This window comes from Vulpes vulpes, chromosome 12 (genome assembly GCF_048418805.1).
Source record: "Vulpes vulpes isolate BD-2025 chromosome 12, VulVul3, whole genome shotgun sequence".
Classification (NCBI taxonomy): Eukaryota; Metazoa; Chordata; class Mammalia; order Carnivora; family Canidae; genus Vulpes; species Vulpes vulpes.
The window spans coordinates 182216149-183340892 of record NC_132791.1 but is presented as its reverse complement, the minus strand read 5'-3'; the positions used below and the strand labels follow the sequence as shown (position 1 = coordinate 183340892).

At 47.3% G+C, this 1124744-nt stretch overlaps 37 protein-coding genes, 3 long non-coding RNA genes and 3 pseudogenes across 120 annotated transcripts; 21 read left to right on the top strand and 22 right to left on the bottom strand.

Moving 5' to 3' along the window:
* Positions 1–9810: 9810 nt before the first annotated feature.
* Positions 9811–15468, top strand: HSD11B2 (hydroxysteroid 11-beta dehydrogenase 2). The gene is made up of 5 exons (XM_026011672.2): positions 9811–10208; positions 13568–13780; positions 13909–14094; positions 14205–14342; positions 14520–15468. The coding sequence occupies exons 1-5, from the start codon at positions 9944–9946 to the stop codon at positions 14933–14935; spliced, it is 1218 nt and encodes a 405-aa protein (XP_025867457.2). The 5' UTR covers positions 9811–9943; the 3' UTR covers positions 14936–15468.
* Positions 15469–15905: 437 nt separating this feature from the next.
* Positions 15906–55494, bottom strand: ATP6V0D1 (ATPase H+ transporting V0 subunit d1). Of its 2 annotated transcripts, XM_026011501.2 has the most exons (8): positions 55193–55494; positions 30191–30362; positions 21922–22100; positions 20469–20548; positions 17117–17194; positions 16796–16972; positions 16609–16686; positions 15906–16512 (listed from the first exon to the last, which is right to left on the bottom strand). In XM_026011501.2, the coding sequence occupies exons 1-8, from the start codon at positions 55320–55322 to the stop codon at positions 16351–16353; spliced, it is 1056 nt and encodes a 351-aa protein (XP_025867286.2). In that variant the 5' UTR covers positions 55323–55494; the 3' UTR covers positions 15906–16350. The 2 variants fall into 2 exon arrangements, with proteins under 2 accessions (XP_025867286.2, XP_072587794.1); XM_072731693.1 differs by lacking the exon at positions 17117–17194 and having other exon boundaries at positions 55193–55443.
* Positions 55495–55591: 97 nt separating this feature from the next.
* Positions 55592–76768, top strand: LOC112929422 (uncharacterized). 3 transcript variants are annotated; one of them, XR_003236931.2, is made up of 5 exons: positions 55637–55977; positions 70463–70640; positions 73613–73729; positions 73938–74103; positions 74208–76768. It is a non-coding gene; the product is annotated as an uncharacterized lncRNA (long non-coding RNA). The 3 variants fall into 3 exon arrangements; XR_003236932.2 differs by having other exon boundaries at positions 55592–55977; positions 73959–76768; XR_011996141.1 differs by having other exon boundaries at positions 73938–76768.
* AGRP (agouti related neuropeptide) lies at positions 56122–57561 on the bottom strand. The gene is made up of 4 exons (XM_026011502.2): positions 57099–57561; positions 56846–56978; positions 56578–56663; positions 56122–56367 (listed from the first exon to the last, which is right to left on the bottom strand). The coding sequence occupies exons 2-4, from the start codon at positions 56973–56975 to the stop codon at positions 56185–56187; spliced, it is 399 nt and encodes a 132-aa protein (XP_025867287.1). The 5' UTR covers positions 56976–56978; positions 57099–57561; the 3' UTR covers positions 56122–56184.
* A 2577-nt stretch (positions 76769–79345) lies between the features above and the next one.
* On the top strand, positions 79346–103368 carry RIPOR1 (RHO family interacting cell polarization regulator 1). Of its 11 annotated transcripts, none has more exons than XM_072731682.1 (22): positions 79346–79659; positions 95061–95187; positions 95305–95457; positions 95627–95705; positions 96373–96396; positions 96478–96531; positions 96672–96824; positions 96933–96996; positions 97094–97137; positions 97216–97341; positions 97774–97922; positions 97997–98126; positions 98210–99751; positions 99836–99957; positions 100831–100963; positions 101235–101370; positions 101479–101640; positions 101908–102066; positions 102200–102396; positions 102486–102569; positions 102741–102831; positions 102978–103368. In XM_072731682.1, exons 2-22 carry the CDS (start codon positions 95084–95086, stop codon positions 103073–103075), a joined length of 3804 nt encoding a protein of 1267 aa, XP_072587783.1. In that variant the 5' UTR covers positions 79346–79659; positions 95061–95083; the 3' UTR covers positions 103076–103368. The 11 variants fall into 11 exon arrangements, with proteins under 11 accessions (XP_072587783.1, XP_072587785.1, XP_072587790.1 ...); XM_072731684.1 differs by having other exon boundaries at positions 79387–79659; positions 99839–99957; XM_072731689.1 differs by having other exon boundaries at positions 79455–79659; positions 96482–96531.
* A 13981-nt stretch (positions 103369–117349) lies between these two features.
* CTCF (CCCTC-binding factor) lies at positions 117350–172376 on the top strand. Of its 6 annotated transcripts, none has more exons than XM_072731691.1 (14): positions 117350–117548; positions 122675–122786; positions 124009–124121; positions 141456–141587; positions 146802–147591; positions 147936–148106; positions 152285–152418; positions 155506–155626; positions 156320–156469; positions 162780–162940; positions 163453–163635; positions 164182–164317; positions 169677–169838; positions 170865–172376. In XM_072731691.1, exons 5-14 carry the CDS (start codon positions 146811–146813, stop codon positions 171041–171043), a joined length of 2178 nt encoding a protein of 725 aa, XP_072587792.1. In that variant the 5' UTR covers positions 117350–117548; positions 122675–122786; positions 124009–124121; positions 141456–141587; positions 146802–146810; the 3' UTR covers positions 171044–172376. The 6 variants fall into 6 exon arrangements, with proteins under 6 accessions (XP_072587792.1, XP_072587791.1, XP_025867294.1 ...); XM_072731690.1 differs by having other exon boundaries at positions 170859–172376; XM_026011509.2 differs by lacking the exon at positions 141456–141587.
* A 3734-nt stretch (positions 172377–176110) lies between these two features.
* On the top strand, positions 176111–188141 carry CARMIL2 (capping protein regulator and myosin 1 linker 2). Of its 3 annotated transcripts, none has more exons than XM_072731675.1 (39): positions 176111–176748; positions 176946–177040; positions 177126–177176; positions 177394–177456; positions 177562–177686; positions 177800–177891; positions 178099–178169; positions 178312–178385; positions 178528–178603; positions 178682–178770; positions 178880–178974; positions 179063–179149; positions 179228–179340; positions 179435–179512; positions 179612–179688; positions 179766–179870; positions 180027–180096; positions 180201–180282; positions 180383–180479; positions 180570–180627; positions 180756–180928; positions 181098–181260; positions 181345–181446; positions 182473–182601; positions 182691–182804; positions 182950–183110; positions 183196–183283; positions 183486–183641; positions 183747–183813; positions 184280–184509; positions 185357–185457; positions 185540–185903; positions 185986–186108; positions 186691–186727; positions 186892–186963; positions 187056–187277; positions 187393–187473; positions 187811–187888; positions 187977–188141. In XM_072731675.1, the coding sequence occupies exons 1-39, from the start codon at positions 176205–176207 to the stop codon at positions 188087–188089; spliced, it is 4716 nt and encodes a 1571-aa protein (XP_072587776.1). In that variant the 5' UTR covers positions 176111–176204; the 3' UTR covers positions 188090–188141. The 3 variants fall into 3 exon arrangements, with proteins under 3 accessions (XP_072587776.1, XP_072587777.1, XP_072587778.1); XM_072731676.1 differs by having other exon boundaries at positions 176112–176748; positions 187426–187473; XM_072731677.1 differs by lacking the exon at positions 187393–187473 and having other exon boundaries at positions 176112–176748.
* ACD (ACD shelterin complex subunit and telomerase recruitment factor) lies at positions 188099–191035 on the bottom strand. Of its 2 annotated transcripts, none has more exons than XM_026011513.2 (12): positions 190706–191035; positions 190472–190620; positions 190246–190339; positions 190081–190157; positions 189904–189948; positions 189767–189801; positions 189466–189617; positions 189291–189387; positions 189131–189211; positions 188591–188964; positions 188379–188470; positions 188099–188299 (listed from the first exon to the last, which is right to left on the bottom strand). In XM_026011513.2, the coding sequence occupies exons 1-12, from the start codon at positions 190802–190804 to the stop codon at positions 188221–188223; spliced, it is 1374 nt and encodes a 457-aa protein (XP_025867298.1). In that variant the 5' UTR covers positions 190805–191035; the 3' UTR covers positions 188099–188220. The 2 variants fall into 2 exon arrangements, with proteins under 2 accessions (XP_025867298.1, XP_025867297.1); XM_026011512.2 differs by having other exon boundaries at positions 189767–189825; positions 190706–190895.
* Positions 191036–191085: 50 nt separating this feature from the next.
* PARD6A (par-6 family cell polarity regulator alpha) lies at positions 191086–193383 on the top strand. Of its 4 annotated transcripts, none has more exons than XM_072731679.1 (3): positions 191086–191643; positions 192039–192261; positions 192503–193383. In XM_072731679.1, the coding sequence occupies exons 1-3, from the start codon at positions 191089–191091 to the stop codon at positions 193252–193254; spliced, it is 1530 nt and encodes a 509-aa protein (XP_072587780.1). In that variant the 5' UTR covers positions 191086–191088; the 3' UTR covers positions 193255–193383. The 4 variants fall into 4 exon arrangements, with proteins under 4 accessions (XP_072587780.1, XP_072587779.1, XP_025867296.2 ...); XM_072731678.1 differs by having other exon boundaries at positions 192500–193383; XM_026011511.2 differs by having other exon boundaries at positions 191086–191655.
* Positions 193384–193562: 179 nt separating this feature from the next.
* On the bottom strand, positions 193563–196976 carry ENKD1 (enkurin domain containing 1). Its single transcript, XM_026011514.2, has 7 exons — positions 196637–196976; positions 196348–196542; positions 195654–195826; positions 194533–194658; positions 194272–194435; positions 194035–194171; positions 193563–193936 (listed from the first exon to the last, which is right to left on the bottom strand). The coding sequence occupies exons 1-7, from the start codon at positions 196719–196721 to the stop codon at positions 193776–193778; spliced, it is 1041 nt and encodes a 346-aa protein (XP_025867299.1). The 5' UTR covers positions 196722–196976; the 3' UTR covers positions 193563–193775.
* Positions 196977–197109: 133 nt separating this feature from the next.
* Positions 197110–198988, top strand: C12H16orf86 (chromosome 12 C16orf86 homolog). The gene is made up of 4 exons (XM_026011515.2): positions 197110–197316; positions 197532–197761; positions 198114–198346; positions 198450–198988. The coding sequence occupies exons 1-4, from the start codon at positions 197212–197214 to the stop codon at positions 198857–198859; spliced, it is 978 nt and encodes a 325-aa protein (XP_025867300.1). The 5' UTR covers positions 197110–197211; the 3' UTR covers positions 198860–198988.
* A 5121-nt stretch (positions 198989–204109) lies between these two features.
* Positions 204110–241748, bottom strand: GFOD2 (Gfo/Idh/MocA-like oxidoreductase domain containing 2). Of its 5 annotated transcripts, XM_026011517.2 has the most exons (4): positions 241534–241720; positions 223031–223207; positions 213789–214134; positions 204110–205655 (listed from the first exon to the last, which is right to left on the bottom strand). In XM_026011517.2, exons 3-4 carry the CDS (start codon positions 214045–214047, stop codon positions 204757–204759), a joined length of 1158 nt encoding a protein of 385 aa, XP_025867302.1. In that variant the 5' UTR covers positions 214048–214134; positions 223031–223207; positions 241534–241720; the 3' UTR covers positions 204110–204756. The 5 variants fall into 5 exon arrangements, with proteins under 5 accessions (XP_025867302.1, XP_025867301.1, XP_072587774.1 ...); XM_026011516.2 differs by lacking the exon at positions 223031–223207 and having other exon boundaries at positions 241534–241748; XM_072731673.1 differs by lacking the exons at positions 223031–223207; positions 241534–241720 and adding an exon at positions 240924–241411.
* A 2323-nt stretch (positions 241749–244071) lies between these two features.
* On the bottom strand, positions 244072–316011 carry RANBP10 (RAN binding protein 10). The gene is made up of 14 exons (XM_026011519.2): positions 315748–316011; positions 314847–314958; positions 289074–289126; positions 262037–262204; positions 257003–257025; positions 254794–254978; positions 252193–252305; positions 250625–250733; positions 250366–250514; positions 249970–250174; positions 249110–249231; positions 248505–248650; positions 248070–248181; positions 244072–247620 (listed from the first exon to the last, which is right to left on the bottom strand). The coding sequence occupies exons 1-14, from the start codon at positions 315980–315982 to the stop codon at positions 247490–247492; spliced, it is 1863 nt and encodes a 620-aa protein (XP_025867304.1). The 5' UTR covers positions 315983–316011; the 3' UTR covers positions 244072–247489.
* On the bottom strand, positions 264456–264586 carry LOC112929547 (U4 spliceosomal RNA; annotated as a pseudogene).
* A 312-nt stretch (positions 316012–316323) lies between the features above and the next one.
* Positions 316324–330716, top strand: TSNAXIP1 (translin associated factor X interacting protein 1). 5 transcript variants are annotated; one of them, XM_026011520.2, is made up of 16 exons: positions 316348–316637; positions 319293–319392; positions 324637–324749; positions 324895–325021; positions 326173–326266; positions 327046–327242; positions 327652–327787; positions 328189–328358; positions 328445–328604; positions 328681–328811; positions 328948–329073; positions 329204–329356; positions 329460–329569; positions 329779–329905; positions 330012–330118; positions 330316–330716. In XM_026011520.2, the coding sequence occupies exons 1-16, from the start codon at positions 316591–316593 to the stop codon at positions 330554–330556; spliced, it is 2139 nt and encodes a 712-aa protein (XP_025867305.1). In that variant the 5' UTR covers positions 316348–316590; the 3' UTR covers positions 330557–330716. The 5 variants fall into 5 exon arrangements, with proteins under 5 accessions (XP_072587769.1, XP_025867305.1, XP_072587768.1 ...); XM_072731668.1 differs by lacking the exon at positions 326173–326266 and having other exon boundaries at positions 316324–316637; XM_072731667.1 differs by lacking the exon at positions 324637–324749 and having other exon boundaries at positions 316357–316637.
* A 2-nt stretch (positions 330717–330718) lies between these two features.
* Positions 330719–336236, bottom strand: CENPT (centromere protein T). Its single transcript, XM_072731671.1, has 13 exons — positions 336036–336236; positions 334848–334926; positions 334621–334708; positions 334417–334513; positions 334157–334293; positions 333999–334035; positions 333644–333786; positions 332916–333116; positions 332310–332618; positions 331964–332054; positions 331217–331384; positions 331026–331130; positions 330719–330949 (listed from the first exon to the last, which is right to left on the bottom strand). The coding sequence occupies exons 1-13, from the start codon at positions 336146–336148 to the stop codon at positions 330826–330828; spliced, it is 1692 nt and encodes a 563-aa protein (XP_072587772.1). The 5' UTR covers positions 336149–336236; the 3' UTR covers positions 330719–330825.
* A 3044-nt stretch (positions 336237–339280) lies between these two features.
* THAP11 (THAP domain containing 11) lies at positions 339281–342479 on the top strand. Its single transcript, XM_026011523.2, has one exon. It carries the CDS (start codon positions 340840–340842, stop codon positions 341758–341760), a length of 921 nt encoding a protein of 306 aa, XP_025867308.1. The 5' UTR covers positions 339281–340839; the 3' UTR covers positions 341761–342479.
* Positions 342480–345043: 2564 nt separating this feature from the next.
* Positions 345044–362259, top strand: NUTF2 (nuclear transport factor 2). 3 transcript variants are annotated; one of them, XM_026011524.2, is made up of 5 exons: positions 345044–345167; positions 356848–356975; positions 359370–359441; positions 359525–359623; positions 361725–362259. In XM_026011524.2, exons 2-5 carry the CDS (start codon positions 356877–356879, stop codon positions 361836–361838), a joined length of 384 nt encoding a protein of 127 aa, XP_025867309.1. In that variant the 5' UTR covers positions 345044–345167; positions 356848–356876; the 3' UTR covers positions 361839–362259. The 3 variants fall into 3 exon arrangements, with proteins under 3 accessions (XP_025867309.1, XP_025867310.1, XP_072587767.1); XM_026011525.2 differs by lacking the exon at positions 345044–345167 and adding an exon at positions 345330–345636; XM_072731666.1 differs by lacking the exon at positions 345044–345167 and adding an exon at positions 347842–347900.
* A 1568-nt stretch (positions 362260–363827) lies between these two features.
* EDC4 (enhancer of mRNA decapping 4) lies at positions 363828–374939 on the top strand. 4 transcript variants are annotated; one of them, XM_026011526.2, is made up of 29 exons: positions 363871–364177; positions 366522–366678; positions 367013–367124; positions 367418–367517; positions 367782–367971; positions 368072–368219; positions 368305–368409; positions 368686–368795; positions 368885–368968; positions 369057–369152; positions 369243–369345; positions 369464–369644; positions 369723–369795; positions 369902–369993; positions 370074–370261; positions 370355–370470; positions 370562–370715; positions 371016–371449; positions 371532–371636; positions 371719–371871; positions 371961–371997; positions 372133–372310; positions 372425–372580; positions 372686–372801; positions 372900–373065; positions 373153–373339; positions 373432–373651; positions 374012–374175; positions 374407–374939. In XM_026011526.2, exons 1-29 carry the CDS (start codon positions 364093–364095, stop codon positions 374597–374599), a joined length of 4203 nt encoding a protein of 1400 aa, XP_025867311.1. In that variant the 5' UTR covers positions 363871–364092; the 3' UTR covers positions 374600–374939. The 4 variants fall into 4 exon arrangements, with proteins under 4 accessions (XP_072587766.1, XP_025867311.1, XP_072587765.1 ...); XM_072731664.1 differs by having other exon boundaries at positions 363898–364409; XM_072731663.1 differs by lacking the exon at positions 363871–364177 and adding an exon at positions 364306–364409 and having other exon boundaries at positions 370062–370261.
* A 94-nt stretch (positions 374940–375033) lies between these two features.
* NRN1L (neuritin 1 like) lies at positions 375034–376824 on the top strand. Its single transcript, XM_026011527.2, has 3 exons — positions 375034–375416; positions 376191–376302; positions 376434–376824. Exons 1-3 carry the CDS (start codon positions 375326–375328, stop codon positions 376717–376719), a joined length of 489 nt encoding a protein of 162 aa, XP_025867312.1. The 5' UTR covers positions 375034–375325; the 3' UTR covers positions 376720–376824.
* Positions 376825–380911: 4087 nt separating this feature from the next.
* PSKH1 (protein serine kinase H1) lies at positions 380912–407066 on the top strand. 5 transcript variants are annotated; one of them, XM_026011528.2, is made up of 4 exons: positions 380966–381233; positions 392047–393067; positions 400622–400690; positions 404771–407066. In XM_026011528.2, exons 2-4 carry the CDS (start codon positions 392117–392119, stop codon positions 405086–405088), a joined length of 1338 nt encoding a protein of 445 aa, XP_025867313.1. In that variant the 5' UTR covers positions 380966–381233; positions 392047–392116; the 3' UTR covers positions 405089–407066. The 5 variants fall into 5 exon arrangements, with proteins under 5 accessions (XP_025867315.1, XP_025867313.1, XP_072587760.1 ...); XM_026011529.2 differs by lacking the exon at positions 380966–381233 and adding an exon at positions 381253–381783; XM_026011530.2 differs by lacking the exon at positions 400622–400690 and having other exon boundaries at positions 380912–381233.
* A 192-nt stretch (positions 407067–407258) lies between these two features.
* On the bottom strand, positions 407259–409450 carry CTRL (chymotrypsin like). 2 transcript variants are annotated; one of them, XM_026011533.2, is made up of 7 exons: positions 409254–409450; positions 408506–408609; positions 408330–408409; positions 408132–408213; positions 407783–407963; positions 407563–407696; positions 407259–407474 (listed from the first exon to the last, which is right to left on the bottom strand). In XM_026011533.2, exons 1-7 carry the CDS (start codon positions 409315–409317, stop codon positions 407313–407315), a joined length of 807 nt encoding a protein of 268 aa, XP_025867318.1. In that variant the 5' UTR covers positions 409318–409450; the 3' UTR covers positions 407259–407312. The 2 variants fall into 2 exon arrangements, with proteins under 2 accessions (XP_025867318.1, XP_072587762.1); XM_072731661.1 differs by having other exon boundaries at positions 407783–408213.
* Positions 409451–411144: 1694 nt separating this feature from the next.
* Positions 411145–413923, bottom strand: PSMB10 (proteasome 20S subunit beta 10). 2 transcript variants are annotated; one of them, XR_011996138.1, is made up of 8 exons: positions 413481–413923; positions 413166–413253; positions 412986–413083; positions 412735–412875; positions 412394–412509; positions 412225–412283; positions 411438–412057; positions 411145–411315 (listed from the first exon to the last, which is right to left on the bottom strand). XR_011996138.1 is itself a non-coding variant. In XM_026011532.2 (8 exons), the coding sequence occupies exons 1-8, from the start codon at positions 413534–413536 to the stop codon at positions 411204–411206; spliced, it is 822 nt and encodes a 273-aa protein (XP_025867317.1). In that variant the 5' UTR covers positions 413537–413923; the 3' UTR covers positions 411145–411203. The 2 variants fall into 2 exon arrangements, 1 of the variants encoding a protein (XP_025867317.1); XM_026011532.2 differs by having other exon boundaries at positions 411438–411589.
* Positions 413924–415378: 1455 nt separating this feature from the next.
* On the bottom strand, positions 415379–418618 carry LCAT (lecithin-cholesterol acyltransferase). Of its 2 annotated transcripts, none has more exons than XM_072731660.1 (6): positions 418401–418618; positions 417589–417754; positions 417396–417511; positions 417221–417316; positions 416901–417125; positions 415379–415974 (listed from the first exon to the last, which is right to left on the bottom strand). In XM_072731660.1, exons 1-6 carry the CDS (start codon positions 418546–418548, stop codon positions 415400–415402), a joined length of 1326 nt encoding a protein of 441 aa, XP_072587761.1. In that variant the 5' UTR covers positions 418549–418618; the 3' UTR covers positions 415379–415399. The 2 variants fall into 2 exon arrangements, with proteins under 2 accessions (XP_072587761.1, XP_025867321.1); XM_026011536.2 differs by having other exon boundaries at positions 417589–417745.
* A 152-nt stretch (positions 418619–418770) lies between these two features.
* On the bottom strand, positions 418771–441063 carry SLC12A4 (solute carrier family 12 member 4). Of its 2 annotated transcripts, none has more exons than XM_026011535.2 (24): positions 440891–441063; positions 435956–436050; positions 434175–434306; positions 429864–430010; positions 429724–429778; positions 428055–428185; positions 426508–426749; positions 426140–426354; positions 425439–425603; positions 425262–425360; positions 424920–424977; positions 424380–424554; positions 423839–423957; positions 422331–422429; positions 422038–422157; positions 421729–421833; positions 421319–421487; positions 420839–421034; positions 420555–420724; positions 420335–420466; positions 420150–420257; positions 419769–419956; positions 419515–419648; positions 418771–419344 (listed from the first exon to the last, which is right to left on the bottom strand). In XM_026011535.2, exons 1-24 carry the CDS (start codon positions 441003–441005, stop codon positions 419253–419255), a joined length of 3261 nt encoding a protein of 1086 aa, XP_025867320.2. In that variant the 5' UTR covers positions 441006–441063; the 3' UTR covers positions 418771–419252. The 2 variants fall into 2 exon arrangements, with proteins under 2 accessions (XP_025867320.2, XP_025867319.2); XM_026011534.2 differs by having other exon boundaries at positions 434175–434330; positions 440891–441054.
* An 11214-nt stretch (positions 441064–452277) lies between these two features.
* LOC112929444 (dipeptidase 3) lies at positions 452278–456277 on the bottom strand. Of its 3 annotated transcripts, none has more exons than XM_072731656.1 (10): positions 456093–456277; positions 455496–455752; positions 455110–455397; positions 454875–455016; positions 454580–454649; positions 454258–454434; positions 453887–453971; positions 453344–453419; positions 452725–452860; positions 452278–452631 (listed from the first exon to the last, which is right to left on the bottom strand). In XM_072731656.1, exons 3-10 carry the CDS (start codon positions 455153–455155, stop codon positions 452392–452394), a joined length of 972 nt encoding a protein of 323 aa, XP_072587757.1. In that variant the 5' UTR covers positions 455156–455397; positions 455496–455752; positions 456093–456277; the 3' UTR covers positions 452278–452391. The 3 variants fall into 3 exon arrangements, with proteins under 3 accessions (XP_072587757.1, XP_025867322.1, XP_025867324.1); XM_026011537.2 differs by having other exon boundaries at positions 455110–455239; positions 455626–455752; XM_026011539.2 differs by having other exon boundaries at positions 455626–456226.
* Positions 456278–456565: 288 nt separating this feature from the next.
* On the bottom strand, positions 456566–469416 carry LOC112929445 (dipeptidase 2-like). Of its 5 annotated transcripts, none has more exons than XM_072731653.1 (12): positions 468721–469416; positions 467974–468107; positions 467584–467814; positions 467137–467263; positions 466742–466871; positions 466517–466658; positions 466159–466228; positions 465864–466040; positions 465430–465514; positions 464723–464798; positions 463640–463775; positions 456566–456663 (listed from the first exon to the last, which is right to left on the bottom strand). In XM_072731653.1, the coding sequence occupies exons 3-12, from the start codon at positions 467790–467792 to the stop codon at positions 456595–456597; spliced, it is 1221 nt and encodes a 406-aa protein (XP_072587754.1). In that variant the 5' UTR covers positions 467793–467814; positions 467974–468107; positions 468721–469416; the 3' UTR covers positions 456566–456594. The 5 variants fall into 5 exon arrangements, with proteins under 5 accessions (XP_072587754.1, XP_072587751.1, XP_072587752.1 ...); XM_072731650.1 differs by lacking the exon at positions 456566–456663 and adding an exon at positions 463193–463545 and having other exon boundaries at positions 468721–469412; XM_072731651.1 differs by lacking the exon at positions 456566–456663 and adding an exon at positions 463193–463545 and having other exon boundaries at positions 467974–468103; positions 468721–469412.
* An 8588-nt stretch (positions 469417–478004) lies between these two features.
* Positions 478005–480131, bottom strand: DPEP2NB (DPEP2 neighbor). Its single transcript, XM_026011690.2, is given in 4 exon segments — positions 478005–478688; positions 478690–478731; positions 478733–478935; positions 480065–480131. Coding segments are annotated over 4 exon segments (375 nt in total). The 3' UTR covers positions 478005–478625.
* Positions 480132–483366: 3235 nt separating this feature from the next.
* Positions 483367–485488, bottom strand: DDX28 (DEAD-box helicase 28). Its single transcript, XM_026011542.2, has one exon. The coding sequence runs from the start codon at positions 485434–485436 to the stop codon at positions 483853–483855; it is 1584 nt and encodes a 527-aa protein (XP_025867327.1). The 5' UTR covers positions 485437–485488; the 3' UTR covers positions 483367–483852.
* DUS2 (dihydrouridine synthase 2) lies at positions 485198–535305 on the top strand. 9 transcript variants are annotated; one of them, XM_026011543.2, is made up of 17 exons: positions 485470–485584; positions 488233–488308; positions 497692–497834; positions 509555–509600; positions 512127–512218; positions 513237–513280; positions 514644–514704; positions 518441–518488; positions 524045–524110; positions 524294–524364; positions 526251–526337; positions 527671–527839; positions 530390–530511; positions 531827–531976; positions 533184–533271; positions 534429–534502; positions 534729–535305. In XM_026011543.2, exons 3-17 carry the CDS (start codon positions 497709–497711, stop codon positions 534964–534966), a joined length of 1482 nt encoding a protein of 493 aa, XP_025867328.1. In that variant the 5' UTR covers positions 485470–485584; positions 488233–488308; positions 497692–497708; the 3' UTR covers positions 534967–535305. The 9 variants fall into 9 exon arrangements, with proteins under 9 accessions (XP_025867333.1, XP_025867328.1, XP_072587747.1 ...); XM_072731646.1 differs by lacking the exon at positions 488233–488308 and adding an exon at positions 501599–501878 and having other exon boundaries at positions 485481–485584; XM_026011546.2 differs by having other exon boundaries at positions 485516–485584; positions 512127–512203.
* A 4267-nt stretch (positions 535306–539572) lies between these two features.
* Positions 539573–677292, top strand: NFATC3 (nuclear factor of activated T cells 3). 2 transcript variants are annotated; one of them, XM_026011550.2, is made up of 11 exons: positions 539573–540690; positions 588391–589525; positions 592984–593146; positions 612499–612698; positions 621200–621372; positions 624758–624898; positions 631239–631294; positions 632471–632597; positions 644095–645099; positions 665983–666086; positions 675052–677292. In XM_026011550.2, the coding sequence occupies exons 1-10, from the start codon at positions 540588–540590 to the stop codon at positions 666081–666083; spliced, it is 3204 nt and encodes a 1067-aa protein (XP_025867335.1). In that variant the 5' UTR covers positions 539573–540587; the 3' UTR covers positions 666084–666086; positions 675052–677292. The 2 variants fall into 2 exon arrangements, with proteins under 2 accessions (XP_025867335.1, XP_025867334.1); XM_026011549.2 differs by lacking the exon at positions 665983–666086.
* On the bottom strand, positions 674413–684678 carry ESRP2 (epithelial splicing regulatory protein 2). 6 transcript variants are annotated; one of them, XM_072731642.1, is made up of 16 exons: positions 684298–684621; positions 684085–684213; positions 682526–682639; positions 682303–682417; positions 681869–681967; positions 681592–681646; positions 681408–681518; positions 681200–681332; positions 681072–681114; positions 680608–680909; positions 680282–680494; positions 679967–680165; positions 679635–679821; positions 679174–679339; positions 678992–679097; positions 674413–675288 (listed from the first exon to the last, which is right to left on the bottom strand). In XM_072731642.1, the coding sequence occupies exons 1-15, from the start codon at positions 684493–684495 to the stop codon at positions 679008–679010; spliced, it is 2154 nt and encodes a 717-aa protein (XP_072587743.1). In that variant the 5' UTR covers positions 684496–684621; the 3' UTR covers positions 674413–675288; positions 678992–679007. The 6 variants fall into 6 exon arrangements, 4 of the variants coding, with proteins under 4 accessions (XP_072587743.1, XP_072587745.1, XP_025867336.2 ...); XM_072731644.1 differs by having other exon boundaries at positions 674568–675288; positions 681408–681515; XR_011996136.1 differs by lacking the exon at positions 674413–675288 and having other exon boundaries at positions 677966–679097; positions 679635–679789.
* A 6303-nt stretch (positions 684679–690981) lies between these two features.
* PLA2G15 (phospholipase A2 group XV) lies at positions 690982–701583 on the top strand. Of its 2 annotated transcripts, none has more exons than XM_026011552.2 (6): positions 690982–691234; positions 694252–694408; positions 696436–696554; positions 696803–696901; positions 697304–697528; positions 699648–701583. In XM_026011552.2, exons 1-6 carry the CDS (start codon positions 691120–691122, stop codon positions 700157–700159), a joined length of 1227 nt encoding a protein of 408 aa, XP_025867337.1. In that variant the 5' UTR covers positions 690982–691119; the 3' UTR covers positions 700160–701583. The 2 variants fall into 2 exon arrangements, with proteins under 2 accessions (XP_025867337.1, XP_072587741.1); XM_072731640.1 differs by having other exon boundaries at positions 691077–693686.
* Positions 701584–704086: 2503 nt separating this feature from the next.
* Positions 704087–742525, top strand: SLC7A6 (solute carrier family 7 member 6). Of its 5 annotated transcripts, none has more exons than XM_026011560.2 (11): positions 704087–704299; positions 706632–706759; positions 719083–719638; positions 728765–728890; positions 731003–731147; positions 732014–732137; positions 732341–732444; positions 736156–736252; positions 738176–738325; positions 738436–738619; positions 739072–742525. In XM_026011560.2, the coding sequence occupies exons 3-11, from the start codon at positions 719119–719121 to the stop codon at positions 739164–739166; spliced, it is 1545 nt and encodes a 514-aa protein (XP_025867345.1). In that variant the 5' UTR covers positions 704087–704299; positions 706632–706759; positions 719083–719118; the 3' UTR covers positions 739167–742525. The 5 variants fall into 5 exon arrangements, with proteins under 5 accessions (XP_025867345.1, XP_072587737.1, XP_025867344.1 ...); XM_072731636.1 differs by lacking the exon at positions 704087–704299 and adding an exon at positions 704757–704857; XM_026011559.2 differs by lacking the exon at positions 704087–704299 and adding an exon at positions 704981–705500.
* SLC7A6OS (solute carrier family 7 member 6 opposite strand) lies at positions 741520–754846 on the bottom strand. The gene is made up of 5 exons (XM_026011561.2): positions 754628–754846; positions 754216–754500; positions 746301–746504; positions 744841–744958; positions 741520–743864 (listed from the first exon to the last, which is right to left on the bottom strand). The coding sequence occupies exons 1-5, from the start codon at positions 754820–754822 to the stop codon at positions 743734–743736; spliced, it is 933 nt and encodes a 310-aa protein (XP_025867346.2). The 5' UTR covers positions 754823–754846; the 3' UTR covers positions 741520–743733.
* Positions 754847–754863: 17 nt separating this feature from the next.
* Positions 754864–800185, top strand: PRMT7 (protein arginine methyltransferase 7). Of its 6 annotated transcripts, none has more exons than XM_026011555.2 (18): positions 754864–754998; positions 757024–757201; positions 760482–760518; positions 768763–768912; positions 773836–773944; positions 779653–779765; positions 782974–783215; positions 783441–783621; positions 788362–788489; positions 788920–789055; positions 789988–790071; positions 790455–790502; positions 791145–791234; positions 795517–795678; positions 796779–796853; positions 797781–797941; positions 798636–798732; positions 798920–800185. In XM_026011555.2, exons 2-18 carry the CDS (start codon positions 757107–757109, stop codon positions 799085–799087), a joined length of 2076 nt encoding a protein of 691 aa, XP_025867340.2. In that variant the 5' UTR covers positions 754864–754998; positions 757024–757106; the 3' UTR covers positions 799088–800185. The 6 variants fall into 6 exon arrangements, with proteins under 6 accessions (XP_025867340.2, XP_072587734.1, XP_072587735.1 ...); XM_072731633.1 differs by having other exon boundaries at positions 798636–798742; XM_026011554.2 differs by having other exon boundaries at positions 754865–754998; positions 756706–757201.
* SMPD3 (sphingomyelin phosphodiesterase 3) lies at positions 800102–882440 on the bottom strand. The gene is made up of 9 exons (XM_072731635.1): positions 882181–882440; positions 829016–829079; positions 812919–814447; positions 807722–807797; positions 807443–807598; positions 805787–805876; positions 805483–805546; positions 803303–803465; positions 800102–803041 (listed from the first exon to the last, which is right to left on the bottom strand). The coding sequence occupies exons 3-9, from the start codon at positions 814239–814241 to the stop codon at positions 802940–802942; spliced, it is 1974 nt and encodes a 657-aa protein (XP_072587736.1). The 5' UTR covers positions 814242–814447; positions 829016–829079; positions 882181–882440; the 3' UTR covers positions 800102–802939.
* Positions 882441–882689: 249 nt separating this feature from the next.
* On the top strand, positions 882690–977507 carry ZFP90 (ZFP90 zinc finger protein). 6 transcript variants are annotated; one of them, XM_026011565.2, is made up of 7 exons: positions 882788–882980; positions 883706–883756; positions 889768–889927; positions 924379–924444; positions 969764–969890; positions 970232–970327; positions 973672–977507. In XM_026011565.2, exons 4-7 carry the CDS (start codon positions 924421–924423, stop codon positions 975309–975311), a joined length of 1887 nt encoding a protein of 628 aa, XP_025867350.1. In that variant the 5' UTR covers positions 882788–882980; positions 883706–883756; positions 889768–889927; positions 924379–924420; the 3' UTR covers positions 975312–977507. The 6 variants fall into 6 exon arrangements, with proteins under 6 accessions (XP_025867349.1, XP_072587731.1, XP_025867351.1 ...); XM_026011564.2 differs by lacking the exon at positions 883706–883756 and having other exon boundaries at positions 882690–882980; XM_026011566.2 differs by lacking the exon at positions 889768–889927 and having other exon boundaries at positions 882720–882980.
* Positions 914749–915482, bottom strand: LOC112929522 (myelin-associated neurite-outgrowth inhibitor-like; annotated as a pseudogene).
* On the bottom strand, positions 951137–954352 carry LOC112929457 (uncharacterized). The gene is made up of 2 exons (XR_011996135.1): positions 953458–954352; positions 951137–953029 (listed from the first exon to the last, which is right to left on the bottom strand). It is a non-coding gene; the product is annotated as an uncharacterized lncRNA (long non-coding RNA).
* Positions 977508–984148: 6641 nt separating the features above from the next.
* LOC112929458 (uncharacterized) lies at positions 984149–1032022 on the top strand. Its single transcript, XR_003236936.2, has 2 exons — positions 984149–984212; positions 1031828–1032022. It is a non-coding gene; the product is annotated as an uncharacterized lncRNA (long non-coding RNA).
* Positions 1032023–1049229: 17207 nt separating this feature from the next.
* CDH3 (cadherin 3) lies at positions 1049230–1095649 on the top strand. Its single transcript, XM_072731628.1, has 16 exons — positions 1049230–1049794; positions 1049962–1050055; positions 1075317–1075402; positions 1076728–1076853; positions 1077060–1077215; positions 1077308–1077452; positions 1078859–1079034; positions 1079722–1079850; positions 1081135–1081320; positions 1083334–1083575; positions 1083969–1084114; positions 1084874–1085098; positions 1089466–1089672; positions 1091997–1092127; positions 1092521–1092667; positions 1094786–1095649. Exons 1-16 carry the CDS (start codon positions 1049312–1049314, stop codon positions 1094993–1094995), a joined length of 2889 nt encoding a protein of 962 aa, XP_072587729.1. The 5' UTR covers positions 1049230–1049311; the 3' UTR covers positions 1094996–1095649.
* A 21937-nt stretch (positions 1095650–1117586) lies between these two features.
* On the bottom strand, positions 1117587–1118381 carry LOC112929523 (peroxiredoxin-1 pseudogene; annotated as a pseudogene).
* Between the last annotated feature and the right edge of the window lie 6363 nt (positions 1118382–1124744).

Below are 1124744 nucleotides of genomic sequence, written 5' to 3'. Positions count from 1 at the left end.
CCCACATAGTAGGTCCGCCTGGGGTGAAAGAGCCCAGGCCAGGGGGAGAAAAGACCCAATTGTGGTTTTCAGGGCTTACACACGTGTGTGTAAAGATTCCAAGCTGGCTTTCATGACTCCTAGAACCAGAAAGAAGAGACCTCTGGGGCAGGCAAAAGCAGCTTGCCACGCCCTGCGCCAAACCAGCTCGTCCTTAAATAGAGCCATTGTATGCCTAGGCTCCTGGAGACTTGTCACTTGTTCCTGGGCAGCTCAGTAGTTACCAATTTCTTTTTTTTTTTTTTTTAAGATTTTATTTATTTATTCATGAGAGAGAAAGAGAGAGAGGCAGAGACACAGGCAGAGGGAGAAGCAGCCTCCATGCAGGGAGCCCGACGTGGGACTCGATCCTAGGACTCTGGGATCACCCCCTGAGCCGAAGGCAGACACTCAACCGCTGAGCCACCCAGGTGTCCCAAGTAAATAGTTTCAATCACAGCTCTGCCATCACCAGTTGGGCAAAGTCCTCAACTTCTGTGAATCTCAGCTGGCTCTTTTGTGACATGAGGTAACAACAGCTCCTGCATGAGGGTGTTGAGGACTGAAACTGTGCTCATACTTCTAACGAACAGAGTGTTCAGCTGGTAGTAGACATTGACACGTATCATCTAGACCTTGCTTGTCTTTCCAGCAGGAAGATAATGCTCTCCATTTTATCAGCTAATGAAATTAAATGTTAATTGTCAAATTAGCCCCCAGGGGTGGGGATGTGTTCAGCCACAGCTCTTGCTCTCTGGGTCCACTTTCTCTGGGTCACAGTACCCTTTCCAATGAACCCTGGATGAATCGGCCCATCCACTTGTCTTGTCCCCATGGCCACCAGCATTTCTTGCCCTGGTAAGCTTAGTAGTCTCCTGATTGGTCTTTCTGCTTCCGCTGTGGGCTCACTGTCCCCATCAATCCATTCTCCTCACATCTTCTGGCTGTCAAAAAAAAAAAAAAAAAAAAAAAAAAGCCAAACAGATTATTTTACTTCCTACTTACAATGATCATGACTCTCCCAGGGAGCAATATTTCAATATACCATGAAATCAGAATCAAAATCTCCTCCTCAAAAAAAAAAAAAAAAAAAAAAAAAATCTCCTCACAGTGGCCTCCAAGACCTCCTGCGCCCCCTGGCTCCAGGTGACCTCTGCAGCCTCATGGCCTCCGTTTCCTGAACGACCAGGCTCACTGTCCTACTAGGGCCTTTTGCACCCATGCTGTTGCTACCTGGAACATCGGTTGCTCTGGGAAAGCTTTCTCTGACCCTCAGAATAGAAGAGGCTGTTACTCCCATAGCACCATGGGACTCTCGTTTCTGCTGACTGTTTCTCCTTGATTGTATAGTGATCTGATTAGGGGCTGTCCCTCCAGCCAGCCAGAGAGACCACAAGGGGAGGGTTGATGTTTATCTAGCTCCTTAGCACAGAGCCTGGAACACAGTGAGTTCTCCACAGATGTTTGCTGAAGAAAGAAAGGGAGAAAGGAAGGGAGGGAGGGAGGGAAGAAGAATGGAAGGAATAAATGAAAAGATAGTGCTTTTTTTTTTTTAAGATCTTATTTATCTGACAGAGAACAGGAGCACAAGCGGGTGGGGGGGACAGGGAGCAGCAGAGGGAGAGAGAGAAGGAGAAGCAGGCTCCCTGCTGAGTAGGGACCTTCTGACTCCTTGGGGCTCCATTCCAGGACATCTGGGATCATGACCTGAGCCCAAGGCAGACGCTTCACCAACTGAGCCACCCAGGCACCCCGAAAAGATAGTACTTCTCATAGGAATTCTTTTGTGAAGGCTTTTGTAAAGTAGATGATAGTTGTTGAATTATTTTTGGTATAAAAATTGACTTTCCTATACTATTGTCCCTTTAACATAGTAAATCTATTTTTTCCATTGCCTTGTAAAGCTTTTTTTTTATTTGCTACACTCAGGACATTTTCCTCCCATTAATTTTTCCTTGTTAAGTGGTTTTTATGACTACTTTGTGCTTTAAGAAAGAAGTACTGCATGGTATTTAGAGTATTCTCTTAGCTTCCTCGGTGAGAAGGTTCTGGCAGCTTTCCCACTGTTGACTATAACCAGTGCAGCTTGGAACACGATGTCACCCCTCCAGAACTCTCTCGGACCTAGATAAAACTTATTCTGTGTCTCTAGTTGGAGACAAGGTGTTTGGAAACAGCGCCTTATGCAACAGAGCTGCTCCAGGGCCGTCCCTTGGAGGCAAATGTAATAAAAATCATGGTGTGTGAAAAATGTGCCCACAGAGTCCGAGGAACTAAAGATTTTAAAGCTTTTCTGCCAGTAATTCAGTTTTTATTTTATGTTTCTTGGAAAACTGAAGGCTTGTATCTACCACATGTGTTACCTAAGACACAAGGGAGGGTGGGGGGGGTATTTGGGGGGGTATTTTGTGCTGGTGAGAATGTCTATGGCAGCCTGGTCAAAGCGGTCCTCTTTGTAAATGACCTCCCCTTTCCGGCCCTGCTCCCCCGGGAGGGGTATTTCCATCCCACATGAGATCTCTCTTTGCTTGCTCATTTCCATGAGGAATGGTGCATGCATACAAAGCTGCTGGCTGTTGTGACTTTATTTCAGAAATGTGCAGGCCTGAGACACCTGAATTTTTCCTCGAATACTTGAAAGCAAATTATGTGCCGGAACCTCTCAGGCCTGTTCCCAGCGGAATTTCCTTTGAGTGTTCATATCTCGAAACCTTATGTAACCTGACACAATTATCTGAAAAGGCTTGCAATCCAAAAGAATAGTGTTCTGAGCTAGGAATGAAGGTTGGAGCTGGGAAAGAAGTGTTCTCCCCTGCCCGGGGACTGGGTCATACCTCACTATGACAATACCCAATTCACATTCCAAAGAAAAATGCTAACCCCCTGACACTGTGACCAGTGGGTGCATTTTCTTCTTCATCTCTCTGAACAAGGAATCGCTTAATGAGGTGCTCCAGGGACATTACAAAAGGCCTAGACCTGGCTGGTTAAAAATATTTCGATAACCACCTTGAGCAACTAGTCCTCTCAAGATGGAAATGGGAATGGCCTGAGCTCCTTTTCAGGGGTTATAACCCACTCCACTGACTCAGAAATCAATCCATCCGAAGAGTTAGGGTCTCATACCAGCAGTTACCACTACAAATGGGATATAGGTGGGGGTCTGGAATCCAAATTTCACTAAGTGATTCATCTGGGTAATTCTGACTCAAGCCCAGCCCAAGACTCCACCCACCAGCCCAACCCCCAACTCCAAGGGAGAAGGGGAGAATGAGGACACAAACTCTAAGTGCAGGCCTAAAATTGGGGCTCCATGAGGAGATGACCCCGCATTCCAGAAAGCCCTTGACCCAAGAAGCTTCTTTTGCCTCTTTATTTCACTTTCAGAAATCCCAATCCTGCTCACCATTTGCATACCAGCGGTGAGGGACCTCCTAGGAGAACAGGCACCACTCATAGGTGGTTGGCTTTTCAAGGAATTTGCTGGAGAAAATTGTAGGCAAAGGCTGTGAACAAAACCCCCTTCCATCTGGTTTCAGTTTATTTAAAAAACAACGCACACAGGCCTCCCCACCAGCAATCAGAAAACAGCCACAGCTTCCCCAGGGGGGTATTAGCCACCAGGGGTGGGGCTGAATTATATATATGCAAATAAATTAAACCAGCTAGCCAACAGCAACTAATTTTTGTATCTTTTGCAGTTGTTCTGCCAAAAAAAAAAAAAAAAGGGCCTAAATCAGGGGTGATGGAAGTGGTGAAGAAGCAAGTTTTGGATTAGTTTTAACAACTTCCCTTAATTCTACCATTGGGAGACATGTTTTTTGTTTTTTAAGATTTTATTTATTTCTTCATGAGAGACACACAGAGGCAGAGACACAGGCAGAGGGAGAAGCAGGCTCCCTGCAGGAAGCCCTATGTGGAACTCAATCTCAGGACCCCCGGATCGGGCCCTGAGCCCAAGGCAGATGCTCAACCACTGAGCTGCCCAGACATCTGCGGAGACATGTTTCTAATCTGGAAGCAGATAAAAAAAAAGGTTGATAGTTTTCACCTGGGTATTGCCAACCCCCTAGACTGAAGGCCAGGGGGCAGTGTGACCAGATGGTTGGGAGCATAGCACCTGGATGGCTGTGTGATCTATAGCATGTCATAACCTCTCTGGATTTGTTTTCTTTTCTTTTTAAATATTTTATTTATTTATTATTGGGGAGAGAGAGAGAGAGAGCAGGGGGAGGAGCAGAGGGAGGGGGACAAGCAGACTCTGAGCTGAGCACAGAGACCCACGTGGGGCTCTATCTCAGGACCCTGAGATCATGACCTGAGCCAAAACCAGGAATATGTGGCTTAACCCACTGAACCCCTAGGAGCCTCTGGGTTTGTTTTCTTGTGTACGGGAAGGGGTAATGATAGTACCTGCTTCACAGGGACAATATGAAGATAATAAATAAAATAAGGGACAAGCAAACTGAACACAAGGACTGGCATACAACAAACACAGTAAATGTGACAGAGGGTTATGAATAACTCAAAGGCACACTGCACGATCCAAGACAACCGGTTTCACCTGGAGTCAGCCAAGTTCTGCTGGCAAGTGTTCTCAACTGGGGCTGGCCTTTCCCCTGGGGCTGGTCCAGAAAACGCTTCGGAGCACATTCTCTTAGTGTTTCTCAGACTCAAGGGCCCTAATCCCCAAATATCAGCCTTCAATCCTGGAGACAAAAGAAAAGTTCTGAGGAGGGTGCAAGGCAGCTTGAAAATGGAAGTGATGCCCCTGGTTTCCCCTGTCTCACCATCCCTCCTCCCTGGTACCTAATGGCCTAATCTCCAGATGCACAGCCTTGACAGGGTACCTCTGAAAAAAGAAGGATTTCACTTCATGCCCAGGGCATGCAAAGGTGAGTCAGCAATCTCCTGGGCTCCTATGCCACATGGGCGATGTGCTGGAGGCCTGGGCATCCAGGTGCTTCTGGGCTCGGCCCTTGCTCGTCTACGAGCATCTTGGGCTCGGTTTGCCCAAAACCTCTGCTTCTATCCCTTGTCTAGATGCAGCAACAGGACTCCCAGCTTCCACTCTTACCCCGTTCCTAAATCCATTTCCTGGCAATTGGGAAGGTATCTCATTTGCTCAAGACCATTCCCAGCTCTCCTTTGCCCCCAGAATGAAGTTTAAGAGGCCACATATGCCCAATGTGGTCCTACATTAACACAGTTGTCAAGATCCCAGACTCTAGGCTCAAGTATGCCTGAGTCTGAATCAAGGGGCTGCTCTAAGATTCAAACTCAAGGACCTGAGTTTAAGAACTTGAACAATTTTCTTAGCTTCTGGAAGTCAACTTCCATGAACGTGAAAGAATAATGATGATGCCTACTAACAGAGCTATTGTGAGGTCTCTGTCCCCAGCCCCAAGAACAGAGCAGAAGTTGGGAGACCAGTACACAGAATGAACACCGAGGACAAGATGGGAAGGGAGTGGCTGCCAGAACTAGGGAAGATCATGAGAGCAGCTTTGGATATGCTGAGTGTGAAGATCCTTACAGGTGCTCAGGAAAGGGATCCAAGGACAGCTGGACAAATGGGCCTGGAGACATGAGGGAAGACTTGGCCAGAAGGGAGCTTGAGAGTCACCAGCATGTGAGTAGGAAGATGAACTCCTGATGGGGGAAGACCTGAGCATGAGGCCTCCACAGCCAGAGGTCTATCCACAAGGAAGAGTAGCTCGAAGAGACCGAGGAGGAGAGCCAGAGAGATGAGAACACTCAACAGCAGTGGCTTCATAGCTACCCAGAGGATGAAGGGCTGTAGCAGTGAGGAGCGGCCAGTAGGGCAGAGGCATCGAGGAAACCAAGTTAGCTGAAAGCAAAGATGTGTCTCTGGTATTTGGAGACTGGTCTGTCATTCTTTGGTCTCCTGTTCACCTTTGGCAAGGTCAAGAGCCCTGCAGAGCTAGAGGGGGGTGGATGGGGAGACTGGAGATGGTGATTATAGACAATTTTAAAGAAATGTGGCTGAGAAGGGGGAAGCACAGCGAGTGGTATCAGATTGAGGTGAAAGAAGTGCTCCTCTGGCTGCCAGTGGGAGAGGCCAGTTGTTGTTATGACACCCAGGCACCTGGCACAGGGCCTGGCACGTGGTAGAAACTCAATAAGAGTTTGCTACCTTTGGGGGATCCCTGGGTGGCTCAGCGGTTTGGTGCCTGCCTTCGGCCCAGAGCGTGATGCTGGAGTCCTGGGATCGAGTCCCGCGTGGGGCTCCCTGCATGAAGCCTGCATCTCCCTCTGCCTCTCTGTGTCTCCCATAAATAAAATCTTAAAAAACAAAAAACAAAAAAACCCAAAAAAGTTTGCTATCTTTGAGAATGGGGAGGAATGGGGTCTGGAACCTAGGTGGAGGGTACTGGCCATCGGCAGGAAGACTGGCTCCTCTGCCACTGTGCTGGGAGGGACGGGTGGTGGGGTGCCAGGAGGAAGCAGAGTTCAAGGCAGGGCTTCCTTGGGACTTGGCTGCCTCTGAGCTGCACCATCCAGGGAGGCAGGGGGGACAAGAGAGTCCTGGCTTTAAGAACCCCAGTGTGGCCAGGGGACAGAGGGTGAACTTTTGGGTGAACACCTGCTTCTGTCCCTACCCCCACCCTCAAATCCAGCAGTTACCTTCACTCTATCCCCTTCAGAGCCGCGCCCTTCCAGAAAGGCCAGCAGATGGTGCCAGTGAGCTGCCAGACTCAGCTGGAGCAGACCGGAGCCAGCCTGCCATCACCCCTTCCACCAACCCGTGACCCTCTAGAGCCTGGGGCAAGCTTCGGGTTTAGCTCACCAGGTTTCTGACCAAGGGGGGAGGAGAGGCCAGGGGTAGCTAGCAGGGGTGGGGGAGGGAGGGAGTGTGTCAGACTAAGGACTAGGGGAGACAGTGGGTTTAGGGCTTAGGGGTGGGATGGCTAGGGGGCTCTGATCCTTCTGGTTGCCCTTCATTCCTTTGCCCCTGCCAGGCCCTGCCTTATCTGCTGGGCCTCCTGCCCTCTGCCCCCCTTCATTTCTCTTCCCTGGAGGCCCCTGCCAGCCCAGACTCCTGGTTCTGGCAGAGGCTGGTTCTCTGCCCCTGGGCAGGCACAAGCTGGCACCAAGCCTCAGACAGGGTTGGGCCAGCCCCTCCCAGCTGTGACTGCCTGAACCACCTTCTTTCTACTTCCAGAACCTCTCCACCTGATGAGGAGTAAGGGTTCAGCTGCTGAGGAGGCCACAGGGGGTTGCAGCATAAATCCTAGGAAGGGGTCCTGGCCTCCTCGCCTTGGGAGTAGGATGAATTGGGATGGTGTGGGTGGGCACATATAAAAATGTGGCAGAGGATCCCTGCGTGGCTCAGCGGTTTAGCGCCTGCCTTTGGCCCAGGGTGTGATCCTGGAGTCCCGGGATCAAGTCCCATGTCGGGCTCCCTGCATGGAGCCTGCTTCTCCTTCTGCCTGTGTCTCTGCCTCTCTCTCTCTCTCTCTCTCTCTCTCTCTCTTTCTCTCTCTCTCTCTCTCTATGTCTATCATGAATAAATAAATAAAATCTTTTAAAAAATAAATAAATAAAAATAAAAATAAAAATGTGGCAGATCATCCAGTCCCACAAGACCCATATCACATAGGACTAGTGGTTCTGTGCAAGGTGGCAGAGCATCCCAGAAGATGAGCTGGATGTGCTCTGTAGCCATCCTGTGCTCTGTAGCCAAAGGCAATTCCCTATACCCCCTCAGCAAGTCTTTCTCCCCATGTGGCCTTCCCAGTAAGTCAGGATCCTTCATGATTCCTTCGCAGGACGGTGTAGGATTCTGCTTCTCAGTCTCTGCTCTCAACTCCTACATCCACTTCCCCTAGTTTCGATGCCAGTTCAGGCAAGTGCTAGTACCACTACCTGTGTGGACTTGACCTTGAAGACTGCCTAGGACCCCCACCTCTTCCTCTACACACACCCCAGCTCCAAAAGGAAGCTGAAGCAGAAGAAACCATAGCCAGACTTCCAGTGGGGTGACAGAGCTGATGGGGAGGGTCCCACAAACCCAGAGTCTACAGCTCAGGTCAGGAAGCCAGGCCAAGGTTGCCGTGTCTTCTTGTGAGCCTGGACCATACATAGATGCAGGGCAACAGGAGTCAGCAGGATTTAGAAAGGGAATGTTCTCTAAGTTTCCAAAGGATGACCCAGACTGAAGGAGAGTCTCCAGGAGCACACATAACACAGGGGTCACATGCACACACGGGGTCATGGTACAGGACACAGACACAAGTGCATGCAAATACCGGCACAAGCGGACACATAAGGTCATGTACCCAAGGCAGGCACACATATCCTCCCCAGGCAAGTCCTGACTCCCACGGCCAGGGCGAGCCTGCCATCTATGCTTTTAAGAGGAGGAATACATAAAGCCACAGAAATGGCTCTGGACAGGAGATGGGCCCTCCACCCAGAGCCTCCCCTCTTAAGTGGCTCCCAGCCCCCTTCCTGAGACTCCTCTGGCCCACCAGGGAGCCATGCCTGGGTGGCAGAGAAGGCTTTGGAGGAGGCATTGCCTCCAAGCCCTGGCACAGAGCCTGAGTACCTAAGATAGAGAATGGGCACGGGCTGGGAGGGGTCCACAACCTTCCAGGACCTAGTTCGGGCACAGATGAAGCAGTGGGCAAGGTCCAGAGGCTCACAGGAAGCAGGGACTCCTTCTGCCATGGGCTGTACCTACTGCCCTCAGAATAGGGCCTGGCAGCCAGGTGCTGGCACGAACTCCTAGTGCCTGGCACAGCCCTAGCATGGATGCCAAACGCAGGGTGCCAGACACGGGGGTGGGCAGGATGGGGGGCTGCTGGGCCACACACAAACACAGATCTTCATATATACAGGCAGGGAAATGCACCCACACTCACATCACTTATTTTATACCCTGTGGAATCATGGGAGTAGGGCAGGGATCCCGGAGTCCCAGAGGCCGCCCCCACTGACTCTCCAGGTGTCCCCACTGGCCTGGCTCTAGGATTATCAGTTGGAGGGTGGGCTGGAGGTAATGGGAGGCCTAGACTTTTTCTGTTAGCCCCCGCCCCCGCCACACACACACATGCACACACCTGCACTCCCACACACATACCCTTGTGTGGCAGGAGGAGGTGGGGCTGGTGCATCCCCAGGACGGGGCCCTGGAGGGAAGGAGGAAGGCGGGCCAAGAGACTCCCAAGAGCCGGGGCAGTACCCCCCCCCCCCGCCCCCCTGGCCCCAACACAAGCCGGTTTTGTGGCCGGAGCAGCTTAGGTGTGAGCGCGCGTCAGGGCGTGTGTGCGCGAGGGCCCTGCGGCCGCGCACGGCGTGGGAGTGCGGCGCGTGTGCCCGCTGCGGCTTCAGGCGGGCGGGAGGCCCAGGGGCGCTGTCCCGGGGGGCGGGGGGGGCGGGGAGCTGATGGAGGCTGTGCGTGTCCTCAGGTGTCCGGAGCGAGTGCGAGCTGGGGGCGTTCACCTGGGGGCGGAGGCCGGGGGGGGCAGGCGTGAACAGATGCAGGGCACGAGGGCCACACCACCCGGCCCTGTCCCCCGCACGGTCCGCGGCAAGGCGGCTCCTCCTCGAGCAGCAACTTTGAGACTTTGTTCCGGCTTCTTAGAAAGCAGATCTGGCCGTGGGGGCGGGGCGGAGGGGGGGCACCTGCCCGAAGGAGGGTGCGGGGTGAGAAGTGGAGGGAAGCCCCGCCCCCGCCCCGCCCCCGCCCCGCCCGCTCCCCCGCCCCCGGGGCTCTTTATAAGCTCGGCCCGAGGGCGAACGGAGAAAGCGAGTGTCCCTCCCGCCCTCGGCCGGTGTGTGCAGCGCCCCGCGCCCCGCGCCCCGCGCCCCGGCCCCTCGCCCCGCTCCCCGCTCCCCGCTCCCCAGCCCGGCCCCCGCCCCGCCCCGGCCCGGCCCGGCCCGGCCCGGCCCCGCCGCCATGGAGCGCTGGCCTTGGCCGTCGGGCGGCGCCTGGCTGCTCGTGGCGGCCCGCGCGCTGCTGCAGCTGCTGCGCGCGGACCTGCGTCTGGGCCGCCCGCTGCTGGCGGCGCTGGCGCTGCTGGCCGCGCTCGACTGGCTGTGCCAGCGCCTGCTGCCCCCGCCCGCCGCGCTCGCCGCGCTGGCCGCCGCCGGCTGGATGGCGCTGTCCCGCCTGGCGCGCCCGCCGCGCCTGCCCGTGGCCACTCGCGCGGTGCTCATCACCGGTGAGTGCGCGGAGCGCGGGGACTCCAGGCTCGAGGGCGGGACCAGACCGGAGGGTTCCCCGTGAGCCGCCGACGCCAGGCGGGACCCCCGGCGCAGGAGTGCGAGTGTCGCCCTCCCTTGGGTGCCGGGAGCGAGCCAAGTAGGAAGCGCACGGCACCTCCCAAGTCCGGGCTCACTACCTGCCGCCGGGGAGTGGCGGAGGGAGAACGAGGCTGGGAGCGGGCAGGTGCGCAGGGACGACGGCTGGCTGAGAAAGACGAGCCTCCGGAGTTCGGGGTTCATGGCGTGCCCCTTCCCAGGAGAGCAGTCTTTGGACGGGGGCGTGCTCTGAGGGACTCAGACGATGGTCACCCCTTGAAGGCGGCCTAACAAGCCCACGTGGGACGCTCCATCCCCTCTTTCCTGGGGCCACCGGAAGGCGCGTAGATGGGGAGTTGGGGCATTGACCCACCCCCCAAGTTGGCTGGGATCCTTGGACGCCAGAAAAGGTTGAGGTCACCATGACCGACAGCTGGGCATTCAGCTGCCTCTCAGAGCACGCCACCCACCCCCAAACTGCTGAGGTAGCCGTCCAGAGTCTGCAACCAGCACCCCACCCCACATTCCTCTCCTCCTGGTCTTCAGTGCCCAGGAAGGAGGTCCTGGAGAGCTGTACTCAGGTGCCTCTGGCCGCCTGGCGGAGTTCCCTTTGTCTGGAGCAGGGAATAAATCTGTCACCAGAAGGAGGGGAGGGGAGGGGGGGCCTGAGGCCCAGGCGGAAGTGGGGAGGGGGAGAAAGGCCAGGGGGCACCGGCTGTGCTGTGGGGGGAGGGGCAGTCTAGTTCTCCCCCACCCCGCCTGGCCTTGGACAGGTTCTCAGAGCTCTGCCTGGTGTTTGGGCCCTGGGCTGGGGGCTGCCTCCAGACTGGCTGCTCAGAGGCTGGGTCCAGTAGGGGGCTCCGTAGGATCGGATGGACCTGAGGGAACTTCCCACAGGCCATCCAGGAGCCGGGCCTCAGAGGATGAGTGAAGATAGGTGAAGTGTGGATGTAGAACAAAGGCTTGAGACAGAAGTGAGTGTGGCCTGGGTAGGGACAATCAGTAACCAGCCTGGCTGCTGGGACATGGTGGGACATGAGGTTGTTTCCTCAGAAGAGGCTTTGAATGCCAGGCAAGAAGCCAGACTGCTGAGATGAGGTGGGAATAAGGGTGGCCTGAGGGCTCTGGGGCTTCAGCAAGAGGGTGGAGCTAGAGCAGGGTTCAGGCCTGATGCATGGGACCTGAATTCAGTACAGTGTGAAGTTTTGGGGGATTGAGGAAGGAAAGATACAGACACCCCCCCTCCCCCGCCCCGGGATGAAGCAGCAACTAGGCTGTGAGCTCTGCTCCCAGGGACTGGACAGCCCCCCTCCTGCCTTCTAATTTGTGAGCTGCCTCCACAGGGCTCAGGGTATCTGCTGGTACTAGTGACCCAGTGGGCAGTCGGTCCTGATAGCTCCCCACAGGCCTTCAAGCTGCTGCTCTTACTGCTCCTTGCCTTGAGCCTGAGAAGGAGGGAAGAGGTGGGATGCCATCTGAGGTCTGGGCTCCTCCATCTCTGGCTGTAAAGCCCTGTGATGGGAGAGGGGAAGAGTGCTGCCCAGCCCACTTCAACTTCTCTGTGGTTTCCTCTTTCACCACCTGATTGCAAGACAAAGAGGTAACCAGGCCCTGACTCACCTGCCAGGAACAGTGTCGAGCCTGCCAGAGCTTCCACTCGCCCTTCCTGAGAATGCCCCTGAAAACCACTACCTGAGCTCCGGCCTGGGGTCAGAATTTGGGCTGAGTGCCTTGTGTGCACCTCTATGTATGATGGTGGCAGGGGGTCTCATGAGAGGCAACCCCTGTGTGAATATGCCAGCAGGCTGGAGGTATGTACAGGTGTCTGTGTGTGTCAGGTGAACAAGAGGGTATGCGAGGCATGGGTGACTGTTCGGACTGCACAGCTGAGGCTCTGGAAGGCCTCTGTTTTCCTTGTGAAGGGCCCGTCTGCTCTGGGAGGGAGCTTAGGCGAGTGGACACACATGTGCTCACTCGCCTCCCCAGTCAGACTTCCCCTGGAAGGACCGGTCAGCCCAGGGTTGTCTGCAGAACCCCAGCCACATAAAGCCCAGCTCACAGCCCCCTGCCCAGCTTTGTTCTCTGCCTCAGCAGAGGGCGGGGCTGAGGTGGGGAAGGCTTCCCAAGCGTCCAAAATTGGGAAAGCAGGGCTACTGTGAAACTTCTGTTTAGCAGGAGCACCAGGGAGGAAGGCTCTGGAAAGCCTCCTCCTTCATGGCCCTCTCCCTCCCCTTGTTGGCTGCCTAGGGAGCCAAGATCAGAATTTGAGGAACAATTGAGGAAGGGGGTTGCTGCTTATCAGACCCCCACTTAGACTTTGCCTGGTGGTTCCTCTCTCTACATACCAAAGACAGGAAATTAGGTCTCCAAAGTGGTAACTGACCTCAGGTCACACTTGCTGGGTGTGGGAAAGGATTCAAATGCAGGTCTGTTCTCTTCTCCATCCATCATCTCGTCTGTCCTAGGAGCAAGTGGTCAGGGCTCAGAGAATGCCCTACTGTTGCCACTGGTTGGAATTCCCAGAGCTGGGGTCAAGGGTGAGATGGGGATGGGCCTCTAGTTTTGCCTAGAGCTTAGAACAATAGTAGGGATGTTGACATGGAAGGGAAGTGGGGCTCAGCTTGTGGTGATGGGAGTAGAGGGCTTGGGCTTCATCCTGAGGACTGGCAGGGGGGGCCTTGGAAAGGTTTTCAGCCGCAGAGTGATACTGTCATTTTTGGAAAGATCCCTCTGGCTGCTTAGGTAGAGAATGCGTTCAAGGGGGCAAGATGGGATAGGACCAAGGAGGGGGCTGCTTCATAGTCCAGGTAAGAGGAAGAAGCCTGGGCAAGGGCAGCGAGAAAGGGAGGGAGGTGGTGCAGTAACACTGCACACGCAAGCTAAGCCCTGATAGCAGAGCAAGGACACCAGGGCTGAGACTGGGCCTCACACTGACCTCCAGGAGAGTCCTGGCCTTACTCTTTGCTGGCTAAGAGTCTTTGGGAAGCAGCTTCTCATTGCTAGGTCTCAGTGTCCTCTGTAAAGTGGGAAATGTAAGCCCCATTTGAGGTAGCTGTGAGGAGTCAGGGAGTTGACAGCCGTGAGAGAGCTGGTGCCCAGGTGCTCAGCCAGAGGGGCAAAGCCTGCAGAGGCAGACCTGGGAGAGGAGGGAGGCCTGCTGGCTGCTGGAAGATTGGATATCTAGGGGCCTGGATCCTGTGCGGACCCTGGGGATCCTTAGAGTTGACTCAGGCTGGACTGGGCCACAGTGGTAGTTCACTGGCTGCCCTGCCCTGGCCAGGCTGTGACTCTGGTTTTGGCAAGGAGACGGCCAAGAAGCTAGATGCCATGGGCTTCACGGTGCTGGCCACCGTGTTGGAGTTGGATGGCCCTGGTGCCCTAGAGCTGCGTGCCTGCTGTTCCCCTCGCCTAAGGCTGCTGCAGATGGACCTGACCAAGCCAGCAGACATCAGCCGAGCACTAGAGTTCACAAAGGCCCACACCAGCAGCACAGGTCAGTGGCCAGAGCTCCTCCAGGAGAGGGCGTGGCTGGTGGGAATGAATGGGCAGGGATTAGAGGTTTGCTGCTGGCCTGATCCAGCACTTCCTCCTCTCTTTCACCCACCTTCTCCATGCCCTCAGGCTTGTGGGGCCTGGTCAACAATGCAGGCCACAACGATGTAGTGGCCGATGTGGAGCTGTCCCCTGTGGCCACATTCCGCAGCTGCATGGAGGTGAATTTCTTCGGCGCGCTTGAGCTGACCAAGGGTCTCTTGCCACTGCTGCGCCGCTCTAGGGGTCGTATAGTGACTGTGGGCAGCCCAGCAGGTGAGTGCCCCTCCCCTCTGGAGTAGAAAAGGTGCTGCTGCAGAGCCTCGGGGAGGGATGCTAGAGCCTCTGGCCCAGGCTGAGCAGCCTCACTTCCAATCCATCCCCAGGAGACATGCCATACCCATGCTTGGCAGCCTATGGGACCTCCAAAGCGGCCATGGCGCTGCTCATGGACACATTCAGCTGTGAACTTCTGCCCTGGGGGGTCAAGGTCAGCGTCATCCAGCCTGGCTGCTTTAAGACAGGTGGGGGTCGGGCCTGGGATGGGGTGTGTGGTTGTGGTCTTGCCTGGGGTGGGATCTGGTCTGATGAATGGCCATGGCTCTGGCTGGAGGCAGGGAGTGGTTTGGGGGTAGATTTACCGGAGTCTGGATTTGGCTTCCCTAACTGACCTCACCCTGACCTTGCCACTCCTTCCCCAGAGTCCGTGCGGAATGTGGGACATTGGGAGCAGCGCAAGCAGCTGCTGCTGGCCAGCCTGCCCCGAGAGTTGCTCCAGGCCTACGGCGAAGACTACATTGAGCACTTACACGGGCAGTTCCTGCATTCACTGCGCCTCGCCCTGCCAGACCTCAGCCCAGTCGTAGATGCCATCACTGACGCGCTGCTGGCAGCTCAGCCGCGCCGTCGCTATTACCCAGGCCGTGGCCTGGGGCTCATGTACTTCATCCACTACTACCTGCCCGAGGGCCTGCGGCGCCGCTTCCTGCAGACCTTCTTCATCAATCACTGTCTGCCAAGAGCGCTGCGGCCTGGCCAGCCTGGCTCTACCCCAGCCCAGGAGGCAGCCCAGGACCCAGATCCAAACGAAGGCCCTTCCCCCATGGCAGCCCAATGAGCAGTGCCCACAGGTGGCCTAGCTGCACAGGAGGTCCCTTGAGCCCTTGGCCCTCCCCTGGGCATTGTGACCCTCCCCCCGCCAAGTCTGCCCTAGAGCCTGGCCTCAAGGACCCCAGCCCTACCCACTCGGTCAGTGCCCCAGGCCAGACCTCCAATAAACCTCCAGGCCTCTCAACTGCTTCATGAGCCCACACAGACCCTCCTGGGCACAAGGTTCCACCCCTGTAGCTTGGAGAACCCAGCTGGATGGGGAGTTCTGTGCAAGACTTAGCTGTAGCCTTTGACAGGATCCCGCAGACAGTGTCTCTGCAAACTAAGGAGTTACTGGGTGGGGTGGAGACCCCCCCTCAGGATTTTTTTGAGGCACCAGTGCCTCAGTGCTGCAATTCAAGGGTGAATCCTGTTTCTTGACTGGCTCAAGAATTCGGGCTCTGACCACCCACCCAAGCCCCCTAGCCACAGGGAGGCTGCATACCCCACTTGCCCGACTGCCACCTTTTAAATAAAGACAAATTTTTATTTCTCCTAGAATGCAGAGATGCTGTTTTGGGAGGGGGTGACTGCCTGGGTGATAGGCTGTGGCTGGGTGACAGATTAGGGACTGCCTGGGGAAGCCCCGGTGGTCAGCACAGGCTGAGACTCTGGGTGCAGGCTCTGTGGTTCACACCTAGTCCCCTTCATTTATTCACAGATTAGGGCTTCCTCCTAGTGAAATGGGGGTGGTGCCCCTGGCCAAGGGCATAGAGGGGCTCAATGAGGCAAACAGGGAGGCCTGGGGCCCTCCAGGGCCAGGACCCAGCTCCACGGCCCTGTCTGGGCCTCCAGTGACTTCCCTCATCCTGCAGAACCTGGCTGCACAGGGAGAGGGCCAGCGAAGGAGCTGGAAAGTTCGGGGTGGGGGGAGGGTTACCCAAGGGAAGTTGGACATCTGGGAGAGGTACTAGGGCACAAAGGAGACAGCAGACAGCTAGGCTTTGAGAGGGCAATTTATTGTCTTAGAGGGCACAGCTGAGGGATGGGGTTGTAGAGCTATTTCCCCTATGCCTCCAGGACACACACTCTCCTTCCCCTGGGCCACAGCTCTGGGGGCCACCCACAGACGGAAGAGGAGGCTCACGCTGCCCCAGGGGTTCTCAGGGAAGGACATAAAATGACCACATGCTTCTTAGACATGTCAGTGGCTGTAAACAGAGGGCTGAGGGGGCCTCCTTTTGGGGGAGAGGGGGTTGGTCCATCCTTGGTAGGGGGAGCAGGTGCCCAGCCCCTTTTCAGGCCCAAGAGCCATCTGAGAGAGGGTCAGGGAAACCAGTAGTCACTGGAACAATGTGCTACCCCCCGGGGCAGGCATGTGAACCATGGGCTTTGTCACAGCACACGCAGACACACACTTGTGGGGAGCCTTGGGCCAGAGCGCTAGAAGATGGGGATGTAGTTGTCGATCTTGGCGCGGTGACGCTGGGCAATGCACTCGGCGATCCATACAATGTTGCGACACTCTTGCTCCTTGAGCTTCACGAAGGCGTAGAAGATACCAAAGTGGAACTGGTTCAGGAAGGCCAGCTTGTTCAGTTTCACCTACAGACAGGCAGCATGGTGTGCAGGTGGCCGCGATGGCAGTCAGGCCTGGGCCACCAACCCTCCCCTACGATCGGCAGGTGAGCAATCCCTCACCTCATGCTCGAAGAATCGGTCCTCCAGGGTCTTGTCTCCAGGATTGCTGCCTGCACCCTCGAAAAGCAGCTTATATTCCTGGCCCGGGGGAGAGATGGAAAGCATGAGCATGAGGGTGCTGTTGGGTGAGGGGTGGGGATGCAGATGCCAGTATGCCTGCCCATTATCCTGTAGCCAGGGCACTCACCGGGTAGTAGTCGGCCACGTTCTTCACCTGCTCATAGTCATCGGCCCGAGCCAGCTGGGCCAGGCCTTCTGGATAGAGCCTTCCGCAGTGCGGAAAGAGCTTGGCACGGTCCTCCTTGGACAGCTCTGTGTCGAACGAGTTGATGGTGATGATGAAGGCTCGTCGGTCAGCTTCAAACTGTGGGGCCGGCACACAGGCAAGGTGGAGGGAGGCAGGAGGGAGGTGGAGGGGGGAAGGAGGCAGGTGCCAGTCAGCTGGCAGGGCTTTCCCCAGGTCGGGGCTACCAGGGACCGGCAGGTGTGAGGGTGGGCAGGCACTCACCTCCAGGATGGGGCACATGGCATCGGCCGTGGTCCCGCCCAGTAGGGTGCAGAACTTGTAGAAAGACTCCAGGTAGGCCTGTGCAGAGCATGGGGCTTGCTCAACCCAGGCAGGGAATTGGGGGATTTGCCAGGCCTCTTCTGCCCTCCCCAGTCCCTTGCATGGTAAGTCCAAGCATCACACCCATGGATTGGCCAGGGCAGCTCCCATGTCAGGGCCTCAGAAACATACACAAATTCCAACTGTTAATCGGTTGGCCTGCTGCCTCTCTGCACCAGGAGTGACAGAGCAATTTCTGGCTGACTGCTTCATGGTGTAGTACCCCCTCCACACCTCTCCACCATCATCCCACAGGACGCCAGGCTTAGACAGGGGCCCTGTCTGCCCCCAGCTGCCCTGCCTGCCCTTCCCCCAAACCTCCCCTCCTCAGCCTCAGAAAACCATGTGTTGATGGGCTTAGTGAAGGAAGGTTACTCCTGAGGGTTCACGGAGGTAGCCTGGACTGGGTGCCCGGGCTCCTCTTGGTAGCCCACCTCACAGAACACCCTCAGGTAGGTCCCAGGCATTGTGAAGCACAAAGCAAAATGTCAGCCCAGCTCCTGCTGAGCGACGGTTATTGTCTACACAGACCGAGCCCTGCAGTGCAACGGCTGGACACATGGACTGTGATGAGAATGAGCACTTCCTGTCCAGGCAAACTGGATCTCCTGGGCATGAGGAAAAGAGAGTTCAGCCCAGGCCCTAGTTCCCTCCCAGCACTCACTCATAAAACCAATCAGGGACATGTCAGGAGAGGGGGCATGGTCTTGCAGCCCCCCAGAGAGCTCCCTTCACTCAGATCCTCCTGGGTCCCTTCTGGTGGCATGGTCACAGGGACTCTGGCTCCACAGGCTAGAGATTATTCTGAAGGGTTGAGAGTGAGAGCTGGGAAGCCTGGAAAGCTTTCAGTACTGAGGTCTGCCCTCCAAGGTTCAGAGACTTTTCCATCCACCGCCAGCTGATCTGGGCCACAGGCTCTGCTGCTCCAAGGCAGTGAAATGAGTCCACAAGCAAAGGCAAAACAGCACTGGGCAGGCTGGGCTCGGGAGGAGGCCTGTGGGGACCACCAGGGCCACAGGAAACAGACATCTAGGACAGGGCAGGGAGCAAGAAGCTTGGAAGGAGAGAGTGGACTCCAGCACAGGAATCAGAGGGCTTGGATCAGAAACCTCTGCCAATCTTGCCATGGCTTAGTGGTAATCAGTCCCTCGATGACTGTCCCCAGCCACTTTCCTCCCCATGGCCAGCCAAGCTGGTTGTGCCCAAATCTCCAGGCCTCCCCCTGAGGGACCTTCCCTGCAGTTCCAATCTGTGGGGAAGTCCCCAGCCTTCACCGAGCTGTACCAGTCCCTAGAGAGGCTGACCCCAGGGTCGGGGGAGATGGTGGGACAGGCCCAGATTCTTCTGGAAGCTGGGCAGCTGAAGAAACTGGCAAGACCCCACAGGGACAGGTACCAAGGTTACCTCCCCCACCCTGTCCCCTGCAGCCTGCCAGTCCGTGGCTGCTGCGCAGCTGCCTACAGTTCCCACCTGCCAGGCCGTTGAGGGTCCGTCTAATCTCCCATCTGTGGCCACTGGGCTGGGACACTGCCTGACGAGCAGGCGGTCCTGGCACGATGCCCTCAGCCTTGGATCAGTGTTTATGAGCCAGTGCCTGAGCAGCCCTCACCAGTGACTCCAGCTAGAACCAGTCAGGCCTGGTGAGGGTGTGGGTGAGGCTGGGGGGACAGCCGCACCCCTCACCCGGTCTCAGGGCAGGGATCCCGGCAGCGGGCCATCTGGGCGGGCAGGAGCACTCAGATGGTGTGTGCACACACAGCCTCGGCTGACGGCCTGGCCTGCCTCCCTGTTAGCGGGGCAGATGAGAGCACGTGCTTTCCAAACACGCTGAGCCAGGTGTGATCCCAGTGCTTCTAGAGTCTAGCAAGTGGCTTCAGGCAACCTACCATGCTTCTCTGAGTCCTGTTTCCTCATGTCACCAGTGTGGATACCGATGCCCAGCTAGCTCCTAGGGCGGTCTTGACAATTAAAGAAGTTGGCCGCCTGCCTACCTTGCTCTCACCTCTCTGCTCTGTCCTCCGCCCTGTAGCCAGAGGGGGCTTTCTCTGCTGCAAACTTTGGCTGGCTGGCCCTGTCCACCGGATACAGTTCGAACTCGGTCCTGGCACGCTAGGCCCTGGGTGACTTGATCCTGTGCCTGCCTCTTTTTCCAGACCTGTGTCCTACTGTCCATCTGAAACCCGCACTTCCACAGCAAACTGCTTGCCACCTGGCCCATGTCCCATGCTTGCTTCTGCCTTTGCTGCTCCCTTGCCTACACGCCTGCAATCTACAAGCGGGCTCCTCATCTACCCACAGAGCTGCCCTTACACCCTAGCCCAGACTCCCAGAGAGAGACTGGAGGGCCTCAGCTCAGGCTGTGGCCAAGTGTTGGCCTCTTAGCTCCAACCCAGGCAGGAGAAGACCTTCACCGTAAAGATCCGACAGACAGGTGTTCTCAGGGTTAGGTCAGCAGAGCCCTCAGCCTGGGCTAGCCTCAGCCCCCACTTTGGAGCCTGCCCACTGCTAATCCATGTTCCTGGCTGCAACCCATCAGGGGTCTTGGCACCACTGCTCAGGGCTTCACTACGGCCAGAACCCAGACTGTCCCAAATGTCCTTCACTGGTCCCTGGCCAGCCCCCTGCCTTGGCTCTCAGCCCTGCTCTTAGCCTCCTTGGGCCAGGACAGTATGGACCCATGAATCCCAAACTCACTCTATCTCCAGGGGTCACCAACCTGTGCCATAGCCTGGAGGGAAGCAGAAGGTGTGTGGGGGATGAGGATGCTGGGACATGACACTGGTTCTAGGCCTGGGAACCCGAGAAGGACTTGGTGACCTGGCTACACCTGGCTGGGTACCCTCCTCCACCATAACCGAGCACACCATTGCCTCTGCTCAAATGCCTGTCCTGGCTGGCAACAGTCCAGGTGGGGTAACCCTGAAAGCTATGGCCTGGGTGGTGGCCCGTGACCCTCCTGGATGCAGGGGAGCAGCCATCTAGGAGCCAGCTCTGACAGGCCGAGCCGTGGGGCACCAGCCACTCCTGCTGATCTTATCAGGACCTGCTGCAGGCGCCACAAGGTGGAGAACCTGTTCCATGCAGCTTGCGCCCAGCTCGGGAGCCAGCAATAAGTGGATAAGCCCCCAGGATAGGAGCCTGGTGCACCACGTCCTGTCCCGGCACCCCACCTAACACACCAACCCACCACCCCGTGCCCCCCCCGCCCCCCCCCCCCCCACAGGCCCGGCCCTGCCCCTGGCGAGGGCACTACCTTGTAGAGTGTGTTGCGAATGATCTCGATGTTCATCTCATCAAGGTCCTGCTCTGAAATGCAGTCCTGGAAAAAGGCCGCTGGGGAAGAAAGACGTGGGGGTGAGGGTGGGAGACTGGATTCAGCCTAGGCAAGAGTCCAGCTGCTGTCTGGCCACCCTGCAGGCCACAGAGGGCTCCTGCCACAAGGCCCAACCGGCAAGGGGGGTGGGGGCCTCCCAACCCAGCCTGGGCGATTGCCTTGGAAGTGGCAGAAGCAATACTAGGGGCCATGTGCACTGACCTGAGCTTCTCCTGCATCCTTGCTCCTAAAACTGATTTATAAAGGAGGCGGCCAGCCATAACATGATCTAATCGCCTCTGGGGCAGACCCAACCTCAGTCCATGCCAAAGACAGACTTGCATAAGAGGCCATGACATCCTTCTTCCTTGAGGGGCAGCTGTGGATCTGGGGCCTGATGCCCACAGATCTGCAACGCCCAGAAGGGCCTGGGGCCCATGTTTGGAAAACTAGCCTCCTCCTCAAGACCAGGAACAAGCTGGGTGGGCATGGACCAATGACCCAGAGGGCCACTGCTGGGCTAAAAGTGGTGGCCAGAGCAGGATAGAGCCCCCTCCCCTGACAGGGGCCCTCAGACTCACTAGTCTGTCTCTTCTTTAAAGATGGAGAAACTGAGAAGCCACAAAGAGCCCAGAACTTGCTCAGAGCTACTGGAGGAGTATACAGCAGATATGCCCAGCAGGTAGGGCTCAGGCCATTCAGTATAGGAACAAGGGCAGCTTAGAACCCAGTGGTCTAACCCTGGAGGCTTCCTGGAGGTGGTGCCCTAGGGACTAGGACTGTGGCTATGAGGGCACTAGCTGGTGACAGCCTTAGTGCCTTCTCTCTAGCCTCCAAGACAGGCAGGAGCCAGCACTGCCTAGGTGGGGCCCTGCAGGAAGCTCCCAGTTCCCCTTCCTTTCTTGGCCTCTGACACGAACCCTGCATCCTGCCGGACACTGCCTGACCTGGCCCCTGGGACCTGCTCTGTGGAGGCGAGTGAAGCTGAAGCTATTTGCTTCCCTCTTCTGCCTCACAGGCAGCCAGCCACTCTGGCCCAGCTTGGGGCCACGATCATTCAAGCTCCCAAGACTCTGAGGGACCCCGGCCTCTCCCCTCTGCATGAGCTCAGCCATCCTCTGCATTCTGAGAAATTGGCCAGTTTCACAAAGCTACATGCTCCGAGTCAGGCCCTGGGGGTGGCCTGCCTGGCCCAGTAAAAGCAACAGAAAAGGAGCAGAAGGCAGGGTGAGAGAATGAGCGGGAGGTCAAGGACAAGATAAAGGTAAGCAGCAGGTGGCAGGCCTCCCTTTCTGGCTCAGCATCACCCCCACCCCCCACCCTCCACCCAGGGTTCCGCAAACCCACCCGGAGGCGCTGCCCACCTCTTCCTCCCTCCGCCCCAGTGGCTCACCCAGGGGCGTGTCCACCAGAATGGCATTGTAGAGCTCGGCAGGTGTCTGCGCGATGTTCACAGCTTCCATCTGCTCAAAGCTGCCTAGTGGGTGGCACTTGGGCACAAGCTCGGCGATAGAGCGCTGGTGCAGCGTGCCCGTGATGAGCAGGATGACATTGTCGATCATGTAGCTGTAACTGTGGGAGGCACACGGCAGCAAGGAAGCCCGTCAGGGAGGGGGGATTGGCAAGTCCTAGTCCAGCACTGTGCCCCCACTGCCCCCACTCTGCACAGGCCACCGGCCCCTCAACAGTGATGCCACCTCGAGGGTGCTGCAGGCCAGCACCGCTGGCTCACCTCCCTGCCCCGGTGCACCCCTACTCCAGAGCCAGGAGTCGGGGACACAAGGCCCCTCCCTTGGGGTGTGGCATAGATTCACGCCCTCGAGTATCCTGGAACAGGTAACTGCCCCACAGTGTGAACAGTTCCAGCAGGGCGCAAGGAGGGAGATGGAAGGCCAGCTTGGGGGATGAAAGAACTGGGAGATGAAAGTGTGTTCCAGGAAGAGGGAACAGTGTGTGCAAAGGCCTGAAGGCATTCACTGAGTGTCTGCCGCATTCGAGGAACTGAGCACAGCTCGGGGCTGGCAGAGGGAGGGAACCAGGGCAGAGCTGCCAGCAGGCTGGGGCCTGGGACTCCACGCCAGGCCGAGGGGCCTGGCTGCACTCGGAGCACTGGGGATACAGGAGCAGGCCGCAAGCAAGGAGAGCCACGGTCCCGTTAGGGTCAGTCTGGCTGCTGGGTGAGGAAGGCTGGGGTTGGGGGATGACAAGGTGAGGAAAGGTTGAGGAACAGGGTGGGGAGAAACCAGAGGTGGGAAGGCCAGAGAGGAGCCAGTGGGAGGCCCCCGGAGCCAGGCCCCAGGTCAGGCAGAGATGGAACAGGTGGATTGCTGGCCTGTGCAGCCCCACTCCAAAGGCAGAGCACTGCCTCCTCCCCAGGGCCGGAGGCCTAGGCCAGGTGTCCACCCAGGAGACCTGGAGGCCACCAGGGGCCCAGAGGCGGGGCTCTGGTCTTCCCTGGCTGGGGCGCCCCTGGCTCCCGGCTGGATAGCGTCTGGGCAGCAGGGGGGGCTGTGGAGCTAGGGAGGGTGGGGCTGCCCATCCAACTGGGCAAGGGGCAAGCTCTGCCCGGACTTTTGCGACGATGCCACAAAGGAGCTGAGGCAGCCATGGAGTCACCTGCGTGGGGATGGGGTAAAGACGGGGAAGGCCCCAGGCACAGTCAGGTGGCAGTAACCACAACATTCCTGCGGCCTGTCACCAGGATGATCGCAGGGTACTAGGGGATGGAGGAGGCCTGGGGGCTTGGGGAGAGGGGCACCACTGAAGGGTCAGGTTCTAAATGGGCACTGAGTACAGGCCTTGCCCTAGCTTGTGGGTGGCCCCAGGCAGGCCCTGGTCCTGAGAAAGTACTTTGCGCCCCAAAGGCTGAAGCTGTCCACAGAAGACCCCTGGTGGGCAGTGGACCTAAATACCAAGAGAAGGAAAGGAAAGGGGTGGCCCAGCCTCAACCCAGAGGACCAGCCATGGGGCGAGCTCCCACAAGGCCCTCCAGGAAGGCGGCAGGAGGAAGAAGCCACAGCTCCTGTCCTGGCCTGACCCCCCATCCCCCTGCTCCCTGCACCCTCCCCCAGCTCCCACCCAGCCCAGCGCCCTGCTGTGACCTCTGCTCTCCTGGGCTTGGGGCCAGGCAGCTGCCCTCTCTCCGCCCCCAAACTGGCTGGGTCAGCGACAGGATGTGCACTGAGAAGAGACAGCCCCCCCCCCCCCCCGCCCGCCGCCGCCCGCCCCCTCTCAAACTGAGCTTCAGGCAGGGCCCATTCGTAGCTGCAAGCCAAGGAGCCCAAATGGCCAGCCTTCTGCCCCTGACCTGACAGAGCTGGCAAAGCAGAGGAACCTCAGAGAACACTCGCTAGAGCTCTGTGCCTTGGCTTCCAGCCCAAGCCTGCATCCCCTCCACCCTGAACAACATCCCTCGTTCCCAGTGCCTCCAGAATCTCATGTACCACAGTAACAGGACTACACGTCACCTCCCGCAGCCCTCTACCTGCACCCCATCCAGCCCCACTCCAGTCGTCCTGTTCCCGGAGACAGCCACAAAGACCCCTGCCCCCTGCCCTGAGGATGCTCTTCTACGTTCTCACAACCCTTTGGACAGGGACAGGGAGGAGAACATACCTCTCAGGCCGATATTATTCTATTGATCCCACAACCACCAGCATTATCAGCCCCATTGTCCCAAGATGTGAGAGACAGCATAGGCACTCAGCCCTGTTACACCATTGGGTAGATGAGCTCTGTGTCCCCATTTCCAGGGTCCCCACGCCCTGGCACCACACTCCCCATCAAGCCTTGTCCTCTCAGAGGATCCCCACAAACCAATTTCCTTTCTGTAAAACTCCCCACTCCTTGTGTCCACAACTCAGGGTATCTGTTTATGCTGGGGATGGGCTGGGGTCAGGGTGCAAGGGAGGCGCTGGGACTCCTCAGAGTCCTGGCCTGGACTCAGAGAAGAGCCCTGTGGGAACTCTACTGTCTGGTTTTGCTGTTACCCCTTCAATGATGTGGAACAGGCCAGCTATGATTCACTTTTCAGCCCGGACAGCAGTTGTGGGGGCCAGTGGTAGCACCCGCTAGCTACCCCCAGCCTCTTCTGCTAGAACTCAGCTTAATGCTGAGCCAATTAAGGGCCACTTATGATGACATATCCCCAGCCCCTTCCAGGGCCCCATTCTAACCCTGGCTAGGCCAGCCTTGGATAATCCTGTGCCAGGCCCGGCTCTTCCCTCTCCCTGAGTCAACTACAAGGTTGCTGCAGAAGCAGCCCCTGTTTTTCTCCCCTGCCCAATGAGAGCCAGAATCGTCTTTCCTGGGAGAAAGGAGGCAGCGCAGGCCTGGCAGAGATGATGCTGGCTAGGCTGTTTGCTTCTCCCCCAAGGCCAAGGCCTTCAGCAGGCAGGGAAATCCTCCTCCTCCTCGCCTGGCTTCAGCAGCTGTCTCCCTGCCCCCAGAAAGCCACTCCACCAGTCCTCCCCTCATTTGGCCTCAATAGGAGAGAATGAGGTTCCAGCTGGTCAGCATCTCCCTTCAGAGGAAGACAGCTGGGGAGTGGACAGGCGGCTGCCCGCCAGGCCAAAGAGGCCCTCGTGGGGTGGGAGTAGGGAGTCTGTATTCCTCTGCCCAGAGGCCCTCCCTCACCCTGAGCCTTCAAGACTCAGCTTGGGCCCACAGAAGTCTCAGGCTGGGGTTTAGGAAGCCCCTTCTTCCAAGAAGTCTTCAGAGCCCCTAGCCAAGCCCTGTCCCTCTGCTGTGCCCTTTGGCGCCACCTGCTGGAAAAGCATGGCTTGCTTCCATGTTCTCATCTTGGCCCTGGGGGCTGGCCTGGCCCTGGTGAGGAGGCCATGAGGACTGTCCATCCGACAGCCCCCAGCAGAGGCTGCTCATAAACAGTATTTGTGCTCAATCCTATCAGAGTCCTGCAGAGCTCTGCTCAGGGCAGAAAGTGAACAGAGATATCAAGCGATGGTCTACCTGGCAAGCCTCAGTTTCCCCTCTGCAATCAGGATAACTGAAGTGCAGCCCACAGCAAAGCTAGTGAGACCCTGACCTTATCATTAAAATCCTGCTGCTACCCAGAGGCCCAGCTAGGTCTTCCCACTTGACCTAAGCCTTCTGGGCCTTGGAAGAGCTCCTGTGTGTGTTCTCCCACGGTCTCCAGAAAAGAGTATCACTGCTGGCTGTCCCTCCAGGCAGGAGCCAGGTCTAATCCAGGACCCAGAAACCATGGCAGGTCTAGAGCTGTAGCCTGTACAGACCCTCCTGGGACCCAAAAGTGGTCATAGAAAGGGGGGGTTAGAGAGCCAGGATAGGGAGGCCTGGGTAACCTGATGCCTCTGTGGCCCGTAGTGCAAAAAGTTCTGGGGAGAATGGCAGCTATGCTAAAAGGCCCGCTGAGCACTTGAGACCACTGTCCTGGGACAGAGCCTCCTTCCAGCTTCCCACTCCAGGCTGCTGGCACTGAGATCTCTGGTACCTAGGAAAGATTGGACTTCATGTCTCCCAGATGGTGCAGCTTACCATGCCCAGGCTCTGCCAACGGGTAACTGGCTGCTGCTCACTGGGGATGGCACCCTCCAGGGAGGCTACTCACCTAAAGACAAAGGCCCCTGGGGCCCACATGAGACTCCCCAGAGACCAGACTCACATCCTATAAGCAAGTCTCCCAGCTTCCCGTTCAGGGCCTACTATCTTGTGGGAAGCCATCATGGAATGGCTTAGATCAAGATCCCCCTCCAATGCCAAGAAACAGAGGCTCCATCTCAAATCACAGAGCAGTTAATGGCGAGGCTTGGAAGGAACCCTTGGTACAGTGACATATTACATTTACTGCCATGAAAATGAGCTAAATCAAGACTACGTGATTGATGACAGCCTACTTCATGGATTCTTGCTCACTCGAGGCCTGTCTGCTTCCACACCAGGCAGCTGCCTCTGATCTCACCACCCACTTTCCTGAGCAGCCTCCCTAACCCCATCTGATCCAGGAGTCCTCTTAATGCTGGGAAGCCTCCTGTGACCCTGGATCCATTTGTAGCAGCTGCCCACAGGCTTTCCAGGAGCCGTCTACACCACCACTGGCACCCATCCCATTACATTCAGATGTTCCCCCTCTGTCCTGGCACTGGTCTGAGCCCAGAGCTGATACTGGTCATGTATGTTGGCTGAAGGCTGGCTAGGATCAGTAAAACCACTGGACACTGTCTTTACCCACAGGAGGGCAGAAAAGGCCTTGGCCACCTTCTGTTCACACACCTTCAGGGACAAGGAACCCATCACCTCCGGGGGAATCCTGTTCCAGCCATCCGAGGGACAGCTCTGAAGGCAACCAAGAGACTCTGAGGGATGGAACTAAGTGGACCTCTGGGGGTAGTCCTAACCTCCACCCTGGCTGTGGGCAGCGATGGCAATGTTCCTTCAAATATTCACACTCAGGATGGGGGCACTTAGTGGACACCTCCCGTACCTGGGCTCACCACACTCTCCTCTCTGCTTACATCCCTAGGATTTGAGGCTCCATGCTCCAGCTGCTCAGGACATGTCTGGTTCCCTCAGTCCAGAAGCTCTCCTCCTCTAATTCTTCCTTTAAACACCATTCCTCTCAGCCACACAGCCACCTCCTCAAAGAAGCCAGGTGTGCCCTGGACAGGCCCTGGCCCATCTTTCTGCAATGCTGTGGGATGACCCAAGAAGGAAGAGTAGTAGTGGAGGAGGTGGAGGAGGCAGGGAGGCAGTAGTTAAATGACAAAGATGCTGTGAGAGGGAGGAGACTCCTGGAAGGTGAGAGGGCCATGGATCCTGATGAGGCCTGGAGACCTTGTCACAAAGGTCAGTGGTAGCTTCAGTCAGGGCCTTGTGGTAGAGTGATGCAAGGACTGGGAGCAGACTGGAGACTCAAAGGATGGGCAGGGGTGGGGGTAAGAGTGAGAGAACAGACAGTGGGCATAAAGAGCTTAGGGCCCAGGAGATGGGTTGTTCACGGTGTGAGAGATTTGCGCTTGTCCAGATGCTGATGGGAAGAAACTGGAAGGGAAGGTGGTTGCACAGACAGGTGAGTATACGAGTGGCCACTCAGGGTCCAGGGAGTGGGGTGGGAAGACTTAGCACCTTGGCAGAAAGACCCAAGAGAAGATGGAGCCTCTGCCATCGGATCAGGGCTGGGGACACAGATGGGGTGATGGGAGGGGACTGGTTTCTACTGTCTTCGTGGAGGAGGAAGGTGGGCCATCTGTCCAGAGAAAAGGCTGGGGGCCGGGAGAGGGGTGGTGCTTAAGATGGTAAGGTGGTCTCCCAAGCTTGGTGGGGGGCTGCAGGGTGCTGGGTAGGGAGGGCAAGTGGTCGAAGGGGCAAATACAAGCAGAGGCCAGCTGTGCAGCGGAGCAGCACGTCCCACGGCAGGGATCACCGCCCAAGGCCGGCTTCCCCAGCTTTGCTCCAGGCTGTGGAAGTGGGGGAGGGCGCCTCCAGGCTGAAGGCTGCTGGGATTCCTCCAGGGCTGGGGGGCTGCCAGCCAGGGCGGGACTACAAGACGGGCGGCCAAGAGAGCTGCGGATGCTGGCAGAGGAGTGCTCAAATGATGGACCAGGGAACCTCAGCTGGGGAGGGAGGAAAAAGAAGACAGAAGGGGCAGCCGGGGAGGAAGCAAGTCCCAGTGTCCTGCTGAGTCCGGAACCCGCGTCCCACAAGGGACTGAGAGTGGGCTGGAGGGTCTGATGACTGTGGGTAGAGAGGGGGTGCCTGACTCAGCGATTCTGGGGTGGACCGGTTCCAGGAGTGACATGGCCTTGGGTAGCCATTGGAGGGGGCGGCTGCACTGGAGAGCAAAGGAGCGGGTCACTGGAGATGACGAGGTCATGGAACGAGCCGCCACAGGCTCAGACAGGCTGACACGTGGCTGCTGAGCTCTTCTCGAGTGAGGGCAGGAGTGAGGAGATAGGAAGACTTAAGCCACAATCACCCATGAATGGAAGGGGCGGGGAAGTGACAGCCTGCCACAGGATAGTGCTTGGCTGCTTTAAGCACGCTTGGTGCTTGCAGCCAACCTCCAGCAAAGAGCTGGCGGCTGTGCGGCCTCAGTCACGCTCAGAGCCTCTCCAGTTTCATGGCCTGGCAGGCTGAGACCAAGCCTCTAAGGGTACCGAGAAAGGCCAGGAGCTAGCTGCACAGGCAGGTGGCCAAGCGGGCAGTGGGATGGATGACAACTGCCCTCTGACCACTGGCATGGGTCAGGCCTCCTCTGGCCAGCCTAGCTGGCAAGGCCAGAACATTCAGGAAGCTGAAAGAGCCTTGTGCAAACAAGGTGAAGGCTGGGCTCTGGCAATAAATTCACTGCTTCCTGGTATGTCCCCAGCTCTGGCCTTGGGGCAAGGGATATGCAGGCCCAGGCCAGGAGTTGACTGACACATGGGACGCCTCGGCATTACCCCCAACTCAGCAGCACAAGACATGCCCCATCTCTGGCCTCCCGCTCCAGTAGGACTATGTTGTCTGTACCTTGACCGGAGCCAGGAAGGTGTAATTATAGGCCCGGCCAGGATACCAAGGAGGCCCCCAGAAAGGAGGCCTGTGGCCAGGAAAGAGACTGCTTCCCTGAGCCCTTCAGAGGTCCCAGCCTATGGCCTCTACCCAAGGATGGAGCCCTTCTGGCTGCAGCCCTTACTTGAGCAAGTGGATCTTGAGTAAGTGGCTGCTCCTTGCTAGGGGTAGGCATCAGGACAGGCAGGAAGCACCTAGCCAGGCAGGTGTGCCGGGTCCCAAGGAGGAGGGTGGGAGCACCAAAATCAGGGAATGGTAAAAGCTCGACAGTACCCAGTATACCTGGAAGTGCTTTCCCACAACACACTCTCACACTCCACTAGCACGGAGCACGCTCATTGAAGCTAGCCACCAATCACACCTCTGGGGCCATCTCTTTGTTTCCCAGGCTCTGGCTCATGGCTCCTGGGCTATGCTGACAGAGGGAGCCTCTCCATCTGTTTCCACAGGCATACCTGGCAAGCACAGGCTGCCTCATCAAAGTGGCCTCCCCTAGCCTGCGGGTCCTAGGGAACTTTCCTCTGCTCAACTTCTCCAGGATCTTAGTGGAGACAGGGCTACACCCAAGGGTTAGACAGTGGGGAAGCCAAGCATCATAAACACAGGGACCTGGGGAGTTGGGAAAGGCATTCAGGTGTGGAGCCTTCCCCCTTCTCCCTAAGGCCCAAGGCTGTGGACAGAGAAGATGGAGAACAGGCCTCAGCTCAGAAGGGCTGGATAGTCTGAATGGTCCATTCCAAGAACCTGGCTCTGCAGAGCTCTGCCCATCCCCTTACCCCTGACCCCAGGATGGAAAATGGAGACCTAGCAAGGAGTCAGTGTAGATGCTGCAGGGTGAGTGAGGAAAAGTGCTCCCATCATCCCTGGTCTCCCCACCCCAATCTCTGTAATGCTAGAGGTGCAAAGAAAGAGGTTTCATCCAACACTACAGTGTGGGACACTCTTGCCTGCCCACTAGATTCCCAGGCAGCAGTGAGGTGGCAGGTGGTGGCCTGGAGATTCAGGGTTGTCGAATGACCAGCCTAGCTCCACAGTCCAGGAAGGAAGGCTCTGCAGGCAGCCGGCCAGCCGGCCAGCCGAGGCAGGTGCAGCTCTCCTGCCCAGTGGGAGGGGAAGGGACCGTAGGCACTTACGTAATGAAGTCCAGGAAGCTGGCGAGTGGCTCATAGGCATGGTTCCTCATGTGGCGGAACTCCACCACCATCTTCTCCTTAAGCCGGTCATCAATAACTGACACCGTCAACGGCGATGCCTCATTGGCCAGGAAGTTGCCGTAGTCTGTACTCTGCAGGTGCAGCTTCAGGTCTGAAACCCAAAGCAGGGGGATGGGGGCAGGGGTGAGGGCTGGCCATGCTGAGCCTCCCCAGGACCCCAAGACCCTGTCCATCCTGGCCCCCGGACTCTGGGCCCTAGTCTCTCCCCTGTGCTTGAGGCCTGTTGCTACCCTGACCTCCTGTCCCCGCCTTCACCTCCCTGTTGGCTCAGGGCCCAATCTGGGGCGGTCAGGCCAAGGCTCCAGAGATGTTCCAGACCCCTGGGTCATGAGCCAGGACACTGGGCCCCAAGGAATAAGCACAAGTAGAACAACTGTTCCTCCAAATGAGAAGAAGGCCTGGGAAACCCCAACCCAAGGTGCTATTTACAACCCATAGCCTTTGAGGCCCTTCTATGTGGTGGGCTCTAGGATGGCCCTAACCCAGAGCGCAGTAAGACCCGGGCCCTGCCCCCCAGAGCCTCGGGGCTAGAAGAGCAGATCCACACTTCGGCAGAAACAATCCATATAAAATAAAGGAGATGTCACAAAATAAAGGAGTGGAGTGGCCAATGAAATGGGACTGAGGATGAGAGAACATGCTGGGCTGGGCCACAGCAAAGGGCACGGACAGGAACATACAAAGGCAACAGCCAACAAGATGGCCTGAGTGACAAGTGGCCTGGAGAGCAAATGAGTGGCATGAGGGGGAGATCATCTCGAGGCTAGGAGGAAAGACCAGCCCTGCTATAGGAGTGGCTAGAGGCTGATAGGCCAATCCTCTGGGCTCTTCTGAGCCATTAGGGACAGGGCAAGGGAAAAGGGACAAGAGGATGAGCAGAAGGGTCTTAGGTGGGAAAGACAGGTGAGACCCAGTGGGATCAGGGCAACAAGCTGGCTTTTACCCTTGTCTCCCATCCCTGGTCTATTCCCCACCCAGCAGCCAGTGATCTTAAGACACAAGGCAGAGCACGTCACACATATGCACGTCCTCACCTCAGGGTCTTCCCTGTCCCTCTGCCTAGAAAGTAATGATATCCTCCGACAGCCCCTCTTCAAAGACCTCTCCTGCAGTCCCCCCACTCTATCCCTCATTTGTGCCACTCTTCTTTGTAACACTTATTCCAACTGTCACAGGACACATGAGCTCCATGATAGCACGGATCTGGGGTCACTGCGGCATGCTGGAGTCTAGAACAGAGTATGTTCTGGCGTGTTTTCATGCTCGGTAAGTACCTGGAGAATGGGCCAAAGTCTGGGGAGAATGTCGGTGAGGACAGCAGGTGAGTTTCCTCCTGGATTTTGAAACAGGAGACATCGTAGCAGTGATGGGGTACCAAGGACAGTGGCTGAGAAGGTACCTGTATGTGTGTGTGTGTGAGTGTGAGTGTGTGTGCGTGTGAAGGCCCAAGAGCCAAAGTTCGCTTCTGCTGTAAGGGACATGTTTTCTGTCCCCTGGGAAGGCTGCCCAGGGGAAGACAGAAAAGGGTTGCACTTGTGAACATTTCCACAAGCCCCCCTGATCAAGCCTCCCTATGTCTCTGGTCTCCTGGGCTGCTTCAAAGTAAGGGACAGCGTGGCTGATTCCCTGTAAAGCCCCCACTCCTGCACACCATCAAGAGAACATTCCCAGCCTGGAGTCAGGTATGCTAAAGGAGAGACAAGAGAGCAGATGAGAGGGGGAGGTGAGAGGGAGGGAGGAGTGTGCATGTCCCTGGGTGAAATGCCTTCTACCTGCAGTGCTAGGTGGCATCCGGGTGCCAAGCAGCACTCATGTCCTCTGTGGCTCCTGGGTCCTCACAGAGTGGACTTTCACCTTGTGAGGCCTGCAGGAGGCCTTCACCATCTGCTGCTCTTGCCATCACTCCCACCTACTTCTCTCCAGAGCCACCCAAACATGGGACAGAACTGAGTGTAATGTAGGGAAGGGAGAAGTCACCAGCCCCCTGCTCTGCCTCACGGATCTTGCTACCTTTTGCCCAGCAGGTGTGCACACTCCTACGTCCTTGCCCCAGGCCATCTTCCCCATCTCTACCTGGTCTGGCCAAGGCCCACCTATGCTTAGAATAAGGCATGGGTGAAAGAAGGTGTTTTTCTCAGTGGTACTTGAGTTGTTGCAATGTTTAAGTACCCATTTGGTTGTCAAAGAAAAATTCTTAATAATAATTGATGGTTATAGCTGATGGTTGCTATAATTGTATGTCACCTTGCATTCCTACCTCTAGAAGTAGGTTTTATGTGCCAGATTTTAACATCCTTGACCCTGGAAGAGTACACAACTCTTGTGAAAAGAAACGTGGTTTCACTTGCAAATAACTGATCCGTTTTGAAAGATCTTAATGTTTTCGAAGTCGTTTTTGTGGGTGTGAAACAGAGTGACTATGAATTGATCCCTCTTAATATAGTATTGAAATTAATTTCACTTAATTTATCAAGTCATATTCATGCCCTGATTTTATATATTTCTATCTATCAAACATTGTGATACCTAAAAAACAAACGGGGCAGGGGGTTCTGGCCCGGGCACAGCAGGTACTCCAATCCCCACTAGGGGAAGCTGCAGAGCGGACAGCAGCTGGAAGCCAGGGCTGGAATGTGGTGTTCTGGGTCAGACCGTCTAGCGCAGCAGCTGCCAGACCAAACCTGTTCATTGATCCACCCGGCCACTGCAGCCAGCAGAGAGCCCATCTCAGGCGATAAGACTCCTTCCTCTCCAGCTCACAGCTGGGCCTCGAGGCCAGGCCAGATGTACAGGGCAAAACCCAGTCCCCTTAGCAGGGCACCTCATCCCAGTGACCCCACTATTCTCTGAGACAGCAAGTCCAGTCGAGCTTCCTGCCTCCCACCCTCCAAAGCATCCTTGCACATGCTGCCGGAGACTTCCCTAAATGCTATCACCCTAGCCTCAGCTCTCCGGCAGCGTGTCCAGCCTCTGCCTTTCTAAACAGGGCTTCTCTTTGCTGGGAAAGTGTACTCAACAACTTCCCCACTGCCAGGTACCCTCTCTTCTCTCCAGCTCCCACTGACTCCCCATCCAACACACTGGTCAAGCAAGAGTCAGCACCCCAACACCAGGGGAAACCCAGACCCACCCTAACTGGAAGCAGAGGGGTTCCTGCTGTGTACTCAGCCCCTTGCCAGGAGCATGACCATTTCACAGATTTAGAAAAGACCAATGAGAGGGAACATGAAACCTATCCAGAGTCCCAGTCAGGCACAGAGGGGTCAGGACATGGATCAAGCCTGGTGGATTCTGATGTCCCCAATTCTGGCCCCCTTTCCTCCTGGACCCTTTATTTTACATCATTGACCACATTCTCCCATGGCCCTTGGCCCAGGATGGACCTTTTGGATATGGACCCAGCTGCCTGGACAGACGTTAGTCCCAGAAGAGCTGGCAGGTGGCAGAGGAGAGCAGCCAGGGCAGGCCCCTCCATGACCTCGGAGGCTGTCTAGACACTCGCTGCCCACTTGACATCATGCCTCAGCAAGCCCCTCTGGTGTCACCTGTGGCAACGTCTATTGCTAGAGAAGCTAGGCACACGTGCATGTGAACGAAAGGGGCAAAGCGGAGGGGTGGGCTCTTCCCTGCCTGCCCCCACGTGGGGCTCAGCACAGGCCCAACAGCAACCCCCCCGTGCCTTGGCCGCTGCGTTCTGCTGACGCTGCATCTGGGGAAGCCGCGGCTCCCAGCACCACTGGAACACAGACGGCCGGGTGGTTTCTGCTGGCTTTTGTCAGATCAGAGCAAACTCTGAGACTCTACCGAGAATACTGCCCAAGGCCTAAGGAGTCTTCCTTACCAGGAAACTCATTTTTAAAAGCCCCCAGGGATGATGTCAAAGGGCCGTTCCAGACCACTTTCCCTGGCCAAACCCTGCATCTCCCTGTGACCCAAGCAGAGGGGACAGCCTGTCAGCCAAGAAGGCGACTTGGAGGCAGGCAGGCTAGCCGATCCCTCTGCTTGGACCACACAGGGCTTCTGAACCAGCTCTGACCCTGTTCAAGCAACCTGGCGCCCAGGACCAGTTATGGGCAGCCCCAAGCCCTTGAGATGGTCCCCAGGGCTGGGATGAGGCCCGTTAGAACCGCCCCCAACCACCCCATCACCACCAGCAGCTTCCTGCTCTCTCTGAGGGATGCGGAGAAGAGGGTGTGACTAGGGGTAGGATCTAAACACAGGAGGAGAGGCCTGGAACTTGTTGAGAGCTTCGTGGGAGACCCGGCCACCCAGTCCTGGCCCAGCCCTTGAGGGCAGCCAAGGACGCCGGGGGCTCTGGGAAGGCAAGGGCTAGTTCTGCTTTGCACCGTGAGCTCAGCAGCCTGACGGCCTCGGTGACAGCCCCTGAGAGCCCTAGACGTGCCTGGGCTGAGGCATGAGCAGTGTTCTGGTTAGCACACACTCAGGGGACTGCTCTGGTCTACCCACAAGCCCAGCTGTCTACCCCAAATCCTCCCATCCATGGCCCAGCACCAGGAATGTCTGGCCAGCTTGGGAGCTCTCACAGCAAAAGACTTCCTCAGAGGCTGATTTCTCATGTCCAAGAAGATGCTGCTGCTATCAGGAAGTTCTCTCTGCAGTCTGACCTAAAGCCCTCCTCAAAGGAAGCTCACCCACTCAGTTTCCCAGTGACTCCAGCCTCCCCTGCGGGCTCTGGGCTTGCTCCTCAGTCCCCCTCAGCATATACCTCCTCTGCTTCCCAAGGGTCGCCTGTCCCAATGTCACAGTGATTCTTCCCACAGCTCCCATCTCCTGGTGCCACACAGGCCTCCTCGCCACCCTGGTGCCCTTTTGCTGGACTCCTGCCCCAGGTTTGGGCTCCCTGCTCCCAAGTCCACTCTCACAGCGTCACTAGAGCAGTCATCCAACTCCAGCATGTAGTTGTCACCTTTACCCAGGGGCCTCCATGGCCCAGAGCTAGAGTCCCGCCTCCTCCCCACAGTCTGTGAGGCCCCTTGTCCTCCCCCCTAGCACCACGACAGACTCAGCCCTCAGCTCTCTGCTCTACTCATCCCATGCTCTCACTAGGGCAACCTGTCCAGGATCTCTGCTCCAGGAAGTGCTTCAGAGAAGTCTACAGGATGCCCTAGGGAAAAAGCTCCTGAAGCGCAGAAAACAGCTAGAGAGGCCTTTGCCCTCCCTCTGCCACAGGGCACCACTGTCCACCTTGAGGTTGCCCAGTCAAAGATCGTTGCCCTGGCTGCAGCAGGGTCCGCTGAGTGCCCTGAAGGCCTGTGGGTGGGCTGCAGCCCCAGCTGCCCTGCCCGGCTGTTTCCCCCATCCCCCACCCCCACCCCTGGCTCACAGGGAACACCAGAATCAAGCTGGCTCCATAGCTTCACCCCGCCTACCTCTCAGACCATGTCTTCAAGGCCAAGACCCTCAACAGCAAGGCCCTGGCCCCAGCTGGCACCTCCGCTTACCACCCAGTCCCCGATTAGCAAGGGGGCACAGGGACGCCTGGCTTGACCAGCACTCCTTTCTCTGTGTGGGGCAAAGTGTGGGCTTGGCAGCCAGTCCCAGCCAGGCCTTGAGAGGTGGCAGCTGGGCAGCCCTAAACCCCATCCACTTCCTGAAACCCTTCCCAGATCCTGCCAGCCCTGAAAGTGATCTTTCAGCCCCTCCAGGACTCCCAGGGGCAGGCAGCACGTGGCTTCTTCAGCCCCCAACCCTCTGGAGCCCCTCCCCAAGGGCCCCAGGGAGACAGGAAGGGAGGGGCTTGGCCCATGCCAGGGAGTTGGTCCCACACTGCCCCCGGGGCCCAGCAGGCATAGAGGCAGCTCCTGGCACAGTACACTAGGCGGGGCGGCCCCCTGCTCTAGACTCACCCATGGCCTCATGGCCCACGGAGGGGCCCTGCTGGCCAGCTGGCCACGGCACAGTGTGAGAGGACAGTGTGTTCCCAGACTTCACTTCTGCTTTTCCAGAGGTCACTCAACGATGCTCTCCTGGGGAGCTCAGGGGTTTTCAGGAATTGCAGCCCACTGAGTAAAACCAGATGTGCAAATATGCTCCCTAGAGCCCATCATGCCCACCCTGCCACTCCCTTCAAGGAGGGCAGGGCCTCAGAGCTTGTTCTACACTCCCCTGAGCCCAGGTGAGGGGTCTACTTTGAAGATACTGAACTGGATTCTACTCCCAGTGTTTGTTCTGCCCCCAGAGGCTCTCTAAAGCTGCAACTTCCAGGGGCTCAAATGTCTGGAAACTCAGACATTTGGACAGATATGGACAGATGGCCAGGCTGGTGGCCCACTGGAGCCACAGCCCCGCCTCAGTAAATGTGCCGTGCCTGAGTCTCCTCCCCAGGCTCTGGGGGTGGCTGAGACCTCTTCTTCATATCAGCTCCAAAGCAGATGTGTGCACTCGCTGGCTGGCTCTGCAGGGTCAGAGCACCACATCTGGAACTCCCAGTATGGGAGCATGAAAACCATTAACCCTGGGTTTACCTGGGACCTGTAGCATAGACTGAGCATCCTTTTCACCCCAAACCTCCACCAGGGCCCATCACAGGCCCCCTGCAAACCTCACATAATACCAACCAACTAACCCTGAGTTCCAGCTCGTCCTATCAAATGCCAGCTCTTCCTCCACTCCCTCGGGTGCCGCCTGCCTTCCCTATCCAGAACCTCCTCACTGCCCACCCCTCCAACTGAGATACCCGTGGTCTCTTGCCCTGACCAGTGCACATCTATCTATCTGATCCCCATCAGCTGGTGTACACTGCAGCCCCTGCCTCCTACCCCCCTCTGCAGCCCAGTTTTGCTAGATCACTGGTTTCAAGCACTGCTCCTCAGGTGGCTGAATGGGACAGGGGAGTGAGAACCTGGGCTTTGGAGTCATAGTGACCTAAGTTCAAATGCTGTCTTATTGTTTGGCTCTGAGCAGCTTGTGGATCCCTCTGGATCCAGGCTCCTGGCTGGTCACCTAGTGAAAGGCTGTGTGGTGCCAGCCTTGCAGGGCACTTGCAACAGACACTGAGCAGAGGCAGTGTTAGAACTGAGAATAGTACACCACAGTCCATCTCTCTGGGGAGAGTGGATCCCACCCAAAGCTTCTTAACCAAGACCCTCAGCCCCAGTCAGGTGGTACATGTTCTCAACTCCAGCCTATTGCTCAACCTGTCCCCCTCCATACCCTGAAGAACACCCCTGCCCTTCTTTCCCATAGTCTGTCTCGACCTTTCCCCTCTGGCATGTCTTCCTCCTCACTGTAAAGGCCATGGGGGGCCTTGTGCAGCATGAGACCCACTCTGCTGTCTCCTAGGGAGGGAGGAACAGAGATGACTCAAAATCTGGGACTCCTGACCCCAAGCCCACATCCCACTTCACCTACCAGCAAGATAATATAGAGCTCGGGGCAGCCCTGTGGACGTGGACAGAGGCTAGGACCCACGTCTGCACCATGTAGCTGCTGTCCTGGGGGCCTTGGGAGCAGGCAGGAGGTGGTGCGGCCAAGGGCAGCTCCTGCTCCATGGGAAGCCCCCAGGCTGGCGGGCCAGCAGTCTTGGGAAGAACCTGGAGTCCACTGCTGGCATGGCCACATGCAAGTTACTGGGTTTCAGTTGGCGTGAGGCAGAGCCCCTGCAGGGAAAGGACAGAGAGTTCTCCTTCCTTGGTCCCTGAACCAGTATTTTGTTTTGTGTTGGGAGGCCTTTTGGTGAGGTGAGGCAGTCACAGAGGGTGATGGGACTGATCCACAGAGGTGGTGCAGCTGACATGCAGGGGTCCACGGCACTCCTTGCCAGCCTGTCAGACATGGGGATTAAATGGGAGTGTCACTCCCCACATCCAGGAGGCAGCAGGATGTCCAACCCAGGTTTACTACCCTTCTCTCTGCTCCGAGACAGGTGGCAGGTGGTGGAAGAACTAACTACATTTAATTACCCTCATGCTCTTCGGAACACCTCGTCCCTGTGGCTGGAGAATGAAAGCATCCCTCATATCCCATGAGGAAGTCAACCTATCTGACAGTCGGAAGGGTGCCAGGCAGGCGACAGTCCCATGTGCCAAAGGGAGGGGCAGAACTGGTTACTGCTGCACCCAGGGCAAGTTCCAAGAAACTCTGCTCTGACTGAGTGGAGATCCACCTGGCTATCCCCTCACCAGAACATCCCCACCCAGGCCCTAAGGCTCCTCGGGACTGGCACGTCCCAGGAGACGTGGGGCTTGGAAGGCAGCTTCCCTGTGTTCCCCTGCCACAGCCCAGCCTGAGAACCAAGCTGCCCTGCCTCGCCATGGGAGGCAGGGGCCACGCCTCAGCGGAGGCCCTGCACTTTGACCTTGAGCCAGCTCTTTCTTTTTCAGGCTTGTCACCATAGGTACAGAACCTGCAGGTGGGAGTGGATCTGGGGCTGCAAGGAAGAGCTTTGCATTTTACCAAAGATGTTCAGTTTGCTTGGATATGAGTGAGAGAAGTAAAGTGGTCTGGTATGGCCAGGTGCCAGGCAGCCCAAGCTGCGGCAGGGAGCTTGCTCAGAAGCTGGCCCATGGTTGTGTCTGATTCCTGGGCCCATGGGCCTGCACCCGCTGAAGGAACCTGTCAGCCCTTGATGCTGGGCTTCTGTTCTACATACAGAGGAGGGCACTGAGGAAGGCTTAGAACCCTGATGGATGGGGGAAGGGCAGTTTTCCTAAAAACTGCCCCCGGCAGCACTGTTTAGTGACATAAAGCCAGGTCAGGCTGGATCTTGGCTGGAGCATCCTGCCAGCTCCACCAGGCCTAGAGCCAAAGCTGTGGAAATATTCATTTTGCTTAGACTTAGGCCCTATGGATGGGCTCACTGGATCAATTCTCATTTGGGGCTTGGAGCCATGCTGCTCTTAGCACAAAGCCTCATTCTCTGTAGCTTATAGAAACTGGATTGAACAACCCAGGCCAGAAGCAAAGTTGACCCATTTCATACCCATGACCAGGAGAGCCAAGAGGCTCGGGCCAGGTAAGAAGTGGCAGGAGCTGTAAGCATCCAGCCTGATCCCTTATAGTACCCTCAGATCCTTTTACCCAACCTGCTCAAGGGCCTGGCAGAACATGTACAGGGTACACAGTAACATGCCAGACAGAACGATCAGCGCTGTGGACTTGGGCCAGCCCCTGGGATAGGCGGTCACCTGCTCAGGGAGCCTCACAGCAGAGGCTAGGTCCAAATGATAGAAGCCAATGGAAGAATGGGGTGACAGTGAGACAGGGAGCCTGCTCCAGGCCTGATGGATAACATCCTAGGATCCTTAGCTTAAAGGGCTAAATGGGTGAGGAGGATGGATGAGCTATAACCCATGCTCTGGCAGCCTTACGGCTTTGTGTGTTAGGTCATGTGTTGCAGCTCATCCATATTCCTGGACTCCCAGGCCTTTAATGTCTAAGCTAGATACCGTGTGGCAAGGCCTGGGGGAATGGTGAGGGGCCTCACCCCTCAAAGCAGGGTCTCTTTCACCTGACCATGACTTCCTGAATTCGGGGCCAGGCACACAGTAGCATAGTTCAGCCATCCTTCAGTAAACATACGCTGGAGAAAAAGGAAACAACCAAAGACTGTGGAGAGATTGGACCAGAGAAGCCAACACTGGTATCAGGAGATTGTAAGCAAGCCCTTGGCCCTCAGCTAGACCCAATTTCCCAGCTAAAATAAGAGGGTTGGATAAGGTTACCTCCAGGGGGCTGGCCAGCTCTGACATTCTCCACCCTGGTCAGGCCTAATCACACTGACTCTCCACAGATCAGCCCCTAAGGGCCACTCAAGGGCTCAGCGTGAGTCTAGAGGCCTGGGTCCCCATTGGATAGCCCTGGAAGAACTGACAGCAGGTGCAGGGAGAGGCCCGGGCTTGTGGAGCCTCTGAGCAGCCACAAGAGCAAGGAAAGGCAGGAAAAGCTGAGTTGTTAACAGTGAGGACACCAAGATAGCTTCTCAGAGGGGAAAGCCCCATCCGCTAGCCAAATGCAAAGCCTCAGCTGAGGTTAAGGCCTGAAAAAATCGCTCCCTGAGTAGCCAAGGAGACACAAGGTCTGGGCAAGTGCCCAGGGCTAGGCCAAAGTTGGCCAGGAAAGCAGTGCCCAGCACTCAGTCGGGGCTGTTCCTCCACACATCCCTTTCCCCTGCCACAAGTCTGCCTGCCACTCTTCAGGACCACTCAAGTTCACATGGGGGCAGTCCCACTCCAGGCCCTCAAGCTAGAGTGCTGGATGCAGACACACAGAGCACGTGTTAGGCTATAGAACAGCAGCCAAACCTACTAAGCGGCCCTTCAGAGCCTTGATTTTCCTGCCTCTGAAAAAAGGAGGAAGGCCAGCGCAGAACAGATTTTAAAAAATCAGCCAAGTATGTGTTAGATGAGGCAGCAGCCAGGGAGGTCAATGGAAATGTCCTCCAAACTGGGGTGCAGAGTAGAAGAGTTGTCAGTCACCTAATAGTAAGCCCTTTCCAGTGTGACTGTATGTACCTACAGTACCTACAGAGTTTAGGGTGCCTGGTTTGGACCTTTCCCAGAGTCACTCTACTCACATGCACCTCTATGTGCCACATGCACACCTATGTGTCCCCTAAAGTGCTGAATGACATTGGGAAAAAGGAGTCTGTCCTGAGGATAAATCTTCCCTTTCCTGGAGGGATCAGGGCTGCAGGGGAAGAGTGGAGGCCACGTAGGGAAGAGTGATGCTTCTGGGAGCCTATGAAATATGGCCCTGATCCTAGGCAGCTTCAAAGTCCTGCTTGGAGCCTGTAAGACCCCTGGTTCATAGCTACTACTTGCTGCAGCTGCTGCTGATTCAGAGCTACCAGCATGACCTAGGTCGGGGGAAATGAGGACAGCTTGATGGTGATGGTTAAGGCTGGAGCAGTGTGCACTGAGCACCAAGGTGGAAAGCCTCAGAGAATTTCCCCTGGCCTCCTCCTTCCCAACCCAGGAAGCTGGGGCACAGGGAGGTGAGGACAGGAAGAGATGGACAGACAGGAGACACTGAGCCATGAGTCCTACTTAATCTGAGAAGGCCAACTAGGACTTGGGTGAGGGAAGCAGGGCCCAGGACAGAGTCCCAAGGGACAGTGGCCACAGGCAGATGATGTGCAGAGGAGAGGAGAGGCAGCCTGGCTGACTCAGGAGTCCAGCCACACACCCCTCCCCTGTTCTCTAGCAGCTGAGTGGTCATGGCACACCCCCTTGTGGCCACAGGGAGGATGGCTTTGTAAACAGCAAAGGGGATCCACTCGTCCTCTCAACACAGCTCTCCAATCTAGTATCTGCCTCAGACTTCTGGTCCCTATCTCCCCCCAGCTAGTGATCCCTGGGAGAGGAGGCTGCAGGCACCTACAAAGCCACACAGGAATGTGTCATAAAGAACATGGAAGAGGCCTGAGGTAGATATAAGCCTGGGAAAGCCAGAATGGAGACAAGGTGGGCTTAAGTCTGGTCATGAGGCACTGGTCTGTCTTGCATCATTGAAGACAGAACCTTTTGAGGAGCAAAACTGGAGAGACTGCAGAGGAAGCTTGGGCATCCTCAGTCCCCTACACTCCTGCTTCCCAGCTCAAGTCTCAAAATCCCTTAATCCAGCTTTCCACTCCACCCCCACGCCGCCTCTACTGCCTAATGCCATATCTAAAAAAAGCAGGCACTGGCGTGCCTGGCTGGCTCAATTGGTAGAGCATACAACTCTTGATCTTGAGGTTGTGAGTTTGAGTCCCATGCTGGGTATAGTGGTTACTTGAAATATTTAGGGGTAGGTGCCTGATGACTGGGTGATTCAGTTGCTTAAGCATCTGCCTTCAGCTCAGGTCATGATTCTGGGGTCCTGGAACTGAGCCCCAAATGGGCTTCCTGCTCAGTGAGAAGCCTGCTTCTCCCTGTCCCTCTGCCCCCTCCTGCTTGTGCTCTCATGCACATGCACACACACCCTCTCTCCCCCTAACAAATAAAATCTTTATTCAAAAAATTTATTTATTTATTTATTTATTTATTTATTTATTTAATTTATTTATTTATGAGAGACACAGAAAGAGAAAGAGAGGCAGAGACACAGGCAGAGGGAGAAGCAGGCCTCCTGCAAGGAGCCTGATGCAGGACTCAATCCCGGACCTGGGGGTTATGCCCTGAGCCAAAGGCAGATGCTCAACCACTGAGCCACCCAGGTGTCCCAAATCTTTATTTTTTTTATTATTATTTTTAAAGATTTTATTTATTTATTTATTCTTGAGAGATAGAAGGAGAGACAGAGCCAGAGACACAGGCAGAGACAGAGACAGAGACACAGGCAGAGGGAGAAGCAGGCTCCATGCACCGGGAGCCCGACCTGGGATTCGATCCCAGGTCTCCAGGATCGCGCCCTGGGCCAAAGGCAGGCGCCAAACCGCTGCGCCACCCAGGGATCCCCCAAATCTTTATTTTTTTTTAAGATTTTATTTATTTAAGAAAAAGAGGGACAGCCCGAGCTCAAGCAAAGGGCGGGGGGATGGGGAGGAGAACAGGGAGAAGCAGGCTCCCTGATGTGCAGGGAGCCCTACTCAGGACTCAATCCCAAGTCCCTGGGGTCATGACCCAAGCTGAAGGCAGGCGCTTAACCAACTCAGCCACCCAGGCGCCCCTAAATAAAATCTTTTAAAAAGTCTTTAGGGGCGCCTGGTGGCTCAGTCAGTTAAACATCTGACTCTTGACCTCAGAGTCATGAATTCAAGCCCCATGTTGGCCTCCACACTAGGTGCGGAGCCTACTTTAAAAAATACAATTTTAAAAAATTTCAAAAAGCAGTGCTTTACCCAGAAACAGAACAGTCCATGAGATGGCACATCCCCTCCAGGATCGGGGCCTTTGCACTCCTCCCCTGTACACCAAAGCCTAACAGTCCGCCAGCACCCATACTGAGGCATCACTCATCTAATCATAGAAATATCTGTCGAGGATGCATTCTGGCTAGGTACCGTGCTCACAGTCTGCACGAGATTTCATTTTACAGGCAGGCAAATAAGCTTCAGAGTGTTAAATCACATGCTCCGCATCACATAGCTGGCCGGAAAGGAAGCCGTGGCGTGCCTGATGCCCCGCTTCCCACAGAACTCAAGAAAGTTCCTGGTGACCCAGGGAGACCCTGAGGAGCCTGATGCTAAGCAGGCACAGATGATTAATAGGAGAGACCACTACTTCATGCCCTCACACCTGTTCATTTTTGATGTAGACCCTCTGGTGAGCTGCCGTGTGTCTGAACGCTGAGTCCAAAGTACAAGAGCAGCTATGAGTTAGAAAAAGGGCCCCGGATGCTGTAGCAGGCACCCTGACTAAAGGAGGGTGGGCAAGTGCGCAGTCTGGGGCGGGGGGCAGGAACCAAAGTATCATAAGCAAACTTGGGCCCTCGGGGACAGTGGTTCCTGCCATCTGAAGTCTAACAGCCCTGGGGTGGGAGAAGCTCTGCTACGCTCCGTGTGCGCCACTAAGAAAGCAGGAAAGTGAGACTAATACATTAGAAGGGTGGTGTGCAAAATATTTAAACTAAGATGTTGAGGCCTTTCCTTCGCTACCATCCAGAAACCCTGGCCACCCAGAAAGCCTATCTTCAAGGGTCCTGGATGGCTCATATTTGCCTATGCTGAGGCCACCCCAAAAGGCCCTACCTAGGCTTGGGTACAAACCTTAGCTCCACCTCAGAAACCAGGCCCAAGAAATCACAGAATAAATCCAAGGAAAAGTGTGTTATCACTCAGCAGAGCAAGTTCTGACATGACCTCTGAGGCAGGGTTTGTGAAATAGCGGCTATCAGGTCCTGTGCTAAAGTATATGCCGGCGCAAGATGTAATCAAGAAAGGAAAAGCAAGAAGGAGGAGGGGGTTGGTGAAGAAGGAAAGAGAAAAATGGCCAGGTGAGAGGTGAGCAGGTGAGCTGTACCTGGACAGGAGCCCTGGTTCTGGCCGGGTCACTAGCCAGAGGTGCCCAGCCCTGGCTGGGCCCTCAAGTACCCCCTGGGCTCTGAATCTTCAGGTGTAAAGAGAAGGGGCTTGATGGGGGTTCCCTGAGACTCAGACCAGCCCCACCAGGCTGTGAACCAAATCTGGAAGTCAAATGCAGACTGGTGTCACCAGCAGAGGTCTCATCCTAGATGGCTGTTGGGTGTGAGTAGCTTCTCTTCATATATCTAAACATGTTCTAATTTCCCTTATTTTAGATATTTTTATCAGATGTCTTAAATTATAAAATATTTGTTCACTGCAAATAAAAAGAGTACATAAAATAAAAATACACATATTCCCCTCCCAGCCTCTTCAATCCCTCTCTCTAGAGGCTGCCACCCTAGACCACATGGTATCTATACTTCCAGACACTTTTCCATGTGCATATAGTATTCTACTAAAATGGGAATACGTTAACAGTATATTTTTAAATCAGTCCTTACAAAATTTCAGGCTTTGAGCACTTGCATAGTATTCCAATGTAAAGACAGACCATGGTTTATTTAACCATACCCCTGTAGATTAATATCCCACTGGTTCTAATGGGCTGAAATTAGGAACAAGGCTGACGTGAGTATTTCTAAACATGCCATCTTGGGCTAATCTAGAGGGACACAATCCTGTAAGTGGGGCTGCGGGGACACAGAGTACATACATGTGCAATGTTTAACAAGGTGGTGAAAACCTGTCCCCCAAAAGGTCCACACTGAGTCACCCTTCTACCAACTTTACTTTTTGGAATCGAAAAAAAATGCGCTTAGTCAAAAACAAAAACAAAACCAATGTCACGTCCAGTCGTGCAGGAGAACGCACAGCAGGGATCAGCAGGGGAATCCCTGGCTGTTGCACTCTCTGTGCCACTTGCCAAATTAGGCTCCATGCCAGGTGTCCTCATCAGACCATGCTTGTGTCCACTTGGCCTGTCCTTAGGGCTGCTCTCCAGCCTCCTGGCAGGACTCACAGGCAGGACTGGACCGCTAAGGGAGACTTGCCCTGGCTGCAAGCCAACAGATGGCCAAGCATGGGCTGAAATACTGCCAGCCAGCCAGCATTCTGATGACCTCCAGACTGGTATCTTCAGTGCTGTTTCCACTGAGTTCTAGACCCACACGGCCACCTCCCTCAGACACTCCGACTCAGCACATCCGAGACAGAACACCTCCTCTCCCGCCACCCCATTCACACCCCAAACTGTCTCTTCTTCTTCTGGTCCCCATCTCAGAAGCACTTCCAGTACGTACCTAGTCTAGTCATTTATGAAGTCAGAGGCCTGACTTCTAACCCCTTTCATCCCTAGGGATGAAATGAAAACTGAATGAAAACCAGCCCAATCTTGTGGATCTCATCCCCCTAAGCTGAGGCCTGGCCCAGTCCTCCAACTCCCCTTATGCCACTCCTTGCCCAGGTTCAGCCCCTGTTTTCTCACCTGAAGAGCTGGAATAGTGGCCTGTCTCCAGCCTAGCTCTGCCTAAATCCATCCTCCAGAGCCTCAGACCAAGTTTCTAACTGCATCATCCTCCCACTCCCACTCCCTTCACAACTCCCCCTGCCTTCATCTACTAAAGGACTAAGTCCAATTGGCTCATGGCAGCAAGACCTCTCTCCTGCCTCTCTCAAGCCTCCACCCCCACTCTGGGGCCTCCTCCTCTTGGACAGCAGCAGCAAGCTGGAGAGGAACAAACAAAGTATCAGGTAGCCAAAGTCATCACCAAAGATCCATGCCAGCTCATCCATCCCTGGGTATTGGGGGTCTCTTCACTCAGCAATGTCACTGCCCAGGGCAGTCGGGACACATAGATCCTCAAACACTGAGGGAAAAACTTCAGGTGTGTGTGGGGCCAGGCTCTCACAGCTCAGAATCAAGGTACTTGTTCCCCTCGATCCATGGTGCAAACTCTCCCAGGTTACCACCTTCTGCACAGTCTTCTCCCAATGCCCCTGAGCTCCTCTCTTGCGCTTGTGGCCAGTGGATTGTCAGGACTGTGTTACCTCTTCCTTGTCAGAATACATCCAACTCTGAGGAATTTTGCACAGAGCCAACTCATCTTCCTGTCCAAGCCATGGCCCTCTAACGTCACCAACTCAATACAGTCTCCTTTGACCAAAAAAATGCAATACAGGAAATATTTCCAGGCACGACTATAGACAGAAACCTTTACACACTTCCCATACATTGGCCTCAACCTAACCTCCTCCTCCTTCTTTCTTTTTTTTATCATAACATTCATCTCTCCTGAGCTGTGTCCTAGGCACTCAAAGTCTTTCATGAACCAGCCTGATGATGCATTTATCAATACTCAACCCCTGCACATCTCTGACACATGTTCTATTCTCTCTTCCCAGGTTCTAAAGCACCTCTGATACTCTCTGAAGTTTCATGTTTCCGAGACTGCTAACGTCATTCCTTCTTCCCACCTCCTTGGCCTGGTTGACTTTTTTTAGTAACAGCTTTACTGAGATATAATTCATATGCCATACAACTTTCCACTTAAAATGTACAAGTCAGCAGGTCTTGATGCATTCACAGAACTGTATAGCATTACCGCCATCAATTTTAGAACCCCAAAAAGAAACCCTGCACCCTTTTATCCACCTGCTCCCATCCCCCTAAAATTTACCTTGTGCCTACTAAACATTCGATGCTCTCTGCCCCTTAGTCAGGCACACTTGCTTCCAGGCAAGACCTGTGTAACATGTTTTTGTGACCCATTCAAGCCCAGCATGGCACCTATCTCTTAGGAGTGGTAGGAGAGATTGACCTTGGTGGGAGCAGCTGGATTCCCTGACCATTCACTCGGTACCGGGCCCTGTGCTTACACTTCACACATATCTTGAAGAGATACTATTAACATTTCTTACTGTACAGTTGAGGACAAAGACTTGCCCAAGGTCACAAAGGCAGTAAGTGGCTGAGTTGGGATTAGTTCCCCCAGTGAGCTCTGTTCTATCTATATGTTATCTTATCTCTGCCCATACACTCCATTTTCTGGCCCCACTGCTCTCATTTTCTGGCTCCACTCTCCTCTCTTCTTATTAAGGTCACCACAACCTCTGAATGGCAAAACGAAGTGAAAAGCTGTCTGACTTTATTTTACTCTCTTGGCCACATTTGGCGTGCATCACCCTTCTTTTTCAGGTTCTCTGCTAGGGCTGCCCACCTCTCAGGGGATGCCTTTCACCTTTTTGGCAGGACCCCTTGCTTAACTGGAGCCTCTCCTGGGGCAAGGTCTCATCTTGGGTTTCTACTTTTCTTACTCTATGCTGTCTCTTGGATGCAGCAGCCACACTTTATGCTGATTCCCAAAGCTGTCCTTCAAGCTCAGACTCACTCCTGAGCACCAAAAAATCACCTCTACATTGTCACTCAGATGGCTCACAGATCCCTCAATCCCATCTTCTCACTCTTTCTCCAACCTTCTCTTCTGTATTCCACTATCATTTCATTCTGTCACCTACACAGTTGCCTACACCAGAGATAAGAATTGTGAGCTTTGACTCTTCCTGCCTCCTTAGCTCTTTATCCAACCCCTCAAGTCCTATTGATTCCTCTTCCTAAGATTCCCCTACGATGATCCTTGCCAATGTCCAAGGCAAGCTGCCATCATCTTTGACCTGGATTACTTATAAAACCCTGCAAGTAGTTCTTCCCACCTGTGGCACGGCCCCCACCTCCAATCCCCCTTCCACACTGCAGGTACACTCTAAAGTATGAGTCCAGTAGTTTTACTCACCCATCCCCTACTTAGGACAAAGCACTTCTTCTATGGCCTTTGCAATCCCTCAAAAGCTGATTCTCTAACTCTCCAGCCACACTTCTTGCCACATCACAGTTAGTGTTGAATGACTTGCCACTCCTGGAAGACACCATCTATATCTGCAGTTTCATGTGATGGTGACTGGTCAATCCCAGCCTGGAGTCTTGCTTTCTTCCTTTCTTCTTCTTGTGAAAAAATGTTGAAATGCAAAAGATGTTGTAATGAAAAGACAACAAGCAACTCAGAACAGAGATGGATAAAGTGTTTTGGAAGACAGCCAGCATACCATACGTGTGAGCCCTCAATCATAGTCCCTGAGCATCTAATTCACCGGCTCTCCCCCTCCTGAATGTTAATTATACCCTTTATAACAGGAAGGAGGTGTCCTGACTGGCCCAATTGTCAGGCAGAGCCTCCATTCCAAATTAAGAAACTGGCATCTGCTACCCATCAGCTGAAATATGGCTGCATTATTCAGCTAGCCATAGGCTTCTCTCTATTTTCTATGTTTCTAAGAAAAAGCTAATCCATAGAAAAACCCTGGAAACAATGACCAATCTAGTAGCAAAGAGAACCCCTTAGATTCATTATGATCTCTAAATACCATTTTCCCATTTAAAAAAAAAAAACAGATCTCCTAAGAGAAAGGGGGACTCTAGGTCTGAGTCAGGAAATGTATAAGGTAAGATTAGAACATATTGACATTTCCAAAGTAAGGAAAGCTCTCAAAGGCTACAGAATTGTGTCAAAAAGACTCAATAGCCCATTGAATGAGCTCCCACTGGCCAAAGGATAATTTTGAGCATCAATAAAAATACTGAAAATATCAAAATCCTATGTACATTATGATACTATACCAAGAAAAAGAACAAACTTTATTAGGTATCTTGGAAGGATGTTGGAGAACCAACTCATTATTTTGAAAACTGATAAATAGGAGGGAGGATAAAACTGATAAACATAGGAAATAATCAAGTATTTACCCTACCTCACTGACACAGACTGTGTTTAAGGGTAACAAAGTAGTTGATGAGTGGAAGTTTCCTAGTATAGAAGTATTCAAGCTAGTAATCAAAGAAGGAAACATAGAATATCACTGTTTTTGCAACACCTAATGAAATAATGGTTCTAGGCAATAAATATCAATGATTCTTTATATCGCAAAAAGAGAAACTACTAGATGCTATGTGCCTCCCAATGGAAGTACAAAATCACTTATTATTCTTTTTTCCAAAAAAAAAAAAAAGTTGAACTAGAATCTAATCAAGCTTCTTTTTCTAACTACCAATTTACAGGAAAAACAAGGAAGGAACATGTCCCACTATATAGCAAGGATGTAATCAGCAAAATTGAGATGGAGGGAAAACCCATAAATCAAATGACCAGTTTCTTCAATAAGTAAAAGGAAAAAATAAGAGAGATAGAGAACCTACATATTAAAAGACCAGCCAAAACGTATGGATCACATTTGGATCCTAATTGAAATAAATCATATTTTAAAAATTTGAGATAACTAGAAATCTGAACACTGAATGGATAATTGATGACATTAATAAATTATTGTTGTTTCTTTTAAAGGTGAAATGACAGTATCACAGTGATTTTTCAAATAATTAGTCATGACCTTTTTCGAAGATATTGAAACATTTACAGCTGAAATGGCGTATTGTCTGGGATTTACCTCAAAATAATTTAGGAGTTGAGGGGTAAGTGGAGCTATTATTGAAACAAGATTAATAATTGTTGTAATGATAAGAATTAATAATTGTTGCAGTTAGATGATTATTACTTATGGGATCGTCATACTACTTCTTTTAATTTGTATATGTTTGACAGTATCAATAATAGTTTTAAAGATAGTTTTATTTTATTTTTTTTTAAGATTTTATTTATTTATTCATGAGAGACACAGAGAGAGAGAGAGGCAGAGACACAGGTAGAAGGAGAAGCAGGCTCCATGCAAGGAGCCCAACGTGCGACTTGATCCCAAGTCCCCAGGATCACACCCTGGGCTGCAGGCAGCGCTAAACCGCTGCGCCACCAGGGCTGCCCTAAAGATAGTTTTAAAGAGGAAAGAGGGGGATCCCTGGGTGGCGCAGCGGTTTGGCGCCTGCCTTTGGCCCAGGGCGCGATCCTGGAGACCCGGGATCGAATCCCACGTCGGGCTCCCGGTGCATGGAGCCTGCTTCTCCCTCTGCCTGTGTCTCTGGCTCTGTCTCTGCCTGTGTCTCTGGCTCTATCTCTCAAGAATAAATAAATAAATAAAAATCTTTAAAAAAAAATAAAGAGGAAAGAGGAAGGGAAAAAAATATGGAAGGCAGAGCTGGAGCCTCACTCACACCTGAATTCCCTTGGCCAGTCAAACAAATTAATAGCAATGCTCTTAGGCTGAACCCAGGGTCAAAGCTAAGAACTACGGTAATGCCTGAAATACCTGCTTGGCTCACTTATAAAGCCCAGGGGCTGGCACACAGTAGGCCTTTAGGAAGTGTTTCCTGAATGAGCAAACATCTGAACATCGAAGTAGCACTACAGGGATGCCTGGGTGGCTCAGCATTTGGGTATCTGCCTTTGGCTCAGGGCATGATCCCAGGATCTGGGATTGAGTTCCGCATCAGGCTCCTTGCACGGAGCCTGCTTCTCCCTCTGCCTGTGTCTCTGCCTCTCTCTCTCTTTCGCTCTGTCTTTAATGAATAAATAAAATCTTAAAAAAAAAAAAAGAAGTAGCACTACATATGTTCCTAATGCCTGAAATACATCCAACAACCCCAAATCTGGCAGGCCTTTGTGGAAAGTGGTGCTCCATAGCATCACTATCTGCCCCCATATTATGTGCTAAGGAGCCAGGGATTTCTTTCCCTGGGCTCTGCCTGTTTTTTTAAAAATAAGGGTATGGGTTCCCAGAAGATTTGTATTCCCGTCCCAGGGTTCCTTTTGGTCCCCCTGACTGGACCAGCTATTTCTGCCTTCATGTGCTGGTCTCTCTGCCTGAAATGCTCTCCCGGCCCCAGCTCTCTGCATGGCTGGCTCCTCCTCACTGTTCACATCTCAGCTCAAATATCCTTTCCTCAGCAGGACCTTAACCCACCACACTCTCTAAATAAAGTTCCCCTGTGATTCTCTGTCACTTCTCTGTCACTTTCACTGGTATCATCCTTAATATGAAATTACATATTTAGTCTACTTTATAAAATAACAGTAATGAAGCACCTGGCTGGCTCAGTCAAAAGAGTATGTGACTCTTGATCTTGGGGTTCAAAACCCACATGGGGTGTAGAGATTACTTAAATAAATAAAACTCAAAGGGGCACCTGGGTGGCTCAGCAGTTGAACATCTGCCTTTGGTTCAGGTCATGATCTCAGGGTCCTGGGATCGAGTTCTGTATCAGGATCCCTGGAGGGAGCCTGCTTCTCTCTCTGCCCATCTCTCTGTCTCTCTCTGTCTCTCATGAATAGATAAATAAAATCTAAAAATAAAATAAAATAAACTTAAAAAAATAAAATAACAGCAGCTAACACCGACTCAATACTTGCCATGTGCCAAATTCATGCAAAGTGCTTTCATGAATTATCCTGTTTAAATTTCATAACCAGCCCATGAAGTAGGTGCCATTATTATTACCATTTTAAAAACAATAAAACTCTGAGATTACATGAGGACAAAGAGGTTACATGGCCACAGAGCCATGAAGTAGCAAGCCTACGTTCGTAACTTCTATGCTACACTTATCTCTTAATGTCTTCCCCCTGCCCACACTGACCTCCACTGCCAGACTATGAGGGTCAAGAGAACATACTCAACAAAACATCTCAGCCCCTATCATGGCACCTGGCATAAAATAGGTGCTTCATAAGTATACGCTGAATGAATGAAAACATTCAGAGTAACACTGCACGATTTCTCTTTATCTCTAGCTTACCTGGTCTTCCCCACAATTTCCAGCACAAGACTCAGCCCCCAGAAGGTACTCCACATATATATCCAGAAACACACAGTGTTAAAAAGTGCTTCTGTGATGTGGCACTTGGGTAGCTCAGTTGGTTAAACAGCTGCCGTCAGCTGAGGTCATGGTCCCAGGATCCTGGGATTGAGCCCTGAATCGGACTCCCCGCTCAGCAGGCAGTCTGCTTCTATCCTCTCCCACTCCCTCTGCTGTGTTCTCTCTCAAAAAATAAAATATTTTTTAAAATAAAAATAAATAAAAAGTGCTTTTGTGACCACCTAGCTCTGTCCCCTCAGTTAATCAAAGGGTAGGACCTCTCCAGGTTTTTTCTCCTACCTCTGAGTATAGACAATCAAACAAGATGGAAAATAGAGACAACTTCTGAGCTTCAGAGGTCTCAAAAGACTGTGTTTAGCAGAAAAGGTCAGTGGCAGATGCCCTGCTGGGGTGGAATTCAGGGAGAAAGGTCCAGGGCGTGGTGGAGGGTATGCATTTGCCCTTCCTTGCAGAACAACACACACTGCCTAATGCCCTGGGCCTTCTGGGAACTATCCAACACCTGAAACATGTTCTTTGGAAATCTTGTCACTTCAGGACATGTCTACAGATCTTACTAGGCACCAAAGGCTTTCTTTTTTTTTAATTTATGATAGTCACAGAGAGAGAGAGAGAGAGAGGCAGAGACACAGGTAGAGGGAGAAGCAGGCTCCATGCACCGGGAGCCCGACGTGGGATTCAATCCCCGGTCTCCAGGATCGTGCCCTGGGCCAAAGGCAGGCGCTAAACTGCTGCGCCACCCAGGGATCCCCACCAAAGGCTTTCTTGATCTCCCCTCCCCTCTCTCCTTTCCTCTGGAGATAGAGAGGCAAAAACACCCAACAACAGAGGCCTCTGGTATCACTTGCAGAAGCAGAAGGACTTTCTATAGAAGATAATGGGGTTTCTGGTCATCCTTCTGCTTCTGGTTATCCCCAGACCCTTCAAGTCTTAAGCATCTCCAGCAAATAGGATCCCAAGAATCCCAAACTCTATGCCAAGAAAATTCTAGGAAGGGATGCCTGGGTGGCTTAGCAGTTGAGCGTCTGCCTTTGGTTCAGGGCGTGATCCCGGGATCTGAGATCAAGTCCCACATCGGGGTCCTTGCAGGGAGCCTGCTTCTCCCTCTGCCTATGTCTCTGCCTCCCTCTGTGTGTCTCTCATGAATAAATAAATAAAATATTTTTTTAAAAGAAACCTCTAGGAAAATAGCACAGACAACCACAGGAGCTGTAATTGGGTAGAGGGAACAACATTCTAGCCTAGAATGATCACAAGGGGGTTCTAAGATGGGGTACTACTAGGGCTGGGCCTTGAAGGGTGGGAATCACTAGGCTTCATGGGGATAAGAAGGATACAGAGGCAATGGCAGATGCAATGTAGTGAAAGCAAGAGCTAACACTTACCTAGAACATACTCTGTGTTTGTTGCTAGACTAAGTGTTTATACATAAAAGCTGGCTGACATCCTACAACCTTGTGAAATAAGTGATAATATACTAGATGAAGAATCCAAGGCCAGAGGTGTTAAATAACTTGTCCAGGGTAATCCAGGAATTGGCAGGGCCAGGATTAAAACTCAGATTTGTCCAACCCCAGGATCCACCACACTATGTGTACCAAGAGTTGAGGAGGATGGCTTGGGTAAGGGAAAGGAGCACATGTCGAAGAGCTAGGGAATCCTTGAATGTGACCCTAAAGGTCTAAAAGGGGTACCACAAGGCAGGCCATGTGCTGAGCAGCATTGCAGGGTAGATATTTATGGAAGATAATAGTGGAGAGGCTGCTGGGAAGATGGGAGCCTAGTGCCCCCAGAAGCTCTACAGGAGGAGGAAGGACAGACAGCACCATGAGTGAGGAAAACCTAGAAGAGAAACAACTTTACCAAATGCCAGTTGGTCATAAATGGTATTCAGCTTCAGATTTAAGCAAAGAAAGATCTCCAGTCCCAGTCAGTCCACAAAACTCATAATAAATGCCAACTGTGTGCCAGGCCCTGCCCCAGGCAGCCTCCCTTTCAGTGAGGAAAATGGGGTTGCTGGCAGGCTCCTATAAAGCAGCACCATAAAGTGCTCTCCTCTCCTTCCCATCTCCACTCTCACAAGGCAGACAAACAGCTTTTATCCTATGTTTATGTTAAAATCAGTGCCCAAAATTATTGCATTTTAACTTCAGTAAGTTTTAAATTTCTTAAGTATTTATTTTCACTTTACTGGTCTAGTTTGCAAGATAAACAATAACTGATTTTTAAAAATTGAATCCTCTTTTAACCTCAGTAAGTTTTTGATGAGAAAATTTCCTTCAGAGAGCAAATCATCTCCCCCCTCCAACTACCAACCATGGAGCCAGCAGTACTTTTGCTCTTGAGGGTCAGAAATGGGAACTTACATCCCAGCCACAATGCCCTTCACTATCAACAGGGGAAGTGGGGACTCGGGGACATCTCTAATTCAGTATATCTGATGCAGCTGTGCCTAAAGGGGTCAATCCCAGTTTGGAGCTGAAGAAAGGGGAACTTAGCTTCTCATCATTCTTGAGCTTTTTTTTTTTTTTTTTTTTTTTTAATCCTGTTGCAACAGGCAACCTTCTCGCTGAGGAGGTGGGATTTATTAGCCAAATACAAGTGTAGGAACTTCCAAACTTGGAGGGCCACCTCTCGCTCTCCGAATCACTGCCTTCGGGAGACTCCTCAGCCAGTGGGTCAGCGATGGGAGGAAACTCTCACTAGGTTGGCTCAGCAATTCTCCAGGAAGGCTCACCCCGCAAGGCAAGGCTAAGACAGTGATCCCAAATGCCTTGGTGCATATTAGGCGGAAAGGGGGGGGGGCGCTTAGATTCCCTAAGAGTTGCCACTGGGCCACTCTTTGGCTACGTCAGGGTAAAGAGGTTTGTATGGGCACCTCTTGCACCAACGATCAACCACTCTCGAGACACCCTCTTTATAAACTACACGGCAGGCATACGGGCGGGAAGAGGCGGCCCAGCAGAGGCTAACCACCGCGGTTCTTAAAGCCTTGGTTGCCTCTGGGCCCGTGCCGAGTCGCAAGCGCAGGGAGATTCCCTTCCGGGGCGCCCGCCATCGGCCCCTGGATTCCCAGCGAGTCCTCTCAGGCCCTTCAGGAACCCCCGCCTCCGACTTCCCCGCCCAGATCGCGGAACCCTCAGGCCCGGGCCAGCGTCCTTGCCGGCCTTTCAAGGCCCAGCCGCCCGGCCCCGCGGCTCACCCTCGAGTGTCTCGCACTGCACCAGGTTGAGGTAGTCCGCCTGGCTGAGCACCCCGGCCTTCAGGCCGCGCACCAGTCCCTCCAAGTAGCCATTGTCCACGTTGAAGTAAAGCTCCGGGAAGAACGACATGGCTGCGGCGGGGGCGGCGAGACCGGAGAACCCCGATCGGCCGGCGGACAGCTCGCTTCCAAGATCAGCTGACTCGGCGCCAGCAGCGGGCTGTCAAGCGGGTCAGGTGACGCGCGAGCGCCTCACGTGACCACGAGAGGGCGGGGCCCTGCGGGGCGCCAGGCTTCCGGGTGGTTTCGCGTGAAAGCACTGCGCAGGCGTGGGCCCTCTGGCGCCTGCGCGACTGGGGTAGGCGAGTCTCTCACTAACGGGCTTGAGCAATGTGGCGTGTCTGAGGCCGGCCGCGTGGTGGCGCACGTGGCCGCGGCGATTCCATTGGGCCCTCTGGCTCCCCCCCAGTCCCCCGGTCTGGTGCACCTGGCACCGAGGGGCAGGCCCAGTAATGATGCGAATAAGCGGTGCTTATGCTTGGAAATATTCCAGACTGTTGCGGCAGTCTTCTCCCGAAGGGAACTACAGTTCGGGGGGCAGGTTTCGCTGAGGTCACAGGTCCCCTTAGCTGCAAGCAGGCCCGGAGCCTAATGTGCCGGCCCGCCAGGAGTCACAGCCCCTACGTGCCCTGCGCGCTGCAGCCGCGTCCCTTGTACAAGATTCTGGAGGGCTGGAGCCTGGCCCTTCTGCCTCCCCAACGGCGCCTGGCACTGTGAGAGCGCATGTAAGTGATTCAGATGACGGGGTAGCCTAGACCCTGGGGTAGGTGTGTGTGTGTGATGTCTTGGCTCGGCGGCAGCCCGCATCCGTGCGGTGACCTCCATGACCTCCCACCTCCGACAGCCGCTTTCGGAATAACGCCACAGCCTTGGGGTTGGTCCCAGCCTTTATTCGCTACCCCGTGTACAGCCCCGACCCCGACGCTGGCCCACTAGGTACGGCTGCAGGGGTTCGTGGCAGTACCCAGCTTGCGGCAGTAGCAGAAGGCGTTGAAGAAACGGCAGTAGCACGTGGCACATGGGTCGCAACACGGTACCTGGTGTCCCAGACAGGATTCATGCAGCCTTACGCAGCGACGCGGGGAGCGTGGCTCGCGACCCTCTGGATCTAGTACCTACAGAAGTGGGGGAGCAGGATTGCAGGCATAGGCCCCTGAAGGCAGGTCCAGGGATGCCACCTGGCTCGATCCAGGCAGAATGGCAGTGGAGTGTGGAGTAGTCTGCAGTATCACCCGGGGTGAGGAGGTCATGAGGTGGAGAGAGGGGGCGATGCCTGATGCCCCTTCCCGAGGCCTGTGGCCTCCCCCCTTTTCCTGAGCAGTTACCTCTGCCAAGGCCTCTGCCTCCTGCAGCAGAGCTTCTTCAGACTGTTCCGCAGTTGCCCTTTTCAGGGAGGACTGCAGGCCCAGGCCTGGAACAGATGATGTGAGAGCAGAACCTCCCCTCCCCCTCCCCGGCCCCTGCCCCTCCACAAAGCACCCACCTCCAAGACCTGGGATTGGGAAGGGGGAAGGAGGGCGCATACCAAAGCAGGATACTTTGTGGCCAGAGAGTATCAAGGCTCAAGTTAGTTCCACCCCTGCCCATACTGACCTGGGAGCTCTGGGAACAGGGCCTGGTCAGGTCTTCTGATGCTTTCCAGGGGGACCAAGCCAATCTGGGCCCCCTGCATGGGCGGCAGTGCCAGAAGCAGGGCACAGCTCAGCAGCACTGCCGGCAGCATGACCTGGCCAGCAGTAAGACCCACCACTCAGTCCCTTCTCATCCTTAATGCACCCTCTAGGTGCCCTACCCCAGACAGAGACCTCCCCGAGGTCAGGAGTCTTTGTCCAATCTGAGGACTTACCTCTGCTTGCTGGATCCTTGCCTGGAGAGTTTCTGGCCACTCCGCACCCTCAGCTTATATGGCAGGGTCTAATGAACGCCCCACACGTGACTGCTGCCTGCAGCCAGGGCATAAGGGGCCCTCCCCAGAGTGTGGGGGCACAGCTCAGGCCTCTTTCCCTACAACCTGGGCTTTTGGATGCTCTATAAGAGGTGTGCCCATCTTCAATTTTGAGTGAGGTCTCCAGGTGCCAATCAAAGTTTGGGAACAAGATAGGGTGCTGAGAACCCCCAAATTTCTGCAGGACAGGAACTTGGATAGGGGTGGGGAGGTTGGATAGGCTGGAGCCATTAGCTATAACAAGGCAGACAGCCCTGAGACCTTAATTTAATTTATGGTCCCGGAGAAGCTTACTCAGACCCTGTGTGGCATGTTGTTTCCTTTGCTTCCAGGAACTTTGGTCAAGGGCATTGAAGAGGGTGATGGGCCAGTGGCCAGAGTTGGGTGCAGACCTAGACCCTTGGGGGTTTTTTTGAGGGAAAAAGGAGGGGAGAAGTCCACTTAGCCAAAACCAAGCCCTCTTGCCTCCATCCCTGGTCCTTCCCCCCTCCCCTTCGTCCCTCCAGGCTTCTCCAAAACCCCCACCCTGCTCCTCCCAAACCCTTTTCCGCCTAGGGTTCCTGGAAGCCAGGGAGGCAGAACGGACTGTTCCCTGGGTGGGCGAGCAGCTTCAAAGTAAAAAGCTTTCAGGCTGCCTGTCTCATTAGTGCTAATGGCTGTTCCCTTCCGCCCTGTGTTGTCAGGCCTGTGCCTACGCCTGGTCTCATCAGCACGAGGCCAGGGTGAAGACTTCCCTTTTGTGAAGATGCGAGGACACACAGGTGTCCGCTTGCCCCTGCCTTCCCTCTGGAGGGACTCTTTAACACACACTTGCCCATCTGGGAAAGGAGTACAAGCTGAATTATCTTCGAGGCCTCAGTGTACAAACTGAGCTGGCCTGTGGCAGTAGGAGGATAAAGAAGTTGTTGGGGTTTGCAGTCTTGGTTCACACAAGCCATTCTGCCCAGGATGAGCCCTGATTAAGTCCCCCCAGCAGCTGATGGAAACCATATGTTGTCATCTTGACAGCCTTTGGCCTTCAACACCAACATTCAGTCTGGGGGTTCAGTTGCACAGGGGGAGGCCACTCTGCAGATGACGGGGCTGTGCCAGCTTCTTTCACAGATGGGCACTGATGTCTCTACTGGTATCAGGCTAGCCCTGGGCTCACTTGTGGTTGGCACAGGGTAAACAGTCCTAGGAGCTCTGAGGGTCACATACTACTGCCCAGGAGGAGGAGGCTGGGGAGTGAGGGAAAGCCTCTCTGAGGAGATGGTCCCTGGATAATCCAGCAAAGGGCCATCCCCATTTCTTCCCTTGACAATGCTACTGGCTACTTTGATGACTCTCACGAAATAGATCTGGTGTCAAGGCCTTCCTGACAATTGATATTGACCTTTCTTTCTCAGAGGCTAGATCTGGGCCCAGTCATCTACCCCAGGGCTTTCTCTTCTCAGAGCAGTGCAGGGTGAAGGCATCAGGTGCTAGATAAGCTCCCATCTTTGTGGGGCCACTCGGGGCTCAGGAAGGGCAATACATCAAATGTACCTGAGGCAGTTTCCCCAAATTCTTGTCCCTTGGCCCCATCCTTAGAGATTCTGGCTGAAAAGCTGGAGGTGGAGAGCAGGGACTGCATGTGGATTTTGGAAAGGTGCCCCAGGTGAGTTGAGGTGGGGGCTGTGAGCGCTTGGCTGGGCCTGATCAGTCTCCAAGCTAAGAACAGTTTATTATGTTCTAGAGGAAGGATGCTCATCCCTCTCAGGCACTCAGTGTCTTTGTTCATCTACAGAGCAGTGACTGTCTTCCTGTGTGCAGGTGAAGACATGGGCAGTGATGGACAAGGGCTGAAGCACCCCCAGGGGCAGCCCAAGTCCCTCGTCAGGTCCAGTGGGGGAGACAGTCAAGAAAAACAACCATCAAAACATAGTAGGATGATGAGAGAAACAAACTTTGGATATTTGATGACATTAAGAAATAATTGTTAATTTTTTAAGTTGTGATGATATTGTGGTTTCAATAGCATTTTTAAAAGTAGCTTTATCTTTTAGAGAAATATAATGAAGTATTTACTGATAAAAATGATATGAAATAATTATTCCTCCAGTAGGAGGAAGAGCAGGACATGGTATAGATGAAGCAAATTTTCATGAGTTGGTAATTTGTTGAAATTGAAAAATGTTGAGTACCTGGGCTTTGTTATCCCATTACTGCTACCCTTGCGTATGTTTTTTTTTTTTTTTAAGATTTTATTTATTTATGAGAGGCAGAGACACAGGCAGAGGAAGAAGCAGGCTCCATGCAGGGAGCCCGACGTGGGACTCGATCCCAGGTCTCCAGGATCAGATGCTGGGCTGCCCATACCCTTGTGTATGTTTGAAAATCTTCATAATAGGGATGCCTGGGGGATCCCTGGGTGGCGCAGCGGTTTGGCGCCTGCCTTTGGCCCAGGGCGCGATCCTGGAGACTCGGGATCGAATCCCACATCAGGCTCCCGGTGCGTGGAGCCTGCTTCTCCCTCTGCCTATGTCTCTGCCTCTCTCTCTCTCTCACTGTGTGCCTATCATAAATAAATAAAATTAAATTAAAAAAAAAATAGGGATGCCTGGGTGGTTCAGCGGTTGGGTGCCTGCCTTCGGCCCAGGGCATGATCCTGGAGTCCCGGGATCAAATCCCACATCTGGCTCCCTGGGTGGAACCTGCTTCTCCCTCTGCCTATGTCTCTGCCTCTCTCTGTGTGTCTGTCTCTCATGAATAAGTAAATAAAATCCTTTAAAAGAAAAGAAAATCTTCATAATAAAAACATAAAGCAAAGAGAAGGGCAGTCCCGGTGGCCCAGCGGTGTAGCGCCACCTTCGGCCCGGGGTGTGATCCTGGAGACCCGGGATTGAGTCCCACATCGGGCTCCCTGCATGGAGTCTGCTTCTCCCTCTGCCTCTCTCTCTCTCTCTCGTGAATAAATAAATAAAATATTTTTAAAATAAATAAATAAAATCTTTAAATATATGTATATACATATATAATTTAAAAAGCCAAAGAGAATTATTTAAAAGAGAATTATTTAAAGAGAATTATTTAAAAATTATTTAAATAATTATTTAAATTATTTAAAAGTGGGATAGGGACATCTGGGTGGCTTAGCGGTTGAGCATCTGCCATTGGCTCAGGGTGTGATCCCGGAGTCCTGGGATCAAGTCCCTTGTCAGGCTCCCTGCATGGAGTCTGCTTCTCCCTCTGCCTATGTCTCTGCCTCTCTGTGTGTCTCTCATGAATAAATAAATAAAATATATTTTTTAAATGCAGTGGGACAAATGCTTTGATAGAAGAATGCCCCAGGAACAAATAGGACCAATACAAGCACCAACCCCAACTGAGGGAGGGGCAGGAAGTTAGCTCAGAAGGCTTTCTGGAAGAGGAAACTTTTACTCATTCATGAAACTTGAGTAAGAGTCAAGGGAGGAGCTAGACAAAGGACAATGTTAAGTTTCCTGGACCCATAACAGGAACATAGTTTACCAACCTGCCTGGTTCTACAGCTTAACACTGATACAGGCTCTGCTCCAAGCCTGGTTCCTGCCTGACGAGCCCCAGCCTGGTAAGCAGTCAATAGAGTCTTTTCTCTCCCCGCTCCCCTGGGGTCAGAGAGTCGGCTACTCCCAGAGTCGATTCAGTCAGTGAGTCAATCGGCAAACATCTATAGCCACCTCCACATTGTATCACTGTCGTGAGTGTGCATAGGCTCAGACCATAATCACAAGAGCCCAGCAGCTCTCCTGCCACCCGGCTGCAGTCCAGAAGAAGAAATCAACATTTGTTTATATCCTTTCTCACCCTCATCATCCTTCTGCCCACCAGCGCTGTGTCACCTATCCCCCTCCCACCACCACTTAATTGGCCCAAAACATTGTTGGGTTTCTTGTCATAGCTCTGTGTATCTATGTGCATATCGGTACCTCTGTCTAAAGTGAAATTTCCATTGACTAACCAAATTTTGTTTTTGCAAATAACCAATCTTTGGCTTGATTTATCAAATTTTGTTACAATTAAATTTCTGCCTTTCTACTATTTTCTATTTCCCTTGGGTTTGTTGATCCTTACATTTATCTTTCCTCCTGACGAACACAGCCGCCTACATCTAGTAGTCTATAAAAGCCCCCTCGGAAGCCCGTTTCATCTGCTAATGAGCATAAATACTGTGGGGATGATTTTATTGGTCAGGAACTGCCCTGATGTTCCCATGATCACGCTTATTGACAAAAAAGACCTTTAGAAATGTTCTGGGTGGAGGATTTGAGAAACCTGGGGCGAGGCAGAGCCTACCTGGCTGGAGAGAGACCCAAACATAGGGACCCTGACTTCAGGGAGAAGAGTTGAATGTGGTGGCTATGTGCTGGAGACCAAGTATGAGGACAAGGAGGGGGGCCTGACCCCTACCTCTCTTATTCCTCCTCAAGGGAGTTCACATCTCTAAGGGCACTGTTCCTACTTTGTCCAGCAGGAGGCAGCAGAGCACCCACTGGCTCTCCTACTCCAACTTTGTTCTGAAAACCAGCCCCCCACCCAGTGCACTGCCCTTGCCCCTGTGGCTCATCTGCAGGACTTCCAAAAGGCAGAGGTTTCCTGGAGAGGTGTGATCCCCTCAATTATCCAGGGAGGGGAATTCGGATGGTAGGGGTTATTTCGGGGTGGTGTCTTGAGACGTCAGCTGAGAGGATCTCACTGTGATCAGGTGCTCCTAGAAGAGAGAGTCATGTTTGCTGCATGAATGCCGAATTCCAGCACTTGCCATTCTCCCAACCATACAAGAACTATTTATTGAGTGCATGCTGCATGAAAGGCATTTTGCCCAAGCTAGACTTGGAGGCCATGGTGACCTGAAACTCCTGATCCTGAGATCAGACAGGCTTCATGGGCTTTCCTGTTGTCAGCGAAAGTGTAGGCTGGAGCCAAGCCAAAAGAGAAGGGAACAAGGTGCAGAGACAGCTGGTGGACAGACTACAAGGAAGCTCAGGCCCAGAGATACCCCATACCTTCAGGCCTCGGTCTAACTCCCTGTCCCCCTCCCCTATAGTCCTTTCAGTGCTGGAAGTAGGCCCTTTATTAGGAGTACCCACAACAGTAGAGCTGTGGCTGGAGTGTTTAGATGAAATGTCACAAAGGCCCAGGGATGCCAAAGACAAAAAGGCCCAGCCAGCCTGGTTCATAGAATGTGGCTTGCAGTCTGGATGCTTGAGCCCTCCTGGTATGGCAAAGGGCATCTTAAATTCCAACCCCAGCCCCTGCTGAAGACATCTACAATCCAGTGTCCCCTCCCAGATGCCTGGAGAGGTAGCCAGTCCTTCTCCCACCTGCCAGCAGTGTGAAATATTCTGTTTCTGAGGGTGTTGCAGTACCTCCCCTTCTGTCTCAGGGTGATTCCTCACTGTCAACATGTCCAAACAGGCAGACATCAGTCTCCACACTCACAGGAAGCCAGCACAAAGTGGTGAGGGGCTTGTTCCATTCCAGGTGAAGAGAGGACCCCTACATTTAACGGGATCTCTGGATAAGTGCAATTTGAGTCCCCAGCAACCCTTCACAGAAGCATGGCACTGTTGGGTGGGTGGGGGGGTGTGCCCAGGATGTCCCCTTCATTGTTTCTGACCTATCCCCATGGAAGGAAGCAACCCAACTCCCTGAGGATGTTCAGTGGCTCAGCTAAAGCCCCAAGAACAAAGGTGTTTTCACAACAGGAACCATTGGGTTACCTAGGAATTATTCTTTTTTAAGATATTTATTTATTTATTTATTTATTTATTTATTTATTTATTTATTTTAAAGATTTTATTTATTTATTCATGAGAGACACGGAGAGAGAGAGGCAGAGACATAGGCAGAGAAAGAAGCAGGCTCCATGCAGGGAGCCCAACGTGGGACTTGATTCTGGGACTCTGGGATCACGCCCTGGGAAGAAGGCAGACATTCAACCAGTGAGCCACCCAGATGTCCCAAGATTTTATTTATTTACTCATGAGAGACAGAGAGACATAGACAGAGGGAGAAGCAGGCTCCTTGCAGGGAGCCTGATGCGGGACTCGATCCCTGGACCCAGGATCACACCCTGAGCCAAAGGCAGACACTCAACTGCTGAGCCACCCAGGTGTCCGCCCAGAAACTATTCTTTCTTAGTTCGTTCCTTATTTCTTTTTCTTTCTTTCTTTTTTTCTTTCTTTTCTTTTCTTTTCTTTTTTCTTTACTCTTTTCTTTTCTTTACTCTTTTCTTTTTTCTTTACTCTTTTCTTTTCTTTTCTTCTTTTTCTTTCTTTTCTTCTCCACGCCAAGCATGGAGCCCAATGTGGGCTTGAACTTACAACCCTGGGCAGCCCCGGTGGCGCAGTGGTTTAGCGCCACTTGCAGCCTGGCGTGTGATCCCAGAGACCCGGGATCAAGTCCCACATTGGGCTCCCTGCATGGAGCCTGCTACTCCCTCTGCCTGTGTCTCTGCCTCTGTGTGTGTGTCTCAAATTAATTAATTAATTAATTAAATATTTTTTTAAAAAATGAACTCACATCCCTGATATCAAGACCTGAGCTGAGATCAAGAGTCAGATCCCTAACCGACTGAGCCACCCAGGCACCCAGGAATTACTGTTTCTGCTAAAACCCCAGGAGTGCTCCATCTTGCTCATCCTTGCCACTTGGGTTCTGTGCAGGTAAGATCAGAGACTGCAGAACTCTGGACATGGCCGTGGAGATGCTCCTAAGGCACTGGGCACAGAACTGCACTGGTTCCTGACTTGACAGGCTCAGGGTGAGCCCAGGGCCAGCTGAAGAAAGCAGGAAAAGCTGCAGCAGCTCCCAGGGGTCTCTGGACCCCTTCCTTTCTGCTGTTACCCCTTCCCATCCCTTTTGCCTCCAGCTGCAAAGAAGGCCTGGGAGATAGAGGTATAGGACCTGGGAGGAGGTTGAGTCCTGAGAGGAGTGTTCATCTGGGGACCTTGGTTGGAAAGAAGAACCTCCTAGCTTAAACCTCTGGAGCACAGCTCTCACACAACACCAAGGCCCAGCCCAGCATAGGAGGAAGAACTCTCAGGGTACCCCTCTGCCAGTAGCCCCGTTGGCCACTTCCCAATTTTCCCCCTGTAGGCCCTGTGTAAACTATCTCCACTAAGCCCTAGGTAGGGGTCCTCCTCTCCAAGTCTGGCCAAAGCCAGACTTTGTGTCAGGATCTGGCATAGAACACGTTTTCCTCCCTACCTCATCCCTTTACCTACTATCAGTTTACAGTGTCCCACGGCAAGACTCCTATCCCATACATTTAATTCTTAGCAGAACATTGAAATGAACCATTCCCATTTTAACAGATCAGGAAACTGGCCTACAGCTTAAGTGACTTAGTTTTGATCACTCACCTAAGAAGGGGTTGGCCTGCTTTCCTTTCTTCTTGCATGGCTCAGGGGATATGTTAGAGCTGGAGAAGGATGGGGTGTGTGTGCATACTCACACACACACATGGTGGGGCAGGAGACTTATTAGACATGCTACCCCACAGTGTCTCCCCACACACCTTGGCGGTGGAAACTGTTCACCCACCTACAGGGCTCCCAGGAGCTGCATAGACAAAAGCAAGCAGCCACTACACCTCCATTCAACTCAGCCCCCATGAGGCTGTGGGCTCAGTACCATGCCAAAACTGTGCTGAGTGTTGTTATGCTCTTGGACACATTTCTAAATAATCATGAATCAAAGAAGTCACAAGAGAAAACTAGAAAATGTTTCAAATGGAACGATAACGAAATACTATCAAATATATCAAAACTAATAGGCTGCAACTAAGGCAATGCATGTTGCATGTCCCTGTGTTAGAAAAGAAGAATGGTTGAAAATGAATTATGCAAACTTACATAAGTGGTGGAATGGTGTTGGAGCAAGTAAGTATCTGTTTTACCTGTACTTTGAAGCCTTCACAAAAATTAATTTGAAATGGAGCATCAGGGCAGCCCGGGTGGCTGAGTGGGTTAGCGCCGCCTGTAGCCCAGGGCGTGATCCTGGAGACCTGGGATCAAGTCCCACATCGGGCTCCCTACGTGGAGCCTGCTTCTCCCTCTGCCTGTGTCTCTGCCTCTCTCTCTCTCTCTCTCTCTCTCTCTCTCTCTCTCTCTCTGTCTTTCATGAATAAATAAATTTTAAAAAATAAAAAAAAGAAATGGAGCATCAGCATAACTGTGAAGGTAAAACAGTGAAACTTTAGAGAAAACATAGACTATTTTTTTAACCTTGGACTAGGCAAAGATTTCTTAAACAAGACACAAAGGAAGCTCCTGGCTGGCTCAGTCGGTGAAGCATACAATTCTTGATTTGGAGGTCATGAGTTTGAACCCCACATTGGATGTGGAGCCTACTCCAGAAAAAAACAAAAACAAAAACAAAACAAAAAACAAAAAACCCAAGACTCAGAAAGCTCTAAGCATCAAAGGTTGATAAATTAGACTCCATTAAAATTAAGAACTTCTGGTCATTAATTAAAGATATTCAAGAAAATGAAGAGGGGATCCCTGGGTGGCGCAGCGGTTTAGCGCCTGCCTTTGGCCCAGGGCGTGATCCTGGAGACCCGGGATCGAATCCCATGTCGGGCTCCCGGTGCATGGAGCCTGCTTCTCCCTCTGCCTGTGTCTCTGCCTCTCTCTCTCTCTCTCTGTGTGTGTGACTATCATAAAATAAAAAAATAAATAAATAAATAAAAATGAAGAGATAGGGACACCTGGGTGGCTCAGTGGTTAAGCATCTGCCTTTGGCTCAGGGCATGATCTGGGGTCCTGGGATCGAGTCCCACATCGGGTTCCGTATGGAACCTGCTTTTCCCTCTGCCTCTCTCCCTCAATCTCTCTCTCTCTCTCTCTCTCTCTCTCTCATTCTCTGTGTCTCAGGAATAAATAAAATCTTTTTTTTTTTTTAAGAAAATGAGAAGATAAGTTACACACTGGAAAAAGAACATTGTGCTACATATATTTAAAAAGAGGGGGACGCCTGGGTAGCCCATTTGGGTAAGCATCTGCCTTCAGCTCAGGTTGTGATCCCAGGGTCCTGGGATCAAGCCCCAAATCGGGTTCCCTGCTCAGTGGGGAGCCTGCTTCTCCCTTCCCGTCTACCTGCTGCTCCCCCTGCTGTACTCTCTCTCTCACTCTGGCAAATAAATAAATATTAAAAAAACAAAAAAGGACTCCTGCAGAATATGTAAAGAATTCCATAGTCATTATGGAAAAAGATCTAAAACAGACTCTTCACAAAAGACGATTTCCAAATGGTCAATAAGCATGTGGAAGGGTGCTCAATATCACTCAATATGGAGTTTAATTCATAGAGAAATGTGAATTAAAACAGCAAGGGGCACCTGGTTGGCTCAGTTGGTAGAACATCTGACTCTTTTTTTTTTAAGATTTTGTTTATTTATTCATAGACACACAGAGAGAGAGAGGCGCAGAGACACAGGCAGAGAGAGAGGGAGAATCAGGCTCCATGCAGGGAGCCCAACGCGGGACTCGATCCCAGGTCTCCAGGATCACACCCCAGGCTGCAGGCAGCACCAAACCACTGCGCCACCAGGGCTGCCTGAACATCTGACTCTTGATGTGAGTTCTAGTCCCACATTGGGTGTAGAAATTACTTTAAAATAAATAAATAAAAATAAATTAAGAGGCAGCTGGGTGACTCAGTGGTTAAGTGTCTGACTCTTGATTTCAGCTAAGGTCAGGATCTCAGGGTCTTGAGATCAAGCCCCACATCAAGCTCCACATTCAGCATGGAGTCTGCTTGACATTCTGTCTCTCCCTCTCCCTCTGCTCATGTGTGCCCTCTCTAAATAAGTATGTAAATAAATAAATAAAATTCAAAAATAAAGAAACTTTAAAAATAAAACCATAGTGAGATACTATTGTACACTAATTACATTGGCTAAAATTAAAAAGATTGACAAAACCAAGTGTTGGTGAGGATACGAAATAACTAGAACTGGAAAGAGGTAAGTTGGAAAACCATATATTCACTGTAACTCCTAACCTGACATATGATCCAGCAAGTTCACTCTTCAGTACAAATCCAGGAGAACTGTGATTTCTACCAAAGTGCATGTCTAGAATGTTCTTGGCAACTTTATTCATAATAGCTAAAACCTGGAATCAATCCAAATATCCAACAGCAGGAAAATGAATAAAAAATAGTATATTCATAGAGTGGGAGACTACACAGCAATAAAAACAGAATGAACTGCTGTCCACAACAGGGATAAATCTCCCAGACACAATGTTGGATAAAAGTCGCCAGCCATAGAGGAGTGAATGTGGTGTGATTCCATTTATATGGTGTCCCAAACTAGGTAAAAACGTAACAAATGGAGGGGTACCTGGGCAGCTCAGTCAGCTGAACCTCTGACTCTTGGTCAAGATCTCAGGATTGTGAGATGGAGCCCCATGTGGGGCTCCTTGCTCAGCGGGGAGTCTGCTTGAGATTGTCTCCCTCTGGCCTTCCACGACTACACGCACACATGCTCTCTCTCTCTTTCAAATAAATCTTAAAAACAACAACAAAACTATAGCAAATAGTGACAGAACTCTGAATAGTGGTTAATTCTGGGAACAATACTGACCAAAGGAGAGGAATAAAAATGATGTCTGCAGTGCTGGAAATGTTTTCTATCTTGATAGAATAAATAAATTAATTAAATTAATAGATCGAATTATTTTTTTTTATTTTTTATTTATGATAGTCACACACAGAGAGAGAGAGAGGCAGAGACACAGGCAGAGGGAGAAGCAGGCTCCATACACCCGGAGCCCGATGTGGGATTCGATCCCGGGTCTCCAGGATCACGCCCTGGGCCAAAGGCAGGCGCCAAACCACTGCGCCACCCAGGGATCCCAATAGATTGAATTAATAAATAAATTTAAATGGTCACTTCCCCAGCTTGCTCTCCTTATGTGTTATTTTTTGTAAGATTTTGTTTATTCATTCATGAGAGACATAGAAAGAGAGAGAGGCAGTGACACAGGCAGAGGGAGAAGCAGGCTCCATGCAGGGAGCCCAACGCAGGACTCAATCTCGGAACCCTGGGACCATGCCCCGAGCCAAAGGCAGATGCTCAACTGCTGAGCCAGCCAGGCGTCCCTCCTTATATGTTCTTGTCTTGTCTCTTGTGACACTTGTTTTCTTCCTGTCTCCTGAAGTTATCTTCAAGACATTGACTTCTGGGATTTGCAGAGCTTCACAGTATTGTACTTCCTCTTTTCTGTCTGTAGATTGTTTTTCTCCACCGGAAAAGGCAGCAATTTCCTAAAATTATGAATGTGAAGAAAAGCATTTGTTGTTGTTTATGATACAGAATAAAAATGTAAAAGGGGAAAAAGACAGTACCAATGAGATATCAGTTGTAATGAACAGAAAGCTTGATTCATATTGTCTTATATTACAAAAATAATATATTGGCTCATATAACTGAAAAACCTGAAGGCTGGTTTCAGATGAGGTACTAGGCCTTTTGGTTGTATAAGAACTTGGTGTGATAGACCCAGCTGGTTGCCTTTCTAATACCTATTCCCCTTTCCTCTCCAAAGAGGCCCAGTTTTGTTTGGGGTAGTGCCTGGTTAAACAGACTAACTTCCTCAGATTCCTTGAGTTCGTGGTGTCCCTGGGACACAGTGTGACCCAGGTGACTTATGTAGACTTCTGGGAAAGCTTTGCTTCCCTGGCACAAGTGCCTCCCTTTTCTTATTTTCCTTTCAATTTCCTGCCCAGAAGGTGAATGTGATGCTTAGAGGTATAGCAGCCGACTCATGACCATGAGGCAACAATTTTGAGAATGGACTGAGCTGCCAAGGATGGTAGGCAAGAAAAGCAGACTGTGCCCTCCTGGCAGGGTAAACCAGTTGCACCAACCCTGGTCTGCCCACCTCCTGGTACTGTATTGCATGAGACAAACATGAAACAAATATTTGTTTAAGCTACTCTGGTTTTCTCTTCCTTGCATCTAAACACGTTCCCGACTGACATCTTCAGTTTCTTTATAACTCTTTTTTTAAATATTTTATTTATTTAGGGGGATCCCTGGGTGGCTCAGCGGTTTAGTGCCTGCCTTCAGCCCAGGGCGTGATCCTGGAGTCCTGGGATCGAGTCCCACGTCGGGCTCCTTGCATGGAGCCTGCTTCTCTCTCTGCCTATGTCTCTGCCTCTTTCTCTCTGTGTCTCTCATGAAATATTTATTTATTCACACAGGCAGAGGAAGAAGCAGGCTCCCTGTGGGAAGCCCGATGCGGAACTCGATCTTGGGACTCCAGGATCATGCCCTGAGCTGAAGGCAGATGCTCAACCACTGAGCCACCCAGATGTCCCTATAACTCTTTTTTTTTTTTTAAGAGAGATTTTATTTGTCATTTGAGAGATGGGGAGAAGCATACTCCCTGCTGAGCAGGGAGCCCAACATGGGGCTTGATCCCAGGACCTTGAGATCATGACCTGAGTTGAAGGCAGATGCTTAACCGACTGAGCGACCCAGATGCCCTAATAACTCTTGTCCATGTTTTTTTGTGGTCAATGCTTTATTCTAAGTCTGTTTCCCTTGTGGACCCAAATGGGCTCTTCGGAGTCTCTGAGGCCTCTTGCTTCCTCACTCACAGCCTACTGGGGAAAGTCACTTTGTCCCACAAATCCCTGGTCCTGGTTCTGGAAATCCCACTGGCATCTGAGGCTGAAGGCTGTGGCTGGAGTACTCAGGGAGTTTCTCAGATCTGGGTGAGGCCTGATGGTCCTCTTTGGACTTTAGCTGAACCCTTTCAGCCTTCAGCTTGTGATTCTCACAGAAGTTGTGACCTCCGGTGGCCTGGCCCCTGGAGTGGCCCTGGGGGTGGAGTGGGTCAAATGAGCCAGCACCTTCTGCCAAAGTCAGCGTCAAAAATCTACCCGTGGGAACCAGGTTTGGCTTTTGGTTTGGGCAGGTGTTGACTTTGGGCAAATTCCCAGCCTAGAAAAAAATGACTTTTGGTGTGGAATCTTGTTCTTCTTCAGCACGGCCTTGAAAGTCATGTACTCTGGTGTTTTGTTGGTAGGATAGCAGCTGGGTGGTATTCAAGAAGTTGAGAGAGGTTTAAACTGCAGAGGCATCTGAGTATCGTCACAGTCTTGTCTGAGGTCACAGGGCTTGTAAGTGATGGAGCCGAGAGGAGTCTGACATTCCAATAACCCCCCAGCCACAATACTAAGACACAATGACACTTGAGGTCAATATTGTTTTTAAACACAGACTCACTTTAATCACATTACAGGCGCACAGGAATGTTCTTCAATTCTGCAATGAAATATGCCTTTTCCCATTACCTGGAAGCACACAACTCTAGACCTCTCTTTTATTGTCATCTTTTTTCAAAGACACAAGTAAAGAAAAAAACAGCATGGGCAAGGTGAAGGAGCAAGACTAAAAGCCACACTTGGACTTGGGATTAGGTAAGTGTGGTGTGCATGCTTAGTCTGAAAGGGGAAGTCGATGACGCCAGGCAGAGGTGTAAGCCCGATGTCAGAGCTTCAGATTTTCCAAGAAAAGCCAGAAAGCTGAATTTTTTAAAAAAGATGTTACTTTTGGGACATCTGGGTGGCTCAGCGGTTGAGGGTCTGCCTTTAGCCTAGGGCGTGATCCCAGAGTCCTGGGATCCCTGTATGGAGCCTGCTTCTCTCTCTGCCTTTGTCTCTGCCTCTCTCTCTCTGTGAATAAAAAAATAAGCGATCTTTAAAAAAAATAAAAGATGTTACTTTTAGGTATTCTCTGCATCCAACCTGGAGCTTGAACTTGCAACCCTGAGATCAAGAGTTGCACACTCCACCAACTCAGCCAGGCACGTGCCCCCAGAAAACTGAAATTTTTTAAAGATTCTTTTTTTTTTTTTTTTTTAATTTGACAGAGCAAGATAGCACAAGCAGGAGGAGCAGCAGAGGGAGAGGGAGAAAGCAGACTCCCCTGCTGAGCAGGGAGCCCATGTGGGGCTCAATTCCAGGACCCCTGGGGTCATAACCTGAGCTGAAAGCAGATGGTTGACCACCTGAGCCATTCAGGCACCCCAAAACTGAATTTTTTTGTAATATGCTGTTTTTACTGTTGGCTCAAAAAACTGTATATGGGTTGCCATGTTTCCACTGCCAGTGTAATGGAATAGAACTTCTGGGGATTCCTGGGTGGCTCAGCGGTTTAGCGCCTGCCTTTGGCCCAGGTTGTGATCCTGGAGACCCGGGATGGAGTCCCACATCAGGCTCCCTGCATGGAGCCTGCTTCTCCCTCTGCCTCTCTCTCTCTTTCTTTCTCTCTTTCTCTGTCTCATGAATAAATAAAATATTTTTTAAAAAGGAATAGAACTTCTGCCCTTGTGGTGGTTCTAGCCTGAAGTGCTTTGAGAACAGGAGTAATTTCCTTCTTCCTGCAGTCCTGGTAGGTTTCTGGAGAAGGTTGTGTTTAGGGAGGGTTCCTAAAGGTGGGAGGAGCTTCCCAAAATGAGGAGGATTGGAGTGACTTCTATACAGCTTTTGCATAGTTGTTCACCATAAGAATGCTAACAGGCCTGCAGTTCCCAGCCTTACAAGCCTTTGACCCCCATCCTGGCCCACACACTTCTACCATCAGGTTTCTTCTTTCCGGGAACTAAGGAACTGCTGAAGGAGTCCCAGGTGTCCTTCCAAGTCCTCCCAGCCACCCTGGGCTGGGCCTACTCCCTGAGGTTAGCAGAGGAAACCCCCAGCTCTTGGGGCCTTCCCCTTGACCCTTGAAGGTGGGACAGCAAAGAGAAGGGAGGAGGGCCTGAGGACTCCCCGGGAGTGAGAGAATCCTCCTCAGGCTATCTCTACTTTTCAGAAAGGGTAAGCCAGCCAGAGTGGCTGCCTGGGTGCCACACTTGAGTGGATGGAAGTGGAAGACAGCACCTTCTGTCTTCTCCAACTGCATTACCATCCTATTTCAACACCACAAATAGCACAGCAACCTCAAATTATAGACCTCCTTATGTGACGCAATAATCATCAATGTCGTGTTCTTGCCAAAAATATTAAATATGAATCTGATAATTCCAGAATATTATGCTATAAAACCAGCCTGAACTCTTATGAAAAATAAACAAGAAGACTGAGTGTGGGGTAGAAAATATTCTTTTGTATTAATAGAGACCAAAAAGACCTAACAGCAAAAGGCAATGTGTGTGAACCTTGGCTCCTGAACTAAAATAGATACGCTAAATATGCATCCTTTAGGGGTGCCTGGGTGGCTTAGTTGGTTAAGTGTCTGACTCTTGCTTTCAGCTTTGGTCATGATCTCGGGGTTATGGGATCGAGCCCCAAGTCCGGCTCTTTGCTCAGACTGACTCTGCTTATCTCTCTCCCTCTATCTCTAAAGTGAATTTTTAAAAAGACATTCTTAAGACCAGTGGGGTCGACAGCACTCAATTACTTTTGCTTTGCTCAGATGTGCTAATAGCGGTGTAATTATGTAGAACGGTAACACTTGGGGCCAGATGATTCTCCTGAGAGTTCAGCAGCACTTCTGGTCCCTGCCCACTAGGTGTCAGGAGCACTGCACCCTGTCAGTTGCAACAAGCAGAAATGTCTGCAAAAATGTTTTAGAATTAGATAGTATTAAGAGTCGCATCATATCATGAATATACGAAAGCACACTGGACTATACTTTTGAAAATGGTTAAAATGGTGAATTTTGTGTGATGTGAGCTTTTTTCTCAGTAAGGAATATAATTTAAAAGTGTCTCCAGGGGATCCCTGAGTGGCTCATCGGTTTGGCGCCTGCCTTTGGCCCGGGGTGTGATCCTGGAGACCTGGGATCGAGTCCCACATTGGGCTCCTCGCATGGAGCCTGCTTCTCCCTCTGCCTGTGTCTCTGCCTCTCTTTCTCTCTGTGTCTCTCATGAATAAATAAATAAATAAAATCTTTTAAAAAAATAAAATAAAAGTGTCTCCAGTTGACATTGTCAAATATCCCCTGAGGGACAAAATCACCCCCTGGCCAGAGAACCATTGGTGTGGAGGGATGGGGAGGAAGATGCAGGCTGAAGGATTTAGGAGGAACATGTCTTGTTTGTACCTTGCTTTCAAAGAGCAGATGTGGCAAAATGTTAACCATTGGTGAAACGAGGTGACAGGTGTGTGGGTTGTTCATTTTGCTATTGTGTCAACTTTCTATAAATTTAAAATTGTTCAAAGCCAAAAGAAAATACGGTTTCACAATTTCTGTTTACAACATCCCAAGGGACCCATAATAGGTGCCAATTATGCAGCCTCGTTTCAGATGGATTGTTAAGTGCCTACATGAGTTGAGTTACTCAGTCCTCATTCCTTCAAGGGAGGATTCTTTCCATATTTCTCATCCCCCCTCCTCCCTCTCTGTCTCTTTCTCTCTCTCTTTGTCTCCGGCCCTATCACACCCCCAGGCTGCCTTGAACATACTGGCCCTGTGGCTCCTGCTGACCTGTGGAGAGAGGTCCATCCTATGGACCATCATCTACCTGGACTGGGTACAGATGATGGGTTCTGTCAACTTCTTTGTAGTGAGTATTCTCCCCTCTGGTGACTTTTAAAAATTATCACAAAATTTTCTAGCACTGGTCCCATTAAGAGAAAGGGTCTCTGTCCTCTCTCCTTAAATATGAACTGCAGCTTGCTTAAGCAATAGAATAGAGTGTGAAATGATATTATATCAGTTTCCAGACCCTGGCCTTAAAAGTCTAGAATCTGCTATTTCTTGTGTCATTTGAGATACTTGTTCTTGGAACCCAGCCACCATGCTATAAGGAAGTCCAAGCCACCCTGTGGAGAGGCATATGTGGAGAGAAGCAGCATACAGCAGCAACTTGAAAGCCATGTGAGTGAGTCATCTTGGAAGTGAATCTTCTAGCCCCAGCTGACGCCACATGGGGCAGAGGTGAGCTGTTCCTGCTGAGCTCTGCCTATTTTGCAGATTTTTTTAGCAAATTACATGATGGCTTCTCTCTTAAGTCACTAATTTTGGGGGTGGTTTGTTTGCAGTGATAGGTAACTGATGCATCCCCTGCCTCCCCACCCCACCCTAAACTGGGAGCCACAGGCCTGGAAGGCAAGAAATAGACCAGCTCCTGGGGCAGTCCCGGTGGCGCAGCGGTTTAGCGCCGCCTGCAGCCTGGGGTTTGATCCTGGGGACCCTGGATCTAGTCCCACGTCAGGCTCCCTGCATGGGACCTGCTTCTCCCTCTGCCTGTGCCTCTGCCTCTCCCTCTCTCTCTCTCTCTCTCTCTCTCTCTCTCTCTCTCTGTCTCTATGAATAAATAAATAAAATCCTTAAAAAAAAAAAAGAAATAGCTGAGACCTAGGTCAGCACTTATTCCTTCACCAAATATTTATTGAGTGCTAGACACTGTTGCAGGGGCTGAGGAGTTCGCAGTGAATGAGATAGACCCTGAGAAAGACAAGTGGAGAGAACTGTCTTCCTGGAGGAGGTTATTTCTAAGCTGAGCCTTTCTAAGGAAAATAAGCCACACACAGAAGCAGAGAAAGGGCACATGAAACGCTATGTGCTAGGGACACCTGGATGGCTCAGTGACTGAACGTCTGCCCTTGGCTCTGGGTGTGATCCCGGTCTGGAATCGAGTCCCGCATCGTGCTCCCTGCAGGGAGCCTGCTTCTCCCTCTGCCTATGTTTCTCCCTCTCTCTGTGTATCTCATGAATAAATAAATAGAATCAGAAAGAAAGAAAGAAAGAAAGAAAGAAAGAAAGAAAGAAAGAAAGAAAGACTATGTGCTAGTTCTGGGTGAGGCTGCCAGATTTGACAAATAAAAAATAAAAATTTAGACCCCGGGATGCCTGGGTGGCTCAGTGGTTGGGCATCTGCCTTTAGCTCAGGGTGTGATCCCGGATCCTGGGATCTAGTCCCACATCGGGCTCCCTGCTCCACCTGTGTCTCTGCCTCCCTCTCTGTGTCTCTCATGAATAAATAAATAAAATCTTAAAAAAAAAAATTTAACCCTCAGTTAAACTTGAACTTTAGATAAATAATGAATATCTTTCTTTGTATATACATATGCCCCATGCAGTTTGGGGACATACTTAAAGAGTTATCCATACATATCTGAAATTCAGGTTAACTGGGAATCCTTCATTTTATCTGGAACCCTAGTTATAGGGCAGAAAAGAGAGAAAAACTCATGATTTCAGGAGACAGTTCAGAAAGCTGGATGGCACAGTGGCAAACAGGGCATGACCTCAGAAGTAAATAAAGGTCCTAAAAGGCCAGCTTGCCAGGTCCATTTTGAATTTCATCCTGAATCAATGGGGAGCCATGAGAGGGTTTAGAGCCGAGAGTGACACGGGCAGAGTTGTGTGTTGGAACGGTATTCAGGACTACCATATGGAGGCGATGGGAGAGCCTGTAGGCAGTGAGATCAGGAGAAGGAATCCTCTGCCCTGCTAGGTTCACACTCTGCACCGCGCTCACGCAAAGCCATGAGAATGTTGAACTGATCCACGCTACACTTTTCTTCTCTATGTTTTAAGCTATAAGCTTCCCCTTAACTACTGCTTCCGTATATCGCACAAGCTTTGATATATTTAGTTTTATCATTCCACTCAAGATGTTTTCTAATTTCCCTTCAAATATCTCTTTGACCTTTGAATTCTTTAGATGTGTGTTGTGTAATTTCCAAATATCAGATTTTTCTGTATATCTCTCATTGTTATTTATTTTAATTTCCTTCCATGGTGGTCAGAGAACATGTTTGTATGTTCTTTACGTTTTATTAATATTGTTTGATGGGTGAACATATGGTCTGCCTTGGTGAAGGTGCCATGTCTACCGGAAAAGAATATGGGGTGCCACGACTGTGGAGTTTAGTTTCTGTAAATGTCAGCTACGGGCAGGATAGTTGACAAGGTTCTTCTTGCATTTTCTTCTATCCATTTTCTCATTATCCAGTCCAGCTATTTAATCCACCAGTCAGAGTGGGGTGTAAAAATCTTCAGCGATTATTATAGATTAGTCAAGTTTTTCCCTTTCTTGCCAGTTTTTTCTTCAGCTATTTGGAGGCTCTGTTGCTAGATATATACACATACGTGATTATTATTATGACTTCTTTTATCCATATAGATTTTCCTCCTTAGCTTGGTTAACAGCCATTCTCTTGAAGTTTACTTTTCTGTTATTAACACAGCCTCTGCAACTTTCCAGCAGTCACTGGTAGCTTGCTATATCTTTATCCAGCCATTTGCTTTCTTATTTATCCCAGATCAAGCCTGGCCGGGCCCAAATAGTACAAGTAATCTACATTAACAGGTGGCTCGAGCACCAATGTCACCTAATGCAGTTGCACTCATGGCTCTCACTCAGCTCCCACCCATACATTGTGTGGGCTACCCAGCAAATGGCTAATGAAGAGGCAGAAAGCCCAGGCTTGGTTTAAGAATGCTTTGTCTTGGTCAGCCCCGGTGGCTCAGTGGTTTAGCACCACCTTCGGCCCAGGGTGTGATCCTGGAGACCCCGGGATCAAGTCCCACATCGGGCTCCCTGCATGGGGCCTGCTTCTCCCTCTGCCTCTTTCTCTCTCTCTCTCTCTCTCTCTGTGTCACATGAATAAATAAATAAAATCTTAAAAAAAAAAAGAATGCTTTGTCTTGGTGTGAAAGAGACAAACTAAAAATGAATTGCTCTTGCACTATAGCCCCAGCTGTGGGGGGAAGTCTTCCCAATGGACAAAAGTTTGAGCAATGCACCTAGTCATTCGGACAGGGCGCTCTGCTTCATGGCCTGAGAGCTGTGTCATCACACAGAGCTTTCTGCTCAAAAGGGTCCCACATTGTGCTGATGCTGTCTTGAAATTCATCATAATTTTGAACAAGCTGTTCTGCATTTTTAATTTACACTGAATCCCACAAAATAGGTCCTGGGTAAAAGGTTCCAAGACCAGTACAAAATAGAGGATCCACAGAAGATAAGCCCATCTTGACTGGGATTGCTGTGCTACCTGTGTGTGTCGTGTGTGTGTGTGTGTGTGTGTGTGCGTGCACACACACGCACGCACACATGCACACACGTGTGCTTGTGTATGTGTGTATGGCACATAGCAAGTATTCAAAAATGATAGCTGTTGCTACTGTGTGTTGATGATGATGATGATGGTGGCAGTGATGATAAGTTATTGGACTCCTCCAGAATTGTTTTTTAAACTTCATTTAAGTCTGATTAATGCACTACTTACAAGCCATCCTTTTGCTTTGTTTCAAGGACTCCTTTGCAAAGCGTTTTTTTATTTAAGCAGTGCCTTTGCCAACCCTCAGGGACTTAACACAGATACACACCTACCCTCTCAAACACACACTGACATTGCACACCTACATCCAGATGTTACCCCATTCATCCAGTTGCATCAACAGTCCCTAAAATCCCACCCCCCGACCCAGCTGCCCCTGATTTTCTCAAAGTTGACATGGACACACGCACACATGCTCACACCCTCAGGTCATCTGACTGCGTGGGTGACATCTGCACAATTCCCCTCCCGTTCAGTGTGAAAACCTCCTGCCAGGGACAGCTGATGTGAAGGCTGCTTTTGTGCAGGCGGTAGACTCTATAATTTGCATTTGAAAATTTTAAAAATTATTGCAAATTAGAAAGTATGTGCATGTGTGACTTCTGGTGGCTAGGAAGGATAAGAAGGCTTGGCATCTTGAAAGCGCATTTGCTGTATTCCTGTAGTTTTCTAGATTTCCAAGGAGAGCCAGAGGTTGTCCTTATGTGGAAGCTTAGCAAGGAAGCAGAGGTGATATTATGTTCTCGGGCAGTCTAGGGGTTGGGGATGTTGGAAGCTCTGCAGGCACCCTGGGGTGAGCCCCTGGGGTGCAGGGCCCTGATTTAATAAAGGCTGCCAGTGTCGGGGGGCGGGGGGTGGGGAACAGCAATTCTACTGCTTCACATGGTACAACAAATCTGGCCTTTTAGATAAGAAGAGCCAGGACTGAGGGGAGGTGAGGTGAAAGACGATATCACCAGCTCCTCTCATGTTTCCTGCAAGAAATCCCTGCAGAGAAGAAACTCCTGGCTCAGTGAGTCACTGGTTTTATAAGCCAAGAGAGGTGGAAAGCAGATTCCAGGAAATATGCAAGAGGAATCTTGGGGAAAGTTTTCAGCTTTAGTGTGAAACTGTCAAGCCTCTCTACTTTTGTAGGAACTAGAGGGGAAAAAGAAGAGCGAGAATGACTAGAAAAACAGCAAAGCGAGAGCCTGTACCTCGGGGCAATTTGGAATAACCGGAGAGATGGCACTAACTCGGCAAATTTTCCAGGCAGCTTCAGAGAAAGAGAAAATACCCTCGTGTTCCCAGGCCTTCCATCTTTCGTAATGTAACAGATATTTACACAGCATCCGTCCAGGTCCTGTGATGGGCACTGGGCACGAGTAGTGAATGAGGCACCAGTCCCTGGCCCACAGAGCTTCTAGCCACGGAGCAAGGAATTGCACGCACTTAGGCCACGTGACAAGGGAAGAAGCTTCAGGGGCATGAGGCCGCTGTGGGGATCGTACAAGGCTTCTTGATGCCTTGGGTAGGATCATCCAGACACAAGAAAGGACAGGCTTAATTGTAGCTGGCAGCCTAGAATAGAGAGAGCAGGGCTGTTTGGAAGAAGTGGAGGGAGAACAGTTTGGGGAACAGAGCCACAAGAAAATATTGGATGGATCTTTTCTCTTTTTCTATTTTGGGTAATTTGCTTACCTACAAAATTGGGGTGTATGTGTGCATCTCCTAAATGCCAGGCCACCTATTTGGCACTTTCTGTTTATTTACAGAGAAATTCAGTTCACCAGTGTTTACTGAGCTCCCTGAGCAAATAGCTGGGCCCAGGGCTGCAGTAGGCACAAGGCACAGCAAAGGCAAAGGCCCAAAGGTCGGACACCCTCCCTACCCCCGCCAAACATCTCAGGGAAAAGTCTGTCCCTTGGGTCTGGAGTAAGGTAAAGGAAGCTGAGGTCCAAAGGCAGATGGAGTTGATCTTCAGACTTCGTCGAATGGGGAGCAGGCTGAGTTCTAGAGAGATCCATGCCCCGAGAAGCTGAGGCTGGGTGGGGGAGGTCCCACCTCAGCACATTCTCTTCTGTGTGACGTTGGAGATAATTAACCCCAGGACCCTAACAGCTGCCACCACCTCCCTTCAGGAATTCGGGCCCTCCCTGCATGACATCTAGGCCACACTCCCGCTGCACAGCTCTGGGGGAGAAAGGAATCTCATTACAGCCTTTTAGCAGATGCACTGGCCTGAAGTCACCTGCACCCCAGTCCCCTTGCTGGGACAATCTCTGCCAGCACCCTGGGCTCCCCAGGGCCGAGCCTGATGAGTACCTTACCCCTGAGCCATAAACCTGCCAGTTCTCTGCCTGTCCAGCTCCTATGGGCTCTCCAGGATCCTGACACAGCTCACAATGGCATCTGGGGGAACAGGGGAGCCCCAGAGGGGAAGGTAAGAGCCTTGGGTCCCATCCCAGCCTGGCAGCTGGTTCACTGTGGTGCACTTGTTAACTTTTGAGATCTAGGACCTCTGAGTCTGAGAATCAGGTGGAGTGACTGGACCAGGGTCCAGCCTTGGTGTGTGGAACCTATACAAGAGCAACTGTCCCTTTCAGAAGGGGAGGCAGATGAAAGGCTGCAGTGGGAGCAGCATGGGCATTGTAAGCATGACCAGGAGGTTCCTGAACTAGCCCGGAGTCCAGGGAAGGCATTCCAAGGGAAGTGATGTCCAAGGTGAGGCTTCATGGGTAGGCAGGTGAAGGAAAGAGGAAAAAGATCCACAGGACAGCCTATGAAGGCATGGGAAGCATTCAGGATGTATTCAGGGTCCCTGGAACTAGGAACTCATGGGTGGGGGGGAACTGGCCAGAGATGAAGGACAAGTGAGGAAGTGACAAGGGACAGGGTCCACTCTGCAAAGGCCATCAGCTGCCCTGTGGAGAATGGACCAGGCTGAGTGAAACCAAGGACACTAAAGGGACCAGAAGGGACCAGAAAGGAGGTGCAGGTGGTGCCCTGGCTAAAGGTGGGGTGGGGAGGTGGGGAGGACAGGACAAGTGCTGGCTTTTGGGGTGTTAGGGAAAAGGCTATGCAGACTAACATGAGAACCCGAGAGGGGGAGCAGTTTGGAGGAGATAACATGGGATTGACAGGAGTTTGGGGAGCCCAAAGATCATCTTAATGGGTAAATGGAAGGAGAGATGGGGGCAGGGGCCGAAACTCAAGATATCACTGTGGGGGTGGGAAGAAGACCCTGGAAGTTGTCAGGATGGCCTGGAGAAAAATACTAAGGATGAGAGAAGGGAGCCCAATACCCCAAAAAGCCCACCGAATGACATGAAGAGAAACAGCCAGAGAAGCAGCTAGAATTTCAAGAAGAGCAATCGCAGAAGCCAGAGAGAGTTTTAGAAGAGAGGGAGGATGTTGTATATTCAACACACCTGGAACAGGTCAAAGGCAGAGAGGACTGGGAAGTGGAGGGTCAGGGAGTGGAGAAGCTTCGGAGTGTGGAGGATGTCTTAATGGTGGTGCTGAGGCTCCAGTGACAGTGATCTGCCACCAGGTCTGAGTGTCTGAGTGTGAGGAGAGCTGCTACACCCTCCAGGGGCTATCCATTCACAAAAACAGGACTTGGGGCGATGGGTGCCCCTGGAGCCGGGCAGTATTTTGTAGAACGTCTGATTGCAGTGTGGATACTTCCCAGACGGTGGCGCCAAAGACCAGAGCTGCACTTCTTAGGAGAGGCTGGGGCTAGGTGGGGGTCAGTTCCTGGATCCTGCGCCCTAAGATCATCTTGGGAGGGGGGGAGGGTGTGTGTGTGACCACATACAGGGTGACTGGGACCCTCCTGACTACAGTGCCCTCCAAATCTGTCCGCACAGCTCTCCTAGTGGTAGGAACTCAGAAATAAGCTAGATGTTGCTCCCCGCAGCCTTTGGCAAGGGGCCTGGCCTGAAAGGGTCCCAGGGGAGCAGCTCATCCCATGATCTGGGAGAGGCGTGGACATCCCTCCCACTTGTCCCTTGGGAGAAAATTGTCAGGAAGGAAGGAAGGACGCCTGGCCCAGCCTGTGGGACAGTCACCCCACCCCAGCACGCCACTATTCACAGGCTCCCCTGGAGGCCAAAACTGGGGACAATAGCAAAAGCCCCACCCTGCCTGGGGCAGAGTCCCCAGGGGAGTCACCTGTGGAGCCTGGCAACCTTGGACCAGAAACATGCCTATTAGGTGCCGGGGCTGGCCTGGTAATGCCTCAAGAAGTGGTGGCCATGTTGTGTTTGAAAATAATAATGTATTCACTGCAAACCATTCTTTATAGAAGTAAAGACAAAAGAAAAAATAAAACCAGGTGAAATTACAATGCCTGGAGGTGATAACCACAGCTGGCACCAGGGCTACATCCTGACAGCTCTTGTGGCCGGTGGATGCAGGTTTGCCCTGAAGAGACTCCCACTGCAGGAAAACAGGCAGCTGTGCTGGTGCATTCCTCACTTCACTGTATTTATTGTGTTGAGCACCTTTCCCTGCTGAGAGATATGAAACTCTCACTCCCTACCCTACCCTGACCTAACCCTGCCACCTCTCAGACCTCCGCTCCCTCTGCTGCAGCCCACATGACTCACATACAACAAAGCAAGCCCATTGCTGCCTCCAAACCATTGCCCTGCTGTTCCCTCTGGAAGGGCCTGGAATACCCCTACTCTGGGTCATTTCCTCCTCCTCCTTTTTTTTTTTTTTTAAAGATTTTATGTATTTATCCATGAGAGACACACAGAGAGAGGCAGAGACATAGGCAGAGGAAGAAGTAGGCTCCCTGCGGGGAACCTGATGCAGAACTTGATCCCAGGACCCTGGGACCATGCCCTGAGCCAAAAGCAGACACTCAACCACTGAGCCACCCAGGCATCCCTGGGTCATTTGCTTCCTGTCATTTCCCTCTTGTCCTTCAGTTCTTGACTCAGAGAGGCATTACCTCTGAGGCTAAAAGGCTACTAAAGTAGCCTCTCAGCCCCATCACTTGACATCACATCACCCTGGTTGTTTTCTCCAGTTCCCCCCGCTCTCTGAAGTCACCGTACTTAGGTGCTAACATAAGGATGATCTGTTTTGGCCAGAGTGTAAACTCCTTGAGAGCAGAGACCTTGCCTGTCTGGTCTGCCACTGTGCCACCAGCATCCAGAATGATGCCAGGCACATAATAGGTGTTCGATCCATGCCTGACTTCCATTTTCAGTAGCCACAGAGTATCTCCAGGCATATGTGCACCTGCTCTGTCGCCTGCTGATGTTCACGTGGACTGTGCCATCCCTTATCCCTAATAGCAAGCCAGTAATCAATATCCCCAGGCACTGCTCTTTTCTTGCCTGTGCAACTCTTTCTTCAGGATGAATTTCTTGAAGTGGAACTGAAAAAGGAGTTTGCCCTTGACATCCTGAAACATACTGCAAAAACTACTCTTAGGGATCCCTGGGTGGCGCAGCGGTTTAGCGCCTGTCTTTGGCCCAGGGCGCGATCCTGGAGACCCAGGATCGAATCCCACATCGGGCTCCTGGTGCATGGAGCCTGCTTCTCCCTCTGCCTGTGTCGCTGCCCCTCTCTCTCTGTGTGACTATCATAAATAAATAAAATTAAAAAACAAAACAAAAAAAAAAAAACTACTCTTAAACCCTCCAAACAATTCCCACTCTTGAGAGTGTCCACTCACATATCATCCCTCACTTCCAATTTCAGAAGCATAAAAAGAAATAGTGTCTCTTGTTTATATTTGCATTGTATTGATTATTAATGAGTGGAGCGCATCTTCAAATTGCAGTTTTAATGGGTGAATAGATGGATTCAGTTACAGCATCAGAAAAGAGAAGTGGGGGACACCTGGGTGCCTCAGCGGTTAAGCGTCTGCCTTCGGCCCAGGGCATGATCCTGGAGTCCTTGGATCGAGTCCCACATCAGGCTCCCTGCTTGGAGCCTGCTTCTCCCTTTGCCTATGTCTCTGCCTCTCTCTGTGTGTGTCTCTCGTGAATAAATAAAATCTTTAAAAAAAAAAAAAGAAAGAAAGAAAGAAAAAGAGAAGCGGCCTCACGAACAACGAACAATGAGGTGACAGTTGTCAAGCTAGGACCCTTGTCCTTTGACACACAGTGGGCAGTAGAGTCCAGCCTGGGGCTGGAGGGGAGTGGAGGTTGGTGGCAGGTACAGATCTAACCAAAAGCCCCGACATCCTCCCTCTTGAGCCTTCATCTGCCCCCACCATTCAGGGACTCTCTCACACACACACTGGTGACACAGAGGTACAGAGACTCAGGGAGGTACCCGCCCTGATTGACAGTGAGTCCCCATGAGTGGGGACTAGGGGACTCACCGTTCCCCTCCCCCAACACGTCTGGTCCCTCAGGGGCTGAGCATGCAGCGGACTCTGCGTGGTGAATTTCTGGCCGATGAATGACTACTGCGCACTGTCCAAGGCATGTGGCCACAGGCACAGTAGGGGGCGGGCTTCTACTCTGTTGGGCAGTGAGGTTGCATGTCAGCTGTAGCTTTGGAGGCTGTGGAGTGGGGTGAGGGAAGCTTCCGTTTTTCTGGATTTGGGGACTTGAACGGCATTACTTGCAAAAGTGGAACTAGCTACACCATATGCGAGGACTTGGGGTTCGCTGTGGGGACTTTTCTCAGGCCAGAGACCGTCCTTTCTAACTCATGGTGCTCATGGTTAGAAATGGCGATGGTTTGGTGTCCTGCTCCGGCTCTCAGCCGGTGCAAAGCCGAGCATGTGCTCGGGGAACCATGGCTGACTCAGGGTCGAACTCATTCGGCTCAGTGAGCTAAGTTGGAGCTCAGACTCTGCCCCTTCCTAACCACAGGAGCATGGAAAGGCCCTGACTTCCCGGAGACTCAGGCGGCTCCTCTGTAAAATGTATTTCAGCGGTGTCCTTCCTCACCTGCCTCACTGTTGTTGAGAAGTCTGAAAGGCCTCCAACACCCCATAGTCCTCAGCTACTCTCCCTCCTTCAAGGGCACCTAGGCAAGGGGAGAGGACAAGCTGAAGGTTCATGTGTCCCATTTTCTCACTGCAGCTCCATCCATGCCTGGTCCTGGTGATCACAAGGATGAGGAGCCAAGCCTGCTCACAGACAAGGACGATAGGAAGTAGTGCATGCTCAGAAGGGTTGAGTGGGAAGCCAGAGGACACAGGTTTCTTGGAGGAGGTGACGGTTGAATCCTTTTCCAACCCAAGTAGAAGGGAAGCTGAAAGAAGAAGCAGAGGCCAGACCCTGGGAGCCACAGGTAGAATGGCATAGTGGAACCAGAGCAACAAAGGCTGGTGGGATGCATGGGAGATGAGATGTGAGGTCACTGTAGGCCAGACCTTCTGAGTCGGTCTTAGAGGCTTGACTATAGAGTCTGAACTTATCCTCAGGGCAATGGGGAGCCAGTATGACCTGATTCATGGTTTATTTTATTTTTTTAATTTATTTTTATTTATTTATGATAGACATAGAGAGAGAGAGAGAGAGAGAGAGAGAGAGAGAGAGAGAGGCAGAGATACAGGCAGAGGAGAGGGAGAAGCAGGCTCCATGCCGGGAGCCCAACGCGGGACTCGATCCCGGGACTCCAGGATCGTGCCCTGGGCCAAAGGCAGGCGCGAAACCACTGAGCCACCCAGGGATCCCCTGATTTATAGTTTAGAAGATCAACCTAGCTGTTGAGAACAACTGTAGGAGATGAAAGTGGAGGCAGGGAAGCCATAAAAAATGGTGGGCCAAAAAAAAAAAAAAAAAAAAATGGTGGGCCAAGCCTAGGTACCAACTGTGACCATGCAGAGACATGACCACACACAGAACAGAGTGGTTATGAAGTGAGGGAATCATCCATTAGAAATGGAAATTTTCGGGGCACTTGGCTGGCTCAGTCAATAGAGCATGTGACTCTTGATCTTGAGGTCGTGAATTTGAGCACCACCTTGGGGGTAGAGTTTACTTAAGAAAAAAAAAAAGTAGAAGTTTTCTGGAAGTGGAATTATAGAATTCCAGAATAAGAAAGAATTCCCCAGATTGTGCTCTGGTGAGGCCCTATAATCAGTGCTGCCTCATCAAAGCTCCAAGTAATGGCACAGGAGCCAGCCAGAGGCATCCTCCACCCCAGGAGCCAGCAAGGTGCCCAGCCCTAAGTACTCAGTGGGTGTTTGTAGAATTAATTAATATACAGTACTTGCAGTGAGAGGTGCAGTACACGGAGGGAATGAATTTGAAACATGTTTGGAGGTGGATCAATAGGACTAGAAGGCTAAATGAAGGTGGGGGTAGGAGAGGGAATGTCATGCTTCATGCATTTACTCATTCATTCACTGGCTCATCTAAGTAAGTAAATAAGTATACATATATATGTAAAATATATGTACATATATAATTTTTTAAAGATTTTATTTATTTATTCATGAGAGAGAGAGAGGCAGAGACCCAGGCAGAAGGAGAAGCAGGCTCCCCTCAGGGAGCCCGATGTGGGACTTGATCCCTGAACTCCAGCATCACTCCCTGAGCCAAAAGCAGAGTTCAACCGCTGAGCCATTCAGGCGTCTATATATATATATATATATATATATATATATATATATATATATATATTTTTTTTTTTTTTTAAGTAGGCTTCACACCCAGTGTGGAGTCCAACACCAGGCTTGAACTCACAATCCTGAGATCAAAACCTAAGCTGAGATCATGAGTTGGACGATTAACTGACTGACCCACTCAGGCACCCCATCATCTGATAAACATTTCTCAGACTCGTATCATGACCCAAAGACAGTGGTGATGAGGACTTCCATGGTCCCTGCCCCCACAGAACTTAGAGACCCACAGTGAGGCAAGTTTAGGCACATGAGCACACATGGGCACAAATGCTGCCTGGTAGTGATGGGTGACATGAAGGTAGTCACCGGACATGGAGGGAGAGAATCACAAGGAGAGGCTGTCAGAGAAGGTGGTCAGAGGATGCCTTGCAGAGGAGATGACTTCAGAGTGGGTAAGGACCAATGTGCCAGTTTTGAGAGCTCCAGGGAGGCCAAACCTCTGGCTCAGGTGGGAATCTGAGTGGAGGTCAGTGCTTTGCGGAGATGAGAGGAAGGAAGAAGAGTCCCTCAGGGCCAGTCATGAGATCTAGTGGGTCATTCAGAGGCTGTAGAATAGAAGAGGGTGCTGAGCACAGAGGACAGCTTGGGATGCTCAGCAGTGGTTGGATGGAAGCCCTGGGACTGGATGATATTATAGGGTGGGGAAAGAAAGAGAACCCTGTCCCTGGAAGCAATCCCCAGGTTCAAGGTCTATAGAGAAAGGTGTGCTTCAAAGGAAGGCAAAGACGAGGGACTGGGAAGTGGGAGACCTGGGAGAGAGAGTGATGTGTGTCTCTTGGAAGAAGCGCTGATGATGGAGAGGATGCCTCTGCCTCCCGCCCCCCCCCCAACTTCTGGGTTGTGTAGACCAACCCTGGGAGGTGCAGGTATTCAGGAACCTCTTAAAGTCCCTCAGCCTACTCCTGGGTATGTCTGTGCTACCTCTAAAGGTGAAGGGCTGGAGAGTGAAACCTGAAGGGTGGGGGCGCGGAGCTCTCGGCTTCACCTTAACCCACTCGAGGCAGTATTCCAGTCCCTTTATTGGGAAGGACTGGGCGCTGGCCCACTTGGCCAACATGTACCCCAAGCCCCCGTGCTCTGCAAACAAGGCCTGAGGCTCCCCAGAAGCCAATAACCCACGAGGGGTGAATGCACGGGCAGGTGTCCAATGGCGACGCTCCAGGCCCCACGGTTCCCCTCCCAGAAACTGACCCTGATCCTTTCCTCCAACCAACTCAGCCCAGCAGTGGCCGCTCCAGGACCTGTTCCAGGCGGTCACAGATTGGAGGGCCTCAAAGATCTCTGGAGACACAGACTGTGAGAAGGGGGTAGGCGAGCGGGGCTCTCCCGGCGGCGCACCCGGCTTGGGGTCAGCGCGGGGAGGAGCGGGACCGGCTTTGCCAGCGGCGGTTCCCGCGGATCCAGCGCTGAGAACTCCCGCCGCCGTCGCGCCCTCCGGGCCCCGCCTCCCCGCAGGCCGCTGGACCCCGCGGGCCACTGGCGGCCCCGTTACCCGAGGGGGCGGAGCGAGCCGCCGACGCCTCCCGGGTGCTGGGCGGCGGGAGCGCAGTGGGTGGGGCGCGGCGCGCCGGGGAGGAGAGGGCTGGCCGGCGGCGGGGCGGGCGGCGGGCGGCGGGGCGGGCGCCGGCAGCGGCGACAGCGGCAGCGGCGGCGGCGGCGCGACCAGGCCGGGGCCGGACGAGCGCACGGAGAGGGCGAGGCCCGCGCAGCCCAGCGCAGCCCAGCGCAGCCATGTGAGTGTCACCGCCGTTTCCGGGGCCCGCGGGCGCGGCCGGGGCGGGGCGGGGTGCGGCGGTGCGGGGGCCTCCGCAGCGGTCCCGGGTCTGCCGCCCCGGCCGCGGCCCTGCCCCGCCGCGCCCCATCCCCGGGAGCCGGGCCGCGCGCCGCGAGTCCCCCCCCCCCCGCCCCGGGCGCCGAGGACGCCCGCAAAAGCCGCCGCCTCTGGGCCTTCTACCCTCGGGAGGCCAGGCCGGAGCGGCCCTTGCCCGGGGCTCTGGGGTGGGCCGGGCCTGGGCGCTGGCGGGGGCGCCCTCCCGGAGCCCCGGTCCTCGGCGCGGGGAGGCTGGGCTGGGAATGGGGAGGGGGCGACGAGGGGTGCAGGCCAGCCTCAGAGATGAGCTAATCTTCCGGGCCCCACCGGCCGGCCTAAGCGGCTTTGGGGCCCGGCCGGAGGTGGCCATTCGTGGCCTGGCTGGGCTCTTCCCCCGGACGGCTGAAGCTGGAGATGATCGCCCCAGCCTGGCGGGGGAGCAGACCCTGTCCCTGGGAATAGGAGGCTGCTGCGGGTCCCTGCAAGCAGCCAGGCTCGAGCACCCTGCAGAACTGTTTCGGGGAAGGAGCTGCTGACCGAGGCCAGGGATCTAAGCCTGCCCTCGGCACCCTCTGTCGTCCTCCCCCTGTGGAGGCCTGAGTCCAGCCTCCAGAACTGACCCTTCCCAGCGGGTCGTACTGGATTGATTCCAGATCGGTCCAGACTGGCTAGCGGAGCGCTACCGTGTGCAGTCTAATATGGCAAATATAACAATAAAGGTGCGCGGCCACCATGTGTGGGACCTGACCCCTGGGCCTGCCGCATGCACGCCCGCACAGCCTTCTGAGGATTATGGCAATCCGGCAGATGCAGAAACAGGCCCAGGGATGTGAAGTAACATTCTCAAGGTCACACATCTGGCCTAGGGAGGTGGGAACTAGAACCAGCCCTGAATTTTTGCCATTGCGCTACCACTTTTGTGGCATGGGGGGTAGAGGTGGGGAAGAATTAGCATGAGGTACAAAACACTCCAGCGGGACAAGGAGGCCTGGCTTGGCCTCCACTCTACCCACCCTCCCCATCCTGGGTTCTGTGGGGCACCAGTCAGAGACCGAGGCCTGGATTTGGTGAGGGTGAGGGTGAGGGTGAGGTGAGCACGCAGGGAGCCAGGCTGAGTGCGCGCCGGGTGAGGCAGGTGAGGAGGGCGCAGCTCAGCCAACCCTGGCCCCTCGCTGCTGCTGGGGACTCCGGGCCCTGCCAGGCCCGGCCCAAGGGAGGCCACCAGCCTTCCAGGGCGCCGCCGGCCCGGGAATGTGACCAGCTGACCAGGGAGGGGGCCGGCAGGAAGTGAAGCCACCCGGCCGCCTCCGCCTGGTTCCGGGGTGGGGGGTCCCAGGCTGTGCGCGCGCGCGTGCGCGCCCCCTCCCCCCCCAGGCAGCTGCGGCATGACGTCAGCAGCCGGGGTTGGGGGGAGTCGCCATGGAGACCGGGACGGGTTGGGCAGGGACCCCATTCTTCCAGCAGGCGCCCCTCGCCGGGGTTATTTTTAGCGTCTGTTTACCTCGGTCTGGGGCAGCCCCGCTCTGGGCGGGGCTGAACCGGGGACTCCTGGCTGGGCTGCTGGCCCGGGCTGGCACACCGCTGAGCTGGGCAGTGCAGGTGCTGGGACCTCCCGGCCCACGCAAGCGCACCACTTTTGGCGTAGAGGGTATTGAGGGCGGAGGAATCTGGGGCCGTGCAGGCGGCCAGGGTTCCATTCCCTTCTGCCTGGAGCTGGCTGTGCTGCAAGCGCCATAACCTTTGGGACCTGGGATCTTTCCCACCTCCAGAACAGACTTCAGGGCTGGCATTAGTCCAGAGTCCCCTGGCTCCTATCATTCAGCCCTCACCAAATAAGGTGGGCCTTCGCTCAAAGCGGTTCGGCTCTTTCTTTCCCCTGCAGCAGGGAAGATCCTGCTTCTCCACACCCTGAAATGGTCACTCGGGTGGATATTCTGATGGTCATTTGGCAAGAGTGCAGATCGGCAGTTACATATCCTGGTCCCTGTGGGACTAGGGTGTTGGTGATAGCAAAGCTCTAGTCAGAGAAAGAAAAGTGTTAGGACAAGTAGCCTACTCTGAATCTAGCCTATCCACTCAATTCCAGAATCCCAGGGGTCCCCACCTTGCCCTATGCCCAGGGAGCAGAACCCTGCTTGCTGATATAATCATAAAGTGGGGAAGAGACAAGGAAAATTGTATGCAAGGTAGGGGAGTTGGGGTGGGCACAGACTTGAAATCTACACTTTCAACAACCCAGGATCTGCTCTTTCTATGTCCGGGAAGCCCAGTTCACTCAGCTCCCAACTCATACTCAGCCCCCTCCCTCACCTCCCTGGTGTGGGGCCCAGAGGGCGCAGCAGTGAACCCCACAAACAGGCCCCTGCTCCCAGAGTTCACAGTTGGGAGACAGATGCTAAAGGAGAACTGACAACTGACCTATGTGGTCTTAGGGACCAGAGGAAGGAAGCTATGAGGCGCCTGAATGGGTAAACCAACCCAGGACAGGCTTTCTGGAGGAAGAAGTCATAGGGTAAGACTTGAAAAAAGAGGGGAAGTTGTTCAGGCTGAGAGTATGGGAGAAGGGTACAGGAGTGGTGGAGGCTGCTGCTCAAAGGCTGAGGAGCCTTGCAGGCATTGAGAGAGGGTCATAGAAGTTGGACTAGAAAGACCATAAGAGGAGCAGGGGACTGAGTAAAGGACTGGTTGAAGGTACATAAGGGAAGGCATAGAGGCCGAAGGGTGTTAAGGGGTCATGTCAGAGAATCTAGACTCTATCCCTCAGGTTGGGGGTTACCCATGGATGTTTCATAAGCGTCAACTAGAGGAATGTTAAAGACTTAGAGTCCTGGGGTCCGAGTATCTGGATTTGAATCCTGGCCCTACCACTTACCAGCTGGGTAATCTTGGGCAGATTAATGATTATTAATAATAGCAATTAATATTTATTGTGTGCTTAAAGTGTGGTAGTGTGTCCACCCCAACTTCCCTACCCAGGGACAATTTTCCCTTCCCCAAACACACCCTAGAGAGAGAAGTAGCTCATTTCAGACTCCCAACAGCCCTGGGAGGCAGTTGTTACTGTTAATTTAACAGAGGGGTATCTAAAGCCCAGAAAGGTTAAGAAATGTCATGCCAGAGGTCACACAGCCAGTTAGCCTCAGGTTTCTCATCTGCGAGTTGAGGCTGATAGGTTTTACCCTATAGGCTTGTTACCAGAATTAAACGAAATGGTGTTTGTTAATTAAGCACAGTGCCTGACCTATAGAAAGAATTTGACAAAGCACTGTTTTTGGCATTGTCAGATGACTGTTATTGAATAAACAATGCGGGGGGTACCTGGTGGCTCAGTTAGTAGAGCACACAGCTCTTGATCTCAGGGTCTTGAGTTCAAGCCCCACGTTGGGCACAGAGCTTACTTAAAAAAAAAAAAAAAAAAAGAATGGATTGTTACGGGTTACGTTTGAGACAGGGAGCCCACTGAGAAGCTGCAGTAGGGGTTTAGGTGAGAGTTGGTAACAGCTTGGACCTGAATTCTGTGGGGGTGGAGGTGAGGGGGTAGATTCCAGAGATGGCAGGAGTGGGTGGCTGAGTAGATGTGGGGGTAGTGGAGACAGAGGCATCCAGGATGATTCCTAGTTTCTGTCTTGAACAACTGGGTAAAGAGGCGGTGGGGCTGGCACAGAGAGGTTGACTGGGGAGATTCAGGTTTGAGAAGGAAATTGGTGAATTCGGCTTGGGGATGTCAAGCTCAGCTCTTTCTAATAGCTCACTCTGCATTGTCACTCAGCTTCCGGGGAGGCAACAAGCAGGCAGTTGGATATAGAGGCCTGGTGCTCAGAAGAGCGGTTTGGGCAAGGAAGAGATAAGGAAGCTGGCAACATTTAGATGGCATTGAGGTGTGGGAGATGTACCCAACCCAAGAGTGAGGAGGATGAGGCTCATTCCGGATGATGAGAAAGACAGATTTGTGGGAAAATAAGACATACATCCAGAGAGAGAGGTAGAAGACCAGCAACATGTTGCTGCCTGTTGAAATTCAAGGGAAGGAAGGGCTCAAAGAAGAGGAAGAGAGCTGCAAAGTGAAAAGCTTTACTGAGATCAAGCACGAGATAAGGACTCAACCTTGGGCACTAGATTCAGCACCAGGGAGGTCACTGACCAGTCAGGGGAGTGGTGGGTGGGAAGAGAACTGGGCGGTCATGGAGAGGAAATTGAAGTAGACATCTTTTCAAGAAATCTGACTCTGAAAAGGCCAAATGGAGGCGATGGTGGGGTCCCTGGAGGAGACATGGGGTCCACAGAGGGGTCATTTCATTTTGGAGTTATTAAAGTCAACTTTATATTAAAATACACCTACAGAGAGGGTGCATGTCTTAAGTGTACAGCTCAACCTATTTTCACAAGGGAACACACTCATATAGGATCAGGAAATAGACCCCAGGTTAGGAAATATAGAATGTTTTCAGCACCCCGGAAACCCCCTTGTGCCCCCTTTCAGGTAACTAGTATTCTGACTTCTATAACCATAGATGAGTTTTGCATGTTTTTGAACTATATATCAAGAGAACAATATACATGTTCTCTCTTGTGGTGTTGCTTCTTCTTTATGTCTGTAGGATTCATCCATATTGTGTGCAGTTTTTACATTGTTTATTCTTTTTGCTGTATATGGTTCTTTTATCTACTGATGGGGTAGTTGGGTGGTTTCCAGGGTTGTTTTCATTTTTTATGTGGGAGTGATTTGAGCTTGTTTGAAGCTTGTGGAGAAAGTCTGAAACACTCATCGTCTGTGAGAAGGAAGAAAGATGAGGAGGGCCACACATGAGGATTTCCCAGGTGGGAAATGAGAGCCTGGATGAGGTTCAGAGAATCGCTCTGTGGTTCCAGCTCAGCTGCCGAGTGAGGACCTCTGGCAGGTCCTGCCAGTATGTGCAGGCACAGAGAGGGCAGGGAGCTGGGTTGCCTAGCACTGGTTTCTGCTAGGAACGAGAGAAGCACAAAGTGCTAGGCATATTAGTAGCAGGTGAGTGATGGAGTGGTGGCTGTGGATCTAGGGTGAGGAGAAGGAGGTGCAGGGAAGAGAACGTGGAAGGCAGCTGGCAGAGAGAAAGGAAGCAGAGGCCAATTGAGAGCTCTGTGCAGGATTGTGTTTGTGAAATTCTGGGCTGTATCTCCAGTGACTGGCACATGCTTGGCACAGAGTTGCTTCTCAGTGAATAGTTGAATAAATGAGTGGAGGGCTCAAGAGGTCTCAGGTAGAAGACAGGGAAGGTGGGGGTACTAGGGAAAGGTTGGAGTCAGTGTGGTTGCAATTTAGGAAGGGGGCATTCCAGAGCCACGGATGTTCCGTGGAGGGTGGCTAATGGGAGCAGAAAGGTCAGTGTTGGGCAAGCAATACACAGGAATACATAGTTGCTAGTATAGGGTGCACAGCACCTGGTCTTCGAAGAGAGAGAGGAGGATAGCACTTCTCAAACTGGGCCTTTGGGCATCTTGCATCTGAATCTCTAGGCTTGTTGGCAGTGCTGACCCCTGGGCCCACCCACCCTCTTGGGGAGGAAGTAAGCAGAACTGAGCATACAGGAGCAGGAGTATTTATGGGATGGGGGAGCACCCAGTCCTTCCAATGCCTGCTAGACCCTGAGGATGGTAGCCTCTATGCAGGCTGGAGTGGATGAGGGAAATTGAAGGAAAAGATACTGGGGGCAGGAAAGGGCTAACACGGGCAGAACTCAGCCATGTGAGCTGGTGGCCAGAAGGATGGGGCTTCATCCCAGGATGCAGCTTCTACTAGAAAGGAGATGCTAGCTAGGAAGTGGGACCTGATCCTCTTCCCTAGGGCCTGGGGTACTGCGGCGTGTGCCTGGACTGAGCACCCCCTCTGTGGATGGGGGCTTTGTGACTCTACCCAGTTCCTTCTCTGCTTCTTTCTTGGGGTAGCAACACATAATATGAGCTTTGTGCCGTCCCCCACTTTTAGCCCATCTCTCTTCTCAGCCTCCCAGACCCCTCCCGCTCAGTGCCTGACACTGCCCTCCATTGGCATAGCCCCTCCACTCCACACCACAGCCCTTTTTCTACTCCCTCGGGCCCACTTTCCAGTCTTCACATACTCAGAACCCCACCTCCCAGCCCTCTGTGCGCTCAGCCCTCTCAGCAGTCCTCTGCAGCCACTCGATGAGCTCTTTATCCTCACTGCATCCCATCCAGCCTCCACTCAGACTCCTCATCTGTTTATCCCTCCTTATTCACCGCCGCGCTCAACTCCCCAACTCCGAACCCCACTCGAGAGGACCCACTCCAGTCTCCTCCCCAAGGGAACCCCCAGGGACCCTCCCGGAGGCCGGCCAGTCCGAGGCCGCGGGGCCCCCCCTGGTCCAGCCGGTCCCGCCCCATCCCGGCTGGCTGAGTCAGGCGGCAGGAACTGGGCGGGGGGCGGCGCCGGGAGGAGCCGGAGCCGGAGCCGCAGTCGCTGGGAGCGAGCGCGGAGCCCAGCTCGGTCAGCGCCTAGTGGCCCTGGGCCTGCAGGGACGCGGGCGGGAGGGCAGGCGGGGGGTGGGGAGCCGTCCCGGACCCACCATGAGTGCCAAGAAGAGAGGTAGGACCCGGCCTGGGGCGCGAAAGCTCCGCGGCTGGCCCCGGGGGGTGTGGGCCGGACTCGGGGGGCCGGGGGGCCGGGGGCACGTGCTTCGCCGGAGCGGGGCGGGGGTCTGCGGAGGATCCCTTCCCGCTAAGGGCGCGGGCGCAGGCGTCCATCTGTGACTCAGTTTCCAGGTCGGAGCCACAGGAAAGTGGAGGAGGCAGGGCTCTTCTTGGCACTGCCCCCCACTGGGAATCCCCCGGCTGCTGGGCGCTGGGGGGGCTCTGGCGCCGGGCGCCTGCGAGCCGGTGGGGGCCGGAGGGGAGCAGTCTCCGCGGGCGGGCGGGGCGCGAGAGCCGACCCCGCGCCTGCCGGGCCTGCCGGGCCTGCCGGGCCGCTCCGCTGCGCTCCCGGCGTGCGCCCCGCCCGGGACCTCCTGCGGCCTCGCGGGGTGGGGGCGCGGGAGCGCCGGGTCACCGCGGCGGGCGGTGGGGGGCGAGTCCGGGGGCCGGGCTGGGGAGCCCGCCCCGCCCCCGGGTAAACAGCCGCTTCCGCACATTCTTCGCGCGCCCCGCCCCTTTCCTGCCCCTTCCCAGCCGGGGGAGGGTCCCCGCGCGACCCCCCTTCCTGCTCCGCGACAGGCGGAGCCTGCACCCCTGCAGGAAGCGGGGGCCGGGCCGAGGCCACGCTGAGTCCGAGGCCGAGTCGCCCGGCCGCCCTGTCATTAGCGCTGGGGCCGGCGGGGCTGTCGGACTCCCGGCGGCAGGCGGTGTCCGGCCGGACTGGCACAGAGGCCCGGCCTCCGGAGGGGGCTTCAAAGCCTGACTGGCGCTGGACACCCGCCCTCGCCACCCCCAGGGAGCCCCGCGCGGACTCATTCCATGATGTCCCTGTCGGTGCGGCCGCAGCGCCGCCTGCTCAGCGCCCGGGTCAGTAGGAGCCAGTCCTTCGCAGGCGTCCTCGGCAGCCAGGAGCGGGGGCCCAGGTACGCAGCAGAGGGGTGCGAATGGGGTCAAGAGAGTGTGACGGGGTTGGTGCTGGGTGTGCAGTGAGGGCTTGGGGACTCCTTCTGGTACCCCTCTGAGTATAGCCTCTTCTTCAGGAGCTTCCCGGCCTTCAGCCCCCCGGGGCCCCCACGGAAGCCCCCAGCGCTCTCCCGAGTATCCAGGATGTTTTCCGTGGCGCACCCAGCCCCTAAGGTCCCGCAGCCTGAGCGGCTGGACCTGGTGTACACTGCGCTCAAGCAGGGCCTGACGTAAGGAACTCCTCCCAGTGCCTTATCCCAGGATCTCTCCCTGAGCCCTCATCCCCTTTCTGCTAGTGGGAACCTTCCCCAGCCTCATAATCTTCTTCCTGCTGCCTCTACCCTGGGTAGCTGGAGGCTGCAAAGGTGAGCTAATTCTTGTAGTCGCCCCTTTCCCCAGGGCCTATTTGGAAGTGCACCAGCAGGAGCAGGAGAAACTCCAGGGACAGATTAGGGAGTCCAAGAGGAATTCTCGCCTGGTGAGTAAAGGATTGGCAAGGATGCCCTGGACTACTGCTCTTTGCCCTGGTGGCATGAGGGACAACCGGGTAGCAGGAGCTGTCTGTGACATCTAGGCTGTTTTCTAGGGTGACTTAGCCCAGTTGTGACTAGAAAACAGGATATCAGGAAAGGCTGGGGCTGGGCAGGTTTCTAGACCCACCTCCCCCAGCTGTGTACACTTTCTGCCTAGGACCTAGTATCTGCCCGTGGGAGCTTTCAGTGGGGTGGGTCAGACTCCCACAGGCATGCACAGCTGAAGACTATAGTGTAGAGTACTGATAGAAAGTCTTGGTTCTTCCCTGGAGCAGGTCAGGGCTTCCCAGAGGATGAAACACCTCTGCTAGGTCTTAAAGAATAGGAGTTCTCTGGTAGAGGGAACCTCTTCCTAGGGGTTGTGGAAAAGGGAGTGGGCCAGGGGAGTGGTACGGGAAGGGTCTTGAGGACCCCTATGTCACTAGGATCCACCAAAGGCCAGGCATGTGGGAAGGTGGGTCAGTCCATGCTTTGAGTGGAATGTTTGTAGACTATGATATGAGGGGGAGGAAGGCCATGTAGGAGAGGAGTTACATGGGTCTGGGGAGACAAATGCCCCTGCTGGAATACTTCCTGTGCCTCCTAAGTGCCTCTTCTCATCCTCCCCTGCAGGGCTTCCTGTATGACTTGGACAAGGTAAGTGTTGGAAAGGGTTAGCTCATGGGGAGGGTGAAGGGCTCTGGTTCTCTGGCCCCTCCTGACATACCTCTCCCTCAGCAAGTCAAGTCCATTGAACGCTTCCTGCGACGTTTGGAGTTCCATGCCAGCAAGGTATATGTGCAGCATGCATGTGTGCACACAACTGAGGCGGTAGATTGGTATCATAGGGAGATGGGGGGAGCTAAGCCCTGGGTGAGCAAACCCAGCAGTGAGTCTCAATTCTTCCACTACCACCCCACTCATCTGCCCAGATTGACGAGCTATATGAGGCATACTGTGTCCAGCGACGTCTCCGGGATGGTGCCTACAATATGGTCCGTGCCTATAGCACTGGGTCTCCAGGGAGCCGTGAGGCCCGGGACAGCCTGGCTGAAGCTACTCGAGGGCATCGCGAGTACACAGAGGTGAGAGATGAGTGTCCATGAGGCAAAGGCACAGGGTATAGCAGAGGTGGTGACAGGGCACTGTTCTTGACCCCCTCTTGTCCCTGTTCCCCCACCCCCACCCCCCAGAGCATGTGTCTGCTGGAGAGTGAGCTAGAGGCACAGCTGGGCGAGTTCCATCTCCGAATGAAAGGTACTCAGTGATGTGGACAGACTGGTGGTGGGGAGAGGGAATTGTGTACCTGAGACCCCTCGACATGGCTCATCTCCTTCTCCTCCTCCACTCCCAGGGCTGGCTGGCTTTGCCAGGCTGTGTGTGGGCGATCAGTATGAGGTATGAGAATGTGCAGGGAAGGGCTGGGATGGGAGGGTCACAGCACCAAGGGCTACCTCATCCTGGCTGTTCACCTAGATCTGCATGAAATATGGGCGTCAGCGCTGGAAACTACGGGGCCGAATTGAGGGTAGCGGAAAGCAGGTGTGGGACAGTGAGGAAACCGTCTTTCTTCCTCTGCTCACAGAATTCCTGTCCATCAAGGTGATGTATCTGCCCAGGCCCACAGGACAACATGATCCTGTGACTCCTTAACCCTGTGAACCCCTCATGACCCTAAGATCATTACCCCTGTAATTCCCACCTGTCTTCATGGCTCTGTGACCCCGTGACCTTCATGACTGTGATTTCCTAATAATCTAATCATGTGAATATTGGGCCCCTTGGATGCCCATGAGGCTGTGACCCCATGACCTCAGTGACCCTACAAATTCAGACCTCTGCGATTCCCATCCTCCCAGGTTGCTTCAATCCTCCATGGGCCCATCACTCAGAAAATTCTAGTCCCTGCAACCTTCTCATGACCCCATGATCCTGTGACTATTATATAATCCCTATGCATATTCAGATGTCTGATTTCCCACAACCTCATGACCTCCACACCCTTGTGACCTCATGATGCATTCTTGGCTATAGGTGACAGAACTGAAGGGTCTGGCCAACCACGTGGTTGTAGGCAGTGTCTCCTGTGAGACCAAGGACCTGTTTGCTGCCCTGCCCCAAGTTGTGGCTGTGGACATCAATGACCTCGGCACCATTAAGCTCAGCTTGGAAGTCACATGGAGGTTGGTGTTGCTGAGCAGCTTGGGGATAGGTCCAGAGGCTCATGGCACCTGCTAACAGCCTCTTCCCTCCTCAGCCCCTTCGACAAGGATGACCAGCCCTCAACCGCTTCCACTGTCAACAAGGCCTCCACAGTTACCAAGCGCTTCTCCACCTATAGCCAGAGCCCACCAGACACGCCCTCACTTCGGGAACAAGCCTTTTATGTGAGTCACAGGCCAGGCTTAGGCCCCACCATCCCCCAGGGGCTTCCTGGGGTGGTCCTGAAATGCTCTTTTCTCTCTCCCAGAATATGCTGAAGCGGCAGGAGGAGCTGGAGAATGGGACAGCGTGGTCCCTGTCATCCGAATCTTCAGATGACTCATCCAGCCCCCAGCTCTCAGGCACTGCCCGCCACTCTTCAGCCCCAAGACCTCTGGTGCAGCAGCCTGAACCTCTGCCCATTCAAGTCGCCTTCCGAAGGCCTGAGACCCCCACCTCTAGGTCCATGGATGAAGAGGGAGCCATGGCCCCAGCCCTGGCCAATGGGCATGCCCCCTACAGCCGGACTCTGAGCCACATCAGTGAGGCCAGTGTGGACGCTGCCTTGACTGAGGCTTCAGTGGAGGCTCTGGGTCTAGAAAATCTAGCTCAGGGACCTAGCCAGCTTGCAGACCCAGATCCCACCCATGGGGAGCAATCTGGTCCTGTCCCTCCTGCTGGGGACCCTTCCCATTCTGCCACAAGCCCCACCCTCAGTACAACAGGCCCTGCCCACACATCTACAGACCCTGTGCCATCAGCACATCTAGACTTGGTTCACAAGATCACAGACTCTAGCACTGCTGACCTGCCAGACCCCACCCATACCACTACAGGCTCTACCTATAATGCCATTAGCCCTAGCCACAGTGCTCCAAGCCCCATTCACACTACCACAGGTTCCACCCACAAGCCACTGGTCTCTCCACTCACCACTACAGGCTCTACCCCCAGTGCCACAACCCCAGTGCAGACCACTACAAGACCCACTGACAAAGTGATACTTTCCACTCTCACTGCTGTAGGTCCTACCCCCAATACTACAGGCCCCGTCCAGACCACCACAAGCCCCGTCCACACTACCATAAGCCCTACCCATACTACTGCAAGCCTCACCCAGACCACGATAAGCCTCACCCATACTACTGCAAGCCCTACCTATGCCACTACAAGCCCCACCCATACTACCATAAGCCCCACCCACACCACTGCAAGCCCCACCCATGCCACTACAAGCCCTACTCACAAAGCCAGGATGTCAACTCACACCACTACAAGTCCTACCCCCAAAGCTAAAGGCCCAGTCCAGAACACCGGGAGCCCCACCCATCCTGTCACAAGCCCCACCCTTATAACTGTAAGCTCTTCCACTTCTTTAGACTATGCCATGCTTCCCAGCCCCTCTACAAACACGGACTCTACTCTCCCAGGCACCCACACCTTGTCCTACGGCTACCCATCTTCCACTCCTTGCACTCAGGCAGACTCCATAGCCCCCAGCACTTCCTACCCAAGTCCCGCCTGTTCCAGTTGGGAACCGCTCACGAGTCCTTCCCCAGACCCACCAGAGCCCATCCTTCGAAGCCCAAGTCCCCCTCCCTCACCTCTAGCCCCTATGCCTCAGCATTTAGACCTTAGCCCGGATGTAGCCCCCCGGGCCCCAGTTCCAGGGGCTGCTGGAAGGGCTGGGGATAGGAGGCTGGAAGAGGCACTGGGGGCCCTAATGGCTGCCCTGGATGACTATCGTGGCCAGTTCCCCGAGCTGCAGGGCCTGGAGCAGGAGGTTACCCGGCTGGAGAGTCTGCTCATGGTGAGGAGGGCCGGGTAGGCTGCAGCAGCACCGGGAGGGCAGCCAGGCAGTGGGAGGTAGCACTGACTCCCTTCACAACCCCAGCAGAGACAAGGCCTGACTCGCAGCCGGGCCTCCAGCCTTAGCATCACTGTGGAACATGCCCTGGAGAGCTTCAGCTTCCTCAACGAGGATGAAGATGAAGACATTGATGGTCCTGGAGACAGGTGAGGGTGGCCAGGTGAGGGGGAAGAGGTAAGATGAGTGCCAGGTGAAGGAGAAAGGCCAGAAAGGCGAACAGGTGAGGTGGGGTCAGGTAGAGCACACAAGGAGAGCAGCAAGACTGGAGGTGGGCAGAAGGGGATGTACTTGTCAGCGTGTGCATCGTATTCACTCCATCCCCCCACGTCCGTGTAGTCCTCATGTATCCTTGATGCCTGTTTCTAACCCCATCTGTGTCCCCAGTGCTTCTCACCTCCCTCCTGGTCCCTGCAATGCCTGCCTCTCCTGCTGGTCCCCGTCAGCTGGTGATCCTGCAGCTCCTCCTCTTTCCCCTGGCCTCACTTTGGATTTTCCCTATGAACAGGCCCCTTCAGTGCCTTCCCATACACCCTGGGTCCCCCAGCATCAATCCCCTCTGTCTCAACCCAGGCTTGCCCGGAGAACCCAGCCCCTTGGCTCTCTGTCCCAGAGCGGCCTTTGCCAAATCCCGGTTGAGGGTTGTACCCAGCCCCTCCTTCCTCTGCTGCTGCCCAGGCTAGGGCCCTGTGCCCTGCACCCTTTGGGCCATAATCCCTTGCAGTCCACGTTGCATAGACCATCCCGCCTGCAACCCTACTCCCACCCACCCCAGCCCCAGTGGTCTTGGCCATTGTAGCTGGAGGTGGTAAAAGGCAGACGGACCCTGGAGATCCTCGCTACCACCTGCTGGTCCTAGTCCCCTCCTCCTTTTGGAAGTCTTCCATGAATTTACCCATTGTCTGCTGTCTGTACATCGTCTGTTCTTCCATTCTGGGATGGGGGGGACCTTAAATAAAAATATACTGGTGACCACATGGTGATGCTTGCTCCTGGGGTGGTTGACCCCATTTTTCTCTCAGGCCCCCAAACAGCCTGGAGCCTGGGGCTGAGGACAGCCTCGACTTAGCCAGTGCCCGCCCCCTCAGCACGGAGTGTCCAGCTCTGGACGCTGCCTTGGTCCAGCATCTGTACCACTGCAGCCGCCTCCTGCTGGTGAGGCTAGTGGTATTTCCCACACCCTCCTTTTGTAGCCCCTTATCCCAGGGAGCCCTGCACTTCAATCCCGGCCCTCCATACCTCCTCTGATTTCCACTCCCCACTGCCCCAGGGCCCTAGCATTTGGTTCTTGCTGAGTGGAACACTTCCCATACTCTGGCTATCCCCGCCTTGCCATGCATGCATGCCAGGACTTGTAGTCCCTGGGTTCCACCCTCCCCAGTCTTTCTCCTGAGGTCTTAGCTCTTTGGCCACCCCTATTCTCCAGAAACTGGGCACATTTGGGCCCCTGCGCTGCCAGGAGGCATGGGCCCTGGAGCGGCTGCTGAGGGAGGCCAGAGTGCTGGAGGCTGTATGCGAGCTTAGCAGGCGATGGGAAATCCCTGCCACCTCTGCCCAGGAAGGTAAAGGCCCTGTCTGCATGGAAGCTCCTCCCTTACCTAGCCCCATCTACAGGCCTGTGTGCCCATCCACCTGCTCTGTTGCTGATGGTTGTCTGCCCTTCCTCATAGTGGTGCAGTTCTCAGCCTCTCGGCCCGGCTTCCTGACCTTTTGGGACCAGTGCACAGAGGGACTCAGCCCCTTCATCTGCCCTGTGGAGAGAGTGCTTCTCACCTTCTGCAATCAATATGGTGCCCGTCTTTCCTTGCGCCAGCCAGGCCTAGCTGAGGCTGGTGAGTGGGCTGCCTACCTGCCCCCTCTGCCCTCCTTCCTCAGATCCCCAGTGATGAGACCTCAGGAGAAGCCAGGTCAGCCCACCCAGACGGGCTGAGCTGAGCACTAGGAGGAACTAGTAAAGGCTATCTCCTTTGCACAGAAGGACCCAGAGGTGTAGGGTTTGCAAAGAGGGACCCTGGACCTGAGCCTGAGGCGGGAGCATTCTTCCCTGTAAGCGTCTGGGTCCATCCAAACCCTGAGGCCCACAGCACTACCTCCCACAGTGTGTGTCAAGTTCCTGGAGGATGCTCTGGGGCAGAAGCTGCCCAGGAGGCCCCAGCCAGGCCATGGAGAGCAGTTCACCGTCTTCCAGTTCTGGAGTTACATTGAAGCCTTGGATAGCCCCTCTATGGAGGCCTTTGTGACCGAAACCGCCGAGGAGGGTGAGGCAGAGGCCCTGGTCACAAAGTGGCCTGACTCTGTGGGTGGTCTGAAGGTGTGGAGGTGTGGATGAGTGTAAAAAGACCGCACCCCACAAGGCTCCACCTTGTTCCCACCCTCCCTTTCTTCTTTCAGTGTTACTGGTGCGGAATTTGAACTCAGATGACCAAGCTGTTGTGCTAAAGGCCCTGAGGTTGGCACCAGAGGGGCGGCTGCGAAGGGATGGGCTTCGGGCCCTCAGCTCCCTGCTGGTCCATGGCAACAATAAGGTCATGGCTGCTGTCAGCACCCAGCTCCGGAGCCTGTCACTGGGCCCTGTCTTTCGGGAAAGGGTGAGAGTCAGGCAGGTCTTCCTTGAGGCAAAGGCTGGGGCCCCAGGCTCCCAGTATCTGGCTAAGTCTGCCCTCCCCGACTTACCCAGGCCCTGTTGTGCTTCCTGGACCAACTGGAGGATGAGGACATACAGACAAGAGTGGCTGGCTGCCTGGCCCTGGGCTGCATCAAGGTAACCCCTACCAACCCATTCCCCCCCATATCCCTGCCAGCCCATCCCCTGCTTCACACACCTGCTGCCTGTCCCCCCCCCTTCACACCCCTAGAGGCTCCCTCAGCCCTGGGCCCTGGGCCTTTCCCACCTGCTCCACTGGGCCCACCTCAATCTTCTCTCCCCTGGTAGGCTCCTGAGGGCATTGAGCCCCTGGTGTATCTGTGCCAAACAGACACAGAAGCCGTGAGGGAAGCTGCTCGGCAGAGCCTGCAACAGTGTGGTGAGGCTAGGGGATGGGAGATATTGGTCAAGTAGAGTTCTGGAACATTTTGGCTGGTGGGAGTTGGAGTGAGTTGGTGTCAGGATGGGATGCAAGGGCCCAGATAGGGCTAGGATCACTCCTGATCCCATCCTTACTTATTACAGGGGAAGAGGGACAGTCTGCCCATCGACGGCTGGAGGAATCACTGGACGCCCTGCCCCGCATCTTTGGGCCTGGCAGCATGGCTAGCACCGCTTTCTAAATTTCCTACCCACTGGCTTCCATGCCTCTTCCCCTCACTTTCAGGGCTTACCAGGCACTGGCAGAGAGGGTGAGGGCTGGCTCCAGACACCTCTCCCCCACAGATTCCCACCAATTAAAATCTAATATATTCTTCTGTTGCCCTTGGGTTGGTAGAGTCAGTGCCTGCAGTCAAGTGCCTCCCAGCCTCGGCTCAGCACACTTGCCACAAATCAGTGTCCCACCATATCCCTTGGTTTTATATTTTATTTACAGAGTTTTACAGAAAATAAAAAAGCAACATGCCTTTCCTAATGGCCTGGCCTGGTGCACTCCTGACCCTCTGCTCCAGCATCCTCTGGCTATGGCCCTTCCTGACACTCGTGCTAGCGTATCTGCACTCCCAAATGTGACAATGGCATCTGCTTTAGCCCTGGAAATTCAGGCAAAAGAGAACCCAGAGGCTGGAGCTGGGGTTGGAAAAGAGAGCAGAGGAAGAGGGTGGTGGTAGGAGGCCCAGTCTGGGTCCAGGCTGGAGCCAAACCAGAGTTGTCCTAGAGAAAGCCCAGAGGTGCCAGTCCCAGGAATCCCTAGCAGCTAGCTCCAGGGTCCTGGAGGCAGAGGAAGCTGGCAGGAGAAAGCGTGGTGGGACCTGGAGCTTCTGGCCAGAAGGGGGCAGCAGAACCCCGTCAGGGAATGCCAGGCTCCTGGATCTTCGCCCAGCCTGGGCAGCTTCCTACCAAGGTGGCTGAGCTAAGCACAGGGAGCTCCTTGAGGGCTGGATAGGAAGGAGGAACAGATCCTTGCAGAGGGGAAGAGCTGAGGCCTGGGAGGCAGGAAACACGGATGGCTGCCCCCGTGACCCTAAACAGCAAGCTTTTTCTCTCTCCAAGCTGCCTCTCCTCTCTGTAATAACAAACCCAACTGAACCCTGAGCTCCCCACCCCCAGCAGCAGGCCAACCACTGCTTCAGGAAGCAGGGCTCCAGGGAGAGGTCTCACCTCTTCCCAGAGGTGCCTGGCACGTGAGTGTGTTAACCCCAGAAGGTTAAGAATTCTGTTTTGGTGGGAGGGGGGTGGAGGCGGGGATGGGATTTCAGGATGGCAGGCCTGTTCCAAAGAGGTCCCGAGGGAGGCCCACACCCAAGGCTGGACAAACAGGCTGTCTACCCTTCCCCTCATGCTCTGGAGCTTTCTTTATCCAGGGGCAAGGAAAACAGGGCCTTTACCACTCCCTGAGCCCACTCTGGTATCTCAGTGTCAGCGCAGTAGTGGGACACCGGGGAAAGTGTGTGTGCCTGGACTCAAGAGGAGCCAATGAGGTGCCAACAACCCCCACACACCCTGGGGAGAGAGAAGGGGGTGACCCAGATCCCCAGGGAGTCCTGCTCCCCAGTGTTTCAGAGCTGGGTATGAGGAGGTTTGGCTGGGTCTTTAACCACCTGCTGGGGAAGCCAAGCTGAGCAGAAAAACGGCCAGCAGGAAGGAGCACAGGAAACACCTGTGTGTGGATGCAGGTGGCTCATTCCAGAAGAGTCGGGGGGCTGGGATGGGGGTGGGGGCAGGCAGACAGCCCTCAGCACATTGGCACAGCTATGTGCTCTTTCTGTAACTCTGAAGGGTGGCATGGAGGGGATGGTGGGTGGTGTGCAGCTCAGCTTTTTGGTGGTGGGCTAGGGTGGCAGGAGGTGGAGAAAGCGAACAAGTGATGGGGAGACCAAGGCAGCACCCAAAGTTGGCTACAGCTTGGGCCTGCCCCCAAGGGCCCCTGCAGGAATGTTGCAGTCCCAGAATTACCCCAAGGAGCCCCTCAGGCCTGAGGCCCCACAAGAGGCCCACTGGCAGGCAGGACTGTCCACTTGGATTCAAAGCATAGCCTGTGTGATGGGGAAAGAGGAAGTGAACACTGACCAGGTCCTGGTGCAGACAGGGGTGACTGGGCTATCACAAGCTCACAGCTCAATCCACAGAAGACAGGGGCTGGGCAAGAAGTAGAGGATGGAAAAATAACCCAGCCAGGGGTCAAGTGGGGCTGTCAAAAATCTGAATGGCCTGCTTTCCAGTGCTGAGAAGGGATAGGGTCCCTAACTCTCTGTCCTGTATAAGGAGCACCGTAAGACCACAGCCTAGTATTCAGCTCTAGCTGAGGGTGGGTGTGAGGGTCAAGAGGCAGAATTAGGATACCGTGAGCAAAGCTGGGTACAGGTGAAGTACTGTCAAGGCCAAGGCAAAAAGAGCCTCAGGCCTTTGCCTCATCAAGCCTACCTAGCTCAGAGCAATGTGGATTAACCCCAGAACAGCCACTCAAACCCTCTCCGTCAATGACTTGAGGTCGGGCTGAATGGTCTCCAACCCCTAGGCCCATGTCTGTGAGATAGTGGAGGGCAGGGAGAGCCTATCCTCCCTCTTGTACCTTCCTCTCTGCCAACAAACACAGCCTCACAAGTGCTTTCCACAGGGCACTCACCCCACCTCCTACCCTGCTGTCACACAGGTTCAGGGAGCCACTCATTCCTGCTGCCCCATGTGATGGGTGTGGGGGGCTGATGACACCATCAGAAGTCGAAGGTACCAGGGTAGGGAAAGCCTATGCCCAGGTGTCCTGCCGAGCCTGTGCCAGCCTCTGAGGGAACAGACGAAGTGTGATACACTGAGGAGTGCCCCGTCCATCAAGCCCATCAAGGCTATAGCCATGCCTCAGCCATCATTGTTGGGGTTCCACCCGGACAAAACATAAATGCACATTGCAAAAAAGGGACCAGGCTGAGGTAGTCCAGGGTATAGTTTACTGGTGGTCACTGGGTCCTCCTGTTTTTCTTCTTTCCTCTTCTAATCTTACCTTTTCTCCTGTCTTCCACTCTTCTTCCTTATGTTTTCAAAGCTGTAGAGAACCAAAAAAAAAAAAAAAAAAAAAAAAAAAAACCAAGAAAGAAGAAGAGGCATGTTTGTGAAGGCAAAGAAGCAGATGGGTTGGCACGTGGGAAGAGGACTGCCTCTTTTGTCTCACCCACAGTGTGGGGGTGCCTTCCTTGTGTGTTTCTGTGCATGGTGTGTGGGTACAATTTGCTGAACCCTAGGCATATGACATGGTCCCTCCTCCCCCAACCCGCAGCCCCAGACAGCCCTGGAGTATCCTATTTAGGCCATCCGCCTTCTTTGGCTGGGCTGCCGGACCCGGATCTTCTGGGCCTGGGTAATATGGAAGAGTGAGTTTGGTAAGGACTTCAGGGCCTATATAAACAGCTATGGAAGAGCAGTCTACCATTTATAAAATAAGCCTGTCATTGGCTTGCAAGAGAGTGGCCTCTTTTTTCAGAAGGTTGCAATGTGGTGATAGCCACATTTGAGTTGGGAGTTTGAGGTCAGTGGTCAAGTCTCACTTGTCTTAGATACACCCATCGCAGATGGTCTCCCAATAAATGCTGACTTAGGAACACCTGGGTAGCTCAGTCAAGCGTCTGCCTTTTTTGGCTCAGGTCATAATCCCAGGGGCCTGGGATTGAGCCTCCATCTCCCTCCTCAGTGGAGAGTCTGCCCCGTATGCCCTTCCCCTGCTTGTGTGCACGCACTCTCTGTCTCAAGTAAATAAAATCTTTTAAAAAATGCTTAGAGCCACTGAATAAGTAGCTGAATTGCTATCGCTAGTAAGTACGTTGCTAGCCATATCTTCTGAATCTCCTTAAAATTTTCTCTGCCACCTTCTCAAGCATCCTCTTACAAGCATCACGCCACAGGATGCCATTGTAGGCCCTGCTCCCTCTTGAAACACATTCCCTGAACTACCTCATCAATTTCTCTGGCTGCCATCTATAGGCTAAGGCTGTATGGCAATGATTCACATAGATATGGGAGTGAGGAGATCCTGGAGGATCCTGGAGACCCGGGATCGAATCCCACGTCGGGCTCCGGGTGCTTGGAGCCTGCTTCTCCCTCTGCCTGTGTCTCTGCCTCTCTCTCTCTCTGTGACTATCATAAATAAATAAAAAATTTTTTAAAAAAGAATTTATTTATTTGGGGGGTGGAGCAGGAGGAGGAGGAGGAGGAAGAGACAGAAGCATACTCCCTGCTGAGCAGGGAACCCCCCCCCAACGTAGAGCTCCATCCTGGGACCCCAGGATCATGACCTGAGCCAAAGCCAGAGGCTTAACCAACTGAGCCACCTAGGCGCCCCAGCATCCAACTCTTGATTTCAGCTCAGGTCATGATCTCAGAGTCATGAGATCAAGGCAGTGTTGGGCTCTGCACTCAGTAGGGAGTTTGGTTCTCTCCCTCTCCCTCTTTCTGCTCAAGCTCTCTCAAATAAATAAATCTTAAAAAAAAAAAAAAAAGTACTGTGTTTAATGGAGAAAGGCTAGACACCCAAAATACTCCCATGTGCCCTACAAAGCACAGTATTTTAGAATTTAGTATTTTAGAATGTACTTTTACACTGGGATCCCAATTAAGGGATAAAATGGAATCCTGAGCATGGGACAATATAGGGAGGGAATGCTGAGGCCAGACTGCTAGAGCAGGCAAGTAAGTTAAATCCACAGGGGCCAGAGGAAGCCGTTAGAAATGAGGCTGAAGGGGGGCGTCTGGCTGGCTCAGTCGGTGGAGCGTGCAACTCGATATCAGGTTTGTGAGTTCAAGCCCCACATTGGATGTAGAGATTACTTAAAAATAAAATTAAAAAAAAATCAGGCTGAAGAGGTAAGCAAGGGCTTGCCATAGGGCCTTATGGAGTGGCTGGGGGGTTTGGAATTTACCCCCAGGGCACTGGGGACCCATCTGTGGGCTTGAAGCAGAGGGATTTTGTGATTACATCTGGTCTTTGGAAAAGTCACTCTAGCAGTTGTGTGGAGAGAGGAGGCAGGAAGGAGTGAGGTGTCTGAAGGTATAGTTAGGAGAAATGATATTGGCCTGGGTCTGATGGAGGCAGAGGGGATAGAAAGGCTAGTGAAGAGATGTTCCAAAGGCAGAGTAGAAAAATGGTTTGGTGACAATATGGTGTGGGAGGTGAGAGAGTGAAGCCCAAATTTCTGGCCTGGTGATGGCTGGATGGTGGTATCATTCACTAAAAAGGGACAGCCGTTACGACAGAAGCACGTTGGGAGGAGAGTAACAAGGCCGGTAAGGTGACCTGGGAGCCTTCCAAAAGGAAGTAACCAGAAAGAAGCTGGAAATATAGATCTGGGGCAAGAAAACATGGGCATGAGCAGGAGGCAGAAACTTGAGAGTCATCCTTGCTGTACTATTAAGTCTTTTTATTTTTTAAAGATTTTTAATTTATTTATTCATGAGAGACAGAGAGAGAGAGAGAGACAGAGACAGAGAGAGAGACAGGCAGAAACACAGGCAGAGGAAGGAGCAGGCTCCATGCAGGGAGCCCGACGTGGGACTCCATCCCGGGTCTCCAGGATCACGCCCAGGGCTAAAGGCAAGTGCCAAACCGCTGAGCCACCCAGGCTGCCCATCCACCCAGACTGCCCTACTGTTAAGTTTTATAAGATTACTGTGATTCCGGTGATTAACCTGTTCCCCCCACACCTTCAGTCATACCTTATACTTGCCTCTCCATCCTTGACTTTTAGCTACCAATGCTCATAAAGTTTAGTCTGGCCTCTACAGGCTGACTAAATATAAAGCACTTGAGGGCTAGGGGCAGCATCTATATCCAGTATTACTCAGCATGGCATTGATCTGTATCTCAAGCAGTCACTAAGAACATACTTCTAGATTAAAAATTCATCACTCCAAACACTTCTGCTTCCAAATACCTGAAATTTCCATCATTAGAGCCCTTCCTTTGAGTTAAGGAGTAGTGTCCAACTTGTTTTAGGGGTAGAAACCATTTCTTCCTCTAAACAAATCTCATAACATTTAGGGATGTGGGAGAGCATAGAAGGAGCAGGGAGGTCCAGAGCCTGCCTGATAGACCTCCCTTCCCCTACTCTTGCCTTTCCAAAGCAAACTCTGAGCTAAAGCATCATCTCCAGAGGATCCCTGTAAATTTGGAAATGTTATCCGACAGTGAGGACCACTGAGCAGCTGGTGAAAGAACTGGAAGAGGGGGTGGGCTGGAAGATCTGAGCACTCATTCTGTTCTTTCCAACAAGTTACTAGACAAGTCACATCATTTCTTGAATTTAGGACAAAACTGTCTGGCTTTTCTTTCTTTCTTTTTTAAAGATTGTAGTTATTTATCGACAAGAGAGAGAGGCAGAGACATAGGGAGAGGGAGAAGCAGGCTCCATGCAGGGAGCCCGATGTAGGACTTGATCCAGGATGCTGGGATCATGCCCTGAGCCAAAGGCAGGTGCTTAACTGCCGAGCCACCCAGGCGTCCCAGTGTCTGGCTTTTCAAACAGAGCTGTGAACATCAATTGAAAGGGCAGACATGGAGATGTTTTGCAAAATGAAAGATGTACAGAGGAGATGGATTATTAAAAGGTGACCAATAGGGGGATCCCTGGGTGGCTCAGTGGTTTAGCGCCTGCCTTCAGCCCAGGGTGTGATCCTGGAGTCCTGGAATCAAGTCCTGCGTCGGGCTCCTTGCATGGAGCCTGCTTCTCCCTCTGCCTGTGTCTCTGCCTCTCTCTGTGTCTCTCTTGAATAAATAAATAAAATCTTAAAAAAAAAAGAGGTGATCAATGCATGCCTGAAAAATGCAGGTTAGAGCACAGAAAAGAAAAGAGCACATCCCCCAAATGTGGGATGTAGGTCTAGGTAAAGTCCTTTAAACTCTAGAAAGCAGTAATTGGAGGTAAGAGGTGAAAAAATAAACGTGGCTTTTTACAGGGGTCTGAAGAAAGACATCAGTAAGGGATAAAATTCTTGTGATCTAGGTAGGAGATGATATGAAAGGCTAGATCTTTAAAATGTTAGGAGAAAGTAGTTGCCCTCGACACTGAAAACTTTCCAAATGTGTTACAAGGTTTAGAGAAAGAAAAGAAAAGAAAAAAAGAAAAGAAAAGAAAAGAAAAGAAAAGGAGAAAAGAAAAGAAAAAAAGAAAGAAGAAAGAAAGAAGGAAAGAAAGAAAGAAAGAAAGAAAGAAAGAAAGAAAGAAAGAAAGAAAGAAAGAAAGAGAGAAAAGGTTGTGTCACTACTCTGTACCCTATTCCAATGGTGTAGAATGATTTGCTGACTCTCAACATTCTTGTGGCCTTTTATGCTCTTTTCACCTTACATGCTTTTTGCCTTGCTTGTTAATGCCTTCTGATCCCTTATCACCTAGCTGAGATGACATACTTCTAGAGTGACTTACTCCTTTATGAATCCATTTATTCCCACTATAACCACTATTGCAATCATTGTTTTTTGTTTTGTTTTGTTTTGTTTTGTTTTTTTTTTAAACCAGTCTGATCAGTTAAACTTTGAGTTCAAGGACAGGAAACATTTTTTTTTAAGATTTTATTAATTCATTCATGAGAATACACAGAGAGGAGAGAAAGAGGCAGAGACACAGGCAGAAGGAGAAGCAGGCTCCATGCAGGGAGCCTGACGTGGGACTTGATCCCGGGTCTCCAGGATCACGCCCTGGGCTGAAGGTGGCACTAAACCGCTGAGCCACCCAGGCTGCCCAGGAAACATTTTTTTTTAAAGATTTTTTTATTTATTCATTTATGAAAAACACATAGAGAGGCAGAGACATAGCAGAGGGAGAAGCAGGCTCCATGCAGGAAGCCCGATGTGGGACTCAATCCCAAGACTCCAGGATCATGCCCTGAACCAAAGACAGATGCTCAACTGCTGAGCCACCCAGGCATCCTGACAGGAAACATTGTGGGTTACTTTTATATCCCCAGTGCCTAGAACAGCAGGTACTCAATATAAATGTTTGCTAAATTGAATTATATCTCACATAACAGATACAGACACAACAGGGGTATTCAGGTGTAACTTAAGGTCTTACCCCCAAAGTGGGCAAGGAGTTTCCTGCCCATTATTACTTAGAAAATCAACACCTCTCCTCCATCATTGATTCTCTTGTTTGACACGCTAACAACAACAACAACAACAACAACACACAAATGATCGCAATAATTGCAGACTTTACATGGGGCAACAGTGGGAACCAAGAAAGAAGGAAATAGAACTGTCTCCTGAGAATTATAGCACAAAGTACACCCTTCCCAGAAAGAATGGTTCCCAGGCCAAGAAAAGCCTACTCAATAACTCATTCTGTTAATGAATCTAGAAAGACTATGTACACCAGAAGGAGGATTTGGGAGTGAAGGTAGGTAACAAGAAGCATAAAAATAAAATAATAATAGTTTACCTTTTTTTGGTACAATTAGTAGTGTCTAGAATTCTGCCAAGAGCTTTACTTGCATTTCCTTGTTTAATCCTTGCCACTGTGTGAAGTACAATTATCATCGTATCTTACAGAGAAGAAATCTGCAGTTGTTATAATTCAAGATCACACAACTAATAAGGAGCCAAGATAAGATTCAAATGCTGGACAATCTGACTCTAGCATCCAGAGAGGGTGATATTAAATGTTTGTTATATAATTTACATCTCTTAATCTAATTACCTGCTCACCAAGCTTCTTTCTAGTAATTTGGCTTCCCAGGAGGCTCTCCTACAGGGAAAGAACATGCCTTTTGCCAGCATAAGGATACTGGTCCACCTGCCAGTTAGTAAAGCAGCACTCTGCTTACCCATCCAGCTCCTGTGAACTGGACAAGTGCCTAAGGAAGGAATACACTCTTCTGATAGGTATATTTTTGATCCTGCTTGTGAGGCTGATGACCAGATTCTGGAACGTGGTGACTTCACTAATGCCATGTGGTAAGCTGACAGTGTCAGCCGATGATGCCCTGAACTCCTATGGACTACAAATCTAAGAGAGTCCACAGGAAGAATTCTTCCTTAGATCACAAAGTAGTTTTAAATAACCACAGTTCTCATTGGTGAGGTAGTCTGGAGTAGTACTACAGGGAACAAATCTGTCCTTTTTTTTTTCCCCTTATTTTTATCATCCTAACAGTTTCACAGACTCGTCATACTGCTTTCCCCTCTCAGCTTGTTTCTGTCCAGCCTAAAACATCCTATCCTTTTTGTTTGGCCCTCCATTTCTTGGTCTTTGGAGTCAATTCCATGAAGTAGGACATATCACTGTTTCCTACAAGGAAAAGAAAACATTTATGTTCCTTTAGTGATCCTAAGCATTTTCTCAGCCCTTGTCAGAATAGCACCTGGGAGCTTTGTCTTCAGAAAGCAGACTCCAAGGCCATTTGGACCCTACTCCAAGTTTCTCATTCATGCCTCAGAAATCATATAATTGACATAGGTTTTTTTAGATTTTATTTTTTAAAAATATTTTTAAAAGATTTTATTTGAGAGAGAGAGAAAGTACATGAGAGAGCAAGGGAGAACACAAGTCAGAGGGAGGAGGAGGAGGCTCCCTGTTGGGCCTCAATCCCAGGACAATGGGATCATGACCTGAGCCAAGGCAGGTGCTTACCTGACTGAGCCACCCAGGCGCCCAAGATTTTATTTTTTTTTTAAGATTTTATTTATTTATTCATGAGAGACACACAGAGAGAGGCAGAGACATAGGCAGAGAGAGAAGCAGGCCCCATGCAGGGATCCTGATGTGGGACTCGATCTCGGGACTCCAGGATCATGCCCTGGGCCAAAGGCAGATGCTCAACCACTGAGCCACCCAGACATCCCAAGATTTTATTTTTTAAAAAGATTTATTTATGAGAGAGAGAGTGTGTGTGCACACACATAGGGGAAGGGGCAGAGTGAGAATCTTTAAGCTACCTCCTGGCTGAGTGCTGAACATACAGCCCCACACTGTGCTTAATCTCAGGACCCATGAGGTCACCACCTAAGTAGAAACCAAGAGTCAGATGCCCAACCAGCTGAGCCATCCAAGTACCCCTAAAGGTTTTGTTTTCAAGTAATCTCTACACCCAATGTGGGGCTCCAATTTACAACTCTGAGATCAAGGGTTGCACACTCTACTGAGCGCGCCAGCCAGATGTTCCTGATACAGTTGTTATAAATATAGTTGTCTCAGTTGGTTCAGGCTGCTATAACAAAATACCAGTGACTCGGTGGCTTATAAACAACAAATTTATTGCTTACAGTTCTGGAGGCTGGGTACTCCAAGATTAAGGTACCAGCATGGTTGCATTCTGATGAAGGCTCTCTTTGTGGTTCATAGCCATTGCCTTCTGGCTGTGTCCTTAACATGGTGGAAGGAATTAGGGATCTCTATGATCTTACATTTTACAAGGCATTTATCCCATTTATGATGGTTCCACCACCTCCTAAAGGCTCCACCTACTAATACCATCACATTGAGCATTAGGATTTCAGTACGATTTTTGAGAGGGACACAAATATTCAAACCATAGCAGCTGCAAATATCACTTAATATAGCTAGACTTTTTTTCCTTTTAAATACACTGACTTACATTTGCCCATATTAAAGCATTAGAAGATATTCCTTTTTTTAAAGATTTTATTTATTTATTCATGAGAGACACAGAGAGGGAGAAGCAGGCTGCAGGCAGGGAGCCTGACGTGAGACTCGATCCCGGGACTCCAGGATCATGCCCTGAGCTGAAGGCAGGCACTTAACCGCTGAGCCACCCAGGTGTCCCAAGAGATATTCTTATTGCTTACTCTTAAAGATAAGCAAGATGGTTTGAGGTTTGAGGTTTTTTTTTTTTAAAAAAGATTTTATTTATTTATTTGAGAGAGAGAGAGAGAGAGAGAGAGTACAAGTAGTGGGGTCTGGCAGACAGAGTGGGAGAAGCAGGCTCCCTGCTGAGCAGGGAATCAGCTGCTTGATTGCAGGACCCTGAGGACCCTGAGATCATGACCTGAAAATGCTTAACTGACAGAGCCACTCAGGTGCCTGGTTTGAGGTAAAGTCTTACAGAAAGTTTATTAATCAGATTATTAAAGGTGCCAGAAGGAAAAAGAAACTAAGAATTTAAGTGCAAGTCAGCCTTATTATTTCTAGTACATAGTTCCCAGGTACACCAAGAGGTGTCTGGGGTGGAAGGGTGAAGAAAATGCAAGATGCAAATATTCCAGAGGTACCTGATGATTTCCCTCAAAGTTTGCCTTTTCTTTATTTTTGAGTCCTCAGGTATACATATGAGACAAATAGGATCATTTGGTTTCTAGAAAAAGTGGTCGCATGTAAATTTTTAACTATTCACACATTTCTAGAATACTGGCTAAGTGACTAATAAGGCAAGTACTTGAAATTAGGAACCAGAAAACTTGGGTCCTGGTGTTGAGAAACCAGATTATCACTTTTCTGCATGTTTGTACTCAAGCACCTGAATGTTCCTGGAAAAAGACACATACTGGGCCAATTGGTTTCACTTTAAATTCATGATCACAATTTTTTTTTTTTTTTTAAGATTTGGTTTATTTATCCATGAGACACAGAGAGAGAGGCAGAGACATAGGCAGAGGGAGAAGCAGGCTCCTCATGGGGAGCCCAACGTGGGACTCGATCCAGGGATTCCAGGATCACACCCTGAGCTGAAGGCAGATGCTCAACTGCTGAGCCACCCAGGCGTCTCCATGATCACATATTTCAAAGGGGTACCCAATGCTACCAACAGTCCTACTAAGAAAGTTGTAAGCTTGCTCCCCCTTTCACCAGCATTTCCATTCATCTTCACCTTTGTTATCCTAATTATCAGGGCCTGCCGGGGTCACTCAGTGGTTTGGCGCCGCCTTCAGCCCAGGGCCTGAACCTGGAGACCCAGGATCCAGTCTGTCAGGCTCTCTGCATGGAGCCTGCTTCTCCCTCTGTCTAAGTCTCTGTCTCTGCCTCTCTCTCTCTCTCTCTGTTTCTCATGAATAAATAAATAAAATCTTTAAAAAAATGTTATCCTAATTATCACAGTAGAAGCATGCTATTCCTATCCAAGATCAACGCTCCCGGTTTTCTTATATCCTTTCATGGATTTTACTCCTGTATAGGTCAGGCAAGACTTCTCTCCCCTGTATCACTCCCAATGGCACATAAACATGCTCCAGAACCCAACGTTTTATTTATTTATTTTTTTAAAAAAGATTTTATTAATTTATTGCGAGAGACACAGAGAGAGAGACACACACACAGAGGCAGAGATATAGGCAGAGGGAGAAGCAGGCTCCCTGCAGGGAGCCTGATGTGGGTGGGACTTTATCCCAGAACCCCAGGACCCTATTTATTTATTTACATTTATTTATTTATTTATTTATTTCCCCCCTTTTTTTTTTTTAAGATTTTATTTATTTATGCATGAGAGACACAGAGAGAGGCAGAGACACAGGCAGAGGGAGAAGCAGGCTCCATGCTGGGAGCCCGATGTGGGACCCGATCCCAGGTCTCCAGGATCACGCCCTAGGCAGAAGGCAGGTGCTAAACCACTGGGCCACCCAGGGATCCCCTATTTCCCTATGTTTTAAAGCATCTCCTCACTTGATCCCATATCTTTCCACAGTTCTCCCTAAATTTCTTTGCTCTCCTCATGGCAAAACTTCTCATGTTGCCTATGTGTGCTGTCTCTATTTCCTTACTTTTCCAATCATTCTCAACCCATTCTAGTGAGGTCCACATCTCTTGATTTACCAACACGAATCAAGCCAAATTCACCAATGATATTCTCCATTGAATACCAATGTGACCAATCCAACAGCGTATCTCTGACCCGAGTTGACCTCTCAGCAGCCTAGACACAATTGACCCCTCCCACCTCCTGGAAACCTTCTCTGCCCTGGGATTCCAAATTCAACATTCTTGTGGATTTTAAAAATCTTTTATCTATTCATGAAAGACACACAAAGAGAGGCACAGACATAGGCAGAGGGAGAAGCAGGCTCCCTATGGGAAGCCCAATTTGGGACTTGATCCCAGGACCTTGGGATCAGACCTGAGCCAAAGGCAGATGCTCAACCATTGAGCCACCCAGGAGCCCATTCCTGTGGATTTCTTTCTGCCTTCCTGACTGCCTCCTTTCAGATTCCTTCTCCATTATCCTATTTCTAAATGCTGGAGTGTCTAGAATCTGGCCTTGAACTTCTCTTTACTCTTTCCTCCAAATGACAGCTCACACATCTGGTCTAATCAGCTCATGCAGTTTAAAAACATGACTTAGTTGCTAACACCTGAACACCCAAAATTTTTAATTACAAAAATCTAGATTTCGGATTCCCCTTTTCAACAAAACCCCCAGAAAATCTGTCAATATTGGGCTGGCATTCTCATAATGGAACAAGGAGCTGAATGGAGAAGGGGTCTCCTTGATGCTAGGTCTGTTTGTTATTCGTGACATCTAAGGTATAGTTCAGAACACAATACTGAGTCAGATTGCCAAGGTACCAAAGGCTCTCCTCCCTGGGTCGTCAGAACATCTTCCAGTCTGCGGTCGGTGAGCTTCATCGCAGGTTGGGTGGAATCCGCAGGTGTATCCTGGGGAGGGGGAGGGATGACCGCACTGTGAGCGGCTGAAGGGCGCCGCCCACTGAGAACTCAGCTCTCCAGTAAAGACAAGAAAGGTACTTTTAAAATACAGTATTGTATCGAGCCGAATAGTAAAGTTCTTTTGGCAAAAGATTGCTATGGTCGTGTAAAAGCATCAAGTCTGGTCTTCCGTCGGCCTCTCTTGCTCAAGCAGCCTGGTGACACCAAGGGGAAGCCCATGCCCTCTTCCCTTGCACCCGGCTTTACGAGGCGGAAAGATCCCTTAAATTTCAGCCTCTGGGCAAGGCCAGCCCTCGCTCGCAGGAGCTGGGAGTGCACGGGGACCAGTCCCGCCTTACGCGGTGGCGGGCTGTGGTGGGGCGCCGGGAAGGAGGGTCCGGCCCAGCTAGGGCGGAGACTTGGGCGGGGCCCGGCCCAAGAACCGCCTCAACCCCACCGGCTCGCCCCGCGCGCGCTTCCTCCAAACACTCTCCCTCCCACCCCAACCCCCCCTTTACGCGTTCAGGGAGGGAGACTGCGGCTAGGGAACCAGGTCAGACGAGCCAGGGATCCTGCACCGCCCAGAGGCAGCGGCCTCCGCCCAGGAAGCCCCACCCAGCCGGAGCCCGGACGTCGCGGCGCCCGCAGAGCCCACGCGCGACCGGGCGAGGGCGCGGGAGGGCGCGTGCGGCGTGACGCGACTCGCGGCGCGCCCCGTGACGCCATCGCGCCCGCTTTTGAAAGTTGGCGCCCGGGGCCGCCTCCCATGCTGCCCTGCGCCAACCCCTCCCCTCACCTTTCCTCCCCCGCCCTCCACTCGTCGCCCGGCCTGCCCCCCCACCCGTCCCTTCCCTTATCAGCACCCGCGGCCCCGGCAGCGCCGACGCAGGCGCACTGCACCGCGCCGCCGCCATTTTGTGTCCGAGCCTGTGGAGCGATTAAACCGTGCGCGGAGCTGCTTCTTTGGCGGCAGCGGCGGTGGCGGTAGCCGGTGCGGGTGCGCGGAGCTGGCCGGGGACGCCGGGTGGCCGGAGCGGTGGAGCGGCGGCGGAGCGGGCGCTGCAGGGGGTGTGGCGCGGAGGTAAGGGGGCCCGGGGTGGAGGAGGTTTCGCGGGCCGCCTCTAGGTGTCACGATGGGGCCGCTCCGGTCGGCGCTGGCTGCAGCCCGGCGCCAGCGCCGCCGCCGGGGGGTGTTTGTCTCCCTCTACCGTCCCTGCTGCGGCGCGGCCGCCGCCATTGCCCGTCGCCGCCGCGGCCCGGCCGCCCCCCCCCCGCGCCAACACCCGCCCGCTAGGCCTCCCTCCTGGCGGCGCGCTAGGCCTCCGGCGGCAGCGGCGGCAACAGAGGCCCGCGCGCCGGCGACTCCATTTTCCTTCCTTTGTCTCTGCCCTCGAGGCCGGCTCTTGGCCCGGCTGATTGCCCGGCCGTGGCCCGCCCTCTGCCCTCCGCCCCTCCCGCGGCGGGTGGCCTCAGCCGAAAGGCGATCCCTGCGTCCCGACTCCCGCGCCTTGCTCCGGGGTCCCGACCCACTGCCGCCGCGCGCGCGGTCCGGTTTCGGTGTAGTATGGGTGTCGGGCCTTGGCCGACGCCTCTCGGGCTGCCCCTCCTCCAGCCTGCCCGGTCCCCGGAACCTACCCGGCCGCTCTGCGAGCGTACCGCTGCCTCCCGGCTGCTCGGCGGTCGCTCCCGGTCCGCGCGCCGCCGCCGCTGGTCTCCGTCTCCGCCGAGTGGCGCAGGCGGCGCTGCTGCGGCTGCGAGCAGAGGGACCCCAGAGCTGCCGAGAGCTCCCTCTGCAAGGCTGGCTGAGCTGCTCGCGCCTCGACGCTGCCTGAGCGGGCGGGGGGACGCGCGCTCGCCGCCCCCGCCGGGCCGGGCTGCGCCCCCAAACTCGCGCACCGGCTCCTCGCTGGACCTGACCGGTGCGGCCCCCCATGGTGGGCGGAAGAGACTCGAGTTCCGCACCAACTAGTTTTTCTACAGTCGCGGTCGGGACACCACTCGTAGCGATAGCCTGACTTTGTGCGTTAAGAGATCTCAAAGGGATCAAAATTTAATTTCATTCTGAGGTCAAGTGACGTGACAAATTCCTGAATTCGGGATTATGGGCTGGCTCAGTTGGTTCAGGCGATCCTGGAGTTTCCCTCCCGCGTTAAAATGTCCTGACGCTAACTTAGTACAGTATTTAGTACCTGATGCTTTAGAGCTAGGCGAAGGCAATTCTGCCCCCGAATTGTGCAACCCGATCTAAAGCGCCAGTAGGGCAGAATGAATTTATTCTTGACTCCACTGGTAATTTGCCCATACGCTGAAATATGAGGGTTGATGTTGTAATTGAATCCTGGGTCACTAGCTGCAGTTGGTTTATAAATATCTACGCCTAATGTAACTACTCTTTAGTAGCTGACTTCCTGTAGCCCAGAGTTGAGCATTAAGTAAACATTCGCATACGTACGTAGTCTTCATGCTTTGAGTTTAAATCAACTAGGAAAGTTAAAAATCTACGTCCCCTATAGGCGGCAAAAGAAGTTAAAACGGGGCATGTATATTAAATTTATTGTCCTTAACTGTTTTCTTGAATCGTTAAAAAGCTTCCTGTTGAATTGCCATAGTTTTCTCTTTTTATTTTCCTCAGATACTCTAGTACTTTAATATAGTATCGTGCAGCCGTTGCTGCATCAACTGGGGGTGCTTTGGAGAGAGGAAGATCTTGATTAACTTCTTTTTTTTATGATAAGCTATGTTAAGCTTATGAGGAAATTAAAACAGGCTGGTGCTAAAGCAAAGTTGTTGCATCTGCTGTGTGTAATCTCAATCTGTAGGATTTTGCAGGAATATGCCTCTATAGGAGAGTCTTTCAGCATCCCTTTTTTGAACCTTACAAAAAATGTTCCTTCTCTCTCTCCTCTACAGTAAAACTAAAATTGCACTAACAAATGCAGTAGTGTTGATTGTCAGGTTTTGGAATAGAACCATGCTTAATTGTCGTAAGTCCATTTGTGTAATTCTTTGCATTCTTGAGATTTTTTTAAATTTTACTTCTAAAATTGTGGATGGCAGGTAGTCTGTTTTACTTATAAAAATAAGCTCCGTATGGGTTAAAAATTAAAATCCAGAAGTTCTGTAATTGATTCAGGAGTAATTATTTTCCCTGGTTATTTTTGTGTTCCACAGGCTATGTTTTGTTTCTTTATTCAGTTCTGCCCTATACAAGTCATCAGCTTCTTGGTCTTCCATATCATTTATGCTTTTTTAATGGTATAGACTTCGTCCACAGAGTTGCTATACTTTGAGGTTTTCTGTATGCTAGGATTCATACTTTATTTTTATTGGAAGATGAAATCTACAGAGAATAAATTGAGGATATGAGGTTACCCAAAGGAACTTATTACTTAAGTCAGTAACAGAGGAAGATTACAACAGGAATGTTTGCCCACTTAGGAAAATACTGATTATTTAATAGGAATTGTAAAAGTCATCCTTAGGGGGTCTATTTAACCAAAGTAAGAAAATTTAGAAGTTGTAAAAGTCATTCTTAAGATACATTCCAATTGCAAGCGCTTTTGGATTTTGCTTTAAACGACACACAAGGTGAGGGACATCTTTGGGTGGCTTAGGGAGTTCTTTGGAAGTTCAGAGGCCACTTGTGGCTGACTAGAGCTTTAAGGAAGAGTCCTGGGCAGAGCCTTGCACAATGGTGCCTTCTGACAAAAAGTCACCTCTAGAGACTTTTTTTTTTTTTTTTGCTTTAGGGATGCTGCTGGAATCCGCTTCACTCCCCTTCATCTACTTTATAGCTTCCATTTCATTTTTTTAAACCAGAAGTTTAATTGATTATCTATCTACCCTATTTACCTATCTTGGTCCCAGATGACTTCAAGCTCTTTTGCTAGAAATTAGGTCCCTCTTCAAACAACTAAAATTTGTCATAATTTAATACTTTGAGAAAGAGCATACAGGTTTGGAAAGAACAGTAATGGCAAGTAATGTATAGCCTTGAAGACCCTGATTCACAATTGCATGTGTAGATTTGGCATGCCATATTATTTTTTTCTAAACATCCCTAAATTTTAGTCACTATCTTCAAATCTTCCTGGCAGTATCTCTGTGTGTTTTCTTAGTGATAAGTATTTGAGTTCAAAGATGGGACGTTGTATATAGACTGCTGTTACGTACACCAAGAATAGCAACTTTCCCATTCTTGATCGTTGTTTTTACTCATAATGTTGAGGTATATAAAATCTCATCCTCTTTTGAGACATGCTAGTAACAATATATGGACTCCAATACAAAAGTGTTTCTTGGACTAGGTATTACTAGTCAGTTCAGGTTGTAAATTGCCTCTCAGCAGAGAAGATTTTTCTTTAGCTTCATCTAATAAAGTATTAGCGTGGTTTTATGAGCTTTAATTAATTATGAGATGGATTCTCTTGTAGTACCTTATTATGTCAAATTCTTTGAAAACTCTTAATTCAAATTTAGCACTTTCATTTCACTTGGGAGTTTTTCTTTCCCCCTTTGGAAGTAAGTTCCACTCTACTGTTGCCTGAAGCTTGAGCTTAACAGTTCATTTATTTGTAATTTAGGGAGAAAATGTTATCTAACAAAGTATTTCATTGCTGTGCTTCTAGGAATTTCAAGTCAATGAAAGCTCTCTCCATGGTTATTAAACTGAAAAATACAGTCTTATGTAAACTAACTTAATCAGTAAAGCTACTACTTGCTGAAGATAAAGAAGTATGTGCTAAAGGACTATTATTATATCTATAAGAATTAATTTTGGGGGACACCTGGGTGGCTCAGCAGTTGAGCTTCTGCCTTCGGCTCAGGGTGTGATCCCAGGATCCGGGATCGAGTCCCGGATCCGGCTCCTTGCAGGGAGCCTGCTTCTCCCTCTGCCTGTGTTGTGATTCTGCCTCTCTGTCTCTCAGGAATAAATAAATAAAGTCTTTTTAAAAAATTAATTTTTGTTAGTTTGAATATATATACATGTGCCATTATTTGCTTGCAAGATCATAATGGTTTTTTCTTTTTAAGATTTTTTTTTTTTTAAGATTGTATTTATTCATGAGAGACAGGGAGAGAGGCAGACACAGGCAGAGGGAGAAGTAGGCTCCCTGTGGCGAACTCGATGCAGGACTCCCATCCTAAGACCTCGGGAATCATACCCTGAGCCTAAGGCAGATGCTCAACCACTAAGTCACCCAGGTGTTCCTAAGACTTTTTTTTTTTTTTTTTTTTTTTTTTAATTTCTCTCTGTGCCCAACTTGGGGCTCCAACCTACAACCCTGAGATCAAGAGTCACATGCTTGGGATGCCTGAGTGGTTCAGCAGTTGAGGTTGAGTGTCTGCCTTTGGCTCAGACGTGATCCTGGAGTCCTAAGATTGAGTCCCACATTAGGCTTCTGGCATGGAGCCTGCTTCTCCCTCTGCCTGTGTCTCTGCGTCTCTTATGAATAAAATATATATATATATATATATATATATATATATATATATATTTATTTATTTAAAGATTTTATTTATTCACTAGAGACAGAGATGGGGGTTGGGGGGCAGAGACATAGGCAGAGGAAGAAGCAGGCTCCATGCAAGGAGCCTGATGTGGGACTTGATCTTGGGACTCCAGGATCACCCCCCTGGGCCAAAGGCAGGTGCTAAACCTCTGAGCCACCCAGGGATCCTCAAATAAATAAAATCTTAAAAAAAAAAAAAAAGTCACATGCTCTACAAAGTGAGCCAGCCAGGACCCCACAGGGGTACGGTTTTGATAATTACAGATCTTTAGTCATTTATATATTAAGCAAATGTCGAAAAAAATAAGTGTTTTTTTATTGGCTTGATAGAATTTATGGAATGCTTCATTTAGTAATGTGATGTATTAAAACATATTGTTTATTTTATTTTATTTTTTTAAAGATTTTATTTATTTATTCATAGAGACACAGCTAGAGAGAGAGAGGCAAAGACACAGGCAGAGGGAGAAGCAGGCTCCATGCGAGGAGCCCGACGTGGGACTCGATCACGCCCTGGGCTGCAGGCGGTGCTAAACCGCTGTGCCACCAGGGCTGCCCTTGTTTGTTTTTTTTTTAATATATTGTTTCTTAACCAATTTTTTCCATTTTCATCTTGCCCTCATTTTGCTTTTCATATTATGTATGCATTTATGTATATTTAGTGTTCATAAAATTATTTGTATTTCTGTTTTAGAATGATTGCAGATCTGGAGCCAAAGAACAAGATGCACTAGTGGACAGATTGCTAACCAGGGGCTTGAGAGTTCTGTTTTCCCTCCTCAAACTGACTTTGCAGTCACGGAGAGGTAAATGCTCTTTCCATTTCTTGAAAATGGGAGTAGTAAATCCTTTCTAGGGTGGAAGGATTTGCTATTTTGTTCTTAGGTATAGGAGATCCAGGACGGTGGGTAATTGAGGGCATATACGTTTTATAGTCTGAGTCCTTCGTTTGGAAGTCCACTGCCATATATTAGCTGGGTGACACTGAGCAAGTTACTTAACCTTTCTATTCCTGTGGTCCCCATTTGTGAGAGAACAGCACAACAATTACAGAGGCTGTTCTCCAAGTCAATGAGAATATTTGTAAGCATTAAGTACCATTCTGAGTGTGTACATAGAATGACCTCCAGGAAATGGGTTTTTTTCTCCAGAAACCTTTGAAATGTGTATTCTGACTATTGGCAAATGAAGTCCACAGTCTGTGGTGATTTGAAATTTTGTTGGAACCATATTCTTGGGGAAATGGATCTGAGATAAAAGTTGTCTTCGTCAATAAGAGTTAGCCTAGCTGCTGACCCGTTTTTGCATCATTATCAATAATTTTTAAAAAACATTTTAAAGAGTCACTTAAAATTTACTGTAGCCTATGATTTGTTATAAAATATATTGGACATCATAGGGAACTTGAAATAGACCTTATAAATGTTGAAATCTACTAGGATTTGGAATCTCATCAACAACCAATGTAGGGTTCTGGGTAGGAAAATTACCTCTTAGGCTGAGAGAAAGCACATGAAAATGTGAAAATTTTTTAAAATATGAAAATGGCTTAATTTTACTTGTGTAATGGCAAAAGGGAAAGGTGGGAATTACAAATGCTGGCATTAGATAAGCTTATGTGAAGGAATCATCTAAATGACAACTACTAAGATTTTTCTTACAAGCTGTGCCTGGAGCAAATAGAGAGGAAGAAGGAAACAGGAGTGAAAGCTCTACTATTCTTCACATCTCTATTTTCCATGGGCAGCTTGGTACATTGATAGATGGGAATGGCAAGGTCTGTGTGCTAGTGTTCTGTCACTCCAGAAATAATCTGTACCCTGCAGGTTTTTTTTAGGAGTGTTGACACAGTATATATTAATGAGCTGCTGAAAAGAAAAACAATACTAATTTGAAAAGCTGTTGGGGAAAACTAGCCGTAAGAGTTTGGGGAATGGGGTTGTAGGAACATGTTGGTCACTTTTAAGTGTTATGGCTATTTAATTGTTTAGATCCCTGTTTCTCAAACTGGGATATGAATACCCTTAGGGTACAAAGTGGTATGATTCCGGGGTACTTGAAGCCACAAGATAAACATGATCCATCTTCTTGGAGCTTCAATTGTGCTCATTGAGGGGGCGGTGAGTTAAGTAATTTGACTGGTAAGTAATTTTTAAATTTTTACATTAAAACAAATACGTATTTTTAGGATCAGAATGGGAACCACGTATGACTGTCTAAGATAACACAGGTTTTCAACAAAGTGAGTCATGAATGCCTGGGAATAAGAATTGCTCTTTGTATAGGTACTATAGTGAAAGCATTCAAGAAGCAATACTTTTGAGATATAGAACAGCTCTATCTTTCAGCTCTTTACTTTGTTCCCTGTAGTATCCTACTGGTATATAGTTGTTAAATTGTATTAAATGGTGCTTGTTAGCTTGGATGCATGTTCCTGCACATGCCCAACATGCACAAGAGCTCTGTACATATTGGTAGGCAGTTCTAGATGGCTGGACCAAGTCAGAAATACTGTCATTAAGACCATTCCAATGACCTAAGAATTAGAATTATTTTTTTCTTTTAAAGATTTTATTTATTTTATTCATGAGAGACCAAGATCACACCCTGAGCCAAAGGCAGACCAACCACTGAGCCACCCAAGCATCCCAAGAATTAGAATTTTTAAAGCAATGAGCAAAATCAGGTCTAAAATTGTAAATTCTGTAAAACAGAATTTTGAAAACAAGTATCACATTAACTTCATCATAATTAACAATTTATACTGATTTTGTTACCCACCCATTCAAGTTGTTAAGTAGTCAAAGTTATAATAAAGTGGCTAAGTCTTAAATTGTAGACCTTGTGACTCCTAAGATGGTTACTCAGAAAAATCTAAACTGTTCTGTGTGTTTTAAATTTACGAAGTGTTATTTTTTTTAAATTTACTAAGTGTTATTAGTGTATTGCTCTTAATATAAGTGGCACATAAGAATTATATTTCCTATTATTGATAGTATCTGTTCTTTGAATATAAGTTTTATATTTGAACCTAGTTTGTTCTAGATATGAGCATGACTTTCTCTGAAATGTATTTGAATTGAATCAACCCGGATGTTTAGATGTGCTCTAAATATTTATAGTATTTATTGAACACTTATAAGGTGTTCATTATATTTTTTGAACACTTGCCTTTCTATTTTGTGTCTATTAATTGGTTGCATTAGATACTAGGGATTCGAAGATGAATAAGAAAAAGATGGTTTTCCTCAAGGTCTTGAGTATGGGGCAAGAGATCAGTAAATAAGTGTTGCTTGTGCTCTCATAAAAGTGTGGGATTCAGGGAGAATAGTTACAGGGGTTGGTGAGAGATGTTGCGAAAGGCTTTCTGGAGGAGAAACCCTGATGTAGGTGTATGAGGAAATTCAAAAGCATACAATTGGATTTTAATCCTACTAGGGCACCAAGGTTTAGTCAGTGTTTTTTAATAGCTACATAGCTTTGGGCAAGTCTATTAGGGGTTACTTCCTTGTGCCTTTTCTCATTGGTAAAATGACATATTTACCTTGTTACAGGCTTATGGCAGTTAAATGAAGTATGGTTAAGGGGGAATATGTATATATATTTATATATTTGTGTATATGTATATAAACATGTATTTATGTCTGTAACTACAATGTGCTGTGTAGAAGTAAAATTATGATCTTTAGAATAGTTGGTCATTGTATATATTTTGCATTAAGCTACAGTGGTGACAATTAGACTGTACAGAAGTTAGGTGAATGAAGTAATATGGATGAGAAAATTCTATTAATCAAAACCTGTTGATCAGAGGATCCCTGGGTGGCTCAGCGGTTTAGCGCCTGCCTTCGGCCCAGGGCATGATCCTAGAGTCCCGGGATCGAGTCCCACATCAGGCTCCCTGCATGAAGCCTGCTTCTCCCTCTACCTGTGTCTCTCCCTCTCTCTCTCTCTCTCTGAATGAATAAATAAAATCTTAAAAAAAAAATAAATGAAGTATTAAAAAAAAAACAAACCTGTTGATCAGTAGAGAAATGGATAAGGAAACAGAGCCACACTGTTTTGGGAGCAATGTTTGACAACCACAAAAAGAAACTGATTGGGAATACTATTAACTAGCAAAATGCTTAAGAAATTTATTTTTTTAAATACAGTAGAAAAAAAATTGTTATGGAATAAAAGCAAAGAAAAAAAACAAAACCTGGCACATATCAGAAACCTAGTGAGTAATTGAATGAATGCCTAGGAAAAAGACTAAACAGACATCAAAAAACTGGTCAAAATATAATAAACTAACAGTGCAAGGGTGGTTGGATCTAGGGTAACTTCTGTTTTTTTTTTTCTTTTTTTAAAAAAGATTATTTATTCATTCATTCATTCATTCATTCATTCATTCATGAGAGATACAGAGGGAGAGAGAGAGAGAGGCAGAGACCCAGGCAGAGGGAGAAGCAGGCCCCATCCCATGCAGGGAGCCTGACTGCAAGACTCCATCCCAGGACTCCAGGATCACGCCCTGGGCCAAAGGCAGGTGCCAAACCGCTGAACCACCCAGGGATTCCTTTTCCTGGTTTTCTATAGTTGTATAATATCTTGTAGTGCAAATAGATTCTCTTTCTTCTTCTTCTTCTTTTTTTTTTTTTTTTTAAAGATTTTATTTGTTTATTCGTGAGAGACCCAGAGAGAAGAGAGAGGCAGAGGGAGAAGCTTGCTCCTCACAGGGAGCTCAATGTGGGACTCCATTCCAGAACATTGGGATTATGCCTTGGGTAGAAGGAAGACACTCAACCGCTGAGCCACCCAGGCGTCCCTTTTCCTTTTTCTTTTTAAAGATTTTATTTATTCTTTTTTTTTTTTAATTTTTATTTATTTATGATAGTTACAGAGAGAGAGAGAGAGAGAGGCAGAGACACAGGCAGAGGGAGAAGCAGGCTCCATGCACCGGGAGCCCGATGTGGGATTCGATCCCGGGCCTCCAGGATCGCGCCCTGGGCCAAAGGCAGGCGCCAAACCGCTGCACCACCCAGGGATCCCTCTTTTTTGTTTTTTTAAGAGATTTTTTTTTAAGATTTTATTTATTTATGGAGACCGGGGGCGTGGGGGGCACAGACATAGGGAGAAACAGGCTCCATGCAGAGAGCCCAGCATGGTACTCGATCCCGGGTCTTCAGTATCACACCCTAGGCTCAAAAGCAGCGCTAAACTGCCGAGCCACCCGGGCTGCCCATAAAGATTTTACTTATTTATTCATGAGAGAGACAGAGAGAGAGGCAGAGACACAGGCAGAGGGAGAAACAGGCTCCATACAGGAAGCCGGATGTAGGACTTGATCCCAGGTCTCCAGGATCACACCCTGGGCTGAAGGTGGCGCTAAACTGCTGAGCCACCTGGGCTGCCCTTTTTTGTTTTGTTTAGTTTTTGTTTTTAAATAAAGTAGCATTAAAAAAAGAAAAAAAGAAAATAAATAAAGTAGCATTGCCAAAATTTGGGAATGACCATATTCAACGGTGGGGAAGTGATTAAATTATGAATATCTTTTTAAAAATTAAGAATATCCGTAAAATAAAATGTCATGCAACCATTGTGTTATGTATAGTAGTATATTGAAAGGGAGAGATTTGAGACATACTACATAAAGTAGATTATCAAGTAGTATGCACAAATATGTGTATGTATATAGGGAGGGGACCATGGATATAAACCAGAAAGTTTGTTTATACAAACCTATAGATTTATGTTTTTGGTTTATCTGGGTTTTCTCCTATACATGTATTATATAATTTTTATTTTTTAAGATTTTGTTTATTCATGAGAGACACAGGCAGAGGGAGAAGCAGGCTCCATGCAAGGAGCCCGATGTGGGACTTGATCCCAGGTCTCCAGGGTCATGCCCTGAGCTGAAGGCAGCGCTAAACCGCTGAGCCACCCGGGGTGCCCTGTATTATATAATTTTTAAAGGGAAAAGGAATCCAGTATAGTAAGAATTAGTACTAAAGTGTTCTGATAAATATAATGAAATAATAAGTTTTTGTCTTGTTTACGCTGGCAATAAAGTCTAGACTTCTTGAGTGGATTTGAAGCCTTGCCAGAACATTGTTGCAGAAGTGCAAGCATGAGGAGGAGGCAGGAGGCAGGAGGGAGAGTGCTAGTAGCCACCTATCTGCCCAAGTATTAGAAGGAATTGAGGTTACAGAGGTAATTCTTAGAACTTTCCTTACTTAGATTTGGTCTTAAACCTTTTTTGTGTCACCTGAGTAATGTTTAGTTTCTTTCTTTGGAAAGTCTAATATTTATAGAACTAAAATCCAAAGAACTCTTTTTTTTTCTTTTTTAAGATTTTATTTATTCATTAGAGACACGGGGTGGGGGAGGAGAGAGAGAGAGACGGAGAGACACAGACACAGGCAGAGGGAGAAGCAGGCTCCATGCAGGGAGCCCGATGTGGGACTCGATTCCAGGTCTCCAGGAACACGCTGTGGGCCAAACCTCTGAGCCATCCAGGCTGCCCTTTTATTTTGTTTCTACAGAGATAAACACTATTAACAGTTTGATGTGTTCCCTTTTGAGTTTTTCCCCTGCACTTTTGTAAATGGGCATGTACACTATAGTACAATTTTATGTTTTGTTTTTTGTTTTTCCTAGAGAAGGTGGGGGGAGAGGGAGAGAGAATCTCAAGCAGGCTCCATACCCAGTGCAGAGCCCAATGCAGGGCTCAATCTCATGACCCTAAGATCATGACCTAAGTCAAAATCAAGAATTGGTTGCTTAACTGACTGAGCCACCCAGGCACCCCCATATAATAGTATTAAAGACAGAATGTAATTGTGCTATACAAGTATTTTGTAACTACCACATTAAATAAAAACACATGGGGGTGAATGTTTCAAATAGTACAAAATGTGCAGTGAAAAGTAGTAACCTTTTTCTACCCCTGATCCCTCAGTTTTCTTCCTCGGAGGTAATAAATATTACAGCTTTTCATATATCCTTCTGGAGAAAATCATATGCATGCATAAGCATGTGTGTGTGTATCCTTTTAAAAAAAAAAAACAGATGGTATCATACAATGCACATAGTCCTGGGCATTTAAGTTGTTTTCAGTTTTGCTGTTAGACAAAGAAGTTGTAGTAGATATCCTTGCATACACCTCTTTGTGCACTTGTACTAGTGTATTTATAGATGACTTCATATAAATTTAATTGCTTGAATATTCCTAGAAGAGGGAATAGCATATACAAAGGCCCAGAGGCAAGAGGAGAGAGCCCAGAATGTTCTGGCTACTGAAAGCAGTTTAGTATGATTAGAGCAGAGTGTGTGAGGCTGGATGCAGATCTGCTGATAGGGCCTTAAAGGACCTTGTAGTCTAGGTTTAAGAGTTTATTAGACTTCAGCTTATAAGTTTTCACATGGGAGGTTTCAGAATTGAAATCTCCTTCCTGATAATAAATTACCATTTTAGAAATCTGTGTCCATTGTGTGAAAAATGGATGGTAAGGAAGCAAAGAGAGAAAGCAAGGAAACTAGTTTGACCAAGGCCGTTGCATCGGTCCAGGCAAGATGTCATACCTGCCTGACTTAAGATAGGGAATCTCGCTAGAAATGCTATTTGTATAGTTTTATTTGTTTCATTTTGTTAAACTAAGTTGGAATTCTAGCCTGCATTCTCTTTTGTAAGCTTCCTTCATGTTATATGTTATGAACATTTTCCCCCATTAGATACTCTATGTTATTTCAAATTACTAAGAATGTACTTCTTTATTGCTGGTTAAGTTTTCTAACCTGTTCCTTTGGGGATAAGTCTCTTGGTTTTGGCCCTAGCATTTTGCCTCTAATACTTCATCTCTCCTCTTCCCCACTGTTTGAATTATTTCTAATATAAAAGTAGATGGACTTTGAGTAAGAGCCAAGTTAATTGTACATTTGAGTGCACAGATTTTGAGGTGTCTAATAACTATTCATAGTTATTTTTTTCTTTTTAAGGATTTTATTTATGTATTCTTAAGAGACAGACATAGATAGGCAGAGGGAGAAGCAGGATCCCCTCAGGAAGCCTGATGTGGACTGGATCCCTGAACCCCAGGATCACGCCCTGAGCTGAAAGCACAGCTTAACCACTGAGCCATCTAGGTGTCCCCAGAGTCCTTTTATTTTGATTTTATTCTTGACTGTTCTCAGTAGTAGATATTTGCTGATTTAATGACTTTCAGATACGTCTGCATCTTAGCTAATGGCTAAGTAGATTATCCTATCAAGTATATAGTTATGGGGATCCCTGGGTGGCGCAGCGGTTTGGCGCCTGCCTTTGGCCCAGGGCGCGATCCTGGAGACCCGGGATCGAATCCCACGTCGGGCTCCCGGTGCATGGAGCCTGTTTCTCCCTCTGCCTATGTCTCTGCCTCTCTCTCTCTCTCTCTGTGTGACTATCATAAATAAATGAAAAATTAAAAAAATATATATATTTTTTAAAAAAAGTATATAGTTATGGCTTTAAGCATTTTTCACACTAAAATTAAATCCTCTGTTTCTTATTTTGAAGGAGGGTAGATGCCTCCCCAACAAGAAGGGTGGCAAATAAGAGTCCTAAAATGTTGTAGATTGATGTGGGGTTTTTTTTTTTTAAGATTTTATGTATGTATTCATGAGAGAGAGAGAAAGAGAGAGGCAGAGACACAGGCAGAGAGAGAAGCAGGCTTCATGCAGGGAGCCCAATGTGGGATTCGATCCTGGGTCCCTGGGATCACTCCCTGGGTTGAAGGCGGCACTAAACCGCTGAGCCACCAAGGCTGCCCTGATGAGGGTTTTTTTTTTCTTTTTAAGATTTTATTTATTTATTCAAGACAGAGAGAGAGGCAGAGACACAGGTAGAGGGAGAAGCAGGCTCCATGCAGGGAGACCAATGTGGGATTCGATCCCAGGTTTCCAGGATCGCGCCCTGGGCCAAAGGCAGGCGCCAAACCGCTGCGCCACCCAGGGATCCCCTTGATGAGGGTTTTTAAGAGCAAATGTCTTGATGTTCTATGTGTAGGGAGAGTGTGCAGGGTTATACAGTGATTATACCTTGACTTTGAGCAGCCTTTCTAGTTTAAAACATAACCTAATGGAGTGAGGAAACAGCCAATCTGGTAGATTGTACCTAATGTTTATGGTGTTTCTGCCTGACACAGAGATTTCTTATTAGATTTCCTGGGCTTCCAAGGTGCCTGGGTAGCTCAGTTGGTTGTGTCTAACTCTTCATTTCAGCTCAGGTCATGATCTCAGGGTCCTGAGATCAAGCCTTGCCTGGAGCTATGTGCTGAGGTGGAACCTGCCTGAGATTCTTTCCCTTTCCCTCTGCCCCTACCCCCCTCTAAAATTTCCTGGACTTCAGATGTAAATGACAGTTGGTAGAGTGATGTGCATTAGCCATCTTCATCTAAATAGATTGTAGAGACCTCTTCCTGATTCTTTGTTACAGACAAGTAGACTGTGAAGCTAGGGAACTATCTTTTGTTCCATCCTTTTGTACAACTTTGCTGTATGCACTTGTTAAAATTTCCGGTCTAACTTTTTTAGCTGGGATATGGAGTACTTGTTCCTTTACCTGCAAGGATGAATCTAACTTCATAACCTAACCTAAAAAAAGAAGTATAGGATGTTAAGCCCAGATTAAAGTTGAAGTAATCTGGAAATCTCTTCCTTTTACAGAAAATAAACCTAAGAGAGTGATTTGCCTGAGGTCATAGATGTAGGGCAAGTGCTTCTGCCTTTTTTGTTCTTCCCTGTTTGGGTCTGCGTAGTCTAGGTTTCACAGAATGTCCTGCTGCATTTGGTTTGGAGCTAATTATGTGCTATATATTCAGCTTTTTTATCTCTTTTGTCAGAAATATAAATCCATGTATTTCTATAGAAGAAAAGTGTGAAGACTATATACACTGTTCCTGCTCCTGCACACTGGCACACATTAGGTTTTTAGTATCAGAATTTTTTTTAACATAGTCACCAACTTTAAAGGTTGTCTGTGTATGCAATGCATTGTTAGACTCTGGCTGTCACTAATATTAAAGCTTGGTATCTAGTACCAGCTGTGTTCAGAATTTGAGCTTAAATTCAACAATTTACCTCAAAGAGGTAAATACCTCTTTCATTATAATTCAGGGCTTTTTCAAAATCTTTCAGTAGTTTCTCTGTGATAAGAACAGACCATCATTGATTGGAAACCAGTGTTGCTTAGCACCTATTTTTAGTATTGTCCAGTTGGACCATTGAAAGTTGTAAATTATTTCAGCGTGCTACTTCTTATTTTTTTTATAAACTCTGGTATAACAGAAAGCTGGCAGAGAATGGTCATTATCATATATCATAAAGCAGGTACAAGGTATTTTACATTCACACAAGTATGTATGTACCCATTCTGTAATAACAGGGGATAATACCCTAATTGCTTGTGATACTTCTTGTGTCTCTGAATTATTTGTATCTTTAACTTTCTGCTCCTACTTAAAATTTTTTGTTATGAATATATGTTGAGATTATAAAATAATAGTGACATGGTTACCTCTTTGTAATAAATTGTATTTTACATTTTTTTTTTCTTTCTGGCATCTTGCTAGACAAGGTCTTTTGCTCCTCCTCTCATCGTGTCTTTTGGGTATTTATAAGTATATAATTTTTCCCCCAGTTTCTTAGTTAAGCTATTGCCTATATCTCCTTTCCTATATTTGTTTCCATATTTTTATTTTTTTTATTTTTATTTTTTTTTAATTTTTTTATTTATTTATGATAGGAACACAGTGAGAGAGAGAGGCAGAGACACAGGCAGAGGGAGAAGCAGGCTCCATGCACCGGGAGCCTGACGTGGGATTCGATCCCGGATCTCCAGGATCGCGCCCTGGGCCAAAGGCAGGCGCCAAACCGCTGCGCCACCCAGGGATCCCTGTTTCCATATTTTTAAAGAGTAACCAAATTGACAAATTATTTGTTTTCATAATCTAATGTAGTTTAAGGTAACATTCTGTTTCTTCCATTAAGCTTCTGTATGTCTGTGTTCCTATACATGTATAGCTTTTATCTGTTTTTAGATTTCTTTTGTTCTATTGAATAGTACTTAAGCAATTATCTGTACTTCATTCTACTATACTATTTATTCACTAAGAATATCGTACTCTTTATTTTTTTATAGATTTATGTATTTATTTACTTATTTGAGAGCAAACGTGTACAAGCAATGTGTGAGGGAGAAGCAGGCTGCCCACTGAGCAGGGAGCCCAGTGTGGGCCTTAATTCCAGGACCCCGGGATCCAGGCGCCTTTCTTACTCTGTTAAAAATATACTATTATTTGATTTTTGTTCAGAGAACTCCTATTGCCATTTATTATTATGCCTTTAGTACGAGTATGCATTGTTGAATTTAAGCTGTTGACTTCTGATTTAACATTGATCTTATAGGAGACCCCATTTACCAAATAAAAATGGTCTTGGTAACGCCAAGTACCCTTCATGAGCAAGTACTGGTTTATAGAGACACTCAAGCATTGGCTACAGGATCACTGAGAGACATTACAAAACCAGGAGTTCACTCGTGTCACATATGTCCACTTCTCTTTACTTTTTTTCCTTGTGTCATGTGTTGAGCTTGTTGATATCATGTAGAGAGATATTTTGTTGATGGCCCATGGTAGAGGTAAAACTTAATAAGACTTCCTTCTTGGGTAGTACATTCCATTATTGCATATGTGGAAATCATACTAGTTTTGAGATAAACTTTGTAGATTTTTCTCTAAACGAAACAATTATTCTTTTTTTTTTTTTTTTTAAAGATTTTATTTATTCATGAGATAGAGAGGCAGAGACACAGGCAGAGGGAGAAGCAGGCTCCATGCAGGGAGCCCGATGTGGGACTCCATTCTAGGACTCCAAGATCAGGCCCTGGACTGAAGGCAGGCGCTAAACTGCCGAGCCATCCAGGCATCCCTACCTGGGAACCTTTTAAAATATCTCTTCTACCCTAGACCTACTGAATCAGAATCTCTGGGATCTATGTATTTTAAAGCTCACCAGGTGATCCTGATACCATCCAGGTTTGGGAACTGCTCACATAGAATCTGCCTCAAAATCCGTAGAATGTGGCTCTTAGATGTTCTATAAATTCTATATTGTGTGTGTTTGTAATTTATTCCTTTTTATGACATATTTATTCAAGGTGACAGACTTGCCATAGATCCCCAGCCTAGCTCATTCCCAGTAATGAAAGACTAAAGGACTACTCTAAAGATAGTGTAACTCTGAGCTGCTTTCAGGGTTATGGGCTTGGAGCAGAGCAAAGGGATCTGCTAGTTCTGATATCATCACCCTGGGGAGCACAAGAAGAAGTGAGGCATTAAGTTGCTGTATTCCAGCAAATGTGTCACTCAGGTTATGGAAAGCAGAGAGGGGCACCGTGTGCTTGGGAAGCAGCTTTTACTCAGTGTTGAGGCACCAGCATGTTGACTCCCAGATATACTTTGTCTTCTGTTTCATGTGTAAATTGTTCAATAAGTGAGATAAACAGGCTGCCCTTAGTGAGAAACCAGATCATGAGCATGACCTCCAAAGTCAGGTCACACTAATAAATCTGAAATGACTTAGTACAGTTTCACTTAAGTTGAATTTTTTTGCACAGAATTTGTCTAATTCCATACATATCCTCCTTTAGCATGTTCCTCTCTACTGTACTTTGCCTGTCAGGGTCCATCTCCTCTTTTAAGATCCAGATGTAGCATTTCCTCTCCTTGAAGCCCTCTTTTACCCACCTATGCCATCATTTGTGCCAAGGTGGTGGGAAGTATGTTAATCCCAGCTATAGCACTCAATCACACTACCATAGACCCTTAAACAATATGGGGTTAGGGGTGCCAATGCCCTCCACCCCCCACCCCAGCCTCTCCTGAGTATTACTTTTAACTCCCAAAAAATGTAACTAACAGCCTGCTGTTGACCAAAAGCCTCACTAATAACCTAAACAATTGATTAATACTTATTTTGGAAAAAAAAATACTTATTTTGTATGTTACATGTATTATATACTGTGTTCTTATAATCATGGGAACTTGAGATTACTATTTTTGCCAAGAGTGTATAGATAGTCTTCTAATGTGCTCCAGAAAATAAGTTAGGGGTTTTTTGTTTTGTTTTGTTTTGTTTTTTAGCAATCACTTATCCCTTGTAAAGAACAGTATATTAAAAAGTTGTGATATTTTTATTTATAAAATAGACTACGAGAAATTATCCTTTTTTACTATCTTATTCTCAGTATCTATCTATCATTTTTAGTACATTTGTATTTTACAATAACTGATCTCCCCAGAGGACTAAACTCTGTATTGCTGAGTGTAAAAGGTTATTTTGGTTGATTTCCTTTGGAAAATATCTGACATATTGGCTGTACAGCAGTATAATCTAGGTGATAAATGACTAAATTTTACTGTCTTCAAAATTAGAATAGTCAGTCTTTTGGGGGGGGGGGCGGGGGAGAATAGTCAGTCTTTATTTAAATTTTTTTTTTTTCGGGCAGCCCAGGTGGCTCTGGTTTAGCACTGCCTTCAGCCCAGGGTGTGATCCTGGAGACCCAGGATTGAGTCCCACATGAGGCTCCCTGCATGGAGTCTGCTTCTCCCTCTGCCTGTGTTTGTTTGTGTGTGTGTGTGTGTGTGTGTGTGTGTGTGTGTGTCTCTCTCTGTTTCTCATGAATAAATAAATAAAATCTTTAAAAAAAAAAAACTTTTTTTTTCATCCAAAACATATTTATTGAGCACCTACAGTGCATGATTCAGGGCATTTTGTTTTATTTATTTATTTACTTACTTACTTACTTACTTACTTACTTACTTACTTTATTTATTTATTTATTTATTTATTTATTTATTTATTTATTTATTTATTTTAAGTAAGCTCCAATTACAACATGGGGCTTGAACTCACGACCCCAAGATCAAGAGTCACATGCTCTACTGGCTGAGCTAGCTAGGTGCCTCTAGCCTTTATTTTTATTGGTAGGATTTTTAAGATCTAACCCATAATTGTATTGTTAGGACTTTTTATTTTTCTTTAAGAAATCACACAAGAAATGACACAAACAGCAATAAAGGAAATCATACAGCTAAGCTTCGATGAAGCATACAGTATTTTGTTTTTCCATATTCCCTGCTCTTGTTATGGACAGGAACCATTTATATGTGTTTCACATGATAGTAATGTCGATATTGAGTGTCTGATATTGTCTACTATTTTTGTAACAGTGTTTTGTATTTATTGCTGTAGAGGATACGGAATTAAAAGGCATAATAATTCCTCTCAACAAGCTAATAGACTATGTGAGGGAAAAACAAACTTAGAACAGTGTACTACAGTGAAAACCAGACAAACATAAAGTCAGTTTATACTTGAGAAGATGTGATTTAGGGGGTCACTTGAGTTTGGAGGGGACAAAACAATAGGCACTTGTTTAGAAGATGCCCATAAGGTGAGGTTAGGTGGGTGGAAAGGATGAGGACAAACTCTTCAGAGTTTTGAGAGTGCAGCTAAAGAATTCGGAGCTGATGGGTGCCTGGATGGCTCAGTCAGTAGAACATGCAACTCTTTTTTCTTTTTTTTTTTTTTTTAATTTTATTTATTTATTCATGAGAGAGACACACAGAGAGAGAGGCAAAGACATGGGGACGGGGCAAAGACGGAGAAGCAGGCTCCATGCAGGGAGCCCGATGTGGGACTCGATCCTGGGACTCCAGGATCACGCCGTGAGTCAAAGGCAGAGACGCTCAACCGCTGAGCCACCCACGTGTCCCGGAATATGCAACTCTTGATGTCAGTTTGAGCCTCACTCACATTGGGCATGAAAATTACTTTAGAAAAAGAAATAGAATTTGGAGTTGATTTGGTAAGCTTCAACCACCATGAGTTTTTGTATCTCATTTCAGAAGGAAAGTTTCATCAGGCATCAATATGCTGGACAGACTAGTAAAGAGAGACCAGCCTGGAATGCTGTTGTGTTCCTTTTTGGCTCTTCTTTTTCTCTTTCTTTCCTAGAATTGGTCGGTCACCAAGTTGTGTCCATTGGTTCATGCCTTCATCCTGCAGAAATAGAGTAGTTTTTCAGAGAAGATTTTAGTGGGGAACATTTATGTAAGGTTTATTCTAGGGCACCTGGGTGTCTCAATTAAGTGTCTGCCTTCAGCTTGGCTCATGGTCCCCAGGTCCTGGGATCAAGCCCCACATCACGCTCCCTCCTTGACGGAGAGTGTGCTGCTCCCTCTCCCTCTCCTCCCTACTCATGCATGTGCGCGCACACACACACACACTCTGTCTCTCTCAAATAAATAAACTCTTTTAAAAACAAAGAAGAATTTAGGAAACTGAAAAGTTAAAAACTTGTTTGGCTAACATGTATTCATTATCCTCAGGGTGAAGGATCCAGAGGAGCACAGTATAATGATAGGAGCACAGTAGCTAGGCTGTGTGTGCGCATTGTTCTGTTGAATCTTTATGATAGCTTATGAAGTGGATACCATTATTGTTCCTATTCTGTACAGAAGGATACTGAGAGGGGATCCCTGGGTGGCTCAGCGGTTTGACACCTGCCTTCGGCCCAGGGCGTGGTCCTGGAGTCCCGGGATCGAGTCCCACATCGGGCATCCTGTGTGGAGCCTGCTTCTCCCTCTGCCTGTGTCTCTCATGAATAAATAAATAAAATCTCAAAAAAAAAAAAAAAAAAAAGGATACTGAGGCACAGAAGGGGGTAGCATATCTCATTCCATGTCACACTGCTAGTTAGGTAGAGGAACCAGAATTGGGATTCAGGTTTCCGGCTGGAGGGCCGAAGCTCTTGATGACTATTCCATTCTGCTTCTCTTGCCCCTCCCTTCCTTTTTTTTTTTTAATATGGAATGAGCATTTTCCTCATATTACGCATTATATTGATATGTGATTTTCAATGTATATTTCACTTTGTGGGTGTATCATTTTCCAAGTTTTGACTATTCACCTATGGTTGTACTTCTTAAGTTGTTTAGAATTATTCACTTTGATTAATGATACCCTTATAATCAGAGGCACCTGACTGGTTCAGTCAGATGAGCATGTAACTTTTCATCTCTTGGGGTCATGAGTTCAAGCCTCACATTGGGTGTAGACATTACTTAAATAAATAAAATAATATCCTTATAATCTTGATGTTCATCTCTGAGTATTTCTAGGCATAAAGTGAATTTGAGTTACTGGATTATAATTTGAATATTTTTAAAATTCTTGATTTATATTATCAGCTAACTTGCTGATTTCATGGCATCATGACCAATATGACGGATTATCCTTTAAAACAGCCATGGCAGGCATAGAGATAACATGTTGTCATGATATTTTAATTTGCTTTATTTTTTGTTGTTTGATTTAGTGTTAAAGAGGTTCTTTTTTTCTTTTTAACTCATCTTCCATTTGTATTTCTTTGAGTCATTTGTTTGTGTCCTTTGCCCAGCTTTTTCTTTTGGTGTTCATCTTTTTTTTTCCCTTTAAGATTTTATTAATTTATTTATGAGAGACAGAGAGAGGCAGAGACATAGGCAGAGGGAGAAGCAGGCTCCCGGGGATCCCTGGGTGGCACAGCGGTTTAGCACTTGCCTTTGGCCCAGGGCGCGATCCTGGAGACCCGGATCGAATCCCACGTTGGGCTCCCTGCATGGAGCCTGCTTCTCACTCTGCCTGTGTCTCTGCCTCTCTCTCTCTGTGTGACTATCATGAATAAATAAAATCTTCAAAAAAAAAAAAAGAAGAAGAAGAAGCAGGCTCCCTGTGGGGATCCTGATGTGAGACTCAGTTGAATCACAACTTAAGCCAAAGGCAGATGCTCAACCACTGAGCCACCCAGGTGCTGAGATGTTTATCTTTTTCTTACAAATTTTACAGGCATATGATAAAGATGTTAATTCTTTGTCACATACGTTATAAATAATACTTCTTTCTTGTTAACTGTTTTCTTTTTAATTTTGTTTGGTGTTTTTGTCATAAGAATTTTTTCTTAAGGTCACAATTTCACTAATTCAAGTTTCTCCTATTATTTCTGTGTCTTAGCACAAAGACTTCCTCATTCTGAGGCTATTCACTTTTTTTTTTCCAAGATGGGGTTTTCTTTTTTTAATTGTTGCTGTGTTTTGTTTTTAATGTCTCCTTATCTTTTTCTTTTTTTTAAACATTTTATTTATATATTCATTAGAGACACAGAGGCAGAAACACAGGCAGAGGGAGAAGCAGGCTCCTTACAGGGAGCCTGATGCAGGAATTGATCCCAAACACTGGGTTCACACCCTGAGCCAAAGGCAGATGCTCAACTGCTGAGCCCCCAGGCATCCCCACATCTCCTTATCTCTTAGACGACAGAACGTATTCCAGTGGATTAAAAATATAATTCAAAAATATACATAACTCCGTATTTTCCAAATAGTTTAATAGCTTTTTGGCACCGTTATGGAATAATCCTCTGCTCCCCACTAATTTTTTTTTCCCACTAATTTTTTAAATGACAAGCTTTTTATATTCTATGGGTTGTTTCTGAATTGTCTCTTCTGTTTAAATTGGCTGTTTGTGATAGTGACAGTGTACACTATATTAATTACTGTGGCTTTATAATATATTAATATTTGGAAATAGAAAGTTGCCTTCAGTTTTTGGAAATTTCATTGCTATCATTATCTTGCTTGTTTTTCGGACATTTTAAAAATACTGTATGTAAAGGAGAAAGAATGAACAGCTTTATGATGTTTGGCCTTTTTGATCATGGATATAGATAGTGTCCCTGTTTAGTGAGGTCTTTTATGTTTCTTGGGAGAGTTTTATAACCTTCAAATATGTCTGCAAAATTTTAATTGTGGTTATTTTTATTTTGATACATTTCTTAATAATGGTAACTCCCTTCATTTCTGTATTTTTTGTATTTTCTATGTATTAAATATGTATGTATATACAGTTTTAAGTTGATAACCCATCTTACTCCACAAAGAATTTGAGGAAATACACAGAATATATAATTAAGAAATGAAAAAGTCAGGACGCCTGGGTGGCTCACTGGTTTGGTGCCTGCCTTCGGTTCAGGATGTGATCCTGGAGTCCTGGGATCGATCCCGCATCAGGCTCCCTGCATGGAGCCTGCTTCTCCCTCTGTCTATGTCTCTGCCTCTCTCTATTTCTCTGTGTCTCTCATGCATAAATAAATAAAATCTTTTTTTTTTTTTTTTAAATAAAGAAATGAAAAGGCTTCTGGGTGGTTTAGTTGGTGCTCAGTTGGTTCTTGATTTTGGCTCGGTCCTGAGATTGAGCCCTGCATCAGGCTCCATGCTGGGCAGGGATCCTGCTTGGGGCTCTATCTCCTCCTGCCCACCCCCCGCCAAAAAAAAGAAGATATAAAATCAAAACCCTAGAAAATACAAATTAGAACAGAAAATTATTATTACATAGTTTGGGAGGAAACAAATTGATCAAGGTATGGCCAACTAAAAAGAAATGGTAACTCACGATCCTGTTACATGGGTCTCAACAATGAAAAAAAAATTTCTTAGTTTGGAAGAAAAGCTTTTTCAAGCATGCAACTCAAAAATTTCTCCCACGTATCCTTTAGTGTAAGCCAAGGGCATAATGCCAAAACAAAACTTGGTGAAAGCAGTTCTGTAGGGGATAAGACCATGTGACCCAAATATACCCAGCTTTTTTTTTTTTCTGATGGTCTGGCATAATTCTGGGATAAAGCCTAGAATAGAATGGTGAATTCCACACAGAGGTCAAGTCAAATCAGGACAGAAAAGTCTCCTTTGGATTTGCCAGTTAAGGGCCATTGCTCACCTTAAGCAATTCAATAGAGAATTGGGGAACAGAAACCATACTGGTGAACCAAGGCATGGAAGAGAAATAAAGGAGTTGAGATAGCTAGTGTGAGGTTGACCATGAAGGGAATAAAGAAATGGTAGATGCTAAATTATTGAGTGGGTTAAAGGAAGATTTAAGATGCAAAAGATTTGAGCAACATAGAGCTGGCAAAGAAGAGACTGAGGCAAGAGGGAGAGTGCCGATTTAGTAGGCTCCCAAGTATGCGGGCCAGGCTGGTGGCTAGGAACATGGCCAGGCAGCAGGGGCCCCTGTTAACAGGCTAGGCTTCTGCATCCTCCCACTCAACCGTAGTCAGCAAGGGCTGATAAGTAAGTGCTCAAGTGCCAGTTTTCCTCTCTGCCGGCCCCAACCTTTCTAGGTGCCAGGATCACTGTGCCAGTCTAAGGAAACCTTCTCTTGCTTATCCTAGAAGTTGATCAAATGATTTTTCAAAAAAATGTCCTTGGGGCATCTGGCTGGCCCAGTCAGTAAAGCATGCAAATCTTGATCTTGGGGTCATGAATTCAAGCCCCATATTGGGGGTAGAGTTTACTAAGTAAATAAGTTAACACTAAAAATTACTTTAAAAAAATATTTATTTATTCATTTGACAGAGAGAACAAGCAGGGGGAGTGGCAGGCAGAAGGAGAGGAAGAAGCAGGCTGCCCACAGAGCAGGGAGCCTGATGCAGGACTTGATCCCAGGATTGAGACGAAGGCAAACACTTAACCGACTGAGCCACCCAGGTGCCTGTGGGTTTTTTTGTTTGTTTGTTTGTTTGTTTTTGTTTTTAAGATTTTATTTATGAGAGCACAAGTTGGGAATGAGGGATAAGGGAGTAACACAGGGACAGGGGAAAGAGAGAAGCAGGCTCCGCACAGAGCCGGGAGCCCAACACAGGGCTTGATCCCAGGACCCCAAGATCATGACTTGAGTTAAAGGAAGACACCTAACCGATTGAGCTACCCAGGCACTGGGGAAAATTAGGAGCACCTGGGTGGCTCATTCAGAAAATTAGGGGCGCCTAGGTGGCTTAGTAGGTTAAGTGTCTTCCTTCAGCTCAAGTCATGATCCTGGGGTCTTGGGATCAAGCCCTGAGTTAGGCTCCCTGCTCTGTGGGGAGCCTGCTTCTCCCTCTCCCTCTGCCAGTCCCCTTGCTTGTGCTTGCTCTCTCTCTTCTTTGTTAAGTGAATGGATAAAATCTTAAATAAAATAAATTAATGAAAACAAATGTTTCTAAGCTTCACTTTGTCACCAGGATGACAGAGAATATAGAAAGGATCTGTTCTTCAGAGGACTACCTACTTTCTAGGTGCCTTCGTTTGGTTAGTGGTGGATTAGAGACTACAGTTCAGTAGTTCCTCCTCCAGTGCCACTGAGTTGAAGGTGGTAGCCAAACGTCCACATGGGGAGATCCCTTGTAGGCAGTGAAACTAGGGAATTGCAGAAATGGATCTGAAAGATCTCTGGAGACAGCTGAATTTAAAAAAGGCTAGCGGTTGGAGTGGCTACAGAGCAAGGAACAGGACCTTGATGTATTCAGAGGAGCAGGTGGAATAGCTCTCAGAGACGAAGGAAGAGACCTGGGAAAGACATAGCCAAGAGAGAAAAGAGGCTAGTGAAGAAGGAATACGAGTTTCATACCGTCAGCTGCCAGAGAAACTGAGATTGAGGGTGAGGAGAAGTTGGCTGCTATGGTTCTTGCTACATGGGCTTGTGGACCAAGCAGAGGGACCACAGAAGGCTCAAGGAGGAGTGAAGTCCTTTTAATAACATTGGGTTCTGAAGATAGGAGAACAAGGCCATATACAAGTGTGTGCAAACTATACGTATGATGTCATCTCATCTATATAAAAACACTTATCCATAGGGGAAAAACAACTGAATAAATAGCAAAGGGCTAGATGATTAGGTATTGTGAATTTTTAAGATTTTATTTTTTAAGTAATCTCTGTACCCAACATGGGGCTTGAACCCACAACCCCAAGATCAAGAATCCCACACTCCACTGACTGAGCCAGCAGGTACCCCATGAATAACTTCAAAAAAAATCTTTAATGTGTTTCATTTTTCAGATTTCTCTAAATGAACTAATATACTTTGATAATCTAAAAATATATATATATGTTCTGAAAGTAAATGTAAGCCTTCTTATTATCATTGGTCCACAGAAAGCTTTGAAAAATCTAGAAAGCATGGATGACTGAAGCAAGGAGAGAGGTAGAGCATGAGAGGGGGGAAATCTTTTTTTTTTTTAATTCAATTTAACATATAGTGTATTATTAGTTTCAGAGGTAATTTAGTGATTCATCTCTTGCTTATAACATGGAGTGCTCACTACATCAACTGCCTTCCTCAGTGCCTATCACCTGGTTACCCCAGTGCCCATCCCCCCATCCACCTCCCCTCCAGCAACCCTCAGTTTGTTTCCTAGAGTTGAGTCTCTTTGTGTGTTCTGTATGTGTTGTGTGGCTAAGAGAAACTGAGTGGAAACAGTGGAGTCTGTAAAGGAAGAGAAGACATGGATCAGAAGTGCTAAAGGGATGTTATAGGTAGTAGAGCAGTACCTGGTGGGAAGAGAGACCTGGGCCGGCCTATTAGGTTAGTTACCAATTCAGGGGAGAGATTCCCTTCTCCTGTAGAATGTTAGGTAAAGGGATCCACTACTTGAGGTGATGCTTTGGGCTTCCTAAGCCCTGTGTGGGAGAGGCCGTGCCTTGCTACTTTGTATCTGATTGTTCTCTGTCAAAACTGAAGCTACTGCTTTTGAGTTCCTGAGTAGAGGCTGATGTTCAGGAACCTTACATGTGTTTTTTTCACAGGGAGGGAATACTCTGTCGGCTCAGTTCCCTGGCAACACAATTGGTTTCGATTTGTACTCCTTGTACTTTTTCTTTTTCTACCTGGATTTTAATTCCAGTGATTTCTTTTAGGTTAGACCTGGTTATTTATAAGCAAGTTACTTATATTTAAAAGTTTTTGGGGATCCCTGGGTGGCGCAGCGGTTTGGCGCCTGCCTTTGGCCCAGGGCGCAATCCTGGAGACCTGGGATCGAATCCCACATCAGGCTCCCGGTGCATGGAGCCTGCTTCTCCCTCTGCCTGTGTCTCTGCCTCTCAATCTCTCTCTCTCTCTCTCTGTGACTATCATAAATAAATGAACATTTAAAAAATAAATAAATAAAAGTTTTTGAATTCAAGGCCAAGAGGAGATGGATTTTTCTGTGTTCTTCAAATTGTTGTATGCCTCACAACTCAGTAGAGCTCAGAGATTGTTTTTCCTCCATCAGTTTTATAGTTGAGGATATCAAAATAGCAATTGTCTGGAATGGTCAGCATTAGCAATTTATGGCTTATAAGTTTTATGTTCTTTGTGCTTTGGTATTTTTCCCAAGAATGTCACCAAGGTAGATGGGCTTTTTTCTCTGTTCCTTAACTGCAACATGTGGAATTACCCATCCTTGTTGGGGTACTAATTTTGGGACTTTCCCGAACTGAAAAAACTTTTTTTTTTTTTAATCTGTGAAGAGCAATGGTATAAAGTAGTACCTCTCAAACTTTAGCATATAAAACCACTTGGAGATCTATTAAATTGCAGATTCTGATCCTGTGGATCAAGAGGAGAACCTGAAGGGGTGCCTGGCTGGCTTGCTTAGAAGAGTATGTAACTCTTGATCTCAGGGTTGTAAGTTCAAGCCCTATATTGGGTGTAGAGATTACTTAAATAAAAAAAAAACTTTAAAAACCCCACAAATATAATTGTTTAAGAAACAAAGAGTAGAGCCTGAAATTCTGTGCTTCTAACAAGTTGCAGGTTATGCCATTGCTGCTGGTCCTTAGACCATGCTTTGAGAAACAAAGATATAACACAGTGCTGTCCAACAGGGTAGCTCCTAGCCCCATGTGACTATTGAGAATTTACAGTGTGACTAGTTCACACCAGTTGAGTATAGTTCTCAGAACCTACCTACTTTTACCTAGAACCATTGTAGCTGTTCTGTCCCTTAAGTTAGATAGTAACTCTTTAGGGATGCCTGGCTGGCTCAGTCAGAAGAGCATGGTGACCCTTGATCTCGGGGTTATGAGTTCAATCCCCACATTGGGTATAGAAATTACTTAAGTAAATAAGCTTTGGTTTATTAAAATAGACAGTAACTCCTTGAATGCAGAACCAGCTCTTTGTAGTCTTTGTACTACCTTGTGGGTGGTCCTGACTACCAGCATGGGTATAGTGTTAAGGTACCCAAACAGAGAATTGGAGAAATGTTTCTCTAATAGAAGTAACAAAAGCTTTGTGTAAGACTAGGGCAAGAATACAAAACACTTTAATTTTGAATTAACCTTGTATATACTAAAAAAAATAAATAAAATAAAATAAAATAAAACCCTTGTATATACTTAAGTCAAATTTTTTTTGTGAATTACATGATTGTTCAGACCCATTTTACTGTTAGGTATCTGGGTACTTTGGTATTCACAAGGCTTAAGAGCCAGAAACTGAATTGGCTCATTTTTCTTTTCCTGTTTTTTAAAATATGTTCAATTAGTTGAGTACCTACCAACCTGAGTGTAGTGCTGAGGAACAAAAACAATTGTTAAGACATGGTCCCTGTTCTCAAGGAATTGGTGGTTTCACAGAGGAGAAATAAATGAATGTCAAGTTGATGGTATGACACAGGAGGTAGTGTTGTGTGGTAGTCACTATCAGGACCATTGGAGTCTGGATCCAAGGTCTGATTCTGATTCCAAAAAAAATAGAGTGAGGAAACACTATGATGGGGTATTTTTCTAAGGTAGAATTTAGTGAAAAATAGCAAGGCTCTCTGTCAGTGTTTTTATTAATAGTTACAGGAAATGTAAAGGATTTAAACTAATTTTGTTAATAGTTCTTTAATATCATCAAATATCCAGAGTTGAAAAAAAAATCCAGAGTTGAATCTAATTGTCTCATGTCCTATATTTTTACATTGTTTGTTGGTTTGAATTAGGATCCAAAGAGATCCATATGTTGTGATTGATTGCTATATTTCTTTAAAGATTGTATTTGTTTAAGAGAGAACGTGCACACACACGTGTGTGTGTGTGTGTGTGTGTGAGAGAGAGAGAGAGAGAAAGAGAGCAGGGGGAGGGGCAGAGGGGGAAGAGAGCCACAAGCAGACTCCCTGCTGAGCGCAGAGGCCTACAGGCCTGGCTTGATCACAGAACCCTGAGATCTTGACCTGAGCTAAAATCAAGAGCTGGAGGTTCAACTGACTGAGACACACCTAGGTGCCCCATTATTGTATTTCTTATATCTCTTTTTGTTTATCAGGGTTTCTCAACCTCAGCATTATTGACATTTGGGGGCCAATAATTCTTTGTTGTGGAGGACTGAACCTATGCATATCAGAATATTTAGTAATATATTTGGCCTCTACCCACTAGAGATGCTACTAGCATATCTACCCCAGTAGTGACAACCAGAAATGTCACAGGCCTTGCCAAATGCCCCCAGAGGCAAAGTTACCCCAGGTTGAGAACCACTGATATGTAAATTCTCCCTCTATCCTTCCCATTTTGTGCCTTGGTGATTTATTTGCAGAAGAAACTGGGTAGTTAATCCTGCATAGTTTCCTTCAGTTGGGATTAACCCTGATTTCATCCCTGTAGTGTAATTTAACATACTCTGTCACCAATTTCCTGATAATTGGTGGTTGGAGCTAGAGACTTGATTAGTTTCAGATTTTTTGTTTTTTATAATAAGACTGCTTCATAGGGGGTAGTTTGTTCTTCCATCAGGAGGCACATAATATCTGTTGTGTCTTTTTGTAATTTAACAACCATTGATTTCCTAATTAATTTGTCAGGGATCGGTTTTTGTTTTAAAATGTATTTTCATTTAGACAAGCTTTATTTTAAATAACAATCTGTGGAATAAATGAATGAATAGATTAATAACAAGCTGTGTTCTCCCTTATAAAGGAAGGGGAAATGGAAGGTGAGGCGGTTGAAGCCATTGTGGAAGAGTCTGAAACTTTCATTAAAGGAAAGGAAAGAAAGACTTATCAGAGACGCCGGGAAGGGGGCCAGGAAGAGGATACTTGCCACCTACCCCAGAACCAGACTGATGGGGGTGAGGTGGTCCAGGATGTCAATAGCAGTGTACAGATGGTAATGATGGAACAACTGGATCCTACCCTTCTTCAAATGAAGACTGAAGTAATGGAGGGTACAGTCGCTCCAGAAGCAGAGGCTGCTGTGGACGATACCCAGATCATAACCTTGCAGGTTGTAAATATGGAAGAACAGCCTATAAACATAGGAGAGCTTCAGCTTGTCCAAGTACCTGTTCCTGTGACTGTACCTGTTGCTACCACTTCAGTTGAAGAACTTCAGGGGGCTTATGAGAATGAAGTATCTAAAGAGGGCCTTGCAGAAAGCGAACCCATGATATGTCACACCTTACCTTTGCCTGAAGGGTTTCAAGTGGTGAAAGTAGGTGCCAATGGAGAGGTGGAGACGCTAGAGCAAGGGGAACTTCCACCTCAAGAAGATCCTAGTTGGCAAAAAGACCCAGATTATCAGCCACCAGCCAAAAAAACAAAGAAAACCAAAAAGAGCAAACTGCGTTACACAGAGGAAGGCAAAGATGTGGATGTGTCTGTCTATGATTTTGAGGAAGAGCAGCAGGAGGGCCTGCTGTCAGAGGTTAATGCAGAGAAAGTAGTTGGTAACATGAAGCCTCCAAAACCAACAAAAATTAAAAAGAAAGGTAAAATGAATTTATCCATTTTACTCTCATAAAATCATTTTGAGATAAAGCAAATAAATAACATAGGGTATATGCAAATTATTTTATAGTAAGTGTTTTTTGTTTTGTTTTTTTAAGATCATGAGCTGGGTACCAGTCGTTTTAACCAGTCTAAAAGAAGTTTTTCCAGATTGAGTATTTTTTAAGTCCTGAAGACAAAAAAGTAAATCTTTTAGTGGCATTAAATAATAATGATTTAACATGACTTAGATTGAATATAGTTAAAAAGGCTAATGAAGTTTATTTGTAGAAATTTAACATTCAGATTAAACTTGCAACAAGTAAGTGTTTTGTTTTGCATATAGGTGTAAAGAAGACATTCCAGTGTGAGCTTTGCAGTTATACGTGTCCACGGCGTTCAAATTTGGATCGTCACATGAAAAGTCACACTGATGAGAGACCACACAAGTGCCATCTCTGTGGCAGGGCATTCAGAACAGTCACCCTCTTGAGGAATCACCTTAACACACACACAGGTGCTGGATATGAATGTTGGGGGCTATAACATGGTAAAGGTTAAAACTTCGGTTTTAAGTATTATCTAAGCTGGTTCCCGTGGGAAGTTAAAGAATGATTTTTGTTCTTCTGCTGTAATCCTGATTTATAATAAGCAGATGAATTTATAGATAAATGTAAAGGAATTTTTGTGGAAAATAATCAAACTGTTTAAGGATGGTGATGCAGAAAAAGATTATCTGTGGTAGCTAACCTGTCATATTTCCTGAAGGACATCACCATTGTGTTGCTAAGGTTTTTGGGGTTTTTTTGGTTTTTTTTTTTTTTTTTTTTTTTTGCTAAGGTTTTTAACATCAGTGACAAAAAAATGACCCCCCAAATTCCCAGGCACTGTAAGGATGAACATTAGAAAAAGCAGTGCAGTTCTCCCTTTGTTAAAAACTATGGTTTCTGGCTGTTTCACCTCAACTGAGGTAATTCATAATCTCAGAATGGACAGTTTAAGGCATTATTCTAGCAATTCAGACACTCATTTGTGTTCCATACACACTTTAATATTTTGTATTAGTGTCATGCTGGCTGTGGTTAGGTCCCAGGAGTCACTAAAGTGGAGGTACTATGCACTGGAGTTCTCTTTAGGCTCCTTTCTGGTCTCTTTGCTCTTTTATATTGGCATTTGCCTGTGAGTGCTAATAGAAAGTTCTCTCACACAGTTCTTCATGATGAGTAGCTTTCCTGTATCCACATGTGCTGGTAGACTGCTGAGCATGATCGAGTTTGGCCTATAAGTGATATACTATGCATTAGTATATTCTTGGCTAATATGATCTGGTCACTTTTCATTATTTCCCTGCTTTCTACTCAGACACTTGGTAATATATTTTATTCAGTAATTTGAAGACAGACACTGTGCAAGGGCATATGACTAGATAAAAACATTTGGCCGCATAATAGGACTTCCTAAAATGGCAGTGCTTGATGTGGGCACTGTGTGTCATGGTCTAGTCCTCAACTTTGAAAATATGAGTGTAATATGTCTGGTTGCTCCGAACTGATTCAGCAGGACAAATTCATACTAATCAAACCCTCAAGGGTCAGATTCAATCAGAAAATCAGTTAATGGTGAGGACTATACCTTTTTATTTTTCTGGATGCAGTTGTATTGCACTGTAGGCAACACCCTTGCCTATATGAAGAAGATGTAGCAAGTGAAGGGTGACTTGGTAAGCATGGACCCTGAGCAGAGGGACATAAGCTCATGTGGTGCAACCCAATGAAAATCTCTATTGCACAACAGTGTCTGTTTCTTTCCTAATTGCCATACTTATATGTCTACCAGTAGCAGGCCTCTTTCTGTCCCCTACATAGTACTAGGTAAACATTAGAAATTCTTAGTTTCCAGTTTAGTTTATCCTAACAGAAGTGGATCCTTGGTTTCCTTCTCATTAATTGTTTTACTTATCTGTCTGTGCTGCCAGACAATATTTTTCATAGACAAAAACTCTTTCCTCCACTCCTGTATGCCCGGTGGTACTAAAGAAGCAAACTGAGCAAATGAACTTACCTTGCAATTTCAATTACTGTCATACTTTAATCACACTTTGCTCTGAGGGTCTTCTCAATCTCAGAATCATTTCTGCAGATGGCTAGTCCCATTCATTACATTGTGACTCTTTGTAATTCCATTCACAAAGGTAGCCTACCTTTGATTTTGGTGTTTGGGGCTACCTTGTTGTCACCCCTTACCCAAAGTGCACAATTATAGATGGTCCCTAGTTTTTGAGTAATGGGCTATGAAAACATCACTGTGCTCTGCTGTCAGCTTATCTCCTTATTGTCATTATTACCTGAGGACATTTTCAGTTGCTGTATTTAGAATATAAAGTGACTAGAGAAGATCCACTAATGTAATCAGTCAGTTATGTTGGGAGGCTACTATGTGAAGACGTACTAAAAACAGTAAGATTTCTTCAGTAAAAGGAAAAAAAATTATATATTATTAGCTTGTAAAAATTTATTTTTTATTTTTTTTTTTAAATATTTATTTATTTATTCATGACAGACAGAGAGAGAGAGAGAGGCAGAGACACAGGCAGAGGGAGAAGCAGGCTCCCGATGTGGGACTCGATCCCAGGACTCCAGGATCAGGCCCCCGGCTGAAGGTGGTGCCAAACGCTGGGCCATCAGGGCTGCCCTGTAAAAATGTTTATTTTATGATTTGACATTCAGATCACAGAATATTAGACATGGATGTTTGAAAGTGATCTGTTGGGGCTCCTGGGTGGCTTGGTTGGTTGAACGTCTGCCTTCAGCTCAGGTCATGATCCTGGGGGCTTGGAATAGAGCCCCTCATCAGGCTCCTTGCTCGGACAGGAGCCTGCTTCTCCCTTTCCCTCTGCTCCTCCCTCCCACTGCTTGTGCTCTCTCAAATAAGTAAATAAAATCTTTAAAAAAAAAAAAAAGGTGATCTGTTTAGGCACGCCTGGCTGACTGAACTGGGTAGAGCATGTGACTCATGATCTTGGGGTTATGAGTTCAAACCCCATGGGTGTAAAGATTACTTTTCTTTAAAAAGAAGTGATCTGTTGGGGCACCCGGTGGCTCAGTTCGTTAGTAAGCATCTGACTCTTTGTTTTTGCTGAGGTCGTGATCTCAGAGTGGGATTAAGCCCCACATCACGCTCTGCACTTAGGGGAGTCTGCTTGTCCCTCTTCCTTTGCTCCTCCCCTACTTGCACTCTCCTGCCTCATCCTCAAATAAATAAATAAATATCTTTTTGGAAAAAAAATTATGTATAAGTCCTATAAAAGGCAGTACTACTTTGTAAAGCCTTTGATAAGTTTCTTAAAATTATCAAAATAAATTTATATAGAAAACAAGCTATTGTATTTGGTTTTGGGGGGTTTTCTGGTTTGAGTTTTCTTTAAAAAATTGTCAGAATAAGGACAGCCCAATGACCCTATATGTACAGTCATAATTTTTTTTATTGGAGTTTGCCAACATAGAGCATAACACCCATTGCTCATCCCACCAAGTGTCCCCTTCAGTGCTCATCTCCAATGTACAGTCATAATATAGTAAGAGTTGATGTGCAAAAGAATCTTGGGTCAAATAACTATTAATTATGTGACTTGTACTTGACAAAACACTAAGGCTTAAGAGATGACTTTTTTTTCTTTTTAGATTTATTTATTTGAGAGAAAGCATGTATAGGTCAGTAGTGGGGGAGGGGCAGAGGGAGAACATCTCAAACAGACTCCTCACTAAGCATGGAACCCAGTGCCAGGGGTCCATTTCACGACCGTGAGATCACGATTGGAGCTGAAATCCAGAGTCAGCCGTTCAGCCTTCTGAGCCACCCAGGTAGCCCAAGGTGTTCTATATTTTTTTATCAAGAGTTGAAACAGACTGGTGTTTCTCTTAACTTTGATTCATAGTGATCAGAATTCATAAACTAGGGATAAAAAGGATTTTATATTCTGGCTAGCACATGAAATCACAAGTATAGGTATTATGGTCCATGAGAGGGAAGTCTTTCACTATCACCACAAGGGTCTCTGGCCAATTGATTATAGAGTTTTTTTGTTATTTATTTATTGATTCGTTCATTCATTCATTCATTCATTCATTCATGAGAGAGAGAGAGAGAGGCAGAGACACAGGCCGAGGGAGAAGCAGGTGCCATGCAGGGAGCCCGAAGTGGGACTTGATCCTGGGACTCCAGGATCACACATGGGCCAAAGGCAGGCGCTAAACCACTAAGCCACCCAGGTGTCCCAGAAAGTGGGGGGATTTTGTATTCAAAATTAGTACTCAGATGGGTAATTAAGAGAAATTAAATCTTTAGCACGTGTTTTCAGTGTTCCAGGGTCAGTATTAGAAAGTTAGCCAGGGGGATCCCTGGGTGGCGCAGCGGTTTAGCGCCTGCCTTTGGCCCAGGGCGCGGTGCATGGAGCCTGCTTCTCCCTCTGCCTGTCTCTCTCTCTCTCTCTCTCTCTGTGTGTGTGACTATCATAAATAAAAAAAAATTTAAAAAAAAAGAAAGTTAGCCAGGCCCCTCCTATAGCTTTTAGAGTTACTCTCAGGCTAGTGGTTGAGATGACCAGGGTTCAATGTCATGCTGCAGTTCTTGTCAAATGTTGAACTGTCATTAACTGTGCCCTTGATCTTCTTTTCTTGTTATAACACCTTTCTCTAGGTACTCGTCCTCACAAGTGCCCAGATTGTGACATGGCCTTTGTGACTAGTGGAGAATTGGTGCGGCATCGTCGTTATAAACACACCCATGAGAAGCCATTTAAGTGTTCCATGTGCGATTACGCCAGCGTAGAAGTGAGTGTTCGGCTCCTAGTTGGTCCCTTTCTTAAGACTGTGATTCCAGGATAAGGATAAAAACTACCCAAACTGACTTCAGATGAGATAGAAAGTCTTACAGGATTATTAACATACCCGCTCCCCTTCCCAGCTACAAAAAATAATAAAACTGTAATGAGTGTGAAAGATTTACCCTTTTTTTTTTAAAAAGATTTATTTATTTATTTATGATAGGCATAGAGAGAAAGAGAGGCAGAGATTCAGGAGGAGGGAGAAGCAGGCTCCATGCCGGGAGCCTGACATGGGACTCCATCCTGGGACTCCAGGATCGCGCCCTGGGCCAAAGGCAGGGGCCAAACCGCTGAGCCACGCAGGGATCCCCCAGATTTACCCATTTTTTAAAAAGCACTAGTTCCACATATTTATTACAGGTAAGTTCTTTGAAACATCAAAGAGATAACTATACCCAGGGCATTTAAAAATGGGAAACATGAGGGAAAATTTTTTTAAATTTAAATAAATAAATAAAAATGGAAAATATGAGGACACCTGGGTGGTTCAATCGGTTAGGTGCCCAACTGTTGATATCACCTCAGGTTTTGGTCTCGTGGTTGTGAATTTAGGCCCTGCGTTGGACTGCACACTGGATGTGGAGCCTACTTTAAAAAAAAAAAGGAAAATGTTATCTCCTTTACTATTTGAGGCTATACTGTGAACAAAACTGGATAAGAATGCTGCCAAAAAGAAAAGTATATATTATTCTCACAGAAAACAAAAACTACTAAATCAAATTATTTGCCAAAATTAGGAATACATTTTTTTTTTTTAATTTTAGTAATACATTTTAAAAATAAATGATTACTGGGACACCTAGGTGGCTCAGTGGTTTGGCATCTGCCTTCGGCTCGGGGCATGATCCCAGGATCCAGGATCAAGTCCCATATCGAGCTCCTTGCAGGAAGCTTGCTTCTCCCTCTGCCCCTCTCTCTCTCTGTATGTGTCTCTCATGAATAAATAAATAAAATCTTTAAAAAAAAAAACGATTACTAAATAAACTATATCTAAAAGCAAGGAGAATTGAACATTAGGAAATTACTGGTGTGAGACGCCTGGGTGGCTCAGTGGTTGAGCGTCAGCCTTTGGCTTAGGGCGTGGTCCCAGAGTTCTGGGATCGGGTCCCTGAGCCCTGGGATCGAGTCCCACATCAGGCTCCCTGCGAGGAGCCTGCTTTTCCCTCTGCCTATGTCTCTGCCTCTTTCTCAATGTCTCATGAATAAGTAAATAAATCTTAAAAAAAAAAAAAAAAAAGGAAATTACTAGTGCGTGCTACATTGAGTGGAACTATAAAATCCAATATTCATTACTATTTAAAGTCCTAGCAAATTAGCAGTAGAAGAAAATGGCTTTACTATAAGGAGTATATACCAGAAACCTGTAGTCAGTCCATCCCAGTTAACTGAAACATTGGGAGTATTCTCATTAAAATTTGGAACAAGACCACCCGCCTATCTGCCTCAGTTGGAAGAGCATCCAACTCTTGATCTCGGAGTTGTGAGCTCCCAAGCTTCATGTTGGGTGTAGAAATTAAAGTAAATAATAAAAATTTGGAACGAGATATCTGTTCTTTTTTTTTTTTTTTTTTTATTTATGATAGTCACAGAGAGAGAGAGAGAGGCAGAGACACAGGCAGAGGGAGAAGCAGGCTCCATGCACCGGGAGCCCGATGTGGGATTCGATCCCGGGTCTCCAGGATCGCGCCCTGGGCCAAAGGCAGGCGCCAAACCGCTGCGCCACCCAGGGATCCCTCTTTTTTTTTTTTTTTAAGATATTTATTTATTTATTCATTCATTCATTTAAGACAGAGAGAGACACTCAGGCAGAGGGAGAATCAGGCTCCATGCAGGAAGACCGATGTGGGACTTGATCCCGGGACCCCAGGATCATGCCCTGAGCCAAAAGCAGATGCTCAACCGCTGAGCTACCCAGGCGTCCTGATACCTGTTCTTATTACTGTTTCAGCATCAACATTGTATTGGAAATCTCAGCTAAATAAATATGAATTATAAGTGATAAAACAAAACTTAGTTATTATAGCCATACTTGCTTACACAAAAAAATCCAAGAATATCATCTGAAAAACTTAGAGCAATAAGAGTCCATTTGAGTGACCACAGACAAGAAAAATACACAGCCCAGTAACTTACCTTAATATGCTTGATAGCAGAAAATAGGTTCACATTCTAATAGAAATAAAATTATTTAGGGGTAAGCTGAACAACACAAAAACATCTGATACTGGGGCACCTGGGTGGCTCAGTGGTTGAGTGTCTGCCTTTGGCTCAGGTTGTGGTCCCTGGGTCCTGGGATCGAGTTCCACTTTGGGCTTCCTTTGGGGAGCCTGCTTCTCCCTCTGTGTCTCTGCCTCTCTCTGTGTGTCTCTCATGAATAAATAAAATCTTTTTAAAAAGTTTAAAAACATCTGATACATATCTGGAAGGAAATTGATCTGTAAATAAGCATAAACTACTATGGAAAATTTCAAACCTATACAAAAGCAGAAAACAGGGCAGCCTCGTTGGCTCAGCAGTTTAGTGCTACCTTCAGCCCCTAGGGCATGATCCTAGGTCTCCGGGATTGAGTCCCACGTCGGGGTCCCCGCATGGAGCCTGCTTCTCCCTCTGCCTGTGTCTCTGCCTCTATCTCTCTGTCTCTCATGAATAAATAAATAAAATCTTTAAAATAAAAATAAAACAGCTGATTTAAAATGTTTAAAAAAGAAAACCTACAGATATAGAATAAGATAATATACTTCTATAAATCTATCACTCAGCTTCAATAGTTACTAATAACCAATCTTGAGTCCTATGCCCTATCCATTTACTTAGCTTCTTTGGATTATAAGGATTAGAAAGCAAAGATAATAAATAATGAGGAAGAAATACTGTTATTTTAGACTTCGTATTCTAAACTTCAGTGCCCCAAAACTAAGCTTTTGTGCCTGACCCACAGCATTCACATTACAGGCAGTGTTAACGGAAGTAAGAAGTCTGATTACTTAAAAAAAAAAAAAAAAAAAAAAGAAGTCTGATTACTTTCATATTTCAGGTCAGCAAATTAAAACGTCACATCCGTTCTCATACTGGAGAACGTCCGTTCCAGTGCAGCTTGTGCAGTTACGCCAGCAGGGACACATACAAGCTGAAAAGGCACATGAGAACCCATTCAGGTAGGATGTCTTCCCTCCGTGTACTAATGAGCTGCTTTTCAGTGGATCCCATGGGACCTTGTGAACCACCTCACACCCGTATTGCTAACTTGAATGGAAGCTGGCATAAAAAGTAGTAGAATTGACAGATGCTTTTCTGGTATACCTTCTGAATTCATTGTTCTGAATATACATTGAAGAATGAAAGGTTTCAGGATTGGAAGTCTGGGTAGATTACCTAACCCAGCTCTTTGAGTTTCCCCCATACTGTCTTTCCCTTTAAAAAAAAAAAAAAAGGCAGGGGTACCTGGCAGGTTCAGTTGGTAGAGTGTGCAACTCTGGATCTTCAGGTCATGAGTTCAAGCCCCATCATGTTGGATGTAAAGATAACTTAAAAAAGAAAAACTTGTTGGTCCTCTTGTCACCCAAAGGCATGCCTTGTAGGACCAGCTCGCTCTCTCATATGAGTGACTCTGGTGGAGCTAGCAGAGCAGAGCTGGGAAGCCACAGTTTAGGACTTGATTGCCATCTTGTGAGAACAGTTGCGAGCCATGCAACAGGCCTGAGATTTGGTCTAGCTGGTAACACTTGAGGATTTTCTGTAGCTTAGCTTTTCTGCCACCTGACTACACCTGAATTACCACTTGAATTACCCTCCAATTAAATGACAGTACTCATTTCATCTAATTTGTTCATTCTATATTTCCTTTTAAGGGGAAAAACCTTATGAATGTTATATTTGTCATGCTCGGTTTACCCAAAGTGGTACCATGAAGATGCACATTTTACAGAAGCACACAGAAAATGTGGCCAAATTTCACTGTCCCCACTGTGACACTGTCATAGCCCGAAAAAGTGATTTGGGTAAGTAAAATAACTAGTGGCAAATGAAAAAATATTTTTGAGGATTTGTGAAAATAGGAAGATCATAAATAACTTCCTTTTCTGAATTGTATATGTGAATGGCCTGCAACTTAACAACAGCCATCATTTAACAACTGTTTTTGTCTTCTTTTTTCTCTAACTGCAATCAGACCACAAGATTCCTTCCTAAATATATCTCATTTATAAATTAATGGGAGCTGTAATGAGAGGAAATGTTAAACCTTTAGTAGCCCTTACCGGTAACGTTCAAATCTCCAAATAGGGAAGTGACATACGTAGTATGATTCAAATTAGGGTCTGTCCATTTCAGTTTTTCTCAGAACACTTGTACTTTCTTTAAGTAATTAGACTGTTTTATTGATTGAATGATAACTATATTTCTGTGCATAATTAAACTACAGCTTATACAGAAGCTGAATTTATCAGTAGAAATTGTAGTTGGGGGACACCTGGGTGGCCCAGCGGTTTAGTGCCTGCCTTCGGCCCAGGGTGTGATCCTGGAGTTCCGGGATTGAGTCCCACATTGGGCTCCCTGCATGGAGCCTGCTTCTCCCTCTGCCTGTGTCTCTGCCTTTCTCTCTCTGAATAAATAAATAAAATCTTTCAGAAAAGAGAAATTGGGGGATCCCTGGGTGGCGCAGCGGTTTAGCGCCTGCCTTTGGCCCAGGGCGCCGATCCTGGAGACCCAGGATCGAATCCCACGTCGGGCTCCCGGTGCATGGAGCCTGCTTCTCCCTCTGCCTATGTCTTTGCCTCTCTCTCTGTGACTATCATAAATTAAAAAAAAAAAAAAAAAAGAAAAAAAGAAATTGTAGTCAGGTCATACATACTTAAAGGTATGGTCACCTGGATGTCTGCCTTTATTTTTCCTGTTTAAAAGAGATAAAAATATTGCCCTAGTCTTCTTTTCTTTCTTTCTTTCTTTCTTTCTTTCTTTCTTTCTTTCTTTCTTTCTTTCTTTCTTTCTTTTTCTTTCTTTCTTTTTTTGCCCCAGTCTTTAACCAAAATGCATTGCTCCTTGAATATTATTATTATAAACATTTTTATGTTTAGCTAAATTGCTGTACTTTACACATGTCTTTTATTATTTTGTTTTACTTTCTTAACTCATTTGATGTTCATGGCAACCATATAAAGTCACCAATGCGTATTATTTTAGCTTTATAGGCGATAAACTTGAGTCACCTGACAGATGGTTTTGTTTTGTTTTTTAAGATTCTGTTCATGAAAGACAGAGGCAGAGACATAGGCAAAGGGAGAAATAGGCTCCCCATGGGGAGCCTGATGCGGGACTTGATCCCAGGATCGCGACCTGAGAAAGGCAGACCACTGTGCTACCCAGGTGCCCCCCGACAGATGTCTTGACCAGAGCTACACAACATAGCTTATAATGTCAAAGCTGGGCTTGAGTCCTCTCAAGAGCCTCGAGCCATTTCTTACACTGAAGAACATAAAAGTATCTGGGTCATAACAGGAGCATACTGAGCTACAGCATAAACATGGCCTATATTTCCTGTAGCATTGGTTTTACTCAAAATATTTTGAGTGAACTTATGCAATTTAGGTGATGTCTTAAAACATTTTTATATTAATATAACCATATTGAGCAAAATGCAGGCTAGCATGCATTTTTTTGTAAGGTATAAGTGTTTTTATTTCTCTTTAACATCTAATACACGTTTAAGGTGAAACCATGAGTTGGAAGCAGAGGACTTTGGGCTCCACATAAAACCCATGGGTCACTTGTTCATCCTACTGTGCTGTTAAGAGGACTTTGTTACAAGGATTTAAGAGGGGGATGCCTGAGTGGCTCAGTAGTTAAGCATCTGCCTTTGGCTCAGGTCGTGATCCCAGGATCCTGGAATCAAGTCCTGCATCAGGCTCTCCACAGCCTGCTTCTCCCTCTCTCTGCCTGTCTCTGCATCTCTCTCTTTGTCTCTCATGAATAAATACATAAAAATCTTAAAAATAAACAAGATTTAAGAGTCAGTGTCCTCTGATAATTGAATGAGTTTTACTATTATTATGGTACAGAAACTAAATTAATATCTCATGGCAGGGTCGCCTGAATGGCTCAGTGGTTGAGTGGCTGTCTTTGGCTTAGGTCATGATCCTAGGGGCCTGGGATTGAGTCCCGCATCAGGCTCCCTGTGGGGACTATGCCTCTGCCTCTCTCTCTTATTCTCTCTTTCTCTGTCTCTCATGAATAAATAAATCTTTTAAAAATAATAATAATAGTAATATCTCATGGCAGTGTGTCTGGATTAGGCCACTGTCTGGATTATCCAAATTTTAAAAATTATTCACTTTTATTATGCAAATATCTTGGATTATGCAAATAACTACTTGCATGATACCCCTTAGGTCCTACATAATAAGGAACATTACCGGGATCCCTGGGTGGCGCAGCGGTTTGGCGCCTGCCTTTGGCCCAGGGCGCGATCCTGGAGACCCGGGATCGAATCCCACATCGGGCTCCCGGTGCATGGAGCCTGCTTCTCCCTCTGCCTATGTCTCTGCCTCCCTCTCTCTCTCTCTCTGTGACTATCATAAATAAATAAAGATTTAAAAAAATGTAAAAAAAAAAAAAAAAAAAAAAGGAACATTACCTCCCAAAACCAATCCCAAAGAAGTTTGTGTTCCTTCTTTAAAGCAGGCCTGATTGCACACTAATTATATAATTAAAATTTATCACTTTGTGACACAGGAAAGCATGGACTTTGGACACTGACCTACTAGAGTCAAGATTCACCTCCAGATACTGCTTTTTTCCCCCACCTGATATATAGGAAAAATAATTACCCAATTGTTACAAGTATTTCATAAGCACTTTTAGACTGATAGGCCTATCGCAGGACTAGAAGGGGAAGTTGAAACCTAAAAATTATTTGAAATAATATATGCATGTATGAAAGGCTTTCATATAATGCTGCACATGTGTAGAGAGTAAGAAAGAAAAGCCTTCCTTCATTTCCATTCCCCAGAATTGGTCCTGTTTAAGTCTGTTTTGATATCACTCTGAGTGAAGCAGATCGGTAGCCGCATAAGTTCATGATCCCACATGCAGCTAAGCTTTCATTGTTCTTGGGCAGTCCAGCTATTTGTCTTTGTCAGGTATGTTCCCATTTTTCTCAGTGAATTCAGTCATTCATTCATTCCACAAATGTTTGGGTGCCTGCTATGTGGGAGACACCATGCAATGATTCAAAGTTGGGTGAATCACCTGAACTTTGTTTAAGCCTCTAATCCTTCCTCCCCTTTTCCTTCCACCTCCCTGGTCTCAGTAAGTGACCTCTTTTCCTACTTCATAAAAAAAGTAAAGGCAACAGATTGGAACTCCTAAATTCCTGTTATCAAACCTACAAACCTGTCTGCATTCATCTTCTCTTTGCCCATTTGCTACAAGAAAGTTGACATTACTCTTATTTGTGCCTTGATCCTACTCTCTTGCCTTTGCAGCATTTATATTGTCATGTACTGCCTCCTTAACTCTTTTTGCTTTCTTTCCTAGATCTTTCTCCTCAACTCTAAACATGCTTTTATTTCTCCTGTCTTAAAGAAAAAAAATCTTCCCTGTCTAGGTTTGACTGTTTTTTTCTTTAAGTCTCTAATTTTTCCTGTTAAAACATAATCTGGAAACCTGGAAATATTTTTTTTAAGATTTTTAAAATTATTCATAACAGACACACAGAGAGGTGGAGACACAGGCAGAGGGAGAAGCAGGCTCCCAATAAGGAGCCTGATGTGTGGGACTCGATCATGGGACTCCGGGATCATTCCCTAAGCTGAAAACAGATGGTCAACCCCTGAGCCACCCAGACATCCCAACTTGAAAATTTTTGTACATAGAAACTTTTATTGCTATTTTTAAATTTTAATTAATTTTTTTTTGTTAATACTTAAAATCTTAAAAAAAAAAAAGAACACTTAAAATCTAGCATCTTAGCGAGTTTTTAATGTGTAACACAGTATTATAAACTATGGGAATTAGCGGCGCCTGGCTGGCTCAGTTGGTAGAGCGTGTGACACTTGATCTCAGGTTTGTGAGTTCGAGCCCCATGTTGGGCATAGAGATTACTTAAAAATGAACTTTTTTTTTTTTTTTAAAGATTTTATTTATTCATGAGAGAGACACAGAGAGAGGCAGAGACATAGGCAGAGTTAGAGAAGCAGGCTCTTCACAGGGAGCCTGAAGTGGGACTCGATCCCCAAACCAGGATCACACTCTGAGCCAAAGGCAGATGCTCAACGGCTGAGCCACCTAGGCATCCCCCCACCCTTTTTTTTTTTTTTTTAATTTTTTTTTTTTTAATTTTTTATTTATTTATGATAGTCACAGAGAGAGAGAGAGAGAGGCAGAGACACAGGCGGAGGGAGAAGCAGGCTCCATGCACTGGGAGCCTGATGTGGGATTCGATCCCGGGTCTCCAGGATCGCGCCCTGGGCCAAAGGCAGGCGCCAAACCGCTGCGCCACCCAGGGATCCCCCTTTTTTTTTTTTTTAAAGATTTTAAAAAATAGGGGATGCTTGGGTGGCTCAGCGGCTGAATGCCTGCCTTTAGCTCAAGGCGTGACCCTGGAGTCCCGGAATCAAGTCCCACATTAGGCTTCCTGCATGGAGCCTGCCTCTCCTTCTGCCTATGTCTCTGCCTCTCTCTCTCTGTGTCTCTCATAAATAAATAAAAGATTTTTAAAAAGGATTTTAAAAAATAAACTAGGAGAATTATGGTGTACAGTAGATCTCTAGGACTTTAGCTCGCTTATTATTTTATTATTTTACTTTATTTTATGTTATGTTATGTTACTTGGGTGTTTAGGTTTGACTTTTTATGAGGATTGGCAGGTAAGGAGATAAGAGTTCTATCCTTCACAGTTCTCCTTCCTCAGTTTCTGATTGTCTTCCCATCTAGCTTACACCCCATTCTGTACAGTGACATTTCCTAAGATCACTAAATACCACATTGCTTAATGCGGGAAACATTCCATTTACCATCTTTCTTGATCTCTGTAGAGTGTTCTTTATAGCAAGCTGTGCCATCCTCCTTGAAACACTTTCTTCTCTTGGTTTCCATGGCACTATATCCTGTTGGCTTTCTTCTCTGACTCTTCTTTCTCCGCCTTTTCTTGTTTCTCGTTTTAAACCTTTTTCCTCCCATTGGCCTTACCTCTTAGTTTTCCTAAAGCATGACCCATACTCTTTCTTGATCTTAGTGATTTCATCATCTCCTATGGTCTAATTTAAATCCTAGTAACTATAGTTTGGTTTTTTTTTCTTTGTAACTACAGTTTCTATTCTAAATCTTTCCTTTGAGCTAGGCTTATCTAGCCCTTGCCATCCTTATCCTCACTTTGATATCATTGGCTTTTCATATTTAACATGTTCAAGAGGGTCTAAAACCCACATGTTCCCTTTCCCCAAAAACAGAGGACATTAGTCCTTTTCCACTGTTTGTTGTCTCAGCAAATGGCCCCAACTGCCTACTTGGTTTTGACTTTCAAACCCCAAAACCTGGAGGTTGTCTCTGACACCCACCTTTTTTCTTGATCTGAATTCAGTGAATAAATCCTATTGATGCTACTTTCTGGGTTTCTTATCAGTTCTCCCTGCTTCTTCCAGGCCACCATCTTCTCTCACCTGTCCTGATTCCATATCTTAACCAGTCTTTCCACTTCTATTGTTTTTTTTTTTTTTCATCTTTTTTTTTTTTTAATTGTATTTATTCATGAGAGACGAGAGAGAGACAGAGGCACAGGCAGAGGGAGAAGCAGGCTCCATGAAGGGAGCCCGACGTGGGACTCGATCCCGGGTCTCCAGGATCATGCCCTGGGCTGAAGGCAGTGCTAAACTGCTGAGCCTTTTATTTTTATTTATTTAAATTTTTGCCAACATATAACACCCAGTGCTCATCACTTCACGTGTGCTACTTTTCTGCCCTCTTTTTCACCTTTTAATTCACTTTCAGGACAGCACCCAGAGTAATTATTTTAAGAAGCAGAGAAGAATGAATTATTAACTTGTTTAAATGCTCGTTTGTGGGCAGCCCAGGTGGCTCAAGCGGTTTAGCACTGCCTTCAGCCCAGGGCCTGATACTGGAAATTTGGGATCAAATCCCACATCAGTCTCCCTGCATGAAGCCTGTTTCTCCCTCTGCCTGTGTCTCTGCCTCTCTCTCTCTCTCTCTCTCTCTCTCTCTCTCTGTGTTCTCATGGATAAATAAAATTTTTAATTAATTAATTAATGCTTGTTTGTGTTTTCACAAGTTAAACTGGGCTTTATGTTTTGCTTTCAGGTGTCCACTTGAGAAAGCAGCATTCCTATATTGAGCAAGGCAAGAAATGTCGATACTGCGATGCTGTGTTTCATGAGCGCTATGCCCTCATCCAGCATCAGAAGTCACACAAGAACGAGAAGCGCTTTAAGTGTGACCAGTGTGATTATGCTTGCAGACAGGTAGAGACCTTCATAGTTTGAAAGCAGTTGACTCCCCATCAGTGTTAGATTTTTATCAGAGGGTTTTTAGATTCCTTATACGCTATTTTTAAAGATGGTATTTTCAAACTGATTTATGAGGAATGTCACCAAAGGTCTTACTTCTTGATTTTATCACTTCAGTCTCCAACTGATGTTTTATTCAGTTATAACCTATCTGCCTCTCAGGCAAACTATTGGCTGCTTTCTCAGAACTGGGAAATTAAGTCCAGGGCCTGAGGGAAGGGAAGAATGTGGTACTGGAGCCTGGCGGGTGATCTAGACAAGCAGCCAATAGGAGGGAGCATATCTGTCCTGGGATTTAAGGAAGCAGTTTTGCACCTCAATAGAAAACTTTAATCTCTAGACAGCAGTTTTAAGCCTAAATCCTTCAGAGAGAAAGGCCTGTCAATGTCAACCACATGTATGCAAATGGTGGCTGTTGTAGCAGCCCTATGACAGGCTCTGAGGCCTCTTCACCCACTGTCTTTAAGGAGAGGCACATGATCATGCATAAGCGTACACACACCGGGGAGAAGCCTTATGCCTGCAGCCACTGCGACAAGACCTTCCGCCAGAAACAGCTCCTCGACATGCACTTCAAACGCTATCATGACCCCAACTTTGTCCCTGCGGCCTTTGTCTGTTCTAAGTGTGGAAAAACATTTACACGCCGGGTAAGAGTCAGAACTTCCCTTATCGTGGTTCTTAGTAGCATGTTTTTGATCTTCCACTGCAAAGCAGGCCAGTTGGTTATAAGCACAGAGATGCCTTATCATTTGGAAACGGCCTCTTATACTCACTTGAAGGTTTTCTATATGTGTGTGAACCCTTCTGCTGAAGGGGGACTCAGTATCTGTGAATAGGTCTGTCTTGGATCTTCCCTTGGGCCAATGTTAGGTCTGCACAGGATAGGGAGCTGGTCTCAGTCTCCTGTGTTCCTCCTGCCTGCAGGCTGCTGAGAGGACCCACCCTTCTCTTTGGAGGGCCTCTTTTTTCTCCCTCTCTCCCTCCCTTCCTTCTTTTTCCCCTTCCAGATGGAGACCATTTCCCTTGAATGAGGAAGGCTTGTTCAGGATATGCTTATTAGCACATACTGGAACATTCAGACCTAATATGAATACCCCAAATTTTTATTTTATTAAACTAAAATAAGAGAACTTTTAACTTCTGATACCAGCTTTTTTTGGTAACATAAGTGAAAATTTTGTTTCTTTCGTTAGAATACCATGGCAAGACATGCTGACAATTGCGCTGGTCCAGATGGCGTAGAAGGGGAAAATGGTGGGGAGACAAAGAAGAGTAAACGTGGCAGAAAAAGAAAGATGCGTTCCAAAAAAGAAGACTCCTCTGACAGTGGTGAGTAACTTATTTCTTGATTTAGTTACCCGTGGTAGATTTTGGTGCCCAGTCGCCAGTACATTGATGTATGCATATACTGGGATAGAGAGGTCATTACTCTTACTTCCTTTATATATATCCTCTAGTCTTTCTAATACCAGTTACATATTTACAGCAGCAGCTAGTTTGTTTCTGGGGCAAGTTTTTTTCCTCCTGGTGTTCTATTGCTTGATAGTATCTTCTATTTTATATGTTCACTTACAGCCAAAGCAAAAGTAGTAGCTCAACTCATTTATCTCAGATTAGTGATATTCTAAGGCCGGCAGAGCTTCTTTTCTATGTTCATAACTTTTACATTTAGGAAGCTGGTCTAGATTTGAGCAATGAATTTATGGACATGAAGAAGGTTTCTTAAGCATCTTGACCAACTTCTGGTTTGACTGCCTGTGTCAGCCTAGCCTTGAGATGTGTTGATCAAATTCATGAAGGTCAGCCTTTCTCTTCCTACCTTAATCTCTCCATTTTATAATGTAACACTTTGCCTGTTTTCCTACCATTGATGCTCTCGGGGGTGTTTTTTTACTTCTAGTCATGAAATCCAGGCAGAAGGTATTCTTTGAGGTGCTAGACTCATGAAGAGGGAGGGAGAACAAGAGTGTCAGTAACGGAGGAGTCACATTTGATTGTACACGCTCATTTCATGGTATTAGGCTCTGTAATGTGAATGCTTGGGCTACTGGCCAAGTAGTTGAGAGAGCACATCTGTGACTAAAGATTTAAGCTTTTTATGGTAAAAGATATATGTAAGGGGTTTTGTTTTGGGGAATACACTTCCCCAGAAGTACCGTCAGACTGGCAAGGTTATAGATGGTGCTTTATGTGCTTCTAAAGCTCCTTGTTTCGTCTTTTGCATTGTTAGTAATAATGGGGAGGGATTAAAAATTTTGAAGATTGAACATATATGAAAACTTCAGTCTCTGTTGATTTTGTCTATAACTTGCTCATGAAAGTGCTAAGGTTTTTTGTTTTTGTTTGTTTTTTTTTGTATTTATATCTGTAACAAGGTCTCTTTTAGTTTTTGTGTGTTTTATTTTAATAAAGCCTTTTCTGGTTAGAACTTTACCTTTTTCTGGGAGAATATTCATCTAGTAAAGCATAAGAGTAATTTATTTTTTTGCTGCTTTTTCCAGAAAATCTATTTTAATCATTATCTTCACTGGGTTTTCAGTAAACATGCCTCCTTGAAAATGTCGGTTTACTTAACTTTTTAAAACCACACTATACTCTACTGGGGTGCCTGGGTAGCTCAGTTGGTTGGGCATCTGCCTTTGGCTCAGGTCGTGATCTCAGGGTCCTGGGATAGAACCCTGTGTTGGGCTCCCTGCTCAGTAGGGAGCCTGCTTCTCCCTCTTCCTCTTCCCCTCCTCCCTGCTCACACTCCATCATCATCACCACCGACCCCACCACCACCAAATAAGTAAATAATCATTTAAACACATACACACACACACACACACACACACACACACACACACACACACCATTGTGGGATCCCTTTGGCCAAGAAATTAACGAATGGACTATTGGGAGTTTGGGGGGAAAATCACAGTCCTTAAGTGCTACCAGAGATCCACAGGTAACTTTGAGCTGAGGATCTTTGTAGGTGCTTCTAGTTGCAGAGCCTCCTACTGCCACAGATTTTGGCCCTTAGCCTTCTTGTTGACTTTTGTGGTTCATCTCCCAGTAAGATCAGCTTCACTGCCTAATTATGCGTCGCCAGAATATCTTTCAGCTCTGATGACGTATCTTTACTGATAGTTCCTAATAGATATCTGCAATTGCTTCTTTTGTCTTTTGCATTGCTGGCTTTAGGGCACACTTGGATTCTAGGCCTTATACCTAGTGTCTTTTTTATCACCCCAGAAAGTCTGGGCTTTCCATTCCTCTGCTGACCAAGGCCATACAGTCATATTAGTCTTCTCCCAGATGTTCTGCTTGTTGGCCATCTGCAGAGATTGACCAGCAGAATATACTGCTATTTTCAAGGCTTTTTGCCAGAATGTCTCCAAGCCAATAAGCCTTTGACCCTATTAACCTTCTTTGTGTACCTCCCCCTGACACACACACTTCTGACTGAATTTGTTTGGTTTCCTAGGCACTGGGCCAACTTAGGCAATAGGGGGCTTAAATAGTACAAGAGGGAAGCATCTCGTTCTTTTTTTTTTTTTTCCTCGTTCTTAACACACTGCCACATACCAGTACGTTCCCCACATTTTCACTTAAGATTTGACAAATAAGGCATTTTTTCCTAGAGATGAGGTGTTTATTCCCAGATTTCTAAATATGTCTAGTTCTGAGAAAGAGGGCATAACCTGTGCTTCTCAGAGGAAGGCAGGGAGGATACTTTGTGTGCCATGGCAAGGGTGAGGGGAATAGCAGGATCTCCTCAGCTGCCTCCAGGGCCAGGCAGCAAAACCGCCCTAGACCGAGGCCAGAGGTTGGATTTGGCTGCTGTGGTGTAGCTGTGCCTTAAATCATTTAGTTTGTCACTTTTTCTATACAATGAGGGTAACATCTCTTACTAAATGAAATAATGAAGCCTAAATGGAATAATGGAGAAACTTAAAACTGATGCGTGGTGCAAACAAGAGCTGTGTCTGTATAGTAGAGTGTAAGTTTCAGAGCATGATTACATGCATTGTAGTTCAATCCTTTTGATCCTCAAATCACTAGTAAGTAGATTGGAGGTGCTTTAGAGATGATATCAGGAAACTGAGGTTCACTGTGGTCATTGTCCCAGGTCACACACCTAGTAAGGGATTCAAAGCTGCTTGTCAGTATTCTTTTTTTTTTTTTTTTTTTAATTTATTTTTTTTTTTTTTGTATTTATTTATGATAGTCACACAGAGAGAGAGAGAGAGAGGCAGAGACACAGGCAGAGGGAGAAGCAGGCTCCATGCACTGGGAGCCCGATGTGGGATTCGATCCCGGGTCTCCAGGATTGCGCCCTGGGCCAAAGGCAGGCGCTAAACCGCTGCGCCACGCAGGGATCCCTCTTTTTTTTTTCTTAAGATTTTATTTATTTATTCATGAGAGACACAGGCAGAGGGAGAAGCAGGCTTCATGCAGGGAGCCCAATGTGGGACTCGATCCCGGGTCTCCAGGATCAGGCCCTGGACTGAAGGCAGCGCTAAACTGCTGAGCCACCCAGGCTGCCCTTTTTTTTTTTTTTTTTTTTAAGATTTTTTTTTTTTTAATTTATTTATGATAGTCACAGAGAGAGAGAGAGAGGCAGAGACACAGGCAGAGGGAGAAGCAGGCTTCATGCACTGGGAGCCCGACGTAGGACTCGATCCCGGGCCTCCAGGATCGCGCCCTGGGTCAAAGGCAGGCGCCAAACCGCTGCGCCACCCAGGGATCCCTAAAGATTTTTTTTTAATGTATGTATTCATTCATTCATTCATTCATGAGAGACACAGACAGAGGCAGAGACATAGGCAGAGAGAGAAGCAGGCTCCTTGCAGGGAGCCTGATGTGGGCCTTGATCCTGGGCCGAAGGCAGGCGCTCGCCCACTGAGCCACCCAGGGATCCCTTTGCCAGGTGGGGTTTTTTTTTTTTTCCTTTTTTTTTTTTTTTTAGATTTTATTTATTCATGAGAGACAGAGAGAGAGGCAGAGACACAGGCAGAGGCAGAAGCAGGCTGTATGCAGGGAGCCTGACGTGGGACTCGATCCCGGGACTCCAGGGTCACGCCCTGAGCCAAAGGCAGGTGCCAGACTGCTGAGCCAACCAGGCGTCCCTGTCGGTATTCTTTATACAATAGTCCTGTCTCCTTTTATGTGATGATGGCATCAGGGAGAAAATTAGGGAGTTAAGAATGACCCATTGAGGGGCTCCTGGGTGGCTTAGTGGGTTAAGCATCTGCCTTAAGCTCAGGTCATGATTTCAGGGTCCTGGGATCAAGCCCTATATTGGGCTCCCTGCTGAGTGGGGAGTGTGCCTCTTCCTCTCCCTCCTGCCTCCCTCCAACCCCCACTCATGCTCACTCTCTTGCTTTCTCTCAAATAGATAAAACCTTAAAAAGGGGGGTGGCGTGGAGGGCAGCCCTGGTGGCTCAGCGGTTTAGTGCCTGCCTTCCACCCAGGGCGTGATCCTGGAGACCTGGGATCAAGTCAAGTCCCACATCAGGCTCCCTGCATGGAGCCTGCTTCTCCCTCTGCCTGTGTGTGTGTGTGTGTGTGTGTGTGTGTGTGTGTGTGTGTGTCTCTCTCTCTCTCTCTCTCTATCTCTCATGAATAAATAAAATCTTAACAAAAAAAGAGACAGAAGTCTTTAAAAAAAAAAAAAGAATGACCCATTGAATCTGGCATAGTTAAGAATTAAGTCCAAAAATTTGGCCTTAAAAAAATCCTCAGGGGGCACCTGGGTGACTCAGTCGTTTGAGTGGCTTACTTTGGATTTCCACTCTGGTCATGATCTCAGAGTCCTAGGATTGAGCCCTACATCAGGCTCCCTCCTCAGTGCACAATCTGCTCTATGATTCTGTCTGCCTCTCCCTCTTTTCCTCCCCCCGACCCTCCCGACCCCCCACCTCCATCCCCCAGTCTGTCTGTCTCAAATAAATCTTTAAAAAAAAAAAAAAAGAAAGGCAGCCCAGGTGGCTCAGCAGTTTAGCACCGCCTTCAGCCTGGGATGCGATCCTGGAGACGTGGGATCGAGTCCCACGTCAGGCTCCCTGCATGGAGCCTGCTTCTCCTCTGCCTGTATCTCTGCCCCTCTCTCTGTGTGTCTCTCATGAATAAATAAATAAAATATTTAAGAAAAAAGAAAATATTAAAAAAGAAAAAGAAAACCATCAGTTATAGTCCTAGAAGAACTCTAGGAACTTATGTCACACACACACACACACCTGCCTACTCAGAATCAATCAGGGGCACATCTTCAAGGGTCCTTAGGCTTAGTAACCTGCTTTATCCTTGCATAATAGAAGGAACATATGTTTTCAACTTAAACATTGGCATTGTTATGTATCTGGAGCATGATGGATTTGCCGCTTAATTTGAAATTCAATATTTTAATGTCTAAAGCTAAGAGAAAAGAGTAATATAGGAATAGTAGTCTTCAGGTCAATTTGCATATTATTGTTAGCACAATACCAGTTTATTCTTGTCAAGGCAAATAGCAAAAATTTTCTAGCAAAAGTATTTTTAGATGGACTTCTTTGAAAATAAATAAATAAATAAATGGACTTCTTTGATAAAAATAAATACATAACTAGACTTAACAGAATATGTGGTTTTGTGTGGATGTGTCATATTTTTCTTCTACCATACTTTTCCCTGGCTCCCCACCTGTTATTTCTGATTTCATGAGAAGAAAATGCTGAGCCAGACCTGGATGACAATGAGGACGAGGAAGAACCTGCTGTGGAAATTGAACCCGAGCCAGAGCCTCAGCCTGTGACCCCAGCCCCACCACCTGCCAAGAAGCGGAGAGGACGCCCTCCTGGCAGAACCAACCAGCCCAAACAGAACCAGCGTAAGTTACTTGTCTCAGCTCAGTAGGCTGGAGGCTGGCACCCTCCCCCCAACATGTTGGAGGAGCTGGCCCAGGCCCTTGTTTTGGGGGATAATGGGAACTAAGCCTTGAGAACAAGTTAAGAACACCAGGAACAAACTGTTAGGAACTTACTATTTAGTTTTTACTGGAAACCACGTGAGGAAGACCCAGGGAGCCTATTCTGCTTCAGGGAGAAGTAGTCCAGAGTAGAGGGGTACTCCTGTTCTACAAGATGGGTACTTTTAATGTGGGAGGGTTTTTGCAAAACAATCAAAGTCCTAGCCCTGCTGGCAGAAGTGATATGGTAATGAACGCAAAATAGCCTAATTTTTTTTTTTTTTTAAATAGCCTAATTTTAAAGGAAGAAGGGTAAAGCAATTTCTGTGCTATGATCCATTCTCCTAAGAATTCCAGGCCTGTGGATTCAAGTGCTGGCCTTTTTATTTAATCTAGTTTTTATTGTACTCCTGGAGTCTCATGTCTAGATAGATGTCTGTTGCAGGGGAGCAGGGGGTTGGTTGACTATAGACCCTCGGAGCCATTTCACCTGCACACACCAGAATGAAAATACTGGTGGAGGGCTCTGGGTGTGGGAAGCTTCAGGATCTGAGATGGCTGTTCTTGCTATAGGCGGTTCACCTCTAACAGCCCTGCGCCACACACGGTGAGGTATTCTTAGTCACATGCTCTCGGCGTCTTTTGCCTATCTCATACTAGTGCAAAGCTCAATTTTATGACATTAAGTAAAACTAAGGCCTTTAATATGGAATTTGGGAGGCATGTGAAGATGAATGTCAGCATTTAGTTCTTTGATAGTTTCTACCGTTTGGGGGCTTTATGAATGGCAGTATTTTCGATCATTACGTCGTTTTTTACTTGCTCTGCTGCTAAGGCTTTCCTACACTGCTGACATTCATTTATTGTCGAGTCTGACAGGACCCTTGCAATCTACAGGGGCTTTAATGGAGCATTTGTTTTGTTCATGCTCTTTCTTGCCAGCAACAGCCATCATCCAAGTGGAAGATCAGAATACAGGTGCAATTGAGAACATTATAGTTGAAGTCAAAAAAGAGCCAGATGCAGAGCCCGTAGAGGGGGAGGAAGAGGAGGCTCAACCAGCTGCCACAGACGCCCCCAACGGAGACCTCACGCCCGAGATGATCCTCAGCATGATGGACCGGTGATGGCGGGGCCTTGCTCATCGCCAAGACTGCTCTGGGCTGTGTTTAAACGGCCCGCATCTTAATTTTTCTCCCTTCTTTCTTCTTTTGGCTTTGGGAAAAGCATCATTTTACACCATTTTACCAAACATACTGCGAACTAAAACTTCAAGGATGATGTTAGAAAAATGTGATTTTACTAGAACTTGCTGTTTGATGTTAGCAAATCATGGAATGTTCTGAGTCCCCAAGGGTTTACTATGAAGTGCTGAGGACAGTCTTGATGCCTAACTGGTTTTCTTAGATGGAAACAGAGACATTGAACCCTCTCTCTTGCTATGGTAAACCACTCCAGAATGGCCACCGAGTTTCCCAGAGTTCTAGGTCTTCTTCCCAGGAGAGTTTTTAATTGTAAATGCAGACTGGGAAGGACTTACACTTTTAAACTGATTTTTGCTTCTGCTTCTCCCTGACTCCCTTTGCTCGGAGCCAGCTGCACACCAGTAGTACGGCATGCTGCAGTCGGTGTCTGTCCTGAAGGCTTTGCCTCTTTCTTGGCAAAGTTTCTGGTATGGTCAAGCTTGTAAATAACTTTTTTTACATTTTAATCTTTTCCATTAATTAAGAGGTTGAAAAGAAGTGCAGTGTAAGAAAACCCAGCATTTTAATTACTTGCAAATTAAGTTACCACAGACTCTGTAGTGTGTAAATGTTGACAAGGAATTGGATCACAATCATGTAGCAGAATGGCACCCAGACTGCTGCCCGCTAGTGATGGACACCCACGTGGAAGATCGTGATTTCCAGCCCATGGAGCCAGCATTTGAACCTTGTACAATTAACTTTCAGTTATGATTTCCCATCTACATTTTCTTTGCTCTGTTTGTAGCTGAATTTTGTGTTTTATGACTCCTCTGTTCAAGCAGAAGGGTGATTATGAGTGGGTCACAGCAGCCCTTAAAAGCTGGGCCAGAAAATTTCACTAGGTCAGTAATTTAAACTTTGGATCTGCAAAAAAATAAAAATAATAAACAATAATAATGTGAAACAAAACCAACTAAAAAATGATTCTTGCACATGAACTGTCACATGTTTGAAATGTGTTTTTTAGAGAGCCTCAGTCTTGCTGATTTCAAACACTTTTTTCTTCTGTGTATTGCTTTTAAAAGAGCCATCAGTTAGCTATCAGACTCTAGGTTGATGCATTTTGTACTTAGCTGTACTGTGTGATATTTTTCATTATTTTAGGACGCCAACATGAGACCTGTAATAAAATATGTAATGGGGTTGAAAGCTGGGGAGGAGGATCTACTGCTGTACAGCTAATAAATCATAACGGATTAACAAGTGCTCCAGACACTCCGTCACGTGTGATCTATGCTTAATGGGGGCCCCAGAGGGTCCGCATGGCCTCGGGTGCAGGCCTGGTCGCCTTTCAGAGGCACACTCTGTTCTCAGAGGCCACTTCCTCTCGAGACAGCACTTGGAAGATGATCTTGGCAAATGGTGGGATTATTGAGTGAATCCTGCTGTGGGTTTCTAACTCCCCAAAGGGGTGAGTAGCAAGTGTGGATGAACGACTGCTCGCCCCGTGATCCACCTTAGGAGTGGTCCCTGCGGCGGAAGGGTGACCAGAGGTTAGAGATGCAGGGGCTCTCTGGGAAGTTCTGTCCTCTGAGGCTCAGTTCATTGAAGCCTGAGATCTGTACCTTGAATTCTGCCAAGTGCAGGATGACAGGCGGGGCCCAGTTTGCCTCAGAAAAGCTCCTGTGGGAGGGAGGCCGGTGAGTCCCCGAGCTGCAGGGACAGAGCCCTAGACCGCAGAGCTTGTTCAGAGCCCTGCAGGGGCAGGGGGCAGGTGCAAGGGAGTGGGAATAGGAAGTTGACGTGTTAGTGAAACACCTGCTGCTGCTGCTGCTGCTGCTGCTGCTGGCCATTTCTGGACAGAGAGCTTCGGCAAACCCATTTTAGGTAAAAGCTTCAGCCACTAATTCTAGGGCTTTTTGACCAGAATTCTGAATTGGTGGTTTCCAGTGAGAAGTAACAAAAGATAAGGTATGTGTGACCCCTTGGTGCTTGTCCTGTCCACGTAGTCCCGTCTCCCAGGAAAACAGGTAACGAGGCCTCAAGACTCAGAACCTGGCAGTCCGCTCTTTGGACCGAGTGTTAGTGGCCTGAGGCTGAGCGTGGGGTTCTTTGTCTCACGCATGGGCCAGCCCCTTTGGAGGCCAGAGTACCCCCCCTACCGTGTTTCGGTGGATGTATATAATTTGCTTAATTTTTTTGGTGTTTATAATCTCCAAGGAACAGTAAGTAAGTTCTTTATCTCTTATCTTCAGCATAGCTTTTTGTTGTTAAGATTTTATTTATTCATGAGAGACAGACGGGGGTAGAGACGTAGGCAGAGGGAGAAGCAGTCTCCCCTTAGGGAGCCTGATGTGGGAGTCTGATCCCAGGATCCCGGACTCAACCTGAGCCAAAGGCAGATGCTCAACCACGAAGCCACCCAGGTGACCCCCAGCATAGCTTTTTATCTCTCCTGTAAATTCAAGTTGTTTGAAATAAAAGTAGGTAAGTTTTGGATGGAGAGGGGGCAAGAAAAGTCATTCTGATGAGGTAGAAACTTAAAGGGGATCCCCTATTGCGTAGTCCATGATATACTCCATGTGACTCCATTATGTATAAAACCTTTTATTTGGGACGCCTGGGTGGCTCGGTGGTGGAGTGTCTGCCTTCGGCTCAGGACGTGACCCCGAGGTCCAGGCGTGAGTCCCACATCCGGCTCCCTGCAGGGAACCTGCTTCTCTCTGTCTCTCATGACTAAATAAAATTTTTTTAAAAACACCTTTTAAGATACAGATTTTATATTTATATATAATCAAAGTACAGAAGCCACTTCACACCAGAGAACTTTTGATGGGGTCGTTACCTGCTGTTAAGCCATTATTTCCTTCCACACCTGGGCTGGCGCCACCCTGTCCCTGCTGCCCAGCCCAGCAAGCAGCTGGGCCCTTCGCTTCCTGTGGCCGCGACCTAGTCTTTTAAAACCCTCTGCAGGGGGGAATCCCTGGGTGGCGCAGCGGTTTGGCGCCTGCCTTTGGCCCACGGCGCGATCCTGGAGACCGGGGATCGAATCCCACGTCGGGCTCCCGGTGCATGGAGCCTGCTTCTCCCTCTGCCTGTGTCTCTGCCTCTCTCTCTCTCTATCATGAATAAATCTTAAAATAAAATAAAACCCTCTGCAGGGAGCCTGGTGGCCGCCCCGGGAGGTGCACCCGGGAGGTGCAGCCTGGCGCTGCTGGGGCGGGCGGGGCCTGTGCCTCCCGACGCGCCGTGGGCATTTCCCGCGCGCCCTCTAGGACGCAGACAAGCTGAAGGGCTGAAGGCCTCCGCCTGCGCTGGCTCACGGCTGTTAGGAGCTGAGTCCTGTGTTCTGGTCTCTGACGGCGGTTGTAGTTCTGTCGCCGCCGCCCTGGCCGCCAGCAGTGGAGAGTGTGGCTAGCCTGTACCCCTGCCCTGACTGCCGTGCGACTCTGGTTGGCCCTCCGCGGCCGCGCCCAGCCCAGCGGCTCTCCGCAGACGGGGGCGCGTACCAGCCGTGTGCCGGCCTGGGGTCCCCGCTGCAGTCCTTCCCTCTTCGCGTCCTAATCCTCCTCAGCAGCAACCCCCAGCGAGGTGGGTCTTCTCTTGTTCTGCCGTGGAGCCCTGGGGTGGCCCTGGCCGGCTTGGCAGAGGAGTCCACAGCGCCAGGCCCTGTGCTGGGTGCTCGGGCAGCATTTGCTCCTTACAGCGGCACTGAGGTGAGCTAATAGCTCCACTTACAAAGCAGGAACTGGAAGCCCAAAAAAGTTGACCAACTTATTTAGTGTGGAACACCTGGTGAGAGGTGGGGTGGGAGGTAAGTTCAGGCAGTCCGCCTTCAGGTCTAGCGCTGTTTTCTTAAAGCTTTTATTTGTTTGTTTGTTGTTTATTATTTATTTATTTATTCATTCATTCACTTATTTATTCATGAGGGAGGGTGGGCAGAGACACAGGCAGAGGAGAAGCAGGCTCCGTGCAGGGAGCCCAATGCGGGATTCGATCCAAGACTCCAGGATCACGCCCTGGGCTGAAAGCAGGCGCAAAACAGCTGAGCCACCCAGGGACCCCCTAGGACTAGCGCTCTCTACCTTGGCCTGCGGTGAGTGCCAGAGACCTACTGAGTTCTCACTCTAAGCCTTGTGGGTTCTATGTGGTCTTGGAGTCCTAGGTCTTAACCCAAACTCATCTTTCAAACTGGGTGACAGCAGAGCCGACTGATGCCTCTTTGCAGGAACAGCTTCTCCGACTGAGTCCTCCCATCAGCCCTAGCTAGTCCTCTGCTTTCATACCATAGGCCTTTTGCCTGAGGGGAGGCTTTGCTCAAGCGGCCACTGTTCAGTTTCGCCCAGCACTTCGTCTCAGTCCCCTGCAGAGAGGAGATTCTGCTGAGAGGTGGAATGACCATATGCCTGGAGGAGGTTCCCACTTCTCTCCACCCTGAGGTGGGGAGGGGTAACTAGGTGCGGAGGAAGCCAAGGGACCCTGCTGACCACCTCTCATCTCCTCTCAGGGCTATTTCACCCCCACCTGGCTGAGCTGTAGGCAGGGGCAAACGTCTGTTCCTAATACGTAGAGTTTAATTGGATTGTAGTGGAAGAAAATAATAATTCTCCTGTGAACCCGCATCTTTAACAGGGCAGCATGCTTCTGGTTAGCAGGACCCCACCCCATGACCTGCTGGCCCCTCCCAGCCCTGGAGACACTAGCTTTCCCCTCCTCTAGGGGTTCCCTTCTCCCTAAACCCTCTCCAGCAGAGGTGAGGGCCCGTGGAAGGGAGAGGCCCCCCATGTACCTGGCCTTTGCTCACCCCTCGTTGCCAGCCTTCAACTGCCCTGAACCTGATGAAAGCTGAGGACCCCGCACTGCAGAGCCTCCATCTGGCATTTTTCTTGCCGTTTCAAAAGCTGGCGGATTGCCGGGACGCCAGCTCATTTGACAGAGCATGCGACTCTTGATCTTGAGACCGCGAGTTCGAGTTCCCCTAGGGATTACTTAAATAAAAATTGGTGGATCTCCGACGGGGTCACAGACTCCGGGTTAGGACCAACAGATTAGATCCCTCAGGTACCACCCGGGTGTTAGGAAAGATCCTGGGAGAGATCTGATGCTCCTTGCTGAACAGACGCTCCTCCTGGCGGCCCCCTGTCCGCCTCCACAGCCGGATTTTGGAGGACAAACGCGGGTGGGCTGCAGGGATTCCCCGAGCGGGCAGCGCCCCCTGGTGCCCGCGGCAAGGACTGCGGCGCGGGGTGGAAGTTCGGGGTTAGGACCCACAAGAGGCGCGCGCCACGAGCGCGACCCCCTTCCGCCCTCCGTCCCCTCACCCCTACCCCTACCCCACGGCTGCCCTGCCCGAGGAGCTCCGGCGAGGCAGGGCGGGCGGACAGCTGGGACTCTGCCCCCCCTACCCCCCCCTCCTACGTCTCCCGGCCGCGGAGGCCGAGGCGGGGAGGAGCCGGGCTGGGGGCGGCCTGGCAGGAAGCCGCGCGTACCTTCCGCCGCAGGAGGAGCAGGTGGCTGCAGTGCGGGCCGGGCCCCCAGGCTTCCTGTGTGCGCGCCCGCCCGCAACTGCTTCTCGGAGCTGGTTGGGCCACCCCGCGGCCCCATGGCCCAGACCCCCGACGGCGGCATCTCGTGCGAGCTGAGAGGTAAGCTCACCCGGCGGGGCGGCCGGGGCCCCCCGCGAGCACTTCTCTCTGCTCCTGGGAAGGGCCTGGCGCCCCCACCTCCACTCCGCCCCTTGCTGCTGGCCCACACATGAGCCCAGGCCACAAGCCTGGTACAGATCACGGCCGAGTGACCTCGAGGGGTGACCAAAGTCACTCAGCAGGCTGCCATTTGACAGGCGAGATCACCAGGTTCCTGTGGCCCAAGGAGGCCGAGCTGCTGCTGCAGACCTGGCTACCCGAGCGGGAGGGTGCTGAGCGAGGTCATGTCCTGGTATGGCAGGGGCAGAGCCCGGGAGGGCCGCGGGGCGGGCGAGAGCCTCCTGGCCTGCCCAGGGCTCAGACGCTCCCTCCCGCAGGCGCTGCTACGATGGCGAGCCTACCTGCTCCACACCTGCCTCCCCCTGAGGGTGAGTGGAGGCTGACTGCCGCCCCCACCTCGTCCTGTCCTCCCAGCTTCCTTGGTGAGAGCTGCGTCCCCGACTTGTCTGGGGGCTCCGGCCTTCCAACGGCACTGGGCTCTGAGGCAGGCAGGGCTGGCTCTGAGCTCCGGGCTGCCTGGGGGACTGGGATCCCAGGAGCGGGGGGGCTAGGGCCTCAGTTCCAGCTGATTGGGGCACTCCATAGGTGGACTGCACATTCAGCTACCTGGAGGTCCAGGCCATGGCGCTGCAGGAGACACCCCCTCAGGTGAGACAGCTGGTCCCCCACCCCCATGGCCTGCAGACTGGTTTTTGCCCCTGCTTCCATCTTCGGCCACAGGTGGAGCCCAGTCCAGCAGCCCTCCCTCCCCAGGTGACTTTTGAGCTAGAGTCCCTGCCTGAGCTGGTCCTGGAGTTTCCTGGTGTGGCTGCCCTGGAACAGCTGGCCCAGCACATTGCTGCAGCCATCAAGAAGGTCTTCCCTTGCTCCACCCTTGGGTGAGGCCCAACAACGACAAGGGACCAGCAGGAAAGGAGGGGTGTGCTCTGGATGACATAAGTGGGTTGCCTCCCATCCCAGGGGCTACAAGTCCCCTTCTCCCCCTCCCCAGGAAGCTATTCCGGAGGCCCACATCCCCCTCCATGCTGGCTCGCCTGGAGAGAAGCAGCCCCTCTGAGGACACTGTGCCCAGCAGCCCCTGTGGTAAGGGCCAAGAAAAGGCCACACAGGGCTTCCAGCGTATCCCCATCCTGCAGCCCCAGACCCCTGAATTGAGGGTCTCCCAAACTGAACAGTCACTCAAAGAAAGCATAGCCACCACGCAGCTTGGGTCTGATCTTCCTCTCTCTCTGACCTTTTTTCTCTCTCCTTCTCCTCTTCACTCCTTTACACCCCTGGCACCTCCCCCAGGTGGCTTCTTGGAGACTTACGAGGCCCTGTGTGACTACAATGGCTTCCCTTTCCGAGAGGAGATTCAGTGGGTGAGAGTACGGCCCTCCTCGGGGGCTCTAGAGATATCCCCCATGTGCACTGGGTCCCCTTACCCCTTGTGACCCCATGTGCACTGGGTCCCCTTACCCCTTGTGACCCCAAGCCAGTTGGAGACATCTTCTTCCCATCCAGGATGTGGACACCATCTACCATCGTCAGGGCTGTCGCCACTTCAGTCTATGCGACTTCAGCCATCTAGGCAGTCGGTCTGTGGCCTGCCAGGCCTGGGAAGGGAGGGAGATCCCATGACCCGCATTCCTGGGCCTCAGCCTCTCCATGGAGGGGTATGTGGGCCTAGGATCTGGCTGGAGGGCCCTGAACTCCACCCCTGCCCCTTCCCCCACCCAGAGACCTGGCCTTGAGTGTGGCTGCCCTGTCCTACAACCTATGGTTCCAATGCCTCTCCTGTGTGGACATGAAGCTGGTAAGAGTGTAGCGGCAGGGAGGAGCAAGGGCGTGGGGACCAGTGTGCGACTCACTGAGCCCCCACTCTGGTTCTCAGAGCCTTGAGGTCTCAGAACAGATTCTGCACATGATGAGTCAGTCGTCCCACCTGGAGGAGCTAGTGCTAGAGAACTGTGGCCTGAGAGGGTAAGGGCGGCAGGGCAGGGCTTGGGACAGGAGTCTGGGCGCTTGGGATCCGACGGAGGCTTGTGGCCTGGAGGAGATGGGAATCTCACGCCAGGGGTCTGGTCCCCAGAGACTTTGTCCGGCGACTGGCCCAGGCACTGGCGGGGCACTCAAGCTCTGCCCTCCGGGAACTTAGCCTAAACGGGAACCTGCTGGACGACCGAGGTACGCGGGTTCTAGGGAAGCCCGGTGGGGGGCGGGGGGGGGCTGGTGCTGGAGGAAGCGCCGCAACACGGCTGCCCCCATTCCGCAGGCGTGACTGCTCTCAGCAGACACCTGGAGCATCGCCCAGGAGCCCTAAGGAGGCTCGGCCTGGCGCACACAGGGTTGACCCCGAGAGGTAGGTCGGCCCGGCGGGGCGGGGCGCGGCGGGGCGGGGCGGGCCTGACTGCCGAGCCACTCCGTCCTCCGCCCCCAGGAATGAGGTCTCTGGGCCGCGCACTGGCTGCCAATGTGGCCTTTGACACCGCCCTGACCCACCTGGACCTTTCCGGGAACCCTGGGGCGCTGGGGGCCTCGCAGGACAATGGGGTGAGTGTCTTCGGAGGCAATGGCGGGGCGCTGCAGGCAGGGCTGTCAGGGGCTCCCCGTGAGGCGGTCCTGACCCCCGGCCACCTCCCGTCAGGGCCTCTACGCTTTCCTGAGCCGTCCTAATGTTCTGACGTTCCTGAACCTCGCGGCCACCGACGCCGCCCTGGACACTGTGAGAGGCGGGCCGCGGGGGGCGAGCGGTGGGGCGCGGCCGGGCCGGGGCTGAGGGGGCGCGGCCGCCGTCCGAGTGGCCCACACCCTCCTCCCGCAGCTCTTCGCCGCGCTGGCCCGCGGCTGCTGCCCCAGCCTCCGCCACCTGGACGCCTCGAGGAATGTCTTCTCCCGCACGTAAGGGGGCGGGCCGGGGGGGCCGGGAGCCGCCTCCCCGCGCCCGGAAGCCCACTCCTCCCGCTCGCCCACCCCAGGAAGTCCCGGGCTGCGCCCGCCGCGCTGCAGCGCTTCCTCAGCCGCGCGGGGACGCTTCGGCACCTGGGCCTGGCGGGCTGCAGGCTGCCGCCCGACGCGCTCAGGTCAGTCGCCGTCCCGCCCCGCGCCGCCGCCCCGCCCCGCCGCCCCGCCCCGGGGCGCCCCCCGCCCCCCGCGTCCCGGCCCTTCCTGCGGGGAATCCGCCGCGCCTGGGGCCCCCTCTCCCAGCTCCCGCCACCCCCGGTGACGTCCCCTCCCAGGGCCCTTTTGGAAGGCCTCGCGCTCAACACGCACACGGGCGACCTGCACCTGGACCTCAGCGCCTGTGAGGTGAGCGCCGCACGCGCCCGGGGCTGCGAGGCGGGCGCGGGCCGGCGGGGCCTGAGCCTCCGCACCTGCGGCCCGCTGGTCTGAGGGCCGCCTGTCACCTTCAGCTGCGCTCAGCCGGCGCTCAGGTGATACAGGACCTGGTGTGTGACGCCGGCGCCGTGAGCTCCCTGGATTTGGCCGATAATGGTGAGGCCGCCCCGAAACCCACCCTCCCACTGCCCACCCCGTTCCCACCCCAGCCCCAGCCCCTCAGCCTCTCCTCATGCGTGACCCGAGGCGCCCCTAGGCTTCGGCTCAGACATGGTGACCCTGGTGCTGGCCATCGGGAGGAGTCGGTCCCTGCGACATGTGGCACTTGGAAGGAACTTCAACGTCCGGTGCAAGTGAGCCCCCGTTCCACTCCCTCCCGGGCCTCCCAGACAGCACCCCACCACCCGACCCGGTCCTTCCAAACCACGGCTCCTGCCCCACAGGGAGACCCTGGACGACGTCCTGCACCGAATTGTCCAGCTCATGCAGGATGACGACTGTGTGAGTCTGGGGGCCACGCGGGATCCTCAGGCAACGGGTCCCTGTGGCTCCTGCTCCCTCAGACCCTGCAACCTGCCCTCCTTGCTGATCGCTGATTCCGGACCCAAATGGCTTTTCCTTAACTCCAGCCCTTGCAGTCTCTGTCCGTGGCTGAGTCGCGGCTAAAGCAGGCCTCCAGCGTCCTGCTCCGGGCCCTGGGCACCAATCCCAACCTGACGGCGCTGGACATCAGCGGCAACGCCATGGGTGACACCGGCGCCAAAATGCTGGCCAAGGCACTTCGGGTCAACACCAGGCTCCGGTGGGCGGGGTCGGGGCAGGAGGGCGGGGCGGGGCGGTCGGGCTAAGGGGCAGGGCGGAAGGTGGAGGAGCAGAGGCTGCCGACTGGAGTGCGAGGTGACTGGACCTGGCCCGCGGGTTGGGTGGAGCCTGTGGAGCTCTGCCCTTGACTGAAGCCAGGCCTGGCCCAGGTCTGTGGTCTGGGACCGGAACCACACGTCTGCCCTGGGCCTGCTGGACGTGGCGCAGGCCCTGGAGCAGAACCGCAGCCTAAAGGCCATGCCTCTGCCACTGAACGACGTGGCCCAGGCACATCGCAGCCGCCCGGAACTGACAGCCCGCGCAGTGCATCAGGTGTGGGTCCCTCTCTCCTCCTCCCTCCCCTGTTCTGTGCCCTGGCCCCGCCTCCTACCCCTTCTCAATATCCCTTGTGCCCAGATCCAAGCCTGTCTTTTGAGGAATAACCGTGCGGACCATGCCTCTTCTGACCGCATGCCCCGTCCGCGGCCACCTGGTCTGGTCTCAGACCCCTCAGAGCAGGTTAGTGTCTCCTCTCTCAGCCTTGAGTAGGCACAGAAGATTGGGGATGGGAAGAGCTGTAGCCGCTGGAACCCTCCAATGAGTTTGAGGGTGTGACTTTCTTGGGGCGAGGCTGCCTAAATTATACTCTCCAGGACAAGTAGCTCTCCCAAATAACACCCCTGGATGCCTTTTAGAAGCATTTAAATAGGTTCTTCTGTTTAAGATGGTAGATATTTAAAAATTCTCCCTTAATTCTCCCCCCACCCCCAGCTGATTGTAGCCCCATCTGTGACTTGCCTTTTGCAGGGCTCTCTTCTCTACCGACCTCTGCTGGGGCCAAACCCAGCAACCCTTTTCCCTGGCTTCGTCCCTCTCCACTACCTTGCCTTTGTGCCATGTTCCCACCTATTCATTCCCAAATTCCCCTTCTTTCCCAGGCTTTTGAGCCCAGGCATCTTGACCCAGACATTCTACAGGGGCTTCACATTCTGTACACCTTAAAATGATTTTATCACTTCCCACAAACCCTGCTCTCTACTCTAGAACCCATTCTCAGCCGTGCTCAAACTGACCAAGTGTTTTGGACAGAGGTTTGGGCCAAGTCTCTCCTGGCCATATTAGAACCCCCACGGAGCTCCTTGCTCCTATCTCTGCTAATTCTCCAACACACTGCTCCTCACCCCCACCTCAACTATATTCTTGCTCCTCCCAGTCCTTCTTCCATGTCTCTTCCCATTTCTGCCCACTGCATCCTGTCCTCTATGTGGCTAGTAAGCAGAGTGATCTAAAAACATAGACGTGCCTAACCGTTCCTTGTCATCCTGCTCTGGACACTTAGGAAGTATATATAAAGTCCCTAAAATGAACCAAAGGAGACACTGCTTGCCCTCCTTGAACAGATAGGGTCCGTGAGAGGCTGGCCGGATAGTATTGGCTCCAGGACCTCACTCACCCTGTTGGAGACCCTGGGAAGGAAGCAGAGTCCAGGGGGCTGGAGGGGATCAGGACTTCACTGATTCTTGATGCACACCTCCTCCCCCCTAGGAAGTGAATGAACTGTGTCAGTCAGTGCAGGAGCACATGGAACTCCTGGGCTGTGGGGCTGGGCCTCAGGGTGAAGCTGCTGTGCACCAGGCGGAGGATGCCATCCAAAATGCCAACTTCTCTCTCAGTGTGAGCACTCCTTCCCCAACCACTGCTGCAGGGACCCTTCCCCCTCTTAATCAGGTGTCAACTTGAAACTCCTCTTACTTGGCCTCCAGATCCTCCCAATTCTGTATGAGGCTGGGCGCTCCCCAAGTCACCAGTGGCAGCTGCGGCAGAAGCTAGAGGGCCTCTTAGGACAGGTGGGTGAGGTCTGCCGCAAGGATATTCAGGTAAGATGGTACCCTTGCCCCAACCCCACCTCCGTAAACAGGCTTGACACCTATCTCATAGGTTTGACTGTGTTATCCCTTGTGTCAATGTTCTGTGGGGGCTGGAGCCTCAGGCCACACTCTCCATGCTCTGATCTTTGCCCAGGACTTCACTCAGGCCACACTGGACACAACAAGGAGCCTCTGCCCACAGATGCTACAGGGATCCAGGTGGAGGGAGCAGCTAGAGGGGGTCCTGGTGGGCTCAAGGGGCCTCCCAGAGCTGCTCCCAGAGCACCTACTACAAGATGCCTTCACTAGGCTCAGGTGGGCTGGATGGGCCTGGGCTGGACTGGAATGAACAGGACTGGGCAGAGATAGCTCATTCATCTTTGCTCTCTCTCGCTCTCAGGGATATGCGGCTGTCAGTTACAGGGACCTTGGCAGAGAGCATTGTGGCTCAGGCTCTGGAGGGGCTGAATGCAGCCCGGGATCGGCTGGTGAGGGACAATCGTGCACATGCACCACATGCACGCACAGGCACACGCACCCACATACCCACAGTGACCTGCCACTGCCTTGCAGGGGTTCTGTAATGTCTTCTGGGGTCCTATAGCTCAGAGGTATTTCAGGGTTCCTTTAGGACTGATGGGACTGTGGCTGAGGCCCAACTGCCTGTCTTTGGGGTGCCTGGTATTGCAGGTAGAGAATCTGGCTCGGCAGGCAACAGTGGCAATGCCTCTTGCTATACCAGCGCTGGATGGAGGTGAGACCAGCCCCCTTGGGCCTGGGGAATTGGAAGGTCTTTTCTTCCCTGAGGAGGTGAAGGAAAAGCAAGAGGATGAAGAAGAGCAGAAGGTATGTGGTCTCAGAAGTCTAGATCTTCCCATCTTGTTATGGAGTGTGGAAGGCAGGGAGGCAGCTTCCGTGTGTCCCAGGCTGAGTTTCTGCCCTCCCCACTAGGATGACAGTCCTCCACAAAAATGGCCCGAGTCCAGCCAGTGCCTTCATTTGGTTCCCTCCACTCACAGTAAGTCAGGGTCTGGGGAAAAGGGAATTAACCAGGTCGGGCTGAAAGTTCTTCATTAGTTCTGGGGACCTGGACACGTGGATACATTCAGTCTTGTCCAAGGAATTCCCTGACCCTTGACTGAGCCAGCCCAGGCCCTCTGCAACTTGCAGGCTGGGGTCTGCTGTGGTCGGCGTGGAGCAGGACCTGAGCAGACCAGGACCCGGCCGCGGCCGCGGTCTCCATTCGCCTCCCCCGCCCCTTTCCCCACCCCTAGGATGCGCATGCTTCGAGGCAGCGCAAAGCCGCGCCGCTCGGGGCCGCGCTCAGCACCGCGGACAGCGGCGCGGGGGAGGGGCCGGGGGGGCGGGCGGCGTAGCCGGGCCCCTCCCCGCGCCCTGGGCGGGTCCCCCGCCGCCCTAGCGCCGCTGTCACCACCACCTCCCCTGGCTCGCTGCTCGGTGCTCTTCTGGTGCTCTCCCCTTAGGTGCTGCTGAGGAACCGGAGCCCGAGCTGGCGGCTCCGGGGGAAGATGCGGAGCCGCAGGCGGGGCCTTCTGCGCGTGGCTCTCCGAGCCCCGCCGCCCCCGGGCCCCAGGCCGGCCCACTGCCTCGCATGGACCTGCCACCCTCTGGACAGCCCCTGCGCCATCCGACCCGGGCCCGGCCGCGGCCACGGCGCCAGCACCACCACCGGCCGCCGCCGGGGGGCCCCCAGGTGAGTGCCCTTCCCCCACTCTAGAGCTCTTGGAATTGGGGGTCACGAGTGGCTTGTTCGCTCCTCAGGAGTGATGGCTGCTAGGGAGGTGGGTTGTAGGGGCCCAAGACCACCTAGTCGTGCAGCCGTGTCTTGGCTTCTTCCTGGCCACCCCTTCCCCAGGTTGTTCCCATGCAGGGTCATGAGTGTGTGGATTTCACTGGGGGTACATCTGTTTGGGACTGCACTTTGTGTTGGCCCTTTGCATGGATGGATGTGCGAGGGAGGGTGTCCATCTTATCCTCCCTCTTCCAGGGTTCCTGAAAGATGCTGGGCCCTCAGGCTGAGGGGAAAATCCTGCATCTACTGCAGGTCCAGTGGGTGTTTATATGAGATGTGTACGTGCGCTGGGTATACTGGTGGGGGCAGTGGACACAGGGCAGAAGGCAGAGTCAGCTTGAGGCCCCCCAGAGGGTCTGACGCAGCAGCAGGCGCCGCTGAGCTGCCAGCAGGCCGGGTGGGGTGGGGGTGGAGGGTACTGCAGGGAACTGTTTAGAGCAGAGGGGGTGGCAAATGGGAATGTGTGACCCAGGGGGCCTCTGGGTTCTAGCCTGCTGGTTCAGGGTGTGTAAGAGACTCCATGGGACAAGAACAGGTGTGGGCCAGATTTGTGTGTCCAGGGCCAACTACTGGCGAGGGGATATGAGAAACTAGCATCTCTGCCCACCAGCTGCACAGGAAGGTTTGTCAGTAGCCCCTTAGGGTCACTCCATCTCCCAGTTCCTGGAGTTGCCTAGGCCAGGTTGCTGGACAAGGGGTGGAAAGAATTCATGGTTGTGCTCAGCCCTGACCCTATGGTGTCCCCCAGGTGCCCCCAGCCCTGCCGCAGGAAGGGAATGGGCTCAGTGCCCGCGTGGACGAGGGCGTGGAGGAATTCTTCTCCAAAAGGCTGATCCAGCAGGATCGCCTGTGAGTGAGGGGCAGTTGTAGTGGGTGGGAGGGGGTGGGCTGTTCCATGGGCCTTCCCACTCACTGCTGGCTGTTCCCACAGCTGGGTCCCTGAAGAGGACCCGGCCAACGAGGGGGGTGCCACCCCTGTCCCTCGTACACTGCGAAAGAAGCTGGGTACCCTCTTTGCCTTCAAGAAGCCTCGTTCAACACGGGGGCCACGGCCTGATCTAGAGACCAGCCCTGGGGCAGCTCCCCGCACTCGAAAGACCACACTTGGAGACCTGTTGCGGCCACCAGCCCGTCCTGGCCGCGGTGAGGAGCCTGGTGGGGCTGAGGGGGGCACCAGCAGCCCTGACCCTGCCCGCAGGAGCCGGCCTCGTTATACTCGGGAAAGCAAAGCCTATTCAATGATACTGCTACCTGCTGAAGAGGAGGAGGAAACACTGGGTGCCAGACCTGACAAGGTAGGCCTGGTGACAAGGGGTGAGGGCTCTGCTAGGACTGAGGCAGTGGGCCCTCTCTCCATCTGAGCTTCTCTGTCCTCAGCGACGTCCCCTGGAGCGGGGAGACACAGAGCTGGCCCCATCTTTTGAACAGCGGGTCCAAGTGATGCTGCAGAGGATCGGTGTGAGCAGAAGCAGCGGGAGTGCCGAAGGCAAGAGGAAGCAAGTAAGTTGGGAGGGATGCAAGTGCAAAGTGAGGGGGCAGGGGACATGTGGCTTGTGGCAGTCTGTGGGTGACATATGTGACCAGAAGGAGACTCATGACACACACACTGCTCTATCGGTTCCACCCCCTCTTCCTCAAAATAGTCATTGGCTTCAGCCTTTCTTCCTTCGTGGCTTCTGCCCTGGCCACTGCTGTCTCTTCCTTGGAGCTGGGATGGTCCTTTCTCTGTAGATTAACAAATCCCTGACCTTGTCATTTGCATTTGAAACAAGTCCTCCAGGGACTTCCCCTAAAGATCCTGTCCTGGTTCCTAACCCTGCCCAAGGCCTCAGCCCCCTCACTTCTTTCATCTCACTGTGCTCCATCTGTAGCATCTCAGTGCCTTGTAACCCGTTCCTCTGTTGGGAGCTCCTCCTTGGCTACTTCCAGCCTCTCATCACCACCCATGGGTTGCATCAGCTTCCTCTTCACCCATCCCTGCATCTCCTGGTGGGCATTTAGTGGTAGTTACAAGAATGAAGAAAGAACAAGGCTAGAGTGAGGGTAGGACCGGACTGAGTTTGACTTCCCTGTTTCCTACAGAGCAAGGATGGAGAGATCAAGAAGGCTGGCTCAGATGGTAAGTGGGACCCTGTCCTAGGATGGTACCATTTTGGTGAGGGAGTTGTCCTTAAAGATAGTCTCCAAGGCATTTCTTGTCCTGGGGTTAAAGGGAAAGAGGCCAGGTTTTTCTTCCCCTACCTCCCAAGGGCTGGTGCCTGAACCCCCAGCCCCTCCTTGCAGGTGACATTATGGACAGTTCCACAGAGGCCCCTCCCATCTCCATCAAGTCCCGCACCCACTCCGTGTCTGCTGGTGAGTAAGGGCTGCTATCTGTTGGGGGACATGCAAGGATAGGCCGGAGGGAGATCAAACCATTGATTAGGCTCATACCCTTCTCCCTTCAGACCCCTCGTGCAGACCTGGTCCAGGGGGTCAAGGGCCTGAGTCTACCAGCTGGAAGACACTGGGGCAGCAGCTGAATGCAGAGCTCAGGGGCCGTGGTTGGGGCCAACAGGATGGTCCGGGCCCCCCCTCTCCTTGTCCCAGCCCCAGCCCACGAAGAGCCAGCCCCTCCCCAGACAGCCTGGGCCTCCCAGAGGACCCTTGCTTGGGCCCCAGGAATGAAGGTAAGCAGGTACCCTAGCTCCCACTCCAATACTGGGCTCCCCAGCCGGACAGAGGGGGAGGCAAGGGATGGGGATAGCTGTCCAGACCATCCCCTGATACCCTGGCCTCCTCTAGATGGCCAACTGAGGCCAAGGCCTCTCTCGGCAGGGCGACGAGCAGTGTCTGTGCATGAGGACCAGCTCCAGGCCCCTGTTGGTGAGGGGGGACACCTCCCTGTGTGCTTGAGTGCAGGAGATGGGGGGAGGGTAGACTCCAGGACTCCCTTCATGGCCCTGGTCCTTGGAGGGGGCCACCAGTGATAGGAGATTGCACAGTCAGGGAGCCAGAAGGCATGGAGCAAGGGTCTCACGAACCCTTCCTACTAGCCCTGACTCCACCTCCGGAACAGCAACCTCCACAAGGGGTGGGAGGAGGCAGGGGAAGGGGGGACGCTCTGCAGACAACAGTGTGTGCTCATGCATACACACAGTGGAAGTCCAGGAGGAGGGGTGGGAACAGGCACCCCCCCTTGCCAAGTATTTGTGTCTCTCAGAACGGCCCCTGCGGCTGCAGCGCTCCCCTGTCCTCAAGCGGAGGCCGAAGCTTGAGGCGCCCTCCTCTCCAAGCCTCGGTAAGAGGCAGCTGGGGCCACTGGGGAGGGGAGCAGGACTGCTTGGTCCAGTCTTGACTCCTTCTCTGCCTTTCTCCTTCCCTTGCAGGATCTGGCCTTGGAACCCAACCTCCACCCCCACAGCCTACAGAGCCCTCCAGCCCCGAGCCAACCCCCCCCTCCCCAGCCACAGACCAAAGAGGCGGCGGCCCCAACCCCTGATCCCTCTCCTTTTCCTGCCGCATGAGATTATTTTATTAAAAAACTCAAAGGAGCAGAGTGTGGAACACTGTTTGTCGATCTCCAGCCGCGGATCTGTGTGCATACATCCGCCCACATGCCCACGTGATCCCTCACACCTGGGTTAGCTCAGACTCCGGCTGTGGCTCCATCAGAAAGTGCAAGGCCCAGGCCACGAGCTGGGGAGGAAGCCTGGGAAGAAAACCATGGCTGTATGGCAATGGAGACTGGGACTGGTGACTGAAAGCGGGGGGCAGCCCTTGGCACTCACCTGACAGCTTGGACCTGGGCACACAGGGAGGTGCAGGGTGGCTCGTACTCATACTGGAAGGCAGAACCATCACGATGCCTCTTTGGAGGGTCCTGAAAGTGATGTGGTAGCAAGAGCAGGGCCTAGAAGGACCCCTAATCCAAGGCTACTCCCCACCCCTACTCCCAGCTGCACCCAAAGCCCACCCCATTCTACTATCCACCTATGCTCACCCAAACGGGAGTGGATTCCAGGGCTCCTGTGGCGTTTTTTGTCCTTGGAGAGTGATGCCAGTTCTTGAGGGGCAACCCTAGCTCCTTGAACTCCAGGCTGGGTTTCTGGGCCTTGGTCACAGTGGCCTGATGTGGGCTGGGTACATGGCCAAGGGGTGACAGACTTGGTGTGCAGCTCAGGAGTGGGGAACTGGGTACAGGGTTAGAGTGTGGGGAGCCAGGGGGCAGGGGGCCATAGGCTGAACAGATGGCTGGTACAGCCTGGGAGCTGCCCTTCTGCACTAGGTCTGAAGCTGCCAAGGACAGGGCAGGCAGAAGGCTGATGCTGGCACCGTCTTCCTCTGAGGACACGTGGCTGGGTAAAGCTGGGGTTCCTGGGAAGAAGGGGACCATGAGTACAGCCCTTGCAGCTCAGTGGCCCGTGAGTTTAGGCAGCCTACAGGGACAGTGCTTATCCCCCATCTGGGTGAGCAACCGTTTGCAGTGGCCTGGGTATCCGGCTGAGAGCAGTGAATGCCTGTGGCCTGAGCATCACCTTACCTGAGGAAGTAGGTGAGGAAGGAGAGACGATAGTCAGCGATAGGTCCTGCAAAGCTGGGTCTGGTGAGGGCAGGTCTGGAGCTGAGGGTCAGGGGGAGCTTATTAGCACTGTGGGCATTGGGCCCCTAGGTACTCCCCTCTTCTCTCCAGTCCTCCTTACCCTGGGCACTGGGGCCTGGACCCAGAGAGCTCAGAACTCGCTGGTCATTCTCCGAGATGTGCAGCCAGGAGCTGGGGACAGTGTACACAGCTTCTCCCTGTGGGGCATAAACTCTCAGACTAGCCCTTGCCCAACTCCTCACCCTGACATTTCCCAAGGGAAGCCCCAGACTGACCGTGGCCCTACAGCGGGTGGAGGCCCAGCGGGTGAGGGGGGGCGCTGTGCAAGGGCCTGTCAGCATCAGACAGCTCTCAGCCAGGTGCACCAGCGCCCCCTGATGCTCCTGATCCTCCTGCACCTCATCCAGAAGTTGAGACAGTGAAAGGCCTAAGGGCAGGGACCAGAGGATGGGCCAAAACTTGAAGAGGTGGGAGGGAAGGGTGGGCGGGGAGAAGAGCTTACTAAGGAAGCAAGAGGTGATGACTGGAGAGGTCACTCTGCGGGTGTTAGGGTCATTGGCCAACCCCTGTAAGTACCTGCGCTGGGGGAGATGGACTCTGAAAGGTGCTCCCTATAGAAACAAAAGAGGACAAGCCTGAGGAACAATCCTGAGGCCTGTCTACACAGATTTGACAGAGCCACACTTGGCCGCAGAGCCCAACCCCATACTCACTCCAGGCAGTCAAATAGCTTTTTCTGCACATCCGGGTCCTGGTTGCTGGGGGCAAGAAAGGAGAGTAGCAGGCAAGGTTGTTACTGGAAGGCCTAAGCTCTGCCATCCGAAAGCCCCATTGCAACGGCAGCCAGGCCCGAGTAGGGAGAACAGCCGGTGAGGGGGGCCATCGCTTACCAACCAATCACCCGTTCCAGGGGCTGCTCTGTGGGCAGCAGGCTGAAGCGGTCCACCTGGAGGTAGAACTCCGGCGCCTGAGGGATTGAGTTTCGGGACAGGTTTTGGGGGCTTGTCACGGAGAGCCAGGCTCCTTAACCGGCCCAGGCCAGCCTCTCCACTCACCGCGCCGCCTTCGCCGACTTGGACGCGGACCCCACAGTCCTTCAGCAGCAGCAGCCGGCCTTCTGCCCCTCGGAAGCCGAACTCCTTCTCCTCCCTGCGGCAAGCACGGCCCTCGCGGCCTCAGCCCGCTCGAACACGGCGCCGCCCGCTAGCGGCCCGCCCACCCCCGGCGCAAGCCTCCCTCCCGCTACACTCAGCTGTCCCCGGGCTCCGCGGCGTCTCTCACCAGTCTGAGGCGTTCAGGGCTTCCCGCGTCACTAGGCACCGGACGCTGTGGGTCCCGTCAGACACGAGCAGCGCGGCCGCGACGTCAGATGTGTCAGGGACGCGGGGCGGGCCCGGGGCCTCGGCCTCGGCCTCGGCCTCCTGCAGCACCTGCGGGCGTCCACTGGCGTCAATCCCACGGCCCTCGGGCCCTGCCCTGGTCTCCGAGGCCTGAGAAGAATGCGGGAGGGCTCACCTCGAGCAGCTGCCCCGGCTGCGGACTTGAGAGAGCGTCTGACCCCAGGACCAGCTCTCGAATCCAGGGCCGCAGGACCAAGCTCCCCAAGCCCGCCATTCCCGCAGCCGCCCCGCACCGAGAACCCCCAGCCCGCGATTCCCGCGGACGCCGGGCCCCGCCTCTCGCCGTAGAGGAAGCGCGCTGTGGCGGGGCGGGACCCGAGGGCGAGGCCCCGCCCCCATGCGTGCCCGCGCGTGCGCACGAGCTCGTGTGGTTCGGGAACGTGTGTGCCGACGCTTTTTCGGTACGGTGGGTGCCAACGTGCTTGGTTTACCCCAGTGCCTCCGAGGAACGGCCCGGCGTGTGGGCCGTTCGTCAAGACTCCCGTGCCGCCGGGCAGGATGGGGCCCAGGGCTGGCTGGGATGGGAAGGGAAGGATCTGGAGCTTGAGGCTGCGGCCACGAGTGGTCAAGCGAGTTGGCTCAAAGCCACTTCAACACCGTGGGAACCGAGTCGCTCAGCAAATACTTATGGTTCAGTTTCCTCATCTAAACGTGCAGTCTCGTAAGGCCAGTGGAAATACTAGGACACACACAACACTCGGTAAACGCCACTTCCCTGTCTCCCCTCGGAACGGCGAAGCCCCACCCCCAGACTCGGAGACTTGCGCGCAGGAGCGTAATGACGCAAGAGCACACGAAGACGCCCCCACCCCATCTCCGTTTCCTAGGAAACGTGGACTCCGCGTACCGCTCACTGTCGCTGCCCCCTTGACGTCATGGTCCGGACGGGAGGGCGGGGCGAGTGCTACCGCCAGGGGCGGGGCGACGGGCCGGTCGCCCGGGCTGTGCACCTGCGCCCAGGCGGGCCGCCTGGGGCACCGTCCCCGGCCCGCCGGCCTCACCATGGCCAGGCCGCAGAGGACTCCGGCGCGCAGTCCCGACAACATCGTCGAGGTGAAGAGCAAAGTAAGGGCCCCTCTGGCCCCGGCTCCGGCCTCGGCCCTAGGCGCTTCCAATTCCCCTATCCTCCCCTTTCCTGGCTTCTTAGTCCCCACCACCTTTTTTCTCGCCTCCATCATTCATGTCCCATTCTCCGGCCTTTCCTCTCGCTTTCCTCCATCCATCCTCCTTCCGCTGCCGGCCCCGAGAGCCCCTCTGTGGCCTTGGTACCTGGAGGGCGGGGAGAAGACCTTGGACAGCGTCCCTCGTCTCGTACTGGAGCTGAGGTCTGGGGGCAAGGCTGCAGCCATAGCGACAGCCTTTTCCGACCTCTAACACCCTCGGACCTGTGGTGGGAAAGGGCACGGGCCCCGTCCTGACCCCTCCTCTCACCCACCCCCTGCCTCCAGTTTGATGCTGAGTTCCGACGCTTCGCGCTGCCCCGCGCTTCGGTGAGTGGCTTCCAAGAGTTTTCGCGGTTGCTGCGTGCAGTCCACCAGATCCCGGGCCTGGACGTGCTGCTTGGCTATACAGATGCTCACGGTGACCTACTGCCCCTCACCAACGACGACAGCCTGCACCGGGCCCTGGCCAGCGGGCCCCCACCGCTGCGCCTGCTAGTACAGAAGCGGGGTGAGGAGGATGGGGTACAGTGGGCAGCCTCTGTGGGGTAGGACGGCAGGGCAGGTCTACAAGGGTTAGTGTATGCCCAGGGCGTCCAGGCTTCACCCTCTGCAGTCCCTGCCCTTGGCCTGACCTCCAAGTGGTAGGAAATAGCTACAGTGTCCCCTTCCCCAGGCCCGAGACTGAGGGAAAAGGGCCCACGTGGGAGAGCAGGGTTTCTGATCTCAGCACCCCCCCTCTCCTGCAGCAGAAGCTGACTCCAGTGGCCTGGCCTTTGCCTCCAACTCTCTGCAGCGGCGGAAGAAAGGGCTCCTACTTCGGCCAGTGGCACCCCTGCGCACCCGGCCACCCCTGCTAATCAGCCTGCCCCAAGATTTCCGCCAGGTTTCTTCAGTCATAGATGTGGACCTACTGCCTGAGACCCACCGACGGGTTCGGCTGCACAAGCATGGCTCGGACCGCCCCCTGGGTTTCTACATTCGAGATGGCATGAGTGTCCGTGTAGCTCCCCAGGGCCTGGAACGGGTTCCAGGCATCTTCATCTCCCGCCTGGTACGAGGGGGCCTGGCTGAGAGTACGGGGCTGCTGGCAGTCAGTGATGAGATCCTCGAGGTCAATGGTATTGAGGTGGCTGGGAAGACCTTGGACCAAGTGACGGACATGATGGTCGCCAACAGCCACAATCTCATTGTCACTGTCAAGCCAGCCAATCAGCGCAATAATGTGGTGCGGGGAGCATCTGGGCGTCTGACAGGGCCTTCCTCTGCTGGGCCTGGGCCTACTGAGGCTGAGAGTGACGATGATAGCAATGATCTGGTCATTGAAAACCGCCAGCCTCCATGTTCCAATGGGCTGTCTCAAGGGCCTCCATGCTGGGACCTGCGCCAAGGCCGTCTACTTCCTGGTGCCCGCAGTTCTCTGCCCTCCCTGGATGATCAGGAGCAGGCCAGCTCTGGCTGGGGGAGTAGCATGCGAGGAGATGGTAGTGGCTTTAGCCTCTGATGGGCAAGGATGCAACCCCTTGCCACTCCAGGCTGCTGAGACATGGCAGGGACTTCCTTGGTGGGAGTTCTTAGCTTGCTCACAGGGCCCTCTCAGTCTGGGGAACATTAAAGGTTTTCTACAAATGCAGTCATGGTCTTTCTGTGTCCCAGGCTTAGCGTCCTCCATGGTCTCACAATTTTGCCTTCTGCCCTGGACACAAGGCAGGAGTGATAAGGACAACAGGGAGACCTTCCTGCAGTCAAGCAGCAGGAAGAACACCAGGCTTGGCATTTCTAGGGTAAGAAAAGCTCTTAAGGAGACAAACCTCACTGTGTACAAAAGGTTTAATTTTGACAATGGGGTTAAGAGGCTGGACTGACCCTTCTACAACCAGTGGTTGGGAAGAGTGCTCCGGGGATACTGCCCACCCCACAGCTCCTGTCTTCAGACTCCATTCTACAATGGGGCCTGATCCTGCCCTTTGCAACCGTGCGGCGATCCCTGGTGAGGACCCCCCATAACTGTCCCCATAAAAGGGCTCAGGCGTCCATCTTCACGAAAACCTTGGGGCGAGAAAAGATCTTGATGGCTTCCTCTACCTGTGCCAGTTTCCGGTCCAGCTCAGCACGATGGCCCTGGGCCTTCAGTGAGTCGGCCCCAGCAGGCAGCAGCACTAGCTCACGTAGCAACTGGCTCTGGCCTACAAGGGGGCCCGGAACAGTGAGTGCTGGGCAGGGGTACCTGGTCCCCATTGGGTTCCCCATCCATTCCACCCTTACCCCCTGCCCATGAACTCACTCTGGAGCAGATTGCTCAGTGTCTCTAGCCGCTGGTTCTCCGGCATGCGAGTGTGGCCAGGGGGCATGGCAGGGTCCGGCTGACTATGCTGGCGGGCCTCAGCCTCCCGTCGCCACAGATCTCTGCGTTCCAACAAGCTGCAGATGCACAGGCTCAGAGTTGATGGTCTGAGGGCAGAGGTTGTCTCCCACCCTCCATAGGCCCCCCTCACCCTGGATGTTGGGCAGTGGGACCTACTAATGGGGCACATGGCCCTTCTGCGTGGCGTTGTAGTGCTCTTGGGCTTGCCGTTGCTGCTCTAGCACTTGTGCCAGGACCTGCAGTGAGCGGGAATGCCTCCGGGGGGCCCTCTTGGCAGCGCGGGCATTGTGGCTAATGAAGTCCACACCCAGGCTTGGCCCCTGCAGGACATGGCATGATGGGGCAGACAGCACTGTGATGTGCTCCTGAACCTTTCAAGATCCCTGCCCTACCTCCTGGCCCCACACATCCTCTCACCTTAGCACTGGGGCCTGCTGGGGTTAGTTGAGGACTGGGGACACGAGGAGGTGGGAGCCCAGGGCCACAGCGGGAGTGTGCCCGCAGGAAGTGGGCAGGCTCTGTTCCAGATGCAGGGCTGGGCTCCTGGAGGGCAAGGCACAGCAGAGGAATCAGTCAGGCTAATGTCAGGGTCTTAAGCCAATTGCACAAGGAAGCTTCTGCTCCTGCCGGTGAGGACATTTCTCTATCTCCAGCCCTATGGGCCTCTTCCCCCTTGAAAGGAACACTTCTATCCATGAGCATTTAAGTATGTGGGCCTCTCACATGTTTAAGAAAACAACAAACCACCCCTCATTATACCTCAGTCCTGGCTCTGGCTACCATTCCCTTTTTCTCTCCTTCCTGGACAAGCTTCCTGGCTCTGTCCCCACCAAGGTCACTCACAGCTGGCCTCCAAGCCCTCAAATCCAGAGTCCCTTCCCTCATCTCCCTGTCCTCAGCCTAATCCTCAATAACTCCTGGGTCTCCGTCCTCAGATCCAGACCTGACTCTCCATCTGCTTCCTGGACACACGCCCACCCCCTGGGAGTCCCACAAATGCTTCAGCTTCAACAAATTTACATATGACCTTATTGTCTTTTCTCTCAATCCTGCTCCTTCTTCTGAAGACTGGATAGAGAAATGGTACTACTATCTGCCTAAGAATCCCACCACCATACCCCTCCCCCTGCCCATCTCACTGCCCTTTGAAATAAAGGTTACAAAGTGGATTATGTGATCCTTTAGGATGTGGATCCAGCTGATGTCTTAGCCTCACCTCATGCTCTTCTCCCCTGTGCACAACATCCCACTGCACATGCTACTTCTGGTCTTAGGACTTCTATCTGTGAGGTTCCATCTCAGTAGAATGTTCTCTTCCAGTCTCCCCTTGCCTAATTCCTACTTGCCTCTCAGGAGCACCCAGCCATCACCACTTCTGAGGAAACTCACAGCCTGACTCTGCAGCAGAATCTTCTATTTCCTAGCCCTGGTTACCTTTGTCCCCTGTGATTTTTATCTCTCTCCGTAACTCGGATCTGAGTATAACTGCCTATCAGTCAACAAGATGAACAATGCTTCTGGCTCTCCAAGGCAGGTACCTGCAGCTGGGCCTTGACCCGGGACTCCACTTTATCATATTTGGTCGAGCGCCACAGAGCCTTCAGGGGCCTGGGCTGGCCCTGCTCCCGGCTGTGCTCCTGCTCCCGGAAACGCCTCTGGATCTCCCTGATCCGCTTCAGGTTCTCCTTCTCATGGTCTTTAGGGTCCTTCCCTGGGAAAAAGATGTTGCCAGACTCTACCCTATATACAGTCCAGGAGATCCAACTCCTACTAGTTCACAAACCAGCCCACACACTCCCTCCTACAGAAAGATCTCCCTGACTTCTCCATGATCTCCCTGACCTCTCCCTGACTTTCTCCAAAGGCATTACTTATTCCCTTCCTGACACAGTAATTATCTTCTTCTGTCCCTGATTATTCTCTATATTTTTATTGTGAAGTACATCATTAATCATTTTGTATATCATATCCGTCTCTTCACCTATAGGGCAGGCACGCAGAAGGCAGTCAACAGACAATGTTTCGCTGATGCATGAATTCATTAAGCTGAGTTAGGGTTCTCGGGAACTACGTCATCAAGTCCTCTCCTGTGAGGAAGTAATGCATTTCCCCGTCCTTCTATAGTTGGGGCAAACGACACTCAGAGGGGCAAAGCCTGAGCCCAGATCTGGGAAGGGGAAGCAACGCTTTTGACTTCCTACTCGCTGCGCTACCCCTTCTGCCCGAACTTACTCTTGGGAGAGGCTCCTGGGCCTAGGGAGATGCCCCTGAGCTGCAGCAGCACGCCCCCGACGCCACTCCGGCCACGCTCCAGGATCTCTCTGGCTCCGGGATTCATGCGCGGGCCGCGCGGAGGGGTGGCGTCCAAGTCAAGGTCCGATGTCAGCAGGTCCAGCTTCAGCGCGTTTCCCTCAAGGCGACCTAGGGCTGACAAGCCAGACGGGGCGGAGCGCGGGGCTCAGTGGTGGAGCAGAGCCCAAGCTCGCTCGGGCCTCGCCCCGCCGCGCCGCCCCCCACTCACCCGAGGCCGGCCGCCGGTAGTAGTCAGGGCAGAGCGTAGGGTCTGGAGGGATGGGCCCCGAGATGCGGGACGGGCCCTCGCACATACCGCCTTCGCTGCCCTGCAACGGTGCACCGAGGCCTGCTGGGCGCCGCGGTTCCGGGCCCTGGCCGCGTCCTCAGCCCCGCGCCTCCTCCCGGGTGCGGGCCGGGATCCTGACCCCGGCGGTGCCCTCCGTTCCCGCTGCCCGCCAGCGCTCGCCGCCTCCGCTGCCAGCCCACTTCCCTGCCCGGGTCACGACCCCTTCCCCGCCACACGCGCGGGGAGTTTTGCCGCCGGCTGCTGCAACCCCACGGGCTTGCTGTTGCCAGGTAACAATAGTTTCCGTCCCTGAGGTCAGGGGCCAAGGCCCCCTGGCGCACAGCCTTCTGGGGCTTGTAGTTCCGGCTGAGGGTGGAGAGGAGCCACCGTCCGGCGCCCTTCCCAGCGGGCTGCTGTGGCCGGCGGGTCTCTGGGGCCAGCGCCAGGGCCAGAGGGCCGGCCCCTCGCCTCCTCCCCGCAAGCAACCGTCGAGGAGGCGCTGACTCCTCGCAGCCATGGCCTCAGCAGGGGCCGAGAGGCGGCCCGGGGCCCCGGCGGGCACCGCCGCGGGGCCGGCACAGCTCTCGGAGTCGTCCGGTGGCCACGCTCAGAGCTCTGAGGTGACCATCAGGCTGTGTGGTCTTCAAACACTTGTCCGCGGCACCCTAGGAGGCCAAACTCTGTGCGACGCTCCCCTGAGTGCCAGGACAAGCTCCCCAGACAGGGAGGGCCATGGGCTGGTGCCCTTCATCTGCGTTTGGTGTTTGTCCGGTGTCTGATGACTGATCCCCTGCATCCTTTGCCCGGTGATCAGTTACCTATGTGCCACCTCTAGTGTCCAGTGATGGCAGACCGGTGCCTGGTACCAGCCTATGAGGCCTGCCGGACCCTGGGTGAAGACAAGGGCCCAGCAGGACCAGTCTCAGAGCCGGAGCTCCAGGAGGAACAACTCAGGCTGGAAGAAGAGAGGCTCAAGCTAGAGGTGGAGTCGTTAGAGGAGAGAGGCCCCAGGCCCACGGCCTCCGTTGTAAGGACCAGTCACGGTCCGAAGAGGAAGCCTGTCAAGTGAGGGGGCTTTCGGAGGGAACGAGCTGCTGGGCCGGGCGCGGTGGGGTGGGTGGGCCGGCGCACCAGCAGGGGGCCTAAATCCTGCACTCCTGCACAGTGCCACAGCATCCCGTCACCGCTGTCACTCACTCCCTCTGTTCCCGAAGGACCCTGGCATGGGGGGGTGGGCAGCGAGAGGAGTCTCAAGGCCTTGTCAGGGAACTGAGCTCCCAGGAGCTCTAGTCCTCTGTCCGGCCCAGAGCCTCACTGACCAGGAAGCACACAAGAATCTGGGCGCCAGGTGGTGGACAGACAGGGCTATTCCCTATGGTCAGGACAAAGGAGCCAAAGCTGGAGGCCGGCTCCTTAGCCCCCTGTCCCCCAGCTTTCCAGGGCCCAGCCACCAAGCCCATCCTAGGGTTGAAGTGGAGATGCCACAGGGCCTGCCATTGCCGAAGGAGGAGCCAGAAAGTAGCCAGAGTGAGCCCTTACCATCTGCCAAACAGCACAAAAAAGCCAAGAAGCGCAAGAGTCTGGGGGCTCCAGTGCTCCCAGCAATGACCAGCACAGTGTCTGCACCTTCAGAGACGTTGGGGCTGGAGCGTGAGTGGCAGCTCCTGGGCCTCCCCTTTTCCTCCTGCCTGATGGAACTCTGACATGGCACAGCTTGGTGTTCCAGCTCTTGCCCTGCCCTGGGTCTTTGCAGGAAAGGCCCAGCGCCTGCGGCCCCTGTACCAGTACATCAACTATTGCAATCCCGAGCTGAATCAGGCAGGGGAGGGGGACAGGGAGGCTGAGGCAGAGCTGGAGCCTGAGTTGGAGCTGGCCCTGATCCCCGAGGAAGCAGGTGTGGAGCAACTGCAGGCCTTGCTGCCCGTGGCAGGTGAGCTGGCCTCAGGCCTCACTTTGCCTTGCCCCAGTACATTTGTGTCTTCCACCCATGCTCTGGTTCCCCTGGGAGAGGAGGTTGGAGAGGAGCCCGGTTGTTTGCCCAGCTTGGGGGTCAGCGGCCGCCTCAAGGCTGAGGTGGATAAATCAACCCAGGTGGACATCAACAAGATGCTGAGTGTTTGCGCCGCCCCACTTGTACCTCCACTCTCCCCTCAGTACAAGTGACTTTCCTGCCTCCTTCCCCATTGGTGGCTCCCCATCTCCAAAGCCTGAATCAGAGCAGCAGCCTTAGGCCCTGGGGGACGGAGGTAAATTAGTCCCTCTCCCTACTTGGAACCTTGGACTTGCTGAAAATAAACATTTTTCCTTTTCCGAGACTTTGTGACTTTCCAAATAAGACGGCTGAAGAGAGGCTGGGAAGGTGGGTGCAGGGTCTGAAGCCTGACTGGTCATCTGGATCACCCAAGAACTTGGCTGAACAAAAGTACAGCTTCTTGGGTACTACCCCAGACCTAACCAAATCAGAATCTGCAGGAGTAGGGCCTACTTTTGTGCATTTAAAGGCTCCTCAGGTGAACCTGAAGGTCAGACAGGGTAATGGTGGGGATGCAGAAGGAGGTAGTAAGGAGAAACGTGGGGCAGAGAAAGAAAAGGGACAGTCAGGTCACAGGAACCAGATGCTTGGCTTTGCTCCATTTCCTAGGGAAGTGGCCTGCATTTGGTCTGACCTTGAGGGTCCAACACTTGGGATCTCCCATTGAGGTGTCAGAGTTCATTTGCCTGTCCCAAGAGTGGTGTCTTTAGACTGCTTTCCACTTACAGGAGGCAAGAGCTGGACCAGTTTTTGCCCCCAAAGTGGACCTAACAGAGGCATTGGTGCCTTTTCCCTGGCAGCCAGGGGTGGGGTGGGGTGGTGGATTCGAGTGTTCTCCCTGGAGCCCTGCAGCCAAGCCACTGGATAACTGCTGCGTAAGAGGCAGCCTTTGGCCTTTTTGGAAACCTCATATCCTGCTGCCTCCTGGTCCTTCTGAATGTCCCTCATTTACCTTAGACATAGGGATTTCCAAATTAAATGAATAACTTCTCCTCCCTCCAATCTGCTTTTTTTTTCTTGTGTCTCATCTACATCACTGTGCAAGCCAAAATCCTGGGGGTCACCCCGGGCTCCATCCTATTCTTTGCCGGTTCTTTACTCCTACCAGCTAATCAGGCACCAAGGCTGGTGAATGTACCCTCTAGGCTGAGAGCCTCTAAGATCCCATGGTCAGCACTCCTGCCCTGGGACACTTTTACCTTCAGGTGAGAGCTCATTACTCTCCCTGTTTGTGGCCCTTTGCCCAAGCAATCCACCCAGTGATCCTGCCACACACACACCTGAACCCGATGGTGTTGCTTCCCTTCTAGCAGCTTGCTCCTCTTGCCTCAGCTGCCTTAAAACTTTTAAGTGGTTTCTTATAAGTTCCTGACCAGCCATATCTTTATTATTATTTTTTAATTTTTTAAATTTTTATTTATTTATGATAGTCACACAGAGAGAGAGAGGCAGAGACATAGGCAGAGGGAGAAGCAGGCTCTATGCACCGGGAGCCCGACGTGGGATTCGATCCCGGGTCTCCAGGATCGCGCCTTGGGCCAAAGGCAGGCGCTAAACTGCTGCGCCACCCAGGGATCCTCTTTATTATTTTTAAAAAAGATTTTATTTACTCATGAGAGACAGAGAGAGAGAGAGGCAGAGACACAGGCAGGCTCCATGCAATGGCCCGACATGGGATTCGATCCCAGGTCTCCAGGATCACACCCTGGGCCGAAGGCAGCGCCAAACCGCTGAGCCACCTGGGGTGCCCCATATCTTTCTTTTACTCTCTGCACGTGGGCTTCCCCTGCCTAAAATCCTTTTATTTCTTTACCCCTCCACCTGGCTATTGCACTCTTAACTTGAAGACTTGGGGGGATCTCTGCTTCTAGCACCCAGTATTACCCTGTAGCATTTACATACTACTGCTGTTGTGGGCTATAACTGTTTTGGGGACTAGGCTGTGAATGTTTGTCATTGCATTGCACCCACCTAGCAGAGGGTCCCCATAAAAGGCACAAAGATAAGGAGACCAAGGTGGGGAGCTGAGGAGGTTGCAGAGGACAGGTCAGGATCTGAAAGGCTGAGGCCATCCAAAGTCCAGAACCATGTGTGGGGCCCCTCAAATAATGGCCTGGCAAGATCACTGGGAGATAGGATGGACAGGCCTAGATGCAAGGAGGAAGAAAATGGGCGTCATCCCAGGCTGCTTCCACCTTTAGGGGTCACCTGGATGCTCCCTGGCCTGGTGGCAAGTCCACAGGGCAAGCCATGGGGTCCGGACATTTATTACTTCTGCCCACACTTTTCCTTGGGTAGTGACTGGACCACCCAGAAGATAGATCCCCCACAGGGACTATGCAGACCAAGTCTTGTCTATAGGGATGAGCATGGATTCTCCAGGACTTTTCAGAGGTAAAGGGCTCTTAACTGAGTTTGGGGGCACCTGAGTGACTCAGTCGGTTGAGCATCTGCATTCGGTTCAGGTCATGATCTCAGAGTCCTGGGATTGAGCCCTGCGTTGGGCTCCCTGCTCAGTGGGGAGTCTGCTTGTCCCTCTCCCTCTGCCCCTCACCCCTCCTGTGCTCTCTCTCAAATAAATAGGGACGCCTGGGTGGCTCAGTGGTTGAACATCTGCCTTTGGCTCAGGGCATGATCCCAGGTCCTGGGACTGTGAGTCCCACATCAGGCTCCCTGCACCTGCTTCTCCCTCTGCCTATGTCTCTGCCTCTTTCATGAATAAATCTTTTAAAAAATCAAAATCTTAAAAAAAAAAAAAAATGGTAACCAGTTGGCTGACTCAGTTAATGGCTGGGGAAGCAGAGGCCTTGAGAGAAGTGGCGTTGCATAAGATCACACCCTGGGCGCCAGGGACACACTGTCCTTTCCTGAACCCTGGAGATGTGTGGACCTGAGAACTCTGGTTAAGGCCTGACCCAAGAAGACCGAACATCTGCTTTCTATGTACAGGTCTCCAGAGCTGGGGGTGTGAGCCAGGCCAGTACTGACAAGGAAGCTGTTTCTCTCTTCCAACAGGTGACATAGGAAATAGTAATCACCAAAGGAAGAACCGATCTACATTCACAGGTCTATTTCCTGACAGGTTTGTCCAAGCAGGGTGAGTGAGTCCTCTAGGAAAGTTGGGTGGCCTTCCAAGAAGAGGATATGTCAGGAAAAAGCCTTGCTTATGTGAAAGATGTCAGCCCCATGCAGGAGGACCATTTAGCATGGTAGACGCAGAGGCATGGCCATCAGGAAACCAGGTTGGGCAGTTCTGGGAGTGATGAGAGGGGGTGTAGGCAAGGACATCTTGGCCTGGCATTTTGGAGAGGTCACTTGGGAAGGAGAAGAGCAAAATTAGGGAGTCTGGGGACAGGGAGGTGAGGACACTGCTGGGTTGGACTGATGATTGCGTAAATATGAGGCCTACATTTGGTTGGGGGTTGAGAAATAAGCAATAGGTATTTTGGAAGTTCTTTTCTAGTTGCTCTCACAGAGAGGAAAAGCGAACTGCATTTTCAGTGACTTGGAAAAACTTACTCTGACCCAAGGAGGATCCTGAGATTTAGGGGATCAGGTCCAGGGAGGTGATGTTGTCTTCCTCCAGGAGGGGGCGCTGCAGGACAAGCCTGAATCCACATGCAGGCACAGTCACCCCTAAGGACCAGAACCCTGCAGGCTTCCTTGGCCACAGGCATCTGGGCTATTTCAAGGTGCATCTCCTCCCTGGGACCAACCCAAGACATATATGATGGTGAAGATGTCTGAAGGATGGCCATGGACGTAGACTCTGGGGAGTACCAACAAGGAACCTCAGGGGCCTCACAATAGTAGCTCTGCACCCAGCCCACCGCAACCTGCCCTGGGACTTCTGGGGAACCTGTCTTTGTGAAAAAGGAGGTTGCTGTAGAGCCCTATAAACCTAAGTGCCTCTGTGGGTCAGTAACCTGGATGGCTCTTAATTAGGAGCAAGTGAGTCATATATGATGGACACATGTACTTTCTTAGTAAGGGATCCCATCATCCTAGAAACACAGAGGGACTGACCTAGAGCTGATCTGATCACCCCAGGAGGAAAAGAGCAGCCATTTCCTTCCTTCCTTTTCTTTTTCTTTCTTTTTTTTTTAAAGTAGGCTCCTGGCCCAGCATGGAGCCCAATGTGGGGCTTGAACTCATGATCCTGAGCTCAAGACCTGAGCTGAGGACAAAGTATCCCACACTCAACTGACTGAGCCACCCAGGTGCCCCAAGCAGCCTCTTTCTAAATTCTACCAGCATCGTGCCTTGCAGGCTCTCTGCAGTCCACCTCCTAGCTGAGGCCCAGCGGAGATTCCTGCTGCAGAGAGAAGGCAGTAACGTGGATAGGACGCTGAGTGCAGACGGCAGCACCTGGACGCTCAGTCTCTGAGATCTGCAAGTGCTGGGGAGAGTAGTTCAGGGTCAGGCTCTTGTAGTCAGATGACCCTGACCAGGCTCCTTCGTGGCTCCATCACTTATAAGTTATAGGAGGGAGTAACTTTGCCCCTCCCTGCCTCAGTTTTCTGATCTGAATAATGAGAATAGTAGTACCCCACGGAGCGGTTTGGAAATTGTCTCGGGGGGCTGGGGGGCAGATAACATGCAATAATAAGCACACTCCCCAACACTAGCTATTATTTTATCTCACAAGGACAAGGTTTAAAAACCAGGACAACACACAGGAAAATCAGCCTGGTGATTTCTAGAAAGATGCCAAGAGGAAGAGGGAGACTTCCTCGAGCCTTTCTTTCTCTGGCAAGGAGCCCAGGGCAAGGAAGAGGGAGGGAAGTTGGGAGAAGGGAGGAGTTCGGGCTAGGCCTAATCCCAGCAGGCTGGCGGAGGAAACAAAGGGGCACGGGTGTCCTCTCCCCCCACCAACCTCACCTCTGAGGTGGTTAAAAAGCAGTCCCAGTGTAAAACACTTCTTAAAAGCACGGCTGGTGGCCAGCTGTCTGGGCCAGGCAAATTGGGGCAACATGTGGAACTTTCCTCTAGTTCGTCTCATTCAGGCTCCCTGGGACCGCTCCTCACGTCTCCTGGCCAGAGCTCCCCAGAGCCAAATCCATGGTTTCAAGAACAGATTTCTTCGTGGCCTCCAGCCTAGGGAGGTCCCCAACTCTCCCTATCTCCCGGAGATGGCAGGCAAGACAGGCACCCACGAGGAGGTCTCAAGTCCTGTTCTCTGAGAAAAGAGTTCCTTTTCCTTGGAGGGCTCCTGGGATTCAGCTGGAAGGGAATAAGCCCACTAGACTGAGATGGATGCAGAGCAGGCCAGAGCTGCTGTGGAGCCCCAAGGAAAGAGAAAAATATGAACAATCTACAACAATAAACAAGCCTTTCATTGATAAAGAAATCCAATTTACCAAACAAACAACCACATAACATAGTGTCAGACTTTCTGATTTATTTATTAACATTTATCAGATATTCCAGAACTCTCCCTATCTCCTCACTGCCAAATAATGGGCCTTTTGCCCTAGGTCAACAGCCCCTGAGAGGTTACCTAATGAAGAATTCCTCCTCTCTGCCAGGGAAGGGGCAGCCTAAGGGCTGGAAGGGCCTGGTCATATGGGGAGGAGGGCAGGTGCAGATCCCTGAGGGATGACTCGATGCCCTCACCATTCCTGAGATGCCCTACCCCAGGAAGGGCAGGAGAGCAAGGCTTCTTGTCATTTCTCCTCAGGCCCGAGGAATCAGCCAAGCTGGGTCCTTGCTTCGCTTCCTCACCTAGTTAGGACCATAAATAGGCTAAAGCAGCCTCCAGGTTAAACCCTTGCTGGCTCTGCTCACCAGCACAACTATGCAGAAACCGGGGGACTGTTCCACCCGGGGTATGCTGTGTGGCCCTCAGCTCCATCACCACCCTGCAAGTCTGAGGAGTAACTGAGCATTGGAGGGGGCTTGACCTGGACCCTGCCCAGGTGACTGGTGAAATGAAAGACATGGTCTGTGCTGTGGCCAAGCCCTCCCGTCTCGGCTTCAGGTCCCTCCCCGGCCCCTCTGCCCCATGACAGGGAGCCCACGTGCAGGCTCACAGATTATTCCGTTGGAGTGCCTCACACAGGTTCTGGTTGGTGTCGGGTTCTTCCGTCAGCACCTCCACAGCCTCCCACTCCCCGGATCTGCTCGACCGTTTGATGGCGTCCACCACACTCTGCATGTACAGCCCATCCTCGAAGGAGGCGGCCATGGAGACAGGGGTGTGGTCCCACGTGCGGCGGTCCCCCTGCCCCTGGAAGGACTGGCGCAGGGCCTGCACCATGTAGACCATGCCCTTCAGGTAGAGCAGTGGGACATCCTGGGGCCCCTGCTCGGGCAGCCCCGCACCCACAGCCAACGAGTCCCTCAGAAGCAGCTCCTCTTGTGTGGCAGAGTTCTTCTGCCCGTAGAGGTCAGCTCCTCGGGCAACAAGACGTCCTGCGGAGCCCACTACCATGACCTCGTGCACAAAGGCTCCTGGCATGTTGAAGTTAAGGGTTACTGTGCTGCATACACCCCCACCCATGAGCATCTGGAAGAAGCAGAAGTCATCACTGGTGACGTGCCGAATGCCACGGATGGCCGCATTCTGCCTCACAAAGGTCTTGAGGAGCCCATGCACCTTCTCTGCTCTCCGGCCGGTCAGGTGGGTCAGCAGGTCCACAATGTAGGTGCCCATGGTATGTAGACCCCCGCCGCCCATCAGTTCGTCACAGATCCAGCCGTAGTTGGGGCTGAGCAGGCTGCCTGAGTAGATGCGGGCGTCACAGATCATCACTGCGCCCACGTAGTGCTCCGCGATCAGCTGCTTCATGCGCACGAAGGCAGGCAGGAAGCGCAGCACGTTCCCCACCAGGCTCATCAGCTGTGGATAGTAGCGGGAGGCTGTCACCATCCGGAAGGCATCTACTGAGGTTGCTGCCTTCTCACAAACCACATTCTTCCCGATACCTGAGAACAAAACACACCGGAAGATCTCAAAGTTCTAAGAGATTCACACGGGGGGAGAATCTTTCCTTGAGGGTAGATGAACTCTCAAAAGCCTATTATCAGATGGTGGCCTCGGATAAGAGCAAAGGCAATGGTTTGGATAAAGATGGTGCCCCGTGACTGGGACTGGAGAACAAATTATAGGTTGGAGAAAGACGAGTAAATTCTTAAGGAAAAATGAAAGGAGTAGAAGCAGAAGGCGCAAACTAGGAATGGGAAGTAAACAGAGGAGGTATGATAGGTAATTTTATGTGCTAAGCTGGCTAGGCTGTGGTGTCCATCAAATATGTCTGGACACTGCTGGAAAGGTATTTTTCAGGTGTGATTAGCATTTAAACAAGTAGATTTTGGGAAGCTTGAGTGGCTCTGTGGTTGAGTGTCTGCCTTTGGCTCAGGGCATCTCCTGGTCCTAGGATTGAGTCCCACATCGGGCTCCCTGCAAGAAGCCTGCTTCTCCCTCTGCCAGTGTCTCTGTGTCTTGAATGAATAAATAAATAACATCTTTAAAAAAAAAAAAAAAAGATTTGGAGTATGTCAGGTCACCTTCCATAATCTGGGTGGGCCCCATCCTAATCGGTTAAAGGCCTTAGGAAAAAAGACTGAGGTTCTGTGGAGAGGAAGGAATTCTGCTTCCAGATGCAAGTCTGCAATATCAACTTTTTTTTTTTTTTTTTAAGATTTATTTATTCATGAGAGACACAGAGAGAGGCAGAAACACAGGCAGAGGGAGAAGCAGGCTCCCTGCGGGAAGCCCCATGTGGGACTCAATCCCAGGACCCCAGGGATTACACCCTGAGAAGGCAGGTGCTCAACCACTGAGCCACCCAGGCATCCCTACAACATCAACTCTTGCTGGAATTTCCATCCTGTTGTCTTGCCCTACAGACTTCAGATTTGTCAGCTTCTATAATCACACGAGCTGATTCCTTAAAATAAGCTTCTCCCTCTCTCTAGATACCTTCATTAGTTCTGTTTCTCCAGAGAAGACTGCTTGATATATGTGGGCTGGAGAGACAAACAGGCCTATGTACTTTCTTACATTTATTAGATCACCAGCAAAAGTATCTATTCTGTATTCTAGGGGATGGGCTTTGTACTCTCAGTTGTAACTGCAGAAAGGGCTATAAGATTTCCTAAAGATTACTCTCTGGTCCAACAAGTTAGTGTAGTCAAAAGGTTAGAAAACGTTTAGCTCTAGTAGGAGGGGATAGGGAATAAAATATCCCTTTTGCCCTCATGACTGTTCTGAGTATACTTAGCTGGGATGTACTGAGAGAGCAAAACAAGGCTAGAAAAAGCCATGAAAATAGAGAACTAGAAGACTGAGCAGCTTCCATATTAGGAAGCAGAAAGGATCGATACTCCATGTTTTAAGATGAAAGTTCATGAGGGTATGAGTAGTCACAAGACACCAACACTTAAGATACTCCTGTGAACTTGGGGTGGTTCAAATTGAAGTCCTATGTTATACCGCTACAGATGTAGGGTGGAGGTGTAAAACAAAGGGAGATGTCTTGTACTCAGGTCTGGCAGGAGGGGGCCCTGCAAGGAGTAGCCCCTGATTGTTATCATGATCTGCTCTTGGACAGTCTCCAATGCTTCCTTACACATGTGGGATTTTAGGATTAGGGACTGGAGAATCACAATACTGGGTGACAATTTTGCCACTTGGCTGCAGAACATTAATTGCTGACCAGACGAATAGAGGAAATTAGATTCTCAAATACAAACACTCCATCTGAGGGCTGCAGCTCTGGCCAACCCAGAAACTACCTGCTGTGAACGATTCATTGCAGGGATTGTGGTGGACACCGCAGCATGGGGCTGAGAGGAGGTGGGGGGGGGGGGGGGGTGAGGAAGAACCTCTGTGGCTGCTGGGAATTTGGTGATGATAAAACCAGGATAAGGAATCTCTGTTTCATGCCAAGAGACGTCAGGGAAGGGGGAAAGACCTCCCTTCTTGAGCCCAAAGAATAGAAATGCTTTTGAACTTAGGCCCCAGTGGCATTATCTGTTTAGGAGCTAAAGGCCATCTTGAGTTAAATAGGCTCCCACAGGCCAACTGCACATGATCTCTAACTTGAGAAAACCTGGGTTGCCCTGAAAGACATATTTATTTAAGTTATCTAGCACTCCTGCCAGGAAGCCAAAGGAGAGATTAGAGAAGCCTGGAACTGCTTTTTGTTTTAGGAGTGGGGAAAAAAGCATGGATGCTAAGTGCTTATCAGCTCAGATTTTTTGGAGTGTCAACAAATTTCAAGCTGCAACCCTTTCTTTCTTCTTTCTCTCTCTCTCTCTCTCTTTCTTAAAGATTTTATTTATTCATGAGAGACACACACACAGAGAGAGAGAGAGAGAGAGAGGCAGGCAGAGACATAGGCAGAGGGAGAAGCAGGCTCCATGCAGGGAGCCTGATGTGGGACTTGATCCAGGGTCTCCAGGATCACGCCCTGGGCGGAAGGCAGGTGCCAAACTGCTGAGCCACCCAGGGATTCCCCAAGCTGCAACCCTTTCTTAAACTCCTATTCCCCAGACTTCCCAGGAGTAAAGTGACTTTGAGCACCAGAGGCCCAGAGAAGGTGCCCCAGGAGACCTCTTTGTTCCCTATTAACAGACCGCAGGTTCAGAGCTCTAAGACTATGGCACCCCCGTTAGCCCATCCAAGGCATGGGATTAGAGAAAAGAGATTTCAAGAAGCAGGTGGAGGAGCTTGGGAAGAGTACCACTTTTATGTTTTACAAAATCCAGGAAGTCTACTTTCTTTGGGGAGGAGGTATAAAAAAGGTTCTGCTATTAGAAAAGTAAGTCTGAAAGCCACAAGACTGAATCATTTTTTTTTTTTAAGATTTATTTATTTATTCATGAGAGACACAGAGAGAGAGAGAGAGGCAGAGACACAGGCAGAGGGAGAAGCAGGCTCCATGCAGGAAGCCTGATGCAGGACTCGATCCCAGGACCTCCGAATCCTGTCCTGAGACAAACACAGATGTTCAACTGCTGAGCCACCCAGGCGTCCCATGACTGAATCATTCTTGCCTACTCTCTCTGTTACTGGTCCTACTGTTAGCACCTAGGTCATACCACCAGACTGGGCTTGCATGAGTAGAATTTGTGTGCCAGGCCCTGTGCTAAGCACTGGGAATACAACATTGGCTTTGGTCTTTACTTTCAGAGAACTTATAGTTTAGTGGGAGAGATAGCCATTAATCAAATTATCATATAAATACATGTAGAACTGCACTTGTGGTAAATGCAATAAAGATGACATAAACAGTAAAATGAGAACATATACCAGGAACCTGACCTTAGGGTCAGAGAAATCCCCAGGGACCAGTGTTCCAGAGATTAAATTATTTGGGTTAGATTTTTTTTTTTTGAGGAATAACCTCTTGTTATCTTATAAGCCCTTAGGAAAGAGTTGGGAAATTCAGTGTTTTTCTAATGAAGCACAGGAACTGCCAAGAACTGGGCACAGAAACCTACCTGTTAGTGACAGATTTAAGAAAACTTTTAACTGTAGCAAAAATGTGGGGATGTTTTGCACACTAAAACACATCTTTTCTGAACCACTTCTAAACTGAGAAATAAAACTTGTTAGGGTCCCTCTCTCTCCTGTAAGGAACCCATAGGCAAGCTTTAAGGATGACATTGGAGCAAAAGAAGATGGAAAAAAAAAAAAAAAAAGTCAAACAAAGGTAGAAAATAAGATGCCACAGAAAGAGCTGTGAAATGAAATGGTCACCCCTGGAGGCGAAGTTCAATCATTTATTTTAGGAAATCACCAATAAGAGTGAAGGCAAGAAACAATCTTTATGGCCTCACAAGTGAAGTAACATCTAAAGATGTAACAAGCCAAGGAAAATATAATTTTTCCTACAGCACTGAGACTTAGTGAGATGCAACCTTAATGTTCCTGGGCCTCGGCTTCTTTAACTGAAAAGGAAGATGTTGGATTAGACCAGTGGTTCCCTATTGTGTGTCAGGACAACCCAGAAGTCTTCTTCAAACACAAATGCACCTGGGTGGCTCAGTCGGTTAAGCATCTGCCTTCAGCTTGGGTCACGATCTCAGGGTCCTGGCATAGAGCCCCATGTCTGGCTCTCTGCTCAGCGCGGAGTCTACTTCTCCCTCTCCCTCTGTGCTCTCTCCGTCTCAACATAAAAATAAAATCTTTTTTAAAAAATAAAAAATTTAAAAAATAATTTGTTTTAAGATTTATTTATTTGAGAGAAAAAGCATGCACATGTGCGGGGTCAAGGGTGGGGGGTGGGAGAGAGCGCAGAAGGCAGAGGGAGACAGAGAATCTGGGGCAGATTCCCTGCTATGTGCAGAGCCTGATGCAGGGCTTGATCTCAAGACCACCAGATCATGACCTGAGCCGAAACCAAGAGTTGGACACACAACCAACTGAGTCACCTAGGTGTACTACTCCCTGACAAAACGAAGCATCTAGCCTATATCCTTTTTTTTTTTTTTTTTTTTTTTATGATAGTCACAGAGAGAGAGAGAGAGAGGCAGAGACACAGGCAGAGGGAGAAGCAGGCTCCATGCACCGGGAGCCCGATGTGGGATTCGATCCCGGGTCTCCAGGATCGCGCCCTGGGCCAAAGGCAGGCGCCAAACCGCTGCGCCACCCAGGGATCCCATAGCCTATATCCTTAATGAAAAACAAGAGACACAGACCCAATAACAGGGAGACAAAAAAAAAAACAAAACCTTATTTTTTTAAAATAAAGATTTTATCTATTTATTCATGAGACACACAGAGAGAGAGAGAGAGAGACAGACAGACAGACAGACAGAACAGGCAGAGGGAGAAGCAGGCTCCATGCAGGGAGCCTGATGTGGGACTCAATCCCGGGTCTCCAGGATCAGGCCCTGGGCTGAAGGTGGCGCTAAACCACTGAACTACCTGGGCACCCCCTTAAAAAAAAATTCTTAAAAAATAAAATGAATTTAACTTAAATCTGCTCTTTTGCTTCAAACAACAGAAAATCCCCTGTGTTATGATGCCAATGTCTTTCTTGGTCAGCACTTAAAGGCAGTCATAAATCATGCTAGAAAGGCCAAAGGGAGCCTTGAGATGCCTATTTAACAGGAACTCAGAGAGTTTAAAAGGGATAGAAAAAAGATGTGGGGTCTGATGTCTAAGCACCTGGCTGGGTCAGTGGGTGGAGCGTGCCATTCTTGATCTCTGGGTTGAGAGCCCCACACTGGGTGTAAAGATGTACATAAATAAATAAATAAATAAACAAACAAAACCTAAAAAAAGAAAGAAAAGAAAAGAAAAGAAGAGAAGAGAAGAGAAGAGAAGAGAAGAGAAGAGAAAAGAAAGAAAAGAAAGGAAAGGAAAGGAAAGGAAAGGAAAGGAAAGGAAAAGAAAAGAAAAGAAAAGAAAAGAAAAGAAAAGAAAAGAAGTAGGGCCTGATGTAAAATTCAGTATGGTGTTCTGCCTACAGCAATTCCTACACTCACACCCAGTACTTTGAGAAAACTGGAGGAGTTCTCATGGCCTTTTTTTTTTTTTTTTTTTACATGTGCTTAAGTCAAGTGAGAATTCTCAAATAAAAAAAAAAAAAAAAAAAAAGAGGGGTGCCTGCGTGGTGCAGTCAGTTAAGCATCTGACTCTTGATTTCAGCTCTGGTCATGCTCTCATGGGTCATGAGACTGAGCCCTGTGTAGGGCTCAGTCTGAGATTCTTTTTCTCCCTTTGCTCCTTTCCCTACCCATGTGCTCTGTCTCAAATAAATGAATACATCTTAAAAAAAAAAGAAAAAAAAATGAAAGCACACAGAGAGTGAATTTCACGGTCACAATATGCTCAGTAACTCTTTTGGGGTTTGAGTGAGCAATACCTGAAGAAAGGTCCAGCTGACATGAGCTCTCCCAAACCCACCAATCTGGCCCTGGGATCATGTGCCTACAATAGACCAAGGACTCTCACTCATACCCTGTACCTCCTGACAACAGAGATGCTGAGAGAAGACAGATGACCCTGTTTCACAAAGGGCTGGGACATAAGATCCCAGAAGTCTCTGGTCATCCCTGTCCTTCCTGTTTACATGAAAATCAAGTCTAGCGCTTTCCTGTACCAGGAACCAGAAAACAGCAGGGTTTTGGCCAAAGAACCCTGGAGTTTCCTCTTTTTTTTCATACACAGTTTGGTGATGGTTTCTATGGGAACCCTAAAATCTAAGACAGAGAGCCTCTAGAACTCTGGATATACCTGGCCTCACCAGCCTGCATTCATGCTACAGGGATGGCAAAAAATCAAATGACCACTGTAGCGTGATCCCCTTGCACTAGTCCTCTCTGTTAAACTTAGGCCAATTCTAAACTAAATCTGAAAGCCATTACCTGCCCTCCTAAGAATCTAGTGACTAGTGAATAACTCCGGCGTCACACACTCTTAAGAGACTGCTCTCTGAAGGAGACAAACCATCTCTAATTTTTGGCTAAAATGTACATGCCCCCAAATCAATAACCAGACAGACTCATGTTCTTGATCACTCCAATGAACATTTATCTTTACCAACGCGCTGGGTCAGTGAGACATCCTTTTCTCCTCAGAAAAAGGGAGACAGGCAGAGCCTAGGACTCACCACCACAGTAGTGGCCAGGAGGAGTGGTCAAGCCTGCCATACCAGTTCCTGGGCATGAATGCATCAGAACGCATCAGAGAAATATTTTGTGACTGTCACCTTACATAAATCAACTTCTGTCAATTAATTATATGCTACCTGAATTGTTACCTAAGTCTTTTCTCATTTACTTTGTAATGTGTGTGATCTTTAGTCTCAATTAAACTGTGAAATCTGAAGGCAGGGAGGGCTCTGGTCCAACATTGCTTTAAATAATGTACAGAGTGACGTCAGGACAGTGCCTGGCACAGAGGAGGCATTAAAAACAAACAAATAGGGCAGCCCCGGTGGCACAGCGGTTTAGCGCCACCTGCAGCCCGGGTGTGATCCTGGAGACCTGGGATTGAGTCCCACGTCGGGTTCCCTGCATGGAGTCTGCTTCTCCCTCTGCCTGTGTCTCTGCCTCTCTCTCTGTGTCTCAATAAATAAATAAAATCTTTTTCTTTTTAAAAGATTTATTTATGATAGACATGGGGGGAGGGCAGAGACACAGGAGGAGGGAGAAGCAGGCTCCATGCCAGGAGCCCGACGCGGAACTCGATCCCAGGACTCCAGGATCGCACCCTGGGCCAAAGGCAGGCACCAAACCGCTGAGCCACCCAGGGATCCCCAATAAATAAAATCTTAAAAAAAAAAAAACACAACAAATAGGGGATCCTGTCATGGAGTCTGCTTCTCCCTCTGCCTGTGTCTCTGACTCTCTCTCTCCATCATGAATAAATAAATAAATCTTAAAAAAAACAAACTGCTAGATGAATATTTACTGGCTTGTTTTCTTATTAGATTCTGATTAATATAAGAAAAAGAGAAAACGTCACCTCCATTTGACAGGGCAGAGAAGCCCAACAAGAACTGCAGAACAGCTCAGTAAGCCCTGTCTACTGCTTCCCAAGGGGGCAGAGATGCAAGCAGGCAGTCCTGTGGACCCTGTCAGAGAAGCCCAGCATTGTCAGAGAGCCTTCCTGCCTTGTGGCACACAAGATTGCAAAATTTGGCAGGAAGGGTGTGTACTCAATGTAGCAAAAGACTGACAAAACATGGGAAATGGTAGCCTTGCTACACACCCTCGTCTTCCCTCTGAGGTGCTACGTGCCACGGAAATGGAAGAACAAACACATCAGTCACAATCAATTTCCTACTGCCCAAGTCTCTGAACTCTGACTTCAAACAGGCCAACTTTACATTGCATGAAATGTCTATGTGCTGCCAAATCGAGCACCACATTGCATGACCTGATGATCTCTAGCCCCTAGGATAGGCCAGCTCTTAAGGGTTTGCTTAATTTTTGCTCAGGGAGTTACTTATGGGGGTGAGGAAGGCCGGATCGTTTCTTCCCATAGCTGTACACCCCGCCCTCCCGCCCCCCACGTGCCCTCTCCAGCACAGAGGAGAGCAGTGACACGCAAGGCCCACCCAGGGGGAGACACCCTGCCCCTGCTCTGACTGTCCATACCTAAAGCCTTCACAGATATTTGCCGGGTGAGTGGAGGGGGGATATTGATGCACACGAGGTCCACGTCTTGATGTAGCAAGACATCGTCGGTCCGGCTGGTGTAGAAGGTGATGTTCATCTCCTCGGCAAGCTGTTTTGCCTCCTCCTCAGTCTTTCCCCACAGGGCCTCCACGGTGAACCCTTCTGCCCTCAGTAGCGGAACCAAGACCCGGGCAGAGCTGCCGGTCCCAAATACACCCACTCCTGGGAGCATCTTCATGCCGGCTTCTCTGTTCACCAGCTCATCTCCTCACAAGAGCCTCCAACATGAATACGATTTTCCCACAGTACTGGTCAAACATGGCTCCTGGAACAGCAAGCATCATATTGGCTGTTAGTGGATGGCACACTCAGCTGAGGCTACCCTTCTAGACTTATCTGGAAGCAGTAAGTTCTCTGCCACAAAGCACAAATGAAATACTGCTCTAAAATGAAAACCCGCAAAAGCTTTTCTCACAGAGACTCAAGGACATTAGCAATATCCACCTACTGGAAGGTGGAAGAATGAAAAACGAGGAAAGCTGAGTTCAAATCCCTGTTTTGTTACTTAATGTTTGTGTGACTCACCGAACTGACAACAACAATAACAGCGAGTTTAAAATGTTATATTCTGTATAAAGATATTCACTCCAGCATAGGCTGTGATAAGTGAAAAACTGGGAAACAATCTAGATGTCTAATAACAGTAATGAGTAAGATAAAGAGCACTGTAAAGCCACTGAAAACCACAGGGGGTAGAATGCCCTTGATGACCTGCAAGACATCACCATCTATTCATCGAAAAGGAGAAAGACGAAACAAGAGGCGAAGTATGATATTTACGTCTTTAAAGCACAAAAGAAGTATATATGAATGAAAAATATGGAAGAGTATCTATAATATTATCTGTAAACATATTCCACACATGACATTAGAAGGACCAGAATACACCTGAATTTCTTAACAATTACTCAGGTTGATGGGATTATGGATGATTTTTGTTTATCAAACTTTTTTTTTTTTTTTTAAAGATTTTATTTGGGATCCCTGGGTGGCGCAGCGGTTTGGCGCCTGCCTTTGGCCCAGGGCGCAATCCTGGAGACCCAGCATCGAATCCCACATCGGGCTCCCGGTGCATGGAGCCTGCTTCTCCCTCTGCCTGTGTCTCTGCCTCTCTCTCTCTCTCTCTGTGACTATCATAAATAAATAAAATAAAATAAAATAAAATAAAATAAAATAAAGATTTTATTTATTTATTCATGAGAGACACACAGAGAGAGAGGCAGAGACACAGGCCCAGGGAGAAGCAGGCTCCATGCCGGAAGCCCAACATGGGACTCGATCCCGCGACTCTAGGATCACACCCTGGGCCGAAGGCAGGCGCCAAACCGCTGAGCCACCCAGGGATCCCCTGTTTTTCAAACTTTCACCAAATTTTCTACAATGAATATATCTAATTGTAGAGTTTTTACTTCTGATCACAAAGGTTATTAAATGAAATAAAAGGGTGCCTGGTTGGCTCAGGTCATGATCTCCGGGTCCTGGGATTGAGGCCCGGGTCAGGTTCCCTGTTCAGCGAAGATTCTGCTTCTCCCTCTTCTTCTGCCCCCGTCCTCCAGCTTGTACTCCCTCTTTCTAATAAACAAATACAATCTTAAAAAATAAAATAAAGAACACTAAACAAAAGTTGTCTTGGAAACCAGGATAAGATTTAAGGTGTGCTCAAGGTATCTGGTTTCCCATCTTCTAATTCAGTAGTCCTCACTCTCAATGTGTTATGTGTTGGCAATTCCAGACCCCCTGCATAAGACTATAGGGATGAGGCTGTGTTCACTATCATTTTATTTTTATTTTTTTTTTATTTTATTTTATTTAATTTTTTTTAAATTTATGATAGTCACAGACAGAGAGAGAGAGGCAGAGACACAGGCAGAGGGAGAAGCAGGCTCCATGCACCGGGAGCCTGATGTGGGATTCGATCCCGGGTCTCCAGGATCGCGCCCTGGGCCAAAGGCAGGCGCCAAACCGTTGCGCCACCCAGGGATCCCTCATTTTCTTTTTAAAGTTAAATTCATTTTTGTGTGTGTGGTAAAATACACATAAAGTTTACCATCTTAACCATTTTTATGTGTACAGGTTCAGTGATATGAAGTACACTCATATTGTGCAACCATTACCACCATCTACCTCCAAAATTCTTTCCATCTTGCAAAACTAAAACTCTCTGCCCATTAAACACTAACTTTTCTTGTCAACCCCTCACCAGCCCCTGGGAACCACCATTCTATTTTCTCATTGTTTTTAAAATATATACACATAGATTTTAAGTAATCTCTACACTCAACCTGGGGTTGAACTCATGACTCCAAGATCACGAGTCACACACGCCCTACTGACAGAGCCAGCCAGGCTTGCTGTTGCTATGAATCTGACTATGCCAGGTACCTTGCAGAAGGGGAATCATACAGTATTCGTCTTTTTGTGATTGGCTTATTTCACTAGCATAATGTCCTCAAGGTTCATCTATGTGGTAACATGTGTCAGAATTTCCTCCCCTTTTAAGGTAAAAAAATATTCCATTCCATGTATATACCATATACCAAAATATGGTGTATACATTCATCTGTACACACTCAGGTTGCTTCCATGTTTTAGCTACTGTAAATAATACTATGAATATGGGTATTCAAATATCTCTTCGAGACCCTGCCACCCCACCCCTCTTTTAAGACTCTGCTTTCAGGATGCCTGGTGGCTCACCGGTTGAGAGTCTGCCTTTGGCTATGGGTGTGATCCCGGAGTTCCAGGATCAAGTCCCACACTGGGCTCCTTGCGTAGAGCCTGCTTCTCCCTCTGTTTGTGTCACTGTCTCTCTCTGTGTCTCTCATGAATAGATAAATACAAGCTTAAAAAAAAAATACTGCTTTCAATTCTTTTAGGTTCATATCTGGAAGTAAAATTGCTAGATCCTATGGTAGATTTTTGGTTTTTTGAAGAACCACCATATTGTTTCCCGCTGGGTCTGTACCATTTTAAGTAATAATTTTATAAATACTTCATAGTCCCTTAGTTTTCTAATTATTCTCCTTTTTTTAAAAAATAAAAAAAAAAAGATTTTATTTATTCATGAGAGAGGCCGGCAGAGGGAAAAGCAGGGTACCTGCGGAGAGCCCAATGCAAGACTTGATCCCAGGACCCTGGGATCACGACCTGAACCAAAGGCAGATGCTCAACCACTGAGCCACCCAGGAGTCCCTGTTAAATTTATTTCTAAGTATTTGTTTGATACTATTGTAAATGGAATTGTTCTTTTTTTTTTTCTTAAAAAGATTTATTCATTTATTTTAGAAAGAGAGAGAGAGTGTTTCATACAGGAGGAGGGGCAGAGGGAAAGGTAGAGAGGCAGAGAGCAGCAGACTCCCCAGTGAGCAGGGAGGCCAACCCAGGGCTTAATCCCACAACTCTGAGATCATGACCTAAGCTGAAATCAAGAATTGGATGCTCAACCGACTGAGCCACCTGGGTGCCCCTGAAATTGTTTTCTTAATTTCATTTTCAGATCAAGCATCTCTTTTGTTTCTAGTATAGATACTCTGTATGTAGTATATAACCTACGTGTCTTTCTTACTGGTTGGTTTGCCGGTATAGACCAGTACATCCTGTGCTGCTTGGCACTATCTGAAGGATACCTGTGCCTTTGTGAACCACTGAAATAAGCATGACTTGAGCTGCCTCTAACTCGAGACCCTTGTCAGCTTTCTGCCCTCCTATCTCTATTTTCTGGAACATTGGATCTTGGCTTGCCCCCTACAATCCACCATTAGGTTTTATCTTAATCATCATTCTTTCTAATAATAATGAATAATGTCTGTGGACTCTCAGCTATCTCTTTTTCCTCTTTGCTGATAATTCTGCCTTTACTGACTTCCTTTCTAGTTAGAAAGAGGTCAGTCGCATAGTATCTTCTATAATTATCAGGTCCTGGACTTCTCCACTTCAGCTATTTTGGTCACCTTCTGCATTTGCAGTTTTGTTTTTGTTTTGGCTACTTACAAATCATTGATATTCCAGGAGCTTGAGAGTCTCAAATTCGTAGCACTAGACAAGTAAGCTTCTGCATAAGTTTTGTGGATTATTAATTACCAAAAGCTATAAGGGCCAGAGTGACACACAGCAACTATAATAAGCAAAGATGTCCATGTTCTAAATTCATGCTCAGGGCACTCTTCTTCCTCTCTCTCACCTCATTTCTTCATGCTCTAGTTATATTTGGGTATATGTTTGCATTGGTGGCTTAAAACAACAGAATGGATTAGAAGACATTTCAATAATCTGTTTTACTAACAGTGACTTAAAGGGCAGCTTCAACAACACTCATAAAGGGGCATCAGCTGGGCTCTGAGGAAGCCAGATGGCATGAAGCTAGGCAGGCTTGATCACTAGGTTTTTCCTGTTCAAGCAGGCAGAGCTGGTTTCCCTTATTTCAGTGACTACCCTTTCTAACCCCCCAAATTTCCTTACTCCCTGAAAGATATATATATATATACATCTTTCACATCCTCCAAAGATCTCCACAAAGTCAGTCCTGCCTAGTTCACATGCACTCCAAACGCCAGAAACTGGTCAGGAATAAAGGGTGGAAATTGCCCTGACAGGATTGGCTATATACACTTTTTTTTTTTTTTTTTTTATGATAGGCACACAGTGAGAGAGAGAGAGAGGCAGAGACACAGGCAGAGGGAGAAGCAGGCTCCATGCACCGGGAGCTCGACGTGGGATTCGATCCCGGGTCTCCAGGATCGCGCCCCGGGCCAAAGGCAGGCGCCAAACCGCTGCGCCACCCAGGGATCCCGCTATATACACTTTTAAAGCTATGGGGAAGATAGCAGAGGTTAGAGGCATAGAGTCTGCAGCCACTTCGCCTAGCTCAAGTCCTGGTTCTACCACTTACCAGCTAGGTAACCTCAGGTAAGTTTTTTAATCATTCTGTGCTTCTGTTTCCTCATCTATAAAATGGGGATAGTTGTATCTACCTCACAGAAGAGTTAAGGATTAAATGAGTTAGTATCTGTAAGGCATTTATAACAGGGCCTAGCCCATAGTAAGTCACTGCATACAGCCTTTTATTTATTTATTTATTTTAAAGATTTCATTGATTTATCCATGAGAGACACAGAGAGAAGCAGAGACACAAGCACAGGCAGAGGGAGAAGCAGGTTCCATGCAGGGAGCCCGATGCGGGACTCGATCCCCGGTCTCCAGGATCACACCCCGGGCTGAAGGTGGCACTAAACTGCTGAGCCACCCGGGCTGCCCGCATACAGCCTTTTAGAAAAGATTTCTCTGACTTAGAGGTCTCCTCTTCAGAAGCAGTGTAGGAGGGGCACCTGGGTGGCTCAGTCAGTTAAGTGTCTGCCTTTGCCTTAGGTCATGATCCCAGGGTCCTGGGACTGAGCCCTGCATCAGGTTCCCTACTCAGCAGAGATTCTTCTCCCTCTTCTGTCCCTGTTCCCAGCTTGTACTCTCCCTAGCTAGTAAGTAAAATCTTGAAAAAAAAAAATGTGTAGGAATATGAAGATAATAATCTGAGCTAAAATGCACTGAAGTGCAATAGGCTAAACAATGTTTAGTGCAACATAAGTATATGTAAGTCCACACAATCCCATTCTGCAGATGAAGATACACCAGCTCAGAGAGACTGGGTAAGTTTTTTAGGGTTCTGTAGCTGGCTGTATATGACAGAGCTGCCATAATCAGTTGTGAAACCCTGGAGAGGTTACTTAGCTTCCCTGAGCCTCTTTAAAAACAGAGGTTTTGTACGTGTGTAACAACTCTTCTTTCACTCTTCTGGCTAAGCATGAGCCAGGAAAAGTTCATTCTGTTGTCTGGCTTGGCAAGTGCCTGCCTCAGATCCACCACTCAAACCAATGCTGATCATACATCACACCTTTATTGAGGGCCTATTAGGAAGACTGTGCAGACAAAAGGATGAAAATAAAAAAAAACCAGCCCAAATTTTGGGGGCAACAAGTCAGAAAGGTGTGAAGGAGTCAGAGCTAGTGGCACCAAGTGCTAGTCTAAAGACTTTGGACTTTTATAGGTGGGTATGATTATATGCTTGGTGTGGCCCACCTTCCCCACCTGATCCCCTCTCTGCCCTGCTCTCTAAGGAGTCAGAAGGCCAATTTCTAAGGCTCTAAGGTTCCCATTGGGTTCAGCCAATGGGAAGCACCAGGAGGGGATCAGAGAGCAAGAGAGAGATAAATGGATGGATGAATTTATTTATTCTCTGCCTTTTCTCTACCAGCACATGGTTCTGGTATCCCCACCCTTTTCCGATTGTGCCTGAGATGGTAACACGGACTACCAGCTATAGCCAGTCCCTGGGTGTTCCATCATCCCTTGGAGATTTGCTTCCCTTTTTAAAAAAATATATTTTTATTTATTTATTCATGAGACACACACAGAGAGGCAGAGACATAGGCAGAGGGAGAAGTAGGCTCCTCGAAGGGAGCCCGATGCGGGACTCGATCCCTGGACTGGGATCATGCTCTGAGCTGAAAGCAGACACTCAACCAACCGAGCCACCCAGGCGTCCCAAGGTTTGTTTCCTTTACTGCTCACACCATAAATAATGAGCGTGCTAGCTGTTTTCTGCTCAGACCCTAATATAATAAGCAATGAGAACCATTAAAATGTTTTTATTTTAGGAGACTCTAGATGAAGAACCAGTTAGGATATCAAGTAAGAGATAAGGATGGAGAGAACGAAATGGAGCAGACAACTATCGACAGAATTTGGGATAATGAGAGAGGGAAGAGCCAAAAACAACACTGAACTATTATTATAGACCAAAATCCTTCATAAACACAGGCACAAAATTCTCAACGAAGTATTAGCAAGCTAAGGGATGCCTGGGTAGCTCAGATGGTTAAGCATTTGCCTTTGACTCAGGTCATGATCTCCAGGGTCCTGGGATGGAGACCCACATTGGGCTCCCAGCTCAGCAGGGAGTCTAATTCTCCCTCTCCCTTTGTCCTCCCCTCTGCTTGTGCTCCCTTCTCTCTAATGAATTAAAAAAAAATCTTAAAAAAATTTTTTTTAGCAAGCTGAATCCAACAATGTGTTAAAAGGACAGCACATCATGGCTAAGAAAATTTAATCCCAGGAATGTAAGGCTCACTCAACATTCTAAAATCAATTACTATAATCCACCATATTAATAGTCATTACTGGGGATCCCTGGGTGGCGCAGCGGTTTGGCGCCTGCCTTTGGCCCAGGGCGCGATCCTGGAGACCCGGGATTGAATCCCACGTCGGGCTCCCAGTTCATGGAGCCTGCTTCTCCCTCTGCCTGTGTCTCTGCCTCTCTCTCTCTCTCTGTGACTATCATAAATAAATTAAAAAAAAAAATTTTAAAAAAAGTCATTACTTATTAGGCCACATTAATTATAAATGCAAATTAAAACTTTCTTACTATAACTACACACCTATTAAAATGTCCAAAATTCAGAAAACCTGGTATCAAATACTGGCCAAGGCTATAATGTAATTGTTCACTGTAGGTGAAAATGAAAAATAGTACAGCCACTTTGGAAAAGAGTTTGTTATTTTATAAAGTTAAATATACACTTACCATATAACCTTACAGCCCCACTTTTTGGTATTTACCAAGAGAAACGAGAACTAACAAAACAAAAACTAAACAACAAAAAAGAGAAATTAAAACTACTGTTCATGGGCAGACCAAGGGAGGCTCTAGGCTTCCTCCAGCGTGCCCCGGGAGCTCAATAAATCCTCCAATCAGTGTTAAAAAAACAAAAAAAAAAACTACTGTTCACACAAAAACCTGTATGTGAATGTCTATTTTATAATGTCTAATATTGGTTTTATTTATAACTGCCAAAACTTGGAACCAACACCAATGTCCTTCAACTGGTGGTGAATGGAGAAACAGATGATCAATGCAATGGAATATCCCTCAGTAATGCAAAAGAGAAAACTACTGATGCATTCAACTGACAAAATGAATCTCAAGTGCCTTATGCTAAAGGTGCCAGACTCAAAAGGCTCCATACTGGGACGCCTGGGTGGCTCAGTGGTTGAGCACCTGCCTTCGGCCTAGGACATGATCCTGGAGTCCCGGGATCTAGTCCCAAATCGGGCTCCCTGCAGGGAGCCTGCTCCTCTCTCTGCCTCTCTTGGTGTCTTTCATGAATAAATAAAATCTAAAAGAAAAAAAAAAAGCTCCATACTGTGCAATTCCATTTATGTGACATAATGGAAGAGGAAAACAACAGGGACAGAAAATATTGATTGCCAAGGGATGGACTGGGTGTATTGATCAACTGCAATGGACTACAGGGAATTTTGGTGGGTGGGTGGTAAAGCAACTGTTCCATATCTTGACTATGGTGTTAGTTACATGACTGTGTGCATTTGTCAAAACCCACAAAACTGTACACCAAGAGTAAATTTATTGATATGTAAGTTATATTTCAATAAATGTGACCCCCTAACAATGATACTGAAGTTCTAAGCATAAAATGACAAGTTGTAGTGTCATTAAGAGAAAAAGGGAACCCAAAAGACCAGGCTTTTGAGACTTGTGCAGAAGCTGGGATTTGGGGGATCCCTGGGTGGCTCAGCGGTTTGGCGCCTGCCTTTGGCCCAGGGCACGATCCTGGAGTCCCGGGATGGAGTCCCACGTCGGGCTCCTGGCATGGAGCCTGCTTCTCCCTCCTCCTGTGTCTCTGCCTCTCCCTCTCTCTCTCTATGTCTATCATAAGTAAATAAATAAATATTAAAAAAAAAAAGAAGCTGGGATTTGTGGATTCTGCTCTTTCCAGAATGGTGGAATATTATCTTATCTTCTCTTCTGTATGCCTAGTTCAGGGAGCCACAGCTTCTTCAAAACCATAAGAGACCTATTCCCCACCATTGGAGGGGAAGGGGGACAAATCCAGTCTGACCCCCATTTTTCTAAGTTGTAGAACACAGTCACATCCATTCCTTTATCTATGGCTACTTTTGTAATAAATACAACAGCAGAGTAGGTGACACAGAGACGATATGGCCCACAAAATAAAAAATACTTACCATCTAGCTCTTTACTGAAAAGATTTGCTGATCCCTGCCCTATCCCATGGGCAATGAAGCTAGGAGCTCCAAGTGACAGAATATAGTCATGAAGGTAGCCAGGATTGATAAAAAGAACACCCTACCTGTGTGTGTAAGGAGTCACAGATTCTGGGAATTCTGATGTTAGTGCATAATGTCAGAGAGATCGTTTATTCCTCAGGCAGCTTGAGTAGAAGTCAGACCCTGGGCAGAAGGCGCCTGTGAATCCTTCCCTATCAGATGCAACACCCAGAACTAAAACCTGTATTTCTCAGCCTCTCCTGCAAAAAAAAGATATATCTTAAAAAGATAAATATATTAAGAAGGTACAGTTTGGTAGAGCTTCTAGGAATGTTCTTTAAAGGAAGTACTCAAAAAACTAAAATAAAAAAAAAATAAAGGAGGTACTCTGGGGTACCTGGGTGGGTCAGTGGTTGAGCGTCTGCCTTCGGCTCAGGGCATGATCCTGGGATCCATGATCGAGTCCCATATCGGGCTCCTTGTGGGGAGCCTGCTTCTCCTGCCTAGGTCTCTCTCTTTTTTTTTTTTTATTTTATGATAGTCACAGAGAGAGAGAGAGGCAGAGACACAGGCAGAGGGAGAAGCAGGCTCTATGCACCGGGAGCCCGATGTGGGATTCGATCCCGGGTCTCCAGGATCGTGCCCTGGGCCAAAGGCAGGCGCCAAACCGCTGCGCCACCCAGGGATCCCTCTGCCTGTCTTTTATGAACAAATACATAAATAAATCTTAGAAAAAAAAAAAAAAAGAACATGAAGTGTTCCAATCCATGGAAAAAAAAACAAAAGGAGGTAATCTTCATTGACAGGCACCTTTTCCCCTCTTTCTCCCTTCTTTCTGCCTGAAATGCAGATTCTATGGGTGGAGCTGACATAGTCAAATGACCACCAGGAGGCAACTTGAGGATGGAACAGAAATTCCTGCACACACTGGCACTGGGATGGTGAATCACTCTCAAGGAACTCCATTTCATGGACTAGACAGGCATGTAAACACATTTGTTATTCAGTATGACAGGTAGAGCAAAGAAATCTGTGTGTGGCATAGAGAACAGTCATCATTAACAGGGGCCACTGCTGGTGTGCAAGCAGGAAAAGCTTCCTGGAAGAGATGATGTAACAGATCCAAGTTGGTCAGAAAGACAAGAGGTCATGGGGCCTCTCCCAACACATCCAATGACAGGACCTTCCCTTTATTGGTGGCTTGCTTCTGTTCCGGGGCCATTTCAGTCAGAAAATTCTTCTGTGGATGGACCTGAAGTCCTCAGTGTTCTACACTGGGGAACTATCTGTGGTGATGATGATGAGGACTTTTTTTTTTTTTTTAAGATCTTATATATTTATTCATGAGAGACACAGAGAGAGACAGAGAGAGGCAGAAACACAGGCAGAGGGAGAAGCAGGCTCCATGCAGGGAGCCCGATGTGGGACTCGATCCTGAGACTTGATCCTGGGACTCCAGGATCACGCCCTGGGCCAAAGGCAAGCGCTAAACAGCTGAGCCACCCAGGGATCCTGTCTGTGATGTTTCTAATGAACCTGTCATGTTTCCTCTAAACTTCCTAGGTGGTGGTAGGTCATTTGCAAGATGGCCACAATAACTCCCTTTTTTGTTTTCATGCCATCAGGTAGTGAAATCACTTCCCACAATGACTTTGGACTTAATCATGTCACTTGCCCTGGCCAATGGCACATTAGCAAAATGACATAAGACGTTTGAAAACTACTTGTGCATGAAGGCTTGCTCTCTCACTGCTCTTGGGTTCTCCTGGGCCATTGCCATGTGAACAAGCCTAGGTCACCCTGTTGGATCACAAGAGACATGTGACCAAAGTCATCCTCATCCTGCCCCATCTGATACAAAGCCATCTGCCAGTTATGAGTGAGACTACCTCTGGCCATCTAGTTCTGAGCCGACCCAGATCAGAACCACCACCCAGATCTCCCAAAGAATTAGGACAAAATCAAAACAATACATTGTAAACTTTTAACTCACACTATGTCATATGTCAATTATATTTTAATAAACCTGGAGGATAAAAGAGTGACTCATGGGAAATATTTGTTTGAAACTACTGAGTTGTGATGTTTGTTAATTGTTGGTTATATAGCAAAAGCTTTCTGATACACTCCTTTACACACAAAAATCCCCTACTTCCCTTGGGCCTTCCTCATATATGCTCTATCAGAAGAGTAGCACTGGGCCAAGACTGCTCTGGTTTGCCCACTCTCTGGTTTATCATCAACACCCTGAAAGAGAGCCCCCAGAACTAACTGTCATATCCTGAGCATACTCTGTCTTGGCCTTCTTTCTCTGATTACTATACTCCTATTATGCAGCTTACATTCATTACAGAATTTAGACAGCCATGCCATCCTGACACACAGTAAGATTGTTCTCATGTCCCAATAAATATTCTGCACTTGTATCATCAAGTTTTCAAAATGTTTAATTGTGGTAAAATGCATATTAACATAAAATTTACCATTTTTAAACTTATAGTTCAGTGGCATTAATAACATTCATATTGTCACACAACTATCATCTACCATCCATCCATCCACAGAAACATTAGATTCATTAGACAACACCACCCTAACCCCAACATCACCCTACCCCCCCCAACACTCAGCAACCACCATTTTACTTTCTGTTTCTGAGTTGACTCTCTAGGTGGACTACCTCAAATAAGTAGAATCCTATAATACTTGTACTTTTGTGATTGGTTTATTTTCTTTAGTATCAGGTCCTTAAGGTTCATGCGTGATGTAGCATGTATCTAAGTTTCCTTCCTTATTAAGGCTGAATAGTATTCCATTGTACATATACACATTTTACTTATCCATTCATCTGTCCATCAATACTTGGGTTGCTTCCACATTTTAGCTATTGTGAATGATGCTATGATCATGGGTGTACAAATCAGTTTTTTTTTTTTAAGATTTTATTTATTCATGAGAGAGAAAGAGAGAGAGATTCAGAGACACAGACAGAGGGAGAAGTAGGCTCCATGCAGGGAGCCCGACATGGGGCTTGATCCCGGGTCTCCAAGATCCCGCCCTTGGCTGAAGGCAGCGTTAAACTGCTGAGCCACCGGGGCTGCCCCCAAATCAGGTTTTTTTTAAAAAAATATTTTATTTATTTATTTGAGAGAGAGAGAACAAGGAAGGAGGAGAGGCAGAGGGAGAAAAGTGACTTCCCGCTGAGCAAGGAGACTGACCCAGGGGTCGATCCTAGGACCCTGGAATCATGACCTGAGCCGAACGCAGATGCTTAACTCACTGAACTACCCCAGGTGCCCCCAAACTAGTTTATCTGAACCAAACTTTAAAAGTTTCCTCTAAAAAATTAAAATAAAATAAAATAAAATATTTCCTCTAATAAATGTCATTTAACTTAGGCATTTGTCAATTGAGATATTTTTGAATATTTATTCACTATTTGCGCCAGCTTTGTATCAGTTGCAAATATGATCAGCAGGCTATGTCCTTCAAGCCAAAACAGCTATCTTTAAATTAAATATTATATTGTTACCAAATGCACACACAGGAAATCTGAATTGACCAAAATCTCAAGGTCAGAAACCAATTGCATGCAGTTTAGGCATCCAGCACAATTGGCCCTTGATAAATGTCTGTTAGATGATGTGTCCTTTATAAATCCATATACCTTTCAGAGTTCAATGGTTGCCTTTCCCTGTGTTCAGAGGTCATTTGTTTAATACAATGTTCTAATATTTTTCTGAGGAATCATCTCTGAAAACTGGGAAAAATGCTGCACCTCGTCCATCTTCTGGTATCTCCCTCTGCTTTATAATGACTCAAAAATTTGTTGACAGTATATGGGGCTATATATAGCATGGTCACCTGCTAATATTCTCAGACTGTAAGGAGGTAATTCAAATGGATCAGGAGAACAAAGCTGTTCTGAGAACTGGGTATCCTCCCTTCCCTGAGCCTGCTTTTTCCAGCTACGTCTCCCCCCTCAACTCCAGCTAAGTCTTTAATAAAAGGAGAAATATAGAAAAATAAAAAATAAAAAAAAAAGAAAAATAAAAAATAAAAAATAAAATTAAAAAATAAAAGGAGAAATGTAAGAGAGGAATTCAGTAGTTAATGTTTTGTCTGTCAGAGTATTCTCTATTTATCCTCACTACCTCTCAGTATATCTTTAAGAAGAATTCTTTTGATTAACTGCAGGTTTTTTTCAATCATTATTACTTGTCCTGAGATTGTGTCTCCCTGATCCTATTAGAAGCATCCAGCTCTTCAGAAGCATGCAGATGGATAGTGTGGGTGGTTCTAGCCAAGCTATTTAAAATGTACCTATAATAGTTTGCCCTGTAACTATTCTTTTTTAAATTACAAATCATGCTTTCTATTTTTCAGTGCCAGGCTTCAAAAAGAACCATTAGGGATTTCTACAGATAAAGTTACTGCCTTGTAATACTATCTTTAATAAATTTTTTAAAAAAGATTTATTTATTCATGAGAGACATAAGAGAGAGAGGCAGAGACACAGGCAGAGGGAGAAGCAGGCTCCACACAGGGAGCCTGATGTGGGACTCGATCCCAGGACCCTGGGATGATGCCCTGAGCCGAAGGCAGACACCCAACCACTGAGCCACTCGGGTGTCCCTCAACCTAATTTTAAAACAGATTGTGACATTAGCTTAGAGAATTATAGTCTATATTTCAGGTGCTTATGTATACAATGACACATATAATTCATGCAAATTGATTCATTAATAAATACTTATTTTATTTTATTTTATTTTATTTATTTATTTTTTATAAATACTTATTTTAATTATCTACTATTGGCCATGCCTGGCAAAGCATGTTGGTGAGCAGAGCAGATAGTTTCTGCCTGCAGAGTTTACAGTTGAGCAGGAGAGATAAGACAAATCATTACATAAATATGTCATTATAATTTGAGATAAGCAGTATAAAAGCAAAGAACAGGGTACTCTGAGAGCATTCAAAAGGGTATGAATTAACTTTATTTAAGGAAACATTGGGCTCCTGGGTGGCTTAAGGGTCTGACTTTTTTTTTTTTTTTTTTTTAAATTTTTTTTTTTATTTATTTATGATAGTCACACAGAGAGAGAGAGAGAGAGAGGCAGAGATACAGGCAGAGGGAGAAGCAGGCTCCATGCACCGGGAGCCTGACATGGGATTCGATCCCGGGTCTCCAGGATCGCGCCCTGGGCCAAAGGCAGGCGCCAAACCGCTGCGCCACCCAGGGATCCCAAGGGTCTGACTTTTGATTTTAGTTCAGGGTCTCCAGGATCACACCCTAGGCTTGAAAGCAGAACTAAACCGCTGAGCCACCAGGGCTGCCCCAAATAAAATCTTTAAAAAAAAAAGAAAGGGGGGGCAGCCTGGGAGGCTCAGCGGTTTAGCGCCGGCTTCAGCCCAGGGAGTGATCCTGGGGTACCGGGATCAGTCCCAAGTCGGGCTCCTGGCATGGAGCCTGCTTCTCTCTCTGCCTGTGTCTCTGCCCCTCTTTCTCTCTCTCTGTATCTTTCATGAATAAATAAATAAAATCATTTATTTATTTATTTGTTTGTTTGTTTGAGACACAGAAACACAGGCAGAGAGAGAACCAGGCTCCATGCCGGGAGCCTGATGTGGGACTGGATCCCGGGACTCGATTGTGCCCTGGGCCAAAGGCAGGCGCCAAACCTCTGAGCCACCCAGGGATCCCCTAAATAAAATCCTAAAAAAAAAAAAAAAAAGGAAAAAATAAAATGAGTTTCATCTCAGATTAAAATGTTCAGAATTTCAAACTGTCAAATGTGCAAATAGCTTAATGCTATGCATTCAAGGCATCGTGGCCAACAATCCTATAGTACTGGCCATTAATACTTCAGCTACCTGATATTTGTCAAATACAATTAAAATGTTGCAAAATCCAAGAGCCAATTTTCATCCTCATCCCACTTTGAGGCTGGTAGCAGCAGGATGATATAGCATGTTCGACTCTTTGAAACATTCTTAACTTCCAGAACACAAATTTCTCCTGCTGCTCTCCTATCTCTTTTGACTACTTCTCAATCCTCTCTGCTAGTTTTTCCTGATAATGACTTTGGTAACCATGATTATCCTATTCAGTCTCATGGCTTAAATATATGTATTATCTATTTTCTGAGGCCTTGCAAAGTTTTAAGCCAGGTCCTCTTTCTTAAGCTTCAGACTAGTATAAACAACTGCCTATCTGATATTTCAACTTGGATTTTTATTTCATTTCATTTTATTTTAGTATGGTCCATACCCATTGTGGAACCCAATGCATGGCTTGGACTCATGATACTGAGATCAAGACCTGAGCTGAGATCAAGAGCCAGATACTTAACCAACTGAGCCACCCAGGCGCCCTAGATGTTTATATTAACAGGCATCCCAGACTTAATATGTCGAGACTTAAGCTCCTGGAATTATCCACTCCCGCCCCAACTTGTTCTTCCACAATGGATTCCACTCCCGCCCCAACTTGCTCTTCCACAATGGCTTCATCTCAGAAACTGGTAACACAAATCTTCTAACAGCTCAAGTCAAAATCTTGGGAATAATCATTGATTCTTATTTTCTCACACTTCAAATCTGATCCATTAATAAATCTTGCTGGATCTCTACCTTCAAAATATATCCTGAATCCAAGCATTTCTCACAACTCCTATAGTTCCCACCTCAGTTCAAGTCATAAGCACCTCTGTTATCTACATTATTAAAATAGCTAAGTTAGAGGATCCCTGGGTGGCTCAGCAGTTTGGCACCTGCCTTCAGCCCGGGGCGTGATCCTGGAGTCTTGAGATCAAGTCCCACATCAGGCTCCCTGCATGGAGGCTGTTTCTCCCTCTGCCTGTGTCTCTGCCTCTCTCTCTGTGTGTGTCTCATGAATAAATTAATTAAATCTTTAAGAAAAAAATAAAATAGCTAAGTTGGCACTCTACCCTAACCCCTCTACCTCATACTGCACCCCAATCTATTCTCAACACAGCACTGAGAATAGTAAATCAATTAAAATGTAAGTCAGAACAAGTAATTTCTCTACCTGAGCCCTCCAGAGGCTTCCCATCTCTTTTGGAATAAAAGCCAAAGTTCTTCCACCGACCTACAAGGTCCTTCCTACAAAGTCTGTCCTCATTCCTTTCCTCCTTTTATCTTTTTCAGCTATGTCCTATTTCTCTTTCCCTTGGTCATTCTGCTCCAGCCACAGTGGTTAGTACTGACTATATTGCAAATATGTGAGGTATGCTCCTGTCTCAGGACCTTTGCACTTGCAGTTCCCTTTTCTGTATACATATCCACTTGGCTTACTTTCTCCCTCAGTTCTTTCAGGCCCATACTCAAATGTTATTTGATATTGTATCAGAAACAAGTTATTCCCTCAATATATGTCTCCCCCAACCACCCCTGCTAGAACATATGCTTAAGACAGGGAATTTTTTTTTTTTTGTCTCTTTTATTCATTATTGTATTCCCAGTACTTAGAACAAAGCCTGATATATAGTGGGTGCTCAATAAATATTGCTGAAAGGATTAAAGATTTCAGATCTTGTTAATAAACCAAGATGTATATACTGAACTCAGAAGAACTTTATAATTCAGTAGAGTCTTGCCATACGTTCACCAATATAATAGAGATTACTTACATCACTAATCTAAGTAGTTTGAGGCAAAATCTGATTTACTGGTTTAGAAAAGAAAACAAGCATCATATGACAACAGAATACCTCTGTCTACCACTTGGGATCAGGAAAATGAGCTGCTGCTCTGAGTCTTTAACTACAACTTGACCACTAAGGAGGTGTCCTCACCTAGAATTTACTCTCCCACTAACATCCCTCCTCCACATGACTCATACTTACTAGTTAGCTCAATCCCCTGTGGTCAAGTTTCCTCCCTCTAACAGAGAAGCACAATGTATGTAAAGGGCCTTGTAGGACCACAATGACCCAGCACTTAGGGATTTTGCTCCAATATCAACAGACAATTGTGAGGGGAAGACAAGTAAGAGTGGACTCAAACAGGTGACAGTGATTCAGTCATAAGGAGCCTGGTTACAGTGAAGCATTCCTGCCCCCACAGCCAGCCATCACTACATTTCACTAACCGGATTAAGTGCCCCTGAAATGGATCAACTGTTCTGGTTCCCTAACAGATACCTAATGTTTCTCCTGGTCTTGACCATTTCCTTCCCTAGACTGTAAAAGCCCCTAGGATAAAGCCCAAATTCCTTGATAATGTTCACAAAACATCTCCCACAGTGAGGTGGACCCTTTCCCAGATCTCTACCCTACTACTTTCCCCTTATACTGCATTTAACATGCTAGCAGCTATCATATCTAGCTCCTTCAGTCTTGCTCTGAGGTTCTGGTCCAAGCTGTTTACTCTGCTTGGAACAATCTTTTCTTACTTCTTCAGGCTAACTCCTTCTGAGATTTGGCAGTTCTCCATTTAAATATCACTAATTCTTTTCCCTTTTTTTTTATTTTTAAGATTTTATTTATTTATTTCAGACGGTGGGGGCGGGGGAGAGAGTACACGCACAAGTAGGGGGAATGGAAGAAGGAGAAGCAGACTCTTGGCTGAGCAGGGAGTCCAATGAGGGACTTGATCCCAGGACCCCAGGATCATGACCTGAGCTGAAGGCAGACACTTAGCTGACTGAGCCATCCAAGTGCCCTAAACATCACTTCTTTAGAAGTCATGCCTAGCCTGGGTTAAGTGAGTCAGCTCAGTTCACAGTAGCTTTGGATTTGGTTTTCAAAGTGCCCATCACTCTTTCATTGGATCATCTATTTAGTGTCCATCATCCTGTCTACCTCACACCGTGGACCTGTCAACTGTCACAGAACACAGTGCCTGACACAGAGTAGCTGCTGAGTACTACCTGAAGAATGAACATATGAATGAGTAGTGTGAGAATGAATAAATCAGGAAGTCAGGTTAAAGCCTGTATTGATGGTGCACTAACTAGAAGGCAACAGCTTTTCCTGCCTAATTCCTTCTTTGCCTTTCTGATTTTAAACATTTTTAAAATTATTTAAAATATCAAATAGTATTATGTTTATATATTATTTAAAATATATTTAAAGTATTAAAAATTTTTAAGAGTATAAGCTACTTTTTTAAAAAAGATTTTTATTTATTTATTAATGAGAGACACAGAGAGTCATAGGCAGAGGGAGAAACAGGCTTCCTCTGGGGAGCCCGATGCGGGACTCGATCCCAGGATCCCGGGATCACGACCTGAGCCAAAGGCAGACGCTTAACCACTGAGCCATCCAGGCGCCCCTAAGCTACTTTTTTTTATAAGTAAGCTCTATGCCCAATGTGGGGCTTGAACTTATAACCCCAAGATCAAGAGTCACATGCTCTACTGACTGAGCCAGCCAAGCACCCCAAGTATAACCTCTGAATGGTGCCCCAGAACTGAGACAGTGGAACATTATTACCAAAGTAGAAGGGCATGGAGGCTTAACAACCAGTCGCAAAGGGATCTATGAGAGTCTAATGTCTAATTCTTGAGCATGATAAAGGAGACAAAACCATGAAGGACAATTTTAATTGTTCTGCAAAACTGAGGACAAGCTGGGGAAATAAGCAGGAATGCCTTCTATGTGGCCTTCAACATCAGTCATGTACCAAGAATTAATTAGGAAGATGTGTCTAACACATCTTCCCCGCCCTCCTTTTTGGCACCCTTTGACAGCTGGAATTGAGCCAGTGTGGCAGATAGGCGGTCAATGTCTGAATAGAAGAGCCAAACCCAAAGAGGGAAGACAACCACACCCCATTATCAGAACCTGGGCATGAGAGGAAAGCGAACTGGGGCTGGGGGGCGGGGGCCGGGGCTGGGATGGTGGTAGTATCAGCCTGAGTTAGAAACGGCATGCCCCTGCCCAGGTGGCTCAGCGGTTTAGCACCGCCTTCAGCCCAGGGCATGATCCTGGAGACCCTGGTCGAGTCCCAAGTCGGGTTCCCTGCACGGAGCCTGCTTCTCCCTCTGCCTGTGTCTCTGCCTCTCTCTGCGCCTCTCATGAATAAATAAATTAGAAAAAAAAAGAAAGAAAGAAAGAAACTTATATTCCCTGCAGCATGTACTTAAGAGTCTGATATGGTAGCATGAATGCTTTCAGCAGGACTGCTTTCAGATAGATGTCCAAGTGTTTCTTTACCTGCATTTATGTTACCATTGAAAAATGAAAGCCAAACTAAAGAGTTTGAGTTTTATAAATTAGTTATGATAAATGTTTCAGTCCCTGGGTTTCAAAGATCCAGAGGCTCTCTGGAGAAGATTTTGTTTTCGTAGGATTTGTTTATTTTAACAGTGCCTACACTGACTCAGTGACATGGTCACAGATTCCTGCCTTTTCATTGAGAACAAAAACAAACAGGACAAAGGAAAGAAATGCAATTCCCTCAGCTCCACAAGCTGACATGGTGGTAAACTGTCAGGCAGCTACCACAGGATGAGAGCATACCCAGCGCTGGCCAAAGATGCCAATTCCCTGTCTCCCTGCCCCAGTCCACACAGTGTCCCAGGAGGGCACTCATGAAAGACCTAATGACCTGTCCACTGAGGCATAACTACCCAAAGTACAAGGTGAGCTAATTGGGTCATAAAGGAAAAATTTAACACCCACAGAGGTATCTAGATTGCTATTAGGTTTAAAAGTTAGCTTCAGCTGATGATTACAGTAGGAAAAAGTACTTATTTACCCACTACATCAATTCTTTATTGCTTTTGAAAATCTAGCAATAACAAGATTATTTTTTCCTAAGAATGCTTTAGCAGTGAGTTCCAGATTGATATCACTCTGAAAACTCCATCCTCAGCCCTACTCTCTAGCAGAGCAACGTTAGTTAACCCTTCAATTTCACTATAACCTTCATGCATATTTTTTAAAGATTTTTATTTATTTATTCGAAAGAGAGAGCACAAGCAGGGGCTGGGGAGAGGCAGAGGGAGCGGGAGAAGCAGACTCCCTGCTGAGCAGGGAGCTCAATGTGGGACTCCATCCCAGGGCCCTGAGATCATGACCTGAGCAGAAGGCAGACACTTAACTGAGCCACTGAGGCGCCACCATGCAAACATTCTTTTTTTCTTTTTTTAAGATTTTATTTTTTATTCATGAGAGACACAGAGAGAGGCAGAGAAATAGGCAGAGGGAGAAACAGGCTCCCTGCGGGGAGCCTGATACGGGACTTGATCCCAGGATTCTGGGATCATGCCCCTGAGCCAAAGGCAGCCACTCAACCGCTGACCCACCCAGGCATCCGCTATGTAAACATTCTTAACTTCCAATTTCCAGCCTCAACAACTTGTTCCAGCTCTAGCTCTACTAAATGTCTGTGTCTACTAGAAATCCCCACCTGAGTGACCTACCAGTTGCTCCCATCCCAAATTCGTCTTTCCTCTCAAACATGGACCGCCTCCTGTGCACTCTACCCCTTTCAATGGCACACAATCCAGTCACCAGAGTCCTCTTCTCATTTATTCCACAATATTTATAAGTGCCACAATGAGCCAGGCATTGTGCCAGGAGCTGGGGCACAGAGCAGTGATCCAGACAGGCTAGGTCCCTGGAGCTTAGTTTCCATTTCCTCCTACACCCACAGCTGAATACCAAGGAGTGATTTGACACAGGAACACAATGAGTGTTCAGGGATCTTTTACTGTGGCAGTCACGTGAACAAAGACTCTGCCTTTACTTTAAAATTACTGAGGTAAATATAAAGCACATCTGGCCACAATGCATGTGAGATGCCAACCCTTAGAAGAGTATTGCATACTTTGGTTTTGGTCTAGGGCCCAAGAAGATGGCAAGTTTTTAATAATAATAAATGTTTTTCAACGTGCACACCTAATTTAACTGAGGTTTTCTGTTTTCCACCTTCTACATGGATAAAAGTACTCTTCTCCTGGAAAAACTGGTATTTCTATGGCAGTAAGAGACACTAGATCCTTTCCTTCTGGATTTCAGGTATAGGACATTCTTTTTTTTTTTTTTAAGATTCTATTTTTTAAGTAATCTCTATACCCAACATGGGGCTCAAACTCACAATCTGGAGATCAAGAGTTGCATGCTTCACCAAAGGAGCCAGCCAGGCACCCGTTGGACACAGAACATTCGTGGGGCACTGAGGAGCACAGCAACTCCGATCAGCATTTTCTACTGTTATATGGCCTGTGGTCACCAAAAAGGTTGTTGTCTTTTTAAGATTTTATTTATTTATTCATGAGAGACACACGGAGAGAGGCAGAGACACAGGCAGAGGGAGAAGCAGACTCCTCACAGGGAGCCCGATGCGGGACTCAATCTCGGGACCAGGATCATGCCCTGAGCCAAAGACAAACACTCAACCACTGAGGCGTCCCAAGCATCTCCTTAGTATGCAGAAAACTGTTTCCCAGCTAGACTATGATCACACTCAGCTGTGGTTTCATTTAACGATCTTCTAGCTGTTAAATGTGAAATCTAAAATAATCTAATCTAAGGACAGTCTGCTACACCATACTTTCTTCTTTTACTTTTTTTGGGGAGGGGTGGCTAATGTGTAATGAAGGAGGCTGGTTATAAAACATGGAATGTGTATAGGATATGCATTTCTGAAAAAAGCCATTCATTTTATATTTTAGGATTTTCTGACTATTGTTTAAATGATACACTACGTCTTGTCTTACTACTGAGACTCTAAGCTTTCAGGACCAAAATAGGGCTTTTACATGGTATTAAGGAGATAACAGACCCCCCCCCCCCCAATCTCACACTTCCAGGTATTTTAGTAACATTCCCATACCACTTTGGAAATTACTTAAAGTCATTTAAATGGTTTTTGAATAACAATCTTAGTATATCAGGGCTATTAAGCGCTAAAAGAAAGAGAAACAACGGATCATTTTTCAAAACCACCATGACCAGAAGCAAGCCCAGGCCTGGAGGAACCAAAACAACCATTTAAGCACAATGATTTCTAAAAAAATTTTTTTTTAATTTTTAATTTATTTATTTATGATAGTCACAGAGAGAGAGAGAGAGAGGCAGAGACACAGGCGGAGGGAGAAGCAGGCTCCATGCACCGGGAGCCTGATGTGGGATTCGATCCCGGGTCTCCAGGATCACGCCCTGGGCCAAAGGCAGGCGCCAAACCGCTGTGCCACCCAGGGATCCCTAAGCACAATGATTTAATTTTGAAAATAACATCAGATAAGAAATACTATGTTCAATCATTTTCTCCAATGCTTCAAAATACAAGTCACTGGCACAGGAATATCAATGCAAAAGGCTGAAAAGTAACAGGAAATATGACTGATGTCTCCACCACTCCCCTTCTCCCTGACAATCAGAGGATGCCTAACAAGACAAACACATTCTACCTCACAGGCTGCCAGAGCCCCTCCCAGAGCCGACCCCACCCCCCCCTGCAGAGACGCTAACCATTTCCCAGCAGGAACCACCATCAGGCTGCAGAAAACATTAGCCACATGGAAACACCCTCTAAAAGCTTTGGAATACTGTGTTACAAAAGTGCCCATCAAAACACACCAAAGAGACCCTGAGGGTCAAGACTATCTGTCATCGAGCACAAACAATCTCCCTAAAACAAATAAAAACAACAGTCTTAGGGACACCTGGCTGGCTCAGATGGGAGAGCATGCAACTTAATCTTAGGGTTTTAAGTTTGAGCCCCATACTGGGTGTAGAGATTACTTAAAAATAAAAATCTTTAAAAAAAAATAACGGTCTTAGAAAGCTGTATATGATGTGTACAGTGTACCCTTCAATTATACACATGTAAATTCATTATCTAGGTAACCACATTACTGTCTGGTTCTGACACCTGGAATAGGAAACAACAGTACCCTCTGTCAGCCTTTTCCCACAGCACTTTTTTTTTTTTTAAGATCTTATTTATTCATAAGAGACACAGAGAGAGGCGACACAGGCAGAGGGAGAAGCAGGCTCCATTCAGGGTACCCGATGTGGGACTTGATCCCAGGACTCCAGGATCATGACCTGAGCAGATGCTTAACCACTGAGCCACCCAGGTGTCCTTCCCACAGCACTTTAATGCAGTCATTGAGTGATAAGGGGTGAAGGCCTACAGAGAGAAAGTTAAGTTCCAAATCATCCTTTACACCAACAAGAAACTCTTAGGAGGGTTTATATTTTAAAATATATACTCATTATAGGGGTGCCTGGGTGGCTCAGTTGGTTGAGTGTCCTACTCTTGGTTTTGGCTGAAGTCATGATCTCAGTGTCCTGAGATCAAGCCCTGTATGCGGCTCCACGCTCAGTGGGGAATCTGCTTGAGATTCTCTCTGCCCCTCTCCCCCCCTTCTAATCAATCAATCAATATCCTTCAAATATATATGCTCATTATAGAAAACTGTTTTTCTCATGTTCTTTTTAGAAAGTTTTTACATTTAATATATGTGATCAAACTGTATATCATACCCATTTTGACATAAGCATTTTTCATGTTAATCAGTTTTTAAGGGTTATGTATTTCATGGACTACATGAACCAGTTTTTCATTTCCCTAGTGTTAGACAAGTGTCCTACTTTCAATTAATTTTGTTATAAATTATACATGTTAAGAAATTAAGTTACATGATTTGCCTAACATTATCACTCATTCTTCTTTAAGATTTTATTTTTAAGTAACCTCTACACCCACCGTGGGGCTTGAATTCACAACCCCAAGTTCAAGAGTCTCATGCTCTACTGAATGAGCCAACTGGGCAAGCCAGCATTCTAAGTAAAATAGAACTGTGAAAGTTATTAATAATGGTTTTGAGGTTGTAAAGTGATATGGTAAATCTCAAAGCCAGTAGAAGTATTTCCGGTTCTATTTTGGGGTTATCTGTTCTCATGAGAAACTGAGAGCTGACAGTTTGAGAGTTATCAGTTATCCCTGGCCAGAAAGGAGGACTGTATCCGATAGCCAGTTCCCATTCCTCAGAGCCTTCGTTCTGGATCGTTCATGTTTGAGGACTGATAGAAATCCTTACAGAATCGCAGTGAAAGGTGACGGGGTGGGGGTGGGGGATAAGGGAGATCTATCCTTCCAGCAAATTCCGTGTATCCTGGCTCTGAAGAGTGTGGCATTGTGTCACTGGCCACTCAAAACCGCCAGTATCTAGACAAAGGCAACTCTTCTACTTAAAGAAGGATCTAAAGAACAAGTGCTTAAGGATAGAGTTTGAGTATATTTAAGTAATGCAGGAATAATCATCTCCTCCTTCTTAACGTTTAATCTCTATTTTCTAGGTGTTTATTTCCATCACTGTGAGATTGAAATATTTAACTCCATTTCTCATTTCTTTAGTGTCGACTTAAAGAGGGAGCTCATTCCTGACCTAATGACTAATTCATAGTGTTAGTGGAGAAGTCTTAACAGCTTTCAGTTTTTCTTAATATTTCTTCTCATTCTAACTTTCATGAGTTCAAGCCTATTTCACGTATCTTTCAATTCCTACTTTTTAAAACATCTGACATTTAAAATTTTCAAGAAATTTGGATATTTGGACTCTCTCAGAATATAACACTGCTACTTTTTAAGAAAAATGATGTTATTATATTGTACATGAATTCTCAAAAATAGCAAAATCTACAATTTTTTCCTAGACACTGTCCAATTCCAACAATGAATTTATCCTGAAATTGGACCTCCTAAAATAAACAGTGTGAGCAACTTGTCAGAAATCAGAAAGGCTCTTCTCCTACTTCTAAGTTAGTGGTCTCTGACTGATTCTTATGATGTTTTCTGAACAACAATGTTTATGTTACAACTTATGTAAGGTGTCACTGCATCTCTAGTTCCTTTCTCCTACCCTGTAACTAGAAAATCAGTTCAGTGAAAGTAGATCCTGTTAGCATTACTGGTTTATCTGGTATGTTGGGCTGTTAAATACTGTTGATTACTTTATTACAGCTTAGATTTGATAACTGCCCTCAGCTGCCCCAGAAAACGGGGTGGATATTAAATAATTATTTGACAAAAGCTTCATTGCTATAGCAACGATGAAACACTTTGAGAGACTTTAAGTCCCTCTTTCTCTTTTGAAAACAAGTGTCTTTTTTATTATAGGAGCTCAAAAACTGCACACTAATCAATGGGGCAAACTCACCACACTTATGCGGTGCAGTATCTTCTTTCAACTGCTCATTCACAAAAGTATTGTCACTTACATTCAAAGCAGCCTCCCACGCCACGTCCAGCTCTGTAATCAGTAATTGCTCCCTCCCAACTTACCTTGATTTTGGCCTACTAGTCTTGTCTCTATCTGGGCCAGTACTAAAGCAATGAGGGCTTCTACAAAGAATACTCTTTTCATAAAGCTTTTCTGACAGGATTTGATTAACAATGCCAATTTCCCCCACAGATTACAAACCCTTCTTTTTTTTTTTAACCCTTCTGATACAAACCTCATTATCTCTCTAGAGGGATTTACACACAAAATTTTTTTTTAAAAGATTTTATCTGTTTATTCATGAGAGACACAGAGAGAGAGACAGGGAGAGAGAGAGGCGGAGAGAGAAGCAGGCTCCATGTAGGGAGCCTGACATGGGACTCGATCCCAGGACCCCAGATCATACCCTGGGCTGAAGGTGGCATTAAACCGCTGAGCCACCCGGGCTGCCCCTACACAAAATACTTTCATAGATGAAAGAAAAATCAATAAAATGCACAGCCACAACATTATACAGATATGGTCTGGCATTGGTTTATGAACGTAAGACAAAATTTTGCTTCTTTTCTTTTTTCTTTTTTAAATTTATGATAGACAGAGAGAGAGAGAGGCAGAGACACAAGAGGAGGGAGAAGCAGGCTCCATGCCAGGAGCCCGACGCGGGACTCGATCCCAGGACTCCAGGATCGTGCCCTGGGCCAAAGGCAGGTGCTAAACCACTGAGCCACCCAGGGATTCCCCAAAATTTTGTTTCTTAAACTAATCTGACCTCTATTAACATCACCATACTCTAAATGTATGTTATCACTCTGAGGGTCAAAGAAAATCTGCTGCAAAATCAAATATACACTGAAAATTAGTTTTAACAAGCTAGTAAGAAATTGATTCTATTGATTACAATAGAGACCATCTTTTAAAAAAATCACACACTTCTTTTTTCCACATTACAAATCTTTATGTCTTTTTTTGTGGGGGTGGGAGGTGGCATGGCTAATCCTACTATAGTGGATTCTAGTACTACTATAAAAATCATGTATCTGAATTTTTCCAGCAAATCAAAATAACCGATCAGACCCGGACCAATCATTCATTCCACAGGAAACGTAGGTCAACCAGGTGGTAAGAGAAAGCCCGACAACAGAATTTTTATCCATAAAATGGGGAGCCCACTAACAGAACTGTCTGCCTAAAAATTTCACCTTAGTCCAGTCTCGAAATTCCTAGTCCAAAACCAGAACTTTTTTCACATTTTCCGCAAAATGGATGGCCTTAATTGAAACTCGTTTGTGCCCTGGTGTATGGAGCTTTTCAGGAGAAAAGAAGTTTCCTTATGAAGACACTTAAAGACAATCTAGCTTCCCCAGCACTTAAAGACAACCATCTTCTCCATATCTCAATAGTTATGTCTTAAGTGTCTTTTCTGATTTAAATAGCTGTTCCCCTCAAGTGAAGAAGGGTCTTACACCAACGGCTCTTCCTTCGGAGACCTTTGTGCTCCACAGCTTACAATGGTCTTCTGGGCGGTGCCCCAACTCCGTTCTGGATACTCAAAAGGGCACCCACTTTCTTCTACAAGATGGTTTATAACCTTTCCTGCTGTCCAGCCAACGCAGCTTTAAACTTTGCTATTCTTGTCCGGTTCTTCAGATTCGGCTGCAGTTCGGGAGGTAAACTCTTCACACAACCATTCGCAGCTCCTGATCTCCCCGCCCCCATTTCCTTCCTCCCCATTCAAGTGATAACGTCTTGATGGGAACACCTTACCTCACCTTTTGTCTCCGCTAGTCCTTCTTCTTCCTTCCTGAGCTTCAAAGCTAGGCCAGGGCCACGGAGACGTGGCCGGTGGGCATTCGGTGACTGGCAGAGCCACCCGCGCTTTCTGGAGTGTCCCTTCTCCCATCTGCCACCTGAACATTCTTTCCTTAAATCAAGATTTACCCCCGAAAAGTCCCATCTCCCCTCTGAAAGACGATGGGCCAGCGCCCTTTGTCTGACGCTTCCAAACCTCACATCCTTGTCCACAAAGCTTCATCCTCACACAGGTAGGGTCTGCTCGGCGCAGGACAGGGAAGCCTAGGTTTCCGCGTCCCGTAAAAGGATGGGCTATGGCCGAGGTCCTTCCAGGAGCCAAAATTCTACAATTATACGAGCAAATCTGTAGGTCCTATTTCCGAGGCTGGGAGGGCCGACTCCGGGGCGACCCCCGAACTCGACCATCGCCCTGGCAGTTAGAACGGCCCCCTCCAACCCAGGGTCTGGGCAGCCCCGCCTCCGACCTCGGGCGCCGGGCCGCGGAGGAGGCCCGGTCGACGCCCGCCGGCTGCCGCGCCAAGCCCCCTCCCAGCTCAGCCGCCGCCGCCGCCGCCGGCCCCCTCTCACCTGGCATGCTGGCATCGCCCGCCCCGCGCTACACTGGAGACCATGGGTCCGGGGGCTCCCAGCCCACCCGCCCGCCAAGAGGTAGGCTGGCGGGGCCGCGCGGGCCGCGGACTCCAACGCGCAGGCACCGGGAACGCGCCGCCTGGTTTCTAAGGAACCGGGAGCTCTGGAAAGGGAGGGGCGGGGCGGCTGGAGGTCTGCGCATGCTCCCTGACGGGGGTGGCCCTGCGCCGGGAGGGGCCGTGATCCGGGGCTGCGCATGCTCGCACTTTGGGGGCGGAGATTAAATAGATGAGCGGGGGGTTTGGTCCTTCATTTCCGGCGGTGGAGGCGACTGGGCAGGCGAGCCGCAGCGTCTGCTGCTTTCGGGTCCTCCATTGGGGCATCGGTAGTGAGGAGGTTCTGGGAGCTGTGGTGGGCCTTGGCCTGGAATTAAGGAGCGGCTAGTTTTGGGACACCTGGGTGGCTCAGTGGTTGGGCGTCTGCCTTTTGCTCAGTTCGTGATCTCGGGGTCCTGGGATCGAGCCCCGTCCGCATCGGGGTCCCCGCAGGGAGCCTGCTTCTCCCTCTGCCTGTGTCTCTGCCTCTCTCTCTCTGTCTGTCATGAATAAATGAATCTTTAAAAAAAAATAGATTTGGTGTTGGACACAACTCCCTGTTGTTGCAGAATGGTAGTTCTCTTGGAATCACTGACTTCTTAGCCTCCTGACTCCAACAACAATGACTCTCTTTTCTGTTCTCTGGTGCCTGTCTGGGCTTCTCTTCCTCCGCATGTTCTTTGGTCGTTTCAAAGATGTTAAGTGCTCCTACTGTGACCTCAGTCTTCCAGATCTGTTACTGGAGTCTCTGTTCCCCCAAGTAAATACCATTTTGTAGTAATACCACTCTAGTTTACCATTACTCTGGTAAGCATTCGTGTAAAACAGGCTATGTTGGAAATGTAGGATTAGGGGTTATTTCAGCATGGGGAGCCCCCCCCCCGCTTTTCTGACTTCCGGTGAGAATCTGGGCCCCCACTTAGCTGGTATTATAAGGGTGTCCCAGACATCGTTCCAGATCAACCTATGATGATAGGACATGTCAGTGGAGCTGAGGCAGTTGTTCTTGTGAGAACTGACCAGCAGGGCTACCCCTGCTTTAGGAGACTGGACTTCCTGCCACTGCTGCCACCTTCTGAGCATGGAAGGCTCCCAGTGATGAGAAATTGTAACTTCGAACCTCCCTCTTCTGATGGGGTTTTAGCCCCTTAATCTTTCCTCCTGGATTCTCAACAGCCATGCAGAATCGAAGTGTGCTTTGTTTGGTGTTTCTTACTGTCTCATGATTCACTCTAGAACAGTTTTTCAATAGTGGCACTTTTGACATTATGAGCCTGATAACTCTTCTTTTATAGGGGGCTATGCACTGTAGGATGTGTATAGCATCCCTGGCCTCTGCCCAGTAGATGCCAGTAGCACTCCAACCCAAGCTGTGACTATCAACAATATCTATAGTCTGGGGGTTGGGGTAACTGGGTGACGGGCACTGAGTGGGGCACTTGATGGGATGAGCACTGGGTGTTACACCATACGATGGCAAATCGAACTTCAATAAAAAATAAATTAAATATCTACAGTCACTGCCGGATGTTCGGGGCGGGGGCAGAATCACTCCCTGTAGAAACCACTAATCTAGAGAAAAATTAATCTACTCTGGATTTATGGAACCAGGACTTTTGTGCTTAATCTAACATTCCATTCTTCCCTCGTTTTCCCTAAGAGAGTTCTGTCAAGTAACAGTCCTGTAAAATAACCGAGTGAAGGACATATGTACTATATCTATGTTAAGCTTGCCCTATATGTGCTTTAATCCTCTGCCTCCCTGGGGTGGGATTAATCACGTTAATGTGGGGAAACTGAAGCTTAGGTTAATTTTCTAGTTACCCAGTTAGTAAACAGCTGATCTAAGATTTTGAGCATGAGTACTTTCTCCTCAGACTGACAGGAAGCTAACCTCTAACCTCAATGACCCTCAGAAGCACTCTGTCCAGTGTTTGGGATGAGTGTATTTGGACTCTTTTATTTTAAAAGTCTTATTTTATATTAAAATCTTATTTTGAGGGGTGCCTGAGTGGCTCAGTTGGTGCCTCCAGTCATGATCCCAAGGTCCTGGGATAAAGCCCCTCATCCTTTGCTCAGTGGGGAGTCTCATTCTCCCCCTTTGCCCCATTTTTCTCTCTGATAAATAAATAAATAAAAATATTTAAAAATCTTATTTTGAGGACAGGAGGACCTGCGGTCCCTTTTTAAAGGTGAATTTGCTATTTTTCTTTGTCTCAGATGAAAGCTGTTTGGGGTGGGGAGTGGAGAGAACTGAAGCCTAACTGCCTATCCTCTTGGGGTCTCACAAACACCTGAAGTCTTAAGGGTCCCTGAGGGCTATCAGGGCCTGGAAGCTTGAGAGGTGGGCCGAGAAAAGGCCAAACCCTCAGGACAGAGTGAGCCACACAAGAGGTGCCAACCCCAGTAAGACTCAAAACAGAGACCAGACAATCGTGACTACTCATGGATGTGTATTTTAATAAAAATAATTCTGTCAAAATACAACAGGAGTTTTTTTCATCTCTCAAGTACAATTTAATAGGATGTTTTGTGTTAGAATTCTCTCTAAACCCTCCCACGCCCACAAGTTTCATGCTAATGCCAAATATCAACTTGCGAGGACAAAGGCAGAACCAGTGTGCACAATGTGGAGGACATCTGTTTCAGCTGTAGTTACTAATGGAGGAAAACCCTATGCAAAGAGGCGGCACCTGAGGCATTCAGAGTCCATGAACAGGCCACAGGTCTGGTGCACGGGACTGGCGGTCAAGTAGGGCTCTGCTGCCTGGCTGCCACACGGCGTGCATACCTGAGTTGTGAGCAACCAAAGAAACTTTCAGCTCTGACAGTTCTCTGCCTCATCTTCTTTGTGCTTGCTTAAGGGGTAGGAAGGCGCTGGGTGGCTGGGCAGTCCCCCCTTCTCCATCTCTTGGTGTCCCTGTCCTGGTGGCCTACCCCCAGCCACAGATTTGTGTGGGTGAGGATCAGAGGTTCTGGCTGTCTTTGCGTGGTCTGCCAGTGTCCGCTCTGGAAGGAGTGACCATTTGGTGGCACAAAGGGGAAAGATAAATAGGGAAGGCTGCTCCCCCAGGGCTGGACAACCCAATGGAGCCAGGTCTTCTTCCTGACCCCACAGGTCAAGTCCAGCCCTTCACTGGGGTTCCTCCCAGGTGCCTTCCCCACTGTTGGCTCCCGGAAGCAGGCTGGTAGGACTGGGTGTGCATAAGGGGCTCCTCTGGCTGGCAGGCAGCCCTGGACTATCCGTGAGATAGTGGACTCAAGCAGCTTGGTTTTGGTCCTCTCCACGGCTTGTGGGGCAAAGGCTTATGTCCCAAAGGCAAGCTGTCCAACTGGGACAGAGAGCCCCTCTGGAGAGGAACAGAGTAAACAACTTGGACTCAGCTGAAACAGTGAGATAAGGCACAGAAAATGGGGAGGTGGCCATGGGTACTGAGCACGAGTCAGGAGGACACCCAATCCCAAGCACACACAGCTGCCCTGGGCCCTCTGGGGCCCTCTCTCAGCCGCTCCACAACTTAAGCCCATGCACCCATCCCCATCCCTGACACACCCTGAAGGTACCAGCTGCTCAGACACTGCTGGGGCCTTCCCAGCCTAAGCCCTCACCCGCCATTTAGCTTCAGGACTAAACAATGTTGCACAAGCCAGAGGGATGAGGTTAGTCCCAGCTCTGCCACATAATTTGCTGTGTGACTTTGGTTAAGTCATTTAATCTCCTGGGCCTGTCTCATTATTTGTAAAAGGAGAGGACTGGTGAAGTAGATGTTTTCTGAACCCCATTCTAGCTGCAAAAGCCTCTAGTTTTAATTTCCCATCCTGCTCAGCTCTAACCATTTTAACAGCTTGATGTTTCTGGGTTTGGGAGCTAGACATCCCCAGCCTTGCACAGGATGAGGTTCTTTATAGACAACACCTCCTCAACAGGCCACGGTCTGTGGGGTGCCAGGTGAGGCCCTGGTGGGGACCAAGAAAAGTAGCAGCCTGTAGGATCAGGTCCCAAGGCAGAACCCTGGGAGAGCAGAGGGCCAGGGCCCTAACCCTATCACCAGGAGTTGGTCCAACTCAATCACTTTTCCTGTCCAGTTGTGGGCATGTCAGGCAATGAGTATCTCAAGCCATATCACCATCCCTGTGTCCGCTGCCAGAGAACAGGAATCTACTCAGCCCTTGCTGAGGCAGGGACTGGAAGTTCAATTTCTGGCCTTCACCCTTTGCAAGAGCTGCCTGTGTGCTCTCTCTCACTGTGAGGCAGATAGGGAAATCCCAGCCCCTCTTGGTGCTCCTCTGGGTAGGCCTCCTCCCTTCTTCCTCCTGGGTAGTCAGTCCTCTCAATGGATGGCCTGCCCAAGTCCTAGCAGCCATCTCAGCCCTTCCTTTCCTGATTCCCTGATGGCAGTACCAGGACTGTTTTTGCCTCACCAGCTGTGAGGATCCATCTGAAACAGCTGGGGGGACATTTGTAGAGCCCATGAGGTCCCTTCCTCTGGCCAGCAAATACTCCTAATAGTCTTTTCTGAGAGTGGTTGGGGCCAAGCTGCAGGGAGCTGCCTGGCACAGCTGCAGCAAAGCCTGGCCTAGTAGGTCAAGAGTTCCATCCACTCCAGCAACTGGTGGCCCAAGAATCTGCCTCCACAAAGTCCTAGCTTCTCAACAGAAAGCACTGATTCCATCAGAGCTGTGCAGAGACGGTGAAGATCCAGGCAGAAAGAAGGCAGCCCCTGTACTCAAGGGCCTCTGTCCTGGAATGGAGACATCCTCCCCGCAGCCTGACACACAGCAGCTCTTGGGTCAAAGGCAGGTAGTTTCCAGGCAATCAATTTAGAGTAAATGAATTATTTGGCCATCTTAACAAGGGAAAATAGGATGTTGAAAGGGGGAGAAAGGGAGGGGCAAGGCAGGCAGTGAGAGGCAGGGAAGAATGGTAGATAGCGTGCTGGCCAAGGACCCTCTACTCTCTTGCTTCGCCGTGTAACCCTAGGCCAACTCATCCCTTCTCTGAAGCCTCAGCCCTGTAGTTCTCTGCTCACCCCAGCTCTCAGGAGCCTAGGGACCCATACCTCTCAGATGCTGCAAACCAACTTAGCCTGACCTGTCCACTAAGTGGCCCCCAATGCCTATTGGGCTTCCCTAGGCTGCAGCTGGGCCTATGGCTCAACACAGGGGAAGCCTGAAATAAACTTATCACTTGGCTGAGGTGACAGAGATGATTCTTTTCTATGAGTTGGACTCAAAAACATGGTGTCTGGACAGCCTCACCCAAGAGGTGCTGGACCACTAACACTACGATAAATACTGTGTCTTTTTTTTAATATATATATTTATATATATATAATCTCATTTTTTTACTTATGAAAATAATAAGCTATCACCAACTTGGATAGGCTTCATCACTAAATTAGCAGAAACCAGCTCAGCACAAGCTCTCCAGAGATAAATACTGGTGGCTCAGTCAGGAGGAAAAAAAAAAGATTAAAAAAACCCAACCCCTCCTCAAAAACAAGACCCCCCTTTCAAAGTAGAAGGCGCTACATGAGAGTAACCAGCCAATACTGTGTCAGAGGCCGCTGCACGTGAAGGGGAGAGAGAAACTGAGGGTTGGGGTGGGGGGAAGAAGGAAAAGGAAGAAGGAAGGAAGGAGGGAGGGAGGGCAGGCAGGCAGGAAAAAAAGAAGGAAGGAAAGAAGGAAGGAAGGGAGGGAAGGATGAAAGGACAGGAAAGGGAGTGGGGGAGGCCAGGCAGGAGGAATGGACTCTGCCCATGGCTTCCAGGTCCCTGCGCCAAATGCCTATGGAGGGCAGGGCTGCTCCAGCCCTGGGGCTGAGGGAGGGCCAGGTGGGGCCAGCCGGCATGGTCTGCTAGTGCAAGTAGTCGTCGACTCTGGCAAAGGAACAAGATCCCAGGCCTGCTCGGGCCATGAGCCGTAGACATTCAGATGCCTGACCCAGGGCGAGCATCAGAGGGGGCTGCTTTGGCAGGTTCTGAGACTCTGTGGAGGAGAGACAAGGCCTGGTCACTGCTTTGCCCAGGAGTTGGGCTCAGGGCAAAGTTCCCTTGGGAGCAGAAAGTAGGGGCAGTGGACAGAATCTCTTAAAACACAGTGTTCATGTGTCTCTGTGTATGTCCCAGCCACCAGCTCATGGCCCCGTAGCCATGCCAGGAACCTGAGGACCTAAGCTCTCTTCAGAGCCATGGGCTGGCCAGGCCCACAGTCATAAGCCCGGGTCTATCATGATGTAGTCAGCCAAGTCAGTTGGGCAGAAGAAGGTCAGGATTTAGGTTCAGCCATGGAAACCCAAGTCCTCTGGGCTACCAGAGATTGCCAGGGCAGAGCTCACTGACCTGATTTGAACAAACATCAGCAATTCCTGGGGAGAGAGTGGAGGGGCCACCTAGGGCACTCATGGACCAGCTTCTGTTTTTGTTAGATCCACTTACCTAAAATGGCGCTGTTAAGGGCAGCACACACAGGCTCCCTCTGGATGGGATCAAGCTGCTGGCCAACTGGGCAGCTCCAAGGGTCTGAGTATGCCAGCAGGCTAAAGGCATCCTAAGGGACAGGGCATTCTTGAGAGGACTGTGGTACATACCACACACATAAACACCTCCATGGCTCCGGAGGGCATACAGGGCCCATACAGGCCCCATTGAGGGCACCACAAACCCTGAGCATAGGGTCAGAAAGGATTGTGCCCTCCCCAGGACCTAGAGAGGGTTGTGTCTATACTGGATGTCCTGTTTCCCATTGTGGACTTGACTAGAGCCCACTCTGTCCTGTTGCTGCTGCCCCCAAGGCCCTCCCAGGGTTGACCTGCCCCCACCCCCATACCAAATGGGGGTCTGCTTTGTGTGAGCACCTGGCTTGTTCTATACCTGCAGCATCTCCGTGTGGGCCAAATTCTTGCCGTACTCCCGGCCCAGCTGCTCACTCAGTGCCTGCAACTCGCGACCGAACAGGATAATCCTTTCTGTGGCAGCCTGGTTGCCCCCACAGAGTTGCCGCCGAGGATGCCCATCATCTGCACCCAGAGCCCAGCAGAGAATAAATCATGAGGAGTAAGGAGAGGAGACTGGCGTGGGGACCCCAAAAAGGAGATGGCAGTAAGGATCTTGGTGGCACTGCCAGAGGCAAGTTAGGTGGACCATCCATAGCTGAGGTGCTTTCTGTCCACCTAGCATGTGACTGGGAGTCTGGACTCAGCTTCTCTCCTTCCCACTCTGTACAGTGCTCATAAGAACGTCCACTCTCACCAACTCCCTCTAGCCTCAGACGCAGGGGCCCTGCTCTCAGCAGTAGGCCAGGGACCTTCCCGCTTCAAACACCTGTTCCTGATTGACTAAGGCAGCAGTGGACCAGGTCCGTTTAAAGCTTCTCAGGCTGACAAAGCCTGTCCATGCCAATCCCCTCCCAGGGGGCAAAGGCATCTGGACCAAGCTATTACCACCCATGTAACACCACGCTGGGCCATGGTTCTTACCCATGCTGGACTCATCTGTTTGTAGGTCCTCATGTTTGTAGGAACCATTGACAATGCGTGTAGACACACTCTCCAGCACACCATTGGGGTAATGCTCTGCTTCCATCTCCATCTCACTGTCACTGTGGAGAAAGGTTGAGGTGGGAGTTGGCCACAGGCATGTGGTTAGGCGCAGCCTAGCTAGGCCTCCATTCAGGCTTTAGCCATAGGTAGGGAAAATCAAGGGAGCCTAGGAGCATGAAAGGCTTCTTAGGCTCCAACACTTGGTGCCTACTCTGGTATCAGCTATCCCCAGAAGCCTGTCACCTGATTTTCACACTTGTCTCAATGCTGCCTCTGTGGCTTTCCTCTCCCTGGCCTTTGTCTGAGTTGGCACACCCCTTCTACCCATTCCTCCCCCATCCCCAGTGACCAGGGACCCCTGAGAAGTATCTCTAGGCACCAAACTCAGGTCAAGCACTGAGATATGCCTGGGGGCTGCTGAAAGCCACCTGTAGTCTACAGCCTAAAACTTTACTCTGCTGCCCCATCTGTCTGACCTCAAGCCATACCCAGTAAAAGCTTCTTCAGTGTAGATCCTAGGGGTTCTGCTAGGCCTGGTCTCCTGCGAGGAGACATCCTCACCCTGGTGTTATCTCAGTCTGGCAGTGTCTCTTGAGAAAGTCAGGGCTGAGGAAAGTGGTAGCTAGACCACAGGTAGTGCCAGAAGCTGGAGTCAGTGCCTGGCCTGGCAAGTCAGTAGCAGCTACTCCAGGCACAGACCAGGGATGGAGGTGGGGGATTTAGAGCAGGGGGTGTGGCACTCAAAACAGGCTACAGTGAGCCCAGCTGGCACAGAGGAAGCAGAGCAGGACAGGCACCTGGTCTCCTGGTTACTGGTGCTGCTGCGGGGCTGGGACTTGGTGGAATCTGTTGAGTTGGACTCGGAGTAATTGACAGATGATGGGGATGAGGAGGATGAGGAAGACGAGGAGGAGGAAGAGGAGCTGGGTGCAGGGTATTTACTGTGGTTCTGTTTGCTCTTCGAGGATGCGATGCCATTGCTGCAGCTGGGACTGTCTGCTCCTGGAAACCAGGGGACGGTCAGAAGAGGTGGGGCAGTTTGCCATAATGGGGCCCCAGGAGTAACCACAGTGGTTCCATTTCCCTTCCCCCACATCCAACATTGGGCCCTGAGCCAAGCCCAGGGAAGGGCGTGTAGGTGGCCTTCCTTCTCCACACCAGTGCTTCCCCGAGCCCTCTGGAGAGTGGCTGACCTGTGTTGTGCATGTGGGAACTACTAGGGCCGTGTCGGGGGCTGAGGCTGGGGGAGCCAGGGTAGCTGTCCTGGGACTTGGGACTTCGGGAGCTCAAGCTGCGGACCTCACTGTCAGTCCCATTCACCATCTCCACAAATTGTCGGCACCTGCAGAGGGAGCAGAGCGGCAATGCTCTGGGCTTGGTCTGGGCCATATGTTCCCACCACCAGCTGAGAGGGGCTGGGCTAGGAGGGAACTGGTGGTGCTCAAAACTTACTTGAGCATGAAGAGCAGGTTAGGGTTATGTTCCAGCAGTCCTGGATAGAAGTGCTGTGTGGTCTCAATGGCCTCACCCACACGGCCCTCCAGCACCAGCTTCTGGATCTCTGCAGAGAACAAGAGTATGGCAGTGAGTGAAGGGCTGCAGACCTTCTTCACAGCCACATGCCTGCACACTACCAGCCCCAAGCATGGTCTAGCTAACAGTCAGGTGGGCTGGCTCAGAATGGCATGCCTCGTTGAGATGTTCACAGAAGAGGTTGAAGAAAGAACCTGGCCTCCCAGTCCCACAACAGACCCTGGTTTCTGCCAAGTGTCAGGGAGTCCTCAAAGAATGACAGAGGGAAACAGAGGCAGGACTCAGTGCAGAGGCAGGAGAGCAAATGTGGAGGCCTGCTCCTATGGAGGTCAGACAGCCAGGGCCCCGGGCATGGGGAGGGGCTCTGGGGGCATGATCTGGAGCTGGGCACCCAGGCTGCTTGGTATCCCTAGGTGCTCCTCTTCAGACAGACTTCTCTCCTTTCAGGCCTCACAATGGGGTGGCAATGGGAGCACAATGGTTTCTAGGCCAGGCCCCAAGTCTTGGCAATCTTCAGAGGCTGCAGCATGCTCCCTGCTGGGAGAGGAGGTCACCCTCCTCACACTGGCATCTCTGATGTCGACACCTCTCAGGCCATCAGCATCTTGCTCTTGCTCTGAGGCCTGGTGTATCTTGCTGGGAGCGACTTCTGGGTCTGAGGTTCTCATTTGTAGATCCCAAGTCTGGGATCCCTTTCCATCTGGCTGGCTGGGCGGAGCTTCTCTGGGAGACACGGACACATGCACATACACAGAGACGACAGGTTCAGAGACACAAGCAGGCACACACAGACACACACATCCACACACACCTGCTCTCCTTCACTCTCCTCTTCTCTTCCTATCTCCTCTCTGGGCTCTGTTTCCTCTTACCCAGCACCCTCTTTCCACAAAAGAGCCCCAAACACATTACAGGCCAGTATAGTTTCCTTTGGCTCCTTCCTTTGGTGGTCTGTAAAACGCAGGACCAGAGGTGGAAGCAGAGAGAGGTGCTACCCCAGCAGCCACTGAGAACCAGCCTTCACCCTGTCTGACTACGTCAATCCTTTCTCTGGCCAGGAACAGACAGAACGACTAAAGCTGAGTAAAGGGGAAAGGCAGGACATTGGTTTGCTAAGATGCAAACACATTCTTCCAGAAGACTAGGAGCAGGAGGCTGTTAGAATCCAGGATTTGGGGGAAGGAAAACAGGCACAGAGGAGTGGGAGTCAGCCATGCTGGGCCCCAGCCTGGGCCGGGCCATCAGAGTGTGCAGCAGGGAGGCCGCACTGAGGCGCTCATCCCATGCTGCCGGGCTATCTGCCTGGGCAGCGCTGTCTTGAAGGAGGGGCAGAACAGAGCCTGGGGCTGTACTGGCGCTGTGGACTGGTGGTCAGGGCCAGAGCCGAATGGACTCCTGACAGGTTACCCGAGGCTGGCACAAGCCAGAGAGCAGAGTTAGGGACAGGTGAGGGAAGGAGGGAGAGGGGAGAGGAGAATCAACCTTACTTTGTCTGTTCTTTATGGATGCTTGTTCTTCCTGAATCGGGGTTTCAGTCATTCGGGCAAAAGCCGTGGCTGTGGCACAATACCCATGATGCACCAGGTAAGATGAGACCATGCTAGAAGAAAGGAAATGCTCAAGGTGACACTCTAGAACTGCATTTCTCACTGATCACCTGATAGGACCAGCTACCTCCCTGTTTGGGCTTCCTGAAACACATCTTGGAGGTGCAACCTCCATAGAATGAGAATAAAGAGGCTGCAACAAAATAAAAACATCCCCCGGTGCTCATGCAAGTCAGGCTGCGGAGGGGCTAGGCCCCACAGCTGTTCTCATAGCTTGGAGGAGGGGCTGCAGTTTCTCTGGAATATGCTGCCAACAAGTGGGCAAGTACGGTAACAAAAACAGTCGCAGAGGCACATACCGTCTCCTTACAGCAGCGGCTGCCTCCTGTGAACTGTGGCCAAGCCCAGAGATGGCCAAGAGTCTCTCTGAGGCTTCCTGGAGTGGCAGCCAGCCAAGCAGTTTAGGAGCTGCCCAGACAGAAGTGATGTGTGCCGTGTGAGTGCCTTCTATAGATAGAGGGGCTCCTCTGCAGACCGTCCCACATGCCCAGCATTAAGCATTCCAGCTCAGCAGGTGAACCCGGCCTTCAGGAGTGCTGGCTCTAGAGGGTGATAGGGAGCTAACCCGTGACCCAAGCTACTCTACCATACACCACAAGTCAGGGGCCCAAGAAGCCAAGATACAGGCAACATCAGGGCCAAGAGGAGCACAATCTTCGGGGAATGACCTGGACAAGTGCAACACTCAGTAGCCATTTGATCCCACTCGCAGCTGGCTGAGCGGTGGCACACGTGTGTATATGTGCATACACACCCATGTAGAGCGGAAGGGGGAGCCCTCACATCTGATGTGCACAGAAGTGAATCCCTTGGTATAAACATGTGTCCAGTGTCATTACTGTAATTGTCAAACACAAATGTGAAAGGCACAGAAGTTCAGCTGTGTCCCCTCAGGTTTTAAGGAATAAATGAGATGATACGTAGGGAGTGCCTAGCATAGAGTAAAAAGTCAATGAACTAAACCTCTGATTATGAAATTATGTATTTATCTTACACTTCAGATAATTATAATAACTATGTTATTATAAACACAAGGGCAAACATTTTTGACAAAACATGGTTCAGATGAGTCCACATGCACATCAGGTGCCACTAATATGTACAGTCCAGTGACTCAGTAATTCTACTTGAAAGGACACCAAGAAAATAATCTTAAGTGTGAAAAGCTCTTTACTTAAAAAGGGTTGCCTATACAAGCAAAAGAGAGGAAATAACCTCAACCTCCCACCAAGGGAAGCTGGCCAAGGAGCTTGTGGTAAATTTGTCTCCAAGATAATCCAGCCATTAACAATGTTGATAAAATGAAGTTGCATGAAATCACAGGATACAAGTTATTTGTCAGTCTTGGCAAATACTACATATGAACACACACCAGCACACATATAAACACATATAAGCACACTGTAAGCTGAGAGTATCATTCCCTCCTCAACACAGCTACGGCAGCTCCACCTCTCCCATTGCCTGTCCCAGCAAGCCTGCTTAGGGACTGGCACCGTACTGACTACTGACTTCCCTCCAAGGAAGAGCTTTTCAGTAGCTCTGAGAGCTGAAAACAAAACAGTGCTGCTCTTCCTGAGAAGGGTTCTGGCCACCTAACCTCTGCCTCAGCCCTCCCCCATGGCCTGCCTCTGTATCAATCCTTTAAGAAAGGAAGACTGCATGAAGAACCCAGTGTGCAATCCCACCCCACCCCACCCCACCCCACCCCACCCCACCCAAGAAGACTGTGCTACCTGTGTGCCTTTGCAGGGCAATAATCAGGGCTAGTGGAAGCCCAGCCATTCTCGTCCACCCTCGGAAGTCAAGCTAACAAGCTCACCCACCTCCTAGCTCAGTGGGTACTGGTTATTGCCTCACTCAGGCCTGCAGCTGGCATGTAGAAGAGAGACCCAAACCTTGCCTCCCTTCAGATTCTTATCAAGACTGGCTTCCCGGACAGTTTGGAAACTAATCATCCAAGAGCCAGACAGGCTGGCCTCATGAAGATTCTCTTCTGGCCACTGCTGCCATGAATGCGTGGGACTTAGATGGTTGATGACCCTGAGAGATGACCTGAGGCCAGAGTCACAGCATGATGGATATTCCCTATTGTGTAAAAAAGAGTCCAAAGATGATGAGACCATGGGGCATCCTAGTACATCCTCTGCAAAATGACCTGGGAAGGAAAACAGCTCTGCTGGTGATACTACATTACATGCAGAGCCTTCCAATCTAGTTGAGGGAGGCAAAGGCTTAATTAGGAATAGAACTAGAAAAAAAAAAAAAAAGGAATAGAACTAGAGCACTGAGCAGAAGCTGTCTGTTCAGTAAGAGGAAAGCAGGAGAGCAGCAGGCAGAGTCACCCTGGGAGTGCTTTCCAGAGGGAACGGCTACCCACTGGAGTTCATAAGGGCAGCCTGAAGAGGTACAGGGGCCTATAGCAGAGTGAGGCCCCTGGGATGGGCCAGCGCTGGGTAAGGGCGGGAGTGGGGCACTCACTTCTGCAGCACCGCCTGCCACTCGCCAAGCCGGGCACTGATGGGGAAGCAGTGCACAGTGCCTTGGACCTTGGCACGCCACTCCCGCATGTAGTCCTCAATGTCAAACAGGAAGGGCTGCTGCCCAAAGTTGGCGTCCACAATCTCCCCAGGTGTCTGCAGGCCTACGGTGGGGTAGAGGTTGGCCTGAGGAGGAGAATGAAATGTCAGTTGGGCCCTGAGGGCAATGGGGCAGCAGGGCATCGCCTTACCTCTGGTGCAGAGAGGGAAGGCGCTGGCTCCTGCAGGCCACTACTCCAGCTTTTGAAAGACTTGCAAGGCTGAAGGAGGTGGGACTAAGCCACATACTGCCCACCTCCCTACCAGAGACACCATTCCCCAGAGCTTAAGGACAAAAAGCAAAAGAAAAGCAAGCCAAGCTCAAAGTGGAGTCTCCTGCCCTGCAACAGAGGCTATGGTGTCCCCAAAGCCCAAGGTTCCCCTTTGGGGCTCAGCCAGGGCACACAAAGGTAGGCCAGGCTCCACGACCCTGCAGGCGTGCCCATGAAGATCTGCTACACAGGTGGCTAATGGCTCCATGACCCTGCAGGCATGCCCATGAAGATCTGCTACACAGGTGGCTAATGGCTCCTTTCAGAATGATCTACAATCAAGGATCCCTTTGCCACCAAAAAAGGACTATATGACAGGGCAGGAAGGGATGGGGTGACAGGAAAGGAAAGTGGGGAGGAGGAGAACATGGCAAAAGGGGTAGGTGGTTTGGAACCCCCAGATGCTAGCAAAGGGTAAAGAGAAGCCACTGCCCTTCCTGTCAGAGGCACACTAAAAGGAGGATCTTCTGGCTAGTGAGGTTTGGGCATGTCCCTCCATGGGCGGTGGGGCTCCCTGGTTTCCATGCATTGCCTGCCATGGCCAACTTAACCAGATCATTCCCTCCCTCAATGCTTCCTGTGGCTCTGCGCTGCTACTGAGCAGTGTCTCGCCAGCTGCCTCCTCAAGGTCACTGGGCCCCCAGTCCTCTCTTCCACCTTCCAACCTCAGGTCATGTGTCATTTCTGAGTATCACATGCCTTTACTGCACACTGGGTTCAGCCTGCCATAAGCTCTGAATCCTAAGACCTCTTGCTTCCTTCCTTTCCCCTCCCAACCTCTGTGCCACAGGCAAAGCTCATCCCCTCCAGCAAAACTTCCTGGACCATCACTGCCCTCGGTGATGCTCCCCACCTTGGAGCAGCCATGCACTTCTTAGCACCTGGCAACTGCCCACATTCGTGTCTGCTTATTTTATGTCACATCTCCACAACTAAACAATTCCCTAGCCAGGGTCAGAATTCTCCTGTCTTTCTATTTGCCTAGGACTGCAGCCCTTCTCTGGGGTCAGATCAGAAGGATTCTGATCTACAGGTAAGAATTTGTAATAGGAGCTTGGATGCTGCAAGGTTGGGCTCCAGAGGGCCACACAGATGGCAAGGGCATTTCCTAGGGCATCACAGGGGTGCTCAGGATCCCAAGACAACCACCAGAGTCAGCAAACTTTTCCTCTTTCTAGAACCCAGCCAGGGCACAGAGAGCCAGGCCAGGCTCCCAGCAGTCTGGGTGGAGGCCTTGCATGTGACAAGGTTTGTGATGACTCATAATAATGAAGGACTGAGGCACAGAAGATGGGGATGAGCCCTGAACTAAGCCAACAGGAAACCTCACCCTTTTCTAAGAAGAGAAAACCCCACAAAGCTCACCTCTCTGGCTTGAGCATACCCTGTGTGGTAGCAGGGCTAGTCCCTAGGGTAGTGGCCTTCCTTAGGGATCTCTGATGAGTAGTCACTGGGACTGGGCTCCCTAGCAGTTTAGATCGATTCTTTATACACCTCTGTCCACTGGCTGTAAGCCGCACAGAATTGGCCCAGACCAGATGAGCCATGGAGTTATTACCCTCATCTCCACCCATATCATCCCCCCACCCCAGCTGCCTTTGGAAATGCCACAAATCACTGTCACCTGCTAAGAATCATGGAGGAAGACCAGGCCTTGCTGCTGGAGAGAGAAGAAGGCCAGGAGGTACCCCTACTGGTACTCTCAAGCTGACAGCACAGCATACATCCCTGTTTGGGGAAAGGGCCAGACTCCACACCCTGCACTTGCAGGTTCCACCATGCTCCATCCCAGTCAGCCCCCAAGAGCCCAAAGGGAAGAGACCCAATAACAGTACTTACCGGGAGGTCTGTGAAGGCTATACCTGCAGAGGGAAAGAAAAGAAATCAGGCCACTTATCTCTTATACCTCTGTGGGACCACAGAGGATCTATCACAATGGGTGGGGGGGGGGCTGTCTCCTTTGGTAGAGGTCAAGCATGAGCTAGGGCCTGGTAGGTTTAGATCCTGGACTTTCCTTTGCTGGGTGGCCTGGCTGGAAGTAAAGTCAAATACTTGAATACCTGTCCACAGTTCTTCTACTCTCTCAGGGAAAATCTGCTAGGAAGGACTAAAACCAAATAATTTACCCTGAGGCCTCTTCAGGCCTGATCCTTTTTTCAATCCAACATGTATTTATGGATACTCACTGTAAATGCTAAGTCCTTTTCCATCCATCACCTCATCTGATCTGCATACCAGTTTTGGGGAGCATACTTTCTTATCCCCACTTTACAAATGAGGAAAGTAAGCCTCAGAGGTGAACTGATTTGCCAACAGTCATAAAACTAGCAGAAGTGGTAGGCCTGGACTCTTTCCTAGTCTGATGCTCCAACATTATCTCTAAGCTGACAGAGAAGTGGAGACAAGGAGGGTAGCAGATGCCCATCTTCAGCCCATTCCCATCCAGAGTCTCCAGAGGTTTCAGGTTGTCAAATCCTAGGTCAACACTGGCCTGTATGCTCTCTGACCCTTCTGCCAAGAGAAGGGGCTGCTTCCAGGTTCCTCAGACTTGAGTTGGAAGTGAGAGTGGAGGAAAGTAGTACCCAAAATATATGAGCAGGATAGGCATCCCAGAATATCCGCCAGAGCACTCATGTTCTATAGATTGAGAATGGCTCATGGCCAAGTCCTTCCAAGGACTCACAGCCCTCTCATTTTTAGAAAATTTCTTGTATCTTCTAGAAGCTCCTGAACTTTTGGCCTGAGAAGTTTCCAAGCCACTCCTTAGGGGTTCCAGCTGCTCCCTTAACTCCTACCCAGAAGAGAAATTGAAACCCAGCAAGACAGAACAAATGAGGGTTGACAGTAGGTCTCCCAGTGAAGCTGGGGCCAGAATCCTGTCAGGCAGCCGGCATGTACCACATGCCTGCTCTGTGCTGGGCGCTGGGCTCAGGGTCTGCCAAGGAACCACTTAATCCTCAGAACAATTTTGGAAGGTGTATACCGTCTTGAATACCAGTTTACAGATTAAAAAACCACAGTGCAGAGAAACTGTTCACATTCCTTGCCAGGCTATTTTGCTCTGTAGTGAGGGAAGCTCACAAATCCCAGGATCTGCCTGCATGGAGCCACTCCTCAGCCCCACGTGCAGAGGCAGTCTCAGAGCTGCCAGATTTGAAGCTGGAAGCCCCTCTGCATCCAAGACCTCAATGCCCACCCCGCAGGTCTGCACAGGAGCTGCCCCAGTGGATCTCAGTACGGTAGCAGGCTGCTGCTGCTCTACTCCCAGCTCATGGAGAAGACCCACGGGCCTTGGGAAGAGGAGGTCAGACTCCATCAGCTATCAGTAGCATAACCTTGGCAATTTACCCAATCTCTGCAAGCCCGTCTGAGAAAGGGGGTAGCACTAAACCTGACACTTCAAGAAAGAAAGGAGAAACAGAGCTACTTGATGAAAACTGCTTCAAAACCTGTGAGGTATTGGTACAAGCTGGCTGCACTTGTGCTACAGGGTGAGCCAATTGCCACACTTCTGGGCAGGGGATAATGTACCCTGGCTTGCCCAGGTCTACCTCACAATGGCACTCAGGAAGGACAAGGCCTTGAGGTGCTTCCAGGAGGATGAGGAAAGAGGCTACTCCACCCCCTATTGCACTGGACAAGGGCAACACTGCTTCCCCACCCCCACCCCCCAGCCCTGCAGGTCTCTGGGAGCCTCTGCAAAGCCAATGTAGTGATGAGATGTGGGAAAAAGGTCAGGCAAAGAGCCAGGATGCAAACAGAACATTCAAACTTGCAGATAAGAAGTGCTCTGAGCCAAGAGACATAGGTCAGGGGTCAATGAGGCCGAAGGTATAACACCTATAATAGCACAGAGTGTATAAAAATGACTCTGCAAGGGCATCTGGGTGGCTCAGTTGGTTAAGCGTCTGCCTTCGGCTCAGGTCGTGATCCTGGGGTCCTGGGATTGAGCCTCGCATCAGGCTCCCTGCTCTGTGGGGAGTCTGCTTCTCCCTCTGCCTCTGTGTCTCTCACAAATAAGTAAATAAAATCTTAAAACAACAACAACAACAACAACAAAACAAAACAAACAAAAAAACCCCCCCCAAAAAACAGGCAGCCTTGGTGGCTCAGCAGTTTAGCGCCTGCCTTCAGCCCAGGGCATGATCCCGGAGTCCTGGAATCGAGTACCTCATCAGGCTCCCTGCATGGAGCCTGCTTCTCTCTCTGCCTGTGTCTCTGCCTCTCTCTCTCTCTTTGTGTCTCTATGAATAAATAAATAAAATCTTAAAAAATAAAAATAAAAATAAAAAAATCTCTGAAAGTGCATGGACCACTCACAGGTGAGACATCATTTTCCTGTCTCCATTCATTTGTTCATCCATCCTTCCATTAAGTATCTGCTGAGACCTCACAGGAGCCAGGCCCCCAAAGTGCTGCTGGCTCCAGGAGTCATTAATTACACAGACCACTGACACAAGGGCAAGTGCTGTGACAGAGGAACAATGGAACAATGCAAAAGAGTGGGGAGGTCGGGGCAGGGAACATCATTCTGCTTCTATAAAGGGGAGAGGGTGAGGGTTCTGAGGGTAGAGAGCTGTGACTGATCTCAGGTGAGATTCTGAAGCACATTATAGATAAGCTGGCTTGTGGAAAGGAAACAAGGCCATTAGAAGATTCATCAAGTGGTCTATCACTCCAAGTTCACTGCCTTTCCATTAAATTTTGTGATCTAGAAAATGCAGGGGGCAGGCCATATACATTTTTTAGTAAAGTCTCAGTAATATCCTTGCGGACAGGACAGAAAAACACAAGTTTCAAACTAACATTATGAAGTGATTCTCAAATAGCTATACCCTGAAGGACTCAGATCTCAGCCTCTTCCAATATTTTTTTTATCAAGACCTTGATGAAAACATATATCAACATGCTTATCAAATTTTAGGTTAATACAGTGCTGACAAGGCTATCCAATATTTGAGAAAAAACAACCAAGATCCTAGAAGATCCTGACAGGCTGGAAAAATAAGCGATATCCACCTAAACAAGTGAGGTCTTGCATGAGGTCTATACAAAACATGGAATACAGGGATAAGAATTTAAAAATAGAAGGGTTTGGGCTGACATTAAGGTTGCTGAGAGCTCCCTATGGACCTAGGGACCTGACTGACAGAGCTCAGAGGCTAGGCAGAGGGTATAGATGAGGGATATGAAGGTACAGAGAGGACAGCAGCTTCATCCCATGGCAGGTGTTGTGCTCCAGGCAAAGTGTGGATAGCCTGGAGGAATGTGACAGGGGCAGGCGTCCAGAGCAGAGGGGAAGGACTGAGCCTGGGACAAGAGTAAAGAGTGAGAACCCACAGCAGAGGCCCCTGGGACTCTGACAGCAGAAAAAGAGCCAGGAAACAGTTGGAGACAAAAAGCAGAGTGGCAAGTAAGAAGCCATCTAGAGAACTTGCCCTAGCTGCCAGCTCACCAGCTGGATGCCAGCAACTACAGCTAAGCGGCTACAGATTTCAGAGGAGGATTTCTCCAGATGTGCACCTGGATCACCTCAGCAGTGTTTATGCCATGCTCTTCGCTATCCACTGTGGGCTGTGGCATCAGACTGTCCTAATGAGGAATGCTGACTCTTGGCCACTCAGCCTCAACCACCAGCAAACCTGATTCCCACTCACGTACCCTAATTTGGCCCAGACTCATCTCATGGAGAACCCACATAGAAGTCATCACAGTGGGGAATGACAGTCACCTTTTTACTGCCCCTCAAGCTAGAGGATGCAGTCCTCCTAGAAGTTACGTTCTAAGGAAAATGTCCAATTCCCTTTTCTGGCAAGGCCTGTGGCCAGTCTAGCTGGTATCTCTGCCCAATCAGAGACCTCTGCAAACTCAAGCAGGCAGGCCCAGCAGTCAGACATTACCTCAGGGCCACTTTGGCCAAGGGCTCCTCTCACTCAAGGGCCAAATACCAATCAGCCTATAAGAGCAAGGCATCACAATGACCAACATCTCTCCATCTCCCAGGCTCTTATCCTAAATCTTTCCACATGTACAGGGTTGCCCTTCCAAGAGATCCTCCAGGGCCCCCATCACTCCACTAACTGCTGCTCCTCCTGGGTTCCTGACCCTGGTTGATAGCACCACTATCCAGCCACTTTCCCATCCTCCCTTCTTTCTAGTGCACCCCATCTGTCACTAATCCTGCTGGGCCACCCTAGACTTTGTCAGGCTTGCTCCACTTTGTCAGGCTTGCTCCCCATGCCCTGCATCAATCATCATGGCCTTGCCTCAGGCTACCTGCTTCCTCCCCAGGCCCTCACTCCAGTCAGTCGCTTCTTTGCGGTTACATCAAAGGACCTTTTTAAATAGAACTCTGTCCAGGTTTGCTATCTTTTAACCAGCAAAAGGGCCAGAAAAGACCTGGCCCCATCTGACTCCAGCCTGTCTGCTTACCTCCTATACTAGAACGCACCTATTGCTCCACAGCAACAGCATCTTGCATGTTGGAAGGGCCAATCAAAGTCAGAGCCCAGAACATGCACATGCAACTACTACCACTGTCAGGTATGTACGCAGGCCCCTCAAACTTCTCACCAATGCCAAACCCTGCTCCAAGAGGTTTCACACAGGCCAGAAGCATGACCATGACCTTGCTGTTTTTTCAGCACTGACCCCAGGCTTCATAAATGCTGCTAAATGGATGGATTAACAAAGGATGCACCTCTGCTACCTTTTCTTCACTTTGCAGTGTTCCAATGCCTGGAAATGACTGGAGTTCCCCAGAGCTCAGCAGAGGATCACTGAAACTGTTTTGGCTTTAAAGCCTGCCTTTGGGCCTCTCACGAATCAAAGTGGTTCCACAGGGCAGACCCTCTAAGGTCTCCAAGCACCCACCAAGGCTGTGGCCATTCTTGGTGTAGAAGCAGGTGCTGTTGATGAGGTTGACACAGCAGCCAATCACGTCTCCTGTGGTGAATGTGGGACCATAGGGCTGGCCAGTCCCGGAGGAGCAGAATGAGTGCCCATCATCGCCGTGGTAACCATAGGAATGTTTATCCCAACCTGTGGGGGAAGAGAACACCAACAGCTGAGTGGAGGTACTTGAGACAGCAGCAGACGCTGGCCTGGGTCTGAGCCCCTCTCCCCAGCCTGCTACCACCTCAGTCAGTATTCCTGGCCTCTCCGAGGCAGCTGTGGAAGGTCTGGCTATGCCAAAGGAGCAGTGAGTCCAGTAGGTCACCACACCTAAGTAGCTGAAGCAGTCAAGGGGTGCAAGCTGTGGTTAACAAGAACCCAAACCATGAGTGACCTGGAAGGGACTTACCAGAAGGCCATGTGTGTGACAAGGAAGCGGTCAGGAAAAGCGTCATGAAGAAGAGGGGCTTAAACTGACCTTTGAGAGGGTTTTTAACGTGTTCTTTTTTTTTTTTTTTTTTTTTTTTTTTAATCTACGATAGTCACACACAGAGAGAGAGAGAAGAGGCAGAGAGAGAAGCAGGCTCCATGCACCGGGAGCCCGACGTGGGATTCGATCCCGGGTCTCCAGGATCGCGCCCTGGGCCAAAGGCAGGCGCCAAACCGCTGCGCCACCCAGGGATCCCCTTAACGTGTTTTTTTAATTGAGGTATAATTTACTGGGCAGCCCTGGTGGCTCAGCGGTTTAGTGCCGCCTTCAGCCCAGGGCCTGATCCTGGTGACCCGGGATCGATCCCATGTCGGGCTCCCTGCGTGGATCCTGCTTCTCCCTCTGCCTGTGTCTCTGCCTCTCTCTGTCTCTCTCTCTCTTTCTCTGTGTGTCTCTCATGAATAGATAAATAAAATCTTAAAAAAAAATAATTTACATGTAATAAGATTCTCCTGTTTTAATTGATAGTTCAACAAGTTATCACCATGTTCAACATACAGAACATCTCCATTGTTCAAAACAGTTCCCTCATGCCTCCCCATGGTCTGGCCCACTCCACCCATCTCTAGTCCTTGGCAACACTGATCTGATTTGTTCCTAAGGTTTCGCCTTTTCCAGGATGTCATATAAATGAAATTACAGAATACAGAGGGTCTTGTATCTGGCGCCTCTCACTTAGCACAATGCATTTGAGATTCATCCACATTGTTTAGGTGTACCAATATTTTGTTTCTTTTTATTGCTGAAGTAGTACTCCATTATATGGATATGCCACAGTTTATTCATTCACTAGTTGGTGACATTTGAGTTGTTTCAATTTTTGGCTATTGTGAATAAAGCCAATAAATATTTGCATACACTCCTTTGCATGAACTTATGTTTTCATTTCTTTTGGGTAAATACTTACAGGTGTTATTGCTGGCTCATAAGATATGTTTAACTTGATAACAAACTGTCCAACTGTTTTCCAAAGTGGCTGTACTCTTTGCATTCTCACAGCAATGTATAAGGTCTACTTTCTCACCAACACTTGGTATTATCAGTTGTTTGGGGTTTTTTCTTTTTCTTTTAGCCATTTTAGTAGGTATGTAGTATCTATAATGTCATTGTGGCTTTAATTCGCATTTCCCCAATGACCAAGGATCTTTGAGCATCTTTTCATATACTGAACCATCAATTTATTAGAAAATCATTAAATTGGGCAGCCCGGGTGGCTCAGCGTTTTAGCACCGCCTTTGGCCCAGGGTGTGATCCTGGAGACCTGGGATCGAGTCCCACATCAGGCTCCCTGCATGGAGCCTGCTTCTCCTTCTCCCTGTGTCTCTGCCTCTCTCTCTCTCTCTCTGTCTCTCATGAATAAATGAATAAAATCTTAAAAAAAAAAAAAAGAAAATCATTAAATTGTCTATTCAAATCTTTAACCAAATTTTTTTTTTAATTTTTATTTATTTATGATAGTCACACACAGAGAGAGAGAGAGAGAGGCAGAGACACAGGCAGAGGGAGAAGCAGGCTCCATGCACCGGCCGGGAGCCCGACGTGGGATTCGATCCCGGATCTCCAGGATCGTGCCCTGGGCCAAAGGCAGGCGCTAAACCACTGCGCCACCCAGGGATCCCTTTAACCAAATTTTTAAAAAGAATTTATGAGAGAGAGAGAGAGAGAGAGAGCGCACACGCACATGCATGAACAGGGGGAGGGGCAGACGAGAGGGAGAAACAGACTCTTCATTGAGCAGGGAGCCCAATGCAGGGCTCAATCCCAGGACCCTGGGATCACAACCTGAACCAAAGACAGACACTTAACCAACTGAGCCAGCCAGGTGCTCCTTTAACCAGTTTTTAAAATTGGGTTGTATATCTTATTAAGCTGTAAGGATTCTACATATAGTTTGAATACAAATGCTTTTATGTGTTTTTATAAATATTTTCTCCCAAGTTGTGGTATGTCTTTTCATTTTCTTAAGAGTATTTTTCAACTAGCAATAATCACGCCTCGGATAAACCTCATTGGCTGTGATACTGCCACTGCGCAAAGCTGTTAATGGTATTTTTCAAAGGCCTGCTGGAATTTTGATTGGAATTGGGTTAAAAAAAAAAAAAAGGAATTGGGTTGAATGTATAGATCAATTTGGAGAGGATAGCCAGCTTAATAATACTGATTATTCCAATCTCTGAACATGGCATATCTCTCCTTTTATTTAGGCCTTTAATTTCTCTCAACAATGTTTTAACAAGCTTATCTCTAAGTACTTTTCATGCTATTTCTAAGTGTTATTTTAAAAATTTAATTTCCAGGACACCTGGGTGGCTGGTTGAGCATCTGCCTTCGGTGCAGGGGATGATCCTGGGATCTGGGACTGATTCCCGCACTAGGCTCCCTGCATGGAGCCTGCTTCTCCCTCTGCCCATATCTCTGCCTATCTCTCTCTCTCTCTCTCTCTCTCTCTGGGTCTCTTATGAATAGATATTTTTTAAAAATTTAATTTCCCATTGTTTCTTGCTATCAAATCAAATATAATTGATTTTGTGGCAGGGGACTAGGATCAAGGTTTCTTTTGGAGTGACAAAATGTTCTAAGATTAAGATGATAGTTGCACAACTCTGTGAACATACTAAAAAACCACTGATTTGGGGATCCCTGGGTGGCTCAGCAGTTTAGCACCTGCCTTTGGCCCAGGGCGTGATCCTGGAGTCCCAGGATGGAGTCCTACATCAAGCTCCCAGGATGGAGCCTGCTTCTCCCTCCTCCTGTGTCTCTGCCTTTCTCTCTCTCTCTCTCTCTCTATCGTAAATAAATAAATAAATAAATAAATAAATAAATAAATCTATAAATAAATAAATCTATCTTTTTAAAAAACCCCACTGATTTATATACTTTAGATGAGTGGTTTTTGGGGATCCCTGGGTGGCTCAGCGGTTTGACGCCTGCCTTTGGCCCAGGGCGCGATCCTGGAAACCCGGGATCGAATCCCACGTCAGGCTCCCGGTGCATGGAGCCTGCTTCTCCCTCTGCCTGTGTCTCTGCCTCTCTCTCTCTCTCTGTATGACTACCATAAATAAATAATAATAATAAAAAAAAAGATGAGTGGTTTTTATGGCATGTAAATCTTATCTCAATAAAGGTATTAAACACATATACATATATATATATTTGACTTTTTACATATTCACCTGGTATCCTGCAACCTTGTTAAAACTCAACAATTAGTTCTCATAGTTTTTATGAAGATTCTTTGGGATTTTTCAATACACTATCTGAGAATAAAGACAGTTGTATTCTTTCTATCTATTCTGTATATCTTTTATTTATCTCTTTTTCCCGGCTTACTGCACTAACTAGGACCTCCAATACAATGCTGAATTGAAACAGAACAAAAATGAGACCTCTGAAGCACATCAGTTTCGTACGGGAAAAGAGTGATAAAGGTCATTCTGGGAAGGTAAAGGCATGAGCACAAGTGGTACCAGAGGGTGTGAGCTGCAGAGGGGCCTGACTGCCTACTTGGCTAAGGAGCAGGAGTAGAGCCCATAGGGCCACGGCAAGCCAGGACTTGCTAGCAAGCAGGTCTACTCCTCAAAGCAGCCCCTCCAAATAGCTCTCCCAGCCTCTGCTGCCTCCTTGGGGTCTGTGCCACACGCCCATGTGAACATGCTTAAATACGCTCCTCCCTTCCCAAGTGGCATAGGTAGAAGCTCTCCCTCTGGGAGGGAAGCTCTCTCCAGAGGGGCAGAGTGCTTGAGGATCTGAATAGCTGAGAAAGGAAAGCAGAGCTCAATTTTCAGTGTGTGTATGTATGTGTGTGAGGAGGTGGGGGGGAAAGGAAGGAGCATGTGGGCAGTAAACAGAGGTATGGGGGTGAGAACAGAGGAGAAGACCAGTGGTTGGCAAGGGAGAGAGAGGGAATGACTGGAGAGGTGAAGTGACCAGATCCTGGAGCCCAAACTCTGCCCTGCATTTGGATTGCTGGGCTCTAGGGCAAGTTGCCTCTCATAATCACATTATTCATCCCAAGACTTGTGTCCCCTGAGCTTTCATGTCTTTTCAGCCAGGAGCCCAGGGTTAAACAAAGCTTCCCCAGAGCCCATAGTGAGGAACAGGCCAAAGCTGAATGGCCTCTCACTACTGAGTACAGGACCCAGAGAACTGCTGCTCCCCTCCCAATACCTGCAGAACCTATCTTGAGAACTGCCCAAGGCTGGCTTTAGAAGGCCCAAGGCCTGAAGCCAGGCTCTGTCCCCACCTTTCCTATTCTCGAGACACTGGGACTGCCTGGATTGGGAGACAAGGTGCTACTCCAGGTATCAACCCAACTTCTAACCTCCCCAAGCCCAGGAATGGGCGGAACCTTTCTACTGCTGTGAGTACACAGGTCATTTGACCTCAGGGAAGTACTCTTCTGGGGCACAGTGATGCTCATTCCTGCCCTGCTGATGAGGCTACCACAGGCAATGCCTCTTCTCTGGCCTCCACACAGGAAGCCCTATGGCTCCTGGCAGCAGTAGCTGCAGTAGCAGCTGCTCCTCTGGTCTACAGAAGGCCACAAACAAAGGGGGTCTAGCTAAACAGTAGAGAGGACCAAAGTGACTGACAATCATCCCTCCAGGTCTGGCTCAGACTGTGCTTGGTGGCCCGAGGCCTGCCCACCATCTTCTCCTGCCTCAGGTTCCACATTAATATGCCACACTGGTCACTGCTGTTCTCCCCTCACCCCACTCCTGGATCCTTCAGATGGAGCATGGGCACTTCCCACACACGGCACAGTAACTAATCACACTATCTGTGGCAACCTGTGAGGATAAGAGCACCACAATAACCCTTTGTATGTGGCAGGACAGGTGCTGCTGCTTCCACCTCATCAAGAGACTGGGGGCCTTGCTCAGCTCAGCAGCCCACAAAGCTGAGGAATGTGAGCTGGGATTTGCACCCAAATCTTCAAATTCCAAACCCCACATCTTTCCTGTCATGGGTCCTGTCTCATTTGGGGTGGTGATCACTTGGGCAGTAAAACCATCCCCAAGTCCCTGATCCATCACCTGAAGAGAGGTGTTAGATGCACTGGTTTTAGGCAGCTGTGGATGTCAGTTCTTGGACTTGAGTGAGTCAGGGGGCCTCCAGGCCAGAAATGGGGGAAAGCCCAGACCTCAGCCCTAGAGGAAGACATAGGGACTGTTACCTCCTGCCTGAAGGCTGCAGATGCCTGTCTCCTCTCCAGAGTGCCCCCAACTTCCCACCTCACCAGGCAGCCAAGGCCAGCTGACCAGAACACACACTTCCACCCAGTGCCCACTGGAAAAGGCTTCCTAAGCAGGAAGCTACATTTCTCATATCAAAGAACATATACATGATCCAGACAAAAAGACAGGAACACATAACTTTAGGCCACAGGCCTAAGCTCTCAGCATGGAATCCCCTAGGACAGTGGGTTCTGCTAGGCTGTTATTAACCCAAATTTCTGCTCCAAAGGCCTGGGGTGCCAGGAACAGAGGTGTGGCTCTCCTCAATGGCGCTTGAGCTTTCCCTAAAGCCAAGCCTACCACTCACCACCTCCTAAATGCATCATGATCCTAACGCTTGCCCCTTGAAGGATTCCATAACATTATTTGGAACACTGCCCCCCAGCATATTGCTCACATTCCTGATCAATCCTGACCCCTATCGAACCTTTCAAGTCATCAGGCACTGGTGACTGTCCCCGTCTGTCTTCCCTGGCCAAGACAGGAGCTCCTTGAGGCAGGGGCCATACAGTCTCAAAACCAGTTCCTTCAGTGCCCAGCATGTCAGGAGTCTGAGAGGTGATACAAACATGTATGCACACGTGTCTGAGTGTTCGTGTGCAGGTGACCTGTCCTAGCCTGTTTTTCTTTCACACAAGGATGACCCTGTAGGATAGATTTTATTTTATTTTAATTTTTATTTATTTATGTATTATAGTCACAGAGAGAGAGAGAGGCAGAGACACAGGCGGAGGGAGAAGCAGGCTCCACGCACCGGAAGCCCGACGTGGGATTCGATCCAGGGTCTCCAGGATCACGCCCTGGGCCAAAGGCAGGCGCCAAACCGCTGCGCCACCCAGGGATCCCTAGGATAGATTTTATATGCAGATTTTACTGTCTAGAAGGTAGAAGACTTTCTAAAACTAGAAGATTTTCTTTGTTTTAGCTTTCTCAGATTGAAGCAGTAGGTACTCTAGAAATCCTAATAATAATGTGGCCATTTGGGAAAGCGTGGATGGCTCAATCAGCTGAGTATCTGACTCTTGGGTTTCTGGTTTTGGCTTCGGTCATGATCTCAAGGTCATAAGATCAAGCCCCGAGTTGGCCTCAGCACTCAGTGGGGAGTCTGTTTGGGATTTTCTCTCCCTCTGCCCCTCTCCTCCACTCACACTCTCTCTCTAAAGTAAATAAATAAATCTTTTTTTTTAGGATACATTACAATTTTAAATAAATCTTTTTTAAAAAAATATAGCCATTTGATTTCTTAAAAGTAGTGAAATTACCCAGAAAAAAAGCATTTCCTTAGTGGTTAAGCCAATGACTCAAGGGTATTTGAGAGATATTTTTGTCTCCACATATCGGAGTTCATTAACTATCACCAAAACAACAGATGCTTACATTTCCAAAGACCTAAAATAGAAATTAAATATTTTGAATGGTTTTCTTCAAAAATAAACTATGTAATTATTTAGACAAAACTACCATAGAGTTGTAAGTATAGATTTTAAATTTTAAAAAACTGAAGAGCAAAAAAATAAAGAAAATAAAAAACTGAAGAGCTCCATTAAAAGAAAAAGATACTTATTTAGAATCAATTCAAGGGGATCCCTGGGTGGCGCAGCGGTTTGGCGCCTGCCTTTGGCCCAGGGCGCGATCCTGGAGACCTGGGATCGAATCCCACATCGGGCTCCCGGTGCATGGAGCCTGCTTCTCCCTCTGCCTGTGTCTCTGACTCTCTCTCTCTCTGTGACTATCATAAATAAATAAATAGAAAAAAAAAAAAATTTAGAATCAATTCAAGATTCACCATCACTCAGGTTGTCTGTAAAATAGTTAAGTTTTCCTGTTTTTGTTTTCAATTCCCAAATGATTTTTCAATTATACAGATTGACCCAAAGGAAGAAAATTCGTAGTCCCTGTGGTACACCGAATAAGGCTTTCCAGACATGTCCATGTCCTAATCCCAGAACCTGTGAATATGTGATTGTATATGGTAAAAAAGATTTTTCCAGAAGTGTTTAAGTTAAGGCTCTTGAAATGGGAGACTGGATTATCCTGGATAATCTAGATGGGGTGGCAATGCAATCACAAGGGTCCTTGAAGGAAGGAGGCAAGTGGGTCTACTCAGAAAAGGTGATTTTTTAAAAAAATATTTATTTATTTATTCATGAGAGACACACACACAGAGAGAGAGGCAGAGACACAGGCAGAGGGAGAAGCAAGCTCCCCGCAGGGGCCCGATGCGGGACTTGATCCCGGATCCCCAGATCACGACCTGAGCCAAAGGGAGCCACCCAAGCACTGAGCCACCCAGGTGTCCCAGAAAAGGTGATCTGAAAGCAGAGATTGTTAGATGCTGCAATGTTGGCTTTGAAGACAGATGGGGACACAAGTTAAGAAACATAGGTGGGATGGGACACCTGGGTGGCTCAGCGGTTGAGCGTCTGCCTTTGGCTCAGGGCATGATCCCAGGGTCCTGGGATCGAGTCCCGCATCGGGCTTCCTGCATGGAGCCTGCTTCTCCCTCTGCCTGTGTCTCTGCCCCCCCCCCCTCTCTCTCTCTCTGTGTGTGTCTCTCATGAATAAATAAAATCTTAAAAAAAAAAAAAAAAAGAAAGAAAGAAAGAAAGAAAGAAACATAGGTGAGTTTCCTTGCAAAAAAAGCAAGGAAACAGATTCTACCCCTGCTAGAGCCTCTAAAAACAATGTCACCCTGTTGACATCTTGATTTTAAGCCTTCTGTCCTCCAGAACTGCAAAATGATTATTTTTTTTAAAGATTTTTTAAATTTATTTTTATGTATTTTTGAGGGAGAGAGAGAGAGAGAGCATGCGCAAGAGCAAGCAAAGGGGGAAGGGAGAGAGGGAGAGAGAGAATCTCCAGACTCCCTGTAGACGGCAGAGCCCAAAGCAGGGCTGGATCCCATGATCCTGAGATCATGACCAGAATGGAAATCAAGAGTCAGATGCCTAACTGACTAAGGCACCCAGGCGCCCCTAAAGATTTTATTTTATTAAGGTTTTGAGAGAGAAAGAGAGAGAGAGCGTGCACCCATGAATGGAGGGGGACAGAGGGAGAGGGAGAAACAGACTCCCCACTGAGAAGAGCCTGAAGCTGGGACCTGGGATCATGATCTGAGCCAAAGGCAGATGGTTAACCAACTGAGCCACCCAGGCGCCCTCCCTCTAGATATTTTTTTTTTTTTTCAGTAATCTCTACACCCACCGTGGGGCTTGAACTCACAACCCCAAGATCAAGAGTTGCATGCTCTACTGACTGAGCCAGCCAGGGGCCCCTAAAATGATTATTTTAAGCCACTACTATTGTTACAGCAGAAAGAGGAAACTAATGGTCTCTCAAAGCTATTGATGAAGCTACTGAGCTTCTGGAATGATCAGTGTAAAAAATCAACACCTCAGCTCTTTATCTCTTGCTCTTCAGAGTGCTATGAAGTTAAAAGGTTTTGCAAGAAAAATGTAGAGTTTTAATGTATCTTCAATTGAAGCTGTCATTTTATAACCAATGTTTTTTCCAAACACAATTAAGAGCCCGGGTGTGTATAGAAGGAGCCTATGTATGTGTATGAAAGCTAGCTTGCGGTGAAAAATGGAATGTCAAACACTTCATTTAGTAGCTGCAGCTTGATACAGGGCCACTGTGCTACCTTCCCATTCTCTAGGAAGAACAAGGAACCAATCCACTTGCCACCAATTAGTTAACAAAGGCCCGCCTAACTCCAAGGAACTAACAAATTGGAGGTGGTGGGCAGTGTGAAAGCAGCAAAGAAGACATAATCTATAAGTAAACCAACAACCAAACAAGAAAACACCTAGTAGATAAAATGTGCTCTGAAGGAAACAAAGCCAGGTGATGGGGCTAGAAATGGGAGCACGGATGCGGACTGACCAGGATAGAGGAGTCAAGTTAGTCCTCACCAAGGCATGACCCCTAAGCAGAGGTGTGCTTGACGAGAGAATCAGAAAAAAAACTTTGGAGATAAAAGGAATGAGTTCACTGTGACTGAGAAACAGGAAAAGATGGACAGTGGGGCTGGAGCCAAGAGAGACTTACAAAGACTTGGAACAGAGTCAACAAGACTCACTGGACATGCGTGCTGCTGGTTTGAGAGCAAATAAGGATGCCCCTCAGGTTTCTGTCCTGGACAAATGGGTGGACGGTGGTACCACCTACTAAGAGAAGGAGCAGGCCTTTTAGACACATTAAGTTTGGGCATGTGGGTGGCTCTACACAGCTGGTGAACGACCATGGCTCATCCCAGAGGCTCAAGGCTGTGATGGGGACACTCACTAAACAACCAGTGGTGCCGACAGAAAATTTAAAATGAACTCACTGGAGGAATTTCCTGCTGTGCTGTCCTGATACAATGGCTTTCTGTTTTTCCTTTGGGAGAAAAATTCAGGCCAGTAAAGGACTAGAAAGGTCAGAACACACATAGAAAAAGGCACCAGAAGCCCAAAATAGATGAGGAGATGGTAAAAGGCACAAGGTTACTCGAAAGGGCTTAAGTTGCCCCGTCCTCCATGAATCTCTCCTCCCCAGGCCTTGAGAGGCTGTACAGCAGAGAGGAGAAGGTACTAACTAGCACAGCCAGCAGTTCTTGAGGAATCAGACAGGAGAAAAATTTTAAGGCCAAAACCTAATTGCAGTTGCACATTCTGAAGAGAGTCCATTGTTGTCCACGCTAGGGTCCTATAGAGGGCTGTGTGGCCTCTGTCAGGAAGACACTGTAGCCCTGTAGGACAGGGCAGAAGGCTGAAGGGTTTATGCAGTCTGGTCCTGGATAAAGCTTTGTTCTTCCAAGATGGCAGGCCCTGGGCAGCCACTTGCTTCCTTGGACCTTGGTTCCCTTCTCTCTACCAAGTGAGGGGGGAGCAATTGGACAGTATTATCAAAGGGCCCCAAGGTCTACTTATAAGAAACACTGAGTCTCCAAACAATCAGCAGGTACAACAAGCCCCATCTGAAGGTTGATGAAACTGAGACACTGAGAGGGCTAAATGAAGGCTTATGGTCTTGCGGATGACACTCTCAGAAGCTCAGTTCTCCTTTCCTCTCAGGTGAGCACCAAGAATGTACCCACAAAGATGAAGCCACTATCTCCTCCTTCTTGAGGTGGCCCCCAATCCAAACTCAGGAAAAAGGAAGATGCTGTGAAAGTAGAACACTTGAGTTCCTCAAAAACTGTGCTCCATTAGAAAAATCTTCAGGTAATCTCTACAAGGTTTCTGGACTGCAAGCTGGGCTGACCTGACCAATACTACTCCCTACTGTTATCTAGCTGCATTCCATCAACTTTGAGAAGGGACTGGCCACAAACCCTCTGGGCACCCCTCCCCCAAGGCTGCAAGAACAAACAGTAAGGTGGGTAAACAAGGAGTGCTAGGATTTGTCTGCGAGCTCCCGCCCCCTTTGTTAATATATATATTTTTATTTATTAGAGAGAGAGAGAGAGAGAGAAGCAGGCTCCATACTGGGAGCCCGACATGGGACTCAATCCTGATCCCATCCCGGGTCTCCAGGATCACACCCTGGGCTAAAGGCGGTGCTAAACTGCTAAACCACCAGGGCTGCCCTTCAAGCTCCCCTTCTTTAGGGGATAGCACTCACCTAAGTCCTCCCCTACACCAACCCTGTCTCCAGTGGGGACTGCTAATCCTAGTAACTCCTCCTCCTTGACCCAAACTCATTTAGAGACCTTAGAATTTTTCTACAGGGATGTTGGGAAGAGAGTGGGTCTCTCAAAGCTCTGTGCTGCCACTGTTTCAATCTCGTGTTGAAGGCCAGTTTGACAGACTAAAGCTAATAAGCACAAAGCAGGTGCAAGAGACAGAGAAAGAAAAATCCCAGACAGCATTTGAGTCCATGACATCTTACTCCTGTTTACCCTACCTGAGTTCTGGCTGACCAAACTGGTGAGACATGGGTTTCTCTCCCCTGAAGCAACCAAAGCTCTCTGGCTAAAGGGGCCACTTCTAAGCATCTTTTTGTCCACTTTGCATTATGCCTGGCCCACAGTAGGTGCTCAAGAAATTTTGTTAAAGTAAAAAGGAAAACGTGTCCAAGGGCTGGCAGGAAGCCTGAAGTATAAGATGGTTACTGGTCAGAGCACATTGTGACTGACATACTGCTGGTGGACAATTCTGGGCTTGACTATGAGGAGTTTTGTTGTTATCATTTTTCTTTTTAAGAAAAGGAAGGCAATTAAAGCTGTCAGCCTGCACCTTGCTCCCTTATACAGATTAATGTGAAGCCACCTCTGGGTCCTAGAAGGCCTACAGATAGGCTGTGGACCTGGCTCTGCACCTGGGTAAGGCATTTGCCTTCTCTGAGTCTGTTTCCTCTTCTGTGAAACAAGGCAGCTGATGCAAATACCTCTACTGGCTCTGGAAGAATCCATGGTTTTGAGCCCCCCTCTCCCATTAAGAAGGTCCAGTAGCTATGGTCACTCCCATACCTCTGCCTGGGTAAGCCTCCCCTCTAGCCCCACCACTCTCTGCTTCAGGAGAGAACTCCAAGCAGAACCCCTGAAGCCAAAGTCGGCACTTTTTAAGTTGGTAGCAGGAGCAACCACCCTCTCTGGATGTGCCTGGTGTGGGGCTGGAGTGATATGGCCAGGAATGAGAATTGTCACCCTTACCACAGGACTGAAGCCAGCTGTCTGAGAGGACAGTGGGATGTGAGGACCAGAAAGAGACAATGGGGCACAGCTGCCTGGGTCAGGCCCTATAGGAAGTCAGGTCTAGGTGGCTCTGAGTCAGAGGATGGCTGGGACTGCCATGAGCACACCATTCTGACATAAATGCCACCCAACTAACCATTCTTTTCTCTCCAAAGAGAATAAGCTTTGTCACTCCTAGAGAGAACAAATGGGTAGCAAGCCTGGCACCCACACAGAAAAGCCTGCCACATCAGACACCTATCAGAGGCCAGTGATGCAAGGGGAAGCCAAGCCTTTTTAGGGCCAAGAGGCCCTAGGTGCCCACTTCAGATGCTTTGGCACCACCCACTTCCCCTTCCATTATCATTCAGAGGGGAAGTCTCCCCCAGAGAAGTGTGGGAGTGGCTGAGGAAAGGAAATGGTTCATCATCTTGGCACTCCCAGACACCATCCCTGGTTACAGTGTCCAGAAGGAAGGAAACTCCCATGGGGGTGCCAGAGACTCCAGCATGATTGCTCCAGGAGCCCACTACATGCAACTTCCATCTGCCAGGACATGTTGGGGGCCTCAGTCCCAGGGAACTAGGAATGGAGAGGCCTCCCACTGCCAAGTAGAAAGATTTCTGCGTCATCAGCAAATTAGCACAAAACCTGGAAAGGAGTCTGGTGCTGTGCCTACCCATTAGGTTCTAGTCCTGGAGCATGACTGACCAGCATACAGAGTCCAGCCTCAGAAAGCTTGCCTAATCCTTGGTCTTGCTATCAAGCCAGCCATCTCTTCTCAATAAATGAGTCCTAGTCACCTTTGGGCTTTGGGACTAGACAGCCCTGGGTTTGAATCCCGGTTTTCTCACTTGGCCCTCAGAGTTCTCGACTGAATTCTTTCAGGGTTGGTGAGAGAATTAAACGAAACGAAAACGGCTATGGAACAGCAATCCTCAGGAGGCACTCACCCTTGAGTTTACCTTCCCTCTCCATTCCTAACACCAGCTTCATGGTCAATCCTGGGCACTTCAGACTTCTTACTTCTTTTTTCCCTGAGAGAGCAAGCAGGGGTGGAGCTGGTCACTACCACCCATCTCTCCTAACTAACAGCCCACCAATGGCAGCCCCAGGCCTGCACCACTCTTGCTTGTCCCCAGTTTCCTGAGAGGTCACCTGGCCTTCAGAGCACTTGACAGGGCTCAGCAGCCATGCCCAGTGGCTCTCAAAATGGCACGTTAAGACTGGCTATGGATTGAAAATGCTGGGCTAGCTTGGCCAGGGTGCTTGTTGAGCCTGAGGTTGCTGTGAAGAGAACACATGTGTCTTGGGAGACCTCCTGGCAGGGCTGCTTCTCAAGGATGGTCATTCTCTCAGAACCATCCATCCTTGGAAATCCATCAGACAAATATTTTTCGCAAACCTCAAATATCATTAAAAATCTGACAGGCCCCACTGCCTAGAGCAGCTCAACCATGAATAATGGGAAAGCAAGAGAGATCTTTTCACTCAGCAGATGCAGCAAGGTGGCATCAAAGAAGGCCCATCATAGTACTCAGAAGGCTGCTACCCCAAACTCTCAGAATCTTGGGACCAAGGAACAGGATCTACACATCCCTAAAGCTATGCCTCTGGCAGCTCCAGGCCAGTGGGGTCAGAGGTGCCCCGGGGGTCTGCTCTGCAGGTAGTTGGTGACACAAGAGGCTCATACTAGTGCTGCCTGCCCCTGGATATGGGATCCAGGCTCTACACTGAGATAGAGGCAGGTGTCAGCTTGAAACCATGATCAAGGCGAGGGCCTGTATATCCAGCACCTGCATAAAACGGGTCTTCCAATAGTCATACTCCTTCCCTACTCCAAAAGAAATAGGCCAGAGGAGGCGCAGGGAAGCCAGGATGAGTCTAGCAGGTCTGGCTAGGATATGACTCAAGTAGCACCTGCTATATCTGACAGAGCTATCCACCTATACTTCAGGCTCCCATAGGACAGGCAGGATCTGTCATCCACGCTGAATCAGGCTAAGGAAAGCACTGTCCCACAAACCTGTGGGGCAATCTCAGTTCCTAGGCCTTGGTATCTCTCCTCTAGAGTTGGGTCTTTTCCTTTTTTTTTTTTTTTTTAAAGATTTTTTATTTATTTATCCATGAGAGACACACACAGAGAGAGAGAGAGGCAGAGAGACACAGGCAGAGGGAGAAGCAGGCTCCATGCAGGGAGCCCGATATGGGAATCAATCCCGGGTCTCCAAGATCATGCTGCAGGCTGAAGGTGGCGCTAAACCACTGAGCCACCCCAGCTGCCCCACTGGGTCTTTTCCTTGTCTCCACTGAGCTCCTTTTGAACCTCTGGGAAAAGTCAGTGTAGGAGACTGTAACTTTGCACACATTGCCAGATCCTGAGAGACAGTCATATGCAAAACCCTTCCCAAATGGAGACCCAGGCATGGTGATGCAGTACTTCCAGAACCCCTAGAAGACAGACTCTTGATCAGCACTAAAGAAGCAAGGATTTGACCAATAACTAGTTCCCAGTCAGCTCCACTCTGTGGTGGCCCTGACCTCCAACCATACCAGAGGACACTGGAGAATCTCTGTTTTCAGAGCCTGGCAAATTCAGGTTTCAGAATTGGCCCCTCTACTGTTGATGAACCCTCTTACCTCAAAGGACTTAACTTGTCCTGCAAAATAGTCTTAAATCCATAATTTTTACCTCTGCTACAGAGGTAGGAGATGGTTTTTAGAAGAAGAAAATAGGATAGTGTAGACAAGAAATCTCCAGGACTAGGAATAATAATTTCCATGCCTGGCTGAGTTGTCACACTTCAAAAGGCTGCCAAGCAGCCCTGATATGTTATGGAAATACAGGTCTTCCTGTGGGTGAGGGAAGAGGCCCAGAGAAAAGGACCATGACTTGGCTCACTATGGGGCCAAGGGCGCTGCTGGCCCAGGGAGGAGTAGCAGGGAAGCAAAGGCCCTCTTACATGAAACAAGCTCCACAGCAGGGACTACGGCAGGACCTATGGCACTGGCACCATTAACTACCATGGAAACAACCAGGGATTTTGAACAGCTACCTGACCCTAGGGCCCCAAATGCCAAACCACGCTCCTTTCTGGACTCCCCAGTGGAACCTGGCTATCTACCCCTCCACTCCCATCCCGGTAATTTCCCAAGGGTATCTCAGAGAAAGAACAGAATGAACAAGGCAGTGAGGGGCTGGACAGCACTAGGCACAGAAACCCCAACCTATTCTTCTCACAGCTCTGGTCCTGGGCAGCTGCTCCAGGGGCTTCAGAGAATCTCCTGGCTGCCTGCCTTTTCTAGACAGGACTACTTTGGGGCACCTTATAGGCTTGAACTGCAAGGTCATCACCGGTTGGCTTCTTCCTTCTACCAGCCTAAGCTGGCACTCACTTGGGAGGTTTGCATGGTGCCTACAATCATCCCAGTGTTACTGAGGCCTGTTTCCAGGTGCTCTGCCATGAACCGGAGGAGGTACACCCAGATTCCCAGTGGGGCCCTGATGGTTCAACTCACCAACTGGACTCACGGAGGGACTGAGCAGCCCCCTAGCATATTCCTGTGAAGCCCTGTAGATCCTGGGGTGAAAGATATCCACAGACAGGTGGTATTTATAGGTAGACATGAAGGGGGCTCATGAACTGAGGGGAACAGGGTCTTCAGACTAAATGGAGTGGGACAGAAGCAGTGCCTACTTGGTGGGTAGAGACAAACAGCATTTTCAGAGTACTGGAAACCCACCTACATGCCAGTAACCTTTAAGGCATCCACTGAGCAAAGCCACCTGTGACTGGTATCTGCACTAAGCAGATACCTTATGCTGCAAGTTACAAGGGTAGGAAGAAAGGATACTGAACACCCTGTTATTTACCGTCAGTGCATGCCACACTGACAGGGGCTAGCCTCTGCACTCATGAACCTGACGTAGATACCCATGTTCTGCCCTCATCTCTGCTCTCTGCTGTTCCTCTCCCATGGCACATGCAAACGTGAAATGCTGGCTATCTGCAGAATGTGTCCTACCCAGCAGAAGCAAGCCCCAGCCCCAAGATCAGGACACACACAGGGGCATACTCCTAACAGACCATTCAGGGTAGGCTTTGGTCAGGTAAGCTCTAGGGGGAGGAAAGGATGTTCACTTGAACATGACCATCCTGTGGGAGCAAGGCAGACAGTCCCCTTATAACCCTCCCCACCCTCCCACCAGGGAGTAGCTTAGAGGTGCCATCTGCTTCAGAAGATATGCACCTCCCCACCCCCAGCCCCCAGCTGTGGAGTTGCTTCTTTTCCAACAGTTTGAAATAAGTAAGCCTCAAAGGTTCTCCTTTGAGAGGTTGTAGTAATTAAGGTAGTATATGCCAAACCAAGAGAACAGCTGCCTCCTGCACAGAAATGGTAAGGTGGAAATTACCAGCTACCCAGCTCTGAGACAGATGGGGCTACCTATCAACAAAGCCTGAGTCTCCCAGGCCCTCTTTTTTTTTTTTTTTTAAGATTTTTATTTATTGATGAGAGACACACACAGAGAGAAGCAGGCTCCATGCAGGGAGCCCAATGTGGGACTCGATCCCGGGACTCCAGGATCACACCCTGAGCCAAAGGCAGATGCTCAATCGCTGAGCCACAGAGGTGTCCCTCCCTGGCCCTCTTTGAGGGACAAGGCACAGAGGAAGATCTGTCTTATCCTCAACCCCTTCAACGTATCCAAGATTAGGAGGAGCCCCAAACCCTCTCTCTATCTACATCCCTGACTTTTCCACCCTGGTTCCTCAATCCAGGGATCTCAGTCCATGCTGCTTGCTGCCAGCTCATGGGAGGGTCGGGCTGCAGGTACTCACCTGCCTGTTGATCGTCCTGCCTTGCTTTCAAGCCATTTGGCCAAGGATTCTGATATTCTTATTTTGGATCACATGTGTTCCTTGGTTTCACATTTAATGGAGGCCAAAAACATCTTACAAAAGGTAAACATCAAAACTTCCGACCACGCAAGCTGAGACATGCCCCGTTCCTGGGAAAGTCTGGCCACCAGTCTCATAAAAGGTACTCTCTGTTATCATCTGCTCCCAGAACCAAGCAAGACCAGAGAGTGGCTACCCCTTACTCCTGATAGCACCAGAGGCAAAGACGTACTTGTTAAGCCAATATTGGAAAACCTACAAGAAAACACTTGAAACATCAACATCTTGACTTTCTTTGCTATGCCATCTCATCCTCCGTAATTCAACTCCAGTTAACATGTACTAACATGGCTCCTCAAATACAGAAAACACAAGCACTAGAAAGAAAATGTAGTTTTGATTACACTCAACTCCACTCTGATATATAAACATTCATAAAAGAACTGTACTTGTTTATTTAAGACCTTTAAATGTATAGGTACTTCCTTCTTCAGGTAGGAAAAAATACTTTTTCTCAATTACAACAAAAGCTAACGAATATCTTCCTTTTTTATTAGGCACTATTCTTTTAAGATTTTATTTATTTACTCATGAGAGACACACAGAGAGAGGCAGAGACAGACTTAGGCAGGGGGAGAAGAAGGCTCCCTGTGAGGAATCTAATGCATGACTTGATCCCAGGACTCCGGGATCATGACTAGTGCCAAAGGCAGATGCTCAACCACTGAGCCATATTAGGAGGGACTGAGCAGTCCCTGGCAGACTTCCGTGAAGCCCTATACATCCTGGGGTGAAAGATCAACCAGTGTCCCATATTAGGCACTATTCTAAGCACCATACATGAACTCACTAAATTCTCATAACCATTCCTTATGTGAGTTACATACTACTAATGCTTCCATTTTACAGATGGGGAAAAGAGAGGCACAGGGCAGTTATGTAACTTATCTCAGGTTACATAGCTGCCAGGATGTAAATGCAAACATGTGGCTCCGGATCCATGCTCTTAACCACTGAGCTACATACTGCTCCACAAGCTGACCACAACTCTAAAGATCTGTTTCCTCACATGACTAAATGTGAGCCCATCGTTGGCTCAACAGCACTGAGCTCTAACATACAGAGAAGGGGGGACGCCTGGGTGGTTCAGCGGTTTAGTGACTGCCTTCGGCTGAGGGCGTAATCCCAGGGTCCTGGGATCGAGTCCTGCATCAGGCTCCCTGAATGGAGCCTGCTTCTTCCTCTGCCTGTGTCTCTGCCTCTCTCTCTCTCTCTGTCATGAATGAATAAATAAAATCTTTATAAAAAATAAAAAATAAAGCCACACTTGGGGAATGGCAGAGCTGTGAGAAGAGGAAAGGGACAGTATGAGGATTACTCTGAAGAGTGCCACCTGGGCACTAGGGTGAACAGTAACTCAGTGGACACAAGGAAAGCAAGAGGATCTGGGTTTTACAGGAAGATAAACTTAGTTTGGGGCAAGCAGGTTCACTGTGTGCTGGACCTTAAATAAAGTACTAAGGTTTCTGGAGGTATGACCTCCTCAAAGATAGAGTGAGACAAAAAAGTGAGTTGTATAACTGCCTGGATGGCTCACTGGCTACTTTTCAACTAGACCTGCAGGCCTTGGAAAGCACAATCAACTATTCACAGGCCACAGTCTTTGGGTCCTTCAAAGAGAGAGAGAACTGCCTCAACTGCCTCCACACCTACTTCACTCAGCTGCTGTAATCAGGAACAAGATGCAAAGCAACCGGAGAAACAAGTAGCCCAGGGTAGAGAAGAAAGGGAGGGAGGGATGGAGGGAGTGAGGGAGGGAGACTGTGTGTGTGAGAGAGAGACAGAGAGAGAGAGGTTATTTCCTACCGTCAAGAATCACTTACTTCAGACAGAGAGGAGTGGAGGCTCTCTGTCTCAGGCAAGTCCATCATCTGTTATTTGTTTCACTCAATCAGATCAGGAACCATAAGAAAAGTGGCTTCAGTTCTACACTTGGACCTTTCCTTCTTCATAAGCTTCTCTTCTGAGGACTCATGAAAGGCAGGATTAAGAGCCAAAGGCCAAAAAAAAAAAAAAAAAAAAAAAAGAGCCAAAGGCCAGGTACTTCTTAACAGCAGCACCACCTGGGTAGGCCAAGGCTGGACTAAGTTACCTTCTTCTTAGACCAACTCAGACAGGGGCTGCACTGCTTGACTTGCACTCTGATACTTGCTCTGAGTGACAGTGAGATTTGGCATCTAAAATGGCTATCCTCAGGCCATTTTATTAATAAAAGAATTCTTGAAACAAATTATCAGGAAAATCCTGAAGGCACAACACTAGTGGTTTGCAGTCTGTCCATCCCCTACTCTGAAGACACCAAGCCAGATGAATTATTTCCCACGGGGCCCAATTCTGCTCTCTTCTCCCCATGTCTCTAGTCTAAGATACCACCGTGTTCTTCTGGGCCACCCTGACAGTCTCCTAACTGGCCTCCCTCCACCTATTCCTGCCCTTACCCCTACAAACCGGGCATATCACATCTTTGCTTAAATTGCTCAGGGGCTCCCTGTACCACCTGTTTCCCTGACCCAGCACCAACCATTAGGCCCACAGCTGCTTAAACCCTTTAATCTTAAACCCTTAGCCCTTAGGGACAAGGTTCCAGGTGACGTTATTTTCAAAATTTCTTATGCCTTTTGGTAACAAATTCGTAAAATATCCTGAATATATAAATGAGTGAGAAAAAAATGTATAGAAAACTCTATGGTAGATCGAGAACAAAATCTGTACCTATCTATTTCATAAAATCTGATGTTCTGGAGTATAAATCAGCATTACACAAGTTTTTTTTAAAGGCAGACCATGGAAAAAATAAAAAAATAAAAAAAATAAAGGCAGACCATGGGACACCTGAGTGGCTCGGTGGTTGAGCATCTGCCTTTGGCCCAGGGAGTGATCCTGGGGTCCTGAGATCAAGTCCCACATTGAGCTCCCCTGAGGGAGCCTACTTCTCCCTCTGCCTGTGTCTTTCCTTTCTCTGTGTGTCATAAATAAATAAATAAATAAATAAATAAATAAATAAATAAAAATAACTTTAAAAATACCAAAAATAAAAGGCAGACCACTTCATATTCCTGATCATGATGGAATAAGGTCAGGCTCGGCCAATTAAACAAATAAATAATGTTCAATCATGTGAAAATTACAAGGCACTCTACAGTCTTGAATATAACCTGGGTCAGGAAGAAAACAGAGAGGATCCCTAGGTGGCTCAGCGGTTTAGCACCTGCCTTCGGCCAAGGGCGTGATCCTGGAGCCCCACGATCAAGTCCTGCATGGAGCCTGCCTCTCCCTTTGCCTCTCTCTCTGCCCCTCTCTCTCTCATGAGTGAATAAATATTTTTTAAAAAAAAAGGAAGAAAATCAAGAATAAGGGATATAATAAATACCCTAAAATGAAAAGCTCAACTCAAACAGCATAACAGGGGTGCCTGGGTGGCTCAGTTAAGCATTGGCCTTTGGCTTAGGCCATGATCCCAGGGTCCTGGGATCAAGACCCATGTCAGGCTCTCTGCTCGGGAATCTGCTTCTCCCTCTCCCTCTCCCTCTGCCTACTGCTCCCCCTGCTTATGCTCTCTTTCTGTCAAATAAATAAATAATCTAAAAAACAAAAAAAAAACAGCATATCAAAAGTTCTAAGTAGAGGCAGCACATGAGTGGTGGATCTGACTCTTAGTTTTGGCTCAGGTCATGATCTCAAAGTCATGAGTTTGAACCCCAAATCAGGCTCCATGCTAAGCAGGGAGTCTCCTTAAGACTCTTCCTCCCTATGCCCCTCATCCTCCTGCTCATGTGCACATGTGTGCACTCCCACTCTTTCTCTCTTAAATAAACAAATTAATTTTAAAAAAAATTGTGAGGGGTGCCTGGGTGGCTCAGTTGGTTAAACAACTGCCTTCAGCACAGGTCATAATCCCAGGGTCCTGGGATGAAGCCATATAGGCTCCCTGCTCAGTGCAGAGTCTGCTTCTCCCTCTCCCTCTGCCCCTCCCCCCACTCATGTTCTCTCTTATTCTCTCTCTCTCTGAAATAAAATCTTTTTTAAAAATTTGTAATAAGTAAAGTAGTACTTAGAAAAAAATATCTGGGGGTACTTGGGTGGCTCAGCGGTTTCGCGGCTGCCTTCGGCCCAGCGTGTGATCCTGGAGTCCCGGGATCGAGTCCCCATGTCGGGCTCCCTGCATGGAGCCTGCTTCTCCCTCTGCTTGTGTCTCTGCCTCTCTCACTCTGTCTCTCATGAATGAATGAATAAAATCTTTATTTAAAAAAAAAAAGAAAAAATATCTAACAATGAACACTTATCTTTATTAGCAAGAAAATTAAAATACAAGACGCCTGGATGGCTCAGCAGTTGAGCGTCCGTCTTCAGCCCTGGGCATGATTCTGGCATCCAGGATCAAGTCCCACATCAGGCTCCTTGTGGGAAGCCTGCTTCTCCCTCTGCCTATGTCTCTGTCTTTCTCTGTGTGTGTCTCTCATGAATAAATAAAAATCTTAAAAATAATAATAATAAAATAAAATTCATATGGAATTGCAAGGGAACCAAAAAAGCCAGAACATACCTGAAAAAGAAAAAAAATTAAAGGATTTATCCTTCTCAATTTCAAAACTTTCTACAAAGCAACCATAATCAAGAGAGTATGGTACAGGCTCAAGGACAAATATATAGATCAGTGGAATAGAATTGAGAATCCAGAAAAAAAAAATCCATGCATCTCCAGCTCAACTGATTTTCAACAAAGATACCAAGATGATTCAGTAAGGAAAGAATAGTCTTTTCAACAACTGATGCTAAGACAATTGGATAGCCACATGCAAATGAATGAAGCTGGATCCTTACCTCACAGCATAAACAAAAACTAAATGGATCAAAGCCTTATATAAAAGGTGTTATCACATGACCCAGCAATTCTATTCCCAGGTACACAATCAAATGAAACATATGTCCATAAGAAAACTTGTACATAAGTGTTTATAGCATAAATCATAACAGCCAAAAAGTAGACACCGTCCAAATATTCATCAAAAAATTCCAAATATTCATCAACAGACATATGGATAAGCAAAATGTGATATATCCATATAATAGAATATTATTTGGCCGTAAGAAGGAATAAAATTAGATGAACCTTGAGAACATTATGCTAAGTGAAAGAAGCCAGTCACAAAAGGCCACCTGTTATATGACTCCATTGATATGAAATCAATGGAAGTCTAGAAAAGGAAAAACCATGGAGACAGAAAGTAGATTAGTGGTTTTCAGAGGCTACAGGAAAGGAGAATAAAGGAATGACTGCTAATGGGTATCGAGTTTCTCTTTAGGGTGATGAAAATGTTCTGGAATTAGAGGCTATGGTAGCACAAATTTGTGACTACACTAAAACCACTGAAATGCACACTTTAAATTGGTGAATGTTATGGTATATTTATTAGATCTCAATAAAAAAAAAAAAAGGAATAAATAATAGTTTGGTAACAGTAATCTTTTAAAAAAAAAATTAACAAAATGGAGCACCTGGATGGCTCGCTCAGTGGTTGAGCATCTGTCTTCGGCTCAGGTCGTGATCCTGGGGTCCTGGATAGCGTCCTGCATTAGGCTCCCCACAGGGAGCCTGCTTCTCCCTCTGCTTGTGTCTCTGCCTCTCTCTGTGTCTCTCATGAATAAATAAATAAAATCTTTTTTAAAAACTAACAAAAGGGATTAAATTAGTTTAAAAGATCAATCATGAAGATTTTTTTAGGTTGCGTTTTGTTGTTGTTTTTTTTATTTTATTTATTGGGGCACCTGAGTGTCTCACTCAGGTCATGATCTCAGGGTCGTGGGATTGAGCCCTGCATCCAGCTCACTGCTCAGCAGAGAGTCTGCTTAAGATTCTCTCCTGCTAGGGCAGCCCGGGTGGCTCAGTGGTTTAGCACCACCTTTGACTCAGGGCATGATCCTGGAGACCCGGGACTGAGTCCCACGTCGGGCTCCCCGGGTGGAGCCTGCTTCTCCCTCTGCCTGTGTCTCTGCCTCTCTCTCTCTCTCTCTCTCTCTGTGTGTGTGTGTCTTTCATTTCTCCAACTCCCTCTCCCTGTGTCCCTCGCCCTGCATGTACTTTCTCTCTCTCAAATAAATATATCTTTTTAAAGTTTTATTTATTTAAGTAATCTCTATATCCCACATAAGGCTTGAACTCACAACCCTGAGATCAAGAGTCATGTGCTCTACACTGAGCCAACCAGGAGCCTCTTTGTTAGGTTTTGATAATATTCATCATAGCCATTTTCCTATAAAGAGAATCAGGTGGCCAAAGCAGAATATATTGAAAGTGATGCCATAAGAAAGAACTTACTTGAACAAGCTAACAAGAGAGGAAGGGAGTCTTCAAAATGTCCTTGCCAAAAGACCAATTGGCTCTGATGGATTTGTTGATAAATTTTTCTAAACTTACAAATCAAAAGTAATCTACATATACAGCCATGAAATTAAGGACCCCTCCCAATGACCTAGTAGGATTCTTCTCAACTAAGCAAGATATACTGAGTTATCACAAAATACACCCATAAGGCGCTTATAAATATAACTGTTCACTTCTGATTAAATGCTTCCAAGTAAGTATTTCAAAATAAGGAAAAGGAGTCCCTTTTTAAGCCATTATCTAGCACCTCCTGAAGTTCCATCACATGCCTAAACTCATAATTCTCACTGCCCAGGCAGCCCAGCTTAGCCTCTACCCCTCTGGAAGGCCTCCTCTACACTAGTTCACTTGAACTAGTTACTTCTTAGCAAACCTGCTAGCATTTTGCCTATGCTTAAGACACTCCTTTAGCCCCCACTGCTTAAATAAAGAAGTTTAGGCCCCTTGACATGGAATATAAGACTTTCTTCAACCGGGTCATCCTGACTGTTCCCAGGAAGCCATCCCATCACACTAGGCAACTTATAGATCTACCCATAGGCCTTACCACCACCCAGACCCACCTAGCAAACTCCTATATGTTTCTCAACACGAGGCTGATCACCCCTGTAAAGCCACACTAACCTCTCCAACCACCTCCATCAAACACACCAGTATCTATCAAAAAGATACATCAACGCTAAACATCTCATCTGAATTTAACACTAAAGTCTCAAATTCTAGACCCAGCCTAGGCCACCATCATCACCTCCCACCAACCATATATCCAAACAGAGCTTTCATTACAACCAAAGGTCTCTTGGAAATCAAAAGCAACTGGTAGAAAGGCTGCCATCATCCTCCATCTCATGTCCCCACTGGAATACATCCTAGGAATTTCAGGTCCAACTCTTTATGAATGGTGATAATTTCAGTTTTGGAGAATGTATGCTCATTAACCCCCAAACACATACCAAAAAAAGCAATCCCAGAAAATGGAAAGTGTCAAAGGGGATTGTGATCTTCCAAATCCAGCAGGATGAACAGCAGCAGGACACTTATTCCTAAGAGGAATGTCTCCCCTCTATCCCTACATCTGTCCTGTGCTAGGTCTTCCCACCCATTCAACCAGCCCTATATCCTGGGAAAGCCAGAGGCATCCATCCTTCCTAGGAAGAACCCCTATCTAGCTGCATTCTGATTCCTACTTACTACCTTAAGGACTAATCAGGGAGATTAACAGATACGGCAGGAAGGAAAGCCCTCAGAGCTGGCAGGCAGAATGAAATGAAAATAGGTACAACATCCACAGAGGCCCCTTTCTCCTGCCAAACAAGAGATGTGCCACTGAGGATGTTAAAAAAGGTGCCAACTCTCCTGATATGTTAATGTAGGGACTCTCACCTCATCCACTATGTCCAGGTCCCTTCTCCCTACAGGCCCACATCTTGCGCCTAGGTGCAGTCTGATTGCACAAGGGCCCCAGATGGACTTCTCTACAATGTTACATTCACAACATCAAAACACATGACCAGCAGCTGGCTTCCAACTGGCCCAGAGAGGGTCAAAAAGCCCATCTTATGAACAATGCAAACAAACCAGGCCAGCTCCACAGGGCTCTATCTTGAAGAAATTCAAGTTTGCCTAGGTAGACCTTGAACCTCCCCCTCCTACCTCATCTACTCTACTCCATGGATCTTGAACCAAATGAGCCATGCAAAAAATAGTTCTTACTCAAGAAGGATGAGCATGTGGAATTTAGAATACCAAGCCTAGCACATAGTAAAATGCTATATTCCCAATCCACCTGAAAGACATGTGAGGACTCCTTGCACAACAGCACTTGTTTTTGTTTAATTCTATTCATACTTTTTTTTTTTTTTTAGGATGAATCTAGGGCATCTGGGTGGCTCAGTGGTTAAGCATTTGCCTTCAGCTCAGATGGTGATGCTGGGGCCCAAGGATTGAGTCCCGCATCGGCTCCGTGCAGGGAGCCTGCTTCTCCCTCTGCCTATGTCTCTGCCTCCCTATGTGTCTCTCATGAATAAATAAATTTAAGATGTATCTATTTTTTCATGAGAGACAGAAAGAGAGAGAGAGAGGCAGAGACACAGGCAGAGAGAGAAGAAGGCTCCCCATAGGGAGCCTGTTGCGGGCCTTGATCCCAGATCCCAAATCCCAGGATCAAGCCCTGAGCTGAAGGCAGACACTCAACTGCTGAGCCACCCAGGTATCCCCTATTCATACTTTTAAAACAGACTAATATATTCACAAGAGAGAAAATGTGAAAGTTCTGAAAGTGAAAAATCTTTCTAGTCCTATCCCTAGCCACCCTGTCCCTTCCCAAGAGATAACCGATATTATAAGTTTTTCCGAAGCTTTCCAAAGATATTCAATGCATGTACAAGCAAGTACAGATACATTCATTTTGCCTTTTTTATTTTTGCACATTTGGTAGCATATTATACACTGTTCTATGGCTTATATTTTCCACTTAACAATATATTCTAGACATGACTCCAAATCAGTACCTAAACAACCTCCTCATTCTCTTCATAGCTGCATAGTATTCTTTTCTGTGGATTAACAAAAATTCATTTAACCAATGTTCAGGGTTGCTTAAAGTGACATCTAATAACATTATAATAGTTACTTCCATATAATACGCTTCTTTTATCTGCCATGAAGGCAGTGCAAAAGTTCAAAGAGCACATTTGGAGTAAGAAAAAGATTAAGAGGCATCTGGATGGCTCAGTTGGTTAAGTGGCCAACTTTTGATTTCGGCTCAGGTCATGATCTCAGTTTTGAAATCAAGCCCAGTGTTGGACTCTCCACTGAATGCAGAGTCTCCTTATCCCTCTCTTCCTCCCCCTCATTCTCTTTTCCCTGCTTAAGGGCATGAACTCTCTCTCTTTCTCTCTAGTAAATAAATAAATAATCTTTAAAAATTACACAGCTGCGGGGATCCCTGGCTGGCTCAGCGGTTTAGAGCCTGCCTTTGGCCCAGGGCGCGATCTTGGGGTCCTGGGATCGAGTCCCGTGTCGGGCTCTCGGCGTGGGGCCTGCTTCTCCCTCCTCCTGTGTCTCTGCCTCTCTCTCTCTCTCTTCTTCAGTTTCAGAAGAAAGTTTCCTGAAATCACTGCCCATACCATCCCACCCATGGCCAAGTTTTATGATCTTCCACCTTATGACCCGGCTTTGGGTAAGGCAGGCAGCAAAGTTCACTCTATCCTCTTGGCTGCTACCATGATTCTCATCATAGAATGGATCAGGAGAGCAGAACAAATATTCTCTTAACCAGTGACTCACCAGGAAGTCTGTTCATGTTGACGCCTTGAGCTGACAGTCCTATTCCCATGTACCTTCAAAAAAATCACACACACAAAATTTTTGGTTAGCAAATGGTTATGTGCCTCCCTTCTAAAATATTTCTTGGTAAAAGAAAAACGGAAAAGCAACAAATACAGAGACTTTTTTTTTTTTAAAGATTCCACTTATTTATTCATAAGAGAGACAGAGAGAAAGAGAGGCAGAGACACAGGCAGAGGGAGAAGCAGGCTCCATGAAGGGAGCCCGACATGGGACTCGATCCTGGCACCCTGGGATCACACCCTGAGCTGAAGGCAGACACCCAACCCCTGAGCCACCCAGGTGTCCCGAATATAGAGACTCTTAATACACTAAGTGGTTCTTACAGAAGCTTCACATCTTTATTTTCTTTTTATTTTTTTTTAAGATTTTATTTATTCATGAGAGACACAAAGGGGCGGGGGCAGAGACACAGGCAAAGGGAGAAGCAGACTCCATGCAGGGAGCCCGAGTGGGACTCAATCCTGGGCCTCTGGGATCAGGCCCTGGACTGAAGGCGGCGCTAAACCGCTGAGCCACCCGGGCTACCCCCACATTTTCATTTGCTAAGGAAAATCATCCCAATGTCTTAAGTAGCTGGAGAAACAAGAGGTAGTTTGTGTGTTTATAAGTAGGAACCATTGGTTTCAGTTTCAGAAGAAAGTTTCCTGAAATCACTGTTTCCAGACCCTTGGTTTTTGGCTCCAGCTAAGGCAGTGGAATCTACCCTCAAGAAGTAACTAAAGTAAGCAGATGAATCCTAGGTAGTGCTTGGCAGAGTGATGCAAGATCAATCCAACAAGGACAAGCCACTCTTCAGCAAGGACCAAGACACAGAAAAAGTATAGCTAGGCTGGCTCTGTAGAAGACGGTAAAGACCCCTCACACAGGGCTTGTTATCTGGGTATCTCCAAACTCATTACCTTTGCCCCATACATTCACCACTGGCCCCCTGATCATCCAATGTTGGGGGGTGGCTGTCTTTAAGCCCCTGAGACACCGCCCCAGCCCCACTCTTCCCACCTAAGTACCTAAACAACTAAGCCAACCACAGCAAGGTGGGGCCCATGCTGCACAACTCTGTCAAAGATATCTCGGTGGCATTCATGAGTAGGCAGGCCAGAAAAGGAAATGAACACAGTTTTTCAGTCTGTTGGTAGTATGCAAGGAAATAGTGAGGTATTTCCCCAAGAACTGAAATAATTACCTTCTAAGAATACAATAGTAGAAACCCACACATGATGCCTTATATTAACCATGTATGAGTGCCAACAGGTAGTTGAGAAGCTCAGACTACTAAAAACACCAACCAAGAGGGCTGAGATATAACTATGGTTGCATAACAATGTAAATGTACTTAAGGCCACTGAACTTACACTTAAAGATGGTTAAAATAGTCGATTTTATATTATGTATACTTTACCACACACACAAAAATGTTTTTTTTTTTTTAATTTTTTTTTAAATTTAATTATGATAGTCACAGAGAGAGAGAGAGAGGCAGAGACATAGGCAGAAGGAGAAGCAGGCTCCATGCACCGGGAGCCCGATGTGGGATTCGATCCTGGGTCTCCAGGATCGCGCCCTGGGCCAAAGGCAGGCGCCAAACCGCTGCGCCACCCAGGGATCCCCCACAAAAATGTTTTTTAAAGCAATTACATAGAGTTGCCTTATTTTGACCATTTCAAGTAGCTGCACATTTACATTCCAATTATTCCCTATCGTAAATAATTCTGCAAGGAACACTTCCACATACATTTCTCCGTCTGGGATTATGTCTTTCTTTCCCAACATGTACCATGCACCTATGTACCTGTTTCCTAACACTACCTGAGTTCCCACAACATGGTGCTCCTGTCTCTCCAAGTCCTTCATCTACAGTAAATGCCCCTTTGCCCTTCTCTGGCTGGCTATACCAGTGGGTTTGGGTGAGCAGACTCTATCATCCAAACAAAGGACCAGGCAGAGAAGGCAGGCTCTGACCTACACATCCTCTTCTGAAACCAGCTATCTCATCATGCTGGTGGGAACCAGGAAGACACTGACCAACCCATGACCCTGATAATCTGGCCTGCAGGAGTTAGGGGAAGAGGAGGAAAGGGAAAGGAACAGCACTTCAAAGAGGGACTTGCAAGGTTCAATGGACCCAGACTCTCCAAGTGCCTGCTACCTCCTGCCAAAAATGGACACTGAAGAACCATCAGGAGCAGAAGCAGTGTAAGCCTGCTGGCAGGATTCCCATTAGATTAAAACCTGTACTTTTTCCTGGAAAACCAACAGCCCAAATAATCAGCTTCCTTGCTTTACATGGTAGAAGCTGCCAAAAGCCAGTCTCCATTCTCTTAATGCCTCAGCTGATCAAGCAGCAAATGACCTCAACTGCCTTGAAGTCATCAATAAAATCATGTACCACATACCCAGGGGTTTCCCTGACTTAGATGTCAGCCCACTCATCTTGTCCTATCTGAAGGGGCCTGAGTCCCTGCCCAATACTACATGTGATCCCATCCCTGACATACAGGTTTCCTGACACTAAGATGAGGGTTTGTGTTTGGAGCACATGTTTCCTGGATAACTCTTAACCACTTAAAGCTAATGCAAATAGGGAAGGTTGAGCAGCTTGGCGACCAGCAACCGGAGTCTAATTCCACAAATTTCCATGGGAATGAGGAATTACTACGGCATATGCACTCAAACTTAAGTTGCTTAGGCTTCTGCACTGGGGAAATCTTTTCCACCTCCAGCAGCTAGCCCTCAACACCTTTCTATAAACTCTGCCCCAGAGATGGAATAGTGTTGACCAGTGGATGGTCTAGGAGCCTTTACATAAACCCTAGGGTCAACTCATGAATCCAAGTGGATGATCTAAGGGCAGAGCACCCAGAGGAAATCCAATGCCAACACATGGATGCATGTCACCTGCAGGTGTCAATGAGCAACCCCACAGGAACCTAAATTGCATATTCATACGAAGTTGGAGCTGAGTCGGTGTTCAAAACAAATGAGTCCCAACTCTTCAAACAATGGGTGACATTAAGTCTTTTGCAAAAGTATGATGTTCTAAAATTACAAAAAGACACAGCCTTCTACCTTTCAGCAAGTCTTCATGTACTTGAAAACTATTATCCAACCAGTCTGAGGTAAGCAAGGGCATAAAAGCTATAAGGACCTCATGAACAGGGCAGCCATGGTGGCTTAGCAGTTTAGCGCCGTCTTCCACCCAAGGTGTGATCCTGGAGACCTGGGATAGAGTCCCACGTCAGGCTCCCTGAATGGAGCCTGCGTCTCCCTCTGCCTGTTTCTCTCTCCCTCCCCCCATCCCTCCCTCCCTCCCTCTCTCTCTGTCTCTAATAAATAAATAAAAAATCTTAAAAAAAAAAAAAAGGACCTCATGAACATACTAAAAAACACTGAATTATATACTTTAAGTGGGTGAATTGTATGATATGTTAAGTTATATCTCAGTCATACTCAACAAACTAGTAATAAAAGGCAACTGTCTAGGGATGTCTGGGTGGCTCAGTGGTTGAGCACCTGCCTTCGGCCCAGGGCATGATCCTGGAGTCCTGGGATAGAGTCCCACACCAGGCTCCCTGCATGGAGCCGTCTTCTCTCTCTGCCTATGTCTCTGCCTTTCTCTCTGTGTCTCTCATGAATAAATAAAATCTTTTAGAAAAAAAGGCAACTGTCTTAATAATTAAGGCCGTATATGATAAGTCCACAGCTAACATCAAACCTAATGGTAAAAGACTGAAAAGTTTTTCCTAAGATCAGGAACAAGACAAATATGCCTGTTTGCCACCCTAACAGAGTATTAGATGTTCTAGCCAAAGCAATTAGACAAGAAAAAAGAAATAAAAGGCACCAGAACTGAAAAAGAATAAGTAAAACCATCTCTATCCACAGATGACATGATCCTGTATGTAGAAAACCCTAAAGATTCCACAGAAATGCTATTAGAATAAACAAATTCAGAAGTAGGATACAAAATCAACACACAAAGAGCAGTTGTTTTTCTATTACACAGTGAACAATTGAAAAAGGAAATTAAAACAATTTGATTTATAATAGCATTATAAAGTATAAAATACTGGGGTGTCTGGGTCGCTCAGTCTGTTAGATGTCCAGTTCTTGGTTTTGGCTCAAGTGATCTCAGGGTCATGAGCTCTAGTACTGCATCATACTCTGCGAACAAAGTTTGCTTGAGATTCTTTTTCCCTCTTCCCATCCTCCCACTTGCTCCCTCTCACACTAAAATAAATAAGTCTTGAAAAAAAAAAAAAGAATAAAATACTCAGGAATAAAAGTAGACTAAGGAGTTGAGCGTCCGCCTTTGGCTCAGGCCGTCTTGATCCCTGGTCTAGGGATCAGGTCCCACATTGAGTTCCCTGTGAGGAGCCTACTTCTCCCTCTGTGTCTCTGCCTCTCTCTATCTGTGTCTCATGAATAAAAAAAAATAAAAAAAAAAAAAAACTTAACCAAGGAGACAAAAGACTATACTACTAAAAACTACAAAATGTTGCTGAAAGAAACAGAAGAAGATACAAATAAATGGAAAGACATCTGTGTTCACAAATTGGAAGACTAATATTGTTAAGATCCCTAACTACCGAGTGTGAAACACAGATTTTTTTTTTTTAAAGATTTTATTTATTTATTCTTGAGAGACACACACTTAGAGAGAGAGAAGCAGAGACACAGGCAGAGGGAGAAGCAGGCTCCATGCAGGGGCCTGATGAGGGACTCGATCCCTGGACTCCAGGATCACGCCCTGGGCCAAAGGCAGGCGCTAAATATTTGAGCCACCCAGGGATCCCTCGAAACACAGATTTAATGCTATCCATATGGCATCTCAAGGAATAATAAATAGCCAAAACAATCTTTTTTTTTTTTTAATTTTTTTTTTTAATTTTTATTTATTTATGATAGTCACAGAGAGAGAGAGAGAGGCACAGAGACACAGGCAGAGGGAGAAGCAGGCTCCATGCACTGGGAGCCTGACGTGGGATTCGATCCCGGGTCTCCAGGATCGCGCCCTGGGCCAAAGGCAGGCGCCAAACCGCTGCGCCACCCAGGGATCCCTAGCCAAAACAATCTTGAAAAAAAAGAAAAAAGTTGGAGGACTCACACTTCCTGATTTCAAAACTTACCACAAATCTGTGATAATCAAAACAGTGTTGGTACTGGCATAGAGACATATAGACCATAGTAACAGAATAGAGAGCACAGAAATATACCCTCCCATATGTGGTAAACTGATTTCGACAAAAATGCTAAGATCATTCAATTGGAAAATGACAGTCTTATCAACAAATGGTGCTGGGACAACTGGATATCAAATGCAGAAGAATGAAGTTGGGCCCCTACTGTATGCAAAATTAACTTAATACAGATCAAATAAACAAAGACCTAAAACTAAAACTCTCTGAAGAAAACAGAGGAGAAAAGGTTTACATTGGAAACAGCAATGATTTTTTTGGATATTACACCCAAAACACAGGCAACAAAAGAAAAAAAGTAAACTACATCAAAATCGTAAACTTTGGGGATCTCTGGGTGGCTCAGTGGTTTAGCACCTGCTTTCGCCCCAGGGCGTAATCCTGGAGTCCCGGGATCAAGTCCCGCATCGGGCTCCCTGCATGGAGCCTGCTTCTCTCTCAGACTGTGTCTCTGCCAGTCTCTCTCTCTCTCTGTCATGAATGAATAAATAAAATCTTAAAAAAAAAAAAAAAAAAACGTAAACTTTTGTGTCTAAAAGGACACCATCGACACCGTGAAAAGCAACCCACAGGACAGGAGAAAATATCTGCAAATAGTATGTGATAAGGGTTGGTGTTTTTAAAGATTTTATTTGTTTATTTGAGAGAGTGAGTGAGCAAAACAGAGAGGGAACAAGTGGAGGGAAGGAAAGAGGAAGAAGCAGACTCTCTGTGGAGCAGGGAGCCTGCCACAGGGCTCGATCCTAGGACCCTGGGATCATGTTCTGAGCCAAAGGCAGACAGTTAACTGACTGAGCCACCCAGGCACTCCTGATTAAGGGTTCAATATCCAAGATATTTAAAGAACTCCTACAACTCAACAAAAAACAAAAAACATAACAAAACAGAAAATCTATTAAAAACAGGCAAGCGGGACACCCGAGTGGCTCAGTGGTTGAGTGTCTGCCTTTGGCTCAGGGCCTGATCCCGGAATTCTGGGATCGAGTCCCATACTGGGCTTTCCGCATAGAGCCTGCTTCTCCCTCTGCCTGTGTCTCTGCCTCTCTCTCTCTGAATAAATAAATAAAATCTTAAAACAAACAAACAAACAAAAACAGGCAAGCACTTGAGTAGTTATAGAGACAAATGGCTAATAAGCACATGAAAAGATGTACAGCCTAACTAATCACTAGAGAAATGTAGATCAAAACCACAATGTGAGGGATCCCTGGGTGGCACAGCAGTTTGGCGCCTGCCTTTGGCCCAGGGCACGATCCTGGAGACCCGGGATCGAATCCCACATTGGGCTCCCGGTGCATGGAGCCTGCTTTTCCTTCTGCCTGTGTCTCTGCCTCTCTCTCTCTCTGTGTGACTATCATAAATAATAAATAAATAAATAAATAAATAAATAAATAAATAAATAAATAAATAAATAAAACAAACCACAATGTGGGACCCCTGGGTGACTCAGCAATTGAGCCTCAGCCCTGGGCTCAGGGCATGATCTCCAGCTCTAGGGATCAAGTCCCACATCGGTTTCCCTGTGAGGAGCCTGCTTCTCCCTCTCCCTGCCACTCCTCCTGCTTGTTCTCTTTCTCTCTCAAATAAATAAAATCTTTAAAATTAAAAAAAAAAAAAAACTACTAAAAAAATCACACTATGTTTTTAAAAAGCTTGATTTTTAACAGAATTTCACTTCTGGGTATATACTCAAAAGAACTGAAAACAGGGACTTGAATAATTATTTGTACATCCATATTCATACTAGCATTATGCACAACAGTCAAAAGGTGAAAGTAAACCAATCCAAGTATCTATCGCTGAATGGATGAATGGATAAACAGAATGTAACATCTGTACACATTATAATATTCAGCCTTAAAAAGGAAAAAATTCTGGGGTGCCTGGCTGGCTCAGTCGGAACATGCAACTCTTGGGGTTGTAAATTCGAGCCCCATGTGGGTATAGAGATTACTTAAATAAATATAACTTTAAGAAAGGAAGGAAATTCTGATATTATACTACAACATGGATAAACCTGAAAACATTGGGACACCTGAGTGGCTCAGTGGTTGAGCACCTGCCTTTAGCTCAGGTCATGATCCAGGGCCCCTGGATGAGTCCCACATTGGACTCCTCGCAGGAAGTCTGCTTCTCTCTCTATGTCTGCTTTTCTCTGTGTCTCTCATGAATAAAGAAATAAAATGTTTTTTTAAAAGAAGAAACCTGAAGACATCATACTAAGTGAAATTAGTCAGTCACAAAAAGACAACTGCAGGGAGCACCAGGGTGGCTCAAGTTGTTGTCTGACTTCGACTAAGGTCAGGACCTCAAGGTCCTGGCATCAAGCCCAGTGTCAGGCTCCCTGCACATAGGAGACTGTTTGCCCCTCCCCCTTGCTCATGCTCAGCATGTGCACTCACTCTCTTACGCTCTCAAAAAAAAAAAAAGAAAAAAAGGACAGATTTTGTTTGATTCCACTTATAAAAAGGTATTTAGGGTAGTCAAATTGATAAAGACAAAATAGAACGGTAGTTACCAGGGCCTAGGGGGAGAATCAGGAGTTACTGTTTAATGGGGACAGATTTTCAATTTGGGAGATGAAAAAAGTTATGGAGATGGATGGTGGTGATAGTTGCACAACAATGTGAATGTACTTAATGCCACTCAACTGTACATTTAAGAATATTAAAATGGTAAATTTTATGTTGTGTATGTTTTATAATAAATAAATGAATACATATCAATGCAACTGCCCCTTGTCCCAAAAAAGGTTCAAGTTCACTATCATCAGCTGTAACATTTGTTATTACAGAAAATCTTTTCCTCTATTCAAGCTTGGGGATTTAGGATTCAGGGAGACAATACCTTCACATGTTCATTCTTTCAGAAATGTCATCTCTGGCCAACATCCAGCATGTGGATATGTGTTTACTCAGTTCTGATATCCCCTAAATACCAATAACCCAAGCCATCCAAACACAAGAGATGGACCCAAAGTTTACAGGCCCAAACCCTATGTCTTATGCTACAATTAACAAACTGATACAAGGCCTGCTGCCTACCTCAGGATGCAGGAGATAGAGGAAGGAACCCGCAGCCCTCAGAGGAAAATCATGGAGCCACAGCAGTGCTGGGCACATAATAGACATTCAACAAACCCCTAGCATTCATCCATTCATGGTCTGGTGAACTTTATCACCAATGTCACAGGATCTTTCCCAACTATATTACAAGGGAACCTAAGCTTCTAGCTGGTATGGTGAGATAATAAAAGAGCTACATGATAGTTCAGCTACTCTGAACTCAGCCACAGCACCTCCAGTACTATTCTCCCCTCTTGCAGACACTGGACTTTAGCAGTGAGATTAAATAACTTACAATCATGAAGCTAGTGACATTACAGGCATAGAGGGGAAGTCTACTACTCCATCCACTCATGAAAAATCTAAGGAGGCCTGAGGTTCCCTCTCAATCACCAACAAATGACATGTGTAGTGCTTTGCCAGGTCATGGACTCATGTGATCCCAGCTCTCTGACAGGCTGGCAAGAATAAAGTAAAATAATAAGGAAAGAGCATAATGAAAACCCCAAACCCACATACGTTCTCCTGGACACATACAGTAGTACCTCTGCATCTAAGCAGCATTGACAACACCTCTCTCCTCTATGGATCTCTGGTGGCACTTGAAAATGAATAAATTGTTAGGAGCTGTTGAAACCTTGCTAAAGTGGAGTAATTCAGTAAAAACAGGTGTGATAAATTTCTTTTTATAGAAGCCCTTGAGATCATTCACCCACTCTATAAAAATCCTCTGTGTCCAATATGGTGTTGGGGACACAAGGATTGGGGTCTGAATTCAGTTACTGCACTCTAACAGTTTCTAGAGGCAAGGAGCAAGTCAAAGACTCAGGATGCACTGACTCGGGGATTCCCAGAGGATGTGAAGGCTGAGCCAAGACCTGGTAAGGAGTGAGGGGGAAGAGAGGAGCATGTTCCATGCAGAAGCAGCAGAATGTGCTGAGACATAGTGGCAAGAACACAGCTCCACAATCAAGAAACTAAGAGAAATTAGTGTGGCTGGGTCACAGCTTGGGCAGACCTAAAAAGAACCAAAGCTGGAGCAGGAAATGTGCTATTCACATACAGTCTGCATGGTAGCTTAAGGAGTTTGAACTTCATGGAAGGTAAATTAAACAGAAAGGATTTAGAAAAGGGTGCAGCAAAAAAAAAAAAAAATAAAAATAAAAAAAAATAAAAGGGTCAGCTGATCAAACCACTAATATCTGTAAAATGGGCTGAAGAGGCAAAACCAAAGGCTTGACAAGGGCTGGACAAGGACAGAAGCAGTGAGGATGGCAAGGCATGGAGAGAGTCCACTGTTCTTTTTTTTTTTTTTTTTTTTTAAGATTTTATCTTGGGGGATCCCTGGGTGGCGCAGCGGTTTGGCGCCTGCCTTTGGCACAGGGCGCGATCCTGGAGACCCGGGATCGAATCCCACATCGGGCTCCCGGTGCATGGAGCCTGCTTCTCCCTCTGCCTATGTCTCTGCGCCTCTCTCTCTCTCTCTCTCTCTCTCTCTCTCTGTGACTATCATAAAAAAAAAAAAAAAAAAAAATTAAAAAAAAAAAAAAAGATTTTATCTTGGGACGCCTGGGTGGCTCAGGGGTTGATCATCTGCCTTCGGCTCAGGGAGTGATCTTGGGTGCAGGGATCAAGTCCCATATCCGTCTCCTTGTGAGGAGCCTGCTTCTCCCTCTTTCTATGTCTCTGCCTCTCTCTGTGTGTCTCTCATGAATAAATAAATAAAATCTTTAAAAAAATAAAAATAAAGATTTTATCTTTAAGTAATCTGTATACCTAATGTGGGGCTCGAACTTACAACCCTGAGGTCGAGAGTCACACGCTCTACTGACAGCTAGCCAGGCACCCCTGAGCCAAGTGCTCTTTAGAACACAGTAAACTTAGATGCATGGGGGAGGAGATGCCTGGGACACAGCCCAGCAGAGCTAGTCACCATAGAAAGGGCTCCAAACTTTGGAGCCTAAGTACTTGGCCTCTCAGTAGTGGCTCTTCCCCAGCTTGCTTCCAACCCTGGCATTTACACCGTGTGCAAACAGCTAACAAGAAACATACCTGCATCAGAGCAAATGTATCAGGCAAGCCCAGATTCAAATCCTACCCCTACCACTGAGTTCACCATATGCCCGAGTCAGCTTGTCAGAGACTGTTCCTCAGCTATAATCATCAGCCCTAAGAGCCTTCAATGTAGCCATTAAACAGGATCCTGGGCATGGTGCCAAAAGGGCTGCTAGTGGACAGTGGATGACTCCACTGTGCTTTAGTTCACACCTAGAGGCTTTTCTAGCATTGGAATCAGGTAAAATAGGCCATTTCTGAAGGCCTGGATCCTGGAACATCTAAAAACAAGGGGCTGTCTACTGGGATTGCCAAGGAAAAAGGAGATGAGCATTTGCTTCCTTCTTGTAACATGTCAGACAATGCTCTAACACTAACAGATACAAGCTGCCTTGGTCACCTGGGAGGGAGGCAACATGGGTTCTCATTCCCTAAAGCAGGTAACTGGAATAGACAGAGCTTAGCTCCCCTATATTTAGCATCTCCACTAGGACTTTCTTTTCAGGCAGCAGGATATATCTGAGGAGCTTGAGGGCAAACTTATTAACCCCATATCATGACTGAAAGTAGGGTAAACCCAGCCGATTTACTCCTTTCTTCCATATGGCAGCAAAATGGAAAATACCCTTTATCAGAGAGGTGAGACAGCCAGAAAGTATGAAGGGACAATAGATAAGCTCTTTGGGGCAGTGAGACCATGAGTTGGCCTCTACTTTCTCTGTTTCTACTTCACTGCCAAAACCACAACACAAGCTAGAGCTAGAAGAGTAACTCTATCTGTGGGGTTCTCGCGAGAAGAGGACAGCAAGCGAGCACAGCTCTGGCCAAGCTGGAGAGCAAGACAGAGGAAGAGCAACGGCTCTGGCAAGCCCCTCCACTGACCACACAGCCAGGTCCACCCTGAAGCTCTCACCATACACTGCAGGCAGCAGAGGAGAACAGGGTCCCTGGTAAGTCACCTACAATGAAAATAGACTGGTGGTTTCTGGGGCCCATGCTGCCCTCCCCTTGCCTCTGCTGACTCTCCCACAAAAGCAAGTCTGCTGAAACCCTGCAGTCACACGGGGATATGAGTGGACTCCAGTCAGCTTGGATTCTTCTTTTTTCCTCTCTGGTTTTCCATATTTTCTACAATTAACATAAATTACTTTAATAGTCATAGAAAAACATTTTCCAGAGCCAGTTCATGGCACATACTGAGGAGGTTGTTGGCTCTCACCCATCAGACTCCCAGGGCAACATTTCAGTCCCAGGGAGACACAGCAGGGGACCTGGTTTTCATGGTCAACCGCTCAGTACACCCACTTCCCTGAGCCTTGACAGGAGGGCAGAGGCTGCATGTGAAGAGTACACCTTCAGAAACAGCAGGAAATTGTCAAAAGCCCTGCTCAGCAGAGGAGCTGGGGCTCTGGCTCATGTAGTACCAGGTGAGTCCCAAGCACAACCCAGAGCATACACCCAGAAAATCTTCCTGCAGTAACACTGGCTCAGCACAGCTCCAACTGACCCAGACAGGCCTGATGGTGAACAGAGGACGGGACCTGAGAAACCAGACCTTTGGAGTCTCACAGCCTCCAGAGACATACAACAAGACCTGGGGCCAGGAGACCAGACTTTGCTGTTATCACCCATCCAGTCCTGAGAGACAGCCTGGAGCACCATACACAGGGAACCTTTTTGGCAACAAATTTAACACTCCCTTCCTGCCTCCTGAAGAGAAGTAGAAGAGTTTTAAAGTGACAGGAATACTTTGCAGCAGGACTCCAGAGACAACATCCCAGACTCTGAAGCACGGTCTCAGACACTCCAGCCTAATTCAGGACTCTTGGTCTCAGATATCACCCCACATCTCAAGTTCCCTATCAGAAGAGGAGAGGCTGGACTAAAGGGCTTCTAAGTTCCTTCCCTGCTCTGACCTAGAGACTTCAATTCTTGGCAGAATAATGTCTGGATACTGTTACAAATGTGCTGTACCCAGATGCAAGCCCAAGATGGGGTAGATACTGAAACAGCAATCAAAAAGCCACCAAGAAGACATCAAAAGAAAAGGCAATTACAGACCAATATACTTTATCAACATAAATACAAAAATTCTAACAAAATTGCAGCAAACCAAATCCAACAGTGTATTAAAAGGATTACACACCATGATCAAATAGGATTTATCCCAGGAAGCCAAGGGTGGGTTCAACATTAAGAAAATCAACCAATATAATAAACCACATTAATAGAACTAAGGAAAAACACTCGTTTGATCATCTCAATTGCATGCACAAAAAAACATTTCACAAAACCCAACACTCCTTCAGGACAAAAGCAGGAATAAAAGTAGGAATAAAAGAAAACAAAAAAGTAGGAATAAAAGGGAACTTCCTCAATATGATAAAGGGTATTTACGAAAACCCAATGGTGAGCTTTTCCCCTAAGACCAGAATAAAACAAGTATGCCCACCTTTCACCACTAGTATTTAACTTTGCACTAGAGGTCCTAGCCAGAGCAATCAGATAAGAAAAAGAAATAAAAGGCATTCAAATAAGAAAATAAGTAAAACTGGGGATCCCTGGGTGGCTCAGGGGTTTAGGGCCTGCCTTTGGCCCAGGGCGCGATCCTAGAGTCCCAGGATCAAGTCCTGAGCCGGGCTCCCAGCATGGAGCCTGCTTCTCCCTCCTCCTGTGTCTCTGCCTCTCTCTTTCTATGTCTATCATAAATAAATAAATAAATAAATAAATAAATAAATAAATAAATAAATAAATAAATAGATCTTTTAAAAAAAGAAAAGAAGTAAAACTATCTCTATTTGCAGATGAAATGATTTTTTAAAAATATTTTATTTATTTATTCATGAGAGAGACACAGAAAGAGAGAGGCAGAGACAGGCAGAGGGAAAAGCAGGCTCCATGTAGGGAGCCCGACGTGGGACTCGATCCCAGGTCTCCAGGATCACACCCTGGACCGAAGGCAGCACTAAACCGCTGAGCTACCCGGCTGCCCAGAAGTGATCTTATAAAAAAATCCCCAACAGTACACAGAAAGCTCATAAGGGCTAAACAATGAAATCAGCAAGGGTGCAGGATAGAAGATCAACACACACAAAGCAGCTGTGTTTCTATGTACTAACACTAAACAATCTAAAAAGGAAATTTAAAAAATAATTTTATTTATAACATAGCATCAAAAAAGTAAAATACTTAGGAATACATTTAGCCAAGGAAGCAAAAGACTCATACACTAAAAACTATAAAACACTGTTAAAAGAAATTAAAGAAGATACAAATAAATGGAAAGACATCTTGTGTCCATATTAACAACTTAATATTGTTAAGATAGAGTATTATGAACACTCTCCAAATTGACCCTAAAAGTCAATACAATCCCTACCAAAATTCCAACAGTGTTTTTTTTTGTTTGCAGAAATGGAAAAGTCAATCCTCAAAATGATATGGATATGCAAGGGACCCTCAAGTAACTAAAACAACCTTGAAGAAGGAAGAACAAAGTTAAAGTATTCACACTTTCTGATTTCAGAACTTACTAGACTACTACAGTTAATCAAAACAGTGTGGTACTGACATAAAGTAGACACAGACAAATGGAATAGAATTTAAAGTGCAGATATACACCCATATCTATTGCTAAATTACTTTCAACAAAGGTGCTAAGTCCATTCAGTGGGGAAAGAATTGTTTCTTCAACAACCGGTGCTGGGAGGCATCAGCATCTGGATGGCTCAGTTGCATCCAACTCTTGATTTCAGCTCAAGTCATGATCTCAGGATTGTGAGATAGAGCCCCACTTTAGGCTCCACAATGGGCTGGGAGCCTGCTTGGGACTCTGCCTCTCCCTCTGCCCCTCCCCCATTCTCTGGGAAAAAAACACAATTGGTGCTGGGACAAGTGGACTTCTACATGCAGATGAATGAAGCTGAATCCCTCCTCCATATCATGTATAAAAACTGACAAAAAATGGGTCAATAATCTAAACATAAGAGCCAAAACTATAAAATTCTTAGAAGAAAACAGGGAAAAGCTTCATGACCTTGGATTTGGCAATGGATTCTTAGATGAGACACCAAAAGCATGAGCAACAAAAGATGAAACTGGATTTCATCAAAATTCAAACTTTTAGGGTACCTGGCTGGCTCAGTTGGTATTGGTAGAGTATACGACTCAACCTCAGGGCTGTGAATTCAAGCCCCACATTAGGCGTGGAGCCTACTTTAAAAAAATTTTAATTAAGGAAAAAGTTAAAAAAAAAAAAAAGGGGGGGGATCCCTGGGTGGCGCAGCGGTTTAGCGCCTGCCTTTGGCCCAGGGCGCGATCCTGGAGACCCGGGATCGAATCCCACGTCGGGCTCCCGGTGCATGGAGCCTGCTCCCTCTGCCTATGTCTCTGCCTCTCTCTCTTTCTCTCTCTCTCTCTCTGTGACTATCATAAATAAATAAAAATTAAAAAAAAAAAGTTAAAACTTCTGTACATCAAAAAACATTATCAAAGGGGCACCTGGGTGGCTCAATCAGTTAAGCATCTGCCTTCAGTTGGGGTCATGATCTCAGGGTCTTGGATCGAGCCCCACAGCAGGTTTCCTGCTCAGAGGGAGTCTGCTTTACTCTCTCCCTCTGTGCTTTCTCTCTCTCAAATAAATAAATAAAATCTAAAAAAAAAAAGGGATGCCTGGGTGGCTCAGGGGTTGAGCATGTACCTTGGCTCAGGGCATGACCCCAGAGCCCTGGGATCAAGACCCACATCGGGCTCCCTGCATGGAGCCTGCTTCTTCCTCTGCCTGTGTCTCTGCCTCTCTCTGTGTCTTTCATGAATAAATAAATAAAATCTTTTTAAAAATTAAATTAAAATAAAATCTAAAAGAAATTATCAAGAAAGTGAAAAGATAACCTAGAAAATAGGAGAAAATATTTGCAAAGCATGTATCTGATAAAGGTTTAATATTCAAAATATACAAAGAGGGACTCAAAGGGCACCTGGGTGGCTCAGTTGGTTAAGCGACCGACTCTTGATTTCAGTTCAGGTCATGATCTCAGGATCACGAGATTAGGCCCTGTGTTGGGCTCTGTGCTCAGCAGGAAGTCTACTTCTCTCTCTTTCCCTCTGCCCCTATCCAGCCTTGCATACTTGAGCACTCTCTAAAATAAATAAATAGGGATCCTTGGGTGGCTCAGCAGTTTAGCACCCGCCTTTGGCCCAGGGCGTGATCCTGGAGTCCCCAGATCGAGTCCCACGTCGGGCTCCTGGCATGGAGCCTGCTTCTCCCTCTGCCTGTGTCTCTGCTTCTCTCTCTCTCTCATGAATAAATATTTTAAAATAAATAAATAAATAAATAAATAAATAAATAAATAAATCTTAAAAAGCGGGGGAGATTCAAATACTTCTATACTATTGTTCACTTCTATGCACCATTATTCACAATAGCCAACAGATGGGGAAAAAACAAACCCAAGTATCCATCAACAGATGAACAGGTAAACAAAATGTGGTATATATACCACATACCATTCCATAAAAAGGAATGGCCCTGATACAGATCACAACATAAATCTTGAAAATATTATGCCAAGTGAAATAAGACATAAAAGTACAATACATAGGATTCCAGTAAGATGAAATATCTAGAATAGGCAAATTCACAGCAACAGAAAAGTTACCAGGGGTTGGGAGGAGAGGGAAATAGGGAATTATTGCTTAATGGGTACAGAGTTTCTATTTGGGGTGATGAAAAAGTTTCAGAAAATAGATAATGGTGATGATTGCATAAGATTGTGAATGTAATTAATACCACCGAATTGTACACATAAAAATGGTTAAAATGACACATTTTATGTTATATATATACTATACCCCCACACATGCACACGCGCGCACAGTCACTAAGAACGCCCCCTGAGGCCCTGCATGCCAGCACTATCCTCATCTGGCTTTTCCAGATGAGACAAGGAAGCCCTGGCAGAGCACAGTGGAAAGCATCAGAGTATTCTGGCCTTTCTTCTCATGAAAGAAGTCCTTCACTATAAGCAAACAGCAGATGACACACTCACCTAGCTCTTTTTATTTTCTATTTCTTCTTAGAGAAAAGGTGGATTTTATGGTCTGACAGGCACTTTTAATAAATGCTGCTTAAGACATATGAACCAATGACCATGGGACCTGAACATTTTTTTTTTAAGATTTCATTTATTTATTCATAGAGACACAGAGAAGGAGAGAGAGGCAGAGAGAGAAGCAGGCTCCATGCAGAGAGCCCGACGTGGGACTCGATCCAGGGTCTCCAGGATCATGCTCTGGGCTGCAGGCGGCGCTAAACCACTGCGTCACCGGGGCTGCCCGGGACCTGAACACTTTAAATTTAAGCTCCATCAAGTGAATATCTTCAGGCCCACAGAGCTCTGGTAGGAAGTGACAAAGAGGAGAGAAAAGAGACAAGCTCCTCAGCCTCAGGGCTAAGACAGCTCTTGGGGGCTGAGGAAAGCTACCAGCTCTGCTACCAATCCTTTCAGTCACCAATGCCCCTGTCCCTTGCCCCAGACCCCCAAGGAGCTACTGAAATCTTACCTGATAGTTTCATCTTGACATCTAACACCTTAACCACAGCTCAGCAGGCTGGCAATCTTGTTCCTATCAGAACCTGCCCTAGATAAAGAAATCAACAGCCTCCATAACAAAGGAGATCTCTGGAACCATGGATACAAAATGGTCCCTGGGAGACATTTCAGGAAAAACATCAACAGATGTTTAAGTCTGAAATAAGGGCTAATATTTGGTGCTGGGAATTTTACTTCATAGTCTGATGGGCCTGCTTAAAAACCACAGTCCATCAGGACACTGGCTGCTGTTTAAAAGCTGCTCTTCCACCAGCCACACCACCACTTGGCAGAGAATGCCAGTTACCTACTGAGCCCAAATCTGTGCCAGCCCCCCACTAGGAAAAGGACCATTACAGAGATGAATGAACCCAGCTCAGCATCATTCAAGGAAGAACAGGCCTGAAGACAAAAGAGCCTTGAGTCAGAATGTGCTTATATGGAGAAAGGTGATTCTGAATGTGGATCTGGTGTCATCCACTGTCAAGAGCACTGTCAAAACACCCAGAGAAGGGCACCTGGGTAGGTCAGTGGTTGAGAGCATCTGCCTTTGGCTCAGGGGCGTGATCCTGGGATCAAGTCCCACATCAAGCTCCCTGTGGGGAGCCTGTTTCTCTCTCTGCCTGTTTCTGCCTCTTTCTGTGTGTCTCTCATGAATAAATAAATAAGACCTTAAAAAAAAAAAAAACAGAGCGCCCACAAGACAGGAAGGGGCAGAACTAGTTTCCATGGGTGGCCCTAGACAGGTTACTCACACATTCTGGGTTCTAGCTTCTTCCCTAAGAATCTTGGGAATCTCAAGTGCCAAGACTTTCCAGAGCCTGTCACATTCCGAAACCAAATATACCACCCTTAACCACAGGGTATGGCTATGGGTACCCCAGCTTAATATGAATGATTTTCCACCACACTCCACATCCAAGAGGCTCTGGGCCCTAACCTCTGCTTCTCTGGCCCTGTGTAATTACAGAGCTAGAGCACAGCTGAGTTTGAACACAACCAATGCCCTTAGTTACTCAGATATTACCCTTAACTTTCTAGTCAAAGGTATTCATCCAGAAACTGGCCTGGAGTCTGTTGGTTTGTAACTTAGCATCTTTAATTATTTTCAGAAGGAGATCTTATTCGAGTAACCTAGCTCACCATTACCTGGAAACACTAAGTCCTAATGAGTTTGAAAACATCAATCCCATGTATTAAACCCCTTTCTGGTTAAAATACCTGGAATGTTTTCTGCTTTCTGCACTAGTCTCAATTAATAATACATAACAACAATAAACTACATTTTTTAAACCTGCATCTCTCTGTCCCTCTGCTATTAAAAAAAAAAAAAAATATTTCCTTTATCGAGGCACCTGGGTGCCCCAGTCAGTTAAGCATCTGCGTTTGGCTCAGATCACGATCCCAGGGCCCTGGAATCAAGCCCCATGTCTGGTTCCCTACTCAGGGGGGGAGCCTGCTTCTCGTTCTCCCTCTGCCTACTATTCCCCCTGCTTGCACTCTCTCTCTCTCTGATAAATAAATAAATAAATAAATAAATAAACAAACAAACAAACAAAATCTTTTTAAAAATAAACATTTCATTTATTGATTGAGAGCACACACATGCACAAGTAGGGGGAAAGGCTAAGGAGAGGGTGAGAGAAACTCAAGCAGATTCCACACCAATCTCAGAACCTGTCAGAGGGTGGATCCCATGACCCTGGGATCACAACCAAGCCAAAACCAGGAGCTGGATGCTCAACCAACTGAGCCATGCAGGTGCCCCTGTCTCTCTGCTAATTTTTAAATGTATAAACTGTGTCAGGTATTGAAAAATCCTATGTATTATTTACATTTTGGTCAAAAAAAGCAAATATAACTACTAATAAACTCCCAGAGCAACAGTTGTTATTAAAAGAAAACATTCTAGGGGATCCCTGGGTGGCTCAGCAGTTTGGCACCTGCCTTCAGCCCAAGGCGAGATCCTGGAGACCTGGGACGGAGTCCCACATTGGGTTCCCTGCAGGGAGCTTCTCCCTGTGCCTCTGCCTCTCTGTCTGAGTCTCTCATTAATAAACAAATAAAAATCTTTTAAAAAAAATAAGAAATAGCATTCTATAAAATAGCCATGTCAATTTCAGATACATAGCTTTGTAAACTGGATTATAATCAGTTCTACCAAGGAAACCATCTCCCCTGCTTCTTTCCTTTTGGTTCAGCTGCACCTTGGCAATGTCCTTCAGAAGAGACGCGCTGTGCCCTTAGACCTCCCGGGGACAACCGCCTCCTCTCTCCATTTGTCCTCATCTTCCATCTTCCAACTGCCTCAGCCCCTCTGACCAAAAAAATAGCAGCTGCCTGGTGCACCGCACATGAAGAAAACTTCTGGGGCTCTGTCTGGATAAGGATGAGCACTGTTATCAATCAGTAACATGTGCCACAGAAGCTGAGTGGGCAGATGGAGTATCTGAGCCTTGACGCTTGCCATCTCCATAACCTAAAATAAACTTCCCTAGAATCCCAAGCCATTTCTACGGTCCAAGAGGTTGGAGAGGGAGAGAGCGTAAGAGGGGTGCTTTAGACTTACCCACTCCTCCTCTACTTTCCTACACAGTCTAGAGTTGGTCTTTCTTGGGTCCCTTTGTGTCTCATATGAATTCCAGAATTTCTGGAAGCAGAGGGATACCCTTGCATTTAGACATTTATCCATCCTCCTCCCAATGATCAGTTCTTTCTTTCCAATTTGATCCCTGACCACAGAGACCCACTCTGGGAACCTTGATTCTTTCCCAGTGGCCCCAGAATAGGATGACACACCATGCTTGTCATGCAGAACTACTAAAGTCCATCCTCCTATGCTCTAGCCCAATGAGCTTTTGCTTCCCCTCTAACAGGAATCTCCTTTACACGGTGACCCATTTAGGGAAAAGAACATTCCAGAAAAAAAAAAAAAAACACAACAATGAGGGCAGGAATTGGGGAGAAGGGTTATGCAGTGAATTTTAGGAATTTCTCTAGAGGCTGATGCTTGACTAAGAAGTTCACAGTTATAAAGAAGGAAGCCATATTCCCCACTCTGAACTCCCAGCTTGGAGCCTGGGTGGCAACACACAGTGAGCAACAAGGTCCCAGGGAAGCCCAGATGTACTCAGCACAAGAACAAGTCCTTCCAGAAAAGGGAACATTATGTGGACTCTAATCCTCTTACCCTGTATCAGAGCTACATCTCAGTATGTCCAGCTAGACCTGGGCTTTAACCCCCAACAGAGGTAAGCAATACAAATACTCCAAGATGTTCCAGAGTCCAAATACTCCATGTCTTCAGAAATAGTGCAATGTTACCAGGGAGTGATGCAGCCCAAAGCTCAGCATCTGCCTGTGATGCCATCAGAATTGGAGGGCAGTCAGGAAGAACAGGGCACAACCACCATCTGTACCTGCCTTTGGCGAGGACAGAACCTACTTCTTCAGGCAGGCAGGACAAAGCCTTCCCCAGGTCCACAGATGAGCACCTACTTCTCGGTGGCACTGCATAATGCACAGATTGGAGCAAGGGAACCCAGGGTGAGGGGCCAGCCACATGCTATCTCTAGGCTGGAGAGTTGCAGAGCTCAAGTTGCTCTCCAGACCAGACACATGGCAGGTGATATCTTGAATGAGTGAGTGGCTCTCTGGGTCACCATGGAAAATTATGGACAGTGTTGTCTTTCAGGTGGGTCTTGGCAAAAACGAAATACCAAAGACCAAGCACAGGCTAAGTCCTTTCACTCCCAAGAAGCCTCTCTGGCAACCAGTCTTCAACGTCCTTCCTCTATATCTTACCATACAGGAGGAAGACCAGCCAAAAGAAAAAAAAAAAGACATATGCTTTGGGAAACCCATGCCTGGAGTGTGGGAACTAAAGCTACTGGCCAGGGCTTTCAGCCTGAGAGGACTGACTAAACCAGAGCAGCAATCTTTTCTGCCCTATCCATTCTCAAAAGTGTGAGCAGGTCTGAAGTCCTCAAACACTACTACTGCCCTCAAGATAAAGCCCATACTCCTTGGACAGAGCATACAAGGTATTTCCAATCTGGCCCTTGCCTACCTTATGCTCTGTGTTCATCTTTTTATGCATTACTCCTTCTGCCTGAAGCATCTGCTTCTCAACAAAATGAGAACCTGGAACCCTGTAATTCATCCTTCCAGATTTAGCATCATCACCTCTTCTATGGTTTCCCCAAACTTTCAGGTATAGGAGGAAGCCCAAAATCTGGGCCACCCCTAGGTATAGCGCACACAGTGGATGGGCCTTTTCTATACTATCCTGTAATGTCATGTGCACAGGCATATCTGCCTCCTCTCTAGATGGGCCTCAGGCCTGTGCTCCTGAGGCCCAGCCTGGCACTGGGACTAAACAATGGGTCCCTCACTGCAGCGTACAGAATTCATGATGAGTGCTTTGCTGCCTGGCCAAAGGAAGTCAGCTGCAAGTTCAAGCAAAGGCAGGCTGGCTGTAGCCTGGGCCTGGGCACCAGCTGTAGAGAAGTGCCCCCCCCCCCCTTAACTCCACTCCAGCCCAGGCTTGCTGTTCTTGGGTAGAGCCACCCATCACATGTCAGGAGGCTGCTGCTGCTGGGATGATGTTACAGTCTATTTTGAGGGTCACACTGGAGCATCTGTCAGCCTGGCCAGCCACACCCTCCATGTGTCATCACTAAGAGCTGGGGACACCCACAGGTCCACAAACTCTGACTGAGCAAGTCATTTCCCCGAGGGACCCTCAGCTTCAGGGCCTCATTGGCTTTCTAACAAGATCAACCAAAATGACCTTATCTCCTGGCACCACTGGCAGGGCTCTGATGTCTCCTCACCCCACTAGACCCAACTCCTGAGGTTCCCAGCGTTGGTGACTTGGCAAAATGCAGCTGAACCCCATCAGTTTGTACCAAGCTCTTAGCCCAAACATAGTCCCTCCGTCTTTAGCTATCTCTTACATTTAAGGAGTGCCCAGAAACCCCAGCACCCTGACTTCAAGCCAGTTACCAAGCGGGCTCATTTTAGGTCCAACAGGTCTCAGCTGCTAAGAAACTCCTACTCGCCCCTCAAAACCAAGCCCACACTCTGCCTCCTCTTGCAGAGAATATTTCAATCTACTCTGCTGAGTAGGCCACAGGCTCCCTAAGGACAAAGCTGGTCTGTGCTGGCTTTACCTCTATTCTCCCTGTCCCTAGCTGGGCATAGTAGCTATGAATAAATACTCCATGAACTCCTGAAATGAAACATTCTAATAGATTAGATTAGTATGTTCTTCTACAAAAGCCATCATCAAAACAAAGGCTTTTCTAGAAAATGACATTGATAACTGGGTCCAAAAACACCTTTTATGAAAAAATTTACAGAAAAACAAATTTACAGATTCAGTAAATCAAGCATAGAGTATGCCACATTTCTTTGGCCCCACTCAGCACTAAACACCTTGTAAATCTCTCCCCTAAGAACACTATGACCCCCTAAGAATCCAACTGGGCATTCCTTCACTCTACCTACAGGGAATGAACTCAATGGGGAAAGGCAGCAGCAGCATGTACACATACGTCTGGAATCAGGCAAAGGCATCTAACAAGTTAGGTTACTCTACTGCAAACTCAAAGCCCTGTTGCCGGGGCAGGTAACCAAACATCCTAGGGGTTCAGGTCTTACTCACAAAACAAATACATTATCAGGGAGCCTGGGAGGCTCAGTCTGTTGAGTGGCCTACTCTTGATTTCAGCTTGGGACATGATCTTGGGGTCTTGGGATTGAGCCCTATGTCGGGCTCCCCGCTTATTGGGGAGTCTGCTTCTGCTTCTCCCTCTGCTCCTCCCCCTCAGCCCCTGCTCAAATAAATAAATAAAATCTTAAAAAAAAAATTTTAGGGATGCCTGGGTGGCTTAGTGGTTGAGCATCTGCCTTTAGCGCAGGGCATGATCTGGGGTCGTGGGATCAAGTTCCACATCGGGCTCCCTTCGAGGACCCTACTTCTCCCTCTGCCTATGTCTCTGCCTCTCTCCCTGTGTATCGCTCATGAATAAATAAATAAATAAATAAAATATTTTTAAAAAGTTTTTTTAAGTAGGGGCAACTGGGTGGTTTAGTTGGTTGAACATCTGCCTTTGGCTTGGGTCATGATCTCAGGGTCCTGGGATTCCAACCCCATGTGGGGCTCCCTGCTCAGTGGGGAGTCTGTTTCTTCTTCCTCTTCTGCTCCTCCCCCTGCTCCCGTTCTCTCTCTCACAAATAAATTAACTTAAAAAGATAAAATAATTTTTTAAAATAGATTTTTGTCTCCCTCTGCCTCTCACCCCTTACATGCGCATGCTTCTCTCTTCCTCCAAAACAAATATATAAATCTTTAAAAAATAAAATAAATAAATAAATAAATAAATAAAATCTAAAAACAGGGATCCCTAGGTGGCTCAGCAGTTTGGCACCTGCCTTCGGCCCAGGGCATGATCCTGGGGTCCTGGGAACAAGTCCCACATTGGGCTCTCTGCATGGAGCCTGCTTCTCCCTCTACCTGTGTCTCTGCCCCCCCTCCCCGTGTCTCTCATGAAGAAATAAATAAGATCTTTTAAATAATAAAATAAAAACAAACAGATACATTATCATCTGCTCTGGTCACTTTCCAGAGATGCTGCAAGGCTCGAATTAGATAATACAGGAAAGCTATAAAACTGGTTAACACCTGGGTCATGGACCAACCCCAGGTCAGAAACACACATCCAATATTGACAGGAAACAAAAAACGTACTGGTAATTTTCTGCCCTGTATCTACCCTTGGCCTCTTCAAAACCACACCTGGCTCATAACAATATCTGGCTACATCCTAGCCATGAGACGGCTTTCAGGGACTCCGTTAAGATGCTATGAGGAGACATTCATATACTTGCCATCTGATGGCGGTCAACTGAAGCATATAGGATCTGAAGCCTTTTTAAAACTGAGGTTTCCAGGTCAACTTAATGGCTGTATTTACCACATATAAAAATGCTGGGTATAGGGCAGCCGGGGTGGCTTCGCGGTTTAGCGCCACTTTCAGCCCAGGGTGTGATCCTGGAGACCTAGGATCGAGTCCTATGTCGGGCTCCCTGCATGGACCCTGCTTCTCCCTCTGCCTGTCTGTGCTTCTCTCTGTGTGTCTCTCTCATGAATATATAAATAAAATCTTAAAAAAAAAAAAAATGCTGGGTATAGAAGCTGGGAGACGATGGCCAACTCTCTTTAAATTTTCAGGCAACACCTATAGTAAGGCCAACTAACAAGACACAGGGCCTTTTCAAGCAAAATCTACTTACAACTGAAATATGAAAAGTCAGTTGGAGGAATCCAGATCTCTACATTTAAACACTACCTTTCTGAAAAAGTATTCACGTTTCTCAAAGCTCAGCTGCTACCTATGATTAGCACTTCAGAGAAAACAATTGATTTTCCTTCCTACAAGTCTAAGAAATGCCCTTCAGTCTCTTTGGCAATATGAGACTCCAGTCACTGCCATTTCAGTCTCTACCAAACTATTTTTGCACTGTTTAAGAGGCTATTCTTATTCACACTAGTTCAAGCACATTATATGTACATATGTACTTTTATCAGATGGTGGGAAGGGGAAATAGAAACCTTAAAGCTCTCCAAAAGTATGTTTTCTATCTGTAAATGTACTAGGTAGGAATAAAAGTGAAAAGATGTAATACCATGCCATGATCAGAATTTCAGAATCACAGAATTCTGGGGTTTAAGGCAGCTTAGATACTGACCTAGCTCCCCCATAATACAAACAAGGAGATTAAAGATGCACCATCTACACATGGCCACACAGCCATCTCAGGCAAGGATGTTACAACTTCACGGAGGAAGCAGGCACAGCTCTGACTCTATCAGTCCTCCCCCAACACAAACCCCTTGGCTGGGCGTTTTGCATGTACCACAAAAGGGACAGTCCCTAGGAGAGAGGAAGTATTCTGAATGCTCAAGAACACATATTCAGGGTTGGCACGAAGGTCACTGGTCTAGTTGGCAAACTTCCCACATCAGACCTAAGGTCTGATGAGGAAAGCCTTTCCAAGACAGCTGAAATCATGTTATTATATAAGTTAAACACCTGCTTTGTCACAATCAATGGGAAAAAGGGAAGACTAGGAGAAAAAGGAAAAAAAAGAAAAATGCGAAACCTACCCCTCTGACTTCCGGGTGTCTGCTTAGATCACCCTAAAATAGGGAGCCTCCCTAATGCTAACTTTAATGAGGACCTTCCTAAAGCTGGTCCAACTGGTGTTTGAGTCCCTGGACTGAAAAACAAGTTTATGAGCAGCAAGGTCATCTGATTCTGACCATGTGCATGTTATTTACCCTGACATGACAGGCTAGTGGCTGCCACAGCTGTGATAAATGCTGTGAAGACTCTACTACCCCTTTGAAGCCTACAGGGGCCTCTATGTGACTAAATGCCATAAAAAAGAACCCTGAATGCAACAAGAGTGTGAAAGGAGGGAAGTCACAAATGTCATATAACAGTAGGGGAAATCCCACTCTGGACCCTGAATTGTTAATGTAAACGTGTTACTTATTTCCCTGACCTGTGAGGTCTCTACCCTCAATGCACCTACTTGCCATCAAGGGCTGCTGCTTAGACTAGGCCATACCCACCATCAGGTAATAGAGACAGCCCACTATTCAACACTCTGTAGCCCAGACCCATGCATCTTAACAACTCACATCAGTCACAAGTGTCAGCCAGAAGACCTCAAACTCTGACCATAGGGAATAGCTCAGTGCCAAGGGAAAGAAGGTGGTAAGAAGGGGCTTACCCATCTCTTCCTTTGCTGACAATTTTCACCTCAAAGTAATAAATGCCACAGGCAGCAGGTATGGGGTGGGTGGCACGCACTGAGGCAGCATCTTTGTGATTTTTGCCATGACCTAATAGGAGAAAGCAAGTAAGAAATTTCAGCAGAAAGAAGTGCAAATAGAAGTCTTGTTCTTTTCTACTCCATGGCAACTTCACTGCTTCATGGCCAGAGGAAGCCCTGACATTGTTGGAGGAATAACCAGACAACAACTGAGCAAACACATAAACCTCCCACCTTTGGCTCACCTCCTACTGTGAACAGCAGCCCTGCCAGAGACAATTTCTCCCATACAAACTAAGTCAGGGTGCAGGCAATGTGGATGAATGTGAGAGATTCCCAAGCGCTGCTGGCAGTCTCTCCAAAACACAGAGAGCCCACCTAGATCAGGGGAGAGGGAGGCAGCTCTGGAAGATCACCCCCCTCAACTTAAGTAAAGAACCACAAGCTCTCTCTGTGATATCTGGCAGGAGAGCAAGCCCATGGGCCTCTGGCTAATGGAGGGGATGTGACCACCCCTTTCTTCAGACACTCCCAAAACTAAGCAGTGATGAAAGGCCCAGCTGGAATTGGAGCTATCCCAGGATAAGCAAGGCCCTCGGGAGGAAGGTCCAGCCTAGCAGCACTGGGTTTGGACACCTGTTGCAGTTCTCCTGACATCGGGTGTCTCGGGGCACAGCAGTCCAGGCAGTCGACCCTCGGCCTGGTCAGCTTCAACACCTTGGACACCCCGCAGGGGCTAAGGCCTAACCCGGAGCACCCAAATCGGGGAAGGGACGTGATGGGACAGGGGCCGGGCAGCACAGCCGCCCGGCAGGTGCTCCGGTCTTCCCCCCAACCCCAGGGCCAAACTGGCCGATACCTTTGTAGTGGACGCGGAGGTTGCCCTGGGAGAGGCCGATGTAGTTGTACTTGTCCTTGGGGCTCCAGGAGCGCGGCAGCGGCGTCTCATGCTGGTTGACCGCGGGGTACAGGCGCTGAAGGCGCCGGCTCAGCTCCTGCTCCCCCGGGGACTGCAGCCCGCCCCCCGCGCCCCCGCCAGAGGAATCTCCAGCTTGCGGGCTCCCAGCTCCCGGGTCCGCCGTCGCCGCCGCCATCTTGGAGGGAGCTGCTATTGTGTCACTGGGGGCGGGGAGGAGCGAGACCAGATCTCCCCGCTCAGCCAATGGCCCGCGAGCCTACCGAGGCCGCAGGGAAACCGAGTCCAAGTCCTACACCTCTCTTTGGACACTGCCCCGCTTCGCCACATTTCGGACTATATATCCCACAATGCAGAGCTCTCCAGAGGCGGGACAACCAGTGCTCGTAAGGAACTTTGGGAGATGTAGTACAAATTTGCTCAGTCATAAGCCTGTTCAGCGGAGACTTTGGGAAACCAAAAACTACAATTCCCGCTGGCGACGCGGCTCCGGGTCCTCAGTTCACCGCCCGCCCCCATGGCCTCTGTTTATCCCCCCGCCTCAGTTCCGATAGCCAGGGTCAAATCACGGTAGTAACTGACTGAGGGGACCCTGTCCCCGGGTCCGAGGCCACCTTTGCTTATTGGCTTTGCTCCCAGCTTGTGGGCTCTGGCCGAGTGGGCGTGGCACAGACTCAACTCCGCCCCCGCCGCTAGGATGCTGGGGCCTGGTCGCCATAGCGACGGGCTGTACACTACCGCAGCTTCCCGGGCCGGGGGTGCTGGCTGCCCGACTGTCTGAGGGTCATGGCCTCCCCCAAGCCGCGGTGCTCCAGCTTCGCGACTACGTCGAGGTAGGCCTGACCCGACTGAGGGCGGAGAGGAGGGTTTGAGAACTTCCAGAAAGTGAAATGCCTCTGTCCATTGGTCCAGGGCTTCAGCCCCTCAGGATCGGTGGTGCAGAAATGGAATCTGGACTGACTTAGCCCCCTGAGAACATTAGATGCCAGCAAAAAGGCTGCGCACTTTATCATTAGTAAGAGCCAGCTTGCATGTATTGAGCATATATTATGTGCCAACTACTTTATATATGGCACATTTAACCCACAACTCTATGAGGTAGTAATATTTCCGTTTTACGAATGAATAGAAGCCTGGAGAGATCATGTGTTTTACACGTTTATAAGTGGAAGAACTAAAGGGACTCCTGGGGAGCTCCGTGGTTGAGCGTTTGCCTTCCGCTAGGGACGTGATCCCGGAGTTGGGATCAGTCCTACTTTGGGTTCCATGCGGGGAGCCTGCTTCTCCGTCTGTCTAGCTCTCTGCCTTTCTCTGTGTTTCTCTCATGAATAAATAAATAAAATCATTTATTAAAAATGCTAACAAAAAAAAGTGTTATAGCTAGGATTTGAACCCAGCCACGTGAGACTCCTGAACCTAAGCTCTTAGCCACAGAGATAAACTGCCTCTTCACCCATTAGCTTATGGCAAAGATGATTGTCGAATTGCTGTCTATTCAGGTTGCAGTCTCTGGGCACTCCAAAAGATGACAACAAGCTCTATTAGCTCGTAAAGCCACAAGTGTACATACTAAAACAAAAATTTTGGCTAAATATCTTTCCAGCTTTGGGAATTCAGAAGTCTCGGGATGCCTGGGTGGCTCAGCAGTTGGGCACCTGCCTTCGGCCCAGGTGGTGGTCCTGGGATCCAGGATCGTGTCCCACATCAGGCTCCCTGTGAGGAGCCTGCTTCTCCCTCTGCCTGTGTCTCTGCCTCTCTCTCTCTCTGTCTCTCATGAATAAATAAATAAAAGCTTTAAAAAAAAAAAAGAAGTCTCTTAAGTTCAGGGCCTTTGCTTCTGTATCTCAAACATGGGGATGATACAACCAACTTCAAAAATATTGTTGGGAGGGATCCCTGGGTGGCGCAGCGGTTTGGCGCCTGCCTTTGGCCTGGGGCGCGATCCTGGAGACCCTGAATCGAATCCCACTTCGGGCTCCCTGCATGGAGCCTGCTTCTCCCTCTGCCTGTGTCTCTGCCTCTCTCTCTCTCTGTGTATGACTATCATGAATAAATAAATAAAATCTTTAAAAAATATATTGTTGGGAAAATTTAGGCAGAATATGTGAAGCTTTCATCACAGCTCTTGCATATACTAAGCATTCAGTAAGTGTTTAATGAACGTAGTTTCTCCCTTCTTATCACCAATGCAAAAACCTGATCCCACCTAAACTCTAATCCTTCAGGGTCTGTTGCCCCAACAGAGAAAGCCTACAAAATTCAGGAGGCTCAGTAGGTTGAGCATCTGACTCTTGATTTCAGTTCAGGTTATGATCTTGGGGTTGTGGGATTGAACCCTGCATCAGCTCTGTGCTGGGCATAGAGCCTGCTTAAGATTCTCTCTGTCCCTCTCCCCTCCCTCTCTTAAAAAAAAATCAGGAGATTATTTGCCAGTTTAATTATTTTATCTAGAGTTAAAATGAATCTACAAGAACCAGACAGCAGGCTTGAGAGTGTTCTTACTCAGCTCAGGAATGCGCTTGAGTTCACTCAATACCAGGATATACCCCTGTTATACCCAATGCCTGTGATCTGTTATGTAACTTGAGTTTTCCCCACCTTTAAGGTAGAAATATAGGGGAGTACCCAGCTGCTTCAGTCAGTAGGGCATGTGACTCTTGATCTTGGAATATAAGTTTGAACCCCATATTGGGTGTAGATATTACTTAAAAATAAAATCTTAAAAAAAATAAAGTAGAGGGGCACTGGGTATATCTCAGTTGTTTAAGCGTCTGCCTTTGGCTCAGGTCATGATCTCAGAGTCCTGGGATGTCAGGCGCCCTGCTCAGCAGGTTGTCTGTTTCTGCCTCTCTCTTTGCCCTTCCCCCCGGCCATACTCTCTTTCTCTCTATCTCAAATAAATAAATAAAATCTTAAAAAAAAGAAAAAAAGAAAAAGAAAAACAGAAAAAAAGCAAGACTCGTTTCCATTTCCTTATGAGCAAACTAGGCTGTCTGAGAGAGGTTAAATGACCTGCCTAGGGGTTCCTACTGGAACCCCAGATGTCAGCCCCCAGGACCTTCAGCCATTAAGTATAGGATGGGAGCTGACACCCCAGCCCTTGGACCCCAGGCCCTGTGCTTCTTGTTCTATAGCACCTGCCTTGGTATCACACCCCCAGAATATGTCAGAGTCACAAACTTGAAACTCATCTGAACACTGAATGAAAGTATAAGCCCACAGTTTTCTGGGCTCATGGTGAGGCTTTCCTGTCACTGTAGGAATTGGTGAGATTCTCAGCATGAGAAGGTTTCTGGGAATGTAGGAAAATGTTTTGGCCCAGGGCCAGGAGCTTGTTGGCAGCATCTCTGGGAAACTACAGGCAGTGCTGGGAAGACCCAGAGCTTAGCTCTACAGGGAGAAGACACCATGTCCTATAGATCTGGGTGGAGGTGCTGTCCCCACTCAGGGCTCTGTCACTTACCACTGTCTTCCCCTTTTCTGTGCAGAACACACATGCGGCCTTCAGGAGGGATCATAGATGACTCCTTCCTCACAGAAACCAAGAACATCCAGAATCGCAAGCTTTCTCAGAAACGGAAGACACTGGTTAGTGGCAATGTCTTGTTGGAAACCCAGATGTCGGCTCTCAGAACCTATCTGCCTCCCTCTCTGCAACCCCAAAGCACCACCCACCTGAAACATGGTTCCCAGAGTAGTTTCTCTGCAGCTGGGGGAGTGTGGCTCACAGAGGCCAGGCCCATCAGGCTCTGAGGTAGGGGTGTGCACACTTGCTGCACCTCATCTGAAAAGCCCTTCCAGATCTCTCATGGTAGAGAAAGACTCAGCTGCTGTCCATGGACACCCTTCCCCTGTAGCTCAGCATTCTGGATTAGACCTTTTTTCATTCAGCCTGCCATATGGCAGGCATTGTGCTAGGTGCTGGGATGGTCATAACAGACTTGCCAAGGTCCCTCAGGGCTGTGACTATCATTTTTTTCTGTATGGCCCAGGTACTTGAGTGATGGGCATATGTTAAGAGCTCCATAATGCTATATAGGTAAGTATGTGAAGGCAGGATTAAAGAGATGTTCGCCCCTCATGTTGCTGACTCTGGGTTGGAAATAGAGACTCAACTGGCCTCAGGAAATGTCCTTCCTCCATTCCTGTTCTTTTAAGTTTTTACATAAAAATGAATGCTGTCTCTATCTTGGGGTACCTGGCTGGCTCAGTGGTAGAGCATGTGACTCGATCTCTGGGTGGTGAGTTCAAGCCCCAGGTTGGGAATAGAGCTTACTTTTAAAAAAGGAATGCTGTCTCATTAGGTACTTTGGGGCTTTAGTTGATATGATCATAGGATTGTAATTAATTAGCAAACAGCCACTATCAGAATCAAATGAAAAAACACATTTATTAAAAATTTTTTTGAAAAAACACAGTTTGGCAAACATAACTCCAGGAACACCTGGGTGACTTAGTGGTTGCGTCTGCCTTTGGCTCAGGTGATGATCCTGGGGTCCTGGGATCAAGTCCCACAACAGGCTCTCCGCAGGGAGTCTGCTTCTCCCTCTGCCTATGTCTCTGTGTCTCTCATGAAAAAATAAAATACTTAAAAAACAAACACACACACACAAAAAAACATAACTCTAAGTCACAGTGGAGCTGTGTAGTATTATAGGCTGTGTAGTGATTTAAAAAAAATTTTTTTTATGATAGTCACACACAGAGAGAGAGAGAGAGAGAGAGAGAGAGAGAGAGGCAGAGACACAGGCAGAGGGAGAAGCAGGCTCCACGCACCGGGAGCCCGACGTGGGATTCAATCCCGGGTCTCCAGGATCGCGCCCTGGGCCAAAGGCAGGCGCCAAACCACTGCGCCACCCAGGGATCCCCTGTAGTGATTTTTTACAAAGATTTTATTTATTTATTTATTCATGAGAGAGAGAGAAAGAGAGGCAGAGACGCAAGCAGAGGGAGAAGCAGGCTCCATGCGGTGAACCCGACGCGGGACTCGATCCTGGGTCTCCAGGTCATATCTTGGGCTGAAGGCGGCACTAAACCGCTGAGCCACGCGGGCTGCCCTGTAGTGATTTTCTTAGTGTGTCTGGAATAGGTAATTTGGGGACTCGAGAGAGGGAAGAGGGGTCAGTGTGGACTGCTCACGGAGATGAAGCGCAGCCACAGCCCCAGAAGACCGGATGATTTGGGGCACACGCCCCCCACACCGCCTAGCTGCCTCCCAACGCAGCTCAGCTGGGGCCAGGCTCCTTCGCGCAGCGGCAGCACCGCCCTCCCTAGCCACCAGGGGGCACTGTTTCCCCCCCACGCCGCCATCCGCCCAGCGCGGCGGCCGCCCTTCCCGCTCTCCCCTGCAGGGGGAAGCCGAGAGCTCGGAGCGCCCCGGAGCCCTCTTGCCCCCCATCCATGGCCGGAGGCCCCTGGTAATGACCAACACCCAGAATTCTGCCGCATTTGCCCAGGAATCAGTGTAGGGTGACCACGTTTTTTTCTCCACGGAAACGGCAGAGAAAACACAAGGACTGAACTTTTGAAAGTCTGAAAAACTTATTAATTCACTAGGGTCAGGTGCTTGTTTGACAGCTTCTCAGATGTCTTTCAGGGTTACTTGACACGTTTATAAAAATCACATACCCGCCCCCAAAAAAGCACATTAATTTTGACAAATTTCAAAAACATTTTTGTCTGGCTTTGATTTTTAATACTTTGACTTTTCTTGTATTTCCAGTTTGTCTATTTATACTCCTATTTAGTCTTTTTTCTATTTAAAAATGTTGATAATTTTGTGGGTTTGTTTGTTTGTTTTTAATTTGGGAGAGACAGCACAAGTGGGGAGAGGAGCAGAGAAAGGGGGAGGGTCAGGTGAGTGCGTTGAGCGTGGAGCCTGGTGCGGGGCTGGGGGCTGGGAGCTTGGGGCTTGGGCTTGGGGCTTGGGGCTTGGGGCTGGGTGCCACCACTCTGAGATCATGACCTAAGATGAAATCAAGAGTCTGGCGCTTTACTGCCTCAGCCACTCACACTCCCCGATAGTTCTTTTCAAACAGAAAGAAAGCTTAAGGTTTTCTTTCCTAACAGCATAAGTATTTTAAGCAATTAAAATAAATACCAGGGCACCTGGCAGGCTCAGTCGGTAGGGCATATGACTCTTCATCTCGGGTCTTGGGTTGAAGCCCCACATTCAGGATAGAGATTACTTAAAAAAATAAAGGGCTGCCTGGGTGGCTCAGTCCATTAAGCATCTGATTCTTTTTTTTTTAATTTTTATTTATTTATGATAGTCACAGAGAGAGAGAGAGAGAGGCAGAGACAGAGGCAGAGGGAGAAGCAGGCTCCATGCACCGGGAGCCCGACGTGGGATTCGATCCCGGGTCTCCAGGATCGCGCCCTGGGCCAAAGGCAGGCGCCAAACCGCTGCGCCACCCAGGGATCCCCAAGCATCTGATTCTTAAAAAAAAAAAAAAAATCTTTTAAAAAATATCTTATTTATTTATTCATGGGAGAAGCAGAGAGACATAGGCAAAGGGAGAAGCAGGCTCCCTGTGGAGAGCCTCATGTGGGACTCAGGACTCAATCCCAGGACCAATCCCAGGACCCCAGGATAGCAATCTGAGCCAAAGGCAGATGCTCAACCCCTGAGCCACCAGGTGTCCAAGCATCGGACTCTTGATCTTAAAATTAAAAAATAAAAAACAGGGCAGCCCCAGTGGCTTAGCAGTTTAGAGCCGCCATCAGCCTGGGGTGTGATCCTGGAGACCCGGGATCAGGTCCCACATTGGGCTCCCTGCATGGAGCCTGCTTCTCCCTCTGCCTGTGTCTCTACCTCTCTCTCTGTGTGTCTCTCATGAATAAATAAATAAAATCTTTAAATAAATAAATAAATAAATAATAAAAAACAATAATTAAAAAAAAATTTTAGGGATTCCTGGGTGGCTCAGCGGTTGAGCCTCTGCCTTTGGACCAGGGAGTAAACCTGGAGTCTCAGGATCAAGTCTTGCATTGGGCTCTCTGCATGGAGCCTGCTTCTCCCTCTGCCTGTGTGTCTCTGCCTCTCTCTGTGCCTCTCATGAACGAATACATAAAATCTTTTTAAAATTTTGTTTTAATTAAAAAAAAGTATTTTGTGAGTGCTGCTCTGACCATGTCCCAAACATTATGAACTGTAATTTTAACATTCTTTTTTTTATTTTTTTATTTTATTTTTATTTTATTTTTTTTATTTTATGATAGTCACAGAGAGAGAGGGAGAGAGGCAGAGACATAGGCAGAGGGAGAAGCAGGCTCCATGCACTGGGAGCCTGATGTGGGATTCGATCCTGGGTCTCCAGGATCGCGCCCTGGGCCAAAGGCAGGCGCCAAACCGCTGCGCCACCCAGGGATCCCCATTCTTTTTTTTTTTAAAGATTTTATTTATTCATGGGAGACACACACAGAGAGAGGCAGAGATATAGGCAGAGAGAAGCAGGCTCCATGCAGGGAGCCCAATATGGGACTCGATCCCGGGATGCCAGGACCATGCTCTGGGCCGAAGGCAGGCACTAAACCGCTGAACCATCCAGGGATCCCCTTAACATTCTTTGAACTTAACAACCCTGATATCAAGAGTCCCATCCTTCTCTGACTGAGCCAGCCAGACGCTCCCAACATTATTTTTATAACATGTTGTATTCTAAGAAGTTAATGGGTCAAGAAAAAAGGAATTTATTCTTAAACGTCTACATAGTTAAGGGCCACAGAGGGGGTTCTAATATTGGATTCAACATTGAATTCTAATTCAATGTTCTTTTCTTTTCTTTCTTTATTAAAAATTTTACTTTGAAGTAATCTCCACACCCAACATGAGGCTTGAACTCACAGGGCCGAGAAGGAGAGTTGTACATTCCACCGACAGCCAGCCAGGTGGCCTCAATTTTCTTTTAAATTGGAAAGTAATTGGGACACCTGGGTGGCTCAGCAGTTGAATGTCTGCCTTTGGCTCAGGGTGTGATCTCAGATTCCCCAGTTTGAGTCCCACAAACAGTACAGCGGGGCTGGTACAGATTGGTACTCACATCTGTTTTCATAGTACAGATATGCAATACTCACTGACATACCTCCAGAAGAGAAGAACAGCTCACCTTTACTGAGTTCCAAGAAGGTGCCTGAGTCTGTGTAAACCGACTTCATGTTTTCTCACTGCATCCTCACATCAATACAGTGCAGTGGGAACTAAAACCATCCCCATTTTATGAATGTAGGAATGTAGAGACTGCTAAGCCTGTGGTCACACAGCCAAGAAGGGGTATCTGGCTTTTTAACCTAAACTCTCTCTACCTCTAGTGCCCATAATCTTAATTATGAACCATATTAAGAATTCATAATTCTGGGCAGCCCCGGTGGCACAGCGGTTTAGTGCCGCCTGCAGCCTAGGGCGTGATCCTGGAGACCCTGGGTCGAGTCCCACGTCGGGCTCTCTGCATGGAGCCTGCTTCTCCCTCTGCCTGTCTCTCTCTGTCTCTATGAATAAATAAATAAATACATCTTAAAAAAAAAAGAATTCATAATTCTGTGAATTGTGGGGGAGGGGAGCCTGGCTGGCTCAGTTGGTGGAGTGTCAGGCTCTTGGTTTTGGCTCAGGTCATGATCTTGGGATTGTGGGATTGAGCCATGCATGGGCTCCATGCTCTAGTGGGGGTCTGTCCAAAATTTTCTCCCTGTGCTCCCCCCAATGCTGTGCATGCATGCTGTCTCCATCTCTCTCTCAAATTAAAAAAAAATAAAATGTAGAGGGAGGAGGATGGGGACGAGCATCAGGAAAGGGATCCGTGTTGCCATGGTAACCCCACCTGTCTCTTCCTGCAGTCCTGTCAGTTCTCCATTGGTGGCCAACTGTCCCCATGGCCCACACACACCAGTGGTCAGACCATTCTACAAAATCGAAAGCCCTGTTCATATGATTACCGGAAGCGAGCAGGGTAAGCTGGGGTCAGCCCCATGGTGCATGGGCCGGTACAGACCCAGCATTGGACCCAGAGACAGCACAGGGGCATGTGCTGGCCCAGACTAATGATGCAAGAGGCCACGGAGTACCCATCCCTCTCATTCCCCCATCCCATGCAGTAGCTGGCAACAGCATCCTCTGGGCACTACTAAGCCGAGGTACCTGGAGCAGCTGGAGAACTACCTACGCAAGGAGCTCCTCCTGCTGGACCTGAGCACAGATTCTACCCAGGAGCTGAGGCTACAGGTCAGAGCCACAGAATAACTGTGGGTGGGGTGGGGGTGGAGGGGAGTGGGTGGGAAGACAGGTGGGAAGAACCCTTACTCACTAGGACTGAGCACTTCAGACTTCAGGAGAAACCAGTCACTCCCAGCTCTTTTGGGTCCCCATTCCTGGTAAGGGAAACATGTTCTATAAAAAAGTCAGTGAGCAGGCAAAGCTGCAAGTATTAAACCAAAACTCTCCCTAGGTCTGAGTTTCCACATCTGAGTCAGGTAGTAGACTGGATGCCATCTCCAGTCCCTTCAGCTCTGTGATCTTCAGTGCCTAGCATGGGTTGTTAGACATCAACCAATGGCCTGAAATCCTGGCCACTGAGCAAGAAGCAGTAAATACAGTATTTACCAGCTCAGGGATGACAGACCCAAGCTCGAGGAACTTGGCCCAGACACATAGGAAAATCTAGATGTAGATCAGATTCTAGCACATTTAAAGGAGAGAATCACCAAATCCCTGCTCAAACAAGAATGATGACAGGGAATCCCTCACTTCTGACTTAATCACTGACAGAAGCATTTGCTGAGCATCACCTGTGTGTCAGGCCCTGAATGGGACCTTGAATACAATCTCACAAGCTAAAGGTACCTCATCATCAACAAGGAAGCAGAACTTCAGAGAAGGCATGCATTTATGAAATGGTGGGGCTGGGATATGAAGTCAGGGCTGATTCCAGAACCTATTCTAATTCCAGGACATAATGCTGCCTCCAAGAACTTCTGTGTCCAAATGGGACAGGAAATCATAACTCTCCTTGGTCAGAATACAAGGCTAGAGCCTCTGATCTCCTCCTGTTCCCCCAGGTCTGTGAGATAGCAAGGGGGTGCTGGTGAGAGGCCAAATGAAACAGTGCTTGGAGAAGGCTAGCAGCCTGGAGAGCCAGCGTGGAATGGCCCCAATCCAGGTCATCTTCCAGGCTTCAGAGATAGTACCAGGAGAGACCTCCAGAGAAGAGTTGAGAGGGACAGAGCTGCCCCTCAGCTTCCTGGCATTGAGAGACCCAGGTAGTGCCCAGGCATTTATTTGAATGTGGGTCACCTGGCAGCTTCATGCTATAATACTTCTAAGCTTAAGAGTGGCAGCTATAGGCCAGGAGGTGACAGGTCCCCTTTTCTTGCCAGCCTTACAGAGAAATCTTTGAGTTCTTCATAGAGGACTTTAAAACGTACAAGCCATTGCTATCCTCCATCAAGAATGCATATGAGGTGATGCTGGGTAAGACTGGATCCAGTTTGGAAGGCGTGGAGAGGATCCTACTCTGACCTTCTGGGGCTGTGCAGAAGTACTGGGGCAGCTGCTAACTGGGCCTTGAGGTCACCAAGCCTTGCTCAGCTTTTTCTTACACTGTCGTGTGTGATAGAGAACCTGACTACCTACCTCTAGTCTTTGGCAAGCATGGTAAGACAGTATCTGTAGGAAAGAGAGCAACTTCACTATTGAGAACAAAGCCTAAGAGGGAGTGAGTACCTCTGGGAAGTGATGAGCCTCCCCAACCAGGCTCAGGAGTGCTGGGCATGGCACAACTGTAGGACTAAAAGCTATAGGGAGAAAGGGCATAGATGAAACCCCAGTACTCATCCAGACTCTGTCTCTGGTTTGTTTGTTTGTTTGTTTGTTTGTTTGTTTGCTTAAAATATTTTATTTATTTGAGAGATAGAGCAAGAGCACAAGTGAGGTGAGGAGCAGAGGGAGAAGCAGACTCCCTGCTGAGCAGGGACCCTCCCCTCCCCCAGCATGAGACTCAATCTCAGTACTCTCGGATCATGACCCAAGCTGAAGGCAGACAATCAATGGACGAAGCCACCTAGGCACTGCTGTCTCTGGTATAAAATAAAATGCAGGAAGGCCTTAAGCAGGGGCCATGTTTTGAACAGGCATGCATAGACATGGAGTTTGCAAGGGACATGGCCACTCGCTGTGACCTTAGGATCAGTGTCTCTTGGCTGTTTGTTCTCTGTGGTCCCAAAGGGACTCTCCTACCTGTCCCTGCTTAGCTCACCAGAGGGAGAAGATTCGGGCTCTGGAGCCCCTGAAGGCCAAGCTTGTCACTGTGAATGAGGACTGCAACGAGAGGATCTTGGCCATGAGGGCTGAGGAGAGATATGAAATCACCATGCTGAAGAAAGAGAAGATGAATTTACTAAAACTCATTGACAAAAAGAATGAGGAGAAGATCTCATTGCAGAGTGAGGTGAATGGGAGTAGTATGGTAACCAACTCCCTAAATTCCTGCTACTCCCACCCTAGGGGTGATCTGAGGCCTTGGGCACTGAGGTGACTCCCTAACTCTCTACCCTTCTACCTGGAATGATATCCTGAGCCACCACCTCCCCGCAGAGGCTACCTCCACACCCTGTCCCTTCCTTCTTGGCTTAGCACTGGCTCCATGTGGCCCCAAATGCCAGAAGTCCTGCTTCTTGGCTGCCAAATTTTCTCCACAGGAGGAAGCGTTGATACTTTGCTGGATTCTCAGGAATGGTCTGTCTCCTTCCTCCACTTTTCCTGTTCCCAGACCCTGATGGGGCCACTCAGCACCCATCCCAACCCCTTTGATGGCTAGTTATATACAGCCCCTGGCCACACAGCCACCTTCCCAACAGGTATCCAAACTGAGAAAGAATTTGGCTGAGGAGTACTTGCGCTACCTCACGGAGCGAGATGCCCGTAAGATCCTCATTGCAGACCTGAATGAGCTACGGTACCAGAGGGAGGACATGTCACTAGCCCAGTCCCCAGGTAAGCCGGAGGGGGGTTTCTCTATGTGGAGGAGGTGCGGAACTCTCCTAATGTCTGTTCATTCCATGCCTATTCACAAAGCAGGGATGCTCCTGCTGCCGCCTGGGTCTATGGATCTTTTGAGCTGGGCTGAGAATCATAGACTCATCATTTAAGTAGGAAACAATTGTTGGCTGCTGAGGCAGCCTAGACTCCCTGGGAGCAGGACAGGCCTGGTACTCCATGTCCTGGGTTCTCTATTTAAGCCCGAACTTCTGAGCTGTTAGTGCTGTGGGAAAGACCTAGGGCTTCCCAATCAGGGAGAAAAGGACCTGGGACCAGGCCCTGACGGACACTCTAAAATTGCCCTGGGCTACAGATCCTAGAGGCAGAGTGTTGCAAGTTGGCGGGTACCCTGGCAGGCATCTGGGGGGAGGACCCCGTGAAGTTAACACTGGCTCTGAAGATGACCCGGCAAGACCTGACCCGCACACAGATGGAACTCAATACCATGAAGGCCAACTTTGGAGATGTGGTACCCAGGAGGGATTTTGAAATGCAGGAGAAGACCAACAAGGATCTGCAGGAGCAGGTACTGGTACTGATGAACAGGCAGGGCAGGCAGGTTCGGGCAACATCACACAGGTGGGCAGCAAGGATTAGTCACCTTGTCCACAGCTGGACAGCCTGAGAGATGACTATGAAGAGGTCTGCAAGGAGCATGAGATACTGCTGCAGTTGCACATGACCACACTGAAGGAGCGGGATCAGTTTCATTCTGAGCTCCAGGAGATCCAGCGCACCTCTACGCCGCGGCCTGACTGGAGCAAGTGTGAAGGTAATGATGGTCATTGTACTCCCAGGGACTGCTCAAGGATGTGGTTTGGATTCCAGCACCCTCTCTCCACCTGCAGATGTGGTAGCTGGGGGCCCAGATCGCTGGCAAATGCTGGCTGAGGGCAAGAACAGCGACCAGCTGGTGGATGTGCTCCTGGAAGAGATTGGCGAGGGGCTGCTTCGGGAGAAAGATTTCTTTCCTGGTCTGGTAGGGGTCCCTGGGCTCTGGAGGCTTGGGGCCAGAGTTAGAACAGCCAGGCCTTGTGCTAATAAGACTTGAGGTTTTGGAGGAACCCTCTGGGGCTCTGCCCGGCCCAGAGATGAGCGGACACTCTACTTTCCAGGGTTATGGGGAAGCCATCCCCTCTTTCCTTCGATTTGATGGCATTGTGGAGAATAAGAAGCCAACCAAGAAGGATGTGGTAAACCTCCTCAAGGATGCCTGGAAGCAACGTCTTGTTGAGGAGCAGGTTAGACCTCATGGGCCATTTTGGGTTGGTGTGGCCTCCAGAGTCCTCCAGGGGGTTCTGTTGAGGTACTAGGGAGAAGGGCCAATCCATCATGCGGCAGGCTTCCCAAACAGTCATCTCCACTCTGCAGAAAGAGAAATTCCCAGATTTCTTCTTCAATTTCCTGGAGCATCGCTTTGGACCTGGTGAAGCCATGGCCTGGGCTTACACCATTTTTGAAAATATCAAGCTATTCCGCTCTAATGAGGTCATGAGTCAGTTTTATGCAGTCTTGATGGGAAAGGTAAGGTTGGGTCTGGCTCTCCATCTTTTGTCCCCAGCATAAGCCAGCTCTATCCCTACTACTCCAGGAAGCACCAAGTTATCCAATGCTTCCTTTCCTGTAGAGGAGTGAGAATGTATACATCAAGCAGAAGGAGACAGTGGCACAGTTGCTGAAGGAGATGACGAATGCTGACAGTCAGAATGAAGGGCTGATAACCATGGAGCATTTAAGGTGAGGGGCTGGTCCAGCCATCCCAAACTCCTGTCCAACATTTCCTCTGGCCAGGCTCCCTGATACGCAGGGGTAAGGGGAGCTTGGTAGGAAGGGCTCACAGCCTCAACACTTATCCTTTCTGAGCACTAGTGGGGCTGGCAGAGGGATACAGGAAGATGCATGAGCAGGCCACAGCTAGGCCTGTTGGCCCTTGTATCTCCCCACAGCACTGTCCTCAAGAGCACCTTCCCCTTCAAGAAGGAAGAGAAAATTCAGGAGTTGATGGAGGCAGGAGGCTGGCATCCCAACAGCAGCAATGCAGACTTGCTCAACTACCGCTCATTATTTACAGAGGTGGGGGGTGGGGGCGGCGGGGGGTTGTCCAGGAACTTGCCCAGCCCTGCTCTAGCCTCTGCTGGACCCCAAACGTGTTTTCACCTTGCCTTGTGGCCCCTCCTAGGATGAAGAAGGCCAGAGTACGCCCTTTGTGCAAAAGCTGTGGGAACAGTATGTAGACGAAAAGGATGAGTACTTACAGGAGCTAAAGCAGGAGCTGGGCATGGAACTGTGAGTAACTCCCTTTGGCCCACTTAGCCATAGGCAAATCTCGATGCCACAGGGTGGCATCTCAAGGCCTTGTGTCTCCTTGTGCACTGAGCTTGCTGCTGGGCACTATATACTGCTCAAGCTCAGCAGGTGGCACCTTGGGGTCTGGAGTGCAGAAAGGAGGGATCAAGGCCTATCTTTCTTTCTTTGTTGGGTAGCCATAATGAGGTAACCCTACCTCAGATACGTGAAGCCCTGATAAGCATTGATCCCAGCCTGGAAAAGCAGACCCTAAATAGCTACTTGATCCAGGCCTTCCAGCTCCCCATGAAAGAACTGCCTGAGGAGGGTGAAGAGAAGGAAGAAAGCATTGTGGTACAGCTCAAGATTGCCCTGCAACGGCTTCAGATGATTGACATCAGGCGCATGGGGTCTCGAGAGCCAGAGCCTGCAAGCTAGGGACACTGTGGGCTGCCTGAGTGTTCCAGTGCTGCTAACCTCTACTTTTAGTATAAAATTATTTGACTGAACCTATTCTCCAGGTTATCCTGGGAATTGAGGGGAGGGAGAGGGTTGGTCCTGGCCTGGCTGGCCCCAGGATATACACCAAAACACGGCACATTCTGTTTGTGACAGTTTATTGATGCTGGGGAACTGGGGAAGAAAACTGGAAGAATGTGTGGGGCAGTCCCCTAGGCAAGGACTGGGCAGGTGTTGAAGCCTGGCCACTACTGGGCAGGGAAGACAGAGTTGCCACTGAATGCACAAGGGATGAGCAGCTGCCGGTACTCCAGGGGCAGGTGCCGCTCCACAAGCACATGCAGAGAGACTTGGTCGTTGACCAGACCCTGCCTGCAGCAGAGGAAGATAGAGACAGAATCAGTAGCAGCCTCCCATACCCAGCACCTCCCTGCTTCTGCCCACTTACCGTCGCATCAGCAGTTCTAGGTCCTCTGGCCTCACAGTCTTACGGCCAGCATGAGCAGCAAATGCCTCCAGGTCGTCACAAAGATGCTGGAAATACCTGTCCAGGCTGCCAAAAGGGTTGGGGTAGGACAGACTAAACAGTATTGTCGATCTGAGGGGCTCCTCTCCCCACCCTGAATGTTCAGGACTCACCATTTCTCCACCATCTCAACAGCCTTCTTCTCCATGGGCATCTTAGCACAAAAGCTAAAGAATTTCACATAGTGGCTCAGTCCAGTCTTGTGGGGATCTTGACGGGGCCTGGAGCCAGGGGCTCGGGCTCTGGGAGGAAACCTGGTCGACAGAGGCTCTGAAGATAAGCTGGGGGCAAGAGTGGATAGTTAGCTAAAATGCTGCCCGAAGAGGCCCCTAATCAAAAACAAGTCTTATTGGCTCCAGCCAGACTAGGGCCCATATGCTCCTTAGCTATCCTGGACCAAGAGCTCTAACTCTCTGCCAGGCCGTGATTGGGACAGGGGGCCACATAGAGGCCTGATCTTTCCCTGGGGCCCTGATCCTCTAGTCTGGACCCAATGTCGCAGTCTAGACTCATTACATAAACTGATACTTTCTCAGGCCCTTGACCCTCAGTCTTCCACATGGACATTTCCCCTCTGCCTGTTGCTACCTATTCAATTCTGCTAAAGTCTCTAGGAAGCCTTCTCTGACTACATACTGACTAAGGCACTTCCTCCTACCAGGTTCCTCTAAGAACCTGGAAGCAAGCACCAGGATGACACATGTACTCAGTGAGCCCCACCCAGCCTGTCTAAGGGTGATCTCTTGAGTGATCATCTGCATTCCAATGGGAAGGGGAATAACCCTTTGGTGCTCAATGCCAAGGTCTGAAGCCTGCCCCCTTCCTGAGAGGCCCATGCAGAACAAGGTCATGAGACTTACACTGCAGTGCTAGATGGTGGAGCTGGCTCAAGAAACTGAGGTCGCCTGGCCTGAGGAGACTGAGTGGTGTTGGAGGCCAACTCTGGACTTGCTGTAGAGAAAGAGCAGGATTACAGGGCCCTCAGCCTTGACTATCTCACCTAATCATCAAGGCCCACAGCTTCCTTGTTCTATTCCTCAAGGGCCACATCTAGCTCTAGCCAGCCAAGCAATGGGCCCCTCAGAATCTCCCCAACTCAACATAACTTATGCCCAGAAACATAACCCAGAGGTATAACTCCTCAGATTAGGGACTGAACACAGTTGTTACCCATTTACTCCCTCTTCCCTGCAATGGGCCCTTTACCTCTTCTATCAGAGATATCCTCATCTTCTGAAGATCCTTTTGGCTCATTAGTCTCAACAGCTTCTGTCATTTCTCTATATCCCTTAGAATTTTCTGTCCTGACAGATCCCTGTGTTCCTGTTGTGTCCATTACTTCGCTCACACTCAATTTTTCCTCCATCCTTTCCTCTGCCTCCTCATCAATTCCATCCTGTAAAAGGTCTACTCCATCTTCTCCAGAGATTGCACTGCTCTTGTTTGGGAAGCTCATAGCAAGGGCATCAACATTCTTTGCCTTTCTTGCCAGAAGTTGGGCTTGTTTTCCAGGGTCTGAATCAAGGGAGAGAACATAGGTTAGAAAAGCAGTAGGACAAGGCTGTAGCTCTGAGAAGGATAAAGAAAGGGTATAGTAAGACCCAGTCTAGCTCACTGAGGAGAAGTGTCCAGAAGCAGACCAAGGTACTTATTTGGAGTATCCTGGCCCAAAACTGACCCTGCTCTAACATGTAAGAGGAACCAACAACCAGGGAGCTCTGCGGGGCACACATACAGGACTGAGAAGGGAAAAGCACCAGTGTCAACTCTCATCCAAGGCTTAGCTCCAGGCCACATGCTCCACATACTCACTGTAGTTCTGCAACTTAGGTCCACTGCTCTGTGTCCTGTGACTGACAGCTCTCTCGGCATCTTCAGCCTCAGTATGAGAGAGACAGGGCAGGGAGTGGTATACACTGGGGGAACGGCCAACCAAGGGCTGAGAGAAGGGCTGAGTGTCCTCCAACACGGTATCCATTGGCACGGTAGCAACAGGGGTTCTTAGGCTGTCACCTGGAGATCAAACACCAGTTGACCCTCCGTTTTCCAGCCTTATCAACCTTCCACACCTCTCTTTGCTTACCTTCCTGCTTCTTAGCCTAGCATTCCCACCCTCTACAGCTTGTCCCACCAAAACTGCTTACCTATGCCTCCACACTTCTCACTCTGCTCCCTCTGCTAGGAAGCCTCCTCTTACTCTAGTGAACTTGATTTGTCTTCTGGAATCAGGCTGCCTGGTCAGTTCTGACTGGCCAGCTGATCCTGAAACCTGACCCTCATCAATCTGCCAAGAAGCTCCAGTCACCACACCACACCTTTCTTTCCCTCGGCCCTGAACTTTTTCAAGAATATGAGATCCTAGAAGATACTGGGATCAAGACTGGGGCCCCATTAAGACAAGAGGCACCTTGGAGAAAAAAAGCAGAAACTCCTCATAGACCTACTGGCCAAGCTGGCTCACTGTCCTTGACAGAGAGAGGAGTAATCCTGGACTCAGCAGCACTTCCTACGGGGGTGGGAGAGGGAAATCTCAACCTTACCTGGAGAAACCAAAGAAGTATCTCGCAGATCCTGCAAAAATGCACCCACATCTACAGCTCGGCGGGTAGGAGGTCTGCGAGCCAAACCAGGCCTCTGCACTGACTGTGGCTGGAGAGGTGTGGCAAAAGTCAAATTGAGGGAGCTGGTGGGAGGGAGGAGGCACAAAGGAAAGTCAGGTATCTGAGGCCCAATTTTCAGGAGAACTCCACATCTGCCCTGTGGCTCTCATCTCTTAGAACACAGCAATGATACCATGAAGCTAAAACTGGCAGGGACCAGTATGGCCAGATTCCAACCCAATTAATACCTCCCTGTCCAAGCCGTTCCACCAACCCCTAGAATAGGCAACAGCACCTGGTAAGGGAGGAGGCATTGGCATTCCCATGAGGCTCTGCAAGAGAATTTAAAAAGAAACCATGATGAGTTACGAGGCTCCTGAGAGCCCTCTCTCAGGCCTCCTCAGCTTCTCCAGAGAGCAAGAGGATAGCCAAAGGTGTTGTCCAGGGTCTTACCTTGGGAGAGAGGCAGCCCCTGGTCCACTCCTTGCTGAAACGCTGACAATCTCAGCCTCTGCTTCTTCCTACCAGGAGCCAGCAGACCTAGAGCCAGGGTTGTGGGTGGCTCAAGTTCAGGAAGTTGCAGCTCCAGGCTACAAGGATGGAACTTATCTCAGACAGGCCAGGAAGCCCAATCTTGGCTTCTGGGGCCCTCAAGAGACTCCCTGATTAGAGCTTCCCAACAGCCCAGCGCAAGGGAAGAATTCACTGTGCACCTGCCCTGACTGCTTTTCCGTCTAGAGGACTGGACCACCTGCGGCGTCGGTACTGGCTTCACCACAGACTCTGGCATCATGATGGAAGATTCTGGGGCTGCAGAACAGCAAAGAGAGGGTAGGGTTGGTAGGACAGGCTGCCCTGAATGAAGTATGCCAAGGGACTGGTATCTAACCCTGATCAGCAAGCTAGTGTTCACCCACCAGTTAGAAGGATGTTCTTCAGCAGAGTCCGGGGTGTCTGTTCATCCAGGTGCCCACTGGTTTGAACACGGGCCAATCTGTCAATAGACTTTGGATGAAAGCACCAAGTAATCAGTCTGTGGCTTTGCCTTGAGATTTCCTCAAGGTGGGCTCCAGGGCAGAGCCAGATCTCAGAGCCCCCTGAAGGCAGCAAGAGCCCTGTAGTGGTCAGTGGCCTGGGGACTTACCCTGGCTCTTTGGGAACGCCGGCTCACATTCATCTTTGTGGGGCTGCTCAGCGGCATTTCAAGTCGGGCTTTCTGGACACTGTGTAAACACCAATAGCTCTGAGAATTAAGTAGGGAGAGGGAACTAGAGGATGCAGAGATGTGCCTTCATCAGGGATCCTGGCCTGAAGCCCTTTTCACTCAAAGCCAGGGACCCAGAAACCACTTGCCCTCCCTTTAGCCTTTGTTCCCAGCTCTATCAACAGCTTGTGGATAGAGGAGCCTGAGGGATATGGGAAAAAGAGGGATCATAATGATCCAGCCAGAGGGAGGGGCTAAGGAAGGCTTTACAGACCTGACTCTGTTAGAGGCAGAGGTTATCCACACAGACAAGAGGAGCAATTGGAAAAGTATTAATTCCTGACATGAAAATTAACAACCCAAGAAGGATATTTGAGTATTTTGAAACCTGTTAAGTGCTTGTCAGTGTTTGACAGGAGCTTCTACATAGGTCACTCCAGCCCTAGTCTCTCCATTCCAGTCCCTCTCAGATTCCCAAGGCATGGCTCCCATCTCATCACTTACAGATCTAAAACCTACTGTGAGTAGCTTCCCAGTGGCTGTAAAACTGCGCTGCCCCAGTCTAGCAGACGCCACACCCTCTGGGCCGTGAGCTCACCACAGCCCTCATCCACTGCCACTGCCACCAGGTCAGGCCAAAGTCCCTGCTCCCGAGCAAAGCATCTTTCTAGTTTCTGCCTCCCGAATCTGCCCAGGCTGTGCTCTCTAGCGCCCTTCCCAACTTCCAGCTGAGAGCTACAGGGAAAGGGGACTGACTGCATGTGCGGGGGGAAAAGGTGGGCACCACAGAGGCGGCAGTTCAGGGTGGATGCCTGGATACACTTTGGGCCGGTGTTGGGGGAGGTGTGGCCCAGAGAACAGGACAGGCCAGATTCTGAGCGCCCATCCTGCACCACCTGCAGCAGAAACGCAAAGGCGTGAGAAGAGTTGACCTCTGTGGTCCCGAGACCTGGCAGTCTGGATTCCCAGGGATGGGGGCACAAGTAACTGACCCGAGCCCGGTAGAAGGTGGAGCCAATTCTCAGAACCCTGGGCCCTGCGGCTCTGCGAGACTCAGTTTCCCTCTCCAAATAGGGTCAGTACTGGATCCCGCTGAGACCTGACCCCCTCGGCAGCGCTGTCACATACCTAAGTCGAGCACTTCGGCGTCGCCGTGGGGTGCGCGTGTCCGCAGTATCCAGCACGCGCCGCAAAAGCGTGCGCGTCGTAGGCTCGCTGTCGCTGTTGTAGGTATCCGCCATCGCCTCAGCAGTCCGCCTTCCAAGCGCTGAAGCTGCCTTGGCCGCCGCCTTCCCGCCGCCGCATTTAAGCCAACTCTCGCGAGGCTGCCGCACTGCCTCACGGGAGTTGCAGCTCTAACCCTATTGCCCAGAGGCGAGGGGGAGCGTGTAGTGGTCGTTGCAAGCTCTGGATTTGGAGGCACTTTTTACCTGGGAGTGCACGTGTGCAAACATTCGAAGCCTTGATTTCTTCATCTGTAAGTTGAAGGTGATACCCATCTAATAAGGGGCTTGTACCGATTCACTGAGATTATTTTTTAAAGTTCATATATCTAAATAGTCTCTACACCCAAGGTGGGGCTAGAACTCCCTACCCTGAGATCAAGAGTCCTCTGCTCTACAGACTGAGCCACCAGGCACCCCTCAATGAGATAATGTTTAACATAGTAAGACAGGTCCTCAATAAATCATTATTATTAAAATGTCGCATTCCCATCTCCCTCTAGAGTCAAGGAAAGACACTTAAATAGGAAAAAATAATTTTATTCTATAGGCGACCTGGTCAGATTTGCATTTGTGAAGACCATTCTGCCTTAGAAGAGGCAGAAAGTTTGTAGACCCAAAGGCTAGTGGGCTGTTTGTGATCCAGCAGAAATGTTACAATTTCCAAACGTGTGATTTTTTTTAAAGATTTTATTTTTATTTATTTTTTTAAAAGATTTATATATTTATTTATGATAGAGAGAGAGAGAGAGGCAGAGACACAGGAGGAGGGAGAAGCAGGCTCCATGCCGGGAGTCTGACGTGGGACTCGATCCTGGGACTCCAGGATCGCGCCCTGGGCCAAAGGCAGGCGCTAAACCGCTGAGCCACCCAGGGATCCCCAAGATTTTATTTTATTTTATTTTTTTAGATTTTATTTTTTAAAAAAGATTTTATTTATTTATTCATGAGAGAGAGAGAGAGAGAGAGAGGCAGGCAGAGGGAAAAGCAGGCTCCATGGAGGGAGCCCAATGTGGGACTCGATCCCGGGTCTCCAGGATCACGCCCTGGGCTGAAGGCGGCGCTAAACCGCTGAGCACCGGGGCTGCCCAAATGTGTGATTTTGAGATGCATTTTGACTCTCAAAAGTTCTCAAAATGCTAAAAACTCTATTACCATGTTTTCACCAGACAGGCTCCCCACCTTTCTTAAATATTCACGGAAACTAAATTAGAACTAGAGATTTGAGTCTTCCATGGGATTGTCCTTTTGCTCCTAGATCAGGTGTCTATGTGTTTTACATAATTGATTAAACTAGCGATCCCTGGGTGGCTCAGCGGTTTAGCGCCTTCCTTTGGCCCAGGGCGCGATCCTCGAGTCTCGGGATCGAGTCCCACGTCGGGCTCCTGGCATGGAGCCTGCTTCTCCCTCTGCCTGTCTCTGCCTCTCTCTCGCTATCATGAATAAATAAATAAATCTTTAAAAAAATGATTAAACTTTACATTTGCTACTTGTTAAAAAAGAAATACTAGGTGCATGTAGAAGGGAGGGAGGAATGAGAGAGACTGGCAAGGACCAGACCATGGAAAGGAGTTTGGACAGTATTCTAAATGCAGTGAGCTTTTGGAGGGATTTAAGCAGAGGAATTACATAAATATATATATATATGTAGCGATACGAACAACAGATTTTATAGAGGAGGCAAGATTGGAAGCAAGGAGACATGTGATAAGGTTCTAGTCTTTCTCCAGAGGTGACAAGATAGAAGGTGGGCAGAGCCTGGGGGGTGGGGGGTGGGGATAAAGCTATGCATTCTAGATGTTTCTTTTTTTTTTTAATTTTTTTTTATTTATTTATGATAGTCACACACAGAGAGAGAGAGAGGCAGAGACATACGCAGAGGGAGAAGCAGGCTCCATGCACCGGGAGCCCAACGTGGGATTCGATCCCGGGTCCCCAGGATCGCGCCCTGGGCCAAAGGCAGGCGCCAAACCACTGCACCACCCAGGGATCCCTAGATGTTTCAAGTATAAGAGATTTAAGTGTAGATTAGAGGTGATTTTATGAAATGGGAGGTAGAATTTTTTTTAAAGATTTTATTTATTTATTCATGAGAGAGAGAGAGGCAGAGGCAGAAGCAGGCCCCATGCAAGGAGCCCAATGTGGGACTCAATCCTGGGTCTCCAGGATGATGCCCTGAGCCAAAGGCAGATACTCAACCACTGAGCCACCCAGGTGTCCCATAGAATTTTATTAAGCATAATCTTCACTGTCTGTGCATGAGTAAATGATATGAATTTGACCTCTCAATATTTTTTGAGTAAGGTAGGTCTTAAGACAGGTAGGAACAGTACTCTATCAGTAATAATATGACAATGAAAATACATAACAGGCAGCCTGGGTGGCTCAGCAGTTTAGCGCCACCTTCGGCCCAGGGCGTGATCCTGGAGACCCAATTGAGTCCCACATCGGGCTCCCTGCATGGAGCCTACTTCTCCCTCTGCCTGTGTCTCTGCCTCTCTCTCTGTGTCTCTCATGAAAAAATAAATAAAATCTTAAAAAAAAAAAAAAAAACACAACAGATAACATGCTCTTTTGCTTAATTTTGTCTCTACTACACACATTGCTAAAGGTTTAATCATATAACAGTGTGTATTCATGTTTTTACTGTTATATATCCACCCAAATGAATGCACATCTTTCACCATGGGCTGCATTTGTGTTTGAAGGGGTTCAAGCAAGCTGCAGACCTCAGTGGCATAGGCCAGGAGGAACGGGACTTTTCCTGTTAAGAGTCTGTGAAACCCATACCATGGAGCACATTAATTGTAAATACAAAATGCAATGGTAGGGATTCCCGGGTTGCTCAGTGGTTTAGCGCCTGCCTTTGGCCCAGGGCGTGATCCTGGAGACCGAAGATCGAGTCCCGCGTTGGGCTGCCTGCATGGAGCCTGCTTCTCCTTCTGCCTGTGTCTCTGCCTCTCTCTCTCTGTCTCTCATGAATAAATAAATAAAATCTTAATTAAAAAAATGCAATAGTAATGTTTGGATGTTGGGACCAAACTGTTCATTTCCTATTGTCCTGTATTTCTCCAAAAATTTTAAGTATCGGTTCCTTTTATAATAAAGCTTTTTTAAAATTTTTTAAATAAATTAACTTGGGGTATTTTTTTTTTCTTTCACAAGCTTTTAAATAGACGGGTCTTTCTTTTTTTAATATTAAACAATTAGAAATATTATATTCTAGGCTTAATATCATACCCGTGGCCTGTAATCAGGAGAAAAAAAAATGAGGAGGGGTCTGGAGAAAGGGTGTAGAAAGGCAAGAAGTGGGAGAAAGGGGGAACTCAGTAAAGAAGGGCTAGCTTGCAGGTAATTCCCTAGAACTGCCTGGCCTTCCCCGAGTTTTTCCACAGCTTTTCTTGCCCTTTAGAACATTTTCTCCACGGAAGTGGGGAATGGGAGGTATCTTGTTACAATACAAATTTTGTCCATTCTCGGGTTCAACAATTCAACAGCTCCCAATCTCGTCTCCCAGAATTAAAACCCCAATCTTTTAATTTAGCCCAGGTTGGTATCTTTCATTGCTTCAGCTACCCCACCTGCCCTTTTCCAGGCTTTTTAAGGAAAGAGCCTAGTTCTTTCCTGAGGACCACATACTCCCCACTCAAGTTTTTCACCATTTTTTCTTCCTTGGCCTCTGCCTCCAATTTTTTCCTTTGTCCTGTTCATTAGTTCATAGCACTTATGTCTGTGATTAGACATCCATTCGGGTATATTCACATCTATTATCCAAAAGTCGGACCCTCGTCCCTCTAGGTAGTCAGGCCTGGTCAGTCGAACTTCTGCAAGGTTCCCAGCTCACTGCACTGTATCCTCCACACAGTAGGTACCTACTGATGACTGATGACAGTCAACGCAAGTAGCGGCTGAATTGGGGGGGGCCCTGAACGCAGAAAAAGGGGCTCCTGAGGTCTTTCTGGGCACTGAAGCCCTGGACTCCCATCCAGTCGCCGCAGGAATGCCATCCACGCACAGCCCGCAGGACTGGGGAAACGCTTCCGGGGGACACACAACCTCACCCAAATTCTAGCCTCTTGTAATCCCACCTCTCCCTTAGGCGGCGCTCCAGGCCGCAGCCGCTGAGTTCAGCGCAAGGCATTGCGGGATTTGTAGTTTCCGTGGGCAAAGGCCCAAGGCGCTTGCGCACTGTAGAGGCGCGCGCAGCCCGCCGCCCGCCGCTCGCCCCCCCATCAGGATTCCGGGTCCTTGTGAAGGGCGGTCCAGGCAACAGCGTTCCAACCGAATACGCTTCTATAGTCGGCCGGGGATAAGCCGGGTGGGGGTAAGAATCTGCTCCGCGCGGGCCGTCACGGTGCCCTGGAAAGCGCCCGGAATAATCACACCCCCGCTCCGGAAGTGAGCAGCTTCTGGCGCGGTGCATTGTGGGGGGCGTAGTCCTCCTTTCCAGGCGGTCCTTCGCGGCGTCCCCGGGGCCGACTCCGGAGCGCAGGCGGGCGGCCGGCGCAGCGCGGGCCGGCGGGAAGCGTATTCTGGGCACGGGACGCCGGGCCAGGCCGGCCGCGCCGGGCGGCAGTAGTGGGAAGCCGCCTAAGGCTCCGCGCGGCGCCGCCCGTCGAGGGGCGGGCGGCGGCTGACCGACCGGGCCGTCGAAGGGCTCAGGAGGCCGGTGGGCCGGGCCGGGCCGGGCCAAGCCGCGCGGCGCAGCCATGCCAGGCTTTACGTGCTGCGTGCCGGGCTGCTACAACAACTCGCACCGGGACAAGGCGCTGCACTTCTACACGTTTCCCAAGGACGCTGAACTGCGGCGCCTGTGGCTCAAGAATGTGTCCCGTGCTGGCGTCAGTGGGTGCTTCTCCACCTTCCAGCCCACCACAGGCCACCGTCTCTGCAGCGTCCACTTCCAGGGCGGCCGCAAGACCTACACGGTGCGCGTCCCCACCATCTTCCCGCTGCGCGGCGTCAACGAGCGCAAAGTAGCACGAAGACCCGCGGGGGCTGCAGCCGCCCGCCGCAGGCAGCAGCAACAGCAACAACAACAACAGCAGCAGCAGCAACAACAACAGCAGCAGCAGCAGCAGCCGTCGCCATCAGCCTCCACTGCCCAGGCCTCCCAGCTGCAGCCGAACCTGGTATCTGCATCTGCTGCTGTGCTCCTCACCCTTCAGGCCGCTGTAGACAGCAGTCAGGCTCCGGGGTCCGTGCCCCCAGCGCCCACCACTCCCTCCGGCGAAGACGTGAAACCTATCGACCTGACCGTGCAAGTGGAGTTCGCCGCTGCAGAGGGCGCAGCCGCTGCAGCCGCCGCGTCGGAGCTAGAGGCTGCTACAGCAGGGCTGGAGGCCGCAGAGTGCCCTATGGGCCCCCAGTTGGTGGTGGTAGGGGAAGAGGGCTTCCCTGATACTGGCTCCGATCACTCATACTCGTTGTCGTCAGGCACCACGGAGGAGGAGCTCCTGCGCAAGTTGAACGAGCAGCGGGACATCCTGGCGCTGATGGAGGTGAAGATGAAGGAGATGAAAGGCAGCATCCGCCACCTGCGTCTCACCGAGGCCAAGCTACGAGAAGAACTCCGTGAGAAGGATCGGCTGCTGGCCATGGCGGTCATCCGAAAGAAGCACGGAATGTGAATGGGTTCCCTTTCGGCTTGCTGGACTCCTGGACCCCTGTCAGCCTGGAGGGACCTTAGGCCGCAGCTTTTGAACTCCCCTATACTCCTGGGGACATTGGTTGACAGTACTGAAGCTTAGGGCAGCTGGACTTTTTGGCTGGTGACCTGGCACCCTCTCTTGTTTTCTCATAAAGCAAGGTCCTGAAGTCTGGTACCTCAGACTCTGCACAGGTGACACCAGCAGTTACGACTTTGTCCCCCCACTCCCCACCTGACCCCCAGTTTATGTTGCAGGTTCTGGTTAAGCAGAGGCTTCGGAACCACTGAACCTGAAAATTACCCACTCAGGATGTAGGTCGGATGTCCAAGACTATGGGTTTGGGAAGACAACACGTTGAGGTTGGCCAGCATTGAGACAACTGTTATGTGTGTAGTGATAAGAGATACAAGTAACATCAGTTCTCCTCCTTTTCGTGCTTTTCCTTCCCAGGTGCAGCCTGTGATTCTGATGGGGACTGGCAGATCTGTGCTTCTGCCTACAAGGACCTCCTTCCCCAGGAGGCCATCTACAAGGGGATCTAGGTGACCTGCTGATTAAGATCCAGCTTGCCAGAGACTTAGGTTTATCCTGTTATGTTTGCTACTGGTTAAAAATTCTATTTTCTGTACAATTAGTCAGACTAAAGTTTTCACTGTGTTTGTTTGGCAAAACGAATTAAACAGAAAGTAAGGTTTTAATTTGGGTTTTGCTATTTTATTTTTATAAAGACTCATTTCCATATTCCCGAAACTTGGGAAAATAGGCCTCCCAATAGGCCTCTGCTTTAGGTCTCAAGGACCTCAGGCTGATCCTGAGGGTAGAAATGCTTCAGTGACCATGTTGTTCATAAAGGGGCCCTGAGCACATGGACCCTGGCCTCATACAAGGTTCTTTTTTTTTTTTTTTTTTTTAATTATTACTTATTTATGATAGTCACAGAGAGAGAGAGAGAGAGAGAGGGAGAAGCAGGCTCCATGCGCCGAGAGCCTGATGTGGGATTCGATCCCGGGTCTCCAGGATCGCGCCCTGGGCCAAAGGCAGGCGCCGAACCGCTGCACCACCCAGGGATCCCCCTCATACAAGGTTCTTACAGAGTTCTTGGCCCAGTGGACTCCAAAGAGTTTGGAAACTGCCCCAAACCGTCCCAGTTTGTCTGTGGGTTAGGGGAAGGGACAACTGAGAACTAAACTGAATTGTGACTGCTACTTCTTTTGAGGATTTTGAATTCCTCAGGTATTTTCAGCTGTGGTTGAATTTCACTTACCATTTTAAGCCTAGTACAGTGGCATACATGGGCTTGCAGTTACTTAAATTAGTGAAGACCACAGCTGGAGCCAGCCATGCCTCCTGCATGCATAAGAATTATAGATACCTTGGCCTTGGTACATTTGCATTGTGGAGGAGTTGGGATTTGTGATCTTTTGACTCATTTTCTTGCCTGTTTCTACTATGTAGATTAGATATTGTAGGGGTGTGGTGATATTTTTATCTGTAGATTCAAGTAATTTAGCTCAAAGCCAATGAGGAAAGGCTACCTTTAAAGCCAGCCCTATTTACGATGGGTGTTCAGGCACAAATGGACACTTCTTGGACTCCATAAAACATGACTCCATTCTCTGTTACCTTAGGAAAAGCCACTTCCCTGGGGGCTTTCCTTTTATCTGTGAACTGAAATGACAAATGTTTCTCTAATCTCTGCTTTCCTCTTGGCCCCTTGGCACTGCCTTGAGAATCAAGTCTCTGGTGGGGGAGAGGGGTAGAGTAGAGGTTGTACAGGTGCGTAGTTGGAGAAGGGATTGGACCTCTGTTCCTAGCATTAGTTCTGGCTAATCATAAATAAGGTGGTGGAAGGGCAGCATTGCCCTTCCAGACTAGTGGGGACTGAAGCCCATTGTGAGCAGTTAACAAGCCAGTCTCTCACATGTCCCCCACTCTCCACTAGGGAGTGAGAGCTTTCTCAGGCTCAGTCTAGGCTGTTTAGTGTATCCTAGCTCCTTGTTGAAGGCTCAGTTTGTGCTATGGCTCACTTGGACCTCTTAGCAGCATTTGCAGGACAGGTGAGGGCCAAGCTCTGGCCAGGGCTCTGGAGGGTATGTGTATACAACATATCCAGTGTCTTAGCTTCTTGGGGGTGGGGGTAGTGGTGGTGGGATGACAGTTTAGAACAAGGGAAGGCTCAAATTCACCACAAATAGGACAGTGGAGAGTTCTAAGAAATAAGCATCTAGTCAGGCAAAGTAGTGCAGACCTGGGATTTAACAAACAGAAACTTGGCCTTGTCTTACCAGCCATGCCCAGCAAGTGAATGTGTGTGTGCATATTGGTGAAGGAGCAAGATTTATGGAAGAAGAGGAATACTGGGATCTCTGTCTAGGAGGGAAAGCATGGAGCTGCCAGGATATTTCCTTTACCTGTGGTCCACATGAGTTAGCTGCAGAGCAATTCCCCAACAGGCCTAACTTAGACACAGGCCTTACCTCAAATGTTTGCATTGCCCAGGAAACAACTAAAACGGGTGATGAAAGGACAAGGATGGGGCAGAGATTATTGACAATCTGGTCACTTAAATCACGGGAAAAGTTTAGGTTAGCCAGTTCTCTTTTATGAAATTCTTGGCTACCCTGACTGGGGCAAAAATGAAAACAACAAAAAACTTATGAGAATGTTTTGGAGACCCCAACTGTACAAGTCTAAGAGTAATCCTGTCTCCAGCAGAGTCCCACTTGAGCATTTGAATCTCCAGCCGAAAGGAAAGCCTCGACTGCTCGAAACCAGCTTTGGGCCGCCTCACAAGGCTCGCGAATGTTGGGACAGCAAAACTTTGGGTTCCGCCCTGGCTGGCTTTAGAGCACGGTACCAAAGTGTCGGGTGGGGGGGCGGTAGCGGGGTGGCAGCTAGAGCACCAAAGGGGAGGAGGATTCGGGAGCGGAAACCGCCCAGGGGCCCAGGGAGGGGCGGCTGGGCCTGCTTGGGGCCAAGCGGGACTCCCACGGAGGCGGGGCTTGCTCCAAACCACCGCGCGACCTGGGCGGGGCCAGACCAGCTGAGACCTGGCGACAATTGAGCCCTGACCCTTGTCTGGCGCCAACCTCGGGTGTTCCAGAGGCTTCCGCTAGACCACAATTCTCAGGGGCTCGCCCTGGCAGCCTCCCTCCCCGGCTTAGCCTCACCTCCCGCGCTGCGGGCCGTGGCTGGTTCTCGGCGCATAGCACACCGGGAACTGTAGTTTTCTCCTGGCGCACCTATGCCAGGAAGGAACTCGGGGGGGACTGCGTTTCCCAGAGTGCAGCGGGGTGGCGAGGGAAGGCAGGGGGGAAGGGACAGTCGGTCGCAGACCGCGCTGGGTTGCCGCCGCCGCCGCTGCCGCCATCGTGCCAGCCCCTCGGGTGAGTGTCGGGGCGAGCGCGCCGGGGCGGGAGCTGGGCCGCTGGAGCCGCGCTCTGGGCCGCTCGTGCCTCCGCTGCCAGTCTCCGGGCGCCCCCCCCCCCCCCCCACCGGCGGCCCGAAGCCGCGCGGGGACGGGGCCATGTGTCGCGCGCGGCTCCGCCTCCCGCCGGTCCTCTGAGGCGGCGGCCGGGGGGAACACAGAGAGACAGCCAGGCGCCTCTCTGGCCCCATCGTGTCCATGGCGGGTGCACCGGACTGCGCGGTGGCCGGGCCTTTTACTCTCTGGTCCAGACCACCCGGATGGGGCTCTCCGGGCCCCGCCCCGTCTGGCCTAGCCCGGCCTGCCCGAGTCCCGCAAGCTCTGCAGGCAGGCTAGCGGGACGACCCCAGCCCCACGTCCTGCCACCCGCCAGCGATGGATCCGGGGATGGGCAAGCGCCACCCGGCCCGTTCTGGAATCAGCATTGGGTAAGGGCGCTTTCCTGCCGCAGCCCGGGATTATAGGACTCTCAACCCGGTTCCCGACCATAGCCAGGCTAGGATGTAGGTGAATTCTCCCCTGCTTGTCTGCCCATCGGGAGTGCACAAAACCTATCTCCCAATCTCCCACTCTGGAACTGATGCGTAGGTTCCTGCGTGGAGGGCAGGGTCAGGGAATCTCGGGCGGGAGGGGGTTCCACATGGGACTTCATCCCCCGCCAGCCTTGGAGGATCTGGCCTGATGCGATGAGGCGGCTCCGGACTGGTAGGCTCAGACCCCGCCCTTCTATCGGGGACCAGGCCCCAGCTGTGGGTGGGTTGGCCGGCCCTGTTAGTGGAGGAGGGGAGAAAGGAAGCCAAGGAGGTGAAGTTGGATGTGTGAGCCCCCAACGCTTTATTAGCCTTCTCCAGCACAGCCTAATCCTCATACCTGCCCTTCCCAGAGTCATCTGCCCTCTTCCTACAGAGAATGATTCCAGGAGAATGGTGGTGATAAGGTGGGATTTAGTGGAGGGGAAAGTAGAATCCAGGCCTGAGGTCCATGAAGCCAGTGCCAAATAAGAGACTGAGTTTGAAGCCACATTGGTGGGGAGGCACATTTGGGCTGTGGGGCTCAGATTCAGACTCTGTGGGGCCCTTCTGAACCCTGGCCTGGGTAGGAGAACTAGAGCTAAAAGCTGCAGAAAGTCAGGCTTCTCTCATTTACTTGCTCACTTCCCACAGCTACAGTAACCTATGTACAGGCAGGAGGCTGATTGAGCCTTGGGAAATTGCCTTCAGTGAAGGCTCCAGTGACCCCTTTGAGTCCTGGGAGAAGAGTATCTAACCTTAGAGTAGTTCTCTGACAGGCTTTGTAAAGCCATTTCTGATTGACTATTGATTAAGGGACCAGTCCAGAGACGACAGAGGGATTTGGGGAAGAAACAACTTGTCTAGTCTTGATTCCACTGACCCAGTACAACTTCTGAGCCATAGTACTTGCAAGGATTAAAGAAACAGCTAAGTTTCTGCAGTCCTGGCTTCAGCAGCAAGCATGTCTCCTAGGAAAGTTGAGTTAGGCCCATGATGCAGAAAGCTGCCATTCTTGGACTTTTTTTTCTCCTTGAGTATTTCCCCAGGTGATGTTTCTCTAGTCATTGGGCTCCAGCCTTGGAAGTTTTCCTGCTCTTTCTAGTTATTCTCCCTGGTTAAGGAGGACAAGTGAAGATCTGTCTATATCTTCTAACCAGCACTTCCCTTCTCTCTGAGCTCAAACGTCCTAGTCCACATTCTGGCCCATAAGCACATGGAAGTCAGGTTCATTTAGCAGATTCAGGAGGATCTGACTTGCTAGTGGAGATGGGCAACAAGGAGGGACTACCCACAGGACATACGTAGGATCACTGTGAGGGAATCTCTTAGTAGTAGAAGCAGTTGTTTCAGGACCCTCTCTAGATTGTCAGGATTGGCTCTGACACAGGTTTTGGGTGAACTAGGCTTATAGTTGTGGATTAGTTTGCACATTCCAAGGCCTTAGGTGACTTAATGACAATGATTTCCCTTCAAGGTCAAAAAGATACTGTTCCTTCTCCATACTGTTTCTTCACCACTGCCTGCAGTGTCAGGAGTAGGAGGCATTCAGGTCTCTCTCTGTCTCTGTCTCTCTCTCTCTCTCTGTCATTCCAACCCTAGAAGTTTTCTATAACTAATGTGTCTGGGCTTAGCTAGCTATTGGTAGGCATCCTGACCCTGAGAAGTCCTTGACCTTTCTGGAACTTGGCAGGCCATCTATCTCGGAGATAAGAGGAGAATCTTGAGTTTCTTTAGAATCTGTCTGCAGTCTATTCATGTAGGGCTGACTAGGAAGTGGGGTCTGGCATGGGGTAGTCAAGATGTAGCTGCATAAGCATGGCAGAGTGTGAGGGTACCTGGGTTCTCAAAAAGCTCAAAATTAGGTCCTTTAGTGACCTGGAATGTACTTCTCTCCAAGCCACATCTTTATTCTGCTCTCTTTGCAGTTGGGTTGGGGTGGCATGAATGATTTAAGAGTGACGCAGATTGTCAAATTTTAGAACTAGAAGACCCTTATATTTAAAAATTCTGGGATTCCTTTACTGGAGGATTAGTATCTTGCTTGGATTTTTTTCTTTTCCTTTCCCAACAATGATTATTTTTCAGCAACCATTCTTTGGCCTTTTCTGTGTGTCAGGTTCTGGACTGAGGCTGAAGGTAGAAGAATGAATCCTACCCAGTCCTGGTGCTGGGGAAAGGAGGTAACGTTGCTATTATGTACCTAGGCCTGAGTTGAAGGGACCTATTGGGGCTCTTGGCACTGTGCAGAAAAGGGGGCTTTGGAATGATGAGAGCACTGAAGAAGAAAGGCTGTTAATGAGCTCACTCTCCTCTCCACTTCCTGCCAGAAACTATAGAGCAAGGTATACTTCCTGTAGTGGGCACAGGAAGGTCTGGGGTTTTCGGGGCAGTGCTGTCACCACTCCAAATTGCTGTGGCTGTTGAGTCTAGCTGCTGTCATCTACAGCTTGCTCTTAGTCTCCTGGGGGTCCCTGCTGGGTATGCTCCCAGTGTCTGGAAATCCCACCAGCGTTGTATAGTCAGTGGCTTCTGCCCCTTTCACTGAGACCCTCTCAGGTCACCTTTATTCAAGTGTGGTACCTATCAGGACATCTTCCCAGAGTGAGACACAGAGCTGCTCTCCCCCAGAGATGAAAGGGAATAGTCCTTTCAGAGAGAGGGGAGTGGATCCAAAAACTTTTCCACAGGATGGACATTGAAAGTTGAGCAGGATTTCTCATGGCCTGGTGGTGTTGAGCTGAACCTCCTCATGGGTTTTTTTTTTTTTTTTACTTATTTTACATTTAATTTCTTCTTTTTAAATTTTTTTATTTGTTTATTTTATTTTTTTAAAAGATTTTATTTATTTATTCATGACAGAGAGAGGCAGAGACACAGGCAGAGGGAGAAGCAGGCTCCATGCAAGGAGCCCGATGTGGGACTCGATCCCGGGACTCCAAGATCATGCCCTGGGCTGAAGGCAGATGCTAAACCGCTGAGCCACCCAGGGATCCCTTATTTGTTTATTTTAAAGATTTATTTATTCACAAGAGACCCAGAGAGAGAGGCAGAGACACAGGCAGAGGGAGAAGCAGGCTCCTCACAGGGAGCCCGATATGGGACTCGATCCCAGGACCCCGGGTTCATGCTCTAATCTAAAGGCAGATGCTTTAAAAAAAAAAAAAAAAAAAAAAAAAGGTAGATGCTCAACTGCTGAGCCACCAAGGTGTCCCTAATTTCTTTTTTTTTTTTTTTAAAGATTTTTAAATTTATTTATCCACAAGAGACACAGATGCAGAGAGAGGCAGAGACACAAGCAGAGGGAGAAGCAGGCTCCATGCAGGGAGCCCGATGTGGGACTCGAACCCGGTCTCCAGGATCATGCCCTGGGCTGAAGGCAGCACTAAACCGCTGAGCCACCCAGGATGCCCAATTTCTTCTTTTTTTAAAAAAATATTTATTTATTGGGGATCCCTGGGTGGCTCAGCGGTTTAGCGCCTGCCTTTGGCCTAGGGCGCGATCCTGGAGTCCCGGGGTCGAGTCCCACGTTGGGCTCCCTGCATGGAGCCTGCTCCTCCCTCCTCCTGAGTCTCTGCCCCTCTCTCTCTCTCTCTTTCTCTCTGTCTATCATAAATCAATCAATCAATCAATCTTAATTTTTTTTTTTTTTATTGACTGAGAGAGAGGAAGAGTGAGCAAGAACAAGCAGTGGGAGGCAGAGAGAGGGAGAAGTAGGCTCCCCACTGAGCAGGGAGCCTGATTGGGGGGTGGGGCTTCTTGATCCTAGGACCCTGGGATCATGACCTGAGCTAAAGGCAGGTGCTTAACCGACTGAGCCACCAGATGCCTTATTTAATTTTTTCTGATGCGCTGTTTGAGATTTTGTGTTTCGAGTTGGGTTTGAACTGGCTACCCCTTTCCCAGCTTTGAGACTTCTTACCTTGACCAAATGTGACAGGAATTCTTGATTCCCTCCCTGAGAGAGGCAGCAGTGTGTAGGTTATATCTGGAGTGACTTCCAGGCCCATGTGATACGATTGTTTTTGTCAGCATCCCAGATACCAGGTCCATGTAGCACCTTCCCCTAAAGATTCTGGGAAGAATCTTTTGTTCAGGTCTGGCTATGTCTGTGGAAGGGTCTTGGTTGCCCAGGAAGAACACTAGAGAACTGGGAGGTGGCTGTGCTCACTGGCCCCAGGGCTTCCACCACCAGCTGACCTGCTATGGCTGAGAAATTTCTTTTACTGCCTTAGGCCTTACTCCTTATATGTTGCTGGTACATGTTCTGTTCTAAGCCCTGAGACTAGAGGGGGGGCCTACCCCAGAGAAGGAGAACCTCCTTCTCATGAGAAGGGTGTGTTTGAGGTATCTGGGAACTCATGACTGCTTGCTTCAGTAAACTGGGGATATTCTGGAATGATTGCTTCTTAGAATCTCTGATACTTCGTCAGAGCCAGTGGGTCTCACCAGGGCAGAGACTGCTGCCCCCTGGAGTTATGTCTCTGTGTGAGACGTTGGTTCCACTCCCAGAAGTGGTTTTAGACCTAGGTGAATGTGAGTTCTCACTTGTCTCTATGGTGTAGTCCTGCTTTGACCAGCTGAGCATGCACGCAGGGGCTTTCTGTCCTGAGAGGGACAGAACTTGCTCATTTTGGAGAGCAAGAAAAGGCCTAGGCTCCTTTCCTCGCCACCTCATTTGTTACCTCTACACTTCCCACTATTTGACATTGGCTCTCAGCTGTTCCAGTTTAGCCCAGTTTAGTGGACATTATAATGCTGCCTATGCCAGTGGCCATATGTGGTCTTGAATTCTTTCTTACACTCATGGAATTTTGGTTTCCTCATCTAGAAAATGATGATAATCATACTAACTTTACAGCTGTGAGGCTCAAATGAGAGAACACATGTAACTGTTTGGGTCACAGAAGAAGGCATTCCATTCAGCACCCTGGGGACTCTGTACAGGTTCATCCCTTTTTTCTGCTCACCTCAGGCTCAGAGTCTCATGATGCTATTGGCCAGGCAGGCATGGTCATAGCAGACCACGGAGGTGGTCACTTAGGGGCTTGAGGCCCAACTGGGGAGCCAAGTTCATGTATACCCCATCAGCGATTTCATAGCCCAGGGTTCAGTTCATGGATGGGAGCTGGCTGGGATGGGGCCCCAGAGATTTCTGAGTGATGTGGGAAAGGGGGCCTCCTCAGGGACCGAGTATAGATCAGAGAGACCAGAATGCAGGTCTCAGGATTCAACTCCTGAGCCAGCCAGGGCACCCTGAAAGCTCTGGATCCTTCCTCCAGGCAGAAGAGGAGGAAAGGGCCCTCAGGGTGCTGGGGGCACCTAAATCTCGGGTCTGCCCCAGGAAGAGATTCTGTCCTGGGCAGCCATTCAGGCACCAGGCCTCGGCTGCTTGCTCTCTAGACTTGAGGCAGGAGAGTGGTGGTCTAGGCGGTTGCCAGTCCTGGGTGGAGGCTGCTCCCTGATGCAATATCCTTGCAGGAGGCTGAGGTAACCACCTTTTTTCTAGTTCTTGACCTGGGGCTTCACTTTGGACCTGACTCCTAGGAGACAGGGTCAGGGGGTCATACAATGAGGGAAAGGAGGAGTAGGCTAGAGGCCAGACCTTGAGGGTGTGGTTGTGTGCCTGCTGTTGAGCCATAGCTGCCCCTCAGGTGACCAGAACTTTGAGGAAAGAGCGGGGGTTGGGCCAAGCCTCACTTGCCACACCCTCAGACAGACATGACTGATGAAAAAGGGTTGTCTCCTGATAACTTGGACAGAAGGTGGAGGTGGAGGGGAAGTGGGTCACTTGGCCACTTAAATTTAGCAGGGTTTGCCCAGAATTCACTCCTCCAGAGTAGGGCTGGGCCAGGGACTATGGGAACAAGGCTGCTTAGGTCAGGGAGGCAGATCATAAATAAGTGAAGTGTGACTATTTCATGCAGCAATAAGCGCTAAGAAAACAAAACAAGATGATGAAATGAGTAGCTGAGCAGTTCCTTTAGACTGAGTGGTCAGTGTCTGTGAGAAGGTGACATTTAAGCTGACACATATGTGACAAGGAGCCAGATACATGAAGATCTAGGGAGAATAGTGATCCAAGTAGAAGGATAAACAGTTACAAAGCCCCTGGGTGAGAATAGGCTCAGCATGTTCCAGAAAACAGGGAAATGCTCTGACCGGCTGTAGAAGACGGGGGACAGGGTGGCAGGAGATGAAGTTGGACAGCCAGGAGTGCAGGTCACCCAGGGGCCTTGAAGGCAGGCTAAGTGATTGAAACTTTGTTAGTGGAGAATGGGAAGAGAAGTCACTGGAGGGCCATAGGGCATGTTAGGGTAATTAATGGCCATGGTTGATACTGATTTCAAGGATCCCACTAGAGCTTGGCATATCTGCTTCACATTCGCTGCAGGCCTTGATGATAGGTGCCCCAAAAAATACAATTATGAGTCTTTCTGTGTATCATTCTGGAGTTTGTAGCACCTTTTTTTTTTTCCTTTTAAGATTTTATTTATTTATTCATGAGAGACATACAGAGAGAGAAAGAGAGAGAGAGGCAGAGACACAGGCAGAAGGAGAAGCAAGCTCCATGCAAGGAGCCTGATGCGGGACTTGATCCTGGGACTCTGGGATCACGCCCTGAGCTGAAGGCAGGTGCCCAACCATTGAGCCACCCAGGCGTCCCTGGAGTTTGTAGCATCTTGTTCCCCATTACCCTTGCCCCCCTCAATCCCTACCCCAGGCCTAGCTAAGCCAGGATCTATTTCTGATTTGCTGAGATGGTAGGACTGAGCTGTGACTTTGCAGGTTTGGGAAAACTGTGAGATCATCCCCCATGAAAATCCCTATTGTTGGGTTTGGTGTGGAAATCTGCCTGGTGCCTTTGTTTGGAGACAGAGGCCGTGGTTCAGGCCTGTCTTGCCCCTCTGAGAAAGTGGAGTTTGAAGGTCAGGGCTTCAGTCGTTCATGCCCAGAAGCACCTCTGTCACTGGTGTGATATGCTCATTTTTAAATTCTAACCTACTGTCTCTGGGGGGCTTGGCCCTGGAGTAGTCCGCTAAACCTGGTTCCATCTAGTTCCACCATCCACTAGGCTCATGGCCTTGAGTGAGTTAGCTAACCTTTCTGAGCTTCATTTTGCTTAAGTATATTGTGGGAGTTGACTCACAGGGTGTTAGGAGCAAATGCACATAAAGCTCTTAGCACATTTCTGTGTCTAATACGCATTAGTGAAAATGACATGTTATCAGCTGGACACTGCTATTTAAGTTTTGTCACTGGAAACAATGACCCAGAATTTGAGGATAAAAATGAAATTTTTCTGTTGTCTAATGGCATCTACTGGACGAGAGGTTTTAACTTGGGGTCTATGACTGAACCTCAGAGAGTGTGAACAACTTGAAATTATTCACAAGGCTGGGGCATCTCTACCTCTGTGTAGATTTATTTGGAGAAGGCTCCAGGTTTTGAGACATTCTTAGAGGGTCTTTGCACCCACAGAGACCTAAATGTCAGTGAAGGCTGATGCTCAGTGGGCAAGAGGTCATTAAGGTCATTTCTGCTCCTCAAGGAGCCTGGCCTCAGTCAGCCTGCGGACTGTTGGGGTGAAGCAGGAGATGGTGTGGTCAGCAGCCCTCTTGGAAGAACTGTAGGAGACGCTGTCATGAAGGTCAGTCCCCAATCTGATGTGAGGCTGCTTTTGAGCCTTGGCATTTTTCTTTTCAGATTGTTCTTTCTATAGTATATGTATTAGAAGCAAGGTCAGGGCTTGCTAGCCATCCTGGGGAACATCCTCCCTAGCTGGCCCAGACCCCTCCCTGTGTTGCATGGGGATAGGTGAGCACTTTGCTCCCCTTTTCTTTTTCTGGATACAGGAATGCTGCCTCCCCGCCATGAGTTGAAAGCTTTGTAGGAGGTTTGGAGTCAGAAACTGTAAATCCTGTGGTTAGGTGAGCCATGCTCTGTGCTCAGGGATTGGGGTGGGGTGGAGTGGGTATAGCAAGAAACAGGCTGGAACCTTCCTAGCCCAGAGCTACTGTGTTTAGGCAGAGGAGCTGGCCCTGGCTCTATTGATACAGTTTTGTATCTGGGGTTGGGGTCAACATTTGAGTTTGGGAAGGAGGACCCAAATAGATGGGGTCTGAACAGTGACTTGAGAGAAGATCAGGAACTGACCAGGCAGATGAGAGGGAGGACATCCAGCAGGGCGATTCATGGGGTAGGAGTGGGGTGAAAACCAGTGAGCAAGCCCTCAGCAAGTTCTGGTCTGTTTGTATGTGGAGCTGGATGAAGGTAGGAGAGAGTGGTAGGGACACATGGACAGGTGTGGTTGGCCACCAGTGGAGCTTCAGGGTTTAATCCAGAAGTGAGGCCATTGTAGAGAAGAGAAATGGCCAGCTTTGTCATTTAGAACTGAGGGACAAAGTTAGCAGAAAGAAAGCATTGGCTTTGATCAGGAGACCTAGTATCAGTCCTGGTGTACTTACTTGCCACTGGACTTGGGGCAAGACAAATCACTGAACCTTAGTTTTCCCCACCTGTGAAGTGGGATGACAGTGGGATCTGACCACATGGTTATTATGATGACTACCTGGCAGTAAACACATCAGAGTCAAGCAGGCCAACAAGGTTGGTATTGGCTTCAGGGACACTTCTTGGAAAAGACCTCAACCCAAATAGTTTTGAAGATTCCTACTTACAACTTTCTGGGAGCCCCTGAGCAATCTCATTCCTTAGGAAAGCTGACTTTGCCCTATCCTGCTCCACTAGACTAGAGGGCTCTTCTGTCCCTTTATCCCTCCACCCTCTTCACTCTACCGCTACTTCTGCCAAGTAGTTTTAATATTGGCAAGTTATCACACCTTAAGAACAATATTTAAAAAGGAAAAAAAAAACACTCCCGTATTTCCTCTGCGTCACTGCCCTACCACATGGCACCACTTTTCTTGTCTTTGGTGTTTTGTTTTGTTTTTTAAGATTTTATTATTCATGAGAGACACAGAGAGAGGCAGAAACATTGGCCGAGGGAGGAGCAGGCTTCCGTGGGGAGTCTGATGACTCAATCCCAGGACCCTAGGACCATGACCTTAGCCAAAGGCAGATGCTCAACCACTGAGCCACCCAGGCACCCCACTTTTCTTGTCTTTGAATCAGCTTTTATTTAGCCTTTTTCCTGTCATCCTCCATCTTCAGTTTCTTGGTTTCCTGCCCTTATCTCTTTTCATGCACCCAAACACTGGCTTGTTTTTTCTAATCGGCATACTCTTTTTCTAAGACCTTCCCTGAGGGCTGCCCAACCTTGCTGAGGACAGAGGGAGAGATGGCCCTCGTCCATTCCTCCAGCTTTCCCCTTGCCCCGGAGCTCTTGGGGGCTGAGCAAGACATCTTGGGGTAAGATACTGTAGGGCTGGGCCACAGTGAGTGAGCCAAACAGAGTGAATACTAGGGTGGAAGGGGCAGAGATGGGGAATGGCTATAGCCACAGTCTGACCCCTTGGAAATGTGACCAAGACAGCAGCTGAGCCTAGCTGTTGATTCTATGCTTTTCCCACTTGTTGATTTGTTTCTTGGCAGAGTATAAACTGGGACACACCTTGTGTTCCTGTGTAGCAGGCGTGACCGGGTCCAGGCTTTCTCTTCTGCTTGTTTTAGACTTTTCCTGGACATTTCTTAGTCATCCCAGTACTGAGCTCCTATTTTTAGTGCCACCACCTCCTATGGGACCTAAAATAAAGCTGGCTCATCTTCCTGGCCCTTCATTGGCTGGAGTATAGGTCATAGGCTAGGAGATTGGCTGGATTGGGGATAAGCCACTGCCCCCCTACACTATCCATCCCAGCTGGCTCCTTTGGCCTTGGGTGAGGTCATAGGGACTGGAGTGAACTAGCAGGTTCCCTTCGTGAGGCTTTACAACCACTGGCAACATCAGGGTTCCACCCCTTTGCAGAGGAGGAAGCTGAGGCCCTTCTTAGGGCAGTGACTTGCATCAGATTCCACCACTGTTAATGGTTGTCTGCCAGGGTTGAACCCAGCTCCTCACCGCTTTGGTACAGAGTCCTGTTATCAGGAGATGGGGAGGTAGTCAGACCCAACTACAGAACCATATATGATATTCTGCTGTCATGGAATCCTTCAGTGAGATGTGGGCTTCCTAGGGGGAGGGAGGGTGGTTAACAAAGCCAGAGTGGCTCTCATCTGGGGCTTGAATTTGCCCCAATTTACACCCTTGGAGCTGTGATGTTTCTAGCTGGTAGGGGGTCTCCTTTCCCCCCTCAGAGACCAGAGAGGGGCAGCCCCTTCCAATAGAGGCAGTGCTGGGATGAGGGGTGTGAAGAGATGACATATTTCCTCCTCATAGCCTCCATTTGTCTTCCCTGTACCCCTCAGTATTACTCTCTGATATTTGGAACTCCTGTTCTCAGCTCTGAAGTGAGTAGGAATGAAGAAATGAAGAGATGTTACCTGTGCTCAAAGAAGTAAACTGCTCCCTTAAGACTAAAACGGAAGATCAAAAAAAGGATTAAAATAAAGAGTCACTTACTCTTTTATTTCCAGTGAGGCATTGAGGAGCCATCTCCCACTCCCTCGCTGGGTCTTCCTCCACCCACCAGTACAGCCCTGGGACAGTATTGATGGGGTTGAGGACTGCAATAGAAGATACTTCACATACAGATATCTGTAGTTTCTGACTTCTAAAGTGGGAAGAATAGTAGTAACTCTGGCCTTGCAGGTTGTTGAGAGGATCAAATGAAAAGATGTGGGAGAGTGGTGTGAGTTCCTCCTTAAAGGCCACACCCTGCCATTGGGCATTGAAGGACTTGCTATGATTTTCCTTTGTCTTGGCTCCACCCTCCACTCCCATCCTGTGTGCTTCACATCTCTGGCACCCCTTCATTTCATCATTCAGAGCTCCTCAAAGGAGGAGCTCAGTCTGGTCCACCTCTGGGCTCCCTGCACTGGTCTGTATTGGAAGGGGCCTCCTACCAGTTAACCTGGGCCTCTATATGTTCCCTGGGAGAACACACTTCAGCCAAGGACTCTGTCTGCTCCAGGAGGCCAAGAAGGGTGGAGTTGGTGAAGAAACAGCAACTGGCCACCTCCTGCTCCTTTGGTACCAACACTTCCCTCTCTGTTTTGCTGATCTTGCAGGTCTCAACAAGGCCGGGTGACTCTCCAGAATGGGAGACAAGCCAATTTGGGAGCAGATTGGATCCAGCTTCATTCAGCATTACTACCAGTTATTTGATAACGACAGAACCCAACTAGGTGCAATTTATGTAAGTCTTCAGCTCTAGGGCTTGAATGGGACCCCAGGGGATCAATTCAGATAATTGGGCTAGGGTGTCAGTTCACAAATTCTAGCAGCCCTATAGTCAAATATGTATATATATATATATATATATATATATATGATTTTTTTTATTTATTCATGAGAGACACAGAGAGGGAGGTAGAGATATAGGCAGAGGGAGATGCAGGCTCCCTGCGAGGAACCTGATGGGGGACTCAATCCCAGGACCCTGGGATCACAACCTGAGTCCAAGGCAGACACTCAACTGCTGAGCCACCCTGGTGCCCCTTGACTATATCCTTCTATCTGAGTTTCTGTCCATAGGACAGGTTACCTGAGGCCTAGCCCAACTACCTGGTCTACCTGTTCTCTTCTGTCATCTTCTGTAAGAGTAGGGATCCTGGTGTCCTTGGCAGGGTGTTCTAGGCTTGCCATTCCATTGTCCTGGGAGTGCCTCTGATTCCAGAGTGGGCCAGAGCAGGCAGATGCTGGGGCTTGTGGTGCTCTGTGGAGGCAGCAGCTGTGAGCATCATCAGTACAAAGCTGAGCACTCCTTGGAGACCCTAGGCCCAGCTTCCTTTTGGGGACCAAAAGTCCCTGGATGCTCATGGTAAACAAATGGGGTTAGCCCAGGGGGGCTGGTATGTCTTGTTCTTGTTGTTGTTTTAAGATTTTATTTATTATTTGAGAGAGTGCACGCATGCATGAATGGTGGGGGGCAGAGGAAGAGAGAGAAGCAGACCCCCCTACTGTCCAGGACCCCTGAGATCATGACCTGAGCTGAAGGCAGACACTTAGCCAACTGAGCCACCCAGGTACCCCAGGAAGGCTGGTGTGTCTTAAGAGATCCTTTTAGGCAGGCATTATTTGGTGCTATTTTAATGATGTTCATATACATCAGGAATTATTTATGCCTGACCCTGCTCAAGATTCAGTCACAGAAATGTGATCAATTGGGACATGCCTACCAGGTCTGCCCAGAATGGAAGTGATAGGACCCATCCAACATAGCCTCAGAGCCTGACTGTGGGCAAAGCCCTGTGTGTCTCCAAAAAGTCAGGGTCAAGTCTGAAGAAAAGAAAGGGATCTTACCAGTGGAAAACTAAATTCAGCACATGCATTATTTGGTTGTCATCATAGAGAATTTTAAAAACTTCAACTGATCTGACTCTAGGATCTTTTTTTTTTTTTTTTTTTAAGATTTTATTTATTTATTCATGAGAGACAGAGAGAGAGAAGCAGAGACACAGGCAGAGGGAGAAGCAGGCTCCATGCAGGGTGCCCGACACGGGACTCAATCCCAGGACCCCAGGATCACGCCCCGGGCTGAAGGCAGGCACTCAACTGCTGAGCCACCCAGGGATCCTGACCCTAGGATCTTGATACGTCTGTCTCATTGCTTCTTAAAATCAATTAAAGCAGTCCTGACCTAGAGAAGGGAGTTATTAGCAAGGTCCTAAAAGTGTGCTTTATGTCATTTCATATAATCCTCAGCACATGTCCCCTGCCCCCCACTCCCTTTTTAAAGATTTATTTATTTATTTGAGAGGCAGAGCTGGGGGAGAGGGAGACAGAGAATCCCAAGCAGACTCCATGCGGAGCTCCGAGCCTGATGTGGGGCTCAATCCCACAACCCCGAGACTGTAACCTGAGCCGAAATCAAGAGTTGGATGCCCATCGGAATGAGCTACCCAGGCACCTTACATATCCCTTTTTAAAAATCAAGAAGTGGGTGCCTGGATGGCTCAGTTAAGTGTCTGCCTTCTGGTTGGGTCATGATCTTGTGGTTTGGGAATTGAGCCCTGCATCAGGCTCCCTGCTTAGCGAGAGACCTGCTTCTCCCTCTCCCTCTGTCCCTCCCCCCTGCTCATGCTTGAACTCTCTCTCTTTCTCAAATAAATAAATAAAATCTTTAAAAATAATACAAGTAAGGGCAGCCTGGGTGGCTCAGCGGTTTAGCGCCACCTTCAGCCCAGGGTGTGATCCTTGAAACCTGGGATCGAATCCCACGTTGTGCTCTCTGTGTAGAGCCTGCTTCTCCCTCTGCCTGTGTCTCTGACTCTCTCTGTCTGTGTGTCTCTCATGAATAAATAAATAAAATCTTTAAAAGAAAAAAATATATAAGTAAATAAATAAATAATGATCAGGAAACAGACTCAGAAAAATAAGTAACTTGCCAAATGTTAAGCTGGTAAGTAGCAGAAGCACATTGAGTTCTACCCCTCTTGTATTTTGGGGAAGATAGGATATAATTAAAGAGGATGTTAATAGTGCAGAGTATGGAAGCTATTTTGAGTTCCCTTCTTTACAGGTAAGGAAACTAAAGTTTGAACTCATTTTTCTGAAACAAGGCCCTGCCCCCATGTTTTCTGGTTTTCAGATTGATGCATCATGCCTTACGTGGGAAGGACAGCAGTTCCAGGGGAAAGCTGCCATTGTGGAGAAGTTGTCTGTAAGTAAGGGTCAGGGCCATGTTTAAGTAGCTTCTTCCCTGCCCTACTGGCCACAGCATACTACCCATTCTTTTTTTTGCAGAGCCTTCCGTTCCAGAAAATCCAGCACAGCATCACGGCACAGGACCATCAGCCCACGCCAGATAGCTGCATCATCAGCATGGTAGTGGGCCAGCTCAAGGTAATAGTACTGCTGCCTCTTAATAGTGGTGGTAGGTGCTTCTCCCTCTGCCTGTGTCTCTGCGTCTCTCTCTCCCTCTGAATAAATAAATAAATAAATCTTTTTAAAAAATGGTAAAGATGGAAAATTAAAAAAAAAATAGTGGTGGTAGGGAGGAGTGGGCAGGCAGAGGAGAGCCCTGCACCCCTGCCTTTTCTGTGATGTGACCTGCTTATCAAAGCATCTAGAGCTGTGCAATTCAATACAATAACCGCTAGTCATATTTTTTAAATGTTTTAATTTTAATGGTAATTTTTAAATTATATTAACAATGAAATAAAGTTAAAATGGAGTTTCTCAGTTGAACTAGCCATGTTTCAAGTCCTCATAGTCTGTCCTTGTGGCTGCCTATTGGACAGTGCAGACATAGAATTTTTTTTTTTTAAGATTTATTTATTTGAGAGCATGAGCATGTGCAGGTGGGGGCATGGGCAGAGGAAGAGAGAGAATCTTGAGCATACTACCCACTGAGCACAGAGCCTGACACAGGGCTCTATCTCACAACCCTGAGATCATGACCTGAGCAGAAGTCACGAGTTGGACACTTAACCAACTAAGCCACCCAGGTGCCCCCAAACATAGACTATTTCTGTTATTACAGAAAGTACTATTGCAAAGTACTGGTCTAGAGCCTTTTTGGAAAAGGGACAAGAGATAAAGGAGCAGGCTGGAGCTGTGGTGCCAAGCTACTGGGCCTTTGTATTGCCCTGAGGTGTAGGTGGACTTTTTGCAGGCAGCTGGCCCTGGATTGGCCAGCTGGGTACTGAGTCGCAGTCACCTGTGGGAGTCCATGCTGCCACTCCCTGAGCTGGCTGCTGGCTCCTCCACCTGCTAAGCAAAGCAGATTCCTGGAACTTTTGCTTCTCTTTGCATTTTCCTTTCTTTTTCTCAAGAGATGTCCTCTTCAAAGCCTTCAGTTCAGTTCCTCAAGAACTCTCCCAGGAACTCCCACCTGTTGTACTCCAGCAGACTGAAGCCAGATTCTTAGTTTCCAAATAAGTCTATCCGCATTCCCAAACTGGGACAAATTGGTTGCCCTTTGATAAGGTCCTCATCTCCTGGGCCCGTGTCATGGTGGGGCTCTGAAGGCTCCCTAGGCTAGGTGAGGTCTCCTGAGTCAAGTGCAAGGGCAGAAAGAGGGGGGCCCTTAGGTCTCTGCCATGGACCCAGAGGACCTGCCTTCTGGCCTGGACTTTCTTGTCAGTTTTTCCTGCCTGTCCAACATGCCCTGCCCGGAGTTGGTACTTAGGCCCTTGAGAGTGAAGAGGTCTCTTCCAGGGGACTCAATACCCACTTTCAGGCTAGCGTCAGTCATCATTGCCCATTCGTACCTGGCTTCAGGCTCATTCTGGTGTTTCTGTCCAACTCAGAATCCCCAAAAGATTGATTTGCCTTCTTGCTGATGATGCCCAGAAAACCCAGCCATGTTAGAGACAGTGCTGGTTAACTGGGCTCCTCCCCTAACTAGGCTTCATCCTGGTCTTTTGCAGTTTGGCTGAGGATGTCTTGCCTTTTATTCTCATTGCAAATGTTATATATGACGTGACAGGAAACATCAACTAGTTGTATTGCTTTGTTTTTGTTCTGTAGAGCTGTGATCACAGTGTGAACTCCGTTTTGAGCCTTTTCTCACCTTCCTGGTCACAGTCAGTATTAGCAGTAGTTTCTCCTAATTGGGTAACTGGCATAATCAGACACTAAGATTGTTTCGTTTTTAGATACTGTTATGTGGTGAGCAGTGCAGAAGTCTTTTAAATTGATCACTGTGCCTAGAGACATGGGCTCAGAGCAGGTGTGTTCTCTGCTCTGTTGCAGTAGCTAACTGGTGACATATTCTGCGGCTTAAGTGTATGCAGCAGTGCGAGCTGCCATCCATAGCCCCTCTGTGTCCAGTACATTGTATCAGTTCACATTCACAAGTATCCCTTGGCCATACTGGAATTGGAGTCCAAAACAGTAGAGTCTGATCCCCAAGTCAGCATTGTTTGTCCTGTCCCCCTGTCACTGGACTACCTTCCTATTCCTTGGCCCACTAACTGAATCATTTTCTTTCTCTTCACAGGCTGATGAAGACCCCATCATGGGGTTCCACCAGATGTTCCTATTAAAGAACATCAACGATGCTTGGGTTTGCACCAATGACATGTTCAGGCTTGCCCTGCACAACTTCGGCTGACCTCTTCCCAGCCAGGCACTCATGCTGTTTCCTCCTCCCTCCTCTTCCTGATAACTATTCACACTCCTCCAGATGCTCCAAATATCATACACAAATGAGCAGGGCCACGGTGGGAGCGGGCGCAGTGCGCTGCTACTACCGAGGTATTGTGCATGATGTTTGGATGCTAGAATAGTTGCATCTGACAGGAGAAGTTTGTGTTGTACCAGCGCATGCCTTGGAAAGACTTAAGTAATGCAAAAGGTTGTCTTTTTTTTTTTTTTTTTTTTTTTTTAATCTACTGACAAGTTGCTCTAGTAACCCAAAGAAGTGAAGGAGAAAGCAGCTGCCTCACCGCCCAGATATTGACCGCCCAGATATTGATTTGTTCGGATGTTTCAATGGCTCATGATATAATAAAACCACAAAAATTTTCTTAACAGTTTAAATTGTTTTAATTAGTTTAATAGTTGGCTGGGCATTAGTAACCACCCTGCCCCATTGGCTCTCTCATGTCCCACCTTCCCACCTCTTCCCCAACTGAGCAATAGCTGTTGCAAAGAGAAAACTGCTGAAGCAGCACTCCCAGCTAGCTCCTCCCAGAAGCCCTAGGGCATAGTATTCCCCACCTCAGCACCCTGGTCTTGGAAAACTGAGCTGCACACAGAGCTCAAGGCCAAGCCTGAGGCTACCCTTGCACTCTCTAGTCAGTTCTGATGACTCCTATGTGGGGTAGGATCAGGGCTCTGGTAATAGAGATGATCTAGAATCCCATTGAAAGGGACTCATCAGGTTCAGGTGCTCCAGACTGAGGCCTCAGCAAAACTACCCTGTATAAAATGAGCAAAAGTTTGAGGGAGAGGGTCCTGTTCTACCCCAGAACAGTCAGCATCACACCCAGGGTACCCCATAAACCCCAAGCCAAGCAGAGGGCAGCTCAGGTTTTGTACTACCTGCTTTGGATATCCTTGCCCACAGAGCCAGGCCCAGTTTAGAGCTATTGAAAGTAGGCAATCTGAGTTTGAGGGATTTGTGCTCTGGGATTTCTCACCCCTCAGACCTCTGCAAGGCATCTCTAGGCCTCCTGCTTCCTCCCTCACCACACACACACTTTCACATTGTCTTCAAGTTCCAGGAAATCTTAACTCTTGGGACAGTTAATGCTTTTCATTTTGGGGGACAGAGGCCCTCTGCTCACTGCAGAACTTGCCCTTTAGCCCTGAGACCTCTAGTGGTATAAATAAGCCTGGTGTCAAGGAAGCAACCAGAAGCTAGAACCAAACCCAGGTGTCAGGCTGGTGCCCTGTTAGGGGTTTCAGGATTGAGGAGGGTACCACAATTAGGCCTGACCTGCACTCCCCCTTCCCTCCTGCACTACAGATGGAGGCCAAGGACTTCCTCAGACCCCCCACAGGTTGCCTGGCTACACTGAGCACAGGCCTGGATGATGGATTGTTTTTAGGAGACCACAGATTCGGATTTCAGGGGGACTGATCTAGGAGGCTGGGGGGGGGGGGGGGGAGTGGGGGTTGGGAGAGAGGTGGATGCCTGATGCCTCTTAAACCACCCTGTGTAAAATCTGCAATACAGCTTCTTCCATGTACCTGTGCCTGAAATTTCTGCAATAAAGAGGTGTTTGTAAACTCTGGTTTCTTTATTCCTGCCTGAGGGTGTCAAGCCTGGGTGGGTAGAGGATGCTGGGGGACATTAACAATGTGACTTTCTGGTCTGACAAGCTCCCCTAGCAATTCCTGGGCTTACGATTCCCCTGAGGCCTGGGTTGCCCTACCGTATTTCCCCAAGGGGAACTAGGCTCCTACCAATTTAGCTTTTTCCTTGGGAGGGTCTTAGGGAGTTGGTCCAGTTCCAGGCCTATCATGATTCCGTGTTCTGGGAATGAACACAGGCTGGACAGGATGTCCTGAGCCGAATAGGGTTTTCGGCGGTCCTATACGCGCCCAGTTGCCCTGAGGAACGCCCACTGACCTAGGGGTCCCGGAGGGGCGAAGCTTCCGCCCCCAGCCCGGAACCTTTCTTCTCCGTGCTGCGCAGGTTCCGGGAGCCGGAGCGCCGGCGGGCCGGAAGTGGAGGCGGTTGGTGGGGCTGGTGGGGTACAGGGACGCGGCGCGGGCGGCGGTTTGCGGGCAGCGGGCGGGCCGAATCTAGCGACCCGTGTCCTGCCGTCTGGTCCCGGCAGGGCTGTGCGCGGCTGCACTGTGCGCGGCGGCGGCGGCGAAACGAACGCGGCGCGGGAGAGGCGCCCGCGGCTGGGCCCATGGCCTCCTCCTGCGCGAGCATCGACATCGAGGACGCCACGCAGCACCTGCGGGACATCCTCAAGCTGGACCGGCCCGCGGGGGGTGAGCCCGGACAGCGGGGGTGGGCCTTCGGCGAGCGGGCCTGAGGGCGGCGCGGGCCTGGGCCGTCCTCGGTGTCCGCAGGTCCCTCAGGACCCGTGCCGCATCTTCCTGGCTGGTGAGGCAAGACGAGGGTTGGAGCCGTAAATTCCTGAGCGTGCCCCGCAAGGGTGCAGATCCCTTCCTATCCCGGGGCCGGGCCGTTCTGCCTCGCCCTTCAGCGTCTCTGCTGAAGGTGAGGTTCCTTCTCTGAATCCGCAGGGCCCCCTTCGTGTCCTGGCCCCAAGGTAGAAGCGTTCCTAGGGCTCGCTCAGGTTCCATCCATATCATGGTGCCATGTAGTGCAGAGGCCTGATCAGGGCTCTGTATGCTAGTTTTGGGTCTAGACCTAAGCATTTTGCTGAGGAACCACTGGTCACCCTCTGCAACTTGCCCTTCACTCTGGAATAGACTCCAGGCCTGCTGTTCTAAAACTGGGGATTCTCAGGAGACAGGTGACCAGCCCCAGGATGTGTCCTTTCTGAGATTAAAGCAAATCACAGATTGCATGACCCTGATTGGATTAGGCTACAAACATCTGCAAGCCTTAGTTTATTTCCATTCATTTAAACTTGACTTGCAGCGATAACCTGAGTTGCTCCTACCCTTAAAGAGCTCCCAGGACATAGAGAACTAATGCTGTTGTCATTGGGGGGGGGGGCGGGGGGGGAGAGTATTTTGGAGAGTATTTTGATGAAGGCAGGGTACGTGAGGTTAGGGCTGGATAGTGCCCGAGAACAGATCTGAGAAGACAATGTTTCGGTTAGGTGTTAATAGTATGATATGACCAGGTGATTCAGTGTCAGGAATGGCATTCTACAAAGAAGAAATAGCATGTATGAAAGCACTGCCAAAGTTTCCTGGTAGGTTTAGGGACCTGTGAAAAGCAGTGGTTGAAAGACTGGCTGGTGATGGTGGTGTGGGGTGTGCAGGGGCCACAGCTGAGAATTGGTGTTTCTTCAGACTCTGTTCTTAAACTTGCTGGGAGTCCCAAACTGGCTGCTTTTAGAAGCAGGCATTGGTGCTCACACTGGGTGGGTTTAGCTACCCCTGGTCCCCTTAGGAAAATCCATCTGCTGCGTGAAACCACTAAGTACTTTGCCCCAAACCTGGAGTGTGTGGTTTACTCGTGAGCTTGGTTGGCTTGGACCTCTCATGGTCATCAGCACTGGGCAGACTAGACTGCACAGAGATTTGGTAGAGGCTGGCATGGCCAATATTTTGCAGCTTGTTTCTTTGTCCTTATGGTAGCCTACCTTGGAAGGAGAGTGGCCAGCTTACTCCTGAGCAGCTAAAGTGGCTCTGATCCAAGTGAAGTGGCTTGGAGGCTTTCCACTTAATATCTTACGTATTGATTGGTATTTAATTGCCCCATTTGCCAATTAGCTCTTGCTTGTCTCCTCTGGAAGCACTGGAGGACCATGTTAGATGCCAGTGTGGGGGCCTAGTCTCCTTGTCATCTGGGAGTTTTAGGGTTGTATCTGAGCCTATAAGGGTGCTTGAAATAGCCAGTGGCAAACAACTGAAATCCTGTCTTTCCTGACTACACACCCTATCCTAGAGTTGCTCTCCACTTTGTCCAACCCCTTTGTGTCCATTCCTTCTGAGTTTACCTGCCCAAGGTGGCTTCTTCTGAACCATTTCTTTGAGGGGCAGGTTTCTTTCTTTCTTATTCCCACATCTTATCAGTGTTCTTTCATGCCTTAGAAGCCCATCTTCCTTTCTATATCATCTACCACTATCTTGGTCTAGGTTCTTAAATTATATCCTACATGCTGCTTTAGAGCAGTCATTCTTTTGGCCATAGCAGACCATGTCACCTTCCCATTTAAAACTCTGTGTGGCTCTCTGTGCTACAGGGAAAATTTAAGCACCTAAGCTTCATATCTGAGACCTCTATGGTTTGTCTTCCCTCCATCTTTCCTATACTTGTGTGTGCCAGCCATACTGGCTCTGATGTACCTCCTTTATGAAGTCTGTCCTGACCCTTTCCATGCCATCTTTTGAGTACAGAGTCCCTTTGTACTGACCCAGGCCTAAATATTAATTGGCTGCATGGGATTCTTGATGGCTTTACTCCTCCCTCAGGCAGAAGAGCCACATGCATGTCTTTGGTCCTGGCAGGCATTGGGATAACTATCAGTGTTGATGGAACAAAAGATGAACCAAGAGTCCTCCTCCCCTCAGACATGGCTCCCTCAATTGAATGTTCCCAGAGCACCTCATGGCTTTTGAATGAAGTTCAGCAAGAGGAAAGGCCAGTGGGCAGGTAGAACAGCCTCATCAGAGTAGACCTTTCTATCCCCAGGTCCCAGTGCAGAGAGCCAGCGGCCATCTAATGCCTACAATGGGGATCTCAATGGGCTTCTTGTCCCAGACCCCCTCTGCTCAGGTGATGGTACTTCAACAAACAAGCCTGGTCTCCGGGCCATGCCACCTATTAACCTTCAGGAAAAGCAGGTCATGTGAGTGTCTGGGAAATGGCAATGATGGTATTGGGGTCTTTGGGGTGGTGCACTTAATCACATTATATTTGTGTTAGGATGAGGCTCAAGGACAAGCTCAAGAGCTTGGCCTGGATCCAAAGTTTGGGCTTCCATTTTGGAGTGGAAATAGGCCCATTACCAAGGAGGAAGGTGAGGAAAGGGAGCTGTGGGTGTGGGGACCAGTGGACCAGGCAGAGCTGAGCATCTGGGACTTGACATCTTCACCAGAGTAGTTGTGTTCTCTTCCCCTCTCAACCCTGCCCATTGAGACTTTTCGGGGAATAGGAGTCAAGCTTGTGCACCCCTCCCCCAGCTGCCTCACAGGAGATGACAGCTCTACATGCATCGGGATTTTGGCCAAGGAAGTGGAGATTGTGGCCAGCAGTGACTCTAGCATCTCAAGCAAAGCACGGGGCAGCAACAAGGTGGGCACCACAATGTTGGGGCATACATGGTAGATGTGGGCACATTCAGCCTCTCCCTCCCCTATTCCATGCTGCCAGCTACTATGAGGACCACCTTGACAGGTGCCTCAGTCTCAGGAAGCCAGGGTTAGCTGCCAAATCTCTATGGGAATCTGGCCCCAAGAGTTGTGAATGGGTAGCTGGGCTTACACATGTGGCCTTTCCTGTCCCCAGAGATACTGAGGATCAACTGGGCTTGGGCAAAGCTACCCTAGCCCTCAGCTTCTACAGCCTTCTTTACTCTTTTTTCTCAGGTGAAAATCCAGCCTGTGGCCAAGTATGACTGGGAACAGAAATACTACTATGGCAACCTGATTGCTGTGTCCAACTCCTTTTTGGCCTATGCCATTCGGGGTGAGTAGGGGCAAGAGAGAGGGAGGTTTTCTGCTAGAAACTCCAGAGATGCAGATCCAGTGTCGGGCTACTCAGCCCACTCAGCCTGTAGGGTACAATAGAGGGCTTGTCTCTGCTGCCCCCATCTCTAACAGGCCTTGGGGAGCTGCGTGGGAAAGCCGAGCTTGCGAATGGTAGTGGCAACGAGGCAGGCAGGGGCAAGGCTTCTTTGTTGGTGCCTGGGCCTGGATGCTTCCTCATGGTCTACCGCTCTTCTGATTTCAGCTGCCAACAATGGCTCGGCGATGGTGCGGGTGATCAGTGTCAGCACTTCAGAGCGGACCCTGCTCAAGGGCTTCACAGGCAGTGTGGCTGATCTGGCCTTTGCACACCTCAATTCCTCACAGCTGGCCTGCCTGGATGAGGCGGGCAACCTGTTTGTGTGGCGCTTGGCTCTGGTTAATGGCAAAATTCAGTATCCTTTCCCTGGGGTGGGATGGGGACTGAAGAAAGGTGGGTGGGGCTACCAGACAAACCTCATCATCCGCCTGTTTAGCCCTTAACACCGTGCTCAGAGAAGAGATCTTGGTCCATATCCAGCAGCCAGAGGGCACGCCACTGAACCACTTCCGCAGGATCATCTGGTGCCCCTTCATCCCTGAGGAGAATGAGGACTGCTGTGAGGAGGGCAGCCCAACAGTGGCCTTGTTGCATGAGGATCGGGTGAGGGAACCGGTATAGGAGGAGAAAAGGGGACAGAGCAGCCATGCGGTGGGCACGGACTGAACACTCACTTTGTACCCTCCAGGCTGAGGTGTGGGATCTGGACATGCTCCGCTCCAACCACAGTACTTGGCCTGTGCGTGTCAGCCAAATCAAGCAAGGCTTCATCGTGGTGAAAGGCCACAGCACCGTAAGCCTGCCTCCCTGCCTTTCCTTCTTTGTTTGTGTCCCTCCTCTCTTCTCTGCAGCTTTACTGGCACTCTGCCCAAGTGACCCTTACCTGCGGAGTGCACACCTAATATGGCTGGACTCTGGGGGTCTGGTCTTCTGTACAGCCCCCCACTTAGTGAGTCTTTGATACAGACGTCCACATCTACTATCCACAGCTTGCTACCATCCTCACCTGAGGAGGGCTTGCTCCCACCACTAGTCAGGTAGCAAAGCAAGGCTCTTTGGGTTCTTCCAGTGCCTAAGTGAAGGGGCCCTCTCACCTGATGGGACTGTCCTGGCAACTGCAAGCCATGATGGCTTTGTCAAGTTTTGGCAGATCTACATTGAGGGGCAGGATGAGCCAAGGTAAGGCAGGGCCTGAGGGACTGAGACACCCCCTCCCCTAAGACAAGGACCAGATCATTCACCCAGGCACCTCATCTGCCTCCTTGCAGGTGTCTGCACGAATGGAAGCCTCATGATGGGCGGTCCCTTTCCTGCCTCCTGTTCTGTGATAACCACAAGAAACAGGATCCTGAGTGAGTGAGTGGGCAGGCAGGTGGGTGGTGGGCTGGACCTTGGTTCTCTAGTAGGGGGCCCAGCCAGCTATTCAGTGCCTCTCTGCAGAGTCCCTTTCTGGAGGTTCCTTATTACTGGCGCTGACCAGAATCGGGAACTGAAGATGTGGTGCACAGTGTCCTGGACCTGCCTGCAGACCATTCGGTAGGTAGAGGCTGCGCAGGAGCAGCCGGCTTATAGCTGTGGGTTCTTTCCACCCTTTGTCTCATTAATCTTGCCTCTCCGGCCCCACAGGTTCTCCCCAGATATCTTCAGCTCAGTGAGTGTGCCCCCCAGCCTCAAGGTTTGCCTGGACCTCTCGGCAGAATACCTTATTCTCAGTGATGTGCAAAGGAAGGTAGGCTCTAGTGGGGCACCCCAGGCAGAGCTGGTATCGTCAGGGAGGCAGGGGTGTTGGGCACCCTCCACAGCACTCGTGGCCTCTGAGCCCAGCTATGAGTGCACTGTCTGTGCAGGTTCTCTACGTGATGGAGCTGCTGCAGAACCAGGAGGAGGGCCGTGCCTGCTTCAGCTCCATCTCTGAGTTCCTGCTCACCCATCCTGTGCTGAGCTTCGGCATCCAGGTTGTGAGTCGCTGCCGGCTGCGGCACACTGAGGTGCTGCCTGCCGAGGAGGAGAATGACAGCCTAGGGGCTGGTGAGTTGCTCTCAGGGTATGTAGGGAAGCGTGGAGGTATGGAGGGCCAGGACTTAGTCGCTCACACTGTCTTTGTAGATGGGACCCATGGAGCTGGTGCCATGGAGTCTGCAGCTGGTGTGCTCATCAAACTCTTTTGTGTACATACTAAGTGAGTATGTTGGGGAGTCTGACCTGTGCCTTGTCTGTACCGCTCCCCACACACTAATGCTGGCTTCCATGAGCTCTCTCCTATTCTTAGCCTTCTCTGCCTATAGGGCTTTGCAGGATGTGCAGATCCGTTTCCAGCCACAGTCGAACCCTGATGTGGTGGCCCCGCTCCCCACCCACACCACCCATGAGGACTTTGGTGAGTGACGTGTAAGAGAGAGAGGCAGGTTAGACTGACCGGTGTCAGAGGTCTGACTCAAGTGGCAGCTTTCCCCACAGCATTTGGAGAGTCTCGGCCTGAACTGGGCTCTGAGGGCCTGGGGTCAGCTCCCCAGGGCTCCCAGCCTGACCTCCGACGCATTGTGGAGTTGCCTGCACCTGCTGACTTCCTCAGTCTGAGCAATGAGACCAAGCCCAAGCTGATGACACCTGACGCCTTCATGACACCTAGCACCTCCCTGCAGCAGGTGTGCTGGGAGAGGAGTGTGGGGCTGAGGGCAGGGGGTACCCAGGAATGCTCCACCGGCAGGCCACAGCCCTGATCCCCTGCGTCTCCCCAGATCGCTGCTTCCCCCAGCAGCAGCAGTAGCAGCTCCAGCTCCAGCTCCAGCTCCTCCTCTCTCACAGCCGTGTCTGCCATGAGCAGTACCTCAGCTGTGGACCCCTCCTTGCCCAGGTGAAGTGAGGGTTAGAGTTGGGGGATGGCAGGGGCTGGTGCCAGGTGATGCTGGGCTCTGGCTCTTATACCTCAGCCTTCCTGTCACCAGGCCACCTGAGGAGCTGACCTTGAGCCCCAAGCTGCAGCTGGATGGTAGTCTTACAATGAGCGGCAGTAGCAGCCTACAAGCAAGCCCACGCAGCCTCTTGCCCAGCCTACTTCCAGGTCCAGCTGACAAACTGACTCCCAAAGTACCTGGGCAGGTGTGTGTGTGTGGGTGTGTATGAAGTGCAGGGTGGCAGGTATGTGATAGTGGGAAGCTTGGTGGCAGTTTCCTCTCAGAGCATGTGAAGTCTTTCCCTGAGGTGGTCCCAGCCTCCCCTGTTTCCTGGAGGGCAGCTTCTCAGCCTGGGTCCATCCCCACCTCCTATCCTCCTGGTTTGTGGGATTTTTGACCTGGATCCCCCTTCTCCACTGACCCATCTCTACAGACATCAGGCCTCATCTCTATCTCTCCCATCCCCACATCCCACGACCTAAGTTCCATCTTTGCTCCACCCCAGGTGCCTACTGCTGCCTCTGCACTATCACTGGAACTGCAGGAAGTAGAGCCCCTGGGGCTACCCCAGGCTTCTCCTAGCCGCACCCGTTCCCCTGATGTTATATCCTCAGCTTCCACTGCCCTGTCCCAGGACATCCCCGAGATTGCATCTGAGGCCCTGTCCCGTGGTTTTGTCTCCTCTGCCCCTGAGGGCCTTGAACCAGACAGTATGGCCTCAGCTGCCTCAGCACTACACCTGCTGTCCCCACGGCCCCGACCAGGGCCCGAACTTGGCTCCCAGCTTGGCCTGGATGGAGGCCCTGGGGATGGGGATCGGCATAGCACCCCTTCCCTTTTGGAGGCAGCATTGACCCAGGAGGCCACAGCCCCTGACAATCAGGTCTGGCCTACGGCACCAGACATTACTCGTGAGACCTGCAGCAGCCTGGCGGAGAGGTGAGGAACCTGGGTGGGGAAAGTGTGCTGGTGGTGGGGGTTTCAGATAGAGTCACTGCTGTTGAGTTGGCCTGTCCTTCAGTCCCAGGAACGGTCTCCAGGAGAAGCACAAGAGCCTGGCCTTCCACCGACCACCTTATCATCTGCTGCAGCAACATGACAGCCAGGATGCCAGTGCTGAGCAAAGGTAGGTGCCACCCTCCACTGTTCTCGTGAGGGAGTGCCAGCCAGTCGGTAGGTGTTGATCTTTGTCCCTTCCCTTCCTACAGTGACCATGATGATGAGGTGGCTAGCCTTGCCTCTGCTGCAGGGGGCTTTGGCACCAAAGTTCCCACTCCCCGGCTACCGGCCAAGGACTGGAAGACCAAGGGTTCTCCTCGAGCCTCACCCAAGCTTAAGAGAAAGGGCAAAAAAGATGACGGGTAGGCGGTAGGGTCCTGTGGCCAGGGAGAGGGGCGGTCCCCAGGCTACCCCAGCTGACATGGCCTGAAGTGCTGCTTGTCCATGGCAGGGATTCGGCCATGGGGTCCCGGCTCATGGAGCACCAGGTAAGTGAAGTAACTGCCTTTCTAATTCTGGGGCTCCTCCCTGTGAGGATGGGGAAGAGTGCGGAGCCATTCCCTGGTCTGGCATGTTGGCGATGTCTGAGGTAGATGTCACCTGACTGTTGGTGCTCTTGGCAGGGGCCAGAACCTCCCGAGGACTGGCCGGCACTGATTTGGCAACAGCAGCGTGAGCTGGCGGAGCTGCGTCACAGCCAGGAGGAGTTGCTGCAGCGTCTTTGCACCCAGCTCGAAGGCCTGCAGAGCACCGTCACGGGCCACGTAGAACGCGCTCTAGAGTCACGGCACGAGCAGGAGCGTATCCTTAGAGGTCATGGCCTGGTATGGCATAGGGGCAGGGACAGCAGCGGCGTTCGAAGCCCAGGAAGGGCTGTGGGACCTGCCCCAGGCCTTTTCCTTAGCTTCAGTGCAGAGCGGCGGCTGGAGCGGGCACTGGCTGAAGGGCAGCAGCGGGGTGGGCAGCTGCAGGAGCAGCTGACGCAACAGCTGTCCCAGGCGCTGTCTTCGGCCATAGCTGGGCGGCTAGAGCGCAGCATACGGGATGAGATCAAGAAGACGGTGCCTCCATGTGAGTTTTGTATGGAGACTTCCGGGTGGGTCAGGTGGGAGTGGGGCTTCTTGTCTGTCAGGCTGCCTCTCGTGACTCCACCTGTTCCTCCTTGTCCTGCCCCAGGTGTCTCCAGGAGTCTGGAGCCAGTGGCAGGCCAGCTGAGCAACTCAGTGGCCACCAAGCTCACAGCCGTGGAGGGTAGCATGAAAGAGAATATCTCCAAGCTGCTCAAGTCCAAGGTTCTGTAGGGCCCAAGATGAGGGAGGTTAGTGGTTGGTGGGCCTGGTCATGCCACCTTGGGCTTAGCCTTTCAACTGAGCCCTCCCTCTACCCCCAGAACTTGACAGATGCCATTGCCCGAGCAGCTGCAGACACATTACAGGGGCCAATGCAGGCTGCCTACCGTGAAGCCTTCCAGAGTGTGGTGCTGCCAGCCTTTGAGAAGAGCTGCCAGGCCATGTTTCAGCAGATCAATGATAGCTTCCGATTGGGCACGCAAGAATGTGAGTGGAGTCATATGCCTCAAGGTGGGAGAGGCTGTCCCCCTGTCCCCTACCATCCCTCTCATAGCCCCTGTGGTCACTTCTCAGACTTGCAGCAGCTAGAGAGTCACATGAAGAGCCGGAAGGCACGAGAACAGGAGGCACGGGAGCCTGTGTTGGCCCAGCTGCGGGGCCTGGTCAGCACACTGCAGGGTGCCACTGAGCAGATGGCAGCCACTGTGTCCAGCAGCGTTCGAGCTGAGGTGCAGCACCAGCTGCACGTGGCTGTGGGCAGGTGTGTGGGCAGGGTATTGGGCAAGGTGCTGGGTTTGGAAAGCGCCAGACCAGACTTCTTGTCTACTTCATTTCCCTCACTTCCCTTTGCAGCCTGCAGGAGTCAATTTTAGCGCAGGTACAGCGCATTGTTAAGGGTGAGGTGAGTGTAGCACTCAAGGAGCAACAGGCCGCCGTCACGTCTAGCATCATGCAGGCCATGCGTTCAGCCGCTGGCACACCTGTCCCCGCTGCCCACCTCGACTGCCAGGCCCAGCAAGCCCATATCCTGCAGCTGCTGCAGCAGGGCCACCTCAATCAGGCCTTCCAGCAGGTACGCCAGCCATTAGGTCCAGGTAAGGGGCAGGTGTCCCCTGACAGGGCCCACACACCATACTCTACCTTACTCCAGCCCCAGTAGACTGTTTTGATTCTCTTTGGCTTCAAGCCATTTTCCCCTGCTTTCCCCTCTGCCTGTACCCTAGACCCATTTCTTTCTACCTCCACATACCTTGCTTCATGACCACCCTTCTCCTAGAGTAACAACACAGCTCTGTGTTACTGCCTCTAGGCCCCTGAGCATCCCCCTCTGGAGCTCCCAGTACCCTACTCTGGTCATCCTCATCCCAGCCACACAGCCAGACAAGCAGGTATTCCTTTCTGACATTAGCTCTAAACACTGTTCTTTCTCTAGGCCCTGACTGCTGCTGACCTGAACCTGGTGCTATATGTGTGTGAAACTGTGGACCCAGGGCAGGTTTTTGGGCAGCCACCCTGCCCACTCTCCCAGCCTGTGCTCCTTTCCCTCATCCAGCAGCTGGCCTCTGACCTTGGTACTCGAACTGACCTCAAGCTCAGGTGAGTGGACTCAGGGATCAGGAGACAGCCTGGGTGAAGGTGAGGAACAGTTCAAAGCAGACTCCTGCTTGACTCTGCTTCCTGATTTTCTCCACCCATCCCCTTTTTCCCCTCCCATCTCAGGCTTTAAGCCCCCCTCCCCCTTGTCTGCAGCCCCTTGGGCCTCATTGCCACCAGGGGGCGCTTCCATCTGCTGGAGCCCACCTGTATCCCATCCCTTTCTTCCACCAGTTACTTGGAAGAGGCTGTGATGCACCTGGACCACAGTGACCCCATCACTCGGGACCACATGGGCTCCGTCATGGCCCAGGTGCGCCAGAAGCTCTTCCAGTTCCTGCAGGCTGAGCCACACAACTCACTTGGCAAAGTGGCCCGGCGTCTCAGCCTCATGTTGCACGGCCTCGTAACCCCTAGCCTCCCTTAGCTAAGCCTGCCTTGCCCAGGGGTGGGGAGGCACTGAAGGCCAGCAGACAGGCCTAGGCCAAAGCAGGGTCATGTCTATTCTTTTACCTGCTCAGGCTCCCACCTCTGAGGCGTGTGAGGGGAGAGCACGGCTGTGGTCTATAGGTTGTGGTAGCCAGCAGGTTCAGGCTGGGCCCAGGGTGGGCATTGTGCCTTCTTGGGTTCTTCCATGCCTGGAGCATGACCCCTGAGATCGTGACACCACTGGAGTTGAATTTTCCATGTTCCTTTTTACCTCCGATTTGGATCTTTTTGTTTTTGAAAAATATTGAGAAATTCAATTAAATGCTTTTGGAATAAAATGGAGTATGTGTGTGCTTTTGGGGTAACTTTGATAAGGGCCTCCTGATCTCTCTCTCTCCTCTTTTTCCTGTGTGGAGCTCTGTCTAGGCTAACCCAGGTGCCTGAACACCCACCCTCATCTGCACAGCTGCCTTCCCAGATCCCCGATCCACCTCTGAGACAGGGGCCCTGGGTCAGCTCTGCAACTGCCCGAATCCCCAGCTCTTCTCTCTGGGGTCCCTCCCCTCCTCCTCTCTGGGTACTGGGGCGGGGCCACCAGCTGGCTTTGGGCCCCGCCCCCGGCTCCCATCCAATCACAATCCTTTTTTACGGGGGCTGGGCCGAAGGGCTGCGCTTCCTAGCTGCTAGCTCCAGCACTAGGCTCCCAGCAGGGGATGATGCGGGGATGATGCGCAGATACTGCTCCTGTCACCACCGCCAGCCACTGCCCCGACCTTCTGCCGTGCTGGGGCTGTTGCTGCTGTTGCTACCACTCGGTGAGTGTGGGAGTGCTGGACCCAGCTTAACGGCTGGGCAGCACACTCCCAGTCTAGGTATAGGGCATGTGAGAGCTGAGGTACAGCCTTCCTGAGCCCTGGGAACCAGGCTGGAGAGGAGGTGCGAGGGCTCCGGGGAGGGGATAATGAGTGCCAGTGGTTTCAGGATGCAAAATGGGCATGAGCTGATACCTAGTCACCAGGGAAGGACCCTAAAATTCCACATTGCCCATTCCGGCAAAGGGAGACTTAGGCACTCATGGGACCCCCAGACTGCCGTGGAACCCCTGAGGCCCTCTCTTTGAGTCTGATCTGGATCCTGACCCTGCCTGTCCTGCTCTACTGACTGAGAATACCTGTCTTTGGGAATGGTGTGGGATGGCCTAGTGAAGCTTGTCCAGCCTCCAGGATAGCTCAGGGAGCCTGTAGCCCTGGACCCTACCCCTCTTCTCTGTGTCCTGACTCCTTCACTTGGACCATCCTCATCTGACCTGTGGTCCTAGAAACTTAGAGGAAGAGCCAACCCCTTGGGATGGGACACTCCCCCCTCCATACATCCTGTCCAGGTTGTGTCTAGAGGGGAGTCAATGCAGGTGGATCCCTAGATGTGCCCCTTAGTTCCCTTGGGTACCTCTGTTTCACGCTGAGTCACGTCCCCAGAGCACACTCAGGTAAACAAGGCTCTGGGGGCTTGACTGTGAAGTGGAGGCGGAGTGGATCATCCTATCAACTATTCTCCACCCCCACCCCTGGTCCTTGGATCTCCCCTGGCAGCAGCTGCACCAGGCACAGGGGGCTGTGACACCATATACCAGGGCTTCGCCGAGTGTCTCATCCGCTTGGGGGACGGCATGGGCCTTGGAGGCGAGCTGGAGACTGTCTGCAGGTAAGGGCAGGTGTGAAGACAGCCGCCTAACTGCTGATCCCTCCCACCACCCTTGAGGCCTGAACCTTTTCCTTCCTATTACAAAAGCCTTTTTGCCCCACCTAATTACCCTAACCCTGAGCTTTTAACAGGTCTTGGAATGACTTCCACATCTGTGCCTCCCGAGTCCTGTTGCGTTGCCCAGAAGAGGCTGCCGCTGTGTGGGAGTCACTACAGCAAGAAGCTCGCCGGGCTCCACACCCAGATAACTTGCATGCTCTGTGCAGCACCCCTGTGAGTGTTAGGGAGCATGGCACAGGCCCTGAGACCAACCAGGAGACGCTGCAGGCAAGAGCAGCTGCACCCACCCCAGCCCCGACACCCCCACTGCTGGCGGCTGCTCTGGCGTTCGCCTGCCTCCTAGGCCCTCTGGCCTAGCCAGTCTGGTGAAATAGCAGCACCTGCCTACTACCCTGCTCTGGTGGCTGCTGTCGGAGCTCTGCAGAGTGCCCTTGGCTTTCATTAAAGGTATTTATATTTGTACTAAGCTCCTTCCTTTCTTCTGGCCTGAGCGCTGCTTGGCTGGGGCAGAACCTCCAGAAGCTAATCCCGACTAGAAGGGCGGGGCTGTGGCCACCACAGGGGACTCCGTTTCTCTACTTACAGACACTCATTTCCCAGGGCTGGCTGTGCAGAGTTTTCCATTGTGTGTAGGTTCCAGGAGCTCTGGTGGATGCACAGCCTTCCTCTGCTCCCCTCCCCCAGGGCTGGCATTTCTACCCCTGCCTGCCCCTCCTATTCTGACCCCTATGGGCCCTGTGAGGGGGAGAAGTGTACCGCCCCCTCACCCCTCAAGCCAGTTCACCCCCATCCCCATGTTCGTTCCAGCCTCCACATTCCTGCCAGCTCTGCTAACTACCACCTTAGCCTGCAAAACAGATTAAGTGCTCTGTCCTCTTCCTTTCTGGGGTCCTGGTCTACCTGAGGGGAGCCTCTTCCAGAAGGTGGAGAATCCCTGTTGGGGTCTATATTCAAGTCCCTAAGGTCACCTGCAGCTGCAATCCCAGAAGACTTGCTGGAAGCATGGAATGAGTGTGTGGTGTGTAAGGAGACCCTGTTCATCCTGGTGGAGAAAAGCAAGAATCTGTGTGGCAGAACCCTGAGGGAAGGAGTCCTCAGAGAGAGTGAGACCCTCTCTCAATTGGTCTTCTGCCTCCGCCTCTAGGACCTTACTCCAAGCCACCACCCCATGACTTGGGTGGTGCTCTGCTCTCACTCCCTCTGCTTTACTCTATGGGGCGGCATAAGCCAGCTCCGCCCATAGTTGATTCAGTCCCCTCCTGAGACTCCCCTCTGTCTGAGCTTGGAGCAGGACGGACATACAAGTCCTTGGCATCAGGAGAGGCTTTGGGGAAGGCATGTGACAGGGGTGATAGAGGAGGTCGGTCTGTGAGACTTGCAGGTAGTGGAAGAGAGATGGGGCTGAGTTGGAGAGGGCTTTACAAGAGAAGCCCAAGGAAATCAGTGTAGGAATCTAGAGTTTGGCAGACTAGATTTACACTAAAGCCCATGCTGGGGGCCAGGTGCCTTAAGTGACCTTTGTTTGGTAGGTGACAGGTGCCTCCAGAGACCTTCATCCTCGTGTATAGAAGCCCTACTTCATCCATTCTTCCCAAGCCCCTTCCCATTCCAGTTAGCTCAGATACTCAATCAGCTCTCTCTGCCTTACCTTTGCTCCTCTGCCTCATTCACCTGTACCTTTATCTTCACTTCTATCTCCCAACCAGTTAGTTATCCATCTTCTCACATCACCTGAAGGAGACAGTTCAGAAGAAAATCCCTCTCACATCTGCTCCACTTTGACCACCAGAATTTTCCAGAAGGAAAGTCCAGGCTTTTATCTCCTTGGTTCTTTGTATATTTATTATCTGTACTCAGAATGCCCTTCCCCATATCCTCCTGGTGAACTCCTGTTCTTGTTCAGTATCACCTTCCTAATCCTGACTTTGAACCTGAATCAGAAGCTTCCTACAGGTCCATACAGCTCCCCAGTTGTCTTCTGTCTCAGTACTGATAACACAGGCTTGTTACTGTCTGGGTCCGGGTCAGAATTCTCCACTATGGACTCCGCAAGGCCCCTCTGTATGTCTCTAGCACCCAACTTAGGGGCTGGGTATAAAGAGTACCCTTGCAGAAGTGTGTGGAATCAAAGACAATCTCTTAAGCCCAGCATAGGAAGTGTTAGAATTAGTAAGAGATCAGACTGGAGCATCAGTCCTCAGCATGGAGGATGTGTCATTTGGGGCAGCCCCCTTACCTGGCCTGGGCATACTTTGGGAAGGAGGATGCTGGGAATCCAGACCCTGAAAGTCTTCTCAGAGCCACTCTTGGTGGGTGGCCAGGAGCAGCCTGCTTCCAGGAGCAGAGGCCCAAATGTTTTGACCAGCCATCGGGGGGGATTACCATACTCCTGCTGTGACCTACTTTACCCTGGTTTTTGCGCCCTAAGTCCCTGCTCTTCCCTGGAATCAAGTGACTTGTAATGTGTGTATGGGGGTGGGGACAGATCTGCTTTCTGGCCAGGGGCTTAAGAGCTTTGTATGTTTTATCCCAGAGCTGGAGGAGAGGGGTGGGCTGATTGCCAGACTGGGCCCTGGACACATCTGCCCAGGCCAGAGCGTAATGGTGATGGTGTGTCTCCTATTTACATCTCTGTAGACATGGAATACCTTATTGCTTAGGGGAGAGCCTGGGGGCCATATGTCCTGAACTCAGTCCCTCTGTATCAACCTACCTCTTCATCTCAGGGCCTTGTGTTTTTTATCAGAACCCAGACCAGCAGCTGCCAGTAGCTGGACATAATAGATACTTGTTGGATTAATTTGCTGAGTGTCTGTAAAATTGGGGTGTTGTGTGGATTTCTAAGCCCCACCAATCCTAGAATTCCATACTGCTTTTATCCTTCACAACAACTCTGTGGGGTCAAGATTAGACTCCCATAAAACATAAGAAAAATGAGGCTTAAGGAGGGGAGATGTCTTGCCTAAGGTTACACAGCTGTGAAAGTGTCAGAACTTGGGATATGATCCCAGGTTTGTTTGACCCCAAAGTTCATGCCCTTAATCATCACACTAGACTTTTGGAAGTGATTTTTTTTTTTTTTTTTTTTTTTTGGAGGTGGGGGAGAAGTGATTCTTAGAGGTTTTTTTTTTTTTTTAATAAAATCTTTTATGAAACTCTGCTACATAAAACAGACCATGATGTTTTATTGGTATTTATTTTTAGGTTTATTTTATTTTTATTTATGATAGTCACACACACAGAGAAAGAGAGAGAGAGAGAGAGAGAGAGGGGCAGAGACAGGCAGAGGGAGAAGCAGGCTCCATGCACTGGGAGCCCGACATGGGATCCAATCCCGGGTCTCCAGGATCACGCCCTGGGCCAAAGGCAGGCGCCAAACCGCTGCGCCACCCAGGGATCCCTTATTTTTAGGTTTATTTTATTTTATTTTATTTTATTTTATTTATGATAGTCACAGAGAGAGAGAGAGAGGCAGAGACACAGGCAGAGGGAGAAGCAGGCTCCATGCACCGGGAGCCCGATGTGGGATTCGATCCTGGGTCTCCAGGATCGCACCCTGGGCCAAAGGCAGGCGGCAAACCGCTGCGCCACCCAGGGATCCCTTATTTTTAGGTTTAAAGCATAACATTAGTTTATACAATTAAAGACCATTTGATGTATGTAGTAAATAATATTTTAACAAATGAACAGACTGAAATGAGGTAGATGGAAGGAGGTTAACAATGCCCTTATTACCTCCAGCATCTACTTTTCCTCCCTGCAATGTGGATTTATTGTAAAGTAGTGAGATAATTTTTTTTAAGACTTTATTTATTTATTCATGAGAGAGAGGCAGAGTCAGGCAGAGGGAGGAGCAGACTCCATGCAGGGAGCCGGATGTGGGACTTGATCCCTAGACTCCAGGATCACACCCTGGGCGGAAGGGAGATGCTCAACAGCTGAGCCACCCAGGTTCCGGAGATAATTCTTATCTTATATAGAGAAGTCTTAACGGCAACAACTTTTTTTTTTTTTTTTAATCTACTTGATTTGCAGTCTCAAGTTGTTATTGAAACTTAAATTCAGTAACAACAAATAACAAAAATTAGGGGCACCTGGGTGGTTCAGTGAGCATCTGCCTTTGGCTCCGGTCGTGATCCCGGGGTGATCCCGGAGCTTTCCACGAGGAGCCTGCTTCTCCCTCTGTCTGTGCCTCTGCCTCTCCTCTCTGTCTCTCATGAGTGAATAAAATCTTTTTTAAAAAAAAAATCTTAAAAAAAAAACCCGTTACTCCGAAGTTAGCCCAAGACTGAACTTCACTTTCACCGATCCTCAGGTTAACCATTTGCAACTCCACTGTGAGGAAGGCCAAATTTAACATCTGAGTCCCTGAATTATTTTAATTGCAGTTTCAAAAACTGATTTGTTAATAAAATTTAAATCGATCCTTTGCAGAGTTCCAGGGGCACTTCCAGAAACCTCTGTCGAAACACACTACGTCCCCAACTTCTCACTACGGGGCGTCCTGCCGCCCTACCCAGAAATCTGACACCTTCTCCCGACCTCCCGTGCTCCCACCCTGGGCCCAAGGCTCAGCTACTTCGAGGGTGACTTCGACTCACCCGGGAGACAGAGAAAGTCTCCGCCCCGAAGGCGTCGAGGGGCAGGCCACGCTCCGAGGGCGCTGAACGCGTGGCCGGGCCCTCCGGAGTCCGCCCCCTCACCGCCCCCGGGGCGGCCTGGGTTTGTTTTGGCGTAAAGCGCGCGCTGTGATGACGTCAGGACGCTGACGCCCGAGGATGGCGGCGGCGGTGGCGGCGGCGACCCTGTCCGCAGTCTGGAGAGGGTCAGCGCAGCCGCCGAGACGCCGACGACCCCGCCGCCCGCGCGAGGTGAGGCGGCCCGGCCCAGGGCGACGGCCCGACGGGCGGGAGGGGCTGGCGACCTGCGGCCATGGTCGCTTCCTGGTGCCCTGGGCCTATCCTCGCCCGGCCGGAGCCCCGTGCGCCGGGGCCTCCGGGACTGGGGCGCAGGCCAGGCGAGGGCTGCTCGGGATGCCTGGTGTTGGAGCCTGGACGGGCCTCAACCGTGCTGCTGTGCCGGGGAGCCCGGCTCTGGGGCCGCGTGGGCCTGGTCGACGTGCTCAGCTTCCCTGCCTGCTGTTCAGCCAGCCGGCGTCGGGCAGGGTGAACTAAGCAGGTTGTCCTCCCTGCTTTCTCGTGCCCGCCACCTCCTGCACGCCCCTCCTTTGCGACTGAACGCTAGCAGCTGTCGGGCAGCCGGTCGCTTCCGTGTTCAGGCGGGGAAAAGCAGGCTTGAGCCTGGCCGGGTTGCCTGCTCCGCAAGCCAATAGCCTTCAGCTTACGAGGGGAAGCCCAGCTCCCCACGCTCATTCCCCCTCCACGAAGCTGCTGAAGCGATCGGTCCCACCTGAAAATTTGAGTAAGTGCTTCACTGCCTGAAACGGGATCCCTGGTGCCTACAGGATGAAGTCCAAGCTTCGCAGCAAGGCGCTCAGGGCTCTTGGTAATCTGGTAGAGGCCTAACCGGAAGTTAACACCTGGGCACTTCTCCCTTCTGTTTACAGTTGGTCGTTGGGACACTTGAGCCCGCTGTGTTCAGTGTTTTAATACCCTTGTACTTTAGATACGCATTTTGTAATATTCTTTTACCCCCACCCCTAACCACCAGAATGGAAAATTTACATCTGTCCTTTAAAATCCACCTTAGATTTCATTTCCTTTTCCAAGGGAGAAGGCTCCCTTGCCTTACAGGTAACCGTTGGCTCCTATGTATTTTATTCATGTGACTACAGTTGAGTATATCATGTGGTATCACGCGATGGTGGGTCTGGGTCTCCTGAGTGTCTGGCTCTATGCCTGGCATAAAGTAGTTGCTGAATGGACTGGGATAGGTTGCTGGTTTAAAACTAGAAATAGATTCACTGTATTATTGAAGCCTTATCAGAGGCCAGGATCTGACATAAGGACAGCAAATGTATATCTCCCGTTTGCACATGCACACATATTCCTGTGGTAGGTGGTGCAGCCCTGTCAACTTCCATGGTCTAAGATCCCTTGGGGTAGTTTTTCAAGATACAGATTCAAGAGTCTCTCTCTGATATTTGGATTCAGAAGATTTGGAGCCTGGTAGAAATCTGTATTTTGAAAAAACAAAACAAAACACATCTCAGAGGACTTTGCTCCCTGGTTGAACATCTATGTCATTGCACTAGGAATCTGTTGTGTCTTCTTTGTCCTGTAGGAAGGGCTAGCTGTGACATGTGGACTCCTGTTATAGCCTTGTTGCCCATACTGAGGGAGGCAGTATGATTTGCTGGTTAGTAGGATGGACTTTGGAGTCAGAAAGACTTGGATTCAGTTTTTGGTTTTTGTGAGATCTTGAGGTCTTTTGAGTCCTATCTTGCTCGTTCCAAAATAGCAGTAATCGTGCCTACTGTGTGTGGTTGCACAGAGGAATGAGAGTTCATACGAGATGCTTAATATAGTTGGAACTCAGGAAATGGAAGCCATTGTTATTACTAATGCTGCTTTTCCCAGAGTGTGTCCCTTGTCAAAAGGAGAACTCAGCTTGTTTGCTCTTCAGACTGAGCCTCATGTAGGAAGGTGCCTTATAGGATTTCCTTGAGGTGATTTCTGCTTATCAGGGAAAGCTCTGACAAAACTGTGCTTCTACTCAGGGCAGTTGCAGTGGGTCATTTCCCTAGAAGAGGCTTGGAATGCTGATTTACCAGAGGGTAGGTTTGTTGCATAAGCACTTTGTCCCTGTCTAATTGCAGTGGCTGTGCTTGTTGACTTGTATAAATGAGCTAGAGAAAGTGCAGCATTCAGGAAACCTCTTTGCCTCTGACACTGAGCTAGAGTTGCACCTGACCTGGAATGGAACACCCCTGCAGATCCTACTGTCTGTGGAATTTGAAATAGATACTGGGGATCTCTGTTGGTCGCAGTTCACAGTTAAACGAGTGAGACTTTGGTTTGGCTTTCTGTCTTACTTTATAAGTGTTAGCATGTTGTATGGACAATTCTGTCCTCTTCAGAGCTTCCTGACTGTGTGATATGAATGGGTTATAAGTGTGCCAAAGAATTGAATCGATAGCCAAGAACAGCCATCTCTCTCAACCTTAGGATACACAGAGAAAATTTTGAGAAGTACAGCCCTAGACGAACGGAAGCAATTCTACTTGTTGAGAGCTAGAGACTTATTTATTTGAACTCCTTTTCCTTCCAAGAATCTTACTCAGTGACTATTATGTGGATTTATGTTGGCTAGGTCATCACTGAGCTAATTCTTGGGACAGCTTTCTGTTGCTGTGGTATCTGATATGATGCTAAAGTAAAAAATGTAGTGTTTTCATTTTGTAGGGGAAGATTATCTCAGAGGGTCCCCTTCCAGACTGGCAGTCTTGAAGTGGCCTCACCCTTCATCATTAGAGAGATTCTTGTGTAGAATCATCTGTGCTGTAAGTTCCTTGAGAGCAGAGATTATGGCAGCCTTCTTTTTGTCTGTCACAGCCCCTGGCTGAGTTCCTGGCCCACAGCAGGAGCTCAGTAAATATTTGTGGGTTGAACCCCTTGGGATTTTGGAAGAAGAACCCCAGGTACATTGCCAGAGTCTGTATTTCTGATGATCAGATGGCCAGTGGGTAGGATGTTTTAGATGGAGCTGGGGTCATGATAAAATGAGGACACAGTAGACTTTTGAACTTTTTCCCTCTCAGCCCCAAGGCTGGAGTCTGTCCACCAGTTATTACCATGTAAAGCTTGGTGCCTAACTGGAGTCTTGAGAACCGGTGTCCTGAGTTACTGTATTCTAAGAAGAAGTCATAACAATTTTTATTATGAAATAATATTAAAGGTTAAATCATCTTGGGCACTGGGGTAGCTCAGTGGTTGAGCGTCTGCCTTTGGCTCAGTGGTTGAGCGTCTGCCTTTGGCTCAGGACCCTGGGATCGAGTTCTATATCAGGCTCCCTACGGGGAGCCTGCTTCTCCCTCTGCCTATGTCTTTGCCTCGTTCTTTGTGTTTCTTATGAATAAATAAAATAAAATCTTTTAAAAAAAAGTTAAAATATCTTTAGACTCAAACACTGCAATAATTTGGTATGTATTCTTCTGGCACTTTAAAAAATTCATATAATAGGCTGTACATTTCTTTTTTTTTTTTTAAGATTTTATTTATTTATTCATGATATACACAGAGAAAGAGAGGCAGAGAGACAGGCAGAGGGAGAAGCAGGCTCCATGCCAGGAGCCCGATGCGGGACTTGATCCCGGGACTCCAGGATCGCACCCTGGGCCAAAGGCAGGCGCTAAACTGCTGAGCCACCCAGGGATCCCCAGACTGTACATTTCTACAATATATATTTTTTAACTTTAAAAATATAATATGTGGTGATGATTTTAAAAAATAACAACAGCACAGGAATATGTAAAGCTATAAGTGAAAGTCCTTCTCCCTCTACTCACTTATTTCCTTCCTTCCTTCCTTCCTTCCTTCCTTCCTTCCTTCCTTCCTTCCTTCCTCCTGTTCCCTTCACATTTACACACCCTAGAAGCAATCCCTGTCAACAGTTTTTCTTTTTCCTTTCGAGGATATTTTTCCATATATGTGTCTGTATCTTTTTTTTTTTTAAGATTTTATTTATTTATTCATGAGAGACAGAGAGAGAAAGAGAGAGGCAGACACAAGCAGAGGGAGAAGCAGGCTCCATGCAGGGAGCCCGACTCCGGACTCTGTCCTGGGTCTCCAGGATCGCACCCTGGGCTGAAGGCAGGGCTAAACCACTGAGCCACCCAGCTGCCCTGTCTTTTTTTAAACCCATCATTGGACATATGCTTCAGATACTATTTTAAACTACATATTACATCACAGATATGGATCCTGGCATGAAGCCATTCAATAAAATTGGCTAGTAACTTTCTTTGTTAGTATATATGGAATTATGGAATTCCTGGAATTTGGATTTACCTCATTCATTTCAACAGCTTCACAGCCTTCCATTATATGAATAGATGTTAATGTATGTAATTATTCCCTTATTGATGGATATTTGGGTAATTTCCATTTTTTCATTATTACAAAGAACATTTTCTTTTTTTTTAAGATTTTATTTATTTATTCATGAACGACACAGAGAGAGAGTCAGAGACACAGGCAGAGGGAGAAGAGGCTCCATGCAGGGAGCCGGACGTGGGACTCGATCCCGGGTCTCCAGGGTCACTCCCTGCCTGGGCTGAAGGCGGCGCTAAACCGCTGAGCCACCCAGGCTGCCCCAAAGAACATTTTCATGAACTTGTTTGTGCAACTATATCTGCAGACTCGCGGAAGTGGTTTTATAGAATTAGTTTTGAGAATGGAATTGCTAGGTGCAGTGTCCCTTTCATTTCAGAAAGCAGATGCACATATCTCCCCTTAAGGTTGCTGAGGTCCTTGTTCAGGGGTTTTCATCTGAAGTGACAAGCTCTTTTGCCTGGTGTCTCTGCTTGCCTCGTGATGGTTAGAAGTGTTGTTTAGCAGTTACTTATTTCAGGGATTACTGGGAGATTACTGCCTACTTCATTTGATAGATTTTCAAAACAGTCTTTTCAAAATAGCATGATATAGAGATCTTCACAGGTGAAAGGTTGCAAAGCTTTTCTGTGGAGGACAATCTTAGGGGGTGTTACTGGAGAGGGCGGGTTGCCTATGGGCCCCTGCCAGGGACACAGCCATAGTCTCGGCTTCTGTGGCCAGGAAATTATTTCGGGATCCATCTTAGGCCTTTCCCCTCTCTTTCCCATGGAGTCAAGTCTGATAGCTTGTGGACAAACTTGCTTTGGAGTTCAGTTAATAATCTGTAAGAAAAACAGGAGCCTGAGAGCTCCAGCTTCCTTTGTTGTTGAGGACATTTACACAGGTACCAAAGGAGCACGGCTCTGGTTTAATCACCAGTTTGGCTTCTTCCTGCCACTTGAAAATGTTTGAGGTTCTGGGACTGTTGCCTTGCAGCAAGTAGAAATCCAAGAGCCAGACCACTTTTCATTCATTGTTAACAAACATGAATGCATGCTCTGAGCTCAGCACTTCACTGGGTGCCAGAGAGTTCTAGAAACCTAAGAAGTGGCTTCTTCCTTCAAGAGGCTGAAAAATAGTGTTCTAAAGCAATCTAGAGTGCAGCAGTGAGCAGTGTGACCCAGATTATACTTGGAATGGTGGTTTCATAATATAGGCCCTTCAGAAAAGGTCCTCAGTAAAGGCCGGTTGTTTCATCAGCTGAATGTTCTGAAGGATAGAGGCCTTGACCTGGTGAGGCTGAGCCCCAGACTCTTTGGAGTCTCCCTTGTGATGGAAGGAACTGTGAATGGAGAACTAGGAGATTTGGGTCCGTGCTTGGCTGTCACTATTTAAAGTGGCTGTGGGCAAGTTTCTACTTTCCTGGTCCTGTCATTCCTCAGTGAGAACAGTAGTGCTGAATGCTCATGCCCACTACCACACTGTAACATGCTTGCACTCCTTGCGGAGTCCTTGGAATCAGGCTGGGAGTTGAGGGTGTGGAGGCTGACTCTAGAGAGTTCTTCAGTTCCTTCTGCAAGATGTGTTAGGACTGGTATCATGAAGAGGAACAGTGACTTGTGATAGCTGGCATAATGTGACCTCCTTAGTCCTTTCTCATAGCCTGGTCACTGTGCTAGGGACATACACAGGAGGGCTGGGGGCAGGAAGACACTCTGCCCTTATTCCCAGAAGTTTTGTCAGACTCCTTCCCTGTTCCTATCTTTGCCTTTTCACCTGATCTCTGAGCAATGGGAATTTAACAGATGTGATTGGTGTGTGGAGCAGCTGTGGTAACCTGGATGCTGTTGGCTGTTGCCCCTTCCCAGAGCTAGCAGCCTCTCTTCTCCACTCTTCATCTAGTTGGGAAGGCGGAGTCCAAGCGTCAGCTTATCTTGGAAGACTTTCTAATTGAAACAAATGTGGGAGAAACTATGTCCCAGGAAGGAAGAAGGAAGGTCAGAGAGGGATAATTTTTGGCTCTCTTACTGCTGACTTGAAATCCCTATGCAGGCTTTGTTTAAAGTGAGAAGTCAGGCCTTTTCTTTTGTAAACCTTAGTTTTTCTCATCAGAACCAGACTAGATGTGCACATTTAAACAAAAGACCCAGTGCACACGCCTGGAAACAATTACTTATTTTGCAGATCTTGGGAGAAGACCTCCGAGCAGTTATGCTGGGTCACCCGTGCAGTTTGTTTTCTCTCTGAATGGTGGTAGACATTGCTTACCGGTGATCCTGGAGGTCAGGGGCCTCTGTTCTGCCTCAGGAATCCTGACCCAGGAACTGTTTTGTTCCTGAGCTGCAGCCCTTTATAGCATTGAGAGTTTTGTGTTTTCCACGAAAGAAGAGATGAGTCTGCAAAATTCTAGTCCACAGTTCTAATCTTGAGCCTCTGTGAAAACAAACCTTGTTCCTAAGTGTATTTGTTTAACATGATTTCCTGTGCTACTATGTAGGATCTCCTGGGGTCTTCCTTATGTTGGTGGAGGAATCCTTCCCCGTCATGAGAGAAAGATCCCTCATTCTGCTGAGAGTCATATTGACATACTGATTAAAATCTGAGCCCTTAGTCTGTGGTCTCCAGATTCCTCCTTTTTATCTAATTGAGGGCTCGGATATGTTTCATGAATGAGCTTGTTCCTTGAAAGAGTTAACCACACTACACCGATCAGTATCACCACCTTAGAATCTGGCCCTCGACTCACGGGAATTTGGTGGCCTCTGTGGGTTCTCTGTGACCCCTAAATTGCCTTAGCAAAACCTGCCTGGGTCTTCTTCTGCTGCCTTTGATGGGATCGTTTGCTGGCTTCTCAGTGGCTGGGAGTGGGAGGTTTAGGTGTTGCCCCCTTAGCCCCAAGCACCACCCTTGGTCAGCCTCTTCAAATGTCAGATTCTACCTTTGTGTCATATAGATGTTGCACATGCACTGCAGCATACCCAAAACTGATCTCTCCCTGATACTTCCCAGATCTGTCCCTCCTGCTGCACTGCTGACCCTTCTGCCCAGGAGCCCAGGCAAGGGACTAGAGCTGCCCTCTCTCCTTCCTTTCACCCCTTAGGTCTCCCCTTCAGTCCTTGTCAGTTTTCCCGCTGACATCTTTCTGTTCCACCCTGCTATCTGGGCCACCACCCTCCTCACCCGCCCTTTTAATAGACTTTGACCCTCCTCCAGTTCTGCCTCACACTTCTTTTTTTAACACAGATTGATTGCCGTCTTTGTAAACCCTTTGTAGCTCGGGTCAACTCCCTGGAAGGTCCTGGTTCCTCACCCTAATTTGTGTTGTCTGCAGCTTGGTTCTTGCTGCTTCCAGAACTTCAACCCAGCCTGCCCCCAGGCCTGTCTTCATACCACCAACGTGCCTGGTCCTAGGCCCAGGGTAATCTTTGAGTATGTTGTGCTCTCTGTCTGAAACACCATTCCCACCTCTCCTCAACTGACTCCTTCTTACTTTAAACTTAAATTCAGTGTGGGAGGGGATCTGGGTGGCTCAGCGGTTTAGTGCCTGCCTTTGGCCCAGGGCGCGATCCTGGAATCCCTGGGATCGAGTCCCACATCGGGCTCCGGGCATGGAGCCTGCTTCTCCCTCCTCCTGTGTCTCTGCCTCTCTCTCTCTCTCTCTCTCTCTCTCTCTCTCTCTCTCATAAATAAATAAATAAATAAATAAATAAATAAATAAATAAATAAATAAATATTAAAATAAATAAATTCATTGTGGGGGTCATCTCCGGGAAGCTTTCCCTGAGACCTGTGTCACTCTACATGTATGTTGTTATTTCTTTCTCCTTCCTTCCTTCCTTCCTTCCTTCCTTCCTTCCTTCCTTCCTTCCTTCCTTCCTTCCAGATTTTTATTTATTTATTCATGAGAGAGGCAGAAACACAGGCAGAGGGAGAAGCAGGCTCCATGCAGGGAGTGACTCCCAGGTCTCCAGGACCACACCTCAGGCTGCAGGCGGCGCTAAGCCGCTGCACCACCGGGGCTGCCCTATGTTATTTCTTAAGCCTAATACTTACTATGCTGTTTTGAAATTATCTCTTCCTATGTTTTTTTCTTCATCTTACACTGTGACTTTGACCGTGTTTTGCTTTTGTATCTGTGTGTGTGTTAAAATGTAATCTACATTGGACCGTGTCTTATTCATTCCCATATCCCTAAGCACCTGGTAGATATTTGTGAGATAAACTAAAATATATATGGATCTCTATCCCCAGTTCCTGGCACAGGGTTCCTGAAACCCTCGTAATTTCAAAGTGATATGAGCATGAGGAGCATCTCTGTTCTAATATTTGGCCTTTGACCTTAGTTCTTGATACAGGCTCCTGAAACCCTTGCAATTTCTTGGTTGATAGGAGTGTCTTTTGTTCTAATGAGGTGACTCTGAGTCAGCTCCTAGGTGACTCCTAGATGGGAACTGGTCACCAGAAAGACTCAAGCTATGATTAGAAGATTGGAATTTTCAGCCCTGCCTCTTATTCTCTTGAGAAGGAAGTAGGGCTGAAGATGGAGTTAATGATAATCATGCCTATGGGATGAACTCTCCATAAAATTCCAATAGTAGAGTGCTTGAGGGACTTATGGCTTGTTAAGCACATGGAAATACTGAGAGAATGGTGCACCCAGAGAGAGCATAAAAGCTCTGCACCCCTTCCCACATGCCTTGCTCACCATCTCTTCCATCTGGATGTTCACCTGTATCTCTTATCATATCCTTTAATAAACTGCTAAATGTAAGTGTTTCCCTGAGTTCTGGGAGTCTCTCTAGCAAATTAATTAAACTTGAGGGAGTTGTTGAGACCCAACCTGATCTATGGCCAGTTGATCAGAAGAACAGGTAATAACCCAGGCTTGTGACTGGCATCTGAAATGTATGTGAGGGAGAGAACAGTCTTAGGGGACTGAGCCCTTAACCTGTGGGAGCTGACGCTATCTTTAAGTAGACAGTGTTAGAACGTAGTTAAATTGTCGGACATCTGGCTGACGTTACCGAATTGCTTGGTGTAGGGACTCCACACACGTGATCAAAGGTGTCAGCAGTGAAGTGTTCTAGGGGCACTGGCTGACTCCAGTCGGTGGAGTGTGCGACTCTTCATCTTGGGGTTGTGAGTTCGAGCCCCATGTTGGGTATAGAGGTTACTTTAAAAAAAAAAAAAATCTGGGCAGCCCTGGTGGCTCAGCGGTTTGGCGCCGCCTTCAGCCCAGGGTGTGATCCTGGAGACCTAGGATTGAATCCCAGGTCTGGCTTCCCGCATGGAGCCTGTTTCTCCCTCTGCCTGTGTCTCTGCCTCTCTCTCTCTCTCTCTCTCTCTCTCTCTCTGTATCTCTCTGTATCTCTCATGAATAAATAAATAAAATCTTTAAAAAAAATTTAAAAAGTAAAATATTAAAAAGAAAAGAAGTGAAGTGTTCTCTGTGAAGGTAAAAGAGACACATGCAGTGAAGAAATACACAGTACGAAAGAACTCTTTATTTCCTAACATAGAAAGGAAAAAAGCTGTGTTTCTTTTTCCTTTACAATGTTTGGTAAATGTTTGACCTGAATTGATAATTTTACCCCTAATTCTGTATGTCATAGTCAATAGGAAATTCTCAGCTTCCCTCTTTGACCTGTGGAGCTCTTCAATAGACTTAAAGAAGGACGGCCAGGGTAGAGGTAACCTCTGGAAAACAGTACTTCAACACTTCACCTTATCAAGGCCCCAACAACCATAGGGTTTTATGGTTAGAACATCTCTAAGAAGCACATGGAAAAACTCTTGGATCCTCATCCCAAGGAAGCAGAGTACCCTGATCCACAGCCTGAGTCACATCAAGATGAAACTGTTAGTGTCCTTTCTGAGCTCAAGGTTCCCTTTGTCTCTTGAATGAAGCCCAGGATAGTTCGGTAGCTACCTGGTGGCAGTGTGCTAAGGTTTGTGGTCCTAAGTTTACTGGGGTTGATTTCAGCTAGCTTTGGGATTTCAGCCATCCATGTGGTGAACTGAAAGTGGAAGATCCTGGAACAGAGTGTTAGACTGCCAGATGAAGATGATGCTTTAATGGGAACTATCTAGGAAAGAGTAAGGTTAGGGCAAAGAACCAGGACAGGGCTGGTAGTGTTGGCAGCAGTTGTAGGAGGGAATCAATGCCTGCAGGAGGCCTAGAGGGCCTGGAAAGCTATCCTTAAGGGGTGCCTTGGGGAAGTGGCTTTCTGAGCCATCGTAGGTGATAGCGTTGGAGAGCAGGCCTCCCAACATTCCACACCCCCATTTCAGAAAAGATGAGTCAGAATAATAAGAGGAATGATTTTAACATTTAAAAAAAACTTTGAACTTTGACTAGGATAAGGGACCCAGGCAGAGTAGGGAGGAGGGTGGGGGCAGTGACAGCTAAGCCTGGTGCATGTTCTTGCTCTGCACTTGGGGTTGGAAAGCAGCATGAGAATCAGATCCAGGGAGATTAAGTCAAGACCATGAAGCTCAGGCCCAGCCTTTCATCTGGACCTTCCATTGAGCACTCAGGGACCAAGGCCGTCCTTCCTTCTAGAGAACCATATTAGAGTCAGGTCTTCAGGCTACATTTATTGAGGAGCAAGAGAGAGGGGATGAGGGTGACTAGTATCCTTTCCGCGGTACTCCTGGCTATACTGACTTGCCCTTTCTTCTGTGTGCATAGGTGTAGACAGGGCATTGCCTGCAGAGCAGGTCCTGCCAACCTCCCTGGAGAGGATGCCCCCGTGTCCGTGATGGGCTGTGGGACAAGCAAGGTCCTTCCTGAGCCGCCAAAGGATGTCCAGCTGGATCTCGTCAAGAAGGTGGAGCCCTCCAGTGGCACTGAGAAGGATGTGCACAAGCACTTCATCACAGAGGTGGACAGTGATCTTAAAGCTGGGTTCCCAGCAGCCAGTCAGTGTGCAAACCCCTGCCCCAGTGCCCCCATTACCAGCCACACAGAGCCTCCTTCAGAACCACCACGCAGGGCCAGGGTGGCTAAGTACAGGGCTAAGTTTGACCCACGTGTGACAGCCAAGTATGACATCAAAGCTCTGATTGGCCGAGGCAGCTTCAGCCGAGTGGTACGTGTGGAGCACCGGGCAACCCGGCAGCCATATGCCATCAAGATGATTGAGACCAAGTACCGGGAAGGGCGAGAGGTATGTGAGTCAGAGCTGCGTGTGCTGCGCCGGGTGCGTCATGCCAACATCATCCAGCTGGTGGAGGTGTTTGAGACGCAGGAGCGTGTGTACATGGTGATGGAGCTGGCCACCGGTGGAGAGCTCTTTGACCGGATCATCGCCAAGGGTTCTTTCACTGAACGTGATGCCACAAGGGTGCTGCAGATGGTGCTGGATGGTGTCCGATATCTGCATGCACTGGGCATTACACACCGAGACCTCAAGCCTGAAAACCTGCTCTACTACCACCCAGGCACTGACTCCAAGATCATCATCACTGACTTTGGCCTGGCCAGCGCCCGCAAGAAGGGTGACGACTGCCTGATGAAGACCACCTGCGGCACACCCGAGTACATTGCTCCTGAGGTCCTGGTCCGCAAGCCCTACACCAATTCAGTTGACATGTGGGCACTGGGTGTCATTGCCTACATCCTGCTCAGTGGCACCATGCCCTTTGAGGATGACAACCGTACCAGACTCTACCGGCAAATCCTCAGGGGCAAGTACAGTTACTCTGGGGAGGTGAGTCTACCCTGTCCGGGGATGGTGGGAGGCCCTGGAAGAGGGGGTGTATCCGGCAGCTCTTGATCAGGGCATGTGCCCTGAGGGCTCTGCTCATGGGTTCAGATAAGTAATGTAAAAATGATGAAGTGAGATGAGTAGGGTATCTTAGTTTGGGTTTCCCTGAAAGTGAGCCCATAGACTTGGGAGCAGGTAGTATAATTGGGATTTGAGTCCAGTAAACACAGGCAGAAGGGTGGAAAAGTGAGGCAGAAAGGAAGGAAGCCAATAAATGGCCTGTGGAGGAGCCAACTGCCACTGTGGGCCATTGGAACTTCCAATGGGACCTGTTGAATAATCACGTGGTGCATGCCTCAGAGTTGTATCACCGAGGGACTAGAAGGTGGGTTTTAACCCATTGACTCCTATAAGAGTTAAGGATTTCTTTGTGGGGAAGGGTGTCAAACCCTTCCAGGCTGTCTTGAATGCTGGCTAGTGCTGGAAGTCTTTAGGCTGAGAAGCGGGGAACACAGGTACCGGCATCTGGGGAGCTGTCTGCCTGCACAGGGGCATTGCAGTTGTAGGCGAACTCAGAAGGCAGCTGGAGCGTGTGAGCCACAGTGGCCACTGTATCTGTTCCACAGGGACTGAGACAAGCTACAATGACCGTGCCCTGTCGAAGGGAGCCCATGCTGCTCATCTCTGCCCAATTTTGCCACACAGCCCAGAAGATTCTGTGTCCCCAGATGCTCCAGTTTTTTTAAAGAGAAGCCAGAAAATTTGATCTTAAAATGTTGGAATTCCATTTACGTATTTAAATACTACCTTGTGTGGCAACAAATACTAACCTGCAGGCCAGATTCAACCAGTAGACCATCATGACGTGTGTGTCTTTGGATCCACTGATTGTCTTGATATGTGAAAAAAATTGTTAGGTTTCAGCACTGCTGGGAACTGAAGGAAGGCACACAGAAGGAGTGAGCTGGTTGGTCCTTAGGCAGGATGCTAACTGTGGGGGACATGAGGCTGACCTTAGCAAGAGCAGGTGCTGTAAGCATAATGGTGGGCTTGGGAGGGTGGCAAATAACAGAATGTGCAACGGTTTAAATGGGAGGTAAAATAAGCTTTGCAGGATGCTGTCAAGGCAGCGAGGGCCCCTCCCCAGGTGCTCCCTGCAGAGCGCTCCCAGGCGTGGGCTTCCACAAACAACCCATATGGAGGGGAGGAACCAACTGCCTTCTGAAACCCAGCTTTCCTTCCAGGGGTTTTGGACTGGGCCCTCTCTGGCCCCAGCCAACTGGCCCAGAGCAGCATTTCCAGTAGGAGTCACCCCAAAGCCTCTTGCCACTTTGTCTTCAGTGCTTGAGGTCCATGCCCCACCAGACTCCCTGTCAGCTTTCAGACGTGATCGTGGGGTCAGTCAAGGACTCCCTGGGAGGATGGTGACTGGCATTCCACATGTCCAAGTGGTGCAAGGAATGGAGGGAAGCCTTCGTGGTTAGGCCAGCTCTGTGCTGGCCACAGGTGAAGGAGAAAGCAGAATGTTCTCTAGCTCTCCCCTAAAGTTCTCACATCTTCTTTGCTCCACATAGATTCAGATGGATTCAACAAAACAAATGCTGGGAAGCATTTGGCTAGCATCTAGCTCAGGCTAGAATGGCATAGTCACAGAGGGCACCTCTCCCATCCTCTGGCCAGATTTCATCACAGGGCAGAAGACCCAGGATCCACCTCCCAGAGGCAGTGTTGTACCAAGGCCCCACCTGGCCTGCTGTGTGCTATGAGCTCTGTGTGGTGCCCGGCTGTTGGGGGTCTGGCTGGCAGAGGGAGTACCGAGCTTAGCTACAGTAGAGAGGGAGGTTTCCCAAGAGATGCTGACAAAGGGAAGACTTTCTGAAAGTCTATTGGTTTGCCCAAGAGTTCTTAATTCTGGCAGTTGTTGATCAAGCAGTTTATCTAATTGGGGCTTGCAATCTTGCTAAGCAGCTATTGATTATCTGTGGCTGGGAGAATGACAGGAGAATGGGGTGAGGAATGGACTCAGGCTCCCTGCTCTTCTTATAGCCACAAGACTGAATCCTGAGACTGTTTCCTGCTCTGCTAGAAACACAGTCTGGGGCTTCCAATGTTATGGGGGGCACTTCCCAGCCTTGCCTCCCGCCCCATTTATCTGAAGCTGAAAGCAAGAGTTAGTTCCCAGTTCCAGAGCCAAATTCCTGGCCCTCCCCTGAGGGCATCTGTCCCTTACAAAGAGCTTCCCTGACTCCAGCAACAGGTTCTACCACCATCTGATTTGGGTGGAATTTGCCTGGGGTGCTTCCTGGGTGAGGAGGTGGAGACCAGGCATCTGTCTTTCTGTTCTGCTGACCATTGCCTACCCATAAATGCACCTGGGGTAGATGCAGAGAGACATGAAGGTCTGTTTTCCATCCCCAAGAAGCTTGAGATTGCCTGGGGAGAAAGAACTAGGAGTGGGAAATGGCCACAGAACAAACCCTGCCAGTGCAGGCCTCACCACTAGCCACTGGGCCTGGGCACTCTGAAACAGGAGGTGTGGGGCTCAGGTCAGGTGGCTGGGCTGATCCCCCTTCGTGGGGCTGGGCCCTGCCTCCACCCTCAGTCCAGCCATCTGTCTTCTGTGTGATAGTCATTTGCTCTTCTGAAGGCCATCCAAGTGAGTAAGGCCCTGCCAGAAAACCTATCTGAGAGCATATCATGTTGAAAGGAGGGTGTTTTGATCTAGCTTCCTCTGCAAATGAAGGACCACTCACTTTGAGCCCAGCAAGGTTTGGAGGTGTGCATTCCTCCCCTGACAGTAAGTACATGGCAGTTAGTGCCTTTCTAGGGGCACTTTTCCTGCCCCCTACCTTCTCATAGTGATGTCTTCTGTATACCAAGCCCTATCCAATGAGCTTGTTCCCTGAGGCCTACCGTCTGTGCAGTCCCTTGTCAGACTCAGTGGTTTCCATGGACTTGAATAGAGGGCGTTTGAGAAGGGTCAACTCTCAGGAGGTGGGCTCTGAGAAAGGGTCATTGCTGACTGTGCTCAGAATAAACAGGAAATTGGGAATAATAATCAACCTGCAGGACAGGTTGATGAGGCTGGGCCAGGCCTGGTATTTGGTGTTGGTGTCAGAGGCAACTTGGAGATTGGAAGCATAAGGTGGGAGGGAGCCCTCTGGGTTCTTGAGAGTGAAGGGGGAATGCAGCAGGAAGCGTTGTTGGAGACTCAACAGGAAGAAGATTGATGGAGGGACTGTTGCAGTATTCCCAGTTGGGGATGAAGAACCTGGCATCTTGGGGGTGTTTAAGGCAGATCAGAGGTTCCCGAGAGTGAGCTCCACATTTTGTGAGCCAGTTTAGGGACAGAATCCTCCTGCAGTTCGCAGGAGCATCAGCTTACAAGGGTTGAGTGAGAGAGTTCTCTCACCTGGGAGGCTGCTGTCTACATGGTCCAGAGAGTGTGTAGGCTCCTGCCTTGACATCCCTAGGGAGACTCCAGTGGTGGAGGGAAGTACACCAAGTGGCTGGCTCCTGCCACACAATCCTGACACTGTAGATACTCCAGCCCATAGCCCTGGCTCCATTCTGCCCCATTTCCTACACACTGTAGGTCCTAGATGTTTGCTTCATTCACTCCCCATACTAAGCTTTGGTCAGGCTTTTCCCTGTGCTCTGAGTGTTGACCTTAGAAATTTGACCAGCTCTGAAAGGTTCAATTCACAGATTGCTCCCATTAAGAATAGTGGTGACTGGGGATCCCTGGGTGGCTCAGCGGTTTAGGGCCTGCCTTTGGCCCAGGGCATGATCCTGGGGTCCCGGGATCGAGTCCCACATAGGGCTCCCTGCATGGAGCCTGCTTCTCCCTCTGCCTGTCTCTCTCTCTCTCTCTCTCTCTCTCATGAATAAATAAAATCTAAAAAAAAAAAAAAAAAAAAAAAAAGAATAATGGTGACCACTGTGTAATGCCTCCTGAATACCAGACTCAGGGCTAAGGGTATTGTATCCAACATGTTTAATCTCCACAGCAGTGCTGCCAAGTGGGTATAATGCCTGCATTTTACAGATGAGAAAACTGAGGCTTGTGAGGTTAAGTAACCTGTCCATGGTTCCACAGCTAGAGCATAGCAGGCCTGGAATTTGAATCCAAGCCATCTTGATGTCAGAATTCTTGGCCTCTCCATCCCCGCAGTCTCTGTTCCCTGATTTACATGCCTCAGCATGTTGCCAGAGTCTTTGGTTCAGTACTTTCTTGGGTTGTTGTCTATATACATCTCTCTTCTCAAGCCTATAAGGTCCTTGAGGACAGCATGTATATCAATACATAGGTTTCCAGTACTTTCTCCTGGCTTTTCCTGAGGGAAACACCAGCAGTTGTTGGTGATGCCTTGGAAAAGGACCCAAAAGTGACTGGCTGGCAGGCAGATGGGCGTAGCTCTGATGGCTTGGAAGCATTCTCTTCTTGGGGTTGGGCTCCAGGAGGAAGTGGAGAGCCTGCTGGAGGGGTGTTTAGTGGTCTGCTGGTCAGACCTGCTTTAGAAGCAGCTATGGGAATCTTGGAAGAGGAGGGAGTGCTGAGAAGGAGGAGGCTAAGACAGATAATTTTGAGAAGAGAAATCTGCATTTTTCCTGATGACTAGAGGTGCTGGAGTGGAGAGGGCCAAGCCAGGGTCATGTTAGAAGTGACAGAAAAAAAAAAAAAAAGAAGTGACAGAGAGACCCGTGTCGGCCAGATGTGAGGAAGGCCTTTATGAATGGGGGAGCAGTCTGAAGACACAAAGAGCCACCTTGAGAGAGGGAGCTTCTTGTCCTGAGAGATTCCAGAAGGGCTGGAGCAGCTATTTCTAAAGAAGTGACACAGAAGGTGAGTCATCACCTGTAAGACCTATACTGGAGGCTCGTTATGGTCCTGCTGACTTGGAGATGCTGTCATTAACTGCACATGAAATGTGACGTTGCCAGCCTAATGTTATTGCTTTTGTCAAGAGTTCTATTCTTAGAGGCAGGATGGTTGAAGAGGCTCTTGTGGGGTTGATGGCAGAGTGGTGCCATCAGCAGCTTTGTTGTCTGCTGCCTTTAGCAGCCTTTAATTGTCGCCCTCTGCTGGGGTGGTCTCTGAGCTATGGGCAAGCCTGAGCACAGGTGGGCTTGGGGCAAAGGTCCTCACAGTGGCTTGTTCAGGAGAGTAAGGGACAGAATCTTGGTGAGAGAGGAAGGCCACCTGCAGGGCCAGTCTGTCACCCCCGGGGGGATCAAGGTGGTGGGAGGTGGCTTTCCAGGGTGGGCCTCTGGGCTGTAGTCAGACCACCCATCCACTTGACGCCAAGGGGTAAGCGCTCAGGGGCAGTGAATGGGACCATCTTGTAGTTCTGATAGTCCTGCAGTAGGATGAGTGCCCAGAGCCAGAGTTCACATTTACTTCCCCACCTTAAAGTGACCCTAACACTTGTCATTCTGCCCTGGGATGTTGAAGATAAAAGGAGGTGCAGAGGATGTACCATATCCTGTGGCTCTCTGGGTGAACGGGGTCAGCCCCTATGAGGAGGCTGGTCATACAGCCTAGTTCATATGCCCTGGTAGGGACAGTCAGCCGAGTGGGGTTAGGACCTTGACCCAGAGCCATGGGGAGGACTTCCCCTGGGATATGGGAGAGACTGGAAGTTGTGTGCAGGCAGCACACAGACTGCAGAGAGGCAGGTGGCCTGTTTTCAGGCTTGTGCTTAGATTCTGCTGGTGCATTTAACTGCTTCACGTTCCCACCTCCAGGGTGGATGGGGACTGTGATGGACCATCGGCTCATCACTCTTCTCTTGCTTCCTCCTGCTCCCAGAGTAAGCGGATGGATTCCCGTGTCTGTTGCAAAAGCTGACAGCACAGGGAAACACAAATTGATTTAGAATTCTTTCCTGTGAGGTATCCCTAAGCCCTTCCTACTTGCCTCTCTGCTGTCAGTGCTGGGTGATGGTTCTAGCTCAGTGCCAGGATCCCACGAGGACACGCAGATGCCCCCATACTTGTCCAGGAGGGACCTTTCTGGAAGGGCTGTCCCTACTTCACCAAAGCTCCTGGTACTCAGTAGGTATTGAACAGAGCAGTCTCCCTCCTTCATTTCCAGCAGATGCTTGCAGTCCAGATTCCTGACTGGTCACTGATAGATGGCATGATCTGGTCCACTGGGTGTGGGCGGTGGACCCTCACTGGTCACTGTGCTTGGAGACCTCTTAAAGGAAGGCAGGGGTGGCTTCCTCGTGGTTGGGGGCAGGAGGCAGGCTCTGCATAGAGAAGGGCAGTATTTCCCCTCTTGTGCCACCTCTGGTGTACCACTCAGCTCCCTGGAGCCCTATCTTCTAGGCTTCCCTCTGCCGCTGCTGCCCTGGTTACACAGTCCCCAAAGAGCAGTACTCTCCTCTGGTGGCAGAAACAGATGCCCATTCTCCCCACGTTGCTGCATTCAGCCATTCCTACCAAAATGCCTTGCCCTGACCACCTTCAGCTTCTCATTAACCCAGGGTCAGAGCCTCTTTCATCACTGCTGTCTCCCACCCCCACCTGGCCGAGGCCTCTCCATCAAAGGGCTATATCATGGGTTGTGTTCAGAGCAGTGCCTGGTGTGCTGTCCGTCCCCTCCCTCTCCTGCTCTTCTCATTGTCTGTCTCCACCTAGGTAGCTCGGCCCACTCACAGGCCCTGTCGCTTCTAGGCTCTTGAGTTCTTGCGGGAGCTGCCACAGCTGTTGTCTCCCACAGTCTGACCTCTTTCAATCCGCTGACAGCCTCCCACACTCATTCCCTCTGCCCCCACTGAGTGGAAAACACACTCACAGGTGGATGGGGTGGTTAAAGGGGACCTGATCCAGCCACTCCCCACCAGCCCTGTCTCACAAGGTCCCCCTTCTGGGGCATGCCTGCCTGGCCTCAGTTTGTCTCCCTGTGTAAGTATAGTGCCCAGACCTGAGCTTTGCTCCAGTGTGGTCTGGCCAGCTTCGAGCAGAAGTCTCCTTCCTGCCATTCCACGTGGACCAAGTACCTGCCCTGTGCCAAGTCCTGTGTACCAAGAGTTCGGAGACACAGGCTTCAGTGGGGATGACATGCTAGTCAATAGCCACCAGGGTTCTAACTGTTTCAGAAACCAGAAGGGAGGAGGTTTTTTTGGTATTGAGTTTTTCTTTTAAGAGCCAGGTTGGCCTTAGTAGAATCTGTGAGTGGAGATAAAAGACCACTCTGCAACAGGCTCTGAAATCCAGAACCATCCAGGCCTGCTTCAAGACATCATTAAAAGCAGACATTACTTAGTTGCTGGCACAGGTTGCCAACATCCCCCTGATTCCAAAGTGAGCACACAGCATCCTTCCTGACTCTTGAGTTGTACCCTGTCTCTCTCCTGTCCCTGTCCTTCACTTTGTGGACTCTGGACAGGGACAGATGGGGGCGCATGAGTTCATTTTATTACTCATCTTAGGTTTCCGAATGCAGCTTTACTAACCTTTAAGTTGTCATGCCTTTTCTTGTTTTATTTTTACCTTCATTCTCTGCCCCTTTTTAAAACTCTATTATCTTCCTTCATTTTCTCCCCTCAGGCTCTCTCCCCTGAGGTCCTCTTTCCTGCCGTTCAGCCCCCACCTCATCCCCTGCCAGATCCTAGAATGGTAAGTGTCTTGACCAGAGGAAGGGGCTGCTGGCTCCCCTGCCACACGGTCTCCAGCTATGCTGAATTCTCAAAACCCTTTGCCTCGTGGGCCACATCAGAGTATGCTGTTCTTGTCATACTAATAGTTCTGCTCTTCTGAGTAAACCCAAAGCTCCATTTCCCAGAAACATGCTCTTTTCTCTGTTCTCATTCAGGCCCACGTAAGTACAGGAAGGAGGCCCTTGAGGGTGGGAATGCTGGGTCTGAAAATATATCTTGAGACAAAGCTGAGGGAAGACTGAGTCATGGGAGCAAAGCCCAGTCTTCTTTCCTCCCTTCTTTCCCCTAGCAGCTCTTTGGTGGGGCTAACTTCTCTGCCAGGGAACCTTCCCCAGAGTCTTCATGGGCTAGAAAAGAACCCATAGGGGTCAGGAGGTTCAGGCCACTTAAATGTTAGATGCTATGCTTTCTTTTTTTTCTTTTTTTAAAGATTTTATTTGTTTATTTGGCACAGAAAGTACAGGCAGAGAGAGAGGGAGAAGCAGGCTCCCCCCTGAGCAGGGAGCCCAATGCGGGACTTGATCCCAGGACCCTATAGGATCATGACCTGAGCCAAAGGCAGATGCCCAACCAACTGAGCCACCCAGGTGCCCCAGATGCTATGCTTTTGTTCCTCATGTGCAGCCAAGTGAGGAAGAAAGTGAGAGAAGAAGAAGCGAGAATCTAAGAAGCGAGATCTTCTTAGATCAAGGACTTTAGGGCGCCTGGGTGGCTCAGTCTATTAAGCACAAGCAAAGGGGTGGGGAGAAGGAAAATGCATCCTCTGAGCTGAAGTGGAAAGCCCTTTCTGATTTAGTGCCTCCCTTTGAAGGGAGGGTTAGATTCTGCTGGTCCCTGAGAAGCAGGGGATGAGGAGCGTAAAGTTGGTAACGAAGTGCTCCGGAAGAGTTGACTACCCCATTTTGGCTTCTCTGCTGTTATAAAATCAAGAGTAGGTACCTTAGGGGCACCTGGCTGACTCAGTCAGTAGAACACAAAACTCTTGATCACAGTGTCATGAGTTCAAGCCCCACATTGGGGCTTAGTTAAAAAAAAAAAAAAAAAAAGTAGGTACCATAACTGCAAGGGGATAAGTATTCTGGGGGCTACAGACTAGGGAAAAGGAGTCAGCTTGATGGTCAGAAATAGGGTGGAAATGATGTCCCTCCCCCCACAACCTGTCCTTGTCTCTTGGGATGGGGCCCAGCCCTTTACCCACACAGCTCATAAGAGACTCATAGAAAGGAGGGTGTAGGCTCTCACCCTGAGTGTCAGTTGTTCTCTGATCCTACAGCAGAGGGAAATATGAGTCTGGAGGCAAGGCAGACTGATAATTAACATTCCCTTCCACACGCTGTGCTCCATGTCAGCCCAGAAACAGGTGGAAGCCTCTGGGAGACTGGTCAGGTGGTACCTGGAGCCTGTCCCTTCTGTCAGCCACTTGTGCCTCACATGTGTCCCTGACTTGGCTCCAGGTTTACTGAGGTGAGAATTCTGTTTACCCAGAGCCAGCAGCTAGAGCTATGGAAATGGAAAGGCATGACTGTTTATCATTCTTTGTCTCACCCAGAATGCTACCCAGCCAGTCAGTCATAGGCTGACAGACATACTCATGGGGCTCTGGAGGCCCAAGCGTGTTGGGGAGGCGGATGGGTTGGTCTGTGGGTGTTGAATATTTTCCTAGGAGGTACTAAATTGGACATGGCCCTGAGTGAGTGTGGAAAGCCTTACTTTTCCTTGCTGAGTGCTGTTGGAGGACTTGGCGGGGCTCCCAGGGGCCACTGTTCGGACAGGCCGCCTGAGCCCCTGTCTCGCTGTCAGTGAGGACACTTTCCTGGATTTGGCCCGTCTGACTTCCTGCTGCTCAGTGTGTGAGGGTTAGGCTGGGTGCCATTGGCATAGCATGATTCTCAAGTCAGGATGGCTCAAGTCACGTTGGCTTGGGGGACCCACCTGGCCCAGCTGTTCACAGCTCTTCAAAAATGAGGAAGGCGAGGGCCTGCCGGAGAGGGCTGGCCTGGCCCTTAGATGAGTTCATCGGCATTGTGCACACAGCTGTGTGTACACAGTAATCGGAGAGGCAGGCATCTCGGGAGGAGCAGGAGGCGTAGATCAGTCTGGCTTAGTTTGTCACTAACAGGCTGGCCGCTCGGGGAACAGCAGGGGTCGATGCCCAGTGTGAGCCTGTGCCACTCTGGAGATGGAAGTGCTTACGCCCCCAGGATGGGTCTGGTGAGAGGCCCACCAAAGACCACAGTGGACTAGTCTGGAGCTGCAGGGGCCTTTGACTGGGTGTGGCTGTGAAGTGGGGAGGTACCTCTGATCCATCTGTGTTTAGGTTCCTGGCTTCTGAGTCCAGCTTTGCCACTCTCTATTCTGTGGTCTGCAGAGGAGTTACCCTCCTCTATCTTGGCTGGACCAAGGGGTAAGCGCAGAATCCGTGTGCCAGCTCTGTTTGGCTCGCCTGGCCTGCCAGCTCTGTCTTCAGGCTGTACCACTAAGAGGCCAGAAGGACCTGCACTGTGTTTCCCAGTGACTTCCCTTTTTCGTGGAGCCCAGAAAAGCCAGTCAGGCAGCGTGAATATTCCTGTGCCCCAGCCTGCTTAGCTCCTAGGTTTCGCTGTGTCCATCAGTGGGCCCATCAGGCCTGCTTCTTTCCAGGTCTTCAGTGAGTGACAGGGGCTGCAGTATCTGTGGTTTAGACTGGCTGACCCCTCCTGGTGGCTTCTTGTGTTCAGGTGGCAGCAGCAAGCTGCTTTCTCCAGTACTGAAGCTTTCTTGAACTGTGAGCCAAAACCTACTGTGGCACCCAGTCCGTTCACGCATATGTCAGCCTCACTACGGGAGCCCAAGCTGTGCAGGCCTGCAGGGAAACTAGGACCGGGCTCTGTATGGGGGAGTGCTGTCTGCCACTCTGTGCCCCCTCAGTGCTCTTAGCAAGGTGTTCTGGGCTTCCCTGGCTGTGCGTCCTGAGGGCCGTTATCTTCCCGGGAGTCACTGGAAGCAGGCCCGTTAGTGACGAGGACCATTAGGTAGCTGTTTGGGAATGTGGCCTGTCGTTTTCTACCAGTTCTGTTTAGTATAAGTTGGGATTTGCCTTTCATAAAGCAGGTTAGGGTAGCAACTGCAAGTAGCCCTGCCCCTTCTTCAGGATTCCAGAAGAGTGTTCTCCTTGCCGCCCCCCCCCCCGCCCCCATATAAGTGGGGAAGAGCCTTGGGGAAGAATTGGAGGTCAAGGAAGCTGAAGTGAGGGTAGCCATAGTCAGTGTTATATGGATCTGCTAGATAGGCATGCAGCAGCCCCAAATGTGGGCTCTGCGGCTTCCTGAACCCCCCTAGACAGTGAGTTCAAGGGTACCCCAGGGCAAAGAGCACCCTTAGGTGGAACAGGCAGACCTCACTGGTCAGAAAAAAGCGTGGGGGTCCCTTGACATCCCACCCGAACCTTCTGCAGCAGGCTCAGCAAAGGCCGTAGCTGCCCACCCCTTGGGAGGGTCAGAGCCCATGCTAGAGTGCCTCAGAAGATGCAGGGACTCGGGACCATCTGCCCTCCTCCAGGCTCCAGGGCCGCTGTGTGCCTGGCACCAGGCATGGGGGCTCACCCAGAGCACTATGGTCTGATGGGAGCGAGCACTGAACCTGAGATCACTGAAATAAAGCTTAGCTCTGGGGGCTAAGAGGAATTCTGAGGAAGCGTCCTTTACCCCGGGAACCTAAGGATTCAGCCAGGTGGGGCTTCTTGACAGGGGCCACCTTCCTGAGCCAGGCTTTGAGTCCAGGTCTCCTTAGAAGTTTGCTGCTTGGGAAGAGGTACAGTCCTTGTGCTTTCAGATGGACTCCTTACTCAGAGAAGAGCCTCTGCTTCATGGCCTGGCCCAGCGCTGGGGGGGGGGGGGGGGGGAGGCCCAGAAGACTGTACTTGGGAGGAGATGGGCATTGCTTTTCTCGAGGGGAGAGTGCAGGGATGCTGGACAGTTCTAAGTGCTGTGGTGGTGGCATTGTCAGCATGGGGAGAGCCGTGTTCAGTGCTCTCGTGCTAATGCTTGTCCTTGGCCTCTAGCCCTGGCCCAGTGTGTCCAACCTGGCCAAGGACTTCATTGACCGCCTGCTGACGGTGGACCCCGGCGCCCGTATGACTGCACTGCAGGCCCTGAGGCACCCATGGGTGGTGAGCATGGCAGCCTCTTCATCCATGAAGAATCTGCACCGCTCCATCTCCCAGAACCTCCTCAAACGTGCTTCCTCACGCTGTCAGAGCACCAAATCGGCCCAGTCCACGCGTTCCAGCCGCTCCACACGCTCCAACAAGTCGCGCCGTGTACGGGAGAGGGAACTGCGGGAGCTCAACCTGCGCTACCAGCAGCAGTACAATGGCTGAGCCACCTGGCTGCAGTGCAGACGTGCCACGGTCCCAGCTTGGCCATGCACTGCTGTGCCCTTTGGGCCCGACACCCTCTCTAGAGATAGGCCTGGGTGGCCAGTGGCAGGTGACTGGCCCCAGCCCCTTCCCTGTGCCTTCAGCAGCCCCTATCCTCATCCTGGGCCTGAGTCTGGTATGACAGAGTGAAGGGAGCCCAGGGGGCTGCGAGCCCTGTGAACTGGAAGCCTGGCCTGGCACCAGTGCTCCTGGGCAACTGCTCTGCTATAAGTTGGGGAAGCGGCAGGACCTGGCCTTCAGGCTCCCTCACCCCTTGACTCTTCCCTGAGACCAAGGGGGTATGTCGTGCCAGGCGGAGGGCGTCCTATGGTCCCAGGACTCTTTGGAACAGTTACTTCTGAAAGCCTCTTCACTGAACCTTCTCTGGCCTCCCCACATTCCATTGCATCCTGATCTGTGCCCCAGTGAGAGGCCTAGGAAGCACAAAGCTTGTGCCTTGGCTGGACTCTCAGCCCCTGGCTAAGTCTAAAGTCTCCCACCTCTCACCCAAGGTCTTTGTCCCTTCATGGTGCCCCCAGGGACCCCTCCTAGCCCCAGGACTGGCTAGAACCTCTGATGGTAGGGCCATGGCATGGTCCTTGGCCCTTCTGGACTATGATAGCCATGTTAGTAGCAGGCTTGCTCCAGGCTCCAACCTCTCTCTCTGCCAATGAGAGACCTCCTGCCCACCAGGCCGCTGTTTTCAGTGCCTTCTTTACAGAGCCCACTATCACCTCTCTCTCCCCCTTGGATGCCCATTCTATTCCCTAGGTGCCTCCTTCCCAACCGTGGGGGTTAAAGGGAACCCCACTGCTGCTACCTGGGGAATGGGGGCACCGGGGCCAAGGCAGAGGCCAGGGGCTTTCCAGGGAGACCCCCATCAAGATTCCAGTGTCAGCCCCATCCGGTTCCACCCTTGGTACTGGTTTCACCCTTGGTACTGCCGGTTGCCCCTTCCCTTCAGGCGCTGCTGTTCCCTTCTCCTAGTGGCATGAAGGCGCCATCTAGTGTCTGACATGAGTTACGGGCAGCCTAGGACTGACCACTGTGCTCCTCCCTCATCCTCTAGAGAAAGTAGGAAGGAAGGACCTCCTGTATTTAGGAAAGGTCCCCAGGCTGCTCAGCCCTCCCCTTCTGCTGAGCTGCTGTGCAGCTCCAGTTGGAACTTAGCCATACTGTGTGACCTGCCTCTGAACCCTGAGTGCCTAGGGGCCCTGGCCTTCCCACAGCTGGCCTTGCCTGGTCCAGCCTGTCCCTGCTTCCTTTCACAGCATTACCCTTCCAGCTTAGGCTCTGCCGAGTCTCAGGCTGGAGGGACCCCCTGCAGGAGGTGGGTGGAATTAGGTGGCTGCTTTCCCAGAGGCCTGAGCCAGACCATCCCCATGTCGGTCATGGCACCTCCCCCATCTCCCTCCACCAGGCTGGAACCCAAGTCCCCTTCCTCCACAGCTGCTTTTAGTGAATGGGAAGGATCTGGGGCCCAGCCAGGAGGGATTGGCCCTCACTGTTTCTCTCAGTGGGTAGCCTTGCTCCAGGCCCCTGTCTTTCTGCAAGTGCCACCTCCAGTGAGAAACAAAGCCAAAGAGACCGCTCTGGGCCAAGTTGACTGTGCCTTATACATCTCCCATCCCAAGTGCTCCTGGCACAAGGCAGCGGAGAGCCAAATCCTCAGAATTCCCCCCATTTCCCCAAGTGTCTCGGGGGCCTGAAGCCCTGGGCATTCATTTTCTCTCTTGTCCAAAATAGGCGTGGTCCTAAGGGTAGGACAGAGGACATTTGGAGACATGGGCCTTTGATAGGCCCACCTGGGCTTTTATACCATGGACCGTGGCTGGAGAATGTGCAGGTATTTATTTTGTGTACTCTGTTTGTAAATGTATCCTCTGTACTCAATAAACAGGCTGCCGTCCCCAGGGAAGGCTGCTCATCCATTCTGACAGCCCAGACTCCATGCTGTGGACTGGGGGGTTGCCTAGGAAGAAGAAAGATGTGGGGGCCCGGGCTGGGCATGGCTACTCTGGGAAAATCTGACTCAGTGCCTGCCATGCCAGAAGTCAAAGTCCCAAGTGGGGAGCAGGGCTCCTGAGAGCCTCTCCTTTCCCTTGAAAGGACAAACAAGAATACACAAGAGGACAGAGCATGGAGTCTTTATTGGATTGAGATGGGGAGAGGGCCTGTGGTAGGCTCAGTTGTAGGCTATGACCTGGCTGATCCAGGTGCTGAACTTACTAACCCGAGTGTATATGGCAGGCTGGCGCACATTGCAATTGGTGGTGCCCCAGGAGACAATGCCAATAAGCACCCATGTGTTCCCCTTCTGGCAGACAAGAGGGCCTCCAGAGTCTCCCTGCGGGAGGGAGAAGAGAAAAGTCAGCATGGTGATTAGGGAGTGCCACAGGGCAGTGGAGAGGGCAGGACAGGGTGCCGATGCTCACCTGGCATGAGGAGGCCCCTGAGCCACCTGCACAGATCATGGCATCAGTGATACGTGAACCCCAGTACTGCCTGCACTCATTCACGGTGACCAGAGGCAGAGCCACCTGCTGTAGACGTGCTGGGGTCACATTGCCTGTGGACCAGAAGGGGGTAGTTCGGCCCTGGATGACTTGTTCCCATCTTAGCCGCATTACCCAGATCTCTGGCCCAAATTCCTACCCACGCCGCTGAGGCGTCCCCAGCCAGTGGTGGCACACTTGAGGCCTGCAGGCAGCTCCTCATCTGGGGAAGCCAGACAGACTGGTGAGATGCGCTGTGTGTACCGGGCTGGGGAGGCCAGCTTCAGTAGCGTCAGGTCATTGTTTAAGGTGGTGGGGTTCCAGGAAGGGTACGTGATGGCCTGTGGAACCAGGAAGGGCCCATATAGGATGGTGGTGGGCAAAGGCCCCGCAGGGTTGATGGTTGTTGAAGGGGCTAGCCTAGGGCATGCCCTGAATTCCTCATCCCCAGAGCCCACCCACCTGCCCTGTCCACTCTTCCTTTCCATGTCTGTAGCCCAGACACTCACCTTTGAGATGGACAGAACCTGCAAAGGCTCAGCATTGGATGATCGGTCGTACTCGCCCAGGACAACAACGTGGCGGCCAGGGCTGCAGTCAGAGTGGGGTTGTGCAGCCACAGGGAGGGCAGAGTGACAAGAGGGGCATCCAGGGGAACGAGGTGGGGAGAAGTGGGCTGAGGGGGTGGGTAGAGTGGGAGTACTCACATGACATTGCAGTGGGCAGCAGTGACCACCCAGGACTGGCTGATGAGGGAACCACCACAGAAGTGGAAGCCACTTTTGTCCTGGGGTCAGTGGTCAGAAGTAGGGGTGGGCTCAGGCTAACCCTACATGAAGCACCTGGGACCCTGCCCCACCCTCAGGGCTCAGGGTACACGTACCTGCAGGGACACCTGCCAGGGCCAGGAGCCGGGCACTGCATTCTCCCCGTTGACAATCCTCTGGCTGAAGCTCAGGACTGGCTTGATGGCAGGAATGCCGCAGCCTGGCCATTGGGCTGGTGAGGACCTGCTTTCTACACCCCCACCCACCTCTCCCCACCTCCTGGGTGCCCCTGGGCTCTGCCCCTCAGAGAGGTCCGAATCGAGAGGGCTTGTCACTACCCTTTCTCACCCTGAGCACCCCTAGGTATCTTGGTTTCCCATGTCCTTACCTGTGTCTAACCACCCCCCAAATTCTGTCCATTCTCTCACATCTCTCTCCACCCTTCCGTCCCATTATTCTTCAACTTTACTCCTACCCTCCAACTCAGACCATTTTTCTCCCTGACCCCTGGGATAGTCTCCTTCCTGGCCTTGCCACCTGCTCCAGGCCTCAACAGCCAGAGGCTTCTCCCTAAACTACATGTCCAACCTCTACTTCTCAGCTTTTTCAACCATCCCTGGCTTCTAGCTCTGGCCTGATCTCCTGTCTCATTTGTGAAACCAGCCCCTGCCCACCTCTTGCACACACATACCCCCCACCCGGCCCCAGCCCTGGCATATCCTTTTTCCTGTACCCACTCTGTCCACCTGGTTCCTTCCAGCCAGCCCAGCCCCTGCCCTGAGCCCCTGGGCAGGAAGCCTGGGCTTGTTTGGGGAGCCAGGTTGCTTTAGGGCTGGTCATCAGGGCTAGTCCAGGCCCACTCACCCCAGGAGGAGCCGAGGAGAACCAGGCTAAGGGTCAGACTGAGCAGCAGCATTGTGGCAGGCATGAGGCTGAGAGCTGAGCCTGCTTTTATGGTTCTCTTTGTCCTTGGGCAAAAGTCCCAGGCCTGAAGCCTTGGTCAGGAGGATCTCTAGGCCAAGGTCCTGGACCCAGGCCTGGGCTTTATCAGACAGAGCCCAGGTGTGAGGTTCTCATCTCCACTCCCCCAAAACCTGGTCTCTGATTGGCTCCTTGAACCACCTCACATCCCTAAGTATGTGCTAAGTAGCAAGGACTTGTGTGGACTGCCTGGTGGCTGGGATCAGGGAAGTGTCTCAGGGCTGGCTGGGGCACCAGACTCAGAGAAGCCTGCTCAGTGCCTGATGGGTGGAGGGAATGTCCAGCTGTGCCAGCTCTGCTGTGGAGGGCCAAGGCCATGCAGCCAGGACAGGGGTTCCAGCAGGTCACAAATCCTAACAGCATTTCAGTGATTTCTCACCAACCTGGAACAGGAGTCGGTTTTCCTAGAGAGATGGTATCTCTCCTACCAGCACATAGTGTGTCTGGACCCAAAATTTCATCTAGCTCTGAAGCCCACACTTATTGATGAGAGGACACCTGAGAGGGACCCTGAGAGGAGGGTAAGGTGTGAGCCCTTGGTGACTGGCTGACCCTGAATGGAGGTTATGGGTGTAAGGGTGGCAGCCACCAAATCTCTGACAGCCTCCAGGCCTTCGGGCTCCTGTGGGCAAGTTCTTGGTGTCCACAGCCCATCTGTTATAGAGTTCAAGGCTGAGCCTGCACTGAGGAAGAGAAGATAGCCCTGCGTGCAGCTGCAGTGGGTAAGTTGGCTGGGCTCCTAGGGGGTGTGGGGGCACCAAGGGACTCCAAGCTTCAAAAAATAAGATGAGTTAATGGTTGAACAGAGGGATGGAGGAATAGAAATGTGATCAAGCAAATATAACAATAATTGTAAAGTCAGTTGTGGGTATACATGTGTTCAATGCAGTTCTTTCAGCTTCTATGTTTAAAAATCTTCATAATAAAATACGGGGTGTGAGGGGGCACAATCAGTGGCCCGGGGATGTCCAGCTCAGAGACGATGCTCCCCAGGGCTTGGGCAGATTCTAACAGTTTCGAGGCTCTGGTGGAAACAGCTGTTCTGAAGGCAGGATGCTCCTGCCTGCACATGGCACCTAGGCTGGCCCTCAGTGGGTGCCCAGCAAAGGTCTGCTGGATAAATGTGTCATGTCATCTCTCTCTGCATGAGCTCTAGGACTCCTGTCAGCCCAGCAAACTTAGGAGTCCCCCACCCCCCCACCCCCGCCCAGTCACAGCTCAGCACGTTCAAAGAGAAGGCCTGTTTGGTGTTAGCACCTCAGGGTGTGCCTGGTCAAGGGAGGGGTTCCACGGGTACAGGTGTTGCAGGGGGGAGGAGTGTTCTGTGAGAACTTGCCTTTGGAGTCAGGGAGCAGCTCCTTTACCAATACTCAGGGCTGACTCAGTGAGCTCCACGGGGCCGTCCTTGACCGAGGGGTGTGGGGTTTGCTGTGGGACGCTGATGAGCCAGGTAAAGACTCTAGGTGGGGGCAGTGCAGGGGGCCTTCTGGGTTTCACAACATTCCCCCGTGGACTAGAGGGCAAGAGCAAGGCACTGGAGCAGCAGGGGACCTCTGCAGTGTGGAGTCGGGAGGGGGCTCCCCTCCTGTAGCTGCAGTGCTTGCTAGGACTGGGGTTCCGGAGGAGTAGATGCCTGAGGTGATGGGTGAAGCCACCTGTTAGGCCAGGCACTGGAGCCACAGCAGGGAGTGGCACCTGCAGGTGTACATTAGCCAGAGTCCTGAGGGCTGCTTGTCCCCTCTCCACCCAGGAACGACACAGCCATCTGCTTAGGTGTTTTTCTATTTTCTATGTTTATTCCTCCTTGTTCCAAGCCCTAAGCATCATCCCACTTCACTCCACCTCCATTGCCTGCACAGTTTCCTCCAGCAGCTCCAGGGTCAGTGGCTTCACTGTCTGGGACTGGACTGCTGTTGTCCCAGGGGCAAAGTAGTGCTGGCTGGGTCTGGGAGAGGGGAGGGACAGCCTCTCAATTTGGGCCCATCATATAGTCCATCTTGCAGTCCCCCATTTGCCCTGCTACTGCCTCATCCTCCCCAGTGGTCTCCCCATTTCCCAAGTTCCCACCTTTCTGTGGGCTTTGTGGGGGAGCTTAATGTTCTCAGAAGTTTGGCGCCGGTCCCCGTTATCACACATGCATCCACACTGCCGCCGGAGCCGAGGTCACCCAGGATCCCAGCAGTGACGGCTTCCACTAGCAGCTCCTGCGCAGCCTCTAGCTGTGACAATACGTGTGGGGGAGACCTGCCGGACCCTGCTGGCGCCCTTCAGCCTACAGCTTACAGGTTTCTGCTCATCTCAAAGCCCAGACTATTTACCATTTGCTCCTACCCAGACCCCTATTCCCTATTCCCCCAGCCAGCCCAGACTCCCTTGCCCTGGCCTCTGCCTCGTTCTCTCCAGAGACTGTCTCACTGCCCCATGTTCACAAACTTCTCTTACATTTACGGTTCTGCTTCCAGGATTGTCCCCCCAACCAATGCGTCTCGGTCCCCAAACTACCAGCTCCCTGCTCTTTTACTTCCGGGCCTTAGGCGCCTCTGAAGCAACACCTGTCATCCACTTCCATCCCACCTCAAACAGAATCGGGACTCCAGACCCCACTTGCCGTTCCCTCCTCCCTCAGCTTCACATGGTCCTGAGCTTTGACTTCTCCAGGCAGTTCAAACTCTGGCGCTGATGATCGTCTGCTGGAATAGCACTACTTCATTCTGATTCCACTGGCCCCTCAGCCTCCACTCAGTCGTCACCTCCTCCAAGAAGCCCTCCCTGACCTCTAATCCCTGTGTGTTACCCCAACTCCCGCGTGCGCTTCCGGTCAGTGAACACGTGGTGGGGGACAGGTGTTGCTCACCGTCATGTTCGGCTGGAACCGATCCTCCAGGACCGCCAGCGCGGCGTCCTGGCCGGAACCTGCGGGCAGGAGGGGCATCTGAGGTCGGTCGTGGCCACCCAGTCGCGGGACGAACGCGAGGCCAGGGCCGCAGGGCCAGGCCTGGCAGGGAAAGGGGAGAAGCGCTCACCCAGGGCGGTGAAGGGCAGCCGGCTGTAGGAGCCGTGGGGGTGCACGCTGTAGAGCTGCGGTCCCGAGAAGTCTACCCCGCCCACCAGCAGCGACGCGCCCACGTGGCCCCGGTACCTGGCGGGGGAGTGGGCGTGGTCAGCCCCGCCTCCGGGCCCGGGCCCCGCCCCTTCCTGTGGTGGCGCCCGGGGCAGCGCCGCTCCTTCCGGCCGCCGGCTCCTCCTGGGGCGGCCCCTTCCGGTCCCGGCTCTGGCCGCCCCGCCCCCCGCCCTGCCCAGCTCCCCTCAGCCCTGCCCCCCGGCCGCGCCCGTCCCCGGGGCCGCCTGAGCCCCGCCCCAGCACCGGAAGAGGGTCTGGCGCAGAAGGCGCGTGACCGTGGTCACGCGGGGCTCGCGGCCCGTGGACAGGGAGTGTAGCTCCATGTTGGACGCCGCCATCCGCGTGGTCATCTCGGCGTCCGCGGCTACTCCAGCCCCACAGCAGCTGAGAACGAGTGGAGGCTCGGTGTGGGCGGGGCTCGGAGAAGCGGGGGCGGGGGGGCGGCGGCGGCGGGGTTGGTCTTGAGTAGGGGGTCGGGGTTGGGGATTTCTCACTAGATTTTGGGGGCGATGAAGTGGATCTTCTCGCAGTTCTTATCCATCACGACCGAGTCGTTAGTGGCCCGCGTATCCGCGCCCAGGATGACTCCATCCTGGTGGGAGAGGGTCGCTGGCCCAGTGGCTTTGGATCCCCCAGCAGCCCCTCTAAGCCCCCAGGCCCAAGTCCCTGCTCACTCGGAACACGAGGCCCGCGATGGTGGTTCCGGTCTTGTGTGCATGAGGGATCCGGAACCCCGGGAGGACGCGTTCTAAGGTTGCGTTTCTGGAAACGGAGTGGAGTGGCCCAGGTTGGGGTTCTGGGGCCGCATCACATCCTCCAACTACGTCCCAGCCTCGCCCGCCTCTAGGGGCGGGAGCCTGGCAACCCAAGTCGCCCAACACACCCTGCCGCCCCTCCACCCCCACCAGGAATAAAGGCCCTGGAGTGTCGGTGCCCGAGGCCTTCGGGGAGAGCATAGCAGCTCAGCTCTAGACCATCACCCCCATCACCTCTGGCAGTTCTCGAAGGAGAAGCCCCGTTGGGGCTCTAACGCCAGCTTCAGCATCTCCAGGTGGGCAGGGTGGTCCAGGGGTTGGGGGTCTCTGTGCGACCAGCGCGGAGCAAGAAAGGCCCAAGCCGGGTCCTCTGTCCCGCACCCGCCTGGCTGGTCCGGGGCTTCCTGGTTTCGCTTTCACCTTTCCTGAGCTTGGCTGGCCCCTTTCTGCATCTTCTTTCACTTTCACCTTTGCCTCTGGTCCCAGGCAGCTTGTCAAAGGGGAGATGTCCTCGCCTGGATTTCCATCCTGCTCCCTAGTCCTCAGTCTGTACAGAGGGACAGACAGCTCCATCTGGGTCAGGCCTGGGTCGGGGGATGTTAGCAGCTCCTCGGCCTTCCAGCCTGAGCCCTAGCTTTGCGGATCCCGATCCCAGCTCTGACTTCAAGTCCCTCAATCCTGAGGCTGTCACACTGGCCTCCCGACAGCATCAGGCATGGCTGCCTTTTGTCCTTTGGCGCCCTCTCTCCCTCAGCTCTTTTGTTGCCTTTGCCTCCTCCCTGAAATCTGAAACACCAAGGCTCTATCCACCGTGGTGACACATGGTGACCTTCCGTGTCTCCAGTGCTGTCTTCCCTCTCACAAGAGGGGTGCTGTGGGGCTGCCCATCTCGTGGCTTGGAGGCATGCTGGGCTCTACCTGTGGCCAAGCCTTATTTCACTTTCCAAATGACCCTTTATCTATTGACAGCTTTCTCCTAACTACCGCGTTAGTCTCAGCCAGCATCCTGTCCCCTCTGGATGCCGCACTGCCTTTCCTGGCTTCCCCAAGCTTCCCGCTCCTCAGTCCCCGCCTCGGGCTAGCTTTACCTTCCAGAGAAGGGTCTCCTAGATTGAAAATCTGGTTAACTCCCTCAGCAACTGCATTATTGTTCTTAGGTTCAAACCCAAGTTATAGGGGATCCCTGGGTGGCTCAGCGGTTTAGTGCCTGCCTTTGGTCCAGGGCGCAGTCCTGGAGTCCTGGGATCAAGTCCCACGTCAGGCTCCCGACATGGAACCTGCTTCTCCCTCCTCCTGTGTCTCTGCGCCTCTCTCTCTCTCTTTCTCTCTATGTCTATCATGAATAAATAAATCTTTAAAAAAAAAAAAAAAACCCAAGTTATAGCAGCCCACATGACCCTTCTCATCCGGTCTGATCTCAGAATAGGCACCATCCCCTCTGGGCAGCCTTCCCTGACCCCCCAAGACTCAGCCCCTTGGTGCTCCCTAAACTTTTCTCTCAGACCACTTAGTTCCCTTAATTACACCATCATTAGAGAAATGATCTGATTAGGGGCTGTTTCTCCCTCAGATTCTAAAAACTCTTGTGCTTCTGATATCCACTTAGCCCTCAAAAGGCCCTGTCTATGGGGGCTCCTGGGTGGCTCAGGTGAGCATCTGACTTGTGATTTTGGCTCATGGTTTGTGGGATCGAGCCCTGCGGTGGGCTCTGAGCTCAGTGGGGAGTCTGCTTGAGATCTTCTTTGCCTCCACTGCCCCCTCATAAATAAACCTTAAAAAGAAAAAAAAAAAAAGACCCTGTCTAGAGGTGGAATCCACTTGCCCTTTTGAGAGTGGGCAGGACAGCTCACATCTTCCCTGCCCTGCACTTTGGCTCCAAATGCCTCCATCCCACCGCTGTTTGTGCAGCTACCTCTAGTCCCCCATCCCCCAAGCAGAGGCAGGCTACATCAACAGCTCAACCAGGAGAGTGGGAAGCTAGACATCTCAGGGTTCCCAGTTCAAGCCCAGGCTTCACCAAAGTCCATCCTGCCCTTATATTCCACAAAGCACCAGGCCTGTGGCTACTGCTCCGTGAGGCCTGCTATGTGGACACTAGTGCCTCCTCCCCAACCCACAATACACGTCAAGGCTTAGAGAGCAAAAGAAGGTCTTTATTCAGGGGGCAGAGGCCCTGGGCTGGCAGCTGGGGGTACAGGGGTGTTATGTCGGTAGGTACCCAACAAGATGGCATTGATGTGCTCTAAAGTCTGGTTACTGAAGACCATGTTGAGGTGCTCTGTCCCATGCAGAGGCAGCAGGTGCACAGGCTGTGGCTGGCGGCTCTGCCAGCGGGCACAGAGCTCAGTGCTGCGTGTGGCTACGGTGTCATCACCGTCCTCATAGAGCACCCCTATGGGGTCTGTGTAGGGAAAGCCATGATCAAAGATGTAGGTGCGGGGTGTGGGCAGGCCCACGCCATATAGACAGTACACTTCCACGCCGGGTGCTGGGAGTCCTGCCAGTAGGTCACGTGACTGTAGCCACATGTACCAGCCTTCCTCAAAGTGCAAGTCTGCAAAGAAGCGCTGGAAGTCACGGCCTGTGTAGTTGAAGCTGGGCGTGGAAATGAACACATGGTCTTCGGGCCATGCCTCTCTGGAAGGAAACATCCAGGGGGAGGTCGTCGTTATACGCTGTTCCTCTCTCAGCTTGATGCTGGACATGATCGGGATGCCCTGGTTGTCACCTGTGAACAAGAGGCAGGGGGGTCAGGGAGCCAGGTCTGGCTGCCTCTGGCCCACAACATGCTCCCATCCCAGTCTCAGCTGGATGCTCAAGCTTGCCCCTGCCCAATCCAAACACTGATTCCAAGCCACAGACTCTGAGCAGGCCTGGCATTCAGTAGGTGTTCAATGTGTGCTTATTAAATGGGAAGCCCTGAGGGCACGTCTGTGGAGCAGAGCTGAAGAGCCTCTAGGGGCTGGTTTCCTGAAGATGGCTGTGTGTGCGTGTAGATGGTGCTGGTAGTTCTCCCTCAGCCAGGTGTCTGCTGGCCCCTGTGGCCCAGAGCTATGTGACAGGGGTCAGAGCTGTGTCCTTGGGAAGGATGAAGGTAGACTGTGTCTGTTTGGCATTTATTGACGTAGTCTGATGAGTGTTTCCCTCAGGGACTGTACGCTCCTGGGAGGAAGGTGGAGTCTGGCTCTGCCCAGCCTACACTTAGTGCTCAACAGGTGGTAGCTGTGCCACTTCTCAGGGAAGGGCAAAGGGGCTTTTAGGATCTGGCCCTGGCTTGGGCACATCTGTCCTCCATAGGCAGATCCCTGGAAAACACCTGGAAGCTCCTGGAAGTAGATGGCAGCTAAAAGCTAAGTGGGCAGGCCCTGAGACCACAAGGAACAGACCTAGGCCCATGTGTCAGATTGCTGGGGTTCATTTCCTCTCTGTTCACTTTCCTTTTGTCACCAAAACAGATTTCTGGCAGGAGTCACCAGGTCGGGCCGGGCTTACGGCTCTCAGGGGCCAGTGACAGGGGCCATGCCTTAGGGATGGTAAATAATACCCTTAGCCTGGCACCGTGAGCAGAAGCAGGAGTGAGGGCAGGCCCGTGGTCAGCTTCATTCCCCCAACCCCAGTCCTCTCATTGACATAGGTGGTCTGAGGCCCTCTCACCTGAGGCCAAGACCAGCATGGGCTTGATGGAACCCCCCCAGGGAGCCCCGAGAGAGATGAACCCATCGATGAAGTGGTCCTTCCAGGCCTGAGGCTGGCGCAGCAAGAAATAGAGCAAGTGTAGGCAACCGAGGCTGTGACCAATGAGGAAGACAGGCTTCCCATAGGCAGCGTGCATCTCCTCCACCAGCCCAGCGAGCTTCCGGTAGTATTCCTCCTGCTGGCCTGCAACGGGACAGGCGGGGTCAGGGTGGGGTTAGGGCCGTGGGGGTCGGGGGCCCACCTGCCCTGCCCCAAGCCCACTCCCCGCAGACACTCACTAGGCTCCAGCCGCCAGTCGTAGGGGGCAGCCCTCACCGTCTCGTCCCGCACGTACCCATTGTTGACCAGATTCTGCACCAGTGTGTGCATGTAACCTGTGGGAAGGCAGCGGCACGGGAGGCTCTGGGACACCAATGGCAGCTGGAGCCCCGCCCTTTCCCCCACTGAACTCACCTGCCAGCTTGTTGTTATCCAGGTACTCGACAGAGTAGGTCTTCCCAAAGCCAGGGACGCGGATCTCTACACCAGGGGCATTGGACACACGCCCAGAGCTGCGGTTGTAGACAACCCTGGGGGCAGGGGGCCATTCAGCCGGCCAGCAGCCCAGGGGCAGTGTGGGGGCCCAGGCAGAGGGGACGGCAGGTACCTGGTGTTATCGATCCAGCAGTCCACTCCAAGGGGTAGGAACATATTGAGATCCAGCCAGATGGTGAAGAATTCCTCTGTCTTGCGGTAGCACATCCAGTTCACCACATCTGGTTTATCCAGCTTGGCTTCCAGCTGATTCCCCAGGCAGCCAGGCACTGTGGGCACTAGCCTTCATTCTGAATTCCTTGGATTCCACCCCTGCCCTCCGCTGCTCACTCCAGGCCCGGCTCCACCCCTTCATCTCCCACACCCTCCACCTCCAGGAACTAAGGACTTGGTCCTTTCCGATCACAACCCCCGCACCCTCTCCCCCCAGCAGCCCAGAGCCCAGGTTCCCCTCAGGCAAGGAAGGTGCAGGGGCCAAGGCCACTGACCCCTGTCCCCAAAAGGCAAATATCTAGCCTGGCTCTCCAATTAATGCCGAAGTCCAAGGTGAGAACAAATAGGTATAGGGGAGTGGGGCCTGGGCCTAGGAGTAGGAGGCAGGCCTTGATGGGCCTCTTGTTTTGCTGGGCTGGGCTTGTCCTTGCTGGGGTGGGGGCTGAGCAGCTGTAATGCCCTGGCTGAGCCCTCAGGCACACCCGCCCCCAACTCCACCCGCCTGGGTAGAGGGCCCAGGGACGCCTGACCAGTGTGGTGGGGGAAGGGCTTCATTTCTCTGTAGGAGAAGCATTTGGACCCTCAAACACAGAAGCAGGTATCAGGGCGGATGCAGGGGCAGATGGGCCTTGGCAGGTCTGCTACCAGGGGGCTGGGACCCAGGCTCCCTGAGGTCTGGCCTGGCGCTTCAGGGGCCTGGCGGGGGCTTACCGAGGATGACGGGCCGTGTGTGGTTACTGAGCTCAGCCTTGGGCGTGGTGTGCGGGGGGAAGAGCACATTGAAAAGCCAGAAGGGGGTGGCAGGGGGGAGCAGCAGCAGCAGCAGCCCCCACTGCCATGGGGAGCCCGGCGGCCCCATTCCAGCCCTAGTGCCTATTGCCCAGTGAAGCGGTCCTGGGCTGGCCTTATCTAGAGTGGAGGTGGGAGGGGCTCTAAGGCCAGTGGGAGGGACACCCTGGCCAATGGGGGTGGCTAGAGATTGCTGCAAAGGGGCATAGCCTCAGGGAGCCAGCTCTGGGCCTGGTTTCAGTTCCGCCTTCCTCCCTTGGTGCCAGGGGAAACAGAGCCGGGGCAGCAGGAGGCCCAGAAGTACACAATGTTTTATTGAAAAAAGTCAGGCCCCAGCTGGCCAGTTCCACTCAGCCTGGCTTGATGGGGGTCCCTGCCCACAGCAGCCTGAGCCAGGTCTTCCAGCAGGTGGGCTGGGCCAGACCCCGTCCCTTGTCGCCCTCCCCCTCCTCTCTGATGGTGACATCCGAACAATAAATATGCAATAAATAGCGTTCCTGGGCAGGCTGCCTTCAAATCCCACATCAGCCCTCCCCCAGTCTTCTCCAGCCAGGACAGGCCTCCTGGGGTGCTGGGTGGGGGAAGTCCCCACACCTCTCAGGGTCCTGCAGAAGCTTGGATCCATCTCTGTTACCAGCCCAGGCCGGGGCTCCAAGGAGACCTAGCAAAGCTGGGTCCAGGACAGGTCCAGGCAAAGCAGGGCTGCCGGCTTGGTGTTGGGAGGGGGCTGGTACCCTGGACACCTCCACTCTAAGCCGTAAGCGTATAGCCAGCTCAAGAGTAGATGGTGATCACTTCACGACCGCCTCCACGCACCAATAGCACACGCTCGAGGCCCTCGGTCAGCACCTCCAGGAACTCCATGTCTGTAGGGCACCAGGTCAAGGAGGCAGCACCAAGGGGCACCCAGGGAAATCGGGCCCATTAATCAAACCTGGGGTAACCTGGCACCCCCTGGGGGCATCTAAGGAGAGGAGCTCCTAGCCTCACCTCATGCATTGTCCACCTCCCCACTACTGCCTCCCCAAAAGGATACAGTTCTCATCACCTTCGCTGTTCTTGGGGGGGCCAGGCATGTTCAGTAGAACCAGGCGGGCATCATGGGAGCGTGTGACGATGACTTCATTGAGCTTTACAGCCGTGTGCATGCGCCGCACATTGGACTGGTCCCTGCAGGTAATGGAGCTGATCACAGGCCCCACATCTGGCCTACCCGAAGACCTTGTCAGCCCCCAGCCCACCTCCACGCCCAGACTCCAGCGTGGGTGGGTTCATTTTTGCTGCACTCACGGCTTAATATGCACCAGCTCCCGAAAATTGTCAGGGGCATGGCTGGGGTCCCAGGGCTCAGCTGCCATGTACTTGTCCCGTGTCCACGTCATCTGGATTTTGTCAGCCCCAGCTGCAGACTCGTCCTCCTCGTCGGAGTACAGGCTCTCCAGCCGCAGGGCTGAGTGCCGGTCCTTGACCAGCTGGGCCTAAGGCGAACCAGAGGTGGCCTCGGTGCCATGGGAAAAGGGGAGCCCGGTCGGCCCAACATGATCACTTGGCCTCGGGAAGATGGGTACTGACTTGGGTGAGGCTGAGTAAGTCATTCTGATTCCCCAAACCCATGGTGCCTCTGAAGTGTGACCTGCCACCGCCCCTGCCCCAAAGCAGCGGGCCACTGACCTCTCGCTCCCGCTCCGTCTTCGTCAGCCTCATCTGCCGCAGCATCTGGGAGCGCTGCTCCATCATCAGGGTCCGCTCATAGGTGTAGGCCGAGATATCGCTGTTATGCTGGGGACAGGGTGGACCATGAGGAATGGGCTGCATGGGGCAGCGTGTCCACAGGGCCACAGGGGCAGGTGACTCACCATCTCTACCACCTCCACCTCTGCCTCAAGGCGTAGGTGGTACAGGAAGACAGCCAGATCCTTCTTCATCTGGATGCTGTTGTCGTCCATCTGGGCCACAGTAAAGATGCGCATCCGGCACTTCCTCCACACCTGCGGCACGGGAGCAAGCAGGTGCTTTAGTCATGTCCCACCCCTCCACGTGCAGCCCTTCCAGCCTGGGTCCATCTGCCTGGCCTACCTTGTGCTGGCGCAGCAGGAAGGGCAAAAGCATGAGCATGCCCCCGTCATGCACAATCCACCAGACGTCAATGTGGCCCTCCAGGTAGCGCTCGTGGTTGCTGGGGTAGAAGGCGATGTTCTTGGGCACAAGCAGCGCCAGGTGGGCTGCCGTGGTGCAGCGCACAGTGTCTGAGGAAGAGGGCCGCTGCTGACTGCCAGCCCGTGGCCCTCCGGTCTCCACTCTGACTTGATCCCCAGCCCCTTTCCCCGAAGGCCGAGCCCAGGAGCTGCCCCGTCACACACCAATAAACGTCTTCCAGGCACGTGGGTCTTCACTCTGTCGCCAGCCATAGGGCCAGCCCAGCACCACAGAGTTATGCCTCATGCCGCCCAGGCCGCAAGACTGGATGAGGTGGGCCAGCCCCTCTCGCACCTTGCTGGCTACCACCACCTGGCAAAAGCCCTTCACCTTCTCAATCTCCATCATGTTCTTGATTGTCTGTTGGGGAACACAGCAGGGGCAGGTGAGGCCATTAGGGTTCCCTCTGCTGGGCTCCCTCCCCACAGAACGACGTGGGGTGGGGGTGGGGAGGGGAAGGAGGGAAGCTGCTGGCCCAGAGGCCATGTTTTCAAGATGGGACAGCCATACCCCCTCGTTCCAGCTCTCAGGTGGCAGCAGTGCTGGCCACCTGACTGACCAGGATGAGTCCCCTTCTCCTAAGAGTCAGCTTCAGTCCAGACACCTCTGGTCTGGCTCAGCACCCTGCGCCCTACAGCAGGCACCTGCTCAGCAGCCTGGGCCTCGCCATAGCTCTCCAAGAAGCTGCCCTGGATGACAGAACCGACGATGGTCAGGCCTTTGCCAGCCTTCAGCTGGGAGGCGAAAGTTAGGAGTCGCGGGTACTTCACATGAAGGTCCTCGTCCAGCTTCAGCAGCACCAGCAGCTGAGGCCTGCAGAGGCCAGATGGGGAGCCTGAGACCTGGGCCACAGGTTTCCAGGGAGCCCCTCTTCTTCCTCCTGTCTTAGCTCACAGGCCCCTATAGATTGGAGTAGGAATCCAAGGGCACCCTGACAACCCCAGGGCAGGGAACATGGACTAGGAAGGGAGAGCCAGCACCTCTCTACCCTCCCACCCTCACAGTACCCCCTGAGAACCCAGAGCGGCCCTTGCCAAGCTGGGTGTGAACTCACCGCCAGTTCTTGGTGTGTGGAGGCCCCTCCTCTAGCCGCAACAGTGCATAGCGGGCAGCACTCAGGGAGAGGCCTCGGATCCCGTCACCCCACTCCTTTTCAGCCCTGCAGAGGCCACGTGAAGCTGGTGAGCCCCTGGTCCCACCCATGGGACTCTGTCCATGTGTATGTGAGATGGAGGACGGCCAGCCCCTGGGTCACAGACCCCCCAAACCCACACCCACGGTGGCTAGATGATGGCTCAGCAGCCCCAGATCCTGCATACAGACCACCCCATTTGCCCCGACTAGGTGGCAGCCCCTCACTCACCCTTGGTATTCAATGTACTTGTAGATCATGCCCGCAATAAGCATGGCCACCAGGGCATAGTACCAGGAGGAGACAAACATGAGGGCCAGGCAGAGGCTCATGCCCAGGAAGGACAGTGCCCTGGGTCATAATGGGGAAGGGCCAGAGTCAGGGAAAGATCAGCTGGGGCCCCTCCAACACCCCAATCTCTCATGATAGCAACAGTTACTCAGGAAATCAAACCCCAGGATGGGGCTCCCAGCTTCCCCCCAAATTCTTGTGTTGGAGGACTTGGTTCAGGGGCCCAAGCTTACCAGTGATAGTACTTGAACCGGGGACGCCAGTTGGGTGTCCTGAGGAGCGTCTGCACAGCACAGGCCAGATTCACAAACAGGTAACACATCAGAAAGAACCTGCAGCACAGGGAATGGCTGGTAGAGCCAGGCGGCCTTGGTACCTGATGTACCTGCCCTTCCACGGGCAAGGCCTGGACTAGGAACTGAGAGCGTCACGACCCCGCCCTGAGTGTGCTCAGCCGGGTCTCCTCAGCTGCAAGCCTGAGGCAGATGGGTCTACCATAGGGGGATCCACAGCGCCAGCCAGCCCTTAGAGGATGGGCAAGGGGCCCCAGGCAGAGGTGTGGGGAGGGGGCTGCAGGCAGGGGGAAGGGACGGAACCAAGGAGTGTTCAGTGTCTGGAGACGGCTACACCACATTCAGGCTCTGGCCAGGTGACCAGTTGGATGAAGGGCTGTCATGAATGTGCAGAGGGGAGCCTCGAGGAATATGAAAGGGCCATATTGAATATACTGAAATATGTGTACCCCGTGAGGGGCTCTGGGGTGAGTGGGGGAGGCTGCTGCGTGAGCCCTCTGGCTGAGGGCTGGCAGGAAAGGAAGGGCAGACAAGACGGGAGGACAGCTTCCTAGAATGGGCGTGCCAGGGGGGCAGGGACTCCCAGAGGGGAGAAATGGTCAGCTCCATCAGGGCTCAGGGAGAAACACCTGACAGAGGCTGGGGCAGACCCTTTGGCTTGGGCAGTAGGGTCACCAATTGGTGACGGTGGCAAGAGTTTCGGGTGTGCACTGGCGCACGAGGGAGCTGGGCAGCAGTGGGGGTGAGCCGGAGAGTCAGGAGCATGACTGGCACGCCTGCCTGAGGCTGGGGGGCGCTGCTTCAGGGGGAAGGAGGGCCAGTCAGGCGGGAGGCGACTGGGACGGCGACTGAGTGGCAGTCCTGTGATCACCGAACAAGAGGGAGCAGGGGCCGTAGAATGAGGTGTGTGAGAAGTGGCGTAGCCCCTGCCAGAGGTGAACAGCGCCCACAGGAGCGCTGCCTCAGAGGCCCCCAGAAATCCCCACATGCTGACCACCTCCCACAGGCACAGGGTGGGAGGGGCCTTAAATGCCCAGCTGATTCCAGAACTTTAAAAGCAAGCAGCTTTGAAAGCAGACGGATAAAAAAAAAAAAAAAATGAAAGCAGACGGATGGGGCAGTGGCGGCCTCAAGACACGAGGCACTCGCGCTTGCCCTGTCTGGGAGCGCACGGTCCGGCTGCCTGCTCTGGGCATCTCCCAGAGGAGCACGGGACCTGCTGGTCTCTGAAAAACTGCTGGTAAGTGCCGGGCTCACCCTGAAAGCGGAGGTAGGCTGAGTTCTGTCGTGCAGGCTTCTCCCCATTACAGCCTGGCATGTCTCCCAGCTGTACCCGCAGCAGCGGGAGGGTCACAGGAGGGTGCTGGGGCTCCCGGGTGAGGGGTGCTGAGGGGACAGGGAACCCTTCCCAAGACCACTCCCCAGCCCTGCCCTGGCCCCCAGCTCACATGGATAGAATGGGGGCCACCATGTCAAGGGAGGCGATGAGGATGCCCAGCTCAGCAATGAGTGCTGTCAGGAGGAGTGCCCACGTTGGTTCACCATTTGCCTTTCCATGGCCAAATACCTGCAGGCACCAGGTCCGTGGAGTCATAAGGCAAGAGTTGGTCCCATCACCCCCATTCCACACTTCAGGCCACAAGCCCTAGCCTGGCCTCCATTACCCCCAAGTCTCTCCTCCAGGGCTTAGGGCACATCCACACCTGCCCTGCTAGGTACCACAAGTTTCTCTGCCCTCCCATCTCTCCAGGCCTCTCTGCTGTAGATGAGCTATGGAAAGGCCATGAGGATTCTGGGCCCAAGTAGCTCTGCCAACAGCAGGGCAGGACCAGGGCAGCTCTCGGCAGCTTCCCCCGAATGGCTGCACGGCCCCAGAGCCACTGTAGGCCCCGGGAGGAAACAGTGCATCCACATCCCCGACCTCACTACCCCGGTCAGTGTGAGGCCAGCAGCACCCGGGCCCCCACCGGGGAGTGCAGATGGGCTCACCCTGAGGAAGGGAATGATGTTGTCCTTGGCAATGGCCTGCAACAGGCGCGGTGCCCCAGTGAGGCTTTGTAGGCCGGCACCACAAGTTGAGAAGAAGGACCCGATGACGATGACCCAGGGCGAAGGCCAGGCCAGTGTGCCCACCACCAGGTTCCTGCTGACGCCATCGCCGTACCTGCAGGGGCCAGGCTCAGGCCATGCTCCATGCAAGGAGCCCCCAAGCCCTGGGTGGGGCTGACCAGAGTGAGGGATGTCAGCAGTCAGGAAGGACGGCTGTGGTGGGCAGAGCTCTGGTCCCTCAGCAGAGAAGACTAGTTCATCAGCCCCTATCCTTTCCCTAGGCCAGCCCTGATCCTGATGTCACCATCCTCTCAGAAGAAAACGTCCTGGTAGGGCCGGACTCACCTGGTGGCACAGACCAACCACCATTGCCAACCAGCAGCCTGAGGACATGTGTGGGACCACGCGTATGAGGGGAGCTGGTGTCAGGGCAGGCAAAAGCTGAGCCCCCTGCCACAGGGAGGGGCCCAGCTCACTCACTTGTCCCGGAGTACCACACCCTCGATGCAGGCGCCAAAGAGAACCACACTGCTGAAGTCTGCAGCCGTGTCAAGGAAAGCTAGGTCTCCGCTGCCACTGCTGCCCCTACTCGGTCCCCACGCAGAACCCACACGGCCCTCACCCCAGCTGGAACCAGCAGATAGCAGGGACAGCCCCAGCCGAGGGCTTCGTGCTGTGCACACACCCCTCAAGCATGTGCACGTGGAGAGTGAGGTATGTGTGTCCATGCGTGTGTGGTACATCCAGTGTCAGCTGGTGACCTATGGCAGACAAGTGCCTCCTGCCCCTCTCCCCACACACCCGTGGCCTGGAAAAGGATACACACAAGGGAGGTTGTAACAATGGCCAGAATGGTCCCCACAGGGATGGACTTCTGGGCATCACGGAGGTCCCCGGAGCGGTTTGAGCCAGCCATAATGCCTCCAAAAACAACAAGACACTCTCAGGGGCTCCCCGGGAGTGAGGGCAGGGCCAGGTGGGCGGGCCAGAGGTACTCACCTGTTACAGAGGGAAAGAAGATGCCAACCAGCACGGTGAAGGATGTGGCGATGTCAGCCACCACGTACAGGGGCAGGCTCTCCTTCAGGCCAAGCGCATCTGTGGAAGGCAGCCCCTGCTTCTCCACGACCTCGCCCTTCTCCAGGTAGGCACTCCACAAGTTTTCTGTGGGGGCAGCAGCATCAGCACTGCAGCCCCACTTACTTCCCAGTGGCAGGCTAGGGCAGCCCGGCCAGAGGCTGCAGATGCAAGAGGCTCTGGGGGTTCGGGATGTGGGGAGCCACGTGGGCCACAGGGAAGCAGCTGTCTTGACAGAAGTCTAACAGGCAACGGTGGCCAAACCCCCCCCCGACAGGAGCCTCGCCACTGCCTGTCTCCTACACAGAGGCCCTTTACGGCTCCTGTGAGAACAATCCCGAGCAGCGTCAGGGGCTGGTGGCTGCGGAGAGAGGGACTGCCAGAACTTTGTGGGGGCTGCTGCATGCCTGGGATACTGGCCAAACAGGCTCTGTTCACCCAAAACCTAGCTGCCAAGTGCAAGGCTGAGAGGACACTGCTGGGCCGGGAAGGTAGCCAGGCCTGCCCGATTCCTGAGCTGGCCACACAAGGACAGCTCTGTGCTCCACTCCCCTTGCCCACTCCCTCCCTGTCTCCTGCTCAGCCTGGGGGTCAGAAGCAGGAGGCCAGGAGGGAGGACGCACCCTGGAGCACACCGGCAGCTGCACCAGGGATGCCAGGAATCTCGGTCACATTGTTGACCAGGAAGTAGGGGTCACAGAAGTCAGTGGTAAGGTTGGAGCTGTGGCAGAAGAGTTTCCATAGCTGGGTGGCCACTGTCTCATTGTTCGTGACGGTTGTCTTGGCACAGACATCAAACTGGTCCCGGGACAGGGTCCTGTTGCCCAGCATGCATACCCTGTAGGGGATGGGCAGGGGGCAGAAGCATCAGCACCCACTCAGCTGGAGGCCCCAGTGTGTTCCCATCCTGCGGTCTCTGGGACGCAAAGGCCGTCTATTTGGGAGGAGTGTCGGTGCCATGCCCGCCCGGGTGTGTTCCCAGGTGACTTACGGAAACACAGGAGGCTCAAAAATGGACTTGATGCCCCCAGCATAGATGGACAGGATGGAGATGATCACACAGGCCAGGAAGAGTGAGGCAAATTTGTTCACATACTTGACACCAACAAACACCACCAGGGTCATGAAGGTCAGAAAAATGGTTCCATAGACCCGCATGTTATTCAAGGTGGCACTCGACGTATCGTGAGCGCCTGTTGGGTGAAAGATGGCAGCTGGCGGGGCAATGTAGGTCTGGAATGAGACACATAGAGGAGGTTCAAGCTTCCTTTCTTGAAAGTGAATTTTGTCTCTTTGGTGTTCTTTTTAAAAGAATATTCAGAAAAAGATAGTCACAAAAGACCATATAGTATAGGATTCCATTTATATGAAATACCCAGAAGGGGTAGATCTGATTTTTTTTAAAGATTTTATTTATTTATTCATGAGAGACACAGAGAGAGAGAGAGAGAGAGAGAGAGAGAGGCAGAGACACAGGCAGACGGAGAAGCAGGCTCCATGCAGGGAGCCTGACGTGGGACTCGATCCCGGGTCTCCAGGATCACGCCCTGGGCTGCAGGCAGCGCTAAACCACTGAGCCACCCGGGCTGCCTGTGAATTCTATCTTAATAATGTTGTTATTTTTTTAAAAATTAATTCAGACACGGGAGTCAACCTGAATAGCTAAACAGCCAACAAATAAATAATGAGGGTGCTGGATTATGAGCCAAAGAATAAAATAAATATCCAGGAGTACATACTGATGTAAATACATGGTTAAATGAATAAGTAAATAGGGAAGAGAACACATTTTCCTTACAGAAGAAATCCAAATAATAAATGTAGGAATGTGGGAAATGAAAAACAAAACACAACCCCTCTCTCCTGACCCCGGAAGATCCAGGAGCAGAGCCCTACTACAGGCAAAGGGCCTGCAGGTGGAAATAGCCAGGCAGTTCTTCTCAACAACTCCTATTGTCTGGATCCCCAGGGGTGGGCACTTGTTACCCTGTGCTCCCCACTACCACTACTTCTCTTCTTTACCAGCTCGGGCAATTCACTGGAGAGAGGGAAGCCGAGTCAGGGCACACATGGGGCTCACGAAGGGGGCAATGTCCTCCACGCAAGGTCCAGAGGCGGTTCACCCTTTTAGGGATGAGGACAACATTGATCTGAAGGGCCCTGGCATAGAGCCCTGGGGGATACAGACTTGGCCAGAGCCTACACATGCCCAGGAGGTAGGCTCTGCATGATCAAGATCATGAAGTTTTAACTTTTCAACAGGTCACAGACCACTTGCTATGGCTGAAATGGTGCCCAGGTGGATGGAACACTCAGGGTCGAGGTGAAGGCAGCCAGGCTGCTTCCCTGCCTGGCCCAAACTGGCAAGGAGTTGAAGGGGAGACTAGCGTGAGCAAAGACCTTTCTCCCTTGAGAAGGCCTTCCGCATAATAAGCCCCAGACCCTGGCCAGAGGTGAGGGGAACATGAGCAGCCCTGGCCTTTGGGGAAGGGACTATTTGGACAAGACCAGAATTGGCCAGGGCTTAGCCTAACTCACCAGCAGGATCTCAATGGCACCCAGGATATACATGGCTGCTGCAAATGTTGTTCCCAGGTAGAAGCACAGGCCCACAGCACCTCCAAATTCTGGTCCCAGTGAGCGGGAAATCATGAAATAGGAGCCCCCAGCTACAAAAGAGAAAGTCAAGGCTGGTTCTTCTTCAAGGGGGGTTCCCCCCATGACAACCCCTCACAACCACCCAGGGTGACAGGGACTATTTTTCCCATTTACAGATGAGCAGAGGGTTGGGAGGTTTGTACAAGCCTGCACGGTTAATAAGTGGCCACGCTGGGGCTGAACCCTCGTGCCATCTGACTCCAGTGCCTAGCACAGCCAGTGAAATGACTGCTTTGCTAGGGCAACCCTAATCCACAGCAGTGCTCAAGTGGCCCACTGTCCCACCAAGTCCTTGCACTCAGGCCGGTCCCCACAGCCTCCTCTAGCTGGGTGTATCCTAGCTCAACAGGCCTTACTCCTTGCAAGGGCTGTGTCTGTTAGTCAGACCCCTCCTGACCAAGACAAGGGCTGTGTTGTCCAGTTTGTTGTCCCCAGGGCCCAGCACATGGCTGGCCATCAGGTGAGTACCATGGCTAACCCTCCTGCCGGGAGACTGTGCTTCCACTGGAGTCTAGATAGACAAGACTGACAGAGTCAACACTGGGCCACAGGGCTAGCGGGGGTGCAGGGGTTAAGAGTGACCCCATGTTGTTTGTTCAGTCTGCTCCTAATAAAGTGTCTCTGGTGAAAAATCTGGGGATAGGACTCCAAAAACTTTTAAAAAGTTAATCCCTTCCACGCTGTAATCCTACCTCTAGGATCCTCTCCTAAGGGAGCTGCCAAGGGCAATGCATAGAGATCTGTGTGCAAAGCTGTTCACGAGGTTTATAACAGTGAAGAAACAGAATCCAAGAGCAGAATAATCACATAAATTAGGTAATATCTTATTGATCCTGTTTAACCAAATACTGTTTCTAACTCAAGAAGGTGTGATTATGGGTACTTCCAATTTTCCTTTCTATATTTTTCTTCACTTTCAAACCTTCTTATGGTAATCATAATCTTTTCCCCTTCTTACTTTTATACTAATACTACTAAAGCTGTTATTTAAAAAAAAAAATCCAGACAAAGAAGCCAAACTGAATAGCTAAACAGCCAAAGTGGAATAGTTTGAGCAACAAAATAAATAATGATAGCACTGGATTATGATCCAAAGAATAAAATAAATACCCAGAAATCTACATCAGTATAAAAAACGGTTGAATAAATAAATAAACAGGGTCTCTGAGAACTAAGTCCAATCCCATCATCCCTGCTGAAAATGAAAGCCCTCTACATTGTCTATCCTGTAATCTGTAGCATCTAGACTCCTTAGTTTGGGCCACCCCGTGCGTCCCAGTATCTTCTTTGTCAGCCCCAGTATCCTTTTTACAAATATTACTTTTATACTAAACAAACGAAACACAAAACATAACAGTAATCTCAAATTCTGTCAAGCAAGGATGCTCCTAAGTGTTGGTACCATCACACAGAGTCAGTGATTAAGACCTCACTACAGAACTACTTGGGGAGGGAAGGAGGGCATGGCTTGGCAATGAGGGTTCCCAGGCACATCAAGGTGGATTCTGGACCCCTTCCTCCCATCAGGCCTGGGGTGGCGCTTACCCACCTGGAACCACACCATTGGTGGCGATGGCACTCATGGAGATGGCTGTCAGCAGAGTCTGTGGGAAGGAGGCCTAGGTGAGCAGCTCAGCTGGGCGGGCTTTGTGGGGTGGCTGTGGCCCCCACCCCAGCGAGGATACTCACACAGCAGCAGCAGATGAGAACAATGAGGAGGGCCTGCAACACACCGGCTGTGCCTACCATCCAGGTCAGTCGCAGGAACAGGATAACCCCGAAGATGTTTTGCAGGCAGGGCAGGTACACCCCCATGAGGGTGCCCATGCTGGGTGCCTACGGAGCAGGAGGGGAGGAGGGGAGCAAAGAATATCAAAGGGGCTCAGATGCGCCATGGAAGGCCAGCCCCTGGTCACTCAGAAGACTCCTATCCCCAGGGTGTTCTACCAGAGAGTAGGTTGGAATCCCAAGGGTAGTCCTGGGGAGCACAGTGGGTGGGGTGACAGCTAGGATGTCTATGTTGACTTCCATATAGGAAGGCAGTTTGGGACTGGAAAGGTATAAAACCAGATTCTTTTCAAGAATCAAGCCCACATGTGAACTTTTGGGCCTCCCCCTCCAGGTATGGCCCTCTTCCCTTCCTCTCTTTTCTTAAACTTCTAGAACCTTCTCATCCAGCAGGACCCATGTCACTCATGTCAGAATCCAAGAAGTTGTTCCTGGGAGCCCCTCTCTCCAACCCCCAAGTCCAGTCCAGGTGGATATGAAGTTCTGCTTGGTCTGCTTCTTAGCTGCCCTGAGATCAGCCTGCCTGACCTCAGTCTTAGTCCCTTGACCCTGGGGCACTACACCTGTGGCACCTGGGTGGTGCCCCTCCTGTGCCTGTTGACTTCTCCACACTCCAGCCCACTCTGCTACCACAGCAGGTCTCTGAAAACCAAGTCCAATCTCATCATCCATGCTGAAAACCCTCTGCGTCCTCTATCCTGTAATCCACAGCGTGGGTCAGGCTCCCTGATCTGGGCCACCAGGTGTACCCAATCACCTTCTCTGACACCTTCAGCCCCTGATGACATTGACTACTCACAGCCTCTGAACCAGGACATGTGCTGGGCTCTGTCTGGAAGGGTCAGCCCTGTCTCCTTGCCTGGCAAACTCCACTTCAGTTAAACCTTCAGGGGGGCTTAACTGTTGCCTCTTCCACGAAGTTCTCCTGGGTTGCTTTAGGTTGAGTTTGGTACTTCCTCTTGCATTCCCTCAACACATGTGATCTACCCTTTCATCACAGTGGTCACTATGGGTCATGGTAACTGTTCACTCAAATGCCTCATGACTGTGCTGGGGTATATACTCAGTTTGCTCACTTTTGTTTCTTTTTCTTTTTTTTCTTTTTTTAGTTTGCTCACTTTTCTATCACCAGTAGGCACTGCAGGTACCCAAAAGGTGGTCTTGAGCCCAGTAAATGGTGCTTTAGGAGGTCCCTGGGATAACCTGTTGGGAAAATCCTGCAGAGACAATAGAAACTCACGCTGAAGGACAGGTGAGGAAGGTCCAGTGGGCAAATCCAGACAGGATTTCTCAAATACCTAAGGGCAGAGTCATCCAGGATGACCCTGGTCAGCCAGGGTAGAGGCTGAAACAAGAGGCAAGGCTAGCACCTTCCTGAAAGATACCTTACTAATGCAGCCCAAGGTGGCAGGGCCCTAAGAGCTTCCCTCAGAGCCCCAGCAAAGCCTGCTGCCCTGGAGCTGGGATGGGAGAGAAAACCACGTGGTCACAGGAACTCTTCTGAAGGGTCTGGGTCCAGGCCAGGATCTGTGTGCAGCCTAAAAGGACCTCAGAAGAGCCTGGAAAGGCTGGAGTAAGAACAAATGGCCCCTCAAATGTGACAAACACACCTCCACTCAGCTCTGAGCCCTTCACAGAGGCCCTGGACCACTCACTGGATGGTGTCAGCTCCCAGCCCCACCTCCATTCCAAGCTGAGTCACTCTGGGGAAAGGGCAGTGTGGGAAAGGGCAGGGCCGGAAATGCCTTCTGCATCCCCAAATAACCTCTGGCAGCCTCTGAAGGTCATCAGGCCAGAGCCAGAGCAGCTGCCATGCAGAGGCTGCCTTGGGTCTGCTTGGAGGACCACCCTTCCTGCCCCGAGCCTCCTTTCCTAAGGGCCCTGCTCAGACCCGTTCCAGGTAAGGATCATAGCTCAGTAGCTCCAACTCCCTAGATGACCCACTGCAGACTGAACCAGCCTTCTCCTTCCTCTGTGGAAAAGCCACTGAAACTGAGACACTCTGCCATCGTCTCACGTCCTAGCCCTAAGGCCCAGTGAGCTGGAGCAGGTAAGCTGAAGCTAGATCCCAGCATCCTGACAGCCTCCTCGTAAGGCTAAGGGACCATGACCCTTCACCAACCCAGACTTTCTTCTGGCACTTGTCGAGATGTGCGCTAGCCTTTCTCAGGGACCTTTGTACTTCTAGCCACCAGCTCCCTGGATTGGGCCTGAAGGAACAGGGAGGAGGCTCTTAGGATCCTTGGATCCTACCACCCACTGCAGGTAACACTCTCTGAGGCTAAGATCCCTCTGTAGGGCTGAACAGGGATGGCCAGAGACACTCAGGCTTCTCTGGCACGTGCAGTACAAAAAAATTCCAGCAAAATCACAACCAGCAAGATAGGGTGGGGGTCAGGTCTGTGTGACCTAAGCTGCCCTCTCTGAAGCGGGGGCTGGTTTGCTTCCGGGAGGAGCAGGGTGAAGAGTGCACAACAGCCCAGGCTACCCTCTCCTTGGGTCACCCCAGCAAAGCCCAAATTTCTTTTTTTTTCCCTAAAGATTTTATTTATTTATTATTTATTTATTTTATGAGATCAAAAGAGAAAAAATATGAGGGTGGAGAGGGGAGCAGAAAGGAGTGGACTCCCAGCTGAGCAGGGAGCCCAAAGTGGGGCTAGATCCCAGGAACCCGGGATCATGACCTGAGCTGAAGGCAGACACTCACCAACTGAGCCACCCAGGTGCCCCAGCAAGGCCCAAATTTCATAAGTAGGACTGAGGCTGGGTCCCCAGTTTATCCCAACCAGGAACTTCTGCCCATGCTGACCTCCAGCAAGAATACTATGGCTACTGCCAGACTCAAGTTCTTTTTATTTCCTTATTTTTAAAAGATATTATTTGGGATGCCTGGGGGCTCAGCAGTTGAGCTTCTGCCTTTGGTTCAGGACACGATTCCGGGATCCAGGATTGAGTCCCGCATTGGGCTCCCTGCGAGGAGCCTGCTTCTCCCTCTGCCTGTGCCTCTGCCTCTCCTTCTGTGTCTCTCATGAATAAATAAATAAAATCTTAAAAGAAAAAAAGATTTTTAAAATTTATTTATTTTTTGAGAGAGAAAGTATGTGAGAGCAGGGGGAGGAGCAGAGGGAGAGAGAGTAGACTCCATGCGGAACATGGAGCCTGATGCAGGGCTCAGTCCCACGACCCAGAGATCAAGACCCAAGCCAAAATCAAGAGTCGGATGCTTAATGGACTGAGCCACCCAGGCAGTCCTCAAGCTCCTTCTAAATCATAGCTGTTTCCCAAATGTCAGAGAGTCAGTGGGTGGAGAGGGAGGGCTCCTTGCCTCCAAAGTGAAGATGTAGAACTTCTTGCCCCAAGTCTTCAGTTAAACTGAGACCTGTCCTATAGGGGAGCTGAGCAAAGATATGTAAGTCATCCTGTTGAGAGAGGAGGACTGGAGGGCCAGAAGCCTGGACAGTGACCAGGGACGGCAGTGACCAGGGATGGGCCCAGGAGAGGGATAGGGAAGTTCCAAGAGGCAGTGTTACATTCCAGTCACTCCCTAACCCTGGCACTCGAGGAACACAGGGGCTATTGGAGAGGTGTGCCAATGGAAGCCACATAGTTGGGGGCAGGTTTGGGTCACTTGGTTACATAGTCACAATGGACAAGCAGGTTCCTGATTCCCACAGTAACAGGCTTATCCATCCTGATGGATAGAGAGTGCTCTGGCGCTCTACAGTCAGATATCTCACAGTAAACCCTCAAGGCCGTCTTCTAGTGTACACACGCATCTTGTCTAGCCGAGAGACCTTAGGCAAGTTACCTAAAGCCCATGACACTCAGTTTCCTTGTCCGTAAAATGAGGATGAAAGTAGCACCTGTTTCACACCTTTCTTGTGAAAACAGCATGCAAGAACCCAGGCCCACTGCTTAGCATGATACCTGGCACACAGAGGGCAGAGAAAAGGCAGCCATCACTCTCACTACTATTTCTGAGGGCCTTCCCGGCCCTTTGCCCCCTCTAGTCCTCTGCCCCCTTCACAAGCTCCTCCTTAGCCCATCCCTTGAAGTTTTTTTGAGCTCAAAGCACTCGGTGCCCATCATCCATGCTCACCGTACCTGATACCCACATCCCCTGGGATGTTCACAGTTGCCAATTCCATAGTGAGGAGTCCCAGGAATGCGGCCCCCGACCCCCCACCGCCGCCGTGCCCCTGACCAGCTCACCTTGGCTGCTCTCCGGCGGGTGTCCTCCCCACTCTCAGCTTCCTCATGCTCCTTGGCGCCCTGTGTGAGGTTGGTGTAGCTGACAAGCTTGCCCAGAAGAGATGATACCTTTGGGCGGATGTCCAGCTCTTCCTGCAAACAGAGCCACAGGGCAATCTGGCAATGAGCCTGGCTGGTGCCAGGCTACTTGTCTGTAGGCAGCAGCCTAGCCTCTGGCCCCTTGCCAAGCTCTCAGGCAGGCTTGGGCCTGATCCCACTCTTGCCTGGGGAAGCCCAAGCCAGCCAACTGGGCAGGTGTGGGCACCACACCCCAGCACGTGCCACACAAAGGCCCAGCCCAGTGACTGCTTTTCTCTGCCTCATCTTGGCTATAATCACGGCCAGCCCATTTGTGAAAACTACCTGCCTCAGGGGTGAGGGCGGGGCAGGGCACGGCTGGCAGACAGGCGAATGGCACACTTCATCCTCCTGTTCTGCCTGGCTACTCCAAGCTGTGAGCGGGCCTCTGGGACTCACCTACCCTCAACTCTCCCATAAAAAAAAAGTCATCTGGGCAGCCCGGGTGGCTCAGCGGTTTAGCGCCGCCTTTGGCCCAGCTCATGATCCTACAGTCCCAGGATCGAGTTCCGCATCGGGCTCCCTGAATGGAGCCTGCTTCTCCCTCTGCCCGTGTCTCTGCCTCTTTCTCTGTGTGTGTCTCTCATGAATAAATAAATAAAATCTTAAGAAAATATATATGTAAAAAAAAAAGTCATCTCAGTGAACGAAGAAAGTCAAAAGAGGATGTCCAGAACAACTGAAGTCTCTCTTATTTACCCACACCCTGAGCCTCTCAGATGGTCTTCTCCCTAGGCCCCAGGCTTTGTAACACACCTTAATCTCCAGGATGGATCCTGGCTCCCTAGCTCATCTTTAGGTGGAGCCAGGTCAAAGCCTTTGCTGCAGAAATTTGCCACTTTTCCAGGTCAGAAGGCCTCCCAGGGCTCAGGCTCCCCAAGCCCCACCGGATTCTAGGCTTTCCCTATTCCTGCAGCCTTCTCAGCACCATGCCTCTACCTGCTGCTTGCCCATTTGGTCTTTCCTTGTCTGGCAGCTTCCTTCTGACCCAACACACAAGGAGAAACTGGTTTGAAGTGAGAAGTGAAGATGCAGGTCTTTTGGGGCATGTGGAGATGGAAGAACCCATGAGATTCCCAGGGACAGCTGAATGTGTGGGTCAGTGTCAAGAGGCCTAAACCATGCCTTAAATCCAGATCCAACTTCTGAGCTTGAGTCTCAAAAGGATAAAATTCAAGTTTAGAGGCACAAAACATCTGGAGAGGTGTCCCCTAAGGCTGCAGATGTGGAGGTAAGAAGGACCAGGACTCTGTAAACAAGGTAACACCCTTGACAGAGAGACAGGGAAGCTCCAAGGACAGAGTCAGAAGAGCCAACCAGGGAGGACTAGGAAGAGTTCACCGGGGACGGTAGAATGAGAAGTCCTATGAGTAAAGGGAAAAAAGGAAATCCTGAGGCGAGTAGTCCTGAAGGCGGCCACCTTGCTGCGGGGCTACAGGGAAATCAAAGGTACATACCCCTGGAGGTGGTAATGGTGTGGGGTTGTGAGTGGCCTCTGGGAAAGCAGTTTCTGCTCAAAAGGGGAGACTGGAGGAGGAGCTGAGACATTCGGTGACACAACTGTCCAGACTGCCTGCTTAGCTAAGGCTTGAGTCCTGAAAGGCCTCTGCCCCCTACTCCCACCTGCCTGCCACACTGATGGCCCAGAATGGCTCCTCAGCTACCTCAAACAGGGCCAGGTTCCTGTCGTAATAGTCATTTCCTCTGGAAGCCTCCAAGGGACAAAGGAAAGGGCTGCTCTCTCTGTGGTTGCCATGTCCTGTGGAGAGAGAGACAAAATTCCCAGTCAGGGGCTGCCTCCTGCGCCCCCAGCCCAACAAGCCAGCCCACAAAACATCTCTGTGGAGCACTTTAGGGGTCAGAGTACCAGGCTGGGCCTCAGTTTCCCCATCATACTCTGCCTGTCTCAGTGAAGAGCCAGAATTAGCAGAATGGCCATGACCCAAAAAGCCAGTGCATCACTTCTCCGAGGCCAGCGTGAAGGCCCCAGACGAGCGCCCCCACGTGCTAAGGCCGAGGGGCGGGGCCTGGTGGCAGGGGCGGGGCCAAGCCCTGGTCAGTCCTCAGACCATCCTAGCGCCCCCCCCACCCCCGCCCCAGATTCCCATTTTCCAGGTCCACCTGGAATAACCGGTGTGCTGGGCGCCAAGGGCTCGGCGTCCTCAGGGCCCGACTGGGGGCCGCCCTCCAGATATATGAAGCCACACAGGGCGCCTTCAGCGGCCATGGCCAGCTGGCCGCCGGCTCGCTATCCCACTGTGCACTGCGTGGGGGCGTCCCGGGGGGCACCCCGGGGCATGCTGGGAGGAGGGGCAAGGCCTGTCCAGACGGTGGAAGCGGTGCCAGGAGCCATCTAGGGTCGCCGAAGAAAGCCCTTGGAGAGGCCGGGCGAGGTGAGTGGTGAGCCGAGCAGGGACTACTGGGGAGCCCTGTCGGTGGGTCCCCCTGCCCCAGGCCCCAGCAACTTGCCCCAGCCTCGGTGCGAGGCCGATGCCAGCCGCCACCTGCCCCCTGGGCTCCAGGTAAACCACGCGCAGAGCCGCCAGACGCGCCTTTTTGAAAATAAGCCTGCCTCGACTCAAAGCTCAGCTATTTTTTCTGGTTGCCCAGCAATCAAATTCTCCGGTTTCCCAAACTTTATCCTTTGTCAGTCTCTATGGGTTACACTCCAGTTTTCTATCAAGCAGGCAGAAAACACCAAGTACTTCTTCTCTAATCGTTAAGTGCTTTCGTCCCCATCTAGATAGCATGGCAGCTGTGGCAGTGGCTGGGGGCCCCGTAGCAAATGGAAAGCTGTCATCTTGGTTCAAAAAAGCCACGTTGGTGTTGGATGGCAGTAACTGTGACAGCAGTGTCGGCCTGGTGTCCAGTGATGGAGGTGGCAACAGAACTGTCATCACCGACCCAGACTAGTGGGGTGTTGCAGCCATGCACCGGCCATGCCCGGTTTTCAAAGAGCTGTCCGCTAACCCTCTCTGGTCAAATAGCCTACAATTAATTTATCTTGTTTGCAACTCAGAATGCTGAATGATGCATCCTCCATCTGACACATTCTCTTGTCATCAGCGTAAGATTTAGCTTGCCTTTTCTGAGCCGACAACACTCTGTAGGTTGCCGCGCTATGGATTCTTTATCTCCCAAAGACTGACAGGTAAAGTGTGTTGATGAGAATTTTGGGGGGTAAAGTCAGCTCTTTGTTCCCACAACATGTGAAAAGGATGCATCATCTCATCTAGAAACCTAGACTAGCTACATGAGCCAAGCAGCTCAATCCCGTGAGCTACACAATTGTGTGTAGGTCAATGCCAACGGTACAGTGGACAAAGACAGCAAGAGGTCAAGCCAGCCCACTGAGTCATGTTAAAGCCTCATGGGGTCATTTAGCTCCTTAGACACCCTATGATACTTGTTCAGGATCAGGATAAGGAACCACAAGAAAAATCAGAAAACCCAGTAACACTGCTCATTATATTAACATGCCTTACATGCCTTCAGTGAGAAGCCTCTGAAACGTATTCTTGGATTTTGTGACTAAAAAAAAAAAAACAACAAAAACAAAAAAACACGTGTCTCCTGAATAAGTCAGATGCTTCATTTTGTCAGAAAATGGCATCTATCGAGCTCATCTTATTTCCCTTCCTGCCTTGGCTGCCAGGAATCTCAAAACTAAGTTTACTCTTTAAATACATTCATCATCTGTCTCATCACAGAGTCCTTGCTCTCTTCCTCTTCATAGTTATGATCTTTCTGTGACAGTGCTTCGGGGAGCCACTTTTCTTGCATTTATCTCTCTTGACCCTTTTGTAAAAGTAGGCTGGAAATAAATGATAAATTATGCTAAACTCATACACTGAGTACCCCATCATCAGTACCCCCTCTGAGGCTATCCCATCATCAGTACCCCCTCTGAGGGGACTGTGCTAGTATCCAAAAAATGCAGAGTGGAACACATAGCAGTTCCCACCAAAATGCCTGTGAATAGTCTTCTAAAACCCACCCAATTCTTGTCCCCTCAGCCATGACCACAGAGTGGCTGAGAGCCCATCCAGGGTTTGCCTTTAGTCCTCACAGCAGCACTCCAGTAGGTATCATTTATTCCCTTTTAGTACAAGTAAGGCTCAGAGAGATTGAGAGACAAGGTCATCCAGCGAAAGGGGCCAAATCTGTGTCCCAGGATCCACCAGAGCCAAGTGGGAGCTAGGCTGCAGGTTTCCTACTCCTACCCTGAGCTCTGGGTCATCCCAGGATGCACTCCAGGGTGCAGTATAAGCCGTTAACCAGAGAAGTGTGGCTGGGGTTTGCAGGTAGCCCAGGGTGCACATATTCAAGGTTCTTGGGGCTCAGATGGCTGGCAGCCCGCTTGGATTCCAAATCTTTCCTCTGTGTGACCCAGGGCAACCCGCTTACCCTCTCTGTGCTGTTTTCGTTTCCTCTTCTATGAAGTTGAAATAATAACACCTATTCTTCCAATGACCCAGACGTATCCGAAAAGGGACAATCTGGTGCTATATACCCAGCAGTCATCCCTGGGATTTCCCCAAGGATAGCTCCCATGAAACTGTGGGAAGGTGGGGAGACCTAAGCAGTGCCTGGATGTCTGTACAGCCCTCAGGTATTCCAAAAATTCCAGAGCAGGTCTGGGCATGCCTGCCAGGCCAAACTACTCAGATACCAACCTGAGACCCCCAGTAAACCAGAGCATGGCATAGTCCTGGGGACTATCTGTGAGGTACACATATATGTATGTTCTTGCCCACAGCTATGAACACACCAGCTACAAGTGGGGATCCAGGTGAGACTCCTCATCTCTGTGCTCACAGGCATCTGCCAGGGGTACACCTCTAGAACCTCCCCACCCCCTACCTACATGCCACAGTGGGCTGGATGAGAGGCCCATCTATACCCCTTGGAGCAGAAGTATGGGCCTTGAGAGATTCAGGTACCAGGTTGGGATGGCCCCATGAGATGGACCTGAGGCTGTTTTTGTGCTCTCTGACCCTTTCCAGTCCCCACCAAGAAGGATCATAATCACTCACCAGGGTGCAGAGTGTCCCCCATACTGCAGACACAGCCAAGTTCTGGCTGAAAAGGAGCAAGAAAGAGAAGGAGGGCGGATAGTGGGAGGAGCTGGCCCAGCTCAGAGGGACCTGGCAGGACTCAGCCAATGTGGCTCCAGGTCCCTCCAGTCACCCTGAGAGGCCAAGGCGGAGCCAGAGGCTAGGCTCAGCTCTGCTTCCCCACTGGTCTAGGCTGATCCTCAGGATGCAGCCCTGCTTAGCCTCTATGGGAAAAAAGCCTCCCAATGCTAACAGGGAAGCAGGGGTTACAGGCTTTTGCTGACCACTGGAGTAAGTCTAGGGCAGGGGTGGAGGTGAAGTGTGTGCATGCAGACAACTGTCAAGCCTGTAAAACCTTCATGTCTAGCAGCCCACACCACTGTCCTGTGCCATCTCCACACATAGCAGTCAGGTGTGATACTCAGAGCACCACACTTGCACAAGTACATGTATATGCTGCTATTTGTTCAGACGTGTTTTCCAAGGGGCTCCTAGCAAGGACAGTCCCCCGAGGGATTCCTGGGGTGGGAGATGGAGAAAGGGTCTTGGGAGGCAGAAACCTGGGAGAAGGGAGGAGGAACTACCTCCTGGCCCACTTCTACCACGTATGTTAAAGATTAGAGTGCAGGACAGCCCAGGTGGCTCAGCGGTTTAGTGCTGCCTTCAGCCCCACGGCCTGATCCTGAAGACCTGGATGGAGCCTGCTTCTCCCTCTGCCTGTGTCTCTGCCTTTCTCTCTCTCCGTGTGTGTGTCTCTCATGAATAAATAAAATATTTTTTAAAAAAGGTTAGAGTGCTGGAGTTTCCAAGGCTGGGTCTGAATCCTCTGGGGCAAATTTTATAACTGCTCCACTCCTTCCTAAGTGTGAGTAACAGGACCTGTCCCATGGGCGAAATTGGGAGGATTAAACGAGTTAATGCATGTGAAGCGCCAGACAAGCCTGGTTCTGTGGAGCCACAGATGCCCCTGTACCTACAGCGCCCGCAGCACCTACAGCTCTAAGGGGAGAGCCACCCGAGCGCACGCACAGGCAGTTACCCATAGCCCCCCTCTGGCAGGCACAACCTCCTTTCCCGGCTACACACGGCTGGGGGAGGAGAGAGGGGAGAGGTAGTCTCGGGGCAGAGTCGCCGAAGCGCAAAATGGGGAGGCGAGGCGAGAGGCGGCTGGGGGAGTTCGCAGAGGTGCTGGGACTGGGGTCCGGGCTGCGTAGGTGCTCCCCGGCGCGAAGGGCCAGAGAGGGGTGCTCGGAGCTATTCGCGATCCGGGCGGCCCCGGGGGCCTGGCCTCCTTCCCGGCCACGTCTGCACCCCCGCCCGCGGCCCGCAAGGGAGGAGCTGGGGTGGGGAGGGCGGCCCGGCCGCGGGCGCCAGGGGCCCAGAAAAAGTGTCTGCGCGCCCGGAGCCAGGGAGGTGGCGGCGGCGGCGCCGACTACGAAAAGTTGGGCCCGCACCGACGTGTGCGCGCGCGCTCCGGGCGTGTGTGCGAGCGGCGGCCTCGCGTGGCCCGCGTCCCGACCCCCCGGCCCCGGGGGCCCTCACCGTCCGCGTCCTCCCGCTCCGCGCGCTCCCCGTAGTCCACCCAACTGAGCCCCTCGAGGTTGTCATAGTCGCCGCGCCGCGGCCCGTCCACCGGCACCACGGTGAAGTGCGGCATCGCGCGCTCGCCCGCGCCGGCCGCCTGCCCGCTGTCCCCGCCGCCCCGGCCGCGCGCCCCGCCCGCTCGCATTCCTCCCCGCTGCGCTCACTTCCTCCGCCCGCCCCCCGGGCCGCCCCTCGGGGGCGGGGAGCAGGAGGGGCTCGGCCGGCTCCTCCCCGAGGGGGGCCGGGGCGCACGGAAGCCCCCCGGCGGCAGGGCCCTCCCGAGAGCCCGGTTCCTGTGTGACCTTGGGCGTGGGGCCGCCCTCTCTGAGCCTCAGGTGCGATGCCTGTGAGATGGGGAAGTGCCCTCCATGAGGGGGCTCGGGGTGCCCTGGCGAGCGCCCAGCGTCGTCTCTGTGACTCGGGGACGGGAGAGAGGAGGCAGGATCGGAGCAGGACCTCAGGCCACCCCAGCCCCTCCTGGGTACCCCCCCCCCATTCGCATCAACGCTGCCTCCCGCCTCTGCGTCCCTGTAAGCCGAACCCGCGAAGATGCCGTCCCTTCCCGCGCCCCTCACCACAGTCCGTCCCTGTCCCAGGAGGCGGGGGATTTTGCACCCCTCGCAGAGGCTGCCGCCTCCTCCGCGGCCCGGAGGACACCCGTCCCCCAGCCGCGCGCTGGCCCCTTTGAGACACCGCATTGGGTTCTTTAACCACGTTCTTTCATCTTAATTTTCTCTTTCACTGTCTCACCTCCTGAGGGTTCCTTTATCGAGTCGTTTATATATTTGCTCTTAACTTTTCTTTCACTTTCCATATCACTGCTTCAGATCACTTATCCATGTTGGCTTTACTTTAAGATCCGCATCTTTCTGGGCTATACTATCCTCTTAGTTATTTCTCTGTTAGAAAACCCCAGAGCTCCTTCAACTTGTCTGTCTCCTTCTCTGCTCCCTCCCTTCTCTCTCTCTCTCTCTCTCTCTCTCTCTCTCTCTCTCTCTCTCTCTTAAGTTTTATTTATTTATTAGAGACAGAGAGAGAGGCAGCGACACAGGCAGAGGGAGAAGCAGGCTCCACACAGGGAGCCTGACTTGGGACTCCATCCCAGGTCTCCAGGATCATGCCCTGGGCTGAAGGCAGTCTCTAAACCGCTAAGCCACCAGGGCTGCCCCCCCCCCCTTTTTTTAAGATTTTATTTATTTATTCATGAAAGACACACACACACAGAGAGAGAGAGAGGCAGAGACACAGGCAGAGGCAGAAGCAGGCTCCATGCAGGGAGGCTGATGTAGGACTCCATCCTAGGTCTCCAGGATCAGGCCCTGGGCTGAAGGTGTCGCTAAACCGCTGAGCCACCAGGGCTGCCCCCCTCCCTTCTGTTTTATGGCTCAGAGAGCTTGAGAATCAGTGGTATCTCTGCCTGACTGCTGCCTCCTCCCAGTCTCAGCTATGGGGTGGAATGAGGAATCAGAGTCACTGGGTCCTGCAAGAGGACCTCCAAGCTGACCACCATCCTGGCCCTCACCTTTCAGTCATCCAGCCAGGGCCTGCCAATTTGACCTCCTGTCCTTCACGCCACCTTCAGCTGTCCATGATAGCAGCCTTCCAAATGGACTCCCTGTTCTCTCCCACTGCTCATGGTAGAGCCACCTACCATGCTCTTTTCTCTTCTCTTGGACTGCAAGGCCCTCCTCCATCTGGCCCCTCTAATCTCCCCAGCCTCAGTCTTTTGGCCTCTTTCCCCAAACCCAGAGCCTTACTGTACATTACCTGCTGTTCACTCTGACAGATGACTTTCTACCCTCTGCCCCTACTCTCACTAACCAAATTCCTTGGTATTAGGGTAGGTCTCACCCTGGTGGACCACCTCTTCCCCAAAGACTTCTCAGACTCACATCCCCCACCTCACCTCCAGGAACCTGGATTGGGTTCCTCTTAGGCACTTTCCCTTCACAGTACCCTTTGCAGGGAGAAATGTGTTGGTGGGGATCTTTGATTAGTGTTTTTCATGCCCACTAGACTGGATTTCATTAGAACAGGACTCTTTTGGTCTTGCCACCTTGGTATTCTCAATTCATTCCCTAACACATCTTTTGAATAAAGAATGAACATGTGCCCCCTCTTTCCTGTCTTCCCTAATGCCCTGCAGAGTTTCCTATACCTCTCACCACACCCCTACACACAGCCTCTCCCCAGGGGTGCGGTGAAGTACTGTGTGAGGAGATAGGCCACTGCAGCCCAACTGACAACCTTAGACTCTGAGGGACCCTATGACTAGGATACAACTTCCCGCATACCATTGACTGTCCAAGTAGCCTGTACCATCAAGATACTCCTAGGCAAAAAGAAAAAGACATTCGAGGAACACAGACATTTCAAAAGAAAACATCTATCAGGAAAATTCTCAGAACACAACGGAACAAAAATTCCAAATTAGCCAAATAAACATTATAAAAGATAAGAGAGAATATTATCAATATGAAACAAGAAAATATAAAAAAGCACAGGCAGATATATAAGGTATGAGAAATATAATTGTTCCAGTGGCCTATTGCTACCTAACAAATTATCCCCAAACAACAATGGCTTCAAGCAATAATCAACAAAAACATTTGCTCATAGATCTGCTGGTTGAGTAAAGTTAATCTCTACTCCATATGGCATCAGCTGGGGCCAGAGGATCCCTTCCCAAGAAGACTCATTCACATGGCTAGCAAGTTGTTACTGGCTGTAAGCTAAGAGCTCAGTGGGGCAGTGGATCAGGAGATTGGGTCCTCTGCATGTGTACTTCTCCATGGGCTCCTTGGCTTCCTTATGGCACAAGGGCTGCAGTCCATGAGTGAGCATCGCAAGAAGCAGGGAGTAAAAGCTGGCAGTTTCTCTACGCCTAGGTCTGGAAACAGGCACAGCATCATTTCTGCGGTATTTTTCAAGCCCAGATTCAAGAGAGAGTAGGGAAGCATTGAATCCATCTCTGGGAGAAGTATCAAAGAAATATGAGACCATATATTAAAGTGACCACAAGAATATTTTAAACAAAGAACACAATAGGTGATCTACTAGCAGAAAGTCATAGCTGAGAATAAATTAGTAAATTGGAAAGAACAAATTAAGCAATCCACCCAAAAGAAGAAAGAAAAAGACAATGAAATGGAAGACAAAAAAGAGACAGACAGAGGATGGAAATAGAAGTCCTGATATCTATCTGCACAATAGGAATCCCTCCAAAAAAGAGTAAAACAAAAACGGAGAAAGAAACTAAATGTAAGAAGCCAGACCCAAAGGTCAAATTTTGTATGATTCCATTTGTAAGAAACATCCAGAATATGTAAATCCATAGAGATAGAAAGCAGATTGGTGCTTGGGGGAAACAAGAGAGTGGAAAGTAACTGTTTAATGGTACAGGTTTTCGTTTTAGGGGGGATTAAAATGTTTTAGAAGGAGATAGGGGATGGTTGCATAACACTGGGACTATTCTATTTTTTTTTAATTTTTATTTATTTATGACAGTCACACAGAGAGAGAGAGAGAGAGAGGCAGAGACATAGGCAGAGGGAGAAGCAGGCTCCATGCACCGGCAGCCCGATGTGGGATTCGATCCCAGGTCTCCAGGATCGCGCCCTGGGCCAAAGGCAGGCACCAAACCGCTGCGCCACCCAGGGATCCCCAACACTGGGACTATTCTAAATGCTACTGACTTATAAACTTTAAAATGGTTAGTTTTACGGTATGTGAATTTCACTTCAATGAAAATATTGCTAGAACTTCAAGGAGAAATTGATAAATACACCATCACAGTGGAAGATGTCAACATGGTTGACTAAGAGATCAAGAAAAAAAACAGCAACAGTATAAAAGATTTTAACAATACAATTGATGAACTTGAACTAATGGACATGTATATAGTCAGACATCCAACAATTGGAAAATTTCATGTTTTTTGTCAAGTATAAGTGGAACATTTACAAAAATTATTGGTTGTGAGGAGTACCTCAACAGAACTTCTGCTTCCAACCATGAGGCGTAATAGGAGCCAAAGTTACCTCTCTGTCTAAAATAAATAGAACTCCTGAAAAAAATGTATAAAACAGTGATTTTAAGACATCAGACAATAGGTAGTGCAGGATTGGGATCCCAGATTGAAAGAAAATAAAATGATGTGAGCCCTAGGATAGCTGTAGTATGGGAGTGGGAGGAAAGGTGGGGGCCCAAATGGAACCAGTGGTCTTGCTGAGTTGAGGAGAAAAAAAAAAATCAACTTTTGGGAAAGTCAAAGCACTAGATTTTCAGAATAGAATACCAGAGAAAGAAGCTGCATGAAGAGAGAGGTCTGAAATGTCTAGCAGTTCCCCTTAACTCCACCAGAGGATTGATCACACAGTAACAGAGCGCTATCAAGGCCAGAGAAAGACCCACTGGAAAAAGTAGGTTCAACAGTTCCTGGAGCACAATAGTTCATATTCCCACTAGCTCCAGTAAAAGACTCTTTAGTATATGGGACATTAGCTAGAATCTTCAGAAGAACACTGCTAGCCCTAGATGAAAAATCAGTTGTCCTAACAAAGCACAAAGGTCACCCTGTAGAAGTGGGACAGACTCACCCTCCCTAAAATATACTTCAGATGTCAGGACTGATAAGGCTACGCACACTCCAAGAGTGTATAGAAATGTACATTACTGACATAAAGAGGCTTTCTGGGGGGCACGTGGGTGTCTCAGTGGTTGAGTGTCTGCCTTTGGCTCAGGTCATGGTCCCGGGTTCCTGGGATCGAGTCCCGCATCAGGCTCCCCATGGGGAGCCTGCTCCTCCCTCTGCCTCTCTGCCTGTCTCTCTGTATGTCTCTCATGAATATATATTTTAAAAGAGGCTTTCTGGGGAGAATAGGTTGACCTTAGGACCTTCCCAGCTGGTCCAAAAGTGGTTTCATAGAGCTGAGAAAGGACACTGACTGGGAGTTTATGGACAAAGATATAGCCGATAAGCACAGAAGATGCTCATCATTAGTCATTACATAAATGCACATCAAGACCACAACATGAGGTTGGTGGTTGAGATACCATTTCCCACCCTTTAGGTTAGCTATCACCAAAGAAATGGAAAATACGTGCTGGCAAAGCTGTGGAGAAACTGGAACCTGTGTATGTTGCTGGTGGGGATGTAAAATGGTACAGCTGCCATTGAAAACAGGTTGGCAGTTTGGCAAAAAGCTAAACACAGAAATAGCATATGATCCAGCAATTCTATTCTAGGAATATACACAAAGGAATTGAAAGCAAGGACTTGAACAATTACCCATATGTCAATGTTCACTGCACAACTAAAAGGTGGAAGCAACCTTGGTTTTCATCGACAGGTGCGTGAATAACAAAACTGTGACCTATCCATACACGGGAATATTATTCAGCCATAAAAAGGAATGAAATCTGATATATGCTACAACATAGATAAGCCTTAAAGACATTTGGTTCGATGAAATAAGCTGGATGCAAAAGGACAAGCGTTGTATGATTCCACTTACAGAGTTAGCTGGAATAGAAAAGCTCATAGAGACTGGGAAAAGAATAGAGGTTACCAGGGGCTGAGGTGAAGAGAAAATGGGAAGTTACTGCTTCTTGATTACAGAGTTTTTGTTTGGGATAATGAAAAAGTTTTGGAAATACCAGTGATGTTTGTACATTTGTGAGTGTAATTAATGCAACTAATTTCTACATTTAAAAATGGTTAGGGCAGCCCGGTGGCTCAGCAGTTTAGCGCCGCCTTTGGCCCAGGGTGTGATCCTGGAGTCCCGGGATTGAGTCCCACATCAGGCTCCCTGCATGGAGCCTGCTTCTCCCTCTGCTTGTGTCTCTGCCTCTCTCTCTCTCTCTCTCTGTGTCTCTCATGAATAAATAAATAAAATTTTTAAAAATTGTTAAAATGAGGAGCACTTAGCTGGCTCAGTCAGTAGAGCATATGACTATTGATCTTAGGGTTATGCGTTCAAGCCCCATGTTGAGTATAGAGATTACATAAAAATAAAATGTTTTATTATTTTAAATTTATTTATTTATTTATTTATTTATTTATTTATTTATTTATTATTTTAGAGAGAGATTGTGTGTGCATGCACGCATGAGTTGTGGGGAGGGGCAGAAAGAGAAAGAGAGAATCTTTATTTTTTAAAGATTTTATTTATAGGAATGCCTGGGTGGCTCAGTGGTTGAGTGCCTTCAGCCCAGGGTGTGATCCTCAGATCCCGGGATCGAGTCCCGTATCAGGCTCCCTGCATGTAACCTGCTTCTCTCTCTGCCTATGTCTCTACCTCTCTCTGTCTTTTATGAATAAATAAACAAAATCTTTTTAAAAAGATTTTATTTATGTATTTATTTGAGAGAAAGAGAGCAGGGGGAAAGGGCAGAAGGAGAGATAGAGAGAATCTTGAAACTCCATGCTGAACAGAGCTTGACATAGGACTGGATCCCAACCACCTCAAGATCAGGACCTGAGCCAAAATCAAGAGTTGGACACTTGGGATGCCTGGGTGGATTAGCGGTTGAGCACCAGCCTTCAGCCCAGGGTGTGATCCTGGGGTCCCGGAATCGAGTCCTGTATCAGGCTCCCTGCACGGAGCCTGCTTCTCCCTCTGCCTGTGCCTCTGCCTCTCTCTCTTTGTCTCTCATGAATAAATAAATAAAATATTAAAAAAAAAAGAGAGAGTTGGACACTTAATCAACTGAGCCACTCAGGTACCCTGAGAAGGAGAGAATCCTGAGCCGACTTCACACTGAACATGGAGCCCAGCTGAGGTGGGGGGATGGAGGCTCAATCTCATGACCCTGAGACCATGACCTGAGCCACAGTCAAGAGTCCAGAGGCTTAACTGGCTGAACCACCCAAATGCCCCAAAATAAAATCTCTAAAACAAAAATAGTTAAATTCTCAAATTTGTTATATACCTTCTACGATTAAAAAAATAACATGACATACAAAACCATTGAACAATACACTTTAAATGGGCGAATTGTGTGATATGTCAATTATATCTCAATAATGCTGTTTTAAAAAGCAAACAAGGGCAACCTGGGTGGCTCAGCGGTTTAGCGCCACCTTCAGTCCAGGGCGTGATCATGGAGCCCCGGGATCGAGTCCCATGTCGGGCTCCTTGCATGGAGCCTGCTTTTCCCTCTGCCTGTGTCTCTGCCTCTCTATCCCTCTGTGTCTCTATGAATAAATAAATAAAATCTTTGGGGATCCCTAGGTGGCTCAGGGGTTTAGCGCCTGCCTTTGGCACAGAGCGTGATCCTGGAGTCCTGGGATTGAGTCCCACGTCGGGCTCCCTGCATGGAGCCTGCTTCTCCCTCTGCCTGTGTCTCTGCCTCTCTCTCTCTCTCTCTCTCTCTTTCTCTCTGTGTATCTCTCACGAATAAATAAATAAAATCTTTAAAAAGGAAAAAAGAAACTGCATTTCTAAAAAAAAAAAGCAAACAAAAAACACACGATGTAATTAACTGAATAATTCTAATATTTAGAGGACAGTAGGAGGAGAAAGAGAAAGTGAGAGCTAAACAATCTTCATTTTTCAAATTACTGGGTCAGTACATAATATCTAAAGTTTATATCTAAAGAGCTAGTAATTATATATATCATTTAGAAATATGGAGGAAAATACCAGTAAATACCAACAATTAAAGTGTTGAAAGGGATTCCTGGGAGAATAGAACTGGGGAATGGGAGCATGAGGACAGAAGTTGCCAGAACTCTACAATGTCCTTCATGCCTCCTCCAATTGCCACCCCACCAATCACAGACATGTTTTTTTTTTTGGTAGTCTTTAGTTTTTTATTATGCTTTTTAAAAGAATTATTTATTTGAGAGAGAGAGCGAGAGAAAATGAGAAGAGAGAAAGAGCAATGCGGAGGGGCAGAGGGAGGGGGAGAAAGAGAATCCCAGCGGACTTGCTGCTGAGGACCAAGCCCTATGTGGAGCTTGATCTCATGACCCTGAAATCATGACCTGAGCCGAAAATGTAAGTCAGATGCTTAATCAACCGAGCCACTCAGGCATCCCTAGTCTTTGTTTTTTAAAATTGACATATAATTGACATATAATGTTGTATAAATCAGGCATTTTCTAAATATATGAGTTTGATGATAATATTTTGTTTACTATTTAAAAGCTCAACCTGAGGGGCAGCTCTGGGTGGCTCAGTCAGTTTAATGTCTGGCTTCAGCTTGGGTCATGATCCTGGGATTGAGCCCCACTTTGAGCTATCTGTTCAGTGGGGAGTCTGTTTCTTCCTCTCTCCCTCTCTGCTTTCTCTCTCTCAAATAAATGAATAAAATTAAAAAAAAAAAAAAAGAAAAGGCGCTCAACCTGAGCATAAATCTCTGAACATTAAGTTTAGCCTTTTCTGGTTTCTGTTTTGCTTTTTAAGTAGAGTCTATGCTGAATGTGGGGCTTGAACTCACGACCTGGAGATCAAGAGTTGCATGCTTTTCCAACTGAGCCAGCCAGGCATCCCAGAAAAACTTTTTATTGACAAAAAATATCCATACAGAAAAATTCACATACATAGCATGCTGAATGTTCACAAAATAAACACTCTCATGTAACCAGCACCCCAGATCAAGATACAGCACTTTACTAGAACCCGGAAGCCCTTTTTCATGTCCACTTCCAGGCATTACCTACCCACAAACTGACTGTAACAGTATAGATCACTTTTGCCTGTGTTTGTACTTTATACACACAGAATAATAAGAGATTATTTTGTCCTGGCTTTCATTCAACATACTTTGAGTGATTCTTGCAAGTTGTATGTAACTGTCCTTGGACATATGCATCTTCAACTTTAGTAAAAAATGTCAAACTGTCTTCCAAAGCAGTTTTTATCCATATATACTGCCACCAGCAGGGTGTAAATATGCTTGTTGCTCCACATCCTTGCTAACACTTCGTATTGATCACTTGTTGAATTTTTTAGCTGTCTTCACTATGAGTTTTATTTTACATTTCCTTAGTGGCTAATAAGGTTGTCTACTTTTTCATATTCTTATTGACCATTTGAATATCCTTTCTTATAAAGTTCCTCTTCAAATATCGTGCCCATTTTTATATTGGCTTGTCTGTCTCTGGATACAAGTCTTCTGTCAATTATATATGTTGAAAATTTCTCCTGTTCTGTGGCTTGCTTTTTCACTCTTTTAAATAGTATTTTTAAAAAATATTTTATTCATTTATTTGACACAGTGAGAGGAAGAGCACAAGCAGAGGGATCAGCAGGCAGAGGTAGAAGAAAAAGCGGGCTTCCCACTGAGCAGGGACCCTGATGTGGGGCTCGATCCCAGGACCCTGGGATCATGACCTGAGCCGAAGGCAAACACTCAACCAGCTAAGCCACCCCCAGGTGCCCCTTTTTACTGGTATTTTATGACAAGCTTAAGTTTCTAATTTTAATGTAATCCAATTTATCGATATTTTCCTTTGTCATTAAGGTTTTTTATATCCAGGGGATCCCTGGGTGGCGCAGCGGTTTGGCGCCTGCCTTTGGCCCAGGGCGCGATCCTGGAGACCCGGGATCGAATCCCACGTCGGGCTCCTGGTGCGTGGAGCCTGCTTCTCCCTCTGCCTGTGTCTCTGCCTCTCTCTCTCTCTCTCTCTCTCTCTCTGTGATTATCATAAATAAATAAAAATTTAAAAAAAAAAGGTTTTTTTATATCCAGTGTTCCTATACTGAGGTCACCAAAGTATTTGCCTACATTATCTTCTAGGAGTTTTATTCTCTCAACTTTTACATTGGATCAATAACATATTCAAATTAATTTTATATTGTGTGTTGCATTCTGTATGGTCTGAGCTAAGGGATCAAATTATTTATTATTTTTATTTTTCCAAATGAATATCTAATTGTCCCGATTTGTCCTTGTTCTCCTTTACATCATATCCAGTGGTCCCTCCTAACTTCTGGCTAGCTTATCTGTATAGACTAAGACCTAACACCAGATGCACAGGTAACAGACATAGATTGCATTGCTTTTTCCACTGGCTCCTACATATGCAGGAAGTCCAATCCCAATGATAAATCTCTTATTTTATATCATTCATAGTGGATCTACTTATCTGATCAAACACTGACTGAAATAATACCCTTAAAGTGACAGAACTCACTCTACCAGATAGCAAGATTTGTTTGAAGACTACTGAGATTAAGACATTGTGGGGATCCCTGGGTGGCGCAGCGGTTTGGCGCCTGCCTTTGGCCCAGGGCGCGATCCTGGAGACCCGGGATCGAATCCCGCGTCGGGCTCCCGGTGCATGGAGCCTGCTTCTCCCTCTGCCTGTGTCTCTGCCTCTCTCTCTCTCTCTGTGACTATCATAAATAAATAAAAATTTAAAAAAAAAAAGACATTGTGGTATTGATACTGTGATATAAATAAACACATAGAACAGAATTTGGAAATAGACTTACACATATATGGACATGATTTATAACAGGCACTGTATATAACATATACATACACAGAGAGTATAATTTCTCTTTCTCTCAATTTCAAGTTCCCATGGAAGGAACTTAGATCAGGCTCTGGCCCACTCTTATAGATCAGGAAAGGAAAGTTGCCAAAGATGGAGGGCCTGCAGTAAGCCAAGCAAATGAAGCTAGTTTCCTTTTCTTTTTAAGACTTGATTTTTTTTCCCCCTCCACTAAAAAAATCAGTTTAATATTAGGACATTATGTGAAAAAAAATCTAAAATCTTTACAGATTTTCTCTCTGATATTTCCAAACAAGTTACTATTCATTTTATAAATAGTATCAGCTTCAACTTCTTAAAAACACACACATATGGGGCACCGCGGTGTTAAGTGCCCAATCCTTGGTTTCTGCTCAGGTTGTGATCTCAGGGTCATGAGATGGAGCTGTGAGTCGGGACTCCTGGCTCTGCACTGGACATGGAGTCTGCTTTGATTCTTTCTGCCTCTCTTCCCCCCAGCTACCGCCCCCACCCTTGCTCTCTCTCTCTCTCTCTCTCTCTCTCTCTCTCAAATAAATAAATCTTAACACACACACATACACACACACACACACACACACAGTTAAACCTTTCAGAGACTCAAAATCCACCCATTGTCACATTCCATAATGGGATAGACACCACACAGAAGTAGATTCCTTTGTGCTCTTCTGTGGGCTCAGACTTTTAGCATAAGAATATGGTGAGATCCCTCTGTGCTTTCAGAGAAAGAGACAAAGCTAGAGGCCGCTCACCTGGAGCAGCTGGGGCTAGACCTATAAGACTCCTCACCAACCAACAGCCCACCAGGCCCTACTCCCCTGCTCCCCAGGGAGAAGGAAGGACTTTCACACCTGGATCCATATCCAAAATATTTATTCTCAGCATATATATACTTGTGTCTGGAGGACAAGGAGGGGGACTTTGTGAGACTTTGCCACAATGACCTCAGGGTAGGGGGAGGACTGCCAGGTCACCAGAGACACAGAATAAGGATTGAGAATGTGGCAGCAGCCACGAGGCCTAGAACAAAGTATGGCGAGGCTTTCAAGGGCCTCTGGAGGACCTGGTTGATTGGCCCCTGGGTCACCTCCAGATGTGTGGCCAGATGTTCACTCTGAGGCTGAGACAGGAGGTGGGAGTGGCAAGTGACCACCTGCCTGTCTGGAAACTCTGCCTCCACAGGGTTCTGCCCACTGTTCTCCTCTCTCACCTGGGGGTGGGAGTCAGCAGTTAGTGGCTCCCATAGCAACCCCTCCTCACCTACTCAAACCACTGCACCATCCTTTTACCCAGGCCAACATACTTGTTCCACCTGTCTGAAGACCCGCAGCAGGTTTCCACGAAGGACACCCTGGAGCTCTTCCTCACTCCAGCCACGACTCAGCAACTCCTCTATCAGCACTGGGTACGTGGACACGTCCTCCAGCCCCTGAGGGAACCTTGTGGCAGAGAGTCAGCCAGCTATGGAACCTCAGCCCTGATCCTGGTCCAGGGCCCACAGTCCCACCAGCCCCAATCACATATGCAAAATTGAAGGCTATGTTCTCCAGGCAACTGAATGTCACTTTGGAAGTTCCTTGAAGACTGAGTTGCTTCAGAGGCATTTATGCCCTGAGCAGATGATTGGCCCAAAACAGATGGGTTGGACTGGGAGTTGGGCATGTGCTGGGTAAATGAGCTCTGCTTGAGGGAGGAGAGTACTTAATGAATGTGATGATCTGGAGTGGGAGTGGGTACCAGGCCACTGGAGGGACAGGGACAGCCCAGGAAACAGGCCCTGGGAGTGGAGAGATATCAGGTGAGCTGGAAAACCAGACCCTATAGTCAAAGTCTGAAGGACAGGAGGACCATGGCATGGGAACAGAGACTAAAGGACTCCCTGCTGTACCCCTACCCAAGACAAACCCCAAGGAAACACTCACCGTCCAGACCCATCATAATTTCCACCAATTCCGATGAACTCTGCTCCAATGACTGCTCTGATATGGTCAAAGTGATCTAGGGGGTAGGGATTAGTGGTGGGTAGCACTAGGCTGGAGTTAGCCCGGTCTGGGGAAGCTCAGCCCTAGCCAACTCTGCCCACAGCACTCCACACCATGGCAGCTGACTTCATGGAGCGCCTGGCCAGTTGTGAGTTTTAAAGTGACTATAGGCTTAGCAGTGGACTTCAGAATTTTTTCTGCCCAGGACCCACCCTGCCTCTGGGTTCCTTGAGAGCCTGCCTGTACTGTCCAGAGATGTGAGAGCAAAAAGAGTCAGAGGCAGAGGCATTTGCTTCCCCCAAACACATCAGCTTTGACTGTGGTCCCAGATCTAGGTGGCAATGAAGAGCTGTATTTGCTCCCCTGAGTTGTCAGAGGTCTGCCCATTGCCCAACAGGTGTGCTCAACTGCTGGAACTGTCCTAAGGGCCCCGTGGCCATAGGCTCAAGCTAGAACTGCAAAAGAGGTCAAAGTGAGGCTCACCTGCCACGGTGGACGTATTAGCAAACAGGTTACACTGAAGCACCCCCATGGACAGTGTCACCATTACAATGCCACCATTCTTCTTCTACAGAGATAAACAAATGGACACTCAGTTTGGCTCTTCTGGCCTGATGGCCTGGGGGCCCTGGGAGGACATTGCTCAGTCCTAGCTTCAGGGGCTGGAAGAGACTTGATCTCTGGGTTTGTGGGTCCCTGAATGGAGCCGGTTTGGCTTTGATTTTCAGAGATGGGGGAGGGTTAACCAGCCTTGAGTCCAAGGATGAGGCCCGGGCTAGTAGCTTTGTTCAAGGTCAAGAATATTTGTATGAAACACGCTTAGCTCTGGGTTTGAGGGCTGGGTAGCTACTCACAAGAAGTTGCAGGATGTCATCGGGAACATTCAGCAAACTGTTGCACACGGCCCTGGCAGCTGAGTGGGAGAAGATCACGGGAGCCTTTGACACCTTCAGCACTTGTCGTACCAAGGTGTCTGATGCACAGGACAAGTCCACCATCATGCCCAGTCGGTTCATTTCCTCTACCACCTTCTGCAGAGACAGAGTTTTGTTTTGTGTGTGTGGTTGTGAGGTGGGTTGTTGTTGTTTGTGAGGTGGGGGAGATGTCAGGTATGCCCATATTTGCACATTATTTGTAGGGAATGGGTGGGGTGGGGTATGGAACAGGAGTCCTCACCTCGCCAAAGCTTGTCAACCCACTGACGTTGGTGTAGAAGTGGTGTTTAAACTTGGTGGAACTTTCTGCCCTGCAGGACAGCCAGAAGAGGTCAATTTCTCGAAGGCCATATCATGGGCTCTGTAGCCCCTCTGTTTGTCCATCCATCCCACCTCCAGAACAGAATAGGGATCTGGGCCAGCTGCTTTCCGGGAGTGTACCGGACCTGCTGGGAGTCCAGCCTCCTCCCTCTGTGGACTCCTCTGCCCTCACCTCTTCCATCTACCATTTCATCCTGGCTAGGCACTATGCTCACCAGGGTGTGTTGCAGGTGAAGGTGAGTGTCAGGTAGCGTACTCCCAGCAGATAGAAACCACGCAGCACGGAGAGGCTGCTATCCAGTGAGTGACCACCCTCCACGCCAATGAGGCAGGCCAGCTTTTGAGTGCTGTTCAGACCTAGAAGAGGATGGATAATCAAGTGCTCAGGGCCCAGGACCACTACCACCAGAGTTAGGAGCTCACCATCTATCCCCCCATTTGCCAGCCCACCTGCTGCTGAGGTCACAAGATCCAGTTCAGAGTAAGAGGTACACATGCGATGAATGAGGTCAATTTGCTCCAGGGTGAGGCGCAGGGCATCCTGGTCCTGGGTCTGACATGGGGCATAGGCTGACCAGAACTAGAGGCAGGCCCCGGGGTCTGGCATGAGATTAGGGTGGTCTCCAATGTCCTTGGCCTGCCACTCCTCCTCTGCCCCCAAGGTACTTATTCAGGTCAGTGGCCCAGAATGAAATACTGCATGACCATGAAGCTTACTGCCAGCAGCCAGACTGTGGACTGTGAAACATCATTGTCTGCTGTTTATCCATGTGCTATGTGAATGCCCCAAGGCCAATCCACTATGTCCCTTTGGCTCTGGCAGCCCCCACGCTCACCAGAGATTTTCTGGTCACTCTCCGGTGTCCCCACAGAACCTGGGCATGCATGCAGCTGGCCTGTCTTCGCTTCCAGTGCCCCCACATTCCCAGCAGCCATGCTGTGGCACCCTGTGTATCTCTGTGGTACCTGGGCACCCACGAGGCCATCCTTAAGCTTGTCCAAGCTGGTCTGACCACGACTGAAATTGCGCAGGTTAACATCTTGCAGCCTGTTCTGGAAAAGCTGTCTCAGGAGCTGGGGCAAATGGTTGTGGCTGGGGGCATTAAGACAAGGTTAGAGGGGGAGGCAGCACCTCCAGGTCACGCTGGGCACGTCGACATACCTGGTCCTGTCCTGTCCTTGTCCACCTCCCCCTGTCACACAGGCAATGCAAAAGAAGTCCTGAGGTGCAGCTTTGGGAGGGGGGATGGGGTACACCAGGAGGGGGTAATGGGGCGAGGGGGCCCGGGGAACAGAGGGGAGGGCACATCCCGAGGTGGCGGGAAGGGAGCCTTCTCACTCGCCCGCCCGCCTTGCGTGCCGAGGGCCTCTTCCTCCCGCTTAGGGCCTTAGGGCCGGGCTCGCCCCCACCGCCCCACCCCGCACCTACGCACCCGTCCACGAGAGGGAAGTCCCGCATCAGGGCCCGCGCGCGCTCCCGCAGACTTGGGGAGCTGGGGGGGGCGGGCGTGGCCTGGGCGCGGGGCACGGGCCACCGCAGCAGGGACAGCAGGAGCAGGAGACGCAGCGGAGGTCGCTGGCGGAGCGCGGGGCTGGCCTCCGGGCGCAGGGGCCGCATGCTGCGCGGGGCCACACAGGCGGACGGGCCGGTCTTGGGGGGCAGCTGGGGGCGCAGGGCGACGATGGGGCCCGACCGGCGATTAAGGTGACCCAGCGGCGCGGCCCGGAGGAGGAGGCTGCAGTCAGAAGGCTTCCACACCGGCAGGGATCCGCGACGCCGGGCGCAGCGTGACCGCCGGGGGCGACACAGTCCTCGGGCCCACCAGGAGGGCGCCCCCACGGGGCCACACCGGCCCTGCCGCTGCCGCTTCTCGGTTCCTGGGCCCGCGGCCGGCGGGACGGCGGGACGGCGGGGCGGGCAGCAGTTTCCCAGCCTCACCCTAGCCAGACAGTCGCAGGTCCACGGGGGGTTTTAGTTGTAGGAACGTGCCTCACCCTGCAAACCTTCCATGAAACACACTGAATTCGATCTCTATGTTTTGACTGTCAGAAAAAGGGTTCTATTTTTAGTAAAAAATGAAATTTAAGAATAACATGATGGGAAACCATTTTGTTTTAGTATCTAGTATTGAAATTGGCTTCTGTAACGTGTTAACAGATGCACACAAAAAGATTCTAGATGCTAAACATTAATTAACAGTAGCCGTCTTGGAAAGGGGGTTTACCCACTCCCTGGTCAATTTACATCACATCTTTTTTGTTATACGGTGTCCTGAGTAGTGCTGGTGAGGGCTGGCCAGTTTGGAAAGAGGTTAATGGAGGCGCCACAGCAGCTGAGCTTTGAAAGGATAGGGTCTGGATTGGGCAGGGGATGGAGAAGGCATTGGACAGTAGCCCAGGCAAAGGTCTGGTTTGCACAAGACAGCCATCTGGAAGGGAGGAGCTGCAAGGTCCTCAATGGCATAAAGTAATGGGACAAGAGTTCTCACTGGTAAAAGGGCACTTGGTCTGACACAGGATTTCACGCAGGGCAGAAATCCTCCTCCTTCAAGGCAACATGGTTTCCAGGATGGTCAGAAGCCTGGACAGTGTAATTCATTCTGCAGAAAAAGCCCTGATGCAGTCGAAACTGACCTCAGAACTGATCTCAGAACTGCATTTGGGTGGCATCTGGGCTTCCTGGGCCTGCACCAGATCCTACTAGGCTGAGAGGGGCCTATAGCACAGATTAAAATTGGAAATGCCCCTCCTTCTGTATCTGTGTCTGTCACCTGTTCTCCCACCAGGGCTCCCTAATACGTGGGCCTCCCCCTCTGGGCACCAGGAGAAGAGCCTTGACCTCTGGTCACCACTGCCTCCTGTCCATCACTGCTCCCTTCTCATGCCTAGGGGTTAAGTACTAAATCTGACCCTGTTGCCTCTGTCCGGTTTTGGCTCTCTCAGGAGTACGAGAGAGAGAAAGAATGTTTCTTCTGGTCTCTCCTATACTGGGCTGTCGTTCCATGGGAAGCCTTCATTTAAGTCATATAAATGACGTAATGAATGATGAATTTGCTAATGGTTTATCAAAAGTTCAGGGGTGCCTGGGTGGTTCAGTGGCTGAGCATTTGCCTTCGGCTTGGATCATGATCCCGGGGTCTGGGATCGAGTCCCACATAGGGCTCCTGGTGGGGAGCCTGCCTCTCTCTCTGCCTATGTCTCTGCCTGTCTCTCTGTGTCTTTCATAAATAAATAAATAAAATCTTTAAAAAAAAAGTTCAGAAGTATTGGGGCACCTGGGTGGCTCAATCAGTTAAGCGTTTGACTTTAGGTTTTAGCTCTAGCCATGATCTTAGGGTCATGAAATTGAGCCCTGTGTCAGGCTCCACACTAAGTGAAAAGTCTGCTTAAGATTCTCTCACCCTAGGGCAGCCCGGGTGGCGCAGCAGTTTAGCGCCACCTGCAGCCCAGGGCGTGATCCTGGAGACCCTGGATCGAGTCCCACGTCGGGCTCTCTGTATGATGCCTGCTTCTCCCTCTGCCTGTGTCTCTGCCTCTGTCTCTATGAATAAATAAATAAAATCTTAAAAAAAAAAAAAAGATTCTCTCACCCTTGGGATGCCTGGGTGGTTCAGTGGTTGAGCATCTGCCTTTGGCTCAGGGCGTGATCCCAGGACTGGGATCGAGTCCCACATCAGGCTCCCTGCAAGGAGCCTACTTCTCCCTCTCTCTGTGTCTCTCTCTCATGAATAAATAAATCTTTTAAAAAAATTAAAAGTTCAGAAGTATCGCACATACAGCTATTTCCTATAATAGTCTTAGGTGAAAGGAAAGGAACAAATGTTTATAATTAATTTTTAATGTCATCATATTAATACATAAATGCCATTTAAAAATGTCTGGTTTGGTTTGCTAAGAGTTATACTCTTCCTGATAATGACTGGGAAAGTTGGGCAAAATATAAAAAGGCTCTGCCTCTCTCTCTGTGTCTCTCATGAATAAATATATCTTTAAAAAAATAAAATCTTAAAAGAAATATATATATATATATATATATATATATATATATATATATATATATAAAGGATCTTCCTGAAGACATCAGAGAGTTCAACAAGATATCAGAAAATTACTTGATGAGGACCGAGGGAGGGTAGAAACCCAGAAATGAGGCCAACTTTCGGGCTGTGTCTTCCATGAGGGGTGCTGTGGTCTAAATAGACAGTGATTCGTGTCTAGAGTCCACCAAAGTAAGCAGGACCCTGATGAACACTTAGTTTTGAGTTCGAACACAAAAGAATGCGCCTAGGAGAAAGAATGAATGAATGAACCTAACCCAGGCCGGCAGCAATTCTAGTGATTAAGCAATTGTCTTTCAACTCCAGACGCAGTCTCCTATTCTCTGCTCTGTGAGGCTGGGGCTCAAACTCTAACCGCATTTCCTAGACTCCTAGCTGGCTTCCTGTTACATTCTGCCAATAGGAGCTACAGAGGAAACCGAAAGGCAGTTTCTGTGCCAGCAGTGATGGTTGGCTGTAGTCCCCAACCCCCCCCCCCCCAACCTCTGGCTGTCACAGAGCACCCTTACCGCTCGTGTTTAGAACACCTGCAACTGCTGAGCAAGATCGTCAAGAGGTCTGCTCCCCAGCAGCGCAGGGCACCCCCATAAGCCTCGGTCTTCTATCTCCTGTTTCCATTTTTTCCTAAATGGACCCTGAGCTGGATCAGCTCTGCTTGGAAGGATCTGTAAAGGGATTAGGTCATCTCAGAGTGCTACTCAATCCACCCAAAGGAGTCAAGAAAAGGGAGAAGAGGTAAAATGAACAGAAAGAACTATTAGCACTTTCTGAGTAATACTGCAGAGCACAGCCAATTTGGAGCCTGAGGCAAAGGGAAAATGTGTATCACTATATACATTTTTAATGTATTTTCAATGATGAACTTTTCTAGAACAATAAAAGAGTTGAAAAATATTAGAGAACTGAAAAGTAGATGTATTAACTCACATTATTTTATTCATACTCAAACCAGAATTTATTATAATTTTACTTACATGGCTTTAATGGAGGCAAACTCATGCGTCAAAATGTTTTTGGCTTTTTAAGCTTTTGTTTTAATTGTCTAATTTAGCTAACATACAGTATTAATTTAGCTTCAGGTGCACTATATTAGTATCAGGAATTGCATACATCACCTGGTGCTCATCACAAGTGCCCTCCTTTTTTTTTTTTTTTTTTTTTTTTACAAGTGCCCTCCTTAATCCCCATCACCTATTCCACCCATCTCCCACCAACTTCCTCTATGGTAACCATCAGTTTGTTTTCTATAGTTAAGAGTCTATTTTTTGATTTGTCTTTCTCTTTTTCCCTTTGTTTCTTAATTTCCGCACGACTGAAATCATGTCTTTCTCTGACTGACTTATTTTGCTTAGCATTATACTCTCTAGCTCCATCCATGTCATCGCAAATGGCAAGCATTTCACCTTTTATGCTGAAAAATATTCCATATATATGTGTATATATATATGCCTCATCTTCTTTATCCATTCATCAATCGATGGACACTTGGGCTGCTACCATTATTTGGCTATTGTAAATAATGCTACTATAAACACGGGGGTGCATGTGTCCCTTTGAATTAGTGTTTTTCTGTTCTTTGGGTAAATACCCAGTAATGGGATTGCTAGATCCATAGGGTAGTTCTTTTTTTTAACTTTTTAAGGAATCTCTACTGTTTTCCACAGTGGCTGTACCAGTTAGCATTCCTATCAACAGTGCACAAGGGTTCCTTTTTCTCCACATCCTTGCCAACACGTGTTGTTTCTTGTCTTGTTGATTTTAGCCATTCTGAAAGGTGAGGGGACACCTCATTGTGGTTTTCATTTGCATTTCCTTGATAGTAAGTGATGATGAACATTTCATAAATAATATTTTCAAAACTACTTCTTAGTTCATTTTCTTTTTTTTTCTTTTTATGTTAAGATTTTATTTATTCATTCATGAGAGACACACAGAGAAAGAGGCAGAGACATAGGCAGAGGGAGAAGCAGACTCGATGTAGGGACCCTGACCTGGGACTCAATCCTGGAATCCCAGGATCACGCCCTGGGCTGAAAGGAGGCGTTCAACCGCTCAACCACCCAGGTGTCCCTTAGCTCATTTTCTTTTTTTTTTTTCTTTTTTTTTTTTTTTTCCTTAGCTCATTTTCTATTGAGAGATTGAATGCTTGGCAATTTCTCTTGACCAAGTGAGGATCTTAAATAATTTTTAAATAACTGCAGCTTGTTAACTTCTTTTGTAGGATGCCATCATGACTGGTATAGTTAAATTTTTTTTCAAGAGGGCGCCTGGGTGGATCAATTGGTTAAGTGTCTACCTTCGGCTCAGGTTGGGATTCTGGGATCCTGGGGTCCTGGAATGAAGCCCTGCATCATGCTCCTTGCTCAGTGGGGAGCCTGCTTCTAGCCTCTCCCTCTTCCACTACCTGCTGCTCCCCCTACTTGTGCTCTCTCTCTCTGTCAAATAAATAAATAAAATAAAATCTTTAAAAAATTTTTATTAAAAATTTGTAAGGCCATTTCCAAATTTTTGTAAAATTCCACAAAGCAAAATTTGTTAATTTTTATTTATTTATTAAGATTTTATTTATTCGGGGATCCCTGGGTGGCGCTGCGGTTTGGTGCCTGCCTTTGGCCTGGGGCGCGATTCTGGAGACCCGGGATCGGGTCCCACGTCGGGCTCCCGGTGCATGGAGCCTGCTTCTCCCTCTGCCTGTGTCTCTGCCTCTCTCTCTCTGTGTGACTATCATGAATAAATAAATAAAATCTTTAAAATAAAAAAAAAAGATTTTATTTATTCTTTAGAGACACAGAGAGAGGCAGAAACATAGGGAGAGGGAGAAGCAGGCTCCCATTGGGAAGCTCGATGTAGAGCTCGATCCCAAGACCTCGGCATCATGACCTGAGCCAAAGGCAGACATTCAACCATTGATCCACCCATGTACTCCCCTATTAATCAGTTTTTGAAAATCCAAATACAATGCTGATTTTAAGTATCATTATTGTGTGTTTCTTTTCTTTTTTTTTTTTTTTTTAAAGATTTTATTTATTCATTCATGAGAATGCACAGGGAGGAGAGAGAGAGGCAGAGACAGGCAGAGGGAGAAGCAGGCTCCACGCAGGGAGCCCAATGCGGGACTCGATCCAGGGTCTCCAGGATCACACCCTGGGCTGCAGGCGGCACCAAAACCGCTGAGCCACCGGGGCTGCCCTATTGTGTGTTTCTTAAAAGTTTTATTTTTAAAAATTTTATTTTTAAGTAATCTCTCTCTCTCTCTCTTTTTTTTAAGATTTTTATTTATTTATTCATGAAAGAGAAAGGCAGAGGGAGAAGCAGCCTGACGTGGGACTCGATCCCGGATCTCCAGGATCACACCCTGGGCCGAAGGCAGGCACAAAACCGCTAAGCCATCCAGGGATCCCTCTCTCTTTTTTTTTTTTTTTAAAGAGAGAGAGCATGCATGCGTGTGGGCCAGGGAGGGGTTGGCACAGAGGGAGATGGAGAGAGAATCGCAAGCAGGCCTCAAGCAGGCTCTACATCAGGTGCTAAGCCTGAGGCCAGGCTTGATCTCACAACCCTGAGATCATGACCTGGTATGAAATCAAGTCAGACACTCAACCAGCTAAGCCACCTAGGCACCCCAAATTAATGTGAGTTTTAAAAATATGACTGCTTTTAAGATCATCTCTTGTATTTGACTTCTTGAAGTTCAACTTTAAAGTACACAGGTTGGGGTTATTATGAAGAGGGCCACTTTAAATATTATTTCACATCCTTTTTTGGAAAACCTATGAATGTATTCCTGTTGGGTATAGACCTGGAATGAAATTGCTCAGTCTGGGGTCTGCATAGACTATTAGTATTAACTAACATTTTAACTATTATTTTTTAATAGGCATTATCTATTATCATATGTTATTTATTATTTTTAGCTATCATTATCAGCATTAACTCTTAATTTTGGCTATTAGTAGTGCAGTTGTTATTACCATTAATGGCCTGTGGAAAAGACACTATGGTTTTCTAAGTAGCTTCTGCCTTTCAGAGAGGAAGTCCCTGAGAGGCAGAGGAGGGGTTGAGTTCACAACTAGGGAAGTTCAGTGATTGGAGGCCCTGTGGCCTATCATGTAGCCTGGCATCCTGGGCTCTGTCCAAATAGGAAGAAAGATCATTTGTGATCCAGGCAGGTTCCCTTCTTGGGAATCTGAGCCAGAGTTCCCTTCAAATTCCCTGGGTGGTGGTCATTGAGTTAGGATGTGGTCTGAGGTGAGCTATTGTGAGGCAGCTCAGAGGAAGATCCACTCTCCCGCAGCTGGAACTACCCACTGTCTTCCTCGAGAGTTGAGTTCAGCTATCTGGGTCTACTCAGGCCATGCTAGTGAGACTCAGGTCTTACCTGAGTAACTGGTGGCTGAACTGCAAGGTCTCCCACCAACCACCGGAATTGGGAACCTGTGTCACAAGACTCCACCACAGAGAAGGACAGTCATGCCTGGTTCCTTGTGTAAAACATTTATTTCAGGAAATGTTTGTGCCTGCATGATGGGGGAACATTGTGGGGTATCCGCAGCTGCCATAGTGACATTTGGTAGGATTAACTGGGTCACCAGAACCACAGAATGAGGACTGAACAAGCAGCAATAACTATGAGGCCTGGGGCCATGATGGGGAGAGATTTTGACAATGACTGTTTAGGGGACCACTCAGGTGAAATCTCAGTTAGTTTCTGGTATGGAGAAGGGTACTGTGTCTGATGCAGACGTGAGAGAACGGAGCGGCAAGAGCTGCTCAGCTGCTCATCCGGGAACTCATCCTCCAAGGGCCTTTGCCCCTTACTTGCCTCCCGTACCTGGAGGTAGCAGTCAATGGTTAGCAGCTCCCACAGCAACTCTGACACGCTTGCTCAGACCCCCCGAGCTACTCTTTTGCCCAGCCCAGCATACCTGTTCCACCTGTCCAAAGACCCGCAGCAGGTTTCCTCGAAGGACACCCTGGAGCTCTTCCCCACTCCAGCCACGCCTCAGCAACTCCTCTATCAGAACTGGGTATGTGGACACATCCTCCAGCCCCTGAGGGAAACTGTGTGGCCGAGAGCTAGTCAGCTGTGGAGCCTCAGCCCTGTTCTCTGTTCATGACTCAGCCACAGCCATATGTGTCCAGGTCTACTGAACCCCAGCCCTGGTCAGATGTGGTAATAGGAGACTTGGAGAGGGTAAGTGATTCAAACCTGCTCTTTATCCTGCAGAAGGAAGCTCCTAACCTCTTTCAATATTCATAAACACTCACTGAATTGTACGGTTGAGATCTATGCAGGGAGACCTGGGTGGCTCAGTCAGTTAAGCATCCCACTCTTGATCTCAGTGCAGGTCATGATCTCAGGGTTGTGAATTCAAGCCCCGTTTTGGGCTCCAGCCTTTCACTGACCCGTGAAAACTACAAAGTTTCCTCCATTTATAGAAGGACCTAGACTGACATCCTGCAGGCACACACCAAGCTGCAAGCAAAGAAAATGGTCAGTTCACACCAGACCTAACTAAGAGTCTGCTCAGAAGCAGTGGGTCAGGGGCACCCTGGTTGGCTTGTTTGGAAGAGCATGTGGCTCTTGATCTAAGGATTATGACTTCAAGCCCTGCATTGGATGTAGAGATTACTTAAATAAATAAAACTTGAAAGAAAAAGATAGAGTGAGAGAGAAAGAGGGAAGAAAGAAAGAAAGAAAGAAAGAAAGAAAGAAAGAAAGAAAGAAAAGAAAAGAAGAAAAGAAAAGAAAAGAAAAGAAAAGAAAAGAAAAGAAAAGAAAAGAAAAGAAAAAAGAAAAGGAAAAAGGAAAGGAAAGGAAAGGAAAGGAAAGGAAAGGAAAGGAAAGGAAAGGAAAGGAAAGGAAAGAAGGAAGGAAGGAAGGAGGAAGACTCTGGGTGTGCAGAGATGCAAGGTGGGCCTAAAGGCGATGAAGAGGTGTGGTAGATATGATGACTATTAAGCTAACCCCACAGCTAGCCCCAGACAAGCCACAGAGAAGCACTCACCGTCTGGCCCCATCATAATCTCCACCAATTCCAATGAACTTGGATCCAATGACTGCCCTGATGTAGTCAAAGTGATCTGAGGGATGGAGAGTCAGCACTGTGGGGCTTCCAGGGCAGGGATGCATGGGAACTGCACTTTACTGATTCTCCTTCTTGCAGCCTGTAGGCCATACAGGCCTATTCCTTCATGGCCTGACACCCAGTTCAAGGGCTTGAGAAAGCTGATCCCATTTGACTCTAGACTGGAATTTAGATTTGGAGTGGACCCCATTTGGGCGATTTCTCATCCAGGATTCACCCTGCCTCCAGTCTCCTTGAGAACTATGAGGGCTCCTTTCCATGATTATAGAGGATGAGAGGGAAAAAAATACAAGTGACAAAGACCACAGGGATTTAAGGGGCTGCTTAGTCCCTTGGTCAGAGGCAGGGGCAGGGAGTTTTGGGAACCCCTGCCGAGGCCCAGATGGTTGGTACCTGGGCTCTATGTCTGACTGCCTCCCTTATATCCATGAGTGTCATAGTTACCAACTCTTGTGTCTTCAGCAGTTCCACATGGCAACAAGGTGCTATATACCATCCATCACTGAGTTTTGGGGAGCGGTGCCTATTGCCTACAATAGGTCAGACCACTGGGACTATTCTGAGGCCCTCCCCTCAAGGCTTCAGGTCCAAATCAGAGCTGCTCAGAGAGCCCAGGCAGGGCTTACCTGCCACAGTGGACACGTTGGCTAACAGGTTGCATTGCAGCACCCCCGATGACAAAGACACCATCACAATGCCACCATTCTTCTTCTGCAGGGGTGGACAAATGGACACTCAGCTTGGCTGCCAGAACAACCACCCGTCTATAGGCTCCTGTGAGGAAACTATTCAGCTCTTGCTTTGAGGTCAGAGGAGACATCACCTCTAGATTTGTGTGGATGGAGGAGTCTCAGCTCTGGTTGGGATGGACATGTCTTGGAGTATTTACCACTTAGAACCCCCACACCTGAGTTCAAGAATTCAGGGGCTGTGGACTCTGGTTTTGTGGGACAGATGTTCAGCCTAGGGTTTGAGCAAGTTGAGGGAACAAGGGCTCAGATTCAAGGGCTCCTGGTTTAAACCTCTTGCTTTAGGTTTGAGGGCCAGGGCAGTCTCTCACCAGAAGCTGTAGGATATCATCGGGAACGTTCCTGGCATTCTTACACACACCTCGGGCAGCCGAGTGGGAGAAGATCACAGGTGCCTGTGACACTTCCAAGGCTCGCCGAGCCACAGTGTCTGAGACATGTGACAAATCTACCATCATGCCCAAGCGGTTCATTTCCACCACCACCTTCTGCAGGGATAGGTTGGGGAAGGGGCATCAGGGATACACATGCATGTGCCCTTTTCTGTAGGGAACTGGTGGGGCTTGTGCATTCATGTGTGGCAGGGTATGGCACTAGGGTCCTCACCTCACCGAAGCTGGTCAGCCCACTGACATTATTGTAGAAGGGATGGATGCCCTTAGCTGAGCTCTCTGCCCTGCAGGATGACCAGGAGGCAGTCTGAATGGTGACCCTAACTTAGTCACAAGAGCCTACTGAACCCTCTCTACCTGCAGCCCCTGGAGTGAGAGCAGGGACTCAAGCTGGGCTGTGCCTGGCAGGAGGTGGTCCCTACTGGGAATCCAGTCTTGTACTGTGAACTCCTGCTCCTCTCTCCACTCCAGGGTCAGTGTCAGATCCCAGGGGTAAAGCTTGGTCTGAGCCCCAATATGATCTTGGGCATGTCCCTGCATCAGTGGGTGCATACCATTTGCACTGAGCTCACCAGGGTGTGTTGCAGGTGTGAGTGAGTGTCAGGTAACGTGCACCCAGCACGTAGAAGGTACGCAAGATGGAAAGGCTACTGTCCAGTGAGTGTCCTCCCTCCACACCAATGAGGCAAGCCAACTTCCGGGTGTTGTTCAGAGCTGGGGGCAGGTAGGTCAGGTGGTCACTTTCAGAGACTCGGGTATTCAGTCAAGTCCCTAACACCCCCCACCAGTCTGCCTACCTTTAACTGAGGTCACAAGCTCCAGCTCAGAATAGGAGGCACACATGCGGCGGATGAGGTCAATTTGCTCCAGGGTGAGGCGCAGGGCATCCCGTTCCTGGGTCTGGCATGGGACGTAGGCTGACCAGAACTGGGGGAAGGCCAAGGGTTGGCTTGGGCAGGGGTTGCTTTGGAGTTCCTTGACAGCCCACATGGCAAATGTGGTCACATGTAATGCACTGGTTGTCTCTGGTACTTGGATGCCTACCAAACTAATTCACTGTGAGCCCTGCAGCCCCCAGCATCCATATGGTAGCATTTGGGGGGGCCCTACAGTAACTGAGTTCCCTTGTGACTAACCTGTGCTCTCTGGGGCTTCCACACTCCCCCTCAGCCATGCTGTGTCCCAGTGGTACCTGGGCACCGACGAAACCGTCTCTAAGCCTGTCCAGGCTGGTCTGGCCACGGCTGAAATTGCGCAGATTGACATCGTGTAGCCCCTGGCGGTAAAACTGCCTCAGGACAAGGGGCATGTCATTGTGGCTGGAGGGAGGGCAAGGCAAGGTCAGGTCAGGGGCAAATGGGTGCGCTTCTTAGGCCTTAGGATCAAGCAGGACGTGGGTCAAAGTTGGTGGGGGGGTTGTGGGACATCCCCCCACACCACAGTCACACAGACTGTACCAGAACCCCTTGAGGCCTATGCTGGGGGTTCCCACCAGGGGCAGAGTGACAGACGAAGGGAAAAGGCATCCACGGATGCTGGGAGAGTGAATCACTGAGGACCTGAGAACCGCTTCCCCTGCGCTGGGGCTCCCCTGCCCTGGGCCGGCTCGCCCCCACCGCCCCACCCCGCACCTACGCACCCGTCCACGAGAGGGAAGTCGCGCATCAGGGCCCGCGCGCGCTCCCGCAGACTTGGGGAGCTGGGGGTGGCCGGCCGGGTCGCGGAGCTGGAGGTGCCCGGCGTGGTGTGGGCGTCGCTTACCAGCCGCGGCAGCAGCAACACTAGGAGGAGCCGGCGCAGGGGCGGCCCGCGGGGCGCGGGGGTGCCCTCGGGGCTCGGGGGCCGCATGCTGCGCAGCGCACTGGCAGCCCTTGTCGAGAGGGGTGCGTGAGAGGGGTGGGGGGGCAGAGGGCGACGGGAACGCCGACTGGGGCCCCCCCGCGGCGCGCCGCCGCTCCCCTCCCCTCGCCCCTCCCCCTTCCTTCCCCTCCCCCTCCCCTCCCCCCGCCCCCGGCCCGCCAGACCTCACCCCCGGGCGCTGGGCGCTGGGCGCTGGGCGCTGGGCGCTGGGCGCTGGGCGGGCCCTCGGTGCCCGTGGCCTCTCCTCGCCGCCGGGGCGCGGCCGGGCTGACCCAGGTTGCTCTGCCACCGCCTCTAACCTTGCTGTCCGAGAGAGAAGTCTTAGGGCGCTCGGCGCAGAGCAGCCCTCAGCCCTGAAGCCTCTCTCCACCCCGTCAGGTGCCCAATGAGGCCGGACCCTGCGCCAGCGCCCCGAGGCCACACGCAAATGTCTCTGGCCACAGTACCCCGCGGCTCTAGGCTGCCGGTGCCGAGCCACAGTGGGGGTGGAGGTGGGAGGGGACAGTTTCTGGGAATGGGGGGTTGACCTTGCAGACTTTGCAGTGGTCCTCTGCCCTGACCTCTCCCTCCCCTGCCTTCCTCCCTTGCCTACCTGTCCATCCCCTGGGGGGCTCAAGCCGAAACTGGGAACTGTCGGGGCGCCCCTCCCCCAGTCTTCCCCAGCTTCAGGAAAGAGCTAGCTCCTCAGGAGATGCTACACCTCCCCAGGGTCTGAATGGAGGGACTTTGGGGATGTGAACTGAGCAAGCATCTGAGGAGGGTCCGGGGTGGTTAACTGAACAGAGCAGGAACTCAGTAAGCGATTTGAGTGGAAGGAAATTGAGTCAGTTTTAGGGCAGCACAGCACCCCTCCCCCCATCCCAGCACCCCTCCCGCCCCAGCTGCTGGCTGAGCTGTCGGTTAGGATCCCTCCTACCTCAGTGTGGAAGTCCTCAGTGTATGAAGTTAGAGGTCTGGGTCCTGAGAAAACGCCTGGCATCTGGGTCCTGAGGCTACATCCGCCTTATCTTCCAGCTCCTGTGGCTCTAGCTCTCCAGAAAACTCCAGGCTGAGTTGCGTCTTTCCTCTGAAGGCCCCACCCTCCTTCCCAGCCCCAGGCCCTTACCCTGGCTGCCTCCTCCAGGAACCACCTCCCTGGAGGCACCACACAAACACAGGGAAATGCATATTCTCAGAAGCTCCGCCACTGAGAGGCTTCGAGGTCTTTGCCCAGACTCCGTCCCCAGCCTCTCAAGCTTCGACACTGAACCTTGGCACCCCCTGGAGCTGCTTTGCCTTTGGAACCTCTAACAGGTGTCAGGCGTGACCAGTGCAGGGGTAGTGACCCAAGTCCGAAGACTGGAGACCCTAGAAATCACCCTAGAAAGGAAATGAGCAAAACTCTGCAAGAGGCGCTAGGGGTCCTGGGCTACCCAGCAGAGGCCGCCCGGCTTGGGCTTGGGTATATTTGAATGATTGTGCAAATGGTGGTGCCCGGTGCGGGCAGGCAGGGGTGAAGGGCTACCCAGTGGCGCTGTGCTGGACGTCGGTCTGCTCTCTGACTACCGCGGCTGGAAGGTTCTCTGGCAGCCCCACTGCAGAGTGGGAGTCCCCCAGGGTCTGTGCTTGCCCTGGGTGGCTGGGGAGCCCAAACTCAGACCTGGCTCCCTCCTTTCTCCCCTCACCGCTGGCCGGCAGCCTGGTACCTACTCGAGCAGCGGGCTGGGGCTGAGTGAGGAGAGGGAGGAGAAACTCTTATGGCCGGTCTCCAAGACAAAAACTTTATTTGGGAGAATAAACAACTTGTCTGTTCTACTCTTAATAGCCCCCCAGGAAGTGGGATAGGCAGGAAATCCAGGGCAAACAGCAGCTGCTAACAGAGAAGGGAGAATTTATTTAGCTTTTCAAGGTTTGTTAGCTTTTCTCCAGGGATCAGATGTCTTACATCCCAAGGCTCGGAGGAAACTCTAGCCCAGCAGAGACAGGTGGGGCTGAGTCATAGCAAGTGGGCGCCATCTCTGTAGAAGGTCAACCAGGCAGCTTAATTTTCAGTAATGTTCAGCTTCAGTCCCTAAACTGACTGGCATTGCTAGTCATGGCCTCGAGGTGACCACACAAGGCCAATCACAGAAACACAGACATACCCAGCCCCTTACACACTCAGGGACATGAGAACACTCATACTCAAGGGGTGAGTGGGTTTGAGCCAACTGGACGGCCTGTTCTCCTTTGTACGTTGTTTGAGGCCTTCTCTCTGCCCTGTCCTGTGCAGGGGGAAATAAGCAAGCACTAAAGAAGCCTTGTCCCATTCCTTCCTTCCTCTCTCCTGTCCTCTCTCCCTCCTTCTCTTCTCTTCTCTTCTCTTCTCTTCTCTTCTCTTCTCTTCTCTTCTCTTCTCTTCTCTTCTCCTTCCTCTTCTCTTCTCTTCTCTTCTCTTCTCTTCTCTTCTCTTCTCTTCTCTTCTCTTCTCTTCTCTTCTCCTTCCTCTTCTCTCTCTTCTCCTTCCTTCCTTCCTTCCTTCCTTCCTTCCTTCCTTCCTTCCAAGCCTTGTCCTTTAGAAGACTCCAGTATCTGTGGATAGACCTGGACAATTTGGGGGGAGAGGCTATGACAGAAATTATCCGAGTGCTGGCAGTGGATACCAGAGAAAATGGGGAAGCAGGGAAGCCCAGGGCCTGGCTCCAGAGTTGATCTGGATGTTATCTGTGATGCCTCCTACCTTCTGCCCCTTTCTCCTCTTTAATAGCATCTCCAGATCGTTCTGGTTCAACCTCCAAACATCTCCCAGGGGTCTCTTCTCCATTCCTACTATCTCTTCCCCAGTACCTCTACCCCTTTCATCTCTCACCTCCTCCTGGTCTCCCCACTTCCAGTCCATTCCCCAACTGAGCAATCAGACCTATCTCTCTTTGAGAAGAATCTGTCATCCTCTTGCTAAAGTTCTTCTGCAGCTTCTCGTGGCTCTTAGGATACAGATTTCTCCACTAGCTGAAGTCAGAGCTTTCCCATGAAACCTTAAGTCAAAATGATGTAAAGGGATGAGTACCCTGGCTTTCAGAAAGTTTGCATTGTGCCACCTTGTTTTTATGAAAGATCTACATTAGTACCCGTTTTTACTAACCGAAAGAAATCTGAATAGGATTTTGCTTTTTGGGAGAAAGCCATTACTATACTAATGTAGGTCTGTCTACCAAATACCTTTATTTGGCACTCAAGTCCTGGTGTGTCTCCCATCGGCCTCTCTAGTCTCAGCAAATGGCATAAACGCTCTTGCCCTCTTGCCTTGCTGCCTACTACCACAGAGCCTTGTTACATGCTGTCCCCTTAGCCTCCAACTGGTATGGCTGCTGAGACAGGGCCAGTGTGGGAAATCTTGACACAAGGGACAGTATGTGAGTAAGCACCTTCTCTTCTAATCTTTACCTATGTAGTGTTTACATAAATCAAGACCTGCAGGGATCCCTGGGTGGCTCAGCAGTTTAGTGCCTGCCTTTGGGCCAGGGCGTGATCCTGGAGTCCTGGGATTGAGTCCCACATCAGGCTCCCTGCATGGAGCCTGCTTCTCCCTCTGCCTGTGTCTCTGCCTCTCTCTCTCTCTCTCTCTGTGTGTCTCTCATGAATAAATAAAATCTTTGAAAAAAAAAAAAAAAGACCTTCAGAGGACACATAGAAACAGGCTCCTCCTGGGACCAAGCTTTCTTGGGCAGAGCCGATCCAACCCCATTGATCTCCAGTGTATTACAAGAATATGCAGGGAAGAAAAATATCAGACTGACAGGCCACCTCACATGCTCAGAGTGCAGGAGTGGGACAGAAGCACGGTCTTCCTCAGTACCCAGTATTGTGCAGGTGATGTTCAGCCTCTTTCAGGGCGCCTTGCTCCTGAAGACTCATGCTGCCCCTACTTCTCTCTGGGTGTTGCTGTTTCTGCTGCCACAATGACAGACATAGCCAAATTCCCGACACAACAGCCTCTCTGGCCAGAAGACAGCCTGGCCACCAGGGACACACATCCTCTAATCACAAAGCTGAGGCTACCCTTCTGGAAGTGGCTAACAGGTAGCACATTTTCCTTCCTCAAAAGGCAGCCACCATCCACCTTGCTAGGCTAAGTGCAGTAAGCACGAACGCATCTCTGTCTCCTGCTTCCACCTAGCTTTCTCCCTAATCCCCACTTTTGTCTTCCACAGTCTTTCCGGCCTTCTCGTCCATTTTGGGTCTCCTGCAGCCAGACTCTGCCTGACTTCAGGCAGTATGAAGGATCCAGTGCACAAGGTCCCCAGAGCAAAGTCATGGTGGTGCCTGGCAGGTTTTAAGTGTTTGATTGGGCTGCGTCGTGGGACCAGTTATTCTGGTGATTTAGGCATAAAGTCCACAGGGCTTGGAGCTCTTGTCCTGAGGTTGGTTTGCATGCTGTCCCAAGTTCTTGAGGTAGTGCCATCAGCTGTGGGGAGGCTAGAGGGGCATGTGCTACAGGAGTTTGAGTGAGGAAGATCATACAGGGAGTCCCTGAGATTCAGATGGCACCTTCTGAACTGTGATATTCAGTTGCCTAGAGAGGGGGCCATATTATGGAGAACTCCAACAAATCCAAATCTTCTTTGGTAACTTATTCTCTTTAAAACAGGAATATGGATGAGCCTCTCAGATTGCTCAGGTTCAGGTTTGCTGGAACCCCTCCCTCCTCCTCCTCCTCCTCTCCCCCCTCCTCCGCCTCCTCCTTCTCACCTTCGTCCATATCTTCCTCACAGAAGTCTGCAGTGGCTGGCCCTACTAAAGCTGGCACGTGAACTCAGTGAGGCCATGATCACCATATTCTGGCCCCTAGTGCCATACCTGCACACAACAAACGCACAACCAACATTCCTTGAAGAGCAAGTCGGCTTAGAGCTCAGGAGACTGCTACCTTTCCTTCCTTCATGGAGCAGGAGAACGTGACAACAGTGACAACGTGTCAGAGCGGCCTAAGTTACTGTGTGCCCAGAGCTGTACTACCAGTTTGATGTGTTGTAGTCCGTTTGATCTCAATAGCTCACAAGGTAGGTTTTTACCAGCCTCATTTTCTAGGTGAGAAAATTGAGCTTGAGCGAGGTGAAGCTGGCAGGTGGAACTGGGATCTGAAACCAAAATTCTCTTACTCCTAGACTTGATGAGTTTTGAGCTCTCTAATTCTGTTCTCTGTCTCGGACCACTCCAGGTACGAAGCAGCCGCCCCAGCTAACAGATGCCCTTTCTTAACTTTTGCACCCCTCTGTCTGGAGACCTCCCTGAATCTAAATCCAGAACACTGGGCAGGGGAATTCAAAATTTGGGGACAACTTGTGAGGACAATGGGACTGAGTTTGTGGTAGAGGAATGTACTTAGCTTTCTGATGTCCAGGCTCTGTGGGACCATAGGCCAGAGCTACTCAGAACTACACCTTCTCTCTGGGTGTCCAGGCCCTGAGGGGAGAGAACTTTGAAGAATGATTGTCACTTCGTAAGGTCTGTCCTATCTGCTGCTGCTTCTTCTTCTATTTTTTTTTAAGATTTTATTTATTCATGAGAGACACACAGAGAGAAAGAGGCAGAGACACAGGCAGAGGGAGAAGCAGGCTTCCTGCAGGGAGCCCAATGCAGGACTTGATCCCGAGACCCCAGGATCACAACCTGAGCCCAAGGGAGACACTCAACCACGTAGCCACCCAGGCATCCTGTCCTATCCGCTTCTGCACATGCCGCTCACCTCCTGTTCACCACTGTCAGGCTCACCAAAGTTGGAGTGTACTGACCTTCTTTTCAGTGTGGCTTCATGGGACATAAGGAAACCATCTGGGGTAGCCAGCACTGACAGAGAGATTAGCCTACTGGCCCTACAACAGAGCCCTCCTTGAACTTGGCTGAAGGGGAGGAAAGATAGGGAGGCAGCAGCTGGACAAGCAAATGATCACAATGATGCCTTCCTGGCCAACTCAGATTGGGGTTCCATGGACTTCTTGACTTCCAGCTGCTGCCTCACTCTTCAGGAGAGGCTTCAAGTCCCTTAAATCATCTGTCTAGACATTCCCTACTGATCACCCATTGGAGCTGGCCCCTCGCTGGGGTATGCAGTGAAGGGGCTGGACAAGTCTCCAGTTACCTACCACATCTGCTCACATAAGCATCAGAGGAGTGGGCTGTGTGGATGCCAGGTGCTGGGACGGGCTCTGACCAAACAAACATCTATCGTGTGGCATATGTGGTTTTCATTTAGTCTTAAGTTCAGACTTGCTTTTTGCTCAGCCTAGCCTGCTCATCTCTGAGGCCTTTCAGACCTGCAGCAGCATGCTATACACAGCACACCCTGCCTCAGAGCTCTCTGAGCTTCCTATTTTTCATGCAGAAAGACTACCCTCCTCTGCCTGGCTGCCATGGCTCCCACAAGCTAATTTATGCTATGAAGTGGACCCCCAAGTCCTCACTGATTCCAAATCTGGATGGAACATTGGACTGCACCTGAGAAGCTTTCTTTTTTTTTTTTTAATTTTTTATTTATTTATGATAGTCAGAGAGAGAGAGAGAGAGAGAGAGAGAGGCAGAGACACAGGCAGAGGGAGAAGCAGGCTCCACGCACCGGGAGCCCGACGTGGGATTCGATCCCAGGTCTCCAGGATCGCGCCCTGGGCCAAAGGCAGGCGCTAAACCGCTGTGCCACCCAGGGATCCCCTGAGAAGCTTTCTAAAAAAATTTCTGGGCAGCTCTGATGGCTCAGTGGTTTAGCGCCGCCTTCAGCCCAGGGCATGATCCTGGAGACCCGGGATCAAGTCCCACATCAGGCTCCCTGCATGGAGCCTGCTTCTTCCTCTGCCTGTGTCTCTGCCTCTCTCTGTGTCTCTCATGAATAAATAAATAAAATCTTAAAATAAAATAATAAAAAAAAATTTCTGGAGTGCCTGGGTGGCACGCAGTTAAGGATCTGCCTTCAGCTCAGGTCATGATCCTAGGAGGCCCAGGTCATGATCCCAGGGTCCTGGGATCTAGCCACATCCAGCTTCCTGCTTAGTGGGAGTCTGCTTCTCCCTCTGCTCATCCCCCTGCTTGCTCGTTCTCTCTCTCTCTCTTTCTCTCACTCTATCTCAAATAAAGTTTTGAAAATTTCTTTTAACTTATTAGGTTAATTTCAAACATAAAAAAGCAGAAGATGGGCAGCCCAGGGGGCTCAGCAGTTTAGCGCCGCCTTCAGCCCGGGGCCTGATCCTGGAGACTCAGGATCGAGTCCCACGTCGGGCTCCCTGCATGGAGCCTGCTTCTCCCTTTGCCTGTGTCTCTCCCTCTCTCTCTGTGTGTCTCTCATGAAAACAAAACAAAACAAAACAAAACAAAACAAAACAAAACAAAACAGAAGAGTATAGTGAACCCCTATATATCAGGCACCTGGCTTCAACAATTATGGATGGCCTATCTTGTTTCATGTATACCTTACTCATTTATACCTTCTACAGAATATTTTAAGGCAAATCGAACATTTATTCCATATTTAAGTTTGCATCCCAAAAAATAACGAACAGCTTTTTAAAAAGACAGCTACTGCTACCATACCACTATGGATCTTAAAAGAGTCACAATACTTCCTTAATATCATGAATTATCTATCATGTTCAAATTTCCCTGATTGTCTAATTTTTAAATAATTGTTTTAATTATAATGTAGATAAGGTCATCCACATTGCATTTGGTTTTTATGTCTCTCAATCCATTGGTTCCTCTTCCTTCTTTCTTTGTAATTTATTTGTTGAAAAAATCAGGTCCTTTGTTCTTTAGAGTGTTCTGTCTTGGAATTTGCTGATTGCACACCATGGTGTCATTTCCTCTGTCACTTGTATGGGAAAATTTTTAAAGTGCAGGTTTCCAGATTCCACTCTAAAAATGTATTCCTGTAGGAGTGGCATAGGTGCTGGGGATCCCTTGTTTTCCTGGAAGTCCCAGGTGAGTCTGTTTGCCTCATGTTTGGGGATTGCCAACCTACCTGACTCCTCCAGGATCGCAAATTGTCCTCAGACACCCCAAGTTTCAGAGAGCAATATAAGATTATAATCTCCAGAAGTGAGAAGTAGGAGGAAGAGGAATTAGCTATCTTTTGTGAGTTTTTTTTTTTTAAAGATTTATTTATTTATTTATTTACTTACTTATTTATTTATTTATGATAGACATAGAGAGAGAGAGGCAGAGACAAAGGAGGAGGGAGAAGCAGGCTCCATGCCGGGAGCCCAATGTGGGACTTGATCCTGGGACTCCAGGATCACGCCCTGGGCCAAAGGCAGGCGCCAAACTGCTGAGCCAGCCAGGGATCCCCTGTCTTTTGTGAGTTAATTGAGACTCACAGTGGGAATCCCCAGGGCTGGTGACTCCTTCCTCTAACTCAGATTAGGGAAACTATTTTTTTTTAAATTTTTATTTATTTATGATAGTCACACACAGAGAGAGAGAGAGAGAGAGAGAGAGAGGCAGAGACATAGGCAGAGGGAGAAGCAGGCTCCATGCACCGGGAGCCCTACGTGGGATTCGATCCCGGGTCTCGAGGATCGCGCCCTGGGCCAAAGGCAGGCGCCAAATCGCTGCGCCACCCAGGGATCCCTAGGGAAACTATTTAAATTATCAGGACCTTTCCTGGCTTTGAGGGTGTCAGAGGAGGAGCAACACTCTTGCTCATGTGGCCCCCTGAGAGTGAGTGTGCTGTCCACAGCATGAGCTGCTTCACTGGGACCTGAGGGTCACGAGCTGCTGGCAGTGCCTGCTTTTGATCTAGGATGCTGAAGACAAGTAGACCGGGCACACAGGTCCACACACACCCTGTGCTCTTTCTTCCCTGCTGACATTCCCTCACCCCTACTCCCTAGGACCAACTGTCCCCTTAACTACTCAGTGAGACATTCCACTGGTAATAGCCAGCACCTCACTGCCATTGCACACAGTAGTCAGAATGATATTTTAAGCATATCTATCTGATCATTTCACTACCCTGCTCAACTTCTTCCTATGACTGCCCAACACACTTAAAATCCACATTCCTCACCATGGCTGACAAGGCCTGCTATGGCCTGGTCCATGCTTGCTGCTCCAACCACATCTTTCATTCTTCTTTTTTCTCTCTGGCCACACTGGCCTTTCTGTTAGTTTTAGAACAGGCTGGCCTCATTCCTGCCCCAGGATCTTTGCACTTTCCATTTCCTCCTCCAGAAATTGACTCCCTCCAGCTCCTACTAGGATTCCCTCACATCTTCCTTCACTGAGATGTCACCTCCTCAAAGAAGTCTCCTCTGACTACCTTGTGGAACCTAGCACCACCTCATCACTGTATTCTTTTATCCTATTTTCTTTTTTTTTCCTTCTTTTTTAAAGATTTTATTTATTGGGACTCCTGGGTGGCTCAGCGGTTGAACCTCTGCCTCTGGCTCAGAGCATGATCCTGGAGTGCTGGGATCGAGTCCTGCATTGGGCTCCCTGCATGGAGCCTACTCCTCCCTCTACCTGTCTCTGCCTCTCTCTGTGCCTCTCATGAATAAATAAAATCTTTAAATTTTTTTTTATTTGAGAAGAGAGAGAGCCCACATGCGCATGAGTTGGGGGAGAGGCAGAGAGAGAAGCAAACTCCTCCACATGGGGCTCTGGATCCTGGGACTCCAGGATTGTGACCTGAGCCAAAGGCAGATGCTTAACCAACTGAGCCACTCAGGTGCCCCTCTTTTACTTTTCTTTATTGCATTTATAATTATTTGAAATTATATCCTTTACTTACCTCTTTAGTTTGTGGGTGCCTTGAGGTGAGGGGCTTTAATCATCTTGCTCACTAATATACCCCAAGCAACTAGCAGGTGCTCAGTAAACATTTGTTGAGTAAATGGATAGATGGATGGGTGGATGGACAGAATGTCTTTTCAGTCCTGCCTCTCATCTTCTTACACACACATGCACACACACGCACACACGTACGTACACACATGTACACATACACAGGGAAGTTCTCATCAGGCTTTGCATTTCTTAAAGAACCTGCCTGTGTCCTGCCCTGATCTGCGCAGGTGTCATTGTGATAGTCACAGTTAGAAGCTGTACTCTAGGGTCTTTTGGGAGGCAGAAGGTCTTAGAGCATCAGGTTCCCCATGTGGGAATGTACTTCAAGGGAACAGGGAGGTTTGGGGCCGGGCCTTGGACAAGCTAGGTTTCAAGCCAAATATGTTGGGCAAAATCATTTTATTGGACAGTAAGTAATCCCACTGGGGCAGAAAGGGCTGGGAATGAAGGAGCACATGAGCCTCAGCGTTGGTGCCACCCAACTCTTCTCTCTGTTTTCTTCTGGCTCTGGGAAGCAGGTCTTCCTGGGTCTCTCTATTCTGTCTCCTGGCTCCAGACAAGAGGCTCCCTGGGTAGACACAAATTGCTTCTTTTCAGTTTCAAAAAGCCCAGCTCCTCTTGGTTTGTGTTGGCGGCTTCTGGCAGTGACTCAGGGCAGGAGTCTATCTGCTAGATTGGCCCCTGCTAAGACCACTGTGAACCCTCTCTCTGCTCTTGCATCCTCCTTGGCTCCAAGACAGCAGACTTTTCTTTCTTCTTCCCAAGAAGGGGCTCTAGAGGATTGAGCAGAGAAAGTCAGGTTTCTTCCAGGCCGGTTTCAGCCCTGGGATGTTCAGAGCAGCCTCTTCCTTCAAACCTCAGTTCCAAGGCTCCTTGCCCACGGCCAGTTGGTATGGAAGGAGGCTCCCAGCTGAGGAAGGCTGAGACAGAGCAGCTCAGGTTCTAGTTCCAGCGGTGGATAGTTGGAGTCACTGCAGGAAGAGGCATTGGCTGTCTTAGGTGGTTAAACGTTTGCCCTCCCCACAGAGTGGCTCAGCTGGTGAGCTTCTGTGGGGTCAGCCTCCTGCCACCACGCTGCAATTGCCAGATTTGGGGGGCTGGAGCAACCTAGGTCTTTATCCGATTCTGCTAGGTCTTTACTGATGCCTCTGGAGAGCCCTGCTGGAAATTGGTTTCTCTGCTTCCACCTTTGCTGGGGTGACCACAGGAGCATCCCCATAGGTCCGGTAGCCTCCAACCAGGCAGTATGTCTCTCCATGCCAGCCCACCTGGGTTTCTCCACAGCCTCGGTAGAGGACATGGTAGTGACCAGGTGTAGGAGGAGAAATGGGAGCCACTGTTGCTGGAAAGAAAATCAGATCTAATCAGTCATTTCTGCTATGTACAGTGACCTGCCAGGACCTCCCACCTCATGTCTCTCCCAGTTTCTGGCTGAAGTCCTTTAATCTGCTTGGTATCTGGAACACAGCCTTGGCCCATTGCCTCTATGAGTCCCCTAGAGAAGGAATATGGCTGCAAAAGCGATTCTATGTAGCTCAGGGCAGCAGCAGGGGACGCGGAAAACTGTTCTACATTCTTGGAGGAAATAGTAGAACCTGAGAACAATTGCATCTGGGGTCCTTTCCATCTCTCCCTTCCATAGCAGAAAAAGCATTTCTCAAGGTCTATCACTTCTGAGGCTTTAATGGAAATACCTTTTTAGTGTTGGAAAAATTAATATAAATGGGCTAAGAACTTCTCTCATCTTGGCAACCCCTCCTGGGCCCCATTCATACTGCCTATTTCAACCACACTGATCTCTAGCCCTCTGGTACTTTTACCTAGGTTAGCAAAAGGTCAAATACTGAGGCAGAGTGACCAGGAGGTTCAGAGCCAGATTCTGGGTGACAAGTCTAGGCTCACGTCAACCCAGCCTCCTAGGACACCATTTCGTCAGTCCTCCAGTCTTGGTATCACTCATCACTCTCCTTAGTTCTTCTGTTCTTCCCATTGATAGGACACCACATTTTCCCAGCACTCAGCAGCTCATTCTGTGTCTGAGGGGACCCATGTGGATGTCTACATGACAGCATGGTGAAGGTGCCTGGGTTTGAAGGAGGGTTTCATGAGTGGCCCTCAACAATTCTTCCTCGAACTGCTCCATTTATCACTTGCCAACAAAAATTGGCTTGACTTTTGCTGAGAGGCCACTCAGAAAAGGGCCAGAATGGAAGTATCTTGTAGCCAAAAGGGAAGGCTGCATTTATAAAGATTAGAAGCTTTCTGAATAGTTGCCCAGGGATGACATTTCACTTGTCCTCAGCAGTGAGCAGGAACACTGTAAGTCCCTGAGGGGGCCCCAGGTCACTTGTATTACTTACAGCTGATTAAGTTCTGAGGTGTGGTGGGCAAGCCCAAAAGGAACCTGTGTCAGCCAGGTGAAGTTGTGTGTATACCAATGACTCTTGTACAGATGCCTGACCTAGGCCTACCTGCTATGCTGCCCTCCCAGGGGACAGAGGACAAGTTAGAATGAATATAGAAGATCCGGTCAGACATTCTCTCTCAGGCAACCGAACAGATTGGTATCTGGTAGAGAACTGGTAGGGAAGTTTCCCCGAGAGCATCACGTTTGCGTCGTTACTCTGCCATGGAAACTGTGAGAAGGCTTGTGAAGTCATCACTATCCAGTGAGGTCACATAAGGAATCTGTGACTTGAAGGGCCGGCTTCAGGCTCTCGGGGTTTTGTGGGGGAGAGCAGGGTGGAGACAGAAAAGCACCTTGTCTGGGCCCTCACACTTCTCTTCCCAGCCAGCCCTAGGAAATAACTGTGGCACAGCTCCAGGGACCAAAATAGGGCAAGAGAACCCACATTCTGTGATTGGCTTGAGAGGCAAGACTAACCCAAGAGACAGTCAGGTTATATGGCACTGACCCTAAGTATTCAACAGCTGGGGAGGCAGAGATTTGTGTGGAAGTTTCCTTGGCAGTGGCCCTCAAGGATAAGTTAGATTTGGATTCGTGGAGAGGAGAGGGAAGACCTTCCAGCTGAGAAGAATAAAAGCAAAGACAAAGTCTTCTTGAACTTGTCCTTCTCCAAATGCAAATTCACAGAACCCTCACATTTTTACAACTGAGGACTCAAAAAACTAAGAGGTGAAGGGGGCCTACGTGAGGTTATACAAGTAGTGGAGAGGTGTTCTGCTCAATGGTAGGGCTTCAGGTGGGCTCTGGATTTATACCTGATAGGAATGTGAAGACAAACTCATCCTTTTCAAAGTGACACTGCGAGAGATGTTAAAGGTGCTCCAAGGCCAAATGAGGGTCCTGAATGGCTTTCACCAAGTGGGAATGGTGGGGCCGTTTTAGTATGAAATTTAGTATGAAATTTAGTATGAAATTCAAAACAAATTCATGACAAAACAACAACCTAATCATTACATTCATCTCTCCCCTAAAAAGGCAAATTACTGATATAACAATCCTACCACTGTGAAAGGATGAAGTGTGGGCTCAGCAGAAGTGTGGGTGAAAAACATTGTCAAACTGTGAAGAGGCGTTACTAAAAGCTGATTGGGTCCTACTCAGAGGAGGAGGAAATAGCTCTGCCCTGAGCTTGATCAGGCCCACAGGAAGGAACCACGTTTGGGGCAGCCCTGGATGCAGTCAGTCAACACTTCCTAGCAATGAGAGATAATCTTCCTTAAAGGGGCCCCCCTGTTGCTGACCTTGAATATGCAGAGATGGGATGCTTGTTTCCTGGGGCAGTTGCAAAAGGCATGTTCCCTGGAGGTACATAATGATGCAGGACTATTTTAGAAGTTGGGCAACAACAACAAAGTGGGGCAACGGTGGTTGAGAACCACATCATCTTTCTATTCCTAAATTGCTTGAATTAGTGTGGTGCATGTTAGGACACACAAAATCAGGCCTGATTAGAATTGACTGCCCTTGCAGAGTGCTGGGAGGGAAGATGTGAAGGCGAGAGCTCTGGGGGAGGTTCTTTCTGGCCAAGTGGGCCAGTAGAAGACCACTTACATTCTCCAAGGCTCAGGAGGGATTATTTGTCTGGGAACATCACTCTGGCCTCGTAGGGTTACTGATACATTATCAGGACCTGGGTCTTTGGGGAAGGGAGAATAGCATAGACAAATGGTTGTGAGCTCAGAAATATGTAATTTATTTTTTTAAGATTTTATTTTATTTTTTATTTTTTTAATTTTATTTATTTATTTATTTATTTATTTATTTATTTATTTATTTATGATAGTCACAGAGAGAGAGAGGCAGAGACACAGGCGGAGGGAGAAGCAGGCTCCATGCACCGGGAGCCCGACGTGGGATTCGATCCCGGGTCTCCAGTATCGCGCCCTGGGGCAAAGGCAGGCGCCAAATCGCTGCGCCACCCAGGGATCCCAAGATTTTATTTTTAAGTAATCTCTACTCCCTTCATGGGCCTTGAACTTAACCTAGAGATCAAGAGTCACATGCTCTACTGACTGAGCCAGCCAGGTGCCTCTGAAATCTGTTTTTTTTTAAAGATTTATTTACTCACGAGAGACAGAGAGTAAGGCAGAGACATAGGCAGAAGGAGAAGCGGGCTCCCTGTGGGGAGCCCGATGTGGGACTTGATCCTAAGACCCTGGGATCACTAGCTGAGCCAAAGGCAGAGGCTCAACCACGGAGTCATTCACGTTGTCCTGAAATCTGTATTTTTAACAAACTTCCTGGGCAGTTTTGCAAGTGATTCACGGGTAGAGTGACCAAATTATTGTCCAAACTGGGTTACTTTTGAGAGTTAAACTGGGCAACATTAAAAGTTGGCAACTAACTCAACCCTTGGTGCACACAGACAAAATTGTCATCATTATGTTATGTGTATGATTTTGAGCAACTTTATCCCTCTGAGCCTCAAGTTTCCTTATATGACCCCTCTCCTTCTACCCCTCTCCTCTGCTCATACTCTCAAATAAAATCTTTAAAAGTTTCCTCATATGAGAGCCATGATTATACATGTAGTGCAATCTTCTGTTCTCTGCAACCTTGTCCTTTGCAGTGTGCAAGTATTTTAAGTTTTTTTTTTTATTTTTTTAAAAAATTTATTTATTTATGATAGTTACAGAGAGAGAGAGGCAGAGACACAGGCAGAGGGAGAAGCAGGCTCCATGCACCGGGGGCCCGATGTGGAATTTGATCCCGGGTCTCCAGGATCGTGCCCTGGGCCAAAGGCAGGCGCCAAACTGCTGCGCCACCCAGGGATCCCCCAAGTATTTTTTTGTGTGTGTGTGTGTGTCCAAGTATTTTTAAGTTGTTTTGTAGAGTGTGACTTTCAACTGCACATTACTTTAGGCTTATATACTACAGAAACTGGAACCTAGGAAACAGTGAGAGGATGCTACATGCTTATTTTGCCAGTTTTGTAAAAAGTTTAATCCTCTCTCTTCCCAGGCCACAAAGAGAAAGAATGCAGAGCTTGGAAATGCACACCAAGCAATACTTCTGTGTCAGTCTGTCTTTTCTATTCTTCTGGCAGTACTTCCTGAAGAGACTTCACCAAGAATGCCCAAGCTTGCCACGAGCACTGTTGGTGAAGAAAATCTCTACTGCTAGTCACGTACCCTTTCACTTCTCCGAGGGGCTTAAGGGATGTTTTGGGGGCAGGAAATAAAATCTAAGTGTTTACTAATTAAAACGGCAACAGAAAGAGCCTCTGTCCCAGATGTTTGTTTAGAGTGTGAATCTTCTCACAGTCCAATGAATTCCACCCCAGTGGTAACTAATTATTAAGCGAGACCCATAAAAACATTATTTATTGTTAGAAACTATAACATAATACAAAGCCAAAAATCTACTTTATTTTTCCCGAGTCATGTGAAAGACTGCAAAGAACCGTGCTAAGTAGCTCGCTCTCCATTTAGGGCCACATCTATCTTTGGAAACCAGACAGCAGCCCACCAGGCCTTCAGGGAGGTGACTAGGTAGCCCAGTGCATCCGTTTTGGTTTTTTAATTTTATTTATTCATGAGAGACACAGAGAAGCAGAGACACAGGCAGGGGGAGAAGCAAGCTCCACCCAGGGAGCTCGATGTGGGACTCGATCCCAGGACCCCAGGATCATGCCCTGGGCTGAAGGCGGTGCTAAACCTGAGCCACCCGGGCTGCTCAGCCCAGTGCATCCTACTGCCAAGTGCACTCACACACTCAGAACAAAGGGAAAGATCCCTGTTAATGGTATCATGTTTAAGCTGGCTGCCATCAGACTTGCTAGGGGAAAGACTCTCACTGAGGATCTAGTCCTGGAAGACTTCTCCTCCGACGAGCTGCCAGCTCAATCTTCTGAACCAGGCTTACATCCCAGGGATGGGTCACAAAGCTGATGACAGTGCCAGGCACCTCACTCCCTACACGGCCCACCCTACCGGCTCTATGGATGTAGTCTTGCAGGGTGAGGGGGAAATCGTAATTGACAACTAGCTCTACATGGGTGCTGTCCAGGCCCCGAGAGGCTATGTCTGTGCAGAGAAGTATGTCCCGGGAGCCCTTCTGGAAGCACTGGAAGATACCTGCTCTCATTGAGGCTGGCATTTGTCCCTGCAGCCTTAGGTGTTGGATTTTGTGGTCATCCAGAATATATCCCAGCCAGTTCACAGTGCTGGAGCTATTACAGAACACCAGAATAGTTCCCGAGGGGCCAGTCCTATATGCTCTGTCATGCTGCTTGAGGATCTGCACCAATTCAGTCACCTTCTCTGCTCCCTTCAGCCTCATAAATGTCTGTCTAACATGAGGCATGATGCAGTGGAGCTTAGAGCTGGTGATGGTGGTCATAGAGTCTGGGCTGGCAACTTTACTCAGCAGCTGGCTTACACCTTCGGGAAATGTGGCCCCCACCAGCACTAACTGAGCTTTGGGATTGAAGGGGTCTTTTAAGTCATCTGGGTCTTCTGCTATATGGCTCTTCAGCAAGATGTAGTCCACTAGTTCCAAGAAGCTTTCATCCAATAGTGTGTCTGCCTCATCCAACACCAAGAAGGAGAGCTGCTTCAGGCTGACTAGGTGACTTTTCAGGGCCTTCCACAGAGCTCCTGGAGTGGCCACTAGTACGTCTGCTGGAGGTTGTTTGGACAGTTGCACCCGGATCCTATTCATGCCATGGCCTCCCCCTAGCTCTCGCACCTGGAGGCCCAAAGAGATGCCCAAGGGCTGGGCCACTGCCCGCACCTGTTCGGCTAATTCTCGCGAAGGCACAAGGACGAGGCCTCGAGGAGCAGGTGTACTGTGGGGATTCAGACCTGGCCGGCCCAGGAGCCGCTGAAGCAGAGGTAGTAGGTATCCGAGAGTCTTGCCACTGCCCGTTTCCGCGGCGCAAAGGATGTGGCGGCCGCGAAGTAGAGGGGGAATGGTGCTGCACTGCACGGTTGTAGGCCGAAGGACTTCAGGCGCAGCCTCCTTCAGCGCACGAAGCACTGGGGGTTCCAGACCCAGGTCCGCGAAGCTGCCCTCGGATGAGAGGTTCCGCAGCGCTGGTACCTCGTGTTGCGCGCGCTCGATGGAGAAGTGGTCTCTGCGCGAGCGCCGATTCTTCCAACCACGCGAAGCTAGTGGCGCGCGCTCCCAGCGGCCCAGCGTGAGGCGCGCCGGCTGGCTCAGCTCCCGCCGCCGCGCCGAGATGAGCAGCGGGCCAGGCCGCGCCAGCACCAGCCGCGGGGAACTCCGTCGCCCGCTCTGCCGCTGTTGTAGAGCCCGCGGGATGCGAACCACCGGCAGGGGCTCCTCAGGACCGCGGCCCGCCAGGTCCCGTCGAGGCGCGCAAAGCCACTGGGCCGCGAGCCGCAGCAGCCGCGGCGGCCGCGCCACAGCCATAGTCCCCTAGGCGTGCGAGAGGCGCACGGCGATGACGTCACGAGCGCGCGAGGCCTCGTGGACGGTGTCCGGCGCGGCTCAGTAAGGCTTGTGGAGTCGGCGAACCCTGAGCAAGGAGGGAGAGTCTGTAAAGTTCAACTGCGGCGAGGTCTGTAGGTCCGAACAGGTGTTGGCGACGTCCAGACCCGGATCGGCCTGGGGGAAAAGGGCGCGATGGAGGCAGGCGCGGGGTCCGGCGACACGCGGCGCTGGGGGCCGGGCCTAATGGACAGGAGGGCGGAGGGCTTCTGGCGATTGGGTGTCGGTCCTGGACATTCTCTTTTGTCGCTCCCACCGCTCCTTTGGTGGCTTGTCTAGTGTTGGTCTCCGGTAAATTCCGAGGGTGCGGTGGTGTTTTCCCAGGTGTGATCCCCGCGCAAGGTCTGGTAATAAATGTTTACTGAGAATCTGAATGTATGGTCAGGCCTGGGGGAGAAGACGAGGGCCAGGTGTCTTAGATCTAGCCCCCCCCTTCCCTTGGCCAAGAGCTGAGAGCCCCGAGGGCAAACTGATGGCCCCTCTGTGAAGCGGGAGCTGTGAGATCTTCAGGCTTTATTTCAAGAAGACCTTTCTCTTTGTACTTACCCCCACCTTTCACCTGAGGTTCCCTCTCCATTCTCTTGCCAAGCCTCCCAACTTTTTCATCCTGAACCTACTATTCTTGCAGTATGCTCACCTTCACTGGGTTCCCAGTCAAGATACATAAATTGCTTAAATAGTGGTGAGGAGGGTCCTTGATCACTCAGGTGATCAAATATGTGGCTTGTGTTACATAGCCCTGGCCAGACAGAGTATTTTACTTGCATTCAGTTGTTCAGGTTGCAAAAAAACCCTTATCTGTTTCTGATTGACTTACCTCGCTTAGCATTATACCCTTTGAATCCATTCATGTTGTTGCAAATGGCAAGATTTAATTCTTTTTTTTTTTTTAAGGTCTTTTATTTACTGATTCATGAGAGACACACAGAGAGAGGCAGAGACACAGGCAGAGGGAGGAGCAGACTCCCGTCAGGGAGCCCCATGTGGGACTCAATCCTGGGACTTCAGGAGCATGCCCCGAGCCAAAGGCAGAGGCACAACCACTGAGCCACCCAGGCATCCCAAGATTTTTTTATTTATTTACTCACGAGAGGCAGAGACACAGGCAGAGGGAGAAGCAGGCTCCACTCAGTCCGACGTGGGACTCGATCCTGGGACTCCAGGTTCACGCCCTGGGCTGAAGGCAAGCGCTAAACCGCTGAGCTACCCAGGGATCCCCTATCTCACATCTTCTTTATTCATCAATCCAGGGACTCTTGGGTTGCTTCCATAATTTAGCTATTGTAAATAGTGCTGCAATAAACATAGAGGTGCTTTTTTTCCCCCTTCAATTCGTGTTTTTGTATTCTTTGCCTAAATATCCAGTCCTAGAATTGCTGGATCATATGGCAGTTTTATTTTTAATTTTTTGAGAAACTTCCATACTGTTTTCCACAGTGACTGCACCAGTTTTAATTTCCACCAACAGTGCAAGAAGTTTCCTTTGTCTCCACATCCTCACCAATGCATGTTGTTTCCAAAGAGATAAATACTTGAAAATTTCAAATGCCATTCTGATACATAAGTAGACTTTCTGGAAAGTTACCCTTCAAACCAGCAGAGGAGAGAGTTTTGAGTAGCGTCAGGTGAACAGAGTCATTGGATAGAGCAAGCAATGGCTCTCAGGTGAGGGTGATTTTTGCCCCCACCCCACCCCGGGATATTTGACAGAATTTGGAGACATTTCTGGTTGTCACATCTGGGGAGGTGCTACTGGCATCTAGTGAGCAGAGGCCAGGGATGTTGCTGAACATTATGCGGTGCACAGGAAAGCCTCCCACAAAAAAAAGATTATCTGGCCCAACATGTGAATAGTGTGTTGTTGAGAAACCCTGCATAGACTATGAGGACTGAAGAGAGGCTGAGGTTACATGTGCTTTCACTTCAGGTAGGCATATCTGACAGCCTCTTGCGCTGGCTCTGCCTTATCCCCAGAATTTGTAATGAGGACACTGATGCCATTGCTTGCTACGCCCTTGGGATTAGGAAAGTTGGGGGTCCTTCCTGAAAGTCATAAACACAAGAAATAGTGACTCAAGGAAGTGAAGCTGGAGAAGAGAAGTTTAGAGAGAACAAAACTGTCCTCATGGGTCTGGGGAATGTGCCAAATGGAAAAGAGCTGAGGTGTGCCATGGGGTGTACCATTCCAGAGTGCAGAATTAGGACCCATAGGTAACAGGAAGATTCTGAATTTGATATAAAGAACTGCTGTAACAACTAGAATTGCCCAGGTCTGTCTTGAGGATGCTGAGTTTTTCCATCATTGAAAGTTCATATCCAGGCCGGATGACCGCTGGTTGGCAATATGATTGAAGGGAGTTGATATAAAGGGCACTGCAAGATATTGTGATTCTATACTACTTTTATGATTCTTCTCAAGAAATCAGAGCTCCTTGCTCCTTATCTATGTAGCTTCTTCTTTTTTTTTTTTTAAGATTTTATTTATTTATTCATGAGAATACACAAAGAGGAGAGAGAGAGAGGCAGAGACACAGGCAGAGGGAGAAGCAGGCTCCATGCAGGGAGCCCGACGTGGGACTTGATCCAGGGTCTCCAGGATCACACCCTGGGCTGCAGGCAGCACTAAACCGCTGAGCCACGGGGGCTGCCCTATGTAGCTTCTTTGACATCTGACTCAACAGGTCTTATCCATTTACACATGCCACTGTTTTTTTTCAGATAAAAACAAAGTCTTACTTTGCACCAAGCCAGAGTAGATACACTGAAGGAATTATCAGAAAAGAATAATACATAGGTATGTAGTTGCATTTGGGTTCTACCGAAATATTTGGGGCAGGGAAGCTGGTTACTATATGGCTACTTTCTCACCATGCTCAAGTCCTTACAAGATGATTAACTCAAAATCTCATAAAGATTGGAGTCTGTCTGAGCCAGTCTCTGCCCATGGTCCTTAATTTCTTTTTGTCAGTTGTCAGCTACTGAATAAGTCTCTTCTCTTTTCCTGCTGTTCGCAGGAGACATTGAGTAATCTCTAGTTGTTATTGAGATACATTTTTATATTATAATACTCTAGAAATAAGAACGTTTTACTTATTTGTGAAAAGAATGAGAATAGGGGCCTAACTTGGTAGTATTTTTTTCCCAGGGCTGTTATAGTAACTCACGTTGCCTGGTTACTCCATAAGTTTTAAACAGAATTATTGTCCCTTGGATCTCAGGTGATAATGGTACAGCCATTCATTTATTTATTCGTTCAATAAATATTTCCTGGGCACCATGTATATGCTGGGTACTGTTCAAACAGACAGTGGGCAAAACAGGTAAAATTCCTGCCCTGATGGAGTTTACATTCATTCATTCATTCATTCATTCATTCATTCATTCATTTAAGAGTTTACATTCTGAGTTAATTGACTTGGGGGTAAGGCCTGGACTTTGCTATTTTTTAAAGCCTTTCCAAATGATTCTAATATGCCTCCCCATTTGAGAATCACAGTTATAAACAAAGCACTTAGGAAATTGCAAGGCATTGCAAAAATAAAAAGTAGCTGTTAGTATTCTCTCCCTGTTCCTTTATTTTCCTGCATGCATCAGGACTGTTGTACAAGTGCTGAACATTTTCTTTTCAGCCTGTGTCACTATCTGCCTAGATCATTTCATCCTCTTTCTAACCCAACTCCTTACTTCTTTCCTGTCTTTCATTCTCCAGTCCATCATCTGTTTTCCGAATGATCTTACTAAAAAGCACAGCCATGGCCTTGTCACTCCTTGACTCAGAAGCTATTAATGGATGGATGCCTGTGGCCTACAGCTTATCTCCTAATCACTCTGCAGAATCTGCCCCCAACTCCATCTCCTGCTACTTTCTTGAAAATGTATTTTTTAGGGCTCCTGGGTGGCTCAGTGGTTGGGTGTCTGCCTTTGGCTCAGGGCGTGATCCCAGGGTCCTGGGATCGAGTCCTGCATCAGGCTCCACGCAGGGAGTCTGCTTCTCCCTCTAACTATGTCTCTGCCTCTCTGTCTGTATCTCTCATGAATAAATAAATAAAATCTTAAAAAAAAGAAAATGCATTAAAAATATTTTATTTATTTATTTGAAAGAGAGCAAGTGAGAGAGAGAGAGCATGAATAGGGGGAGGGGTAGAAGGAGAGAGAGAGCAGCATACTCCGCACTGAGCTGGGAGCCCAATGCGGGGCTTGATCTGCCCTGGGATCATGACTTGAGCTAAAGGCAGACACTTAACCGACTAAGCCACCACCTGGATGCCCCTCCTGCTTTCCTACCCGAATCTTATTCATTCTAGTGGTAGCTCTTATGCAAGTTGGGTAAGCAAGGGATTGGGGTAGACATTTGTCTGCTCTGTAATCATACTTGAGGTATGGCAAGGCACTTGAAATGCTCTGTGATAGAGTACACATTTGTCTGTGATAGAGCTCTTCTTTGGCTGAAACATTAACCGTATTGTGGTTCTTGTTGCCATTTGACCTGTTAGCTTCTTTTTTATTTTTAAAATTTTTTAGTTTTTTTTTTTTTTTAAAGATTTTATTTATTCATGAGAAACACAGAAAGGATTGAGAGAGAGGCAGAGGGAGAAGCAGGCTCCATGCAGGGAGCCCGATGTGGGACTCGGTCCTGGGTCTCCAGGATCACACCCTGGGCTGAAGGTAGCACTAAACTGCTGAGCTACCCGGGCCACCCATTTTTTAGGTTTTATTTATTTATTCGTGAGAGCCACAGAGAGGGAGGCAGAGACAGGCAGAAGGAGAAGCAGGCTCCATGCGAGGACCCCGATGTGGGACTCGATCCTGGGACTCTTGAGATCATACCCTGAGCTGAAGACAGACACTCAACCGCTGAGCCACCCAGGCATAGCTTCTTTTCACAACAAACCCTAAACATCTACCTTATGCCAGATGTGTACTTTGTGACAAGGACCTGGTGATGAGCAAGATGTAGTGATTGCCTTTAATTTGTGATGAGGAAGGCAGATTGATAGTTAGTTGCTCTTGTAATTACAAGAGTATATTCCAATGTAGGACAGGAATGAGCTAAGAGGAGCTCCCTTACTCTGTGTTTGGGACATAAGTGTCAGGGAAGGCTTTCTGGAGGAAGTGACATCTGTATGGAGGTTCTGAAAGGCTACTGGAAGTCGGCCAGGTGGAAGAATAGGAATATGGGTTCTAAGCAGGGGCATCTTATTTAGAGACTCCAAATTGAGAGAGAGCAGGTTAGTTTGGGGAGCTAGAAACAGATCAGAGTAGCTGAAACTTAACATGGAGGAGTTAAGAGGGCAGGAGGCAAATGATGAATGGCGGGGGGGGGGGGGGGGGGGGGGCGGAGCAGGCCTTGTGAAGGAGCTGGGACTTAATTCTAAGAGCAGTAGGGAAGGCTTTGGAGAACGGGAATAATATCCTATCCTGATTTGTGTTTTGAAAGACCCCTTTGGCTGCTGGAAGGAACATATACAGAACATAATAGGCCTGGAAGCAGAGAGACTGGTTTGTAGGCTCTTGTCATCAGTCACTTGGCAGTGGCAGATCCGAGCAGCTTCTTGAGGTCAAGAACTTAGTCCTTTCCATTTCTTTACCTTCAGCACTTCACATAGTGCCTTCATCCTAAAAGAGCTAGTAGATGTTTGTTGATAGAAGAGTAGACCTAGAATGTATTGAAAGTGTAAAAGCCCAGTAGCAAGAGCAGTGAACATTTATTAAGCCCTTACTACGTGCAGAGAGCTACTGAGCATCATAGAATTAATTCTTCACAATATCCCACCTGGCAGATTCTGCTGGGGCCTCATATTCCAGAGGGAGAATGGAATAAGGTTAATTATTCCATTCTCTACTAGGTTAATTCATCTGCCCAGGGCAGAGTTGGGATTCCAGGGCAGGTCCTCTTCTTCTTCTTCTTTTTTTTTTAAGATTTTATTTATTTATTCATGATAGACAGAGAGAGAGAGAGACAGAGAGACAGAGAGACAGAGAGACAGAGACACAGGCAGAGGGAGAAGCAGGCTCCATGCAGGGAGCCCGATGTGGGACTCGATCTGATCCGGGGTCTCCAGGATCACGCCCTGGGCTGAAGGCAAGCACCCAAATTGCTGAGCCACCCAGGCTGCCCTCAGGGCAGGTCTTCTGATTCAGTGTTTAGAACTGTAACAGAGATATACTGTATTACCTCTTTCTCATTATAAATATATTAGGTCACTTTAATTTTTTTCTTATCTACAGGTGTTTTGAGTGGGAAGTAGGATAATTCTCTGAATATTTAATCCTAATTGACTTTCATTTTAACTCTATATTTTATTTTATTATTTATTTATTTAAAGATTTTTATTTATTTATATGTGAGAGACAGAGAGAGAGAGAGACAGAGGCAGAGGGAGAAGCAGGCTCCATGCAGTGAGCCCGACATGGGACTCGATCCCAGGTCTCCAGGATCAGGCCCTGGGCTGAAGGCAGGGGCCAAACTGCTGAGCCACCCAGGGATCCCTAAATTTAATTTTAAAGAAATTGTTTTTTAAGCAATATCATAGTCTCCAGGAAAATTTATGTGGAAGAGACTGGGAAGTTTTTTCCTCTTTTTTAAAGATTTTATTTATTTATTCACGAGAGACAGAGAGAGAGAGAGAGGGAGAGGCAGTGACACAAGCAGAAGGAGAAGCAGGCTCCCTGCAGGGAGCCCGACATGGGACTCGATCCGAGGTCTCCAGGATCAGGCCCTGGGCCAAAGGCGGAGCCACCCTGGCTGTCTGCCGGGAAGGTTTTTTTCCAGTCCAGTTTGTTGTTTTCCTTGAATAGTGTTATCTTTAATCAGAAAGCATTATAATTGATGGGATTTTTGTATCTATGAAACTGAAGTTAAGGCTACTGAGAAGGTCATCAAACTGTCATAGAGAAGACCAGCCCTTAAAAGAATGGCAGAGAGATTGTCTCAGTTTGTGTGACTAAAATGGTAATCTGGGTATGATTTTAGGGCTGGGTGAATGGTTGTGATGGGAACTGGGAAAGGGTGGGGACAGCCTAGCTTCTTTGAGAGGAGCCTTCTTGGAGGCAGGCCCTGTCAGGCCCTGCTGGCATGCGCCAGAGGGAGTCCCTGGACCAATCTCCCAACAAGAGGGTGTCCTCAGCCACCACAGAGTAAGTGTTTGGTCACGCCTTCCTTTCGAAGCTGCTGCTAAGGGGCCAAGCCCTGGCTCAGGGCTAGAAACCTGGCAGTGAACTAGGTAGCCATGTTCCTGTCTTTGTGGGACTTGTTATCCTGGTGATCTAGAGCAGGAGATGGGGGATAAACGAGAGACCACACAAGTAAGTGCGGACACATGGATTGTAACTGAGCTATAAGGAAGAACAAAGTGTTGTGAGAGCATGTGACTAGGGACCTGAAGTTAGATGGTCTGGTAGGGAAATGTCTCCAAAAAGGGGACGTTCAAGGTAAAGAGGACCTTAGTGTGGGTGTGTATGATTGAGTCCAGGAGAGTGTTCTAGACAGAGAGGACTGCAAGTGCATGGGCCCCAGGCTGCAGAGAGCTTAGTATAGGAGACTTTCAAAGGCGGCCAGGGGGCTAGAGCAAGGAGAATGAGTGGAAGAGAGGCTTAAGATGAGCTGGAGATGTGAACAGAGACAGGTTGTGCAGGGCTTGATGGGCCATCAGAAGGGTTTGGGAGTTATCCCTAAACTGAGTGGGAAACCACTGAAGGATATAAACAAGGAAGTGGTATTATCAGAGTTGTCTTTTTCAAAACCCATGCAGTATTGAACAGAAAAAGGATAGGAGGGGTTCCTAGATGGCTCAGTCGGTTTAGTATCTGCCTTCGGCTCAAGGGCTCAAGTCGTGATTCTGGAGTCCCCCGTTTGAGCCTAATGCATGGCTCAGTGCATTGGGGAGTCTGCTTCTCCCTCCCCCTTCACCCCTCCCCCTCTGCTCATGCTCTGTCTCTTGCTTTCTCTCTCTCTCTTAAATAAATAAGTAAAATCTTGGGCAGCCCCAGCGGCTCAGTGGTTTAGTGCCTGCCTTCGGCCCAGGGCGTGATCTTGGAGACCCAGGATCAAGTCCCACATCGGGCTCCCTGCATGGAGCCTGCTTCTGCCTCTGCTTCTGTCTTTGCCCCTCTCTCTCTGTGTCTCTCATGAATAAATAAATAAAATCTAAAAAAATAAAAAAAATCTTTTTTAAAAAGAAAGGATAGGAGGAGGTAAGATTAGATTTGGGGAGACCCATTAGACGATTGGGCTTTGTGCACAGTGGTGGCACTAGATATGGAGCCAAGCAGATGGATTAGTTATATTTTGAAGGCTGTTTCAGAAGGAGTTAGTGATAGATTGAATGTGGGGAATATAGATTAAGGATGAGTAACTGGGTGAATGGAGGTGCTAGTTGCTGAAATGGGAACCCTTTTCTCTACCTGTATTGGCCTGATTAACACCTTCTCTCCCTTGGGATCTTGAATCAGAAATGATTTATTGGATGCCTAGGTGGCTCAGTCAGTTAAGCATCTGATTCTTGATTGTGGCCCAGGTCTTAATTTCGGGGTTATGAGATCAAGCCCTGTGTCAGGCTCTGTGCTCATGTGGAGTCTGAGATTCTTTCCCCCTCCTTCTCCCACCCCCTCTGTACTTCCCCTCTTGACCCCTTGTGCTCGCTGTCTTTCTAAAATAAATAAAATAGATAAAATAAAATAAAATGAAACAATGATTTCTTAAGGGAAGCCCTTCTCAACCTCTATCTGTCCCTTTCCTGCTGACACAGATTCCCAAAACCTCATGTCCTTCATAGCACTGTATGTGGTTTAATTTCCCAAGTATCTGTAAGTTCTCTTTCTATAACCCTCTTTTTCTACTCGACTTCCTCCTCTGCATTTTATCTCTAGTGCCAACCAGTGCTTGGCATATTATAGGGGCTCAATAAATGTCTGTTGAATGAATTAATGAAGACAGAAGAGGCAGCTTAGGAAAGCAGATCAGATCAAGATTTTTGTTTTGTGCATGTTTCTTATAAGATGTCCTTAAGATACCCAGGTGGGGATGTATATTGAGCAGTTGGTATAAGATACCTTTAGAGATCACCAGTATGGGCAGCCCTGGTGGTGCAGCGGTTTAGCCCGCCTGCAGCCCAGGGTGTGATCCTGGAGACCCGGGATCGAGTCCCACATCGGGTTCCCTGCATGGGGCCTGCTTCTCCCTCTGCCTGTGTCTCTGCCTCTCTCTCTCTCTCTATGTCTCTATGAATAAATAAATAAAATCTTAAAAAAAAAAGAGATCACCAGTATATTACCAATATTGTAAGCCATGGGAGTGAATACATTTACATCGGAGAATGTGTGGAATTAGAAGAGAAGAGGACCCAAGACTAAGGAGGAAACTCAACATGTGAGTTGAGGAGGTGGAACCAGCAATGATGCTGAGAAGCAAGACAGAGGGGTGGGAGAAAAACCAGGAAAGTGTGGGGTCAGGGAAGCCTAGGGAGGGGAGAGATCAAGAAGAGGGGAGGCTCAACCATGTCACTGTACTGTTAGTGAAACCAGATTGTGGACAAGTGTGTGTGTGGTTGATTGCCCAACCTCCAGGTAATTGGTGACTTTAATCAGAGCAGTTTTAGTAGAATGGTAGAAGAGGGCACCAGCCGGAATGGGCTAAATAGTAAAGAGAAAATGGAGACATTGTTAGTAACTGAGCAGAATAGAACATTGGCTAGCTAGCTTTGTGACTTTTTAGGGGGGGGGGGGGTCCATATTTGCTCAGCATAAATAATATTAACAGTTTTCTCTGGGATATGGAATTTTGATTTTTTTCTTTTTACTCCTGTTGGCTTTACCTTCAAAGTATATATTTAGGATGTGACCACTTCTCACTACCTCTACTACCAGCTTCCTGGCCTGAGCCACCATCATCTTTTTTTTTTTTTTTTTTTTTTTAAGATTTTACTTATTTATTCATGAGAGACATAGAGAGAGAGGCAGAGACATAGGCAGAGGGAGAAGCAGGCTACCCGCAGGGAGCCCAATGCAGAACTCGATCCCCAGACCCCAGGATCACACCTGGAGTTGAAGGCAGATGCTCAACTGCTGAGCCACCAAGCCACCATCGTCTTTTTTTTTTTTTTAATTTTTATTTATTTATTTTAGGATAGTCAGAGAGAGAGAGAGAGAGAGAGAGAGAGGCAGAGACAAAGGCAGAGGGAGAAGCAGGCTCCATGCACCGGGAGCCCGAGGTGGGATTCGATCCCGGGTCTCCAGGATCGCGCCCTGGGCCAAAGGCAGGCGCCAAACCGCTGCGCCACCCGGGGATCCCTCCACCATCGTTTCTTATGTTGGTTATCAAAGAGCCTTGTACTTGGTCTCCATGTGTTTACTCTGGCCCCTAACCAATTGCTTGTTCTAGAGTAATCACTGTGATCATGAGAAAACATGTTCAGTCATGCTACTTCTCTACTTAAAGTCCTTTACTGGCTTCTGTTTTGTGAAGAGCTAAAAATGTCCACGGAGTGTACTGCGAGTCCCTATGGGATCTGACACTGTCCTGTCTGCTTACTGCTGTGATATCGTGTATCTGACTTTCATTACTCTCTCTTCTCCTCTTTGTGTTCCAACCACGTTGGCCTTCTCACTGTTCCTCTAACACATCAGGGAAGCTGTTTCTTCTGCTGTATATTCTCCTACTAGATACCAACTTGACTAACTCAAGTCTTAGCTTTAATGTTATCTTCCCATTGAAGCCAATCTTGGTTTCCTTATTTAAACTTTTATATTTTAATGTAAATATTTTCACATATTTTTATATTTTAATGTAAAATATACCATTAGTATACCATTTATTTATATTTTTCCTGCTGGGAGTATGAGGTAAGTGGGTGAAGGTGGTCAAAAGATAGTAACTTCTAGGGCACCTGAGTGGCTTAGTTGGTTAAATGTCTAACTCTTGATTTTAGCTCAGGTCATGGTCTCAGGGTCATGTGATTGAGCCCCGTGTCAGGCTCTACATTCAGCATGGAGTCCTCTTGTCTCTCATCCTCTTCTCCACCCTTCCCCCTTCTCTCTCTCTTTCTCTCTCAAAAAAGGAAAAAGTAGATATGAACTTCCAGTTAGAAGATAAATATCTTCTGAGGATGTGATATACAACATAGCAACTATAGTTGACAATATTGTGTATTTAAAAGTTGCTAAGAATAGATCTTTTTTAATAAAGATTTTATTTTTTTATTTACTTACTTAATGAGAGAGAGAGAGAGAGCGAGCAGGAGGGAGCAGCGAGGGGGAAAGAATCCCAAGCAGACTCTGTGAGCTGAGCTCATCACAGAGCTCTGTCTCACAACCCTGAGATCGTGACCTGAGCCAAAATCAAGAGTCAAACACCCAACCTACTGACCTATTCAAGCACCCTACTAATAGTAGGTCATCATCATCACAAGACAAAAATTATTATTATTTTTAAAATTATTAATATATGAGGTAATAGATGTTAAGTTATTGTGGTAATCATTTTGTAGCATACACTTATATCAGATCATTATGTTGTACACCTTAAACTAATATACTGTATGTCAATCACATCTCAATGAAATGGAAAGAAATTTTAATCCATCCCTGGTGTTTTCAATCTTCCTTTTTCCTTGCTGTTTTTTTTTCTTTTGTAAAATATTTTTATTTGTTCATTTGACAGAAAGAGAGAGACCACAAGTAAGTGGAGTGGCAGGCAGAGGGAGAGGGAGAAGCAAGCTCCCTGCTGAGTAGGGAGCCCAACACGAGGCTTGATCCCAGGACCCTGGCATCATGACCTGAGCCGAAGGCAGATGCTTAACCAATAGAGCCACCCAGGCACCCCACTTCTTGCTGTTTTTTACTCTCTAGTATTACTCATTTTCCAACATACTGTATCATTTATTTATTATGGTTTTTTTTTTTTTTTTTTTTGCCTTTGTTTTCCTGCTAGAATAAAAGCTCTGTTAGAACAGGAATTTTTGTCTGTTTTGTTTTGTCATGTATCCCCAAAACTAGGACAGTGACTGGCACAGACTAGACACCTAATAAATATTCTTTCAATGAATGAATAAGCATGCATTATTTTTATGGTCAGAGAAAAGGAAAACAAAGTCTTATGTATTGGAAAGAAGAAGAAAAACCTATCTAACAGAAGAGATTTTCTTTATTTGAATTTCTAACTCTTGTTTTCCTTTTCTGCAGGCTTTAGCAGAGGAGGAATGATTGAGCACAGCCTCTCACTGTGCTACCGCAACAAACTCATCTTAGCCCCTATGGTTCGGGTAGGCACTCTCCCCATGCGGCTGCTGGCCCTGGACTATGGAGCGGACATTGTGTACTGTGAGGTAAGAGGCTCCTAATTTTCCTGGAGGACTTTTTCACCAGTGTAGCCTCCTAATCTGTGAGTTGAAGTGGCCAGGAGTTGGGGGAGAGAATGGGCACTCACTTCACAGGTCCTCACTGAAGGCAAATATGTATGACACTTGTGAGTTCTCTGGGCCCTGTTCAGGGCCAGGAGGCCAGGCAGCATGGAGGCATTGTGGGATTCCTGGGCTGGCTAGTTAGATGAGTGTCATGTCAGGTCACTGCCCTGGCCTCTGTAGGAGTTAATAGATGTTCAGTGCATGAGTGAATTACCTCATGGTTAGGAGGAGGTTGAAAAGGACCAGATTCAGGCTAGGGAAGCTGGATAGGGTTGGTTTGGGGAGCCACAGAATTTTCTAGTAGTAGTAGCTAGTAGGTTGCCTACATCCTGGCTGCTGTGGAGAACAGTAGGACTTGAGACCCAGGTTTAAAAAGCATTTTCAGGGTGTCTGGGTGGCTCAATCCGTTAAGTGTCTGGAATCAGGCCCTGCATTGGGCTTCCTGATTGGTGGAGAGGCTGCTTCTCCCCTCACCCTTTCCTGCTCCCCTTGCTTGTGCTTACTCTCTTTTTCTTTGTCAGATAAATAAATAAAATCTTAAAAAAGTATTTTCCAGGAAAAATAGCATTACAAGAGTAGCTGATATTGGATAGTGTGGGGGTGTGAGCAGTGTTTTTCAGCTGGGCATATAAAAGAATTATCTGGAGAGCTCCCCCCCATCTCCAGTCCCAATGTGTCTCCCTACTGTGTGTGAGAAGTAAGAAGAAGCCATTCAAATGCTTCAGATATTTCTGTCTTTCAGAGGCACTGGTGGTGGATGGGGACTGTGGCTATAAAAGGACAGCACAAGGGATTCTGGTGTTGATGTTTCTGTGTCTTAACTGTATCAGTGTCAATATCCTGGTTGTAATATTATACTATATTTTGTAAGACGTTACCATTGGGGAAGGTGGGCAAACAGTACATAGGAGCTCCTATTCTCTCTCTCTCTCTTTTTTAAAATTTTAAAGATGTTTTAAATTTATTTATTCATGAGAAAGAGAGAGAGAGAGAGAGAGAGAGAGAGGCAGAGGCAGAGACACAGGCAGAGGGAGAAGCAGGCAGGCTCCATGCAGGGACCCCGACATGGAACTCGATCCTGGGTCTCCAGGATCACACCCTGGGCTGAAGGCGGTGCCAAACCACTGAGCCACCCGGGCTGCCCTCTTTCTCTCTCTTTTTTTTATTTTATTTTTTTAAGATTTTGTTTATTTATTCGAGAGAGAGAGAGAGAGAGAGGCAGAGACACAGGCAGAGGGAGAAGCAGGCTCCATGAGGGGAGCCTGACGTGCAACTCGATCCTGGGTCTCCAGATTCAGGCCCTGGGCCGAAGGTGGTACTAAACCGCTGAGCCACCAGGGCTGCCCCCCTCTCTCTCTTTTTTAAAGTAGGCTCCATGCCCAGCAAGGAGCCTGACAGTGGCTTGAATTCACGAACTGAGCTAAGATCAAGAGTCTGATGCTTAACTGATTGAGCTACCCAGGCGCCCCTTGGAGCTCACATTCTTACAACTGCATATGAACCTCCAATTATTTCAAAATAAAAACTTCAGTTAAGAAGGAAGCCTCTGAGGGGTGCCTGGGTGGCTCAGTTGTTTTTTTTTTTTTTTTTTTTTGCTCAGTTGGTTAAGTGTCTGCCTTCAGCTCAGGTCATGATCCCAAGGTCCTGGGATCGAGCCCCATGTCGAACCCCATGTCAGGCTCCCTGCTCAGTGGGAAGCCTGTTTCTCCTTCCCCTCTACTGCGCCCGCTGCTTGTGCTCTCTATCTGCCAAATAAATAAATAAATAAATAAATAAATAAATAAATAAATAGAAAGCCACTGATGTAGAGAGAAGGGAGGGCTTAAGAGGGAACTTGGGAAGAATACACTCTAATATACTGGATGTTTATATGTGGGGGGACAGGTAAGTACTTTATGATAGAAAAGTGAAAGAATGGGGCACCTGGCTGGCTCAGTCAGTAGAGCATGTGACTCTTGGTCCTGGGGTTGTGAGTTCAAGCCCCACGTTGGGGGTGGAGCCTACTTAAAATTAAAAAAAAAAAAGTAGGAGTGAGAAGAATAGGCAAATTAAGAATGTGTGTCAGAGAAGGCAAAAGTCAGGTTTGTCAAATGTGACAGATGATGCAGAGAAATCCAATTTGCAAAAAGACCAAAAAGGTGTTTGATTTGAAAATCAGGTGATTGGAGGACAGCTGTGACAGAGATGAGGACTTGTTGGGGCAACATTGTGGAAGGAGCAGGAAATGAGGAAAGAGAAACAGAGCTGCCCACTACCCTTCAGGAATTCGAGAGGTGAAGGGAGGCAAAGAGTACACGCAAGTAGGGGAGATGGTGAAGGGAGTTGTTTCTGGGTGACTTGCATGTTTGCAACATAAGAGAAAGCTCTTAGCAGTGAGGGGAGGCCTGAAGATTTGGCAGATCACTGTGGGGTGGGTAGGGGCTGGACTTGGAGGGGCAGGATTCTGTTTTTTTTTTTTTTTTTTTTTTAAGATTTTATTTATTTATTCATGATAGAGGGCGGGGGGGTGGGCAGAGACACAGGCAGAGGGAGAAGCAGGCTCCATGCCGGGAGCCCGACGTGGGACTCAATCCCAGGACTCCAGGATCATGTCCTGGGCCAAAGGCAGGCACTGAACTGCTGAGCCACCCAGGGATCCCCGAGGGGCAGGATTCTAGATGAGGTGGTGGGATCTGCCTCCAAGATAGGGCAGAAAGGAGAGTGGGAGAACGGTGGAAGGCAGGGAAACCAAGGGATTTTGCCTGAGTGGCTTGTTTTACAAGACGTGGGAAGCCAATCTTCTCTCGGTGATGAAGGTGGCAGGAGTGGGATGGGGACCCGAGGAAAAAAAGTGAGGGCATTTTGGTCCCGTTCCTATGGGGAATGGGCACTGGGAGATTTGCCTGGCCATTACGTATGCATAGTCATGCTGGTTTTTAGTTTTATGGGAACGAGAGCTGCAAAGCCTGGCAGGCAGATGCCCGTGGCTGCAGATTGGCATGTCAGTATCTACAGCTGGGCAGAGGCAGAGCCAGCTAGGGTGCTAGCAAGGTGAAATGGGAGAGAGGGGCTATGTGTTGTCCAAATGTGGGAGTTGTCAGAAAGGGAGGTTCCCGAGTTTAGGGTCACGGGCATAGAACCTGAATTCTAAGGGGTTTGTTGAAATAGAGTCAAGGAGGTCCAAGAAATGAGAGTTGGGCATCCATAAGCTTTCCAGGCTGTCGGAATATCCCCAGGGCAGGAAGGAACCTGTGTCCAGAGGTCAGTCCCGAGGGAATGTGATAGTGCACTGAGCATTATTTATCTGGTCACTCATCCTTGGAGCCACTACTCAGGCCCCCAAGTGGTCAGCTGTGGGTTAGGGTTAGCTTTTCTTTTCTTTTCTTTTCTTTTCTTTTCTTTTCTTTTCTTTTCTTTTCTTTTCTTTTCTTTTTTTCTTTTCCTTCCTTTTCTTTTCTTTTCTTTTCTTTTCTTTTCTTTTCTTTCTTTTTCTTTCTTTTTTAAGATTTTATTTATTTATTCATGAGAGACCCACAGAGAGAGGCAGAAATATAGACAGGGAAGCAGGCTCTTCACAGGGAATGCAGTGAGAGACTTGATCCCTAGACCGGGATCACGCCCTGAGCCGAAGGCAGATACTCAACCACTGGGCCACCCAGGTGTCCCAGGGATAGCCCTTCTTAGCCAGCCCCCTTCTCGCCCTCCAGAAAAACCTCTTGGACATAGAAGAAGATTGGGAGGAAGGACTGTGAGGACTTGTGGACTCAGAGCCTGAGGAACGGAGACCAAAAAGATCAAGTCCCAGAGAACTCAGCTGTTGTTTTGTTGCTTGTGATGCCCTCTTTGGCATGTTTGATGGGCATTTACTTTGGGAGAATCAATATGGCTTATGAACAAACCGGCCTCTGCCAGAGGACACCTCGACCTTCTACCCAAGCCTAACCCCTATGAAGAGCAGAGGCACTGGTCAGTGGACCCTTAGCATGGGTAGGTGGCCAGGGACTGGGCCAAGTACTAGACATGGCACAGTATGGTGCCTGGTGCCCCCTGGTGGATCCAGCGTTGCTCTACAGGCCCTCTGCCTGGATGGTCAATCTTCTGGGTTCACATGAAGTGGCACAACTGCAGATTTAGTTAAACCATCCCACCCACCTAATAGGACCAGCATATAGGGTCTACGACATACCAGGCATGCATGTACCTCCTCAAAAGCTCTGCAAAGCCCTCAGCAGCTGGAAGTGAAGAAAGGATGAACTAGCTCAGCAGAAGTCGAGGGAGTCAAGGGAGTTAGATCTCTAGAATCTTTTCTTTGTGCACAACTGAAACTAAGGTCTGCCTTATTGTTAGGGGTTTTCCAAGAGTTCCTCAGATGTCATTTATCGATTCTTTTTTTTTTTTTTTTTAAGATTTTATTTATTTATTCATGGGAGATACAGAGAGAGAGGCAGAGACGTAGGCAGAGGGAGAAGCATGCTCCCGATGAGCCCGATGTGGGACTCAATCCTGGAACCCCTGGATCACGCCTTGAGCTGAAGGCAGACGCTCAACCACTGAGCCACCCAGGTGTTCCTATCTATTCCTTATTATAAGGGGACTCCAGTCCCTTAAACTGTGAGAGGACACCTACCTGTTAGACTTAAACCTTTTACTAAGCAAGATCAAGGGAGGAGGTGGTGTTCTTAAGAGACCCTGATTTCCAGAATGGGCACTTAAATTTTTTTTGTGTGGGTGTGGTAAAAAACACATAACATAGAATTTACCATCTTAAACATTTTTGAATGTGCACTTTGGTAGTGTTGAGTTGTGAAACAGATCTCTAGAATCTTTTCTTTGTGCACAACTGAAACTCTCTATCTGTGAAACAACTCCCCCTTACCCCATCTCTCCAACCCCTGGTAACCATTCTTCTATTTTCTGTTTCTATGAATTTAACTACTTTAGATACCTCCTAGAAGTGGAAGCATGTGATATTTGTCTTTTTGTGACTGGATTGTTTCGCTTAGCATAGTATTCTTAAGGTTCATTTATGTTGTAGTATGTGGCAGGGTTTCTTTCATTTTTTAGCTGAATCATATTCCATTGTATGTATATGCCCCATTCTGTTTATACATTCACCTGTTGATGGACATTTGGGTACTTGCACCTTTTGGTTATTTTGAATAGTGCTGCTATGAACATAGGTATGCAAATACCTCTTTGAGATCTTGCTTTCAGTTCTTTTGGGTATATATATCCTCAAGTAGGATTGCTAGATCAGGTGGTAGTTCTGTTTTTCATTTTTGGGTTTTTTTTTTTTAAGATTTTATTTATTTATTAGAGACACAGAGAGAGAGAGAGAGAGAGAGAGAGAGAGAGAGAGAAAGGCAGAGAGAGAGAGAGAGAGAGAGAGAGGCAGAGACACAGGCAGAGGGAGAAGCAGGCTCCATGCAGGGAGCCCTACATGGGACATGGTGGGACGTCTCCAGGATCACGCCCAGTCTCCAGGATCATACCTGGGGCTGAAGGCAGCGCTAAACTGCTGAGCCACCTGAGGCTGCCCTGTTTTTCATTTTTGGAGGAAACTCTAGACTATTCTCCCTAGCAGTTACACCACTTTACAATTCTACCAACAGTGCACAATTTCTCCACATCCTTGCTAACACCAGTTCTGTTCATTCGTCTTTCTTTCTTTCTTTCTTTCTTTCTTTCTTTCTTTCTTTCTTTCTTTCTATAGCAGCCATCCTAATGGGTGAAAGGTGATAGCTCATTGTGGTTTTAATTTGCATATCTCTGGTGATTAGCAATGCTGAGTATGTGCATATGCTTGTTGAGTGTCAGTGTATCATCTTTGGAGAAATTTTTATTTAAGTCCTTTCCCCAGAATGGCTTAAAAAAGAATTCATATTTATGGAAAAGTTGGTATATGTTTATACCTCAGTAAAAATTTTTTTAAAAGGGAAAAAAATTATTGAAAAGTTGCAGGAAAAAAAAAGAAAAGTTGCAGGAATGGACAGAGAGCATCTATCTGTACCCATATTGACCAATGCAACATTTTTGTTTGATTTGTTTTATCATTTGTGTTCTATCTAATGTATATATATTTTCTTCTTAACTAATTTTTAAAAATTGAAGTACAGTTGACACACAATGTTACATTAGTTTCATGTGTTCTCCTTAACTATTTTTTTTTCTCCTTAACTATTTGAGAGTAAGTTTCATGCAGTATGATTTCTTACTTCTCAAGTACTTCACTGATATTTTCCCAGAATTAAGTCTTTCTTCTATTCAATTATGATATAGGCATCATCTTTGGTTAACTTAATATTGATACAGTACTTTTTAAAAATCTACCTTCTATGTTCTAATTTTGTCAGTTGACCCAAAATTGTTCTTCTAAGCATTATTTTAACATCTTTTTCCCCCCAATATTTTATTTGGGACACCTGGGTGGCTCAGTGGTTGAGTGGCTGCCTTTGGCTCAGGTCGTGATCCCGGGGTCCTGGGATTGAGTCCCGCATCAGGCTCCATAGAGGGAACCTGCTTCTCCCTCTGCCTATGTCTCTGTCTCTGTGTATGTGTCTCTCTCATGAATAAACAAATCTTTTTAAAGATAGCTAAATAAAGAATTTATTTTAGGGGCATCTGGGTAGCTCAGTTGTTTATGTGTCTGTCTGCCTTTGGCTTAGGTCCTGATCTTTGGTCCTGAGATTGAGTCCTGGGGCTAGTTCGTGCTAGCCCCTCCCCCCACTCGTGCTTTTCCTCTCTCAAATAAATAAAATCTTTAAAAAAAAAGATTTTATTTTTACGTAATCTCTACATTTAACATGGGGTTTGAATTTACAAATGCAAGATTAAGAGCCTCATGGTCTATTGTCTAAACCAGGCAGACTCCCCTTTTAACACCTTTACTGAGATGATTCATATGCCACATCATTCACCAATTCAAACTGTATAATTTGGTGCCTTTTGGTATATTTACAGAATTGTCCATCCATCACCACAGTAAACTATTGAATATTTTCATCACACCAAAAAGAAACCTCATATCTGTTAGCAACTCTCCCCGATTTCTCCCTTCCCAAGTCCCTGGAAATCAATATTCTACTTTCAGAAATATTCTACTTTCAAGACCTAAGCTGAGATCAAGACCTGAGCTGAGATCAAGAGTCTGATGTTTGGGGCACCTGGGTGGCTCAGTGGTTGAGCATCTGCCTTTGGCTCAGGTTGTGATCCTGGGGTCCCAGGATCAAGTCCCACACAGGGCTCCCTGCTGGAAACCTGCTTCTCCCTCTGCCTGTGTCTCAGCCTCTCTCTCTCTCTCTGTGTCTCTTAGGAATAAATAAATAAAATACTAAAAAAAAAAACAAAGAAAAAAAGTCTGATGTTTAACTATACTGAGCCACCCAGGTGCCCCTAAGGCATTTTAAAACTAAATGTTGTGGGGTGCCTGGCTGGCTTAGTCAGTAGACCATGTGACTTTTGATCTCAGGGTTTTGAGTTCAAGCTCCACATTGAGCAATGGAGGCTACTTTAAAAAAAAAAAATGTTGTTCAGAACATTGGGTACTCATTTGAAGAAAAAATGACTTATAAATGGCTGTAATTTTCAGGCAAGTTAAAATCTAAATTCGTTTTGGGATGCCTGGGTGGCTCAGTTGGTTAAGTGTCTGCCTTTGGCTCAGGTCATGATCCCAGAGTCCTGGGATCAAGCCCTGCATTGGACTCCTTGCTCAGCAGGAGTCGTCTTCTCTCCCTTTGCCCCTGCTCATGTTCATGCACATGCATGCGTGCTCTCTCTCTCTCTCTCTCAAATAAATAAATAAATAAATCTGGGATCCCTGGGTGGCGCAGCGGTTTAGCGCCTGCCTTTGGCCCAGGGCGCGATCCTGGAGACCCGGGATCGAATCCCACATCGGGCTCCCGGTGCATGGAGCCTGCTTCTTCCTCTGCCTGTGTCTCTGCCTCTCTCTCTCTCTCTCTCTCTCTCTCTCTGTGACTATCATACATTAAAAAAAAAAAAAAAAAAAAAAATTTAAAAAGTTACAAGAGGACTATTTTAACAAAATCTAAATTATTTTTAAAAAGAATGGGACGCCTGGGTGGCTCAGTGGTTGGGCGGCTGCCTTCGGCTGAGGTCATGATCCCAGGATCCAGGATCGAGTTCCACATCGGGCTCCTGCCAAGAGCCTGCTTCTCCCTCTGCCTATGTCTCTGCCTCCTCTCTCTCTGTCTCTCATGAATAAATAAATCTTAAAAAAATTATTTGTAAGAAGAGGAAAAAACAATTGAGATTATTTATTTATTTATTTATTTATTTATTTATTTATTTATAGATTTTATCTATTTATTTGACAGAGAGAGAGAGAGAGAGAGAGAGAGAGCGCACAAGCAGGAGGAACTATAGGCAGAGGGAGAAGTAGGGAGCCCAATGTGAGTCTTGGTTCTAGGACCCTGAGACCATGTCCCGAGCCAAAGGCAGTCGCTCAACCAACTGAGCCACCCAGGTGCCCCAAGATTATATTCTTCACTATATAATGGAGATATATTTAGGAAGTAAAAGGTACTGTTCATGGCCAAGTTAGGGTGATCTTTCCTATAAAAATAGAATGTTATGTATGATAGAAATTAAGGTTTGTAACAACGCGGATAGACCTAGAGGGTATTATGCTAAGTAAAATAGTCAACAGAGAAAGACAAATACTGTCTGATCTTACTACCTGTGGAATCTATTTATTTATTTTTAAAAATTTTTTTTAAAGATTTTATTTATTTATTCATAGAGACAGAGAGAGGGAGAGGCAGTGACAGTCAGAGGAAGAAGCAGGCATCATACAGAGAGCCTGACGTGGGACTCGATCCAGGGTCTCCAGGATCACGCCCTGGTCTGCAGGCGGCGCTAAACTGCTGCGCCACTGGGGCTGCCCCTACCTGTGGAATCTAAAAAGCAAAGCAAATAAAAAACAACAACAAAGGGGATCCTTGGGTGGCGCAGTGGTTTGGCGCCTGCCTTTGGCCCAGGGCGCGATCCTGGAGACCCGGGATCGAATCCCACGTCAGGCTCCCGGTGCATGGAGCCTGCTTCTCCCTCTGCCTGTATCTCTGCCTCTCTCTCTCTCTCTCTCTGTGTGACTATCATGAATAAATAAAAATTAAAAAAAAAAAAATTAAAACAACAACAACAAAAAAGAGAAACAAACTCATAAATACAGAGAACAAACTAGTGGTTGCCAGAGGGGAGGAAGTTAGGGGATGAGTGAAGTAGGCAAAGGAGTTTAAGAGGTACAGACTTGTAGTTATAATATGAATAAGTTATAGGATTGAAAAGCACTGGGACGCCTGGGTGGCTCAGCAGTTGAGCACCTGCCCCTGGCTCAGGGCATGATCTCAAGATGGAGTCCCACTTCAGGCTCCCTACCTGGAGCCTGCTTCTCCCTCTGCCTATGTCTCTGCTTTTCTCTCTCTGTGTCTTTCATGAATAAATAAATAAAATCTTAAAAAAAAAGAGTAAAGCTTAGGGAATATTGTCAATAATACTGTAATAACTTTGTTTGATGATACATGGTAACTACATTTCTTGTGGTGAGCATTTCATAAAGTATAGAATTGTTTGAACCACTGTTGTACAACTGAAAGTAACATAATATTATATGTCAACTATATCTCAAAACTAGAAAAAAAATAGGTTAAAAAAACAATTGAGGAAGTGGTAGTAATAGAAGAAAAGTATTTGTGGTGGGTAACTCAGAAAAACTCAATATCCAATTTGACAAAGGATAGATTTTTTTCCTGCAACTTGTATAGATGTAAAAGGCAGTTTGCTCTGAAGATTCACTGATCATAAACTACCACTAGGAAAAACGATGTTTGTTTTCACTTAATTAAGGAAATATAGTGAAAAAACTATGAGGTTCCATTTTATCCCAGAACTAACTAAAATGAATAAAATTGACGAACAGTGGTGTTGAGGGTGCGTGAGTGAGCAGACACACTTGTGGTTTTATTGGTGACAATTTAATTTCTCCACTTAAACAGTTGAACATCTGCTGCATACAAGGTCTTGAAGAGGTTCTGGCAGATGTTTCGTGAGCACTTGCAACATGCTAGATGCTGATGATGAATGAAATGGCATCCAGGCCCCACAGGCTCCTTTGGTGTGGTGGGGAGACTGAAAAGAAAACAAGACATTTCAAAGGCCATTTTGCCTTAATTCCTCCTCTTGTGGCTCAGGCTACCTGGCCTGGGTCCTCAAGGCCTACCTTTGTGTGGTCACAGGATCCTCCTCAGGGGGTTTATAGTCTAATGTAAAGGTATGACTGAGGTATGTATAGCTAGCATTTGAAGAAGTAGCAAATGTGGACTTGGAGGAGGGGCGTTTGGGAATCCTGAGGAGGACAAGTTAGATCTGGCAGGGCTGGGGCTTCAGCAAAGGCTTGCCTTGCTGTCTCCTGCTCATTTCTGGCTGAAGTTCAGCCTGCCTGCAAAGCTTCTTTTTATGAGCACAGGCCATTTGATGCTCTGCCCACTTTCCCACTTGCCTTTTTGGCCTGCCCCTGCAACTAAGATCCTGGCTCCAGGGGCTCTGTGTTGGGCTCTGTCCATCCCTTGAGACACTACACGGACTCTTGGGGTTAAATGCCAGCCACATATCCGTAACTGCTTGGTGGTGGTGATTTGTTTGGCCAGGACTGGTGGACATCGGGTACTTGATGACCTGAATGCAACATAGAGAATAGCCAGAGAAACGCCTATGTGTGTACTAACTCAGATGATGAGTATGTGGGGAAGCCATAGGTGCCCTTTGTCCACTTTAGCTTTGCATACTCCCATGAGGGAGCTATTGTGCCCGCCTGGCTGGAGTTGTGACTTGCTGAGGCTCATTGGTAATCAGTATGGGGATGGATACCAGAGTTTCCTCTCTATTTTTCTGGACCTGCAGAACCCCTTGGTATGAGCTTCTGGGCAGTGTGGCAGGTTTTATCTTACACATTTGTTGAAATGATCACTGAACAAAGCAGAACAGTTGTTTCCTACCAAGAGGCAGAGGATCTTAGTCCTTCAGGAGACAGGAGCTTTCCCTTCATTTTCATGATCCTGATTTTGAAGAAACCTCTTTCTCTTTTCTTTCCTAAGTCAGTTTGAAGATGTCCAGAGTCAAAGAGCTCACCCCTTTTGTTTCCACACAGTGTGACCCATGTTGGGCAGGAGTTTTAGAACTGATCTCAAGGCTTCCTCCCTCTGCTTTTATTCACTGGTCCCACTTTTGTCCTTGGACATTTCCTGGGAGCCCAACACTGTTTGTTGTTTGTGTGGGGATGAGGTAGGAGGGTCTTTGAGGGGATGGACTGGAACTGAGATGAGTAGGTGGGGAGAGTGTCCAGGTGTCCATAATCTGGTCTATTGTCTTAATCTCTGGCTCTCTGAGTAGCTCATCCTTCCTAGGCCCCCGATGTCTTCACAGCCACTGGGAGGAATAGCTGACCGAGGGTAGCTCACTCAGGCTCCTGCTTGCCATGTTTAGGTGAGGATATCAGTGTTACATTTCCCAAAAGCCATGATTTGTTGTTAGTAGTAGGATAACAGGTTGAGTGACCACCCTCCTATTAGTGACCTCCAGTGAAGGTCCCTCCCCCTGGGCCTAGGACCTACATGACCAGCACTGATAAGTGCCCTCTGATTCCTCTGCAGGAGCTGATTGACCTCAAGATGCTTCAGTGCAAGAGAGTTGTCAATGGTGAGTACAGTTCTGATCCCAGGATTGTGTGGGTACCTGGTCAGGCCCAAGCAGTCCAACTACTCCTGCCCTTGCGTGGAGTGACAGTGTCCTGCCAGTGTGCTCCTTGCCTGGCTGTGTCATTTTGTGGATAGTGTCCTCCTTTGACAGCAGTCACTACTCTCCAGAGACCCTGACAAAGAGCCAAATATAAAATAGGCGGAGAATACCTTCCACCCACAGGCTTGCTGGCATAGACAGTGACAGGTTTCATAGTAGAGGAGGGACCCTAAAAGCCTTGGGGTTGGCCAGCTTAAGCATTGTTCCTGACTCTGCTACTCCCTAGCTGTGTGACTTTGGGCACGTCACAATGACTTCTCTGCCTCCATTTCTTCAGCTGTTAAGATGAAAATCAAAACCCCTGCTTTACTTAAATCATATGGTTGGAGTGAAAATCAAATAAGATAAGGTACGTGTAAGTACTTTGCAGATAGAAGTGGTTGTGCTAAATTGTGGTTTTGCTTATGTTTTATTGATGAGGCTGATTCTTTTTTGATTAGAGTTGTGGTATTGTTTGAGGTTTTCGAAATGTATACCCATTTTTGAAACCTTAATATCAGAAGTTGTGACTCATTTTGTCTTTGTTTTAGATATATATTTTTTTGTTACGAAAATTTCATTTTTACAGAACCATATAGCCTATAAAATGAAAATGCCCATAATTTCATATTTGAAGAGGTAATCATGAGGAGGAATAATATATATTTTTTTACACGTTTAGTAAAGTGTGTATGTAAAAATAGAGAATGTTTCTGTATATGCTTTCCCTTGGGATCATGCTCTGCAAGTTTTGTCCCTTTTTTACTAGAACCTTTCCACATGTCAGTACCTGTAGATAATTATGTCAGAATTGATTTCATCAGTGTTTTAATGGGAGTTTCCAGTATTTTGCTGTTAAAAATAAAGCTGTATAAACACAGTAAGTTTTTGCGGTTCTTCTCTCAGACTTCCTCTTGCTAGTTAAAAGCCTGCGCTGTTGGAATTTACTTCAATTGCCTCTCCCAACATGTCACCACCTTTACCCTACGTTTTTAACCTAATCTGTTTAGTGCTGAGTTGATAATAACTGCTTCCATTTATGGAAATGCCTTACGTGTATTAAAGATCTCATTCATTTCTCAAAATAAATGCACAAGGTAGGCATAATCTCCCATCTGCCACATTGGATCTCTTTGATGTGCCCGTCATCTTTGAGAGCTAATAATGGTAGTACCTACTATAAGCTATATTTTGAACAGTATATGAAATTCTTATTATTTACAACAATTATGTTCTATTAGGTTGCATCGAACAACAAATTAGCAAATACTGAACCATTGCTTTTAGGGGAAATACAGGATTAAGTTTGTGCAAGCATCTGGTCACAGCATTTTCACTAACAGATCAGTACATAACCTTGTTTTATATGTGTTTCTATTTTAACATTGAACTCACAGACTTCAGTTCTCTAATTTCATGTTTGAACAGAGGTTGTTTAACATGTATTTTCTCTGTAAGGCATCTCTGAGCCTTCTTGTGCTTTGGAGCACGAGATAACACTTTAGCACTGTGCTTGGGGCCATTTTCAACAGCGGAATTAACAAAAGGCCCACAAATGCAGAAATATGTGATGTTAAATATACCGCCATAAGGACACTTATTTACAGTATAAGACCTTAGCTGGAAATGCACACATCAGGGGACTGACTTTTTTTTTTTTTTTGACATTTTTTTTTAAAGTTTTTATTTATTTATGATAGTCACACAGTGAGAGAGAAAGAGAGAGGCAGAGACATAGGCAGAGGGAGAAGCAGGCTCCATGCACCGGGAGCCCGACGTGGGATTCAATCCCGGGTCTCCAGGATCACGCCCTGGGCCAAAGGCAGGCGCTAAACCGCTGCGCCACCCAGAGATCCCCAGGGGACTGACTTTTTTTACAGTTCTACATCAGTCTGTGAATGACCATGAAAATGCCATGAGTATTGATTTTGGGGTTACAGATACATTTTAGCAATCAGGCAAATTTGGAAGTATGTAAGTACACGTAATGAGGGTTGACTGTAATAGAGTGAATCTCCACTCACAGTACATGGTAAATAATTAAGAAACAGCAACTTTACTGAACTTCAGAGTGACATCTGGGAAAATTTGGGCCAAGGCTAAAACATAGACAAGGTTCCATGTATGCACATTTTTTTTCAGTCTTTTAAAAATTACAAAATGTAAATACTATACCAAGGAAGTGCATAAAACACAAGCATGCAGTATAACAAATAACTGTAAAGCAGCCAGCTGTAACTAACCATCCCCTAGATCGAGGAATAGACCATCATTAGCACCTCAGAAGTTTCCAGGTGCTCACTGATTTCTTTAAAGAATTATGTATTTCCAGCATCCATTTCTCCCCTTCAGAGTGATTTTTTTTTTGCTGTGTTTTCTCCCAGGGATTAGGCTAGGTTGAACTTGCTTCTTCATTGGGTGGCCCTGTGTGTTTGTATTTTCTTGCAGAGGTGCTCAGCACAGTGGACTTTGTCGCCCCTGATGACCGAGTCGTCTTCCGCACCTGCGAAAGAGAGCAGAGCAAGGTTGTTTTCCAGATGGTATGAGATTCCAGGGGCTGAGCACCCTCCCAAGGGTTATGCATCCTTAAATGCCTGGGCTCTGTTGCATAGTAGTGGTTTCCTTAGACTGCTTTAATGTTTTTCAAAGATTTGTTCATGAGTGTTTATGTTGTCAGAGAGAGTTTAAGGAAGTCAAGTTAGAGCACTCTGTTACATGCCTCCAGTGTCAAATATAATTTCCTTAGTTGTTGGAATTGTTTGTTTGGTATGACTTATATATTTTTACCTGCTAGGATTGGTTTTTCAGTTCATGTTCTTTGTTTTTGTATAGTCTGTATATATTTCCCATAGAAAGAAAATTAGGTTTCCTCAAGACTAGTTGATTTATGTTTGGCTTGAATGACTCCATAGCACTCTTCTCTCACTTTTTCAGAAATAAGTTCTGTATGACGTTTAAGTTTTTATTTTTATCTTATTTTATTTTATTTATTTTAAAGATTTTATTTATTTATTCATGAGAGACACACAGAGAGAGAGAGAGAGAGAGAGACAGAGAGAGAGAGAGGGAGGCAGAGACACAGGCAGTGGGTGAAGCAGGCTCCATGCAGGGAGCCCGACGTGAGACTCGATCCCGGGACTCCAGGATCACACCCTAGGCTGAAGGCAGGCGCTAAACTGCTGAGCCACCCAGGCTGCCCCAGATGTTTAATTTTTAAACTTAACAATGGGTAGACATATGTTAAAGCAAATATAGCAAAATATTAATTGTAGAATATAAGTGATGAGTATATGAATATATGTTCACTATATAATTTTGTCAACTTTTTTTTGTGTTAGAAAATAATCACAGGATTGAGGATGTTTTCTAGGCCTTCCAGGTCCAATTTTTACCTCTGACAGTGAGCTAGTTCAATGGCCTGGCTGTTTAAGAGGATGACAGGCAGACTCTACTTGCTGAAGTGTGCGTGCACATGGAGTGCATAGATGTGTTTGTCTATGCATCTGTGCATGTATCTGTGTCAGGGATGGTGATTGATGCAGTCTCTTTTGTTCCCAGGGGACCTCAGATGCAGATCGAGCCCTTGCTGTGGCCAAACTTGTGTAAGTTCTGTCTTTGGGACTGCCTTTTCCTCTCCTATGGGCTGTGAAGCTTTACTGTTTTGGTGACCTTGGAGGTGACCATCCTTCTGTCTCTTAGCTCTTTACCTTCTCTTTCCAAATTAAGAGTATCTGTTGTTTTTTGTTTTTCTCTGTTTTTGGCATCTGAGGGCTGGCCTGGGACTCATGTGTACCAACAGTACCCAGATTCCAGATAACCTCTGTTCAGGCAGCTATTTTTTAGTATTTATTCATGAAGTTCTCTTTCCAGGGTTTCTTATGACTATGAGCCCTAACATTTTGAGGCTCATGAAGTGTAGATAAGGTTTACTGCTGCCTAGATTAATGAAGGCAGGAGAGTACGTGGTTAGGAGATGGGCTTTAGAGTTAGGCAGACCTGGGTTGGAATTCTGAGTTGCTGCTTGCTGAGATTCCAGGGGCTGAGCACCCTCCCAAGGGTTATTTGATCTTAGATAAGTTGCCTAATCATACTTTAACCAAGGGAACTTAGTTTCCTTATCTATGAAATGAGATCAATAGTACTACCTACCTCTGTCTTTATAGGTGACAGTAGATGAAATAATGCACATAAATGTCTTCACAGTAATGTGGTACATACTGAGTAATTAGTGTTATTATTATTAAGTGAAATGATGGTGAGAAGGAACTTAGGCATTAGCTACAGATTGTTAACTGTCTACATACCAGAAGATGAGCTAAGGGTCCTTGCCACAAAATTGTTGGAGTAAGCCAACCGTATAGCCCAGCAAACAAAGGCAGTCCTGTAATTTCTAGAACCAGTGTTCTGGAAGGGGCTCTATGTGTTGACAAATAGCTTGTACTACCCCAGTCAGAACTGGAACTCTGGGATCAAATTCAGTGTGGCCGTCACTTGGTATTTGGATTATCTGATATAATTCCCAAGTAGCAAAGTCCTCTACAACTAGCCCATTGTAGATGTTTGAGCACAATGTGCTCTTCCTCTTGAACTCTGCTCAAGGAAGGCAGTTCTACCTTTCAGAGACCAGTTTTTTTTTTTTAATAATTTATTTATCGGTGAGAGACACAGAGAGAAAGAGGCAGAGACACAGGCAGAGGGAGAAGCAGGCTCCCTGTGGGGAGCCCGAGGTGGGACTCGATCCCGGGTTCCCAGGATCACACCCTGGGCTGAAGGCAGGTGCTAAACCATTGAGCCACCCAGGCTGCCCTCAGAGACCAGCTTTTCACCTTCTGTCTCTGCGGATTGGTATATTAAATACGGCCAGGAACATGGGAAGAGGTTTATGAGCACAGATCCATGCCTTTGACTCTAAATTCTCTCCTCAAGTTGGATATTTATTATCTTTTCTACTTCATGTTTTTCCAGGGAAAATGATGTGGCTGGTATTGATGTAAACATGGGCTGTCCAAAAGAGTATTCCACCAAGGTAAACTGATTTCTTTATATGCCTTACAAATGTAGAGTACAGAGTAGTGGTGACTAACAAGACATTACCTGACTCTGGAGTAGATCCTATACTAGATGGGGAAAATGCTCAAAAGGATATTATTAGGTCAACTGGCGAAATTGGAATATGGAGCATAGCAGATTAGCTACAAATATTGTATCAGGGCAGCCCCAGTGGCTCAGCGGTTTAGTGCTGCCTTTAGCCCAGGGTGTGATCCTGGAAACCCGGGATTGAGTCCCACATCGGGCTCCCAGCAGGGAGCCTGCTTCTCCCACTGCCTGTGTCTCTGCCTCTCTCTCTCTCTCTCTGTGTGTCTCTCATGAATAAATAAGTAAAATCTTTAAAAAATATATTGTATCAATATGTTTATGAAATTGATAACTCTTCTCTGGTTTTGTAAAAATATTTTTTTAATTTATTTTTTTTAATTTTAAATTGTATTGAGAGAGAGAGAGAGGGAGGGGCAGAGGGAGAGGGAGAGAGCGAATCCTAAGCAGTCTCCATGCCCAGCCCGGAGCCCAAAGTGAGGCTCAATGTCATCACTCTGAGATCATGACATGAGCTACAATCAAGAGTCGGATGCTTAACTGACTGAGACACCCAGGCACCTCGCCCCTAAGATTTTATTTTTAAGTAATCTCTACATACCCAGTATAGGTTTCAAACTCACAATTCTGGGATTGGAGTTGCATGCTCTATAGACTCAGCCAGGGAGAAGCCCCAAGAGTATCTCTATTAGAAAATACACACAAATATTTACATGTAAATATTTACATGTAAAATATGATACAATGATCAGTAACTTACCTGCAAGTGGTTCAGGACAAACTTTATTTACCTGAACATACACACATAAACACACATAAAGCACTCATGCCTGAGTAATTAGTGATGTAAATGTTAAAAGGGAAAAAAAAAATGTTAAAAGGAAAAAATGTGAACAGGGCTTTGGTTTTTCATGAAAAAAAAACCAAGATGTACATTAAAAAAAGAAAAAAAGGATGCAGTATATGTGTGCCCGTTGTCATATCAGAAAATCAGACCACAGTGTTAGGGCAGTTCAGAAAATGGAGTGGAAAGGCAGCCCTTAATATCTTAATAGGGAAATGTGGTCCTCGATGAGGAGATTTGGGACCCTGAAGGCAGAGGAAGTGGTACAAGCAGGGGCCTGGAGGCCAATATGAGATAGAGGCAGAGAGCCTTGGTTTGACCAGAGCTGGAGAGTAGAAGACAAAGAGGAAATAGGAGCACAGGATTGAAAATCTTGGTTAGGACCAAGTTAGCTGAACGTGGACTTTTGATATTTCTGGCCTTTTGGCACAGAGAAGGCATGTGATCAGAAACTTCATTCCCCAGGGGAAACCAGTGTTACTATTTTCTTGAGTGTCTTTCCAAATATATTCTGTGATAGAAATACTTAGAAATACTAATTTGAAAGCCATGTCTGGTACATTTGAGTGGAAATTGGGCTAGAGGTAAGGACACAGGTTTAGGAGATGAGTGTCCTGGGTGCAATGGAGAGATCAGGGATAGAGAGAGGAGAAGTGAAACACAGAATTTGATAGGACTTGGCAATTGATTGGACTGGGCGTGGGAAGGTGAGGTAAGTATTTGGGGTAGAGGGAGGAAAGACCAGTAACCAGGAGGACAGTTTGTCTTCAATGTGATTGGGACTGCTGGAGGGAAAGCATGTTTGGGACAGATAACAAGGACAGCTTGGGGTTGGCTGCATGTGAGGCCCCAGAGGGAGTTCTGTGGGGCTGCCGCTGGGAAACTTATCACAGGGTGTGCAGTCATGATCTGCATTGTAGACATAGCAGAGGTCCCCCTGGTTCCCTTGCCCAGAGTCAGCCACTCTGTTCCCAGGAGTTTAGTGGCTTGAGAACTTTGGCTTTAGGCCAGGAGGTAAAAGATTACTTGAGGGAAAGGCTCTTTTGGATGCTTGAAAACCATAGGGCCTACTTCAAGGAATTATGGAAGTTTAAAATTGTCTATGAGAAGTTGAAAACTTGGGACCTTGTTTTGCTGTCTTCTAATTACTCCTTTATGCTCTGAGATAATATAAAGCATAGAGCCTAAATTATTGGCATTATCTCCCTGATACATTGTAGAATGAAAAAGCAAGGAGCCAAATTAGATAAGATGTACCACCATCTATATATGAGGGATAGGGAATGAATTATTTATATATATTTACATTTCTCTTCATAGAATATTTTTGGAAAGACTCACAAGAAACTAGTGTTTTCCCTAGGGAAGGTAACCAAGTTTTTATTTGGTTTGGCATGAGTAATAAATTCCTATTGTAGGGGTGCTCCTCAAAATAACTAACAACTGGCACAGCACTGGTCCTGGCCAGTCAGAACAGATACGTACCAGTATGCTATACCAGTATATACCACCTGAATAGCGATGGTTAAAAAATTGAAGCCTTATAAAAAGCATAAATTGAAAAGCTTTCCATTTCTCAGGGAAGGAGAGTTCTTATTTTTACCCTTTTGAACCTTTAAAATTTTTAATGTGTTATGTATTCAAAAAAGCAAATAAATAAGTTAAATAGAAAGGAAGGAAGGAAGGAAGGAAATACTCATTGACAAAGCTATTGTTGTGGGAGGGCTGGATTTTAGATCATGTGATTCCACAAGGCAGGGCTGGATAGTGTGTCGGGTGGATAGACGGAGCCAGGATAAGTGGCTGGGACTCTCTTAAGGCTTCTAAGGTTTGTATCTGTAGCCAAGGTAGGCCAGGGCTGGTAGCTCCTCTGCCCTTTCCATTTTCCTCTGAAATGCAGACTCAGGCTAGCCGAGTCTGCGGGTGGTTCAGGTTCTCTGATTCTAATCTATCATCCTTAAATATGAAATTAAACTGTAATAAGCAAACTTCAAACTTCTGAGCATATCTTATGAGCATTCATTAGATCGCAGTCTATATACTGACAAGAGATTTATTTATTAGATTTGTTTTTTTTTTCCCCTTTACCTCATTTTTAACAAGTTCAGCTTTGTTAACATCCTCCCCTTTGCTGATTATTAAAGTAATTCATACCATTGTCCAGAACTTAGGTGATAAAGAAAAGTAAAAAAAAAAAGACCAATCATCAATAACCCCGCCATCAAAAGAGACAACTACTATTGTTAATGTCAAGATTTAAGTGGCTCTGCAGGTTGTTGGTTTTCATCAGCTGGGGCTTTTGCTAGGGTTTGATGTTGGTCTGGAGCATTGTTGCTAGCAAGGAAGAAGAGCCTGGACAAGGTTTGCAGGTTATGTTCCTCTAAGTGGCTTTGCTGGCAGTGATGGTACTAAAACAAGTGTTGGTAGCGTAGGACGAAGGTGCATTGGATCTCATTCCAAAGGGAGAATGATTCATTGCTTTCTTAAGGGGTTGCCATATTGTGGGGTTTAGTTTATTAAGACTCTGAGACCTTGGGTAAGGAATGGGCATTCCTGAAAAACAACTTTTGTGGGACCCACTTGCTGATAGATCTGTGGGTTTTGCTAAGAGGATCAGAGTGATGAGTTTTAGAATTTATCAAACTCTGATCCCTGACATTGTGGTCATGGATGCTGCTACTTTCCTGCTTGACCAAAAGTGCCAATTGTGAGGGTACCTTGGTCTCTTGCCTGTGAGTGCTGGGGCGATGCCGGGTTGCCACACCGTGGGGATAGACCACTCTCCTCCAGCCATAAGAAGACCCTCTGTGTGCTTTTTCCTTAGGGAGGAATGGGAGCTGCTCTGCTATCAGACCCTGACAAGATTGAGAAGGTAAGTCCTGCAGGAGTGAAAGCAGAGGTCTTAAACATGCCTGTGAATAGAGATGTCTTTAACAACCCTCCCCCAACCAATGCCCCCTTCCCCCAAGATTAGTGAATCAGTTACTCAGTTACTCTACCTGGAGTCTGGAATTTTTTTTTTTTTTTTTTAAGATTTATTTATTTGAGAGAGAGAATGAGTGAGAGTGCATGATTGGGAAGGGCAGAGGGAGAGAGAGAGAATCTGAAGCAGATTCTGCTGAGTGCAGAGGGATAGTGGCTTGATCCCACAACCCCGAGGTCACAACGTGAACTGAAACCAGGAGTCAGTCACTTAACCAACTGTGCCACCCAGGCACCCTCCCCCTCCCATCTTTTTATTTATTTTATTTTAGTTTATTTTTTAAAGATTTAATTTATTTATTCATGAGAGACACAGAGAGAGAGAGGCAGAGACACAGGCAGAGGGAGAAGCAGGCTCCATGCGGGGAGCCCGATGCGGGACTCGATCCCAGGACCCCGGGATCACGACCTGAGCCAAAGACAGACGCCCAACCCCTGAGCCATCCAAGTGCTCCCCCTTCCCACCTTTTTAAGGTAAGCTCTGTGCCAACATGAGGCTTGAACTCTGACCCCGAAATCCAAAGTCATTCGCTCTACGACTGAGTCAGCCAGGTGCCCCCTGGAGTCTGGAAAAGTTTTGAAAGGCTACCCAGTGATTGTGACATACAGCCAGATTTCGGAACATCTGAGAGAGCATACAAGAGCCTTGGAGTTCCTCAAAAGTCCAAGGCTTAGGGACAGGTCACCTGAGAGCCAGGTAGCTTGAGGAGTCATTTAGAGCCTCCTGTGTATGGCCTGTTCTCTCTTCTGAGGAGATCATGAGAGCATAGGCCAGGCTACCCGTGGATTGTGGACAGACTCAATGGCAGTGGGGGTGGGATGGCCTCTCCCAGGGGGCTTGCTGAGAGCAGCTGTGGGTCCCCTCCCTACTGGTAGAGTCTGTCATCAGCCTTTGAGAGTCAGGCCAGTGTCATCTGAGGTGAGCTGACGTTGGTCCCCTCTGGTCCCCTTCCCTTGGTGATTCCAAAGGCCAGGTTTATGAGGCACTGTCGACAGGTTGGCATTGCTGCCCAGTGTTGTGAGCTGCCAAGGCCTGTAAGGGTGACATTTCTGCAGCACCATTTATACCTTTTACTTTTTTCTCAGTCCACCAGCTCTCTCCTTGTTGCTCTTCTTAGTTCCTTTATTTTCATTCTCCATTCCCGCTTCCCTGTCTGGGCTTTAAGCCTCCAAGTGCCTCGCATAGGCTAGAGCAACTTGGAATAAGGCACTACCAAGAAAAGCTGCCATTTCTTGTGTTGGCTGCTGTATTGCAGGTCAGCCATGTATATTCCTCAGCCCCACTGTCTTTGGCATATTGGAAGACCAGTGTGTTGATGGGCTTGGTGCTTTTTCATTTTTCCCATGTGTAGATAGGATATATATATATATAGACACACACACACACACACACACATAGGCACATTATGTATGTTATATGTAACTATATAATAATATATGTGTAATCACATATTATATGATGATTACATATATAATGTGCTTATGTATGCATGTATATATATTCAGTTTGTTCCTCAAGCCTCTTGAAGTAGACAGGGGAGGCATTTGTTATGTCAATATGATTAAGAATAGTAAAACTGAAGCACAGAGATATAAAAATAATTGGCTCAAGATTATGTAGCAAATAGCTGGCAGAGCCAAGGCTAGAGCCATGATCTTGGGACCCCTAGCCCAGTATCAGTTGCCCCCTCTTGATGGTACCTCAGTTTAACGGTGCCTGGGTATAGTTTATAAGTGTCTAGCTACGGGTCAGTAGACATCTGGATTTAGGAACCTCCAGTCAGACATCTCTGCAGAATGGAGTGGATTTGGACAACTGTGGATGTTCAGCTCATCACCACACTTAGGGGAGAGGCCCCAGTGTTAGGTGGTTTTGCTTTACATCATGTGCCCACAGACATTACCCTATCCTCCAGCCTCCTGGCTGCTCCCTCCCATACTGTTGGCTCTGTCTTCTCCACTGCACCTCTTTGGAAAAGGCACATTTCATACATGAGGCAGCAGAGTTACACTGCTCAGTTTATTCCATTCCTTTTCTGTTTGGTGGAGTGGTTCGATGGGCTAGGTTGGCTAGTGGTTGTGGTTTGCCTCACGGAGGGGAGGTTGTAGGCTTCCACAACAAAGCCAGATGGGGCCTAAGAGTAGTGGGCTGGATTAGATACAGGTTCAAATTCAGCTGGCAGACTGGGGGACCTGGGTGAGAGCTTTGTGAGTTCTTCCAGGCTGGTGTTTTAGGTCCATGGTTCTGTCTCTGGGAGCATTTCAGGATGACCTGCAGCATTTTTTCAAAACAAAGATACTTGTTTGGGTGATGAAGAATTTTGGAAATAGGAGGTGGTGATGGTTATATAACATTGCAAATATAATTAATGCCACTGAATTATACACTTAAAAATGGCTAAAATGGGAAATTTTATGCTATATATATTTGACAATGATGATGATGATGATGATGATAATAATAATAATAAAGGATTCTATAGGATTTTATCTGTTGAGAATTCTGTATACTCTTGGGCTGGGAGGGAGTATGAATTAGTCTTTTAAAAAGACTTCCTAGAAAAAATTAAAAAAAAATAAACTTCTAGGTAACTCTGATGTATCCTCCCTAGACTAAGAAGCTCAGTTTTAGACTCTAGGTTAGTAATATCCTCTCTTTCACCCAATATTCTCTCTGCCCAAGATTTCCTGTCCCCCCTCCCTCGGGTGCTCAGGGCATTCCCCTCTGCTCTGTACACTTGGGCTATGACTAACAATTGGTGGGGCTCAGTTCTCAGTGATTCCTAAACCTATGTTCTCCCATCCACCTTTCTACCCATTCCACAACAACCAGGGGAGCTACGAGTCTGCTTTTCCCGAGTCAGCTAGTAGATCTGGTGAGATGAGCCTTCCTGTGGGTAGATGTGCCATGTTACCTGTGTTAGGAGCTTATCTCAGGTCCTTCTCCCCCACAGACTTGCACACCACAGAGATGGGTGGCGTGACTTGGGTCTGGTAGAGTTGAGTCCGGCAGGGTTCATGCTAGAGCCTAGCCAGAAACAGTCTCTATTCACTTGGTCCCCTCAATGTGACCCTTGCAGGTGGCTGGGGATTTTGATTACTAATTTCCTTCCTGATTCTGAAAATGCACATGAAATGAACAGAAATACCAAAGAAAGTGCTTAGAGCTACTTGGATGAAATTCGGCAAAGGAAGTTCTGCAAAACAGAGAACTGGATCAAACCAGCTGATGTTGCTTTAGTCACGAAACTTCAGGGGATTCTAAGTCAGCACTAGCAGAGGAACCTTCCAGAGATGGTACTGCCAGCCTGAGGGATAAGACTAGAAGGAGAATTTTTATTGTGTATCTCAGTGGATCTGGCAGTCTACCCTCCTTAAACGGTAGTTTGCCCCCTTAAAGCCTGCCAGAGTGACCCTAGGACCACAGGCCCAGTCTGCCTCCCAGGGCAGCATCCAGGGACTTTTCTTTTTTGCCAGTTCCTGGCATTTGTGCTTAGGCTAGTAGGCCCTCTCTTGCCCATGATCTGTCTACCTGCCTTGTCAGCCCAGCCTCTTGGTCTGATGTCTTCAAGAGAGGTTTGCCTCAGCTGAGGCCTGAGAGAAAGGCCTCCTAGAGTGGTTCTTGCAGTCTGGCTCTCTGCTGCCCCCACTTGTCTAGAACCAAGACTGACAGCAGCTGCATGAGTGTCCCCTGTGCCCTGATGGCAATCCAGTTCTTGGAAGAGGGCTCTTGGGATCACCTTCCCTCCAGCTTGCCTAACTTGAATTTGTTTTTAGTTTTTTAAAAATTATTATTTTAAAGTAATCTCTACACCCAATGTGGGGCTCGAACTTACAGCCTTGAGATCAAGAGTTGGAGGCTCTACAACTGAGCAGCCAGGCACTTCTAGCCTGAAATTTTTAATGAGGGAAGAATATAGTAATGTGACAGATGTTCATTGTCATCTTGATCATGTCTCTTGATCTCTGATTCATATGAGATCTGGCATTGCTTACTTCTCTTGACTCTTTCCTATGTGACTTCTTGGTCTTTCTTTGAAAAGTCCTTTGCAGTTATTGTGCAAATTAGTGCTTTTCAATGTGTTGAATATGTTATATTTTCCTTTGCCAATTTTGCTTCTGTGTATCCAACTCACCTAAAGAGAGTCGCATGAGGACAGGGCCTAGGCAGGACCTGTACAACCTTCCTGGTTCTCTTACTTGGAAGATCTTGGAACAGCACTCAGAGAACATTGCCTTCAATCAGGAAAGAAGCTGTTGGCCATGTCTTCTCAACCAGGATGAGGCCTCAGAATTATGTTGACGAAGGAGTGTGTTTTTTAAAATTTGAAAAGATTTTCTAGTTTTATTGAGAAATTGACATACATCACTGTCTAAGTTTAAGGCATACAGCATGATGGTTTGATTTACTTATATTGTTAAGTGGTTACCACAGTAAGCTGCACTGTATTCTGTATCCATCATCTCATATAGCTACAATAAAATGAAAATTAGAAAACTCTTCTCAAACTCACATTGTCAACTATACTATAAAGATAAAAACAAAACAAAACACACTTTGTCTTTGTGATGAGAACTCTTAAGATCCTCTCTCTTAAAACTTTCCTGGATATCATACAGCAGTGTTAGCTGCAGACGTTATATTGTACATTATATGCCTAGTACTTAATTGGAAGTTTGTACCTTTTGACCATCTTTCTCTAATTCCCCCTCCCAATACCTCTGGTAACCATAAATTTGGTTTCTTTTTCTAGGAGCTTTGCTTTTTTATTAGCTTCCATGTATAAGTGAGATCATACCATATTTGTTTTCTCTGACTTATTTTATTTAGCAGAATGCCTTCAAGGTCCATCCATGTTTTTTGCAGATGGTAGGATTTCCTTACTTTTTATGGCTGAATAATATAGAGCCTTTTTGAAAATACATATTCCTAAGCCCTGCCTCTAGAGACTCGGGGTAGAATCTAAGATTCTGTGTTTCTTAAGCTCTCCAGATGATTTTTTTTTTAAGATTTTATTTATGAGAGACACAGAGAGAGGCAGAGGCATAGGCATGGGGAGAAGCAGGCATCCCGTTGGGAGCCTTATGTGGTACTCAATCCCAGGACCCCGGGATCGCGCCTTGAGCCAAAGGCAGATGCTCAACCACTGAGCCACCCAGGTCTCCCATCTCCAGATGATTCTGATGTTTGCCTGGCAAAAGGTTTACTGTGTTCTTCATAGACATGCATGCAGACCCATTCATTCATTCATTTATCAAATATATGTATACCACAGTATACCAGGCAAGGGGCTTCTGGTGCTGGGGTGCCAGTGTAGGAAAGGAAGGACACATACATGAACATGGACTTGTCCATGCCATGGTGATGCCAAGGTCTGTAGCACAGGTAATTAGTATGAGCAATGTGGTTATTTTTCCAGAAGAGTTTGTGTTTTCCTCTCTGCAGATCCTCAGCACTCTTGTTAAAGGGATACGCAGACCTGTGACCTGCAAGATTCGCATCCTGCCATCAGTAAGGATGATATGTTACATTTCAAGGTCCACTTTCTCTTGGGATGTTGATTTGGGGGTGGTGGATGATTCTCGAAGAGCTGAATTAGGTTTGGAGGAGAAAGCAGGGCTGAGCCCACTTTGGGAGCTGGCAGCTGTTTCCTGGGTAGCTTCAGTAACCACCCTGGGCTGTCCTCTTCCTCAGCTGGAAGATACCTTGAGCCTTGTGAAGCGGATAGAGAGGACTGGCATCGCTGCCGTCACAGTTCATGGGAGGTGAGTAGTTGCCTATCTAGTGACTGACTTGCAAAGAGGTCCTCAGGCATCACCAGACCCCAGGTGACAGCCAACTTTTCTACATATGCAGCCTGACTCTGCCTAGCTCTTTAACATCCTTTAAGTCCTGAGGGCAGTCACACCCTTTACAGGCTGGCATTCCTTGTTTCATTCAGTGAGCACCTAACTGGGTAGACACTGCCCTGAGTTTAAAGACACAGACAGAAGGAGACGAAGACTGAGTTTAAAGAGTTGAAAGACGCAAGAGGAAAGAGAAACGCCCATACCCTCAGGATGTGTAAATGGTTGAGATTGAGTGATAGGTTCAGAATTGTATCTTGCAGCCAGGAAGTGGTGGAATTAGAACTCTGATTCTGAATCTCATTTTCTTTCCATTACGTTGAGCAATGGCTTCTCCCTTGAATGATCCCAGGCAGATGGCTGTTCTTTTAAAGGCACCATCTCTTTTGTCTGCCCTTCTTGGATTTCCAGCTGTCACAATGACTGCTTGAAACAGCCCTTGTATCTGTAGCTAATGTGCTCTCTTCTGGGAGCTGTGGTGTTGCTGATGGCTACTTTTGGTTTCCCAGTCAAACTTGCTTCCTGTGTCTAGATGTGCTTTTTGTACATCCCAGGTCCACAACCTTTGGCTAGAATGATCTCTCTTCTCTGAGTGTTGTTCCTTTTGGGTTCAGGGGTCTTGTAGGAACAGTCCACATTTTGCTGGTTGTGTCTATTACAGCATTTCAGAGAAGTGAATCCGTTAACTCCAACATGTAAGAGAAAGCAGAGCTGTGCGGGTCAAAGCCAGTAGGGGGCGGTGAAAGGCCACACACATGTACACACATGTTCCTCCAGGTCACAGCAGGCTGGTTTGGGCTCCCAGCTCTGCTGCTTGTTGGCTGTGTATCCCTGGACAAATCACTTACCTCTCTGAGCAGCACATTCCCCATTTGGAAATTAAGATAATAATTTCTGCTTTATAGAGTTGTCTTGAGGCTTTTATGAGGTTGTGAATATTTAACCTTGGCACAATGACTGGCATATGGTATTCTCTGAATAAACACAGCTATTCCTTTTTGCCAGTAGTTGGAAACACCTTCTGGCCATCAAAGCTGTTGAGGATGGACTAGACTGGCTGCTGGGGGTGTGAAGAGGTGGAGGTGGAGGAGGCTTGAGGTAGTGTGGTTCCTGACCCTTTTGTTGAGGAGTGTACCAGAAGGGATGTGCCCAGGCAAGACCTGGGCACGACTTAGATCAGTATTCATTTTGTATCCCTAAGACTCACTCATACACAAGAACATCTTGCAATTGACCTTGGAAGGAGGGGCCCCAGGTTGTTGTCCTGCCTCCCCAGGGCACATTGTGACAGCCATGATCTGTGGCCCATCCTGGCTGCTGGGTCTGCCCTGTGCCAGGTGCCTCTCCCCAGGATCAGCTGTCCAACTTGGCCTCAGCATAGGCAGCTGTGTGGGAGTGGCCAGACTGAGGGCAGCAGCTGTTCCTAGTCTCGTGGGGAGGGCAGGACTGGGACAGTAGGGGCAGCATTCTTATAGCACTGTCCCTCATCTCTAGCAGAGGTGAAGGGAAGCCAGGGAAAGGCACTGTGACCTTGGGAGCCAGGCCACCCACACCAGCCGTCTGCAGCCATGCCTTACCTGCAGGCCTGCAAGAGCTGGACTTGCTTTCCCAAGAGGGGCTTATGCTGCTTTTGCCCCTTCAAATAGAGGTCATGGAGAGACATCCTTTGCAGCCCAGAACACTGTGCTTCATGGCCACATGACTTTGCTGAGGTTCAGCAGGGAGGACAGTAGGGTTTGGCTAAGGTAAACCTGTTCGAACTGTGACATAGCCTCAGCCCTTTGCCCCATCTTTTTATCTCCAAGGAAGCGGGAGGAACGACCTCAGCACCCTGTCAGCTGTGAAGCCATTAAAGCCATTGCTGAAACCCTCTCCATTCCTGTCATAGCCAAGTAAGCCTCTCTTGTTTATCATTTACTGTTTTATGCTCCACCTCACTCGGAGAGACTTGAGGTAGCCTACAAAAAAGGACTGAGATAGCATTAAAAAATGACCTAAGGGAAAAGGAAAAAAGGGTGGGACAAAAAAATGAGGTTGGGCATGAGGCTGAAAAGTACCTGTTGAGTCCCCTAGCCTATGGTAAGTGGCTGGGGTTGGTGTGCAGCAGGCAGGGCATTCTGATGGATGGGTTGAGGTAAGGAGTGTTCAGGGAACAGGGAAAGTGAGAAGGTGGCCACTGAGGTAGGCCCAGGGGAAAGTGATGTCACACCCAGAGTTAGGTGTGCAGGGTGGAGGGTGAGTAGTCACAAGCCAGAGTGTACAGAGATATGGCTCAGGGGGCATAAGGCAGGTTACAATCCAAAGCATTCTCGGCAGCTATCGGACCAGGAACTGAAATGGGTAGTTGTGAGGTATCAATGACTAGCCCAGAGGCTTAGTAGTAAGACAGTGTCCAGTTGTCATTGGGGAGCTGGCTGTGTGGACCAGTCGGGAGTCCAGTGTAGCCTTGCACCTTACGATGCACAGAGCCTGATGGCAGGATGGGAACAGAGAGGTTCCAAAGTCCCGAAGCCCTGATGAAAGGCATACCTGACTGGTGGGAAGGAGGGAGGGAAGTAAAGTCGAGGGTGTTAGCCAGGCCTGGTTGTCCCTAGGCCAAGAAGTTGTAGGAGTGGCTTAGAGAGGGTAGGGCTACTCAAGAGCCTGGATCCCATTGCTGCTGCTGCCACCTGAGGGTCTTCCTCATAATACTTATAATGCTGTCTCTGGATTGAGATTGTCATCCAACTCCTAATGGAACAGATGCAAACAGAGCGGTTTCCAAGGAGGCCCTTGGGGCCTCAGAGTGGCAGGAAGGGAAATTGCAACCAAACTGGGCCTCCTTTCTTCATCTCTACTGTGTCTGTGGTTTTTGACCTACCCATTAGTCAGTATATAGATGCCCCAGGCTAGGGGTTTTCCTGCGATCCCAGCATCTACTTACAGACCCATGTCTTCAGATTTGGGCTGGCTTTAGCCACTGTTTAGGATGAGGAGGAAGGAAAGTAAAAATCTCTGGGACATGGTAAGTGCAAGGCCTGGTTCTAGGCTTTTTCACTGTGTTATTTTATTTGGTGTTCCTGACCCCTTAGCGGGGTGTGTATTATGACCTCCAGGCTCTCAAAGTGCTCATAGCTAAAGGATTTGGCCCAAACCACACAATAAGTAGCAGTTCTGGGAGTTGTCATTTTCTGAAACTGCTGGTATGAGGGTGGGGACACCCCTTACTCCCCTATTGCCTTTCAGTGGAGGATCTCATGACCACATCCAAAAGTATTTGGACATAGAGGACTTTCGACAAGCTACAGCAGCCTCTTCAGTGATGGTTGCCCGAGCCGCCATGTGGAACCCATCCATCTTTCTCAAGGAGGGTTTGCGACCCCTGGAGGAAGTCATGCAGAAGTACATCCGATATGTACGTCTATGTGCTTTTTTCAAAAGAAACATTTCTTACTGTCTGCCACATTCCTGCAAAAAGTGCTTTGGGTGAGCCCCCAGGCCCCAGCAGCCCTGTTGTTCCTCTCCCTTTTTTTTTTTTTTTTTTTTTTTTTTTTAGTTCTTGTAACGTAGCATTGGGTTTCCCTGACTGCAACGTGAAGAGAGTGTGCTGGGGAGGCGTGCCCCTATCATTACCTCCTTCTAAAGCTTTCTAGGTGTGAGGGTCATAGTAAGGACCCCTGGATTCAGGATGCTACCAGGGCTCAAACATATGATATCTTTCGCTTTCTCTCTCATTACGCTCCCCCCCCCCCCCCAAATATACATGTATGCACAATGACAGTGGATCTGTGTCAGGAAGACATTCATGCCAATGGGTTGGCACTTGAGCAGCCATTTAGCCAGGAGGAGCCATTGTAACTGTTGTTGAGGACAGATTATCTCTGTAGAGACTTCTCTCTGGTCATGAGTCAGAATCACTTCTAAAACTCTTTTCTTGCTAATTCCCAGAAACCTTTAACCCTTGATTTAGGGACTAGCTTAACTTTAACCCTCTAATTAGGGACTAGCCTTTTCCTCTCACTGAGAATTTGTTGGTAGTGCCAAAGGCATTTCCCTCTATAGGAACTTTCTGACCAGTTCATCTGCCCTGTGCATTAGGCACAATCCTGGAATTCTATGACTCTGATTAGCTGTACATGTCTGTAGGCAGAGATATTGGACTTCTAATTCTTCAGTGCATTGGGTCTGAGCAGATAGTCCAGCCCTCATCTTCTTCAATCCTGGAGCTCACACCTTCCTGGGAAAGTCAAGAGCTTCTTAGATCCTCAGACTGCCCATGCCCTCTTCAGTTGTGGCTGCCCAACAACTGGGTATCCCCAAGACTGTGCAAGCTGGGGATGGGGAGGCCCTGAGGCTTCTGTCCAAAAATGGGCGGTTTCTGCCCAAGAGCCTCCCTTGCTTGATGCTACAGCCCTCATCTCCTGGGTTCCAGGTGTCCTGTTGGGCAAGTTGGTGACCACCAAGGCTCCCCAGTACTCTGGGTCAGCCAGAGACAAGGAGGGCTTACTTTAGCCCAGGCCACCTGTGCTAGCTCTTGCAGCTGGGTGGTATGTCTGTAGCAGAGAAGATACACTCAGCGCTGCTCCCTGGGTAAAGGTGATATTATCTTTTTTTTTTTTTTTAATATTTTATTTTATTTATTTATTTATTTTTAATTTTTTTATTTATTATGATAGTCACAGAGAGAGAGAGAGGCAGAGACACAGGCAGAGGGAGAAGCAGGCTCCATGCACCGGGAGCCCGATGTGGGATTCGATCCCGGGTCTCCAGGATCGCGCCCTGGGCCAAAGGCAGGCGCCAAACCGCTGCGCCACCCAGGGATCCCTAAAGGTGATATTATCATTCCTACTCAGTCTATCCTTTGGCAGCTCCTCAAGAGCTATTGTCCTGGAGGAAGGGAGTGGCTTTCAAGCATAGGCAGGGCTGTTTCTGGACCAGCCAGGTGCTTTCTGTCCCAGACAAACTCAATCAAGGCCTTGCCACTAGCTGGGGCTTACCAACGTATCTCTGCTTTGTCCTCAGCATGTCAGGGCACCTTCCCAGGCACTGAAGATATAGGCCCAGTTGAAGATATTAGAAGAGTGTAGGCGGCAAGGGCTGGGATGGTGTTCTACAGGGACAGGGCACTCTTTTTTTTTAAAGATTTATTTTTATTTATTTATGATAGACATAGAGAGAGAGAGAGGCAGAGACACAGGCAGAGGGAGAAGCAGGCTCCATGCTGGGAGCCCGATGCGGGACTTGATCCTGGGACTCCAGGATCGCGCCCTGGGCCAAAGGCAGGCGTGAAACCACTGAGTCACCCCGAGATCCCGGGCCAGGGCACTCTTTACCCACTGCTTTTCTGTCTGCCCCAGCCACGCAGGCTTCTAGTGTGTATCCCTGTGTAGCCAGCCTGCCTCCCTAAGCCTGCATTTGTCAGGAGTCGTGGTAACAGCTGCACCACACGCTTGTGAGGTTTGTGAAGCTCAATGAGGTGACAAGTCATATGGGAATATGACTGGTGGATTGTGCTGTGCTTTCCCATGCAAGCATATATTGGAGACCGGTCATTTAAGATGTGGGAAAGGAAGGTATTCACTGTGTATAGAAATAGAAGAATCTCGCCCCTGTCCTGGTGCTGCTCCTGCCACATCAGAATTTGACTTGTTCCCCCTCCCTGCCCTGGAAGGGCAGCAGGTCCTCTGTAGTGGCCTGTGGTGGCTGCAGCAGGAGGGGCTCCCTACACACCTAGACTTCCTTCAGGCTGTCTAGTCAAGTGTGCTCCTAATCCTTATCTCGGCTATGACTCTTGAGCTTTGTACTGCTAACTAGAGGAGTAGATGGTTAAGATGGAAGTGGCTTTTCTCAGGGGCTCATATTACCTCAGGTGCAAGCACACCTCTCATGCCTCCTTAAAGCCCCTTTCTCTGCCATCAGGGCATAGCCTGGGCAGCAAGTGGGCTCATGCTGGTTCTTCCCTCAGGCTGTACAGTATGAAAACCACTACACCAACACCAAGTACTGCTTGTGCCAGATGCTGCGAGAACAGTTGGAATCACCCCAGGGAAGGTTGCTCCATGCCGCCCAGTCTTCCCAGGAAATTTGGTGAGAGGGGCAATGGCTGTCCTTCATTCCTTACAGACGTTGCCCGGACTTGACTATGAGCTCTAAGCTGACTATCAGGGACCAGGGATACAGCTTCTGGAAATGGATGTACAGGAGTGGGATGGTGGTACAGTTTCACCTCCCAGAATACGATACTTAACAAAGCTTTGGAGCTTTCCATCCCTGGACTGATCTCATAGCAGAATTTGGGGAACTGGAGTGCCAGTAGGATGGAGGAATGTGGGGGCTGGGCTTGGGAATTCCTGGGGAGCAAAGAGCTTTCACGGTAACAGATCTGTCACACATCAGGCCATCAAGATTCAATGGTCAGGAGAGTTGGGGTTGTAGTATCAAGCCCCTGGCCTGAGCCTGCTCCCACAACCCATTACTCTGCAGTCTGGAACGCTACCCGCTGGTCCTCTACATTTGGTATAGCTCCAATTCAGGTGGTTGACTTTTGGGGCCCCTCACAGCCTGGCCTACTACCTGTCCCTGTGGCTCCCTATTTGTCCCTATCCCCAGCTCCATACTTGTGCTCATACTGGGTCTTCTGCCTGAATGCTCTTTCCTCCTTGCTGTTTCCTCCTCCTCAAAGAAACTTTCCTAAACCACACTTGAGCCCACGCACCCATCCTCATGAATATTCTTCAGCCCTCCAAATGCTTTCTAGAAGGGCAAAGAGTTGCCAGAACTCTCTTCCTAACTCCAGGCTTGTGCTGTTGGTGCTGGCCCTACCCCATAGAGCCTAACCAGCTTGACTCGGGTGTCTTGTCAATCAAGGGAAAGAATGTAACTCTGTAGTTCTGGGTGGTACCTCAGTTTAGGCTAGGTCTAACTGCTTGTGTGCTTGTGGCTGGGGCAGGAAGTGGGGAACCACTTAGTGGTCGTGGCCTCTGTCTCTTCCTCCCTTGGGCCCTCATGAGGATGAGGCTGTGTAAAACCCAGGTGCTTGTTCAGTGTAGGTCAGTTCACTTACTGTTGGCTGGGGACACTTGCTTGTATTTTCTTCTTTGGAAGAGAGGCTGGGCTTAGGTGGTAGAGGTGACCTTTGACTCAGCCTACTCTCTAGTGTCCACCCTCAGAGGCTCACATTCACTTTTTGCCAGTCCAGGCTGATCCCAGGGGTAGGTAGTGGCACCTTCTGATGGCTAGGTTTTGGTGGTGTTTGCGTGCGTGTGCATGTGCGTGTGTGTGTTGGGGTGGAGGGGGGAGGGCAGAGGGCATATCTCATTGGTGAGTCCCTGGGCTCTTGCAGTAGTTTCCTGGATGCTGGCTCCACTAAGGGGTCTTCTCTGCTCTGCTTGTCCTTCCATAGTGAGGCCTTTGGCCTTGGTGCCTTCTACGAGGAGACGACACGAGAGCTAAATGCCCGGCGGGCTGAGCTCTTGGCTAGGACCCCAGAGGCTGCACGGGAGCCTGTTGAAGATACCTCAGGTGTCATTAAGATGGCTGTCAAGTTTGACAGGTAGGTCTCCAGCTGGGCCAGAGCCACTGCCCTCAACTGGCAGTGTACATGGTTGGCTTCTGTACATGGTTAATGCTAAGTTTAGGGACCCCAAGTCTTCTTGATTGGGATACTTATTCTTATTTTTCAGCATCTCCAAGAAGGCACTTTGAGGAAGATGGTCCCTGAAAGCCCAGGCAGCACTGTCAGGGATGTGCATGTTGTCCCAGGATGACAAAACTTCACCTTTTCTTAGATTGACCCCATCCCACAACTCAGGGTGGGAGGGCTTGTCTCCTGTTCCTGAAAGTCTGTGCATTTTTCCTGGTCCCAAACAGCTAGGTGCCTCCAAGGCATTGGGACCTTTGCCCTCATCTGGCTGTGCAACCTCTGCCCATACCCACTGGCCCATACCAGCCCTGTGGTACCCTCTCTAGTCAGAAGTAGCCCATGATGATTATTGCTTCAGAGTGTGACTCAGCTTTGAGGGAGGTCCTTATCCTTGTCTTCTGCCATCTGGGATCTGAGCCTTTCCCAGGTCCCCAGGCCCATACCAGGAGCCAGTCTTGTCTAGCAAGGGCTTGGGAGGAGAGGACTATGGGCACAGCTGTAGGGCAGTCTGGGGAGAGCTTCCGGTGGGAAGTTGGAATATAGAGCCTTCTACCCTGTCACCGTGTCACAATCCAACTCTGTCTCTGAAATAAGAGTACACTGAGTTCAAGGCAGAAACATCATCCTAATACTCAGGGGACATAATAAGGGTGGATACTGAGCTAGATCTGAGACCATCATGCAGCCACCCATGTTCCCAACCCCCACTCACTCCCTTCTGTCTTGAGAGGCAAACTGAACTTTGTTTCCTTTCTTTTTTTTAAGTAGGTGCCACAGTGAGTGTGGAGCCCAATGGGGGCCTTGAACTCACAACCCTGAGATCAAGACATAAACTGAGATTGAGTCAGACACTTAACTGAGCCACGCAAGAGCCCCTGTACTTTCATTTCTGGCTGTGGAAGGCTGTTTTCTAGGCTAGAGTTCAGAGTGTTGGCAGTTAACTTCATATCCCAATTCCCTAAGCATGCTGAAGCCCATCTTCCCATTAGGTAGAATCCAGGCCACACACGACTGGTGGGACAGAAATGGGAGTTCAGGGGAATAAGTACAGGAGTTCTAAGACAACAGCCTGGTGGTGATGGTAGGTGAGCCTTACTCCTTCCCCTCCTTGCCCCAGGAGAGCATACTCACCCCAGATCACCCCCAAGATGTGCCTGCTGGAATGGTGCCGGAAGGAGAAGTTGGCGCAGCCTGTGTATGACACGGTGAGTTCCTAGCTGTGGCCTGCCCCACCTTCAGTTCTATAGTGCTCCCACTGTTGGTGCCATCACCCCCAACACACCCATAGTTCGTACCCTGAATTCCAGACTGCTTGACTGCAGCCTGGCTTTGCCCTCCAGGGGCATGCAGTGGTTGCTGGTGGCCGGACCAGTTGCTGATATGATAGTCCCTTCCCTGTAACAGTGGGCCCGTTGTCTAATTCTGGCCACTTTCATAAACTGAACTTGAGACCTATGTAAGGGGCCACTGGGGCCAGTCTCTGCCAGTGGTGTTTATTAAATAAGAGTGACTGCTCTGGAAAGGACTAGTTGGCTCACATAGGAAGGATGCTCAAACCTAAGAGTTAGGCAGGCATGTTTTTGGACCAGGCTTCAGCCAATGGGGCACAGAATTGGGCCCCGGACTTGAGGCTCCTTGGTGGAAACTTTAAAACAGTCTTGCTTCACCTTCTTTGGTCTCTATGACCATGTGTTATTAAGGCTGCTCTGTCTCTTCTAGACTGGCCTTCAATCTCTGATCTCCAAGCTTACACCTTTCAGAACTTGTGTCCTCCTCTTCCAGAGTGACTTTTCCAGAATGAATCTGACCTCTGCCTCCTTGTCAAGTCCTCATCCTCTCCCCAGTGCCTTTTGGATCAAGTCCTAGCACCTCAGCACAGAGCACAAAGCTCCCTTCTTGCCTTTCTGCTTCATGTCTCATCCACTCAGCTCTTTGTCCAGCCCTATCACCTGGTCGCTCTGCCAAGTGTACCGTTTCTGCCCCATCCTTGTCCCCTCTCACCCCTTTGCCATCTGGTAATTCCTTCTCATTTTTGGTGACCTGGCCCATCCAGATGTCAGTAGGATCCGGATCCATAGTCACATGCAGCTCAGGGCTCTGATGGCCCTTTGCTTAGGTACATGATTGAACTCCTGACACACTGGAATGTCATTGCTTGTTTATGTCTCTGCCTTTCTTCTTGGCAGATGCACCAGGCACTTCTGCTGGGGAGGAGCATGTGATATGGGTAGCTTTCATTTATCTTATGTGGAAAGTACTTCCCTTTTTCTGTCTTCCACGTGGTCCCTGCAGGTGACCCCCAGGGCTCATTTCTTTTGCCCCCAAGGAGCCATCCCTGTTTCCTTTGCTCTCTTTGCACCAGGTTCAGCGCCCCCTGGATCGCCTCTTCTGCTCTGTTGTGACTGTTGCTGAGCAAAAGTACCAGTCCACCTTGTGGTAAGTTTCCTCATCAGTGGGTTTGGGGCTTGGGATGAGGGGCCTGGCTGAGGAGGGTTTGGGGAGGATGGCATACCTGGCTAGTGGCATCCTGGGCGATGACCCCTTGCCTCAGTTTTGTCAGAATCTTTGGCAAGGGTGTATAAAGTTAGGCCTTCCCTGCTTCCAGTCCTGCAACCAGCCCGCCTGCCTACCTGCCTTATTGCCCCATGCCTTGTCTGCCCAGGGACAAGTCTAAGAAGTTGGCGGAGCAGGCTGCGGCCATCGTCTGTTTGCGGAGCCGCGGCCTCCCTGAGGGTCGGCTGGGTGAAGAGAACCCCTCCTGGCACAAGCGCAAGCGGGAGGCCCCTGACCAAGACCCTGGGGGTCCTGGAGCTCAGGAGCAAGCAGTGCCTGGGGAGCTGTGCAAGAAGCTCTTTGTGGCCTTGGGAAGTGGTGAAGAGAGCCCTCTGGAAGGCTGGTGACCATTGTCCCTATCTTGGTCACTCATCTCAGAAGCCTGGCCATAAGATGTCTGTGGGTATGAACCAGATGCCACTGGACAATTCTCTGTTCCTGACAGGAGTTAGGAGGTCCTTACCTGGGCCATCAGCCTGGAGCACTGGCTAAAGGGTGCCTAAGGTGTATACCTCCTTTGGTGGGTTTGAGGAGCAAGGCCAAGTTCCCAGTGACCTCAGTATTTTCTTTGAAAACGGGAGCTTTTCATGTGGCACCCCCTCAACCTGACATTGCTACAGTGCAATAAAGATACGCCCACCCTTACCCATGGCTGGCTGCTCTAGCCCTGGGCATCTTCACACACATACTCATGGCCTGGCATATTTTTTTTACTCCCACCCTTTATGCACAGCTGGAGCTTCCTAAAAATACCCCTACCCATCCTTCCTCTGGGTGGAAGTGGGGGATGAGGTATCACTTTAATGCTCGCAGGACTTGGGCTGAGCCAGGAAGGCCCAAGAAGCCCATTCTACTGATGGCAAACCTGAGGTACTGCCTATCAGTTGACTTTCATGATGAGAGGTATTATAGAATCTGGGGAACAATTAGGGTATCTGGTGCTCCAGTAAGGGACCATCTCAGGTGAGGGGGGGTGGTTCCTGGGCTTGACCGACCCCCAGCTGGTTGGAGCTCAGACCTGATGAAGTGTCTGCTCCAGACGGGGAACATTGAGCGTATGTGTTGCTGATGCCAGCAGCTTGGGGCCCTGACAATTGCCCACCCACTCCACTGCCTGCCACCAGCCCCCACTATCCCTTGGGCCGGAAGGAAGTGGCAGATTCTCTTTAATTTCCTCTTGGCAGTGAGAAGCAAACAAACGGCTACCACATCTCCTGGGGCCTCCCCCTCTTACTGGGAGGGGCGTTCTGACCAAAGGTCCCTGCCCTGCACCACCCCCGCTTCCTCCACTGTAAACACACTACTTCTCCTCCCCTTTTCCAAGTTCTGTGGGGAGGGGCATTCTCCTCTAGGGCAAGGCCGATTCTCCCTTAGGCCTAGGGTCTGGCCTCACGGCCATTTGGCAGCCCCTGGCCCTGTGGCTTGAGTCAAAGTTCAGGCAGGTGAGGCCTCTCAGTCCTGGAGTTGCCCCTCCCTGCACACTTGTTCTGTATGCAGATAAGGATACCACACTACCAGCCACCTCCCGGAGCCCATTGCTGACCGACATTGGGCAAGTCACTTCTAGTTCTCTTTGGGCCTGAGGGCCCTCCTCTGAGAGGGAGATCTGCTCTCTGCTTGCATGAGGCAGGCTGGAGGATAAATAGGCCTGTGATAGGGCACACTGTGTGGCTAACAGGGTCACTCCATGCTGGGGCTACCCTAGCTTCCCAGACTAATGCTCCAAGAGAAGGAGCTCTGCCCAGGAGACAGGCTGAGACTTGGTACAGTCTCAGCCATCAAGCTTTAGGCACAGTTTCTGATTTTTCTCACCAAAAAACCGTTTCAGTTAAAATGCTCCCTTTGTCTTTCCTCATACCCCAACTGGAACAGGGTGGACACCGAGGCCCCAGTAGACCCCCAGGCATCCTAAGCGCGTCAGGGGCTGTGGAAGGACCCTGTGGTGGGTCAAATACCAGTCTTAAGATCCACTTCTGTAGGGTTGGGTGGTACCCTCAGGCCTCTTTCCCACCAATGTACTGTTCCTGGGGAAGCCCCTTCTCTGATGGGGTCGGTTTATTTCTGGGCTATGAGAAAGGAGAGGCAGGGGTGGAGGTCAGCTGTTAAGATGGGAGGCTGGAGTATGAAAACTTAGAGGGCCCAGGAAAAGCACCAGGGAGAGTGTCATTCACAGGGGAGCAGGTGAGGAGGGGCTTGTGTATGTTCCACGACTGAGGATACCTGGCAAAGATCCTGGCTGGGTTTGCTGGCTCTCAAATGGTCTCACTTTAGCATACCTCAGCGATGCCTGCCCTGGTCTCAGAGTGACCTGCCTAAGACCTGGGACCAACTGGGAGGGCCCAGTCAGATCTGAAAGCTCCACACATTGTTCTCACCATGCCCACCTAAACTCAGGCCACTCTGATGCCCAAACCCCTCTCTGGGCTAGTGTCCATGACACTTATTCATCCATTCCAGCCACCTACACTGAGAGCTTATTAGCTCATCACATTTTGGGAACCCATGGTTTTGAGCCTGAGAGGTAGGGACAAGCAAAGCTGGAAAGGATGGCACGTCTTCCAAAGGCCACAGCAAGAAGACTGGACTTTGTGCACAGAAGAGTGGGGAATCCCTGGTTCCTGCTCAAGACTCTTCCATGGCTCTCCACTGCCCTCTGGATCAAGTCCAAACCCCTTAGCCTAGTATCCGAGAACAAAGTGCTGACCCTGTCTTCTCAGCACCCTGTGCTGACTTCAGCAACCAACTTTCTTCAATTGTAGTTGGCCAGTATTACCTCTGCCCAGATTGGGAGCTGCTCAAGGGCAGTTCTTGTGTCTGCTATAGTCCCTCCTTGGCTTGGGAGTGGGGAGCAGCCACAAAAAAAGAATCCAACAAGCTCGTTGAATGGGATATGTGGCATGGAAAGAACTTTTCTAAACTCTGACTTTCCTCTAAGGTTCCCGTTTCCCCTAATGAACAAAAGGGGGCTGGGCTGGGCTTGCCAGGCCAAGCTGTACCATCCCATGGCTCAGACACCACAGGAAAGTCTTTGACATTGGGGGCTCAGAGCCAGGCCTGTGGCAGCTGATGAAAGTAATGGCTTTCCCCAAATCTCAGGCCTGGCTCACATTCACACAGGAGGAAGACAGGGTGTACAGGGACCCACACGGTCCTGTCCACTAGTCTGGAGTCCTATCTACTGTAGTGGTCCCTTGGCCTCCTGGTTTCACAGGACTCTCAAAGGCTGGAGGCAGGTCAGATGGCCATCCCCTGCCATCCATCTAAAAGAGCTTTCGAGCTGGCCTGAGGAAGAGCTGATAAGGGAGGTCCTGGCTGAGGAAAAGGGTTGGAGAGAGTTCATGTGTGAGTGGGGCAGGCCTCAGTACCAGCCTGCAGAGCTCTTAGCCATGGCTGCCTTTCTTATGAAAGTGGTAACACTCTTCCCGCAGTCAGGGCCCACTGCTGTTCTAGCTCTGATCAATCCAGGTTCGAGTTTTCAGTTTCCTCCAGACCAGAAATCTTCCTAAGACCTAACCCCTTCTAAGTGTTCTCCAGGTGCACATTGGCTGGGAACACAGATGGATTGCGCGCGCGCGCACACACGGTTGCATTTGGTGAACAGGTGAATTTTTCAAGCCATCTCCAGCTCCTGTGTGGTCCCTTCCCAGTGGTGTGGCTGACAGGTTCGGGGTCTCCCTCTTGCAGTCCCCCTAAGCTGCCTAGTTGAGCCCCTAGTTTGGAGGGCAGAAGGGCTAGATAAAGATCTATTTTCTCAATTCAGATGGTAACCTGGGAAGTATGGTGGGGGGGTGGGGGGGGGACTTAGCAGGGGGATGACAACACATCCTGAAATTGTTCATTAGGATGTTTCACCCACACAATACCATGTGCTCCATCTCTTTGACTGTTATTTTCTTCTGCTCCTAATCTCTTCCTCTCCCAGAATTCTAAATATGTAAATTCCTAGCTCTAAATCCTTCCATGGCTCCCTACTGCCCTCAGATAAAAAGTCTAGATACTTTGCAGTGGCCTATAGTACTCTGCCCACTCATCTGGCCTTACCTTTGGCTTCTGCTCACTGCGGGTACTTTTTAAGTTTTTGGAAATCTGTTCGCTGCCTGGAATCATCTTCCTCACCTCTTGGCCATCTTTCCAATTCCTACTTAGTCGTGTGGAGGCCCTGTAACCCCAAGGGATTGTGAACCTTGCTGTAGATCCTGGCACATCCCTAATCTCTTTGTGTAGTGATTATAGACTTGATGGCCTCCTCTCCCCAACCCCTGAAGGGAGACTAATTTATCTCTGTGTCCCTAGGTTCAGCTCAGGTATGTGTACAGAGCACTGGGCAGGAAAGATTTTCTGACTTCAGGGCTGAATCAATCCAAGACAAACATCTCATCTGCCCTGGACATTGCCTGTCCTCCTGACCCAAGGCCTAGTTAGGCCTTCCCTGCGGCTCCCTGGTAGCTCAAGTATCAGTCCATATATTGAGACCTTTCTGCAAAGCATTGTACTTTGTCCTCTTCACCTTTTTGTGGGTGAGTGCCTGGGCTCTTACACCTGCACCCAGGCCTCTGAGACCTAGTGCCCTGGGTTCCTACAGCAATTTGCTTCTAGAGATACTATGCCCTGTGGGATCTGGAGTTAGGGAAGTAGGTCACTGTTACTTCTCCCAGCTCCCAATCCACGTTGCATCTTGAAGGAGCCCTAAGTAAACAAGCCAGGCTCAGCGTCCCCTGGCACGGCCGGCCTCCACCCCAGGCCCAGGAGGAGGCGTCCTGGGTCTCAAGGGAAGACAGGCCGGCTGGGGAGGGACCGAGAGCGAAAAACAGTTTTTCAGATACAGTGTCACTTCCTCTCCATTACCAGCCACTCAGTTTGGGTAGCGGGCCCTCCTGCTTTCACGGATGTGCACTGGGATGCTGAGATCATAGGCCCGTGAGTGGTGCGAGTTCAGGACAGGCTTTCTGGTTCAGTCGGCTTCGACTTCCAGCAACGGATTGACCTTGCCCGTGGGGCTTTGCCGAGGCCTCGAATGCGCCGGCTGTCCTCCAGGGAGCAGCTGCCAGCTCGGAGGGGCAGACAAAGGCGCAGCCTGCGGGCGCGGGCGCGGGCCCCGCCCCGAGGGGGTGGGTCTGCATTGTTGAGCTGAGACCCGGGACTCCTAACGCTGCGCAGGTCTCCTCCCGCTCCGCCCTAACCTAGCTGGAGCCTCGGCCCGGCCCTGCCTTCCCTAGACTCCGCCATTAGGGTCGGGGTGGCGGGATGGGCGAGTGAATGGCGTTGACGTAACCCTCTCCGGCCCCGACACATTCGTCCAGCCCAGCCATCAGAGTAACATTTCAGCCGCCCGTCACCGAACCCAGAACCCCACTCGACGTGAGCTCTGCCCAATAAGGAAAGGGATCTTCGGTTGGCGGGCGGATTGGATTGCACTCAACCCTATTAGAGGGCCCCGGTTTAGAAGTTGAGGCGAGAATAACGGCCGAACTACAACTCCCAAGAGGTAGTGGGGCTTCTCCGGCTCTCCGTCTGCACGTGACTTCCTTCTCCCCGAGAGGGAATCACGCGGTAGGCGGGTGATGGGGGCGGAGCCATTGGGCTGGCAGGCGCGCCAGTGGCCTATAGGCAGCACGGTCCGATGGGCGCGCGGCCGGGGGCGGGGCTAGGCGTGCTACACGGCGCGGCAACGCGCTGGCGGCGGCGGCGGCTGTTGGGGGGCGGGGAATATCGGCTAAGGCGACCGTGGCGGCTTAGGCACCAGCGACAGGCTGTGGCGGCGGCTCCTGCCTGGTGCGGCTCGGCGTGCGTCCAGCTCTCGAGTTTGGAACGGAACGCTCGGTGTCACGGTCTCGCCCGGAAACTTCGCCGCGGAGCCGCGACCTCCTGGCCCGCGCGGCCCGGCATGAAGCGGCGCTGAAGAGCTGCTGCCGCCGCCTCCGTCGCCGCCGCCGCCAGAGGAGGAGCCGCTGCACCCCGGGCCACGCCGATGACTACTGCAAACTGTGGCGCCCACGACGAGCTCGACTTCAAACTCGTCTTTGGCGAGGACGGGGCGCCGGCGCCGCCGCCCTCGGGCTCGCGGCCTGCAGGTGGGTGCCGGGCCGGGCGGGACCAAGGACCGTCCCCTGCTCTCCTGGTTCGCTCGAGCTCGCCCCTTCCCTGGTCCCTGGGTTGTCCCGGGATTGGTAACGCCGTGTGTGTGTGTGTGTGTGTGTGTGTGCGCGCGCGTGCGCGTGCGGTGAGTGAAGGCGGATTTAAATCGCTGAAGAGGTGTGTGGGTCGCAGCGACGTGGAAGTAGCCGCGGGCTTGGCTGGGAGCGGACTAGGGGAACTCGACTCCGGGACGGCTGTGCCAGTGGACGCCTGCGGTTTGGAGGCCGAGGGTCGGGGCCGTTGCCCAGGTGGCGTCTGGTTGTCGCTGCTTTGCCAGCGTGGTGCGGAGAAAGCTGTCCCTGTGAAGTATAAGCGCACTTGGCTTGTCATCTAACCCAGGTTTTAAACATTTTTTTTTTTTTTAATTTGAAGGGGGCACATTCTTGAGGTGTAGGAGTTCTCAAAGATTCTTGCACTTGTCCGCTTAAATCTACTTTGTTAGGAGAGTAATGCCATCGCGCTAACACTTGTGCAAGTTTATGGCCCACATTTAATTCGAAGTGTAACTATAACGGGACTTGACTGAAAACTGGATTTCTTTTCTTGAGCAAAGCGTTTCGGAAGGTTAAAAAAAAGAAAAAGGTGAGGTGCCTTGTTCATAATTCTAGAAAGTTCTGGAAGTCAATTTTTATTTTAATCAAAAGCTCACCTCAGAAGATGTTTTAAAGGAGATTGTGAATTGCGAAGGTTGGGCACCATAATGCTTGGAGGTCAGACCAATCAGGAAACAGAAAACAGGATGGCTGGGGACTTCGAGCTCTCCTGTGACCTGGTTTGGAATACTCTGGTTTAAGTTCAGTTTCCCTATTGCATATGCAGGCGAATTTCAAAAGAGAGGTGGATAAGACTAATCCCTATTTATTCTTTCTGGGTATTAGGTGAATTACTTCATGATCACATTGGTGTTCCTCGGACGACTAATTGTAGCTTTGCGTTGAAAAACATCTGAAAACATAACTCAAAAATATATCTGAACGTGAAGCTAAAGGATTTCTTTGTGGACTATTTTTAGTCTATGTATGTTGTCTTTTAAACATAGTAATTTGTAATAGTTAATTTGTTGCTTGCGTTTATTTCAACTCCACTGACGTTATTTGAGCACCCATTAGGTTGAAGATACTGTTAGGTACTTTGTAGTGTTGTGTTGCATGCAGAAAAGGACTGAGGCCCCTCAAGGAGCTTGGGAAATGGGGGGCGGGGGGGACACATAACCCAAATAATTACGTTCCCAGGCAGACTGAGGGGTGGTGTGTTTGTTATAAGTAGAAATGGGAAAAGTGGCATTTGTGCAGAGAGTAGTGCTGAATTGTGTATTTAGATTATTGAGATTTAATGAGTTTTAGTGAGCATTTTTATGTCTGTAGGCTTTTATTTAGCACGGACTTGATTAGAGCATGTTATATACTAAATTCATGATCAATAAAGGAGTATCCTCACGTAAGTAGGAATTCTAAAATATTGGATAACATTTAAAAGCTATGAGAGCAGCATTTTAAGAAGTGATTTTTGCCGTAAAACCCCCAAAACCATTTTGGTATTAAAATGGGTTCCGAAGGAGGTAAGGTTTGAAACTTGACCTGTAACTGAAACTCCCAAATTTAAACTTGAGCAGTTGTATTTGAGAAAAAGTCAATTTTCTTAAAATGAGCAATTCAGTGGCATCTAGTGCATTGACGGTGTTGTGCAACCACTCCTATCTAGTTCCAAAACATTTTCATCACTCCAGAAGGAAACCTCAAACCTATTTAAGTAGTTGTTCCTCATTCTCCCTTGTCCCCTCCCACTCCCTGGCTGCCCAATCCCTAATCTGGGATTTGTGTGGATTTACCAATTCTGGTTATTTCATGTAAATGGGATCATACAAATGTGAGCTTTTGTTTGGCTTCTTTCACTTAGCATAGTATGTCATGGTTCATCCATGTTGAATACATCATTACTTCATTTGTTTCTATAGCTGAATAATTTTCTTGTATATATACCCCAATTTATCCATTCCTCCTCTGATGGACATTTGGCTATTTCTTCTACCTTTGGTTATTGTGAATAGCATAGCAGGTGATTTAAAAGTTCTATTGAGAAGGTTATGTTATATATTCAAAATTATTTGTTCAGAAAATTAGTTTCCATAAGCATGATTATGAGTGTAGTTGAAGGAACTAAGTGGATTAACTGACATGGCTTTAGGATGGTAGTAATATGCAGTGAAATGAGCTACGAGAATAAAATAGCTTGATAGAATTAAGATCAGCATGGGATTATATCAGTGTGTTTACTTGTTTTTGGATTTGAAGGTTCCATGAAGGCAGGGATAGTGTCTATATCTTATTCATAGTTGTATTATCAGTGCCTAGCACGGTACCTTTAACCTAAGAGGACACTGTTTGTTGAATTAATGAATATATACCGCTTATGTTTTGAGTCAGTACTTATTTTTTTTGTGGTAGAGGAAGTTGGTGAGACTTGTTTCAGTTCTTTGACTTTTATTGGTCAGTCCCATAAGACAGCAGATCTTGGTAATTTGGGGCTGCAGGTTTTCCATCTCAAGAATTTGAGAGTGCTTGTATCACATGTACATTTCCATACAGAAGATTTTTGAAAAATATTTGGAGAAAGGGATAATGGATGGGAACTGAAGATAAGCTGAGAAGCTGAATTAATGTCCTAAGATCAAGCTTGTTATAGTACAAATTAGATGTTTTGATACTTGATAATGTTGGATACATTTCTGACTGGGGTTATTTTATTTTTTTAAAGATTTTATTTATTTATTAGAGAGAGCATGAGCGGGAGCGGGGTGGGGTGAGCAGCAGAGGGATAGAGAGAAGCCCACTCATCATTGAGCAGGGAGGCCGATCTGGGGCTCAATCTCAGGATCTGGGATCATGATCTGAGCTGAAGGCAGATACTTAGGTGACTGAGCCACCTAGGTGCCTCATGACTGACTTTTTAAAAGATTATTGCTTAGCAAGGTGTTTTGAAAATTTTCCATTAAAGAAAATTTAAGATCCTGGAGTCCCTAGCTATAAGGACAGTGTTAGTTCAGTTAAAACTGAATCAAACTATTTTTAAATTTTCTCTTAATACCTTGCTTCAAAATGAAGGTAAACTTCAATAGTAAATACAGTTTTAAATTGGTGTTTAATGTGTTTCACTAACACTATTTGCCATTATAAAGGGCAGCTTCTGGTGCTTTATTTGAGGGTACTGATTGTGTATCTCTAGTTTAGTTTGATGTTATAATAATCTTTTCAAATTTAAAGTTTCACTCTCAGGGTTGGTACATTATTAAATATTGACTTTTTAATTCTGAGTGAAGTCACTGGGAGAAGTGTGTGCTGTATACTGACTACATAATATCTTTTCTACTGCTGCTTTTTAAGGGGGGAGAAATAGTTTAGATACTATATATATATATATATATATTTTTTTAAGATTTTATTTATTTATTCATGAGAGACAGAGGGAGAAGCAGGCTCCCCGCAGGGAGCCTGATGTGGGACTCGATCCCAGGACCCCAGGATCACACCCTGAGCCAAAGGCAGATTTAACCACTGAGCCACCCAGGTGCCCCAATATGTATTTTTGTAAGAAATTAGCTTAAGGGTAAGATATGTGTGTTTTTGTTGGATATCACTCAAATACATAGCATTTTCCTATGTAAAGTTGAGGAACTTTTCCTAGATGATTGTCAAAGTCCTAAATTTGTAGTGTTCTTACTTTGTTTAGTGCTTGAAAATCTGATTCATATGTTCTTTGTATTTACTGTCTCAGATAATTTTCTCACTTTTCTGTTTTTATTGATAATTTTTACTCAGAGTTCTTGTTTTATCTGTGTTAAAGTGAGATAATGTATTTAAAAATGTATTTAAAGCTCTTAGCACAATTTTTGGTCCAGTAGTATTCATTAAGTGCTGATAGTTAATAGTTTTATTTAAGATTTTATTTATTCATGAGAGACACAGAGAGGCAGAGACATAGGCAGAGGGAGAAGCAGGCTCCCTTACAGAGGACACAAACTGAGGGAGGGGGAGAAGGAATAACGCTCCCCACTGAGCAGGGAGCCAGATGTAGGCCTCGATCCCAGGACCCCAGGATCATGACCAAAGGCAGACGCTCAACCACTGAGCCACCCAGGTGCCCCGATAGTTAATATTTCTTAACACACACACGCACACTGATGTTGGGTTATTTTTTTATTTCCTCTTCTTTCCTAGACCCTTTTCCCTATGCTAAACTAAAACACAGAGTATAGGGGCAAATAGGAGATCCAGTTATTTAAATCTTGCTTAGAGAAGTTGGAATATTTGTCTTAGACATCTTTTTTTTTTTTTTTAATCTATTTCTATTCTTTTCAATAGTAATCTTCATTCTTGTATTTTATCAAATAAAAGTACTGAAAGTCACTTGCTTTTATATTTTTCTACTTTCTGGAATTGACCTGTTACTTGGTATGGTGTGAAAGTTGGTTGATTTGCTAACCATACTAAGTATAATTGGATATTTAAATCAGTATGAAAAAAGGGAAGTTGCCTCTATGGTTTCCTGTAGAAATTTAATGGTGTATTTGTACAGCGCATTAGATCGTGTATAGGCGGAGATGATGACTGCAGAGCCTTACTTTCATACCATAGGTCAGCGTTTTCTTTAGACTTGAATGCAGTGAGAGTATGTGGTGATTGAGTCACTGATAAACATTTCAGCATTTCACTTGGAAGAGTAATTTGATATTCTGTTTCTTTGACACTTCCTGATAGGGGTAGATGGTCCTGAGGGTATTAGCAGAATTTTGTGATGGAGGTTAATGAATAAATGTGTTGGGGAAAAATGGAAGAAAAATAAACTCTCAAAAATAAATAAATAAATAAATAAATAAATAAATAAATAAATAAATAAATTCTCTGTCATATGTTGTGTTAAAACCTCATCAGTTGAAGAGGATGGTTACACCTGCGCTCTTACGTTTTCCCATGTACCAATACAAAAGGAATATTTTGGCATATATTCTAAATTTAGTAGAGGTAATACAGTAGCAGTTATCCTACATGATATAAAAATTAAAACTTGAGTATTATATACATGGCCACGAAATTGTGACTCTTGTAAGGCCTGTATCTGAAGCATTTTTAGGACATTTAAGGTATTAATTTAAGGTAAATAGTAGGGGATGGCTACAGTGGCTTAGTGGTTTAGCGCCTGCCTTTGGCCCAGGGTGTGATCCTGGAGTCCCGGGATTGGGTCCTATATCAGGCTCCCTGTATGGAGCCTGCTTCTCCCTGCCTGTATCTCTGCCTCTCTCTCTGTGTCTCTTTTGAATAAATAAATAAAATCTTTTTTTTTAAAAGGTAAATTGTAGGATCAACTTATTATGACTTGCCTTTCTGTAAACTTTGCCAGTAATTACATGTATTTTTATTGAGGGCATATCCCAGGCTCTGCTTTTGAGTTTTGCTCTTTATTTTTTCAGTGAAGTGTGATCATAAGGACATTTTTGGTAAGAAAACGTGAAATTTGTTTTTCTTCAGAGAAAGTAATAAAATACTGATACATAACATGGAAGCCTGCTAAACAAAGATAAATGCAGTTGTGTTACTGAGAGTGTTTATTTTTTTTATTTTTAATTTTTTTTTTGAGAGTGAAGTTTAATGTGTCCTTTATTTTCCTTTTAAGTAGTTGATTCTGTAAGGTGATGTTTTATTTTAAATAAGAGGTGGGGTTGAGGAAGCCATAATACAGTGAAGTCAGTTGCATTACTCTTAAGAGATAGGAAACCTGAGTAGGTTAAGCCTCATTTGATAGTAAGCTGCAGTTTAACTGCTCACAGCAGTAACATAAATAAGGGAGGTGTTGTCTAAAGCTGTCCTGGTGGGTCAGGGGAGTAGACACAGCAGACTTGGCAAGAAGCCTGGCTTCTAAAACAAAATCCAAGTCATCAAATTTGCCCAGGCATGCCATATGAGGTTCAAGTAACAGTGGAATTTGAGGAGCGAGTTTGTTCATGGAGACTTAGAAGAGTCACAAGCAGGAGTAAGCTTTTTTAACAGCCAGAATTTTAACTCAAACATAGTATGGATCTGCATATATTTTAGGATTTCTGGTAATGTTTATATAATTAAATTGCATGGCTCTTGCTTGCCTGAATTCAGCAGACTTTAGAAGAGAGGAGCAATTGGACCTGTAACATTTAAGTTATGTTCTTTTTTTTTTTTTTTTTAATTTATTTATGATAGTCACAGAGAGAGAGAGAGAGAGAGAGAGAGAGAGAGAGGCAGAGACACAGGCAGAGGGAGAAGCAGGCTCCATGCACCGGGAGCCCGACATGGGATTCGATCCAGGATCTCCAGGATCGTGCCCTGGGCCAAAGGCAGGCGCTAAACTGCTGCGCCACCCAGGGATCCCTCCTGTTTATTTTAAATAGAAAATAGGATTAAATGAGCTTTGAAATTAATATTGATAACTTTTCAGGGACGCCTGGGTGGCTCAGCAGTTGAGCTTCTGCCTTCAGCCTAGGGTGTGATCTTGGGGACCCGGGATCAAGTCTCACATTGGGCTCCCTGCCTGGAGCCTGCTTCTCTCCCTGCCTGTGTCTCTGCCTCTCTCTCTCTGCATCTCTCATGAATAAATAAATAAAATCTTAAAAAAAAAAAAAACAAACTTCTCAGTAATGTTAATTTGTATCATATGAAAAAACACATTTTTAAAAGATTTTATTTATTTGACGCAGAGTGAGAGAAGTCCAAGCAGGGGGAATGGGAGAGGGAGATGGAGATGCAGGCTCCCTGTCCAGCCGGGAGGCAATGTAGGGCTGGATCCCAGAACCCTGGCCCAAGCAGAAGGCAGATGCTTAACCAACTGAGCCACCCAGGCACCTCTGAAAAAATATTTCTAAAAGCATTTTTCCATCAAGGTAATCATTGGCCAGAACACTTCAATGGACAGTTTATGAGTTGTACTTACATGTAACTATTTTTCAGTATTGTTTTAAAAATAAAAAAGGTTGTTAAATAAGAGTGACATTCAGAAGTTGTTGAAGCTGGGCACATGGTGGTTGCCGGTGGTTGAGCCATCTGCCTTTGGTTCAGGTCCTGATCCTGGGGTCCTAGGATTGAGTCCCACATCACACTCCTCGCAGGGAGCCTGCTTCTCCCTCTGCCTATGTCTCTGCCTCTCTCTTTGTGTCTCTCATGAATAAATAAATAAAATCTTACAAAAAAAAAAAAAAAGTTGTTGAAGCTAGGGACACCTGACTGGCTCAGTTGAAAGAGCATGTGACTCTTGGGACCCTGTGTGGCTCTGGTTGAGCGACTGCCTTTAGCTCAGGGAGTGATCCCAGGTTCTGGGGTAAAGTCCCACATTAGGCTCCCTGCAGGAAGCCTGCTTCTACCTCTGCCTATGTCCCTCTCTCTCTCTCTCTCTCTCTTTCATGAATAAATAAATAAAATCTTTAAAAAAAAACCCAAAAACTTGTGACTCTTGATCTTGGGGTTGTGAATTCACGCCCTACCTTGGGTGTAGAGATTACTAAAAAAAATAAGTAAACTTTAAAAAAAAATTGTTGGGGTTCCCTGGGTAGCTCAGTCGGTTAAGTATCTGCTTTTTTGGCTCAGGTCATGATCTTGGGTCCTGGGATCAAGCCTGGACTCTGCCTTCCTGCTCAGTGGGGAATCTGCTTCTCCCTCTACCCCTGCCTGCCCCCTCACCCTGTACACACACTTTCTCTTAAGTAAATACATAAAATCTTTGAAAGAAAATGTTGAAGCTAGATAATGGGCATATGGGAATTCTTATAATATATATATATATATATATATATATATATATATATATATATTTAAGATTTATTTATTCATGAGAGACACACAGAGTGGCAGAGACACAGGCTGAGAGAGAATCAGCCTCCCCCCCCCCCCCCCCCCCCCCCCCCGCAGGGAGCCCAATGCAGGATCCAGGATCATGCCCTGAGCCAAAGGTGAACTCTCAACTGCTGAGCCACCCAGGCATCCCGGAATTGTTATAATATTTTCTGTATTTTTGTGTATGCTTAATTATTTTTATTTTTTATGATTTTATTTTTTTATTTATGAGAGACAGAGAGAGAGAGACAGAGAAGCAGAGACACAGGCAGAGAGAGAAGCAGCCTCCATGCAGGGAGCCCGATGCGGGACTTGATCCTATGTCTCCAGGATCACACCCTGGGTTGAAGGTGGCTCTAAACTGCTGAGCCACCGGGCTGCCCTTATTTATGTATGTATGTATGCATGTATTTATTTATTTATTTATTTAGGATTTATTTATGAGTGAGAGAGAGAGAGAGAGAGAGAGAGGCAGAGACACACAGGCAGAGGGAGAAGCAGGCTCCATGCCGGGAGCCTGATGTGGGATTCCATCCCGGGACTCCAGGATCGTGCCCTGGGCCAAAGGCAGGCGCTAAACCACTGAGCCACCCAGGGATCCCCTATTTTTTAAAAAGCTTTTATTTATTTATTCATGAGAGACACACAGAGAGAGGCAGAGACCTAGGCAGAGGGAAAAGCAGGGTCCTCGAAGGGAGCTCAATGTGGGACTTGATCCAAGATCCCAGGATCACTTCCTGAGCCAAAGGCGGATGCTCAACCACTGAGCCACACTGGTGTCCTGGTGTTTTTGCGTATGTTTTAAAATTTCCCTGATAGAAAGTTTACAAAATAACATTCCAAAACTCTTCAAGTTTTTTAAGGTGCTACATTAGGATAGGAAAAATGTTTTATTTTTATTTTTTTAAAGATTTTATTTATTTATTCACAAGAGACACAGAGAGAATGAGGCAGAGACACAGGCAAAGGGAGAAGCAGGCAGGGAGCCCGAAGTGGGACTTGATCCCTGATCCCGGGATCAGGCCCTGAGCCAAAGGCAGATGCTCAACCGCTGAGCCACCCAGGTGTCCCAGGAAAAATGTTTTAAAATAGCATTGTGAAGGGTGCCTGGATGGCTCAATCGGTTAAGCATCCAGAACTCAGGTCTGGCTCTGGGGTCCTGAGTTCAAGTTCTGCATTGGACTCCTTGCTGGACATGGAATGTACTTAACAACAACAAAATAAAATAGCATTATGCAGTTAATAGTATTTGCAGTTGCATGTAATTAAGAGAAAAGTGGTTTAGCTGGGCTTCTGTTTGGTTCAGGTCTTGATCTCCAATCTCTAGTGATGGGATCAGGCTCTGGGCTCAGAGGGGATTCTGCTTATCTCCCTCTCTGTCTGCCCTCCCCCCTTGCATGCTTGGGCTCACTCTCTCTCTCTCAAATAAAAATCTTTAAAAAATAAAACCTGGTTTAGCAAGTAAACAGAATATGAAAATTAGTTATGGTATATCTGATTTACAAAACTCATTTCTCTATTTAATTAGTATTAAAGTGGGGGTGCCTGGGTGGCTCAGTTGGTTAAGCATCTGCCTTCAGCTCAGGTCATGATTCCAGAGTCCTGGATTGAGCTCTGCATTGGGCTCCTTGCTCAGGGAAAAGCCTGCTTCTCACTCTCCCTGCTTGTGCTTGCATTCTCTCTGTGTCAAATAAATAAATCAAATCTTAAAAAAAAATAGTATTAGAGTGGGATGGTGAGGTGAGTTAATGTACATAAATAGAAAGTGAACTCATGATATATGCTTTTAAGTAGGTTTTTTTAGAGGTATCCGGATGGTTCAGTCTTTTAAGCATTGGACTTTTGGTTTCGGCTCAGATCATGATCTCCTGGGTTGTGGGATTGAGCCCTGGAGACCTGCTTCAGACTCTGCTCAGCAGGGAGTCCACTCGAAGATTCTTTCCCTCTGCCCCTCCATACTCCCATGTTCTCTCTCAAGTAAATAAAGAAATCTTTTTTTAAAAGTAAGTATTTTAAAGATTTTTAAAAGATTTTATCCATTTATTTAGAAAGAGAGCATATGTGGGAGAGGGGAGGATGGAGGGAAAGGGGGAAGAGAGCCTCCTGAGCAGACTCCCTCTCCAGTGAAGGGTGGAGCCTGAGGTGGGGCTCTGTCCCACTAGCCCCAAGATCATGACCCCAACAGAAACCGAGAGTTGTTTGGGATGCCTGAGTGGCTCAGTGGTTGATCCTGTGCCTTCTGCTCCTGGGTGTGATCCTGGAGTCCTGGGATCGAGTCACACATTGGGCTCCCTACATGGAGCCTGCTTCTCCATCTGCCTGTATCTCTCATGAATAAATAAATAAAATCTTTAAAAAATATTTCTAACTATGGGATCAGAAAAATTCACTTATTGCTTAGTAATTTAAGGGCTTGATGTTATTATTTCTATTATTATTATTATTTTCTTATTTAGGCTCCCCACCCAGTACAGAGCCCACCCAGCTTGAACTCATGACTCTGAGATCAAGACCTGAGCTGCAAAAAAAAAAAAAAAAAAAAAAAAAGAAAGACCTGAGCTGAGATCATGAATAGGTCACTTAACTGACAGCCACCCAGAAGCTCTGGGCTTGAAATTATTTTTGCAAATGTTAATGCTTTATTATATTGGTTGTATCCATCAGTCTAATATTTCTTAAGTATTGTCAATTCACTTGAGCTTTTAGATTTATGATGAAATGAAGCTAGAGAACTTGGTCTTAATTTTAAGACTAGTTTTTTATTTTTTATTTTTATTTTTTAAAGATTTTATTTATTTATTCATGAGAGACATAGAGAGAGAGAGAGAGAGAGAGAGAGAGAGGCAAAGACTTAGGCAGAGGGAGAAGCAGGCTCCCGGCAGGGAGCCCAATGCAGGACTCTGGGACCACGCCCTGAGCCGAAGGCAGATACCCAACCGCTGAGCCACCCAGGTGTTCCTTGTTTGTTTAGTTTTTTGTTTGTTTGTTTAGTTTTTAAAGTAGGCTCTGCACCCACTGTGGAGTCCAATATGGGGCTAGAACTTGGGATCCTGAAATCAAGACCTGAGCTAAGATCATGAGTCAGAGGCTTAACTGACTGAGCCACCCAGGTACTCTAAGACTAAATTTTTAATTCTACTATATAATTTATAGTGATTAACTTACAAAATAATTGACATGTTAAATCTTTTGATTTGTAAACATTTCAGAGTAAACAAGGTCTGAAATTTATGTCTTATATCTTTTTTTTTTTTAAGATATTATTTATTAATGAGAGACACACAGAGAGAGGCAGAGCTACAGGCAGATGGAAGAGAAGCAGGCCCCATGCAGGTACTCCAGGATCACGCCCTGGGCCAAAGGCAGGTGCCAAACCGCTCAGCTACCCAGGCGTCCCCTATGTTTTATATCTTGACATTTGTGAGAGCATATTGAGTATTAAAGGAATTTAAGTATTAAATTTCTCCTTTATAAAAGGAAAGCCTTTGGGAAAAATATAGAAAGTTTCATCTAAAAGTTACTTTTTCTTTTTTTTTTTAATCGCAGAATAAGAGTTTTAAGGAAATTTGGTATTTCCTCTGCTATTAACACTTACGGTTTTCACCTCCTTTCAAGAAAAGTTCAATAAAAATGACATTTAGGAAAAAAATGATATTCAGAAATTGTTGAAGCTAAATGATATGTGAGGACTTATTATTATACTAAACTCTGTTTGAAAACTTCCATAATACAAAGTTTTGAAACTTTTTTGAATATAATGCACAGTAAGAAATCTAGTTTGTTTCAACAGAGCACAAGCATACATATTTATTTATTTATTTTTATTTTTATTTTTTTAAAGATTTTATTTATTTATTCATGATAGAGAGAGGCAGAGACACAGGCAGAGGGAGAAGCAGGCTCCATGCAGGGAGCAGGATGTGGGACTTTATTCTGGGTCTCCGGGATCAGGCCCTGGGCCAAAGGCAGGCATCAAACCACTGAGCCACCCAGGGATCCCCAGCATACATATTTATATACAGAAAACTGAGATAGAAGTTTCAGATAAAGCAGCATTTATACCTATTCTGTGACATTACCCTGATATTTTCTTTTTCATTATATTAGAAAATTGTTCAAGGGTGCCTGGGTGGCTTGGTCAGTTAAGCATCTGCCTTCAGCTCAGGTCATGAGCCCAAAATCCAGGGATTGAACTTCACAAGGGAGGGGGTGGTCCCCTGCTCAGTAGGGAGCCTGCTTCTCCCTCTCCTTCTGCCTCCCAGTCTCCCTGCTTGTGCTCTCTCTGTCAAATAAATAATCTCAAAAAAAAAAATTGTTTTTAAGACCTTCAGTTTGAAAAACAGAGCTTTAGGAAATGGTTTCAGGGGCACCTGGGTGGCTCAGTGATTGAGCATCTGCCTTTGGCTCAGGTCATGATCTCCGGGTCCTGGGATTGAGTCCCTCATCGGGCTCCTTGCATGGAGCCTGCTTCTCCCTCTGCCTATGTCTCTGCTCTCCCCCACCATGAATAAATAAATAAAATCTTAAAAAAAAAAAGCTAATGGTTTCATAGTTCTGACATATTAAAACTGTTAGGTCTTTGAGGTGTTTTTATTATTCAGGCCATATTTCGTTGTCACTAGTTTTTTTTTTTTTTTTTAAAGATTTTATTTATTTATTCATGAGAGAGAGAGAGAGGCAGAGACACAAGCAGAGGGAGAAGCAGGCTCCATGCAGGGAGTCCAATGTGAGACTCAATCCCGGGACTCTGGGACCATACCCTGAAGCCAAAGGCAGGTGCTCAACCACCGAGCCACCCAGGCATCCCAATCAGTAGTTATTCAATACATTTTTTAAAAATTATTTTTTATTTAATTACTTTATTGCTATCTTTTATTGGATTACTTTGTTGCTAAGTTTTGCCACTCTCTGAAAAGGAGTTTTATCACCTCCGTTTTCTCTGCTCTGTGACAAAACTCAAATTTTGGTCATCTCTTGTTTGGATTTATGAAATTTTCTCTTCATATTTTATTCCCCCAAAATCATTTTTGAAAGTCACAGCTAAGGGCATCTTTGATTCCTGCTCCCACATCTATACCTTGCCTTCTCACTGGTCTTTCTCATCATGCCCTACCTATTTTATTCCCTCAGTCTGTATGTTAATAACAAGTTTATCATCTTTAATTTTATTCATCTCTTCAGTCTCCATGTGTGAAACCTTTTGCTCTACCCATTTATTTAAACTGCCTCTGCCAACCACATGTCGTTTCATAGTCTTTATCTTTTGTGAGTCATTTATAAACACTATTTTGAGGTAGTACCGAGGTAGGTCTAGGTTCTAGATTTCCCATTTGTTGTGGTTGTGTGACATTGCTAAAAATCACAGAATAATTTTAGGCTAATTCAGTCCTTTTATTTTATAAGAGAGGAAATTAAGGTTCAGGTTTATTTGCCCAGAGTCACTTAACCAGTTAGTTGTAAGACGAAGACCCAGGACCTCTGACTCTTACTCTTTTTTTCTTACCTAGAAAGTTGTTTGATTTCTTCTTGAAAATTATAGAATTGTTTTTGCACAGCTTATAATTTTGATCATTTTTGTAATTGTTTTTCATTTGTGTTTTATTAGGTAAATACTTAATTTGAGTACCTGTTATGTGCAAGATGTTTTTATGTATATTATCTCTAAGTTTTATGATAATCGGAAGAGGTAGATGTTATCTCAATTTTTTAAAAAAAGATTTACATATTTTAGAGAGCACTAGCAGGAGTGGGGATGAGGGGCAGAGGCAGAGGGAAAGGGAGAGAGAGAAAATCTCAAGCAGACTCCCTGCTGAACTGGGAACATCTGGAGGCCTGATCCCATAACCTTCAGATCATTACCCCAGCCTAAACCAAGAGCCAGATGCTTACTTAACCAACTGAGCCACCCAGGTACCCAGGTGTTAGTTCCATTTTCTACCTGAGGAAACAGATGCCAGGTTTGACCATCTATCTAGAAAGTGGAAGATACAGCATTTGAATCCTGTTTTTGTTTGTTTTGTTTTTTTAACCAGCTTGGGGCTCGAACTTGCCAACATGAGATCAAGAGTCACATGCTCTACCTACTGAGCCAGCCAGATGCCCCGAACCCTGTTTTTTTTTTTTTTTTTTTTAATTTAGGTTCTTTCTTTTATGCCTCTTGCCACTTGGACTTTTTAAGAGCAGAAATTTTCCTTTGGTGAAACCAAGATTCATGATAAGTACAAGGATTCAAATATATGTGGGCTAGGGCTTACAAGTAATGTGTGTTCTTGTGACTAGATTTCTGCTTTTGGCTCAGAATGGCTGTTTTGAGGGATGATCCCTCTACTCCAGCCTGTACTAGAAAATTTTAAATGGTAGCAGTATTACAGCCAGACCAATAGAAGGTACTGCACTGTGTTAGGCCCAAATTTAGGTGTTAGGCCTCTTTTCTTTGCTTCCTTGTGATCTGGAGGTTAAGAGGCCGTTTGTTCTAGGTTTTCAGTAATGAGGACTTGGCTTTTTTCTTTGGCAGCTCCTTCCTGAGGTGCCCTGATTAGGGTCTGATTTGTGACCTTTGCAGGCAGTTTTTCACTTACAACTTACAATTTAAAATTCAAAGCATTTTTCGATTTGTTGTCAAGATTGCTCTAAACCTAAATGAAGGAAAAGTTCAGAATTTTTTTTTTAAAAGATTTTATTATTTTTTTTATTTTAAATTTTTTTTAAAGATTTAGATTTTATTTATTTATTCATGAGAGACACACAGAGAGAGGCAGAGACACACACAGGCAGAGGGAGAAGCAGGCTCCATGCAGGGAGCCCAAATGTGGGACTTGATCCTAGCACCTTGGGTTTCATACTCTGAGCTGAAGGCGAAATGCTCAAGCTCAACTGCTGAGCCACCCGGGTGCCCCAAGTTTAGAATTAAAAAAAATGCGAAATTACTAGTTAGAGCAGTTTTTTTTGGTTGTTTGTTTTAACATTTTGCTTTCACTTGTTCCAAAAGATATGTATGTCCTATTTATTTCTTTGGTTGAATTTAGATCCTAAGTAAAACTGATGTTTTGTTTAGTTTTGTCTTAGAGATTTTATTTGGGACGCCTGGGTGGCTCAGCGATTTAGCTCTGCCTTCCGCCCAGGACATGATCCTGGAGTCCCCGGATCAAGTCCCACATGGGGCCCCCTGCAGGGAGCCTGCTCTTCCCTCTGCCTGTGTCTTTGCCCCTCTCTCGGTGTCTCTCATGAATAAATAAACAAAATCTTAAAAAAAAGATACTATTTAAAAATAATAAGATTTTATTTAAATATTTATTTGAGAGAGAGATAGAGTATGAGTAGGGAGAAGAGGGAGAAGCAGACTCCCTGCTAAGCAGGGAGCCCCGCATGGGACTGGATTCCATGACTTCGGGATCATGACCTGAGCCGAAGGCAGATGCTTAACCGACTGAGCCACCCAGGCGTCCTTGATGTACTTTCTGAAGCCAACTAACACTGATTCACAGTTTTTTCCTTGATATTGTGATCAGTTTGCCATCTGTCACCTACTCTGCCTTTTGGGCTTTCCCTTTGTTTACTACCTATTTGTTTTAACACACACAGTTGTCTTTGAGCTTTACCAGAACTCTCCTTTTCAGTACGTTTATATTTACCTAATAAATGTTAACTGATCACTCTTATTGAAACTTCATATCATTTGATCACTATTTGAAAGAAATAGTAATGCTTTAAATTTTCTAGTTTAAGCATGTGCAAAATGGCTATATTTGGGGTTGATATATTTGGTAGGGGGAGGAAAAGAGATACAAACAGGGCTACACATGGCTCTTTTTAAGGGTGCAGAAGGACTGTTCCAGAAGCCTGTAGCAAACTTAACCACTCATTTCATTGACCAAAATTGGGTTACATTCCCTTTCCTAAATTAGTCACTCGTAAAGACTGAGGGAATTATTCTTAGCCAACCAGGCCCATCCCTTGGCCTGAGGAGGTGTTTGACTTCCCCTGAAACATGGCTGCATGAGAGAGGAGTAGATAGATACTTGTGAGAAAATATATCAGGGAGGAAGGAGAAAATTGGGGGGCAGGGCGGAGAAGTTCAACCAAAGAATCCTCTACACTTACTATTCATAGTTTGTTAGCCGTTCAGGAACTTTAAAATGTAAATGCAACTTTTACTATGCAGTTACTTTTTCTGGCATTTGCTTTTTTCTTGCTTTGTCAAAGTCCTTGGGGTGGATGTGGGAGCTTATATAAGTATAGAGAAAGAATCAAGTATGACTAATAGGTGCCTGTGAATTGTGGGTGGGCTTGGTGTTTGGTGATTGGAATATTTGGGACAGCGAATTCATGTTCTTGTGTGGTTCAAGTGGAATCGGATGGCCATGTAGGCATACAGAAACATAAAGACAGTCATCTAGTTAAGCCAATTGTGAGTTTTCAAAATAATGTCAAGTATTTTATTTTACTCTTTAAGGCTAATCTGAAAGGAACCTAGAATTTATTAAATGGTAAAATAGAAGGATATGCACTGGGAAGACAGAAACTAGATGGGAGCATTGTATAAGATCTTAGAGTAACTGCAAGGGAGGGGAACTCAAGACCGTTAGCTGAATGTGCAAAATCATTCAATCTTGTAATAAAATTTATTATATCAATATTACGGGTGAATGGTTCAGTTTATCGGAGTAGACATGTAAATAAATACAGCAATATCTATGTAATATAGGTACAGAGAAAGCCCTCTGAATGCATAAATGACAACTTTGAGAGGTCAGAAAAGTTACATGGAGCTGAATCCTGAGTGATTTTCCTAGATAGATAAAGGAAGAAGTATATTTTAGTTTCATCGATGACCACATCCAAAGACCCGAGTTAGAGAGAGTCCTTTAATTTGGAAAGGTTGCCTATCAGGCTATGGTATCCAGATTTGACCATAGGAGAGCCTATTATGCTATAATGAGGAATTTGGGTTTTAGAATGAAGATTGTAGGGAACCACTGAAGGATTTGTTTTTTGTTTTGTTTTTTTTTTAAGATTTTATTTATTTATTCATGAGAGACACACAGAGAGGGGCAGAGACACAGGCAGAGGGAGGAGCAGGCTCCCTGCAGGGAGCCCGATGTGGGACTCTATTCCCACACTGATTCCCAGACCGGATCACGCCCTGAGCCAAAGGCCCAACCCCTGAGCCACCCAGGTGTCTCCCATTGAAGGATTTGAATCTGGAGGAATGCCAGATCTATGGCTTAGATCACTGTGCTAGGTTGGATCATGGTTTAAGGCAGGAATTGGTGGAATAGGCCCCAGGGGATGGGGGCGGCAAATGTACCTAAGAAATGATAAGGGCAGAGGAGTAAAGATGTCAAGGTGGGAATACAGCTGAGATAGATTTAGGGAAAAAGAAATCAAAAGGACCTGGTATCAGTTGAGTAAAAAGAGGAAGGAGGTTAGGGTTATTTCTGCTTTTCTAATTCAGGTCAGTTGTGATAGGAGAAGAAGCAGATTTGGAGATGGTGAGAAGGAAAGGTGATTCAGTTTAATAAAATGTTTCAGGCAGTAGGGAAAATCTGGGAGGCATATATATAATTTTACCAGAGTGATAAAGTGTGGAGAAGAGATTAAACCAAGTAAAAAGGGAGTTTGGGCTTCTAGAGGGGGAGATGACTAGGAAATGTATGATAAATAAGGGTTGTTTAGTAAGATTTGTTATGCAGATAAGAATACTTCCCTTCCTGGTACTGAAGGGAAGAACACTTACAAATGGAAATTTATGTCACTTACCAAGGAAAATTTATGCCCTGCTTTTAGGCAGAAAAGGAGAGGGCAGGGTTCTTCCTGTGTCTGCTGCTTTTTAGTTGCCTTCAGGCTCAAATTTTTATGCCAGAGTGGCATATTTTGGGATGATGTATCCTGATCTCCTTCAACAATAAATAGTACTTATTTAAAGTGTATACTCTGATAAGTTGGTTTTTTAAATTTAATTTAATTTATTTTTGAGAGAGACACAAACACACATGCTGGGTGTAGGTATGGGGAGGAGCAGAGGGAGAGGGACAGATTGTGGTGAGCATGGAGCGTGATGCCGGGCTTGATTCCACACCCAGATATCATGACCCAAGCTGAAACTAAGAGTTAGACACTCAACTAAGCCATCAAGGTGCCCCTAGTCTAAGTTCTGACACAAGTGTATCTATAGAACTTTTACCCGTATTCAAGATAGTGAATATATCTATCACCTCCAGAAGTTTCCTTATGTCCCTTTAATGATCATTTCCTCCCACTCATCTCTCTTTTCACTTTCCTAGACAACCATTGAAGTCACTATAAAAATCATATAAATGAAGCCATGGAGTATATACTTAGGGGCAAGGGGTTCTCACTCTTTTATTTTATTTTTTTTAATTTTTTTTTCACTCTTTTATTTTAATTTTTATTTTGAGAGAGAGCACTGAGTGCCTGGGTGGCTTAGTGGTTGAACGTCTGCTCAGGTCGCAATCCTGGTGTCCTAGGATGGAGTCCCCAATTACGCTCCCAATGGGAGCTTTTTGTCTCTGCCTGTGTTTCTGCCTTTCTGTGTCTCTCATGAATAAATAAATCTAAAAAAAAAAAAAAAAACAACTGCACGAGTGGAGGTTAGGAGGGCAGAGGGAAAGGGAGAGAGAATCTCAAGCAGACTCCCTGCTGAGCAAGGATCTGGAACTGGGGTGACATGGGGCTTGATGTCAGGATCCTGAGATCATGACCTGAGTCAAAATCAAGAGTCAGATGCTTAACTAACTGAGCCACCCAGGCGCCCCTGGGTCTGACTCTTTTTTTTTTTTTTTAATTCATGAGAGACAGAGAGGCAGAGACATAGGCAGAAGGAGAAGCAGGCTCCCCGCAGGGAGCCCGTTGGGGGACTTGATCCCAGAACTCTGGGATCATGCCCTGAACCTAAAGCGGATACTCAACCGCTGAGCCACCCAGGCCTCCCGGTCTGACTTCTTTTATTGGGCATTGTTACTTTTGAGATTCTTCCCTGTTTCTTTTTTTTTTTTTTTTTTTTAAGATTTTATTTATTTATTCATGAGAGACACAGAGAGAGAGGCAGAGACACAGGCAGAGGGAGAAGCAGGCTCCATGCAGGGAGCCCAACACGGGACTCGATCCTGGGTCTCCAGGATCACACCCTGGATTGAAGGCGGCGCTAAACCGCTGAGCCACCTGGGCTGCCCAGAGATTCTTCCCTGTTAAAGAGTGTATCAGTAGGGGTGCTTGGGTGGCTCAATTGGTTAAGCGTCTGCCTTTGGCTCAGTTTGTGATCCTGGGGTTCAGCCCCACATCGGACTCCCTGCTCAGCGGAAAGTCTACTTGTCTCTCTGCCCCTCCCCCTGCTCATACACATTTTCTCTGCCTCTGTGTCTCTCTTTCTTGCACATGCTTTCCCTCTCCCTCTCAAATAAATTTTTTTTAAAAAGTATATCAGTAGGTCATTTTTATTGAAAAATAGTTGCCATTGTATACATATATATGACAATTTGTTTATCCATTCACCTCTTGATGTACGTTTGGATTGTTTCCAGGTTTGGGCTATTACAAATAAAGCTCCTAGAACATTCATGTATAAATATTTATGTGGACACATATTTCCTTTAGTCTTGGATAAATACCTAGGAACAGAATGGTTGGATTATATGATAGGTATAAGTTTAACTTTATGAGAGACTGCCAAACTGTTTTCCAAAGTGGATGTATCATTTTACATTCCTCTTAGTGGAAATGTACATTTGCACATCATCACCAACATTTGATATGGTCAGTCTTTTTAATTTTGAGTATTCTAATAGGTGTATAGTAGTATCTCCTTGTGGTTTTACTTTATAAAGAACTTGCTATTGAGCATCTTTCTGTATGCTTTTTTACCATCTGTATATCTTTTTTGGGTGAAATACCTGTTCAGGTTTTTGCCTGTTTAAAAAAACCTCAAATTTTGAAATAATTATAGATTCACAGAAAGTTGCAAAAAATATAGAGAGAGATTCTGAGAGTCCTTCACTTAAGTGTCCCCTGGTAATATCTTGCATTTTTATAGTATGATATTAAGACCATGAAAATGACATTAAGACAATTGATACAATCCACCAAACTTACTCAAATGTCACCAATTTTACATGCACTCCTTTGTGTATGTGTGTGTGGTTCTCTGCAATTTTATCACGTGTAGATTCATGTAACGACCACCATAGTCAAGATACAGAGCTGTTCCATTACCACAAAGTTCCATCACACTAACCCTTTTATAACCACACCTACTTCCCTCCTTCCTCCCCACCCCATTATCTAATTCCTGGCAACCACTAATCTATTCTCCATCTCCATAATTTTATTTCAAGAAAATGTTATATAAATTTAGTCATATAGTATTTAACCTTTTGAGTTTGGATTTTATCACTCAGTATAATTCTCAGGTAATCATTCCAAGTTGTTGCCTGTATTAAATAGTTTGTTCCTTTTAATTCCTGAGAAGTAGTCCATATATTAAAATTTGTTTAACCTTTTATCTATTGAAGAATACTTGGTTATTTCCAGTTATAGGCTATTATGAATAAAGTTGCTATGAACATTTATTACAAGTTTTTGTTTGAATGTAAGTTTTAATTTCTCTCATTTAAATACCTAAGAGTGTATGCCTCCCAATCTCAAATGTATGAGTTCAGTTTTATAAGAAATTGCCAAATTTATACATTCCCACCAGCACGTGCTGCACAAATTACTGAGTTTCTCAGCATCTTAGACAGTGTTTGGTATCATCACTATTTCTTATTTTTAGCCTTTCAGATTGATATGTAATAGTGTTTCATTATTCTAATTTATATATCCCTAATGACTAATACTATTAAATATTTTTTTTATCCTCTGTATCATATTTGGTCATGTGTCCATTTAAGTCTTTGCCTCTTTTATTTATTTTTTATTTTATTTTATTTTATTTTTTTTCTTTGCTTCTTTTAAAATAGGATTGTTTTCTTATTGTTCAGTTTTGAGAGTTCTTTACTTTTTTTAGACACAAGTCCTTTATCCACTATATGCTTTCAGTTTCTCCCAGTATATGTCTTGTCTTTTCAGTAACAATGGTTTGTAGAAGTTTTTAGTTTTAATAAAGTTTGATTTATCAGTTTATTAAGGATTGTGCTTTTGATGTTACATCTAAGAAATTTTTGCCTAACTTAAGTTCACCAGAATTTTCTCCTAGGTTTTCTTTCAGGGGTTTTATAGTTTTGGGTTTTACATTTAGGTCTATCTATTTTGAGTTAATTTCTTGTGTGTATGGTGTGAGGTAAGGGCTCAAGTTCATTGTTTTTTTACATATGGATATCCAATTTATCCAGCCCCATTTGTTGAAAAGGCTATTCTTTTTACCAGTGTTGCCTTTGCTCCTTTGTCAAAAATAAGTTCACCATATATATGTGAGTTTATTTTTGAACTCTGTGCCTGTCCTTTGTTGATACTACACTATCATGATAAGTTTCTTTATAATAACTCTTGAAATCAGTATCACTTTGCAGCTTGGTTCTTTTTCAAACTCTTTTGGATATTCTAAATCCTTTTGGCCCTCCCATATAAGTTTTGGAATCAGCTTGTCTATTTCAACTTTCTGGAATTTTTTTAAAAGTTTATTTGAGAGAGTGTGTGCACACAATGGGGGAAGGGCAGTGGGATAGAGAGAATATTAGGCAGTCTCCCTGCTGAGCATGGAGCTGGATGCAGCTAGATCCCTCAACCTTAAGATCACAGCCTGAACTGAAAATCAGGAGTTGGATGCTTATCCAACTGAGCCACCCAGGTGCCCAAAAACCTACTGGAATTTTGCCTAGAATTGTGTTGAATCGTCTTTTTTTTTTTTTAATTTTATTTATTTATTCATAGAAACAGAGAGAGAGAGAGGCAGAGACACAGGCAGAGGGAGAAGCAGGTATCATACAGAGAGCCTGACGTGGGACTTGATCCAGGGTCTCCAGAATCACGCCCTGGGTTGTAGGTGGCGCTAAACCGCTGCGCCACCGGGGCTGCCTTTTTTTTTTTTTTTTTTTTTTTTTAATTTTTATTTATTTATGATAGGAACACAGTGAGAGAGAGAGGCAGAGACACAGGCAGAGGGAGAAGCAGGCTCCATGCACCGGGAGCCTGATGTGGGATTCGATCCCAGATCTCCAGGATCGGGCCCTGGGCCAAAGGCAGGCGCCAAACCGCTGCGCCACCCAGGGATCCCCTTTTTTTTTTTTTTTTTATTTTTATTTATTTATGATAGTCACACAGAGAGAGAGAGAGAGGCAGAGACACAGGCAGAGGGAGAAGCAGGCTCCATGCACCGGGAACCCGACGTGGAATTCGATCCCAGGTCTCCAGGATCGTGCCCTGGGCCAAAGGCAGGCACCAAACCGCTGCGCCACCCAGGGATCCCCCCCCCCTTTTTTTTTTTTAAATAATCTCTACATCTGTGTCCAACATGGGGCTCAAACGCATGACCCCAAGATCAAGAGTCATATTCTCCACCAGCAGAGCCAGCCAGGCACTCCAGACTATCTTAAATCTATAGACCAGTTGTTTTGTAAGAACTGATACCGGTATTGAATCTTCCAACCTGTAGATAAAATGTCTCTACTTATTTTTTTTTAATTTGTTATATATCATTATTGTTGTTTTATTATATATTGCTATTATGTAATTTCTCTCAGCAATCTTTTATGGTTTTCAGTGTGTAGATCTTTCTATTGTAAATGCTTCTGTAAACCTTCAAACGCTAAAAGTTTGTGTGTGGACATGTTTTCCTTCCTTTTGGGTATATACCTGAGTGGAATTGCTGGATCATATGTTAATTCTATGTTTAACTTTTTGAGGAGCTGTCAAACTGTTTTCCACATTAGCCACACTATTTTATATTCTTATTAGCAGTGCACAAGAGTTCCAGTTTTTCCACATTCTCACTGATACTTGTTATTTTTTGTTTTTGGCCTCTCACTGTGGGTTTGTTTGTTTGTTTGTTTGTTTTTTAAGATTTTATTTATTTATTTATGAGAGACACAGAGAGAGAGAGGCAGAGACACAGGCAGAGAGACAGGCAGAGGGGGAAGCAGGCTCCATGCAGGGAGCCCGATGTGGGACTCGATCCCGGGACTCCAGGATCACACCCTGGGCCAAAGGCAGGCTCCAAACCTCTGAGCCACCCGGGAATCCCCTGTTTGTTTTTTTCTATAAAGATTTTATTTCTTTAATTCTGAGAGACACAGAGAGAAGGTAGAGACATAGGCAGAGAGAGAAGCAGGCTCCTCACAGGGAGCCCGATGTGGGACTCGATCCTGGAACCCCAGGATCATGCCCTGAGCCAAAGGCAGTTGCTCAACCACTGAGCCACCCAGGCGTCCCTCTCACTATGGTTTTAATTACCATTTCCCTAATGACTTATGATGTTGAGCATCTCTACATGTGTTCACTGGCTGTTTGTATAGCTTCTTTGGAGAAATAAGTATGTAAGCCCTAAAAAAGCCCTAAAAATAGTCCTATTTTAAAATTGAGTTGTCTTTTTGTTGTTTAGTTGGAAGAATTCTTTATATTTTCCAGATGCTTTTTGGAGGTTATGGCCTCATAACATGTTATATACAGTACATTCTTTTTACAGTTTGTGCATTCCATCCAGGAACACCCCCCCCTCCAAACTCCTTGATTTTTTTTTTTCACTGCATATATTAAAGTTCATTCTCTGCGATGAACAGTTCTGTGGGTTTTGACAAATGCATAGTGTTATGTGTTCCTTACCCCATTAACTTGGAGAAAAGTTGCTCATCTTAAAAATCCTCCCATGAATCATTCCTTTTGTGTCTAATTTATTTCACAAATGTGCAAAATGTATTTAAGATTCATCCATGTTATTGTATGAATAAATAACTAGTTCCTTTTAATCCTATAAAGTATTCCATTATGAAAGTGCCAGAATTAGTTATTATTATTATTTTAAATATTTTATTCATTCATTTAACAGAGAGCAAGCACAAGCAGGAGGAGCAACAGGCAGAGTGTGAGGGAGAGGCAGGTGCCCCACAGAGCAGGGAGCCCCATGCAGGGCTCGATTCCAGGACCCTGAGATCATGACCTGAATCAAAGGCAGTAGCTTTACTAACTAAGCCACCCAGGCACCCCTAGAGTTAGTTTATACATTCATCTGTTGAAAGGCATCTTGTTTCCTTCTGATTTAGGCAATTATGAATGAATCTGTAGAGTTACACATGGTTTTTATGTGACCTTAAGTTTTTAGCTCACTTGATTTTCTCAGAGTATCATATTTTGGTTTCATTGATTTTTCTCTATTCTGATTCATTTATTTTCTGCTTTCATGTCTTCATGGTTGTTTTTTCAAATGGAAGACTTTAAGAAGGAGGGGTGGTTAATATCTACTTCTTCAGTGAGATGGATGAAAGTGCAGAACTGTATTAAGAGTTGTTTTGGGGGGAAAAAAAGAGTTTTGGTATAATTAGATGAGACCTGAAGCCAGATAACATTGAAAAATGAGGAAGTAGAGACAGTACAAGAATATGAGTCTTTCTAAGAATTTATTTTTTATTTTTTAATTATTTTATTTTATTTTTTTAATTTATTTTTTAGAGAGGGGGAAGGGCAGGAGGAGTTGGAGGGAATTTTTTTTTTTTTAAACATTATCTTTTATTGTTTTTTTTTTTTTTTTTATGATAGTCATACAGAGAGAGAGAGAGAGGCAGAGACACAGGCAGAGGGAGAAGCAGGCTCCATGCACCGGGAGCCCGACGTGGGATTCGATCCCGGGTCTCCAGGACCGCGCCCTGGGCCAAAGGCAGGCGCCCAACCGCTGTGCCACCCAGGGATCCCGAGGGAATTTTTTTTTAATAATAAATTTATTTTTTATTGGTGTTCAATTTGCCAACATACAGAATAACACCCAGTGCTCATCCCGTCAAGTGCCCCCCTCAGTGCCTGTCACCCATTCACCCCCACCCCCCGCCCCTAGTTCATTTCCCAGAGGTAGGAGTCTTTATGTTCTGTCTCCCTTTCTGATATTTCCCACACATTTCTTCTCCCTTCCCTTATAATCCCTTTCACTACTATTTATATTCCCCAGATAAATGAGAACATACAATGTCCTTCTCCGATTGACTTATTTCACTCAGCATAATACCCTCCAGTTCCATCCATGTTGAAGCGAATGGTGGGTATTTGTCATCTCTAATGGCTGAGTAATATTCCATTGTATACATAAACCACATCTTCTTTATCCATTCATCTTTCGATGGACACCGAGGCTCCTTCCACAGTTTGGCTATTGTGGACATTGCTGCTATAAACATCGGGGTGCAGGTGTCCCGGCGTTTCATTGCATCTGTATCTTTGGGGTAAATCCCCAACAGTGCAATTGCTGGGTTGTAGGGCAGCTCTATTTTTAACTCTTTAAGGAACCTCCACACAGTTTTCCGAGTGGCTGCACCAGTTCCCATTCCCACCAACAGTGTAAGAGGGTTCCCTTTTCTCCACATCCTCTCCAACATTTGTGGTTTCTTGCCTTGTTAATTTTCCCCATTCTCACTGGTGTGAGGTGATATCTCATTGTGGTTTTGATTTGTATTTCCCTGATGGCAAGTGATGCAGAGCATTTTCTCATGTGCATGTTGGCCATGTCTGTGTCTTCCTCTGTGAGATTTCTCTTCATGTCTTTTGCCCATTTCATGATTGGATTGTTTGTTTCTTTGATGTTGAGTTTAATAAGTTCTTTATAGATCTTGGAAACTAGCCCTTTATCTGATACGTCATTTGCAAATATCTTCTCCCATTCTGTAGGTTGTCTTTTAGTTTTGTTGACTGTATCCTTTGCTGTGCAAAAGCTTCTTCTCTTGATGAAGTCCCAATAGTTCATTTTTGCTTTTGTTTCTTTTGCCTTCGTGGATGTATCTTGCTTCAAGAAGTTACAGTGGCTGAGTTCAAAAAGGGTGTTGCTTGTGTTCTCCTCTAGGATTTTGATAGACTCTTGTCTCACATTTAGATCTTTCATCCATTTTGAGTTTATCTTTGTGTATGGTGAAAGAGAGTGGTCTAGTTTCATTCTTCTGCGTGTGGATGTCCAATTTTCCCAGCACCATTTATTGAAGAGACTGTCTTTCTTCCAATGGATAGTCTTTCCTCCTTTATCGAATATTAGTTGACTGTAAAGTTCAGGGTCCACTTCTGGGTTCTCTATTCTGTTCCATTGATCTATGTGTCTGTTTTTGTGCCAGTACCACACTGTCTTGATGACCACAGCTTTGTAGTACAACCTAAAATCTGGCATTGTGATGCCCCCAGCTATGGTTTTCTTTTTTTAAAATTCCCCTGGCTGCTCGGGGTCTTTTCTGATTCCACACAAATCTTAAAATAATTTGTTCTAACTCTCTGAAGAAAGTCCATGGTATTTTGATAGGGATTGCATTAAACGTGTAAATTGCCCTGCGTAACATTGACATTTTCACAGTATTAATTCTGCAAATCCATGAGCATGGAATATTTTTCCATCTCTTTGTGTCTTCCTCAATTTCTTTCAGAAGTGTTCTATAGTTTTTAGGGTATAGATCCTTTACCTCTTTGGTTAGGTTTATTCCTAGGTATCTTATGCTTTTGGGTGCAATTGTAAATGGGATTGACTCCTTAATTTCTCTTTCTTCAGACTCATTGTTAGTGTATAGAAATGCCACTGATTTCTGGGCATTGATTTAATTTGGGAGAGAGAGAGAGAGAGAACAGGGAAGAGGGAGAGAGTCTCAAGCAGACTCCATGCTGAGCTCAGCCCGATGCATGGCTCAATCCCATGATCCTGAGATCACAGCGTGAGACAAAACCAAGTTGCTGCTCAATGGACTGTGCCATCCAGGCACCCCAGGAGAGAAAGAATCTTAAGCAGGCTCCATGCCCAGTGTAGAGTCCAAAGCCCAGCGCAGAGCCTGTCACTGGGCTCAATCTCACCACCCTGAGATCATGGTCTAAGCCAGAATCAAGAGTCAGACCCTTATCTGAGCCACTAAAGTCTCCCCTGAAAACATAGTTTTTAGAGCAAGGTTTCTCAGCTTTGGTACTCTTGACATTTTAGACTGGATAATTCTTTGGGGGAGCTGAGTTGTACGCAGGATCTCTGGCCCCTACTTGGTGTTTGCCAATAGTTACCTCTTCAGCTATCACAACCAGAAATGCCAGCATAATTTTGCTGGGGATCCCCATGTATACAATGGAATATTATGGGGATCAGAATTGCCCTGGGGATCAGAATTGCCCCATCTTAAAACAGTCCTTTCAATGAAGAAGAGTGAAGACCCTTCTTCATCTAAAATAGAAGATCTCATCTCAGGGAGGCTTTTTAAAGGAAGTGACAGATTGAAGGAAGTAGCGGGTGACGAGAAGGGGAAAGTTGAAGCTATGAAAGAGAAGACCAGTGATGACTCTGGGGAATGGAATTTATTTATTTATTTATTTATTTATTTTTATTTTTTAATTTTTATTTATTTATGATAGTCACAGAGAGAGAGAGAGAGGCAGAGACACAGGCAGAGGGAGAAGCAGGCTCCATGCACCGGGAGCCCGACATGGGATTCGATCCTGGGTCTCCAGGATCGCGCCCTGGGCCAAAGGCAGGCGCCAAACCGCTGCGCCACCCAGGGATCCCTGGGAAATGGAATTTAGAGCATAGATGGAGAAGAGTAGCTTTCTATGGGAGATGGGTCACTTTTTTTCTGAGAAAGGAAGAAATGAAAAGGGCAGTTATAGATATTTATAGAGATCATATTTTTTGAGGGTGGTATAGTGGGAGATAGTAGTTCTCTGTTGTTATTTGTGTTTATACCAGTGTAGATGGTTGTCCAACTGCCTCTGACCCCTCCCCCCATTCCTCCAGCAATATTTGACTACTTTTATGTAATAACAGAAAAACAGATGATTGGATTGGTTCTGGGCTGAAATTTGCTAGGTGGAAGGTTGGAGAGTGAATTGAAATGAGCTGCCTGAAAGAAGGCAGTTGAAGTGACGGAATTTGAGATATAGTGTAGATAAGGTACTAAGTAAAGCCAGGAGATGAAAGATAGATTGAGAGAAAGGGGAAGGGTTAAGAAACTGTGAATCTAAACGAGATAACACAGTGGGTCTAATGGAGTAAGAGAAAGAGTGATGAATAGGTAGGGGTAGTAGTCAAAGATGGGAATTTTAAAAATTTAAAATTATAGGAATCAAATGGGCCCAAGCAATGTGAAAGTCCAAGTTCCTGGAAATTGGATACTGAAGTGGGAATTGGATGTTGAAGGTGCCTAGGGTCAAGTAGAGTTGAGTTATAGAGGAAGCCTGTTACAGATGCCAGTGACCCAGAGGACGTTAGATAATGGTAATAACAGATGGAAGGTGATGTAGCTGGATGGTATGGGCCTTCCAAAGACATGATAAGAAATGTTGAAAAAGCTGGGAGAGATGTGTGGGAGTAGATGAGAGTGCTAGCTCTCTGGGATCCCAGAGTTCTGGGATCAGGTCCTGCTTCGGGCTCCCTGCAGGGACCCTGCTTCTTCCTCTGCCTATGTCTCTGCCTCTCTCTCTGTGTCTCTCATGAATAAATAAATAAAATCTTTAAAAAAAAAAAAGTTTGATAGATGAGGATGGAGAATCTCTTAAGAAATTGAGAACAGAGAGGAGTCTGGTGGGAGGTGCCATCCTTAGTAGCCTGATAGTAGTACGGGATTAAGAAGAAATGGTATCTAAAAGAGAATGCTGGTTTGGGAAGAAATCGAAAGTCTATAGTGCAAGACATTGCTTTCTGAAATCACGGATTTCTTGTACACTCGTTGGAAGCATAAGCGTTGGCATTCATATCACTGTGGTAAAGGACTTATCCATGTGGTTTATTAGATGACTACTTTGAAAGTTCTTATGCTTTTATTATTCTCTGATAATAGGCATTTTAAATAATGGATATCTATTGTTGACTTAAAAATTATAGTCAATAGTAACACAGATTATTGAGAACCAGATTTGCTTCTGTTCTATTAAATATTTTATATATATATAATATATGTATAAATGTGTATGTATATATACATATATATATAAATATTTATTTGGTATATTATCCGATATGATACTAGATATTGATACAGATTATCTAGAATCCTCACAACATTTCAGTGTCGATAATATCCTCAATTTACTTGATGAGGTAATTGAAACTTGGTAAGGTAATTAACGTGATGAAGGTAAGACATCTATTAAGTAGTCTATTTGACTCCAAAGTCAGTGTTCTCCATTGTGTTTTTTCTTTTGATCACTACCCACCTCCACCTTGGCGTTATTCTGCACTACTTTCTAAATATAATACACAATCCATTATTTGTCTAGTGTGGTCTTAATGTAGTCTGTGTTAATGTTGGATCATAATTCAACCACTTTTGTTATTTTCTCTCTGCCTTTTATTTTTTATTTTTATTTATTTTTTATTTTTTATTTTTAATATTTTATTTATTTTTCATGAGAGACACAGAAAGAGAGAGGGAGAGACACAGGCAGAGGGAGAAGCAGGCTCCATGCAGGGAGCCCGATGCGGGACTCAATCCCAGGACTCCAGGATCATGCCCTGGGCAGAAGGCAGGCGCTCAACAGCTGAGCCACCCAGGGAACCCCCCCCCCCTTTTTATTATTATTATTATTATTTTTCCCATGGCTAGTTCATATTTTATTGGACTGTTGATTTCAGCATTTCTGTGATGTCAGGCTAACGTAGGACTAAAAGTTTAGTCGAGGGGATGAAGCCACCCACAAATTTGAGCAAACTTGAAAGTTAGTTGGAATCAGGGGAAAGTCTGTTGAAGGGAAGTCCTTGGTTCCTAACAGTTCTAAAGATTTAATGATCCTTTAAGGATCAGTTTTATGGAAAAATTCGAAGTGTCCAGATGTCCTTTAGGCAGGAGCAACAGGCAGGACTGGAGGACGTGGGCCGTAGGGGCAGACGGTCTGCAGCACAGGCGGCTGGGCTGGGGAAGCCGCTTTCCTCAGACAAGGTCTCTCTGCCTTTTTTAAAAAAGATTTATTTATTTATTTTAGAGAATGAGGGAGGGGCAGAGGGAGAGGGAGAGAATCCCAGGCCGACTCCATGCTGAAGCTCAGAGCTTGGAGTCTGGTGCCTCATTTCGCCACACTGAGATCATGACCTGAGCCAAAACCTGAAGTTGGATGGTTAGCCAATTGAGCCATCCAGGCGCCCCTGTTTTCTCTCTCCTTTTAAGTGGTTTTCAACAGCTTCTCATGGTAATTTAGAATTTTGTCCTCCATAGTAGTTGCCATTGCCATTATGTATTTAATACAAGTATTATACAAGGACTACTAATCCAATATAATATTTGGAAACATGAATATATATTTAATATTGTTATATTGTTTATTCATAAGTAACTTGAAAAGGATAAGCTCTAAATGTTGATATCTATGGGTCACTGTTTACAAAACAATAGTTTGTATACATAATTGCTACCATGATTTCTTGCCCCATTGGTGAGAATGTCACATGCAGTGGATTCAAACAAAGGCTTCTTATTATAATCTAGGTAGATTTGATTTTCTAATTGTTTTCTCCTTGTAGGCCACTATAATGGCAATTGTAGGAAAAAATTAAATTGTTCTGACTTTTTTTTTTTAACAAAATCATATTAGTATATGTTCTGTGTTCTCTTTGATGACTGTGAATTGACCTTACTTATTTTTTCCTACATTTGGATGTTAAGCTGTGGTGGCAGTACTGTTTCTTCACTATTGACTTCGTCCCTATAATCAAGCATAATAGTGCTAAGTCAATGGTTGCCCAATGATTCTCCTTTTTTTTTTGTATGAAAATTCCTTTGAACAATTTTTCATTATTAGATAGAACCTAAAGGTAGGGAATCCTTTACTTTTCTAAACTCTTAGGAGGACGCCTGGCTGGCTCAGTGGTTGAGCGTCTGCTTTCGGTTCAGGGCGTTGGTCCTGGAGTTCCAGGATTGAGTCCCACGTCGGGCTCCCTGCGAGGAGTCTGCTTCTCCCTCTGCCTGTGTCTGCCTTCTCTCTGTGTGTCTCATGAATAAATAAAATAATAAAATCTTTGTCACTTGTGTTCAGAAATTTCATATGATGTGCATTAGTGTGGATCTGTTTTCATCCATTGTGCTTAATAGACCCTCAGTGATCCTTTATTTCTTCCTCTTCATTTTCTGTTCTCTTCTTCTGGAACTCAAAGTTTCAAATCTGAGACTCCTCGACAGATTCTAATATTCTTTCTCATTTCCTCTTTTTCTCTTTGCTTAACTCTTTGGATAACTTTTTCAACTTGATATTTCAGTCTTTCTTTGAGCCTCTCATTCGTTATTTTAATTTCTAGGGGCTCTTATTTCATCTTTTTAACTTTTTTTAAGAGCATGTTGCACATGGGGTGGCGGGAGGGGCAGAGGGAGAGAAGAGAAGGAATCCATGCAGGAATGAATCTCACCATCTGAGATTGTGACCTGAGCTGAAATCAAGAGTTCAGCACTCAACTGATTGAGCTACCCAGGCACCCCTCATCTTTTTAAATGAGCGCATGTTCTTGTTTTTTTCCTCTGAGGTTATTGAGGGCAACTTTTGTTTTTATTTTTGAGGTTTTCATCTTGCTGCATAGCCTTTTCCCTCTACTTCTCTTTTTGCTTCTTTCTTTCTTTCTTTCTTTCTTTCTTTCTTTCTTTCTTTCTTTTTTATTTTTTAAAAAAGAAAAAAAAATCTTTTTTATTTTTTAAAAAAGATTTTATTTATTAATGAGAGAGAGGCAGAGAGAGGCAGAGACACATGCAGGGAGCCTGACATGGGACTCAATCCAGGGTCTCCAGGATCACACCCTGGGCTGAAGGCGACACTAAACCACTGAGCCACCGGGGCTGCCCTTCTTTCTTTAATGGTGAAGCTTTTCTCAGATGTTTGATGATCTGTGGCTATCTGCTTATTTTTAAAAATGAGGCACCAAAATCTTAATGGCAGTTACGTGATCTCAAGTGGCACTTGCTGGACGCCTGGGTGGCTCAGTGGTTGGGCGCCTGCCTTCTGCTCGATTCGTGATCCCAGGATCCGGGATCGAGTCCCACATCGGGCTCCCTGTGGGGAAGCTGCTTTTCCCTCTGCCAGTGTCTCTGCCTCTCTCTCTCTCTCTCTCTCTCTCTCTCTGTCTCTCATGAACAACAACAACAACAACAAAAAAACAAGTGGCACTTGCTAACTTGTAGGCCTTGTTATAGGAGTTTTACTGGGTTACCTTGTGATGTCATTAACTGTAGGTCTTTTCTCTTTGGCTAATCAGATTCCCAAAAGAAGAATCTCTTCTATTGCCTGTAGAGTATAAGCACATATTACTGTGAACCAAAGGAGAGAAGAGTATTGGGGGTTTTAATAATTTAGAGAGACTTTAATATCATCCACTCTGTTTTCAGTGTGGTTACCCTGGTTCTCACTTATCCTGTTTTACCTCTTGAGAAAATTTCCAGTGTTCTACCTAGAGAGATGGTCATCCAGTAGTGCAAAGTGAGGCAGTGTGGGAAATTGGGAAGGTTAGTGACTCATTAAATTTTGTGCCATCTTGTTTTCATTTTTGCCTTCACCAAAAGTACCTGGTGGTTCATTTCTTGAGTTTTTGGAGTTCTTTACTGAAAAATTAGTTTTCAGTTTTCAGATGCTAAATCAGTTGCCATGTGTTCTGTATTGCACATTCTAAAAGTTTTGTTGCCATAGCTTTACCTTCTGTTCTTTTTGTTCTTGTGAGTTTACACCCTTAAAAAATATCTTTTACTATCATTTAGTGGAGTTTCAGTAGGGAATGGGCAAACATCTGTCTTCAGTCCTCTTTCTGGAAATTCTTTCAATTTGTTTTTGTTTTGATTGGGGTAAGATTTACATAACATGCAATTAATCATTTTAAAGTATACAATTAACTATTCTAAAATATATAATTCAGTGGTATTTAGTGTATTTATAATGTTGTGCAACCACCAACTCACTTTAATTTCAAAACTTTTTCATCACCCCTTAAAAACACCTCATACTCAATTAAGAAATCACTCCCTATTTCCTTCTCTCTGCATCCTCTGGTCACCTCTAGTCTGCTTTCTGTCTCTATTATTTGCCTATTCCAGATATATTGTATGAAAGGCATCATATAATATGTGATTTTTTTTGTCTTCTTTCCCTTACTGTAATGTTTTCTAGGTTAATCTAGATTTCAGCATCTTTGAATACTTCGCTTCTTTTTATGGCTTCCATAGTTTCTATGCACCATAATTTCTTCTCCATTCATCTACTGATGGACATTTGGATTGTTTCTACCTTTTGGCTATTAATGAATAATGTTGCTGTAAACATTTGTGTGCAAGCTTCTATGAAGACAGTATATTTACATTCTCTTGTGTATGTATATATATATACCTAGAGGTGGGTTTGCTGGGTCTTAGCTAATTCTGTGTTTAACTTTTTGAGACACTGTCAAATTGTTTTTCCACAATGACTACACCATTTTACATTGCCATCACTAATATATGAGAATTCCCATTTCTCCACATCCTCGTCAGTACTTGATTTTGTTGTTGTTGTTTGTTTGTTTTAAAGCCATCCTGGGATGCCTGGGTGGTTTAGCCAATTATACACCCAACTCATTGATTTTGGCTTATTAGGTCATGATCTCAGGGTTGTGAGATACAGCCGCATGTCAGGCGATGCACTTATTAGAGATTCTCCCCCTTTGCCTATCCCCAACCCCAGTAAATAAATAAATAAAATCTTGGGGGGAAAATTAAAGCCATTTTAGTGGGTATGAAGTGGTATCTCACTGTGGTTCTGATTTACATTTCTTCAATGACCAATATTGAACGTCTTCTTTTTCTCTTTTTTAGTTTTCTTTATTTTATTTTATTTTATTTTATTTTATTTTATTTTATTTTATTTTATTTTATTTTATTTTATTTATTTTATTTTATTTTTTTAAAGATGTATTTATCTATTCATTCAGAGAGAGCAAAGAGAGAGGCAGAGACACAGGCAGAGGGAGAAGCAGGCTCCATGCAGGAAGCCCGATGTGGGACTCGATCCCCGGTCTCCAGGATCACACCCCGGGCTGCAGGCGGCACTAAACCGCTGCACCACCGGGGCTGCCCAGTTTTCTTTATATTTTATTTAAAAATTTATTTTTAGGGGCACGTGGATGGCTCAATCTGTTAAATGTCTGCCTTCAGCTCAAGTCATGATCCCAGGATCAAGCCCTATATTGGGCCTGCCCCGTGGGGAATCTGCTTCTCCCTCTCCCTCTGTTACTCCCCCTGCTCGTGCTCTCTCTGCCATAAGAGAGAATAAAATCTTTAAAAATAAATGAAATAAATAAAATCTTAAAATTTTTAAATAAAATTTTATATCTGCCTATCTATCTATCTATCTATCTATCTATCTATCTATCTATTTTTAAAGTAGGCTCTATGCCCAGTGTGTGTCCTGATACAGGGCCTGAACCCATGACCCTGAAATCAAGGCCTAAGCCAAGATCAACAGTCAGTTGCTTAACCAACTGAGTTACCTAAGTGCTCCTTAAAAATCTTTTCTTGTGCTTGTTGGCAATTAGGATATCTTCTTTGAAGAAATGTCCATCAGATCTTTTGCCCATTTTAAAAATTGGGTTGTGTTTTTGTTTTTGAACTCTAAGGATTCTTTATATATCTAGATACTCAAACTTTTATCAGATACATTATTTGCAAATATTTTTTTCCATTCTCTGGGTTGTCTTTTTTTCCTCTCTCAATTTTTAGATTGCTTTCTTTTTTTTCTTAAGATTTTATTTGTTTATTTTAAAAAAGATTTTATTTTTTTATTCATGAAAGAGAGAGAGAGGCAGAGGAGACACAGGCGAAGGGAGAAGCAGGCTCCATGCAGAGAACCTGATGTGGGACTCAATCCTGGGTCTCCAGGATCACGTCCTAGGCTGAAGGCGGCGCTAAACCGATGAGCCACCCGGGCTACCGAAGATTTTATTTATTTATTCATGAGAGACACAGAAAGGGGGGGCGGGGGCAGAGACACAGGCAGAGGGAGAAGCAGACTCTCTGCCTGGAGTCTGATGCGGGACTAGATCCCAGAACCCCAGGATCATGACCTGAGCCAAAGGCAGATGCTCAAACACTGAGCCACCCAGGTGTCCCTGATTGTTTTCTTTTTTTAATATACGGGGGAAATTAACTTTCTGAAGGGAAAATGTCATTATTACAGGTAATCAGAGGGGCTTGTTGAGTGGCATTTTTCAAGAACTATTTTTGAATATTTAAAAATTTTTATTATTGAAGTATAGTTGACATACAATTTTATATTTATTTCAGGTGTACAACATAGTGATTCCACACTTCTTTGCATTACCTAATGTTCACCACTTAAGTGTAGTTACCATCTGTCACTAAACAGCATTATTATAGTATTATTCACTGTTTCCTGTGTTGTACTTTTCATCCCTGTGACCTATTTATTTTATTACTGGAAGTTTGTGCCTCTTAAACCCCTGCATCTATTTTGCCTATCCTCCCACTCTCTCCCTTCTGGCAATCACCAGTTCGTTTTCTGTATTCAAGAGTCTGTTTCTTTTTTGTTGTTGTTGTTTTGCTTTCTAGATTTCACATATGACTGAAATCATAGTATTTGTCTTTCTCTTTTTTCACCGAGCATAATACTCTCTAGGTCCATGCGTGTTGATGCAAGTGGCAAGATTTCTTTCTCTTTTCTTTTCTTTTCTTTTCTTTTCTTTTCTTTTCTTTTCTTTTCTTTTTTTTCTTTTCTTTTCTTTCTTTTTCTTTTCTTTCTTTTCTTTCTTTCTTTCTTTCTTTCTTTCTTTCTTTCTTTCTTTCTTTCTTTCTTCTTTCTTTCTTCTTTCTTTCTTGATTTTATTCATATGAGAGAGAGAGAGAGGCAGAGACACAGGCAGAGGGAGAAGCAGGCTCCATGCAGGGAGCCCGATGCGGAACTTGATTCAAGGACTCCGGGATCACGCCCTGGGCCGAAGGCAGGTGCCAAACTGTGAGCCACCCAGGGATCCCCGATACCATTCTTTTTTATGGCTGAGTAAGAATTGTCCTTATTTTCTTTATAGTATCTTTTGATGCACAAAAGTTAATTTTTATGAAGTCTGTTTCATCCAGTTTTTCTTCTTTTGTTCCTGCTTTAAATATCAAATCCAAGAATCTTATTGCCAAATCCAAGGTCGTGAAGGTATACACCTATGTGTTCTTCTAATAGTTTTATGGTGTTAGCTCTTATATTGAGGTCATTGATCTAGTTTGAGTTAATTTGTGTATGTAGTGTGAGGTGGGGTTCAACTTCATTCTTTATCTTTTTTTAAAAGATTTTATTTATTTGATAGAAGGAGAGCACAAGCATAGGTAGCAGTAGGCAGAGGGAGAGGGAGAAGCAGGCTTCTCACTGAGTGGGGAGCCCAATATGTGGGACTTGATCCCAGGACTTGAGCTGAAAGCAAGATGCTTAACCAGCTGAGCCACCCAGGTGCCCCTCAGCTTCATTCTTTTGTATGTGGTTTTCCTATTCTCCCAGCACCATTTGTTGAAGGAACTGCTATTTTCCTATTTAATCATTTTAGCATCTTTTTTAAAAATTGTTTTTTTAAATTATTATAATTTAATAATTATTTTTGGAGTCACTAATGTTGCATTAGTCTGTATGTTTATCCTTACACCAATATCACACTGTTTTGGGAGTCTTCTTGCTTTTTCATTTTTATTGTTGTTCTGGCTGTTCTAGACCCCTTTCAGTTCCATATAAATTTGATGATTGGTCTCATTTCTGCAGAAAAAAATCATTGAAATTTTCGTACAGATTGCAGTGGCTAGATTGTTTTGTGGAATATTTCAGTGTTAACTGTATTAAATCCTCCAATCCATGAAGGAGGGAATTCTTATCACTTACTTAGTTCTTTAATTTCTTTCAGCAATATTTTGTAGTTTTTAGGATGTAAGTCTTCTACCTCTTTGGTTAAATTTATTTCTAAGTATTCTTTTGGAGGCTATTGTAAATAGAATTATTTTCTTAATTTTTGTATTGTTCCTTTTGGTGTATAGAAGCACAACTGAATTTTATGTGTTGAAGTTCTACCTTCCACCTTTCCTTAATTTGTTTATTAGTTCTAATTGTGTTTTGTGCATTCTGTGGCATTTTCTATATATAGAATCATGCCATCTGCAAAGAGATAGTTTTACTTCTTCATTTCCAATTTGGATGCCTTTTATTTCTTTTTATTGCCTAATTGCTCTGGCTAGGACTTCCAGTACAATGTTGAATAGCTGTGGTGAAAGTGGCATCTTTGTCTTGTTTTTGATCTCAGGGAGAAAGCTTTCAATTTTTCACCATTAAGTATGATGTTAGTTACTATGTTTTTATAAATCCCTTGATCGTTTTAAGGAAGTTCCCTTCTATTCCTGGTTTGCTGATTTTTTTTTCTATCATGAGAGTATTGAATTCTGTCAAATGTTTTTCTCTGTCAATTCAGATCCTCCATTCTAGTACTATGGTAATTAATTTTTGTATGTTGAATCACCCTTGCATTCCTGCCCCAAATTCCATTTGTTTATTTATTTTTTTAATATGCTGTTAAATTTGGTTTGCTAGTATTTTGTTGAGAATTTTTATGTCTGTAATCCTAAGGGATATAGTCTCTAGTATTCTTGTATCTTTGTCTTGCTTTGGCATCAGGGTAATACAGGCCTCTTGGAATGTTCTCTAAATGGTAGAATTTACCAGTGAAGCCATTTTGTTTTAGACTTTTTTAGTTGAGAGACTTTTTGGGTACTGGTTGGATCTCTTTTTTTAAATTTTTTTTTAAATTTATTTATTTATGATAGTCACAGAGAGAGAGAGAGAGAGAGAGAGGCAGAGACATAGGCAGAGGGAGAAGCAGGCTCCATGCACCGGGAGCCCGACGTGGGATTCGATCCCGGGTCTCCAGGATCGCACCCTGGGCCGAAGGCAGGCGCTAAACCGCTGCGCCACCCAGGGATCCCCTGGTTGGATCTCTTTATTTGATATTGATCTGTTGAGATTTTCTCACTTCTTCTGAGTCATTTTTGGCAATTGGTGTGTTTGTAAGAATTTGCTTATTTCTTATAGATTGTCTAATTTGGTGGATTACAGTTGTTCACAGCATTATTATCATTGTATTCTCATACATATTTTTAACAACACCAGTTATAATACATCCTAAGAGTCCATTTAGATTGTACTCAAGTAGGGACACCTGGGTGGCTCAGTGGTTGAGCGTCTGCCATTGGCTCAGGATGTGAACCTGGAGTCGCAGGATCGAGACCCACATTGGACTCCTGCATGGAGCCTGCTTCTCCCTCTGCCTGTGTCTCTGCCTCTCTCTTTCTGTCTCTCATGAATAAATAAATAAAATCTTAAAAAAAAGTTTGTACACGACTATTGTATTCTCAACTTTTTCAAAAATATTCTTACCTGACATTGTTCCATGCAGACTATTCATAGAGGCTAATTCTTAGTCACTTTAAATTTCCCATTGAGGGATGCCTGGGTGGCCCAGTGGTTGAGCATCTCTGCCTTTGGCTCTGGTTGTGATCCTGGGGTCCTGGGATCAAGTTCCGCAATCAGGCTCCCCATGGGGAGCCTGTTTCTCCCTCTGCCTATGTCTCTGCTTCTCTCTGTGTGTGTCTCATAAATAAATAAATAAAATCTTTAAAAATAAATAAATTTCACATTGACTCTTCAAATAAATAGTAATTGAACATAATCTGCAACATCTTGTTACACATCAGGAGCCAAGGAAAACCACTTGAAACTGTTAGCCTTGTTTTGTAATTGCCTATTGATGTTGTTAACAGTGTCCTCAATTTTTCCTCAATTTTTCAGTCAACCATGCTTGCTGAAAAGCTAATACAGTTTATTTTTCTCTGAGCAAGTTTCTTCCCTTGCTGTAATCAAACAATTTAAATAAATCACCATTAGAAGATAGTTTTCTGTGCTTGGCTAACAAATGAACCACTCAAAAACTTTCTTTGGTTGCAGCCTCATTTTTTATTCTTTTTTTTTGTGAAGAAATCTTGCTATAAGGTATTGTTTTTTCTAATTTTTCCTTTGTTTTCTTGTGTGTTGGGCTATTGTGATGAATTTACTGCGGAATTGCTGATGTATAGGGTATTCTTATAGCACAGCCATAATGTCATTGCATGGTAAACATGATACTTTGCCACGTAATTTGATAACAGAATTATCAGTGTGCGTTGGAAGTGTGACTTAGATTTGAAATCCACTTTTCTCTGGCCTGTTTTGACAGGTATGTACTTGTAAGCTTAAAACAATGTTGCAATATGTCAATATGCACTGCACTGGGAATGCTGTCCAGTAGTGCAACTTGTTAGGTAGCAGTGGGAAGCACTTACCTCTCAAAGCTGCTCAGCTCTACCCCTTGTATGAGAATAATCATAGACCATACATAAATGAATGAGCATGGATATGTTCCAATAAAACTTTATCTGTGGACACCAGAATTTGAATTTCACATCATTTTGTGTCATGTAACAGTATTATCTGAATTCTTTTTTTCCAACCGTTTGAATGGTTGGAATTCTTAGCTTGTAGGCTATACAGAAACAAGTGGAGGCCAGGTTTGGCCCATGAGCTATGTTTTGCCAACCCTTGTTCTACAGTTACAGATTACTGTATACCTGTGTGGAACCTCTTAGTGGCTGAATGAACACAGAGCAAATAAGTCTTGATGAAGTTTCTGAAGCACCATGAATTTGAGAATTGTAGAGTTGGAAATACCGACCTAGAATTATTTATCATAGAGAGGTTATAGTAGCCATTCACATCATTTCCAGAGCTTGGACTTTGGTGACACTTGGGAAGAAGATGTAGCAGCATTCTCCCAAATTTTGTATTCAGATCTCTGCAGTGCTTTAAGACATTTGAGACAACCTTAACAAATACATTACTATAGACTTACTAAGCATTAGGGACTTACTAGATACTAGATATGTAGTAGTCAAAGTTATTCTCAAATATAATCGAGATCATGTCACTCTCCTTTTATTTATTTTTATTAAAGATTTAATTTATTTATTCATGAGACACACACAGAGAGGCAGAGACATAGGCAGAGGGAGAAGCAGGCTCCATGCAGGAAGCCTGTTGCGGGACTTGATCCCAGAACTCTGGGACCATTCCCTGAGCCAAAGGCAGAGATGCTCAACCGCTGAGCCACCCAGGCGGTCCCTATCACTCCCTTTAAAACTCATATAGTTTCCATTATCCTTAGAATAAAAGTCACGCTTCTTACCATTATCCTTTTAGTTTTTGCTTTTCAGTTCTCCTGTTGTATTGTTGGCTTTAGCCACACAATAGGCTTTTCACTTCCTCAAGGAAGCGAAGATCTTATCTGACTCAGTGTTTAGTTGTATCATCCCCTTGTGTTGGAGCTGTCATCTTCTCTACCTGTGCCTGCCCATACTCACCCCCTTTTCATTGCTTGCTGGTTCTTATTCATCTTTCAGGTTTTAGCTTATATGCCACCTTCTCAAAAAGGCTATCCCTGTACTCTATAAAGTAGGTTTTTTCTTTAGTCTCTGAAATTTCTACCACTTAGTAGTAGTTACAGTGTTTAATTTGTATTTTTGTCAATCTCCCCTGAGACTGTACATTTCATGAGGGCAGGGCCCATGCATGTATATTTACTTATTTGCTATTTATATACCTAGCATCTGGAACAGTTGTAGAAAATAGCAATGAAATTATAAATGCTGAATAAATGAGCTCTTGGTTTCTGGGATGCCATGTTCTTTTTTTTTTTTTTTTTCCCCTCATTTCAATGACTGACCCTTCTTCCATTTTCTGTCTCCCTGATCCCTAAACTTTGAAATCTCCTATGCCTCGTTTGCCTGCTTTCTTCTCCATCTGCACTCCCTAGTCCTCTGTTCTGGTCTTTTTTTTTTTTTTTTTTTTAAGATTTTATTTATTTATTTGACAGCACAAGCAGAGTGAACTGGAGAAGGAGAAACAGACTCCCCGCTGAGCAGGGAGCCTGATCCTAGGACCCTGGGATCACGACCCTTACGACCTGAGCAGAAGGCAGACACCCAACCAACTAATCCACCCAGGTGCCCCTGTTCTGGTCTTAATACCCTTAAGTATTATCTGTACATTAATGACTCCCAAATCTATGTGGTAAACCTAAGACTTTATAGAGCTATCTACTTGATATCTCCACTTGGAAAGCTTACTGGCATCTCACATTCTATATGGATTTTTGATTTCCTATCTCCCAAATTTCTCTTTCTTCTTCATTTCAGTAATTAGAAATATTGTTCTTACAGTAGTCCAGGCCCCAAACCTTGTTATCATCCTGGACTCACCTCTGTTTCTTAAATCCAGTCCAAGTTCTGTGAGCTTTACTTTATCAAAAAAAAACCAAAGCAAAAACCCCCACCTAATTTCTTACTGCTTTTTCTACTTCTGTAACCTATCACGACCCAGGTCCTATACCTAGATTATTACAATAGTCTCTCTCTTTTCTTAAGATTTTATTTATTTGAGAGAGAGAGAGTGAGCAAGGAAGAGCAGGAGCAGGCGCAGAGGGAGAGGGGAGAAGCTGACTGCCTGCTGAGCAGAGAGCTCCACACGGGGCCTACCCCAGGACCCTGGGATCATGACCTGAGCTAAAGGCAGATGTTTAACCAACTGAACCACCCAAGTACCCCTTACAATACTTTTAAATATATATATCAGGTTATAATGTGTCAGATTATGACACTTCTTTGCTTAGAACCTTCCAGTGATTCTCATCTCATAATAAAAATCAGTTGTTCTAATGGTCTATGAGGCCTTACTTTTACTAGCCAGTGTCCCTCCACTCCCAGTCCTTGCTCCACACCCTCACTCAGTTCTTTTCCCATTGGCCTTCTTTCTTTTTCTCATAAAATCTAGAAATTCTCTGTCTTCAGGACTTTGCCCTCACTATTTCCTCCACCAGCAGTGTTTTCCCCAAAGATTTCTATATCGCTCAGTTTCTCATATGCTTTTGGTAGCTCCTCATGTATTGGAGAAAATCCTTCCCTAACCCCCTTATCTAATTTAACTTTGCTCCTCCCCTCACATCTCTTCTCCTTACCCTATTTTATTTTTCTTTATGGCAGATATTACTGCCAATTACATATTATTGGTATTAATCTTAAAAATAAAACTGCCAGTTATTTTACCAGCAAAAATGTTTATTTGGAATAGGGAATTGTGATTTGAGACAAGCAAGCTATGGCAAAACAATAGGCAAATCCGAGAACAAAGGAGAGGAAAGCTCTTTTATGTAGGAAAGTGAGGGAGTTGGGTTGTTTTAATCAGAAAGTCCATTGGCGAGGCACCTGAGTGGCTCAGTGGTTGAGCGTCTGCCTTTTGCTTAGGGCATGATCCTGGAGTCCTGGGATCGATTCCCACATCGGGTTCCCCATAGGGAGCCTGCTTCTCCCTCTGCCTATGTCTCTGCCTCTCTCTCTCTCTGTGTCTTTCATGAATAAGTAAATAAAACCTTAAAAAAAAAAAAAAGCCCATTGGCATTAATTGGAGCTCAAAGTGTGATGACTTTTCATTGGCTAAGTTTTGACAGTCTCTCATTGGCTGGGCTGTTGCCTGGGGGAGGAGAAAAACTTCTTCCTCCTCCTTGGGATGGTAAACTGCTGTTCGCCTGCGGGTTTCATTTCTTCCTGTTTGTTCAGCAATTGAGGAAGACTTGGAGGATGTGAGAGCTCCCCCTGCTGGCTTCCAGACTCCATTTAAAATGAAATTTCCTTTTATTAATTTTCACAGTAGAATGGAAGCTATATGAGGATGGGGATTTTGTTTTGTCTACTCTTGTGTTTTCAGTGTCTAGAACATGTCTGTTACATAGCAGCTACTCAAAAAATATTTTTAAACAAATGATCACAATGCTTCTGGTTTAGGACAAAATACATATTTGTGGTTGAAAAGTGAACACCATGGGGATCCCTGGGTGGTTCAGCGGTTTAGCACCTGCCTTTGGCCCAGGGCGCGATCCTGGAGTCCTGGGATTGAGTCCTATGTCGGGCTCCCGGCATGGAGCCTGCTTCTCCCTCCTCCTGTGTCTCTGCCTGCCTCTCTCTCTCTCTCTCTCTCTCTCTCTCTCTGTCATAAATAAATAAATAAATCTTTAAAGAAAAGAAAAGTGAACACCACAAAGTGCTAACTTTTGCCACCCCAAAAGTGGCAAAATGGGAAAAACAGAAAGAAATGGATTTATCAGTGACTTTGTTGAACTGATGGAATAACCAGTTCTGGAACTGTCCTACCTTTAGACCTCTTGTTATGTTAGAAAATACCCTCCCTTCTTCAGCTACTTTCAGTTGGATTTTCTCTTTTTTGCAGCCTAGAAACATTGTATATCTTACAGAAACATTTTACTCCTAAATTATATTAAAATTGAAAATAACATCCTTGTTGGAGAAACTAAAGTAAAACTGATACTCATGCCCTTCCCATGTTGCATATTAAAACAAGTCTTTTGAAACAAATGTCTCTACATAGTAGAAATGTTAAAAATGGATGCCCTATGATCTAGTAACTCCACCTTTAGGAATTTATTCTTGGAGAGGGATTCAAAAGAAGAAAAAGATGTATGTATAGAGATGTTCAGTGCTACATTATTTATAAAAACAACAAGTATGAGATGGTTGGGTGGCTCAGCGGTTGAGCATTGTCTGCCTTTGGCCCAGGGCATGATCCCGGGATCTGGGATTGAGTCCCACATCAGGCTCCTTGCAGGGAGCCTGCTTCTCCCTTGGCCTGTGTCTCTGCCTCTCTCTTTCTCTGTGTCTTTCATGAATAAATAAAATCTTAAAAAAAAAAAAAAAAGTAGGAAATAGCTATGATCACTGACCCTTGATGTTTTACGTGGCCTTGAAAATTGCTTAGGAACTTTTTTTAAGCCTCAATAAAATACAAAAAAAACATTGAAAGACAGGTTTTATTTTATATATGTAAAACAAACCTAGGCCATTAGAAGTCAGTATAGTGGTTACTCTTGGTGGAGAGGTAATGACTTGAAAGCAAGCCAAAGGCGGGCTTTTGGCATTTGTTTTTCTTAAAGGATGCTTTTACAGGGGTGCCTGGGTAGTTGGTTAAGCGTCTGCCTTTGTCTCAGATTATGCTCTTAGGATCCTGAGATTGAGCCCTGTTTTGGACTCCCTGCTGAGCAGGGAGTTGCTTCTCACTCCTTTTGCCCCTCTACCCATTCTCTCTCTCTCTCTGTCTCTCAAATAAATAAACAAATAAAATCTTTTTCTTTTTTTTTAAGGATACCATTACAGAATATGTCTATTTGTGACAGTTTATCAAGCTGTATATAATGTCTGCTTTTGGGATCCCTGGGTGGCTCAGCAGTTGAGGGTCTGCCTTCAGCCCAGGGTGTGATCCTGGAGTCCTGGGATTGAGTCCCACATCAGGCTCCCTGCATGGAGCCTGCTTCTCCCTCTGCCTGTCTCTGCCCCCCTCTCTCTGTGTCTCTCATGAATAAATAAATAAAATCTTTAAAAAAAATTTTAAATAATGTCTGCGCTTTTATGATGTATCTTGTACTTCAATAAAAGGTTAGGAAAAAACTCCAAAATATTATGATCCACAGCTATTTGGAAAATATACTACTGTAGACCAAGACATATGTGAAAATGTTAAACATTAGTTAAGTGTTAGGTGATAACATTTGTTTATGATTTTCGTAGATAAGAAACAAATGTTTTTAACTTTTAAACATTTGTGATAAAATATAGGTAATATTGTTTTCTTTTTATATTTTCATAACTACTTTATTGGGACATAATTCATATGCCATACAATTCACCCATTTAAAGCATACCATTCATTGGTTTTTAGTATATTTACAGAGTAGAGTAACCATCACTACAGTCAATATTAGAACATTTTCATCACTCCAGAAAGAAACCCAATACCCATTAGAAGTGACTCACCATTTTCCCCAAACCTCTTCTTTTTGTTTTTCAATTAATTTTTATTTGAGTATAGTTGACACAATGTTAAATTAATTTCAGGTGTATAACATAGTGATTCAGTATCTCTGTACGTTATGCTGTGCTTACCACAAGTTCGTTATTTTTCTTAAGATTTTATGTATTTGAGAGAGAGAGAGAGAATGCCATGAGATTGTGACCTGAGCCGAAGGATGAAACTTAACTGACTGAGCCACCCAGGCACCCCCACAAGGTGTTTATTTTTAAAAGCTTTTTTCTCCAGCTTCTGTCACTGTTAAGTACAGGTATTCTTCTTTGGATCTCTGACCTTCCTACTTGATTCAGTAAGTGACACGAGGGGTGTACTTTTTTTATTTTATTTTATTTTATTTTATTTTATTTTATTTTATTTTATTTTATTTTATTTTTTATTTTTTATTTTTTTTAAGATTTTATTTATTCATGAGAGACACAGATTGAGAGAGAGAGAGAGAGACAGAGACATAAGCAGAAGGAGAAGCAGGCTCCACGCAGGGAGCCCAATGCGGAACTCAATCCTGGGACTCCAGGATCACACCCTGGGCCGAAGGCAGACGCTAAACTAAACCACCGAGCCACCCAGGTGTCCCAGGGGTGTACTTTTTAAAAAGCTGTTTCAGTTTATAAATACTTAAGAGTAAAAAAAAAAAAAAAAAAAAAAAAGTATAATATGACATATCCACCTTAAAATTTTTAAATGGAAAGACCGGGTAATTAACATGTAATGAGTTCTTGCTGAATATTAGTCATAATATTAGGTTGCTTACTTTAGAATGGTCCTGTGTATTTCAGTTAATACTTTGGTCACCTTCTGACAGTTTTATAGAAAAAAAAAAACTGCCTCAGATAACAGGTTCAAGCCGGTTAAATAACTTGTCTGTTTGCACCGCTACACAGAGCCAGGGTTTTTTTTATTATTTATTATTTTTTATTTTTTATTTATTTATGGTAGTCACACACACACACACAGAGAGAGAGAGAGAGAGAGAGAGAGGCAGAGACACAGGCAGAGGAAGAAGCAGGCTTCATGCACCGGCAGCCCGATGTGGGACCCGATCCCGGGTCTCCAGGATCGCGCCCTGGGCCAAAGGCAGGCGCCAAACCGCTGCACCACCCAGGGATCCCAGAGCCAGGGTTTAAACATGGGGGGAGGAGGTTGTTTTAATACATGTAAAAACTTTACTGAATGTGTTCACTAACCACAGAGCATCTTTGAAGTTTCAAAATCTAGGACTTAAGGAGATAGTGAAATTATGGATGCTGGTTAATGGCAGCAGCACTAGGAGTCTGAAGATATGTTATTTTCCAAGGTTACTAATGTAATGAAATAATGTGATCTCCTTGAGTACTTTTGAGAAGAGGCTAAAGGTTTGTGCTTTTCTCTGTTCTACCTATGAACAGTTTTGTCTTTGGTTTCCCAATGATGATCTCTTTGAAGAAAGTGAAGGTGTTAACCAGCACCTCGTGCTAATGCTTTGAACTTCTTTTTCTGTGCAAAGGGTAATAATCACTCCATTCTAAAAGTGAAGTTGCAAAATACCCTTATTGCTGCAGTTGCGCTCAAGTCATTTGGCAGGACAAACAAGTGTCAGATATTCCATCCAGCAAGGGTTGCATTTTAAAAGCTCTGCCCCTAAAAGGTTTACCTTAACAGTTAATCATAGGTTAAAAGCTCTAATGAGTTTTTTTCTGGTTGAGGTAAAGGATCCAGTGGGGTCATGTGGCTCTTGTAACCTGGACTGCTGTGTCCAAAGATATGAATTCTTGATAGTATGATGTTGAGGGAAGAAGCAGCTACTGTTAATCATACAAATTTCTTGGAGTACCTGGGTGGCTCAGTTGGTTGAGCATCTGACTTTGACTTAGGTTTTGATCTTAGGGTCCTGGGATCAAGCCCTGCAGGTTCTGTGCTCGGGCGGGGGCTTAAGATTCTCCCTCTCCCTCTCTCCCTCACCCCCTTCCCTGCCCCCATCCCCAGTCATGTGCACACAAGCTCTCTCCCTAAAAAAAATCCTTTAATGAATGGCAGAGGTGGACTAGAGTCTAGGTCTCCTGAGTTGAGTCTATAATCGTTTTCATTAATAAACTTAGTATGTATGCTTATAACTAAAAATGTTTCAGATTCTCTTCTATCCTTTATTCTGTTTTAACTTGCAGACCCCAGATGAGGATTAATTTATAGGATTATATCATTTTATAATTCTATAAATGTTTTTTAGAATTGTGGATATGATTCTTTTATAGAAGCATTTATTTTCAGATGTTTTCTGATTTTCATTTTAGAAAATGTGGAAATGAGAAAATTACATATATAGTTACAAATATAAATATGTAATAATTATGTATACTTGAAGAAATAATTAGATACACTTTTTAGAAAACACACGTTGAGGTGCCTGGCTGGCTCAGTCAGTAGAGCATGCAACTCAGGGTTGTGAGTTCAAGCCCCATGTTGGGTATAGACATTACTTAAAAAAAACTTTTTTTTTTTTTTTTAACCCACACTGTTGGTGTAGGCAGAGAAGTGATTTGAATATAAACAAAACACGCAACCACTCTTTAGTGGAGCTAATGATATACATTTTATGTCCTTTTTTCTCTCAAGATTATTATTTACTTTCTCATCTAATAATTTATACATCTAAATTTTCTAATTTCTTGTTTTGTTGATTTTTTTTTCTTTTCTTTTTTTTCTTTCCCTCCATAGATCTTGAGCCAGATGATTGTGCATCCATTTACATCTTTAATGTAGATCCACCTCCATCTACCTTAAACTCACCACTTTGCTTACCACATCATGGATTACCGTCTCACTCTTCTGTTTTGTCATCATCGTTTCAGCTGCAGGGTCACAAAAACTATGAAGGAACTTGTGAGATTCCTGAATCTAAATACAGCCCATTAGGTGGTCCCAAACCTTTTGAGTGCCCAAGTATTCAAATTACATCCATCTCTCCTAACTGTCATCAAGAAATAGATGCTCATGAAGATGACCTACACATAAATGACCCAGAAAGGGAGTATTTGGAAAGGCCTTCTAGAGATCATCTCTATCTTCCTCTTGAGCCATCCTACCGGGAGTCTTCCCTTAGTCCTAGTCCTGCCAGCAGCATATCTTCTAGGAGCTGGTTCTCAGATGCATCTTCTTGTGAATCTCTTTCACACATTTATGATGATGTGGATTCAGAGTTGAATGAAGCTGCCGCCCGATTTACTCTCGGATCCCCTCTGACTTCTCCTGGTGGCTCGCCAGGAGGCTGCCCTGGAGAAGAGTCCTGGCATCAACAGTATGGACTTGGACACTCCTTGTCACCCAGACAATCTCCTTGCCACTCTCCTAGATCTAGTGTCACTGATGAGAATTGGCTGAGCCCCAGGCCAGCCTCAGGGCCATCATCAAGGCCTACTTCCCCCTGTGGGAAACGAAGGCACTCCAGCGCTGAGGTTTGTTATGCTGGGTCCCTTTCACCCCATCACTCACCTGTTCCTTCTCCTGGTCACTCCCCCAGGGGAAGTGTCACAGAAGATACCTGGCTTAATGCTTCTGTCCAGGGTGGATCAGGCCTTGGCCCTGCACTTTTTCCATTTCAGTGCTGTGTAGAGACTGATATCCCTCTGAAAACAAGGAAGACTTCTGAAGACCAAGCTGCTGTACTACCAGGAAAATTAGAATTCTGTTCAGATGACCAAGGGAATTTATCACCATCCCGGGAGACTTCAATAGATGATGGCCTTGGATCTCAATATCCTTTAAAGAAAGATTCATCTGGTGACCAATTTCTTTCAGTTCCTTCACCTTTTACCTGGAGCAAACCAAAGCCTGGCCACACCCCAATATTTCGGTGAGTTGATGGAAATGTCTGCTGGTCATTTTTCATGCTTATGGGTTATTGGCGGCATGTGACTACATTATCTATATGGAATGGTTTGACCGTTCCCTTCCCCTCCTTTTTCCCCAGTGTCTTCTGGATAAATCAATTAAAGTAAACATGTATTTTCCTTTGATTCTTAAAAGGGCCTTGGATAGACTGGGCTTAGCATTTTTTTTTTTTTAAAGATTTTATTTATTTATTTATTTATTTATTTATTTATTTATTTATTATTTGTTTGTTTGTTTGTTTATTTATTTATTCATGAGAGACACAGAGGGAGAAGCAGGCTCCATGCAGGGCGCCCGATGTGGGACTCGATCCTGGAACTCCAGGGTCACACCCTGCATTTGCTCAACCACTGAGCCACCCAGGCTTCCCTGGATTTAGCATTTTAAAAACATATGGATAATGAGTTGTAGATAATAATAAGTTACATTTAAGAATCCCTAGAAAGAATTTTCCTACCTAAAAAAGCTTCTTGTAAAAGATTGATTATAGTATGGGTTAAATTACTAATAAAATTAATTGCGAACAGGCTTTTTATATATATTTTTTTAAAAATACTTTTTTTTTAAAGATTTTATTTATTTATTCTTGAGAGAGAGAAGGAGAGACAGAGCCAAAGACACAGGCAGAGACAGAGCCAGAGACACAGGCAGAGGGAGAAGCAGGCTCCATGCACCGGGAGCCCGACGTGGGATTGGATCCCGGGTCTCCAGGATCGCGCCCTGGGCCAAAGGCAGGCGCCAAACCGCTGCACCACCCAGGGATCCCCCAGGCTTTTTATATTTTTAAGAGTTTATTGTACAAATGAAATTTGTATACTGTGGCAAGTTTTTTTTTTCATAATTTGCTTTTTATCTATATTTTGGCTTTATAAATTTGACTTTTTTATTAGTGTAGAGGAATTTTAACATTTTACATATTCAAATTTGTTGTCTGCTCTGTGGCTTTTGGATTTTGTATTATATTTGAAAACCTTACCCCAATCTAAACTAATTAAAAATAAACAAAAATGTAACTTGCAAATTTCTAGTAAATTTAATGTACATACTAGTTTTATGATCTGTGTATATAATGTTTTATATATTTATTTGGAGTCTAGCTGAGGACTGGAGTAGAGAACAGTGTAACAACTTTATTTTCCAAATGACTGATCACTTCCCCACAATTCGATTTTATAGAATCAATCTAGTCTAATTGATTAGAAAAGACGGCTTTTATTATGTATTAAAGTGACACATGGTGGAGTTGAGTTTATTTCATTTTTTTTTTAAGCCTTTTCATTGGTATTTAGGAAGATACAATGTGGAATTATGGTATTGAAGGTGCCTTTGAGCCTATCACACTGCTTCTGAAAATTGTCTTAATCTTTCTGGGGTTTGCTTTAGTCTGGGAAACAAGTGTAGAAACTAGCTGAGAGTTGAAATTGAGTTGTTTCAGACTAATAAAAATTAATACCTGTGAGGTTCACAGTAGTTAGTAAAGCTAGGCTGAGGACATTCAAAGAAGTGATGAGGTAATTTAGAAATTTACACTAAGAATGATAGCATTTCAGAGATGGAGGAGACCTTAAAAGACCAATTTCCCCAGTCACTAAGAAGATTTTTTTTTTTAAGTTTTTATTTTTTTCATGAGAGACACACACACAGAGAGAGAGAGAGAGAGGCAGAGACATAGGCAGAGGGAGAAGCAGGCTCCCTACAGGAAGCCTGAGGTGGCACTTGATCCCGGAACTCTGGGATCATGCCCTAAGTCAAAGGCAGGTACTCAACTGCTGAGCCACCCAGGCATCTCAAGAAGACATTTTTAATATAAATCATTGTAGCCTTAGGTCTTTTGATATTAGACCTGTAGACATACGTTACTTTTTTTTTTTTTTTTTTTTTAAGATTTTTATTTAATCATGAGAGACACAGAGAGAGAGGCAGAGGGAGAAGCAGGCTCCATGCAGGAAGTCCGACGCTAAATCACTGAGCCACCCAGGCGTCCCAAGTTATTTCTTTTTTAAATTCCACATTTTCAATATTAATACCTGAATGAATCTGTGTCCCTTTAAGCTGTTTAAATTATCTTACTGATCAACTGATGTTTTCTCTGAAATAGACATTTAGAGTGCTGCATTGATAGGCCTTATAATTTTCAGCTTAGTATGTAGTGGAATTAAATTTGTGCCTCAAATTGCAGTATACCTTTGACTTAAGCAGTATTTCACAGAGACAGGGAAAAAAGCAATAGGGAGGAAACAGGGAAGCAACATGTACAATAGATTAACTGCTATAGCTACATACCAGGGAGGGAGACATTTGTACTGGGAAATGCAGGGATGTTTGTTTGGTTCCTTAGAGAGACACTGGTATATGTTCATGCAGGTTGATATCTTTGCCTTAAAAATGACATTATTCGGGACACCTGGGTGGCTCAGCAGTTAAGTGCCTGCCTTCAGCTCAGGTCATGATCCTGGAATCCCAGAATTGAGTCCCACATCGGGCTCCTGGCATGGAGCCTGCTTCTCCCTCTGCCTGTGTCTCTGCCTCTCTCTCTCTGTCTCTCATGAATAAATAAATAAAATCCTTTTTTTTTATAAATTTCTTTTTTTTAAGATTTTATTTATTTATTTAAAGATTTTATTTTGGGCCGTCCAAATAAATAAAATCTTTAAAAAAATGACATTATTCTTTTGATTCTTTTTATAATTATTTATACGTAGTTGAGAACCAATTATAGTTTTTTTTTTTTTTTAAATTGTGGGTTTTTTTTTTTTTTAACTTTTATTTATTTATGATAGTCACAGAGAGAGAGAGAGGCAGAGACGCAGGCGGAGGAAGAAGCAGGCTCCATGCACCGGGAGCCTGATGTGGGATTCGATCCTGGGTCTCCAGGATCGCGCCCCGGGCCAAAGGCAGGCGCCAAACCGCTGCGCCACCCAGGGATCCCAGAACCAATTATAGTTTTACAGAATGTTAGAATATGTCCTTTTATTTATTTAAAAGATTTTATTTGTTTATTCATGAGAGACACAGAGAAAGAGAGAGAAAGAGGCAGAGACACAGGCAGAGGGAGAAGCAGGCTCCACGCAGGGAGTCCGATGCGGGACTCCATCCGGGGACCCTAGGGTCATGGCCTGAGCCAAAGGCAGACGCTGAACTGCTGAGCCACCCAGGCATCCCAGATTTTGTCCTTTTTAAAAAAAATAAAGGAAACAAAAAAGTAAATGAAATTGGTTTTATTCTTCAGATTAAAGAATTATTTCTTATGTACCTGTCAAATCCAATGTTATAACTTACTAACTGAAGTTTTATTTTACAATATTCAGCTTCAGAGATCACAGGAAGAAAATGTTGGTCTCTGGCAAAGAAGTGATTTGAATCATTGCTTGGCAATAATAGTATGATGAAATGTCTTTTGTGTGTGTGTTTTGTTTATAGCACATCTTCATTACCTCCACTAGACTGGCCTTTACCAACTCATTTTGGACAATGTGAACTGAAAATAGAAGTGCAACCTAAAACTCATCATCGAGCCCATTATGAAACTGAAGGTAGCCGAGGAGCAGTTAAAGCATCTACTGGGGGACATCCTGTTGTAAAGGTATGAGTTGGGATATGAGTTGGCTTTTGGAGACGTCCTACATCTGTTGATGATAAAGTCTGTTCATTTAGGTACTACTGTGCCCAAAAAGAGAAAGTTCAAAGCTTGCAAAAACCTCTGTTGAGGTTTTGTGTTCTTGATGGCAGCACTTCTATCTGCATTGAAGGTTTTTTGTTGTTTTTGTTGTTGTTATTTGCTATGCTGAAAACCAGTCTTTTTTTTTTTTTTTTAAGATTTATTTACTTATTCATGAGAGACACAGGCAGAAGGAGAAGCTGGCTCCATTCAGGGAGCCTGATGTGGGATTTGATCCCGGGTCCCCCGGATCAGGCCCTGGGCTGAAGGCAGCGCTAAACCGCTGAGCCACCCAGGCTGCCCCAAAAACCAGTCTTTTGATTGTGGACTGACTCTCCAGCTATGGAACTCTGGGTCAAGATTATAGTGGTCAAACAGTTCTTTTTCTCATTAAAACAACACAAAACACAACCGTTTTATAATACATACTCATTTAAAATCTAAATAATGCCAAAAAGTAGAGAGAATAAAGCAATAAATTACCCCAAATCTAAACCCCTCAGAAATAAGCAGTTAATATTTGATTAATATTCCAAATAATTCTCTGTGTATATTTAGTGAAAGACTGAGTGGATGACTAGAAAATAGAATGAAGTTTTTAAGGATAAGATTATATTGAGCATCTTTGTGATTAAAATATTGTTTATCGGACAGCTCAGGTGGCTCAGTGGTTTAGTGCTGCCTTCACCCCAGGGCCTAATCCTGGCAACCCGGGATCAAGTCCCACATCGGGCTCCCTGCATGGAGCCTGCTTCTCCCTCTGCCGTGTCTCTGCCTCTCTCTCTCTGTGTTTCTCATGAATAAATAGAAAAAATCTTAAAAAAAAAAATAATAAAATAAAATATTGTTTATCTGAGTTTATTAGCAGAAAATAAAACTAACGTGAAATCATAAAATTGTGATAGTTGAGTGTGTGAAATATATTTAATATGTAAGTTTTGAATCATAATAGTTGAATATTAACTTTAATTTTATTTGAATAAAACATTTTAAAAAATGAAACAAGTAAAACTAAGAGCTACTGAATCTTAGATACTGTTCTTCACTTTCAGGAGTCCTAAGAAGATCTAAAGTCAGAGATACTAAATAATTGAGAAATTAATCATTGTTTAAAAGATTTAGATGGTTTGAATTGACACCCTTCTTTAAAATGAGATGTTTTTTTAAAACTCCTTTTGCTATCCCTTCTGCTGTTTAAATTTTGTTGCTTATTTTTCCCTACTGATGTACCGCCATCTCCCCACCCTTGTACCTTACCACCCCCATTGTTTAGCTTTAGTCCTATATCTAGTTGAATTCAATGATCACTACTAATTTTTACTTACTTTACTCTTAAGTGTTTCTGTTTGTGGATGGTGGGATCAAGTCCTGTATTGGACTCTGTGCTGAGTATAGAATCTACTTGTCCTTGTCCCTTTGCTCTTCCCCCTACTCATATACTCTCTCTCTTTTCTCTGTTTTTTTCTCTAAAATAAATATTTTAGGGGTGCCTGGTGGCTCAGTGGTTGAGCATCTGCCTTGGGCTCAGGTTGTGATACCAGGTTCCTGGGATCGAGTCCCCCACGCAGCTCCCCACAGGGAGCCTGCCTCTCCCTCTGCCTATGTCTTTGCCTCTCTCTCTGTGTGTCTCATGAATAAATAAAATATTTAAAGATAAATAAAATAAATATTTTTGAAAATAACAAAAAGTAAAAGCTGATTCTTTGTTGGAGCTCTTCCCTAGCTCAGTAGAACATGTGACTCTTAGTCTTGTGGTCATGAGTTCAAGCCCCCATGGGTGTAGAGATTACTAAAAATTAAGAAACCCCACAACTCCCCCCAAAATAAACTAGTTCTCTGCTTAAGGGGAGATTAACACTTTGAGTATCATCAGTGCTTTATATTTTCCTTGTTAGTGACTTACCTTTTTTTTTTTTTTTTTTTTGTAACTTCTTCCTCGAAGAATTATATCAGTATACTTGAAATTACTGACTTAACTAGAGTATGTCTGGATATTGATGGTTCTTTATCAGTCTGTTCCTGGTACCTGTAATGCTTTTTTCAATCTGAGATTCTTTTCTTCCTTCATGCAAGAAAACCTTTTTATATTATGTATCTGTATACATTTCTTTTTCATTTGTTTTGTCCTTTACTTTGGGGACTCCAATTACTATTCAGATGTTTACTTGTTTTTATCTCCCATGTCTTTGTGTTCTCTTCTTTGATTCCTTCAATGTCTTTTCTTATCATTTATTGTGATTTTTTTTTTAATGCCCTGCCCTGATGTTTGCACTGATGTTTTTGATATATTTGTCACTCACGGTTTCTAATCTAGCTTTTTAAAAATAATTAATTAATTAATTATATTTATTTTAAAGATTTTATTTATTTGACAGAGAGTGAGTGAGCACAAACGGGGAGTGGCAGACAGAGGGTGAGGAAGAAACAGGCTCTCTGCTGAGCAGAAAGCCTGACATGGGGCTCGATCCCAGGACCTGGGGATCAGGGCCTGAGCCAAAGGCAGACAGGCACTCAACTGACTGAGCCACCCAGGTGCCCCTTAATTTAGTTTTTAGATCTCCAGTTGTGTTTTGTACTTTAGTTTGCTTCTTTAGCTACATTTTCCACTTATTTCATATTTTATCATTATATTTGATTTCATGATTTATTGAACTTAAATTTTGTAGTGTGGAACTTTCACTGGCAATTAGTTTCTCAGTTGTTTGTGTGTGTGTGTGTGTGTGTGTGTGTGTGTGTGTGTTATATTGAGGGGGAGATTTTGGATTTTGTTTTCACTTTTTTTTTAAGGTGGGAGGGGCAGAAGGAAAGGGGCAGAAGAAGAGAGAATCTTAGGCAGGCTCCATGCCCACCTCAGAGCCCAATGTCCAATCTCACAAATAGGATCACCAAAAATAGGATCTTACAACCCTGAGATCATGACCTGAGTCAAAATCAAGAGTTGGACACTTAACTGACTGAGCCACACGGGTACCCCTTCACTTTATTAAATTATTCAAATGTCTTGTATAGTTTGTTCCTTTTTTTTTATTAAATAAAAATAAAAAATGTATACTGTAATTGCCTAATTGTCATGCCTTTTATCCCCCATTTTGTTTGAGAACTTTGGTCTATAGCCTGAGGAAATTGGGTGGAAGAGGTACAGAATTAGCTTAAGATAGGCCTTGTTGAGTTTGGCTCAAGAGAGTAAACAGTATCACATATGTATTATGGCCCACTCCCATTACTCTAGTATGTATCATATTTTCATGAGCTGTACTTGTTCCCTTAGTACAGCACAGAGTCCTGGAAGATGGTAAGCACTCCTGACCTTTTCTGCTTCTGCCAAAGGCCCTGGAGCAGAATGTGGTATCTTTTATTCTTGAGAGAAAGTTTTTCCTTGACTTTTTTCAGAGCTGACTACTTACACTTGTGATTTACTTTGCTGTAAATTAGTTAGCATTATATCAATATTTTATTTTATTTTCTCAATTTATTACTTTTATTCCATTAATTTACTTAGTAATGTTATTTGTTATTACTCTTCCTAGTGGATAAAGGTATGAACTAGTTAGCAGTTCTACCACACAAATAAAATCTTAATCTTCTGTTTTGCATTTCTCATACTGCCCCTGCTACCACCACACACGCATATATTTAATTTTGTTAGGTATTGGGGGAAGATGATTGTGATACTACTTCATTCCATTGTTTTTATCCAAAAGTTTTCTCTCTTTCTAATAATCAGAGTAAAACAAGCATTGCACGATAAGAAGAGGTCATCTCAAATTGAAAATAAAATGTGCCTGATTCTGTGTACTGTACCACACTTGTATGGTACACTCTTCAGTTGTGTATGCCTACTTCTGAGACCTCATTTTTCCCACTAACAGAGGCAGCCCTTTCCCAGCAGCTAAGAAGACTATTTGTAGATTTCTCTGCTGTTCTGAGAATTTTGTAATACTCAGGAAAGGAAGGCATGATTTGCCATTCCACTGGTCTGACCCATCATACATTAGAGTGGCATGCTTGGTTCTCAGAAAAAGCCCTGATTCTGCTCTCTTTGTACTGTTTTTGTTTTGTTTTGTTTTAAACATTTTATTGCTGTGTAAGAATACATCACTAAAGTACACAAGTCTTAACATGTACAGCACAGTGAATTTTTAGCACATGTGTACACACATAAAACTACCACAAAGGTTAAGATACAGAATATTTTTAAAAGATTTATTTAATTATTTATTTTAGTGTGGGAAGGGGCAGATGGAACCAAAAGAGTCTTAAGAGGACTTGTGCTGAACCTGGAGCCTGATACAAGGCTTGATTCTATGACTCTTGAGATCATGACCTGAGCCGAAACCAAAAATAGGATACCCAACCAACTGTGCCACCTAGGCACCCCAACTTATAGATTTTTTTTTAAAATTTTTTTTTAATTTTTATTTATTTATTATAGTCACAGAGAGAGAGAGAGAGGCAGAGACACAGGCAGAGGGAGAAGCAGGCTCCATGCACCGGGAGCTTTTTAATCTGCTGTTCCCAGCTTTCTTTTTTTTTTTTTTTAATTTTTATTTATTTATGATAGTCACACAGAGAGAGAGAGAGGCAGAGACACAGGCAGAGGAAGAAGCAGGCTCCATGCACCGGGAGCCTGATGTGGGATTCGATCCCGGGTCTCCAGGATCGCGCCCCGGGCCAAAGGCAGGCGCCAAACCGCTGCGCCACCCAGGGATCCCCCAACTTATAGATTTTAAGCACCTAGAAGACTCCCTTGTACCCTTCCTAATTTGTATCTCCCAACCAAAGGTAATCATGCTTCTGACCGCTTATCATCATAGATTCATCGTTTTATTCTTGAATTTCATATGTATAGAATCATACAGTATGTTTTATTTTCTGTCTGGCTTCTTTTATTCAACATTACGACTGTGAGATTCATCCACTTTGGGGGGATAGTTTTTCTTTTTTCTTTGCAGTATAGTATTCCATTGCATGAATTAGCTGTGATTTCTTCATCTGTCTCCCTGTTCATAGACACTTGGTTTGTGATCACTTTTGGACTATTTTGAATAAAGATAGTATGTTCTTTTCTCTCTCTCTCTCTCTCTCTCTCTCTCTCTTTTTACATATCTTTTTACTTTTAATTCCAGTATAGTTAATATACAGTGTTACATTAGTTTCAGATGTACTACACCTATATTTTGATAGACAAAAGCATTCACTTTTTTTGCTATATATCCAAGAGTAGAATTGCTGGTATTTCAAAGTACCTATACCAATTTCTACTCCTAACCAGCCATATATGAAGGTTTCAGTTACTTCACATCCTCATCAACACCAAAACTTTGGTTCCTGGTATTTTTTAAGCATTTCAGTAGTGTTGTAGAGGAATCATACTGGTTTTGATTTGTGGTTTCCTGATGGCTAGTGATGTTGAACATCTTTTCATGTTTGTCAAACATTTGACTGTCGTCTTTTGTCCAGTGCCTGTTCATGTCTCTTGCCTAGTTTTTAAATTGTCTCTTTTTCCTACTGATTTGTAGGAGTTTTTAATATTTTGCATGTAAGTTTTTTGTCAGAACAATGTGTTGCAAATAAAATTTCTTCTCATCTTTTGCTTCCTTTTCCACTTTCTAATTGTGGAAGTTTTTAATTTTAATGAAGTCCAAGTTATTAGTCTCTTTTTATGGATAGTGCTTTTGTTTATTTTTTAACATTTTATTTGACTGCGTACACATGCACACGTGAGAGTAAGCACAAATGAATGGTGGGGGGCATGAGGAGGCAGAGCAGGAGAAGCAGGCTCCCTGCTGAGCAGGGAGCCCCACATGGGGCTTACTCCCAGGGCCCTAGGATCATGACCCAAGCTGAAGGCAGGTGCTTAACCAACTGAGGTGCCGACATGTGGCTAGGTGGTGCTTTTTTTTTTTTTTTTTTAAGATTTTATTTATTTATTCATGAGAGACACAGAGAGAGGCAGAGACACAGGCAGAGGGAGAAGCAGGCTCCATGCAGGGAGCCTGACATGGGACTCGATCCTGGGACTCCAGGATCATGCCCTGGGCCAAAGACAGGCACTCAACCAACCGCTAGACCACCCAGGGATTCCTGGGTGGTGCTTTTATATCCTGTTCAAAAATCTTTGTTTAGAGATGCCTGAGTGGCTCAGTCATTAAGTGACTTCTCAATAATATTATTGCCTCCAGTCCATGAAAATGGTCTATTCCTCCATTTATTTGGGTATTATTAATTCCTCTTGGCAGTGTTTTGTAGTTTTCAAAGTAGACATTTTTTATATCTTTTGTTATTTTCAGTGTTCACTGTTTTTTGCACTATTATTTTTTATTCCATTTAATTTTTTGTTTATAGAATACAGAAATGCAGTTTACTTTTTTATGTTGATTTATATTTCTTGACCTAATAGTTTATTTTAGCTTCTTTTGGGTTTTCTAAATAGTCAACTCATCTTTGAATAATGAGTTTTACTTCTTCTAATTTTTATACCTTTTCCCCCCAAATTTTTGTGGTAAAATACACATAACATAAAATTTACCATCTTAATTATTTTTACATATACAGTTTAGTGGTATTTTTTTTTAATTTTTTTTAATTTTTTATTTACTTATGATAGTCACAGAGAGAGAGAGAGGCAGAGACACAGGCAGAGGGAGAAGCAGGCTCCATGCACCGGGAGCCCGATGTGGGATTCGATCCCGGGTCTCCAGGATCGCGCCCTGGGCCAAAGGCAGGCGCCAAACCACTGCGCCACCCAGGGCTCCCTACAGTTTAGTGGTATTAAATATATTCATAATGTACAACTTTGACCACCATCCATCTCTATAGCTCTTTTTATCTTGTACAACTGCAATTTTTATTTTATTTTATTTATTCATGAGAGACACAGAGAGAGAGAGAGGCAGAGACAGAAGCAGAGGGAGAACAGGCTCCATGCAGGGAGCCTGATGTGGAACTCAATCCCAGGACTCCAGGATTACTCCCTGAGCCAAAGCAGACCCTCAACTACTGAGCCACCCAGGCATCCCTATTTGTGCTGCTTCTAATCAGAAAAATTCACTTTTTTGTGGTGCTTTTTAGTTTATAAAATGTTTTCTCGTAGTTTATATTTAATATTCACAAAAGTTCTTTGAAAAGGGCAAGGCAAGTACATTGTGCCAGAGATTTAAGATTACATGTGATATAATTGATGGAGATCTTAAACTTAGGTCTTTTGACTCTGCTGTTCTGGTTTCTGTTGTACCATATTGCCTCTTGTATTACAGATAAGTTATAATTTCATAGTGCTTTTCATTTTATTAACTACTTTCATATTGTCTCATTTAATTCTCCAGATAAGCCTTTTTAGAAACCCTGAATTAAAGTCACGTGCTGTTTCTACTGCCTTTATAATCCCTAGTAAAAATCTTAGACCTAAAAAAAAAAAAAAAAAAAAAAAAATCTTAGACCTATTATGGCCATAGTACTTTACACAGAGTTAATACTCAGTAAACGTTGATCACTGCTCTGAACCCTCATGAAAAGTAGCAGAATAAGAGCAAGAGAGAGTGCATGAGTTGGGGGAAGAGGGAAAGGGAGACAATCTTAAGCAGACTCTGTGCTGAATGCAGACACTGACACAGGGCTCAATCTCACAACCCTGAGGTCACTACTGAGCTGAAACCAAGAGTTGGTTGCTTAACCGACTGTGTACCACCCAGGTGCCCCTTAAGTAAATAATCTTATTCGTTAATATGATCTGCAGCTATTTAATAGATTGAAGCCAGTCTGCTGCTATAGCTGGGAATTTGGCAGGGGGGAGGGGGGAAATCAGATATGTTTCCTTCTTCCATGAAGTTTACAGTTTGGTTAAGCTTGCAAATGAGATAATAACGATAAAGTAGGATGAAGGAAATTCATATCCTTAAGAAAGCAAATAGGTGAATGGGTTGAAATGGCATTACTTATTTGAGGAATGTTGATAGCTCATTAATAAACAATCATTAGCCAGAAAAAAGGTAGATATTAAGAAAGGAAAAATATTAAGCAGAGGGAAGAGTTTAGAACTGCACTATCCAATCCAGTAGTCACTAGCCGCATTTAAATTTAAATTAATCAAAATTAGGGATGCCTAGGTGGCTCAGTGGTTGAGCGTCTGCCTTTGGCTCAGGGCGTGATCCCAGGGTTCGGATTCGAGTCCCACATTGGGCCCCCTGCATGGAGCCTGCTTCTCCCACTGCCTATGTCTTTGCTTCTCTCTCTCTGTGTCTCTCATGAATAAATAAATAAAATCTTTAAAAAATCAAAATTAGAAATTCACTTCTTTAGATGCATTAACAGCATTTCAAGACTGGGTAGAAGTGTGGCTAATGACTACATTGTCTTTTTTTTTTTTTTTTTTTAAGAGAGATTCTCTCCCTCTCCGTCTGCCTCTTACGCTTGTGCTCTCTTTCTCTCCATCAAATAAATAAAATCTTTTAAAAACAACAAATGCAAAAAAGCTACATGTACATCTTATTGTACTGTGATCATTTTATTAAGGCATAGATATTTTGCATTTTAAAAATTAAGAGAGCGAGCGAAAAAAAAAAAAAAGGCGAGCGAGTGTGCATTGGTGGTGGGCAGAGGGGAAAGGAGAAGCTGACTTCCTATACTGAGCAGGGAGCCTGACACAGGCCAATCCCAGGACCTAGAGATCATGACCTGAGCTGAAGGCAGATGCTTAACAGACTGAGTCACCCAGGCGCCCCAAGGCATGGACATTTTGAATGTTACCTCAAAAATTACTGAAATTTTAAAAATGGGGATTGTTGAGGCACCTGGATAGCTCATTCATTTGGCATCTGACTCTAGATTTTGGCTTGGGTCATGATCTCAGGCTTGTGGGATCAAGACCTGAGTTAGTCTCCATGCTCAGAGCAGAATCTGGTTGAGGTTCTCACTTTTCCCGTCCTTCTGCTCCTCCCCCTGCTTGCTCGCGCACGCGCGCGCACTCTCTCTTTATCTCTGAAATAAATAAATAAATAAATCTTTAAAAAATAAAAATGGGGATTATAGAAATTTTTCATATTTAGATTGTATTTCCTCATGCACCAAGATCCTTTTCCAGGTGATGATTGTTTGTATGTTGTTACATGCACATTTTCAGTTTGAAGCAGTTTACTTATGGAAATTTAATTTTGTGTTTTTAGTATCTCTATAATGTGTTCTCATGTTTCTAATATATTCAGATTCCCTACCCCCAAGTAATTTAGCAGAACTGATAATAGAATTCCTCTTATTGAAGCTACTCTAGTTTGTCCTATAGTGACCTTCGGGCTTTAACACTCCAGCTTTAGTTAAATTAAGCAGGCACAGACCTTTGCTATGGAAACGATACAGAAACATAACAAACAACTTGGCTTACTTTCTTCTCCAAGGCAGAGGGTGGTCTGAAGAGAGGTATACTGATCCTAGATGAAAATTTTTTGAGAGTAGTAGTAGCAGCAATAATTTGTTTATGGCCTACAACATAATGCTTATCTGAAAATGAAATGGGAAGACAATCTAATTTATTTGACTCCTTAAAATCCCTAAGATACATAGGAGAAACTGTACTTTTCATATGCTATATAGTATACGTATGCTTGGAGCAGATGCTGACTGAAGTACGTGTTATGAAATATATTCCCTTTGAAATCTTATATGCATGATTACCTTCCCCCATCACTGGTTTATTTTACTATCGAAGTATAAAGGACAGGTGGCTTATGTCTTTGCCAAGCGGGTATTAATGTGAGTCATCTAATATGACTAGGATACTTTGGTATATAGTACTTACTGGTACGTTATGTGATATTTGGGTAGCTTATTAGATGGCAATAAAATTTTTTACTTGTATTTTCTATTTTAGACTTAACTACTTTTTGAACAGTCTACTTTAGTGGCTATTCTAATTTAAGTAATTCTGTTGACTAACCTCATGAGTTCTTTTGCTCCACCAAATTGTACTCTTTACTCCAAAATTCATTCATTCAACAGTGATCGAACAAGCATCTGTAATGTGCTAAGTACTGTACTATGCTCTGGAGATAACTAGATGGACCCCTGTCCCTTTCACAGTACTTAGAGGAGAGTGGCAAAATTGATGCTATTTCTTCCTCTATGTAGATGAACAGTTGGTTCCATGGAACAATTTGTTCAATTGGATTAAACATGAAAGAGCAACAGGTATAGCAGAAAGGAATAGCTAATCACTTATTAGCCATACGTTTCCATTTTTTTCTTTAGTTAATTTACCTAGGTTTTTTTTTAAATTCTGATTGTGTTGGCATTTTATTTTTCATGGATTTTTTTTTTAAGATTTTATTTATTTATTCATGAGACACACACACAGAGGCAGAGACATAGGCAGAGGGAGGAGAAAGCTCCCAGAAGGAGCCTAATACGGGACTCAAGGATCCCCCAGGATCAGGACCTGAACCGAAGGCAGACACTCAACTGCTGAGCCATCCAGGCGTCCCTCATGGATTATTTTCAATTTAATTAAAGCTATATAAAATTTATCAACTTATTCTATGAAAATATATAAAAGGAAATCACACCTGAAAATATTGAGGGGTGCCTGGCTGGGTTGGTCAACTCTTTGTTCGTTTTAAGATTTATTTATTTTAGGGAGAGAGAGTGTGCACAGGAGGGAAGGGCAGAGGGAGATGGAGAGATAGAATCTCAAGGAGAAACCCTGCTGAGCCCAGAGCCTGACACAGGTCTCAGTCCCACGACCTTGAGATCATGACCTGAGCCAAAATCAAGAGTTGGACACTTAACCAACTGAGCTACACGGTTGCCCTAGAGTGTGCAATGCTTGATCATGGGGTTATAGGTTTGAGCCCCACATTAGGTGTAGAGATTACTTAAAAGTAAAATCTTAAAAAAAAAAGAGAATATTGATAGATTTCTTGACTATATAAGTATTTGCAGAGAACTGCAACTTCCAGTTTAATATAGTAAATTGAACACATGTGTTTTACTTTCATTAGACTTTAGACAGCTGCAACTTAAGCCTATTGGATAGAAAGAATCAATAAAAAATCATTTTACAGCAAAAAATCCTGGAAAGTCTCAGAAATTTGAGGCAATGAATATCTCTGAAAGTGGGATGTGAGATGGATCTGGAAACAAAAGGATTGGTTGAAAGTCTACAAAAGAAGTAGTTAGACTTCCCACATTTTTCTCTTATGTGGCATAGCCACATGATAAACACTGTCTTACCCTGTGAGAATATTGCAGATTTACTTTTCAGAGGGAATGAAGTGGAGATTCTAGGTTCTAGAATTACTGAAGGCAGAGCTTGAGAATCTGTACAGAAAATGGAGCGGGTTAAGAGGGGTGGCATAATGAAAGTCTACATACTGAATAGGGAGACTGCTCACCCCTTTTCTCAACTCCTCAAATGCTTATAACAAGTTTATTCTTCAGAGACAGGTGATTGAAAGATTTGATTTTAGACAGACTGGTCAAGAGAAAATACCTGTGTGCCTCTTGACTTAGCAAATCTTCCAGACTAATGATCATATTCAACCCCACTCTTTAAAAAAGAAAAAAAAACAAACATTTTTTAATCCTACTTTATTAACCTGAAATGGAAATGCAAAGATTATATAATCAACTTGCATGGATAAATTTAAGAATATCGAAACAACGCTATGATAGTATGAGAAAATAAATTTAAAAACTAAATTATGACAGAATAATTGTGTTTCAAAATGAAAAGGCTTGATATTGACTGTAGAAGACAATGAAGTAGTTAGATATTTGTACCTGCGGAATCACTGCAGGTGTTGCAGATATGAAGGCAGATACATGTTAATCAGCAACCTAAATTCCATTAGGGAGTAGCATTACTGGCAATGACATGATTTTCTGAAATGATGAACTCTTGCTAAAGTTTTCTTCAATTTATATGGTAGTTACATTCATTAAACTTATTAAAACTGCAATTTTTTTATATATACTAAGGAGTTGGATTCTAAATTCATAAACATATATATATATATATATATATATATATATATATATATGACATTCTGAAGTTCTATGCAACATAGGCTAGTTCTGTACTTGGAAGAACTAATTATCTCATGCATTGACAGGAATTTCAGTCTCTGGCCCCTTGTCATAAAATGCTTGTAATGTCCCTCACTCATGTTGCCATGCTCATTCATTTATAGACTATGGCTGTTTTTGTGCAAAGATGGCAGAGTAGTTAAGATAGAGAACATAGGTGGGGGACGCCTGGGTACCTCAGTGGTTGAGCATTTATTTGCCTTTGGCTCAGGGCGTGATCCTGGAGTCCCAGAATCTAGTTCCACATCGGGCTTCCTGCATGGAGCCTGCTTCTCCCTCTGCCTGTGTCTCTGCCTTATTTTCTCTCTCTCTCTCTCTCTCTCTCTCTCTCTCTCCCTCTCTGTCTCTCATGAATAAATAAAATCTTTATTTTTTTAAAACATTTTATTTATTTATTCCTAGAAACACACAGAAAGAGAGAGAGGCAGAGGGAGAAGCAGGCTCCATGCAGGGAGCCTGACGTGGGACTCGATCCCGGGTCTCCAGGATCACATCCCAGGCTGAAGGCAGGCGCCAAACCGCTGAGCCACCTGGGCTGCCCTAAATAAAATCTTTAAAAAAGAAAAAGAACATAGGTGATACATCACTTCACACTTTGCCTAGGACACTGCAAATCACAGTGTTGCAGTTCAAACTCGGTGTATTTCAAGTCCTCAGAGTATTGCTATACTGGAACTTTTATAGTGCATACTTATGTCAAAACAAAAGAAAAATAGATTTCAGACGTCATCCTTTTAAGGCACAATAGATTGTATTATTTTGTTATCCAAATAGATAGCAAAGCATTGTGTTTATTGTTCAGTAACGTGGCTGGCGAAAAGAATATACATCTTATATAGCCTCACATTTCCAACTAGCTGTATCACTGTTATTTTGAATATACCAAGACTAACGGTGAAAACATTACCCTCCCCCAAACTTGTTCTAAATCATTGACTTGTTTACTTTTTTTGCTAGTGATACCACCATTCTGTTGGATACTGAATCTCAGAATTTTTGTTTTTAAGAGGTCATTTAGGGATCCCTGGGTGGCACAGCGGTTTAGCGTCTGCCTTTGGCCCAGGGCGCGATCCGGGAGACCCGGGATCGAATCCCACATCGGGTTCCCGGTGCATGGAGCCTGCTTCTCCCTCTGCCTGTGTCTCTGCCTTTCTCTCTCTCTCTGTGTGTGACTATCATAAATAAATAAAAATTGAAAAAAAATTAAAAAAAAAAAGAGGTTATTTATTTGAGAGAGAAAACATTAGTGACTAGGTGAGGGAGGGGCAGAGGGAGAGAGCCAAGGAGAAGCAGACTCCCCACTGAGCAGGGAGGCCAATGGGGGGCTCCATCCTAAGACCCTGGGATCATGACCTGAACTGAAGGCAGACACTTAACTGAGCCGCCCAGGTGCCCCTGAATCTCAGAACTTATAGCTTCTTTTTTCCTTTCTCCTTATTACTCTATATATAGTCAGTTTAAAAAAATCTCTTTATAAAGGGAAAGATTTATTGTATCCATCCCTTTCCGTTTCTATTCTCTATTATGTTCTTACTTCCACTCTAAACTTTCAGTACATATGATGTTAGTACTTAGTGCTTCAGCCTCTTAGCTGATTTTCATGATTTTGTCTTTTCCCTCCTTCGTAGAGCCGTCTTTGATTTTTATCATATACATCCCAACATTCTTTTTTGTAGTGCCCTTTAAAGTCTTTACTAATTTCTTAAAGTTTAATACATGCCACTTTGTTTTTTATTTTTTGTCATCTATATAGTATTGGCTAAAGCAGTATCACTGCTATTCAATATGGATATTTCCCTAATAGATCCTCAGTTAAAAGAAGAAGGGTTAGAGGAGTGAACAAGACAGAGTTTCTGCCTTTTTGGAACTTTACGCTACTGAGGAAACAGATAATAAATGTATAACACAGGGCAGCCCCGGTGGCTCAGTGGTTTAGTGCTGTGTTCAGCCCAGGGTGTGATCCTGGAGACCCAGGATCGAGTCCCACGTCAAGCTCCCTGCATGGAGCCTGCTTCTCCCTCTGCCTATGTCCCTGCCTCTCTCTCTGTCTCTCATGCATAAATAAATAAAATATTTTTTAAAAATGTATAACACAGGGGATCCCTGGGTGGCTCAGCGGTTTAGCACCTGCCTTTGGCCCAGGGCCAGATCCTGGAGTCCCGGGATTGAGTCCCACGTCGGGCTCCCAGCATGGAGCCTGCTTCTCCCTCCTCCTGTGTCTCTGCCTCTCTCTCTCTCTCTCTCTCTGTCTCTCATAAATCAATCAATCAATCAATCTTAAAAAAAATAAATGCATAACACATTTTTAAAAAAAGATTTTATTTATTCATGAGAGACACACACAGAGAGAGGCAGAGACATAGAGGGAGAAGCAGGCTCCTCGCAGGCTCCTTGCAGGCTCCTCGCAGGAAGCCCGATGTGGGCCTCGATCCCAGGACCCCGGGATCATGACCTGAGTCAAAGGCAGAAACTCAATCACTGAACCATCAAGTGCCCCTATAAACACATTTTTTAAAAATTATTTATTTCTAGAGAGAGATTGTGCGTACATGCATGAGTTGGGTGAGGAGCAAAGGGAGAGGGAGGGAAAGAATCTCAAACAGACTCCCTGCTGAGCACAGAGCCTGACATGGGGCTTGATCTCAAAACCCTGAGATCATGTCCTGAGCAGAAATCAATAATAGCACACTTAACCAACTGAGCCACTTAGGTGACACTGTGACACACTTTTCATGGTGATCCATACTATAAAAAATAATGAAACAGGATAAGGGGATAGTGTTAAGGTATTTTAGGTAAGGTGATCTTTTCTGAGGAGCTGACATTTGAGTATGGAACTGAAGGAGTGAGGTAATATGAAAATCAGAGGGAAGAATATTCCAGAGTGATAAAGTATTAAACGTGAAAGCCTTGAGGTTAGGAATGAGCTTAGGTGGTTCAGGCAACAAGGCCAGAATAATCAGAGCAGATTGGGGAAGGGAAAGGAGTAAGATATGGTAAGACAACAAGTTAGCTAGAGCTCAAATCACTTAGGCCTTATAAATCATCACAGGGCATTTGGATTTAGTTGAATGTTGCAAGGAAGCCATTAGAGTTATGAGCAGAAGGTGAAATTATCTAGTTAAAGTTTGTTCTGGCTTCCAGACAGTGAATAGGCTGTAAGGGAGCAAGAGTGAGAAGAGTTATAAGGCCATTGCAGTGGTCCAGGCTTTAACTGCTTTTCTGTAAATGTTACAGTACTGATAACCATCCTAAGTAAATTATATTACCCAATAATAGGCAGAAATCTTCATGTTGTTTCCTGGGGAGAGGATAATCGATGATGTTGCTTGGTTACAAATTCCACTATAAATCTGGGAATGGGCAAGCAGGAGTGTAAAGTGTTCACCTGAAAGACCTCATAGTGGACTAAAACTCCTACTACCACATTTGAACTCTAAAGAGAATTATAAAATCTGAGGCTTGGAAGTTTCGTGGTTTGGAGCATTGTCCAGCCACCAGCCCAATACTGCCATAGTGAAAACATCACTGACACTGTGACTCATGTCCACAACTTTTTCTGACAGTGCTTGAGGGTGCCAGAAACTCCACTACTGCCTCGAAGAGCTGGATACCTCCACTATGTATACTTAAAAAATAGACTTTATGCAACCTCCAATATTTTGTCGCTCCCTTGCTGGTTTAATGGATTTCAACAGCTGTGGAACAAATCTTTCTCCCACTTGGTGGCTAAAAGTAGGAGTGGAGATTACCGAGAGAGATCTTTCTGAAGCTTGTGAAACAACCAAGTACAAGGATGCCACTATCTCAAAGCAGAGGTATCAGACTAAAGCTGTAACAAAACCCAGACATAGGGACGCCTGGGTGGCTCAATGTTTAAGCGTCTGCCTTCAGCCCAGGGAGTGATCCTGGAGACCCCGGATCAAGTCCCACGTCAGGCTCTCTGCATTGGAGCCTGCTTCTCCCTCTGCCTGTGTTTCTGCCTCTCTCTCTCTCTCTCTCTCTGTGTCTCTCATGAATAAAAAAAAAAAAAAAAAAAAAAAAAAAAAAACTAACAAAGCACATCCAACAGCACGTTAAAACAATTATACAGCATTGCCTAGAGGAATTTATCCCCATAATGCAAAAGGTGCCCCAACATAGGAAAATCAGTTGAGATAATACAGCACATTAATAGAAGGGTTAAAAACCATGTGATCGTCTCAGTTGACACAGAAAAGGCATTTGACAAAATTTGACAGCCTTTCATTTAAACATACACACATACACAATCTAGGAAAGGGAGAAAATTCCTTACCACGAAAGGTCATTTAGGGAAAGCCTACAGCTAACATCATACTTAAGTAATGGTAAAAGACTAAAAGCTTTCTTCTCAAGATTAGGAACAAGGATGCTCAGTTTCACCACTGCTGTTCAAATTTGTGCTAGAAGTTCTAGTCAGAACTATTAGACAATAAAAAGAAATAAAAGGCATTTGAATTGGAAAGGAAGAAGAAAAACTGTATTCATAGATGTTCTTGTACATAGAAAATCTCAAATCATCCACAAGAAAGCTACTAGAGCTAATAAATAAGAGTATTTCAGGGTGGAAGATCAACACATACAGTCAATATTTGTGTTTCTGTATACCACTGTTGAGCAACCTGAAGAGGAAATTTTAAAAGGCAGTTCCATTTACAGTAGTATCTAAAGGAATTAGGAATAAATTGAGCGAAGGAAGTGTCAAGATTTGTATGCTGAAAACGATAAAATATTGCTGAAAGAAAAATATAGATGGAAACATAAGATAAAAAATAAAATATAAGAAAAAAAAATATAAGTATATGGAGAATAAAAATAGATACCCATTTTTATAGATAGGAAAACTTAACATTGTTAAGCCATCAGTAGTATTCCAAAGCAATCTGTAGAGTCAGTGCTGTACCTACCAAAATTCCAGCAGCCTTTTTTGCTGAATGGGACAGTGTATTTTCAGATTTTTTTTTTTAAGATTTTATTTATTTTTTTCATGACAGACATAGAGAGAGAGAGAGGCAGAGACACAGGCAGAGAGAGAAGCAGGCTCCATGCAGGGAGCCCGACGTGGGACTCGATCCCAGGTCTCCAGGATCACACCCCTAAACCGTTGGGCCACCAGGGCTGCCCGTATTTTCAGATTTGTATGCAATTGCAGTAGGCCTCAAATAGGCAAAACAGTTCTGAAAAAGAAGAAGAAATTTGGAAGACTTACTCATCCTGACCTGTAACTTACTACAAAGCTACAGTATTTAAAACGCTGTGGTACTGGCATAAAAACAAACCAATGAAATAGAATTGAAAGCCCCAAAATAAACTCTTATGTATATGGTCAATTCATTTTCTGTAGGGGGCCAAGACTATTCAGTAGGGGAAAAGGACAGTCCTTTTCAACAAATAGTGCTGGGGAATTGGATATCTACATGCAAAATAATGTAGTTGGACTCTTACCTTACATCATAAACAAAAATAAACTAAAAATAGGGGATCCCTGGGTGGCTCGGCGGTTTAGCACCTGCCTTCGGCTCAGGTCGTGATCCTGGAGTCCCGGGATCGAGTCCCGCATCGGCCTCCCTGCATGGAGCCTGCTTTTCCCTCTGCCTGTGTCTCCCCCTCTCTCTCTCTCTGTCTCTCTGTCTCTCATCAATAAAGAAATAAAATCTTTTTAAAAAAATAAAAAATAAACTAAAAATAGATTAAGGTCCTAAATGTAAGACCTAAGAGTATAAAACTCTTAGAAGAAAGCATCAAGGAAAGTCTTCTTGACTTTGGATTTGGAAATGGGTTTCTAAAGTATGATACCAAAAGTACAGGCAACAAAAGACAAAATAGATAAATTGGATTCCATAAAAATTAAAAGCTTTTGTGTACAATACCAAGAAAGTGAAAAAACCTATAGAATGAGAGAGAATATTTGCAAATCATTTCTTTGTAAGCGATTAATAGTTCAGATTATATAAAGAACTCCCAACTCAAAAGCAAAACAGATACACATGTACACCCAAATGTACCCCCAAAGAATGCTGATTTTTTTTTTTTTTTTTTTTTTTTTTTTTTTTTTTTAGAATGCTGAATTTTTTTTTTGCTTACTAAGCAGTCACTTAACTTGGTTGGAGTCAACCTGCAAAACCTTTCTCTTTCTGGTTGGTGGCAGTTTATAATCTCATTTCAGTTATGTTAACCTTACACTTCTTGGGATCTGACCTATTCGTGGATGGTTCCCAGGTCAACCAAAGGATCTGGCAAAGCTTACATGTATATTTTGGAGCTTCCCTTCTCTGGCCATCTCCTTTCTTAGATTTCCCTCTTGGTTGTCCTATATTTTCTCCTTAATTCTTCAGACCCTTCAGACCATAGATTTTCTATAGGAGTTTAAGCATGGTCTGTGGCCTTCTCTTAGGTAAAAAGCCTTAATGAGAAACACATTTTTCCTTACTCTCTTCATAAATGTGTCAGTTTGCTTCCAGTAAGTGCTTTCTTTGGTTACTCTCCATACTTTCAAGTCACTCTTTATGTTTCTTCTAGTTTGTAATTGTTATCTGCATGATAATAGGTCAGACAGGTGCTACTCTGCCATCAGATTGGGCAGGTGGAGTCTCCCTAAGTGCCAGGCTCTGTTTCTTTTATTTTCCTCCTTTTTTGTGGTTGCTGTTTTTACCTCCAACACTTTCTTCAGCAATAATGAAGAATACCAGAGAAAGTCAAATAGCTCAGCCTGTTAAGTCAGTTGAAATTTTAAGTTGATAACATACATAATAGGGTTTTGAGATTTTTCTTTTCTGCTAAAACAAACTGTCTCTGATTTTAAGAGCTTATTAGAGGAGCTTTCTGTAACCAGTCTTTTAAGTCTGGTCTGGATAGTTAATGTTGCATGGAGTACAGAATCAGCATTCATTTTGGTTTTTCACAGCATTCTACAAAGAAGGCTTTGCAAAATTGTTATTGTTCTAGCTATTTATACAAAAAACAACCAAATCCTCATCCCTTTGTAACATATCCCAACATTTTATAATTCATAAACTAAAATTTGGAAGATTGTTCACTTACTACTTTTTCTTATTATCTTTTTGAAATAAAATTTTGTGTATCAATAATATATGTTATAGATATAATAGACTTAGCATTGTAAGCTTATTGTAAGTACATGAATAATAAGTTGTATTTTTCCATTTTTTCTCCCTCCTTAGCTCCTGGGCTATAGTGAAAAGCCGATAAATCTACAGATGTTTATTGGAACAGCAGATGATCGATATTTACGACCTCACGCATTTTACCAGGTTCATCGAATCACTGGGAAGACTGTTGCTACTGCAAGTCAAGAGATAATAATTGCCAGCACAAAGGTTCTGGAAATTCCCCTTCTTCCTGAAAACAATATGTCAGCCAGGTATCTTGAAAAATACCTTCAAATGGATAGTTCTTTTTTTTTTCCTATAAAGCAACTTTCAGAACAAATATATTTCTTTTTTTTAATTTCTTTTTTAGTACAGAAATGAAATATTCATTGTTCTAAATTAACTAATACTATGTAAGTAATCATAGTATATTTGCTAATAAGGTTAGGAGGAAATTTCCAGAAAAGAAATTCAATTTACCAAAAGTTTATGAACCATGTAATACCAGCCAAGCATTATGTTAAATGATAGAGAAAAATATATATGGGCTATATGTTAGATTTTATGTTAGAAAATGCAGTTGCTTAAACATTAGATGCTTCATTTGTTATTCCATAAAAAATGGTACAGAGATAGGCATTTTAGGGCTAACACAACGGCTTCATAAGTCATTGGGGGCCCCCTCTCTGTTTTTCCTTCCCTGCTATTTTAACACGCAACTTCTAGCCCCAAGATACAGAATGGCTGCAGGAACTCTAGCCATCACAACTGTAGTCCCAAAAGGAATAAGGAAGAAGGGATAAGAGGAAGGGTAAATGAAAACTTCCATCTGAGTTAGCCTCCTTATTGTTTAATTTAATTTTACTTATATATATTTTTAAGTAAGTTTGTGCCCTATGTGGGGCTTAAAATCACAACCCTGAGGTCAAGTGTTGCATGCTCTACTATCTGAACCAGCCAGGCACCCGCTGAGTTAGCCACTTTATTTTTTTTTTTTAAAGATTGATTGATTGATTGATTGATGATAGACACAGAGAGTACCATCTGAACCAGCCAGGCACCCGCTGAGTTAGCCACTTTATTTTTTTTTTTTAAAGATTGATTGATTGATTGATTGATGATAGACACAGAGAGAGAGAGAGAGAGAGAGGCCGAGACACAGGCAGAGGGAGAAGCAGGAGAGAGAGAGAGAGAAAGAGGCAGAGACACAGGCAGAGGGAGAAGCAGGCTCCATGCCGGGAGCCCGATGCGGGACTCGATCCCGGGACTCCAGGATTGCACCCTGGGCCAAAGGCAGGCACCAAACCGCTGAGCCACTCAGGGATCCCCGAGTTAGCCACTTTAAAGAGCTTGTTACAGAAACCTATGCAACACATCTCATTATTCATCCTTGTATATATACAAGAAACATCTGGGATTTTTGTTTTGTTTTGTTTTTACCTGAGTATATTACTACCTCTAACAACATAGGGACCTATTACCAAGAAAAAAAGAGGAAAGGGAAATTTATTTTTTTATTTTTTAAGATTTTATTTATTCATCACAGAGAGAGAGAGGCAGAGACACAGGCAGAAGGAGAAGCAGGCTCCATGCAGGCCTGACATGGGACTCGATCTCGGGTCTCCAGGATCACACCCCATGCTGAAGGCGGCGCTAAACCGCTGAACCAACAGGGCTGCCCGGAAAAGGAAATTTAATTTTAATTTGTCACAACTAGGTATTTGAAACTTACAGTCAGGTTTGTCACGATTGTTTCAAACTACGTTATGGATCTTTCTTAAAATGGCAGTAACATCTGTCCCAGGCTATTATTGTAATAACAGTTATATAAAATAAGATTTTGGTCTCTAGCTCTCTTCCTTTAAATTCATATTTAAATAACTTTTTGAGTAAACCGAATATACCCTTGAAGGCATAGCAATTTGTGATATAATTCTATCATTATAAAATAAGAATTTCCTTAAGAAAGAACTTATCTTGTGGTGCCTTGGTGGCTCATTCAGTTTAGTGTCCAGTTCTTGATTTAAGCTTTGGTCATGGGATCGAGCCCCACATTGGGCTCCACGCACAGTGCAGAGTTTGCTTGTCCTTTTTCCTCTGCGCATCCCCATGTACACATGCTTTCTCTAAAATTAATAAAATATTTTTAAAAAGGGGAAGAGGAAAAGAAAGAATTTATCTGGTTACCTACTTCTTTTTTCTTATTACCTACTTCTTACCAGAAAAGACAAGTTAATATAAATTGAGATAAAACCTTATTTTTATCTACTTTGTTCACATAGACAGTACGCAAGAACCCAACTCAGTTCTCTGCCTCCAGACATCCTATTTGACACATTTTCAAATAAGGTGAGGTGGTCAATGAGAACTGAATGAGAATGCATGCATGTAGACTTCTTCCCTTTTATTCTGGAATCTTACTTTTTCATTTGGCATCAAAAGCGTATGACTAAACAGTTGCAGTAGCTGCCAGGGTGAATTTAAAACAGTTTTGAATAGAGAATCCAGAAATGGCCCCTCAACTCTATGGTCAACTAATACATTCGACAAAGCAGGAAAGACTATCCACTGGAAAAAAAGACAGTCCCTTCAATAAATGATGCTGGGAAAATTGGACAGCCACATGCAAAAGAATGAAACTAGATCATTCTCTTACGCCATACACAAAGATAAACTCAAAATGGATGAAAGATCTAAATGTGAGACAAGAATCCATCAAACTCCTAGAGGAGAACACAGGCAACACTCTTTTTGAACTCGGCCACAGCAACTTCTTGCAAGATACATCTATGAAGGCAAGGGAAACAAAAGCAAAAATGAATTATGGGACTTCATCAGGATAAAAAGCTTCTGCCCAGCAAAAGAAACAGTCAACAAAACTAAAAGACAACCTACAGAATGGGAGAAGATATTTGCAAATGACCTATCAGATGAAGGGCTAATATCCAAGATCTATAAAGAATTTATTAAACTCAACAGCAAAGAAACAAACAATCCAATCATGAAATGGGCAAAAGACATGAAGAGAAATCTCACAGAGGAAGACATAGACATGGCCAACAAGCACATGGGAAAATGCTTCTCATCACTAGCCATCAGGGAAATACAAATCAAAACCACAATGAGATACCAGCTCACACCAGTGAGAATGGTGAAAATTAACAAGACAGTAAACAACAAATGTTGGAGAGGATGTGGAGAGAGGGGAACCCTCTTGCACTGTTGGTGGGAATGTGAACTGGTACAGCCACTCTGGAAAACTGTGTGGAGGTTCCTCAAAGAGTTAAAAATAGAGCTGCCCTACGACCCAGCAATTGCACTGCTGGGGATTTACCTCAAAGATACAGATGCACTGAAACGCCAGGACATCTGCACCCCAATGTTTATAGCAGCAACCTCCCCAATAGCCAAACTGTGGAAGGAGCCTCAGTGTCCATCGACAGATGAATGGATAAAGAAGCTGTGGTCTATGTATACAATGGAATATTCCTCAGCCATTAGAAATGACAAATACCCACCATTTGCATCGATGTGGATGGAACTGGAGGGTATTATGCTGAGTGAAATAAGTCAATTGGAGAAGGACAAACATTATATGGTCTCATTCATTTGGGGAATATAAAAAATTGTGAAAGGGAATAAAGGGGAAAGGAGTGAAAATATCAGTGAGGATGACAGAACATGAGAGACTCCTAACTCTGGGAAACGAACAAGGGGTAGTGGAAAGCGAGGTGGGTGGGGGGACGGGGGGACTGGGTGACGGGCACTGAGGGGGGCACTTGACAGGATGAGCACCTGGGTATGCTATATGTTGGGAAATTGAACTCCAATCAAAAAAAGAAAGAAAGAAACAACAGGTGTCTAATAAAAGTATCTTGAATCTAAAAATAAAAATAAAACAGTTTTGAACCATCTTTTTCTAAGAACTCATAAAACTGATCCCTACAAGATAGTTTACAGGCCATGTTTCCACATTCATTCTTCTGGATATTACAGGCACTAGACTTGAATCTAGTTAAATAGAAAGTTACCAGAAGCTTCTTATCTTTTAACTTTGAAGGATTAAGAAATATATGAATAACTTTACACCAAAAAAAAAAAAATATATGAATAACTTCATAATCTGAAAAAACAGTATTAAAGTACTGTCTCTTAGGTTAGTCACATATACCTACCCACAGAAACTTTTCAAGTTAAAGGGGAAAAGCTGGGGCAGCCCAGGTGGCTCAGCGGTTTAGCACCTGCCTTTGGCCCAGGGTGTGATCCTGGAGTCCCGGGATTGAGTCCTTTCTCGGGCTCCCTGCGTGGAGCCTGCTTCTCCCTCTGCCTGTGTCTGCCTCTCTCTCTCTCTCTGTGTCTCTCATGAATAAATAAATAAAATCTTAAAAATAAATAAATAAAGGGGAAAAGCCGGTATTTCCTGATAACATGATAGATTTTGCTTTACCCGACAAGGAGAGACCTATAAAAACTTTATCACATTTATTTTTTTGCCTTGGCTTCCAGAAGTTCACAGTCAAGTTCAGTTATAATAATTCTAGTAATTTGTATAACCCTAGATTTGGAATATATTTCCTGTTCCTTCTATTTAAATTTTTTTCTATTTTTCCTTGACCTTATTTGTATTTATATTGTAAAATCCGTCATCCTTTCTAAAAATAATGTATAAATCAATAAATTAAAGAAGAGAGTGTGGGTACCTGGGTGATTGAGTTGGCTGAGCATTTGCCTTGGGCTTGGGTCATGATCCCAAGGCCCTGGGATGGAGTCCCATATCAGTCTCCCTGCTTAGCAGAGTGTCTGCTTCTCCTTCTGCCCTTCCCCCCTGCTCATGATCTCTTTCTCAAATAAAATTAAAAAAAAAAATTAAAAGAGTATAGAAGTTTCTAAAATTTTCAAGAAATTGGAAAAGCTTCACATATCAAATAAGTAGCTAGGAGGGGTGCCTTGGTGACTCAGTTGGTTAAGCATCTAACTCTTGTTTTCGCTCAGTTCATGTTCTTGGTTGTGAGATTGAGGCCTGTGTCAAGCTCCATGCTCAGTGGGGTGTCTGCTTGAGATTCTCTTTCCCTCTCCCTCTGCCCCGCTCTCCTCTTATTTGCTTGCAGGCTCTTTCCCTCTTTCTCTCTGTCAAATAAATAAATCTTTTTTTTTTTTCAAATAAATAAATCTTAAAAACAAAATAAAACAGAAGAACCAACTTGGAAGCTACCCAAACCTAAGGAAACTCTTCCATGTATCTTAGATAATAGAGTAGCTAATGATGAATGAGCCTTTTTTATGTAACAACTAATTATAAGGATAAGCTACAGTTACTGAATGTAGTGTAGTGTCACATAATGGTAAATAAAAAATTTATGAATGATAGATAAGACCATTGTTCAAAATAATTTATGCATAAGTGAGTTATAGGTATGTATTCAATGACTCTGTTCTCTAAAAGCAGTAAGATGGGAGAAGGTTGGTAGATAGTCCTCTTTGTTTTGCCTGTTGTCTCAAAGGCATGGTCATGTCAATACTATCTTGGATGTATAAGACCCTTTATTTAAGACCATTATACTAACCCATTGCTGTAAGCCACCCTACAAGGTACTTTAAATATAGGATGCCAGTAATCATTGCCTTATCCTATTTGTAACTCCTTGTTTTTAAAACTAGATGCATATGGATATGGCAGCTTTGTACTCTGATCTAAAATATAGTTATACTTGGGAGGTGCCTCGGTAGCTCAGATAGTTTTAAGCCTCCAACTTTTGATTTCTGCTCAGGTGATCTCAGGGTGGGGAGATCAAACCCCATGTCGGGCTACACCCTAAGCAGAGTCTTCTCTCATCAGTCTCCCTCTACACCCTCTCCCTGCTTGTGCTGCTCTCTCTCAAAAGAAAAAAAGAAAAACTTAATAAAAACCCTGATATAAATAAAATATAGTCATACTTTTAAACAGAATTAATAGTTTTTATTTCTCTGTATATTTCTTACCCAAAGTTTTAAGATTGTCATTTTTCATATTCTTATTCCAAACTTCCGAACCTTCTTCTAGATACTTAGGTCTCTGATAAACTACCTTCCCAGGGGTCATGAGTGGCTCAGTCAGTAGAGCATGTGACTCTTGATCTCTTGATTTCAGGGTTCTGAATTTGAGCCCCGTGATGAGGATAAAGTTTACAATGAATGAATGAACAAATAAATAAATAAAACTTCCCTCAAAACTCAATACAATGGATGATCTCTGGTATTTCCCCTTAAAGACTCATGTTGGCATATTAACATGAATAATCACTACCTGATATAATTTGATCAGTACTGCTTTGATCTAATGTACAAGGTTTGGGTGCCTGGGTGGCTCAGTAGTTGAACCTCTGCCTTTGGCTCAGCTAGTGATCCCAGGGTCCTGGGATCGAGTTCTGCATCAGGCTACTCAGAGGGAGCCTGCTTCTCCCTCTGCCTATTTCTCTGCTTCTCTCTCTGTGTCTCTCATGAATAAATAAATAAAACCTTTAAGAAGAAATAAAATGCAGACGTTTAATATTAAATATAATTCATTATCCATAAATGGCAAATATTTACTTTCAAAAGTGTTTCCTTTTTTGGAAATTTCTTCTCCTTTGTCTTTCTGAAAATGAAAATATTCATCCTTTTGGAATTCTTTCTTGTGCTTTACTGGTTTTTACCTTGATTACCTAGTTCTATAACACATACTGTCCTCATAGCAACTGTGCAGCCTCCAGGCAGTGAACACTAGAGTTGGGACTGTTGGTAGATAAAGCAAAAGAATGAAAAGGAATACCGTAAGAGAGAGTAAACTTTAACTAGAATATTGATTATTGGGATGCCTGCGTGGCTCAGCGGTTGAGGGTCTGCCTTTGGCTCAGGGCATGACTCTGGAGTCCAGGGATCAAGTCCCACATTGGGCCTCTGTGTAGAGTCTGCTTCTCCCTGTGCCTGTGTCTCTGCCTCTCTCTCTTTGCGTCTCTCATGAATAAATAAAATCTTATTTTTTTTTTAATAAATAAAATCTTAAAAAAAATGTTTATTAGTTATCCTTTTTCATTCTTTCAATATGTAACTACAAACATATATTGTAGATATGTTGTTTCTTACCCTGTGTGTGTCAAGCAGCCAGCCATACAAGTCATAAATTTGGAAGATAATGAAATATTAGATCTTAAATGTCAAAAGTTTAATTTTTTTTTTAAGATTTTATTTATTCATGAGAGACACACACACACACAGAGGCAGAGACACAGGCAGAGGGAGAAGCAGGCTCCGTGCAGGGAGCCTGATGTGGGACTCGATCCCGGACTCCGGGATCATGCCCTGAGCTGAAGGAAGCCACCAAACTGCTGAGCCACCCAGGGATCCCCTCAAAACTTTAATCTTATATGTGCATACTTTAGAAATGAAATAATCTTAGTCTGATGGATTGTTTTGACTAGCTAACGTCTCCAGAAAAGTCTAAATATCCTATTAAGTGACTGATTGGTAGTCCTACAAATGAATCTTTTCTGCCCTGGTTACTTATATAAAATTAAACGGTCTTTTTTAAAAAACAACAACAACAACAACAAAAAACGGTCTTTTTAGTGGTGCCTGGGTGGCTCGGTCAATTAAGTGTCTGTCTTCTGCTCAGGTCATGATCCCAGGGTCCTGAGATTGAGCCCCATATTGGGCTCCCTGCTCAGCCCTTTCCCTTTGCCTTTGTACCTGTCCCCCCTACCTGGTGCTCTTGCGCTCCTTTTCTCTCAAATAAATAAGTAAAAATTTAAAAAAACAAACAGCCTTTTTACTTTGTATTTCACTTAACCTAGTTCTGTAAAGCAAGCCACTCTAATATCTAATGGCCCAACATAATAACTGTTCTGGGCACCAGGGTGGCTGAATCAGTTAAGTGTCTGCCTTCAGCTTTGGCCATGATCCTGAGGTCCTAGAATTGGGCCCCACATCGGGCTTCTTGTTTGGCGGGGAGCTTGTTTCTCCCTCTGCCTGCTGCTCCCTCTGCTTGTACTCTCTCTCTTTCTGTCAAATAAAGTCTTTTAAAAATAAATAAATGAGGTTTACTTTATTAAAAAAAAACCCACAAAGTAATAACTGTTCAATGTTTTCCTGATTCTTATGATTGGCTGGACTCAGTTGGTCCATTCATGTGGTGTCGGCTGGGATTACTCCTGCTCCCGAATCCAGCTTGCTAGTTGGGACTTCATGGTGGCTCAGGGCTCCAAGAGAGCAAAAGTGGAAGTTGTGAGGCTTAAGTGTTGGCTTCATAATTTACACTGCATCAGTTAGTTAGTTACATTGTTTGTCAAAGCAAATCATAAGGCAAGCTTTCAAGGAGAAGGTACATAGGTACTCTACCTCTTAATAAGAGAAGCAGTATTCAGGTACAGGAATGAGGAGGAATTATTAACAGCCATCTTTTTGGACAGTCTACCACACTTACTATTAAACATTTGTCATTCAAAACACTTATAATCTAAAACAAAAAAACTTTTAATCTCAAAATAGGAGAAAATGCAATCATGTCTTTTCTTTTTTTTTTTTTTTTTTAATGGTCTCCATGCCCGACACAGGGCTTAAACCCATGACCCAGAGTGTAAGACCTGAGCTAAGATCAAGAGTTGGATGCTTAACCAACTGAGCCACCCAGGCCCCATACATCTTTCTTTTTTGACCTGATTTTAGGTAGTGATAGTTCTATGCCAAGTTGACCTGAGTTGTTGAGGACCACTAAATATCAGTAAGCAAGCAAATAAAATTTGTATATTTTTCTCCCTAGTATTGACTGTGCAGGTATTTTGAAACTCCGCAATTCAGATATAGAACTTCGAAAAGGAGAAACTGATATTGGCAGAAAGAATACAAGAGTACGTCTCGTGTTTCGTGTGCACATCCCACAGCCCAATGGAAAAGTCCTTTCTCTGCAGACAGCTTCGATACCTGTTGAGTGCTGTAAGTGAGCTTGTGGTGATGTTTTCAGATTTTGTTTATAATAGGCCATTTTCTGTTTTGCATATAATGTAATATTTGGATCACAAGTATAAACTGAGGCACAGAGACTAGATAGCTGATGTGATTTTCTTATATGAAAATAAGCTATGTGTTTAGGTGGGAGGAGTACTGATCTTGGATTTATAAAATGGGTTCTCATGACAATTTGACCATAGGTAGCTGTGGGACTATAAACAACTTCTCTTGACCACAGTTTTCTTATCTGTAAATATCTGTAAATGAGGTAGTTGGGCTTGATGACAACTAAGGACCAACTGAAACTATAGTTCTTGGGCAGCCAAGGTAGCTCAGTGGTTTAGCCCTGCCTTCAGTCCGGGGTGTGATCCTGGAGACCCGGGATCAAGTCCCACATCGGGCTCCCTGTATGGAGCCTGCTTCTCCCTCTGCCTGTGTCTCTGCCTCTCTCTGTGTGTCTCTCATAAATAAATAAAATCTTAAAAAAAAGAAACTATAGTTCTCATATTAAGTATCCTTTGGTCACCTTTGTTTCGTTAAAATGTGAGCCTTCTTGTTAGAATATGCCTATCTCTGTAAACTGACTCCTCAGCTAAAGACTTAAAGGATTTTATTTTTTGGTTGGTTGGTTGGTTTTATCATTAATCTACTCAAAAGATCAGATTGAGAAAGTGAATGCTTTTCCCCCTGATTTACAAAGTCAGGAAATGAGAACAGGCCCTAGAACCTGGTCCCCGCTCAAGCCTGGAGAACTATGGACCTCTGGCAGGTTAGCTGTTAGGACTGAAATTTTGAGACTGCTGTTCAGATGTTTAGGGCATAGTCTTAGAAGTGTTCTAATCTCATGTCTTAATTTTGTGTAGGAGGAAACAGGCACAAGTATCTGACGTACTCATTCAATCTTATTTGCTTCTTGGTGACAGAGCTGTGCCTAGAACATAGGTTTTCTTAGTGCTCTTTCAGTTATATCATTTTATTTCTGTCAAACACATGTATTAATATGAGGCCAAACCTACTATATTACCTTTCTGTGCTTCTTTTGCTGTTTGTTGGACTATTAATTTATTATTTCCCACTTGACCGTGGGTATCACTGAGCAAATCCATGGTAATAGAATTAACTGTAAAAGCAGTTTTGTATTAATTTTTAATAAACAATACAGACACGTGCTACAAAATTGAAAAAGAATATAGAGTGGAAAGCAAATTACCAAGTTAACTATTTCCCCTTCTTGGAAGCAGCTGTCATTACCAATGTTTTTTTTGTTTTTGTTTTTTTAATTTTTTTTTTTACCAATGTTTTTATTATCATGCCAGACTATTCTATGCCTACATAAACATATATGTCTCTTTTTTAGCAAAGTTAATTTAAATAATTTAAGTTCATAGAGTAATTTGAATTTTTGAGATGAAGTTATTCTAAAATTATTTTCTTTTTTCTTTTCTTTTCTTTTATTTTTTTTTTAATTTTTATTTATTTATGATAGTCACACAGAGAGAGAGAGAGAGGCAGAGACATAGGCAGAGGGAGAAGCAGGCTCCATGCACCAGGAGCCCGACGTGGGATTCGATCCTGGGTCTCCAGGATTGCGCCCTGGGCCTAAGGCAGGCGCTAAACCACTGCGCCACCCAGGGTTCCCTTTCTTTTAGTTTATTAAATTAATATGTGACTGTTGAGAATATAAAAATGCAGAGTGGTACAAAGTAGTATGAAAATCTTTTTGTAATATCACTAATCTCACAGAGTCACTATTAACCTTTCTTTGGACTTTGTTTTTTTGTCTTTACATATATATGTATGTATGTGTATATATATGTGTGTGTGTGTGTGTGTGTGTGTGTGTATATCTATATCTATATATATATATATATATAAAATTTAGTTGAGCTTACCTGCTTTTTATGACTGCCATTTGTTGAACACATTTTTGCTGTTACTTTGAATGCTGTCATGGTGGCTAGTTTCCATCATAAATATCTAAAACTTGAATTAGTCTGCTTCTTAGGCCACTCAGTGCTTGTTTTCATGCCCCTTCTCTGTGAGCCATTTTCTGAGATCTAGATTAGTGCTCAGTACTTTCTAAGTGGTAGTTGATCATAAGTCCCAGACCTATCTCCTAAGAAAAGGGTCTGTTTTAACATTCTCTTTGAATGGGGCAGTGATCCCAATTCACATACATTTTGTGGCTTGGTATAAATATTTGGGACAGGGAAGAGCCATAGTGAACTGCGAATGTGTGCTTCCTAAAGGCATTCAAGTTTAAATTTCTTTAAAATATGTTCTAGCCAAACAAAACATAAGCTGACCTTCAAAGCCACCAATTTTCCACCCACGAAGTAGAACTAAAAGTAGACCTGTTTTCCAGCTGTGAAGAAGAGTGCATAATCCACACTTTGTTTTGCTTGTTTTGATCCAGAGAGAAACCTAATTAGGCCTTGGGCAAGAAGAAACCCTTAGTGAACCTAAGCAATCATAAGAAGTATAATCTGTAGCTTAAAGCTCAGTTAAAAAAAAAGAAAAGTAAGAAAGAAAAAAAAGAAAACCCAGAAATAGGATCTCCACAAAATATAACAACTTGAAATCAGTCAATATGAGAGAAATGTAAAAATATATATATATATGAGAGAAAGGTGACCAAGGTCACTTTATAAAAGTTGAAATTTAAAGAATGACCCCAAGGCATTAAGAAAAATTATGTTCTCATACTTTGGGAAGGAAGAGTGTAGTACACTGTAGTACAAATGTAGAAACATTTACTTCCATTTTTAAAAATTCAGGATGTAAAAAAAATAAATAAATAAAAAATAAAAATAAATAAAAATAAAATAAAATAAAATAAAATAAATAAAAATTCAGGATGTACTTCAGTTACTTAGCAAATTGCCCAAAATGGAATCCTGTTGTCTCACGGTGGTGATGTAGATATTTTCTTGATGAAAGAGCTAATTCGCATTTGTCCTTTAGAAACTTGTCTTCTTTTAATTGTATGAAATATAATTATATGTTTGAATTAATTTGCTTTAGATTTATCAATTTTAACAGTTGTAGAAAAGAAATGTATTGAAGATGGAAGCTAAAGGGAGAAAAGTAGTGAAATTAGTGTTTTGGAGTCAATATGAAGTTGCAGGCATTGATTAATTTTTCTCTTTTGGTTTCTTTACAGTTGTGAGAAAATTATTTAGAAATCACACAAGTCTAATAAATCTGTTTTGTTTTCTAAATAATAGTGGATATTGCTACCATTATCTCAAACATTTAAAGCCCAAAGTTTGCTTCTCTTTATTTTTATTGTATAGTTTGAATTTGTCATTCATGTATGAAAGATTGTAAACTAATATTTTATCTCTTCTCAACTCTTAAAAAAAAACAGCTCAGCGATCTGCTCAAGAACTTCCTCATATTGAGAAGTACAGTATCAACAGTTGTTCTGTAAATGGAGGTCATGAAATGATTGTGACTGGATCTAATTTTCTTCCAGAATCCAAAATCATTTTTCTTGAAAAAGGACAAGGTAAATAAGATTTGAGTTGATTGACCTCAAAATAAGGGGCAGAGGGGATAAAATGAATTACTCAGTTGTTTCATTAACATTAATCACAAAATAGTTTTCCTAAAGCTACAGACATCATTTACACAGATTTTTTTTTGTAAGCCATACATTTCTTAAATTTTTATCTAAATGTTGAATTCTCATTAAAGATGTCTCAAAGCTAGATGAACCCCCCAGTATTTCTACTACTATATATACATATATTCAAGAGAATTGCCAATATGTTGCATAGAAACTTAAATATAAATACTTATAAGAATGTTAGTCATCATAGCCAAAATAGATGAACAACCCAAATAATCATCAACTGTTACATGGATAAACAAATTGGGATCTATCCATACAGTGGGATATTTAGCCATAAAAAAACAATAAAGTACTGATACATAACACAACATGAATGAACCTTGAGAACATGGTAAGTGAAAGGGATCAGCATACAGTGTCCAAAATCAGCATTCTGTAGAGGCAGAAATTGTATTAGCGATTGCCTCAAGTTGGAGGGAGGTGTCAGTGGGGAGTGACTGTTAATTGGCATGGGGTTTCTGGAATTAGTGATGGTGATTGTACAGCTCTGTGAACATACTAAAGAACTTCTCAATTGTTTACTTTAAAAGGGTGAATTTTGGGATCCCTGGGTGGCGCAGCGGTTTGGCGCCTGCCTTTGGCCCAGGGCGCGATTTTGGAGACCCGGGATCGAGTCCCACGTCGGGCTCCCGGTGCATGGAGCCTGCTTCTCCCTCTGCCTGTGTCTCTGCCTCTCTCTCTCTCTGACTATCATGAATAAAAAAAAAAAAAAAAAAAAAATTAAAAGGGTGAATTTTATGTATTTTATGCATAACTATATAAATTATTATATCTTCAATTTTGGAAATGTAGAAGAATCCTGTGACTATCAGGATGTTTGATTTAGCCCTTTTGAACATATTTAAAACATTTTCTATCAAGCTCCTGGAGGACAAAAAGTAAAAAAAAAACAAACAAACAGTGCTTCCCCCATTTCACACAGTGTCCTACCTAGGACCCTGTAGGGTGTTGGAGGTGTACCAACAAAACAAAACATTTTTCCATCAATTATTCCTTCTCAGTTTTTTAAGCATTTTTTTTTGCATTTTAAAAATTTAAATTCAGTGAATTAACATGTAATGTATTATTGATTTCAAAGGTAGAGCTCAGTGATTCATCAGTCTTATTTAACACCCAGTGCTCATTACATCACATGTTCTCAATGCCCATCACCCAGGTACTCCATCTGCCCTCCCGTCTCCCCTCCAATGAGCCTCAGTTTGTTTCCTATGATTAAAAGTCTCTTATGTTTTGTTTCCCTCTCTCACTTTCTTTGTCTTGTTTTATTTTTTCCTCTCTTCCTCTGTTTTAAAATTGTGAAATACCTTTTTATAAGAAGAAGATACCAGATATTTATATCTGTTACTCAGTTTAAGAAGTAGGACATTTATCTCTGAAGTTCCTCTTGAAACCCCTTTCCAGATGGATCCTATTCCTAAATCAGTTCATGCATTTCTTTATATAAAGTTTTATGTGTTTTCTCTGGTTTTGGACATATTATAACATTGCATGTATTCTCCTGAAAATTGCTTTTTTCAGAGGTCAACAGTAATGTCTTAAGCTTGATCCATGTATGGCACCCCTGGGTGGCTCAGCTGTTGAGCATCTGCCTTTGGCTCAGGGTGTGATCCTGGAGTCCTGGGATCGAGTCCCACATCGGGCTCCCTGCATGGAGCCTGCTTCTGCCTCTGCCTATGTCTCTGCCTCTCTCTCTATCTCTCATGAATAAGTAAAATCTTAAAAAAAAAAAAAAAAAAAAAAGATCCATGTAACAAAAGATCTTTCATTTTTACTTCTATGTAGTTTCACTGTATAAACATGTCACAGTTTATTAACTGTTTTCTCACTGGATATTTGGGCTGTGTCCAGTTTTTGGCACTACCAAACAATAACAGTGCTGCTATAGTTCTTATCACCTGGTGGACATAGATAAGAATGTTGTAATTCTTAAATTTTGTTAATTTGGTAGATGTAAAATGGTATCTTGGACTTTGGATTTGAATTTGCCTGATATTTATTGAGGATATTACAGGTCATTCACATATCCTTTTTTGTGTAGTATCTTCATGTTTTTGCCCTTTTTTTTTTTTCCATTGTGTCAGTTTTCGTTTCCTTATTGCCTTACAGGATTCTTTCTGTGTTCTGGATATCAAAGTGGTTTGGGGAAGTGCCTCATTTTTTTCCTGTTCCCCAAGTGTGTGTCGTATAATTTCACCTTCCTTTGAACATGTAGCTGAGTTCATTTCTGAAACCTTCTGGGCAGAGGTTTTGTGGGACTCTTAATTTCTGCTATAATCCTATTTATGGGTACAGGGACCATTTAAGTTTATTTCTTCTTGAGGTAATTTTCTTGATTTATGTTTTTCCAGGTAAAAAGAAAAACCCTCAGTCTGTTTCTCCTTCAGTCTCACAATGTTAACAGTTCATGTCAACAGTTTTTGACAGTTCAAAACACTTTTTACACCACAGGTGTGAGTTTCCCATATATCCACCAACTCGTTGACATGAACTGGGTATTATTAATTAAATTCAGTTCTGACAGTAACTGGAGTTAGCGTAGACCCCACATGTTAAAGGCTCAGTCCCATAATACTGCCCCCCACTTCAAAGGCTAATTGAAAGTAGGAGGTGCCTAGGAGTCCACAACTTCTGCCTGACTTGGCTACAAATCAGAAGTTCCCATGACCCCTATCTTGGATTTGATCATTTGATAGAGCAGAACTCAGAGAAACACTTAACTTATGTTTACAGTTGATAATATAACAACGGATATCATAAAGGATACAGATGAACATCCAAGTGGAAGAGATACATGGAGTAAGGTATATATAATGAGGGGTGTGGAGCTTCTATGTCCTCTGTGGACTTGCCCCTGTCCCAGCTCCTTTGATGTGTTTGGTGACCCAAAAGCTACCCAAACCCTTCAGTATTTGGAATTTTTATGGAGGCTTCACCACACAGGCTTGATTGATTATTCCATTTCCAGCCCCTCACCCCTGTCTGGGGAATGGAAGTGGGACTGAAAATTTCAAGCTTCTAATCACGGCTTGGTCTTTTTGGTGACCAGCCTCTATCCACGAGCCACCAGGAGTCCCTTCCTTAGAATAAGAGATAGTCCTATCACCCAGGAAATTCTAAGGGTTTTAAGACTTCTGTGTCAGAAACTGGAGTCAGAGATCAAATACAAGAACAAAAGTACTCCTTGTGAGCTTCTTACCACTTTTTTAGGAGTTTTATGCCAGGAACCAGAGGTAGAGACCAATATATATTTTCCCTATTATTTCACAGTAGGATTTTATTTATTTCACCCAAGTTTTCAAATTTGTTGACATTAATCTAATTATAATATCGTGTTTCTGCATCTGGAATTCTATCCCTTTTAAAAAAATGTATTCCTGCTTTTATTTATTTGTACATCTCTGGTGTTTTAGTCAGTATTCCCAGAGTACTTTGGCTTTATTGATCTTTTCAGTTGTGTATTTGTTTCCTGTTTCCCTTGTTTCTGTATTTTTTTCCCCTTTTTTGGAGCTTAATATGTTTTTCTTTTTTTTAAGATTTTATTCATGAGAGACAGAGAGAGAGAGGGAGAGGGAGAGAGAGGCAGAGACACAGGTAAAGGGAGAAGCAGGCTCCACACAGGGAGCCCGATGTGGGACTTGATCCTGGGTCTCCAGGATCAGGCGCTGGGCCGAAGGCGGTACTAAACTGATGAGCCACCCGGGCTGCCCATGTTTCTTTTTCTTAATATCAGTGGTAATCTCATTCATTTTTCATCCTTTCATCTTTGTAAACTTAAGTACTTAAGGCTATACATTACCTTCATTGCCTGTCTTTTGTGATTTCAGTACCTCTTTTTCCACTGAGTATTTTTCTTGGAGCAGGGAGCCTGATGCGAGACTCAATCCCAGGACCCTAGGATCACGCCCTGAGCCAAAGGCAGACGCTCAACAACTGAGCCACTCAGGCATCCCTGTTTCACAGTTTATTAATTCATCAATTATTTGTGAAACAACTGTTAAATGACAGACACTTATCTAGGCATTGGGAATATAATGGTGAATACAGTCTTCAAGTTGCTTACTTTGATGGTCTACATTCTAGTGGAGAAGCAGACAATAAACATATAAACAAATCAGTGAACAAAATAATTCCATATAAAAGTACTATGAAGTAAGAGTAACATGATAGTAACTGAATATTGAACTATTTATATCAGCTGGTCAAGGAACGTCCTCAGCAGTCATATTATAAGCAAAACAAAAAATATAGGGAAGACTTAGTATCTCAAAGCTATCCCTTTCTATTATAAAAATTCATTTGCGCCTGAATATAATAAATATGTATGTATGTATGGCAGTTTGATTATAGAATTCATTTAACCCAGAGCTTTATTTTTGAGACGTTTGATTTAAATGGAATCATGTTAAATGGTAGCAGTTATTGTTTCAGATGAGACTGCAACTGCGAATATTTAAAGCCCATTCTGAAAGCACGATCAGTAATCCCAGTTTAGGCCCCTTAACATGGCATTTAGATCACAGTCTATTGCCTTTCTTTCCAGCCTCATTTCTTACTGCTCCCTGCCCACCAACACAGCTGCTTATGGTTCCCTGTATCGTGTAATTTCTTTTCATCTTGGTTTTGCTCGTGCTGTCTCTTCTGCCTAGACCACCCTTCCCCCGCCACATCACTTAAATTCTCCCTTATTTTTAAGCCTCAGTTCAAGAACCCAGGAAAGCTTCTTGTCTCATACCCTCACACTAAGACTAGGGTAAGGACTCTTGACTTCTGTTCTCTTGGCACCTCCAGAGTTCACCTTTTTTAGTTATTGTAACCGCCACATTTTATTATAATGAACTGTTTATATTTGCCTTCATCCACAGACTGAAGGCAAGAGTATCCTATCTTCATTATCTCAGTAACCCAAAGTGCCTGGCACGTCAGGAATCAGCAAATGATTCTTGAACTGAGCTGTATTTCTGTGTAGGCATAGCATTTGAATGTAGTATCTCTTTTGCGCGAGGATAACCATTATCTAGTTATTTATTGGACTGGAAAATGATAGTCACAAGTCAGAAGATGTTTGATTGAGTCTTTTTTGATATCTTCACAGACCAGATGAAGTCATGCTAGCTGTGAAGATACATGTATGGGTTAGTCAATGGGTGAATACCTGTGACTTACAAAAAGAATGCCTTAGAATACTCAGATCAGATTGGAATGAGAGCTTTAGCAGTTGGGGTTCTCCCCAGATGAACAGTTCACTTAGGGTGAAGAGACAGATCATGTGCTGGCCAGATCTTTGACACAAATCTGGAAAGCCTAGCAAACATATTCAAAGACATCAGTGTCTAAAAAGATCTTAGCAAGCCAGGCAATCCAAGTCTACTAGGGAGAAATTAACCTAATAAGGGTTGAGGGGAAAACACATAAGTGCAGCGTAGGAGTTTGAACTTGGCAGTAGGAAATGTAATGGATTTAGGGAAATTTGCTGACTATACACTGAGTGTAGGTCAGTATGGTGCACTCACCATTCAGATGCAGCATCTTGACATAAGATGGCAGGAGCCTTCATCACTGTCTACCATCTCTTCATTTCCCACCTGAGTTGTTCAATTCTGGGCTTGGTACATTTGGAAAGACATGGTCACACTGGAGGATTGTTCAAAGAGTGGGCCGGAAGGCTAAAATACTGTGTAGGAGTTAGATGCAGAACTGAGGATACTAGCCAATAGAAGAGGAGACACATGTAAGCATAGCTGTTTTTAAACATCTGGACTACTGTCCTGGAGAGAACCACTCAAGATGTTTTGGATTGGGGGGCTGCAAGGAGTAGTTCTTAAACCAGTGATGGGATACTATAAGGAGGCAGATTTTATCTATCATGAAGAGCTTTCCAGCAGCAATCACTGTCCAAAGATAAAATGGGTTACTTGGTGAGGAAATGAGTTTCCTTTTACCTAAGGTAGACAAATGGAAGTTGACTGCCACTTGGTGAAGGTGCTCTCAGAAGGTTTTCAGACATCACTTAATAGAATAAACTGTGGGGTCTGCTAACTCAGGCAGCCCAAGATATTTCTCCCCATTTTTTCTCATGGGTACTTATTTACATAATGGAGGTCAGTGAGAAAAAGATTCCCTTTGCCAATAAGCTTGTGATACTAAATACATTAGATTTTGTTTATATATTTTCTGACTTAAATTATTTTTAACTGTAAATTGTTTCTTTCAATAGATGGACGACCTCAGTGGGAAGTAGAAGGGAAAATAATCAGGGAAAAATGTCAAGGGGTAAGAAATTTACCTATTTTTTTAGAAATATTTAAGACGCTTAATGAGAAAATTGGATAATGCTACCTGTTGTTATAGATGAAGAGTCTTTTATCTATTGAGTGAAAGAAAAGTAAATTCAAACTTTAAGAAGTTTGCACATGAGATAGGTACTTTCCTGGCACTAAATTTAAAGTTTAGGATAGATAAGCAATTGGTGTCTTTCCCTTTTATTAGAAGGTTCTTACTGAAGTTATTATTTACATATTTCTCTGAATTCAGTGATGAAATAAGATAAATTCAATAAAGAACATTTAATGGGCAAAAATAAGGGGGAGAACAAACCCTCATGAGTTTGTGTATTTAGCATGATATTTGCATCTTTTCAGCATTAAGCCTTCCAGGATTCAACACTAAATGGTGCGGTCCCTTCATCCTGGTTGGAATGGAGATAGAATCTTCTGTGGGGTAGAGAATAACACTTTGCACAGTGCTCTCTCAAATATCTGGAGATATTAGATTAAGAATTGCAGGGACGCCTAGGTGGCTCAGTGGTTGAGCACCTGCCTTTCCCATATCGGGCTCCCTGCATGGAGCCTGCTTCTCCCTCTGCCTCTGTCTCTGCCTCTCTCTGTGTCTCATGAATAAATAAAATCTTTTTAAAAAATTATTAAGGATTAGAATTGGTTTAGGACTAACAATTTTTCATTCTGCTTGTGTAAAATTATTTCTTATGTGGGAACAGATTATATATAATGCCAGTTTAGAACACTTTGAATATGAAATTTAAGATAAGAAGTCTAAACTATAATACAACTCAGGAAATAGGAAAACTGATAGAAAACCAGAATAGACTTCCACTTAAGATCAATAGTAACATGTAATATTCAGTAGTACAGAGTATCTCACCACAAAGTATATATATGACTGTTTTTATTTCTGCTACAACTAGAAACCCAATTGGATGACAAAAAGGCAATTTCTCCTTACTGGTTTACTTTAAAGACTTTATCTCTGTTGAGATTAGAATTTTATAGAGTAAATCTCCAGATGACTTACATGACCAATTGATGTGCATAATGATCTATGATGGTAGATTTGGAATAGTTAAGACTCATGAGTTGTGCTGAGTTTAGCAGGTGCGTGTTTCATTTGTAGTTCTGAGTGTAACACAGTCTTGCTTTCTATGCTCCTTAGGCTCACATTGTCCTTGAAGTTCCTCCATATCATAACCCAGCAGTTACAGCTGCAGTGCAGGTGCACTTTTATCTTTGCAATGGCAAAAGGAAGAAAAGCCAGTCTCAACGTTTTACTTACACACCAGGTATGGAAAGTTGTGATGATTTACTATAGAGGTTGTTTTCATAATGAATAGAAACATAATGAATTCAGTGAAACCTGTATGGGAATATTTAGGGTGGAGTGCTTATAACCAGTAAAAATCCCAACATATGCCCAATCTCTCAAGTTTGTGTTGACTTTAAATATTAGATGTGATATTAGTTGTTATTTTGTAGTTATTTATTACAAGGAAATTAAAAGATTGAATGTAGATTTTAAGTCTATTTTTCAGTAGCTGCCAGAAATCACCAGTAATACAATTAAGAGCAGGTGTTTGTGAATATATGTGAACTCTGTTTATGTCCTTAGCACTGCAAGAAGGCAATGTGTTCATCTCAGCCATTTCCAACCATATGAAAAATCTCCCATGAGGTTTTCATTTGGCAAGTAGTGACTGTAGCATACTAAGGGCTGTGGGGGATATAAAATTGTTACTAGAGCTTCTGGTTTTATGGATGTACCCTAACAAAGGAGGCTTCCAGGGCAGCCCCGGTGGCGCAGCAGTTTAGTGCCGCCTACAGCCCAGGGCATGATCCTGGAGACCCTGGATCGAGTCCCACATCAGGCTCTCTGCATGGAGCCTGCTTCTCCCTCTGCCTGTGTCTCTGCCTCTCTCTCTCTCTCTCTCTGCATCTCTATGAATAAATAAATAAAATCTTTAAAAAAAAAAAAAAAAAAAGGAGGCTTCCATACTGCTTTCTGCAGTAGTTCAAATGCTGTAAATTTCCAGGTCTTGGCTGTGACACATAAATATTATATGCAGTAATCATGCTGATGTTTACATACTTGGAGAACAAATCTTTATAGAGGCCTTCTCTGTATTAAGCACTGTATTAATCACCAGAGCATAAGATAATAAAAATATTCACAGTGAACTTTATTCTCCAAAACTTAATTCTTGCAAAAAGTTTTATTTTTAATTTTTTTAGGATTTTTTTAATAGATTTTATTTATTTATTTTACAGAGAGAGAAAGCACAAGCAGGAGAAGAGGGAGAAGCAGGCTTCCCACTGAGCAGGGAGACCAATGTAGGGCTTGATCCCAGAGCTCAGGATCATGACCTGAGCTGAAGGCACAAACTGAGCCACCAAGGTGCCTCAAAACTTTTACTTTTTTTTTTTTTTTTAAAGATTTATTTATTTATTTCGGAGAGAGAGACACTCTCAAGCAGACTCCCCATTGAGCTCAGAGCTTGATGCAGAGCTTGATCCCACAACCCTGAGATCATGACTTGACCCAAAATCAGGAGTCGAATGCCCAACCGACTAAGGTACCCAGGCACCCCTTCTTACAAAAACTTTTAAATGGTTTATAATAAATGAAAAAATAAACACTTAAATTTGAGAAGGTACTGGTTATTAATGGTCATTCATTTGTCATTCATATTCTTTGAAGCCTGACTGGATTTCACTTTTTGCCTCTAAAGGCCATTTATATTCCCGAATCTGAAAATTAATATTATTTTTATGTTAATACATTACTTGGTAATAAAATATTTCAGACCATTTTCAAATAGAAAGATTTTGGTTAGCCATTTCAATATTAATTCAGTTAAGTATTTGAGGATGCCTACCAAGTGGGCAAAACCTATCTCAGTTCTTTCGTCATGGAAGTTTATCTAGTGGAATAAACAGAAGCTAATGAAATCATTAAATAAATTAATTACTAACAAATTTGTAATTAGAAACAAGGTGAGAACAACAGAGGAACCCTTGTGTAGGCTAATTGGTTGAGAAAAGGCTTTTATGTGAAAGTATATTATTTCTTTTTTTTTTTTTTAAGATTTATTTATTTATTTATGATAGAGAGAGAGAGAGAGAGGCAGAGACACAGGCAGAGGGAGAAGCAGGCTCCATGCCGGGAGCCCGATGTGGTACTTGATCCCGGGACTCCAGGATCGCGCCCTGGGCCAGAGGCAGGCGCTAAACCACTGAGCCACCCAGGGATCCCCTTTTTTTTTATATTCTTTCTTTCTTTTTTTTTTTTTTTTTAAAACTTTGTGTGAAAGTAATACTGGAGTTGATAACTTGAAAATAATAGTTTATGAACGTATATATGTATCCATAGTGCCTATATATGTGTGTGTACGTACATACATACATACGGTACAATTGTAAGCCCTTTCTGTATATATTCTTTTAATCCTCATAATAGACCTATAAGGTAGGTTATTATCTTGTTTTATAGATGAAGAAACGGAGTAGCTAAGTAATATGCCCAGGGTCTCACAGCATTTCAATCTGAGAGCCAAACATCATGCATAGGCAATCTGGTTCCAGAGTCTAGGCTCCTGTTATGCTAGACTACATCTTAGGTTTGTTCATTTATTTAGCAAACATGTAGAACATTTAGTGTGTTCTAGGTGGTATTCTCATCAATTTATACATAATAACTAATTTATCTTCTCATAGTGCTATAAGATAGATAATATTGCCATCCCTATTTTGCAAACAAGTGAATCAATGTCACACAGCTAATAAGTGACAGAAATAAGAGAACTTATTTCTGGCAGTCTGGCTATAGAGTCTATATTGTTAATAACTGTCTTAGAGAAAGTGAGGGAGAACATTCCAGATAAAGGCAGCAGCATATGCAAAGGTCTTGTGGTTGTTTGGATAATGGATTATTAAAAGAATCTTGTCAACTAAGTGTCCAACTCTTGATTTTGGGTCAGGTCATGATCTCAGGGTCATAGGATCAAGCCCTTCCTTGGGCTCTGTACTCATGGTGGAATCTGCTTATCCCTCTTGCTCTGCTCCTCCTCTGACTCTCTCACTGTCTCTCAAATAAATAAAATCTTGGGGGGAAAAAAGAAAAAGAAGGGCACATTGATGGCTCAGTCAGTTAAGTGTCTGACTCTTGGATTTTGGCTCAAGTCATGATCTCAGGATTTTGAGATCAAGCCTTGTGTTGGGGTCTGTGCTGGGCATGGACTCTGCTTAAGATCCTCTCTCTCCCCTTCTCCCCCTTGCTCCTCTCTATCTTCTCTTAAAAAAAAAAAAAAGAGTTGTAAGAAATGAGCTTTAACAGAGAAGTGGCGTGATCAAATTTGTATTTTTCTTAAGAAAAATAAGAAAATTTTTATTTGAGAGAGAAAGAGCACAAGTGAGGTGGAGGATCAGAGGGAAAGGGAAGCAGACTCCTTACTGAGCAGGGAGCCTGATGTGGGGCTGGATCCCAAGATCCTAGGATCATGACCTTGCTGAAGGTAGGTGCTTCATCGACTGAACCATCCAGGCACCCATCAAATTTGTATCTCAAAAACCATTTTCAGGGGCTCCTAGGTGACTCAATCAAGCATGTGGCTCTTGATTTGGGGTCGTGAGTTCTGTCCCCACATTGGGCATGGAGCCTGCTTTTAAAAAAATAATTTTCCCTACAATATATGAATGTATCAAATTAACATATTGTACACATTAAATTTTAGAGTTATATGTCAAATATATTCAATTAAAAGAAAGTTTAAAAACCATTTCTCCCCTATTTCTTCTGTCTTATAAGGTTTCAATGACCAGTTCAGTCTTTTCTCAAATTACTATCTGTGGAGAGTAAGATTTATATGGCAGAGACTCAAGAAGGTTAAAAAGGTGGTTCACAACATTAATGATAATAAAATTGAATGGGCTTTAGTTGGGAGAAGGAACAGGAGTGAAGGTATGGATGAACAACACGATGGATGTATATTAGGCAGGTTTGTACATTTAGTAGTGGAGAGTTTAGGGAGTTTTCCATATGATAGGATCAACTTTTTTCTTTAAAGAATAGCATGCAGGGACACCTGGGTGGCTCAACAGTTGAGCAACTGCTTTGGCTCGGGGCATGATCCTGGGATACGGGTTTGAGTCCCACATATGGCTCCCTGCAGGGAGCCTACTTCTCCCTCTGCCTCTGCCTCTATGTCTGTCTCTGTGTTTCTCATGAATAAATAAGTCTTAAAAACATAGAGAATAGCATGCAGTCTTCTGTCTGAGCAGAGGGGAAGTGTGGGTGCTTTGGCAGTTTGAATAATGTGGACAAGTTTGAAATAGTTGAAAGGCGAGAATAGGGATGCCTGCAGTTGAATGTCTGCCTTCCGCCCAGGGCGTGGTCCCGGAGTTCCCGGATTGAGTCCCACATCAGGTTCCTGGCATGGAGCCTGCTTCTCCTTCTACCTGTGTCTCTGCCTCTCTCTCTGTGTGTCTCTCATGATTAATAAATAAAATCTTTAAAAAAGAAAGAAAGAAGGGGAGAGTAAGTTACCACGGAAACATAATAGGATTCTGAGCATGACCAAAGGGCACCTTTGATGTTGATACTCATGAATTTATCAATATTAATTTGCTGTATAACTTTCTTAAGCAGCATTAAGATTCTTTAGGGTAGATAATAGGATAGTAGGGTTCCTTTAGGGTGATACTTACTAAAAACATACAGTCTAAGAACATTATCAAATGCTATGAAGATGTGAGAGTGTAGAATCTAACCTTAATAAGAAGAGAGAGGGCTTCTGGGATTGTTTAAAAATAAAAAAGCAATAGAAGAGGATCAGCAGATGAGAGGTTTTCATTGTTACCATCATAGCAGTAGTAATTGAACAGGCAAACAGAAAGGAGAGAATATAATGCCTTTACATTAGCAGCTCATGAGTTGGGCAGACAATATAAAGGCAGAACCCCAGAGGGCATCATATAGGAGAATGGAAATCAGTGAGGCCCCAGAGTGCAGAAAAAATACTGCATTCAACTACCGTCATCACTGGCCTTATGATTGACAATACAAATCAGGTGGGATACACAGAATAATAGATTCAAGAAGTATTTGGGGGCACCTGGATGGCTCAGTCAGTTAGGCATCTGCCTTAGGCTCAGATCATGATCCTGGGATCCTGGGTTCCCCATGTTGGGCTCCTTGCTCATTGGGTATCCTGCTTCTTACTCTTCTTCTGCCCCCTGCTCACTATCTCTAATAAATAAATGAAATCTTAAAAAAAAAAAAGAAGAAGTCTTTGGGTAGTCCTTATTTTGGTTGATTACTATCTTTTTTTTCTGTAGTATTTGGCTTTTTTTGTTTTGTTCTAAATTTTAAATAAAAATTTTTTTAAAAAAATAAAATAAAATAAAATTTTTATAAAAGTGAATACGTTACTATGAATTTATTTTTTAAAAAAGATAAGTTGAGGGCAGCCTGAGTGGCTCAGCGGTTTAGCGCTGCCTTCAGCCCAGGGCGCGTGATCCTGGAGACCCAGGATTGAGTCCCACATTGGGCTTCCTGTATGAAGCCTGCTTCTCCCTCTGCCTGTGTCTCTGCCCCTCTCTCTCTCTTTCTGTGTGTGTCAAATAACTAAATAAACAAACAAACAAACAAGTTGAGGGATGCCTGGGTGTCTGCCTTAGGCTCAGGGCATGGTCCCGTGGTCCCAGGATGGAGTTTCACATTGGGCTCCCTCCAGGGAGCCCGCTTCTCCCTCTCCTGTGTCTCTGCCTCTCTCTGTGTCTCTCATGAATAAGTATCTTTAAAAAAAAAAAGTTGAGGGGTGCCTCAGTTGGTTAGGTGTCCAACTCTTGGTTTCAACTAAGGTCATGATCTCAAGGTTCTGGGATTAGGACCTGCATTGGTTCTGCGCTCAGTGCAGAGTCTGCTTGTCCCTATCCTTCTGCACCTCCTCAGCTCATGTGCTTGCTCTCTCTCTCTCTCAAATAAATAAATAAAGTCTTTGGAGGACAAAAAAAGAGAGGAAAAGAAACAACTTGAAAAAATATTTTCAAGTACCCTAATTGTCCTCTGCTCTGAAACTCTCATTCTATCCTTCTAGATCCTTTTGTGATCCATTTATAATGTAACATTTTAAAATAAAAATAAGACCACAATATATATAGTATACTAGTTTTGTAACCTTAACATTTTTATTTTTTACTCATGAGCAGATAGAGTTTTACAGAATTTAAGTAGCTTCTTGTATTCTAGTGTGTGATACTTATATTAGAGTTTTGTTTGTCTGATTAATTTGTATGAATTATTTATATTAAAGAGTTTCGCCTTTTATTTGTTGCAACAATTCTTTTTTAAATTTTAGTTATAAAAATCTTAGATATTCAGGGGCGTCTGGGTGGCTCAGTTAGGTTAAGTGTCTGCTAAGTTGCTTGTTTTTTATTAAGGGTTTGATAATTTCTTACCTTTTTGACAACCCTCCAGCAATAGGAATCTGATCAATATCAATATCCAATCAAAGAATAATCAGTTGCAAATGGCTGTTTTGAGTTTTTTATTTGTTTTAATTTTTATTATTGAAGTATAGTTGATATACAATGCTATGTTAGCTTCAGGTGTAATAACTTTTTTTAAATTAGAAATTATATTTAGCCTTCTTTGTCCCATAGTTAGTTTACTTTATAAATTGAAGAACATTCCCAGTATATGTGTATGATTCACAAATTACCTAATCAGGAGCCCTTCCCAGTGGTGTTGCCTGAATTTCTACTCAGCCTCTAGCTTCAAAACTTCTGATGTGGGGGCGCCTGGGTGGCTTGGTGGTTGAGTGTTTGCCTTTGGAAGCTCAGGCCATGATGCCAGAGTCCTGGGATGGAGTCCCACATCAGGCTCCACGGGAAACCTGATGTCTCTGTCTCTGCCTATGTCTCTACCTCTCTCTGTGTATCTCTCATGAATAAATAAAATCTTTACTTAAAAAACAAAAACAAAAACAAAAACTTGTGATGTGGGAACCCTTTCTTCCATCCCAGTATACCTGAAGCTTATGAGGGAATATACCTCCCTTTGAAGCCTAGCAGTAGTTATTTGTACTGGAGGTACCATCTGAGCTCTGGTTTTGGAATAGTGGGGCTTTGGGGGACAACATTAGAATCAAACTTTCATGTATAATATATTATCTATGGGAAAGTATATTCTATGCTCTAAGTAGTTGACTGGACAGGCTTTTGGATTGTGGTTTTCCAGTCTCCCATTGAGAGAGAGGGCCTGCCTTACAGTCAGGAGATCAGGTCTCAGTTCTGCCACAGAATGTACCCACTTATTAATCTCTATACAAGGAGGATATAAGTCTAAAAAGGCAATGGTTTTCAAGTTATTTAAATTGTTTTACTCTTCAGATAAAGTCTTAGGCAAAAAGCCAATATATAAAAAAGGTGAAATCTAGTTTGGGTATTCTGGTTATACTGGAAGAGGAATCCAGAGAGCTTCTATTCTATGGATGCTACTCTTCCATATCCATTACTTGAAGAAGAGAAGAGAGGTTTCTTACAATTTGAAAACCAGTAGACCAGTAGATTTTTCCCCCCTGGATCCCTTTATCCATAACATTCTAAACTTGAGAATGACCATATTTAACACAAAAGGTAGAGTTAATCTATTTCTAAATCTAAAATTAGGTAATCTAATATTCAACTCATTCTAGATATTATAAGGTCTCTTTAACTGTATCTCCCTCTAAGTAAAAACAAACAATCATAGACCAGCAAAGAGGGCTTCTTAGTTTTGGTCAGGTTGGATTCTTAATCCCTATAGACCAAAAAATGATAGTTGATTTGGCAAAGTGGAAATATGCTCAATTTAGCAAAGCAGAACTCTCAATCTGAGTGCACATAAAAAACAGGGATTGGATCATGCAAAAAAGGTGGATATGCTGTAGTTCTCAGTCCCTCTGTCTCCTTTTTAGATAACCAGCCACTATGTAACCAGGGGCCTCACCTCCTCCATTCAGGACTAATTAAGAGATGAGAGGCTTTCTTAATATTCTCCCTCCTTTACATGAAAATGTCATTCTGGGTATGGCATTTACTGTGCCTTGGGACCAGAGTAGAAGCTAAAGTAGAAGAAGGAAATAGAATCCAGTAGTAGTACAGGTAGAAAGTTCTAATTGTGCCAGAGTCAAAAGAAAATTAAGTCAGAGGTCAGAGTTGTTGGGCACAGTGAACCATATTTGAAATACCTGGGCAATGGGTGACGGGCACTAAGGGCACTTGATGGGATGAGCACTGGGTATTATACTATATGTTGGTAAATTGAATCTAAATCTTAAAAAAGGAAAAAACAAACAAAGGAATACCTGGGCAAGAATGAGAAACTGGAGACAGGCCTGGTTTAGGAATGTTAGCATTGGGGCAGAAGCAATAAGACTGGTGATATGCTTTCTCTCTGTTTTAAGGGTTGTCTTGTTAATTAAGGGTGTACTCATGTGTCACTTGGCAGATTTAGAGACTAACACAGGTGAATAATGAGCTCATTCTGTTCTTGCTAGGACACTAGAGAAAAGTGTCGGGATCCCTGGGTGGCTCAGCGGTTTGGCTCCTGCCTTTGGCCCAGGGTGTGATCCTGGAGTCCCGGGATCCAGTCCCGCATCGGGCTCCTTGGATGGCGCCTGCTTCTCCCTCTGCCTGTGTCTCTGCCTCTCTCTGTATGTGTGCCTCTCATGAATAAATAAATAAGGAGTATAATTTGATTTGGTCACATAAGTAGGTAGTTGTGTTTAAAAAAAAAAAAGTGTCAAGTTCAGATGCACTCCCACACAAGTGCTCTGTTAATTACCTACTCTATAATAAACATACTATTAAGGCTATTTTAATTTTTACATACTTTCATATCCTCCAATTGAGACCATGCTTATGTGAAGAGACTTGTACTTGGCAAGGTTTCAGTAGATGATCTGATGAGGGGGTGCCTTGGTGTCTCAGGTTAAGTGGCTCAGGTCATGATCCTGGAGTCCTGGGATGGAGCTCCACTTCCAGCTCCCTACTTATCAGAGAGTCTGCTTGTCCCTCTGCCCTTCACCCTTGCTTGTGCTCTCTCTTTCTCTCTCAAATAATATCTTTAAAGAAAAATAGAAAATAAATAGTCAGATGAGGTTTCACTATGCTTTGGTTCTCATTGTTATTTTGACCTAGAATGAAGTACTTACGTTTTAGTGAAGATCTTGAAATTTTTAATGTTAGTTTAAGGTAGTGTAAACGTGGAAGGAACAAAGAGATACAATTTCAAGAAAATTATTTTTATTTTTAAGATTTGATTTTAGAGAAATCGAGCAAGAGCAGGGCGGAGGGAGAGGGGGGAGGGAGAGGGACAAGCAGACCTGAGCATGGGGCTCGATCCCAGGACCCTGAGATCACAACCTGAACTGAAACCAAATTTTAGGATGGGTCTATTTCTGCAAAAAGAAAACATTGCTGGGGGCACCTGGGTGGCTCAGTGATTAAGCGTCTGCCTTTGGCTCAGGTCATGACCTGGGGTCCAGGGAAGGAGCTCCTCATCAAACTCCCTGTAGGGAACCTGCTTCTCTCTCTGCCTTTGTCTCTGCCTCTGTCTCTGTGCCTTTCAAGAATAAATAAATAAAATCCTTTAAAAAAATGGAATCAAGAGTCAGGATGTTCAGCCCAGGAAAATTATTTTTAGAGGAACTTTAGCACTTTAATAGGAGGATAAAGTAGATAATTTTTAGAAAAGTGGACTGAAGTATTTCCCAAGAGAAATGAAATCTGTTGTTTGACACACAAAAAATTAACTGATGGTTTAGTTTTGATAAACTTTAAAATAAGCAAAATGCATTCATTTCTACAAATTTGTTTAGTATTATTTTTTGATTCTATTGTAAATGAAATCATTTTCTCAGTTTCCTTCTCAGATTGTTTATTGCTAGTTTATAGGAAGATAACTGATTTCTACATGCTGATTTTGTGTCCTACAGCTTTGTTGAATTAGTTTATTAGCTCAAACAGTTTGAGCCTTTTATTGATCCTTCATATTCCTCATGCAATTTGTATCTGTTGGTGATTGAAGATCAGATGAGGTATATGTGAAGATCATTGTAAACTAGAAGCTCTATGAAGATTAGATTAGATCTCTGGTATATGGTACAACATGAAAAATAGGTGACTGGTAGGTACCACCAGAGGTCTCAAATTCAAGGTTTTTGGTCTTGTTTTTGTTTTTAAGATTTCATTTATTTATTTGAGAGAGAGAGAGAGCACGCAAGCAAGAGAGCACAAATGGGGAGCAGCAGAGAGAAAGGAAGAACTAGATTCCCACTGAGCAGGGAGTCCAATCTAGGACTGATCTCAGGACTCTGAGATCATGTCCTGATCCAAAGGCAGCCACTTGGGATGTCTGGGTGACTCAGCGATTAAACGTGTTTACCTTCCAGCTCAGGGCATGATCCTGGAGTCTCAGGATTGAGTCCCACATTGGGCTCCCTGCATGGAGCCTGCTTCTCCCTCTGCCTATGTCTCTGCCTCTCTCGTGTCTCTCATGAATAAATAAATAATCAAAAAAAGGGGGGGGGGCAGCAACTTAAACTGAGCCACCCAGGTGCTCCTTAAAATTCAAGGCTTTTACTAGGCCATAGAGTTTTGGAGGGTTTTATAAAATCATTTATTTTTTTAAAAAATCATTTATTTTTGAATATATAGTATATATACCAGGTTGAAAACACTAAAAAATATATAAAAACTTTCATAGAATAGAAAGTAAATCCATGGGGAATCCCTGGGTGGCTCAGCCGTTTGGTGCCTGCCTTTAGCGCAAGGTGTGATCCTGGAGTCCCGGGATCGAGTCCCTCATCGGGCTCCCTTCATGAGCCTACTTCTCCCTCTACCTGTGTCTCTGCCTCTCTCTCTCTGTGTCTTTCATGAATGAATGAATGAATGAATGAATAAATAAATAAATAAATAAATAAATAAATAAATAAATAAATAGTAAATCTGGGGCACCTGGGTGACTCAGTTAAGCCTTTAGTTAACCTGAGCCTTTGGTTCAGGTTGTGTTCCTGTGATCCAGGGATCAAGTCCCACATTGGGCTCCCTGCAGGAAGCCTGCTTCTCCCTCTGCCTATGTCCCCCTCTCTCTTGTGTCTCTTATGAATAAATAAATGAAATCTTAAAAAAAAAAAAAAAAAAAAGAAGTAAATCTGGCTCCTGCTGTTATTCCCTAGTCACCTAGTTTCCATTTCCAGCAGTTACCAGTTTCATGACATCTTTCTGGAGGTATCAATACCTATATAAGCAAAAACATGTGTACATGTATTATGCGTTAGTATATATACACAAATGATACTTTTATTTATTTTAAGATTTTATTTATTCATGAGAGACACAGAGAGAGAGACAGGCAGAGACACAGGCAGAGGGAGAAGCAGGCTCCATGCAGGGAGCCCGACATGATACTTTATAAGAATTTTGATATGTATACATTGTTCTGCAACTCACTTTTTTTGTTATTTAGGAATGTTTTAGAGATCTTTCCACTTCACTTCATAAAGCTCTATGAAGTATTACTGTTTTTTTAACTTGAATACTTCTAGAGCAAGAACTCTACTCCCTGTTGTCTTTTGCTTATTGACTTCACATATTTTATAGTATTTGACTTCTCTGAAGACATTTGAACTTTTAACCCCTGGCTTGGATGCATCCTTATAGTTATGTAGCCTAGAATGAAGGCCTTTCATAATCATTGTATATATTATGTAATAATATTTGTTTTAATCATTTTCTTTTTAGTTTTGATGAAGCAAGAACACAAAGAAGAGGTTGACTTGTCTTCAGTTCCAGCATTGTCTGTGCCTCATCCTGCCCAAACCCAGAGACCTTCCTCAGACACAGGACACCCACATGATAGTGTACTGTCAACACAGAGAAGCTTGGTTTGTCCCGTCCAGCAAACATATGCATCCATGGTAACTTCATGTCATCTGCCACAGTTGCAGTGTAGGGATGAAAGTGCTGGTAAAGAACAGCAAATGATACCTTCTTCAATCATGCACCAGCCTTTTCAAGTCACACCAACACCTCCTGTGGGGTCTTCCTATCAGCCTATGCAAACTAATGTGTACAACGGACCAACTTGTCTTCCAGTTAATGCTGCCTCTAGTCAAGAATTTGATCCGGTTTTGTTTCCACAGGATGCAGCTCTTCCTACTTTAATAAATCTTGGCTGTCAACCGCCATCATCCATACCTTTTCATTCTTCAAATTCAGGCCCAACAGGACATCTTTTAGCTCACACACCTCACTCGGTGCAGACCCTGCCTCACCTGCAGTCATTGGGATACCATTGTTCGAACACAGGACAAAGATCTCTTTCTTCTCCAGGGACTGACCAGGTCACAGGCCAGCCTTCCCCTCAGTTACAACCCATTACATATGGTCCTTCACATTCAGGGTCTGCTACAACAGCTTCCCCAGCAGCCTCTCATCCCCTGGCTAGTTCACCACTTTCTGGGCCACCATCTCCTCAGCTACAGCCTATGCCTTACCAATCTCCTAGCTCAGGAACTGCCTCATCACCGTCTCTAACCACCAGAATGCATTCTGGACAGCACTCAACGCAAGCACAAAGTACAGGCCAGGGAGGTCTTTCTGCACCTTCATCCTTAATATGTCACAATTTGTGTGATCCAGCTTCATTTCCACCTGATGAGGCAACTGTGAACATTAAGCCTGAACCTGAAGAGCAGGAACCTAACTTTTCAACAATTGGTCTACAGGACATCACTTTAGATGATGGTAAGTTTATCTTTATGTTCTTGAAGCAATGAAGATTCGGAAACTTCCTTCTCTGATAGTCCTAAAAAGGTCACCATGGATTGCTTACTGGTATATGGCATGTGATTGGGCTTTTTTTTTTTTTAATGGTTGTTGTTACTAGAAATATGTTAATATAGTTTCATGCAGACATGAAAATCTATGCTTTAAAGTCTGTTTTACCACTAATACCTGTTGCAAAGGATGAGACCTTGAATGATAACCTGTTACCCATTTGTAATGGAACTAAGGACATGAAATTGATTGGGCATCTTTTCTTTCAGAATGTGTGATGAAGTCACAGTGCCTGGAGAATGGAATTCAATAAATATTGCTGAATGGCATCTGTTTGGAAGGCACAGAGTTTAGATGCTGGGAATACCAGGAATGTGTTTAGATAGAATTCCTGTCCTTGAGGAGACTCACACAAGTAAAGAACTTGTTCCTCTGTGGCCCTGCCAGCTTGCTGAGTCAGATAGTGGTAATGGTACAAGACCAGACTGGTTGACTGTAGCTGGCACAGCTGTCGGCACCAAGATAAAAAGCTATTTATATAAATGTAGTAAGTTGGCAGATGGATCCCTGTTTTTAAATTAGAGAACAAACTCTGGAATATTAGTTATTTCAGTAATTGAAAATTCCCCAAGAAAGTATTTTCAGGTAATAATTTTAGAGTTTGTTCTTGGCTTTATCTTTTATATGGTAGTGAAATTTTGTCTAAATAGAAATTCAGTGAAAACTACCTGTAAGTGTTCAATATGAAAGTTGTAAAGACTCTAAAAACATGGATATAGAATTTTAATTCTCTCTCTGATTCTGTTTTTTCTGTAGAGAATAGTGATTCTAAGTCAGCCATCTCTTTTATACATCTGGAGAAGCTGAATTTACTACTTAGTTGCAAAGCTGGTATTAAATCCCAAATACCAAGCATAAGGGGAAGGAAGGTAAATAAAATAAAGCATCCCCACTGCCCAGGGCTTCCACCAGATCAGTACATGACTGACTACACAGTATAGTAGGCCTGAGTCACTTACAGTCAAGGTCTAAAAGAAGCACATTAGGAGATCATCAGAGAGATGGGACAGATTCCATTAGAAAGATTCAGTAGTGGGGCAACTGGCTGGCTTAGTTGGTAGAGCTTAGGACTCCTGACCTCAGGGTCATGAGTTTGAGCTCCACAGTAGACCTAGAACTTACTTTAAAAAAAAAAAAAAAAAAGATTCTTCAAAACTTCCTTGAGGAGATGATATTTGAGCCAGGTCTTAGAGTATGAGTATGTGTTTTCAGTAAATGAATATCAGAGGGCAAATCAGGCAACATAAGTAGAAACAGAGCTGTGTCTGGGAAAGCACGATTCACCTTAATGGCTGGAGGGCAAATGGCATAGTAAAAGATGGCTCTCAAAGCCACGATGGGATGTGCCAAGTCATTTCTGTGTAAACAGAAAGTACAGTTAGCCCTTGAACACCTTGGGAGTTAGGTACACCCACCCTCAGTCAAAAAATTGGCTTAAAACTGTCAGTTCCCCAAAAACTTAACTATTAATAGTCTACTGTTGGTTAGAAGCCTTACTGATAACATTAACAATCAATTAACACATTTTATATGTTATATGTATTTTATACTATATACTTACAGTAAAGTAAGCTAGAGAAAAGAAAATGGTTATTAAGAAAATCATAAGGAAGGGACACCTGAGTGGCTCAGTCCATTAAGCATCTGCTTTCAGCTCAGGTCATGATCTCAGGGTCCTGGAATTGAACCCAGCGTTGGGCTCCCTGCTCAGTGGGGAATCTGCTTGTCCCTCTGTCTCTTCCTCTCCCACCCATCGTGTTCCTTCTCTCTCACAAATAAATAAAATTTAAAAAGATTTGAGAGAGAGAGTGTGTGTATGAGGTAGAGGGAGAGAATCTTTGTGTGGAGCCTGACAGAGGGCTCCATCCCACAGCTCATGAGATCATGACCTGAGCCAAAACCAAGAGTCAGGTGCTCAACCAACTGACCCACCCTGGTGCCCCAAAACCCATGTTATTCAGGAGTCAATTGTGTATGTGTAAATTGAAGCAACACCTACAATTTACATAGTATTTTCCTATTATTTCTTTTAATCCTTATTAATCCTCTGTCTCTGAGATAGTGATCATTTAGAGAATTGGACTTTCTGAAGGTCACACAACTGGTAAGGAGCGGAGTTGAAACTGGAATCAGATCTTTTTAGTCAATCTTTTTTCATGCAGTACTATATAGTTGCCTCCAGCAGCAGCAGGCCATGATGGTTAGAACTCTGTGCTAAAGGAGATCCCTTGAACTTTTTATTTTTTTCTTTAATTCATAGAGGAACATGTGTGCCGAACTTCACTGCATGAACACATGTTCACAACTGTATCTGATCTATCACAATTGTGTTGGGAGTACTTGAGAGCGCTCTGGTATTGTGTCTTGCTGTTCTCTTTTTGTATAGCTGGCATAAGTGTCACTGCCTACTTAATAACGGTGAACAACAGGTAAAGAGGAGATTTCTGTTATACAAAACAAATTTAAAATAAGGCTTTTCCAAATATACATACTTTTAAAATGTTCCTTATTCATTCTTTTAGCAGTTTTAGACTATTCACTGTGCTTTTAAGGTTTATAATTAGAATTTTAATCCTGAGACAAAGCAAGACCTTGAGTGATAGATAACCTGCCACCCATTTGTGATGGAACTAAAGACACGAGATTTATTGAGCACACCTCAAAGTGTATTCCAGCTCACTTTCTTTCCAAATGAAGATTTTTTTCCTCCTAAAAAGGGACCAAAGGTAGTGGAACTGCTTTTTCCAATTTATCAGAGTTTGATATTTTGGGGGCAACAAATTGGAACTTCTGGAAAGGTTTTATGAAAATTTTATTTTACCCTTTGAATATGTGATAATATGTTGCCAAAACAAAGAATCTGGAAATATGAGGCCTATGAGGGCAGGTATAAAATTTTTTTCATATTTGTTCCATTCATTATAGAGGCCACACAGTCAAGAAAAGTTCCCAGATTGTAGCCCTACAGAAGATCTGTTGAGTCCTCTCATTGCCATTGGTTCTAGCAGTATTTAAAGGGGGAGGAATTAAAATGCACTCCTGGGCATCTTGGATTATTAGATGTATAATATTTGCCAGCTGACTCATTGATGTTATTTTGATATGCCTTTGAAGGTAAAATTCTAGGTACTTAATCCTACAATTTTGCAAAGTTTTAATACAAATTCACTGAAAAACAACAACATCTGAAACTTCATAGCACTTGAATGTTCCCTTTTGGTTAGCTTTAAAAGGAAGCCATAGGGGCACCTGGGTGGCTCAGTCCGTTAACCATCTGCCTCCGGCTCAGGTCATAATTTCAGGGTCCTAGGATCAAGCCCCATATCGGGCTCCCAGCTCAGTGGGGAGTCTGCTTCTCCCTCTTCCTCTGCCCCTCCCCACCCCTCATGCTCTTTCTCTCAGATAAATAAAATCTTTAAAAATAAAAATAAATGAAAGGAAGCCATAAAACACACCATAAATGATTAGAAGCACTTAGGTGAACTTTGCAGTTAGCCTAAGCTCAGGTTTTATATTAACTTTTCTATATATTTCTATATTAAGTACAAAGTAATTTCCACTCTACAACTGGAGGACACAATTATTTTAATTTGTGTTATACTAGTTAAATATATTTACCATCGGGGATCCCTGGGTGGCTCAGCGGTTTAACACCTGCCTTTGGCCCAGGGCGTGATCCTGGAGTCCCGGGATCGAGTCCCACATCGGGCTCCCGGCATGGAGCCTGCTTCTCCCTCCTCCTGTGTCTCTGCCTCTCTTTCTCTCTATGTTTATCATAAATAAATAAATAAATCTTTAAAATATATATATTTACCATCTAGTTTTAAGAAATTTTGTTAATCATATTTCTGTTTTAGGGCACCTGGGTGGCTCAGTTAAGTGTCCAACTCTTGATTTCAGCTCAGGTCATAATCTCAGGCTCACGATATCAAGGCTGTGTCGTGCATCACGGTGGGTGTAGAGCCTGCTTAAGGTTCTCTCTCTCTCTCTCTCTCTCTCTCTCCTTTCCCCTTCTCCTCCTCCTGTACTTGTGTTTTCTCTCTCTCTCACCTCCCTCTAGAAAAAATAATAAAAAAAATTTTTTTAATAAAAATATATTAAGATCACATTAAAGATTTTAAAAGATTAAAGATAAAATATTCTTTTTATTTTGCATTTTTAAATAGATGGAGTCAGTAATCATCCAATTATTACTTGACTCTTATTTTTAGAAATGTGGACATTAACACAGTTCAGTGACATTTAACAGAGAAGATATTAGTGTACCTCACCTCAGAAATTGAAGACTTGGGACACCTAGGTGGCTCAGTGGTTGAGCATCTGCCTTGGCTCAGGTTGTGATCCCAGGTTCCTGGGACTAAGTCCTACATCAGATTCCCCTCGGGAAGCCTGCTTCTCCCTCTGTCTGCATCTCTGCCTCTCTCTGTGTGTCTCTCATGAATAAATAAATAAAACCTTTAAAAAAAAAAGTTGAAGACTTAACAGATGATAGAAATACCTCTAATACAACTCCCTCAGGACACCTCGGTGGCTCAGAGGTTGAGCGTCTGCCTTCGGCTCAGGATGTGATCCCAGATTTCCAGGATTGAGTCCCACATCAGGCTCCCTGCGAGGAGCCTGCTTCTCCCTCTGCCTGGGTCTCTGCCTTCTCTCTGTGTGTCTCATGAATAAATAAAATCTGTAAAAAATAGTAATAATACAACTCTCATTTTATAGTTGAATAATCTGAGTTTTACAGAGTCTGTGGTGTTCGTCCAGGGTAACACACAGTTAATAGCATATAAAGACTAAAACTTGTCTCTTGGCTCCTAATTCAGTACTTCAGGTATTTTTCCTGTATCTGCAGTCATGTTTCTCATTGGTCTATGAAATGAGACTGCAGATGTAGAGCAATCAGAATATGTTGAAAAAAAAACTGCCATTTTCTCTGTAGAACCTCTTTTGTCAGAGGGGCCAGGACAATCTTAAGATTATAGATTCCCAGGGATGCCTTGGATGACTCAGTCAATTATGCCTGACTGTTGATTTCAGCTCAAGTCCTGATCTCAGAATCATGAGATCAAGCCCCACGTTGGGCTTCCCGCTCAGTGGGGAGTCTGCTTCCTCTCTTCCTCTCCTCCTCCACTCTTACTCTGTCTCTCAAAAAAAAAAAAAAAAAAAAGATTCTCAGAAGTGTTTTTTTTTTTTTAATTTTGTTATTAACACACGTTTCCAACTTACTTTTTTAAAGATTTTTTAAATTTATTTATTCATGAGAGACAGAGAGAGAGAGGCAGAGGGAGAAGCAGACTCCATGCAGGAAGCCTGATGTGGGACTCAATCCTGGGTATCCAGGATCACATGCGAGGCTGAAGGCGGCGCTAAACAGCTGAGCCACCAGGGCTGCCCAATTCTCAGAAGTTTTAAAGGCTCTCTGGTCCATTCTCTTTCACCCTGGAGTTCATACTCTGGTATCCTTATTCCTCTGTGTGTCTTCCTCTTCACCTTCTTTGCAACATCTCAGGGCCTTTTGAGTTCTCGTTGCCCATATTTTATGTGGTCTCTGATGCCTCTGGAATCATGTAGAACAAACCTAATCCTTGTAATAGACCTTCACATTTATGAAATCTTGATCTCTTTCTCTTTCTTAAAAACACTCTAGCGACTTCATCTGTCCCTCTTCCTCACCCACCTCTGCTCGACCTTGATGTTTTAGTTCCTTTTTGTAGTGCAGTATCTAGAAGGGCACACTCTTAGCCAGCTCAGAGTGGATTGGAACTGTTACCTTCCTTGTTCAGAAGGCTTTATTTTATCAATATGGTCTGAGGTCAGTGGATTTTCTTAGCTCCATTTAATGTTAATTTAGTGAGTCATAAATACTGCTAAATCACATCCTTTCTCTCCCCACTCCCTACCCCCTTGTTTTTTGCATATGTTGTTTTTGGAATCCAGCACTAAACTTTACAATTATCCTTGTTCAGTCTCCTTGGGGTGATTTTGGCCCCTCATATCAATCTTCCAAGCTAAGAACAGTCTGTTTCAGTGTAGTGTGGGTCTCTTCCCAAGGTGTATTCTTTGGGGGAATAACAACAGCAGAATACTGATTTTTACCAAGGGATGTTTTCTTTCAAGAAGTCCTCTTGGAAGGCTGTAATATCTCTTACCCAATTAGGGCATTATTCAAAGTTCTTTTGATACTTCTTATTTCTTTGCTATCTAGGTGTACTATTGCCCCTGCTTGAAAATTGTGCTCTCTACATCCATAAAATTATCGATAAGTTTTTACTTGTTACACTTCGTATTCCTGGAATTGTAATTTTCCTAAACATTTCCATTCATTATAGTGTGTATGTCCCAGTCTTTGGACCAAACGATATACGTTAAAACAGTACAGAAATATAGAAATTGTCACTGCTGTGTTTTAAGCATTTAATTAAGATTATAATATTGTTAAACTAGACTGCCTTTGACCTTTAAATACAGGCCATTTAATTTGTGACTGAGCTGAATCCATTTACAGCTTTCCATTAGAATCCCTCAATTCCCACTTGTCCTCTTTTGTTCACAAACTAACAGAGCTGCAGCTGCAGCCTTTCAGCAGAGAAGAGGGTACATGTTAAATATAGCCTGACCTGCTGCTATGGTGAAAACTGAAACTGCCACTTGCAGGCTCTGCGCAGTAACATGCCGATCCTGAATGTAGGACAGTTACAAATTCGACTGTAAACAGGGACTCTAGACATGACCTCAGATGCTGAAGTGTCTACTTTCAAGTAGCATGGGGATGATAAAAGACAAGATTCAGAATGGGGAAAGTAGGAGGCTGGTATGGAGGAGCAGAGGGAAATATTATTGTCAGTGTTCTGTTCTACCTGTTTGAATGTTAGTTTTTCACTGGTGATTATTGTATTTAAATAAAACTAAATAAAGCCACATATAGTCAGTACTGAGAGTGGGTCACAAAGTATTTAATGACTTTAGGGAAATGAGGTGGAGGGAGACAGATAGTAGTGAACGTTCTCCTTTAACCGGGACTCTAGGTAGCTCATGAATGCTTTTCTGGAAAGCATCATGTACTATCCAGCATCAAACATTTATGAGAATAACTCCAAAAGCGGGAAATCCCCATAAATAATGCCCATGTAGGCTTTGGATAGTGGCTTATGCAGAACAGACCATAAGGGGGATTCAGGACCTTAGACATAGTGTCTCTTGGTTATATGATAAGAAAGCTAAATTTTTAGACCCAGTGAAGCAACTGCAAGCATTTGAGAGAATTTTTTATTTCTTACATCAAATGTATCTTTTATCTGCACAGACACAAATTAATTGTACTCCATTCAAACAAAAAAAATTTTTTGAATCAACTTGACAGTGAAATTTGTACATAAACTTGGGACACCTGGGTGTCTCAGTGGTTGAGCATCTGCCTTTGGCTCAGGTTGGGATCCTGGGGTCCTGGGATCAAGTGCCGCATCAGGCTCCCCGCTCTGCCTATGTCTCTGCCTCTCTCTCTATGTGTGTCTCTTATAAATAAATATTTTTTTTGTTTTAAAAAATTTGTACATAAACTTAGAAAAACCTAAGAGAGGCTACGACTAATTAACTGGCATATGTCACAGCATATCAAAAGTCTTCAAAAGAGGGATCCCTGGGTGGCTCAGCGGTTTAGCGCCTGCCTTTGGCCCAGGGCACGATCCTGGAGTCCCGGAATCGAGTCCCATGTCAGGCTCCTGGCATGGAGCCTGCTTCTCCCTCTGCCTGTGTCTCTGCCTCTCTCTCTCTATCATAAATAAATAAATAAATCTAAAAAAAAAAAAAAAAAGTCTTCAAAAGAAATTCACTTCAAAATATATTTAAAAATAATTAATGAGGGACACCTGGGGTTCATCGGTTGAGCATCTGCCTTCAGCTCGGGGTGTGATTCCAGGATCGAGTCCCACATCAGGCTTTTTGAGTGGAGACTGCTTCTCCCTCTGCCTATGTCTCTGCCTTTCTCTCTCTGTGTCTCTCATGAATAAATTAATAGAAATCTTTTCTTAAAAAAAGTTTAATTAAAAAAAAAGGTTTAATTTTGGGCAGCCCCGGTGGCGCAGCGGTTTAGTGCTGTCTGCAGCCCAGGGCGTGATCCTGGAGTCCCTGGATCGAGTCCCACGTCAGGCTCTCTGCATGGAGCCTGCTTCTCCCTCTGCCTGTGTCTCTGCCTCTCTCTCTCTCTCTCTCTCTCTCTACATCTCTATGAATGAATAAATAAAATCTTTAAAAAAAAAAGTTTAATTTTTTAGAGATGTGGCTCAGAAAGCTTAACTGTTTTACCAGTTATTACATGACCACAAACGCTGGGACTGGCTTTTGAATCCAAGCTGCGTGAAATTTAGATTATCTCAGATATTTAGTGGCTTCTGAAATAGCTATAATATTTTATATAATCTTACTTACCTCTTTAAATACAACAAACATAGTAACTTTCCCATGTCTCTGTGTGTAAGGTACAAAGCCAATGTCTAAAGATTTATTTCATTTTATTTTATTTTTTGATGTATTTGATTTTAAAATTTATATCTTGCTTTTGAGTTCCTTTGGAGATGAATCATTGACAAAGACAAAAATGTTTTAAGTGAGATAGAAATAATTTTAGGCTCACCCTTCAGCTTTTATGGTTTGGTGGTAATTGGTAATTATCTGGGTTTGTGTGACAAGGTTACTTCTAGCCATGGATCTTAGCTTTTGATAAATGTTGATTGAATATACTCAAACAGTTCTCTGTTTGAAGAGGTCTGACTTTTTTGTTTTGTTTTGTTTTGTTTTTGGACATTACCTGCCATTAACCTGAGTAGGAGGAAAAGTATCAAACTCTTCAGTTCTGGTGGAAAATAGGATATAGTTGAGAGTGATGGGTACAGGCATTCTAGTTTTACATCTAAAAGAATTGGAGCAGGGCAGCCCCGGTGGTGCAGCATTTTGACACCGCCTGCAGCCTGGGGTGTGATGCTGGAGACTGGAGATCGAGTCCCACATCGGGCTCCCTGAATGGAGCCTGCTTCTCCCTCTGCCTGTGTCTCTGCCTCTCTCTCTCTCTCTCTGTGTCTCTCTTATGAATAAACAAATAAAATCTTTTTTAAAAATAAATAAAAAATAAAAGAATTGGAGCAAATTAAGTCCCTTATAAACATATTGTGTATTTAAAAGCATCTGTAAATGGTTTTATATAGAATGGGAGTTTTTTTGTTTTTTTTAAAGATTTATTTATTTATTCATTCAGAGAGAGCGAGAGAGAGGCAGAGACACAGGCAGAGGGAGCAGCAGGCTCCATGCAGGAAGCCCGATGTGGGACTCAATCCCAGGTCTCCAGGATCACACCCCGGGCTGCAGGTGGCGCTAAACCGCTGTGCCACCAGGGCTGCCCTAGAATGGGAGTTTTAAAATTCGATTATATTTGTGTTTCTAAAGGTAAAAATTGGTTTTTGGAAAAGCCATACATTCATATTTTAAAACTATTAAAGGTACCACACAGTACGTAGTGAAAATTCTCTCTCCTACGGAGTTACCAGGTTCTTGGCTATCACCTCAAGGGTATTTTATGTATTTATAAGCAATTGTGTACATTATTTCCTTGTTTTTACTAGCATAGTATATGTACTGTTATGCATTTTGCTTTTCCCATATATTGAATCTTAGAAGTTTTTCAATACCGTAACATAACTTAATTGGAAGGTGTTTCTTAATAAATACAATAAATAACTTTTTACAAATGTTATTTCCATTCTTTTTTTTAAGCACAAGTGAGTTTTATTTTTCTATAAAAGATGTATAATATACGTTTTAATTTTCTTTCTTTTTTGGAGAAGCAAGAGTATTTCACAGCTCAGTGAGACAGGTGTTGTAAAAAGATGTTTGCAGTGAATTTTGGTGGGGAGGTCTGACCCTGGAGGAAGCTCTCAGCGGCTCCCGGCATGAAAGCTGAGCTGGAGGAAGCCGGCTGCACCAGAGCCATAAAGTGCAGTGGGTGAATGGGAATTCAATGATGTATTTTAAGAAGTGTCTTTATGGTACTTGGCTAGACGGTGTTCAGAAAGGTGAGGACAGGCTGGCACGGAGGGAGGCTCCTCTTCTGGAGAAGGCCACGTGGCCAGGGCTGACAACGGCGGGGCCTTTTTGCCTCCTTCCAGTCGGTGGAGGTGCTCAGGTCCACCTTCGCCGCCATGGCCAGGGGATCCAGGTGCACGCCCCGGCTCTCCTCTCCGCCCCACCTCCGGGGCCATACGCACCCCGGGTTGCGGGGAGGAACCGCACGCACTGCTGTGGGTCCGCGTGGCACCCGCCGAGGGGCCGGGCCAGGGGCGCAGGACGCAGAGCACCTGCTCCTCCGTGCACAGCTGTGCCAGGCGGCCGGACACTTGGCTCCGCAGGGACAGGCGCGGGCAGCGTGGGGAGGTTCCCCGCCCACTTGGACTCTGTTTACGGTGCTGGGAGTCTCGCCCCGAACCACTCGGGACCGAGCAGTGTGTGCTAGCAGCGACTGGCCTATTTCCATTCTTTTTATAGACACCCATGTATGTACGTATATATGATAAATTCTTAGAAGTGAGGTTGCTAGACTAGTGTTTTAAGATTACCAGATATGTTTCATAAAAGTTGTACCAATTTATATTGCCACTGGCATTGTAAGAGAATATCTATTTCTCTCCTACCTTCACCAGTACATTCTACTATCAAACATCTTATTTGCCAGTGGAACAAGTGGAAAACAGCTTCTCACTATAAGTTTAGTTGACATTTCACCAAGGAGTAGGGTTGTGTACCTTTTTATAAAACTGCTTAAGAAAATCTTTGTCACATCTGTCATCTCTGTTGGTATTTACTTATTTTTCTATTAGATTATTGATCCTTTTCTTACCGATTAATAGAGTATAGAAGCCTAACACATATAGAATATGTGTTAAGTTCCTTAACTCATTGAGCAATGAGTTAAAAATTTTCACCAATCTAACATGAATTCATTCCATGAAGAATTTTTTTTACTTTTATATAACTTTTTAAAAAAGATTTATTAATTTATTACAGAGAGCATGTGCGTGAATATAGCAGGGAAGAGGGGCAGAGGAAGAGGGAGAGAATCCCAAGCAGACTCTCTACTGAGCACAGAGCTTGACAAAGGGCTCCATCTCAAAACCCCAAGATCATGACCTGAGCTGAAACAGAATTGGACACCTAACCAACTGAGCCACCCAGGTGGCCCCTACATTTATAACTTCTGAAACATTTGTTTTGTCTCCAATAGAGAACTTCTATGATTTTTTAGGTCTTTATTTGATCAGGAATGTACTTTGGTGGAATGTATGAAGAATTGATCCAATTTTACTTTTTTCAGATGCCTACCCAGTTGTCCAAACATTATTTATTAGGAAATCATTTTTCTACTTGATGTAAAATGCCAGCTTTATCTTATACTTAACTTCCCTGTATATTTGGATCTCTCTCTTTGGACTTCTCACAAGAGGAAATTTTTAATTTTAAATCTTTAACCCAGCTGTACTCATTGGTTTATTCAAACAGCATTTATCAAATGCCTGTTATATGCTAAGTACCATTATTGTAGGCCCTCAGTGGATTATACAGATTCTTACCATCACAGAGCTTACATTCTAGTTGGGTGGCTCAGCGATTGAGCATCTGCCTTCAGCTCAAGGCGTGATCCCTTGGTCCAGGGATTGTGTCCCACATCAGCTCACTGCATGGAGCCTGCTTCTCCCTCTGCCTCTGTCTCTGCCTCTCTCTCATGAATAAATAAAATCTTTGGGATAAAAAGAAGAGACAGACAGTAAACAATAAATACAATAAGTAAGTAAATTATAAAATGTTGGAAGTGCTTTGAAACAGAAAAAGAGCAAGCAAGGTAGAAAATATTTGAAGTGTTGTGAAGGGTAAAGTGGGGAGCAAATTGCAGTTTTGGGTAGAGCAATCTAAGTCTTGTTGATGAGGTAACATTTGATCAAAAACTTGAGGATGAAGGGCACCTGGGTGACTTAGTCAGTTGAGCATCTGACTCTTGATTTCAGCTCAAGTCATGATCTTAGGGGTGGTGAGATCAAGCCACATGTCAGGCTCCACACTCCACAGGGAGTCTGATTGTGCTTCACTCTCTCCCTCTCCCTCTGCCCTCTAGGCGCTCTCTCTCCAAAATAAATAAATTAATCTTGAAAAACAAAAAACATCTTGAAGATGAGGAAACTACCAGCGTGAATACCTGTGGGAAGAGTATTGCAGGCAAAAGTGACAACCAGAGGAAAGACCCTAAGGTGGAAGCATGCCTGGTTTTATTTAAGAGGAACCAGCAGTGAGGCTAATGTGCCTGGAACAAAAGGGATCTAGGGGGAAAGTAGTAGGAGATGAGGTCAAGGAAATAACAGGGAACCGTAACACTTAGGGCAACAGTTCTCAAATTTTTTGGTTCCAAGACTCCTTTATAATCTTGAGTTAATTGAAGATCATCAAGAACTTATATTTATGTGGCACATATCTATTTTTTAAAAACAAGACACAGGCACACATTCCATTATAGCACTGAAGTCAGCATCATGTAGCTCCACTAGAAAACTCCACCATAGGGCAGCCCAGGTGGCTCAGCGATTTAGTACCCCCTTCAGTCCAAGGCGTGATCCTAGAGACCAGGTATCACATCCCTGTCAGGCTCCCTGCATGGAGCCTGCTTCTCCGTCTGCCTGTGTTTCTGCCTCTCTCTCTCTCTCTCTCTCATGTATAAATAAATAAAATCTTAAAAAAAAATTCCACTATAGATTAATGAGAGAATGATAGTGACAAAAGCAAAAAAAAAAAAAAAAAAAAAAAGGCATTTTAGGATTATTCTTTGACAGTCGTAGGCACTCTTAAAGGTTCTCTGGACAAAACCTCGTGTCCCTGATCATATTTTAAGAACTGCTATGTAGAGTTGTGTAGCCACTGTAAGGTTTGAACAGATGAGTCATGGTCTGATTAAGTTTTAGCTGGGCTGCTCTGGCTCCTGGTTATTAGAAAAAAGACTGTAGGGAAGTAAGGGGAGAAACAAGGAGACCAGGTAAGATGCAATTGTAGTAATCCAGGCCAGAAATGATTTAGACGAGGTAGTAGTGTATAGGAGCTTTGAAATGGTCTGATTTTGGATGTATTTTAGAGGTTGAGCCAATAGCATTTCCCGGCAGATTTCATATAAGGTGTGAGAGAAAGAATTTAAAATTGGCACTAAGGTTTTTTTTTTGTTTCTTTCCTGAGAAACTAGAAAGATGAAATTGCCATCAGCTAAGATGGGGAAGGCTGTGTATAGAGTAGGTTTTGGAGAAAGATCAGGTGTTCAGTTTTGGATGTGTTGCATTTAAGATATTTGTTGAACACTGAAGTAGAGATATCAAGTAGTCATTTGGATGAATGAGTCTAGGGTTTGGAAGTGAGTTATAGACTGAAGATACAAATTTGAGAGTTGTTGGCTTGCATATGCTATTTAGTCATGAGACTAGATGAGGGCACTAAGTGATCAATTCATGTCCTGCTTTTATCAACTTAAATAATAATAATTGCATGTCTATAAAATGTTGCAGAGTGCCTGCACATACATTTCAGGAGACTCTACCTTCTTTGAGTAAGTAAGTAAACAGATTCACACAGATTAAGTGACTTCCTTGGGTCACCAGTACTGTAAGTGATGAAACTAGGGATTCAAAGCCTTTATTTTCATCTACCCACCAGGTCATTGCCTTGTTTGTATAAACCAGAAATGTCTATATATATTGATTAGGTGGCTAAAGAAAGCAGCTTGGTCAAGTGGGGAAATTTTGCTTTCCTTTCCACAAACATATTTCAGGATCTGTAAATATTTAATTTGTTAAAACTTTAAGATAAAAGGAACAGATTTTGTATTACAGATTTTTTATTTATTTTTATTTTTTTTAAGATTTATTTATTTATTCATGATAGAAAGAGAGAGAGAGAGGGAGAGACACAGGCAGAGGGAGAAGTAGGCTCCATGCCGGGAGCCTGACATGGGACTCAATCCCGGGACTCCAGGATCGTGCCCTTGGCCAAAGGCAGGCGCTAAACCGCTGAGCCACCCAGGGATCCCCTATTACAGATTTTTTAAATTTTAAGATGGATTTACAAGGATCTGTCACGTCTTGCTTTAATGGTTAGCTGTAAAAACCTAATTCAGTCATTTCATACAGGTATGAGAAAACCCAAAGTTTGTTTTTGGAATTTGTTTAATGTGGTAAAATGTACATACATAAAATATAGCATTTTAACCATTTTAAGTGTATAGGTCAGTGGCATTAAGCACATTCACAACATTATGTAACTGTCCCCACTATTTTGAGAACTTTTTCCTCAACCCAAATAATTTTGTATCCATTAAGCAGTAATTCCCCATTCTCTCTCCCTCCAGCCAGTAGTAATCTCTATTCTACTTTATGTATCTATGACTTTCCCTACTCAAGATATCTCATATAAATGGAATGATACAACTTTTGTCCTTTTTTGTCTGGCTTTATCTCACTTAACATAATGTTTTATCCAGGGTTCAGCCATGTTGCAAGCATGTATCAGAATTTCTTTCCTTTTTATGGATGAATAATACTACATTATGTATATAATCACATTTTGTTTACCCATTCATCTGGTGAAAAACACTTATTTGTTTCTGCCTTTTGACTTGTGAATAATGCTGCAATGACGTTGGTGTGCAGGTATCAGAATCTGTTTTCATTTCTGTTAGGTATCCTAGGAGTAGAATTGTTGGGTTATATGGAAATTCCTTGTTCAACTTTTTGAGAGACTGCCAGATTGGTATTTTTCTCATAGTGGCTGCACCATTTTACATTTACAATGCATGAGGGTTCTAATTTCTCTGCTTCTTTGCCAACACTTGTTATTAATAATAGCCATCCTGAATGGATATGAAGTAGTATCTCATTGTGATGCTAATTTGCATTTCCCTGAGAACTAACGATGTTGGGCACCTTTTCATGAGGTTATTGGTCATTTCTATTTCTTCTCTTGAAAAAGTCTAGTTAGATCTTTAGCCATTTTTTCATTATTTTTGTTGTTGAGTTGTAGGAGTTCTTTATATATTTTGAGTATTAATCTTTTATCAGACGTATTATTTATAAATATTTTTTCCAATTCTCTACATTCTCGTTTCACTGTCTTGATAGTGTCCTATAATGTTTTAAATTTTGATGAGGGATCCCTGGGTGGCGCAGCGGTTTGGCGCCAGCCTTTGGCCCAGGGCGCGATCCTGGAGACCCCGGATCGAATCCCACATCAGGTTCCCGGTGCATGGAGCCTGCCTTCTCCCTCTGCCTGTGTCTCTGCCTCTGTCTCTCTCTCTCTCTCTCTCTCTCTCTGTGACTATCATAAATAAATAAAAATTAAAAAAATAAATAAATAATAAATTTTGATGAGACCCTGTTAATCTGTTTTCTTTTATTGCTATTTGTTTGTTTGTTTTTTAAAGATTTATTTATTTATGAGAGACACAGAGAGAGGCAGAGATACAGGCAGAGGGAGAAGCAGGCTCCTCACAGAGAGCCCAAAGGGGGGCTCGATCGCGGATCCTGAGATCACACCCTGAGCTAAAGGGAGATGCTGAACCAGTGAGCGACCCAGTCATCCCTTAGTGTTATATTTAAATCATCGCCTAATCCAAGGTCATGAAGATTTGCCCTATGTTTTCTTCTAAGAGTTTTGTAATTTTAGCTCTTCTGTTTAAGTCTCTGATCCATTTTGAGTTAACTTTGTATATGGTGTGCAGTAGGAGTCCAGCTTCCATTCTATTGCATGTAGATATTCAGTTTTCCCTGTATTGTTGTTTAAGACTGCCTTTCCCCATTTAATGGTCTTAGAACCCTTGTTTGAAAGTGAATTGGCCATATATTTTGAGGGTTTGTTTCTGGGCTCTTTGTTCTGTTCCTTTGGTTTATGTGTGTCTTTATACCTGTTCACACTGTAGCTTTGTGTAGTGAGTTTTGAAATCAGGAAGTGTGACTCTTCTATCTTTGTTCTTGTTTTCAAAACTGTTTTTTTTTTTAGTATGAAATTAGTTTTTATTTTTACCTCAAAATAAATGCTTAACATTTTTCCAAAACTGAAACTAAACGTGAACACTTAGAAGGGTGGAAGGAATACCTCCCAGAAAGCCAGTGAGTAAGGCAGACATCGTGCCATGTGGTTCTTCCCACAGGACTAGTCTAGAACCCCCTTCCTCTTCTACTGTCAGTTGTCCTCACCAGGGTGCTGGCTGCCAGGGGGACTCCCCCCCCCAGACCCGCACAAACAAGGGATTTGAAAAGTGGGGGAAATCTCGTTTAACACATGAGATTCCATATGAGTTTCAGAATTGGTTTTAATGTATCAGTAAAAATCCAGTTGGGATTTTGCTAGGAATTACATTGAATCTGTACATTACTTTGGATAGTATTGTCATCTTAACAATATTAAGTCTCCTGGGCACCTGGGTGGCTCAGGTCATGATCCCAGGGTCCTGGGATCAAGCCCCACGTTGGGCTCCCTGTTCAGTATGGAGCCTCTTCCTCCTGCTTGTGTGCATGCATGTTTGCATGCTTTCTCTCTCTATTCCAAATAAATAAAATCTTTAAAAAAATAATAAGTCTCCCAGTCCATGAATAGGGGATGTTTTCCATTTATTTAGAAATCTTAATTTTCTTTCAACAACGTTTAGTTTTCAACATACAAATCTTAAGCTTCCTTGGTAATTCCTAAATATTTTTATTCTTTTTGATGCTATTGTAAATGGTATTGATTTTTAAATTTCCTTCTTGGGGGGACCCCTGGGTGGCTCAGCGGTTTAGCATCTGCCTTCAGCAGAGGGCGTGATCCTAGAGTCCTGGGATTGAGTCCCACATCAGGCTCCCTGCATGGAGCCTGCTTCTCCCTCTACCTGTGTTTCTGCCTCTTTCTGTGTCTCTCATGAGTAAATAAATAAAATATTTTTTAAAAAATTTTCCTTCTAGGGGATCCCTAGGTGGCTCAGCGGTTTAGCGCCGCCTTCAGCCCAGGGCGTGACCCTGGAGTCCCGGGATGGAGTCCTGCGTTGGGCTCCCTGCATGGAGCCTGCTTCTCCCTCTGCCTGCATCTCCTCTCTCTCTCTCTCTCTCTCTCTCTCTCTCTCTCTCTCTCTCATAAATAAATAAAATCTTTTTTAAAAAATTTCCTTCTTGGGTTGTTGATTGAAAGTATGTAGAATACAACTGGGGGCACCTGGGTGGCACAATCACTTGGACATCAGACTCTTGGTTTCAGCTAATGTTCTGATCTCAGGGTTGTGGGATCGATCTCTGATTCAGGCTCTGTGCTTAGCACATAGTCTGCTTGGGACTCTTCCTCTCCTACCCCTCCCCACCATTCTCTCTTTCTCTCTCAAATAAATAAATAAATGCTTTTTTAAAAAAAGAATACAGGGGCAGCCTGAGTGGCTCAGTGGTTTAGCGCCACCTTCAGCCCAGGGCGTGATCCTGGAGACCCGGGATCGGGTCCCACGTCGGGTTCCCTGCATGGAGCCTGCTTCTCCTTCTGCCTGTGTCTCTGCCTCTCTCTGTGTGTGTGTCTTTCATGAATAAATGAGTAAAATTAAGAAATAATAATAATATAAAAATTTAAAAAATAAAGGAATACAACTGAATATTGTGTGTTTATTTTTAAAAATTATTTATTTATTTGAGGAAGAGCACAAGTGGGGAGAGGAGGAGAGAGGGACAGACTCCACACTGAGCACAGAGTTTGATACCACGACCCCAAGATCAAAACCTGAGCACAAAGAGTCAGATGCTTAACCCACCCAGCCACCAAGGTGCCCCTGTGTTGATATTTTATAACTGCTGACTTAATTTATTACTGCTAACATTTTTTGTTATGTCAGTTCTTTTTTTTTAAGGTTTTATTCATTCATGAGAGACAGAGAGAGAGAGAGGCAGAGACATAGGCAGAGGGAGAAGCAGACTCCCCACACAAGGAGCCCAATGTGGGACTCAATTCCGGATCCCAGGATCAGGCCCTGAACCAAAGGCAGATGCTCAACCAGGACGCCACCCAGGCATCCCTGTATGTCAGTTCTTTCAAGCTTTCTGTAAAAAACAAAACAAAACAAAAAACAAACAGAAAAGAGATGATTTTTGAACAGAGAAAATTTTACCTCTACCTTTACAATTTGGATGCCTTTTCTTTCTTTCTTTTTTTTTTTTTTAAGATTTATTTATTCATGATAGATACAGAGAGAGAGAGGCAAAGACACGGGCAGAGGGAGAAGCAGGCTCCATGCCGGGAGCCCGACGCAGGACTCGATCCCAGGACTCCAGGATCATGCCCTGGACCAAAGGCAGGCACCAAACCACTGAGCCACCCAGGGATCCCCTGCCTTTTATTTCTTTAGCCTAATTGCTCTGGCTAGAAATTTCAGGACCATGTTGAATTGAAGTGGCAAGAATGGACATCCTTATCATGTTCTTGATCTTAGTAGGAAAGCTTTCAGTCTTTCACCATTGAGTGTAATGTGGGTTTTTCATATATGGCCTTTATCATGTTAAGGAAATTCCCTTCTATTCCTAGTTTATTAGGTGTTTATGAAAGTGAATTGAATTTTGTCATATGCTGCTTCTGCATCATTGATCATATAGTATTTTAATCTTTCATTCTAATCATTTCAATTACATTCATTGCTTTTCATATGCTGAACCATCTTGGCATTCTGGGAATAAATCTCACTTGGCCATGATATATAATACTTTTAGTGTACTGCAGAATTTAGTTTTCTAGTATTTTTTGAAGATTTTTGCATCTGTCTTTACAGGGAATATTGTGTAGTTTTCTTGTAATGTCTTTGGCTTTGGTATCAGTAATGCTGGCCCTAGGATGGGTTAAGAAATATTCCCTCCTCTCTAATCTTTTGGATGACTTTAAGAAAAGATTGATATTGGGGCTCCTGGGTGGCTCATTTGGTTAAGCTTCTAACTCTTTATCTCAGCTCAGGTCTTAATTACAGGGTTGTGATATGTCCCACACTGGGGCTCTGAGAGGAGTCAGCTTGGGATTCTCTCCCTCTTCCCTTCCCTGCATATTCTCTCTCTCTCTCTCTCTCTCTCTCTCTCTCTCAAATAAATAAATCTTAAAGAAAGAATTGGTGTTAATTCTTCAGGTGTTTTGTCAAAGTTTTTGTGACAGAAAGAAATGAATCAGGTATTTTTTGAAGCTGTCAACAATGTTTCAAGGAACTAGAAAGATGTCTTGGGGACTGCACATTTCCATAGCATAATATGAAATTACCATTGCATAAATCTACTTGTAAAAGTCACTAGGGTCTGCTGGCCTCTTAGCTTTGTTCCTGGACTTCTTTCTTTTTACTTATGAATCACATGATCTATACTTACGTGTCTGTTTTGGAGGATTCTGTTATGGAGATTGGGCATCCTCAGAAAGGAGACTTTTGACTATATATATAGTCTTTAAAACGCTTCATATATGCTGTAGTCAAATCCTCTTTGAAAACTTGGTGATCTCAAATTAGTTATAAAAAAGCTTAGGGCAGAAAAATTTTTTCTGTAAGCACAAAGGATTTCTGGCTTTTGTGTTTTGTTTTGTTTGTTTTGATCCCTTAATGGAGGTTGCATTTTGCACAGATTGGCTCCTCCTTTGTTTTACCTCCTTTATCAGCCTAAGACAAGGGTATTAATTATTGTTCACAGAGACTATATACAGATTCTTCTGTGCTAAGATAAAATAAGCATTCTTCTAGAATCTAAAAGGTTAAGTCCTTTTGTTTGAGGTTGAACAAGCACAGGCCAAAAATAATTCCTTTTAGGCTAAAGGAGGAGGCTTTGCATCATTGTGTTTGGGCTCTCTAATTAGGCATCTGAATGTGTTAGCCGTTATCACAAAACTGACCAATGATAACTCTTGAATACAGCAACTTTCAAACATTTTTGATAGCTCCCTACAATAAGCAAGTTTTATAGCATAACTTAGTATATAACAAATGAAAATATATATGCAACTAACATGAAGGTCTCAGAGGCCAATTCTTAACCTTTATTAAAGAAAATGCAGCCTGCTATCTTGTATTTTGTTCTATTTCTTTTTAAAAAGATGCTGTTCCCAAGTTCCTAATTGATTTCATGACCTGCTAATAAATGTGGGCTTTAGTTTAAAAAGTATTCCTCCAATGACCCTCAAATTTACCTCTGCATATAGTTTTGTTTTTTTTTTTTTTTTTGGCTCCTACCCTTTAGACATTTTGATTCCGTGGTCTGAAGTAGAACCCAGGAGTTCTGTTTTTATTAAGTATCCAGATAATTCTAAGGTAGCCATAGACAAGTATTTGGGAACGACTAATAGATCCAATCTAATAGAAACTATTTTGTTTAAAACTAAATCTGTCATATAAATTGCTGAAATCAGGGCACTTGGCTGGCATAGTCGGTAGAGCACATGACTCTTGATCTTGGAGTCATGAGTTCCAGCCCCACATTAGGGGTAGAGTTTACTTTATTTAAAAATGTAAATAAAAATAAAATTGCTGAAACCATCATTGTGACTTTAAAATTATTGTCCTTTTAATTTTTGGAAATAAATAAACTCTGGACTCCAGTATTTGTATTATTTAATAAAATGTGGGGAGCCATTTTATGTAGTGATTGACAGATGAAGGATGATTAAATTCCTTTTGATAATAGAAAAAACAGGCTGGGCATGTAGTAGATTAAGTTACTCTCTGGTTTGTTCCATTCAGTAGTGATGTTGTCTTCTTTGACACAGACCAGTTTATGTCTGACTTGGAACACCAGCCATCAGGTTCAGCAGAGAAATGGCCTAACCACAGTGAGCTCTCATGTCCAGCTCCTTTCTGGAGAATCTAGAGGGTGAGTGTTGACTGAAATATGTCATTGTTTTTATACCCAAGTCTGGTATTGCATGCAGTGGCTGGATTTGCATGTGCTACAGAGGATGGGGCATACACGGGCAATCTTCTTGATAGGTCCACTCTTTTTTTTTTGGAGCTACACTCTGACTACGAGACTCTGCTTTTTAAATCTAACCACATTCAGGTTCGTAACCTTATAAAGTGCTTATAAATTTAATCTGGGTTTGAATAGAAGGGAAGTGTCTAACTGAATTTATTAAATCAAAACAGAGAAGCCCATCTATAAGAATTCTGTGACTTAGGGGAAAAAGAATTCTATGGGTTGGTGGCTGAGTAAACCTGGTTGCCAATCAGGTGTATAAAGCCTACTGATTTCTGGTCATGTACTCTATAAAGTTTTGATGTGAGGCAATATGAAATGGAAATAAAGCAGGAAATTTTATCCATTTGTTAGAGGCAACCTGGATTATTTACCCTTGAGCCTGCCTGCCTTGTAGGCCCATGTTTGTACTCTAGATAGTTCTTCAGAGACTCCATTTGGAAAGAATTCATAGAAATGAAGTCTGTGTGAGGGAGAGCCTGGGCCTCAGGCTTCTATACCTTAGTAACCCACCAGGAACACTTCTGTCCCTCACGGTCATGCAGCTCCTTTTTTCAGAGACTCTGAAAGCCTTTTATGAACGTATGTGATAGAAATTGTAAATATACAAATTATAATTCTCAAAATGCCATTTAAATTTAGTTTTAATGAATTTAGATTTGGAAAAGGCTACCCAAATCTTTATATTTAGGATCCTAAAGCCTCCTCTTTAGACAAGGCACCAAAACACTGGCTTCTCCCAGAAGCTGAGCCTACTCTGGTCTCACTTAATTGTCTCCAGTCATGAGAGGAATAAAAAGAGAAACTAAATTCCTGCATCTCTCTAAGAAGAGTCATAACCTGGAGGGTTGGTTTTTTTTTTTTTTTTGAGGGTTTTTTTTTTTAATTGAAGTATAATTGACATACAATTTCCTTTCAGATGTGCATCACAGTAATTTGTTGTTTTTATATATTACAAAACGATCCCCATGATAAGGCTAGTTACCATCTAGGACACCTGGTGGCTCAAGCGGTTGAGCGTCTGCCTTTGGCTTAGGGCGTGATCTGCCTTTGGTTTAGGGCGTGATCCCCTTCGAGGGATTGAGTCCCACATCAGGCTCCCTGCAGAGAGCCTGCTTTTCCCTCTGCCTGTGTCTCTGCCTCTTTCTCTCTCTGTCTCTCATGAATAAATAAATTAAATCTTTAAAAAAAAAAAAAAGCTGGTTACCATCTGTCACCATATAAAGTTATTACAATATTATTGACCATATTTCCTCTGCTTACATTACAACCCCATGACTTATCTATTTTACAGCTGCAAATTTTTTTCTCTTAGTTCCCTTTTACCTATTCTGACCACTTCACCAACCTTCTTCCCTAAAACCAGAAAGATTTAAATGAATTTCCTCATATTACGATGGAGCAGATCAGTTGAAGAAAGATTAATTAAGTAAATCACCCTAATTATGTCACAACTGAGCCAAAATGAAAGTTTTATCTCTTCTAGAGTTTTATCTCTTCATAGCTCTTCCTATGTATGTAGCAACAAGTAAGTTGATCACTAGTGATCTTGATAAGAAGATCACTAGTGACCTTGGTAAGAAGTGTTTTTGTGGAATGAAGGGATCAATATATGACTAAGGAGTGAACAAGAGGTAAGAACAGAAACATGAACATAGAAACATGAAAGAGCAAGCAGTGTAGATAACTCCTTTAAGATGTTAAGCAATGAGGGGATCCCTGGGTGGCGCAGCAGTTTAGCGCCTGCCTTTGGCCCAGGGCGCAATCCTGGAGACCCGGGATCGAATCCCACGTCGGGCTCCCGGTGCATGGAGCCTGTTTCTCCCTCTGCCTGTGTCTCTGCCTCTCTCTCTCTCTGTGTGTGACTATCATAAATAAATAAAAATTTTAAAAAAAAATTCTTTAAAAAAAAAATGTTAAGCAATGAAAGAAAAAATTAGACATAGGGAGCTATGTGGGCTCTAGGATTTTTATTTGTTTGCTTGCTTGTTTAAGGTAGAAAGCCTTACCATACTTAGTAATGATAAGAAGGATCCAGGAGGGAAGGTGGGTAGATTGAAGAGCTGAAAGAATGAAGAAAATTTTTGAAGCATGTCTTGAAGAGGCAAGTATACACAGGGTCCGTAGCACAGGTGATGAAATGAAACATGTGGGTTTATGGTTCTGGAGCTCACGTTGGGTCCCCGGAGGTCAGATTTGGGAATGAGCATATATAGAAATGGACAAGATAATTCAGAGAATATGTACAGTGTGCAAAAAAACAAAAAGGGAAAAAGAAGGAATCTTCTTATTATCTTAAAATCCTTCTGAATCTAACATCTTCACACAAATTAAAAAGAAGTGGGTTCTGGTTTTTATTTTTTCATATTTTAGTTTTTGCTTATTTAAAATAAGGATATATGCTGATACTTGAATACACTTTTAGGTACCTGTGTACTGTTTAGTCAGCTACAGATTTAATGTTTGTCTTTGAAGAATGTTTTGATTTACAACCTTTTTTAGAGGAAATATCTATATGACACTGACTATGGTATCATACATATAAGAGATTTCTTAAGAAGAAAGAACACGTAATAACAAGACTGATTCCCTTGTTATTACGTGTGTGGTAAAAAAAAAAACTATCATAATTTTCCTTTACGAGTAATAAAGCTAGTGTTAAAAAGTGAAGGATGTCTTCTAATTTTTGTGCATACATTTTCACTTTGTTCTGTGGTTGAAAGCTGTGTAACGTTTAGGGTAAAATTTAAAATGACTTAATTAGGGCAGCCCAGGTGGCTCAGCAGTTTGGCACCGCCTTCGGCCCAGGTCGTGATCCTGGAGACCTGGGATTGAGTCCCGCACGGGCTCCCTACATGGGGCTTGCTTCTCCCTCTGCCTGTGTCTCTGCCTCTCTCTGTCTGTCTCTCATGAATAAATAAATAAGATCTTAAAAAAATAATAAAATGATTTAATTAAAAACTTGGCATGGTAGAGCTCAAGCTATCTTGGTTCTTGCTTAAAATACTTAAATATTCTTTCTGTGTTATCTTTATGGTGATGAGGTTTTTTTTATTTTTATTTTTTTATTTTTTTTTATTTATGATAGTCACACAGAGAGAGAGAGAGGCAGAGACATAGGCAGAGGGAGAAGCAGGCTCCATGCACCGGGAGCGGATGTGGGATTCAATCCCGGGTCTCCAGGATCATGCCCTGGGCCAAAGGCAGGTGCTAAACCTCTGGGCCACCCAGGGATCCCTATGGTGATGAGTTTTATTCTCGTTAATAATATAAGCTAGGTTACTCTAATGGAGATTCTAAAATACAGTGACTTAACCACATTGGAAGTTTCTCTCACACTTGATAGTAATTCAGAGATCAGGATTCCTTTTATTTCATTGTTTCTCTGTTTCCTTAGTTATTGTCAAAGCAAGAGTCACCCCTTTGATTTGAGACTTAGCCCAAAGCAAGAGGTAGGGGGGAAAGAAGTGAAGAGGTTATTGAGCTGGGTATGAGGAAGATGCGCGCATCACTTTGGTTCACGTTTCATTGGAAAAAAAACAAATTTATATGGTCATACCTAACTACAAAAGGGAAGCTGGGAAATGTAGTTTATAGCTGAGTGGCCATGTGAATAGGTAATTCAGTTACTAAGAATGAATTGGAAAATGGGACGCCTGGGTGGCTCAGTGGTTGAGCGCGCCTGTGTTTGGCTCAGGGCATGATTCCGGATTCCTGGGTTCAAGTCCCACAAAGTCCCACATCGGGCTCCCTGCATGGAGCCTGCTTCTCCCTCTGCCTGTATCTCTGCCTCTCTCTCTCTCTCTCTGATTCTCTCATGAATGAATAAATAAAATCTTTGAAAAAAAAAAAAAGAACTAAAAGTGTATCTTAGCAGAACTGTGTTATAGAATAATAAACCCATAAATATTAGATTTCTCGGGATGCCTAGGTGGCCCAGCAGTTGAGCGTCTGCCTTTGGCTCAGGGCATAATCCTGGAGTCCTGGGATTGAGTCCGAAGTCAGGCTCCCTGCAGGAGCTTGCCTCTCCCTCTGCCTGGGTCTCTGCCTCTCTCTGTGTCTCTCATGAATAAATAAAATCTTTTTAAAAATTAGATTTCTCATCCATTTAAAATCATTCCTTCTAAATTTCTCGTGTTTTTTTTTTCATTTCAAGTGGAATTCAGAAAATAATTGCACCCTTCGTTTATAAAAAAATAACATTTCCATAAAATTGCTCACCAAAGAATGGATTATACCTTTAAGCTTTATTTAGGTAGAGAGAAGGGAAGAAGAGATGGATTTGTCAAACCTGGATGAATGATCATTGCAGCTTCAAAATGAAATAATATATATAAATAGTCTAATTATACCCAGAAATCATTTACAGAAATTCTCAAGATGCTCAGATGCTAGTTAGAAAGGCCCTTTGGGCTTTTGTGCATATGACTAGGTGCCTACCCCAGAGGCAGTGTCCTGGGTTACTCTGCCCCTCTCCACCTGGTGGTGAGATTTCATACCACACCAGGATTGTCACTTCTAGCTCTGAAACCTTTAAGCATTGGAAATAGCTCTAAATAAGAGACCTGTTGTTACAATACCTCATTCTTGTGTATAGAAGTAGCATTCCAGTAAACTCTTAATTTGGATAGCAATTTCTGGATAAAGAACTTGTTCTTATAGCAAATACTGCTGATGGCTCTGAGTACTTCTGTTGTGGTGGCACAGGAGACCCAGGTGTTGGAGTAACTGGCAGCTGTCACAAGTGGGCCAAATGCTGTGACCTACATAACCTATTAACATGGGTGTTGAGGGCTGTTGACTCTTGTTCTAGGCTTTTAATTCACTTTACTCTTTTTAAGGGGGAATGATAAAATTGCATAATAGGGCTGTAAACTCTTTCTGCTCTTAATTAAATTGATGAAAAAACATAAAGCCACCTCAAACACCTTCTGGACTAGGGTTTAAATAAATGAATAAATTCAGTCATATATATTCAAAAGAAAGTAGAAAATGAAATTTGGTTTCCAAATTTACCAAGCTGTTGGTATTTTTAAGAAATAACAATGTCAAATCATTAAGATTTTATAATCACTAAGTTGTACACCTGAAACTAATATAAATATGTATCAATTATACTTAAAGAAAGAAATACTGTGTTTATCAGTATTGTTAATAATTTACATCATAGATTTGTTTACCAGTAATAATTTTGACTTGCTTAAGTTGACACTCAAATTTTGGCCAATTATAACAGAAAGCTATTCCAGGAATCCAGAGGTAGGAGTCTGAGCCCAAAGCTCCCAGCCTCAGGGAGAAGTGAGAGGCAGAGAAGAACAGTGGATTCTGTGCAATACTGTGCTCAAGTCATTGCTAAAGGGCGACAAAAGGACTGCTTTGTTCTAGTTCTGACTCCTTGTCCTAAAATTCATATTCAGCATTCACCTGTAGCAATTATTTGAGCATAATTTTTGTTGTTTTCCCAAGTACCCAAATTATATTAAAATACTCACTTGGCTAGTTATTGTATTCAGCATGCAGTAGGTACCAAGCATTAAGGGTTCAGTGAAAAACAAGATAGATAAGGTCCTTGCTCTGCTGGAATTTAAATCTACTAATTTTTATGTATTTATGTAAATCTAATTTTATGTACTAATATTCTGTATCAAAGTATATTTGAGTACAGTCAGCTTGAATGCTTCTTTGTGGAAAATCTTCTTGGCTTTATCATAGTCTGAAAATCCCAGTCAAGAACCTTCCAGCTTGCTGGAGCTAAGTGAGGTTAAGCCACAGGCAAAAGAACAACAGAACTTTGATAAGGGGGAACAGAAATAAAATAGCTTTGATCAAGCTTTTCTGTAAACATCACCTGGCTACCTCAGAAAATGATGTGTTTGTCCTTATCATCAAAGTGTACTTGTTAAGTGGGTGGATAGTGCTGGATATATACCCTCATCCTCAAGAAAACGTAAGATACAGGGAAAAAATACTCATGTGACTTTTGATGATGATAAAGCACCATTTCTCATCACTGTGTAGATGTAAAACTTGAAAATTGAGGTAATTTAAGAAAGTGTGTTAAATGGCAGCTTGGAACATCTCCGAAGTTAACTGTCCTTGGAGGGGATAAGCACTGGGAAAAGAGGACTGTCAGCTGGTACTCCCTTCTATATTTGGCTTGTTGCCACTGCTGGGAGACCTGTCTAAAATAAACACTGTTAAAATAAATAAAATAAAATAAAATAAAATAAAATAAAATAAAATAAAATAAACACTGTCAAAATCAAAATCAGATGTCATGCATTAGTCTTAATAACATTTTCTGGTCCTTTTCCTACCCTACCATCTTTCTGTATACCAATCCCAATAGTTTCCAAGTAATTATATTGAATTAGGATCCATTTATTCAGTCATCAAAAACTGATGTTTCTGGGCAGCCCAGGTGGCTCAGCGGTTTAGCACCGCCTTCGGCCCAGGGTGTAATCCTGGAGACCTGGGATCTAGTCCCACGTCGGGCCCCTGGCATGGAGCCTGCTTCTCCCTCTGCTGTGTCTCTGCCTCTCTCTCTCTCTCTCTCTCTCTTTCTCTCTCATCTCTGTCTCTGTGTCTCTCTCATGAATAAATAAAATCTTAAAAAAAAAACAACTCATGTTTCCTCATCAGTAAGGTCCTTGCCTTTTAAGAGCTCACAAACTATTTGAGACAGATGATGATGTCCCGTACCAGTAATTCAATGTGGTGAGTTATGTGAGAGTTCACACACACAGATCCTGGGCCATGCTTATGCTCCATCTTGGCATAAGACTAGCCCATAGACTATACATGGTGTCCATACTGAAAACTCTGTTCCTTGCTTGTTATGGGGCTTGGAATAACAGGTGCCAACGGCTGCCTTTTCTATTTCTGTCCCCTTTATACACTCTTCCCTGTCTCCCTTTCCTCACTTTCAACATACTCCCTCTCCCTCCCCAAGCATCACATTTCTCCAGGTCTTTCCTATTTTCTTTGTCTGAAAGATTTCTCTGTTTCTCTACTCTTGGCTTCCAAGAAATGATGGGTGTTTGGAACTTAATTCCACCATTTACTAAGCAAATGATGTGAACTGCCAAAGCCTCAGTTAACTGATCTATAAAGTGGGTTAGTAGTTACCTTAACATGTTTTGAAGATGAAATAAGTTATAAAATTTCAGTTGTAAACTCTCATAGATGCTCAATAAATATTTGTGAAGTGAATGTTAGTTCCTTCTTCTAGCCATCAGTATATGAATTTGAAGAATTTTTTTTGATTACCTAAACTATAGAGAGATGTTAATTTAATACTTGAAGATTTTTTTTTAAGTGATTGATAGTGTCTCCTTTGCTCTGTGATCACATCACATTTCTAAGTTGTTTTGTCTTGGCCTATTTTCATTTATAACAGCTATATTGAGATATAATTCATTACTGTAAAATTCATCCTTGAAAATGTATCATTCAGTGGCTTTAGTATATTCACAGAGTTGTGCAACTATGACCATTATCTAATTTTATAAAACTTTGATCCCTCCAAAAAAAAAAGAAAGAAAGAAAGAAAGAAAGAAAGAAAGAAAGAAAGAAAGAAAGAAACCCATACCTGCTAATAGCAGTCACTCCCACCATACTCTTGGTAACGAGGTGCGTGGTTAACATGTTTGTGCTATTTTATACAAATGGAATCAAACCGTGTATGATCTTTTGTGTCTGGTTTTTTTTTTTTTCACTTAGCATCATCTTTTCAAGGTTCATCTATGTTGTAGCATGTATTAGAACTTCATTCCTTCTTGTGACTGAATAGTGTTCCACTGTATGGATAGCCCATATTTTGTTTATCCATTCATCACTTGGTAGACATCTGGGTTGTTTCCACTTTGGGACTGTTATGAATAGTGCTGCTGTGACCTTGTATTTGAGTACAAGTTTACATGTGTTTTCAATTCTTTTGAGAATATGCCTAGGAGTATAATCTTTAGTTGATAATGAATTTTCATTTCAAAGCAAAGAATTCTCATGATGAGAGAACTTAAGATTCTTACTGGGAGAATTTCTATACTGGTTACTTAAGACTGAAGTTTTTTGTATTGGACTTCACAGAGCATTATATGTTTACTGCTTGGCTTGTCATGGAAACCAACAAAAAAGCAAGAATCTTTTCTGAAAGGATGAGAAACAGTATAAATGCCCCCAACATAATAAAGGATACTTGTATTAGCATAAAGTAACAGAACAATTCCCAAATATTCTTTTATTCTCACCAAAGCATTTATTTTCACTCACTTTACATACAAAGTACTCTCCAGGAATCAGAAGGGGAAGACCCTCCTAAAGGGATGCAAATTAAGGAAAAGTTAGATTAATGTAAACACATTTAAGAAGTATGCTATCTTCAGTTCTAGAGCATGAGCTTTTTATTTTTATTTATTTTTTAATTTTTATTTATTTATGATAGAGAGAGAGAGAGAGGTAGACATAGGCAGAGGGAGAAGCAGGCTCCATGCACCGGGAGCCCAACGTGGGATTCGATCCCGGGTCTCCAGGATCGCGCCCTGGGCCAAAGGCAAGCGCCAAACCGCTGAGCCACCCAGGGATCCCGAGCATGAGCTTTTTAGAGTGAGGGTAAGAATGTTTCCTGTTCCCTGAGCCATCTCCCTTCCCAACCCAAACTGAACTGAAAGGGAAAAGCAGAGGCTGGAATAGCTTCTGGACTTAGGTCTCCATTCAGTTTAGGAGTAGGCTTTAAGCACTGCATTTACCTTTATAGAAAACTTCAGAAAGCGAAAAAATGTGTTTGAAATGGAACTTGCCTTTGAGCATCCTATGGTCAGTCACACAGAGGTCACTAATCATTTTCCCTTTTCTTGTTTTTCAGTGAACGAGATAATTGGGAGAGACATGTCCCAGATTTCTGTTTCCCAAGGAACAGGGGCGAGCAGGGAGGCTCCCCTCCCAGGTCCCAATTCCCTGGACAGAGGAAGATCCGATGGGCTCTAACAGTGCTCGCTGCAGCCATGTGTCCACCACCATGGACTTCTCAGCATGTTTCTCTCCTTGGACCTTGGGTTTCCAATTCTGTGGCCTTCAGGACTGGCGCCAGGAGTTGGGATCACTGTATGTGGGGAAAGCAGCATTCCTCCACCTCAGGCCTTGGGTAGATTTTTGTAAAAGAACAGGAGCAGCATAGACTGAGCTTTGGGGAAATGAGCTTTGCTTTTTATATTTAAATAGGATACTTTTATATGATGGGTGCTTTGAGTGTGAATGCAGCAGGCTCTCCATTTCAGAGGTGCTGCTTTTGCAAGTGACCTGATTGCTTAGCTGTGATTGGTGATTTGTATTCCTTAATGGTCATTTGAAGGACTCTTTAGCTTTGATGATATTTTTAAAGTAGTAACTTTTGATAAAACCTTCCAGAGGTAAACATGAAAAAAAAATTCTCCCAAGCCCACACCTATGCCTCAGAAACTCAGCATGCCCTAAAGCCTTTCATAGATTTATAGGAAATAAAGCCAAATGTAGCTCATACCTCTTATAAAAGTAAACTGTTAACGTGAGGAGACCATTCCAATCATTGAAGTGTTGGAATATAAAACGACATTCCAGAGCATAGCCTTTTTATAACTTTTTAGGTAATCTTCCTGCAGTCTCTCCATAATGACTCCATGTTGAAATTGCTTTTTTCCCTCAGGGCCTTGGATAAGATAGCGACATGTAAGGTGACTTTGAAAGGTGGGTTTTTTAGCTTGGTAGCTTTAATATCCTGCCATCCTGCAAACAAGTAAGCTGTGGAGTGCTTTTCTTGTGTCCTCTGGTCCCAGACCTTTTCCGAATGGTAGTTTATCTGCATTTGGCTGCTCTATATCCTTTGAAGCCATAGCCTTATGACGGTTTAGGCAAATTTGCTGGTTCTAGCTCAACTCTAAAGGCCAGGCTGTGTCAGAAGCTAAACACAAATAAGCTATGCTTCAAAAGAGGAGCAGGAAAAAAAAAAAAAAAAAAAAAAAAAGGAACAGAGAAAATACAGGACTCCAGATGGGAAGCTTTTAAAATTCACAGTGGCATGGAAGGCTTATCCCTCATTCTGTTTACAGCCTAAAATGATTCTGGCCTACCTGGTCCCTTCTGCATGACCTAAAAACCAGCCTTTTCCCCAAAAGGCTTTGAGGCAAACCCAAACATGAGGTAGCATCATAGACCTAACCCTCCACACCAAAGATGCTCTGGTGCTGCTGCTGGTGAGGCTGGTGCCCAACGCAGGGGCCAGTAAGAAACTCCAGCCTGCTGTCTACCAAAGGAGGTGCCCGAGTTGGGTGCTTTTTCCAAACTCTGCCCTTACCCATCCCATTAATGGGATTAGTACCTATTCCAAGGCTGGGGCCATTTCAAAGCACCTGAAGTTTGTAGAATGTTTGCACACAAAATCATGTAATTTCATTTATTCAGGAAGGAAATTCTTTTGAGTGCCTATATGTGCGACAGTGTGCTGAGCTGGTCAAAGGCTTGATGTTGTCACTCCAGGGGATAATGAGTCCTAGATGCCAGGACTCTATTGAGGTCAGCTGAGGCCTGGGCAGAGGGAGCCGGGTCACTGGCCACCACCTCTAGTCAGCCAGGTAGGAACTGTTCACCTCCTACAGGATGAAGTATGGTCTTTTTATTTTTATGCCCCCTTCAAACCATGATGATTTAATTTTCCCCCTAAAACTAGTTAGAGAAAAATGTATATCCTTCAGCAAATCACTCTAGTCCCTCTTGGAGCTGGGTGTTTTCATATTTTCTTTAAGTTTTGTGTCAGAGTGTGGATAGTGAGATTTGCTTCAGGGCCTGTAGTTGGCAGCCTACAGCTTCCTTTGGAGGGGTTGTGAGAGGCGGCCCCTGACAGGAAGCTCCAGACAGCTGGCCGGACTTGCCTCTACCCCCTTGCCCCTGGGGTAGCTGCTTCACATGGGGTTTTTGCAAGACCCTTTGGGGGTTGCTCTGCTGCCTTCAGGAATAAAAGCCTCTATGATCCAGAGTTGCTATGCACCAAATTTCGATGCCTTTTAAATACCTTGATGCCTGTAGCACTAGAAATGCTTTCCTATTTAAAATAAAAGTTAAATTTTAAAATAGAGCTTTGTATACTATGTGGGCAGTCTTGTATCATTTTGTAAAATCTTTGGTTTAAGAATCAATATTTTTTGGCTTTGTAGGTAAAGACTTTAAACTTTGTGCAACAGAAGTGGTGTTAAAGCACATATCCATTGGATTGTGTAAACTGACTTCTAGTAGCAACATTGAGCAACTCAGCATGCCCTGGCCCCTACCCCTACCCCAACCAACCTGTGCTGATTCTGGGTTGAGGAATGAGATAAGCAGCCTTTTGCTTACTAGAGATTCTCAGAGAAACATAGCTGAAAACAGCTTGAAAGGGACCAGATGTCTTGTCTTCAGGTTTACGTTTGGTGCTGCTGCCTGTGCAACCCACCCCTGCCCAAGGCTAACCATTATAGAGCTCTGCTGGATCTGGCAGTGAAGCCCTGGGGTGGTGGTTCTTATTTGTTTGAAGACTTACTTAGGGGCAAAGGGAGCCCCACAAGATCACCACCTGAGCTGAAACCAAGTGTAGGATGCTCAATCGACTGTGCCAACCAGGCGCCCTCTGGCCTTGAAGCCCTGTTTTTAATATTCAGTACAGATGGTTATCTTTAACACTCAGATGGGCTCAAGTTGAAACCTTATGTTTTTTAAAATGGGTGATGTTCAGTTAAGGAATTGGTTCTGAGTTATGTTTACAGCACTTGGAATTGTGTTTTCTTAGACATTTTGTATTTTAAAACCTTTTCTAGGAGTATAGTGCTCCTTACACAAATAACAAAGGGAAGAGCCAGCAATTCAGGTTCCTCAGTTACAGTGCTGAAATAATAAATGATGACAGGTTAACAGTGTCCTTGAAATCTGCCTGAGTTTTCCTCTGCCTGGGGCAAGCGTGGAGCCCCACACTCTGGGATCCAAAGCTAAAGGGCACTTTGGCTTTTAAAAAGTCCACCTGGTTAGGAACCTTTATTTTACGGAGAAGTAAGCAGAATTCCAAATTCTTTCCAAAGCTTCAATTATGTACCCTCTTAATGGGTGCAAAGGGCATTCCACGAAGTCTGCTGAGTTCAAGACAACTGGCCCGCCCAAGGTGTGCATGAAAAGTAGGCAGAAAGTCCCCTTTAAAATTCAAGTCTGAGTTTTTGTGTGAGGGCTTCCTGCCCTCTAGTGTCCTCTGGGGATACTGCAGTACAGTCCATCAAAACCAACTGTGATTTTGCCACCTGATATTCCTTGTGCCAAGCGGAGAGTTAGCATCCTCAGACCCATGGCACAATGTGGCCACTAAGGTCCAAGTATCCTGGGGGTCGGGGCCAGCATTCTCTGTCTCCCTGCCCCCTACCAGAAGGGACAGGGGAAGGTAGAACGTTGGGATCTTTACTCAGAAGCTCCCAGGAGTCATACACTGAAGGCACCAGGGCTTACATTTTAAAAAGAAAACCAAGCCTGCTGTGGACATCAGCCCCACAGCCAAAACCAACCAAAGGCTCTCTTGCTGCTACTCAGGAGGCCTAGATCAGGCCATTGGGAGCAGGGTAACACCATTCCACCCCCAGCCCTGCATGCAGGGGTCCAGCCATCATCTTTGGGGTGAACAGACAGCAACAAGTGGGAGATGGACCTGGGGCTTGAGCTCCTCTAGGTGCTGAGAGCTTTGACAAGCCAGAAGCCACCTGATTGAGGATACTGATTCTCTGGACGCAAGAGAGACATGTTAGACATCAGCCAGCTCTTACCTCCTGGCTCCCTCACCTACAAACACACCCACTCTTTGGGGGCCTGTAGCACAGTGCGAGGCGGGTCACCAACAGGCACCAAACTGGTGTAGTCATCAGGGGCTAACTGCAGGAGGGAAAGAGATTTAGGGGAGGGAGCCCCTGGCTCAGCCACGTTCCCATGCCCTCCAGCCACACCTCACCTGATAGGCTTGGAAGACGCTGAGCAGATCCTTCATACCGGCTGTATATGGGACACCCTGCATACGGACCAGGGCACCTGGCTGGGACAACACTGAGGTGGAAGCAGAGGCCAGGGCAGCAGGAGGTGTGGTGAGGTAGCCCACCGTGGTGGGGGACACTGGGGGGCTAGGATGGGAGAGGCAGGGATTTTAGGAGTGCAGTCCCACCTGCCTCTCTCCTGCCCTGGTCTCTGCCTTGTGCTTAGTTCAACTCCTCCTCCCTAAAACCTCAGTCTCCAGAGTCCTCTCCATTCCAATCTATAGATGGTATCCGCCAGGCCATACCTGTCACTCCGTTGACCATCTTAGAATAAGTCCCAGCTCTAACAGACCTTGGACTATCTGGCCCAGAAAGGGGATCATGAACCTCCCCCAAACCAGAATTGGGGCAAGACTGTGGAGTTTTCTTAAGCAGCTGGTACCTGGGGTAGTAAGCAGTATAGTTCATGTAGAGTTGAGTGGCTGGCCCTGGGTAGTAGGCAACAGGGGTGGGGGCAGCAGGCACCCTGGCAGCCGGGAGCAGTGCTGAAGAGGGATACAGAGCTGCCGTCTCAGCGGGAATGAGTGTTGGGGTGGCCTGGAAGGTGGCGTAGGTGGGTGGTGAGAGGCCTGGAGGCAGAAGTAGAGAGCGCATCTGCAGGGAGCCCAGCACTGCCCTGGGTGAGGCAGCCAGTAAAGTGTCTCCCTGTAGAAAGTGAAAGTTGTAACAGCTCAGCCCGCACACACCTCCTTCCCCAGCCTCTGGGACACTCACAGGGCAGCTTGCAGGGTGGAGGGGACATGCCACTGCGGCCCAAGGTGCCCCCCATTAGCACGCGACTCATCTCCTCTGTGGAGCAGGGGACCACTTCCACATAGCGTTCCTTCATCACTTTCTTATGGCAACGCTGAGCAGCAGCTAGGGCCCGCTCTGCTGACGTCATCTGGATGAAAGCATCGCCAGATGGCCGGCCCTGCGCACATGGTGGTCTTGTAAAGGGTCTGTGATCTGTCACGTGCTAGAGCACCTGACCCGCAACCACAAACCCCTCTCTCACTATGGAGGTCTCCCCACTGGCACCAGCCCCACCTGCTGGTTGAGCACCATGTGCACACCGTGGGGCCGGATGTCGGCCGCTGCCTCCCCCAGAAAGCTCAGGATGTCTTCGATGGTGGCGGTGTAGGGCAGGCCCCGAAGGCGTACACAGTCTCTCCCAGTCCCAGCTGCCAGTGGGAAGGGGATGGGGAGCAGTGGAGCCGTGAGTGCGGGAAGGAGTGGGCTGGATGCGTAGCGGTTCAGGACCTGGTAAGGAAGGCAGCGACAGGCCGGTCATGCCACATAGGGCAGGGGTCCAAGGCATGGAAGGGGTACCCTGGATTAGCACACGGTGGGTAGGGGGAGCCCTGGGTGCTCACCTGCTGCACCTCAGCTGCAGTGCTCCGGAAGAGTTCAATGTATCGCTTACCCAGTATGCCCTTGTGCCTGCGCAGGGCAGCCTGTGCCAGCTCCTCACAGGCAAAGAGGGCAAAGGCATCACCAGTGGGCCGGCCGTCAGGGTGGCGCACAAAGAGCAGCCCATCAGCACCCCCAGTCACCGGGCACTCTGGCCCCAGAAAGCCCAGCACGTCCGCTGGCCCGGCTGAGAAGGGCAGTCCCCGTAGCCGCAGTATCACTTGGTCTTCCCGTGACAGGAAACGAGCCACCTCTAGTGATGTGCCTTGGTGAGAGGCATGGGAGTCACCCACTGACCTCATCCGTGCCCTTCCACACACCCACCTACACCCGGCACATAGGGGAGCAGAAAGGCAGGGGGCGGTGGGCCAGTGGGACATGGACGGAGAACCAGGGGAGCCGCCGCTGCTGCTGGGAGCACACTCACCCCCCGCGATCTTGACAAACTCCTCTCCTGTTGCTTTATATACCTGTGGGGACAGCGGGGACAGCCCGTGTGTCTCCAGCCTGGCCGGCCTCGGCTCTGCCCTGCTGCTCCCCCGGCCCAAAGCCCACCTCAATATAGCGGACACCCATGTGGTGCTTGTGTCTCTGCAGCGCTAGGTCCCGCTGCTCGCTGTCCACAAAGCGGATAAGGGCCTCGCCGTTTCTGCGGCCCTGGGCGTTGAGGCAGAGTGCGACGCCGCCCCTGCCGAGCCAGTGCTGCGTTAGTGCCTCCCGGGCAGGCCTGCCCGCCGGAGCCCACCCATCCTGCCGTACCTACCTGGCAATGTTGAGCCCTTTGAAGAATCGAGCCACATCCTGGTCTGATGACTGCCAGGGCAACCCGCGGGCCCGCACCACAGTCTCACTGTCCACCACGTCGGCCTTGCTGCTGCGGGGGCGGGGCACAGAGTCAGAGCTGCGCCCCCACACGTGTCACCGCCCACCCCGGCCCCCACACTCACCAAGGACCTGTCTCATACTTCTGCTTTACCACCTCTGCCTTCGAAAACAATTGACCTGAGAGGATATGGCATGGGGGTCAGCAGGGTCTGGTGGAGGGGGTCTCCCCACCAAGCTCTGCAAAGAGAGGACAGTTGAGGGGGATAAGGCAGTGACAAAGGAGCTCCTACCTATGGTCTCTCACAGAAGGTAACAAGTGGGGATGGGGACTTTGAGGGAGTAAGAGGCAGATGCTCGCCCAGTCCTAGAGCAGGTGACCGGTGCTGAGGCGAACCTTACCACTGGGCCCTTCAAGCAGGTGGAGGATGACCGCTACCATTGTCTTCACTTCCCAGACCCCAAAGTCATCCTCTGTGGCATCTGTCTCTAGCCCCAAGTCTATGAGCAGAGAAAGAACCGTGAGAAAATCCCAGCATGAGCACCAATCTTGGTCCTACCCAGGCTCAAGTCCCTTTAGGGGACACATGCAGAATTCCAGCAAACACGTTGGTTCTGATCCAGCCCCTGTATGTCCTTACAAGTCTCCAGCCCAGACCTATGCGGACACACGTCCGTATTCCAAACACACCCCAGCGCAGACACAGAAGCGTGTGTCCTCAGGACTTGGCAGATAGTGTAAACCTGCGTGTGTTTATATAACCCCCCAGGACGCACATACTCAAAAACAGCCTACAGCCTCCCCTCCAACCCTAACCCCGCCGGGTCACAGATACCCTGTGCCATGGTGGCCACGGTGAGCTCCCTGGCAGGGCGGGCGTTTGGGTGCTGCACATGGAACTCTCTGCGGAGGTCGTAGAAGGAGAAGAAGGTGTCGGGGAGCACCAGGTTCTGGGGGCACATGGGAGTGGGCATGAATAGGGGGAACTGAGCTGCCCTGCCCACCCCCATGACAGGGGGTCCTGGGCACCCTGCCCCGTTGTGCCCTCGGTGGCATACCTTCCTGGAGGCCTCAGGGTGCAGGACCTGTCGCAGCAGCTGCTGCCCATCAGTGCATAGCATGTAGGGGCCCCCGCCCAGCAGAGCCACATCCCCGCTCACCAGCTGTGAGAACTGGGGACAGAGAGTGGGGAGAGAGACAGACACAGACTCACAGCTGGGCGGGCAAGAGGAAGGAGGAGGGAGAACACAGGCTACCAAGCTGGTTCAGCTAGATGTTCAGCCCTGCCCTGCCTGGGGAGGAGTTGGCCACAGTCCTTGGGCCTGGTCCTGTGTCCCTTTTCTCCCCCAGTCCACTGTCAGCTTCTCCAGGCCAAATGGGGGCAGTCACATTATCACCCAAGCCCCCATCACACACACTCCCAAGAGTCTGGAGTGGGGCCAGAGCAAACACCTGGTGGAGTGGGACAAGCAGGTGGGAAGGGGCGGGGCAAAGCAGGTTAAACCTGTCCCTGACCAGGCACCACCCTCAGACAGGTGGGGGAGGCCCAATCCTGCCTGAGGCCCAGCTGGCTCATGGTCAATGGCAGCCCCGCCTCTAGGTCTGACCAACCCATGGGCAGAGAAAATCCAAGGACAGAGCTCCACACCTGGACGCCAGGGGCAGTGCGAGCTTTGACCCACACCCTATCGACCGGCTGGCACCGAGCTGTTTGCTCACAGAGGGGGTGGCACTCCCCAAGCTGCCCAGCCCCCGCCCCCCACCCGGCCTTGCTTCCCAGCCAGAGGAGAGGGAGAAGCACTAAGCGCAGGCCCAGGGCAAGGCAACCCAGTTCTCCTTCAGCACACTCCAGGTACGGTGTAGCCTGGGGGCCCCTGGAACAGGATCAGGTTCAGCACCTCACCGGCGGAGAACCAGCGGAGTTGCTGGGAAATGAACGAATTTGTGCACGTAAAGCACTTAAAGCCCTTACACTCGAGACCAGGCACAGGGTGAGTGCAGCTAGTGAAGATAAGAGAAAGAAAACAGCAGTGGGGGCCGCCTCCCGCTGGAGCCAGGCCTGGGAGGCACCGGGCCTCTGCGCTCGGGAGGCAGGTAGCCTCCAGGCGGGGTCCGGACAGCGCCCACGCCTGGCCAGCCGGCCGGGGCAGGCCTAGACGAGCCGCTTACACCTGGCGGCGTCTGCCTCCCAGGCAGACCCCGCCCTACGCCCCCGCTCCCGCGTCTCCCAGGCCGCTGGGTGGGCCGAGGTCGCAGGCGGCGGGGACCGTGACCTATGGCCAAGGCTGGGCCCCGTCGGCCCTTTTAGCTTCCGACTGCTGGGCTGGGAGACCGGACCAGGCGCGTTCCCAAAGGCGTCTCGGCCCCCCAGCCCCGCCGGCCCCGGGAGGGGTCCCGCGGCTTCCGTCCCACCGCGTAAGCAGGAGTGGATCCCCGGAAAGGCCGAGAAGCAGCGCGCCCCCAGGAAGGGCCGGCACACGCGGGAACCTCCGAAACTTTTAAACAACAGGAACCACTGCGGAGGTCGTCCTACCACCCAGGCCGATTGGTCGCAGCACACCAGGCCTCGCCCCCCGCGGCCCGGCCGGGCCTCCGCTCGGCCGAGCCCCGAGCTCACCTGCTGCAGCACCTTGTCCAGCGGCTCGGCCCGCGCCAAGCTGTCGGCGCTCAGGCCGCTCGCCTCGCGGCACTGCGGACTCAGCGCCGCCGCCTCGGCGCGAACCAGTGACTTGTGCAGCGTCCCCACCTACGAGCGGCGGGGGGAGCGGATCAGCCACGGCTCCCCGGCCCCTGCGGCCCGCGGGGGCCCCACCGCCCCCCCTCGCCGTACCTGCCGGCTCTGCGGCTCCACCACTTGCCAGACCAGGAGGATTAAGTCGGTCTCGTCGGAGCCCAGGTCCGGCCCCAACGCACCGGCCGTGGCCCCGAACAGCACGACCAGGGGTCCAGGCGCGGGGCGGGGGTCGGCGACCGAGTCCGAGGCGGGGTCCGGGCCGGGGGGCGGTGGCTGGGGAGGCGGCGGAGTCATGGCCGCGGAGGAAGGGGGCGCTCGGCCAGACACACGCGGACCGACGAGGCGCACGCACGCACCGGCCGACGGCAGACACCAATCAGCTTGGGCGGGACCCGGTGTGTCGGGGGCGGCACCTGCGGCCCGGCCGGCGCAGTGGGCGCCGCTGAGACCCGCCCGCGGCGCCCCGTGGGGCGGGGCGGCCACTGGCCCCCGCCCTCTCCGGGCGAGTTACCTGGCGGCCCCGCCGGCCACGTGACCCAGGCGGCCCCGGCGCCCGGCGCCCAGCCCGGAGCGCGCGCGCTCCCTCGCCGGCCCGGGTGCGCGCTCGCGGCCCGACTCCCACTCGGTCCGTGGGCCGTGCCCGCCTCCTGGGGCGACCCCGTCCCCCTCTGCCCCTCCCCACCGTGAGGCCTGCGCCCAGGGACCTTCTGCAGGGCGTAGGGGTCACGTGGCATTTGTGAAAATCACCGGGAGCCATTCCAGGGGCAGTGGGGGTCCTGACGGCCGGTGTGGGGGCTGATGGAAGTCACCCAAGAGGGCGGTGAATTACCCGCTATCACCCACGCGCCGAGGGTGAGCTGAGGCTCTTACAGCCTTGGGATCGGGGGACCGAGGGGACGGGCAGGGCTTGTCCACACACGTTAGCACCTGGCCTTAGCCCGGCCCCGGGGTGCGCAGGTGGGAGCGCCGTGCTCCAGCCCCGGGGAGCCCCTCGAGGCGGGGCGGCGCCGGACGGCCGGGCCCGGGGGCTCACCTCTGCCCCGTGGAGACGGCTGCCCGTTCCCGTCGCCCTCCCCGCGCGACCACGGGCCTGCTGCCCCGAGACCGAGCGCCCCCGGGTGGGGGCCAGCGACGAGGGTGTGGCGTGCGCGCACGGGCCGCGGGTCCCCGGCGCTGCTCCCTCCGAGGCCGGCGACCCGATCAGGTCCGTCCCAACACCCTCTCGCCCCGTCGTGCTTGGGGAGCCTCCCTTCCGGCTCGTCTCCAGGCCGCCCCGGACTTCTCTAAGTTCCCGCATTTATAGGATTGAGAAACGGAAGAATCTGGCGGGAGAAGGGACGTGGGGCTGCCAGGCCCGCGCGGACGCCGAGGCGGGAGCCGCGCCTCGCGCTTTCGGAGGAGATGGGCGCCCTGGGGTGGGGGGGGCGCTTCCGAGGCCTCGCCCAGAGAGCTCACACTTCAGCGCGTCCCTACTCAACGGATAGAGACCGAGGTGCCCAGTACGGAAGCGACTCGCTGCGGTCCGCCGGGAGCGGGGAGCGGACCTCCCAGCGGCGCGGGGCCCCGGCGCCTCCTCCGCCCCTCTCGGGGCCGCCCACCCCGGCGCCCGCCCGCTGGTCCCCGCCCGCCGGAGCGCTAGGCCAATCGGGCCGGCGGGAGCGGGAGCGTCGCTCCTCGGGTCCAGCCCCGCTCTAGATAAGCCTGGAATGTCAAATATTTGTTCGGGGGGCGGGGCCCGCCGGGGAGCGAGGCTGCCCCCTGGCGGCCGGGAGCGCGCGTGCGCCTGGCGGAGTCGGCCTTCCGTCCTCGGCCGCAGGCGCCTTCGCCCCGGCGGCTCTCCCGAGCCCCTCGGCCTGCATCGCTCCCTGTCGGGCTCCCGTCCGGGCTCCAGCTTCCAGGGGACAGTCCTGGCGGCACCGCCTTGCCGGCGGAGCGCTCGATCTCGACCTCAGCCTTCCCGGAGCCCCCGTCCATTAAACCGTTAGGGCTTCACGCCAGGCCCTTCCCTGTTCTTCCTTCAGCGTGGGTCTCGAGGCCAGGGCCTCAGGGAAGCCACCTTCTTGAGGTGACCTCTCCAGTGTGGCACCTCTGGCCGTCCTGGCAGCGTGGGCAACTCCCCTGAACCTCCTGCGCGCCTGTCTGCCTGCCCCAGCCCGCATCACAATTCCCCATACTTTAAAAAAAAAAAAAAAAGATTTTATTTATTTATTCATGAGAGACAGAGAGAGAGAGAGGCAGAGACACAGGCAGAGGGAGAAGCAGGCTTCATGCGGGAGCCCGATGCGGGACTCGATCCGGGTCTCCAGGATCCCGCCCTGGGCCAAAGGCAGGTGCTAAATCGCTGTGCCACCCAGGGATCCCAATTTCTGATACTTGGACTCTTCTTGAAAGAATAAATTTTTAAAAATAAAATTAGAAAAAAATAATAAGGTTAGAGCCCCTGCTTTGCTGACCTCCTTTACTCATCTTTAGATGAATCCTCCTGGATCACACCATGAATGCCAAACAATCCTCATTCCTTTTCCCCCAAAACTAAAGTAACTTCTACCACAGCAAATCATTGTCTCCGTTCACCACTCACACCGGGAACTCAGTTCCTGGAGGACAGGCTCATCCCCAGTGCCCTTCATGGTGCCTGGCATGTAGTGCTTGATCCAGACTTCATGAACGAGTAGTTGTCTAAGCGCTTTGCTTTGCTTTGCGTTGTCAGCCTTCGGATATTTCAGCACTAGTAACCTTCCCTGGGGCTAAGGATCTTTCCTCTACTGAGCTTCCCTCCACCTGTCCCTTGCCCCAGTTAATCCCTGCTCTTCCAGATTTTCTCTCAAGGCACCTTCCTCTGTAGCAGGGGTCCTTAATGGAGTTTGAGATTTCTGTATTTCATTGGGAAACAGCCCTCATCCCAACCCAGCTACTAGGGTTCACAAACTGTCAATAAATGAATTGGAAACAATAACATACATGAAAGGGGTGAGCAAGGTTCCAAAGGTCCAGCCGGTAGCGTTCCCCAAAATGTAATCCAGGTACTTGAGGGAAAGGAACTTGGTTATGTGAGCCAGGCCACACACTCACAGAATCCCATCCTTACCTCAGCCCTTCGAGGCATTTCCACGAAGGCAACTGGCCCTCCAGCCGCGTACATGAAGGTTGGGGCAGACACAGGATGGGGATCCTCATGTGGGGCCGGGAGTGTGTGTCTTGACCTACCCGGTGTGATAAGTGGTGTGAAAGCCCCCTCCTGTCTCCCTCCCAGGCCAGAACATATCCCACTGCGGGAGAGGATTCGACTTTGGGTGCCTTGTGGGATCCACTGCGGCGATCTACACTCGCCGGCTCTAGCCCATCCACGCCCTCTGCGGCCCGGTGGCCCGGTGGGTGACCCGCAAGTGATCTGCAGCTCGCCTTGCTGAACTCCTGGGCCTCGGGGTAGACAGCGCTCTGCTCCCCTCCCAGGTTCCCAGCTACGCCCCGTTGCCGAATTTCCACTGAGCACCCACCAGAGGGCGCACCGACCCTGTCGCCAGAACCAGGTGATGGGGGCTGGGAGAGGAAACTTGCAGGGGAGAGTGCAAAGAGTGCAACCCGGGGCCAAGCTCTGGGACAGAAGTGAAAAGGGAAAGCCCTTGACACCGCCTTCCTCTGGTTTGAGCATCTGCGACTCCCGGCTTCCTGAACCTAGGCCCAGTTCTTAAGCTTGGTTTTCAAGACCCTCAACCTCTCTTCCACTCCCACCCACAGTGTGTCCCAGACACACTTACTGTGACCAGGTCTGCAGGCTGCTGCACGTACTTAGCACATACCCTACCTGGAGCACCCACCCACCTACTCATCCCTTTGTTTTCCTGGCAAATTCCTATTTATTCTTCAAGACCCATCTCTAATAATTCTTCCACCACATAACATTTGTTGATGCCTAAGCCTGTTCTGGGCCCCTTTTCTGTCATGATTTCGTCAGTGTTTGGCCTCTTGTGACCCCAGGGAGGCTCCAACAGCAGAGGAATAGGAGCCTGATGAGCTGTGAGCTTTAGGGAGAATCATTTGGCCTCCAAATGGATTCAGCTCTGGCTACCAAACCAGCTCAGAAGCCATGGTCTTGATTAGGTTGCCCTAAACCCAGGCACCCACCTGGTCCAGACAGGGTAGCTTGGAATTTGTGTGAGCAAGAGGGAATGAATGCAAAGGGCCCAGGGTAACAGAGAAAGGGCAAAGGCTGTTGGCTGGATTCTCACCTGAGGAAGGTAGCACAACTGGCCTGGCTCCCTGGTCTCTGGACTTATTCTTACATCTGGTCTTTGCCCAGCATATTCTCCTCCACAGGAATATTATCCCTCTTTGCCCAGTGTTTTCCAGAATTCACAACCAGCCCTGTGAACCTCTCAGTCCTTTATCTCCTCCAGGCCTGACAGGCATCAGGACCATGTCCTAGAAATGGGAAGTGTTGGAGAATGGGGTATATGGCTCAATCACTCAATATATGTTAAGCACCTGCTGTGTGCCTGGGACTGTGCTGATGGGAGCCAGTAACAAAGAAGGCAGTTGCAACAGTAACAGGCAGGTGAAGGGCTTGCTCTTCCATTGATTATATTCTAATGGGAGCCAGGTAGGGGCTGCTTCAGAGTCAATGGTCGTGTCTGGGCTGAGGCCTAAAGGCAGAGCTCAGTTGAGTCCCCAAAAATGGGGGCTGCAAAATGATTCCAGTGCAACAAGTGCTGAAGTCCAGAGTGAGATGAGGTTGTCCTGTTTTAGGCAGTGAGGAAGCTGCAGAAGCTGGAGACCTGTGAGCTGAGGAAGAGGAGAAGTGAAAGTTGTGGGAAAAGGCCAGAGTTCCCTGCAGGGTCTTCATTCACTATGAGTGAGATGCATATGATGCATGCAATAGAAGGGTTGTGAGTGGGGGTAGGTGGACAGTGACGTGCCCAGTTTAACGTCTAATGGGTCAGCCTGACACAAGGAGAGCAACCCATAGGAATAAGGGAATAAATTGAGACATTAGCAAAGAGGCTACTATGGGGATGAAAGTAATTTGGCTTTGGGAAGGTAGAGCTGGCAAGACTTGGTGACCACTTGGTTGTAGGTCTGAGAATCAGGATAGTATCTAGAGTCCAGGATGAGCCCAGGCCAGCAGTCAGTAGGGGGTGGGGGTGGGGGAATCATGTGGATGGCAAGGTCATTGTGAGAAGGGGGCATCCTTGCCTTCTGATTCCTCCCCTCTCCACAGTGTCAGCACAGAGCATTGCTGCTAGGTCTTGACATCCTCTCCCTGAAATCACTATGGTTCCTATCTGCAGGGCCTGGGGGGCTGGGGCATCCTATGAAGGGCCCATGGTCACCTGAGGTTACTTAGTTGATAAGACATTCAGTCTGGCCACAGTCCAAGGTAGCCCAGGCCATCCTGATGCCTACCCTCTTTCCACTTAACCCTTGACTGTGGCCCCTGCCTATCCCTAGTACTGGCGAAAGGCTCTCTGTGGTTTCCCACTGTGGGCCTGCACTAGATTGGTCTTCAGCACCCCCTCTTCTGGGGCCCAGGTTGGAGATGAGGGAGAGGGGTTTTGGGCCCTTGCCAGGGCCGGAGGGAGATAGTTGGACCTTAGGAGAGTAGTGTACACCAACCACCAATGTGTTTCACTATAAGAACGCAGGAGGGGCAGGCCAAGATGGTGAGTTGATTCATCCAGGAGTACTCTGAAAAGCTAGAGAGGGTCAGCCATTGACCAAAAGGAAGGAAGGAAGGAAGGAAGGAAGGAAGGAAGGAAGGAAGGAAGGGAGGAAGGAGGGGAGGGAGGAAGGAAAGAAGGGGCTGGCTAGTGGTCTTAAGACCAGCCAGAGGATGATCAGGGTGTTGTCTGACCCTCTGGAGGAGGTGTGTGGAGGATCAAGACTTCCAGTCTCCAAACATACTGGTCTCGGTATCCTAGAGCGACCCATGGTGCTGGTCCCATTGCCAGCTGTCAATACTGCCCATTCTGTTTGCTAATGATTCCTCCAGCAGAGAGTCTACATGTCTTCTCTGGATCCCCAGTTTGAGTGGGGTGGGGATGGGAGGTGGACTCCAAGGTCGTGACGCCTGTCCTGCTCTGCTGGGCAATTTGCCCATGGGCCATGGCCGCAGGGTGGAGGTTCAAGCCCACCTCTCCGGGGCACCAGAACTGCTCGGTCTGGCGGGGGGCGGGGGGGGGGGGACTCCAACTACAACTTTGGGCCCGGAAGCCCTCTCACTTGGAGGCGAAACACGTTGACCTGGCCTCCAGGCGTCCCACGCGCATTCCTAATTCCTGGACAGACAGACGCACGGGGCCCCTGGACACGCTGCTTGAGCCCACGTGCCGTCAGGGGCAGGCCGTGAAGAATCGGTGTGGGGATTGCACAAAGGTCCGGGTCAGCTCCCGGTCCCCTAAGGCCAAATAACTCTCCAGGACTCACTTCTCCCCTCCCTCCCGTTGCTGTGGCCACGGTTCTCCAGCAGCGGCCCGCACTGGACTGAATCCGCGCTCAGCCCGACCCGTTCCAGACCCCAGGTCAGGGGCGAGCCAGGATTCGGACGTGAGGGCTGCGCAGCGTGGGGTCCGGGTGCACAGGGCTGGGCTGCGCATCCGGCAGCAGCGACCCGGCTCTGGCCGCTCGGGGACCGCGCCGAGAAGCGCGGCTGAGCCCCGATCAATCGATGCGCTCGGCGCGCGGCGCGGCCCGAGCGGCGGGCCGGGGACCCGCAGGGGCGGGGCGGCGAGCTCCGACGGGGAGGGGCGGACCGGGCGGCGACTCCCTATTGGCCGGCCGGCCGGGGAGGCGGGCCCTGATTGGCCCGGCCGCGTGGCCGAGTGCGGGCGGCGGGGTTAAGCGCGTCGCCGCCGCCCGGGCCTAGGCGCGAGCGCTGAGTGCTGGATCCGCACCCGGGACCTGGAGCGGCGGCCTCGCGCCATGGGCCTTCGCCGCCGTCCCTGCCCTGCGGCGCTGCTCCCGGGGGGCTTCCTGTTCCTCCTGCTGCTGGCAGACCCGGCGCTCCTCGCTGGACGCCGCCCTCCGGTGGTGCTAGGTGAGCGCGTCCAGGCGGCGGGTCCGTTTGTTCGTGCGTCCGTCTGGACGGGATGCGGGCGGGGCTGCCTTCCAGGTCTGCATCTGCCCCCAGCGTGGGGTGGGGGAGCGTCTGACTGTCAGTCTTGTCCCCTGGGTCTGTCCGTCCACCTCCACCTCGGCCATGCTGGGCGCGGGTGTGGTCCGCCGCTGCCCGCTCGCCTTCCCTTGTGGATCGTGGGGTAGGTGCGAGGGCTGGGGGCGACTCTCCGGCTGTCCGCCTGTGCGCGTCGGCCCCAAGCTTTGCCTCGCCTTCTGCCCATTTTTTAGCTGGAGAACCCGAGGGCCTTTGGCCCCACTCCCGAGGTCCGGTGCCTGGCTGTGGGTGGGGGTGTTCTCGGAGTTGATCCCCAGGGTCCTCATTGTTGATTTGGGCATAGCTAGGAGTCTCTCTCTCTCTCTCTTTCTCTCTCTCTCTCTCGACCCTTCCAGCCCGTATGTTTCAAGAGACATTACCGAAAGGAAGCTTTTTGGGAAAAGAATGGCTCCCTTATCCCACCCTCAAACTTAGCCAGTGAGTGACCTTAGGCCTAAGGCAGGAGGGTAAGGGAACCTGAGGATGACTTAAGACAGAGGTTAGGGTTGGAACAATCGCTATGAACAGACGTCAAGAAACCTGCCTGTACTCATCCCTGCCACACCAATTTGGACTGGGCTATGTTGAGACTAAGTGACCTCCCCTGCCTATCCTCCCCTTGGTCCTGGCCCCTGCAACTATACAGGAGCCACACTATTTCCTTGTGGCGGTGGACAGGGATGAGACTTCTGTCTTGGGGGGCCTTGGATGCTTCATTCAAGCATTGAGTTGGTGGCCAACCAGGATTCCCAAGGGCAGAGACATTTTAAGGTATATGTTACATACTGAATCTGCTACAGCATGACCCCTATGTTCGTTCATTCTTTCTTTTTTAAAGATTTTATTTATTTATTCATGAGACACAGAGAGAGAGAGAGGCAGAGACAGAGGCACAGAGAGAAGCCGACTCCATTCAGGGAGCCCGATGTGGGACTCGATTCCGGGACTCCAGGATCACGCCCTGGGCCGAAGGCAGGCGCTTAACTGCTGAGCCACTCAGGCGTGCCCCCTGTGTTCTTTCTAATGGGAGTTTTTAAATGGAGATGATGCAGGTCATAGAAGGGTAGGGTTGGTAGGCTGTGTGGTCTTAGGTGGGCCCCCACCAGGAGCTCTAAGCCAGGAAATACTCCAGGTTCAACATGGAATTTGGGCAGACATGACCATGTGTTCCCTAAGCTTGCAGGGATCCCCAGAGATGAAGTCTGTGTTGGGCAAGCACAGAGAGTCCACCAACCCAGTCAGGGAAGGCTTCCTGGAGTATGTGGTTAGAGCTGAGGCCAGGAGAGAGTTTCATGCAGAGGAAACTACATATGAGAGGGAAGGAAGTAAGCAGTCCAGGCTGTTTGGAATGGAGTTGGGGGAGGAGTGGATTGTGCAGAGCCCGTGACAGGTTGGGTCATCTCGACTTTATCCTGCAGGCCCACAGGAAGCCATGGGTAGGCCTAAGGAGTCTTGAGTATGAAGGGTGTGGCATTGGGAAATGTATGGTTCCTGATGCGGGTAGCCAACCGCTCTCATTAACTCATTCAGTTCTTGGTTATCCTAGGTCATGGTGGAGGAGCCTCAAGCTCCACCCAGAGTCACAGAATCCTGATCTGCCTAGCTTCTCAGAGAGCGAAGCTGTTGGCATTAATCCTGAGAAACCCCATGGTGGGCGTTGGAAGAGTTGTTTCTAGGCCCAAAGCATAGACCTGACCTTGGCCATCAGAGGATCAGCATCCAAGGGTGACCAGCCTCTATGAGTGAGGCCCAAATTGGTGGTAGAGGAAGCAGAGACCAGAGAAGCAGAGACAGAAGGAGACCTTGGGCAGGAGGAGACTGTAGCAAGCCATTTCTACCCCTCTCAGCCTCGGTTTCTTCATCTGTAAAGTGGGCATAGTAAAGATATTCTCTCCTAGTGTTATTTGAGGTGAAAGGTACATAGATGTCCTAATTATAAGCAAAAAGGGGGCTTAGGAAGTGACCACTGCTATTTTTAGAAGTCACACAGCCTGTCCAGGACTAAGGGCATTCAAGCACAGCAAATCTGGTGACTTCCTCCTTTAGCCATTTCCTCTTTGGTGGAGATAATGACCCAGGTCTCTGTACCATCGTGCTGAGGACTCCTCACTTCTGCATCTGTATTAAGGGAGGTGAAGGTAGGTGCATACCTGCCTCCCATGGTTGCCCTGAGGACTTTGTGAGATGATGTACAGGGAGGGCATGCCCTCTTTAGATCTGGGTTCATAGAGCCCAGGCCGTCACCAGGAGAGCCAAGATCTGGATGTTCACTCAGTGGTCATGGATTCTAAATGGAAATGTGCTTGGAAGGTGTCAAGAGCATGGCATGTGGAAGCAGGTGAGGCCTGGAAGGTCAATGGGAGTAAATACTCTGGGAAGGGACTTAATGTGGGGCTGTGAAACCATGGGGATGGGTTTAGGTGTCACAAGGCTCCCAGTGTTCTGTGCAGACCAGGCTCGGTGTAGCTGGTCTCTTAACCAGCTTGAACAGAGAGAAGGCGTCCTTGGGGCCTGGTCACACCCACCCCTACTGGGCTGTGCCTGAATGGTGTGATGTTTCAGGGTAGCTGTCTCTGACACAGGGTCCAAGTGTGCCGAGAGGCGAGGGCCCTCCAGATGACCTGCTCTCTGGAATCTTACTGGGCTCTCATGAGGCTGGCAGATGCTTCTGTTCATTGCCCCCCATCCACAAGCCTGTCCTTGAGTGCCTTCCCTGGATTCAGTTTTGGCTAGTTAAGTGGCCCAGTGCTTTGTCCTGTCTCCCTCTCCTTCTTTGAGTGAACAAGGCCCTACCTACTCTGTAGCCTGGGATGGCAGTGGGTAGAAGGCCTTTGGGTTCAAGCCTCAGAGGTCCTCAGCCTGTCAGATCCAGTGCCTCATGCATGCTCTGTGTCCGCCTGCAGTGCCTGGTGATTTGGGCAACCAGCTGGAGGCAAAGCTAGACAAGCCAACGGTTGTGCACTACCTCTGCTCCAAGAGGACGGAAAGCTACTTCACACTCTGGCTGAATCTCGAACTGCTGCTGCCTGTCATCATTGATTGCTGGATTGACAATATCAGGTGGGGGCTGGGGCACAGATGGGTGCTGCTCACTGACACAGCCTAAAAAATTCTCTAGAACTCATTTCTGTCTCATTCCTGCTTCAACAGGACCCGAGGTCACTGACCTTGCCTTTCTCATTTCCTCAGTCTGGCCTGCCCCACCTCTGCACTCTCCCAGATAGAACTTTCTTCCCTTTCCTGCAACTTTTGTCCCACCCTCTCCAATTTATTTCTTGTGCTTCACACCCTCTGCATGAATTCCTTTTTTTTTTTTTTTTTTAAGATTTTATCTTTAAGTAATCTCTTCACCTAATGTAGGACTCAAACTCACAACCTCGTGATAAGTCTTGTGCTCTCTGGACTGAGCCAGCCAGGCACCACCTTCCCTGTAGATTGTATGCTCTGGGCCTTATTCATATCCTCAACATAACCTCCACCTCTTCCCTGCCTCTGAGTTGGCCCCTGGCCCCTGAGCTTCTTGTTCCTCCTGGGACATACCAGGTCTGCATATCTTTGAACATGCAGTTCTTTCGACCTGGAATCTTTGTCTACGCCCTTTGCCTGGTAAATTCCTTCCATTCACCCTTTAAAACCTGAGCCTGAGGGCACCTGGGTGGCTCATTGGTTGAGTGTCTGCCTTTGGCTCAGGTCGTGATCTGGGGTCCTGGGATCGAATCCCACATTGGGCTCCCCACAAGGAGCCTGCTTCTCCCTCTGCCTGTGTCTCTGCCTCTCATGAATAGATAAATAAAATCTTAGCAAACAAACAAACAGAAAACCCTGAGCCTGATCCTTCTGTCAAGTTTCCCTTTCCACTCCCCAGAGCTCTTAACCTTCCCCTCCTCCAGACCTGTTTCCTTTCATCCTTATCAGGCGCCAAACTTTGTTTCCAAGAATATTTCCCTGGTAAGACAATAATGTGTTGGGAATTACTGCTTATTTAATATAGGCACTGTCCATGTCACATACTCTTTTTCATTTAGTAGACATACTAGCTGGTTCTCCAGGTGCCTTGCCTTTCTATGTTGTTGATGACACCTGCTTTGTTGCCTTTTTCTTCTTCTGTATGTGATCAGAGTTATTTCTGGGCTGTTGATCTGCAATTCTATTTTTATACCAGAGACATGGTCTCAGGTACTGCCAATAGAAGGGTCAGGCGATACTGAGAGGGGCTTGTCTACCTTCACTGGACATCTGACCTGTTTAGAGCTGCTTTGGCTTTCTAGAAAGTTTTCTATAATTTGCTGAGTGGCCATTGAATTAATCTACAGATTGCCCTAGAGAAAATGGGCCCCCAGACCTAGTATTTAGGTCAATGTTGGGTATCTTGTCAGCTTTCTTTCGCTGATATTAGGGGGGTAGGACTCAGGGCCACCAGGGATGGCAGGAGTAGCCTGTGTTTTCTTGGGCACATTTTCCTCCTTGGTATCAGGGAGACCAGAACAGAGTTCCTGGCCTACCACAAAGCTTTCCTCCTGTCTCCCATCACCCTGTCCCATTGTTTTTCCAGGCCTCGTCCCCATCCATCCACATAGCAGCCACAGGTGTTTAGGCCCTAAGGTGGGGTTTCTCTGTTTGACTACGTGGCATGCTGCACGTATCCCCTCCTTTGCCCTGCGATGTGTTGTTGTGGGTGGCAGGAGCTGAATCTATGGAGATAGGGCAACGGGAGCCTGCAAGATTAGGCTGACTGCCTTTTGGGTCAAGTGATATGTTGATGGCAGAGCCAGGCCTGACACTTCCCTTTCACAATCCAAGACCTCAATTCTGAGGTGGATGACATGGAGAAGGAAATACTGCCTTGATGGGGGTTATTGGGTTAACTTTGAATGAGTCTTGGTTGGGGTTCTCAGACGGATATGGTTACTCTGATCTGTGCTTTATAAACTTGCTTTGTTACTTTTTAGTCTCCTCTATACTTCTTACCAAATATAAGGGTAGTAAGGGAATATGGCTCAGGACACAGCGCAGTATTAGGACACACCAGGTTCAGTGTCACCTCTGGATCACCAGCTCAATATCCCCCCCACACCCACACCCGACAGGCTGGTCTACAACAGAACATCCCGGGCCACCCAGTTCCCAGATGGTGTGGATGTACGCGTGCCTGGCTTTGGAAAGACTTTCTCACTGGAGTTCCTGGACCCCAGCAAAAGTAGCGTGGGTATGTAGCCCTTCCTCATGCCCTCCAAGGGAATGGAGATGCAAGTTCTGCTATATTCCTAGAGTGGGAGGAATGCTGTTAGTTTGGAAGGATAGCCTGTAAACTGTCTCTAAGCAGTGTAGGCGTAGAGCCTTATAGCACTCCTTAGGATTTTTCTACAGTAGATGTCACAGTCTCCTTGTTGGGTGTGGTGTGGGTGGCTGGCACTGGCTGTATTCTCTCTAATTCTCAGACATTTCTGTCTACAGGTTCCTATTTCCATACCATGGTAGAGAGCCTTGTGGACTGGGGCTATATACGGGGTGAGGATGTCCGGGGTGCCCCCTACGACTGGCGCCGAGCCCCAAGTAAGTGGTCACTCCTGCTTCCTCCCTGATGCCTTGGAGGTTGGGATGAGGAAGTCACAGCCACCATGGGCCCTGGAGGCATGTGTCCCCTGCCCCCAGGGCCCTTCTGTCCAGCTCAGCAGTCACAGCTGTCACCCCTGGTCAATCTGTCCGGTCTTTCCCCAGTCTTCACCCTAGGATTCCTGGGCCTCCGAGCCCTGGGGAGAGATAATGAGGCTGAGGAGGGGAAGAGGAGCTTCTAGGTTTCCTCCCTTCCTGGAAAAGGAGGGGAAACCAGACCATTTCCACTTGGGTTTTAGCATTTTCCCCACCCACTTAGTCCTGGAACTGGCCTAAAGAACATTTAGTGGTTCAGGCCCTAGGACCCTTCTTTTCTGACTGCTGCCTGGCTCTGGCCTACAGATGAAAACGGGCCCTACTTCCTGGCCCTCCGGGAGATGATCGAGGAGATGTACCAGCTGTATGGGGGACCTGTGGTGCTGGTTGCCCACAGCATGGGCAACATGTACACACTCTACTTTCTGCAGCGGCAGCCACAGGCCTGGAAGAACAAGTATATCCAAGCATTTGTGGCACTGGGTGCGCCCTGGGGGGGCGTGGCCAAGACTTTGCGTGTCCTGGCCTCAGGTAAGACCCTGCCTGAGCCAGTGTGGGGGACTGATGTCAGGGATGGTGCCCTCTTTCCTTCAGCAGTGTCCTCCTGGGCCCCCTTGTATCTCTTCTCTTGGATGAGGATCCTTCTTTTTCCAGAGTGGCACACTTTTCCAAACGTCTCTTCTTCCAAAAGAGAACACTACTTAATTTCTTCTCTCTAGCTGATGGTCTTGGTTATCTGTGTAAATTGTTTTACAGCGAGTACATGCAGTGGCACAACTGCTGGTCACACAGGTACTTGCATATGTGTACACACATACACTGTGCTCCGGCCTGGCTGGCCTAACTTGGTTTGATCCAGAGTTCTTTGGGGGAGCCTTCTCCCTTTTCTTTTTCTTTTTCTTTTTCTTTTTCTTTTTCTTTCTTTTTCTTTTTCCTCTTTTCTTTTTTTAAAGATTTTCTTTATTCATGAGAGACAGAGGCAGAGACATAGGCAGAGGGAGAAGCAGGCTCCCTACAGGGAGCCTGATGTGGGACTTGATCCCAGGATCACGCCCTGAGCTGAAGGCAGATGCTCAACTGCTGAGCCACCCACGCATCCCGCCTTCTCCCTTTCTTCATGCCCACCTTAGCCCCACAGAAGGAAGGTTGGGCTACAGTTTCCTGTTTATGAGTTATACCTCCATCTGTGGCAGTGGGGAGCCTTTGTGGGTAATGCAGGGAGGAAGCAGGTGCAGATTTCTTTGGGCCTGCTTGCCTGGCATTGGGGAAAGCCATCTCCTTTCCCACTCCTCCCCAGTTCACCTGCCTCTTTATGACTGTGAGAGCCTGCCAGCTGTAGCCGTGGGCCTTTCCTTCCTCTGCTAGTCCTGGGGGTGAGCCCATGGCCCCTTACTTTAGGAGCCTGGAGCCATGGCTATGCCAAGCATCTGAAGAGCTTCCTTCCTCCTATCATTAGCATTGCCTCACCTACTTGTTGGTCGACTGATAATCGCAGTCAGGTCAGACCTAGTGCCTCTCCCAGTAGTGACCCTGGATTGGCTGGACAGTGAATCCAGATCTAATGAGGACTCATTACAGCCACCTGGACCTAAAAAGACAGATGTGGGCACAACTGCATTTGAGACAGGAGCTGTGGTGGGGCTCAGAGCCTTCCTATAAGTCCCCTTAGAGCTTTGCCTCAGATTCTGGGAAACTGTTCTGTTAGGCCCTGACAGGGGAGTGGTATACTAACAAGGGGCTTCCCTTTCCTCAGGGGTCCTACCACCAGACCCCACAAGGCAGAGCTGAGGGTGTGTAAGTCAGTCAGAGCGGGGGCGGGGAGATGGGAGGCTGTGTCCTGAAGAGATCACAGGGCCCCTGTTTCCAAGTTCCAGTTTACTCCCCAGAGGCCTCACTGGCTGTGTTGTTGGCATTCCTGTGTGAGAAGGACTGTCGTTCCGCCTGCAGCCTCCCCTCCTGCCTTGTCTCCTGCAGGCCTGGCCGTCTAGGTCAGTGACAGGCAGATGAGTAGAGTATGACTGGGGGTGACTGGCTGCAGGTCTGAGCCTAGAAAAAGAAAAACATTTTCAGGGACGCCTGGGTGGCTCAGTGGTTGAGTGTTTGCCTTTGGCTCAGGGCGTGATCCCGGGGTCCCAGGATCAAGTCCCACATCAGGCTCCCTGTGACGAGCCTGCTTCTCCCTCCGCCTATGTCTCTGCCTCTCTTTCTCTGTGTCTCTAATGAATAAATAAATAAATCTTAAAAAACAAAACAAAACATTTTCATAACTTAGTGTAAGAAAAGAGAAAGAAGAATGTGTCTCTGGGCTGCCAACCTGCTGATTCACCTTCACGAAGGTCTGTGCCCACAAGCCTGGTGACAAGCGCTCAGAGGGTACTGTTTACACAGTGAATCACCTGTGGGTACGTGCTGCCCAAATCCCTGGTAACAAAATGCAGAAGGAAAGAAACCAGTCATGGTCGTGTGTTTCCCAGATATAGCAAACGTAAAGGGAACCATGGAAGTTACAGGATGATGACAGTGTAGCGGTGCGGGAGTGCTGACTGGCCCCTGTCTGGGGCCCAGCAGAGGGCCTGGCAGGACTGTGCTGCCCGGAGGCTTGCGAGGCTTGCGTTCCTGAGCGCAGACTGAGCCAGCCCTCTCCCTGCAGGAGACAACAATCGGATCCCGGTCATTAGGCCCCTGAAGATCCGGGAGCAGCAGCGCTCAGCCGTCTCCACCAGCTGGCTGCTGCCTTATAACTACACCTGGTCACCTGAAAAGATCTTCGTGCATACGCCCACAGCCAACTACACGCTGCGGGACTATCACCAGTTCTTCCAGGATATTGGCTTCAAAGATGGATGGTTCATGCGGCAGGACACGGAGGGGCTGGTGGAAGCCATGGTGCCGCCCGGCGTGCCGCTGCACTGCCTCTATGGCACTGGTGTCCCCACGCCAGACTCCTTCTACTATGAGAGCTTCCCAGACCGTGATCCCAAAATCTGCTTTGGCGACGGTGATGGCACCGTGAACTTGCAGAGTGCCCTGCAGTGCCAGGCCTGGCGTGGCCACCAGGAGCACCAAGTGTCTTTGCAGGCACTGCCAGGCAGCGAGCACATAGAGATGCTGGCCAATGCCACTACCTTGGCCTATCTGAAACGTGTGCTCCTTGGGCCCTGATTCCTGTGCCGGGTGGGACCGGGAGATGGCCTGGCCACCGCTGTTTCTCTTGTCCTCTGGGGCTATCATGGCCCACGAGTTTAGCAGTTTGTGACTGACTGCCTAAGGTCCTCAGTCTTGGGTTGTGAAATGCCTGCCATTGGGAGGTACTGTTTCTTACCCTTCCTTTGTGGGAGTGAGGAAGGAAGAAATAGTCTGGACTCACTTGAGGGATCCCTGCTGGGAAGAATGCTGCTGCTGCTGCTGGAATTGCTGTGACCTCAGGACTGGCTCCACAGGCAAGGATTGGCTGGCATCTGGCCCCAATCCTGAACTCAGGGGCCTCTTTGTTCCTCACACCCCTGTGGCCTTTTCACACTCACCCACCAGGCCCTGGCCCCTCAGCCTTCCTGTGAGGGATATTACTGAGCTGTGTTCCCTGTCCCTAAAGGTCCCAGGGATGGGCTGGTCCCTATGGTGATCTTCCCATAAACTAGCCATAAACAGGTAGGCTTGCTACTGGCTGTGGGTGGCTGGAGCAGCTGGCTTCCCTAGGGCCTAGTTGCTGTGAGCCTGACTGTGGCTTTCTGGAGGCAGCCTGGTTCCTCCTGCAGGCAGGGGCGAGTTGTGTTCTCCATGGTTCCCAGGTCCTGGGGCATTCACTCCTACCTCCCTCACCTCTAAGAACAGCCTAGCTCAGGATTGAGCAGCAGATGGCCCTTCAGTTCTTGGGGACTCTGTCCCAGGAGCCTCGATTCCCTCAGACTCCTACCCACAAGTATTGATGCTGGTTCCCTTTGCCCTGGGACTGTGGTTCAAGGATGAGAGCAGGGCCCAGTCCCATAGCCTTTTAGGGACTCATGAAGAAAACTAAGGATGCAGCTGAGGCCATTCAGAACTACCCTGAATCCCACCACCACATTACCACCCTAGGGCTTTTCTAACATCCGGGTGGGCTGGCACAGGGCTGAGAGGAGATGGGGCTCTTGTCCATCCTGCACAGCACCTACTCCCTCCAGGCAGCTCAGTGGTGTTTAGTCTGCAGACACTAGCCCAGAACCTTGAGTGGGCCCCTGAGAGAGCAGGGTGGCTTGGGGCTCCCCTGGTAGTTTTCTGTCTGTTCCAGAGGTGCTTCCTTGATCTTCCTATAACAGCAGGGATGGAGAGTCTGGATTTGCCTTGGTGGCAGTCATCTCCAAGTGGGCAACGGCTATAGGCCAAGACTTGAGTCTAGCCTATAGGATGGGACCCCAAAGCCAGAGTCTGGGGTTGTGCTGCTGGACTGGACTGTGCTGCTTTCCCACAAGGTTTCTGTGGAGCTGGATTTTCTCTGTTATGAACACACCCAGCATCTCTCCTTTCATTCCTGGATGGTGGGCTCCTCGTGGAGCTCTAAGCAGGCTGTACCTTGATTCTGGCAATAAAAATGTTCTGGATGCTGTAAAGTGCCCTGGCTGAGGGTCTGTTCTGAGCATAAGAGGAGGGAGGTAGCAGAGGGGCAAAGGGGCTAGAGAGGCAGGCAATCGGGCTAGACCGTTCCTAGGGCCATGACAGGTCCTCTCAGCACCAAAGCATGGCTCCTGTGCACGTATTTGGGCTTCATCCTCCTGCCTGTTCTCCTGGAATCTATTTCCCCTCCGGGGACTAAGAACAAGGACCTGAAACATTTCCACTGGAATGTGACTTCTGCGTGGCTGGCAGATTCCACAAGCTGCCGCAGAGCTGGGGCAGAGGACAATGTGCAGGTTACCCTGGCTGGACTCTCCTTCCAGCTTGTTTGTTTGTTTGCTTGCTTGCTTGATTATTTATATATATATATATTTTTTTTTTTTTCCTTCCCAGCCTTTTTGTCCTCTCTCAGCTTTCAGGTGTCAGCATCTTTTGATCCTAGAGTTTTTTTGTTTGTTTGTCTTTTTAGATTTTTAAAAATTTATTTATTTGTGAGAGACACAGAGAGACAGAGAGGCAGAGACATAGGCAGAGGGAGAAGCAGGCTCCACGCAGGGAGCCCGATGTGGGACTCTATCCCGGGACTCCAAGATCACACTCTGGACTGAAGACAGGTGCCAAACCACCGAGCCACCCAGGGATCCCCAGAGCCTAGAGTTTTTTGTAAGACACCACCCTTCTACTTTCTTTCTACAGTCTGCCTGCCCACCATCTGCCTCTCTCTCCGAGGACAGAGGCTGAGGGAGAAAGAGACACTAGGCTGAGAGAAGGATAGAGACCAAGATGGCCAAAGAAAGGGACCAAGACTGGGAACCAAGTGGAGATGGGTAAAAAGAGAAAGAAAGAGCCTAAGAGGGATCCCTGGGTGGCTCAGCAGTTTGGTACCTGCCTTTGGCCCAGGGCGCGATCCTGGAGTCCCGGAATCGAGTCCCACGTCGGGATCCTGGCATGGAGCCTGTTTCTCCCTCTGCCTGTGTCTCTGTTTCTCTCTCTCTCTCTCTGTGTGTGTGTGTGTCTATCATGAATAAATAAAATCTTAAAAAAAAAAAAAGAAAGAAAGAAAGAGCCTAAGAGGGACGCCTGGGTGGCTCAGCGATTGAGCATTTGCCTTTGGCTAATGGCGTGATCTCCCGGTCCAGGATCGAGTCCCATATTGGGCTCCTTGCAGGGAGCCCCTGCCTCTCTCTGCCTGTGTCTCTCGTGAAGAAATAAATAAAATCTTAAAAAAAAAAAAAAAAGTTCTGAGACAGGGAAGAGGTATAGGGATGGGGTTCAGTTCAGCCTCCACAGAGCCAGGCCAGCCGGGGCTCTAGGCCTCAGTGCATCCTCGACCACAAGAGGGCGCTCCGATCCCTCTCTGCACTAGTTGTTGGCCCAACCTGGAAGAAGGGTGACCCAGAGAGGGTGAGGATGCCTAGCCATACAAAGGTCCAGTTGCTATTGCTGGTCTTGGTAAAAGGATAACAACAAAAGAGTGCAAATCCTTACCTCCAGGTCCTGCCCAGCCTGAGTCTCAGCTCTGCCCTGCCACCCACCGTCCATGCCACTCCTTGTGGTGGCCTTACAGCTACCTACTCCCCCCTAGCCTATTTCAGCCCCACGGCCACCCTCAGTTTCATAGCTGCAGAGAGAGGGCAAGGAGTCACAGCAGGCTTTACCCCCAGCTGACTGGGGTTCAAATCTGAGCTCTACCAGTGGCCTGGGAGTCTCCTGACCTCCCTGAGCCTCAGCTTGCTCATCTAAGGAGTGGAGCTGAATAAAGGTGCCCTGCAGAGTGGCCCTGAGGAACACAGATGTTATTGGAGAACATCTGATTCAGTGCTTGGTGCATAGTGGGCTTCCATGGTAGGTTGTTGCAGCAGGTAGGAGACCGCAAAGCCAGAGATCTGGATGTTGGCAAGTCGTATATGCATTTGTCGGAAGGGTAGGTGGACCAGGTACCATTGAGTGACACAAGGGACTGCCTGGCCAGGGAGACAGAAGGAACTGATCGGGGGGCAAAGGGTCAGATTCTTTTTTTTTTTTTTTTAATTAAAAAAAAAAAGATTTTATAAAAAAATAAATAAAAAATAAAAAAAGATTTTATTTGCTCATGAGAGACACACACACAGAGAGAGGCAGAGACCAATCCCGGGTCTCCAGGATCAGGCCCTGGGCTGAAGGCTGCGCTAAACCGCTGAGCCCCCGGGCTGCCCCAAAGGGTCAGGTTCGAAGACTCCTAACGTTCACACTGAGGGAAGGTATTCCAGGCAGAGAGCCCAAGGAGGGGAGTACGGGTGAGGGCTCTTCAAGGATCACGGTCTCAGGTCTATAGGTAGGAGAATGGAAGGGTTTCAGGCAGAGGAGGTAAAAAATCGTTCCCCTGTGGGGATGGGTTCGAAGGAAGAGGGTGGGGACTGGGAGTCTAGCGGAGCTGGGGAGAAGAAAACCATGAGAAAACCTGCAGGGCTGTGGGGCAGGAGGAGGAAGCTCCAGGGTGCTGCTCGGCTCTGGCTGTTTACTGGTGATGGGGAGCAGGGGTGGGGTATGGTCCGTCTGGAATTAAAGACGCCTGTGGGGGGAAATGACTCCAGGTCTCAGGAGAGAGTCATGGTTGAGGTTGTAGACAGGAAGCCAAGGGGGAGGGCTTAGCCGTGAGGTGAGGGGACTAGAAGAGCCCCAGAGCTACCAGAGGAAAAGGCCCCCAGAAGGAAAGCAGGGGCGCAGCGGCAGGTACAGGAAGAGGGAGGACGGGAGGTTTCAGCTCCCCCAGAGGATGTCAGAGGGCCAGGCAAGAGGAGGACGGAAAAGTCCTCAGGCCTGAGCCCCGGGGCGGCGGGGGTTGGCTACAGGAGCGCAACAGCGTCCCTGGGCCTGAGGAGGCCTCAGTGGCCGCGAGCTGGGCCGGGGCTGCGGGGCCCAGGTCCCGGGTCTGAGTCTTCCTAAGGCCGCGGCGGAGGGGCACGAGGCTGTGGAGCGCTCCGGGTCCGCTCTAGGGCCCGGCCCGACCCACGGCGCTGTGCCGGCCACGCAGAGCCAGGGCGGCCGGGCCGGTCGCCGGCACCAAGCGCACGCGGAGGCGGGGACCGCACTCCCGGGCCGGGCCGCGCGCTCCCCGAGGCCTCGGCGGCCCCGGGGGTCAGAAGCGCCGCCGCGAGGCGCCCTGTCCCGACGCGGGGCGCGCTGTCGCGATCCGGCGGCGCGTGACGTGGCGGGGGCGGGGCCTGAGCGGCTGCGGCGGCCGCGGCGCTCGAGCGGCGGAGCATCCTGTGGGCGCCCGGCGACTGCGAGGTAACGGGCCGCGGGCGGGCGCGCGGGGGCCGCGGGGCGGGCCGGGCCGGGGCCGCGTGCTGGGGGCCGCGCTCTCCGCGCCGCCGCCGCCGCCCCCCCCCCCCCCAGTGCGGGTGGCGGCCCGCCAAGCGGGGCGCTGGGCGCGGGGCGGGCGGGCCGGGGGCACGTGAGGGACGCCGCGGCGAGGACGTGCGGAGGGTGACGCTGTGCGTGTAAGACGGAGCGCGAGCGTGAGCGTGGCCCCGGGAGCGTGGGGAGCCCTGAGTGTGGGACTGAGCGTGGGGGAGAGACTACGTGTGTGAGCGTGAGAGACCCCCTGAGCCTGAGGGTGGCCCTGTGAGTGAGTGTGCAAGAAACCCCGTGAGGGAGGTGACCCTGACAGTGCGGGAGAGACCTTGGTGTGAAGGAGACTCGGTGTGTGAGAGAGAGACCGCTGAAGGAGAGCGCGCGAGCCCCAGAGCCCGGGGGCGATTCCCCTGAGGGTGTGAGAGCCCGAGTGTGAGGGTGACTCCAGGAGTGTGGAAGGGGAGAGTGTGAAGGACACCGCAGTGATAGAGGCCCGGACCGTGTGCGAGACTGAAATACGGAGGGTGAGTGTGGTAGGAGAGAGGACCTGGGCCGTGACCACTCGGCAGGTGAGCAGGTGAGCAAGACCGTGTGCAAGGCTGTGCACCAGGGTCGCAGCTTCCTAGGATGCTGCAGGTGGGCCGAGCCGCCGGCCTGCTGTGTTGGCACCAGGCCACCATGTGCTCCCGCCCGGATGGCTCTTTCTCGAGTCTTCATGTCGGGTCATGTTTGATCATCTCATGTTATAAATGGAAGGAGAGATTTGTAAAACAGTCTGAGAATTCTTGACTAAGCGCTAAGCAAACAGTCCGGGTACCACATTGTGTAATGGGCAGTAGAAATAGAAATCAATATTTAACAGATATTTTCGAGCACCTCTTATGCGCCCTGGGCTGTGTGCTTGGTGACACAGTTCAAAAGAATTCAGTCTCTGCCCTTGATGGGGGGAAAAAAGCACTGCCAGCAAATCTAGCTTGTGTAGCAGAGCGCTCAGCCATCTGGTGCTTCTGCGAGAGCTGCTCCCTGATTTGAAGATGGGGAGGAGCAGACTTTCTGAAAGTCTGCGGGCTTCCTGAGCTCATTTTTGTCTCTCTTTGCATGCCGTGCCGCCCTTTAGGAGGAAACCGCCCTGGCTGCCTCCCTTACTCAGGTGCCTTGGCGTGCTAATGACTTTTGCCCCCTAACTTCGGTCTCAGCCTGCCACTAAGTTCTTCTATTTGATTTCCCTCTCCTGACAAATATGCAGAAAACCACAAACCTGATTTTTTTATCTTCCTTCTTCCCTGTTCGGCTGTGGACATATTTTTATTGCAGCCCAAGAGTAAATACCAGTTATGTGACTGATCTCCATGGCCCTTCTCGGTACAGGAAATTTCCTGACCTCCGTCCTGTGTGCTTCCTGCTGTAGCCTCCAGGATGTGGATACATTTCTACAAAAGTGACGCAAATAGGGCTCAGAGGACCCGGGTCTCAGGGAATAGCAGCTGTCTGGACATGCATGATTTGAGACGACCGGGCCGGGCTAGTTCTCTGACACGTGTGGGCTGGTTGCTTCAGTTACACTCCACCGTGAAAGTGACGGAACTTCTCAGTAACTGAGTGCTGCCCCTGCGAGGCCTGTGCAACTTAAAATTTCCCAAAGGGAAATCTCATCCTGCTGCTTACTAGGTTCATTTTTTGATAAGCTGCCTCTTACTCTTTGTTGCAGAGGTTAAATGGCCAAGACAGACAAGTGGAATTAGGCCTTGCTGTGGAGACTTCCATTTTCTTCTCAGTACCTGACCATTTATGACGAGGCAGCTTATGAAAGTGTGATGTTTGCTTATTTCCTCACAGGTGAATATTATTGCTCTGTTCTCTATTAGATTTTGGATCTTTGCGATTTGTAAAGTTTCAGTTATTTGTGCACAGTATGAACAGGATACTAGTAATCAGACTGGCTCACATATAATGAACAATTACATAACACTATTTTGGTGTATTTATTAAATTATATCTTTTTCTAAAGAGTAATTGTGGCTTATAATTAAAGATACTTCCAATGAGGTTATTAAAAGGAAATTAACCAAAACAATAGAAAAGACTACGCATCACATACTGTTGAAAGTGAGGGTATTTATTCACTGTGATTGGGTACTGAATTTGATATTGAATTTCCTGGTATCTTAGGTAAAAAGATAAATGTAGAATTACATAAATTTTTCATTTGATAGGAAACTGTGTGTGTGTGTGTGTATATATATATATATAGAGAGAGAGAGAGAGGGAGAGTTAAGCATTAAAATCGATGCCTATTAATTCTGGAAAATATATAAAACTCAGAGAGATATAGAAAAGAAAGAATCCTCTAGGTTTTCACTATAGTAAACATTTTAGTATTTTTCTCAACAGCACTTTCCCTCATAGTCATCAATTTTAAAAGAGTTTTTGGGGGCACCTGGGTGGCTCAGTGGTTGAGCATCTGCCTTCTGCTCAGGGTGTGATCCCAGGTCTGGGGATCGAGTCCCACATTGGGCTGCCAGCATGGAGCCTGCTTGTCCCTCTGCCTATGTCTTTGTCTCTCTCTCTCTCTCTCTCTCTCTCTCTATCTCTCATGAATAAATAAATAAAATATTTTTAAAATAAATGAATAAAATAAAAGATTTTTAAATCCAGCTTGTAAAATAAATAAATCCAGCTTGTAAAATATTTTTTGTAATTGAACTTTGAAAGATTCTTCTTTTCCCTTGAAAACTGCATATGATAGTTTTATGGTTAAATTTGCATGAGGCAGGATGCCTGGGTGGCTCAGCCCGTGATCTTGTGGTCCCAGGATCAACTTCCGCATCGGGCTCCCTCCATAGAGCCTGCTTCTTCCTCTGCCTAGTCTCTGCTTCTCTCTGTGTATTTCTCATGAATAAATAAATAAAATATTTTTAAAAAATTTTTGTGAGGCAATTTTAGTAGTCTGATGAATTCCTTTACTATCTGCTGCAGGAGTCTGTAAAATAGGTTGAAAACTACATTGTGTCCTTACAGGCAGAGTTTAACACTAGTTTTTTGTTTTTGGGTTTTTTTTTTTTTTTTGTAATATTTTATTTGTGTGTGTGTGTGAGAGAGAGAGAGAGAGAGAGAGAGAAAGAGCACACATGCATAAGCAGGGGGAGAGGGAGAAGGTGGCTCTCCACTGAGCAGAGACCCAACTTAATGCTCCCTCCCAGGACCCTGGGATCACGATCTGAGCTGAAGGCAGATGCTCAGTGGACTGAGCCGCCCAGGCATCCCTAACACTAGTTTGTTTTTTTTTTTATTTTTTTTTTTAATTTATTTATGATAGTCACAGAGAGAGAGAGAGAGGCAGAGACACAGGCAGAGGGAGAAGCAGCCTCCATGCACCGGGAGCCCGACGTGGGATTCGATCCCAGGTCTCCAGGATCGCGCCCTGGGCCAAAGGCAGGCGCCAAACCGCTGCGCCACCCAGGGATCCCCCTAACACTAGTTTTTAAGACAGGAACTTATAGGGTACGCTGAATGATTTAATGGAAATTGTCTTCAACATGATTTTAAAGACTATGTGTGAGAGAGATTGAGAATGTGATATTGTGTGTGATCTTTACATACCAATTTCTCTTATCCAATGGATAAAAATTGAAGGCAGAAGGCAGAAGGATAGCGAGTTTGGAGAGGGTGATTTGGTAAGATTTTGTTGCATACTCTTTCACCCAAATACCAGGCTACTGAGCTGGAGTTAGTGGCTTAGTTATGAGTTCCTTGATTTTTGTCCCATTGTTGCAGAAGGTTTGCAAATCTACTCTGTGGGGATAGGATAAACAGTGCATCTTATACAGATATGGACTGCCCTTCTGAGAATGTATGTAGATACTGTGGTGATTAATTAAACACAAATGAATTCAAAAGCATTTTTGGAGTCATAGTTGCTTTTTCTCATTGCCCCCCCCCCTTATTATCTGTTACCTAAAGAACAAGTGCTTTGACAAAATGATAGGAACCACTACTCAGACTGAATTTTTTTAATGATCACTTACCTTCACTTAAGCCTTGTTTTGCTTATTGTGCTGGCGAGCAGGTGGCTCAAGGTGTTAGACTTTCAGTAGGGTTTGTTGTATATTTTCTCTCACAGATATTTTCTGCCATTGCTATAATTTTATTCATTGATCACTGACTGAGTACTGAGCCTGTGTTAGGCCTTGTACTGGGTGCTGTTAAAATAGATAAGCAATTCACAAACTAGTTGGGAGACTGAAGGTAAGTAAATGCAACCAAATGAGGTGGCTGCTAAGGCAGAAGTACGTATTAGAAATCTTATGGGCACAAGGAGATATATGAAGAAAGATGGCAGCCAAGCTTTTAGGGACAAGGTGGTAGCAGAAGAGCTTTAGAAGCAGAGGGCTCAGTATGAACAAAGATGAGTTTGTCTGATGGACTCTGGAAACCCTGGACTACTCTAGGTTCTGGAAGCTGCAAGTATTCAGTGGCACGGGACCTTTGGTGGGACTGTGGGGGTGGGAATATGGGGTGGGGGTGGGACTGTGAGGGTAGGAGTGTGGTGGGAATATGGGGGAGGCGGTGGGGATGGGACTTGGGGGTAGGAGTGGGATGGGGGGTGGGGTGGGAGACCTAGTGATAGAGCCCTGTTAAGAAGATTGGAATTGGTCTTAAAGGCTTTAGGCAGCACCTGAGGGAGGGTTCCTAACAGTGCTTGGATACCAACTGAGGAGATAATAGGGTTGATACTCTGTTGTGAAACTCAAGGAGCCAAAGTAGTGTTTTTTTCTGCTAGAAGTCTGTCTCCCACCCGTGCCTGTCCAGCATCTCCTGTATGGAGACAAACCCTATTGCAGATGTCGGTTTTTTTTTTTTTTTCCACACTTGGAATTTTCACAGTTATTTAGGTAAGAGCTATGTTGGGACATTCCATTTTCAGGTCTTCTAGATCTTGTTTTTTTAATTTTTTTTTTCACACCCTACATGGGGCTTGAACTCATGACTCTGAGATTGAGAGTCTTATGTTCTACCAACTGAGCCAGTCAAGTCCCCCTAGATCTTGATGACTTTATGTCTACATAATCTATTGATGACTGAGAGAGGTACTTTGAAGTCTCCAACTATAATTGTGGATTTGTGTATTTCTCTTTTCAGATCTATGGTACTGCTTTATGTATTTTGAACCTATATTGTTGGAGGAAATACACATTTAGAATCATCTTCTTGGTGATTTGACCTCTTTATCATTATATAATGTCCCTCTTTATCTCTAGCAGTCTTTGTTATTCTGGAGTCTATTTTCTCTGATGTTAATATAGCTACTCCAACTTTAGATTAGTTTTGCATGGTTTATTTTTTTTCCTATCTTTTATCTCTCTTTTATTTCTTTTATCTCTTACCTATAACTTATGTATGTTTATTTACTTATTTGTTTATTGGGTGTGGAGCCTAACATGGGGCTTGATCTCTCTCATGAATAAATAAATAAAATCTTTAAAATAAATAAATACATAAATAAAACCTTTATTTTTAAACATTTTTTATTTTTTTATTTTTAAATATTTTATTTATTCATGACACACACACACACACACACACACACACAGAGGCAGAGACATAGGCAGAGGGAGAAGCAGGCTCCTCACAGGGAGTCCGATGTGGAACTCGATCCTGGGACCCTGGGATCACCCCTGAGCCAAAGGCAGACAGACACTTAACCTCTGAGCCACCCAGGCGTCCCTCTATGCTGTACTTTTTAAATTTATTTTTTATTTAAAAAATTTTTTATGCTGTACTTTTTTTTAAAAAGATTTTTTAAAAATTTATTTATTTGAGAGAGAGAGAGAGAAGAGAGATAGGGGTGCATGAGAAGCAGAGGAGCAGAGGGAGAAGGACAGGCGACTCCTGCTGAACATGAACCCTACTCCTCTACTCAGGGCTCAATCCCACGACTCTGAGATCCTGACCTGAGCAGAAATCAAGAGTCAGACATTTATCTGACTGTACCATACAGTGCCCCATGCTGTGCTTTCTATCTCTATGACTTACTTATTTTATGATTAGAAGTTTGTACATCTGAATCCTCTTTTACTTCTTTTGCTCATCCCTTCACCCCTTCCCCTCTGGCAACCATCCGTTTGTTTTATGTATGTATGTATGTATGTATTTATTTATTTTTAAGATTTTATTTATTTATTCATGAGAATACACAGAGAGGAGAGAGAGAGGCAGAGACACAGGCAGAGGGAGAAGCAGGCTCCATGCAGCGAGCCTGACGTGGGACTCGACTCTGGGTCTCCAGGATCACGCCCTGAGCTGTAGGTGGCGCTAAACCGCTGAGCCACCAGGGCTGCCCCTTGTTTTATGTATTTATGAGTCCGTTTCTTTTCTTTTCTTTTTTTTTAAGATTTATTTATTTATTTATTTATTTATTTATTTATTTATTATTATTCTTTTTAAATTTATGATAGTCACACACAGAGAGAGAGAAAGGCAGAGACACAAGCAGAGGGAGAAGCAGGCTCCATGCACCAGGAGCCTGATGTGGGATTCGATCCCGGGTCTCCAGGATTGCGCCCTGGGCCAAAGGCAGGCGCTAAACCGCTGCGCCACGTAGGGTTCCCCAAGATTTTATTTATTCATCCTAAGAGACAGAGAGATGGGAGATGCCTGGGTGGCTCAGCAGTTAAGCGTCTGCCTTTGAAAATGAATGAATGAATGAATGAGTGAGTGAGTGAGTGAATGAATGAATGAGTGAATGAATGGACACCTGGGTGGCTCAGCAGTTGAGTGCCTGCAGTAGGCCCAGGGTGTGATCCTGGAGTCCTGGGATCTAGTCCCACATACAGCTCCCTGCGAGGAGCCTGCTTCGCCCTCTGTGTCTCTGCCTCTTTCTGTGTGTGTCTCTTGTGAATAAATAAATAAAATCTTAAAAAAAAACAAAAAACAAAAACAGAGATAGTAGCATGGGGTGGGAGGCAGAGGCAGAGAGAGAGGGAGAAGCAGGTTCCCCACTGAGCAGGGTGCCCAGTATGGGGCTTGATGTAAGGACCCTGGGATCATGACCTGAGCCAAAGGCAGATGTTTAACCTACTGAGCCACCCAGGCACCCCGAGTTCATTTCTTTTTTGTTGTTCATTTGTTTCGTTTTTTAGATAAGTGAAATTATGTGATACTTGTTTTTCTTTTCTTTTTTTTTTTTTTTTGATACTTGTTTTTCTTAACCAACTTTTCATTTAATGTAATATCTTCTAAGTCCATCCATGTTGCTGCCTACTTTTGGTTTGAGCATTTTTTTATGATGTTTTATTTCCACTGTTGGTTTATTATTTATAACCCTTCTTTTTTTTAAGATTTTATTTATTTTGGGATCCCTGGGTGGCGCAGCGGTTTAGTGCCTGCCTTTGGCCCAGGGCGCGATCCTGGAGACCCGGGATCGAATCTCACGTCGGGCTCCCGGTGCATGGAGCCTGCTTCTCCCTCTGCCTCTGTCTCTGCCTCTCTCTCTCTGTGTGTGACAATCATAAATAAATAAAAATTAAAAAAAGAAAAAAAAAGATTTTATTTATTTATTCATGAGAGACACAGAGAGAGATAGAGGCAGAGAGACACAGGCAGAGGGAGAAGCAGGATCCACGCAGGTAGCCCAACTTGGGACTCGATCCTGGGTCTCTGGGTCCACACACCCTGGGCTGAAGGCAATGCTAACCCGCTGAACCACCCGGGCTCCCCTATAACCCTTCTTTTTAATCTTTTTAGTTTAGTGTTTTTTTTTTTTAAGTAACACTACGTTTTTTCACATATAAGAAACTTACAACTGTATAACTTCTAGTTCTTCCTTGTTTGTGCTGTTGTCATACATTTTACTTTTTTTTTTTTTTAAGATTTTATTTATTTATTTGAGAGGGAGAGAGAAGGGGAGCATGAACATGGAGAGGGTGAAGCAGATTCCCCACTGAATTGAGAGCCTGATGCAGGCAATCCCAGCACCCTGGGATGATGACCCTAGGCAGACACTTTACTGACTGAGCCACCCAGGCACCCCTCATACATTTTACTTTGATATATGCTACAAATCCACAATTCATTGCTACAATATTTACTTGAGACAGTCCATTATATTCTAAAGCATGTAAAAAAAAGTTTTTTTTCCCCAAAAAGTATTTTTTAAAATATTTACTTCAGACCATTTGATTTTTTTTTTTTTCACTTTTTCCCACTTTGACTCTTAGGGTTTTCATCTCTCTGCTGAAATTTGACGTTTCTACTTGCTGTTCAACTTTTCTACTAGAGCATTTAATTTATTAATAATAGTTATTTTAAATTCCTTATCTGGTAATTCCAATATCTGGGTCATCTCCATGTCTTATCCTGTTGATTACTTTGCTTCTTTCCTTTTTCTTTAAAGATTTTGTTTATTTGAGAGAGAGCAAGAGAGTACATGGGCAGGAGGAGAGACAGAGGGAGAGGAGAGAGAATCCTGAGCAGACTCCTTAACTGAGAGCAGAGCCTGACTCTGGGCTTGATCTCACAACCCTGAGATCACAACCCGAGCTGAAATCATGCATTGGTTGCTTAACTGACTGAGCCAAGCAGGTGCCCCTGATTACTTTGCTTCTGGATAATGGGTTTTCTTGCTTTTTTATGTGTTGCTTGTAATTTGTTACTGATTGCAAGATACAGGATTTAAAACAGTAGAGACTTAAGTACATAGTATTTATTCTGGATACATCTCTTCTTTTGTTAGGCTATTAGTGTGGGAGTTCCAGTTAGAAGATGAGTTAGGTTTGGGTTTTATTGTTGCCTTAGGTGCACACAGGGCTTCAAATTCCTCCACACAGGGCTTCAAATTCCTCCAGTTTAGGATTGGTTTGCTGGAGGGAGGGTTTTTCTTCAGTGTTTACGCTTCATGCTCAGCTCTAGGTCGTTCTTTTATTGCTGGGTGCTGGCTTACCTGGTGGTGGGAGCAGGGATTCTCTGTTATCTTGGTTTACCTCAGGGTTCAGCCCCTGTTTTTCTGGGTCTTGGGGGAGAGGGGTGTAGATCTTTCTGGTGATCTTGCCCTTGCCCCAGAGGTAGGACGCCTCTAATGGCCCGGATCAGAATTTCCTGTCTTTCCCCCAGGCATAAAGGGTTGTTTCATTTTTCTTTTACTCTGCCTCAGCTGCCTTGGGAGTGACAGAATTTGCCACCCTAACCCTGGTGGTGTATGATTTTTATTCTTTAGAGAAGAGACCAAGTGGACCTTTGCATTTTTCCCAGAGTAGTGATTGCTTTCCTTCTCCAGATTAGCACTACTGAGAGGCTCTGGCCTCTTGTCTAGTATTTTTTTTCCTTTAAGATTTTATTTATTCATTGATAGAGACACAGAGAGAGAGAGAGAGGCAGAGACACAGGCAGAGGGAGAAGCAGGCTCCATGCAGGGAGCCCAGCGTGGGCCTCCATCCCAGGTCTCCCAGATCATGCCCTGGGCTGCAGGCGGCGCTAAACCGCTGTGCCACCAGGACTGCCCTTGTCTAGTATTTTTTATGAACATCCAATCCACTGAAGTCTGTGGAGAAAAATCTCCGAATGTTTAGGCTCTTGCTAACCCACACGAGACATTTAGTAATTCATTAAAAATTGTACCTGAGTTCTTCTTACTTATTTTTTTTTTTAAGATTTTATTTATTCATTCATGAGACACAGAGAGAGAGAGAGGCAGAGGCAGAGACACAGGTAGAGGGAGAAGCAGGCTCCATGAAGGGACTCGATCCCGGGTCTCCAGGATCAGGCCCTGGGCTGAAGGCAGGCGCTAAACTACTGAGCCACCGGGGCTGCCCCTATTCTTACTTACTTGCTCATATCTTGGTTCCACCATTCTCCTTTTGCCACAGGTGAGCCAGAGCTTGCATCTCTCCACAGAGGTGCCTGTTTTTCCTTAAATTTCAGTCTAGTAGGTTGCCCTGTAACCTCAGCTCTCTGATGGCTTCAAGAAAAATTGTGGTTTTGTAGATTATTTGTTTTTTTCTTGTCATTGGAGTTGTAGTGATGCTCTTCCCAGCTTTCCACATCCTAAATGGAAGTTAGAAGTCAAGGCAATTCCATTTTATATGAATTTTATTTTCCAGTGAAATTAATTTACCTCTCTTTCTTTCCCTGTGATACTGTGATAAAAATACATATATTTGGTCTGCATCCACTGTTTCTAGACACAACTCCTATAATTTTCTTTTTTAAGAGCTATAAGGGCATTTTTTTGTTACAATATTTGCTTTTGTTCTCAATACCTGAAATAGCTCCAGGGCAATGAAAGTGAAATGGATTTCTCTTGTTATTTATATAACAAGCCCCTTTCCACCCACCTCTGAGTTTATGTTACTGAGGTGATTTTTGGGAAGTATCCAGATCTTCTAAGGATGGGGGCTCATTGCTAGAGGAACCAACCCTGTGATTAGGAGATTGGGACTTTCAGTCACAATCAGTTGTGCCTTTGTAATGAGGCCTTCATAAGAACCCCAAAAAGACAGACTTTGGAGAGCTTTCAGGTTGGTGAACAAGTGGAGGTGCTGGGCAAGTGGCTTGGCCAGAGAAAGCATGGAAACCACACCCTTCCTGAATACCTTGAACCCAAGGAGGGGGTAGTGGGACCCTCCAATTCCTAGCCAGTCAGTTGGAAGCATTTGGCATCTGAAGAGAGGGCAGGTTTTTTTTTTTAATTCTTTTTTTTTTTTTTTTTTTTGAGAGGGCAGTTTTGTGGGACTGAGCCCTTACCCTGGAGGATCTCCAGGTAGATAGTGTCAGTGATGACGATTTGGAATATAGGTGAGATTTGGTGGGGTGAGGTCCGGAGACCACAACCAAGAAAGAAGTTTTTTAAAATTTTTTTTAAAAGATTTTATTTATTTATTCATGACAGAGAGAGAGAGAGAGAGAGATAGAGAGACAGAGACAGAGATAGAGAGATAGAGAGAGAGGCAGAGACACAGACAGAGGGAGAGAAGCAGGCTCCATGCAGGGATCCTGACATGGGACTCGATCCTGGGTCTCCAGGATCACACCCCAGGCCGAAGGCGGCACCAAACCACTGGGCCACCGGGGCTGCCCAAGAAAGAATTTTTGAGACATCTTTGGTACAAAATGCTGGTTTTGTTAAAGCTCAGGGGACAGGACCCATGGACAGAAAGAGCTGCCCTGGAGTTTTGAAGAGCAGTTGATTATATACTTGGAGTTGGGGGAGGTAAGGAAAAGGGAAGTTTTCAAAATAAATTTTTTTTAAAGATTTTGTTTATTCATGAGTGACACAGAGAGAGGCAGAAACAGGCAGAGGGAGAAGCAGGCTTCCCATGGGGAGCCTGATTCAGGACTCCTGATCCCAGGACCCTAGGGCCGGGGATCATGACCTGAGCCAAAGGCAGATGGTCAACCATTGAGCCACCCAGGTGTCCCTCAAAAGAACTTTCATATGCTAAAGAGGACCTGAGATACTGGGGGCCTTGCCATTGTTAAGGTTGTTTTTTCTCTAGTAAAGCATTAAGGTGAAGACAATTGGGAGCTTCCTTATACACCGCCAGCCTAAAGTATTTGTCAATAGGCTGCAGATTATAAGGACATTTAATTTTATCTACACTTCCTTGTGGAAGTTAGGTTATTGATAAGAATGCTTTTTTCTGTAAACCACTAAGACATTTATAAATCGAGGGAGACCCATGTCTTGCAGGACTATAATCTTTATAAGTTAACCATTTGTTTTTTCTTCCCTTAGCTTTAGGGCAGCCAGGAGTGCTGAGCAATGTCATGCATATCCCACTTTGGGGGATGGTTTGGGATGTCACCTTGTGCTTTGTCTTCAGCTTGCCTTCTGCATCTTCCTTTTTTTTTTTTTTAAGATTTATTTATTTATTTATGATAGAGAGAGAGAGAGAGAGAGAGAGAGAGGCAGAGACACAGGAGGAGGGAGAAGCAGGCTCCATGCCGGGAGCCCAACACGGGACTCAATCCCAGGACTCCAGGATCGCGCCCTGGGCCAAAGGCAGGTGCTAAACCGCTGAGCCACCCAGGGATCCCCCTGCCGTCTGCATCTTCATTGTCAGAATTAAGTTAAATTGTCTGGTGTTGCAGAATTGCTTGATGTGTAGAAAACCCATACATCTGGTGTCAGAAGTCCAAAAAAATATATGGGAGCCTCAGCCTCCTCTCCCCATCTAGCTAGGGTCTGATAGAATAGAGGGGAGGTTAAAGTGGTCACGGGGACCAGGTCTCTCTGCTTGCCTCTGTGTTGAGCTGGGTGGAAAAATGCAGTCTAGGTCTCTGCACCTGACTTATGTGAGAATATAGGTTCCTCTGCTATTTCCAAGTTTGTTTTCATAGTTGCTTTGGCTCACCTGACAGACACGTGAAAACAAGTATGTACCCACATGCCTGTGCTTGCCCAGGGAAACCTACCTGGCTTGGTGCCAGGAGGGAAAGGAAGAATGGTGCTGCCTTGAAGCCAGGTCTCATCTAAGCAGAGGTAGGCTGGCTCAACTCTGGGAGTAAGAAGGCCTAGTGCCCCAGAGGAGTTTTCTTAATTGATCTCCAGTCCAGACCCTGGCAGGGCACCGTGACAGGTAAGGCGGGAGTTTTGGATGGAACCATGGAGACTGAAGTTTTCCTTGAGAACTACTTAATCTTGAGTGGCTATGGTTCCCTTTCTCTGAGCTCCATGGGGTAAGGTTCTGGCACCTCTGTCTTTGTTGAGTAGATGAGAGGCTTCTGGGAAGATAATGTACTGATCTCATGCTTATCTCTGGAAGGTATCTCTCTGACCTTAAAAGACTGATTCCTGGGTGGGAATCGTATGGCTTACAGGATTCCTTTATCCAGAAGATGAGGTGGGAGTAAGTAAGTGATCTGAATTTCTGATTATTGGGGCACAGGAATTGAGAGAGAGGATAAGCTCATGCTGAGTGCAAGATCAGAAAGGTGTTTGTCTTCTTCTGACAGACTCTGGGTTCTTCATGTATGTAGAAGTTGGTGTGGAATCCAACTTCTTTTAGTTCTCTGGACTGGCCTAACTCCAGACCAAAAGTAGTAGTGTGTGCCATCTCCCTACAGAATGCCTTCTAATGCCAGGCCTGTGGATAAGAGAAGCTATGTAGCTCTGATGAGGTGTCAAAATTTCTGGGTCCTATTCTGGGAGAATCTCTTTGCAACACTAAATGATAGTGAGGGGCATGCTGAGGAAGTAAACAAACTAATAGCAGTCAAGCCCCAGCTTAGGTTGCCCTCTGGATGTTCTTTCTCCATTAGGTCTTAATTATGTTCTTTCTCTTTTCTGGGTACTTTGGAAAAAGAGATGTGTTGAATGGGCAAGTAGCAATGTGGGAAGTAAGATTGATGTTGTAGATGCAACAATACACAGGTGTGTATTTTCATGAAAACCCTTTCCTCGTTCTAGTCTTAGCATCTTCCTAGCCCTTTCTACCACCTGCTCATTTCTTTGCTGGACTGAGAGTAGCTACAGATTTCTCTCCATGTTGCTGGATACTGCAGAAGTTCCTGTTTAGGTGCTTCTGGGTGGCTCAGCAGTTAAGCAACTGCCTTCGGCTCAGGGCGTGATTCTGGAGTCCCAGGATCGAGTCCCATGTCGGGCTCCCTGCATGGAACTTTGTCCACCCTCTGCCTATGTCTCTGCCTCTCTCTCTCTCTTCATTTATTTATGAATAAATAAATAAAATCTTAAAAAAAAAAAGAAGTTCCTGTTTATGTTTGGGTAGAGGTAAGTGGTTGTGGGCAATGAGAGGCATATCAAGCTAGCTAGGGCTGTGAATCTGCTACTGGAAATCTGGTCTTTGTAGGGCAGGTTTGTAGATTTTAAAATGGTAAGACCAGACCAAAACCTATACCTCAGGAAGAATCTGTGCTATAATAAATCTAATGACAACTTACTCTGGGTGTCAAGCCAGGTATCTCTTGTTGGAAGTTGCCATCAGCTAAACACTAACAGTTATCTTTCTTGGGAGTACTAGGTGTCTGCCTGCCTCCATTTATTTCTCTATATCCTGTGGTGGAAATGGATATGAGCTCATTTTATTTAGGTCTGTGTGTAAGGCTTGCTGTTCATACATAAGAGGTTGGCTTTGGCTTTGCAGTTCAAAACCAGAGACTCACCAGCTCCTGCACTAGACTAACATACTTATTATATTCTTTGCCAGGTCACAGTAAACACAAGTGTGGAGGAAACATTTGCCATGGAAGCCAGGGAGCTGGAGAATCCCACACCAGCCTACCATCTCATTCCCGAGGCCAGCCAGCCCAGGGAGGAAGATGTCAGTGTGCAACCTCAACGGACTGCAGAAACTATGCAGCTAAAGAAGGAGATCTCGCTGTTGAATGGGGTCAGCCTGGTGGTGGGCAACATGATTGGCTCAGGAATCTTTGTCTCACCTAAGGGTGTTCTGGTATACACTGCCTCCTACGGGTTGTCGTTGGTCATATGGGCCATTGGTGGGCTTTTCTCTGTGTTTGGTGCCCTTTGCTATGCGGAGCTGGGAACCACCATTACCAAGTCTGGGGCCAGCTATGCTTATATTCTAGAGGCCTTCGGAGGCTTCATTGCATTCATCCGTCTATGGGCCTCCTTGCTAATCGTTGAGCCTACCAGTCAGGCCATCATTGCCATCACTTTCGCCAACTACATCATCCAGCCCTCGTTCCCGACCTGTGATCCCCCATACGTGGCCTGCCGTCTCCTCGCTGCTGCTTGCATATGTAAGTCCGGGGTTTAGTGTGGGCATATGTTTGAGGGTGTGGATTCCTTTAATAATGCTAATGGTACCTGATATTTGAACACCATATTTTGCTGTTTTGGGGGAAAAGGGGCATCTTACCTTTTGAAGAAGTAATTTCACCAAAGTCATTTAACCCTGAGAGATAAGTCAGGAATGAGAGAAGTTTGAATCCCTTGTAGGGCTTTTGGTGCATGACATTCCTTTGACTCTTGACTGTTCCCAGAGTTCTGTTCCTGTCTATGTGACAGGTTGGTGCATGTCTTAAATTTGTCTTATCAGATGTTTTGATTGGAGTCAACAACACTAGTTGTAACTTAACCCAGATAAAAACATCAGTGGTAAAGACTTTATTCTACTTCTCAAAAATAAATTATGTTGCCTCCTAGCTTTTTATTTTAAACCAGTTTAGAGGCTGAGGAAAGAGGCGTCTCTAGATTGTTGAGGTCCCAAGGTGTTATCCCTCAGCCCACAGGACTACAGTTTTCTGCCACTGCCACTCTTTGCAGCCTATTCTAAGCAGCAGGCACCACACCAAAATGGCTTTTTCTCATTGGTGTTTCAGATTTCTTTATACTGACTTTGTAAACAAGCTCTGCCTGTGGCCAGTGACAGGAAGGTGGCTTCTACCCCGTATTTGGGTTTCTGAGGACAGAACCTGAGAGATCCCAGTTGATCTCTCTTTATTTTCCTTTTTCTCTCATGAGGTGGTAAGGAGGGATTCTGTGTGAAATCACTGAAAAGGAGAGATTACTGTGAATTTACCTAGTCTCATAGAGCTAGTGTTTTAGCTGAGAAGTAGCCCAGAATTCCCTGTGTTCCTTACCACTGTGCTGCCAGAGGCACTTAATTATACTCTGTTCTTTCCATATCTCTGCTTGCAAAAGCTTTGGCAGTATATGTAGTTTATCCACAGTGTTAAAAATAGACCGAGAGTACCTTGGAGTTAGCAAAAAAGGATTGTACGGTAAACTGTGCCTCCTGACTTTAAGGAATTTGTTAAAAACAAATGTTAAAGGGGACTCCTCCACCTAGAGCCCCAGGAGGAGGAAAGGTGGGTAGGTACTCAGTGGTATGTGTGGTAGGGTCTGGCCAGGGGACCTCTGGCTTGACTGAGTTCTCTAAAAAAAGAATTTTCTGATTATAAAATGTGTTCATTAGGGAGAAAATTATCCTCATAACACCCATAATCCACCACCAAAAGATGAACACTTTTATAATTTTTTTTTTTATTTTTATTTATTTATGATAGTCACACAGAGAGAGAGAGAGAGAGGCAGAGACACAGGCAGAGGGAGAAGCAGGCTCCATGCACGGGAGCCCGACGTGGGATTCGATCCCGGGTCTCCAGGATCGCGCCCTGGGCCAAAGACAGGCGCTAAACCACTGCGCCACCCAGGGTTCCCGAGCACTTTTATAATTAAGTCGTGTCTTTATCTCTTTCTTTTATGGAATTGGTATTGTACTTTGCATATAATTTTATATTCTGCTTTTTAAATTTGGTATCTCATTTTTTTCCCTCTTTTTGTGGAATGTTCTTTATAAGAAACATTTTTAAAAGTAGTATTGTTTATTATTATTATTATTATTGCTTAATACAGACATTACAGGCACTTTGAAAATGCAAAAAAAAAAAAAAAAAAGAAAAAAGAAAAATCACCCATAATTTTAACTCCACAGAACTACTGCTGCTGTTTGTGTGAAATACCTTCTAGTATTTTTTTCGGTGCTTATCTCAGTTTTTAAAGGTACTCTTGAAATCATTCTCTCTGTGATTCGTATAATGCTTAAAAATTTTAATATTTAATTCCTTTCATCAGATATTCTTAGAAAACATGGTTTAGGAACATATAAGTAGTTTTCTTTGTATTAAAATTCAGAGTTTTTGCATCTTTTTTTTTAGGGTAGAATTAATTATACAGGAGAAATACCTATGTCTAAAGAAATAAACTGTTTGAAGATTCTTCATCTATTACCCAGTTTCCTTCTAGAAAGTTTTGTGACTTTGTGCTCTTATCAGAGCACCAGGGAGTGCCTATGTGTATGGCCTTAGGGTGAATTCCAAGGGTAACCCAGTGAAAGGACACCTCTATATATAATTTTCCATGTACAGAAGACTTTTATTGGTAAATCTTTTTTCCTTTATGATTTTCCTCATTGTTTTTGTGCTTAGGAACCCCATTCCCAGGAACTGTTTGTTTTATTTATTTATTTGTTTGTTTATTTATTTGCTAGGAACTGCTCTTTTGATTGGAGGAGAGATCTTGCCTCTTAGAAGTACAGTCATGGTATCTGTAGCTTCTTTTATTCAAGTGTACTTTTACCCAGATCACTCACTATCAGAATTCCTTCAGGCCCCTATCCCAGAAGCCCAGGCTTTCCCCTAACGTGTACCTTCAGGTAGAAACTTGTCAGAGATGAGCTTAAGTCATAAAATGATGTCCCGTCCTAATGGACAAGACTTTGGGGTTCAGCTTACCTTCTTCTTAGAACTTAGGGTGTAGAATTGTGTTGATGCATCACCAGACAAAGCTGGGATGTGCCGAAGGGAGTCTCTCTGGGCAGGGGTGGCAGTGAGAGCAGCTTGGTCTTTTTTTTTTTAAGATTTTATTTATTTATTCATGACAGACACACTGAGAGGCAGAGACACAGGCAAAGGGAGAAGCAGGCTCCACACAGGTAGCCTGTCATGAGACTCAATCCCAGGTCTCCAGGATCACGCCCTGGGCTAAAGGCAGCGCTAAACCTCTGAGCCACCCGAGCTGCCCGCAGCTTGGTCTTAAGAGAAAAAAATTGGAAATGACCAAGTAGATCATAATTAGGGGGAAAAATAAAAAAATCTGCACCGATTCCATGCTGAAATTTAGGTAGGATAGGAGAATTAAGTTAGTCTTGAAATTAAGACATAAGAGGGGTCCAGGTTGTTATTTGGGAAACTGTCTACAGAAAGTATAGCCATGCAAGCTAGGCAGTTAAAGTTCCACTCTAGAAGAAAGGGCACGACATTTTCCATATAACAACTGTAGTTCGGAGCTGCAAGCTGGTGGCTCATGGGCCAGACTTGACCCACAGATATCTTTGTTTGGCCTAGTGTTGTAAGCAATTTTGAATTATTTGGCAACATTTGAAAATCAGGACCAGCATTTTCTGTTGTAAAATCAAAAGTTTGGCAACCTTGGACCCAAATTCCTTCCTGACACAATCAGCTGCCTTTGCGTAGTGGTTGCTCCCTTTAAAGGAACATGCATTCTTTAGTCAATCACAGCCCTCTACTTCCTCTTGTGGGCTTTTTTTTTTAAATATGTAAAGCTATAGTCTTTTTGTTTTTTTTTTTAAGATTTAATTTATTTGAGAGCAAGAGTGAAAGAGAGGGAGCACAAGTAGGGGGAGGCTGAGGGAGAGCAAGAAGCAGACTCCCCACTGAGCAGGAAGCCTGGTGTGGGGCTCCATCCCAGGAACTTGAGATGATGACCTGAGCTGAAGGCAGAAGCTTAACTGACTGAGCCACCCAGGCACCCCTCCCTCTTGTTTTATACCCAGTTGCTCACTCGCATTGCCTTTTTGGCCCTTGAAGGTATTTGCTGTTTCAGATCCTGGCTTTTCAGCTGCCCCCCACCCTATTCCCAGGTTACACTGGCAGAGAGAGCCTAGCAACTTTCTTAGATTTCAGACTATCTTAGCTACTCATTTTCTGAGAGTGTGGTTTTCAACCGGAGGTGAGTTTGCCCACCAGGAGACATTTGGCAAAAGTCTGGAGACATTTTTGGTTGTCAACCTGCTGGGAAGGGGTGCTACTGGCATCCAGTGGGTAGAAACCAGGGGTGCTATTGAGCATCTTATAAAGTACAGAACAGCTTCACACAATGAATGTCAATATGGCTGAAGTTGAGAAGCTCTATCCTAAAGGTGCATTTTATTCATATATGTTCGGGAGCTTGGTTCTATGGCGGGTGGGGTGTCTGGCTGCCTACTGGGCTCAGTGTGCTTAGAGGCTCTTATGGGACTGTCAGGGAAAATGACAGTTCTTGAGGTCCATAGGTCCCTTCTCTGGCCTGGTGACCAACAGTATTCTTGGTAACTCAGGTGAGCAGGAGTAATAGATTTGATTGTGGAAGGGTGATTTTTCTGTCTTACGTTGTTTATCTTTGTGGAGTCCGGCCTGTTGTGTAGGCTTACACACATCATTAGAGAATATTTGCCGTGAAGGTGTCCATATAGAAGTCATTCAGCATTGACACTGGTATCAAAGCAGAGGCTTGCTGACTGCTAAGTCTCCATTTCCCTCACCCCCCAGGATTTGTTTGGAAAAGCTGACAGTAATGAGGAGCAGGAAGAGGAGGAATAGGAGCAGGAACAGGAAGAGATGGGGGAGGGAGACTTCTGAGCGGGAGACTGAAGTGAAGAAACACTGATAGTGCCTGAATAGTTTTCTGTTGTCTCTTACTGTCTTGGACTCTGGCCTGGGCAGAGTTCTGAGAAGTAAACATATGCTCCCCTATTTTGGTTAGTTGTTATGGATCAACAGCTTTCGTGTTCTGAAAGTGACATGCCTCAGAAGGACTGGGTCTTTACCATAGCTTCAAAGACCCGGGAGTCTACCCATGTATAGAGCTTGAATTGTTTGATAATAAGACTAAATGTATATATTTGTGTAATTAAAAACAAGGAGGATTCTTAAAAAGGCATATACCTGACATATTCATATGCATCCCAAGAGGTAGCTCCAGATTCCAGGATTTCCATTTGGAAGGGTTTACCTTTCCTGGACTGTTATAGAACAATTTTCTCCTAATAGACTTGTAGATATCTCTCCCCTGCTTTTTTTTTTCTCCCACCATGTTGCTGCTGTTGTTAAGGATTGCATTCCTCTGTCCTTGAGTGCCTCTTAGTAACATCCAGCTTGTTTTTGGGAGAAATTGGAAGGGTTCCTTCTTCTCCTCATTGCTGTGGAAAAGGGAGCTGTGACTGTCAGCATAACTGGGACTGTAGCTGCAGATTGCCAAACGAGCTCCTCCTCATCAGAAAGAGAATATGAGGGGCATAGTTCTGTCTTAGGGTGCATGTATTACCCAGGATTAATTTGGATTTTAAACACCTGAAAACCAAAAGCAGCATCGCTCAAATATACTGAAGTTTATTTCTCTCACATGTTTAAGGTAAGCAGTGTGAGGCTGGTAGGATGACTTCAGAATTTTTCAGGGAGACAGGTTCCTTCCTTCTGCCTTACTGCTCTGCCATCCTCAGCGTGTGACTTTTAGCTGGTCGTCCAAGGTGGCTACTCAAGCCCCAGCTGTCAAGTCTGTACTGTGGCTGACAGGAAAGACAAAGAAAGGCAGGCTCTGTCCTTCAAAGAGACTTCCCGAGGCCTTTTTTATATGAAACTTTGCTTATATGCTTGGGCAAGAGCTTACTTACTTGGCCATACCTGCCTGCAAGAAAGCCTGGTAAATGTCAGCTTAATTTTGGGCAATCCTGGGACGCCTGGATGGCTCAGTTCTTGGGCACCTGCCTTCGGCTCAGGTCGTGATCCCAGGATCCAAGATCTAGTCCTGAATCAGGCTTCCTGCGAGGAGACCTCTCTGCCTATGCCTTTGTCTCTCTCTCTCTCTCTCTCTCTCTCTCAATCTGTGTTTCTCATGAATAAATAAATACATCTTTAAAAAAAAGTTTTGGGCAACCTAGACCCTAGCTAAAGTTTCTATTAGTAAGGAAAAATGGAAGAACAGATATTAAAAAATAACTAGCAGTTTTTGCCACAAAGCGACCTTGGGCATTTGTTTCTGCTTTAGGTGTGGATCTGCTATTTGAGTACTCCTTTCCCAGCAACAAGCCCCCAGAGCTTGAAGACCCTCACACAAACCCCACACTCATTGGTGCAGGCTTACCAGCAAGGAGATGAGATCTAGAGAGGAGGGAAGGCTTGGATGTTGTCATTGTGGTAGTTTTATCTGAGCACCTGGCCTCCAGGCCCAGTCTTGTGCTTGAGCTCTGATGGACTCTATGGCACTAGATGGGGATGGGAATTTTGGGATGTTTGGAGGGGTGGGGATCAGATGGTGAAATGTTTCTTAATTAGAATCAGGAAAACATTCAGGGGACTTGGCTTCTGTTTGGTAGACTGTTCTCAGAGCTCTCTGTTCTCTGGCAGAGCTGAGAGTACAGTGAAGCAAGCAAGACTCCTGTGGCCAGCATTTAAGGTTATATTCAACCTCAGGTTCTCCAAGTGGTCCTGAAAGTGAGTGCCTCCTTAAATTATGTACCTTCCTTGCCTCACCCTGCTCCTGGCCTTGCTCCTTTGCACATTGTTTTAGATTAAGTAGTTTAATTTTTACTGAGGAAGAAGCGTATGTGCGTAGTAAAAAAGTCAGAGTATAAAATAGTATACAATGGAAAAAGTCTCTCTCCCTCTCCAGTGCTTTGGTCTTTTTCCCCAGAGGCAACCACTATGACAGGCTCTTTTGTATCTTTCTGACTGTCCTTCAGAATGGGCTCTGCAGGGACTTCCTTGAGGAGCTGCCTTCTTTCACTTATTGGCAGTAGTCATTGAATTGCGCGCAATATTTACTCCTGTGCTGAGAGGAGCAAGTGTGTGTGTGTGTGTTTGGGGGGTGGGGGGAAGGTTGTAGCAGGATGGAGGGAAGGAGGGGTAGAAGTGAGAGGGAGAGGGAGTGCCTGTCAGTGGGGCTGAGGAGTAAGTCTGCTCCTCTTCTCCATCTCGCATCCACATCTTGGGGCTACAAGGCAGAAGCATAGTGAGCATAGCCAGGGCATGGTGAGATAATCTCTTTCTTCATGTGTATGTCCATCTTTTTGTCCCTCTCTCTTTTTGTCCCTTATGTCTCTTTATCTCTGTCTCTTGTCTCTTTGTCCTCTGTCTTCCGTGTATTTATCTTTCTCTGTTAGTCTTTTTCTCGCAAGCTGCAAGCCCTCTCACTTCTGCTTCTTTGCATAGTCCTGCTTCCTTCCTCTGTTTTCTTGTGGTTTTTGTTCCTCTATTACAAGGGTCTGAATGTGACTTTGACTTGCTATATTTCCCAACTCTGCTACTGTTAGGTAGATTCAGTCTTTTGGTACCCCAACCTATGTTCCTGGGAAAGGCAATTGAATAGGCTCAGCTTGGGTAATCAGCCATGATAGGCGAGGGGGAGCAATTTGAGGCAGATACCTCAAAATATCCTTACTGTATTGCACTGGGGTCTGTGGATTACTGGGCTATTAATCAGGTAATCCTTATGCTAGCTGTTCTAGGCTTAGCCCCACATAGCGAACTTTGATTTGCAGGGCAGCACCATGCATGCATTCCTTTGGCCTTTCCTCCCATATGACTTTTGCCTCCCACTCCCCATGACTGACTAGTGAGCATTTGTGTTACTTGCTAGCGTATTACAGAGTGAAATTTCTTAAAGTGCCATGGAGGTGTTTAGCCACCATGTTTATTTATGTAGGCTCTAGGCTCTCCTGCTATTTGAGTAGAGGAATGTCAATTTTCTGATAGTTGCCTTGCTCTAGGGAATCGGTGATTAAGTGAAAAGTCATCACCATCTTGATTCCAACCAGAGTTTATCATTTCCCCTTTTTTTCTTGGCAATAAGCTTAAGAAAACAATATGCTTGGGACACAGACACCCATGTCTGTGTCTCTGCCTCTGTGTGTGTGTGTGTCTCTTGTGAATAAGTAAATAAAATCTTTTTTATTTTAGAGACCTAGGCAGAGGGAGAAGCAGGCTCCAGTGCAAGGAGCCTGATGTGGGACTCAATCCCTGGAATCTGGGATCATGCCCTGAGCCAAAGGCAAATGCTCAACTGCTGAGCCACCCAGATGTCCCAATAAGTAAAATCTTAAAAAAAAAGAAAAGAAAGGAAAAGAAAACAATATGATTTTGTTCCCCCCTCCCCAATAATTTGTGACCATGCAAATGCCCAAGGGAGAGACCTTCTTGAGACAGGCGTCTACATGATCATAGCATGAGATACTAAGCTGTGCTGTGAAGTGGGAGTGCTATAGGGAGGGAGAGCTCAGTGAGGGACTGGCTGGTATATTTGAAGAAGATTTTACAGAGGAAGTGGTGAGTGAGCTAGACCTTGAAAGCGAGAGTTGCTGTTGGCTGTGGCAGCTGGAAGAGTAAAGGACACTTCTTCTAAGTGTATATATGGCACCAGTAAGGAGAGAGTTTCTGGCTGAAGGAGAGAGTGCAAAATGGGTAGGGGTAGGTAGAGGTGGCTTGGAAGATCAGCCCCAAGGATTTGGTAATAATGTTTGGGGTTCACATAAAAGTTCTATTTTTGGAGGCTTGTGACAGTACTTAGCCACATCACTGTAGAACCCCTTGAGGCCTGTAGAACCCCTTGAGAACCCCTATTCTGTTCTTGTGTCCTCCTGGTAGGTCAGAGAAGTCCCTGTTTAGCAGGGTAAGATGCCGGGACCCTCAGCACAGGGCTTGGATATCATTGAAGCCCACAAGGAGCTGGGCCCTAAAGCCGGCAGCACAGACAGGAGCCTAGGGAATGCCCAGGCAAGCTTACTTCTCCATGGACCTCAGTGAGAATTGGGAGGTTTGGATAGAAATGCAGAGGATGGTGGGGGAGGTTGGCCTCTCTCAACCAGTTTCCTCATCTAAAAACAGGAATAGGGTTGTCTATATTTCGGGGTTGTGGGAATTAATTGAGAGGATGTATATGAAATTGTCAGGTACTTACATGTAAAACATTGTAATTCCTAGGTGACTTGCCACCTGCATTCAAATTCACCTTGATGGCCCTCTCTTGTGGCCATGGAAATGTTTTATGCCTTGGATGGTTTGGAACATTGGGAGTCTGAGTGGGAAAAAGTGGGTGAAGTCCATTATTCCCAGGCCTGGGGGCAATTTCCAAAAAATGATTCTGGCTGTTAGAATTTAAGAATGTGTTAATGCATGCGTTTGTATCTTTACTTGTCCACAGTGATGAGCGGATGGTGGATGTCCCTCCATTGCTTATTCTTCTGGTTCTGACTGGTCTATTGGCTCCTTTGCTTTAGGCAGATAGGGCAGATGTGATGCTTTCTACAAGGTGAGATTGGGTCACATGCCCTCAGCTCAAACCTGTCAGTGATGTTATGTTTTTCCTTCTAGGTCTGCTGACATTTGTCAACTGTGCTTATGTCAAGTGGGGCACGCGTGTTCAGGACACGTTCACTTATGCCAAGGTCCTAGCGCTCATTGCCATCATTGTCATGGGTCTCGTTAAACTGTGCCAGGGTAAGATGGGCCTGGGCTGGGAAGGAGGGTGGGTGACTCTGGGAGTTTGCATGGATTTCCTAAGGAGGACATAGGGAATCTTGGCTTTACTGATTAGCTCTTTTTATGTGTATCCTGGACTATCAGTGAGAGTGAGACATCTGTTCCTGAGCTTCTTGGGCCAGGCTGGCTTGGCCAACTGAACAGTCCCTCCCTAGGGCTGCTTTCCCTTTGTGGAGGCTGGGAACATTGCAAGAACGCAGCTGGAAGCCTAGGAGTTTTTGAAACCTGGATCATGTATAATTGGGTCATAAATGTAGTTGATGGGGATAGAGTGAGCCCTGCTCTGGCCCTGTTTTTGGTCTGTGACTGCCATGCAGTGAGTAGGAAGACCTGGCCATCCTTGAGAGGGATGGGAAGGAAGGTATGGAATGTAGAAATGAGTGGTTATTTTGCAGCCTTTACTTTTCATCTGAATTTGCTTCTACTTAACATTCGGTCTCAAAGTCAACTCTCAGGAAAATATTAAAATAGTATGAAGTTGGCACTGACTTTCCTGCATGTTGGCCTTAGGAAGCTTTTCATTCCTGAATCAAAGTAGACTGGCAATGAGGGTAGACAAGATTTCCTGAGCTCTTAGGGAAGTCTTGAGGTATTTTTGGCTAAGGAGATCTCAATCACTTACTTAACAACCTAGTTTTGTAGATTGTCTCTAAACTCAGCCGTGTTTATATTTACTGGGGAGGGGGGCTGAGGCCCCCCCATCTCAGATCTATTGGATTAAACACTGATTGGTTCGGGAGTTCAGAAAACTCTGTTTTTAAGTGCCTTGAGTGATTCTTAGGCAGCTGGTCCAGTACCTTTGTGCACATGTACCAAGTTACTGCAGCCAGCCACCTTGATGTCCATGAGTCTCAGGAACATCTTGAGGTCAAATTGGGTAGGTAAGTTATCCTTCTACCAAGATCTATGCCTGAGGAAACCACTGCTATATATGATGACTGACACGTGGCATAAAAACCTCTATTTTCCTTTCTCTTGCTGCATATCCAGCCCTTTTTGACACATTGAAGGACTAGGTCTACTTTTTGCAGGGGGTGACAGCAGGCTTCCTTAGAAGTCTGGATCTTATTAAAAACCTCCAGTGTGTCCAAAAGGTCCCTCTGCTGGGCCAGGCAGGTGCTGCCTCAGCTTTTAAGTGTGTGGTCTCCAGAGGCCTCCAAGGAGAATGACTGGTGCCTAGGCTGTCTCCCTAAGGGTGGAAGTGGCCCAGGCCTACTCCTGGCCTAATGAGAGATAAGAAGACCCCAGTTCGTACATAGCCTGTACATGTACATGTACATGCCACATGTAACCACAGCTCCTGCAAGTAGAGCAACAGAGTTCTTTTCATGAGAATGAGAAAACTATTTGACCCAAATTGTGCATTGGTTTTGGCCACAAGAGATAGTTCCACAGGAAGGTCTAATTGTTAATTAAAAATGCCTCCTTTGGGATCCCTGGGTGGTGCAGCGGTTTAGCGCCTGCCTTTGGCCCAGGGCGCGATCCTGGAGACCCGGGATCGAATCCCACGTTGGGCTCCCGGTGCATGGAGCCTGCTTCTCCCTCTGCCTGTGTCTCTGCCTCTCTCTCTCTCTCTCTCTCTGTGACTATCATAAATAAATAAAAATTAAAAAAAAACAAAATAAAAAAAAAATGCCTCCTTTATGTGAAACAGGGTTCTTTCTAAAAATAGGAGGAAGATCTCTGGCCTACTGTGAGGACACTTGCAAATTAATTAGAGCTTTTCTGGAAATGGTATTATCACTTCAGAAGGCAACCAGGAATGCCTTTGTTTTTCTAAGATTGCGTAGGTTTGTTAGAGGAATATGCACTTTCTTGATGGAGTGGGTGGGGTATAGAGATGGCTGATGGTTGTTCTTTTGATGTTAAATTATGTTTTTTTTTCTTCCCTCTTCCCACTTGCTTTTCCCTTTTTTTCTTGACCCTCCTTTCTTTCCCCATCTTTGCTTCCTTTTTCTTACTGCCTCTCCCTGTTCTTCCTCTTCTCCTTATACCTTCTATGTCTCTTTTCTTTCTTCTTCCTCTTTCTTCTCCCTGAACTCCTTCCCCTACTTACCTTTGTCCCCACAGGACACTCTGAGCACTTTCAAGACGCCTTTGAGGGTTCCTCCTGGGACATGGGAGACCTCTCTCTCGCCCTCTACTCTGCCCTCTTCTCTTACTCAGGTTGGGACACCCTTAATTTTGTAACAGAAGAAATCAAAAACCCAGAAAGGTAACGGTGGGATCACACTCTCACTTCCCAACTTGGCTGGAACTCCTCCTGCTCATAGTGGGCACACTTGCCTTCTTTCTTTCCCTTTCTCTTTCTCTCATCCTTTCTTCTCCCTACTTCTCCTTCTCTAGCTCGGAGGGATAAGGGGCTAGGTTGGGAATGAGTGAAGGAGGGAAAGCCCCTTGCTATTCACGCTCAGGTTTACACTGGAGGATTCCCAAGGTCTTTGCTCAAGAAGAGGTCTTCCAGGACAGCCCCGTTGGCACAGCCTGCAGCCTGGGATGTGATCCGAGACCCAGGATCGAGTTCCACATCAGGCTCCTGCATGGAGCCTGCTTCTCCCTCTACCTGTGTCTCTGCCTCTCTCTCTGTGTGTCTATGAATAAATAAAATCTTAAAAAAAAAAAAAAAAGAAAAGAAGAGGTCTTCCATTTTGCAGTGGCTGATCCAGCTGGGGCTAAAGTGTTAGAACCTCATACTCTGGTGCTGACACTGAAGCCTGGGAAGCCAGAAGCTTATTTTGGGCAGCCAGGTCCCCAGCCTGGCTTCCAGTCCCTGGAGGACACTGCTTCTCCTTCAGTGGGACTCATGAGTCCTATTGTGGCAAGGATCAAATATTGATCCCCAGCTATCTTCACAGAGAAGGGTCTCTCTCTCTCTCTCTCTCTCTCTCTCTCTCTCTCTCTCTCTCGTTTCTTAGCAGAAAGGGGCATGGGATTCATACCCACCTTAGACCCTGAGGGAAAGAGGAGCCTTCCTCAAAGACTTAGAGTCAGGGAACTGCTAAATTTCAGAAAAGTCCCTGGGTGAACCCTGACTCCAAAAAGAGTTGATTCTAGGTAGTCCTGTCTCACTTGTCCTGACAGAAATTTGCCCCTGGCCATTGGGATTTCTATGCCAATTGTGACGCTCATCTACATCCTGACCAATGTGGCCTATTACACAGTGCTGAGCATTTCAGATGTCCTTGACAGTGATGCTGTGGCTGTGGTGAGTCCCCATTTGCTTGTCATCTTATGATACTATATGGCTCAATCTCTTTCTGCAGCCACTCCAGCTCTGAAGGGTAAGATGATGGGTCTAGGCCAGAGAGTGGGCTGCTCAGTAGTGATGGTGTTTGTCCTGAAAGCATAGGTATAGGAGGCTTATGAAATCCTGGTCTGTGCTGAGTGACTTCTGTGCTCTTTCCCTAGACATTTGCTGACCAGACATTTGGCATGTTCAGCTGGACTATTCCCATTGCCGTTGCCCTGTCCTGCTTTGGGGGCCTCAATGCATCTATCTTTGCTTCCTCAAGGTAATGTATTTCTGCTTTACCAATAACAGACTGCAATATTTAATCTTCTGAGGATATAGGTGAGCCCATAAGAGCCCTTCTTACCTCTTTTGGATGTATAAGGTGTCTATGTGTGTGTGTGTACACTTGTGTGCATGGGTATTTCGGCCTTTGTGCTGACATTTGTGTGCTTGAAGCTCACACTTCCATCTGAGGTGAGAACAGATTGGTTAGAAGTGGAGGGGAGGAAGGTTATAGCCTGGAGTAGAGACCCTGTCAGGGACCATACTCTAGGCTCCTTGTGGGTTATACTATAGGCTCAGGACTCCTTCCTTTAAAAGATTATTAGTGATCACTTGCTGTATACCAGGTATTGGTACAGGGTGACCCTGCCCTTCACTTCACAGATATCACTGACGCTGATAGGTAGGCTCTGCTCTCCTTTCTGTGTAGAGACTTATCTGTTAGAGCATTTTTCCTTCCTGTTGTTTCAGAGAAAGGAGTAGTTCCGCTTTTCCAGGCTGACCTTGCTAGCTGGTTGGTCTCAGGGCTCCAGCACCATCCCTCTTAGCACTTTGCTTCATCATTTGGCCCTTCTCTTTGGTGGATGTTCATTTGGGAGGCAGCTCTGCACAAGCTTCATCTCTGCTCAGTGAAGTCACAAAACAGATTTTCTCATCTCTCTTCTTCCTTACTGGATACACTTCTTGAGGAAATGGTCTGCATTTTGACTGCCACTCATTGTTCTAGCCATTATACTTTGACTTCTGCTACCTAAAAAATATTCTTAAGTGTATTGGTGACCTCCTTCTTAGCCTGTTTTTAGTTCTTATCCTTATGGACTCCTACAGCAAGTGATGCTTACTACCCTCTACTTCTGAAACTACTCCTATGACTCTGTGACACTCTGGTATTTGAAAGGAAGCCTTCTTTCCTGATTTCTCTTCCACTCACCCTATACACTTTGCTGTCCCTAGGGCTGGGAGTATATAACAGGCATTCAGTAAATATTTTCTACATGAGGAACACCTGATGGCTCAGCGGTTGAGCATCTGCCTTTGGCTCAGGGAGTGATCCTGGAGTCCCGGGATTGAGTCCCACATTGGGCTTCCTGCATGGAGCCTGCTTCTCCCTTTGCCTGTGTCTCTGCCTCTCTTTCTCTCTCTTGAATAAATAGATAAAATCTTGAAAAAAAATATTTTCTGGATGAACAGGTAGAGGATGAATTAGTAAAAGAAATAATATTTTGTCCTATTTCTTTTCTTACTGGTTTTGACACCCCAGTCCAGGTACTTGGGGCCTCCCTATGGAGAGCAATAGAGCGATCAAAGTCCTGGAAAATAGTATGGTGTCCTCTTCCTTTACTTCAACCTGATGTGGCCAAGGTTGCACTGAGTGTGACTCTTCACAAGTTACCCCACCCAAAGATGGTGTTTCCCATAGCCTCACCTTTACTGATGCCCAAGATATTCTATTTTTTTTTTAAGATTTTATTTATTTATTTGACAGAGAGAGAGTGTGTGCACACAAGCAGGGGATATGGGTAGGCAGAGGGAAAGGGAGAGTAGGCTCCTTGCTGAGTAAGAATCTTGACATAGGGCTCGATACCCAGACCCTGGGATCATGAGCTGAGCCAAAGGTAGATGCTTATCTAACTTAGCCACCCAGGCGCTGTGCCCAAGACATTCTAATTGGCCCTGCCAAACTTAAAATACTTACACAGTAGGTGCCTTTTAACCTCACTCAGCTATATTGTGGGATTGACAGTTTGGCACCCCAAACTGGGTTTTGGGGGTGGGGATAGAGGATTCAGAGAGTAAGAGTCTGGACATGAAGGGGACTGCAGTGATGTTGAGGTAATGCACAATTGTTTCTGTGTTAACTTCTCACTTTTTCTTTGTTGCCTATGTAGTTGTCTTTGGTTTTGTACTAGACACTTTTATTGTACCTGCATAGTATCTCCTTTCAGCATCCCCTCTACCCTATTTCTTCTCTACCTAGTACAGATTATTAACCTGTGTGAGCCAACTCCCACCATCTTGCCCTGTGACCTTTCCAGATGCTATCATCAACTCCTGTGGCTCCACCTAGATGGCTCACAAGTATCTAAATGCACTCCACTTATGCTTTGTCTTTAGTTGTGATATTATGTGCTGCCAGTTCTCCTTCCTTGACCTCTTAGTTTTTCCCTTGGTGTTCACCCTCCCAGCTCAAACATGTACACATATGCACACACATATACACACACTCAAAGGATCACCAAATTTTTTTTTTTAAGAATGTATTTATTTATTCATGAGAGACATGGAGAGACAGAGGCAGAGACACAGGCAGAGGGAGAAGCAGGCTCCATGCAGGGAGCCTAATGTGGGACTCGATCCCGGGACTCCAGGATGACGACCTGGGCCGAAGGAAGGTGCTCAACTGCTGAGCCACCCAGGTGTCCCAGGATCACCAAATTTGATTGAGGTGGTCACATCTCTCTTGTTCTCTCTTCAGCCAGGGTGTCTACCCTCATTCAGGCCTCCTCTCTGATGGGATAGTTATCGCAAATTACTTTCTTTTTAGATTTATTTATTTGACAAGTGGGGGAGGAGCAGAGGAAGAGGGAGAGTCCCAAGCTGACTCTGCTGAGCATGGAGCATGACGTGGGGCTTGACCCCATGACCCTAAGATCATGACCTGAGCCCAAATCAAGAATTGGAGGCTTAACCAACTGTGTTACTCAGGCACCCCACAGACTACTTTCTTATCTGGCCTTCTTTCTATACCCTAGCCTCTCCCTGCTTTATTTGGCCTCCATGATGCCACCAGAGTCTCTGTCAAATCCTGTGAGGCCTTTACTTCAAAGCCACAACAGGCTGTCAGTGTTTGTTCAGACTCCATAGCATGGCCTCATGTGTAGGTTATTCTCAGCTGTCCCCTCATGCACCTTATCCTGGGACTGTAGGCATTCTGGTACTGACCTCAGGAAGGCCACCCTCTTTCATTCCTTCAAGCCTCTTTTGCCTTTGCCAATGGTGGTTTCCACCCACCTGCTCACCTTCTGGCAAACTCTAGTTCTTCTTCCCAGCCCAGATGTGGTCATCTCTTGTGAAGTTTTTTGTTCTCTCAGCCCACTGCCAAGCCTGTTGAGTGCTTTGTGCTTCATGATGATGCTGACTACCCTAGATGGTAGTTCATTTTTCTCTTGCTCTGCTTCTCAATCAGTTGGGCTCTTTAGGGACAGAGAGGAAACCTGGGTTATCTCTAAGCCCCTGGGCTTATCCTGGCCTATCATATATCAGGAGCTCAGGGAAGATATATAGAAAGCACAACAGAAGGCTGGCTGCCCTTCTTTAAAAAGCCATTGTGTTAAGTATGAAATCTGTGGGGTGTTAGAGTGGAGGTACCTCTGATGGAGTGGATTGGGGTGGCAGTGAGTGATGGCCGGGTGAGGCATCCATTGGGTGATGGTGGGTTTCATAGCTGAGGGGCTGGGGGGTGTCTGTGGCCAATAGTAGGGTAGGGCATTCCTGGATAATGTTGAAGTACAAATGGTTGGAAGTTGGAGACATCTATGGGTAAAGTTGAGGGGTGAAGGTGGGGGTTAGGCATGTATAGAGAATATGGGATGGTCCTGAGAGACTGCCTGCCTCCTATCTCTAGAGCTCTGAGCGTAGTTTGTCCAAGTGAGGAGTGTGGCGACATGGCCAAATGAAAGGATCATCCTGACACTTCTTATCTTTCTAGGTTGTTCTTCGTGGGCTCCCGTGAGGGCCACCTCCCAGACCTTCTGTCCATGATCCACATTAAGCGTTTTACACCCATTCCTGCTTTACTGTTCAATGTAAGCTGTGCTGGGGGAGTGTGGAGAATTGTAGAACCTCTCCTGGCTTTATGAGAAGACTGTGGGTGGGGAGGTATACTAGGTTTTTAAGCTACTTCCCATCCTCTGTTTCTTAAATTTTTTAAAAATATAAAACAGTTATATGAGGGAGGGCAAATGATACAAAAAATATAAAATTATAAAATTTGTGGGATTATTTTTATTTTTGAAAGATTTTATTTATGTATTTATTTATTGTATGACTGGAGGAGGGGAAGAAGGAGAGAGAATCTTAAGCCGACTCTGCGCTGAGCACAGAGCTGGATGCAGGGCCCAATCTCATGTCCCTGAGATCAAGACTGAGCCAAAATCAAGAATTGGATGCTTAACTGACTGAGCCATGTAGGCACCCCTAAATTTTTTTTAAGTAGGCTCTAAGCCTAATGTGGGGCCAGAACTCATGATCCTGATATTAAGAGTCACACATTCCACCATCTGAGCCAGCCAGGTGCTCCTCCTTTTTTTAAAATTTTAATTAAATCATATTTAGAAAAGCCAGGGCAGTTGTATACAAACTACCTAGGGACTTCTATTCATGTTATACACTTTATAGATTTTTTTTTAAGATTTTATTTTTAAGTAATCTCTATACCTAACATGGGGCTTGAACTTACAACCCTGATATCAAGAGTTGCACACTCCACTAGGTGAGCAGCCAGGTGCCCCTAGCCTAGTTTTATATATAGTAGATGGTGCTTCATGTTCCAAGTGAATGATACATACCCCTTATAGTATCAGCAGCTCAACTCTTCCTCCCCATCAGCATCAAGCTTCATTATTTAGCTCTGTACTGAATTTCTTTGGATTTTTAAAGATTTTATTTATTCATGAGAGACAGAGAGAGGCAGAGACACAGGCAGAGGGGAAGCAGGCTCCATGCAGGGAGCCCGATATGGGACTCAATCCCAGGTCTCCAGGATCATGCCCCGGGCTGAAGGCAGACGCTCAACCGAGCCACTCAGCCATCCCCCCGACCCTTTTTTTTTAAAGATTTTATTTTGAGGATACCTTTTTTTTTTTTTTTTTTTTTTGAGTATACTTTAGTTTCTTCTTACCCCTGGAATTTTCCTGGCAATTATCACATTTGTATTTTTGTATTTGTTTTTGTGAACTTTGTTATTTTGTCAAAATAACAAGAATCCTTTCAGTATATTGATTGGGATACCATTGAATTTGTAAATTTAGGGGAGATGTGACATCTTTTAATCATCTACTGCCCCAGTTTCCCCGATACAGTCCCCCATCTCTCCCCAGAATGGGCCCCTTTAAAGTCCTTTGTTGATGATCTGGGTGAGAGGATGAGGTGGGGGAACTCCATATTTTGAAGTAAGTCTAATCATGTCACGGCACTCTAGTCCCTTTGTCTCCTAGGACTCTGGTCCCACTGGGCAAACTCTGCCATATGTTTCTTAACAAGTATGGATCCATTTTGTCAGTCTGCATTTCTAAGACCCCAGGACAGTGAGGTGTTTCTGGAGGCATTTACTTTGTTTGTATGCCAGGTAGTTGGGACTCAGGAGTATTGGTCTCCAGAGGGTGGTGTGATTCATGTTGAGGTTGGTGTATTGAAGTGAGGAGGGCCTCACTCTCTGCTATCAGAAGGGGAAAGGAGTCTGGCTTGTTACTGCAGTGCTTGCAAGAAGATGGGAGGCACTGTGTGTAGGAAGGGACCCCAACAGGAGAGGGAGAGATGCTACCTTGAAGGTTAATGCAGAGAACAGGCATATCTGATGCCAAGGGGTCACTGAAAAGAACTGGAGGCAACCTGGTAAGCTAACTCAGCAGTGAGTGACAGATCTGGTGGTGATGGCTGGGTTGTTGGTCTCTTGGGATGGCCGGGTGGTGACAATGCCCACTCCTCCTTCCCATCCTTTCCCCCTCCAGTGTACCATGACACTCATCTACCTCACTGTGGAAGATGTTTTCCTGCTCATCAACTACTTTAGCTTCAGCTACTGGTTCTTTGTGGGCCTGTCTGTTGCTGGACAGCTCTATCTTCGCTGGAAGGAGCCCGAGCGGCCCCGGCCTCTCAAGGTCAGTGACTCTGGACAGAGTAGGAGGGGTGGGCCATCTCCCCAAGGTGACTCTCTGTACCTTGTTCCCCAATAGCACTTTCCCTAATAACTCATCTCCTTCCATTTCAGCTGAGCCTGTTTTTCCCCATCATGTTCTGCATATGCTCCTTGTTTCTGGTGATTGTGCCTCTGTTTGGTGACACCATTAATTCCCTTATTGGCATCGCGATTGCCCTCTCTGGGGTTCCTGTCTACTTCGTGGGTGTTTACCTACCTGAGTCCCAGAGGCCAGCCCTTATTCGGAATGTCCTGGGTGAGCTTCTTTGCCCATTACTCATGGCCTGTGTGGATATGTGTGTATGTGTACAGATGTGTGCAGAGGTGGGAGTGGTGGTTAACGGCTTCCCCTATACTAGTGATGTGCTGGAGACCATGAGACCTGGTTGCTCCACATGACTTCTCCCCTTTCGATCTTGACGTGAGCATTTTAGTTCTAACTTTAGAGTCCTATTTTAACCCCAAAGGGGTTAAAACACTCCCTTTGGAAAGTGCAATCCATATGAGAAGATGAGGAGTCATGCATCCTTTTCTGATTGGGCACAAATTGAAGGACAGTGAGGCTTGCTGGGGGGTGGGGGGTGGTAAGAGGCAAAACCTGGTATAGGATGCCCAAGGGACAGATGGGAGGGAGTCACAGATATGCTTTAATCAACTTTGGGGTATTCATACTGAGCTTGCTGACTTCTGTTCTCTATTTTCATTTAGCTGCTGTCACCAAAGTCACCCAGCAGCTTTGCTTTTGTGTCCTGACTGAGCTTGATGTAGCTGAAGAGAAAAAGGTTGAGAAGAAAGCTGACTAGAGGCCAGAGGTGATGTCCCTTGAGGCCTGGAAGGCCAGCCAGAGCCACCAAAGTCCAGATGACAAGACTGTGCAGGCCCAACCTTCTTATTCTAAAGGAGCCTGTTGGCCCATATTATATAAGGGGGGCTCGGGGCTGATGGCCTGCTCTGATGGTTACTCTCACTGGTAAGCTATGGGAGGAGACTCAGGGTTTGAGACCAGCCTGAAGGTGAGAACTTTATAGAGGGTGGTGGTGGGGAGGGCTTGAAGTCAGGGGAATAGTTGTTTAGTTTTGTTCTTGGTGAACCGGTATAGCTTACCAAACACTCAGCAAACTGCACTGGGGGAAGAGAAAGTGCTAGGTCAACAGCTGTGGCTGGTGGTTCTGAATTTGATATTTGAATCAGGAGCCTCTACAAAGGGGCTGCTTTATGGGAGCCCCTCTGATCAGGTCTAAGCACCTGACTTTATAGGCCTGAAATGCTACCATTTCCTTCCCTGAGTCAAAATCTTTCCCTGGGAAGACAGTGGTATTTCATTATTTATTGATATTATTTAATCCAGAATACCAGTTCTAACAGAGCATTGGTGTTCATTCATCTACAGGCTGCAATAGGCTGATTGTGTTTAAAAACTCAAAGTACCCCATACTGAGTCCCTCTGCTCTTAGGAGGTGTCTCTGTGTGGTGGTGGGCCAGCCTCTGACCACAAATTTTTTTGCTTGGTTTTAGCACAATCTTCTGTTGAGTCTTAGCTGCAAAGGTGAACTTCAAACATATATATATATTTTTTTAAACTCATGTATTGGTTACACTTTAGTTAGTAAGTCACAGATTACACATACCTGGCTCAAATCAGCAAGGACAAATGAAAAAATTCATGAGTCAGAAGTCGGTAATACTATTTTGAAGGATAATCCTTTGTTTTACTTGAGACCTTAGGTCTTTGTCTTAGATGACAGAAGGTAGATCTCTGGTTTCTGGCATGAATTTAAGAGGACATAAACTGTTTTAGAGTTCAAGTGTATTACCTGAATTCTCAGCTGTCAATGGCTTAGAGAACATCTCATGGACCCAAGCAACCAAATAGCTTGTTTCTCTCTGTAAGGGCTGGTTTGAGGGACTGCTGTGCAGACCCACACAAGCCCACTTTGGTGCTAGAAGTGGTCATTTTCCTTTTCCCAAAACCTCACACGAGACTGCATCCTCCTCTTCTGTCCCTGACACTGGGCTTTGTTTATACTCTGAACTGTCTTGGTGTGGATCATCAGGATAATGCATTCCTGTCCTGTCTGCCTCCCCTTGCGGGAGGTCTGGTGGGCCTGCAGTCTCAGGAAGAGCTTGGTACTTATGTGGACTTCTATTTTCTCTCTGCGGAGATCAGAGAAGACCTTGGGGGAAAAACTACTTCAACCTCAATCTGGCTCCTCAGCAGACTGCATGAGTGGAAGCAACTAATTCTGGTGCTCAGGGTGTGCTTTAGCATCCAGGTCAGGCCAGAGCAGGTTTGGCCTAATGGATGTTCCCTCGTGGGCAGCTATGGTTGCAGGGGACTGTACAGCTGTCCTGTGAAGCCTCCAGACATTGTCATCCTGGATCCAGAGGAACCTGCTGACTTGGCTAATCCCATGCCTGGACTTCTTATCCTTTCGTTTGAGAACTGGTCAGTGGTAAAGACAGAACTATGAGGCAAGCTGCCTTTCTGATCATCTTTTCCATCAAATGGCCTCCGTTGAAGCCTGGGGAGTAACTTTGGTCATACTTGCTCAATGAAGACAATTTAGGGAAGCATGATCACAGCTGCCTCCGGTTCAGGATACACATGGATGAGAAAATGGGGGGACATTCCTACTGTCACGGGTTGGGGATTTGTACAGCAAATTCCTTCCTGGCAATAGGGAGTCTTGTGCAAAGGCTGACTTGCCTAAACTATGTAAACATGACTCTTGTCTGAGCCAAGATGGCATCTATCCCAGGGATCCTCTGGAGCTAATCCTTTAAGCAGAGTATGCTTGTCTTGAGGATTCCTGACCCAGGTTTTAGCTATCTCCACTGAAGTAAATGACCAGCTAATCCCAGGAACTTGCTGCCCCCCAGTGGCTCCTGGGGGGAAGCATGGGCCTCACACTCTAAGTGCCCCAATGCAAGCTTAGTGAGCCATGTCATCCCCCTCTCATTACTGGATGGCAACTGCATTCTTCCCCTTTGCTGGATACAGTCTTTACCCAGGAACCGTTTTGTCGGAAGGAAGCCAGAGACGCCCTACAGCACTCAAGCTTCATGGTGGAATTAAATTTCTGCAAGGTCTTTGTTGTTTGTCTCCTTCAATCCTTCTCCTGGTGTGTTAATCCCCTTTTCAGTAGGTACAGTATGTGAAGTTTTCAGTCCTTTAATGTTTGCAAACCTTAATGAGTACATAAACAGCAGTGAGCACATTAAAATGGCATGGAGTGGTTTTTAATCCTTTGTTTCTATGCCTACAGGAGACTAAGATGACTAGTATTAGACATAGAAGTTGCTGCCTGTTACTTGAAATACTGAACTGTACCTTTGTGGATAGTCTGTTGGTTTTCTAGCCACAAGAGTAGAGCCCAAGTATGTGTACATACAGAACTTAACTACTCAAGTAGGTTTAACATGTAGATAGGAACTAATATAGGTGAAGACCTACAAAATGAACACAAAGTGAAAGGAAGAGTAGGGGCAGGATAGAAAAAGAGATACTTATAAGACGTGGGGAGAAGACTTATCCCTGTGGATGTGATAGTGAGTCTGTGCCACACAGCAAGAAGGCACATTTTGAATCACAGGTTCAGTGTATTGTTTTTGTAGACTTGTGCTGTCCAGTATAGTAGCTACTAGCCACATGTAGCTAATAAAAATTTTGATTCTTCGGGTGCATTAATCATAGTTCAAGCATTAATCATAGAGCTGAGTCCCATGTGGCTAGTGCCTACCTCTGCACAGTGTAGATATAGAACATGTTCATCTTTGAACAGAGTTCTATGGGACAATATTACATTAGAAGAATAAATGCCAACTCTAAGACATTTGTGGTATGAAAAGAAGTAGGGTCAGGGTTTGCTTATAGGGAACTGAGGTTCTGGTAACAAAATTGGTCACTATTTTCAGTGAGTGCTGTGAAGAGTTAACATTTCTCATTAGAAAGCTAAGCTTAGGATATGTTTTCCTTGGTGCAGCCCAGGTGGTGCAGCGGTTTAGCGCCACCTGCAGCCCAGGGCATGATCTGGAGACCCTGGATCGAGTCCCACGTAGGGCTCTGCATGGAGCCTGCCTGCTTCTCCCTCTGCCTGTGTCTCTGCCTCTCTCTCTCTCTCTGCATCTCTATGAATAAATAAAATCTTTTTTTTAAAAAAAAGGATATGTTTTCCTTTACCTCACTTTCCTTAAAGTCCTTTGTGTCTAAGGGTAATTCTGAAACTTCTGTCTCACTAAGCCTCTCATTTTTGGTGGAGAGTGGAGACAGGAGAGAGGGAATACAGTGGGAAAACATGTAAAGACATTCAGATTTGGGGTGCCTGGGTGGCTAAGTTGGTTAGGCATCTGACTTTGGCTTGGGTCATGATCCTGGAGTCAAGTCCCATATCCAGCTCCCTGCTTAGTGGAGAGCCTGCTTCTCCCTCTGTCCCTACCCCCTCCTCATGCTCTTATTCATTCATAAATACATACATACATAGAATCTTGAAGAAGAAAAAAAAAGGCATTCAGATTTAAAGTTTTTAAGTGGGGGTGCTGGGTGGTTTAGTCAGTTAGGTGGCTGACTCCTGACTTCAGCTAAGGTCATGGTTTCAGGGTCCTGGGATCCCCCTGCATTGGGCTGTGCTCGGTGAGGGGTCTGCTTGAGGCTCTCTTGCTTCTCTCCCTATGGGCCTTCCTCGTACTTATGTTCTAATAAATCTTAAAAAAAAAAAAAAAAAAGAGTTTTCCAGGAATTTCTTGCTCCCATATTTAAGTTTTACTAAACACATAGTATCACACTCATACATCCTGTTCTTCCTGGCACTACTGCCAAAGGAAGACAGCAGTCTTTACAACCATTATCAGTCAGGTAGCAGGGAGGTAGAGACCCTATTAACTTAAAACCTCTCTCTCAGCGCTCAGGCAGATCCTACTTCCCTCTCCAACGGCCCCCACTATCCAGTCTGTGCTGCTATAAAGGACCCATTGTAGTCCTTCTGGATTCTACCAAAAGAAACAGACTTTTAGTGGAGGCAGTGGCCTGGTGGTATGGGAAAGCTAAATCTTAGTGCTGAGGGAAAGAGGAGCTTCTCTTCTACATATTGGCTTTAGGACAGGAAGAGAATGGGAAAATCCCCAGACTAGGAAGCTTCATTTTTATGGCATTTCCCCTGATCTGACTGTAGAGTCTTGAAGCAAAGGGGCCGTACTATTACTGAAAAAGACAATCCTTTAGGGCACGTTTTCACTGGTAGGATGCTGCTACTGGACATGCTTTTTCCTTTTATATGTTAAGCTAGAAAACCTAAGGATGTTACCAGGGTGGATGAAACTACAGTCAGAGCCCTCAAGGGCACATCATTGAACTTCACAGATACCACAGGATCATCAGTCTGAATCCAGGTCATGGGGGCTGTCATAGCCAAACTCCTTCTGCACATCCAAAGGGTATTTGCTCCACATCTGTGGTCTGCTGTTGCCTCTTTCCTCTTCAGTGAAGCTGTCATATTCATCAGAGCCTAGAATGATAATAGGAATGGGTTCTAGATGTTTTGAGTTTCTAGGTGACCACAGTAACCATTTCCCATCTCAAGAAGGTCTGGTTTTTTGTTCTCTATTCTAAAATACTTGATCAGTAAAGAGAATTTAGAATTAAAAAAAAAAAAAAAATCCTGTTTCTACCACCTAAACCAAATCCCTCAACAATACTGGGAGTATTTTTTCATTTCTTTCCTACGTATAGGATTTCTTTTTGTATAATAGTTGTAGTCATACTGTAAATATAATTTCACATCTGCCCCTATCCTTTTATCATATATATGTATATGTGTATATATATGTATGTATATATGTAACATATAACATATATCATAGGTACATAGAATATTCCATAGTTTAATTAATTGTCCCTCCATTAACCAACAAGAAATCCTTTTCGTTGGCACAAAGAAGATAATCACTGAAGGAACTGTTTCACCAGAATATCTTTCCTTCCTTTCCCCCAGGTACCATGTCTGTGTTGCATCTTTCCCAAAACATTGTAAACCGATCAACTTCTTGAGAAGTTAGGTAAATGACACATCAAAATCCTAGCCCTGCTCCTACTGGCAAACCTCTCCAACACCTTGACTGAAGCAGAAGAGACAATGAGCTATGATGTTTCCCTTAATCACAACCACTGAAGTTAGTGCAATATTCTCTTGTTTTCTGGAGAGAGGATACGGCTCGATGAGGTAAAGTAACTTCCCTAAGACCCACAGATAGGCAATGACAGAACTAAGGATTGGAACCTAGGCCTGACTGACATTAAAACCTCACCAGGGTCCTCTGGAAACACTAGTTCTTGGGGATCCTATAGCTCCAATGGCTTGTGGTTGAGCTGTTGGGAATTCAATGGCAGAGAAGGAAAGCTAGTAAAGATGTACATGTTAACTGCGCACACCTCAGTCTTGGATCTCAACAGTCCCCTCCCATCTAAGGCTGCTACTCATGTACCTCTGGACTCTTCATCTTCATCAGTGTTCTCCTCTGGGTACTCGTTACGCCAGTTATTCTCACTGTTCTCATCATCATCATCTTCATAAATATCTTCTGGCTGCTGGTCATCATTCACCTGCACATCTCAACACAAACATAAGCATAAGTCAACACCTCTAAGGCTGTGCTGTAGGGGAGGCTATTAGCAGACCAATTTGGAGAAGTCACTTAAAAGCACAGTGTGGATAGGATGCCTGGGTGGCTCAGCGGTTGAGCATCTGCCTTTGGCTCAGGGCGTGATCCTGTGGTCGTCCCACTTTGGGCTCCCTACATGGAGTCTGCTTCTCCCTCTACCTCTGACTGTCTCTCTCGATTTCTCATGAATAAATCTTTAGAATTATTGTAAGAATAATGATGTTGGGGATCCCTGGGTGGCTGAGCGGTTAAGCGGTCTGCCTTCAGCCCATGGCATGATCCTGGAATCCAGGAATCAAGTCCCACATCAGGGTCCCTGCATGGAGCCTGCGTCTCCCTCTGCCTGTCTCTGCCTCCCTCTCTCTCTGTCTCTCATGAATAAATAAAATCTTAAATGATGTTAGGAGGTGTCTGGCTGGCTCAGTCTATAGAGCTGCAACTCTTGATCTTAGGGTTGTGAGTTCAAGCCCCACATTAGGTGTAGAGATTACTTTAAAAAAAAAAAAGGGACGCCTGGGTGGCTCAGCCTTTGGCTCAGGGCATGATCCCAGGATCTGGGACCCAGTCCTGCATTGCACTCCTTGTGGGGAGCCTGCTTGTCCCTCTGCTTGTGTCTCTGCCTTTCTCTCTCTGTTTCTCATGAATAAAGAAATCTTACAAAAAAAAAAAAAAAAAAGTAAATAAAATTTAAAAAACCCCAAAATGATGATATAGGGTATTAGCTTTCTTTTTCTTCTTCTTCTTCTTCTTTTTTTTTTTTTTTTTAAAGATTATTTATTTATTTATTCCTGTTGCCTGATGCTGGACTTGATCCCAGGTCTCCAGGACCACACCCTGGGCTGAAGATGGCGCCAAACCGCTGAGCCACCCAGTTTGCACAAGGGTGTTCGCTTTCTTAATCCAAGGTTTCCCCCCCTTAAGATAGTTTAAAAAAAAAATCTTTTATTCCCATTTATGTTAAGAATTTTTGGTTTACTGTCCTTATTATAAGCCCCTATATGATTTCCCCCAAAAGTGGGTGTTATAAATGATAAAAATTATATTGCAAACTTTATGAAAGACCTATTAAAAGCAAAAATTATCAATGTAGACTGTCATTTCCAAAATTCCCTGCACTAAATCCAGTTCCTAGAAGGTATTTAGAATAAGTTTTTCCATTTAAGCAAGGATAAAAAGAGTCAAGAACAATCTTGAACACACTGGAGGCAATGTGGAACACAGGGAAGCAAAGTACCCTGACTAGAGAATTGCTTAGGCTACCTCATCCTCATGGGTCTCCTTACCAGGTCCCACTCCTGGCTATAGGGCTGCACAGAGAGGATGTTCTCAATCCATCCTGGAGTAGCCATCTCCAAATAGTAAATGTCATACACATAGTCATCCTTCTGTTCCTCCTGATGCCCGATTCTTGGTCCATCCTCAGATACAGTCAACCGCTCACGGATCAACTCTATGGAATTGCAGAGGATCACATCTGGGTCAGATGTCTGTAAAGAAATCAAAAGATAATATATACATGATCTGAACATTGGTGTTTCAAAAGGAGAAATCTAAGATTTGAGTGAGATTTTAAGTCTCTCTACAGTTGTCTATGTTAGATTCAAGATTTTTCTTTTAAAAAGATATTTTATTTGTTTGAGAGATAGAGACTGACAGAGATAGTGAGCGAGCACAAGCAGGGAGGAGAGGGAAAAGCAGGCTCCCCGCTGAGCAGGGAGCATGCCCTGGGGGTTGATCCCAGGACCTTGAGACCATCAACTGACAGGAAGGCAGATATTTAACTGACTGAGCCATCTGGGTGCCCCTAGATTCAAGATTCTTATCCCTATTTCCTACTAATCTCTTAATTAGCTATGAAATAAAAAAATCAATTATCTCTAAAATAATTGTATAGTTTTTCTTTTGTGATAGACTTAAGATAGCTCCTTGCTCTCTTGTGCTTGAACAACATAAGAGAGCACATGGAAAAACTGGCCTGAGAAGATCTCCATAAGGGATCTAGAGGCCCCCAGCAGCACCTCCATGACTGATCTCTATATGGGTCTGCATTTGTGTGATATAAGGGTCTAAAAGCGATTCCTGGACTCTGATGACTACCATCACCTGGTTTGCCCACAATGATGTCTTTTCTTTAAAAAAGTATTTTATTTATTTATTTGAGAGAGAGAGAGAGAGAGAGAGAGAGAGAGAGAAAACATGAACAAGGAGGAGGGGCAGAGGGACAGAAGAAAGATTCCTTGATGAGCAGGGAACCCAACACAGGGTTTGATCCCAGGACCCTGATCACAACCTAAGCTGAAGACAGATACTCAATGTCTCTCATGAATAAATAAAATCTTTTTAAAAAATTTTTTAAAAATATTTATTTATTTATTTATTTATTTATTTATTTATTTATTTATTTATAATAGTCACACACACACACACACAGAGGCAGAGACATAGGCAGAGGGAGAAGCAGGCTCCATGCACCGGGAGCCCGACGTGGGATCCGATCCCGGGTCTCCAGGATCGCGCCCTGGGCCAAAGGCAGGCGCTAAACCGCTGCGCCACCCAGGGATCCCCAAATCTTTTTTTTTTTAAAAAGATTTTATTTATTTATTCATAAAGACACACAGAGAGAGAGAGAGAGAGAGAGAGAGAGGCAGAGGCACAGGCAGAGGGAGAAGCAGGCTCCATGCAGGGAGCCTGACGTGGGACTCGATCCAGGGTCCCCAGGATCAAACCTCGGGCTGCAGGCGGCGCTAAACTACTGCGCCACCGGGGCTGCCCATAAATAAAATCTTTTTTTTTTTTTTAATTTTACTTTATTTATTTATGATAGGCACACAGTGAGAGAGAGAGAGAGGCAGAGACATAGGCAGAGGGAGAAGCAGGCTCCATGCACCGGGAGCCTGACGTGGGATTCGATCCTGAGTCTCCAGGATGGAGCCCTGGGCCAAAGGCAGGCGCCAAACCGCTGCGCCACCCAGGGATCCCCCATAAATAAAATCTTAAAAAAAAAAAAAAAAAAAACAAACCTCAAATTTTGAGTCAAGATGCGTTAAAAAAAAAAAAAGATTTAATCAAGAGAGCCAGCAAGTGCATGTGTGAGTAGGCAAGAGCTGGAGGGAGAGGAAGAGAATATCAAGCAGACTCCCCCTCCAAACATGAAGCCCAGGGTGGGGGTGGGGGACTCAATCCCATGACACTGAGATCATGACCTGAGCCAAAAACAAGAGTCAGACACTCAACCCAGCCATCCAGGCGCCCAATGATGTCCTACTTTTAATCACAAAACAGGAGTGGACTCTCCTATAATCCTCCTGTTAGAACAGCTCAAGATAGATTGACCCAGAATAGAATTGGCCCAGGGAAGATGTACTCCAGTGCCACAGGCTGTGTCACCCAGAGCAGCGCAGGTCAGTTTGGAAACCCGAGGGACATGCTGCAAATGACCCCTCTCAACAGGTTCATCAGAGGAGGCTATGTGGCTCAAACCAGACACCATACTGGGGGGGGTGGGGGGGGGTGGAAGGCGTGTGTTCCATAGCCGAGGGAGGAAGAAGGAATTAATTCTTCCTTGCTCCAAAGTTTTTTTTTTTTAATTTTTATTTATTTATGATAGTCACAGAGAGAGAGAGAGAGAGAGAGAGAGAGAGGGAGGCAGAGACACAGGCAGAGGGAGAAGCAGAGGGAGAAGCAGGCTCCATGCACCGGGAGCCCGATGTGGGACCCGATCCCGGGTCTCCAGGATCGCGCCCTGGGCCAAAGGCAGGTGCCAAACCGCTGCGCCACCCAGGGATTCCCTTGCTCCAAAGTTAAAAGGAACTAGAGATGTCAATTTTTGTGCATTCTTGACGAACTTCAAAGCTGTTCACAAGCAAAGTTCAACTGGCAAACAGAATAATGCCAGACATAGAATTTTATACTCAGAAGACAACAAATTAATTTTATTCCAATTACCTTTGTGATGGGGGTAAAATGAGTGATTCCACCCCTTGTTACTTTCCCATATTTTTTCAAATTTTCTATAATGAATATTTTTATAAAAGAAAAACTATTCTTTTGTCTATGTGTGCCTACCCATATTTTCAAGTATACAACATATAGCAGCACAGTATAAACATATTTAATGTCTCGCCAGTCTTCATGGTTATCACTTTAATGGTGCAGGCAGTTGTGTATGTCAATTTCTCAGACATAATTTTTAGCCTCCATAAAGAATGTTGCAATGAACATGTTGTTTCCTGCATTTGAAAAATGGAGATGAAATACTTACCTCAAAGGGTTTTTGTAAGGATCACATGAGTTAAATTAAAAGAAAACATAAAAAAAAAAAAAAAACCAAACATAATAAATACTTAGCATAGTACTTAATGTACAGCAATTACTCAGTAAACCAACAATAAGCTTTTGTTAATACCATACATAGCTGTTTGCTTCTGCTGAATTATTTCACTAGCATAAATCCTGGGGGTAATAAGATCACTAGATAAAATAAACTGAACTTTTTCACTTCTTAAGATTTTCTATAAAATAGTACTTTATTTGCTTAAAATTTAAATGGTATCAAATTAATGAGAAATATATGTGGCAAAAATGCTGTCACTATTTTAAAATTTCTGTAGATACTTGTTTGGATGGCTTTAGGATCCAAACAATAAAAATAAATTTAAGTAGTTTTAGAATAGGCCTCAAGCTGTTTTTAGGATTCCCGGTATGTAAAACCATGCTGTTTTCCAAAAGCCTTGCATCAATTTTAAGCACGACAATTGTGTACCATTTTGATCATGGCCTTGCCGGCAGTGCTATCAACAACCTTTCCCCTGATAGTCTAGTAGGCATAAAACCCCAAATTTTCTTTCAGCTTAAATCCATTTTTAAAAAAATAATTACTGAGGGCAAACATTTTTTTAAAATCTGTGATTAATTCTACAATTGTGGGAACACCTGGATAGCTCAGTGGTTGAGCATCTGCCTTTGGCTCAGGGCGTGATCAAGAAGTCCCCAGATCAAGTCCCGCACTGGGCTCCCCAAGGGAAGCCTGCTTCTCCCTCTGCCTATGTCTCTGCCTCTCTCTCTGTCTCTCTCATGAATAAATAAACTCTTTTTTTTTTTTTTAATGATAGTCACACACAGAGAGAGAGAGAAGGGCAGAGACATAGGCAGAGGGAGAAGCAGGCTCCACGCACCGGGAGCCCGATGTGGGATTCGATCCCAGGTCTCCAGGATCACGCCCTGGGCCAAAGGCAGGTGCTAAACCGCTGTGCCACCCAGGGATCCCTAAATAAACTCTTTAAAAAAATTCTACAGTTGTGTTTTTGAACAGCTGTTTGAAAAGATAATCCTGAAAAAAAGGACAATAACTTAGTCTGGCCTACTTTTAATCACAAGCAATGTAAAGAATTCACAAGCAAAATTTGCTACTATGCTTTGCCACACTGAATTTTAAAAAACATCTGACCTTAGAGATTATCCATAAAATATGAGAAGCATTAAGTATTCTTTAATATTACACATAAGCCACATTAAAATACCTCCCATTAAGCAAAGAGCAACATTTTAGATGCAGGGAATTTTAATTGAATTGGTATAGTTAAGACCAAAAAGATAAAAGTGGACACTGCCAGCTTATCTTCAACCCAGGACTTTTAACAAGTTAACACAACTTGAAACACAGCTGAGTCTTGTTCTATGAAACAGTGAAGGGATTTCCTCATTATTTACATATATGTTAATATGACAAGTTATATGAATTTATTTATTTATTTATTTTTTAAGTTATATGAATTTAAATACAAAACCAATCTCCTACAGGTTTAGAGATGGCATTTACCAACTCTGTGAAATGCTGAACATTACTGGGGTGCCTGGTTGGCTCAGTCAGTGGAGCATATGACTCTTGATCTCTGAGTTGTGAGTTCAAGCCCATGTTGGGTGTAGAGATTACTTTAAAAAACTTTTAAAAAGCTGAACATTACTAATTAATTTTTTAAAAGATTTATTTATTCCTGAGAGAAGCAGACATAGGTACAGGGAGAAGCAGGCTCCCTGTGGGGAGCTTTGGACCCAGGACCCTGGGATCATGATCTGAGCCAAAGGCAGACACTCAACCACTGAGCCACCCAGGTGCTCCTAATCAATTCTAATAAAATCTTTGGAGGGGAAAAACAGTTTAGCACTTACTGAACAAGAATTACTATCAAAGTTCAAAAAACTGATCCTATTCATTTTTTTAAAGATTATTTATTCATTCATTCATTCATTCATTCATTCATTCATTCATTCATTCATTCATTCATGAGAGACACACACAGAGAGAGGGAGAGACATAGGCAGAGAGAGAAGCAGGTTCCACGCAGGGAGCCTGATGAGGGACTTGATCCCAGGACTCCAGGATCACATACCCTGGGCTGAAGGCAGATACTCAACAACTGAGCCACCCAGATATCCCATGATCCTATTCTTTTTTTTTTCCTATTCATTTTTTTAAAAAGATTTTATTTGACACAGAAAGAGAACACAAGCAGGGGGAACAGGAGGCAGAGGGAGAGAGAGAAGCAGGCTCTCTGCTGAGCAGGGAGCCTGACGTGGGGCTCGATCCCAGGACCCTCTGATCATAACCTGAGCAGAAGGCAGATGCTTTAATTCACTGAGGCACCCAGCCACTCCAATCCTATTCATTTAACCACAAGCCAATCTTATTTAAATCCGGATTGTGCAAAAGAAATATTCTATCAGCCATTCATGGTCTGAATTCTCGTGTATGAAACCAACTTAAATATGGTACACATTAAAAAGACACTTTTGTTTTGTAATAAATAAGTGGTAGCCAATTAATTACTCCTAACCAGCTTTTTCTGAGATAAGCTATCAAGTCTGCCCTTTCTCCTCTTTTTTTTTTTTTTTTTTTAAAGATCCCATCCATTTATTCACGAGAGAGAGAGAGAGAGAGAGAGAGAGAGAGAGAGGGAGGCAGAGACACAGGCAGAGGGAAAAGCAGGCTCCCCATGGGGAGCTCAATACGGGACTCGATCCCAGGACCCTGGGATCACGACCTGAGCCAAAAGCAGACGCTCAACCACAGAGCCACCCAGGAATCCCTCCCCTGTCTTCTTAATGTCAGCAAAAATCATTTTTGTTCCAGGATGTACTTCTTGGGATCATCCAAATACTCCATCAATGTCTTCTCTCCCCAGGTAATGCCTTTGTTCTATTTATTTATTATGTACTTATTTGAGAGAGAGGGAGAGAGCGAGAGAGCTCATGCACAAGCTGGCGGAGAGGCAGAGGGAGAGGAACAAGCAGACTCCCCACTGAGCATGATCCAAGCAGGCCTGGATCCCAGGACCCCGTCCATGATCGTGACCTGAGCCAGATGCTCAACTGGCCGAGCCACCTAGTGGCCCTGATATCTTCGTCCTTGTTGGCGTCCTTATAAGAAAATCCAGGGGCCTATCTTTTTGCTCAAATAGATCATGGCGATTTGGCCCAGTCTTGTGCTTGCCTTGCCTCTTTTCGACAGTATGGTAAAACTGGGCACACTTTTGAACAAAAATCTTGCCCTTCTCAACATTGCCCATTTTTTTTTTTTTTTAAAGATTTTATTTATTTATTCATGAGAGACAGAGAGGCAGAGGGAGAAGCAGGCTCCATTGCTGGGAGCCTGATGCAGGACTCCATCCCAGGTCTCCAGGGCCACGCCCCCCGCTGAAGACAGGCGCTAAACCGTTGAGCCACCCAGGGATCCCAACATTGCCCATTTTTAAATTGCTCTTCTGTTGCATGCAAAATGAAGGTGCCCGCTGGCAAGCCAGATGTCCCACTCTCATGTGCAAACATTTTTTTATGTATTTACAGTTTATATTCCATTTTTGGGAAAAATTTGTGTACACATGCTTCATCACTTTATATACTAGTTTTTGTTATAAAATTAAACTAGTTATTTGATTCCACTGAATGCAGATTTACTTTTAAAAGGTATTTTACTTGTAACTCATGAATCAGTCTTCCATTCATTTTGGTAGAAGATGTGGCTATAGTCATCATGCCCAAATTGTTATCCAAGTATACTACCACCATGATTAAATATTTTTTGCTTGATATGTTTTCAATCAAAATCAGTTTTTAAACTTCAAGAACTATTGAAAGAAGTGAAGGGTGATGTTAAAAAAATGCTTATTAAGAGAAGACAAGGGATCCCTGGGTGGCGCAGCGGTTTGGCGCCTGCCTTTGGCCCAGGGCGCGATCCTGGAGACCCGGGATCGAATCCCACATCAGGCTCCCGGTGCATGGAGCCTGCTTCTCCCTCCGCCTGTGTCTCTGCCTCTCTCTCTCTCTCTCTCTGTGACTATCATAAATAAATTTAAAAAAAAAAAAAATTAAAAAAAAATAAGAGAAAACAAATCTTAGGTTGAGAATTTTCTATTTCTATAGTCTTAATACAACGTAGTAGAGTTTTTTTTTTTTTTTTTTTGGAACTGAGGTACAAAACAAATTTAGTAAATGTAACAACGGAAACGGATTAAATGTGACAAGACTTGCATTCTACACTTGAATCTGCCTCAAACTTGATTCACTACCCAATACTAGTCCTTAACATCCCTTTGGTGAGTTTTTCCATCTGTTCTATCTTTACTGCTCAAAACCCGCCAGTAATTCCCCATCTCAAAGTGAAAGGCAGTATGTCCTTACAAGTGCCTTCAGAGTCTAGCAGGAATCCTCTCCCAAATTCCTTATTATTCTTCCTCAGTTCACTGGGCTCCAGGCACACTGACCTTGAAAACACCAAACTGCTTTTCTCTCAGATATCCACAGGGCCTTGCCATTCACCTCCTCCAAGTTCTCACTCTGTCATTTTCTGAGACCTTTTCTGAAATGGAACCATTCTTTCCCTGCTCTCCTCACCCTCATACAGCCCCTATCATCATCTGACATTGAAGTTAACAGTGTTCTTTCTTCTACCTGAATGTTAAGTCCTCAAAGCTATATCCCCAGAACCTAAGAACGTATGTGCCTGGCACATAGTGCGGATTCAGTAAATATTTGTTGAATAAATAACCTAATCTGTTAAACGAAGTTACCACGGCCGAGAGATCATCCATCAGTAAGGCGAAGCCGTGTGCCTCCTCTTACGTGTGCAGACTTAACGCCCAGAGTCTTGGCACTATCGTCCGGGGAAGCCCAGCCCTCCCTCTCTTCCGGGCGGGTACTCACTTTGGAGGAGCCTGCGGTGGCGACGGCTTCTGGGTCTTCTTCTTCCTCGTGGACCAGGTCGAACAGCTGAAAGCTCGCGTCCTCGGCGGCTTCTGGGTTTCCCGGTGGGTCTTCGGACTCCAGGCCACCTGAGGGAATCCCTGAGGATCTGCGACTAGAAATCACCCGGTAGCGACCCTCCTGCCGGTTCTCCCGAGCCGAAGCGCGGAGGTCGCGGCGGATACGCTGCTGGCTGCCCCGGGAAGGGCGCAGGGCAGCTCGAACGAGCGCCTGGACCGGCTCCTCCTGTAGGAGAGGTCGTAGGGGAGGGAAGCCGGCGTGAGCAGGAGGTTCGTGCAGAGATCAGAGATACAATTTCGCCCCAGCAGCGCCCTAAGATCCCTTCAAACACTGGCTCCATCCCGCCCAATACCTGGGAGCGCACGGTGGCCACCAATTGGAAGACATTATTCTCCGGCCCTCTCTCAAGATCCTCGGGGACTGTCTTTTGGGCCGCCGACTCGACTGCGCTGCTCCGAAGGCGTTTGCAGGAGAGGACAAGGGCTTCGGCCGGCTCTGCGCTGCGCTTCCGCTTCACGCGAAGAACCGCAGTCCTGCCGGCCTCCATAGCGGCATTCGCGGAGCACTGTGGGAACGCGCGGGGTGCGACGGGAGAGCCTTCAAGTTCCGCTTCCGGGACTAGCTGCCGGCACGCTCGGCGGGCGCTGGGAGGTCCCGCCCCTTTTGCCAGCCGCGTCCAGGTGGAGGTGGCCGCGGAAGTGAACGCGACGGTTCCCGCGGAGGGTGAGGTCCTGGGCGTGTTGGGAAGGTGGGGTAGCAGAATCCCGAGGGCAGCCATCATCTATTTTGAGCCCACGGGCTCTGGCTGACGAACCTGGCGTGGACGTACTGAGCCGCCGGGGTGTGCGTCTCCTCCGGACTCTCCCGCACGGCTCAGAGCTCCTGGGCTGGCAAGAGAACTGGGATACGGTTGGGCCCCGACTCTGCCATTCTGTCGGGTGACCCCCACGGGGACCTTGATTATAGTACTTGGCACCTCCTCTCAGCGAGAGACTCGAACTGCAATCCTACGGCGCTCCAACCATCCCACGCTTAGCTGGGCCACGCTTCTTTATTCAGGGAACTGCTAATGGGCTCGCTTTTCCCAGGCACAGAGTTCTGAGTATTTGGGAACCAGTCCATTCACCACACCCTAGCCAGAGCGGCCTTGTAGAACATGTACCTGACGACATTTTTGTTCTTAAAACTCTTGAGTGGCTCCCAGGGCATGTAAAACAAAATCCAAACCCCTTTCCGAAGCCGGTATGGCCCAGTGTGATTTGCAGAAGCCCACCCATACTCGATTACTACTTGTGCTTTAAAGTGCTTCAGTCACTTTTTTTTTTTTTTAAATGTTTTTAAGGGATCCCTGGGTGGCGCAGCGGTTTGGCGCCTGCCTTTGACCCAGAGCGCGATCCTTGAGATCCGGGATCGAATCCCACGTCGGGCTCCCGGTGCATGGAGTCTGCTTCTCCCTCTGCCTGTGTCTCTGCCTCTCTCTCTCTCTCTCTCACTGTGTGCCTATCATAAATAAATAAAAAGTTAAAAAAATGTTTTTAAATATCGGCTAGGTAAGAAGTAATCATTATTAAAAATGGTGAGGCATAGGGACACCTGGGTGGGTCAGTGGTTGAGTGCCTGCCTGCCTTCAGCATGGGGCGTGATCATGGAGTCCCAGGATCGAGTCCCATATCAACCTCTCTGCATGGAGCCTGTTTCTCCCTCTGCCTGTGTCTCTGCCTCTCTCTCTCTGTGCCTCTCATGAATAAATAAATAAAATCTTTTTTAAAAATGGTAAGGCATAAGGAATGACAGTATCATAAACATCTTTAATCCCACCATCCATTTATAGAATGATGCTATTTTGAAGTCCCCTGTGTGGCCCTCCTTGAATCCAGCCTTTTCCCTTACCTCTTAAGGATAACCACTGTCCTCATTCCCTCATATACTTTTTAGTGTGATTCCTGAAGAATATATTGTTTTTGTTTTGCATAATTATAAATTTATATTAATGTCCTATTGGATATATTCTATGATTTGCTTATTTTTTGGCTTAATATTTCTGGGATTATCCATGTTTGCTTATAGCTATATTTGTTTATTTATTTATTTATTTTTATTTAAAAAAAATTTTTTTTTAAATTTATTTATGATAGTCACACACACAGAGAGAGAGAGGCAGAGACACAGGCAGAGGGAGAAGCAGGCTCCATGCACCGGGAGCCCGACGTGGGATTTGATCCCGGGTCTCCAGGATCGCGCCCTGGGCCAAAGGCAGGCGCCAAACCGCTGTGCCACCCAGGGATCCTGCTATATTTGTTTAGATGAAGGCCTTCGTAGTTTGTTTGAATGCTCTTTGTATTTTTCCTTAAACTAAACATTTAATATCCTGAGACAGTATTGGCGGCATTCTTTTACCACAACCTCAGTCTGTTTCTCCTTTCCTTTTAGCCTCCGGTTTCCTCTGCTTTATTTCTCTTCTCACCTGCCTTTACCTTGAGGCTGCACCCAGATGCACCTGTGGGGCTCATTTGATTCTCCCACCCCTTGGAATCACTGAGGACTGCTGCAGTTTCCAGATAGCTTCATGAACTTACATATTACAGTTTTTGATGTTCTATGCTGAATGTAAAATCAAAACTCTTGCTGGAAAGATTAAAATACTGATTAATATTTTCAGTGGCTTTGACACAAGTGGCTATTTCTTGATTTTTTTTTTGTCTTAAAATTTTTTTTTTCTCTACAATTTGGACATTATGGTGTGAATAGATTTCTGACGATTAGATCTGTCCACAAGAAGTAATCTGGCAAGGCTGCTTTTCTGTGCTAAAACTGAAGAGCTGACTGGCATCATGAAAGTCTTCTGCGGGCGGGCCAATCCGACCACGGGATCTGTGGAGTGGCTGGAGGAGGATGAGCACTATGATTACCACCAGGAGATTGCAAGGTAACAGGGCTGTGTTCACAGTTGGCTGCAGCTGGGTGGGGGCACTCAATCTCCAAGCGGGAGCCCTGGAATCCGATGGGAATGTGGAATAGGCATTACCCAGTGTTTCGGATCGGGGCAGATGTTGGTCACGAGCAGGTCTGCTTAGAGGTTTGTTTGGGAGTTAAGCAAAGTCATTTCAGTGTGAAGAGTCAGATGTCATGTAACAGCTTGATATATGTAAAAATGTTATGTTTCCTCATATAATATCCTTAATTTAGAGTTGTTTGATGGGTGAGTGAAATACAATGTGTGGGGCAGAATATAAAGGCTCAAAAACATTACCTTTCTAAAGAATTTGGTCATTATTTTCAGAGTGATTGAGATGTTAAACAGGGAGAAAACAGATTAGGTTGCATTTTGGAACATTTACTGAGAACAGTGTGGAAAGTAGGTTGGAGGGAGCAGAAACCATGTGAGTGATATACAACTGCACAGGTGAGGCAGTAGAGGTGGGGAGAGGAAAACACTCTGGAAAACTCTAAGGAGCCTGGTGAAGGAGGCGTGGACTGCGATGGCTGGGTGCAGGGTGCATTGGTGAGGACCAGGCAGGAGGCTTTTCCAGGGATGACGCAGGCATGAAGGGGACTTGAACCAAGAGGGAACAGGCTCCAGCCCCAAGCACTTTGCATGGCCCAACCCTCTAGCACGTCTCCTGAAGCCTGAAGAATGGCCAGACCAGGTAAGGTTCTGGGACTGAGGCACGTCTCAAGGAACCACCTAGCACCAACATCCCATTCAAGAATCACTTGGTTTATTGCACAACTTTATCACACAAGAAAGTTAGAAGGATTAATGAGCCACCCCAAAGAGGACCTGTGGAGGAGGCAAACAGCAAGGGCCTGGTCTGGTCTGAGGGACTGGTGACACGCATTGGCCTGGGCTGCGTTCAGGTCACCTTCTGTGCAGGCAACTCAGAACAGGTTCAGTCCAGGTGGTGCATTGGCCTCGAAGCCACTTCTTCTTTTAGGGGTCTGCTTAGTTGAGGGAGCTTGAGTTTGGTAACTTATTGGATACAGTGAAGAAAGAGAAAATTCAAGAAGCACCCAGGATTTCTGGTTAGAGTGACAATGTGGATGGAGCTGTTTTTCCCAAGAGGGAGAACACAATGGAAATGGGTACTGCTGGGAAGAGGAAGGTGATGGAGAATAGGTGTCTGGGTTTGGACATCCAGGCTGAAGAGACCAGGGTCAGAGAGGGTGTGGAATGAGAAAGGTATCCACCTGAAGGAGGAATCCTGGAATAGAGGAGGCAGGAGAACCAGGAGGAAATGGCTGGAAAGTGGAAAAGAGGAGAGTGTTTCAGGAAAAGGGAGTGTCCAGCTGGGACAGAAATCCTGGATGTTAGTGGTGGAGTGGTCTGGTAGTGCTTAGAGCGAGTATCTGTGGAGTAGTGGGGGAGATTGGGTGATGAGGCTGGGAAGATGGGGACCAGAAACATCTCTTGAAAGGCAGAACCAGATTTCAACTAAGCAATTGTAGGTGGGTTCACATGTAAAAGCCTTGTTGTGCCACTTTAAAAAAGAACAGTGTTCTTTTAGTACAGTGCTCTGCAAAGTGTAGAGTATGAACTGCCTGTGTCGCAGTTGGCTGAGGCACCAGTTCAAGTGTGTAGTTCTGGACTCCAGCCCAATTTTCTTGATCAGGATCTATTTCCTTGTATCATGGGAATCTGCATTTAAAATAAGTTCTCCAGGGGCACCTGGGTGGCTCAGTCGGTTAAACATCTGCTTTTGGCTAAGGTCATGATCCCGGGGTCCTGGGCTTGAGCCTCGCATAGTCACTGGGCTCCCTGCTCAGCGGGGAGTCTGCTACTCCTGCTTCCTCTGCCCCTTGCCCAGCTTATGCTCTAGCTGGCGCTCTCGCTCTCAACTGAACAAATAAAAAATCTTTAATAAAATAAAATAAGTCCTCGAAGCTACTTGGCTGGCTCAGTCAGTAGAGCAATGTGACTCTTGATTTCAGGGTCATGAGTTCAAGCCCCATTTTGGGCATGGGGCCTACTTTTATAAAAACAAATAAAAAAACCTCTCTAGTGATTAATGTTGACCTGAAGCTGGAAATCCTCTGTTTAGTGAGAGCCACTTAGCTCTTACCTGGAACTCAGCAAGCATCTTTGGACTGGGAGTTCTGGAGGTTTATCCTGACTCTGCCAGAAATTTTTCCAAGTTTGTGAATATATGTGACAGAAAATTTGGAAAAGCAACTCTCTTCCCTTTAACAGCCTGTAGTTTGGTAAGCTCTTTGTTCTCCCTGATGACATAAGGGAAAGTGCTGGGCTTTAATAAATATTCTCTCATGAATAAATAAATAAAATCTTTTTAAAAAATGTGTGATGTATAACATGATCAATATCTTGGTGGCTATGGAATTACTGTGAGGGCTAACTACCAGAGCATTTTTTTTTTTTTTTTTAATTTATCTATGAGAGACACAGAGAGAGAGGCAGAGACACAGGCAGAGGGAGAAGCAGGCTCCATGCAGGGAGCCTGACGTGAGACTTGATCCTGGGTCTCCAGGATCATACCCGGGGCCGAAGGTGGCGCTAAACCGCCGAGCCACCCGGGCTGCCCTACCAGAGCATTTTTAAGTCTGAAGTTATTTGCTGAAAATAAACATCTTTCTCTAAGATTTTTGTCCCTGCAGTACTGGAGAATGACAGCTTATAACTCCATTAAAATAGTTTAAAATGGACCTGGACTAGAGATGTAAAGTACAGCATAGGGAATATAGTTAATGATATTGTAATAATGTTATGTGGTGACTACACTTACTGTAGTGAGCATTGAGTATAGACTTGTCAAATCACTATGCTGTATACCTGAAACTGATGTAACATTGAATGTCAATTATTGTTCAGAAATAAATAAAAACTAAAATGGGCTGGCCTGGATGTTTGTCCATCTGTTTTAGGAATGCATTATATATATGTATTTTAAAAATATGTATGTATTTATGTATGTATTTATTTATTTATTTAGATTTTATTCATTCATGAGAGACACAGAGAAAGAGAAGCAGAGACATAGGCAGAGGGAGAAGCAGGCTCCATGCAGGGAGCCTGATGTGGGACTCAATCCCAGCATCCAGGCATCATACACCGAGCCAAAGGCAGACACTCAACCGTAGAGTCACCCCAGGTGTCCCAGGAATGCATTATATTATATATGTGATTGCTCTCATAAGTTAGTGGATATCATTAGCAGAGATTTCTGACCTGTTTGTTTGGTTTTTTTTTTTAGATCATCCTATGCTGATATGCTGCATGACAAAGACAGAGTAAGTATAAAAGGAAACCATTATCTTGCTGTGCTGTTTGAAACTTTTAGTTACAAGGTTAAACATTCCCTCCAGAGGCATGTTGTTAGGATAATGCAGGGAGCCATTATGGTGTAGTGGTTGGGATATCTGTCAGGAGGCTGGGTCCTACTTCCAGCTCTACTATTTACCTGAGTGTGACCTTGGAAAGGACACGAGACCTCTGCAGATCTTATTTATAGGATTTGAAAGGAATGGGATATATTAGCTAATCTCCATGGTCCATTCTAGATAAAACTTCTCTTAATTACAGTTTGACCTTGTATAGTCCATTAGTAATTTTAAAATAAGATCTCTAGGGGCCACTGCAGACTACTTAGTAAAGCACATTTGGCTTCCATTGCACAGTGATATTTCATTTTTATTTTCCCTTTTCCCATTTTTGTTTCATCTCTGTTTTCTTTTCCTGTTTGGACTATGTTGTAGTTCTGGTTATGATAACTAGCAACACAAGTTTTTCTGGTCTACAAAGAATGCTTGACTAGTCATTCTCATGTGGATGGCTTAGAAATGGGGAGGCTAAAGGCCAAGAATGCAGGGCGAACTGAACAGTGCAGAGTAGAAGAAGGATCAAGGCACATGGTAGGATTGGTTGTGAGGCTGTGTTGGTGGTAGTGTCTACCCTGGTTAACTGCTCAGGCTGCATACTTCTTGGCAACATCATGACAGAACAATCTCCTTAAGCATCATTAGTTTGTAGGCTACATCAAGGGGGGCTGGGTGCCTCCCTGATTTTCATCAAATATCCGAGTGCCTTTGCCGAGCTGTTGGAGAATTATAGAATGTGGAACAAACATTGTTCCTGGTTTTTTTTTTTGTTGTTGTTGTTGTTCCTGGTTTTGACTCATTTTCTCTGCCTTAATGGTCTTGGCCGCTGCTGCCTCTTTTTTTTTTTTTTTTTTAAGATTTTATTTATTTGAGAAGGAGAGCACGCACACAAGCAGGGGGAAGGGGCAGAAGAGGAGAAGGAGAAGCAGACTCCCTGTGGGGCAGGGAGCCTGATGCGGGGCTCGATCCCAGGATTCTGATACCATGACCTGAGCCAAAGGCAGGCGCTTAACCCACTGGGCCACCCAGGCGCCCTGATGGTCTTGGCTTCTTAATGGATTCTTGTGAGCCTCTCTGATTTTAGTGTCATCTGCAGAGAGGATCCTTTTTATCTCAGCTTCCAGGGTGTTTGGACAAATGGCATTACCATCCATTCATTCGGCAGGCCAGAAAGATGGCACCCTTTTCCTCATCTGAGCCTGCAATCTGTCATCAAATCCTATGGGTCTTTCAACTCCACTGCCTGCTCAGACCTCGTTTATTAGTGTTAGCCTCTGTTTTTTTTTTTTTTCTCTGCATAGCAGCCCAAGAGATCTTTCTGAAACGCCAATCTGTATTTCCTCTACTTAAAACCCTGAGAGGGACACCTGGGTGGCTCAGTGGTTTAGTGCCTGCCTTCGGCCCAGGGCGTGATCCTGGAGTTCCAGGATCGAGTCCCACATCGGCCTCCCTGCATGGAGCCTGCTTCTCCCTCTGCTTGTGTCTCTGCCTCTCTCTGTGTGTGCCTCTCATGAATAAATAAATAAAATCTTTAAAAACAAAAACCCTGAGAACCCGGTTTAGCACTGTCCTCAGTGGTCTCTTACTGCTTTCTTATTTATTTATTTATTTATTTATTTATTATTTTTTTGATAGTCAGAGAGAGAGAGAGGCAGAGACATAGGCAGAGGGAGAAGCAGGCCCCATGCACTGGGAGCCTGACGTGGGATTCGATCCTGGGTCTCCAGGATCGCGCCCTGGGCCAAAGGCAGGCGCTAAACTGCTGCGCCACCCAGGGATCCCTCTCTTACTGCTTTCAAAGTAAAATCCAAATTCCTTGGAGGAATGTTCCCGACTGTTCGTTATTTACCACTTTAACTTCTGCTTCCCCTCCTCACCATTCTCTCCATGAGGAAACGGAGTCAGAATTTGCTGGTTAGTGGCACAGCCAAGGTAAACTAATTTCTCTGTACTTTTGCATGGTGCCTTACTTTTGTCGTTATTTAGAACACTTCTATTACCTCATAAAATTAGCTCCTGCCTGTTTGCAGTACCTCCCAGTGCTAGGTCTCAGCCCTAGGCAATCACCGACCAGCTTTCTGTCATTGCAGTTTTGCCTTTCCTGGAAATTTCATGTAAATGAAATCATGTGAGAGATAGTCTTATGTGTTCTTCACATAAGAACACATAATGTTCTTCATCATGTTTTTGAGGTTCACTCATGTTGAATATGTCTTAGTATTCATCCCTTCCTATTGCTAAGTCATATTCAATTATATAGATTTTTCCATTATTTTATCCATTTATCAGCTGATGTATGTTTGGATTGTTGCCAGTTTGGGCTGTTGTAGCAGTCCTGTGTATGAAAACTCACATGCAAGTCTGTGTGGACACATTTTCATCTCTTTTGGGTATATATCTATATGTGGAATTGCTGGGCCCATATGTTAAACATACATTTAATCCTGGTTTTAATTTCCATTTTTTTCTAATGACTAATGATGTCAAACATATTTCCATGCAGTTACTTGTCATTGGAATATCTCCTTTGGTGTAGTCTAGGGGTTTTGAATGTAGATATGATTCTTGTTAGACACTGCCAAATTGCGTTTTAAGAGGGCTTCAGTTTCCCTGGAGTAGCTTCAAAATTGGGTATTTAAAAAGCCTTAGCTAATTTAATGGGTGTCATTAATTGGAGGGTATGCCGACCATGGTTTACTGTTGAGGATGGTGCTAACCAGGTTTCTCAGGTGATCAGCTCATGGCTGTACTGAAACTCCCAGGCCAGGTCCCAGTTCTATTCTCCCTCTGTTATCCCACAGCCACACACAGAAAGCCACACACTCCCTGCTTAGGAGGGATGTACTTGTGTTTGGAAGGCAGCTGTGCTCCCCACTATACTACCAACTTCCTATATTTGTTTGTTTTTTAAGATTTTAGATTCATTAGAGATTTTTAGATTTTAAGATTCATTAGAGACACAGAGAGAGGGAGAGAGAGAGACATAGGCAGAGACACAGGCAGAGGGAGAAGCAGGCTCTGTGCAGGGAGCCTGATGTGGGACTCGATCCCGGGACTCCAGGCCCACGCCCTGGGCCGTGATTTTTCCTTAAAAAAAAAAAAAAAAAAGAGTTTAATTCTATAAAAAAAAAAAGAGTTAAGCTGAATATGGATTCTAGTTTGGAAATCACTTCCCATCAGAATTTTGACAATATCCATTTTTAAAAACTTTTAAATTTTTTACCTTTTTAAAAATGATTTAATTTTTAAGTAATTTCTACAACCAGCATGGAGATTGAACTCATAGCCCTGAGATCAAGAGTTGCATGCTCCACTGACTAAACCAGCAAGGTACCCCTATCCATTTTTTCTTCTCTTTTTTTCTTTTTTTAAGATTTAATTTATTTATTCATGAGAGACACAGAGAGAGAGAGGCAGAGACAGGCAGAGAGAGAAGTAGGCTCCATGCAAGGAGCCCGACATGGGACTCCATCCTTGTTCTCCAGGACCACACCCCTGGCCAAAGCCGGGGCGCCAAACTGCTGGGCCACTGACGCTGCCCTCCATTTTCTTTCCTTTCCTTCTTTCTTTTTTAAAGATTTATTTATTTATTTATTCATTCAGAGAGAGAGGCAGAGAGAGAAGCAGGCTCCATGTAGGGAGCCCGACGCGGGACTCGATCCGGGGTCTCCAGGATCACGCCCCGGGCTGCAGGCGGTGCCAAACCGCTGCGCCACCGGGGCTGCCCTCCATTTTCTTTTAGAGTTCAGTGCTACTATTTTGAGGTCTCGTACCATTCTTTTTTGTTTGTTTAAGATTTTATTCATGAGAGACACACAGAGAAAGAGAGAGAGAGAAGCAGAGACACAGGCAGAGGGAGAAGCAGGCTCCATGCAGGGAGCCTGATGTGGGACTCGATCCTGGGTCTCCAGGATCAGGCCCTGGGCTGAAGGTGGCTCTAAACCGCTGGGCCACCCGGGCTGCCCAAGATCTGGTACCATTCTTATTCTTTCAAATCTATTTTATTGTGACAGACATACAGAAGAGTATAATATGTGTACGTATGGTTTAAAAAAGAATAGTAGGGGTACCTGGGTGGCTCAGTCAGTTCAAGCATCTGCCTTTGGCTCAGGTCATGATACCAGAGCCCTGGATTGAGCCCTGCATTGAGCTCCTGCTCAGCAGGGGGTCTACTTCTCCCTCTCCTTCTGCCTCTGCCCCTTCTGCTCATGCATACTTTGTCTCTCTGAAGTAAATAAAATCTTTAAAAAATAAAAATGAATAATAAAATAGATGCTCATAGACTTACCACTCAGCTTAAGAAATAGAACACTATTCAGAATTCCCTCTGTGCCCCTGCATGATATTCCTTTCCCTCCCCCCACAAGCTTCCACTCTCTTGAATTTTATATCAACCACTCTCTTGCTTTTCTTTATAGTTTTACCACCTAGTGTGTATTAAAAAGTAAATTCTTAGTTTTGCTTGTTTTTGAACTTTATATAATGGAGTCATACTGTGTTTATACTTTATGACTTGCCTCTTTGCTTACTATTATTTTTGAGATTCCATTTTGCATGTACCTGTAGTTCATTCATTTTCACTGCTGTATAGATTCCATTGTATGACTATATCATTACTTAGCTGTTCTGTTGGTCGACCTTGCTTGTAAGTAGTGCTGCTGTTGTAAGTAGTGCTGCTAAAACGTTCCAGTAACTGTACTCTGGTGCATGTGCATACTTTTCTCTAGGTTGTGTATACCTAAGAACGGAGTTGCTGCCAGTGAGGTTTGTTCAGCTTTACTAGATAATGTCAAATTCTTTCTCAAACTGGTCATGCCACTTTATATTCTCATACTTGTGCATGATAGTTCTTATTGTTTCACACCCTTGCTAGTATTTGGTTTTAACCAGTTTTTACATTTTTGTCATTCTGGTAGGTATGAATTAATACTACTGAATATGAGCTCTTTTTGTTTGTTCATTGGCTTTTCATATTTCCTCTTTTATGAATTGGTAATTTACAGGAGTTCTTTATATATTTTGGGTGCTGATCATTTGTCAGTTACATGTATTGTAGGTGTCTTAGTTTTGGGTTGTTTTTTTACCTGAAAAATGCAAGTTCTTAAATTTAATGTCATTTATTTTATATGTCCTTTATTGGATGGTACTCTTTCATATCTTTTTTTTTTTTTAAGATTTTATTTATTCATGAGAGACAGAGAGAGAGAGAGAGGGGCAGAGACATAGGTAGAGGGAGAAGCAGGCTCCACTCAGGGAGCCCGATGTGGGACTCGATCCCAGGACTCCAGGATCATGCCCTGGGCTGAAGGTGGCGCTAAACCACTGAGCCACCCAGGCTGCCCCTTTTATCTCTTGTTTAAGAAATCCTTCCCTTTGCCCATGGTTTTTTTTTTTTTTTTTTTTAAGATTTTATCTATTTATGAGAGACACAGAGAGAGAGAGACGCAGAGACACAGGCAGAGGGAGAAACAGGCTTCATGCAGGGAGCCCGACATAGGACTCGATCCCGGGTCTCCAGGATCACGCCCCAGTCTGAAGGCGGCGCTAAACCGCTGAGCTGCCCCTTTGCCAATGTTTTAAAGGCTGTTGCTGATACATAAAATTTCATTTGGTTTTTATTAATTGTTTTTTTTTTAAGTTTACTTAGTGGCAGAAGTTGTCTGTAGGTATTTTGGGTTTTCATAGACATTCATGTGTGAATAACAACAATTTTCTTTCTTTCTAGACCGTATTTCACCTTTTTCTTGTTCAAGTGTGTTGCATTGAATTGCCAGTATAAAGTCTACTTCGTCTGATTTTTTAAAAATTTGTTTACTGGGATGCCTGGGTGGCTCAGTGGTTGAGTGTCTGCCTTTGGCTCAGGGCATGATCCCGGGTCATGGGATCAAGTCCCGCATCTGGCTCCCCACAGGAAGCCTGCTTCTCCCTCTGCCCATGTCTCTGCCTCTCTCTCTCTGTGTCTGATGAGTAAATAAATAGAATCTTTAAAAAAAAAAAAAAAAAAAAAGGAATTTTATTTGCTAAGAAGTTGTTCATAGCCTTTTTTAAAAAAAGATTTTATTTGACACAGAGAGTGAGAGAGCACAAGCAGGGGGAATGGCAGAGGGAGAAGCAGACTCCCCACTGAGCAGGTAGGCCAATGCAGGCCAATCCCAGAACTCTGGGAGCCTAAGGCAGATGCTTAACCGACTGAGCCACCCAGGCACCCCTGTTTGTAATCTTTAATTTCTAATACCTGCCACATATATACCAATACCATGTTCCAGCTCCCCATTTCCAGTTTTTGGTCACTTCTTTTTCTCCCCCACTTTTTTTTTTTTTTTTTTTGGACTTAGCAGAGGTTCGTTAATTTTATTAGATTTTTGAAATAATTTTTATTAAAAAGTCCTATAAAATCTCTGTATTCCCTAGTTAGCTAATTTTTGTGTTTTATTATTTTTATTCATCTGCTGGTCTGGAGGTTATGTTGTAGTCCTCTTTTTAATTTTTTTGAGGTGGATGATTACTTTGTCTTTTCTAATATATTTCTCTCTAAATATTGCTTTTAGCTATCCCCCGAATTTTGATATGTAATTTTAAAAAATTCAGTTACAGATAGTTTCTAATTCTTTTGATTTAGTCTTTTATCTGTGATTTTAGAGTTTCTCAATGTTCAAAAATCTTTTTCTTTAGAATATTTATATTTTTGTTACTGAGATATGTAACTTGATTGCACTTAGGTCAGAGAATATTGTCCTTTTGTTACCAGTCCTATATTAGTTATGTATTGTTGCATAACAAATTATCCCCAAATTTAATGGCTGAGGAGAGTTACTATCTCCGTATTTCTGCGAGTTCGAAATCTGGCTCAGCTTCACTATGCACCTGGGCTGTGGGTCCCTGGCAGGCTGTGATCAAGGTGTCAGCCTGTTGGGCCATCATTTTTTTTTTTTTTTTTTTTTTTTATTTATTTATGATAGTCATACAGAGAGAGAGAAACAGGCAGAGACACAGGCAGAGGGAGAAGCAGGCTCCATGCACCGGGAGCCTGATGTGGGATTCGATCCCGGGTCTCCAGGATCGCGCCCTGGGCCAAAGGCAGGCGCCAAACCGCTGTGCCACCCAGGGATCCCTTTTTTTTTTTTTTTTTTTTTTTTTATTTTATTTATTTTGGGCCATCATTTTAAGGCTCAGTTGGGGGGCTGGGAATCGACTTCCAGGTGTTTTGGCCTCTTAATGTTTCTTACTAACTTGCCAGCTCATTAGTGCACTAAAAGAGATTTGCAAGTATTTTCCCCATCATTATTAGTTATTTTTGACAGAAGAGTCAGGATACCTATTGAGGCCAAACTGTTACAGTTGGAAAACGTATCTGTTTAAGCTACTAAGTACCTGAACTAAAAACAAAGAAATGATTTCCTGAGGAGGGGATTATTTTGTAGACAAGGAACGTGTGAATTAGAGTCCAGTAAGGAAGCCCTAGGCCAGGTTACTCTTTCAGCAGAGGGAATTGGTAACAGATGTGGGAGGCCTGGGACGCGAGCAGGAAAGTTACCTCGTGGTAGTAATTGCGGGAAGCAGCCACGTTGCCTAGGACTGAGGAAACCCGAGAGAAGAGTGACATTCTTGAGCCCTGAAGTGTGGAGAAGAGGTCCTGTGGCTGGTGCTCAGCTCTCAGAGGGGCAGCTGCTTGAGTGCGGCTGCTGTCCAAGGGGCCCAAGGCGGCTGGTGAGGAAAGGAAGGAGATGAGTTGGCACTGGAGCCAGCCCCCACTTCAGGAGGACCCTGATGAAAGCAGCAACCATTTGGGAAGGAACGAATTTTCTCCCCAATGCCGGTTGCCACCCTCTAGTTTCCTTGTTGTTCATACCGAATAGCTGGAAAAGGAGAATGTGGTTGGCAGAGCCCCAGCCCCTCTAAGCAGAGTACTGAAGAGAATTGGGTGTGGAGGGGAGGGACAGTTGCCAAATAAAGGGCAAGAGGCTGACCCCATGCTCTTGGAGTCTCGCAGGACCTGCCTGACTCAGCTCCCAGTGCTGTTCGTTGAGGGGCCAGAAAGCCGTGGGATCATGACTTAACACTGTTGCTGCTAGCCATGACTCCCAGACTAAACAAAGAACTTTCCATTTATTTATAGTAACTGGTATTAAGTGACAGCGGTTTCTCTGTTTCTCTTAGAATATAAAATATTATCAAGGTATCCGGGCTGCCGTGAGCAGGATGAAGGCCAGAGGACAGAAGGCCTTGGTTCTTGACATTGGCACTGGCACAGGACTCTTGTCAATGATGGCGGTCACGGCAGGGGCTGACTTCTGCTATGCCATTGAGGTGAGCTATGCTCTTCACTGTGTGTCCTGTGTCTTATTTCGAAAGTCCCTCATGCACCTTGTCTATCCGTTTGTTCGCAGACATTCAAGGAGTGTTCATTGTGCCCAAGCACAGGGCCAGGTTCTAGGATATGGAGATGAATCAGACACAATTCCTTCCTTCAGGGACTTGTTTTCTCCTTGGTAAACAGCAGTTCTCAGTTTTGGCTGCATATCAGAATCACTAAGAAGCTTCAAAAAATACTGATGCCTAATTGCATCCTTTCCCTTTGTTTTAATTCAGTTGTTCTGGGATGGGACCTGGGCATTGGGAATTTTGACTCTGCACTGAGGTTGAGATCTGCTAGCTTAAATGTCCCCACAGAGCTAGCTATCTTAGTATGTTTGTCAAGAATTGGGTGTTTAATAAAACATTAAACATATGTTGTTTTTCTGATTAATGTAAATAATGCATTCCAGTCTAGGAAATATCATAAATGTAAAATAGTGTGTTAACTTAGTTAACCATTGTTAAAACTCTGATGTATGTTCTTCCCAGCTTTTGGGAAGAGGTGTTATTTATTTATTTATTTATTTATTTATTTATTTATTTATTTATTTATTTTAGAGAGATAGAGAGAGAGAGAGAGAGAGGGGGGCAGAGACACAGGAGGAGGGAGAAGCAGGCTCCATGCTGGGAGCCTGACATGGGACTTGATCCCAGGACTCCAGGATCGCGCCCTGGGCCAAAGGCAGGTGCTAAACCGCTGGGCCACCCAGGGATCCCCAAGGTGTCATGTATTTAAACACTTTTCCTACAAATTTGGTTTGTGTGGTGATTGAGTTGCAAATAACAAAGTCTCAAAATAACAGTGGCTTAAACAAGATAGAAGTTTTTTGCTTTCTCACATAAGGTCTGAAGGTAGCAGGAGTATTCATTCTATTCAGACTCTTTCCAGCTCCCTACCCACCATTCCTACAATGTGATGCTCATGATCTAGGAAGGTGGACATTTTAGGCTGAAGGAATACCATGTTATGTTGTCTAGACTCATGGCTAACGGTGTCATGGTAGAAATCCAGAAAGATAGGTTGTAGCCAGACTATGGAGGACCCGAGTGCTACGATAAAGATTCCAAAATAAATAAATACATACAAACATACATACATACTCCAAAGTCCCATATCCTGAGTTAGTTCTTAACCTAAAGTAGGAATAGTGGGCTTCAGGTTTCCATGGAAGTCCTGAGAGTGAGGTGTGTGTGTGTGTGTGTGTGTGTGTGTGTATGTGTGTGTGTATGACTGTGCACTTGCCTGAGAACTTCATAAAAACATTGAGTCATTTCTTGGCCTTTTTGGGCGTCATGAAGATTTTAAAGCAGATGTGAAGGCATCTGTTTTAGTATGATTGCCTTAGTTAGCCTTAAGTAAATTCTATTATCCTTACTTTACAGATGAAGAAACTAGGACCCACAGAGGTTAAAGACTTAATCTCACAATTAATAAATAGAACTAGGCCTGATCCCGGGTTGGCTTAAATGGTTAAGCATTTGGCTGCTTCTCGGGTCATGATCCCCAGACCCTGGGGATCAAGTCCCACATTGAGCTCCTTGCTCAGCGGGGATCCTGCTTTTTCTCTCTCTACCTGCCGTCCCCCTGCTTGTGTTCTCTCTTTGACAAATAAATAAAATCTTAAAAAAAAAAAAAAAGAGCTAGACCTGGAGACTTGGTCTACGGTTTCTAATTGTGCTCACTCTACGATGGTAGCTTTGATGGGAGAATGTGTGATTGTCAAAGGAAAGAGTAGAATAAGATGGGCAAACCTGAGAACCCATATCTCTGAGAGAAGAAGAGTGGCCAGTAAAGTCAAGTTCAGACAGACATAAAGAGATCCCAGAGGGCAGAAGTGGAAGCCAAGAGGGGACAGATTGCATGGAAATCACAGGAAAGAGGGAATGGTCAGCAAGTGTGGATGTTCTAGAGCAGCAGAGTCCAATCACTTTCTGTGATGCTGAATATCTTTTATAGCTATGCTGACCAATACCGTGGTCCCTAGCTACATATGGCTGCTTAGCACTTGCGGTGCGACTTGTAAGACTGGGGAACTGAGTTTTTAAATTTCATTCGGTTTTAATCAACTTAGATTTAAGTGTGTGTTGTCCCTTATATTAGTGTGGGTAAGGAAGCTAACTGAGCTGGATGAGGACTGAGAGGAGGCTGTTGGGTTGATAGTAAGGAGGTGGCCTCCTTTAGATGGTATTTTCAGGGTAGTAGGATTGAGTGGATGGAATATAAGAAATCATAGACATTGACTATAAACTTCTCTCTCTCTCTCTCTCTCTCTCTCTCTCTCTTTTTAAAAGATTTTATTTATTTAAGTGAAAGACACAGAGAAACAGAGACATAGGCAGAGGGAGGAGCAGGCTCCATGCAGAAGCCCTATGTGGGACTCAATCCCAGAACTCTGGGATCACGATCTGAGCCAAAGTTGGATGCTCAACCACTGAGCTACGCAGGTGCCCCTAAACTTCTCTGTTAATACATTTGAAAAGTAAGGAATATTTTGGGAAGGTATATTAGGTGCAGTAATTTCTGTGGCAGATGCTTTGAAAATAAAGCATGGTCCTGCTTTTCTCACTTTTTTCCCCCTCCTTTTTAAGAGCAAGAATAACTTTCTCAGGAATCTCCAGCACACCTCTCCTTGTGGTATCATTGGCCAGAATAAGGTTAAATACTGTTTAAGTTACCTCATTGACCTGGCCTGAAAGATTCAGTTACCCATAGACCAGTCAGGTGCACATACCATTTGGAAGAAGGCCAGTCCCCCAAACTGACTGGAGGGGCAGGAGAATACACAGAATGATGTTGGGAAGTCACCTTCAGGGACCATTCCAGAAAGAAATGTTCTGGGTGAGATCTTGAGTTCTTGGTGGCTGAGGAGGAGACTGCGAATGTCAGAGCCTGAAGGGTCAGCAGAGGAGATGAGTGACATTGTCAAGAGGCAAGAGGGCCAAGGGGATGACATGAACTTGTGATACTTTGGGATGGAGGCAAAGTGATGGGTGAGAACTGAGGGTATGAGGCCCCCAAACTACATCTAAAAACATCGAGATAGATCCTAGAAATAATTTGAAACAGATTGTGAAGATTTCTTTTCCTAGCTAAGCACATATGTATTCTTTACAGAAGAATATAGCATTTCCCCTTGATTATAATAAAACTAATATGTGTTCATGGTAGAAAATACAGACAATGCAGAAAAGGACTTAGAAAAAATGGCAGTGTTGTTGTGACCAGTTTATCAGTTTGTTCTATTTCCACTCTGTGGGTGTGGCCGCATGTATATCTGTAATGTTTTATGTGCTGTTGTGGTTGGAGCTTTGCAGTCTAAATTGGGCAGGCTAGGAGCGCCTGGGTGGCTCAGTCAGTTAAGCATCTGCCTTTAGCTCAGGTCATGATCCCAGGGTCCTGGGATCAAGCCCCACATCGGGCTCCCTGCTCAGGGGGGGGAGTCTGCCTCTACCCTGCTCATGCTCTTGCTCGCTTACTCTCAAATAAATAAAATCTTAAAAAAATAAATTGGGGAACGCCTGGGTGGCTCAGTGGTTAAGCATCTGCCTTTGGCTCAGGGCGTGATCCTGGAGTCCTGGGATCGAGTCCCACATCGGGCTCCCTGCTTGGAGCTTGCTTCTTCCTCTATGACTCTGCCTCCCCCCCCCCCCCCATGAATAAATAAATAAAATCTTAAAAAAATAAATAAATTAGGCAGGCTAGGAAGTAAGAATTGGAGGGACTTGTGTTTAGGGACATGTGAGAGGTTTAGGAAGACTTCTGGAGAAGAGGGGATATGTGCTGCCTTGGAAGGTAGGGTTTGCTTTGGCAGGTGGAGGTAGAGCAGAGAAGGCTCAGGCTTGCCTAGTGCACAGTGAGATCAGTGTGGCTGCAGCATCAGTCATGGGTGAGGGTAGGGGGGAAGGGGAATAAGGCTGGAGGAAGTAAGGGGGTTTGTATTATGGAGGGCCTCGAATACGATAAAAGACTAGCTGTATTCTGCTAGCAGCGGGGATTTGAGAGTTTTGAACTGATGCCTGTCCAACTTAACGACTAATACCATAACAGTCTCACTTTTCCTCTGGCAAGGACAGGACCTGTCCTGCCCCGGGTCCCAGGTTCATGGTTTTGTGAGGCACGTCCCCTTCCGACCTTCCTCTAATGTGGTGCACTGCCACCTGCCGTCCCTGTCGGGTAGTGCAGCCTCCTTGGGAAGCCCTGCCTCTCCAGTGTGCCTGGCATGTAAGGTTTAATTCCTGCAAGGTAAACCCAGCAGAATGTCTTCCATTTGTATTCATTTTCATAACACACATTTGGAGAATAAAATATTTAAGTTCCAAAGTTCTTTTATTTAGATCAGATCAACCCAAAGGTATATTTTGCTGTATCATATACTAAGAGGTACATTTTATATATATTTATATATATATATTTTAAAGATTTAGTTTATTTATTCATAGAGTCACACAGAGAGAGGGTCAGAGACACAGACAGAGGGAGAAGCAGGCTCCATGCAGGAAGCCTGAAGTGGGACTCAATCCTGGGTCTCCAGGATCACACCCCAGGCTACAGGCGGCGCTAAACCACTATGCCACTGGGGCTGCCCTTATTTTTAAGATTTTATTCATGAGAGGCACAGGGAGAGAGGCAGAGGCATAGGCAGAGGAAGAAGCAGGCTCCCCATGGGACTCGATCCCAAGACCCGGGGATCACGACTGAGCCAAAGGCAGATGCTCAACCACTGAGCCACCGAGGGATCCCAACATTTTATATATTTAGGAGAAAATTCTGTAATGGAGACTTCTTTTAGCAAGACATATATTGCTGGTATTTTGTGTCAGGATGTTATTCAATTTATTGTTCATTTTTACTTGGGCTTTGGCTCTCATTTCTAGGTTTTTAAGCCTATGGCTGATGCTGCTGTGAAGATTGTAGAGAAAAATGGCTTCAGTGATAAAATTAAGATTATCAACAAGCATTCCACTGAGGTGACCGTAGGGCCAGGTAAGATTAACACATAGTGTTTTTGAAAGCTTTACTTATTCTCGAAGGAGAGAAGAAAAGGTTTATTCTGATTACGTGGAATAAATGTTTTCAGGTAATCTCAGAAAAACGGAGTCTCTCTATGTGGTCCTAAGATAAGCACTTTGCTTCTTTGCTAGTTAAATCAGCAGTGAGTAAATCAGAGCTAATTATGTTCAACAGTGGTAGTACAAATGAAACTTCCTTTTGCTTTAAGCACGTTCGAATTCTTATGTGACCTAGCTCTCTGAGTTTTCAATTTCATCAGGTGGAAATGAAACTAAGTAGATGACAGAAAGAGATTTGCTTAGTGCTAACATCCTACTATAGCATCCAACATGATATTTGCCTGTATGGCAAAGTCCCTCCAGGTTTTGAGAATATTTTTTATAGTCTAGGTGTTTGAATCAGACTTCTAAAATGTTCACATGCCACTGATACCTGGGGAGCACAGTGGAAAGATTTGCAAAAGAAACTTCTGGAATGTGGATATCATCAGAGTTTTTAAAAATGCAGTATTTTAGAAGGAAGCATGTATATATAAAAAAGGTCAACATTTTTGTTCCACTTAATTAAAAAAATGCTTTTAATGGAGGAACTGAAACATGCACAAAGAAGGGATTAGTGTCCCCTTTATTTTTGAAACATAATGCAAAAGAGTATAAAAATTATTATCCCACTTTCTAATCAGTGCTATTCAGATAAATTTTCATAAAATGAGTGCATCTGGGGTTGCCTGGCTGGCTCAGTCGGTTAAGCATCTGCCTTCAACTCGGGTCATGATCCCAGGGTCCTGGGATCGAGCCCCCCAAGTCTGGTTCCCTGTTTGTGGAGAACTGTTTCTCCCTCCCCTCCATGCTCATGCTCTCTGGCTCTCTCTCTCTCTCTCTTTTTTTTTTTTAAGATTTTATTTACTTATTCATGAGAGACACAGAGAGAGAGGCAGAGGCAGAGGCAGAGGGAGAAGCAGGCTCCATGCACGGAGCCTGACATGGGACTCGATCCTGGGTCCCCAGGATCACGCCCTGGGCCAAAGGCAGGTGCTAAACCGCTGAGCCACCCAGGGATCGCCCCTCTCTCTTTTAAGTAAATAAAATCTTTTTTAAAAAGGCATCTCTCTTAAGTATATAGGTTCATGAGTTTGGACAAATGTAAACACACTTGGGACCTCTTTTGTAATCAAGATTGTAGAATGTCTTTATCATGTACAAAGAGATTCCTCATGATGCTTTACAGCCGGTTGCCTCCATATTGCTGACTGTAGACACCCACTGATCTGCTTTCTTCAATACATATTAGATCTCCCTTTTCTAGAATTTTGAATAAGTGAAATTATCCATGGGTACTCTTTTTTTTTTTAATTTTTTTTTAATTTTTATTTTTTAATTTATGATAGTCGCACAGAGAGAGAGAGAGAGAGAGAGGCAGAAACACAGGCAGAGGGAGAAGCAGGCTCCATGCACCGGGAGCCCGATGTGGGATTCGATCCCGGGTCTCCAGGATCGCGCCCTGGGCCAAAGGCAGGCGCCAAACCGCTGCGCCACCCAGGGATCCCCATGGGTACTCTTTTGTGCCTGCTTTCTTTTCTGTATTATAATGCTTTTGGGTTTCATCCACATATTGTGGATCAAGAGTTCGTTCTCTTCTGTTGCATTTGTGTGTATACCTTCATTCATCCCTTCAGCTACTGATGGACATGGATAGCTTCATGGTTAGGTCTTTATTTATTTATTCATGAGAGACACAGAGAGAGAGGCAGAGTCACAGAGGGAGAAGCAAACTCCATGCAGGAAGCCCGATGTGGGACTCAACCCAGGAATCTAGTAATTTTTATTTGGATGCAGTGTATATTGGGAGTTTTGCATTGCTGAGAATCAGAGTTTATTGTCTTCCTTTAAAAACTTTGTTTGCCGGGTCACCTGAGTGGCTCAGTGGTTGAGTGCCTGCTTTTGGCTCAGGCAGGTCATGATCCTGGGGTCCTGGGATTGAGTCCTGCATCAGGCTCTCCCTGTGCCTATGTCTCTGCATCTCTCTCTCTCTGTCTCTCATGAATGAATGAATGAATGAATGAATGAATGAATGAATGAATAAATAATCTTTAAAAAAGAAAAACTTTGTTTGCCATGTAATTGGGCTACTGGCAAATCATTTTGATCTTCTCAGGGGTTGTGTTTTTTTGTTTGTTTTATTTTGTTTTATGAGATAGAATCCCAGGACGAAGCCTGATGTGGGACTCAGTCTCACAACCCTGAGATCATGACCTGAGCCAAAATCAAGAGTTGGATGCTTAACCTCCTGAGCCACCCTTTCAGGGCTTGTTTTTAAATTTTGTTGGAACAGGGTTTGAATAGCTTTAAGTTGGGGCATTCTGCATCAGGCTGTGCTGGGTGTGGAGCTTGCTTAGGATTCTCTCTCTCTCTCCTTCTCTACCTCCCTCCCTCCCACTACCCTATTTGCCCCAACTCTCAAAAAAAAAAAAAAAAAAAAAGCTTTAAGACAGGGTTTTTTGTTTTGTTTTGTTTTTTGTTTTTTTTAAGATTTTATTTATTTGAGAGAGAAAGGGAGGGCACAGGGAGAGTGAAAGGGAGAAGCAGACTCCCCTCTGAGCAGAGAGTCCGATGTGAGGGCTTGATCCCAGGCCCCTGAGATCATGACCTGAGCTGAAGGCAGATACTTAACTGGATGAGACCCCCAGGTGCCCCTTAAAGATTTTATTTTTGAAGATTTTAATTTTTTTCTCTTCACCCAAGATGGGCCTCAAACTCACAACCCCAAGATCAAGAGTTGCATGCTCCACTGACTGAGCCAGCCTAAGTGCCCCTAAGTGAGGGTTTCTCAACAGTGACATTGTTTACATTTTGGGCTTGGTAATTCTTTGTTGGAAGGAGCTGTCCTGTGTATTGTAGTATGTTTATTTCTGGCTTCTAACCAGTAGAAGCCAGTATAGCACCTAGTGCCCCCTTCCCCTCCATCATTTTGTGCCAACCAAAAATGTCTCCAGACATTGCCAAATGTCCTGGGGGTGAGGACAAAATCACTCCCTGTTGAAAACCATTGTTCCAAGACTACATGGGTCATACTAGTACAGCATGGCTTTTCTGGGATCTCTGGGTGCTGGTTGATTGGAACTACTAGAATGTTTCCCAGTCCTCTGTGAGCTCTGGAAATTGTTTGGTTTCTATCTACATGGTATGGTCATCCTTTGTCTGGCTTTCTACAGTCTTGTCTTCTGTGTGTGTGAGTATATTCAACAAGAAGTTTCATGGGAGCTCTGCAGATTTCTGAAGCCCCTTTTCTGTGTAACATCCTCTCTGGTACCTCCCCTACAAATCCCAGCCACCTGCACTCCCTCAACTCCAGTTGCTATCGCCTTACCTCAGCAAGACTGCTACATTCCACTTGGTCTCTTGCTCCCTATAGCAGCCTGGAAAGTACTTACTGGCAGAAAGCCAGAGCAGTTGTAGGGGTCACTCTGTTTCTCTTCTTGGGGAACAAATTGCATTTCCTCTTGTTCAACATCTGAAAAAACTTGTTTCATGTATTTTGGCTGGTTTTCTCGTTGATTACAATGAATGGGTAAGTCTGATCCCAGTTATGTTATAGCTAACTTAGGGAGAAGCGTTCTTCCCATCTAGTAGTGTGGCAGAGACCCAGGAGGCACTGGGGTAATCACTCTCCTCAGGCTCCCACTGTACCTTCTCCATTCACACTCAATATGCTAGATGCCTGGCTCTCAGGAGTGTTTGTTGAGATTCAGGTGATCATAAAGCTGTTTATTTGAAGCAAATTAGACAATCATTTAAGTTACATAATTGGCTTAATAATTATTCAGGAGGTAAAATTGGCAGGGCTTGGTGACGGTGTAGGGTGACAGAGAAGGAGGAATCAAGAATTCAGCTAATGTTTGCTGACTATTCCTGGGTGCTAGACGTTGTTCTAGGCATTGGGGTAAAATGGTGAGCAGAGCAGGCGGGGGCCCTGCTCTCCTGGAGCTGGCGAATGATGCCCAGGTTTCAGGACTCTGTGATTGGTGGTGCCATCCACTGAGGCAGAGGCATCAGAGGAAGAAGCAGATATGTAGGGGTGAGGTGCAGTTTGGGACAGAGTATTTCTGTTTGAGTTTGGCGTGATATCAGAGGGTGGGCTCTGTGCCAAGAAATAGATATTTCTTGTAAGTCTCCTTTCACGGCTTTCTGCCATTGAGCACAAGGGTACTCTTGAAAGTGGACAGTTTTTTACCTTTGCTGCCATAACCACACTACCTGGAGTAGATCTCATTACCCTTGTTTTACAGCTGAGATGACTGATGATCAGCACTAAGAGTTCAAGGCTAGGCAGTGGGCCCCAGGCTCAGGTCTCCATGACTTAAGGTTCAACCTCTCTGTACTGCAGCCTCCTTTGAGTCTCCTCAATGCTTCTCTTTCCTTGTGTTATCCACTTGACTTGTTTTCTTTGTAGGGAAGATCAGTGGGCTTTGTCAGATTGGAATTTGTGCACCATTAGGAGGGTTTATAGTTAATTCTCTATGATGAATAGCCCCTTCCAAAGTTTATTTTATCTGTTGGCTCATTAATCAAAAAAAATTTTTTTTGAAGATTTTATTTATTCATGAGAGACACAGTGAGAGAGAGGCAGAGACATAGGCAGAGAGAGAAGCAGGTTCATACAGGGAGCCCGATGCAGGATTTGATCCTGGGACCCCAGGATCATGCCCTAGGCGGAAGGCAGTTGTTCAACCGCTGAGCCACCCAGGCGTCCTGGCTCATTAAAAATTGTAATTGTAGAAGTAATATTACATTGCAGAAGTTCAGGAAACAGAGTCAGCCAAAAGACCTGCTCTCTTCTTACTATCCCAAAACAACTGTTATTTGGGAGGGTTGTTTGGTAGCAAGAAACTAGCTTAATTAGGGGGGTTTAGTGTAAGGAACTAGTGATGCTGAATCCTGGGTTTCATGGCATCACTGGAATTCTGCAGCCTCTCTTGTTTTGGTTTTCTCTCCCTTTGTGCAGCCTAGAATTATTTGAAGTACTGGAGTTCAGTTTTTGCATTTTTTTTAAGGATTTTATTTATTTATTCATGAGAGGCAGAGACATAGGCAGACGCTCCCATGGGGAGCCTGATGCAGGACTCAATCCCAGGACTTTGGGATCACAACCTGAGCCAAAGGCACATGCTCAACCGCTGAACCACCCAGGCATCCCCAGTTTTTGCTTTTAAAATCATTTTTGGTAATACGTTAGTAGTTGAATTGTTAATTTGTAGCTCTCCAGTTGCTAATAAGAATGAAACATTTTCCAGATATTTGATTGATTAATTTTTCTGTTTTGAATTTTCTATTTGCATTTTTGTCTGATTTTCTTCTTGAATGCTTTAGTTTTCTTATCAGTTCTGTGAGTCCCTTGCAATATTAAGCATACAGAAAAATTGTTAAGAGTGATATGGCAAATACCTGCATTCTCTTAACCAAGATTTACCAGTTGCTAGTATTTTGATGTGTTATATGTATATCAAAATGGGTTTTTTGGTGAGCCATTAGAAAGTTAATTGCATGACATTTCTAGTTACTTGGATATATCTGTATGTGCTTTCAGTGTAATATTCTGTTAACCTTTTATCTTCCACGTATTTGCTGTAAATATTTTTTCTTATTGATTGTTTGCTTCTGGCTCTGTTTCCTTGTATTTCTCAGATGGTGACATGCCATGCCGTGCCAATATCCTGATCACGGAGCTGTTTGACACAGAACTGATTGGAGAGGGAGCACTGCCCTCCTATGAGCATGCACACAGACATCTTGTGCAGGTACAGGTAACCAGGGCCTCCCCTAGGTACATTGTTGTGATCTCAGCTGGCTCACACAGGTCTGTTTGATGCCCCATGCTCTGCACAACCTGAACCCTCCATCCTTCTCTGTATACCCTAGGCTATGCTTGATTTCTGTGAGACTCTGGTTCTCCTTAATTAGGACTTCCGGGTCTCTTATCAAGTCTTTGTAGGCTAGAGCTGAAAGGCAAGAAACTGTCTTCAGATTCAGTTCTCTTCAGCAAAGATTCTTTGAATGTCACCTGTGTATAAAGTGTTCCAGCATCCAGGGAGAATTATAAGACAACCTTCTTGTTTCTTAGACCCATACTGATCAGTGATGGTGTGGACCTGATGGGCCAATTAGAGAGGCAGACAGAAGCACCACTCACATATGTTTTCTGACTGGCAGATGAGGTCAGGGATCAGGAGATGAGGGCATATGTAGAGAGGCTGGAACTTGGAGAGGCACCGAGGAGAGGGAAAGGTATCCCAGGTAGTGGACCTGTTTTTTTGGTACGTCGTGGGAACATGCCCCAGGTCAGTTTCTGAGGTAATGGTGGAAAGTAGGGGAGAGGGTGGAAGGCCTTGAATGCCAAGCCATTCTAGGCAGAAGAATTTGGGTACTGATAATCTTTGACCGTTTTTTTTTAGGAAGGGAGAGGCTTGCTGACAGTGTTCTTTAGGAGATGTTGGTCTTGCTTTTTTATGGACGTAAACATCCCCAGAGGCAAAGGCCAGCGGGAGGATAGGAGTGTCTGTTTCTTTTGCTGCCACCTGTCCTGTGGGCACCATCTAGGTGAGCCTGCAACTGTCCCAGACTAGGACCCATTTTTTGGAGATTTTTGGTGTGCCCGGAGTGAAGAAGGTGGCTCCTTCCAGAGCAATTGGGGCCACTTTCCATGTTACACGGTAAGCCTGAGATGGTGATTGTTCCGCAGGTCCTCATACTGTGTGAGATGTCTCTTAGCCTCTAAAATGTAAAATCTTCTTCTAGTAACTTGGGTAGTAATTATTTCTGTTTCTCCACATTAAAACCATCAACTAGATGAATCCCTGAAATAGAGAACAAGGATATTTAAAATTACATTAGTGTTGGCTAATTGGTCTTTCTCTAATTCATCTAATAGTTAAGAAGGTGTGCAGGCAGCTGTCCACAGTTTCCTTTCTCAGCTGGTCTGAGTAGCCATGTGTCCCTTGTCTGTTCTAATCATTGTCTCCATCTGCCCACCTTGTGTCTGAGCTTGGAAGAGTTATGGCTTTACACAAAAGCTTCCGTTGCCTTGTCTCCTCTTCCTGCCTTATTGGAGGTCATGTAAACAGGATGCTGGCATGTCTGACAGGTAGTCCATGTAGTGATGAGTGACCCCGTGATTGGTCTGAGAAGATAAATATATTGAGCACCTTCATTTTGCCAGGCCCTTTTTTGAGTGCCAGGAATATGAAGGTGAGCTCCCACACAGGCAGGTATGTGAGCAAGTTATCACAGTATAGTTGGAGGTTATGCCCAGATGGTGGTCAGTGGGGTAAGAACCTGCCCGTTGTGGGAGGGGAAAATGGGGAGCATCAAGGAAGATGAAGCTTGAGCTAAGTGTCTTGAGGAGTAATCAAGTGTTGGCCTGGCACGTGAGGGTGTTCTCAATAGAGGAGATCAGCACAAAGATGGGAGGATGAGCTGGTATGGTGTGAGTTGTTGGCATTGTGGGTGGTATGGGAAGTGGGGTTAGGGCTCAGGTTGGGGAGCTGGGCAGGACTAGACTGAGATGGGTCACTGTGTTGCAGAAGGCAGTATAGTACCACAAGGAAGGTTTTAAGCAGGGGATTGACATTGGATTCACTTAGGCAGGCATGTGGAGAGCATTTGGGGTGCAAGATCAGGGACAGGAAGACTGGTGAGAAGGTGGTAGGAGTCATCCAGGCTCTGGAGTTGAGATGGGTCTCAGCTGAGACCAGAGAAATGGTCATGGAGAGGTAGACTTGCCGAGGAGGAAGGTGCTCAAGGACTTGGTAATTCCTTAGATGTGGAGGCATTGAGGATGATGCCAGGGTTTGGGGCTTGGGTGACTGGATTGGATGGTGGTGCTCCCTATTGAATGAGAAGGTGGGAGGAAGACCAGGCTTGGGAAGGAAGAGGAGAGGTAAAGATGATTTGTTTGGTTTAGACAGAGTTTGAGCTATCTGAGGGTCAGACAAATAGGACCAAGAGGCTTTTGGCTCCATGGTATTTGGTAAATGAAGATGGACTGAGGTCTGTCAGGGGAGAGTATATGGAAAGAGAGAAAGGTGGGCCGGACCAGGACTCTGGGGGAGTCCTCTCTGTGAAGGGTGGGTAGCGGAAGCACAGCCTTGTGAAGCAGCCAAAGGGAGAGAACCATAACTTCTCATCCAGAGCCATGCCTGGAGACATTTTTTGGGTCACAGCTGAGAGGGGGACGCTATTGGCATATTGTGGATAGAGGCCAGGGACATTAATGAACAAAATATGATGTACAAAACAGCCCCACAGCAAAGGATCATCTGACCCAAGATGTCTCTAGTACTGAGGCATGGAAACCCCGTGCCTGTCATTTCCCTGCAGGAGTAGCTGTGAGTATCCTCTTCATGGCTGGGGCCAGGTGCCTGGTGTGCAGAGGCTGTTGGGTGAAAGGATGAGGTAGGAGGGAAACTGGATGAGGCCCTGCGGCCAGAACCAAACGAGGACAGTGGTTGGCAGTGCCCTGTGAAGCCAGGATGTCAGGTTACCTGAGGGTGGACATTTATCCATCAGGCTATGGATAAATAAAAAGATTCTGGTGTCTCGGTGAGAGTTGTGCTGAAGAGAAGCTCAGAGCCCAGTGCCAGAATCACTGCTTAGCAAGACTTGGACTCTTTCTTCAAAGTTGGTGTGGGAGTTAAGCAGCATGATGACAATTAAGGATTATTTTTGGAGTATTTAAGAGTGTCAGGTAGTTAGGAACTTATCTGACATAAATCATTTTAGGCATCATGTGTATTTTTGAAACCTGGTCCTTTTTTTTCTTCCTCAAGCACATTAGGCCAAAAACAGTTCACTGTCCTGACAGTGGTAAGGCATTAGATGCTACTAAGCCAACCTGATATTAAGGAACAAACCTCTTTTGATCACTGAGAATTGCTGTGGGTTTATTTTATATATACTGGTTTATTTTTTTATTCTTTTTTTTTTTTTTTTTTTTTTTTTTTAACATAGGAAAACTGTGAAGCAGTGCCTCACAGAGCAACTGTCTACGCTCAGCTGGTGGAGTCCAGGAGGATGTGGTCATGGAATAGGCTCTTTCCTGTCCATGTCCAGACCATCCATGGAGAGCAGGTCATAGTTCCCCCCTCGGAGCTGGAGAGGTGCCCTGGTGCACCCTCTGTCTATGACATTCAACTGAACCAGGTGTCATCCACTGACTTCACCGTCCTCAGTGATGTGCTTCCTATGTTCAGGTACCAAAGAGCCGCCCCAGGCCATGGTGCTTTGAGATATTTGGTGGAATTGGGATCTTTAGAAGTTCTTTATGAGTGAAAAGGAAATCTAGCTGATATCACCTGCTTCTGAAGGCAGGAGTCTGTTGCAAACAAGTCTCATTGCTGGTGATATCATCTTAAAAGCTAAAAAAATGGAGTGCATGAGCTTGAAATATGTTTAAGTTGCTGCATCTTCTTCCACAGTGTGGACTTTAGCAAGCAAGTCAGTAGCTCTGCAGCCTGCCACAGCCGGCAGTTTGAACCCCTGGCATCTGGCCGAGCTCAGGTGGTTCTCTCCTGGTGGGATATTGAAATGGACCCCGAGGGGAAGATCAAGTGCACTATGGCCCCCTTCTGGGCACAGTCAGACCCAGAGGAGCTCCAGGTAAGAGGCAGGAGTTGAGCATGTTTTTATGTAAATCAGGAAACTTGTCCACTTTAGGTTGTGGAAAAGTAGCATGTTGAACCCTAAATTCATAGGAGTTTAGAGACAGAAGGACTGTGTCAGGATTAATGTCAGAGAAGGGTTTTTTGTTTTTTTTTTTAAATTTAGAGAGAATAGGGAAAAAGGGGCAGAGAGAGAGGAGGAGAGCAGACTCCACACTGAGTGTGGAGCCTGACACAGGCAGTCTCACAACCCCAAGATCATGCTCTGAGCCGAAATCAAGAGTCGGATGCTCAGCTGACTGAACTACCGAGGTGCCCCTGTCAGAGAAGAGTTACAAAACAAGAACAACAAAAAGACAAGGCTACCTATCCTAAGATACAAGACAGACCTCTCCGCTGAGTTCAGGCGCAGCACTAGCAGACATGGGGTCACAGGAAAGCTTTGGTGTGCTGGCTTTCCCTTGCACAGCCAATCTCAGAGCCCCTACACTTTGCCCCCAGGTAATCCCAGGAGGCCTCAGATCAGCCTGGAATGGAGGACTACAGTTTGTCTACAGCTTCATTTTCCATGACTTCAAAATGTTTCCAGCTTAATAGTGGGTGGAGGATATGAACTAGGAAAAGATGACTGTTTTAACATGTGAACAGTTGTTCGGCCTCACTTATAAGAGCACTGCAATTGTAAACTACAGTGAGACATTATTTTCCACCTGTTAGTGATAAAGTTCAGAAAGTTTGGTGATGTGCTCTGGGTGAAGCTGTGGGGGAAAGTAGGCCAACGAGCATCAGATCTTCCATGGAATGCAGGGAGGCTCAATCCATCACCATGGGAAGGGACACCACTTCTAGACATTTAGGCTCTGGGTAGATTGGCATATGCATATAATAGTGTGTCAGGATATTCACTGCAGCCCTGACTTAGTAAAAAAAAAAAAAAAAAAAAAAGCCTAGAATAACCTAGAGGCCACCAGTAGGGGACTAAGTCTCTTGTGCTATATCCATTCAGGAGGGTGAGGCAGATCCCTGATAGAGAGCAATCTCCAGGATGGTCATTAAGTGAAACAAAAGCAGCGGTGCGGAACAGTGTGTGGCATGACAACATTAGTATTTTTAAAGATGAGAATATATGCGTTCCCGAGTTTACGTGTGTGGTAGGTGTGTTTAAGAATATCTTTGGAAGGGGATCCCTGGGTGGCGCAGCAGTTTAGCGCCTGCCTTTGGCCCAGGGCGCGATCCTGGAGACCCGGGATCGAATCCCACGTCGGGCTCCCCGTGCATGGAGCCTTCTTCTCCCTCTGCTTCTCCCTCTACCTGTGTCTCTGCCTCTCTCTCTCTGTCTCTGTGTGTGTGTGTGTGTGTGTGTGTGTGTGTGTGTGACTATCATAAATTTAAAAAAAATTAAAAAAAATATCTTTGGAAGAAGTCACAGAAATTGGTAAAAGTGGTTGCTTCTGGGAAAGGGGCTGAAGGTTAGGGGTGGAAAGTAAACTTATTTTTCACTCCACCACCCTTTTATATCTTTTGAATTTTAACTCATGTGCATGTGTTGTCTCCTTCCTCTACACACACTCAAAGGAGAGAAAGTGGGAAAGGTACTTCAGGGCTGAGGAGTCAAACTTTCCTTCTAATGAGGGAGCAGAAGGCAGACTGAGAACAAAACACAAGCTGACACTTCACAATCCCTCCCACCGCCCACCCCCAGGTGGGATATGTGTGACATTCCTCAGCACTCCTGGCTACCCTAAAGCTGAGGGAAGGAAAAATAAGTGGTTAACTAATAGAGATCACGGTCCTGCAGGATGAGAGTCTCCCTCTCATCCCTCTCCCACAAAGCGTCTTAGTGATTTACAAGAGGAAAACATTCTTTCTTTTTTTTTTTTTTGAGGAAAGCATTCTTATCAATAAAAACATTTTTATCACTAACCTAAATTCCAGAAAGAAACTCCCAGCTGTCTAATGTTAATGCTTTACTAGAGGGAAAAACAACCTCAACTTGGCAGTGGTGAGGCCCCCAGTATCTTGTAGGCCCTTGTTAGCATATATAAGTTCTTTTGAAACCTCTCTTTTTCCTTACCTCCCCCAACTCCCAAGTATGTAATCAGCCACCCCTCACATCCCTAGTGCAGCAGCTCTTTCTGCCCACAGGTCCTGTCACCGTGCTCTAATAAAACCACCGTTTCACACCGAGGATGTCTCAAGAATTCTTTCTTGGCCATTGGCCTTGGACCTCACCAACGTCACCAACATTTCCAAAAAAAAAAAAAAAAAAAAAAAGCATCACTTCTCTATGTGGGAGGCCTTGGGCACCATTCTCTCTGTATTCTGTTGTCCTGTTACTTGTTTGGGCCCTGGGTTTATCTTGATTGCTGGCCTGCTGATTCTAGGTGTACACAGGATGACATCAGTGGGATGGCCTTCGCTGCTCTCCTGCTCTCCCAAGTTACTGCTTAGGCCAGAGAGTCATGACTGCTGCAGGATTGCAGTTGGTTTCCCCCACCCTTGAGCATGTGAGGTCCCCCCATTTCCCCTCTACTTTCCAGTTGCCTGGCCCTCTTCAGGCTATGTGAGTATTTGGGGGCCAGAAGGGGTGATCAGAATTCACCCACAGAATTGAGATAGACACTGGGCTGCTTTCTTCCTCTGTCGGAGTGTGATGGACACAAAATTAGCATAAGAATATAGAATGCTAATACTTCATTTACCTATCTTCACTGTGCTACTCTGTATTTTCTCCTCCAATCTTCTTACAAGAGGTGCTGGGTAACCACATAATGCCCAAACTGAGACTGAGGCCAGACCCAGTGATTGGAGCAGGGCCTCATGTCCAAGCAGTAGTGCTGGATGTTTGTCCCAGGTCTTCTGTGAGGTGTGTATCCTTCGTTTACTAGTGGTGACTTATGGATTGTTAGAAATTTGAAGAGCTACTAATGGATCTCCCTCATGACTTCACTAAACTGCTCGTGGGCTGAAATACATTCAGTCTCTCACCTTGGCCAGTAGGTTCTGTCAACAGCCCTTTAGGGTCAGGACCTAGAAGGACACAATGGTCAGGGAGTGTTATGGGAGCCCGGGAGGGGTTGGTGAAGACTTCTCGTCTTTGGGTCAATTTGCATAGTAAGGAATGAACAACAGGTTTCAGAGAGTCTATTTTTCCCTCCTTGTTAGTGTTTACTTTTTTTTTTTTTAAGATTTTATTTATTTATTCATGACAGACACAGAGAAAGAAGCAGAGACACAGGCAGAGGGAGAAGCAGGCTCCATGCAGGGAGCCCGATGTGGGACTCAATCCTGGGTCTCCAGGATCACACCCTGGGCTGAAGGCAGCACTAAACCACTGGGCCACAAACACTGTTTGTGTTTACTTTTTCTACTGTGTCTAGTTATACCATTTTCTAGCTTTTATGTTCAAGTAGACATTTTAGATACCTGGGTATGTCATTCACCTGCCTTTCGGTTAAATTCAAATCTGGGTAGGGCAGAATGTGTTCCTGAGAAGCGGGCTGGTGTCAGCTCTGTTTGCATCTGCACCCAGTGGTGCTTTGGAGTCTCCCAGGGACCAAGTTTTTCTTAGTTCCTGCCGACGACAGAGAATGAGCGAGCACATACTTAATCAGAATTGAGCCAGGCACCTACTTTTTTAGGATAGTTCTTTCTTTTTTAAAGAGAGGCTTAAAAAATGGAAAAATAACAAGAGGCTTAAGGATGATGAGAGTAATAAACCTCCTTATGTAAAACAAAAATGAATCCAAAGTTACTCGGGGTCCTATCACTGCAGAGAACGTCCTTCTTTTGATCTCTTTCCATATGCACAAGTATTGTCGGTGTCAATTCCTGTGTTTTTGTGCTGCATCGGTCTTCAGTTACCATTTTTAGTGCTGCTGATACCCTGTATAAAGGCCTGTAGGTCCATTTCTGAGCTGCCTGACATTTGGGTTGGTGCTGGTTTTAGTAAGGCTGTTCATATGTAGCTTTTTTTCTTCATTTTTTCTTAGCAAAGTATCCTGTGTGGGGGGTTTATAGTGTTGAAAAGGAACAACATAGCTTATTAAAGGTTGATTCTGTATCATCATAAAGTATGTTTCACAAGTTAGAGTATTCCAGGCCTTTTAAAAACTATATTGTTTTAAACATGGGGCTTGAAACTCACGACTCTGAGATCAGGACTGGAGCTGAGATCAAGAGTTGGAGGCTTAACGGACTGAGCCACCTAGGTGCCTCTAAAAACTATTTAATTCAAAAGAATAAACAGAACAAAACCTTTCTGTACTATTTTCCCCACTTTTTATTTTGTAAATTCTAAATCCAGAATAAATGAAAATAAACACTGATATGCCCTTTACCTAGAATTACCAGTTGTTAACATTTGCTTTCTCTCTCTGCCTCCATTTTCCCTCTCTTCTTCCCTTCATTGCATGTACACACACACACACGTGTGAGGTAGAGGCGTGCACATGAACACATGCACATGGGACAGAGACTGGAGTCCCCTCTCCTGAGCCCCTCTTGAATATTGCTGTCTTGGGCTACATTTATCCTTCTAAAGCCAGCAGTGTTCCAGCAAGCTTTCTGGCCATTAGCCTCTCTGACTTGAGAATTTTCTTTATTTCTTTGACAAGAGTAGGCATCTGTAGTCCATGGCCTGGTCTCCCTGCAAGTGGATTTTTGGCTTGGATTTTGACTCTTGGATTAGAAATGTTGCTTTTTGGGGGGACAGCTGATTCTTTCTTCCCTTTTTCAGTGGCGGGACCACTGGATGCAGTGTGTGTACTTCCTGCCACAAGAAGAGCCCGTTGTCCAAGGCTCAAGCCTCTGCCTGGTAGCCCACCACGATGACTATTGTGTATGGTACAGCCTCCAGAGGACCAGGTATGCCCTGAATCTTAGTGTGGGTAGCGTGCACTGGGCTGGTGTCATTGTGCACTTATATAAGTTCACCTTAGAAACCCTGCAGAGGCTCAAGTGGGCAGGTTTGCGTCTGAACAGAATAAAATAAGAGCAAATGTTTGTGACTGAATGTGTTAGCATCCACTGTCATGTACTCAGAAGAGGCTGCCCCAGGTGTAGGGCCCCCATTTGGAAGAGACATAAATGAGAAATCTTGAATTGGGGGGGCCCTCCAACCTGTAATGCCCATCTAAAGCCAGTTCCTAGACTCATGCCCTCTAGAGGATGTGCATATGCTCATGATGGCCCATATGTTTGACCTGGGAAGACCCCTGTGCCATGCCTTCATGCCTGCCAGTTCCTAAAAGATCATGCTCATGATATGTGTCTATCTGTTCATTTCCTGGCCCAGTCCTGAAAAGAATGGGGGAGTCTACCCAGCACGCCCTGTGTGCGACTGCCAAGCTCACCTGCTCTGGAACCGGCCTCGGTTTGGAGAGATCAATGATCAGGACAGAACTGATCAGTATGTCCAGGCCCTGAGAACAGTAAGTGTCCAGCCTCTCAGGTGGTTATAGGTAAGAAGGAGTTTGTCCCACGGACCCCAGCTCATTGCTTGCTTATAGTTCGTTGGTTTTGATTACTGTGCTCCCTAGTCTTCAGATGGCTTCTAGGTGGGCCCTCAGGTGATGAGGCAGGGAGGATGTTATTGGACTTTGTGAGGGCTTGTTCTCTGCTCTCCTGTGAGAGCCTCTGCCTGAGATCCTTATCCTGGCCCCTGCCTTTTGTTCTTCTAAACACTTGGCCTTTGTGGTTCACTAGCAGTTCCTTGAGTGATCCCAGTAGACTCAGCCACCTGTTCTTCCTTTCATCTGCTGCCTCCTAAAACTCTCAAAAATATGTATCTGGTTTTTTAACTCTCCTGCCTGAAAACCTGTGTTCCCTGCTTCCTGTAGCGGGGTCTCTCAGGCCAGGACAACACAGGGTTTGGAGGGGTGTCTCTTGGACCTCTTGGAGTTGTATGCAGAAACGTGTGTACCTATGAGAATCGATGCATTTTTGCAGGAAGGAAGAGAGCCCAGCTGTCTTAAGTTTCTCTCAGAGGGATCTGGGACATAAAAAATAATTCCTGTCTTTGGCGAGTCAGTCGACAGACCCACAACTGTCTGTGCTGTGACCAGAGAGAAGAGGCTTATAGATGGGAAGATGGCCTCCAGCAAGTGGGGCAGATCTTCAGTAGAACCTTCTAGGACAGCTTGAGGAGAGCTTTCTCTGACAGTGAGGTCTGGGTGGAGAGAGGTGGGTGAGTGGATACATTGGAGAGAAGATCCAGCTGGGTGTTGAGTGGTTAGAATTGGATTAAAGGATCACAGAGTGAGTTGGTGGGGTCCAGGGAAGGGAAGCATTTCTGTTAGTTTGCCAACAAGAATTTCTTGACCTATTATAAGAAAACAGGAGTTGGATGGTTCTTTTCCTGCAGATGCTGAAGCCAGACAGTGTGTGCCTGTGCGTCAGTGATGGCAGCCTGCTCTCCTTACTGGCCCATCACCTTGGGGCAGAGCAGGTACTGGACATGCGCCATTCTGTCAGCTTCCTGAAGGTGGCTCCTGAGTTTGACTGTTACGTGGTCTGGGTACACAGTTCTGTGACTCAAGCTCTTTGCAAGCACAGCTGCCACGGATGCGGGGGCTTTGGGGCTTATTGCTCTGTGTGCAAGCAGGAGCCAGGTTGTAGCTATCCCCATGTAGCTGCAGCTCCGGTGACGGAGTCTGTACCTTGCTAGGGTCAGTGCTGAAAGAGGGGGTGCTGTCCCTGTGGGTCATGAATACTGGTAGACCTGGTTGGGTGGTACCTTCTGCCCTGGAATGGTCTTGTTGGTGTTTAATCTTTAATTTCTTTTTCTATCAGTTGAATCTCCTACCACTAAGAGCATGGTATTCTCTTTAGGTGTTTACAGTAGAGAGCTCAGCAGCTTCGCACAGACTGATGAAAAAAGTAAGTGGTGATTGTTGTTACCGAAATAATGAGGGGACCAGGCGAGCCTGCCTTCCCGAGTCTGGGATTGATTGCTGTGTGCTGTGTTGGCACTAAGGGAGCAAGTGAGAACTCCCACCTTGAGAGCTGGCTCAGAAGTGTTCCTGGGCTGTCAGTGGATAGCAGCAAACATTCAGACTCTGCTTTGTTTTTTATGGCTTTTCTCCTCACTTCACATAAAGCTAACAAAACTAAAATCTTTGCAGTGATACAACTGAATTTATGATTTGTTTCTGGGACCCAGTGCCCAGGGAGTCACTGCTCACAAGCTGGCCTGACTGGTTAGTTCTGTGATGGTGTTTCTCCCCCGGCCAGTGATTGGTTTTGATTTCTTCCTCTCTGAAGGAAACTCCCAGAACTACAGTCCTATTGCTGAGTCCTGCTGTTATACCTGCCGGAGAAATTTCTTTTGCTGTTACAGCATTTTGTTAGTGCTCTCATCCTTGGTGCACAGGAAGCCCCTGGAGGAGAGAATTTTCACAAAGCAGAAAAAAGTGGTGCTCTAGAACTATTTGACCAGAAAACTTCAAACAGACAAGGCAACTTTGAGATGTTTTTTTCTGGACAAAAACAATACTTTCTATTTTTTTTTTTCTTGTTAAGATTTTCAAGGCTAACCACCTGGAAGATAAAATTAATATAATAGAGAAACGGCCTGAGTTGTTAACATCTGCAGACTTGGAAGGTAAAAAGGTGAGTGGCGAGGGGCTGTGTATCTGCATGGACAGCATAGCACTGACCTGGCCTGAGCACCCCCCTTCTCTTCTCCCAGCTGGCCCCACGCCTCACCTGGCCACCGTGAGGGTGCAGATTCTTGCATTGATCTGAACTCCAGCTGATCTCTGCTCCTTCCGAGTGAGGGCACAATGGCTGTGGTGGGATGAATAGCAGCTCCTGTCGCCTCTCTGCCCTCCCCTTGCACAGCGCTCCAGCTCCATCTGCTCCCGTGTTTTCGTTCACGTTTGGCATTTTTGCTTCTTTCCTGCCACCTCTGAGGTTGATCTGTCTCTCACAGCTGGTCTTCTGACCCCATCTCCCCTGGCCCTATGTGCCTCTGAAACTACTTCTTAGTGACCCAAGAAACTAACTACAGTATTCCCACACATTTCCTCTCTCCAGCCTCCTGGACCCTTATGACCCAGAGGCCTTCTTAACACATTTCTTTCTTTTTTTTTTTTTTCCACATTTCTTTTTAGGTCCTTAAGAGACTGCTTTTTTTTAGGGGCACCTGGTGGCTTAGTCAGTTAAGCCTCTAACCCTTGGTTTCGGCTCAGGTTGTGATCTCAAGGTTGTGGGATCGAGCCCTGTGGAGCCCCACCCTCAGCAGAGAATCTCCTTAAGGTTTTCTCTCACCCCCGACACTCCCCCTATATGTACTTTCTCTCTCTCTCTCTCTCTCTCTCTCTCTCAAATCTTAAAAAAAAAGAGAGAGACTAGTTTTCCAGGTTTTTGTCTTTCTAGCTGCTCCTTCTCAGCTTCTCATGGGTTTCTGTTCCTTCGTTTGATCCTCCTGTGGCAGTGTTCCTTGATGATTTCTCCTTGGCTCTTCTCTCCTCTCCCTCTGTGGCCCCTCTTTTTTTTTAAATAGTTTTACTGAGATGTAATTGACATACCATAAAGTTAACCCGTGTCAAGTGTCTAACTCAATGATTTTTAGTAAATTTTTTTTTTTTTAAGATTTTATTCAGGGATGCCTGGTGGCTCAGCAGTTGAGCCTCCCAGGTGCCCCTGATTTTTAGTAAATTTATAGAGTTGTACAACTATTTTACGTTTTTAGTTTTAGAGCGTTTCCATCCCTAACCCCTAGCCCCAGGCAAGCACTGATTTGGTTTCTGTCTATAAATTTGTTTGTCTTGGGCATTTTATGTAAGTGAAATAAAACAATACGTGGTCTTTAGTGTTGGGCTTCTTTCACTAGTCACACCTTTGAGGTTCACCCATGTTGTAGAATGTGCCGGTATTTTGTTCATTTTTAATGCTGAATGGTATGCTGTGCCACATTTTGTTTATCCATTCACCTGTCGATGGAATTTGGATTGTTCCAAAAACTATTTTTGGCTATTATATACTGCTGCTGTGAACATTTTCTTTTTTTAGTTTTAGAAAGGAACTGATACAGTTAGATTTTTTAAATTTAGATTAATTTAAAAGCTTTATTTATTTAAGTAATCTTTGAGTCTGATGTGGGGCTCAAACTTACGGCCCCGAGATCAAGAGTCCCATGCTCTTCTGACTGAGCCAGCCAGGCGTGCCACCATTGCTGCTTTGAGCATGGATATGTAAGTCTTTGTGAGGATATATGTTTTTAATTTTCTTAGATGCTTAAACTTGGGATTGCTTAGTTGTGTGGTGTTTTTTAACTTTTTAAGCTACTGGTAAACTGTTGTCCAAAGCAGCTATACCATTTACATTCTCACCAGTAACATGTATGAAAGTTCCAGGTTTTCTTATCTTTATCAACACTTGGTATTGTCTATCATTTTTATTAGAGTCATTTTAGCAGGTGTGTGATAATATCTCATAGTTTTGATTTGTATTTGCCTAATGACTAATGATGTTGAACACCTTTCTTTTTTCTTTTTTTGAACACCTTTCTATGTGCTCATTAGCTGTTCCATGTCCAGTTTGGTGAAATAGCTAGTCTAGATATTCTTTTGCCCGTTTTATTCCCCCATGCCTTTTTTTTTTTTTTTTAAAGGGCATTTTTGAGATGTAATTCACGTGCCATACAATTCACCCATTTACTTTGTGGAATTTAGTGATTTAGTACATTCATAAGGCCATACAGTCATCACTATAATCAGTTTTAGAACATTTTCATTGTCCAAAAAGAAAGCCTGTGCCCATTAGCAGTCACTTCCCATTTGTCTCCAATCCTCCCAGCCTCTGGGCAACCCCTGATGTACTTTTTGTTGAAGGATTTATTAATTCTGAACATTTCACATAAATGGAATCATATGAAGTGTGAGGTCTGTTTGTGACTGGCTTCTTTCAAGGTTCATCCATGTTGTAGTGTAAGTTGATACTACATTTCTGCTTACTACTTAATATTCCATTGCATGGATAGACCACATTTTGTTTATCTGTTGAGCAGTTGCTGGCCACTTGGGTTGTTTTCACTTTTTGGTTTTGACTGCCTGCTATCTAAATACTCAGTACAAGTTGAATTCTTTTTTCCTTCTCACAGATGAGAATAAAAAGATAATCCAGTTTTAGGGGCACCTGGGTGGCTCACTGGTTGAGTGTCTGCCTTTGGCTCAGGTCGTGATCCTAGGGTCCTGGGATTGAGTAACACATCAGGTTCCCCACAGGTAGCCTGCTTCTCCCTCCGCCTGTGTCTCTGCATCTCTCATGAATAAATAAATAAAATCTTTTTTTTTTTAAAGATTTATTTATTTATGATAGACATAGAGAGAGAGAGAGGCAGAGACACAGGCAGAGGGAGAAGCAGGCTCCATGCTGGGAGCCCAACGCGGCACTCGATCCCGGGACTCCAGGATTGTGCCCTGGGCCAAAGGCAGGCGCTAAACCGCTGAGCCACCCAGGGATCCCCAATAAATAAAATCTTAAAAAAGAAAAAACATATTCTAGTTTTACAAGCCACTGATAATGGTGTACCCAGCTAGACTCCAGGTCACTAGAGTGGTGACTAGAAGGGTGAGACCAGACATTCTTGCCTTATTCTGATGTTGCAGGGTAGGGGGTACTCAGGGCCAACCTTTTCTATCTTCAGTGTTTCCTTCTGCATCTTCCTTAGCTCAGCCAGACACCGAGGTATCATTTGAGACTGGCCCCTCCCTTGATGCCCATCTGCTTGGGCCTAGCCCTGGGTCCCCTATCTCCTCAGCCTCTACTGCGTCTCCCAGTTCTTCCTTCTGTACACTCTCTACTCCTTGCTTGGACCATTGCTGTACTCACCCAAGTCCTAAGTCCTCTCCTGTGCCCACGCTCCTTGCAGATGGTGTCTCCACATGCTTCATGGTTTCAGAGGGCCCTTTCTAAAACACACTCCTCATTTTGAGCCCCTAATTAAGGCATTTAGAGATCCCATCTTTCCTCCAGGAAAGAGTCCAGTCCCTGTGGCCTGTCATCAGCTGCCTTTGGGTGACCTGGCTTCTCTCTACTTTTCTGGCCTTACTCTTACCTTACTCTTTATGACCCATTTGCTCATGTAACAAGCTCCCGAAGGGCCTTGCTCTCACACCTGTACTTTGTCCCTGCATCCCTCTGCTCAATTCCTGGTCCTTTGCTTTTCTGACTCCTATTCATGCATTAGTTAATTTACTCAGCAGACATTTGCTGAGCATCTGCTCGAGGCCAAGCACTTGGCAAGGTGCTGGGGATACTGTGCTGCCAATGTCCCCACTTTTGTGGTACGCAGAACCTAGTGAGGAAGACTGCTAGAGGAGTACTGATGACAGTTTGTCATGATAAAGCTTTGAGTGGGGATCTACCTACAGGATGCCATTCAGGAAGCTGTTCCCTCTAGGGTCCTTCCACATGTCCCTTCCTCACCTCTGTCTGCAGATCTTACTGCGCTGCCAGCCTTTTCTGTTCCCTCTTCCACTCTGCGCTCCTGTGGGCATGGCTTGTGTCTGCTTCTCATCTTTGTGTCCTTTAGGGCAGGTGTAGACCTGGCATACCCGTTGGTTGACTGAGTGAGTGAATGAATGCCTTTTTATTTCCATGTTTCCCATGAAATTTTTTTTTTTTTAGATTTTATTTATTTATTTGAAAGAGCACTTGAGAGCATGAGCATGGGGAGGGGCAGAGGGAGAAGCAGACTGCCCTCTGAGCAGGGAGCCCAACAGAGGGGCTCAATCCCAGGACCCTGGGATCATGACCTGAGCTGAAGACAACACTTCACTGACTGAGCCACCCAGACGCCCCCTTCCCATGAAACCTGTAACTTGTCCTTCACTCTTTAGCTGAATCATTCTGATACCTTGGTCCTGCTTCTTGTTCTGATTGCCAGGTATCTCTTCTCCTGGGCGAGCCGTTCTTCACCACTAGCCTGCTGCCATGGCACAACCTGTACTTCTGGTATGTGCGGACTGCTGTGGACCAGCATCTGGGACCTGGTGCAGTGGTGATGCCCCAGGCTGCCTCGCTGTATGCTGTGGTTGTGGAGTTCAGGGTAGGCCACCCAGAAGTTGTAGAAGGGGTGGGAGGCGGAGGTCCTTGTTTTCTTGCAGAGACCTCGGGTGCAGATAGAGCAATGTGAGTCTTAATGATATGAGCCTCTGCTTTTCTGTATCAGCTCACTGCAGGGTTGAATGGAAGAGGCTTGCCTTTGTACAAATGCAGTAATTCGGCATACAAAATGGAAATGGCTGTGTGTTGTCATTTTACAATTATCCCTTATCAGAATAATTAAAAAACATAAATGAGTTTCAGAAGACATGCTGCGCAGCTCACTCTGCTCTTACTAAGAACTGGCGCTCTAGTTGTTAAAAGCATTTTGAGATGGAGAGTCAGCTTCTTTATGTAAGAAAAAATTGAAAAGCTTCATTTTAATTTTCTCATCAAAGCAGAACCAGTCACAAAGTCGTTTTGGGAAAAGCATTTCTTCTTAAAAGGATTTTGAAGTGCTTTCAGCCTGAGAAGTAGAGTGAACCTCCTTTGATATTTCTTTGATAAGAGCTACTTTATCCATGGTAGCTCAGTGGCTCCATTGCTTATTTTCTGGGCATTTCTTCTGTATTGTTTATTTACTTAATGAGATTTCCACAGGACTTCTGGCTTTCGTGGCCCAGGAGGGAATGTGGGAATGAGGCTCATTCCCAGGCATATATCCTGGAAACAGGACATAAAATAGGCTGACCAGAATGCTCTTCTGGTCCTCTTCCTCCCATTGCCCTCATGCTCTGTTCATGGGTGCAGAGCCTCAGGAACTGGTTTACAGATTTCCCAAAGAAACCCCATCCCAGTGGCTCTGGCCAATTGTCCCCTGTGGGAGAGGACTTGGGGTCATGTGAGACTTTGCATATTTGAGTGAACATCCTGGATCCTTGATACTTCTGAGCACCTTAGGATCTCTTCCAGGTGTGCAGGAAAAGCAACGTGTGCCTCAGATTTGGGACTGGAGTACTCCCAGCCCGACTTCAGTGGCCCTTCTTGCTCTTGTCACCATGCTTCCATGTCTCTGGGTGGGTGTGGATGTCTGTGTGCTGTCCTACAGAACCTGTGATGTCCATCCCCAGCTGGGTGTCGACAAGGGCTGTGCCTTCCTCACAGGACCTGTGGCGGATCCGGAGTCCCTGTGGTGACTGCGAAGGCTTTGATGTGCACATCATGGATGACATGATTAAGGTAGGTGGGGTCATAGTTCCTACCTGCAGTGTCCCACCCACCCATTCCATGGTCCTTCTACTTGGCCTTTTCACAGTAGATGAACATGTAGATTCTGAGTCTGGCCCTGTTTCTTATCCCACCCATCACTTCTGCCACGTGGGCCACACCCTGCACCCTCTCATTGCTTGGCTTTATACGCTTTCCGGCCCCTCCTGTGTCACCTTCAGTCAGCTGTCCAGAGATCACCTGTGGGGCAGCCTTCCTGCCCAGCCCCCTTCTCAGCTAGAGGCTAGTGTCCCCAGGCACTGAGATTCCTTGTCTCCCTCTAGACTGGGAGCGTCGTGTAGGGGTAATATGGCTGCTATAGTGCTCAGTAGGAGTCACTGAATGGCCGAGTGTCCAAGTGTCAAGACTTTTTTTTTAAGATTTTATGTATTTATTCATGAGAGACACACAGAGAGAGGCAGAGACACAAGTAGAGGGAGAAGCAGGCTCCATGCAGGGAGCCCGATGTGGGACTCGATCCCGGGACTCCAGGATCATGCCCTGGGCCGAAGGCAGGTGCTCAACCGCTGAGCCACCCAGGTGTCCCAGATGTTTTGTTTTTTAACCAGTGTAGACATTTGGTCCTCAGAATAGCTCATGAGACAGGCAGTGTCATCCCATTTTAAAAGGGAGAAGATGAGGCTTAGGTGTAGTGATTCTCTGAGGAGATTGTGCATGGCTGCAGGGAGTGGAGAAAGCAGCTGGTCTGATCCAGGTGCCTGTAGTTTTTCTGTGAGGACCCACTACCCCATGTAACTATGGCAGTTACTCTGAGGGACCAGAGCCAAGTAGGTGAAGGACCATTGGCCTGGACCTTGGAGACTGGACATGAGCCCCTTATCCCCTAAGCCATCGGCTCTGTCTCTGTTTCTGCCCACCCCCACCTCCCTTTAACCTTAGCGTGCCCTGGACTTCAGGGAGAGCAAGGAGGCCGAGCCCCACCCGCTGTGGGAGTACCCCTGCCGCAGCTTATCTGAGCCTCAACACATCCTGACCTTCGATTTCCGGCAACTGGTCCCCCCGCACCCGCTCCGTGCTGAGGGCTCCATCAACCTGAGGAGGTGAGAACAGGTTCTGGGGTGCAGCAGGTGGGGGAAGGGTGGGTGGGGCCTGCTTTCTGTCTAGTTACCACCCTAGTGGCTAAGCACTTACTTCAGCTTCTTACACGTGGATGGGATGGCCTCCATGTCTGGGCCTTGCTCATTGTGGTCCAAAGTGGCCCTGAGTCTGTAGCAGGTCCCCAACAGCCCTGGGTATGTGCAGGTGGAGAGAGCGAGCCAGAGTGGGCTTGGCGTATCCACCCATATCTGCAGCTCCCTTGGAGCTAAGCATCATGAGGATCATAGCTGTAGAGAAACCTGATTTTTTGGTTGCTATGGTAACCATTAGGCCATTTTCCCTGAACTCTGCTGGGAATTAAAGCAGGTTGAGAATTGGTGAGGGCTGCTCGTTTTGAGGCACAGTTGGTCCATCCAGCTCCAGCATCCTTCACAGGGAGGAGCTGCTGCTTTCCTGAGGAAACACCTCTGTCCCCTGGCTCTTGTGAGTGCTTGGCCAGGCTGCAGGGAGCAAGTGGGCCTTTGGGTTGTGGTTCTTTTGCTCAGCATTTTGCTAAGTGGCCTTTAGTCAGGTGATATTAGCAGCCTCCTGACTGGGCAGGAAGGAAAGATGGGAGGTTTCTGGCAAGCAGAGGGAAGCTGTGGCTATGCCTCTTGTGTGGCTGTTTCTATTTGGCCCAACGTCCCCCACCCCCAGGCCTGGGAGGAGCCATGGGGCCGTCCTGTGGATGGAATACCACCTGACTCCGGACAGCACTGTCAGCACCGGCCTCCTGAAGCCTGCCGAGGACAAGGTAGTGCTGCGTACGTGAGTCCCAGAGCAGGTATTCCTGGCCTGTGCAGCTAGGTCGCAGCTCCTCCATGGCCTCGGCTCACCTGGCCATGAGCAGCAGCTTCTCACTGCGAGTTTCCCAGGCTAGAGGCTGAGCAGGAGGGGGCTTGGGTGCCAGGAGCCCTCACTGCCTCTTGTTCCTTTTACAGGGGGACTACTGTTGCTGGAACCCCCACTGCAAGCAGGCTGTGTACTTCTTCACCACACCGGACTGCGGAGCATCGCTGGGTGGCTCCCGGACTGTCAGCTACACTGTGGAGTTCCACCCCCACACCGGAGACATCACCATGGATTTCACCCTGGCTGATGGGTGCTGACCCTCACTTGTTGAAAAATAAAGTGGCCCCAGGGCTCTGGGCTCTGAATGGCGTGGCTTTCTGGGAAGCAAGGTGAAGGCACCTCTCTTTTCAGGGCCCAGTTTGACCTCTGGGCTCTGAGGAACCTTCCCTTTTTGCATTTTTGCACCACCAGCTCCTTGCTTCGGGTGTGATGGGCAGCATGAGCTGCTGACTGAATTGGGAGCTGAGCGGGGGCCAGGGAGCCACCCTGCCATGGTTCTGAAGTGATCAGAAAACTTAATGTGTCAGCGTCCCTCTGCTGTCCTGGAGTTGGCTGGGCTGGGCAGGTTGTGTGCTGCTCTCAGCCTCTCAGTGCTGTGGTGGTGTGCTTCCCCTGTTGGAGCCAGCCCCGCCTATCCTAAGGAACCTCTGGATCCCTCCTGCTTGGCTCCAAGCTAGAGGCAGAGATCAGATTGTGGCTAGGCCCTGGGCTTGAAAGACCCTAGCAGGACTGTCTTTCCCTATAGCGGGTAACATTGTCAAGGCACATCCATAAGCATCTGGCTTCGGTGTGCAGCCTCAGCAGATGACCAAGACTTGACACCTGCACATCAGGCTGCTGCTCAGGGGATAGGGAAGAGGTTGTCTCAGAGCATTTACTGAGATGCAGACCCAGGAAACCAGCCATCAGGAGGAGGAGCCAGGAGGTAAAGCCTTTTCCAGTGTGCCTCCATTCTAGCAGAGGGACCTTCTGCCACCTTGAAGTGTGAGGCAGATGGGTGCGGTCAGTGTAGCCACCCCACCCTAGCCTTGCTTGTGCCAGGGGGAAGGCTAGAATCCTGAGGAGGCCCAGCCTTCTCCCACTGAAGATGCCCTTTGCTCTTTATTTCTGCTTCCCCAGAGAACAAGGAGGTAGTGGGATCCCAGGTGGCCTGGTTTTCTGGTGGTTTGGGGCAGACTTGGCCTGTTCCCATGTGGGTGGGGGGCGAGGTGGGAAATACGGGCCCCCCCGCGGCCTAGCCCCAGCTTGCCGCTCAAATAAGAACACCAGCCTTGAGCCTCACAGTTTTATTTTCTTGTTATCCATCCTTCTGTTCAGCACCAATAAAGGGAAAAAACACCTCTCTTTTCAAAATATTTTATCAGGTGTAAAGATTGTTTTTCTTCTAGGGAAGAATCGTCTGGATATATATTTGATAATATTTTTACCAAAACCTTAGGTGTGCTTAACCATATAAAACCCCTAATGTCCCATGAGGATACAATACAGAAAAAAATACAGAAATTAAAAAATTGTTTTTTTTTTTCTTTTTTAAAACAGTATTTCTAAATCTCAGCAAGTTAATACAATAGTTAAAAAGCATCAAGGTTAATATCCATACTTAAAACTCAAGGTGGTTTGGACAAATGGAAATGACCATTTCCTTCCGAAGCTGACCCCTGCCTCCTGGCTCCTCTGGAGGAAGCTGGGCCTGGGGCAGGCGTGGGGCCTCAGGTGGGGATTTGGATGACCCCTGTGTCCACCCCTCCTAGGCCTAGATGCCATAGAATCTGAGATCCTGGTAGTGTTTTCTTTCTTTTTTAAAAATCAAAATGTAAAAGTCTGGCTTGTGCATGGTCCTAGGAGTCCACAGCCTTGATGAAACGTATGGTTGGGCAGTGATGGCCTCAGTGCTGAGGCTGCGCCAGAGGGAAGTGCGAGGGGAGGTGGGATGCAGGCTGGCCTGGCTCAGTTGCCAGAGCCAGGCTGGGCAGAGGCGACCTTGTTAGGACAGGAAATGACCGAGGCACAGGGAGGTATGACTTGCCTAAGGCCACCCTGTGAGTAGGGAGAGAAACATGCGCCCCCTGTGCCGTGGCTCCCATAGCGCTGCCCTGGGAGGGAGGTGGCTCCTTGGTGGGTTGCAGGCTGTGCTGGAGTTGCTCTGCTTCAGGAACCCTGGCCTCTGTCTCCGCTGTTCTCCTGGACATAGCCTACTTGAAGCCTGGGGGCCTTGGCTCAGTCCCAGCCCTCCAGGCGTCGAGTGTGTTCAGTTGGGCCCTGCCTGTGTGAGCAGATTCCTGGCTGCTCCTCTGACCCCACAAAGCCTAGCCAAAGCCCTGAAGGCCAGGCCCTTGGTGGAGAGGCACAGCAGAGAGCCCAAGTGGGATTGTGTGCTCAGTGGTAAGCAGCTCGTCCTGGCTCTGGATGCAGGGTGGGGCTGGGGGCTTGGTCAGTGAAGCCCTCAACCCAGACACTGCCCCGGACAAACCAAGGCTCCCGTGTGTCTGGTTCTCCTCCCTCAGCACTGGGCCTGCCTCTGGCTGGCTGCTGGGCCCCTTCTTGCAGCTCAAGTGAGTGACAAGGCACAGTGTCAGCGAACCGGCACCAGGAGGCCTCTGGCAGGAGGGTCCTGGTACACTGCCCAGCCAAGTTGGCCTGAACCAGGTGAGCACAAGGTCAGGGCGCCGCAAGGAGGGGAGGCCAGTGGGGGTTGTCAAGGACAGTCTTCCAAGTTGGAGGGTCCTTGCACTGGGAAACAAAACCCTCCGTTGCGTGACTAGTGAGGGGGAGCATCCCCGGATGTGTTTAAAAAGGTGGACAGAGCAGTGCTGCCGTGGAGTGGGGAGCTGTGGACCTCACCTGTAGGCTCCGCTGTGTACTGCCCAGGTAGCTAGTGCTGGCCCTGGTCACATGGTGGCAGAGTGGGCATCTATGGGCCTGGCTGCCAGCCAGTACGCCTGGCTGCCCCAGGCAAGCAGTGGCCCCTGGCCTTCACCCCTGTCCTCCACACTGGTGAGGGTGAGGGTGAGGGGACAGGCCGATCTGCACCTTGGCTTCCTGCCCCTTCATCCAGGGCCCCTGGGCTGCATTTCAGGATGGGCGGGGGAGGACCGAGCTATAGCCTCACCCAGAGGCAGGCAGACAGTTCCTGAGCTCAGCCAGGGAAAGCTTGGTCCCAAACCAGAGAGGTGTCCAGAAGCGAAATGGAATCAGGTGGAAGAGGATGCGTTGGTTTTGACAGAAGAGAAGCTATAAATCATTTGGAAAACCTGAAGCCCCCCCGCCCCTTTATGCCATGAGTTCCCCTTCTTCCTGTGAAAAGGTGATGCTCTCTCCTCAGATTCCCTTTGCCCACTTTGAAGTCTCTTGGGGGAATCTCTGGGGCCCTGGTTCGCTGGGAGAGGGGAGCTCGAACAGCGTTCTCCCTCATGGTTGGCAGACCCTCTAAAGTGAAGGGTGGTAACTTTATCTGTTTTTCTTTTTAAAATGTGATCGCCCTTGAATGCAAGACCCTGGGAAGAGCCCGGGCTTGCTGGTAACTGGACACAGCCCTCACGGTCCCTGCTCGCTAGCCGTCGGGGCTGGAGGCGGGAACGGGCGGCTCTGTGCCCAGGAATGCTTCTTTGGCTGGTTCTGATTGTGTTTGGAGTTTGGCCTTGGGTGAGGCCCAAGTGAGGGGTCTGTGTGGCTACGGTGTGGCACGTGACATGCGGGCAGCGTGCATGCGAGGGTGCAGGCATGCGAGACAACATGGCAGCAGACAAAAATAATGAACCCTGGACGAAGCTTGAGAAGAGATACAAAGAGTACAGAAACCCGGTTCTCATACTAACCCCCGGGTTACAAACTAGGTTGTGCTGTAGATTTGTAGAAAATCACGTTTTGAAAGAATGGCACTGTTGGGCAGCTGCGGCTCCCAAGGCCGTCCTGACTCCTCTGTCCACGGTGAGTGCCCAGAGGTGCAGGGCAGCGCTGGTTCCAGCTCACCTGGGACTGACCGAGGCTCCCCCCCGGGTCCCTGCCCTCCTCCCCGGGCACCAGGGGTGCTCGCTGGAGGGGACATGGCCAGAGGTGCTGCGGCTCAGAGGGCTGGCAGAGGGCCCCCTGCTTGGAATGACGTGGCTGGTCTATGCCTCCTCCTCCCCTGCAGACACCATCAGCCGCATGGCCACTGGAAGGTGGTCGGTCAGGCCAGACAGCTGGGTGATAAAACTGAACTCTTCCACCTCCTGTAGGGGAGAAGCATCCCTATTAGGTCCAGGGGGTATCCTACAAAGGGGGGGCCTGGAGGTCAGGGGTGGGGCTGCGGGGTGGGGACCACTGCTGGCCAGGATCTTCCTGGACAGGGGTGGGGGCATCACATGGCCCCCAAGTTCTCCGGGATGGACTGATCTCATTTTCAGAGGAGAGCTCAGTGCTGTTGAGGGGTGCAGGGCAAGGGTTCCCTATCTACAGGCATGGCCTGGGTCCCCAGCCCGCCCCAGACTCACGGCCTTCCAGTCCGGCCACAGCCCCTCCTCCGCGTACAGTATGTAGTCGATGCGCCTGCCGTTGCCTTTCAGCAGGTCCTTGCGTCCCTTCTGGCCTGCCCCAGGGCTCTTGCTGGTGGGGAAGGCCAGGTACTCCCTGCGGCCTTCCTCGCTCTCCAAGACCCTGCTCAACACAGGAAGCAAGGTGAGCCCCTTGCCCCATTCCCCGGTCCCCAGATCCTGAGTATGGAGCTATGTTCTCATCCTCAGTGAGACAGGCAGTTCAGACCAAACCCTTGTGTTTAAGATCTATTCGCTGTGGACCCAGCAAGGAACTGGGGTGGAGGGAAACTCAGTCTGAGCCTGAGTTCCTGGCTGAGCTGTGCGACTCTAGAGTCTGTCCAGGAGTATCCCCTGTCCACCTCGGGCTTGGCTGTGGCTGAAACTTGGACACAGCATTGTCCAGAACCTGGAGCCAAGTTGGGGACAGAAGTGCTGAACGGGGCTTTACTTGGAGCCATTGGAGGGGCCTGTTTTGGGAAAGGGTCTTTGCAGGGACCCACTCCTGTGCCTTGTTTCAGGTCATCAGGGGGCTGGGGTTGCCAGGAGAGCACCCAGGCCCTAGACCGGGACTGGGCTCTTGGGTCAGTCTATTTCTGAGCAGCTATGCTACCAGACCCCTGGGTTTGCCTCTGATACAAGGATGATTGCTGTGGGCCCCAGGACTAGGAGACCAGGCATCCCGAGAAAGGAACATGGAGGGCACCTGTAGGAGGAGCATGTGACTCTTGATCTTGATGTTGTGAGTTTGGGTCCCACATTGGGTGTAGAGATTACCTAAATAAATAAAACTTGGGGTGCTTGGGTGGCTCAGTTAAGTGCCTTTGGCTCAGGTCATGATCTCAGGGTCTTGGGATTGAGCCCCACGTTGGGCTCCCTGCTCAGTGAGGAGTCTGCTTCTTCCCCCTCTGCCCCTCCCCCCATTTGTGCACATGAGCACACGTGCCATCTCTCTCAAAGTCTTAAAAAAAAAATACACTTAAAAAAAAAAACCAATGTGGGATATGACTGCCATCCCATTTCTTGGGGAAGGAAAGTGATGTGGGTCAAGGTTCTACAGGGTGTGCAAGGCGCTCAAGTGGGGCGTTAACACCCTGAATTCAGGTCTTTTGACTTCCTGTCTGCTGTTCCCCTCCTGCCAGGTTTCCTCTGGAGCTGGAGCACCCATTGTGGAGAGCCTTCATGGGAGGCTTGCAGAGGGCAGGCGCAGTCGCCAATAGACACCACACAGGCCTGCCAGGCTGGCTAATGCCTGGACAAATGGAAGGGGCGCCTGGACACACGCAGCCAGCAAACATAGGTTTCTACAAGGTCTTTATCGGCCCTGAAATAAATACACTAATGACATGCAGAACATCATTACATCTCAGAAATATAATCCATTACTGTCCTTTGCCTTTGATAATTAATTCCAGCATCAATGATCTAAGAGTTACTGATAGTCATTTTTAAATCATCATCTCATAAAAAGATAATTTTCTCGGCATAGGATGATGTTTCAAATTTAGTCTATAATCTAATTAATTGGCTCAAATTAGCTGTGAGGAGCCACTGCCATGACTCTGTGCAGTCTCAGGCTGTGAGTTATAAATTGGTTCTGCTGCTGGCCTCTCAAATGTGCCCTTTATGGAAGTCTCATCAGGTTCAAGTATGAAGTTTGGCTGGGATGGAACTGTCTCTACTTTGAAAACAACTGGTTTGTTTTAGCTCTGCTTATATTTTAATTTGCCTAATTGGTAGCTACCAGCTGCCAGGCAGATGCCATACCCACAGCTCTTCCACAGGGGTCCTGACGGCCCTCGGCCTCCCCCTGGGAGCTGCTGGTCCCTTTCCTGTTCCCAGAAGGATCTCCACAGGATGGGGCTCAGGGCAGGCCAGGCTCTTCTAAAGTGAGCCTGGACTCTGGTGCCGAAGTAGGAAACGCCACTCAGGCCCCTTGTCCTGGTTGGAGGCTTCTCCTTGGTCAGACCAGCCCCTGGGGCAGAAGGGTGGTCCCGTCTCCAGCCACCCCAACTTCAGTCCCTGTGTCCCCTTGTCTGCCCAGCACAGCCCAGCTCTCCTCCACAGGGTCAGTGCTCATCGAAGCCCCAAGAACCACCCTCCCCTGCACCACAGTGGGAGCATGGCTGCTCGCTGCTTACTTCTGCAGATTGTCAGGGGTGCACACTTCCTCGTCGTAGAGGTTATCTGTGTCCAGCAGGGTACCTGGGAACAGGGAGGTGAGAGTGGTCGCTGTGGGCAGGGCCCAGCCAGCCTCCAGGAGCCCACCCCCCAGGGGCAGGAGGCACGAGTGAGGGCTTCCGGCCCCTGCCCTTTGCCGTGGGACCTTGGGGCCAGGTCCTCAAATCTCTCTGGGATAGTGTTGGGTCTCAGCGTGCTGGGCTCAGGCCACAGTAGTGCCCCCCACCCCCAGCCCCATCAACCATGCCCCCAGCCCCAGCTCACCGATGGCCCAAGACTTCTCCTCTCCGGGCCCCAGGCGGCAGGGGTCCTTGTAATGTGTAAACAGGGAGTGCTGCTGCTCCAGCTTGTCGTCTGTGCACGGAAGGAGAGTGGGAATGCTGTGGGACTCAGAGCGTCTGCGGTGGAGGGCTGCCTGCCTCTGGTTCTAGTCAGTTACTCCCACTACGTACCACCAAGTCCCTGAGACCTGCCTCTGGGTGGGCTCTGTGGTCCCAGAGGAACCTGTGGTTCTTTTGTCACTGGCTTTCTGTGTCCTTGAGAATGCCTCCCCACAACCCTGGGTTGAGCTATCCTCCTGAAGACAGTGGTCATGGTCCCTCTTGGGTTCCAGGGGACAGTGATCTTGAGCCTTCCCAGATCTGATAGCAAACCCTACAGGGCGGTGGGCTGATGCTACCCCGGCAGGCACTCCTGCCTTCACAGACTTGGGTGCCCAGGTTCAGTGAGGGGTGACTTGCCCTGGATTCCAGTTCATCCTGCCAACTTGTGGAGCCAGAGACACCCCCGCCCCCCAGGAGGAAGGACAGGCATCAAGTGGGGCCTGCCTGGGTGGAACACCCTCTGGCAGCCTCCTCCTTGGTGTGCCGCCTCCCCACCCTGACTCAGCAGATCCCCAGAGCACTAGCATTTGGAGCTGGTACCAGGTATATGACTTTGAGGGGACTGCAGGGCTCCAGTCCGGGCTGTGTGTTCCACGGTAGGCACTGTTCTCCCCACCCCCCTGGAGCTGGCATCATTGGTCAAAGGGTGATTTCCTGGTTGTGAACTCAGAGAAACAGCTGCCACCAGGTGAGGGCACCACCCTGTGCTCCAGGTGGGCCCTTCAGGTCTCCTGCCTTCACTGAGGGCTAAGCCTTAGCTCATAGACCCCATGTCCCACACTCATCTTTGGTTTCTCCTGGGGCTGGGACTAGTGTGGAAGGAGCCCAGGAGCCAGTGGACGAGTGGGGGAGGGGCTGGAAGTGGGGGTTCCTCACATTAGCTTCTTGGGCCAAGGGAAGTTCAGAGCTGCCCAAACTCCCAGGAGGTCCCTGGGACCGGCATGATCATCAAATTAGTTCTTTAAATCAATTATTTTAAAGTTGACCCGTGATGGATTTTTAGTCTTTTAGACTAATGGTTAAAGGCATAATTGCCAGGGTTCAAATCCCAGTTCAACCAATTCCTGGCTGTGTGACCTTGGCCTAATTACAGGCCTGTCTGGGTCTCTGCTTCCTCTCCCACCCCTGGAGATCAACACCCTGCTCACTCTCAGGGTTGTTCTGAGATTTAAATGAAACAGCCGGCCCACAACAGCCTTTAGAATCGTGCCTGGTGCAAAGCAAAAGATGACTGAGGGCTTGGTGGGTAGAGCTAGCTGATTCGCCCATTGTCTGAGTTGCAGAGGCCCCGAGCCTTCTCTGTCAAAAGTTCATTTTTAGGGCATCTCTTTGTCTCCAGTCAGGAGGCCTCTGAGCTTTCTAGGCAGAGCGTGGGCTCTTCTCATTTTAGGATTTCTGGGGGGCAGAGAAATCATAGTCTTGCTAATATCTCACCCACATGCTCACAAGGAGCAGGAAGCTCTTCCAGCTGCATAACCCAAGCCTTTCCAGTTGTGACTGGAGCCTAGGCCCCGAGTGGGGAGGACCACCACTTCACCTGAGGAGCAGTTGTCAAAGTTAAGATCTCCGCAGATGACATCAAACGCCACCAGCTCCTCGGGGTTGGCTGTGCTGGACGAGGAGGTAGATTTTCGGAAATCAGCCAGCCAGTCCTGAAGCAGGTCCAGCTGCTCACACCGGATGGCACTGTCTTCTGTGGGGCAGAAGCATAGAGGCCAGGCGGTGGAGCTGCCATCAGACCCCGCCCCGGCACCTGTCCCAGCGCACAGGAGGCAGATCGCCCTCCCCATGGAAAGCACGGGCCACCAGATCCTACCTGGCAGGGCATGCAGGTGTGTGCAGGAGATGTACCCGACAATTCTTTGGTCCTGAGGTGTGCTTCCCACCTGCACCTGTTGGGGGGGAGGGGAGGTGTTGATGATGAAATCATTATTGCTCTGAGTACAAGCTCATCTCTGTCAGCTCCTGGCTAGCCTGGGCCCAGGAAGGAACAGCACATGTCATGCTTCTAGGACCTTCTGGTGCAGTGTGGGAGGCAGATGTATAAAGAAACACCAGCCTATGGCATGGTAGTGCCACTAGCAATTCATGCAAGGCTTTATGGGAGGAAAGATGAAGTCACTGCTGATATCCTCCCTGTAACCCTGCCATCTCCTGGTTACCAGAGTGTCCCTGTGGATGACCCTCATGTGCCAGCTCCTTAGTTCCTTGTCCACTCCTGTCTGATAGTTCTTTTCCCCTTCCCTCAGTCACAGCCTAGACCTGATCCCACCCCTCCAAAGTCCAAGTCAGGCTCCCCTCTGGGAGCAGCCCCGCTGCAGAGCCTTGACACCCTTCCCGACACTGTGAGAGGACCCTGCCCTCTGTTCTTTCCCCAGTCTCTGCCCCTGTGGCTTCATGAGAAGCCCCTTCATCTGCTTTTTTGGCAGTGGTTCCTGTTGGTTCCCCGATCTGGGATGACAGCTGTGGCCTATGTCTCTACAGCACCCAAGTCATGGGCCTCTACCCAGAGCCCAGTCCTCCTTTCTCCGCAGCAGCCTCTGCAGGCCTTCATGCTGCACTGGCCCCAACCTCCGTCTTTGCCTGCTGCTCATCTCCTTCACTGGAGATAGACTCTGGGGGAGGGGTGGAGTAGGGCGGGATGGCTCCCCTGAGACTCCCTGCCCAAGTGCAGATGATCCTGGGGGCTGTCTCCACAGGCTGGTGTAACGACATCACAGACAACCCAAAACAGCACCCAGTGGTGACCCTGATGCCAGCCTGAGCCCTTGTCAAGGCTATGGTCATAGAGGTAAGGGAGGTCTGCCCAGCTGGCCACTCTCCCAGACCCTCTGGTCATGGCACAGCTGCTGGAGGTCGCAGTGGGAGAGTCCCCTCTCCCTGCCAGGCATGCTCCCTTGGATCATTGGTGGGCGCCTTTCCTCAGAGGTCTCTGGTTGGTTCCTTCTCTTTCTCTCTGGGCTTTCCTCCCACCTGATTCTCAGTAGTCTTCCTCGAACTTCTTTAATCCATTCCAGAATGGGTTTTCTGTAATGATGATATCCAGGACCCTGGGAACTCCCCAGGGAAGGTAACTGTAGAAGCCAGTTCTTGGCTGAGGGATGTATATCTGCTGAACATGACCCCGCCCATCATCCAACTAAGAGTGGCCTGGACTTGCCACTACTGCCACATCATGGGCCCACCACTCTGGGATCTTTGGGAGGCTCCCGGCTTTCTTTGTGCTGCCAAAGTCAGGTTGGCATTGTTCTCCTCCATACAGGTTTCCGCATCATTAGGTATTCTTAGCTTTCTATAGCTCTTCATCTCCTTTCCTGACCTGGATGGATGCACATCTCTCCCTTCCCAGTCCCCGGTGGAATGAACATCTGGTTACTTGATAATGGGCAGGGCAGCCTGGATTTGGGGCTGTTTATCAACTCCCATGTTTACCATTCACCTCTTGCCCACAATCCAGACCCCAGCCTCTTGGCCTTTCAGTACCGCCAGCCCCTGGAATGTCTCGGGAAGTCACATACTATTGATGTGCTCTGTTGCAAAAACACAACACACTTTTAAAAACCAACAATGTCCCCCAAAGGCCACACGATGGCGCTCTTGCCCCCTGCATTCATGGGGCAATGCGTCGGTTCCCCCTCAATAATAAGACACTGAGCACTAGTGCTTGGTGCTTCATGGACACCGCCTTGCTAGAGGTCGGAAGGCTACACTAAAATTATACCAGAATTGACTTGGAGTTACGAGGCTCGGTTGGCTGAGGCAGGTTCATGTCTGATATTTGCTGCCCCTAGTCCAGCTCCTCACCCTACTCTGCTTCCTCAACTCCTGGTGACTTGGCAGGCTTTTCACCCATTTGAGGGTCTTACTGTGTCAGTCAGCCCCTCACTCACTCAGCACTTGGGGTCCCTGCCCTCACGGAGGAGGTACTGCTCGGCCCTCCCTCTGCTCCGCAGGGGAACTGCCCGGAGGGAGGGAAGACACAGCAGCAAGGCCCTGGCTGCCGGTCCCTCAGCCCCTTGCTGCAAGTACCTCCGCCCCTCCCTCAACTTCCCAGCTCTCTGAGAGCCCCATCAGCTGCCAGGATCCACTTCACTACTGCGTGCTTAGACGGATTGATTCTGCTCCGGCTTGAGTCCTCGGAGCTCCAGAGATTTGTGTTTCTCTTGCAAAAACAATCACACCGAGAGGTGGTGCCTTTGCATCTTGGCGGGCGAAGACTGTCAACAGAGAAGGGGCCCAGACCCAGAATCAGGCTCTCCCACACGTGAGGCAGCAGCAATTCCAGTCCCTTCCTTCTCAGGATGCGACAGTAGCAGGAAAGCACATTTTCCTCAGGCATAGATGTGCCACAGAGTAAGTGGTGGGGGGAGGAGGAATGTAGATGGAGGGAGCATGGGCCTCCACCTGCAGTCACAACCCACAGCTGCTGTCTTCCAGGCCCCCAGCCCCTTGGGGACTGGCCTGTCTCCCAAAACCTCATTTATTTCACTCCTCCAGGCAGGAGAAACAGGCACGCTTTCACCAACAGATGAGCTGGGTCTGCTGTGTATATGGGGCCCAAATGGCTCATTTTAATTTCTGTCTGACCAGAGAGATAGGCAGCGAGATGCTGGGGACAAGGGCTGAGGAACCTACGGAGGGAAAGCTGGCTTGTGCCAGCTGTGCTCTAAAAGCTCCACAAGGGTGGTGTGGCCAAACCAGGGTGGGACCAGGACAAGGGGAGTGGGGCATGGATGCCCCTGGGGGGTGGGGTGCTGGAGCAGAGCCCAGGGCAGGTGGAGTGGCCCAGTGGAAGGCTGGGCCTCTCCGTGGGGCAGCACAACATGGACAGCAGGAGTCAGACCTGGGACCTGAGGCAGATGGGGTGGGAAGGGGAAGGACAGCCCAAAACACAGGCAGATGGGGAGGAATGGCATCCTGGGCCATGATCATGCAGCTGGGGATGTGGAGTGGACCCAGACATATTTGAAAAGTGAAATTAGGGGCAGCCTGGGTGGCTCAGCAGTTTAGCGCCACCTTCAGCCTGGGGTGTGATCCTGGAGACCTGGGATTGAGTCCCACGTTGGGCTCCCTGCATGGAGCCTGCTTCTCCCTCTGCCTATCTCTGTCTGTCTCTATGTCTCTCATGAATAAATGAATAAGATCTTTTTAAAAAGAAAGAAAGAAAGAAAGAAAGAAAGAAAGAAAGAAAGAAAGAAAGAGAAGGAAAGGAAGAAAGAAAAAAGAAAGAAAAGGAAAGAAAAGAAAAGAAAAGAAAAGAAAAGAAAAGAAAAGAAAAGAAAGAAAAGAAAAGAAAAGTGAAATTAGGAGCCTGGATAGAGGGGAGGGGCTCAGGGCACAGGCAGGAGTCAAGGTGGGGATGGTGGAACCTGGCTGATGGGGATGGGCAGACAAGTGAACGAGGACTGTGTCCAGGAGGCAGCGGGACACAGAGCTGGGGGCTCAGGAGAGAGATGCGGGCTGGGGCAAACGTGAGAACCGTCAGCACATATGGAAATGGAATCTGTGGAGTGACTTCCCCCGGGCAGTGTGTGGGGCTGGCCGTGGTGACCACTTGGAAATGAAGAGGCCTACCTATGTGGGGTCAGGTCGTCCTGCTATCAGGGCTGCCACCCCTTAGCTTGGGCTGAGAGCTGGGCAGAAGGCAGGAGGCCTGCCACGTGCTGCGAGATCTGAGAGGTGGGAGAGAAGTTGCAAACTGGGTTTTATGTGGAATATCTTGATTTTTTAAATGTTGGCCAACACAGGAAACGTTTTACTGATGTGGACCAAATTAAACAAATCTGCAGACCAGTTTTAGGCTAAGGAGCTGAAGGAGCATCAGCAGTTAAAGGCTGGGTAGGTGACCAGGACCCTGGAAGGAATGATCAGAGAGGTGAGAAGAAAGTCCACAGCAGAGGGACCCTCCCAAGAGACTATTGTGATCCTGGTGGGCATGGTGGTCAGGGTGCCAGACCCAGGAAGGAGATGAGGGTGTGGGCTGGGGGCAGGGCCAAGGGGGGGTCCCCAGCCACGAACCATCTGTGGTAAAGTGGGTGGAAGGAAGAAGGTACGTTCTCATCCTGAGCTTGACAACATATCCCCTCCTTCCCCAGAAAGTCACTCCAGCTGCTGAGACAAAAATATATCCGTGGAACAGAACATTGATGAACCATATGCCAAAATGAGGAGGTAAGAGGAGTTCATTCAATTTCAGCCTCTCAGGCTATGAATGGGGAGTCAAGGACCCCCAGCTCTGGGCCCGCAGAATCACACATGAACCACTGAGCACTTGGAAGTGGAGTCTGGGTCTGGTAGCAACGGGCCAAACGTTGCTTCCCGAAACTCTGGAAACACTAAGAGTGGCTTTTGCTTAGGGAACAAAAAGCCAACACTCGGAGGGTGTCAGGCTCAGTAGAAGATAACGGGTAATGACCAAATTACCATGGTCTAAAAACTCCTCCAATTGCATCCAAATTAGCAGAAATAATTATGATTCACTTTAATTAGTGACTATGGAAGTGAAGCCTTGGGCTGTTGGGCAGAGTGCCTGGCACAGCAGCTGCGTGACAGCCAGCAGGGAGGGGGCAGCTGGCCAAAGAGGCTGCAGGCCTATGTGAGCCGGCGTTTGCCCCTTAACGGACTGGGAGCCCCTGCCTCCTCCTCTTCCCTTTATCTCTGCCACCACTGCTGGCCACCTTCACCACCAGCCAGGCACCACAAGAACCCTCTGGCCGCAAGCTCGCTCCCTACCCCATGAGGGTGTGCACCATGTTGCCTCACTTCCAAATGAGGAGGTAAAGGCTCAGAGATCTGAGGAACTTGCCCCCTTAAGAGCACCTGGCCAGGTTGGTCTGAGCCTGGACCCTCCACCCTTGTCTCTGAGCTTGGCGCCCACCGGTTCAGCTTCACGAAAGGCCTCGCCTGCCCCCCAGCCCTCCAAGAGCGTAAGGACCCCTGGCTGCAGCCCTCATCCCCCGGTGCCTCTACGACAGGCTGATGTGCGCCCCAAGGTCAGGGCCAGGGCCTCCTACCTTGAGAAACAGCGCTCCTTTGGAGGCCAGGCCGTCGGAGCGCCGCCCGTTGGGGTAACAGTGATAGGCCACGTCCATGATTGGGTAGCGGCTGGCGAAGAAGAGGCCACTGTTGAGAAACTTGAAGCTGCAGCAGCCTTGGCAGCCGTACACCCCGACGTCGTACAGAATGTACTCGAAGTAGCCGTGCAGCTGGTCTTTCAACTTGGCGGCTGCCCGCTTGTCAAACACCTCCTGCAGGCACAGGAAGTCCAGGTTGGCGGGGAAGAAAGCGGAGACCTCGTGGTCAAAGGCCTCGTCCGGGTGCCGCCTCCTGCGCGCGGCCGCCTTCTTCACCCCCGAGGCCTTGTAGGGGAACTTGCTGTTGGTGGCGCCGGGCTCCCCGCTGCCACCGCCGTCCGCGGCCCGCGTCTTCACCAGGGACTCCCTGGAGGCCGAGGGGCTGCCCAGGCTCCCCGAGTCCCCGTCCCGCTGGCTGTGGTTGGGCGTCTGGCCCTGTGGGCTCCCGCCAGCCCCGTTCCTGGTCTGGCCCCCGGCGGCAGGGTCATCAGCTTCGGGGGGCCGGCCCCCCTCTTCGCCTCCGATGCGCACAATGCAGGCGTCCTCGAGGCCAACCCCCTCGGCCGGGTCCCCGGAGGCCGGGCCGTTGGCAGCCTCTTCACTGGGGTGACGCCCGCCGTCCCCCTTGTATTCCACAGAGGCCGTCCTCTTAATGCTCCCAGGGACGGCCCGGGCCACGCCATCACTGCCCTGCGGTGACACCAGGCTGCTGAAGCTGGCCGCGCTGATGGAGGTGTTGGTGGGCGAGTCGATGTAGATTTTTATCTGGGGCCGACTGGCCCCGTTTCGGATTCTCTGTCCGATCTCTCTGGCCCGCGCTTGGGTGTTAAAAACGTTGTTGAGCCTGGCCAGCGAGTCAGGGAGGAGGCAGAGGTTGGCAGTGGCGAAGCAGAAGCTTTTGCCAGGGCCTGTACCCTTCCATTCACTGAGCAGCGCCGCCCCACTAGCCGAGCCCTGGTCCTCCAGCCGGGAGTAGATGTAGGGTCGGCGGGCAGACTGCAGTGGGGACCAGAGGAGGAACCCAACAAAGGCGAAGGGCAGCGAGGCAACCAGAAGGGCCAGGTAGATGGGCGTGAAGAGCACGGTGCAGAGCAGCTGGAGGTAGCACGGGTCGTCCGCCCGCTGGCGCTTCTCATAGGTGGTGGGTATGAAGGAGGCCACGAGCCGGTCCGCCAGCCAGTAGCATGGGAAGAGGAGAGCCCAGGACACGGCGTGCAGGGCGGACAGACAGCTATTGGGAAAGGGAGCCGTGTACAAAACCATCGCAGCTCACTGGGCGCCGCAGCCGGCCCTACTACATGGTGTCCGTGGCAGCGCGGGCACTTTCCTGTGAGGGGTGGGCGAGTGGGGGGGGGCAGGTGCAGGAGGGGTCACCTCCTGGTGAGATGCGTCTCTGGGTGGTCAGTGGTGAGTGTTGGCCAGCCAGTCATGGTTCACCTCAGTGGGCCATACTGGGCCTGCAGGGGAACCTGGAAGATAGAAAGTAAGGGGCTTGACTCATCCTTAATGGAGCAGGTGGGATGCTGGGGCCACTCCCTCCCTTCACCCTGTTCCTGTCTCCCCCATCAGAAGTAGGAGTATTCTGTTTGCCTGTGTGTATTTGTTTTTCTTCTCTTTTCTTTCCTATTTTTATTTTATTTTTAAAGAATTTATTTATTTATTTATTCATGAGGTATACACAGAGAGAGGCAGAGACAGGCAGAGGGAGAAGCAGGCTCCCTGCAGGGAACCTGAATAGAACTCCATCCCAGGACCCCAGGGATCATGACCTGAGCCAAAGGCAGATGCTCAACCACTGAGCCACCCAGGTGCCCTGTGTGTTTGGTTTTCTTGCAGTAACCAACTTGGTGACGTGACCCTCTCTAGCTGTCCATCTTGATCTTGTGACCTATTTGCTCAAAAACAGACCCAGGATTTTGGGAGCAGCCTAGCTTTGTGGGCATTTGGGAGGCAGCCTGGGGGATCCTGGAGGATGCCTGGGCCTAACACTGGCCTGAAGCCAGAAGTGCCTGGCAGGGCCTAACACTGCCAGAAGTGTTTTTGGAACAGGTAAGGGGGACCCTGGTTCAGAAGAGCCACAAACAGAGCCACTTGTCACTGAGTATCCTTCAGGTCAGAACAGAGGGAGCAAATGGTGAGAAAAGGGGCTAGAGAGTCCCAGGGTCAGGGGGCAATACAGCTGGCAAGACCCCGGAGAGAGGGGCTTTAGCCACAACCAGCTCTCACTGCACCCCATCCTCCATCATGAGACTACTCTTACACTCCCACTCCTGCTGTCCCCCCCAGAAATCCCCGACCAACTAGGATCTAGGTACTGCGGGGGCCTTACCAACTTTCTGGAATGATGGTCCCTGTGACTTTTGGAGAAGCGTCCTGGGGCTGTGAGGATCTGGCCCAAGCTTCTCCCCTAAGCCTGAGATCCAGCCCCAGAGCCCAGCTGAGGCCCATTGCTGGAGGACTGAGTCCACCCCAGGTTCCTGTCCCAGCCGGTGCCTGAGCCTTATTCCAGACCCCAGGGCCCTGCCTAGCAGAGGCCCCCAGCTGCAGTTACAGCGCTGAATGTAGAATTGATAAAAACAGGAGTCTGGAGTGTTTGCCCAACCTCCAGAGACCCGTCGTGATCATTCTGCAGTGAAGCTAGTATAAGCGTAATCTAGAGTCTTTGTTACCAGATCTGCGGGGGGTTCATTTCCTGCTCACTGTCCCACTGACCTAGTCCAGCTTCTGCCCTGGCGCCATGGGGGTCTGTGCCCATGTTCCAGCCATCCTAGCCCCACGGCCTGTCTTCCTCCTGCCTCCCTGGTCCCTCCAGCCGGGACCCGGGTGCCACGTGGGTTCAGCCCCTGTGCTGGTCCATGACTGCATCATGCTTTACCCACTTTCTCGGCTTTCTCTCCATCAGGCCATCTTCCACACAGGGGCTGGAGGGATTTTGTCTAATCTGACTGTCTGTCAGATACCCCAAACCCTCTAAAGCCTCTCTTGGCCCTTTCTGGGGTGTTTAGTCTCCTACCCAGGCCAGCCGTGTCTGCAGCCCCATCTCCACCTGTGTCCTCTCCCACTCGGGGAGATGTGGCTTCCTGCCTGTGCCCTGCCCCTGCCCTAGCTCACCCCTTCGCTTCTAAGACTCAGCTCACAAATCACCTCCTCAGAGAGGCCTTTTGTCCCCCCTTGGCCCCTCTTTGCCGGGTGGCTTAGATATAGCCACTGGGGGCCCCCATTGTACACAGCCTGGTCTCTGCAGCTCTAGGTCATAAATGCTCATGGAACACGACCACCTCCCCAGCAGACCAGGAGCTTCCCAAAAGAAGGGGTTGCACTGAGAGCTTGGTGGGTCCTGGGGCTGCAGCAACGGAGCTCAAGAAATGGGTGGGTGAATGGAGGTCACTGTCTCCAGGCCTGAGGCGCACCTGTCACCTAAGGGCACCTCCATGGCTGTGTCTCCAGGGCTGATTTAGTGGGGATGGGGTGCTCGTCCCAGACCAGAGCTTAATGTCTAAGATGAACCTTAGCTGGTGTTGGTGTCTGGTTCTGGAGGATACATTTCACAAGGATTTTTCTTTCTTCGGGGGGAAATCCCTTTGAAGAAAACACTGGAAGGTTGCAGTTTGGGAAAGCAGGTGTGTCTACTCAGACCACAGCTGTCTGGCCAGGAGCCACGGGAAACAGTTCCTTGCAGACAGCTTTGTACTGCACCTCGGCTTAATCTGGGAAATGCCATGCCATCCGCCTGGGGGCACAGGGACCATGTGGCTTTGTCTGGTGCTGTAGTAGAAAGGCCTCTCACTCAGGTGTGGGCAATGAGGCTCACTGTCAAGGACGTTGGTGAGGCCAGAGGGCCAGCCACTGGGTCCCTCTCCCCTTCCCCATGGGGCAGGGGTTGAGGAAGCTGTTTCAGAGAGGATGGGAGGAGACCCCTGACATCTGCCTTGGAGTCCCAGACCAGACAGTGACCTTCACCACCTGCTCCACACCCAGCCCAAGTCCTGGTCTCTCTCTGAAGGCCAGGCTCTGTGTGAGGGCTGTCCTAACCTCAATGGCCTTGACTTTGGGGTCTGCTGATTCAGAGGTCTGTGAACTTAGGCAAGGCTCTGGGTCTGGGGCCCTGAGACCAATTTTATGACAGTGGCTGAAATTGGAGGGTTTGTTGCAGGCTTGCTGACCCTCTGTGCACATGATTTTTAACCCCCCAGCAGAGCTGTGTCACCTCTGTGGCCCAGAGCTCATGGCTAAGTACTTAGAGGGACTAGTGGCTGTCCAGAGTCCTCCCATGCCTGCCATTTGACAGACTTACTTATTCTTTCTTTAAAATCCCAGCCATTTCATTTTTTTTTTTCCAGCCATTTCATTTGAATTTAACCTGAAGTTGGGGTAACAGCCGACTGGTTCCATCTGTGCCGGTGGGTTTGGCTGCCTTCGGCACAGTGGGCCTGCTCATGGCAGTGTGTGGAGGGCCAGCTTCAGACTGGCTGGAGTGAAAGCTATGGGAGAGGGCGCAGAGCTGCCTGCATCAACCAGAACTAGAGGAAGGAGTGGCAGGTCCTGGCCCTGCAGGTGGGGACAGTGGCTTGGGATGGTGTCTCCCAAGCCTCCAGCAGCCACTACAGCTGGCACCAAGGTGCTAGGGGTAGGGGTCTAGGCCAGACTTCTGGGGACCTCCAGACACCACCCCCAAGTGCATGGAGGGGGCCCACACCTAGGTCTTCTTAGCTCTTCCCTCCTCTCCCAGTGGCCCAAGATCACCGGCCCAGCCTGGCCAACACCATCTTCACCTGAGTGCCTATCCCACCCCATCACTGTCCCCCAGTCCTCCATCTCAGGCCAGAATGTGCCTGGTGCTCAGAAGAGCTGATTACACCTTCCCTTTGGTGGTCCCATTATCTTGGAGGAGGAGACAACCCTAAGACAACCCCAACTCTTTGCCCAGCCTCACCCCCGAGGGGTCCCTCTCACCCTCGAGGTGGATGCAAACTCTCTTCATCACAGGGCACCTGAGAGAAATTCCCAAACCTTCTGTTCTCCCTGTGGCTCATCCCTCACACTGGCTGGGCAGGGCAGGGATCCCTCTTCAGCTGCCCTGTGTCCACCTCACCTCTGTGGTGGCTCCAGAGACCCTTCTGGGCAAGCTTCCTCCCAGCCCCACCTGCAGTGGCAGTGAGTGGCCAGGCCCGGCCTTTCTGCCTCTCCTGGGCTGGCCGTAGGAATGGTTTTGGTCTCCATTCAGGCCTCAGTGGGTGCGAGGCAGCTGGCAGCCCCGGCGCCACCACAGCGTTCCTCCAGGGTGTAGCAGAGCTGAGCATCCCAGCTCTTCGTGGCTGCCGGGCCTCGTGCCCACCCCGCGCCCGCCCGCCATCCCCAGGGCCCTGGGCAGAAGGCCCCCCAGCTGCTGCCCGCCCGCCCGCTCCTGCGCGATCCCTGCATCTGTGCACAGAGGCTGCTGACGCACTTGACACAGAGGGGACTGCTACCAGTGGAGCCAGTTCCTAAGGCTCTGTGGTTAATTATTTTGTCTCAGTGAAATGAAAGGAGGATAAACAAACAACAACACATTAATTAGTCTGATCTGCACTTTCCCCGTGAAAGAGGGGAGTGGGGGCGAAACTCCAGAGGCTGGGAACTTCCCAGAGAGCTTTACAGTCCTCGGGGGGCACCCAGTGCACCTGTGGGCCCTTTGTCTTGTCTGTCCGCCCTCGGTGGGGCAGGACAGTGTGGGTGGCCCGGCCCAGGCTCAGCCTCCTGCGAGGAACGCCCCACACCCCGTTCTCCATCTTTACCAAGCAGAGTCCACCATGGGCGTCTCTGATGGGGGTGACAGGTCCCTCAAAGCCACGTGAGCTGTAGCCACTCGATCCCACATGCTGGATTGCCCTTTCAGTTTCTTTTTTAAAGTAATAGTCACTCCTGGGTTTCTCCCCAATATGAGTCCTGGCGTTGGCTTCCTGGTTGCTCAGGATGTCCCCTCCTCCCCCGCTTGCCCAGTGCCCCAGTCTCCAGAGCTGGGCTTAGGTCCCAGACACCCTCAGGTCCTCATGGTCACTCCGGAGCCCTAGGATCAGTGTCGGAGGCTACCGAGTGCCCCAAGAGGGGGCTCCTGGGAGTCAAGCTGTCCTAGAAGTGGAAACCTCGGGCTGGCCCCCTCACTCCCTGCTGCACCGATGCTCAGCTTGCGCTCAGGGGTCAGGCTCGCTGAGCCTATCTCATGATCTCCGTGGGGTCAGCAATACCTGCCTCCAGGGCTAATCAGGAGGACTTATCCCTCCCTACCTCCCCTCCTCTTCCTTGTGGGCCTCCTCAGCTGAACTTGGCTCCTCTGTGTTCTGGCTGCTTACACCCTGATCTGTGGATTCAGTGGATTTTGAAGATGGAACAAGCTGGTTCTGCACACCGTGCTGGGGGCAGCCTGAGCCCACCCACCAGTCCTCTAGGCTCCTAACTGCCCTTCAGATCCGCAGAGACCCATCCACCCTGTTGAGGCTCCAGCTGCCGGCCTTCACGGACATGTTCCTTTCCCCACAACGAGGACCGGACTGGGCCTGACTGTGACGAGCAGCCCGGGCTGCAGGCCACGCTGGATAGAGGGAGCAGATCGGTTCACAGGCTGATCTACCTGGGAGGGCAACTTGCCAGGGCAGTTCGGGACCCAGACAACTGTAAGTCCAGATGGGAGAGGAAGAGGTGGTCACAGGCTGGCCCGGGAGCTCATATACTGGCAACGCCTGGCCAGGCATCGGGCAATGACAGAGAGAAGCTCCATACCAAAGTTTCTCCTGTGGGTTACTGGTATCTGTAGTGACTCGACCTGCAGCCACCACAGCACGGGGGAGGGGAGACTTGGACTGCTGCTCACAGGCCTAAGCCAAAGGTCCTCCCTCACACACCTCCCTGAGGGCTGGTTGCTGTCTCTTGGGAAGGGTGTCCACAGGACGCCTTGGTCAGGCCTGTCCTATTTGATGTTGAGGATGGCGGGGAGGTCCCCAACAGGCTGCTTGGGTAAGCTGCAGTGGACAGGCCCTCTGCTACTGGATACCATGTGAGCCTGGCACCAGGACAGCCACCTCATGTCCCATCTCCCTGGGAAATGGACCTGGCGGGCATGCTGGTACATAAGACCTGCTGCACAGAGGATCAAAGGGTCCTAGGTGAGTGCTGACTTTGACTATGAATTTCTCCTGCAGTGGGAAAGTGAGCAAGCCAGACCAGTTCTGCTGGCCAAGGCAAGCCCTGGCTCCTGTAAGGAAGCCTGAACCATCTTGAGAGATGTCTGAGCTTTGGAGAACTTTTGGGAAGTTGATGAGGATCAGGAGTTGCCCCAGGCTGGGCAGAGGATGGGATCTGTCCCTCCTTCATAGCCCATCCCTCTGGTCCTCATGCCTGCTGAGCCTTCTCTTCCCAGCAGCTGGGCTGGGAATCCTGGAGCAGAGGGACCTCCTCCCATCCTCCCTGTGTCCACAGGCTCATGTCTAAACAGGCGCTGGCCCAAGCCCCAGGTTTCTGCAGGAAAGACTGAGAGGATTGCTCCAATCCAATTACCCAAATGTGCTTGTATCCGCTGGTGGCGCCGGGATTGGGCCAGCCCATTTCTGCCTGGATGCCTGCCGCCTGGGGGTTGGCATAGCAACGGGAGCTCTGAGCTGCTGAAACTTGGAAGTCAACTGGTCACTGGGAGGACAGAAAGACTGAAGAGGATGCCTTTCTAATCCTTGAAAGTCACAGGAATGGAGTCTGGGGTCTGGCACGAACATGTGTGCTGTAGCAGCAGCTCCCAATGACCTAGGCATGCCAGGTAAATGCCCACTGACCCTTCTAGATCCAAAGCACCTGTTCCCTTGTCTCTGAAGCCCTCCCCAACTTCCCCATCCCATCCATACCCTCCCTGCCCTGCATGCCCTCCAGCTGTCCCTCTAATCGGGCACGTGTCTATTTGCACATCAGGCCCCCACCAGCAGCCCAGCAGTGCCTGATAGAGTCTCTGGCACCAGCACAGGCCCAAGTCCTAGCCTGCTCCACCCCTCTGGCGGTGGCAGACCCACTTTTGTCTGCCCCACTCCATCCCAAGGGGAGGGCAGTGAGCCACACTAGGTCCACTGGCACCACCGCGCCCCGGCCCCAAGGTGAATGGTCATATGACCTAAACTTTCACTGGTGTTGTTACTGAACCCCACAGGAAAGAGGCCTGCATTTTCTCAGAGATGGAAGCATTAAGAGCCTGAAGCTTCTCGAGTCTTCCTTGAGAGTGAATCTAATTCAGAGGAAAACAGACCTTGGGGCTGGAAGGAGAGAGTCCTGGGGGCACTTGAGCTCCAGTTCTCCTGTGCCTGAAGACAACAACCCCAAGACTTTCTAATCAGTGAGTTTGCACATTACTCTTTTCTTTGCTCTAGTCAAAGTTGCATTTCTGTCACTTGCCACCAAAGGGATTCCACCTAATATATACCAGTGGTCCAATCTTTCTGAAACTTAGGTCTCATCAGTTTGTCTCCTGGGGAAACTCCCCCACCCCGGCCTGTACACTGGACAAAGGGGGCCTTTCTCCTGAGTCCCTGAAGGCCCTGTGAGACCCGATGGCAGGAGTCCATGCCTATATGGCTTGAACATCCCTCAGGAGATAGCAGTGCAGGTGTTACAAGCACAGAGTTGGCGTCAGATGTGCCAGGTTCAGGTCCTCCTGCTGGATATTGGGCAAGTTGTTTCACTGACTCTGAGCTGTAGTTTGCTCATCTGTTCTGCATACATGTCTGTGTCTCATGCATATACGCTATCTCAGGGTATGAACAACACTTAGAGCAGCACCTGCCACATCGCTAGTAATATTTTTGTTACTGTTGCTATTGTTAATTCCCTTGCTGCAGAGGCCCTCAGGATGGACCTGGAGTCCTCAAAGTTTCCTCCTTGTGTGAGTGGTTGCTGGACAAAGAGGGTGCCCTGCTCTCCCAAACGAGCGGAAAGGATGGTGCAGGGGAGGCAGGGGGCTCCATCTCCTGGCAGGACCGTCTGTTGGGGGCTGCTTATGCAAGCCCAAGTCACAGGCTTCTGCAGAAACCAGATGCAGGCAAAGGGGCCATAAAATTTTCAAAAAGATACTTTCTATGGGAGCTATTAATGCATCATGTGGTTTCTGAGAATAGGAACAGGCTGCAAGCAGCTCTGTGGCACTCCTTCAATCAGCCAGCCTCGGCATTTCCATGTCAGAACTCAGAAAGCCCAGATGAAGCTGATTCTTGCATGACTGGAAAGCAAATCTCAAGCCACATTGGATGTATATGTGCCAGGAGTGCTTGAATCAATTTAATATTTAAAACAGCAGTACTCCTGGGCTTACGACCTCGTGTTGCAGTGATATGGGGCAGTTGCCATGACCATGAGCTCCATCATAGGATGGGGCTGTTTGGGGATCTGGCCACCCTACCCTTTCCTGTCTGCCATTCCAGAATCATCCATTGGTGACTAGAAAGGGGGCCGTTGGGGAGAAGGCTGGATGGTGGCTGGCACCTAAATCCCCACCTGAGCTGTCTTGAGTGGCATCTTCTCTCATTCCCACACACCCCTGTATTACACTCAAGAACCTGCCTTCAGCCTATGTTTGCCTAGGTCTGCTGGAAGCGGAAGCCCACAGGGCTCCTTGGCAGTCCTGTGCCCTGATGGAGGCTGAGCCCAGGGTAGGGGGAGCCTGGGGGCAGGGCTTCCTCCTTGATGAAAATCGGGTCTAATGTCACTAACATCATTCTAGGCTCTCCTCCATATGGGCACTGACAGGGCAGCTCCAGGGGAGGACTGGAGCAGGAAGTCGTAACTACCAAAGGGGAGGCTTTAAAACATCCTTAAGCGAGGTCCAGGTCAGGAAGCCACGTGCCAACCACTGAACATCTAGAACGGCACGGGCCTCCTGCCCCCAGTCGTCTGAGCCTGCCCAGTGCTGAGGTCTGTGCCTGAGCTGGTCCTCACACAAGGACATGAGCAGGGGGTCCTGAAACTCCCCAGCAGGTCACGTCGCCTGCCTCAGGGGAGCTCTGTGGTGCCCACTGCGTGCCTGGTTGAGTGCCAGCATGCACACGCTTTCAGCTGGACAGCCCCACCTCCACCCCGAGGAGAGGCCCTCCCCGGGCATGGAGGCCGGGAGGGATCTCACTCTTCTCGGGCTCTGCTACTGGGGCTGCTGTCCCCGCAAAGTCCCTGCTTCCCTGCTGATGTTAATGGTTCATGAGCTGAACAAGGCTTGGAACATCCTTTGCTTAAGAAGAAATGACAACATACTTTCTGTGGGAGTAGAACTTTAAATACAAGTCCACACAAATGGTAGGATTTCTGCAGACCCAGCATTCAGCTGCATTTCAAGTACAGCATTTCCTCCTGGAATGGATTGGCCGACTGAGCGGTGTGTAGGCATTTCAAGGCACCAAAGAACACAGAGGAAGACAACAAACCTTCCTAAAACAGAACAGACTTGCTAAAATTCTTCTGAAGGGAATCATTTCACATTCAGCCTAAAGTTTTCTGTGCAAAGAACATTTAACAAACCCAAGTCCTAAAGGAGAATTTATGCAGAGATTAAAACGCAAATCGGTGTGAATGAGTAAATAAAATGAGGCGTCAGCATCTCCCCAGGCCTCTCTGCAGTCCTGGGCAGCTGGGCCCAAAGGCGGGGCTTCCTGGGCAGAGGCTGGGTCTCATTCACCAGCCAGCGCTCAGGCCCCTGTCCCGGGCCCTCTCAGAGGCTATGCTCCAGTCCTCCCTCGCACGCAGTACCACTGGAGCCCTTGGCTCTGACAGCACCAGCAAGAACTCCCTCCCCCTAAGAGAGGAAACCCCACTCAGGCTAAACCAAGGACTGCCTGCTTCGAGAGGGCTCCGACCTGCCTATGGGATTTCAGAGCCTGCTCCAGAATGTATAACTGGGAGGGATTGGGGGCTGCCGGAGCCTGCTTCCCCCAAGAGTGAGATGCTGAGCGTCATTTGCCTCAGACTGAATCGGTCATTTGTCCACAGCAAAGGCTAGTGGGGTTAGAGATCATGGGGATCTCTAACTTGGATCCCCAGGGGTTCCCTCTAGTTGCTGCCACCAAACTTGCCTTCCAAGGGTCTTCTGCAGGTCTGGGTTCCCACTAGCTCCAGCCCCTCTGGTAGTGGTAGCTGTCCCTACACCTGTTCTTGCCTGTTGAAGCCTGCACTTCTGAAAAGGGAAATGAGAACCCTTGGCTCTGGATATGGATTGCTGATGTAGACATGCTAGTATAGACAGGGACTCGTCTCCATCCAAGAATGACTACTTAAAAGATAAGCACGCTTGATCTTTGTGAACAGCTGGGTAGATGTTTCCCTTTTTTGTCTCTACCTCTGCCTCCCAGTCTAGGATAGGACTCTTGCTTCCCTTCCTCTGGGCCCCCAAGGGCTGGAGCCTGCTCTCCAGGCATGAGGCAGGATTGCTCTTCCAGGTCCTCTTGTGGTTGGGTGGAATCATGTGACCAGCTCTGTCTGACCAACTAGCTGTGAGAGCAAGTGATATATGTCACTGCTGGGCCAGAGTACTTAACAGCAAGTGTGAGACCTTCCAGAGTTCTCTCCTTTTGCCACATCTACCTGTAGTGTTCATGATGGTGGGTGCTCCAGCAGCCTGCATCCCAAGGTGAGGACACATGGGGCAGGGCCCCCACTAATCCACATGTCGTATGAGCAAGACAAAAAACTTTGATTATGGGCAGCTGGGTGGCTTATTTTTTTTTTAAGATTTTATTTATTTATTCATGAGAGATACACACACACAGAGAGAGAGAGAGAGAGAGGCAGAGACCCAGGCAGAGGGAGAAGCAGGCTCCATGCAGGGAGCCCAACGTGGGACTTGATCCTGGGTCTCCAGGATCACACCCTGGGCTGAAGGTGGCGCTAAACTGCTGAGCCACCAGGGCTGCCCTAGAGGAAGGTCTAATTTCTTTCTCTCTTTCTTTCTTTCTTTCTTTCTTTCTTTCTTTCTTTCTTTCTTTCTTTCTTCTTTTTTTCTTTTTTTAAAGATATTATTTATTAATTCATGGGGGGGAGGCAGGGCAGAGACACAGGCAGAGGGAGAAGCAGGCTCCATGCAGGGAGCCCAACATGGGACTCGATCCCAGGTCTCCAGGATCACGCCCTGGGCTGAAGGTGGCGCTAAACCGCTGAGCCACCAGGGCGTCCCTCTTTCTTTTTCTTGAGAGACACAGAGAGAGAGGCAGAGACACTGGCAGGGGGAGAAGCCCGCTCCCCACAGGAAGCCTGATGGGGGGACTCAATCCTAGGACCCTGGGTGGGATCACAAACTGAGCCAAAGGCCGACTCTCAGCCACTGAGCCACTGAGGCACCCCCTTCCTCCTTTCTTATTAAGATTTATTTATTTAGTTAGTTAGTTAGTCATTTGAAAGAAAGGGAGTGTGCGCGAGTGGGAGGGGCAGAGGGAGATGGAGGGAGAGACAATCCCAAGCAGACTCTGAGCCGAGAGTGGAGCTCAATGTGGGGCTCGATCTCAGGATCCAAGCCAAAACCGAGAGACAGATGCTTACCCGACTATGCCACCCAGGGACCCCAGGCTTCTGATTTCTTTAATCCATTTAAAACAAGCCTTACTGATCAACAGCCTTCAGTTTCTCAGGTACATAGCTAGATTGACCCTCCAGACCTGACTCTTTTCAAGAAAGATCTCCATTTTAAATGGCAATAATGATGTTTCTCTGCCCCAAATCCAGACCAAGTTGGGGACTCGCTCCTTCCCATCCCCTCAGTGTATGTTCTGAACAGTTGATTCCTGCTTAGGACCATAAGGCATCAGGGGAGCTAAGCCTGAATCTTTTAATTTCTAGCGGAAACTGGGTGCCTGGGTGGCTCAGTCAGTTAAACTTCTGCCTTCGGCTCAGGTCATGATCCTGAGGTCCTAGGATTGAGTCCCACATTGGGCTCCCTGCTCAGCAAGGAGTCTGCTTCTCCCCTTGCCTCTCTCCCCTGCTCATACTCTCTCAAATAAATAAATAAAATCTTAAAAAAAATTTTTTTTTACAGGAAACCATTTCTGTTCAGAGAAGAGGCCACTGCTAGTGATATAAGTAGCAGAGTAATTCCACACACATGGGGAAGTAGGTCCACTGGAAACTTCTGCCAAGGATCAGTGTTGGTTCCAGGGGCCAATCAAGGCCCACAGGCTTAGGAGGAGGGAGTGTCAGGACTCCATTGAGGTTGTGCAGATTGAGATGGATGCAACAGCCTTTGATTAATGGTTGGGGGTCAGACACGGCCAGGCTGTGCTGGCTGAGGGGTGCATGCCCAGGCTGTGAGGGAGGCGACTCGGGGGCTGGGGGCGCCTGGCATCCGGCTCCTATGAGTCAGACGCAGCACTCTGACTGCTCGGGGTATTTCACAGAGAGGTCCCAGGGATTTCTGGGGGCAGAACATTTGCTTTCTAGGTGTGTATATTTTAGTGTGGGGGTGTCCTCCTAGAGGGCATGGAGACAGAAAGGGGGTAAGTGGTGGGTGGAGCGAGCTGCTGAGCAGCAAGCAGCGAGCAAGGGAGGGAGATAAAGCACAGAGTCTGGGAGAGCTGAGAGCAGGCCTGTGGGAGGCAGAGCCACTCAGGAGGTCTTGCTGCTCGGCCACGCCCTGACCACAACGACCCACCGGGTCCCAGGAGGCGGGCAAGGAGCCACCGGGCAGGAGCAGCTGTGGAAAATGGGCCTGAAAGGAGGATCCAGCACATTCATTGACAGTTTGTCTTGAGTTGGGCTTGTTTAACTTAAATGCTTAGAACCTCTGAGTAGCTTTTCCCTACAGCACACAGATCAGGCTGGCCTCGATAATGCCTAGGCTCGAGGCAGGGGGAGCCTTGCCTCACTGGCCGGGCCTGTGTCCTGCACTCTGGGAGTCCTGAGTGACCCCCTGGCTGGTTGAGGGTCCTAGCAGCGCTCCCCCCACCCCTTTGAGGCTTCCTGCACCCCCCTCACCGCTAGACAGAAGGTGGACAGGGTGTCTCACGAGGCTTTCTGGGAGAGTTGTGGAAAGAAAATAGCCAGAACAGAGGTCAGCACCAATGAGAAAACAGTCTATGCAGTTTCAACCTGATTGGCTTTTAAAAATAAGTCCAACAGGAGGCTTAAACTGCATGATCCTCATCTATCCTTTGGCTCTCTGCCCTTGGTCCTTGGGCCACCATCCTTCTTCCCTTCCTGGCCCTGGGGCTGCTTCTCCGAGCCCGTTGCTGTCCGGTCCTCCTCTGCCCACCCTGAGGAGCTAGACCTTCCTCTGCCCCTTCTCTCCTTTTTTTTTTTTTTTTTAAGATTTTATTTACTTATTCATGAGAGAGAGAGAGAGAGAGAGAGGCAGAGACACAGGCAGAAGGAGAAGCAGGCTCCATGTAGGGAGCCCGATGCGGGACTCGATCCCAGGACTCTGGGATCACGCCCTGAGCCGGAGGCAGACGCTCAACTGCTGAGCCCCCCAGGCGCCCGTGCCCCTTCTCTCCTCTCGTGCCTGATCCCTCAGGGTCACCTGTTCCCAGGTGTCTCTCCTGATAGCTGACTTCTTCATCCACTGCAGCCCCAACAGCTCTGTCCCCTGAGTAGTCCCTGAAGCTCTGGACATCCTCCATGCCCTGCTTCTTCCCATCAGCACCAGTTCTGCCTCCCTCACCCCTACTATACGTTCCCACGGTTATGGCCAGATCAGGCCCCGCCCTGTCCCACTGAGACGCTGCACAGCCACCACCTGTCTCCTGGCAGCTGGCCTCCCCTCCTCTGGTCCACATGGCAGCTACTGGGATCTTTTTAAACTTTTCAACTACACGGTAGACCACACTACTCCCCTGTTAAACTTTTCAGTGGCCTCTGCTGACCCCAGGAAGACGCCCAAGCACCTGGCAGGGAAGGGCAGCATCCCGATCGCTCTGCATTGCCTCAGACTTCTGAATTCCCAGGGCCCCTGTGTAGTTCCCCACCACAGCCTTCTAGACCTCCCTGCCTTTGCTGGGGCTGTTCCCTCCTGAGCTCTCCTCTGTGTGCTGGGATGAGGCCCCAACAGGGGGCTCGGGGTTTGAAAGTCACAGTGCCCACCTCTTACTAAGCCCCAGCCAATCCCCTACTCTATGGCCCCAAAGATAACGAGAGGACCTTTGACCTGGCTGAAACAGGTCATTTCTCTCGACAGCTGGTGGTTTCTGTGCATTTATTGCTCATGTTTGCTGTCTGCACACCAGAAGGGGGACCAGCCCCCCACATCTTGAGATGTACCAAGCTAGAAACGGAACTGAGAGAGGAGCCTGAGCAATGGTGACACATTCTATTCCTCAAAGCAAAGGGAGGAAGAATCAGAGGTGGCCTTATGGATTGTCTCTGCAGACCAGGGACTCTGCTCTTGCGATGGACAACAGCAGCCCTGGAGCTGCTCACCGCCCCCCTCCACCTCCAGTCTCAGAGAATGCAGGTTTTGTTTTCTAACTCCGAGGCCTGCGTCCTCCTGCAAGTACTTAGTATTTTATCCCATCACCAGACTCTAGCTGTGTTGGGGACATAGTAGGCAGATAATAGGAACCCCTGATGCCTGAGAAGTGTCAGCACCCCCCTCTTCCACCCCACCTCCCGCCCAAATCTCTTTCCACCAGTTGTTTGACAGTGCTTGTTTCATAGCAACTTTACCAGCTCTGGGTTTTAAGCAATTAAAAAAAAAATTTTTTTTTTCCAAAATAGTTTAGTGGGTAATGATAACTGGTTGCATTTCCCAAGATCTTTAAATTGTATTCCTTCACTTTGGAGAAGTGCTGCCTCAAGTGTTCCCCATGTATTGAAGGAGTTTGTGTCTTCTCCATCGATTCGGGTGGGTGAGACACACCCCTCCACGGGCACTGTACTCGGCTGGGGAGCTCCGGGTAGGAGGGGGGCCAGCCCCGACGGCTTACCCCAGCTGTGTTCCCAGACCTTTTACCCAAACAGCAGAACCTTTTCTTAGGCAATTCCGCACGGCCCCTCTTTATACACAACACGGCCTGAGGGGCGGCCCGCACGGGCACTCGCCCCTCCAGAAGCCCCTGTCTTACCTGAGGAGGGGCCGCTGGGACCCTCTCTCTTCGTCTGAAGAGGGGGCGCCACCGCAGTCAGGACCTGAAAGGAGAAGAGCGGTTCACCGAGGTGCCGGGAACTCAACCGACAGCTACCCAGCAGCCCAGAACAGGTGAGCCAGGTGCAAAGACCAAGGGGCCCCACCTGCGCCCGAGGCAGCGCCACACCCTCCACGTCGCCAAGGAGAGGGTGTGGACGCGGCTGTCCCCGCGAAGTGCAGCCGGAGGGGGTGGGGCGGGGGTTCGTGCGACAGACCTACACGGGCCTGGGGGGACGAGGGCTGACAGGTGAGGAGGACTCCGCCTGGCGGGGGGAGGGAGGGGGTCTCCAGGTGGACAGCTGGCCGGGCCAGGCGGGGACGTGCGGGTGGCGGCGGCGAGGGGCTAACTCAGGGCCCAGCCTCGGGGCCTCGGTTGGATCTGATAGCGGGAAGCCAGAACAATCGGAGCCTCCCCCAGGAGCTGTGTGTAATCTCGCAGAGATACGTGGGGTGGGGGAGAGCCGAACCCAGGCCGTAGAGGAGGGACAGCGGGGTGGGGGAGGCAGGAGGAAGCCGCATTGGGGGAGAGAAGGAGGGGAGGGGAGGCTGGCCCGGGGGAGCTCAGCAAACACCCGGCCACCTCAGCGGGTCTCCTTAGGGGACGGTGGGGAGCACACTCGTGCGAGTGGAGGCCTGGGACACGATGCCGCCGGTCCCCTGCATCCCCGACCGGAGCAGCTCCAGACAGGCGCCCCGGCGGGCTGGTGGGCGGGGCCTCGCGCTCTGGCCCCGCCCCCGCCCGGGCTGGCCCCGCCCCTTCTCCCAGGCCCCGCCCCCACCCGGCCGCTCTTGCACCGCGCCCCCGGGCTTCAGGCGCACCTCGGGCTCCTTAGTCCCGCCTTCCAGCCCCAAGTCCGCCCTCGACTTTCCAGCCTGGGAAGTTCAGCCCCGCGCCCGCCCAGCTCGGAGGGCTGCTCCTTGCTTGACCCTCCACCTTTTGAAGCCAGTTCTGCTGCCAGACTCTTTACGACCGTCGCATCTCCGAGGCAACCGTTGCTCCCCAGCGCTCCCCTGGACCAGCTCCCGTCATTTATATACACTTAATTTGCACATCACTCAAACTGTATTTCAGAAGAATCTGAAAATTTAAGTCCCAGTCCCTCGGTCCACAAGCCAAAGATGTTGCAGAAGGGCTGGCAAGAGTGTTTCTTCACTTGGCAAATATCTGGCTCTCTCTTGCTTAGAAATCTATAGGGAGAAGCTCCAGAGAGACCTGAATTCTAGGGCTGGGTCTGCTACCTGTCTGAGCATCAGGTGCCCCCTTCCCTGTAACAGGGGGTCACTCCAGGGTCTTGGACAGCCACGAGCATGAGTACCTGATGTTGCCACATTAGAGTGGCAAGAAGGAAGCCACAGCCCCTAGGTCTTCTGCTCCCCTAGGGGCCCTTTCTCCCCTGTGGACACCCTAACTTGTTTCCTCTGAGTTTCCACCTGGTAGGCATCCTTCCCCACCCAGAGCCTGGGGCGTCCAGATGGGGCCTGCTGTTCTGGCCTCCAGGAGAGGTCCCATCCCCTGTACCTGGCACGTCTGTCTCTTCACCCTCCGTAGGCTGATGACCTGCATGCACCTCTGTCCGTATACTCTCTGTGGGCTGACCTGACCCTAGGCCACAGACTGGCAAACATCTAGAAGAGAACACGAAGGAGGCAGCCCTCTCCTGAGCCATCCCAGCCTCCGAGACTCTCAGGCCCCACTAACCCTAGAGTGGGGAGGAGCTCACTCTTCATCCATCTCTCTGTGAGAAGCTTCTCGAGGAGACCCTTTGTGGTCAGACCTTCCCCAAACTGTCTCCCTCCAGCTACACAACCTCCCTCCCTCACCAAACTCTTCTAAAAAAATTCTCTGCACATTTTTTCAAAATAGAATTAAATAACAGCAACTGGCTATTTAGGGAGGGGCTCCCAAGGGGCAAATGGGATCTCTACAACCTTGAAATTACAGGACTTCTGTTTCCTCAAAAGAAAAGAAAAACACCTCAGATCATTGATATTCTCAGCCAGACTGTGTTTTGAAATATGCTCTCCTCTGTCCTTTCACCAACTACGGGCTTTCTGCCTCTTTGAAAATAAGATCACATCAAGTCAGGGATTAGAAATAGGAAAAATTCAATCAGAGCCTCCCTCGGGCCCGCTACACATCTCAATACACTCCCAGGCCAGCAGAATCAGCTCCCGCTACAACCCAGCTCAGCAGCATCATTCAAAACGCACCGGTAGGATATGGTGAAACAGAAGGACCTTTCATCCCCGAGTGAGCGAGGCCTGCAGGGCTGCTCTCCTAGCTCCGGAAGCTGGCGGTGCCTGGGCCAGTGGAGTCGGGGCCTCTTGCTTAAATAGGCAGTGGGGCAGGGCGGGCCTGGGGGGCGGGTGTGGAAAGTGGGCTGTTTACCCAGCACAGTGCGGCAGTGTCTAGGGATCCAGTAGTGGTCCTGAGCACGCGCCTGCCTGCTTGTCACCAGGAGCCTCAAGGCCGCAGGCCCCTGGACCACAGACTAGCACCTGGGGTGACCTCTGATGGACGTGCAGCCCCAAGTGAAACCATGTCCCTAGATGCTTGGTCCAGGTTCCAGGATGCCTCTACGTCCCCTGAGACACAGCCCAGTTAGCAGAACCAGCTGTGGAGCTGGATGGACCTGCTCCCCAGACCAGTAAGTGCTGGCCTCAGGGCATCTCTCCAAGCCTCAGTTTCTACCTTATTTCTTTCTTTAATATTTTATTTATTTATTCATGAGAGACACACAGAGAGAGGCAGAGACACAGGCAGAAAGAGAAACAGGCTCCCTGCGGGGAGCCCAATGTAGGACTTGATCCCAGGGCCCCGGGATCACGACCTGAGGCAAAGGTAGATGCTCAACCACTGAGCCACCCAGATGCCTCAGTTTCTACCTTTTTCTGCAGTTTCTCCTTTCTTTCTGACTTCTTAGATCCAGAAATCATGTGTGCAAAGGGCCTGGCACCTCAGAGATTGATTTAGTTATTCACATGCTGATGCTGGGGCCAGGTACTGTCAACAAGGTTCAAACCCAGAGATATTTGGAAACATATGTAAAGTGACACAGTCCTCCAGCTGAGTGTCAGGGTCAGGTGTCATGCAGAGCTGTGACTAGGTTGGGTTGGCAGAAATCCCTTGGGCTGAGGGTGAAAAGCAGTTGCTGGGCTTGGGAAGGATCTTGACTGTACTCTGGTGAAGGAGTTACCCCTACACCTCCAATACCAACGCAAGGGGAGAAGCATGGTTGGACAGGCTTTTCTGTGCATTGGTGGAGACCTTAATGGCTGGGTGCAGAAGAACCCCAGAGTCACTGCTAGGGATGGCTGGTGAGAATGGGATAATCAGACCCACAACTCAGCAGAGAAGTCTGCTAGAGCAGGATTTGGGAATTATTAGAGTGTAAGTTAAATTTTAGGAGTGGCTGCATTTTTGTCAGACCACTTATTTTTTCTTTTTCAACTGGTCCATTCTATATATTTTTTAAAGATTTTATTTCCTTATTTGTCAGAGAGAGAGAAAGAGAGAGCATAAGCAGGGGGAGAGGCGGGCAGAGGGAGAAGCAGGCTCCCCGCTGAGCAAGGACTCAGGGATCATGGGCCCAGCTGAAGGCAGACACTTAACCAACTGAGCCACCCCAGGCATCCCTTCAGCCAGTCCATTCTAATTCCAATGTCTTGTTATATCAGCTTTTGTCTTTCATATTTTTGTAAAAAGTCAGACATTCCCTCTCTCTTTCTAAGTATAATTATGCATAAATCCTCCCCCATTTTTCAAATGAGTCTGTTTTCTTCTTACACAGAGTGAGTCTTAGGACTGCCATGTGGTTAGGGCACTCATGTGTGGTTCAAATGGCACATTTCTTCCTGAGAGTCATCTTGTCTTCTCTATTTGTGATGTCAGTTCTCTTGTCATTCTTATCTGATTTCAAACGAACATATCTCCCTTCAGCTTGCCAGATCATTTATCATTCCGAATTGTAACTAGCAAATACTGATTTCTTTCTCTCAGGCTAACCTTGAAAGGCACGGTGTGCGTTCTTTATTTCTAGGCTGAGCTGTTTTTTTCATCTCTCGAAACTTTTCTTGTATTGTTTCTTTTCTGACATTTCCTTCATCGTGTGCCTCACCCCGTTTATCTTTCTGTCACCTGCTGTAGGGCTGTGACACCATTTCTCATTTCCCAGTGGGCTATTTGTACCTCTGATTGTCTTCTTTGTCTGCATTTCTGGTTTGACATGTTACTTTATAGCCCGGACATCACTGCTTTCTTTCTTTGCTCTTTTGTTTCAGTTATCCCGACTTCTACTGACAGACATGTTTCTTTTCTAGTGTCCACCATGGAATTACAGCTTTTTTGAGGGGCTTGGTGGTGGGGGTTCTGATCTATTCTGTTAGTAATATTTTTTGGTCACATTTCTTTCACAGCAGCTATTACTCAGTCCATCTCATTTGTTCCTGAAGCCTTTCAGATTCCACCATTTAAAAAACAAACTGATTGACATTTATTGAGGGCCCACTGTGTGCCGCTGCTGCTTTGTGTTTAGCACTTGTAGGAGCCTGCTGCTCTTCTAGGTTTGGTACAGCAGAATTCTGCAGGTAGAACTGCTTTGAAGCAGGTTCTGTTAACTAAGATTTATTCCATCTTGTTCCAAAAAAGACTTAAAATGTGTTCTATGTACAAGATAATAAGATTTTTTTTTTTAAAGCAGTGAGGGAATTAGAGCTAAGAGAAAATAAAGGTAGAAAAAGCAAGTAGAAACCGAGCACAGATCCAAAAGTAGTGTGCAGGGGGTGAGTGTCTCTGTTTTCTGATGGCGGCCTTGGTGGGCACAGACAGGCCATGTCTTATGACCAAGGCTTCTCCTTTTGATCTGTGTTGGTGGTGTTGACCCTTTGTTTTAAGTCCCTTGAAAGTCTGCAGCACAGAAGAAGCCCCCTAGGTGGGGAATACTTACTTAAAATTTTTTTCCCAATAGGGATGGAATTGGACAGAGACAGAGGCAAGATATACCCGTGATGGTGTGGGTTGACTCTATGTAGACAGTAGGACAGCCACCTCCTGCTCTCTTTCAAAAGTTGGTATTGATTGAACAACTAATCAGCTGTGTATTCCCTATGCTCTGAATCAGGTAGCTTCCCTGTTTTGGGGTACCAAGTGTAATCTGGGAGTGGAAGGCTTCTCGGGGTCTCTCTGTTCCCACAGAACTCCAGAGTGGCCTCATTTCACACCTCTCAGGAAACAGTTTTCCAAGTGACAGATTGATTGGTGTATGGGTGGTTACCAAAAAAGAATCTATTTTATTAGCTATTTGTCTTGCAAAATGAAATCGTTTTGTAAAACTTGATCTTGGGGTGCCTGGGTGGCTCAGGTCGTGGTCTCAGCTTTCTGGGATCCAGCCCCACTCCACGGGGAGTCCGCTTCTCCCTTCCTCTCTGTCCCTGTCCTCAGCCCCACTCTCAAATAAATAAACAAAACCTTTTAAATAAATAAATAAATAAAACTTGATCCAAATGTCAACATCCTGGGGTTTAAGAAGGTGCCCTCTGGCTTGGAGAAAAGATCTGTAGACCCTACAGAGGAAGAGCTCCATGTCAAGCCCTTGGGTGATGAGCCTGGGTTGTGCCGCCCAGCCTCAGGCTCTCTGGGGAGGGCGGGGCGGTACGAGGGGCAGCTGGGCACCAAAGCGGTGTTGTAAAAGCTCGTCCTGATGCCTGAAATGATTTTTTTTTAAATATACCAAGGAAAAATGAAAATCTAGACATTTACACAGATGAGAGACCATGTACAGGAAATTTTGCTTCAACTTACTCATTTTTTAGATTAAAAACAAGGAACTATATCAGACGATTAAAAAGTATTTGGGGGACACCTGGGTGGCTCAGCAGTTGGGCTCCTGCCTTTGGCCCGGGGCGTGATCCTGGAGACCCAGGATCAAGTCCCACATCGGGCTCCCTGCACGGAGCCTGCTTCTCCCTGCCTGTGTCTGCCTCTCTGTGTGTGTCTCTCATGAATAAATAAAATCTTAAAAAAAAAAACCAAAGCATTTGGTTTTTCTGTTGGTGGCAGTTAAAGATGAGAGAAAGACAGAGGGGGAGTGAAAGCCATGGAGGAAAGGCGGAGGGGAGTTCTGCCCCTGGAAGCCTCGGGGGGCCCAGCCCCCATTAGCCGGGCAGCGGGCAGTGGGCAGAGGCTCTGCTCCCGGCCTTCCCTCCGCCACCCCTGTCCCATCCAGAGTCAAGGCCAGTCGCTTCCAGCCTGTGGTCCGTTTCCAGTCCCTGCTGCTCCTCTGCCCTCCGTCCCTGGGCTGCCTCACTTCTCTGCACAGCTCCAGGCTCGCCTTCGGGCTGGCCCCCGGCTCATGTCCAAGCTCGGGTCCCCAGCACAAGCCACTCTGAGGTCATCTGCCCCTTCATCTATCCAGCACTGGAGCTCCCTCCGTGCAACGAACAGATCCCTCTACCCAGCCTGGTCCGGGGGGACCTTTGGTGCCGGGCCCAGCCCCCCTCTGCCTCATTCCTGCCGCTCCTCCCCTCCCACTGGTTGGTTCTGACGGCTCCCACCCCTAGCTCTCCTCTTACCTGGAACACACCGCGCTCTTTCACGCCTGCGTGCCTTTGAACATGCTGTCCCCAGTGTCCGCGACACCCTCCCCGTTGGTCCACCTGGCACCCATCTTCTGCGGCTCAACTCTGCGGCTGCCAGCCCGCGTGCTTCAGTCGCACCCCCACCGGGCATCGGACTCGTAAGCCTAGGACCCCCTGAGCGCTGAGCCCCGAGCCTGATCCCCGAAAGGCACTTGGGGAACCAAGGTTGGATTAACACCATGGCTTCTGGCCAGGCCAGAGTGTCAGTCAGAACGTTCGATTCCCTCTGTAGGTACCAGGTGGCACAGCAAGGGCTGTGAGAAAACTTCGCAGGTGTTTGAAGTAGGGCATCAAGTAGGCTGCTTTGTGTAAAGGAAGATTCTGGAATCACATAGCGAGAGTGGCAGAGCCTAGACTCTGAGTAAAGACTTGTCCATGGCCCCATCCTGGCTAGTGTTTTGAGCCCACAGGGCTCCCTAATGCTCAGAAGGCACCCACAGGCAGGGGAGGAACCCCCCAGGAGTCTGGGGAAGGCTGGTGGCCACCGCCTTTCCCTCTTTGCTGCCACCCTCTTGCGTCCCAGAGGGATTTGAGGTGGATGGTGCCACTATTTGCCCTTAACATCTGAGTGTGACTCGGTCTGTGGGTTGTTCTGTCTGGGCAGAGCTTGGGCGGCCGGGAAGGGTAAGCCAGCAGGAGCCAGGCAGCTACTGTTGGGGGGTCCCTGGGTGTCAGAGGGCCATCCTGGCCAAGCCTTATCATCTCTCATCGGGTCCTTCAGCCTGGTCTCCACCCTTCATCCTCCACACAGAAGCCAGCGTCCTCTTTCTCCTTGCAAACCCAAGCACCTCCCAGCTGGAAACACCCCCAGGATGAAACCCATGTCCTAGGTCCACCACACCCTGCTGTGTCACTGCTCGCCAGTCTTATCCTCCCTCCTCGCGCCTCCACAGCTCTCCTGCTCCCTCCTGCAGTCCCTGGTCTCTTTCAGGGCGGATGATCTTTCCTCACCCTGTCCCCCCACCACCCTGGAACCCCCTCTGACCTGGCTGGCTGCTCCTCCCCTTCAGGCCTGAGGGAGGCCTCCCCAGTCTCCCCTCACGTTTACTATCAGGGAATCTCATAGGGAGCACCCTCTGCTCCAGTCCCTGCCTCTGAAGGTGTCACCTGTCAGACAGTCCTGGCCACCAGCATACAGACAAGGTTCTGGGGGGAGGAGTATGCCCCAGATGTGACCCTCCAAAGGGAGACATCAGACCTGGTTCTGGGCAGTTGGGGGCCTTATTGGAGGAGGGGAACTATCCAAGAGGCAGGCAGTTGCGTGGAACGTGCCTGAGCTCCGGCCACGTGGACGCTGCACTGAAGGCTCCCTTGCGGACGAGGGCCGGGGAGGGACAGAATGGGGTCAAGGACAGAACCATGGGACGCATCCCATTTTAGCTTTGGTGAGGAAAGAGGAGCCAAAATGAACACTTGGGAGAAGGCGGAAGAACGCAGAAAACGTGGCTAAAATAGAGCTCTGTGTTTTTTTGTTTTTAATGTAGTTCTCAGATAATCTTACTTCTTTTCTTTTTCACTTAGAATAGCTGGAAAAGGAGGGCCCTATGTGGCAGGCCCTGGATGAGAAAACCATGTGTCAAAGCTGTTGCCGGCTCCCTCATTCTATTTTTGCCTTCCTGACACTACCTCTTTGAGCCCCGACCAGGGATCCTGGTCTGAGGTGGCCAGCCCTCACTTCGTTCTCCAGAAACCACCAAAAAGCCAGCTATTCACTTCTCTTGACCAGAAATAAATAAATGCATTAGACAAATGTTCTCAGGCAACCTTGAGGGATGTGAACACAAAATTATCCCATGAATTATTTTTGTTTCCTTTCCTCAGTTGAAAGTTGGGTGGTTTTTTTGTTCCCATTAGTACACTGAAGTTGGACAGTAATTAATGTTCTTAAAATAGGACGCCCGTATTCCCAAGTTTAGAAAGAAAAACCACCGAGGAATGAAAGGACGTGGACATATGTGAAATGCCATTTCTATCAGCCACAGAATCTTTTATGAGCCTCGGTGGGGAGCGCCTGGCGAGTGGGATTTGTGGCGGAACACGCCGTGGCAGACCGTGTCTGTGGTTGCTTTTCATTCTGTTCCCAGCTCCAGGTCAAGGAAGCCTTTGACATCGTGGCCAGGAGCCGTGGGGGTTCACCAACCTCTAATTACAGCCCTTTTTTAAAAATATTGATGAACGGTCCCTCTGTTGATTCAATCGTTTTTAAACACCGAGGCTGTAGCGGTTGGCTCTGCGCAAGGGGAACAGACTCTCTGGGCCTCCTCGGGCCACAGGGCCTCTTCCCGCACCTTGAGGCTCTGGGACTCTTTCAAACACTGAAGTAAGAAAACTGTCGCTCTGGGTAGGGTTGGGGGAGGTCACTTCAGGATTCAAAATCAGGCTTGGCTAGGCTGCAGGGGGAGGCCCCGCTTTCCCCAGATGGGGGCTTTTGGCCTCTGCTGCTTCTAGACTGGGTTCAGGGTGGAGGTTCGGAGTTTGGCAGGAGGAGCCACCATCCTACTCCCACTGCCCCACGGCCTGATGCCCCACTGCACATTTGGTCACCCTGTCCCTGACATGTCTGCCATCTGAGTTGGAGGGAATCAGTTCTAGTCCCATAGGGTCCAGAAGAGCTAAGTGCCATCCATCCCATCTTGGGCACACCCACACCGAAGGAGCTTGCAGACCCAGCTCCCCCAGAGGCCACTGACTACAGTGTGAGGGTGGGTGGTGGTCCCCATTCTCCTGGGGGCTTGGAGCCCAATCAGCTACTTCATGCCCACACTACCAGCTTTTCATAGCCTGTCCACAATCAGGTATTGACATGGCTTCAGTAGTAACCTTGTCTAGAGAAGAGCACCTCATTATAAATGGGGAACGTCTGTGTTGCCCGTGATACCCCAAAGCTCCTGACTCCGTGGGGCTGAGGCCTAGTTCCTGAGGTCATCACACTTCCCCACATTACAGCATAGCAGAGTGGCTACTATTGTCATCATTTTACAGATGAGGTGGCCAGGGCTCCGAGAGGAGTGCATGCTCCCCAAGATCACCATGGAGGAGGTGGGATTTGAATCCAGCTCCGCCTTACTCTGAAACCAGAGCTCTTCTCAATCCACTCTGCCACAGAGCCTCCTGGTCCTACTTCCTGCCTTTGGCAAGTGGCCTCTGGAAGGGGCACCCTCAAATACATGCCACGTGGCCCTGGGTGAGGGTGTCATGAGCTCTGCAGAGGTGCCCACAGCCATGGTACTTCTTGTCAAATGCTTCCCAGCTCTGCTGGGGTACCCCCTTAATAGGGGGTTGTTGTTGACATGACCCATTTGGGCTACAATTTTAAGAGGTAATTATGGATCAGCTTGGTGACCATCAGGCCCTTCTGCTACATCCTAGGAAATGGACCTAACCCTGTTACAGGGTAAATCAGATATAATCAGCTCCTAATTCAATATGGTGGCTCTAAAGCAACATTTATCAAGATTCAGAAGCTGGTCCAATGAGTTAGACAACAGTGGTGGTTGGATTAGACTCAGACAAGAGGAACCCATTTGCTGATAGTTTTAAAAAGATTAGAAAGACAAAATTTTTCCAGTATTGCCCATTATTAGAGACACACATTCATGCATTCTAGACACAGACAAGGGCATCTTTCAGACTGGCCATGTGCACACCTTGGCCTCATCCTGCCATGGTTCATCCTTCAAGTCCTGACAAAAGTGCCCAGACACCTGGGACACCTTCCTGTTCAAAACTGAACCTGGGCGAAAAGCCAGCAGGGGAGGCTGGCCATTCCTGCCCCTTCCGTGCCCGAGAATCCTAAAGCTCTCAGCTACAGAGCACAAGTATGTGGCAAACTTCTGACCGGCTCTGCCTGGGATAGAATCTCTCTTCTAACTGGTGGTTAGGGAGTCACATAGGCCAAAGAATAATCAGATTATTGGATGACTGATTGGATCTGTTACTTTTGCATTGGATGGAACTTTATGTCCCTACCTCCTTCCCGAATGCCAGCCAAGCTGACCGACCACAATCCCAGGCCCACACCGGGTACTTCTCTGCAAACTTACGGAGGCAGTAGCCCCCAAGAGCCAACAGCGGTCCATAGACTCCTACCCTGGCCTCCCTTAGCTCTGTGGACCTGCCTCCCAGACCTCTGTGCAGGGCTTGACCCCCTTCACCCACACTAGGGCTGGCTAGTGACCTTCCCCTGACCCATCAAGTCCCCTCTTGGGCTCTTGCTCCCCCAGATCCTCTCACAATCGCTAAGGCCTAAGCCTTATAATAAATTCCTTATTCCACCACATTTACGGTGATTCTGCCTCGATTGAACCCTGAGTGATAGGGCACCCACCTCTCCGGGTAGACCTCATTTCTCTCTCCTGGAAAACGGGGATGGTGTGAGACATGCCAGTTCCAGGAGCGGGGCTGAATCCAGGCGCGAGGCCCGAGCCTGGGACAGACTCTGGAGTGTACATTTGTCATAATCTGCGGACAAGCTTTGGGCCAGAATCATGACTTGGTTGGGCTTTTCATCTTGACACCAGCTACAGGGGCCCCACACACCAGGACCCTCATGAGCTCAGTGGACACGTTTATGCTGGTGGCAGGTGATGTGGGGTGTCCTGCCAGTGGTCGGATCTGCTCCGTGGCACTGTGGATGCCATGACGGCGTGTTTAAGGCATTGCTGCTCCGGGCCTCTCCTGACGGGACACTGCCGTCTGGGGTGGGAATGCAACCCCGCCTGGGACATCATTCTCCCGGGAAGTCAGTGTGTGCTGAGTTAGGAGGCTTCCAGGAGGCTGCTGAAAAGGCGAGAATGGCTCTTGGGACAGAGAAGCGCTCTGCTGACTTGCTAGTGAGGAGGCTTTTCTCCCCTAATGACGACGAGCTGGAGCGTGGATGTGTAGACGCTGGATCAGGGTGCCGCACACGCAGTGCCTTGCCTCCTCTGGGCCCAGGTCTGGGCTCCCACTGTAATACCCTGCCCCCAGATGTCCACACGGCCCATCCTTCACTGCATTCAGCTCCCTGCTCAGATGCCACCCCCTCGGAATAGTCTGTGCCACCCTGCATGAACTAATGCCCCCTTCCGTCACCCTCTCTGCCCTCACCTTCTCCATTTTTCTTGCCAAAATATCACCACTTAACACATGATGCGTTTCCATTTGTCTTTCTTCCTCTCCTAGAAGGTAGTGCTCCTGTCTGTCCACTGCTGGATCCGCGACACCCAGGACAGTACCGGGCTCATAGGAGACACCACTGCAATCTGCGGCAGCTCAGAACTGATCTTTGCCCACAGAAGTGTCCTGATCTCACCTCTACCTCCGTCTTCATTTGTGCTGGAAAACACCAAAGATGGCACCCCCAGCCTGGAGGAAGACCGCTTCCTGGTGTCAGGAAGGCCAGTGTGATCAGTGAAGTACCAAACGTGAGTTCTCAAAGCCAGAGGTTTAGTCTTTTCTTCGTATCATTACTCTTGATCTTAGGATCTGTATCCATTTTGGAAGTGGATTTGGTGTGATTAAATTCTTTTCTAACCTAATACTTTATGGAAAACAAAAATTTTAAATGGAGTGAATTAGAATGGATTTGCTGGTGTCTGATTGCTTGCATGATGATTCACCCCGGCTCATTTCAGAACCGGGGCTGGGCATCAGGCCCTGAAGAATATTCCAATGGATCTTGTAACTGAGGAGACTCTCATCCTTCGACTAGAAAAGCTGTGCAGGAGTCAGAGGGCCCACGGCCTCTGAGGAGCAGAGCTGTTGGAAAGCTCATGCACTTTATTTTGCAGGGAGCACCATCCCTCCTGGCAGGGCTACAGCATGGCTAGGATGGGGGGCAGCGTTACAACCCCTGGCCTGGGTTCTCTGTTTTCTCCTGGAGTCCTCAGGACCGCAGCTTAGAAAACACAAGGATGGGTGTGCAGGGGGTGGCACCGGAGGAGGGGCCGACAGAGGACATTCGGTAGCAAGACTGAGGGTTAAGCTGAGGTCTCTCAAGGAGGAGGATGAGGGGAGTCACCTGTGTCCCAGGTCCACCAGCCACTGAGGCACGAGATCCCAGAGGCTGGTGTGTTTCCAGCTCAGCCCAGTACAGAACCTGGGGGTATCATGACAGCAGGAAACAACGTTTCCAAGAATATAAGATAGAAAAGAAAGCGGTCCGCCCAAATTGGAAACAAAAAGGCACCAGTACTTGATGGGATGACTCGTGACCCAGAACCTGGTGGGAGACCCTGTTCGTGGCAACACTAGAAGTGGGGAAGCCGGGAGTTTCCTCTCTGTAACCCCAGGCTCCCATGTGCAGGCTTGCCAGGCCCTGTGGGCTGAGCTGGGCTAGAACCTGGCTTTTACCTGGATATTTGGTAACTTTCAGAAAAAGAGATTTTGCTCTTCTGCTGATTTGATTTTTTAACTTTGGGGATTTATCACTTTTTAATCTCTAGCTTTTGGATGTAGACAGCAGGGTTTCTTCCCCCAAGACAGGTGTTTTGATGAGGGCTTGGGGTCAGGTCATAGCCTTGGGACTCACGGCTGCGTCTTCTGTCCTGCTGGCCCGGCTGGTGACGTTCCCACTCCTCTCTAGGCTGCCTGCCAGTCTTCACGGGAGGAGACACCCAGGATCATTCTGTCTGAGAGGTCTTAGGATCCATTCCCATCGTGAACCCAGCTACACTCAGATGAATGTGGCGGCTTGGGGTAAAACGCTGTGCCAGACGTAGTGCCACGAGGCTCATCTCACTCAATCCTCGACCCAGGCCTAGTCTGAGAAGCCCTCAGAGGTCACAGCTTTTGACCTTGGTCACAGCAAGACTGAGATCTGAAGCCTCATGGGTGTGTCGATAGAGCCTATGCTCTTAGCCAGCCTGTCACTCTTCCCATGGGGCCCATTTGATGATTCATTTCTTATTCTATACCCAGAGACAATGAGGCGGAAACCAGAAGAAAAGGGGGCTATTATGATATCACTATTTGCCGTTTACCTAAATTAGATCATAAATCACGGAGCTACTTGAAAAATATACATGTCAACCTCCTGAACATCTAGTTATCACTTAGTGCCATTTGATGGTACGCATGGCGTAATTAACGCTTTCGTATAGAAAATAAGATATTTTCTGTGAAATGGGAAAAGGAATGAGAAAGTGAGTTTCACCTGACCCTCCTCTTCCTTGGAGACAGAACGAGGGACCGTGGTGGTGGGCGGCTAGGGGCTAGGGCAGGCAGGTGGGGGGTAAGCATTCCCAGCCCCCTCCAGCCCGCTCCAGCCCGCGGGGTGCACTGGAAGGGGAAGCCTGTCACCTAAGTAGCAGCGGGCCCAGCTGAGTGATGCTGCCGAGCCCCAAATAACTCCGTGCCCATTCATCAGCCTCAGCATAATTGGGCATCTGCCACTGGCATCTCCAGATGTTTGCCTTGATCAGACATCGATGCAGTTCAGTGTTTTCATTGAGAGCCTCATAAAAAGCTCTAGCTGGTTGGGGACGCTTATTGTTCATTTTATTTGAGTTCCTTATCATGTGCAAAATGTTCCAGGCACCATTAGGAGACACAAAAGACTCAGAAAACACAGTTTCAGGGGGTGGAAGCTCAGCCTTGCGTGGAGGAGACACGGCCACCGAAATTTACAAACATTTGCTGAACACAATCAGCTGGTAGGATTGAAAGTGCTCGCTAGCTCGCAGCAGCACATGGGGCGGGGCGGGGTGCGTGTGCCTGTGCGTGTGTGTGTGTGTGTGTGTGTGTGTGTGTGTGGCTGAGACTGAGGATTTAATGCTCGCCTGAGGGAATCTTCTAAAATCAGATGGGTATTCCAGGCTGTTTGCTCATTAATGTGGTCTTCAAATGACTTTTCAGCGAAATCATGGAGTGTGGGGACCCGACCTGGGGCAGAATGGGGCAGAAACCCAGCAGGGGATTAAAGGGGACACGAATCTTGCTTGAGGTGAAACGTTTGAGGTGCAGGTCTAGGCACATTATAATGATTGCTTACCCATAAATGTATCTTGGCAAGATACATTGATTTGCACATAGGTTGCTAAGGGCCTTTAATGGAAAACAGACCATAGGCAATGAGAACTGTCCCCATCAATTTACCAAATTCATGTCTGAGCATCATGGAAGCTCAGAGAACTCTGCTCATAGGCATAAATGAAGTCCATCTTCCTTGGAAAAGGATAATTTAAGTGATCAATACCCTCTTTTGCAAGAATACTTTGAGGCCATTCCTTCTAAAAAAATGTCTTCATTTTATTCTCTTCTCTAATCAAAAAAGGATTTGTAGAGGTTTATAACAAAAGGTACGACAGTGAGGTTATTAAAATTGAAATGGGAAATCAGAACGCAGTCAGCAAAGAGAATACAAGTTCTCTAACTGTAATGGCCAACCTGACTTCTGTGACCAAGGTCTAAATTAAGCTCTGAGCTTCCTGGAATCCAAGGCGAGAAGGGCAACATAATTAATTAATTACATGGGTTGGACTACCGAAATGGATAAACTATGTCAATTCTTGACGAATTATTCGTAAATTTATAAAAAAGCAAGAGAGGCAGAGGAGAATTTTAGGGAAATGGGGGAATATTTTTTAAATGTTTGGAAGGGAAAAGATGGGTTTTGACTTTTTTTTTTTGAGAGGCAAAGCTTGGGCAACAATGACAGACATGCCCACTAAGATCTGGGTGAAACTAGAATAAGCTCTCGTTCGATCAATTCGTTGCTGAATGAACGCTTCGGACCAGGACCCAGGCAGGCAGCCTGTCCGGCCTGTCCTCAGGAAGAGGCTGTGTTCCATTTCTCGGCTCTGCCTAGACAGGGCCTGGTTCATTTTGCACCAAAGAGCTCAAACATGGCTTTGTCTCCCCTGGATTGAGAACTCCAGGGGGGCAAGGACACATTCCCCGCACCCCCTGGGTATCTGCCTGCTACAAGTAGCCACTAGACATTGGATAATAGCTCACTAACTAAAAATGGGAAAAGTATTCATAAAAGGACAAACGCCTTTGGCAACATAGTGGGAGCATTTTCATAGCTCTCAGGGACAGCCATTGAATCTTCCAGTTGTCGGCCTTTGCCGTGGAGAACTTCTGGATGAACCTGCTCAGAGGCAGATGGGCTGTTACAAAGCTTTAGAGGTGTCGGTACAGTTGCTTCTGGACTTCATTTTAGAAGGATCTGCCATGGCCCTGGTGATGGGGAGCTCGCTGGAGGGCTCTGCTTAGGCAGACTCGTAAGATCTCACAAGGGCCTATCAGTAGGAAGGTGGGGGCTTGGGGGGGGACCCTCGGTAACAATGCTGACCTGTCTCCAGCTGCACTCCCAGCAGGCTTTAGGGTGGGATTCCGGCAGGCACTGCATTTCACAGTTGGTTTGCAGTCACCTTTCATCCTCAATCACTCAGTGCAGATTCCTGTGCTGCTCTAAAGAGCCTTTGTGTTTCACCATTTTGTTTGAAAAATCCCTAGAGGGTTCATTTGGGTCCCAGCAGGGAATGCCTTTCCTGGGAAATGGAGTCCTGGGCCTGGCAGGCGGGGCCTCTGGAGGTTCCCGAGGTCTGAGATGCAGGCCGAGGGGAAGGGCACTGGGCAGGGAGGGCAGAAGGCCGTGGCCTGGACATCAGGCCCTCAGGAGGACAGATGCATCTGCAAGCAAGACATCGCTTGTGGCAAAGGCAGGGTGTTTGGGTCCCTCGTGTCTGGGGGGCGGTAGTAGCCTCAAGAGCAGTGCTCTGAGCAGGGGCCCTGGCTCCGGCACAGCAGCCGGTCTCCTGCCTGGCTGGGAGGCTGTGGGTAGGTCAGGTTTCCCCTCCAGGCCTTGCTTTTTCTTCATCTCTGAAGTGGAGATTTTTTTTTTTTTTTAAGATTTATTTATTTATTTATTCATGATAGAGAGAGAGAGAGGCAGAGACACAGGCAGAGGGAGAAGCAGGCTCCCTGCAGGGAGCCCGACGTGGGACTCGATCCCGGGACCCCAGGGTCGCGCCCTGGGCCAAAGGTAGGCGCCAAACTGCCGAGCCACCCAGGGATCCCCTGAAGTGGAGACTTAAATAGTACGTCAGTCACAGCGCAGCAAGGTGTCCCCAAGATAACGTGCAACCCCAAGTCCTGTCGCAGTGTCTGGCTCAGAGCCCGCGCTGGGGGGGATTGTGGCTCCTGTGCTCATTACCCCGTCCTGGAGGCCGAGGGACCCGCCAGCTCTCCCCGGCATCTCGTGCCCCTGACATAGGCTTGACACCCCGGGAGAGGAGGTTGACCTGCTACCTACGCAGGTGTGCCTCGTGGCCTCCCTGACCCACCGGCGGAGATGGGGCATCCAGGAGTCCCACCTGTCCCCTGAGTGCTGTGGGAAGGAAGCCCCCGAAGGCCCTGGAGAGGGTGCCCCGCCCCCCAACTCCAGGTCAGGAGGCCTGGAGACAGCCCTCAGGAGAGCTGCGGTTCGGTGCCACACACACGTGCCCAAGTGCCCACGGGGGTTTTACAAACTGCCTACGCTGTGGGTATTATTTGGGGAAGCACAGGGCTCAGGGGGCAGAAGCTCCTAGGGGAGGGCTGGGGGGGAGGGCCTTGTCCTCCATAGACCTGGGACAGCCCCACCAACCTGAACACTGCTGGTGTTGTCACTGCAGATGCCACCCTGAGTCAGGCGCAAATGAGGCTCGAATTCCCCTCCCTGCCCCACCACTGCCACCCCCAGCTTCAGCGGTAGGATTGTCCTTTATTTATTTTTTTAGGATTATCCTTTATTTTTACTAAATCTGGCACCTGTAAGCGAAGGGATTAAGAATAAACAGTGGAGAAGCTACTGGATTTAAATCAGCCTGACTTTGGACACCTAAGTATCCTAGAAAGCTGTGAGTGCCCGAGTAGTCCCGGCTGCAAATCCTCACTTCGCAGCAGGGTTCAATGGAGAATCATTTTACCTATTTCTCTGCCACCATGGATGGGTATCCTAGAGTAGATCTTGGTGGTTGTTGTTGTTGTTTAAAGATTTTATTTATTTATTATTTATTGATGGAAGGAGGGAGAGAGAGAGAGCACGTGCACACAAGAGCACAAGCAGGGGGAGCGGGAGAGGGAGAAGCAGGCTCCCCACTGAGCAGGGGACCTGATGATACCAGCCCATCCCAGCACCCTGGGATCATGACCTGAGCCGAAGGCAGATGCTTCACCCACTGAGCCACGCAGGCACCCTGGAATTTTTGGTTTTTAATTCAGAAGTTTCCCAGACATTGAGAGGGACTTATAAGCCAGAGGAAGGCTCCAACACTCCTGTTACAAGTAGTGTAGGTAAAATAGAGGGACAGGCCCTGGCCCCCGTCCATGGAGAATTGAGGCAGAGTGAGGACTGCTAAGGGCAAGAGCATGGCACCTGAATGTCAGGCCGAAATTGGACTTTGCAGTAGGTGCCAGCAATTTCTAAGTGGGGAATCAGCTGGGCATCACTGTCCACCGTGGCAGAATGGGAGGTGGCTGCTGTTTGGCATGAAAGTGTGACGTTGGAGAAGCCAGCAGGACGAGATCGTGTGGCTGTATTGCTCGGAGGCCAGAATGCCCCTGTGGGCACAGAAGAGGGCAGCATCCAGGCAGAGCAGGCCTGTGTGCAGCCCCTCGGGTGGTCAGACCAGGCGAAGCTCAGCCTGGTCCCGCCTTCCCGGGCCTCGGCCTGTCTTCCTGCCTGGACCACTTGAGTCCAGTGACAGAGACACACAAACTCCTTGGGGACCTGGTATTCAGGCGCCGCTGCAGGGTCGGAGTGGGGAGCTCCAGGTATTCGGGTCACACTGCCTGGCCAGACAGGGGCTCAGAGCTGGGGCCGACGCCCTCTACCATCCGCTGCCAAAGTGACCACTCCGGTTCAGGCTGGAAGCCTGGGTTTGTGGGACCCAGCCTGGCCCTTGTCTCCGTCAGGCATGAGTAGAGGAGTGGGGAGTAAGGGGTAGAAATGGGGAAGTGGGGAGTGGGGAAGGGATAGGGGACACACAGGCTGGGCTGTCCAGAGTTGAGGTTGGGCAGGTGGAAATGATGATGGATAATGAGCAAAGAAAATGGGGCCCATGCCCAGCAATGGAGGAACACAGCCAACATGTGCCGCACCCTCAAAACTAGCAAGCCCCGTGCTTTATCTTGGCTTTTGACCCTGTGAACAGGATTCCTAATGCTCTCCCAGGGGAAGTGGCTGTGAGGCTCTGGGGATCTCGGGCAGTGGGGCAGCCATCAGGGAGTGCTGAGGGTGGGAGTTGGGCCCGGAATGGAAATCCAGGAGTCTGGATCTCGGGTTTGGAGACTGAGTGGCCAGGAGGCCAGGGTGCCTTGTGCAGAAATGAGGGTGTGGGGAAAGTAAGGTGTCTGGGGACATGATGCGTCTGAGAAGGTGGCAGGCAGCTGGGAACGTGGGCCTGGACCCGGGGGAGCCGCAGAGGCCGAAGGTAGGTCAGGGTCACTGGCATCAGGAGGTTTGTACGCAGCCGAGGTGCATTTGCTGAGGAGAGAAGCCAAAGACAGTCTCGTGGGGGAGGGCGGGCACCTAGAACCAGCAAGGAGGCAAGAAGGAGGAAGGAGGATGCTGGGAAGACGCAGCGCATGCAGGCTAGGGAGGCAGAGGCAGTTGGCCCTGGGCACACCTGTGCCGTCCGCCGTCCTGGGAAGCAGTAGGAAGGGGGGGCACGGAGTACAGAGTATGAGCAACGAGTGGGCGGCGTGGCCATGGCAGGTTTGCCACCACGTGAGCCCCAGCAGCCCGCTGAGAACCCTGAGCGCCCAGGGGCCCCGGGCCTGGTGCCAGGATCCACGGCCTTTCCTGGCTGCCAGTGCCCGGGTGCCGCCCGCAGCCACCAGGAGCCCCCCGGCCCATAAGAGATCGAACCACTTAACACCAAATACCTGTGAAAGGTCAAGATCAGGAAGTTCGACAGATTTCCAGCCACATCTCCCTCCCCAAACGTAGCTGTGGATCTGGAAGTAAACAGGAAACATTTCTGCGCAAAATGGCCATGAGAGCGCCTCCGGAACGGGCCTCCGTTACGCCAGGAGGCACCCCGAAGCCCTCACTCACGGCCAACCTGCTCTTACTTAGCACACAGTTCTGATAAGCATTGTTACCTGGTTTTAACCAAAAAAAAAAAAAAAAAATCAAAATCAAGAGAAAAGGTACAACATAAGTGGCTCAGAAAATCTCAGCTGTGTGAGCTCATCACGTGAGGATCAGCCGGGACAGCATCCCCGTTCCCGCTCAGGACTGATATTCTGTCATTCATTCATTCATTCATTCATTCATTCATCCATTCATTCATTTATAAAGATTTTATTTATTTATTCATGAGAGAAAGAAAAAGAGGCAGAGACAAGGCAGAGGAGAAGCAGGCTCCCCACAAGGAGCCTGATGTGGGACTCGATCCCGGACTCGGGATCACACCCTGAGTCAAAGGCAGATGCTCAACCGCTGGGCCACCCAGGCGTCCCTGTAGTTCTCATATTTAGTGAAGAAGATCCTCAAGTTATGAAGACATTGTGAAATAATGTTCTGTCTCCATTGCTCAAGAAGGCAGGGTAGTGTATGGGGCAGGAAGTTGTTCTTTAAAAAACTTTGGCTTGGGCAGCCCCGGTGGCGCAGCGGTTTAGCGCCGCCTGCAGCCTAGGGCGTGATCCTGGGGACCCTGGATCAAGTCCCATGTCAGGCTCTCTGCATGATGCCTGCTTCTCCCTCTGCCTGTGTCTCTGCCTCTCTCTCTCTCTCCCTCTCTCTCTGTGTCTCTATGAATAAATAAATAAATGATCTTAAAAAAAAAAAAAACTTTGGCTCTTGGGGCACCGGGGTGGTTCAGTGGTTGAGCGTCTGCCTTCGGCCCAGGGCATGATCCCAGAGTCCTGGAATGGAGTCCCACGTTGGGCTCCCTGCGTGGAGCCTGCTTCTCCCTCTGCCTGCGTCTCTGTACCCCTGTCCCCTCTGTCTCTCATGGATAAATAAATAAAATCCTAAAAAAAAAAAAAGCTTTGGCCCTTGAAGAGGAAATGGAGCCACATTTATTGAGCATCTACTACAGACTGGCCAGCTTAAATCTGTTAAGTTCCTAACAATCCTACAAGAAACTACAATCTTTATTATTTTACGGAAAAGAAGTAGACTTAGCGGGCTGAAGTGATTTGCCCCCACTCACGCTGTGAACGTTTTTCTCGCTGCCCTCTACTTCCCTCCAGGTCCCCGCGAGCGCCTGTGGGGACCACCTGCTCTCTGGCAACAGGCTGCCTCCTGGGCCTGAGCTCCAGGATGCCCTCAGCGGAGCTGGTGATGCTCTGCTCTCCATCTGGCCTGTGTTCCTGGCCTGGCCTCCATAGCTTCGGCTACTCTGGGGGCTGGGGGTGGGGGCCTAGCCCTCCTCCTACTCCTGAATCCAGGACAAAGCACCCTTCTCCTCAGGTGTAGACCATGAATGGTGAAGTCCTTGCAGCTGGAAGATAAATGGCTGCGGGAGCCCCATCACGAACGGGTAGTTTTGTGAGCCCTGTCCTGCAGGGGAAATTACTCCTGAAGGACTTTGGTGGTGACAGGCCCTGTTTTTCATTCTGTAATCATTCAGAAAAATACATCCATTTCAGTTTATTCAAAACAGTGGAAAATCATTGAGGTTTTTCCTGTGTAAAGGTCAAACTATAAAAAGATAAGTGGCCTCAGAGAAATCCAGGCTAGTCATGAAAACGTGGCAATGTATTAAAATGGATCCAAAAGAGGATTTAATCCTCCTCTGGAAACAGCTCATTATAATCCCCCCTACTCTTCCCTATGTGTATTAAATTCCTGTTTTCAGGTTCAAGGACATGAGGTAAGTGACTTCCAATGGGTAGAACGTGGACTGTACAGACCACGGTCCTGAATCAGAACCCCTGACCAGCTGCGACATGCCAAGTGTGAGAGTTGGAGCTGGGCCTCGGGTCCCTCACCTGCAGATTCGGGAAGCTCCCCCACTTCCATGCTCTCCTAGAGGTCTAGCGTGTGGCCTGGCAGGGTTCAGGCGGGTGGATATTGAGAACCTTCCACTGTCCTGTCCATGACTTCCACCTGAGGGGGCAGATGAGGCCTGGCTTGGCCTGCTGGCAATGGGGACCCTGAGCAGGGTCCTGCTGGACCTCCGCCTGGGGACAGATCCCTTGAGCTGGCCTCCTTCCCTGCCTCTGGCCACCGGATGTCCCTAGACTCTAATGGGGCTCTACCGAATGTGGACTTCGGTGACCTGGGAAGTCCTTGCAGCCGGGGAATAAACAAGTGTCTGTGAGATCTCCATCACGAAGACATTTTTATTTTATTTTTATTTATTTGATAGACAGAGTGCACATGCACAAGCTGGGAAATAGCAGAGGGAGGGAGAAGCAGGCTCCCCGCTGAGCAGGGTGCCCGACACAGGCTCAATCCCAGTACCCTGGGATCATGACCTGAGCTGGTCAGATGCTCAACCAGCTGAGCCACCAGGTGCCCCGGGAATGACAGTTTTAAAAACACAGCCTGGACAGTAAAATCCTCACTTTCCTCTTTACTAATGAAGAACGTTGAGGTCTTTAGGAGTCCCTTTGGGAAGACAACGAGCAGCTGTGTCTCCTCTTCTTTATTGAATGAGCTCCGTCTATGCTCAGTTGTGTGCAGCCCTGCCTGCGGGGTAGCCTCAGCCTGGTCTCCCACGTCAGCCCACCCACTGGAGAGGAGGGGATTTGGGATACGGAGTCAGGGTTCCTGGGGGTAGTCCCTGGGCCTGGGAAGACTCCCAGCCCCACAAATGGGAGCTGGCTTTTGTTTCCTGATATGTGTCCAACTAGAACAGAAGGAAAGGCATGGGCGAAAATCTACAGGGGGGAGCGCCGGCTCCTGGGTCCGGCCCGTAGGACGTCGCAGGAGATGGAGGGGGCTGGCAGCAGCCAGATCCCGCAGACATCAGATCCAGTGAGTGACATGTCTCATTTGTGTTCTACAAAGGTCACCCCGGCTGCAGGAGTGGAAGGGCTCAGAGGCAGCACAGCCGGGCAGGGGGTGGCCTCGGCCAACCAGAGACGTGGTGGTGGGATACAGGAGACGACGTATCTAGAAGACGGACTGGTGTGACACAGAGGGCAGGGGGAAAGGGGATCCTGGGAGGAGGTGTCTCCTGCCTGTGGCCTGGGCACTTGGGGGGATGGTGATGCCTCAGTAGATGAGCTGGGGTTGGGGTGGCATGGATTTGGGCATCTGTGAGGAGCCCGAGTTGGGCAGGTAGCCCCAGAGCTGATGGAGGGACGTCCAGGTGGCCCTGTCCATTGGAGCATGAGACACAAAAGTGCAGCTGAGTAGAGAGTCAAGTATGAGAGGTGGATGAGGCCAGCACACTGGGAGCTGAGGGCAGAGAGTGGACGAGGTCCCACGGGGCGAGCGCAGGGTGAGGCCCAGAGGGCGCCAGGAAGGGAAGTTCCAGGAATCACTGGCATTCCAGTTAGAGGAAGCGGACCCGTATAGAAGCCTAAGGGGCCTCCAAGGGGCGTCTGGGAGGGCAACGACCCAGGGGGACCCCAGGAGTGTTGCTGCAGAGCTGTGTGAACCCGTGCACGCCCAGGGGCGCCCAGCCTGGTCAGCAGTGCTGAGGTTCTGCTGTGACTTCAGCCAGCGCGGCAGGTGTGAGCGTGGCTTGTTTTCCTGGATGGAAGGTTCAGGGCGGGCTTGGGGATTTCCAAGAGATCTGTCAGCGGAAACTTTATCCCACATCTTAACTTTCCCCCCTGCTAGGACCTTTTAACTGTAGGTAACCTGAAAAGTGTAACCACGGCTACTGTGTATCTAGTATTTTAATCTCGCCTAGAAACAATATTTCTAGCAGACGCTTGTTTTAAACGGCAAGAAGAGGTTCTATTTTACTATCCTGTATCCTCTTTAAATGAAGAGCCTCCTTTGAAAAGATCTACAAATTACCTGTACAGATCTTGGAGAGTCTACTTCTTCAGCTTTTTTTCCCTTTTTAGGTCACAAGAGACCCATCTCAGACCATCAGGGATTTAATGTGACGTGTTCTGCTTTGCAAAGTAAAAGAGAGAGGGTAGCTTTTGGCTCAGAGACAGCAGCTGTGCCCCAAAATGTGTCCAACGGCCCGATTTAGTATCAGAGCTCTGGAGGAATTGATTAGCCATTAAGTTGGCTGTTTAGAGAGTTCATTGCATCACGTCCAAACCGACAACGTTGGCGCTGCCAGGCCCGGGAGAACCAAAGGGAGTCTGAACGGAGCCTGGGATCCCAGCTTCCGCGACGCTGTGCGACCTGGCCTCCGTTAAGGGAAGTGACAGGTTGCTGTCACCGCTGTGCCTGGTGAGCAGGCCTCTGCTGGCTGCACCCTGCTGGGCCCAGGTCACAGGGCTGCTGCAATCTCACGCCCTCCTCCCCGCCGTCCCTGCCACTTGTCCCCTCCTGCCCGTCCCTGCCACTTGTCCCCTCCTGCCCGCAGGAGCTGTCCCAGGCCCGCGCTGCCCCCCCCCCCCCGCCAGCCGCGGCGGCCTCCCCTGCAGGCCGTACCCCAACCCCAGCCTCCCGACCTCCCCTCCAGCGGGGCACTGGCAAACCCGCAGTCTGGGTCTGAGGCCACTGCTGTTTTCTCTGAGCCCTGCAGGCCTCCTCTTGCCGGCGCCACCCAACTGGTTCCCTGGGTCTGCGTCCTCCTTGTGTGCTTAGCAAACAGTTTACCTTGGCCGGTTCACCAGGAAGCAATCATGGTGCTAAAGCCAGGCGCCTGATGGACCTTTTACTTCTGAAGTTGTGTGTGTGCAGGTGGGTGTGCCCTAGGCGGCTGTTGAAGTTTCCAGGCCGAAGTTACCCTGCTGCCCTTGCTCACAGGGGCTCCCTCCGGACGCAGCCCTGTCGACCTGGCTGTCAGAGACCCCCAGGGCTACCTTCCAAGGCCATGTTGGCCGGTCCTAGTGCCTGACTTGTCCAAGCCTTGCTGGGAGGCCCGTATCCTTGGAGGATGCCTCAGCCCCCACGAGGGCTCTGGGGCTGGAGGGGCTCCTGGGTGGCTCAGTCCATTAAACGTGTGACTTGTGATTTTTGGCTCAGGTCAGGGTCTCATGGGGTGTGAGTTTGAGCCCAGTGTCGGCTCCACGCTCACTGGGGAGTGTGCCTGAGATTTCCTCCCTCTGCCCCTCTTCCACTTGCTCACATGCACACATTCTCTTTCATTCTCTCTCTCTCAAAAAAGGAACTGTGTGGCTGGAAAGCTCCCCACGGATTGCTAGGGCTCTCCGTCACAGAGGCTGCCCCCACAGGCTCTTTGTCGTGGGTGCTGTGGGTCCTGGCTAGACCCCATCTTTGGGGCCGCCACGTCCATCCGCTAGATGTTCTCAGAGCTGCGTCCCTCCCTGGGAATCGCCTCGCGCCGAGGGGAGCTGCAGCCCTCACTCAGGTTGAGGCCCCCTCCTGGAGGCTGGCCTGTGGTCAAAGATTGGTCTATGGAGAGAAGCACTGAGGCTGGACCCTTGGCCTCCACCTGGGGCATCTGAGGGGCCATCTCAGCTCCTGAGTTCCTTGTAGAAATGCTGAGGCCTCATGCAACCACAGGCCGGGCCCTTGCTCTCTCTGCTTGATCCTGCCCTCTTCCTTTCCTTGAACTGACCAGCGAATCTGCACACAGCTTTGGTTCCCCAGTCTAAGACAGCTGCCGTGACTTGAGGGGGCGGGGTTGGGGAGAGAGGCTGGGTTGGCTCATGGCCCCTCCCATCCCTCCTCCCCCCTCCCCCCCACCCCGTGCCACCCTGGCCACCTGGGCTGCCAAGATGCCTCAATTGTTACACTCAAGTCTCCATAAGAGGTCACTTGGGAGGCATTTGTTTTTTGGACTTGAACTTAGGAAAAGCTGGGTCTTTGGTCTGTTTGATTCGTGATTATGCTACCAGCACCAGTAACTGGGGAAGAGGTTGGGCTTTCTTTGCTTTGGCTGCTAGGAAGCTCGGAGCCTGGTATAAGGTTCATGTGTTAGATGACACCCTGTTGCCTTCTGAGTCCCCTTGAAGCACCTGTCTCACCGTTGCTATTTGTGTTGTTTTGCTGTATCACCCAGCTCCCTCTGAGCTGCCTCAAAGTGTTTGGGATGAGGTGGGCTCTAAATGAGTAAACACAGGCAGCCAGCCATAGGGGTGTGTTGTCAGAGAGACCCGGCTGCCAGTTACCAGCTCTGGGACATTTGCCAAGTCACAACTTCCCTAAACCATAGTTTTTTTCAGCCAGGGAGTGGGCCTGATGCCTGCACCACAGAATTATTTTGAAGATACATACAGTAAGCACGTGGCTGGTGCATATCAAGTACTCAATAAATGGTACACACTAATAACAATATTTTTATAAAATCACATAGCTCTCATGAATCTGCCCTACCATGTGGTGGGTCGGAACTTCTTCCTTCCTGGCACAGGCTGGCTGTCAGCCAAGATGCATTTCTGGCCTGTTGGGTTTTATTTTCTTATGGGAAGAAGCTGCCCACCCAGAACCCTACACCTCACGGGAGACCGTACGGACCAGCAGAAGGACCAGTGGGGATGTTTGTTGATTGTTAATCCAGGCAGGTGGAGACACAATGAAAATGCCCATGACATAAACGAACACATACTTGGCTAGAGAAAAACGAAAACTAAAACTCTTTATGCAAATCAAGCCTTCAGAAAATAAAAAAAGGTTGTAGACGAGGGATCGGTGATGAGTAATTTAACCAAGACGATGTAAATCTAGGCCTTTGGCTACTTTAAATATAACCATCTGATATAAAAAGAATTGCACTAAATTTTTTAAAGCTGAGATCTTGCCTAGAGTGAGAGACTCACTCTCCCGATAGGGCCATGTTCCCCAAAAGACAAGTGGGGAAGGCACAGAATAACATCCATGTTAGCCTCCCATCCCCCTCCAGGCAGCCTGGGAGGTGTTTATGCATTTCAGTGTGCAATAGCTCCTCATAGGCTATATGTTACCTTGCAAACCAGTTTAGAACCCATATTGGGACAGAAAAGCCCATTTCAAGTGGCAGGTGGCTTAGAAAAGCCTTTCTTTTGTCCATTTCTGAGGAGTGCATGCTCTTTGTGGGGAAGGACAGCCTGGAGGCAGGTTGGAGGGAAGGTGGCCTGGGGGCCAGCCTGGGCACCGAGCAGAGCAGGCCCCGTGTCATCTGTAGGCTGGTCTGTAGGCGTGGGCCTCAGGAAAGGGGGCGAGGGACGCAGGAGTGAAGGGAGGCGAAGGGGCAAGAGTGAGTGTCTGGCCGGGCTGTGTAGTCCTGCAGGGGTGAGGGGTCCTAGGCCGCACCCTCAGGCTGCGGTCCCTCCTAAGGTCCCTCCTAAGGTCCCTCCTAAGGGACCAGGTGGTCTCGGAGGAAGTGGCCCCAGAGCCCCTGTGGTGCCAGAGAGGCAGGAGGAGGCTTTCAGGTGGAGGCTCTTGCGCCCCTTGCAAGGATTTGCCGAGCACATTCATCAGCCTCAGGAGCCTTCCGCTGGGGGATCAGCTGGTGTAAGGAGGGCAGTCGGTGCTGGGGACAGAGACCTCCTGCTCTGCCTGCTGTCTGTCCTGTCGCAAGTGGAGACAAAGACTGAGGAGGGGGGAGGGAGCCTGTGTCTTTGCCTCCTTTCTGGGCAGCTGTGGACCCTTCTCCCTGCAAATCTGTTGCCTACACGTTTCCTCACATGTCCAGAGTGTTGATGGGTGAGAAACCCCACACACCTCACCTCTAGCTCCGTAACAGTTTCCTCCCTTCCTATGGAAGACAAAGGACCAGAGAAGACCAGAGACGGCCGCACCCCTTGCCTGACAGGGCACAGAAGCCTCTGGGTCATGTTCCCAAGCACAGGCTGGCCCATTTACCCTAGTTGGTGATGATGGTGATGGTGATGGTGATGGCAATCATAACTAGGCACACAGTCTTGTTCCTAAAATGAGTGTGACGGCTACACTGATAAAGGCGGTGTCTGAGAGTGGACGACAGACTAGATCTTGCCGCCAGGAGGCCCTGGGCCCCTATCCTGGCTCCGCTTTTCACTAGCTATGGGAAACCTGAGGTCACTTCTTTATGCTGCTGCTTCTCGCTTGTCTATAATACGGGGCTCAGGGTAGCTAATTAGGAGAAAGCCTGCCATGGGGTAGTGTCCTTACAGCTATTTCTATTGTTATTACTATTCTTACTCTTGATCTCATTACCGTAGGCATGAGGCCTATTCACGTGCTGTCATTTGAATCTGGCCATCCTGTAAGGCAGGGGGTGCGATTATTACCATCCCACTGTGCAGATGAGGAAACTGAGGCTCAGAGAGGTTGATGGGCTTGCCCAAAGACACCCCGCCTGATACAGAGTCCGCACGCCCTTCCACCTGCCTCACCTTGGCAAGGCTGAACAGCCTGGGCACCAGGGATTAAAAAAGACACTTGCCCATTACCTGACAGTCCTCCCATTAGCCCTGCTCAGTGGGGTGGGAGTTTTATCACCTCTCCTTAATGCACGGAGATAACAGCCAGGTGAGTTAAGTGGCTCCTGCACAGGCCTGCCTCCTCCAGCTAAGCTGCTTTTGAGCCGGCTGATCAGGACCGCTCTTCAAAATCGCAATTTAACTGCTTGCCTGCGTCCATTGTTCTACGCATGGAGGCAGCTGCCCACAGGCCACCCCACTTGGTGCTGTGGCAGTGATTAATAAGGACAGTCTGCGTTCATGTGAGGCCTCTCAGCTGAGGCCTCAGAGCACTTTGCAAGCATTAATTAAGCTTCATGGTGGTGGCTCAGGTAGGTGGGGGCCCTGGAGCCACTTTACATGTCTTTAGCTGATGCAGACCAAATCATTCCCCCAGCAAGCCATGGCCTTCATGTCTGCGGGGCCCTGGTGGGCATTCCTCATCTCTGGAGTTTGGCCAAAATCACTTGCAGAGAAAAGACCTCTTCACTTGTCTTTCCAGACCCCAAAATAAGAACTGGCCCTCAGAAGCCATTTCCCATTCAAGTTAGGACCAGGCCAATAGCTCCGTGGCTGGGCCCTACCCAGGGACTTGTGAGATGAGGCCTGTCCCTGCCCTACCATCTGCACAGTACTCCTGTCCGCTATCACTTATCTAATTCACTCCCATCCCTGGCTCTGCCCTCACACATCTGCCACCTGCCTCCTGGGGTTCTGGCATCCTGGAGCTTACTGGGACTTGGGGAGAGACCGTATAACTGAGCTTAAAGAGCTTGGAGGTCCCCCCAGGGATAAGAGGGAATCACGCAAGGGAAGACATGGTCAAATTTGTGTTCTGTGATTAAAATTCAGGGAGCTATGTGATATGAGGTGAGGGGCAGGGAGACCGGAGGAGGCAAGGAGCCAGGGGAGCACGGATGGAGCTCCACTTGGCCAGGGCAGTAGGGTAGAGAGAAGGGGCTTGAGGGGCACTTAGAAGGGAGATGGCCAGGGCAGGGTGACTACCTGGAAGTGAGGATGAGGGAGAAGGAGGAAATCTAGACAAAGCTTCTGGCCGGCAGACCCACTCCACTGGGCGGGCATTTGTGCCCTCTGTGTCGGGCACTGGGCTTAGTGAGCTTGTGACCTACTTGGCAGTGTTAGTGCCAACCAGCTGCCCCAGAGACACCATGTCAGGTGGAATAACTGAGCCCAAACCCTAATTGCTTTCCTATAATTTCCCAGGCACTATCCTGTCTAGCTTGGCCAGGGGGTGAGGCCTCCTTTGCTGGGCCATGGACATTGCAAGGCACCACTGAGTTTGACCCACACAAGGGTCTGGAGGGTGGGGATTTGGTCCCCACTTGGCCGATGATACCAAGCCTCTGGGGTTAAGTGACCTGCCAGCGGTAGGCTGAATAGAGGCCCCTGACAAAGGTCCATGCCCGAATCCCTAGAACCTGGGAAGAAAGGGAGTCTGCAGATTTGATTAAGTTAAGCGTTCTGAACTGGGGAGATTATCTTGGGTTATCCAGGTGGGCCCAGTGTGACCCCAGTAGCCCTTATAAGAGGGAGGCCGGAGCACCGGAGGCCAGAGGTGGGGATGGTGCAAGATAGAAGTGATATACTTGGAACATGGAGGAATGACCACCAGCCCAGGACTTCAGACAACCCCCGGAGGTTAGAAAAAGTGAGAGGAAATGGAGCTTCCGGAGGAACACCAACCCGGTGACCCTTTCATTTTAGCTCAGTAAAGTTGAACCCGGACTTCTGACATCCCGAACTGTAAGGTTAGTACAGTTGAGTAGCTGTAAGATAATCCTGGGCACCCCCAACTACAGCAGAATTTATCGGCAGGAGATACAATGTGTTCTGGGCAAAGGAAAAGGTTTATTCTGATTCCGCAGAGGCCTCAGGGGTTTAGAATCAACCTTTCCTTGGCCCAGACTGGGGAGGCCGCCCACCCTGGGCCTGATCATCCTCGGGGCTGTGACTGGGGTAGCGCTTGGGCAAGACGGAGGGAGGCCCCCCCCCAAGGGGCTGGCAGGGTGTGGGAGGCAGAGGGCAGCAAGATGCCCGAGGCGGGAAGCGCCTGTTGCTGTTGTCCCTGAAGCGTGAGCCCGGGCCGGGCGCTAGGGGTCTGCGGTGAGGGGACAACCAAGGGTGAGGCGTCCCAGGTCCTGCCGAGGGTTTCCGTTGCGCTGTCGCTGAAGATGTGCGGAGAAAGAGGAGGGAACCTCTCTCCTTAGCCACAGAGCTGAGGTGGCTGCAAATTGCCCCTGTGTGGTCTCAGCTTAATCCCCAGGGAGGAGAGGGGGAGGGTCTGCCTCCTGGGGTGGGGGTGGGGGGCGCCCTGGCTCATTCCAGTGAAACCCCTTTCAGCTTAAAATGTCGGAAAAGAAACTGTTCCCTGAAAAGCCATTGTACGTATATACAGTCCTGCCTTGGTTTACGGGATTTTAGTTGTGATTGTTGACATTCACACAGTCTTCAGGGGGCTTTTGGGTCATTTTCAAATTAGCCCGTGGATCTTCACAACAACCTCTGAGGCAGATACTGGTGTCCTCCCATTTTGCATTTGAGGAAACTGAGGTTCAGAGAGATGATGTGTTTAGTTAGTTGTCAGCCAGGATTTTGACCCAGCTTTTCCCACCTCCTCCTGGCCTTCCTTATGACCCAAAGATCATCCTGTGCACCCCGGTTCTGTGACCTTGCTCGGTGAGGCCGAGGGCCTTTCCTGGCATACCACAGGGAGTCCACCCGCAAATTCGGGTAGGTCTTTCTTCTGAGGGGTCTTTTTCCTGCACCCCAGACCTCTGCTTCAGGCGAGGATGTGGGGCCTTGGCCCACCGCATTGTTCACCCACTAGCCAGTATTTCCCAAACTTGATGCTCTTGCCGGCTCTGGGGGTGGCTCTGAGTATGGAAGAACAGACTGACACAGAAAGAGCAAGTCATGGAGGCTGATGTGGGTGGTTCTGGAGCCCAGCAGTGCCTCTGGGGGTGCTGCAGGAGCCATCAGGGTGGTGCCAACCAGCAGAGCCGTGCTGGGACAGGGAGCATCTAGAGGCCTTAGGAGGGGTGGGCAGCCCACACTGAGGGTGGACGTGGCCCAAAGTGAGCAGGTAAGAGGTTGGGGAGACCAAGGACCAAGGCTGGAACTGATGAGGGAGGACCTCTCCTATTCAAAAGAAGTAGGCTGCTTGGGGTAGAGGTAGCATGGACAGGAGCCCTGTATGTATGTCAAGAAGGTCTTCTCTGGCCAGAAGGTTTGAAGATACCATGTGAAGTCGGTGGCCTGGTTTACCCCAGGGGAAAGGGAACGGGCCCAGCTTCCCCATATCCCCAAGATTATCTTTGGCTCCTGAAGCATATGGCATGAGTGGGGCAGCAAACTCCACTGGATGCCATAGGAAGCAGAGAGGTCCCTGGCCTCTGGAGCAGATCTGGGATGGGGAGAAAGAAGGACAGAGGCAGAAAGGTAGAGGCCCCAAGGGAAGCATTCAGTCCTAAATTCTTCGGATTATTGTTAGAGCTGCAAGAAGTTGAAGATGGGTGAACCTAGAGCCTGGGAGGCTGGTGGACACTCAGGTCTGGCTAAGGCCCGGCCCAGGCTTATGCTGAGTCGTGGGGATCTGGGAAATAAGGAGCTCTGCTGAGAGAGAGGGAGTGCTACACCACCCGGAAGGGAGGCACCTGGGTTTCCCAGTCCTCCTCTCCTGTGCTGTGCTGCAGGGAAGCTGGTCACACATGCTTCCCTGAGGTCAATGACATACTGTTGGCACAGAGCCTGGTATGTGAAGTGTGCTCAGAGGGGTGCCGAGTGAGGGAGATGGACCAAAAAGGGAACAGGGACCCCCGGTACTGACCATGGGCCAGGTTTTCCTCAAGGAAAGGAAACTTCAGAGAGTAGAACAAAGGGGAAACCAGAGTAAAGGCTCTATTCTAGACTATCTTATCTACTGCACTATTAATAATCCTGCCCCAGTTTTGCAAACTACGTAGCATAGTTCTAAATAGGATCTTTATATGATCAGCCATCCAGTCAACATGTTTGCTTAGTGTCTACTAAGGTTTCATGCAGAACCAGGCCCCATGAGTGCCAGACACAGGTGCACCCACAAGGAAATGAATGCTGATTCAATAACCTCATTTGATCTTTGACAACCCCATTCATTATGTCATTATGGGGATGGGGCCCTGGAAGAAGAAGAAACAAAGGGTGGTAAGCCGGCTGGCCAAGGTCGTGCTAACAACGAGTTCATGACCATACAAAGCAGTTCCTCTGGGTCTCCCGATGGTGACCTCGAGCTGACCCTGACTGGCCTAGCAGCTCCCCACTTACTGTTTGGGTCTTATAGAAGTGACTCATTGACAGGGGTTTCCAGTGGTAGCTACTAATAAATATCTGAGAGAGAGACAGAGAGACAGAGAGACAGAGAGACATGGTTCATGAAACTGTGAAGCAATGAAAAGCCCTTAACAATTGATTTAAAATCCATTTGGCAAGGCACTAGCACTAAAAATAGAAATATCCCCAAGAGGCCAAGGGGCTCGATCTCCACTCCTCATTGCTATTTCTGTCACTGTACTCATTTCCCAATCCTGACCATGTATGTGCATTTAATCTATCCCACGGATCCAGGCCTCAATCCCGTGCTGTTCGACAGGGGATTATCAATAACAATAACAAAACAAAACAATAACTTTTTTTTATCCATAACAAGAACAATAACTACATTTATGGGCTGCTGCTCTGCCAGGAACTTTACATTTGCCCCTTGAATCCTGCTATCAATCTACTTAGGTTGATAAGATTATCCCATCTTACAGATGAGGAGGCTGGAACATCCTAGGGACACTCAGTTCCTAGGTTTCAATCAGAGATTTAAGCTCGGGCCTTCGGATCTAAACAAAGATGGTCTTCTTACAGCTCTATGGTCATCAAACTTGTAGGTGACAGAGAAGAGCCTAGAAAAACAGTAAATTGGAATGCTTGCGTGGCTCAGTGCTTGAGTGTCTGCTTGTGGCTCAGGGCGTGATCCCAGTCCTGGGATGGAGTCCCACATCGGGCTCCTTGCGAGGAACCTGCTTCTCCCTCTGTCTGTGTCTCTGCCTCTCTCTGTGTGTCTCTCATGAATAAATAAAATCTTTAAAAGAGAGAGAGAGAGTGAGAGAGAGAGAGAAATGGTAAATGAGTTCAAGGAAGGAATCAGGACCCTGAAATATCTTGCAGCCCTGGGCAACACTGTTCACGAGAACTCTCTGCCATGATGGAAATGTTCTTTATCTGTGTCCAATATGGTAACCACTAGCCACACGTGACTATAGAGAACTTGACTATAGAGAACATGTGGCTAGTGTGACTGAGAAATGAGATTTTAAATTTTACTTAAATGACTTAGCCACATGTGGCTGGTGGCTACTGTGCTGGACCATACCAGACTTAGGGCTATGGGCAGAAGCCAACAGGATGACTCTGGGTCAGGATATATACAACTCTTGCCTTTGAGTCATAGGAACAGGACAGGGAGCCAAAAATAACTGGGGGACCCTGATACACCATGCGCTCGGGCCTCAGTGCGTGACGCCTCGGCAGTCACCTCTAAATGTGGGAGCTGAGATGTTAAATCAGACAAAGAGGGGCACCCGGGTGGCTCAGCGGTTGAGCATCTGCCTTTGGCTCAGGGCGTGATCCGGGGTCCTGGGATTGAGTCCTGCATCAGGCTCCCCGCAGGAAACCTGCTTCTCCTTCTGCCTATGCTCTGCCTCTCTCTCTGTGTGAGTCTCTCATCCATAAATAAATAAAATCTTTTTTTAAAAATCAGACAAAGGAAGGAGAGAAGGCGTGGGTAGGGCAGAGGGGAGAGATGGGGCTTGGAGAGTGGGGACGGGTACAAGAGGGCTTCACTTGAGGACCCTGTCCCTAGTTCCCTCTGCAAAAACCCCAGAAATGCAAAGGAAAGAGGTCTTTGTAGAAAGACCTCAATGGCAGCTAGTGGGCCGGCCCCAGAAGAAAGCACCTTCCCGTCCCCCTGCTGGATGCCCTTGACTTCCTGTCGGCTTATGACCACTTTGGTCTGCTTCCTACTTCTTGTTTGCCTTGGAGCATCCAAACAGCCTATGCCTCATCCTGGGAGCAGGGAAACAAACGTCACCGTGGAGACAAAATCACTTGACTCCACTTACAGTGGCTGACGGCCCATGATTTTCCAGCCTGAAGGCCCTTTTGCTTCTGTGAGCATTGCCCGAGAAGATTTGGCCGGTGGAAAAAGACTTTAGGAAGCTAAATAAATTGTGATCAGAAAGACTACGGACAGATCCCCGACGGGGACATTGGAAGCCACGGTTCGAATAGGACAGCCACACAGATGCTTCAAACAGCTACTCTCCCTCTGCGGATTGAAAGCTCCCTGCAGCCAACTCCCACCCACCCTGCAGACGCAGGTGCAGCGGCACAAGGGCTGAGACGGCTTGCTCCAGAGGGGGCTTCTTGCCTTGGGCTTTCAAAGGAGAGGGTGGGCTTACCCTCTTGTCCTCATACTGTCTTGAGTCTAGACTTCAAAGGGCAGGAGGTGGATAGCAGAACTGGTCACAGGGAGAAAGGGCCTTTCTAGGAAGTCATGCTGTGAAGTAGGAGAGCTAAGCCCTTCTTTTCTGTTCTGATTATGGACAGAGAAGAAAGGTAAGCTTGGGAGGTTGCAAGAGGCCATTCCTGTGGTCCCCACATCATTAAGCCCTCCATCTGCACCTGAGCCTGGACTTGGGAGAAGAGGGGGTCAGATGTGGTCCCTGCCTAGAGGAGAAAGACAGACATGGCCACAGCATGGAGTGTGGAAACAGCCCAGAGGAGGCCATGATCCAGCAGGTTCTTGATTCTGGGAACCACTGTACACCAAAGGCCCAGCACCACCTCGGTGGCTATGGCTGGAGCAGGCCAACCTGGCTGAGCCAGGGAGGAATTTCAGTGGCATAACAAAACCTGGCTGCCCTGCGGGAGATGAGCCCTCTGTGAAGGCTGCGTATTAGGTGAGGCAGACGTGGGTGAGGGTCTCGGTCATTGCAGCAGGGTTATAAATCTGGAGTCGGTCTTGGCCTACCAGGAACTCGGAGGTAGGGCACATGGAAACCCTAAGGCTAGATTTCTGGTGACCTGGATTCAAATGTGGACAAAGTCAAGGCCTATCTGCTTTCCTGTCAGACACAGTGGGCTCAGCCCAGGCAATCTTGCCTGCCAGGTCCCACACTCGGAGCAGGCCTCATTATAATAGGGGCTTCCAGAGTCAGGTGCCAGGCAGAGTGGTATGAGGACTGGTCAGTGCTCTGTGCTCGAGCAGTGTCGTTCTGGAAAACAAGGAGGCCTCTGTGGCTGGTGACCCGGGAGCTTTGACTCCTCTGGCAACACTGGTGTAAGGCTGGGCCTCCTGAGAAGGACCTGGGGAGGTTGAAGGGGAACAGTGGTTTCTGCTCTCAACATGAGCTCGGGGCAGGGCAAAGGCGCTTGAGGTACACGTGCTGGCCACAACAGGCTCTCCTTCCCTGGCCTGGAAGGACAGGAGTGGGGCCCTGTGGCCCAGGGCTGCCACCAGCCTGCCTGCTCATCCTGGTCAGCAGCGAGTCTCTGTGAGCCTTCTGGGCTCTGCTGTGTCCAGCTCTTTTCCAAATAAGGGACTTGAGGACCAACATGGGGAAACTGTTCTCTGGACTGAGCAGTGGCCCCTGTCTTAGGAGAGAGGAATGATGTCCGGGTCTGCAGTGAGGAAAGGAACTGAAAGTGGGGCCAGGCTCCCAGTTTGGGTGTAGAGGAGGTGACTCTCAAGGTCAACTTTGACTGGAGAGCAGCAGAAGCTGCCTAGCTCCTTCTCCCCGACCTGTTCCTCTCCCTTTCTCTTCTCTCATTCTTCCCAGGAATGCCTGAGAATATTTTCCAGAGAGAACACATACGTCTCCACAGAGCCCACCCCGGGGCCCTCTGTGAATATTTGGTACAGATGCTTTCTACTGCCTCCCCCGTCATGCTTTTTATCAACTGCAATGCCAGGGCCACGGGTTGTGATTCTGTGGTGAGAATCAATTTCATAGATGTCAATAAACTAAGAAGACGATTAATTCAGACTCTGAGGCTGAGCATGACAGCTATTTTGGGTCAAGTCCACATTTTGTTCCTGAATGGACTCTGGCTTCCGCATTCTTTCCTCAGTCCAGCTCCTCCGCCTTTGTTTTGAGTTCAGCGCACTGAGTTTGGCCATGTGCCCATGAGGAAGCCCTGGACTAATTTCCAGTTTTGGGGGCCTTTTCCCATCATCTCTTGCTCTTCACTGTAAAGGCCAAGCAACACAGAGAATTTAGAAACACATTGGGCAGAGTCCCTCCCCTCTTGTAGCAACAGATACTCTTCGGCTTTCCCCTTCGATCTGGGTCCGTGTGTGTGATGGCTGGACAAGGACACTCGCTTTATGGTCTATTTATTCAGTTAATGTTAGATGTGTCTCCGTGTGGCCTTTGAGGCTTTGAGCGCATCATTTCCAGTGGCTGCAAAATGTCGTGTCAAGTGGATAGACATGCATTATTTAATCATTTGCCTTCTGTGCACATCATTGCTGGAAGCCAGGTCACCTGACCTGATTTTGGCTCATAATGCACATTTGCTAGTCCCAGTGCAGGGAGGTGCAAAAGTAGGGCCAGAATTCAGACACATTTATTTATGAAACATTTATTAACTGTCCACTAAAGGCCAGGAACTATACCAGAGAGATGGTGAGGTTTTGAGGGGGGAGGAGGAGGTAAGAAAATGAGGCCCTAGGTACCCAATTGCTTGAGAGTCTGACTGGGGCCAGGAGACAGGTCTTTAGGTCTCACAGGATGAGGGGCTGTTAGGGCTTGTGAGAAGGGAAGTTATGATATGCCTGGTTCTGAGAACCTAGGTTCTCAGATAATTGGGATGTGTCTTTTAGACACTGGTGAGTTCCCCTTTATTTGTCACTGATGATAAAGTAGTCAAGTTTGGGACTAACTTGCCTTATAAAACCAAAAAAGCAAAGATGCTAGGGGCTTTTCCTATTATCACTTCAATTTTAGTTATTTGCCTTCAGATGTTCCTCGAGTGAGAGGAGAAAGGATATGGAAATAAAGCTGTATGGCTGGAAACTATGGGAAATGCAGGAGCTTTTCCAGAATGACTTGTGTCCATCATGTGTAGGACCAGGAGCCACAGAGGCTAAAAACCACTACTTGATAGGAGAATAACTGCTATGCTTACTGAGCTCCTGCTGCAAGACACACGGGACTAGGCGCTTTATGTAGGGAACCGTGAGTTTCTTTACAACAATATTTTAAGGTAGATATGACTGTCTTTCACTTTATGGAGTTTGAAAATTAGGATAGTTAAGTGACTTGCTAGAGGCGACTTAGCACTACCTCTTCTCTAGAGCCAGGTGGCTGCGTAGTATTTTATGAAACCCTGTTTCCAAAGACTGGTCCCAGGCATGTTTGCCTTTCAAAACAAAATGGTAACTGGATAGCAACCCAGACCTAGGAACGCAAGAGAAATTATATGTAATAATTTTAGAAAGCTCTCTTAAAGTAATTTACTTCCCATTGAGAGTATATACTTAGAGCTGAGATTGATAAGAATATATGTTTAGGGTTAGTAGTTAAGTTTATTTTTGTCATTTTCAAAAGAAATTGTACCTTAAAATTAACATACCACATTAGTGGTATAAGAAACTGATCTCATCCTCAATCTTTTTGCTGGTAGATTAAAGACTTTGGGGTATTTACAGACTTTCTGTCCTGCCCTGAAAAGTCAGGAGGCCAGACCAGAAACTACTGCCCAGTAAATTTTAGTGGTAGAGCCAGGTCTGTCCGCTGAACCAGTAGCTGGATGTGTGTGATGGGCAGAAGAGATTTGAGGGATCCCATGTGAGCATTCCAAGGGACAGGACAGTCTGGGCCTGCTTTTTGTTTTTGTTTTGTTTTTAAAGATTTTATTTATTTAGTTATGAGAGACACAGAGAGGAGGTAGACACAGGCAGAGGGAGAAGCAGGTTCCACAGGGAGCCCAATGTGGGACTCGATCCCAAGACCCCAGGATCACGCCCTGAGCCAAAGTCAGACCCTCAACTGCTGAGCCACTCAGGCGTCCCTGGGCCTGGTTTTTAAATTTGACTTTGTTGTTTTTCTTGATTACAGCCACAATCCTAACTCATAGCCCTGTACACCAGAGCTGTAGGTTCTGCTTTCAAATGGCATACGGGGCACTGGGCTCAAGATGATGATTTATCTAATTCTTTCACGGAAACCTTCTTTTACCTCTGACTGTGGATGCCTTACATGCTCTCATCACTACCCCTTGGCATCCTTGCTTCCCATTCAATCCCTGTGCCCTATGTCACGTGCTCAGAGGGGCTTCACTGACAATTTCCTCTGCTGGCAGGTCTATCATGCCTGCCCCACATTTTTCCATTGACATCCAGTCTGCGGGCTGATGCACACCCTTGAAACTCTGTGGTGAATTTGGGGCTGGAGACGCATTCTTGAGTCCTTGGCATATAGAGGGGGCTGCATCCCTCTCCAAGAATAGGTGTGGTCATGAGAGGGATGGGTGGAGGGGAAAAGCAAGGAGACCAGGGTCTGTCTTGGGGGAAACCACAGCTGAACTGTCAGTGCAGGTTGGAAGGGTCATAAAGGCAAAGTAGATGAGATGGGAGCAGAGCTGGGAAAACACAGGTGCCCCAGGGTTTTGAGGAGGGAGTGAGTGACCAGATGGATCTAGAGGGGCCAAGATCCCCAGGCTGTGTGGGGCCTGCTGGGATTCCTGTCTGCTGTTCTTATTAATTTTACCCAAATCTTAAAAATCGTAAACCCTATGCAATGGGGATGAGTCTAAAACTATTTTTTTTTCAGTTTACCTTTTTAAACTCATAGAATATTATATGATCATTAAAGAAAGTATGGAGGAAAAAGTAGAAAGAAATTTTAAATACCTAAATTCAAACCTTTCTAAACACACCACATGCCAACCTTTTGGTATATTTTCTTTCAGTGGCTTTTCAGTGGCGTAGGGTTTTTAAAGTTGTGATTATATATAAAGCTGTACTCAATTTAACATATATATCCCAAGTACCTATTTATGATGGTCTTTTAGAAACATCATTCACACTGGTACAGAGTTCAGCACTTGCCTTCAATCTTCAGAATATTACTCCTTTCTGTTGTTATGTATGTTTTGGCTACTAGATGTCAGATACTGAACGTAGTATGTAAATTTATGTGCACGATTGTCTTCATCTCATATTTCCAACAGCAATGGGTTTTCCCTCAAGTGTCCTGATACTAAAATCGAGAGTATACAAATGTTCAGGACAGTTATGCTTGCACAATTGCTCCTGTGAATATAAAATTGCCCTTTTATCCTGCTTGGTGCTACTTATTACCTTAAATTGTGCTTTGTCTGATATAGCCACTCACGCTTTTGCTTTTGTTTGCATTTATCTGGTATAGCTTGGCCTACCCTGGCGTTGTTTAATTTTAGTTGAGTGTCTAGTATTTATTTAATCTGGGAGCCTTTGTCTTGTAACAAGGGAATATTAACTACTTAAGTTTATTGTCAGATTCATTTTGGGTAGCCTCCTGTCATCTTGTTTTATGTTTTCTGCATTTCCTTTCTTTTCTGACTTTTGCACCAGAGTAGATGATTTCTTTTATCTTCTGCTGTGATTTAGGCAGGGAGACATCTTGCTTCTCACTCCACTGATCTGCATTCTATTGCCTCCAATGAATGTTTTGATTTGTCTCTGTGTTCAGTTTCTAAGCAGCTCTGCTTATCTCAGCCTGGCCCCTTCTCATCTCTTTTGGTGGAGGCGACATCCTCTGCAGAATGGTTTTAAAGGCCCTCTGTAGTTTTTTATTTGCTCACTCTGGGAAGGGAGTCCTGCATAGGTACTCAGAGGCGTTTCCTGCAAGATGAAGGGACCATCCAGGCCCCAGCCAAGGGGGAAGTGTGTTGGGTGATGGTGAGGGGGAGGGGCAGGAAGTGTCCTCCCCACTGCAGAAGCCCCAGGAAGAGGTGCCTGCTGACCCTTAGTGGTGAAAAGCAGCCTGTGCGCATGTAGCCCCAGCTGACAGGGATGAGCTCTCTGCAGAGAGAGGGTCCCAGGGTTAAGGGACCAGAGTGAGAGGGGATAGAGGACCAGAGTTGCCTGGGTCTTGGCTCTGGCCTGGGAAGGTGGTTCAGAGCCTGTCAGTCTTATGCATGCAATTTCCTGGGCACTTGAATTATTTGAAAAAAAAAAAAAAAAAGGATTTTTAGACTTGTAAAAGGGATTTCAGCAAGGGCTTTTTCAGTGCTTCCATTTGTCTACTCTCTTAACTAGGTATTGCTCTAATGTATTGTATATTAAAACTCTCTCTATGGGGCAATTAAAACCTTTAAAACATTTGCTTAAATTTAACACTCTGGCTTTTTTTTTTTTTTTCATTTATGCAAGATAGTTGCTCCTCTGTATCCCCAACACAGAGGGGCCAGTTCTGGGGAGGGCATTGCCACACCTATAGACAGGGCAGTAGTGGGGTCTGGGAAATGGAGTGTGGGGTTGGCTGGGGAGGACAGCCTGCCAGGGTCGAAGAAGGTCTCCGGAGGGAGACACATCTTGGCTTTATTGAAATATTATTGACATATAACATCTAAGTTTTTTTTTTAAGGATTTTATTTATTTGTTCATTTCTGCTGGACGCTAAAGGCTGACCCCTCACAACGTCAAGTTCCTCTAGGGCTGGCATCTCAGCTGATCCTCCGGAATCTCTTGGAACATTTCAGCCAGAATCAAGCGGGTCCAGACAAGCAGGTTCCCAGGAGGCCTTGGGACTGGGACCAGTCCAGGCCTTGGCCACTGAGATCAAGGTCATCACCCTAATCTCCATACCACTCCAGGCCCACATGGTCAGGAGAGCCACTACCAAGCCCTTGGAGGACCAGATGGGGAATCTGAGCTCTAGAGGTGTAGATGATACATCCAAGGTCACTCTACAGGCCAATCCCAATTCCCTTCAGTGTCCTGAAATATCACACTTCTATGTGTGCTGGTGTAAACCCTCTGACTTAGGCCTTAACATCTGGGTCAAGCTTAGGCACGTGTGTGTATTATCACCCCCTCACTGCCCCCCGTCAGTCAGTCACTCCTCTGTGCCTCTAGTATGCTCTTTTCATCCCCCCATCATACCACTTATTTTGCTGTACAACAATTATCTGTGTTTGTCCTCCTTGCAGGAGGCACTACCTAACGATGGAGACTTTGTGTTGCTCTTTGTATATAGTAGACCTACATGAATTTTGTTAAATGAATGTCGATGAATTCATAATTCCAGTCACATAGGTTACAGTGGTTTGGTCCAATTAAATGTGCAGTCCTTTTATGATCCATTAATGCAAGATCATGTTCTTCTGAAGGTTAACAAGTGAAGAACTACTTTGCTCAGCATATCATGCCCATGAGGAGGCTGCTTGGACCAACTGCTTCGTGATTGCTTCCTGTGGCCACATGCTCTAATTGCAGGCAAAAGTTCTCAAGAGTGGGTCTTTCAGATGAAGCATTTTCACTAGGTGTACCCAGCAAGTTTCTGCAATATACGAGCCTCTGCCTCCTTTACCTTCATGCTGCTACCTCAGATGCCACAGCTGGACCTACTCAGATTTGAGGTGAGAGGAAGTTGGCAGTAAAAGATCCCAGTTTGGCTCATCTGCTGGGCTACCTTATTCCAGAGATATGAGGAAGTATCTAGAAGGGAACATCATGGGTGACCACGTTCACTTGTACATTTCCTACAGTGCACTCCTTGTTCTGCTTTGGAATTGACTAACCCCATAAGGACAGGCACTAAGACTCATTCACTTCCATCTCCCCGATGCCTGGCACAAGGCTTAGCACACAGTATGTCAAGCGCGTGAGCAAACTATGAACACTTGGTGAGCACCTACTATATTCTAGGCCCCAAGCTGGGGGCTGATCACAGGAACATCTAAAAACTGGGGTCAGAATGATCAGATAAATGGCACCTGGCTGGTAAAGATATTCTAAAGTAAGCACAGCTGTACTTTCTGATGCCCGCCCACTCTAAACATCCATACCTTTATTATTATGATTTCCCAACTTGATTTTATCCTTCAAAAGTCACCATTCCACCCTGTTGCGTCCAGTGTTTGACACATCAATTGTTACTGGGGTCAGTGGCCACAGAAGCCCTTAACATTCTATTACCAAGTGTTTGTCATTTCTTTTTAAATTTATTTTTATTTATTTAAATTTTTATTTATTTATTCATGAGAGACACACACAGAGAGAAAGAGGCAGAGACACAGGCAGAGGGAGAAGCAGGCTTCAGGCAGGGAGCCTGACGTGGGACTCGATCCCGGGTCTCCAGGATCACGGCCTGGGCCAAAGGCAGGCGCTAAACTGCTGAGCCACCTGGGCTGCCGGTGTTTGTCATTTCTTATTAATGATATATTTAAAATCCCTAGGGACTTGTTCTTGGCTAACTTGTCAAGACCCCTGTGGCCTTGCTGACCTGTTTATTTATCCTTCCAGAACTGTGGAGGGCATCACTTTCTAGAGAAAACATAGTATGGCACCATGATCTCTTTCATTTTTTATCATCTTGCACATCAAAACTCCTTTACTTATCAAGGCGCTCTCTCATGACTGTGGAAGTTCCCTCCCCATGACCTCACACCCTTCACAGAACTGCAGGGGCCTCTAGGAAGAAATGCCACATCTGGGCCCCTCTCCCTTCCTGTCTTTGTTTTCCATTGTTATTAGAAGCATAGAGAAATCTGGTGGTCAGCAGCTACTGCCGCCATTAGAAAGGATAGACTTTTCTTCTAACCCCCTCTAAGGAGAATGGGGTTTGGTCTCTAATCTCTGCAGTTTGCAGAGAAATAAGCACAGCGAATTTACAATGGCAAATTCAGAAACATTTCATTTTGTGAAACAGCTCTCTACAAAGGAGGCGGGGGGCACTGGCCGACAGGTGCTGCATCCAAAGGGGACTATGGGATTTGCAATGACCCTGACACAGGCCCTCACAGCAGCCACCCTGGGAGGCTGCTACTCAGGCAGGGGTGTCACTGGGAAATCAGATCAAAGGATAACACTGCCTGCTTCCCAGAGCACAGAGAAAAGGACTCAGCCCAGTGGGCAAGGCTTCTGCCTGCCCCCTACAAAAAGGCCTCCAAAGCTTTTTTCTTGAGTTTGAGCACTGCAGCTGTGCTTGGCATCTGTGTTCCTGGCAGCCCATGCTGCCTGCCACTCGACACAGGCAGCAATGCTGGTAGCAGACCTCCCACCCTTCTACTGCTTAGGGCTTTTGTGAAGATCAAGTGAAAGAAAAGGCTAGGCACATGGTTTGGAAAGCAGAGAGCAATGGTAGGAATGCTGGATTGTGGTGTTGTCTGGCCGCCCTCTCCGCAAACTGGCTTTGGGCATGCATGGTCACCTGCTCCACACGGCAACCATATGCCCAAATTCAGTGAGCTGCCTCCACCTGGTGCCTTCAGATTTCACATCCCCTCTTTTGCCTATGAACTTTTTTGGTTTTCTAGCTTGTTAGCTTGACATCCAAGACTTTCCAAACATCTATTTCGTATTGAAAACCTCTTCTCCATTTCAGGGCCCTCAGCACACCTCATTGGTGTTCCCAGCCCTATTCATTTGATCATAGCTTTTCCTTGTCTTCCCTCTTCACTGTACTCACCCTTCAGAGCCTCTCCACATTGTACCCCTTCTTGAAGACCAAGCAGAAGACCTCTACACAGGCTAATCAATGAATCATCTTGCCCTCTTTCAAAATAACAGTTATTGGGTTCCTGCTGACCTTGAATCAGAGAGGACATTGATCACAGTGGTCAAGAGAAGGTTTTACAGTCAAATTGCCTGGGTTGGGGTCCTGGTTCCACATTTTACTGCTTGTGTGACCTTGAGCAAGTTAAAGTATCTGAGCATTGCTTTCCTCAGCTATAACGTAGGATAATAGTGGTATCTCTTTTATACATATAAAGTGCTGAGCACATTGCCTGATGCACTGTAAGCATTCAATAAAAGAAAGTTAGTATTACCTTAAGAATTTTCTTATAAGTTGTCATGTAATGGCCATAGCAACCCAGGGAAAGTAGGTTTTATTGCCCCAGATGAGAAAAATGAGGCTCAGAGAGGTTAAAGCACTTGCCCACCACATTGGTGGTGAAGCTGAGTGAGATTCAGATTCAGGTCTGTCTGACTGGGATCCATTGCTTTAGCCAAATGCCATAGCCAACCCGCCTTCATCAGGCCTCTTGGGCTTACTTTAGCCCTTGTTCCTTGGTTCACTCTGTACATTAACATCTCTCTTCTCCTCAGCCAGACCCTGGGCTCTTCCAGAACAAGGTTTTCCAAAATGTACCATCCTGCATCTGTTGAGTGAACAAGAGGGAATGGATGGGGGGAAACGCATTTTAAGATCAGAACTTATCCCAAGAGAACTTAGTACTGGTACTTAGGTCTCTGGAAGTCATGGGTCTCTCAACAGAACCAGGGGTGAGCCTGCCTGCAGGCTCTTCCCCACCTCAATCCACCCATCATACTTTAACCCCAGACATCTGACTATGTTGTTCTCACCTGCCAAAATACTTTCAGGGATCTCCACACTTGCTGTAAACTAGTCTGAGTGTTTTCTCTAGAGTCCGATCTGCTTTGTCAACAGAAGTCCTCATTCAGCTTAACATACATTTCTTTGGTCCAGAAAGCAAACTTTTGGAAGAAGAATAGATATTCAAGGATAGCAGTAATGTGCTGCCTCAGAGCTGTGCAGTGGGTGGACCCATGGCCTGCTCTAAGAGCCTAGAGAACATGGTTCTCTGGGGGCTGTGGTTTCTAGATTTATGTCCCATTTATTTTTAAAGCAAAGCTGCGTGTAAAGTGCTCTAAACACTAAGGTCAGAATGTCAGAATTTGAGAAGAAATATGATGGAGAACAATGCCCATTTTGCTACTTGCTTTACCATCCCAGGAAAGAAACTTCACATGTGTTAATAGGACAGAGAGAAGAGCATGAAAGATGGTGTAGGGTGCCCAAAGTTACTGAGAACCTACATTTTGGTGCAGACACACTTATCAGATGAAACTGTCCTTTCAACCTCCTGTTAAAGAATATCTGAAATTTCATTTCATGAAAGCTACCATTTTTGAGCACTTACTATGTACAGGGTGTTTTATTTGCATTATCTAATACAGTCCTTACCACAACCTGCAAGAGAGGTGGTGCTAGCTCCATTTTATAGAGAAAACTGATACTTTTTAAAAAAAATATTTTATTTTTAAGTAATCTTTACACCCCATGTGGGGCTTGAGCCCACAACCCTGAGATCAAAAGTCATATACTCCACCAACTGAGCCAATCCATGTGCCCCTACAGTATCTTGATCAAGGCCAATGGGGAAAAAAAAAAGGCCAATGGGTAGCAGAGTGGCTTTGACCTCACATGTGTCTGACTCCACCCAGGATCTTTCTCCTAGAGCATAAGGCTTATATTTCCCTAGGAATCTTGGAGTCAAAGAGACTTAGAGCTCTTGGGTCATCTGCTCTTAGTATACTTTGATCATCTTCTTCCTCAACTCATTTAGCAGAGGTCAAGACCTGGGCATAATGCAATTAGCTAATTTGTTTATCCATTGTATGCTTATGTAAATGGCTTGAAATCTTTCCTCAGTATCATTATCTGCCAGAAAATTGGGGCCACATCAAGGTAGTTCATGAGCTTATACTGAGCAAATATTTCCAGTCCTGTTTTAAGTAGTAGTAAATCTTTTCCTTTATTTATCTGAAAATTGCTTGTTCTTTCTGTTGCCTCTGCCTTGTAAGATTCTCTAAGCCCCTTCTGATAATAACAATAGTTAATATTAATTGAGTATACACTATGTACTAGCCACTGTTCTAAGGGATTTGACTCAACCAAAGAGGTAGGCTCTGTTATCATCCTCATTTTACAGGTGAGGAAATAGAAGCACAGAGAGATCAATCAACTTGTTCAGGGTCACACAGCCCAAGTGGGAAAGCTACTATTCATCTTAGGTTGACTGATTATAGAACCTCCTTTGCTAAATGCCTTAGTTTGTAAAGAACATTTCCTCCTAAGTGGAAGCACTCTAGAACAGCATTATTCAGTAGAAATATGAGCTATAAATGCAAGCCACATATATAATTATAAATTTCCTAGTATACACATTAAGAAAGTAAAGGAAACAAATGAAATTAATTTTAATATATTTTATTTAAACCCAATATATCAAAAATATTACTTCAATCTACATTAACATTATTAATGATATACTTTATATTATTTTTTCATACTAATTTTTCAAAATCTAGTGTATATTTTATACTTACAGTGCATCTCCGTTTGGACTAGCCACATTTCAAGTGCTCAATAGCCGCATGTGGTTACTATCTTGGACAACAGGATATAAACAGGCATTCTTCTTTTCGTATTTCATCTATGATTTGTTTCTCTTATAACTTTAAGTTTTGCATTAAGATTAGATCAAAGAAGGCTATGTTAATGAAAATGTGCCCTTTGGATAATTTGGTGAGCAGAACAGTTTACTTCGTACAATGGAGAGAAGAAGCTTTAGGAATTACTAAAACCTGGGTTCTAATCTCCATCTTCGCTACTCCAGGGGCTGTGTGTGGCCAGTGGCAACCCCAATTTCCCTCAGCCTCTTCATGTTAAAAAAGAGATGATGGTTTATGATTATTAAGGTTCTTTCCATTTCTAAAAACTATTTACAGCACACACCCTTGTCAGGGGTTCTGCCTCTGTTTCCACTTTCCATTCAAGATTCCTATATGACAGAGCTTATCCTAAGTTGGACTGTGTTCACTATGACCAGCTCTGTGCTTGGCACATTGCAGATACAGGAATATTCATTGGATGAATAAAAATTCTTGAGACCCCTGGGTTTCCCAGTTTTTGCCAGAATAACTCTAGCAGTCTTGTCAATTAATTACACTTTTATTTCCTTTCTCATATTGGCATAAAATCTTGATCTAAGTTTTCTGAAGGGTCATAGCCAGAATTAAAAACCATTTCCTGGTCCTGTTAGCAAAGGAGATGGTGCTCAGCTGTAGGCATAGCTTCCTAGAGACCCCCACAAATAGCTTTCCTCTTAATACATGCTGTTCTGATGTTGAGGAGAGTTAATTAATGACTCTAAATAAGAAAACAATCAAATCTGTCTGCGGTCATATGAGTCAGAGCAGACCCAGATGGGGAGCCAGGTCCTTGGCCTCCAAGTGCCCTCGGGAACAGCAATAGCAGCCTTGCTCCATGCATCAGAGTCTTGCAAAGCCCTAACCTAGAAGGGGAAAGAATGACTCAAAATGGATTGGAGACCCAGCCTGATTTGAGGCATTTTCTTAAAAGGTGAGGGCCCCTATCTGTGTGTTGTGCAGACTGAGATAGAGAGAGGAGAAAAAGCAGAAGTCCGTTCCTCTCTATTCTCTTCAGACACCTAAACAACAGCTACTGAATGGGGAGTTCTCAGGCAAGGCCCCTTGTGCATGTGGCAAGATTGGGGCAGTTGCACTGCCACCCTAGGAGGACCAGAGGACATGTAGCTTGAAGCATATCAAACCCCAAACCTGCCTCCCTTCAGGCATCCTGCAGCCACATATGAAGACAGGACAATGGTTATGATGACATAAAGGTAGAAATGTGATGCTTCCCTGAGATTAGCTGAAGTTTACATTACAACAATGAAAACTTTTATTTTGGAGTTAGAGACTTTGCTGTAAATATTTGAGAATAGGAATATGGGGAAGGAACCCCTTAACAATATCCAGGTGTCCTCATCATTGGAACTGGACAGTGGCAAATGAAGATAAGCCCTATTTCTTTGGTTCTGCATGTATTCTGTGAAATAATATCAGCCTCCTCATTTTCCCACTATTCTTGCAGATTATTTTGATGATGGCATTTTGATGCCATCTAGGCTTAGCTTCTTGTGAAATTGTTCCATTCTGGAAAGAAAACTCTGAAACACTGGCCATGAGGATCATTATACTCCCCTTTCTCCTCCTTGGTAATCAAGTACAGGTATCCTTTTTGCAGGATAATATGTAAAGTATTGTGGTAATATCCTTGATGCATTTGAAAGGACTCTTTATGGCTTATGTCTGAATCTTTGTTGGCCCCCAATCCATTCCTCTAAAATTTGGTTAGAATCTCATAGAGGACAGTTCAAAACTTCAATTTTGCTTCTACAATAGCAGTAGGAAAAAATAGTGGTAAGAGCAACCTCTGCAGTTTAAGAGATCCAGATTGGAATCTAAACTCTTTTTCTTCTGATCTGTATAATCATGGGCAAGCCCCTTTCCTCTCAAAGCTTCATTTCCTCATCTTGAAAGTGGAAACTACCACTACCATCTACCTCATAGGACTGTGAGGATTAAATACATTCTTACATTTGAAAAGCCTGACTCAGAAATGTTTCCTCTTATTAGCTTGTAATTCTTTAAATAGGGTTTGCCAATGGGTTCATTTGAAGCGATGCAATAAAAGTCTTTATAGCTCTGTTGCCTCCTATTTCTTTCTGTGATGATGAGCTTTAGGGAAATCCTCACAGAGGCCATGCTCGTCAGAGCTTGCTTCTACTCCATGCCCTAAATCCTGCCTTCCCACTAGTGGGGTGGAAGCCAGTGCTCCAGAACCTCGGACAGCTCCACTCCTTTGTGACTGCTGGCAGCCCAAAGGAACTGGAGAGATTTGGGGGATTTTCCCAGAAAGGCTGCATTAGTGTTTGGAATTAGGAATCTCAAGGGCTTCATTCTCATTCGCAGCATGCATGCTATTTGCTTGCATCCTCAGATTCTTCAACATGACCAGTTGTCCTGGAGAAATTCTGAGGAGCCTCTCCTCTTCAGAAACCCGTTAACTACACCCATAAGATTTACTAAATCTTCACCCCCTTTCCTTCTCTCCTGTGAACTCCAAGGATTTTTTTGAGCCCAAGAACAGAAACACCACCCACATCTTCCTGTATCTGCTGATATTTAATTTGTTTGGCTTCTGTACAAGGATTAAACATTCTTGATTAACTTCAAGTGAAAGTAATAATGTATGAGCATGAAGAAAGGCTTTACAAGACAAAGAGATTCAGGTATGAATTAAAAGAAACATAAAATAATGTTATTGCCTGTAGGTGATGTTAAGCGCCATTCTCTAATCAGAACAAGCAGGTGGTTCAATTTATGAGATAATTTAGCTTTTCACTCTTCTAATGCAGAACACAACACACATATGCAGTCACCTTCTGAACAGGCAAGGAAGAGATTAAGTCCTATTTTTACTTTATGATACTGAGTCACATAGTTCAATGCAAATCACATGGATGCCAAAGTAAGAACAATACCAGGTATTTAAATACCTCCTTTCCTTTGAGGAGCTCTAAAGATTTTGTGTCTGTGTGAAATCCCTTCAGAGTAATTCTGGGAGAAGAGACACACGTCACCAGACGAGGATTTAAGACAGCATGTTTCATCCATCTCCCCTACTGCCATGATTTCACGATTAGGTCTGGAAGAACCAGTGTTTGCCAGTTCTTTGCACTTAATAGCCTCTTGATTTCTACATTTTCTGGGCCATATTGTCAACTAGTGAAAGAAAGCTTATCTTTGAAAATATGTTATTGACTAATTTAATGATGAGGAAGAGAGAAGGATAAAATGGAATAAGAAGGGGAGGTGGGAATCATAGTGGGTGAGGAAGAGATAAATAAGATACCTAAAACATCCTGAGCTTGATAAGATTTTTCCACGCATTTTCCTCATAAGCAGATTTGATGCCCACCCCCCCAAATGGACAGAAATGTGGACAAAGGCATTTTGGCCCTCTTCAAATACTTCTTCCTTTTTTTTTTTTTTTTTTTAAGATTTTATTTATTTATTTGACAGAGAGTGAGTGAGAAAGCACAAGCAGGGGGAGTTAGCAGAGGGAGAAATAGGATCCCTGCTGAGCAGCGATCCAGATACACATGGGGCTCACTCCCAGGACCCTGAGGTCATGATCTGGGCTGAAGGCAGACCTTTAACTAAGCCACCCAGGTGCCCCTTTAAATAATTCTATATGGGCAAGGACAGTGGCAGTTCCACAGCTTGAACTAGTTTGAAGGAAATGCTATTAAAAACATCAACCTAGGGATCCCTGGGTGGCGCAGCGGTTTGGCGCTTGCTTTTGGCCCAGGGCGTGATCCTGGAGACCCAGGATCGAATCCCAGGTCGGGCTCCCGGTGCATGGAGCCTGCTTCTCCCTCTGCCTGTGTCTCTGCCTCTCTCTCTCTGTGTGACTATCACAAATAAATAAAAATTAAAAAAAATAATTTAAAAAAACATCAACCTAGGACTCCAAAGGCAGACAGGGAGCCCCCAAATAGAAGGGTTTGTGGTTTTTACCTAACAGGGCCCACACCCACCCGGAATCTCCACCCTACGGGAGAGTGTTAGTTGCAAAATTACTACTTTTCCCAGTAGAGGTCGCTGTGGGTACCGGCAGTGGATACTTGTTGAGACTGGACCAGGCAGGGCTGGGCTGGATGGTGGCTCCACTGCCTGGTAACTGCTCTTCCTATGGTTCCACTGACAGCAGTCTAGCCCCTCATCCTACGGGAAGGAGGTCTGTGGTGGGGATTATCTCAAAGCTATACAACGCATTTGCTGTAAAAGCACAATGAAACTGAGGTCACTTGCTGGAAATGGGCATGTCTGTGGGAGAGCTGTCATCCTCAGAGGTGTCCACTCACAGTAGTATCTCTGTCTCACTAGTGCCCTCTCTGTAGTATACCTGGTATTACTGAGAGGCTACCTGCCAATAACCAGCAACCTAGACCTATGGCCCTTCCGGACATGAAAGCCAGACTGAAAAAATTTGCCTTGCCACAAAATCTCACACCCACATCATAAGGGACTGTGCTGATGAGCGCCTCAAGCCCCATCTGGAAGCCCACGTGGAGGGGTAGGGCGGAATTCTGGGCCTCAGGGGGCCCATTACAGCAAGATAAGGTTTCTCGGAGATGGGAAAGGCAGGACAATGGTAAGGAATGTTAAGGTCAGACCTGAGACCCCAGAAAGGCTGAAGAGGGCTCCACATACTTGTAAGGTCCTATCTTCTAGACCACACCCCTGCATGCAGGCTAGGCCGAAGGCAGCCTGAAGCTACCTTCACCCTGAGGACACACACTGAGACCTTAGGTTATTACGGTGGCTTTAGAGTGGAAGGGGCTACTACCCTGCCTCCACTCCTAGCATCTAAGGTCAGCAGTAAGTGGCTCCTCTTCTCACAACCACACACAGCCAGATTCACAAGCTCACCATGACACACACATGAACACTGGAGCACACACTGGCACATTCACCCAGTCATACATGTTCACACTCTGATCCATGCAAACACCTTCGGAACCCGGAATCAAACTTGACCTAACGTGGTTGATGGGGCACAGGGGCGCCCAGTCAGGATGGCCCTCCAGACACTGGCCCACTTAGGTCTCCTGTATCCGGAGCCTCCCCCCCCCCCCCACGCCCCCGCCTGTCCGCGTCCTCGTGGTCACAGGTCTTGAATGTCTCCCAGAAGGGACCCTGATTACCATCGCACACACGGCATCCTGGGGTGCCGGGCCGGCGTAGGGGGTGATGTGCCGGAAAGAAGGGTGCGGGGCATAGTACCCAGCCAGGGCGCAGCCGCCTCCTCCCTCGGGATTTTCCATCCCGGCTCGCGCAGGCCCGAGAGGAGCGAGCGCGCTTTGTCTCCCGCCCGGCTCCTGGCGTGTTTCCGCGGAAGCTCTCTCCGCGCCGCGCCCGGAGCCCCCCCTTCCCTGGCCGCGCCCCCCGCCCAGCGGGTGGCGCAGGCCCGCCAGTGCAACGACCGCCGCTTTGTCCTACGGAGGATGCTTGGGCCGAGCGCAAAAGCCGGGTCCCCGAAGCGGCCGCCGCGCGCCCTAGAAGCAGGTAGCCAGGTCTGGGGCGCGCCTTGCATTTAGCCGAGCAGCCCCAAAGGTCTGGGGGCGCAGGGGAGTCTCCCCCGAGCTTCGGAGTGCCAGAAAGGGGACCCGCCCCGTCCCGCCCGCACGTGCCCATCCTCGTCGGGCTCCCTGCAGCGGGCGAGGCGGGACGGGGCGGGGCTGGGAGGGTCGTCTCGACTTTTGGCCCTTGGCCCGGATCCAGGTAGAGAGGGCCTAGGAGGTAAGGCTCAGGTAGGGAGAGGTAGGGAGGATCCCCTCCACGCCTCTTACTTTCCCCCACCGCACATCCACACCCAGCCCACTCGGACCTTAGGCGAGGGGCCCTGAGCATGAGCATCGAGGACCCCGAGAATCCGCCAGTGCCCTCCGGTGCCGGCCACTTCCAGCACAGTGGAGAAGGTCTCCCAGCCTTAGTCCTCACATCCCAACCCCCTCCCCCCAATAGCCTAGGCGGGTCCAAGTGGGAGGAGGAAGAGCCCCCCGGCTCCATCCCCATCCCGTTTCTCCTCTTCACAAAAACCTAGGCTTCAGGAAAGGGGTGGCATGGAAAGAAAGCATCTATCTGACATCCCAACAGCCCCCCCCCAATAAGCCCGGGCAGGTCTGAGCACAGGAGGAAGAGCCCCTCGTTCTCATCCATCGTACCCAGACCCCCTTTGTAACCTCAAGCAGTACAGGTGTGGGGAAGGGTCCGCCTGCCTCAGAACCTTTCATCCCGTAACTCTCCCTCCCGTCTTCAATGATCCAAGCAGCCTCGTTTTCAAGCACGGGGGTGGGGGAAGCTCCAAGCTCCCCAACGCCCTCTCGGTAGAGATGGGGGGGGTCCCTCCAGCCCTTGCCCCTCACACTCTCACACTGCGCCTCCACCATAAAACAAAAACTAACCCAAGCAGCTCCGACTTCAGGCGCCGGGCCACAGGGAGGCCCTCGAGTCAATCAGCAGCTCTTCGGGACAGATGGTCTTGGGGGCGGTGAGGAGAGGTCCCATGAACTCCCCAGGCCCCCTCATATCTCAGTTCATTCCCTCCCCAGTGAAACAAAAGCGAACCCAGCAGCACCGACCTCAAGGAGGAGGGAGGGCTGTCAGCGCTCGGCAGCGCAACCAGCTCCTCTGGGCTCCTCACTGCCCGGCTTTCCCGCGGTGGCTCTCGCGGCGGCGGCGGCGGCGGCGGTGGTGGCGGCGGCGGCGGCGGCGGCGGCGGCGGCGGCAGCGGCGGCGGCGGCGGCCACCGCAGCTCTCGCGTCCGGAGCCTCCCTCGGACTCAGCACCTGGAGCTGCGAACAGCTCCGCGCCTCATTCCGCTGACTCCGCCTCCCCTGCGCCGCCGTAGCCAATGGCGATCTTGGCCCCGCCCACGAGGCCGCCCATTGGGGGCGCCTACTCCGTTCTCTTCTGCCCAGCCTGCTGGTTTCTCCGGCTCTCCGTCAAGACCGCATCCCCCAGAGACTGCCGGAGTTTTTGCACAGCCTTCTGGAACTTGTAGTCCTTTAAGGACGCGGAGGGGGCTTATGCCGCAGGCAGGTAACCGAAGGTGGACTTCATTTCCCAGGGTGCATGGAGCAACCGAGGCGCTGAGGAGGGCGGGAGGAACTGTTTCCATAGCAAAGGCGGCTGGTTGGGGACTGCTGACGGAGAAATGGGGCAGGCCGCGGGACCGTCGGGTTGTGCGTGACTTCGGGCAGCCTCTTGGGAGGGCGTTTCGATTTTTTTTTTCTTTTTTCTTCTCGATACCCATCACTGGACTTTGGGCCTCAGTTTTCCTATCTGAGAAGAAGGGCTTGGATCCGATCCGTCCTCCTGCCCGCGCGGTCCGCGGGCATGGGGCAAACCGAGGTCGAGCCCTTTGGTTTGCCGAGCAAAGGTGAGAGAGGACGGAGGAGACCTGTGGCTTCAGAGTGTGGCATTCTGAAGTTTATCCCTTTATTTTTGTCTCGATTTATCATGGAAGAGCGCTTTACTTCTAGTCATATCCCTTGAAGCAGGCCTTCTCCCCCCGGTCTATCCCCTCCCAGACTGGCCTCCCTACACCACCCCCGATACCGCAACATCTCCCCCGGGGTCGCCAGAGGGCGCTACTCACGCTTCCGATTGCCTATGGAATTAAGCCCACACTCCTCTCAACGTTGCTCTAAAAGCCCTTCTGAATGTGGTGACCACCTCGTTCTTGCACCACCCCGAACTTCTTGGTAGCTGGGAAGCCTTAGCCACCCGTGTTCTCTCGCTACGGTGGTTCCCTCCACCCTTGCACTCGACTAACCGCTCGCCCTCTTCAAGCCCCAGCCTAGGCGTTGTCTCATCCGTGAAGCCTTCCTAGATGCCTGGCTGCATATTAGGTACCCCACCTTGTGTGTGTGAACCGCGCCCTCTACTTCCCCTATCTACTTGCGTGTTTGTGTGTGTATCCGTTTTCCACATTAGTTTGTAAGATTCACAGAACAGGGGCCATGTCTATATTATTAATACTTACAGTCCAGTGCCTATCGTGTCTGGCACGTAGTAGGTACTTCCTAGATATTTGTTGAGTTGAAAATGAATCGAACAGTAATTGAATTTTATTCACACCTCCATGCTCTTCCATTTCTTAAGGTTGCATATTTCCCATTGCTGGAAGGATTCAACCAGAAGGATGCCACGGCGGTGAGGAAATGTTTATGTCATTCATACAGTGGATTGGAATTTTGCCTGAATGCTTTGGGAGCCCTTACAATCCTATGAGCTAGCGATTGGTAGATTCATGCCAATCATTCCTTGGAAGTCTTGTCAATTCTCCCCTAAATGTCATCAGTTCTTCATGTTCCTCTATTTCTAGCTGTTTGCCCTTCTCCTTTTTTGTGCCTAAATTCCCTGCCTCCCACTCCCTTTCTGGGAAAGATCTTCTGCCCCTGTCAGTTATGAAGTAATGACAGTCTGAGATCCCTGCCCTTCTTCAGTTCTCTGCTCAGCATCATAAGGCTCTGGTGCTGATGTCCCATCTTGATAACTAATTTTTTTTTTTTCTGAATCTTTTCCTCTCAGGGCTCTGGTGTTGGCCAGATGGTCCAATTAATCCCACACATGCTTCATATGTCACCCCATCCAGACTTTTGGGTGTATTTCAGCTAAAGCATTCTTGGGAGAATGCCCTAATATATGGGTATAATTAATTCATGGCCAAAGAAATAACCAGGGGGACTATTACCCTGAGCCTGATTCAAAGCAAAAAGACAGATCCTGAGAAAAAAGAAACTGTCATCCTTGAGTTGATGACATCCACGAGGGAAGACTAGGATTGTTGAAGAAGTAAAATGGGTTGCATTGGGGGAAGCACTAACGGGACCTCTAAGAGGCATGGCAAAAGGGCTTTGATCCAGGCTAAACCCTGAGGGAAGATCACTAGAGCTAGGTAAACAGATGAGGCCTCATTACTGAAGATGAGAAAACTATAAGGAGGCGGGGGAAATGGGATTTGTGCTGACACAGAGTGTCTAATTCTGTAGAAGCAGTGAGAGTAGAGGTTGTCAGAAAAGCAGGTGGGGGAAGACTAGGCCACAGAGTGGGCATCAACAGAGCATTGGCAGAATATCAACAGAAGGCTAGCAAAGAACTGCCTGTAGCCACAGCTGAAACTCTGAAGGTCAGCTTAGCACTTAAGGAGTAATGCTAGTTTTCAGGAAATTGTTGCAAATAGTGAAAAAGCCAGGGTACCATGATTCTTCCAGAAAGCAGGGATTAAAATAGCACTGGTTCAGCCAAGTAGGGTAAGGAAAGCCGGGTTCTAATTCTGACTTTGCCTCTGATTAGATGTGTGACGCTGGACTGGACCTGATTCTTCAGTTGTAAAATGCTATATTGGTGTTAGGGAGCAGCTAATAAGATGGAGATAGGGAATCCAAACCCATTTACTAGCTAGGTGACCTTGAACAAACTACATTATCAGATCTGTAGTTTGCTTATTTGACAATGTTGTAATAGATAAGTGAGGTAGCTTATGTAAAGCACTTCACAAATATTAAGCACTTAACATATGCTATTCATCTTCAATTATCAGAAATTGTTTTGACTATGAATAAACAGGCATGAGGTAATGTCCTGAGTAGCCTGGATTCAAATTTCCGTTCTCTCTCTTATTAGTTGTATGGTTTTGCTTAGGCATATACTCAATACCTTTGTTTTATCATTTTTTTTAAAGGGTGGCCTTAGAGCAGAGAATGGAATTCTAGCTGCTTGGAAGCTAGAGTTATAAAGGATTCCAGGGGAACATTAAGCTAGCCTCCTACCTTGTTAAAGGGGGAAGTAAAGGTCTCAGTGAAATTCCATATGTCTTCTAATTAAGTAATGAGGGGATTAACCAGAATGTTGAAGGGTTGAAGTGATTAACCAGGGCTGAGTGTTGAAGCGCTTAGTATACTAGGCTGAGGAATATAGCTTTATTCTAAAGATAATGAAGGTTTTTATGGATACATGCGTTTTGTTTTTTTGTTTTGTGTTTTTTTTTTTTTTTGAGACCTGCATTTTGAACAGTTCTAGGGCCTGTGTGGAGAATGGACAGGAGAAGATGAGGCTAGGATGTAGGTCAGAAGCTGCTGTAGTGATCCAGCACAGCATCTATGAAGATAGAAAAGAGGGGGCAGATCTGAGATGTATTACAAAGGTAAATATTCAAAGGACTTTGTGAGTGATGAGCTGAGTGCACAGAGGAGAGTGGTGAGTCAAGGATGATATCCAGGTGTCTGTCTTGGGAAATTTGGTGAATGGATGGTGCAACTTTCCCCCAAGGTGAGGAAAAGTTAAGGAGCAGGTGGGTTTGAGGTGAGTAGGAGACATCCAGGTAAGATGTCCATTAAGTGACTTGGAGTTTGGCTTAGGAGAATGCCTTAATATTTAGGGATTCATGGCCAAAGAAAAAACAACCAGAGGGACTATTACCTTAAAACTAATTCAGACCAAAAAAAGCAGGTCCTGAGAACCTTTCATCTTTGAGAGATGAGAGATGTGATCCAGAAAAAGAATCTTAAGCTATCAAGTTGTGAGCATATACATCATAATTGAAGCCATGGGAATAGATGAAATTCTTTACTAGAGAAGATCAAAGAGAAAACCAAAACCCCTTGGGAAATACCAATATAGATAACACTTGGGAATGGTTTTGAAGAGGAAGAGGGAGAAAACCAGAAAGAATGTAGAATTGAGAGACAATTTTGTTTTAAGTTGGGAGAGATTAGGACATTCAAAAATGCTGATGGGGAAAAGTCAGTAGCAGTATAGTTGAGGATGAAGGAATGAGAAGGGTTGACAGGTGAACTGAGATCAGTTAGAGGGTAGGAGGTGGTAGGGTTCAGAGTGAGTCTCAGGTAAGAGGAGGGCCCACTTTTCCTTTGATATGGGAAGGGATAAAGGAAGGAGGAGTTGGAGATGCAAGTAGGTTGATAGTCAATGGGTAGGTGGTTGGGAGGTGGGCTCAGGAAATGGAGGCACTTCATACCTAATGGCCATTACTTCTCATGGGATATCAGAGGCAAGGGAATCTGCTCAGCATGAGGAAATGAGTTGGAATGGAAAGCTTGGAAAAAAAGTGAAAATGTTCAAGCTAGCTGCTGTGGAAAATAGGAGAGAAAGCTAATAGCAACCGACAGGCACTGCAGAGCAGTGGTAAAGACCTGCTGAGCTTAGAGGTGATGGATTTGTAGGGGCAGTAATTTGCGGGGTTATAGGTTTTCTTCAGCATCCTATTAGTCCTGAGATATGCATGGAGGAGGCCCCTTGTGAGACTGATCCAGGTCTTGGCTTTGCTGGACAAGGGAGATAAGAAAGCAAGGAAGTTGGAAATGTTGACAAGAGAGTTAGAAATACTAGTCCGCCAAGAGGAAGGAGGTGAAACCAGGATAGCGTGGGCAGATGAAAGGAATGGGGTTCTCAGTGTAGCAGAAGATAGATATGATGGGTGGGAGGGCAGGGAGTGCAGTGCTGATCGGAGGTAGAGGAACTCTGGTCAAGGGCACTGGCTGGAGTGGACAGAGAAGATCATGGGAAGGTATTGAAGACAATTTTGTAGGTCACTGGCAGGTCTTCCAGAAAGATGAAGGAGAGAGGAACCCCAGTAGCCCTTGTCAAACTGTTTAGTGAGTGGGAAGTTAACAGATGGTAAGGAAAATAGATAGGGTGCAAGATCTCTGACATGAGTGTCACAGAAACCAAGATGTTGGAGAGCTAAGAAGCCCTCTTACCCTCATAAAAGCCATGAGCTTTCTTAGCAGTATCATTTGAACATCATCTACACATGATCAGTTTTATACATACCTAAATCGCAGAATGTCTAGGGATAAACTTAACAAAACAAAAACCAATTCTAGATTTCATGATGAAGTTGTATCAACCAAGTTCAATGTAGTGATTCCTGCAATTTATATTTTGGTATAGTTTGTAGATTTGAGTATGTGCATATCAACTAGAAAATGTGTTTAAGAATTTTGCAAATTTCATTTCTTAGCAACGATTTGTTTTCTCATTTTAGAACATAAATTAGAGAACTTGTGTTGATTTTTTTTTAAATGTAGAGTTTAGAGCTTAATTCATGCCTTTGAAATGCCATGAATTTGAAATGCAGCCATTTTCCTTTCTGCATCCTTGAAAAGGATTACAAGGATTTTATTAGTTTTTCAGATAATCTTGCCAGCACATACAGCCTTCCCACAAGGGTCTCCTATCAGTAATGTTGGGTTGTGATTGACGTGGTAGGAGTGTTGTATGTGAGCTTTGTAAGACAAGTCAAATAAGCAGCCAACTTCAGGATTTTCCAAACAGCAACTCAGTATACAATTATGGGAGTTGGCATAGAATATGAAATGTGAATCTAAATGTTTATTGAGAAAAATGATCTTCCTAATTTTTAAAGAAAAATGACAAAATCAGTTAATTGCATTGAGCAATCTTTGTCTTTAAAAAAAGCAAAATTACTTAAAAATATTTTTGTATGGTTGATATGTCTTTGTAATGTTGGAGTAGGTTTGCTATTCCAGCCCCTGGGAACAGTGGGTGCTTAGAAAATATTTTGTAAATCAATTCATGAATGTTATGATAATCTGTTCATTGTTCAAAATTCTTCCTTTTATCCTAAACTCTCTCCTAAAATATTCTTGTAAAAGAATGATTCTTTTTAAACATGAGTCAAATCATATCACACCTCTGCTCAAACTCTTCTAGTGGCTTCTTTGTCTTGAGAGCCAACGCTGAAGTTCTTATGATGGCCCACAGGACCGTGTATACTCTGACTCCTGTAGCATCCATCTCTGCCTTGTCCCGTTGGCACCCCGTGCTTCAGCACATAGACCTCCTTGCTGTTCCTGAGTACACCACCTATACTCTGGCCTCAGGGCCTTTGCACTTGCTATTCCCTCTACTTGGAAGCTCTTTCCCTAAATATCCTTATGGGCATCCCATCTGCAATGGCAGTCTTTCCTCTTCTGGCACTCTCTATTCCCCCTTTCTGTTTTGTTTTCTTTTTCCAATAGCACTTATCACTATCTGACATATTATACATTCTCATATGTGTTTATTTTCTGTCTCTCTCCCATCCTCACTCCTCCAGTAACCCACTATAATAAACTATCCATTAAGGTATAGACTGTCTACTTTTTTTTTTTTTACTGCTTATTCACAGCATATGGCACAGCACCTGACACATAATAGGTACTCAGTGAAACATGTTAAATGGATAAGAATAACACATCATCCTTAGTATATAATCCTAACATCTTTTTATTTTTCCACATTACAGTCTACATGTAGGACACACACACAAGTCTTTCATCTTCTAGAAATCATAGTTTAGATATAATTTTGAGTGCTGCTTTTTTTAATATAAAATGTAATAAGGATTTTCTCTTGCTAAGATTGAATTCATTTGTTCAGTTGTTCATTCACTCATTCATTCAACAAATATCTAATGAGCTGTTTTGTGTTCCAGGCAGAGCTGGATCTGTAAGTGGTAAACAGGATGCAGGACTTGCCCTCAAGGAGCAAAGCTTCTTTATAAACACCATCTGTAATGATTGCCTAATATTCCATCAAAACCATACTATACTTAATTTCTTCCCTATTTAAGGCTTACTGCTTATTATTAATAATGGTGTAATGAATATTTCCAAGTTTATAGCACTTATCCTTTTAAATTGTTCCTTAAGGTAAATTCCTAAGTGAACAGTTACTGAATGAAAGTATTAAAAATAATTTTGGTTTTTGGTACTACTTGCCACATTGATTTCCAAAAAAGTGGTCTTCATTTTACCCAATCACCATCATGAATGTTCCAGTTTTATCACAACCTCTCCAGCATTAGGTATCTTTCTGTTTTAGCTAGTGTAAAGTATAAAATTCTTCTTTTTATTTTTACATGTAATTGGTATCTAATAAAAGTGCCTTTTTTTTTTTTTTGGTCATTGATTAATTCAGTGGGTCCCTAGAAGACTCTTGGAGGGCCATTGTCCTATCTTATGGATCATAAATGATGTTTAGCACACATTGGAGGCTTATAGCATCTTAGAGTTGGAAGGAATTGCATTCATCATCTAATTCAACTAAAATTTTTGGTAGATGATTCTCTAGCCTGTTTGCATATCCCTGGTGATGGAAACTTCACAACCTCATGGGGAAGTCTGTCTTCTTTTTGCCAGGCCTTACAAGTGTTGAAGTGGCAATGGGTCCCAATGGCTCCCACGTGGCCCCAGTTCTATCCCGTGAAGCAGCAGAGCCCACTTGCCAGATGTTAAGGAACCTCTCTACCTTGGCTGTCCCACTCTGCAAATGTGGCCAGACTAGAATGTTTAATCCAAGGTAAGTCTGGCAGGCCCAGAGGCCAAGACACTGTCCTGCCCATAAGTCTTTGCAGTGGTATGTCAGCAGCCTCTTCAGCTGGTTCATATGAAATTTAAGATTAACTGAGATTCTAAGACTATCTTTAAGTGACCTGTTGCCAGACTTAGTTCCTTATCTCACACTTCTGTAGTTGAATTTTTAACCTGAAAACAAGACTTTGCTTTTCTCTCTATTTTATATCAATATATTGATAGAGAAGCTGCACTGGTCACATTCCTGCTGTCTAAAATTGGAATAATAAGAGTCATTCTGGCAACTTCATGTATTGGTGTGATGATTGAGTTGGACATTTGTCAGTCATTGTGGTTGCCTGGCAGCTAAGCCTCCTTCCTGTGCTTGAGGAATCCTATGCCTCATCAGGTGGAATCATCTTCCTTTACAGCTAGGGTGTGGGCATAAGCTTGAGGCTCTGGCTCCTCCGGTCAGACAAGCCCCCTCCTCATGCAACACTTCACCAATTTTGTGTGTGTGTGTGTGTGTGTGTGTGTATTTTTATTGGAGTTCGATTTGCCCACATATAGTATAACACCCAATGCTCATCCGTCAAGTGCCCCCCTCAGTGCCCGTCCTCACCAATTTTGAATTGGAAGCCAGGAACAGCAAAGGAGTAGGGTCTGCTTTGTAACCCTTTTAGTGATTTGATGGGTACAATCTCAGTTTCCAGTGACAGCAATTTTATGGGCAGCACCCAGTATGAGGGTGTCTGTAGTGTAGGTGGCAGGAATGGTAGTCCAGATTCAGTGGTCACAATGATGTCTTCTTAGACTACTGTTGAGTTGGGGTTTAAGGCATTGTTTCTGACTGTGTGCTTCCAAGCCTGATTTTTCTACCTTCTTGGAGATTTTGTGAGCTATTCACTCTTTTAATTTATGTCCTTTGCTGCGCATGTCAGCCAAAGTTAGTAATTTTTGCTTATGACTAAAAATCCTAACCAATACATTCAGGATATGAAAAGTGTATTGGAAGTGCTAAGCACCACACACATACAATATATTGTTGTTTGGGACTTTGATTCTTAACTAGTAGGTGTGAGGGGTGTTAGGGGAGGTAGGCCTGAACTCTGTACCTGCTGAGAGTTCAGACAGGTCTAGCCATGCCTGAAAAGCTGGCTAGTGGGAGGGTATAATGGCAGGAACTTGTGGGCTGAACACTGGCTCAACAGCTAAAGGCTGACCTCTGACTCAAAGGCAGCTGTTATGAGGATGGAAGCTGCCAGAGGGCCTGCTGGACACACATAAGTAGATTGGCTGCTTTCTCTCTCCTACCCTTGGACAGTTACCAACAGCCAAGGCCAGGAGATGGGGCTAGACTGTTAAGCAGGTCTCTTGAGGTTGTGTAGCTGCCCTTGGGTGTCCTCATTGGGGTAGAAGAAGAAACCTGTCTGGATATGCTCCCCACCCCTGGAATCACAAGAGGGATATGAGTGGGTTGGTATTCTATCCCATACTACCTTTAGGCTGCCATTCATCCCACTGAGCTATAGCTTGGCTTTCCAGCCCAGCCTAGCTGTGGCTTTCCAGAATCCTGCCTTGCATACTGCCATCTGAACCTATCAGTCCTGGTGTCCCAGTGTGGGGCTGAGGCTGGCACTTCTCTTGTGGTCAGTAACAGACCCTTGGGAGCTTTGTGACATTGAGATTAACCTACCTGGGGACTTTCTGCTGTGAACTCCAGAGGACCCCCAAATCAGCTCTGTTGGGTGTGTGTATGGGGGATGGTACTCCTGCCTTAGGGCATTCCCTGATCTGAGTATACAGTGAGCACTCATGCTGGCCTGATCTCTGCCATTGCCCATACCCTGGTGCACCTCCAGGGAAGACAAAGATCATGATGTTAAGGGTCATGTATTGGACCCGGACTATGGTCATATCTGAAATGTGGTAGCACTGAGCATTGTTCAAAGAAATCCTCATAGGAAGCTGTAGGTCCCTCCTATAGCATCTGATTTTGTGATGTTAAAATCATAACCACCAATTTTAATCCTCTTGCCAAATATGACTATATATACATAATATTATTTTCAAATCAAAACAAATAAAATAAAATCCACTATAAAAACAGCATAGAAAATAAGTTCTTAAACTTTATCATTTGATTTAGGTTGGCTTTCAATGCCAAAGTTACTCTGTGTCAAGTAGTACCCTGGCACTTTCCGTGCTTTCTTTTGCTAATCTTCACCATAATTTCATGAACAAGGTACCATTTTAGTTCCTATTTTACAGACAAGGAAGCTGAGGCCCATAGAGATTAGAGGATTAGCCCAAGGTCACACAGCCAGTAAGTGGAAGAGCTGGGTTAGCCATCTACTGTCAGAGCCTGAGAACCGCCCTTCCCTCAGCCCATTCCATTGTGGAACATCTCTGGCTATTGAAATTTTTCCCCTCACATGGAGCTAAAAATCTGCTTCTTCCTTAGTACCACTTCTGTTTCTGCTTATGTCAGTAGCCCACCATAGCAACCCCTCATCTCCCAATCTTTTAGCTCAGTTCTCTTAGTCTAGTAATACCTGAGGGCACGTCAGCTTCTTCTGGGAACGTCCTAACTAATACCTGAGGGCACGTCAGCTTCTTCTGGGAACATCTGAACTAGTTTGTATTAGCCAAATCCTTAAGACAGTCACTTAGGAAGGTTATTATGGCTGGGAAGCTCTCTAATTTTCTGATTACTTTGACTCCAAAGATACTGGTGTGCAGTCTTTCCCACTACTGGCAAGGTCATGGCAAGAAGGGGCAGCCCGGGTGGCTCAGTGGTTTGGCACCTGCTTTCGGCCCGGGTCATGATCCTGGAGACCCGGGATCGAGTCCCATGTCAGGCTCCCTGCATGGGACCTGCTTCTTCCTCTGCTTGTGTCTCTGCCTCTTTCTCTGCATCTCTCTATGTCTCTCATGGATAAATAAATAAAATCTTAAAAAAAAAAAAAGGTTATGGCAAGAAATAGTGAACCTAGCCACAAGTCTTAAAAAAGGACTTGGGGGGCAGCCCCGGTGGCACAGTGGTTTGGAGCCGCCTGCAGCCTGGGGTGTGATCCTGGAGACCCGGGATTGAGTCCCGCGTCGGGCTCCCTGCATGGAGCCTGCTTCTCCTTCTGCCTGTGTCTCTGCCTCTCTCTCTGTGTCTATGAATAAATAAATAAAATCTTAAAAAAAAAAAAAAGGACTTGGTAGAAAGTTCTTCTCTAAGAAAAATGTTAGGAAAACAGTCTAAACAGTAGAAATAATATCAATATAGTGTTAAGGATTGTACTGCTGAATGGGAATCTTCTGTCCCCCTGTCTGGAAGCCAGGCTTCATGAGGGTGGCAATTTTTGCTAGTTTTGTTTTCTGTTTGTATCTCCAGGTGCCTAGAATTGTGCCTGGAGCATAGTAAATATTCAAATATTTGTTAAATGAATTAGTACAGTTCTACCTCTGGTGTCACTTCCTCGGGTTACTAAGTTGTTTTGGAGAATAATGTGATCTCCCAAGTGCATGGGTTTGAATTTCTTTTTCCATTACCTCACCGGCAATTTTTCTAGTTTTGTTGTGATCTTGATTCATAAGAAGGTAACCTTAGCCATATGTAAAGTACGTTGGATAAATAACTCTGCTTCAAAAACAATTTGGTTTGTTCTTGTAAACTTAAGTATAAACTGGAAATTGGTTCAGCCTGGTAAAGGGCAATATGCAGGAATTATTGGATTTCTACTTTCCTATCTTTTGGAAAAACATTCCGTGGCTTTTTGTCTTGAATGTTGAGCTTGAATTCAGAATGTGAATTCATTAAGAAAAAGCTAAGTGAGAGGATTGTTGTCCTTATGTTTTTCTCTTTGTTTACATACAATAAATGTTCATTGTTAAAAATGAAAACATGGATAATAAAAATGATGAATATAGAAACTACTTATAGTTCTATCACTCAGAGGTGATCACTGTTACCATTTCTCTGTTTATATCAAATACTGAGGGGTGCCTGGGTGGCTCAGTCTGTTCAGTGACTGCTTTACGGCTTAGGTCATGACCCCAGGATCGAGCCCCGTGTCGGGCTCCCTGCTCAGCAGGCAGCCTGCTTCTCCCTCTCCCTCTGCTTCTTCCCTCTGTTCGTGCTTTCTCTCTCAATCTCTTTCTCTCTCTCTTTCTCAAATAAATAAATCTTAAATAATTTTTTAAAAAAAATAGTGAAATTAGTTAACATGGTTATTGGTTCAGGGAAGGAGCCCCATTTTTCTGATGAAAAAGTGAATGTAGGAGATCTGGTTCCGGCCCAGGTCCACCTGTGCTAAGAGCAGCAACAGATGTGAGCCTCCAACAAGACACAGTTGACAAATGGATAGGGTCACCCCCAGTTCACATCCCAGAATCTGACCTTAGAAGATGACCCAAGAAGTAGCAGAAGGCCAGACTGGGAGGGAGTAAGGAAAACAACTTTGGCCTGGCTGAACATCCCAGATGTGACAAATTTCACCAAGTTTTCCTAGAAACAGAAGTGTCTTTTCCTCAGAATTGAATATAATCTTGGGAGAGTCTGCCTGGGGATAGCTCGAAGTCAGAAACACAGACCGTGCAAGCAAGGCTCTGGGGACAATGAGGGTGGTAAGCACGAGGACTCACTGGGTAATTGCCTGGTTTGTCTTCGACACCAGTTTTCTTCTACATGGATTTTCTAGGGAGAGGCCTTGTCACTTCTGGTTTATGACTCACAGCAGGAAAAGGTGGACATGTGTGTGAAGTGCACCTGAGGTCATGTCCTTGGCATCTTCAAGCCGCCCTGTATGGGATTCCTGGGAGGTCTGGAGCATGGCCCTAATGACTTAGGATTTTCTTTAAACTTTTATACAAATTTTATATTTTCTTCCATATTTGTCTTACTATTAAAATAATATATATATATATATTTAAAGATTTTATTTATTTATTTGAGAGAGAGAAAGAGAGAGAAAGAGAAGGGGAGAGGACAGACGGAGAGGGAGAGAGGGAGAAGCAGACGTCCTGCTGATCAGAGAGCCCAATGTGGAACTTGATCCCAGGACCTCGAGATCATGACCTGAGCCAAAGGCAGATGCTTAACTGACTGAGCCACCCATATGCCCATAAAATAATATTTTAAAAATTCTTAAATGAAATTGATGTTCCAGAGTGTTAGGTATATAAGCACTTTATGTGAATGTTGGCTGAATGAATAAATGTTCACCTCAATATCCATAATATTCTTGCTCAGGTTGTAGAAAGTCTGAAAAGACATGATGGGACCACTGGGCTGGGAGGTAAAGAAATGAATACTCAGACACCTGGGTGGCTCCGTTGGTCAAGTGTCTGCCTTTGGCACAGGTCATAATCCCAGGGTCCTGGGATTGAGCCCCACATCGGGTTCCCTGCTTAGTCTGCTTCTCCGTCTATTGCTGCAGCTCCACCTGCTTGTGCTCTCTCTCTCCCTCTCTCTCTCTCTCAAATAAAAAAATAAAATATTTAAAATAAAAAATTAAAAATAAATGAAATTAATACTCTACTTGGCACCACCTATATGCCAGCTAAGGTGCCAGGTGTTTTACCTACATAGTCTCAGTTTAATCCTCTGACCTTACAAGAATCCCTATATTATAAGCAAGTAAGTGGAGAATCAGAGAAGTTAGATAATTTCTCAAGGTCTGGAATGGGTCAGAGCCAAAATGAAAATCCTGGTCTGTCTGGGCTTCTGCTGTCTCCATATACCATGCAGCCCCCTGAGGCCCATCAATTTCTTAGAAATTTCATGGGGAATGTGGCCCATTGCTGTGTCCTGGGGGCATTAAAGAAACTCTCCCTGCTCTGTCTTCTTGTACTTAAGGCCGAAAGTACAGGGCTCCCAGGACTCCCATAGTGGGCAGAAGAAGGCAGCACCTCTGGGGGCCTGGGGCACTCTCCTCATTCCTGAACAGGACAAATGGGAGTACCCTGGGATGCTCCATGCAGACAAGGGCCCACTTGCTATGTTATTTCAGGATAACAACCATTCAGGGTGGTGGTTGGCATTTTTAGCTTGTTCAATCTTTTGAACTCTGTTCCTACTGTGTTATGGCTCAGGCTCAAGTTTCACTGTCTCCACTCATCCATGTGTTGAGTATCCCTGGTTGAGGGACCCACCACAGCTTTGTGGAACTCTCCAAAAGCACAAATTACAAGGTTGTAGATTATTCACAGATGTCCAGGGGGGTTGTTAACATGATTGTTCAGTGAGGGCATTGTGGTCCCTGGAGCAGATGTGGCCATTTCACCTTCCAGGGAGAGCCCATGGTGTCTTTCTTCTCCTTAGGTTAAGCTCAAGGCACCCTCTACTCTTTCTTCCAAAACTCTTTCCCTGAGGTACAGGGCAGGCAGGTGGATAGGGCACTTGAGCCCTGAGAGCTGGATTCCTTAAGGCAATTATAGGTGGTTGAAAAAAAAGTAAATATGGTGTGAACCCACTGTATATAGGTTAGAGAAGGAGCTGGAAGACATGTTCTTGCATATTCACTAGCTTCCAGTTCTCCTTTTACCTACCTGTAGTTTTACATTTTTCCAGCATGAACATACATTGTTTTTCTCATAAGAAAAAAGGGAACTAAAAACAAATCCTATTGTTGAATATTTAAGTAATTCTGATTTTTATGAGTATAAACAGTGCAGAGTAGGAGTAACCAGCTGAAAATGAGTTAAAAATTATAAAGCACAAAAAGTCTATCTCTAAATTCTGAAAAATGGATAAAGTTGCTTGAAGATGTTTAAGAGGCTGATAAAACTGCTGCAGTCTTCAGCAGCATGATTTCTATTCAAAAAGCAATGACTAGACATAACAGGGTTCATCCTGCTTATCCAGTAATAGTTCATCAAGTTGACCAAATTACTGCATTTTAGGAAATTGTAAACTTATCTTTCTAAGCACTTTCAGCACCAGTCACCTGCACAGGGGTGGGAAGTAAAGGTAAGAATCTCAGCCTGTTGTCACCTCTGAGTTTGTGGGGTGGACATAAGGCCAAGAGTTGTGGCATGTGCCCGTAGAGGCGTTTGACTCTGGTCACTGATGCAAAAGCAAGGTGGGGTGTGTGTCGCTACTTTGATGTTGAAAACATCAACTCCAGTCGTTTGAATGGCTTTTCTAACTACTATCTTTTAAGTTACAACAGATTATTTTCTCTTCTATAAAACAAAACTGGAGGGCCGCCTGGCTGGCTCAGTCGATAGAGCATGCAATTCTTGATCTTAGGGTTATGAGTTCGAGCCCCATGTTGGGTGTAGAGATTACTTAAAAATAAAATATTTAAAGAAAAAAATAAAAGAAAGAAAGAAAACTGGAAAAGTCTCTATTATCTGCCAACGCCAGCTGTTCCCAGAGCTGCTATCATCTACCCAGCATTCTCCATGGCCTTAAGCCCCGTGTCTAGCTGTACCCTCCCTGTCTACCCCAGCCTGGAATAATCCAGTTTCCCATCTTGTCTGAAGGACTTCAGAGCTGTTAGATTCTACTGGAACAAAAGAAAATTTGCACCACTGCAGAGATGTGATTTCCAGTTCAGCTAGCTCTTTGCCCCTCCTTTTATTCATACCTGGCCAGACACTAATTCCACTCCCCTATGGAGCCTGTTTCCTGTTTGTCCAACTCTCCTCAAATTGTCCACCCCACCACTGTCTTTATCACCAATGACCTCAACTTCTACTGCTTCAGGACAGTGAAGCCTATCAGGTTCTCAATTCCTCTCTTCCCTGCTTCTAAAAGGATCCACATGGCATTTCCAAGACAAATCCTTCTAGGTGCCCCCCTCCTATCCTTCTCTTGCCTCTTCCAAAATCCAGTACAATAAATCACCCTCTTTCTCAGATTGTCTAATCCTTCCTCTGTGTCTGTTTCCTTTCCTTCACCTTGCAAGCATAATTCTTTCTCATTCTGGACATGTGTCCTTACCTTTACTTTCTCTTCCCAGGCAGTTTCCACCCCACCCTTTATAAATAAACTTCTTGCAAGTAGCCCACATTTTGTGCCTCCATTTCCCCATCTTCTTTCATCCCCCACAAAGTTGGGTTCTATCACCATCATCTTACCAAAATTGCCCTTGCTAAAGTCACCAGCAGCTTCTTAATTGTCGAGTTATTAAATGACATCTTTTTCACCAGAACTGACCTTACCCCTGTGATATGTGATCAGTTTCTATAACTCCCCCTTAACACTCTTGTTTCTTTGGCCTTTCTTGTCCCCTAATGCTTTCTACCTGCTTCCACTGACCTCTCTTCATCTAACCAATCCTTCAACACGGGTATACCCTGAAATTCTGTCCTTGACTCAGCTTCTCAGCCTTTCTATCTCAGCTTCCTTCCATGAGCTTTTTAATGATAAGGGATTTGGGCTGTGGCCAGTGGCTGCCCAGCAGAGTTCTGTAGATCTGGAAACCATCGGGTCTCTTTGATCTCTAACACAGCACATAGCCTTGACACCAAGGAGTAAATTTCTAATGATGGAAATTTGCCATTGAACCCTTGGTGGATTGGATGAAGTAGGTCTTAGAGGTAACTGATATTCAACTATAAGAAGCCATTCCATTCCCTCATCCAGGATTTAGCCAACATGGGGGACATAGAGCTGACACACATGACGGTTTTATGCCCAAAGAAGGTAATTTATTGTACTGCTTCATGTTATAGTCAAGAGTTTTCTTTGTTGACACATGTAGCTCTAATTATTCATCTTTGTTGTTCCAAAGTATTCCATCATGTGGACATACTACTGTATCTACTCTCCCGAAAAACATTAAGCTTATTCCTATTTTTAAAAAATATTTCCCACAATGATCTGTAGCACTCTCATACTGGTCCCCTGTGCATACGTGCAGAATTTCTCTAGAGTGTGTGTGCATCTGGGACTTTACAGTGGATATGAAGTTGCTTCCCAAAGGTTGTGTCAATGTGTACTCCCACTGGCTTGCATAATAGTCCCCAACATTTGATACCAAAAGTAAAAATGAAAACCCCATCTGCCCCAATCTAGCCATTGACTTTTCTTTGCTCGCAGGCAGCTACCTGTTGCTGGAACACCCTACATGGCCATGTGGATATGATACCAGACCCCAGTGTCTGCTTTCCAGCTTTGCCTGGGCTCTCTGTGCTTTTTGGCAGACTTCTTGCTTAAGCCCTACTGGGAGAAGTCCCCGTGCTCCACATTGAAGCTATTTTCACCTTTTCCAGGATTGGAACTTACTCCTATAAAGTGCTTGTTGGCAAGCTAGTTACATAATTTGTGGGAAGTGGGGCCCCTTGTTCAAAAAGCAGGAAAAAGCTTTTTTTGTTTTGTTTTGCAGTTTCTCTCTCCCTTGTCTGTAGTGGTGTTTCTAATTCGGTGTTTAATGTTGCTCTTCCTCAGGGACAAGAGTTGTTCACAGTGCCTGGGGCCCTATGGTATAGTGTGGTGCACACACCCAACATGACCTTCCAGGGCTGATGCGGCCACTGGAGGAGGATGGTGGGCAGAGCAGAGAACCTGTCCCGGGGTGGGGGGTGGCACTGGGGGAATCCAAGGTGCCTAGCCCTTGGTGTGTATTCTGTTGTCCCATCAGACTTTGTTTACAAAATATCAACTCAAAGATAAAATTATTGGGGACTTTGAAGTGGCCACAATCGAGCATTAAATCCTGAGTACAGGGCCCAGTACAACTGTACTGGTTGCTTGTCCATGGAGCCAGCCCCTCAGGCCACACCCCTCAGACCCAGATGCCAAGTTCTCCTTGCCTGCTACACTCTTGATTAGCTGGAGAACCCACTGTGACTGTATTGAGTTTTATTGACATGGGTGTCATGTTTTTGCAGAGAAATCCCCAAATTGTTAAGTTTGTGTCTGTTTGGAGCTTGCATTCTTCCTTTTGTCCTCAATGGCTTTAGCCACTTAACCTAATTCTTCTCTTGGTTCTCTTTGCTTTAATAATGTAAGAGTATTTTTTGTTTACTATGGTTAAGCCTTTAGGTACCAAAATAATATCTAAAACTATTTGATGGAAAAGAATGGAAACTCCTTCTAGAGACTAAGCCAGCTATAGCTCTATTTGGTTAATCCATTGTGTGGTTCTTTGTCTAATCTTGTGAAATACAAAATCACCATGATAATCACCAGAAAAATAAGGGAATTTTGACTAACAAAACTATACTCCAACCGTAATAATGGTAAGGCATGATAATAAATAATGTAAAAGCTAGTTTTGAAATATTTCTGAACAAAATTGTTTTTAAAATTGTAAGACTAAAAAAAATTGTAAGACTATTTTCTTAACAAATATTGAAAATAAAAAATAATTTCATATTTTGTTCAATACGAGTAGAAGGCACTTTCAAAGTGAACTAAAATTGGATTTGAGTCAGAATGGAAAATTTGAAGTTCTAGGATTTCCTGAGATTGCGTAGCTAAAGACTTTGTAAGAAAAACCCTGTGTGTGTGTGAATATTCTTGCTGTTTTAAAATATTGGCCCCCAAAAAGGAATTTCTAAAAATAAATTCCATGTCAATTTTGTTTCTTCTTTTTCTTCTCCTTCTTTTTATAAAAGATTTTATCTATTTGAGAGAGAGAGAAAGAGCACATGGTGCACAATGTGCAAGCAGGGAGGGGGTGAGGGAGAGAGAATCTCAAGCAGCATCTGTATTGAGCATGGAGCCCAATTCCAGGCTTGATCTCAAGACCCTGAGATCATGATCTGAGCTGAAATCAAGAGTTGGACACTTAACTGACTGAGCCACACAGGAGACCCTCTTCTTTTTATTTTAATTAATTAATTAATTAATGAAAATATCTCTCTTCTTCTTTTTATTTTATTTTTTTTTTAATTTTTATTTATTTATGATAGTCACAGAGAGAGAGAGAGAGAGGCAGAGATACAGGCAGAGGGAGAAGCAGGCTCCATGCACCGGGAGCCCGATGTGGGATTCGATCCTGGGTCTCCAGGATCGCGCCCTGGGCCAAAGGCAGGCGCCAAACCGCTGCGCCACCCAGGGATCCCTCTCTTCTTCTTTTTAAAAGTTATTTGGGCTAACATAATTTTTTGCTATCCCTAGCCATTGAAATTTTCTAAAATACTGGGGTCTGTACAGCTACTAGTAAAGTTTGCTTAAAAAAACAACAAAAAGGAAGCAGTAGGGAACACCCACATTCTTGTTTATTTATAATGTAGCTACACATTTTTGCAGTCATTTATTAACTGATTCACCCAGAGCCTGGGGGGCAGATTCTGAATTTGTCTTATGATAAACAAAGAGCAGAGCAGCTGCTTGCCCTGCTTGAGGGGACATGGTAGTATGGTGACAAGGAAAGCAAGTTACATTTGTAGGGTGTTTGTTATGTGACACTTATTTAACACATATGCTTATTGAATCCTCACAACCCAGCCACTTGCAAGTGGGGAAACTGAGGCACAGAGCAGGGCAGTCCCTTGGCCAGAAGCCACAGAGACTATCTGGTTCAAACTCCTCTCTCCCTCTCAAGAACAGCAGGGAGCCTGGTGGTACTGAGCCCTGTGGTCTGGGGGAAGAAACTGAATGTTCTCTGAGGGCACACATGTCTCTGGTCTGGGTTTCCTTTCTCTGTTCTCTTCCCAGCTAGCTGGCCTTGGTCACTCAGGGCCACATGGATAAAATAGGCTGCTTTCAAAGGAAGACTCTGAGTGCCCTGTGTTGGCTGAGTCTTCCATGAGCCACAGAGGCCTCGAGGGAGTTCAGTTTCTCTGATGGGAGAAGATGAATGGCCTAGACAACCTTTACCCAGAGCTCAGCCCATGCAGGAAGAGCCACGCTCCACAGGCAGGACTCCCCCAGGTAGTCTGACACAGGGCAGAAGGGTTTTACAGATCCAGAACTGAGACCAGAGGAGAAGTGGTCTGCGTAGGATCTTGCAGCAAACTGTGGCAGAGCCTGGCTCAGTGCTGGGCTCTCCGCTGCCTTTGCCCTGGTTAGCATGTGCCATAAAGCTACAGATGGCTGTAGACAGCACTTGTGGGACTAGCAGGTGTTGGCATTGTGGTACCATTCTCATTCATTTGGAGCCCATGCTCCCAGCCCATGCTACTGAACCTCTGGCCCAAGGCTGGTGCAGGAGCTGCACTGCTAAGGCCAAGAGCAATGCATCAGGCCTTCAGGAGAGGCCCTGGTGTGGCCCATGAATTTCTTTAGACCTTCTTGGTGCTCAGCCAGCCTTGGCCACTCGCCGAACCTGGCCAGGATTCACACACACACACACACACACACACACACACACACCACATATACCCCCTCCCCCCCATATCTATTTCCTTTTGGCTGACGTGTCAGCTGTTGCTTCCTGTATCTGGCCCTACCCTGTCCTGTCCTGAATTCTTTCTCCCTTCACTTAGGGATGGAGTTCTGAGCTGCTTCTGGCATCCCACCTGGTCAGCCCTGTTCTTGCTTCATGACCTCTCAGGGTTAATGCTACAGGGCTGAGGTTGTGAGAACCTTGAGGCCAGGGGCCTCATCTATCTGAATGATGCTGAATCCATAGTGCCAACATATAGTAAGTGCCTGATAAATATTTGAACAAGGACCTGAGTTCCTAATAGAAACGTAGGTGACCTCAGGGTCAGGGCCCTGATGCCCGCTCCACCACCCCCCACCCTGTGCTGCACAGATGTACGTCTCTGTGTTGTACATGTTAAACACCAGGTATTGGGGTACTGGGCTAGATAGCAAAACCCCATGTCCTTCTCCACATGACTCTGCAGTTGGTCTTTTTTCACACCCTCATTTCCCTGTATGCCAGCAAGGGATAAAAGATCTGTTATAACACAAGTGGGAAATGTGCTGTGCCAGTGTGAGCCCTGTGCAAGTGCTTGGTAAGGAGAGAGGTCTTGCAGTTTTGCCTTGCCAACTGGGGTGGCCATTCTGGGCACTTGATTTCAATGAAAATTCATCAGGAGAATTCGCTTGGTTACCTGGCCAGGTGGTGAGTTGTTTTCTGGAGTCTCCTGGTGAGAGATCTAGAAAGCAAGCTTTTCCCACTGTTTGGATGGCTGAGCTCGGTCAGAAATGTCTGGGAGGCTGAGGAGTGCTCCCTAGTTCTGAGCCTAGAGAGACACTGGGCTGAGGGAAAAACACGGATGTGGGCCTGAGCCAGAGAACAGAGCAAGGCCTGTGGCATCCACGAAGGGCAGTGGGGGCATCGGTGGTGACCTAGAGAGAAAGTTCAGACTGTCTGCCATGCACAACCCTTTGTCCCTGCAGCCTGGCCCCTCTCAGCATTGAGGTGAACTTTCTGAGGAAATGGAGCCACAGAAAAACCCGGAGGAGAGGACGACTCTCACTGGAAGAGTTGCCCTGCTTCTCAGGCATGCCTGAAAATCCACCTGCAGGCAGCTTCTGCAAACCAGATCATTTTATGAATGCCTGTGGGAGAATGTGTGATTTAAAGGAACACCCGGAACACCTGTCCATCAGGTGTCTAATTCCTTTGTCATTGTAATGTTGTGATATAATAAGAAATAAAAAAAGAAGAAGAAGAAGAAGAAAGAAAGAAAAGAAGTACATATTTGGTCTTTGTCACCGGTTCCTGGCACAGAGCTTCTCAAATCCTTGTAGCTTCCTGAGTGATAAAGGGGGGGGGGTATTTTTTGTTATTCATATAACAAAGGCTTATATAGCCCCTTGAAACCACATGTGGTTTCATGGTTTTATGCTGGTGAGGTGGCTTGAGGTGGGGGGATGGGAGCTGGTTTCTCATGTGATGAGAACCTTGGAACTTTCAGTACCCACTCTGGCCCCCACACCCAATCTCTGAGGAGGGGAAAGGGGTTGGGGGTTGACCTTAACACCAGTGATCAATGATTTAATCAGTTGTGCCTGTTCCTGCATAAAATGTGTAAATAAAAGGGTTCAGAGAGCCTCCGGGTTGATGAACACATTGAGGTGCTAGGAAAGTGGTGCACCCAAAGAGGGCTTGGAAGCTCCGTACCCTTTCCCCATACCTTGCTCTGCACATCTCTTCCATTTGGTTATTCCCAAGTTGTAACCTTTACAGGACACTGGAAACAGTACGAAGTGTTTCCCTGAGTTCTGAGAGCCATATAGCAAATGATGGAACGTGAAGAAGGACTCATGGGAACCCTTGATTTCCAGCCAAGTTGGACAGAAGTGTGGGTTACCTGGGCACCCACTACTTTTACTTGGTGTCTGAAGTGGGGAAAATCTTGTGGACCTGAGCCCTCAACCTGTGGCATCTGCACTAATCCTGGGTAGTGTCAGAATCGCCTAATGTGACACTTTGGCATCCAAAGTATTATGAGTAGAGAAAACAGTTTTTCCTTTAGTCATGTGAGTAATAACCCCAACACATATGCCCATTTTATGGTTGTATTTTTTTTTTTTTTTGAATCCAGCTTTCCTTTAGTGAGGCTAATGCTACCAAGGAAAGGCCACAGGGAGTAAGGGCAGGTCCCACATGTGGGCAGGCCTGACAACAGAGTGGAAGATTGCATTCTTAGCCTAGCTGAATGCCACAGAAATGAACTCCTTCGTGTAGAGTCAAGTGTTTGGCCCTCTGGAGTCCGGCCCTCAAGAAACTTCAGTCAGGCCAGCATGGTAAAGATCGGAATCTGGGTTTAGCCAATTGGAGGAGTGCCTTGCACATAGCTTTGGCTTCCTGGCTTCAGAATTTCATGATCATTGTAGGTTATGTAATGGCCATCTTGTCTGACAGCCTTGACCTGAATGGTGAGCCCTGGTAGTTCACTTCCTTCACGAGCCCCACGAGTGGTTCAGCATCTCACTTCTGCCTTATCCAGTTCTGCAGCCACGTTGGGAGAATTCCCAGAGCAAGTTGTTGCACATTCCACAAACGAGGCAGGAATGACAGGGGCCCACACGCTCCATGGTTGGGTGAATTCTTCCAGGAGCCCAGTGTGATCACCACTGGCCTCCTGCTGCTGTCCAAGGAGCCTGGTCCATCATTGTCATCCTCCTTCTCGACAGAAGACTTGACACAGAAGACACGGTTGAGAAACCTGGAATAAGTGAGGGACCTGGATGGCAGAGGAGACATAGATTTTGTGGACAAACTATACCCACACCCCACCAGGAGAGCACAGGAGTGACTGGTCTTTACCAAGGGGCCAAGGGCTGACATCTTCTCCTGTCTCCTTTGAACAGCTTTATTGCAGTAAAACTGACGTAAACTGCATATATTGAATGCATACAATTTAATGAGTTTGACACATATCTCTCCTGTGAAACCATCACCACAGCCAAGACAAGGAATGTATTACTCACTCATTTCCCTGTGCCCCTCTGAAATCCTTCCTCCCTGCCCTTCCTGCCCTACTTGGCCAACCACTGATCAGCTACCGGCAACTGTAGATCGGATTACATCTTCTAGAATTGTATATATGTGGAATCGTACAGTATGTGCACTTTTTTTGGTCTGCCTTTCATAACATCATCATTTTAGGCTCCTTCCGTGTCATTGCATGCATAAATTGTTCCTATTTACTGCTGAGTAGTAGTCCACAGTGTGGATATATTGGGACTACTACACATATAGCTCCTATGAATGTTCATGTGCAAGTATTTGAGTAAATATATATATTTTTAATCTCTCTTGGGTAATTACCTAGGAGTGGAATGGCTGGCTCATATGGCAGATGTATGTTTTAACTTTAAAAAACTGCCAAACTATTTTTCCAAAGTGGTTGAATCATTTTACATTGCTATCAGAAATTTCTGAGAGTTATAGTTGCTCCATATCCTTGACAACACTTGGTATGATCAGTCTTTCTAATTTTAGCCATTCTGGTGGGTGTGTAGTGGTATCTCATTATGGTATTAATTTACATATCCATAATAACTACTGATGTCGAGCATCTTTCCATGTGTTTACTTGCTATTTATATACTTTCTTGGATAAAGGATTTCTTCAAATGTTTTGTCCACCTTTAAAACTGGGTTGCTCATATTAATATAATATACAAAATAATTATAATTTAAATTATGTTCTACATTAAAATAGTATATGTTATATATTATAATTTATTACATATTATCTAAAAATTATATATTATATATAAATATAAACTATCCACCAAAAGGCTTATATTTCAAATATATATCCAAATATGTTCTATACCCCTTTGGAATTTATTGACAAGTTCTTTGATGAATTGGCTGAAGGTAACGCCATGTTGAAATATCAAGGAAGAGACTAAAGTTTATAGTTTGCTTATTGGTGGATATATAGTTTGCAAATATTTTCTCCTAGTCTGTGACTTACCTTTCCATTTTTGTAGCAGTGTATTTTGAAGTACTAAGTCACAAGATTTTTAGGCCAATATATTGATTTTTATCCTTTGGAGCCTGTGCTTTTGTGTACAATGTAGGAAGTCTTTGCCAAATCTGAGGCCACAAAGAATTTCTCTGGTCGTTTTATAGTTTCAGTTCTTACATTTAAGTCATTGATCCACTTTGCTTTTTGTATCTGATGTGATTGAAGAGTCTAGGTTCATTTTCTTTCAGGATTCCTGGTGCTCTGGGTCAGTATTGTCTTCTCTCCACTATATTTCCATCTCCATGTCTTCATAAAGCCACCATCCTGTTCTTATCTCTGATGTCTCATAAGCTATTCAGCCTCTGACTTCCTGCTGTACACTCAAGCATTTGGTGGGTATAGCATTCTGGGTGCCCTGGAGTTTCCAACTGGCGTTGATCAGGGAGGCAAAGAGCAGACACTATCCTTTTGAGGTCATTCCACTCTGATGGTTGTTTAGTTCTGGTGACAATTTGCCTTCCCTTACATCTGTCTCCTGCAGTGACAGCCAAAGGATCTGGAACTCCCCAGTGGGAGAGATAACTGCTCTTAGGGTTCTAAAAACCAACTGGAATCTCAACTAGCCTGACATCCTTGTTGGCACTTGGCAGCAACCCTTGTGTGTGGAAGGGAGGCAGCCTTGCTGAATGGGGCCAGCTGTTGCTGTTGTCTTCATACCACGAGTAGGCAAAGTGAAGTTTAATAACATTCAGTGACCTGCCCAAGGTCACCCAACTGGCTCACCACAGAGTGCCTTAACCCCTGGGTCCAGAAAGGACCCAGACTCTCAGGCCAACAATTTCCACTCTCTCAAATGCTGCAAGTTGCATGTGGAACTTTCCTGCCAGGAAGACAAACTGCAGCCCTGTATTCTTTTATGGTTTCAAAGCAAAGCAACTTCAGTGAATGAAAAGTTTCAAAGGCATATTTAAGGTCTTGGGTGCAAGTGAAAGAACTAGGTGTGGGAGAAGCTGGTTTTCCCTTTGTCACATGGATCTGGGCTTTATTTTTTCTTCTTTTATTGGGTCCAGAGGGAAGTGCTCCTGTAGGGTTCACATCACTGAGACTGGAGGAAAGAAAGTAGGGGCTGCCTGATGTGCATTCCCTCCGGTCCTGTATGCAGCAGGCCCTCCACAGTCTTACTGTCCACATCAAGACCCAAGTTTCTCAGCCTGGTATCTTCAGCCTGGCCCACCTCCAGCCTCAGCCCTTTTTACTTGGCCCTTTCATCTGGCCTCTGTCCATCCAGCCAGGCTGGCGGCCTCAGGGATATACACACCCTTTACCCAGTGTACGCTCTTCTCCTCATCCCTCAGTTTTGTGTACATGAGTACCCCTACACTTGGTCCCCCAAAAACCAGCTTACATTTCAGTTTCTGTCACCTTGATGGGCCTGCTTTTGCCCTGGCACCCTCAGAGTACTAAGCCTGTCTCTAAGGCTCAGTTTTGCAGAACCTCTTCCCCCATGGCCTGAAACTGGTAATTAGGCCTCATTCCACTCTGCATAGCTTTCCTATGTAACTTATCTCCTTACCCAGATTGTAAGCTTTTGGACATGGACAGGCCTGAACCTTCCTCATTCTATTGTATCTCCTCAGCACCTGGCATCATACCCACAGCACAAAATCTATACAGATTGCTTCGGTTTGATGTTCCTGGATCTGAGTCTTGGCAGGAAGGTGGTAGGTTTGCCGGCTGCAGCTTATAGTTTTCCTATGAATTCTGGGAAGAAATGGTGGCACAAAGATGCATACCACTGTCAAGGCCCAGCAAAAGACTGCTGTCTTTTGACCCAACAAAAGCAGCTTGAGCTTCATAGAAGCTGGTGTTCACTTCTGAAGGTGAGAGGAGTAAGAGGGTCCACTGAAGAGAAGCCCTAAACTCAGAACCAGCCCTTAAACCACCCAAGAGTATGCCTGCCCATAGAAACTTCTCTGTTGCTTCACACAGGGAGAGAGCATGTGGCTGGGATAATTCACAGCATGGGTATGAATGCTCTATATGACAAGCTCCAGGAGAATGTGCCCCATCCTCCGAGCTGTGCTGGTTGGGAAAGAATCTACTTGGGTGCAACTTCTACCTGTCTGCTTGAGCTGAATTTAAAAAATTCAAAAAACGTGCCTGCCATGCACCATAGAGGGTACTTCTGGGGATGACCAAGCATGGTCCCAGCCCCCAGTAAACTCACACCCTGGCAGGCAGGTGACACATGGGCACACTGAGCATGATACAAGTCCTTGACAATCACTAAAGGCAGGAGTTCTTTCCTGAGGAGGAGACATTTAGGATGAAATTTCCAAAAGGATGGGGTTGGAGAAGGAAATTTCAGGAGGAGGTATTGGTGTGAGCAAAGGCAAGAGTTTGGATCATGCAGAGCATGTTCAGAGAACAGAACAGTGAGCATTGGCTGAGTAGAGGCTGGGATGGGAGCTTGGGACCAGTCTGTATAAATCCTTGAAAACCAAGAGTCAGAAAATAGAATGGTGGTTGCCAGGGACTTGGGGAAGGGGGCAGTTGTCTTTTAACATACAGTTTCAGCTTTGTAAGATGAACAGGGTTTGGGAGATGAATGGTGGTGATAGTTATCCAACAATGTGAATCTACTTCAATGCCACAGTACTAAACACTTAAAAATGATAAAATCATATATTTTATGTGTATTTTACCACAATTGGAAAAAAAAAAAAGAAAAACCTTGAAAGCCATCTTAATGCTTAAGGCCATGGGATCTCTGAGTCAGACAAGCAAACCCAGGTTTGTTGCTTTATAGTTAGGCAATCTGGGCAAGTTAATTCATTTCTCAAAGCCTGTTTCCTCATCAATGAAACTGGGGTGATGTTAAGACCAGCTTGTGGAGTAGCTGTGAGGAACAATAAATGAAGGTATTGCTGTGCCATGAAGTTGTTAATGCAGTATCTGAGTCTCTTGCCTCCGGGATCCTAGCACTGCTGTGGTTGCCCGGGAGGCCACCAGAAGGGGCAGGCTGTGAGGCCTGGTAGTGTTCAGACATCTAAAGTGGGATCTGTGTCAGGAAGTAGTGAGGATGCCCTGGGGATGGAGGGCGACTTTCCATAGCCATGTGGAACGCTGAACAAGACCCAGGTCCATTACACACACACACACACACACACACACACACACACACACACACACAGGTGTGCGCACAATATGATGTTAAATCCGGGCAACCAGGACACCTGGGTGGCTCAGAGGTTGGGTGTCTGCCTTTGGCTCAGGGTGTGATCCTGGAGTCCGGGGATCGAGTCCCGCGTCGGGCTCCCTGCATGGAGCCTGCTTCTCCCTCTGCCTAGGTCTCTGCCTCTCTCTCTCTCTGTCTCTCATGAATAAATAAATAAAATCTTAAAAAAAAAATCTGGGCAGCCCGGATGGCTCAGCCATTTGGCACCGCTTTCAGCCCAAGGCATGATCCTGGAGACCCAGGATCGGTCCCATGTTGGGTTCCCTGCATGGAGCCTGCTTCTCCCTCTGCCTGTGTCTCTGCCTCTCTCTCTCTCACTGTCTCTCATGAATAAATAAATAAAATCTTTAAAAAATATATGATATTAAATCCATTATCCTATTTGGTGGTTTCTGTTTTTCTCATCTTTTTTCGTGTTTCTCTTTTGGACTGATTTTTTTTTTTTTTTTTGTTTACTATTGTCTTTTTTCTCCTCTACCACTTAGAAGTTATATGCTGTGTTTCTTTTTCTTTTTCCTGTTAGTGGTTACCTAGAAATTACTGTACACATACTTATCAAGGTCTAAAGTTAGTTACCTTACCTTCCTCTTTGGTAGTGCAGAATCTTAAAACATCCTAACTCTATCCCCCCCATTATTGTTTTGTACTTTAATTCTGCTTTGTTTTGCTATAACCTCCCAAGACCTTATCATCATTATTATTATAGTAAAAGCCAATGTTTGTTTGGCTTTATGCACATATTTACCACTTTTTTTGACTCTTCATATGCTCTTATATCTTAGATCTTCCATCTGGGATCATTTTCTCTCTGCACAACATACCTTCTTTACAATATTCTTTAATGAGAATTCCCCCATTGCATATTCTCTCAGTTTTTGTTTGTCTGAAAATATGTTTGCTTTGTGCTCCCTCATGGAAGATGTTTTCACTGGATGAAGAATTCTGAGTTGTCAGGTCCCTTCCACCCCCAGCTTCTAACTGTTGCCATTACTAAATCAGCTGTTAGTGGAAGATATACTACTTTTTCTTTGCTTTTCTCTTGCTCTCTCTTCCTCTCTGTCCCTGTCTCTGCCATTTACTCTATGTGTTTAAGCATATGTTTCTTTATTATCTTCTTCCTTTTTAAAATCTTGTTGAGGAGAGCCTGGGTGGTGCAGCTGGTTAAGCGTTGGGCTCTTAGTTTCAACTCTGGCCATGATCTCAGGATCCTGGGATCCAGCCCCACATCGGGCTCTGTGCTCAGTGAGGAGTCAGTCTACTTAAGAATCTCTCTCCCTCTCCTTCTGCACCCCCCTTCCCCACACTCCCTCTCGCTCTTAAAAAAAATAAATACAATCTTGCTTGAAATTCCTTGAGATTCTTAACGTCTGTGATTGGCATCTCTTATCAATTCTGGAAAATTCTCACCAGTATTTCTTCAAGAATTCCCTGTCTCCATTTTCTTTTCTCTTCCTAGAACTCCCACTAATCATAGGCCACTCTTCTCCATGTCTCTAAACTCTTCCTCTATATTTTCTATCTTTTTAAAAATACATATGTTGGGGATCCCTGGGTGGCGCAGCGGTTTGGCGCCTGCCTTTGGCCCAGGGCGCGATCCTGGAGACCCGGGATCGAATCCCACGTCGGGCTCCTGGTGCATGGAGCCTGCTTCTCCCTCTGCCTGTGTCTCTGCCTCTCTCTCTCTCTCTGTGACTATCATAAATAAATAAAAAAAAATTAAAAATACATATGTTTATAGCAGCATGCTTCTAAGTAGGCAAAAAGGTGGCAACGACCCAAATGCCCATCAAGAGATGTATGGACAAATAAAAGTAGTAGTGTCCACACAATGCAATATTACCCAGCCATTGTAAGAGTGATGTACTGACACATGTTGTAACATGGATCAACTCTGAAAACTTTTATGCCAAATGAAAGAAACCAGATACAAAGGCCACATAATTGTTTGACTTCATTTATATGAAACATCCAGAATAGTCAGATCCACAGTGAAAGTAGAGAGAGCAGGGAGTGACTACTAATGGGTATGGAGTTTCTTTTTGAGGTAGTGAAAATGTTCTTAAATTAGGTAGTGCTGATGGTTGCACAAGTCTGTTAATACGCTAAAACCTACTAAATTGGACACTTTAAAAGGATGAATTTTGCAGTATGCAGTACGTGGATTCCATATTTTCCATCTTTTGGTCTCCCTCTGCTCATTCCTCTTGCCTTCTTTTAATCCATCTGTCAGTTTGCAAATGGTCCCTTTAGTTAAGTCTAATCTTGCACTGCGTTTTAAAATTCCAATTATGCTATTTTTCATTTCTGGGAGTTCTGTTTGCTTCTTTCTCAGATCTGTTAGGTTGTTCTTTATAGTTTCCTTTTTTTTTTTTTTTTGCAGATATTTCCAAGCTCGTCTTCTATTTCATTAAACATATTAAGTAGGGTTGCTTTATAATCTGTGCTTGGTAATTCCATCATCTGAAGGTGTCGGGTCATGCTTGCTGTTTGTTGTCTCTTGGTTCTTGTTCGTTGTTTCCTTGTGTGATTGGTTATTTCTGGGTTGTACCACTCAGTATACTGGAGAATTTAGTAATGGGTATTTGTTGAGGCCTGGGATGAAGATGCCTTCCCCCAGAGAAGATTTATACATCCTTCGGCCAGGTGTCTCAGTATATTAGCAGTGCAGAAGTACTTTGAACTAAGTCCATGATTTAAGGTGTCTTGAAGCACCCCAATGATGTGAATTTGGCCTGCTCCTCTGCGTGAAGATCAGCTGGTGGCCTAACTTCAAGACAGCCCCACCCCCTTCTTTTGCATTCCCTGGGTAGAAGGCCTTTTAGGGTGCCAGCTTAATCTGGGAAGATCTTCTGGTAGATTCCTCACCTGGGACAGGTCCTGAGTTTTGACATTTGTCCACATTGCTGCTCAAGGCCAATGAAATGGAGGTTCATATGTGCCTGTATCAGCAGACGCCTAGAGAACCAGAAGAACTCTGGTATTCTTTCCTTCTCTAGATTGTTGCCTTTCCTTCCGTTTTGACCTTATTCCTTTCTGCCTTGTCAGTTCGTCAGTGTTCTCAGGAAGGCATTTTTCATGTTTCATCCAGCATTTTTGGTTGTTTTCAGCGACTGTATTCCCCCAAACAGAAATTGGCAGATCTTCTTATGCTATTTGACTTTGAATAGGTCACTTCCCTTCCCAGGAGAGGCACTGACCACCAGCTCCAGTGCTGGGGAGCATGAATTCTCTTGGGGAGTCTGGACTGCGACCTCAGTAGTATCTCCCGAAGTGCCACCATCAGGCCTGTGAGGGTGTTAGACTGCAGTTGTTTGGGGGACTTGGGTTTACAAGCTGAACCTCTGAGAAAAACTTTCCCCCTGGGTCTAGGAGGCCACTGGTGAGTGTCCATTCCCAGAGGAACTGGTTTCCTGGGGGCAAGGTGCCAGGAGTGTCCATCTCTACCCTGGGAAGCTGGAATAAAGGATTCCCCTGGGGGCTATACAGGCTCTTCCTAAAGTTAATTCTGACCTTTCTTCCCTATTCCATTACAGTCCCCCCACCTGGCCAGCCCAGCCAGTCCAGGTTACAGCAGCTCTCCCTGACACCAGAGAGTTTTAATGTGTTTCCAAGGTCATTGGCACTGTTTTCTGTGGATAACATTTTCTGTTTAATAAGAATTCCCAAAACTCAGAGGACACTGCAGTATCCTGTCCCCTTAGCCCTTTTGGTGTTGGTTAGGGAATCCCCTGTCCTTTCCTGAGCTTAACTCAGTCATTCCTATCCTTATGGCCCTTATACCAGTTCCCTGGGAGGTGAGGTCAGTCCCAGCAGGCTGGACACAGTCACTCTGACAGTGTGCATTACATAGTCCCTGCCCAGAGATACCTTTCTACATTTCAATTAGGTAGGGTGGACACCAGGTTGGAAGTCATTGCATTGGCTATGGAGCAGCCCCGGTCTGGAAGAAAGAAAAGTTCTGTGACCCTAAATCATTATAGACTACATTATAGAATGCAACCACACCCTTATCAAATGTACTTTTTGCCATTTTGCCCACATATGTGTATAAAATAGCCCTTTAAATAAGCTCAAAAGAAAAGGTGCAGGCCTTTACAAAATGGAAAATGAGATTCAAATGCAGATAAAATGTATCAATTAAGGAGCCCTAGTCAGTCCCTGGGCTGCCACAGTTTATACCTTTAGAGAAAACAACCATCCTCCAAAGATTAGGCTACATCCTAATTATCCAGTGGGGATTTGGTGTGTCTTTGGAGAAACACATTTTTAAGGGCTTTTAGCATGAGCTATCTCCAAGAAATTCCCTGCAGAGGCAGAGGGAGAATGAGACCAGGGCCAAACAGGCACACATTCTTATATCAAAAGGCAAGCATCACTGCATTTTTTTTTAATCTGGGAATTTCTCTGGAATTCTTTGAATAGCAAAGTTTGTACTTCTTTTAAGCCACTTCTTATCTCATCATAAGATATTTCTCTGAGATTTGCTCATGTTTTCTTGGCCTGGGCTGTCCTTATGCCCTTTATCTGCCTGGCAAACTTGTTTATTACTCAGAGACTGTTCGAGCAGCCCCTGCCCACAAAGCCTTCCCTGACCCTTAATACTCCCAGTAGAAAGACAAGATCATCTAATTCTGCTGGAGAGTGAGATGTGAATGAGAATGACATGAACCAGGTGCTATTCCCACTTTGCTCCCGGTACACCTGTTCTGGAACATTCTTTGATCAGTTCATAGAGCACTCTGAATTGTGTTGTGTGGCGTCTGTGCTGTGAGACCTTTACCCTCCCCTCACTTTCCACATCCCCAAGCACCCTCACTGGACCTGGCTTTCAAGCTTTGAGGGTCAGTGAGTGTCTGAAAGCTGACTTCGAGCCTCCATCTGGTAAGTATTTCATTTCTCTTCCTTGAGATATCTAGTACAGGGCCCCACATGCAGCAGGTACCTTAAAAATATTTGTGAAATGAAAGACAGGAAGTGAATTACAGACCCTTTGCAATGGAAGATACTGAGGTGCCGAGAGTCTTAGTAACTTTTCTAAGCTAGAGTGTGTGGGCTTTTTTTTTTTTTTTTTGATTAATACTCCCTTTTAATCAGCTAAAAAATTGCCAGGCAGCCCACAAAACAGGATTTGATTTAAGACTAACCCACAGAGTTAGTTGATGGTGCTGGGACCTGCTGGACCAGGCCATCGTAGTATTTTTTAACCAAATGTCAAGAGCATTAAGAAGGTCTGGGCTGGAGGTGCAAGGTGTGCAGCAACAGCTGTGGAACCTCCATGATGTGACTGCACATCTCCATCCTCAAACATTTGCAGAGTGATCACAACTGAGAGGGGACATAGCTGTAGATGGGCATTCCCAGGGCTCCAATATGTGCACACAGTGACTGGGTGGGGGGGCAACAGGAGTTGGGGAGTGGATGGTCAACAGGATACCTGTTGGCATGGCCATAGTGGTCCCAGATACCATGCTCATGGTGATGCCATTGCCTCTAAGTGGAGGGATGAGAGCAGGGTATACCATCACCAGCATGCGGTTGGGCTGCAACACTGTGATATGGTGGATGGGGTGACTAGGCGGGGCATACTGGTGTGTGTCGTACTTGCCTTGTGCATAGGGGCTCTGCTGGGGGTAGGCACTTCGCATGGGGTACAAGCAGTCTGGGAAGGGTTGGGGGAAGAGGAATATGGTGGCACTGCCCTGCTGGTGGGGGAACAGGATACTTTGTTGTTGTTTTAAGATTTTATTTATTTATTCATGAGAGACATACAGAGAGAGGCAAAGACATAGGCAAAGGGAGAAGCAGGCTCCCTGCAGGGAGCCTGATATGGGTCCCGATCCTAGGACCCCAGAATCACGCCCTGAGCTGAAGGCAGACGCTCAACCACTGAGCTACCAGGCGTCTCAGACAGAACACTTTGTAAGGTATGCCAGGAGTGTAACCTGTTTGGGAGCTGCAGCTTCGTAGCCTATGGGGAACTCAGTTGGATAACTAATTCCTTTGGCATTTGCATAGGGAACCCCGGAAGAACCAGGGCTCTAAACAGGATTCATGATTTCAAAAACTGTCCACATGCTCCAGTCTGCACCCAGCTCTGCTTCCCTTGGGCCTCCAGTGGCTGGTCTGGGCCAAGTAAAGCACAGCCAGAGTTCCTCTGCCATACACCTGCCCTGGCACCAAGCGACCCTGAGCTGCATGTCTGACCTTGGCACCACCTCTAAAGTATGTGGGCCTAGGAATGAGTTTGTGGGATCTTTCTTTGGGATGCCACCTTGAGAAACTTTCCAGTGATGTGACATTAGAAGGCCCATCTCCAAGGGAAGTGCCATGGGATACCTTCTAGGAGAGGCTGATCTTGCGTAAGCCCTTTGGTGGGAAACCTGTTACTAAACCAGCTTGGATGGAATCCAAGACCAATGGGCTCATGGCTGGTTCAGCTCAAGAGTAAATAATGGGATCAGCCCCAGTGGTATCACTTGCATTTTTGAAAGAACTTTTTCATTTATGATCACCTGCCTGTGGCATCAGAAAATAGTTTGATGGTCATTGAACAAATGATGCATTTCTGCCTTGGGTCCAGGCTTGTTACCCTCTGGGCAGTGCCTCTGGCCCTTGGCTGTCCTTCCTCTCCAGTGTGCTTCAATGGTGCAGGGACTTTCAGCCCCTGGCACACACATGTGTCTCTAGTTACCAACCTAGAAGCTTGTGGGGGCATCATTTCTGGGTATTTATCCTCCCAGGTTTGATCCCTGAAGAATGATCTCCCTTGGTGGCCTTAGCCTTGGCACTGTTCCCTGATTAACCAGGAAAAGTAGGAGCTCTTTTCCACCTGTGTGGCCCAGCTCCCAATATAAAGACCAGTTCATTCTTAGGCTACAGCTGAATGGGAACACCAAGGCTACAGGGCTAGGTGGAGAAAGGGTCACCCTTATACAGTCATCCAGCCAGAGGCCTACTTAGGACCCCTGAAGCCATGGAAGAGGGGTAGGCCTGGACGGCTGGGCAGTTACCCAAGGCATCATGAGCTCAGAGGGTTCCCTTTGCAATAGTTCTTTCTCACTGTGTTCAGGAATCACTGAGGGGTCTGCTGTCCATTCCACTATCCAAGCTGCTGACTGTAGGTATAGTCTCTGAAGCCATTTTTCAGCAGATGTGGGGAATGCAGACAAACAGATGAGTATTGGAGCAGAGGCCTCAGTCCCCAACCCCATCCCTGTGGCAAAGCTCCTGACATGGGGAAGCAGGGAGCCTACTTTACCGAACCCTACCTAGCTGAGGCTCTAGCTGAATCCTGATAAGTGCAGTTTCTTCTCTTCCCAGGGGAGCAGCCTGCCTCTCCTTGAAGGCTGTGCCTTCTGCCCTTCCTGACTCTTCCCAACTCTCAGATCCTGTTCTGGATCTCTCCTACCCCACCCCATGCTAATCTACCCCACCTTCTTGGGCATATTGAATTCACTGAATAAAGCTTCATGGATGCCCATGGGCCTGACACAGACAAGACAGGGATGGATGTGACACTATCCCTAGCCTCAAGGAGCCCCCAGTCTGCCCAGACAAACAGATCCTAACAGCAAATTGGGCACTTGGCTGTGGAGCAGAGAAGAGAGCTGTTCATAGTGACCTGCTAGCGTTGGGAAGGCTTCTGTGGAGAGGGCAGTTCTGAGCATGGCCTTGGTGATAGAGTAGGAATTCTCTGGGTGGTTGAGGCAGGAGATGGACCTACTGGTGGAGGGGACTGCATGCACAAGTGTAAAATAGCGTGGCACATTCAGGGAGCCACAGCTGATTGATTACCACCCAGGAGAGATGTGAGAGATGAGGCAGGAGAGGGTGACCAGGCTGCTGGAAAGGCCTCATGGACCAGGTTGGGTGCTCATTGTAGCCTGAAGGCAACAGAAGACTGCAGTGAGAGTATGAGGGCACTCTGTTCTTTCTTTCCTTCTTCTTCCTCTTTTTTTTTAAATAGCTTTATTAAGTTATCATTAATATATATATATAAACTTTATTAAGTTGTATATAGTATTTATTAAGTTATATATAATATATATAAACTGAATGTACCTAAAGTGTACAATATGGTGAGTTTTAACATACATATACACCTGTGATACCACCACCATAATCCAGATAATGAATATACACCACTCTCAAAAGTTTCCTTGTGTCCCTTTATCATCTGTCCCTCCCACCCCCAATATCTGTAGGCAACCACCCATCTGCTGCTCTGTCACTACAGATTAGTTTTGCATTATCTGAATTTTTCATAAATGAACTCATTCAGTATGGAATATTTTTGTTTGTTCTCTTATCACTCAGCATACTTGTTTTGAGATTCATCCATGTTGTTGTATATATTAACAGTTAATTCCTTTTCATTGCTAAGTATTATTCTCTTGTATGGATAGACAATTTGTCTGCCTCTTCAGCTATTGAGGGCCGTTTGGGTTGTTTCCAGTTTTGGCCTACTACAAATTAAGCTGCCATGGGTATTTGTATGCAAGTGTTTGTGTGGATGTGTGCTTTTATTTCTCTTGGGTAAATATCTAGGAATAAAATGGTCATGTCATATGACAGATGTATGTTTAACTTTTAAAGAAATTGCTAGACTTGCCAAGTGTCTGCTTCATTTTATAATCCTATTGCGTTTTACATTTCCATACATACATACCTTTTTCTGACTGGCTACAAACTGTAGATGAACCTTCAGAACTGAGTCTCTGTTTGGATTTGCCCAGCTAGTTACTACAACTGAAGCCCTGAGACATGGACTTCTTGGGACCAGGAAAGGGAAGCAGGTGATCCTGGAAATCTTTCCCAAAGATGATGTCAGAGGCTTGGCATCACTTTGAGAGGCTTGTTTGTCATCGATACTGCCTCAGGAGCTCCGGGAATTGAGTAGCACCGAAGGATATGAACTAAGGGCATCTCTAGCTCAGAACTCGAGAAAATCCCTTTAGACCTAACAAGGCCACAGTCCCACAGATTAAAGCCCAAATTCCACAGAAATGAATTTTTGTGTAAATAAATGATTTCAGCATCTGTGGGGGCCCCAACCAGTTGTGGGAATGGCTGTGGTCTCTGATTCAGAGCCTGTACCAGAGAGGTGGCATCCCAGATAGATAGAAGGAACCATAAAACTGAGGGTTCTAGAGCCCTGGGGACATCTCAGGTGAAGGTTGCTAATCTAGGTACATTCCCCAGAAGTGGGAGCTGTGGAGCAGCATCTAGGACTAGAAGGCAAGACCAAAGGCCATGTCTTTCTGGCCACTGCTGGGGCCTGGCCTTTCTGTATGCTGAGATCTGTAGGGTGTGAGCCCCACCAGAGTTATGAGTATGCTATTTATTCTTTCATATTCATTAGTGTATCCTTGGAACCAGAGATGACTCAGGCAAATTGGGGTCAGGTTGTGAAATCCTCCAGTCTCTGCCAGGTCTTTGGATGGATTTTATGGAAGGGGCACAAAATGGTGATTAGATCAGGCTTGTGATTTAGATAGGGGCCCTGGCAGCCAGTGTAGAGGATAGGCTCAAGTGTGGACAGGCTGTGGGCATGGAAGTCAAGCAGGCAGGGAGGTCATTAGAAATAGGCGAGGGAAGATCTGAGTAGCCAGCAGCAGTGGGAGGACAAGGGACCTGGGACAGATGTGTAGTTGAGAAAGAGAAGAGTCAGCACTGCGCCACGGCTGCTAGCTCTCTTCTTTCATGGTGCTAGTGACATCTCCTAGTTCCCACCAACCACTGATGGCATAAATAATAAATACACAGAGGGATGTTTGGAGGGATAGAAGGATGGCTATGTGGCTCAGGAGTGAGCCAAGGTGTGCATCTCTGCACCCATACTTCCATCACCTGCCTAAACTGCCATGCTTCACTGAGGTCAACATGGGGACTGCAGGTGTCCTCCTGGCTCAACAGAATGTCACTGACTCACATGTGACAGCTCTCAGCAGAGACTGACTCCAAGAGGCTCAGTTAGTCACCTGGGAACCAAGGGCACTGTGGTCCCTTCTTGCCCTGGATTCCTAAAGCAGCGGAGGACACCCCAAGACTAATGCTTTAAACCTCTGAGAAGGAAAGGCCTCAATTTCTCATGAAGACCTTCTCCTCAGGGGCAAGAGGAGAGGAGAAGAGAAGCTAGAGCCTGGTAGGGAGGTCAAAGGTCTCAGCTTGATGCCTGTGAAGGAATTGGGTCTCAACTGTAATCACTAAGTGTTGATATCATGTGACGTTTGTCTGGTTAAGCACAGTGAGTATAGCACTGTTCTGGTACGTTTGTGATTTTTACTGACCTGCTAAAAGCTCCATCCACAGGGACCTCAGAATGGTGTTCACCATAATCAGAGTTTACCCTCAAAATAGTATGCAGGGGCAGAGGAGGGGGATGGAGGGGTTCGGGGCAGGGGTCACTGGATTTGTGTGATGTGGAGGAAAGAGAGCTGGTGACATGTGGGAAAAGCCTAGAGTCCTGGATTCCAGTCCCCTGTGCCACCTCTCCTAAGCGACCACAAGAGAGAATCACTTCACCTGTCTGAGCCGATCTGGACTCTGATCACAGGTGCTGCAAGTCAGCATCTATGTCTGTGTTCTGTTGTCTTCAGTCTGGGCTCCAAGAGGGTCAAGGCACTGGGCATAGACCCTCTGAACTGGGTTTGGAAAGGTAGATCAAAGATGTTCACTCCTGCTTCTGCTCAGGCTGCAACTTGTTAGCAGTTGATGCCAAGTGTCAAAAGTGAGGGAAGGGCTAGGGGATCCCTGGGTGGCTCAGCGGTTTAGCACCTGCCTTTGGCCCAGGGCGTGGTCCTAGAGTCCCGGGACTGAGTCCCACATCAGGAACCCTGCGTGGAGCCCGCTTCTGTCTCTGCCTCTCTCTCTCTCTTTCTCTGTCCCTCATGAATGAATAAATAAATAAAATCTTAAAAAAAAAAGAAAGGGAAGGGCTAAAGTTCTAAGTTTGGGGCCCAGTCCTTTGCAGGAAGCCCAAATTCCACAGAATTTGACAAATTGCAGAGGTTTGATTTGGTCACAAGGAACACGATTGTGTGAGGTCATTTGCTCCTGGCCTAGGGGCTGCTCACAAGTCTTTTGAGTCACCTGGAGTTTTAGTCTTAGTGTTTCAGAGCTGAGAAAGCACTGAGTGGCTTCCTCTCGACCCTTTGTTTGATGTAAGAGGAGCCAGAGGCCCAGAGAGGGTAGAGGAGCAGCTGAGGCCCTGGCCAGAAATGACCAAGCTTGTCCACATGGGCTCTGAGGGCTCCTGAGGGACCTCAGTGCTTGGTGTTCTGGGCCACTGTACAGGAGGCACTCAGTGGTCCCTGACTCGGAACAGCCTTGGCCCTGTTCCCTGCCCTGTGGCACTGCCAGCAGGGCCCTCCTGCCCTTGTCCGTTGAGAAAAGAAGAAAGCCTGCCTGGTCATGCCTACTTGGTGAATGGCCCTCCAGTCTGCCAGGCCACTGCAGCAATAGCAGCAGCAGGAGTGGGGAAAGTGGTTCACGCACAGACAGTGGAGGTGAGGAGCCCAAGGGTGAGGAGGAGACAGCAGAGGCTTAGTACTAGAAGATAAGGTTTATAATGATCGGGGCAGTGCCTGACACACAGAAGTTAGCCCAGTTGTTGTTATTCTCAGTCCAGGGCACTGGCCTGGATTTGATGATAAAAGCCAGAGCCAGGCCCCAGGTGGTGGTGCCAGCCTGAGAAATCCTGGGAAGAAGGCCTGGCGATGAGGTGTTTGGCCCCAGGCCAGATGGAACAGCTGGGCATCCCTAGACCCAGGGCATGAATTCCTGCCAATGACTAGGGAACTTTGAAGCAGAGGGCACCCCGTAAATCTCCACAGCTCTGCCAGGAGTCCTACCCAGGGTGACTGCCTCAGGTGAGTGAGGAGGAATGCGGAAGGTCTGGGTAGGGCATGGCCGGAGGAGGGAGGCTGTGATCTGTGTGCTGTATTTGTGCAGCAAACCTTCCCCCAGGCCTCCTGGTGCCACCTGGGAGCTGCAGGTGTGGCGTGTACAGTCCAGAGTGGCATGAGTCACCTACACTCTGTATCCTCTATGCCTTACCTTCTCAAGGGAGAAAAGATGCCCCTGGCTGCTTGCTCCATGATTGATGGAAAGGGAGGAACAAGTGGCCACAAAGGGGGCCCTTGGCTCCCAGGCCTCCAACCCACAAGCATGGGAGGAAAGGTGACCTAGAGCTCATACATGGCTGGGTTGGGGGATGGTGGGGGAAATGAGTGGGCTGGATGAGCCCCTGACCCTGGCGTTCTGATGGTTCCTGAGCACTTCCAAAGTTAAACCTCAGATCCTTCAGATGTGAGCAGACATTCCCTCCTCCCTCCCCTTATGCCCTTATATCGCAGCAGTGCCCTTACACCTGGCTCTTTGACCATATTTTCTTCCCTCTTCCAAACCTTCCCTTCTCCCTGACCCAGCTCAGTCCTCTGACTCCTGCCAGAAGCCTTTCCTACTATACCAGGCCTTGCCTTTATCTGTTCCCATCTCTATACCAGTCTCAGGTAGAGCAGGTAGCTGAGGTAGGAAGCATCTAGAGAAGGAGGGTAAGAGGAGAGCAAGACCCAGCCAGCTTATCTGTAACTGAGTAGGGGCCTGGAGTAGAGAACTACTGAGAAGGCCTGAGGAAGTAGTCCTCTCTCTGGAATCTGTACCAGCAGGGATAGACAAACAATGGGAGCCCTGGTCAGAGGGCCAGGCTGATAGGGACAGGCAAGTGTTTCACTGGGGGTAGTAGCTAGGGCTGTGATCAGTGGAAGAGACAGCAAAATAGAGGAAAGGCCAGAGAGGTCTGGGCCTTTCTGGATGGTGAGGCAAAGGCTGAGGCCCTACCACAGATAACCTCCCTTGAGATTCTTGGTAGCAGGAGCCGGGCAGTAGGCAGGGTGACAAGATCTGATCATGAGTCACCAGAGAGCCCATTTTGGGTGCAGAAGCAGACACCCCAACCCCCCCTTGTGGAGCTCTCCTTATTAAATGGGGTAGTACTTCTTTGTGGCAGTTCTGGAGTGGCACTCATTGGAGGCAACCATAGGGCCTTTAGCATAGGCAGCTCCGCCCCATCCTTTACTCTCCTTCCTGGTACCACAAGTACACCTACACCTAGGAAGGGCCATTGTGGGTGGCTAGAGGTATTCTCAGCACCAGTTGTCATAGCCTGGCCCAAGTCATTACCTAGCCAACCAGCCTATCACAGATGAGGAACTCAGCATGGTGGGATAGCAGACACCCATTCATTTTGAGCGAAATGGGGCTTCCAGCATAGCTCTGAGCATATGAGCCTGAGCCTGCTCATATGAGCCTGCCTTGGTCCTGAAAAGTCCTCATGCTATCCTGGGTTCTCCTAGCACTTCAGGGGAGCAGTGTCTGGATCTGAAGCCCTGGCTAGGCACAGGCCACGTGCTGTAGGATTGACTGGCAATAAAATACACCAATTTAAAATCATATGTGAATTGCAGATTAAGACCACAAGGAGATACCACTACATAGAATTAGAATGGTCCAAAGAAAAAAAAAAAAACAAATAAAATCAACCCCTGGTCAGGATGGAAAGCAATTGGAACTCTTAGACATGTTTGGAAAGAATGCAAAATGGTGCAGCCACTTTGGAAAACCCTTTGGCATCTTCTTATAAAGTTAAGCATTCAGTGATGCCTGGGCGGCTCAGTGGTTAAGCATCTGCCTTTGGCTCAGAACGTGATCCTGGAATCCCGGGATTAAGTCCCACATCAAGCTCCCTGCATGGAGCCTGCTTCTCCCTCTGCTTGTGTCTCTTCCTCTCTCATGAATAAAATCTTAAAAAAAAAAAAAAAAAAGTTAAGCATTCATTTACCATATGACCCAGAAATCCCAATCCTACATATTTACCCAAGAGAAATGAACTTACCTTTACACAAAAACCTGTATGCAACCACTTATAGTAGCCTTATTCATATTTGTCCCAAACTGGAGATAATCCGAATGTCCTTCAACTGGCAAGTGGATAAACAAACTGTGATACATTCATACAGTGGGATACTCCTTGGCAGTGAAAAGGAAATCAAACTCTCAAATGTATGATATGATATGAGCAAAAATAGGGATCAGTCCCAAATGTGTTATGCTAAGTGAAAGAAGCCAGACTCAGAAAGCTCCATGATGTTATTCCAGTTACATTTTGGAAAAAGCAAACCTATAGGGACAGCAGACAGATCAGGAGTTGCTGGGCCTCGGTGGAGGTAAAGGAAGAGGGGATCAGCTACAAAGGAGTACAAGGGAACCTTTTGCGGTGAAGGAAATATTTTATATGTTGATTGTGGTGGTGATTACACAATTCTGCATTTATCAAAACTCATAGAACTATATACTGCAAAGGGTGGATTTTACTGTCTATAAATAATACTGCATTCAACCTAACTTATACACACAGGCACACATTAATCACAGCCACTGTTTCCAAGCACCTACTAGGCCCTGTGCCAGGGGCTCTGAGTGTTTTCTTCTGCGTCCACTCACTTGCTCACTCACTCAGCAAGCATTTATTGATGGCTCCACCAGGTGCATAGTACTAGTTACTCCTCCCTAACACCTTCAAGCCACATGGCTCCCTAAATTGTGTTGGTAAACTAGCAGGAAGATGTGGCCAAAGCCCAAACTTGGGGGCCTATAGGTTAGCTTGAAGGCCCTCTGTGGGTACATTTCCCCGGGGAGAGGGATTCCTAGTTTTTGTCACCCTCTCATGGGATTCTGCAACTCAGAAAGAGACACCAAGGTGAGGGACAAATCATAAGGACCTGGCGGGGGGGGGGGGGGGGTTGCTTCCCTCTCTGAGGTGCTGGTCTTGTACCAGCTGGCCAGGATATGCCCCTCACAGCTCTGAACACAGAGCCTGAACTGGGATGGAGAATTGGGGCTCCAGGCCCAGTTAGGACAGTTATTTGTTTTGTTTTGTTTTTTTGCTAGGTGGCTAGTTCTCCGCTTGGAAGCTATCTGTGCCCAGCTCAGATGGGAGTAATCCTGGCTTCTCTGGTAAGAATCCAAATGTGGGAACCCCCTGGATAAACCCAGTATATGGAGTATACAGTCATGGGATCACTATATGGCAGTAAAAATGAGCAAACCAGAGTTGCATATATCAACAAGGATCAATCTCAAAAATGTGGTGTGAAGTGGAGAACAAATGACATGGTAGGCAATATATGACACAATTTAAATATTTAAAAATAGTTGAACACCTTGTATTTATATGTGCAGATTGTTTAAAGAGATCAAATTACATTTAAAAATGCTTTTTTCAAAAAAAATTAAAAAATAAAAAATGCTTTTTTCTGTTTTATTGAGACAATTGACATACAGTACTATAGAAGTTTTAAAGTATATAGCATAATGACATGACTTACATATATTGTGAAATGATTATAACAGTAAGTTTATTTAACATCCATCATCTCAGATGAATACCAAAAAAAATATTTTTTTCCTTGTGATGAGAACTTTTATGACCAGCTCTCTCAGAAACTTTCAGATATACAATATGCCAGTGTTAACTATAGTCATCATGTACATTAAATATATTTTAAAGACACAAAATTGTACCATATATTATTATGGTTATAAACTTAAAAATATAAAAGCATTAACAAGAAAGATGCATACTAGCTTCAGAACTGGATTAGTTCTGGGGAAGACATTACAAAAAAAAAAAAAAAAAAAGCAAATACAAATACGGCAAAAGGCTAACATTTAACAAATTGGAGATGTACAACTTAAGTCAAGGCGATGTGTTGCATATTGCTTTCAGTTGAAATGTTTCATAATTAAAAAATAAGCCAGATTGGGCAGCCGCAATGGCCCAGCAGTTTAGCGCTGCCTGCAGCCCAGGGTGTGATCCTGGAGACCCGGGATCAAGTCCCACGTCGGCCCCCTTCATGGAGCCTGCTTCTCCTTCTGCCTGGGTCTCTGCCTCTCTCTCTCTCTCTGTGTCTGTCATGAATAAATAAATAAAATCTTTTAAAAAACTATTAAAAAATAAGCCAGAGTGAACCTTGAAAACATTATACGAAGTGAAAGAAGTCAGACACAAAAGAACACATTTTGTATGGTTGCACTTACATGAGGTGTCTACAGTAGAAATATACACAGAAAAAGAATAGTGGTTACCAGGGGCGGGGGGGGGGGGGGGGGGGGGGGGAAGAAGGATGGGAAGTTACTGTCTAATGAGTATAGAGTTTCAGTTTGGAAAGATGAAAATCTCCGGAGATAGATGGTGGCAATGGTTGCACCACAACATGAACATACTGCGTGCCACTGAACTGGACACCTAAAAATGTTACAGTGGTAAATTTTATGTATATTTTATCACAATAAAAATAAAATAAGCCCAAATAGGCAAATCTATATATAGAGAAAGTAGATTAGTGGTTGCCTAGCGTTGGAGAGGATGCCAGGAAAAATGGGGATCATGGGTAAGGAGGGCAGGGTTTCTGTTTGTGGTAATGAAATGTTCTGAAATTGATTGTGATCATGGATGCACAACTCTGCAAATATACTAGAAGCCATTAAATTGAATGCTTTCAATTAGTGAAGTCTGTATCTCAATTAATCTACTTAAAAAAAAAAAAAAGCTAACAGGTACCTGGGTGGCTCAGTCGATTAAGTGTCTAACTCTTGATTTTAGCTCAGGTCATGATCTCAGGGTCGTGGAATCAAGCCCCGCATCAGGCTCCATGCTCAGCAAGGAGTCTGCTTGGAAATCTCTCTCTCCCTTGCTCTCTGCCTCTCCCCCTGTACTCATGTATCCCCTTCTCTCCTCAAATCAATCAATCAATCTTAAAAAAAAAAAAAAAAAGCCAAAAGAAGGGAAATCCTTCCTGTGTGAGTTACTCTAGTAGAAGCCAAGGTCTTTCTGGTCTGAACCTGGCTCTGACACAGGTTTCTTGGAGTCATCAGGAGCCTCCAAGCCTCCCCCAACCCGTATGACATAAGGAAGGAACCCTGTCAGCCTGGCTCCTGGGGCTGGAGCCATTGCTACATCCATGGGGTTCTAGGAAGGAAGCAGAGTCATAGCCTCTGCAGAATGAGGTTAATGAGAATCTACTCCAGACTCCAGGGGTTTTGAGCCTTAATTAATACTTGTGAGGCTCTCGGTGATTGTGAAATCAGAGGTTTTATAAATCTGTACAGCAGTGGCCTTATTAGTACTGGCTCATTACTCCAGAGAAGGAAGCCAACCTTCTTATCACTGACTTAGTTCCTTGGAAAGACTGGGCCCCGGGTATCCAAGCCACACTGAAGCTCCTCCTGCCACCCCCCCGTCTTCCTTTGTAGGCCACCCCTGGGGGCTGACTGGTCTGGATCAGTCTGGGGCATCAGGGTGCCCCCCTCCCTGTCCAGAGCACTGTGGCCAGGCTCCTGATAGACAAAGACCTTCTCTGCCTGGGGGTCCGAGGAGGGAAACTAGACATTTCCCCCACAGCAGTCTTGGTGATTTTCGCTCTAGGCCTAAAGAAAGTGGAGCATTTCCTTTTCTATAAGTCTCAGGACTCTGATGAGAGCACCTGACACCTTCCCAGGTGGTCATCCTTTCTGTATTTGATGTGCCTCCTAGGTAGGATTGATCACAGGCAGGCTCTGTGGGTCCCTGAGGGGAGGACTGACTCTGCTCTCCACGCAGAGCAGTCTAGGGGCATGGAACCATCCCATTTTGCCTTCGCTTGTGTCTTTTCTGCCTACTGGCTCCTTCCTGGTCCCCTCAGACACCTTCCCCCAGCAGGACTCTGTGGCATAGCATCTTTCCTCCTTTGTTCTGGCACTGTCCACTAGGATAGATCCTCAGGTCACATCACCTCACACCAAACTCAGAGGCCCCTATTTATGCTAGGCATCTTGATGCCATGCAGAACCACCCCTACCTGGCAGAGCCTTGTTGCTCTTGGACTTTATATGGACTCATTTGTAACCACTGGGATGGTTCTCTGGCCAGAGAGGTGGTGATAAACAGAGGCACAGGCTGAGAGCCAGGATCTATGACCCCAGGTGCCCTCAGCTCTGGGGCTGGTGACACTTGACTTTAGGGACCCTGTAAATCTATGAATCTGATGATCTGTAGTCCGGGTTACCTCCCTCAACCCAGAGACCCATAGCCTCCAGTGCCTGTTGACCCTGGGGCTGTGACCCTGGGCCGGCCAGTGGCATGTAGGCCTCTCTAACCAACTCCTTTGATGAGCCCTGTTAAGACCTGGCACATGGGGTGCCCGGCTGGCTCAATCGGTAGAGCTTGTACATCTTGATCTTGGGGTGATGTGTTCCAGCCATGTTGGGCATAGAGTTTAATATTAAAAAAAATAAAAATAAACAAATAAAAATAAATTTGTTAATGACAACAAAAGCAGACCTGGCACGGCTTTCTCCTACATTCAATCTTGTTTCTGAGGACTAATCCCTGCCCTCCACATTCGCCTAGATATGTTACATCCTGAAGGTGCAACTTGTCACTCCTGCTGGATTGCTCTGAGGATTGTGAACATCATGTTCCATGTCAGCAGCCCCTCCCTTCCACTTGCCCTCTTAGCTTCCTGATGTACTCCAACATTGCCAGCCCGTAGCCAGGGCTGGTAGAGGTCTCTTCCACAGCGTTCTCACAGGATCAGTGTAGTATCATGGTTAGACCTATAGGCACTAGAGACACTTCTTGGGTTCAAACCCTGTCTCTACCTTTTACCTGCATGTGACCCTGGGCAAGTTGCCTAACCTCTCTGTGCATCATGTGTAAAATAAGGGCAACCATACTACTACTGCACAGAATTTTTGAGAGAATTAAATGAGATTATTGATGGGTAGTGCTGGGCCTGGCATACAGTAAATACCCAAGGAAGGTCAGTTGTCAATGATGCTGAACTTGCTGTGTCTGAATCTCCTTGAACCTCCATGGTCCTTATTTAAGAATATGAACTGCGTGTGTGTTTGGGGGCTAGAATATGTAGTGAGAGGGCACTGGGCATCTTGCTTAAGCCAACATGACCCCCATCTACAACCTATCCCCAGGCCTGTACCCAGCCTCTACCCCAGCCAAGGGAGCACTACCCACAATAGTTGGATGCTGAAACTCCCTCCCCAAAAGCTTTTCTGTGCAGCACACTCAGAGTAAGTGCCTCCCTGACCCTGCTGAGCACCTCACACTCCACCCAGCTGACTCTGAGGGTCCAAGGTAGGACAGTGAGGCTGCTTAATGAGAGAGTACAAGCTTTTGCCTAATCGGACCATCCCGGAGAGCTTGGAGAGGCCAGCTTATATTTATAGTTAAACTTCTCTGCCATTATGGGGCATCTCTAGTTTGGGAGCTCTTTTATTATGTTTTTTTTATGCCTTCTTCATGTGGATGAGCGGAAAAATAAATGAAAGGGAAAATCACAGTTTTGTGGTTAGGAAAAACTGCCGGGGCTAGGGCGGGGAGTGGTGGCAGGCTTTATGTTCATTGCCTTGATGGCACATCTAGGGTGTCCTGGGGCGTCAGCACAAGACATGACCTTTCCTGGGCATGGTTATGGGGTGCTCATGAGGCAGGGTGCCCTTGGTTATGGGAACAGACTGGAGCTTGAATCCTGGCTTTGCCATTTCCTCCTTGGAAGCCCTTGGGTAGGTCCTACCTCTTCAGGCCTCACCTGCCATACTTTTAAAATGAGATAACAGGCTGGCTCAACTTCCTGGTGGGCTGGAATGCACAGTCCCCTTGGAGATAACAAAGGGCAGCTTAGCAGCAAGAGCAGGAAAGGCTGGAGGCCCAATTCTGGCCTGCCCTAAGTGCGCAAGATCCCTGTCCGCATGCCTTTTGGGATGCATAGAACTGCTACCCCTTCCCACTTTTGTGTTGTGACCACTCCGCTGGGAGCAGGGGAGTCCAGGGTGACCAGACCAGGATGAAAAGAGCAATCCTTTCTGGAATGGGGACTGTCCTGCAGCCCCTCATGGAGATGCAAGAGTTAACATGGTCATAGTGGGTCACCAAGTTGCAGTCACAGATCTCCTTGGCGCATAAATTCATTTTAGGAGGGTGGCCTGGCACTTCTCACTACAGAGCAAGGCCTGGCTTATTTTAAGCTGGGTGGAACAAAGGGCTCGGTGTCTCTATGGCTTGTGGTCTGTGCACATGGCAAGGCTGTGGTGGGAAGGACATCAGGAGGCCCAGCTTTCAGCCCTCATCTGACCTACTGTGGGTCAGCATGCCTGCTGGGATGCCTATTCTCCACCCCAAAGGCCCAGCTTGACTCCCCTCAGGCTGAGTGGACAGGGAAGGTCCACCCATAGCTCCTACCTGAGGCACTGGAGCAGAGCAGGGCAGATACTAGGGATTGGCTGGATAGCCAAAGTCATGTCCAGAGGCTGTGGCTGGGTCAAAGTTACTCAGCCATGGTCTGTTCTGATCTTCAGTGGAGGGACTGGGACCATTTTGTGAGGTGGGAGAGCTGGGGCAGGGAGCAGGCAGGGGAGGGCTGAGGAGGGGCAGGAGGAGTGGGTGGGTATAGCACACAGCTGTTATACTTGAGCCAGACCACCTGGCTTTAAGCCCCAGCTCAGCCACTTACCGGATATCCAATGACCTTGGAAAATTACTGAACCTCTTTGTTCCTCCATTTACCCATTTATAAAATGGGGATAATGACAGTGACTTATACCAACAGCCACTGAGAAGGTTAAATGAGCGCAGTGTAAATCACTTAGAAATAAGCCTGGAACTTGACCAGTCCTCTGTGGCCGGTCCCTGCCCTGACCCTGCTCCCTGACCCTTGTGAGTAGATGACCAGACAGTCAGTCACCTGCAACCCTCTCCTCTCATAAGGGAGGAAGGGAAGGACTCTGGCCCCTAGGCCGGCAGTAAGGCCAGGGCAGACTGCCAGCTGCTGTGGCTCCACCTGGTTAGGGCAGTGAGCATGTGTAGGATTTGAGCCCATCTCTCCCCATAACTTCTTGGCCCACATTCTGCTGCTCAGGAAGGGACCTCGGCCAGGTTCTCAGCTTTCCTCCACAACTCTTGTCCTCGTTGTTCTTGTCAGTCTGCACTGTGTCTGGTGCCCTGCCGTGTTATTCAGGACCCTCAGTGACTCTCTGACACTTTGACTTTTCCTCTCAATGGTCCCTGGTGAGGGTGTATGCGGCTGCCCATTAACACACCCGATGTCCTTCATGGGAGCTGCTGCCCTTGACGTCAGCAGCTATGTCTATCAGTGGACTCAGGTATGTCTAGGCTAGTGCCCCCACCCCCAAAACACACCTGATTCCAGGCCAGGCTGTTTCACTACCCAGATGTGTGGCCTCCAACCAATCACTGGGCTTGTGGCCTCCAACCAATCACTGGGCTTCTCTGAGCCAGGCTTCTCCCTGGCCATGTAGGGATGATGATTTCTATCTCAAGAGTCATTTGAGGATTGGGCGAGAGAACAAATGGAAATACCCTGCCTGGGGCCTGGCATGCAGTAGCTGCTCAGCTCCTCCCACAGACCTCAGTGACTCATTGGGTTGCAGGGGACCCTAGGACCAATATAGCATGCCGTGCCAGTTTCATTTCCTTCATTTCTTCACACACGCACACACACACACACACACACTCACCAGCTCTACCAACTTTGTCCTTGTTCTGGCCTCTTTGCACCTCTTTTCTGACCACTCAGCCATTCTCCACACTCAGAATGAACTTTAGGACACGTGAATCAGATTGTGATGCTCCCTGCCTACAACCATCTATGGCTTCCCACTGTCTTCAGGGCAAGGTTCAGGTTACTTGACCAGACCCATGAGATTAGCGTGATCCATCCCTGCCAGTTACTCATCATTGTTTCCACAACTGCCCCCAGAGTATTCCGTATTCCACAAGTTGCTTGGAGTGACCTGTCCCTTGGACATGCCTTGCGCTCTATATCTCCAACTTTCATGTCGGCAGTTTATGGAATGAGCTGGGTTTGGCTTCTGCAAACCTCCTCTCCCTCAACTCTCTGTAATGGAAAAACTCAGGTAGTCATGAAATCTTTTCCTGCCACCACTGCATAATCAAATATATATCCTACTCACACCTCTCCCTACCTCACCATGGGAAGCCTCCAGGGGGCACCGCAGGTTTCAGTGTGGCTATTTTCTTTCTTGCTCCAGCTCATCTTCCATTTGCTAGCCACTTTGTTGCCCCTGTCTTTGTGGTTGGTTAAGGTTGGAAAGTGAAGTGGAGAGAGAAACAAGAGGTCCCAGAAGGGCTTCTTTTCCCTGGAGCTAGGATCTGACATTCTGGTTTTCCCTGTGGCACATAGATAACTTCTAGATTTTTCCCAACTGGGCACTTTCATGAGTGCCTCAGAGATCCTTCTCCCCTCTTCTCACTAGGAACCCCCAATCACAGTTCTCTGGCATGGGGTTCCTCTTCCAAGTGGCTACCTACCAATGGCCCACCCCAACCTCTTTCCCTGCCTTCTCACCTGGAAGGATGCTCTCTTGGGCAGGATTCATTTTTAATGACGTCTGTTGGTGGTTTGGGAGTGAGTGTGGAGCCCATGTATCTGTAAGCTGCTGTGAGAAGTTTGCATGTTAACATTCTAAAAATGTGGAGGATCCCCCAGATGGATTGTGAAGCAAGGGAGTGATCTGATTGGTGTCTCCTGTGACAAGAGTCTTTTGTCTCCTGGCAAAAAGACTATGGTGTTTTCTCTGGGATGGGAACTGCAGAAAACAGAGGAGCTGGCTGAAATGGTGGTGGGGCTGATGGACTGGCTACTGTTTTAGATGTAAAGAGAAATGAAAGGAGAGGAGTCCAATGTTTTTGGATTGAGTAACTGGATAAACAGAGGTGCCAATCATCGAGAGGGGGAAGTCTGGGGTGAAGCTGCCTGAGAGGACCAGAAATCAAGGTTCATTCTTAGTCATGCAGTGTTTGAGATGCTTGTGAGATACCAAGTATAGCTATCCAGGGGGCAGATAGATAAATGTAAGGCTTCCACCAATCCATATGGTGCCTTTGTGCAAATGAGAGAAGGACATCCCTTCCTTTAGGCAAATGTAGCCACCTACCAGGGCACATGGCATGGTGAGCAGAGCACAGCTGGACTTCAGCCCTGTGAGTCACCTTGGCCATGTACCCTGTGGCCCCAACAAACTACAATTCTGCATGGTAGCCCTGGATGTGCAAGTCTGGAGCTCAGGGGGGCATCCAGGACTGGGGAAGAGCCTTTAGCTTGTAGGGTGCTTATTTGGACGCAGGGTAGGTTAGTGGCTCACCAGCCAAAGTAGGGAGGAAGGACCAGGGATGTGCCCAGGTAAGTGAAGAGACCTTCCTTGTCAGAGCCAAAGTTCTCCTTCACTTCCTGCAGATGAAAACCTCTTCCTTCCCTGCAGGGCTAAGTAGCTATGAGCCCTTTAGTTTTGCTTTCTCTGGATTCATCCTGAGGAGTGACACAAAGGTGGGGCTTCATTCTCTTTCCCCTTGCACTTTCCATCCTAAATGCAGGGATGTTAACCTCTGTCACCATGCTGATGGTTGCAGTGCCCCTAGATGGGCTCTAAAGACAGGGTAAGCACCAGGTGGGGGAGGGACATTCAGAGTGTCCCTTGGCATCTCACAGGAGAGGAGCAGGAGTAGTCAGCCAGGCCACAAGGCTGAAGAAGCAAGCAGCCAAGTGTTCAATTGAGGGGCGATTGGCTCAGGCTGCTTTGGTTCAAAACCCAAGGCCAATTGTTATCACCTGGGTGACCTCAGTTATAATACAGCATCTATCTCATAGGGCTATGATGAGAAATGATTGAGTTTTCTAATGTCAAGCACTTAGTACAGTACTTCAAATCGTAAGCACCCAGTATTAGCTTATATGGTGTGTATGAGGAAGGTCCTTCCTGAAGCTCCTGCTAGTTGCTGACCAAAGCAGGCAGCAGAGGAAATGGCCTTGCTGAGCTGGTAAAGCTGGAGATGCTTTCTGCCTTCTCAAATTGGGTCCTTAAGAGGTCATATCCCCAAAGCCTTATGATAGTTGAGCTTGAGTCATGGCAACTGTTCAGGGCCTCTCCCCTTTGCAAACACTTTCAGGGAAAGTGATTTCACAACTCATCAGACCTGGTCCAGCACTGCTTAGCTCCCACCCCCTCTATTTTTTTCCTGGGATTGTGCCTGAGTCCTGATCTCATGGTTGAGCACTTTTTAATCTTCAGAGTAATAGGGAAGTAAACTCAGTGTGGGTCCCTTTGTTGCACCACCCTACACCTTCTCTTCAGCTTGCATGGGTCCTGATGAGTGCCTTAGACTCTCTGAGAAAATGTCTCCCAAATACAAAATACAAAATTAGTAAGATTCCTCATCTTTTAGGAAAGATCTGTTATAATTTAGTGGTTAAGTGAGCTCTGGAGTTGAATTTCCTGTCTCAGTGCTGCTTCTACTATGTACTGACTATGAGAACTTAAGTTACATGGCATCTCTAAACCTCAGTTTTCTTATCTTTAAAATGGAAGCAGCAATGGTGGCTCTTCCATGAGGTTTTGAGAGGATTAAATGTGGGGTAACCAATTCGTCCCTGTTTGGGACTCTCCCATTTTCACATTGAAAGTGCTACTTCGAGGGAAACCCCTCAGTGGTTGACAAACTAGGACAATTGGGCACCCCAGTAATGACATAATGCCCAGAAAGCAATTGGCTCAGTGCAGGAGGTTCATCCGGTTTCCATTCCTGTTGGCTGATACTATTGGTCTTTTCCCTAATTAATCTATCTGATTGGAATGTTGCCTGGGGGATATGGAGCCCAAGACTCTGTTCACTGTTCTGTCCTCCTCCACTCTAATGGCTTCCTGGACACCCCTCCATCCTCCCTGGGGCCTCAGTTTGTTCACCCATCAAATAAAGGATATGAACCTGAGAATCACTGGGGATTCCTCCCACTAAAGCCTATGAGATTTATTCAGGGATGCCCTCCCAGTGCCTGGTAAGGAAGCCTTGAATATAGATGGTACCATGCATGCATTTGTCTGCTTGACATGTCATTGAGCGAAGCCCACGCACATTCTAACAACACAGTCTGCCTCAGGAGAAATCTGAATTGGAAGTTTCATTTGCACCTTGATGGTGACGTTTTACCTACAGCTAGGGCTGATTTGACTCTTGGAAATCTTGACCTACGTGTTGGGGGGAAATGACAAGATAATTGATGTTCTTGTGTTTTCATGAGTTAGCAGTCAGCCCTGGGAATGAGTATGCCATCAAGAAGTGGAAATTTTCCCCCAGGAAAGCCTTTTCCTTGAGGGGATGCAAACAGTTGCTTCTTTTCCTAGGCAGGTGGAATCTAGGTTTTAACCCCTCTTGGCGGGACCCACCTCAATAACCAGATCTCAAGTCAAGCCAAATGTCCCAGTGTCCTGGACAGTTATGGGTATTTACGGGGTCCCCCAAGATCTGGCGTTGGTGACTCCTTGAGAGCATAAGTCCTAGATTATCAACCTCCCTTAATTGTATATCCTAGTATAGTACTGGACTCACAGAAGGTGCTCAGTAATAGAGCTGCTTTACTTTATCATTCCTGGGCACTTTCCTGTTTGGGGCCTCTGCATATATCCTGTCGAGATGCCTGCAACAAGCTCAGATGAGAAGGAGAGCTGTTTTATTTTAGCTCTAACAAGGAGGGTACTGCCCAGGTTGAACAGAGCTCCCCGGACTTTGGGATGTGTGCCCCTCTCAGATAATTTGATGATTGTCTAGTTAGGTCCTGGAGGATGAGGAGCAGTTGCCCCTGAAGAGAATAATTGGCTTAGGTAACTATCCTGGGAATGATTAATTTTGAGGCCAGAAATGAAGCTAGTCTCAGTACTGGAGGAGAGAGTGACTTCTTTTCTCTCTGGGGCTGCTTGAGAGGCCTCTAGATTCTGAGATACAGAGATGGGAGTTAATCATTCTGGTTTGCCTGGGACAGTCCCAATCTTAACACTGAAAGTTCTGCATACCAGGAAACTTCTCAGTACCAGACTAAGTGAGACAGTTGGTCACCCTTCATGGAGATGTCTGGGTGGTTCCAGCAGGGGACCAACTGCCCACATTGAGGCAAGAAATAGCAGGGGAGCTGATAATAGAGGCCCTACCAGACAGCTGCTATGGGTGGCACTTGTGGCAGCACTAACAAGTGCCCACAGTGGAGTCCATAGCAATGGCCAAAGACAAACCATTTCTGAAGCAAATGATTTTAGAAGACCTGACATCTGGCAAAGAAGCTTTTCAGGATTGATCTCTTGGCTCCAAGAAAAAGAAGAAGCCAAGTGGGGCCTTAGAGGTGCCCAAGGAGGCCACCAGTGTTCAATGAGTGGCCATCTCAGGGTCACTGGCAACAGACAGCCTCATAGCCAAAGAGCTGCCATATGTGTCTAGAGCACAAGTAAGTTACCAGGAAACTCACAGATTTTCAGAAGGGTTCACTTAGATAGGGTGCTAAACCCAGCCAGAGGCTTGCAGGAGTTCAAGTTCATGCTCTGACATGAGGCATGGGAGAGAAGTTTCACCCTAACTTTGTTCTGAGCTGGTACAGTAGACTGAATAATAGCCTTCCCCTTTCCCCCAAAGGTATCCCTATCTTCATTCCAGAACCTGTGAATGGTAGCTTATATGGCAAAGTAGATTTTGAAAATGTGATTAAGTTAATGATCTTAAGATGGGCAGATTATCCTGGGTTATCTGGGTGGGTCCTAAAAGTAATCACAAGTGTCTTTAGAAGAGGATGGGGAGGTCACAGAAGGAAGTTGGAAAGGTGATGTGATGTCAGAAGCAGAGGTTGGAATGATGTGCTTTGTAGCTGAGGAAGGGGCCACAAGCCAAGGAATACAGGTGGCCACTGGAAGCTGAGAAGGCAAGGATTTTTCCCTCAGGGCCTCTTAAAGGAACTAGCCATGCTGACACCTTGACCTGAACCCAGTGAAACTGATTTTGGACTTCTGACCTCCACATCCATAAGAGAATACATTTGTTTTAACCCTGAAGTTTGTGTTCATTTGTTATAGCAGCAATGTGAAGCAAATACTCCTGATGAGTTAGGAGTCACAGCATGGCCATGTGCTATTTCTCACACTTGTCTTCATAGTGCACCTCCTCACAGGGCTGAGAGAAGTGAGAGAACGCAGAGATCCTTTTCAGGATTGACCATCCTGAGGAATAGGCTGCTCAGAGTTTTAAAAGACCAGCACCTAGAACAGAACTTGAAACATGGTAGTTGCCAGAAAAAAATTGCAAAGTCAATAAATACTTTCAGTCTGGTAATTGAATTGGAATAGCTCCTGAAAGGAGAAGAAATGCCCACCAGGCATGACCAACATGGACTCTCATTGGAAACCATGGGTCCCAACCCTAAGAGTGCCCCTCTTCAGAGTCAAGGGCTTCAGGGAGTCTCACTGAATGAGTCAACTAGGGAAGGATTGCCAGGTAGTTTCAACCAAAACTTTGAACACACTTGAAAATTTCTCAACCAAGACACACTCTGTAACAAGAGAAGATTACTGAAAGTCCCCATTGCATCTCATATTTCACATGGTGCTATGTGACTTTTATTTATTTATTTATATTTTTTTAAGTTTATTTTTTTAGTAATCTGTATGTCCTACGTATGGCTCAAAGTCATGACCCCAAGGTCAAGAGTTGCATACTCTTCCAACCGAGCCAGCCAGCACCCCTGTTTCTGGGAAAATGGGAACTGACTTTAGGAAGCCATAGGAGGGGCAGCCCGGGTGGCTCAACGGTTTAGTACCCCCTTCGGCCTGGGGTATGATCCTGGAGACCCGGGTTCGAGTCCCATGTCGGGCTCCCTGCGTGGGGCTTGCTTCTCCCTCTGCCTGTGTCTCTGCCTCTCTCTTGTGTCTCTCATGAATAAATAAATAAAATCTTAAAAAAATAAAATCTTTTAAAAAATTGCTTAAAAAAAAAAAAAAAGGAAGCCATAGGACCCCTTCTTGGTGCCCTGACACCTGACTTGGGCATCTGCTGGCTCTTGACATTGAACACACAGCCACTCTGGAACTGAGCATAGAGATTAAAACGGTTTTCAAAAACTTGGTGGAACAGATTATTTGGCTGAAGATAAAAAAGTTATTCTTCCAGGCAGCCCAGGTGGCTCAGTGGTTTAGCATTGCCTTCAGCCCAGGCCTTGATCCTGGAGTCCCGGGATCAAGTCCTGCATCAGGCTCCCTGTGTGGGGCCTGCTTCTCCCTCTGTCTGTGTCTCTGCCTCTCTCTCTCTCTCTCTCTCTCTCTCTCTATGAATAAATAAATAAAATCTTTTTTTAAAAGTTATTCTTCTTACTAAGAAGAGTTTTGAGGGAAACATTGTGTCCAAGGTACCAATTTCTTCATAAGGAAAATTAGGGAGGTACCCTTTCCTCTGAGCCTTAGCAGCTAAGGTGACAACATGCAGGTTTGGATTGGTTTGTCACACATCTCTAAAAGGAGAGTCCAGAATACCCAGCTGCTATGTGAGGGCACCTAGGGGCTCATTTTGGCTGTTGAGAGAGAGGTCTGAGGTGATGCAGAGAGGGCAGCAAGGGGGCTCCTCCAGCATCTGTGATGAAGTTCCCACTATTTTTGTTCTGGCTCTGTTGTGACCCTTGCCCACCAGGGTGGGTACCCACAGAGCTCAGACTAGCTGTGCCTTATCCACTATTAAGCTCTGCAGTGGATTTGGCAAAAGTAGATGTTCCATAAATGCTTCCAGAATTTCATTGAATTATTCCTGCAGCTTGGGTAGTGGATACTTACATGATAAGCCACATGGTTCTGCTGGGAAAAGCTCTTCTTTCTCCTGGCCTCCTCTGTGGAGGACGGCATGTATCACTCTGGGCCCCAGGCCCCAACCAGCCAGCATCATTGATCCCAGAGCTGTCCTGGTCCATTGACTCATCCAGAGCCCCAGAGCACCTGTGCCAAGCAAATGGGAAGTTGGCTTTCCTGTTTCTTCCTCTCTTTGCTCCCTTCTTTCTACTCATACTGGTGGATCATAGGGTTGACCAGCCAGTGTTCTAGGTGCTAGAGATATAAAACAGGCAAGGACCTTGCTTGGAAAGCTCTTTATTGAAATGCACAGAGAAAGAAGTTTATCTTTGCCTCCCAAATAGATAAGCTGAGGAGACTTTATTATAAATTACCCAGAGAAGTGGATATTCACCATTTTGAGCCATCTGGCATCCATTTCTTCTTCCCTTTGTTTGTTTTTTTTCTTCTTCCCTTTGATGGTGTACTCCATATTTTCTTTGAATGTCCATCCTTCCCCCATGCAGCCCCTGGACTTCCCACCCTCTGCAGCTGCACAGGCGGGCCTTGATAGAATGAAGCCAGTCAGCATATCCCATCCACCTGGCCCTAGCGACTGGCTAATGGTTGGACACCAGACACAACCTGGAACAACCGGACCAGAGAGATTTTTGATGGGTCCCTGGGAAGATGTTTTCTTGATCGTCTGGAAAAAGACCCACTGACTCTTCAGGATGGTCAGAGTATGGACATAGTTTTGAAACAGCTTTGACCTCTTTATGGCTTTAAGGGTGGTTAGGCTGGGGATTAAGCCTGTATCCAGAGGCAGTCAGGCCTGAGAGAATCCCAGAACCTCCGCTGGAGCTTCAGCCACCCCAGGACTCTGAGGTTATGTGAGCCAATCCATACTCTCTTTCTTGTTTGCATTAGTTCGGATTGGGGTTCTGTGTCCTGCAGCTGAGAACATACTAGCTGATCTTACTAATGAGGAATTTCAAATCTGGCTGCAAGGTCAAGACCAAGGCAGTCTGAATATAGGGGAAATAGGGCCAGGCACTGGCTAGTGATCCATTCAAGGATCAACAGCCTTGTACTCCCAGCTCAGGAGAAGTGGGAAGGAGACCTGAATAAGGACAGAGGAGCCTAGGCAGGTGGGTGAGGAGAGGGCTAATTGTCCTTAGAGAGTCCCTTGCCTCAGCCTTGGCTGGCAGCTCCCTTAGTTTTAACTCCACCTGACTAGTAAATGCAGAGTGCAGTCCACTTAAAGAAATCAGAGCAGCTGCCACTTCAAAGCAGGAAAGATGTGTGTAGGTGGGTGGGGAGGAGGCGGATAATTATGCAGGGAAAATAGTTTTCTTGATATTCTTCTGGAAATGTACATGAAGCACAGGGAGCAGCAGGAGAGATGACAGGAAAGGGAAAATGTATTAGTAGAGGATGTGCACTGTGCCTCTCCAAAGGCGCATAGGATGGAGTGTGCAGCACACTGCATGCTTATTTGACCACAGCACCCTTTTCTGGGGAGCATCCCCCATATATGGGACTTCATCCATGGGTGACTAAAGGATTTGTTGCAAGGGATTGAGTCCTCCTTTTGTGTGTGTGTTTGTACAACACACTCACTTCCTAAGGACCAGTGGGTCTGGGTGCCATTTGCATTTCACACCTGGACTTTTCATGTTCTAGGAAAGGTAAAGGGAACTTATGCCTAGCAAGAGAGAAAATTGCAGCGTTCTAGGGAGAGCTAGGAGCTCTATGTGCCATCTCTTTGCCTTCTTGGGGGTCTGCCCACAGATTCCATGTCCCCTGCATGCTTTGAGTGGCAGAGGGATAGCACCAAACTTTGAGAAGCAGCTCTGAATCTGTGAACGTTGGATGCCAGTAATTATCCAGCTGTGAGTAAGCTGAACATTTCTTAGGGCTATTTCTGTGTAATTATAAATATTTGAGGGTATTAAACTCCCAGGTTACACATTGAGGGTGTTATTTGAGCAATGGCTGGCTGCAGAGTTGAAAATGCAAACATCCTTTCATTCTCCCCCCTGGAGCACTTAGAATATTTTATGGGATTCAAGAGAAAAAAAGTTTCAGTTGAGAAAAAACAAAAACAAAAAACCCAACAACCTGGAAGCAAAGTCAGTTGCTAATATTTCTAAATAGCTCTAAATCAAAAAAGAGGAATGTGACCACTTTACTTAATTGTGGTGGGTTTTTGATGCATTTTCTCTATGGGTTAGGAAAGCAATTACCATCAAACAACCTACTTGTGCTTCCGTTGTGATAAAATGTTCCCTCTAATGGGGCTGACATGCCAAGCAGAGGGCCTTTTAAAGCACTTAATTCTCCCGAAGTGCTCACACGTGTGTGGCTCCTTGGCGTGCACTGACTGGCTCCCTTTAAGGACTCTAAGGACTGTTGGGGTGCAGGGGGTTCTCAATAGGAGATAGGTCCTTTGAAGCAGCGGCTGAGGTCCGGGACACGAGCAAGGTCTGTGTTGCCCCGCTCTATCCAGTGCCCACATGAAGCCTTGGGAGCTGTCCAGCCTCCTACCCTCATACCCTTGGGCAACCTATCCTGTCCGTCCATCCCTTGACGTCTCCTATCTCCTCACCTGCTCCTCATCTGCATCCCACCCTCCCCTGGAAAACAGGGGCCATATGCCATAGACAAATGCACAACCTGTCCTCCCATCGTCTGCTTTGAACCTGTCCTTTCTTGCCACAGCTTCCCCAACAGTCCCTGGGGTTTGCCACTCATCTCCAGACCCCCAGGGCTCCCCGAGACCATGGCTCCTGTGCCCTTGAACAAACCCCCCAGCCTTTGAGGCTCCTGCATGCTGTTCCCCTCTTCTCGGCCCTTGTTCTGGGCTCCAGCTCACCCTTTCCCCCCTCAAATAACTGCCTTCATCTTGGGTAACTTTAACAGGGTGTGAATGGCCCACAGCCCGGGCCAGGTCACAAACTTTCTTGATGCCCTTCCACTTCCTGTCACGTCCAGGTTGCCGTGTCCAGACCTGACAGTCTTGGCCACTAGGGGACACCGTGGCCACACGGAGCACCCTGTGTCTCCCTCACCCTCGGCTCCTGCAGAGGCCTCTGCTCCCCAACCCCGAGGATTCTGTGGCCTCATTGCTGGCAGGGACCCTGTGGCCATCCCCCTGCCTCCCTCTCAGGCCCCTGTACCCCATCATCTCCGTCGCTCAGCCCCCGTGCCGACACCCAAGGCCCCTTAGCCAGCCCGGGAGAGAATCCTGACCTAGCAGCCTCCCTCGCCCCTACCCTGCCTTGCCTTCCGTCCCTAAGGTCGCAGCGAGATGCCGGTGAAGACCTGTTAACGGTGAAAGTTCTAAAGTGAAATAAGCAGACACCCCCCCCCCCCCCATGCGGGCAGCCGGCAGGGGCCGTCTTCTGAGACACCAGGGCAGCACCCCCGCTTGCTTCCCAGGGGCGCGGGCGAGGCGGGCGGAGACCAAATTCAAAATCGGTTTGAAAGCTGGAGGTCCTCACACAAAGGTGGGGGTGCGCGGGTCCCCTGCGATCGGGAGGCAGCGCTCCCCAGACGGCGCCCCAGCCGCCGCGCCGGGCCCTTTTCCAGCTCACCATCCTTGGATGAGGGAGCAGGAATAGGATCCGGGACAAAGAGGACCAACCCAGGTGGACCCAGGTCGCGGCTCCCGCCAGAGTTGTCTGCCCAGACGTTCGCGGGCCACCTGGTCCCCGCAGCGCGGGCCCCGGACGCCCCCTGGAGGCTGTGCGGGCTGCGGGCGCGAGGCCCAGACCCGGGAGGCTTGCTCCCACGTGGAACTTCCTGCTCTTCAGCTGGAAAAATTACCCCCATAAAAGTGGACAAAGGACAGGAACAGAAACATTTGAAATGAAATATAAATGCCCAATAAAAGTTTAATCTGACGTTTACATAGACAGGATCTGTTGCAAGCCATTACATGCATTGACTCCTTTACATCTCTCAACAGCACTACTAGGGAGAGACAGAGTACTCCCATTCTGTGAATGAGTAAACTGAGGCACAGGACTTGCTCAAGCCCACACATAACGTGTCAGGGCTAGGATGTGACCCAGCAGCCTAACACCAGACTCTATGGCCTTACTTGCTCACTACATGAGACTGAGTCTCAACATATGAAAAATATACACTCAGGCTAAAAAATAAAGTGTAAATTAAGACATTTCATTCAATAAATTTATTCTTCAAGTATTTACTGGATGGCTACTGTGAGCCAGGCCCTATTCAGGGTGCAGGGGAATGGATACCGAAACACACAAAACATTAACTTCTATTTCAGAGGGGAGAGACAGACAATAAATAAATATGAAACTAAAATGTACAGCAAGTAGGATAAGTGCTTGGGGAAAAATAGCAGGGTAAGGGGGAAAAGGAGAGCTATTTAAATCAGATGCTCAGATCCTTTTTTTTGAGATGGTGACACTTGAGCAGAGACCTAAAGGAAGTGAGGGAGGGAGCCTTGTGACTATCTGTGGGGAGATTATTCAAGGGAGAGCAAGGTCCCTGAGGCCAGTACTGAATGCACTGTCTGCATAGTCATCAGGAGGTGGTGGGCTCCTCTCCAGCTACTGCGGTCCATTGCCTGTGCCCAGGGCTGTGCTAGGTGTTTGAGGAGGAAATCTTGCTTGATAACCATTCAGCAGGGGTGTTCACTCACTTCCCTGCTACTTGGCCCCATGTGACAATTGTCCCTTATGAGTCTCTGCAGAAGGTGGGATGATGTGGAAGTGGAAGGGAGCGCCCCTACTAATGTTTGGGTGAGAATAACTGACCTAGATTTCAGGTCTCTGGGCTGAGACAGCAGCAAAATTTAGCCCTTTAAATGTGTTGAGAGAAGTTTCATTACTGGGGGGACCATCTAACCCTCCCCCAGACTCTGAGAGGGCAGCTTGCACAGAGGCCTGAGGGAATCTGGATGAGTACACCTGCACCTCCCAATGAGCCCAGCAGGGTCCACATGCTCTTGCTTCTATGTTCCCTTCCCAGGTCTTTCTGGTCTTTCTTCCTGACTAGATCTTGGAGGCACCTGGAGGTGCCACAGTGAGTGTCCCTTCAGTGAGCGTCCTGTCTGTTGGCCCAGGGTAGGAGGGCCAGGCTATGACTATAATCTGCATGGTCTCCTTTCCTCCAGAGACAAAAGCCCAAGAGTAAGGGTGGAGGGAGACCAGGTAGTCCCAGAAGAGCCAAACCTGATTCTTTCCCAGTGCCTGCTACCTGCTTCTTGCTACGGCCAAAAGGTCATGCTTTCCCTTACTGGTTTGATCTAATTTCATCCGTTTGAGATTAGATAAATTACTCTCTAAAAATTGCTTATGGAGCACCTGGGTGCCACAGTTGGTTGAGCACCCAAATCTTGGTTTCGGCTCAGGTCATGATCTCAGAGTCCTGAAATCCATCCGTGAGTTGGGCTTCATGCCCAGCTCAGAGTCTGCTTGAGATTTTCTTTCCGTCTCCCTCTGTCCCACCCCGCTGCATGTGCACGCACGCTCTCTCTATAACAGTAAATACATCTTAAAAAAAAAAAAAAAACCCTATAAAATTGCTTATGTTTTATATAGTGAACTGCTCTGTAGTTCAGTGTTGAAAAGCTTTTATTGATTCTTATGTCCACCTGGGCTCTTTCTGAGTCATGCTGGGACCACCTTAAGAAGGTGTGAACTTGTTTTCAGAATGAGCACAAACCGAGGCAGAACCTGGAGCAGAAGGTGCTGAGAGTAAGGGCTGCTGTGGGGGCTGGCCAGTATCGCCATCTCCCTCCCAGAGTCACACAGTGTCTCTCTGAGCTCACTCTCTTTTCTTCTCAACCAACGGCGACTCTGTCCTCCCTCCTTTCACTCTGAGTTCCCTTTCCCTGTCTCCTAATCTCTGTTTCCCGAGTTTCTGCTTTCTCATATCTGAACACGCCACTGAGCTGAACATCTCCTGACCTCTCTGTCTCCCCCTTCCAGCAACTGCACCAGCTACCAACCCCCTCATCCCTGGAGTTCTTCATTCATGTTCCCAAGACAGCTCATCTATTTTATGCCAGGGCACGTCGTATATCTCTGGACAGTCCCATCTGGGTTCAATCACTGGGGGCAAATAGGGAGGGCATCAAGGGAGCCAGCACGGGGCTGTCCCTTCAGCCGGTGCTCAGGCTGATGCAGGCACCACTATTAGACTGTCTGCTACAGTTCCATTTCATTTTTAAATTCAGTTTACCCGTGCTTGTGTTTCAATTTTTCAATTTTGTTGCTGTCTAGAGGTCTTTTAAGAGTCCTTAAAAATTCCGCAGGCACCCAGCCTGGTTCACTGCAGATGGTCCTACCCAGATGCTTGGCGGGGGGAGGGTCATTCATAAGTTAAACAGGAAGTCCCTCCTTCCTCCCACTTTAGTATCACCTTCCATCAAAAAAGGGAGGGGAGACCATATTTAATAAACACCATCCATTAGATTAGATCGACGGTCTCCAAATACTGCATTTCTTCCAGAAACAGTATCTCTTGCCCTCACAGAAGAGCATGTGGTCAAGAGGAAATTGAATAAAGTCCTTTAATCAGCCGCAGTAGTATTTGAATCATTTAATTTAGGATCTGACAACCACAAATTACTTTATTTTCCAGGCCAATTTTAGCTGACCAGGAGAGCTGGCCTAGTCCGACTCATACTTTAATAAATCACTCCCTTGCCTGAACGTGGGAAGTTTGGGGAAGAGATTTTTCTGAGGCTTTTCAAACATAATCAAAAACAATCTCCCATGCTGTGTGTGCCTGACATGAGTCCTTGGCCATGCTCCCTTTGCATGGCTTTGTGACTGTCGAGTGAATGCTCCAGCTGAGAGAGCCAGGGACATGAAGCGAGGAGCTGTCACCTCTGCAGCCTGTGCTTTTTATTCCTGGCTCCAGGTTTTCATGGCTAGGAAAACAAGTCAAATCAAATTAGATGCCAGACACAAGCTGCTTATTGCAGCTCACCCTCTGCTGCTCAGACTTTTCAACACCTGCCCAAACCCCTTCACTTGAAAAAATGAAAGAGGAGCTTCTGACTCGAATAACACCAGTGGGACACCCCAGATGTGGCCTCTTCCAGAGTCACGTAAAATCACCTGTGAAGTCCCAGTGGTTTCTCCTTCAGAACTAATCTAGCCAGACGCCTCCTCTGGCCCCCCGGGCAGATGTAGCTGGGCTGAGAAAAACCCCTGGGGCTTCATTCTGTCCCTACTGCAAGCTACAGCCATGTGTCTGTATGAAGGTCTCGCCTTTAGGCCACTCTGCTTATGTTACTCATTTTTCTCCATTGATTCCAAGAAAACAAAGTAGCAAGTAGGAGGCTGGGGGGACAAGGCAGGATGACTGGCATTCTTGGGGGCATGTTGCATTCCTGGAGTTGTAGTACAGATAACTAAGTGGGATTAAGAGAGGAAGAAGCTTGTGTGGGCCAGTGCATGCAGGGAATTTTAAATTTTAATGAAATTCAGTTAGGGTTTTTTTGTTGTTTTGGTTTTGGTTTTGTTTTTTTGTTTTAGAGTTTCTGTCTTAGTCAAGGATATGTTGATGTGAAAATAGAACCATCAACAGCCAAGGTTACAAGTGGGGGGCCATGTGCCTGCAGAGACCCAGGGAAATCCTGGGATGGAGCCAAATGTGAGAGCCCTCCAGGCCTCCTGGGAACTGTATGGTCACAGGCAGCATCTCCCTGGCAAAGACCCGGAACTGCTCACCGATCTCCTGGCTCTGGGCACCCCTCTCTTTGTAGATGGGCCATCAGTTCCTACTCTGCCTGTCCCATCAAAACTTCAAATCACACAAACATGGCTCTGGGTTCATCGGGTCATGACACTTAACCCAGTAGTTGGAGAGCCAATATCAACCAAGGAAACTCCCTCTGGCCTCTTTGTAGGGGGTTTCCAAGGACAGAGTACCCCATGCGCCCTTGTCAAAGTCCTGGGCAGCCTTAGGGCCACTGTGCTATATAGGTGTTTGTCAAGAGGCCCACCTGATACCTGTCTAAACAGCAGCTGCCCATACTTAAGAATAGGAGCAGAGATGGAGCTTTGGGGGAGGGCTGCTGAAGCCCCTAATGCCTCCCATTGTTACCACCACTGCCTAACTTATCTAAAGAAACCTTGACTCTCCTGTTCACTCTTGTGTAACTTTGAAGCCCTTTCTTAATTTCTGATGCTCAGAAGTAAACAGGGATAAATAACAAGAGCACTGCCCTTCCAGGGTTGCTAAGAAAGTTAAACGAGATAAGAGTTCAGAAGCATAAACTATTTGGGAAATAATAAAGATAATAGATCTTTGCAACGTAGATGCAACTGGAGATCCTGGAAAATGTAGATGAGTGTAGACTGGAAATATGATCTTGTTCTAGAAAGATGAATATGTTTCAAATCGACATAAGAGTGAAATACAAAAAAAAAAAAAAAGAGTGAAATACATTTCATTGAAGAAAAAAAATGTTAAGTAATTTATGTGTAGCCCTATAAACATGACTCATAAAATTTAACTGGAAAATAGTTGGTCTTGCCCTTGGATGAAATTTAAGCTAAATCCCCATATGACCCCTTTTTCACCCTTTGGTCTGGCAGTAATTTTCTTTCTTCCTCCCACAGGCTTTCTTGATCAAGCTCTAAAATGACCCTGTGCTCATTGTCTCATGTCAGCAGCCACCTCTGGTCTACTGGAAACATTCACTCATCTCTTGCCCTCATGATCTCTGGGCTTGTAGGCAGATTCCAATGTGGCTACCCTCCTAGCTGTACTGCAAGGACATCTGGCCAGCTTGTCTCCTGCCATTAAGATTTCTCTGACATAAATTGCCCTAGTTCACCGTATCCCTGAAGCTCCAATGACATGTATTGAGCCTTCTGAGTGATACCACAGAATCCCCTTTCCCAAAGCTTGAGGTGAAGAACAAGCATCCTTCACAGCCCCAACTCCCCAAATATGTCCACAGAGCCCAGCACACTCCAAATGCTCCAATAATGGCAGCCATCCCAGCCTTCTGACCCTGCCTCCCTGGGCCCCACCTCTCAGTGGCCACCTGGGCTTGACTGCCCCTTTCCTGAGCAGCTCTAAGCCCTAAGTCCCAAGGGCAAGCCCAAGTCCCTAAGTGACACAGTTATTGAGAGGACAAACTGATTCCACTCCGAGCCAAAATATTCCTTTCAGGTCTTTACCAACTCCCTCCAGGGGGAACAATCTCTCTACCTCTACATTATGAGGCTGGATGGGCAGGTGAGGAAGAAGAAGGTGTCCAGCCAATCACAGTAATGTGATGGCTATGGCAGTGTCTGAGGCAAGCATCACATAACTCCCACATTGACTGCTGGATATTTTGTCTCATTATGGACTTTCTCAGAGAACTCAGGAGAGAAAAATTATAAGGCCCCTTGCTCAGTGTGACTAAAGGGACCTTAGGAAGTATGAGGCTGAGGCAAGATAAAAACCATGCCCCAGGAAACAGAAAGGAGGAGGCTGGAGAGAGGAAGATAATGAGTATGGGGAGAAGGGGAGGACCCTGAAGTCAGGGATTACCTGGGGAGAAATCTTGGGTCTGAGGATCAGCCCAGAAGCCCTGATGGAGGGCTCCATGCCCTCTTCTCAGAGTGGCCCAGGAGGAGACAGATGGTCTGGAAGGCCAGGAACATCCACACCAGTAAGCCTATCTCAGATGATTAAAAATGGCAGCAGATAAATTTAACTAAACATGAGTAATGGGGACACAAAGGGGAAGTGAAGAGAAATAGAATATTTTAGCAACATAAGGAAATGAGAAGAAAATGACTTTGCAATGAAATGTCAAACTTCTGTGCCTGGAGGAGATGTAATCTGGTCATTGCAGGCTCAGGGGAGCGGGGGAGTCTGTGGTTATTTCAAGCCAATTTTAATTCACTCTAATTTAATAACATATGGCCAAATTCCTTTGTGGCAGTGTCAGGGGATAGAAACGGGAGTCAGAGAGTTACCTGGGGTGTTTATTTTTGTTGTTTTACAAGGAGCTCTGTGTGTATTCATCCATCCATCCATCTGCCCATCCATGCATTCAGAGAGTAAATGTTAAAGTCTGAGGATTAGAAAAACAAAAGACAGCCCTGTCAGCTCCCACCCCCAGGATATCCTGGTCAGTTGGTGAACAGAAAGTTATAGTATAGGGCCACATTCTGGGTCTAACACTTGGTGTTCATTAGAAGTTTGTGAATTGAATGCATGATTGAAAGGGTGGTTCTGGGAAGGCACCAGAAAGGAGTGAACATCAAGCTGGGTTTTTTTGGATTTTTAAAAAGATTTTATTCATTTATCCGAGAGAGAAAGAGAGAATGATGGGGGGGGGGGGGGGGGAGGGGTAGGGCAGAGGGAGAAGCAGACTCCCCACTGAGGACAGCATGATGTAGGGCTCAATTCCAGGAACCCAAGATCATGACCTGAGCTGAAGGCAGACACTTAACCGACCAAGCCACCCAAGCACTCCTCAAGCTGGGTTTTGAAGAATAAGTAAGAGTCTGGGTCCTGGGTGGCTCAATGGTTGAGTGTCTGCCTTTGGTTCAGGTCATGATCTCAGAGTCCTAGGATCAAATCCCACGTCAGGCTCCCCACAGGGAGCCTGCTTCTCCCTCTGCCTATGTCTCTGCCTGTGTCTCTCATGAATAAGTAAATAAAAATCTTTAAAAAAAAAAAATAAGAGTCCACCAGGTAGACAAGTAAGTTGTAAGCAACTCAGGAAGAAGAGACCACATGTAGCAAAGGAGTGCTGGTTACAGTCCTGGGGCTGGAGGAGATAGCCCAGGGAAAGGAGACAGAGGAGACACAGGACCAGTGGACTTCAGATGGAGAATAACTCTCTCAGAAAGGCAGCTTCTGAAGACCTAAAGCCTACCTTCCCTGAAATCTCTATTCCAGCCTAGATACCTACTCATCCTTCCAGCCTCAACTCAACATCATGTCCCCCAAGAAACATTTCTTTCTGATTCAGGTCGAGGTGAGTCCCTCTTCCCCATGCATGCTCCCAGGACACCCTGTGCCACCAACCCTGTCACTGCCATCCCACTCGCATATGGGGTTAGCTTGTCTATATGCCTGCCCATCTCCCAACTGAGGTTGCGATGCCCAGCTCTGGTGATACTCACCCACCCCCAATACTAGTGCCTCCCTAGAGTCTAGCCAGGCTGTCCCATCCATTCCATCCCAAGGATTGTCCATCCAGAGAAGTGGCCCTAGAAGCTAGGGTTGCTGGGAGGTGTGCCTGAGAGAAGGGTGTTTTAATTCACATTGTGTTGGACTTTTCTGCTCTTCTAGAGGGATTCTGGAGTGTCCTGAGTAAGAACCCTTTTTAAGCCCCCAGGAACCTGGCCTGAAGGGGTGGGTGGTTAGGACTACTGGGCCTGAGAGACAAAGCCAGCCACACAAGCCTGGCCCCAGGGCAGAGAAGCTGGAATGCCTGGAAAAGTCAGATCAGGGCCTAGCAGTAGAGATACCCATAGGGAGCCATCTCCCTAAACAGAGCTGCCCCCAATTCATTGCCAGAGGGAGATGACAAAACTGTAGGTGCCCTGGACGTCCTGGTTGCTAGGCGGCAATGGAGGCTACGCCAGCCTGCGGGTCACCATGGTAACCACAGAGCCCCATTGAGCTGTTAGCCCCCTATACCACCATGGGGTGGGGGGCAGGAAACGCCCAAAGTGTGGCATCTGGAAAGCTAGTGGATGGGTGGCAGTCAGGTCTAGGCAAAGGCCCAGGCCAGGAGAAAAGACCCAGCTGACTTTCACTTCCATGTTTTCTTGCCTCCCTGCAAGTCACACCTGCATGTTTGAGCCAGGCATAACAGTTGTAGGAGAAAAATAAAATGGAGCTTTGGATCAGCCAAACCAGATCTTTCATTTTACAGATGAAATAGAACCCAGAGAGGGAATGACACTTGTTGGGTGACCACACAACTTCAGTCCTGCAAATAGGGCTGAAGAGAAAATGAAAAAGAAGAAAATGATGCAAATGACCAAAGACCTAATCTAGAATGTGTTCTATTGTTTAAATTATCATTTTTAAATTTAAATTGTTTTAAACCCCAGGATTCATCTGATAAGTTAAAAAAAAACAAAACACCACAATGCCACATGTAACCTATGAATCTCCTTTAGCTGATCATATGAATCTATTTCTTCTTGTACCATTTTCTTTTTTTCTCCAACTAACATCTTTCCCTCTTTGGGCTTCTATTTCATCCTTAGAGTGAAGGAGCTGGCTTAGTTGACCTCAAAGCCCATTACTCTTTATAATAAAGCAAAGCCTTCATTTCATAAACTCAGCCAGGTTAAGGGGGCACACGTTTACTGGGCATGCAAGTGGGTAAGATTCTCTTGGGGCTACAGTCCACTTAGCAGTCAGATGTCTCTGTAACTGGGCCCCCGGCAGGCTCAGTCTAAGGACAGCCTAGCCTGGGACCTTGGATTCATGTATCTGGTTGTAATGTTAGAGAACATTAGCCATGAACAAAAATTACCTTGTTGAGAATAATTGCAAGTTAATTAACTTGCAAGTTTATTTTAAAAACAAAAACTCATGGGTACCTGGGTGGTTCGGTCAGTTGAGCATCTACCTTTGGCTCACGTCATGATCTCAGGGTCCTGGGAACAAGCCCCGCATTAGGTTAGGTTCCCTGCTCAGCAGGCAGACTGCTTCTCCCTCTCCCTCTGTCATTCCTCCACATGGCCCTCTGATTCTATCTTTCTGTCAAATAAATAAAATCTCAAAAAACAAACAAACAAACTCAGAGGGGTCCCTGGGTAGCTCAGTTGGTGAAGTGTCCGACTCTTGATTTCAGCTCAGGCTATGATCTCAGGGTCATGAGATCTGGCTCGGTGACTGGCTCCAAGCTAGGCATGGAGCCTGCTTAAAATTCTTTCTCTCCCTCTCCCATTGCCCCTCCTCCACCCCCCTAACAAAAAAAAAAAAAAAAAAAAAAAAAGGAAAGACACAGTTCATCCAAAAGTATGATGTGAGAACAATCTTGTTTTAATTTCTAATCCCTCATCTTTTCTCTGCCCTCCTTCCATATCCTGTCTTTGGATCATTTTAGAACCACTTCTTGGTTTCTAAGCAGAGTCTCCTGTGTTTGACTGGGAAAGCCCTCAGATGCCATTCACATCTTGGAGTGCCTGGTCTTCCCACACTCAGGGGATCCTGAAGACTCAGGATCGGTCTTCCTACACAACTAACCACATCCCAGTCATTGAACACCCTTGTCTCAGATAACAGAGGTATCTATCTGGGGGAAAGCCCTTCCTTGAATAGACTTTTTCATTACACCATGCCCACGAGGAGAGGGTGGGACCAGGCCACAATGCCAGGCCAAAGGTGGGATGCTAGCGTGCACCTGGGGCTCCACAGAGAAACAAGAGACTTGATAAATAAGGGGGGGGGGGGGGGGGCAAGTGACTGGGAGAGCAAGATGGCTAAGCCAGAAGCTAAAGTGAGGTCTTTTGGCGCCTGGCCCTTGTGACCTTTGCAGGGACTACATTGCCCTTGAAGTGTCACCACTTGGATCCAGCCTGAGTCGATGCAGCTGGGATGGAGCAAGAGTCTGTGGGTCGCTTCAGCTCAGTCCAGGGTAGCAGGAGACCACCAGGGAGGTTTGGTGCGGAAATCAGGGCAGTAGGGCTCAGAAAACGTGGGCCACATAAGTGTTCGGTGAAATTTTGTCGAAGTGAGAAGTATTCAAGAAGTGAGAGGCTTCAAGCTTGACGTGAGGGTAGTCGGCAGGGTCAATAAAGGTCCGGAAGCTGTCAAATTAACGTTCGTATTGTTAGGCAGCGAACTTTGCCAGAGTAGAGGGTCCCAGTGGCCAGCAGGTGGCGCTAGAGCCCAGCGCTCCGGGGACTGATGTCTGGACGTTCCAAACTGTAGCCGGTGTAGGTCTGATGTGAGAGGACCCGGCGCTGAGAACTGGCTTCCCCTCCTGTGTGACTCGGAGCTCGGCCTCAAATCTGGCAGTGGATGACTGAAGCTACGCAGCTTCCACTCGGCGTCTCAGTCGTGTCCTCCTGGCCTCAGAGTGCATGGAAGACAGTCAGGGGACCCGAAGCCCGTTGGTCCAGATCGCTGGTTCTCTGGCTGAACAGAGTCGGATCTGGGCGAGCTACCTGCGTCAGGTCCCATTTTCCTTCTCACGAATTCTCATGGGAACCAGGAGATGGAACATTTTATGAACTGGAACTTGGATATTCTTGTGTTGTGGGGTAGGCCCCAGGAAGAAGGCTTGAACCCACAGCGGGCGAGTGAGGAACTGAAGGAAGGCCAAATCCAGGTGGATATTAAAGATAGAGCAGGTAACATGGAAGGCATTTGGCATTAACGACGGGCCTTTTCTCCTCTGCCCTCGCTGGCACGAATCCCGCTGAATAGTGCACCATCCGCTTCCCCAACACAGGGGAGGCCTCCTGCCCCCGTGTCGCGGGGTGTGAAGAGGCTTTGGAGCTCCCCTCGGGCACCCGGGGGCCCCTGCCAATCTTCCTGGGCAGGACCTCAACTGGACCTGTGAGGTGGTCTTTTCAGCCACAGTTCTCCAAGTCCGGACCAGACGCCCAGGCGGTTGTCATGGAGACCGGAGCGCGGGGGGGGGGGGGGCGGGGAGAATGTCGCTCCTGGTTGGCTGCGGGGCTGGTTAGCGCCACGCCGGCCGCACAGCCTCAAAGGTGTGGACTGGTCTCGGGGAAACTGGCCGCTCAGCCGTCTTCGCCCTGTGGCCGGATGACATCAGCCTACCAGGACACCTGAGCTTCCGCCGCAGAGCCGCAGAGCCCGCAGGGTAGGGCCGCGCTTCTCCGGAGAGGAGGCTGCCGCTCCCCTCCCGGTGCCCTTGGCCTTCCCGGCCACAGCGCAGGCCCTGAACGGAAAGAAGGGGACCGTGAGAAACGAAGCTCAACTTTGCCTCGTTTGGCAAAATCTTGCAGGTGAAAGCTGGCTTTCAGTGCTCCACCCACCACTCTTGTCATTTTTGCTCTCTGTGTATTCCTTACCAATTTTCCAGGGCATCAGTGCAATTAAAAACGTTTTAAAACGATTCCACCCAGGGTTCGAGTTGCTTAGCCGCAGCGGCAGATACGCGAGTGCAGTTGTGAGTTCCCTGGAGGAAACCCACCAATACCTGATTGAGAGATCTGGCTCCGGTTCAACCACTTCCAACCTCCTCAGCTCCTTCTCACATCCAGTTAGTTCCGCACCCTTGTTAGTATTGTGAGCTACACCCCCCTCCCCCCGCCCCTCCCAAACCGGAGCCTAAAGCCCCATTGTTTTCCCAGCGTATCTACTCACTACACAATGAGAATTCAGGTTGCTCTCATTACACACAGCCGGTTCTCTAACCCCCTTTCCCTTTCTCTGGACGGCATTGGGGGTAGTTTATGTGACCTCCCTTTTCCTGGGTGTTCTCGACGTTTGAGACCTTTTCTTTGGGAGTGGAGGTAGAACATTGCAATACCCCCTAGGCGGAGGGCTTGCATTCTGAGGAATTATTTTCTTTCCCGTTTCTAGTTTCCTTAGAGGGCTTGCGAAAGAGGGGTGGTGTCGAGGCAACGGTTAATAGCAACAGGGCAAATTCAGCACCCGGATTCCTTTTGTAAGACCTGAGGGTGTCTAGCTCCAAATGGCTTTGTCTTTCTTCAGAATGCGGAAGAACTAAATCCTCAGCTGAGTCGCGGTTACCAATTCTGGGACAACAGGAAAAGATTCTCTTATCCACTTGGAGTAATAAGTGACTCAAGTATCTTAGTCGTAGTAGGTGTGGTGTGGGGAATCAGTGTCCAAACCTTCAGTGGTGAGCCACAGGTGAATATGGCATAGGAGAGGCAACGGAAATAGCATCTTGTGATGAAGACGCAACGCTGCCCTGCTCCCTTCCCCGTCCTACTCCTGGAGCCGAAGTCAGTACTTGAAACATACCTTGTGCATATGTTTACGGTTTTATTGTTGGCCTCGTCCGCAGCAGTGCACACCAGCTCCCCGAGAGTAGGGTCTTTCCTTCCCCATCTACCGCTGAATCCGCCCCTAGCAACATGCCCCTAGCACAGAAGAGATGCTCAGTGCCTATTATTGGAGATAATGGACACACGCGTGCCCACGCCACACGGCGGACCCCACCGCAGCCGCCCGAGCGTGGTGCAACGACCCCCCCAGGCCGCCTTCGCGGGACCCACCCGCGGGGGCCTCTGGGAAGTGTAGTCCGTCACGGCCCGGGAGTTGCGGGCCGAGGCTCCGCGTGCGCAGGCGCACTTCCGGCTCTGCCCCGCCGCTGCGGCCATTGTCCGGCCCCGGTGCGGCTCAGGCCGCGGTGGGCCGTCCTTCCGCGCATCAGCATTGGAGGGCACTGAACCTGCAGCGGGCGCAGGAGGAGCTGGCGGGAGCCCCGGCGGGCCCGAGGCCGCGAAATCCGGGGTCCCCAGGAGGCGGTAACTCCGCGTGCGCGGGTCGAGGCGGCACCTCCCACGGGTTTGGCTCGGATCCGCCGGGCCGCGCCCACCCTCCTGCGGGCGGCCCTGGGCGTGGCCAGACGACGGGGTCCGGGACGCGGCGAGCCCTTCCCCGCGGCGGGCGGGACGGCAGGCCCACGCGCGGCCCGCGCAGCTCGCAGCCCTGGCCCGGAGAAGCGGCTGAGGGGAGGAGGCGGGCGGGCGCGGCGGGAGGCCCGGCGGGTGCAGCCGGCGAGCGGGCCCTGTCCTCTCTCCCCAGCCCCAGCCTGGGAGCCGGCCCCGGCGAGGCAGGAATGGCCCCGAGGCCTCCGACGGCCGCGCCCCAGGTGAGCAGCGCGTTCCTCACTCCCCGGGGCGCGCTACAGCAGTCATTGTTCTCCGGCGGTGCGACTGCCTTTCCCAGCTTGGTCATCCCTTGAGAGCCTCCCCGCTGCGCGAAACCCAGCAAGTCCGAGGGGGGGGGGGTGGAGGGGCCGCCCTGGGGGAGAGGGGACGGGCCGGTGAGGTTCTGCGGGAAGAGTTGAGTCAGCGTGTGGGGAAGTGTCACTGTTGAGAGTCCTGAGTGCCAGGCCAACTCCTTGAACTCCGTCAAGGACTGGAGAGGGTAGGGTGTCAGGATAGAGAACTATAGACGAGGTGGTTAACTGTTAGTAAGGGAGATAGGGACCCCAGCCTCTGACGCAGGGGCCAGAAGACCGTAAGGAGCCGAAAAAGTTTGGTCGGGATTTGGCTTGGAAGAGGCTGGAGATGGGCTTTTTTGGGCCAGGAGGGAAACAAACAAACAAAACCCATACGAAAGAGGAATGACTTCTCCCATAGCTTTTCGTGTTCTTTTTTGCTTTAATAAAAGTATAATAGTGCACACCCCCAGATGTCCAGCGCTCAGCTTCATTAAGATGAAGCTGATTTTTAAACTCATTTATTCTTGTGAGGGAGGAGGCATTTTCTAGAAGCATCACAACTCTGAGGTTATGCATTGATTTACGTAGAGTATATTGGTGAAAATAAAACAGGGTTCAGATGGTATTTTAATCCACACTCCTTAGAATGAAGGAAAGTGAAAGATTATAGTTGCTAAGTGTGTGAGACTATCAAAACCAACCCAGGGGCACCTGCCTGGCACAGTTGGTCGAGCATGTGACTCTTGACCTCAGGGTTGTGAGTTTGAGCCCCACAGTGGATATAGAGATTACTTAAAAGTAAAATCTAAACAAACAAAAACATAAAAATACTGGCTAGTAATGTCCTATAAAAGCAGTTCACAGGGAATTAGGGGTGCCTGGATGGCCAAGGTGGTTAAGCATGGGACTCTTGATTTTGGCTCAGGTCATGATATCAGGGTCATGATATGGAGCAGGAGCCCCCACCCCCTCGTGTCCTCTGAGCTCAGTGGGAGTCTACTTGAGATTCTCTCTTGCTTTCCCTCTGCCCTTCCGCCTGCCCGTCCACCCACGCACGTGCGCTCTCAAATCTTTTTTAAAAAGCAACTTCTAGTAAGTTAAACACAGTATGTGTAATGCCTTTATATCTTTTACTTGTTGAATGTTTTTGTTTTATAAGCATAGGGAGTAAAACAAGTGACAATAATAGAACAAGACAGTTTGGTATGAGGTGAGCCAGGGCAAATCACTGGTCATCAATGCCTGTCCATATAAAGTGCTTCCTCAGCAGGCTGTGAGAATCAGGGTCGCTTAACACACTTAACATCTCTTGGAGGTGATGATCCTGGGCAGGGGGGTCGGTAATAATCCTTTCCATTGGGGTCGCCTTTTTAATGGTGAAGTGGGTTTGTGTTCTGAGCAGTGAATTTTAGGCTGCTTTAAACTACACTTTCAAAGCTTTGTTGTCCCAGAACTCTAGTTCAGTTATATTCTCATGGAATGTCTTGACAGTCCACCTGGGTTACCTAACCCAGACTGCAGATAATGACCCTGGAGGAAGGACAGAACAACTGACTCTACAGAGGAGGCTTTTTAGGCAGAAATTTCCCTTTGTAGGCGGTTCCCTATCTCTGAGTGTGGCCCTCTGGGGAATGCAAGAGATGAGTAATTGAGTCATGTGACTGCTTATCCTGGAGGTTAACAGTGAGGGAAGCCTCCTGCACAAGCATATAGCACAAGAGAGGTAGTGTTAGGTGTTGTTTCAGAGGTTCAGAGGCTGCTATGAAGACAGGAGAGAGGAAATTCTGCCCGTGGGAAAAAGTCAGTGGAGATGTACTTTTGAATAGGAGCAGAGTCCAACAAGTGAAAATGAAAGGAGTGGAGATAGAGCTGATTGACTTTGTGGGTTAGGGGCATGTTCATGAAACTGTTGTCCTGTGTGACAGTGGGTGTGGGCTGCAGGCAGTGTGTAGAGGAAAATAGAAAGGAGTTTGGACTTTTTTCATTTTGGCCCTGGTAACCCTTTCATTCATTTACCAGCCTGTAGCCATTGAACCCCTGTGATCTGCAGACACTTTTCTAAGTGGTTGAGATACATTAGTGAACAAAATTTATAATCGTTTCTGCTTTCATGGGACTTACATCCTATAAGGAGGAGACAGAAAAATGCAGTCAGTAACTTTTTTTTTTTTTTTTAAAGATTTTATTTAGGGCAGCCCGGATGGCTCAGCCGTTTAGCTCCGCCTTTAGCCCAGGGCCTGATCCCAGAGCCCCAGGATCGAGTCCCACGTCGGGCTCCCTGCGTGGAGCCTGCTTCTCCCTCTGCTTGTGTCTCTGCCTCTCTCTGTCTCTCATGAATAAATAAATAAATAAAATATTTTTAAAAAAATAAAAAAATAAAGATTTTACTTATTTATTCATGAGAGACAGAGAGAAGCAGACACAGGCAGAGGGAGAAGCAGGCTCCACGCAGGGAGCCCGACGTGGGACTCGATCCCGGGTCTCCGGAATCATGCCCTCAGCTAAACCGCTGAGCCACCCAGGGGTCCCCAACTTTTGTAATATTCTAGAAGCTGACACTACAGGTGTGGGGGAGAAGGTAGAGAAAAGTAAAGGGGATTGAGTGGGGGAGAGGGTGGGCTGTGGTAAGGATACAGCTTTTAAATAGCCTTCTTCTTAGTGAGATGGTGACATCTGGACAGACCAGAAGGAGGTTAGGGAGCCAGTAATGCAGAGGTCTAGAGAAGAGTGCTCTGAGCAGCAGGATGTGTGTGTCTGATGTGTTCAGGGAGCTGCAAGTGTTTGGTGTAGCTTGAGTCACTGTTGTTGCACAGGAAACTAAGATGGTTGCTTCTTAGTTTTAAAGATTGCTGTGAGTGACAAAGTGTAGGGGCAAGAGTCTGAAAGTCAGAGCTTCCGAGAAGAGGTGATTGGCTAGCGGTACCTTCCTCCAGCGTTTGGCTAACAAATACCTACCTGAAATGGCTCCAAGCTGGAGGGGAATTGGAGCAGAGGGGTTACCTCGAAAATACTTAAGATCATAAATAGCTATATTTGTTTAAACCTTATGTATCTTTTTCTTCATTGTATGGGCACTGCATTTTTAGTTAGGAATTTTAAAAGGTGAAACCACCATAACAATAAGAAATGGGGAAAGTTTTGTAAGAAAAAAGCTGCATATGGAGACCAGGTTTACCTTGAAGGGGAGGAAATAGGAACCAGGACCTGGTCTCCACTGACTCCAGATCCCAAGAGCTCTGTGGTTAGACCAGCATAGTGAACAGGCTCAACCAAAGCTAGCTCAGGTCTCCCCAACTCAGACAGGATGCTTCTGGATCCCCCAGGGGCAGCCAGGCTACTTGTTGGACCAGGTCAGGATGTTTGCAGCCAGGAATGTTCAAGCTCCTTCTGTCCAGAGACACCCTTTCTTAGCCTCTGCTGAGCTGACTGGCGTTGAGCTTTAAGCCTTAGCCCATTCTTTCTCCCGGGTCAGGTTAGGTGCCTCGCTCATGCATCCTCACAGCTGTTTTGCACCACTTTTATTAAAATATATCTTATGGGATCCCTGGGTGGCGCAGCGGTTTGGCGCCTGCCTTTGGCCCGGGGCCCAATCCTGGAGACCCGGGATCGACTCCCACGTCAGGCTCCCTGCATGGAGCCTGCTTCTCCCTCTGCCTGTGTCTCTGCCTCTCTGTGTCTCTGTGTGACTATCATGAATAAATAAAATCTTAAAAAAACCAAACCTTTAAAAAAAAAAAATATATATATATATCTTATGAGGGGCAGCTGGTCCAAAATTAGGCCCCTTTGATTTTCTGTTCCTTCTCTTGCTCTTTTCTCTCACAGTTTGCTGGCTTTCTCTCTTTTAAATAAATAAAATCTTTAAAAATATATATATATATGTATAATCAAAGCATGTGAGTTCTATATAATATACTTTTTTTTTAAGATTATTTATTTATTTATTCATGAGAGACAGAGAGGCAGAGCAGAGACAGAGGGAGAAGCAGGCTCCATGTGGGAGCTCAATGTGGGACTTGATCCCAGAACTCCAGGATCTCACCCTGGGCCACAGGCAGGCAGGTGCCCAACCACTGAGCCACCCAGGCGTCCCTACTTTCTTTCTTTTTTAATAGGAAAAAGTAATTTGTGATCCCTCTTTAGCACCTCTGCATTTGTTGTGATGAATTGTCTTCTCTTCCTCCCTATGCATGTTTTCCCTTAAGTATTTCAAATTTCATATAATTTTATGAGGATTTTTCTTTTGTTTAAAAAAATACTTTTAATTGCTGTTTTATATTGGTTTGCATGAACAATCCGAAATTTACTTCTCATAGGTTTCTAAAATTTTTATGATTAAATAATATTAGGATAAGATTCTCTTGGTTAGGGATCCCTGGGTGGCGCAGCGGTTTATCGCCTACCTTTGGCCCAGGGCGCGATCCTGGAGACCCGGGATTGAATCCCACGTCGGGTTCCTGGTGCATGGAGCCTGCTTCTCCCTCTGCCTATGTCTCTGCCTCTCTCTCTCTCTCTCTCTGTGTGTGACTATCATAAATAAATTTTAAAAATTAAAAAAAAAAAGATTCTCTTGGTTACAAATGATCTTTTTTTTGAAAATACAATTTCAAAAAATTATTTACATCTGTGTTCTTAAGTGAAATAGCCCTTAGAGAGAAAGATCTTTCAGTGGTTTGATGGCATGTTTATCCTTAACTTAGAGAAGTATTCAGATTGCTTTTCATTTTTTCTGCCTTTTGAAAGAATTTACCTATAAAACATTTAGATCTAGGATTTTTATTTAATTAATTTTTAAAAGATTTTATTTATTTATTCATGAGAGACACACAGAGAGGCAGAGTCATAGGTAGGTAGAGGGAGAAGCAGGTGCCCGGCAAGGAGCCTGATGTGTACTCAATTCCAGGACCCCAGGATCACTGAGCCACCAGGCATCCCTAGATCTAGGATTTTTATAGAGAGGATGATTTGGGGACAATTTGCTTTATTTCTTCCTCAGTTATTAAGGTTTTTACTTTTTTGCATCAACACTGGTAATTTAAAATTTAAAAATTATCCACTTCATTAAGATTTTCTACATTTCTTATACCTGCTATATATTTTACTGGTTTATTCCCTTTAAAGTCACTTATTTTGTTGTTGTTTCTTTTTAAGATTTTATTTTATTTTATTTTATTTTATTTTATTTATGATAGTCATACAGAGAGAGAGAGAGAGAGAGAGAGAGGCAGAGACACAGGCAGAGGGAGAAGCAGGCTCCACGCACCGGGAGCCCGATGTGGGATTCGATCCCGGGTCTCCAGGATCGTGCCCTGGGCCAAAGGCAGGCGCCAAACCGCTGCGCCACCCAGGGATCCCTAAGATTTTATTTTTAAACCATATCTACACCCAACATGGGGCTCCAACTCAGAACCCTGATGAGACCAAGATCGGGAGCTGCACACTGCACTGACTGAGCCAGCCAGGCACCCTAGTTGTTTCTTTTCGTATGCTAGATTTGTCAAAGGTTTTTCTGTTTGGCTGGTATTCAAGAGGAACCAGCTTTTGAATTTGGCTCTTAACAACATTATTTTTCTGTTTGCCCCTGCTTTTTATTTTCCAAAAATTTAATTCCTTTAATTTTTTTTTTTTTTTTTTTTTGATCCTCAAAACGACTCCTAATTTTCCTTCACTTAGAATGACCCAGACTCTGTATTCGTTCACTCAGCAGACATTTTTGGAATACTTTCTCTGTGCCAGGCTGTGGTTCTTATTAACAAGGGTCACACTTCATAAGTAGTCAGGGGAAGGCACCTGCTTCCTTTAGGATGGCAGTAGAGCTTCAGTGAGGAAATTTAGTGAGAAGATGCACATAAATGACCAAGCTTGGTGCCTGGCCTATAGTGAGTGTTCACTGAATGTTAGCTGTTGCTCTTTTATAATGAATCACCTGAGGAGTTTTAAAAAGTTGTTTGTCAGGGCCCTCCCTGCATGGGCAAGCTTTCTAAGTTGCTCCAATGATTCTGGACAATTCCAACATGCTTGGTTTTGGAGATACTGAAATGAAAAGTTTGAGAAGGTGTTGAGAGAAAAAATGTGAATAAATAGCTGCAGTTCTAGGAACACTTGGCTGCCTCAGTCGGTAGAGCATGCAAGTCTTGCTCTCAGGGTCATGAGTTCAAGCCCACATTTGGGGGTAAAGATTACTTTAAAAAAATAAAATCTTGGGATCCCTGGGTGGCGCAGCGGTTTAGCGCCTGCCTTTGGCCCAGGGCGCGATCTTGGAGACCTGGGATCGAATCCCACGTCGGGCTCCCGGTGCATGGAGCCTGCTTCTCCCTCTGCCTGTGTCTCTGCCTCTCTCTCTCTCTCTGTGTGACTATCATAAATAAATAAAAATTAAAAAAAAATTAAAAAAAAAATAAAATCTTAAGAAGTGCATATAGAGTTTAAAAAACAAACAGCTACAGCTTTGAAATGGAGATGTGGGCCAGTTGCTGAAGGGGATGCAGGGCAATGCAGGATCTGGAAAAGCTTCAGAAGGGAAGGAACCATTGATTTGCTTCTAGAAAGGTGACTAGGAATTTTTCCTGTTGAGGGGGAAAATGTACATGGTGGTCAGAATAAGATGTACAAAGGAAAGGAGCCTTGAAAGAGAATGATGTAATAAGGGCAAAAGTCCATATGGTAGACATAAAAGGGCGTATGGCAGAGGCAAAATTTGAGAGAAGGATGTAGGTCTGTATTACTATAAACTTCCCTTTAGAACTGCTTTTGCTGTATCCCAAAGATTTTGGACTGTTGTGTTTTCTTTCTTTCTTTTTTTTTTAATTTTTACATTTATTTATTTGAGAGAGAGAGAAAGAGCATGAGCAGTGGGGCGAGGAAGAAGCAGACTCCCCGCTGGAACTGGGAGCCTGACATGGGGCTCAATCCCAGGACCCTGGGACCATGACTTGAGCCGAAGGCAGACACTCAACCAAATGAGAGCCACCCAGATGCCCCGGACTATTGTGTTCATTTTCATTTGTCTCGTGTATTTTCTTATTTCCTCTTTGATTTCTTGGCTAACCCACTCACTGTTTCTTAGCATGTTATTTAACCTCCATATGTTTGTTTCTTCCAGATTTTTTCTTGTGGTTGATTTCTAGTTTCATTGCATTGTGGTTGAAAAGGATGCATGGTATGCCTTCATTCTTTTTGAATTTGTTCAGACTTGTTCTGTGGCCTAACATATGACTATCCTGGAGAATGTTCCATGTGCACTTGAAAAGAGTGTGTATTCTGCTGTTTTAGAATGGAATGTTCTGAATGTATCTGTTAGATCCATCTGGTCCAATGTCTCATTCAAAGCCACTGTTTCCTAGTTGATTTTCTGTTTGGATAATCTATCCATTGATGTAAGTGAAGTGTTAAAGTCCCTTAGTATTGTATTACTCTTGATTGCTTCCTTTATGTTTTTTATGAGCTGCTTTTTGTATTTGGGTGTTCCCATTTTGGGTACATAAATATTTATAATTGTTGTATCTTCTTGTTGGATCGTCTCCTTTATGATTATATAGTGTCCTTTTCTGTCTCTTTTTACAGTCTTTTGTTTTAAAGTCTATTTTGTCAAGTGTAAGTATTGCTACCCCAGCATTTTTTTCACTTCTATTTGCATGATAAGTGCTTTCCTATCTTTCCACTTTTAGACTGCATGTCTTTAGGTCTGGAATGAGTCTCTTGTAGGCAGCATATAGATGGGTCTTGATTTTTTCCTCCATTCCGTCATCCAATGTCTTTTGATTGGAACATTTTGACAATTTACAATCAAAGTAATTACTGATAAGTATGTACCTAATTGCCATTTTGTTACTAATTTTGTGGTCCTTTTTGTAGTTCTTTTCTGTTCCTTTCTTCTCTTGCTCTCTTCTCTCACAATTTGCTGGCTTTTTTTAGATTCCTTTCTCTCCACCCGCCACCCCCCCCCCCCCCGCCTCTTTGCATATCTGTCACTGGTTTTTGATTTGTGGTTACCATTAGGTTTGTATATAGAATCTTATGCATGTAGCAGTCCATATTAAGTTGATAGTCACCAGAGTTTGAACCCATTCTTTACTCCTCTTCCCTCACATTTTAAGTATATGGCATCATTCTTTGCATCCTTTTATTTTGTGACTCCCTTGACTGATTTTTTTTTGCACATATACTAATTTTTTTTTCGCATACTGCCAGGTTTGTGGCACTGCTTTGGATGAACTCCCACCGAGGATATATAGGAGGGAGCAGGTCTGCGGGAGAACTAGAGGGTGGGGCACATAGTTACAGTAAGGTTCCTTGCTGGTCTGCTGTGGGAGGGAGACTGCAGCATCCTGGGAAAACTCCTGCTCAGGCTGGGATGTAGGGGGTGAGGCCACAGAAGAGCACTGGAGCAGCGTGTACTGTTAGCAAGCTAAGTGGAGAGTGTTGGCACTGCACTGGTTCCCACAGGTGTCCATGTATTGAGGATGAGGAGTGGGAGAGGGAATTGGTGCCTGCCAGCTCTTTTGTTCTTGAAGAAGTCTCTGAAAGATCCCTGCCCCTCCAGCACATGCTCTGAGATTAGTAAATATATCTCCTACCCCTGTACCCCAGGTGTTTTTCAAACTGCTCCTTCTGTGATCTGCCTCTCTGGGGCTCTTTGTTGTGCTGTCTCTTTAAGGGCAGGAAGTCAGTTTCCTATCACCCCTGTCTGGCTCTTTCAGAGCTGAACCCTCTGGGTTTTTTTTAAAGTTCCATGTGTTAAGTCCCACTTATTGTAGGAACTCTGAGAGTTAGGCCCCTCTGATTTTCAAAGCTGAATGTTACAAGGATTCATCTTCCTAGTTCAGGTCCCATGTGCCTGGGGTGCCTGGTGTGGGGGTCTACTTCTCTTCTCTCTCTGTACCCACATTGTTCCTCCCTCCTACCTACAGTCCCACAGATCAGTTTGGCTCACCAGTCTTCACCCTTTCTACTCTCTTCATTGTGGCCTCTTCTCTACATTTCACTGTGGAGAATCTGTTTGCCAGCCTTCAAGTCATGTCCTAGGTTACTTGCATGGATGCAGGTGCTATCTAGGTGTATCAATAGGGTGAGGTGAGCCGAGGATCTTCCTATCCCATCACCTTACCCAAGAAAGAAAGATGATTCAATAGAAGAGTGGCTGAGGTGGAGATCTAGGACAATCTAGAATATTGTCCAAGAGAAATATAAATTACATATATAATTTAAAATTTTCTGGTAGTACAATGTAGAAAGAAATAGGTGAAATTAATCTTAGTAATACATATTATTTAACCCAATATAATTGAAATATTTCTACATGAATAAGTATTTTATTTATTTTTTTAAATTTTTTTTTTAAGATTTTATTTATTTATTCATGATAGAGAGAGAGAGAGAGAGAGGCAGAGACACAGGCAGAGGGAGATCCCTTGAATCAGTATTTTAAAATTATGAATGAGCTGTTTTATTTATTTCTTTATTTTGGTGCTAAGTCTTTGAAATCCATTGTGGGGATCCCTGGGTGGCGGAGCGGTTTAGTGCCTGCCTTTGGCCCAGGGTGCGATCCTGGAGACCCGGGATCGAATCCCACGTCGGGCTCCCGGTGCATGGAGCCTGCTTCTCCCTCTGCCTATGTCTCTGCCCCTCTCTCTCTCTCTCTCTCTCTGTGACTATCATAAATAAATAAAAATTAAAATTAAGAAAAAAGGAAATCCAGTGTGTATTTTATACTTGCCACACATCCCATTTTGAATTAGCCCCATTATATGTGCTTATGTAGCATGAGCATGAGCACATGTAGTGACATGTTTCTGGTGGCTACCATATTAGCATAAATCTAGAAAATTATTGCGTGGCTTAATGGTATCGTTGACAGGGGAGGATTTGAGCAGGATTTGAGAGATGAAGGGACTCTAGGTAGGAGATGCTTTTTGAGGGTCTTGGTGATTCCAGGGCACAAAAGAAAAATGAAGAGTCAAGGTTTCCAGGTAGGATGCTATGGATAATAATGTCCTTAGCCTAAGTTGGGTGTGTGTGTGTGTGTGCGTGTGTGTATGTGTGTAAAGGCTAACAGTAAGAGTGTCTTCTCTCTGTACTTTATCATTAGATACGCTGTTAACCCAGTTTGCCAAGCTATTATTGGTCTGGTGTCAGGGAGCACAGACTACTTGAGTGAAAACCCCATACTGTGTCCTAATTGGGCAAACTAACTTTGGTCTTGGAGTAGTTTTTATAAATTTGGTTGTTTTAACTTATAAGCTACCGTTCTCTGGTTTTCAGCTTTGTAAAGATTCTAAGTTACAAAGTTTTCTGAGTTAGAATTTGAGTGGATTTCTCCTCTAGAGTTGGCACATGTTAGAGTTGGAGGGGTATCTCTTTATATTTACAAGTGTGGTCCTGTAGAGTTGGAAGTGTCCTTTGACCTTTCTGCTCTTAAAAAGCCTACATTTTCAGTTCAGGGAACCCAGATACAGATGTTATAGATGAGAAGATTGGACCAAGAGTCTGATTTATCCAAGGGATATTGCACATGATTAGTGTACCACTCTTTATGGGCCCAGGAAATTGAGTCTTCTCAACTTAGTATATGCTCTTTCTAGTTCTTTGGACTTTTTATGTCAACATGAAGAAGGTGAAATGATACTTGATACTTCATGATAACTTTGTTAATTTTTAAAAGGGATTGATAATGAGGTCCAATTTTATCTGGAAGGAGGGTGAATGCTGTAGAGTTGAGCCCACTCAGAGTGGCTCACTCACACCAGGAGTCTCAGTACATTTTACCTATTTAATCTTGCAAGATCTTGATTGTCTTTTGTGTACCAAACTGGTTCTGACCTCTGGAGATTCAGAGGTGCCTGAGACAAGGTCTTAACCCTTTCCGAGTACAGTGAATAATAGGTAACAGACACTATAAGGTAGTGTCTTATGAGCATGCTGGAGAGGGCCCCAAGGAGGGGGTGGGGGGCAGGGGGTTGGGACAAGGCACTTGACCCATACCTAATGTTAGGGGAGGAGCTCCAGAGGAGAGAACTTTACCAAGTCCTGGTGAGAGAATAAGTGTTACCTAGGCAGAGGAGGGAAGGCCAAGCATTTTTACAGAGACAAAAGAAATGTTTAGTTTCAAAGAGTTGTAACTCTTCTGCAAGCCGAATTACAGTGTCCAAGGGAAGGAGAAGCCAGAGCTGAGGCTGTGGAAGGTAAGGTGGGGACAAGGCTATAAAATTCTCTGAAAGTTGCATGAAGGAATCTAATTCTTAATTTCAAGAAAAACATTTTATTGAATATTTCTCAAACACCCACTATGTGCCAGGCCTGTTCTAGGCAATGAAGAGTCATAAAGAAAATAAATAATAGTCCCCGTTTCCTGGAGTTTACATTGTACTCTGCAAAACAGACTATAAACAAATGAAAATATGTGTCAGCTGCTAAGGACTATGAAAAAGAGAAGAGGGCAGCCCTGGTGGCTCAGTGGTTTAGTGCCGCCTTCAGTCCAGGGTCTGGACCTTGAGACCCTGGATAGAGTCTCACGTCGGGCTCCCTGCATGGAGCCTGCTTCTCTCCCTCTGCCTGTGTCTCTGCCTTTCTGTCTCTATGAATAAAAATCTTTAATAAATAAATAAATAAATAAATAAATAAATAAATAAATTTTTATTCATGAGAGACACAGAGAGAGAGAGGCAGAGACACAGGCAGAGGGAGAAGCAGGCTCCATACAGGAAGCCTGACGTGGGACTCGATCCCAGGTCTCCAGGATCACACCCCAGGCTGCAGGTGGCGCTAAACTGCTGCGCCAGTGGGGCTGCTGAATAAAATCTTTAAAAAAAAAAAAAAAAAAGAAGAAGAAATCAGAGTGACAGTGCAGGGTGGGGGTGCTGTTTAATGCTGGGTAGCCAGGGAAGTTTGCCCTGATGAGGTAACATTTGAACAAAGAACTGAAGCAAGTGAATGGGGAGCCACATGCCCATCTGCAAGAAAAGGCTTCCAGGTCAAGGGAACAGTCAAAGTAAAGGCTCCAGAGCAGAAACATGCTTAGTGTGTTCCAGGAACCTGAAGGAGGGGCAGGGTAAGTGAAGGGGAGAGAGCAGTGGGTTAGAGATGAGGTTCAAGATGAAGTTAGGGAAGTAGCCAGGGACCAGACTAGGGGAGGGGATGTGTAGGCCACTGTAAAGACTTTGGCTTTTACTTGGAATGAAGTGACATCCTGTTGGAGATTTTTAAGCAAAGGAGTGACTTGATCTGACAGGTTTTAACAGGATCACTCTGGTTCATATATGGAAGACAGACTTGGGAGCAAGACATGAGTGGATAAGGAGAGAGACAAGTTAGAAGTTGTAGCAATGGTATGGGTAAGAGGTGTTGGTGGTCTGGCTTGTAACATGATCAAAGAATTGCATCTTAGAAAACTGACTCTGATAGTGAGTAGGAAAGAGGGTTTGTGGGACAAAGAGTAGAACAGAAACCAGTTGTCCTGTTGAGGCAAGAAATGATATTTGTTGAACTTGGACTAGATATTTGTTTACTGGTTAGGACATTCTTTACCACATGTGCAATCTATTTGAGGAAGCAGAAGAAAACCAGAAGACCATGTTTTAAACTGGGGACGCCTGGCTACCTCAGTCAGAAGAGCATATGACTCTTGATCTCGGGGTCATGAGTTAAAAGCCCAGACTGGGTGTAGAGATTACTTAGTTAATTAAAAAAAATAATAGGGGTACCTGGCTGGCTCAGTTGGAGGAGCCTGTGACTCTTGATCCCAGGCTTGTGAGTTCAGGCCCCATGTTGGGTGTAAAGATTATTTAAATAAATATTTTAAAATAATAATAATAATAATAAATAAGAGGGACCAGTTAAGCAAAGGAATCCAGGTTGGCTGACAACCAAAGGGGCTGTATGTGTTTACCTGATAGAGTAGACAATGGGGAGAAAGTGTTACTTCTTACAACCTAATTTAAAACGCCTGCCTTGACAACCCCTTTTTCCCTGCTGGCCATGCCCAGCCCAATCTCAGCCTCTCTTTTCAAGCTTGGTAATCCCTGGATTGGATTCCCACTTTTCTTCTTCCATTCAGGTGGTACCACTGAATTACCACTTCAGGCCCAGTGCATAGCCTGCCTCAAGCTTCTCTCTCTTCCCTCATTTTCCCTGGTCTGAATGCCTGGGGCACCTTGCTTTACCATGGATCATCTCATTATCATCCCAGGACCCTGAGATCATGACCTGAGCTGGAGGTAGTCACTTAACCGACTGAGCCACCCAAATTTATTTTGCTGAAAATTTTCTTCTGGTGTGATTTTCTTCTGGTTGGATGTGTCTGGCCCCAGATATCTTTTCCAGTTTTCCTGGTGCCTCTCTAACTGGCTAGTAACATCCCAAGTGCTTTCGAATGTGGCATGTGAATCTGTGCTATGGGATCCTTCAGCTATGCTCTGTTGCAGATGTGATGATTTGACTTCAGGCCTGGTCTTCCAGTCTGAAAAAAATCCAAAGTGCAAAAGTCCCCTAATTCCCTCCTACTGAAATTAACTGCTATAGTAGGAATGGGAAAGTGAAAGAGATATAAACTGTGCATGATTTGTTTTTGAAATTGGTCCTATAGTTGGGAGAGAAGACCCAAAATGAAGGAAAGGAAGAGTAAAAAGAAATGACAGTACAGACTGCAGAGCCAGAGTGTATGGCAAGTCTAGAATGAAGAAGCCACCAAATATTTTTTAAGCATCCACTCTGTGCTGGGCATATAACCCATCAGCATAGATAAAATCCCTGTTCTTGTGGAGCTCATGGTAGGGGGAAGAGAGAAGCTAACAAGTCAGCTAATCTCAGATTATTGTTAGAAGTACGGTGTCCTTTTTACCTGAATCTGTTTGGTTCCTAAGTTCAAGTGGTAGAAATTTAGGTGAGAGAGATTACCATGGTAATGTGATGGAGGGTCAATTTGAGGGAGGTGCCAAGACAACTTTTCCTAGGGGGTGTGTCGAGATGAGGCCTGGACAACTAGAAACTTCGTTTTCAACCATGTGGAGATCCTAGAGGAAGAGGGAGTAACAAGTATAAAGGCCTCAGGGTAGGAGGAAGCTACATGTATTCAGGGATGAGCAAGAACAGCCTGGCTAGAGTCCAATAAATGGTGGGGGATGTCTGAATCTTATCCTCAGTACAATGGAGTACTGTTGGTTTTAGGCAATGAATGTGTTATGATATAGCTATATATGGAGTACTATGAAGCAGTTCAAAGGGATAAGGTGAAATCATATGTACCCCTATGGGAAGACCTCCAAGATACAGAGTTAAATGCAAAAAGCAAGTTGTAGAACAATATGTAAGGTATTTCACAAAACAAGACTGTGTATGTGTGAATGAAACCTTGGAGAAGGGACTTTTGCATGTATCTGCCAAACTGTTAACAGTGTTGATGTCTAGGGAGCATAGTGGTATTGGGGGGAGGGGTGAAGGAAGGCTGCTACTTTTATTCCCTGCTATGTTGGGGTTTTGTAACAAAGGAAGTACATGGGCAGTGTGGAATTGCTGATTGTGTGACAAGGCTTGGCTTTATAGGAAAGCAAGATAGCTAAGTAGGAATATGAGATTAGAGAATATATTGCCCCTCCTGACTTTCCTGCCTGGCATACTGGATTCTTTGCAAAAACAGTGCCCCCTCAGGATGTCAAACGTGTGCTCACTGTTTCTGATGACCCTACAGTATGTTCCCAGTATTGCCATGGGCACATTTGTGGTATTGATCCCTAGTTGAACAAGAATGTGATCCTCCAGGAATCAGTGACATTCAAAGATGTGGCTGTGGACTTCACCCAAGAAGAATGGCACCATGTGGATGCTGCTCAGAGGCTCTTGTACAGGGATGTGATGCTGGAGAACTATAGCCACCTGGTTTCTCTTGGTAAGGACCAATTCAGTATCTTGCCTACTGGCAAGTTTTTCCTTTCTCAGGTGCTAAGGTGGTGGGGCTTGTAGATCATGTAGATCATGTGGCAGGGTGTTCATGGTTAGTGCTTGTTCTTCTCTTTGGGACTCAGCTTTATGGTTTTCTGAGCCTGCTCTTTAGGTAAAGTTCTTTCTTTTGCAGAACTGGAAATTAGGTCATTTGATTTCATGACTCCTCAAGTTGCACCTTTTTTTCCCTTCAGAGTTCCTGAAGATCAAGGACTAGTACTGACTTGTAGGAGGGGGTCTTTGTCCACTTGTACAAACAACCAATCTTGTGTATTTACCCACGAGCAGGATATCAAGTTTCCAAGCCAGAGGTGATCTTCAAATTGGAACAAGGAGAAGAGCCATGGATATCAGAGGGAGAAATCCAAAGACCTTGCTGTCCAGGTAAATGAGGGGGGAGACAGGCATGCAGGAATCAATGTAGACATTACCACAGCTGAGGGAGGGGGGAGCACCTTCATGTTGGTGCCTTGGGAGCTCCTAGACCTGCAGAGGAGACTGAGCCATCTCCAGGTAACACCTCTATCTCCCTTCTCCAGTAGGGCGTTCCTGCTGCTGACCAGTCTTAGAGGAAACCCAGCTGGGTTTTCTCCTCTGGTGTCCTCAGTCTCCCTTCATGATTAGAAATCCCTTTTCTTACTCATTCAGACATTAATTGAACTCCAGGGTCTTCTTGTCTTGGCTTGCTGCTTTTTATTGGCCCCAGACTTGTAGGAAGTACCATGGCTTTGATTCTCTGCCTTTTCATAACTTTCCTTCACACTTCTTTCCCTGACCCTACAACACCTGTCTGGGGAGGAGTTACATCCTCCTTCCATTCTGTTTTCATGCCAGTTTGCTTTATTGCCTCTCTGTGGTTCCTGGAGTGTCATCCTTGCCTGGTTTCCTGGCTTACTAAGTAAGTACCTCTTGGCTTTAGGTCTCTGACTTTGCTGGGTTTCCCCCCTAAGCGAATCTGCCTAAGGAGTCTGCTCTTCAGCTTCTTCCCCCTCTTTCTTTTGGTATTACCACCTTAAAAGGGTACCTGCCTTCTGGTAGTTATAGCTCTTTATTCTATGCTTTCGACTCATAAATCATCCTTACTTGTACCCTGGTCACTTTTGTCTCTTCTCACAAGACCCCTCCTTGTGGAAGTCCCATGCAATTAAATACCTAAAATCCAAATTAATCATTTTTTATCCCCACCCAGCACATTTTACTATGTTACTCATTACCCATTTCTCCCCTACCCATTAGAAACCACTGGATCCCTAATCCCTCGGGCCAAACACCCCAGTCAGTTTAGACTTTTTCTTATAATTCAGATTATTTTCCTTCTACACTAGGCCCCATGTGGAGATTACTGTAGTTCTCAGTTGAAGTTGCTCACTCTGTATTTTCTTTTGTAACCCACATTGGATTTTTAAAATCATACCTTTTTTTTGAGATATAATTTACGTACCACAAAATTCACCTTTTTAAAATGTACAATTTAGTAGTTTTTCAAATATTTACTGAGTTGTGCAACCATCACCAATATCTAACTACAGAACATTTCAACATTCAAAAAGAAACCCCATACCCATTAGCAGTCATTTTCCATTCCCCACTACCCCTGCACCCATTAATCTTTTTATCTCAGTGGATTACCATTTCTGGGTATTTTATGTAAATAGAATCATATAATATATAGCCTTTTGTGACCAGCTTCTTTCACTTAGCATATTATTTTCAAGGTTCATTAATGTTGTAGCATGCAGTAGTACCTCCTTAGTTTTATTGCTGAGTAATATTCCATTGTATGGACATACCACATTCTGTTTATTATTTACTCATCACTTGGTGGACCATATTGGGTCTCAGTGCTTTATCTTCATAAACCACCTACCTCTGACAAAACCTTACTGTTACTCCTTGTACCTCATGATAGGAAACAGAAACTCCCCCTTGATTTAAAGGTCTCCTATCACACCTTCCAGTATTCTCTTTCTTTTCCCACTAAAACAAGCTCCACTTGAGTTGAACTTCTTTTTAATGTTTTCTGTGAGTAGTGTATACTTTCCCTAATTAGATAATGCTTTCTACCTATCCAGAGTTCTCTCTTCCTTAAGTTCAAGGTGTCTATTCAATCTCTGAATATAATATGTATTAATATATTTATTTCTTCCTTCCTTGATCACAAATACACCATTTATATCATCTTTGCTACACAAACTGAGATTTTAAAATATACCATCTGATGGTTTTCCTTTTTTATCAAAAGATTAAGTCTTGTTTCTAAGACTTCAGGCTCTTAGAGAAAGAGTCTGTTGTATATCTATATATTCTATGTGTTGTAGAGCACATAGAAATCAGTAGGAATTACCTGATTGTTTTGGAATGTGATTGAGGAGAGAACTTTCTTACTCATTCGTATCAACAAGCAATTCTTAAATATCCCTCTGGGAAGTATCCTAAAAGAAATACAAAGCATTTTCTGTCATTGGGAAATTGGAATGTAGTCTTGTTCCAGAATAAGGAATTTTGAGACTTAGGGTCCCCTGGTTGTTGGTTTTTTTCCTCTCCTAATATTTTATTATGAATATTTTCAAATGTATGGAAAGTCAAAAAAATTATACTGTGAATACCATATACCTACCACTGAGATTCTGTAGTTGTCAAATTTTTATTATACTTGCTTTATCACATATTCTTCATCTATCCATTTATCAGTCTTTTTAAAAAATCTGTCTTTTTGATGCATTTCCAACTAAGTTGCCAACACAAATACATTTCCCCCCTTCATACTTCAGCTTACATATCATTAACCAGAGTTCAATATTTATGGTTTTTTTAAAGAAAAATATACATACAGTAAGATACACAGTTCTTCTAAGTACCACCAAATTGGTTTTGACAGATGCATTCACCCATCTAATCCAAATTCATTTCAGTATGGAACATCTCTATTACCCCAGATCCCTCCTTCCTCTTATTTTTTAAGTTACCATTTCTAGAACCTAGAAACTAATTAATTCTCTGCTATTAGTATTATAAGGTTAAACAGGGGTTTAGAGATCAATTTACTAGGCTGAGTAAAATCCTTTTTGGTTGAGAGAAGTGATTAGTTTATTTTTTTTTTTTTTGAGAAGTGATTAGTTTAGAACCAGACTCAAATAGGCTAAAACCACAGCCCTAATTGTAAAGGCAAGGATGATTTGCCTCCTGAAATACTACTTTATGTCAGCTTGTGAAGTATAGCCATTGGTCTCCAAGTATGTCAAAGAATAATTTCAGTTACATCAGTGGCTATGGATTTTCTCTGTCAGATTTGAAGAATTTGGAGCCTCAAAGGGGACTTTAAAGAAATTGAGAAATGGCTGTATTAGGAAAACAGATTTGGGGATGATTTGTAAAATGGACAGGAAGCATGGGAAGCAGATAGGATCTTGCAAGACAGACCATGATTTTATTTCATTTGTATCTGTGCCTAACCTTCTCATGCTCATTTATGCCCTTACTTCCTAACCAGCCCTCCTAGGTGGGCTTCTTCATTCTAGACTTGCCATACACTCTGGCTCTGCAGTCTGTACTGTCATTTCTTTTTACTCTTCCTTTCCTTCATTTTGGGTCTTCTCTCCCAACTATAGGACCAATTTCAAAAACAAATCATGCACAGTTTATATCTCTTTCACTTTCCCATTCCTACTATAGCAGTTAATTTCAGTAGGAGGGAATTAGGGGACTTTTGCACTTTGGATTTTTTTCAGACTGGAAGACCAGGCCTGAAGTCAAATCATCACATCTGCAACAGAGCATAGCTGAAGGATCCCGTAGCACAGATTCACATGCCACATTCGAAAGCACTTGGGATGTTACTAGCCAGTTAGAGAGGCACCAGGAAAACTGGAAAAGATATCTGGGGCCAGACACATCCAACCAGAAGAAAATCACACCAGAAGAAAATTTTCAGCAAAATAAATTTGGTGAAAACTCTAGATTGAACACAGTCCTGGTTACACAACTGAACATTCCTTCAAGGCCTGCTGAATGTGATGCACTTGGAAGCAACTTGGGACATAATCCAGACATACTTAATCAGAATAATATCCTTGCAAAAAAGAAACCTTATAAATGTGATAAATGTAGAAAAGCCTTTATTCATAGATCATCACTTACTAAACATGAGAAAACTCATAAAGGGGAGGGAGCTTTCCCTAATGGTACAGATCAGGGGATTTATCCTGGAAAGAAACACCATGAATGTAGTGACTGTGGGAAAACCTTCCTCTGGAAGACACAGCTTACTGAGCATCAGAGAATTCACACTGGGGAGAAGCCCTTTGAATGTAATGTTTGTGGGAAGGCCTTCAGGCATAGCTCATCACTTGGTCAGCATGAGAATGCTCATACGGGAGAGAAACCTTACCAGTGCAGTCTCTGTGGAAAAGCCTTCCAGCGCAGCTCCTCCCTTGTTCAACACCAGAGAATTCACACTGGAGAAAAACCCTATCGATGCAATTTATGTGGAAGATCTTTTAGGCATGGCACGTCCCTCACTCAGCATGAGGTCACACATAGTGGAGAGAAGCCTTTCCAGTGTAAGGAATGTGGGAAAGCCTTCAGTCGGTGTTCTTCCCTTGTCCAGCATGAACGGACTCATACAGGAGAGAAACCTTTTGAATGTAGCATATGTGGGCGGGCTTTTGGACAGAGTCCATCCCTTTACAAACATATGAGGATTCATAAGAGAGGCAAACCTTACCAAAGCAACACCTACAGCATAGATTTCAAGCACAGCTCATCTCTTACTCAAGATGAAAGCTCTGTCACTGAAGTGAAATCCTATCATTGTAATGACTGTGGGGAAGACTTCAGTCACATTACTGACTTTACTGACCATCAGAGGATCCATGCCGGACAGAATCCCTATGAATGTGAGCAGAACTTTAATCAACAACCTATCTCTCATCCTGGAGAGAAACCCTATCAGTGTAATGTATGTGGGAAAGCTTTCAAAAGGAGTACAAGCTTTATAGAGCATCACAGAATCCACACTGGAGAGAAACCCTATGAATGTAATGAATGTGGAGAAGCCTTCAGTCGACGCTCATCACTTACTCAACATGAGAGGACCCACACTGGAGAGAAACCCTATGAATGTATTGACTGTGGGAAAGCCTTCAGTCAGAGTTCATCCCTCATTCAGCATGAGAGAACTCATACTGGGGAAAAACCCTATGAATGTAATGAATGTGGGCGAGCCTTTCGAAAGAAAACCAATCTGCATGATCATCAGAGAATTCATACTGGAGAAAAACCCTATGCTTGTAAGGAATGTGGGAAAAACTTCAGTAGAAGTTCAGCGCTAACTAAACACCAGAGAATTCATACACGAAATAAACTGTAGGAGCCCTGAAATTAAGGAATGTGCAGAAAACTTTAGTTCAAATATTGTTTATTCAGTGTCAGAGAATTCTTACCTGAGAGGAAGTTTAAGAATGTAATGGTGTGTGTGTGTGTGTGTGTGTGTGCACATTGTGTGTGAAGAAAGCCCTGTGCTAGTAGACAATGTTTTGTTTTGTTTTTTTTTTTAATAAATAGAAGCCACATTCTCAAATTGATTACAGACGTTTGTAAAAACAACTATAAACATATATATAACCAATTGGAAATGATATGCCTATGTATTGGACTTTATAAAGCTTTTGAATATGTATATGCAGGAGATCATCAACTTGGAACAGTTTGACTTGTAACTCTGTGTTTACAGCCTTTTTTAATAAAACTCCTGCAGCAGTGACCAAAACTTAACTTTTTAGATTGTTTGACAACAGCATTCAAGTGCAGCTCTTACATTAAATTCACCATGAAAACCAATTCCACCTCCCGGAATTCACCATTCAAAGAATGAGATCAACTGGTCCAACCACTTCATTGTACAGATGAAGAAACCAAAACCAAAGATGTGAAGTGGTTTGCACAGTGTGATACAGCTTATAATGGCAAAGCTGGGTGGAGAGTAGGTCTCCTGGATCTTTGGCCCTATGATCTAGCCACTGAAAAGGTATCTTAGAATTCAGAGGGCTTTAAAGTAAATCTTAAAATAAATTAGATACAAAAATTAATGAGCACTCGAGTCGGATACTCTGGGAATTCATAAAAGCAGAAGAGGCAGCAAAATACAGATTTGTCACAGACTTATTTAAAACAACTGGTTGGAAGCTTACGTACCAAAGTGTTAACAAAAACTGAGTAGCTCAACTGCTGGTAACTTGTTTTCCTTTTCCCAAGTGTAATAGTTATACTTTGAATTAACATATCAGTTTCATAAACCTATTAGGTCCTCTTATTGTACTTTGTATGACATTCCCATGAGAAAGCACGGCCCCAAGCTTCCCTAAATGGCTCAAAGGGAAAACAGCACAAAACTAAAGAGGAAAACTTTTCCCCAAATTAATTTTACTGTGGAGAAGTAGAAATGTAATTACCCATTGTCATAAAGTCTAGTCTGTCTTTAAGTCGTTAGAGAACCCATGTACTGATCCATTTTGTGTGCCAAGGAAATACTTCATCATAAGAAATTTAACTTTTTAAATTCTATGCTGCTCTTCCATCAGTAAAGCATGAGATAAGCATCAGTAGCCCACTCCCATCCCTAAAGTTCTTTCATGCCTCCCGTGGGTTTTCCTAAAGGAATCTCAAAGGTGCCAACAGTGGAGATAAATTTGGAAGCAACTGTGGACCTTGGCCCCTTTCACACAGGAGCCTCTCCTCTTAAGTAAATTTTCCCACCCTAACAAACCATGATAAGAATGATATGGGTGATGTTGATGGTAAACCTTTCCTGTTGTCTTCTTTGCATGCCAGGTAGCAGGATCCATCATCCTTGTCTCATCCTAGACAACAGGAGGAGGCTCCCAAATATTCTTCATAGAATATTTGCATAGAATATTTCTTTGCATATTCTGCATAGAATTTTTCTTTGCAGAAAAAATGTGCATGGGGACTGAAATGTGTGATGTCTAGCCCGATGAGTCCATCACAAATGGAACAAGATGGAGACCTGCCCTTCTAAGACCTTAACCATTCAAAAATACCTTGTTTGTGATGTTTTATGCTTAACACACACACACAGTGCCAAGACCATGTTGCTGTCTGATTCATAGTTTGATAATGGGTAACTCTACACAAACCACCCCCCACACACACACACATTGAGTGGCTTCCATGCTTATCAGGAACTTATTTGCTGCTGATTACTTGGGGATCCCCATAGTGGACTGTTTCTAAGAATGACATATTGTAACCAGTTGAGTGCTATCCTACTTTTATAGAAGTCTGTAACGACTTAATTTCAGAAGACTCAAAACCACTGGTTTGTGTGTGGAACTTGGCCTAGATCCAACCAGTCTCTGAATCTCAACAAATGCACTGACAGAAGGAGCCCAAAATGTACATGGTATGTGTGGTTGTTTGAGGAGAGGATTCTGTAGTTCCAGCAACCAGGTACCACGCACTTACGAACACCCAGCTTTCTAGGCCACATGAAATGCATCCTTGTAACATCATTGTATTATTTCAATAAATAGCCTTCTTAGTTGAATGGGAGTCATTTTGTCTTTTTCAGTTTTCAGAACTTGGCTAAGATTAAAATATGGTGCGTCAAGGAAGAGGGATTAACTGCTAAACTCAGCATGGTCAGGTGAGTTAATACGAGCTACCATTTATTGAATGTGTACTACTAGAAAGAGATCATGTGAAATATGTCATAGCCATCATTTCATTTAATCCTTACAACTCCTAGTTCTAGGTCTTATGGTAGCTCTTATCTCTGCCCAGCATTTTTTCTCCCTTTCTCTTGTAACATTTCTGTTACAACACAGGAACACAAGTCAACAGCCCTGGGGCTCAGTGATAGTTTTAGGAGCAAGCTTGTGACCTTGTTGAGCCAGAGTCCTTTGCCAGATAATGTTCAAAATAGATTTGGCAGGGATATTTTAATTTTGTGTTGCTAGGCTGGAAAAGTGAAGGTCTAGAACTGCTTAAAGCCCAGTTCCTTATCAGAGGGGAGGTCTGTTTTAGAAGGGGATGCAGCTGACAAGATGGTGTTCTCATTTCTAATCCTGGGGTCCTTGGACCTGACTCCGTTTCTGAAACCCTTCCTGGGATTCAGTGGACTCCACACTGTCAGTCCAATTTACCCCTTTTTGATTAAGCTAATCTGTCAGATTTCTGTTGTTTGCATTAAAGAAACCTAATACATGTATCCTTGTTTTCTAATGGGGGTTGGGGTGGCCAGAGAGGTAAATTAATTCCCTTAAGGTAGTATTTCCCATGCAAATTCAGGTTTTGAACCCAGGACTGGCTACAAAGGCATAGCTTTTTTTTTTTTTTTTTTTTTTTTTAAGATTTATCTATTTATTCATGAGAAACAGAGAGAGAGAGAGAGAGAGGCAGAGACACAGGCAGAGGGAGAAGCAGGCTCCATTCAGGGAGCCTGACGCGGGGCTGAAGGCGGCGCTAAACTGCTGAGCCACTGGGGCTTCCCAAAGGCATAGCTTTTTACCTCTAACTCTTGTCTCCAGAGCAGTTATGTTCAAGGAGCTGCGTATAATGCAGCATTGTTTGGGGGAGGAGTAGATGAAAGGATACGGTGATAGGTTAGGTTGGAGACCAAGCAAAGACAAAATGGTAAAGGGCTTTGGAACACTTTCCCTGACTAGTAAATTAAATGACCTAAAATCACCCATAACCCTCATACCTTAATATATCACGTTATTATTTATATTTGCCCATACTATGAGTAAGTCTTGTAGTTTTTTTGAAAAGCGCCATTTTTCATAAATATTTTTCATGTTACTACACAGTCTCAAGAGCTCCATAAGTCCCTTACTGTAGGGTCACATTTGGATTGGTTTTGGTATTGGTTTTTATAATAACATTGCTTTTATCTTTTGAAGATATAGATCTCGACTAAATTGATCACCCTCTTTTAAATTTTCATAGATTATTATTTATTTATTTATTTATTTATTTATTTTTTTTTTTTTTAATTTACGATAGTCACACAGAGAGAGAGAGAGAGAGGCAGAGACATAGGCAGAGGGAGAAGCAGGCTCCATGCACTGGGAGCCCGACGTGGGATTCGATCCTGGGTCTCCAGGATCGCGCCCTGGGCCAAAGGCAGGCGCCAAACCGCTGCGCCACCCAGGGATCCCTTCATAGATTATTATTAATGTGCTTTATGTTACCACAGTTTGTATTTGTGATTATTTGGTTTTTCCCCCATCCCCACCTCACACTAGGTTGTGAGTTACAGGAAAGCAGGGTCTATGTTTTGGTAACTTTTTTGTTCCCCTACTAATCACAATGCAGACACCTAGTAAGTTCGTAATATAATCTTGCTAAGTGAGCAGTGGAATGGAGATCTGTGGTTAGATAAAGGCTGGCTTATAAATGAAAAGGTGCTCAATCTTGAAATCAGAATTTTGCAAAAGAAGGCAATAAAATACTATTTCATACCCATTAGGCTGGCACAAATTTAGAAGTCTGGCAGGGGGAAAATGAGAACCTGTGTACACTGCTGACAAGAGGATAAATTGGTATAGTCATTTGGAAGAGTAATTTGGCAATATCCAGTAATAGCGAAGCTAGGCATACCTCATGGCCCAGCAATTCCACTTCTAGATATATATCCTAGATTAGAAATTCTCCTGTGTGAGCACAAAAACATGAGCAAGGATTGCCGCATTGTCTGAAATAGTAAAGACATGGACACAGCATAGATGTCTATCAGTAAGTGAAGGGGTTAATAAATTATTAATATATTGTGGCATATTCTTATAATTTAATGCAATATTAAGATGAAGGAACCAGAGCATCTTGCCAAAAATTAAAATAAAAACATTCTAGTTCTGCCTATACCACTCCTGTCCTCCAGATGGCTAGATGTGGTTGCAGAAAAACAGCCACAGTGACTGGTCCCATTTTAAATTCCTGACTTCCAGCCTCAAGCATTTGTTTCCCTACCCTAGTCCAGTCATTGTCCCAGTCTATAAGTTCCTAGCCTCCTGAACTATAATTCTACAGCTTCTCTCTTCTCAAGCTCCAGCATTTCACCCAGGCCTCACTCAGCTGGTGGCCTGGTTTCCTAGGTAACTGAGAAATGAAAGCAATCAGAAGATAACTACTATCACCTGTGTGCATCTTGTCTCTGTGTTCTTCCTTTCCTTCTTCTTCCTACGGGTGACACTTGGTTCTCTTATCTAAGGTCAACTTCTCTCCTCTTGTATTAGATCCTATCCTTAAACTAGGACATCGTTCTTAGAAGTGTCCTCAGCATTTTTTTCCCCCAGTCTACTGAATCTTTCCCAATGGCGTAATAATGTGTAGTTTTCTCATCTTAAATATATGTATTTGTAAATATATGTACTGCATCCCTCTCCACTTGCCACTCCCATTTCTTGTTTCACTTAAGAGGAATATTCCTAATCAGGTCTTTGTTTCTCTTCTGGCTGAAGGGCACTGGTCTTTTTCCAGTCCTTTTATTTGACCTTTCAGCATTATTTGGTACAGTTCATCACTTCCTCACCCTTGACATTTTTTTCACTTGGCTTCTGGGTTATCACACTTTTCCTCGTACTTTATTGGTAGCTACTTCTTCCAGTTTTTTGTTTGTTTCTCCAGACATGAGAATTCTTCTAGGGCTCAATCTTTAGACTTCTCTTTTTCTATAGTCACTCTCATTGTGACTTTCATCCTGTCTCATGGCTTTAAATATCTACTTGCTGGCAACCTCAAAGTTTGTATGTCTAGCCCAGGATTCCAGACTTACATAATTGACTGCTATGTGACATCTCTGCTTGGATATCTAACATACTTTGAATTTAATGTGTCCAAAGATGAACTAATTCATAATCTGTCCCTCCCAGCCCTATCATAATCATGTTCTTTCCTCAGCCTTTCCTTTTGGGAAAAGATCCTACTTTTCCTGTTGCGCAGGTCCCAAACTGGGAAACCGTTCTTGATTCTTTTCTTTTGCACCCCACATCCAAGCTTCAGTAAGTCCCATCTGCTAACTATCAGGATGGATGTGGATGACAATTTCTTGTTCCCTTTCCCACGCTAGCTCAAGTCATCATCATCAACCATCTCTGGCCCAAATATATGCAACAGCCTCCTGATTGGTTTCTATCCTTCCATCCTTGCCTCCCTGTGGTTGCAGTTTAGCAGCTAGAATGATGCTATAATAATCTAAGATTGTGCCATTCGTCTGCTCAAAGTCCTCAAATAGGTTTCCATGTCACTGAATAAAAATGAAAGTAAAAGCTCTATGTAGTATTACTACCACCTACCACCTGGTATTATCTCTCTGACTCACCATATCTATCTTCTCACTGCTCTGGACCCACTGACCTCCCTTGCAGTAACACACAACAAGCTTCCATCTCAGAGCCTGTACTTTTGCTGTTCCCTTTTCTGGAGTCCATTTGCCCTACATGTCACATAATTTAGTCCATCATCTCCTGAAAATCTTTGCCCAAGATTTTTCTTAACAGCCCTTTTTTGACTACCCTGCCAAAATAGCATGCCTCTTCCTTGGCACACCCCATCTCCCTTCTCAGCTTCATTTTTTTTCCATAATACTTCAAGCACCACCTAAATATTTTACTTGATTATTAAATGTCCTCCTCTAGAAGGTAAACTGAGAGTAGGGATTTGGAGGGGAGGAGGGCGGGTAAATTTCACTGAAGCATAACCGACAGGAAAGTGCACAAATAGTAAATGAACAGTTTGGTGATACAGGGCAGCAACATTTGTATCTTAGTGTTGTGTCCTCAGCACAGGAGATACTCAAATATGTAATAAATGGTTGCACTGGCTCTATCTGTATTACTAAGGCTAATGTTGAAAATAAGGGATACATAAAGTATGATGTTATAACTTTAAAAATATTAAAACCCATTTTAATAAACTCTAAAAGTAGGAAAGTATTAAAATACAGCTTCAAAGTGGTTTCCTCTGGAGCTACAGGGGAAAAGGGTAGGATGGAATAAAAGGAAGCTTAAACTGTCATTTTAAAAGCAAATATGGCAAAATATTAACATGTTAAAAGAGGATGTTGCATACATCTTTGTCCTACATGCATCTCTGAATGTTTAAACTCTTTTACAGTTAAAATCTGTCTCCCTGCACTTATCGGGTCCCTCAACGCACAAAGCCACCTGTTTGGTTTCTCAGGGAAGGAGCCTGTTTGACCAGTACATCCAGCATGCCTGAAGGATTTAGGAGAAGGAAAATGGGCATTCATTTTCTCAAGGGTGAGAAGCTGATCTAAGCCTAAGAACAAAGAAAAGGGTCTTGGCACTGTCAAGACCAAGCAAAGTCATTGCCAGTCCCTATAAATATCTCCTTAGGGACCAATTAGAAAGGGGGAAGAGCAAGGGAGCAGAGCAGAAGACTTCCTGTAGTAGAAATAGAACCCAAGTGATTATTTGCAGTATTTGGTGGAAGAAGAAAACTGATTTTTCCTAATAAATTTCAGTAAAAACCCTGTAACTTTGGAAAAGCACTTTTTAAAAAAGATAGATTTATTTATTTATTTATTTATTTATTTATTTATTTATTTGTTTGTTTGTTTATTTATTTATGAGAGCGAGAAAGAGGCAGAGACATAGGCAGAGATAGAAGCAGGTTCCACTCAGGGAGCCTGATGTGGGACTCGATCCTAGGACCCAGGGTCACGCCCTGAGCCAAAGGCAGACACTCAACCGCTGAACCACCCAGGCGTTCCTGAAAAACACTTTTGGACAGTTTAATGGATAAAGGAACTGAGAAATTTGGACCTAAAATATACGTGGTGTTTTATTGTGCTATGAACAGTTAAGTATTAATTGTAATAATTATTAGGGTTTTTGTTTTACTGTATGTATTAAGAAACGCAATTAGCAATTGTTCTTGATGGTTTTCAGAAGAGTTATCACAGGTACTTTGACAGGAACTTTTCTATTGGCTTGGAGTTGCTGATAAAACCCCAAAAGTAAAATCTCATGTTTTCCTGCATTTTAAAGGGTACCACAAGGCCTGGATGCCCTGTCCCACAGGAGTCTCTAGAAGGTGTAAGATTTACAGAATCTCTTGCTCTTGGGCCTCCACTGACATGTTAGCATATAACAAAGTTCAGATCCAGAGAGGAGGGGCCTTGTCCTGAGATGAGGCCTCTGCCCTCTTCTCAGGAACTAGGAGACTCCAGCGCCAAGAGAATAATAACGAGATATTAGGGGCATCTGAGATCACTAGAGCTTGGTGTGTGCATTCCAGCAAACAGACCCCCTTCTTGGGAGAGCTTGCCATGTACCCCTGAAGAGTGTGTAAATGCTTAGTAAGAGGGTGGGAAGGAACCAAACACAGGCAGGGGCCTGAAAAGATCACAAGACGAGATTTCAGTAGATCTGAAGAGGGCGACCGTATAATTGAGGGTTGAAACCCAAACCAAGACCCTCGAGAATGAATGGAGAGCTAACCAAACCAGAAGCCTGCGGGGGGCGGGGGGTGCTCGAAAACCGGGACGAACCTTTACTCTGCCTGAGGCTCCCAGAAAAGGGGAGTTAGAGTGGGAGGAGCCACACCTAGGGCTGCGTCCCAGGGACGGCTAGGCCAGGACCCACCTGGAGAGGGCTTAAAGGCGAGAACTGCACAGGGCCCCAGAGAAGGAGAGCGCCCCGCTGTGAATGGACGCCGGGCACTGGGGTGCAGCCCAAGGCCGCTGCCACACAGCCGCGCCTCTCTCCCGGTTGGGGCGGGGAGGGGGGGGGGGGCTCCCGGCGGACCCGCGCGTCGGAGCGAGCAGGGCATGCGGCACCTGTCAGTAACGGAGGAGTTTGAGTTTCACAGCGGTCTAGAGTAAGTTTTATATCCGTAAGGAAGCGCAAACTTGCTTTCCCTGAGGTTCAGGGATCCCGATGGGGGGATCCGAGAGCGTCGCGGGGTCAGAAGGCCTCTTAATGGTGACACCACGCCGGTTAGAAGGGTTTGCACCACCAAATTTCGAATTAATAACAGGAAGAGCTGGGCGTGCCCTCTAAAGCTGTGTCACAGGAAGCCCACTTGGGTCCCCCCACTTCACACGGCGCTGGGTGGGAAGGGCAGTCCGCTCGGGCGCGAACCTCCGGCCTCAGAGCGCCCGGGAGGCGTGGCGCGGCCGGAGACTACATTCCCCGAAGGCCTCCGCGGCGGCGCACTTCCGCCTCCGTAGCTGACGTCTTCCGGCGCTGACCCGGCGCTCGGCGCTCGGGGAGGGATTGCCTAGGTAAGTGGGGAAACTCCGGGTAACCATATCTGATCTCTCTGAAAAAGTGTGGCGTTCCTTGAGGACGTGTGTTTGTACTCCACTGAAACAAGGTCGTAAAAACGGGCAGCGTCTCTTCCTCTCCTCCCTTCTGCTCCCCCATTCTGGATAGGAACGGTCGTGCGCAGGCAGGCCAGAGGGAAGGTGATGAAGCCTCGAGTGAAGGCCACGCTCCCAATAGTGGTGGCCTAGGTGATTGGGCCACCTCGCCCACAGAATATAACCTGAGCTGGTTGCGGTGTTGAGAAACGGCAGCCTTGCGGAGAGCTAACAAGAGCGTGGAGAACTAGGACTCAAACTCTAGGGGAAGCAAGAGACTGAGTGCGTACACCCATCACTTGGGCTGCTCTTGCCTGAAGAGACACCTGAGAATCCCAGCTTTAATGTTGGCGGACTTGAAGTATAAGGGGTGCAAGTGTAGGGACACCTGCGTGGCTCAGTCGGTTAAGCCTCCGACTCCGGTCATGCCCTTAGGGTTGTGCGATCAAGCCTCACATTAGGCTCTGTGCTGGGCATGGAGCCTGCTTAAGATTCTCTCTCATTCTCCCCCTGCCCCCTTCCTGCTCTCACTGCCTCTCTCACAACAAAAGTATAAAAGTGCTGAAAACTTGGAGTCTGAATAATCACCCCACATTTGAGCAGAGAACCACAAATGAAGGTACCCTCAAGAAAATATTGAACTGGCATAGGCATTTCTCCCAAATTCAGGTTATCTTGGAGATGTAAGGAGCCTTAACCTTCACGGTGGACCAGACTAGTGGTGTGCCCAGGCGTTGACAGAAGCAAATGAAAATACAATACCTTATAGAAATACTTTAAAGAAAGCTGTTGTCATCTCAAACATCCAAGTATTCACACACACACACACCCCTTTTCTTAGTAACTTCCAGCACATTCTCAAAGATAATCAAATATTCAGGGAAGTAAGACATCATGAAACACATGCAGAAATAGCAGAAAACAGGGATTCCTGGGTGGCTCAGCGGTTAAGTGCCTGCCTTCAGACCAGGGCATGATCTTGGAGACCCGGGATCAAATCCCACGTCAGGCTCACTGCATGGAGCCTGCTTCTCCCTCTGCCTGTGTCTCTGCCTCTCTCTCTCTCTCTCTCTCTCTCTCTCTCTCTGTCTCTCATGAATAAATGAATAAAATCTTTAAAAAAAAAAGAAAGGGATGCTGAGAGGAGGACAAGGGACAGAGGGATGGGAGCCAGAAAAATACCCCCAGGGAACCCTTCCTGGGAGCTCTAGGTTGCTCAGTTAGGTGGGATCTTGCACAAGCTACAGGAATCCTTTCCTCCATGCCCATCCACCCCTACCTTTAGCCAGGCCAAATCAGCTGTCGGGAAGGGTATTCTGGGTCTTTCCCCCCCTTTCAATTTATTTTCCAGTTTCACAACACAAACACTTTGACGGGTAGAGATTAAGGAATCACACCCCTGACATTGCCCAACCCACCTGGATGCCTCGACTTTATACTACATGTTACTTAAAGGAGAGATAATGGGTGGGAAGACTGTCCCCAGGCATTTTACAGGCTCCTCTTTCTACTATGCCTCAAATACAAGTCAGTGTTGTTACAGCTAGGGAAATATAATTTATAATTTATTTTTTAAATACCACTGAATTCACAGGAGATTTGGTCATTGTGTAGTACAGTGGTTTTCAAATTTGAACATACATGAGAATCTCTTAGAGCACTGGTTGAAACAGATTTCTGGGCCCCAGGCTGCTATTTTCTCATTCAGCAGGTTGGTTCCAAAGCATTAGCAGTTCTAAAAAGTTCCCAGATAATGCTGACGCTGCTGGTCCAAGGACTGCACTTTGAGTACTGCTAATCCGAGTTATCAGAAATACAGCTGCTTTTAGGGATGTTCTGTTTGTTTTGTTTTGTTTTGTTTTTTCAAACTCTCTCCTCTAGCTTATTCAAGACTCTTAGCCATTTTTTTCTAGCCTTATCCCTTCCTCAAATATGTCCAAACAACATTTCATGGAGGATATAAACCAGAATAGTAACAAGAATAGCAAGAATGAAAATGAAACTCCAGATTCTTTTTTTTTTTTAAGATTTTATTTATTTATTCGTGAGAGACACACAGAGAGAGGCAGAGACATAGGCAGAGAGAGAAGCAGGCTCCATGCAAGGAGCCTGATGCAGGACTGAATCCCAAGATTGTGGGATCACGCCCTGAGCCAAAGGCAGATGCTCAACTGCTGAGCCACCTAGGTGCCCCAAAACCCCAGATTCTTAAATACAAAGAACAAAAACTGGTGGTTGCCAGAGGGGAGGTGGTGGTGGGGATAGGCAAAATAGATGAAGAGGATTAAGAGGTACAAAGTTCCAGTTATAAAAATAAGTCAGGGAAATGATAAGTACAGCAAAAGGAATATAGTCTATAATATTGTCATAACGTCAAATGGTGACTACAGTAATCTCTGTGAGCACTGAATCAATATTGTGTACACCTGAAACTAATAAAACATTGTAACATTGTCAATTATTTTTCAATAAAAAAATGATACTCAAAGTGTATATATTATGTACAGCTAAAGTGTATCAGTTATACCTTAATAAAGAGATGCGGGGGGGGTTTTTTTGCTTTTTTTTTTTTTTTAATGAAAATAAAACCTTGTGCTCTTCATTTTTCTGCAGAATTTCTACAAGTATCTTGTTTGACCAGGTAAGCTGAAAAGAAATAGAAGTGTGTTGGCAGAGAGGGGCAGTCCTGGGCTGGTCCTGAGAATATGCTCCAGCCCCAGCGGCAGTGACAGTACAGTGCAGGCGCCCTCCTGGTGGGTGCTAGGCCTGGCTTCCTTTTTTTTTCTTTTTTTTTTTTTTTTATGATAGTCACACACAGAGAGAGAGAGAGAGGCAGAGACATAGGCAGAGGGAGAAGCAGGCTCCATGCACCGGGAGCCCGAAGTGGGATTCGATCCCAGGTCTCCAGGATCACGCCCTGGGCCAAAGGCAGGTGCTAAACTGCTGCGCCACCCAGGGATCCCTAGGCCTGGCTTCCTGAGATGGCCCCTTTGCCCTGGGGTCTCACCCAGGTAAGAAAGGGTAAAAAATCTCTCACAACAAAGCAGCAGGCCTAAGTCTAGAGCCTTCCTAAGAAGTCCTGTGTGGCAGCAGGCTTGGGAAGCACCAGAAGGAGGGAGACGGTGAGGACCAGGCAGGGGGGCAGTGGGCTTTCCTAGGACTGGAGAAGGGAGCCTGAGAGCCCCACGTGGCAGCTGCTCCACACAGGCCCAGGCTTGGCGGCAAGGAGTTAGTTGCACTTGTGGTCAAATGGCATTCTCTAAAAATCAGATTGAATCCCCAGATAATTTTATTAATTAAGAGTGTGAATTTTGGGATCCCTGGGTGGCTCAGTGGTTTAGCACCTGCCTTCAGCCCAGGGCATGATCCTGGAGTCCCAGGATCGAGCCCCACATCGGGCTCCCTGCGTGGAGCCTGCTTCTCCCTCTGCCTGTGTCTCTGCTTCCCTCTTTCTCTCTCTCTGTCTCTCATGAATAAATAAATAAACCTTTAAAAAAAAAAAGAGTATGAATTTTAATTCATGTCTAACATGCTATACTCCTGAGTGACTCAGTGGGTTAAGCCACCTACTCTTGATTTGAGCTCAAGTCACGTTCTCAGGGTCTGTGCTGGGGGTGCAGCCTACTTTAGATTCTCTCCCTCTCCCTCGCCCCTCTCCAGCTCTCTAAATAAACAAACAAACAAAAGCAAAAAAAAAAAAAAGAAGAAGAAGAAGAAGAAGAAGAAAGAAGAAGAAGGGGACCTGGGTGGTTCAATTGGTTAAAGTGTCCAACTCTTGATTTTGGCTTGGGTTAAGATTGCAGGGTCCTGAGCTTGAGCCCCAACATGGGGCTCTGTGCTCAATGCAGAGTCCGCTTGAGATTCTCTCCATCTACCCCTCACCCCACCACTAAAAGAATAAGTCTTAAAAAAAAAAGATAAAATGCTACCCTTTTCTGAATTTCTCAGGGGAATGGCAGTGCCCTCTTTTTACTTTTCTTCAAAGCAGATGTTCAGCTAAACCTTAAATTAGGGCTTACCAGTGTGTTACCCCTGCTGGCAGGTTGTAGTGACCCTGTTTGTATTTACTTAAGCTATCCTCTTCTCCCCTACAGGTGGTCAGTCGTTCAAGTATTTTTTTTTTTTTCTGACTGATTTAAAAACCATTTTCCTTGTTGAGGATCTCATTTTCAGTAATATGTTTCTTGGAAATAGATTTCTTCTTTGCAATTTTTTCAGTTTCGAGGTAATAGCATCATTTTGTCCTCCTCCATGCTGCACACTCAGATCTTAACTCAGGGCCCTCCACCTAGTATGTGCTCGGTAAAAATTTATGGACAGAGGTAATGACAATTGTAAATCTCCCTGATGCCTTCCTAGTCAATACTTTGCTCTCTTGAGTGACCTGGGACAAATTTATTAATACTTTGTGTACCTCAATTTCCTCAACTGTAAAATGGGCACATTACTAGAACCTACCCCCTAGGGTTGTTGTTGACTAAATGAGTTAACATGTTGGACAGTGTGTGGCTCAAAGCACTGTAGATGTGTCTTGCCACTATTTTGTTGTAATTATCACATCATCATCATTAGAAGTAACTGTGTTGTAATGGGCACAGCGTTGGACCTGAGTTAGAAAATGTGACAGTAGCTGTACAGTCTTTGTGCACTTCACCTCCCCTCCCTGCCACTCATTTTGTCCTTAAAATGGGGACTGCCATAGTCCCACATACAAGGAAGAGCTGATGCTGTGAGGATTTAGTGAGTTAACATCTGTAAAGCACTTTGCACCAGGCTCGACTCCTACTTGGTGTTCTTTAAGATGTCTGGTCCTGGAGGCCCTGGGTGCTGTGGTGGGTTGAGCTTCTGACTCTTGGTTTTGGATCAGGTGATGATCCTCGGATGGTGAGACCCAGCCCCACATGGGGCCCTGAGCTCCGGGAGGAGTCTGCTAAAGTTTCTCTCTCCTTCTTCCACTGCCACTCCCCACTCTCTCATTAAAGTGAATAAATAAATCTTTTTTAAAAAATGTGCAGTCCTAGGGCAAACAGGCTGGGATTGTTGGAGCGCTGGCCTTCGGCAGGGGGAGCTCTCCCCAGGAGTGCCCTGGTAGGGGCGGAGGCCGCAGGGCCCTGCTCACCTCCCGCGTGGGTGCCGCATACATTCGGGCGGCCACCAGGGGGCGGTGCCAGACTGCAGAGGGTGCCAGGGGTGAGGCAGCGCCTAGACCAAGCCAGCCTCGGTTGCCAGCCATCCTCTCCTTTTCTTCCTTCTCCAGTGTTTGGAATTTCATAGCGTGGAAGGAGGTACCGGCCCTTGAGGCCTCTGGCTCCTGCAACAGGAGCACTTGACAAGAAGGGAGATTGGCGTTGATGTCAGCTATGGTAAGGCCTGCTAATCTAAGGTGCCCCTGTTGTGATAATGTAACTAAAGGGTGCCCAGCAACTCTGAGAGCAAAGGGTGTTTTATTTTTTCACAACTTCTTCTTTTGAAAGATTCCAAACCAATAGAAATGTTTTTGGGGCACCTGGGTGGCTCAGTTGTTGAGCTTCTGGCTTTGAGCTGGAGTTGTCTGGGTCCTGGGATCCATTCCTGCATCACGCTCCCCGCAGGGAACCTGCTTCTCCCTTTACCTATGTCTCAGCTTTTCTCTGTGTCTCTTATGAATAAATAAATAAAATCTTTAAAATTGTGCAACAAACATCCTTGCAACTTTCATCTGTATTCATCAATTGTCAATATGCTTTACCAAATTATTTATACACACCCATATATTTTATTCTTGGCTAAATTATGTGAGAGTTACTTGCAGACATTCTGATACTTTACCCCTAAATACTTAAGCCTGCATCTCCTAAGAACAAGGACATTCTCCCACACAGCCACAACGCTATTATCACACCTAAGAAACTCCACATTGATATATTTAAATATATATGGTTCCATATTTAAACTTCCCTAATTGGTCCATTTATATTTTGTATAGCTGTAGTTTTGTTTTGTTTGTGATCCAGGATCCTGTCAGTGTTCATCTCATTTTTTCTTTCATGACATTTTTGAAGAGTCTAGAGAACTTGTAGAAGATTTCACAATCTGAATTTGTCCTATTTATTCCTCAGGGTTAGATTCAGGTACATCACTTTTGTTAAAATACTACAGAGGCCTCGTTATCTACTTCCCATTACATCCTTATCAAGAAGCCCGTCTTGTAGACTTGTACCATATTGGTGACACTAAGCTGGGTCACTGGGCTACATATGAATTTCCTATCCTTGCTTTTATCTCCCCACCAAAAGACAACCAGATCAACACACTATCAGAAGCAACAAACTAAATTCAGGATGTAAGACAAATATCAGTTTCTCTAACCATCTATGGAATGGAATAGGTGGGGAGGAGAAGGAAGGGCTGATTTATTTATCTATCTGTCTATCTATCTATCTATCTATCTATCTTTAAAGATTTTATCTATTTATTTGACAGAGCACAAAGAAGGGGGAATGACAGGCAGAGGGAGGGGGAGAAGCAGACACCCTACTGACTGAGCCACCCAGGTTCCCCAAAAAAGCTGTTTTAGAATAAAAGATTTAAGAGTCATATATATAGCTACAAACATTGAATAGATCTTGTTTGAATCCTTTTTTAATTTACTTATTTGACAGTGGGAGACAGACAAGAGACAGAGAGAGAGAGCACAAGCAGGTGGAATGGCAGGCAGAGGGAGAGGGAGAAGCAGACTCCCTGCTGAGCAGGGAGTCCAACTCAGAACTTGATTCCGGGCCCTGAGGTCATGGCCTGAGTCAAAGGCAGATACCGAATCAACTGAGCTACCCAGGTACCCCAAAACACTTTTTTTAAAAGATTTTATTCATGAGAGAGAGAAAGAGAGGCAGAGACACAGGCAGAGGGAGAAGCAGGCTCCATGCAGAGAGCCCAACATGGGACTCGATCCTGGGACTCCAGGATCAGGCCCTGGGCTGAAGGCGGCGCTAAACCATTGAGCCACCCGGGTTACCTGGCCCCAAAACACTTTAAATTGTAATATATTCATGCGATGGATTATACAGCAGCAAAAAATAATGAAAAAAGATTTATCATGCTGGAAAAATCTCAGAAATAACGAGTGAAAAAAGTAAATTTAGAGTGATACAATTGATATACCAAAGATAACATTGCATATATATATATATCATATATATATGATATGATACATATATGGTACATATATGATATATGATACATATATATGATATACTGGATTTCCTTTCTTCTCTTTTATTGTGTTAAAATACATATACAACTTGCCATCTTAACACTTTTTAAGCATATAGTTCAGTGGTATTCAATACATCCATTGTTGTATAGCCATTACCACTATTCACCCCATCCCCCATCCATCCTCACCCATGCCCTAGCGTCATAACTCTTTTCATCTTGTAAATCTGAAACTCTATACCTATTAAGGAATAATTCCCTGTTTTCCCCTCTCCCCAGCCCCTGGCAACCACCATTATACTTTCTTTATGTTGACTACTCTAAATACTTCATACAAGTAGAATTATTCCGTATTTGTCTTTTTGTGACTGGCTTGTTTCACCTAGCATAATGCTTTCAGAATTCATCCACATTGTAGCATGTTACAGAATCTCCTTCATTTTTAAGGTCAAATAACATTCTATGGGATGTATATACCACATTTTGGAAATCCATTCATTGGTTGATGGACACTTGGCTTGCTTCCATGTTTTAACTATTGTAAATAATACTGCTATGAACACGGGGCTCTTCAAGACCCTGCTTTTCCCTTCTTTTAGGCATATACCCAGAAGTAGAATTGCTGGTCATATGCTAATTCTATTTTTTAATTTTTTGAGGAAACTGTATACTGTTTTCCACAGAGGCTATATACCATTTTACGTTCTCACCAACAGTTTACAAGTGTTCCAAGTTCTCCATACCCTCACTAGCACTTGTTGTTTTCTTTTCTTTTTCTTTTTCTTTTTTTTTTTTTTTTAAGATTTATTTATTCAAGGAAGAGAGCAGGAGGAGGGGCAGTGGGAATGGGAGAGAGAATCCTCAAGAGACTCCCCACTGAGTCTGGAGCCTGATTCAGAGCTCAATCCCAGGGTCCTGGGATCATGAACTGAACCGAAATCAAGAGCTCCCCACTTAACCAACTGAGCCACCCAAGCTCCCCAGCACCTATTGTTTTCTGTCTTTTAATAGTAGCTATCCAAATGGATATGAAGTGGGGTCTCTTTGTAGTTTTGATTTGAATTTCCATAATAGTTAGTGATGTTAAGCATCTTATCATGTGCTTCATGGCTGTTCATGCATCTTCTTTGGAAAAATGTCTGTTCAGATTCTTCGCCCATTTTGAGGCTGTTTGTTTTTTTGTTGTTGAGTTTTAGGAGTTTTCTATATATTCTGGATATTCATCTCTTATGAGAATTACATATTTATTTCCTGAGAAACAGTGCTAGAGACTGTTTATGGATACATGCATATAGAGTAAAAATATAAAGCCACGTATAGGAAAGACCAACACTATTCAGTGAAGGTTAGGATAGGGAAAGGCACATAGGAAGCTTCTGTCATAGCTGTTGAGTTTTATCTCTCTTTTTTTGAAAGATTGTATTTATTTATTCATAAGAGACATGAAGAGAGAGGCAGAGACACAGAGGGGACAGGCGTCCTGAGTTTTATTTCTTAGAGTCGATCATAAATGAGAGCTCATTATGTTATTATCTTTCCTTTCTTGCATTCTCCTGAGATTATTTAACATATTAAAAAAAATAAAGTATATAACAGGTCCCTTGGCTGGCATGCAACACTTGATCTCAGGGTTGTGAATTCAAGCCCTGTGTTGGGTGTAGAGATTGCTTTAGAAAATACATAAAATAGGGGATCCCTGGGTGCCTCAGCGGTTTGGTGCCTGTCTTTGGCGCAGGGCGCGATCCTGGAGTCCCGGGATCGAGTCCCACGTCAGCCTCCGGGCATGGAGCCTGCTTATCCCTCCTCCTGTGTCTCTGCCTCTCTCTCTCTCTCTCTCTCTCTGTCTATCATAAATAAATAAATAAATAAATAAATAAATAAATAAATAAATAAATCTTAAAATAAAAAGAAAATACATAAAATGTAGCTTCTTAAAGAAAAAAAAAGACTTTAAAAAGAGAGCAAAAAAAGAGCAACTACTAGATTCAAAAAGCTTAACATAGGGGACCTGGGTGGCTCAGTGGTTGAGCATCTGCCTTTGGCTCAGGTCATGATCCTGGAGTCCTGGAATCGAGTCCTGCATCAGGCTCCCCACGGGGAGCCTGCTTCTCCCTCTGCCTGTGTCTCTGCCTCTCTCTCTCTCTCTATCTCTGTGTCTCTCATGAATAAATAAATAAAATCTTAAAAAAAAAAAAAAAACTTAACCTACATTATCTACTTTAATCCTCCCCTTGTTTCTCACATCATCTGTCACCACTCTGTCCGTGCACACTGCAGTCGTACTGACCTCCTTACTGCCTTTTTTCAGAGCTTGGCATTGTCCTGCCACAAGACCTTTGCACTTGCTGTCCCTTCTACCTGGAATACTTTTCCCCATGAAAAGCATGGTTTCCTCCTCACCTCCTTCAGGTCTTTGCTCAAAGAACACCTTTCCAGCAAAGCCTTCCTTGACTAGCCCATCTCCCTTACCCTGCTCTACTTTTTCCTCATAGCAATTGTCAGCTTCTGACAGATCATATAATTTACTGACTTACTATCTTTACTGTCCATCTCCCCTTACTAGTATGTAAACTCTGTAAGAGCAGGGATTTTTCTCTGCTTTATTCACTGTTGTATTCCCAACACCTCAAACAGCTCAGCACATAGTATAGCACTTAATAAAGATGTGCTGAATCAGTGATTGAATGTATTTGTTACCTACTACTGCATTACAAATGACCCCCAAAATTTAGCAGCTTAAGCCACATTCTCTCACATGGTTTCTGAGGGTCATGCATCTAGGAGCTGCTTAGCTGGGTGGTTCAAGCTCAAATGCCCCATGAGACTGCAGTCAAGCTGTGGGCCAGAGCTATAGCAGTAGCAAGGCCTGGCTGGGGCTGTAGAACCTACTTCCAAGCTCACAAACATGGTTTTGGCAGACCTCATTCCTCTCTGGCCGTTGGCTGGAAGTTTCTGTTCCTAACCCTGTGGGCCTCTCCACAGGGCTGCCTCTTTCATGGCAGCTGGCTTCCCCCAAAGGGGTGAGAGAGGGAAAAGAAAGAAAAGAGGAAGGTAGAGAGAGTGAAAAAGAAAAGAGGAAGGTAGAGAGAGTGAAAATGAGGCAGGGAAGAGAAAGAAAGAAAAAGACAAAAGAGGAAGGGAGGGGATGGAAGTACTTGAGACAAAAGACACAACTGAGCCACCTGATCACAAAAGTGACATACTATCCATGGCAGAGAAAATAATGGTCCCCAAAGACGTCCAAGTCCTAATCCCTAGAACCTGTGAATATGTTACCTGACATGGGGAAGGGATTTAGCAGATTAAGTTAAGGATTTAGTTGAAGTGGGGGAGATTATCCTGCATTGGCCACATGGGCCCAATATAATCACAGGGTCCTTATCAGGGAAAGAGGGAGGCAGGACAGTTGGTGACAAAAAAAGAGGTGGCAGTGGGAACAGTGGTTGGAGTGATGTACTATGAGGATGGAAGGAGGGACCACGAGCCAGGGAACTCAGGCCTCCTTCACAGGCTGGAAAAGATAAGGAAATAGATTCCCCCTGGGAACTTCCAGAAGGAACACAGCCCTGCTGACAACTTGGTTTTAGCCCAGTAAGACCCATGGCGATGTCTGACCTCCAGAATTGCAAGGCAGTAGCTTTGTGCTGTTTTAAGCCACTAAGCTCGTGGTGATTTTTTCCAGCAAGAAGAGGAAATGATTATAGCACCACTCCCACCATATTGTACTGGTTAGAAGTGAATCAGCCCACATTCACAGAGTGTGAACACCAGGATGCACGATTGTTGGGGGGCACTTTAGAGGCTGCTTACTATAAGGAATGAATTCTTTTTTTTTTAATATTTATTTATTTATTTATGATAGACATAGAAAGAGAGAGAGAGAGAGGCAGAGACACAGGAGGAGGGAGAAGCAGGCTCCATGCCGGGAGCCCAACGCGGGACTCGATCCCGGGACTCCAGGATCGCACCCTGGGCCAAAGGCAGGCGCCAAACTGCTGAGCCACCCAGGGATCCCCAAAGGAATGAATTCTTATTAACCCTACTTTACAGATAAGTAAACTGAGGCTCAGAGGAGTGAAGTAACTTGCCTGAGGTCGTATACCTAATGATGGTGGAGTGGGTTCATCTGATGCTCAGAATAAATTCCAAATCCTTTTGACAAATAGCTATGAGGGCCTATCCCATCTGGGCCCTGCCGGCCTCCCCAGTCTCCACAAACACAGTTCCTTGATTCCCACCAGAGGAGATTTTACACCTGCTGTTTCTTCTCCAAAATTGCTCTTCAGTGAGCTGGCTCTTTCTCACCTTCAGGTCTCAGTTCAAATACAAGTCTTCCCTGATAACAAAATAATTTTCTCACCCCTTTTTACTTTATCTTTACTTCTTTAGTTTGTTTACTGTCTAACACCTGTTTGCATTATTCCCAGCCCTCATGAGGACAGGGGTTTTGCCTGCTTTGTCCATTGCTGTTTCCCCAGCACTGGAAGGTAGTAGGTCCTTAGTAAGTCTTTGCTGAACGAATGAATGAGTGACTCCACAGGAAGGTGAAACAGATAATCTATTCAACTCACTTCTCAAGGCATCTTGAAATAACAGTTCTTACCTGGCGAGCTTATAAAGATTAAAAGAAATAAAAGAAGTCACAAGGCCTAGAGCCACAGGATATATATATTTTTAAAATGAGAGTTTCAGTTCTCTGACCACCAACAGGCTGGACCTGGGGGTGTTCACGGGGCTCTGGGCTGAGAGTCCTTTGTCTCCAGAGAAGGCAGATCCTGGCAGGAGGGGTAAGCAATCCACCAGCACCACTATTTGGGTAATAACTAAGCCTTGTCTTCCCAGGCTGGTTCTGCTGGTCCCCACACCCATTCCCACAGGCTAAAATCTTCCCTACTTAGCCAGGAACTGGAGCTCTCTGAAGACTCTTGCAGGTCAACTCTGGATTGAATGAGGCTTGTCAGAGAGAATTGATTAGGGAGGCTGGGTCCTTAAGATCTTGGACAAAGAACCTGTTTTCTCAATCTCTCTCCCTCTTTTTGGAGGGATAGGGGGACTTGAGTAAAGAGAGTTGAATTATCTCCGTTCACTCCCATAGTTGGTTTATGCAAGACTCCCCACCTCCTCTACTCTGTTTAATAAATATCTTTTAATTTGTATGTCCTCTCTCTGCCCCCTACTCACTCTCTCAAAAAAATTTTTTTAAGATTTTATTTATTCATGAGAGACACAGAGAGGCAGAGACATAGGCAGAGGGAGAATCAGGCTCCCTGTGGGGAGCCCTATGTGGGACTCGATCCCAGGATCCTAGGATTATGTCCTGAGCCAAAGGCAGACACTCAACCACTGAGCCACCCAGGTGCCCCTCAAAAAATTTTTTTTTAGTTATATCATTTGTGGATTCACCCAAGTTTCTTTGAATTTATCTAGTTCAGGAGTCAGTAAAGTTTTTTCTGTAAAGAGCTAGGTATATATGTTCAAGGCTTTGTAAAACTCAGCTCTGCTGTGGTAGTGCAAGAGCAGTCACAGACCATAGATAAATGAACAAGCATGGCTGTCTTCTAATAAAACTTTGTGGATGCTGAAATTTGAATTTCATACAATTTTTATATGTCACAAAATATTATTTTTTTTGAGATTTTATTCATGAAAGATGCAGAGAGAGAGGCAGAGACACAGGCAGAGGAAGAAGCAGGATCCCCGTGGAGCAGGGAGCCCAATGTGGGACTCAGTCCCAGGACCCTGGGATCACTACCTGAGCCAAAGGCAGATGCTCAACCACTGAGCCGTCCACAAAATATTCTTTTGATTTTTTTCCCCACCATTTAAAAATGTAATAATCATTCTTAGCTCTTGAGCCAAGCTGCACAAAAATAGATAAATCAAAAAAAAAAAAATAGATGACAAGTCAAATTTGGGCCAGAGGCCTCTGTGCATTGACCCCTGGTCTATATCATTGTTTTGAATGCTGCATAATTATCTCATAGTTTCCCAAATATTCCATACTTTATATATCTATTCCCTTTGAGGGGCATTTGTTTACCTCCTACTCCCAGCTACCATAAACAACAGCTGTAAGGAACATTCTTGGTCATATGGGAAGATCCCTGGGATATTTACCTGGAATTGCTGGGTTTCAGGGTATTAGGCTACACTCTGCAGTAGTGCATGAGAGACCCATTTCCTCCACATCCTACTGACATGTGGTGTTTTCCAATTTTCTAATGTTTGCCAGTCCAAATTGGTATGTCCTCCTTGTTTTGGCTTGGATTTCCCTACTAGCTAATGAATGTGAACATTCCTTTGTATACTAGCACCCATTCAAGTTATCTCTCTAAATTATCTATCCATGTTCTTTACCCATTTTACTATTAGATGTTTCTGACTTTTTCTTATTGGGAAGACTTCCTTTTCCTGGGCCTGTTTCCCCCTTTGCACCACAGTTCCCTACAGGGCTCTTCTGAAATGCAGTTTCCAGAACAGGCTCTTCATCCCTGTTTCTGAAATTTCATGTTTCAAGTAATGAGAAATGGGCCTTGGGTTGGGTTTTTATGTGTATCATCTGATTTTAGAAATTGAATACTCAGGACTATATCTGAGACTTCTGGGTTCAGGGAGGTTGATTACTAGCCCAGGACCACCCAGAGGGATCCTGGGGTTGAGCAGATGCTGAAGCTGAGCCCCATTAGGAAGAGCTTAGACCACAAATCAGAATAAGATAGCAAACAGCACTTCAGGGTCAAATTGGAAATGTTTCTAAATGAGAGAAGGCAAGACACTGGAGAGAATGAAGGTTTCTTTTTCTAGCTGGTGCAAGTGAAACTAGTTCTAAACCGTTCTGAAGGGCAGGTTGACAATTATGTGCCAGAAGCCTAAAACACCTGCAAACCATTTGACTCAGCAAACTTCCTAGGAATTTGTCCTGAAGCAATAACTGGTGAAAGGCAAGGAGAAAACTGTTTAGTGGTGGGGGGAAAAAATCACTCCTAAAAATATCCCACTTTAGGAGATGGAATACTACATATGCTATCATAAGAAAGATATTCTCTCTCTCTTTTTTTTTTAAAGATTTTATTTATTTGAGAGAGAGAGAGAGAGAGAGAAAGCAAGTGACCAAAAGCAGGTAGAGCTGCAGAGGGAGAAGGAGAAGCAGACTTGCTGATCAGGGAGCCTGATGCAGGGCTCAATCCCAAGACCCTGGGATCATGAACTGAGCTGAAAGGGGATACTCAACCAACTGAGCCACCCAGGCACCCCTTTAAGAAAGATATTTTATAGGGGATGCCTGGGGGGCTCAGCTATTGAGTGTCTGCCTTTGGCTCAGGGTGTGATCCTGGAGAAGGGGATTGAGTCCCACTTCGGGCTCCCTGCATGGAGCCCGCTTTTCCTTCTGTCTATGCCTTTGCCTCTCTCTGTGTGTGTGTCTCTCGTGAATAAATAAATAAAATCTTTATTTAAAAAAAGATATTCTATAGGATTTCTAATGCTACGGAAAAATTTTAATAATTCACTTAAGATGGGGGAAAAAATCCACATTATAAAATAGTGGATCCCGAATGATCTCCTTTTTGTAAGGAAAATACATATGTGAGTAAAAAATGCTGGGAAAATGCATTAATGTACTGGGGCCACGTACTGTTTTTAGTGATTTACAGCTTCACACTTAATTCTCACACAGTTTGGGTAGGTGCTGTTGTTACTCCCATTAGTTAGTTTTCCAGGTGAAGAAACTGAGGTCAACAGAATGCCTAGGTGGCTCAGTTGGTGAAGTGTCCGCCTTCAGCTCAAGTCATGATCTCAGGGTCCTGAGACTGAGCCCCACATCGGGCTCTCCACTCAGCAGCGAGTCTGCTTCTCCCTCTCCCTCTGTGATCTTTCTCGCTTTCATGCTCTAATAAATAAGTCAATGAAATCTTAAAAAAAGAAAGAGAAAGAAAGAAAGAAAAGAAAAGAAAAAAGAAAGAAAAGAAAAGAAAGAAAAGAAAAGAAAAAAGAAAAGAAAAGAAAAGAAAAGAAAGAAAAGAAAAGAAAAGAAAAGAAAAGAAAAGAAAAGAAAAGAAAAGAAAAGAAAAGGAATAGGTCAAGAGAGGTGAAATGAACTGCCCAGAGTTACACAGATGATAAGTGATGAACCCAGGATTTGAACCCAGGCAGCTGGCTCCAGAGCCACCACAAAATATCCCCAAGGTTACCAGCATATTTGCTCCTGGGGAGTGAGACCAAAATGATCCCTATTTATCTTTGTTTCCTGATTTTTCTACAATTAATTTTTTTTTTTAATTTATCATAGTCACAGAGAGAGAGAGAGAGAGAGAGAAGCAGAGACACAGGCAGAGGGAGAAGCAGGCTCCATGCACCGGGAGCCCGACGTGGGACTCGATCCCGGGTCTCCAGGATCGTGCCCTGGGCCAAAGGCAGGCGCCAAACCGCTGCGCCACCCAGGGATCCCCTACAATTAATTTTTTAAGAGGATTCTCTACCCTACCCTCCTTGTAGTGGTTGAGGCCTTTGGAAATAACGCCAGGAGATGTTGGGGTAGGGAGCATTGTGGGGAAGAGAATTGGGAATAGGATGGAGCTTTGTTTACCTCAGATCCTACCCTAGCCGGAAACCCTCTCTCTTTTCATTCATATCAAGGAAATCAGAGGTCAGATATCAGCTCTACAAAATCAGACCCGTTCCTCACCCCTCCTGAGCCCTAGATATGTCATAGGGACCCGGATTTCTGGAGAAGCCTGCCTGTTCCCCCTCCCTTCCCAGCACCCTGAGTGAGGCATAAGGAGGAGAGCTCTGCTCAGTAGTGCTGGGAAGGGAAGGAATGAGAGCAGGGAGGGTGAGGTCCAGGGAGGAGTCTGCTCCTATCATCTCCTCTCCCCTGGGGCTTGGAGGGATGACTACCTAGGCTCTGCACGTAACTGTGGGAAGGTCTGTGCTGCAGTGAGCGCTGCAGACGGAGTTTAAAGACTTGCGTTCTGCTCACACATCACCTGTCAACAAGTCACTCCCTTCTTGAGCTTTGGCTTTCTCCAAGGTTGAAGCTATTAATGCCTGGCCGTTTGTGACAGTGCGAGGAAAGGTGCTTTGTGAGAGGATAAACAAACACGGGCCGCCCATGTCAGGTCAGCACACCACAGTGCACCTCCTTTTTCACAGCCTTATCTCCATCTAATCCCCTACCCACACAGTTCACCCATTTAAAACGTACACTTCAGTGGATTTTAGTATATTCACAGAGTTGTGGTACCATCCCCACAGTTTTAGAACATTCTGTCACCCCAAAGGAGAACCTGTGCTGTCACCCCCAGGCCCCTCACCCCCTCAGCCCTAGGCAACAGCTCCTATGCTGTCACTACAGGCATTTCCTCTCTGTGTAATCATACAGTGTGCCCTTTGTCCTTCACTTAGCATGTTTTCAAGGCTCATCCATGTCGGAGCATATATAAAACTTATTCCTTTTTACAGTTGAACAATATTCCATTGCATGAATAGACCATATTTTGTTTCTCTGCTCATTAGTTGATGGACAAGTGTGTTTTTCTCCTACTTTTTGGCTGTTGCTAGTGGTGCAGCTTTACACCTTGATGTACACAATTTCTATGGACATGTTTTCATTTCTTTGGAGATAGGAATGGAGTTGCTCAAATAGTAATTATATCACATTTTGGAGATAGGAGTGACACTGATCAAATAGTAATTATATGTCACACTTTGAGACAACACCTGTTTTATACAGTCCAGGAACTAAGAAGGGTTCTTATATTTTTAAATGGCTGGGGGGAAATCAAAAGGAGAACAATACTTTGTAACATGTGAAAATTACATAGACATCAAATTTCAATGACCACTAATAAAGTTTCATTGGACACCGCATCATTTCTTTGTGCATCATCTGTGGTGCTTCTGAGCTACGATGGTAGAATTGAGTAAAGTGACAGGCTTGCAAAGCCTAAAATATTTACCATCTGGTCTTTTATAGAAAATATTTGCCAACCCCTAAACTATGGATTTGTGTTGTTATTATTAATTATTTATTGTTTGGAGGAGACAGCTGGGGTATGTACTGCCTTGATGGGAGCGGGACTCAGGTCGGCAGCCCCGCTCTGCCAGGAAAGGAATGAGAGCTCACGGCCCCATTTTCTGGACTGAGAAACCGAGTCCTGCAGGAGGGCTCAGACTCATGCAAGATGAGGAGGCAGTGAGGGCACCTTGTTCCTCCCCGCCAGTTAAGAAGACCAGCTGTGAATAATTCATGGTTGGCGTTTGCAGAGCACTCCGTCTTTTCAGAGTACTTTGATCGTCATTAATTAGTCAGAACCTGGCTCCAGCTGTCGCCTATTAAAACACAAACAGAAGTGGCTTTGATGGTTCCATCTCTATTCCAAGGCTTTGCACCACAGATTATTTCTCTCTGCCCAATACCCATCACCTCTTAGAGACCTAGAACCCACTGAATTGGCCCCAAAATCTGGCTTTTTAAAGGAAAAATGGCAGTGCCAGGGTTGGAGCCCACCCCTCATAGATGGTGTCTTCTGAGAAGTCACATCCTCTCTCTGCCCCTCGGTGTCTTCATCAGGAAGATACAAGTAAAGATGCCTATCTCTGGGGTTGTTGTGGGGATTAACCAAGTTTGTACTTATAAAAGTGTTCTGAAAGGATCTCTCATACACTGCCAGTAGAAAGGTAAAATGGCACAGCCACTTTGGAAAATATTCTGAGGGTTCCTCAAATGATTAAATGTAGAGTCACTGAATGACCCAGCAATTCCACTCCTAGGTGTGTATTTGGGAGAAATGAAAAACCTGTACACAGATGTTTGAAGCAGCATTACTCAAAATAGCCAAAGAGTAGAAATGGCCCAAACGTCCATCAACTAAAGACAAATAAAATGTAATATATCCATAAAATGGAGTATTACTCAGCCATAAAAAGTAATGAAGTTCAAAAAAAAAAAAAGTAATGAAGTTCAAGCAATAGATATGTGCCTCAAGGATGACAAACCCAAAAACAATGTTAAGTGAAAGAAGCCACTCATAAAAAGGCCATGTATGGTATGACTGCATTTATATGAAATTCCAGAATAGGCAAATCCATGAAGGAAATAGGTTAGTGATTGTCAGGGGCTGGAGAGGAAATGAGAGTAACTGTAAATGGACGTGAGATTTCTGTTTGGGATGATGGAAATGTTCCAAAATTGATCATGGTCATGGTCACCCAACTAAGTGAATATATTAAGAACCAGCATGCTTCACATGGACAAATTTTATATGTAAAATTGGTCTTTCTTTAAAAAAGATTTTATTTATTTATTTGTTTATTTATTTATTTATTTATTTATTTATTTATTTATTTATTTATGAGAGACACAGAGAGAGGCAGAGACATAGGCAGAGGAAAAAGCAGGCTCCACTCAGGGAGCCCGATGTGGGACTCGATCCCAGGACCCGGGGATCACTACCTGAGCCGAAGGCAGATGCTCAATCACTGAGCCACCCAGGTGCCCCTATATGTAAAGTATATCTTAATTAATCTGTGGGTTTTTAAAAAGATTTTATTTATTTATCTGAGAGAGAGCATGAGAGAGATCACAAGTGAGGGGGAGGGGCAGAGGGAGACGCCGACTTCCCACTGAGCAGGGAGCCTGATGCAAGACCCCATCCCAGGACCCTGAGATCATCATGAATTAGTCAGAACCTGTCCAGCCGAAGGCAGGCAGATGCTTAACTGACTGAGCCACCGAGACACCCCTAAAGCTGTGTTTTAAGAGGGCTCTGAAAACTGTAAAGCAATGAGCACAGTGATAGTCACCTGCCTCGTGGAGGATCTCGCCTAATGGATGGATGTGAGTGTTCTGACCAGTCGGTTTAGGGCAGTTCTGAAGACTTTAGAAATCAGAGATGCCTGGATATCTTGCTATCTATGACCTCAGGCAAGTCACTTAACTCTCTGATCTTCAGGTTGCCCATCTGTAAAACTGAGACAATAATCTCTGCTTCGGGGATGGCAGGGTGTCAGTTAAGCATCCGACTCTTGATTAAAGCTCAGGTCTTGATCTCAGGGTCCTGAGTTCAAGCCCTATGTTGAACTCCACCGTAGGCATGGAGCCTACTTTAAAGAACAAAAAAAAAAAGAATCTCTATCTCTTAGGACTTTTGTAACAATTAATATTGTAGGAACATGCTGAGCTTGGTAAATGCTGATTTGCACGTGGAGTTACCTGACACTCCCAGCTGCTCCCAGCTGCTTCAGGGAGCAAGTCCACACACTCTTTCCATCCCCTCAGAACCTGCTGTTTCCCAAACTTGGTTGATCATAAAAGTTGTTTGTGGCATCTGTTAAAAATACAGATTCCAGGGCAGCCCCGGTGGCTCAGCGGTTTAGCACTGCCTTCAGCTTAGGGCCTGATCCTGGGGACCCGGGATCCAGTCCCACGCCGGGCTCCCTGCATGGAGCCTGCTTCTCCCTCTGCCTGTGTCTCTGCCTCTCTCTGTGTCTCTCATGAATAAATAAATAAAATCTTTAAAAATAAATAAGTAAATAAATAGTTGTGAACACTTTTTCTACATCATTGAAAGTTCTGCCCCAGCATTATATTTAATGATTTCAGAGTATTGCACTCAAAAAAAGTACACCATAATTTATCTGTCAGCATTCTGTTGGACACATAGCTTGTTTTCCATTTTTCCATATTATGAATCATACTGCATGAACATCCTCTGAAGCAAGAAGCAGCACAGGATAGCAGTTAAAGCACAAGCCTCAAAGCTACCTTACTGGATATGAATCCAGAATCTAACACCTGCTACGTGACTTTAGGCAAACTGCTTCATGGCCTGGTGCCTCAGTTTCCCCATATATAAAATGAAGGTGATGATAGTCATGATAATGGCACCCATGTTATTTTTTGTTCTAAGGATCCAAATGTGTTAATAGAAATATAGTGCTTAAAACATTACTTGGCACAAAGCAAATGCTCAGTAAGTGTTAGCCACTGTTAGGAGTCATTGGGAATATTTCCTAGAAGTAAAAAAAAAAAAAATTAAGTTGACCCTAAAAGGCATTCAATTATTCCCTTTCTGTATGGTATCTGTTGGTAAAGTCACTGAGTGGGATTCGTGTCACAGTAGGATGAAGTGAGAAAGGCCCAGACTGGAGGGCACAGAAGTCTGTGCCCCACCCTTGGCTTGTTAGTGAAAGAGCTGCTGTGTGATCTTTGAAAAGTCCTTTGATGTCTCTGAGCTCTCATTTCCTCATATCTTTGAAGAACTGGGACTAACTTCAGCCTATGGTATAGTATAAAGTTAATTAGGCTGGCTTTGGGGGTCATGCAGAACTGAGTTTCAATTCTTACTCTGCCACTTACTCTCCTAAAATCCTTGGGTAAGTTATTCCATTTACTTAAACATAGCACTACTATATAATACTAATTTTTAAAGTATGTCTGTATATGTTTTCATAGAAAAAGAATGGAAGGAACCTAAATTGAGGCACATTTTATAAAATAACTGGACTGTATAAAAAGAAATGTCAAGGTCAAGATAGAAAAAGTCTGAGACACTATTCTCCTTTAAAGGACTTTAAAATGATATGACAACTAAAAAAAATAATAAAATAAAATAATATGACAACTATATGCAAATTAAGATCCCAGCTTAGATACTGGCCTGGGGAAAAATTATATATATAGAGAGAGAAAGCTGATTGATTTAAATATGGACTATAGATTATTACCGTTAATAATAGTACTGTTGCAATACTAAATGCCCTAAGTTTGCTAATTGGTCTGTGGTTATGGATGGGAATCTCTTAGGAAATTCACACTGAGGTATTTAGGGGTTAAAGGGCGTGATGTCTCCTATTTAATCTCAGGTTGTTCAGAAAAATGCACACACCCATATGAATATTTATACAGAAGGAGAAAATGATTACTGCATATGGTAAACAACTGGTTAGTACAGGTAGACGAGTTTCTGGGAGTTTATTGTGCTATTCTTGCAACTTTTCTGTAAGTTTGAAATTATACCAAAGTTACAAATTACTAAAGATGGCAGGGAGGGGAGGACAAGCACATAAACTAATACTTCTGGGAATAGAACTAAAAAACAAAATTGGAAAAAGACAAGTTTTTTCAAATAGCCTTCTTAAAGTAATAAAATAGTGGCATGCTTTCCTGAAAGGAACAGAAAATGGAGGGCAGTATACCAAGCATGAGCTGTGTCCAGGTGGTAATATGACCCAGCAGTGACATGCACGACCTCTGGCCCTAGGTAGCTTGGATTGAATCCACACTCTGCTATTTACTAGACGTGACACCCTGGGTGAGTTACATTCTCTATGTCCCTTTTCCACCCCTCCCCTGTGCTGTGGGGATAGCCTACTCACGGGGGAGTCACATGAGTCACTGGAGTATAAAGCATTTGTGACAGTGTGGGCTCATGCCCTGAGACTTATGTAAATATCAGCCACTATGTCTGATTGGTGGGATTAGGGGTGAAATAGTCAATATCTTTTTTAATTGGGATTAAATTGACATATAACATTTAATTGGGATTAATTGACATATAACATTATATTAGTTTCAGGTGTGCAACATAATGATTCAATATTTGTACATAGTGTGCACTGATCACCAAAATAAGACCAGTTCACATCCATCACCATACGTAGTTACAATTTTTTCCTTGTGATGAGCACTTTTAAGATGTACTCCCTTAGCACCTTTCAAATATACAGTATTAACCATAGTTATCATGATGTACATTACAGCCAAGACTTACCTACCTTATAACTGAAAGCCTGTAACTTTTGACTTTCTTCACTCATTTTGCCTGCCCCATCTCTGACTGCCACCTGTGTGTTCCCCGTATGTACGAGTTCGGTTTTGTCTTCATTTTTGTTTTTAGATTCCACGTACAAGTGAGATCACATGGTATTTGTCTTTCTCTGACTTATTTGACTTAGCATCATGCCCTCAGTGCATTTTATAAACTCCTTAAAGTGAGCACACACTAATTTTGTAACCAGAGCAACAAAACAGGAAATAAAAATATCATAAATAGGGACCCTCGGGTGGCTCAGCGGTTTGGCCTGTGCCTTTGGCCCAGGGCATGATCCTGGAGACCTGGGATCGAGTCCCACATCGAGCTCCCTGCATGGAGCCTGCTTTTTCCTCTGCCTGTGTCTCTGCCTCTCTCTCTCTCTGTCTCTCACGAATAAATAAATAAAATCTTTAAAAAAAATCATGAATATTTTTTAGAGGATGAGGGGAGATGCCTTCCCAATGGCTCTGCTTTTCCTTTTAGTCTTCCTTCTCTCTCTCACCCCCACTCTGATTGTCTTTCCCTCCCAGTCCCCTTCCCTCTGCCCACCAGATTGCATTCCTCACTTTTTTTCCCCAAAGAACTATAATTAAGCTCTTACTCTGTAATTGCCATGTCATGGTTCCCCATCTGAAATCACAGTCTTGCTTAGCCTGGTTTCCATCTCCTCAGCCTTGGGAAGCAGAGGTAGGATATGACCCCTGCTTGTTGAATATTTGCTCTGCATGCACTGGGAACACTGTGTGTGATCAGCTCCTTCCCTGCATAACTTTGTTTAAACTTTGAGGAAACCAAAGCTCGAGGACATAGAGCAAATCACCCAAAGACCTCGCCAGTAGTTAATGGAGCTGGCATTCAAATCCAGTTTGATCTGGCCTCAAAACTAGGAAGTGAGATTCCTGCTACTTCAAGTAATGTGCATATTCTGAACTCCCCACATGAGACACCAATGTCGTAATGGTAGTTGGATCTCAAAACTGACTATCCTGACCCTTCCCTGTGTCCTCACCCTTCATAATATGACTTTGCAGTCCTCCATCTAAAATAAAAGGTGGAGTCTATTCTGCAGCCCTTGAATCTAGACCAGACTTGGAGTGCACTGGAAGTGACAGTGTACCACATCTAGGCCCCAGGAAACCTTGCCTACTTCTGCTCTTTCTCTTGGCATACTGTCCCTTCCATGGAAACAGGCCCAGGCTAGACTGTTGGAGCATCATGACCCAGTCACCCCTGCCACGTACCCAAAAGCCAGACGTGTGAATGAGGCCATCCTAGACCTACCAGCCACCGGCAGCCTGCTGGCTGCCTGTAGATACATGAATGGCCCCGGTAGAGATTAAGTGAGCCTGCTCAGCTCAGCAGAATTACCCTGCTGGCCCATAGAGTCATGAGCAATTGTTTCAAGCCATTGAGTTTTGGGGTGGTTTATTATACAGTAATAGCTAGCCAATACAACACTTTAGAGAAAGGACAGAGTGGGAGGTGGTTCCTCCAGTATTCCAGAGGAAAGAAGACACTTAGCAAACATCTATTTAATGGTTACTGTGTGCTGAGCATTTTAATTCAATCCTCACAACAACTTTGTGGAGTAGGTTCTTCTATTGTCCCTATTCTATATAATGTATTTATTTTATTTTATTTTAAGTAGGCCCATGCTCAATGTGGGGCTTGAATTCATGACCCTGAGATTAAGAGTTGCATGCTCTACCAACTGAGCCAGCCAAGTGCCCCTGTTGTCCTAACTCAATAAATGGGAAGACTGAGGCAGAGAGGTAAATAATTTGCTTAAGATCTCACAGCTAGTAAATGACAGGCATTCAGTCAATTAACAAAATGTAGAAAGTATAAAGTAGAGTCCAGAAATCTACCTTGTGAATCTACTGGAGGCAGAAGTTGGACTTTCAGAAGCCTGACGATGGAGGGATACCTGAGGGCCTCAGTTGGTCAAGTGTCTGACTCTTGATCTCAGCTCAAGTCTTGACCTCAGGGTCATGAGTTCAAGCCCCACATTGGGCTCCACTCTGGGTGGGTAGCTACTTAAAAAAAAAAAAAAGAAAAGAAAGAGACCTGATGATGGAGGTATTTCCCCACCCAGGGAAATGGGTTCTTTAAAGAGAGAATAATAATTCAATTTATGAATATTGTGTATTTATTAAACCTTATTTGTATTTATTAAATAAATCAAAATCGCCTCAGAGGCTAGTGAATGAGGAGCAGATGAGGGGGTGCAGAGTTAGATACCATGTTAGTCAAGGTTCTTCAGAGAAATTGAACCAATAGGATGTGAATATACATAGAAAGAGATTTCTCTTAGGGAATTGGCTCACACAATAGCAAAGCCTTGGTGAGTCCAAAGTCTGGTGGAGGAACCAGTTGGCTGGAGACACAGGAAAGATTTGCAGTTCAAGTCCAAAGGCAGTCTGCTGGCAAACCAGGAGGAGCCAGTCTTGTGCATGAAATCCAAAGGTGGTCTGATATCAGAATTTCCTCTTGCTCAGAGGAGATCAGCCATTTGTTTTATTCAGGCCTTTAACTGATGGGATGGGGGCCGTCTAAATTATGGAGAGCAATCTGCTTTACTCAAAGTCCACTGATTTAAATGCAAAGCTCATCCAAAAACACTCTCACAGAAACACACAGAATTGTGTTTGGCCAAATATCTGGGCACCATTGGCCTAGCCAAGTTAACTCATAAAATTAACCATCTCACAGATGCCAAGAGAGGCTAATGACACTGGGAAGCAAAGTCAAAGCTAGCAGAGCAGTGACCTCTGGATTGGCAACATGGAGGTTGTTGGTTGCTAGAATGGATTCAATGCAACAGATAAGCCAAAGTTAGCCAGTGCAGAATGAAGAAAGGAGGAGAGAGGGAGTGATCTGTGGGCAGAAGCTCTTTTGTGAAGGGGAAGCATGCTAGAAGGCAGGAAAAGTGGGGTTGAAGGAGGACTACTTAGTTGGCCTTTTCTTTTTTTTTAAAGATTTTATTTATTTATTCATGAGAGACACACACAGAGAGAGAGGCAGAGGCAGGGGTCTCCAGGATCAGGCCCTGGACTGAAGGCGGCGCTAAACTGCTGAGCCACCCGCTAAACTGCTGAGCCACCCGGGCTGCCCTTAGTTGGCCTTTTCTAATGGAGATAAAAGAGTAGTGGGTGCTTCAAATTGTGGGTTTTGATCCTTTATCAGGTCAGTTCAGTGGGTGATGACCAGCACCTAAAAACGAAAGAGGGATGCCTGGGTGGCTCAGCCCTTGAGCTCGGCCCTCGCCTCAGGGCGTGATCCTGGGATCCAGTATCCGGGATTGAGTCCCACATCGGGTTCCCTATGGGGAGCCTGCTTCTCCCTCTGCCTGTGTCTCTGTCTCTCTATCTCTGTCTTTCATGAATAAATAAATAAATCTTAAAAAAAAAAATAAAAGGAATAGAACAAAAAGAAACAATAGAACACATCACACACAGAGGAAGCACTGTTTCGTGAGGCCTCTGTATCCTGACTTCTAACACCAGAGACTAGTTTTGCCTATACTTAGATTTATGTAAACGGAGTCATAATGCTATGTACCCTTCTGTGTCTGGATTCTCTCACTCAGCATTAGGTCTGTGAGACTTATCCATGTTACTGCGTGTCCTTGTAGCCCATTCATCTCATTGCTGTGCACAGTTCCACTGAGTGACTGTATCAATTGATTTATCCATTCTACTGTTGATGCTCTTGAAGAGAACGCAGTCTTAGCAGTGGCCCAACAAATGAATAGAATAATGTGTGGCAGGTGCCCTTATCTGAGTCACTAGGCCCTGTTCACCTGAGGGTAAAGATAGAGTTGCCAGGATATGTGTGATACAGAATAGGGAGGATTTGGATGAGAGGGAATTGAGGACATGACCAGAAAGGTGGATGCTTCCAGAAGATGCTGTAGCTCCCTGGGATTACCTTTATCCTATCATTTACCATGTATTATAGAAAATGTCTGTTCATCTGTTTGACTTCCTACTAGGATGATGAAGACTAAGTCTTATTCATTGCTAAATCCCCATCCCTGAGCCACACCTCAGGCTGGCACACAGTGGGCTCTGGGTTTGGGCCAATTTAGGAGAGCCTTCATTGCCAGGAGTTGGACTCAATACTCAAAGACAATAGGAGCAATAGAAAGTTTTTGAGCGTGAAGAGGTCACAATCTGAAGAGGATTTTAGAAAAATTAGCCTGAGCAGCAGCAGTGAGGAGCTGGATGTCTTGGAGAGGGGGAAATTGCAAGTGGGCTGGAAGGCAGGGGAGCTGGTTAAGAAGTTAAGAAGCTGTCACAGAAATGAATAAGGACCTGAATTAGGGTTGTGGAGGAGGGAAAAGAAAGGAAAGGGCCACATTGCTTTTTTCAAAATATGGAATACAATCTCATTTTTATAAAACCATGTATTATTTGTGTGTGCCTTTTAAAATATAATATATACTAAGAATCTTATAAATCTCTAAGCTTGACAATAGTCAAAGAGGCTTCTGGGGGAAATGGTGTTCTATGTGGGTGTATTTTTTTTTTTTAAATAACCATGTATTATTTTTATCCTTACAAAAAACCCTGTGAGGGAGGATGTTGTCAGTTTCACTTTATAGGTAAAGAAACTAAGGCTCAGAGTTTGAATCACTAGCTCAAGGTCACACAACTAGTACTCTTACTACTCCAGTAAGCCTTCCCCAGAGATATTCAGAAGGAATAATCAAGGACCCTTCATGATTAATTGGATGAGGGAGAAGAGGAAGGGAAGAAGACATGAAGGGATTAAGAATAACTAGGACACTTTGAGCCTGACCAAGTGGAAAATAATGAGTAAATCAGAAGGGAGTACTGGGTTACTGGGGGAAGGTTTAAGCCAAAGGAATTAATATCTAATTATAGGATTTGGTTTAAAAAAGAAAAGAAAAGAAAAGAAAAGAAAAGATGGGATGCCTGGATGGCTCAGTGGTTCAGCATCTGCCTTCGGCTCAGGTCCTGATCCTGGGATCTGGGATTGAGTTCCTCTCGGGCTCCTTGTGGGGAGCCTGCTTCTCCCTCTGTCTTTCTCTCTCTCTCTCTCTCTCTCTCTCTCTCTCATGAATAAGTAAATAAAATCTTTAAATTAAAAAAAAAAAAGATGGAATTTCTCTAAGTTCAGAACTTAGACAAAAACCCTAAGTATACTTCTTACTAGCTGGCCCTGCCACTGAGCACCTGAAGCCCCCTAGCAACTGGGCATTTTCAAGAGAAAATAAAAAAATTCAACCCCATACTTCCAGGCAAGTGGTGAGTTCCTCTGAGTACTTAGATCCTTCTGCATCAGCAGCTTGTACTTTCTGTGGCTCTATGTGGCCTGATTTATTGACCAGGCTTAAAAAGCTTGCTGTTGAATTTAAGATCTCAGGCTTCCAGCCTCTATAGGTCATCAGCAAAGACCTAAAGGCCTGGCATGAACTCGAGGTTATTATTCACCCAAGAAGACATTATAAACCACAAGAACACAAACCCAGCAGGCAGGAATGGCTGCCCAGCTCACTGGGCACACTGTGTTCTCATCCATCCATCTAGCATGATTCATAATTAAATCTGCAGCAGCCAGGAAGCAAACTAGAATTTTGCGTAAACTGGTGCTGGGGAAGCACTTTGACTACAATTTAACTTCAGAGTTCTAGAGCTCCAGAACTTGAAATGCTTGTGACATTCTGAGATGAGGCTATCCCTCCCTACCCTTCCCTGGGACCACGCCTTGTGGGGGGAGATGACCCAGAGGGGGAAAAAAAAGTTGTTGGGTCACTGGGCATATTAGCTAGAATTCTCTAGAGAAACATAACCAATAGAACAAGGTTTCTCTCTCTCTCTATCTCTTTTTTAAATATTTATTTATTTACTTATGAGAGAGAGAGAGAGAGAGAGGCAGAGACACAGGAGGAGGGAGGAGCAGGCTCCATGCCAGGAGCCCAACATGGGACTCGATCCCGGGACTCCAGGATCGCGCCCTGGGCCAAAGGCAGGCGCCAAACCACTGAGCCACCCAGGGATCCCCCCCACCCTTTTTTTTAAGTAAACTCCATGCTGGGCATGGAGCCCAATGCACGGCTTGAATTCAAGATCCTGAGATCAAGACCTGAGCTGACCTCAAGAGTCAGATGTTTAACTGACTGAGTCGCTCAAGTGGCCCTAGAACGAGATTTATTATGAGGGATTGGCTCATGCATTTATGGGGCTAAGAAGCCCCACAGTCAGCTCTCTGTGAACTGCGGCCCAGGAAAGCTGGTGATGTGGTTCCAGTTCTAACCCAATGGCCTGGGAAGTGTGAGAGGCAATGGTATAAGTCCCAGTTTGAGTCCAGAGGCCTGAGAACCAGGAGGGCAGATATCTGAAAGCAGGAGAAGATGGATGTCTCCAGCTTAAGCAGAAAGCAAATTCACCCTTTCTCTGTGTTTTGTTCTATTCAGGCTTTCAATGAATTCGATAATGTCCACCACTGGTGAGGACAGTCTTCTTTACTCAGTCTACTGATATAAATACTAATCTCTTCCAGAAACACACTCAGAGACACATCTAGAAGTAATATTTGACCAGCTATGTGAGGGCTCAAGTTGACACAAAATTAACCATCATACTAGGTAAGGTTTAGGTTTGGAAAATTGTGGTACTGAAATGTCACATGCTCAGGCCCCATGTGTTTCTGGTTAAATATATTATGAAAAAAGAAAACCAGTATGTGGGCAAAGTACATGGAGAAGTCACAAAAGGAAATCCAAAAGGTATGTAGCCATATTACACAACTCCAGGGGGGGCAGCATTCGCATTGGATTCTATTCACCGAGATGCACACTGTGATGGTTTATCAGAGAGGACACTCAACCTCTCCCATAATGAGCTAAATGCCCATTGAAACAATAAGGTACTGTTTTTCATGTGTTAGATTGGTAAAGTTCAAAGAGTTGCTACATTCTGTACTGCCGGGAGTGTAATATGATGTCACCTCTGGAGGGCGTAGTACATTGGCTTTCTCCAACTGGCTCATTCCACCCTCTTCTAGTTGGAAATGTAGGAAAGCTAAATGCTACACTTCCCATGCTCCCTTGCAGTTAGCGTTCCATCCACATGAATGAGACTTCCTTCTGCGACTCCACATCCTTTTCAGCATTTGATATTATCAGCATTCTGCCTTCCTGCCATTCTCATGGGTGTGTAGTGTTATCTTGTTGTTTTAATTTGCATTTCTGGGACGTGTTGGCGGTTCAGTCCATTAGGCATCTGCCTTCGTTGGGCTCAGGGCTTGATCATCAGGGAGTCGGCTTCTCCATCTCCCTCTGCTCCTCCCCCCACTTTCTCTCTCTCTCTCTCTCTCTCTCTCTCACACACACACACACACACACACACTCTCTCTCAAATAAATAAAATCTTTACAAAAAATTTTGCATTTTCCTGATGGCAGGATGTGAAGCATCTTTTAATATGCTTATTTCCCATCAGTATATCTTCTCAGGTCTTTTCTTGTTGAATTTTTGTATATTTTGGGTAAACAGTTCTTTACCAGATATGCCTTTTGCAAATACAGTCTGTGATTTGTCTTTTCATTTTCTTCAAGGACTTTTTCACAGAGCACAACTTTTTAATTTTAATGAAGTCTAGTTTATCAACTCTTTCATGGATCATGGCTTTGGTGTTCTATCTAAAAAGTCATTGCCAAACCCAAGGTCATTCAGATTTCCTCCTGTGTTATCTTCTATGAGGGTCTTACAGTTTTACATTTTACCCTTAGGTCTGTGATGCATTTTTAATTAATTCTGGTGAAAGGTATAAATAAAGCCTGTGTTTATATCCATTTTTATTTTTATTTTTTTTACATGTGGAGGTCCAATTGTCCCAGCACCAGTTGTTGCCTTTCCTTCTTTGGCAAAGATCAATGGACTATATTTATGTGGGTCTGTTTCTGGGCTCTCTATTCTGTTCTATTGCTTTATTTGTCCATGCTTTTGCTGATATCACACTGTCTTGATTACTGTATATGAATATTAAGTCTTAAAATCAGATAGTATCAATTCTCCAACTTTGGTCTTCTTCTTATTGTCTTGACTCTTCTGCGTCTTTTTGATGCAGGTTGGTTGGGTCTGAAACCCAGAGGGGCTCCTCCAGGACCAGCCAAAAGTTCTTGGCTTCACCCAGAATAGAAATCTATTCCAAGCCAAGAGGAAGTGAGAGCAGAAATTATTAAAGATATATAGAGAGGCCAGATAGGGCCAGAGTGTCCAGAAGACTCAGAAAGGAAAGAGCCTCGTCTTTGCTCTGGATCTGGAGTTTTTATTGAGGATTGTGGTCCAGTGATGTATCTTCTCAAGTATCTAGGAATGGTTAAATCAAAGTGTTTAGGTCTCCTCCATAAGCCACTTAGGCCCTGGAGCTGGGGGTCTTGTGAGTATGTGGTCTTGGAAAATGAGGACCTTGACCAGTCACTCCTTAAATGTTATCTCTTGTGCTGGAAGACTCCAAAGAAATCATTAGCTCCTTGACCTCTACAAGGAGGACATGCATTATTTCTACCAACAGGCATGTGTAAAGCAGGGGTGTAGGTCCTAGCAAGAATAGAGGCACCAAAAAAGCAGTCTTTGATGGGGCTCCTTCAGTTTCTCTGTCTCATTTTGCTCCTCCATATAAGCTTTAGAATCAGTTTGTCAGTATCCACAAGTATGACTTGCTGGGATTTTGATTGGGACTGCATTGAATCTATAGATCAAGTTGGGAAAAACTGACACCTTTGACAATATTGAGTTTTCCTATCCAGGAACATGGAATATCTCTTCATTTATTTAGTTCTTTGATTTCTTTTATCAAAATGTTGTAGTTTTCTTTATACAGATCTTATACATATTTTGCTAGATTTGTATCTAAGTATTTTATTTTGGGGAGTGCTAACTTAAATAGTATTATGTATTTCATTTCAAATTTTACCTGTTCATTGCCAATACATAGGAAAGCAAATATTATATATATATATATATATCTTCTTCTATCTTTTACATATATAATATATATATTATATATATATTAACCTTATATCCTGCAGCCTTGCTATTAATCATGTAGTTCCAGGATGTTTTTTGTTGATTCTTTCTGATTTTCTGCTTGATCATGTCCTCTGTGAAGAAACACAGTTTTATTTCTCTCTTCCCAATCTGTACCCTTTTTATTTCCTTTTCTCATCTTATTGCATTAGTTAAGACTTCCAGTATGATGTTGAAAAGAAATAGTAGGAGGGGACATCTTGCCTTTTTCATGATCTTAACGGTGAAGCTTTAAGTTTCTTACCACTAAGATGTTAGCTACAGGTGTCATTTTTTAAAAAAGATTTATTTATTCATGAGAGACAGACTGAGAGAGAAAGGCAGAGACATAGGCAGAGGGAGAAGCAGGCTCCTTGCAGGAAGCCCGATGCAGGACTTGATCTCGGGACCCCAGGATCACGCCCTGAGCCAAAGGCAGGTGCCCAACCACTGAGCCACCCAGGTGTCCCACCGCAGGAGTTTTGTAGATACTATTTATGCAGTTAAGGAAGTTCACCCCTATTTCTAGTTTACTGAGAATTTTTGTCATTAATGGATGTTGAATTTTGTCAAGTGCTTTTTATGCATTTATTTATTATTATTTTAAAGATTTTATTTATTTATTCATGAGAGACACACAGAGAGAGACAGAGACACAGGCAGAGGGAGAAGCAGGCTCCCTGCAGGGAGCCCGACGTGGGACTCAATCCCGAGATTCCAGGATCACGCCCTGGGCCAAAGGCAGGTGCTAAACTGCTGAGCCACCCAGGGATCCCCCTCTCTCTTTTTCTTAGTTAACCTGGCTATAGGCTTATTGATTTTATTGATCAAAAAAAAAAAAAAACAGCTTTTGCTTTTATTGATTTTCTTTTTAATTTCCTGTTTGCAATGTCATGATTTCTGCTCTCATTTTTATTGTTTTTTTTCTTCTCTTTATTTTTTTAAAGATTTTATTTGTTTATTCATGAGAGACACACAGAAAGAGAGGCAGAGACACAGGCAGAGGGAGAAGCAGGCTCCCCTCAGGGAGCCTGATGTGGAGCTCGATCCCCAAACTCCAGGATCACACCCAGAGCAGAAAGCAGAGCCCAACCACTGAGCCATCCAGGCGTCCCTCTTCTCCTTATATTGGATTTAAAATTATCTTTTATTTTTCTAGGTTTTTTTTTAAGATTTTATTTATTCATTCATGAGAGACACAGAGAGAGAGAGACAGAGACTCAAGCAGAGGGAGAAGCAGGCTCCCCGCGGAGAGCCTGATGTGGAACTCGATCCCGGATCCCAGGATCAGGACCTGAGCCAAAGGCAGACACTAAACTGCTGAGCCATCCAGGTGTACCTATTTTTCTAGTTTCTTAGGATGGAAGCTTAAATGTTTTTTTTTTTATGATTGGTTTTAAATCTTTCTCCTTTTCTAATATATCATTCAATACTATAAATATCCCTGTAAGCATTACATTTGCTCCATCCCACAAATTTTGATAAGTTGTGTTTTCATTTAGTCAAAATATATTTTTTTTTGCATTTTAGTCAAAATATTTTAAATTTATCTTGAGATTTCTTCTTTGACTTCTCTTCTTCTTTGTTCTCTAGAAATATGTTGTTTAATCCCCAAGTCTTGGAGACTTTTTCAGCTATCTCTTTGTTGCTGATATCTCATTTTAATTCCATGTGGTCTGAAAGCAGACATAGTATGATTTCTATGCTTTTAAATTTGTTAAGGTGTGTTTTACAGTCCAGAATGTAGCCCACTTTGATGAATGTTTCATGTGAGCTTAATAATGCTATAGACGTTGGATAGAGTGGTCTATAGATGTCCATTATACCAGTTGATGGATGGTGATGTTGAGTTCAGTTGTGTACTGACTGATTTTCTGACTGTTGGGTCTGTCCACTTCTGTTAGAGGAGTGTTGAAGTCCTCAACTATAATATTGGATTCATCTATTTCTCCCTGAAGCTTTATGAGTTATTGCCTCACATATTTTGATGCTGTTGTTAGACATCTATATGATAAGGATTGTTCTTTCTTCTTGAGGAAGTGACCCCTTTATCATTATGCAGTGCCTCTTTATACTTGAAAACTTTTAAAAAAAGAAAACTTTTTTTAACAGTTGTATTACTTTTATTATGCCAGTGTTGTGCACACATGTGTGCATATACACACACGCAACACATACATCACATGATTTAATCTTCACAACCACCCTTTAAGTTAGATTCCATCATTATCTGCAACTTATGAGAAAAATGAAACATAAAGTTGTTACTTGCCCAAAGTCACACAGTTAGAGAGTAATGGAGTCTGTCCCCAGATTCTCCAGTCTTAATCAATATATTAATGTTGCTTGTTCATAAAACCATGAATTTTTTTCTAAAATATATTCTTTAACATTTCTTGTAGTTCAGGTTTACTAGTGATGAATTCATTCTTCGTATATCTCAATATCTTCGTATATTTTTATTTTGCCTTCATTTTTTTCCAGGAATATTCAGTAGGTATAGAATTCTAGAATGCCAGCTTTTCTTGTGTGTTTGTTTTCTCCAATACTTTTGTTTTGTTTTGTTGTAGTATTTCTTTCCTTCCAATATTTTATTTAAATTCAAGTTAGTGAACATATAGTATAGTATTGGTTTTAGGAGTAGAATTTAGTGATCATGGAGCACCTGGTTGGCTCAGTTGCCTGGGCATCTCTTTTTTTTTAATAATAAATTTATTTTTTATTGGTGTTCAATTTGCCAACATACAGAATAACACCCAGTGCTCATCCCGTCAAGTGCCCCCCTCAGTGCCTGTCACCCATTCACCCCCACCCCCCGCCCCTAGTTCATTTCCCAGAGTTAGGAGTCTTTATGTTCTGTCTCCCTTTCTGATATTTCCCACACATTTCTTCTCCCTTCCCTTATATTCCCTTTCACTATTATTTATATTCCCCAAATGAATGAGAACATATAATGTTTGTCCTTCTCCTATAGACTTACTTCACTCAGCATAATACCCTCCAGTTCCATCCACGTTGAAGCAAATGGTGGGTATTTGTCGTTTCAAATGGCTGAGGAATATTCCATTGTATACATAGACGACATCTTCTTTATCCATTCATCTTTCTTTTTTTTTTAAATTTTTATTTATTTATGATAGTCACAGAGAGAGAGAGAGAGAGGCAGAGACACAGGCAGAGGGAGAAGCAGGCTCCATGCACCGGGAGCCCGACGTGGGATTCAATCCCGGGTCTCCAGGATCGCGCCCTGGGCCAAAGGCAGGCGCCAAACCGCTGCGCCACCCAGGGATCCCTATCCATTCATCTTTCGATGGACACCGAGGCTCCTTCCACAGTTTGGCTATTGTGGACATTGTTGCTATCAACATCGGGGTGCAGGTGTCCCGGCGTTTCACTGCATCTGTATCTTTGGGGTAAATCCCCAACAGTGAATTGCTGGGTCGTAGGGCAGCTCTATTTTTAACTCTTTGAGGAACCTCCACACAGTTTTCCAGAGTGGCTGCACCAGTTCCCATTCCCACCAACAGTGTAAGAGGGTTCCCTTTTCTCCACATCCTCTCCAACATTTGTGGTTTCCTGCCTTGTTAATTTTCCCCATTCTCACTGGTGTGAGGTGGGATCTCATTGTGGTTTTGATTTGTATTTCCCTGATGGCAAGTGATGCAGAGCATTTTCTCATGTGCATGTTGGCCATGTCCATGTCTTCCTCTGTGAGATTTCTCTTCATGTCTTTTGCCCATTTCATGATTGGATTGTTTGTATCTTTGCTGTTGAGTTTAATAAGTTCTTTATAGATCTTGGAAACTAGCTCTCTATCTGATAGGTCATTTGCAAATATCTTCTCCCATTCTGTAGGTTGTCTTTTAGTTTTGTTGACTGTATCCTTTGCTGTGCAAAAGCTTCTTATCTTGATGAAGTCCCAATAGTTCATTTTTGCTTTTGTTTCTTTTGCCTTCGTGGATGTATCTTGCAAGAAGTTACTGTGGCTGAGTTCAAAAAGGGTGTTGCCTGTGTTCTCCTCTAGGATTTTGATGGAATCTTCTCTCACATTTAGATCTTTCATCCATTTTGAGTTTATCTTTGTGTATGGTGAAAGAGAGTGGTCTAGTTTCATTCTTCTGCATGTGGATTCCAATTTTCCCAGCACCATTTATTGAAGAGACTTTCTTCCAATGGTAGTCTTTCCTCCTTTATCGAATATTAGTTGACCATAAAGTTCATCTGACTCTTAATTTTGGCTTAGGTCATGATCTCAAGGTCATGGGATTGAGCCCTGCATTGGGCTCCATGCTCAGTGTGGAGTCTGCTAAGATTCTCCTCCTTCCTCACCCTCCCCTCGCTCACGCTCATGCACACTCTGTAAATAAATAAATAAAATCTTTAAAATTTAGTGATTTATCACTTACTTATAACACCCAGTGCTCATCACAAAACATACCTCCTTAGTGCCCGTCACCCATTTAGTCCATCCCCCCCACTCTCCTCCCCTCCAGCAACCCTCAGTGTGTTCTCTATAGTTAACAGTCTCTTATGGTTTGCCTCCCTCTCAGTTTTTATCTTGTTTTCTTTTTCCTTCTCTTCTACTGTGTTCATCTGTTTTGTTTCTTAAATTTCACATATGAGTGAAATCATACGGTATTTGTCTTGATTGATTTATTTCACTTAGCATAATACATTCCAGTTCCATTCACATCATTGCAAGATTTCATTCTTTTGATGGCTGAGTAATATTCTGCTGTGTATATATACCACTTCTTTTTCCATTCATCAGTCGATGGACATTTGGGCTCTTTCCATAATTTGGCTATTGTTGATAGTGCTGCTATAAACATTGAGGTGCACATTCCCCTTTGAATGAGTATTTTTTGTATCCTTTGGATAAATACCTAGTAGTATAATTGCTGGGTCATAAAGTAGTTCTATTTTAACTTTTCTACAAATCTCCATACTGTCTTCCAGAGTGGATACACCATCCCTGGATATTTTTTTTTGCTCTGAAGTCTACTCTGTCTTAAGTTAATATAGCTACTCTTTCTTTTAATTAGTATTAGCATAGTACATATTTCCCCATCCATGTACGTTTTTTTAATGGTTTTTGAAAAAAAGATTTTATTTATTTGAGAAAGAGAGTGAGTGAGAGAGAGGAGGAGGAGGAAGAGAGGGCAGAGGGAGAAGCAGATTTTCCACTGAGCAGGGAGCCTGACAGTGTGGGGCTCAATCCCTCAGATCATGACCTAAGCTGAAGACAGTTGCTTAATGGACTGAGCCACCCAGGCACCCCAGCCATCCATTTACTTTTAATTTATATATGTCTTTATATTTAAAGGAGGGTTCCCATAGATGATATATATAGTTGGATCTTGTTTTATGATACTCTCCAACAATCTGACTTTTAATTGGTACATTTAGCCCATTGATGTTCCAAGTAATTATTGATATAGTTGGAGTAATATCTGCCATATTTGCTACTGTTTTGTATTTGCTCTCTTTGTTCTTTTTTTTTTTAAGATTTTATTTATTTATTCATGATAGACACACAGAGAGACAGAGGCAGAGACACAGGCAGAGGGAGAAGCAGGCTCCATGTAGGGAGCCCGACATAGGACTCGATCCCGGGATCTCGGGATCACGCCCTGGGCCAAAGGCAGCGCCAAACCGCTGGGCCACTGGGGCTGCCCGCTCTCTTTGTTCTTTGTTCTTATTTTTGTCTTCCACTCTTTTTCTGTCTTTGTGGATTTTATTGAGCATTTTATATAATTTCATTTTCTCCCCTTTCTTGGCATATTATTTTTTAAAAAGATTTAATTTTTTATTCATGAGAGACACACAGAGAGAGAGAGAAAGAGAGAGAGAGAGAGAGAGGCAGAGGGAGAAGCAGGCTTCATGCAGGAAGCCGGATGTGGGACTCAATCCCCAGACTCTAAGATCACCCCCTGGGCCGAAGGCAGGCGCCAAACCGCTGAGCCACCCAGGGATCCCCTTTTCTTGACATATTAGTTTACTTTTTTTTAGTAGTTGCCCTTGAGTTTGTAATACACATTTATACCTAATCCAAGTTGACCTTCTTTTTTTTTTTTTTTTTTTTTTTAATTTAATTATGATAGTCACAGAGAGAGAGAGAGAGGCAGAGACATAGGCAGAAGGAGAAGCAGGCTCCATGCACCGGGAGCCTGATGTGGGATTCGATCCTGGGTCTCCAGGATCGCGCCCTGGGCCAAAGGCAGGCGCCAAACCGCTGCGCCACCCAGGGATCCCCCAAGTTGACCTTCAAATAACACCATACTGCTTTATAGGTTGTACAAATACCTTATAATAATGACAATATTTTTAAAAAAATCACTAGTCTTATTTTTTATTTTTTATTTTTTTTATTTTATTTTATTTTATTTTTTTTTTTTTATTTATTTATGATAGTCACAGAGAGAGAGAGAGGCAGAGACATAGGCAGAGGGAGAAGCAGGCTCCATGCACCGGGAGCCCGATGTGGGATTTGATCCCGGGTCTCCAGGATCACGCCCTGGGCCAAAGGCAGGCGCCAAACCGCTGCGCCACCCAGGGATCCCATAGTCTTATTTTTTACAAAATTTTAGGTAGTTGATATACAATGTATTGGGTTTTATTTTATTTAATTTTATTTATATATTGATATTGGGTTTTTTTAAAAATTTTATTTATATATTTGACTAAGAAAGAGAGCACAAGCAGGGGGAGCAGCAGGCAGAGGGAGAGAGAGAAGCAGGATCCCTGCTGAGTAAGGTCCCCAGTGCAGAGTTCTATCCCAGGACCCTGGGATCATGATCTGAGCCGAAGGCAGACATTTAACTGACTAAACCACTCAGGTGCCCTGCAATATTGGTTTCTAGAATAGAATGCAGTGATTCATCACTTACATACAACATCCAGTGCTCATCATAACAAGTGCCCTCTTTTTTTAAAAAAAAAAGATTTTATTTATTTATTCACGAGAGACACAGAGAGAGAGGCAGAGACACAGGCAGAGGGAGAAGCAGACTCCATGCAGGGAGCCCGATGTAGGACTCATCTCAGGACTCAAGGATCACGCCCTGGACCAAACAGAGACTCTCAACCTCTGAGCCACCCAGGTGTCCCAAGTGCCCTCCTTAATATCCATCACCCATTTAGCCCAACCCCCATAACAAAATAATCTTAATTCTCTCTCTTGTTCTTTGTATCATTGATGTTATTTATTTGGCATATACATAAACATACACAAATAGGGCAGGCCTGGTGGCTCAGCGGTTTAGCACCGCCTTCAGCCCAGGGCATGATCCCGGAGACCTGGGGTTGAGCCCCACGTCGGGCTCCTGCATGGAACCTGCCTCTCCCTCTGCCTCTCTCTCTCCGTGTCTCTCAAGAATAAATAAATAAATTCTTAAAACACACACACACAAATACATTGTTGCTATTTATTATTTTGAACAAACTCTCATATGTAGATCAATTAAGAATAAGAAAAAGAGGGGCACCTGGGTGGCTCAGTGGTTGAGCATCTGTCTGCCTTTGGCTCAGGTCGTGATCCTGGGGTCCAGGGATTGAGTAGTGCATCAGGCTCCCTGCAGAGAGCCTGCTTCTCTTTGTGCCTAAGTCTCTTCCTCTCTTTGTGTGTCTCTCATGAATAAATAAAATCTTAAAAAAAAAAAAAGAATAGGTAAAAGAAACTGTAAATAGGCTGTAATATGGCAGGTAGGTGTTGGGAGAGAAGTGTTCTATATTTTACATTCACTTATTCCTTCTTTGATGCTCTTTCTTTCTTTATGTAGATCTGGACTTCTAATCTATATAATTTTCCTTATTTTAAAATATATTTTCCTAATAGATTTTATTTATTTATTTATTTGTTTGTTTGTTTGACAGCACATGAGCTGGAGGGAAGTGGAGGGTAGAGGAGGAGAGGGTGGGAGAGAGAAAATCCCAAGTAGACTCTGCTGAGCACAGAGCCCAACACAGGGCTCAGCCTCATGATCCCAAGATCATGACCCAGTCTAAAACCAAGAGTCAAATGCTTAACTGACTGAGGCACCCATGCACCCTTATGTTTTCTTTTAGATTTAGAAGCTTCTACTGAAATATCTTCAAGCTCAGAGAGTCTTTTCTCAGCTGTGTCCAGTCTACTAATAAGCCGCCAAAGGCATTCCTCAGGGATCCCTGGGTGGCACAGCAGTTTGGCACCTGCCTTTGGCCCAGGGCGCGATCCTGGAAACCCGGGATCGAATCCCACATCGGGCTCCCGGTGCATGGAGCCTGCTTCTCCCTCTGCCTGTGTCTCTGCCTCTCTCTCTCTCTCTCTGTGTGACTATCACAAATAAATTAAAAAATTTAAAAAAAAGGCATTCCTCATTTCTTCATTTCTGCTACAGTGTTTTTGATCTCTAACATTTCTTTTTGATTCTTTCTTAGAATTTCTAGCTCTCTGCTTATGTCATCTCTTTTTGCATGCTGTCTACTTTTCCATTAAAGTTGTTAGCATATTAATTTTAGTTGCGACAAATTCCTGGTCTGATACTTCCAACATCCATGCCATATCTGAGTCTGGTTCTTTTTCTTTAAGACTTTCTTTCTTTCTTTCTTTCTTTCTTTCTTTCTTTCTTTCTTTCTTTCTTTCTTTCTGATAGAGAAAGCAAGAAAGAGAGCACAAACAGGGGAGCAGCAGAGAGAGGGAGAAGGAGGCTCCCTGCTCAGCTTTTCCCAATGTGGGGCTTGATCCCAGGGCCCGGGACCCTGCTGAACCAAAGGCAGGTGTCTAACCAACTGAGCCATCCAGACACCCCTTTGAGTCTGGTTCCGATGCTTGCTCTGTCTCTTCAACTTATATTTTTGCCTTTTAGTGGTTTTTTTTTTTTTTTTTTTTGTAGCTGGACATGTCCTCTGGCAAAGCTGAGGAGGTTGTACTCTGTAAAAAGAACTGTCGTAAAAATAGGCTGTAATATGGCAGGGGGGTGTTGGGGGAGAAGTGTTCTATAGTTCTGTGATTAGATCTTAGTCTTTTTGTGAACCTGTGCCTCTGGACTACAAACTTCACACATCTCAGTTGCTTCTGTCCTATAGTTGGGACATGACGGCTAGGGTGGACTGAAGTTGGCTATTTCCCTTCTTCTACATGGAAAGCTAGATCAGCTGGAGTTGTATATTTTTTATCATAATACTTTCTAAAAAAATAAAATTAAGCTCATGCCCCCCCTTAATTCCAAGAGTCCTGGAGACTCCTTTTCTTTGCTCTTATTTTCCTCTCTTTCTGTCTTCACCATGAGAATTAACTCAGGAGCTTTAGTAGGCTTGTGGTGGGAGCTGACCTATTTTGACAAAATTTCTCTCTCCTGGAAATTTTGGTGAAATGAGAAAGAGGTCTCAACAAATTCCCTGGCACTGGTTTGTGAAAGGAGAGTATATTAGTTAGGCTTTTTTGGACAGCAAGGAAGAATTCTGCCTGCCCAGATGTCCTTGTGGGATCGATGAGGGTTTATTACCAGGACAGATGGGGAGGTGTGGAATAGCCAGAAACTACTCCCTTGGCTGGGGCAATCCACAGGCAGCATGGAGAACTGAGGTCCACCTCAGCTTTGCCAGCTGCCCTGAGCACAGCTGCCCTGCTTCCTTTTTCAGTATTTGTGCTTCCTGGGGGAGCCAGTGAGGCTGCCCCTTTTCTCTTCAGCCACATCTAGTTCTGAGAGAATCTCAGCTCACTGTCTCAGCTGTTGTTGCGTCTCATGACTCCACCACCTAGGTCATGGCTGATTGAAGGGAGGGTAGACAACAGATGCAAGGAGACACCAACTCTCAGGCCATGCTGAACCAATCAAGCTCCCTGTCCTAAAAATTTAGGACCCAGAGATGAAGTCAGTTAGTGTGCACGAAAGGAAAGGCCAGGTAGTGTTGGAGCTATGGAGGCCATGTTGGGTCAGGTGAGGTCAAGGGAAGGGCCACCAAGAGGAGAGACAGAAATGATAGTGCCTGGTGACTCTGACAGCACAACCTTGGTTCCTGACTTTCTGGTTCTGTTTCCTAATAGCCAGCCTTATCATCTTCTTTCCCTGGATGCCCCAGGGAAAGAGTAAACCTCTCTTTATTTGAGCTGACTTTGACTCTCATTTCATTAGATCATACAGCTTCTTCCCCTCTTTATGACAGATATCTACAGACACAGGGTCACTCCTCATTCCCTGAAGGTTTTAATTTCTGGATCACTGGCCTGCTCTCTGATACCAAGAATCATAATTTTTAGGCATTCTATTGTCAACAAAGAGGATGACCTTTGAAAATATGCTCAATGAAAGGAGCCAGTCCGAAAACACCACATATTATAAGATTCCATTGATATGAAATACCAAGAGATAAATCCATAGAGACAGAAATCGGATTACTGTTTGCCTAGGGCTGGGGATGTGGATAAATAGGGACTGATGGTAAAGGGGTATGGGTTTCTTTTAAGAGTAATGAAATTTTCAAATTGATTTTAGTGATGAATGTACAACTCTGTAAATATACTAAAAGCCAGTAAATTATATACTTTCAGCAGGTGAATAATATGGTGTGTGAAGTATATCTCAATAAAGCTGTTTAGAAAAATCTTTCGGTTTCTTAATCTCTCTTCTCTCAATAAACTTGTCCTTTACCTCAGCTCAGCCATGGTTTCCTTCCATCTTCAAAGCCAACAATGGTTGATTGAGTCTTCTTCAAACGGCATCACATCTCCTTCTCTTTTTAAAAATTTTTTAAAGGATTTTATTTATTTGACAGAGAGAGAAAGAGAGCACAAGCAGGGGGAGTGGCAGGCAGAGGGAGAGGGAGAAGCAGGCTTCCCCTTGAGCAGAGGGCCTGATGTGGGGCTCGATCCCAGGACCCCAAGATCATGGTCTGAGCTGAAGGCAGACATTTAACCAACTGAGTCACCCAGGTGCCCCATCTTCTCTATCTCTGCTCCTTACTCTTCCACAAATAAGGACCCTTGTGATTACATTAGGCAGACCAGATAATTCGGGATAATCTTACCTTCTCAATATCCTCAATTTAATCACATCTACAAAGTCTCTTTTGCCTTGAAAGGTAACATACTGTGTTCACAGGTTCCAGGGATTAGAATGTGAAAATTTTGGGGGCAGGGGAGAGTTACTATCCCATCTACCACAAGTGTTTGCCAAAAAACTAATGAAACTTGAGTTCAGGCCCACTAACACAAACTTCTCCTAAGACCTAGGCAAGGGCCTTAGCAGTGTGTTCATGTGGTCATATGTTTTAAAAAATTTACAAAGATAAGATATTTTAACTGTAATTGGTGATTATCCAATTTATCTATCCCTTTCCATTCTGATTTTCCTTCACTTATACTTTCCTTTCTGTAGAGTAGCATTGGCAAAGACCTGGGCATTTTTGGAATTTAGTCAGTAAGAGGAAGTTGAATTAGGGATACATTTAGTTTGAATTTAGTGAGATATGTTTATGTGGTTTGTAGTAACTTCCATGTATACTTAAATTATTGCTAGCTTTCCTGGTGTAGTAATGGTTTCAGAAATACCATTGCTACCCAATGTTGTGCGCTGAAGTTGCAAGCCCAAAGATCCTCTTGCAACGTGAACAAATCCTATGGCACCCACATCAAAAGTATATGGTAGTAGAGAGAGAAGATTTCAAATGTAGAAAAGCAGAAATTAGTCTACGGAAAACTCTTCCATTAATCAGATATATAAAATGGTAAGCAGACAATTCAGTTTTCATCACTGCGTAGCCAAAACAGAAGTGCTTTCCTATCAAGAATATAATCTGTAAAAAATATATATATATATAGTCTGTAATGCATTACATAGTAGATCATTTGCAAAGATGTTCACAATAATTCTTCACATCATTTCACAAACGCCTTTTACAGTATGACATTGTTGCTCTTCCCATTAAGCTGTGGAGCCTGTCCCCACCTCTTGAATCTCAGCTGGCCATGTGATTTGCTTTGACCAACAGAATGTAGGAGAAGTGGAGCAGGAGTTTCAAGCCCAGACTTCAAGGAGCCATGCTGCTTCTGTTCTTGGCCTTTGCTATATAAAGAAGCTCTTCCAGGGCTCCTGGGTGGCACAGTCAGTTAAGTGACCAGCTCTTGGTTTTGGCTTAGGTCGTGATCTCAGGGTTGTGAGATCAATAGCCAAAAAGTAGAAACAGCCCAAATGTCCATCAACTGATGAATGGAAAAACAAAATGTGGTATATCGATACAATGGAATATTACTTGAAAATAAAAAGGGGGGATCCCTGGGTGGCTCAGCGATTTGGCGCCTGCCTTCGGCCCAGGGCATGATCCTGGAGTCCTGGGATCAAGTCCCACATTGGGCTTCCTGCATGGAGCCTGCTTCTCTTCTGTGTCTCTGCCTCTCTCTCTGTGTGTGTGTGCCTTTCATGAATAAATAAATAAAATCTTAAAAAAAAAAAAAGAAAAGAAAAAGGAATAAGAAAGTACTGGTATATGCTACAACATGGATAAGTCGATCATACATAAAGTATGATTCCATTTAGATGAAATATCCAGAAAAGGCAAATCCATATTCTGCAGATCGGTTGCCCGGTGGTGAGAAGTTTGGAAGGAAGTGAAGACTACTAATGGATAAAGAGCTTCTGGGTGTATTTTTGGGGGTGATGAACATATTCTAAATTTGATTATGGTGATGGTTGTTCAAGTCTGTGAATATACAGAAAATTGTGCACTTTAGATTGGGAAATTTTATGGTAGATTAATTGCATCACAAATAAAGCTATTATTTCCTAAAAGCTGAAAAAGAAAAGCACACCACAGGTTCCCTAAGGGTCTGTTACTGCAGAACACCTCATGTGAGCATGTATCACGGCCTGACACTGAGACCAATCAGACCACAAATGACCCCAGCCAATCACGCTTGGCAATGCTTGGTCACGCTCTGGTCACACGGAGCTGTCGGTACTTAATACTGGTCATGGGAGCTTGGGCTGACAAAGTTAATTATGCATAGCATGTATAGCAGTGGCTAAGGGCATAGGCTCTGCAATGAGACAAACCTGAATTTGAATCTTGAATCTGTCTTACGACCACTGGCGAGTTAGCCTCTCTTGGCCTTAGTTTCATCTTCTGTAAATTAGAGATGATAATACCTACCCCACAGGGAGGATAAGGGGATTAAATGAAATACTGCTGTAGAACAATTAGCACAGTGCCTACACCTGGCTAAAGGATCAGTCAATGATAGCTAACATCATTTTTAATAATGTATATAATAAATCATGGAGCACAGTGCCTGGCTTATAGGAAGTGTTCAGAACATGCAATGAGGGATGCCTGGGTGGTTCAGTGGTTTAGTGCCTGCCTTTGGCCCAGGGCATGATCCTGGGGTCCCAGAATCAAGTCCCACATCGGCATGGAGCCTGCTCCTCCCTCTGCCTGTGTCTCTGCCTCTCTCTCTCTCTGTGTCTCTCATGAATATAAAATCTTAAAAAAAAAAAAAGAACATGAAATGATAAAAGTTATACTTTTCACCAGAAAAATGTTTATGAGACAGAATAAACTTTACAGACAAGGACAGAGAATTTGACTCTGCTGCTTAAAGACCAAAGTAGGTGACTTTGGAAAGCTGCTACATGCTCTGCACCTGACTTTCATCAGGCTCCTCTGTGACAAATACACAGCCCAAAGCACTGGGCTCTGCCCTGGAGCCTCTTGGCCACCCCCACCACATCACTAATGAGCAAATCCAAGCTTCCGGAAGCCTCTAAGAGAACATTCCAACTAAGAAACTGGAGTTTTTGATGAGGACCCAGAACAGGAAATGACATTGACCCTCCAAAGCATAATCTAAGACAGGGAGCTAGAAAAGGAACTCAGAATAGAAAATAATTGCAATTGGTTGTCCCAGGAATGAAGAGGCATTTCAACAACAGAAAATCTATAAATGTAATACACCACATGGTATGGTTAAAGGAGAAAAATGTGATCATCTCAATAACTGCGGGAAAAAGTAGGTGATAAAATTCAATAATCATTTATGATTAAACATTAGTAAACCCGAATTAAAGAGAAATTTTTGTTTCTGATAATACACATATCAAACATCATACATAAAGGTGAAATGATAGAATTATTTCCAAACTAGGAACAAGGCCAGGATGCTGGCTATTATTCTTATTGTTTGATATTATCATGGTAGCCAATTGATTTTCAACAGTGATCCCAAGACTACCCACTAGGGAAAGAACAGTTTTTTTCGGCAAACTGTATTGGATATTCAAAGGAATGATGCTGGACATTCCTTTGGATATCCATATTTAAAAATGAATTAAATTGTATCACCATACCTCACACCATATTTAAGAATTAACGAGAACTGTGTCAAAGACCTTCATGTAGAGACACCTGGGTGGTTCAGCAGTTGAGTGTCTGCCTTTGGCTCAGGGCGTGATCTCGGAGTCCAGGGATCGAGTCCCACATTGAGCTCCCTGCGTAGAGCCTGCTTCTCCCTCTGCCTGTGTCTCTGCCTCTCTTTCTGTGTGTCTCTCATGAATAAATAAAATCTTTAAAAAAAAAAAGACTTTCATATAAATGCTAAAATATAAAACTTACATATTTTTTAAGATTTTATTTATTTATTTGAAACAGAGAGAGAGAGCACAAGCAGGGAAGAGGGAGAAGCGGGCTCCCCACCAAGAAGGGAGTCTGACATGGGGCTCCATCCCAGGACCTTGGGATCATGCCCTAAGCTGAAGGCAGATTCCCAACCAACTGAGCCGCCCAGGCACCCCTAAAACTATAAAACTTTTAGAAGAAAACATAGGTGTAAATTTTCATAACCTGGGATTAGGTAATGATTTCTTGGATATGACACTAAAAGCATGAGCAATCAAAGAAAAAGTAGATATATTGGACTTTATCAAAAATAAAAACGTGTTTTATTTTTTAAAGGTTTTATTTATTTATTCGTGAGAGACCGAGAGAGAGAGAGAGAGAGAGAGAGAGGCAGAGACAGGCAGAGGGAGAAGCAGGCTGCATGCAGGAAGCCGGATATGGGACTTGATCCCGGAACTCTGGGATCACGCCCCAAGCCAAAGGCAGACACTGAACCTCTGAGCCACCCAGGAGTCCCAAAACTTGTGTGTTTTAAAGGACGCTATTGAGAAAGTGAAAAGACAACCCACAGAATGGGACAAAAATATTTGGACATCATATATTTGACTAGTCTACTATCTGGAATATATAAAGAACTCTTACAACTCAACAATAAGAAGACAACCCATTTTAAAAGTGGACAAAGGATTTCAGTATACTTTTCTCCAAGGAAGGCATGCAAATAGCCAATAAGAACACTAAAAAATTCTCGACATCATTAGGCATTAGAGAAATGCAAATCAAAATCAACGATGAAATAGCACTTTACACCCACTAGAAGAATGGCTATACTTTTTTAAAATGGAAAGAAGCAAGTGTTGGCAAAGATTTGGAGAAATTAGAAACCACATGAATTTGTTGGTAGAAATGTAAAATGGTTCAGCCACTGTGGAAACTAGTATGGTACTTCCTTGAAAAGTTAAACATAGAATTACCATATGACCCAACTCTAAAATATATATACCAGAGAACTGAGAATGTGTGTTTGTACAAAAAGTTGTGCGTGAATGTTCATAGCAGTATTATTCATAGGAACTGAAAAGTAGAAACAACATAAATATCCGTCAGCTGATGAATGGATAAACAAAAAGTGGTTAATCAATACAGTGGAATATTATTCAGCCATTAAAAAGGAATGAGGTACTGATACATGCCACCATGTGCATGAACCTTGAAAACATTATGCTAAGTTTAAAACCCAGATACAAAACACTATGTATTGTATGATTCCATTTATATGAAATGTTCAAAATAGTTAAATCTGGGCAGCCCTGGTGGCTCAGCGGTTTGGCGCTGCCTTCAGCCCAGGGCCTGATTCTGGAGACCCGGGATCAAGCCCCACATCAGGCTCCCTGCAGGGAGCCTGCTTCTCCCTCTGCCTGTGTCTCTGCCTCACTCTCTCTTATGAGTGAATAAATAAAATCTTTAAAAACAAAACAAAAGTTAAATCTACAGGTGTTTGCCAGGGGCTGAGGAGGAGAGAAATGGAGATTGATTACTGAGTTAGGGGGTTCTTTTTGGGTTAATGAAAACGTTCTGGAGTTAAATAAGAATGATGGTTGCACAGCCTAAAAGCTCTTGAATTCACCCCTTTAAGATGATGAATTTTATGGCATGTGAATTATATTGCAATAAAAAAAACTGAGTAATTAAAAAACCCAAGTTGGAAAATTCAGTTCCAGCAATTCTACTTCTTGGTACACACTTTAGAGACACACACCTCCTTTACACCAGAGGTGTATACAAGGATGAGTACTTTAGTAGATTTAAGATGGCCACAAATTCTTTGCATTCCCTCTCATCAAAGATGGGGTCTATTTTCCCGCCCTTTGAATCAGAGCTGGTCTTGTGATTTTCTTGAACAGAAAGAATGCAGCAGAAGTGGCTGCTGCCAAGAACTTACAGCTTCTGCTCTCACTCTCTTGGAACATTTCCACCACCTTCTGAAGAAGTCCAGCTGGAAAGAGAAGGCCAAAAATCCCAACTGAAGCTCCAGATTGAGGCCATCATAGGCCAATTAGCCAAGCTGCCTGCTGACCACAGCTACTGAGCGAGTCCAGGTAAGATCAGAAGATGCATTTGTCAACCCACAGAATCATGAGAAATAGCCAACTGTTATTGTTTTAACCCACTATGTTTACCCAGCAATAGCTAATTGATACAATACTGGGGCCACTTGCCTGAAAGATCAAAACTTGGGAAACAACCCAAAGGCAGGCTGGATGGTACAGTGGGTAAGAGCCTGAACTTTCATCCTAGAATTGGGCCCCAAACCACACCCTACCACTTACCAGTTGTGTTAATGATGAGAAATTTTATTTATCTTTATTTCGTCCTAGGTGAAGAATTCAAGGGGTTGATATACAGAGTGGACTTGAGATCCTTTCTGGTAGAGAGGAACGCTATTAAGTTTTGGCCAACAAAATGTGGTCCATGTATGTGCTGGAGGTGGTAAAGGAGTAAATCATGGGCAGCCCCAGTGGCGCAGAAATTTAGTGCCGCCTGCAGCCCGGGGTGTGATCCTGGAGACCCAGGATCGAGTCCCACATCGGGCTTCCTGCATGGAGCCTGCTTCTCCCTCTGCCTGTGTCTCTGCCTCTCTCTTCGATCTCTCTGAATGAATAAATAAATAAAATTTTTTTAAAAAGGAGTAAATCATATATATCAAATTGGACAGTTCTTAACAATAAGATTGTACAGAAAAAGCAAGTTGTCAGGCTATTACGATTATGTAAAAGTATTTTTTAAATGTAAGGAGGAGCACATAAACCACCTCAGAGTGTTTGCCTCTTTGAAGGTAAAGATGGGAATGGATTTCTAAGTAGAAATCAAGTATTTTTGCTTTAATCACAGTATTATTATTTCTTATTATACAAAAAGGACACTGGTTGCATCATTTTGGGAGAAAACGAACACTGAAACTCCAGCATTGGTTAATTTGGTTTGGTGGGAATGTTTTCATCTTCCTCGTCCCTCAAATTCCTGTAATTAATTTAATTACAATGGTTCCAAATTCTTCCTTCCTGCATGTAGCGTGGGGGGCTAGCCTTCTCCAGCCAGCCCTGACACCTGTCTCATCACAGGCAGGCTCAGCACGGTATGCACAGCACCTGGTACTGCGCTCCAGGGCCCCCCAGCTTGGGCCCACCCATGCCCACAGCTGGCTGTATTCTTGCCAGAGTTTCAGATCTCAGGCTTTGGTCCTCAACGTGCTTGAAGAATATCAATTCATTAGGTTCACCTGACTGAATATAAGGGGTTTCTCAATCCCCCAACTCCTCTGCAGAGGGCCCTGACACCCTCCTAAAAGCAGCTGAGGGTAAACCGTGGGGAGGAGTGTTTGTACAGAAGGTGTCTGGAAAAGGCAACACAACAGAGGCACATGCCAGAGGCGATATCCTTCCGTGGCAGATGCCAAATGGAGGATTTTATCAGGCTCTTTAAATTTTTAAAGACTTATTGGTGATGTTTTGTCTTGCTGTCCCTGTTTTAGTGAATTGGTTCTGGCGTCCTTAACTATTGTGTATGATGATGTGAGAGCAAAGACCGACAAAATGCAGATTAGCAGGTGGGGGCCTGGGCTCTGGGACTCAGGAGACCTGCTCCTGGATTCTCCTGTTTGGACCCTTCTCACTTCTCAGGCCAGGGTGTTACACCCAAAGGGAGATCCTAAAGTTGTTCTTTCTGATTTTCATTGATAAGTTCTGGGTTAGACACTCTGGAAAATTGGAGTTTGGATAAGACTGGTTTTTGCTTTTGTTAAGATTTTAATTTTAAGTAATCTCTACAGCCAATGTGGGACTCAAACTCACAAGCCTGGGATCAAGTGTCGCATGCTCTACCAACTGAGCCAGCCAGGAGCCCCGGATAAGATGGGTTTTTAACTCACAAATAACACATGCTCTGTGTAGAAAACTTAAAAAAAAAAACAAAACCCACATATAAATAAGCCAAAAAAGAAGAGACAGAATACCTATCATGTACTAGCACTGTGCTAGGACCAGGGATATCATGAGCAGCAAACTGTTAATTCCATGAGGACACACCCTTTGTTATGTTTAAAGGCTGACACTGGACTCCCAGGGTGTGATCCTGGAGGCCTGGGATCGAGTCCCACATCAGGCTCCCTGCATGGAGCCTGCTTCTCTTTCTGCCTGTGTCTCTGCCTCTCTCTCTGTGTCTCTCATGAATAAATAAAATCTTTTTTAAAAAATTTATTTCTCAATTTTTTTTGATATAATACAATCTATTTCTCAATTTTAAAAAAAGAAATGTTCAAAAAAAAAAAAAAAGAAATGTTCTAAGAAGTATTTCTCAGAGTATAGTCCTGGTATTAGGTGGTTTTAAATCACATAGACCGGGACTCCTGGGTGGCTCGGTGGTTGAGCATCTGCCTTCGGCCCAGGGCATGATCCTGGAGTCCCGGGATCGAGTCCCACGTCGGGCTCCCTGCATGGAGCCTGCTTCTCCCTCTGCCTATGTCTCTGCCTCTCTCTTAGAGAGAATAAATAAAATCTTAAAAAATAAATAAATTACATAGACCAAAAAAAAAAAAAAAAAAAATTCCCTGGAATTCTCTTTCAGTCCTCCAAGGAGAAAATCTCACTTTGATGTTGATATGTCTTCAATGTCTAACACTTACTGATTTCCCTTTTTAAACAGAACCGGTCCTAGGCTCAGCCCCCAGCGAGCAATAATACCCAGCTGAAATGGATATATGACATGTTTTTCATTTTCTTCTTTTTTTTATGAAGTAAATTCTACACAGAATGTGGGGTTCGAACTCACAACCCCAAGATTAAGAGCTGCATGCTCCACTGACTGAGCCAGTCACCCTCATATTGTTTAATTCTCTTTGAACTGATTTTTTATTTATGGCAAGTGTGTATTGGTTTCTCATGTGATGTTGTAATATTGCTTTTTTAGAATAAATGCTTCAAGCAAATTTAAATTAAAAGTGAGGGCAGCCCCGGTGGCTCAGCGGTTTGGCACCTGCCTTCGGCCCAGGGTGTGATCCTGGACACCTGGAATCGAGTCCCACGTCGGGGTCCTTGCATAGAGCCTGCTTCTCCCTCTGCCTGTGTGTCTGCCTCTCTCCCTGTGTCTCTCATGAATAAATAAATAAAATCTTTTAAAAAAGGAAAAAAATAGAAGTGAGTTGATTTTTTAAATTTATTTATTTATTTATTTAGTGATGTCCGGGACAGGAGTTGGGGCAAGAGGGAGAATCTCAAGCAGATCTGTGCTGAATGGGAAGCCCAACTCGGGGCTCAATCTCAGGACCCCAAGATCATGACCTGAGCTGAAATAAGAAGTCGGCCGCTTAACCAGCTGAGCTATCCAGGCAACCCTGAAAGTGAATTAATTTTAAGACTAATTTTAAATGTAGAGCACCCGTGGTGTAAGGATGGGGCAGAAATAAAGATGATTCTTCAATGACTAAAGTTTGGAGGACACTGTTCTAGTAAATTCTATCTAGAAATAAAATAAACCCTCACATGACTCCACACACATCTGTAGCTACACCCTTGATGAAGAAAAACTTGTAAAGAATTGTCTATCCATGCTTCTCACCTCTATTTACTCTTCTGTCTAATCTAATCTAGTTTCTGGGTTGATTTTCCAGTGAAACTTTGCTCCCAAAGACCTCAAGCAGCCAAATTCAATGGACATCTCTCTGACCACATTGTTCATGGCCTCCCAGCAGCCTTGACCCAGCTGATGATTTCGTCTTTTCTGAAACTCTTTCATTTTTGGACTTCAATCGTCTGGTTTTCCTTTCACCTTTCTTAGTCCCTCCTCCTCTGCCCAGTCTTCAAATACCAGAGCACATCAGGGCTAATCCAATGTGTATCTGTGTCTGGCTAGCTCCAACTTCACAATCCAGATGGAACTCTTGATTCCTCCTGCACCTGATTCTATTTCCATAAGTAGCAGCATCTCCTCCTTTCCTTCATCCTCAAAATCAATCTATCATCAAGTCTTGTCGACTTCACCCCAAAGCTCTATCAAGAATCTGACCACTCTACTCCATCTTCCCCTATGGTCCTAGGCAAGCTCATCATCTCTTTTCTGGACCCAGCACCAGCCTCCTCTCTTGTCCCTTACTTTTATTCCTCCTGCCCACGGTTCATTCACACAGCAGCCAGAAGGATTATTACAAAATATAAATCAGTCTATGTTCCTCCTCTGCTTAAAATTCTTTAGTAGCTTTCTTTTTTTTCTGGAATAAAGGACCACTTTCTATGACTGCAGAGCCCTATATGATCTGGCTCTCACCTATTTCTCTAATCTTACCTCATTTCTCTCTCACTGACTCGTTCTGCTTCAGCCACATTGACTTTTTTGTTTCTGGTGTCTAAAAGTTACTTACCTCAGGACCTTTGTACATGCTGTTCCTTCTGCCTGAAATACTTTCTCCCCACTTTTCCATGATTGGCTCCTTTTCAACCTTTAGGACATAGCTTCAGTGTTGCTTCCTCAGAACATCTGACCATTCTATCAAAAATGGGCTCCCCCAGAGACTATCTTGTTACTTTATTTTCATTTTAGCACCTTTAATAGTCTGTAATTATCTTGTTTTTTTACTTATCTACTTTTTTAAATTATAAACTCCATGAAAGTAAGGACCTTGTTTATTCGATTTACTGCTGCATGCCCAATGCCCAAAATAGCATCTGACATGTGGTTGGCCCTCAATATTTCTTGAATATAATGGAGAGGTAAGAGGTGATTAGACTGGGTGGAATCTTGACAGAGCACAGTGGGGAGGCCTTTGGGAATCTTAATCAGAGAAACAAAGTGATCAGACATGGCAGGGTTTTTTTTTTCTTTAAAGATTTATTTATTTAAATTAACCACTCAGGAAATGAGATGTTGGCTGGGATGCGGAGAAAGGGGAACACTCTTACATTGTTGGTGGAATGCAGGCTGCAAAAAAAACAGTTACTTAATTTTTTGAGGAACCGGGGATGCCTGGGTGGCTCAGCGGTTGGGCATTTGCCTTCGGCTCAGGGCATGATCCTGGTCTGGGGATCAAGTCCTGCATCAGGCTCCCTGCAAGAAGCCTGCTTCTCCCTCTGCCTGTGTCTCTGCCTCTCTCATAAATAAATAAACAAACAAACAAATAAAATCTTTAAAAAAAAATTGAGGAACCCTATCACCCAGCAATTGCACTACCAGGGATTTACCCCAAGATACAAATGATCTGTGATCTGAAGGGGCACCAGCACCCCAATGTTTATAGCAGCAATGTCCACAATAGCTAAACTATGGAAAGAGCCCAGATGTCCATCAACAGATGAATGGATAAATAAGATCTGGTACACACACACACACACACACACACACACACACAGTGGAATGCTACTCAGCCATCAAAAATGCAATCTTGCCATTTGCAATGACGTGGATGGAACTAGAGGATATTAGCTAAGGGAAATAAGTCAATCAGAGAAAGACAATTATCATATGATTTCACTCATATGTGGAATTTAAGAAACAAAACAGAGTATCACAGGGGAAAAAGGAAAAAAAATAAAACAAGATTAAATCAGAGAGGGAAACAAACCATAAGAGACTCTTAACCATAGGATGCAAACTGAGGGTCGCTGGAGGGGTGGGGGTAACCAGGTGATGTAATGAGCACTACGTGTGTTTTTTTTTTTTAGCACTAGTGTTAGATAAGACCGATGAATCACTGCCTTCTACCTCTGAAACCAATAATATATTATATGTTAATTAATTTAAGTTTAAAAAAGATTATTTTAGAGGTTGAGGGAGATGCCGAAGAAGAGGGAGAGGGAGAAGGAGGAAGCAGACTCCCTGATGAGCACAGAGCCTGATGCAGGGCTCAATCTCACTATCCTGAGATCATGACCTGAGCTGAAATCAAGTGTCAGATGCTTAACTGACTGAGCCACGCAGGTGCCCCCAAGACTTGGCAGTTTTAAATGATCAGTCTGACAGTAGTGCAGGAAACACGTTGGAGGGAGACTACGGAAGGCTATTGCAGTCATCCAGGAGAGAGGTGATAGAATACGGTGCACAAAGCAGGGGCAGCCCTGGTGGCTCAGCGGTTTAGCGCCGCCTGCAGCCCAGGGTGTGATCCTGGAGACCTGGGATCGAGTCCCATGTCAGGCTCCCTGCATGGAGCCTGCTTGTGTCTCTGCCTCTTTCTCTCTCTCTCTCTGTTTCTCATGAATAAATAAATAAAATCTTAAAAAAAAAAAAAACAAAACAAAGCATTCAGCAGTTAATGATATGGAATAAGGGTGAGTTACTACCCCCCATGAAGCAGGCAAGTAAGGGATGCTTGAACTAATGAGTAGGTAAAGTTCAGAGTCCAGAGATAGATTTGTGTATCCTCTGGAATTTTTGAGCTTCCTTCAGTGAATGCTAGAATTTCTTACCCGTATCAAGTTACTTGAGCTGAAGTCTGATAGTTTATCCTCCATTCATATTTGCATCCTCCTACTTGTGTTCCTCCTCATTGCCATGAGCTGGGAGGGAGAATTTCAAGGAGCGAGCTCTAACACTTCTCATTAGCTGTGTGACCTGGTAAGTCACCCAGTCTCTCTGAACTCAGTTTCTTCTTTTCCTCCTCCTCCTCCTCCTCCTCCTCCTCCTCCTCTTCTTCTTCTTCTTCTTCTTCTTCTTCTTCTTCTTCTTCTTCTTCTTTCTTTTAGATTTTGTTTATTTATTCATGAGAGACACAAAGAGAGAGGCAGAGACACAGGCAGAGGGGGAAGCAGGCTCCCTGTGGGGAGCTCAGTGCGGGACTCAATCCCAGGACCCAAGGATCACAACCTGAGCCAAAGGCAGACTTTCCACCACTGAGCCACCCAGGTGCCCCTCAGTTTCATCTTCTGTAAAATGAGGATGCTGATATCTATTCTGTCCATTGCAGGGATCAGGGAATAACTGTACAAAAAATGTTTTCAAAATGCAAGAAAAAGTATTACTATAATGTCATTCAATAAATATTTATTAAGTAGCTCCTGAGTGCCAGCCACTCTTGGTGCTGGGAGTATACCAATAGAGTGCAGGGCGGAGACAAAAATTGAGCCCTTATGGGGTTGGTTTTTTAGAGGTCCATTTAGATTCTGGGATTTTTGGATTTTGATCATAGTTTCCATATTGTCAGATAACCTTAGACCCCTGTTGAAAAGTATAGATTCTTGGTCTAACCACAGTCTTGGTCAGAATGGGGAAGGTAGAATGGAGGAAGGATTCATGAACTCTTCAAAATTATTCAGAAAGGACTGATGATAAGAGATTAAGTGGATTAAACTGCCTTTTTTTCTTTTCCAAATTCTGATCAGCTGCTCAGCAATCCAGCAATCCAGTATGTCTGTTCATACACTGAGTTTTCCAAAACATTCCTAATAATAAGTGGCTTCAGATGGCTCCTAGGGAAAACAAGTCCAAACATTAGAACCAGCCACGTGACCTTGAAGGAGCAGAGAGCAGAGGTGCTGTCCTCGGCGGTGTTTTTGTCTGCCATGGAGCTTGCTGTGCAACCGTGGGCAGGTCACTTTCCTGTTCTGGATCTAGGTGTCCTCATCACCAAAACAAGGTCACGGTTTCCTGACTACCAGTTCACGGAGGAGTGCTGGGTTTGCTGCTTCAAAATCACCTGGGAAGCTTTTAAATATCCGGATTCCTGGGCCCTGTGGACCGGCAAATATGATTCAGTAGAGCTAGGATGGCATCCATCAGCTTCTCTATTTGTAATTAGCTTTCTGGGCAATTTTTGATATGCATCCAGATTTGGGATGTTACTTAGGGTAGGTCAAACTCTCTGTGCCTCAGTTTTGTAAAACGTAAATGTAAAATGTAATCTGTCAAATGTGATCCTCAGATGGTGGATTTGAGTAAGTTAATTTCTATAATGAGCTGAGAACACTGGCCCATACTGGGTACCATGGAAGTTTTAACTCTTCCATCCAATCGAGAAGGCAAAACCACCGTGAGTCTTTAAAGCAGAGGGAACCAAATGCAGACATGATGGAGAGGCTGAGAAGTCAAATAGGGGACAGGGATGCAACCTATAGATTAGGCAGAAAGATGTCATCCACTACCTAGCAGGAAACGAGGGAAAAGGTGGTGTTACTGGAGCCCAGATTCTGGATCCACAGAATGGACCCGCAGCTAGAACTATAGACAAGACACAGCCATTGCCAAGACACTGCTGCAGGAGAATGAACACCCTGGCTGGTTGTCCCACGCTCCAGTCTCCTACTAGTGCTTCCTACTTACTGGCTGACCCCAGCAGGAAGTCCTCTCTCAAGTGAGCTGGGGAAACCTCATCTGCAGGTCACCCATGCCCCTCAGGGGAAGGATGAAGAATGGCTTTGAGAACAGATTATTATTATTTTGTCATTGTTATTGTTACTATTATTATTTTCTTTAAGTCTCTTTTGGCCATACAGGTCTCAAAGTTTCTAGACTTTAGCTAGCCACTCGGATCTTCAGGGCTTTGTGAGTGCTTATTGATTAATTGATTCTATGCACTCAGTGTACACACATACATAAATGCTCGGCCTCTGATCTCTGGAAACTGACAGCTCAGGTCTTGGCAAAAATTTACTGATGCTGAAGGCTGCACAGCCCCTCCCAAGACTTAAGGAAAGGGAAGGTATATGAATCCGGTTTCCTGCTGGGGATCAGTAGCCTCAGCACTTTGCAGGCTTCAGAAGTGATACATGGGAGCAGCTGGCCAGTGACATCACCAGACCAAAAGGAAGGACCCAGAAAAATCAAGAACAAATATAAAGAAGCAAGACCATGGAATCATTTGTGCAGAGCACTGGGCAGTGGAGGAGAGGGACAGGAAATAGGGCCTCACCTAGTTTTAAGACTACTTCCTAGAAAAATCTGCAAAACACCAACTTGTCTTTGGGACACATCCCCCTAAGTGTGCTGTGTGGGAGTGGAGATGTGGGAATTTTGCTACCAAAAATGGGCAGAAAAGCTCTTCCTAAATGTTTCCAGGAGGACCCAAAATTTAACCTTGAACCAGGGGCAAATATGTTCATCTTAAGAGTTTTTTTTTAAGAGAAAGGACTGGATATTGTGGAATTCTTCCTAATATACCAAAGACCTGCTTCACAGATTCGTTCTTTCAGCAAATATTGATGAATAACGGTTTGGCAGCTAGTTCAGTGAGCTTTGGAGTGAGGCAAAACTGGGTTACACTATGGCTTTGCCTCTGCCTAGCTCTGGGGTCTTGGGCAAGGGACTTTACCCCAATTTCCTCATCCGTGAAAGGGAATAATATGAACTACCGTGTAGAGTTGTGAGGATTGGAATGAGTTCATGCATGAAAGTAATTAGTACAGAGTCTGAATCCAGTGTGTGCTCAGGAAATGGTAGTAGTTCATTTTATTATGACTCGTGCTATTTGTAGGATACTTCTCAAAACACTTAACCCTATATTAGCTCATTGGATCTCACCTCAGCTCTGTGAGGTGGGTCAGGCAACCCACACTGGTTTTGCTTCTACTATGCATCTAGCACCCTGTCAGATGTTTATCAGTTACATCCTGTTGATTTCATCCATTCAGTATGTATTTGATATTTTATGCTAGGCTGTTCTGTGCATTTAGGCTACAACAGTGAGGAAAGACAAAAACCCTTATCTTTCATAGAGGATACACTCCATGAGGGAAGAGGGACAATAAACACAGTTTAAAAAACACTTAGGTTTATCATGTTCTAAGGTGTTTTATAGGGATGCCCAGGTAGCTCAGCGGTTGAGTATCCGCCTTTGGCCCAGGGTGTGATCCTGGAGACCGGGATCAAGTCCCATGTAAGGCTCCCTGTGAGCAAGCCTGCTTCTCCCTCTGCCTGTGTCTCTCTCATGAATAAATAAAATCTTAAAAAAAAAAAAGTGTTTTATAAGTAGTGGCTCATAATCTATGAGGAAGGTGTTATTTTGCTTATCCCATTCTATAGATCAGCATACTGGAGCACAAGGGAGTTGGAAGTCACTTGCCTAAGATCTCATAGATCAGGAGAGCTGAATTCAGGATTTAAAGCCAGACAGTATGACTTTGGAGTCCTTGCTTTTTTTTTTTTTTTAAGATTTTAAATTTATTTACTTGTGAGAGAAGTGGAGCAAGCACGAGCAGGGGGAGGAGCAGAGGGAGAAGGAGAAGCAAACTCTCTGCTGAGCAGGAAGCCCAACACGAGGTCCATCCCAGGACCCTGAGATCATGACCTGAGACAAAGTCAGTTGGTTAATCAACTGAGCCACCCAGGTGTCCCCTGCCCTTTTTTAAAGTAGGCTCCACACCAAGCATGGAGTCTAATGCAGGGCATGAACTCATGATCCTGAGATCAAGACCTGAGCTGAGGGGCACCTGGGTGGCTCAGTCAGTTAAGTGTTTGCCTTTGGCTCAGGTCATGATCTCAGGGTTGGGCTCCCTGCTCAGTGGGGAGTCTGCTTCTCCCTCTCCCTCTGCCATTCCCCCTGCTTGTGTTCCCTCTCTCAAATAAATAAATAAATAAATAAATAAATAAATAAATAAATAAAATCTGAGCTGAGATCAAGAGTCGGATGCTTAACTGATTGAGCCCCCCAGGCACCCCTGGAGTCCTTGCTCTTAATCATTACTGTGTGTTGCCTCTCACAGGAAAAAATATATATGTACTAGTAAATCAGGGTATGATAAGGATGACCCAAGAGAGGGAAACACAGCTGCAAAGGCTGGAGACAGGCCACACCTGGTGTGTTCTGAGAAGCACAAGGGAGGCGAGTGCTGGAAAAGCAGAGTGAGCATGTATAAGATGAGCCAGGGAGCGAAAGACACCTCAGGTGGGAAGGATGCTATTGCCTTTTGCTGAGATGGACAAATTGTAAGAGGAGCAGGTTTGTAGGAGCAGGTCAGGAGTTCAGTTTGGGATAACAGGAACAACTAGCTGCAGAGGGCTTTGAGGGATTAAACAACTCACCCTAGGTCATCCGGGCAGTCGTCTTTAGAGGCAAGCTTCAGACCCTTGTCTGCCAACCCTAACTTCAGTACCACACAGGCCTTTTCCTGGGTGGGTGTCATGGGGAATCTGCAGAAGTTATAATCTGACAGTCCTAATCCCTGATCCCAAGGAGCTTCCAAGGAGGGAGAAAAGAGGTGCTGGAGAGTAAGGGAGAAAGACAGAGTAATAATGCCACAGATTCCACACCACCGTAAAGAGCATGAGCTTATTTTTTTAAGAGATTTTATTTATTTACTTGGGAGACTGAGTGAGAGAGCATGAGTTGAGGTGGGGGCAGAGGAAGAGGGAGAAGCAGACTCTCAGCTGAGCAGGGTGCCTGATACCGGGCTCGATGTTGGGACCCCAGGATCATGACCTGAACAGAAGGCAGATGCTGGGATCCCTGGGTGGCGCAGCGGTTTAGCCCCTGCCTTTGGCCCAGGGCGCGATCCTGGAGACCAGGGATCGAATCCCACGTCGGGCTCCCGGTGCATGGAGCCTGCTTCTCCCTCTGCCTGTGTCTCTGCCTCTCTCTCTCTCTCTCTGTGACTATCATAAATAAATTAAAAAAAAAAAAAAAAAGGCAGATGCTTAACTGACTGAGCCATCCAGGCACCCCAGGAACATGAGTTTAAATGTGAAATGCAGACAAGAAGCACAGAAAAAGTGCTTCTGTTTTTTTAATCAGGGAAAGGTTTACTTTTCTTGCATTTCTTTTTCTTTGCTCTCTCATTTTGTGCACTTCTTTTTGAAAAAGCAGAGTGAGGGTGCCTGGGTGGCTCAGTCAGTTCAGCATCTGACTCTTGGTTTCAGCTTGGGTTGTGGGGTCAAGCCTTTTGTTGCGCTTCACACTTGATGTGAAGTCTGCTTGGGTTTCTCTCTCCCTCCCCTTCACCCACACTCTCTAAATAAATAAATAATATCTTTAAGAAAGAAAAAAGCGAGCAAAGAGTGAAAGACTTAAAAAAAAGTGTGAAAGACTCTTGGCTCTGTGTGGAAGGTGTCAGGGACAGTACAAACATCTCAGTGTTGACGGCCCAGCTCTGTCTGACATGGGAAAGCCCCAGAGGCTCAGGGTGCTACGCAGGCAAGTCTTTCCCCACAGATTGCCCCAGTATTGATGCTTTCCCATCATGACAAACGCATATTCCCAGGCCAGGCCTCTCTCCTGAACTGACGTCTCCAACTACAGCTTCCTCAATATGCTGCTACCAGGCATCTCTAAATACAACCCAGTTTGAAGTCCTGATCTTCCCCCAATCCCAAACTTGTTCTACCTGCAATGAGATGCCAAGAAGCTCACCCTGCGGCAAGGATTCGTGTGACTTACTAAGGAAGGGTTCCCAGGAGGAACAGGGAAAGAAGTGGGAGAAATAAGATAGAGAAGGCAAGAAGGGGAACACCTGGTTGGCTCAGTCTGAAGAGCATGCAACTCTTGATCTCATGATTGGGGGTTTGGGCCTCATGTTGGGTGTAGAGATTACTAAAAAGAATAAAAAATAAAAAACAATAAGATAATTTAAAAATAATAATAATAAAAAAGAAGGGGCACCTGGGTGGCTCAATCGATAAAGCATCTGACTCTGGATCTCAGTTCAGGTCTTGATCTTAGGGTCTTGAGGTCAAGTCCCGAGTTGGGCTCCATGTCCATTTTAAAAGAGCAAGGGTAAAAAAAAATAAATAAAAAATAAAATAAAATAAATAAAATAAAATAAAATAAAATAGCAAGGGTGTTATTTTGGGCCGAGTCTCCGCAGGGTAGTTTCAGCCTGACCCCCAGAGGAATGCTGGATGTAATTACCTCTGGGAAATTGGCAGGTGAAAAGGGGGCTGGGCTTCCCTATTACAGTATTAGTTGGTCACTGGCTAAGGGCTGGGAAGTGAGCCCCTGGGCACTTCCTTGCAAGTCCAAAGGGACCCCAATAGCAGATGAGCAGATCTCTGAAGAGAGTCACATGTGCAGGCTACTAGAAGCATCAGCACACAGAAGCCAAGAAGGGGGAGCTCAGAAACCATCAAAGGGACCCCAGGGAGGATCTGAGCAGTACCCTGACAGTGTCTACCATACACACCTTCCCAAACTCAAGAAATGGCACTGCTCTCCTCCTGGTTGCTCAGGCCCCAAACACTGGAGTCATCCTTGACCTGCTCTTTCTCTCATGCCCATATCCAATCTTTTGGTCAATCTTACTGTTGGCAATATCTTTATTTAAAAAAAATTTTTTTAAAGTAATCTTTATGCCCAACTTGGGACTCTGTCTCTCAACCCCTGAATCAAGAGTCTCATGTTCTACTGATTGAGCCATCCAGGCACACTCTGGCAATGGCTTTAAAATAAACCCAGAATATAATCACTTTTTTAAAGTAACTTTAAAAATCGTGGTAAAATTCATATGACATACAGTTCAGTGGCATTAAGTATATTCACATTGCTGTTCAACCATCACCACCATCCATCCACAGAATTCTTTTCATCATACAAAACTGAAACTCTGTACCTGATGAACATTTTGTTTATTCACTTACCTATGGATGGACACTTGGACTGCTCCTGCCTCTTGGTTATTGCAAATAATGCTGCTATGAACATGGATGTTCAAATATCTGTTTGAGCCCCTTCTCTCAATTCTTTTGAGTATGTACCCAGAAGTGGAATTGCTAAATTATATGGAAATTCTATTTTTAAATTTTTTTAGTAACTGCCATGTTGTTTTCCAAAGTGGCTGCACCATTTTTCATTCCCAGCAGTGCACAACTGTTCCAATTTCTCAACATCCTTGCCAACACATTATTTTCTGCTTTTTAAAAAATATTTGTTTACTTGAGATAGAGAGAACATGAGGGGGGTGAGAAGGGAGAAGGAGAAGGAGAAGCAGACTCTCCACTGAGCAAGGAACCTACCTGCCTCAACTCTGACTCCATCCCAGGACCCAGAGATCATGACCTGAGCTGAAGGCAAACAGGCAGACATGTAATCAATTGAGCCACCCAGGCACCCCTCTGGGTTCTTTTTAATTTGATAATTTTTATCCCTTCTACGATCTCCACCCTAAACCAAGCTGTTTAAATTTCTGCCTGTTGTTTGCAGTAGGATCCCAGCTGACCTCCCTGCCTCTACTTCCATTCCCTGTGGTCTCAATGCCACTCCTCTGCTCACAGTCTCCAATGTCTTCCTCCCCTCCCACTCAGCAGAAGTCCACGTTCTTACAATGGCCTATGATGCTCTGCAAGATTTGTTCCTCAACTTCCCAGCTCTGACTCATTTCCTACTTGTCACTCTACCCCAGCCATTCTGGCTTTTTTTTTTTTTTTTTTTCTGTTCCAAGTAATCTACTGCCTCAGGGCCTTTGCCTGGGTTTGTCTGCCTGGAATGCTCTTCCTTCATATCCTGGGTGTAACTTGCTTCTTCATTTCTTTCAGGTATTGTTCAAATGCCCATTTCTCAGGGAGGCCTCTTGGCATCACCCATTGTGCACCCACCCCTCATCAGTTTTCTGCCTTTCTCCTCCTGCCTCATAACTGGAGAGAATGATCCCTGGACACTGTGCCAACTGAGCTTTCTTGCCCTCAGGCTTCTGGGTGGGTTTGGCCCACCAGGAGATGAATGGCAAAAGGAGGAAGATGCTGAAGATTTCCTGCATCTTACCTGCTCTTGGCATTGAGTGAGTGGCAGGACATGGACTGCATTTGGGAGAGGTAGTTCTTCCTCCACTCTCCAGCTGCCTGCCAACTCCCAAGTATCAGTGACATCATTTCCTCCCTTGGCTCTTCATTCCTCAAAGTTCTAAGGCCTCTCTCTTATTGGTCCCTCAACATCCCTTTTGATTCTCTGAACCCTGCCCATTCCTTTAGTCCCTTCACTGAGACTTGAACCACCCAATCTGGAGTCAGTCTCTTGTTGGCCCCCACTGAAACACCTTCCAGATCACATTCTGTATAGTCTCCAACCCTACCTTCTGTCTCATGTGTTTTTTTTCTTCCTTCCTTCCTTCCTTCCTTCCTTCCTTCCTTTTCTTTCCCTCCTTCCTCTCTCTCTCCCTCTCTTTCTTTCTGTCTCTTTGCCCATTGCAGGGCTTGAACTCACAGCCCTGAGATAGAGTCCCAGGCTCCACCAACTGAGCCAGCCAGGCGCCCCTACCTTCCATCTCAGGAACTGGCACTTCCTATTTCACCCTTCTTCATCTACACAGCACATATGGTCTTAAAAAAAAAAAATCATTCATTCATTCATTCGAGACAGAGAGAGGCAGCGACATAGGCAGAGGGAGAAGCAGGCTCCCTGCGGGGAGCCCGAGGCGGGATTCCATCCCAGGAGCCCGGGATCAGCTCTGAGCCCAAGGCAGATGCTCGACCGAGCCACCCAGGTGCCCCACAGCAGGTATTATCTAACACACATTTACTTCTTTGGTTATTTCCCCCCCCTCCCCCCAACTCTCCAGGCTGCAGATTTGTAACAGTTTGCTCAGTGCTGCATCTCCAGTGCTCGGCAGACAGAGGCTACCGGCGAGGGCTTCCTGAGCGAACGAAGGGACCGGCCCAGGGGCCAGGGGCAGGAGCGGAGAAGCCCGCAGCGCGGCCCCGCGGCGGCAGCGCCGACTCCCAACTTCTCCGCCCGCCCCGCCGCGAGGCGAGCGCCCGGGAAGCAGGCGGAAATGAGCGCGCGGCACGGCCCTCCCGCCGGTGTGTACTTGGCGAGGGCCTGCGTCCCGGGGCTCGTCTGCGGTTAACGGTCCGCTTAATGGCATCCTCCGGCTCCGGGCGGGCGCAGCGGCATCTGGGGCCGAGGAGAGGCGGAGCCGCTGGTGCCACCGGGGCCTCCGCGCCGCGGCGCGCCCCGCGGGGACCCAGCCTGCCCTCCCGCCGGGAAGGCGACCCCCGCGGGGCCCGGGCTCTCCCGGATACTCGGTGCCAGCGACTTGCTTTTACATCAGCTGCGGAATTCAAGGGTCACATTTCCTAGTGTGGGGTATGCGACGGTGCTAAGGACAGAAACCACGCCCCGGGGGGGGACAAATTAGGCCGATGTTTGGCCACTTGCTCTGGGCTGGGTACTGAAGTTAGCGTTTTAAATGTATTGATTCTTGTTTCTATGTATTGATTCATTTAATCCTAACGTAGGGACACCTGGGTGGCTCAGTGGTTGAGCCTCTGCCTTCCGCTCAGGTCATGATCCCCGGGGTCCTGGGATCGAGTCCCCCATCAGGCCCCTGGCAGGGAGCCTGCTTCTCCCCCTGTCTCTGTCTCTACCTCTCTCTGTGTGTCTCTTATGAATAAATAAAATAAATCCTAATGTATCAAAACTTTAGAGGGCAGATGTCCCATTCATTTAATGTATGTAGAACTGAGCCTCAGAGAAGTTATTTCACTTGCCTGAGGCCCTAGTACTGATCATGGTGCAACACAGGTTCAAACACTGGCATTAGGGCACCAGAGCCAAAGCTCGGCTGGAGAGAGGACTATCATGGTCGCAGCACAACCTTCCTCCTAGCCATAGGGCCTAGTGGTTGGAAAGACAGCAGGCCACCGGTTAGTCCTTGAGGGCCAAGGAACCTATAATTGCAATCTTCAAACCCCTGAATCTGAGCTGGGGAGGAGGAAGGAGAGGGAAGAGGAGGTGTTAGCCTGGGTTCTCAGGGCAGCTGGGGAAAGTGGAGAGACCTCAGGGAGCGCAAGGTTGGGAAAGCTCAGCCAGCTGGGGAGACAGTGCAGCAGGGTGGGGGGATTGAGTCTCAGGAGGGTTTCTGTGTCCGGGCTCCACTTGTGTGTCCCGAAGAGGAAAGCACTTCAGGTCTAAAGTAGAGGGATGAACTCCAGCTCATCCACGTTTCTTTCAAGAAGGGGGGGCGGCAGGGTTAGGGGAGCTGCTTATGTGGGAGGCTCACTGGAAGGCCGCTTGCATCGCAAGTGCAGTTTTCACTTAGACTCTATTCAATATTTCAGACGAAACAGCCAAGGCTTTTTAAATGTCTATTTTTTTTTTTAAGTATTTGCCTTTTACATGAAATTGAGAAAGTGTCATTTATATTTAGTGGGGAAAGGCGTCCCTGCAGATACTGGGGCTGATAACAGCCCCTCTATCTCGCCCCCTTTGGCGCCAGGACAGCCTCAGAGCTCCGGGCCTCCTCTCCCAGCCTCCATTTACTGGGCTGTGCAATGGAGGTACCGAGTGTTCCGCAAGTTGCAGCAAAGTCTGTAACGCGGCCTCTCTGCGCCTCACCGCCAGGTTTAAGCCCTACTTAGTGTCTTCAGGGCGGGCTGGCGTGGGAGACGGAGGAAGAGGCAGGGGGCAACCCCCCCCGTAGCCGGTTGTGGGGCGGCCACACCCGGCCTCCATCAAAGCTTTGGACAACAGAATGCCTCGGGGGGTATGAATGGGGCGCCTCTTGTTTGCAGTCGGGTTCAGATGCGTCTCCATTTCTTTCCCCCACTGCAGCCTCAAGGCACAAAAACATTTTTCTTTGCGTGCTGCGGAGGCTGAGAAGCGGGGTGGTGTTTTGTTTGGTTTCTTGTCTTGCGTTTTCCCCCTAGAACCCAGAATCTGCGCGACAGAGCCTGGGTTCCCGCCGGGAGCGGCTCCAGGCAAGCCGGGAGGCCACAGCGCCTGCCGCACCGCGCGGGCTGCGGCCCCACCTGCGAGGGGGCGGGACCGGGCGGCGTCCGGCCAATCAGCGCCCACCTGCGCTCACCTGGCCCCCGCCCGCTGCCGCCCGCGGCCCGCGCGCTCAGAGGGACCCCGAAGGCTCCGCGAAGCACCGGCCGGCCGTCGCGGCAGCTCCTTCGTCCTTCATCCCGCAGCCATGGGGCTCCCCAGGGGGCTCCTCGCGGCCCTGCTGCGCCTCGCCCTGCTGCTCCAGGTACGCGGCGCCCGGCCCGGGCGGTCCGGCTGGGCGGGGTCCGCGCGCGGCGGCGGCGTCGAGCCGAGCGGTGCGGGGGCTGCTCGGGGCCGGGCGGCGTCTGGCGACGGGCGTGCGGAGCGGGGCACGCCTGCGAGCCACCCCTCTGCCCCTTCCCTCCGGCGCAGGTTTGCTGGCTGCCCTGCGTGGCCTCCGGGAAGGCTGACGTGACGCTGGAGGCGCGAGGCGCGGAGCTGGGGCCCGGCCGGGCTCGGAGGAAAGGTAGGACCTTCCCGGGGGTGCCTGCAGCGCCGGCGGGCCGGGGGCTCACGTGGGCGCGCGACGGGGAGGTCGGGGCTCGAGGGCGGTGGAAGGGGAGCGGCGCCCCCCGACCTCGGCTGCTCCCGGCCGGGCCGGGGCGGCTCACCTAGACCCCCCTCGGGGTGCGGGGCGGTGCGCTCGGCCAGCCCGGACCCGGGCAGCTGGGCCGCAGTCCTCCCCCCGCCCCCGCGCAGGTGTGCGGGTGAGCCGTGCCCCGGGCAGCCCCCGCGCCCCTCTCGGGCCCCCTTTGTGTACCGCGCTTTGTGTCTCCGACAGACAGACCGGGTCTGTTTCTCTTCTCCGCGCTCCCCTCCCCGCCCCCCTTCTTCCCCGGCAGCTGGAATGCGCTCTTAACCCTGCCCTGCCCGGAGGGCCTGCGCCCCTCCGCCTGCCTGGAAACTGGGCCTGGCACACCTGGGCCCGGGCCATCGCGCTCGGGGATACTCCTGCCCCCGCCCCGCCCGCAGGCTTGGACTGGAATGTTGGGGGAGGGGGGCTCCCAAGCCCGAGGTCTTGAGCTGAGGCCAGAGTGGATGGGAGATCAAAGCGCATTTTTGATCACCCCATTTACTTGGCCCTACCCCACCCCCCACAAGTTCAAAAACTTGAGAACTGGGAGTCACTTTGGTGCGGACAACCAGGGTGTTGTGAGACCCAGGCAGCTGCCGGCTGGTGGGAGCCTCTTTCCCTCCGGCCAAGACAGGACAGAGTGTGTGTGTGTGTGTGTGTGTGTGTGTGTGTGTGTGGTGTGGGGGTGGTGGGATACTCCACCGATCAAACCAAGTTCTTAAACAGAGGTGTAACCCAGGATCCTTGGGTGGGGTTCAGGGGATCCCTAACCTATGAAAGTGTTTAAGAACTTGCATGTGCATCTTCCTGGGGAGGGGGATCTACAGTTTACCTGGCCTTCAAAACAATTAAGAACCTTTGCCACTTAGCATTTTTCTAATGCCTTCATCAGCATACCTCTCACCCCAGGTACAAATTACCTGTTTGAATGGAGAAGTGCCAATGCCTAGGGGACAGAATGGCTCTCCTTTGTTTCTCTAAAAGAGGACTGAGGTCTGGAGTCCGTAGGAGCCTCCCCCCCCCCCCCTTCTTTTCCCAAATAACCCTGCAGATTGACAAAACAATTAACACCCAGGCTAGGCCAGGCTCCTTCAACTCTTGGCTGTAGGGAGCCAAGCAGAGGCATTAAGAGGCCATGCCTCATAAACTTTAAATTCTTGCACATGGGTTTATTACTGACTGGCTAACAAACTGCAGCTCAGCCAACCTGTAAAAATGTTAACTTGGGCAGGGCCCCAAATCCAATTCCGGCTCCCTGAGGAAGCTTTATTGCTAACCAGACCTCTGCCAAATCTGTACTCCCTCCCCGTCATTGTCAAGTTCTCTGACTACAATCTCAAGGCTTTTGAGTGTTGACTGTGCCTTATCTTTCTTACTGAAGCAAGAAATAGCAGATTAACTGTCACTTCACTAAACTCCAGGTTGTTGAGGGGAAGCCGTGATCAGGTTTTCGATTTCATGGTCCAGTTGGCGAGTGTTTCCTGGTGACGTCAGGCATTTTAAAACTTTTGAGAAAATTCTGCTTTCTTGGATGTCTGGTTTATGATTGTGAAAACGGTGGGTTCATGCCAGGAGCACACCTGGGTTATAAAACAAAGGGTAGGTTAACGTGCTTAGCTAACTCCGAGCCTCCCTGCAACATGACTGGTTCTTAGAGTAGTTTTCCTGTGAAATAAATAGGCTGCTGCCGCCTTTTTTTTAAGCAAGATTCTGGGGCGAGTTGGTCCCAATAAATTGAGACACTCCCCACAAAAAATATTGATATTTTTCTCCTTAACTCTAAGCTGCTGACATCTTTCTCTACCTCCCCAGTTTTCTGTTTTCAGTGCATAGGATGGATCCAGCCACGTTGAAAGGGTTATCCTGAGGGTACATACAAACTCTCAAGTTTGGCCAAGCAGACAAGTTTCTTTATTGCTAAGGAACAATTGCCCCTGTTGTTCGCCCCTGGGTTATGAATATCATAGGTGTCTATGAAGTTGAGCTCAAAGAAATGATCTGATATAATTAATACCTTGTTTGCATGTGCACTTTACTCTTCAAAGCACTTCCACAACTCTGAGCTTGCTTTGTCCTCCTGACACTCTCTTGAAGCTGGTAAGGTAACTATTAAACAGCTTGAGTTCTTAATCTCAGAGTTGGAACTTCAGAGAGCCTGTAACCCCAGCCCTGCTGGATGTTTCAAAGGTGGAGACACAGAAGCAGCTTAATGGGTTCAATTTGCTAGCCTGAACATTTCAGGAGCGTCCTTGAGGGTCACAAACATGATTTTTACCTTTAGGTTTAGTCCCAGGCAGGACCTGATACTTCACAGGATGCCCAGTAGGTATTTGCATGAATCATGATCATCTCATGAAGGTCTGCCTGCTTTGCAGATGAAACCTGAGCGGTTGTGGCTTCACCAAAGTCATTACTACGGTGACCAGCTGAGACTTGAATGAAATTTGTGACTCCTAAGTTCCGTGGCAATTTTTACTACCAGAAAGTGGGAGGTTGAGGGGCGTCTAGGTGGCTCGGTTGGTTAAGCATCTGCCTTCATTCCGCTCAGGTCATGATCCCGCTCAGGTCATGATCCCGGAGTCCCTGGATCCAGCCCTGTGTGGGCTCCCTGCTCATCCTTCTCATCAGGGAGCCTGCTTCTCCCTCTGCCCCTCCCCCTGCTTGTGCTCTCTCTGCTTTCTCACTCTTTCTCAAATAAATAAAAATAAAACCTTAAAAAAAAAAAAAAGTGGGAGGTGGAGGAAATGAAGTGGAGTGTTGGAGCACCAGATCCCACAGATACCAATAACAACCTCTGCCCTAAGAGCAATTAGTCATTTGTTCGTTCTTATCAGAAGGTTTTCCAGAAACATTCCTGTAGGGAAACTGGCTTAGATACAGTCTCTCTGTGTCCTAATGATGAGGCTTGGGTCAAGTGAAGCTGGGCTTGCCTGGACCAAGAGCAAGAGGTTAATCTGGAGGGAGGCACTGCTGGAATGTTTCCCCCCTACCCCAACCCCACAGTCTGAGAGGGTGCCTTCAAGTGTGGTCTGGAAGCAAAGACAAAGGAGAGGTGGGAGGAAGGAATTTGCGTGGTATTAGTTAGTACAGTGATTAAAAGCAATTGACCTAACTTGGTCTATACATCCTAAAGGACCAACAGTTGAGAGAAGCACCTTAATTGCACTAAAAGAAATCCAGTACTTCATTATGGCTCCTCAGCAGGTTCAGCTCACCCTTAGTGTTTGAGTAAGATTAAAGGTAACCCACATTAGCTTTGGTAGGAAACTGCAAAGTTCAGTCATGAATCTGACTGAGCATGAATTAACTTCAAGATGATCTTGCTTATTTCAACTTGTGTAAAAATTACCTTTTGTATTAGAGCCTCCATTCTGGACCATGCCCTCTATTTATATTTTATTCTTTCAAGATACATACATTTAACATCTGTATGTGTCAGGCAGTGTTCTAGAACCGCAGCTAAAGTAGTGGACAAAAAGTTCCTGCCTTTGGGGAGCTTATAGTCTAATATTTTTTTATGCTTATGATCACCTTGTGAAGCAGGTGGTAGTAACTCTTTTTTGCTGTAAAAGGAGGTAAGCAGCTTGGCATAAGGTCAAGGCAATCAGCAGTGAGGCCAGGATTTTATTTATTTTTAAAATTATTATTATTTTTTTTTAAGTAATCTCTACACCTAACATGGGGCTCGAACCTATGACCTCAAGATCAAGAGCCCTATGCTCTACTCACTGAGCCTCCCAGTAACCCCAAGGTTTTATTTTTTTATTATTTTTTTAAATTTTTTATTTATTTATGATAGTCACAGAGAGAGAGAGAGAGAGAGGCAGAGACACAGGCAGAGGGAGAAGCAGGCTCCATGCACCGGGAGCCCGACGTGGGATTCTATCCCGGGTCTCCAGGATCGCGCCCTGGGCCAAAGGCAGGCGCCAAACCGCTGCGCCACCCAGGGATCCCAACCCCAAGGTTTTAAATCGGGGGGGATTCCATAGTAAATCTGCCTCAGTAATGAATATTTGGGAACTGGGGCTTTGAGCCTGGCTGGCCGCCTTCCTCACTCAGCAGCTGGCTAAGGTTGGTTGCTGAAGCCTGTTGCACATCACTGTTAGCTTGTGCCTGGGGAGCAGGTCCCAAACCTCTAGTCTCTCTTCCCACCTCCTCACATGGCACTCTGTTCCTAGGTTACCCAGTGCAGGGTGCCCTCAACCTCCCTGCTGTGGGGTAAGGAAGGCATTGCTTACGATGAGCAGTGAATTTCTAGGGCTGCAAACTATAGCTCTGCACAGCATTTGAAAGATGATGGAGGAGAATGAGGGAGAGGAGGGCCTCCCCTGCCCAGATCAGTTGAGGCTTTGGTTCTGAGGCTGAACTGTCTCCATTCAGAGAACCACTGTATTGAAGAATAACAAATGTAGAGGAAAGTGCCCAAATGATAAGTGTGCAGCTCAGTGAACATCACAGATGTAATACACTCACGTATCTGTACCTAGATCAAGAAACAGCATTACCGGGGCTCTTACGTGGCTCAGTCAGTAAGCATCTGACTCTTGATCTCAGCTCAGGTCTTGCTCTCAGGATTATGAGTTCAAGCCCCATGTTGGGCTCCACGTTGAGTGTGAAGCCTACATGAAAAGGGAAATGGGTAGCAGGGTGGCTCAGTTGGTTGGGCATCTGCCTTTGGCTCAGGTCTTGATCCTAGGGTCCTGGGATCAAGCCCCACATCAAGCTCTCTGCTCAGCCCCTCTGCTTCTCCCTCTGCCCCTCACCCCATTTGGACACTGTCTCTCTCTCACTCTCTTGCGCTCTCAAATAAATAAATAAAATCTTAAAATAGCATTAGCAGCACCTCAGATGCCCCTTCCTTCCCATTCTCTACCCTCTCCAGCTGGAGAAGCACTATCTTGACTTCTAATACCATAGATTAATTTGCCTGTATTTGAATTTTATGTTAAAGAATCATACAGGAACACCTTGGTGGCTCAGTGGTTGAGTGGCTGCCTTGGCTCTGGTCATGATCCCAGGTTCCTGGCATCGAGTCCCACATCAGACTCCCCTGCAGGGAACCTGCTTCTCTCTCTGCCTGTGTCTTTTCCTCTCTCTGTGTATCCCTCATGAAGAAATAAAATCTTAAAAAAAAAAAAAAAAAAAAAGAATCCTATGAAATATTCTCTTGGGTTGCTGTACCATGTTAGATTCTTCTATAGTTCTGGAGATACTTGCAGGTGATTATTAGTGTCCTATCGTATCCCATTTTGTGATGATTGGTGCTTCTACTGTTGATAGGTATTTGACGAGTTTCAGGTTTTTGGCTATTAAGACTAGTGCTGCTGTGAACGTGATTGTTCCAGTCTTTTGATGAAAAGTCTTGGTGTACACAATCTGTTAGGTACGTACCTGGGAGCAAAGCTGCTGGGTTAACTGAGGATTGCCTGAGGATCTCAGTACTGTGACTGTGTACTGAGACGACAGCTTTCCTCTGCCTTGAAGTCACCAAGTCTCTTGTGGGTTCTCCTATCCCCTTCCTCCAACAGTGTCCTCGCCGGACCCATCCATTCTGGATTCTTGATTTTTTTCCCTTGGTCCTATCCTAAGAGGCAGCAAGTCTTTATTTGTTTTTGGTCACATCCTTTGCATTGGGGGAGAAATCCTTCCCTTTATTTGTCCTTAGCTGATGCTTGTTATTCTCCCCCAAAATAGAAAGGGAATCTGGAAGTGGACCTGAATTTCTTAGGTGAGGTTTTCTTCCCGGGTAAATTTAATCCTGGACAGTACAGTGTATGAGTGGGGAGCAGCAGCCTCGAATGGGCAAGGTGGTCAAGTCCAGCTCCTCCCTCATTATGGAGACAATGAGGTATCTGAGACCCAAGGACAAGTTGATTGGTCATTCAGCCAACAAATGTCTGAGTACCTACTGGGTGTTAGACATTCAGAGATGACAAAGACTCATTAGTGTCCCTGAACTCCGCGCTTAGAGGAGGAAGCAATCAGCCACTAGGCAATTTTAATTATGAATCTGACATTCGGGATCCCTGGGTGGCTCAGCAGTTTAGCACCTGCCTTCGGCCCAGGGCGTGATACTGGAGACCTGGGATCGAGTCCCGCGTCGGGCTCCCTGCATGGAGCCTGCTTCTCTCCCTCTGCCTGTGTCTCTGCCTCTCTCTCTCTCTCTCTCTCTGTCTCCGTGAATAAATAAATAAATCTTTAACAACAACAACAACAAAAAGAATCTGAGATTCAACAAATATTTATTCAGTTACCTACTAAGTGCCAGATACTACTGTTCTAGGTGTATGGTTACATTAGTGAGCAAAACATGCCTAAAACACAGGCTTCATGGGCCATTTACCTGCTAGTGGAGGAAGACAGAAAAATAAGCCCTATATATAATAAGTGTATATATACTATGCAGCATATATGATATAATATATATTATGTTTTATATGTACATACAATAGATAACATATGTTGTATATACATATGATCCAGCAGGAGGTGGGGGAGATAAATATGAAGACACGTAGGAAGGGCTGCTGACATGTTCTCAGGGGGACCCATCTCAGGAAGTGATGTCCAAGTGGAAGGCTGTGGAAGATTATGCAAGGGAGTTGGGGCAGGAGAGTTCCTGGCAAGGGAACAGTATGGGGGCCAGGCCCTTCAACATATTTAGTCTGGCTGGACCATGGAGTGTAAGGTGGGAAGAGGCAAGAGGAGGAGTAGGGAGGGTCCAGTCCAGCTGGAGTTTGTCCCACCCCATCAGAGAGGCAGGAAGGTGTTTGGGAGAGGCAGGTGTGGCTGAGGTCCCAGTTATGCCTCCTGGAGACCAGCGTCTCTGAAGTCTCCTCTGGAACCAGGACCCTGGGCCTCAGCTCTAGCATCCCTTCTTGCCTCCCCTTCCCGGCTTTCCCCAGACCCAAGCCCTCCTTCCATTTAGTTACCTGTCGTTGCCAGGCCGCGGGGCTAGCCATCAAGGAAGGCCTTCCAAGCAAACAAAAAAAAAGGCAACCTAAATACCATTTACTGAGAGCTTACTGAGTTCTAGAGACTACAGTATGTACTTTATGTAATAAGCCCTTTTAATCCTCCTCAAAGCCCAGGGGGGCCGGGGTGAGGGTGCTTGGTGGTGTGGAATTGGCTTCATTTAACCGGATAGGAAACCCAGGCTTGTAACTGTGTAACCTCTCCAAGATCACCCCGCTAACAAATTGTGGAGTTAGGATTTGAACCCGGGTTGGGCTCCCTAAGGGTGAGATACTCCGCACTCTCCTGAGCGTGGGGGGGCGCGGAGGCTGCGAGCCCTCTGGCCACAGCCAAGCTAGAAGAAGATCGGAAATAGTTAATTCCTGACCCAAGGGCTTGGAATTCCTGTTCCCTCCACAGGCCTCCCTGGTAATCACCAGGAGCTGGAGCTGGGGGGAGGGGGCACCGCTCTCCAGGACCCCTGGCCCCCTCTTGAGGGCGTGGGGGGTCTAGGGCTGGCTCAGATACCAGGCCCCACAGCTCCACGGACAGCCCTCAGCCGGACAGCCCTCAGCCGAGGCCGCCCCCTCTATCTCGCCGCCCCGCTTCCCTCCCCTTGCCCCGGGCACCCTCGCCGTGGTGGGTCACCGGACGGGCAGTGGGCGGCAAGTCCCTCAAGCTGACGGAGTCCCTCGAGGCTTATGGGAGCCGTGATGGTGCTGAACTTCCGGGGTGCTGGGATGCTGTGGCTCTCAGGGAACCAGAATGCCGGACCGGGACAGAGCCAGACGCCTTCCTTTCCCCTCACCCCACCTTTGAACTCACGACTCTGACTCTGGCTGTCTGACGGCTGAGGAGAGGGCTCAGAGCCAGGGCCCCGAGCCAGGAGGTGGGCGAGCTTCTTCCCCCTCGTGAGAGCGTCCTAAGCCGCACAGAACCCCCGGGAGGGGGAGGTGTGTCCTCCACAGGACCCCAAGGCCTCTCAAGGGCTGGGTGGGGAGAGTGGGCCAAGGAGGCACAATCCTTTTCCCTCACAATCTCAAGACCCCAGTTTTTGCTTGACACACAGGTAAGCTTGGTTCAGTGTTCCGGCCCTTACCAAGAGCCTTGACCTTTGCTGGAGGCTACAAGTAGGTTGACTGGCCCAGAGTTCTGATCTCAGGGTCTCACGTCCGCCTTAGGGGGTCTTGGCTCCCTGGAATTCACTGCGGGCGTGCATACGGCCTTTTCTGAGAAGATTCCTCCTCCTGATTTGGAAAACGTAGCATATTCCTCACCGTCTCCCCAAGCCCCCCAGCTCGGACGCATTCAGTTCTCGGAGTCTTGTCAAGTTCAGCAGACAGCCCGAGCCTCAGTAGGTATCTGTGCCCGGGAAATGGGGTGGGAAATGGGGTCCTCGGCCCGGTTCCTCATCCCGAACGATGTGGCCTGAGACAGGCTACTCGGCTCCCAGCTGCTCGGCCTTGAGCCCTAACTGTCCTGTGTGCGAGAAGTGGCTTTGTGTCCCTGGAGCTAGGAGAGGGTGGGTCGTTGGCTGGTCACAGCAGGGCAGGCCGGAGCGCTCGGCTGCCTCCTCTCCACGAGTCCCATCTTGTAGCTGCAGGCAGAGAGGAGCTGCTTGTGGGCTCCTCGTACACAAGCCGGAACAAGATGCCAGGCCCACACCCTGCCCTCTCCTCGTGGAGTCGGCCTCAGCCGGGGCTTCCCATCAGGACTGCGTGACCTGCTGTCTTCTTGTCTTTTATGGTCTTTTTCCGCTTCCAGAATGCTCTTGCATTCCCCAGCTGGTTCTCAACCACACTCCCAACTGGTTTACTGGTCTTTTCTCCTTGACTCAGTAGTTTGCAAACTTAGCTGAATATCAGAATTGCTTAGGGAGGGGTGCCTGACTGGCTCAGGTAGTGAAGGGTCCGTCTCTTGGTTTTGGCTCACGTCATGACCTCACCTCATGGTCCTCAGATTGAGCCCCGTGTCAGGTTCCACACTCAGCAGGGCATCTGCTTTAAGATTCTCTCTCCCTCTGCCCCTCCCCCTGCCCCCCCCCCCCCACCGCATATGCACTCGTGCTCAGCGCTTTCTCTTTCTCTCTCCTCCCCTCTACAATAGCAGGCGCTAACCGCTGAGCCACCCAGGGATCCCCTAAAATAAATAAATCTTTTTTAAAAATTGCTAGGGTGCTTTTGATTTTTATCACATCCCCCTCCATATGTACTATTTATATTGTTTTTATAGAGTTGGGCTTGTTGGTTGGAATTTTACATTAATACGTGAATATATGTTTACTGTTAAGAGCATGTTTTTCTTTTTTTTTTTAATTTTATTTATTTAAAAAAGAGCGTGCGCGAGAGAGGCAGAGACACAGGCAGAGGGAGAAGCAGGCTCCATGCAGAGAGCCTGACGTGGGACTTGATCCCAGATCTCCAGGATCACAGCCTGGGCTGAGGCGGCGCTAAACCGCTGAGACACCCAGGCTGCCCAAGAGCATGTTTTTCGATAAAATATGCAGCACTTGGTATGTGACAGGTACAGCTCTTAGCATTTTATGTGTATTAGCATGTGTAATCACCATAACATCCCTTGGAGTAGGTAGTATTATTATCCCCATTTTACAGATGAGGAACCTGAGACCAGAGGGGTTAAGTAACTTGCCGAAGATCACACAACTGGTAAACAGCAGAGCTTGGATTCAAATCTTAGCAGCCTAAGCTTTAACCACTGAACTCTGCTGCCTCTCAATAGAAATAAATCAGAAATAAACAGAGGAAAATTCTTCTCTTCCTCAGTTTTCCTGCCTAAGGATAAGCATATCCAGTGGTTTAATGTGAATCCTTGTGGACTTTTTTTTTCTTTATGAGAAGCTTATGTGTGCATTCAGGGATTTTTATTTATTTTTAAGATTTCATTTATTTATCCATGAGAGAGAGAGAGGCAGAGGGAGAAGCAGGCTCCCCTCAGGAAGCCCGATGTGGGACTCAATCCCAGGACCCTGGGATCATGCCTTGAGCCAAAGGCAGCTGCTCAACTGACGGGCTACCCAGGCATCTCTATTCAGGAATTTTTAAAACAAGAATTGGGCTCTATCAAGCCTATAAACACTGTAACTTGATTTTTTAACTCTCTTGAATCACGGGCATCTTCCTGCATATTGTTAAATAGACATCTATCTTGTCTTTAACAGCTCCATAGTCTTCTCTGTGGAGGATATACCATGATTTATGTAGCTAACCCCTTGTTTTTATCTTTTACAGATGTGGAAGTGGGGAGGAGTTTAACATAAAAACTGTAAAGTGTTTGGATTTTCAAGAAACCTAACTATCAGAAATCACCTTATTAGGAAAGACTGTTGTAGAAGGATGATCACATGAATTGTTCATTTTAACCGAATTCAGATAAATTAAGCTTTTATGTTTGAATAATACCTTTAAGATGACAGGCTTTGCAATGAGCTTAATAAGGGTACTATGCCATTTAAAGCCTAGTAAAAAAAATAATAAGAAATAAAATAAAAGCCATTAGTTTTGGGGCACCTGGGTAGCTCAGTCGACTAAGTGCCAGACTCTTGGTTTCAGTTCATGATCTCAGAGTTGTGAATACCGGCCCCTGTGGACTCCCCGCTCAATGGGGTATCTGCTTCCCTTCCCCTATGTGCAATGCTCTCTCTCTGTCTCTCTCTTTCAAATAAATAAATCTTAAAAAGAATAATAAAAACCATTAGTTTTCACACTAACCATTGTTTGAGGACTTAATTATTTGAATGTTCCAGAAGCATTTGAAGTCATGAAAATTTTTAAAATGTAAACTGCTTAACAGAAGCTGTCAAGTCTCTTAGCACTTGCATTATTTTCCTTGGATGTTGAGAATTTGAAAGAATTTGCTTCTGTCAAAGCAAAAAATGAAATTTTTCTCATTTTTCTTTAGATTTCAGATTGTTAGCAAAATTTGATTTGTTAGCAAAATTTGATTGTTAGCAAAATTTGATTTATTTATTTATTTATTTATTTATTTATTCATTCATTCATTCATTCATTCATTCATGAAACACAGAGAGAGACAGAGACACAGAGACACAGGCAGAGGGAGAAGCAGGCTCCATACAGGGAGCCTGACGTGGGACTCAATCCCGGGACCCAAGGATCACACCCTGGGCTGAAGGCGGTGCTAAACCGCTGAGCCACCAGGGCTGCCCTGATTTCTGTTCTTAAAGAAAATACTTACTTATGATCTTATTTTCTCCCAAGAGGTGCTATGGGCTTTTTCTTAAACCTAAATATTGCTATAATAAATTATGTTGTATAGGGCAGTGGCATGATATAAAAGATGCATTCTTGAAAATCTCAAATAATTCATAACTTCCATGATTGAAGACTTAGGTTCTCTTGTGATGTATGTGAAGAGTATGTGTGTGGGGCAGGGAATCTAGAGGGGTACTTGCAATTCACTAGTGTCTCTGATTGTGAAATTATGTGACTTTATACTATTTGGGAGATTTGCATTTCTTCAGACTTTGCATACAAAGTGTGGCTCGAATATTTACGGTACCGTTTCAAATCTCTACAATTGAAATCATAAAGTACAGCTATATTGTAACGTGTAGAATTCCTGAGCCGGAGTTCCATAGTGCCTGGGTTAAATCTATTTGTCCATTTAACTAGCTGTGAAAACTTGGGTAAGGTGCTTCACCTGTATGCCTCAGTTTCCTTATCTGTAAAATAGGGATAATTATGGGGGTCACACAAGCCTCTAGTATGGATTAAATGAATTAGTACACGAAAAAGCATTTAGTAAATAAATAAGTGTTTAGGTGTTAGCAGTGGTAATAATTAGCCTTATTGTCGCAACTGGAATAGTTTACATATTTCTTTAGAATGCATTCCTAGAAGCAAAATTGCTGGGTCAAAGAACTTTCCTAGTTCACTCAATGTTATTGAACACCTACTTTGTATCAGCCACTGAGCTAAGTGTTGAGATATGGTGATAAGCAAATTCTAACATAGTCTTTGCCTATGGGCATTATTGAAAGTTGTAAGGGAGATAGGCAATTAGATAATAGCAAGTAAACATGTAATTACACTTGTAATGAGTTATATGGCAGGAAGTTACAGAGAGCTTCCCTGAGAAACTTGCTTTGGGATCTGAAAGATGTTAGGAGTTAACTGGGTAAGCTGGAGTACGAATGTAGGGAGACCCTGTTCTAGATGGGGTGGGAGGGCAGCACATGCAAAGGTCCTGTGATGAGGGGGTTATACTGCATTTAAGAGTAGCTAGACAGTGGAGACAGGGAATTGAGCACATTTAAGATTTTGTTTTTGTTTTTTTTTTAAATAAGATTTTGTTTTTTATCCTAAGAACAGTGGCACACCATTGATGAGTTTCAAATAAGAAATTGATCTCATTTCACTTTCTCAAATGTATCATCTGTTGCATTTTAAAACATCCTTTTTTAAGTGGAGATTTTTGCACTCATTTAAACTAAATATGTTGTATTTACTAGAGCATTGTCGGTAGAGATGAAGAGGCATGAATCTTGATGATTGACTGGGAAGGGGTTTCTGAAAGAGAAATGGTCATGGAAGATGATGATGCTACCTCACCATTGCCAGGCACTGTGCAAAGTATTAATTCATTTAACTGGTAGATATTATTAATATCATTCCATTTTATAGGTGAGGAAACAAACTTGCCCAAAGTTGGAGGTGGAGCCAAAATTTGAGCCCAGGTACTCTAGACTCAGACTCTGAGACCCAGATTTTGGGTTTGAGTAGCTGAGTACGTGATATATCATTCTCTGGGAGACCATGGGAAAGGACCATATTTGAGCAAAGAGTAAAGATCATGGATTTGGGGCAGCCCCCGTGGTGCAGCGGTTTAGTGCCGCCTGCAGCCCGGGGTTTGATCCTGGGAACCGTGGATCAAGTCCCACGTTGGGCTCCCTGCATGGAGCCTGCTTCTCCCTCTGCCTGTGCCTCTGCATCTCTCTCTCTCTCTCTCTCTCTCTCTCTGTCTCTGTGTGTGTGTGTCTCTATGAATAAATAAATAAAATCTTAAAAAAAAAAAAAAGATCATGGATTTGCTTTTTTACATATTGATTTCAAGATGCCCTTAAAACATCCAGGGAGAAATACTGAATAAACAGATATATGTGCTGTTGAGAGGAAGGATCTGGACATTTGAAATCTTGATAATGTCTTTTGAAGTACCTTCAAAAAGCCTTTCCAATTTACCTACTTGGAGAAATAAATGAGACAATTAGAAACTTTTCAAAACCAGTAAACTGCCTCCCTGAGATTATCTCCAGAAACTGATTCAGAAGAAGTGATGGGTGGGCTGGAGGTAGGGAATATTGATTTTTTTTTTTTTTTTTTTTTTTTTTTTTAGTCCTCCAGGTGAATCATTCAGCTTTGTTTGGGAACCAGTGCTTTTACGTACCAGACCATTCACTGCTATTCCAGATAACCCAGGGTGGTCACTAGGATCTCTGTTCTGGTACAGGACTGGAGGGTGGGAATCAGTAAGCCAGGCAGCACACCCCATGATAAACCTTGAGTCAGCTCTATTCCGAACTCGCAGGGTGCTGTGCAGTACAGCCGAGCATGGGTTTTTCTCTGAGGTCAGTGAGGAAGAGCCCTGCTCCCAAAGGTAAGGAGGAACCTGAATAATGCAGCTCTTTGCCAAGAGTTTTCAACAGAGAGACAACAAGAAATTCCCAAGAAAGAATTGCTTTCTCCCCAACAACATGGGGTTATCATACAACTTTTCTAGTAAGGGGAGGAGGGGACCTCAACGTCTCATTCTGATAGCAAATCAAATCATGTTTAACTGCACAAAAACTGGAAAATAAGCAAAATGGAAGCCCACCATCTATAAAGTAAGTTTGTCGTTTCATTTCTGTATTTTTTTAAGATTTTATTTATTGTAGCACCTGGTTGGCTCAGTCGGTTAAGCATCTGCCTTTGTCTCAGGTCATGATCCTGAAGTCCCAGGATAGTCCCACATCTGGCTCCCTGCTCTGTGGGGAGTCTCTTCTTTCTCTGCCTCTGCCCCTCCCCCATTAACTCTCCTCTCTCAAATACATTAATTTAAAAAAAAAAAAAAGATTTTGCTTATGGGGCACCTGGGTGGATCAGTGGTTGAGTGTCTGTCTTTGGCTTAGGTCGTGATCCCGAGATCCTGGGATCGAGTCCCACTCTAGGCTCCCCGCAGGAAGCCTGCTTCTCCCTCTGCCTGTGTCTCTGCCTCTCTCTGTGTCTCTCCTGATTAAATAAAGATTTTATTTATTTATCTGTGAGAGAGAGCAGGAGCAGGAAGGAGGGGCAGAGGGAGAGGGAGCAGCAGACTCCTCCCTAAGCAGGGAGCCCATGGGGAACTCAGTCCCAGGATCCTGGGATCATGACTGGAGCTGAAGTCAGCTGCTTAACTGACTGAGCCACCCAGGCGCCCACCTTTATCGTTTCGAATGAACATTTTCAATGGGTCTTTCAGGGCCATTTCTCTAACCAAGTGTGCCTTGACCTCTGATCTGAGGGAGAAGGCCAGAGTTCCACGGCTTCACTGCCCTACAGCTCACCCTCCAGTCCTGCTCTTCTGACAATCCAGCTTCATCTTCTACTTTGGGGGGTAGGAGAAGAGTTCCATGCCGAAGGCCTCTAAATCTTCCGTGGACCCCCTCTGTTGGAAGATCCAGGTCCAGGGAGAGTGGTGCTTTGAGGGGGACCATCTGTCAGGTATAGCAACATTCTGCCAGGGTCATGCTGTCATCCAGGAGCTGGTTGTCTGTGTAAAGCCACTGCTGCACCAATGGCCACTTTATTTTTTTTTTTAATTTTTATTTATTTATGATAGTCACAGAGAGAGAGAGAGAGGCAGAGACACAGGCGGAGGGAGAAGCAGGCTCCATGCACCGGGAGCCTGATGTGGGATTCGATCCCGGGTCTCCAGGATCGCGCCCTGGGCCAAAGGCAGGCGCCAAACCGCTGCGCCACCCAGGGATCCCTAATGGCCACTTTAGAATGCCTTCCACCAAGCGCCTCACCTCCAGCCCGGTGCCTAACCCGAAAATGGTGATCGTGTGGTGATGAACCACCATGAACACCTCCATGGCAGTGAGTCGGCTAGCTCTGCTCTCAGCTTTTGGAAAAAAGAGTCTGGGTCCTCTGAGGATAGCTATGGAGCCGCCTTAAGCACTTTATCTTCTGGCAAGGCACTGGGTGCCTTCCAGGTCAGTGAAGCCCTTGGCTTCTCAGCATGCCTTGCGGACTCTACCCGGCCCCAGCATCCTTCGCCCCCATTCCCTCACCCTGTTGAGTGCCTTAGACTAGTCTTGCTCACCCTCCACCATCTCGGGTTTCTTTTGCTTCTGGGATCATTGGTTCTAGGGAAAGCTAGGCTACCTATCCTGGTGTCAAGGCTCAGCCCCAGTCTCTTTCTGTCTTTTCTCTCCACATCCCCCCTCTTTTACAAGTATAAAAATATTAATAATTTATGTTTTAATTGTCTATATATGACTATTTTGTGGGACACCTGACTGGCTCAGTCAGAAGAGGATGCAACTCTTGATCTTGGGGTTGTGAGTTCAGCCCCTTGCTGGCTGTAGAGATTACTAAAAATAAATAAACTCATAAATAAGTGGCTGTTTTGTGACCTGGGTTTTTTTTTTTTTTTTTTATTCCCCTTCAGCAGAACACTGTTTTTTGTTTTGTTTTGTTTTTTAATTCATTTAAGTAATCTTTACACACAAGGGTTGGGCTCATACTCATGACCCTGAGATCAAGAGTTGCATGCTCTTCCAAACTGAGCTAGCCAGGCACTCCTATAGGTTTCTTTTATGACATTTAATGCAGTAGATGAGACATTTGAGTGACAGCACACATCATTATTCTGTTGAAATTTAAGTTATTCTTTTTTTTTTTTTAAACAATTTCAGCAGCAGTTATGAATATCCTTCCAGTTACGTTTTTGTCCTGTCTGGAATGATTTTCTGGCACAATTCCTGGGTCAAAGGGCTTGTTTAAAGGTTCTCGATTTTCAGAAAGGTGCTGATTTACACTCCCCCAAAACCTATTTCCAAAGTATTCCACAGCACTCATTCTTTTAATTTGTATTTTAGTGAACTTTTTTCCTATATGTAGTTTTACTCAGGAAAATGCCAGAATGTTCTTTTAAGGTAGTCCTGCATACTTAGCCAATGCATCTTGTTATCCCAGCCCCTTAACAGAAGGCGATGATAGCTATGAGCACACATTTGTTTGCTTTATGAGCTAGATGTATCCCTAAGCCAAGCCAGGATGGAGACTTGACGATCTCTAATACTTTATAAGTGATCATACTCTTCCTTTCTATTTTAAATGCCCAAAGATCAGCTGGGAAACTGGCCAAGGTTGGTCACTTGAAGGACATTTTATTCCCAGAGAGATGGGTGGTTTTATTTCGTCAGAACATCCAGTAAAGTTGGACATTGAGACAATATAGCATCTTTATGTCGTGGCTGAGAAGACAAGCTTCTGACCTTCAAGAGTGTTCCCTTGGCAGTTTGGAGGTGTATAGGCAATTCCAACCTTAAGAGCAGGACTGGAATGAATTCTCAGCTCAGTATCGATCAGGTCTTATAAGTCTACTTAAAAAGTGTTCTTTTTTTCAGTAGCTCTTGTACCCCCAGGGACTTGACTCTTCCCACCCAACTTTTATAGCAGTGCCAGTTCACAATCTGAGGCCGGGCTTGGCAGGATGATCTTTAGGAAGGAGCTTTGAGCACAGGCCAGGGACTCCTGATTCCATAGGATGTCTTTCTATCTAGTGCAGATACACAGAGCTCTGATTGTTATTTCTCTAGGCGGGAGTCTCAAGTTACTAACTGCCTTCCCCAGCAATATTCTAGGAATCATGTGCTAGGCTCAGTGCTGAAAGCTGTCAATTCATATTGATACAAATACCTAACTCTCCATCAGGTTCATCGGCTTTATGATTCAGAATCTCTTGAGTCTAAAGTAGTTAAGTGACTTTAAGGCCCCAGGTAGATGCAAAAGAACTATGTTCAGGTGTTTTCCAGTCTTAAGAGCTGAACTATTAACCCATGTGTTCATCAGTGCTCATCAACATACCCCAGAAAAAGGTTGATTCAAGCCCATTCATGCCCTTATGATTTGGCCAAGATGTGTGGCTTTGTGGAGCTAGACTACAGTCAGGAATGGGAATCAGCTTGCTTCACTAGCTGTTAGAAGGTGGGGTAGAAGGGGATGAATGATGGTGAGACCTGGTTTCAGATCAATTTCATTTTGAAACCAGTAGTACAAGCCAGTGGTGCCAGGAAGTATCAGGGAGGAAGTTGTAATGATCCGCCCCAGGGCTTACCATTTGCCAGCCTCCCTGTGACTCATGGCTTGCAGGCAGAACTCATGTTCCTACTGGTGCCTCAGCAAGTTTCCCTGGGCAATTTAGCTTGTCTGTGAGGTTGCCATCCTCTGCCTCCCCCAGTAAACCATGGGGCACCCCTACAAAACCGTTGTCTCCAAATGCAGACTGAGCCAGGTCCCTAGTAGGCTCTTTGGTCCTATGTGTCTTTCTTGCTTCAGGGCTTCATCCCTCAGGTAAAACATTTGGCTGCGGCTAATCCCTTACCCACTTTAAGAAATGGTTTCTCTTTGGTGTAGGGAGAGACCCAGAGTTAGAATCAGAAACCTGGGCAGCCCGGGTGGCTCAGCGGTTTAGCACCGCCTTCAGCCCAGGACGTAATCCTGGAGACCTGGGATCGAATCCCACGTCGGGTTCCCTGCGTGGAGCCTGCTTCTCCCTCTGCCTGTGTTTCTGCCTCTCTCTCTCTCTCTCTCATGAATAAGTAAATAAAATCTTTAAAAAAAATCAGAAACCTTAAATTCGTTGTGAATAGATGAGAGGAGCCTTTTACTGAAGGCTTGCTGTGAGCTAGACCTAGTACTCAGTGCACACAAGCGTTGTCTTATTTAATCCTCCAAATAATCTTATGAGATAAGTAGTATTATTTCCGTTTTCAGATGTGGAAACAGCTTCACACATGGATTTTTTTTTTAATTTTTTATTTATTTATGATAGTCACACACAGAGAGAGAGAGAGGCAGAGACACAGGCAGAGGGAGAAGCAGGCTCCATGCACCGGGAGCCCGACGTGGGATTCGATCCCGGGCCTCCAGGATCGTGCCCTGGGCCAAAGGCAGGCGCCAAACTGCTGCGCCACCCAGGGATCCCTCACACATGGATTTGAGCTCAAGTCTTATGGGCTTTAAATCCTATGCTCTGGGCAGCCCCGGTGGCTCAGCGGTTTAGCGCCGCCTTCAGCCCAGGGCCTGATCCTGGGGACCTGGGATCGAGTCCCACATCGGGCTCCCTGCATGGAGCCTGCTTCTCCCTCTGCCTCTGTCTCTCTCTCACTCTCTCTGTATCTTTCATGAATAAATAAATAAAATCTTTAAAAAAAATAAATCCTATGGTCTTCATCATTTATGGGACTTTAGGATTGAAATCTGGTCCTACTGCTTCCTACTTGTGGGGCCTCACCTACTTTACTTACTTCTCTGAAGCTGCTTCCTGAGGCACTTCAATTCCAGGCAGCCTCTTGTTTTCTGAATTGTCAGAACGGGGGCAGTAATATTCACCTTACAGGTTATTTTCTAAGGATTTGGATAGCAAAACACTTAGCTGGGTGTCTCAAGCAGAGTGGGTTGAAGCTTGTTCCTGCCTGCCTGACTCCTGCCCCTTGGTTGTGCTCTGTATCCAACTGAATGCCGGTTAGAGCTGATGGGGCCAGGCCCTCTGATGCAATGGGAGTACGCAACCTGAGTGTGAGGCACGTAGACTTGGGGCACATGACTATTGACTTCTCCTTGAGTGTTGGCACTGTCCTAACAATAGATGGGTAGCCCAACTACAAATATTTGGAGCCATATGATAATGGGAATGGACCAGCAACAGGACACTTAAGTGTACTGTACATTTGCAAGGTGGGGCAGATTTTTTTTTTTTAATTTTTATTTATCTATGATAGTCACACACAGAGAGAGAGAGGCAGAGACATAGGCAGAGGGAGAAGCAGGCTCCATGCACCGGGAGCCCGACGTGGGATTCGATCCCGGGTCTCCAGGATCATGCCCTGGGCCAAAGGCAGGTGCCAAACGCTGTGCCACCCAGGGATCCCAAGTGGGGCAGATTTTGTAGAAAACAGAGGGTTTCTGGGTTCCTGACATCTTTTAGAGTTTGGAGGATTAAGGCTTCTGGTGGGGTTGGGGGAATGTCAATCCATTAGCATCTAGCTGGATAACCTGATAGAAGAGGATGGGAGAGCTCATAGTCTCTTGTTAAGGGAAACAGCTTACAGGCTTACCTGGCCACCCCTCTGTTAGCTGAAGATCTTCCTTAAGAAGAAGGCTGTTTTGAGAATGGGAAACGAGATTGATTTTTTTTTTTTTTAAGATTTATTTATTTTAGAGAGCACAAGTGGGAAAGGTGGAGGGAGAAGGAATAAGACTCTCAAGCAGACTCCCTGCTGGGTTGGAGCCCCAAGAGAGGCTTGATCTCACAACCCTGAGATCACTGCCTGAGCTGAAACCAAGAATCAGACAGTTAATTGACTGCGCCACCCAGGAGCCCCAGGACTGTTCTTTTTTTTTTTTTTTTTATCAGTATTTGAAAAGCTAATGCATTCATGCAGGTCAGAATTTAGAAGGGTATTGGGATGCCTGGGTGGCTCAGCAGTTGAGCATCTGCCTTCAGCTCAATCTTAAAAAAAAAAAAAAATTTAGAAGGGTATTCAGTAAAAAGAAAAATCTCATCCCTGTTCCCTACCTGTTGGTTTTTCTGCCTGTAAGCCCATTTTGGGGGGGTCACCTTCCAGAGGTATTTTTCAAATACAGTTAAAAATACAAATGTATTTTTGCCTGGGTGGCTCAGTGGTTGAGCATTTGCCTTCAGCTCAGGCGTGATCCCAGGGTCCTGGAATCAAGTCCCATATCGGGCTCCCCACAGGGAACTTGCTTCTCCCTCTGCCTCTCTCTGTGTGTCTCTCATGAATAAATAAATAAATAAAATCTTAAAAAAAAAACACCTAAATTGTTGTTTCCATCTAATGTTGAGGGATCTTTGCATCCTTAACATACCTTTAAGGAATGCTGAATCACCTAAGGAGTTTTAGGTATTCCCTTTAAGCTTTTCTTAACTCTTATTACATTAAGGAACAAGTGTGTTTGGTCCTTCCACTCTTCAATAACTCTTAATAGCATGTGTCTCTCCTTTCAAACCAAGGGAAAGCAGGCCTCAGGTACAAAAGTTCAACAAACAATAGATGGTGGGGCCCAGAGAATAAGGCACTTGAATGCCTTACACCAGATCCCCTGAGCAAGTTAATGTCATTGCCTACAGCTGTCTCTGTGTCCACTAACTGCATCCAAGGCAGACCCTGACATAACGCATTCTCTTAGTCCTTTACTTATATTCTCATTTATCAACCCTGTAAGAGTGATACTGTTATTTGCCCCACTCTAGTGCTTTCCCCTAAACATCACACTGCCTCACCGGGCATCTAAAAATCAGACTCCATTATTTTAACTGATGGAGAAGGAGAACAGGTAGTGGGAGGTGGGGAAGAGATAAGGAAAGAAACTCTCAGGTGTATCTGAAAGACACTCAAGAAGGATAATGGTTAAGAAAATGGCTCAGGCCATTCTAGCTCCTATGTAACTTCAGTGAATTCATTTAACCTCTGGTTCACATACTAGAAAATGGATTTTAAATCTACTCCATAGGGTGCTTGGTGAAGATTAAGTAAGAAGGCATTTAAATGTCGGCTGTTAGTATTAATTCAGGAGGGGAAGAATTCCTGACTCCTGAGAATGGAGCAGGCTGTATTAGTTTGCCGGGCTGCTATAACAAAGTTACCCAGACTTAGGAGCTTAAACAACGAAAAGTAATGTGTGGGTAAGGTTGGTTTTGTGTGAGGCCTCTCGCCTTGGCTGTCCTCTCTTCCCTCTGTAACTGTGTCCAGACTCCCTCCTCTTATACGACCACTAGTCATGTTGGCTTGAGCCCTACCCTAATGACATCGTTTAGCTTTGGCACATCTCTAAAGGCTCTGTCTCCATGTACAGTCCTGAGGGTTAGAACTTCAACATATGAGTTTGGTGGGGAGAATGAGGCAATTCATGTGAAGAGAAGAATTTGACAGAAAATTCAGAAAAATAAGTTGTTGGTATCACCAGTCATTGGAAAGGGTCATTTCCTTTCAGTCTTTTGAAATGTGCATAGTTGCATATCTTATATAGGCCTTTCTACATTCCGCTGACTTTCACTTCATAGCATAAGAACTTCCCTAGATAACTTAAAAACTCTACTATAAATATCATTTTGCATAGTTGGATAAATAATCCATGGAGTAAGCATTCCATAGATTATTTAACTGTTGCCCTATATTAAGGTGATATAACCGTTGTCATATATCATTCCTGGTCCTTTTAGCTCTAGGCCAAAGCCAGATGCCTGAGAAGATGAGACTCTAGGGCACCTGGGTGGCTCAGTCGGTTAAGTGTCTGCCTTTGGCTCAGGTCATGATCCCAGAGTCCTGGGATCGAGCCCCACATCAGGTTCCTTGCTTGGTGGGGAACCTGCTTCTCTCTCTCCCTCCGCCTGCTGCCCCTGCTTGTGCACACGCACATGCGTGCTCTCTCTCTCTAAATAAATAAATAAATAAGATAGATAGATAGATAGATAGATAGATAGATAAAATCCTAAAAGAAGAAGAGACTCTAAAGCTGTGTGCAGGAGGCAAAGGGCAGGGTCACCCTGGGAGTCTCGCTTCCTCCAGGACCCTCTGGAGCTGACTCAGACCTAGATTCCTCTCTTCCCTCCTACGGGCCAAGCATGTCACAGCCCTCCACTCTTTGGTAGGGACCTTGGCAAGGGGGCAGCCTGGTTTCTAAGTATCTTCTCTTTGTCACAAGCACATTTCCAGGCTTCTGCCACTGGAGTCTGCCTCTCTGTGAGCTCTTGGGTTCTAGGGAGCTGGCACCGGGCTCTGTGGAGCTTAGGGCAGCTCTGCTGTTCGCCTTTCAGCCTCCCTTCCTTGCCACTTCCATTCACTGAGCCCTCTCCCCAAAGATGACCAGCATCTTAACTTCATTCACCTTGGTTAGCAGTGCCTGTTCTTGAACCTCACGTCGATGCGCTCACACCTGTGTCCTCTTAGATCTGGCTTCTGTCATTCAGCAGTAGGTTTGTAAGATTCATCCGTGTCATCTGTCCTTGTGGTTGATTCATTTCGTTATGTGAATATACCGTGGTGTTTCTGTCCTTTCTGCCCTGATGGGCCTTTGGGCAGTTTCCAGCTTTTCACCATTAGGAATGGTGCTGCTGTGAACATTATAACACATGCCTTTGGGGGAGTGTGTATGTGCTTGTTGGGTCTCTACTGCAAAGTGGAATTGCTGGGTCCTGGGGAATGTGTATATTTAGCTTTGGTAAATACTACCCAACAGTTTTCCAAAATGACTATTCCGTTTTGCACTCCCACATCAGACTTCTGCTGTTTTTTCTTAGTGAAGTAAAATATATGCATAACATAAAGTTGACCATTTTAACCATTTTAAAGTAAATAATTCAGTGGTGTTTTTTAGATTTAATTTTATTTATTCATTAGAGACACACAGAGAGAGGTAGAGACACGGGCAGAGGGAGAAGCAGGCTCCTCACAGGAAGCCTGATGTGGACTTGACCCCGGGGCCCCGGGATCACGCCCTGAACCGAAGGCAGATGCTCAACCTCTGAGCCACCCAGGCATCCCTTTAATTCAGTGGTGTTAAAGCACGTTCATGATGTGATACAACCAGCATCATAATCCATCTCCAGAACTTTTTCATCATCCCAAACAGAAGCTTTGTACCCATTGGACAGTAGCACCCCACTTGCCCCTGTCTAGAGCCCCTGGTAACCTCAAATCTACTTCCTTTCTCTATTAACTATTCTAGGTACCTGGTATACACGAAATCCTACAGTATTTGTCCTTTTGTGACTGGCTGATTTCACTTACCATGATGTTTGCAAGGTTCATCCATATTGTAGCATGTGCCATAATTGCGTGACTTTTGAAAGCTGAGGAGTATTCTGTTGCAAGGACATACCGCATTGTGTTTATGGACACTTGGGTTGTTTGCACCTTTCAGCTACTGTGAAAAATGACACTATGGAAATTAGTGTGCAAGTATCTGTGTGTGCTCCTCCTTTCAGTTCTTTGGGTGTATACCTAGAAATAGAACTGCTGGATCACACGGTAGTGCTCTTTACCTTTTGAGGAGCCACCAAACTTTTTCACACAGCAGCTGTACCATTTCACATTCCCTATGCCAGAGTGTTCCAATTTCTGGCCAGCACTTGTTATCTCTCCCCTGATTTTTAAAAAATAGTTTACTGGGCTGCCCAGGTGGCTCAGCGGTTTAGCACCACCTTCAGCCCCGGGCGTGATCCTAGAGACCTGGGATCGAGTCCCGCGTCGGGCTTCCCCCGTGGAGCCTGTTTCTCCCTCTGCCTGTGTCTCTGCCTCTCTCTGTGTGTCTCTCATGAATAAATAAATAAATAAATAAATAAATAAATAAATAAATAAAATCTTTTTAAAAAAATAGTTTTCCTAGTAGGTATGAAGTGGTATCACATTGTGACTTTGATTTGCATTTCCCTGATGACTAATGATTCTGAGCATCTTTTCATATACTTATTGGCCACTTGTAGATCTTTTTTTTTTTTTTTTTTTTTTTTTGGACAGATATCTTTTCAGGTCCTTTACTTATTTTTTTAAATTTATTTATAATTAGAATGTTTGGTTTTGAAATTCTGTTTTAGGAGTTGTTTCTATATTCTGGATATTTGTCATTTGGAATTCTGCTTTTTATTTTAAGATTTTATTTATTTATTCATGAGAGAGAGACATAGAGAGAGGCAGAGACACAGGCAATGGAAGAAGCAGGCTCCCTGCAAGGAGCCCGATGCGGGACTCAATCCCGGCCCCAGGATCACACTCTGAGTAAGAAGGCAGATGCTCAACTGCTGAGCCACCCAGGTGTCCCTAGAATTCTACTTTTTTAAATTTAATTTTATTTATTTATTCATGAGGGACACAGGGAGAGAGAGAGGCAGAGACACAGGCAGAGGGAGAAGCAGGCTCCAAGCAGGGAGCCCAATGTGGGACTCTACCCCGGCACCCCAGGATCACGCCCTGGGCCAAAGGCAGATGCTCAGCTGCTGAGCCACCCAGGCATCCCCCAGGAATGATTTTTTTAAACAATCGTCATCATAGAGGAAGAAGGGAGTGGTGACAGCAGGGAGAAGAAAAAATTAACCAATCATCATCTGAGACTAAAGGATAATTTTTCAAAAAAGGACAGTTTTTTTTTTCCTGTGGCACTGTCCCTATGGGCCAGGTTGTACTAGAACCTAGTGAACCAGTGTACACCAGTGTCTGGGCCAGCATTAGGGAACCACACGGACAGCGCATGGTGCTGAGGGGCCCAGGTGGGCCCTCAGGTCCCCTCTTTTCATGCTTTAACCACAAGAAAGGGTGGGTAAGAACATGCTCTAGAGAATACTTTGGAGTAAGGCCCATCTGGCTTCTGAACCTCAGTTTTCTTATCTTTCCAAAGGAGCTAATTACCTACCTTGGTTGTTAAGGTAGTTGTAAGGATGAAATGGGCATGGTCTCTAGCTTCCTGAATGGTAGTTATCACCTCAGAGTGCTTCTTTTAAGGGTGGCTAAGCAGGGGGGGGGATTCAGAGGGACAGCTAGAGGTTGTCCAGAATGATCTGTGTGGGCAGCCATGTAGCAGGATGCATATTGCATGTAGGTAGACTCCTAGTCTTCTGAAATGGTGACAGTCTCCTGCCTCCAAGTATGACTTTGGGTTAACCTGTGTCTCATGAGACCACCTGGGGCCGATGTGCTGAATGACTATGATATTGATTCTTTGGTGTCAGGAGCAGATAAGGGCTTGGCCCACAAACCACAAACCTTTGGTCTTCCTCTTGAGACCAAAGTTGGAAGCCCCATCTGAAATTCCTATTTGATCAGAGTGGAGACCAAAGCCAGGTCTCTGGAACAGCCCTTGATCCTGTCAGAGGGCTGTTGTCAGATGTTGCTTCCCCTGATGTAACTTCCAGAAGCCCCCTCCTTCCTAATACTGTCTTTCTTCCTTCTCCACAGTGATTTGCATGGACTGCCCTGGGCAAGAGTCAGCCCTGGTTAGCACTGATAGTGATTTCGCTGTGCTGAATGATAGAACAGTCCAGGTAAGATAGCACGTGCACTAGCAAGGTGGAAGAAACATGTTCTCCTTGCATGCTCAGCTTGCTGCTGGCCGGGACGTCCTGGTTGCTGTGGCCATGGCGAACCACGTTGCCCCTTCAGAGGAGGCCGTGCTAGCCCTCAGCTGCCCACAGCTTGCAACACCCCGATAGAGGCGCCAGAGTCAGGCCCGTGGCGCAAGGAACTGCCTTGGGTGCAATCACCCAGTGCCCGCCCCTCGGATTCCCTTCCCACCTCCGTTTCCTTCTTTTCTTTATCATCTGGCTAAACCCAGCAGGAAAGTGATTCCAACGCAGGGCTGCCAATCCCATGAGCCTCTGGGAAGACAGACCTGAGGCATTTTGTTCTTTTAATTTTTTGAATAACTAATATAGCCACATGGTTCAAAAATTTGAAAATGTTAAAAAGTTACACAATGAGGAGTGCCCGGGTGGCTCAGTCAGTTGAGCACCTGCCTTGGACTCTGATCATGATCTCAAGGTCCTGAGATTGAGACCCGCGTGGGGCTCACTGCTCAGCGAGGGGTCTGCTTCTCCCTCTCCCTCTTCCCCCTCCACCCTCCCCAGTCCATACTCTCTCTCCAAAAAAGAAAAAGAAAAAAAAAATTGAAAAATGTACACAGCAAATAACCTCCCTTTGTTTCTCTGCATGTACCTAATACCCTGTCCTAGACACAGATAACCACTGTTCCCAGGTTTTTCTCCTCCTAAAGTTTATTTATATATTCTATATTTATATTAAACATTATATATTTTTATGTATTTATACATAAAGAGATACACAAATACTCTTTTTCCTCCTGTCTTTTATGCAAAAGCTAGTGTACTATTCACATGTCTGCACCTTCTTTCTGCACTTAAAAATAGATGAGCATACTGTCTCCTTCTGACAGATAACCCTACCTTTAATTTCTTTTGTATATCTCCCCACATTTTGTTTATATACGAGCCACTGTGAATACATGGTCTTATTTTCCTACCCTTTCACACCAAAGATGGTACATATTGACTCCGTTAATTTGTTAAATAAAATACCTTGTTCTTTTTCATTTAATAGCATATATCCAAGATCTTTCCATACCAGCACATAGACTTCCTCATTCCTCATTTTTAGTGCTGTATGGCACTTCCACTAGATGGAAGTATTAGGATGTATTTGATTGGTTCTCTATAAATGAACACTTAGGATTATTTTCAATTTGTCTTTTGCAGTAAGCCCATTTCGGTCTCTCTCCTCACTCTTAACTTCTGTAAGTGAGAGGATGTCGGGTGTCTGCATGTCTGGGTTAAGCGGTCCCCTCTCCTTGCAGGAAAGGAAAGCATTGAAGATCTTTCCATTCGACCGTGTCTTGCGAAGACAAAAGAGAGAATGGGTGGTTCCACCGATCTCTGTCTCTGAGAATGGCAAGGGCCCCTTCCCCCAGAGGCTGAATCAGGTACAATTGCGCCTTCTCCTGTGGAGTCCTTGCTGGCCGCAGGGACCTTCATCGAAAAGCCTGCTGATGGGGTTTCTTGCTCCTTAGAGCCTCCGCCATGGGAGCGGATTCGGATAAGGCAGTGCCTCTCCACCACCCCTCCCCACCTCTGTCGCCATCGTGAGATAGTTGAGACTTTGTCAGCTGACATTTTCTTTTGCTTCTAGCTCAAATCTAATAAGGACAGAGGCACCAAGATTTTCTACAGCATCACAGGGCCCGGCGCAGACAGCCCCCCCGAGGGTATCTTCACCATAGAGAAGGAAACAGGCTGGTTGCTGTTGAATAAGCCACTGGACCGGGAGAAGATTGCAAAGTATGAGGCAAGTAACCTGCAGCATCTGCCAAGAAGCAGGGCCCCATGGCCAGGTGGGGAGGGCGGGGCCAGGCTGACCCCACACCTGTGCACCCACAGCTCTATGGCCACGCCGTATCAGAGAACGGTGCCTCAGTGGAAGACCCCATGAACATCTCCATCATTGTCACAGACCAGAACGACCACAAGCCCAAGTTCACCCAGGATGTTTTCAGAGGGAGCGTCTTGGAAGGGGTACTGCCTGGTAAGAGGATGGGGGAGGGGACAGCTGGAGAGAGAGGTTCCCTGGGCCCAGACAGCCTTGGGTCAACTTCTGGAACCATCTAGAGGTCTGACCAGACCTCTACAGGCTGGAAGAACCCTCCATACCTGATTTCCTCGGCTCTGTATTAGATCACCTGGGATCATCTTAAATATTCAGAGTCTCCCACTCCATCCCAAGATCCCTGAATAAGAATGATCCTAGAGTATGGCCTGGAATCTGTGTATTTAAAAATTTCCCCCCCAAAAAAATAAATAAATAAAAATAAAAAATAAAAATTTCCCAGAAGCTTCAGATGATCAGCCATGTTTGAGAACCACTAGCTTTGGAGCTACAAAGATCTAGATTTGAATCTTGATTTGCCTCTTTACTTGTGACCTCTTTTGCTGTAACCCTGGGCAAGTTCTTTACTTCTGAGCCTCAATCTTCACATCTGAAAATGGGAACAATGGGGGTACCTGGGTGGCAGTTGAGTGTCCAACCCTTGATTTCAGCTCAGGTCATGATCTGAGGGTCCTGGGATAGGGCCCTGCATCAGGCTCTGCACTCAGCATGGAGTCTGCTTATCCCTCTCCCTCCCTCTGCTCCTCCCCCCACTTGCGCTCTCTCTCAAATAAATAAATAAATAAATAAATAAATAAATAAATAAATAAATAAAACCATTTTTTTAAAAAGAAAGAAAATGGAAACAATGTGACCTGCAAAGAATTGTCAAGATTAAGATATAATACATAATGACCTCAAAGACAGATGCTACTGGGGAGGAGTTCTCTTCCTTCCTTTCTGAGTTGTGGAGAATTCAAGAAGTGTGAGTTGGCTAGATTGCCAATATAGAAATCCCCCAAAGAAAAACAGTACCTTAAAGGAGATGGAACCTCATTTTATCCTTATAATAGGAAGCCTACAGGTGGACAATCAAGGCTTGAATGGTGCTTCAATCTAGGCCCCTTCTCTCTAGTTGCTCTGCTATTTGGGCTTTATTTCCAAGATTACCTCGTGGTTGCTGCTAGAGCTCCAGCGGTTACACCTGGAAGTGGTGGGTGAGGAGAATAAGCCCCATCCTCAAAAAAGCACGTTCCCCAAAGTTGTATATACCATTTGTCAGAATTTAGTCTCAAAGATATAGCTAACTAATTGCAAGAAGGGATGGGAAATAGTCTTCGTTCCAGACAGGACTGTGCTCAGCTTAAAATGGTTATGAGGATTTTGTTTCCAAGAAAGACATGAAGAATGGAAAATGAACACCAAGTATCAATCTGCCACAAAGTGGAATAAGGGTCCAAGCTAATGGGCAGGGTGGAGCCTCTCAGAGTTCTGAAAAGTGGGCAAGGCTGGAATTGGAGCTAAAAGGGAAGGGTGCTCGTTCATTCATTCCTTCTCCCCTCTAGGCACTTCTGTGATGCAGGTGACAGCCACAGATGAGGACGATGCCATCAACACCTATAATGGGGTGGTTGCTTACTCTATCCATAGCCAGGAGCCAAAGGACCCACATGACCTCATGTTCACTGTCCATCGGAGCACGGGCACCATCAGTGTCATCTCCAGTGGCCTGGACCGGGAGGTGAGTGGCTCTCAGGGAAAGTGCTGCCTACCCAGGCTTGCTCAGGCTGGAGCCTGACGCTCAGGAGTAGAGCCCCCATCCGTGCCCCAAAGCCCAAGGCAGAGCAGTGAGTATCCAGGTCAATTGGGAATGGCTGCTGCTTGCTGTGTTCCCATGTTGACGTCCCACAGCTCTCTAGAGCCAATGGCGTGGTGCCAAATGATCTCGTTAAGGCTGAGGAGCCAGCTGTAAAATGCAGGCATTTGATATTTTCTGTAGGTTTTCTCATTTCCTCTCGGAATGGCTCACTTAGCATGCACATTTCCCAGATTTGTCCCTTGTGTGCTACAAAGTAGAATTAGCTCCATGGATATTGGAGTTGCCTACTGTTTCCTAATTAATACTGTTGCCCAAATCCCCACTCAAAGCTCCCATTCTGCATCACCCCAGGACCAGGGGGCAATGCCCAGACCGGACTCCACCCCCGGTTGGCCCAGGAGAACTATTTGGGCCTGTATTCCTGCCGCCCCCCACCCCGCCCCTGCCTCTGTTCTTTCCTGCAGTGGGTAAGCAGTGGGCCAGGGATTTAAGAGAACACTGGGAGGTGGGGGACATACTCCCCTTCCCTCCACAGCCATCCATCCAGGGCTATGCCTCTGGGAGCCCAGGCTGAGGGACCCCTCAACCTGAACCTCCTTTCATCCCCAGAGAGTCCCTGAGTACACGCTGACCATCCAGGCGACAGACATGGACGGGGATGGTTCTACTACCACTGCAGTGGCCATAGTGGAAATTCTCGATGCTAATGACAATGCTCCCATGTTTGATCCTCAGAAGGTAAATGCGCTTTCAATCCTTCTTCCCTCAGCAGGTGATAGAGGACTGAAATTTTCCTTTTTTTTTTTTTTTTTTTCTGTCCAAGGTTTTCTTTTCTAATGAAATTCTGAAAGCAGCTCACATTGCTTGCTATCCCGTCCCACCACTTCCTAGTGTGTGACCAGAGGCAAACAGCTTAACCTCTTTGTGCCCCGATTTCCTAATCTGTGAGGTGGAAACCATATTACCTACTGCATTGTTCTGAGTTTTCTTTTTTTTTTTTTTTAAAGATTTTATTTATTTATTTGAGAGAGAGGCATGAGAGAGCGCAAAAAGAGAGTAGCACGCAGAGGGAGAGGGAGAAACAGGCTCCCCACTGAGCTGGGAGCCCGAGGTAGGGCTCAATCCCAGGATGTCGGGATCATCTGAGCAGAAGGCAGACGCTTAACCAGCTGAGCCGCCCGGGTGCCCCTCTTCTGAGTTTTAAATGGCATAATCTCTGTACAGTTCATAACAATCCCTGGTACATAAGAGCTCAGTATGAAAATCCTTGTCGAGGGGCGCCTGGCTAGCCGAGCTTAGTCATCGGAACACATGACTCTTGATCTTGGTGTCATGAGTTCAAGCCTCACACTGGGAGTAGACTTTACTGAAAGAGAGAGACAAAGAAAGAAAATAAGAAAATCCTTGTCGATATGAAAACTTACGATTTGCCTCACCATACTTGCCCACCTTCACCTAGTGAATGCCTTGTATACCTCCAGTGACAGAGGACTCTATGCCAATCGGGATGACACCCACCCCCCTTCCATCTTTAGATAACTCTGGCTACTAAATATTATTTAGGCTTGATTAAAAATTTGTTCTGAGTAACTGAATTCCCATTGTTTGCCACCTGTTCCAGAACTTCCAAAAAAGTTCCTAATCAGTGCCACACAGCAGTCAGGCACTTAGTCTTTCTCACCACCTTCTTCATACCTTTCTGACCTCAGCTGGATGGGTGGGCTATGCATGGCAGGGTTTAGGGCACCCAGACCAGTGAGATGACTGGGGTATTTTGCCCCTGGATGTAGAAAAGGTAGGTTCAAGATCCCTGTGGTCTGTCCCAGCAGCTGATACTCGGGACTATGTGCATGTGTGTGCCCTGAAACCCTGATATATGGGTTGGGCGGTCCCAGAAAGAGTGAGTGGCATGGAGCTCCCCTGGAATTGCACGGAGGATCCATAGCTGGTGAAGAGTGGAACAGTCTCAGGGTGGGTAGAGAGCTCTCTGCTCTGACTATGCTGTGCTTCCCACACCAACAGTACGAGGCCCGTGTACCCGAGAACATGGTGGGCCATGAGGTGCAGAGGCTGACAGTGAGTGACCTGGATGCCCCCAACTCACCAGCCTGGCACGCCACCTACCGCATCTTGGAAGGTGATGACGGGAACCATTTTAGCATCACCACCCACCCAGAGAGCAACCAGGGCATCCTGACGACCAGAAAGGTGAGTCGGTTTGGGCTTTAGACAAGGGCCACCCCTGGGTTAGTCAGGTCTTCAGCCTCCAGTACAAGGAGGTATACCACCTGCCTTGTGACACCTGCTCTGGAACATTCACCAGAATTCACAGGGAGTGTACCAGGCTTCTGACACTTTCCCATCCCTCTTGTGTTAGGGAATGAATTTGTTCAAAGTAAGTCTTACCAAGGGACTCAATTCATAAAAGAGGTCAGAATCCCAGATGTGATTGAGGCACATTAGTGGAGCCACTCCTCCCAAATCCTGGTGTCCATGGCTGCCCCCAATTGGTTTTCTCACACAGAAAGTCTCTGTTTTAGTGGAATTCTTACTAGTTTTACATTTTATCCATAATACATATGTAGGTTTTTGCACAGTAAAATGTTTTAAGTTACTTAATAGTTAGATATGGTTGCCTCTTAAAAAGTCATTCAATAAAATTGATGCTTTAAGAAAATAGGCTTGATCTTTCTTTGATTTCTTTTACCTCCTGGTTTATTTTGAGGAATGGCCTAGTTTGAGAAGCAGGGTCTTATATAATACTTTTTTTATTTTAAAGATTTCATTTATTTATTTGAGAGATGAAGAGAGAAAGCGAGAGAGATCTGGAGAAGGGGGAGGGGCCAAGGGAGAGGGAGAAGCAGACTCTGTGCTGAGCAGGGAGCCTGACATGGGGCCTGAGATCCCAGGACCCTGAGATCATGACATCATGACCTGAGCTGAAGGCAGATGCTTAACCCACTGAGCCACCCAGGCGCCCCTTATATGATACGTTTATCACTATCCCCTTCTTGCACCCAAAACTTTGTAATGCCCTTTTTATATTGTGAAATAAATTTCATTTATAATATAACTTATCCAATTTACACAATTTCTAGAAATGTAGAATTCTCTGTGAAATAAAGGAGGATTTTACAGGAAAAGTTACTGATAATAAGATAGTTCTATATGTAAAACTTGGGTGCATACGAGAAAACATAATGACGTGGTCAGTTACTTGCATCTCTCTGTAGAATCGTCCAAATGCAGTGGATGCTGCGTGTCACTTGGGTGGCTCATGCATACCACAAGTCATACTGATGTCTTTACAGAGTAGCAAAAAAACAGCTTTCAGGGAAAAGCCTGAACAAATCAAATGACAAGCTCCCCTCAGAAGTTGCACTCCTAGAAAGGTCACTATATATTAAAACCACACCAAAAACTTAGTTTATATGTAAAACCTGTAACTATAAACAGATGTTTCACACCCATGCATATGTGAATGTCCAAGGGGATATTGGCAAGTCCCGTGGCCTGTGGGGACAGTTCTTTGCGTCCCTGCCCTAGCCTAGAAATGCCAACAGCATCCCCAGTCATTATGACAACCGGAAAGGCCTCCGAAAGTTTCTACAACAACCCCTACAAGGCCACCACCCCATTGGAAAGCAGTTCTAGGGCTTCCTGGTCTAGGTTTGGTCTGAGAGGCCCCATCAGCCACTCGGAAAGTGCAGGAGGCTGGGGTGCCCAGGAGGCTCAGACAGTTAAGCGTCTGACTCTTGGTTTCAGCTCAGGCCACGATCTCAAGGTCGGGAGACCAAGCCCTGCATCGGGCTCAGCCCTGGAGCCTGCTTAAGATTCTCTCTCTCCCTCCCTCTGCCCCTGTACTCCCTCAAAAAAAAAAAAAAAGTTCAGGAGGCTTTATGCAAAGGACAGCATTTCTATTTGAAAGATTTATTTATTTTAGAGAGGGTGGGGAGAGGTAGAGGGAAAGGGAGAAACTGAAGCACGCTCAGCCCCAGCCTGGAGCATGATGCGGGCCTCCACATGGGGCTCGGTCACAACTCCTGAAACCAAGAGTCAAACGCTTGACTGACTGCACCCCCCAGACGCCCCAGAAAAGGCAGCATTGTTGATGTTGGGAGCCTCGAACCTCTCCCTGTTGGTCCTTTCTGCCATCACAGCACCGCAATGGGTCCTCCTCACAAATTGGCAACTCAGGTCCTCCCTCTTCTTCTCTCTTAGGGCTTGGACTTCGAGGCCAAAAACCAGCACATTCTGTACATCGAAGTGACCAATGAGGCACCTTTTGTGGTGAAACTCCCGACCTCCACGGCCACCGTGGTAGTCCATGTGGAGGATGTGAATGAGGCACCTGTGTTCGTCCCACCCTCCAGAGTCGTCGAGGTCCAGGAGGGCATCGCTATCGGGGAGACTGTCTGCACCTACATTGCGCAGGATCCCGACAAGGGGGGTCAGAAGATCAGGTACATGGGAGCTGGGCTTGGATGCATCCAAAAGCAGTAGTAGTATTGGATGGGCTATTTAGTATGGTCTGCATTTGTTCTAATTACCATAAAGATTGCTAAATATACTGAACATCGCCCCTACACAGGGCCTTCCCTCCTACCCTCCCCAGGGCTGAAGACTGAACAGAGATCCAGGGGGCCAGGTATACCCCCTCCCCCTCATGTGTCCCTGCTGGGCCATCTCCCTGCTGCTCAGGCTCCCATTTAGGGGTGAGGTGCATTTTTCATGTGATCCTGCTTAGGAGCCCTGAGTCCCATGACACCATCTGCCAGTTGGAATGAGTAGGCTTTGAATGACAACCAGAATTCTAAGTATTCTAGGTATGACTCTTCTCAACTTTTCCATTCCAGCTACCACATCCTGAGAGACCCAGCCGGGTGGCTAGCAATGGACCCAGACAGTGGGCGGGTCACAGCCACAGGGGTCTTAGACCGTGAGGATGAACAGTTCGTGAAGAACAATGTCTACGAAGTCATGGTCTCGGCCACAGATGATGGTGAGAACTTCCTCCAAACGCCTCCACTTGGGTACCTTTGGAACCCATGACATAACATATCCCCTCCACAGACATAGCATGGGTACCAGCAAACCTATCTGAAGGGTCAAGGAAGACTTTCAGAGGAGATTTCTAAAGACTAGGATTGGCTGGCTATGGTTTCCCTAAGATCCAGGTGTTAGGAGAAGGATTTCTTTCGGCCCACGTGTGTAGTTCACTGAGCCCTGAATTGGCCAGTCAGTTTCCTAAACCTTGTGATTTGATTGAAAGGGGCTGCCGGGAAAGGGCCATGATTGATTAGTGATGTCACACCGTGACAGAGTTGGGAGTTGTGATGTGATTTGACATCTCTGCTTGACACAGTGAAGCAAGGCCTGGAAACAGGTGAGAAGTCCCAGCAGGACTGTGAAGGGTGACATCCTTAAAGCTCATCAGCAAACATTGCATCAGTCCTGGGGTGGCCAATAGGTTTCCCTTTGTGATAGATTGGTAGTGGCCATATGGATGAAGTGGCTGTAACTGTCCTATGATCAGTTAGGAATGTCTGCTATCAGAATGATGGCATGATTGCCATGGACTTGCCATCACTGGTTTGACCTATGATGAGACTAGGGCGGGGCATGGAGGGTCTTGAAAAGTTGCAGCTGGGCAGTGAACAGGAACCTCCCTGAGGCTGACTGGGTAGGTCATAGAGCTCAACATTCATCACCCCCACCATGGGCAGATGCTGAAAAGGGATCTATGTGTCATTATGAACAGGGAGCCCTCCCACCACTGGCACTGGGACCCTCCTGCTAACACTTATGGACGTCAATGACCATGGCCCAGTCCCTGAGCCCCGTTGGATCACCATCTGCAACCAAAGTCCTGTGCCCCAAATGCTGAACATCACGGACAAGGACCTGTCCCCCCACACCTCCCCTTTCCAGGCCCAGCTCACACACGACTCGGACATCTACTGGACTGCAGAGGTCAATGAGAAAGGTAACTGAGTGGTGGTGGTAGGTGGGTGTGTGCCCCATATGAGGACCCTGTCCACATTATGGTCTGCGTTTGAAAGTCAACCAAATCCTAGTTATTAACTTAGTTTAAGCCTTCAAGAATGCTCTAGCCCAACCACCTTTCTGTACAGTTTGAAAAACTGCGGTGGGGGGTGGGGAATGTGGACCAGGATGTGTGAGGTATCACATAATGAAGGAGCCAGGACTCCTGCAGTGATAATAGCTCACATGCCGTGAGCATGCTTATTATGTGCTAGACAGCACTTCGGACGCTTCATAGATGAGGTTACTCAATTCTCACAGAAACCCACATCTATGTGCGTATGCCCCGTTTACAGGTGAGAAACCAGGCTTACAGAAAGTTCAGAAGGTGAAAGATCTTGGCAGAGGCATTACAGCTAGAAAATGATGCCACCAGATTTTGAATCCAGGCAGTCTGATTTACCGTTGGTGCGCTGCTGCCTACCATTTATTGATCCCTGATATTACACAAGATGCTCGCCCTTCCTTCCTTCCTTCCTTCCTTATTTTATTTATTTTAAAGATGTTATTTATTTATTCATGAGAGAGCGAGAGAGCGAGGCAGAGACACAGGCAGGGAGAAGCAGGCTCCATGCAGGGAGCCCGATGTCGGACTTGATCCCGGTCTCCGGGATCAGGCCCTGGGCCGAAGGCAGGTGCTAAACCGCTGAGCCACCCAGGGATCCCCTCTTTCTTTAATATTTCTACCACCCTCTGTGGTCAATGTTTTTATCCACATTTACAGATGACAATGAGGCTCAGAGGGGTTAAGTAGCATGCCCTAGGGCACAGAGTGTGTGAGTATGGAGCAGAAGTTGAAGCCACAGTCCCAGGCCGTCACGCACCTGCTTCCATCTACTTCCCTATCCTTTCTCTTTTCCATCCTGCCCTGGCAAGGGGTCTAATGGCGTCAAGTGAATGAGGACCCAGGATATGTGAAAAATCCAGCCCCAAGTGCCAGTAAGGCCCCTGGAGTGAGTGACACTGTTGACTTTGGTTTGAAATGTCCCCCCCACTTCCTCTTGGGGTTGAGGTGCACCAGGAGGAAAATAGGGAACCAGCGCACACAGATTCTGCCCAGAAGGAACCAAATGCCTAATGTCTAGTACTGCACTGAGCACAGCCCAGAAAGGACTCAGGAGACATGCTGCAGACACCCACATTGTGTCAATTTTATGATTATTGTGATTTGAGTATATAATGTTGGGCACCTTGTCTTTAACAAGCCCAAGTTGGTCTCCTGTCACCCCCTTGTGGCCTAGAAGCCATTTTTTCTCCTCCCTGATCTTAGCGTTTACAGACAATGGACTCTGGAACCAGGATGCCTTGGTTCCAGACCCAGTTCCTCTGTTTACCAGCTGTGTGATTATGGGCAAGTTCCTGAACTGCACTGATCATCAGTTATCCCTATCTGTAGAATGGTGCCAATAACTGTACCTACTTCCATCTAGTTCCTGTGAAGATAAAGTAGGTGATTATGCGAGAGGCTTCTTGTCAGTGCCCAATAGATGTGAGCAGCCACCTTTACTAGCACTCTTCCCCAGCGGCAATCACAGATCTGGCTCGGTCAGGTGTGAACATTATGGCCAAAGCCTAGTACCAACACCTGGTTATAGTATTGATACCTGGTTCTTGGGGAGTTCTTTGCTTGTTTTGTTTTTTTAAGATTTATTTGAGAAGGAGGGAGGGAGGGAGAGAGAGGGAATATGAACCAGGGAGGGGCAAGGGAGAGGAACAAGCAGACACCCTGCTAAGTTGGGGGACCCAATGTGGGGCTCAATCCCAGGACCCCATGATCATGACCTGAGCTGAAGGCAGACACTTAACCAACTGAGCCACTCAGGTGCTCCTGGTTCTTGTGGGCGGGTGGTTATTTTTTTAACTTTTTGTATTTGAGAGAGCGAGCAAGCCAGAGAGCACAAGCAGGGGGAAGGGCAAAGGGAGAGGGAGAAGGAGGCTCCTGTCTGAGCAGGGAACTTGATTCAGGGCTTGATCCCAGGACCCAGGGATAATGACCCGAGAGCTAAAGGCAGACACTTAAGGTCTCAGCCACCCAGATGCCCCTGGTTCTTGTTTTTTTAATTTAGTTTTTCTATCTAACCATGTCCTTATTGTCAGGGGAGTTAATCCAAATTCTACTCCTGTGTGACCTCAGTCTGGTTACTTAGCCTCCCTAAGCTTCAATTTCTGCATTTATAAAATGAGGCTAATAGTGCCTCCTCTTAAAGTGTCAGTGAAGATAGAGTAGAGCCTTGTACCCAGTTAGTGTCCCCTTAGTTACCAGCACCACCATCATCACAGTCACCTGAGAAATCCTCCCTCCAGCATGGGGACATGATGGTGGTAGGGATGTTTTGATGAAGTACCCCACATTGACCTCCATGACTTTGGTGGACTAAATATTCAGCCTGCAGAGCTCCCTGTCTACCTTCCATTACTGTACAGGAACATAGCAAATTCTCCCTTCTGTTTTTTTTTTGCTAAGAGGAGCCCAATGTATATGCAGGATCTTTGAACAAAAAGTTGCTTAAAGTCCGTGCTGAAGGGACGGCTGGGTGGCTCAGCGGTTGAGCGTCTGCCTTTGTCTTAGGGCATGATCCTGGTCCCGGGATCGGGTCCCACATCTGGTTCCCTGTGAGGAGCCTGCTACTCTCTCTGCCTGTGTCTGTGCCTCTCTCTGTGTATCTCTCATGAATAAATTAAAAAAAAAAAAAAAATCCAGGGATCCCTGGGTGGCGCAGCGGTTTGGCGCCTGCCTTTGGCCCAGGGCGTGATCCTGGAGACCCGGGATCGAATCCCATATCGGGCTCCCGGTGCATGGAGCCTGCTTCTCCCTCTGCCTATGTCTCTGCCTCTCTCTCTCTCTCTGTGACTATCATAAATAAATTAAAAAAAAAAAAAAAATCCATGCTGAAATACACTGGCAACCCTGAGGGTGGGTGAGCTAGAAAGGTGGGGTGGTTTTTGGTTGCCCCAATGATTGGGGACACTCCTGGCATTTAATGACAAGAATCTGTAATGCTTGGGAGAGTCCTGCATGATGAGAAATCACACTGCACAGGCTAATAGCTCCTTCCGTGAGAAGTCTAAACTGAAGGCCTTTCTTCTGAGAGACCCCTGACCTTATATTTCTCACCCACAAACATAGCCCTCTTCCCCATTTTAGGATGGCCACACCTTGTGCAGCCTCACGGAGGCTTGGGCTTCTGCTTTGTGTCCAACCTGCCACTTGCCCAAAGCCTTTGAAGGCCAGTTAGCACCATGTCCACTGCAGCCTCGTAGCCAGCACCCCTGAACTTGTGTGCATCATGAATGCTGTGACAGCACAGTTTGGAAGCCTCTCTGATCTTCCTGACAATCCCAGTTATATCACCAAGTCCTGTGCATTTGGATTTGTTCATAATTGATGTTCTCAGGGTGCCTGGGTGGTGTAGTCAGTTGAGCATCCAACTCCAGGTTGTGTTCCTGGGGCCATGGGATCGGGCACTGTGTCAGGTTCTGCGGTCAGCGTGGAACCTGCTGGAGACCCTCACCCTCTGGCCCTCCCTCCTGCACTCACACATGCGCTCTCTCGTGCTCTCTCTCAAATAAATAAATCTTTAAAAAAAATTGATAATTTCATAGAAATACCAGTGTTTCAAATAATGAAGTTCCATCAGACCGTTGAGACATAAACATATTTACTATTACTGTAAATGCTGTAATAATAAATGGTAGTGAACTTTCAAATAGGAAAACAAGTGGTCAGTTACTGTGAATATGTAAAGAATGGGGTTAGTTATCTCCAGGAACGATATATTTCAATGTGTTCTTTTTGAGAACAGTCAAGCAACTAAAGTTGCGGAGAACTCTTGCCCTGCCTGCCATGACTTTTTTAAAAACTTCATTATCTTAAAAATGCTGTGACTATTGATTTGATTTTAAGAAAATAAAATGATGGGGCAACCCAGGTGGCTCAGCGGTTAGCGCCGCCTTTGGCCCAAGGCATGATCCTGGGGTCCCAGGATTGAGTCCCACGTCGGGCTCCCTGCATGGAGCCTGCTTCTCCCTCTGCCTATGTCTGCTTCTCTCTCTGTGTCTCTCATGAATAAATAAATAAAATCTGGAAAAAAAAAAAGAAAATGATGAATTTATTTTGTTATCCCAATAATCCTTTCCATGATAGTGAACTTGGCTTTGGCCAAACATTAATCTTTAACACTTGGCGTAAGTGTGCTTTTGGGGCATTTCTCACTAATTGCCCAGATGGAGAGGCAGTCTCCTTAACTCCAACAGGATATGCTCAGTTCCACTGTGGCCTCCCAGGTAAATGTCGTCTGTCTGCTCCAGGAAACACAGTTGCCTTGTCCCTGAAGAAGTTCCTGAAGCAAGACACATATGATGTGCACCTTTCCCTGGCTGACCATGGCAACAAGGAACAGCTGACAGTAATCAAAGCCACCCTGTGTGACTGCCACGGCCACGTGGAGACCTGCCCCCACCGCTGGAAGTGGGGCTTCCTCCTCCCGCTCCTGGGGGCTGTCCTGGCTCTGCTGCGTGAGTACCAGTGCCCTCCCCCCCCCCCCCCCCCCGTAAGGATGGGGTAGTTAGAAGATCCAATTCTACCCTGACCTGCTGGGATGGAGGCATCCCCAACATCACCCATCAGTTCCTGGTACTCGTAGTTCCTGAGTGTCATTCAGGTGATGGATGTTTATGGAGCTTCTGGTATGTGCCAGGCTTTGGGGATACAGTGGTGAACCAACAGACTCAGCCCTGCTGTCATGTCATCTAGAGGCTGGAGCAGTAATTCTGAAAGTGTGGTCTCCAGACCAACAAACAGCATCAGCAGGATCAGGAACTTGTTAGAAAGGCCAGTTCTCAGGCCCACTCCTGACCCACTGATTCAGAAACTTAGGGGTAAGACCCAGAAATCTGTGTTTTAAGAAGCCCTCCAGGGTTCTGATTCATGCTAGAGTTTGAGAGTCCTTGGTCTAGTGGGCAGAAGTGTTTAGTTACAAACCGAGTTCTTTTTTCTAAAGATAGAACCTGTCACATTTACTTTTTTCCACTCTCTGAATTGGTCCTTACACAGAAACACGTTTAATCAAATATGAATTCGGGACACCTGGGTGGCTCAGCGGTTGAGCATCTGCCTTCGGCCTAGGGTGGGATCCTCGAATCCCAGGATCAAGTCCCACGTCGGGCTCCTGCATGGAGCCTGCTTCTCCCTCTGCCTGTGTCTCTGCCTCTCTCTCTCTGTGTCTCTCATGAATAAATAAATAAAATCTTTAAAAAAAAAAAAAAAAGGAAAGAGGTGAGGAAGCAAATCATGCAGATATCTCAGGAACAGCAAGTACAAAGGCCCTGAGGCAGCACTGTGCTTGGTGTGCAGAAGTGACAAATGGCTGGAGTGGAAAAAACAAAAGGGACAAAAGTAGGAAATGAAGTCAGAGAGGTGATGGCTGTGGTGGGGCATCATGTTGGGCCTTGTAGGCTATTGCAAGGATCTGGATGAAATGAGAAGTCATCAGAGGGTTTAGAGCAAACCAGTGATGTGATCGGACTTGATTTTTTATATGATTCCTACTAAACAGACTGGTAAGGGTGGAGACAGGGAGACTGTTAAGGAGCTATTGCCATAATCTAGGGATAAGATGGTGAGAGATGGTCATATTTCAAGGCAGAATCAGTTCGGGTTCATATTTGGTATGAGGAAAAGAACCATCAATGTTTCTAAGACCTGAACAAGTAGAAACTGGAGTTTCCATTAACCAGTTTGGAAAAGATGATGGGAAGAGAATTGCCAGGCAGTCCGAATGGAGATACCAGTAGGCAGATATATAAGCTTTGTTGCAGGTGAAAAGTCCAGTTCACCTCCTCCCTTTCCCCCAGATTCAATGGGGAGGAAAGGAGGAGAAAAAGATTGCAGCAAAGCCTCCATAGGCTGTGCATTCTGAGAACCCGTAGACTCCCCAAGAAGGCTAGGTCTGTTTTCTCTGGCCAGTGATAGACATCAGTTCTGTAAACAGGCCAAAAAAGTGGTAAAGGTAAATAGTGGTTGTATTCTCTCCTACTGAACAGCCACAGAGAGAGCCCTGGAGTCCCTTCTTTATATGGGATTAACTGAAGGTGGTTCTGGCATTAGGGAGAACAGCCAAGCATCAGTTGTCCACTACCCCCATGTCCAAAAAGGCTGTCAGCCTTTCAAACCATAGCACTAAAGGCCAGTCCTCTTGAAATACCAAAACCGTATTTTACCTGTATTCAAATTACTACACCTTATCAGACTTGCAAGGTCTTGCTTTCCACTGAAAGTCTGTGGTTAATTTAGGTGTCACTTGGGGACTGAAAAAGCAGACGTTGAAAAGTAACATCTGCCAGGAGATTCCCATCCCCCAGAGAATTTCCTTGAGGACCTTTATCACCGATGAGAGAAGACTGGCAATAAATGATACAGAATTGCTGGGGGGAACGAAGTCAGGTTGCTGCTAGGAGAAGGCGATAGTAGGCCGAGGCATGAATGGGGAGAGTGTGTGTGTGTGTGTGTGTGCGCGCACGCGTGCGCGCGCAGTGTTCCAGGTGAGGAAAGCCCAGATGAAGATCCTGAAGCAGGGTGGATTTGAGGGACTCCAAGGAGGCCAGTGTGACTAACCCCATGCAGGCATGTGCATATGTGTGTGGAGACAGGCAGAGGCCAATCCCATACACTTGGATAAGGATTAGGGGTTTTCCTAGGTGCAGGGGAGCCATTGAAAGTATTTTAAGCCCTGGCTACTGAGTAGGGGCATCTAAACTTGGGTGAGGCTCTGAAGGCTTGGGGGTACTGGCCAGCTGTGTGTGTGTGAAGGGTGAACATTTACCCTCCCTGACTCTTCCAGTCCTCCTGCTGGTGCTCCTCTTGTTGGTGAGGAGGAAGAGGAAGGTGAAGGAGCCCCTTCTGCTCCCGGAAGACGATACCCGTGACAATGTTTTCTACTACGGCGAAGAGGGAGGTGGTGAGGAGGACCAGGTAAGATATAGGGAGGTCTAGGGGTCGAGAGATGGGTGCCCCAAGGCCACTGGTGGAGATGGCTGAGTCAACCAACTAACCACATCAGCTACTTTGACCAGACTCTGGCCTAACATGTCAATTTTCATGTAGGATTGACTACCAACTCTCCTTTTCTGAGAGGATATCTGGTCCAGTGCTATAGTCCCTTTGATCCCAGCCAAGATGGCCTTGAGGCTATGCTTGATTTCTGAGGAAGGGCTGTGGAGACAAGGGCTTTTGGAAATGTCTGGCAAAGATTGTCTTCTAAGACCTACCCGTGAACCAGAAACCCATGTGGCAGGGGAGTGGGCTGAAACCTAAACTGTGGGGGGCTGCCTTCTCAGTCCCATGCTCTACTTCACCTCCATGAAGGACTATGACATCACCCAACTCCACCGGGGTCTGGAGGCCCGGCCTGAGGTGGTTCTCCGCAACGATGTGGCACCAACCTTCATCCCCACACCCATGTACCGTCCACGTCCAGCCAACCCAGATGAGATTGGAAACTTCATCATCGAGGTGAGGCCTAGGGGGCCAGCCTGGCACAGCCCTTTATTCAAGCACCAGAAGCATGGGATAAAGAGCAAGGGCTTGGAGTCTGGGCATGGGAGGGAGTCTGGGCTCCTTCCACCAGCTGTATGACTTCTGGCATATTTGAGTTACTTCTGGGTTTCTGTTCTCTCCTCCATAAAATCCTAAAGGGCAGAATGGTTAGCAATATGTTAGGAATAATTTATTCATTTATTCAACAAATAGAACAATTGTTAGAAAAATGTGCAGCCAGACTAAGTTTGAATTTTTAAAGGTCCCAGATGACCCCAACGCGGAGCAGAGTTGGGGTCCCTCTATTATAGATTGCCTCTTTTTTTTTTTTAATTTGAGAAAGATCATGAGCTGGGGTGGGGTGGGGGTGGCGCGGGGTTGGCAGAGGAAGGAGAAGCAGATCCCCCACTGAGCACACAGCCCTATGAGGCCTCATCCCAGGACCTCAAAATCATGACCTGAAGTCGGATGCTTAACCGACTGAGCCACCCGGGCGCCCTGTTATGTGTTACTTTTAGGATTGCATCAGTAAGCACCTGGAGCTGCAGTTCCCAAACATTGGAATCTCCTGTGGAACTTTAAAAATTACTGATGTCTATGACTCCCTGCAGAGATTGTAATTTAACTGATCAGGATGTGGCCAGGACTTCGGAATTTTTAAAAAATTCCCTAGTAGGGATCCCTGGGTGGCTCAGCAGTTTAGTGCCTGCCTTCAGCCCAGGGCGTGATCCTAGAGTTCCAGGATCAAGTTCCACATCGGGCTCCCTGCGTGGAGCCTGCTTCTCCCTCTGCCTGTGTCTCTGCCCCTCTCTCTCTCTCTCTCTCTCTCTCTCTGTCTCTCATGAATAATTAATTAATTAATTAATTAAATATTCCCAAGTAATTTAAGTCTAGGAACCAGTGGCCTGGCATGTAGCATTTATTAGGTAATGATAGTGATTTTTTAAGATTTTATTTATTTCTTCATAAGACACACAGAGAGAGGCAGAGACATAGGCAGAGACACAGGCAGAGGGAGAAGCAGGCTCTTCGAGGGGAGCCTGATGCGGGACTCGATCCTAGGATCCCAGGATTACAACCTGAGCCAAAGGCAGATGCTCAACCACTGAGCCACCCAGGCGTCCTGATGACAGTGATTATTGATAATAGCTGAGTGTTTCCAGTGTTTTTAACTCCGATCACATGTTTGATTTATCTGAGAGATTTTGAAAAATAGCAATGCCTGGAATCCAGGGATTCATTTGTTTTTTTAAGCTCTGATTTTTTTTTTTTTTTTTCCAAACCTCTCCAAGCTTAAATATTCAGCCAGGGTTGTGAGAACAACTGAACTAGGTATATAGCAGGTATATGATAGGAGCCTATCACAGGCTGGTATCTCATTAGCAATAAATGGAGATTTTCTTTTCTCTTTTTTCTTAAGACCCAACATGGGCCTTGAACACAGACCCCGAGATCAAGAGTCGTATGCTCTACAGACTGAGCCAGCCAGACGCCCCATAAATGGAGGTTCTTAATACAAGGAAGGATAGACTGATGGAATTTTTTTTAATAGATTTCATTTATCTATTCATGAGAGACAGACAGAGAGAGAGAGAGAGAGAGAGAGAGAGAGAGAGAGGCAGAGACACAGGCAGAGGGAGAAGCAGGCCTCATGCAGGGAGCCCGATGTGGGACTCGATCCCAGGTCTCCAGGATCACGCCCTGGGCCGAAGGCAGGCGCTAAACCACTGAGCCACCTGAGCTGCCCAGTCTCCCATTTTAAAGACAAGACCAAAACAACACATAGAGGTTAAGGCGTTTGCCCAGCTTCACAAACCTAGGGTGTGAAGCCCAAGCTCTGACTCCAGCTGTCTGATTTCAGAGTCCCTGCTCTTGCCCCCTGGCCCGGTGCACAGAGCCCTTACCGTACGCTGGGCTCGGGGCTCAGTGGTTTTGTGTGTAGTTTCATCTCACCTTTCAAAACTCTAATGGAGGGAAGAGGTATCTTCACAGATGAGGAAACGCAGGCTCAGCAGGGCGAACTCCCTCGCCCGAGCTCTCGCAGCTGCTGAGCGTCTGAGCGCTGCTCCTAACCACCCGCTCTTGTCACCGCAGAACCTGAAGGCGGCCAACACGGACCCCACGGCCCCGCCCTATGACTCCCTCTTGGTGTTTGATTACGAGGGGAGCGGCTCCGACGCTGCCTCCCTGAGCTCCCTCACCTCCTCGGCCTCTGACCAGGACCAAGACTATGACTATCTGAACGAGTGGGGCAGCCGCTTCAAGAAGCTGGCGGACATGTACGGGGGTGGCCAGGATGACTAGGCAGGACCAGGGGCTAACGGTCAGCTGCGGCGGCATCTCCAAGGAGCCTGAGTCCTCCCCTCAGCCGGGGACTTGGGAGCTTGTCAAGAAGTGGCCTTAGCGACTTGGAGAGAGGCCCTCAAATCTCACATTAAGGGTTGGTTTCTAAGCCTTTCAGAATGGAGGCACATGGGCGCTTTGATTTCACCTCTGGAAACCTCTCCGCCTGGGCCAGGCTTGCCTCCAAGGCCAAATTTCTGGGAGTCTGTCACCTGCCATAAAAAGCCCGGACCGACTCTGACCACCCCATGCCCCCCAGTGATGATGTTCTCTCTGGAATGGACCTTTCTCCTTCTCCTTAGAATGAGACCTCTTATTGCAACCTGGATTTTTTTTTTTTTTAATGCTGTCTTCAAAACATTAGAGGCGGGTCCTCAGCCGTCCCCTGGATTGCTCAGAAACCCAGGCCTGAGCTGCTCGGCTCACACGCCTTCATGCATTTCTCTCTCCTCTCCGGACAACAGGCCTCCTATCAGAATGAATTCCTGCGTTTTTATACTAAGCGCGACTATGTTGTCCTTTATTTTTTATTTTCCCTGTTGAGTGCTGTAGATAAAGAGTGATGACAATTGTGTAAATGTACTATGACTTTTTTTATTAAAGGAATTTTTCCCAGAGGTGTGTGGGGAGTGAACTACTTTTTTATCGTAGTTTTATTGCAGAGACACAGGCAGAGGGAGAAGCAGGCTCCATGCAGGGAGCCCAACGTGGGACTTGATCCCGGGTCTCCATCATCAGGCCCTGAGCCAAAGGCACCCCTGAGCCACCTGGGCTGCCCCAAGGGAATACTTTTTAACTCTGCTGCCTTCACCCGGCTTCTTCTCGATGGTAGAGGAAACTCAGGAGTCATATGCTTGCCCAGGTGGGCCTGATGACGGTAAACCTACCCTCCTCTCTACAAATTTGTTTTTTTTTAAACGTAATCTCTACACTCAATGTGGTGCTCAGACTCACAACCCTGACTTCGAGTCAGGCTCTTCCAACTGAGCCAGCCAGTGCCCCTCTCTCTGCAAATTCTGAGCTCCCCTTCTGTGTGGGAGAACCATTAACCCTCTTCTCCCTGGGCTGAGCCCCACCAGAGCTACCGGCACCGTCTTTTCTGGAACAGTGGCTGCTCTTGCATAGTGCAGCATGGAAAGATTTCCTCTTCCATGTGGTAGGCTCTATATGGAAAGGCAGGGAGGGGTCTGATTCTGCTCTTCCTGGCAAGTTAAATTTAACCTCTACTTGCCTCACATTTTTCATTATGAAATGGGGAGTTTTTATGGAGATCAAATGACTTAATATCTGGCACACTCTAAGTTCTATTTGTGTTCACTGGTAACAGCTACCACTTATTTAATACTTTCTAGGGCCAAATAACTTTAATTGATTTCCTTCAAACAAATCCTCACAACCACTCTCGGAGGGGATTTTCCTCCTTTAAAGAATGGCCTCATTGTATTTCTTTTTTTAAGTGACACCTGATCATCATCAAAATCAAGCCAGACAGAAAATGAGAGAAGTCACCCAGGATGTCCGTGAAATTGGAACGGTCCTAACAACACGCAGACGCAGGGATGAGGATGAAGAGACAGCAGGGAAAGAACAATAATTCCATGTGTGCCTTTGTTAAAATGAAGTGGAACATTTTCTTTGCAATGAACCAAGAGAAAAGAATGTGAAGTGAAGCCAAAGGGTTTGCTGAACTTGAAATAAAAGTCTTCTTCCCGCAAGAGTGACTAACACTCTAAAGCATTGCTATTCCAATGCAGCTCCTAGCCGGGCAGCATCAGCATTAGCGGCCGAATCAGAGAGTCTGCAGGTGGGACCCTGAAATGTGCTTTCATAGGCCTCCAGGCAGTTCTAACACACTGTCAAGTTTGGGACCAAAGCTCTGAAGGAGGAGGCAGAGGGTGTCCTGAAATCAAAGGGGAACTAAGTTGGGTGAGAAACCCTTCCCACCTCTCCGTGGTCCACAGCACTCCACAGCACCTTAGCCTGCAGGTCAAGGCCATCTCCCGCCTCACCCTCCAGCTGCAGCTTCTGGCTCCCAGGGCCTCTGATTTCCCTCCACCAGAGTCCTGCTGCTCTTGCCGATAAGGTGAGAGGATTAGGTGTCTCAGCCAGCAAACACCTGCTGCCTCTTATCTTCAACTCCTCTCTAAAAAGCCTGAATAAAGCCTGAAACCCTATCTTCAGCCAAGACTAATAATAAAACCAAACAGCCCCTTGTGCAGGCTGGCCTTCCTCCCCTGAGATTTTTGGAGGGCATTGAGGAGGAAAAGTGGCCTCTTCCAGCCAAGCCTGGGCTCTGTGGAGGGATCTAGATTCCCCTGGCAATGGAACGAGGCACCAAACTCTGAGTGATTTGGGGGGAAAAAAATCTGGGCTCTGTGATGGGGATGGATGTTACTCTGGGCCTGCTTCTCCTCTGCAAAATGGGGTTTTAGGACTGTGGTCTTTAGGACCTATAATAAGTCAGCACATGGTCAAGTTACCCATGCTAACCACTCCAGAGTTTAGCCCCCATAAATAACCAGTGTGGCTGGCCATACCAGGGGGGACTGGGTGAATGAGTTTATATACCTGGAATGTTAATCTTTGATATTTTGTGGTGTGAAAATTTGGTATGCATCCTTCCGATCTATACACATACACGTTTCACATACACGTTGCAGTATACATTTCATAACAAGGCCTCGGAGGCTGCCTCACCGTCTGCGACATACCCAGTTGGGATGTGTTAGCATTTGTTTAATAAGCTCACCACCATCCATGGACATTGAGGATTCTAATCTTTTGACCTTAACCATGTTGAAAAAAAAATGGGAAAAAAAAAAAAAACCATGTTGAAATAAAACTCCCTGGAGCATCCAGCTCTGCAAATGCTTCAAAGCCTGTCCTCCAATGACCAGGGATGGGTGAGAGGGGTCCTCATGGCCTTGTTTGGGATCAAGGCTGCCCATTTCCAAGTGGAGGGGTCAGTCAAGCTGACAGCTTCCTGCTGGAAGGACCCCTCATGCTCATTCTGTTAAGTGACACCCCCCCCCCAGACTTAACAGCCAAAGTCACAGATCCCTAGTCCAATTAAAAAAAGAAATTGGGGATCCCTGGGTGGCTCAGTGGTTTGGTGCCTCTTTCGGCCCAGGGTGCGATCCTGGAGACCCGGGATCGAGTCCCGCATCGGGCTCCTGGCATGAAGCCTGCTTCTCCCTCTGCCTGTGTCTCTGCCTCTCTCTCTCTCTCTATGTCTATCATGAATAAATAAATAAAATCTTTAAAAAAAAAAAAAAGAAATTGTGAGGGACCCTGGCTGGCTCAGTCATTGGGGCTTAAGACTCTTGATCTTGGGATCATGAGTTTGAGCCCATGTTTGGCATATCGATCACTAAAAGAAATAAACTTAAAAATTTTTATATCAAATTGCTGGAAGAAGGGGTCAGGTGGCCGAGAGACCTGGCTCTTTGGCTTCCTCTTCTTAGTGTTTCTCCTTAAGCCCCAAACCACAGCACTTTGAAAATTGCCCTCAATTCACCCCTGTTGTTTTTCAGATGGGAAGATAGTTTGCAAAGCAGGCACTCCCCAACATCCCCTCAGCAGGGCTGAGATGGGCAGAGCCCGAGCCTCCCTTCACACATTTTCCCTTGCTGCTGAGCTGAGCTGGGGGGCTGCAGATAGGACCCACTTCCCCGGGTGAACTTTGTCTAGGTCCTTGGGGAGCCTGAGGGAAACGACTGTCCTCCTTGGAAGGTGGGCAAGTAACTGAGGTCTCAATGCACAACCTCTTGTGCTTAACCCTAGGCCCACACAGGGACGACGCAAGATCCAGGCAGGGAAATGCTGAGGGATGGCCAGTCAGGAGGGGTCCTGAGGTCGGCTGGCCTGCCACTAAACGTTTGGGTGGGGACAGTCACTAAGGAAAGTCCCTTTTACAGTCCGTACCTCATATGTCCAGTTCCAAACTCACTGGGGAACTCCACAGAGCCAACTCCTTTTTAGCTAAAGGTAGAGCTACTTTCCACCAAGAAGGCATTGGTTCAGGGCACAGGTTCAAGTCCTACACTTGCAGTGTATGATCACCTTAACTCACTTAACCTTTCTGTGCCTCACTTTTCTCATCTGCAAAATGGAGGAGTAAATGAGTTAATATGTTTTTTAAAGATTTTATTTATTTATTCATGAGAGACAGAGAGAGGCAGAGGGAGAAGCAGTCTCCCCGGGGAGGAGCCTGGTGCCCCTCCATCCCAGGACCGCGGGATCCCCCAAACCGAAGGCCGACCCTCAACCTCTGAGCCACCCAGGTGCCCCAAGTTTAATATGTGCAGAGTGTTGAGCGAGAGTGCCTGGGGTGCGGAGCTGCCGAAGTGCGCTCTGCTGCCTGATGGCTGCGGGCTGGGCCGAGACCGCCCCTGGGTCTCCGCTGCTCGCGCTGCCTGCGGGAAGCGACTCCCGGGACTTCCCCAGGCGCCCGGCAGAGGGCGCTACCGGCCGGCGGGCGGGGGGGGCGGTGCGCGGGGGTGAGGGCCTGCAGGCGTGGCAGCCGCCCGGTGGCTCGGGAGCAAACTTTGGTGCTTCCCCTTTTACTTTTTTTTTTTTTTTTAAGATTATTTATTTATTCGTGAGGGACACAGAGAGAGAGGCAGAGACACTGGCAGAGGGAGAAGCAGGCTCCATGCGGGGAGCCCGACATGGGACTCGATCCCAGGTCTCCAGGATCACGCCCTGGGCCGAAGGCAGGCGCTCCACCGATGGGCCACCCAGGGATCCCGATGCTTCCCCTTTTAAAAGGAAATTGAAAAAAAATTAAAAATAAAAATAAAAGGAAATTGAGGGCACCTGGGGGCGGGGGGCTCAGCGGTGGAGCCGCTGCCTTTGGCTCAGGCCCTGATCCCCGGGTCCTGGGATCGAATCCAGCATCCGGCTCGTGGAGGGGGAACCTACTTCACCCTCTGCCTGTGTCTCTGCCTCTCTATGTCTCTCATGAGTAAAGAAATACAATCCTTAAAATAAATCAATAAATATAAAAGGAAAGGGAGGGTAAAGAAAGTAAAGGCCGTGCACAGACCAGAAGTAACTCAGACATTTTGCTGTACGGGTCTCCTTGATGCCCAAGTACAAGCTCTGGTCGTTCCGTGGGGCCTGCAAGTCTTGATCTTGGGGTGGTGACGTTGATCCCTACCTTGAGTATAGAGATTATGAAAAATAAAATCTTTAAAAAAGAAAAATTGCAGCTATAATGGGGGTGTGGGGGCAGGCAGGTGGTGGGAGAGGGTCTTCATACATGGCCTAGCCCCTCACACAAGGCAGAGTTAACCCCATCTGACCCTGAGACTCTGAGGCTCTGACACAGAAAAGCCACAACACTCCCAGCCACTTCTGGGGTCCCCTAGAGTATGTGAGGGCATCACCCCAGGGCTTTTTTATTCATTTAACAATTTACCAAGCATGTGTGTGTGCCAGGCACTGTTCTAGGTGCCAGAGATACAGAAATGCAGAAAATAATCAAAATCTCAGTCCTGATATATTGGAAGCTCTGGGCAAAATTGTGTGGAGGGCCAACATAGCATATGAGTTGAGTAAACTGTTAAATGAAACATATTCTATCTTCCTACTAGAACAAGCCTGTCTTCACAGCGATCTGGAAGGCCAGGTTTTAATCTGGATCTTCAGATATCTAGTGTACTGGGCCAGAATGTGACTGCATGGCCAGAGTTAGCCCTCAGCCCAGGAGCAATGGTCAATCCATTTTTCTACCCACCCTAGGCTCAATTCCACGCTGTGAGGTTCCTGTGGGTACAACCCAGCCCATGCACCCAAACTTCGTCCACTGATACCCATAGGCAGCCTTCCATCCCCTGGGCCTAGGAATATACACCTGGATTATGCTGGCTGCCCTCTGCACAGCCCTGGGGTGGCCTGGGGCCATTTGAGCAGGGAATGATCCAGAGAGCAAGGAGGGAGATCCAGGTTCTAGCAGTCACAACTCCTTGGCTTCAGGGGAAAGGCAGCGGGGCCAGAGCTCTGGCCTTCGAAAGCACAGAGCAGAGGCCCTTCTTGCCCAGTCTAAGGGTGATCCTGCTGACATTCAATGGGAGACAGGCCATAAACAAGACAAATCAGTAAAATACATGGTACAGTGAGATGTGAAGCTACAGAAGAAGATGAAGCTGGAAGAGGGTGCAGGAAGGACAGGGCTGGGTGCGGGGCTCAGCTCTAGTAGTCAGAGAAGGCCTCCCTAGGAAGGTGACGTCTGAGCAAAGGCTGGAGGATACTAGAGAGTATCCAGGTATGCTTGGATAAAAGGAATAAGTGCAAAGGCCCTGAGGCAGGAGCGTGCTTGGTGCAATTCAGCAGGGAGGCCAGTGTGACTCAGAGCAGAGGAAGAGCAAGAGTACAGTGGGAGATGAGGTCAGACAGGTAAGAAGGGGGGCCGGGCCCAGTCCAGGAAGCCCTGGGAAAAGGCCTGACACAGCAACCTGGGTTCTGTTCCGAAGCTGGCGAAACCTGATTCCCCCTGCTGCATCCTCAGCCACCGAGGAGGCACAGCCAGGACCTGTCCAGGCCTGCGGGCAGCTGCAGAGCTGGCGGGCAGGAGCTGCAGGATTCCTCTCCTTCGGCGGGGGCGGGGAGCCTGGTGGGAAAGGGCCCCCCGAGTCGGTGGGCCGCAGTCCTGGTGAAGAGGGCAGCCCTAGAGGCCCCAGGCTAAGTGTGACTCACCTTCGTGCCTCCCCACCCCCAGTTTGCTGAGGCGCCCCTCTCTCGAAGGGCTGGGAGGAGACCGGGGGGGGGGGGGGGGGGGGGGTGACACTCTGAAAGGCCGCGTCCCCACCCCATGCCCCAGCCCAGCAGGCAGCCGGTGGGGCTCCGGGCGCTGGAGCTGGGCCCCACCCACCGCACCCCGAGGCGCCCCAGGCAGGGCCAGTCCGCCAGGCGGTGTGTGTCACCGCGTGTCACCCCTGCCCTGATGGCCTGGGCACTGTTGGAAGACCATATAAAGGATGACAGGAAGCATGACCATTGGAGCTCCTCCGAATGAATGAGGCCCCTGCCGTGTGCTGGGCAATATGCTAGATTTCTTTTTCTTTTTTTTTTTAAGATTTTATTTATTCATGAGACAGCGGGAGAGAGGCAGAGACACAGGCAGAGGGAGAAGCAGGCTCCATGCAGGGAGCCCATGTGGGACTCGATCCCGGGACCCCGGGGTCATGCCCTGGGCCGAAGGCAGCCGCTCCACCGCTGAGCCACCCAGGCACCCCAATATGCGAGATTTCACTCCAAAAGCGGAGTTATAAAATGTCCAAGGATCCAGTCCCTTTGCCTCTGGGACCTCATCTCCTGCTGCTCGGTTCTTCACTCACTGGTGTTCCGCCTGTATCGGCCTCCTGCTCGGCTTGAAGCCCTAGAAGCCCTAGGCCCGCTCCCACCTTGGGGTCTGAGTTTGCTGCGCCCTCTGGCTGACTGCGTTCCTCCAGGCATCTCAGGGCTCCCTCACCTCCTCCAGCGTCCCCCAAATGTCAACCAGGGGGCACCCAGGTGGCTCAATCGGTGAAGTGGCTGCCTTCGCCTGAGGCCCTGATTCCAGGGTCCTGGGAGGGAGCCCAGACCGGGCTCCTGCTCAGCTGCCTCTCCCTCTGGCCCTGCCTGCTGCTCCTCCTGCTTGCACGCTCACAATCTCTCCCTGTCAGATAAATAAATAAAATCTTAAAAAACAGAAACTAAGAACTCCTAACCAAAAAAAACAAAAACAAAACAAAACAAAAAAACAACTAACACAGCAGATATTGGATCCCCTTAAAAAAAAAAAAAAAGAAAGAAAAAATAAAAATAAAATACAAAAGAAAAGTCAACCTGTCAGCAATCCTATCCCTGGATAGAACTGGCAACCCTGCCCCCCACCCCATGCCTCATTTTTCTGTAACATTTATCCTTTCGCACCATACTTCAGCTTTTACCTATTGCCCCATTTAGTTTTTCTCCTCCTCCCACCCTTTGAAGATTAGCTCGGACTTGGACTTAGGAAGGGACTTAACAGTCCCTCCTCTGCTGCTGCATCCTCAACCCACAGAGCAGTGACAGGATTACAGTGGGTACGAGTAAATATTTGTTAAATAAAAGAACTTTACAACTCTCCAAGGCAGGGGCGCCTGGCTGGCTCAGCGGTTGAGCGCCTGCTTTCCGCCCAGGGCCTGATCCCAAGGTCCTGAGATCGAGTCCCACTTCGGGCTCCCTGCATGGAGCCTGCTTCTCCAAGGCAGGTTTTATAAACTCCCCTCTGGGAACTCAGAAGCCGAGGCCCGGGGAGGCCACAGGTCCCCTGTGGTCAGGCTCAGGCGGAAAGCCCCGGAGTTGAGGGGGTCCAGGCCGGCAGGCGGGCGGCACCTGCTCCGCCCCCGACGGCGCTCCGGGGAGGCTGTGATCACACCGAGGCGGAGAGCAGCACGGATGGGAGAGAAAGCTGGTCTGTCCCTTCTGACCACGCTGCCGTTTCCCGGGAGCCGGGCTTCCTGCCTGCGCAGGGCTGCGGGGTGACTTCAGGCCGAACGAGGCAGGGACTGAAGCATGAGATGACCCTAAGTCACAAGAGAGAAAGGCATTCCGTTTTCAGTGCTCCTGCTTGCATCAAGGAGTCCTCCTTTTGGTGCGTGGCAAGTCCAACAACTTAAGACGTAGGTTTCTCTCTCTCTCTTTTTTTAAGATTTTATTTATTTATTCATGAGACACACAGAGAGAGGGAGGCAGAGACACAGGGAGAGGGAGAAGCAGGTTCCACCAGGAAGCCCAACGTGGGACTTGATCCCAGGACCCCAGGATCACGCCCTGAGCCCAGCCGCTGAGCCCCCCAGGGGTCCCGAATCTCTCTGTTCCTTAAGAAGAGGATGATGTGAGTACATTCCTTGCCCGTTACTGCAACAATCAAGTTAATGGAGGTAACACACTTAGAACAGCAAGCACTTGGCTCATAGCAAATACTCAATAAATGTCAATCCTCATAGTTTTTGTTAACTCTAAGTGGGCTGGAAACAAAAAGGTTGGAATCAAGGATGCTGATTAAAAGGCTGTCACCCCTGTGCCTCAGTTTCTTATCTGAAGCCCCTGCTCCCTGGGCGTCCTCCTTTCCGGCTCCGTGAGGTGTGGGAGCCCACGGAGTACTGGAAAGATCAACCACTAGAACTTGGTGCCTGCCTCATCATTCAGCAGATATTTATTGAGCCTCTACTGAGTGCCAGGCCCTGGGGATATGTGGAAAAACAACCCCACCCCACGTCTCTTACATAAATAAGCTCTAGCCTGAGCGGGAGGAGATGAGGAGGAACCAGGCAGTCACAATGCGGGCTGATCTTAGCCTGACCTGGTGTGGAGTCAGGGAGGGCTTCCCGGAAGAGGCAGTACCCAGGCTGATACTTGAGGGCTGTGTAGAAGTTTGTCAGGGGCTGGAGGAGATCGAGAGGAGCAGCATGTGCTCAGCAGGGGCAGGGGCATGAGCAAATTGGTGTTCTGGAATGATCCCTCTAGGGACACATGGGTGGCTCAGCAGTCGGGCACCTGCCTTCAGCCCAGGCTGTGGTCCTGGGGGCCCAGGATCAAGTCCCACGTCAAGCTCCCCACAGGGAGCCTGCTTCTCCCTCTGCCTGTGTCTCTGCCTCTTTCTCTGTGTCTCTCTTGAATAAATAAATAAAATAAAAAAAAAATAGGTAGAATGATCCCTCTAACATGTGACCTACATAGACTTGCATATATACAAAATTCCAGATGGATGAGGCCACTTACTGTTGTTCCATCGTCTGTAAGAGCAAAAGATTGGTAATAACCCTTCATCTGTCCGTGGTGGCGGCGGGGCGGCCACTTAAATAAACTCTGCCACACTCACAGCACGGGATGGATATTCTGCAACTTAAGCAAAGAAGGAGGAAGCTCTTTTTGCACTAACGTGGAAAGATTTCTAAGGTCTCTTGCCAAGTGAAAAAGCAAGTTGGGGGGACGCCCGGCTGGGTCAGAGGTTGAGCGTCTGCCTTTGGCCCAGGGCGTGACCCTGGAGACCCAGGATCGAGTCCCGCATCGGGCTCCCTGCATGGAGCCTGCTTCTCCCTCTGCCTGTGTCTCTGCCTCTCTCTCTCTCTGTGTCTGTCATAAATAAATAAATAAAATCTTAAAAAAAAAAAAAAAGCAAGCTGGAGAACAATGTGGAAAGTGTACTACTTTTTGTGTAAAAAAAAAAAAAGAAGAAAATGAGACTGAGAAATTCTGTGATACAATAGCATAGCCACCCAATAGAATGATCTGTGATGATGGAAATGTTCTATATTTGTGCTGACCAACACTGAAGCCACTCACCACATGTGGCATTTGAAATGTCGCTAGTGTGACTGAGGAACTGAAATTTTTTTCATTTAATTAACTTAATTTTAAGTTTGAATCTAAATAGCCATGGGTAGAGGTGCGCCTGGCTAGCTCAGCCAGAAGAGCATGCAAATCTTGATCTTGGGATCGTGAGTTCCATGTTTGTGGTCGCCTCATGTTTGTGGGGGTAGAGATTACTTAAAAATAAATAAATAAATAAATAAATAAATAAGTAAACAAACAAACAAACAAACAAACACACTTTAAAAAGCCACATGTGGAAAGGGGAATTTACCAGCTCAGAAGACAGTGCTGTCACCCAGTAATGGTGGGTAGAACAAGGGTGTAGACAGAAGTGAGTAGATTCAGGGGTATTTGGGAGGATTGGATGGCTGATTGGATGTGGGTTGATCAGTGAGTGAAAGGATAGAGTTATAAGGGCACATAGTTGGCTCAGTCTTTAGAGCACATGACTCTCGATTTTGAGGTTGTCAATTCAAGACCCACATTGGGGGTACATTTTACTCAAAAAAAAAAAAAAAAAAAGGAGTTACAGACTAGATGTTCAATTTCTGTCCTGGGTGGCTGTTCGATAATGGTGCCACTTTCTGAAATGAAGACAGAAAGAGCACAGGTTGGAGAAGAGCAGTGATGGGTTTGGTTTTGGACATGCCTGCATTTTGAACATTTTGAGGTGCCTCTGGGACATGGGAATGCAGATGCTCAGGTACAGTAAAGTTCCAGCCTCGTGTTTGCACACCTCTACCTGTGGCTATTTAGATTTCATGAATAAATAAAATATTTAAAAATGAATGAATGAATAAGAAATAAAAATAAAATGGGAATAAGAAAGAGGCAAACACCCGAATTTTGAAATCAGGACTTCCTAAACCTGAGGTTCTTATGCTGCCCACTTCTGGGCCCAATGCAGCATTTTCCCTCCCCTGGCATTTCTCACTCCCTCTGCTGTTGGCCCTTGGCCAGTGTCCCCTCCTTCTCTCCTCCGGATACCTCTACACCCTTCTCCACCCTTCCATCCCTACTTTCCTTCCATCCCCACGTCTCAATGGAAATGAAGTCAAGATTGTTTTTTTTTTTTTTTAAGATTTTATTTATTTATTTATGAGAGACACAGAGAAAGGGAGGCAGAGAAGCAGGCTCCATGCAGGGAGCCCGATGTGGGACTCGATCCCGGATCTCCAGGATCAGGCCCTGGGCTAAAGGCGGCGCTAAACCGCTACGCCACCCAGCTGCCCTCAAGATTGTTTTTGATGGAAAAAAAAAAAAAAAGATTGTTTTTGATGGAATGTACTTTATGATCCTTGAAAAATATTTTAAATGTAGAATCTCATGTATCGTTTCCATTAAGGAAAAAACAATAAAATCAAGTCATTTCATTCTTAGAGGTCACTTTTTTTTTTATTTCCCCTAGTAATTCAGTTGACCCTCAATTAAAGAAGAAAAGTTCCCCTAATCCTAATCAACAAGTATATCAGGTTGCACTTGCTCCTGCTGGCTGGGGTCAGAAGCAAGTTTATTTTTCCCGGGGTATTAGACATCTTGACTCATGAATCACCAGGGAATAGCTTCAGGTTTTTAATTTCAAGTGTTTCAAATGGCTGCTTACAGACACTCTTCCGTCTTCTCTGTGCCCACCAGATTTCTTGCTGAGACAATTTGGGGTTTTGCTGCCTCCGAAGGACTACCCCTCCCCCCATTTGTGCCAAAGTGACCTTTCCAGAACATAGATCTCGTCCTGTCCCTTCTCTGCTTAAGCACTTCTGTTCCGTTCCCATGACCTACAGATGAAGTCCAAGTAGCATGTCATGTGAAGCCCTCCAAAAACCCTGGCCTACATTGACCTTACAGCTTTAATTCCTGCCCACTCATAACCTCTCCCCAGGTACAAGCCCCATAAGCCACACTGAACAGTTCACCCTTCCGGAACATAGCCTTTCCTAGTGTCTCTCCTTTGCTTGTGCTGTTCTCCTACCTGGGTGTCTTCCTTTCTCACCCCATTGCTCCCTGAATCTGATAAACTCTTGCAAGCATTTCCCCCTGCAAAGCCTTCCTTATTACCCTAGTAGAGTCAGAATTAGCTGGTCCCTTGACTTTCTACTCTTTATTCTAGCAGAGCTCATGAGACTCTCTTTTTTTTTTTTTTTTTTTTAAGATTTTATTTATTTATTCATGAGAGACACAGAGAGAGGCAGAGACACAGGCAGAGGGAGAAGCAGGCCCTATGCAGGGAACCCGACGGGGGACTCGATCCTGGGACTCCAGGATCAGGCCCTGGGCTGAAGGCAGACGTTCAACCGCTGAGCCACCCAGGCGTCCCGAGACTCGAACTCTTAAGCGTTTTGTGTCCATCTCCCTATTTTGGTCTTAGGCTCACGGAGCGCCTCTGCCTTAACATCCCCAGGCCACGCTTTTTTTTTTTTTTTTTTAAGGTAATCTCTACACCCACCGTGGGGCTCAGATTTACACCCCCAAGATCAGGAGTCACAGGAAGTCTCCCTCCTTACGAGTGTTTCCTTAGCGTCTGCATTAATGACTCATCACCCTAGATTATAAATGCTTCTTTACGTGTCTATCTCCTCCACCTGTCTGAGGACACCTGAGGGCGGGACTGTGGGTCTAGCTCAGGGCAGGTACCTGGTGATAGCTAATAATTAGAGAGCACTTTCAGCGTGCCCACTGTGTTTTGAGCACTTTACATATAGTCACACATTTAAGGAACAGTTTTTTTTTAAGTAAACTCTACCCCCAACATGGGGCTCAAACCCATGACCCAGAGATCAAGAGTACATGCTCTACTGTTCGAGCCAGCCAGGCGCCCCTGTATACCAATTCACTTAAATGCCAGAACAACCCCATGAGGTGGGTATCATTAGCTCCATTTTCCAGAAGAGCAAACTGAAGCCAGAGAGATTCTACACTTGCCCAAAGTCACACAGCCAGGAAGCGGAGGAACAAGGATTTTAATCCAGGCCATCTGGCTCCAGGGCCATCTCCTACCCACTGCATGATACTCATTGCATAAGTGAGTGGACGGAAGTGGAGTTGATGCTGAGGAGCCCGGCACACCCTGGATTCCTGCTCCTCTTCCCCCAGGAGACCTAGACCCATGCCAGACTGCAGGGTGTTGCCCACATGCGAGGCCAAGATCTGTACTAATAAAGCGTTCTTGGTGAATAGCATTTTAATAAAGACTTGTTGTTTTCCTCTGCCAGACAGGCCACCCCATTTCCTGCCACCCCACAGGGAGGTCCTGGGAATGGTTAACATTGCTTTGCTGTTGAATAACCTCTGGAGTAGCTTTAGTAACAAAAGACCTCCCGGCACAAGCCTCCTGCCAAACTTTTAAAGACAATCCCCTCTCTCCTTGTTGGTAGGCCCAATAGATGGCTCAAAATCCTGAAATATGCGCTTATCTTTGTCTCAGTAACTCAAGGGGAGTTACCCTTGGAGAAATTGATCGAGACCTACCATATGATTCATCAAAGGTGTGTATATGAAGAGGTTCCTCATAACATTGTTTATAAGAAGAAACACTGGAGAAAACTCTAGGTAGGTCAGGGGCAGCCCCGGGAGGCTCAGCGGTTTAGCACCTGCCATCGGCCCAGGGCGTGATCCTGGAGACCCAGGGTCAAGTCCCACATCGGGCTCCCTGCATGGAGCCTGCTTCTCCCTCTGCCTGTGTCTCTGCCTCTCTCTCTGTGTCTCTCATGAATAAATAAATAAAATCTTGAAAAAAGAAAAGTTGCCTTGGGGGTGGCGGGTAGGGAACAGAGTGGCTGGGGGATCGGAGAGGAAGAGTTATATATTTTTTTTTATTTTTAAAGATTTTATTTATTTGTTCATGAGAGAGAGAGAGAGAGGCAGAGACACAGGCAGAGGGAGAAGCAGGCTCCATGCAGAGAGCCCGGAGCCCAACGTGGGACTCGATCCCAGGACCCCAGGATCACGCCCTGAGCTGAAGGCAAACGCTCAACCGCTGAACTGCCCAAGCGTCCCAACTTTTTCTATTTTTAGAATTTTTTTTTTTTTTTAAGATTCAGCCATTTATTTGTAAGAGACACAGAGAGAGAAAGAGAGAGACAGGCAGAGACATAGGCAAAGAGAGAAGCAGGCTCCCCACACGGAGCCCCATGCGGACTCGATTCTGAAACCTGAGATCAGGGGATCCCTGGGTGGCGCAGCGGTTTGGCGCCTGCCTTTGGCCCAGGGCGCGACCCTGGAGATCCGGGATCGAATCCCACGTCGGGCTCCCGGTGCATGGAGCCTGCTTCTCCCTCTGCCTATGTCTCTGCTTCTCTCTCTCTCACTGTGTGCCTATCATAAATAAATAAAATTAAAAAAAAAAAATTTTTGAAACCTGAGATCACAACCTGAGCTGTAGGCAGGCACCAAACGGCTGAGCTGCCCAGGGATCCCCCTAGATTTGTTTTTTTAAGTAATCTCTATACCCAACATAGGGCTTGAACTCACAACCCCAAGAGCCACAGTCACATACTCCCCCAACTGGACTCAGCCAGGCATCCCAGGAAGAGTTACTTTTTAATTTTTATTATTAGTATTTTCTAAAATTTATTTATTTATTTACTTATTTTAGAAATCTCTATGCCGGGCAGCCTGGGTGGCTCAGCGGTTTAGCGCCGCCTTCAGCCCAGGGTGTGATCCTGGAGTCCTGGGATCCAGTCCCGCATCAGGCTCCCTGCATGGAGCCTGTTTCTCTCTCTGCCTGTGTCTCTGCCTCTCTCTGTGTGTCTCTGATGAATAAATAAATAAAATCTTTAAAAAAAAAAAAAAAAGAAAGAAAGAAATCTCTATGCCCACTGTGGGGCTCAGACTAATAACCCCAAGATCAAGAGTCCCATGCTCTGCTGACTGAGCCAGCCAGGCGCTCCTGTTCATTTATTTTTAATTTTCCATCCAGCCCAAGGAATAGAACATAAAGATACTGTATGTCTACCTGTGGGAACCCTCTTCCTCCAATGTGCCCCATCCCTCCAGTGATGATCACTCTTCTGATACTTCCCTTTTTAAAAATATTTTTTTTATTTATTTATTCATGAGAGACACAGAGAGAGAGAGGCAGAGACACAGGCAGAGGGAGAAGCAGGCTCCATGCAAGGAGCCCGATGTGGGACTTGATTCCAGATCCTGGGATCACCACCTAAGTCAAAGGCAGCCATCCAACCACTGAGCCACCCAGGCCCAAAAATAAAATCTTTAAAAAATAAAAAGAAAGGACCTTGCCTTTTACTTAGTTCACTTGTATTGTTTTTTTGTTTTTCCCTGACCTTAATTCAATCCTGCCGTGGCTCCTCCCTGCTCTGAGGACCCAGTCTGCTGCTGCACCCAGGGTTCTCCTTTCCTGCCTGTTGGGTCTAGCCTCCTGCCTCTGCCTCCTCCAGCCAGACTGAACTACTTGAAAATGCTGAGCCCTCTTTTCTGGGCTTCTGCCCAGGTGGTGACTTCTGACACTGACACTGGCTATCTCAACTTAGACATCACTTCCCCCAGGAAGCCTTCCCTGAGCCACTTGTGCCCTCCCATCATGGGACTTGTTAATCTTGAATCATTATCACAGGGCTGGTCTCCAACGGATATGGCTATTCTAGTTGCTAAGATACTATATTGAAATGTTTCCATATCAGGGCATCCGGGTGGCTCAGTCGGTCGAGTGTCTGCCTTGGGCACAGGTCATGATCCCAGGGTCCTAGGATGGAGTCCCAGGTCAGGCTCCCTACTCAGCTGGGGAGCCTGCTTCTCCTCTCCCTCTGCTGTTCCCCTTGCTTGTGCTGGCTCTCTCTCTTGTCAAATAAATAAATAAAATCTTTAAAAAAATGTTTCCATATCATTGGTCCCTGAGTCCTTCAAATACTCCCACACCCACGTGCTCCCCACACTCAAGTACTCTCCCATTCCCCCCCAGACTTCCCTGCTGTCCAGTAATCAAAAGGGTAAATAAAGGGCCTGGGGACCCTGCTCTGCTGTTAAGAGATGGTGTTGATTTCGAGGGGCCTGGTGCCCAGGTTCTGGTGCCTGGTGCCCAGTTGTTGAATATTATTAATGTCATTTTTTTTTGAAGATTTTATTTATTTATTCATGAGAGAGAGGGGCAGAGACACAGGCAGAGAAAAGCAGGCTCCCCGCAGGGAGCCCAACGTGGGGCTGGATCCCTGGACTCCGGGATCACGCCCTGGGCTGAAGGGAGGTGCTCAACCGCTGAGCCACCCAGGCGTTCCCTATTAATGTCATTCTTGATTATTGCCCTGGGTTATAAATACCTGGTTCCCTTGTCTATTTATTCCATCAGAGTGAAAACTCCTTGAGGGCAGGAAGGCACTCCTCTCACCAGCAAAGCACTTGGCACATGCATGGCGCCCAGTGAGTGGTTACCAAATGAATGAGTGGACATGCATTTGGTAAGTTTGAAAAGTTGCAGAGTCACCCTGGAAAATTATGGGCCCCTCACTCTCAGTCTGGACTCTGGAGTTCCTTCCTGCCATGGAGACTTTGCTCTTTGCCCAGGTTTTATCACTCTGCTTGTCTCTACCCCTGCAGGAGCTTCCTTCCACCTGCCCCCCCCCCCCCCCCCCCCTGGCTCGGCTTCACCTTCCCTTCCTACAGAGCTTGGACTCCTTGCTGAGAAGTGCTGACCCTGGCAGATGAAGACGATCCCTTTCTTTCATGAACCCATGAATAGACAAGCACACATGTGCACACACACACAAGCAAACACATGCATGCACAGAAGTGCACAGTCAACGTGCTCTCTGGCTGCAGTAAGGTGCCTAACCCAGCCTGGTGTAGCCCGGACTTCTCTGGTTTTAACACTGAGGCTCTGATACTCCAGGAATCCCCTCTATCTGGGGCAGAGATGGCCTCTCTCGCACTCTGTTCGTTGGGTCCTTCTTCATGTACAGTGGAGGGGTGATGGTCTTCAGGAGGGACTTCCTTGTTGCTGGTGCTGAGCCCAGGCCCTGGCCCATGGTGGGTTTTCCTCAGCTCTGCCACTTGCTAGCCATGGAAAATCACCTCACCTCTTGGAGTCCTCAAGAGGCGACAGGATAGGATCTTCCTCTCAGAGGAGCATAAGTCAGTAACAGTAAAAGTGCCTGGTAGGGGGATCCCTGGGTGGCTCAGCGGTTTGGCACCTGCCTTTAGCCCAGGGCGTGATCCTGGGGTCCTCAGATCGAGTCCCATGTCGGGCTCCCTGCATGGAGCCTGCTTCTGCCTCAGCCTGTGTCTCTGATTCTCTCTCTCTGTGTCTCTTGTGGATAAATAAATAAAATCTAAAAAAAAAAAAAAAAAAAGTGCCTGGTAGTAGCACCTGGAACACACTGAGTATTATATAAATGAGAGCCGTTGTTGTTGTTATATATGTGTGTATGAAAAGTTTCTAGATTTTTCCATTTGTGAAACAAACCAAAACAGTAGGAGGTATAGGACTACACAAGTCACCCCTCTGCTAAGCTTGCTTTTAGCAAAACTCTCCTCCCAACTTAGGAAAGAAAACAGCTTTATCCTGATAAAATTCATAAACCACTTAATTCACCCATTTAAAGCATTCAGTTCAGCTGGTTTTAGTGTGTTCCCAAGGTTGTGTGATCATGACCACAATCTAAGTTTAGAACAGATGCCTCTCTCTATTTTTTTTTTTAATTTTATTTATTTATTCATAGAGACACACACACACAGAGAGAGAGAGAGAGAGAGGCAGAGACACAGGCAGAGGAAGAAGCAGGCTCCACGCAGGGAGCCCAATGTGGGACTCGATCCAGGGTCTCCAGGATCACGCCCTGGGCCGCAGGCAGTGCTAAACCGCTGCACCACCGAGGCTGCCCGATGCCTCTCTCTCTAAAAGAAGTCCCATCCCCATTAGTAGTCACTCCCAATGTCCCTCTCACCCCCCCCAGTCCTGCCCAGCCCTAGGCAACCACTAATCTATTCTCTGTCCCTGTGGATATGCCTATTCGGGACATTTCATAAAAATGGACTCATACACTACCTGGCCTTTTGTGTCTGGCTTCTTTTGCTCAGCATGTCATGTTCCCAAGGTTCATCCAGGTTGTTGACTAGTAGTGTGCATCAGAGCTCCATTCCTTTTCATAGTCAACCCCCCACCACCCTCCTTCAATCCATTTTAGATATATCTAGAAAGGGTTCAACACTTAGCATCACCAGAACGAGTTTGCACTTGTAGAGGCAGAGACTAAATGCTTTTTAAATTTTGCTATCTCTGTTTCTGTCTTATTCATTATGTCTCACATTTCCTCTTGCCTTTTCTTACCGCTTTTTAACTTAAAAAAAATTTTTTTTCTAGATTTTATTTTTAAGTAATCTTTACACTCAGTGTGAGGCACTTAGTTACAACCCTGAGATCAAGAGTCCCACACTCCCTTGGGGTATCTGGGTAGCTCATTTGGTTAAGCATGTGACTTGATTTTGGCTCAGGTCATGATCTCAGGGTCATGGGATCCAGCCCCACATCTGGCTCCAAGCTCAGCAGGGAGTCTGCTTGAGATCCTTTCTCTCCTCCCTCTGCCCCACCACCCCTAAACATGTATGCTCTCTCTTTCTCTCTCTCTAAAATAAATCTTTAAAAAAATAAATTTTACCTGTTTATTTGACAGAGAGAGAGAAGGCACAAACAGGGGGAGGGGCAGAGGGAGAGGGAGAAGCAGGCTCCCCATGGAGCAAGGAGCCCAACACAGGACTCCATCCCAGGGCCCTAAGATCATGACCTGAGCTGAAAGGCAGATGCTTAACCAGGAGCCCCTAAATAAATAAATATTTTTATTTTTTTTTTAAGATTTTATTTATTTATTCATGAGAGACAGAGAGAGAGGCAGAGACAAAGGCTGAGGGAGAAGCAGACTCCACGCAGGGAGCCCGATGTGGGACTCCATCCCGGGACTCCAGGATCATGCCCTGGGCCAAAGGCAGGCATTAAACCCCTGAGCCACCAGAGATTCCAATAAATCTTTTTTAAAAAGGAGAAAAGGGTTGTATGCTCCAGCAATTGAGCCCTCCAGGCATCCCTTACATTTTCTTTATCTTTTAAAGGATAATATTTGAAAATTTTTAGGAGAATAAATATATTGCATATACGTTATAAACCATAGTAATATGGGATTCCTCTGTGGCTCAGTGGTTGGGCATCTGCCTTCGGCTCAGGGTGTGATCCTGGGGGACTGGGATTGAGTTCTGCATCAGGCTTCCTGCACGGAGCCTGCTTCTCTTCCCTCTGTCTGTGTCTCTGCCTCTGTGTGCGTGTGTGTGTGTCTTGTGAATAAATAAATAAAATCTTTTAAAAAATTACAAAATAAAACATAGTAATATAATGAGTAGGAGCTGGGGGTGGCTCAGTCATTTTAGCATCACACTCTTGATCTCAGCTCAGGTGTTGATCTTAGGGTTATAATTTCAAAATCTTTAAAAAAAAGAAAGGAAAGAAAGAGAAAGAAAGGAAAGAAAGAAAGAAAGAAAGAAAGAAAGAAAGAAAGAAGAAAGAAAGAAAGAAGAAAGAAAGAAAGAAAGAAAGAAAGAAAGAAAGAAAGAAAGAAAGAAAGAAAGAAATATCTGTTGGATGAGGTTCTGGTGTCCTCACCAAACTTTTCAGCTTCCCTCTCAAGCAATTCCCAATTTCTCCCCCAATTTTTAATAGTCACATATTATTCATAATATTTACATTTTGTTCTGTGACTATAATTTTTTTGAAGATTTTATTTGTTCATAAGAGGCACAAAGAGAGAGGCAGAGACACAGGCAGAGGGAGAAGCAGGCTCCATGCAGGGAGCCCGACGCAGGACTAGATCCTGGGACCCGGGGATCCACCCTGAGCCGAAGGCAGACACCCAACTACTGCACCACCCAGGCGTCCCATGTTCTGTGACCATAATTAAGTCTTCTGTGCTTTGTCTGGAAGTTGAATCTAAAAACTGAAAAGCAATATGCAACATCATGATTCTGCAAGCGTCAGTCAGTGAGAACCCTGACTCTCACGAGCATGAAATGTGAACCTGGTCAGTGACGTGATTTCCAATCTCAAGAAGCTCAAAGTCATAGTTTTTAGAGGCAGAAGCAAGAACTTCCGGGCCAACTGAGTCATTTTACAGACTGGATTTTGTTGGCAGAGGCTGGAGGGTAAACTTTGTCTCAAGTGAAGGGAGGAGGAGGAGGGACTTTCGGTCTCCATCTTGGTGAATGGTGGCTTGGCTCTGGGGGTAGGGGTGGGGCCTTCTCTGCTCTTGGGAGACAGGAACCCCATGGGGCGGGGTGGGGTAGCCCGACTGTGATTCTGGCACCTTATCTGTGATTCTTGAGGAGATGCCAGGTATAAAGATACCTGTGCAAACAGAGGGCACCCGGCCAGCCCCAGAGCTCCCCCTCTTTCCGCAGGCCTAAGAGAGACGGAGAGGCTGGAGGTGGCCTGCCACCCACGGCCTGTACTCTGGAAAAACCCTGAGCACCATGAAGTGTGGAAATAATATTAGTTAATGTTCATTTAGCACTTCCCGTGTGCCACGTTCATTTAGATTCTTTTACCTGTTTCTCACAACTACCCAACAAGGTAGGTGTTATCCTTGTTGGTACAGATGAGGACATTGAGGACCAAAGGGAGTTTAAGTGACTCATTCAAAGGCCTACCACTAGCCGGTGGAAGAGCAGGATTCAGATTCAGGCAGTGAGCACCCACGTCCATGCTGGGGACCATTTTGCCATAGTGCTCTTGGAACTGGGGCGCCAGCCTCAAGCCCTCCTCCGCTATGACCAGGTTTCTGAGCCTCACTCACCTCCTCTGGAAAATGGGGATGGTACGTTCTGTTCTGTAGGCAGGTTGGAGAACCACAGGCACCCCACACCCCCTTGGGCCTGCCGCTCTGGCTTCAGCTCTCATCATTCCCCTCTACCCCACCCCTTGATGTACTGAAGCTCCAGCATGGCTAAACAGTCAACAGCATGACCTATGCTCTTACCACCTTCTCTGGGTTACCCTGGGGTCTGGAATTTCAGGTGAACCCAGCGAGATCATTTCTCACTAAATTAAGCAAGGTTTGCCTCTCAGTTCAAATGGTAACGATAAATAAAGGCCTGCCCTGGCCTTAGCAGTATAACATGGGGATTAAGAGGCTTTGGAGACCGGTGGTCCTGGGTTCAAATTCCAGTTCTATTACCTTTACTGTGTAACCCTGGACAAATCTTGTTACTACTCTGGGCCTCTGCTTCCAAATGGGTAAAATGGACGTAGTGATAGTACTCAGAGGAATGTATGAGGAACAACGAGAGAAAGCATATAAGGCACGATGAGCTCCAAAACATGGTAGGTATCTTTTTTAAAATCATACTATATATTGCAATTACATTAAGCACAATTCCTGGTTCATAGTTAGCGTTCAATACATAAATGGATAAATGTTTACCTGTCTGCATCCCTCATTACCTATGAGCTTCTTTTTTTTTTTTTTTTAAGATTTTATTCATTTATTCATGAGAGACACACACACACACAGAAAGAGAGAGAGAGAGAGAGGCAGGGACACAGGCAGAGGGAGAAGCAGGCTCCATGCAGGGAGCCCAACGCAGGACTCAATCCCGGGTCTCCAGGATCACACCCTGGGTGGAAGGCAGATGCCAAACCGCTGAGCCACCCAGGGATCCCTGCCTATGAGCTTCTTAAGGGCAGGAAATATTTCTTTAAAACTTTGCTTACTGGGGCACCTGGGTGGCTCAGTGGGTCTGTCCTCTGCCTTCAGCTCAGGCCATGATGGAGCCCTGTGTCTAGCTCTCCACTCAGCAGGGAGACTGCTTCTCCCTCTCCCTCTCCCTCTGTTCCTCTGCCAGCTTGTGTGTGTTCTGTCTTTCCCTCTCTAGTAAATAAAAAAAATATTTAAAAAATAATAAAAACAAGTAAATAAAAATAAAACTTTGATTATTTTTTTTTTCTCAGTTCAACTTAATAGAAACAATGAAAGATTGAAAGTGGAGCCCCACTGGACACCTCAGTTGGCCTGCGCCGTAGCACAGCTCAGGCCATTCTCTCCAGGGGAAGAAAGGTTGGCCTCCCCAGCCCCTGCTGGAAAGGCCTGTCCTGTCCCATACCACATCTGCGCTGAGTCTGAAGCCTTGTGTTTTAAGCATGACAGCAGTAGCAAGGAGATTTTGTTTTCACGGCCACCCACTGCAGCCCAGCTCTAAAATGGCCCAGTACTCGCTTCTGCTAAGAGAAATATTTTTTGCTCTTCTGGACACGAGGCTTGATGGTATCACTGCCAGGCTTCCAGCCAGGTGGGTGCACTTCCTCATGTTCGTCAGTGAACTGGGAGGCCTAAACTAGCCTCAGCGTCTCATCCACAGAGCAGCTGACAGGAAGGTCATTCACGGTGATCTGCCAAAGGATATTTTTCTCATCAACAATGAAGAGGCCCCTGAACGAGATGCCTTCATCAGCCTTTAAGATTCCATAGTCCTAAAAAAGAGAGAGAGAGAGAGAGAGAGAGAGAGAGAGAGAGAAAAGACCATAATTCTGAGCGATGCTACACCTGGGGTCTGACACCAAGGGAATGTTCATGGGTCCCAGTCCTTCTTCTTTCTTGGGTGTGTTGATCCATGCCAAGTGATAGAAATGAGAATCCACAGAAGCAGCAATCACTGGGTGAGCTTCTTTTTTTTGTTTTTAAAGACTTTATTCATTTATTCATGAGAGACACAAAGAGAGAGAAAGAGAGAGAGAGGTAGAGACACAGGCAGAGGGAGAAGCAGGCTCCCTGCCAGGAACCAGATGCAGGACTTGATCCTGAATTCCGGGATCACGCCCTGGGCCAAAGGCAGACACAACTGCAGAGCCACCCAGGTGCCCCAACTTGGTGAGTTTCTTAAATTCTTCTGTCCTGTCCCTGAAAGCAATGGTCTCTGTGGGGCGCACAAAGGTGAAATCAAGAGGGTAAAAAAAGAACACAATGTGTCTGCCTTTGTAGTCAGGTGGTGTGATGTCTTTGAACTGGCCACTTGGCATAATAGCCACAGTGTGGCTTTGAAGCTGGGGACAGGGGCACCTGGGTGGCTCAGCACTTGAGGGTTGAGCATCTGCCTTTGGCTCAGCTCTGCCTTTGGCTCAGGTTGTGATCCCAGAGTCCTGGGATCAAGTCCCACATCGGGCCACTGCATGGAGCCTGCTTCTCCCTCTGCCTGTGTCTCTGCCTCTCTCTGTGTGTCCCTCATGAATAAATAAATAATAATCTTAAAAAAAAAAAGTTGGGGACAGGATGCCCAATTTTGGCATTTCCTGAGTACATCTTGTTCTAGACATCTCTGAGACAGAACAGATACCAAAGACCCTCAGGAAGAAGGTGCTTTATTTATTTATTTATTTACTTATTTATTTATTTATTTATCTATATTTTATTTGCCTTATTTTATTTTTTAAAGATTTTATTCTTTTTTTAAAAAATATTTTAATTCATTTATTCACGAGAGACACAGAGAGGGAGAGAGACGCAGAGACACAGGCAGAGGGAGAAGCAGGCTCCATGCAGGGAGACCGATGCAGGACCCGGGGGCTGCTCTGCCTTATTTATTTTAAATAAATTCTACACCACATATGGGGCTTTGAACTCACAACCCTGAGATCAAGAGTTGCATGCTCTGCTGACTGAGCCAGCTAGGAGCCCATAGGGCAGGAAACATACTTTATTTTTGTGTCCACAGTGCTTGTCCACAGTGTTGAGCATAGCACCTAGCACATGGGAGTGCTTAATAAATATTTGTTGTTTGCCCTAAAGAGCTCATAGATCTGGTCAGCCGTCACATATCGTGCTAAAATGACAAAGTAAAAGGCTGATAGAGAAGTTGATAATGGGGAATCAGCTGACTAACTGAATCTTAGTATTCTCTCTCTCTTTTTTTTAAGATGTTATTTATTTTTTTGACAGAGAGAGAGAACACAAGTAGGGGGGGCAGCAGCAGAGTGAGAGGGAGAAGCAGACTCCTCCCTGAGCAGGGAGCCCGATGCAGGGCTGGATCCTAGGATGCTGGGATCGTGACCTGAGCTGAAGGCAAACGCTTAACCAAGTGAGGCACCCAGGGGCCCCTGAATCTTAGTATTCTAATAAAGCCAACCAGACAACTTCTTGCTTCCTGATATGACATTATGGGAAGTATTCAGTACCTCACACGACATATTTTTGTTTAAAAAACTGAATCTGAATCAAATCAAGCCTCTAGGTGTGAGGACCATATAGGATAGAGGGATGTGTTACATGACACTTGTGAGGATGCATTCAACCAAATACAAAACAAGACATCCAACAAGACGGGGGCGCCTGGGTGGCTCAGTTGGTTAGGTGTCTGCCTTCAGCTCAAGTCATGATCCCAGGGTCCTGGAATCGAGTCCTACATTGGGCTCTCTGCTTAGCAGGGAACCTGCTTCTCCTTCTCCCACTGCCTGCAGCTCCCCCTGCTTGTGCCAATTTAATGGTGGATACATTTCATTATACATTTGTTCAAACCCTGAGGATTTTAATGTAGACTTTGGGTGATGATGAAGTGTCAGGAAGATTTACCAATTGTAACAAATGTACCCCTCTGGTGGGGGGAAGCTGCGGGGGCGGGGGGGGCGGGGGCTATGGATGTGTAGTGGGCAAAGGGTAATTGGGAAATCTCTGTACGTTCCTCTCAAATCTGCTGTGAACATAAAACTGCTCTAAAAAATAGTCTTAATTTTAAAAAAATGCAGCGGTGAAGAGACAATATTTAGTACAATCACAAAGTTGACAAATTACAAAAATTGCAAAAAAATAATTATTGGAGCTAGATGATAGCTACGTGGTGTTTCATTCTACTCTACATGGTATGCAGTATACTATTTTCTTTGTGTTTGAAAGAAAAATGTTTTCTGCAGACGTGAGTGGTTGAGCTCCAAGGGGCGGCACCCCTCTCAGTTACCAGGTACCGTTATTTTCACAGGCAGCTGAAGCTGGGTATCCAGCTCCCTCCCCTGGGTGCTGGCGGGCAGCCCCGGGCAGAGGTTTCAGGAGCCCCCAGGAGCAGCTCGTACGGAGCGTGCTCTCCCCACCATCGGGAGCTTGATCGCCTGCAATCCAGCATTTCGATTTCCCGGGGATTCCTCTCCAGCCAGGCGGGGGTTAAGCTCTTCTCAGAGAGGCTTGGGGCCCTCTGAGTACCATCATAACCACCCCTTTACCAGGAGATGAAAGGGAGGGGACTGCCCAGGTTGTTAATCATTAGCCAGCCTCTTTTCTGACCAGTGGCCAGGACACCCAGGCAACGAAAGTTCATCAGAGACACACCCTGCAATAAGGAAACCTGCCGTTCTCATCCCAGTGACGGACGCTTGGTTAGCACCAGGGACTAGGGCTGTCATCCACTGGGAGAGGCACCCAAAAGGCCTCTGGTCAACCTTCCTTTTTGCTGTAGATGACCTAAAATTCTACCGTTAACACTGGACTGGCCCCCAGAGACCTCTAATCTCAAGATCTTGATTCTTCTTCCCCTCAGTTGAGAAGCTAATGAATGCGGTGGCCCCTATCTCCTTCACTGACAGGGTTGCATAGAATCTCAGGGGGCACAGGTACCTCCCAGAACCCATCCACAGACACCACCTTAAGAACCCTGGGCAGAGCTTACCAGATCCAAATGTCTCATTCCTTTGAAAGAAGCCCACCCAGAGCCCTCTTTAAAATGCAAATAACCCCTGTGAAGGTTGAAAAGACTAACATGCCGGTCCTGTCCCCGCACCCCGCCCCCCCCCCCCAGGAGATTGCCTAAGAGATTTTAAGGGTAGGGTGGGGAAAGCAGAGCCTGGGAGTGGGGAGGCTGCATAGGGCTCACAGTTTGGTCTAGAACTGGGAAGGGAATGTATTGAGCCGAGAGTTCTAATAACTAACTCTACAGAGCGCTTACAAGAATCTTGTGAATTAAGTGCTAGCAGCATCCCCATTTTATGGATGAGGAAACTGAGACTGAAAAGGATCAAGTGACATGCTCCCCAGCTAGTGGCAGAGGGGAATGTGAAGCCTCCAGCAACTTGAGATCAAAGGCCATCAGCTCCTTCGATCCTCACAAAGGGGAATCATCTCTTTAAAAAAAAAAATTATTTATTTAGACATGAGAGACACAGAGAGAGGCAGAGGGAGGAGAAGCAGGCTCCATGCAGGAGCCCGAAGCAGGACTCGGAGAACTCCAGGATCACTTCCTCAGCCGAAGGCAGACGCCCAACCACTGAGCCACCTAGGCATCCCCAGGAATCTTTTCTTTAAAAAAAGAGATTTATATACTTATGGGGGGGGGGGGGGGCAGAAGAAGCAGGAGAGAGAGAGTCCCAAGCAGACTGTGCTGAGTGAGGAGATCCATGAGGGGTGTGACCTCACAAACCCTGAGATCATGACCTGAGTTGAAACCAATGGCGGGATGGCCAACAGACTGAGGCACCCAGGCGCCCCTGAAGGAATCTTTTTTTTTTTTTTTAAGATTTTATTTATTTATTCATGAGAAACAGAGAGAAAGAGAGAGAGAGAGAGAGAGAGAGAGAGGCAGAGACATAAGCAGAGGGAGGAGCAGACTCCATGCAGGGAGCCCCATGTGGGACTTTTATCCTGGGACCCCAGGATCATGCCCTGGGCCAAAGGCAGACACTAAACTGCTGAGCCACCCGGGCATCCCTAAGGAAATCTTTTTTGATGGAAGAGGAACTGAGAGCCATAGTCACTCAGTGCTTCACCTCCAACCCCTGAGTGTTCCCACCTCACTCTGGACAGCTGAGAGCGGCAGCCCTTCACTAGTGTCCCCTAGAGCTTGAAGGACTTTCTGAGAAATCTGGAGAGAGTGTCATGCCAACCTGTTTTCACTGCCCCTAATTGTTTTCTAAAATCCTTTTTATTGAATTATCAGAGTGTAATGGAAGAGTCGATGAGAGTCGCTTTGGAGTTACAAGGCCAGGCCTTGCTGGGTGGAGAAAAGCAAAGCCCTAAAGGATCCCTGGGCCGAGCAATGGTATAAAATATGTATTTTTACATAACTGGGAGAAAGAAAATAAACGGACAAGCTGCCCCATGGGGGAAACGCCTCTTTCTGTATTTCCATTATCTTGTTTAATGCACATTCGGTCAGGAGCCTCAGTGGGAAAGGAAATACTGGAGCCCTTTCCCTATGAGCCTCCTAGTGGGTTAAGAGGCAGAGAGAGCCAAAATTCAGAAATCCAAATGGCCTGGGCGTGTACTTAGAAACCCATTAAAACTGAGGGGCCAGGGGTGGCTGCATGGCTTAGTCCGTTAAGCGTCTGCCTTTGGGTCAGGTCATGATCACGGGGTCCTGGAATCCAGTCATGCATCGGGCTCCCCACTTAGTGGGGAGCCTGCTTCCCCCTCTCCCTCTGCTGCTCTGCCTGCTTGTGCTCTTTCTTTCTTTTTTAAGATTTTATTTATTTATGAGAGACTCAGAGAGAGGCAGAGACACAGGCAGGGGGAGAAGCAGGCTCCCTGCAGGGAGCCCGATGTGGGACTCGATCCCGGGACCCCAGGATCACAACCTGAGTAGAAGGCAGGCACTCAACCACTGAGCCACCCAGGCGCCCTGTATTCTCTCTTTCTGTCAAATAAATAAATAAAATCTAAAAAACAAAACCAAACCAAATCAGAAGGGACAGGTGGGGAAACCTATTAAACCTGAGGGGACAGGGTGGGAGGGGGGACAGGCTGATTCAAAACAGCGTCTTGGTTTTCAACAATGCCTCTCCTCTCCTCTGGGTTGAGAAAGTAGCCTCAGGGAGCTCAGATCCCCCCTGAGCTCTGGGTGAAGTATTCTAAATGCAGCCTTCCCCGTGAGAAAGGGGGCAAGGAGGTGGTCCTTTCCACAGAACAACCACCACACCGACATTTACTGAGCGGGTGCTACCAAGTGCCAAGTATTCTGTTCAGTGATTTTCTTGCATAGCTTCCATCAACCCATTTATACAGATAAGAGCACTTAGCTGCCCAAGGTCATGCAGCTGGTGAGCAGCTTACTTCACACAGTGTTTTGCAGTTCCGACCATGCGTGGGGAAATAGCGTCCTTGTCAGGGTAGCCAAACTGCCCAGATGCAGCTGGCCCCTGGCCGTCAGACACAGAAGCTATCTGACCTAACATTTGCCTGTCTATTCTTTTTTTTTTTTTTTTTTGACTCTAAAATTATTTTACTAAGGACAGAATTCTCTAGGGAAGGCAGTGATGGCAATAGTGTGGTGTTAAGAGCCCCAATCTGGGGATCAGAGATTTTAGGCTCTAATCTTGGCTTTGATACTGACTTGCTATGGGACATTGAAACTTACCTGCTAATAACAGGTTTGGATGATCTTTAAAGGGTCTTTTCCACCAAGGACAGGTGGAAAGTCACAGCTCCAGCTCCCAGACGATCTTGGGTTTACATGAGATGAAGCTAATAGAAGAGTCCTGGAATCAGAGGGAGGTGGGTTCCGGTCCTCCACCACTTCCTCCTGGCCTCCAATTTATAGGTCAGGTGCCTGGCTAACGAATCAGGAATAGTAACAGCTCTTGGGGGGCAACTGGGTGGCTCAGTGGTTGAGCCTCTGCCTTTGACTCAGGTCATGATCCCAGGGTCCTGGGATTGAGTCCCACATGGGGCTCCCTGTAGGGAGCCTGCTTCTCCCTCTGCCTGTGTCTGGGCCTCTGTCATGAATACATAAACAAAATCTTTAAAAAAAGAAAAAAACAGCTCTTGGTGTGTTTTGAGACGGTCAATGTTACCGTTACCATCCTTCACATCGTTACAGAGCTTTTATGGCACAGGAAACATTGGTCTTATTAATTGTAGGGCAACCTCATAACAGCATAGGGAGGGGTTTGGTGATTATTCCCAGTTGGAAGGTGGAGAAACTGAGGCTTTGAAAGATGAGTCCTACCCAGTGGTTTGATTTGCACACTCACAATCTCTGGAGACCTGCAGTTAGAAAGACAAAACTCCAGGCAGCTGGGTGGCTCAGTGGGTTAAGTGACCCACTCTCTTCTGGTCTGCTCAGGTGGTGATCTCAGGATCACGAGATAGAGCCCCGCCTCGGCGCTTGACTCAGAGCCTGCTTGAGACTCTCTCCCTCTCCACCTCCAAAATAAATCACTCTTTTAAAGAGGGGGAGAGCGCGCTGGTGGGGCGCCTGGCTGGCTCACTTGGTAGAAGGAGCGACTCTTATTCTCCGCGTCAGGAGTTCAAGCCCCACCAGGAGTGCTGGGCCTACTTTTTTTTTTTTAAGATTTTATTTATTTACTCATGAGACACACACAGAGAGAGGCAGAGACACAGACAGAAGGAGGAGCCCGATGGGACTCGATCGCAGGAGCCCAGGAGCACGACCCCGAGCGGAAGGCAGA

What these genes read in the sequence shown, in the direction of transcription:
- TSNAXIP1 (XM_026011520.2), top strand. Translation starts at nt 316,591, where the DNA reads ATGGCCTCCCCCAAGCCGCGGTGCTCCAGCTTCGCGACTACGTCGAG. An exon ending in AGATCTCATTGCAGAGTGAG is followed by an intron (nt 327,243 to 327,651) that starts GTGAATGGGAGT and finishes CCTTCCCAACAG; the next exon opens with GTATCCAAACTGAGAAAGAA. An exon ending in ATAACCATGGAGCATTTAAG is followed by an intron (nt 329,570 to 329,778) that starts GTGAGGGGCTGG and finishes ATCTCCCCACAG; the next exon opens with CACTGTCCTCAAGAGCACCT.
- CTRL (XM_072731661.1), bottom strand. Translation starts at nt 409,317, where the DNA reads ATGCCTGCCACAATGCTGCTGCTCAGTCTGACCCTTAGCCTGGTTCTC. An exon ending in CCTGGCAGGTGTCCCTGCAG is followed by an intron (nt 408,410 to 408,505) that starts GTACGTGTACCC and finishes CACTGACCCCAG; the next exon opens with GACAAAAGTGGCTTCCACTT. An exon ending in GCTGCCCACTGCAATGTCAT is followed by an intron (nt 408,214 to 408,329) that starts GTGAGTACTCCC and finishes CTCTGACTGCAG; the next exon opens with CCCTGGCCGCCACGTTGTTG.
- NRN1L (XM_026011527.2), top strand. Translation starts at nt 375,326, where the DNA reads ATGATGCGCAGATACTGCTCCTGTCACCACCGCCAGCCACTGCCCCGA. An exon ending in GCTGCTGTTGCTACCACTCG is followed by an intron (nt 375,417 to 376,190) that starts GTGAGTGTGGGA and finishes CTCCCCTGGCAG; the next exon opens with CAGCTGCACCAGGCACAGGG. An exon ending in GAGCTGGAGACTGTCTGCAG is followed by an intron (nt 376,303 to 376,433) that starts GTAAGGGCAGGT and finishes AGCTTTTAACAG; the next exon opens with GTCTTGGAATGACTTCCACA.
- ENKD1 (XM_026011514.2), bottom strand. Translation starts at nt 196,721, where the DNA reads ATGTGCGAGGGCCCGTCCCGCATCTCGGGGCCCATCCCTCCAGACCCT. An exon ending in CTACCGGCGGCCGGCCTCGG is followed by an intron (nt 196,543 to 196,636) that starts GTGAGTGGGGGG and finishes CTGGCTTGTCAG; the next exon opens with CCCTAGGTCGCCTTGAGGGA. An exon ending in AAGGGCCATGTGCCCCATTA is followed by an intron (nt 194,172 to 194,271) that starts GTAGGTCCCACT and finishes GTGCATCTGCAG; the next exon opens with CTTGTTGGAACGCAGAGATC.
- RIPOR1 (XM_026011503.2), top strand. Translation starts at nt 93,800, where the DNA reads ATGAGCTCTTTATCCTCACTGCATCCCATCCAGCCTCCACTCAGACTC. An exon ending in CATGAGTGCCAAGAAGAGAG is followed by an intron (nt 94,221 to 95,060) that starts GTAGGACCCGGC and finishes CGCCACCCCCAG; the next exon opens with GGAGCCCCGCGCGGACTCAT. An exon ending in CCAAGAGGAATTCTCGCCTG is followed by an intron (nt 95,706 to 96,372) that starts GTGAGTAAAGGA and finishes CCTCCCCTGCAG; the next exon opens with GGCTTCCTGTATGACTTGGA.
- AGRP (XM_026011502.2), bottom strand. Translation starts at nt 56,975, where the DNA reads ATGCTGCCGGCAGTGCTGCTGAGCTGTGCCCTGCTTCTGGCACTGCCG. An exon ending in CCTGTTCCCAGAGCTCCCAG is followed by an intron (nt 56,664 to 56,845) that starts GTCAGTATGGGC and finishes CATCTGTTCCAG; the next exon opens with GCCTGGGCCTGCAGTCCTCC. An exon ending in AGGCAGAGGCCTTGGCAGAG is followed by an intron (nt 56,368 to 56,577) that starts GTAACTGCTCAG and finishes CCACTTCTGTAG; the next exon opens with GTACTAGATCCAGAGGGTCG.
- EDC4 (XM_072731665.1), top strand. Translation starts at nt 364,093, where the DNA reads ATGGCCTCCTCCTGCGCGAGCATCGACATCGAGGACGCCACGCAGCAC. An exon ending in CTAGCACCTCCCTGCAGCAG is followed by an intron (nt 370,262 to 370,354) that starts GTGTGCTGGGAG and finishes GCGTCTCCCCAG; the next exon opens with ATCGCTGCTTCCCCCAGCAG. An exon ending in CTGCACGTGGCTGTGGGCAG is followed by an intron (nt 373,340 to 373,431) that starts GTGTGTGGGCAG and finishes TTCCCTTTGCAG; the next exon opens with CCTGCAGGAGTCAATTTTAG.
- ACD (XM_026011512.2), bottom strand. Translation starts at nt 190,804, where the DNA reads ATGGCGGGCTTGGGGAGCTTGGTCCTGCGGCCCTGGATTCGAGAGCTG. An exon ending in AGCCGGGGCAGCTGCTCGAG is followed by an intron (nt 190,621 to 190,705) that starts GTGAGCCCTCCC and finishes GGACGCCCGCAG; the next exon opens with GTGCTGCAGGAGGCCGAGGC. An exon ending in TGGAATCCACTCCCGTTTGG is followed by an intron (nt 188,471 to 188,590) that starts GTGAGCATAGGT and finishes CATCACTTTCAG; the next exon opens with GACCCTCCAAAGAGGCATCG.
- SLC12A4 (XM_026011534.2), bottom strand. Translation starts at nt 441,005, where the DNA reads ATGCCGCACTTCACCGTGGTGCCGGTGGACGGGCCGCGGCGCGGCGAC. An exon ending in TTTGAGCCTCCTGTGTTTCC is followed by an intron (nt 426,355 to 426,507) that starts GTAAGTCACCTG and finishes CATCCCCTACAG; the next exon opens with GGTATGCATGCTGGGCAACA. An exon ending in CTTCTTTCCCTCTGTAACAG is followed by an intron (nt 425,361 to 425,438) that starts GTGAGTACCTCT and finishes TTGTTTTTGGAG; the next exon opens with GCATTATGGCTGGCTCAAAC.
- SMPD3 (XM_072731635.1), bottom strand. Translation starts at nt 814,241, where the DNA reads ATGGTTTTGTACACGGCTCCCTTTCCCAATAGCTGTCTGTCCGCCCTG. An exon ending in GGAGAAGTCTTGGGCCATCG is followed by an intron (nt 805,547 to 805,786) that starts GTGAGCTGGGGC and finishes CCCTGTTCCCAG; the next exon opens with GTACCCTGCTGGACACAGAT. An exon ending in TGTGGCCGGACTGGAAGGCC is followed by an intron (nt 803,042 to 803,302) that starts GTGAGTCTGGGG and finishes TCTCCCCTACAG; the next exon opens with GAGGTGGAAGAGTTCAGTTT.
- LOC112929445 (XM_072731650.1), bottom strand. Translation starts at nt 467,792, where the DNA reads ATGCGGCCCCCGAGCCCCGAGGGCACCCCCGCGCCCCGCGGGCCGCCC. An exon ending in GGCTGACCAGCTTCGGTGAG is followed by an intron (nt 466,041 to 466,158) that starts GTGAGGACCCTA and finishes CTATCCCTGCAG; the next exon opens with AAGGTGGTGGTGGAAATGAA. An exon ending in ATGATATCCTACAGCTTCTG is followed by an intron (nt 465,515 to 465,863) that starts GTGAGAGACTGC and finishes CCACCCCTGCAG; the next exon opens with AAGAAGAATGGTGGCATTGT.
- PSKH1 (XM_026011528.2), top strand. Translation starts at nt 392,117, where the DNA reads ATGGGCTGTGGGACAAGCAAGGTCCTTCCTGAGCCGCCAAAGGATGTC. An exon ending in AGTACAGTTACTCTGGGGAG is followed by an intron (nt 393,068 to 400,621) that starts GTGAGTCTACCC and finishes TTCTCCCCTCAG; the next exon opens with GCTCTCTCCCCTGAGGTCCT. An exon ending in CCCTGCCAGATCCTAGAATG is followed by an intron (nt 400,691 to 404,770) that starts GTAAGTGTCTTG and finishes CTTGGCCTCTAG; the next exon opens with CCCTGGCCCAGTGTGTCCAA.
- PRMT7 (XM_026011555.2), top strand. Translation starts at nt 757,107, where the DNA reads ATGAAAGTCTTCTGCGGGCGGGCCAATCCGACCACGGGATCTGTGGAG. An exon ending in TACAGCCTCCAGAGGACCAG is followed by an intron (nt 788,490 to 788,919) that starts GTATGCCCTGAA and finishes TTCCTGGCCCAG; the next exon opens with TCCTGAAAAGAATGGGGGAG. An exon ending in TGAAGCCTGCCGAGGACAAG is followed by an intron (nt 798,733 to 798,919) that starts GTAGTGCTGCGT and finishes TTCCTTTTACAG; the next exon opens with GGGGACTACTGTTGCTGGAA.
- NUTF2 (XM_026011524.2), top strand. Translation starts at nt 356,877, where the DNA reads ATGGGAGACAAGCCAATTTGGGAGCAGATTGGATCCAGCTTCATTCAG. An exon ending in CCATTGTGGAGAAGTTGTCT is followed by an intron (nt 359,442 to 359,524) that starts GTAAGTAAGGGT and finishes TTTTTTTTGCAG; the next exon opens with AGCCTTCCGTTCCAGAAAAT. An exon ending in TGGTAGTGGGCCAGCTCAAG is followed by an intron (nt 359,624 to 361,724) that starts GTAATAGTACTG and finishes TTCTCTTCACAG; the next exon opens with GCTGATGAAGACCCCATCAT.
- ZFP90 (XM_072731631.1), top strand. Translation starts at nt 954,905, where the DNA reads ATGGCCCCGAGGCCTCCGACGGCCGCGCCCCAG. An exon ending in TAGCCACCTGGTTTCTCTTG is followed by an intron (nt 969,891 to 970,231) that starts GTAAGGACCAAT and finishes ACCCACGAGCAG; the next exon opens with GATATCAAGTTTCCAAGCCA. An exon ending in CCAAAGACCTTGCTGTCCAG is followed by an intron (nt 970,328 to 973,671) that starts GTAAATGAGGGG and finishes GATTTTTTTCAG; the next exon opens with ACTGGAAGACCAGGCCTGAA.
- DUS2 (XM_026011548.2), top strand. Translation starts at nt 497,709, where the DNA reads ATGATTGAGCACAGCCTCTCACTGTGCTACCGCAACAAACTCATCTTA. An exon ending in GTGCAAGAGAGTTGTCAATG is followed by an intron (nt 509,601 to 512,126) that starts GTGAGTACAGTT and finishes ATTTTCTTGCAG; the next exon opens with AGGTGCTCAGCACAGTGGAC. An exon ending in CAAAAGAGTATTCCACCAAG is followed by an intron (nt 514,705 to 518,440) that starts GTAAACTGATTT and finishes CTTTTTCCTTAG; the next exon opens with GGAGGAATGGGAGCTGCTCT.
- GFOD2 (XM_026011516.2), bottom strand. Translation starts at nt 214,047, where the DNA reads ATGAAGATGCTCCCAGGAGTGGGTGTATTTGGGACCGGCAGCTCTGCC. An exon ending in AATATCTGTGAAGGCTTTAG is followed by an intron (nt 205,656 to 213,788) that starts GTATGGACAGTC and finishes TTTTGTTCTCAG; the next exon opens with GTATCGGGAAGAATGTGGTT.
- PSMB10 (XM_026011532.2), bottom strand. Translation starts at nt 413,536, where the DNA reads ATGCTGAAGCTGGCGTTAGAGCCCCAACGGGGCTTCTCCTTCGAGAAC. An exon ending in CTGCGCCAGACCCTCTTCCG is followed by an intron (nt 412,510 to 412,734) that starts GTGCTGGGGCGG and finishes CTCCCCCGCCAG; the next exon opens with GTACCGGGGCCACGTGGGCG. An exon ending in GCTGCCCTTCACCGCCCTGG is followed by an intron (nt 412,284 to 412,393) that starts GTGAGCGCTTCT and finishes TCCTGCCCGCAG; the next exon opens with GTTCCGGCCAGGACGCCGCG.
- CARMIL2 (XM_072731675.1), top strand. Translation starts at nt 176,205, where the DNA reads ATGCTCCTTGCTGAACAGACGCTCCTCCTGGCGGCCCCCTGTCCGCCT. An exon ending in CACCCACTCCGTGTCTGCTG is followed by an intron (nt 186,964 to 187,055) that starts GTGAGTAAGGGC and finishes TTCTCCCTTCAG; the next exon opens with ACCCCTCGTGCAGACCTGGT. An exon ending in CTTGGGCCCCAGGAATGAAG is followed by an intron (nt 187,278 to 187,392) that starts GTAAGCAGGTAC and finishes GGCCTCCTCTAG; the next exon opens with ATGGCCAACTGAGGCCAAGG.
- LCAT (XM_072731660.1), bottom strand. Translation starts at nt 418,548, where the DNA reads ATGGGGCCGCCGGGCTCCCCATGGCAGTGGGGGCTGCTGCTGCTGCTG. An exon ending in TGCTGGATCGATAACACCAG is followed by an intron (nt 417,512 to 417,588) that starts GTACCTGCCGTC and finishes CCCTGCCCCCAG; the next exon opens with GGTTGTCTACAACCGCAGCT. An exon ending in CATGCTGGTCTTGGCCTCAG is followed by an intron (nt 415,975 to 416,900) that starts GTGAGAGGGCCT and finishes TCTTGTTCACAG; the next exon opens with GTGACAACCAGGGCATCCCG.
- THAP11 (XM_026011523.2), top strand. Translation starts at nt 340,840, where the DNA reads ATGCCAGGCTTTACGTGCTGCGTGCCGGGCTGCTACAACAACTCGCAC.
- PLA2G15 (XM_026011552.2), top strand. Translation starts at nt 691,120, where the DNA reads ATGGGCCTTCGCCGCCGTCCCTGCCCTGCGGCGCTGCTCCCGGGGGGC. An exon ending in CGACTGGCGCCGAGCCCCAA is followed by an intron (nt 696,902 to 697,303) that starts GTAAGTGGTCAC and finishes TCTGGCCTACAG; the next exon opens with ATGAAAACGGGCCCTACTTC. An exon ending in TTTGCGTGTCCTGGCCTCAG is followed by an intron (nt 697,529 to 699,647) that starts GTAAGACCCTGC and finishes CTCTCCCTGCAG; the next exon opens with GAGACAACAATCGGATCCCG.
- ESRP2 (XM_026011551.2), bottom strand. Translation starts at nt 684,495, where the DNA reads ATGACTCCGCCGCCTCCCCAGCCACCGCCCCCCGGCCCGGACCCCGCC. An exon ending in CCTGCTTGAAGGGCCCAGTG is followed by an intron (nt 681,647 to 681,868) that starts GTAAGGTTCGCC and finishes ATATCCTCTCAG; the next exon opens with GTCAATTGTTTTCGAAGGCA. An exon ending in GCGTCTTCCAAGCCTATCAG is followed by an intron (nt 679,098 to 679,173) that starts GTGAGGTGTGGC and finishes TCCCTCCTGCAG; the next exon opens with TTAGCCCCTGATGACTACAC.
- HSD11B2 (XM_026011672.2), top strand. Translation starts at nt 9,944, where the DNA reads ATGGAGCGCTGGCCTTGGCCGTCGGGCGGCGCCTGGCTGCTCGTGGCG. An exon ending in GGCCCACACCAGCAGCACAG is followed by an intron (nt 13,781 to 13,908) that starts GTCAGTGGCCAG and finishes CCATGCCCTCAG; the next exon opens with GCTTGTGGGGCCTGGTCAAC. An exon ending in GACTGTGGGCAGCCCAGCAG is followed by an intron (nt 14,095 to 14,204) that starts GTGAGTGCCCCT and finishes ATCCATCCCCAG; the next exon opens with GAGACATGCCATACCCATGC.
- CTCF (XM_026011508.2), top strand. Translation starts at nt 146,811, where the DNA reads ATGGAAGGTGAGGCGGTTGAAGCCATTGTGGAAGAGTCTGAAACTTTC. An exon ending in GCACATGAGAACCCATTCAG is followed by an intron (nt 155,627 to 156,319) that starts GTAGGATGTCTT and finishes TTTCCTTTTAAG; the next exon opens with GGGAAAAACCTTATGAATGT. An exon ending in AGAAGACTCCTCTGACAGTG is followed by an intron (nt 164,318 to 169,676) that starts GTGAGTAACTTA and finishes TTTCATGAGAAG; the next exon opens with AAAATGCTGAGCCAGACCTG.
- LOC112929444 (XM_026011537.2), bottom strand. Translation starts at nt 456,277, where the DNA reads ATGCGGCCCCTGCGCCCGGAGGCCAGCCCCGCGCTCCGCCAGCGACCT. An exon ending in GACTTCCCTCTCGTGGACGG is followed by an intron (nt 455,753 to 456,092) that starts GTGCGTAGGTGC and finishes TAATGCCCCCAG; the next exon opens with CCACAACCATTTGCCCCAGC. An exon ending in ATGGCCTCGTGGGTGCCCAG is followed by an intron (nt 455,240 to 455,625) that starts GTACCACAGAGA and finishes GCCTGCCTCTAG; the next exon opens with TTCTGGTCAGCCTATGCCCC.
- ATP6V0D1 (XM_026011501.2), bottom strand. Translation starts at nt 55,322, where the DNA reads ATGTCGTTCTTCCCGGAGCTTTACTTCAACGTGGACAATGGCTACTTG. An exon ending in AGCTTCCTGGACTTCATTAC is followed by an intron (nt 22,101 to 30,190) that starts GTAAGTGCCTAC and finishes TGCCTCCCACAG; the next exon opens with TTACAGCTACATGATCGACA. An exon ending in TCTGGTGGACACGCCCCTGG is followed by an intron (nt 20,549 to 21,921) that starts GTGAGCCACTGG and finishes TTTCTTCCCCAG; the next exon opens with CGGCCTTTTTCCAGGACTGC.
- SLC7A6 (XM_026011560.2), top strand. Translation starts at nt 719,119, where the DNA reads ATGGAAGCCAGGGAGCTGGAGAATCCCACACCAGCCTACCATCTCATT. An exon ending in ACAGTGATGCTGTGGCTGTG is followed by an intron (nt 732,138 to 732,340) that starts GTGAGTCCCCAT and finishes CTCTTTCCCTAG; the next exon opens with ACATTTGCTGACCAGACATT. An exon ending in TTCCTGCTTTACTGTTCAAT is followed by an intron (nt 736,253 to 738,175) that starts GTAAGCTGTGCT and finishes TTCCCCCTCCAG; the next exon opens with TGTACCATGACACTCATCTA.
- NFATC3 (XM_026011549.2), top strand. Translation starts at nt 540,588, where the DNA reads ATGACTACTGCAAACTGTGGCGCCCACGACGAGCTCGACTTCAAACTC. An exon ending in CTCGGGCTCGCGGCCTGCAG is followed by an intron (nt 540,691 to 588,390) that starts GTGGGTGCCGGG and finishes TTCCCTCCATAG; the next exon opens with ATCTTGAGCCAGATGATTGT. An exon ending in GAAAACAATATGTCAGCCAG is followed by an intron (nt 612,699 to 621,199) that starts GTATCTTGAAAA and finishes TTTTCTCCCTAG; the next exon opens with TATTGACTGTGCAGGTATTT.
- SLC7A6OS (XM_026011561.2), bottom strand. Translation starts at nt 754,822, where the DNA reads ATGGAGGCCGGCAGGACTGCGGTTCTTCGCGTGAAGCGGAAGCGCAGC. An exon ending in CCACCGCAGGCTCCTCCAAA is followed by an intron (nt 746,505 to 754,215) that starts GTGAGTACCCGC and finishes ATTTCTTTACAG; the next exon opens with ACATCTGACCCAGATGTGAT. An exon ending in TGAAGATGAAGAGTCCAGAG is followed by an intron (nt 743,865 to 744,840) that starts GTACATGAGTAG and finishes TTATCATTCTAG; the next exon opens with GCTCTGATGAATATGACAGC.
- C12H16orf86 (XM_026011515.2), top strand. Translation starts at nt 197,212, where the DNA reads ATGGCCTCAGCAGGGGCCGAGAGGCGGCCCGGGGCCCCGGCGGGCACC. An exon ending in CCGAAGAGGAAGCCTGTCAA is followed by an intron (nt 197,762 to 198,113) that starts GTGAGGGGGCTT and finishes CCGGCTCCTTAG; the next exon opens with CCCCCTGTCCCCCAGCTTTC. An exon ending in AGAGACGTTGGGGCTGGAGC is followed by an intron (nt 198,347 to 198,449) that starts GTGAGTGGCAGC and finishes GGGTCTTTGCAG; the next exon opens with GAAAGGCCCAGCGCCTGCGG.
- DDX28 (XM_026011542.2), bottom strand. Translation starts at nt 485,436, where the DNA reads ATGGCTGTGGCGCGGCCGCCGCGGCTGCTGCGGCTCGCGGCCCAGTGG.
- PARD6A (XM_026011510.2), top strand. Translation starts at nt 191,089, where the DNA reads ATGGGGCCCAGGGCTGGCTGGGATGGGAAGGGAAGGATCTGGAGCTTG. An exon ending in TCGTCGAGGTGAAGAGCAAA is followed by an intron (nt 191,656 to 192,038) that starts GTAAGGGCCCCT and finishes CCCTGCCTCCAG; the next exon opens with TTTGATGCTGAGTTCCGACG. An exon ending in CCTGCTAGTACAGAAGCGGG is followed by an intron (nt 192,262 to 192,499) that starts GTGAGGAGGATG and finishes CCTCTCCTGCAG; the next exon opens with CAGAAGCTGACTCCAGTGGC.
- RANBP10 (XM_026011519.2), bottom strand. Translation starts at nt 315,982, where the DNA reads ATGGCGGCGGCGACGGCGGACCCGGGAGCTGGGAGCCCGCAAGCTGGA. An exon ending in TTCCCACATGCACAACACAG is followed by an intron (nt 250,175 to 250,365) that starts GTCAGCCACTCT and finishes CCTGGTTTCCAG; the next exon opens with GAGCAGACAGTCCCAGCTGC. An exon ending in AACAGATGAGTCCAGCATGG is followed by an intron (nt 248,651 to 249,109) that starts GTAAGAACCATG and finishes CTCTGGGTGCAG; the next exon opens with ATGATGGGCATCCTCGGCGG.
- CENPT (XM_072731671.1), bottom strand. Translation starts at nt 336,148, where the DNA reads ATGGCGGATACCTACAACAGCGACAGCGAGCCTACGACGCGCACGCTT. An exon ending in TACTTCTTTGGTTTCTCCAG is followed by an intron (nt 333,117 to 333,643) that starts GTAAGGTTGAGA and finishes TTTGATCTCCAG; the next exon opens with GTGACAGCCTAAGAACCCCT. An exon ending in CTAGAACTGCTGATGCGACG is followed by an intron (nt 330,950 to 331,025) that starts GTAAGTGGGCAG and finishes CCTCTGCTGCAG; the next exon opens with GCAGGGTCTGGTCAACGACC.
- CDH3 (XM_072731628.1), top strand. Translation starts at nt 1,049,312, where the DNA reads ATGGGGCGCCTCTTGTTTGCAGTCGGGTTCAGATGCGTCTCCATTTCT. An exon ending in CCATGTTTGATCCTCAGAAG is followed by an intron (nt 1,079,851 to 1,081,134) that starts GTAAATGCGCTT and finishes CCACACCAACAG; the next exon opens with TACGAGGCCCGTGTACCCGA. An exon ending in GAGGTGGTGAGGAGGACCAG is followed by an intron (nt 1,092,128 to 1,092,520) that starts GTAAGATATAGG and finishes ACCTCCATGAAG; the next exon opens with GACTATGACATCACCCAACT.